General features: G+C 46.0%; 2 protein-coding genes across 3 annotated transcripts; both read left to right on the top strand.

The window, feature by feature from the left end:
- The first annotated feature begins 336,979 nt into the window (after positions 1–336,979).
- Positions 336,980–935,801, top strand: MTMR12 (myotubularin related protein 12). 2 transcript variants are annotated; one of them, XM_069220461.1, is made up of 16 exons: positions 336,980–337,182; positions 457,496–457,556; positions 548,844–548,983; positions 619,779–619,851; positions 627,809–627,942; positions 638,232–638,325; positions 712,899–713,028; positions 744,590–744,665; positions 751,092–751,198; positions 767,566–767,690; positions 787,364–787,442; positions 788,994–789,064; positions 880,273–880,445; positions 889,194–889,364; positions 900,425–900,580; positions 929,356–935,801. In XM_069220461.1, exons 1-16 carry the CDS (start codon positions 337,108–337,110, stop codon positions 929,935–929,937), a joined length of 2,247 nt encoding a protein of 748 aa, XP_069076562.1. In that variant the 5' UTR covers positions 336,980–337,107; the 3' UTR covers positions 929,938–935,801. The 2 variants fall into 2 exon arrangements, with proteins under 2 accessions (XP_069076562.1, XP_069076567.1); XM_069220466.1 differs by having other exon boundaries at positions 337,033–337,182; positions 880,276–880,445.
- Positions 935,802–1,082,285: 146,484 nt separating this feature from the next.
- Positions 1,082,286–1,128,888, top strand: GOLPH3 (golgi phosphoprotein 3). The gene is made up of 4 exons (XM_069220449.1): positions 1,082,286–1,082,736; positions 1,105,356–1,105,487; positions 1,125,045–1,125,159; positions 1,126,128–1,128,888. The coding sequence occupies exons 1-4, from the start codon at positions 1,082,533–1,082,535 to the stop codon at positions 1,126,550–1,126,552; spliced, it is 876 nt and encodes a 291-aa protein (XP_069076550.1). The 5' UTR covers positions 1,082,286–1,082,532; the 3' UTR covers positions 1,126,553–1,128,888.
- Positions 1,128,889–1,153,433: the final 24,545 nt, after the last annotated feature.

Below are 1,153,433 nucleotides of genomic sequence, written 5' to 3'. Positions count from 1 at the left end.
CCTTCTTCTTGTAGTTGCAGGAATCTAATTTTCTAGGGTTCAGGGTAGCCCTTAAATACTAAATTTAAGGGCGTGTTTAGGTCTGGGGGGTTAGTAGCCAATGGCTACTAGCCCTGAGGGTGGGTACACCCTCTTTGTGCCTCCTCCCAAGGGGAGGGGGTCACAATCCTAACCCTATTGGGGGAATCCTCCATCTGCAAGATGGAGGATTTCTAAAAGTCAGAGTCACCTCAGCTCAGGACACCTTAGGGGCTGTCCTGACTGGCCAGTGACTCCTCCTTGTTGCTTTCTTTGTTCCCTCCAGCCTTGCCGCCAAAAGTGGGGGCCGTGGCCGGAGGGGGCGGGCAACTCCACTAAGCTGGAGTGCCCTGCTGGGCTGTGACAAAGGGGTGAGCCTTTGAGGCTCACCGCCAGGTGTCACAGCTCCTGCCTGGGGGAGGTGTTAGCATCTCCACCCAGTGTAGGCTTTGTTACTGGCCTCAGAGTGACAAAGGCACTCTCCCCATGGGGCCAGCAACATGTCTCTGGTGTGGCAGGCTGCTGGAACTAGTCAGCCTACACAGACAGTCGGTTAAGTTTCAGGGGGCACCTCTAAGGTGCCCTCTGTGGTGTATTTTACAATAAAATGTACACTGGCATCAGTGTGCATTTATTGTGCTGAGAAGTTTGATACCAAACTTCCCAGTTTTCAGTGTAGCCATTATGGTGCTGTGGAGTTCGTGTTTGACAGACTCCCAGACCATATACTCTTATGGCTACCCTGCACTTACAATGTCTAAGGTTTTGTTTAGACACTGTAGGGGTACCATGCTCATGCACTGGTACCCTCACCTATGGTATAGTGCACCCTGCCTTAGGGCTGTAAGGCCTGCTAGAGGGGTGTCTTACCTATACTGCATAGGCAGTGAGAGGCTGGCATGGCACCCTGAGGGGAGTGCCATGTCGACTTACTCGTTTTGTCCTCACTAGCACACACAAGCTGGCAAGCAATGTGTCTGTGCTGAGTGAGAGGTCTCCAGGGTGGCATAAGACATGCTGCAGCCCTTAGAGACCTTCCTTGGCATCAGGGCCCTTGGTACTAGAAGTACCAGTTACAAGGGACTTATCTGGATGCCAGGGTCTGCCAATTGTGGATACAAAAGTACAGGTTAGGGAAAGAACACTGGTGCTGGGGCCTGGTTAGCAGGCCTCAGCACACTTTCAATTGTAAATATAGCATCAGCAAAGGCAAAAAGTCAGGGGGCAACCATGCCAAGGAGGCATTTCCTTACATACCAATTCAAAGTATTGCCGTTCGGTATAACAACCGCACCAAGAGTCTTTACCAAATGCCTAGCAGTAGTAGCTGCACACATCAGAAGGCAGCAAATACACGTATTCCTGTATCTAGACGATTGGCTAATCAAGACCAACTCACTGACAAAGTGTTCACACCACACAGATCATGTCATACAAACCCTCTACAAACTCGGTTTCTCCGTCAACTATGCAAAATCACACATTCTACCGTGCAAAGTACAGCAATACCTAGGAGCGACAATAGACACAACAAGGGGAATAGCCACTCCAAGTCCACAAAGGGTTCAAAATTTCCTAAAAGTTATACAAACTATGTATCCAACACAAAAAATACAGGCAAAGATGGTATTACAACTCCTAGGCATGATGTCCTCATGCATAGCCATTGTCCCGAACGCAAGACTGCACATGAGGCCCTTACAACAGTGCCTAGCATCACAATGGTCACAAGCACAGGGTCACCTTCTAGATCTGGTGTTGATAGACCGCCAAACATACATCTCGCTTCTATGGTGGAACAGTATAAATTTAAACAAGGGGCGGCCTTTCCAAGACCCAGTGCCACAATACGGAATAACAACAGATGCTTCCATGACAGGGTGGGGAGCACACCTCAATCAACACAGCATCCAAGGACAATGGGACGTACATCAAACAAAGCTGCATATAAATCACCTCGAACTGCTAGCAGTTTTCCTAGCGTTAAAAGCATTCCAACCCATCATAACCCACAAGTACATTCTTGTCAAAACAGACAACATGACAACAATGTATTATCTAAACAAACAGGGGGGGACACACTCAACACAGCTGTGCCTCCTGGCACAAAGAATATGGCAATGGGCAATTCACAACCACATTCGCCTAATAGCACAGTTTATTCCAGGGATCCAGAATCAACTTGCAAACAATCTCTCTCGATCACCAACAGGTCCACGAATGGGAAATTCACCCCCAAATTCTAAACACTTACTTCAAAATTTGGGGAACACCTCAAATAGACTTATTTGCAACAAAGGAGAACGCAAAATGCCAAAACTTCGCATCCAGGTACCCACACAGTCAGTCTCAAGGCAATGCCCTATGGATGAACTGGTCAGGGATATTTGCATACGCTTTTCCCCCTCTCCTTCCATATCTAGTAAACAAATTGAGTCAAAACAAACTCAAACTCATACTAATAGCACCAACATGGGCAAGACAACCCTGGTACACAACACTACTAGACCTGTCAGTAGTACCCCACGTCAAGTTACCCAACAGGCCAGATCTGTTAACACAACACAAACAACAGATCAGGCATCCAAACCCAGCATCGCTGAATCTAGCAATCTGGCTCCTGAAATCCTAGAATTCGGACATTTAAACCTCACACAAGAATGTATGGAAGTCATAAAGCAAGCTAGAAGACCATCCACTAGACACTGCTATGCAAGCAAATGGAAAAGGTTTGTTTGCTACTGCCATAATAATCAAGTTCAACCATTACACGCATCTCCAAAGGATGTAGTGGGTTACTTACTACACTTACAAAAATCGAATCTGGCCTTCTCTTCCATTAAGATACACCTCGCAGCAATATCTGCATACCTGCAGATTACCCATTCAACTTCACTATTTAGGATACCTGTCATTAAAGCGTTTATGGAAGGCCTGAAAAGAATTATACCACCAAGGACACCACCTGTTCCTTCATGGAACCTCAACATCGTCTTAACAAGACTCATGGGGCCACCTTTTGAACCCATGCATTCCTGTGAAATACAATTCTTAACCTGGAAAGTTGCATTTCTCATTGCCATCACATCTCTAAGAAGAGTAAGTGTAAAGAAATGGCTCCCTGTTGCAGTTACCCCCCACTTTTTGCCTGATACTGATGCTGACTTGACTGAGAAGTGTGCTGGGACCCTGCTAACCAGGCCCCAGCACCAGTGTTCTTTCACCTAAAATGTACCATTGTATCCACAATTGGCAGACACTGGCATCCAGATAAGTCCCTTGTAACTGGTACTTCTAGTACCAAGGGCCCTGATGCCAAGGAAGGTCTCTAAGGGCTGCAGCATGTCTTATGCCACCCTGGAGACCTCTCACTCAGCACAGACACACTGCTTGCCAGCTTGTGTGTGCTAGTGAGAACAAAACGAGTAAGTCGACATGGCACTCCCCTCAGGGTGCCATGCCAGCCTCTCACTGCCTATGCAAGTATAGGTCAGTCACCCCTCTAGCAGGCCTTACAGCCCTAAGGCAGGGTGCACTATACCATAGGTGAGGGTACCAGTGCATGAGCATGGTACCCCTACAGTGTCTAAACAAAACCTTAGACATTGTAAGTGCAGGGTAGCCATAAGAGTATATGGTCTGGGAGTTTGTCAAACACGAACTCCACAGCACCATAAAGGCTACACTGAAAACTGGGAAGTTTGGTATCAAACTTCTCAGCACAATAAATGCACACTGATGCCAGTGTACATTTAATTGCAAAATACACCCCAGAGGGCACCTTAGAGGTGCCCCCTGAAACTTAACCGACTGTCTGTGTAGGCTGACTAGTTCCAGCAGCCTGCCACACTAGAGACATGTTGCTGGCCCCATGGGGAGAGTGCCTTTGTCACTCTGAGGCCAGTAACAAAGCCTGCACTGGGTGGAGATGCTAACACCTCCCCCAGGCAGGAGCTGTGACACCTGGCGGTGAGCCTCAAAGGCTCACCCCTTTGTCACAGCCCAGCAGGGCACTCCAGCTTAGTGGAGTTGCCCGCCCCCTCCGGCCACGGCCCCCACTTTTGGCGGCAAGGCTGCAGGGAACAAAGAAAGCAACAAGGAGGAGTCACTGGCCAGTCAGGACAGCCCCTAAGGTGTCCTGAGCTGAAGTGACTCTAACTTTTAGAAATCCTCCATCTTGCAGTGCAATTTTCAACAGTTCCTGGGGGAGTTAAGTTATTGTTAGTTCTTGCAGGTAAGTAAACCACCTACGGGGTTCAAATTGGGGTCCAACGTAGCCCACCGTTGGGGGTTCAGAGCAACCCCAAAGTTACCACACCAGCAGCTCAGGGCTGGTCAGGTGCAGAGTTAAAAGTGGTGCCCAAAACACATAGGCTTCAATGGAGAAGGGGGTGCCCCGGTTCCAGTCTGCCAGCAGGTAAGTACCCGCGTCTTCGGAGGGCAGACCGGGGGGTTTTGTAGGACACGGGGAGGACACAAGTCAGCACAGAAAGTACACCCTCAGCGGCACTGGGGCGGCCGGGTGCAGTGTGCAAACACACGTCGGGTTTTCAATAGGTTTCAATGAGAGACCAAGGGGTCTTTTCAGCGATGCAGGCAAGGGGGGGCTCCTCGGGGTAGCCACCCCCTGGGCAAGGGAGAGGGCCTCCTGAGGGTCACTCCTGCACTGGAGTTCCGATCCTTCAGGTCCTGGGGGCTGCGGGTGCAGGGTCTTTTCCAGGCGTCGGGATTTTGGATTCAGACAGTCGCGGGCAGGGGGAGCCTCGGGATTCCCTCTGCAGGCGTCTCTGTGGGGGCTCAGGGGGGACAACTTTGGTTACTCACAGTCTCTGAGTCGCTGGGGGGTCCTCCCTGTAGCGTTGTTTCTCCACCAGTCGAGTCGGGGTCGCCGGGTGCAGTGTTGCAAGTCTCACGCTTCTTGCGGGGATTGCAGGGGTCTTTAAATCTGCTCCTCTGGAAACAAAGTTGCAGTCTTTGTTAAACAGGGCTGCTGTTCTCGGGAGTTTCTTGGTCTTTTGGAAGCAGGGCAGTCCTGAGGATTCAGAGGTCGCTGGTCCTGGGGAAAGCGTCGCTGGAGCAGTTTTCTTCCGAAGGAGGGAGACAGGCCAGTAGGGCTGGGGCCAAAGCAGTTGGTGTCTCCATCTTCTCTGCAGGGGTTTTCAGCTCAGCAGTCCTCTTCTTCGTAAGTTGCAGGAATCTGATTTCCTAGGTTCAGGGGAGCCCCTAAATACAGAATTTAGGGGTGTGTTTAGGTCAGGGAGGGCAGTAGCCAATGGCTACTAGCCCTGAGGGTGGCTACACCCTCTTTGTGCCTCCTCCCAAGGGGAGGGGGGTCACATTCCTATCCCTATTGAGGGGATCCTCCATCTGCAAGATGGAGGATTCCTAAAAGCCAGAGTCACTTCAGCTCCGGTTGCCTTAGGGGCTGTCCTGACTGGCCAGTGACTCCTCCTTGTTTTTCTCATTATCTCCTCCGGCCTTGCCGCCAAAAGTGGGGCCGTGGCCGGAGGGGTCGTGCAACTCCACTAGCTGGAATGCCCTGTGGTGCTGGAACAAAGGGGGTGAGCCTTTGAGGCTCACCGCCAGGTGTTACAGCTCCTGCCTGGGGGAGGTGATAGCATCTCCACCCAGTGCAGGCTTTGTTACTAGCCACAGTGACAAAGGCACTCTCCCCATGTGGCCAGCAACATGTCTCGAGTGTGGCAGGCTGCTAAAACCAGTCAGCCTACACAGGTAGTTGGTTAAGGTTTCAGGGGGCACCTCTAAGGTGCCCTCTGGGGTGTATTTCACAATAAAATGTACACTGGCATCAGTGTGCATTTATTGTGCTGAGAAGTTTGATACCAAACTTCCCAGTTTTCAGTGTAGCCATTATGGTGCTGTGGAGTTTGTGTTTGACAGACTCCCAGACCATATACTCTTCTGGCTACCCTGCACTTACAATGTCTAAGGTTTTGCTTGGACACTGTAGGGGCACAGTGCTCATGCACTGGTGCCCTCACCTATGGTATAGTGCACCCTGCCTTAGGGCTGTAAGGCCTGCTAGAGGGGTGACTTATCTATACTGCATAGGCAGTGTGAGGTTGGCATGGCACCCTGAGGGGAGTGCCATGTCGACTTACTCGTTTTGTCCTCACCAGCACACACAAGCTGGCAAGCAGTGTGTCTGTGCTGAGTGAGGGGTCCCCAGGGTGGCATAAGCTATGCTGCAGCCCTTAGAGACCTTCCCTGGCATCAGGGCCCTTGGTACCAGGGGTACCAGTTACAAGGGACTTACCTGGATACCAGGGTGTGCCAATTGTGAAAACAAAAGTACAGGTTAGGGAAAGAACACTGGTGCTGGGGCCTGGTTAGCAGGCCTCAGCACACTTTCAATTCAAAACATAGCATCAGCAAAGGCAAAAAGTCAGGGGGTAACCATGCCAAGGAGGCATTTCCTTACAAGTACCAATAACATTACTGCAAGATTTGCGAAAGATGTTGAATGATTACCAAACTAGTTACCTAGATGCGCCTTGCCCACCATAGACAGATAAAGTACCTGCACCACCTCCTCAACAACTAACAACTCCAGCCAGACAGTCATGGAACACAGAGCCAGTGGAGGATGATTTCCTGTTTAACACTCTGGCATCCACCCACGCTTCCTATCAGAATCTGCCAATGCTCCCGGGCATCCTCAAGCATGCGAAACCGGTCTTCCAGGAGCCTGTAAAGGGAAGGGCTATCACACTCAGAGTTGAGAATAAGTACAAACCTCCCCCAACAGATCCTGTGTTCATAACACAACAACTTACACCGGACTCAGTGGTTGTAGGGACGGCAAGAAAAAGAGCAAACTCAATCGTCAGGAGACGCTCCACCGCCTGACAAAGAAAGCAGAAAATTAGACGCAGCGGGAAAGTGAGTGGCAGCACAAGCAGCCAATCAATGGCAGATTGCAAATTCGCAAGCCCTACTTGCACGCTATGACAGGGCACACTGGGACGAGATGCAAGACATCATACAGCACTTGCCCAAGGAACACCAAAAACGTGCCCAGCAAGTAGTGGAAGAAGGACAGGCCATATCTAACAACCAGATAAGGTCCGCACTAGACAGGGCAGCACGAACTGTCAACACGGCTGTAACTATTCGCAGGCATGCATGGCTGAGAAGTTCTGGATTCAAGCCAGAGATTCAACAAGTGGTGTTGAATTTGCTGTTTAATCAACAACAGTTGTTTGGGCCGAAGTCGACACAGCCATTGAGAAATTAAAAAAAGACACGGACATGGCTGAAGCCATGGGCGCGCTCTATTCCCCACAAGTCAGAGGCACCTTTAGAAAACCACAATTCAGAGGAGGTTTTCGGCAACAAACATCTGAGCCTTCCACCTCTCAAACCAGACCCACCTATCAGGCACAATACCAAAGGGGAGGGTTTCGTGGTTCCTGTAGAGGACAATTCCCAAGAGGAAGGGGAAAGTTACAAACAACCAAACCAAGCCAGACCAAACAGTGACTTCAATGTCACAACACCCCAACACTTGTCACCAGTGGGGGGGAGGCTAACCACATTCTACCAAAACTGGACACATATTACCACAGACGCATGGGTCCTATCAATTATCCAACATGGTTATTGCATAGAATTCACAAATTTCCCACCAGATGTGCCACCCAAAACGCACAATCTGTCCCAACAACACTTCGACCTATTACAAATAGAGGTCCAAGCACTGCTAAAAACAAGCAATAGAGCTTGTGCCCAATCATCAGAAAGGAACAGGCGTCTTCTCACTATATTTCCTGATTCCAAAAAAGGACAAAACGTTAAGACCTATCTTAGATCTCAGAACACTGAATCTATTCATCAAATCAGACCACTTCCACATGGCAACACTTCAAGACGTAGTTCCCTTATTAAAAAAAGGAGGAATACATGACAACATTGGATCTCAAGGATGCATATTTCCACATACCCATCCATCCTTCTCACAGAAAATACTTAAGGTTTGTAATGCACGGCATACACTATCAATTCAAAGTGTTACCGTTTGGAATAACAACAACCCCAAGGGTATTCACAAAATGCCCAGCAGTAGTAGCCGCTCACATAAGGAGACAGCACATGCACGTATTCCCATATTTAGACGACTGGCTAATAAAAACCAGCACTCAACAACAGTGTCTTCTTCACACGCAATACGTCATAGAAACTCTACACAAACTGGGGTTCTCTATAAATTACCACAAATCACATCTGCAACCATCCCAAATACAATACTTGGGAGCAACACAACACACAAAGGGCAATTGCCACTCCAAGTCCACAAAGAGTCCAATTGTTCCAAAATGTAAGATCAAGCATACTATCAAACCAACACTACACAGTAAGGTTTGTAATGAAACTTCTAGGCATGATGTCCTCATGCATAGCCATTGTCCCAAATGCAAGATTACACATGTGGCCCTTACCACAGTGCCTAGCAAAACAATGGACACAAGCACAGGGTCAACTTTAAGATCTAGTGTTGATAGACCGCCAAACACACTCCTCGCTTCAATGGTGGAACCCTATAAATTAAAAAAAAAGGCAGCCATTCCAAGACCCAGTGCCTCAAGCTGTTATCACAACAGATGCCTCCATGATGGGGTGGGGAGCACACCTCAACAATCACAGCATACAAGGTCAATGGGACAATCAACAAAAACAACTTCATTTAAATTATTTGGAACTGCTAGCGGTTTTTCTAGCATTAAAAGCATTTCAACCACTAGTAGCCCACAGACACATTCTTGTCAAAACGGACAACATGACAACAATGTATTATCTCAACAAACAAGGGGGACACACACTCGTCACAACTGTGTCTCTTAGCACAAAAGATTTGGCATTGGGCAATTCACAACCACATTTGCCTAATAGCACAATACATACCAGGCATTCAGAATCAGTTAGCCGACAATCTCAGTCGAGATCACCAGCAAACTCAAGAATGGGAAATACATCCCCAGATCCTACAGGATCACTTCCACCGCTGGGGAACACCAAACATAGACCTATTTGCAACAAAAGAAAATGCAAAATGCCAAAACTTCACGTCCAAGTACCCACACCCTCAGTCCAAGGGCAATGCTCTATGGATTAGTTGGTCAGGGATATTTGGTTACGCTTCCCCCCTCTCCCACTCATTCCTTATCTGGTCAACAAACTAAGTCAAAACAAACTCAAACTAATACTCAGCACCAAACTGGGCTCGCCAACCGTGGTACACAACACTGTAGGAAGTTGGCTCTGTATGTGCTATTTCAAAGTAAGGAATAGCATGCACAGAGTCCAAGGGTTCCCCTTAGAGGTAAAATAGTGGTAAAAATAGATAATACTAATGCTCTATTTTGTGGTAGTGTGGTCGAGCAGTAGGCTTATCCAAGGAGTAGTGTTAAGCATTTGTTGTACATACACATAGACAATAAATGAGGTACACACACTCAGAGACAAATCCAGCCAATAGGTTTTGTTATAGAAAAATATCTTTTCTTAGTTTATTTTAAGAACCACAGGTTCAAATTTAACATGTAATATCTTATTTGAAAGGTATTGCAGGTAAGTACATTAGGAACTTTGAATCATTTCAATTGCATGTATACTTTTCAAGTTATTCACAAATAGCTACTTTAAAAGTGGACACAGTGCAATTTTCACAGTTCCTGGGGGAGGTAAGTTTTTGTTAGTTTTACCAGGTAAGTAAGACACTTACAGGGTTCAGTTCTTGGTCCAAGGTAGCCCACCGTTGGGGGTTCAGAGCAACCCCAAAGTTATCACACCAGCAGCTCAGGGCCGGTCAGGTGCAGAGTTCAAAGTGGTGCCCAAAACGCATAGGCTAGAATGGAGAGAAGGGGGTGCCCCGGTTCCGGTCTGCTTGCAGGTAAGTACCCGCGTCTTCGGAGGGCAGACCAGGGGGGTTTTGTAGGGCACCGGGGGGGACACAAGCCCACACAGAAATTTCACCCTCAGCAGCGCGGGGGCGGCCGGGTGCAGTGTAGAAACAAGCGTCGGGTTCGCAATGTTAGTCAATGAGAGATCAAGGGATCTCTTTAGCGCTGCAGGCAGGCAAGGGGGGCTTCCTCGGGGAAACCTCCACTTGGACAAGGGAGAGGGACTCCTGGGGGTCACTTCTGCAGTGAAAGTCCGGTCCTTCAGGTCCTGGGGGCTGCGGGTGCAGGGTCTTTTCCAGGCGTCGGGACTTAGGTTTCAGAGAGTCGCGGTCAGGGGAAGCCTCGGGATTCCCTCTGCAGGCGGCGCTGTGGGGGCTCAGGGGGGACAGGTTTTGGTACTCACAGTCGTAGAGTAGTCCGGGGGTCCTCCCTGAGGTGTTGGTTCTCCACCAGCCGAGTCGGGGTCGCCGGGTGCAGTGTTGCAAGTCTCACGCTTCTTGCGGGGAGTTGCAGGGTTCTTTAAAGCTGCTTCTTGAAACAAAGTCGCAGTCTTTTTGGAGCAGGTCCGCTGTCCTCAGGAGTTTCTTGTCGTCGTCGAAGCAGGGCAGTCCTCAGAGGATTCAGAGGTCGCTGGTCCCTTTGGAAGGCGTCGCTGGAGCAGAGTTCCTTGGAAGGCAGGAGACAGGCCGGTGAGTTTCTGGAGCCAAGGCAGTTGTTGTCTTCTGGTCTTCCTCTGCAGGGGTTTTCAGCTGGGCAGTCCTTCTTGTTGTTGCAGGAATCTAATTTTCTAGGGTTCAGGGTAGCCCTTAAATACTAAATTTAACGGCGTGTTTAGGTCTGGGGGGTTAGTAGCCAATGGCTACTAGCCCTGAGGGTGGGTACACCCTCTTTGTGCCTCCTCCCAAGGGGAGGGGGTCACAATCCTAACCCTATTGGGGGAATCCTCCATCTGCAAGATGTAGGATTTCTAAAAGTTAGTCACCTCAGCTCAGGACACCTTAGGGGCTGTCCTGACTGGCCAGTGACTCCTCCTTGTTGCTTTCTTTGTTCCCTCCAGCCTTGCCGCCAAAAGTGGGGGCCGTGGCCGGAGGGGGCGGGCAACTCCACTAAGCTGGAGTGCCCTGCTGGGCTGTGACAAAGGGGTGAGCCTTTGAGGCTCACCGCCAGGTGTCACAGCTCCTGCCTGGGGGAGGTGTTAGCATCTCCACCCAGTGCAGGCTTTGTTACTGGCCTCAGAGTGACAAAGGCACTCTCCCCATGGGGCCAGCAACATGTCTCTAGTGTGGCAGGCTGCTGGAACTAGTCAGCCTACACAGACAGTCGGTTAAGTTTCAGGGGGCACCTCTAAGGTGCCCTCTGGGGTGTATTTTGCAATAAAATGTACACTGGCATCAGTGTGCATTTATTGTGCTGAGAAGTTTGATACCAAACTTCCCAGTTTTCAGTGTAGCCATTATGGTGCTGTGGAGTTCGTGTTTGACAAACTCCCAGACCATATACTCTTATGGCTACCCTGCACTTACAATGTCTAAGGTTTTGTTTAGACACTGTAGGGGTACCATGCTCATGCACTGGTACCCTCACCTATGGTATAGTGCACCCTGCCTTAGGGCTGTAAGGCCTGCTAGAGGGGTGTCTTACCTATACTGCATAGGCAGTGAGAGGCTGGCATGGCACCCTGAGGGGAGTGCCATGTCGACTTACTCGTTTTGTCCTCACTAGCACACACAAGCTGGCAAGCAGTGTGTCTGTGCTGAGTGAGAGGTCTCTAGGGTGGCATAAGACATGCTGCAGCCCTTAGAGACCTTCCTTGGCATCAGGGCCCTTGGTACTAGAAGTACCAGTTACAAGGGACTTATCTGGATGCCAGGGTCTGCCAATTGTGGATACAAAAGTACAGGTTAGGGAAAGAACACTGGTGCTGGGGCCTGGTTAGCAGGCCTCAGCACACTTTCAATTGTAAACATAGCATCAGCAAAGGCAAAAAGTCAGGGGGCAACCATGCCAAGGAGGCATTTCCTTACACAACCCCCCCCCCCCAAACGAAAGAGGATGAGACTAACCTTTCCCAAGAGAGTCTTCATTTTCTAAGTGGAAGAACCTGGAAAGGCCATCTGCATTGGCATGGGCAGTCCCAGGTCTGTGTTCCACTATAAAGTCCATTCCCTGTAGGGAGATAGACCACCTCAACAGTTTAGGATTTTCACCTTTCATTTGCATCAGCCATTTGAGAGGTCTGTGGTCAGTTTGAACTAGGAAGTGAGTCCCAAAGAGGTATGGTCTCAGCTTCTTCAGGGACCAAACCACAGCAAAGGCCTCCCTCTCAATGGCACTCCAACGCTGCTCCCTGGGGAGTAACCTCCTGCTAATGAAAGCAACAGGCTGGTCAAGGCCATCATCATTTGTTTGGGACAAAACTGCCCCTATCCCATGTTCAGAGGCATCTGTCTGCACAATGAACTGCTTAGAATAATCTGGAGCTTTTAGAACTGGTGCTGAGCACATTGCTTGTTTCAGGGTGTCAAAGGCCTGTTGACATTCCACAGTCCAGTTCACTTTCTTGGGCATTTTCTTGGAGGTGAGTTCAGTGAGGGCTGTCACAATGGATCCATATCCCTTCACAAACCTCCTGTAATACCCAGTCAAGCCAAGGAATGCCCTGACTTGAGTCTGGGTTTTTGGAGCTACCCAGTCCAGAATAGTCTGGATCTTGGGTTGGAGTGGCTGAACTTGGCCTCCACCTACAAGGTGGCCCAAGTAAACCACAGTTCCCTGCCCTATCTGGCATTTGGATGCCTTGATAGAGAGGCCTGCAGTTTGCAGAGCCTTCAAAACCTTCTTCAGGTGGACCAGGTGATCCTGCCAGGTGGAGCTAAAGACAGCAATATCATCAAGATAAGCTGTGCTAAAGGACTCCAAGCCAGCAAGGACTTGATTCACCACCCTTTGGAAGGTGGCAGGGGCATTCTTTAAACCAAAGGGCATAACAGTAAACTGATAATGCCCATCAGGTGTGGAGAATGCTGTTTTCTCTTTTGCTCCAGGTGCCATTTTTATTTGCCAGTACCCTGCTGTCAAGTCAAAGGTACTTAAGAATTTGGCAGCACCTAATTTATCTATGAGCTCATCAGCTCTGGGAATTGGATGAGCATCTGTCTTGGTGACAGAATTGAGCCCTCTGTAGTCCACACAAAACCTCATCTCTTTCTTTCCATCTTTGGTGTGAGGTTTGGGGACTAAGACCACTGGGCTAGCCCAGGGGCTGTCAGAGCGCTCAATTACTCCCAATTCCAGCATCTTGTGGACTTCCACCTTGATGCTTTCCTTAACATGGTCAGACTGTCTAAAGATTTTGTTCTTGACAGGCATGCTGTCTCCTGTGTCCACATCATGGGTACACAGGTGTGTCTGACCAGGGGTTAAGGAGAAGAGTTCAGGAAACTGTTGTAGGACTCTCCTACAATCAGCTTGCTGTTGGCCAGAGAGGGTGTCTGAGTAGATCACTCCATCTACTGAGCCATCTTTTGGGTCTGATGACAGAAGATCAGGGAGAGGTTCACTCTCTGCCTCCTGATCCTCATCTGTTACCATCAACAGATTCACATCAGCCCTGTCATGGAAGAGCTTAAGGCGGTTCACATGGATCACCCTCTTGGGGCTCCTGCTTGTGCCCAGGTCCACCAGGTAGGTGACCTGACTCTTCCTTTCTAGCACTGGGTAAGGGCCACTCCATTTGTCCTGGAGTGCCCTGGGAGCCACAGGCTCCAGAACCCAGACTTTCTGCCCTGGTTGGAACTCAACCAGTGCAGCCTTTTGGTCATACCAAAACTTCTGGAGCTGTTGGCTGGCCTCAAGGTTTTTGGTTGCCTTTTCCATGTACTCTGCCATTCTAGAGCGAAGGCCAAGTACATAGTCCACTATGTCTTGTTTAGGCTCATGAAGAGGTCTCTCCCAGCCTTCTTTAACAAGAGCAAGTGGTCCCCTTACAGGGTGGCCAAACAGAAGTTCAAAGGGTGAGAATCCTACTCCCTTCTGTGGCACCTCTCTGTAAGCAAAAAGCAGACATGGCAAGAGGACATCCCATCTCCTTTTGAGTTTTTCTGGGAGCCCCATGATCATGCCTTTTAATGTCTTGTTGAATCTCTCAACTAAGCCATTAGTTTGTGGATGGTATGGTGTAGTGAATTTGTAAGTCACTCCACACTCATTCCACATGTGTTTTAGGTATGCTGACATGAAGTTGGTACCTCTGTCAGACACCACCTCCTTAGGGAAACCCACTCTGGTAAAGATACCAATGAGGGCCTTGGCTACTGCAGGGGCAGTAGTCGACCTAAGGGGAATAGCTTCAGGATACCTAGTAGCATGATCCACTACTACTAGGATGTACATATTTCCTGAGGCTGTGGGAGGTTCCAGTGGACCAACTATGTCCACACCCACTCTTTCAAAGGGGACCCCCACCACTGGAAGTGGAATGAGGGGGGCCTTTGGGTGCCCACCTGTCTTACCACTGGATTGACAGGTGGGGCAGGAGAGGCAAAACTCCTTAACCTTCTGGGACATATTGGGCCAGTAGAAGTGGTTGACTAACCTCTCCCACGTCTTGGTTTGTCCCAAATGCCCAGCAAGGGGAATATCATGGGCTAAGGTCAGAATAAACTCTCTGAACGACTGAGGCACTACCACTCTCCTAGTGGCACCAGGTTTGGGGTCTCTGGCCTCAGTGTACAGGAGTCCATCTTCCCAATAGACCCTATGTGTTCCATTTTTCTTGCCCTTGGACTCTTCAGCAGCTTGCTGCCTAAGGCCTTCAAGAGAGGGACAGGTTTCTTGTCCCTTACACAGCTCCTCCCTTGAGGGTCCCCCTGGGCCTAAGAGCTCAACCTGATAAGGTTCAAGCTCCAAAGGCTCAGTTCCCTCAGAGGGCAGAACTTCTTCCTGAGAAGAGAGGTTCTCTTTTTCTGACTGTGTTGCAGTTGGTTTCCCAACTGACTTTCCTTTTCTCTTGGTAGGCTGGGCCATTTTTCCAGACTCCAGCTCTACTTTTTCACCCTGTGCCTTGCATTGTGCTCTTGTTTTTACACACACCAGTTCAGGGATACCCAGCATGGCTGCATGGGTTTTTAGTTCTACCTCAGCCCATGCTGAGGACTCCAGGTCATTTCCAAGCAGACAGTCTACTGGGATGTTTGAGGAGACCACCACCTGTTTCAGGCCATTGACCCCTCCCCATTCTAAAGTTACCATTGCCATGGGATGTGCTTTAGTTTGATTGTCAGCATTGGTGACTGTATAAGTTTTTCCAGTCAGGTATTGGCCAGGGGAAACCAGTTTCTCTGTCACCATGGTGACACTGGCACCTGTATCCCTCAGGCCCTCTACACTTGTCCCATTAATAAAGAGCTGCTGCCTGTATTTTTGCATGTTAGGGGGCCAGGCAGCTAGTGTGGCTAAATCCACCCCACCCTCAGAGACTAGAGTAGCTTCAGTGTGGACCCTGATTTGCTCTGGGCACACTGTTGATCCCACTTGGAGACTAGCCATTCCAGTGTTACCTGGATTGGAGTTTGGAGTGGAACTTTTCTTGGGACAGGCCTTGTCTCCAGTTTGGTGTCCAGACTGACTACAGTTTCGACACCAGGCCTTTTTGGGATCAAAGTTTTTACCCTTGTACCCAGGATTGTTTTGTGAAGAGGCTCTGGGCCCACCCTCCTGTGCAGGTTTTTGGGGGCCTGTAGAAGACTCTTGACTATTTTTATTTTTGGCTGTCTCACCACCTTTCCCCTGGGGAGGTTTTGTGACCCCTTTCTTTTGGTCACCCCCTGTGGAAGTTTTGGACACCCTTGTCTTGACCCAATGGTCCGCCTTCTTTCCCAATTCTTGGGGAGAAATTGGTCCTAGGTCTACCAGATGCTGATGCAGTTTATCATTGAAACAATTACTTAACAGGTGTTCTTTCACAAATAAATTGTACAGCCCATCATAATTACTTACACCACTGCCTTGAATCCAACCATCTAGTGTTTTTACTGAGTAGTCTACAAAGTCAACCCAGGTCTGGCTCGAGGATTTTTGAGCCCCCCTGAATCTAATCCTATACTCCTCAGTGGAGAATCCAAAGCCCTCAATCAGGGTACCCTTCATGAGGTCATAAGATTCTGCATCTTTTCCAGAGAGTGTGAGGAGTCTATCCCTACACTTTCCTGTGAACATTTCCCAAAGGAGAGCACCCCAGTGAGATTTGTTCACTTTTCTGGTTACACAAGCCCTCTCAAAAGCTGTGAACCATTTGGTGATGTCATCACCATCTTCATATTTAGTTACAATCCCTTTAGGGATTTTCAACATGTCAGGAGAATCTCTGACCCTATTTATGTTGCTGCCACCATTGATAGGTCCTAGGCCCATCTCTTGTCTTTCCCTCTCTATGGCTAGGATCTGTCTTTCCAAAGCCAATCTTTTGGCCATCCTGGCTAACTGGATGTCCTCTTCACTGGAGTTATCCTCAGTGATTTCAGAGTTGTTGGTCCCTCCTGTGAGGGAACCAGCATCTCTGACTATTATTTGTGGAGTCAGGGCTTGAGTAGCCCTGCTCTCCCTAAGTAGGACTGGAGGGGGGGAATTTCCCTCCAAGTCACTATCTTCATCCTCTGAGTTGCCACCCTCAGAGGGATTGGCCTTTTCAAACTCTGCCAAAAGCTCCTGGAGCTGTATTTTGGTAGGTTTGGGGCCTATTGTTATTTTCTTTAGTTTACAGAGTGACCTTCGCTCTCTCATCTGTAGATGGAGGTAAGGTGTGGTGTCGAGTTCCACCACAGTCACATCTGTGCTAGACATTTTGCTTCTAAAAGTTGGAATACTTTTTAAGAATCTACAACTAGTTCTAGGTTCTAATTCAAACTTTTACAAACTTTTAAACTCTAAAAGAAATGCTAAACAGGATCTAACACAAGGCCCTAGCAGGTCTTTTAAGAATTTAGAAAACTTTTCAAATTGCAAAAATCAATTTCTAATGACAATTTTGGAATTTGTCGTGTGATCAGGTATTGGCTGAGTAGTCCAGCAAATGCAAAGTCTTGTACCCCACCGCTGATCCACCAATGTAGGAAGTTGGCTCTGTATGTGCTATTTCAAAGTAAGGAATAGCATGCACAGAGTCCAAGGGTTCCCCTTAGAGGTAAAATAGTGGTAAAAATAGATAATACTAATGCTCTATTTTGTGGTAGTGTGGTCGAGCAGTAGGCTTATCCAAGGAGTAGTGTTAAGCATTTGTTGTACATACACATAGACAATAAATGAGGTACACACACTCAGAGACAAATCCAGCCAATAGGTTTTGTTATAGAAAAATATCTTTTCTTAGTTTATTTTAAGAACCACAGGTTCAAATTTAACATGTAATATCTTATTTGAAAGGTATTGCAGGTAAGTACATTAGGAACTTTGAATCATTTCAATTGCATGTATACTTTTCAAGTTATTCACAAATAGCTACTTTAAAAGTGGACACTTAGTGCAATTTTCACAGTTCCTGGGGGAGGTAAGTTTTTGTTAGTTTTACCAGGTAAGTAAGACACTTACAGGGTTCAGTTCTTGGTCCAAGGTAGCCCACCGTTGGGGGTTCAGAGCAACCCCAAAGTTATCACACCAGCAGCTCAGGGCCGGTCAGGTGCAGAGTTCAAAGTGGTGCCCAAAACGCATAGGCTAGAATGGAGAGAAGGGGGTGCCCCGGTTCCGGTCTGCTTGCAGGTAAGTACCCGCGTCTTCGGAGGGCAGACCAGGGGGGTTTTGTAGGGCACCGGGGGGGACACAAGCCCACACAGAAATTTCACCCTCAGCAGCGCGGGGGCGGCCGGGTGCAGTGTAGAAACAAGCGTCGGGTTCGCAATGTTAGTCAATGAGAGATCAAGGGATCTCTTTAGCGCTGCAGGCAGGCAAGGGGGGCTTCCTCGGGGAAACCTCCACTTGGACAAGGGAGAGGGACTCCTGGGGGTCACTTCTGCAGTGAAAGTCCGGTCCTTCAGGTCCTGGGGGCTGCGGGTGCAGGGTCTTTTCCAGGCGTCGGGACTTAGGTTTCAGAGAGTCGCGGTCAGGGGAAGCCTCGGGATTCCCTCTGCAGGCGGCGCTGTGGGGGCTCAGGGGGGACAGGTTTTGGTACTCACAGTCGTAGAGTAGTCCGGGGGTCCTCCCTGAGGTGTTGGTTCTCCACCAGCCGAGTCGGGGTCGCCGGGTGCAGTGTTGCAAGTCTCACGCTTCTTGCGGGGAGTTGCAGGGTTCTTTAAAGCTGCTTCTTGAAACAAAGTCGCAGTCTTTTTGGAGCAGGTCCGCTGTCCTCGGGAGTTTCTTGTCGTCGTCGAAGCAGGGCAGTCCTCAGAGGATTCAGAGGTCGCTGGTCCCTTTGGAAGGCGTCGCTGGAGCAGAGTTCCTTGGAAGGCAGGAGACAGGCCGGTGAGTTTCTGGAGCCAAGGCAGTTGTTGTCTTCTGGTCTTCCTCTGCAGGGGTTTTCAGCTGGGCAGTCCTTCTTCTTGTTGTTGCAGGAATCTAATTTTCTAGGGTTCAGGGTAGCCCTTAAATACTAAATTTAAGGGCGTGTTTAGGTCTGGGGGGTTAGTAGCCAATGGCTACTAGCCCTGAGGGTGGGTACACCCTCTTTGTGCCTCCTCCCAAGGGGAGGGGGTCACAATCCTAACCCTATTGGGGGAATCCTCCATCTGCAAGATGGAGGATTTCTAAAATTTAGAGTCACCTCAGCTCAGGACACCTTAGGGGCTGTCCTGACTGGCCAGTGACTCCTCCTTGTTGCTTTCTTTGTTCCCTCCAGCCTTGCCGCCAAAAGTGGGGGCCGTGGCCGGAGGGGGCGGGCAACTCCACTAAGCTGGAGTGCCCTGCTGGGCTGTGACAAAGGGGTGAGCCTTTGAGGCTCACCGCCAGGTGTCACAGCTCCTGCCTGGGGGAGGTGTTAGCATCTCCACCCAGTGCAGGCTTTGTTACTGGCCTCAGAGTGACAAAGGCACTCTCCCCATGGGGCCAGCAACATGTCTCTAGTGTGGCAGGCTGCTGGAACTAGTCAGCCTACACAGACAGTCGGTTAAGTTTCAGGGGGCACCTCTAAGGTGCCCTCTGGGGTGTATTTTGCAATAAAATGTACACTGGCATCAGTGTGCATTTATTGTGCTGAGAAGTTTGATACCAAACTTCCCAGTTTTCAGTGTAGCCATTATGGTGCTGTGGAGTTCGTGTTTGACAAACTCCCAGACCATATACTCTTATGGCTACCCTGCACTTACAATGTCTAAGGTTTTGTTTAGACACTGTAGGGGTACCATGCTCATGCACTGGTACCCTCACCTATGGTATAGTGCACCCTGCCTTAGGGCTGTAAGGCCTGCTAGAGGGGTGTCTTACCTATACTGGATAGGCAGTGAGAGGCTGGCATGGCACCCTGAGGGGAGTGCCATGTCGACTTACTCGTTTTGTCCTCACTAGCACACACAAGCTGGCAAGCAGTGTGTCTGTGCTGAGTGAGAGGTCTCTAGGGTGGCATAAGACATGCTGCAGCCCTTAGAGACCTTCCTTGGCATCAGGGCCCTTGGTACTAGAAGTACCAGTTACAAGGGACTTATCTGGATGCCAGGGTCTCATCTTGTAGATACAAAAGTACAGGTTAGGGAAAGAACACTGGTGCTGGGGCCTGGTTAGCAGGCCTCAGCACACTTTCAATTGTAAACATAGCATCAGCAAAGGCAAAAAGTCAGGGGGCAACCATGCCAAGGAGGCATTTCCTTACACATGTTTGACTTATCAGTAGTACCCCACATCAAACTACCAAACATACCAGATCTGTTAACACAACACAAACAACAGATCAAACACCCGAATCCACCATCACTCAATCTAGCAATCTGGCTCCTGAAGTCTTAGAATTTGACATTTAAATCTTACACAAGAGTGTATGGAGGTCATTAAACAAGCCAGAAAACCTACAACAAGACATTGTTACGCAAACAAATGGAAGAGATTAGTTTGCTACTGCCACACTAATTAAATTCAACCACTACATGCCTCCACAAAGGACATTGTGAGCTATTTGTTACTTACAAAAGTCTAATCTAGCTTTTTCTTCCATTAAAATCCATCTCACTGCAATATCTGCCTATCTGCAGATTACACATACAACATCACTTTTTAGAATCCCAGTCATTAAAGCATTTATGGAGGGACTAAAAAGAATCATATCCCCAAGGACACCACCAGTACCTTTGTGGAACCTTAATATTGTATTACCACAACTCATGGGCCCACCATTTGAACCCATGCACTCTTGTCAAATACAATATCTAACTTGGAAAGTAGCCTTTCTAATAGCTATCACATCACTTAGGAGAGTGAGTGAAATACAAGCAGTTACTATCCAAGAACCCTTTATACAAATACATAAACATAAAGTGGTTCTACGTACAAATCCAAAATTCTTACCGAAGGTCATATCACCATTCCATCTAAACCAAACTGTTGAACTCCCAGTCTTCTTTCCACAACCAGACTCAGTAGCTGAAAGGGCCTTACATACATCACACACAAAAAGAGCACCAATGTATTACATTGACAGAACAAAACAATTTCGTAAAACAAAACAATTGTTCGTAGCTTTCCAAAAACCTCATGCAGGTAATCCTATATCCAAACAAGGCATTGCCAGATGGGTAGTTAAATGTATTCAAAATTGCTACATTAAAGCAAAAAGAGAATTACCTATTACACCAAGAGCACATTCCACTAGAAAGAAAGGCGTCACCATGGCTTTTCTTGGGAATATACCAATGACAGAAATTTGTAAGGCAGCCACCTGGTCTAAGCCACATAATGCACAGCATGTGAATCTGCAGCGTCTCATGCCACGAACAGCTGTACACTGGGTAAGTGACATTTTCCATATATATATATATATATATATATATATATATATATACAGGGAGTGCAGAATTATTAGGCAAGTTGTATTTTTGAGGATTAATTTTATTATTGAACAACAACCATGTTCTCAATGAACCCAAAAAACTCATTAATATCAAAACTGAATATTTTTGGAAGTAGTTTTTAGTTTGTTTTTAGTTTTAGCTATGTTAGGGGGATATCTGTGTGTGCAGGTGACTATCACTGTGCATAATTATTAGGCAACTTAACAAAAACAAATATATACCCATTTCAATTATTTATCATTACCAGTGAAACCAATATAACATCTCAACATTCACAAATATACATTTCTGACATTCAAAAACAAAACAAAAACAAATCAGTGACCAATATAGCCACCTTTCTTTGCAAGGACACTCAAAAGCCTGCCATCCATGGATTCTGTCAGTGTTTTGATCTGTTCACCATCAACATTGCGTGCAGCAGCAACCACAGCCTCCCAGACACTGTTCAGAGAGGTGTACTGTTTTCCCTCCTTGTAAATCTCACATTTGATGATGGACCACAGGTTCTCAATGGGGTTCAGATCAGGTGAACAAGGAGGCCATGTCATTAGATTTCCTTCTTTTATACCCTTTCTTGCCAGCCACGCTGTGGAGTACTTGGACGCGTGTGATGGAGCATTGTCCTGCATGAAAATCATGTTTTTCTTGAAGGATGCAGACTTCTTCCTGTACCACTTTGAAGAAGGTGTCTTCCAGGAACTGGCAGTAGGACTGGGAGTTGAGCTTGACTCCATCCTCAACCCGAAAATGCCCCACAAGCTCATCTTTGATGATACCAGCCCAAACCAGTACTCCACCTCCACCTTGCTGGTGTCTGAGTCGGACTGGAGCTCTCTGCCCTTTACCAATCCAGCCACGGGCCCATCCATCTGGCCCATCAAGACTCACTCTCATTTCATCAGTCCATAAAACCTTAGAAAAATCAGTCTTGAGATATTTCTTGGCCCAGTCTTGATGTTTCAGCTTGTGTGTCTTGTTCAGTGGTGGTCGTCTTTCAGCCTTTCTTACCTTGGCCATGTCTCTGAGTATTGCACACCTTGTGCTTTTGGGCACTCCAGTGATGTTGCAGCTCTGAAATATGGCCAAACTGGTGGCAAGTGTCATCGTGGCAGCTGCACGCTTGACTTTTCACAGTTCATGGGCAGTTATTTTGCGCCTTGGTTTTTCCACACGCTTCTTGCGACCCTGTTGACTATTTTGAATGAAACGCTTGATTGTTCGATGATCACGCTTCAGAAGCTTTGCAATTTTAAGAGTGCTGCATCCCTCTGCAAGATATCTCACTATTTTTGACTTTTCTGAGCCTGTCAAGTCCTTCTTTTGACCCATTTTGCCAAAGGAAAGGAAGTTGCCTAATAATTATGCACACCTGATATAGGGTGTTGATGTCATTAGACCACACCCCTTCTCATTACAGAGATGCACATCACCTAATATGCTTAATTGGTAGTAGGCTTTCGAGCCTATACAGCTTGGAGTAAGACAACATGCATAAAGAGGATGATGTGGTCAAAATACTCATTTGCCTAATAATTCTGCACTCCCTGTATATGTTCGATGGCATGTGTAGCTGCAGATACACATGCTGCGCACATCCCGCCATCTGGTGTTGGGCTCGGAGTGTTACAAGTTGTTTTTCTTCGAATAAGTCTTTTCGAGTCACGAGACCGAGGGACTCCTCCCATTTCGACTCCATTGCGCATGGGCGTCGACTCCATTTTAGATTGTTTTTTTTCCGCCATCGGGTTCGGAGGTGTTCCTTTTCGCTCCGTGTTTCGGGTCGGAAAGTTAGTTAGAATCTCGGAAAAAAACGTCAGTATTGTTTGCGTTCGGTATCGGGTTAGTTAGAACAAATCGACACCGAATTTTGAAGAGCTCCGGTGGCCCTTCGGGGTTTTTTCGATTCCCCCGTCGGGGCCTGGTCGGCCCGGCCACGTGCGACTTCAGGGCTGATGGAACGGACCCCATTCCGCTTCTGCCCAAAATGCCATCACAAGTATCCGTATACGGATCACCATCTGGTCTGTAACTTGTGCTTTTCCCCCGAGCACAAGGAGGATACTTGTGAAGCCTGTCGAGCGTTTCGGTCGAGGAAGACGCTGAGAGACCGAAGAGCCAGGAGACTACAAATGGCGTCCACGCCGACAGGTCAAGATCGTTTCGAGGAGGAAGAAGAAGCTTTCTCCGTCCACGAGTCGGATTCTGAAGAACTCGACGCCGAAGAAACATCCAAAACCGTGAGTAAGACGTCGAAAATCAAGACTCACGAGAAGTCCACAAAAGCCCAGGGGACGCCACCGCCAACAGGCCATGGCTTAACCCGAAAAATAGGTGACCGATCATCGGCACCGAAAAAGGGCACGCTGGGGGCGAAGTCATCCGACTCCGGTCGAGATACCGGCAGACAGCAACCTCGGAGCCGAGACAGCGGCCCCGAGAAACTTCGGCACAGAGACAGCGGCACCGAAGAATTTCGGCACCGAGACACCACGCCGAAAACAAAGAAGGTTTCTTCGGAGCCTAAAAAGACTTCCGAAAAGGTTTCGGTTCCGAAACATCCAGCCTCGGAGCCGAAAACTAGTTCCTATACAGAGGAACAAGGATTAACCTCCCAATTACATAGATTTGGAGAGGAGCTTCAAGCTGGAGAGCCTGACTACACACAGAGAAGGCTTCATATTCATGAGGACACAGGGAAGATAACCACTCTTCCCCCAATCAAAATAAAAAGGAAACTTGCCTTTCAACAAAAGGACAAGCAACCACAAGCAAAGGTGGCAAGGAAAACAACCCCATCACCGTCTCCACCACCATCAATACATGCATCACCAGCAACAACTCCACCACTGATGCACTCACCAGCTTATACTACAATGAGTCAGGATGATCCCGATGCATGGGACCTTTACGATGCTCCAGTGTCTGACAACAGCCCAGACTCCTATCCTACAAAACTGTCACCTCCTGAGGACAGTTCATCCTACATACAGGTGGTCGCAAGGGCAGCCGAATTTCACAACGTCACCTTACATTCTGAGCCAATTGAGGATGACTTTCTGTTTAACACCCTATCCTCCACCCATAGCCAGTACCAAAGCCTTCCCATGCTCCCAGGAATGCTGAGACATTCAAAACAAATATTTCAAGATCCAGTTAAAGGCAGAGCCATAACTCCAAGGGTGGAGAAAAAGTACAAGCCACCGCCAACAGATCCAATCTATATTACAACACAACTAACACCAGACTCAGTAGTTGTCGGGGCAGCTCGTAAGAGAGCCAACTCTCATACCTCAGGAGACGCACCACCTCCACACAAGGAGAGCCGCAAATTTGATGCTGCGGGAAAAAGGGTTGCAGCACAAGCAGCAAATCAATGGCGTATTGCCAATTCACAAGCACTTCTGGCAAGATACGACAGAGCTCACTGGGATGAAATGCAACATTTCATCGAACACTTACCCAAGGAGTTCCAAAAAAAGAGCGCAACAAGTGGTGGAAGAAGGACAAAGTATCTCAAATAATCAGATACGGTCTTCCATGGATGCAGCAGATACAGCTGCAAGGACAATAAACACTGCAATCACGATACGAAGGCACGCGTGGCTGCGCACTTCAGGGTTCAAGCCAGAAATCCAACAAGCTGTGCTCAATATGCCATTTAATGAACAGCAATTGTTTGGGCCGGAGGTGGACACTGCCATTGACAAACTCAAAAAAGACACCAATACGGCCAAAGCCATGGGCGCACTCTACTCCCCGCAGAGCAGAGGCACATTTCGGAAAACACCTTTTAGGGGAGGGTTTCGAAGTCAACCCACAGAAACCACAACCTCACAAACAAGGCCTACTTACCAGGGTCAATATCAAAGGGGAGGTTTTCGGGGGCAATATAGAAGGGGCTAATTCCCAAGAAATCAAGGAAAATTCCAAGGCCCCAAAACTCCTCAAAATAAACAGTGACTCACAAGTCACACAACCCCATCACATAATACCTGTGGGGGGAAGACTAAGCCAATTTTACAAACTTTGGGAGGAAATAACAACAGACACTTGGGTCTTAGCAATTATCCAGCATGGTTATTGCATAGAATTTCTCCAATTCCCTCCAAACATCCCACCGAAAACACACAATATGTCAAAACAACATATAGATCTTCTAGGACTAGAAGTTCAAGCATTGCTACAAAAGGATGCAATAGAATTAGTACCAAATCTACAAAAAAACACAGGAGTTTACTCACTGTACTTTCTAATACCCAAAAAGGACAAAACTCTGAGACCAATACTAGATCTCAGAACTCTAAATACCTACATCAAATCAGACCACTTTCACATGGTCACATTACAAGACGTAATCCCACTGCTCAAACAGAAAGACTACATGACAACACTAGACCTAAAAGATGCGTATTTCCATATACCAATACATCCTTCACACAGGAAATACCTAAGGTTCGTATTCCAAGGAATCAATTACCAATTCAAAGTGTTGCCATTCGGAATAACAACCGCGCCAAGAGTTTTTACAAAATGCCTGGCAGTGGTAGCTGCACATATCAGAAGGCAGCAAATACATGTGTTCCCGTACTTAGACGACTGGTTAATCAAAACCAACACGCTAAAACATTGTTCACAGCACACAAAATATGTCATACAGACCCTTCACAAGCTAGGTTTCTCCATCAACTACGCGAAGTCACACCTTTTGCTGTGTCAAACACAGCAATACTTAGGAGCGACAATCAACACAGCAAAAGGGATTGCCACTCCAAGTCCACAAAGGGTTCAAACATTTCACAAGGTAATACAAGCCATGATTCCAACCCAAAAGATACAAGTCAAAATGGTAATGAAACTCCTGGGCATGATGTCTTCATGCATAGCCATTGTCCCAAACGCAAGATTGCACATGCGGCCCTTACAACAGTGCCTAGCATCACAATGGTCACAAGCACAGGGTCAACTTCTAGATCTGGTGTTGATAGACCGCCAAACATACATCTCGCTTCTATGGTGGAACAGTACAAATTTAAACCAAGGGCAGCCTTTCCAAGACCCCGTGCCACAATACGTCATAACAACGGATGCTTCCATGACAGGGTGGGGAGCACACCTCAATCAACACAGCATCCAAGGACAATGGGACATACATCAGAGGCAGTTTCACATAAATCACTTAGAACTGTTAGCAGTATTTCTGGCGCTGAAAGCTTTTCAACCCATAATAACCTAAAAATACATTCTTGTCAAAACAGACAACATGACAACAATGTATTATCTAAACAAACAAGGAGGGACACACTCGACACAGTTGTGCCTCCTAACACAAAAAATATGGCATTGGGTGATTCACAACCACATTCGCCTAATAGCACAATTTATTCCAGGGATTCAGAACCAGTTGGCAGACAATCTCTCTCGAGATCACCAACAAACCCACGAATGGGAAATTCACCCCCAAATACTGAACACTTACTTCCAAATTTGGGGAACACCACAAATAGATCTATTTGCAACGAAGGAAAACTCAAAATGCCAAAACTTCGCATCCAGGTACCCACAACAGTAGTCTCAGGGCAATGCGCTATGGATGAACTGGTCAGGGATATTTGCTTACGCTTTTCCCCCTCTCCCACTCCTTCCATATCTAGTAAACAAGTTGAGTCAAAACAAACTCAAACTCATACTAATAGCACCAACATGGGCAAGGCAACCTTGGTACACAACACTACTAGACCTGTCAGTAGTACCTCATGTCAAACTACCAAACAGACCAGATCTGTTAACACAACACAAACAACAGATCAGGCATCCAAATCCAGCATCGCTGAATCTAGCAATTTGGCTCCTGAAATCCTAGAATTCGGACACTTAGACCTCACACAAGAATGTATGGAGGTCCTAAAACAAGCTAGAAAGCCTACCACTAGACACTGCTATGCAAATAAATGGAAAAGATTTGTTTATTACTGCCATAATAATCAAATTCAACCCTTACACGCATCTACAAAAGATATAGTAGGATACTTACTACATTTGCAAAAAAGCAAAACTAGCTTTCTCTTCCATAAAAATACATCTGGCTGCAATTTCAGCTTACCTGCAAATTACGCACTCAACTTCATTATTTAGGATACCAGTCATAAAAGCGTTTATGGAAGGCCTAAAGAGAATTATACCACCAAGAACGCCACCAGTTCCTTCATGGAACCTTAACATTGTCTTAACACGACTCATGGGCCCACCTTTTGAGCCCATGCACTCTTGTGAAATGCAATACTTAACGTGGAAAGTTGCATTTTTAATTGCCATCAAATCTCTAAGAAGAGTGAGTGAAATTCAAGCGTTTATTATTCAAGAACCATTTATTCAAATACACAAAAATAAAGTTGTTCTACGAACAAATCCCAAATTTTTACCAAAAGTAATCTCACCGTTCCACTTGAATCAAACGGTAGAATTACCAGTGTTCTTCCCACAGCCAGATTCTGTAGCTGAAAGAGCACTACATACATTAGACATCAAAAGAGCACTAATGTACTACATTGACGGAACAAAACAAATTCGAAAGACAAAACAACTATTTATCGCCTTTCAAAAACCTCATACAGGGAATCCAATATCCAAACAAGGCATTGCCAGATGGATAGTTAAATGTATTCAAACCTGTTATCTCAAAGCAAAAAGAGAACTGCCTATAACACCAAAGGCACATTCAACTAGGAAGAAAGATGCTACTATGGCCTTTCTAGGAAACATTCCAATGACTGAAATATGTAAGGCAGCCACATGGTCTACGCCTCATACATTCACCAAACATTACTGTGTGGATGTGTTAACAACACAACAAGCAACAGTAGGACAAGCAGTACTACAAACTTTATTTCAAACCACTTCAACTCCTACAGGCTGAGCCACCGCTTTTGGGGAGATAACTGCTTACTAGTCTATGCAAAGCATGTGTATCTGCAGCTACACATGCCATCAAACGGAAAATGTCACTTACCCAGTGTACATCTGTTCGTGGCATGAGACGCTGCAGATTCACATGCGCCCACCCGCCTCCCCGGGAGCCTGTAGCCGTTTCAAAGTTGATCTTGAACATTTGTAAATTTGTAAATATATCACTTTAAACCACATTATGTACATACATATTTACTCCATTGCATGGGCATTATTACTATAATACACAACTCCTACCTCACCCTCTGCGGGGAAAACAATCTAAGATGGAGTCGACGCCCATGCGCAATGGAGCCGAAAGGGGAGGAGTCCCTCGATCTCGTGACTCGAAAAGACTTCTTCGAAGAAAAACAACTTGTAACACTCCGAGCCCAACACTAGATGGCGAGATGTGCAAAGCATGTGAATCTGCAGCGTCTCATGCCACGAACAGATGTACACTGGGTAAGTGACATTTTCCATATATATATATCTATATATAGATATATATATAGATATATATATATATATGTTTGATGGCATGTGTAGCTGCAGTTACACATGCTGTATATATCGCCATCTAGTGTTGGGCTTGGAGTGTTACAAGTTGTTTTTCGTCAAACAGGCTTTTTTCAAGTCACAAGATCGAGTGACTCCTCCTCTCGATGATAGTGCCCATGAGCATCGAGTCCTTTGTTAGATTGTTTTCCTTCCTCCGTCTGATTCTGATGTGTTCCCTCTCGCTCCAGTAGATTTTGGTTCGGTACTATCTGAACTTATCTATTTTCAAACGGCTTTCTAACTACACTCGATCCGATTGTAACGTCTGGATTGATTAAACGCCCTTTGGGCGCTCGCAACCTTCTCGGGCCTACTGCGTCACAGGCTCATGGATCAGACTCCATTTCGATTCTGTCCTCGGGGGTCATGCCAAGTTCCCCTACACCGACCAGCATTCGGTGTGTAACCTCTGCCTCTCTCTGGACCTCAAAGAAAACCTGCAAGGCGTATCAATCCTTCAGATCCAAGAAAACCTTATGGGATCGAAGAGCAAGATGGTTAGAGATGGCGTCAAAGTCCACAGAACAAATGCCCAAAATTTTTGATGAGGAACAGACAAAGACTGCAGTCTCCATCTGAGACTCCGATTCAGACTGTGATTCAAATGAGGACAGCCAGATATTTCCAGCAATGCAGTACATGAGTACACCAGCCCCTTACACAACACCCTTTTGGGGCTCATTTCGTAAATGTCGGTTTAGAGTAGGGTTTAAGCCACAAACTTCAGAGGCCTCTGCGTCCCAACAAAAACAGGGACAACCATATTATCCCAGGGGATCTTTCAGGGGCTCTTATAGAGATTTAGAGGCAAATCAGCTGCCGCAAGAGGTGTCTTTACCTCATCAAAGCAGTGACTTTCCCTGAGTCCCCACACAGCATACATCTCCTGTGGGAGAAAGACTGCAATATTTCCATCCTCGCTGGCAACAAATTACAACAGATCAATGGGTACTGTCAATTATCCGCAATAGGTATTGCCTAGAACTTATCTCCTCTCCACCAAACATTCCTCCCCGTTCACACAGGCTTTCTCTTGAACACATTGCTCTGTTAACAGGTAGAATCTCTTCTACTCAAAGGTGCAATTGAGATGGTTCCCATCAATCAGTAAGGGACAGAGGTATATTCTCTATACTTCCTCATACCAAAAAAAGATGGTGCACTCAGACCAATTCTCGATCTCAGACCTCTAAATCAATATGTCATGTCAGAGCATTTCCACATGGTCATTCTAAAGGATGTCATTCCCTTGTTACAAAAAACAAGAATACATGACCGCTTTAAATCTAAAAGATGCTTACTTCCACATTCCTGTACGTCCAGCACACCGCAAGTACTTACGGTTTGTGATAGCAGGCAAGCACTATCAATTCAAAATACTACCCTTTGGAGTAACAACAGTACCAAGGGTATTCACAAAATGCTCAGCGGTGGTTACACCATTCCTCAGGAGACAACACATATATGTCTTCCCATATCTTAACGACTTGCTTATAAAAGCCAGTACACTTCTAATTTGTCAACATACTCAGTACACCATAAACATCCTACACGATCTAGGATTCACCATCAATTACCAAAGCTCTCACCTGCAACCATCACAGATAAAACCATATTTAAGAGCAATTCTAAACACTCAATCCGTATTAGCATACCCAAACCCAGTCAGAATTCAAGCATTTCAATATCTCTTATCGCAACTACAATACAACCACACTTGCACAGTAAAGTTGGTGATGACACTATTAGGGATGATGGCTTCATGCATAGCAGTAGTACCCAATGCAAGACTCCACATGAAACCACTACAACAATATCTCTCTCAAGAATGGTCTCAAGCACATGGTCAAATTCAGGATCTAGTGTTGTTGGACCACAAAACTTACCACACTCTGCAATGGTGGAATTCCGCAAACCTATCAAAAGGGCGGACTTTTCAGGGCCTGGTGCCTCAGACCATAATCATACAGATGCATCAGTGATAGGTTGGGGAACTCATCTCAACAACCTCACTATACAGGGGGAATATGACTCCAATCAACAAACTTATCACATAAACCACTTGGAAGCATTCCTAGCACTCAAAGCTTTTCAGACACAAATCACACAAAAGATAGTATCATTAAGAACAGACAATATGACCACCATGTATTATCTGTGAAAACAGGGGTTGGGGGGGGCACATTCATCACAATTCTAGCACAGAAAATGTGGAAATGGGCAATTCACAATCACATTCAATTAGTGGCAGAGTATATTGCAGGGATACACAATCAACTATAGGACCTCTTAAACAGGACACAACAACAAGTACACGAATGGGAGATTCATCCACAGGTGAGTCAACAGTACTTCCAAATGTGGGGAACACCAGAAATAGACCTTTTCGCCACAAAAGAAAAAGCAAAATGCCAAAGCTTTGCATCCAGGTACCCACACCCTCAATCCAAGGGCAATGCTCTATGGATGAATTTGTCAGGGATATTTGCTTACTCTTTTCCATCTCTCCCACTAATGCCATTTAAAAAACCTTCACTCACCATGACACTCATAGCTCCCATGTGGGAACGTCAACATTGGTACACAACACTACTGGACCTGTCTGTAGTACCACATCACAAACTACCAAACAGACCAGACGTGTTGACTCAAAGGAGAGGTCAAATCAGACATCCAAATCCCAGCATACTCAACCTGGCAATTTGGCTCTTGAAGTCAGAGTTTGGCTACTTATAGCTTCCATCAGAATATATGGATATTTTAAAGGAAGCACACAAACCCACATCTAGATAATGTTATGCAGCTAAATAGAAGCAGTATGTCTACTATTGTCAGCCTAAAAACATTGACCCACTTAAAGCATCAGTACAGGATATTGTTTGCTTTTTGCTGCACTTCCAAAAAGCAAACCTTGCATATTCCTCTATTAGAATCCTTTTAACAGCAATAGCTGTTTACCTCGAAACAGACAACATACTTCCCTGTTTAGGATTCCTGGTATAAAAGCTTTTATTGAGGGTCTTGAAAGGGTTATTCCACCTAGAGATCCACCAAACCCTGTGTGGAATCTTAATATTGTACTCACCAGACTTCCGGGCCACCTTTTGAACCCATGCATTCTTGCCCTCTTCAGTTTTGATCATGGAAGCTTTCTTTTTTGGTAGCAATCACTTCTTTAAGGAGAGTTTGTGAAATTCAAGCTTTCACTTTAGAGGAACCTTTCTTTCAAATTCAGAAAAACAAAATAGTTCTTAGAACAAGCCCAACATTTCTACCAAAGTTGTTTCACCCTTTCATATCAATCGGTCAGTGGAATTGCCAGTCTTCTTTCCACAGCCAGAATAAGTTACTGAAAGAGCTCTTCACGCCCTCGATGTTAAGAGATCTCATGTACTATTTACACACAGCAAACGATTTCAGAAAATTCAAGCAGCTTTTTGTGGCATTTCAACAACCTCACAAAGGTAATCCCATTTCAAAAAATGGATTGGCACTGTATACAACCCTGCTATCTTAAAGCTAAAAGGCAGTTACCAGGTACGCCTAAAGCTCATTCCACTAGGAAAAAAGGGGCTTCAATGGCATTCTTAGGGAATATACCAATGGCAGACATATGTAAAGCAGCCACATGGTCCACACCACACACATTTACTAAATACTATTTGGATGTATTATCTCGCCAACAAACAAATGTTGGACAAGCAGTGCTTAGAACACTATATCAAACTACTCCAACTCCTACAGGCTAGCCACTGCTTATTTTTGGGAGTGGACTGCTTTGCAGTCTATGCAAGGCATGTGTATCTACAGCTACACATGCCATTGAATGGAAAAGGTTACAGAATCTAAAGTTCGCCCTTCTGGGCGCATGCGTCCGACTCGGGCCTACCACGTGGAAAGCCTGATGGATTGGACTCCATTTCGATTATGCCCTCGGTGCCACGCAAAGTACCCATATACAGACCAACACCCGGTTTGTAATTTGTGCCTTTCTTCAGACCATCGGGAGGAAGATTGCGAAGCCTGTCGATCGTTTCGATCAAAGAAGACCTTGAGAGATCGCAGAGCCCAAAGACTAGAAATGGCATCAAAGAGCACAAAACATCACGACGTCATGGAGGAAGAGCAGGCGCAGACAGCAGTCCTCATCCGAGACATCGACTCCGAACAAGAATCGGAAGATGAGACCCATCACGGCTGGCCAGCATGTTAGTACGTTTGCCCCTACACCCTCATATAAAAAAACACCCGAAGGCCTTGGGTACACCACTGCCAGAAGGTCATGGTTTAACCCGAAAAAAGACTGTCGGTGACCGACCTTCCAGATCGGTGCCGAAAATGGCCACTCCTTCGTCCACTTCGGAGTCGAGCAGGTCGTCTAAAACTTTCACCTCGGACTCCAGCAAACACCCTCACTCTTCGGAGTTGAAAATTCGACACCCTGCTTCAGAGCCGAAACAACCAACTTCTTTTTCGGGACCGAAAAAATCCTCATACACAGAGGAACAAGGACTTTCGAGAAAATTAAAGCAAATCTCAAAGCCCATGCAACAATCTCACAAAGCGTCCGAAGAAGAGACTGAGATTGAGCCAATATTAGAGGTTATGGATGAAAGACAATCAAGAATCCATATACATAAGGAGACTGGCCAAATCCTCACTGCACCTCCTTTAAAGACTAAAAGATAACTGGCCTTTCAAGAGGAGTTGGATTCTGCTCAACCACCAGCAAAAGTGCAGAAACAAAAGGAGAAACCAACACCTCTCCCTACTTCTGCTCCTCACTCTCCACAACTTTCTTTTTCACCTTGCAATGGCCCACCACCGCTGCCTTCTACGACACACTATACTCGCATTGAGATACAGTGGACTCATGGGATCTCTATGACCCTGATCCCATCCCATCCCAGATAATGATCCTCTACCCCTCAAAACCTTCACCACCAGAAGACACTACTGCCTACACTCAGGTAGTCTCTAGGGCAGAGGCTTATCATAGGGTGCCTATGCATTCGGAACCCCTGGAAGAAGATTTTCTATTTAACACTCTGTCTTCCGCTCACTCCAGATACCAGTGTCTCCCAATGTTACCTGGAAAGGTTAATCATGCTGAACACATTTTTAGTGAACCTGTCAAAGTTAGAGTCATTACTCCTAGGATTGACAAAAAATATAAGCCTGCCCCTATGGACCCAGACTATATAACACACCAAGTTCCTCCGGACTCCTTGGTAGTCAGCGCGGCCAGAAAAAGAGCTAACAGCCAGTCATCAGGAGACGGTCCTCCTCCTGATAAGTAAAGTAGAAAATGTGATGCTGCTGGCAAAAGAGTAGCCACACAAGCGGCTAAACAATAGAGTATTGGCAATTCCCAGGCACTGCTAGCTAGATATGATAGCCTATTGGGGCGAGATGCAAGATATTATACAGCACCTCCCAAAAGAGCATCAGAAAAGGGCGCCACAAGTGGTAGAAGAGGGACAGGCTATAAGTAATAACCAAATAAGGTCTCCCCTCAATGCTGCTGATACAGCTGCAAGAAGCGTCAACACTGCCATTACAATTAGAAGGCATGCATGGCTGCGCTCCTCTGGTTTTAAACCAGAAATACAACAGGCAGTACTTAATATGCCTTTTGATAAAATCTTTTTGGCCCTGAAGTAGACACCACTATAGAGAAACTAAGAGAAGACTCAGAAACTGCTAAGGCAATAGGGGCACTATATACCACACCATATAGAGGCTCCTTTCACAGACCACAATTTAGAGGAGGATTTGAGCCACAATCCTCTGACGCAGACAAAGCAGTGACAACAAACTCAATATGAAAGAGGGGGATTTACAGGGTCCTACAGAGGACAATATTTCAGGAACAGAGGCAAGTTCCAAGCCTCAAAACAAACCACTACACCATCTAAGCAATGACTTCCTTCTCACCCCTCCACTCAACACATCTTCTGTGGGGGGGAGGACTACAGCAATTCCACTCTCATTGGCAAAATATCACCACAGACAATTGGGTGTTATCAATTATTCGCAATGGCTATTGCCTAGAATTAATCTCCACCCCTCCAAACATCCCACCACGTCACCACAAATTGTCCCCAGAACACAATGTTCTGCTGCAAGAAGAGGTACAATCTCATTAAAAGCAGTAGAATTAGTTCCACATTCTCAACAGGGAACAGGAGCATATTCACTATACTTCCTCAGTCCCAAAAAAGATGGCACCCTCAGGCCCATCTTGGACCTCAGGCCTTTCAATCTATACATCCTGTCAGAACATTTGCACACGGTAACTCCACAGGATGTCATTCCACTACTACAAAAACACAATTACATGACTGGTTTAGACCTTTAAGATGTGTATTTCCACACACCCATCCATCCAGCTCACAGAAAATACCTCAGGTTCTTCATAGCAGGTAAACATTACCAGTTCAAAGTTTTGCCATTCGGCATAACAGCTCCAAGAGAGTTCACAAAATGTCTAGCAGTAGTAACAGTCTACTTAAGAAGACAACACATTCACGTGTTTCCATATCTAGACGATTGGCTAATAAAATCAAACAATTTTACACAATGCCAACAACACACTCACTATGTGATAGAAACCCTACATACACTAGGGTTCCGTCTCAATTACCTAAAATCACACCTTCAACCTTACCTAGGTGCTATTCTAAATACTAAAAAATCCCTAGCATACCCAGAAACACAGAGGATACAAGCTTGCCAAAATCTCATACCACAAATACAGCCAAATCAACAATATACTGTAAGATTCATAATGAAAATTCTAGGGATGATGGCATCTTGCATAGCTATAGTTCCACATACAAGACTAAACATGAGACCCTTACAACAGTGCCTCTCAAAAATGGTCTCAAGCTCAAGATCAACTTCAAGATCTAGTATTGATAGACCGGCAAACACATATGTCCCTTCAATGGTGGAATCTCAGCAATCTAATGAAGGGGCGGTCATTTTAAGGCCCTGTGCCTCAGACCATAATCACAACAGACGCATCCACGATAAGTTGGGGAGCTCATCTCAACAATCATACCATTCAAGGGGAATGGTATGCCAAACAGAAACAGTTTCACTTAAACCACCTAGAATTATTAGCTGTATTTCTTGCCCTAAAAGTGTTTCAACCGCTTCTCAAACAGAAGGCTGTTCTAATAAAAACAGACAACATGACAACCATGTATTACCTCAACAAACAGGGCGGGACGCATTCATCTCAACTGTCCCTACTAGCCCAAACAATATGGAAATGGGCAATTTACAATCACATTCATCTGTTAGCACAATACATTCCAGGGATAGACAGTCAGCTGGCAGATCTCCTAAGCCGGAATCACCAACAAACTCACGAATGGGAGTTTCACCCCCAAGTACTTCAAAAATACTTTCAAAAGTGGGGGACACTAGAAATAGACCTATTCGCAACAGGCAAAAACGCAAAATGTGAAACCTTCGCATCCAGACACCCACATCCCCTATCCAAGGGCAATTCTCTGTGGATCAATTGGTCAGGGATATTTGCTTACACTTTTCCTCCCTCTCCCACTCCTTCCCTTTCTGGTCAGCAAACTACGTCAAACATCACTCACCATGATACTCATAGCCCTAACGTGGGCACGTCAGCATTGGTACATAACACTCCTAGATCTGTCAGTAGTACCTCATTCCAAACTCCCAAACAGACCAGACTTGTTAACACAGAACAAAGGTCAAATACGGCACCCAAACCCCAATGCTCTCAATCTTGCGATTTTGCTCCCGAAGTCTTAGAATTTGGTTACCTAAAGATTTCATCAGAATGTATGGAAGTAATTTAACAAGCACGTAAACATTCTACTAGACAATGTTATGCAAACAAGTGGAAAAGAATTGTCTATTACTGTCAATCTAAAAACACTGAACCACTTAAAGCATCTATACAAGATATTCTATGATATCTACTTCATTTGCAGAAATCAAATTTAGCTTTCTCATTCATCAAAATCCACCTTACTGCAATATCTGCTTATTAACAAACTATTCAACACACTTCTCTGTTCAGAGTTCCGGTTATTAAAGCCTTCATGGAAGGATTAAAACTCATTATTCCACCCAGAACACCACCTGTTCCTTCCTGGAATTTAAATATTGTACTTACCAGACTTCTGGGCCCACCTTTTGAACCTATGCACTTTTGTCAAATTCAGTTTGTAACATGGAAAGTTGCCTTCCTTGTAGCTATTATTTCCTTACGAAGGGTTTATGAAATACAGGCGTTCAGTCTTGAAGAACCTTTCTTCCAAGTACACAAACATAAAGTTGTACTTAGGACAAATCCAAAATTTCTACCAAAAGTAGTGTAAGGAAATGCCTCCTTGGCATGGTTGCCCCCTGACTTTTTGCCTTTGCTGATGCTATGTTTACAATTGAAAGTGTGCTGAGGCCTGCTAACCAGGCCCCAGCACCAGTGTTCTTTCCCTAACCTGTACTTTTGTATCCACAATTGGCAGACCCTGGCATCCAGATAAGTCCCTTGTAACTGGTACTTCTAGTACCAAGGGCCCTGATGCCAAGGAAGGTCTCTAAGGGCTGCAGCATGTCTTATGCCACCCTGGAGACCTCTCACTCAGCACAGACACACTGCTTGCCAGCTTGTGTGTGCTAGTGAGGACAAAACGAGTAAGTCGACATGGCACTCCCCTCAGGGTGCCATGCCAGCCTCTCACTGCCTATGCAGTATAGGTAAGACACCCCTCTAGCAGGCCTTACAGCCCTAAGGCAGGGTGCACTATACCATAGGTGAGGGTACCAGTGCATGAGCATGGTACCCCTACAGTGTCTAAACAAAACCTTAGACATTGTAAGTGCAGGGTAGCCATAAGAGTATATGGTCTGGGAGTCTGTCAAACACGAACTCCACAGCACCATAATGGCTACACTGAAAACTGGGAAGTTTGGTATCAAACTTCTCAGCACAATAAATGCACACTGATGCCAGTGTACATTTTATTGTAAAACACACCCCAGAGGGCACCTTAGAGGTGCCCCCTGAAACCTATCCGACTATCTGTGTAGGCTGACTGGTTCCAGCAGCCTGCCACACTAGAGACATGTTGCTGGCCCCATGGGGAGAGTGCCTTTGTCACTCTGAGGCCAGTAACAAAGCCTGCACTGGGTGGAGATGCTAACACCTCCCCCAGGCAGGAGCTGTAACACCTGGCGGTGAGCCTCAAAGGCTCACCCCTTTGTCACAGCCCAGCAGGGCACTCCAGCTTAGTGGAGTTGCCCGCCCCCTCCGGCCACGGCCCCCACTTTTGGCGGCAAGGCTGGAGGGAACAAAGAAAGCAACAAGGAGGAGTCACTGGCCAGTCAGGACAGCCCCTAAGGTGTCCTGAGCTGAGGTGACTCTGACTTTTAGAAATCCTCCATCTTGCAGATGGAGGATTCCCCCAATAGGATTAGGGATGTGACCCCCTCCCTTTGGGAGGGGGCACAAAGAGGGTGTACTCACCCTCAGGGCTAGTAGCCATTGGCTACTAACCCCCCAGACCTAAACACGCCCTTAAATTTAGTATTTAAGGGCTACCCTGAACCCTAGAAAATTAGATTCCTGCAACTACAAGAAGAAGGACTGCCTAGCTGAAAAACCCCTGCAGAGGAAGACCAGAAGACGACAACTGCCTTGGCTCCAGAAACTCACCGGCCTGTCTCCTGCCTTCCAAAGATCCTGCTCCAGCGACGCCTTCCAAAGGGACCAGCGACCTCGACATCCTCTGAGGACTGCCCCTGCTTCGAAAAGACAAGAAACTCCCGAGGACAGCGGACCTGCTCCAAGAAAAGCTGCAACTTTGTTTCCAGCAGCTTTAAAGAACCCTGCAAGCTCCCCGCAAGAAGCGTGAGACTTGCAACACTGCACCCGGCGACCCCGACTCGGCTGGTGGCGATCCAACACCTCAGGAGGGACCCCAGGACTACTCTAAGACTGTGAGTACAAAAACCTGTCCCCCCTGAGCCCCCACAGCGCCGCCTGCAGAGGGAATCCCGAGGCTTCCCCTGACCGCGACTCTTTGAATCCAAAGTCCCGACACCTGGGAGAGACCCTGCACCCGCAGCCCCCAGGACCTGAAGGACCGGACTTTCACTGGAGGAGTGACCCCCAGGAGTCCCTCTCCCTTGCCCAAGTGGAGGTTTCCCCGAGGAACCCCCCCCTTGCCTGCCAGCAGCGCTGAAGAGATCCCTAGATCTCCCATTGACTTCCATTACAAACCCGACGCTTGTTTCTACACTGCACCCGGCCGCCCCCGCGCTGCTGAGGGTGAAATTTCTGTGTGGGCTTGTGTCCCCCCCGGTGCCCTACAAAACCCCCCTGGTCTGCCCTCCGAAGACGCGGGTACTTACCTGCAAGCAGACCGGAACCGGGGCACCCCCTTCTCTCCATTCTAGCCTATGTGTTTTGGGCACCACTTTGAACTCTGCACCTGACCGGCCCTGAGCTGCTGGTGTGGTGACTTTGGGGTTGCTCTGAACCCCCAACGGTGGGCTACCTTGGACCAAGAACTGAACCCTGTAAGTGTCTTACTTACCTGGTAAAACTAACAAAAACTTACCTCCCCTAGGAACTGTGAAAATTGCACTAAGTGTCCACTTTTAAAACAGCTATTTGTCAATAACTTGAAAAGTATACATGCAATTTTTATGATTTAAAGTTCCTAAAGTACTTACCTGCAATACCCTTCGAATGAGATATTACATGTAGAATTTGAACCTGTGGTTCTTAAAATAAACTAAGAAAAGATATTTTTCTATATAAAAACCTATTGGCTGGATTTGTCTCTGAGTGTGTGTACCTCATTTATTGTCTATGTGTATGTACAACAAATGCTTAACACTACTCCTTGGATAAGCCTACTGCTCGACCACACTACCACAAAATAGAGCATTAGTATTATCTATTTTTACCACTATTTTACCTCTAAGGGGAACCCTTGGACTCTGTGCATGCTATTCCTTACTTTGAAATAGCACATACAGAGCCAACTTCCTACATTGGTGGATCAGCGGTGGGGTACAAGACTTTGCATTTGCTGGACTACTCAGCCAATACCTGATCACACGACAAATTCCAAAATTGTCATTAGAAATTGATTTTTGCAATTTGAAAAGATTTCTAAATTCTTAAAAGACCTGCTAGGGCCTTGTGTTAGATCCTGTTTAGCATTTCTTTTAGAGTTTAAAAGTTTGTAAAAGTTTGAATTAGAACCTAGAACTAGTTGTAGATTCTTAAAAAGTATTCCAACTTTTAGAAGCAAAATGTCTAGCACAGATGTGACTGTGGTGGAACTCGACACCACACCTTACCTCCATCTTAAGATGAGGGAGCTAAGGTCACTCTGTAAAATAAAGAAAATAACAATGGGCCCCAAACCTACCAAAATACAGCTCCAGGAGCTTTTGGCAGAGTTTGAAAAGGCCAACCCCTCTGAGGGTGGCAACTCAGAGGAAGAGGATAGTGACTTGGAGGAAAATTCCCCCCTACCAATCCTATCTAGGGAGAACAGGGTCCCTCAAACCCTGACTCCAAAAATAATAGTCAGAGATGCTGGTTCCCTCACAGGAGAGACCAACACCTCTGAAATCACTGAGGATAGCCCCAGTGAAGAGGACATCCAGTTAGCCAGGATGGCCAAAAGATTGGCTTTGGAAAGACAGATCCTAGCCATAGAGAGGGAAAGACAAGAGATGGGCCTAGGACCCATCAATGGTGGCAGCAACATAAATAGGGTCAGAGATTCTCCTGACATGTTGAAAATCCCTAAAGGGATTGTAACTAAATATGAAGATGGTGATGACATCACCAAATGGTTCACAGCTTTTGAGAGGGCTTGTGTAACCAGAAAAGTGAACAGATCTCACTGGGGTGCTCTCCTTTGGGAAATGTTCACAGGAAAGTGTAGGGATAGACTCCTCACACTCTCTGGACAAGATGCAGAATCTTATGACCTCATGAAGGGTACCCTGATTGAGGGCTTTGGATTCTCCACTGAGGAGTATAGGATTAGATTCAGGGGGGCTCAAAAATCCTCGAGCCAGACCTGGGTTGACTTTGTAGACTACTCAGTGAAAACACTAGATGGTTGGATTCAAGGCAGTGGTGTAAGTAATTATGATGGGCTGTACAATTTATTTGTGAAAGAACACCTGTTAAGTAATTGTTTCAATGATAAACTGCATCAGCATCTGGTAGACCTAGGACCAATTTCTCCCCAAGAATTGGGAAAGAAGGCGGACCATTGGGTCAAGACAAGGGTGTCCAAGACTTCAACAGGGGGTGACCAAAAGAAAGGGGTCACAAAGACTCCCCAGGGGAAGGGTGATGAGACAACCAAAACTAAAAATAGTAAAGAGTCTTCTACAGGCCCCCAAAAACCTGCACAGGAGGGTGGGCCCAGAGCCTCTTCACAAAACAATGGGTACAAGGGTAAAAACTTTGATCCCAAAAAGGCCTGGTGTCATAGCTGTAAACAGCATGGACACCAAACTGGAGACAAGGCCTGTCCCAAGAAAGGTTCCACTCCAAACTCCCATCCAGGTAACACTGGTATGGCTAGTCTCCAAGTGGGATCAACAGTGTGCCCAGAGCAAATCAGGGTCCACACTGAAGCTACTCTAGTTTCTGAGGGTGGGGTGGATTTAGCCACACTAGCTGTCTGGCCGCCTAACATGCAAAAATACAGACAGCAACTCTTGATTAATGGGACTAGAATAGAGGGCCTGAGGGATACAGGTGCCAGTGTCACCATGGTGACAGAGAAACTGGTTTCCCCTGGCCAATACCTGACTGGAAAAACTTACACAGTCACCAACGCTGACAATCAGAGAAAAGTACATCCCATGGCAATGGTTACTTTAGAATGGGGAGGGGTCAATGGCCTGAAACAGGTGGTGGTCTCCTCAAATATCCCAGTGGACTGTCTGCTTGGAAATGACCTGGAGTCCTCAGCATGGGCTGAGGTAGAACTAAAAACCCATGCAGCAATGCTGGGTATCCCTGAACTGGTGTGTGTGAAAACAAGAGCACAATGCAAGGCACAGGGTGAAAAAGTAGAGCTGGAGTCTGGAAAAATGGCCCAGCCTACCAAGAGAACAGGAAAGTCAGTTGGGAAACCAACTGCAACACAGCAAAAGAAAGGGAACCTCTCTTCTCAGGAAGAAGTTCTGCCCTCTGAGGGAACTGAGCCTTTGGAGCTTGAACCTTACCAGGTTGAGCTCTTAGGCCCAGGGGGACCCTCAAGGGAGGAGCTGTGTAAGGGACAAGAAACCTGTCCCTCTCTTGAAGGCCTTAGGCAGCAAGCTGCTGAAGAGTCCAAAGGCAAGAAAAATGGAACACATAGGGTCTATTGGGAAGATGGACTCCTGTACACTGAGGCCAGAGACCCCAAACCTGGTGCCACTAGGAGAGTGGTAGTGCCTCAGCTGTTCAGGAAGTTCATCCTAACATTGGCCCATGACATTCCCCTTGCTGGACATTTGGGACAAACCAAGACGTGGGAGAGGTTAGTCAACCACTTCTACTGGCCCAATATGTCCAACATGGTTAAGGAGTTTTGCCTCTCCTGCCCCACCTGTCAAGCCAGTGGTAAGACAGGTGGACACCCAAAGGCCCCCCTCATTCCACTTCCAGTGGTGGGGGTTCCCTTTGAAAGAGTGGGTGTGGACATAGTTGGTCCACTGGAACCTCCCACAGCCTCAGGAAATATGTATATCCTGGTAGTAGTGGATCATGCTACCAGGTATCCTGAAGCTATTCCCCTTAGGTCGACTACTGCCCCTGCAGTAGCCAAGGCCCTCATTGGTATCTTTACCAGAGTGGGTTTCCCTAAGGAGGTGGTGTCTGACAGAGGTACCAACTTCATGTCAGCATACCTAAAGCACATGTGGAATGAGTGTGGAGTGACTTATAAATTCACTACACCATACCATCCACAAACTAATGGCTTGGTTGAGAGATTCAACAAGACATTAAAAGGCATGATCATGGGGCTCCCAGAAAAGCTCAAAAGGAGATGGGATGTCCTCTTGCCATGTCTGCTTTTCGCTTACAGAGAGGTGCCACAGAAGGGAGTAGGGTTCTCACCCTTTGAACTTCTGTTTGGTCATCCTGTAAGGGGACCACTTGCCCTTGTTAAAGAAGGCTGGGAGAGACCTCTCCATGAGCCTAAACAGGACATAGTGGACTATGTACTTGGCCTTCGCTCTAGAATGGCAGAGTACATGGAAAAGGCAACCAAAAACCTTGAGGCCAGCCAACAACTCCAGAAGTTTTGGTATGACCAAAAGGCTGCACTGGTTGAGTTCCAACCAGGGCAGAAAGTCTGGGTTCTGGAGCCTGTGGCTCCCAGGGCACTCCAGGACAAATGGAGTGGCCCTTACCCAGTACTAGAAAGGAAGAGTCAGGTCACCTACCTGGTGGACCTGGGCACAAGCAGGAGCCCCAAGAGGGTGATCCATGTGAACCGCCTTAAGCTCTTCCATGACAGGGCTGATGTGAATCTGTTGATGGTAACAGATGAGGATCAGGAGGCAGAGAGTGAACCTCTCCCTGATCTTCTGTCATCAGACCCAAAAGATGGCACAGTAGATGGAGTGATCTACTCAGACACCCTCTCTGGCCAACAGCAGGCTGATTGTAGGAGAGTCCTACAACAGTTTCCTGAGCTTTTCTCCCTAACCCCTGGTCAGACACACCTGTGTACCCATGATGTGGACACAGGAGACAGCATGCCTGTCAAGAACAAAATCTTCAGACAGTCTGACCATGTTAAGGAAAGCATCAAGGTGGAAGTCCACAAGATGCTGGAATTGGGAGTAATTGAGCGCTCTGACAGCCCCTGGGCTAGCCCAGTGGTCTTAGTCCCCAAACCTCACACCAAAGATGGAAAGAAAGAGATGAGGTTTTGTGTGGACTACAGAGGGCTCAATTCTGTCACCAAGACAGATGCTCATCCAATTCCAAGAGCTGATGAGCTCATTGATAAATTAGGTGCTGCCAAATTTCTAAGTACCTTTGACTTGACAGCAGGGTACTGGCAAATAAAAATGGCACCTGGAGCAAAAGAAAAGACAGCATTCTCCACACCTGATGGGCATTATCAGTTTACTGTTATGCCCTTTGGTTTAAAGAATGCCCCTGCCACCTTCCAAAGGTTGGTGAATCAAGTCCTTGCTGGCTTGGAGTCCTTTAGCACAGCTTATCTTGATGATATTGCTGTCTTTAGCTCCACCTGGCAGGATCACCTGGTCCACCTGAGGAAGGTTTTGAAGGCTCTGCAATCTGCAGGCCTCTCTATCAAGGCATCCAAATGCCAGATAGGGCAGGGAACTGTGGTTTACTTGGGACACCTTGTAGGTGGAGGCCAAGTTCAGCCACTCCAACCCAAGATCCAGACTATTCTGGACTGGGTAGCTCCAAAAACCCAGACTCAAGTCAGGGCATTCCTTGGCTTGACTGGGTATTACAGGAGGTTTGTGAAGGGATATGGATCCATTGTGACAGCCCTCACTGAACTCACCTCCAAGAAAATGCCCAAGAAAGTAAACTGGACTGTGGACTGCCAACAGGCCTTTGACACCCTGAAACAGGCAATGTGCTCAGCACCAGTTCTAAAAGCTCCAGATTATTCTAAGCAGTTCATTGTGCAGACTGATGCCTCTGAACATGGGATAGGGGCAGTTTTGTCCCAAACAAATGATGATGGCCTTGACCAGCCTGTTGCTTTCATTAGCAGGAGGTTACTCCCCAGGGAGCAGCGTTGGAGTGCCATTGAGAGGGAGGCCTTTGCTGTGGTTTGGTCCCTGAAGAAGCTGAGACCATACCTCTTTGGGACTCACTTCCTAGTTCAAACTGACCACAGACCTCTCAAATGGCTGATGCAAATGAAAGGTGAAAATCCTAAACTGTTGAGGTGGTCCATCTCCCTACAGGGAATGGACTTTATAGTGGAACACAGACCTGGGACTGCCCATGCCAATGCAGATGGCCTTTCCAGGTTCTTCCACTTAGAAAATGAAGACTCTCTTGGGAAAGGTTAGTCTCATCCTCTTTCGTTTGGGGGGGGGTTGTGTAAGGAAATGCCTCCTTGGCATGGTTGCCCCCTGACTTTTTGCCTTTGCTGATGCTATGTTTACAATTGAAAGTGTGCTGAGGCCTGCTAACCAGGCCCCAGCACCAGTGTTCTTTCCCTAACCTGTACTTTTGTATCCACAATTGGCAGACCCTGGCATCCAGATAAGTCCCTTGTAACTGGTACTTCTAGTACCAAGGGCCCTGATGCCAAGGAAGGTCTCTAAGGGCTGCAGCATGTCTTATGCCACCCTGGAGACCTCTCACTCAGCACAGACACACTGCTTGCCAGCTTGTGTGTGCTAGTGAGGACAAAACGAGTAAGTCGACATGGCACTCCCCTCAGGGTGCCATGCCAGCCTCTCACTGCCTATGCAGTATAGGTAAGACACCCCTCTAGCAGGCCTTACAGCCCTAAGGCAGGGTGCACTATGCCATAGGTGAGGGTACCAGTGCATGAGCATGGTACCCCTACAGTGTCTAAACAAAACCTTAGACATTGTAAGTGCAGGGTAGCCATAAGAGTATATGGTCTGGGAGTCTGTCAAACACGAACTCCACAGCACCATAATGGCTACACTGAAAACTGGGAAGTTTGGTATCAAACTTCTCAGCACAATAAATGCACACTGATGCCAGTGTACATTTTATTGTAAAATACACCCCAGAGGGCACCTTAGAGGTGCCCCCTGAAACCTATCCGACTATCTGTGTAGGCTGACTGGTTCCAGCAGCCTGCCACACTAGAGACATGTTGCTGGCCCCATGGGGAGAGTGCCTTTGTCACTCTGAGGCCAGTAACAAAGCCTGCACTGGGTGGAGATGCTAACACCTCCCCCAGGCAGGAGCTGTAACACCTGGCGGTGAGCCTCAAAGGCTCACCCCTTTGTCACAGCCCAGCAGGGCACTCCAGCTTAGTGGAGTTGCCCGCCCCCTCCGGCCACGGCCCCCACTTTTGGCGGCAAGGCTGGAGGGAACAAAGAAAGCAACAAGGAGGAGTCACTGGCCAGTCAGGACAGCCCCTAAGGTGTCCTGAGCTGAGGTGACTCTGACTTTTAGAAATCCTCCATCTTGCAGATGGAGGATTCCCCCAATAGGATTAGGGATGTGACCCCCTCCCTTTGGGAGGGGGCACAAAGAGGGTGTACTCACCCTCAGGGCTAGTAGCCATTGGCTACTAACCCCCCAGACCTAAACACGCCCTTAAATTTAGTATTTAAGGGCTACCCTGAACCCTAGAAAATTAGATTCCTGCAACTACAAGAAGAAGGACTGCCTAGCTGAAAAACCCCTGCAGAGGAAGACCAGAAGACGACAACTGCCTTGGCTCCAGAAACTCACCGGCCTGTCTCCTGCCTTCCAAAGATCCTGCTCCAGCGACGCCTTCCAAAGGGACCAGCGACCTCGACATCCTCTGAGGACTGCCCCTGCTTCGAAAAGACAAGAAACTCCCGAGGACAGCGGACCTGCTCCAAGAAAAGCTGCAACTTTGTTTCCAGCAGCTTTAAAGAACCCTGCAAGCTCCCCGCAAGAAGCGTGAGACTTGCAACACTGCACCCGGCGACCCCGACTCGGCTGGTGGCGATCCAACACCTCAGGAGGGACCCCAGGACTACTCTAAGACTGTGAGTACAAAAACCTGTCCCCCCTGAGCCCCCACAGCGCCGCCTGCAGAGGGAATCCCGAGGCTTCCCCTGACCGCGACTCTTTGAATCCAAAGTCCCGACACCTGGGAGAGACCCTGCACCCGCAGCCCCCAGGACCTGAAGGACCGGACTTTCACTGGAGGAGTGACCCCCAGGAGTCCCTCTCCCTTGCCCAAGTGGAGGTTTCCCCGAGGAACCCCCCCCTTGCCTGCCAGCAGCGCTGAAGAGATCCCTAGATCTCCCATTGACTTCCATTACAAACCCGACGCTTGTTTCTACACTGCACCCGGCCGCCCCCGCGCTGCTGAGGGTGAAATTTCTGTGTGGGCTTGTGTCCCCCCCGGTGCCCTACAAAACCCCCCTGGTCTGCCCTCCGAAGACGCGGGTACTTACCTGCAAGCAGACCGGAACCGGGGCACCCCCTTCTCTCCATTCTAGCCTATGTGTTTTGGGCACCACTTTGAACTCTGCACCTGACCGGCCCTGAGCTGCTGGTGTGGTGACTTTGGGGTTGCTCTGAACCCCCAACGGTGGGCTACCTTGGACCAAGAACTGAACCCTGTAAGTGTCTTACTTACCTGGTAAAACTAACAAAAACTTACCTCCCCTAGGAACTGTGAAAATTGCACTAAGTGTCCACTTTTAAAACAGCTATTTGTCAATAACTTGAAAAGTATACATGCAATTTTTATGATTTAAAGTTCCTAAAGTACTTACCTGCAATACCCTTCGAATGAGATATTACATGTAGAAATTGAACCTGTGGTTCTTAAAATAAACTAAGAAAAGATATTTTTCTATACAAAAACCTATTGGCTGGATTTGTCTCTGAGTGTGTGTACCTCATTTATTGTCTATGTGTATGTACAACAAATGCTTAACACTACTCCTTGGATAAGCCTACTGCTCGACCACACTACCACAAAATAGAGCATTAGTATTATCTATTTTTACCACTATCTTACCTCTAAGGGGAACCCTTGGACTCTGTGCATGCTATTCCTTACTTTGAAATAGCACATACAGAGCCAACTTCCTACAAGTAGTATCTCCTTTTCACATCAATCAAACAGTGGAATTGCCAGTCGTCTTTCAACAGCCAAACTCCGTGGCAGAAAGAGCTCTTCATACCTTAGATCTCAAAAGAGCTCTTATGTACTACATCAACAAAACTAAAGATTTTAGAAAAACAAAAGAACTTCATTGTCTTTCAACATACACATAAAAGTAATCCTATATCTAAACAAGGCTTAGCAAGATGGATTTGTTAGATGCATCCAAACATGCTACATCAAAGCAAAGAGAAAACTTTTAATCACTCCTAGAGCACATTCCATAAGAAAGAAAGGCGCATCAGTGGCATTTTTAGGGAACATACCAGTGGCTGATATATGTAAAGCTGCCACATGGTCAACTCCTCATACTTTTACAAAACACTATTGTGTTGATGTTTTCTCTCACCAACAGGCTGCTGAAGGCCAGGCTGTATTAAGAACACTATTTCAAACAACTTCAACTCCTACAGGCTGGCCACCGCTATTTTTTTTGGGAGGACTAACTGCTTTGTAGTCTATGCATAGCATGTGTATCTGCAGCTACACATGCCATCGAACGGAAAAATGTCACTTACCCAGTGTACATCTGTTTGTGTCATGTAGAGCTGCAGAGTCACATGCACCCTCCCTCCTCCCCGGAAGCCTGTAGTTGTTCAAATTTAATATTTGTACATGTGTATATACATTTGCATTTGCATGGACATCTCTTTATATTCTTATACTCTCACTCCTTCCTTCACCCTTTGCGGGGAAAAAAAATCTAACTATGGAGTCGATGCCCATGCGCACTGTAACAGAGAGGAGGAGGAGGAGTCACTCGATCCTGTGACACCGAAAAGACTTCTTCAAAGAAAAACAACTTGTAACACTCTGAGCCCAACAAGAGATATGCATAGCATGCAAATCTGCAGCACTACATGCCACGAACAGATGTACACTGGGTGTAAGGAAATGCCTCCTTGGCATGATTGCCCCCTGACTTTTTGCCTTTGCTGATGCTATGTTTACAATTGAAAGTGTGCTGAGGCCTGCTAACCAGGCCCCAGCACCAGTGTTCTTTCCCTAACCTGTACTTTTGTATCCACAATTGGCAGACCCTGGCATCCAGATAAGTCCCTTGTAACTGGTACTTCTAGTACCAAGGGCCCTGATGCCAAGGAAGGTCTCTAAGGGCTGCAGCATGTCTTATGCCACCCTGGAGACCTCTCACTCAGCACAGACACACTGCTTGCCAGCTTGTGTGTGCTAGTGAGGACAAAACGAGTAAGTCGACATGGCACTCCCCTCAGGGTGCCATGCCAGCCTCTCACTGCCTATGCAGTATAGGTAAGCCACCCCTCTAGCAGGCCTTACAGCCCTAAGGCAGGGTGCACTATACCATAGGTGAGGGTACCAGTGCATGAGCATGGTACCCCTACAGTGTCTAAACAAAACCTTAGACATTGTAAGTGCAGGGTAGCCATAAGAGTATATGGTCTGGGAGTCTGTCAAACACGAACTCCACAGCACCATAATGGCTACACTGAAAACTGGGAAGTTTGGTATCATACTTCTCAGCACAATAAATGCACACTGATGCCAGTGTACATTTTATTGTAAAATACACCACAGAGGGCACCTTAGAGGTGCCCCCTGAAACTTAACCGACTGTCTGTGTAGGCTGACTAGTCCCAGCAGCCTGCCACACCAGAGACATGTTGCTGGCCCCATGGGGAGAGTGCCTTTGTCACTCTGAGGCCAGTAACAAAGCCTGCACTGGGTGGAGATGCTAACACCTCCCCCAGGCAGGAGCTGTGACACCTGGCGGTGAGCCTCAAAGGCTCACCCCTTTGTCACAGCCCAGCAGGGCACTCCAGCTTAGTGGAGTTGCCCGCCCCCTCCGGCCACGGCCCCCACTTTTGGCGGCAAGGCTGGAGGGAACAAAGAAAGCAACAAGGAGGAGTCACTGGCCAGTCAGGACAGCCCCTAAGGTGTCCTGAGCTGAGGTGACTCTGACTTTTAGAAATCCTCCATCTTGCAGATGGAGGATTCCCCCAATAGGGTTAGGATTGTGACCCCCTCCCCTTGGGAGGAGGCACAAAGAGGGTGTACCCACCCTCAGGGCTAGTAGCCATTGGCTACTAACCCTCCAGACCTAAACACGCCCTTAAATTTAGTATTTAAGGGCTACCCTGAACCCTAGAAAATCAGATTCCTGCAACTACAAGAAGAAGGACTGCCTAGCTGAAAACCCCTGCAGAGGAAGACCAGAAGACGACAACTGCCTTGGCTCCAGAAACTCACCGGCCTGTCTCCTGCCTTCCAAAGATCCTGCTCCAGCGACGCCTTCCAAAGGGACCAGCGACCTCGACATCCTCTGAGGACTGCCCCTGCTTCGAAAAGACAAGAAACTCCTGAGGACAGCGGACCTGCTCCAAGAAAAGCTGCAACTTTGTTTCCAGCAGCTTTAAAGAACCCTGCAAGCTCCCCGCAAGAAGCGTGAGACTTGCAACACTGCACCCGGCGACCCCGACTCGGCTGGTGGCGATCCAACACCTCAGGAGGGACCCCAGGACTACTCTAAGACTGTGAGTACAAAAACCTGTCCCCCCTGAGCCCCCACAGCGCCGCCTGCAGAGGGAATCCCGAGGCTTCCCCTGACCGCGACTCTTTGAATCCTAAGTCCCGACACCTGGGAGAGACCCTGCACCCGCAGCCCCCAGGACCTGAAGGACCGGACTTTCACTGGAGGAGTGACCCCCAGGAGTCCCTCTCCCTTGACCAAGTGGAGGTTTCCCCGAGGAACCCCCCCCTTGCCTGCCTGCAGCGCTGAAGAGATCCCGAGATCTCTCATAGACTAACATTGCGAACCCGACGCTTGTTTCTACACTGCACCCGGCCGCCCCCGCGCTGCTGAGGGTGAAATTTCTGTGTGGGCTTGTGTCCCCCCCGGTGCCCTACAAAACCCCCCTGGTCTGCCCTCCGAAGACGCGGGTACTTACCTGCAAGCAGACCGGAACCGGGGCACCCCCTTCTCTCCATTCTAGCCTATGTGTTTTGGGCACCACTTTGAACTCTGCACCTGACCGGCCCTGAGCTGCTGGTGTGGTGACTTTGGGGTTGCTCTAAACCCCCAACGGTGGGCTACCTTGGACCAAGAACTAAGCCCTGTAAGTGTCTTACTTACCTGGTTAACCTAACAAATACTTACCTCCCCTAGGAACTGTGAAAATTGCACTAAGTGTCCACTTTTAAAACAGCTATTTGTGAATAACTTGAAAAGTATACATGCAATTTTGATGATTCAAAGTTCCTAATGTACTTACCTGCAATACCTTTCAAACAAGATATTACATGTTAAATTTGAACCTGTGGTTCTTAAAATAAACTAAGAAAAGATATTTTTCTATAACAAAACCTATTGGCTGGATTTGTCTCTGAGTGTGTGCACCTCATTTATTGTCTATGTGTATGTACAACAAATGCTTAACACTACTCCTTGGATAAGCCTACTGCTCGACCACACTACCACAAAATAGAGCATTAGTATTATCTATTTTTACCACTATTTTACCTCTAAGGGGAACCCTTGGACTCTGTGCATGCTATTCCTTACTTTGAAATAGCACATACAGAGCCAACTTCCTACATTGGTGGATCAGCGGTGGGGTACAAGACTTTGCATTTGCTGGACTACTCAGCCAATACCTGATCACACGACAAATTCCAAAATTGTCATTAGAAATTCATTTTTGCAATTTGAAATTTTTCTAAATTCTTAAAAGTCCTGCTAGGGCCTTGTGTGTTAAGTCCCTGTTTAGCATTGTCTTTTAGAGTTTAAAAGTTTGTTAAAAGTTTGAAATTAGATTCTAGAAACAGTTTTAGATTCTTTAAAAAGTATTCCAACTCTTAGCAGAATAATGTCTGATACAGAGATGCAGGTGGTGGAACTCGACACCACACCTTACCTCCATCTTAAGATGAGGGAGCTAAGGTCTCTCTGTAATATAAAGAAAATAACCATTGGCTCCAGACCTACCAAAATTCAGCTCCAGGAGCTGTTGGCAGAGTTTGAAAAAGCCAACCCCTCTGATGATGACCTCACAGAGGAAGAAATTAGTGACTTGGAGGCCAATGTCCCTCCTCCAGTCCTAAATAGGGAGAACAGGACCCCTCAAGTCCTGTCTCCAACTGTGTTAGTCAGAAATAGTGAGTCCCTCACAGGAGGGTCCCACATTTCTGAAATCACTGAGGATGCTCTCAGTGAAGATGACCTCCTGTTAGCCAGGATGGCCAGAAGATTGGCTTTAGAGAGACCGCTCCTAGCCATAGAAAGGGAAAGACAAGAGATGGGCCTAGGACCCATCAATGGTGGCAGCAATATAAATAGGGTCAGAGATTCTCCTGACATGTTAAAAATCCCCAAAGGGATTGTGACAAAATATGAAGATGGTGATGACATCACCAAATGGTTCACAGCTTTTGAGAGGGCTTGTGGAACCAGAAAAGTGAACAGATCTCACTGGGGTGCTCTCCTTTGGGAAATGTTCACTGGAAAGTGTAGGGATAGACTCCTCACACTCTCTGGAAAAGATGCAGAATCTTATGACCTCATGAAGGGTACCCTGATTGAGGGCTTTGGATTCTCCACTGAGGAGTACAGGATTAGGTTCAGGGGGGCTCAAAAATCCTCGAGCCAGACCTGGGTTGACTTTGTTGACTACTCAGTGAAAACACTAGATGGTTGGATTCAAGGCAGTGGTGTAAGTAATTATGATGGGCTGTACAATTTATTTGTGAAAGAACACCTATTGAGTAATTGTTTCAATGATAAACTGCATCAGCATCTGGTAGACCTAGGACCAATTTCTCCCCAAGAATTGGGAAAGAAGGCGGACCATTGGGTCAAGACAAGGGTGTCCAAGACTTCCACAGGGGGTGACCAAAAGAAAGGGGTCACAAAGACTCCCCAGGGGAAGGGTGATGAGACAACCAAAACTAAAAATAGTAAAGAGTCTTCTACAGGCCCCCAAAAACCTGCACAGGAGGGTGGGCCCAGAGCCTCTTCACAAAACAATGGGTACAAGGGTAAAAACTTTGATCCCAAAAAGGCCTGGTGTCATAGCTGTAAACAGCATGGACACCAAACTGGAGACAAGGCCTGTCCCAAGAAAGGTTCCACTCCAAACTCCCATCCAGGTAACACTGGTATGGCTAGTCTCCAAGTGGGATCAACAGTGTGCCCAGAGCAAATCAGGGTCCACACTGAAGCTACTCTAGTTTCTGAGGGTGGGGTGGATTTAGCCACACTAGCTGTCTGGCCGCCTAACATGCAAAAATACAGACAGCAACTCTTAATTAATGGGACTAGAATAGAGGGCCTGAGGGATACAGGTGCCAGTGTCACCATGGTGACAGAGAAACTGGTTTCCCCTGGCCAATACCTGACTGGAAAAACTTACACAGTCACCAACGCTGACAATCAGAGAAAAGTACATCCCATGGCAATGGTTACTTTAGAATGGGGAGGGGTCAATGGCCTGAAACAGGTGGTGGTCTCCTCAAATATCCCAGTGGACTGTCTGCTTGGAAATGACCTGGAGTCCTCAGCATGGGCTGAGGTAGAACTAAAAACCCATGCAGCAATGCTGGGTATCCCTGAACTGGTGTGTGTGAAAACAAGAGCACAATGCAAGGCACAGGGTGAACAAGTAGAGCTGGAGTCTGGAAGAATGGCCCAGCCTACCAAGAGAACAGGAAAATCAGTTGGGAAACCAACTACAACACAGCAAAAGAAAGGGAACCTCTCTTCTCAGGAAGAAGTTCTGCCCTCTGAGGGAACTGAGCCTTTGGAGCTTGAACCTTACCAGGTTGAGCTCTTAGGCCCAGGGTGTTAGGGTTTGTACACAGCAAAGAGCATGTCCCCTCTCACTGCACTAGTGGGTTCTGTAATAGCTCCCTTTTAAACTTACTATTAAAAGCCTTTCTTGTTATTTCACCTTCCCCCCCCCTAGGCTTCTGTGTATGTTGTTTAATGTGCTGTTTTGTTTACACATTGGGCCTTGCTTTTACCAAGGCTTCTTTAAAACACTCCTCCCTAGGCCATGTGTTAATCCAACTCATTTGCATAATAACTGAAACTCTGCACACCTTTCAAGACCATGTGCAGCATGTGAGGACCACACCCAGCTCTTCAAACCACACCCAGCTCTGCACACCTTCCAAGAACATGTGCAGCATGTGAGGACCACACCCAGCCCTTCAAACCACACCCAGCTGTTTGAGCCACACCCAGCCCTGTCTATAAAAGGCATCCCCCGAGCCTCACCCAGTGCTTGTGCTCGTCTACCTCCAGCTTACCTGAGAACAGATCCCTCGGCGCTGGCACTCCTGCTCTTTACAGACTTTCTTTGACTTCAATGGGCGCAGCTGCTGGCTCTTCCTTCTTCCGGTTTCCGGTTCCTCCTTGCCTCAGCCTCTCTCCTACGAGTAACCTGCAAAAGAGAAAGAAGACAAGGTTAGACTGATCAGTATCTCTTGCCAGCAACAAGTAAGTGCAAAACTTTTTATTACCTGAGGAAGCTTTGACGGCAATTTCTGGATTCGTGTATAGACAGTTTGAGGCGAAGTGCCTTCCACGAGCATTGTGATTCAGGCTCTTTGTTGCAGGAGTATTTTGCGGAACTTTGTGAAGCGGACATTGTTTTTTTTTTATGGAACTTTTGGGAATCGAACAGTGAAAACCATTGACAGCAAGGCAAACAGTAAATCAAGGACTTGCACAAATTACATGCTGTATTTTGATGTAAACGTACAGTATTTGCTTTATAACAGATTCTGGAAATATGGGAAAAGTGAGTCTACTATTGGGAATTTAGGCTTTAGTTATATTATGATGAATGTTTGATATTGGTAATTCTGATAACGGTATTTGTTTAATGTTTTAGAAGCTTTACAGTAATAGAAAACACATCCCAGAGCAGTAACACATTCCAAACCTGGAAACTAGAGACCAGGATCCAAGAGGTACTTTTAGAAGAGAATTTCTAATAAATAAAGGGATAGTCAGGAACCCATTTAGGAATAGGTTGCACTTATCTGTTCTTTGTTTATGTTTCATTAGGCACCAGTTTCTACAGAAGTCAGAAAGGGCCGCAGATTTGTGCAGCACTTCAACAGTGGAAACGCAAGAACGGTGTTGTCTTTTTATTTTTTATTTTATCCACTTCCCCCCTTCCCTTGAGCTTCTGTTCTTAGTGCACTGTTTTAAAAACTAGTGTGCTGGAACAAGCAGTTTCAGGGTGGGGTCGGATTGTCTTCAACCTCCATCAGAACTGAACAAGAACTCAGGTGAGCTGGGCTTTGACAGAAGCACAAGCCTTAAAAAATTTCAGTTCTGGTGGATGATGAATACCGGGGAAGAAATAGAGGGCATTGACGTCACGGATATGGCGCAGGCCCTAAATGAGGACTTGGCTCATAATGAATCAGTGTCTGGCATCTTGCAACATATGCAAGAGGAAATAGAGAGATTAAAGATGGAGAATACCTCTTTAAAACAGGATTTAAGCAGGTATAAATTTAGGGGATCTCAGTGGAACACAGCTTCTACGCCTTTGTTTAAAACCTCCTCAGAGACAGGGGCGCCATCAAAACATACAACTTTGCCTTCCCCAGTTGAGGTTACTGTTAATGTTCCTAATGTTGTGCCCTTAGCAGCACCTGAACGTTTTCATGGAGATAGTAACAAATTCCATGTTTTTATCAATCAATGTCAATTACACTTCATTTGTAAGCCACAACAGTTCCCTACTGATGCTACGAAAGTGGCATTCGTCTTGTCTTATTTGGGTGGCACAGCAGCCAATTGGTCAATTCCTTTCGTGGATAGAGATGATCCCATCCTCCATAATTGGAATCAATTTAAACGTACCATGACCAGCCTTTTTGCAAAACACACTTTCATGCAGGCAAGTGATAATGAGCTTTTAAATCTTAAACAAGGTAACAAGGATTTATTGACCTATCTCACTAGTTTTAATCGTTTACTCACCGAGACACAGTGGCCAGAAGAAAAGCGTGTCTCCCTTTTTTATAAAGGTTTGAGAGACGAGTTAAAAGACGCGCTGGCTCATATCGTTGATTTGCCAAAAGACTATTCGGACTTTGTAGATTTAGTTGTGAAATTAGAATATAGACTAGGAGAAAGAAAGAGAGATAAATACAAACTGGAATCACGGTTAACTTTTATTAGACACGAGAAGAAAGACACAGATAATAAACTCCCTGAACCAGAGCCTATGCAAATAGGGACACTCAGAGGTCCACTCACATCAGAGGAAAAAGAAAGAAGGAGAAAATTTCAATTATGTTTATATTGTGGCAGGGCAGGTCACTTTGCCAGAGAATGTCCAGTAAAGTCTAAAACTCCACGAAAGGGTGCTGTTTCCTCCACCTCCTCAACTGAATCGGGAAACGATTAAGCTCGACAAGGGGAGAGGTTACTTGTTCGAGAAAACATCTTAATCAAACCTCTAATGCTGCACCCTTCAGGGTACCGCACATACCTAGACATTTCATAATTCAGGTCGTTTTAATTGTTACTACCCAAGTGAGGCATTCTCTCCCTGTCCTACTGGACTCAGGCGCAACAGGAAATTTTGTGGATAATAAGTTAGCTGAAATCTTAGGACTTCCTATGTGCCTAAAGCCTTGTCCAGAAGCAGTATGTGCAGTGGATGGGTCAGAATTGACCTCTGGATTAATCACAAAACAAACAAGTCCACTTGTTATGGTCTGTCAGAACGGGCACACAGAGGTGATTAGCTTTGATCTAATAGATACTCCTAATTTTGGTTTGATTCTCGGGGTACCCTGGTTAACAACTCATAACCCAAAAATTGATTGGGTGAATAGAACTGTTACTTTGGATTCCTCTTTCTGTAGAACCAATTGCTATCAAGAAGCAGGTACAGAACAGAGCACAGTATTACACTGTGCTAGTGTTACACAAGATGAACCAAGTCTCCCTCCTGAATATTCTGACTTTAAAGACGTCTTTGATCCAGTAAAGGCTAGTGTGCTGCCCCCACATCGGTCTTATGACTGCCGTATAGATCTTATCCCAGGGGCCCCTTTACCTAATAACAGAGTATATGCTTTGACTGACGAAGAAACCAAATACTTAAGAACCTACCTAGATGACCTACTACAGTCTGGGTTCATCCGTCATTCCACATCTCCGGTGTCATCTCCACTCTTTTTTATCCCGAAGCCGGATAAATCCCTGCGCGCGTGTATCGATTATAGAGGACTAAATAAGGCTACAATAAAGAATAAATATCCTCTTCCTCTAATACCCGTGTTGTTGGATCAATTAAGACATTCTACTGTATACACTAAACTAGATCTGCGGGGAGCTTACCACCTGGTCCGAGTAAAAGAGGGGGATGAGTGGAAGACAGCTTTCAAGACAAAGTTTGGTTTATTTGAGTACACAGTAATGCCCTTTGGGTTATGTAATGCCCCTGCGGCCTTTCAGTTCTTTATAAACGAGGTCCTACACGAATTCCTGGACGTTTGTGTCATAGTATACATAGACGACATCCTCATTTACTCTAAGAACTCAGAAGAACATACCCAACATGTTCGTGCAGTATTATCAAAGTTAAAAGAAAATCATCTTTTTGCTAAGTTAGAAAAGTGTACTTTTAATGTCAGCAAGGTGGACTTTTTAGGATACTGCCTGTCACCTCAAGGAATAACTATGGATGTAAAGAAAATCAGTGCTATTGCTGATTGGCCAGAACCATCCTCTGTAAAAGATATTCAGAAATTTCTGGGTTTCGCCAATTTTTATAGGAGGTTTATTGCACATTTTGCAGACATTGCGGCCCCAATAACTACCTTGTTGCGGAAAGGGCAACAATTTCTTTGGACTGATGAGGCGGCACACGCCTTTCAACTCCTAAAACAAAAGTTCACTTCAGCCCCAATTCTGAAACATCCTGATCCTGACTTGCCCTTTTTTGTTGAAGCGGATGCTTCACAAGTAGCTTTAGGAGGAGTTCTCTCTCAACGAGATGCAGTAGATGGGCAGTTACATCCTATAGCCTTCTATTCCAAAAAGTTATTGCCAGCTGAACAAAATTACACTGTGGCTGAAAGGGAACTACTAGCTATCAAAGTAGCCTTTTCAGAATGGAGGCATCATTTAATGGGAGCCAAGTACCCAGTTACAATCTTTTCTGACCATAAGAACCTACAGTTTTTTGGATCACTTAAAGCACTAACACCACGTCAGATGCGCTGGTTAAATTTTTTTACCACATTTGACTTTGTTATAACCTATAGACCAGGTGCACAACAAATTCAATCTGATGTGTTATCTAGATACGGACATACCTCAGACATGAAACAAGATAAAATAGGAGAACCCATTATTCCTCCCCAAAAGTTGTTGGCACCAGTACAACAGAAGGATTTCATCACAGATCTATATAATGCACACATGCAAATAGCACCTCAGGATTGGTTAAAGGATTCCCATAACACAATACAACGAGGTTTATTGTATCACGACAACATGCTGTTAGTGCCCACCTCTGAATTACAAACACAGGTGATAATTTGGCATCACGCCTCACCGTTGGCAGGTCATCCTGGTTGGGTAAAAACCCTGGAAAATGTGCAAAAACACTTTTGGTGGGACACTATAAGAAAGGACATTAAGCAATTTGTCACTACCTGTCCAATTTGTGCAAGACATAAATCTTCTCATAAGGCTCCTGACGGCTTGTTAATACCAATGCCAACACCCAAACAACCTTGGCACACTGTGAGCGTAGACTTTATTGTAGGTTTACCACCTGTAAAATCCTTCACAACAGTGTTGGTTATAGTGGATTTTTTATCTAAAATGGCACATTTTGTACCATTACGGAAATTACCCTCGGCGGCAGAATTTGCCGATATTTTTATGAGGGAAATTGTGCGTTTACATGGTTTGCCAAGCAAAGTGGTGTCAGACCGAGGGAGCCAGTTCAACTCCAGATTTTGGAAAAAATTATGTGAAAAACTGAAAATAGATGTGGCCTTATCCACTGCTTTCCCCCCAGAGACAGATGGACAGACTGAACGACTGAACCAAACCTTACTTCAAACGCTACGTTGTTTATTGGCTGATTATTCTAGTGAATGGTTGGAAGCTCTTCCTGTAGCAGAGTTTGTTTATAATAATACTGAGCATTCAGCTCTACTTTGCTCACCATTCTATTTCTTGCAGGGGTATCATCCAAGAGCTATACCCATTTTGTTAGAAGATTCCCTGTTGCCTACAGTAACGGATAGACTAACGAGGTTAGGTGACATACAAGACAAAGCCAGGAAACATTTATTAAAGTACAAGGAAAGCATGAAAAGACAAGCAGACAAACACAGGTCTGAGGCCCCAATGTATAAAATTGGTGACAAGGTATGGCTCTCCACAAAAAACCTAAACATAGAGGGATCTCGAAAGCTGCAACCACGTTTCATTGGACCCTTTAGTATAACTGCCATAGTAAACCCGGTAACAGTAAAATTAGATTTACCAAAAGAATATCCAGTACATACTACATTCCATGTGTCCTTGCTTAAGCCGTACAACTCAAAAACCCGACCTGAACCACCACCTCCACCCATACCAATTAAGGGAAATCTGGAATATGAAGTGAAAAGCATAAAAGACTCAAAAAGAATTAGTGGACGTCTGTTTTATTTAGTAGAATGGAAAGGATATGATGAATCTGAGAATTCATGGGAACCAGCATCATATGTACATGCCCCACAGCTGATTAGACGGTTTTATTTAAAAAATCCAGGAAAACCCCGTCCTGTAGGAGGGCCTTTGAGGGGGGCAACTGTTAGGGTTTGTACACAGCAAAGAGCATGTCCCCTCTCACTGCACTAGTGGGTTCTGTAATAGCTCCCTTTTAAACTAACTATTAAAAGCCTTTCTTGTTATTTCACCTTCCCCCCCCCTAGGCTTCTGTGTATGTTGTTTAATGTGCTGTTTTGTTTACACATTGGGCCTTGCTTTTACCAAGGCTTCTTTAAAACACTCCTCCCTAGGCCATGTGTTAATCCAACTCATTTGCATAATAACTGAAACTCTGCACACCTTTCAAGACCATGTGCAGCATGTGAGGACCACACCCAGCTCTTCAAACCACACCCAGCTCTGCACACCTTCCAAGAACATGTGCAGCATGTGAGGACCACACCCAGCCCTTCAAACCACACCCAGCTGTTTGAGCCACACCCAGCCCTGTCTATAAAAGGCATCCCCCGAGCCTCACCCAGTGCTTGTGCTCGTCTACCTCCAGCTTACCTGAGAACAGATCCCTCGGCGCTGGCACTCCTGCTCTTTACAGACTTTCTTTGACTTCAATGGGCGCAGCTGCTGGCTCTTCCTTCTTCCGGTTTCCGGTTCCTCCTTGCCTCAGCCTCTCTCCTACGAGTAACCTGCAAAAGAGAAAGAAGACAAGGTTAGACTGATCAGTATCTCTTGCCAGCAACAAGTAAGTGCAAAACTTTTTATTACCTGAGGAAGCTTTGACGGCAATTTCTGGATTCGTGTATAGACAGTTTGAGGCGAAGTGCCTTCCACGAGCATTGTGATTCAGGCTCTTTGTTGCAGGAGTATTTTGCGGAACTTTGTGAAGCGGACATTGTTTTTTTTTTATGGAACTTTTGGGAATCGAACAGTGAAAACCATTGACAGCAAGGCAAACAGTAAATCAAGGACTTGCACAAATTACATGCTGTATTTTGATGTAAACGTACAGTATTTGCTTTATAACAGATTCTGGAAATATGGGAAAAGTGAGTCTACTATTGGGAATTTAGGCTTTAGTTATATTATGATGAATGTTTGATATTGGTAATTCTGATAACGGTATTTGTTTAATGTTTTAGAAGCTTTACAGTAATAGAAAACACATCCCAGAGCAGTAACACATTCCAAACCTGGAAACTAGAGACCAGGATCCAAGAGGTACTTTTAGAAGAGAATTTCTAATAAATAAAGGGATAGTCAGGAACCCATTTAGGAATAGGTTGCACTTATCTGTTCTTTGTTTATGTTTCATTAGGCACCAGTTTCTACAGAAGTCAGAAAGGGCCGCAGATTTGTGCAGCACTTCAACAGTGGAAACGCAAGAACGGTGTTGTCTTTTTATTTTTTATTTTATCCACTTCCCCCCTTCCCTTGAGCTTCTGTTCTTAGTGCACTGTTTTAAAAACTAGTGTGCTGGAACAAGCAGTTTCAGGGTGGGGTCGGATTGTCTTCAACCTCCATCAGAACTGAACAAGAACTCAGGTGAGCTGGGCTTTGACACAGGGGGACCCTCAAGGGAGGAGCTGTGTAAGGGACAAGAAACCTGTCCCTCTCTTGAAGGCCTTAGGCAGCAAGCTGCTGAAGAGTCCAAGGGCAAGAAAACTGGAACCCATAGGGTCTATTGGGAAGATGGACTCCTGTACACTGAGGCCAGAGACCCCAAACCTGGTGCCACTAGGAGAGTGGTAGTGCCTCAGCTGTTCAGAGAGTTCATTCTAACATTGGCCCATGACATTCCCCTTGCTGGACATTTGGGACAAACCAAGACGTGGGAGAGGTTAGTCAACCACTTCTACTGGCCCAATATGTCCAACATGGTTAAGGAGTTTTGCCTCTCCTGCCCCACCTGTCAAGCCAGTGGTAAGACAGGTGGGCATCCAAAGGCCCCCCTCATTCCACTTCCAGTGGTGGGGGTTCCCTTTGAAAGAGTGGGTGTGGACATAGTTGGTCCACTAGAACCTCCCACAGCCTCAGGAAATATGTATATCCTGGTAGTAGTGGATCATGCTACCAGGTATCCTGAAGCTATTCCCCTTAGGTCGACTACTGCCCCTGCAGTAGCCAAGGCCCTCATTGGTATCTTTACCAGAGTGGGTTTCCCTAAGGAGGTGGTGTCTGACAGAGGTACCAACTTCATGTCAGCATACCTAAAGCACATGTGGAATGAGTGTGGAGTGACTTATAAATTCACTACACCATACCATCCACAAACTAATGGCTTGGTTGAGAGATTCAACAAGACATTAAAAGGCATGATCATGGGGCTCCCAGAAAAACTCAAAAGGAGATGGGATGTCCTCTTGCCATGTCTGCTTTTCGCTTACAGAGAGGTGCCACAGAAGGGAGTAGGATTCTCACCCTTTGAACTTCTGTTTGGTCATCCTGTAAGGGGACCACTTGCCCTTGTTAAAGAAGGCTGGGAGAGACCTCTCCATGAGCCTAAACAGGACATAGTGGACTATGTACTTGGCCTTCGCTCTAGAATGGCAGAGTACATGGAAAAGGCAACCAAAAACCTTGAGGCCAGCCAACAGCTCCAGAAGTTTTGGTATGACCAAAAGGCTGCACTGGTTGAGTTCCAACCAGGGCAGAAAGTCTGGGTTCTGGAGCCTGTGGCTCCCAGGGCACTCCAGGACAAATGGAGTGGCCCTTACCCAGTGCTAGAAAGGAAGAGTCAGGTCACCTACCTGGTGGACCTGGGCACAAGCAGGAGCCCCAAGTGGGTGATCCATGTGAACCGCCTTAAGCTCTTCCATGACAGGGCTGATGTGAATCTGTTGATGGTAACAGATGAGGATCAGGAGGCAGAGAGTGAACCTCTCCCTGATCTTCTGTCATCAGACCCAAAAGATGGCACAGTAGATGGAGTGATCTACTCAGACACCCTCTCTGGCCAACAGCAAGCTGATTGTAGGAGAGTCCTACAACAGTTTCCTGAACTCTTCTCCTTAACCCCTGGTCAGACTCCCCTGTGTACCCATGATGTGGACACAGGAGACAGCATGCCTGTCAAAAACAAAATCTTTAGACAGTCTGACCATGTTAAGGAAAGCATCAAGGTGGAAGTCCACAAGATGCTGGAATTGGGAGTAATTGAGCGCTCTGACAGCCCCTGGGCTAGCCCAGTGGTCTTAGTCCCCAAACCTCACACCAAAGATGGAAAGAAAGAGATGAGGTTTTGTGTGGACTACAGAGGGCTCAATTCTGTCACCAAGACAGATGCTCATCCAATTCCAAGAGCTGATGAGCTCATAGACAAATTAGGTGCTGCCAAATTCTTAAGTACCTTTGACTTGACAGCAGGGTACTGGCAAATAAAAATGGCACCTGGAGCAAAAGAGAAAACAGCATTCTCCACACCTGATGGGCATTATCAGTTTACTGTTATGCCCTTTGGTTTAAAGAATGCCCCTGCCACCTTCCAAAGGTTGGTGAATCAAGTCCTTGCTGGCTTGGAGTCCTTTAGCACAGCTTATCTTGATGATATTGCTGTCTTTAGCTCCACCTGGCAGGATCACCTGGTCCACCTGAAGAAGGTTTTGAAGGCTCTGCAATCTGCAGGCCTCTCTATCAAGGCATCCAAATGCCAGATAGGGCAGGGAACTGTGGTTTACTTGGGCCACCTTGTAGGTGGAGGCCAAGTTCAGCCACTCCAACCCAAGATCCAGACTATTCTGGACTGGGTAGCTCCAAAAACCCAGACTCAAGTCAGGGCATTCCTTGGCTTGACTGGGTATTACAGGAGGTTTGTGAAGGGATATGGATCCATTGTGACAGCCCTCACTGAACTCACCTCCAAGAAAATGCCCAAGAAAGTGAACTGGACTGTGGAATGCCAACAGGCCTTTGACACCCTGAAACAAGCAATGTGCTCAGCACCAGTTCTAAAAGCTCCAGATTATTCTAAGCAGTTCATTGTGCAGACTGATGCCTCTGAACATGGGATAGGGGCAGTTTTGTCCCAAACAAATGATGATGGCCTTGACCAGCCTGTTGCTTTCATTAGCAGGAGGTTACTCCCCAGGGAGCAGCGTTGGAGTGCCATTGAGAGGGAGGCCTTTGCTGTGGTTTGGTCCCTGAAGAAGCTGAGACCATACCTCTTTGGGACTCACTTCCTAGTTCAAACTGACCACAGACCTCTCAAATGGCTGATGCAAATGAAAGGTGAAAATCCTAAACTGTTGAGGTGGTCCATCTCCCTACAGGGAATGGACTTTATAGTGGAACACAGACCTGGGACTGCCCATGCCAATGCAGATGGCCTTTCCAGGTTCTTCCACTTAGAAAATGAAGACTCTCTTGGGAAAGGTTAGTCTCATCCTCTTTCGTTTGGGGGGGGGGTTGTGTAAGGAAATGCCTCCTTGGCATGATTGCCCCCTGACTTTTTGCCTTTGCTGATGCTATGTTTACAATTGAAAGTGTGCTGAGGCCTGCTAACCAGGCCCCAGCACCAGTGTTCTTTCCCTAACCTGTACTTTTGTATCCACAATTGGCAGACCCTGGCATCCAGATAAGTCCCTTGTAACTGGTACTTCTAGTACCAAGGGCCCTGATGCCAAGGAAGGTCTCTAAGGGCTGCAGCATGTCTTATGCCACCCTGGAGACCTCTCACTCAGCACAGACACACTGCTTGCCAGCTTGTGTGTGCTAGTGAGGACAAAACGAGTAAGTCGACATGGCACTCCCCTCAGGGTGCCATGCCAGCCTCTCACTGCCTATGCAGTATAGGTAAGCCACCCCTCTAGCAGGCCTTACAGCCCTAAGGCAGGGTGCACTATACCATAGGTGAGGGTACCAGTGCATGAGCATGGTACCCCTACAGTGTCTAAACAAAACCTTAGACATTGTAAGTGCAGGGTAGCCATAAGAGTATATGGTCTGGGAGTCTGTCAAACACGAACTCCACAGCACCATAATGGCTACACTGAAAACTGGGAAGTTTGGTATCAAACTTCTCAGCACAATAAATGCACACTGATGCCAGTGTACATTTTATTGTAAAATACACCACAGAGGGCACCTTAGAGGTGCCCCCTGAAACTTAACCGACTGTCTGTGTAGGCTGACTAGTCCGAGCAGCCTGCCACACCAGAGACATGTTGCTGGCCCCATGGGGAGAGTGCCTTTGTCACTCTGAGGCCAGTAACAAAGCCTGCACTGGGTGGAGATGCTAACACCTCCCCCAGGCAGGAGCTGTGACACCTGGCGGTGAGCCTCAAAGGCTCACCCCTTTGTCACAGCCCAGCAGGGCACTCCAGCTTAGTGGAGTTGCCCGCCCCCTCCGGCCACGGCCCCCACTTTTGGCGGCAAGGCTGGAGGGAACAAAGAAAGCAACAAGGAGGAGTCACTGGCCAGTCAGGACAGCCCCTAAGGTGTCCTGAGCTGAGGTGACTCTGACTTTTAGAAATCCTCCATCTTGCAGATGGAGGATTCCCCCAATAGGGTTAGGATTGTGACCCCCTCCCCTTGGGAGGAGGCACAAAGAGGGTGTACCCACCCTCAGGGCTAGTAGCCATTGGCTACTAACCCTCCAGACCTAAACACGCCCTTAAATTTAGTATTTAAGGGCTACCCTGAACCCTAGAAAATCAGATTCCTGCAACTACAAGAAGAAGGACTGCCTAGCTGAAAACCCCTGCAGAGGAAGACCAGAAGACGACAACTGCCTTGGCTCCAGAAACTCACCGGCCTGTCTCCTGCCTTCCAAAGATCCTGCTCCAGCGACGCCTTCCAAAGGGACCAGCGACCTCGACATCCTCTGAGGACTGCCCCTGCTTCGAAAAGACAAGAAACTCCCGAGGACAGCGGACCTGCTCCAAGAAAAGCTGCAACTTTGTTTCCAGCAGCTTTAAAGAACCCTGCAAGCTCCCCGCAAGAAGCGTGAGACTTGCAACACTGCACCCGGCGACCCCGACTCGGCTGGTGGCGATCCAACACCTCAGGAGGGACCCCAGGACTACTCTAAGACTGTGAGTACAAAAACCTGTCCCCCCTGAGCCCCCACAGCGCCGCCTGCAGAGGGAATCCCGAGGCTTCCCCTGACCGCGACTCTTTGAATCCTAAGTCCCGACACCTGGGAGAGACCCTGCACCCGCAGCCCCCAGGACCTGAAGGACCGGACTTTCACTGGAGGAGTGACCCCCAGGAGTCCCTCTCCCTTGACCAAGTGGAGGTTTCCCCGAGGAACCCCCCCCTTGCCTGCCTGCAGCGCTGAAGAGATCCCGAGATCTCTCATAGACTAACATTGCGAACCCGACGCTTGTTTCTACACTGCACCCGGCCGCCCCCGCGCTGCTGAGGGTGAAATTTCTGTGTGGGCTTGTGTGTCCCCCGGTGCCCTACAAAACCCCCCTGGTCTGCCCTCCGAAGACGCGGGTACTTACCTGCAAGCAGACCGGAACCGGGGCACCCCCTTCTCTCCATTCTAGCCTATGTGTTTTGGGCACCACTTTGAACTCTGCACCTGACCGGCCCTGAGCTGCTGGTGTGGTGACTTTGGGGTTGCTCTAAACCCCCAACGGTGGGCTACCTTGGACCAAGAACTAAGCCCTGTAAGTGTCTTACTTACCTGGTTAACCTAACAAATACTTACCTCCCCTAGGAACTGTGAAAATTGCACTAAGTGTCCACTTTTAAAACAGCTATTTGTGAATAACTTGAAAAGTATACATGCAATTTTGATGATTCAAAGTTCCTAATGTACTTACCTGCAATACCTTTCAAACAAGATATTACATGTTAAATTTGAACCTGTGGTTCTTAAAATAAACTAAGAAAAGATATTTTTCTATAACAAAACCTATTGGCTGGATTTGTCTCTGAGTGTGTGCACCTCATTTATTGTCTATGTGTATGTACAACAAATGCTTAACACTACTCCTTGGATAAGCCTACTGCTCGACCACACTACCACAAAATAGAGCATTAGTATTATCTATTTTTACCACTATTTTACCTCTAAGGGGAACCCTTGGACTCTGTGCATGCTATTCCTTACTTTGAAATAGCACATACAGAGCCAACTTCCTACATTGGTGGATCAGCGGTGGGGTACAAGACTTTGCATTTGCTGGACTACTCAGCCAATACCTGATCACACGACAAATTCCAAAATTGTCATTAGAAATTCATTTTTGCAATTTGAAATTTTTCTAAATTCTTAAAAGTCCTGCTAGGGCCTTGTGTGTTAAGTCCCTGTTTAGCATTGTCTTTTAGAGTTTAAAAGTTTGTTAAAAGTTTGAAATTAGATTCTAGAAACAGTTTTAGATTCTTTAAAAAGTATTCCAACTCTTAGCAGAATAATGTCTGATACAGAGATGCAGGTGGTGGAACTCGACACCACACCTTACCTCCATCTTAAGATGAGGGAGCTAAGGTCTCTCTGTAATATAAAGAAAATAACCATTGGCTCCAGACCTACCAAAATTCAGCTCCAGGAGCTGTTGGCAGAGTTTGAAAAAGCCAACCCCTCTGATGATGACCTCACAGAGGAAGAAATTAGTGACTTGGAGGCCAATGTCCCTCCTCCAGTCCTAAATAGGGAGAACAGGACCCCTCAAGTCCTGTCTCCAACTGTGTTAGTCAGAAATAGTGAGTCCCTCACAGGAGGGTCCCACATTTCTGAAATCACTGAGGATGCTCTCAGTGAAGATGACCTCCTGTTAGCCAGGATGGCCAGAAGATTGGCTTTAGAGAGACCGCTCCTAGCCATAGAAAGGGAAAGACAAGAGATGGGCCTAGGACCCATCAATGGTGGCAGCAATATAAATAGGGTCAGAGATTCTCCTGACATGTTAAAAATCCCCAAAGGGATTGTGACAAAATATGAAGATGGTGATGACATCACCAAATGGTTCACAGCTTTTGAGAGGGCTTGTGGAACCAGAAAAGTGAACAGATCTCACTGGGGTGCTCTCCTTTGGGAAATGTTCACTGGAAAGTGTAGGGATAGACTCCTCACACTCTCTGGAAAAGATGCAGAATCTTATGACCTCATGAAGGGTACCCTGATTGAGGGCTTTGGATTCTCCACTGAGGAGTACAGGATTAGGTTCAGGGGGGCTCAAAAATCCTCGAGCCAGACCTGGGTTGACTTTGTTGACTACTCAGTGAAAACACTAGATGGTTGGATTCAAGGCAGTGGTGTAAGTAATTATGATGGGCTGTACAATTTATTTGTGAAAGAACACCTATTGAGTAATTGTTTCAATGATAAACTGCATCAGCATCTGGTAGACCTAGGACCAATTTCTCCCCAATAATTGGGAAAGAAGGCGGACCATTGGGTCAAGACAAGGGTGTCCAAGACTTCCACAGGGGGTGACCAAAAGAAAGGGGTCACAAAGACTCCCCAGGGGAAGGGTGATGAGACAACCAAAACTAAAAATAGTAAAGAGTCTTCTACAGGCCCCCAAAAACCTGCACAGGAGGGTGGGCCCAGAGCCTCTTCACAAAACAATGGGTACAAGGGTAAAAACTTTGATCCCAAAAAGGCCTGGTGTCATAGCTGTAAACAGCATGGACACCAAACTGGAGACAAGGCCTGTCCCAAGAAAGGTTCCACTCCAAACTCCCATCCAGGTAACACTGGTATGGCTAGTCTCCAAGTGGGATCAACAGTGTGCCCAGAGCAAATCAGGGTCCACACTGAAGCTACTCTAGTTTCTGAGGGTGGGGTGGATTTAGCCACACTAGCTGTCTGGCCGCCTAACATGCAAAAATACAGACAGCAACTCTTAATTAATGGGACTAGAATAGAGGGCCTGAGGGATACAGGTGCCAGTGTCACCATGGTGACAGAGAAACTGGTTTCCCCTGGCCAATACCTGACTGGAAAAACTTACACAGTCACCAATGCTGACAATCAGAGAAAAGTACATCCCATGGCAATGGTTACTTTAGAATGGGGAGGGGTCAATGGCCTGAAACAGGTGGTGGTCTCCTCAAATATCCCAGTGGACTGTCTGCTTGGAAATGACCTGGAGTCCTCAGCATGGGCTGAGGTAAAACTAAAAACCCATGCAGCAATGCTGGGTATCCCTGAACTGGTGTGTGTGAAAACAAGAGCACAGTGCAAGGCACAGGGTGAACAAGTAGAGCTGGAGTCTGGAAGAATGGCCCAGCCTACCAAGAGAACAGGAAAATCAGTTGGGAAACCAACTACAACACAGCAAAAGAAAGGGAACCTCTCTTCTCAGGAAGAAGTTCTGCCCTCTGAGGGAACTGAGCCTTTGGAGCTTGAACCTTACCAGGTTGAGCTCTTAGGCCCAGGGGGACCCTCAAGGGAGGAGCTGTGTAAGGGACAAGAAACCTGTCCCTCTCTTGAAGGCCTTAGGCAGCAAGCTGCTGAAGAGTCCAAGGGCAAGAAAACTGGAACCCATAGGGTCTATTGGGAAGATGGACTCCTGTACACTGAGGCCAGAGACCCCAAACCTGGTGCCACTAGGAGAGTGGTAGTGCCTCAGCTGTTCAGAGAGTTCATCCTAACATTGGCCCATGACATTCCCCTTGCTGGACATTTGGGACAAACCAAGACGTGGGAGAGGTTAGTCAACCACTTCTACTGGCCCAATATGTCCAACATGGTTAAGGAGTTTTGCCTCTCCTGCCCCACCTGTCAAGCCAGTGGTAAGACAGGTGGGCATCCAAAGGCCCCCCTCATTCCACTTCCAGTGGTGGGGGTTCCCTTTGAAAAAGTGGGTGTGGACATAGTTGGTCCACTAGAACCTCCCACAGCCTCAGGAAATATGTATATCCTGGTAGTAGTGGATCATGCTACCAGGTATCCTGAAGCTATTCCCCTTAGGTCGACTACTGCCCCTGCAGTAGCCAAGGCCCTCATTGGTATCTTTACCAGAGTGGGTTTCCCTAAGGAGGTGGTGTCTGACAGAGGTACCAACTTCATGTCAGCATACCTAAAGCACATGTGGAATGAGTGTGGAGTGACTTATAAATTCACTACACCATACCATCCACAAACTAATGGCTTGGTTGAGAGATTCAACAAGACATTAAAAGGCATGATCATGGGGCTCCCAGAAAAACTCAAAAGGAGATGGGATGTCCTCTTGCCATGTCTGCTTTTCGCTTACAGAGAGGTGCCACAGAAGGGAGTAGGATTCTCACCCTTTGAACTTCTGTTTGGTCATCCTGTAAGGGGACCACTTGCCCTTGTTAAAGAAGGCTGGGAGAGACCTCTCCATGAGCCTAAACAGGACATAGTGGACTATGTACTTGGTCTTCGCTCTAGAATGGCAGAGTACATGGAAAAGGCAACCAAAAACCTTGAGGCCAGCCAACAGCTCCAGAAGTTTTGGTATGACCAAAAGGCTGCACTGGTTGAGTTCCAACCAGGGCAGAAAGTCTGGGTTCTGGAGCCTGTGGCTCCCAGGGCACTCCAGGACAAATGGAGTGGCCCTTACCCAGTGCTAGAAAGGAAGAGTCAGGTCACCTACCTGGTGGACCTGGGCACAAGCAGGAGCCCCAAGAGGGTGATCCATGTGAACCGCCTTAAGCTCTTCCATGACAGGGCTGATGTGAATCTGTTGATGGTAACAGATGAGGATCAGGAGGCAGAGAGTGAACCTCTCCCTGATCTTCTGTCATCAGACCCAAAAGATGGCACAGTAGATGGAGTGATCTACTCAGACACCCTCTCTGGCCAACAGCAAGCTGATTGTAGGAGAGTCCTACAACAGTTTCCTGAACTCTTCTCCTTAACCCCTGGTCAGACTCCCCTGTGTACCCATGATGTGGACACAGGAGACAGCATGCCTGTCAAAAACAAAATCTTTAGACAGTCTGACCATGTTAAGGAAAGCATCAAGGTGGAAGTCCACAAGATGCTGGAATTGGGAGTAATTGAGCGCTCTGACAGCCCCTGGGCTAGCCCAGTGGTCTTAGTCCCCAAACCTCACACCAAAGATGGAAAGAAAGAGATGAGGTTTTGTGTGGACTACAGAGGGCTCAATTCTGTCACCAAGACAGATGCTCATCCAATTCCAAGAGCTGATGAGCTCATAGACAAATTAGGTGCTGCCAAATTCTTAAGTACCTTTGACTTGACAGCAGGGTACTGGCAAATAAAAATGGCACCTGGAGCAAAAGAGAAAACAGCATTCTCCACACCTGATGGGCATTATCAGTTTACTGTTATGCCCTTTGGTTTAAAGAATGCCCCTGCCACCTTCCAAAGGTTGGTGAATCAAGTCCTTGCTGGCTTGGAGTCCTTTAGCATAGCTTATCTTGATGATATTGCTGTCTTTAGCTCCACCTGGCAGGATCACCTGGTCCACCTGAAGAAGGTTTTGAAGGCTCTGCAATCTGCAGGCCTCTCTATCAAGGCATCCAAATGCCAGATAGGGCAGGGAACTGTGGTTTACTTGGGCCACCTTGTAGGTGGAGGCCAAGTTCAGCCACTCCAACCCAAGATCCAGACTATTCTGGACTGGGTAGCTCCAAAAACCCAGACTCAAGTCAGGGCATTCCTTGGCTTGACTGGGTATTACAGGAGGTTTGTGAAGGGATATGGATCCATTGTGACAGCCCTCACTGAACTCACCTCCAAGAAAATGCCCAAGAAAGTGAACTGGACTGTGGAATGCCAACAGGCCTTTGACACCCTGAAACAAGCAATGTGCTCAGCACCAGTTCTAAAAGCTCCAGATTATTCTAAGCAGTTCATTGTGCAGACTGATGCCTCTGAACATGGGATAGGGGCAGTTTTGTCCCAAACAAATGATGATGGCCTTGACCAGCCTGTTGCTTTCATTAGCAGGAGGTTACTCCCCAGGGAGCAGCGTTGGAGTGCCATTGAGAGGGAGGCCTTTGCTGTGGTTTGGTCCCTGAAGAAGCTGAGACCATACCTCTTTGGGACTTACTTCCTAGTTCAAACTGACCACAGACCTCTCAAATGGCTGATGCAAATGAAAGGTGAAAATCCTAAACTGTTGAGGTGGTCCATCTCCCTACAGGGAATGGACTTTATAGTGGAACACAGACCTGGGACTGCCCATGCCAATGCAGATGGCCTTTCCAGGTTCTTCCACTTAGAAAATGAAGACTCTCTTGGGAAAGGTTAGTCTCATCCTCTTTCGTTTGGGGGGGGGGTTGTGTAAGGAAATGCCTCCTTGGCATGATTGCCTCCTGACTTTTTGCCTTTGCTGATGCTATGTTTACAATTGAAAGTGTGCTGAGGCCTGCTAACCAGGCCCCAGCACCAGTGTTCTTTCCCTAACCTGTACTTTTGTATCCACAATTGGCAGACCCTGGCATCCAGATAAGTCCCTTGTAACTGGTACTTCTAGTACCAAGGGCCCTGATGCCAAGGAAGGTCTCTAAGGGCTGCAGCATGTCTTATGCCACCCTGGAGACCTCTCACTCAGCACAGACACACTGCTTGCCAGCTTGTGTGTGCTAGTGAGGACAAAACGAGTAAGTCGACATGGCACTCCCCTCAGGGTGCCATGCCAGCCTCTCACTGCCTATGCAGTATAGGTAAGCCACCCCTCTAGCAGGCCTTACAGCCCTAAGGCAGGGTGCACTATACCATAGGTGAGGGTACCAGTGCATGAGCATGGTACCCCTACAGTGTCTAAACAAAACCTTAGACATTGTAAGTGCAGGGTAGCCATAAGAGTATATGGTCTGGGAGTCTGTCAAACACGAACTCCACAGCACCATAATGGCTACACTGAAAACTGGGAAGTTTGGTATCAAACTTCTCAGCACAATAAATGCACACTGATGCCAGTGTACATTTTATTGTAAAATACACCACAGAGGGCACCTTAGAGGTGCCCCCTGAAACTTAACCGACTGTCTGTGTAGGCTGACTAGTCCCAGCAGCCTGCCACACCAGAGACATGTTGCTGGCCCCATGGGGAGAGTGCCTTTGTCACTCTGAGGCCAGTAACAAAGCCTGCACTGGGTGGAGATGCTAACACCTCCCCCAGGCAGGAGCTGTGACACCTGGCGGTGAGCCTCAAAGGCTCACCCCTTTGTCACAGCCCAGCAGGGCACTCCAGCTTAGTGGAGTTGCCCGCCCCCTCCGGCCACGGCCCCCACTTTTGGCGGCAAGGCTGGAGGGAACAAAGAAAGCAACAAGGAGGAGTCACTGGCCAGTCAGGACAGCCCCTAAGGTGTCCTGAGCTGAGGTGACTCTGACTTTTAGAAATCCTCCATCTTGCAGATGGAGGATTCCCCCAATAGGGTTAGGATTGTGACCCCCTCCCCTTGGGAGGAGGCACAAAGAGGGTGTACCCACCCTCAGGGCTAGTAGCCATTGGCTACTAACCCTCCAGACCTAAACACGCCCTTAAATTTAGTATTTAAGGGCTACCCTGAACCCTAGAAAATCAGATTCCTGCAACTACAAGAAGAAGGACTGCCTAGCTGAAAACCCCTGCAGAGGAAGACCAGAAGACGACAACTGCCTTGGCTCCAGAAACTCACCGGCCTGTCTCCTGCCTTCCAAAGATCCTGCTCCAGCGACGCCTTCCAAAGGGACCAGCGACCTCGACATCCTCTGAGGACTGCCCCTGCTTCGAAAAGACAAGAAACTCCCGAGGACAGCGGACCTGCTCCAAGAAAAGCTGCAACTTTGTTTCCAGCAGCTTTAAAGAACCCTGCAAGCTCCCCGCAAGAAGCGTGAGACTTGCAACACTGCACCCGGCGACCCCGACTCGGCTGGTGGCGATCCAACACCTCAGGAGGGACCCCAGGACTATTCTAAGACTGTGAGTACAAAAACCTGTCCCCCCTGAGCCCCCACAGCGCCGCCTGCAGAGGGAATCCCGAGGCTTCCCCTGACCGCGACTCTTTGAATCCTAAGTCCCGACACCTGGGAGAGACCCTGCACCCGCAGCCCCCAGGACCTGAAGGACCGGACTTTCACTGGAGGAGTGACCCCCAGGAGTCCCTCTCCCTTGACCAAGTGGAGGTTTCCCCGAGGAACCCCCCCCTTGCCTGCCTGCAGCGCTGAAGAGATCCCGAGATCTCTCATAGACTAACATTGCGAACCCGACGCTTGTTTCTACACTGCACCCGGCCGCCCCCGCGCTGCTGAGGGTGAAATTTCTGTGTGGGCTTGTGTCCCCCCCGGTGCCCTACAAAACCCCCCTGGTCTGCCCTCCGAAGACGCGGGTACTTACCTGCAAGCAGACCGGAACCGGGGCACCCCCTTCTCTCCATTCTAGCCTATGTGTTTTGGGCACCACTTTGAACTCTGCACCTGAGCGGCCCTGAGCTGCTGGTGTGGTGACTTTGGGGTTGCTCTAAACCCCCAACGGTGGGCTACCTTGGACCAAGAACTAAGCCCTGTAAGTGTCTTACTTACCTGGTTAACCTAACAAATACTTACCTCCCCTAGGAACTGTGAAAATTGCACTAAGTGTCCACTTTTAAAACAGCTATTTGTGAATAACTTGAAAAGTATACATGCAATTTTGATGATTCAAAGTTCCTAATGTACTTACCTGCAATACCTTTCAAACAAGATATTACATGTTAAATTTGAACCTGTGGTTCTTAAAATAAACTAAGAAAATATATTTTTCTATAACAAAACCTATTGGCTGGATTTGTCTCTGAGTGTGTGCACCTCATTTATTGTCTATGTGTATGTACAACAAATGCTTAACACTACTCCTTGGATAAGCCTACTGCTCGACCACACTACCACAAAATAGAGCATTAGTATTATCTATTTTTACCACTATTTTACCTCTAAGGGGAACCCTTGGACTCTGTGCATGCTATTCCTTACTTTGAAATAGCACATACAGAGCCAACTTCCTACACTGGGTAAGTGACATTTTCCATACATTGCATGGACATCTCATTTCTTTACTATATATGTACATATAAACTTGTACACCCTTTCTTCATCCATATGCAAGAAAACAATCTAACAAAAGAGTCTATGCTCATTGTAGGAAGTTGGCTCTGTATGCACTATTTCAAAGTAAGGAATAGTATGCACAGAGTCCAAGGGTTCCCCTTAGAGGTAAGATAGTGGCAAAAAGAGATAATACTAATGCTCTATTTTGTGGTAGTGTGGTCGAGCAGTAGGCTTATCAAAGGAGTAGTGTTAAGCATTTGTTGTACATACACACAGGCAATAAATGACGAACACACACTCAGAAACAATTCCAGGCCAATAGGTTTTTGTTATAGAAAAATATATTTTCTTAGTTTATTTTAAGAACCACAGGTTCAAATTCTACATGTAATATCTCATTTGAAAGGTATTGCAGGTAAGTACTCTAGGAACTTTGAATAATCACAATAGCATATATACTTTTTACATAAAACACATTTAGCTGTTTTAAAAGTGGACACAGTGCAATGTTCACAGTTCCTGGGGGAGGTAAAGTAATGTTAGTTCTTGCAGGTAAGTAAACCACCTACGGGGTTCAAATTGGGGTCCAAGGTAGCCCACCGTTGGGGGTTCAGAGCAACCCCAAAGTTACCACACCAGCAGCTCAGGGCCAGTCAGGTGCAGAGTTCAAAGTGGTGCCCAAAACACATAGGCTTCAATGGAGAGAAGGGGGTGCCCCGGTTCCAGTCTGCCAGCAGGTAAGTACCTGCGTCTTCGGAGGGCAGACCATGGGGGTTTTGTAGGGCACCGGGGGGGACACAAGCTCACACAAAAAGTACACTCTCAGCGGCACTGGGGCGGCCGGGTGCAGTGTGCAAACACGCGTCGGGTTTTCAATGGATTTCAATGGGAGACCAGGGGGTCTCTTCAGCGGTGCAGGCAGGCAAGGGGGTGGCTCCTCGGGGTAGCCACCACCTGGGCAAGGGAGAGGGCCTCCTGGGGGTCACTCCTGCACTGGAGTTCCGATCCTTCAGGTCCTGGGGCTGCGGGTGCAGGGTCTTTTCCAGGTGTCGGGATTTCAGAGTCAGGCAGTCGCGGTCAGGGGGAGCCTCGGGATTCCCTCTGCAGGCGTCGCTGTGGGGGCTCAGGGGGGACAACTTTGGTTACTCACGGTCTCGGAGTCGCCGGAGGGTCCTCCCTGAGGTGTTGGTTCTCCACCAGTCGAGTCGGGGTCGCCGGGTGCAGTGTTGCAAGTCTCACGCTTCTTGCGGGGATTGCAGGGGTCTTTAAATCTGCTCCTCTGGATACAAAGTTGCAGTCTTTGTTGAACAGAGCCACTGTTCTCAGGAGTTTCTTGGTCTCTTGGAAGCAGGGCAGTCCTCTGAGGATTCAGAGGTCGTTGGTCCCAGGGAAAGCGTCGCTGGAGCAGGTTTCTTCTGAAGGAGGGAGACAGGCCATTAGGGCTGGGGCCAAAGCAGTTGGTGTCTTCTTCTTCTCTGCAGGGTTTTTCAGCTCAGCAGTCCTCTTCTTCTGTAAGTTGCAGGAATCTAAATTCTTAGGTTCAGGGGAGCCCTTAAATACTAAATTTAAGGGCATGTTTAGGTCTGGGGCGTTAGTAGCCAATGGCTACTAGCCCTGAGGGTGGGTACACCCTCTTTGTGCCTCCTCCCAAGGGGAGTTGGTCACATTCCTATCCCTATTGGGGGAATCCTCCATCTGCAAGATGGAGGATTTCAAAAAGTTAGAGTCACTTCACCTCAGGGCACCTTAGGGGCTGTCCTGACTGGCCAGCGACTCCTCCTTGTTTTTCTCATTAATTCCTCCGGCCTTGCCGGCAAAAGTGGGGTCGTGGCCGGAGGAGGCGGGCAACTCCACTAGCTGGAGTGCCCTGTGGTGCTGGAACAAAGGGGGTGAGCCTTTGAGGCTCACCGCCAGGTGTTACAGCTCCTGCCTGGGGGAGGTGATAGCATCTCCACCCAGTGCAGGCTTTGTTACTGGCCAAAGAGTGACAAAGACACTCTCCCCATGTGGCCAGCAACCTGTCTCGAGTGTGGCAGGCTGCTAAAACCAGTCAGCCTACACGGGTAGTTGGTTAAGGTTTCAGGGGGCACCTCTAAGGTGCCCTCTGGGGTGTATTTCACAATAAAATGTACACTGGCATCAGTGTGCATTTATTGTGCTGAGAAGTTTGATACCAAACTTCCCAGTTTTCAGTGTAGCCATTATGGTGCTGTGGAGTTCGTGTTTGACAGACTCCCAGACCATATACTCTTATGGCTACCCTGCACTTACAATGTCTAAGGTTTTGCTTAGACACTGTAGGGGCACAGTGCTCATGCACTGGTGCCCTCACCTATGGTATAGTGCACCCTGCCTTAGGGCTGTAAGGCCTGCTAGAGGGGTGACTTATCTATACTGCATAGGCAGTGTGAGGTTGGCATGGCACCCTGAGGGGAGTGCCATGTCGACTTACTCGTTTTGTCCTCACCAGCACACACAAGCTGGCAAGCAGTGTGTCTGTGCTGAGTGAGGGGTCCCCAGGGTGGCATAAGATATGCTGCAGCCCTTAGAGACCTTCCCTGGCATCAGGGCCTTTGGTACCAGGGGTACCAGTTACAAGGGACTTACCTGGATGCCAGGGTGTGCCAATTGTGTAAAACAAAAGTACAGGTTAGGGAAAGAACACTGGTGCTGGGGCCTGGTTAGCAGGCCTCAGCACACTTTCAAATCAAAACATAGCATCAGCAAAGGCAAAAAGTCAGGGGGTAACCATGCCAAGGAGGCATTTCCTTACACCCCCCCCCTCCACCCCCAAACAAAAGAGGATGAGACTAACCTTTCCCAAGAGAGTCTTCATTTTCTAAGTGGAAGAACCTGGAAAGGCCATCTGCATTGGCATGGGCAGTCCCAGGTCTGTGTTCCACTATAAAGTCCATTCCCTGTAGGGAGATGGACCACCTCAACAGTTTTGGATTTTCACCTTTCATTTGCATCAGCCATCTGAGAGGTCTGTGGTCAGTTTGAACTACAAAGTGAGTACCAAAGAGGTATGGTCTCACCTTCTTCAGGGACCAAACCACAGCAAAGGCCTCCCTCTCAATGGCACTCCAACGCTGCTCCCTGGGGAGTAACCTCCTGCTAATGAAAGCAACAGGGTGGTCAAGGCCATCATCATTTGTTTGGGACAAAACTGCCCCTATCCCATGTTCAGAGGCATCTGTCTGCACAATGAACTGCTTGGAGTAATCTGGAGCTTTTAGAACTGGTACTGTGCACATTGCTTGTTTCAGGGTGTCAAAGGCCTGTTGGCATTCTACAGTCCAGTTTACCTTCTTGGGCATTTTCTTGGAGGTGAGTTCTGTGAGGGCTGTCACTATGGATCCATATCCCTTCACAAACCTCCTATAGTACCCAGTCAAGCCAAGGAATGCCCTGACTTGAGTCTGGGTTTTTGGAGCTGCCCAGTCCAGAATAGTCTGGATCTTAGGCTGGAGGGGCTGAACTTGGCCTCCACCTACAAGGTGTCCCAAGTAAACCACAGTTCCCTGCCCTATCTGGCATTTGGATGCTTTGATAGAGAGGCCTGCTGATTGCAGAGCCTTCAAAACCTTCTTCAGGTGGACCAGGTGATCCTGCCAGCTGGAGCTAAAGACAGCAATATCATCAAGATAAGCTGCACTAAAGGACTCCAAACCAGCAAGGACTTGATTCACCAACCTTTGGAAGGTGGCAAGGGCATTCTTTAAACCAAAGGGCATAACAGTAAACTGATAATGCCCATCAGGTGTGGAGAATGCTGTCTTTTCTTTTGCTCCAGGTGCCATTTTGATTTGCCAGTACCCTGCTGTTAAGTCAAAGGTACTTAAGAATTTGGCAGCACCTAATTTGTCTATCAGTTCATCAGCTCTAGGAATGGGATGGGCATCTGTCTTGGTGACAGAATTAAGTCCTCTGTAGTCCACACAAAACCTCATTTCTCTCTTTCCATCTTTGGTGTGAGGTTTGGGGACTAAGACCACTGGGCTAGCCCAGGGGCTGTCAGAGTGCTCAATTACTCCCAATTCCAGCATCTTGTGGACTTCCACCTTGATGCTTTCCTTAACTTGGTCAGACTGTCTGAATATTTTGTTTTTGACAGACATGCTGTCTCCTGTGTCCACATCATGGGTACACAGGTGTGTCTGACCAGGGGTTAGGGAAAAGAGCTCAGCAAACTGTTGCAGGACCCTCCTGCAGTCAGATTGCTGTTGGCCAGAGAGGGTGTCTGAACAGATCACTCCATCTACTGAGCCATCTTTAGGGTTTGATGATAGAAGATCAGGGAGAGGTTCACTCTCAGCTTCCTGGTCCTCATCTGTTACCATCAACAGATTCACATCAGCCCTGTCATGGAAGAGCTTAAGGCGGTTCACATGAATCACCCTCTTGGGGCTCCTGCTAGTGCCCAGGTCCACCAGGTAGGTGACCTGACTCTTCCTCTCTAGCACTGGGTAAGGGCCACTCCATTTGTCCTGAAGTGCCCTGGGAGCCACAGGCTCCAAAACCCAGACTTTCTGCCCTGGTTGAAGTTCAACCAGTGCAGCCTTTTAGTCACACCAAAACTTCTGGAGCTGTTGGCTGGCCTCAAGGTTTTTGCTTGCCTTTTCCGTGTACTCTGCCATCCTTGAGCGAAGGCCAAGTACATAGTCCACTATGTCTTGTTTAGGCTCATGAAGAGGTCTCTCCCAGCCTTCTTTCACAAGAGCTAGTGGTCCCCTTACAGGGTGGCCAAACAGAAGTTCAAAGGGTGAGAACCCTACTCCCTTCTGAGGCACCTCTCTGTAGGCGAAAAGCAGACATGGCAAGAGGACATCCCATCTCCTTTTGAGTTTTTCTGGGAGCCCCATGATCATGCCTTTTAATGTCTTGTTGAATCTCTCAACAAGGCCATTAGTTTGTGGATGATAGGGTGTAGTGAATTTGTAAGTCACTCCACACTCATTCCACATGTGTTTCAGGTATGCTGACATGAAGTTGGTACCTCTGTCAGACACCACCTCCTTAGGGAAGCCCACTCTGGTAAAGATACCAATGAGGGCCTTGGCTACTGCAGGGGCAGTAGTCGACCTAAGGGGAATAGCTTCAGGATACCTAGTAGCATGATCCACTACTACTAGAATGTACATATTTCCTGAGGCTGTGGGAGGTTCAAGTGGACCCACTATGTCCACACCCACTCTTTCAAAGGGTACCCCCACCACTGGAAGTGGAATGAGGGGGGCCTTTGGATGTCCACCTGTCTTACCACTGGCTTGACAGGTGGTACAGGAGACACAAAACACCTTAACTTTCTGGGACATGTTGGGCCAGTAGAAGTGGTTGACTAGTCTCTCCCACGTCTTGGTTTGTCCCAAATGCCTAGCAAGGGGAATATCATGGGCTAAGGTCAGTATGAACTCTCTGAACGCCTGAGGCACTACCACTCTCCTAGTGGCACCAGGTTTGGGATCTCTTGCCTCAGTGTACAGGAGCCCATCTTCCCAATAGACCCTATGTGTTCCAGTTTTCTTGCCATTGGACTCTTCAGCAGCTTGCTGCCTAAGGCCTTCAAGAGAGGGACAGGTTTCTTGCCCCTTACACAACTGCTCCCTTGAGGGTCCCCCTGGGCCTAAGAGCTCAACCTGATAAGGTTCTAACTCCATAGGCTCAGTTCCCTCAGAGGGCAGAACTTCTTCCTGAGAAGAGAGGTTCTCTTTTTGTTGTTGTGTTGCAGCTGGTTTCCCAGCTGACTTTCCTTTTCTCTTGGTAGGCTGGGCCCTTTTTCCAGACTCCAGCTCTACGTTTTCACCCTGAGCCTTGCACTGTGCCCTTGTCTTGACACACACCAGTTCAGGGATACCCAGCATGGCTGCATGGGTTTTCAGTTCTACCTCAGCCCATGCTGAGGACTCCAGGTCATTTCCAAGCAAACAGTCTACTGGGATATTTGAGGAGACCACCACCTGTTTCAGGCCATTGACCCCTCCCCACTCTAAAGTTACCATAGCCATGGGATGTACTTTAGTCTGATTGTCAGCGTTGGTGACTGGATAAGTTTGTCCAGCCAGGTATTGACCAGGGGAAACCAGTTTCTCTGTCACCATAGTGACACTGGCACCTGTATCCCTCAGGCCTTCTACACTTGTCCCATTAATTAAGAGCTGCTGCCTGTATTTTTGCATATTAGGAGGCCAGGCAGCCAGTGTGGCTAAATCCACCCCACCCTCAGAGACTAATGTAGCTTCAGTGTGACACCTGATTTGCTCTGGGCACACTGTTGATCCCACTTGGAGACTAGCCATTCCAGTGTTAGCTGGAGTGGAGTTAGAAGTGGTAGTTTTCTTGGGACAGGCCTTGTCTCCAGTTTGGTGTCCAGGCTGATTACAGCTACGACACCAGGCCTTTTTGGGATCAAAGTGTTTACCCTTGTACCCAAAATTGTTTTTTGGGAAGAGGCTCTGGGCCCACCCTCCTGTGCAGGTTTTTGGGGGCCTGAAGAAGACTCTTTACTATTTTTGTTTTTGGATGTCTCAACACTCTTCCCCTGGGGAGGCTTTGTGACCCCTTTCTTTTGGTCACCCCCTGTGGTTGTCTTGGTCACCCTAGTCTTGACCCAATGGTCCGCCTTCTTTCCCAATTCTTGGGGAGAAATTGGTTCTAGGTCTACCAGATGCTGATGCAGTTTATCATTTGAACAATTACTTAACAGGTGTTCTTTCACAAATAAATTGTACAGCCCATCATAATTATTAACACCACTGCCTTGAATCCAACCATCCAGTGTTTTTACTGGGTAGTCCACAAAATCAACCCAGGTCTGGCTCGAGGTTTTTTGAGCCCCCCTGAATCTAATTCTATACTCCTCAGTGGAGAATCCAAAGCCCTCAATCAGGGTTCCCTTCATGAGGTCATAAGATTCTGCATCTTTTCCAGAGAGTGTGAGGAGTCTATCCCTACACTTTCCAGTGAACATTTCCCAAAGGAGAGCACCCCAGTGAGACTTGTTCACTTTTCTGGTTACACAAGCCCTCTCAAAAGCTGTGAACCATTTGGTGATGTCATCACCATCTTCATATTTAGTTACAATCCCTCTAGGGATTTTCAACATGTCAGGAGAATCTCTGACCCTAGTTATGTTGCTGCCACCATTGATGGGTCCTAGGCCCATCTCTTGTCTTTCCCTTTCTATGGCTAGGATCTGTCTTTCAAAGCCAATCTTTTGGCCTGCCTGGCTAGCTGGATGTCCTCTTCACTGGAGTTATCCTCAGTGATTTCAGAGATATTGGTCCCTCCTGTGAGGGAAGCAGCATCTCTGACTACTATATTTGGAGACAGGGCTTGAGAGGCCCTGTTCTCCCTAGTTAGGACTGGTAGGTGGGAATTTTCCTCCAAGTCACTATCTTCATCCTCTGGGGTGCCATCCTCAGAGGGGTTGGCTTTTTCAAACTCTGCCAAAAGCTCCTGGAGCTGTAGTTTGGAAGGTCTGGAGCCCATTGTTATTTTCTTTATTTTACAGTGTGACCTTAGCTCCCTCATCTTAAGATGGAGGTAAGGGGTGGTGTTGACTTCCACCACATTCATCTGTGTACTAGACATTATGCTTCTAAAAGTTGGAATACTTTTTAAGAATCTAAAACTAGTTCTAGGTTCTAATTCAAACTTTCACACAACTTTTAAACTCTAAAAGGAAATGCTAAACAGGGACTAACACAAGGCCCTAGCAGGACTTTTAAGAATTTAGAAAAATAGTTCAATTTGCAAATATCCATTTCTAATGCCAATTTTTGGAGTTTGTCGTGTGATCAGGTATTGGCTGAGTAGTCCAGCAAATGCAAAGTCTTGTACCCCACCGCTGATCCACCAATGTAGGAAGTTGGCTCTGTATGCACTATTTCAAAGTAAGGGATAGTATGCACAGAGTCCAAGGGTTCCCCTTAGAGGTAAGATAGTGGCAAAAATAGATAATACTAATGCTCTATTTTGTGGTAGTGTGGTCGAGCAGTAGGCTTATCAAAGGAGTAGTGTTAAGCATTTGTTGTACATACACACAGGCAATAAATGAGGAACACACACTCAGAAACAATTCCAGGCCAATAGGTTTTTGTTATAGAAAAATATATTTTCTTAGTTTATTTTAAGAACCACAGGTTCAAATTCTACATGTAATATCTCATTTGAAAGGTATTGCAGGTAAGTACTCTAGGAACTTTGAATAATCACAATAGCATATATACTTTTTACATAAAACACATTTAGCTGTTTTAAAAGTGGACACTGCAATTTTCACAGTTCCTAGGGGAGGTAAAGTAATGTTAGTTCTTGCAGGTAAGTAAACCATCTACGGAGTTCAAATTGGGGTCCAAGGTAGCCCACCGTTGGGGGTTCAGAGCAACCCCAAAGTTACTACACCAGCAGCTCAGGGCTGGTCAGGTGCAGAGTTCAAAGTGGTGCCCAAAACGCATAGGCTTCAATGGAGAGAAGGGGGTGCCCCGGTTCCAGTCTGCCAGCAGGTAAGTACCCGCGTCTTCGGAGGGCAGACCAGGGGGGTTTTGTAGGGCACCGGGGGGGACACAAGCTCACACAAAAAGTACACCCTCAGCGGCCGGGTGCAGTGTGCAAACACGCATCGGGTTTTCAATGGATTTCAATGGGAGACCAGGGGGTCTCTTCAGCGGTGCAGGCAGGCAAGGGGGGGGCTCCTCAGGGTAGCCACCACCTGGGCAAGGGAGAGGGCCTCCTGGGGGTCACTCCTGCACTGGAGTTCCGATCCTTCAGGTCCTGGGGGCTGCGGGTGCAGGGTCTTTTCCAGGTGTCGGGATTTCAGAGTCAGGCAGTCGCAGTCAGGGGGAGCCTCGGGATTCCCTCTGCAGGCGTCGCTGTGAGGGCTCAGGGGGGACAACTTTGGTTACTCACGGTCTCGGAGTCGCCGGAGGGTCCTCCCTGAGGTGTTGGTTCTCCACCAGTCGAGTCGGGGTCGCCGGGTGCAGTGTTGCAAGTCTCACGCTTCTTGCGGTGATTGCAGGGGTCTTTAAATCTGCTCCTCTGGATACAAAGTTGCAGTCTTTGTTGAACAGAGCCGCTGTTCTCTGGAGTTTCTTGGTCTCTTGGAAGCAGGGCAGTCCTCTGAGGATTCAGAGGTCGCTGGTCCCAGGGAAAGCGTCGCTGGAGCAGGTTTCTTCTGAAGGAGGGAGACAGGCCGGTAGGGCTGGGGCCAAAGCAGTTGGTGTCTTCTTCTTCTCTGCAGGGTTTTTCAGCTCAGCAGTCCTCTTCTTCTGTAAGTTGCAGGAATCTAAATTCTTAGGTTCAGGGGAGCCCTTAAATACTAAACTTAAGGGCGTGTTTAGGTCTGGGGGGTTAGTAGCCAATGGCTACTAGCCCTGAGGGTGGGTACACCCTCTTTGTGCCTCCTCCCAAGGGGAGGGGGTCACCTTCCTATCCCTATTGGGGGAATCCTCCATCTGCAAGATGGAGGATTTCTAAAAGTTAGAGTCACTTCAGCTCAGGGCACCTTAGGGGCTGTCCTGACTGGCCAGCGACTCCTCCTTGTTTTTCTCATTAATTCCTCTGGCCTTGCCGCCAAAAGTGGGGCCGTGGCCGGAGGGGGCGGGCAACTCCACTAGCTGGAGTGCCGTGTGGTGCTGGAACAAAGGGGGTGAGCCTTTGAGGCTCACCGCCAAGTGTTACAGCTCCTGCCTGGGGGAGGTGATAGCATCTCCACCCAGTGCAGGCTTTGTTACTGGCCACAGAGTGACAAAGGCACTCTCCCCATGTGGCCAGCAACATGTCTCGAGTGTGGCAGGCTGCTAAAACCAGTCAGCCTACACGGGTAGTTGGTTAAGGTTTCAGGGGGCACCTCTAAGGTGCCCTCTGGGGTGTATTTCACAATAAAATGTACACTGGCATCAGTGTGCATTTATTGTGCTGAGAAGTTTGATACCAAACTTCCCAGTTTTCAGTGTAGCCATTATGGTGCTGTGGAGTTCGTGTTTGACAGACTCCCAGACCATATACTCTTATGGCTACCCTGCACTTACAATGTCTAAGGTTTTGCTTAGACACTGTTGGGGCACAGTGCTCATGCACTGGTGCCCTCACCTATGCTATAGTGCACCCTGCCTTAGGGCTGTAAGGCCTGCTAGAGGGGTGACTTATCTATACTGCATAGGCAGTGTGAGGTTGGCATGGCACCCTGAGGGGAGTGCCATGTCGACTTACTCGTTTTGTCCTCACCAGCACACACAAGCTGGCAAGAAGTGTCTGTGCTGAGTGAGGGGTCCCCAGGGTGGCATAAGAGATGCTGCAGCCCTTAGAGACCTTCCCTGGCATCAGGGCCCTTGGTACCAGGGGTACCAGTTACAAGGGACTTACCTGGATGCCAGGGTGTGCCAATTGTGTAAAACAAAAGTACAGGTTAGGGAAAGAACACTGGTGCTGGGGCCTGGTTAGCAGGCCTCAGCACACTTTCAAATCAAAACATAGCATCAGTAAAGGCAAAAAGTCAGGTGGTAACCATGCCAAGGAGGCATTTCCTTACACTCATGCTCACTATCACCGAGAGGAGGAGCCACCCGATCTTGTGGCTCAAAAACCTTCAAAGAAAACCAACTTGTAACACACCAAGCCCAACACTAGATGGCAGACTTATGTAAAGCATGTGAATCTACTCACTACATGCTATGAACATACGTCTACTGGGCAAGTAACATTTTCCATATACAAACTGTGTTCTATACGTGGGTTATAAGTATAGATGTTTATATTACTATATGCATGTCACCTTAAAAATATTACGACCCACCATCCGCTAATACACTTTAGACCAGGGGTCTTCAAACTGGGGGGACAGCCCCCTTAGAGGGGCCTCAGGTGATCACAGGTGAGATGCCAGGCTCTGCCGAAAAGAAACATTACACTTTAAACAATATTTGTTTTAATAAGCTGAAACATGTTATTGCATTTTTAAATCTGTAACAGTACTTAACTGCAGTGTTTAAATACGTCTAGACATATTTAAACATTGCCATTGTTATAAAATATTTGTGAAAGTTTGGAGACCACTGCCTTAGACAAATATTCCACTTACTGCTTGCTAATCTGATTCAAGCATGTGAATCTATGAAAGTTCCAATACCGGAGAAAAAAATTAGTTACTTACCTGTAACTTCAGTTCTCCAATATTGGTATATTTTATAGACTCTTATGCCACCCTCCCTCCTTCTCTGAGAGGCTCTCCTTATATCTAGGGATGAAAATTCTCGCTTGTGCTCGAATCTGAAGGAATCAGCCTCTCCTGGAGAGTGTTCTAGAGGTTGCTGTCGCCTGATTAGTCATAAGTCAAGTTTGGCCATTTTTGTTTTAAAAAAGGACATGGATATGTTATTAAAGAGACTGTTAATTGCCATTAGGCCCTATGTTACTGCTATGCTAATGTACCATGGTACTCCCGCTTCGATGACTGGGGTGATTCAAGCGTGTGATTCTATGAAAGATGCCAATACTAGAGAACTGAAGTTACAGGTAAGTTACTCATTTTCTTTTGACGCAATGAGAATTAGTTATTTTAGATCCTTTTTTAAAAGTTCCTATATTTAAAATTCTGATAAATTTACTTCCATAGATTTAATGAAATCAACTGATATATTTTTATTAGAAGATATTATTAAATACCCTCATTTTCCAATTTATGTTTTAGATTATAATTTTATGTATTTTTTGCATTAAGGTTCCTAAGTCAGTGTCTATACACTCTGCAAAGAGAGTCATGCAGCAAATTCTTTACTCTAAAGCAAAGAGTTTGCAGTTCTGTAGTAGAGGTCTAAGTTAACCATATTAGTACAAGGGTCTACAGAGGTCATACGAGGCATCTTCTTTTAGAAGCACAAGCCCTTCTGCTTCTAAAATAAGACTCTTCATATTACCTCAGTTGGCCCTGGTCCATAAAATGGTTAACTTGAACCTCCGCTACAGAACTGTACACTCTTGGATTTGGAGATATATACATTTAGGGAACACGTGTGCTGGACCGGAACATCTCTGTCCCCCCTCACTCTTCTGATTCATAGTCAAATCAGTACACCACCTCTTCCCTAGCACCATTGCTTCTGTATTTAACGCATGAGCCAAGTCTCACCAAATAATTGATTATAAATGTGGGAACAGTTCACAAACTGCGGTTCGCCCGCCAGGAACAGGATGGCGGTAGGGGGTGCCGCGGGGCCCCCGTAAGAGGGCCCCGCAAAGTATTTCAGTGTCTGCTAAGCAGACACTGAAATACGCGACGGGTGCAACTGCACCTGTCGCACCCCTGCAACTCCTCGTTGCAGGGGCATTTCCTCTGGGCCGGCGGGCGCTCTTTTGGAGAGCGCCCGCCGGCCCAGAGGAAATGTCTAAATGGCCGCCGGTGCGGTCATTCAGCGGCGGTACCTTGGCGGACGGCCTCCGCCGTCCGCCAGGGTCATAATCAGGCCCTATGTCTTGTAGTAGAATGGTCCAGCTGCGTAACGATCAACATGTTAGTTGTACTTACCTCGATGTTCAGAAGTAAAAGATGAACTAAACGTGCCATGTTTGCAGTAAGGCTTACACAGTTCTACGTTTTTGAGTTTTCAAAAGATCAATTTTGTAGAGTTTTGCCTTAGAAGACACTGAACTATTTTTTCTCTACATAATAACAGGTAAAAGTAAAAATATTTAGTCAACTGATTATTTTATGTCACAGGGATGACTTCCGGAAAGTGTGCTGGGCCCCTGCTAACCAGGCCCCAGCACCAGTGTTCTTTCACTAAACTGTACCTTTGTCTTCACAATTGGCACAACCCTGGCACTCAGGTAAGTCCCTTGTAACTGGTACCCCTGGTACCAAGGGCCCTGATGCCAGGGAAGGTCTCTAAGGGCTGCAGCATGCCTTATGCAACCCTGGGGACACCCCACTCAGCACATGCACACTGCCTCACAGCTTGTGTGTGCTGGTGGGGAGAAAATGACTAAGTCGACATGGCACTCCCCTCAGAGTGCCATGCCAACCTCACACTGCCTGTGGCATAGGTAAGTCACCCCTCTAGCAGGCCTTACAGCCCTAAGGCAGGGTGCACTATACCACAGGTGAGGGCATATGTGCATGAGCACTATGCCCCTACAGTGTCTAAGCAAACCCTTAGACATTGTAAGTGCAGGGTAGCCATAAGAGTATATGGTCTGGGAGTTTGTCAAACACGAACTCCACAGTTCCATAATGGCTACACTGAAAACTGGGAAGTTTGCTATCAAACTTCTCAGCACAATAAATGCACACTGATGCCTGTGTGCAATTTATTGTAACATACACCCAGAGGGCATCTTAGCGATGCCCCCTGAATACCAATCCGACTTCTAGTGTAGGCTGACCAGTTTCTGCGAGCCTGCCACACACCAGACATGTTGCTGGCCACATGAGGAGAGTGCCTTTGTCACTCTGTGGCCAGGAACAAAGCCTGTACTGGGTGGAGGTGCTTCTCACCTCCCCCTGCAGGAACTGCAACACCTGGCGATGAGCTTCAAAGGCTCACCCCTTTTGTTACAGCGCCCCAGGGCATCACAGCTAGTGGAGATGCCCGCCCCTCCGGCCACTGCCCCCACCTTTGGCAGCAAGGCTGGAGGAGATGATAAGAAACATTTTACCTTTTCGAATCTGGCCCTAGAATTATGTAAAATGGCCTAAAAACCCCACCCTTTTTGCCTCACCTCATCTATATTAGTGGTATGCAACATCTTCTCGCCATTTCCCCGGGATGATAGACAGCTTACTGAAAGAACCCCTCACAGTCCTCAGGCAAAACGAATGCTGAACGTGGCATTGGGTTGGGTGTTTATAGGGGGTGGCTACAGGGCCTGGCCACAGGTCAGGCCTTCGGCCCAACCAGACATGCACGGCCAAAGGCTATGCATGGCAGAGGTTGGATTTACATAAAATAATTAAAATTCCTTAATGTTAAAAAACCCTGTAGAAATTCACTTAAAAAACTCGAAGGTAACAGCAACATTAAAGTTAGGCCCTTCCACATGTAATTAAACGTTGGCCCGTGAGGGGCGGTGGTCCCTGGAGCTGCGAGGAGTCACCCACCAGTCAGGACAGCCCCTAAGGTGTCCTGAGCTGAGGTGACCCCTGCCTTTAGAAATCCTCCATCTTGAGTTTGGAGGATTCCCCCAATAGGATTAGGGATGTGCCCCGCTCCCCACAGGGAGGAGACCCAAAGAGGGTGTAGCCACCCTCAAGGACAGTAGCCATTGGCTACTGCCCTTCCAGACCTAAACACACCCCTAAATTCAGTATTTAGGGGCTCCCCAGAACCTAGGAAACTAGATTCCTGCAACCTAAAGAAACAAGGAGGACTGCTGACCTACAAGCCTGCAGAGAAGGAGGAAGATGACAACTGCTTTGGCCCCAGCCCTACAGGCCTGTCTCCAACTTCGAAAACCTGCAACCAGCGACGCATGCGACAGGGACCAGCGACCTCTGAAGCCTCAGAGGATTGCCCTGGACTAAAGGACCAAGAAACTCCTGTGAACAGCGGCCCTGTTCAAAACCAGCTACTTCTTTGCAACAAAGAAGCAACTTTCAAAGACTGCACGTTTCCCGCTGGAAGCGTGAGACTTCACACTCTGCACCCGACGCCCCTGGCTCGAGATTCAGAGAACCAACACCTCAGGGTGGACTCCCCGGCGACTGCGAGCCCGAGAGTAACCAGAGATGACCCCCTGAGCCCCCACATTGACGCCTGCAGAGAGAATCCAGAGGCTCCCCCTGACCGCGACTGCCTGTAACAAGGTACCAGACGCCTGAAACCAACACTGCACCCACAGCCCCCAGGACCTGAAGGAACCGAACTTCAATGCAAGAGTTACCCCCAGACGACCCTCTGCCTAGCCCAGGTGGTGGCTGGCCCGAAAAGCCCCCCCTGTGCCTGCCTGCACCGTTAGAGTGACCCCCAGGTCCCTCCATTGTTTCCTATCTAAAACCCGACGCCTGCTTTGCACACTGCACCCGGCCGCCCCTGTGCCGCTGAGGGTGTGTTTTGTGTGCCTACTTGTGTCCCCCCCCAGTGCTCTACAAAACCCCCCTGGTCTGCCCCCCGAGGACACAGGTACTTACCTGCTGGCAGACTGGAACTGGAGCACCCCTGTTCCCCATAGGTGCCTATGTGTTTTGGGCACCTCTTTGACCTCTGCACCTGAACGGCCCTGACCTGCCGGTGTGGTAACTTTGGGGTTGCCTTGAACCCCCAACGGTGGGCTGCCTATGCCCCAGAACTGAGACTTGTAAGTGTTTTACTTACATCCTAATCTAACCTTTACTTACCTCCCCCAGGAACTGTTGGTTTTTGCACTGTGTCCACTTTGAAAATATCTTATTGCCATTTTTACAAAGACTGTACAAGATATTGTTTTCATTCAAGGTTCCTAAAGTATCTAAGTGAAGTACCTTACATTTAAAGTGTTTACTGTACATCTTGAACCTGTGGTTCTTAAAATAAACTAAGAAAATATATTTTTCAATATAAAAACCTATTGGCCTGGAGTAAGTCTTTGAGTGTGTGTTCTTCATTTATTTCCTGTGTGTGTACAACAAATGCTTAACAGTACCCTCTGCTAAGCCTACTGCTCGACCACACTACCACAAAATAGAGCATTAGAATTGCCTACTTCTGCCACTATCTTACCTCTAAGGGGAACCCTTGGACTCTGTGCACACTATTTCTTACTTTGAAATAGTATATACAAAGCCAACTTCCTACACCTAGTACTTTGCATTTCCCTCCTTCCCAATACAGGAGTGAAGGGGCTGCATATATGAGGCCCACCTAGGACGTTAATTTTCTCTGCCCACTTCTGTTCTGCAAAGCATATGGGAAAGCACAAGAGGTTTGACACTTCATGAAAGCCAGCTCTCATGAGTATCTGACTTTCCTCCATAGGATCACATAGACAATACAAAGATTTACTCCACAGAGGAGCTACATGGATGTCTATAAGGGTGAGCTTCATTTGTATCATAAAGGTACTAGAAAAGGTGTGTCTGAGGTGCTCCTATAAATTGAGGAAGTCTTACCATTTTGGGAAGTTGAAAAATAGGTCCTTCTGGGTTACGTTCTGCCCTGAGCCACAGTAACTTGATCACTGTTGTATGAAAATGCCCCTTTTTATATGGTTTTTGGACTGATGCTGCTGGATTTTCAACTCAGAAAGCACAGACGCCTGCTAACCAGGCCTCGGTGCCTGTGTCTGTCTGTACTCTTAAAGTGGTTTGTCAAATTGGCTCATACCCAATTGGCTAATCCAACTTGCTTGTAGGTCCCTAGTAAAGGGTACCCAGGGTATAATGTTAGGCCACCCTAGGGCACCCAGCGATAGTTGTGCCACCCTGTGTGTGACAGGAGTCTAGTACTTACTTGAAAAATCTGTACAAATTAAAATAGTCCTTTGCATTGTGCATAATCTGAATGTAAGTTCTGCCAAATTTAAAGAAACCAAGTAGTGACTGCAGTTTCTTGATGGTATTTGGTGGTTGAAGTTGAGTGCATTTTAAAAAAAAAGTGCAGGGCCAGGCTCTTGTCTTCATCTGATAGATCGCATCCCAAAACAATACACTGAGAACAGCTATTTTAGTTTTCCTAAACCTGAATTTGTAGCTGAAGGCAACAAATCCGAAGACTATCCGATCAACCCTGGCAAGATGAATGTTGAGGTCATCATCTGTGATATATGTCATCCACATAGGACAATGCCTCCGGATCAATGTCATGCAATATTGATGTTGCATGGGCAGAAAACAACCCTGGACTGTACTTATAGCCCTGTGGCAAACAGCAGAAGTGTCGCTCAGAGCCAAATGAGAAGGCACTCAGGTCCCGACTTTTATGCGCTAAGTTTTGGCAGGAAAAAACATTGGAAATAGCCAAGGTTGTTTTGTATTTCTTACACACTGTTGTTCATTAGTGTGGTGCTGTATGCATTTTGTATTGTGTATGTGCGTGTGTAATTGTTTAGGTGTCTATAATCTAAGAATATTCTATACGAATGGTCTGGTTTTGCAACAGGGAGTACTGGGTTATTCATTGCAGATACAGGGCTCTATTACTCTCTGGTACTCGAATTGAGTGAGGATCTCTCTCACTGGAGATTTAGCCTCATGTTTAACAGGATACTGGGTCTGAAGAGTAGACCTAATAGGTATTACCTGGTAGGGGGAATCCTTAGCCACCCAAAGTGCTTGTGGTACAGCGCTGGTGCCTGCGCCAAAGCCCAATCAAAAGCATAGCCTTCATTTACCGCATTTGGAACAAGATATGAAAAAGAGGGCAAAATGACATCTTCCCCATGTGGGAGCTTGCGGACATACTCGGGTGGCCAGTCTTTTTCTGACAATAATATATCACAATAAAGTTCTTCCCAAAAAATTACACTAATAGTGGGCTCTGTGTCTTCCTCAATTTGGATATTTAAATCATAAACCCTGTTGGGTGGGAGGGCGCCCCCGTCTGCAGTCTTGACTACAAGAAAGTTGTTAGTTGCTGTCACATCCAGATAATCTTTCAGGCTTTGGCAACAAATCTTACCTCTGTTGTGCTGCCTAGCAGAGTCTCTGCCCAGGACTAGTTCCTCAACAACATCCTCAACGTTGCTGGCGTGTTTAATTGTTATTGCTTCTGTCTGGGAAATTTGTCCTCTTTCTTGTCAGAGGAATGGTGTGAGTCTTTCTTCCATTTCATGTAGTCAGGGCATTGTTCTGACTGGCCCACTCTCTCACTCCAGCTATCTGGTGTGTCCTGAAATGAACGCGAGGGACGTGGATCAGTATATCTGTCAGTAGTCTTTAAAATCTCTCTGTTTCTGAGATTATATCTCCTTTTGGAGTTCTTTGGATGCAGAGAATCTGTTCTCTGACTTCTTCTGTCTTTTTTTTGTTTTTGTTTATCCCAACATATTTTAGAACCCTCTTGTGCTTTTTTAGTACCGTCCTTAGGGGTGGCACTCTGAATTTGATGCTTCTTCGGCTTAACCCCCAACTATCTCGTCAGATACTAGTATAGGTTTCGGTAATCATTTTCAGTAGTTTTTTTTGCATTTTCAAAATGGTAGAACACAATAAAAGTAACAACACCGATGCATCTGGCAAAACTTCCAAAAGCCAAGGCATAGGAACATATTAATAGTCAAATTGGAGGAGCAGGCAGAGCCTGCCCGAAAACAGGAAATGGCAACAACACCTTGGCTGTACCAATATAATGTAAGCAAAAAAAGGGCCAACTAGCCCAAGTGTTCATACCCCATCCGCATCGGTAACAAAGGAAGAGAAAGGAATAGTCAGAGAAGAAAGAATGGAAAGAAAATAAATGGGAAGAAGTCCTTGCATCTAGCACAGCCAAACCTGACCAATCAAGTGTAATCACATGGTGATGGAGAGGGAGAGGGTGAAGAGGAAAGTGGGGTGGGGTGAGAGGGCAACCGAGGCGAGCAGCACCAAACACTGGTCAACTACGCAACATGCTGCTGCCCGCCTTCCAGGAAGGTCCACAAAGGGGACCACACATCCCTTGGACGGGCATTGGGCGACATCAGCTCCCAGTAGGCCACCAGCTGCTCCTGACAGTACACAGCATCCCGCAGCCAGCCCCTGCAGCGAGGGGCCAGCACTCTACCCCAGCACATTGCAACACTGTGCTTCGCCAGCACTAGGATCAACCCAACCAGTCTCCTGTCCTCAGGGGGAATCTCCTTAATGTACCCCAAGAGTGCAAACACAGGATATTTTGGTACTGTGAGCCCAACCATCTCTTCCAGCGCATGCAGGACATCCTCCCAAAAGCTCATCAGCGCCCTACAACCCCATGCCAAGTGCAGAAAATCTGCACCCCACATATATTGCAGCGATCATCAGCACGAACAGCCATCCTCTGAAGACTACTTGGTGTGTAATACAAGTGATGTAGAAATTTAAAGTGTAGCAGATGCAATCTATAGTAGGGGAATAACTCACACATATGTGTGCAGCACTATTTCCACACGTCATCTGACAAGGCCTCCCAAGACCATAGACGCTGTCACCTGCATACACACATACAAGTTGGTGATAAGGCCGCGAGGGGACGGAGACATATACAGTAACTCCAACACCGACTCACTGGGGGTGCCACGGGAAAAGTGGGATACCTGGGGCGCAGGGATTCCCTGACCTGAAGATAAGTAAGTCAATACTGCATGGCGTCGCACGGCGCACGAAGCGCCACCTCGGAAGAAATAAATACATTCTCAGGGTACCAGGAGCCCAAAGTCATCAGCTGCAAATCTGATAGATGGCGGTCTAATCTGCCACCACCCACTGTACGTAGGAGCACAATGTCTCTCACCAGTGCCAAAGGCGTGAACGGCACCTCTTCTCCGATCCATCGCAGGAGCACCTGCCAGGCTCGCACCTGCCAGGCTCGCACCGTGTAGGAAAATGGCTCCCTGTTGCAGTTACCCCCCCACTTTTTGCCTGATATTGATGCTGACTTGACTGAGAAGTGTGCTGGGACCCTGCTAACCAGGCCCCATCACCAGTGTTCTTTCACTTAAAATGTACCATTGTTTCCACAATTGGCACACCTCTGGCACACAGATAGGTCCCTTGGAAAAGGTACCAGTGGTACCAAGGGCCCTGTGACTAGAGAAGGTCCCTGCAGCATGTGTTGTGCCACCCTAAGGGACCCCTCACTTAACACATGCACACTGCCATTGCAGATTGTGTGTGTTGGTGGGGAGAAAAAGGCAAAGTCAACATGGCGTCCCCCTCAGGGTGCCATGCACACAAAATACTGCCTGTGGCATAGGTAAGTCACTCCTCTAGTGGGCCTTACAGCCCTAAGGCAGGGTGCACTATACCACAGGTGAGGGCATAGCTGCATGAGCAATTTGCCCCTACAGTGTCTAAGTCTATTCTTAGACATTGTAAGTACAGTGTGGCCATATTAAGTATATGGTCTGGGAGTTTGTCAAAAACGAACTCCACAGTTCCATAATGGCTACAATGAATACCGGGAAGTTTGATATCAAACTTCTCACAATAATAAACTCACACTGATGCCAGTGTTGGATTTATTACAAAATGCACACAGAGGACATCTTAGAAGATGCCCCCTGTAATTTACCCAATCCTTCAGTGCAGAACTGACTGGTCAGTGCCAGCCTGCCACTGAGACGAGTTGCTCTCTGAGGACAGAAACAAAGCCTGCACTGGGTGGAGGAGCTTCTCACCTCCCCCTGCAGGAACTGTAACACCTGGTGGGGAGCCTCAAAGGCTCATGCCTTTTGTTACAGCACCCCAGGAGATGCCCGCCCCTCTGGACACAGCCCCCACTTTTAGCGGCAAGTCCAGAGGAGATAATGAGAAAAACAAGGAGTCACCCACCAGTCAGGACAGCCCCTAAGGTGCCCTGAGCTGAGGTGACCCCTGCCTTTAGAAATCCTCCATCTTAAGTTTGGAGGATTCCCCCAATAGGATTAGGTATGTGCCCCCCTCCCCTCAGGGAGGAGGCACAAAGAGGTTGTAGCCACTGTAGGAAGTTGGCTCTGTATGTGCTATTTCAAAGTAAGGAATAGCATGCACAGAGTCCAAGGGTTCCCCTTAGAGGTAAAATAGTGGTAAAAAGAGATAATACTAATGCTCTATTTTGTGGTAGTGTGGTCGAGCAGTAGGCTTATCCAAGGAGTAGTGTTAAGCATTTGTTGTACATACACATAGACAATAAATGAGGTACACACACTCAGAGACAAATCCAGCCAATAGGTTTTGTATAGAAAAATATCTTTCCTTAGTTTATTTTAAGAACCACAGGTTCAAATTTAACATGTAATATCTTGTTTGAAAGGTATTGCAGGTAAGTACATTAGGAACTTTGAATCATTTCAATTGCATGTATACTTTTCAAGTTATTCACAAATAGCTATTTTAAAAGTGGACACAGTGCAATTTTCACAGTTCCTGGGGGAGGTAAGTTTTTGTTAGTTTTACCAGGTAAGTAAGACACTTACAGGGTTCAGTTCTTGGTCCAAGGTAGCCCACCGTTGGGGGTTCAGAGCAACCCCAAAGTTACCACACCAGCAGCTCAGGGCCGGTCAGGTGCAGAGTTCAAAGTGGTGCCCAAAACGCATAGGCTTCAATGGAGAGAAGGGGGTGCCCCGGTTCCAGTCTGCCAGCAGGTAAGTACCCGCGTCTTCGGAGGGCAGACCAGGGGGGTTTTGTAGGGCACCGGGGGGGACACAAGCCCACACAGAAATTTCACCCTCAGCGGCGCGGGGGCGGCCGGGTGCAGTGTTAGAACAAGCGTCGGGTTCGCAATGGAAGTCAATGAGAGATCAAGGGATCTCTTCAGCGCTGCAGGCAGGCAAGGGGGGGCTTCCTCGGGGAAACCTCCACTTGGGCAAGGGAGAGGGACTCCTGGGGGTCACTTCTGCAGTGAAAGTCCGGTCCTTCAGGTCCTGGGGGCTGCGGGTGCAGGGTCTTTTCCAGGCGTCGGGACTTAGGTTTCAGAGAGTCGCCGTCAGGGGAAGCCTCGGGATTCCCTCTGCAGGCGGCGCTGTGGGGGCTCAGGGGGGACAGGTTTTGGTACTCACAGTCGTAGAGTAGTCCGGGGGTCCTCCCTGAGGTGTTGGTTCTCCACCAGCCGAGTCGGGGTCGCCGGGTGCAGTGTTGCAAGTCTCACGCTTCTTGCGGGGAGATTGCAGGGTTCTTTAAAGCTGCTCCTTTGGATAAAGTTGCAGTCTTTTTGGAGCAGGTCCGCTGTCCTCGGGAGTTTCTTGTCGTCGTCGAAGCAGGGCAGTCCTCAGAGGATGCAGAGGTCGCTGGTCTCTTTGGAAGGCGTCGCTGGAGCAGAGTTCTTTGGAAGGCAGGAGACAGGCCGGTGAGTTTCTGGAGCCAAGGCAGTTGTTGTCTTCTGGTCTTCCTCTGCAGGGGTTTTCAGCTAGGCAGTCCTTCTTCTTGTTGTTGCAGGAATCTACAATCTTAGGTTCAGGGAAGCCCTTAAATACTAAATTTAAGGGCGTGTTTAGGTCTGGGGGGTTAGTAGCCAATGGCTACTAGCCCTGAGGGTGAGTACACCCTCTTTGTGCCTCCTCCCAAGGGGAGGGGGTCACATCCCTAATCCTATTGGGGGAATCCTCCATCTGCAAAATGGAGGATTTCTAAAAGTTAGAGTCACCTCAGCTCAGGACACCTTAGGGGCTGTCCTGACTGGCCAGTGACTCCTCCTTGTTATTCTCATTATTTTCTCCGGCCTTGCCGCCAAAAGTGGGGGCCGGGGCCGGAGGGGGCGGGCAACTCCACTAGCTGGAGTGTCCTGCGGTGCTGTGACAAAGGGGTGAGCCTTTGAGGCTCACCGCCAGGTGTTACAGCTCCTGCCTGCGGAGGTGTTAGCATCTCCACCCAGTGCAGGCTTTGTTACTGGCCTCAGAGTGACAAAGGCACTCTCCCCATGAGGCCAGCAACATGTCTCTAGTGTGGCAGGCTGCTGGAACCAGTCAGCCTACACAGGTAGTCGGTTAAGTTTCAGGGGGCACCTCTAAGGTGCCCTCTGTGGTGTACTTTACAATAAAATGCACACTGGCATCAGTGTGCATTTATTGTGCTGAGAAGTTTGATACCAAACTTCCCAGTTTTCAGTGTAGCCATTATGGTGCTGTGGAGTTCGTGTAAAACAGACTCCCAGACCATATACTCTTATGGCTACCCTGCACTTACAATGTCTAAGGTTTTGCTTAGACACTGTAGGGGCACAGTGCTCATGCACTGGTACCCTCACCCATGGTATAGTGCACCCTGCCTTAGGGCTGTAAGGCCTGCTAGAGGGGTGTCTTACCTATACTGCATAGGCAGTGAGAGGCTGGCATGGCACCCTGAGGGGAGTGCCATGTCGACTTACTCGTTTTGTTCTCACTAGCACACACAAGCTGGTAAGCAGTGTGTCTGTGCTGGGTGAGGGGTCTCTAGGGTGGCATAATACATGCTGCAGCCCTTAGAGACCTTCCTTGGCATCAGGGCCCTTGGTACCAGAGGTACCAGTTACAAGGGACTTATCTGGGTGCCAGGGTGTGCCAATTGTGGAATCAAAAGTACAGGTTAGGGAAAGAACACTGGTGCTGGGGCCTGGTTAGCAGGCCTCAGCACACTTTCAATTCAAAACATAGCATCAGCAAAGGCAAAAAGTCAGGGGGTAACCATGCCAAGGAGGCATTTCCTTACACAACCCCCCCCCCAAACGAAAGAGGATGAGACTAACCTTTCCCAAGAGAGTCTTCATTTTCTAAGTGGAAGAACCTGGAAAGGCCATCTGCATTGGCATGGGCAGTCCCAGGTCTGTGTTCCACTATAAAGTCCATTCCCTGTAGGGAGATGGACCACCTCAACAGTTTTGGATTTTCACCTTTCATTTGCATCAGCCATCTGAGAGGTCTGTGGTCAGTCTGAACTAGGAAGTGAGTACCAAAGAGGTATGGTCTCAGCTTCTTCAGGGACCAAACCACAGCAAAGGCCTCCCTCTCAATGGCACTCCAACGCTGCTCCCTGGGGAGTAACCTCCTGCTAATGAAAGCAACAGGCTGGTCAAGGCCATCATCATTTGTTTGGGACAAAACTGCCCCTATCCCATGTTCAGAGGCATCTGTTTGCACAATGAACTGCTTGGAGTAATCTGGAGCTTTTAGAACTGGTGCTGTGCACATAGCTTGTTTCAGGGTGTCAAAGGCCTGTTGGCATTCTACAGTCCAGTTTACTTTCTTGGGCATTTTCTTGGAGGTGAGTTCTGTGAGGGCTGTCACAATGGATCCATATCCCTTCACAAACCTCCTGTAGTACCCAGTCAAGCCAAGGAATGCCCTGACTTGAGTCTGGGTTTTTGGAGCTGCCCAGTCCAGAATAGTCTGGATCTTAGGCTGGAGTGGCTGAACTTGGCCTCCACCTACAAGGTGTCCCAAGTAAACCACAGTTCCCTGCCCTATCTGGCATTTGGATGCCTTGATAGAGAGGCCTGCAGATTGCAGAGCCTTCAAAACCTTCTTCAGGTGGACCAGGTGATCCTGCCAGGTGGAGCTGAAGACAGCAATATCATCAAGATAAGCTGCACTAAAGGATTCCAGCCCAGCAAGGACTTGATTCACCAACCTTTGGAAGGTGGCAGGGGCATTCTTTAAACCAAAGGGCATAACAGTGAACTGATAATGCCCATCAGGTGTGGAGAATGCTGTCTTTTCTTTTGCTCCAGGGGCCATTTTGATTTGCCAGTACCCTGCTGTTAAGTCAAAGGTACTTAAGAATTTGGCAGCCCCTAATTTGTCTATTAGCTCATCAGCTCTAGGAATGGGATGAGCATCTGTCTTTGTGACAGAGTTGAGACCTCTGTAGTCCACACAAAACCTCATCTCTCTCTTTCCTTCTTTGGTGTGAGGTTTGGGGACTAAGACCACTGGGCTAGCCCAGGGGCTGTCAGAGTACTCAATTACTCCCAATTCCAGCATCTTGTGGACTTCCACCTTGATGCTTTCCTTAACTTGGTCAGACTGTCTAAATATTTTGTTTTTGACAGGCATGCTGTCTCCTGTGTCCACATCATGGGTACACAGGTGTGTCTGACCAGGGGTTAGGGAAAAGAGTTCAGCAAACTGCTGCAGGACCTTCCTGCAGTCAGACTGCTGTTGGCTAGAGAGGGTGTCTGAGTAGATCACTCCATCTACTGAGCCATCTTTAGGGTCTGATGAGAGGAGATCAGGGAGAGGTTCACTCTCAGCTTCCTGGTCCTCATCTGTTACCATCAACAGATTTACATCAGCCCTGTCATGGAAGAGCTTAAGGCGGTTCACATGGATCACCCTCTTGGGGCTCCTGCTTGTGCCCAGGTCCACCAGGTAGGTGACCTGACTCTTCCTCTCTAGTACTGGGTAAGGGCCACTCCATTTGTCCTGGAGTGCCCTGGGAGCCACAGGCTCCAGAACCCAGACTTTCTGCCCTGGTTGAAATTCAACCAGTGCAGCCTTTTGGTCATACCACAACTTCTGGAGTTGTTGGCTGGCCTCAAGGTTTTTACTTGCCTTTTCCATGTACTCTGCCATCCTTGAGCGAAGGCCAAGTACATAGTCCACTATGTCTTGTTTAGGCTCATGAAGAGGTCTCTCCCAGCCTTCTTTAACAAGAGCAAGTGGTCCCCTTACAGGGTGGCCAAACAGAAGTTCAAAGGGTGAGAATCCTACTCCCTTCTGAGGCACCTCTCTGTAAGCGAAAAGCAGACATGGCAGGAGGACATCCCATCTCCTTTTGAGTTTTTCTGGGAGCCCCATGATCATGCCCTTTAATGTCTTGTTGAATCTCTCAACAAGGCCATTAGTTTGTGGATGATATGGTGTAGTGAATTTGTAAGTCACTCCACACTCATTCCACATGTGTTTTAGGTATGCTGACATGAAGTTGGTACCTCTGTCAGACACCACCTCCTTAGGGAAACCCACTCTGGTAAAGATACCAATGAGGGCCTTGGCTACTGCAGGGGCAGTAGTCGACCTAAGGGGAATAGCTTCAGGATACCTAGTAGCATGATCCACTACTACTAGGATGTACATATTTCCTGAGGCTGTGGGAGGTTCTAGTGGACCAACTATGTCCACACCCACTCTTTCAAAGGGGACCCCCACCACTGGAAGTGGAATGAGGGGGGCCTTTGGATGCCCACCTGTCTTACCACTGGATTGACAGGTGGGGCAGGAGAGGCAAAACTCCTTAACCTTCTGGGACATATTGGGCCAGTAGAAGTGGTTGACTAACCTCTCCCACGTCTTGGTTTGTCCCAAATGCCCAGCAAGGGGAATATCATGGGCTAAGGTCAGAATAAACTCTCTGAAACCCTGAGGCACTACCACTCTCCTAGTGGCACCAGGTTTGGGATCTCTTGCCTCAGTGTACAGGAGTCCATCTTCCCAATAGACCCTATGTGTTCCATTTTTCTTGCCTTTGGACTCTTCAGCAGCTTGCTGCCTAAGGCCTTCAAGAGAGGGACAGGTTTCTTGTCCCTTACACAACTCTTCCCTTGAGGGTCCCCCTGGGCCCAAGAGCTCAACCTGATAAGGTCCCAGCTCCATAGGCTCAGTTCCCTCAGAGGGCAGAACTTCTTCCTGAGAAGAGAGGTTCTCTTTTTGGTGTTGTGTTGCAGCTGGTTTCCCAGCTGACTTTCCTTTTCTCTTGGTAGGCTGGGCCATTTTTCCAGACTCCAGCTCTACTTTTTCACCCTGTGCCTTGCACTGTGCCCTAGTCTTGACACACACCAGTTCAGGGATACCCAGCATGGCTGCATGGGTTTTTAGTTCTACCTCAGCCCATGCTGAGGACTCCAGGTCATTTCCAAGCAAACAGTCTACTGGGATATTTGAGGAGACCACCACCTGTTTCAGGCCTTTGACCCCTCCCCACTCTAAAGTTACCATAGCCATGGGATGTACTTTAGTCTGATTGTCAGCGTTGGTCACTGGATAAGTTTGTCCAGCCAGGTATTGGCCAGGGGAAACCAGTTTCTCTGTCACCATGGTGACACTGGCACCTGTATCCCTCAGGCCCTCTACACTTGTCCCATTAATTAAGAGCTGCTGCCTGTATTTTTGCATGTTAGGGGGCCAGGCAGCCAGTGTGGCTAAATCCACCCCACCCTCAGAGACTAATGTAGCTTCAGTGTGACACCTGATTTGCTCTGGGCACACTGTTGATCCCACTTGGAGACTGGCCATTCCAGTTTTAGCTGGATGGGAGTTAGAAGTGGTATCTTTCTTGGGACAGGCCTTGTCTCCAGTTTGGTGTCCAGACTGACTACAGTTTCGACACCAGGCCTTTTTGGGATCAAAGTTTTTACCCTTGTACCCAGAATTGTTTTGTGAAGAGGCTCTGGGCCCACCCTCCTGTGCAGGTTTTTGGGGGCCTGTAGAAGACTCTTTACTATCTTTGTTTTTGGCTGTCTCACCACCTTTCCCCTGGGGAGGTTTTGTGACCCCTTTCTTTTGGTCACCCCCTGTGGAAGTTTTGGACACCCTAGTCTTGACCCAATGGTCCGCCTTCTTTCCCAATTCTTGGGGAGAAATTGGTCCTAGGTCCACCAGATGCTGATGCAGTTTATCACTGAAACAATTACTTAATAGGTGTTCTTTCACAAATAAATTGTACAGCCCATCATAATCATTTACACCATTGCCTTGAATCCAACCATCTAGTGTTTTTACTGAGTAGTCTACAAAGTCAACCCAGGTCTGGCTCGAGGATTTTTGAGCCCCCCTGAATCTAATCCTATACTCCTCAGTGGAGAATCCAAAGCCCTCAATCAGGGTACCCTTCATGAGGTCATAAGATTCTGCATCTTTTTTAGAGAGTGTGAGGAGTCTATCCCTACACTTTCCTGTGAACATTTCCCAAAGGAGAGCACCCCAGTGAGATTTGTTCACTTTTCTGGTTTCACAAGCCCTCTCAAAAGCTGTGAACCATTTGGTGATGTCATCACCATCTTCATATTTAGTTACAATCCCTTTGGGGATTTTCAACATGTCAGGAGAATCTCTGACCCTAGTTATGTTGCTGCCACCATTGATGGGTCCTAGGCCCATCTCTTGTCTTTCCCTTTCTATGGCTAGGATCTGTCTTTCCAAAGCCAATCTTTTGGCCATCCTGGCTAACTGGATGTCCTCTTCACTGGAGTTATCCTCAGTGATTTCAGAGTTGTTGGTCCCTCCTGTGAGGGAACCAGCATCTCTGACTATTATTTGTGGAGTCAGGGCTTGAGAAGCCCTGTTCTCCCTAGATAGGACTGGTGGGGGGGAATCACCCTCCAAGTCACTATCATCATCCTCTGTGTTGCCATCCTCAGAGGGGTTGGCTCTTTCAAACTCTGCCAACAGCTCCTGGAGCTGTAGTTTGGAAGGTCTGGAGCCCATTGCTATTTTCTTTAGTTTACAGAGTGACCTTAGCTCTCTCATCTGTAGATGGAGGTAAGGTGTGGTGTCGAGTTCCACCACATTCACATCTGTATTAGACATTATGCTTCTAAAAGTTGGAATACTTTTTAAGAAACTAAAACTAGTTCTAGAATCTAATTCAAACTTTTACCAAACTTTTAAACTTTAAAAGAAAATGCTAACAGGGACTAACACAAGGCCCTAGCAGGACTTTTAAGAATTTAGAAAACTTTTCAAATTGCAAAAATCAATTTCTAATGACAATTTTGGAATTTGTCGTGTGATCAGGTATTGGCTGAGTAGTCCAGCAAATGCAAAGTCTTGTACCCCACCGCTGATCCACCAATGTGGGAAGTTGGCTCTGTATGTGCTATTTCAAAGTAAGGAATAGCATGCACAGAGTCCAAGGGTTCCCCTTAGAGGTAAAATAGTGGTAAAAAGAGATAATACTAATGCTCTATTTTGTGGTAGTGTGGTCGAGCAGTAGGCTTATCCAAGGAGTAGTGTTAAGCATTTGTTGTACATACACATAGACAATAAATGAGGTACACATACTCAGAGACAAATCCAGCCAATAGGTTTTGTATAGAAAAATATCTTTCCTTAGTTTATTTTAAGAACCACAGGTTCAAATTTAACATGTAATATCTTGTTTGAAAGGTATTGCAGGTAAGTACATTAGGAACTTTGAATCATTTCAATTGCATGTATACTTTTCAAGTTATTCACAAATAGCTATTTTAAAAGTGGACACAGTGCAATTTTCACAGTTCCTGGGGGAGGTAAGTTTTTGTTAGTTTTACCAGGTAAGTAAGACACTTACAGGGTTCAGTTCTTGGTCCAAGGTAGCCCACCGTTGGGGGTTCAGAGCAACCCCAAAGTTACCACACCAGCAGCTCAGGGCCGGTCAGGTGCAGAGTTCAAAGTGGTGCCCAAAACGCATAGGCTTCAATGGAGAGAAGGGGGTGCCCCGGTTCCAGTCTGCCAGCAGGTAAGTACCCGCGTCTTCGGAGGGCAGACCAGGGGGGTTTTGTAGGGCACCGGGGGGGACACAAGCCCACACAGAAATTTCACCCTCAGCGGCGCGGGGGCGGCCGGGTGCAGTGTTAGAGCAAGCGTCGGGTTCGCAATGGAAGTCAATGAGAGATCAAGGGATCTCTTCAGTGCTGCAGGCAGGCAAGGGGGGGCTTCCTCGGGGAAACCTCCACTTGGGCAAGGGAGAGGGACTCCTGGGGGTCACTTCTGCAGTGAAAGTCCGGTCCTTCAGGTCCTGGGGGCTGCGGGTGCAGGGTCTTTTCCAGGCGTCGGGACTTAGGATTCAGAGAGTCGCGGTCAGGGGAAGCCTCGGGATTCCCTCTGCAGGCGGCGCTGTGGGGGCTCAGGGGGGACAGGTTTTGGTACTCACAGTCGTAGAGTAGTCCGGGGGTCCTCCCTGAGGTGTTGGTTCTCCACCAGCCGAGTCGGGGTCGCCGGGTGCAGTGTTGCAAGTCTCACGCTTCTTGCGGGGAGATTGCAGGGTTCTTTAAAGCTGCTCCTTTGGATAAAGTTGCAGTCTTTTTGGAGCAGGTCCGCTGTCCTCGGGAGTTTCTTGTCGTCGTCGAAGCAGGGCAGTCCTCAGAGGATGCAGAGGTCGCTGGTCCCTTTGGAAGGCGTCGCTGGAGCAGAGTTCTTTGGAAGGCAGGAGACAGGCCGGTGAGTTTCTGGAGCCAAGGCAGTTGTTGTCTTCTGGTCTTCCTCTGCAGGGGTTTTCAGCTAGGCAGTCCTTCTTCTTGTTGTTGCAGGAATCTACAATCTTAGGTTCAGGGAAGCCCTTAAATACTAAATTTAAGGGCGTGTTTAGGTCTGGGGGGTTAGTAGCCAATGGCTACTAGCCCTGAGGGTGAGTACACCCTCTTTGTGCCTCCTCCCAAGGGGAGGGGGTCACATCCCTAATCCTATTGGGGGAATCCTCCATCTGCAAGATGGAGGATTTCTAAAAGTTAGAGTCACCTCAGCTCAGGACACCTTAGGGGCTGTCCTGACTGGCCAGTGACTCCTCCTTGTTATTCTCATTATTTTCTCCGGCCTTGCCGCCAAAAGTGGGGGCCGGGGCCGGAGGGGGCGGGCAACTCCCCTAGCTGGAGTGTCCTGCGGTGCTGTGACAAAGGGGTGAGCCTTTGAGGCTCACCGCCAGGTGTTACAGCTCCTGCCTGGGGGAGGTGTTAGCATCTCCACCCAGTGCAGGCTTTGTTACTGGCCTCAGAGTGACAAAGGCACTCTCCCCATGAGGCCAGCAACATGTCTCTAGTGTGGCAGGCTGCTGGAACCAGTCAGCCTACACAGGTAGTCGGTTAAGTTTCAGGGGGCACCTCTAAGGTGCCCTCTGTGGTGTACTTTACAATAAAATGCACACTGGCATCAGTGTGCATTTATTGTGCTGAGAAGTTTGATACCAAACTTCCCAGTTTTCAGTGTAGCCATTATGGTGCTGTGGAGTTCGTGTAAAACAGACTCCCAGACCATATACTCTTATGGCTACCCTGCACTTACAATGTCTAAGGTTTTGCTTAGACACTGTAGGGGCACAGTGCTCATGCACTGGTACCCTCACCCATGGTATAGTGCACCCTGCCTTAGGGCTGTAAGGCCTGCTAGAGGGGTGTCTTACCTATACTGCATAGGCAGTGAGAGGCTGGCATGGCACCCCTGAGGGGAGTGCCATGTCGACTTACTCATTTTGTTCTCACTAGCACACACAAGCTGGTAAGCAGTGTGTCTGTGCTGGGTGAGGGGTCTCTAGGGTGGCATAATACATGCTGCAGCCCTTAGAGACCTTCCCTGGCATCAGGGCCCTTGGTACCAGAGGTACCAGTTACAAGGGACTTATCTGGGTGCCAGGGTGTGCCAATTGTGGAATCAAAAGTACAGGTTAGGGAAAGAACACTGGTGCTGGGGCCTGGTTAGCAGGCCTCAGCACACTTTCAATTGTAAACATAGCATCAGCAAAGGCAAAAAGTCAGGGGGTAACCATGCCAAGGAGGCATTTCCTTACAGCCACCCTCCAGGACAGTAGCCATTGGCTACTGCCCCCCAGACCTAAACACACCCCTAAATTTAGTATTTAGGGGCACCCCAGAACCCAGGAAATCAGATTCCTGCAGGGGAGAGAGCGCGACAATCAAAAAAAGAAAGAAAATGGGCCGCAAAGGAGCCCTGTAAGGACCAAGCCACCACCCTGCCGCAAACAAATCGGGGTGGGGTTAGGGCACTCAACTTTCCTGCGCACCCTCAGTGAGTGACCACACAGAGCGGTTCCCAGAAAGACCAGAAGAAACACAGAGAGGGGCCAGGCAACTTCCACGTACCATGCCCCCCCAAACAACTTCAGACAACAAGGGCCACAAGGGACCACAGAAACCCTGCAGCCCCACAGGCCGCCCAGCCCCACTCACCTCAAAAAGACAGGGGAAGGTGGGGCCCCCATCAGGTTTAATCCAGGGACCCCCATCAGATGCCATGCAACCAATCACAGCCACGGACCTGCTCAGGGGGGTGACGTGGGCCACCAACGCCTGGGAGCACTGCGCAGCCCAACTGACCCAGCCGCCGGGGGCCACCAAACATCCTTCTCAGGGGTTGGGGGGGAAGCAATCCATTCCCCACCCATCGTCTGGCCCCAAAAAAAGTAAAAAAACGACCACTGCGGCTGGCCCTAGCCACCTCCAGGGCCGGGCCTGGCAGCAATGCCGAACCACGCTGGCTGCCCATGCCCCAGGGATGGCACCCACGGCCTGACCCCAGCCGCCGATCCCCCCGCGGAAAGGCAATGCCGGAGGCGAGCCTCCAAACAGCCGCAAGGCCTCCTGTGACGGCCCGGAAAGGAGGAGGGGGGCGGGGGAAGGAGAGGGAATAGCTCCCCAATCACCACACCACCCACAAAGCCCTCCTGATAAGGAGGAAGAAGCACTGCCGCAGCCCGTGCGAATGCGCACCAGGCCTCTCACCGCTCCAGTGGGACGCGCAAACCGGCTCCATTTCCAGTCGTCAAGACTCCTTAAGGCCGTCGGCGCCTCGATTATGAAGAAAAGTCGATTCGGGTAGCCATCCAACAGGATTAATGTCGGACTAATGCCCCTGCCCTGCAGAGCCTCACAGCGTGACGGCGAAACCACACACCCCCACTCATTTTCGGTAGTTGGCGCTCCTGTTCCAGCTGCGGAATCTCCTGGAGCCGCTGGTGTATAGCCAACGCTACCACTTTCTTTTTCATGTTACTGAGTAATATTGAGGAGTCTGTGTCGAAGCTGCACATCAGTTTCACTGCCAAATCCAGGGCTGAAGCAGCCCCATGTTCATTGTAAATTAGTTTTAACACGTCCGGTAAGTTGGCAAGTGTCAGAGTACCAGGTGTGGTAGTGTAAATTGTAGGGAAGACTGGACCCCATGTGGTGCATGTAGGAAAGTACCCTCTTTTTGGCATGGTTATCTCCACTTTGTGCCTGCTGTCAGTATGCTTTGACTGTTTTCACTGGGATCCCGCTAACCCGGACCCCAGTGATGGTGCTCTCTCCCTGTAAATTTGGTTTCTTAGGACTTTGCACACCCTACAATTAGCATACTGGTGTACCCCTGTAAGTCCCTAGTGTGTAGTACTTAGGTACTCAGGACATTGGTGCACTAGAGGCTCCCCATGGGCTGCAGCATGTATTATGCCACACATGGGAGCCCATGCAAAATGTCTGCAGGCCTGTCATTGCACCCTGTGTGAAAATGAGCATGCACCCTTTCACTACAGGTCACTGCTCCAGCTCACTGTACGTCACCCTTATGGTAGGCCCTCCTAGCCCAGAGGGCAGGGTGTAGGTACCTGTGTCCGAGGGGACCCCTGCATAAGCAGAGGTGCCCCTATGAACTCCAACCCCATTGCACTGGACTTCGGAAGTGTAGGGAAGCTATTTTACCCGTGTACTGGACAGCTACATATTGGTAACTCTGAACCTGGGCATGTTTGGTATCAAACACGTGGGAATCATACCCCAATACTGTTGCCACTATTGGTTGTTTCATTTCAAGATCTATTGGGGCCTTTTAGAGGAACCCCAGCATTACTCCTACCAGTCTTTTGTGGTTTTCTGGGCAGCCCGTGCTGCTGCCACCCCTCAGACAGGTTTCTGCCCTCCTGCTGCTTGACCAGCTCAGGCAGAGGATGACAGAACAAAAGGATTTTCTGTGGGAGCGGGAGATAAAATCCTCTCCCTTGGAAATAGGTGTTACATGGCATGGGAGGGGTAGCCTCCCTAAGCCACCAGTATGCTTTGAAGGGCACATTTGGTGCCCTCCTTGCATAAACTGGTTCCACCAGTAGAGGGACCCCTGATCCCTGCTCTGGCCCTCAACTGGAAAAAGGAAATGGTAGTGACCACCCCCGTCCATCACCACCCTAGGGATGGTGCCCAGACCTCCTCCAGGTTGCCACTTGATTCTGCCATTTTGAATCCGAGGTGGACAGAGGCCCCTGGGGGCATCTGAGTGGCCAGGTCACGAAGGTGACGTCACAGTCCCCTCCTGATAGGTGGTCACCCCGCTAGGTGACCAATCCCCCTTCCTGGACTCTTTAGGGTCTCCCTCTTGGGTGGGTCCTCAGATTTGATGCGAAAGAGTCCAGCAGGACTCCTCTGCATCGTTTACTTCATCTTCTGGTCAATGGGACTGCAACTGGACCCTCCAGAAACAGACAATTTGCAACTAAGTAGGCCTCACTGCAACTGCTGTCCCTGCTGCCAGTGGGTTGCCTGTGGGGGTTGCCTCCTCTTCTTGGGATTCATCCAGCTGCTGAGGGTCACCCCGGACTCCCCTCCTTGGGTCGAGTCCCCTGGACCTTGCTGGTCCTCTTCAGCCTTGCAAAACTTCTTCTCTGTCTCTTGCATTTGCCAAGGCTTCTTAGTGGTTTTCCAGCACCAGTAACTGACTGTATCTTGACCGCTGACATGGGACACCACTTGCATCACTTCTGGGACTTCTCTCCATCTTCTGTGATGCACTGCTGGCCTTCTTCATCCACCTTCGACCTGGTACTGCATCCACAGAAGGGTGGGTAATGGCTCCTGCCACAACTGGATACTACATCATGGACTGGACTTGGTCCCCCTTCCTTTGCAGGTCCTCTTCTGTCAGGTACCACCTTTGGGTTCATCCAGTCTTGGTTGGGTCTTGCATAATCCTTTTCCAGAGTCCTCCTATTGGTTTTGGGGCAAACCAGGTACTTAACTCTCCTCTCCTGGTTGCTCAGGGTCACTCTGGTACTTACCTTATGGGGTTCCTAGTTCGTCCAGCTGCCTTCTACTGATTCCAAATCCTTGGGTGAGGGACTGCCTTTCACATTATACTTTCTTAGCATATGGTTTGGCCCTTCCCTAGGGCCTCCACTGTTTACCTATACTTTTGCCAATACTATTGCTTTCTATGTTCTTTACTGATCGCTAATCTGTATGTAATAGTGTGTTTACTTACCTCCAGTTGGGCGACTGACTATTCAGTATTCTAGTGTTTGTGTTAACCTAATAAAGTACCTTTACTTTTGTAACATGTGATTCTTTCATGTGTGTAAGTCCTATGTGACTATAGTGGTATTGCATAAGCTATGCATGTCTCCTAGAGAAGACTTGGCTGCTCATACACAGCTAACTCTAGAGAGCCCTGCACTTCACTAGTAGGGGATACCTCAACCTGGTATAAGGTGATACCACTATAAGGTGATAACGCCATAGGTGCTCACCACACACCAGGTCAGCTTCCTACATTGGTGGTGCAGCAGTGAGATGAGACACTTGCAAAGGACTTATCACTTTGTCACTAGTCATTTTTTACAGGGAAGACCATTAATAGTTGTTCAGTACACACTGCGCTTAGGAATCAGAATGTCTAGTCTCCTAGTTTGGGTAAGCTAGGGGTCTAGCATAGCCCATCCTCCAAACTTTTCTAGGGAGCCTAGTTGTTAGAGTAGCCAGGTGCACTCCACTCTAGAGAGATGTCATCAGTAGATCACACCTCTTAGGCCCCAGACTCACTATGAGAGTCTTACTTTCCAAGGGTTGAGGAAGATGTGTGCCTCCAGACACCCAAAGACATGTAGAAACCCTAATAAAGGTCTCCTTCTGGGGTTACACCTCGAGGCTGACCAGGACAATGCAGGTAGCCAGGAGGAGGAGGAAGTAGAAACTGACCCTCCCATCCTAGATAGGGCAGATTTAGGCTACACTGAGGGGAGTCGGCAATAATCTGGGGAACACCACAGCCCTAAGAGGAGCAGTGTAGGTAGTAAGAAGGGGGGTTAATTCGAGTAGGCCCACCTTTACTCCTAGAGGGTTAGTTTAGGGAGTTCACAGAAAGAGGGATAGGTCCTCCTCTCTCAATACCCGTCTCCTCAGTATCTGAGGAGACACACTGCTCCAACTCAGGGGTTCAAGATTCCTTAGATAGGGAACTTAGGAATCTGAGGTTGGAGGAGGCCAAGCTGAGGCTGCAGCAGCAACAGCTAACCCTAGATAGGGAGGACTTAGCAGTGGAAAGGGAGAGACAGGATTTGGGGTTAGCTCCCCATGGTGGCAGCAGTTTTAGCTTTAGAGCATCAGGCAGGACTCCTATGATTCTAGGAACCTGAGCAAGACAGTCCCACCTTTCAAGGTGGGAGATGATATTCATAAATGGTTCACTGCTTTAGAGAGGGCCTGTAAAGTACAAGGGTCCCCCACAGACAGCGGGCAGCGATATTGTGGCTCTCCTTCTTTGACAAAGGCAGAGACAAACTTCTCACTGTCAAAGAAGATGCAGATGATTGTACAGCACTCAAAAAATGCACTCCTAGATGGTTTTGGCCTGACCACTGAACGATCTAGGATAAAGTTCATGGAGACCAAAAAGGAGTCCTCCCAGGATTGGAGAGATTTTGTGGACTGCTCCGTTAAAGCTCTGGCAGGCTGGTTGCATGGGAGCAAACTGCAAAGTGAGTGACTGCCAGGGCTTATACAATTTGATTCTGAGAGCACATTTTGAATAACTGTATTTCTGATCAGCTGCATCAATTCCTAGTGGACGCTGATCTGACTGCTCCCCAAGAATTGGGAAAGAAGGCAGCCAAATGGGTCTGCACCAAGGTGAGTAGGACCCCAAAAAGAAGGAAGCAGGTAAGTATCAGGACAAGGGTGGAGACAAAGACAAACAAAAAGTCTTCATCAGGCCCACAAAACTCTTCTGGGGGTGGGTCTACGTTCTTTTCCTCTTCCAACAAGAAGCATTGGTGCTACATCTGTAAGCAACCAGACCACAGGGCAGGTGACACCACTTGTCCTAAAAATAGCACCAAGCCTGCTACGACTACTACTACCACTAGTACCCCTTGCAGTAGCAACCACAGTGGTAGCAGTAGTCAGCTCAAAAGTGTAGCTGGGTTCACCTGTGGGAATGTAGTGGCCCTGGAGTAGACATAGAGATAAGAACTGTCTCAGGGATATCTAAGGGTGGCAGTGGCCTTGCCACCCTAGCTGCCTGTCCCCTTAACATGGATATGTACAAGCAGCACCCTGTGATAAATTATGTTGAGGCTGAGGCCTACAGGGACACAGGTGCCAGTGTCACCATAGTAACTGAGAAAATGGTGTCACCTGAACTCCACTCAGTACCTCCCCATAGCTATTGTAGACTTTAGCTGGGGTGGGGTTACTGGCCCTAAACAGGTTGTAATATCCCCTTACTTACCTGCAGAGTGCCTCCTGGGTAATGACCTGGACACATCAGCTTGGACTGAAGTAGAGTTTGAAGGCCCAAGCAGCCATGCTGGGCATACCCAAACACCACCTTGCCTGAACCACAACACAGGCTAAAGAACAAGGAGAGCAAGGAGCCATGGCGCCTGGAATAATGGCCCAGGACACTCCTAACAATGGAGATGTAAATGATACAGTAACATCCTGTCCAAACTCCCACTGAGGAACCCAATCCCTGGATGGAACCTAAACCCCAGGAACCTAAGGCTATAACAGCTGAGCTCCTAGGAGTAAAAGAATCCACCTGGAAGGTCCTACTTTAGAAAACATGGAACCGCCACCCTTTCCTCTTATGGGAATCTTTGGGGTAGCAACTCTGCTCCACCCCAGACAACTTAGTACAGCAATCATGTCCACCTCTAGAGCCTTTAGGGCAGCAACCCTGACCTGCTCTACACCCCTTAGGACAGCAATCCTGCCCTACTATAGAGCCACAGGTACAGAAATCCTGTCCTGCTCTAGTACACTTGAGTCCACAACCAGCAACTCAATAACCAGAGGCCCTCCAGTTCAGATATATTACAGGAGAAAATCCCACACTGATAGGGTGGGCCATCTCCTCACAGAGAATGGGCCATACAGTGGAGAATAGTACTGGGAGTAACCACTCAAATGCAGATAGACTCTCAAAATATTTCCACTTAGACAATAAGGACTCATCTGGCCTTCTTTTAGGGGGTGTGTGTAGGACAGTACTCTGTTTTGGCACTGTTACCCCCACTTTTTACCTGCTGTCAGTATGCTTGTATGGCTGTTTTCACTGGGATCCTGCTAACCAGGACCCCAGTGATCGTGCTCGCTCCCTCTAAATGTGGTTGCTTAGGACTTGCACACCCCACAATTGGCATAATGGTGCCCCCATATAGGTCCCTAGTATATGGTACTTGGGTACCCAGGTTGTGGGGCAACAGGGGTTCCCCATGGGGTGCAGCATCTATTGTGCCACCCCTGGGAGCCCATGCATGATGTGTCTGCAGGCCTGCTATTGCAGCCTGCGTGAAAAGCTGCATACAACCATTCACTATGGGTCACTGCACCGAGTAATCCCTATGGTAGGCCCTCCTAGCTCACAGGGCAGGGTGCAGGTACCTGTGTGAGGGCACCCCTACATGAGCAGAGGGGCCCCTACAAACTCCAACCCCATTGACCTGAACTTCATATGTGCAGGGATGCCATTTTACACCTATACTGGCCCCCAGTCACTACCTGTGGTCGACCTACATAATGGTATCTCCGACCGTAGGCATGTTTGGTATCAAATATGTCGGAATCATACCCCAATACTAATGCCAGTATTGGTGGTATGATTCTATGCATTCTGGGAGCTACTTAGAGGACCGCCCAGTATTGTTCCTACCAGTCTTCCAGGGTTTGTGAGCAGCCAACGCTGCTGCAGTCCCTCAGACACGTTTTTGCCCTCTTGCTGATTAACCAGCTCAACCAAGGGAAGGCAGAACAAAGGATTTCCTGTGGGATTTCCTGTTCTTGTAAATAAGTGTTACAAGGCTGGGGAGGGGTAGCCTCCCTGTGCCACTGGATTGCTCTGAAGGGCACATTTGGTGCCCTCCTTGCATAATCTGGTTTGCACCAGTCCAGGGGCCCCCGGTCCCTGCTCTGGTGCGAAACTACACAAAGGAAAGGGGTATCACCACTTACCTGTCCATCACCACCCCAGGGGTTGTGCCCAGATCTTCTCCAGGTGGCCACTCGATTCTGTCACTTCCGAAGTAAGATGTGCGGAGGTCCCTGGAAACATCTGGTTGGTCAGGACAGGTAACTAACATCAGTGACCCGCTCTGATAGGTAGTCACCCTGCAGAGGGACCAAGACCCCTGTTAAGGCTATTTAGGGACTCTCATGCGGGTGGGTCCCCAGATTCGGCAATGAAGACTCCACCAGGACTCCTCTGCATCATATTCTTCTGCTCCTGGCCACTGAAGCTGCTGCTGGACTTCACAGGAACCAAACAAGCCTGCAACTCCAGAGGCAACCCCGCCTTGCAGTATTGTTTCTCTGGATCTTTCCATGGCTGTGCATCCTCTGGGGTTAGCAAGACTTCAGCTGCACCACTCCCCTGCATCCGCAAGCACCAAAGACAACAATGACCGGCTGCTGGGATCTGCTCTCCGCTGGAACTGCATGGATCCTCCAAAATAGGTGGTGGTTCTGAGTGGTCCTCCTCGTCCTCTCTGCCTGCTGTCCAACTTGGGGTACGGTGGGCCCTTGCCTCTCCTTGCAGGACAGAATCCCTGTGTACTGCAACTCTCGCAGCAACCAAGGCTTGTTGACTCCTGCTCCTAAGGATCTTCAGGCTCCAAGTAGCCCCAGCCTCCAGCCCTTTATCCTTGCAAGAACAGTCTCCTCAGTGCTGCTCCAGTAATGTGGAACTCCTCTCCAAGTGTGCTGACTGGGCCTCACTGCAACTTACTGTGCCTGCTGCCAGTGGGTTGCATGTGGGGGTTACAACTGCTTCTACTGGCTCTCCTGACTGCTGAGGGTCAGCCCGGACTCCCCATCAAGGATCGAGTCCGCTGGACTTTGATGGTCCTCTTCAGCTCTTCAAATCCTCTTCTGTCCAGATTTGCACTTGCCAAGGCTTGTTGGTGGTCCTCCTGACCACTGGCCCACCTGCGACCCGGCGACCAGCGTGGGACAGCTTCTGCATGACTTCAGGGACTCCTCTGCAGCTCCTGGGCTCACAGCTGACCTTCCTCTTCCACCGTCAATCCGGATCCTCACCCACAGAAGGGTGGGCAATGGCTCCTGCCCCACCTGGACACTCCTATGTGAACTGGACTCTGTCCCCTTCTTTTGCAGATCCTCTTAATCTGGAATCCACCATTGGGTTCCACTGTACTGGTCCGGTTCTTGCAAACTTCCTTTTCCAGAACCCCTTGTTAATCTATGGGAAGACCAGATAACTTACCTCTGCTCTCCTGGTCGCTAGGGGTCATCTAGGTACGCACCTCTTGGGGTTCAAAGTCTTCCCAGCTCCCTACTAACTACACCACATCCTTGGATGGGGACATAACTTCACATTCCACTATTGTAGTATATGGTTTGGCCCCGTATAGTGCCCTAGCTATTTTCTGCTATTATGTACCAATTATTGTTGTTTTTCAGTGCTTCATAGTACTTACAGTGTAAATATAGTATATACTCACCTCCAGTTGGAGGTCTGCCTGTAGTAATCTAGCTCAGTGTTACTGTAATAAAATACCTTTATTTTTGCAGCACTGTGGGGTTCCTTTCATGTGAGATAAGTTACTGTGTGACTACTGTGCCATTCCAAGTGCTTTACACTCCTCCTAGATAAGTCTTGGCTGCTCGCCACAGCTGCCACTAGAGAGCCCTGGCTTCCAAGACACTGTTCACTAATTAATAGGGGGTTGCCTGGACCTGGACTAAGGTTGAAACAAAATAGGTGTCCACCACACACCATGCCAGCAACCTACATTAGTGGTGAGGCGGTTGGATAAGACACTTGCAATTTCCTTACCACTATCGCTGGTAACTTTCCACAGGTTAAGTCCACCACTAGCCTATAGGTTACACTACACTTGGTAGTAAAGATCACTAGGCTTCTAGTTTAGGTAAGTTGGGGGTCTGGCACAAACCTTTCTTTAAACTTTCAGAAAGTCTAGTTACTTAGAGTAGGTAGATGCACCCACACTACTCTATTGAAAATGTCTTCAGTAAAAAAACATAGCTCAGGCCCCAGAGTCTCATTATGAGGGTCTCACCTTTCAGGAATTGAGGAAGATGTGTACTTCAAGGAAGCTGAAGAAAGGGAGAAATCCCAACAAATCTCTAAACCTGGGATTGCTCCTTCTGGCTGATAGCCAGAGCACTGCAGACCAGGAAGAGCAGAAGGTAGAGACTGACCGTCCAGTATTGGATAGGGTAGACCTAGACTTCACTGGAGAAGGAAGGAAGAAACTGGGGAACACACCAGTCCTGTAGGGAGGACTCATGGCAGGGAGAAGGGGGACACACCAGTCAGTCCACATTTACTCCCAGGGTGTTGGTGCAAAGGGTCTCCAGGAGGAGGCGTTCAATGTAAGATATGCGGGGATAGGGGGTGAGGGCACACCCACCGAGAACAGGACGGTCTCTCTGGTTCCTCACTGTGCTGAGGAAATCGCGGAGGCAGCTGCTCTTGTCCGTGAGGGACAGCTGCTTCCTTCAGGGGCTTCCTGGCTAGCCACCTCGGATCCTGGTAGCGTGTTCAGGGCTCTCCCGGGACTCCTGGGTCACTGCTGCCTTCTCCCTGAGGCAACTGTCCATAAGCCGGCGGCACAGCCACCTCCCCAAAAGGGGCCGGTCTCCCTAGCTTATTGGCTGTGGGGCTGCCACAGAGCGCAGCGGCTCCTAGGTTCTCCTTTGGGATCCACAGAGGGCAGCGCGGCGGTGAATGCACCCAGTGCCCTGGGGGCACTACACAAAGCGCTCCTCTGAGCTGCCACGAGGGTCTCCTCCCTACCTCTGGCGATGGGTGAGGGAGAAGCCTTGCATAAGGGGACAAGGTAAAGCACTCACCACTCGCTTAAGGGAAAGGAATGGAGCATTCTTCACAGGATCCCTCAGGAAGACAGGAAGCGCTACCCATGTTCTGTGGGCCAGAAATGGGGGAAAGTAAAGCTCTCATCCTGCGCTAGGTGGTAAAAAGAGGCCAAGGAGCAGGATGCAGCACTTCCCACATGCTGGGCTGCTTGGGAGGTACTGGAGGGGACACTGAGGGGCAGACAGGCCAACACACACAACAAGTTCCAGTGGCAGTTCCGTCTAGCTGCCACAAAGAGCCTTGGCAGTCCAGAGCCAGGGGAAAGGCTGGCAGTAGAGCAACATACAGAAAAGCAATCCATATTAGTCCTTTAGGCCACCCAGCAACACCAGGCGGCAGGCCAACAAAAGAAGAGCAGTCCAGATGAGTCATTTGTGAAGTCAGGCAGTCCCTCTGCAGAGGTTTGGTGCCAAGTCCAGAAGTGCTCTTCAAATGTGGGGGACAGCCCCCTGCACTTATACTCATTTTGCACAGCCTCTACAAAAGGTTGGGAGGAAGTTTCAACCAGCACTAACCGGTTACAGGAATGTGTCCCCCCCTCCTCAGCACTGGCTCCAAACATCATTTGAGGGAAAAGGAGCCCGTTATGTGAGGAGAGGGCACAGCCTTTACAAATGCAGGTATACCCCGCCTTTGCTTCTTCCAGCCCAGGAAGACCATTCAATATGCAGATTTCCTCATGTGACACCTCCACCCTCCCTGTGTACAGGCTGTCTGAAAAGTATGCACAAAGCCCAGCTGTCAATCTGTCCCAGACGTGGGTTGGAAGCAAGCTGCAAAACACCAGTCATAAGCACAGAGAAATGCTCACTTTCTAAAAGTGCCATTTCTATAAATGTAATAAAAAATCCACCTACACCAGTAAGCAGCATTTCTCGCTACCATTACAAACATACCAAACATGACTGCTCCACCCCTCATAGTTTAGACAATACCACTTAGAAATATGTTAGGGCATTTCCAATGCAATCCTAAGAAAGAAGCAGCACTCACAGTAGTAAGAAACTAGATAGGCTGTTTGTCACTATCAGGATATGTATGTAGGAAAGTACCCTCTTTCTGGCATTGTTACACCACGTTTTACCTGTTGTCAGTATGTTTTGACTGTGTTCACTGGGATCCTGCTTACTAGGACTCCAGTGACTCTGCTCTCTCCCTTTAAACTTGGTTGCTTGGACCCCACACACCCCACATTTGGCATACTGGTGCTCCCATATCAGTCCCTAGTATATGGTACCCAGGTATCCAGGGCATTGGATACCAGGGGTCCCCCATGGGCTGCAGCATGTATTATGCCACCTATGGGGAGCCCATGCAAACTGTATCTGCAGGCCTGCCGATGCAGCCTATGTGAAAGGGAGCATGCACCCTTTTCACTACAGGTCACTGTAGGTCTCTATGGTAGGTCCTCCTAGCCCAGAGTGCGGGGTGTAGGCACCTGTGTGTGAGGGCCCCCCTGCATGAGGAGAGGCGCCCCCAAGAACTCAAGCTCCATTTTCATGGACTTCATGAGTGCAGGGACACCATTTTGCGCATGTGCTGGACATAGGTCACTATCTATGTCCAGCTACATAACTGTAACTCCGAACCTAGGCATGTTTGGTATCACACACGTTGGAATCATAACCCAATATTGTTGCCAGTATTGGTTGTATGATTCCATGCACTCTGGGGACTACAAAGAGGACCCCCAGCATTGTTCCTACCAGCTTTCTTGGGTTTTCTGGGCAGCCAAAGCTGCTGCCACTCCTCAGACAGGTTTATGCATCCTGCTGCTTGATCAGCTCAAGCCCAGGAGGGCAGAACAAAGGAATTCCTTTGGGAAAGGGGGGGTAACACCCCCTCTCTTTGGAAATAGGTGTTACATGGCTTGGGAGGGGTATCCTCCCCAAGCCACTGGTATGCTTTGAAGGGTACATTTGGTGCCCTTCTTACATAAACCTGCCTGCACCAGTTCAGGGACCTCCAGTCCCTGCTCTGGCATGAAACTGGACAATGGAAAGGGGAGTGACTACCCTGTCCATCAGCACCCCCGGGGTGGTGCCCAGAGCTCCTTCAAAGGGTCTCTTGATTTTGCCAACTTGAATCCAAGGAGGGCAGAGGCCTCTGGGAGCATCTGAGTGGCCAGGTCAGGCAGGTGATGTCAGAGCCCCCTCCTGATAGGTGGTCACCTGGGTAGGTGACCAATCCCCCTTTCAGAGCTATTTAGGGTCTCTCTCTTGGGTGGGGTCCTCAGATTCGGCTTTCAAGGTTCCGGCAGGACTCTGCAACATCTACTTTGACTTCTGGCCACCGGAACTACGAATGGACGCTCCAGGAACTGACAATCTGCATCCACGACGAAGACTCTGCTTGCAACATTGTCTCCACGGCTCCTTCCAGGTTCTGCAACATTTCACCAGCTGTGCATCCTCTGAAGGCGGCAAGTCTTCAGTCTGCATGAGAAGGAAGAAAGAATCTCCCTTGGAGTGAAAGAGTCACTCCCCTGCATCTGCAGGCACCGTCTGCAATGACGACCAGCTGCGTAGATCTCCTCTCACCCTGAGCTGCGTGGATCCTCGATCACAGGTGGTGGTCTGAAGTGGCCCTCTTGGTCCTCTCTACCAACTGTCCGACTTTGGTGGAGGTAAGCCCTTGCCTTCCCATGCAGGACAGTACCCCCATGCACTACGTCTCTTGCAGCTGCCAAGGCTTGCATCTTCTCCAAGGGATCTTCAGGCTCCGTGTAGCCATAGCCCCCAGCACTCTTCCCTGTGACGGACAGCCCTCAATCAATCAAAGCATGACTAATCACCCATAGTGTCTCTAGGTGCTGAAGTAGGTGAGCTGCTCAGTCAAAGAGCGAGGTCTTGAGGTCCTTCCTGAACTGCTTCAGTGATGCGGTCTGCCTGAGCTTAAGGGGACATGTGTTCCATGTCCGGGCTACTAGGTAGGAGAAGCATCTTCCTCCTGCTGTACTTTTCCGGATCTTGGGGATGGCTGCAAGGGCGAGCTTGGAGGAACAGAGACGTCTGTTGGGTATGTAGAAGGTGAGGCGGTGTTTGAGGTATGCCAGTCCTATGTTGTGTAGTGCTTTGGAGGTGTGAATCAGGAGTTTGTATGTGATGCGCTTGTTGACCGCGAGCCAGTGCAGGTCTCTGAGGTGGGAGGAGATTTGGCTGTGACCGGGGATTTCCAGGGAGAGTTTGGCTTCTGCATTCTGGACTCTTTGTAGCCTTGATTGAAATTTCTTGGTAATGCCGGCACAGAGTGCATTGCCATAGTCCAGTTTGCCGGTGATGAGTGCGTGGGTGAATCCATTTGAAAATCTTTCGCAGGAGACGCGGGGTGTGGAAGCTTGTTGAGGAGATGGAGTTAACTTGGCGTGTTATCGATAGAGAAGAGTCCAGGATGATGCCCAGGTTGCGCACGTGGTTTGTGGCGGTGGGAGTGTTTCCCAGAGTGGTGGGCCACCAGGAGTCGTTCCAGGCAGAAGGGGTGGAAGGGGTGGAGCTGATCACAAGGATCTCTGTCCTGTCTGATTTGAGCTTGAAGCAGCTGGCCTCCATCCAGACGGTTACTGCTCTCATCCCGTTGTGGATCAGTTGGGTAACGTCAGCGTAGGAGACTGTTTAGCTCATGTTGTTTTGTGATCTTAGTGAGCGGGGCCACGTAGACGTTGAAAAGCATCGGACTGAGTGAGGATTCTTGGGGCACTCCACAGCAAGTGTTTTTAAGTTCTGAAGTTTATGGTGGTAGTCTGACCCTCTGTGTTCTTCCGGTGAGGAAGGACCTGATCCAGTTCAGGGCTTTGTCTCGGATGCCAGCGTCGTGCAGTCTGTCACAGAGGGTGGGGTGGGAGACGGTGTCAAATGCAGCAAAGAGGTCGAGGAGGATGAATGCAGCAGTGCCTCTGCGCTCCAGGATGATACGTATGTCGTCGGTGGCTGCTAAGAGTGCAGTTTCAGTGCTGTGGTTGCTTCTGAATTTGGACTAGAAAGGGTCTAGGATACAGTTTGTCTTGAGAAACTCGGTGAGTTGCTGGTTGATGGCTTTATCCATTACTTGGGCTGGGAAAGGAAGCAGAGAGATGGGTCTGTAGTTCTTCAACTCCCTAGGGTCAGCGGTTGGCTTCTTGAGAAGCGGGCTGATTTTGGCATGTTTCCAGTCTGAGGGGCAGGTGGCAGTCTTGAAGGATAGGTTGAAGGTTTGGCAGAGCTCTGGTGTTATGGTGGCACTGGCCAAGTTGAGGACATCGTGACGGCATGGATCCAAGGATGCTCCAGAGTGGATGGAGTTCATCATTCTTTGGGTGTCTTCTATGGTGAAGGAGGTCCAGGAGTTCAATGTCTGGTGGGGTGCTAGGTCCGTGGTGGTGAGTGGTGCTGGCGGGCTTTGGTTCCTGAAGCCTTCGTAGATGTCCTGGATCTTACAGTGAAAGAAGGTGGCGAGGTTGTTGCAGAGATCTTAGGAGGGAGCGATGGATGTGGTGTCTGCTCAGGGGTTTGTGAACTCTTTGAAGATGGCAAAGAGCTCTTTGCTGTTGTGAGTGCTGGTGTTAAGGTGTGCTTGAAAGGCAGCTTTTTTGGTGGCTCAGATGTTCTGGTGGTGAGTGGTGACTGCATTTTTGTAGGATGTGTGGTCCTCAGTGGATTTGCTCAGCCTTCATTTATGTTCCAAACGTCTGCAGGCGCGCTTAGATTCCTGTAGGTCTGGTATAAACCACTTGAGTGTTTTGCTCTGTTGATTCCCGGCTGATTTCCTTAGGGCGCTACGTTGTTGGTGCAGTTTAAGAGCCAGTGGTGAAGGTTGCTTGCGGCTTCATTAGAGTCCACTGTGTCCGGTGGGAGGGAGTGGTTGAGAGAGTTGGTGAGCTGTACTTCTGTGACTTTGCCCCAGCGTCTGCCAGTGGGACAGGGGGTGTGGTAGCATGCAGTGTTCTTAGTGTAGGTAAAGTGGATGCACTTGTGGTTGGTTCAATGGTGTTAGGGGGTGTGGGAGATTGTGATGTTGTCCCCTGCTGCGAAAACAGGGTCGAGAATGTGTCTGGCTCTGTGGGTGGGGAAGTTGATGAGTTGTTTGAGGCCGAGAGTTGTGAGGTTGTTCAGGAGTTTTGAGGTGTTGGGGTCAACAAGGTTATCAAGGTGGAAACTGAGGTCCCTGAGTAGGATGTAGTCGGAGGATATAAATACTTGGGGGTCGGTGAGGTCGGCGATGTCTTCGCAGAACTTGTGTTGGGGTCTGGATGGCCTTTACACAAGGGTGCCATGTTAGGGTTGTTTTGGATTTGGAAATTAAGGTGCTCGTGCGATGAGTGTGACTGTGACTCAGTGGTGGTAGTCAGGCACAGGTTGTTGTTGTAGATTATGGCAATGCCTCCTCCAGACCGATTGGCTCTGTCCTTCTGGATGATTTTGTAGTTGTCCGGGATGGCTGTAGCAATGTCAGGGGCAGCGGTGTGGGTGATCCAAGCCTCCATGAGGAAGGTGACGTCCGGTGCTGTTGAATCGAGGAGATCCCAGACTTCTACTGCGTGCTTGACGAGGGAGCGTGTGTTGAGGAGTATGCACCTGAGGTGGCTGTCCGAGCTTGGTGCGGGATCATGGGGTGGTACTTTGTGGGTGCTGGAGCAGGCATGACAAGAAAATGGTCCATTGGCGTTCCTGGGGTCAACTTGGTTTCAGGCTATTGTTCTTCCCGGGTTGAGGGTGCGTACAGTGCTGGCGTCAAAACAGCGGAGGGGGTGAGAACCAGGGTCCGTGCCGCTGGGCACGGTCCAGACGCGGTTGAGCGCAGATGGGCTTGCCTTTGGTGTGCCCACTGCGCTCTGCTGCCATTAAGAAGGGGAGGGAGCCGGGAGCTGGGAGGTGGGAGGGCAGGAAAAAGTGATTTGCGGGGGTAAGGAGAGGGGCAGCAGCAGCATGGGGAAAATGCAAGAGGGAGAGAAAAGTGAAAGGGACAGAAAAAAAACAAGTGAAATAAAATAGAAGTAAAGGCAAAAGTAAAAAAAAAAAAAAAGGCAGGAGTAAAGTGAGGCAAAGAGTAAAGAGATGAAGATATTTCAGATGGCCACTAGGCCACCAGGGAGGAAGTGCAGGCAGGAGCCTGCGAGTGGAGGTGGGCCTCGAAAGGAGAGTCAGGCAGGCTCTCGGTTCGTCCCAAGCAGAGGCAGCAGCTGGAGGAGCTGCACTGGGGAGAGCAACAGATGCTGACCAGGAGATAAGAGGAGCCATCCTATCATAGTGCTATGGCCGTCATTAAGAAGGGGAGGGAGGTGTGGGGGGTTTATTCAGCTGGGAGGGTGGGAAAAAGTACTTTGCGGTGGGGGAGGGGTGTGGGGCTGCAGGGGCAACAGCAGCACGGGGAAAATACAAGAGGCAGAGAAAAGTGAAAGGGACAGGAAATAAAAGTGCAGCAGTAGGAAGAGCTGCACTGGGGAGGGCAACCGATGCTGCTTCTCCTTCGGCGTGGGATCCTTCTTCAGTTGGGCTGCATGGTCTTCTCTGCGATTCCTGGGTCCTCTTCCAGTGGGTCTCCTTTGGGGGCTGCCTTTTCTTCTGTGGACTCTCTGCTTTGCTGAGGGTCCCCTGTGACTCCACTCCCCCCATGGGTTGAGTCCTCATGGGCCTTGCTGGTCCCCGGCAGCTCCACTTTTTCTCTACCGTGACTCTTGCCTTTGCCAAGGCTTGTTGGTGGCTTTTCCATGCCACAGACAGACTGCAATCTTCTATCGGTGTGGGACGTCCACTGCATCCTCCAGGAACTCTTCACTGACTCCAGGGTTGTATTGCTGACCGTTTTCGTCCTACTGTCGACCAACTCCTGCAACCACAGACAGGTGGGTATTAGCTCTTGCCACCACTGGACACTTAAGCGACTTCTGGACTTGGTGTCCTTCTTTTTCAGGTCTTCCTCTTCAGGAATCCTCTGCTGGTTTCTTGCAGTCTTGTCTGGGTGGTGCATTATCCTTCTTTTCAGTCCTTTTGGTGGTTTAGGGAAAATCCAGTAACTTGCTCCTTTTTTCCTGGTCGCCGTGGGGCACTGTGGTACATACCTTTGGTATTTCCTAGCTCCCCCAGCTCCCCTTTACAGATTCCACTTACCTGGGTGGGGGTCCTGCATTTGCATTCCATTTTTTTAGTATATGGTTTGGGCTTCCCCTAGGATCACTATTGTCTATTGCTATTGCACTGTTTCCTACTGCAATTTATGCCTATTTCTGATTACTACTGTAAGGTTGCCTTTCTAGTACTTTTGGTAATTGTGCCACCAAAATAAAGTACCTTTATTTTTGTAACACTGAGTGTTTTATTTAATGTGTGTAAGTAATGTGTGACTTCAGTGGTATTGCAGGAGCTTTGCATGTCTCCTAGATAAGCTGTGGCTGCTCATCCACAGCTACCTCCAGAGAGCCTGGATTCTAGATACTGCCTACACTACACCAATAGTGAATACCTGGAATAAGATGAAAATACCTTTGGTAGCCACCACACATCAGGCCAGCACCTACAATGTAGTGCATAAAAATATGTCCTTCTTTTACATACACAGCACCCTGTCCATAGAGCTAGCTATTGCCTACCTTATGGGTGACTAACATGTATTAAAAGGGGAGCTCCAGGCCTGGCAAGTAAATTTAGATGCCAGGTTTCTGTGGCAGTAAACTGGGCATGCAGGCTCTGCAGTAGCAGGCCTGAGACCGATTTGAAAGGCTACTTCTGTGGGTGGTGCAAGCTGCGCTGCAGGCCCGTTAGTAGCATTTAATTTACAGGCCCTAGGTATAGGGGTACCTCTGTGCAAGGGACTTACAGGTAAATTAAATGTGTGAATTAGGTGTAAGCCAATCATAACAAGTTTAGAAGGGAGAGCACATGCGCTTTAGCACTGCTTAGCAGTGGTAAAGTGCTCCGATTCCTAACATCAACAAAAGGGTCTTTAAAAATAGGCGGAGGAAGACAAAATGTTTGGGGATGGGGACCCTGTAAGAAGTACCAGGCCCAACACAGTACATTTGATTTGACTGCTGGATATTGGCAGATCAAATTATCAGATGATGCCAAACCTAATACCGCATTCTCAACACCTAGTGGGCATTATCACTTTGCAGTGATGTTCTTTGGTATCTAGAATGTCCCTGTAACATTTCAAAGTTTGGAGAACAAGGTTCTCCAAGGCCTGGAAAGCATTAGTACAGCATATCTGGATGATATAGCTGTCTTTAGCTCCACCTGGGAGGATTGCCTGGTCCACCTTGAAAAAGTACTTGAGGCCCTGGAAAAGGCAGGCCTCACTATCAAGGCATCAAAATGCCAGATAGGGCAGGGCAAAGTCGTTTATTTGGGCCATCTAGTAGGTGGAGGCCAAATTCAGCCACTCCAGGTCAAAATCCAAATCATAATGGATTGGATTGCCCCTGCTACTCAAACCCAAGTTGGAGCCTTCTTAGGCCTCACTGGGTACTACAGGAGGTTCAGTAAAGGGTATGGCTCCATTGTAGCTCCCTTAAATGGCCTCACATCCAAAAGGATGCCAAAGAAAGTGTAGTGGACAGCTAGCTGCCAGAAGGCCTTTAATGACCTGAAACAGGTCATGTGCTCTGCTCCCATTCTACGAATCCCTGACCACTGCAGACATTTCATTGTCCAGACAGATACTTCTGAGGTAGGGATAGGGGCAGTACTTTCACAACTTAATGAAGAGGGCCAGGATCAACATGTTGCTTTTATATGTAGAAGGTTGACCACCAGAGAAAAGCGTCCATCAGCCACTTAGAGGGAGGCCTTTGCTGTGGTCTGGGCCTGAGGCCATACCTGTTTGGCACTCACTTCCTTGTTCAAACAGACTATAGGCCCCTCCTATTGCTTAACGTGAAAATACCAAATTGTTCAGGTGGTCCATCTCCCTACAGGCGATGGACCATACAGTAGAACATAAACCTGAGAGTAACCAATCCAATGCAGATGGACTCTCCAGATACTTCCAATTACACAATGAAGACTCTACTGGGCAAGGTTACTCTTATTGTCCTTCATTTGCGGGGGAGATGCATAGGAAAGTCACTCTTTTTGGTATGGTTACCCCCACTGTAAAGAAATGCCTTCCTTGGCATGGTTACCCTCTGACTTTTTGCCTTTTGTTGATGCCAGTTATGATTGAAAGTATGCTGGGACCCTGCTAACCAGGCCCCAGCACCAGTGTTCTTTCCCTAAACTGTACCTTTGTTCCAACAATTAGCACAACCCTGGCACACAGAAAAGTCCCTTGTAAATGGTACCTCTGGTACCAAGGGGCCTGGTGCCAGGGAAGGTTTCTAAGGGCTGCAGCATGTCTCATGCCACCCTGGGGACCAGCTCACTCAGCTCATGCACACTGTCTCACAGCTGGTGTGTGCCAGAGGGGAGACAATGACTAAGTCGACATGGCGTGCCCCTCAGAGTGCCATGCCCACCTCTCATTGCCTGTGGCATAGGTAAGTCACCCCTCTAGCAGGCCTTACAGCCCTAAGGCAGGTAGCACTATACCACAGGTGAGGGCACATGTGCATGAGCACTATGCCCCTACAGTGTCTAAGCAAAACCTTGGACATTGTAAGTGCAGGGTAGCCATAAAGAGTATTTGGTCTGGGAGTTTGGCAAACACAAACTCCACGGTTCCATAATGGCTACACTGAAATCTGGGAAGCTTGGTATCAAACTTCTCAGCACAATAAATGCACACTGATATCAGTATGGGATTTATTGTAAAATACACCCAGAGGGCGTTTTAGAGATGCCCCTTGAATACCAGTCTGACTCCTAGGGCTAGGCTGACCAGTTCCTGCCAGTCTGCCACATCCAGACGAGTTTCTGGCCACATGGGGAGAGTGCCTTTGTCACTCTGTGGCCAGGAACAAAGCCTGTACCTGGTGGAGGAGCTTCTCACTTCCCCCTGCAGGAACGGTAACACCTGGCGGTGAGCCTCAAAGGCTCATGCCTTTTGTTACAGCACCCCAGGGCATCCTAGCTAGTGGAGATGCCCGCCCCTCTGTCCACTGCCCCCACTTTTGGCAGCAAGGCAGGAGAGGATAATGAGAAAACAAGGAGGAGTCACCCACCAGTCAGGACAGCCCCTAAGGTGTCCTGGGCTGAGGTGACCCCTGCCTTTAGAAATCCTCCATCTTGTGTTTGCAGGATTCCCCCAATAGGATTAGGGATTTGCCCCCCCCTCCCCTCAGGGAGGAGGCACAAAGAGGGTGTAGCCACCCTCCAGGACAGTAGCCATTGGCTACTGCCCTCCTGACCTAAACACACCCCTAAATTTAGTATTTAGGGGCACCCCAGAACCCAGGAAATCAGATTCCTGCAATCTGAAGAAACAAGAAGGACTGCTGACCTACAAGCCTGCAGAGAAGGAGGACGACAACAACTGCTTTGGCCCCAGCCCTACCGGCCTGTCTCCAACTTTGAAAACCTGCAACCAGCAACGCATCCGACAGGGACCAGCGACCTCTGGAGCCTCAGAGGACTGCCCTGGACTAAAGGACCAAGAAACTCCAGTGAGCAGCGGCCCTGCTCAAAACCAGCTACTTCTTTGCAACAAAGAAGCAACTTTCCAAGACTGCACGTTTCCCGCCGGAAGCATGAGACTTCACACTCTGCACCCGATGTCCCCGGCTCGAGATCCAGAGAACAAACACCAGAGCGAGGACTCCCAGGTGACTGCAAGCCCGTGAGTAGCCAGAGATGACCCCCCTGAGTCCCCACAGTGACGCGAGCAGAGAGAATGCAGAGGCTCCCCCTGACCGCAACTGCCTGTAACAAGGGACCCGACGCCTGGAACCAGCACTGCACCGCAGCCCCCAGGACCTGAAGGAACCGAACCTCAGCGCAGGAGTGACCCCCAGGTGACCCTCTGTCTGGCCCAGGTGGTATTTCGGGGCGACCCAGGATTAGGGATGTGCCCCCCTGTAGGAAGCTGGCCTGGCTTGTAGTGGGGTACTTACACCTTGTGCCAGGTCCAGTTATCCCTTATTAGTGTAGAAGAGGTGTTTCTAGCAGCTTAGGCTGATAGAAGGTAGCTATGGCAAAGCATCTTAGGCTGAACTAGGAGACATTTAAAGCTCCTACTATACCACTGGTGTCATATGCACAATATCATAAGAAAACACAATACATAGAGTTACTAAAAATAAAGGTACTTTATTTTTATGACAATATGCCAAAAGTATCTCAGTGAGTACCCTCAGTATGAGGATAAGTTATATACACAAGAAATATGTACACAAACCAAAATTAGGTAAGTAATAGCAAGAAAATTAATGCAAATAGTGTAGAATTACAATAGATTGCAATAGTAGCACATAGGTATAGGGGTAACACAAACCATATACTCCAAAAGTGGAATGCGAACCACGAATGGACCCCAAACCTATGTGAGCTTGTAGAGGGTCGCTGGGACTGTAAGAAAACAGTGAGGGTTAGAAAAATAGCCCACCCCAAGACCCTGAAAGGTAGGTGTAAAGTGCACCTACTACCCCCAGAGAGCACTGAAGTCGTGATAGGGGGATTCTGCAGGAAGAACAAACACCAGCAATGCAACAACAGTGGATTTCCGGTCCTGAGTACCTGTAAGACAAGGGGACCAAGTCCAATAGTCACGACAGTGTCGAGAGTGGTCAGGAGCCCAGGAAATGCCAGCTGAGAGTGCAAGAAAGCTGCCACCAGTTGAAAGAAGTTTGGAGTTCTGCAAGAAAGAAGAGGACTAGGACCTTCCCCTTTGGAGGGTGGATGTCCCACATTGCGATGAAGCTTGCAGATGTGTTCCCACGCCGAAAGACCGCAAACAAGTCTTGCTAGCTGCAAGGGTCGCGGTAGAGGTTTTTGGGTGCTGCTGTGGCCCAGGAGGGACCAGGATGTCGCCACTTGGAGGAGGAGACAGAGGGGGCGCCCAGCAACTCAGGAAGCCCTCACAGAAGCAGGCAGTACACGCAAAAGTACCTGAACAGGCACTTGGAAGGAAAGTGAACCGGAGTCCACGCGAAGTCACAAAAGGGAGTCCCACGACACCGGAGGACAACTCAGAAGGTTGTGCACTGCAGGATAGAGTGTCGGGGACCCAGGCTTGGCTGTGCACGAAGGAAATCCTGGAATAGTGCACAGGAGCCGGAGCAGCTGCAAATCACGCGGTACCCAGCAATGCAGTCTAGCGTGGGGAGGCAAGGACTTACCTCCACAAAACTTGGACTGAAGAGTCACTGGACTGTGGGAGTCACTTGGACAGAGTTGCTGAGTTCCAGGGACCACGCTCGTCAGGATGAGAGGGGACCCAGAGGACCAGTGTTGCAGTCTTTTGGTGCCTGCGTTAGCAGGGGGAAGATTCCGTCGACCCACAGGAGATTTTTACGGAGCTTCTGGTGCAGGGTGAAGGCAGGCCACACCCAGAGCATGCACCACCTGGAAACAGTCGAGAAAGCCGGCAGGATGAGGCGCTACAATGTTGCTAGTAGTCGTCTTGCTACTTTGTTGCGGTTTTGCAAGCGTCCTGAGCAGTCAGCGGTCGATCCTTTGGTTGAAGGTGAAGAGGGAGATGCAGAGGAACTCTGGTGAGCTCTTGCATTCGTTATCTGAAGCATTCCCCAAAGCAGAGCCCCTAAATAGCAAGAAAAGGAGGTTTGGCTACCAAGGAAGGAGGATTGGCTACCAAGAGAGGTAAGAGCCTATCAGAAGGAGCCTCTGACGTCACTTGCTGGCACTGGCCACTCAGAGCAGTCCAGTGTGCCACCAACACCTCTGTTTCCAAGATGGCAGAGGTCTGGGACACACTGGAGGAGCTCTGGGCCCCTCCCCTGGGAGGTACTGGTCAGGGGAGTGGCCACTCCCCTTTCCTTTGTCCAGTTTCACGCCAGAGCAGGGCTGGGGGATCCCTGAACCGGTGTAGACTGGCTTATGCAGAGATGTGCCCATCAAAGCATTTCCAGAGGCTGGGGGAGGCTACTCCTCCCCAGCCTTCACACCTATTTCCAAAGGGAGAGGATGTAACACCCTCTCTGAGCAAATCCTTTGTTATGCCTTCCTGGGCCAGGACTGCCTGGACCCCAGGAGGGCAGAAACCTGTCTGAGGGGTTGGCAGCAGCAGCAGCTGCAGTGGAGAACCCGGAAAGGCAGTTTGGCAGTACCCGGGTACTGTGCTAGAGACCCGGGGGATCATGGAATTGTCCCCCCAATACCAGAATGGTATTGGGATGACAATTCCATGATCTTAGACATGTTACATGGCCATGTTCGGAGTTACCATTGTGACGCTATACATAGGTAGTGACCTATGTATAGTGCACGCGTGTAATGGTGTCCCTGCACTCACAAAGTCCGGGGAATTTGCCCTGAACGATGTGGGGTCACCTTGGCTAGTGCCAGGGTGCCCACACACTAAGTAACTTTGCACCCAACCTTCACCATGTGAAGGTTAGACATATAGGTGACTTATAAGTTACTTAAGTGCAGTGGTAAATGGTTGTGAAATAACGTGCACGTTATTTCACTCAGGCTGCACTGGCAGGCCTGTGTTAGAATTGTCAGAGCTCCCTATGGGTGGCAAAAGAAATGCTGCAGCCCATAGGGATCTCCTGGAACCCCAATACCCTGGGTACCTCAGTATCATATACTAGGGAATTATATGGGTGTACCATTATGCCAATGTGAATTGGTAAATTTAGTCACTAGCCTGTTAGTGACAAATTTGGAAAGCAGAGAGAGCATAACCACTGAGGTTCTGGTTAGCAGAGCCTCAGTGAGACAGTTAGAATTCACACAGGGAACACATACAGGGCACATACTTATGAGCACTGGGGTCCTGCCTGGCAGGGTCCCAGTGACACATAGACTAAAACAACATATATACAGTGAAATATGGGGGTAACATGCCAGGCAAGATGGTACTTTCCTACACCCCCTCCCTCAGGGAGGAGGCAGAAAGAGAGTGTAGCCACCCTCCAAGACAGTAGCCATACTGCCTTCCTGACCTAAACACACCCCTAAATTTAGTATTTAGGGGCGACCCAGAACCCAGGAAATCAGATTCCTGCAACCTACACAAAGAAGAAGGACTGCTGACCTGGAAGCCCTGCAGAGACGATGGAGACAACAACTGACTTGGCCCCATCCCTACCTGCCTGTCTCCATACTCAAAGAACCTGCACAGCAACGCATCCAACAGGGTCCAGCGACCTGTGAGGACTCAGAGGACTGCCCTGAACCTGAAGGACCAAGAAGCTCCTGAGAACAGTGGCACTGTTCAACAACAGCAACATCTTTGCAACAAAGAAGCAACTTTTAAAGAACTCACTCTTCCTGCCAGAAGTGTGAGACTTCACACTCTGCACCTGACGCACCCGGCTCGAGCTCCAGAGAACCAACACTGCAGAGAGGACTCCCAGGCAACTGCGACTTCGTGAGTAACCTGAGACGACCCCCCTGGAGCCCCACAACGACGCCTGCAGAGAGGATCCAGAGGCTCCCCCTGACCGCGACTGCCTGGTAACAAAGAACCCGACGCCTGGACCAAGCACAGCACTCGCAGTCCCCCGGACCGAGAGGAAGCAACCTCCAGTGCAGGAGTGACCAGCAGGTGGCCCTCTTCCTATCCCAGTCTGTGGCTGGCCCGAGACATCCCCGTGCCCTGCCTACATCACCTAACTGACCCCCGGGTCCCTCCATTGCTTTCTATGGCAAACCCGACGCCAACTTTGCACGCTGCACCCGGCAGCCCCTGTGCCGTTGAGGAAATGTTTTGTGTGCCTGTTTGTGTCCCCCCCCAGTGCTCTACAAAAAAACCCTGGTCTGCTCCCCGAGGACGCAGGTACTTACCTGCCAGCAGACCGGAACCTGAGCACCTCTGTTCTCCATAGGCGCCTGTGTGTTTTGGACCCTCCTTTGTCCTCTGCACCTGACCGGCCCTGTGTTGCTGGTGCTGTGACTTTGGGGTTGCCTTGAACCCCCAAAGTTGGGCTGCCTGTGCCCAGGAGACTGAACTTGTAAGTGCTATACTTACCTCAGAAATTTAACCATACTTACCTCCCCAAGAAATGTTGATTTTTGCACTGTGTCCACTTTTAAAATTGCTTATTGCCATTTAAACCTATACTGTGTGTACTACTGCTTTAGTTCAAAGTTCCTTACTTACCTGTGTGGAGTACCTTGCATATTATGTATTTACTTCAAATCTTGAATCTTGTAGTTCTAAAATAAATTAAGAAAATATATTTTTCTATATAAAAAGTATTGGCCTGGAATTAAGTCTTTGAGTGTGTGTTCCTCATTTATTGCCTGTGTGTGTACAACAAGTGCTTAACACTACCCTCTGATAAGCCTACTGCTTGACCACACTACCACAAAATAGAGCATTAGTATTTTCTAATTTTGCCACTATCAGCCTCTAAGGGGAACACTTGCACTCTGTGCACACTATCTCTCACTTTGAGATAGTACATACAGAGCCAACTTCCTACACCCACTTTTTGTCTGTTATCAGTGTACTTAGACTGTTTTCACCAGGACCCCAGTGATTGTGCTCTCTCCTCTAAATGATGTTGGCATTGGTACCCTTTACCCACCACAATTGGCCTACTGGGGTACTCCTGTAAGTCTCTGGTATATGATACCTAGGTACCCAGGGCTTTGGTACACCAGGGGTCCCCCCATGGGCTGTAGCATGTATTATACCACCCAGGGGAGCCCATGCAAAATGTCTGCAGGCCTGCCATTGCAGCCTGCATGAAAAGGTGCATGCACCCCTTTCTCTACTGGTCACTCTACCAGGTCCACCCCTATTGTAGGCCCTTTAAGCCCAAAGGGCAGGGTGCAGGTTCCTGTGTGTGAAGGCACCCCTGAATGAGCAGAGGTGCCCCTACGAACTCCAGTTCCAATGCACAGGACTTCGTAAGTGTGAGGAAGCCATTTTACCCATATACTGGACTACCTGTGGTCCAGCTACATAATGGTAATTTCGAACCTAGGCATGTTTGGTATCAAACATGTCAGAATCCTACCCCAATACTGTTGCTAGTATTGGTTGTATGATTCAATTAACTCTGGGGGCTCCTTAGAGGACCCCCAGTATTGCTCCTACCAATCTTCTAGGGATTTCCAGGCAGCCCACGCTGCTGCCACACCACAGACAGGTTTCTGCCCTCCTGCAGCTTGACCAAGTGAGGCAGGGGAAGGCAGAACAAATGATTTCCCATGGGAGAGGGAGGCAACACCCTCTCCCCTTGGAAATAGGTGTGACATGGAGTGGGAGGGGTAGCCTCTCCAAGCCACTGGTATGCTTTGAAGGGTACATTTGGTGCCCTCCTTCCATAAACCAGTTTGCACTAGTCCAGGGACCCCCGGTACCTGCTCTGGTGTGAAATTGGACAAAGGAAAGGGGAGTGACCACTCCCTTGTCCAAGACTGCCCCAGGTGTGATGCCCAGAGCTCCTCCAGGTGGCCACTTGGTTCTGACATCTTGAATCCAAGATGTGCAGAAGCCCCTGGGAGTATCTGTGTGGCCAGGTCAGGTAGATGACATCATAGCCCCTCCTGATAGGTGGTCACCCTGCTAGGTGACCAATCCCCCTTCCTGGGCTATTTAGGGTCTTCCTCTTGGGTGGGTCCTCAGAGTTGACGTACAAGATTTCAGCACGACTCCTCTGCATCATTTACTTCATCTTCTGGCCACTGGAACCGAAACTGGACTCTTCAGGAACCACCAATCTGCAACTTCAGTGACAACTCCGCTTTGCAACATTGTTCCTTCAGCTCCTTCCAGCAAATGCAACATTGTCCCAGCTGCTGAGGGTCACTTTGGAGTTTCCTCCTTGGGTCAGTCTTTCTAAGCCTTTGCTAGTCCTCTTCAGCCTTGCAACTCGTCTTCTTCTCTCTTTTGTATTTGCCAAGGCTTGTTGGTGGTTCTTCACCACCACTAACCAACTGCAACCCGACGACGACGTGGGACACCATCTGCATCGCTTCAGGGACTTCTCTTCATCTCCTGTGCTGTACAGCTGGTCTTCTTCGTCCCCGTCAACCTGATCCTGCAACCACAGAATGGTGGGTAGTTGCTCTTGCTACGACTGGACACTCCACCAGGAACTGGACTTGGTCCCCTTCCTTTGCAGGTCCTCTTCTGCCAGAATCCACCTCTGGGTTCTTTTGGTCTTGTTTGGGTCTTGCATAATCCTTTTCCAAAGACCTCCTGTTGCTTGTGGGGAAAACCAGGTACTTACCTCTCCTCTCTTGGTCGCAGGGTGTCACAATGGTGCTCACTTTTTGTTGTTCCTAGTTCCTCCAGCTCCCTTCTACTGATTCCACATACTTGGATGGTGGACTGCCTTTCACATTTCACTTTTTAAATATATGGTTTGGTTCTCCCCTAGGGCCCTCAGAGTTTGCCTACACTTTTGCCAAAGCTTATTGCTTTATATGCTCTTTACTGATTGCTAATGTGTATATAATAGTGTGTTTACTTACTTCCAGTTGTGGGACTGACTATTGGTATTCTAGTATTTGTGTTACCATAATAAAGTACCTTTATTTTTGTAACATTGTGTGGTTCTTTCATGTGTGAGAGTGCTGTGTGGCTATAGTGGTATTGCATTACCTTTGTATGTCTCCTAGATAAGTCTTGGCTGCTCACCCACAGCTACCTCTAGAGAGCCCTGGCTTCCTAGACACTGCCTACACTTCACTAATGGGGATAGCTGGACCTGGTATAAGGTGATAACACCATAGGTGCTCACCACACACCAGGCCAGCTTCCTACATAAGGAATGTTGAGTTCCTCAGAGGCGCACGGAAACTGGTCTCAACCTCTAGGAGCGTTCTAGAGAGTTAAGTTTTGGGGTGTGTGAGACCTTTGACTAGTCCATACATGTGGGACCCAACAACAGGCTGCCCTTTGTAGAGAAATTTACCCCACTCATTCCATGAGGTAAGATTTTTAGAAGCTGACATCTTACTCTGTACGTTTGACTTATATTTTTTTAAAGTTCTGCAACAAAGACGTCTGAGAATGTTGGTGGTGGTGGTGACGGCATTGGTGGTTGTTGATCTTGAGGCGTTGCAGGGTTTGGTGGAGGCAGTTCAGAGTCAGGGGTATATAGAATCAGTTTGTTTTTTTCATCATGCCATTGCTTGTAATATTATAAAAGGTTTTGTAGAGCTCTGGAGTGAAGACCTGCTTTGTCGTGAGGTTTTAAATCAGTACGGCTCAAAATGTCTTTAATCTTGGCATCTAGATGTAGTGTTTCATTTTTCTGAATACCCCAGGCATTGCCAGTACACTGGTCCAACTGTTCCAGCTGCTGGCGCAGCACCAAGTACATCTTTTAGGCATACTGCATCAGTTCCCTGCTAGGAGGCTTGTAATTAAAGGTATCGCTATGCCCAGCAGCGAACCTATAAAACCACTTACTGCTTTTCCAGTCTCTTCTTAGAAATGAGCGAAGCCTTTTTATTACTAAGATTTTTTATAAGGTAGTTCTTCTTCTTCAACACACGAACTGGCTCTCTGATATAGGGACATTGCCTTTTAGGGTGTTTAGGGCCATTTCTGAAATGGCAGCCACTAAGTCGTCTGAAGCCGTGCACAGGATGGACTTTCGTTGCTGAGGACTATCTGTGACTAGCATTTTCAGGAGAACTAAATTACGGCGTACACGTGCAGACATGGTTAACACCTTATAAGGTTTAGAGTGTAGATGTTACAAAAATCTTCTTAATGATTCTTTTTATAGAGTCTGGGTATGGTTTTAGGTGTGTAAGCGACAGGTGTAGGAGGCTGGTCCTCTATGTAGTGTGCAAAGCTAGGCACACTGTGCAGGGGGTCCAGGCAACCATATGTTGGTGTGCAGGGGTAAAAACTAGGGGGCATATTTATACTCTGTTTGCGCCGGATTTGCGTCGTTTTTTTTGACGAAATTCCGACGCAATACTAACTCCATATTTATACTTTGGCGTTAGACGCGTCTAGCGCCAAAGTCCATGGAGTTTGCGTCATTTTTTAGCGTGGACACCTACTTTGCGTTAATGATATGCAAGGTAGGCGTTCCCGTCTAAAAAATTGACTCCGAGGCATGTGCGCCGTATTTACACTCCCGGGCAAAATTCACGCCCGGGAGTGGGCGGGTCAAAAAAAATGACGTCCGGCCGCTTTTGCGCCGTTTTTTAGCGCCTGGTCAGGGCAGGCGTTAAGGGACCTGTGGGCTCGGAAGGAGCCCAGAGGTGCCCTCCCAAGCCCCCAGGGACACCCCCTGCCGCCCTTGCCCACCACCGGAGGACACCCAAAGCTGGAGGGACCCATCCCAGGGACATTAAGGTAAGTTCAGGTAAGTTTTTATTTTTTATTTTTTTGTGGCATAGGGGGGCCTGATTTGTGCCCCCCTACATGCCACTATGCCCAATGACCATGCCCAGGGGACAGAAGTCCCCTGGGCATGGCCATTGGGCAAGGGGGCATGACTCCTGTCTTTGCTAAGACAGGAGTCATGTCAATGGGGGTTGGGAGTCGAAAAAAATGGCGCAAATCGAGTTGAGGCGAAAAATTTGCCTCAGCCTGACTTGCCCCATTTTTTGGCGCCCAAGCTCCATATCCCCCTACGCCGGCGCTGCCTGGTGTACGTCGTTTTTTTTCACGCACACCAGGCAGCGCCGGCGGCTAACGCCGGCTAACGTCATTGAATAAATACGGCGCCCGCATGGTGCTTCAGAATGGCGTTAGCCGGCGCTAATTTTTTTGACGCAAAACTGCGTTAGCGCAGTTTTGCGTCAAAAAGTATAAATATGGCCCTAGATCTCCTAGTGCTCTAATTTTTAAGGTAGCTTGGACGAGCAGTTAGGCCAATCTTGGAGAAGTGCAAAGCATTTATTGTACTCACAGTATCAATCATGCAACTCACACACTCAAAGGAATAATTTGAGACCAATTTATAAACATACTTCAGATTTTGTATGTAATTTTTAAGACCAAGATTATCAAATTTGGTTAAGTACTTTTTGAGATATGATTTTTTGAAGTTTAATAAAAAATAGTCTTTTTGTGTGTAATTACGCACCATAGGAATCAATGGCAGAACACCTTTAAAAATACATATAAAATCGTACAGTTGGTTTACCAAGTTCTTCTTTTATAGGTTGGTCGACGTCGTTGGTGGACAAACTGTGCCAGCTGGAGAAGTTCTGGCCGCTCTTGGTTCTGGTGGGAGCAGCGATGAAAGGTCTCTGGAGCTGGTGAAGGGCCACTGTGAGGGACCACTTGGAAAAGCACTGCACAGGTGAATTTAAAGATGGTTCCTTAGGGTCACTTTAGAGTGTCAAGTTTGAAAGGGCTGAGGGACCCTTAGGGCACAGCAAGTTCTTTGTTGCAGGGGCACAGGGCGGCCAGATGCAGAGTGAATCGGTGAGCCAGGAGCTGTGCGTAAGGATGCCCTCTGGAGCAGGAGTTAAGGTGGTTCATGGGTCATTTGCAGGACAACCGTGGCACTCTGGTGGGAGGTCCGGGGTGTTCCCAAAGTACCTCAACTGGGGCTTCCTCCTGGTACTTTTTCAGCCCTGGGGGTGCTGGTTTTCTTGATCTCCGATGTCAGCTGACCAATATCAGGGGTATTGGTACAGTTTGACCACAGAAGACTGCAGTGCAACCAAACCTGGCACACTTGCAAGGTTTTTCCTCACAGTTGTTGATGTGTCCTTGGGTCCAGCTGAGACTCCCGGTTCGGGAGTTAGCAGCTGGTCAGTGATGTGACCCTCACTGCTTGCTGGTTACTTGCTGGTTACTTGCTGTTAAAGAGCGTTACATCCACTCTGGAGGGAGTTCTATGGTGATTTTCAAAGCCTGGAGGTCCTCTGGGGTTCTTTAGAGTTTTTCCAGCTGTCCAGCAGCCCCTCAGCAGTGATTGTTGGGTCGTGGGTGCAGCAGGCAGGGTTTGGCGCCTTCTCTTTGTTGCAGCAGATCCACAGTTCTTGTACCTTGTATGTTCTTGGTGCTGGTCTTCTGCTGTCTGTTGAATCTGATTACCTCGTCTAGGGATGCACATTAAATACTGAAATTAGTGCGTGTTATGGGGGAACCAGGTAGTGACCAATGGGGCGCCCACCTATGGGTGGCTGCACCCACTACAGTAACCAGGAAGGGTCTCTTCCCTATCCCTGGTTGGTTATTTTCCTTCCATCCAAGATGGAGGAAAATGAAATGGAGTGGCCACCTCGCAGGCAACACCTTAGGGGTGGCACATGCCAGGTGGGGCCACTCTTCCCACTCTTTGTGTAGTTTCCCAGGTGACCATCTGCTCCTAGCAGCATGCCTGGGGTCGAGTTTCAAAGGTGGTAAGCCCTTTGAAGCTCCCCGCCAGGGCAATGCACATTACTGAGGGAGGGGTTGTTAGCACCTCCACCCAGGAAGGGCATTGTTCTACAAACCAGAGAGATGGATCTCTCCCCCAAGGTTTGTAGATTGGGTGGCTGGAGGTGGCAGGCTGGATAGGACCAGTCAGCAACCATGCCAGGGTAGTTAGCTTTTGCAGAGTGTACCTCTAAGGTAGCCCCTAGGTACATTTAGGGATAAATCCAATACTGGTACTAGTTTGGATTTATCATTCTGAGGTGTTTGATACCAAACAACCAGGGTTTAGAGTGGCCATCATGTCCCTGGGAAACCTGTGCTGATCAGTGTCCAGCACATGTCTTAAAATGACTTCTCTGTTCACTCACTATGTCCCAGGTTTGGCAAGGACATAGTGGGGGCATATTGCTCATGCAGCTATGCTCTCACATATAATATGATGCACCCTGCCTTAAGGCTGGAGGGCCTGCCAGAGGGGTGTCGTATCCATAGTGTGTGCAGTGTATGGTGGAGAGGGCACACAGATAGTGTGCCAAGTCGAGTTTGTGTTTTAGGTTTGCACAGGGATACCCAGCCTAAAATGGCAGTGTTAGGGGCATCTGGATGCATTACCCTAGAGGGTGGCACAATCAGTACTGCTGCCCTCAGGGACCTACCCTTAGTACACCATGCCCTGGGTACCTAAGTACCTTTTACTAGGGACTTATAGTGGTAGCTAAAAGTGTATCCAATTGTTCCAATGCATCTCAACAGTTTTAAGGAGAGAGCTCTGGCCCAGGGAGCCTGGTTAGCAGGGGCCCTGAGCACTACAATTTCTGGGCTACATCATACATCAGGTGAAAAGTGGGAGGCTAACCATATCAAAAAGAGGCCTTTTTCTCACAACATGGAGATCAGTTAGAAAATATTGGCATGTACTGTGTAATCTTCTAGCGTATTGGGTTTTAAGTCTACAAATAAGTAGCTGCGGGGTTTCGTGGTAGCGTTGTTAAAGGCTTAGAAGAAAAACTGTGTGTTTCTGGGGTAAATCTGTTTAGCGATGATAGATATCTGCTGTTTGACACTGGGGTTTTAAATAAAACCAGGTATGAGGTATTGAGAGCCATTGAACGACTGCTCTTACCCTCATAAAACAAATTCTGCACAATGTAACACTGCTTAGATTGCGGTGGTGTGAATATTGAATACAAACATTTTCCATCTCAGGGTTAGCCCCTCTCTCACGCATAAGATCGTCTACAATCACCATGTTTACAAGATGGGTAGGTAACAATGCGTCATTGTTGAGATTACTAGGTTTGTCTTCTATAAATTTGAAGTGGGGGGAACCTTAGGGATAGTTCTGTATAAAAGATCTTGCAAGTATGACTAAAGCCATACAATAGTGTTAAGGGTTTGGGATAAAACCCCTGAAGCATTTTCTAACTGCTTCTTTATAAAATAACTTTTACCACATTTTGAGGGACCGGGTAAAATGCAGCAGAATGGATGTTGCAATCTCGCGTCCATAGTCCAGGGTATTTGAGACTCTAATGCCTCTTTAATAACCGTACGGTATGGTTTTGTAGTACACAGTAAGGACCCTTTTATCAAACACTACACATAAGGTTTTATGCAGTGGTTGGGTTGTAATTTCCCACCGATTTTTTGACAATTATTTTATTATTTTCACAGTTGTTCGATATAGTGTATTCATTCACCAGATCCTTTAGACTGTCAAAACTGATTTTGATGGTGTTAACATTTATGGTGTTGCCTTTGACTTTCATACACCCTGCATTGGTTGATGTTTTGTAAGAGTAGGTTTTGGGGCCAGATGAGATGAACTCCACTATGTACTCATCCTTTTCTAGTTCGCTGGTCAAATCTCCTAGATAATCACCTAGTGGAGGGTCTTCATCCCCTACTTTGCTCACAAAAATAACAGAGTCAGTATCGTGAGACAAACAGCTGTCCTGAAGTTTATCCAGAACCCTGCAATCTGTCAACAAGCGTGAGCGGTTGTAAAACAGGCTATGAAAATGTTTATATTGTTACATGTTGTGGGGTAATCTTTTGTTTATTTCCAACACAGAGCTGCGGTCTCATCATCGATAAACTCGCAACTGGACACCTCACAACACGGAGCAAAAAGGTACTTAAACAACTCATCAGGATCTGTTGCTATGGTCGTGATTGACAAGTTTGTACGCTGTGCAAATCTTTCCCATAAGGAGTTTAGACAGAGCTTGACTAACTGACGCCTGGCTGGGTTGACCTCAATGAATTTGGGTCTCAATCTTATGCCCTCAAGAGTGTAGTAATCATTGATGTACTGTTCCTTAGAGGTCTCATTAACATACCATTCTGGAAACCCAGAAGCCTCCTGCTTGTCTCTCAGAAATAAGTTGATATAGTCAGAAAAGAGTCAGGTTATGGTCCTTTCAAAGTGTCATATTTTCACTATTTTACTATGTCAGTATCCTTTCTCTAGGGCCGTTTGTACCTCAGTGCTACAACAGGTAACAGGTAAGATCCTTAGCTCGCCACAGTGTCTGCACTCGCTATTCTCTTTACTCAGCGTATGTTCGATATAGTGGGAACATTAGCTTACTATCGACTCTGTACTGTAGCACCAGAAGATAAAGTCTCAGGGGCGGATAGATTTGGCATTTAATTAGCCCAAAGTATTCGCCTATGGGTTTAAAGTCCCTATATATGATGGTGTGGTGGCCAATGGGGTACAACTTCTTTTTATTCACAAACTGATACAGCCTTGTGAAGTCATAATAGTTTATTTTCTCACCCTCGCCACAGCCCTGTACAACTGTATAGCATTTGTACGCTCCATAAATAAGGTGTCGCAGGGCTCCATAGGTTCGGGTAACTTGTGACTCTTAATGAAAGACATAACTTCCACATCCGACGTTAGCATATCTATCCACTCATGCTCCCAAAGGGACCTCATAACGAAGCCACAGTTTTCAACATATTGTGCCTTCACCAGAGTACGACGGTGTAAGTGTCCAAACTTGGCACCCAGCAGCCTGTTAAATTTGTGGGGTTTATAACAACGAGGCCAGCCAGGGTAAAAACACCTGTTGTATTCCAAGGCTGTTGGCACACCGTTAATTACAGTATACCTAGCTAGGTAATAGGCCCCAAAAGGTATTTACCACCCTGTAAGGCATGCTAAATAAGATGTTTCCTTTTCAAACGCGTACATGAGCCATTGGATAGACAGGGTGACTGTGTGAGACACAAGGGTGACAATCAGGAGAGTCTCATTTCCTTGCGGGGGTCTTGGCAATAGTCTCTGGCTTCTGCCTGGATCGCAGGGAACATTGGGGAGGTTCACATTGGGGAGGTTCACCTTCTGCAGGGGGAAGGGTGCTGGTGGCCTGTTGGTCCTGCGGTGGGGCCTCCTGTCCACTTGCGGCAGCGGAGGTGGAAGGCAGTTCAGATATATGACTAGTGGCAGGGCCTGCTGTTGTGAGACTGCCTCCCTCTTAATGTTGTCCATGTCTGCCAGCACCCCTGCAATGGAGACCAGGGTGGTGTTGATGGCCTACAAGTCATCCCTGATCCCCTGGTAGTATCCCTCCTGCAGCCACCTGTTCTCCTGCACATTGTCCAAGATCTGGCCCATCGTGTCCTGGGAATGTTGGTAGGCTTCCAGGATCTCGGTGAGTGGTTCCTGAAGAGTCGGTTCCCTTGACCTGTACTCCCCCTGGCGCACAGCAGTCCTCTCAGTTTCCCTGTTGTCCTGTGCCTCTGTCCCCTGAACCGTGTGCTTACTGCCACTGACCCCAGGTCCCTGATTGTCTTGTGTATGAAATGTGCCCTGGGGTCCCTGTAGAAGTGAACACACTGCTGATTGACGTGCCCTGGGGACAGAGGTATGGGTAAGCTGGGTGGGTGCTGTGTTGTTGTTCCCAGATAGGGGAGGCTCTGTGGTTGTCTGGGACTGGGCCTGGGTAACCGACTGTACAGAGGTCCCTGGGCCAGGTTGGTCATCCAGATCCAGGCGACCAGAGTTGCTGTCATCACTGTGGGCCTCTTCAGTTGGGGGACTGGATAGTGCTGGCACCTCTTCTCCGGTGACATTGGCTGGGATACCTGTGGGGATGTAAATGCTGTGTTATTGTTTCTGTGTGTGACATATTGTGCATCCGTGGGTTCCCCCTATTTAGTTGTATTTGCCCTGGCAGCTTTAACTTGTGCATGTTGGTATGCGGTGGGCTAGCTGATTCTCTCTAGTGTGCATGCTTTGGTGATGGGTGTCCATGCAGGGTTGTGAGTGATGTCCATGCATTGGTGGTGCATGCAGGGTTTGCCATTGGCATGGGTGGGGTGTGTGGGAGGTGGTGGAGTGATGGGAGTGAGGGTGAGGGTATGTGATGCCATACAGGTAGGGGGGTGATAGTAATAAATAGTTGACTTAACAGTCCTCCTCCCATGTTGTTAGTCGTGGGGGGTCCACTGCCAGTCCTCTGGAGAGCAAGCTGGTGTTTTGCTGCTATGGAACGTACCTTCCCCGTAGGTCGTTCCACCTCTTCCTGATGTCGTCCTTTGTTCTGGGCTGCTGTCCCACGGTGTTGACCCTGTCCATGATCCTCCACCATAGCTCCATCTTTCTAGCAATGTATATCTGCTGCACCTGTGTTCCAAATAGCTGTGGCTCTACCCTGATAATTTCCTCCGCCATGACCCTTAGCTCCGTCTCTGAGAATCGGGGGTGTCTTTGTGGTGCCATGGGTGTTGTGTGAGTTGTGTAGGTGAAGGTGAGGGTGTGTAGGGTGATGTGGGGTACATGGGTGTAGGTAGTGTGTGGCTCTGGTTTTCTCTGTGGTCGTGGTGTCTGTCTCGTGCCAATGGTTTTTAGTCATAAGAGGTTGTGGGTAATGTGTGTATGTGTGTCAGATGTGTGTAGTTTGAATTGTCCAATGTGGTGTTGTTTTGTTTGAGTGTGTGTATTTTGTGCGCGACGGTATGTACCACCAATGGTTTACCGCCACTGAATGTCTGCCGTGGTGATTCGTGGCTCATAATGTGATGGGCGTAGTTCTGTTGGCGTAGCGGTGTGGGTTTTGATACCGCCAGTTTATCACTGACCTTTGGTGTGGCGGACTTGTGTCTGTGGTTGAATAGTGACGGATTGGTGTGTGTGTCATAATATGGTGAATGGATATCCGCTGCGGCGGCTGTATGTTTGCAGCAGTCAGCTTGGCGGTAAGTGGGATTTACCGCCAATGTCATAATGAGGGCCATAGACTCGATGATCAGACAATTTATTTGGGCCAACAAGAAACCTCAATTACAGCTCGAAAAACTAGCTCTCATGGTGGAGGATGGGGGGTTAGAGCTTCCTAACTTCAAGACATATTATGAGGTATCTTTTTTGGATTGGGCATCACGCGCCAGCTCATCACCCAACACCAATTTTTATCTTAAATATATGTTAGTAGATAGTAGCATTCAGCTTCCGCGGTTCCTAAAATCACCTAGTCTCCCTAAACAAATGAGATACAAACTGCTGTTAAGTATTCTGTTGTAAAGAATACACTGTTGCAGGTTCAGGAAGAGAAGGGTTTATTTCAGTACCACCAACCGGAGCAGGCAACGCAGTCCAAAGGCTTACATCAACTGCCTTAGAACTTCCTACTCCAGAGTTCTTATTACATACTCAAAGAACCCCATGAGCGAGAGAATTCTCTTTCACTCGCACAGCATTCCAACAGCTTATTTACAAAGTAGAACACAACACATCCCCCTTACTCACATTACTATAAAAATAACAATTGGAAGAAACTAAAATAAAAATGGAAAAATAAAATTACAACTTACTAAGACTGTACATTTTCAAGGAATCAAGATACAAAGGGGGTCATTACAATCCTGGCGGACGGTGTTAAAGTGGCGGTAAGACCGCCAACAGGCCAGCGGTAAAATTTTTGCAATTACGATCGTGGCGGAAACCGCCAACAAAGACAGCCACTTTAACACTCAGACCGCCACGGCGGTACAGACAAACAGCTTGCCGGTCACCGCCAACAGACAGACAGGAGACAATGTACCGCCCACACTATTATGACAGGCCAATCCGCCACCTTTTCCGGGGCGGATACAACGCGGATAAAAACACGGCGGAAACAGGCATTTCGAATGAAAAACGCTCACCTCTACACACTCCACGAGGAAGGAGGACAGCATGGAGCCGGAACTTCAAATTCTCCCAGCGCTAGTCTTCCTGCTCTTCTACGAGGAGCACCAACGCCGGCGGCAAAGACCGCGGTGAGTACTGCACCTACGACTTAGGGGAGAGGGGAGGCAAAAAACAGGGACACACACACTCAACACCCCAAACCCCACCCCGACCCTCATCCACTACAACACACACACCAATGCTTATCAATACATTACAGTAACGCCCTCCCAAACCCCCCCGGAAGAATGCAAAGACAAAAGGAAATGAGTGTAACTATTGTAATATATCAAAATTTAGTAAGCAAAAATATACATATATAAATACACTATAAACAAAATTTATACCACGATTAGTAGTGCAGGTTTTGCATCATTCATAGTCCGTGGACCATTGGGCCCAAAATGCATGGGCGAGGCCCACACAAGATACCCGAACATGACGGAGAGAACACTGCAGGGGCATCAGATAGAAATACAACAGGCACCTCAGGGGGAAGTGAAGGGGGGGCACCTCAGCCGGATGAGTGCACGACACCAGGTCCACGAGGGGGCTCCATGCCCACTGACATATCCTGGGGAGTGCAAAGCCACAGTCTCTCAAATCTCTACAGTGGGTGAGTTGCCCACTGACATATCCTGGGGAGTGCAAAGCCACAGTCTCTCAAGTCTCTACAGTGGGTGGGTTGCCCACTGACATATCCTAGGGAGTGCAAAGCCACAGTCTCTCAAGTCTCTACAGTGGGTGGTTTGCCCACTGACATATCCTGGGGAGTGCAAAGCCACAGTCTCTCCAGTGGGTGGTTTGCCCACTGACATATCCTGGGGAGTGCAAAGCCACAGTCTCTCAAGTCTCTCCAGTGGGTGGTTTGCCCACTGACATATCCTGGGGAGTGCAAAGCCACAGTCTCTCAAGTCTCTCCAGTGGGTGGTTTGCCCACTGACATATCCTAGGGAGTGCAAAGCCACAGTCTCTCAAGTGGATAACTTTCTCCACTGGTTCTGGAGGGGGACTGGTGCCCAGAGTGCTTCATCCTGTGCAGGACAGAGGTAGTGGATGCATGTCTCCACTGGTTCTGGAGGGGGACTGGTGCCCAGAGTGCGTCATCCTGTGCAGGACAGACTGAGTGGATGCATGTCTCCACTGGTTCTGGAGGGGGACTGATGCCCAGAGTGCAGCACTCACCCCGTGACGGTCCCAGTTGCGTCACTGCCCCTGCCGCTAATGGGCTAGTGGTGCTTGCCATGGCGGTCTTTGCCCTGTTCAGCGATGCTTGCCCTGTTCAGCGGTGCTTACCCTGTTCAGCAGTGCTTGCCATGGCGGTCTTTGCCCTGTTCAGCGGTGCTTGCCATGGTGGTCTTTACCCTGTTCAGCGGTGCTTGCCCTGTTCAGCGGTGCTTGCCATGGCGGTCTTTGCCCTGTTCAGCGAGCCTTGCCCTGGCGGTCCGTCATTGCCCAGCTGGGCTGTAGCTGGCTGTCCTTCATGGGTCAGCTGGGCTGTGGCTTGTGGGGCCCTCCTGGGCAGCTGGTCTGTGACTTGTGGGGCCCTACTGGGCAGCTGGGCTGTGGCTTGTAGGGCCCTCCTGGGCAGCTAGGCTGTGGCTTGTGGGGCCCTCCTGGGAAGCGACGATGGGGCTGCCGGTGGCCTCCTGGGCAGCGACGATGGGGCTGGCGGTGGCCTCCTGGGGCAGGTTTCTTCTGCCCCTTCCCCACTTTGGGAGGAGTCACTGCCGAGTCCACACTCCCCCCGGGACCCCTGTGAGCGGCTTGGCTGGCTGGAGTCTTCCCCCTCTCCCGCCGGGCACTGTCCAACTTCTGGTGCTTCACAGGGGGGGGACTGGCTGTGCTGTGGCTCCTTGACAGACTGGCTGGCCTGATGGCCAGTGCACTCCACATACCTGTAACAACCGGCACCACTGGTCCTGGAGATTTTTTGGCTGAGGTGCTAGTACGGGACCTATGAGTTGAAGGGGGGGGTGAGAAATAGGTTAAGTGGGGTCAGGAAAATTTGTTTGGACACACTGGACGGGAAGCTGGAAGGGGTTTGGGAGTGGAGGAAGAGGTGGTGATTGTAGGAGGTGTAACTTTTGTGGATTTGGGTGCAGGTGCATGCGCTGGAGGCTGTCGTGAAGTGGATGGCTGTTGGGTGGGTGTGTGCTTGCGTTTGTGTATCTTCGGAGGGGGCGTCACAGACACACTGGGAGAGGACACAGGGGACGTGCGAATGGTAGTGGGGGTGGTGACTGCACATGAGCGGGGTGTGCTGGTAAGTGTGCTGGAGAGGGACGTAGTGGCTGTGGAAAGTAGTGCATGCAGGTGTGAGTGTAGATGAGACTGGGAGGGAGGAGGGGGACACAGTGGAGGCAGTGGATGTTGGTGTGTCTGCATTTGTGTGATGCTTGCGTGAGTGCCTGTGGGATGTGTTGTGCTTATGTTTGCCTGAGCTTCCCTTGTGTGGTGAGGTGTGTGCAGGCTGGTCTGATGGTGTGCTTGGGATAGGCAGAGGTACAGGGGATTGGGTCTGGGTGGAGGAAGTTGGAGGGGGGAGGCTAGACACAGGGACAATGGCTGCCATCAGTGCTGAGGCCAGAGTTTGAAGGGTTTGATGAAAGGCAGCCTGACCAGATTGAATGCCCTCCAGGAATGCATTTGTGTGTTGCAACTCCCTTTCTACACCCTGGATGGCATTCAAAATGGTAGACTGCCCAACAGTGAGTGACCTGAGGAGGTCAATGGCCTCCTCACTGAGGGCAGCTGAAGTGACAGGGGCAGGGGCTGAGGTGCCTGGGACGAAGGTTATGCCCACCTTCCTGGGTGAGTGGGCACGGGGCACACGCTGAGGGGCTGCTGGGAGGGCGGTGCTGGTAGGGGGGGTGGCGGCTGTACCTTTTGAAGTGGGGGGCACAGATTTTGCCGCCACCACAAGGGAGCTGCCATCGGAGGATGAGTCTGTGTCGCTGGTTGCAGATCCTGTGACCGCCGTGGTGCTCCCCTCGCCCTCCGTCCCACTGGTGTATTCTGAGTCCGTAGTGTGGGTCTCCATGCTTATGTGGGATGCAGCTCCCTTGTGCTCCGGTGCCACTGTACCTCCGCCTGATGATGCTAATGCACACAAGAACAGGGAGACTGCAAAAAAAGGGGGGGGACAGAAGAAAGACAGGTTGAGTGCATGGCGTACCGCTACCGTTGGCGGACAATACAGACACAGCAGCCCCCTGCACTACGTCGCGCTGTTGGGCTCTACAGTGCAATTCCTGGGAAATGGCCTACAAGGCTATGGACGACATCTGCACACATAGATGACCCTGGGGCATGAATAGCTGTACTTGGCACTCTACAGAGGTGGGGTGGGGGGACACAGGGCCATGCCTGATGAATGGGCCTAGCCTACGGAACTCGCCCTGGCCTAGGGGAACCCACAGCCCTCCTCCCCCACCCAGACACCTTCACTGCACGCAAAGTCAGCTGAATGATAGTGTACTCACCCCCTTGTGTCTGCTGTGATGCCCTCAAGCGCCCATCCAACTCAGGGTAGGCCACCGCCAGGATCCGGAACATCAGGGGGGGTCATGGTTCGACGGGCACCCCTCCCACGTTGGGAGGCCATCCCCAGCTGAGCCTCTGCCGTCTTCTTGCTCCAGCGGCGAATGTCCTCCCATCTCTTCCGGCAGTGGGTGCTCTGTCTGTGGTGGACCGCCAGGGTCCGGACGTCCTTGGCGATAGCACGCCAAATATCCTTCTTCTGGTGGGCGCTGACCTACATGAAATGTGCAGGGGAAGAAGAGAAGTCATTACCAACTGCACCGTCAAAGTGAGTGGCCCACATCTCTACCCTTGCCATGTGGCACATGCATTCACCGTCTTTCATGCACTCAAAACTCTGCCCCCTTCCCCTTTACAACCAGTCTTCTCCACACTGGCATAGCCCATACAACATGCTCCCTGTGTACTTACCTGTTGGTCTGGAGGACCGTAGGGTATCGTGTACTGGGGGAGGACCCCGTCGACGAGCTTCTCCAACTCCTCTGCAGTGAAGGCAGGGGCCCTTTCCCCAGACGCACGAGCCATTGTCTCTTCCAGACCGAGGTCACAGCAGCACTTGCAGTGTAGGTCCTCTCCTGTCGAAGATCAGGTATCAAGTGATTAAACAGTTAGAAAATGGCAGTCATGTCCGCGGCGGTACCCACCGCCGACGTACATCGTCATTGGCTCCTGGGACCCATAGGGTCCAATGCTAACCAATGCAGCATTGCGCCGCGGTCTTCGCCCGCCTACCGCAACGGTGTACAACGCCAGCGCAGTTACCTCACATCCCATTGTCCCGCTTTAGAGGTCAGGCAGCTGCCATTGCAGGGGCCCACATGGCCTAATAACCAACTGCGTCACACATACCTAGGCCTACTCTCAACACACATGCAGGCCACGTTTTGTGTATGATTGGTGTTCTCTGCATACTGTGGGTAAATACCTCTGAGTTGTTTGACTCTTTGCTCGCTGTTGTCCTTCATAGGCACCGTCCGCTGGGACATGTGACGAGATGGCGGAATCCTCTGGTGTACCGACCGCTGGTTGACCTGTCGACAATGGAGGAAAGACATTTGATCATCACCTACAGGTTTGACCGTGCCACAATCCAGGAACTGTGTAGCCAGTTGGAGCCAGACCTGATGTCAGCAATCCGCCATCCCACAGGAATCCCCCCTCAAGTACAGGTGCTATCAGTGCTCCATTTCCTTGCAAGTGGGTCTTTTCAAACAACTGTGGCCATAGCATCAGGGATGTCCCAGCCGATGTTTTCCAACGTGTTGTCCAGAGTGTTGTCTGCCCTGATGAAATACATGCGGAGCTACATCGTTTTCCCTCAGGTGGAAGACTTGCCTACAGTGAAAGGTGACTTCTATGCCCTTGGACATATCCCCAACATCATAGGTGCCATTGATGGGACCCATGTGGCTTTGGTCCCCCCCACAGGAGTTAACAGGTGTACAGGAACCGGAAGAGTTATCATTCCATGAATGTACAGATGGTATGTTTGGCAGACCAGTACATCTCTCATGTGAATGCCATGTTCCCTGGCTCAGTGCATGACGCCTACATCCTGCGGAATAGCAGCATCCCTTATGTGATGGGTCAACTACAGAGGCACCGGGTGTGGCTATTAGGGGACTCTGGTTACCCCAACCTGTCATGGCTACTGACCCCAGTGAGGAATCCCAGGGCAGAGGAACACTACAATGAGGCCCACGGGCAGACTAGGAGGGTGATCGAACGCACCTTCGGCCTCCTGAAGGCCAGGTTTAGGTGCCTCCATAAGACAGGTGGATCCCTATTCTACTCACCAAAGAAGGTGTGTCAGATCATCGTGGCCTGCTGTATGCTTCATAATTTGGCTTTGCGACGACAGGCGCCTTTTCTGCAGGAGGATGGTCCAGATGGCAGTGTTGTGGCAGCTGTGGAGCCTGTGGACAGTGATGAGGAGGAAGCAGAGGAAGAAGACATTGACAACAGGGACTCAGTCATCCAGCAATATTTCCAGTGAATCACAGGTGAGAATACATTCCTGCCTACTACAAGTACTTTTACACTTCTAACTCTATCCTGTCTGTCAATTTCACCCAGTGTATTGTCACTGAGTTGTCACTTTCCCTTACGGTTTCACAGGTGTGGGTCCCAACATGTGTCATCTGCTTAGATTCCTCATGGACTAGTGCTGTGTGACATAGGTATGTTAACATTACTATTTCCTGGAAAGTTTGTCACTGTAATTGCAAATACACCATTTCAAAATCACAGACAGACTCCAGATCTTGGTGCTTTAGGTGTGATTATTTAAAAGCAAAATATTGGAGGGGGAAGTTAAAGGGTGAGGGGTGATGGCGGAGGAGTGTCCATGGCAGAGTCCAGTCTATTTGTCTCATAGGTGCATTGCCCATATGGGCACAGGAAGTGGAGCTGGGGCAGTTCCAATATGGACAGGGTGACAAAGTGGGACAGTGGGTTGACAATCAGGGTGGTCTCATTTCTTGGCGGGGGTCTTGGCATCGTGCTCTGTCTTGTTCCTGGATCTCAGGGACCGCTTGCGGGGTGGTTCTCCATCTGCAGGGGATGGGGTGCTGGTGTGGTGGTCCTGTGGCGGTGCCTCCTGTCCACTAGCGCCGGGGGAGGTGGTGGGCAGTTCATCATCCATGCTAGTGTCAGGGGCCCCTTGGAGTGCCACAGTGTCCCTCTTGGTGTTTAGTATTTCCTTCAGCACCCCTACGATGGTGCCCAGGGCGGAGCTGATGGTTCTGAGTTCCTCCCTGAACCCCAGATGCTGTTCCTCCTGCATGCGCTGGGTCTCCTGAAACTTGGCTAGGACCGTTGCCATCGTTTCCTGGGAGTGGTGGTATGCTCCCATGATAGAGAAGAGGGCCTCGTGGAAAGTGGGTTCCCTTGGCCTGTCCGCCCCCTGTCACACAGCAGCCCTCCCAGTTCCCCTGTGTTCCTGGGCCTCCGTGCCCTGGACCGTGTGCCCACTACCACTGCCCCCAGGTCCCTGTTGTTGTTGGGCTGGTGGGTTATCCTGGGTTCCCTGTAGTGGTGGACACACAGCTGATTTACGTGTCCTGGGGACGGAGGTATGGGCCCGCTGGGTGGGTGCTGTGCTGGTGTTACCAGAGGGTGGAAGGTCTGTGGTGGCCTGTGCCTGTGCGAGGGGAACCGACTGTCCCGAGGCCCACGATGGTCGGGCTGGTCATCTTGATCCAGTTGGACAGAGCTGCTGTCATCACTGTGGGCCTCTTCTGTGGGTGGGGTGGAGATGTCTGGACCCTCCTGTCTGGTGACGTTGGGTAGTGGTCCTGCAGGGGTGTAATAGCTTAATTATTGCAACTGTGTGTGTCATGGTGGGCAATGGGTGGGTGACCGGTGTACCCCAGTGCTTGCATTCCTATGTGGGGACTTGTGTGATGATGGTTTAGGGGGTTGTATGGGTATGTGCAGTGGGCATGCTTTAGTGATGGGTGTCCATACGTTGGGGTTGCATGCAGGGCTTGGTGTTGGGATGGGTGGTTTGTGATAGTGGGGTATATGTGAGTTGGTGGAGTGCTGAGGGTGAGGGTACGGGTAGGAGTATGTGATGGCATGCCGGAAGGGTGGAGGATATGTTAGTAACGGTTTGACTTACCAGAGTCCATTCCTCCACCGACTCCTGCGAGGCCCTCAGGATGCAGAATCGTCAAGACCTGCTCCTCCTATGTTGTTAGTTGGGGGGAGGAGGTGGGCGTCCACCGCCAATCCGCTGAACCGCCAAGTGGTGTCTTGAGACCATGGAACGCACCTTCACCCGTAGGTCGTTCCACCTCTTCCTGATGTCGTCCCGATTTCTTGGGTGTTGTCCCACTGCGTTGACCCTGTCGACTATTCTTCTCCATAGCTCCATCTTCCTTGCAATGGAGGTGTGCTGCACCTGTGCTCCAAATAGCTGTGGCTCTACCCGGACGATTTCCTCCACCATGACCCTGAGCTCCTCCTCCGAGAACCTGGGGTGTCTTTGTCGTGCCATGGGGTGGTGTAGGTGATGTGTGGGGTGGTGTGTGTGGTGATAAGTGTGGTGATATGTAGTGGTGTGTTGTGTGAGGTGCGTGGAAGTTGTGTGGGTGATGGTGTTGGGTGCCTGTGGATGGTAGTTTGTGGATGGTGGTGTCTCTCTCTGGCCTTCTTTCTGAATTTTTTGGTTGTAGGGGTTTGTGGGTGATGTGGATGTGTGTTTTATATTGTAATGGGTGTGTGGGAGTGGTGTGTGTATGTGTCTCAGGTGTGTGTATTTCGAATTGTCCAATGTGGCGGTGTTTTGTAGAAGTGTGTGTATTTTGAGCGCGGCGGTGTGTACCGCCAATGGAATACCGCGGTTGAAAGACCGCCGCGTGGATTAGTGTGTTGTGATAGTGTGGGCGTATTTCTGTTGCCGTGACGGTGGAGGTTTTTTTTTCGCCAGTTTATCACTGACCTTTGGGGTGGCGGACTTGTGTGGGTGTCTGAATTTTGTCGGATTCCGAGATGTGGGTCATAATAGCTGTGGCGGAATTCCGCGGCCGCGGCGGTGTGTTGGCGGTCTTCTGCACGGCGGTAAGCAGCTTTTACCGCCAATGTTGTAATGACCACCATAGTCTTTCAACCATTGAGATTTGGAGTGAACTCTAAAACCTCTATCCAAGCTAGTTGGAGCTTTGGATACCTTGGATTTGACAGATCGATGCATTGGTACATTGAGTTCGTCAGAAGGGTAAGGTGAGCCCCCATGAATGGCAGGATCTTTCCATCTCACGATCCGGGACATGCTCCATACATCATTATTATCTAGAACAACCACATTCCTCCTCACCTCTTTGATACAGAACAGACCCTTAAAACTTGATTTTCCCTTCTTTCCAAGCCCAGGGTTTTTTTACCAACACCATCTCACCCACAACCCATTTAACTCCAGAAACACCATGTTTGGAATCATACCACGATTTATATTTTTGCTGATACTTTTCCCTGAGTTCAGGTGCCTTATTAAACTTTTCACCTCCATGCTCCGAATGCCACAGCATACTCTTCATCCATGCCGGATTCATTTTGGTACACCCTGTTCTGCCTCTCATATACTCAAAAGGAGCAATTGCAGTAATAGAATTAGGAGTTTTGCGGTGTGCCCACCACATATCTCTGGGAAGATCAGACAACGGAACTCTGGTCTCAACAGCCTCTTGAACACAAAACTTCACCATCATATTCATGCGTTCAGCAAGACCATTGGCTTGAGGTAAATACAGAGCCGTCCTCAAATGCACAACAGCTAACGATTTCAAAAAATCTTGCATTTCCTGGGACGTCAACTGCACACCGTTATCTGTGACTAAATTACTGTGTACACCTTCACGAGAAAACTCTTCCTTAAGGAACCCGATCACAGTCCTCGTATCTAAGGTACCCACACATTTAGTCACAACCCATTTTGATGCATAATCAACCAGGAGTATGACATAATGTTCATTGGCAGGCAACAATTGGAAAGGACCCATAAAGTCTAGCCCTAACTTCAACCAAGGTCTTTCAGGTACTTCCACTGGAGAAAGTGGAGCCTTCATCACAGTCTTGCTCTTGTCACTGCGTGCACAGGATACACAATCCTTCACAACAGCCTCTACTTCACGATCCAAACCCGGCGACCAGTACACTTCTCTTAGCCTAGATTTAGTTAAATTCCTGCCCATATGGCCCTCATGAGCTAAGTTGATTATCTTAACCCTCAGACCAGTGGGTGGTATAGTCTTGGTACCCCTGAATAGCTCACTTTTACAAAAGCAAAGTTCCTCTCTTACATTCCAAAACGTCTTCAGGGAATCTGGAACATCCTTAAAATCTGGCCAGCCTTTCACAACAAACTCCTCAAGTACTTTCCTGTCAGAGTCTTGCTCTGTTGGACACTTCCACTCTTCCTCAGATATGGCCACTTCTCTCACCCAATTGATCACACAACCGTCCTCCGGCTCATCTTCACTGTCAATTGAGGCTCGTGACAAGAAATCTGCCACAGCATTCTTTAAACCTGGTACGTACTCCACTAGGAAATTGTACTCCATCAAACCCTCCACCCCCCTTTTTATTCTAGGTGTTAATTCTTCACCTTTCTTCGAGGAAAAGATCTGGACAAGAGGTCGATGGTCTGTTTTCACAACAAAAGGTAAACCCCACAAATAGAACTTGAAATGTTTGATTGCCCACCTACACGCAAGAGCTTCCCTCTCTATGACCAAATAGTTCTGTTCAGCTCCCTTGAGAGATCGGGATGCGAAAGCAATCACTTTCTCCTCACCCTCACTCTTTGGGTCAAAACTGCTGCCAACCCATTAATGCTTGCATAAGTGTACAAGATGGTTTTAGCAAACACATTGAAATGTCCCAAGGTGGGCATTTTGCTGATACAATCTTTGACAAAAGCAAACGCAGACATACAATCACTCGACCAATTGAATTCACTCCCTTTCTTCAAAGGTGATCCCAGGGGCTGAACTATACTTGAAGAATTTGCTATAAACTTGGAGTAATACTCAGTTAAACCCAAAAAGGATCTAACCCCATCCTTATCCCGTGGTTCAGGTGCCTGAATAATGAATTGACCAGCTCTAGTTTGGGTTTAATTCCTTCACCCAAGATAGTATGGGCAAGATAAGTTACAGCAGTAACTATGAACTTGCATTTTTCCTTTTTAACAGTCAGACCTGACAGGGCTAATTTACACAACACTTCCCTTAGAATCTTATCGTGGTCACTTAAGGTTTTACCATGCACCAAAATATCATCTGGGAAGAACAAAATACCAGAAATTCCCTCCAAAACTTTCTTCATAATGCGTTGGAAGCAGGCAGCTGCCGAAGCTAGCCCAAACGGCATTCTCAGAAATTGATATGCCCCCAATGGTGTCACAAATGAAGTCAGATGCCTGGACTCAGGATATAGGTGGTAAGCTGAAGACAAATCCAAAACACTAAAAATTTTGGAACCCCCCCCAAACCAGACAACTCTTCTGAAATGTTGGGTAAGGGTTAGCGATCCACCCTTATGTGTTTATTGAGGTCCCTGAGATCTACACACATACAAATCTGTTTCCCGCCCTCCTTGGGTGCTAAAACAACTGGGGCCAACCATTCGGAGGATTCAATTTCTACAAATACTCCTGTATGCAATAATCTGTTCAATTCCTTCTTGAGAGGTTCCATCATCAGTTTTGGAGCTCTTCTCACCTTCTGTACAGAAGGAATGGCATTATTCTTGAGTATTATCCTATGCTCAAAGTTGTTTAGGCATCCCAAATCATCACCAAAAACTGTGGGAAATTTATCAACAATGTCAAAGTTTGTATTTTCATTGTTCACTACCATAACTTGACAATCGGAGTTAGGGTCCAACTTGATACCCATGTCCCGCTGGTGGCGCTAGAAGATTGTCTCCCCGTTTTGCCACATAAACTTTACCAAGCGTTGTCTTGTTCTGGAATTGGATTCTCATGACCTTGTATCCTATTACATCAATTTTAGTCCCTCCATAGCTCACTGGATTGATATCGGGCTTCACAAGGGGACCACAATCATCACCAAAAATCACCTGCCAATTCTTATCACCTACCTTTGTGTAAGGAGACCCCGAATCCGCAAAAACTTTGATAACCTTATTGTCCAACTTAACAGAGCATTCAGACATGGCGATTGGACCTTCATCCACAGCTTCAACACATCCCCCCACTTGGTTAACATCAGGTTTTACATGCAAAATCATTTTATTTACATTTTCTGTAACAGAATCCACACTCCATTGTTTGTCACCCTTGCAAACTCTCGCATAATGGCCTTTCTTCCCACACCTCCTACATACAGAATTCCTAGCATAACAGTTTGACTTAGTAGCTGTGTGCCCTGGATTACCGCAATGGTAACACTGTGCTCCTGAGTCTTTGTTTTCTTTTCTCTTTTCCTTTGGGGAAACAGATGTTTTGTTGTCAATGCTTATTTTTAAAACTTCGTCTTGAGTCATCTTCACAACACTAGGGCTACACATTTCGTGGTCATTCATTTCTCTAATCCAGTTACTGGTACTTTCCATCCCCTCAACTATAGCAATAGCTTCCCTCAGATCAGGATTTTTTGTTAATAGTTTCTCCTGAACCCGCTTGCTATTGGTACAACGTACAAGATGATCACGAATGAGGGAATCAGTGATGTCACCAAAATCACACGTACGTACCAATGTACGTAAGGCAGCAACAAAGTTCCCAACACTCTCTGTTTCCCCTTGAATCCTTGCAAAAAATGTGTGCCTCTCTAAAACAACATTAAGTTTAGAATCAAAGTGTTCTGCTAACATTATTACAGACATTTCAAAAATATCTCTCGGATCTCCTTCAGCCCCACCAGTAGGCAATGTTTCGAGACTGTCATAAATGTTCCTGCTTTCCACACCCAAATTATGTAAAAGAACACCTTGCTTTCTCGCTGGAGAAAATCTTTCACCCCCAATTGCTATTAAGTATGAATCAAATAGGTTTTTCCAACGTTTCCATGGCAGGATTGGCTCACCTTTATCAGATAAGAAGGAAATGGTTGTGACATTGCAGTTGTAGCCATTGTGAGCCATTGTGATGATACAAACCGTTAACAAGTGTATAAAAAAATGTAAAGAAAAGAAAATTGAGTCAATATGTAATAAAGCAATGAAGAGGATTCTCACGGACTTCAGTACACATCCAAGATGGTGGCACCCACACAGTATAGTTGTTTTGTAACCAGGGAGAATACGTGTCCATTGTGACAGTCCAGTAGTTTCAGCACATGAGCATTCACGTAGGAAACACTCCCAGGAAAACAAGAACATACGCATGTCACCCGCGACACAACACACAAGAATCGGTAAAATTGTTCCAAACATGTGGGAATAAATACACTTGTAAGATGGCGGCAACAGGCGGTCGTTCCGCTACGAGGAAGTAAACGGGTCTCCTAAGACACGGTTCAGTTGTTGAGCAAGCCCCTAGGATACACTCCAAGGGAAACAGGAAGTGTGCGTGTCTCCCGCGACACGGCACTCGAGAGGAGAATGTTAAAAATGCTCAAGACGCGTGCGCACCTACCTTGCATGCAAGCATTTAAATCTGAAGTAAGACGCCGCGCGTGCAAGTCCGTTCTGCGCGCGCCAACAGAAGTCCTCTAAGTGCCGTCAAAAATCCAGGAACACCTCCACAGTTCCCAGAAAACAGCACATAGGAATGTCAATGCCACCAACAACGCAGTTGAAGTTCACCGGCAAGACTTCACCAGAAGGGACACCGTGGAGGCACAGGAGGAATCCGGGTCAGCCGATCCACAGAACTAGAATATAGGGGGTGCCGCCGCCCGCCAGAATTCCGCCCCCATTATACCGCTCCGCGGTCAGAAGACCGCGGAGGGTATTATGAGTTTTTCCCTGGGCTGGCGGGCGGTCTCCAAAAGACCGCCCGCCAGCCCAGGGAAAAACTCCCTTCCCACGAGGATGCCGGCTCGTAATCGAGCCGGCGGAGTGGGAAGGTGCGACGGGTGCATTTGCACCCGTCGCGTATTTCACTGTCTGCCAAGCAGACAGTGAAATACTTGTAGGGGCCCTCTTACGGGGGCCCCTGCAGTGCCCATGCCAGTGGCATGGGCACTGCAGGGGCCCCCAGGGGCCCCGCGACCCCCCCTACCGCCATCCAGTTCCCGGCGGGCGGACCGCCGGGAACTGGATGGCGGTAGGGGGGGTCGGAATCCCCTCGGCGGCGCAGCTAGCTGCGCCGCCTTGGAGGATTCAACAGGGCAGCGGTACACTGGCGGGAGCCCGCCAGTGTTGCCGGTCTGACCGCGGCTTTACCGCCGCGGTGAGAATGCCCTGCGGGGCACCGCCGGCCTGTCGGCGGTGCTCCCGCCGACCCTGGCCCCGGCGGTCTAAGACCGCCGGGGTCAGAATCACCCCCATAGTGTTGCACAGCAGGAGGAATCCGAGCAACCGACCAATAGGACTCCAAACGGCGCTCAAAACGGCAGCACACTCAACAGGACTGCAAAGCCTGCACAACTTGGAGGGTGCAGAACGGTAAGTGCCATGAGTTCAAGGAGAGTCTCCTGCCAGGCTTCCTCGTCACCAGTGTTGTAAAGAATACGCTGTTGCAGGTTCAGGAAGAGAAGGGTTTATTTCAGTACCACCAACTGGAGCAGGCAACACACTCCAAAGGCTTACATCAACTGCCTTAGAACTTCCTACTCCAGAGCTCTTATTACATACTCAAAGAACCCCATGAGCGAGAGAACTCTCTGTCACTTGCACAGCATTCCAACAGTTTATTTACAAAGTAGAACACAACATATTCACATCAGGATTTTGTCAGTGCAGGAGAAATATCAGATCCCTAGCTTTCATCTGACATTCAGGCTTCAGATTTTTGGATGCTAGGCTCAGATTTAAACCAGATGTATGTTCAAAATTGGGAACAGGCAGGCGTCAAGAGGTTTTCAGACTTTATAATAGGCGTTCAAATTAAGACATGGGTCCAGTGTCAAACTGAGAGGATTACTATTTCAGACAATCATAGGTTCTCCTTCACTCAAATCCACCATTTTCTCCTAACGGTCAAGAGATCAACTAATGCAGCCAGCTCTACTATATTTCAGGCCTTCTTTGGGAATTTACGAGGTATAGCTAGCTGGTACAAGATCCTCCACTCTCGGCTTTCATTGGAGATGATTACTCAGTTTTTTATAAAAGCTGAGAATTTAACAGGATGTAAGATCGACCTACAGCAATGGCGAATCCATAATATCCTATCACAGAAAACAATTAGAGGGGCGAATTAAAAAAAACAATAGCATATTACTCCAAATGGTTGTTATACTACACCCCCAGCTAGACTACAGGAGGTATACCCTGAGGTGTCCAACTCCTGTCCACGCTGCCAGGCCAGTCAGGGGGATTGGCCTCACTTAAATTTCACCTTCAAGTATTTGGCAGTATTTTGGGAGAAAATATTTCATTGTGTTAGCGCCGCAATTTCGGTTACCCTTACTCCAGAGCCATCTGGAGCATTGTTCAGCATCTCGTGACAATCACCCATGTCTGTCAACTCGCCAAAACAAATTTTGTTTATTGCATCCCTTATAGTTAAATCTTTGACTCTTTAAGCCTGGAAGTCGCTAGTTCCTCCTACCTACACAACATGGGAAGCCAAGATGAATGTTGTGCGATCGAAAGAGAAACTATATGTTCATCGGATAGCTGCTATGCGCAATTTCGAGGGTATTTGGGGAACAAACAGTGATTCATCAATAATATAGGGATGGGGAAGCCTGTATCATGGGCTATGTTATGCTTCTTCGAGGAATATAATTGGAGGACTTTATAACTTGACTAAGTATTGTATTCTACGTTATGACTTTGCTAAATTTCATGTTATGTTATTATACCTGCTGAACTAAGAAATATATCATAATAAAAAAAGGGAATAACTCAAGTAGGCCCACTTTTACTCTTAGATGGATGGTACAAAGGGTCTTCAGGAGGAGGAATAGGTCCTCCTCATCTGTCCACACCCATGTCTCAAGGACCTCCTATGGGACAGATCACACTAATTCAGTGGAAGAGTCCCTAGATAGGTATTTCCACAGACTGAAGTTAGACCAGCTCAAACTGAGGCTGCTGCAGCAACAGTTAGGTCCAGAAAGGGAGGCCCTGGCAGTAAAGAGGGAAAGACCCCCTGGTGGCAGCAATAACTTTAAGGGCACCAGCGATAGGGAGGACTCCTATGACTCTAGCAATCTGAGTAAAATAGTTCCACCTTATAAGGTGGGAAATGTCTCACACAAGTGGTTCATTGCCTTTAAGAGGGCCTATAAAGTACAGAGGGTCCCTTAAAGACAGTAGGCAGCAATCCTGTTTCTCTCTTTCTCTGACAAAGGCAGATACAAACTCCTCACTGTCAGGGATGAAGATACAGATGACTATTAGGCATTAAAGAACGCACTCTTAGATGGGTTTGGGCTAACCACAGAACAATACAGGATCAAGTTCAAGAAGACTAAAAAGGAGTAGCCCCCAGGATTGGGCAGATTTTATGGACAGCTCTGTTAAGGCCCTGGAAGGCTAGTTGCATGGAAGAAAAGTAAGTGATTACTAGGGCTTTTACAATCTTATTTTGAGAGAGCACATTCTTTATATTTGCATTTCTGATCAGCTGCATCAGTACCTGGTGGATTCAGATCTGACCTCTCCCCAAGCACTGGGAAAGAAGGCAGACAAATGGGTCTGCACCAGGGTGTGTAGGAAAGCTCCTACTGGGGGTGACCACAAGAAGAAGGATTATGTCAAGAATCAGGACAAGAGTGAGGACAAACATAAAGAAAAAGAGTCTTCATTAGGCCCACAAAACTCCTCGGGGAGTGGGTCTAAATCCTCTTCCTCTTCCCACAAGAAACATTGGTGCTACACTTGTAGACAGAAAGGCCATAGGGCAGGTGACAGCACCTGTCCTAAAAAGAGCACCAAGCTTACTACCACTACTACTATCACTTTTACCCATAGTGCCAGTAGCAGTAGCAACAATAGTGGTAGCAGTAGTCAGTCCAAAAGTGTATCTGGGCTCACCTTGGAGAGTGTAGTGGGCTCTGGACTAGTCAAGGAGACCACTGAGGCAGTTTTGGTCTCTGAGGGTGACATTCACCTTGCCACCCTAGCTGCTTGTCCCCTTAATATGGATAAGTACAGGCAGCATCCTTTAGCTAATGGTGTTGAGGGTGAGGCCTACAGGGACACAGGTGCCAGTGTCACAATGATGACTGTAAAACTAGTGTCACCTGAACAACACCTACTTGGTCACACATATCAAGTGACTGATGCTCATAACACTCAGTGCCACCCCATGGCAGTTGTTGACTTTAGCTGGGGGTGTGGTTACTGGCCCAAAGAAAGTTGTACTTCCTGATCTACCTGTAAAGTGTCTGTTGGCTAATGATTTGGATACTTCTGCTTGGGCTGAAGTGGAGTTGGAGGTCCATGCAACAATGCTGGGCATCCCTGGGCATATATTTGCTTTAACCAGGGCACAGGCTAAAAAGCAAAGGGAGCAAGGATCACTGGAGCCTGGAACAATGGCCGAGGAAGCTCCTAAAAGGAGAGGCAGGCAGGGTAAGAAATGACCCTCTATTCAAACTTCCATTGAGGATCCCACTCCTGAGGAAGAGGAACCTGCCCTGTGTGGAACGTACACCAGAGGAGCTTAAAACTGATACAGCTGAGCTCTTAGATGCAGGAGAACCCACTAGGGAGGAACTTAGTTTGGAACAGCAATCCTGTCCCACTCTAGAAAGTCCAAGGCAGCAAGCTGCAGCTCAGGAAGCAGGGGATGTTAGCGGGACCCTTAGGGTGTACAGGGACAACAGCCATCTTTATTCTGAGGCAAGAGACCCCAAACCAGGTAGCACCTGGAGGTTGGTCATTCCTCAGAGGTTTAGAGAGTTCTTGTTAATTTTAGCCCATGACATTCCCCTTGCAGCCTATTTGGGGCAAAGCAAAACTTGGGATAGACTTGTCCCTCACTTTCACTGGCCCCACATGTCTGGAGACACAAATGAGTTTTGCCGTTCCTGTGTGGCCTGTTGTAGGAAGGTGGTCTGGTGTGTGGTGGGTACCTAAGGTACTTACACCTTAAACCAGGTCCAGATATCCCCTATTAGTGTAGTGTAGGCAGTGTCTACAAGCCAGGCTCTCTAGAGTTAGCTGTGGATGAGCAGTCAGGGCTTATCTAGGAGACATGCAAAGCTCATGCAATACCACTGTAGTCACACAGCACTCACACTCATGAAAGAAAATACTCAGTGTCACAAAAATAAAGGTACTTTATTTTAGTGACACAATACCAAAAAGTACTAAACATGCAACCCTTCAAAAGGAGGTAAGTAACCCACTAAATATATACACTAGTTACCAGAAATAGGCATAGAAAGTGATAGAAAACAGTGCAAATGCAGTTAGACAATAGTGACCCCAGGGAGAGTCCAAACCACATACTAAAAGAAATGGAATGCGAACATGGACCCCCACCCAAGCAAGTGGGATGTGTAGAGGGGAGCTGGGGGTACTAGGAAACCCCAAAGGTAAGTACCACAGTGCCCCCTAGCGACCAGTAGAAAAGGAGCAAGTTAGAGGATTTTCCCCAAACCCCACCCAAAAGGAAGGAAAAGAAGAAACTGAAACACCCAGACAAGACTGCAAGAAACCAGTGGTGGATTCCTGAAGAGGAAGACCTGTGGAAGAAAAGGACGAAGTCCAGAAGTCACAGAAGAGTCCAGCAGGTGTAGGAGCTACTACCCACCCAGCTGTGGAGACAGGAGTTGGTCGACAGTGATGTGAAGGTCAGCACTGCAGCCCTGAAGTCGGTGAAGAGTTCTGGAGGGATGCAGATGACGCCCAATGCTGGAAGAAGAATTGCAGTCAGGTGTTGGTGCAGGAAATCCACTAACAAACCTTAGCAAAGGCAAAGGTCATGGTTGGTGAAAAGTGGAGCTGCCAGGGATCAGCAAGGCCCAGGCAGACTCAACCCAGCAGAGGGAGTCAGAAGGGACCTTCAGTAATATAGAGAGCCAACAGGAGCAAAGGCAGCACCCACAGAAGTCCCACAGGATGGGGACACAGGAGTCACAGAAGGAGCTCATGCAGCACAACTGAAGAAGGGTCCCACACCACAGGAGAACCACACAGAGGGCTGTGTATCATAGGAAGGTATGGTGGGGCCTGGAGCTACATGTAGCCTGAAGATCCCTTGGAGGATATGCAAACAGTCTTGGCAGCTGCAAGAGACGCAGTGTATGGGGGTACTGTCCTGTGCGAGAAGCTAAGGGCTTACCTCCACCAAAGTTGGACAGCTGGCAGAGAAGACCAAGAAGACTACTCTGGACTGCCACCCATGATGCAGGATCCACACAGCTCAGCATGAGAAGAGATCCATGCAGCAGGTCATCAATGCAGTAGATGCCTGCGGATGCAGGGGAGTGACTTCTCAGGGGGTCCGCGAGAGCCTAAAAAATTAAAAAATATGTACAAATATTGACAAATTAGGTCCCCAGCTTCCAGTAATGACTCAGGGGGGGTCCTCGGACTCTCATGATGACTCAGTGGGGGTCCCTGGGTTCCATCAATGTTAAAGTGGGGGTCCACAGAAATCAAAAGGTTGGGAACCACTGATCTAGAGCGTTATAGTTCAGAGAACCATGTCAACCTCAACAATGTTGTCTCAGTTTATTTAGTTTATTTTCCAATAATGTTTTCCTGTGGTTGTATGCTTTTACAGGGTATGACACCGAAATACAGTTGGTGGTCAATGTTCTACAGCAAATCCTAGAGGTTCAAGATGCGGAGTCCATAGTGCAGCAGGATACAGCTCTTGCGGGTAAATAAAATTGTTCCTTGTTTAAACGCTATGTAAGGATCAACCCTGACAGTCTAAAAGCCCCATAAAGGCCCTATAGATAGGGGTCCTCAGAGAGCGTGCCTAGTCCATGTAATATATTGTACTTACAGATCCCTGTGGCATACAAGGACAGCATGCCGCCGCAAAAGGTAGAACAGGGAGCTAAAAAGGAGGTCCAAAAAAGGAAGTCTATATCAGCTAAAGACAGTCCTCATACAAAGAAAGGGCCATAGCAAAGGAATATCAGGTGTGTTTTTACAAAATGCTAAAGTCAAAACAATCCTAACACTTTTCTTTCTCTCAAGCAGCTTGTTCCTCTAGGATATAGTAGTTATAGTAATATTTAATATGTATTTTTATGTTTACATTGTAGAACCGTCACAAAAGATCTCTGGAGGAGTCTTGCATAAGGCTAAGCATTTGTTGATGCCTCTAAAGGACATCACCGGGACCTTTTAAAACACAAAGTCGTCATCATACGTCGCAATCAATGCTCTGCCTCACGACAAACCAAGCGGTGGCTCTACAAATAACAATCATAGACCAGATACAGACTTTAACCTATACACAGCTTTACAAGTACAGCCTACAACCAGTACGTTGAACACTTATTCAGTAACTTCAATTGTACATGGCGTTGGAGACCCCAAGGGGTGCACACTCCCAACCACTGTCATACAACAGCAGGGACCTTGCAAAACCATTGAAAGAGATCTCAAACAGTGCAAAAGCCCCAAACAAATCGCCTTTCCTTAAGGAATCGTAAGAAGAAGCAAGCGGTCATGGAGCTACAATCAGTTCCTTTAGATCTTTCCTTAAAAAAATACCGTTATGCAGCAGACAGGTGTGCAGTTGCCTAAATGTTTATTGTCTGAGGTGTCTAATGTATATGTACAGCCCAGAGGTCTAGCACTAATTCCTTGTATAACTATCCCTCACAGCCTTTTGGACTCGATGTATGAAAATGATCACCCCATAGAGGACCCTTATTCTGGATGTATAAGACTTCTCAGGGCACTGGCAGGTGTGATGGAGAGTTCTGAAACAACCGCTGCCACCACGCACAGCAGGCCTTCTAGTGTAGACCCTGAGGGGCAGCAATCCCCTGTTCAGCAATTACCAGTTCCTCTTCCCTGTGCTTCCTACATCTGTGCAGCCCTGAGCTATTATGACCACCATATAAGTTCCCCATATCCGATGTCCCCGATTACACCCTCGGGTGCCTACAACCCTACCAGCCCCCCATCAAGTGTAAACCCACCATCCCCCACCTCAACATACCCTGACAGTAGCATAGGAGGAGGTGGGTTTCAAAATCAGAGTGTTGAAACACCATCCAGTGGGGAACGGTCCTACAGAGCCCCCGGTTGTTCGCATAGGGACCCCTTTTTTTGATGCAGCCAAGTCCTACCCTTCAGAATGGGGCTATTGATGCTAACCAGGGAACTGTACTAGGGGTGCCTTGTAGTAAAATACACCCCTCTTCTAACACCGCAACGAATGCCGCCAAAATATGAATGTTTGGACCACAAAACTGTACTAGAGCGATGTATGAAAGACATACAATTGGCTGGGAGAAAGCTAAAATACGAACTGAACTCCAAAACCTTAAAACTGGGGAGGACCCGAAGTGAAAACAGGTCCTTGAGGGATCTCCAGAGGGAGATAACTCAGAGAGTGGAAACGTGTAGGAGAGAGGTGCTACAATCTTGTGAAGCAGCCGCTGGCGACACAGGTGTTATACTAGCATGACTAGGCTTGCGGTGCTCCCTAAAGAGTGCAGAGTCAACATTTCTCAATAATAATAATATACTCACTAAAGCCCTACGGTTCTTACGTGTGCTCAAAAACAAAAAGCCGCTAGAACCCCTAAACCACGGCTTAAAACCCCCAAAACAGTGACAGCGACATATAAAACAACCCCTGCTAGGCCCCAAAACATACATTTAGGAGAGAACATTATGAGCAATAGGTGTTTCAGGTGCTCCCGGGGTAAAGTTCAGAGATTGGAATACCACAAACACCCAGAATGTCCCGCTGCTGGGTCTCTAGTAGGAGAAACTGCGCTGACACCACTTGCAACTACAACAGAAACTGTTCAAATAGGCTCTGGGAGACTGCCTAATAAGAGGTGGGCCTGTAAGAAACAAAACTAGGACTAATAGCGCTAGGCAGTGCAGGCTTTTCTTAAGTAAATTAAAGATAGCCAGAATATGTGCTACAAAGAGGCTTAAAAATACATTTGAGCAGAACCAATGCCCGCCAGCCCAAAATAATTCACCTGAGAGCTCACCATCCAACACCAGTCCCCAAGCTGAGGATTCAGAGCTGGTGTTTTTAGAGAGCGTTAGAAGGTAGAGTCGCACTACAGAGTGGTTTAATGCTACGGAGCATTACGAAGAATTCAGGATTGTTATCCTGGAGTGCATAAACTCTTCTGATGACTGGATTTTAGCCATCCACCAAGCCGTACAAAAGCTCATTGAACGGTTGTTGCACGATGTGGGTCCTAATGATTTCTTCCAACTACGCTTCCAGGGGCAGGGCATTAACAATCCCTTGTTCATCAGAAGAACGCCCCACGATGTGCTTGACGCAGTGGAATTTCTGGAAAAAAACTCTCTAATCTGTTACAGAGTAAGGAAGAAATAGTAGGTAATGGATGTAGGAAGCTGTCCTGGTGTGTGGTGGGTACCTAAGGTACTTACACCTTATACCAGGTATCCCCTCTTAATGAAGTGTAGGCAGTATCTAGAAGCCAGGCTCTCTAGAGGTAGCTGTGGATGAGCAGCCAAGGCTTATCTATGAGACATGCAAAATTCATGCAATACCACTATAGTCACACAGCACTTAGACACATGAAAGAAACCACACAGTGTTACAATAATAAAGGTACTTTATTTTAGTGAAAAATACCAACATTACTAAAAAGGCCATACTCCCTTAGGAGGTAAGTAAACACACAAAATATGTACACTAGCATTCAGAAATAGGCATACAAAATCCTGCTAACAAGGACCCCATTGATTATACTCTCTCCCTTCTAACTTGGTAACTTGTACCATTTTCACCCCACATTTGGCATACTTGTTCCGCTATGTAAGTCCCTAATATATGGTACACAGGTACCCAGGGCACTGAGGTACCACTAGGGAGCCCATGCAAAGTGTTCTGCAGGCCTGCCAATGCAGTTTGTGTGAAACAGGTGCATGTACCTGTTTCTACCATAGTTCACTGCACCAGGTCATTGTAAGTCACACCTGTAGCAGGCCCTCCTAGCCGAGATGGCAGGGTGCAAGTATGTGTGTGTGTGAGGGCCCACTGCACTAGCAAAGGTGCCCCCACAAACTCCAGTGCCATTTTCATGGACTTCGTTAGTGCGGGGATGCCCTTTTATGTGTGTACTAGACATAGGTCACTACCTATGTTCAGCTACATAAAGGTAACTCCGAACCTAGGCATGTTTGGTATCAAACATGTCGCAATCATGCCCCAATACTGTTGCCAGTATTGGAAGTTTGATTCCATGCACTCTGGGGGCTCCTTAGAGGACCCCCAGCATTGCTCCAACTAGTCTTCCATGATTTTCTAGGCAGCCCACGCTGCTGCCGCCCCCAGACAGGTTTCTGCTCTCCTGCTGCTTGAACACCTCAAGCCCAGGAAGGCAGAAAAAAAGGATTTTCTTTGGGAGTGGGGGTAACACCCTCTCCCTTTGGAAATAGGTGTTACATGGCTTGGGAGGGGTAGTCTCCTCAGGCCACTGCTATGCATTGTAAATATAAACCATGCCATAGTTATTTACTTAAAGTAGAAGATGGCTTGCACCAGCACTTTGCAAAACAAGCATTTGCAATGCAATGAGTCTCGCATTTACAAGAGTTAGAGCTATTGGCCTTTACAAATAAATACAACCCTCAACAGATGCCTCACTACTGCCACAGCTACAACCAGAGACTACCCTTTAGGGTGCAGACAGCCACCCCTCAAATAATGACGTCTTTGGGTGAGTACATGAAAGCATTGTTTTTTATTTGTATATTGTTTAGTATATTGAGGCCTCTCTGACCCTACAAGCACCACAGACCCTGAAAAATGGCTTGAAGGAGTTATAAAAACCTTCAGGTTACAAGCAAGGGTGCCACCGAAAACCTCCACCAATATGGGGCATGATTAATCAACCCTGTGTTAAAAAACTACATTGTAAATATAAAACATGCCCTAGTTATTTACCTTAAGTAGGAGATGGTTTGTATCACCACTTTGTGCTCTGCCCTTCATATTATTTATCCTTCACGGTCTGGGTAGCCCCTGCGCTCCACAAACTTCAAATATGTAGTTCAAAAAGAGGCTTGTGAATGTGGTTGTGTGTATGATTTCTGGGGGGCTTTTCTACTTGCTACAACATGCTAGTTATGCACAGGCCTCACTTTGTGGAGGGAGTGGGCACAGAAATAAGCATCTGTGTTTTAGGATTTCATTTCACAGTATCTGCCGGCTTCAGACAATGATTCTGTAACCATTAGTACTCACTTTATACTTTGAATTCTGCTAAGCACGCTTGACCTCTCTCCTGGGAAGTTTGGATCATGCATCTATGTTTTTAGGGAATCATTTCACATCCTCAGGGCTTCAGACATTGTTTTGTGTATGCATTTTGTGGTCACTCTATACTTTCACATCTGCTATTCACGCTCGAACCCGACCTGGGAAGTTTGGAGCAAGCATCTCTGTTTTTAGGGTTTGATTTCACAACATCCGCCTGCTTCAGACATTGATTCTGTAATCATTAGTGGTCACTTTATACTTTTACCTCTGCTAATCATGTTTGACCCCTCACTTGGGAAGGTTGGAGCATGCATCTGTGTTTTTAGCGATTAGGGCTCAACCGAGTTGTAAGAAGAACCGCCTTGCTGCACAGAAAGACCAACAGAGAGAGGCTGCACTGTCAAGGACTTCACATGCTGCACCTGGTGGCAAGTGAAGAGCGGGACTGTGCCCACCATGTCCTGCTCCAGGAGAAGCTGTCTCAAAAGTCCAGTGAAACCAAGATACTCCAAGGGCCAGCTGATTGACATCCTATGTGCAGTACAGGGATACAACAGCTGAAGAAGACTGCTGGGCAAGTTGGTAGCCCAAAGTCTTCAAGGGCTATCACCCCCACCATTCAGCACCAAGGACTAAGACACAACTCTATGGAAGCAAATTCAGGGAAGTGACTTCATAAATTCAGGAAAAATTATCATAATTCAGGATAGAGATCAATTTTATCATCAGAATAGGTGAAGCAATTATATAAAAGTGAAGTAAATAGCTAATAGAAGAACAAGTTAAAATAGGTTCATGTTTTTGGGTTTTTTATATTACACTGCGGTACTGAGCAAACATTTACATAAAACTGACCTTATTTAAAGATTAAAAAACTAGCAAACATTTGCACACTAAGTAAAATTTGACAGCCGACATCAGTACAATTGTCACACAATTTGTCACCTTACTACAAATTATAGTATCTGAAGCAGTGCTCTGTTGATGAGTTTGCTCTTCCAGCTCGTTAGCAGTGGTATTAGTACTACTAAAGTCAGCAAATAAGTTAAATGCTGAATACATGATTAAATCAAATTTGCGCTTGGGCATATGTGGAGTGTATGCATATTTTGCTGTGATAGTTTCTGATAAAACTAGTGTAGAGTTTCAGCCAATCTCTTCTCTATGCTAACTGCTCCACCTCTGCATTCGTCAGCCTAAACTCAGTCTTGAGTGACAGCTTCATGGTCTTGTAGAAGCACTGGCAAAGCCAAAAGCTGACAAAAAACAATAAATATAAATGTTGCTGTGCAGCACAATTAAAGGATTATTTTGTGTACACAGTGCCTGGATGAGATAAATTAAATTCATAATGATAGCGTATATGTTTGAGGTGTAAAATAGCTCACTGTGCTTTCCAGAGGAAGAAAAGGCATACAGCCAAACAGCCAATAAAACAGTTAATAGAAAGAACGTGAGACTAAAATACTCCTGTAGTCAGATCAAAGATGCAATCAACAATGTCTTGCATCAACTGCTGAAGGTCCCTTAGGAAAAGAAGCTACTGGCTGAAAGAAGGCTGAACCAATTACAGGTCAGCCTAAAAACATGAAAGGGATGCAGAAAAGGAGCACACAAAGCAGTTTCATAAAATCCTACACATGTTCACCATAAGCAGGGTAGGAAAGTAGCATCTTTCTGACATAGTTACCCCCACTTTTTGCCTGGTGTCAGTGTGCTTAGACTAGTGCATTGGGATCCTGCTAACCAGGACCCCAGTGCCTGTGCTCTCTCCTCTAAATTTGGTTGCTGGTAAACTTTTACACCCCACAATTGGCATACTGGTGCACCCATGTAAGTCCCTAGTATATGGTATTTAGGTACCCAGGGCATTGATACACCAAGGATTTCCCATGAGCTGCAGCACGGAGTGTGCCACCAATGGGAGTCCATGCAAACTGTGCCTGCAGGAATGCCATTGCAGCTTGCGTGAACTGGTGCATGCACCCTCTCACCACAGATATAAGGCTTACCACCTTATATAGTGGTCATTGCACTTAAACACAGTAAGTCACCCCTCTGGTAGGCTCTTCAGCCCAAGGGCAGGGAGCATGTCCCTAATTGTGAGGGTACTCCTGCATGAGCAGGGTACCCCTGCAAACCCCAGACTCCATTCCCTGGGCTTTGTAAGTGTGGGGAAGCCATCTTAAGGTATGTAGTGGACACTGGTCAACACGAGTATTCCAACTACATAATGACTTCTCCGAACCTAGGCACGTTTGGTATCAAACATGCTGGAATCATGCCGAATCCAGTGCTGGTTGTATGATCCCCTGTACTCCAGGGGTCCCTTAGAAGATCTCCCAGTTATGCCTGTGCAGCCTTACAGGGTCTGGCTGCCAGTCCTCGCTGCTGCTGACTCCAGACCCTGTTCTGCCCTCCTGCTGATGAACTTAGCTCAAGCAGAGGAAGGCACAACAAAGGATTTCCTGCAAGGGAGAGGTGTGACCACCTCTCCCTTTGAAATAGGTGTCTCTGGGCTGGGGTGGGATGGCCTCTGAGTGCCACCAGACTGCTTTGAAGAGCATATTTGGTGCCCTCCTTGCATAATCCGTTTTGCACCAGTACAGGAACCCCCGGTTCCTGCTCTGGTACAAACCACACAAAGGACAGGAGAGTGACCAACCCCTTCTCCAGTCTCTCGTCTAGGGAGGTGCAAAGACCTCTGCCAGGTGGCCACTCGATTCTGCCATCTTGAAAATAAGATATGCAGAGGTCCCTGGGAGCATCTGACCGATTAGGCCAGGTAGATGACATCCCTGACCCCCTCTGATAGGTGGGTCACTTCAGAGAGTGACCCTCACTAGTTGAGGGTACTTAAAGGCTTCCTCGAAGGCGGAATCCTCAGATTTATCAAGCAAGGAACTCTTTGCAAGACATCTTGTGCTCCAGACCTCTGGAACAGCTGCTGGTCTGCTTTTGGAACTGAAACAAGACTGTATCCAGTTGGGAGGGCTCCCACTGCAACATTGTTTCTCCAGATCCTGCAAGATTTCTGCAACATCCGTGGATGTGCATCCTCCAGGGTCACGAGGACTCTGCCTGTATCGAAAAAGCAAGAAGGACTCTCCCTTGGAGTGAAGGAATCCCTCCCCTGGATCTGCAGGCACCTCAAGACAATGACGACTGGCTGGTAGATCCTGCTGTCCCACGGACAACTTAAAGGCTCTGCTCGCAGGTGGTAATTCTGTGGTCTTCTCCAGGTCCAACTTGGGAAATGCTGAACACTTGCTGCAGCCACTGAAACAGAACCCCTTGCACCACAACTGTTGCTCTTGCCAAGGCTTGTTGGCTCTTACTCAAGCACTAAGAAGCCCCGGCCTCCAGCACTCTGCAGCTTTAAATTCAGCTCCCACTCTGCAGCTCCTGCGACGTGGGACTTCTGTTTGTTGTACTGCTAAGGCCTCCTGGCGATTACCTGTGCCTGCTGCCAGTGGGTCACTTGACTGGCTTTCCTTCCTGCTGAAGGCCTTCCCTGACTCCCCACTAAGGGTCGAGTCACTAGGACCTTGCTGGCCCTCCAAAAACTGCGAACTTCCTTGCAACCACAATTTGCATTTGCCAAGGCTTGTTGATAGTCCTGCTGGTCACTGACTCTCCTGCAACCCGGCGACCAACATAGGACAGCTCATGAGTGACTCCAAGGATCTCCTGCATCCCCCTGGACTCTGCAGCTGGATTCTTTCACCGTCCTACAGGAGCTTCACCTCCACCTATAGAGCTTAGTTATCAAGGCCTCTACATCCCCAGGTGCATTCCCTTACACACCCCATGATAGTGAATCCTAAAGACTGACTCAGTTTGAGACGATGTTTTCTTCCTCCAGTCTGACACCACAGAAAGTGAACACCACATGCATTTTGGGCCGTTACTCCCATGCTTTATGGGACACGGTTGCGCAGGTGTTTCCATAGGACCCAGAGGAGGCCCGGGCTATTTTCTCTCAAGAGGTTGCTGATGGGGGGACGCAGTGAATTTCACGATATGGTGTGGACTGGATACGACCGACTCATTAGGTAGATCGGTTGCATCCACATCGGCATTGAGGCGCCATGCTTGGTTGAGGAAGTCTGGCTTTTCGAGGGATGTCCAAGCCACGCTTATGAACATGTCCTTCGATGGCACCTATCTCTTTCGAGACAAAACAGACTCGGCGATCGAACGCTGAAGTCCAGTGCTATGGCTGGCTCCTTGGGCCTCGTAGCTGCCCCTTGCCCCCCTCAGTCTGCTTTTCAGCCCTTTCGTGGCTATGGAAGCTGCATCCAACCACACCCCTTTCCTTCCAGCCACTGTGCTGTGCACGTTGTCCAGCCTCTGCGTAGCCGGGGACATGGGATGCAACGTCCTTGTGCATTAGGGGGCCACAGTCTTCCCAGTCCATCACCCCTCCCCCTGCAGCCTCCAAACCTTCCTAGTCTGGTGCTTCCCCATCAGGGACCAGTTGGAGGCAGGATTCCCCATCACCTGCCTTGTGGCAATCCATCCTCCAGAGAGATGAGTTTTGTAAATAGTCTGACAGGGCTACTCTAGCCCATTTGAGACTATCCATGCCATAATCCTATGATCGGATGACGGAGGATCACCTGGCACTTTTCCATGAGGAAGTTACGGTTCTCTTGGCCAAGGGAGCCATAGAGAGGGTCCCTGTGTCAGAAGTAGGTTGTGGTTGTTATTCCCGCTACTTTCTGGTGCCCAAAAAGGACAAGGGCCTCTGCCCTATCCTAGTCCCCCAGTCCTCACGCTCTTCCTCAAAAAGGAGAAGTTCAAAATGCTCACTCTGACTCAGGTCCTATCTGCCCTGAACCCAGGGGACTGGATGGTAGCGTTGGACTTGCAGAGTGCATATTTCCATTTTTCTGTCCTGCCTGCCCACAGACGTTACTTACATTTCACAGTAGGTCACAAGCATTTTTAGTTGACCATGCTCCCCTTTGGCCTTACCAGTGCCCCGCGGGTGTTCATCAAAGTGATAGCGGTAGTTGCAGCTCATCTGCACAGGTCAGGGATTTCAGTCTTCCCCTACCTCGATGACAGTCTGTTGAAGGCAGGCTTGCCCCAGGCTATCATCTCCCACCTCCAGACTACGGTAGACCTCCTGCATTCAATGGGGTTCACTATAATCATGCTGAAGTCACACCAGACTCCCTCTCAGATGCTCCCTTTCATCGGAGCTGTTCTGGACACAGTGCAGTTTCGGGCCTATCTTCCAGAGTGGCAAGTCCAGAATATTCAGACTATGATACCGATGTTTCAGCCTCTATCCTGGATTTTGGTGAGAATGATTCTGTGGCTGCTGGGCCTCATGGCCTCCTGTACCCTGCTGATAACACGTCAGATAGCATGTGCGGGCTCTGCACTGGGACCTGAAGTTCCAGTGGGCGCAGCATCAGGGAAATCCCTCTGACATGGTCCCGATCTCGGAGGGAACTGCACAAGATCTGCAGTGGTGGCTTTTAAACTGTGATTGGGTCAGAGGCAGATCCCTCTCCTTTCCCGTACCAGATCTGACAGTAGTGACAGATATGTCACTCCCGGGATTGGGCAGCCACTTGGGGAGAGGTGGAGATCAGAGGCATCTAGTCTCTGGCAGAGTCCAGGCTCCATATCAGTATTCTAGAACACAGGGCAATCAGGCTAGCATTGAAAGCACTTCTTCCCTCTCTCAAAGGGAAAGTGGTGCGGGTCTTCGTGGACAACACCACTGCCATGTGCTACTGCAACAAGTGGGGGGGTGAGGCATGGACGCTTTGTCGGGAGGCTCTGCACCGCTGAACATGGCTGGTACATCAGGGCATATCCCTGGTGGTTCAACATCTGGTGGGTACTCAGAACGCCAAAGCAGACAAACTCAGCCGTCAATGCTTCTTAGATCATGAATGATGTCCCCATTCTGAGTTGGCGCAAGGTCTCTTTTAGCAGTGCCTTAGTTAGATCTGTTCGCTTCTGCAGAGAACGTGCAATATCAGCTGTTTTGCACATTGGAGTTTCTGAGGCGGTACTCGCTTGGCAACGCTTTTTGTCTCAACTCAGGCCTCCTTTCCGCCAATACCACTTCTGCCCAGAGTTCTCACAAAGATCAAGAAGACTGGGACCAAGTCATTCTTGTGGCTCTAGACTGCGCCAAAGACTCTGGTATCCCGAGCTCTTGAGCATAGCCATCGATCCTCCGATCAGACTGCCCCTTCCGGAGGGTCTTCTGTCACAGCAGCAGGGGACGGTTCTCCACCCAAACCTGTCCAGTCTCCGCCTTCTTGCATTGATATTGAGCGGTGGCAGTTGACAGCTTTTGACTTTCCTTCCAAAGTCTGCAACATTATCTTGGCATCCAGGCGTCCCACCACCAAAATGGTATACACCTGTCATTGGATCAAATTTGTGTCATGGTGCACAGACAAGTCTGTTGACCCCTTCTCTGCCCCTCTGTCAGAGGTCCTCTTGTGTGTTCTTTCTCTAGCCCAGCAGGGCTCTGCTTTTGGCACCCTCAGGGGTTACTTGACTGCTATCTCTGCTTTCCTGAGATTACCTGACCAACCCTCCTTGTTTACATTGCCTATTGTTGGTAGATTCCTGAAGGGTCCTACCCATATATTTCCTCCTTCACTGTTCATAATGACCCAATAGGATTTGAACCCGGTTCTTACTTTTCTGTTATGTGCTCTTTTCAAGCCTGTTCAAAACTGTCTACTTAGGCTTCTCACTCTAAAAACAGCCTTCCTTGTAACCTTTACTTCTGCCGGCATGGTGAGTGAGGTGCAGGTCCTTTCATCAAAGCCATCCTTCATTTCCATCCATCCTGACAAGGTGTTGCTTGCTTCGTACCAGGTCTTCCTTTTTACCCAAAGTGGTCACGCCCTTTCATGTAGGCCAATCATCACCTTGCCTACTTTTTATGTGCCCCCACATCCTTGTAAGGAAAAGGAGAGACTCCACCACCTGGATCCAAAAAGAGCATTGGCGTTCTACCTTAATGATACAAAAGAGTTCTGGGTGGATGATCAACTCATCGTGGGTGCGAAGAAAGGTCAGGCAGTGCAGAAGAGGACCATCTCCAGGTGGGTCATTCTCTGTCCCCTGGGCATGGTCACTGGGCACAGTGGCATGTAGGGGGGCCAACATTAGGCCCCCTATGCCACCTTAACATTTTTTAAAAAAATACTTACCTCAACTTACCTGTACTCACCTGGAATGGGTCCCCCCATCCATGGGTGTCCTCCAGGGGTGGGCGAGGGTGGCACGGGGTGTCCCTGGGGGCAGGAAAGGGCACTTCTAGACTCCTTCCGAGCCCACAGGTCCCTTAATGCCTGCCCTGACCCAGGTGTTAAAAAATGGCGCACATCAGGCTGTGCGCTGTTTTTTAAGGCCCACCCCCTCTGTGCGTCAAAATGATGCTGGGGTATAAATAAGGCGCACAGGCCTTAAAGTAATTTTTGGGACGGGAACGCCTACCTTGCATATCATTAACGCAAGGCAGTTTCCGCCTCCAAAAAATGACGCACACTGTGGAATTTGGAAGCCTGCGGGGTCAGGCGTCAGAGTTTAAATATGGGGCAAGGTTTGCGCCAAATTAACATTGTTAGAAATGGGGTTTTTGGTTGGCAGTCAGGTTGCCCTCTGTCCAAGCAAGAACCCTCACTCTAGTCAGGGTAAGTCACACACAATCCAAAATCAGCCTGTGCTCACCCTCCGGTAGCTTGGCACGAGCAGTCAGGCTTAACTTAGAAGGCAATGTGTAAAGCATTTGTGCAATAAATCATACAACACCATAGTATAACACCACAAAAATACACCACACAGTGTTTAGAAAAATATAGAATATTTATCTGGGTAATTGTAGGTCAAAACGATCAAAGTTGCAATACGAATTTGTAAAGATATCACTGAAAAGTGATATTAAGTGTCTTTAAGTCTTTAAAAAAAAAAAAACAATAAAGTGTCTTTCAAGCACAGAGTACCTGGTTTCTGGTGGGAAATCTCCTCAAAGGGCCACAGGAGAAGAGATGCGTGGAAAAAGGGGTGTGTGCGTCGATTTCCTCTCAGCACACACAGACTTGCGTCGTTCTTTTCCACGCGGGGAAGTCGGGCGTCGTTTTCCGGCGCGCAGACAGTCTCTTTTCGTGGATCGCGGGGATTACCAGATGTCCCGGGTCTGTGCGTGGATTCTCCTGCTTGTTTTCCGGCTGCGCGTCGTTCTGCGGGGCTGCGCGTCGAAGTTTCGATCTCACGGTAGGCGTCGCGTCGATTTCTCCTTGGAAGTCGGGCGGCGTTGTCCTTGCGAGGCCGTGCGTCGGAAGTTTGGTCTCACGGCAGGCGTCGCGTCGATTTCTCCTTGGAAGTCGGGCGGCGTTGTCCTTGCGAGGCCGTTCGTCAAAGTTTCGCGCTCACGGTAGGCGTCGCGTCGATTTCTCCTGGAAAGTCGGGCGGCTTTGTCCTTGCGAGGTTGTGCGTCGAAGTCTTGATCGTCCCGAGGGCGTCGCGTCGATCAGCGTCGGTGTGCGGCGTTTTTCTCGCCGTGAAACAAGCTGTGCGTCGAAATTTTCGGCGCATGGAGCGTCCAAGTGAAAGGGAGAAGTCTTTTTGGTCCTGAGACTTCAAGGAACAGGAGGCAAGCTCTATCCAAGCCCTTGGAGAGCACTTTCACAGCCAGACAAGAGTTCAGCAAGGCAGCAGGGCAACAGCAAGACAGCAGTCCTTTGTAGAAAGCAGACAGGTGAGTCCTTTGAGCAGCCAGGCAGTTCTTCTTGGCAGGATGTAGTTTCTGGTTCAGGTTTCTTCTCCAGCAAGTGTCTGATGAGGTAGGGCAGAGGCCCTGTTTTATACTAAGTTGTGCCTTTGAAGTGGGGGTGACTTCAAAGAGTGTCTAAGAAATGCACCAAGCCCCCTTTCAGTTCAATCCTGTCTGCCAGAGTCCCAGTAGGGGGTGTGGCAGTCCTTTGTGTGAGGGCAGGCCCTCCACCCTCCCAGCCCAGGAAGACCCATTCAAAATGCAGATGTATGCAAGTGAGGCTGAGTACCCTGTGTTTGGGGTGTGTCTGAGTGAATGCACAAGGAGCTGTCAACTAAACCTAGCCAGACGTGGATTGAAGGGCACAACAAGTTTTTAGTGCAAAGAAATGCTTACTTTCTAAAAGTGGCATTTCTAGAATAGTAATATTAAATCCGACTTCACCAGTCAGCAGGATTTTATATTACCATTCTGGCCATACTAAATATGACCTTCCTGCTCCTTTCAGATCAGCAGCTGCCACTTCAACAGTGTATGAGGGCAGCCCCAATGTTAGCCTATGAAGGGAGCAGGCCTCACAGTAGTGTAAAAACGAATTTAGGAGTTTTACACTACCAGGACATATAACTACACAGGTACATGTCCTGCCTTTTACCTACACAGCACCCTGCTCTAGGGGTTACCTAGGGCACACATTAGGGATGACTTATATGTAGAAAAAGGGGAGTTCTAGGCTTGGCAAGTACTTTTAAATGCCAAGTCGAAGTGGCAGTGAAACTGCACACACAGGCCTTGCAATGGCAGGCCTGAGACAAGGTTAAGGGGCTACTGAGGTGGGTGGCACAACCAGTGCTGCAGGCCCACTAGTAGCATTTAATCTACATGCCCTAGGCACATGTAGTGCACTCTATTAGGGACTTACAGGTAAATTAAATAGTCAATCATGGATAAACCAATCAATAGTACAATTTACACAGAGAGCATATGCACTTTAGCACTGGTTAGCAGTGGTAAAGTGCTCAGAGGTCAAAAGCCAACAACAACAGGTCAGAAAAAATAGGAGGAAGGAGGCAAAAAGTTTGGGGATGTCCCTGTCAAAAAGCCAGGTCCAACATGACCCCCTACCAGCCTAAAGCCAGGGAGAACAATCACTATCCTGATGTACTTCCCTGTTTGAGGCGACAGAACAAGGACCCAGGCCCACAACAGCAGGGGCATGCTCCAGTTCTTCGCCTTCCTGACTCCAATTGGATCCCTCTGTCCATACTCTCAGGGCCCACTAAGCCCATCCATGGGGAACCTTTCTCCTTTCCTGCGGATCCCATCTGTGCAGCACCTAACCTTACATTGCTCACAGATGTATCCCAGGAGCAGGATAGTACCACCAGGACCAACACAGTGGTGTTGCCCATTCTATCCCCGGGGTGTGACACTTGTCCCCTCCCCAGGGATAACTCTGTCCACCCGGACAGCAAGCCACTGTGGTTACTGACAGTTGTCAGGGATGAGAGCCAGGCCCCAGGCCTCTCAAAGCTCTCCCACCACTGTGGCTGTGGAGAGTGGGGGGCGGTAGCCCCAGGTGCTGGGCACCCTTTAACCACTCTCCCTTCCACCAGGTCAGGGATGACAGCCTGAACCTGGTCCTCCCCTCTGGGGCTCTGTACCCTCCCTCCTGGAGCGGTACCCCCAGAGTCCACCATGGTCAGGGTGCTTATAGAAGTCGCCCTGTACCATTCCTCCACCAGTGCAGGGCTGTTAACCTGCAACTGGCCCTCCAACCTGGGGTCTGTACCTTCAGGTTGGACTAGGGCCCGGGGTGAGGCTTCCCTCCCCCTGCCCTCCCTTCTGGGGTCCAGCACCCTCCAACTAGGAGTGGCCTCCTCAGAAGACAATAGGGTAGGGGCACTGTTATCAGTAGCCCCTCTCTCCAGGTCCGGGGGGACACCCTGAACCTGGTCTTCCAGCCCAGGGTCTGTACCCTCAGACTGGATCACTGCCTGGCAAACCAGGACTTTCTGGGAGGCACACCTACCCCCCACCAGGTCAGAGTTTAACCTCTGCACCTGACCATTCAACTCAGAGTCGCCACCCTGAAGTTGAACAATTGCCTGGCACGCCAGGACTTCCTGGAGGGCACACTGACCCTCCACCAGGTCAGAGTTTAACCTCTGCACCTGACCATTCAACTCAGAGTCACCACCCTGAAGTTGAACAATTGCCTGGCACACCAGGACTTCCTGGAGGGCACACTGACCCTCCACCAGGTCAGAGTTTAACCTCTGAACTGGGCCATTCAACTCAGAGTCACCACCCTGAAGTTGAACAATTGCCTGGCGCACCAGGACTTTCTGGGAGGCACACCTACCTCCCACCAGGTCAGAGTTTAACCTCTGAGCCTGGTTATCCAACCCAGAGTCAACACCCTGAGGTTGGACAATTGCCTGGCACAGCAGGGCTTCTTGGGAGGCACACCTACCTCCCACCAGGTCAGAGTTTAACCTCTGAACCTGGGTATCCAACCCAGAGTCACCCCCCTGAGGTTGAACAATTGCCTGGCACGCCAGGACTTTCTGGGGGGCACACCTACCCCCCACCAGGTCAGAGTTTAACCTCTGAACCCGGTTATCCAACCCAGAGTCAGCACTCTGAGGTTGAACAATTGCCTGGCACGCCAGGACTTTCTGGAGGGCACACTGACCCTCCACCAGGTCAGAGTTTAACCTCTGAACTGGGCCATTCAACTCAGAGTCACCACCCTGAAGTTGAACAATCGCCTGGCACGCCAGGACTTCCTGGAGGGCACACTGACCCTCCACCAGGTCAGAGTTTAACCTCTGAACCTGGTTCTCCAACCTAGGGTCACCATCCTGAGGTTGGACAACTGCCTGGTACACCAGGGCTTTCTGGGGGGCACACCTACCCCCCACCAGGTCAGAGGTTAACCTCTGAACCTGGATATCCAACCCAGAGTCACCACCCTGAGGTTGAACCATTGCCTGGCAGGCCAGGACTTTCAGGGAGGCACACCTACCTCCCACCAGGTCAGAGTTTAACCTCTGAGCCTGGTTCTCCAACCCAGGGTCACCACCCTGAGGTTGAACCATTGCCTGGTATACCAGGACTTTCTGGGGGGCACACCTACCCCCCACCAGGTCAGAGTTTGACCTCTGAACCTGGTTAGCCAACCCAGAGTCACCACCCTGAGGTTGGGCAATTGCCTGGCACCCCAGGACTTTCTGGGAGGCACACCTACCTCCCACCAGGTCAGAGTTTAACCTCTGAACCTGGCCATCCAACCCAGAGTCGACACCCTGAGGTTGGACAACTGCCTGGCACGCCAGGACTTTCTGGGGGGCACACCTACCCCCCACCAGGTCAGAGTTTAACCTCTGAACCTGACCATCCAACCCAGAGTCAACACCCTGAGGTTGGACAATTGCCTGGCACAGCAGGACTTCTTGGGAGGCACACCTACCTCCCACCCGGTTAGAGTTTGACCTCTTCACCTGGTAAGCCAACCCAGAGTCACCACCCTGAGGTTGAACCATTGCCTGGCATTCCAGGACTTTCTGGGGGGCACATCTACCCCCCACCAGGTCAAAATTTAACCTCTGAACCCGGTTATCCAACCCAGAGTCACCACCCTGAGGTTGAATCTTTGCCTGGCATGCCAGGACTTCCTGGGGGGCACTCTCACCCCCCACAAGGGACACACCGTCCCCAAGGGCCACACAAGAGTCTGGTTGGCGCAGGTCTCCCGACCTCTGCCCATCCGGCAGAGTCTGGGTTTCCCCCAAACCAGAAACGGTCTCACCTGGGTCATTCCTGAGGGGCTCTGCTCTCAGAGCTGACCCCTGACTTTCAAGATCCTCCACTGGGGTCTGCCACCCCCTCTCAACCCTATGTCTGGACTTCTGCACCCCCTCACTAGGAGTGGCACTGCCAGACACCAGAACTGTTGGGATGCTGTCTACAGTCATCCCCCCAAGTTCTTCTGACACTGCGGGGCTTCCCTCAAAAGGTGGCCCTACGGTACAGGTTAGGCTCTGAGACCTACCTGGGACACTACAATCCTCTCCCACCTCACTTGGTCGGTGACCACCTAGACCACTCCCTTCAGGAGCACCCCCAAATGCCTCTTCAGACTCTCTGGTACTCACCCAAAAGTCTGCCTCCACTGTAAGTTCCCTGGGGTCAGAGAACTCACACTCCACCTGGTGTTGGCGTAGCTCTGGAAAATAAGGACCAGACATATGCTCTCCAGCAATTACATCACTCTGCCCCTCACATGTATTAACCACAGTACCCTTCACCCAACCACCCAGTAACTCAGCCTTGGAAAAGCACTCTATGTCACCCTCTTGAGACTGGTGAGACAGTATCTGCCTGTCCCTGACACTCAACCCATACTCTTCTGGGATGTCTCTACACTCTATATCCAGGACGTCCACCAGGGGGGAACCCTTTTCTCTGTCACTCTCTGCTAGAATCAGTAAAGTGTCCCTCCCCCCAGTAGGAATATGACTCCCTGTGCCAGTTCCCCAATCCTTCTCAGGGACCCTGTGCATAACGGGAACTACCTCATACTCTTGAACCACCTGGGGTGTGTCAACTCCCTTCTTCAAGTTGGGCACCACATCTCTGGGCTTGTGCCCTTCTTCAGCAGTACTCGATGCAAGATTTTTGCTGCCACCATCTGACTGGACTCAGCCCTTCCGGCCTCCAGTTTCAGCTCTTTACAGCTCAGCTCCTGAGCTGCAATCTTTTCTTCTTCCCGGGCTAAGAGACTTGTTGCATCAGCCCTTTCAAGAAACTCATCTAGTTCTTCCACCCACCGCTCTCGAGCTCGGAGCCATTCTGCTCTCACTGGATCTCTTTCCTCATCTGAGTCGTCATCCTCCTCATTTGAGTAGTCCCCCTCCTCATCTGAGGGGTATTTAGTCATTTGGTTTTTTTCTGCCTCTCTCTCTGCCCAGACTACGTAGGCATGTAGCATTTCCATCTTAGTAGATTTCCTTGATACAGGAAGGCCCCGTTTTCTGCAAAGCCTCCTTAAGTCAGCCTTAGTGAGGTGGTCAGTAGGCACAAAGAGTGAGTAGGTAAGCAATCTCATTGCTGACAAGGTCTTACCGGCAAAAACCAAAATCCAAAGTCCAAAATATCAATAGTATATCCAGGAGGACATCAGAGAACCAAAAGCAAAAAAAAAAAGATGAAAGATCAAGTTGACCTTCAACTGTGGGTGGGTAGTGAAATACTTAGCTACTGTATGTCACTGCACAAACACAAGTCCTATCCTCACCGCTGATCACCAATGTTAGAAATGGGGTTTTTGGTTGGCAGTCAGGTTGCCCTCTGTCCAAGCAAGAACCCTCACTCTAGTCAGGGTAAGTCACACACAATCCAAAATCAGCCTGTGCTCACCCTCCGGTAGCTTGGCACGAGCAGTCAGGCTTAACTTAGAAGGCAATGTGTAAAGCATTTGTGCAATAAATCATACAACACCATAGTATAACACCACAAAAATACACCACACAGTGTTTAGAAAAATATAGAATATTTATCTGGGTAATTGTAGGTCAAAACGATCAAAGTTGCAATACGAATTTGTAAAGATATCACTGAAAAGTGATATTAAGTGTCTTTAAGTCTTTAAAAAAAAAAAAACAATAAAGTGTCTTTCAAGCACAGAGTACCTGGTTTCTGGTGGGAAATCTCCTCAAAGGGCCACAGGAGAAGAGATGCGTGGAAAAAGGGGTGTGAGCGTCGATTTCCTCTCAGCACACACAGACTTGCGTCGTTCTTTTCCACCCGGGGAAGTCGGGCGTCGTTTTCCGGCGCGCAGACAGTCTCTTTTCGTGGATCGCGGGGATTACCAGATGTCCCGGGTCTGTGCGTGGATTCTCCTGCTTGTTTTCCGGCTGCGCGTCGTTCTGCGGGGCTGCGCGTCGAAGTTTCGATCTCACGGTAGGCGTCGCGTCGATTTCTCCTTGGAAGTCGGGCGGCGTTGTCCTTGCGAGGCCGTGCGTCGGAAGTTTGGTCTCACGGCAGGCGTCGCGTCGATTTCTCCTTGGAAGTCGGGCGGCGTTGTCCTTGCGAGGCCGTGCGTCAAAGTTTCGCGCTCACGGTAGGCGTCGCGTCGATTTCTCCTGGAAAGTCGGGCGGCTTTGTCCTTGCGAGGTTGTGCGTCGAAGTCTCGATCGTCCCGAGGGCGTCGCGTCGATCAGCGTCGGTGTGCAGCGTTTTTCTCGCCGCGAAACAAGCTGTGCGTCGAAATTTTCGGCGCACGGAGCGTCCAAGTGAAAGGGAGAAGTCTTTTTGGTCCTGAGACTTCAAGGAACAGGAGGCAAGCTCTATCCAAGCCCTTGGAGAGCACTTTCACAGCCAGACAAGAGTTCAGCAAGGCAGCAGGGCAACAGCAAGACAGCAGTCCTTTGTAGAAAGCAGACAGGTGAGTCCTTTGAGCAGCCAGGCAGTTCTTCTTGGCAGGATGTAGTTTCTGGTTCAGGTTTCTTCTCCAGCAAGTGTCTGATGAGGTAGGGCAGAGGCCCTGTTTTATACTAAGTTGTGCCTTTGAAGTGGGGGTGACTTCAAAGAGTGTCTAAGAAATGCACCAAGCCCCCTTTCAGTTCAATCCTGTCTGCCAGAGTCCCAGTAGGGGGTGTGGCAGTCCTTTGTGTGAGGGCAGGCCCTCCACCCTCCCAGCCCAGGAAGACCCATTCAAAATGCAGATGTATGTAAGTGAGGCTGAGTACCCTGTGTTTGGGGTGTGTCTGAGTGAATGCACAAGGAGCTGTCAACTAAACCTAGCCAGACGTGGATTGAAGGGCACAACAAGTTTTTAGTGCAAAGAAATGCTTACTTTCTAAAAGTGGCATTTCTAGAATAGTAATATTAAATCCGACTTCACCAGTCAGCAGGATTTTATATTACCATTCTGGCCATACTAAATATGACCTTCCTGCTCCTTTCAGATCAGCAGCTGCCACTTCAACAGTGTATGAGGGCAGCCCCAATGTTAGCCTATGAAGGGAGCAGGCCTCACAGTAGTGTAAAAACGAATTTAGGAGTTTTACACTACCAGGACATATAACTACACAGGTACATGTCCTGCCTTTTACCTACACAGCACCCTGCTCTAGGGGTTACCTAGGGCACACATTAGGGATGACTTATATGTAGAAAAAGGGGAGTTCTAGGCTTGGCAAGTACTTTTAAATGCCAAGTCGAAGTGGCAGTGAACTGCACACACAGGCCTTGCAATGGCAGGCCTGAGACAAGGTTAAGGGGCTACTGAGGTGGGTGGCACAACCAGTGCTGCAGGCCCACTAGTAGCATTTAATCTACATGCCCTAGGCACATGTAGTGCACTCTACTAGGGACTTACAGGTAAATTAAATAGTCAATCATGGATAAACCAATCAATAGTACAATTTACACAGAGAGCATATGCACTTTAGCACTGGTTAGCAGTGGTAAAGTGCTCAGAGGTCAAAAGCCAACAACAACAGGTCAGAAAAAATAGGAGGAAGGAGGCAAAAAGTTTGGGGATGTCCCTGTCAGAAAGCCAGGTCCAACAAACATCAACATTTTTGACACACATTCGGCGCAAACAGAATATGCCCCTTAGTTTGAGAAAAAGATATCCAAATGTTCATCAGGTTCCTTCTTAATTCAGGTGTGTTCTTTATTCATCATGCCCGCAGTCAGCCAACATGTGTTTTGTCCCTGGGTCATTCACCCCACAACTTCATCAGGGCTTAGAAAGTCCATGTACATATCTTCTTCACGTTTCTGACAGGCTCTAACCGGGACACTGTGTTATGCTCGGCTGCAAACCAAAACTTTATCAAATATTACAGCCATGTGAGAATGCTGGTATTCGGGGTAGACTCACTTAGATTGTTGATGTACATCAAGGGTACACTCTACTAAGTGAATCCTTCTTTTTCTTTTTATTGTTGTATTAAGTAGTAATGTCATAGCAATAACCTCAATAACATACAACTTAATGCCCACGACATAGCGACTGGTGAATGAAGCAAAGTGCCCCTTTTGGCGTGGTTACCCCCCCACTTTTCCATGATATCTGATGCTAACTTGACTGTTTACTAAGTGTGTGCTGGGATCCTGCTAACCAGGCCCCAGCACCTGTGTTCTTCCCTAAACTGTACCATTGCTTCCACAATTGGCACACCCCTGGCACACAGCTAAGTCTTTTGTAAAAGGTACCAATGGTATCAAGAGCCCTGTGGCCAGGGAGGGACCCAAAGGGCTACAGCATGTATTATGCCACCCTAAGGGTCCTCTCACCAAACACATGGACACTGCCATTGCAGATTGTGTGTACCGGTGAGGAGAAAAGGGTGAAGTCGGCATGGCATCCCTCTTTGGGTGCTATGCCCACTAACCATTGCCTCTGGCATGGGTAAGTCACCCCTCTAGCAGGCATTACATCCCTTAGGCAGGGTGCACTATGCCACAGGTGAGGGCATATCAGCAACAGCAATATGTCCCTACAGTGTCTAAGTCAATTCATGTGAAGATTTTTTGACGCCCAAAAGTACCCCAGCCCCCTAGCTTTTGGGAACCCAGCTGACAGTCCAGCAACGTCCAGTGAGCTCTTTACTTACCTGTCCAGCAGTTCGTTTTTTTCAGTCGACTCCCTGAACAACGCCTGCAGCGTCTTTGTGACACCCGGGGATCTTCCCTCATTTAAAAGGATTGGGAACCTGATGCTGTGCTTCTATCAGGCCACGCCTGTGCCTCTGAGGGTGTGTGTTTGGTGCTGACCTGTGTCCCTCCTGATGCTGATCTAAGCCCCCCAGGTCTGTGCCCTTAAGACGCGGGTACTTACCTGCAAGCCGTTGTTTTCTAATTGCTCCCTGTCTCCATAGGAATCCATTTGGTGCTCAACACCAACTTTGATCTCTGCAACCGGCCAGCCCGTGTTGCTGGTGGTGCACTCTTGGGCACATATTTATACTTTTTTAGCGTTGCATTTGCGCCGCTTTTTAACGCAAAAGCGGCGCAAAGTTACAAAATACAATTTATTTTGTACGTTTGCGGCGCTTTTGCGTCAAAAAATGATGCAAATGCTGTGCTAAAAAAGTATAAATATGGGCCTTGGTGTCCTCCTAAACTTTGCCCTGTGGACTCCTTAAGCCGTGAAGTCTGGGACTGTAAGTCGAGGACTTACCTGCAAATTCTGTTGTTACTTTTCCTGCCCTAGGATTGCATTGTGTTCTATGGGAAATTGCAGTCTCAACTTTTGAAACTAAAAGGTATTATTTACCTGTAAACTGTTTTATCTGTGAATTCTTAAAAAAGTACTTTTGATAATTGAAAGTGATACATTCTTGAAACTGTACTCACCTGCAACAAAGATCCTTTTGGTTCTAGAAATAAAGTAACAATGTATATTTTTGATCCATAAAACATTGGCCTGGAGTTAGTCATTGAGTGTGTGCCTCATTTCTCGACTGTGTGTGTACAACAAATGCTTAGCAATACCCTCTGATAAGCCTAACTGCTCGACCACACTACCACAGATGAGAGGACTAGTGTTATCTACTCTAGCCTCTGTAAAGCCTCTGGGGATCCACTAGACTCTGTGTACGCTATACCTCGCTCTAGCATAGTTTATACAGAGCCAGCTTTCTACAGTGAGCATACATATATTCACAAATAGTTCTCCACCAAATGACACAAGGTCCAACACGGCACACACAGGAATCCTTGTGTTTGAAAATGTATTCTTCTAACAGAGATGAGTAACCCAAACATCTCATCCCTGTTGGAAGAATACATTTTCAAACACAAGGATTCCTGTGTGTGCCCTGTTTGACCTTGTGTCATTTGGTGGAGAAGTGTTTACAGGGTTGGCCCGTCCCTGACACGAGCACCGACTTAATGGAGCGCGCCCTGATAGAGGCCATTTGGAGAAAAAAAAAGAATATTCACAAATAGGTACATTATATTGTCTTGCCTGGTGTAACAATACATAGCCAATAGTCAATATATTTAGCCGCTGATCCTGTGGTCACTGCCCAATTACCCAATACCAGGCAGTGTTATGAGATACTCTGACATGGGAGCCCAGTAAACACTTGGTCGGGGGACCCTAGGGAGCTCCTCGGAATATGTTTCTAGTTGATCTTACACTATGCTATATCATGGAACCGTTGTTTTAATGATGGAGATGTTTTGATCCCCGTGTAGTGCAATCTGTCTTTTTGCTAGCAAGAGGACCACTGGCAGCAAATTTCAGTTTGCTGGTTTGAGATGTTTAACAAATCCCAGTAAGCATGTGCGAGGGTCATATGGCACTGTTTTGTCAATGAACTTAGGCCCATATTTATACTTTTTGACGCAAAACTGCGCTAACGCAGTTTTGCGTCAAAAAAATTAGCGCCGGCTAACGCCATTCTGAAACACCATGCGGGCGCCGTATTTAATCAATGACGTTAGCCGCCGGCGCTGCCTGGTGTGCGTGAAAAAAACGACGTACACCAGGCAGCGCCGGCATAGGGGGATATGGGGCTTGGGCGTCAAAAAATGGGGCAAGTCAGGTTGAGGCAAATTTTTCGCCTCAACCCGATTTGCGCCATTTTTTCCGACTCCCAACCCCCATAGAAATGACTCCTGTCTTAGCAAAGACAGGAGTCATGCCCCCTTGCCCAATGGCCATGCCCAGGGGACTTCTGTCCCCTGGGCATGGTCATTGGGCATAGTGGCATGTAGGGGGGCACAAATCAGGCCCCCCTATGCCACAATTTTTTTTTTTTTAAATGACTTACCTGAACTTACCTTAATGTCCCTGGGATGGGTCCCTCTAGCCTTGGGTGTCCTCCTGGGGTGGGCAAGGGTGACAGGGGATGTCCCTGGGGGCATGGGAGGGCACCTCTGGGCTCCTTCAGAGCCCACAGGTCCCTTAACGCCTGCCTTTTGCAGGTGCTAAAAAACGGCGCAAAAGCGGCCGTACGTCATTTTTTTTGACCCGCCCACTCCCGGGCGTGAATTTTGCCCGGGAGTGTAAATACGGCGCACATGCCTCGGAGTCAATTTTTTAGATGTGAACGCCTACCTTGCATATCATTAACGCAAAGTAGGTGTCCACGCTAAAAAATGACGCAAACTCCATGGACTTTGGCGCTAGACGCATCTAACGCCAAAGTATAAATATGGAGTTACTTTTGCGTCGGAATTGCGTAAAAAAAAACGACGCAATCCCGGCGCAAACAGAGTATAAATATGCCCCTTAGTGAGTGTCTGTTTCACCTCAGCCCAATACTTGTGTATAATAGCACAGCCCTATGCAAGATGTAAGAAATCCGCTCCCATCATCCTGCATCGGATGCATCTATCCTCCTATCGGAGCCCAAATCTGGCCAGCTGTACTGGTGTGTAATACATCTGCTGAAGAATTTAAAATGGATAATCTGCAAATTACCATTGGCCGTAAGTCTACCATTCAAGGCGCAACAATACGCCCATTCCGTCTCGGTGAGTGGGGTCTCAAGCATCCCATTCCATTTATCCAGTGGAGAACCCCCGGGCTGACGCTCTTCTGCTTCTTACCACGTTATAGAACCCAGTAGCCAGGCCTGTGTGTGTTGTGCTAATGCAGTGCACTGGACGCTGGAGGGGCCAGCGGAAAAGTCAGATAATGTTCCTGTAAAGTCGTCTGTAATCAGAGCTATGTGAAGTGCATAAGTGGGGAGTCTCGGCTCTCCTGTGGAGGGGCAGAGAAGTCCCAGAAACGGTTTTCGGGCAAAACGTTCCCCATCGACTGCAATCCGGCAGCTCCTAGGAGCCCCTGCGCTTTGAGTTCTTGCGTGACGCATATAGCGGGGTGGTGGGACAGTGGCATTGCTAGGGCATACAGAGGAAGATGGCCCGTGCGTGCTCCCATAGTCTTCCACGCACTCTGTGCAATTTAGCGTGCTGATGCAGCCGCGATCCTCTCCCACTCGTTTATGCGGGATCAGTGAGGACAATGGCAGATGGTCTGCTGAGCCCTGCTCCACAGCCGGATTGCAGAGAGGTGGGTATAGCTTTCAGGGAGTGTCCAGAAGTAAGCATATGTTGCTTGTGCACAAAGGTAATAAAGGGAGTGATCTGGAACATTAAAGCCTCCTTGTTCATAGGGCAGAGTGACCCGTCATCACTCAATATGTGGGTGTTTGCCCACCCAGTCAAGTGATATCAGCAAGGAGCGTAGGGTCTTAACGAATGCTTGAGTAAGTGGGATCAGGATGATAGCAAACATGTAGAGGAATTGAGGTAGTATGACCATCTTCATGATCGTGATGCTGTCAGCCAGAGAGCGGGAGGCGAGACCACCTCCTCACCTGCTCCTCTAGGCCACAGACGGCCCTACCATAGTTAAAACAGATCACGAGGTCTGGATCCCTATGCACCCATATACCCAGATATTTCACTGCGTCTGTGCACCATTGTAATAGGAATTCTGTGGGGCACTTTACAGTGCCAGCTGTTAGTGGTAGGACATAAGATTTATCCCAATTAATACTTAACCCTGACATCCACTCAAATCGCAAGTATTCTCGAAGTAGAACGTCCAGGTGGGTCTCCACATCTCCTACATATAACACTATGTTGTCAGCATTCAGGGAAATTGCCAATGGGCACAGTCGAAACCTTAGAGATGCTGTGCCAAGATGTTGCCAGACGATGCAAGCCAATGGCTCAAGTACTGAGGCAAATAGCAGTGGTGATAGTGGACACCCTTGTCGGGTACCCCCTGCCCACTGTAAAAGGTTCTGAGGTAGCCCCATTCACCAGCACCCATGCGACATGATCAGCGTATAGTAACCAGATCCATGCCATAAATCCAGTGGGGATACACATCCTCTACAGGATTGTAAACATATAGGGCCAGGCGATTGAGTAAAACAGCTTAGCGGCGTCGAGGAGGATTGCGGCCACTCTCTTGGTGGGCTAGAGGTGATGTAATAATGCAAATGGTGTTTGTAAATTATGAATGGTGGATCCAGCAGTGATAAAGTCCGTCTGGTTAGGCAAGACCATATTGGGCATCAGTGGCAGGAGCCTGGTAGTCACCAATTTGGCCAGTTTTTTTATATCTATATTAATGATAGATAAGGGGCTATATGACTCACAATGCTCCGGTGCATTGTCTGGTTTAAGCAGTGTAATGAGAAGGACCTCCCTGAGTGCAGGAGGTATGTGTCCCGTTAAAACCTGCGTCCCTGAACATTTGCAAGAGATGCAAGGCCAACTATTTGGCAAGTTCTTTATAAAACTCTTCAGGGATACCATCCATACCCAGCGCTCTGCCATTGAGCAGGCTACGTATAGCACCTCTAATTTCATCTACATTGAAGGATTGACTAAGGTATTCTCTCTGGCCCAACTACAGCCACACCAGGGCGACATCGTCTAAATAGTCGGCTATTTCACCCGGCTTCACCATATCCCTGTGTCCATACAGTGCTGCATAGAAGGAAGTGATTGGGCCAGTATAGTGCTGGTGCTATGGCGTAGGTCCCCATCTGAGGACAGTATGCTAAGAATGTGTGCTTGAGATCTGGGAGCCTGGAGTTTGCTAGCCAGCCTCCCCACTCCCTCTATGCACGTGCAGTATGTCACCTAGATGGGTGGCACGCCTCCTGTTCCGCAGACTCATTATAGTCAGTCATTTGTTCCCAGATGGGTGCCAGCATAGAGGGTGAAGTGTGAGAGACATCGTCATGTTTGTAGTAATATAATCTATTTTCTTAGTGACGTAGTCAAGTCCAGATATCCCTAAGTATGCCAGCCTGTTTCTTGATGCACTTTCTTCTCATAGTAGCCATGAAAGCCTCCCAGAGGATGCGAGCACTGGTCACTGAATCTTTGTTAAGTTGAAAGAATTCTACTATGGCCCCCCATGTTGTCTCTGATCTAGGAGCGTGGTCGGGGTGGGAGCCAGCCAAATGGTGGAGGGAAGTACGCAGGCACCTGCACAGTCATGTAAACTGGGCTGTGATCTGAGAGTGTGTGAGGCAGGTGACTGGCCTCCCCCACCCAGCTCTAGACCTCCCACGTTGTCAGACGGTAGTTTAGGCAGGACCATGAGCCATACACTGTTGAGAAGAACATGCCCTACCTGTCCCCGGGATGTTGTGTCTCCACACATCATAGACTCTATATTCAGTCATGGAGATCCTCATTACTCTTGTGGCTCGCCTTTCCTGCCCAGTTGAGGAGGCGGATTTATCCTTACTAGGGTCTAGGCGTATATTGAGGTCCACATCCCAGATCAAGGACATTGCTGGGAGGACATGTATGCAGCCCCATATATGTAAAAAGTCTGTGTCATCTGTGTTTGGTCCGTATGTGTTAACCACAGTAATCGTAGTGCCACATAGCTTTCCCTACACTGTGACATATCGACCTTGTTCATCTATCTCTGAGTGCGTGAGCTCGACATGTATTCTTTTGCGCACTAGGATAATCAACTCTAGGGAGTAGGTAGAGTATGAAGAGGTCACACGCACTCCCGCCCACCTGCCCCCAGCATATCAGCAGCGTGTTTGGTCAAATGTGTTTCTTGTAGGTAAGGGGCATGCACATGATGCCTGTTGAGGTAGGCCAGTACCTGTCTAATCTTTTTTAGGTCATTCAACCCATGCACATTCCATGACATGAAATTTAAAGAGGGCACGTTGGGACCCTTAGTATTACTCATTGTTCGTGGATGTATCTGGATACATATGGTCAGTACATGTGTTCACCTTAGAACAGGCACTGATGAAACATTGCATCTGGGTAACACATAACCCCTTAAAAAAAACACCAGCCACCCACTTCAGCACCCTAAACTTGCTAAGGGCACATCCCCTCCCAAGCACACAGCAAAACAAAAACAAAAAAAACAACCATATCATCCCCATTCATTCAATGTTTTCGCACATTGGTGGTGCCTTCCGAGGCACTTGGGACACTCCCTTTAGGGCCAGATAGAGAGTCAGATCCCCCAGGTATAAGGAGATGAACTATCCATCCTAATGTTCGGTCACTCTCTGAGAGCACATAATGAGGTGTCCTGCAGACTCAGGCCAAACACTATTCTCCCAGTCCCCCACAGCTGATAGTATCTTCGAGGGTCCCTCACATTAACTATAGGTTGAGATACTCTGTTAGTCCGATGGCTTGTCTGGGAAAGGCTTGCGACAGAGCATGCTTTTCTAATGCATTGTATAGCTTTTTGCAGCATGGCAGAGGTTTTCGGTCCATCAGGTCTACACGAAGTCTCGCCAGGTACTGTATGGTGTACTTCAGCCCAACCTGCTACAGCTTTTATTTGACTGATATGAACTCTCGTCATGCTGTTTGAACCGATGCAGTGAAGTCTAGAAAAAATGCAAGGTTGGGTCCTTGATGCTGAAGGGTTTTTCGGTCCTTGGAGAGCTGCAGGATCACATCTCCGTCCCAATAAATAAGGAGTCTGGCAAAAATGGGGGTGCAGCAACATCCCTGGGCCCCTAGGATCTATGTGCACGTTCAACTAGGAAGCTGGAGAAATGTTCAGCACCAAACACATCCTTTAATAGTTGCTCGACATACAATTCCATTTTCACAGTATTTGTGGTCTCTGTGATTCTGAGAATGCTTATGTTATTTCTGGGGGACCTAGCTTCAAGGTCTTTATTCTTGGCCTGTTTGAGGTCAAGCACTTTTTCCATATTGAGGCAGGAATCTCACGTGCTCTGTAGGGTGTCTTCCGCCAAGGATATGCGTTGCTCAGCTTCAGCGATGTGCATGCCATGTTCATTCATTTTAGTTGCCATTTGGTCTGTGTAATGAGTCTATTTTGCTGTTGATTGTCTGTAGGCTTTGCTGCATGGCAAGCAGTGTGTTCTCTAAAGAGCTGCCCCCACGGGCTTGTTCATCTTGCTCGGAGTTGGGCGAGTTCTCAGGCTGGGGTGTAGTCATATGTTTGGATTCAAAAGTAAGGCGCGACTTGTGCTTGTCTACCCTCCCACTCAGAGCTGATGTGAGGAGATCATTGCCTTGTACGCACGCAATTCCGTGGCCTCCAAGCAGTACTCTTCTGCTTCCAGTACCGACGGAGCGCTACCGCTTCCAGCTACTCACATCATGGCGGCCGCCATCTTGTGCTTGGGCCGCACAGCCCCGGGAGCGCAAATAAAGATTAAGCAGCTCAGGGTGCTCTCTGCTGGTAGATAGGAGCTCTCAGTCCTCCTGTGTGCAAGACACATCCGCTGCACGGCCAATGGGCTCCCAGGGGAACAATCTATACAGGATTGGTGACTACGGTCCACAGAGCCATGCTAGGATGCAGCCATCTTGCTCTGTGCACTCTAGCGCCCAGCCCCCCAATAAGTGAATCCTTGGCGAGGATGTGAATGTTCATTTCTTCCTACACATGTGGCTGAAATATTTTACAAACTTTTGGCTTTCTAAGCCCTGATGAAGTTGTGGGGTGAATGACCCAATGATGAAATACATGTTGGCTGGCTGTGGGCACGATTAATGAAGAAAGGACCTGAATTAAGAAGGAACCTAAAGAACTCTTGGATTTCTTTTTATCAAACTACACAATTGTGGTTATGATAATAAGCTTGTGCTTAGGGCTTGTATCATTGTTGTTAGCTGTCTAGGTTGGGGATGCAGGGTCGACATCCCTCCCCTTTAAGCACTGCCAGGACATTGCGCTTGTGTGAATCATTTGTGTACTGTGTATGAGCGCTGGTTCCCTAAATCACCCCCTCTGGTAACTACCCCAAAGGGACAGGTATTTTACCCATTTGGTCCTGCAGGACTTCCTGGTGTGATCTTGGTGGGCAGACCCACTTCTGGGGATGGTATTACTTGGCAATATATTCTAAGATAAGAAATCTGCAACTAGAAGTCTCTATTAGATGAATTAGTTACTTACGTTCAGTAACGCATTATCTGGTCGAGACATATGCTAGTTGCAGATTTCTTACCGACTCACCAATCCTCCCAGCTCTGTGAATTGATTTCTAGGGACAGAGACTTCCCTTTCAGGGCCCTAGTTCTGATGCACCAGGGTCAGTATTCTTCATGGCTCTGTGCATCTGATGTGGAAAGTGGTAAAAAGAAGCTGAGGTCAGTGCGCCGGGGTGGCACCTATATAGGACCCTCAATGTCATATCCGGTGAGCACAACGCTAACGACAGACACGGAGTCGACTGACGCCACCTTACGGAGCGCAAGGGTACTGCTCGAGAAAAGTCTCCAGATCCAGACTGACGTCTAGGGAAAATTCTAAGGCAAGAAATCTGAAACTAGAATATGTCCCTACCAGAAAATGCGTTACCGAAGGTAAGTAACTTGTTCATTAAAACTTGCAGCAAAGCACACCACGATCCACTGTGTAGCATATTCAAGACCGGCAGCATAGTACACCATCATAGAATGTTCAATAAATGGACAGTATGCATCAAGAGTTTACCATCTGTCCATTCATCCATCTATACATTCAACCACCCACCAAGAAAGAGCTATAACCATCTACCACTTTGGAAGATCCATCCATCCAAGCACCCATCCATTAATAAATTCATTCAACCACTCATCAGTCCATCCACAAATTGATCTATCTATTTATACACTCACCAGGATTGGCCCATCCACCCCAGTCTATCCATCCAAGCACCCACCCACCCATCCTTCTGGTTATCCAGCCATACACCCACTAAAATCTATCTATCTGTCCATGCATCACGCCACCAAGATTTACCCATATACACAGATCGATCCATTCATTTATCCATCCATCTTGATCTACCTATCCACCAATCATCAGATCCATTCAACCAGTCACCCAAGCACCCACCCATACGTCCCTCCATCTATCATTCATCCACGTATGTACCCATGTCCATCCATTAATCCATCTACCTATCTATTCAACAACATCCATCCATATATCCTTCCTCCCAATCACCCAGCTATTTAGCCATCCTCCCATTTACACCCTCTCCATTAAGACCCACACTCTCCATCCATTCATCAATCCATCCACCTACTTATCCATCTATCCCTCAAGTCTTCCACACATCCATTCATCAACCTGTACACCTATATTTTTAAAACAATAGTGATTGAAACATCAGCATGGTCAAGTGGTTGAGCTAAATGAAAACCTATTTAGGTAAACATCTTAGTGACAAATGACATAGAGGAAAACAGCAAAGAAAGCAGGAATAAAGCAGTACAGGAAATAGACTTGAGCTTTTCAAATGCCTTGCAGAGTTTTTGATTCTATTTCCTGCTCAATAACCTTTGACAGGGCAATGGAAACCAGTTCTGATATCTGTTATGAAGCAAGTTAAAATGACATCAAGTGGCTGCCTGTTGCACGATATGCCTGAAAAATGTAAAAGGTAACAGTGCTGAAAATACGTACAAAGGCTGTCCGTTAGAAGATCAATAACAGACATCAGTCTGAAATTACAGACAGTCTGTGTAATTTAAAGACAGTGTGACCACCTGTCTGTGAATTCCATGGACTGTCTGTAATTTCAGACTGATGTCTGTTGCACCTGAGTTCACTGAGCCCAGGAGTGCTGTCGGAGAGCTGCAGGGACTCTCAGAAGTTAAATTGCTGACCCAGGATGGATTGGCCTGTGACGGTGACACCAGGTGACAGGTAGTTCAGTCCTGCATGAACTTCAGCCAGACCAGAAAGGACCTTATGGGATATCAAGCCTGCAACCAGGACCCCCTCACCATATTCGTGGACCAAGAAGTACCTGCAGGAAGACCCACTTTGACCGTGTTGCATCTATAGCTTCCTTAGAGCATCCCTTGCAACAGGACTACTCCATAAGAAGCCATTGAAACATGGATAAAGTGCCTGGAAATGCTGAAGGACTGCTTCTGCTGTGAAGGTAACTTTTTTTAAGGACCTTGCTGGTCCCTCTGACTAGCTTCCTGCAGGAGTTGGTCGCTCAACATACTAACAACCGACCGCAGTGACACCCAAGTTTTCTTTGGAAAAAGTTTCTAAGTGTGAAAGTTGTTGACTTTGACAAAGCTTGTTCATGGTTGAGTAAAATTTATTTGATTTATTGCTGTTTGTAAAATAAATATCCCCAGAGTGCCCCTGTAGATTGTTTTCATTCTAGCGTCTAAATTCTTATATTAATACAGTCTATTTTTATAAATTGGTGTTGATTTCTTGAGGGTGGTGTCAATTTCTTCTTCAATTTTTTGGTGCTGTTTAAATGATTTACACTTACTCCTCTGTGTAAGCCTTGCTGCTCAGTGCCACTCCTACCCAGAGGTGAGCTGAGGGTTTGTCAGATGACACCTAGTAACTACCTGTAACTGTATTTCACAGTGAGGTTGCACAACCATACCTCTTTTCCTCACACTGTGCATGCCACTGTTCAAAATGATTGGTTGAGGGACCTGGAGAAACTCTTATAGTTGCTCTCAACACGTTCAAGTATTTAGGCATTTGGATATATCCAGATTATGAGCTAATCAGAGGAATCTTAGGGGGAAGGCTGTGGGCTTAGCGAAGGCTTCTTCCTCACTTTGGGGGAGACTGCCTTTGTCCCCATTGGGTAGGGTTGCTATATTGTGGATGGTGGTTCTGCTGTGCCTCTTGTATTTTTTCCAGGCAATACCAATGCTCTTGAGAAGGGATTTTTTGTGGAACTGAATTGTCTCTTTTCTGGCTTGATGTGCAATGGCAAGAGGAAATTATTACCAATGATCAAAATTATGTTACCATTACAGATATGAGAATGGGGATGCCTAAGAATGAGACCTGTTACTTGGCAGCCCAATTATTGTACCCATTGTGGTGGTTGACTGACACAAATGGAACTGTGATGGTAGGTGCGAGGGGAATGTCAGTAGTGGAGGCACTACTGACAAGTGTACCGATAACAAAGCACCCAAGGACAATTAGGATAATCAGACATTGCTGGAACAAATACATTCAGAAACCTAGAAGTAAGTGTGTGAGTTCTCCATAGGTTCTGCTGTGGAGTTTACTAAAACTTAATGAAGCAGGTAGACACTATGATAAGACACCCTTGGCTGAGGTGGGAGTTCACACCTTGGGTAATCTCTTTGCTGGGGAGTATCAGTCTTTTGATGATGTATTGAACAGTTTATGGCACCTACGGCTTTTGGGGGCTGCAGTAAGGGTGACTTGGTCTAATGAGTACCAGGAACAAGAGTCATCTGAGGTGTTAAAGAAATGTGAGAGGGATCACTAGGTACAGTGTGGGATGGCTTGAAGGAAAGTATTATGGAATTTGTCCAGAAGGTTTCCGGAATAGCCGTTTTAGTTTTACATCAATAAATTCTGTTTATCATATGTATCTGCCTCCCTATAAAATAGCCATAGTGTATCCTGGAGTGATTGATGTGTGTCCCGGATGTTAGCAGCCATAGGCCAGGTTCTATCATATGGTGTGGGAATGTAGAAACATATTGAATTGCTGGAAGGAGGTTCTATTGCTGATGAAAGAGGTCTTGGAGCTGGAGGTCACCTAGGAGCCACTGCGTGTTCGTTGGGCAGATTAAGAGTGCAGAGGTTACCGAACAAAAATGTAAGTTCGTAGATTTGGCATTATTACCAAACTTAATAGAGCAATGGCATGGAAGGCAAGGGCTGCACCTGAAGGAACTAGGTTTAATATTGGGCATTTTTCTGCACTTTAAATTTATCTCATTTAAAAAAAATGGATGTATTTTTCACTTATACTTATGGCACAGTATCTACTGATAGGCACAAAGCCAGGGCATTGCCAGCAAGATGGCTGACAGGACATGTCTCTAGCAGGCACTATCCTGCAGAACCCTGTGACTGCTAATGAAGAAATTACCCTAGTGGCACAGAACCTTCTATCCTAACTCTGGTGTGCCCAAGAAACAGTGGATTCATGCTGTCAACTGCAAGAGAAGCCCGGGGCCGACTGCGGCCTATGTAGACGCTGCCTGGAGGAGGGGCTGCAGTTGCTGCCACAGGTAGCGGACACCATTTAGCACTGCCAGAGAGAATGGCGAAGCGCAGCAGAATCCTGATTGAGGTGGGCTGCCCAGATGAGAGCAGTGAGACCTGTGGTGGCGCTGCTCCGGCTGACTTTGTTTGCTAGGAAGGGAGTGGCAATGGGATCCACACAACCAAGTGAAGGCATTTAGCTGGTGCGCCCATGGCATGACTTTGGAAGTGTTGCATTGCACGACTGGGAGTCAGCAATAGTGACCTTTCAGGGGCCGGAGATATACACGGCCAGTGTTGGAGGCACATACAGACACTGAGTAATAAACTGCACATACCTGGCCTCATACAGTGGAGATAATGGCACTGTGACGGGTGTTGTGGACGTTATTGACTCTTGGTTCCCCCTGCAGCCCTTGTGGATTCATCCGGAGACCGACCTGCATGGAGCTGTCAGTCTGTCACTGACTTTACCTTGACCAGTGGTGCATGGGGCGACCAGACAGGTGACTCGCCCACCTGAATGAATTCTTACTAGTGACTTTGGGGCACGCAACATGTAATAGCTGGAATTGTGCCCTTCCTGAGCCCCTAGAAGTGAGTGGCTGCAGAGGATGGCCGTAGCCTGCGGAGGTGAGCACGACTGGGAGCACAGCAAAGGAGACTACTGTTCTCCGGGTGCTATCTGGGCGATAAACTCCTATGTGAAAATATTGCTGTGTTGGTACCAACAGATAAAAGGCAGGAGGACCACACAGCTTCGTTGGCCTAACCTGGGGAGACCATCAGTGAGGAGCAAAATTAATGCCAGGGCTTAGAAGGCCAGAGGTGTGTCTACTGCCCTGGGAGCACAGTGACTTGAGATCGTACGCCCTCAGATTACAGGAGCCGCTCACTGCTCTCAACGGTTAAGGAATGGCATCCTGCTCTGTAGGTTGAGGTGGCGCCATCGACCTTGCGACTGTGAGGAAGGCTGTTGTGGACACCCATTGATATTTGATCCGCGTAGGCCACTTGATGAGGGTACTCATCCAGCCTGTGATTTGAACACTATTGTTCCCCACTTGGGGCTGTGTTGCGATTGCTCTTTTGCTTGCACGTTGAGGCTGCCCCCGTGTTGGAGACTCCCACAGCTGGGGATATTAAGGGGGACACACAATTAACTGTCATGGGTAAGGATAGACACCAGAAGCAGGCGATGAGCAACACCATTACCCAATACACAATGCCTCGCCAGGCCCCTCATAGGATCCCCAAACATGGCAGAAGAACACCCGAGCGCTCACCAGAGCGGTCGACGGAACCATATAAGGCTTGAGACTGAGCAGATGATGCGGAGGTCCACTCAAGAAGAAATAATATACAACTGTTGGGGTTCCCAGAGTGCTCAGCGTGTCAGTCAATGGAACGAATTCTAGAACAATGGGTGACTGATGAACTGAAACTGAAAGGACTCTCCCAACTTTTTGTCATTGAACTTGTGCACAGGGCACTGACACCCATGCCACCACCGGAAGCCCCTCCGAGGGCTATAATAGCGTGCCGGCTGCCCTACAGAGATAGGGCCAAGATACTGAAGGCATCCAGAGAGATGACAATGCTACAGTTTGAGGGTCGGAACATCGTAGTATACCCAAACTATACGTGAGTGGTGCAGGAACATTGCAAAACATATATGGAGGTGAAAAATGACTAAGATCCATGAGACTCCGATACATGCTACTATATCCTGCCAAACTGAAAGTTATTGCTGCAGGAAAGACACACTTCTTTGAAAAAACAGAAGACGTTTGGACCTAGCTGGACATGTCGGCGACTTTCCAGAAACGTACCCTCGTGGATACTGAAGCTTTCCACACTCACAAACAAAAGAGGGAGTTACCAAGTAGTTGTCCAGAAAAGAAAGCTCATTCAGAAGTGGGGGGATCTGGCAGAGTGGTTACACATGAAGATGATATAATGACTGTGCAGCCAGATAATTCGCAGAAGCCACCAGAGACAATTGAGGGCACAAACCTCGACAGTGAATATGAATCGGACTCACTGGGGGCTCAGAAGACATTGTTCTGGAGTCAGGGAAGTGACAGCTGGAAAGTATCTCCTATTTTCCCTTTTGCACTTTAATGACATTTTGAGGCCTCTGCTCTCAGACTGATGATGCACTAGGGACACTTGTCTGCTACAGGAGTACAAACTGAGTGGGAGAATAATATGTTACAATGCATGACTACTGCAAATGGTAGGGGCGAATGCACTGAATTGCAAGGGAGTTGTGGCATGGAAATGGGGTGGGGAGGTGTACAAAGCATGGCATCAATATAGGTGTTCCGACATAAATTTGACCCATATAGGTGATTGATTACCAGGAAATAAACAGAGGACACACACTTCTATAGCATTGTCCTTAACATTATATTTAATTCTACTGGCTTTTGGGGTGGGGTAATTCATTCGAAGGTTGCTCCAGAGAGGAAGGGCAAGGGTGAGATACAGGGCGATGATAGTGCAAGTCCTGGTACGTCGACTAGGGTGGACAAGTATGTGGTATTTGGTTGCTAGCTCTTGTTCTGGGAGGGAAGTTTTGTTGAGTTGTTTGATTGGTTGTTATGCTGTGATCACTGCCTGACTGACATGCAGGGGCTTAGATGGATTGAGCAGTTGACAATGTGTATCAATGACTAATACAAGTAAGATTACAATCCTGTCTTGGAATGTGCGGGGACTCGACACATCTAAAAAAAGATACAAATTGTTATTCCTGCTTAAACGGCACAAAGTGAGTGTTGCCTGTCTACAGGAAACATGCCTTGCAGATGAGTAAGCAGGAAAGTTGGTAAAAAAAAATGGAGGGGTCATGTGTATTGTACTACCTATTCCTGTTCCTCCCTAGGGGTTTTGGTGTGGATCACCCCAGGTGTCCCATTGGCACTGACATATCTGGAGGCAGATGTGGAGGGTCAATACTTAGTACCACAGGGTAGATTAGATGGAGTGGATGTGACCTTAGTAAATTCATATCGGCCAAATGTGGATGATAACATTCTATGGTGGATCAGAGATGTTGCATCCACCGTGGCTGATACTGGCTTGTTTTGGAAGGTAGATTTAATTAGCTTAATTGATGGCAAATTAGATCGTCACCCTCCACAACAGAATATTAAACCGAGGATGACATCCCATTATGCCACACCAGAGGCTATGTGACCTATGGAAAGAGATGTACCTGACGAAGCAGGAGTACACGTTACTCACCAACACATGGCACGTTCAGTAGGCTGGATCGATTATTAATGACTAGACGCTTAGCCTACAGGGTGCTGGATGTGAGTCACTTGTTACGGTACTTGTCTGATCTGTGATTTGAACACTATTGTTCCCCACTTGGGGCTGTGTTGCGATTGCTCTTTTGCTTGCACGTTGAGGCTGCCCCCGTGTTGGAGACTCCCACAGCTGGGGATATTAAGGGGGACACACAATTAACTGTCATGGGTAAGGATAGACACCAGAAGCAGGCGATGAGCAACACCATTACCCAATACACAATGCCTCGCCAGGCCCCTCATAGGATCCCCAAACATGGCAGAAGAACACCCGAGCGCTCACCAGAGCGGTCGACGGAACCATATAAGGCTTGAGACTGAGCAGATGATGCGGAGGTCCACTCAAGAAGAAATAATATACAACTGTTGGGGTTCCCAGAGTGCTCAGCGTGTCAGTCAATGGAACGAATTCTAGAACAATGGGTGACTGATGAACTGAAACTGAAAGGACTCTCCCAACTTTTTGTCATTGAACTTGTGCACAGGGCACTGACACCCATGCCACCACCGGAAGCCCCTCCGAGGGCTAGAATAGCGTGCCGGCTGCCCTACAGAGATAGGGCCAAGATACTGAAGGCATCCAGAGAGATGACAATGCTACAGTTTGAGGGTCGGAACATCGTAGTATACCCAAACTATACGTGAGTGGTGCAGGAACATTGCAAAACATATATGGAGGTGAAAAATGACTAAGATCCATGAGACTCCGATACATGCTACTATATCCTGCCAAACTGAAAGTTATTGCTGCAGGAAAGACACACTTCTTTGAAAAAACAGAAGACGTTTGGACCTAGCTGGACATGTCGGCGACTTTCCAGAAACGTACCCTCGTGGATACTGAAGCTTTCCACACTCACAAACAAAAGAGGGAGTTACCAAGTAGTTGTCCAGAAAAGAAAGCTCATTCAGAAGTGGGGGGATCTGGCAGAGTGGTTACACATGAAGATGATATAATGACTGTGCAGCCAGATAATTCGCAGAAGCCACCAGAGACAATTGAGGGCACAAACCTCGACAGTGAATATGAATCGGACTCACTGGGGGCTCAGAAGACATTGTTCTGGAGTCAGGGAAGTGACAGCTGGAAAGTATCTCCTATTTTCCCTTTTGCACTTTAATGACATTTTGAGGCCTCTGCTCTCAGACTGATGATGCACTAGGGACACTTGTCTGCTACAGGAGTACAAACTGAGTGGGAGAATAATATGTTACAATGCATGACTACTGCAAATGGTAGGGGCGAATGCACTGAATTGCAAGGGAGTTGTGGCATGGAAATGGGGTGGGGAGGTGTACAAAGCATGGCATCAATATAGGTGTTCCGACATAAATTTGACCCATATAGGTGATTGATTACCAGGAAATAAACAGAGGACACACACTTCTATAGCATTGTCCTTAACATTATATTTAATTCTACTGGCTTTTGGGGTGGGGTAATTCATTCGAAGGTTGCTCCAGAGAGGAAGGGCAAGGGTGAGATACAGGGCGATGATAGTGCAAGTCCTGGTACGTCGACTAGGGTGGACAAGTATGTGGTATTTGGTTGCTAGCTCTTGTTCTGGGAGGGAAGTTTTGTTGAGTTGTTTGATTGGTTGTTATGCTGTGATCACTGCCTGACTGACATGCAGGGGCTTAGATGGATTGAGCAGTTGACAATGTGTATCAATGACTAATACAAGTAAGATTACAATCCTGTCTTGGAATGTGCGGGGACTCGACACATCTAAAAAAAGATACAAATTGTTATTCCTGCTTAAACGGCACAAAGTGAGTGTTGCCTGTCTACAGGAAACATGCCTTGCAGATGAGTAAGCAGGAAAGTTGGTAAAAAAAAATGGAGGGGTCATGTGTATTGTACTACCTATTCCTGTTCCTCCCTAGGGGTTTTGGTGTGGATCACCCCAGGTGTCCCATTGGCACTGACATATCTGGAGGCAGATGTGGAGGGTCAATACTTAGTACCACAGGGTAGATTAGATGGAGTGGATGTGACCTTAGTAAATTCATATCGGCCAAATGTGGATGATAACATTCTATGGTGGATCAGAGATGTTGCATCCACCGTGGCTGATACTGGCTTGTTTTGGAAGGTAGATTTAATTAGCTTAATTGATGGCAAATTAGATCGTCACCCTCCACAACAGAATATTAAACCGAGGATGACATCCCATTATGCCACACCAGAGGCTATGTGACCTATGGAAAGAGATGTACCTGACGAAGCAGGAGTACACGTTACTCACCAACACATGGCACGTTCAGTAGGCTGGATCGATTATTAATGACTAGACGCTTAGCCTACAGGGTGCTGGATGTGAGTCACTTGTTACGGTACTTGTCTGATCTTGCACAAGTAACATGCACTCTCGGATAGGGATGCGGTCGCCGATCACCATGCATGTGGCGATTTCCAACTGAGGTACTACAGGATACTATTGGTCATTAAACGCTAGTGGAGGCACTGAAAGAGTATTTTGAGACCAATTGGACAACCATGCACAGCCGCACCACAGAGTGGGAGGTGATGAAAGCCACTCTGAGTGGCAGATGCATGTGTTTTACATGTGGAGTGCGCAAAACTCTCCAGTCTGAGCTCCTCTGTAAGGAAGATGCACTGCCAGCATTGCAAAAATCTCAGCCTGGGGACCAGCAGGGACAACATGAGGATACTAACTTGCAGTATCAGGTGATATCTGTATGAGATGGACTTGAACAGTACACCTTGAAGTCTTACCATCAACTGTTACACAGAGAGGGAGATAGCTCTGGGTGCCTTCTAGCCTGTATTCTTCAGCGCAAAACACCACACTCTCACACTTTACACCTTTAGACCCCAAAGGGACTGATGTGAATACACAGAATGCTATTCTGCTATTCTTAGGGAACACCTCGATATGGTGAATACCATCTCACGCGTGCCACAGGTGGGGGAACTTATAGCACAGGAGCTGGATGCGGACCTGACGTTGGAGGAGGTATGACAGGCATTAGCGTGCCTACCCGGGGTAAAGTTGCCTGGAGTGATGGTTTTCCTCCAGTATTTTATCAAATCTACACATCGGTCCTAATACAGCAACTAATGGAGGTATACCTGGAAGTGAGGGGTAGACGAGTGCTGCCTCCATCCATGAGAGATAGGTGTATCACCATGATTCTAAAGCAGGGCTCTACACCATCAGACCCGTGGTCCTATCATCTGCTCATGATGATAAACATGGACACTAAAGTCCTTTGTAAGGTACTTGCCCTCAGACTACACCCAATGATCTCCCAACTGATATATCCCGACCAGTGTGGGTTTATACCAGGACGAAACACAACTATGAACCTAAGGAGACTAATGCATGTTATGCATGCGGTCGAGGAGAAAGAGGAGGAATTAGTGGTTGGTGTTGGTTGATCAAGCCAAAGCCTTTGACATCGTGGACTGGCAATATTTAATGGCCGTACTGCAGGCAATGGGATTTGGGACACAGTTTATATCGTGGATACGGCTATTGTATACTGATCCTGTTGCTAAGATCAGACTTGGCCTCTTATGTTCTGATCCATGTAGGGTAGGTAGGGGGACGCGGCAGGGCTGTCCGCTATCCTCCCTTCTCTTTGCAATAGCACTGAAGCCCTTGGAAAATTAGACGAGATATCTGAGTTGGATATACGAGTGGGCACGATGACACATTTAGTATCACTTTATGCCAATGACACATTATTCTATCTTACATCCCCAAGGGACTCATTGCCCCTGCTCTTGAGACACCTCGCTACCTTTGGAGACCTTATCGGATTGAGGATTAGTCAGCGTAAATCGCTAGTGTTCCCGCTGGGGGTGCTGGCGGTGGTGGACCCATCCGCTCTGCCATCTCTACCATTACATTGGGGGACAGAGCATTTCAGGTATTTGGGGGTCATGGTGGCTTATACACCATGTAAAAGGGAACAATACAATATAGAATAGCAGAGGGCCTTCAGACGTTGGTACAGTTCTGGATCCCTGTCCTACTGTCGTTGATGGGGCAAGTCGCAGTGGCGAAAATGGTCTTCCTGCCACAATGTCTCTACAGCCTGCAACTCACTTTTGATAATTTACCACGGGCGAACTTTAGATACCTGTACTCCTTGCTTACGATGCTCCTTTGGACGGGAGAGAGGAGATGGATGGCAAGAGAGCACCTGTATCTGCCAACGACGCAGGGTGGGCTTGCAGTTCCAAATATGGAGCTGTATTTTCTTGCGTCACAACAGCAGCATGTGGCTAATGGCTCTTGGAAGGGGAGAACTGGGAAAAGACTCTCTTGGCAGATGAGACGCAGACCCCAGCACTCCCACAGCTATTACATTCTGGTGGATGAGACTCTGAGAGGGTTCCATACCTCATTAAACATACAGCATCATTGTGGGAACAGGTGGTGTAAGTCGTATTGGGAAGGGCACCCTTCTCCCAGGAATTTGAGTTCTGGCTCCTGCCTGCCTTCAGGAATCTGGCAGATGCAATCAATAATGCAAAATGTTAGGAGTCGGGATGAGAGACCTTGGGCGATCTGTACCCCAACGAGATGTTCATTAACCTCGAGGAGACACAGGAAATGTTTGAAGTGGGAATGGGGCATTTTTATCAGATGCTAGTATTGTTAACACAATCTGGGAATTGTGGCTCACGCATCTTGCTGCCCTTCCCTCCTCACTTATGTTCAGAGCATTATTGGAACTGGGATGGACACAACTCCTAGTCTCCCAGCTGTACACAGCCCTGCTAACAGACGCACCCAAGATGCAATTTCTGGCTTGGGCAGTGTGGGAGGAGGAATTTGGGATGCTAATAGAGAATGCACACTGGCAGAGGATATGGTTGTTGGTCTGCACTGTGTAAGGAAATGCCTCCTTGGCATGGTTACCCCCTGACTTTTTGCCTTTGCTGATGCTATGTTTTGATTTGAAAGTGTGCTGAGGCCTGCTAACCAGGCCCCAGCACCAGTGTTCTTTCCCTAACCTGTACTTTTGTTTACACAATTGGCACACCCTGGCATCCAGGTAAGTCCCTTGTAACTGGTACCCCTGGTACCAAGGGCCCTGATGCCAGGGAAGGTCTCTAAGGGCTGCAGCATATCTTATGCCACCCTGGGGATCCCTCACTCAGCACAGACACACTGCTTGCCAGCTTGTGTGTGCTGGTGAGGACAAAACGAGTAAGTCGACATGGCACTCCCCTCAGGGTGCCATGCCAACCTCACACTGCCTATGCAGTATAGATAAGTCACCCCTCTAGCAGGCCTTACAGCCCTAAGGCAGGGTGCACTATACCATGGGTGAGGGCACCAGTGCATGAGCACTGTGCCCCTACAGTGTCTAAGCCAAACCTTAGACATTGTAAGTGCAGGGTAGCCCTAAGAGTATATGGTCTGGGAGTCTGTCAAACACGAACTCCACAGCACCATAATGGCTACACTGAAAACTGGGAAGTTTGGTATCAAACTTCTCAGCACAATAAATGCACACTGATGCCAGTGTACATTTTATTGTGAAATACACCCCAGAGGGCACCTTAGAGGTGCCCCCTGAAGCCTTAACCAACTACCTGTGTAGGCTGACTGGTTTTAGCAGCCTGCCACACTCGAGACATGTTGCTGGCCACATGGGGAGAGTGCCTTTGTCACTCTGTGGCTAGTAACAAAGCCTGCACTGGGTGGAGATGCTATCACCTCCCCCTTGCAGGAGCTGTAACACCTGGCGGTGAGCCTCAAAGGCTCACCCCCTTTGTTCCAGCACCACAGGGCATTCCAGCTAGTGGAGTTGCTCGCCCCCTCCGGCCACGGCCCCACTTTTGGCGGCAAGGCCGGAGGAGATAATGAGAAAAACAAGGAGGAGTCACTGGCCAGTCAGGACAGCCCCTAAGGCAACCTGAGCTGAAGTGACTCTGACTTTTAGGAATCCTCCATCTTGCAGATGGAGGATCCCCCCAATAGGGATAGGAATGTGACCCCCTCCCCTTGGGAGGAGGCACAAAGAGGGTGTAGCCACCCTCAGGGCTAGTAGCCATTGGCTACTGCCCTCCCTGACCTAAACACACCCCTAAATTCTGTATTTAGGGGCTCCCCTGAACCTAGGAAATCAGATTCCTGCAACTTACGAAGAAGAGGACTGCTGAGCTGAAAAACCCCTGCAGAGAAGACGGAGACACCAACTGCTTTGGCCCCAGCCCTACCGGCCTGTCTCCCTCCTTCAGAAGAAAACTGCTCCAGCGACGCTTTCCCCAGGACCAGCGACCTCTGAATCCTCAGAGGAGTGCCCTGCTTCCAAAAGACCAAGAAACTCCCGAGAACAGCGGCCCTGTTCAACAAAGACTGCAACTTTGTTTCCAGAGGAGCAGATTTAAAGACCCCTCCAATCCCCGCAAGAAGCGTGAGACTTGCAACACTGCACCCGGCGACCCCGACTCGACTGGTGGAGAAACAACGCTACAGGGAGGACCCCCCGGCGACTCTGAGACTGTGAGTAACCAAAGTTGTCCCCCCTGAGCCCCCACAGTGACGCCTGCAGAGGGAATCCTGAGGCTCCCCCTGACCGCGACTGCCTGACTCCCAGATCCCGACGCCTGGAAGAGACCCTGCACCCGCAGCCCCCAGGACATGAAGGATCGGAACTCCAGTGCAGGAGTGACCCCCAGGAGGCCCTCTCCCTTGCCCAGGTGGTGGCTACCCCGAGGAGCCCCCCCCTTGCCTGCCTGCACCGCTGAAGAGACCCCTTGGTCTCCCATTGATTCCTATTACAAACCCGACGCTTGTTTGCACACTGCACCCGGCCGCCCCTGCGCTGCTGAGGGTGTACTTTCTGTGTGGACTTGTGTCCCCCCCAGTGCCCTACAAAACCCCCCTGGTCTGCCCTCCGAAGACGCGGGTACTTACCTGCTGGCAGACTGGAACCGGGGCACCCCCTTCTCCATTGAAGCCTATGTGTTTTGGGCACCACTTTGAACTCTGCACCTGACCGGCCCTGAGCTGCTGGTGTGATGACTTTGGGGTTGCTCTGAACCCCCAACGGTGGGCTACCTTGGACCCCAATCTGAACCCCGTAGGTGGTTTACTTACCTGCAAGAACTAACATTACTTTACCTCCCCCAGGAACTGTGAAACTTGCACTGTGTCCACTTTTGAAATAGCTATATGTGTTTTATGTAAAAAGTATATGCAATATGCTATTGTGATTATTCAAAGTTCCTAAAGTAGTTACCTGCAATACCTTTCAAATGAGATATTACATGTAGAATTTGAACCTGTGGTTCTTAAAATAAACTAAGAAAATATATTTTTCTATACAAAAACCTATTGGCCTGGAATTGTCTCTGAGTGTGTGTTCCTCATTTATTGCCTATGTGTATGTACAACAAATGCTTAACACTACTCCTTTGATAAGCCTACTGCTCGACCACACTACCACAAAATAGAGCATTAGAATTATCTCTTTTTGCCACTATCTTACCTCTAAGCGGAACCCTTGGACTCTGTGCATACTATTCCTTACTTTGAAATAGTGCATACAGAGCCAACTTCCTACACACAGTGACCGGAAATGTGCAATTTAAGCTGGTACATTTTTATTATCTCCACCATACACAGATCACTCCAGTACTGCTTCATAGAAAAGATTCTACTAGGGATGCTTTCTTTTTACACTTGCAAACAAACAAATGGCACTGTCCCTTAGTTGAAACATACCTTGGATCCAGTGATATTGAATCTGATGGAAGCCTGTGGTCATAATATACCACAAGAACCACTAGTATGCTTAGTAGGGGACATAAAACACCACAAATTCAGTTAGCTCTATTATTAGTGAAACGAAGGATAGCAATCACATGGATGGGCCAAACATGCCCAAGTGTGAATGGGTGGAAAAGAGGTGTGACGGAATGGATGGTGGTGGAGGAAGCCCATTTGAGAAGATTTAGAAAAGACAACAAGGTGGAAGAAGCCTCACAGGTACAGGAGACACTGATAATGAGATTTGAGAGACGGGAAAGGGAGACGTCCAAGACTTCATTGGACGAGAAGGGTTGAACACACAAGATGGTAGGAATGGGCCCTGCACACTGAGACAGGAGCTTATGGAGCACATACATGTGGAGATATGAGTAACAACTGTTGATCTATGATTTAGGATATTTTTGTAGGAAGCTGGCCTGGTGTGTTGTGAGCACCTGCGGTGTTATCACCTTATACCAGGTCCAGGTATCCCCTATTAGTCAGGCATAGTCAGTGTTTAGGAAGCCAGGCTCTCTAGGGGTAGCTGTGGATGAGCAGCCAAGACTTAACTAGGAGACATGCAAAGCTTATACCACTCATAGTCAGACAGCACTTACACACATGAAAGAACCACACAGTGTTACAAAAATAAAGGTACTTTATTATAGTAACCCAAATATTAAAATACTGTATAGGCAATACTCTACTAGCAGGTGAGTAGCACACACTATAATATACACCTTAATAATCAGGAATGGGCATAGAAAGCAATGGAAAACCGTGAAATAACAGTAAACAATAGAGACCCTAGGAGGAGACCAAACCATATACTAACAAAATTGAATATGAAAGGCAGACCCCTACCCAGGTAAGTGGAATCTGTAGGGAGGAGCTGGAGAAACTAGGAACCCCAGAACGTAAGTACCAGAGTGTCCCCCAGCGACCAGGAGAGAAGAGGTATGTACCTGGTTTTTCCCAAACCCACAGAGAAACTTTGTAAGCGGACTATGCAAGACCCAAGCAAGACTGGGAGAAACAGAAGATGGATCCTACCCTTCTGGAGATACAGGACCAGGTCAGCGTTGGAGACCAGGAGTCGGTTATGCAGCACAGGAGCAGAAGAAGAGTTCCAGAAGTGATGCAGTCAATGTCTCACATTGGAAGAAGAGTTGCAGTCCATCAGTGGTGTGTAAAAACCATCAACAAGACTTGGCAGAGGCAAGAGTCGCAGATGAAGAGTTGCAGAGCTGCTGGTGACCAGGAAGGTCTGAGGGGACTCAACCAAAGGTAGGGGGGGAATCCCAGGCAACCCTCAGCAGTGAGGAGATCCAGAAGTCAAGGATGCAGCCCCCACAGGCAACTCACAGGCAGCATGCACAGGAGTCACAGTGAGTCCCACTCAGCACACTTGGAGAGGAGTCACAAGATCCCTTGGAAAACGAGTGAACAAGCCTTGGTAGCTGTAAGAGTCGCTGTGCACAGGGGTACCATTCTGCAAGGACAGGCAAAAACTCACCACCTCCCAAGTTGGACAGCTGGTAGAGAGGACCGAGGGGACCACTCCATACCACCACCTGTGTTGCAGGATCCATGCAGAGTTGTAGGAGAGAGGATCCATGCGGGCGGTCGTCATTGCAGTTGATGCCTGTGGATGCAGGGGTGTGACTCCTTCACTCCAAGGGAGATTCCTTCTTGGTGCAGACTAAAGACATGCTGCCCTCAGAGGATACACAGCCAGGGAAATGTTGTAGTTGCTGGAAGGAGCTGGAGAAACAATGTTGCAGAATGGAGTCGTCGCTGGAGCTGCAGATTATAGGTTCCTGTGAAGTACAGTTGCAGTTCCAGTGGCCAGAAGTCAAAGTAAATGTTGCAGAGGAGTCCTGCTGGAATCTTACACATAGAATCTGAGGTCCCACCCAAGAGGAAGAATCTATATTGCCTTAAAAGGGGGATTGGTCACCTACCAGGGTGACCACTTATCAGGAGAGGCTGTGATGTCACCTGCCTGACCTAGCCACTCACATGCTCTCAGGGGCCTCTGACAGCTTTGGATCCAAGATGGCAGAATCAAGTGGCCACCTCGAGGAGCTCTGGGCACCACTCCTGGGGTGGTAATGGATAGGGGAGTGGTAACTCTCCTTTCCATTGTCCAATTTCGAGCCAGAGCAGGGACTGGGGGGTCCCTTGACTGATGCAAACTGATTTATGCAAGGAGGCCACCAAATGTGCCCTTCAAAGCATACCAGTGGCTTGGGGAGGCTCCCAAGCCATGTAACACCTATTTCCAAAGGGAGAGGGTGTTGCCTCCCTCTCCCAAAGGAAATCCTTTGTTTGCCTTCCTAGGCGTGAGCTGTGAAAGCAGCAGGAGGGCAGAGACCTGTCTGTAGGATGGCAGCAGCATGGGCTGCCTGGGAAAACCCTTCAAACTGGTAGGAGCAACGGTGGGGGTCCTCTAAGGAGCCCCCAGAGTGCATGGAATCATACAACCAATACAGGCAACAGCTTTGGGGTATGTTTCCGACATGTTTGATACCTGCACATGTTTGCAGTTACCATTATGTAGCTGAGCATAGGCAGTGACCTAGGTCCAGTACACTGGTAAAGTGGCTTCCTCGCACTCACGAAGTCCAGGAAAATAGAGCTGGAGTTTGTGGGGAACCTCGGCTCATGCAGGGGTGCTCTCACCTACAGGCACTTGCACCCTGCTCTCTGGGCTAGGAGGGCCTGCCATAGAGGTGACTTATAGTGACCTGGTGCAGTGACCTGCAGTGAAAGGGTGCATGCACCTTTTCACGCAGGCTGCAATGGCAGGACTACAGACACATTTTGCATGGGCTCCTATGGGCGACATAATACATGCTGCAGCCCATGGGGAACCCCTGGTGCCCCAATGCCCTGGGTACCTAGGTACCGTACACTAGGGACTTACATGGGGGCACCAGTATGCAAATTGTGGGGTGGAGAAAGTCAGGGACAACCACATTTAGAGGGAGAGAGCACAGTCACTGGGGTCCTGGTTAGCAAGATCCCAGTAAATACAGTCAAAAACACACTGACAGGAAGCAAAACGTGGGGGGGTAACCATGCCAAACTGAGGGTACTTTCCTACACTTATGATAATACTGCATGTCAATTGCACAGAAATAGCAGTGAAAACTTCATACAGTTTCCACAAAATGAGGAAATTGGCCAATTTGAAGGAAGCCTTTTAAACTTTGGGTTGCCTACCGTATGTGGTTGGAGCAATTGATGGCACACATATTGCCTTAGTGCCACCACACAAAAGAGAACAGGTATACCACAATCGAAAAAAACATCCTTTCAATCAACATGCAAATTGTCTGCTTACCTGATTTGCACAACACAAGCGTGTGTGCGCATTTTCCAGGATCAACACATGACTCTTTTGTACTATGAACAGCACCATACCCTGCAAATGTCACAACATAGACCTGAGAGGGCCTGGTTTGTTGGTAAGTACAATCTGTTGATATAATTTTTGATTTAGTTCAAGTTTAATGATCTACAATAGTATTAAATTTTTTGCCTCATTTTATTTTGTAATTCATATAGGAGACTCAGCTTATCCTAACCGACCATGGTTGTTGGCACATTTGAGGAATCCAACAAAGCCAGGGGGAGTCCACTTCAATAAGGCCCATGGAAGAACACTGAAGCTAGTGGAGCGGGCTTTTTGGCTCCTAAAGGCCAGATTTTATGTCTGGATGCGACCGGTGGAGCCCTCCTCTACTCACCCGATAAGGTGCACAAAATCAACATGGCATGTTGCATGTTGCACAATATAGCCCTATGACGGAACAACCCGTACATTGCAGAGGAAGGAGAGCATGATGAGCCACCAGGGAGTATGTCGAAATGCCAAATTAAGATAATAGTGGTGAGGAGGTAGGAACTGACTTACCTCAAGATATTATTGATAACTTCCTCACATGTGTAAGTTTATCTTTACATATTAATACATTAAATGTTAAACCAACTTTTAATCTAATGAGGATAAATGGCTGTGCAGGACATTTTTTAGGAAGGGCAAGTTAAGGAAAATCCAGGGCAAAGATGCTTGTTGATCAACGTTTTGACACATTGGCTACTGTGTTCATTTACTTTGATTATCTTTGATTGTTCTTTGAAAATGTGTCCTCAGAATTATTCATTTGTAATGTGTCTATTTTGTGATATAACTTGAAGAATCTTTTGGTTTTATTCTGTTTTAGGTTCCTTCACCATGTCATCTTCATTAGGACATTTGAAAATTGAGACATTTGCAGTTATATGCTTCTGTTGCAAAGTACAAAGGGAACATGGTTTGATCATGTGAAAGACACACACACAAACACTTTGGGTGTATGTATCTTGTACAAAGACAACTTGCACAGTGATTGAATTGAAGTTTTTGAGATTGCATTAGACCTATTTTTGGTTGAATGTTACCACCAAGCCAATATGTGCTGCTTAAACCGATCTACCCACATGTTAGTCATCCCAAAGCATACTAAATCTCCCTTCACATTGGCAAAATCCTCATTTTGTGTCAAGTGTATGAAGCTGTTAATGTGTCTCATCATTGTAGAAAGAAACTTTTGTAGCGCACCACTGAAAGTTGGTTGTGACATTCAACCAGATACTGCAACCAAGTTCTGGAATGATCCTGTGGCCACACAATATAGGACTGCCATGTTTTTGACTATTGGTGTTATTGACGTATGATTCCTATTGTGAGGTAGAAGATCTGGCTCCAGCTGATGCCAGAAATCAATAATAGTGTGCCTATTCAATCTGATTTTCCTATTTTGGTTATATCCTTTTTTTCCATGGTGTCAAGGTGTGGAACTGTTAATGTAGAAATAGCACTGAGTATTTGGGTTATGCATTGGTTATAATGTTTTTGGAAAACTATGACGAACAATTATTTATTACTTGTTTTGTCTTTTGTAAAAGATGCAAGAAACATTACCTATGTGAAATTTATTTTGGATTAAAAAACACTTTTATTAGTTGCATTTTAAAATGTATGATGGAAGGTAAAAAATTAACACACCACCACCAGTCTTTGACTTTGTTCGTTTTGATTGTATTCAACAGATCCAAATAAATTGAAACTGGATGAAAATAAAAACCCAAACAAAAAATTAAGAAGTCAGTCATATTGTAAAGCCAAAATTGTTTGAAATCCAAGGCGCAAAATACAATGAATCAAAAAAGGTTAACATGTCCAGAAAATAGTACACAGAGTGAATGGTAGTCACACACTAGAGGAAATTAGATTCTGCGTATCTTGTTGGTGGTGGAGGTCTTCACATCCTCTCCTGGTGGTTCAGATCAACTTCCACTCCTGGGTGGTGGGGGGAAGGGTGGAACAATCCACAGTTTAAGAGACTGAGGAGGGTGCAGCTGTTTCCTTTTGTGGTAGGGCCTCACTTTCTGTGGCTGAGTCAGATGTAGTTGTCACAGATGTTGTTGGACCACAGAAAGGGAAAGATGTTTCTAGTAAAGCCCTGCAAATATGTCTAAAACTATCATTGAGAACCCCAGTCAGGGAGCCCAAATTGGAGTATAGATTATCCATCTGTACATAGTTATCCCTTTGCAGCAGCTTTAGACACCCAAGCTTTAAATACCTGACCCATCATGTCTTGGGACTGATGGAGGGATCTCAAGGCATGGTCAATGGTCGCCTGGGTGACAGTGAAACCAGTGGCCTCACTTTGCTGGCCCACAGATTCCCTCCCACAAAGCCTAACCCCACTACGCTGTGCCATTGACTCAATGTGCCCTATCCCACTGGGTCCTGGCTGAACTGCAGGTGGTGGTGGTGGTGGTGGTGGTGGTGGTGGTATTGGATCAACAGCAGCCAGGACTGGGGGACACAAGATTGGGCTGATGTTCCTTGGATACAGGTAGTGGAAGTAGCCATAGGCTGAGATGTGGTAACAGCTGGGGTGGGAGGTGTAGGTGTGGGCCGAATGAGACTCACTGGAGCTGTCTGCCCAGGCAGACCAGATTGCCTAGGTAGCTCCTCTTCATCCGGACTTGCAGGAGTGGAGTCTTCACTGAAGGCTTGTTCCTGGTCTAGAGTAGCAGATGGTTGTTCATACTCTGGGTGTTGGACCTAATATGAATTTAAAAAAAATTGTGAATGGCTGAATTAAACATCAAATTAGTTTGAATATAAAATAAAGCAACCCAAAAGATAACGGTTTAAATTACACACATAAACACTTCAAAACCTCCGGTAAAGAGATGTCCTGAAAAGAAAAAGATTAATTTGAAAGTGTACATAAAATATACAAAACAATCAACACAACACAGAAGAAAGGAGAATAAAGCAGTCCAAGGCCAAGCAGGCTAAATTTCTGATTATTAAAAAACTTAGAAGGACAAATAGCATTAGTCATCATATAAACATTGCAAGGTACATTTATTATCAATACAGATTAGATTCAGCATACAACATAACATATATAAATTTCCTAAATCAACATACTTTTATTTGTGAAAGTAGTTACATCAATTCAAAGAAATAATAAGAAAGTGACAACATACAAAAAGTAACAAAATAGCGACATTTTAATACAAAGCGTAAAATAGAGATTGGTAAATAGAAAATACTTGAACATATATGCATATATGAAAGAAAAGAGAGAGTGACCAACATTACATTTCAATATTATTTTCAGTAAATAAAAATAAGGCATCCCGGTAGTTGCAGTCATTTCAATTAAACTTTAAAAACACTTGCAGAATTGTAACTTGAACATATCCAATAAAATATTTGCAGTGAAGATGAACAGACATTTACAAGATAAAAATCATATATGAAATATGTATTTAGGTGAAAAAGACATTTACAAGCATCATAGCTTCAAGTAAAATTAAATGGAGATCGGAACCTGTTATCTTAACTACAACAAAATACATTCATACAAACAAGCAAACAAGGCAAAAACAACAAATAATCTATGAAGAAAAACACACATATTGCCAGCACATCTTGACCATTAGTAAAACAAGAGGTACAACAATAATGCTGCAAAGTTGCAGAAAAATATAATTTAATACATTTACATATGGGTTGATATGTTTAATAAAGGTGCCAAACACATTAGCAACAGCTACATTAAAAGCAAAAATGACATTTAGTGACACACTCAAAAATCTAACTTACCAGTCTCCACTACACCAGTGATTCCTGACAAACCTTCAGAGTGTAGGATATGCAAGACCTTCTCCTCCCAAGGAAAATGTTGTAAGGGGGGCTGGGAGAGCCAACACTAGCCTTCTGGATTTCCAGGTGACGCTTAGAGGCCAGGGAATGCACTCTCCCCCGCAGGTCATTCCATCCCTTCCTAATTTCCTTCTGTGTGCGCAGGTTGTTTGCTACAGCATTCACTCTGTCAACTGTTCTGGCCCACATTTGCCTTTTCTGAGCTATGGTTGTATTTTCTACTTGGGCTCCAAACAGTTGTGGCTTTACACTAATGATTTCATCCACCATGACTGACTGTTCTCTCTCTGTAAAAGTGGAATCTCTCCTGCCTGCCATCATTAAAAAACAAAAATTATAATCCACAACAAAATAAATGTAAGGAAAAACTGGACAAAAAAGAGAAATTAAAAAAACCCTGACTACACTGACAACATTTGTGCTTGACAATGTTATGCTGCAGTGGAATGGCAAAGGATCATGGTCTGACATGGAGTGCGCTTTATAGGGTGATATGCATGTGAACTAAATTAGCCAATGCACATCAGCAGAAATGTTAGCATCCATCCAATTGCCACAGGAATAGTACATTGTTGAACACAGAATCCACCGACAGGACAACGCCAGCACAACTGTGATATCTAAATATGATCGACGCAGTCCTGCCACCCTGACAGTGTACTATTTCCCAGCAGAGGAGTCAGCTGCGTCGACAGCAGTGAGCCAACTTATGCAACAGAAAAGACTTTGTCAACGCAACCAGAGATTCAGCCAACACACATCTAAATATGGCAGGCAGGATTCCATCAGCTTGGCGGAGTACTTACAAACTCTGCAGTGGAGGGACAACAGGAGTACCACCAAGATCTATATTGGGCCCTAAGTTAGTATCCCAAGATAGATTCATGGGAGCCGTGCAAGTGCATCAAACAGAACATAGTATGGGCAGTGAGTGGCCTCAATTAAATTTAGAAAAGCTCCAACCTTTCCTTTCCAATTTTTATTTTGTTTTATATTTGTTTTGAAATAAATAAAACATTTAATCATGTGTGTATTTGTTTGATGAATGCTTGTTTCTTTATTTTTTGTGTATTGTTTTGCAGTTCAAATAATCAAAAATGGTTAGGCTGGGCAACCTGGCTTACAGAAATTACTCAGTGGGGTTCCCCAAGTTCCAAAAGTGATTCAGTGGGGGTCCCCGGTTTCAAGTAATGATTAAGTGGGGTCCAAAAAAGTCAAAAGATTTAGAACCACTGATGTACATCATTGTGATGCATCTATTTTTCTTTGTTTTAGTTTTGCTTCTCAACGTGGTCCTTCATTGAAAACCAAGAATTTATTTTTGTTTGTGTTGCTGATGCAGAACTGCACTGGCAAAAAATGTTGACAAAACCAAAAGGTCTGGTAACCGGTTAAATGTAGGACCTATTGCTTTTGCCAATGCACCGTTTCCTAGACTCGCTCATGTAAGGTTCAAAAGAAGTTAGTTGAGATCTTGGAACAAAAACTCCACTCGAGAGCACGGGCAGAAGTTGGGATACCTGCTTGAGTTTTGACAGGGATGGTATTTAACTTGACTTGTCTAGCTGAGTACCTCTGTAAATCCGGCATGAAATCTCAGTGCTTGGGATGGGGTTGGAATAAGTGATTTGCTCCTTGTGTTTTATCATCATGTGTTTGTGAACACAGTTAAGGCAGCTTCGAGGGGAAAAACAAATCCATCTTAAGGCAGCTTGTGGGAGGCTGGCCTGGCTTGTAGTGGGTACCAGAGGTACTTACACCTTGTGCCAGGTCCAGTTATCCCTTATTAGTGTAGAAGAGGTGTTTCTAGCAGCTTAGGCTGATAGAAGGTAGCTATGGCAAAGCAGCTTGGGCTGAACTAGGAGACATGTAAAGCTCCTACTATAACACTGGTGTCATATGCACAATATCATAAGAAAACACAATACACAGAATTACTAAAAATAAAGGTACTTTATTTTTATGACAATATGCCAAAAGTATATCAGTGAGTACCCTCAGTATGAGGGTAAGTTATATACACAAGATATATGTACACAAACCAAGCTTAGGTAAGTAATAGCAAGAAAAGTAATGCAAACAGTGTAGAATTACAGTAGATTGCAATAGGAGCACATAGGTATAGGGGCACCACAAACCAAATACTCCAAAAGTGGAATGCGAACCACGAATGGACCCCAAACCTATGTGAGCTTGTAGAGCGTCGCTGGGACTGTAAGAAAACAGTGAGGGTTAGAAAAATAGCCCACTCCAAGACCCTGAAAAGTAGGTGTAAAGTGCACCTCCTACCCCCAGAGAGCACAGAAGTCGTGATAGGGGGATTCTGCAGGAAAAACAAACACCAGCAATGCAACAACAGTGGATTTCCGGACCTGAGTACCTGTAAGACAAGGGGACCAAGTCCAGTAGTCGCGACAGTGTCGAGAGTGGGCAGGAGCCCAGGAAATGCCAACTGAGGGTGCAAGGAAGCTGCCACCGGATGGAAGAAGCTTGGAGTTCTGCAAGAAAGAAGAGAGCTAGGGACTTCTTCTTTAGAAGACGGATGTCCCACATTGCGATGAAGCATGCAGAGGTATTCCCAAGCATAAAGACCGCAAACAAACCTTGCTAGCTGCAAGGGTCGTGGTAGAGGTTTTTGGTTGCTGCTGTGGCCCAGGAGGGACCAGGATGTCGCCACTTGAAGGAGGAGATAGAGGTGGTGCACAGCAACTCAGGGAGCCCTCACAGAAGCAGACAGCACAGGCAAAAGTACCTGAACAGGCACTTGGAAGGAAAGTGAACCGGAGTCCACATGAAGTCACAAAAGGGAGTCCCACGACACCGGAGGACAACTCAGAAGGTTGTGCACTGCAGGATAGAGTGTCAGGGACCAAGGCTTGGCTGTGCATGAAGGAAATCATGGAAGAGTGCACAGGAGCCGGAGCAGCTGCAAATCATGTGGTACCCAGCAATGCAGTCTAGCGTGGGGAGGCAAGGACTTACCTCCACCAAACTTGGACTGAAGAGTCACTGGACTGTGGGAGTCACTTGGACAGAGTTGCTGAGTTCCAGGGACCATGCTTGTCAGGCTGAGAGAGGACCCAGAGGACCAGTGATGCAGTCTTTTGGTGCCTGCGTTAGCAGGGGGAAGATTCAGTTGACCCACGGGAGATTTCTTCAGAGCTCCTGGTGCAGGGAGGAAGCAGGCTACCCACAGAGCATGCACCACCTGGAAACAGTCGAGAAAGCCGGCAGGATGAGACGATACAAGGTTGCTAGTAGTCGTCTTGCTACTTTGTTGCGGTTTTGCAGGCGTCCTGAGCAGTCAGTGGTCGATCCTTTGGCAGAAGGTGAAAAGGGAGATGCAGAGGAACTCTGGTGAGCTCTTGCAATCGTTATCTAAATAATTCTCCAAAGCAGAGACCCTAAATAGCCAGAAAAGGAGGTTTGGCTACCAAGGAAGGAGGATTGGCTACCAAGAGAGGTAAGAGCCTATCAGAAGGAGCCTCTGACGTCACCTGCTGGCACTGGCCACTCAGAGCAGTCTAGTGTGCCACAAACACTTCTGTTTCCAAGATGGCAGAGGTCTGGGACACACTGGAGGAGCTCTGGGCACCTCCCCTGGGAGGTACAGGTCAGGGGAGTGGTCACTCCCCTTTCCTTTGTCCAGTTTCACGCAAGAGCAGGGCTGGGGGATCCCTAAACTGGTGTAGACTGGCTTATGCAGAGATGGGCACCATCTGTGCCCATCAAAGCATTTCCAGAGGCCGGGGGAGGCTACTCCTCCCCAGCCCTGACACCTATTTCCATAGGGAGAGGGTGTTACACCCTCTCTCAGAGGAAATCCTTTGTTCTGCTTTCCTGGGCCAGGGCTGCCTGGACCCCAGGAGGGCAGAAACCTGTCTGTGGGGTTGGCAGCAGCAGCAGCTGCAGTGGAGACCCCGGAAAGGCAGTTTGGCAGTACCCGGGTACTATGCTAGAGGCCCGGAGGATCATGGAATTGTCCCCCCAATGCCAGAATGGCATTGGGGGGACAATTCCATGATCTTAGACATGTTACATGGCCATGTTCGGAGTTACCATTGTGACCTATGTATAGTGCACATGTGTAATGGTGTCCCCGCACTCACAAAGTCCGGGGAATTTGCCCTGAACAATGTGGGGTGCCAGGGTGCCCACACACTAAGGGGGTCATTCTGACCCTGGCGGGCCAACGACCGCGAAAGCACCGCCAACAGGCTGGCGGTGCTTCCTGGCCAATTCTGACCGCGGCGGTAAAGCCGCGGTCAGAAAAGGGAAACCGGCGGTTTCCCGCCGGTTTTCCCCTGGCCATAGGAATCCTCCATGGCGGCGCTGCAAGCAGCGCCGCCATGGGGATTCCGACCCCCTTCCCGCCATCCTGTTCCTGGCGGTTCTTACCGCCAGGAACAGGATGGCGGGAACGGGAGTCGTGGGGCCCCCTAACAGGGCCCCATAATGATTTTCAGTGTCTGCTTAGCAGACACTGAAAATCGCGACGGGTGCCACCGCACCCGTCGCACCCCAGCAACTCCGCCGGCTCCATTCGGAGCCGGCTTCATCGTTGCTGGGTCTTTCCCGCTGGGCGGGCGGGCGGCCTTTTGGCGGTCGCCCGCCCGCCCAGCGGGAAAGTCAGAATGACCGCCGCGGTCATTTGACCGCGGTGCGGTCTTCTGGCAGGGGAACTTTGGCGGGCGGCCTCCTAAGTAACTTTGCACCCAACCTTCACCAGGTGAAGGTTAGACATATAGGTGACTTATAGGTTACTTAAGTGCAGTGGTAAATGGCTATGAAATAACGTGGACGTTATTTCACGCAAGCTGCATTGGCAGGCCTGTGTAAGAATTGTCAGAGCTACCTATGGGTGGCATAAGAAATGCTGCAGCCCATAGGTATCTCCTGGAACCCCAATACCCTGGGTACCTCAGTACCATATACTAGGAAATTATAAGGGTGTTCCAGTATGCCAATGTGAATTGGTGAAATTGGTCACTAGCCTGTTAGTGACAATTTGGAAAGCAGAGAGAGCATAACCACTGAGGTTCTGGTTAGCAGAGCCTCAGTAAGACAGTTAGTCATCACACAGGGAACACATATAGGGCACACTTATGCGCACTGGGGCCCTGCCTGGCAGGGTCCCAGTGACACATAGACTAAAACAACATTTATACAGTGAAATATGGGGGTAACATGCCAGGCAAGATGGTACTTTCCTACAAACATCCTATAATGCACCTCAGAATTTATGGGTTTCTCTGGAACAAGCTCTTCTATCACCTTCCTCTCACAAACACATTCTTTTCATATCCAACCCCTTGCATCTCACTCCTATCAATCAATTTCTTAACAGTCCTATTTTGCACTATAAGGTACTGAAGAAAAAGGGTTAAACTCTGCGTTGGAAGGCTTGGATTGACAAAGGCATTTTACTTATTTTCCAATTATACCATTTAGACTCTTTAGCTCCTTTTTCTGATCTCTCATCAACATATAACCTTCAATCTGATATGCAATCCCAATGTCTTTTTCTCTGTACATTGATTCAAGACGCTCTAACAGAGCATTGCCCTTCTGACACTTCACATCAAAACCCCATACCTCATTCCACTGTAACTTGCATCCACCCCAAAGCTGCATCTATATATAAGCTTTTGAGAATGTCATGTCCAAGTAGAGCCAAAACACAGATTGAGACAATGTGGGAGTCAGATATTGGTGCAGTACTGCCAATCACGGTATGGGATAAACTTTGGGCTAAAATACATTCCACTGCTCGCACAGCCACTCTCACTCAAACCTTATTTTTCTTTTACAATACACTTTTTTGGTATTGTGTACATATATCTTGTGTATATTTGGCATCCTCAAACTGAGGGTACTCACTGAGATACTTTTGGCATATTGTCATAAAAATAAAGTACCTTTATTTTTAGTATATCTGTGTATTGTGTTTTCTTATGATATTGTGCATATGACACCAGTGGTATAGTAGGAGCTTTGCATGTCTCCTAGTTCAGCCTAAGCTGCTCTGCTATAGCTACCTTCTATCAGCCTAAGCTGCTAGAAACACCTCTTCTACACTAATAAGGGATAACTGGACCTGGCACAAGGTATAAGTACCTCTGGTACCCACTACAAGCCAGGCCAGCCTCCTACATTGGTTGTGCAGCGGTGGGATAAGTACTTGTAACTACTTACCACTTTGTCATATTGTACTTTTCATAAGAGAAAAATATACAAAACAAGTTCAGTGTATGTACACCTAACCAAAAAGTTTTGCTTTTCTTCTCTTACACTTTCTGCTAAGTGCTGAAAAGTACTCCTAAACTTTCAAAAAGTTTCAAAGTTTGAAACGTTTTTTTTCCTGTTCTTTAAAAAGTCCTGAAACTTTTTCTCTCTTCTCACTGTCCCTAAACCTTCTTCTATCATGTCTGATGCAGGAACTTCTCTTAAAATGGTCAATACAACATATGACAATCTTAACTTTAAGAACCTAAGGAGTCTCTGCATTGATAGAGGTTTAGTGGTAGAAAAGAACCCTTCTAGAGAATTTCTGTTTAACATGCTCATTGAGAATGATAAGTCCCTAGCTGGCACTTCATCTGAGAAGTTAGTAGATAGCTGACACTCTGACTCAGAGGAACCCCTTGAGGGAGGTGTACAGGGTTCTCTTCCAAATCTGCCCCTTAGCAGACCTCCTAGCAATGCTGGTAGTAATAGAAGCTCCCAACACAGTAGGGATGTTTTTGTTCCTGAAGGCCAGGTTGTTAGAGTCCAAACTGTTAGGGACAGATCTCCATCTGTTAATGCCAACTTATCCTCAGTGTCCAAGCATTCCCAACCCACCCACCCTGAAGACAACATGTTAGAAAGGGAACTCAAAAAGTTGAGAGTGGAAGAGACCAGGCTGAAGCTTAAACAGCAACAGCTGGCTCTAGACAGGGAATCCCTAGACCTGGAGAAGGAGAGACAGAGATTGGGGATTGGACCTCATGGTGGCAGCAGCAGTATTCCTGATAGCAATCCTGTGAGAGAGCATGATTCCAGGAATCTGCACAATATAGTTCCCCCTTACAAGGAGGGGGATGACATTAACAAGTGGTTTGATGCACTTGAGAGGGCCTGTATGGTACAGGGGGTCCCTCAAAGGCAGTGGGCTGCTATACTATGGCTATCTTTCAATGGAAAGGGTAGGGATAGGCTCCTTACTGTGAGAGAAAGTGATTCCAATAATTTTGCAGTTTTGAAGGATGCACTCTTGGATGGATTTGGCTTAACCTCTGAACAATACAGGATTAAGTTCAGAGACACCAGAAAAGAGTCCTCACAAGACTGGATAGACTTTGTTGACTGTTCAGTGAAGGCCTTAGAGGGGTGGTTACATGGCAGTAAAGTTTCTGACTATGAAAGCCTGTATAATCTTATTCTGAGAGAGCATATTCTGAATAACTGTGTGTCTGACTTGTTACACCAATATCTAGTGGACTCAGATCTGACCTCTCCCCAAGAATTGGGAAAGAAGGCAGACAAATGGGTCAGAACAAGAGTGAACAGAAAAGTTCATACAGGGGGTGACAAGGATGGCAAGAAGAAGGTTGGTAAGTCTTCTGACAAGGGTGGGGACAAATCTAAAAATGAGTGTTCATCAGGCCCACAAAAACACTCTGGTGGGGGTGGTGGGTCCAAATCCTCTTCAAATCAAATCAAAAACCCTTGGTGTTATTTATGTAAAGTAAAAGGCCATTGGACAACTGATGCCAGTTGTCCAAAGAAAAACACCAAACCTCCCACTACCACAACCCCTACTACAACCTCTAGTGCCCCTAGTAATAGCAGTGGTGGTAGGGGCAAACCTACTAATAGCCAATCCAAGGGAGTAGCTGGGCTCACTTTTGGTAATTTAGTTGGGGTTGGTCTTGTTAGGGAGACCACAGAGGCTGTGCTAGTCTCTGAAGGTGCCATTGATTTGGCCACCTTGGTTGCTTGTCCCCTAAATATGGATAAGTACAAGCAACTTCCCCTAATCAATGGTGTTGAGGTTCAGCCCTACAGGGACACAGGTGCCAGTGTTACCATGGTGATAGAGAAACTGGTACACCCTGAACAACACCTACTTGGTCAGCAGTACCAAGTGACAGACGCTCATAACAACACTCTTAGCCACCCCATGGCTGTTGTGAATCTCAACTGGGGGGGTGCGGGGGGGTTACTGGTCCAAAGAAAGTTGTGGTTGCCTCAGATTTACCTGTAGACTGTCTACTAGGGAATGATTTAGAGACATCAGCTTGGGCAGAAGTGGAGTTGGAGGCTCATGCAGCAATGCTGGGCATTCCTGGGCATATTTTTGCTTTAACCAGGGCTCAGGCTAAAAAGCAAAAAGGACAGGGTGACTTGGATCCTGGAACAATGGACCAAGTGCTCCCTAAAGCTAGGGGTAGCAAGGGTAAATCCCTACCCACTATCCCTCCCTCTACAGATGATTCTCCTTCTGAGGAAGAAGAATTTCCTCCCTGTGCAGAACCTTCACCAGATGAGCTGGCAGCAGACACTGCTGAGCTTTTGGGTGGAGGGGGGCCTGCCAGGGAAGAGCTGAGTGTGGCACATCAATCCTGTCCCACATTAGAGGGTCTCAGACAGCAAGCTGTCAAGCAGCAAAATGGGGATGCCAGTGACTCTAATAGAGTTTACTGGAAGGGCAACCTCTTGTACACAGAGGCAAGGGACCCAAAACCTGGAGCAGCCAGGAGATTGGTAATTCCCCTGCAGTACAGAGAGTTCCTCCTAACTCTGGCACATGACATTCCTTTGGACATTTGGGTCAGATTAAAACATGGGAAAGACTTGTCTCCCTGTTTCACTGGCCTAGGATGTCACAAGACACAAAAGATTTTTGTAAGTCTTGCGTGACCTGCCAAGCCAGTGGCAAGACTGGTGGCACTCCAAAGGCTCCCCTTATTCCACTACCTCTGGTTGGGGTTCCCTTTGAAAGGGTAGGGGTTGACATAGTTGGCCTCCTTGACCCTCCTACTGCTTCAGGCAATAGGTTTATTTTGGTGGTAGTGGACCATGCCACAAGATAGCCTAAAGCTATTCCTCTAAGGACCACTACAGCACCTGTACTGGCAAAAGCCCTCCTGGGAATCTTTTCCAGGGTGGGTTTCCCAAAAGAGGTTGTATCAGACAGGGGTAGCAACTTTATGTCTGCATACTTGAAGGCTATGTGGAAGGAATGTGGTGTAACATACAAATTCACCACACCTTATCATCCACAAACAAATGGACTGGTAGAGAGGTTTAATAAAACTCTCAAAGGAATGATAATGGGACTCCCTGAAAAACTCAGGAGGAGATGGGATGTCCTGTTACCTTGCCTCCTTTTTGCTTACAGGGAGGTACCCCAGAAAGGAGTGGGCTTCAGCCCCTTTGAACTCCTATTTGGGCACCCTGTAAGAGGTCCTCTAACACTTGTGAAGGAGGGTTGGGAACAACCTTTAAAAGCTCCTAAGCAGGATATAGTGGACTATGTTCTTGGCCTAAGATCCAGAATGGCGGAGTACATGAAAAAGGCCAGTAAAAACCTTCAGGCCAGCCAAGAGCTCCAAAAGCAATGGCACGACCAGAAGGCTGTTCTGATTCAGTACCAACCAGGACAGAAGGTGTGGGTATTGGAGCCTGTGGCCCCAAGAGCACTCCAAGACAAATGGAGTGGACCCCATCTCATTGTTGAAAAGAAGGGCGAGGTCACCTACTTGGTTGACCTGGGCACTGCCAGGAGTCCCCTTAGGGTGCTCCATGTCAACCGCCTAAAACCCTACTATGACAGGGTTGATCTCACCCTGCTCATGGCAACAGATGAAGGACAGGAAGAAGAGAGTGACCCTCTCCCTGATCTCTTCTCTTCCACTGAAGATGATGCTTTAGTGGAAGGTGTAGTTTTGGCAGACTGTCTTACTGCAGAGCAGAAAGACAACTGCATAAATTTCCTAGGTCAGTTTTCTGAACTCTTTTCAACTGTGCCAGGCACCACATCTTGGTGTGAACACACAATTGATACTGGAGACAGCTTGCCTGTCAAAAGTAAAATATATAGACAGCCTGACCATGTCAGGGACTGCATAAAGCAAGAAGTTCAGAAAATGCTTGGTCTAGGAGTGGTTGAACATTCTGAAAGCCCATGGGCCTCTCCTGTGGTGCTTGTACCAAAGCCTCACTCAGAGGATGGAAAAAGGGAGATGAGGTTTTGTGTAGATTACAGAGGTCTCAACCAGGTAACAAAAACCGATGCTCACCCTATACCCAGGGCAGATGAGCTCATAGATACACTGGCATCTGCTAAATATCTAAGCACCTTTGATTTGACTGCAGGGTATTGGCAGATCAAATTATCAGAGGATGCTAAAGCAAAAACTGCATTTTCGACTATTGGAGGGCACTGCCAATTCACAGTAATGCCCTTTGGTTTGAAAAATGCACCTGCCACTTTTCAGAGGTTGGTGAATACAGTCCTGCAAGGGTTGGAGGCTTTTAGTGCAGCATATCTGGACGATATAGCTGTCTTTAGCTCAAACTGGGATGAGCACCTGGTCCACCTGTGGAAAATTTTGGAGGCTCTGCAAAAGGCAGGCCTCACTATCAAGGCTTCAAAGTGCCAGATAGGGCAGGGGAAAGTGGTTTATTTGGGACACCTCGTAGGTGGAGAACAGATTGCACCACTTCAGGGGAAAATCCAAACAATCATGGATTGGGTTCCCCCTACAACACAGACCCAGGTGAGAGCCTTCCTAGGCCTCACTGGGTATTACAGGAGATTCATTAAAATGGCTCCATTGCAGCCCCACTTAATGATCTCACTAGCAAGAAGATGCCTAAAAAGGTATTGTGGACAGCTAGCTGTCAGAAAGCTTTTGAGGAGCTCAAACAGGCCATGTGCACTGCACCTGTCCTAAAAAGCCCATGTTACTCCAAGAAATTCATTGTTCAAACTGATGCATCTGAATTAGGGGTAGGGGCAGTCTTATCACAACTCAATTCTGAGGGCCAGGATCAACCAGTTGCTTTTATCAGCAGGAGGTTGACCCCTAGAGAAAAGCGTTGGTCTGCCATAGAGAGGGAGGCCTTTGCTGTGGTCTGGGCACTGAAGAAGTTGAGGCCATACCTGTTTGGCACTCACTTCATTGTTCAGACAGACCACAAACCTCTACTTTGGCTAAAACAAATGAAAGTTGAAAACCCTAAATTGTTGAGGTGGTCCATATCTCTACAGGGAATGGACTATACAGTGGAACATAGACCTGGGAGTACCCACTCCAATGCAGATGGACTCTCCAGATATTTCCACTTAGACAATGAAGACTCATCAGGTCATGGCTAGTCTTATTGTCCTTCGTTTGGGGGTGGGGGGGGGTTTGTGTAGGAAAGTACCATCTTGCCTGGCATGTTACCCCCATATTTCACTGTATATATGTTGTTTTAGTCTATGTGTCACTGGGACCCTGCCAGGCAGGGCCCCAGTGCTCATAGGTGTGCCCTGTATGTGTTCCCTGTGTGATGACTAACTGTCTCACTGAGGCTCTGCTAACTAGAACCTCAGTGGTTATGCTCTCTCTGTCACGGTGTAGGTACTCCTCAGACTCGGTGTGATGCAAACAAGGTCCACCTCCTGACACCACCAAGTCACTGATAAAAAAAACCCACAGTGCATTGGAGTAATCAAGCGAGGGAAGGAAGGGGAAGGATCAGCAGGGACGGGATAACTGTAAAGAAAAATACACAGTGTTAATTATCACATTGACTGTCTATTCTCATAAGGTCTCACTAAAACCAAAACGACCTGGACTGCCCATAACTCATAAGGGCAGAACTAGTCCAAAGCCTGACTATGTTCCATCAGCATCACCAATGGATGCCCCCAGCGACCTACGGCCACTAATAATCACCTAAGGGCCTCACCGCCCTTCCTCCTAAACAATACTACAGAACGTATAACGAAACGAACATGAGGAGAAAGAATAAGGTGAAGAAAATCTATTTTTGTACTTCTTCCTATGATTCAGTTAACCCACTAAGCCTTTCGTTAATGTCACGTATATTTGAAGAAGTACTTCGTTCATATCTCAGTGAATGTTGACAAGAATTATTTGTCCCGGCTGTTTGGAATCCTGCAAACAGTAAATCTCATTCTGAATCGCCGCCAAAAAAAAGCCAAAAGATTATGTCTCATAAGATCGCCTTTCCTTTATTATGGTACCTCAAAGGTAAAGTGCTCCAATTTATGACAGTCACCCCCAACCTGGCCGTAAGGAATGCAGGAATAAAGGAAGGCGATCGCCTCCGGCAAGTAGCAAGCTTGCTGCTTACCACCTTCTTAGTACTCGGAATTCGAAAGGAGGAGCAGCTCGGAACTCCTTCTACCGGTAAAAGGTCAGTTTCCAGGAGGGGGCCATGCTGAATCTCATTCCTCTTTTCGGGCCGCCGATGAATTCCCCCCTGGGGAACGCCGTCCGCTCCTACTTCGTTGAGGCTCCGACCTGCCTCATTAGCACAAATAACGCACACCCTTTCCAGGGTGCGCCGACTTTTACGCGATCTCTACCGCGCTGGGCTTCATGGGAAGTGTAGTCCTTAATGACTACAATCTCCCGATCGGCCCTGTAGGCGCCGGCTAGCACCTGACAGTACGCCCACCTCCAAAGCGCCTCCTAGGGCCAGGTTTAGTGGGATGACAAGCATGAAACCGTTGCACCGCCCTAGGGGCATGAACATTGCCTTCCGGCTCCCATGAATCCTCCTCGGCCTCATACCCTTTCCACGACACCAAGTACCATAACTTACCCCCCCGTAGTTTGGAATCCAACACTTTGCGCACCTCATACTCCAGCTGTCCGTCTCTAACCACCGGAGGCACCGCCCGCCGGGTCGCGGACAGAGCTGGCTTCAAAAGGCTGCAATGAAACACCGGATGGATTCTTAAGGAAGCAGGTAAGTTGAGACGGTAAGCCACAGGGTTTATCTTGCGTACCACCTCATAAGGACCAATGTAACGAGGATGAAAGATGCTACGCATCTTAAAACGTATATACTTGGTGGAAAGCCACACTCGGTCCCCTGGCTGGTACACCGGCCCCTCACGCCGATGTACATCACCCCATTTCTTATACTGTTCCTTGGCTTTATCCAAATTAAATCGTATTTTCTTTTGCATGGATTGTAGGTTCTTAACCATAGCATGGACAGTAGGTTGATCCGTGACTTCCCGAGGTATGATTATGGGCAACATCTCCGCGTGGAACCCTGTGTTAGCACGAAAAGGAGACTCCCTTATCGAGCTATGCCAAGCATTGTTGTACGATAGTTCGGCCAGCCATAGCAATGACACCCACGATTCCTGCGCGTCTTTTGCATAGCACCTCAGATATTTCTTCAGGGTTTGGTTGAGACGCTCCGTCTGGCCATCGGTTTGTGGGTGAAAACTGGTGGATAGGGCGGATTCAATGCGCAAAACCTTGCACCACATGCGCCAAAACCTAGCAACGAACTGGGGGCCTCTGTCTGAAATAATGGTTCTTGGTAAACCATGTAACCGCACCACTTGAGACAGAATTAGATGGGCGGTCTGACTTGCTGTAGGTAGGTTTCTACAAGGGAGAAAGTGACCCATCTTGGTAAGACTATCGATTACCACCATGATAGCATTGTACCCCTGATCCATTGGCAATCCTACCACAAAATCCACGCTGATGGTTTGCCATGGTTTTTCCGGAGTGGGCAAAGGCATCAGCTTGCCCTGGCTCTTCGCGTTTTCTCCCTTGGATCGAGCACATATCTCACACCGAGCTACCCATGTCGCAACGTCCTTAGCCCAACCTTTCCACCTGAAATGTCGTTGCACTATTTGCGCAGTTTTGGTGTACCCCGGATGACCAGCTGTTACCGCATCATGACACCAATTGAAGGCTTGCATTCGAAGTTCAGGTGTTGGTAAATACAAACGATTACCTTGCAACGGTATTCCGTGCTTAAGGGTACGGTCCTGACTTACTTCGGCCCACTCCTTCCACTGAGCAGCAGACTTATGCTTAGAGACCTTTTCTAGGAAGTGAGATATATGAAGGGCACAAAGCACTTTTTCCGGTTGGATGATTGCTTCATCAGGTCTTGAAGTGACGTTCCTCGCGTCCCTTTGTCTAGACAGTGAATCTGCCTTGCGATTGTCAACCCCCGGACGGAAGGTTACTACAAACTCATATTCTGAAAAGAACAGCATCCACCTCATTTGCCGCTGGGTAAGCTGTCTAGCCTCCTTCATATACTGCAGGTTTCGGTGATCAGTATATACCGTGACCGGGTGTTGGGCCCCCCAGAGATGGTGTCTCCATTCCTGAAATGCCTTCTTGATGGCTAGTAGTTCTTTTTCTGCCACCGTATAATTGAGTTCCGCAGCAGATAGCTTCTTAGATAAAAACGCCACCGGATGAAGCTGTCCTGAGGTCTTGTTTCTTTGGGATAACACAGCCCCAATGGCTATATCCGAGGCATCTGCTTCGACTATAAAAGGTACTTCTGGCTGTGGATGCTGGAGTATAGGCGCTGAGCAGAAGGCCTGTTTTAAGAAGCAGAAGGCCTCCTCTGCCTCTTCTGACCAAACAAAAGACACTCCCTTTCTTAGCAACCTTGTTATAGGTGACACAATGTGGGAAAAATGACAGATGAATCTTCTATAGTAATTAGAAAACCCCAGGAAGCATTGCACGTCTCTCACACTAGTGGGCACTGGCCACTCTTGAACCGCCTGTATTTTTCTTGTCGACATGCAGAACCCTTCCGGGCTTAAATCCACCCCCAAGAACTCAACCTTCTGTACATGGAACTCGCATTTGCTCAGTTTGCAATAAAGATGGTGCTGTTGCAATGCTTGGAGTACTAGGGAAACATGTTCCATGTGCCGCTCTAAGGAGGTAGAATACACCAATATGTCATCTATATAGACGATCACAAAGTGATCTACGTATTCTTTGAGAACATCGTTCAAAAAGTATTGGAAAGCCGCCGGGGCGTTACACAACCCGAACGGCATTACCAAGTATTCAAACAGGCCATAACGGGTCTTAAACGCCGTCTTCCATTCATCCCCTTCACGGATTCTGACCAGATGGTAAGCCCCCTTCAGATCTAACCTTGTATAGATAGTTGCCTCTTTCACCTGTTCCAATAACACCGGAATGAGGGGAAGAGGGTATCTATTCCTTATCGTGTTCTTGTTCAGCATTCTATAATCGATGCAGGTTCTCAACTCTTTATTCGCTTTAGCTATGAAAAAGAGTGGAGAAGCTGCCGGAGAACAAGATGGTCTAATGAACCCGATTTCCAGGAAACGGTCCAGATATCTTTGCAAATGTTTGGTTTCTGGGTCTGATAGAGCATATACCCTACAAGAAGGAAGGAGTGCTCCCGGAATCAAATCTATCTTGCAATCGTATATACGATGGGGTGGCAATGTCTCCGCCTGACCTTCGTCGAACAAATCCTTGAACTTGGCGTAAACAGAGGGCAATATCACCGCTTTCTCCACCACTGTGGCCAACTGTAACCCTTGAGCCAACGCTAACGCGGGGGGGTTATCATATAAGGAACCGACTTTCTCACTCCTCACGGACTGAAAACTAACCGTCTTGGCTTGCCAATCGATAACAGGATTGCTCTTTCTTAGCCAGGGCATTCCCAAAATTATTTCATACTGAGGAGCCTCTATTATATCTAGCCTGATTATTTCTCTGCGTGCCGGAGATACTCCACTGAAAACCAACCCCACATCCTCAGTTTGTTCAGTAAGGGGTCCAGACTTCAGTGGTGTACCGTCAACTGCCAACACAATTTCGGGGTTCTTTCTTGGAATTCTCAGAAGTCCCAGTCTCTTAACCACCCCTTCATCTATGAAATTTCCCGTGGCTCCTGAGTCTATCATTGCCCATACAGGATGGTTTCGATCTTGGGACACCAGCTCTACGGATAACAACAGGTGTGACGCCTTTTCTTCTGGTGGCAAGAGGGTCAAAGAAGTCAACCGGAACCCTGATAGGGGTTCTATAAAGGGCAAATCCTCTTTCTCTGATATCTTCCCTGACGTCACCGCGGCCTTTTGAGTGGGGGAGTAGGAGAACCTTTTTCTTGGTTTTTGGGGACATTCTCTCACATAATGACCCTTCCTGCCGCAATACATGCACAACCCCTGTACCCTCCTACTCTCTTTTTCGGCCTTTGACAGAGGTGCCCTAACGGCTCCCACTTCCATAGGTTCCCCGCATAAATCAGGGGAATTAGGAACTGGTCGCCCCTCTCTTTCTGGAATGACCGGCCGCCTATCACCCGCTCTACGCTCTCCCCTTCTCTCTGCTAGCCGATGATTCAATCTCAAGGTAAGATTCACAAGTTCAGTACACGTGGAAGGCTGTGGATCTATTTGGGCTAGGATATCCTTCATGTCGTCTCTTAATCCTTGATAATAGAGAGACATTCTCTTCTCCTCTGGCCACTCTGATTCCGCTACCAGTCTATTGAAGGTGGTAAGATAAGTAACCAGGTCAGACCTCCCCTGTCTCAGTTCCAGCAGTTCTCTATCAGCACTAAAGGTGGTTGTTCTGTGATCAAACACCTTCTCAAAGGCCGACCGAAAGGCATTCCAATCCGATAATAATGGGTCATCTTTTCTAACTAACGGCACTGCCCAGTTGGCTGCATCTCCCGAGAGATAAGAAATAGCGAACATTACCCTGGAAAGGTTAGAGGGAAAAGACGCCGGTCTACATGAGAATTGGAGAGACAACTGCGTTAAAAAGGCCTGAACTTTCCTGGGGTCCCCTGAAAACCGTTCCGGACTGGCCAAAGGAATTGGAGGGGAGACGTTCACGGTTATCTGCGGTGTAGATGCTGAGGCATCGAAGGGATTCCTAGTAAGCCTTTCTACCTTGTCCCTTAGTGCCGCTGCCTCCACCCTAGAATCTGCCAACTCTTGCTGCACTAACACTAACGCCTGTAAGACATCATCCATAGATGCCATCTTTGCATTACACCGAGCAGGAGGAGTATTATTCGTGGGTGCGTTATTCTGTCACGGTGTAGGTACTCCTCAGACTCGGTGTGATGCAAACAAGGTCCACCTCCTGACACCACCAAGTCACTGATAAAAGAAAACCACAGTGCATTGGAGTAATCAAGCGAGGGAAGGAAGGGGAAGGATCAGCAGGGACGGGATAACTGTAAAGAAAAATACACAGTGTTAATTATCACATTGTCTGTCTATTCTCATAAGGTCTCACTAAAACCAAAACGACCTGGACTGCCCATAACTCATAAGGGCAGAACTAGTCCAAAGCCTGACTATGTTCCATCAGCATCACCAATGGATGCCCCCAGCGACCTACGGCCACTAATAATCACCTAAGGGCCTCACCGCCCTTCCTCCTAAACAATACTACAGAACGTATAACGAAACGAACATGAGGAGAAAGAATAAGGTGAAGAAAATCTATTTTTGTACTTCTTCCTATGATTCAGTTAACCCACTAAGCCTTTCGTTAATGTCACGTATATTTGAAGAAGTACTTCGTTCATATCTCAGTGAATGTTGACAAGAATTATTTGTCCCGGCTGTTTGGAATCCTGCAAACAGTAAATCTCATTCTGAATCGCCGCCAAAAAAAAGCCAAAAGATTATGTCTCATAAGATCGCCTTTCCTTTATTATGGTACCTCAAAGGTAAAGTGCTCCAATTTATGACAGTCACCCCCAACCTGGTCGTAAGGAATGCAGGAATAAAGGAAGGCGATCGCCTCCGGCAAGTAGCAAGCTTGCTGCTTACCACCTTCTTAGTACTCGGAATTCGAAAGGAGGAGCAGCTCGGAACTCCTTCTACCGGTAAAAGGTCAGTTTCCAGGAGGGGGCCATGCTGAATCTCATTCCTCTTTTCGGGCCGCCGATGAATTCCCCCCTGGGGAACGCCGTCCGCTCCTACTTCGTTGAGGCTCCGACCTGCCTCATTAGCACAAATAACGCACACCCTTTCCAGGGTGCGCCGACTTTTACGCGATCTCTACCGCGCTGGGCTTCATGGGAAGTGTAGTCCTTAATGACTACAATCTCCCGATCGGCCCTGTAGGCGCCGGCTAGCACCTGACACTCTCTACTTTCCAAATTGTCCCTAACAGGCTAGTGACCAATTTCACCAATTCACATTGGCATACTGGAACACCCTTATAATTCCCTAGTATATGGTACTGAGGTACCCAGGGTATTGGGGTTCCAGGAGATACCTATGGGCTGCAGCATTTCTTTTGCCACCCATAGGGAGATCTGACTATTCTTACACAGGCCTGCCAGTGCAGCCTGAGTGAAATAACGTCCACGTTATTTCACAGCCATTTACCACTGCACTTAAGTAACTTATAAGTCACCTATATGTCTAACCTTCACCTGGTGAAGGTTGGGTGCAAAGTTACTTAGTGTGTGGGCACCCTGGCACTAGCCAAGGTGCCCCCACATTGTTCAGGGCAAATTCCCCGGACTTTGTGAGTGCGGGGACACCATTTCACGCGTGCACTATACATGGGTCACTACCTATGTATAGCGTCACAATGGTAACTCCGAACATGGCCATGTAACATGTCTAAGATCATGGAATTGCCACCCCAATGCCATTCTGGCATTGGGGAGACAATTCCATGATCCCCCGGGTCTCTAGCACAGAACCCGGATGCTGCCAAACTGCCTTTCTGGGGTCTCCACTGCAGGTGCTGCTGCTGCCAACCCCTCAGACAGGTTTCTGCCCTCCTGGGGTCCAGGCATCCCTGGCCCAGGAAGGCAGAACAAAGGATTTCCTCTGAGAGAGGGTGTGACACCCTCTCCCTTTGGAAATAGGTGTGATGGCTGGGGAGGAGTAGCCTCCCCCATCCTCTGGAAATGCTTTGATGGACACAGATGCTGCCCATCTCTGCATAAGCCAGTCTACACTAGTTTAGGGATCCCCCAGCCCTGCTCTGGTGCGAAACTGGACAAAGGAAAGGGGAGTGACCACTCCCCTGACCTGCACCTCCCAGGGGAGGTGCCCAGAGCTCCTCCAGTGTGCCCCAGACCTCTGCCATCTTGGAAACAGAGGTGTTGCTGGCACACTGGACTGCTCTGAGTGGCCAGTGCCATCAGGTGACGTCAGAGACTCCTTCTGATAGGCTCTTACCTTTCTTAATAGCCTATCCTCCTTCCTAGGTAGCGAAACCTCCTTTTCTGGCTATTTAGGGTCTCTGCTTTGGGGAATTCTTCAGATACCGAATGCAAGAGCTCACCAGAGTTCCTCTGCATCTCCCTCTTCACCTCCTGCCAAAGGATCGACCGCTGACTTTTCAGGACGCCTGCAAAACCGCAACAAAGTAGCAAAGGCGACTACTGCAACCTTGTATCACTTCATCCTGCCGGCTTTCTCGCCTGTTTCCTGGTGGTGCATGCTCTGGGGGTAGCCTGCCTCCTTCTTGCACCAGGAGCTCTGAAGAAATCTCCTGTGGGTCGACAGAATCTTCCCCCTGCAACCGCAGGCAACAAAAGACTGCATCACTGGTCCTCTGGGTCCCCTCTCAGCACGACGAGCGTGGTCCCTGGAACTCAGCAACTCTGTCCAAGTGACTCCCACAGTCCAGTGACTCTTCAGTCCAAGTTTGGTGGAGGTAAGTCCTTGCCTCCCCACGCTAGACTGCATTGCTGAGTACCGCGTGATTTGCAGCTGCTCTGGCTCCTGTGCACTCTTCCAGGATTTCCTTCGTGCACAGCCAAGCCTGGGTCCCCGACACTCTAACCTGCAGTGCACAACCTCCTGAGTTATCCTCCGGCGTCGTGGGACTCCCTTTTCTGACTTCGGGTGGACTCCGGTTCACTCCTCTTCTAAGTGCCTGTTCCGGTACTTCTGCGGGTGCTGCCTGCTTTTGTGAGGGCTCCCTGACTTGCTGGGCGCCCCCTCTGTCTTCTCATCCAAGTGGCGACATGCTGGTCCCTCCTGGGCCACAGCAGCATCCAAATATCCTAACCGCGTCCCTTGCAGCTATCACGGCTTGTTTGTGGTCTTTCTGCGTGGGAACACCTCTGCAAGCTTCTTCACGACGTGGGACATCCATCCTCCAAAGGGGAAGTTCCTAGTCCTCTTCATTCTTGCAAAACACCAAGCTTCTTCCATCTGGTGGCAGCTTCCTTGCACCCTCAGCTGGCATTTCCTGGGCTCCTGCCCACTCTCGACACTGTTGCGACTCTTGGACTTGGTACCCTTGTCTTACAGGTACTCAGGTCCGGAAATCCACTGTTGTTGCTTTTCTGGTGTTGGTTTTCCTTGCAGAATCCCCCTATCGCGACTTCTGTGCTCTCTGGGGGTTGTAGGTGCACTTTACACCTACCTTACAGGGTCTTGGGGTGGGCTATTTTTCTAACCCTCACAGTTTTCTTACAGCCCCAGCGACCCTCTACAAGCTCACATAGGTTTGGGGTCCATTTGTGGTTTGCATTCCACTTTTGGAGTATATGGTTTGTGTTGCCCCATACCTATGTGCTCCTATTGCAATCTACTGTAACTTTACACTGCTTGCATTACTTCCTTTTGATATTACTGCATAATTTTGGTATTGTGTACATATATCTTGTGTATATTTGGCATCCTCATACTGAGGGTACTCACTGAGATACTTTTGGCATATTGTCATAAAAATAAAGTACCTTTATTTTTAGTATATCTGTGTATTGTGTTTTCTTATGATATTGTGCATATGACGCCAGTGGTATAGTAGGAGGTTTGCATGTCTCCTAGGTCAGCCTACGCTGCTCTGCTATAGCTACCTTCTATCAGCCTAAGTTGCTAGAAACACCTCTTCTACACTAATAAGGGATAACTGGACCTGGCAACAAGGTGTAAGTACCTCTGGTACCCACTACAAGCCAGGCCAGCCTCCTACAATGTTGACATGCAGTGCAGTATTTGCTTGATACTAAGGGGGTCATTCCAACCCTGGCGGTCGGTGTTAAAGCGGCGGCCAACCCGCCAACAGGCAGGAGGCCAAAAAAATGGAATTCCAACCCTGGCGGGAACCGCCAACACAGCCCGCCACTTTAACACTCCGACCGCCACGGCGGTACAGACAAGCAGCGTGGCGGTCACCGCCAACAGACAGGCGGCAGACAATGTACCACCCACCCTATCACAACTCACCAATCCGCCACCGTTTCCAGGGCGGGAGCCCCGCCGATAAAAACACGGTGGAAACAGACTACAAACGGGAAAACGCTCACCTCTACACACTCCACGAGGAATCTGGACAGCATGGAACCAGAACTACACATCCTACCAGCAATTGTCTACCTGCTCGTCTACCAGGAGCACGAACGCCGGCGCAGACGACAACGGTGAGTACTGCACCTACGACACAGGGGAGGGGGAGGCAAAAAATTACGGGGACACACATACGCCACACACCCACCCCCACCCTCACCCACTACACCACACACATCAATGCAGAGCAACAAGTCAGAGTGACACCCCCCAAACCCCCCGGAAGAATGCAAAGACAAAATAAAATGATCATTAAAAATGAAGTATATTATAGCATAATTGAAGTTAAGTGAAATATGAAATATATAAATAAAATATATTACATCATGAACAATATATACATAGGTCAAAAGTCCGGCCCATATTGGCTATCATCCATTGTTCGTGGGTCAACAGGCCTAAACACATGGGCAAAGCCCACACACGAGACCCGATTCCATTGGAGAGAACACTGCAGGGGCATCAGATAGTAAAACTACAGGCACCTCAGGGGGAAGGGAAGGGGGGGCACCTCAGCCTGTTGAGTCCACGACGCCAGATCCACGAGGGGCCTCCATGCCCACTGTGCCATCCTGGGGAGTGCAAAGCCACAGTCTCACAAGTCTCTACAGTGGGTGGGTTGCCCACTGTACCATCCTGGGGAGCGCAAAGCCACAGTCCATCAAGTGGATTACAGACTCCACTGGTTCTGGAGGAGGCATGGTGCCCAGAGTGCTTCGTGAAGGCCTGGCCGACACAGATCCGGCCCTGCCAATGGGCCAGCGGTGCTTGACAGGAAGGGCCCAGCGGAGCGGTGCTTGAGATGAAGGGCCCAGCGGAGCGGTGCTTGCCAGGAAGGGCCCAGCAGAGCGGTGCTTGACAGGAAGGGCCCAGCGGAGCGGTGCGGTGCTTGACAGGAAGGGCCCAGCGGAGCGGTGCTTGACAGGAAGGGCCCAGCGGAGCAGTTCAGAGACGGCGGTGCCCAGCGGAGCGGTGCTTGACAGGAAGGGCCCAGCGGAGCGGTGCTTGACAGGAAAGGCCCAGCGGAGCAGTTCAGAGATGGCGGTGCCCAGCGGAGCGGTGCTTGACAGGAAGGGCCCAGCGGAGCAGTTCAGAGACGGCGGTGCCCAGCGGAGCGGTGCTTGACAGGAAGGGCCCAGCGGAGCGGTGCTTGACAGGAAGGGCCCAGCGGAGCAGTTCAGAGACGGCGGTGCCCAGCGGAGCGGTGCTTGACAGGAAGGGCCCAGCGGAGCGGTGCTTGACAGGAAGGGCCCAGCGGAGCAGTTCAGAGACGGCGGTGTCCAGCGGAGCGGTGCTTGACAGGAAGGGCCCAGCGGAGCGGTGCTTGACAGGAAGGGCCCAGCGGAGCGGTGCTTGACAGGAAGGGCCCAGCGGAGCGGTGCTTGACAGGAAGGGCCCAGCAGAGCGGTGCTTGACAGGAAGGGCCCAGCGGAGCGGTGCGTGACAGGAAGGGCACAGCGGAGCGGTGCTTGACAGGAAGGGCCCTGTTCAGCGGTGCTTGTCTTGAAGGGCCCTGTTCAGCGGTGCTTGTCACAGCGGGGCCCTGTTCAGCGGTGCTTGTCACAGCAGGGCCCTGTTCAGCGGTGCTTGTCACGGCGGGGCCCTGTTCAGCGGTGCTTGTCACGGAGGGGCCCTGTTCAGCGGTGCTTGTCACGGCGGGGCCCTGTTCAGCGGTGCTTGTCACGGCGAGGCCCTGTTCAGCGGTGCTTGTCACGGCGGGGCCCTGTTCAGCGGTGCTTGACATGTGTTCCCAGGGAACCAGATCGGGCCAATATTTTCCGCTCAGTCGCCATCCGACCTTTAGCTTGCGGGGCCCTCCTGTGCTGGAGTCCTGGGCCCGTGGGTGTCCTCCTTCACACCCGAAATGGGGCTGGTGGGGCCCTCCTGGGCAGCTCGCCTGCTGCCGGACTTGTCCGCCCTGCTGCCCTTGTCCTCCTTCGCCAATTCTCTGGGGCCCTTGCCTCCCTTTGTGGATGTGCCAGGTGACGGTGCCAGGGTAGTGCCTTTGGGGGCTGCCGTCTCTGGCCTCTCGCGCCGGCCCTTCCCTTTTTTAGTTTTTTTCCCAGGGGGTGGGCTGGCTCTCCCCTTGCTGCTGGCCGATGTTGCTGCCCTAGAAGCTGGTGGACTCCAATAGCCCTGGACTATGGTCCTTGTAGGTGCAGGGCTTGTGGTGGCTGAGGTGCTGTTTGGACTCTTACGAGATGGAGGGGGTGGGTCAGGTGATGCAAAGAGGTTAATTTTGGAGAGGAAAAACTTTTTAGGAGCAGTGGGAAGGGTAGGTGCAGTGGGTATGGGAGTGGAGGAAGAGGATGTGGTTGGAGGAGAGTCAAGTGTGGTGTCTTTGGGTGCAGGTGCTTGTGACGGAGGCTGTCGTGAGGTGGATGGCTGTTGGGTGGGTGGCTGCCTGCGTTTGTGTGGTTTGGAAGAGGGGGTGACAGACACACTGGGAGAGGACACAGGGGACGTGTAAATGGCAGTGGGGGTGGTGACTGCACGTGTGCGGTGTGTTCTGGTGGGTGTGCTGGTGATGGACGTACTGGCTGATGGTGGTGTGCATGCAGGTGTGAGTGGAGACGTCACAGGGAGGGAGGAGGGAGACGAGGAGGAGGGGGACACAGAGGAGGCAGTGGCTGTTGGCATGTCTGCATGTGGATGTTGCATGTGTGAATGCTTGTGTGATCTGTGGTGCTTATGTCTGGATGAGCTGCCCTTGGGTGTTGATGTGTGTGCAGGCTGGTCTGTAGGTGTGGCTGGGATAGGCAGAGGAACAGGGGAGTGGGACTGGGATGAGGAAATTGGAGGGGGGAGGCAGGAGACAGGGACAATGGCTGCCGTCAGTGCTGAGGCCAGAGCGTTGAACAATCGCTGATGGGCAGCCTGACCCGAATGAATGCCCTCCAGGTATGCATTGCTCCGGTGCACCTCCCTTTCTACACCCTGGATGGCATTCAAAAGGGTAGACTGCCCAACAATGAGCGTCTGGAGGAGGTCAATGATCTCCTCACTGAGGGCAGCAGGGGTAACTGGGGCAGGGCCTGAGGTGCCTGGGGCGAAGGAGATGCCCGCCTTCCTGGCCGAGCGGGCACGGGGCGAACGCTGAGGGGCTGCTTGGAGGGCGGAGCTGGTGCGCTGGGTGGCGGCTGTACCTATTGTAGCGGTGGGCACGGATGTTGCCGCCACCACAAGGGAGCTCCCTTCCGAGGACGTGTCTGTGTCGCTGACGTCTCCACGGGTCCCCGTTGTGGAGCTCCCCTCGCCCTCCGTCTCACTGGTGATCTCGGAGTCGGTTGCATGGCCCTCCGGGGCCATGTGAGATGCAGCTCCCTCGTGCTCCGATGCCACTTCTCCTCCGCCTGATGATGCTAATGCACACATGAACAGGAAGACCAAAAAAAAGGGGGGGGGAGAAAAAATGACATGTTGAGTGTATGCATTGGCGACACCGTTGGCGGAGAGGACAGACACAGAAGCCCCCTGCACTACGCCGCGCACTCGGTGTACACTACTCAACTGCACACATAGGTGACCCAGGGCCATGGATAGCTGTACTTAGCACCCTACAGAGGTGGGGGGCGGGGGCACAGGGCCATGCCTTACGGAGGGGCCTAGCCTACAGAAATCGCCCTGGCCTAGAGATACCCACAGCCCTCCTCCCCCACCCAGACACCTCCACTGTGCGCTAATATAGCAGAATGTGCTGGTACTCACCCCCTTGTGTCTGCTGTGATGTCCTCACGTGCCCATCCAAATCGGGGTAGGCCACCGCCAGGATCCGGGACATCAGGGGGGTCAATTGCCGTGTGGCACCCCTCCTAGGTTGGGAGGCCATCCCCAGCAGAGCCTCCGCGGTCTTTCTGCTCCCACGGCGGATGTCCTCCCACCTCTTTCGGCAGTGGGTGCCCCGTCTGTTGTGGACCCCCAGGGTCCGGACGTCCTTGGCGATGGCACGCCAAATGTCGATCTTCTGATGGGCGCTGACCTATGTGACATGGACAGGGTGGGAAAATAAATATCATCATTTTCTGCATGGTCGATGTGAGTGGCCCCCCCTCCCCAACCTTGCCATATGGCACATGCTCTCATCTGTCGTGCGATGCATGCCTCATTCGCTCCCCTCCCCACCATCTTTCATCCACCCCACTCAACACAGGCATTGCCCACAAAGCATGGTCCCAGTGTACTTACCTGTTGGTCTGGAGGACCGTAGAGTAGCGCATACTGGGGGAGGACCCCATCAACAAGTTTCTCCAATTCCTCAGATGTGAAGGCAGGGGCCCTTTCCCCAGTCGCAGCAGCCATTGTCTCTTCCAGACCGAGGTCACAGCAGCACTTGCAGTATAGGTCCTCTCCTGTGGATGATCAGGTCTCGAGTGATTAAGCAGATAGAAAATGGCGGTCACGCCCGCGGCGGTGCGTACCGCGGCGGTGCGTACCGCAACCGCCGGCGCACATCGTCATTGGCTCCTGAGACCCATAGGGTTCAATGTTAACCAATGCTGCTTTGCGCCGCGGTCTTCGACCGCCTACCGCCACGGTGTGCCACGCCAGCGCATTGACCTCACATCCCATTGTCACACTTCACAGGTCAGGCAGCCGCCATTTCAAGGGCCCACATGGCTTAATTTCTACTGCGTCACACAGGCCTAGGCGTTGCATTGCCACTCATACAAGCCATTCAATGCATAGCGAATCGTGTTCTGTGCAAGCTGTGGTTACGTACCTGTGGGTTGCTTGACTCTGTGCTCCATGTTGTCCTTCCTAGGCACCGTCCGCTGGGACTTGCGAGGAGATGGAGGAATGTTCCCGTGTACAGACCGCTGGTGGACCTGTCGACAATGGAAGAAAGACATGTCCTACTGACATACAGACTTGACTGAGCCCCTATACAGGAACTGTGTGTCCAGCTGGAGCCAGACCTGATGTCCCCCATTCGCCAACCCACAGGGATTCCCCCTCTGGTGCAGGTTCTGTCAGTACTCAATTTTTTGGCAAGTGGATCATTCCAAACAACAGTGGCCATATCATCAGGGATGTCTCAGCCTATGTTTTCTAAGGTTTTGTCCAGAGTGTTGTCTGCCCTGATGAAATACATGCGTAGCTACATTGTTTTCCCTGAGGTGGGCGATTTGGCTACAGTGAAGGGTGATTTCTATGCCCTTGGCCATATCCCCAACATCATTGGTGCCATTGATGGGACCCATGTGGCTTTGGTTCCCCCCAGTGAAAGTGAGCAGGTGAACAGGAACAGAAAAAGTTATCATTCGATGAATGTCCAGGTGGTCTGTTTGGCTGACCAGTACATCTCCCATGTAAATGCCAAGTTCCCTGGGTCAGTGCATGACGTGTACATCATGCGAAATAGCAGCATCACTTATGTGATGGAACAGCTACAGAGACACCGTGTGTGGCTAATTGGTGACTCTGGTTACCCCAACCTGTCGTGGCTACTGACCCCAGTGAGGAATCCCAGGACAAAGGCAGAGGAACGGTACAATGAGGCCCATGGGCGTACTAGGAGGGTGATCGAGCGGACCTTCGGCCTCCTGAAGGCCAGGTTTAGGTGCCTGCATATGACAGGTGGATCCCTAATGTACTCACCAAAGAAGGTGTGCCATATCATCGTGGCCTGCTGTATGCTTCACAACCTGGCTTTGCGACGCCAGGTGCCTTTCCTGCAGGAGGATGGTCCAGATAGTGGTGTTGTAGCAGCTGTGGAGCCTGTGGAGAGTGAAGAGGAGGAAGACGACGGGGACGACACAGACAACAGGGACACAGTGATACAACAGTATTTTCAGTAGCACACAGGTACGAATCAACCCCGCCATTTTACATTTACTTAAAGTCTCCTGCCTCTCTACTGTATGTGTTTCCCCCCAGTTCCTGTTAACTGAGTTGTGACTTTCCCTTCCGTTTTCAGAGCTGTGGGCCCCACTGCGTGACCTCTGCTTTGTTTGCCCATGGACTACAGCTGTGTGACAGTGGTATGTTGTCATCACAATGTAACTGAACATTTTGGCACCGTTATGTCTAATACATTTGTTCAAAATACAAGCAGACTCCAGATTTTTTAAGTGCAATAAGTGATTTTATTAAAGTGCTAAATTTAGGGACATGATTGTAAAACGGTGATGGGTGATGGTGGAGTAAAGTCCATGGCAGAGTCCAGGTTTCAGTCTCACAGGTGCATTGTCCATATGCCTGTGGAAGGATGGAGCAGGGGCAGTTTAAGTTTGGACAGGGTGACAATGTGGGACAGTGGGATGACATCAGGGGGTATTGTTTGCTGGCGGGGGTCTTGGCATCCTACTCTGTCTTCTTCTGAGATCTCAGGTACCGCTTGCGGGGTGGTTCTTCTTCTGCAGGAGGTGGGGTTCTGGTGGCCTGTCGTTGTGTGGGGGCCTCCTGTCCACTAGCGCCGGCGGAGGTGGTAGCCTGGTCTGGGTCCATGCTAGTGACAGGGGCCCTTTGTGGTGCCACATGGTCCCGCAATGTGGTGACTATCTGGTTAAGGGCCACGATGATGGTCCCCATTGCGGAACTAATGTTTCTCAGTTCCTCTCTGAACCCCACGTACTGTTCCTCCTGCAGTACCTGGATCTCCTGGAACCTGGCCAGTACCGTCGCCATCGTCTCCTGGGAGCGTTGGTATGCTCCCATGATGGAGGAGAGGGCCTCTTGGAGAGTCGGTTCCCTGGGCCTGTCCCCCCCTGTCGCACAGCAGCCCTCCCAGTTCCCCTGTTCCCCTGGGCCTCTGTCCCCTGGACCGTGTGCCCACTACCACTGCCCCCAGGTCCCTGTTGTTGTTGGGGTAGTGGGTCAACCTGGGTGCCCTGTAGTGGTGGACACACCGCTGATTGATGTGTTCTGGAGACAGAGGCATGGACCCGCTGGGTGGGAGCTGTGCTGGTGTTCCCAGAGGGGGTTGGGTCTGCTGTAGCCTGTGGCTGTCTGTGGGGAACCGACAGTCCCGAGGTCCCCGATGGGCCGGGCTGGTCATCTGGGTCCAGGGAGACAGAGCTGCTGTCATCACTGGGGGCCTCTTCTGGGGGTGGGATGGACATCTCTGGACCCTCCTGGGCGGTGTGGTGGCGTTCGGGTCCTGCAGGGGTATAAGAGTATGGTTATTGCTTCTGTGTGTGCCATTTCGTGTAATGGGTGGGTGGCCGTGTACCCCAGAGCTGGCATTCCCTTGTGGGGGCTTTTGTGACGGTGGCTTGTGGGGGAGATGGGTATGTGCAGTGGGCATGCTTTGGTGATGGGTGTCCATGCTTTGGGGACGCATGCAGGGCTAGGTTTTGGGATGGGTGGGTTGTGATGGTGAGCCATTTGCAAGGAGTTGGTGTGATGGGGGTGGGGGTGAGGGTGGGGGTATGATTTGGCATGCAGGTGGGGTGGGGGGAATGCAGTAGTGAAGATTTGACTTACCAGAGTCCATTCCTCCGCCTACTCCTGCGAGGCCCTCAGGATGCAGGATGTGCAAGACTTCCTCCTCCCATGCTGTGAATTCTGGGGGAGTAGGTGGGGGTCCGCCGCCAGTCTTCTGCACCGCGATGTTGTGCCTTGATAAGCATGGAACGCACCTTCCCCCGTAGTTCGTTCCACCGCTTCCTGATGTCGTCCCGATTTCGTGGATGCTGTCCCACAGCGTTGACCCTGTCCACTATTCTTTGCCATAGCTCCATCTTCCTGGCAATGGTGGTGTGCTGCACCTGTGTCCCGAAGAGCTGGGGCTCTACCCGATCTATTTCCTCCACCATGACCCTGAGTTCTGCGTCAGAGAACATGGGGTGTCTTTGGGGTGCCATGGGGTGGTGTGGATGAGGTGAGGGGTGGTGTATGTGTTGTAGAGTGTGGTGAGTGTGGTGGTGTATGGTGTTTTGTGCGTGGATATTGTGTGGGTGATGTTGTGATTTGTCTCTGTGTGATGGTCTACTCTATTCTGTGCTGTCTCTCTCTGTCCTTCAGTGGCAATTGTGGTCGTAAGGGTTTGTGGGTGATGTGGGGGTGTGTTTTATATTTAATTGGGTGTGTGGGAGTGGTGTGTGTATGTGTCTCAGGTGTGTGTATTTTGAATTGTCCAATGTGGCTGTGTTTTGTAGAGGTGTGTGTATTTTGACCGCAGCAGTGTGTACCGCCAATGGAATACCGCGGTTGAAAGACCGCTGCAGGGATTTGTGGGTCGGAATGGCATGGGCGTATTTCTGTTGGCGTGACGGTGGAGGTTTGGTCATCGCCAGTTTTTCTCTGGCCGTTGCTGTGGCGGAATTTTGTTGATGTCGGGTTTTTGGCGGTTTGCCAGTTGCGTGTCAGAATGACCGTTGCGGTTTACCGCGACCGCGGCGGTGTTATGGCGGTCTTCTGACCGGCGGTAAGCGCCTTTTACCGCCGGGGTCAGAATGACCCCCTAAATGCCTTATGATCATTAAGAAAGTCAGGAAAATTAACTCTGCCCAAAGATTTGAAAGTTTTAATTTTGAGATAGAAATTCAAGAAGGTTTACCTTGCAATAGAAATTTAGACAAAATCTTGTTTAATAAACGAAAAAGAACTTGGGTAACCTAATAGGAAGCATCATAAGAAGAAGTTAATAATAGGGATAAGCATCATTTTTGTGGTGTCAAGACGGTCCCAACAGGAAAGATTCAGCGGAGACCATTTCTGGGACAAAATCAAGACCTTTTCGATAAAGCATCTGAGTTAGCCTTAAGTGTGTCCTTAAGGGTACCACAGTACCACATACCTAAACATTTAGGGTCTCATTTCGAGTTTGGCGGACGGGAAAGATCGTCTGCCAAACTCCCATCAGGGTGGCAGCCGCCTTCATGGAGACCATCCCGCTGGAGTTATTAAGAGTTTCCCGCTAGATCGGCAGGCAGAAACCTCAGTTTCCACACGAAGGCCTAGTGGGAAACAGGCTACAGCATTGTCTCTGGCTTGTACTCTATGTTTACTTTTTTTTTATATATATGGGGAGCGACCCCTTAGGCAAGGGTTACTCCCCTGGGGGACAAATTGTGTTTAGGCCACTTCTTCCCCCCTTGGGGGCAGAGCGGCCTATTTTTATTAGAAACCACTAGACACCAGGGTTTTTTTTTGGTCAGTTTCACGTGAGGGGAGTGACCTCTTAGGCAAGGGTCTCTCCCCTGGGGGGGGCAAATTTATTGTAGGCCATTTCAGATCAGCCTATTGTAATTAGGCCGATCTGCCCCCGGGAGGGGGGCAGAAAACCTAGACACCAGATATTTTTTTTTTGTTTCTTTAATTTTTTTATATGTGGGGAGCGATCCCTTAGGTAAGGGTCGCTCCCCTGGGGGGCAACTAGTGTTTAGGCGAGATCGGCCTATTTTTTTTGCATCAATTTCACACAAGGAGAGCGACCCCTTAGGCAAGGGTCATTCCCCTAGGGGGCAAATTTATTTTAGGCCATTTCTGCTCCCCCTGGGGGACGATCTGAATATTTCTATCTGCCCCTGGGGCAGAAACCACTTAGCTACCATGGATTGTTGTGTGTGTAGGTGTGTGTTTGCAGGGGCAGCCCTTGGGCAAAGGTCTCTCCCCATGGGGGCACATTACTGTTGGCCATATCTGCCCCCCTTGGGGGCAGATCAGACTATTTTTGGAAGGTCCATCTGCCCCCAAGGGGGGGCAGAAAGCCCACCACAGAACAGGGAAGATTGTTTTTTCAAAATAAGAGGAATGGGGCCAAAGTTGTTCTGCCCACCAGTGGGCATGTGGGGCAATTACCCCCGATCCACACCCGGGGGGGGGGGCAGAAAGTCTACTAGATGCCAGGGAATTTAAATAAAAGAATAGTGGGGTGGAGGCTACCAACCAGTATGAGCCTGGTTATGCCGCCACCCCAACTGAAGGGAGTAACAGTCTTTCAGCTCTCCCCCGCACACTAAAACATCTTATCCCACTCCAAGGAAGAGGACATTAGATTATTTCGGGTTTTGGTTTTACATTTGGGCCATGAGAGCTTGGCTAACTCTCAAAATCGTCCCACTTGGAATGGTGAGGGCTGAACTTTTTGGACTTTGGGACGCTGCCATGTAGAAAAATCCACAAGACCTAGAAACATCTGAAAACTAAACATCTGGCTGATTCCAGAGTGGTGTGCTTCACATGCACCCCTGACCATTTCCTTACCCACAATGCCCTGCAACCTCCAACTTTGCTGGAAATCACACATTTTTACCACATTTTTGTGATGGAACCTTCTGGAATCTGCAGGAATCCACAAATTCCTACCACCCGGCATTGTCTCATCTATACAGATAAAAATTCTGCTGCACTTGTCAGCTTAAAAACTGCCCTTTCCCCCTCAATTTCGACATGTTTTTGGCCCTTCCCTGTCACAGGCACTTGGCCCACCTACACAAGTGAGGTATCATTTTAACCGAAAGACTGGGGGGAATGTTGGGTGGTAGGAAATTTGTCCCGGTGCGATGATCCCACAGAGAAATGTGGGAAAAAATTATTTTGTAGCTAAATTTGAGGTTTGCTGAGGATTCTGGGTAAGAAAACATTAGGGGATCCAAGCAAGTCACAGCTCCCTGGATTCCCTCGGGTGTCTAGTTTTCAGAAATGTTTGGGTTTGGTAGGATTCCCTATACTGCTGCTGAGCCCAGGACCAAAAACTGAGGTCCCCACCCCCTCAAAAACAGGTAATTTAGTATTTGATAATTTTGATGTGTCCACATAGTGCTTTGGAGCATTTCCATTCGTGGGCACTGGGCCTATACACATGTGAGGTACCATTTTTATCGGGAGACTTGGGGGAACGCTGGGTGGAAATTTGTAGCTCCTCTCGGATTCCAGGAACTTTCTGTCACCGAAATGTGAGGAAAAAGTGTTTTTTTTTGGCCAAAGTTTGAGGTTTGCAAAATATTCTGGGTGACAGAACCTAGTTAGAGCCCCACAAGTCACCCCATCCTGGATTCCCCTAGGTGTCGAGTTTTTAAAAATGCACAGGTTTGGTAGGTTTCCCTAGATGCCGGCTGAGCTAGTGGCCAAAATCCACAGCTTTGCACTTTGCAAAAAAAGCTCTGTTTTCTTTGGGAAAATGTGATGTGTCCACATAGTGTTTTGGTGCATTTCCTTATGCGAGCACTAGGCCTACCCACACAAGTAAGGTACCAATTCTATCGGAAGACCTGGGGGAACACTGGGTGGAAGTAAATTTGTGGCTCCTCTCAGATTCCAGAACTTTCTGTCACCAAAATATGAGGAAAAAGTGTTTTTTGGCCACATTTTGAGGTTTGCAAAGGATTCTGGGTAACAGAACCTGGTGAGAGCCCCACAAGTCACCCCATCCTGGATTCCCCTAGGTGTCTAGTTTTCAAAACTGTGCAGGTTTGCTAGGTTTCCCTATGTGCCGGCTGAGCTAGCGGCCAAAATCCACAGCTAGGCACTTTGCAAAAAACAGGTCTGTTTTCTTTGGGAGAATGTGATGTGTCCACATTGTGTTTTCAGGCATTTCCTGTCGCGGGCGCTAGGCCTACCCACACAAGTGAGGTACCTTTTTTATCGGGAGACTTTGGGGTACGCTGGGTAGAAGGAAATTCTTGGCCCCTCTCAGATTCCAGAGCTTTCTGTCACCGAAATTTGAGGAAAAAGTGTTTTTTGGCCACATTTTGAGGTTTGCAAAGGATTCTGGGTAACAGAACCTGGTGAGAGCCCCACAAGTCACCCCATCTTGGATTCCCCTAGGTGTCTAGTTTTCACAAATGCACAAGTTTGGTAGGTTTTCCTAGGTGCTGGCTGAGCTAGAGACCAAAATCCACAGCTAGGCACTTTTCAAAAAATACCTCAGATTTCTTTGGTAAAATGTGATGTGTCCATGTTGCTTTTCCTGCAATGGGCATTAGGCCTAACCACGCGAGAGAGGTACCATTTTTATCGGGAGACTTGGGGAACACATAATAGCAGAACAAGTGTTATTGCCCTTTGTGTTTCTCTACATTTTTTCCTTCCAAATATAAGACAGTGTGTAAAAAAGACGTCTATTTCAGAAATGCCCTGTAATTCACATGCTAGTATGGGGACCCCAGAATTCATAGATGTGCCCATTTTGGAAATACAAAGGTTTTCTCGATACCTATTTTTCGCTCTTTATAGTTCACCAAATGAATTGCTGTATACCCGTGATAGAATGAAAACCCATTGCAAGGTGCAGCTCATTTATTGGCTCTGGGTACCTAGGATTCTTGATGAACCTACAAGCCCTATATATACCCGCAACCAGAAGAGTTCAGCAGACGTAACTGTATATTGCTTTCAAAAATCTGACATCGCAGTAAAACGTTACAGAGTAAAACGTGAAGAAAAATGCCTGTTTTTTTACCTCAATTTCAATTTTTTTGTTTATTTCAGTTGTCATTTTCTGTAGAAAAACCTTGTAGGCTCTACACAAAAGACCTGTTGCTGAATTCAAAATTTTGTCTACTTTTCAGAGATGTTTAGCTTTCTGGGATTCAGCATTGGTTTCATACCCGTTTCTGTCACTAACTGAAAGGAGGCTAAAAGTACAAAAAATAGCAAAATGGGGTATGTTCCAGTACAATGCCAAAAGTGTGTTGAAAAAAGGGGTTTTCTGATTCAAGTCTGCCTGTTCCTAAAAGCTGGGAAGCTGGTGATTTTAGCACCATTAACCCTTTGTTGATGCCATTTTTAGGGGAAAAAACACAAGCCTTCTTCTGCAGCCCTTTTTCCCCATTTATTCTTTTTTTTTTTTTTAACTTTCGCTGTATTTTGGCTAATTCCATGGTCGCCTCCAGGGGACCCACAAACTCTGGCTACCTCTAGAAACCCTAGGATGTTGGAAAAAAGGTTGCAAATTTGGCATGGGTAGCTTATGTGGACAAGAAGTTATGAGGGCCTAAGTGCAAACTGCCCCAAATATCCAAAAAAAGACCTGGCACCTGAGGGGGAAAAGGCCTGGCAAAGGAGTTAATAAGAAATACCAATTAACTCTATCAAAGGCCTTTTCTGTTTGTAATGATAAAGCCACCAAAGGGATCTTAATATTACCTTGTTAATGAGATTAAGAAAAATTCAGGAATTATCAGTAACATTCCTATTAGGAATAAATCCAGCCTGATGTACGTCTACTAGGTCAGAAATATAGGGGAGCAAGCGAAGGGCTAAAACTTTGGCATAGATTTTACAGTCTGAGTTGAATGAAGATATGGGTCTGTAGTTTTTACATTGAGTCAAGTCACTATATTTTGTTGGGATTAAATATATCATGGCTTCTGTAAAAGATCCAGAAACAGAGTTTGAAGATGTGAAGTGATTAAGAAGTGTATACAGTTTGGGGAACAGGAGTTTGGAAAATTGGATATAGAATTTGACTGTGAAGCCATGTGGGGCTGGTGCTTTGCCCTGGTGAAAAGAATTTAATGCTGTAAAGAGTTCTGCAAGTTGGAGCAGTTGATCCAATGGTGAGATATCAATCATTGTTGATTTTCTAGATTTGAGGTGAGAGAAATAATTACTGAGAGAGTCTTCTGATGGAATGTGTTCTGGAGTATAAAAATAAATGGTTCTCAAACTTTTTAGATCTCCAGCTCCCTTGACCAACTGGCTGTTGGCTGTGGCTTCCCATTATATTACATATTTTCAGAGGATGGGGGGGTTTGGGAATTCATGCTATATAAAACTGCAAAGTTTCTTAAATGTCTCTTCTTGCCTAGAAGCTAGCGCTCAATGCCAATTCATGCAGATGTCAAGAGCTCAAACAGTTCCCACGTGCCCGCAGGATCGCCTTCCTCCTTAAACTGGAGCAGCAGAATCTCAACAGCTCTGCACACTTCTCACTTCAAATAACTCTCACAATTGCCTCCATCCCATTTAGTGGCTTTGCTTTGTGATTGTATTCATCCATGCACTACTGGCTGATCACTGCTCATGCTGAGACGTTGAGCGAGCAGGACACACACTATGCTGCCTAAACTCATGTTGCCGCCAAGCCTCCACCCCTTTTACTTGTCTGCTTCAGAGGGCGAGATAGGCAGATTACAGGAAATTGCAGAGCCTTGCTTTGTTCACAATGGCAGCAATTCCAACCATGTTTTTCGGTGACCTGCATCTGTTATACAATGACGGGAGATGAACACGCCTTGATTAGTTGTTTATGTCTAGGCAAGGTGAGTTCAGGAGCAATCTCTGTACTTTCATACTTGAAAAGGGCTTGTAAGAGTCAAGCTGCAAAAGAAAATCCACATTGTTTCAGTGTACCTTATTTATTATTTGGAAAAGTGACACCAGTCTTTCACTGGCAGCAGGAGCGGCCCACCCAATTAGCCAACGTTCGCATCCGGCCTGAGCGTAGCTATTGTGAGTGTACTGAAAACATTGCAGTCTCCAGCAGTTCCTCTGTTTCAGTCGCTAAGGTCGAGTATTATTTTAGCTCCTGCTTGCACAAACATGATTCACAATACTGTGATCTACTGTTGCGCGGATGTCCAACTGTTCAGAGTGGCTGGATGTTATCCTTTTGTATCCTAATGTTGCCGCTGCTCCTGAGTCTTGAGGGGTGTGCTCATACTGGCATCTAGTGGCCATTTTAAGAACGGCTGTTTGTTGAAACGATCTGCTAAGTTTCACTGCAGAACATTAAGGTGTGCAGCATTGATAGTTTGAAAGCGACAGCTGCGCCTCAGGCTAGTTAAGGTGGCACACAGGGGTGCCAAGGTACACATTTTGAGAACTACAAATCTTTGCAGTAGGAAGCCAAAATGGTGCAATATCTGCATCCTTGAAGTGTTTTACGCCATGGTTATCTATGATGGATCTTATGGTTGTTTTTTTCCTTCTAAGTTTTAAGTAACGAGCTAAAAGAGATCTTGTACTGTTGTTGCCTCCACAGTATCTGGCATTGACTTTAAGAAGACTGCTGTATGCTTGCTCAGTAGAATATTTGTTGAATTCTAGTTTGGTTGAAACCGAAGCCTAAAGATGTGTCTTGCTATTTTTCTGAGTAAAGTAATTATGTTTGAGGGATATAATACTTGTAACAATGTTACCAGACTTTTGTTGTGCATATTTCTTTTTTGAATGCAAATACCTTATAATAAACCCTTTGGAGGCTGCTTTAAATGCACCATATACTGTAAGAAATGCTATTTGATTAGCATCATTCATTTGAAAGTATTCTTCAAAAACAAAAGCAGTATAAGAAGCGATGAAGGGAGCCTCGGAGAGTAAATAATTATTAAACCACCAAGAGGGTGTTTAAGGTGTACTTGTAACGATGTCTCAGTTTGCGATCACCAGCGCATTGTCTGAAACGAGGATAAAGCCAATTTCAGAATTAACCATATGCTGCAGAAAACCTTTACTAAGAAAGATATAGGGCCTCATTACGACCCTGGTGTCGCTGTGGCGGCCCAACTGCCATATTACGACTGCGGCGGTAGCACCGCAATTGGACTGCCAGCACCGTCAGATTACGACTTAACGTCAGCCTGGCGGTGCTGGCGGTCCTAATCTGCCAGGGTAGCGCTGCAAGCAGCACTGCCCTGGGGATTATGACCCCCTTCTCCACCAGCAATTTCGCCCTGAATAGGCTGGTGAAGACGAGGTGCAGGAGGCATCAGGGGGCCCCTGCACTGCACATGCACTTGGCATTGTCAGTGCAGGGGCCCCCCCTGGCCAGCCCCGTAGCAATGTTCATTATCTGCTTTGCAGACAGTGAACATTGTGACGGGTGCTGGTACACCCTACGCACTACAGCATTGCTACTGGCTCTATTTTGAGCCAGAGACAATGCTGTAGGTTGTTTCCCTCTGGGCCAGTGGGCAGAAACTGAGTTTCTACCCGTTGATCCAGTGGGAAACACATAATGGCCCCGGCGGGGAGGCAGCCACATTGGCGGCAACCTCCCCCTCTGAACTTCGGCAGACAGGCTTTTTCATCCACAAAGTCATAATCTGGCCCATAATCAATGCTAGATTGAGAGCGATGAGTGGGAGAGTAAAAGGAGTATTCCAAGAGATCAGGGTTGAAAATTCTCCAAGAATCTGATAGAGGGTGATGAGAAATGAAGTTTTTGATGAGAAGCATAGGGAGTAAAATGTCAGATGGAAAATCTGTCCAAAAAGGGATACAATATTTAATTACAATCACCTCCCAGAATTAGAGTATCTGAAGCATGTTCAGAAATGGTATGTGAAAGATTCTGCCAAAAACTCGGGCCTGGATGTGTTGGGCCATACATATTCAGGACAGAGAAAGTAACACTGTCAATTGTAAATGTAGTAGGAACCCAGCGGTCTTCCTTATCTTGGTGTTGTGAGAGTGTGGTGAGTTTGAGGGATTTGTGGCATAAAATAGCAACCTCGTTTTCTTTTTTAGTAGAGGGAAAGAACAAAAATGTCACCTACCCATTGTTTTTTAGGCTTTAAAGCTTGTGTATCTGTAAGATGAGTTTCTTGCAGTAGTGCTATATTACATTTTAGTTTAGTTAAGTGAGATAAAACATGTTGACTGACACTTAATGGGGTTTTTGAGCTCTTTAACATTCCAAGTAACTGTCCTAAATTGCATAGCAACAAAAATGATTATCTAATTGCTATATGAGAGCAAGTATAAGGCATATCAAGATAATAAAAGTGAAGAAAAAGAGATGATAGAAAAAAGTGATTGAAAAGAGACGAAGAAAAATTACCTCCAAAAAGTATATATGAATAAACATGGCACTCCAGGCTCAAGAGTCCTTAAATGCTAAGAGGTAAAAAAAGAAAAGGGGAACCACTGAAGGGTGGAGGGACAGCAGAGCACTTGTGAGAGACAGCAGTAAGCAACTTCGATGCCAAGAATAAAACAGAATATTAAATACTGAGAGAAACGAGAACCAGTAATGTAAAACAACAATATATGCATAATAGCAAACCTTTATGGTAACCCATTTGACGTATGGATGACATGTGAATTAGGACTTGGGTTGGAAGAAACAGAAACCAAATTTACCAGTGCAAACAAAGAAGGGGACACTTAGGAGAACAAAGGAGGGAACATAGTGTGGGGAATCCATGAGGAAGAGAACAACAGTCAATATATAATATTTATTTAACTATGTATGTTAGTCTAGAATTTAAATAGAAAACAGTAACCTTATATCCATAATATGTCAAATCTTTAAGTGATGGAGGAAGATACTAGGTCCATTGCTTCTGTGGCAGGAGAAAAATCTTGTGTAAAGAACAACTTGTGACCTGACCAGTGACAAGGTCTCGACTTTTTGGCCTTGGATAAAATGTTTAACAGATCAGTGAACTGTAAAAAAGGGAAGATAATTCCTTTGGTTGAGCTTGCGAGCCAGTTGAAATCCATGGACCCAGGTGGTGCGCAAGTTGAATAGAAAGAGGTGGAGCAGAAGGCAAATGTTGAATTGAAGGAACTGCTCTTTGCAATAATGTATTCATGTTAGAACCTTCTGATACCTCTGGAATCCAAAAAAGACAGAGTTTATTTCTACTGTTTCTATTCTCCAAATTTTCAGTAAGTCTTTTAAGTAGTGCTGTGCCCATAGAGATTTTACAGTTATCAGGGCTGGCATCCTCATGGTTGCTGACTCTATTACAGAGTTAAAATACCTTATTCGTCCATGGACCAATTCTCCTCTGTACGTTGTAAAAATGCATTCGTGTCCATCATAAATGGTGTTAAGTCTCTTAATTCCTCCATAACATCACCCAAGGTGAGATGTGTGGATGATTTTGAGGGGGATTCAAGGTCTGTTTTGGGCCGTTTGCCTGAGGTGGTATAAGACTTTTTTTTAACAATGGGGCCAGTAACATGGGAGGGCGGAAAGCAGATTTGTAGGAATTCCTAAGTGTTTTCTATGGTGACAAACAAGGTTTTGTTGGGTAAGTGCGCAAAACCCAGAGGGAGGTTACAGGCTTGGAGGAAGAAGGTGACTGACTTTTAAGCTTGTGAGCTCCCCCCATGAAAAACCAAATGGACCAAAATTATAAGACAGAAACAACACTCGCAGGTCCATTATAAGAAGATTGGAGGAAAGAGAGTTTATTTCTACTGTTTCTATTCTCCAAATTTTCAGTAAGTCTTTTAAGTAGTGCTGTGCCCATAGAGATTTTACAGTTATCAGGGCTGGCATCCTCATGGTTGCTGACTCTATTACAGAGTTAAAATACCTTATTCGTCCATGGACCAATTCTCCTCTGTACGTTGTAAAAATGCATTCGTGTCCATCATAAATGGTGTTAAGTCTCTTAATTCCTCCATAACATCATCCAAGGTGAGATGTGTGGATGATTTTGAGGGGGATTCAAGGTCTGTTTTTGGCCGTTTGCCTGAGGTGGTATAAGACTTTTTTTTAACAATGGGGCCAGTAACATGGGAGGGCGGAAAGCAGATTTGTAGGAATTCCTAAGTGTTTTCTATGGTGACAAACAAGGTTTTGTTGGGTAAGTGCGCAAAACCCAGAGGGAGGTTACAGGCTTGGAGGAAGAAGGTGACTGACTTTTAAGCTTGTGAGCTCCCCCCATGAAAAACCAAATGGACCAAAATTATAAGACAGAAACAACACTCGCAGGTCCATTATAAGAAGATTGGAGGAAAGAGGCAGAAATATCTGTCAGAAAATATTTCGCAAGTTTAATGTTTATGACACAGTTGCTACCTCAGTAAAAAAAGGATATTTTTTGTAGAGAAAATAAATACCCCCAAGAAATTACCTCAGGCATGTGTGAAGCATTTAAAATGGCAGCCGCATGATAATGAAAATGCTCCTCGCGGTATAATTTGTTCACTGCTGCATGAAGTAACAAAAAACGTCCATTATCCTGAAGCCACAGTGTTCTGACACTAAAACCCGTCTATGGGTTCAGCAACATTGAATCCTGGACGCACTTCTTGTCTTCTTTGTGCCAAAGCCGCACGGAGCTCTACTGAGCAGTGGCCATCTTGTGCAGGATCCCACCACTCCCGCCATGTTTTTATATTTTAGGACCCAATTCAGCATTTAGGCCCTTATTACGAGTCTGGCTGTCTTAAGACCGCCAGACTTGCGATGGCAGTCGGACCGCTGCGGTCGTGGCGGTCTGACTGCCACATTACGACTGTGGCGGAGCGGCCACGGTCAGACCGCTGACACCGCCAGGTTGCTGTTGGTCTTGGCAGTTTCAATCCACCAGGGCAGCGCTGCTTGCATCACTGCCCTGGGGATTACGGGTCCCCTTTCTGCCAGCCTTGCATGGCGGTAGCCCTGCCATGCAAAGGTTTGTGGAAAGGGGGTCGTGGGGCCCCATGAGGGCTCCAACACTGCCCATGCATTTTGGCATGGGCAGTGCAGGGGCTCCCAAGGACAGGCTCGTCGCGCTTTCCACTGCCCGAATTACGGGCAGTAGAAAGTGTGACAGGTGCTGCTGCACCCACCGCACCGCCACTTTGCCGCCGCTCGATTACAAGCTGGCATCAATGTTAAGGCCCTGTTCACCGCAGGGCCGGCCAGCAGAAACACTATTTCCGGCCGCCGGCCCTGCGGTGTACTGCTAATAGGGCTGGCAGTGATCTGGATACATAGGCGGTGGGATGGCGGTACGAGTTTGGCGGTGGCCTCCGCAGCCCACCAAACTTGTAATGAGGGCCTTAGTGTGTATTTCAAACCAGACTATGAAAAAGAAAGAACATAAAGAGAAGGCGTGTGATAGGAAGATGTCATTGGGAAGATGTATGGATCACCTGTCTCCCCTATAAAACAAAAATACAGGGAGGAATGCACACTTTTGTCTTATATTCCATCTACCTTTGAAAAAAAGTGCTGCCAGTTGATCTCTGTTAATTACCCAACTATCCTAATTCCCATCACATGAAATACTTTTTGTCTTCTTCACCTCAAAACATACTGTTAATTTCTTTAGAGCAGAACTGATAACAAATAGTGCTACATTTAAAAGGCTTCTCTACACCAGTTCAGTCTTTGTTTATTCCTGGCTTTTTCTGTGTGAGAGGGAAGAAGTGTGAATGCCATGCAAGCTGGGAAAAGTTTCATGGAGAAGTGTGTCTATACACTGCCAGCCTGACAGGAGGCTCCTGAATCCCAACTACCCACATCAGAATCCATTTATGAGAAGGGTGTCACACTCCCAATACTCCCTGGACCTGCACCCCTGAATATAGGTACAACAGAATACAGAGGAAGAAAGTATCTTTATTCTTGTTCAGATGGTGTGGTCAATTTCATATGGTGTACAGCCAACAGGTGTTTCGCCACTTCTGGCATGTGGGCCTGGAGATTTTGCAAGGCTACAATAAGTGCAGGAAAATGTGTACACTAGTATATTGTCTCTTGATATAATGATAATGAATAGAAATATCCTATAGTCCCTCACTTTTTAAAAGGTGTGAGCATGCGATGTGGAAAAAAAACTGTGAAACACTACAACAATTCAAGAAGAGCTCAAAATGGATGTGGATATTGGTGATTGGTGATAGTGATCTACACAGCTGGGATCCAGAGGGCTAGGTGTTATATATCTAGACTTGGGTGTATGCCTGGTGGTGATGTCATACTAAGGATACATTAAACTATCATTAAAGAAGTGTACAAGTTAAAAGTAAATATGATCAAATACCAGGGTTGGATTGATGTTCCATTTAGGAAGATGATGTTGCAATCCTGCACATGTTGGAAAATCCGAAGTATTAACAAATATTAAAAATTGTTCTGATAAAATGGATTGGGAGACAAGGGAGGAGCTAACCTCTGTTGTTGTGGTGCTGTATGAATATTAGAGCAATAAGAAGTTGGGGTTACCTTCTTAGCTAGCAACCATAGGGTGTCCCCCCATGTTATTATGTGAAGCTAGTGAGCAGGTGTTGTTTATAAATTGGTAATAAAAATTGTGAAAAATAGAAATGGAATGAATAATTAGTTCCCGGAAACAGAAGATGCTGGTAATTATAGTACAACAGGATCATTAAGCTAAAAGAAAGTTATCTTAAATTGCCAGGTCAATAAGAAAATGTAGGCCGTCATTATGAGGCTGGCGGGTGGCGGTCAGGACCGCCATTGCTGTGGCAGTCCAACCGTCACATAAAGCCTCTGGCGGTCAGACTGCCAGTGTTCCGCAAGCAGTGGTGGAGATTGTAATCCAGCAGGGCAGCAATGCATGCATCGCTGTCCTGTGGGTTACGACCTCGTTCTACGTCAGCCTTTTCATGGTGGTTTCACCGCACTGGTCTCCCTGCCCAGCACTGTTGCAAGGTTCACTGTCTGCCTTGCATTGCGACAGGGCTGGTGCACCCTGCAGGTGACAGCATTGTCGCTGACTCGATTACTCGAGTACGGAGACAATGCTGTAGCCTGTTTCACTACCAAAGCTGTGCCTGGTGCATAGGCAATGTTACCCTATAGGCGAACACACACACTGTTGATTTAGTTTTTTCAAAGATATCAGTCTGTCCACTTTCTTTCATTCTTTATTTAAAAAAAAAAGAAAAAGGAATATTCAGAGTCTGTTGTCTCGTTTACATCACTGCAAAGGTTAACTTATTGGCTTCCCTATCTAAACTGCATTTAGATAGACAGTATGTTACAAAAGCAATGATTGGCGAAGCAAATACACCTCGCCTTTATAATGCCAAGCTGTTGGCTTTGCCACTGTTTGTCTGTAAAGCGTTATTTAAAAATAGAAAAGAAAAAAAGGCAAAAACAGGAGTAAAAGCAAACCAATATCTTAAGTTATTTGAATACTGCACATTAAATTAAAAGTTTCATTCTTCATAAATGTAATGGATTATTTCTCAAATGCTTTTCACTCAAGAAACTGGACAGAATTAAAAAAGATTCAGGGGCATACATAAGATCCCCAAGCGCCACTGGAGCGTCACTTTATGTGCAGCTCCAGTGGCGCCTACCTCTGCTCCATATTTACAAGGAGGTGTAACACCGCTTTTTGTGGTGTTACGCCTCCTACAAAACATGGGCGCCTCCGACTAAGTTTTCTGCGTCAGACAGGTGTGCAATGGGTGTTGCTGTGAACGTTCCACAGCAACACCCATTGCATTTTGACGCTGCCTCAGATTTACGAGATTTCATAAACCTGAGGCAGCGCCAAAATCTAACGCCACCCCAGGGGTGGCGTTAGCAAGGTGCAACAAGGAGCAATAATTTTATTCCTCCTCGTTTTTTGCTGTTTCTATGCGTGCTGCACTCTGCAGCATGCAAAGAAAGAGCAAAATGCCTGACGTGATTGTGTGCGGGAAAGTGTCCCTTCCTGCCTATAAACAATCATTTGAAAATGACGCTTTGGCACTTCTGTGTGTGCTGCATTTTGCAGCACACAAAGAAGTGCCAAAGCGCCATTAGTGATTGTTTATGGGCAGGAAGGGACACCTTCCCGCACATAAACAATCACACCCCTCAACACAGACATCCTTGCACGATGGTGCAAGGAGGCCTGCGTTGGTGCTGGCAGCTAAATTTAGCACCAGCACAGGGGACAACTCAGGGGTGCGGCATAATCAATTAAATATGGTGCATCACTGAGTTGTGAAATTGACGGAGCGTGGCGCTGCCAGTTTTGGCTCAGCAACACGCATTTTCCCATGAATATGGACCTAATTGTCTGAATGTAAAGGGAAACACTCGCCAAGGTCTAATTTACCATCCAGAGGATTCAGGTATGTGGTCATTTGCAGTAGTCCATGGAACAGAATTATGGGCCTCTAGGAGAAGTGTCATTCAAAGCACACTTTTTCCCTCAGACGCTAGCTGAGTGAGTGAGTATTTACCCCCACCCGAGCTGCCTGTGAAAGCACAGCACAGCAACAGGGATATTCTTCTGGGACATGGCTGGAGAGCAGAATTTAAGGACTTTTTCATTAAATTCATTAAATCTTCTGCATTCCACACATAGCATGGATGCACAAGCTTTGGCGCACAAAGGCTTTTATGGCATTGGGTGAAAGGCCATCTGCTGCACTTTGCCAGTGTCTGAGGCAGAAGGTGCACTTAACATAAACTTCTCACTAAACATAGGATCAACATTAGAAGCAAATGTTTCACCACTTTGTCAGTGACACAGTGACGATGACATTAGATGGACAGGTATGGACCAATTTCTTCTTGCGGATAGAACAACACTGTCCTATTGATTACAAATAGACATCAATGGCCTTAATGATGATATCCCATGGACCTCCCTTTCATAGACACTACCCATTCCCCAGTTACTCGACTCATTTGGAGAGTATTGTTAAGGCAGAAAACATTATTTACTCACCAGACATTCAACACACCTTTTATGCCACCTGCTCTTATGTGGCCCCATAGAAACTTCCTTGGTATTGGTGGGTCTCTTATACCTGCCTTTATCTCCCTTTTTTAGGAGGTGACTTTTGGAATTTCAAATTCAGCGTCCTTTTATCATGGCTTTCATTCCTGCACTTTTTATGAGAGAATCGTGCTGGCCTTGCAGGCAGAAATTATAATCCGTATTTAAGGTTTTAATCGCCTGAGTGTGATTTCTTCTAGATTCAATGATGTATCACATCGACACGTGCACACTCCTGCACATCTACCTTGGTAAGAATTACCATTCCCACGAGACTTCAGTCCCTCTACACACATGCCACACCACCATGGTAACTACGTGTCACAGCTGTACAGGTGTCGCTCCCTTGGCTGCCTCGTATTTTAGAATCAGCTTCGTGCCCTGCTTTTTTCTCCTCTGTTCTCACAACAGCACTCTTAGCGGAGACAAAAAGATTCACGGTAAGTGGGCACCGCAATTAATTCATTTTGGGCTTTTTGTGTCTCCCACGCTTTCTCTATCCTCAATTTGTTTTAATGCTACATTCATCAGATACAGTAACTTTACAACTCCAGGGTATGTCATTCTTCGCTAACTCTCATTTATTGGTCCCTGCATGACAATCTACATCTACTTGATACCACAATGTCATAGCATCAAGCTGCTGCACTCATGGATATTTAGTAGGCAGTTATCCTTTCTAGAATACCAATATGCACAAGGTCTATTACATGGGTATTTACATTGATGCACAGTGTATTCAACACACAGGAGCCATTTTCTTGGTTTATTTATTTTAATTTTCGATATTACTTTTCACATACATAGATCCAATTTTAATGACTGTGTTGATATATCCTTATCTTGTAGAGAACCTTGGTCTGGCCTGACTACAGAGTTGGGAGATTATTTCAATTGACCTTAGGTAAATGGCATGTGGGATCCCTAATGGGGGGCAGAGGGGGACTCTGTGTGTGTGTGTGGGTGTGGGTGTGTGTGTGTGTGTGTGTGTGTGTGTGTGTGTGTGTGTGCACTCTGTGCCCTTCTATCCGCCGACACTGTCTCTCACCAATGGGCTCACACTTATCTCACTGTACTGTTTTTGCGTGGATCCCACCTTATTGAACTGTCCGCTATACCCCCTTTAATGCTACTATCTTATTCCTGATACATGACATACTTCTACTTGGACCAATCTGAAGATGCATTTGACCACTGGTTGAATTAATTCACATTCTTTCACTTCCTGTCCTTTATAATGCGACCATTAGCAGAGAGGGGATATACGCCCCTGAAGTTACACCTCAATTGAGGATGTTTATCAGGCAGAAACATGTTGACCTCTTTGTACAGGTTGAATTAACTCCTGTTTCCGCTTTTCAGTCTACCACTGGAGATATGAATGACGTTTTTGATTTCCACCAATAGGTAGTTTTAGTTACAATCATTCCCCCCCCACATTTCACTCTCTTCAACAACATATTACTTCACCTGTTTTTCAGATGATGCTCTTTCTTGACTTGCCTCAGGAAAACACCTTAAGAGCTCCCTCCCCCAACAAAGGAAGTAGCTCGCACCAGCACTCTCTGTGCTGGCCTAGGGCAGGGGCCCAGTGATGAAACATGCCACCAAGGGGTAGGTAAAAGCTTGTCATCCTAAAAAAGTACTATCAGTGCATCCTGAACGTTTTCACTACAGTGTTCCACTAAATCTGCTTCTGCATGGAGTACTTTTGTAATTTAATCACTGTTTGGGGGACATGCGCCCTTGTTTCTCCTTTCTCCATGTTCCCCCTTTTATGTGGATATCAACTTCTACTGGAGGCCCTTAAATTTGCTCCACGGGTTACCACAAAGGAGCAAATGGGTGAATCCTGTGGAAAGTAAATTGGGCTTTAACATTCAGGCACTTTCTTATTCTTTTTAAAGTCTATTCCGAGTTGCCAGATTGGAAAGTATTTTGACAAATAAATGTGTTGCCATTTATAAAGATTAAAAATATTGAATTCAACGTACAGTTTTGAGCTATCATAAGCTTTTCCTCCAGTAATTTGAAATGTATTTTCTTTTGAAAGAAAGCCAACAGTTTGACCCTTGCCATTATAGAGGTGAAAGCTCTAGGTGCAAATGCTACTTAGTCATGCTGCACAGCAGCATTGCTGAAAATAATATTTAAAAGAGCTGTATGATGCACTTGTTGTGTAATTTTGTAGGCACACACCAACACGGATGTGTGCACCTATATAATGAGAAATCCACCTAATCGAGGTGGATTAGTAAATAGAAAGTTGAGTGAAAAGTGCTTTTTCGATAGAGTGCTAATGCACTTTTTTTAGGTCGAGCCTAGGCAGCCCGCATGCACTGTCTAGAAGACCTATTGTATTGAATAAAGGACTTTGCTCCTGCCTGCTGCTTGCCATTGGTTTAGTCCAGTGTTGATCTTCTCTTCTGTCTCCTAAGTGGTTCACGCAGTGATACGTCCCTTCCGTTTTTTCACTGAGCAGCATCACTCAACTACAGTTTCCTTCCACTTGCTTTCTTCATCTGTTCTTAGGGCGAACTCTTTATTTTTGTAAGTGTCGCAGTGCCGCACACCGCGTTTTATCCTTAAGTATGGCAGCCGTGCCTTTCTTTCATTCTGCACAGCATGGCTCATTTACATCGAGCCTGCGACAGCGCACGTTTTAACTTTGTTGCTTATTTCCATTCCCTTCAAGACTTTATTTTTTGCGTCCTCATAAAGCGCACATACAACTTGTAGTCGGAGCCAAGACTTAAGCCCGGTTCTTCAGAGCAAAAGCCGGCAGCTATGGCCTTCAAGCCACATCCTCTTCTCCCTGTTGCTGCTTTTCAAAATCTCCCACCCACCATTTCTCCATATTGCAGACCCCTAAATGCAAAAAGAAAGCAAGACAAAGTGGTTGCAAAGAGGGCATATTGGTTTTATTAACAATTATTCACGTTACCGCCACTTTAGTGTTTGCCACTGTAGCACTGTTTTCGTTTTCCCATCTTTCTTTCAGCAACTGGGGAAGTGGATCATTCCTGGAGGTACTGCAATACCTGGTTGATGCATACAGTGGAAAATGCTTAACTTCGGTCCTCGGGTTGTCTTTGGTCCATTCACAATAAATCCAACCGATCGCATGGATTTATCTGCCTCACCACCTGTAGGGCCTCCTTCTGAATATGATGAACGCCACCCCCTCACTACACTAATCTCACACTGCCCCACCTCTCTACAGTGTTCACTTCTCCTGCCCTGCCGCTTGCAGCTGCCTCCCCAACCTCTCTCTTTTTTCCTCTTCCTCTTAATCCCTCTCTTTCTGTATCTTTCTCACTCCTCCTCACTTCCTGAAAACCATGACTTCAACAAACAGCTCTTACCCTCTCTTTCCTCTCCTTTATTTGTTCCCCTGTAAAATTAATCCAAAAAACAAAACAACACTTTGGCTGGAAATGTTGTCTTTTTCTGACATTTTTCTATTCCAAAGTGCAGCTTCTGGATGGGAGGAAAAAAAGGTTAAAAATACGAAAAATAAAAAAACACTAAATAAGGCAAGACAGAGTGGGCGCTAAGTGGCCAGATTGGTTTTATTCGCAACCACACACATTAGCGCCACTTTACAGAGTTTGCCAGAGAAGCGCTACTTTCATTTGCTTGTCTTTCTTTGAACAACATTGCTTTCCCAGGTTTCGGAAGTGCACCATTCTTGGAGGTACTGCAATACCTGGTCGATGCGTGCAGTGGAAAATGTTTGAGTCATTTAAGTTTGCTCCTCAGCTCATCTGTGGTCCACTCACAATAAAACCAACCGATTGTATGTATTTATCTGCTTCATCACGGTGTAGGGGCCCCCTTCTGAATATGACGAACCTCTCCACCCTCCCCCTCACCACACTCATCCCACACCTCCCGCCTCCCTACAGTGTTCACTTCTGCTCCGCTGCTGGCAACTGCCCCCACCTTTCTTCCTCTTCCTCTTATTCACACTCTGTCTTTGTCTCCCTCCTCCTCACTTGCTGAAAACCATGACTTCAACAAACCACTCTTACTTTCTCTTTCCTCTCCTTTCCTTTACTTGTTCCCCTGTGAAATGGATCAAAAAAAGAAAAAAATGCTTTGGCTGCAAAGGTCGTCCTTTTCTCACATTTTTCTATTCCAGAGTGCAGCCTCCGAACGGAGAGAAAAAAAGGTTCAAAATACAGAAAAATAAAACTAAACAAATCAAGACAGAGTGGTGACAAATTGGGCAGATTGGTTTTATACACAACCACACACATTAGCGCCACTTTAATAAGTTTGCCAGTGAAGAGCTACTTTTGTTTTCTCCTCTTTCTTTAAACAACATTGGTGCTTATTGACAAGCCCATTGCACCACTGGTACATCACTTTTTCTCATATTAAAAGTGATGCACCAGCAGTGCAAGGGGCTTGTAAATAACCCCCATTGTTTTCCCCGGGTGGAGAAGTGCAGCATTCCTGGAGGTACTTTAATACCTGGTTGATGCATCAAGTGGAAAATGATTAACATATTCCTTATCAACTGTTATCCTTCTTTTAGTTTATAAAATGTGTACCAGGGCTCTGTGTTCAGGGTCTGTGGTCTTTTTAAACCACACTGCTATGTTTTGTAAGGATATAAGTAATGGACATTGAAACAGGTCCCTTTCTGGGCCCTATAGTCATGTTCTTAACTTTTCAGGCAAAAACACTCATTGATTTCTGAATAATAAGAGTATTTCATTAAGGTAACCATGTTGTTCCTGTGTACATTTCACATCCTTTACTTAATCTTGCCTTTCCTATGAGTGTTTGCGTTTTCCAGGATGTTGTTACTTTTTTTTAGCCAGCATATTACTCTTGTCTCCCCTCCCTCATAACCTATTTCCAGTTTTCTGGTTCTCCATCGCCACAAGGTCATATGAATGGCAATAGTGCTATGCAAATATCCTCACTTCACTACATACTAAAAAACAAAAGTAAAAAACATTGTAATTTTCCACTGCAAGAGCTCTAACTTTCACAAATGCGAGACTGATTGTGTTGCAAATGTTTGTTTATATAGTACTAATACAAACAAACAGAATATTGGGCTGGGAAGAGCAGCTGGGGCACAATGCAACAAAATAGGATGGAGTGAGCACAAGACGGATGAGGGTAGGGGGAGTGAAGGACAATCAAGAGACAAAAGTGGGAACGCACACAGGAAATAGAGGGTGGGCAGGTGATTAAGGGAGAGGCACGTGGACAGCAGAAGGTGGGCAGGATGGGGATGAAAATGGACAATGGAGAGTGGGTGGGGCTGGGGAAGCAGACAGAAATGCAGGGGGTTGGGAAGCAAGAATGGTAATGGAAGGTAAGCAGGTGAGGAGGAAGCAAGAATTAAAACTGAGTGAAGGAGGGAGAGAGGAGAAACACAGGAGTGAGACAGAAGAAATACATGAGGGCGATAGCTGGAAAACAAGAAAACTAAAAGAAAAATGTAGCACCTGAAACAAGAGCAGTGGTAGGACACAAATAATGGATTCACCTTTCAAGGGATGCACAAACACCAGAAAAGGCAGAAAAGACCAGGGGAGCTGATGAATAAGGAGCAAGCAAATGACAATGATGATAGATCCAACTAATGGTAAAGAATGGATGGTCTCCAAGCCGACTGTAATTTAACAAAGTTTTGCAAAAGGCCTTAGGCGAGACCTAAAAAAGCATCACATTCTCCATCCTCCTCTCTTTTTGCAACAAGTGAGATTAGAAGATCATACAACAAAGAGGCAAAAGTTAAAAGAATTCTTAGTCCATCTTGTTTTTGACTTGAGATTTCCAATGAGCTGATCAAGAGCCAGGCTTCTAGTTCAATCCTTCACGGGCTCGCCCAATTCAACAGCAAACTAAAAGCATAGAATTAGTGGCAAAGAATCTTTTTGGTACCCACAAAGGTGTGGTTTACCAAGGATACTGAGATTGCACCTAGACCCAACGTGAAACTCGCCCTGCCAAGTGGTAGTCCTCAAAAGTTGAAGTCAGGCATTAACAGTACAGTTGAGACACACACATCGATCATCACTTCTGCTAAGTGAGCTGCCACCATTCGACATCAGTGATCCAAAAGCATGAATCCCAATGCACTAGATGCTCCCACATTTACATAAATGCACCAGGGCCCATATTTATACTTTTTGGATGCAAAAGTGGTGCAAACTTACAAAATACAATTATATTTTGTAAGTTTGGGCCACTTTTGCGACAGAAAATGACGCAAATGTGGCACTAAAAAAGTATAAATATGCACCTAATTGTCAGAGAAGATGAACATAAAAGAGATGTTCTGAAATCAGCACATCAGTATTTTTTTTTATTTCTCTAACCCTTCCTCAGAGCCTTCTTTCCTCTGCCTCTACTCCCTCTAATCCACTTTCCCTGTCTACTTTTCCCTAACAGATCTGTTTTAATTTTCTCCTAGGTGTTGTATGGAACCTGCAACCCAGCTTGCCCTAGATTCAACAAATAAGTAAGGTGGTCATTCTGACTTTGGCGGTCTTTCCTGAAGACTGCCATGTAAGCGTGCGCGAAAGACCGCCAATGATGGCAGTCTGAAGGCGGCCGTATTACGAGTCACCAATGCAACACTGCCAAAAAATTACCAAAAAAACGACACCGTAGGCCTTAACAATGGCGGGAAGGAGGTGCATGCACCACCAGCACTGCCACGCCAAGAACATCCCGCCCGCCAAATCACGAATCACAAATCAGCACCGCGGTTTGAGCATGGTGCCATTCCATTGGCGTTCCGAACCGCAGCGGGAAAAAAGCACTTCCACCAGAACACTGCACCACATTGGACAGTACCAATACCCTACACCTGGTACGCATGCACACCTGACCAGAGCACTACAAAACTCCCCCCTCCCAGAATTCTTTGCACCCAGAAACTTTGACAGAGCGAGGCAAGAGCACACTGAAAGAAGGCACTGCACCTAAATATCACAGGCACCATCACACTGAACACGCATCACACAACACACAAAAACAAGAGAAACACAACATGCACATCACCACTGCACACAACCGCCACAAACCACACACACATCCTATCACCAAAACTCACAACAAAAAACAGCACACCCAGCATCCCTGCACAACACACACCCCACCACCCATAATGCAACCACCAAGGCACCACAAAAAACCCAAGATTCACAGAAGAGGAGCTGAGTGTTATGGTTGACGAAATCGTCAGAATGGAGCCGCAACTGTTTGGAGCACAGGTCCAGCAGACATCCATGGCCCGAAAAAATGACTTATCGCAGAGGATCGTCATCAGGGTAAATGCTGAAGGGAACCATCTTGGCACAATTGAGGACATTAAGAAGAGGTGGAACGACCTACGGGAGAAGGTACGGGCCATGGCTTCCAGGCACCAAATTGACGTCATGAGGACTGGTGGTGGGCCCCCACCACCTCCCCCACAACTATCATCATGGAGAAGGTCCTGGCCATCCTACACCCAGAGGGGCTGACGGGAATATCTAGTGGACTGGACACTGGTAAGTCAACTACACTCCTCGGCCAACATGTCCCCATGCACAGTATGTACCCCCACCACCTTCTCACCCCCTCACACCACCCGAACATGCACAGACCCACCATGGAACCAATAGCCACCCTTGCATGCCACAGCTCCCTACTAACACCAATCCCTCACAGGCCCACCTAGTGCACAGATACCCCACACTGCAGCAAGTATTAGACCATCACAATGCAGCACTCCCTTCCCTTGCATGACTGCTACATCCACTTCACATCTCTGCACTTACACGTTAAACCATGTTACTTCACCTACAAGTAATTGGAATGCACATCAGTACATGGCAATGACAGTAGCAAGACAAATGCAAACTATTCCCCAAAATAGGACCACTACAACATTCCACTGATAGAAACACAAGCAGTAGTCTAGTAACTGTCAATGCCATTACTGCCCTGCAAATCCAGACAATAATTGCATACAACCATATATATCAACTGTACAATACCATCATGTGACACCATTTTCTCTTTCCACAGGTCTCCCAAGTACTGCCACACAGCAGAGGATGCCAGTGACAGAAAGCCCATGTCTGGAAGCAGGTCCAAAAGTGGAGGAATCCCCTGGATGTCTGGATATGGATGACAAACCTGGCCCATCAGGCATGAGTGGTCAGTCCACCACCACCAGCCTGACCCTGTCCACAACTGAAACCACCTCCCCTGTGGCATCCATTGTACAGCATAGCCCACCTTCCCAAACCTGTGTCCCAAGGTCACATCAAACATCAGTGTGCCCTACAGGACATGGGCATGAGTCAACAGTGCAATCCCACGACAATAATGTTACTGGTGTCATTGGTAGGGGGCACACTGTACCAGGGTCATAGGCAGAGGGGTCAAGGACCAGTGGGAAGGCAATTGTGAGCCTAGGGAGGAGGCAGCAACGGGACACGACTGGCCAGGAGGCTGTCTCCAGAGTCCAGGGAGCCTACCAACAATCCCAGGACAAGGTGGGCCAGATACCCATCACATTACAGGAGACCCAAATTCTGCAGAGGTAGTACCACCAGGGGCCCATGCAGCAGTGGCAGCTATCAATGCCATCATGGTCTCCATGTTAGGGGAGTTCAAGGAACTCAACAACATCCTGCGGACATCCTCCACCCAAAAGCATTCCCCTTCCAGTAGTCAGACAATACCACTGCCCTCTACATCAGCACCTGTTACTGGAATGGAGGCTCAGCAGGAGGACCCAGAGGCCACCAGCACCCCTGCCCCTGCAGCGGAGGGACCCCCCCATAAAAGAGGTCGGCCATCCAGACATTCTGCAGGACCTGATGCAAAGACCAATCCCCCCACCAGGAAGTGATCCCTCTCCTTGACTGTCACCCTTGTGTGTCACTGTTACACCCTCTTGGCTGTCCAATGCCAAGTTCCAATCATTTCAAGGTTAATGGGTGCAGGACCTGTGAATCAAACAGCTGTACCACCCACTCTGATCTTTACCTAGACCACGTCCCCACTCCTCTGGACTGTGATGTAAAACACCAATTTGCACAAGTCATGGTGCATGTGTCTTCATTGTTTGAAGAGTCAATTGTGTTTACAAACAACAATCATATACACACAACGGCACCACAATAATGTCAAAGTGACAGATGCAGTAGGAATCTCCAGCAGGTGTGTAAGTACATCCATATTGTAGTAACATCCAGTGTCAAAATTGCCAACAGGCAAATCAGTAAGAAGCTTGCAAACTGACATGTGATCTGAAGAGGGAAAATTACATGGAATTAGGCACAATGTTGTAAGGCATGTACTCCATAGTCATACATCAACAGCAGTTGAATACAAACACAGGATGACTGCCCCAGCAGCTATGATACCACATATGTAAGGGCCTACATTGTCACTCACACACATGTGTAGGAAAGTAAAGATATCACATAGTTAACATCCTCTACTGTTCACTCCCTGCGTAGTCAGGAACAGGTAGTTGCCACACTGAAGCTGACAATGCAGCATGATATGCCTACACAGCAGGACAAGAGTGATAAGTCCCCTGTATATTTACCCAATCAGGCAGACTGAGGATTCAAAACCTTTGGTACAACCATAAGGATGTTCCGTTATGGCTGCAGCATTTCACACATGTCAATAACAGCAATGCATGTCCACTATCCCTCATGGTAATTCAGCTACTTTTCAGGGTCGGAAACCAACATGGAAGGCAGTAGTCCCCACACACACCTTGATGCATGCAAAATCTGGGTACAGACTGGCTTCACTAAAATATTGTCCAAGGGCAGATGACATACAAATCACACATACCAGTTCATCATTGAAAGTAGTGATGAATCAGGTCAGCCCTGTTGTCATGTGCCTTGTCCTCGTCTGCCTCCTCCTCAGCATCAGAGTCACCGGCCAAAACACTGCTCCAGCATCAATGTCCCCTTCCTTCAACAGTGAAATGTGGCGTCTGTGGGACAGACTTTCCCTGGTCTGTATTGAAGGGCACCACCAGACACATGGAGCAACACAATCTAGCTTTCAAGAGGCTGAAAGTCCTCTCAATCACTGGCCATGTGCCTCATTGTACCTGTTCCCCCCTCCTGTAGTTGGATATCTAACAGGTGTCAGGAGCCAGGGCAGGTTGGGGTATCCGGATTCACCTTTATGGAAAAGGAGATATGGTAATAGGTAACAATGCTAGGCAGAGTGCAGACTGTGTAGGAAGGGGTATCAAACATTTGACATGGAGAGAAGTACACATACCTATTAGCCAGGCCCTTTATCCCTGTAGCTGTAACATCAATGCAGGGACACTGCTGTTTCTCAAGACGTAGGAATCATGTACCGATCCAGGGAATTTTGCGTTTACATGTGAGATGTACTTGTTAGCAAGACACACCACTTGTACATTCAGTGAATATGTACTCTTCTAGTTTCTGTAGACCTGTTCATTGGTCCTCAGAGGTACCAAGGTGATGTGAGTCCCATTAATGGCCCCTATTACATGTGAGATATGTCATATATTGTAGAAGGCTGCCTTAACAGTGGGCAAATTAGCAGGTTGTTGGAACCTAATGTACCTGTTCACATGCTTGAGTAGGGCATCCAGCACATCCTGTAACACCTTACTGAACTTAGGCTGTGACATCCCTGCAGGCAGTCCCATAGTTACATGAAAAGAGCCACTCGCCAGAAAATACAAGACTGCCCACACCTGGACTGATGGAGGTCTGGCATGGGGATTTTTCAAAGCTGGCAGGTGGTCTGGCTCCATCTGGGCGACCAGTTCCCTGATGAACAAGATGATGTAGTGCTCTTCCATGGTTTTAAGATCTACTAGTGGCCAGTGCATTCCTCATGACCCCATTTTGGCAGTATCTAGGCAGGAGACAAACAACAATCTGGGCATTGGTCATGTAAGTTGTCTGTCATGTTGTGGAAAGACACATTACTCCACACTCCATTCCCAGCCAGACAATGCCACACAATCCCTGTGACAAGGGACATGTACAGGACATGTAAATATACACCTTCCATGTGTTCCACCATACGGATTGTCAATACAGACATACGTAGTGACAAGTGTGGTGATGTCACTTGACACTCACTACAATGTGACCTATATTTATCAATCTGTGATGATATGCAGGTAAAGATGCAGTGTGAACCCAGGACATTCATGTAAAATACTAAAATGGCATCCGCCTGTCCTGTATGCATTGGACAGATGGAAGGGACCTCATTCCGCCACCAGCAGTCGTTATGCGGAAGGCAGTCGGAACCGAAGTGCAACTCCTCATTGGATAACATTGATATATATGGGAAACTGGGACCAATGATGAGCACCGCAGGTGCTGACGGTCATGACCGCCATTTTGTATGGGCACGCTCACTTGACTCCTGGCATTCGGGCAAGAAAGACCTCCACTTCTTGTGCTGCTGTATCCTGAATCTTGGAGCTGCAATGGCACGCACGGCAGGGGATAGGGCCCCAGTCTTCACAGCTGAGGAGCTGGAGAAACTGGTGGGAGGGGTCCTACCCCTGTATGAGCGGTTGTATGGGGCTTTGTCCCACATTTTGGGTGGTGTTTGACGATGAATCTGTGTGCACATTGACATGTGATGACTGATTTGGGGTTTTGGGGTTTTGCATGCACATGATGTGTGTGGTATATTGGCACTGTGCACTGTCTGTATATGTTGTGTGTTGCCAAAGGTTGCACTTGTATTGGTATCATTTACATCATGTCCCCCATTTTTGGAATGTTTCCCATACAGGTCAGCGCCCACCAAAAAAATGGGTTGTGGCGTACCATCGCCAAGGAAGTGTGGACCCTGGGGGTGCATAGCCGGCAGAGCACCCACTGCAGGAAGCGGTGGGAGGACCTGAAATGCTGGGCCCAGAAGAGCGCAGAGGCCCAGCTGGGGACGGCCTCCCAACGTAGAAAGGGTGCCCGTCAGACCCCGACCCCCCTAATGGCCCGCATACTGCCATCGGCCTACCCAGAGTTGGATGGGCACTTGAGGGCAGCACAGTAGCCACAAGGGGGTAAGTGTAGACTATTAGGTGACTTCTGCATGGTTGTGTACTGTGACCCTCACTGGACTTGGGATATACGTGGTCAGATGAAATTTGGATATGGGATAGTCCTGGTTGCCACACCAATCATGTTGGAGTGTGACACGTTAGCTATCTAGAGCCATGCAGGAACAGAAGTGGTGGTACTGTAACACATATTCTGCTGTAAATATCGGTTGCTCAAATGTTCTGGCATTTCACTGGCTGAATACTCCATCTCTGCATATACTATAGTTGTTCAAGGTGATCTTATTGGCACTGTATTTGGCTAATGACAGGTATGTTTTGTTAACATTGCAATTGCTTCAATTGCAACATCAATGGACCTCTGTACCAAATGTACTCCACACATTCCTGTCATTTAGTTTTGTGTGCACAGTTCCTCCGAGGTCAGATTTGTTACATCCTGTCATGACTGACATGTGGTTGGGTATGTTAATGGGTTGAATTGTTGGATCAGTCATTCAGCTAGTTGGCAGGCATGTAGGAATTTTCAATCAGGTGTCTAGGCTGCAGGGATGAGGTGATCGGTGATACGTTTTGGTATGGCTTGCAGGACTCTATTGTTCATGACTGCAAAATGGCTTCTTATTTTCCCCCTTTCCCCCTATACAGTTGCCCCTTGACAGGGGCAAATGTATGTATTGTTTGTATGTGAAGTGGATGTGTGGGTTATTACCATTTCCTCCCTTTTTTTTCCTCCCACCCTCCTTTGTTCTCCACCTCTGTTCTATGTGTGCATTAGGAAGAGCACCGGCGAGTGGGGATGCAGCAGCACACGGGACCCAGGAGGCTGGCACCAGGAATGGAGGGCGAATGGAGCACCATGTGGTAGACTGGAGCTACCACCACATCTGATTCAGATTCCTCCTCCGATGGCAGCTCCCTGGTGGTGGCGGACCCATCTGGGACCACCTCCACACCACCCTTATCCGCCACCCCCTTTACCAGCACCATCCTCTCTGTAGCTCCCCACCCAGTTGCCCGTGCCCGCTCACCCAGGAGGGTGGGTGTCTTCTTTGCCACAGGCACCTCTACTCCTCCCCAGTCAGCCCTGCTGCTGCTTTCAATGAGGAGGCTGTTGACCTCCTGAGGTCCATCTCTGTGTGGCAGACAACCATCATGAATGCCATCCAAGGACTGGCATCCCAGATGCAGCAGTCCAATGCCTACTTGGAAGGCATTCACAGTGCCTTGTCTGGCCTACAGAGATCGTTTCGGGCTCTGGCCTCCTCGTTGACGGCAGCCAGTGTCCCTTCATCCTCCGTCCTCCCTCCAGCTACCTGTTACCAATCCACAACCCCTCTCCCTACACAAGTCCAGGGCACACCTACAGACCAGCATACACCCACTGCAACACAGAAGGTGTGCAAAGACAAACATAAGAACCACAAATGAACCCTCATGCATGCACACACACACAACACACATCTGCATACACAACAGAAACTCCCACACTGCCTCCCTTACAGTCACATCACCACTCACACCTGCCAGCACTGAATCATCACACACAGGCCCTGCTAGCATTCGGGTCATACCATCCATCACCACAACAGCAGACTCACAGACACCCACCCCACATACCGCATCCGCACTCACCACAAACACCTTCTCTGCCACCTGCAGCACATCCACCTCACTTGCACACACCACCCCAACATTCACTCACACGTCTTCCATTCCCTCTCACTACATCTCTACCCCCTCCTCCCAAGAAATGCACACTCACCCACCCAACATACACCCACCACAGACATACACATATTGCACACACCAGCATCCATGTACAGCACACCAACACGTCACACGAGCACACCCTCTACCTCCACTCTTATTCCTCATTCATGTGACTGCCCCATGTACCTCAAAAAGTCTTCCTTGCCACCCTTGACCTCTTCCCTACTCCTCTCCCACCACGTGTTACACATAAATGTCATGTCCCCCTGCCCCTCCCAGGCCCTTCCACCTCCCATTTCTGGGGTGCCCCCTCTGGTGTTTCCCCTGCTCCCCCACCCAGCAAAAAATCCACCCCTCACAGAGCCAAAGTCCCCCTTCCCAAGCCCAAACAGAAACATGCCCCTTCCAAAACCAAGCCACCCCCACCACCATCAAACCCCTGAGGTGCCTCCATTACCAATTGATGCCCCTATGACGTGGAGGCCTATTTGCTGTCTGGAGTCAAGTTGGGACGATGATGTCTGGACAATGTGTCCTGCTAGTATGAACATTGGACTTGCCATTTCGCACATTTTGTATATACTTTATTTTGTTGTGTTGGTTACAAATACATCTGCCCACATTGCTCTGCTTGGCAAGTTGAGGTGCATGTCCTGGTTTCCTTCTACATTGTGGTGTGACATCTGTGTGCAACAGTGTATGTGGTGTGTATGGGTTGTGTCTGGGTTGTTGAATGCATTGGGTAGATGGTTTGTGCCATGTGTATGTTGTTATGTGTCAGACTGCTTGCTTGTTGGATTGTATTGGGTGTTGTGTGTGTCCGTGTATATGGTGCTGCATCTGTGGATTTCCTTGTATGTTGGTTGCACGTGATGTGTCACCTGGGTCATTGTTTGTATGTGTGTTCACTGTTATTGATTGTGTGTCATTGCTACATACTTTTTGTTTGTGTGTGTATGTGTGGTGTTTCACAACATGCCTGTCTATGCCTGCATTGAGGTGTTTGGGGTCTCGTTGTCATTGTGTAGTTGTGGGGTGTTGTGTTTGGATGTTTATGACTGTGTTGGTGGTGTTTGTGTGCTTTATGCTGAATGTTTGTTACGTATCTGCTTGGCTTTGTGTGTGTATTGGGTACTTGGCTTTTACGTATTTTGCGTGTGCATGTGTGTGGATGTGTGTGCTGTTACGGTACGTTTGTGTGCGTGTTTGTGTGTGGCCTTCGCTGTCCGTGCCGGGAATGTGTGTTATGTGTGGGTGTGTATCACTGCTATCTCCTCCACTCTGTGCTAGGCGTACTTAAGGTTGTCGTCTTCATCGTTGTCGCTGGCCCTGAAGGTGTATGATGAGATACAACACTGGTAAGACTAGCAGTTCATTTGCCATGGCAGCTGCGGACGCATCTGTTTGCCTAGAGGTGAGTGTCTCCTTTTGTACTTTCTGTTTCCCCCAATATTTTCGTCGCGGCCAGGCCGCCCCAGATAACCTGGCAGTCTGGTGACTCGGAACATTGGTTTCCGCATGCCTGAAGTTGGCTACCACAGCCGGATGCCGCTCGTTGGCAGTGGCGGTTCTGTCGGTGAGGTGTCTGTGTTGCGTTGGGATCACCATCGTACTCGTTATATGGCGGTCTGCCCCACCACCCTGGGGCGGTCACAACACTGCCGCTTGCATTGCAGTCAGGTTTACACCAAACTGGGAAAGACCACCTAAGTCTCCTTTTCCTCATATGCCCTAAGGCACCTTTACTGATGAACCCCACATTGTAATGGAAAGACTCAACTTCTTCCCAATTAACCTATTGACTCTTATGTTCCTGCTTTGCGCATTGTGGTGTCACAATGTGAGTTTGATGGCATGCTGGATTTATACATATTGATCAAACAGTAGTACGCTGTTTCAACACAACAATTCAAGAACAACTTCTGAGACCCAGAAACTCAACAATTATGTAAGCAGTTGACATTGTCACAAGTTTCACTATTTACCAGAAGTAGTAATGTCATCAGATAAACGGGATAGTAAGACCACAGACTAAGGTAGAACTTTATATATTATTAATTTTAATAACGAATCTTATCATTGTGGATCAAGCTATCACTCAGCCAATAATAAAACCTGTCCAGTTATTGGCGAAGAATGCAACAGATTTACAATGCTCTTCAAGATCATGAAAAGGGTAGCATGGATCATAAAATCAAAGCGATTCTGAGTATCAGCAATGTTCCAAAGGCTCACGCCAAATGTGACGTGACATATTTTGCTCCATAAATTAGTCACAGTCTCAATGAAGAATACTGTGTACTACCTGCTTGCAAAATCTTTTATTAGAAATTGTCTGTCTGATTCAGGTTTTCAATACATTGCAGGTCACTACATGTTTTCAAAGATTGAATGAAAAATAACTACATGAATCAGATACCAAAAACTTCTTGTACAGTGATAATGCTGACATGTTAGGCTTCATCACTGCGGTTATTCAGTTTACAGATAAATAAACTCCTAGGAAAAATGTAACTTGCTAACAAAAGGTCAACATTTGTTGATGTGGCATCATCAAGAGTATTTAGGGGAAGTTGAGATGAGGCACTGTTACGTACATACCTTGTATTTTAGATGAATTAAGATATTTATCACATTCTTTCACAGTACAAAGAGATATTTTGCAACGAGCTACGGATGTTTGAGATATTGCAACATGAAATCACATTAAAGGAGAATGCCAATCCTGTAAGACATGTATGTTGTGCCCCGGGGGTGCAACTGGCATGTGCGCCCCCTTTATGCACCCTGGGGCAGTTTGGTAGGACGCTTGTGCGGTCCCTTCTGTAACACAGTGCTCGTGCACATGTTGCACCAGCTCATTCATTAGAGGGTGTTCTCTCATGTGCATGGGGGCATGGCCCTATGCAAACGAAGGAATCACTTTGCCTCTGCGCCATTGCTGTATTATGGACACAGGTGCAGATGCGCACCAAAAATGCATCACAAAATAGTGGTGTACTTTCAATGTGCCATCTAAAGGCAGCCCTCTGAATAGGAGGAAGGGACCTCTCATAGAACCCCCACCCATCCCTGTGCAGGCAGGTACCGTCACTTACTGCACCCGCCTGCAAGGGGATCTCTCCCCCCTCTTGAAAGTGTAGGTGGGTTGTCGCACAATGAAAGACGGAGTGACTTTGAAGCAGCTGCTCTGTATTTCACTTCAATGCTCTGCACCTGGGGCAGCAGGAATTCACAGCTGCCTTGGGGGCAGCACATTCACCATAATACGGCACACTTTCCCTGTTTGCGCTCAGTGCATTTGTTTTAAGTTGCGCTGTGGCATAAACATTGTACCCTATTGTAATACAGGCCCTGGGGTGCCTGTGGGCAGTGGAATATTCCAAAAGCCTTCTGTGGGATACACATTTTATCGTGAAGACTGATCATAAACCTTCCATTTGTCTGCTGTCTGGTAAGGTTACTGCCAAAGCCTCATAATGATTGATTTGGACATCATGCAAACTATTTGAATTTATTTTTAAAAATGGTAGAGATTGCAGCTACGGAAAACTGTAGATCAGACCATCTTTCCAGATGCCTAGGGAGCAGAGGGAATAGTGATGGGAAATTGGATTCATGAGAAGTGCATTGTAGCCTCAAATAGTGATGCTGTGGGATCAATTGGAGAAGAATTCAGTTAAGACTATGTGAAAGGTATGGAATCCAATGTAAAATTAAAGCACATTTAAAAATATATACTTGAGAGATAGCCTTGTAAAAGATCTTTAACCATGTATTTGCAAATGTTTTGGTAATTTAGGGGCATATGTATCAAACTATTTTTTACTCGCAAATGGTGCGAATCGCTAAATTCAATCGTTTGTGAATGCAAAATAGCATTTCCATATGAATGAAAGGTATTGGCAGTCCAGTTTTAGGGAATCACCATTTTTTGCGATTTCCTAAAATTGGAACTCCAAATAGGGAATATTTGCGATTCCCTAAGCACATGTACCAAGCATTTCCTAAATAGGAAATAAGCGTTTAGGAACTGCTATTACCACTGATTCCAAGTCTATGGTAACCATGTGCAATTTTAAAAAATGCATCAAAAATACTTTTTTTAAAGTGCCAAGTAGCGTACACATGCCTCTAGGGCATATGTGCACTTTACATGTGCACAATTTATTTTAGGGGTGCATCAAAGCGGGCCTTAGGCCCCTAGGAACCCTTGGTTTTGCATTCCCTAATTTGCAATTTCCTAATAGGTAATTGCAAATTAGGAAATGCAAACCCATTCGCACCTATGGGCTTCCTCTGTAGGAATCGCTATAGGGAATAACTATTTTGTTACACACCATTTTGTATTTCCAAATAGCGATTACCTAAAATTCGCTATCTATGAAATGCAAAATGGAAGTTTGATGCATATGACCCTTAGAGATGAGCTATCAGTAGAAGGGGTGCTACAGGGGACAAGTCGATTCGACCTGAGAATGCCAGGTCTAAAATTGTGAAAGCTGCCCAGAAAGGACATTTGAGTGAGAGTCCCGCTAAAGGTTTAGTCAGGTTTTTGTATTGGTGGATTTACATGGATTGTAATATTCCTAATTTGCTTAAATCTTGCATTGAGTGGGGTTGGTCTGACAAAAACCCTTAAAATACGTATATGTTAATTCCCATTCCATCCCCAGAAGTGCCATGGAAACCCATAGGGATGCATTTCCTGGGGCTTTGCCAACTGCTGAGTAGTGAAAAGCGTTATGTCATCACTCTAATTTATTACTATTCCGAGTGGGTCGAGTCGAAATTTGTTAAGGGGCATTCTACAGAAAGTGTTTTGAAATTTCTAAAAGATTGTTTTAGGGTGCGTTGTCCTCATCATGAAAAATGGGGTGCAATTTGTTTCTCAAAGGAATTAAAGAGTGTGTGTCAAAGAATGGTATTAAGTATGCAGCAAAATTGTCCTGGGTAAAATTAGACTCTAATAATGTTGTCTACTGAAAAAATAGAATGAAAGAAATTGTGGTTAAATAACAAATTGAAAAGCAGTATTCCTTATACAGGAAAAGTAAGTGTACTGGGAGCAGGGGGCAGGTAACATTCTCCCCCTAAAGAAGAGAGAACCAGTTACAGTGAGGTGGGAAAAGGGGCAGTGGACTAGTAAGGGTGGTTTAGGATTCAGGTATGGGTAGCATTATAGGGTAGAAAGGGATTGGTAGTTTTTAGAAGTAGTTAGGGGCTTTTAGATTTCAGGGAAGGGCAGCATTAGGGGACTAAGGTGCAGTGAGTTTTTTTAGGGTTCAAGGAATGATAGCATTAATGTGTAGTTCAGGGTTTTTAGGGTTCAGGGAAGGGTAGTTTAAATACCAGTAAGAAGCTTTTAGAGTTCAGGGAAGGGTAGTGTTAAGGAAAATCAAAGTGGTTTTTAGGTTCGGGAAAGGGCTGCATTAGGGTGTGGTGCAGAATCCTTAGGCTAGGGGACGGGTAACTTAAAAGGGTATTAAGGCATCTTTAAAGTTCATTGAAGGGTAGCATTAAGGTGTAGCACAGGTTTTTTAGTGTTAATGGAAGGGTAGCAATAAGGGAGTGAGGGCCTTTTTTAATCAGGGAAGGGTAGCGTTAAGGAGGTCTTGAGGGGTTTTTAAGGTTCAGAGAAGGGTAGCATTAAGTGGTAGTAAGGGTTCAGGGAAGGGTAGTGTTGAAGGGTACTAAGGAGTTTATTTAGTGTTCAAGGAAGGCTAACATTAAACAGTAGTAAGGGGATTTTAGGGGTCAGAGAAGGGTAGCATTAAGGGATAGAAAAGTGTTTTTAGGGTTCAGCGAGTGGTGCATAAAAGGGTAGTCAGGGTTTTTAGGGCTCTGATAGGGGTAGTGTCAAGGTGTAGCAAGGGTTGGGTAAGGTTCAGGGATTGGTAGCATTAATGAAGGGATAGTTTGTAGGGAGCCAGGGAAGGCTAGTATTGAACGGTAATAAAAGGTTTTGTTAGGATTCGAGAAAAGGTAGCCGTATGAAAGTGGATTATTCTGTGGCATGGTTATGAGGCCTCACCATGTAATAATGTCACAATCTCTATCAGGTCCAGATAGATTCTTTAACAAAACCTTTAGCTTAGTCCTCTGCAGTTGTGACACACAGCAGTCCAGCTTAGTCAAAGGAACAAGTGTAAGCATTTGAAACTACCAAAGTAGTCAATAAGTAAGAAACACAACTCAATACAAATTCAACACCAATTTATAAAACAAGAGTGTAGGAAGCTGGCTCTGTATATACTATATCAAAATGAGATATAGTGTGCACAGAGCCACCGGTTCCCCAGAGGCTTGACAGAGGCAATAAGAGATAATACTAATGCTCTATTTGTGGTGGTGTGGTCGAGCAGTTAGGCTTATCAGAGGGTAGTGCAAAGCATTTGTTGTACACACACAGTCAAGAAATGAGGCACACTCTCAACTTCTAACTCCAGGCTAATTGTTTTTATATAGCAAAAATATGTTTAGTTACTTTATAACAGGAACCAGAAGAACTTGCAGGTATGTTCAGTTGTAAGTAGGTATCAAGCATATGTATCAAATGTTCTTTGTTTGGTTTTAGCAGATAAAGCAGTTTACAAGTAGCAATTTTCTGTTTCAAAAGTTAACACAGTGCAATTTTCCATAGGAGTCCATTGAGTCCTGGGGGAGGTATCAGCATGAAAACGGGTAAGTACAAGACTTACGATTCCAGTCTTCTGGATTTAGAATGTCCACAGGTCAAAGTTTAGGCTGACCCCAAAGTTCACCACCAGCAACAACACGGGCCAGCTGGTTGCAGAGGTCAAAGTTGGTGCTGGATTTAGAATGAGATCCTACAGAGACTAGGGGTACTTGGAAACAGACCTGCTGCCAGGTAAGTACCAGTGACTTAGGAGGGCAGATCTGGGGGGTTTAGGTAAGCACCGGGGGGCGCAGGTTAGCACCAAACGCACCCTTAGCAGCATGAGGCGGCCACCTGCAGGGTGTTAACACAGCATCAGGATCCCAATGCTTTTCAATGGGGGGATCCCGGGGGTCACAAAGATGCTGCATACTGGGTCCAGGAGGTCAATTCCGGAAAACCAAAGGCTGGAGAAGAGGAGGGCTGCCTTCTGACCGTTGCTGGGCCATCATTCAGATTCCCCAAGGCCTGGGGTGTAGGAGTACCTTTAGGCGTTTGGTATCTTCGTCCGGTTCTCTCGCTTCAGGGGGGTCCTCTGGATTTAGGCTGCAGGCATCATTGTGTTGGCCAGGAGGGTTCAACCCAGGGTGGACACTCTGAGAGGAGACCTATTTTTGCATGGTTAGCCCCCCACTTTTTGCTTGATGTTCATGTGTCCTAGAAGTTGTAGAGACTAGGGCGCCTGCTAAACAGGTTCCCTGGGCTAGAGCTCTTTCCCTAAATCTGTTGTGATGCTTGGCACAATTGGATACACTACTAACTCTCCCTGTAAGTCCCTAGTAAATATGTACCCATGTACCTAGGGCATGGGGTATTTAGGGTAGGCCCCTGAGGACAGCAGTACTGATTCTGCCACCCTCTAGGGACCTGCCGCCAGATGCACCCAGCACTGCCATTGCAGGCTGAGTGTTCTGGGGCAAACCTAAAAAGGCCAAGTCGACGTGGCACACTTCCTGTGTGCCCTGTTGTAGTGAAAATAATTATGTTTGACCACTGACTTTGTGTTTCACCACTGTGCATATTAGTTGTTAAATGTTCACTAGTAGCACATTACATTTTGTATTCAGTTTAGCTGCCTATTGGCTTTAATGTGGCATTAGACATTTTGTATTCAGTTTAGCTGCCTATTGGCTTAATCGTGGCATTAGACATTGCAGTTGAGACATTGCAGATGAGCTGTGTTTTTCCACATGTAAACCAAGCTTGTGTTTTTTTCATATTTTTTCTCTCACCGAACACTAGCATGAAAAGGAAGCGCATATTTTGTGTTTTTTCTCTAGTGCAGCCTTGGGAAACAGCCTTGAAAACTTGGCCAACTTTCAACGCTTGTTTCTTCCAACTCTGACCTACAGTAGCCAGCATGTTTTGACTATTAGAGGGAAGGGACTTTTAGCAGGCTTTTACATCATTCAATCTATAAAAGGTGTCCCTGGGCAGCAGCAAGGGGAATTTTCCGAGACTTCAGTCAGGAGTGGACGTCAGCTGCCTGACCTGTCCCATAAGGGTGGAAAATCTCTTTCTTGCAGTTGAACAGGAGTCATCAACTTGCGGGCATGAGAAAGATGATGAGCAGTGATAGGCCCTACGGTGATACATTTTGACTTTTATTCTTTGCTTTGACAGTTTTGCTATAATATAATCACACATATTTGCTGTGTACATTGCAATTGAGAATCACTTTGATATATTTTCCTTTCATTGCTGTGACTACTTTTAAACATGTGCCTCCAACCTACTAATCTTCTCTCTCAGGAACCTCGTGGTGAAGTAATAATAAATGTCTTCTTTAAACTAAGAAGAGCATATCAGAGATTGTTTTCAGCTCGGTCATTAGTGAAAGCAAAATACCTGTCCACACTATACTGCATTTGTTATTGGTAAGTCACCCCTCTAGAAGGCCTTCCAGCCGTAAGGCAGGGTATACCATACTATATGTGAGAGCATAGTTGCATGAGGGGTGACTTACCCATGCTATTGGCAGTGGTTGGTGGGCATGGTACCCTGAGAGGGATGCTATGTCGATTTTATCTTTTTCTCCCCACCAGCACACACACAATCTGCAATGGCAGGGTGCATGTGCTTGGTGAGGGGTCCCTTAGGGTGGCACAATACATGCTGCAGCCCTTAGAGACCCTCCCTGGTCACACAGGACTTAGCTGTGTGCCAGGGTTGTGCCAATTGTGGGAGCAATGGTACGGTTTAGGGAAAGAACACTGGTTAGCAATATTTCAGCACACTCTCAGTCAAGTCAGCATCAATATTAGGCAAAAGGTGGGGGGTAACCATGCCAAAAGGGGCACTTTCCTACTCAACCCACTCCCAAACGAAAGAGGATGAGACTAACCTTTCCCAAGAGAGTCTTCATTATTTAAATGGAAAAACCTGGAAAGGCCAACTGCATTGGCATGGGCAGTTCCAGGTCTATGTTCCACTGTAAAGTCCATTCCCAGTAGGGGGATGGACCACCTCAAAAGTTTAGAGTTCTCACCTTTCATTTGCATTAGCCAACTGAGAGGTATGTGGTCAGTTTGAACAATAAGGCACTCATTATGTGTCTGGCAGTCCTGGGGCCGCCAGACTCACAGTGACAGGCGGACGTGGTGGTCCGCCCGCCATATTAGGAGCTGCCATGTTTGAAACGCTGCTGGCGGCAGCCTGGCAGTCTTGGCGTTTGTAATCCTCCAGGGTGGCGCTGCATGCAGCAGCACCCTGGGGATTATGAGTCCCCTTCTGCCAGCCTTTTCTTGGCGGTTTTCACTTGGCTTGGACAGTGCAGGGGCCCCAATGCACAGCCCTGTCATGCATTTTAGTGCCCGAATTTACGGGCAGTGAAATGCGCATTGGGTGCTGCTGCACCCGCCGCATCGCCACATTGGCGCCGGCTCCATTAGGAGTTGGCGTCAATGTAAAGGCCCTGTTTCCTGCTGGCCCAGCGGGAAAATCATAATAGGGCAGCCCAACTCATAATGACCCCCTACACGAGTACCTCACTATCAAGTCATAAACGTTTTTTTTTGCCAAACCTAAAAAAAGTACATTTGATACATATGCTTGCTTGATACATACATACAACTGTACTTACCTGCAATGAGAATCCTTTGGTTCTAGAAGTAAAGTAACAAATATATTTTTGTTATTTAACCCCTTGGATGTGGTCGTCGGCCACCAGAGAGGGGTTTCGAAAATCCTCAGGTGCATCGCACCCGAGGATTTTCTTTTTTTTTTTGTTTTACCCCTGGGAGACACGGAAGAGCTTCCATGTCTCCCCCCCCCACCCCCCACCCGCCCCTTTGCTGACGTCACTATGCTGTTTTCCCCATCGGAGCAGGAAGCGGCCGTAGGGCCGCTTCTTGCTCCGATAGGGAAAAAGGCCCCAAGCGGCCTTCCCCACGTTCGGGAAGGCCTCGTATGAAAGGGGAGGCTCTCCCCTTTCATACGAGGACTTCCTGAACGCGTTTCCTGGCCCCGACGCCAGGGATTTCACTTGGGGGGGTCGGCCCCCACCCTCAGGTGCTAATTTTTTTAAAAAAATAAGGACATTGACAGGGGGTCGTCCATAGGCAGGGCGACCCCCTGTGGGGCCATATTTTTCAGTTTTGATGTTGGGGCCCCCTGGGGGGGGGGGGGGGCGCCACCTCGCCACCCCCAGGGGCTAATTTAAACAAAAAACAAAAAAAACAAAATTGACAGGGCGACCCCCTGTAGAGGCATTTTTTTTTTTAGTAGTTGTAGGGTTTCCCTGGGGGCCATTTTGGCCCCAAGGAAACCCTACAACTAAAAAATAATAATAATACAAATATATATATATATATATATAGATGTATATATATATATAGCTATATATATATATATATATATGGATATATCAATCCATGTAGATAGATATGTCTATCTACATGCCTATATCTATATATATATATATATACATATATATATAGATCTATATATATAGATCTATATATATAAATATATATATCTATATATATATATATATATCACTTTTGTCAGTGCATGTGTGGTTTCCCTGGGGGCTGCAATCGGCCCCCAGGAAAACCATACCTGCATATAAAAGTGATCTATATATATATATATCTTATATATATATATATATTTGCCACCAGTTGTCTTGCAGTTGCAGCTTGCGTCTTCAAAGCAGCGCACTTACTTCAACTGACACATTTCAACTGTAGCTTTTAGGCAGCAATAAAGAAGTCAAGTAAGTCTTGTGATTATGTTTCTGCTACAAAAGGATCAGACTTTTGTCTAGTGGCAGTTTTAGTGCCATAAAGAAGCGCAGAAGGTTTATATGACTACTGCAAAGAGCAAATCTGTATTTTAAGTAAATAGCTGAGTACGTTAGTAAAGTCAGCCACTACTTGCGCCTTAATACAAATGAAATGTATGTGCGGGGTGGGGGGTGGCTATGGAGAGATGAAGAGCACGTTTGCTGGGTGGTAATGAGGGAATCCGAGGAGGAGGATGTGAGAAAGTAGCCTCTTTCTAGCCTTGTTACCCCCACTTTTGGCCTGTTTGTGAGTGTATGTCAGGGTGTTTTCACTGTCTCACTGGGATCCTGCTAGCCAGGGCCCAGTGCTCATAGTGAAAACCCCATGTTTTCAGTATGTTTGTTATGTGTCACTGGGACCCTGCTAGTCAGGACCCCAGTGCTCATAAGTTTGTGGCCTATATGTATGTGTTCCCTGTGTGGTGCCTAACTGTCTCACTGAGGCTCTGCTAACCAGAACCTCAGTGGTTATGCTCTCTCATTTCTTTCAAAATTGTCACTAACAGGCTAGTGACCAATTTTACCAATTTACATTGGCTTACTGGAACACCCTTATAATTCCCTAGTATATGGTACTGAGGTACCCAGGGTATTGGGGTTCCAGGAGATCCCTATGGGCTGCAGCATTTCTTTTGCCACCCATAGGGAGCTCTGACAATTCTTACACAGGCCTGCCACTGCAGCCTGAGTGAAATAACGTCCACGTTATTTCACAGCCATTTTACACTGCACTTAAGTAACTTATAAGTCACCTATATGTCTAACCTTTACCTGGTAAAGGTTAGGTGCAAAGTTACTTAGTGTGAGGGCACCCTAGCACTAGCCAAGGTGCCCCCACATTGTTCAGAGCCAATTCCCTGAACTTTGTGAGTGCGGGGACACCATTACACGCGTGCACTACATATAGGTCACTACCTATATGTAGCTTCACAATGGTAACTCCGAATATGGCCATGTAACATGTCTATGATCATGGAATTGCCCCCTCTATGCCATCCTGGCATAGTTGGCACAATCCCATGATCCCAGTGGTCTGTAGCACAGACCCTGGTACTGCCAAACTGCTCTTCCTGGGGTTTCACTGCAGCTGCTGCCAACCCCTCAGACAGGCATCTGCACTCCTGGGGTCCAGCCAGGCCTGGCCCAGGATGGCAGAACAAAGAACTTCCTCTGAGAGAGGGTGTGACACCCTCTCCCTTTGGAAAATGGTGTGAAGGCAGGGGAGGAGTAGCCTCCCCCAGCCTCTGGAAATGCTTTGTTGGGCACAGAGGTGCCCAATTCTGCATAAGCCAGTCTACACTGGTTCAGGGGACCCCTTAGCCCTGCTCTGGCGCGAAACTGGACAAAGGAAAGGGGAGTGACCACTCCCCTGACCTGCACCTCCCCTGGGAGGTGTCCAGAGCTCCTCCAGTGTGCTCCAGACCTCTGCCATCTTGGAAACAGAGGTGCTGCTGGCACACTGGACTGCTCTGAGTGGCCAGTGCCACCAGGTGACGTCAGAGACTCCTTCTGATAGGCTCCTTCAGGTGTTAGTAGCCTATCCTCTCTCCTAAGTAGCCAAACCCTCTTTTCTGGCTATTTAGGGTCTCTGTCTCTGGGGAAACTTTAGATAACGAATGCAAGAGCTCATCTGAGTTCCTCTGCATCTCTCTCTTCACCTTCTGCCAAGGAATCGACTGCTGACCGCGCTGGAAGCCTGCAAACCTGCAACATAGTAGCAAAGACGACTACTGCAACTCTGTAACGCTGATCCTGCCGCCTTCTCGACTGTTTTCCTGCTTGTGCATGCTGTGGGGGTAGCCTGCCTCCTCTCTGCACCAGAAGCTCCGAAGAAATCTCCCGTGGGTCGACGGAATCTTCCCCCTGCAACCGCAGGCACCAAAAAGCTGCATTACCGGTCCCTTGGGTCTCCTCTCAGCACGACGAGCGAGGTCCCTCGAATCCAGCGACTCTGTCCAAGTGACCCCCACAGTCCAGTGACTCTTCAGTCCAAGTTTGGTGGAGGTAAGTCCTTGCCTCACCTCGCTGGGCTGCATTGCTGGGAACCGCGACTTTGCAGCTACTCCGGCCCCTGTGCCCTTCCGGCAGAAATCCTTTGTGCACAGCCAAGCCTGGGTCCACGGCACTCTAACCTGCATTGCACGACTTTCTAAGTTGGTCTCCGGCGACGTGGGACTCCTTTGTGCAACTTCGGCGAGCACCATTTCACGTATCCTCGTAGTGCCGGTTTCTGGCACTTCTCTAGGTGCTACCGGCTTCAGAGAGGGCTCCTTGTCTTGCTCGACGTCCCCTCTCTCTGCTGGTCCAATTTGCGACCTCCTGGTCCCTCCTGGGCCTCAGCAGCGTCCAAAAACGCTAACCGCACGATTTGCAGCTAGCAAGGCTTGTTGGCGTTCTTTCGGCGGGAAAACACTTCTGCACGACTCTCCACGGCGAGAGGGATCCGTCCACCAAAGGGGAAGTCTCTAGCCCTTTTCGTTCCTGCAGAAACCTCAGCTTCTTCTGTCCAGTAGAAGCTTCTTTGCACCCGCAGCTGGCATTTCCTGGGCATTTGCCCATCTCCGACTTGCTTGTGACTTTTGGACTTGGTCCCCTTGTTCCACAGGTACCCTAGATTGGAAATCCACAGTTGTTGCATTGCTGGTTTGTGTCTTTCCTGCATTATTCCTCTAACACGACTTCTTTGTCCTTAGGGGAACTTTAGTGCACTTTGCACTCACTTTTCAGGGTCTTGGGGAGGGTTATTTTTCTAACTCTCACTATTTTCTAATAGTCCCAGCGACCCTCTACAAGGTCACATAGGTTTGGGGTCCATTCGTGGTTCGCATTCCACTTTTGGAGTATATGGTTTGTGTTGCCCCTATCCCTATGTTTCCCCATTGCATCCTATTGTAACTATACATTGTTTGCACTGTTTTCTAAGACTATACTGCATATTTTTGCTATTGTGTATATATATCTTGTGTATATTTCCTATCCTCTCACTGAGGGTACACTCTAAGATACTTTGGCATATTGTCATAAAAATAAAGTACCTTTATTTTTAGTATAACTGTGTATTGTGTTTTCTTATGATATTGTGCATATGACACTAAGTGGTACTGTAGTAGCTTCACACGTCTCCTAGTTCAGCCTAAGCTGCTCTGCTAAGCTACCATTATCTATCAGCCTAAGCTGCTAGACACCCTATACACTAATAAGGGATAACTGGGCCTGGTGCAAGGTACAAGTACCCCTTGGTACTCACTACAAGCCAGTCCATCTTCCTACAGAGGACATGAGAGTGGGAGCACTAATAATGATTGTTGGATTGGGCGCAGGAGGTGCTGAAGACTGTGACGAATGGTATGTGACAAGGTGTTTGAGTGTCTTGAAAGAACGTGCTGATTGAGGGAAGAAGCGCAGGTAAGGTGGCCTCTAGTGTTGCACGTATCACACACACACACCAGCAATTTTGTGACTCTCTATGTAGGCTAGTGTTTTAGAGCAACAGTTTAGCCAATAGCAGAGATGGCATCTTGATGGATGACTGCTGCTGACGTCACTCTGGTTATAGAGGACAGCTCTGACATAGGATCAGAGACTGAGACAGCAGATACTGAGACAGCATCTGAGGGATAGGACAATGGCGCAGACTCTGGGAGTGATTTTTCAGTTGGAGGAGTCCCATTGGATAACTCCTTCCAGTAAATTGTGAGGGAGGTGATGAGGGCAGTCCTGTTGTCCCTTTCCTGTTGTCCCTTCGCAAGCACAGTCTGTGCAACAGGGCAATAGTGGGTTAGCCCAACCCAGAGACCAGGTGAATGCGGGGGCAAGCAAAGAGAGGGTGCTCTCTTGGGAGCTCCCCAATTTAGTTCAGCCCCGAATTCCACTGCCCACATTGTATTGAGGAGACATCAAACTGGTTTTGTTAGTCAGGCACCTGTGTTTTTGGTCCTGGGTTCGGCGGCTATATAGGGAAACATACTAAACCCAAACATTTCTGGAAACTAGACATCCGGGGGAGTCCACAGAGGTGTGACTTGTGTGGATTCCCCAAAGTTTTCTTACCCAGAATACCCTGCAAAGCAGAAATGTTGAATAAAATCTCTATTTTTCTTGCACAAACTACAGGAATATGCTGCAATCCACAAAATTCCTGCCACCCAGTGATTCCTCACCTTTCCTGATAAAAACACTACCCCACTTGAGTGCCTATACCTAGTGCCCGCGTAAGGAATGGATCACCCCAGGGTCAACAGTTGCCTCATGTAAGTACCAACATTGACCGTTGTGTGATCTATTCCTGTCGTGGGCACTAGTCCTACCCACACAAGTGAGGTACCATTTTTATCGGCAGACTTGGAGGAATGCTGGGTGGAAGGAAATTTGTGGCTCCTCTCAGATTCCAGAACTTTCTGTCACCGAAATATGAGGAAAAAGTGTTTTTTTGGCCACATTTTGAGGTTTGCAAAGGATTCTGGGTAACAGAACCTGATCAGAGCCCCACAAGTCACCCCATCTTAGATTCCCCTAGGTGTCTAGTTTTCAAAACTGTGCAGGTTTGCTAGGTTTCCCTAGGTGCCTGCTGAGCTAGAGGCCAAAATCCACAGGTAGGCACTTTGCAAAAAACAGCTCTGTTTTCTTTGTCAAAATGTGATGTGTCCATGTTGTGTTTTGGGGCATTTCCTGTCGCGGGCACTAGGCCTACCCCCACAAGTGAGGTATAATTTTTATCAGGAGACTTAGGGGAACGCTGGGTGGGAGGAAATTTGTGGCTCCTCTCAGATTCCAGAACTTTCTGTCACCGAAATGTGAGGAAAAAGTGTTTTTTGGGCCACATTTTGAGGTATGCAAAGGATTCTGGGTAACAGAACCTGATCAGAGCCCCACAAGTCACCCCATTTTGGATTCCCCTAGGTGTCTAGTTTTCAAAACTGTGCAGGTTTGCTAGGTTTCCCTAGGTGCCTGCTGAGCTAGAGGCCAAAATCCACAGCTAGGCACTTTGCAAAAAACAGCTCTGTTTTCTTTGTCAAAATGTGATGTGTCCATGTTGTGTTTTGGGGCATTTCCTGTCGCGGGCACTAGGCCTACCCCCACAAGTGAGGTATAATTTTTATCGGGAGACTTGGGGGAACACTGGGTGGGAGGAAATTTGTGGCTCCTCTCAGATTCCAGAACTTTATGTCACCGAAATGTGAGGAAAAAGTGTTTTTTGGGCCACATTTTGAGGTTTGCAAAGGATTCTGGGTAACAGAACCTGAATCAGAGCCCCACAAGTCACCCCATCTTGGATTCCCCTATGTGTCTAGTTTAAAAAATGTGCAGGTTTGTAGGTTTCCCGAGTTAGAGGCCAAAATTTACAGCTAGGCCCTTTCAAAAACACGTCAGATTTCAATGTAAAAATGTGATGTGTCCATGTTGCCTTTCCTGTCGTGTGCATTAGGCCTACCGACGCAAGTGAGGTACCATTTTTATCGGGAGACTTGGGGTAACACAGAATAGCACAACAAGTGTTATTGCCTCTTGCCTTTCTCTACATTTTTTCCTTCCAAATGTAAGACAGTGTGTAAAAAAGACATCTATTTGAGAAATGGCCTGTAATTCACATGCTAGTATGGGCACCCCGGAATTCAGAGATGGGCAAATAACCACTGCTGCTCAATACCTTATCTTATGCCCATTTTGGAAATACAAAGGTTTTCTTGATACCTATTTTTCACTCTTTATATTTCAGCAAATGAATTGCTGTATACCCGGTATAGAATGAAAACCCATTGCAAGGTGCAGCTCATTTATTGGCTCTGGGTACCTAGGCATCTTTATGAACCTACAAGCCATATATATCCCTGCAACCAGAGGAGCCCAGCACACGTAACGGTATATTGCTTTAAAAAATCTGACATTGCAGGAAAAAGTTACAGAGTAAAACGCTGAGAAAAATGGCTGTTTTCTTTCAGCTCAATTTCAATATTTTCTTTTTCAGCTGTTATTTTCTGAAGGTTTTCCTTGTAGGATCTACATAAAGGACCCCTTGCTGAATTCAGAATTTTGTCTACTTTTCCGAAATGCTTAGCTTTCCGGGTTTCACATCCATTCCTGTCACTAACTGGAAGAAGGCTGAAAGCACCAAAAATAGTACAAATGGGGTATGTCCCAGTAAAATGCCAAAATTGTGTTGAAAAATGTGGTTTTCTAATTCAAGTCTGCCTGTTCCTGAAAGCTGGGAAGATGGTGATTTTAGCACCACAAACCTTTTGTTGATGCCATTTTCAGGGAAAAACCAAAAATAGTAAAAATGGGGTATGTCCCAGTAAAATGCCAAAATTGTGTTGAAAAATGTGGTTTTCTGATTCAAGTTTGCCTGTTCCTGAAAGCTGGGAAGATGGTGATTTTAGCACCACAAACCTTTTGTTGATGCCATTTTCAGGGAAAAACCACAAGCCTTCTTCGGCAGCCCTTTTTCCCATTTGTTTGAAAAAAACTAAATTTTATGTGTATTTTGGCTAATTTCTTGGTCTCCTCCAGGGGAACCCAGAAACTCTGGGTACCTTTAGAATCCCTAGGATGTTGGAAAAAGAGGACGCAAATTTGGCGTGGATAGCTTATGTGGACAAAAAGTTATGAAGGCCTAAGCACGAACTACCCCAAATAGCCAAAAAAGGGCTCAGCACTGGGGGGGGGGGGAAAGGCCCAGCAGCTAAGAGGTTAAAAACTATTGGCCTGGAGTTAGTAATTGAGTGTGTGCCTCATTTCTTGACTGTATGTTCAATAAATGCTTGCACTACCCTCTGCTACAACAAAAGAGAGCCTCTGGGGAACCCTTGGAGTATGTGCACACTATGGCCCTCATTACAACTTTGGCGGGCGGCGGAGGCCGCCCGCCAAAGTTGCGCGTCGTGAAAACCGCACCGCGGTCGGAAGACCGCGGCGGGTATTCAGAGTTTTCCCCTGGGCTGGCGGGCGGCCGCCGAAAGGCCGCCCACCAGCCCAGGGGAAAACGACCTTCCCACCATGAAGCCGGCTCGTAATCGAGCCGGCGGAGTGGGAAGGTGCGACGGGTGCTACTGCACCCGTCGCGTATTTCACTGTCTGCTATGCAGACAGTGAAATACATTTTGGGGCCCTCTTACGGGGGCCCTTGCAGTGCCCATGCCGTTGGCATGGGCACTGCAGGGGCCCCCAGGGGCCCCGCGACTCCCCCTCCCGCCATCCGGTTCCCGGCGGGAGAACCGCCAGGAACTGGATGGCGGGAGGGGGAGTCGGAATCCCCAAGCCGGCGCAGCAAGCTGCGCCGGCTTGGAGGATTCCTTGGGGGCAGCGGGAAACCGGCGGGAGACCGCCGGTTTCCCTTCTCTGACCGCGGCTAAGCCGCCGCGGTCAGAATGCCCCGCGGGGCACCGCCGGCCTGTCGGCGGTGCTCCCGCGTGCCGCGGCCCTGGCGGTTCTATACCGCCAGGGTCGTAATGAGGGCCTATATCTCATTTTGATATAGTATATATGGAGCCAGTTTTCTACATAATGACCCTGCTGTAGGGTTGTACAGCCTGCTGTCGGGGTGACATGCACATATTACAAACAGTGGTAGGGGACATGGCACACAGGCTGTGTGCCATGTTGTCTTTTCAAATTTCGCTTTTAGCTGCACCAAAACATGCAGCTTGCAGTCTGCATGTGCTAGGTGAGGGTTCCCTGAGGGTGGCACAATACATGCTGCAGTCCTTGGGGACCCTCTTTGGTACCCATGCCCTAGGTACCAGGGGTACCATTTACTAGGGACGTACAGAGGGACCAAAGGTATTGCCAATTAGGGAACCAATTGCACAATTTTAGGGAAAGATATCTGGCACTGGCCTGACCTGGTTAGCAGGAACCCAGTGCACTTTCAGTTCAAATTGCATTGAATACCAGGCAAAAAGTTTCAAAAAGCACTTTCCATGTCCCAATTGTTAAGACACTAAGGCCCAGATTTACAAGAAATGACGCATCGATGTGTCAAAAAGTGGACCGCCTTGGTATGACAGACTCCTATGCCATGGAGGCATCGTACTTACAATACAGTGCAGCATTGCATAAGGATCCTGCCTGTGCCAAAAAATAATGACGCACCCTGCTGCTAAATATATCCCAAGCCTCTGCTGTGCTGTCTGCAGGGCATAGGGCAGGAATCTGGATTATGTACTTTGAAATGCAAATTTAGGTCGCTCACGCTGCCCAGTAAGATGTTGCACAGCTCAGGCAAGCTCCATCACATGTACCCAGAATAATTTGAATGAGCAACAATAGCCCATATTAACATGTGCATTGTGAGACATGTTGTACAATGCAAAAAATGAGGGTCAAAGTAAGCAACTCATGACACACGGCAGTGATGCAAGCATTCTTGCTGTGCCGCCCTGTGTCCAAACAAAAGGGCAGCAATGTGCGGTATCTGCAAGATATGGTGCATTCCTGTTCTCTCCCCTTCACTGGTGCACAGTGGGCTGATATGCCCCAACACAGGCATCCTTGCACCATAGTGCAAGGATGCCTACATGGATGCTTGGCAGCAATTTGTGCACAAACACAGGGGAAAAGGACATGAGTGCACTGTATCTTGTAGATACTGCACATTTCTGTCCTTTTGTATTGACGCTGGCCAGCACAGCAGGAAAGTTTGTGGTGCTGCCCTGTCCCAAAACATTGGAAATATGCCCCTGAATAGCAAATATGACTGAATGAATATGTGTCCTGAAAGGTAAACCAAACAATAAATATGTACTGCGTGTCAGACAGTGTCACACTTTTGTTGCAGATGGGAAAGGATGACACAGAATAGGCCATTCGGGTACAACCGCCGCATTCTGAAGGGAAATAGGGGCATTCTTGCTGCACTGCCCTGTGTCAAAACAAAAGGGCAGGAATGTGCAGTATCTACAAGATACAGTTCATTCCTGTCCTTTTCACCTGCACTGGTGCGCATATTGTATCCATGCGCCAATGTGGGTTCTCTTGTATGGTGCAAGTGTGTAAGGGTGCCTGCATTGTGGGGATGAATCATATTTGTGCAGGAAGGGGCGCCTTCCTGCACAAAAAGAATCAAGAGAGGAGCTTTCCTCTGTCCATGTGTGGGGCAAAATTGAACACACATAGAAAGATGAAAAGTCGGGGAGAATAAAAATAAATAAAAAATATATATATTTCTCCCTGTTGTGTCATCACTTCTATGCCACCCAGGGGGTGGCATAAGGTTTTGATGCATTCCCAGGTCACCAAAACCTTGTAAATCTAGGAATGTGTCAAAATCCATGGGTGTTGCATGGAAACGCCTCTCCATCACAAAGTAAGTCAACGCAGAAACTAGCGCTGTGTTGTCTTACTCCATATGTACAAGGCCATGTAAAGCCACGCACATTGGCTTTGTGTGGCCTGGTAATATGGGTCAGCAGCCTACGCCACCGAAGCGCCAAAAGAAATGGCACATCGGCGGCGCAGACCACTTCTAATCTGGGCCAAAATGTGGAACCTAACAATTTCATGATCAGAGCCACATAACATGCACAGAAGCAGTGGGATGAATACCAGCACATGGAATGTAGCCAACCTTGGGAATAGGTGAAATCAGAAAAGTAGTGGGGCCACCATGTCAAAACACAAACACTATAGGCATTATGTCATCTAATGCAAATCACCAGGGCAGATGAGGACAAGCAGACGTAACATATGTCCAGAAATGGTAGGCCTAGTGCCCAGTGTAACAAATATGCAAACTGTTACATGAGCATTAAAGTCTGTCTGGTCATACACTGCTTGTAGTGAAAATGCAGTTACTGTCATGATAAAGCCAATAACAGTGTAACTACTCACAATCTCTGTGTAATGTGCATCCTAGAAAGAAATTTCTTTATGAAGTCAAATAATACCAAAGCAGACAGTCAAACAGTTTAACCATGCCAATATCTCACAAATGTCACCCTTAATATTGCTCTTTCTCATTTCAGGAGGCGTACCCACACCTCCTGAGCAGCTGCCTGTCCAGGATGACGATCCGGCTAAGGATGCCAACCTGGCCACCCTTGATTAGGACACCCTCCAGGAAATCCTGAGCTCCCTTGCCACATGTCCTCCGGTCATGGGAAGAGCCAACAGCATTCCTGGGTCTTCAGAGGATCCACCCAGCACAAAAGAACCACAATCTGCTGCAGCAGCCCCATCCCTGTTCTCTGAGGATCCCCAAGTAGTGTTTCAAAGTAGTACAGTAGGAGTTCAGCGGGAGATGCTAAATGTGGTGCAGGTGGGGATGGAGACCATGGTGAGCACCCTAGAGGCAGTCCACAGCTGCCTCAGTCCAAATAAGGATACCTTGGAGGCCATACGAGGCACCCACACTCTGCTCTGTGGACTACTGCAGTCCCTGGCTGATAGTGCTGGTGTCATGAGGCAGAGGCATGAGCAACTGCCCTCCCAAAGTGGCACCAGCAAGTTAGCCAAAGAGATGGGGGCTATTTGTAACATCCTGTAGTCCATGGACCGGAAACAGGGCAGATACATCGCCACTATGGGTGTTTACCACTGTGACATTGGAACTCTGTTGGCAAAACATCAGGACATTCTCATTGCATTGCTGTGTCAACGTGTGGCAGAGAGAAATGCGGCTGCGGACTGTGGAGCCACTTCTTATGCCCCTGATGTGTCTGTGCCTACTTTGTTGTCACCCCCAGGACCTACATCACCATGCTCTTAGGAAGCAACAAACACATCAGAAAATGAAGAGATGGGCTTCACCACTTTTAAATGGAAACGTTCCTGATAGCAATTTCCTATGCCAAAATGACACTTTTTCCTTTGCCCTATGCTCGGACCTATGCCAGTAAACACCACAACTGGTGAAGATCCTTATTTCTTGTCCCATCTTTTGACCTCTACCATGTCAGGACCATCAATGTGGTCTTCCCTAATGGCAATTTGTGACTTTTCCTCAGACACTCCTGTACTCCCCATGACACATGCAGAGATTAAGACATGTACTTTGGCTGGACATTCAAATGCCAATAATTAGCGTTGGTGAGACTTTGCAACAACTGTGCCTGTCAGTAAAACAATGTTTTACATGTAAATAAATGTACAGAGTCAATTCTGTGTGTTTTATCTCTGTAGGAGTATGTATGACAGAGAACAAGAGGTATTGTCTCAGTAGAGTTCAAAATAACTCTCCAAAGGGACACCGGTGTCATGGTGCCATGGCTAAACCAGCACCATCTAAGGAAATTAGGTCATGTGAACCCTATGTGTCAGAGGAATAGGTTGTAGGCACCCAACCTCCTAAGCAGTAACTGAAACATGTCACATGTCGTCAAGGTAGATTGTAACATAAGGCACAGTACTGGTGGGGACCCTCTCCATGGACACTAGGCTAGCAACTACACTGCTTTGACATTACAAAATGATGGATGCATCAGTGAGTAATGTCCTTTCAAACAGTGTGTGAGCATGGAGTGTCCATATATTTGAAAATGGTGCACAATCAAACTAACCCACAATGTATGGGGCCTGAGACACAAACACATAAGGAAATGTAGTAACAAATCCTGGTTTGGCCTATCTCCCCTTACACATTAAGATTCACTGACATGGTAAAAAAAGTTATCTGCAATCACAAGGTAATTCCATGACAAACCTGACACATTCATTACCACATAAATCTTGTCAAGTCACACATGTCTAAAGAATACTGCGAACAAATCCAAAGGCTTGTAGTAACCATTATGTAGGCACATACACTGACACCTACACAGAAAATATGAGCTATACTATTATGTTTCAAATAGCTTTTATGCCAATTCAAACATATCTGTTGAAAAACAACCTACCTACTCTACCCTAACCTACTCAAAATGCATCATATCTAACCTAAACTAAGCTACCTGACCTACATTAACTTATCCTAAAAATGTCTAAAATGTATGTATCTTAACTTAGTTTACCTAATACATTAACACAACAGGCTACATATCAACCCCTCCCACCCACCGTACAACACAGCTGCATACTGAAAGAACATTCACTACAAACACTACCTATACGTACAAACATAAATATACATGTTTTGGTATTTTCGTATTTGTTTATTATTAAACATTTAAAACACATCAACACCCCTACCTACTAAACTTGTACCCACCCCAAACTATTAACTATGAACTACTATCACCTGCACTACATCTACTCTAACTAAACCTACACAAAGCTACTAATACACTAACAAGGTAAAACAAACTATGTACACTAGGAAGGGCACAATAGATGTCTGTGGCCATTCATGGTGGCTAAGATGTTTGTCTAGACTTCTTCATGTCCTGTAGGAGTTGGATCACAGTGTCCATCTCCAACCTCGCCACCCTGTATTTCAGGTCGGATACATCCCTGATCATCACTGTCTCAAAAGGAGTCAGTTGACCCAGACTTTCAGCTGCTGGCACTACTGAACCAATTGGCTGGCTCTGTGAGGTGCTGGGTATGGGTTGCGTGGATCCACCCTGGTCTGCACTGTCCTTCTTCCCTTTTGCCTTTTCATCTGTGTTAGTGGGTGCTTCAGGTGTGATCTTCCATCTGCCTGAGACAGCCTCTTCTGCATGACGCTTCCTCATAGCCTTGAAGGCTGTGCCAACAAGCCAGATGTGGCTTACGCGTTCGCACCCTGATATAGTGTTGGCGTTTCTGCTCTGCGGTCATGTTGTGTTTGGAAGTCAAAGGAGAAAGTCAGTCCAAGGGTCAGTAGGCACACGGTTGATGTACATCTCAACAACTGTCTGACACAAACATCATATGCAGCATTACAAATTCACAACAATTAACTCAAAATTGATAGTGAGCAGACATCCACATAATGCTTCCCTCTGAAAGTTCACATAGGTTCAGATCTCGTTGCCATAAAACAGTGTGCAAAATGTCAATACATCAACCTAGCATATCTAGGTATAAGGTCATGAGTTCAGAGTAGGTCTTGAAACAATGCTGTAGTGTAACCATGGTATGGTACACATATCCTAATCACTGATTACCACTGTCCCTTCTTTATCCTGCAATGGCATGTTTTCCATTGGCATCAGCCAAAGAGAACTGGCAATGTCTGCAAACTGCATATATGTTGTGACAACATTAGGTACCTGAGTTTGCGGATACTCTTGTCTGGGCCGATATCTTTGCACAAACATGTGTCAGGTATGTGTCCTCAGAATGTAGGGAGGAGAGATAACTTACATCAAACAGAGAGGTCAGATACCTACCCAATATCAAGTAGTCAAATCACATAATGAGTATGTCACGGCTCATTACATTAAGCCAATGTGACTGCACGTGTCCCTCTTCACAGCCTAGTGTCTATCCCTACATGTCAGATGCAAAGGTCATCTTGAAGCACATCAGGACTCACCACATCCATGTGATGGATATGTGAATGCATGCTGTGAATCTCATCTGCCCAGTATCCGATGAGTACATTAGTTGTAGGTGACCAAAGTGTGCTACTGATTGATGTCAATGATAAGGAGTATGCTGTGCACAACATTCTGAGCGTTGAATGGACAATAGTATGGTGGATTACTATGCTGTGCAGATATGGCTTTGATTACATTCACTTTAGCACTGGAAACAGAAAACAGGGGTAAAGTCTGTCCTGAGAGTGGATTATTCACACCTGTGTTTGATACACCTCGGGACTGAATGTGAAGTCCATTTGCCACACCAGTATCTAAAATGTGTGGAGGAGCCTGTGGCACACGCAGCAGTGCCACTTGTGAGAATACACATTAAACCACCCTCCCTGCATATCCATGTTCTGCTAATGTTAGGGCATGTAATTCCAGTCCTCACTGTTGTGTCAATCATCCCCTGAGTGGATTTTCTTAACAAGTCCACCAGAGAATACAACTTCATCAACTATGTCATTATTGGACATCTGACATGCATTTGCAAGTGTCAGCATTCCCCTGCCATCGTCACATAAGTATACCATACTACATGTTGTTACAGGTTAGGATATGTCGGGCCTTACTGATATCTCAGGCTACGTATCATGTGATACATCAGATTTGGCCAAGATATTTACACTGACAATTGTTAGATGTAACTGCACAAGTAAAGTAGCATTTGTAGCATTCAGAATTTACCTTCATGAGATACATGCCTATGGTGGCCCGTGCGTCTGAAGATTTGGTACTGGCCTTGCTGCTATCCATCATGCTGCGCTGCCCTTTGACACTACTAGAGGGCAAAACTGTACTACATCTGCAACATAATGTGCATTCCTGTCCTTGTTCTATGCGCTTGCACACAAATTGCTGCCATGCACCAATGCAGGCACTCTTGCACCACGGTGCACGGATGTCTGCATTGCCGAGATGATTTTTGGTGCAGGAAAGGGCACCTTCCTGCACAAAAACAATTTCAAGAGGAGTTTTCCTTTTCCCATGTGTGCTGCAAAATTGCAGCACACATAAGAAGAGGAAAAAAGCAGAGCTTGAAAAAAAATGTTATATTTCCTGCGTTGCCTCACTCCATATCTACTAGACCACGTCACACCCCACAGACTAAAAGTGCATGGCCTAGTAGATATCGCTTACAAGCCTCCACCAGCAGTGCATCACAAACAGATATGCACCAGTGGCGAAGGCCACTCGTCAAGTAGGGCCTTTGATTAGGATGCACATTGAACCTGGCATTGCACACAGCATCAAAGATCACACACAATTAACATTGCACTACACAAATAACATACAGGATGACACTCACCAGTAACATTCGGGGCCTTGACTCTTTCAATCTCTCCCACTGTATATGGTTCGGGTCCACCTAGGAAACAAAACACAAAACAAGGCATTGTGATTGTTGAACACAAACACTGTGGGAAAGTTGAGCACAGTACATATGAATATTGATTTCCAAGTGTCTCTTTACAGAGGGCCCAGTTTCACACTACGCTACTGGAAGGCTATGTAATATGCTGCTCTGGTGGTGCAGTGTGCCAGTCCATATGTACAAGGCCAGGCAAAGACACCTTCCATGGCTTGTCATGGCCCTGGATATATGAACCATTTTCTTGCCTGACACTGTGAGCATGGTTTGTTCCAGGGGTGTTGCTTGAGGTGTTCTGATGCAACACCCATAGATTATGCCGCATTTTCAGATTTCCAAGGTTTTGTGAACCTGGCCATGCGCCAAAACCCTATGCCACTCCACGGGAGGCGTAGAAGTGATGCAACAGGGAGAAATATATTTCTTTCTCCCCATTGTTTCCTCTTTCTATGTTTGCTGCATTTTGCAGCACACATGGAAAGAGGAAAACTCCTCTTTTGATTGTTTTTGTGCATGAAGGCACCCCTTTCTCAACAAAAACAATCTTCCCTGCAATGCAGGTACCCTTGCACCATGGTGCAAGGGTGCTTGCATTGGCACATGGCAGCAATTTGAGCACCAGTGCAGGTGAAAAGGACAGGAATGCAATGATCTTGTAGATACGGCACATTCCTGTCCTTTTGTTTTGACACACGGCATCATAGCAAGAATGTCTGTGGCGCTGCCCTACAGCAAAACATTGTAAATATGCCCCTATTCCCCTTCAGAACCCCTCCTGCCTGTGGTTCATTCTTCACCCAGGACCACATCACTTGTAGGCGGGTGTACCCAAATGGCCTATTCTGTGTCATCATTTCCCATTTGACACTGTCTGACATAGCAGTACATGTTAACTGTTTGGCTTACCTTTGAGGACACATATTCATTCAGTCATACATGTTATCCAGAGCCATATTTGCAATTTTTTGGGACAGGGTAGTACCACAAATCTTGCTGTGCTGGCCTGCGCCAATACAAAAGGGCAGGAATGCGCAGTATCTACAAGATAAGGTGAATTTTGGTCCGATTCTGCTGCGCTGGCACGCTAATTGCTGCCATAAAACCACATAGGTGCAAAGGTGCCTTGTCTAGGGCATATCAGCCCACTGTGCACCAGTCCAGGGGAGAAGACAGGAATGCACTGTGTCTTGCAGATACAGCGCATTGCGGTCCATTTATTTTGACACAGGCCAGTGCAGCAAGAATGCTTGCATCACTGTCCTCCATAAAAAATGTGTGATGATTACGTATGTACCCAAAACACTAGTTTTGAAATCACACACAGCAAAGTCAGCACCAAATATGTGTACCTACCAAGTTCTCCAGCAATTTCTATTGCGAGGTAGTGCAGTAGATCACGTTCGCAGCTCATTACATCGGTCCAGCGATGCTTAAGTTGCTGTAACGAACACTCACTCTGGAACACCCGCTGCATGTGTTTGTGGACCTTTTTCCACCGGGTCTTCCGCTCCTGTATGTGGTATACCTCAATGACCCTACCACCACTTGCCAACATATTTGAGAGGTTGTGGGTGATTAGCCACAGGAAACTCCTGCACATCCATGTCCCTGGCCCTTCTCTTGTCAGACATTGCCCTCTATGACACTATTCTGAAACCTTAAATAACTACTTACCCCACCAACCCCCCCCCATCTAGCTCTAACTACAACTAAACCCCAGTTGACAGACACCCAACAATACAAAAGAGAAAACTATCAGACACACAGGTACAGTACACACTATGACAAGTTTGACAAAACACCAACACACTCTCAGGATCAGCACCAACAGAACTTCCGCCAATCATAGACAGAAAGACAGTGAGGTAGAGTAACACCTCACTTCCTTGTTTGCAGTATGCCTGAGCCATTTCATTATTTCCTGGGTGGATGCGTCATGTTTTTGGCTGATGCGTCATTTTTTTAGATGCATCCAATGGATACGTAGCCAATGATTGATTTTTGCAGCAAGCCTGACAAAGAACCATGCTGCAAAAGAGAAATATCTGCTGGGATGCATGAAATTTGCTTCACACACTGGCTGAAAAAATCACACATTTATCAGATGTGTGTTTATTTTTCACGCAATGGTTCAAATGTGTGTAAATGGTGAGTTGTGTGTTGAAATGCATTTGAAGTAGTGCATGGATTAATATTTAGAATCAGAGTATTGAAGATGAAATGCAGGTTGTGCATGGATATGTGACATGTGCATGTTGGGTAGTATATTTACAATATGGTATTTTGCAGGACAGTGCCAGAAACATTTTTCCTGCGCCATCCTGTGCCACAGAGAAAACTCAGAACGCTACCATCTCTGGAAATAAGTTGCATTTCTGGCCTCACCCCCCCCTGCACTGGGACACAAATTGGTGGCTAGTGCCAACAGTGGAACCCTTGCACCATGTTGCAAGGGTGCCTGCATTGTGGGGATGATTGAATTTGTGCATGAAGACCTTCATGCACAAAAACTATCACAAGAGGTGTTGACTTCTTAGGAGCAAATGTTGAACAAACAAAGACATGTCTTCCCTTTGTGGCACTCATCCCTGAGCTGGTGTAGGAATGTGACACATTCCCAGACTGATGGTTCAGGGAATGCATCAGATTCCTTCTGGTTCCACGGGTGTTGCATGAGTACACCCAAGGCAATAAACACAGAACAACCCTGTCACGCAATGTTATGAGCCAAGGTGGCTTTGCATGGCCTGTTAAATATGGACTGCCACATAGCGCCACTGGAGCATCACAACAAATGACTTTCCAGTGGCGCAGTGTGCCACTATTTCATCATACTTGAGGTCGATATCCCCTGATGTGTGAGCCGTGACACAGCCAATGGACCATGTGTGTTGCATGTGAACACCCGCAGTGTCCATGTTACACCTCCCTTGCACAGAGAGATGTAGGGTATATTTCCTGGCCTCCATGCATGGCTGTGTGCCTTTACATCATGCAACATGTGCATAACTGGTTTGAGATGTCTTCACCTGTATGTCAGGGTGATTTGCTTTGCATATGTTATGTTATGTTATGTTATAAGATTTTATATAGCGCATTATCTGCCCGAAGGCCTCATAGCGCTTTATGCTGACAACTTGATCGCAAGAAACATAACATCAGATACTTCAAACTCTGAAAAGCCATGTTTTCAAAATTTTACAGAATGTCACTTCCTGTGAGCATGCTCGAATATTCATCGGCAGACTATTCCATAATTTTGATCCTTGAAAGGACAAAGTTATTTCTCCCCATCTTGCCTTTCTTGCTCTCGGAACCTTAGCCAGACTAGCCGAGGAGGATCTCAATTGTCTGCCTGGTATATAGAAGGTGGCTAATGGTCTGGTCACCTCAGGACCGAGATTATGTAGGGCTCTGTACATATAAGATAGGGTTTTAAATTGAATTATTTTGGTGACAGGAAGCCAATGTAGCAAAGATATTCCCTTAGGTACAGACAGTTGTTTAGGAATGTTCAAAAGTGCTCGTGCTGCAGCATTCTGGACCCTCTGTAGTCTGTCTATCACATATTGGGGAGATCCTGTAAATAAGGCATTCCCGTAATCAAGCCGAGTGCCTATCATGGCCTGGATAACTAATCTCTTAACTGTAAAGGTCAGAATTGCTAGTATCTTCCTGAGCATCCTCAGAAGTGCGAAGGAAGTTTCCGCTGTTCTATTAGCATGTTGGGGCATTGTCAGGAGTGGGTCCAACCAGACTTCCAAACTTTTTACAAGATCCTTGGGTGGTGGAAGAGCACCTAGCCCCTCTATTATTGTGGACCCTACTAAGGTGTTCTTAGGATGTCCAAAGAACATCACCTCAGTTTTACCATAGTTGAATGTTAGTTTACTGGATGCCAACCATTCAGCCACTGCCCGTAAGCAGGGTCCAAGCGCTGTCCTGAAGTCCGGTTGCTTACTGGACAAGGAGACGAGAAGTTGTGTGTCGTCAGCGTAGGAAATCAGTTTCAAGCCAAATGATTGGACAATCTCAGCGAGTGGAAGCATGTAAATATTAAATAACAACGGGCTTAGGGATGAACCTTGCGGAACTCCTCAGCAACTTGAAATACGTTTGGAATAGCAAGAACTTTCTAGTACCTGATAGGATCTTTCTTTAATAAAGGAATTAAGCCAATCAAGATCGGTACCAGTTATTCCCGCCTCTTGTAGCCTTTCCATTAGAACATCCAGGTCTACCATGTCAAAAGTGGTGCTGAGATCTAACAGAACAATTGCATATGTGAACTAAAGCATGGCGTATGTATGTGTAACAGCCCTCATCCTACAGTCCCTATCTCTGCAGGCAGACATTAATCTGTGTATTGTGTCCCCATAGCTATTTGTTATTCACCTGTGTTCTGGTTTACTTCAGACCGAGAGGGAACAAAGTGAAAAGAATGCAAAGAATCCAGCACTCTTAGTCTGAGTAATGAATTTCTTAAGGCACTTCCCAAGGTACACGAAGATTATAACGTGAGCAACACACGTGCAACTCTTATAATAATCACAGCAGTAGAATAATAATGATCAAAGAAAATGCAATACATCAACAATTAATATAATATATGTATAGTGACCACATATTCATACATGCACACCACAAAGCTGTAAATAAAAATTAATGCATCACCATGGGGCTTCACTCTGACATCAACCCTTGTCTGCCAGCTTCAGGTTGTAAAACCCTGACAACCGCGACAAGAGAAATCTAACCTAATGGGATTACTCTCTGGGCAATGCGCCCATTCCCGGAGGGGAGTTCCTTCTTCTCCAAGTTGTCAAATTTCTCTACCTTATATACTTTAAACAAACTTAAGAAACTCTAGAAACCCCCTTCCTTTGAGTAAGTTGTGAAAGTCAAGCGCTAGCTGTACCAGGTCAGTGTTGAAAAAACACAGAGACTGGCTAGATCCCACAGTGTATTTCCAAGACCAAACTGTACCCTGCTCTACCATAAACATTCTCAGCCTGGTACATCCTTACCTACATTCCTCCCCCTTGTTATGTTCCCTTTTCTAGTGAGAAAAAGAGAACATACGTTAGCAAGCTGTGCAGGGAAAACTACCTGGGCCACCAATGTGATGCTGTTTGAAACTAAGAAAAGTACTAAATGGAATCAGTGGTCAAGATGGAACCAGTGGTTACATACAGATAGCATTACATTCCACCCTTTGACCAGTGACTCTCATAACATACTGATCTAAAATTAATTATTTTCAGTTTAAACATTCTAGGCAGATTAGGTATTGTAGGAAGTTGGCTTTGTATGCACTATTTCAAAGTAAGGAATAGTATGCACAGAGTCCAAGGGTTCCCCTTAGAGGTAAGATAGTGGCAAAAAGAGATAATACTAATGCTCTATTTTGTGGTAGTGTGGTCGAGCAGTAGGCTTATCAAAGGAATAGTGTTAAGCATTTGTTGTACACACACAAGCAATAAATGAGGAACACACACTCAAAGACAATTCCAGGCCAATAGGTTTTTGAATAGAAAAATATCTTTTCTTAGTTTATTTTAAGAACCACAGGTTCAAATTTTACATGTAATACTTTAAATGAAAGGTATTGCAGGTAGGTACTTTAGGAACTTTGAATAATCACAATAGCATATATACTTTTCAAATAAATGACATATAGCTATTTTAAAACTAGACACAGTGCAATTTTCACAGTTCCTAGGGGGAGTAAGAGTTTGTTAGTTCTTGCAGGTACGTAAACCACCTACTGGGTTCAAGTTTGGGTCCAAGGTAGCCCACCGTCGGGGGTTCAGAGCAACCCCAAAGTTACCACACCAGCAGCTCAGGGCCGGTCAGGTGCAGAGTTCAAAGTGGGGCCCAAAACGCATAGGCTTCAATGGAGAAGGGGGTGCCCCGGATCCAGTCTGCCAGCAGGTAAGTACCCGCGTCTTCGGAGGGCAAACCAGGGGGGTTTTGTAGGTCACCGGGGGGGACACAAGTTAGCACAGAAAGTACACCCTCAGCAGCACGGGGGCAGCCGGGTGCAGTGTGCAAACACGCGTCGGGTTTGTAATTGAAATCAATGGGAGACCAAGGGGTCTCTTCAGCGATGCAGGCAGGCAAGGGGGGGGCTCCTCGGGGTAGCCACCACCTGGGCAAGGGAGAGGGCCTCCTGGGGGTCACTCCTGCACTGGAGTTCCGATCTTTCAGGTCCTGGGGGCTGCGGGTGCAGAGTCTTTTCCAGGCGTCGGGATCTGGGAGTCAGGCAGTCACGGTCAGGGGGACCTCGGGATTCCCTCTGCAGGCGTCGCTGTGGGGGCTCGTGGGGGGCAACTCTGGCTACTCACGGTCTCGTAGTCGCCGGGGAGTCCTCCCTGAAGTGTTTGTTCTCCACAAGTCGAGCCAGGGGTGTCGGGTGCAGAGTTGCAAATCTCACGCTTCTGGCGGGAAATGCAGTTGTCTTTAAGTTGCTTCTTTGGAAAAAAAGTTGCAGTCTTGGGTGAACAAGGCCGCTGTTCTCTGGAGTTTCTTGGTCCTTTTAGAGCAGGGCAGTCCTCTGAGGATTCAGAGGTCACTGGTCCTGGGGAAAGCGTTGCTGGAGCAGTTTCTTCAGAAGGGGGGGAGACAGGCCGGTAGAGCTAGGACCAAAGCAGTTGGTGTCTCCGTCTTCTCTGCAGGGTTTTTCAGCTCAGCAGTCCTCTTCTTCTTAGGTTGCAGGAATCTAGTTTCCTAGGTTCTGGGGAGCCCCTAAATACTGAATTTAGGGGTGTGTTTAGGTCTGGGGGGTTAGTAGCCAATGGCTACTAGCCCTGAGGGTGGCTACACCCTCTTTGTGCCTCCTCCCTGAGGGGAGGGGGGCACATCCCTAATCCTATTGGGGGAATCCTCCATCTGCAAGATGGAGGATTTCTAAAAGTCAGAGTCACCTCAGCTCAGGACACCTTAGGGGCTGTCCTGACTGGCCAGTGACTCCTCCTTGTTTTTCTCATTATCTCTCCTGGACTTGCCGCCAAAAGTGGGGGCTGTGTCCAGGGGGCGGGCATCTCCACTAGCTGGAGTGCCCTGGGGCATTGTAACATGAAGCTTGAGCCTTTGAAGCTCACTGCTAGGTGTTACAGTTCCTGCAGGGGGAGGTGTGAAGCACCTCCACCCAGAGCAGGCTTTTGTTTCTGTCCTCAGAGAGCACAAAGGCTCTCTCCGCATGGGGTCAGAAACTCGTCTCTCAGTAGCAGGCTGGCACAGACCAGCCAGTCCTGCACTGAACAATTGGGTAAAATACAGGGGGTATCTCTAAGATGCCCTCTGTGTGCATTTTTTTATAAATCCAACACTGGCATCAGTGTGGGTTTATTATTCTGAGAAATTTGGTACCAAACTTCCCAGTATTCAGTGTAGCCATTATGGAGCTGTGGAGTTCGTTTTTGACAGACTCCCAGACCATATTCTCTTATGGCTACCCTGCACTTACAATGTCTAAGGTTTTGCTTAGACACTGTAGGGGCATAGTGCTCATGCACCTATGCCCTCACCTGTGGTATAGTGCACCCTGCCTTAGGGCTGTAAGGCCTGCAAGAGGGGTGACTTACCTATGCCACAGGCAGTGTGAGGCTGGCATGGCACCCTGAGGGGAGTGCCATGTCGACTTAGTCATTTTCTCCCCACCAGCACACACAAGCTGGCAAGCAGTGTGTCTGTGCTGAGTGAGGGGTCCCCAGGGTGGCATAAGACATGCTGCAGCCCTTAGAGACCTTCCATGGCATCAGGGCCCTTGGTACCAGGGGTACCAGTTACAAGGGACTTAACTGGGTGCCAGGGTTGTGCCAATTGTGGAGACAATGGTACATTTTAGGTGAAAGAACACTGGTGCTGGGGCCTGGTTAGCAGGGTCCCAGCACACTTCTCAGTCAAGTCAGCATCAGTATCAGGCAAAAAGTGGGGGGTAACTGCAACAGGGAACCATTTCTTTACACAAGCCCCCCCCCCCCCTCTGCCCACAGGCCAGGAGACTCAGCCTGAGCTGGGAGAGTCTTCCTAGTCTGTCAGGCGAGGAAGAGTAGAGGAAATAGGCTGGTTTGTTGCAGGGCCTACTCTGCCTTACATCCTCCTGTTCAGGTAATTCCCTCTGGGGAACTGACCCACTTCCACAGTGATAGGACCTAGTATGAATTGCCTCTTGTCTGTGTCTTTAATGTCTCCACCCATTCTCTCTATTTTGGGGTTAGAGGTATCCACCTCTGCTAATCTTATTTTAGCCAGGGTCACCCCTAGCTTACCCAAAGAGGTTACCCAGAGCTGGAGTAACCCCACCATGACCAATAGGGTCAAGGGGCCTAACTTGCTATTTGGCATGGGGTCAGACCACCATGCCAAGGATAGTGCAGCCATAAAGGCCAACACCCAGCAGAGTCCACTGACAGCTGTCAGTGTCCAGAACCACACCTTTAGCTCTTCACCTACAAGGGAAGGGGCTAAGTTACAGGTTTTTTTCGGTTCAGGGTGCCTGTCTGCTGTATTAGAGTGGGGGGTTATCACATCTTGTAGTAAACACCCTTCTTCCACTCTTTCTTCTGTTAGCTGAGGAGCCACCCACTCAGGCTTAACAGTTGCCTGACTAGCCAGGACTTCTTGTGGGTCAGGTTGGACTTTATCAGAGCCACTTTTGGAGTTCTTCCCTACTGGAGCAGAATCTCCTTGGCTTGCTGGAACCTTGGCTAACGGTTGTCCACCCTTCCTACACTGTTTTCTTTTCTTTTTCTTCTGGGGCATGCTTGCAGTTACTGCAGGGGCAGGACCTCCAGAATCCTTGGGAGAGGACTGGCAGTGGACCAGTTCCTCTCTTGGGCTCTGACTAACCTCTGGGTAGCCATTTCCAAGGAGACAATCAAGGGGGAGGTCTGTACTGACTACCACCCTTCTCCAGCTAAAAGTCCCACCCACTTCTATGGGCACAAAAGCCACAGGCCTATTAGTGACCCTGTCTGGGCTAACTCTTACTCTGGCAGTCTCACCTGGGATGTACTGGTTTGAGAACACCAGCCTGTCATGCACAATAGTGTGACTTGCACAGGTGTCTCTCAGGGCAGTGGCTGGGATTCCATTCACCAGTAGGTGGTGGAAGTGTCTACTTCCCTCTGGAATCTCTAACTCACCTGTTGGGCCCTTTTTCCAGTTGAAGGCTATGAAGACCTCCTCATCTGAGGAGTCATCCCCAATGGCTACACTGGTCACCCCTGGGATTTTGCTACGGGGGTTTGTTTTTGGGACAAGAAGTGTCCTTGGTGTGGTGCCCTGTCTGTCTACAGTTATGGCACCATGCCTTAGTGGCATCCCAGTTCTTACCCTGATACCCACCTTTGTTTTGGGTTGTGTCTTGGGGCCCACCCACCTGGTCTGGTTTTTGGGGGCCTACAGAGGACTCTTTTTCTTTATTTCTAGTGTCACCCACTTTCTCCTGGGGAGGCTTTGTAACCCCTTTCTTTTGGTCACCCCCAGTGGAAGTTTTGGTTACCCTAGTCTTGACCCAGTGGTCTGCCTTCTTTCCCAATTCTTGGGGAGAAATTGGACCTAGATCTACCTGATACTGATGCAATTTTTCATTGAAGCGGTTACTTAAAATGTGTTCTTTCATAAACAAATTATAAAGCCCCACATAGTCATGCACTTCATTTCCAGTTACCCAACCATCCAGTGTTTTCACTGAGTAGTCAACAAAATCAACCCAGGTCTGGCTCGAGGATTTTTGAGCCCCCCTGAACCTAATTCTATACTCCTCAGTGGAGAATCCAAAGCCCTCAATCAGGGTACACGTTATGAGGTCATAAGATTCTGCATCTTTTCCAGAGAGTGTGAGGAGTTTATCCCTACACTTTCCAGTGAGCATTTCCCAAAGGAGAGCACCCCAGTGAGATCTGCTTACTTTTCTGGTTACACAAGCCCTCTCAAAAGCTGTGAACCATTTGGTGATGTCATCACCATCTTCATATTTAGTTACAATCCCTTTAGGGATTTTCAACATGTCAGGAGAATCTCTGACCCTATTTATGTTGCTGCCACCATTGATGGGACCTAGGCCCATCTCTTGTCTTTCCCTTTCTATGGCTAGGAGCTGTCCCTCCATAGCCAATCTTTTGGCCATCCTGGCTAACAGGAGGTCATATTCACTGAGGCTATCCTCAGTGATTTCAGAGGTGCTGGTCCCTCCTGTGAGGGAAGCAGCATCTCTGACTGTCACATTTGGAATCAGGGATTGAGGGTCCCTGATTTCCCTAATTAGGACTGGAAGGCGGGAATTCTCCTCCAAGTCACTATCATCATCCTCTGGGTTGTCATCCTCAGAGGGGTTGGCTTTTTCAAACTCTGCCAAAAGCTCCTGGAGCTGTTGTTTGGAGGGTCTTAAGCCAATTGGAATTTTCTTTATTTTGCAGAGAGAACTTAGCTCCCTCATCTTAAGATGGAGGTAAGGTGTGAGGTCGAGTTCCACCACATTCTCATCTGCACCAGGCATTATGTTTCTAAAAGTTGGAATACTTTTTAAGAATCTAAAACTAGTTCTAGAACCTAATTCAAACTTTCACAAAACGTTTTAAACTCTAAAAGAAATGCTAACAGGGACTAACACAAGGCCCTAGCAGGACTTTTAAAAATTTAGAAAAATAGTTCAAATTGCAAAAATCAATTTCTAATGACAATTTTTGGAATTTGTCGTGTGATCAGGTATTGGCTGAGTAGTCCAGCAAATGCAAAGTCTTGTACCCCACCGCTGATCCACCAATGTAGGAAGTTGGCTCTGTATGCACTATTTCAAAGTAAGGAATAGTATGCACAGAGTCCAAGGGTTCCCCTTTAGAAGTAAGATAGTGGCAAAAAGAGATAATACTAATGCTCTATTTTGTGGTAGTGTGGTCGAGCAGTAGGCTTATCAAAGGAGTAGTGTTAAGCATTTGTTGTACATACCCAAGCAATAAATGAGGAACACACACTCAAAGACAATTCTAGGCCAATAGGTTTTTGTATAGAAAAATATCTTTTCTTAGTTTATTTTAAGAACCACAGGTTCAAATTTTACATGTAATACTTTAAATGAAAGGTATTGCAGGTAGGTACTTTAGGAACTTTGAATAATCACAATAGCATACATACTTTTCAAATAAATGACATATAGCTATTTTAAAACTAGACACAGTGCAATTTTCACAGTTCCTAGGGGAATAAGAGTTTGTTAGTTCTTGCAGGTACGTAAACCACCTACGGGGTTCAAGTTTGGGTCCAAGGTAGCCCACCGTCGGGGGTTCAGAGCAACCCCAAAGTTACCACACCAGCAGCTCAGGGCCGGTCAGGTGCAGAGTTCAAACTGGGGCCCAAAACGCATAGGCTTCAATGGAGAAGGGGGTGCCCCGGTTCCAGTCTGCCAGCAGGTAAGTACCCGCGTCTTCGGAGGGCAGACCAGGGGGGTTTTGTAGGGCACCGGGGGGGACACAAGTTAGCACAGAAAGTACACCCTCAGCAGCACGGGTGCGGCCGGGTGCAGTGTGCAAACACGCGTCGGGTTTGTAATTGAAATCAATGGGAGACCAAGGGGTCTCTTCAGCGATGCAGGCAGGCAAGGGGGGGGCTCCTCGGGGTAGCCACCACCTGGGCAAGGGAGAGGGCCTCCTGGGGGTCACTCCTGCACTGGAGTTCCGATCTTTCAGGTCCTGGGGGCTGCGGGTGCAGAGTCTTTTCCAGGCATCGGGATCTGGGAGTCAGGCAGTCGCGGCAGGGGGAGCCTCGGGATTCCTTCTGCAGGCGTCGCTGTGGGGGCTCGGGGGGGGGCAACTCTGGCTACTCACAGTCTCGTAGTTGCCGGGGAGTCCTCCCTGAAGTGTTTGTTCTCCACAAGTCGAGCCGAGGGCGTCGGGTGCAGAGTTGCAAATCTCACGCTTCTGGCGGGAAATGCAGTTGTCTTTAAGTTGCTTCTTTGGAAACAAAGTTGCAGTCTTGGGTGAACAGGGCCACTGTTCTCTGGAGTTTCTTGGTCCTTTTAGAGCAGGGCAGTCCTCTGAGGATTCAGAGGTCGCTGGTCCTGGGGAAAGCGTAGCTGGAGCAGTTTCTTCAGAAGGGGGGGAGACAGGCCGGTAGAGCTGGGACCAAAGCAGTTGGTGTCTCCGTCTTCTCTGCAGGGTTTTTCAGCTCAGCAGTCCTCTTCTTCTTAGGTTGCAGGAATCTAGTTTCCTAGGTTCTGGGGAGCCCCTAAATACTGAATTTAGGGGTGTGTTTAGGTCTGGGGGGTTAGTAGCCAATGGCTACTAGCCCTGAGGGTGGCTACACCCTCTTTATGCCTCCTCCCTGAAGGGAGGGGGGCACATCCCTAATCCTATTGGGGGAATCCTCCATCTGCAAGATGGAGGATTTCTAAAAGTCAGAGTCACCTCAGCTCAGGACACCTTAGGGGCTGTCCTGACTGGCCAGTGACTCCTCCTTGTTTTTCTCATTATCTCTCCTGGACTTGCCGCCAAAAGTGGGGGCTGTGTCCAGGGGGCGGGCATCTCCACTAGCTGGAGTGCCCTGGGGCATTGTAACATGAAGCTTGAGCCTTTGAAGCTCACTGCTAGGTGTTACAGTTCCTGCAGGGGGAGGTGTGAAGCACCTCCACCCAGAGAAGGCTTTTGTTTCTGTCCTCAGAGAGCACAAAGGCACTCTCCGCATGGGGTCAAAAACTCGTCTCTCAGCAGCAGGCTGGCACAGACCAGTCAGTCCTGCACTGAACAATTGGGTAAAATACAGGGGGTATCTCTAAGATGCCCTCTGTGTGCATTTTTTAATAAATCCAACACTGGCATCAGTGTGGGTTTATTATTCTGAGACGTTTGGTACCAAACTTCCCAGTATTCAGTGTAGCCATTATGGAGCTGTGGAGTTCGTTTTTGACAGACTCCCAGACCATATTCTCTTATGGCTACCCTGCACTTACAATGTCTAAGGTTTTGCTTAGACACTGTAGGGGCATAGTGCTCATGCACCTATGCCCTCACCTGTGGTATAGTGCACCCTGCCTTAGGGCTGTAAGGCCTGCAAGAGGGGTGACTTACCTATGCCACAGGCAGTGTGAGGCTGGCATGGCACCCTGAGGGGAGTGCCATGTCGACTTAGTCATTTTCTCCCCACCAGCACACACAAGCTGGCAAGCAGTGTGTCTGTGCTGAGTGAGGGGTCCCCAGGGTGGCATAAGACATGCTGCAGCCCTTAGAGACCTTCCCTGGCATCAGGGCCCTTGGTACCAGGGGTACCAGTTACAAGGGACTTACCTGGGTGCCAGGGTTGTGCCAATTGTGGAGACAATGGTACATTTTAGGTGAAAGAACACTGGTGCTGGGGCCTGGTTAGCAGGGTCCCAGCACACTTCTCAGTCAAGTCAGCATCAGTATCAGGCAAAAAGTGGGGGGTAACTGCAACAGGGAGCCATTTCTTTACACAAGCCCCCCCCCCCCCCCCAGCCCACAGGCCAGGAGACTCAGCCAAAGCTGGGAGAGTCTTCCTAGTCTGTCAGGCGAGGAAGAGTAGAGGAAATAGGCTGGTTTGTTGCAGTGCCTACTCTGCCTTACATCCTCCTGTTCAGGTAATTCCCTCTGGGGAACTGACCCACTTCCACAGTGATAGGACCTAGTATGAATTGCCTCTTGTCTGTGTCTTTAATGTCTCCACCCATTCTCTCTATTTTGGGGTTAGAGGTATCCACCTCTGCTAATCTTATCTTAGCCAGGGTCACCCCTAGCTTACCCAAAGAGGTTACCCAGAGCTGGAGTAACCCCACCATGACCAACAGGGTCAAGGGGCCTAACTTGCTATTTGGCATGGGGTCAGACCACCATGCCAAGGATAGTGCAGCCATAAAGGCCAACACCCAGCAGAGGCCACTGACAGCTGTCAGTGTCCAGAACCACACCTTTAGCTCTTCACCTACAAGGGAAGGGGCTAAGTTACAGGTTTCTTTCGGTTCAGGGTGCCTGTCTGCTGTATTAGAGTGGGGGGTTATCACATCTTGTAGTAAACACCCTTCTTCCACTCTTTCTTCTGTTAGCTGAGGAGCCACCCACTCAGGCTTAACAGTTGCCTGACTAGCCAGGACTTCTTGTGGGTCAGGTTGGACTTTATCAGAGCCACTTTTGGAGTTCTCCCCTACTGGAGCAGAATCTCCTTGGCTTGCTGGAACCTTGGCTAACGGTTATCCACCCTTCCTACACTGTTTTCTTTTCTTTTTCTTCTGGGGCCTGCTTGCAGTTACTGCAGGGGCAGGACCTCCAGAATCCTTGGGAGAGGACTGGCAGTGGACCAGTTCCTCTCTTGGGCTCTGACTAACCTCTGGGTAGCTATTTCCAAGGAGACAATCAAGGGGGAGGTCTGTACTGACTACCACCCTTCTCCAGCTAAAAGTCCCACCCACTTCTATGGGCACAAAAGCCACAGGCCTATTAGTGACCCTGTCTGGGCTAACTCTTACTCTGGCAGTCTCACCTGGGATGTACTGGTTTGAGAACATCAGCCTGTCATGCACAATAGTGTGACTTGCACAGGTGTCTCTCAGGGCAGTGGCTGGGATTCCATTCACCAGTAGGTGGTGGAAGTGTCTACTTCCCTCTGGAATCTCTAACTCACCTGTTGGGCCCTTTTTCCAGTTGAAGGCTATGAAGACCTCCTCATCTGAGGAGTCATCCCCAATGGCTACACTGGTCACCCCTGGGATTTTGCTACAGGGGTTTGTTTTTGGGACAAGAAGTGTCCTTGGTGTGGTGCCCTGTCTGTCTACAGTTATGGCACCATGCCTTAGTGGCATCCCAGTTCTTACCCTGGTACCCACCTTTGTTTTGGGTTGTGTCTTGGGGCCCACCCACCTGGTCTGGTTTTTGGGGGCCTACAGAGGACTATTTTTCTTTATTTCTAGTGTCACCCACTTTCTCCTGAGGAGGCTTTGTAACCCCTTTCTTTTGGTCACCCCCAGTGGAAGTTTTGGTTACCCTAGTCTTGACCCAGTGGTCTGCCTTCTTTCCCAATTCTTGGGGAGAAATTGGACCTAGGTCTACCTGATACTGATGCAACTTTTCATTGAAGCAGTTACTTAAAATGTGTTCTTTCATAAACAAATTATAAAGCCCCACATAGTCATGCACTTCATTTCCAGTTACCCAACCATCCAGTGTTTTCACTGAGTAGTCAACAAAATCAACCCAGGTCTGGCTCGAGGATTTTTGAGCCCCCCTGAACCTAATTCTATACTCCTCAGTGGAGAATCCAAATCCCTCAATCAGGGTACACTTTATGAGGTCATAAGATTCTGCATCTTTTCCAGAGAGTGTGAGGAGTCTATCCCTACATTTTCCAGTGAGCATTTCCCAAAGGAGAGCACCCCAGTGAGATCTGCTTACTTTTCTGGTTACACAAGCCCTCTCAAAAGCTGTGAACCATTTGGTGATGTCATCACCATCTTCATATTTAGTTACAATCCCTTTAGGGATTTTCAACATGTCAGGAGAATCTCTGACCCTATTTATGTTGCTGCCACCATTGATGGGACCTAGGCCCATCTCTTGTCTTTCCCTTTCTATGGCTAGGAGCTGTCTCTCCATAGCCAATCTTTTGGCCATCCTGGCTAACAGGAGGTCATATTCACTGAGGCTATCCTCAGTGATTTCAGAGGTGCTGGTCCCTCCTGTGAGGGAAGAAGCATCTCTGACTTTCACATTTGGAATCAGGGATTGAGGGTCCCTGATTTCCCTAATTAGGACTGGAAGGCGGGAATTCTCCTCCAAGTCACTATCATCATCCTCTGGGTTGTCATCCTCAGAGGGGTTGGCTTTTTCAAACTCTGCCAAAAGCTCCTGGAGCTGTTGTTTGGAGGGTCTTAAGCCAATTGGAATTTTCTTTATTTTGCAGAGAGAACTTAGCTCCCTCATCTTAAGATGGAGGTAAGGTGTGAGGTCGAGTTCCACCACATTCTCATCTGCACCAGGCATTATGTTTCTAAAAGTTGAAATACTTTTTAAGAATCTAAAACTAGTTCTAGAACCTAATTCAAACTTTCACAAAACTTTTTAAACTCTAAAATAAATGCTAACATGGACTAACACAAGGCCCTAGCAGGACTTTTAAAAATGTAGAAAAATAGTTCAAATTGCAAAAATCAATTTCTAATGACAATTTTTGGAATTTGTCGTGTGATCAGGTATTGGCTGAGTAGTCCAGCAAATGCAAAGTCTTGTACCCCACCGCTGATCCACCAATGTAGGAAGTTGGCTCTGTATGCACTATTTCAAAGTAAGGAATAGTATGCACAGAGTCCAAGGGTTCCCCTTAGAGGTCAGATAGTGGCAAAAAGAGATAATACTAATGCTCTATTTTGTGATAGCGTGGTCGAGCAGTAGGCTTATCAAAGGAGTAGTGTTAAGCATTTGTTGTACATACACAAGCAATAAATGAGGAATACACACTCAAAGACAATTCCAGGCCAATAGGTTTTTGTATAGAAAAATATATTTTCTTAGTTTATTTTAAGAACCACAGGTTCAAATTTTACATGTAATACTTTAAATGAAAGGTATTGCAGGTAGGTACTTTAGGAACTTTGAATAATCACAATAGCATATATACTTTTCAAATAAATTACATATAGCTATTTTAAAACTAGACACAGTGCAATTTTCACAGTTCCTAGGGGGAGTAAGAGTTTGTTAGTTCTTGCAGGTACGTAAACCACCTACGGGGTTCAAGTTTGGGTCCAAGGTAGCCCACCGTCGGGGGTTCAGAGCAACCCCAAAGTTACCACACCAGCAGCTCAGGGCCTGTCAGGTGCAGAGTTCAAAGTGGGGCCCAAAACGCATAGGCTTCAATGGAGAAGGGGGTGCCCCGGTTCCAGTCTGCCAGCAGGTAAGTACCTGCGTCTTCAGAGGGTAGACCAGGGGGGTTTTGTAGGGCACCGGGGGGGACACAAGTTAGCACAGAAAGTACACCCTCAGCAGCACGGGGGCGGCCGGGTGCAGTGTGCAAACATGCGTCGGGTTTGTAATTGAAATCAATGGGAGACCAAGGGGTCTCTTCAGCGATGCAGGCAGGCAAGGGGGGGGCTCCTCGGGGTAGCCACCACCTGGGCAAGGGAGAGGGCCTCCTGGGGGTCACTCCTGCACTGGAGTTCCGATCTTTCAGGTCCTGGGGGCTGCGGGTGCAGAGTCTTTTCCAGGCATCGGGATCTGGGAGTCAGGCAGTCGCGGTCAGGGGGAGCCTCGGGATTCCCTCTGCAGGCGTCGCTGTGGGGGCTCGGGGGGGGGCAACTCTGGCTACTCACAGTCTCGTAGTCGCCGGGGAGTCCTCCCTGAAGTGTTTGTTCTCCACAAGTCGAGCCGAGGGCGTCGCGTGCAGAGTTGCAAATCTCACGCTTCTGGCGGGAAATGCAGTTGTCTTTAAGTTGCTTCTTTGGAAACAAAGTTGCAGTCTTGGGTGAACAGGGCCGCTGTTCTCTGGAGTTTCTTGGTCCTTTTAGAGCAGGGCAGTCCTCTGAGGATTCAGAGGTCGCTGCTCCTGGGGAAAGCGTAGCTGGAGCAGTTTCTTCAGAAGGGGGGGAGACAGGCCGGTAGAGCTGGGACCAAAGCAGTTGGTGTCTCCGTCTTCTCTGCAGGGTTTTTCAGCTCAGCAGTCCTCTTCTTCTTAGGTTGCAGGAATCTAGTTTCCTAGGTTCTGGGGAGCCCCTAAATACTGAATTTAGGGGTGTGTTTAGGTCTGGGGGGTTAGTAGCCAATGGCTACTAGCCCTGAGGGTGGCTACACCCTCTTTGTGCCTCCTCCCTGAGGGGAGGGGGGCACATCCCTAATCCTATTGGGGGAATCCTCCATCTGCAAGATGGAGGATTTCTAAAAGTCAGAGTCACCTCAGCTCAGGACACCTTAGGGGCTGTCCTGACTGGCCAGTGACTCCTCCTTGTTTTTCTCATTATCTCTCCTGGACTTGCCGCCAAAAGTGGGGGCTGTGTCCAGGGGGCGGGCATCTCCACTAGCTGGAGTGCCCTGGGGCATTGTAACATGAAGCTTGAGCCTTTGAAGCTCACTGCTAGGTGTTACAGTTCCTGCAGGGGGAGGTGTGAAGCACCTCCACCCAGAGCAGGCTTTTGTTTCTGTCCTCAGAGAGCACAAAGGCTCTCTCCGCATGGGGTCAGAAACTCGTCTCTCAGCAGCAGGCTGGCACAGACCAGTCAGTCCTGCACTGAACAATTGGGTAAAATACAGGGGGTATCTCTAAGATGCCCTCTGTGTGCATTTTTTAATAAATCCAACACTGGCATCAGTGTGGGTTTATTATTCTGAGAAGTTTGGTACCAAACTTCCCAGTATTCAGTGTAGCCATTATGGAGCTGTGGAGTTCGTTTTTGATAGACTCTCAGACCATATTCTCTTATGGCTACCCTGCACTTACAATGTCTAAGGTTTTGCTTAGACACTGTAGGGGCATAGTGCTCATGCACCTATGCCCTCACCTGTGGTATAGTGCACCCTGCCTTAGGGCTGTAAGGCCTGCAAGAGGGGTGACTTACCTATGCCACAGGCAGTGTGAGGCTGGCATGGCACCCTGAGGGGAGTGCCATGTCGACTTAGTCATTTTCTCCCCACCAGCACACACAAGCTGGCAAGCAGTGTGTCTGTGCTGAGAGAGGGGTCCCCAGGGTGGCATAAGACATGCTGCAGCCTTTAGAGACCTTCCCTGCCATCAGGGCCCTTGGTACCAGGGGTACCAGTTACAAGGGACTTACCTGGGTGCCAGGGTTGTGCCAATTGTGGAGACAATGGTACATTTTAGGTGAAAGAACACTGGTGCTGGGGCCTGGTTAGCATGGTCCCAGCACACTTCTCAGTCAAGTCAGCATCAGTATCAGGCAAAAAGTGGGGGGTAACTGCAACAGGGAGCCATTTCTTTACAGGTATGCATTGTACACAGCAACATAGCATTATTATAATATAAATCACTACAAGTATCTCTCCTAAAATATTGTGTATTTGCCCAAACTCCGGCAACCAATTGAATAACCAGTACCACTACCCTTTGTCCACATCTTCTTTTACTCCTTTCACCAATTCATGTAAAGTGTCATTATGGGACTGAATGGATTCAGAGTGGTCTGGTAGATTAAAACAGCATATGCCTTCAAATTCTGAGCAACCATGATCATGATTTAACAGTATATAATCAATAGCTGTCCTATTCTGCAATGCAGCTTTTCTAGTACCCCGTATATCTAGCAATAACTCAGCTAAAGCAATGGAATTATGGTTAATGTTCTTCACCATTAAACATGCTAACTTTTTAATAACTCAAGGATGATAAACAGCTAATCCTGGAACTCCTACAATAGAAAGACTTAAGCTCATATATTCTGATTTAGATAATAATTGAATTTCAGAATCACGATCCTTGCTTAATTGAACTGTTTCCCTTGGATAGCGAGTATGTACAGAATGAAATGGAAATATCATGAGTCCTAATCGTGTACAGATTAGCAGGGCAGGAATGTATGTAAAAGTAATATTTCTACAGGAGAATAACCATGCCACAGGTAGTTTGACATGCTTGATGTGACTAGTAGCAGTCACCATGTGAAGACGACATGTCATTGTTCATTTGTTTGCAATGTCTATCGGTTCGGTAGTAACATAGATTTTATTGTGCAGCCTACCTTGCAGCACCGGAACTCACAAGGAGGGGTAAATGTCAGGGGAGGGAACCCATTCCAGCAAAATTACATGGGAGGATATTCCTAATGAAGGTGCTTGCAGTGCAGTCTCATGTGTCCAGTCTTATCGGTAACCCACAGGCCAGACAAGGAACCCACTGTGATGGTACCCAAAAATGACAAGGAGTACACCTTTCTCATCGACACTGGGGACACTAGGTCCTGTGTCCGTGAGAGGGGGCTCCAATTGTCAAATTCATCGAAGGACAAGCAGGGGTTCTCCGGGGCTGTGATGAGGGTTCCTTTCACTAAACCTGTGGAGATGAGATAAGGGGGAGGTATGTTGAGGAGTGTCTCTTATTCTCCCCAAATGCTCCAGCCAACTTGCTAGGATGTGATCTCATGGCAAAGTTAAACATGACTATTCACTTTGAAGAGGATGGATCTATGATATGTTCTACATCAGGTGTATCTTGTACACACACCATTACTATGCTCACACACCTTTTAGGCTATGACCAGTTTAGGGCTAGTCCCACAGATCTTCTAGCCTTCACTAAAGTAGGATACCCTATCATTGCAGGCACACCGGAATTGACAGAGAAATTAGTTGAATTACCTATGAACTTTATCTTCCGACGGCAGGGCCCCTATTCTGAAGCATTAGACAAAGACTTAGGCCCTCATTACAACATTGGCCGGCGACAACCGCCCCCGCCAAGTAGTAACCGCTGTGCGGCCGCCAATGCGCCCGCACTCCCGCGGTGCCCATTATGACATCGCCGCTGGGCGGCAACATGGGAGCCGGCTCCAAATGGAGCCGGCGGTGTTGCGGCCGTGCCACAGGTGCAGTTGCACCCGTTGCAGAGCAGACAGTGAAAAGCTGCATGGGGCCCTGTCAGGGGGTCCCTGCACTGCCCATGCCAGTGGCATGGGCAGTGCAGGGGCCCCCAGGGGCCTGCGACTCCCCGTACCGCCAGCCTTTTCCTGGCGGTTCAAACCGCCAGGAAAAGGCTGGCGGTAGGGGGACTCATAATCCCATGGGCAGCGCTGCTGGCGGATTACTACCGCCGGGGCTGGCGCGGTGCGACCGCGCCGCTTCCGCCGCAGTCGTAATGACCAGGGGAGCACCGCCAGCCTTGGCGGTCCTGTACCGCCAGGGTTGAAATGACCCCCTTAATTCTGTAAGTAGAGACTCTGGAAGTGTCTCCCACCTGTGGGACACTGATGACAAGTGACCACACCGATGCGATGTGGGCATGTGTCATCTTTCATGATCCCAACATAAAGGTGGGAGACACATCAGATGACCAGTTGTTTGTAGATGACCTCAGAAGGATAGAGATTGTTTTGCAAGACAGTATACCCCTACACACCAGACTGGAGGCAAGGCCTCCGCTACAAAGAAATTTCTCCAGACTTATCAAATACAATGACCTTGTGCAGGTACCCTCTAATTTGTGGACAAAGGGCCTCGAGGATATAGGCCTCATCCACAAAGCAGTACCATTTACAATAACCCTGAAGGTAGGAGCAATACTACCAAGAGTGAGACAATACCCTCTATCCAAAGAAGATGAGGTAGGCATTACACCTGTTATACAGACACTGGTGGAGCAGAAAGTCATATACCGAGATGTATCTTCCTGAAACACCCCAATCTATCCCATCAAGAAGGGCAACTCGTGGAGTATGATTCAAGGCCTGCACTCCCTTAATGACATAGTGATACTAGAATTCTCTGAAGTGCCCAACCCTTCTGTCATCCTCACCAATGTACCCAAAGATGCTAAATACTTTGCAGTCATAGACTTACAGAATGCATTCTTTAACATTCCCCTTCACCCAAACAGTCGCTATTTGACCGTATTTTCCTATTGTGGTGCTCAGTACCTCCATTCTTGATTATTTTAAGGGTACTGTGAGTCCCCTAGCGTCTTTAATAGGACTGTTAAGAACTACCTCACCAATTTTCAATGTGACAGCACAGTGTTGCAGTATGTCAATGACCTACTGATTTGTAGTCCGACAGAGGAGTAGTATAAAAAAGACACTGTGTCCCTGTTGGTGTACCCTAGCTCAACAAGGATGCAAGGTAGAGAGGGACAAATTACAGTACTGTAAGGAAGAAGCCCAATAATTGTGACAACTGCTGTCAGCCTCTGGCCGCCGAGTTATGCCCGAAAGAGCAGCATCTATCCAACAGATGACAGAGCCTGAGACAGTGAAAGGAATGGAGAAGTTCCTGGCCTTATGTAATTATGTTAGACAATGGGTTTTTGATTACAGTACTTTAATATCCCCACTACTTGCATATACCAAAGAAGCTAAAACATAGAAAGACAGGATAACATGGACTAAAGAGATGAAACAAACATTTAGCAAGTTCAAAACAGAGATACCAAATGCACCAGTGTTTCGAACACCAGACTACAATAAAAAGATTTTCCTTTTTTGACACTGTAATGGCCAGGTGGTTGTTAGAAAAACATATTTTCTAACCCTCCTCAGAGTGACGCAAGAAAACACAAACACCAGGCAAGGCTCTGGAACAGATTAAATGTTTGTTGCGGTACCAATGTTTATTGGCAGGCCAAGGCAGAAGGCCGATGCACATCCCAGTGTTACGCCTTTGAAACAAGCTTCTTCTGCCCTGAGTCATTCTTGTAGAGCCTCTATATATGTTAAAAAGTGCAGTCACAGCAAAACCCCGAAAGGGGACATAGTCCAAACATGGGCAATCATATACAAAATAGAAATGCTACATATACACAAACGACAAGGTCACAGAGTAAAATTATATATAATGTAGTGTGTGCAAAAACAAGAGAATAGACAACAGGTGGACTGTTTGTAGGCAAAAGGAAGTTGTGACCTTGCTTGTGGGGTGGCCTTACTGACTGAACTTAATGTGTGAGACAGAGCTAAGCTTAGCATGGTTTGGGGAGGTTTATTTGCACACTGGCATAGGTGTCAAAGAGGTCAGCAGGAAGGCCTTGGTGCAGAGCTGAAATAGTAATGTGAAGGAGGGGGAATCACTCTGTGAAGGAGAGGGGAGCACATTAGTAAGCAGCTTGGGTCGGGACAGGAATAGATAGCTTAGTGGGATTCAGATAATGCGGGAGAGAATTGGAACTTAAGTATGATATAGATCTGGTACAGACATATGGATATATTTTTTTTCTCAACAATCCCCACCTTGTATAAATGTAATATATATATATTAGAAGCATAGAACTAACAACATATCAATAAAGTACATATCTTTGGATGGCATTACACTTTTTTTTATGAAATACACATATTATCGCATAGATATACACCTATGGGATAATCATTATCTAAACAGAGGTGATATGCTAATATCCAGTGCATTCATATATTATAGATCTATAGCCATTAAATGAAACATTTCTTTATGTGCTTCCTCTACATCTTGTTGTATTCTAGGATATCCCCGGGCTAGCTCCTGCTCTGTAGGAGGTAGAACTTTAACTGCAGAAATCGGAAGGGTGCTCTTACTATAGAATTGCTGGAGCATGGAGCAACAGCACTGAAGACAACACAAAAGTACCACTATTGCTATTACGTTACCAAATAGTGCTAGAACTAATCTCTTCAAGCATCCTGTTCGCTGCACCATCAAATATTTTAACTGCTTTCTTAATTTGGGCCACATCCCTTGCTATGTTTCCACTTTTATTTACAGTCCTCCTTGTTGTAGTGTCAGGAGGTCAAAGGCAATTCTATTTTGACTAGTCATGGCAGTCACTGAAGCTATTTCTACCTGCAACTTTTGAAGTGCATCTCTTGTGGCATTGAAAGCTATGACTAGCTCAGCAGACATGTTAACAAGGGCCACTTCCAAATCACATACACCAGGAATTAATATACACATCAGCTCAAACAAATTTACCTTGTCTAGCCTCTAGAATGTATGGATATCTCTTTTATACCTACGAGCGAAACTCCCCACATTTAATGGCTCATGTGCTGCAATATGCGGCACAACTGAAATGTTTGGTGTAAGATAAGAAATAGCACACATCCCTTCCGAGTGCCGGGGAAGCACCGTGTAAGCCTTAATGCCACAAATGAGATGCATACCGCCCTGTTACTTGTTATTTAATTAGAGGAAAGCCTACAACCTCAGGGAAAGAGTTCTGAAAATGATCACACCTTTTGTAATCAATCCATGCGGTCCATGTAAGAGCAGCGAGCCGACTTATTTTAGAAATCACATTTTGTGCAATAGCATAATCATTTTCTCGCTCAATTATTGGATCTTATGAAGACCATCAGGTGTTTCTCCATGTATAAAGATGTTCAAGTAATGTAAAGTGTAGTTAACTTTTTTCCCTTGTACCTTAGGTGTCCAGATCCTACTTATATTCCAATTATAATCCCGTTGTATAATCAAATTCTAATGTGTTAGGACACTTGCTTCTTGCTAGATATCCTAAGTATCGCGAAGCTGGGTTACACCATGAAACTTGATGCTTTATACATTCTGAAAATGCACTGTCCTCTGCATTGTTTTCCACCGTAGGTGACAGTGGGTATTCCGCTTGAATATTTGGCAGTATGGTACAACGTAGGTACCATACAATCTTTCCTTCTCCACAATCCCAAATTCAATATCAGGCATTTTTTCTCTCATGCATAATTCTGTATAGGCATAGGTGTCTCATGTAAGCCAATGGGGTCACTGGGGTGTTCTAGATAATTCTCCACAAATCCAGCAATTTTCAAGACCTAAGGCTTGGGCTACTTTCTCATGTACTGCAATGAGTGGATGGTCAGCTGGTTGTCTAAATTCAGGTAGCACACACAAAATGAAGGTACTAAAGAATATTGTTTGTACTATGTGATGCATTTTTTTCTAGAGTTATAGACATAAATATGAAGTGTCCTTCTATTGTTTAGTTCTAAGACACTTTCTTTAATTGTCACTAAGGCAACAGCACGCAGCATACTGTCCTCTGCTTCTCCTCATGCTCCTCAGTCGTCTTGTTCAGGGACGGTTTCACAGACCTTCCCTGCGGTGTCTCTTCAGTCTGTTTTTCTGCAGGTGTGACTATCACCTTTCTACGTCATGTGCTTCACTCAACAGCATCAGTTGGTATCACCGTCCCTGTGATTCTTAGGAATGGTCTGGTCTTTCTCCCCCTTTTCTAGTATGTTGTGCTGCTCCATGGTGGCACGTGCTCTTCTGTTATAGGCACCTCTTTCTCATCAGTTGTCTTTGCTAATCTGTTTTTAATTGTGGAGTTCATCCTCTCCACATATCCTGAACTTTGGGGGTAGTAGGGGGCATGTAGTTTCCACTCTATTCCCAAACATTCACACATCTTTTGTACAACTGCAGTCACAAATTCACCCCCTCTGTCGCTATTTACGCCTTGGGGGACCCCAAATAGGGGTATGATATCTTTCATCAAGCATCGCTCAACAGTTGCCGCATCATTCTACCTTTTGAGAAAACCATCACCCATTTTGAAAATTGATCCACACACACCAGCAAATAATTCCATCCATTCACTAGGGGCATATAGGCAAAATCTATTTGGATGTTGGTAAAGGGACCCTGTGGTACTGGCAAGTGATCATGTGTAGCAGGGGACCAGCCTTTAGAATGTTGGGTACAGATAAGACATCGGGAGCAGAATTGTGCAGTGAAAGTTGTTATCCCTGGTGCAAACCATTCCTGTCTAATTAGCTCATTCATCCCCTCGTGTGCCACGTGAGTGGGAAGGAAGGAACATACTGCATAGAGCCACAGGCCTCCCATCATGGGAGACGCACAATCCCTTGCCATTCTGCTCACATCCAGCATCAAACCACACTCTCTCCTCACCTGGTGTTACAGACCATTGTGCTTCCTTCACATCAGCTAGCAACAATTGTCTCTGAATGAGCTGAATTATTGGAATGTTTTTGCCATTAGGGGCACCATCTGTACTGGCTGTAACATGCTCTCGCTTGCTGCTATGTCAGCCATGGCATTAGCTCTGACTAGCTTGGTATTAGCTCCTGTATGGGCCCACATTTCGTCACCGCTATGTGGGAGGTAGTAGAATTGCTTTTTAAAAGTTCTTTACTAAAAGGCCATTTTGAATCGGGTGCCCTGCAGCTGTTATGAAACCACAATACTGCCACAGCTGGACAAAATCATGGACAACTCCAAAGGTATAACATGAGTCAGTGTAAATGTCAACAGTTTTCCCCTCAGCTAGGATACATGCTTTTGTTACAGCATTCAGCTCACCTTCCAGGGCAGATGTGCCAGGTGGCAGCGCTGTACTTTCAATTATCATGTCTACTGTTGTTATAGCATTCCCTGCTATGCAATCAGTGTCTGTTAGTCTGCTGGAGGAGCTATTAGTGTACCACTCATAGTCTGCCTTTTATAATGGTGTGTGTTGTAAATCTGGTCTAGGTGTGGCACATGTTTCTACATCCCCAACACAATGATGGTCAGGAGTCTCATTAGAATCACCCATTGCAGGTAATAATGTTGCCAAATTAACAGGTGGGCACTTTTTAATGGTAATATTAGTATTAGACAACAATGTGACCTCATGACCTGTGTGCCTGGCCGCTGCTCATGACAACAACAACTGTACCAAATGTGACACATAAAAAATACAAGGGTAGTCCATCGCAATGGGAGCCGCCCTCTTTACCTTCAGAACAGCAGCAGCCACTGCTCTCAAACAAGCCGGTTTAACAGTCACTGGTAAAGACAAAGTCACATATTAATATGCCACAGGTCTTTTTCCAGTGTCAGCACACCACTTGCAATACCAATTTTGCTCTGACACATAGATATGGAAGGTCCGTTTGTAATCAGACAGACCCAATGCTTGTGCGGTACACAATGTTCCTTTCAGTTTCTTGGAACATTCTGCATGTTAATTAGTTCATACAAAGTTGTTGGGTGTATCTTGCAGTATGCATTCCCTCAAGATCGCATCATAGGAACTGTACTCAGTGATCCACTGGCAGCAGTAGTTCATCATCCTCAGGAAGGACATCATTCATTTCTTGGTGAACGGGGGCTGCGTGCTTTGAACCATTTTTATGATGTCAGGTGATATGCGGCATGTATCTTTAGATACCACATAACCCAAGTAAGTAACCTGCTTTTGGCAGGATTTAAATTTTGACAATGAGGTTTCTGTCCTCTCTCCCGGAGGTGGTTCAGCAGAGTTGTAGAGTCTTTTTTACAGGTCTCAAGTGATGGAGATGCCACAAGGAGATCATCAGCATACTGCAAGATGACACTACTGCCTTCTGGGTGTAGGCTGTCCAGGTCTCTCTTTACTGCCTCTGCATAGACTGTGGGACTCTCTGTGAAGCCTTGGGTGAGTCTTGTGAAAGTGTACTGGATATCATTTATTGTGAAGGCAAAGAGGTACACACTCTCTGGGTGGACTCTAATACTGAAAAATGCAGGGGCAAGATCTATAACCAAAAAGTGCTCTGCTTCTACAAGTATAGAAGATAATATGGTATCAGTGTCAGCCACCACAGGCGCTAAGGGAACCACGATGCTGTTTATCTGGCGTAAATCCTGTATAAATCTATACTGCTGTGTATTGCCCTTAGGCAATGGAATTATTGGACTATTAAAGGGGCTAGTGGTCTTTCTAATGATACCCTGTTGTAACAGAGACTAAATCACAGGTTTTGTTCCCTCCTCTGCCTGATGTGACAGTCTATATTGACGCACATGAGGTAGTTCTGCATTGTCCTTAAGCGCCACGTTATGGGAGGGTATATTTTTAAAAATCCTGCCTCATTTTTGTGTTTTGCCCAAACCTCAAAATTCATTTGTTCTAAAACTAGTTTTTAGTCAACTGTAAAGCCGTATTCCCCTCAAGCTTGTAAAAAACTGAAGCCCTCTCATTTCTGAGCATACACAATGTCCAACACCATCCTTCTCCATCTCCCAACACAGACACAACTCCCAAAGGAAATGTAAAGTCCTTAGTTCTTGGTAAGTCCCAGAGACGTTTAACCACGGGGCCCAAATCTTTAAGGTACACCTATAGACACGTGTGGTTTTGAAGCTGGCACTTGAAATAACCTCTCTTGCTGTGGTCCTCACAGCAAATCCTTCTTTGCCTACATATAACGTGCCCTCGAGCAACTCCATTTTCCATTACAAATATTTGTCTGCCATGTAAGTGGACCATTCAGGCATAGGCCCTGTACAAAATGCTGCAGTACAGAGTACGGCCCCTGTCACTAATGCCAACTACACTATATTAGTCACCAAGTCACTCTCAATGTCAGGTCTGTACTTAAACAGCTCTTGAAACAGGTCAATGTAGAAATCTCCTTGTAACAGAGTCCATTGCTAGCGTGTTGAAGAGAGAGACAAGACAGGGTTTGTACATAACACAGAATCCTCACTTAATTTACAATCAATCAATCAGATATTTGTAGAGTGCGGCTAATCACCCAATGGGTTTCAAGGCACTTTTTCTGGGCATGCTGCTCAGTCAAAGAGCCAGGTCTTAAGGTCCTTCCTGAATTGCTTCAGTGATGCGGTCTGCCTGAGCTTGAGAGGTATTATGTTCCACGTCCAGGCTACGAGACAGAAGGATCTTCCTCCTGCTGTGCTTTTCCGGATCTTGGGGATGTCTGCAAGGGCAAGCTCGGAAGAATGGAAGAATGGAGATGCATGTTGTAGAAGGCAAGGCGGTGGTTGAGGTATGCTGGACCTATGTTGTGCAGTGGTTTGTAATTTGTAAGCAGTAAGTGTTCTGTTAGCCAATTCTAACCTGCCCTCGTGTACTTGTAAGTAAACCCCATTTTATGCAAAATATAATGTTGCAAGCAATTCACAGAGGAGGTCTCCTCCCTGAAAACTGATGAGTGCATCTGGTGACAGTCAAAACTGATGGGTGGTTGTGAAGTTATCAACAGAAACTGGTAAGGGTTCTGATAACTCTTCATGCATCAGCATCCCATTTACAACTACAGTAATGACTTTGTCACCACTGTTGGGACCCAACTAGTTTCTTACTGCTGGCTTGGTTACACTGCTGCCTATTAGGGAACCAATTTCCTTACCTCCTACCTTAATTGGGAACATGGGATTCTCTTCAGGTGTGTCTGATACTGTAGGAAGCTGGCCTGGTGTGTGGTGGGTACCGGTGATGCAGGATCCACGCAGATCAGCAGGAGAGGGCATCCACGCAGCCGGTTGTCACTTGTTGTAGGTGCCTGCGGTTGCAGGGGAGTGACTCCTTCACTCCAAGGGGGATTTCTTCTTCTTGTGCAGGCTGAAGAGTTGCAGTCTTCTGAGGATGCATGACCGGGGAAATATTGCAAAGATGTCAGGAGACATGGAAACAAAGTTGCAGAAGAGTCTTCTTCTTTGTAGCAGCATTTGTCGATTCCTGAGGGGTCCAGGGCTGTAGGGATATCGACCACCTCAACAATTTGGGGTTTTCTCCCTTCATCTGTTTGAGCCACAGAAGGGGCTTGTGGTCTGTTTGAACAATGAAGTAAGTGCCAACCAGGTATGGCCTCAGCTTCTTCAAGCCCAAGGCCACAGCAAATGCCTCCCTTTCTATAGCTGACCAGTGCTTCTCTCTAGGGGGTCACCCTTCTGCTGATAAAAGCAACTGGTTGATCCTAGTCCTCAATGTTGAGCTGAGAAAGAACTGCCCCCACCCCTACCTCTGAAGCATCACTTTGGACAATTAATGTCTTGGAGTAGTCAGGGCTTTGTTTAACGCTGGGACAGAGCACGTGGCCTGTCTAAAGACCTCAATAGCTTTTTGACAGCTAGCTGTTCATAAAACTTTCTTTGGCATCTTTTTGGATGTGAGGTCATTAAGAGGGGCTAAAATGGAGCCATAATTCTTGATGAACCTCCTGTGGTACCCAGTGAGGATTAGGAGGGCTTTCACCTGGGTCTGTGTTGTAGAGGGAGTCTATTCTAAGACAGTCTGATTCTTCCCCTGCAATGGTTGAATCTGGCATCCACCTACTAGGTGGCCCAGATATGCACCTTTCCCCTACCCTATCTGGCACTTAGAGGCCTTGATAGTGACACCTGCCTTTTGCAGGGCCTCCAAAACATTCAAGAGGCGGACCAGGTGGTCATCCCAGGTGGAGCTCGGGCATGTCATTATGATAGGCTGCACTATAGGCTTCCAAACATTGGAGGACTGTATTCACCAGCCTCTGAAAAGTGTCAGGTGCATTCTGCAGACCAAAGGGCATAACAGTAAATTGATAATGCCCTCCAATGGTTGAGAATGCAGTTTTTGGTTTTGCAATTTGATTTGCCAATATCCTGCAGTCAAGTCAAAGATGCTTAGATACTTGGCAGATGCCAGTGGATCTATTAGCTCATCTGCCCTAGGAATAGGGTGAGCATCAGTCTTTGTGACTGTGTTGAGCCCTCTGTAATCTACACAGAACCTCATCTCCTTTTTCCCATTTTTGGAGTAAGGTTTTTGTACCAGCACCACTGGGATAGGCCAGGGGCTGTCAGAGTGCTCAATCACTCCTAGGTCAAGCATTTTATGCACTTCTGTTTTGGCTCCAAGATTCCTTTTTCTTTTTTCTTCTTGGCCTGAGCCCTGGTCAAAGCACAAATATTCCCTGGGATGCCCAGCATTGCCGCATGGGCCTCCAACTCCACTTCAGCCCAAGCTGAAGTCTCCAAGTCATTCCCCAGGAGACATTGTATAGGTAAGCCTGTGGACCTGATGACCAAGTAGGTGTTGCTCAGGGCACACCAGTTTTTCAGTCACCATAGTGACACTGGCACCTGTGTTCCTGTAATCATCTGCCTGAACACCATTTATCAAGGGCAGCTGCCTGTACTTACCCATGTTAAGGGGAAAGGCAGCAAGGGTGGCATAATCAATGCCCCTCTCTGAGTCTAAAACAGCCACAGTAGTTTCCCTAAGTCAGCCCCCACCACACTTCCTAACGTGAGCCCAGCTACACCCTTGGAATGGCTAGTACTATCTGACCCACCACTACTATTGTTACTAGGGGCACTAGTGGTAGAGGTGGGGTTGTAGTGGTAGGTGGGTTAGTGCTTTTCTTAGGGCAGGAGCTGTCTCCTGGCCTATGGCCCTTGTTCCTACAGACATAGCACCAAGGCTTTTTAATATGGGAGGAGGAAGAGAATTTGGACCCTCCCCAGAGGAATTTTGTGGGCCTGAGGAAGACTCTTTTGTTTTAGTTTTGTCCCCGCCCTTGTCCTGAGACTTACCTGCTTCATTTTTCTTGTTCTTGTCACCCCCAGTGTGAGATTTTCTGATCAACCTTGTTCTGACCCATTTGTCTGCCTTCTTTCCCAATTCTTGGGGAGAGGTCAGATTGGAGTCTACCAGGTACTGGTGCAACAAATCAGATGTACAATTATTGAGAATATGCTCTCTGAGAATTAGATTATACAAGCCCTCAAAGTCACTGGCTTTGCTACCATGTAACCAGCCTTCCAAAGCTTTTCCAGAGCAGTCTACAAAATCAATCCAATCTTGGGAGGACTCTTTCTTGGTCTCTCTGAACTTGATCCTGTACTGTTCAGTAGTGAGACCTGGACCTTCTAGTAGAGCAGATTTCAAAACTGTGTAGTTATCAGCATCCTCCTCTCTGACAGTAAGGAGTCTATCTCTCCCTTTCCTCAGAGAAGGAGAAGCAGAAAATAGCAGCCCATTGTCTCTGGGGATCTTCTGAACTTTACAGGCGCTCTCCAGAGCAGCAAACAACTTCTGGATGTCATCCCCCACCTTGAATGAGGGAACAAACTTACTAAGATTTCTGGAATCAAAAGAGTCCTTTCTGACCCTAGGTTCCCTGAAACCAAATCTGCTGCCACCATGGGGTGCTAACCCCAATCCCTGCCTCTCTCTCTCTCCACTGCAAAGGCCTCCCTGTCTAGAGCTAGCTGTTGCTGCTGCAGCCTCAGCTTGGCCTCCTCCAGGCTCAGTTTTCTAAGCTCCCTATCTAAGGAGTCATCTTCTGGAGTTGAGCAATTTGTCCCCTCTGATACAGAGGTGACATGAGAGTGGCAGGATGAGGATCTGCCCCTAGGCTTAGTAACCTTCTGAACTAGTCCCCTGGGAACAAAGGAGGACCTACTGACATGGTCACCTTTGGCACTACCTGTAGTGTCCTCAGCTACACTAGGTGGCTTACTAGAGATGCTGTGATCCTCTGAGGGACCCTCCTGACCCTCCTCAGTATCCAGATCTTCTCTTTCTAGCATTGGGGGGTTAGAATCTATCTCCTCTTGGCCACCAGCTTGATCCTGGTCATACTGGAGCAGATCAGACTCTTATTAGGGTTCCTCCTTGTCTTCAGTTTTCTATTCTTACACACTTCCCTCAGTCCCTGAAAGGTAAGGTCCTCAAAGGGAGAACCCATGTTCTGAGATGTACTAGGTACTGAAGACATGTTAGAGGGGTGCAGGGTGTGCCTAACCTCCCTAACTTCATAGACAGGATGAACATAGACAGGATGAAGCACAAGGATACCAGAGGAGAGACAAGAGTAGGGATCAGCACTGGGGACCAAATTGTAAAAGTTATAGAGATAAAAGAGATAGAAATGACAGGTATGGAAGAAATGATAGAAACAACAACTTCGGAGCAAGGGTTATGCCTAGATCACTCTCTTACCCAAACCCTAGAGACTATGGCCCTCATTATGACATTGGCGGGCGGCGGAGGCACACTCTTTCCCAAAGACCATCTGCTACCACATCCTATTTTAGAAACATTTATACATCTCTGGGAAGGGGGTTATAGGCAATGTATATTTTATAAAGCTAATCATAATATTTCACATTGGCTGTGAATGGGTCTTGGGCATCCTTAGTCATCTGATACCTCCAGGGGGTCCATGGTTTTAACATTGCTGTCCCCCAACACTATTTTTGGTGCAGTCATTTTAGCGTTCAATAGTACATCATCAAAATATGAGTTCTCACCCTTTCCCTTTAGCAGCTGTGTGCATGACCGTGTAAGTATCAGACGTTCTCTATTATCTATCTTATCCTGAAGTTTGTTAATGGAGCGTTGTATTTTCTCCCTTTCAGTGTTAACTTCCTTCTGGAAAATATCTGTCTCCTTCCTTAGGTGAGGTAACCGCTCGCATTCCAACTCATTGTTTTTCTCTCCTGCACCCCAGTCCTTTAGACCAAAAGTTGAAGTTGGTGCAGGGGTTTCTAAAGCAAGCGGCATGTCCCCTTAAAATGATAGGTGTCTACTCAGGACCAGTGTTGTGGTACCACCTTCTCTAGGGTTAGTCAGCATGTCAGTTACCCTAGTTAAATCACCTGCCCGGGATACATGAAAATAAGGGACACATGGTATGCCTGGTTTTGGACCCAGTGCCTGTTTGTGTGAGTTATTTCTTTTACAGTGTATGTAGGGTACTGAAAGTGATGGGTAAATTGAAGTTGTTTGAGGCGGGGCTGAGAAATGAGGTGCAGGTAGAACAGGCCCTGCAGATTGGATACTTTGTTCCAATGTCGGGGGACTGCGCTCACTGTTGTCTCTACCTCAGATCCAGAAATGTAATTCACTATTCGCATCCAATCTCTGTCTTTTCCTTTCTTCCTCGGTTAACAACAGGATCTACTCCTCAGTCAATGTAGTACCAGCTATTTGCTTGCTGCCTGCTCCTTCCCCTAGTTTGACATAAAGGCCTTGCGGCTTGGAGGCGATAAACAGTTTCTTCAATTTATTTATGTCAATATACATTTGGCGGTGAGTCCAAATACACAGGAGAGCAGCAGGCCTTCTAGAAGTAGTGGCATTTGGTATTGCTTTAACTCTATCTACTTCAGCTGTCGTCAAGCCACAGTGGTTGCATAGTGACAAATAATGCTGCTCTGTTTGCACACAGTTACTTAATTCTAATAAACATTGGCTACGTGGTGTGGGCCAATCCTTTGCAAGTTCTAGTTGCTTTTTATTAGGTTTTTCGTACTCCCTGTTCACCACTGCTACTGCAGAACAGTCTCTGGACTCTATGGAGACATTTTCATGGACTTTCATTTTTAAAAGGAGAGCTTTCTTTTTAGCAAATGAAAATCACTGCTGCAAGCAATTTCTTATATAGTGTGAATCCCATGATGGGTCACCCTTTAATTCTGTAGTCTCTGTCAAGTGTTCAATATCATCTATCTTAAGAGAACCAAATCTAGGCCACCTCCCACTATTCCCCTTCCACGTCCAGACTAGCGTGGAAAGGTGTTACATATTCCAGACAATTTGTATCTTCTACAACCTGAGCTGCAGGGCTATCTGGTAGTAATTTAAAAACGTTCTCTATTGTCAGCTTTTATGTCTTTTTCAACATTCGATTGCTTATCACCATTACGTTTCCTTTAGACTTGCCACTGCCCATTGTGCCCTTCCCTCACAAATTTACCCCCTAAAAGAGAAATACAATAGAAGTATCCTGCAAAAAAAATGTATGCAGAAAATAAAATGTTATGCAGTGGTGGATAAAGAGCAAGAGATAGAGAAAATCAAGAGCTGCTGACAATTTAGAGACACCACATAAACGGTTTTTCTTCTCTAATGCAGTAATGCACTACATTACATACATTCAAAGAAACATTACAATGAAACATAGTGGCACATTACACTTAATCAACACATAATTCAAATACAGCCATTGATCAATGACAGATTATTTGTTTGTGCACATTTCAAAATCATTTCCTTGTGTTCTGGTGCCAGATGATAAGCAAGTGTTTCCCAAGCTATACTTCGGGAGGGTTTATTTTCTCTGGGCTTCCCTTAAAATGAGATACATTTTTCCTCTGGCTCTCCTGCGTGACTTAAATAGCCCCAAAGCTTCAGCCACTATCAATCTAACTTATTGACATGGAACAAACTTGCAGTTTGGCACATTAATTGCCAGCTATATTTGTATTTACACCTCAATTCCCAGTTTTAATACCAGCTATATTCAAAGTGTTGAAAGGCCATAACAGCAAAGCACTTAGTCCACTTACCAGTGGTGGCATCTCACCCATCCCACTTCTGACACCATGTGTTAGGGAAACAACTTTTCCAACCCTCCTCAGAGTGATGCAAAGAAAACACAAACACCAGGCAAGGCTCCGGAACAGATGAAATGTTTATTGAGGTACAATATTTATTGGCAGGACCAGGCAGAAGACAGATGCACATCCCAGTGTTACGCCTTTGAAACAAGCTTTTAATAAAATAATGGGCCAGTGTCAAGAAATATGGGATGCAAACAGACAGAGATATACTTGGCCAGGAATTACCACAGACCCTAGAATAGCAATGAAATGAACACCGTTTTTTTTGTTTCAGGGGAAATGGGACAGTAAGGGTGGGGAGTAACCTCAGCTGCAATATCAAGGTCAAAACCTACAACACTGATATGCAGGGTGGCATCTCCAGCCTGATGGATCACTATTGGATGTGTAGGACCCGGCTCCACATGCAGCTACCCTCGAACTGGAATAGCCTCCGCTCCCTCGTGACTTATACACCCTGGGGATACCAGGTATGAACATCTCCCATTTATATGACCATTCCATTGGCCGTCCAACGACCTTGCTTCCTCAGCACCGGAGAAAAAGAATTGCGGAATACTATGGTACTGCAGTTTGGAAAGACGTCCCACAGAAATAAAGACTATTCATTAATGCCTAGTTCTTTTTTGGGCGCATTCTACCATTTGTTCTGGCAAAAGCAGCTGCCCACTGGCTCCATGTGACACGCTGGGAGTTAATGAAGACAATCAATGCAACTGATGATGGATTCAATGCTATCAAGGAAGGAATTCAAGCCCTTAGACGGATGGTAATGCAGCACAGATATGTATTGGACTTAATGACATCCATGGAAGGAGGGGGGCGTAAAAAGATTGGGTCAGCCTGCTGTTCTTAAGTGCTGGCCAATTATGTGGACAATGGGACATTGACTGAGGCCATTCAGGCATTGCATGACCTACACAAGAAAATGGTCGATCAAGGGGGGGGCCTGACGGGTGGTTTGAGGGCTGGTTTGAATGGGTGCTGTCCTGGATGTCGGGGTTGTTTAAGGCCTTGTTGCCTTTTATAGTGATATTGCTCTTGATGTGTCTTTTTCTTCAGGTAATAATAGCATGTTGATAAATGATGACAGCTAAAATATGAGGAACCTTTTTGGTTAGTAGAAGTGCTAAGGATGTCAAAGGATAGAATAGTGAGTACAAGGTGATCCTCCTAGTAGATGGGACGGTGGGAAAAATAGTTGAAGAATTAACAAGAGGGAAGACCGGTGTAGGAAAATTATAGGAATACATTTTATAGACATATACACAAATATAAAATCCCAAACCCCAATACAAACATTTTAGGTGAGGGGTAGTTTTAAAACCTATGTAAGTGGTGAACTGGCCAAAGCCTAATAAATGAATGTGCTGAAAAAGATTACTGTGGGTTCTGCAGAAATATATAAGTCATAGTGCACATTCATAAAAAAAAAATACAACAATAGATCTGACAGCAGAAAATGGTTTTGCATTGTTATTGAGTACAGGGTGTATTCAAGGGTGGATTCCGCCTTACCACAAGCCTGTTGAGAGAATGTTAAAGTCAAATAGGCTGGGCTGGGTCCAATGACGTCAAAAAGGAGATAAGCACTCGCTGTGCAGAAAACCAAAAATGTTTTTCTGTGTTATCGTGTCCTTATTCTGAGAACTACCAAAAAAAAAAACACAAGAGGGGGCTTCTGCTAAACATGGACACGTACACAATTCTTGGAAATACATACGTATGTTGACAATATTATCTGCCTAGCTTGCTACTTACATCATATAGGAATTTGCAATGTGTTTTTTGTGGCTTTTACAGTATATTTATATATTACACCACTGCTTGTATCCTGAACTTTGAACTTCAGTCTTTTTTTTAGACTGGCTGATTTTCCCAATTGATGAAAAACTATATTGTTGTGTTAAATTGTTCTGCCTTACTTTATTAATAGATTTTCCTCCAACACGTTTAAAGTTGAAAAGCTTGGGGTAACCGGTGTGAAATGTTGAGAATAGCTTTGATTGCGCTTAATGATGCCTGCTGTCACTGTGCCAAGCGATCAGTCAGATCTATGGAGGCAGGCTTGTTTTTTGGCGCCTTCTGTTCAGTCAGTAGACGTTTAAAATGTTGTCCTTCAACCCAAGTACATCTCTTTCCTTCCACTGATGGTGTGCGCAAACTGCAGTACTTTCCCAAGATTGAGCTCAGCCCAGTACTCCTCTGTCGACTCATTCTGGCCATCAAAATTGATTTTAGCAGTGCATTAAATCTAATTTTCTTCTTCAGGCTGCATATTTTATTTGAAGTCTATTGTATCTTGTGATATGTCCATTAAATCTTTGTGCTTCTTACTTCATGGTTAACTTACCTTGTAGAATTTGGAATGGTAATATATAAGTATTAGGCCATTGCATTCTATTATGGGGCACTAATTCTGTACTACACCGTGTACATCTCCGGTTAGTCTCATGTCTTTACAAATAAGGACCCTCATTATGACCTTGGCGAGCGGCTGATGCCGCCCGCCAAGGTCTGACCGCCGGGCAGCCGCCAATGCAGCCGCACTCCCGCCGCGGCCATCGGGAGATACCGCTGGGCCAGCGGGTGGAAACCTGGTTTCTGGCCGCCGGCCCAGCGGGGATCTCGGCCGCAACACAGGAGCCGGCTCCAAATGGAGCCGGCGGTGTTGCGGCCGTGCAAGGGGTGCAGTTGCACCTGTCGCGCTTTTCACTGTCTGCATGGCAGACAGTGAAAAGCTGCACGGGCCGTGGCAGGGGGCCCCTGCACTGCCCATGCCAGGGGCATGGACAGTGCAGGGGCCCCGCGACTCCCCTTACCGCCAGCCTTTTCATTGCGGTTCAAACCACCATGAAAAGGCTGGCGGTAGGAGGACTCGTAATCCCCTGGGCAGCGCTGCAAGCAGCGCTGCCCTGGCGGATTAAAACTGCTAGGACCACGGTGGCGGGAAACCGCCGGTCCCGGCGGTGCGACCGTGGCGTAATTCCCTGTGAAGCACCGCCAGCCTGTTGGCGGTGCTTCCTCCCGAACAGCCCTGGCGGTCTTTGACCGCCAGAGTTGTAATGACCCCCAAAGTGTTTTGTATCTACCTGCTTTCACGAACAATCATTCTCTTACCTTACTACAAAGTCATAGTCTCACATACTGTTTGAGGATACTCACCCAACATGGCCGTTACCTTTGGCTAGCTCCTAGGGGACTAAATAAGCTCTCTCACGCGAGTTCTCTGCATCGAAGAACTGAAAAGGGTTAGGTTCTAATCGGAATGCAGGAATGTGAGGGAGTTCACAATAATATTGTGCCGTTGTATTTATTTCCTTACTTCCTTCAGACGCTGCCTAATAAAGCGACATTTAGCAATGCATATTTTGAATCAAACATTAAATAGCATTTCAAAGCATAGTCAAACACCATGAAAATGAGAGAAATAAACGGAGAATATAACTTCACTAAGATAAACATTTTTAGAAACTATGCGATTTAATAATACCGGCATGGCTTTGGCTTGTATTTGACAGTAAAAAAATAAAAAAAGCTTCTAAGATGGCCGCTATTTTTGTATCGTAGGGTGGAGGCCTTCGGCGCTTAGTACGTTTTCTGTTACAATCAACTGCTGCTAGGAGTTTTGATGTGGTTGTCCTTTTTCTATGTCAGTGTGCTGGGACGGTCCGTCTGTTTATTGTGGGTTGTGTTGGGCGGGGCAGGGGCTGAAGCAGTAGTGGCGGAGAAGGTAACCCCTACACCTGGTTTCTGGCGAGATGTTGGGAGCACTGGGAGCCGTAGGAGGACCGAAACCGGCCAAGCCCACCTTTATATCTTATGTGGCCCCCGAGGTGAGTGAATGGAGAGACTTGTGGCAGGGTGTGAACCGTCTTCCTGTCAGCATCCTGCTGCTGGGGGACTGAGAGCAAAGTAAAGGCTGCATCACCAACCCTCATATCCCCCATGGATACCTATCCTAGTCTGTCACCCACCTCCCCGTTGTTACCCATACATCAGGAACCATCGCTCCCTAAACGACCCAAATTATACATTTTTAAACTATTAGCAGATTCTCGTTACATTCCTTCAAAATATATAACCAGCCAAGTGCGTTTCAACAGGGACCACCTGTTGGACCAGTAGTACGACTCCCGATCTCCAGGGCTGTTATTACATTTTAACAGGTCTATGGCCGTGACCACCCTTTCTATCTATTCATCACTTGCTAACCGAGTATACTGAATTAATGCACCCATCGAGCGCCCTATTTCCTCACACCACGACCTCATTACTCGCCTATGTTTAGGAGGAACGTGCTCCCACGTCATCTCGCTGGAACGTATATGCTGATCTGAAAGCACACGCCACAGAATGCCAAGTGATATTGCCTTAACACCAGCAAACACTTGCCTCGCAGCCAGCTGACAGTTTTCACTCCGACACTGGACCGTAGACATCACGCCCCTTCGTAACCGGATATGCACATCCTGCAGGTTTTACCCACTCAAGTATCACCACTGATACATACTTTTGTGATACAAAAAACATTAGTCTGGCCTGGTTCCGCTTAACAGTCAGGACCCCCTGCCAACGCCAATCCAAAATCCATGACCCACCTATTACCCAATCGGGTTTGTATAAGAAAGCATGAGTGCAGTGTGTGTCTAAGCTGTTTGTCTTTGAAAACCTAGGTCTTGCTAAGACAATTCTCCTCACTTAAATTTTTTTATTGTTAAAAAGGAAATACAAAACAAAAAGCAGCGCAGAAAAATTATTAGAGACAATTGTTGTCTCAGTTGACCAGGGCTCTTGCTAGAAAATGATCAGTTAGGCCATAATGCTAAAATAAAAATTAGGACAGCTTATATAGGTTTTCTCCCATGACTATGGAACCTAAGCATGCGTCAGAAACGTGTTACTTTCAGCAAAAAGGTATCAAATGAGGAGGTGGCAGGATCTCCTCCCTATCAAAGCATAAGCCATCCTTCAGAAAAAGGTATAATTCATAAATACAATACTGAGCTCATTATTCTCCTAAAATCCTGCTTCTTGTTGCCAGGTCTGAAATCAAGGTTACGGTTTGCAGAAGTTTGCAAATGTGACACAAATAAGGTTTCTGAGCCTACTAGAACAATGAACATTGGTAAACATGTTTAAAGCTAATGTATGTTTCAACCCAGTATGAACCAACATTTCTATTTGCTTATAGAACATCAACACACTCTTAGTCATATATACGTAACACAATAATACTGTAATGCATACATAGGAATACATGATTGCCTCCCCAAGGAAGTACAAAACATTCTTCAGGAAAAGTTATCAGTCATAAAAAGAATACTGCACTCATTCTCCTAAAAAACTGCTTCTTGTTGCCAGATGTGAAAGCTAGGTTACACTTTGCAGAAGTTTACAAATGAACATCCGTAAATAAGGCATCTGAGCCTACGAGAACCATGAAAATTAGCAAACATATTTAAAGCTAATGACTGTTTCAACCCAATATGAACCAACATCTGTATTTGCTTGTAGAACATTAACTCACACTTGTCATTTGTGTAAATCAATAATACTGTAATACATACATAGTAATACATGATTAGATTTTCTATATATTTTTTCATTGCCAAGTCCTCTCACACATCATTCATCATAGATACACCAAGCATGTCCCATTTCTCGAATCCTGGCAGTGGCCCCCCTGTTTCAGGAAATGACTGCCCCACGAGAGGAAGGGGATGGTTTCAAGTTATCGTTGCATACCGCCCTGCTTGTTTTGTTGTAGCTTTCCACACCAGTTCCAACATGCTCGGTAGTTCAAGGCAGTCTGTTTGAAGGGTCTTCCTGTCAGTTATAGCCAACATCCCCTGTATCCCATTATACATATATTTAAGAGGTATGCAGGTTCTTCTTGGCAACAAAATGGCCAGTTGGGGCCCACAAATTCCTACGGATACCTGGGAATGCAATCCCTCTGTCATATACACTGGATATAGTTTGGTCAGGACAGTATGCAGGGTCTTGTCATCCCACAGAAGCTATTTCTGAGTCTTGTAATTACGTGAGAAATAGGTCTGTTGCACTCAGAATATAATGTTTTGTAGAATTTATATAAATCCGGGGAGAGAGATCATTTAATATAGCCCTCCCCTCCCTTTGAAACATACAAACTGAGCAGTCCTCTCAACTCTTCCCTCACCACCTACTCTGTGTTGCTGTGGGCCCAGAACTACCCATCACTTCAATGCATGACATGTTTGTTGCCCCATCTCTACCTTATTACAGAAAACGTCTATAGTTAACCCCCATCTAGGTGCCAGGATTATACCCACTGATAAAGCATACCCTTGATAGAGTGGGTGAGGGTCTTCATCAACAAGGAAGGTTGACTCGGGGGTCACCTCTCGTTTGTGTCCATGGGTTGTAGGATACCTTTTTGTGTAATTGATAGTGGTCAGGGAGGCCATGTCCATTATCCTTGAAAATACTCTCTCCCTTTCCCAGCCAGTGATATTTTTTCTGTGATTGCAGCTTTAGTTTCTTGGCTTCCAAGCAATCTACACCCATAAGATCTCTTCCATCGTATCGCACAGGCATCATCTGGAAGGTATTCATGACCCACCAGTTTTTTTCAAGCGATCCAGGACAGGCCACAAATCTAACACCACCCTACTCCTGGAATCCAGCACCGAGGATATTTGAGTTGAAACAAATAATTCGGCACATACAGCTCAGAAAGAATAGTGATCATAGCCTACCTTTGCAGGAGCACTACATGTCTGGCTTATCACATGCACCAAATCGATGCATCTCCTTGCACCAAAGGTATCTTCTTCAAGTTCGGAACTGGAGAGCCCATCCTTCAAGGGTTGCTCTGTTGCTGATATGTAAGAGGTATTCTGAAGTTTTACTTTTGTGTTGTGTACTCTGTAAAGGCCCTGTTCCTATTACCTTTCAACTGACCGACCTCAATGACAGAGGAGTTTATCAGTGAATACATTCTGCATTCCTCAGTGGCAGACCAGAACCAGCCATATGCCTAACTGGCAGAACAGGGGGACTGTAGCCTAATAGTACAACATAGGGTACAACTAGTGTCCAAATGAACCCAACCCTAGGTCGTGTTTCTTCTCCTGTGTCATTTTCCAGTTCCACCTCATGTGGTTGCTTGTTTATATATCAACCACTGAAAACATTATGGAAAATGAATGATAGTGGGATGAATCATGCACACGGAAATGTGAACATCACGCAAGGCAGTAAACATACTATCTGCTATTTCAAATCTTATTGCTGTAGTGCCCCAAAATATTTTATTTCAACAGACACCTAACCATTCAACATTTACCAGGAAGAATCCTAACCAGAAACTAAGACACTCATCACAGACATGTTATTAATTAATTCATGTATCTATTTAACAGTTTTATGTAGAGCTGACCTCCCCTAGTGGTATTGGCATGCTTTACATTAAACAAGAGGAATTGTATGCAATACAAAATTAAGCTCAGCTATGATAAACATAAATGAATGGGCGTAGAATTCTGTTATTTCAGAAATCGCTAATTCTGGGTTATAAAACAGCTCCTAGAAATGAGTTGAGCTGTATGCAAACCAAGTTAGTTTTAAAAACTGTCTGAAAGAGAGAATGTTTGCTGTTGTCCTCTGATTTGTGGGAAGAAAATTCCACAGCATGGGGGACATGCCTGAAAAAGAGTTGTTCATGGCTAAGCTTGTTTTGAATTTTGGTGTTTCAAGGTAAATGCTTTAAGTTTGTCCCTCATTGAGGCTGTTTTTGCCACGTCTTGCAGACTGCCCCTGTTACATGGATTATTGAACTCTTGCCAATATACTTCAGTGTGGAGAACCATTTTTTTTCTTTTGTCTCTCCCCTTTGTGCTGCATGGCAGCCATGGCGCTCAGCACAAATGATCACAACAGTGTGAACTCAATCAGCAGTATTGAAGCGCTGGTCACATTGTTCACAGTTACCTAATCAAAGGCATTTCTTGTGGCTCTCCCCGTAAAACACTTGAAATCAGTAAATGCTTTAAGTAAAACAGAAATCCTCAAATCGAAAGCAGCTCTCCCGGCACAGCGGGAGAGCCGATGCTACAATATTCTCTGCACTCGGGAACCTTGCCCCATAATGCTTTGCAGGGCATTACTTTTACAAAACATTTATGCTCATTACTCAGCCTCTGGTGGTCCTAGGACAATGGGACTGCTTTCAAAATGTTCAGCAAAACGTGCTTTTTCTGTCTACATAATCTCTGGGTCCCCAGACTAGGTTAGTGGGGACCCCAAAATAATACACCCTCCCACCATTCAGTGTCTTTTAAAGTACTCTCATGGCTGGAACTTTTGTTTTATAGCTGGGAATAGCTTATGTTTTAAGAGCCTTGTTTGTAATATCATTGCTATAGGCCTGCTAACCCTGAAAATGCGTAGTGCGCTGTGCCCTCTAGGGGCCAAATATATGGTTATACTGCATTATTTAATGCCATGTTTTTGTGTGGTTATGCCTTCTAGGTGCTAACTATATAGTTACGTGACCATGTTTCTTACAAATGCTATTTTCATTGTGGGGTCCTCTTGGGGCTGGTCTCAGCATTACAGTCATATCAACATACTAAAATATTTGTGGCACTGAAACTTGCCCCGTAATGCTTTGCAGGGCATTTCTTTTACAGAACATTTTTGCTCATAACTCAGCCTGTGGTGGCCCTAGGGCAGTGGGGCCACCTTCAAAACATCTACCACAGTGTGCTTTTTCTGTCTATATATCATCCTTGGGTCCCCACACTGTTAGTGGGGACTCCAAAATAATAACCCCTACCACAGTTCATTATCTTTTAAGCTCTCTCATTGCTGGAACCTTTGTTTTTACAGCTAGGAGAAGCTATGTTATGGGTTTTGTTTGTAATATCATTGCAGTAGGCCTGCTGCCCCTGAAATTGTGTAATGTACTACGCCCTCTAGGGGCAAAATATATAGTTACACTGTATTACTTTCTCCCATTCTTTTTTATGTGTCTATACTCTCTAAGGGCTGGCTGTTTGGATATATGACAATGTTTCTTTCAAATGCTATTTTTATTGCGTTTTCCACTAGGGGCTGTTCTGTGTATTGCAGTCATATTAACATACTAAAATATTCGAGGCATGGAAACGTGCCTCATAGTGCTTTGCAGGGCATTACTTTTGCAAAACATTTTTGCTCATAACTCGGCCTGTGGTGGTCCTAGGGCAATGAAACCACCTTCAAAACATTGATCACAATGCACTCTTTCTGTCTACATCATCTCTGGGTCCCCGCACTGTTAGTAGGGACTCCAAATTAATAACTCCTACCTCCATTCATTCTCTTTTTAAGCTCTTTCATGGCTTGAAGTTTTTGTCTTACGGCAGGGAGAAGTTATGTTTTATGGGCCTTGTTTGTAATATCATTGCAATAGGCCTGCTGGTCTTGAAAATGTGTAATGTACTACACCCTCTAGGGGCCTAATATGTATTGTAACGCTGCATTACTTTCTCACAATTCTTTTTTCATGTGGTTATGCTCTCTAAGGGCTTAGGGCATGGTTACATGACCATGTTTCTTCAAAATGCTTTTTTTATTGTGGAGTCCTCAAGGGGCTGTTCTGAGCATTGGAGTCAACATAGTATAATATTCGTGTCACAAAAACTCGCCACATAATGCGTTGCAGGGCATTACTTTAACAAAACATTGTTGCTCATAACTTAACCTGTGGTGGTCCTACGACAATGGGACCACATTCAAAATGCTCTTTCTGTCTACATCATCTCTGGGTCCCCATACTGTTAGTGGGGCCCCCAAAATAATAACCCCTCCCACCATTCAGTGCCCTTTAAGCTTTCCCATAGCTAGAACGTTTGTTTTACTACTGGGAGAAGTTTTGTTTTAAAGGGGCTTGCTAGTAATATCATTGCAGTAGGCCTGCTAGCCCTAAAAACACAGTCTAGGGGCTAAGTATATGGTTACACTGCATTACTTACTCCTGCTTTTTTTCATGGGGTTATGCCCTCTAGAGGCTAAAAATATAGTTACATGATCATGTTTCTTACAGTTTATATTTGGGTAATGGTACCCTCTAGGGGCTGTTTTGAGCATTACAGTCTAATGTCAAATGTTTATTTCTGATAAAGGTTTATATGATAATTGTATATGTTTTAATAATCTTTCCTTATTACAATTACAAACTTAACATCCTTAATACACTTTATGACTGTTTGTACACTTGATATGTTTGGGTGACCCTTCTAGTTTATTTCTCCTCTCCGGCTGTCTTGTGTCTTTTTGGATGGAGTTGTGTTAGCCAGCCAGCAACTCTGATGGTGCGGTGGCGAAAGTGGTATTCTATTGGAATTAGCATGGCAGATTTAAATTAGGATGCTAAATGTCAGCGTTTTCATTTTTTTTACTGCAGATGGAGGAAGAAGGTAAATGGAAGTGCTTTATAAAGCTTTATAAAGGTCTGTTAGTATGGGTGTTATTTGGTCGAATTTTCTCTTTGGGGAGTGTAATATTGCTTTTATTAGTGCAGCGGTTTCTTCAGGTGTTCCTTCTAGTAGAGTACTTCTGGCGGAATCACTAGTGCGTGAGCTACTGATTTCAGTTTTTGTTGTGTGAAGAAGATATTTGTTTTATTGGAAACATGTTAGCATAAAGTGTGACTTTTTAATCCTTTTTTACAGCACACCCGCCAGGAAAGATTGCATACTGTGAATCTGCTAACAAAGTACTACACCCGAATTTTCTTCCTGGGTGCTCGGGTGCTGTTACCTATCCCTTATTTTTTTACTTAACGCTTATCAAACAGTTTCAAAAATGCATTTGATTTCCTATATGTTTATGCAAAATAAGAGGATCATTTTTGCATTGTATTGTAAAGATATTGTTTGGTGTTAATGTTGTGCATTTAGCAGTAATATGGGGCTTCAAATTTACGCACGTGCCATGAACTGGATGTTTTAAATGTTATTGCTACTGTTCGATTTTGGCTTTTTAATTGTAATGGATTTTAATATCTGTACAATAAACGTTTTCATTACTGCATTGTAAAGATAATATAAGATTTCCTAGCTATCATGCACGAAAGTTTCAATTCTATTAAGGACATGGATGTAAGGATTATGTTAATCTCTTCCTTTATTTTCCACTCAGCAGCCTTAAGTAAAAACCATTAACATCTCAAAGACTACAAATTCCATAAGTCTTTGCTGCAACCAAAACAACCATAGAGATACAGTCCCATAAGTATGACCATCCAGGATTGCACTTCCTCTTTCTTCGAGCATTCTGCTTGATCCGGGTGACTTTCAAAATCACATTTTTGATCCGATCCTACGAAGGAAGAAAAACAAACAGATGTAATAAAATGCTGAAACAATTGTCTAGAATCATGAATCAATAGTGATCATACAGAGCTAAAAAAGAAAACAAAGAAGGCATTTAACAACGCCATAAAACCCCCGGTGGTAAACCCAATATTTTGAAGCAGAAGAATAAATCAAACAGACATATACTTATCCCAATGTTGAGAGTACAAGGAATATCTGGCGGGTGAGCAGCAAGAAATACTGTTCAGGAGGGATAATCATCGCCTCTGTGTCCTTAATGAATTGAAATTTTCCTTCACGATACCTAGGAAATTTTGTATTCTATGTTAGGGCTGGAGGCTCAGATTATGCTAGTGTAAAGCTGATTGACAAAAAGAGCAGCCATGTTGGGAATTGGTTGAAAATAAAAGGGTCTTAAATGTAGATTCCGATGACCAATTTGCTGCTCTGAGAATATCCTCAAGTCTTCCACCCAGAGAAGAAGCCTTTGAAGCAATGGCACACCTTGTAGAATGAACGCCAAAGGAGGATGTGTCAATCCTTGCTTTCTGAAGAACCCATCTAATCCAATGGGCAATGGTAAAAGTTGACAATGGTTTAAAGGGCTTTTTGAGTGAAAGAAACAATTGAGCCGTCCCAGCCGGATGATACTCTTCTGTCATGATCTCATATGCTTTAAGACAACGGACCACACATAGTTTAGGATGATCAGGAAAAGAGGGCTAGTGAACAACCCTAGGATTAGATTTGGTACGTCTAGAAACCGTAAAGGAAACTCCTCCAGTGTAAACATGCGTGCTTAATGTCTAAGGCTCAAGTATTTGATACTCTTTTGCAGGAGATTAGACATAATAACATAGCCAACATACCTGAACGTGCTTTACAAGAAAGATATTGATTGTTCTGCCAAGATTGGAGCATATGCAAAGCTACATTAATGTCCCAGAGAGTGGAGTATCACGGTTCTGCTGGAACTGATACTCTGGTACACTTTTGAAGGCGACACACAAGGGGGTGTTTCCCTATTGGGACATCATGAAGGGGGAACGTAAGACGCAGATATAGCTGATCTGCATGCATTTATAGTACGGTATGCCAACCCCCGGTCTGCTAACTTGGAAAGGAAATCGACAACCTGCACTACAATCTGCCCATACGGGATCCAACTCTTATCACAAACACCAGCATGACCACCTAAGTCAGGCTGATCCATATAGTTCGATTGTAGAGTCGGACCAGGCTTGTTTGATAAGGGACTCAGCGTGTGCTGAAAGGCCTGGGACTTCCCAGTGGCCTCTAATCTTCCAAACCATCAAATTGTGGTTGCTGTACTGAACAAGAGAATGTGAGTTGCTGTATGCTTTCTTCAGCATGTGAGGGGTTTGGGGAAGTGGGATTGGAGAAGCTGTGGAAAGTTCCAGAAGAATTGGAAGCCAGATGTGTGATCTCCGGAGTGGTGTCACCAGGATCACCTCAGTTTTCTGCTGTTTGAGCAAAGCAGTCAGTCTGGTTATCATCGAAAAAGGGGAAATGCATAGCCGTGAAACTGATATCAGTCCTGGAGAAAATCCTTGGTCGCTTCTGTCAGAGGGTCAGGACGCCAACTGGAGAAACTGGGTAGCTGGTAGTTGAGTCGGGATGTAGACAGGTCCACTTGACAAGAGCCCCACTGATTCATGATCTGCTGAAAGAGAACAGGGTCTAACTGTCAATTTATGTAATCCTTTAGATGATGAAATTGCCAATCTGCCGTCTGATTGAGCCTCCCAGGGAAGGTATTCTGTAGTCACTGAAAGTTTGTGTTGTAGGCAGAGGGACCTAAATTCCTTGGCCAACTCCGCCAGGACCTTGGACGGAGTGCCCCCGAGCTGATTGATTTACTGCACTGCGGAAATATTGTCCATCTTCAGGAGGATGAAACAGGACACCCCTTTGCTAGGCTTCGAATTGCAAAGTAACCTGCCAGGTGTCCCAAACAGTTGATATGGAGGGACACTTTTTGCTCTGACCACTGACCTCTGGTAATATCTCCACAGAGAACGGCCTACCTCATCTGACTTGCATCAGACTCTAAGACTAGGTCTGGGGCGGAACCAAAAATGTCTCTGCCATTCTAGGCATGCATGTGATCAAGCACCAGTGAACATCTGTGCAAGTTTCCAGGCAAAGGAAGATCTCCTGCGCATATGTTAAGCCCCTTCTAAAATAATGGGCCTTCAGATGTTGGAGTGCACGATAGTGTAGGGATCTGGGAAAAAACACCTAAATATATGAGACCAGGAGACCCAGTATCTTGGCATGGTGACACAAAGAAGTATTTTCCCTCCATCATCGTCTGCAGCTCCCTGTGAATCTACGCCATTTTCTTCTGGGGAAGATGAAGGAACTGTTGCTCGCTATCTATTTTGAACCCCAAGAAAGGCATTCGTTAGGCAGGAGTGAAATCTGACAATTTGAAGAAACCCAGATCTTGTCAGAGAGATTTGGTCATATCTAGTTGACGAAAGAGGGTCTTTCTGTTCTGATGCATCAGGAGTATATTGTCTAAATATACTCTGAGCCTTATCCTCCTGGCCTGCAACCATTCCACGACCGGTCTCTTAACCTTGGTGCAGCACAAAGGAGCTGAGGAAAGTCCAAATGGAAGGCATGTGAACTCCTAGATTTGACCACCCCATTCGAATTAGAGAAACTGTCTGTGTGGAAGATAGGCATGGTGAGCCTCACCAACCAATCATTGGGTAGTCAAATATCCCTGAGGAGGTGAATACTTTTCGTCCTGAAATGGCGGTATATTACCCACCTGTTGAAGTTCTTGAGATTGAGGATCGGGCGGAAACCCTTGTCTTTATTTTCAACAAGAAAAATATTGCTCTCAAAACCCATTGGGATGGAAAATTGAGTGAGATATTGCACTCTTCCTGAGCAGTTCGGACACTTTGTGACCCACCTGTGTGCCTTTCCGGGAAAGAACCAAAGTGCGTGGATGAGCATGTTGGACTGGGGTCCTGTAAAGTTCTATATGAAAACCCTGAATAGTTTGAAGAACCCAAGCATCCCCTATGATGGACGCCCACTTTTGGACGAACCACCTGAGCCTGCCCCCTACCACACAAGGGAAAGAAGGGGTATTTCTTACCAGATGCACCTCCAGGTGAGTTGCTTGCTCCACAGAAAACGCTCCTTCCACGTCATCGTGGGTGGGAGAAACCTCCAGAACTTTTTTGATAATGCCACTGGATGGATGTCTTTGTCTGTAGCTTGTGGGGGTTAGTGAGGGAGTGGACTTAGGAGCACCCACTACCTCTTCAGGCTCTAGGAAAAATTTGCAGGTCAAAGACTTTTTTAATAGACTGTTATAACTTATCTAGGGAGGAAAAGGTATTTACAAAGAAGGGATCTCCATAGAGACCCCCCTCTTTTGCCACAGGAGCATCCTCCGTAGAGGCCAGCTCACCCAACGGAGGTTCAATCAAAAGAGAACCTCTCCTCTCTGTAGAGAGAGCACAGTCCGCATTGCCCAAGAAACACTGGGCTCGTTGGGTCCAAACTGAAAGGATAGTAGGATCAATGAGATTACCGGATTCAATGGCATCTTCTGTCGTGTCCAAGATCTTCGTGAGTGGTCCAAGGACATCCAGGACCTTATCCTGGCAAGCCCTCCAGGGTCAGTCTAGACCTTTGTTAGGATTTTTAATGAATTTGGCAAAGAAAGTAGCCATCTTGGGATCAATCTCAGGCATAGAGGGGGCTTTATTGGCCAGAGTATGTCTAGGGCATTCTGCTCTCAGATGGTCCTGCCCGTCTTGGTCCTTGGGCTTGCGTATCCATCTGGCGACATTGCGTTCCACCTTTTCTGCAGGGACCCAATCCGCTGAGTGGGGATGGTAAATGTTTTTTGGGGAGAGGCATCCCTGGCACTTCCGAGAAGTCCTGCTCGGTGTCATCATCCAGCCTGGCTCTCTTGGTGCCACCTTCTGGTCTACTTGGGTCCGGCTTATCTCCCCACTCCCCATCAGGGTTATCCAAGTCTTCCCCGGCATTGTCACATGTCTCTCAAGGGGAACAGGAATCGTCTTTGGGGGTAAACACAGGCTGCATCCCCAGGGTGTCAAGGTGTCTTTTAATGAAGGCAAGGCGTAAACCACTCAAATGCATCAGAGTAGGATGTTGGCATTTTAGGACTGACATCCGGTCGAGCCGTGCTTGAGGGTACCTGAGCATTCACAGGAGGCGGAGGCCTCGTAACTTCCCCAGCTGGAGGTGCAAAGGAGCTTCGGACAGCTAGCTCCAGGAGTTGTTGACTCAGGGGTTGTAAAACGTTTGCAATCACCCTCTCCAAAGATGCATCTGTCACATCTGCCCCCTCCTCATCAATAGGGAGGAGTGTATGAGTCTCCTTCACGGACCCCCATTCTTCATTAGAACGAATGGCCATAATTAAATGTGTCACACAATAGTGTGGGGGGGAAAAAAAACTCTACCTGGCAGTTATTTGGATCAAGGTATAAGCAATTTCAGTAACTAATGCTTGTTAGAAAAATTCTGGATTTGCCAAAGCTCATTTAAACCACTGCACCCCAAATAGAACCGGGCAGATGCAACGAGCTCCGCGGAGAACAGCTGATCTGGAGCCAGAACAATGTGTCAGAGAAGAAAGGGAATCCCAATTCGCTGAGCTGGCGCGTGATAGTGAATCCACAACTACAAGTGGAGGGGATTAGCAACGATACCTCAGCTCAATAATCCCCAGCATGCGAGGAGTGTGAGAAGAGCACGTCATCTCGCTTCCTGGAGATGCGCGCCTTCACGTCCACAGGCGATAGCAGTGCGCACCACTCATGCTTAAGCAGTGAAGGGAAACAAAAAGAAGAGTCAGAGGAGCGGTCTTATAAAAGAACCGACTCATGCCTGAAATTACCAGAGAAACACTCACCAGCAGTCACAAGGGAACTGCTGGCAAAGGGAGAAACGGTCTGAGGGCGGATGGCGCCCCGAGGTCAAGTACCTCTGGGTGGTTTAAGGAGAGTACGTACGGCACAGAGAGGAGTTACACACGAGTACATAATCAGAAGGCAGTAACCATTAAAAATAACAGTGAATAACACGCATACACCATATGAAGGCGTTACCTAATAGCAATACATTGAATAACAAGCACCCTAGTAACTATAAAGGGAAAGGGCACTGAAATCACCATAGAAAAAACAATTACGAAAGGCATTTATCTGGCTGCTGAGCAGTGAAGAAAGAGGAAGTGCGGTCCTAGATGGCCATCTCTATGGTTGTTTTTGTTGCAGCAAAGACTTAGGGAATTTGTAGTCTTTGAGATGCTAATGTTTTTTACTTAAGGCTGCTGAGTGGAAAATAAAGGAAAATATAAGCATAACTTTAGCCTCCGTTCCTGAAAAAGAATTGTGTATATACAGGAATAAAGGAAATTCTTTGTACAATGTGAAAATTAAACCTAAGCAGTGGAAAATGCTACTCTTATCCTTGAATACTAACCTAAAAAAAGATTACTGTGGCAAGCACATTGAAGAACTTGCAACAATTTTCGGTACTCAAAGCATAAATTGTTACTATAATGCTTTTAGAGTTTTAGTAAACTTAATGGTTTTCATTGGTGCTTATGAAGTGCTAAATGCCTCCATTAGCAACACTGAGGCACCCAGGTTCACATTAGGGAAGAAGAAAGAACATTACAAACAGTATTATCGAATACCAACAATTGTGGTGATAGCCTAATTGGCAGAAACAATATATCAGTTGTCAATCATGTAACCTATAATAGTCTTGTGAAAAACAAATTTTACAAAAATGTGAATTATCCCCAAAATGTCAATGATCTTATTAGTAATATTTTGCAAGGGGCATAACACTGCCTCATAGTTATTGACCATAGACGTGTCTGGGCCTTGCCTTTTTGCACTGAGCTCTCTAACCCGCCCGTAGTTGATGGCTACCAGGGAGTATCATCCCTTGCATAAAATAGGTACAGAGAACTAGTTCAGGAGTAGATTGCAGATTTACTCACTATTAATAAATTGCTACAGCAGAAAAAATCAGGCCTATGAATGCATGCTTTCTCTGTATTGTAAGATAATATTAATAATTATCCGCTTCAGTAGTACACAGGAATGATGGCCATTGCCTCCTCGTTATGAAGGTGATCTGCCAGGCAAGATTGGTGTGTTTTCCTGTGCATACTTTGTGAACTTGCACTGTTTCCTTTTAGGTTTGAATTTGACCAAGACAGTTAATTCTACTACAATTATATATGTAATAAACTTACTTATGGGGGTGATTGGAGCCAGCCCATTGCTTACTATTGGTAGGCTTTACATGTCACTCTCGTATGCCTGCTTTCTGTTCGTGGCCCAGGTTGTCAGTGTTATTTGTCCCTCCCATGGAGTATTGCCTCTTTGCTTTTGCTTTGATTAGCTGGCATCGCTGCTTCCACATTGTGCATATTCTTTCTTTTTTGGGAAGCACTCCACGAGAGTCATGTGCTTGTGAATTGTCGCCCTTGTATACTTCTCTGCCCTTGTTTCTTTCTGTCACCCGATTGTTCCTACTGTTGTCTTACTGCACCCGCCATGTCTCTTCCCTCTACCAGCTCTTTCCGTGTTGCTTACCTGTCCCTCTTGTAACCTCGTGTTGATTTACCTCTTTTCCCCGTGTTGCTTTAACCCTCGTTTTTCAAAACGCTTCCAACCTTCCTCCGTGTTGCTTTGACTGACCTCCTCATCTTGCTTTGGTTGAAACCCTCACAACTTGCTTTAAAAAAACGCTTTGTTTTTTCTTTCTTACTTTAGTTACTGATCCAACTCTGTTCGTGAATGCAGACGTTTTATTAGTGGTGATTGGCACAGATTCTCTTGTCCGTAAGAGGGTGAAATCCCCTGGGAAGAATAGCCCATTTGGCCATGATTCACGTGACAATTGTTCTGTTTTGATTAGATCACAGTATGATATCACCTATGTTTTTTCATTTAGAGGCTGAAGAAGTTCATATCAATCGAACGAAACGTGTTGGCTGTTGTGTTTGATGGAATAAAGGAAGTAAATAAAATAACATTTCAACATATCCAGGATCGTGGACTCCTTAATAGTTGGGTGCACTATTCCAAATTGTTTATTCCAGTTTGTGCTCTGCTGAAGCAGCAGTACCCATCAACTGCTGATGCTGAGGAAGGAGTGTACCAAAATCCTGTTTTCAGAATTATGGGGGATGTGCGGTCTGGAGTGTCTGCCGTTGCCTTTTTTCTTTTCAGAAAAAAAGTTTCTACGTCATTTTATTGGCTCACGAATGCTTGGTTTTTAGAAAACACAGCATTTGTCAGTATTTTAAAAATTCAATGTGACTAAAAAACATTGGCAAAGCCTGGGGAGACCTGTTGGCTTTGCCATTGTTTTAAGAAAAAATATATATTTTGGAGATACCCTGCCAACTCACACAACAGAAAACTTTTACACAAAAAAATGACCAAGCAAAACGAGAATGAAAATGCTGATAGGATGACAGTCTGCAGCATCTCTAAAAGCTTTGCGAATATTTGTTTGGTACTGCCAATTTTATACAGCATGGTGGATGCAAGTTTAAAAGGAAACATTTGTTGGTCTCTGTAATTATTGCTAGTTTATTTGAAGTATTTGGGAACTAGGCTTAAGTTGTTAATGTGCTGATTTTTTTTGTTTTTTAATGACATTAAAAGCTCCTTTCATGAAGTGACGTATGAGTTTTACTTCTGTATTGCACAGTGTAATAGTTCCACTTATTTTCTCTCTTTAAGTAACTCTTGTGTAACTATATTAGCGCATTGAAATACTGCAAGCGTGCCGTACGTTGGCAATATTATTGATTTCTTCAGTGTTATCATTGGTGATTTAATTTGGTATGTTGACAGTGATGTAATTTCCTAGGGTAAAAACAGCTCTTGGCAATTGTTGCATTTAAGGTTACATCAGTAACTTAACTAGTGGATTTCTAGTGCTTTTTAATTTTGTGCATAAACAAAATAGTTAACTAGTGCTACTGTTTTCTCTGTCACCCTTAAGGAAACAAAACAATATTTCCATGCATTCCACACACCACTCTCTTGAATCTCATCCGTAGGTTAACAGATAACTTGTGCAGAGAGGGGTTGTGGATGAAATGATCCCATCACATGCCACGAAAACATTACTTGATGACTCAGTTGTTCACCTCAGAATACTGATCTTGACAATTACAGTTGTGGACGATGAATTGCCAAGAGTAAAGAAATCAGCTGCTATATATATATTTTTTTTTAGTTCAAAATGTTTTTATTTATTTTTTTAATAAGGAGAAAACAAGGAGGTAGGAAAAAAGCTTAAAAGAAACAATGGACATTTATATGATGTGTACATCAATGTGGCACTTATGATCAACAGAGTACGTAGAAAGTCATTAACTGTAGACCAAACCCAGAGAGTATGGCATCCGTTTGGGATGTTGATCTATGAGAGAGGTATAGGAGTCTTGACAGGAGTAAACAGGAATGTGTGCAAGATATACAGATCTCTGTGTCTGGTGTCATTTCTAAAGAGGAAGGGGTTGGGTAGAGGCGTGAGTCGTGAGAGGGGAGTCATGTGATACAGCATGAGAGGTGTGGAAAACGTAAGTAATGTTGACAAGGATAGAACCCGGTGATTGGGAGAAGAGTTGGCGGATTTTCCCCTAGTGGGGTGCGCCGCGCCTAAAGCGGTCAAGCGTATCTCAAATACATTGAGAGATTACCGGGCAACCTTTGTTATTAGATTGGGTTATGTGTGTGCTCCTCACATAGGTCACCCTGGCCCACCATGTATGGTAAGATACATTGTTACTAGGTTTCCAACCGATCAATATTACTTAGCAGTGGCGAATAGAAGGTCAAGGAGGGAAAGGTCTGTGTCAGGGAGATCAATCGGGGGATCTGCCAGATAAGGTCCTAGTAGGAGCAACGGGAAACATAGCAAAATAGTTGTTTTGATTTTTTTCTTTTTTTTGTAGCTTTAGGGACACATTGTGCCATTAGGATTGCAGGTGAGGGCAAGAGTAGAACATATGGTCTTCGTCGCTGGGAAGGATGGGGGTTGCTGGGGGGGGCGCGAGTCGCATCCCCTACCATCACCCTCCCCAGCCTCTCACCCACAGTGGCAAAAAATCTCAACCACAACCTGATCATCGCTGACATCTATTTCAATACTTCCAAAGGCCTAAAAAGAACAGATCTCATTTTCTACACTTCATGCCCCGCGAGATCGAACACATTCCTAACTAAATACCTTTACATAGAAAATACTCCGGTTGGTTCGGTCACGATGCTCATTTTTACAGAAACTAAACCTCAACAGGAAACACTTACCAATATAAACGTAGCAGGTGCCCCAGTTGAAGCTCAGCTTCTGGAAAGGACAAGCCACCCTAACTCTCGGGCTTGGCAAAGATAAAGCAAGGCTGTGCGCTCAGAGATCCCATAGCAAAAAAAAAGATCCAGAATCCTTTCCTGGAGGTGAACTGATGATGTACTAGAGCGTAATCTGTATCTGACTGTGACGCGCGGGTTCTATCTTCCTCTCCTGGAGGCACAGAGTAGAAGGTTCTCCCTTTATGAAGCACCTGTAAGCTCCGCCCGCTGAGCCACGCCCCGTCCACCCTCGAAGTAGGTAAAGGAATTCCCGCCTTTTACCAGGATGACGGACAGCTTTCCAAAACGACCCCACTGCGTTTACCGCCGATTCCGGTGGTGCGTTGTTGATGCACAGAAGCACGAGGACATCTCCACAGAGACACACTAGTAACAATAACATTGCCAATGGCACACAAGGTTGCTGGAGACGTTTACCCCGTGGCCCATCAGGTACCCCTAGTGTACAATATAAACGGGGCGTATAAAACATGCTAGGTAACGCTTACTGACATACTCGTAGAAAATACTCCGGTTGGTTCGGTCACGATGCTCATTTTTACAGAAACTAAACCTCAACAGGAAACACTTACCAATATAAACGTAGCAGGTGCCCCAGTTGAAGCTCAGCTTCTGGAAAGGACAAGCCACCCTAACTCTCGGGCTTGGCAAAGATAAAGCAAGGCTGTGCGCTCAGAGATCCCATAGCAAAAAAAGATCCAGAATCCTTCCTGGAGGTGAACTGATGATGTACTAGAGCGTAATCTGTATCTGACTGTGACGCGCGGGTTCTATCTTCCTCTCCTGGAGACACAGAGTAGAAGGTTCTCCCTTTATGAAGCACCTGTAAGCTCCGCCCGCTGAGCCACGCCCCGTCCACCCTCGAATGTAGGTAAAGGAATTCCCGCTTTTTACCAGGATGACGGACAGCTTTCCAAAACGACCCCACTGCGTTTACCGCCGATTCCGGTGGTGCGTTGTTGATGCACAGAAGCACGAGGACATCCCCACAGAGACACACTAGTAACAATAACATTGCCAAAGGCACACAAGGTTGCTGGAGACGTTTACCCCGTGGCCCATCAGGTACCCCTAGTGTACAATATAAACGGGGCGTATAAAACATGCTAGGTAACGCTTACTGACATACTCATAGAAAATACTCCGGTTGGTTCGGTCACGATGCTCATTTTTACAGAAACTAAACCTCAACAGGAAACACTTACCAATATAAACGTAGCAGGTGCCCCAGTTGAAGCTCAGCTTCTGGAAAAGACAAGCCACCCTAACTCTCGGGCTTGGCAAAGATAAAGCAAGGCTGTGCGCTCAGAGATCCCATAGCAAAAAAAGATCCAGAATCCTTCCTGGAGGTGAACTGATGATGTACTAGAACGTAATCTGTATCTGACTGTGACGCGCGGGTTCTATCTTCCTCTCCTGGAGACACAGAGTAGAAGGTCTCCCTTTATGAAGCACCTGTAAGCTCCGCCCGCTGAGCCACGCCCCGTCCACCCTCGAATGTAGGTAAAGGAATTCCCGCTTTTTACCAGGATGACGGACAGCTTTCCAAAACGACCCCACTGCGTTTTACCGCCGATTCCGGTGGTGCGTTGTTGATGCACAGAAGCACGAGGACATCTCCACAGAGACACACTAGTAACAATAACATTGCCAAAGGCACACAAGGTTGCTGGAGACGTTTACCCCGTGGCCCGTCAGGTACCCCTAGTGTACAATATAAACGGGGCGTATAAAACATGCTAGGTAACGCTTACTGACATACTCGTAGAAAATACTCCGGTTGGTTCGGTCACGATGCTCATTTTTACAGAAACTAAACCTCAACAGGAAACACTTACCAATATAAACGTAGCAGGTGCCCCAATTGAAGCTCAGCTTCTGGAAAGGACAAGCCACCCTAACTCTCGGGCTTGGCAAAGATAAAGCAAGGCTGTGCGCTCAGAGATCCCATAGCAAAAAAAGATCCAGAATCCTTCCTGGAGGTGAACTGATGATGTACTAGAGCGTAATCTGTATCTAACTGTGACGCGTGGGTTCTATCTTCCTCTCCTGGAGGCACAGAGTAGAAGGTTCTCCCTTTATGAAGCACCTGTAAGCTCCGCCCGCTGAGCCACGCCCCGTCCACCCTCGAAGTAGGTAGGGAATTCCCGCCTCTTGCCAGGATGACGGACAGCTTTCCAAAACGACCCCACTGCGTTTTACCGCCGATTCCGGTGGTGTGTTGTTGATGCGCAGAAGCACGAGGACATCTCCACAAAGACGCACTAGTAACAATAACATTGCCAAAGGCACACAAGGTTGCTGGAGACGTTTACCCCGTGGCCCATCACGTACCCCTATTGTACAATATAAACAGGGTATATAAAACATGCTAGGTAACGCTTACTGACATACTCGTAGAAAATACTCCGGTTGTGTAGGCCACGATGCTCATTTTACAGAAACTAAACCTCAAAGGAAGCACTTACCAATATAAACGTAGCAGGTGCCGCAGTCGAAGCTCAGCTTCTGGAAAGGACAAGCCACCCTAACTCTCGGGCTTGGCAAAGATAAAGCAAGGCTGTGCGCTCAGAGATCCCATAGCAGAGGAAGATCCAGAATCCTTCCTGGAGGTGAACTGATGATGTACTGGAGCGTAATCTGTATCTGACTGTGACGCGCGGTTTCTATCTTCCTCTCCTGGAGACACAGAGTAGAAGGTTCCCCCTTTATGAAGCACCTGTAAGCTCCGCCCGCTGAGCCACGCCCCGTCAACCCTCGAAATAGGTAGGGGAATTCCCACCTCTTGCCAGAATGATGGACAGCTTTCCAAGGCGACCCCACTGCGTTTGCCGCCGACTCGCGTGGTGCGTCGTTGATGCGCAGGGGCGCGAGGACATCTCCGCGGGGACGCACTAGTGGCAATGACATTGCCGGGGGCACACAAGGTTGCTGAAGACGTTTTGCCCCCGTGGCCCATCACGTACCCTAGTGTACAATGTGGACGCGGCAGATGCCGCGGTTTGAAGCTCACCTTCTGGAAAGGACGGCCCACCCTGGCTCTTGGGCTTAGCAGGGGCGGGGCGGGGCTGTGCGCTCAGAGATCCCATGGCGGAGGGGATCTGGAATCCTTCCTGGAGGTGAGCTGATGATGTGCTGGAGCGTGGTCTGTGTCTGACTGGGACGCGCGGTTTCTGTCTTCCTCTGCTGGAGACACAGAGTGGAGGGTTTCTCCCTTTGTGGAGCACCTGTGGGCTCCGCCCGCTGGGCCACGCCCCGTCCACCCTCGAGGTAGGTGGGGGAGTTCCCGCCTTTTTACCAGGATGATGGATGGACGACTAAGTATTTTTTACCCATGTTTCTAATTATGTATTGTATGTGCAGATGTGTGTGTATAGTCATGTGTGTGTGTGTGTATAAATATATATATATATATGTGTATATGTTGTTTCTGTGCCTGGCATGTTTCTATGAATTTCTGCTCTCTTTTTATCACACTTATCTACTCATCGCTCTTATGTCATGTCTCTATCAAACTATCCTCCATTCTCACTCGGACTCATCCCAAATCCCTTCGACCACTTCCATCTCCTAAATATCTCTGCCTAAGCTCATCCCTCCACCCCCACATCTAACTCACCAAACCTCACTCTACCTCTGTGACCTCCCACACAACCCTACTAAATTCTCCTGCATTCATCTCACCCTGCTACTATGCTCTCCCTAACCCTTCCACATCCTCTTTCCCCTCCGCCCCCCTTTTATTCATCTCAAGCCTTTGGATTGAGCAAATGAAGGATAAACTCCCAATTAACACTTCTGGATTTCTTTCCTCCTCCACCCCTCCATTACTCCAGTCAATCTAACTAACAAACTCTCATATCCGCAACTCAAATTAACTCATAATAATACTAAAACTGTACTCCTTATTAAATTATACTAATCCATCACTAATTCTTGTTGGGTACCGGAGTAGCGCGCTACTCATCGAAAAGCGCTTCGACGCCTCGTCAGGGGTAGTAAGCGCTATATAAATACGATTACAATACAATACAATACATTACCCTATCCATCGACTTCCCGTATTGACGCAAACTTACTATCTCCAACTCGCCTGCCGTCTTCAGAAACAGAACTATCATGAAAGGTCTCCACACAGAATTAAACAATCGTGAGTCATACCACAAACCCCACTCCCCACTTCATAACAACCTTGCCCTCACCCGGTACCGAACCTAGCAGACCTGGCTGCAAATCGGTCCACCTTTCTTGCATAATGTGGTCTACTCACTCAGCAGCACTCTCACTAGCTTTGCCCAGACAAGCTGTTCATCCCCGAATACCAACACAAATCCCATCCCCCTAGCCAACAAACTCCCCAACCTCCATCCCCCCACACAAACTTAACCATCTTCCCCTACCCCACAGACTACTTGGGAGGTCGACAGAGTTTCTCACGTTCCCAACTCCTACTACCAGCTCTCCACCAGTACGCTAATGTCCTCCGCTCTAAGGGACCCACACTATTCTCCCCCTAGATCAGTCATTAAAATGAAAGGCCCCAATGACATCTCGAACCGCATTTCCGCCAGTAACTCGACTCTCATTCTGACCTCAGACAAACGCCCTCAGGATCACCATACCCCGTACAATATGAAGTGAAACACGCATACTCCCGTGTTAAATCACACATTCATGTTCAAACTAAATGAGCAACTAATTTGCATGGAAAACCAACTAGAGATAGTAATACATGGTATCAACAATATCACATATATTATTCAACTCCTACAGTTACTGACACCAATGCACTACGCCTTGGAAGAGCCAAGCCACAACCAGTCAGCTGGACCAAAATGCATCTCAACTTCAAAGCTCAGAGACCTAAAAGAACAAGTGCAACAATGTCCTGGAGCAAAGTGGAGGAGATAGGCAAATCGTACAACCTGGAAGCATCCAAAATCAACCCTTTATCTAAGATCCAGGTTATCACAGGACTACGTCGAAACCACCTACCTTATCAATATCTCCTTACCCCAGACACTCAGGACCCTCAGAACGGAGGTCAAACCAAATACATGCTCATAAACTGCAGGTCTGTAACCAAGCATGCAAGATAACTAGCAGAAGCCATACTGAACCACAACATTGACATTGCTTTCATCACAGAAACCTGGCTAAATGAATCCTCACACCGATCATGGACACCTTAGTCCCACTGGGATTTGCAATCATCAAAAAAGACAGGACGGACCGCCACGGTGGAGGCATCGCTATTATTCACAAAAACATCATCAACATAGGGGCAAAAGACTCTTTTAACTACAACTCATTTGAATATCTCAGCACCTCCATAAGGATGAAAGATAACACAAATATGATATGTTACCTGCTCTACCACTCACCTGGCAACACTCTCTCCTTTGTTAGAACACCTTGCAGATCTGATAACATACTGCTCACTCTCATGTACCAATAACATCATCCTAGGGGATCTCAACTTCCACTGGGACGATGAAAGCTATACTTTAATCCTATCCTTAAACGACCTCTTACGCAGTAAGGACATCTCCCAGCTTTGCAAAGGTCAAAACGACAATCCTGAATGCTATAATAGCTCAGGAAGAAACACTAAATACCGACAACATCCTTCCCGTCGACCTGTCAGATCATCATATTATTCTATTCCATATCAACAAAATATTCCAGCACCCATCTCGCACATAAAAACCCCTCCAATGGGCAAGAAACATAAGACAAATTCCCATAGCAGTCCTAGAAGAGAGAATTGGATCACTTCTTCTCCCTCCATCTAATAACTTCTCAACAACTGAACTCACCACCCACTACAACTCAACGGTGTCCTCCATACTGGACCAAGTAGCCTCTATTAAACTGAAAAGGGTGTGAAACGCAACCTCAAGAGCTTGGTTCAGTAAAGACCTAAACACTGAATGAAGACAACTGAGAGCAACAGAAAGACTTTGGCAATGAAATCCATCCACAGCCCACCTTGAGCGACTCGGGAGAGAATGCAGGAACTACAAAAAACACATCACGAAAGAAAAAAAGCACATTCTTCCGCAATGTGCTAGATAGGGCCAAAAGCTGCCCCAAAACGCTTTTTAAAATCCTCAAACAACAAACCTCCAAACCCCTAAAAAAAAAAACTCAGACCTCCAAGGAATGGTGTGACAACTTTGCCAACTTCAACGACACAATCGCAAAGATTGAGCTCTCACTTGAAGTTCACAACCTATCAACTACTGCAAACCTTCCTCCCAGAAAGGAAAACCACAATCCTGTCTCTCTCTCTCTCTCTCTGTCTCTCTCTCTCTGTCTCTCTCTCTCTGTCTCTCTCTCTCTGTCTCTCTCCTCGGCCTCCCTATCAACGATTTCTCCACTTGGAAACAACGGGTGTTATCTTATACAAGAGCCTACTGCAACTCTTAGAAGCTAGAAGGTCTTCACCCCACTCTTAGGGGCTAACATTCCTGCTCTGCTGGATAGGGCAAACCATCCTCCCACATGGCAGACCCCCCTCCCAGACTCCCTGGCAAAAAACTCAACCACCCTCTAACTCCCATCTGGACTAAGATTATTAACAGCTCCCTGCGGACTGGTGTGATGCCAAACTGCCTCAAGCTCGGTCAAGTCACACCACCGCTTTAAAAAAACTGGAGCAGATCCAAACGACCTCAACAACTTCAGACCCATCTCCAATCTCCCCTTTCTTGCCAAAACTCTAGAGAGATGTGTTTTCTGTTAACTAAACCAATACATAGACAACAACAACCTCCTGGACCCTCTTCAGTTGGGCTCTAGAAACAGATGTAGCTCAGAAACAGCGATTCTGAACATAGTAGTTGACCTTCACAAATCCCTCTATACAGACTGATGCCGCCTGCTCATTTTCCTAGACCTATCGGCGGCCTTTGACACAGTCGACCACAAGCTTCTCCTGGCTTCCCTCCAAAAAAGGACTGGCATGGGCGGGTGGTTCTACGCTGGTTCTCCTCTTTTCTACAGACCTACTCTCAACAAATGAAAATAAATAACATAACCTGTGACACAACAGCAATTACTTGGGCTGTTCCCCAAGGCTCTGCCCTCTTTCCTACACTATTCAATATTTACATGGAACGCCTTGCCAGCATCCTCAACCAAGCAAACATCCCCTTCCATGTAGAGCAGATGACACCCAGCTCTACATGGAACTCTCTATAGAGGATGTACATCGGTTAAATGCCACTCTCCAAGAAGTACCACTATGGCTATCCCACAACCACCTAAAACTCAACCAAGATAAGACAGAAAGTTTTCTCATATCAAAGATGTATGTCTCCTCCCCCCCCACCCCAAATGCAAGAATAGGTAAAATCCATAGATGCTCTTAAGTGCAATCTTATCCTAGCAGATTCTGTCAAGTCTCTAGGTATCACACTGAACACCAATTTGATTATGAAGGATCATATAACAAACAGTGCGAAGAGTGTTTTCTACAACCTGAAACCACTGAACAAAATTTAACCATTCCTGCTGCCAGAAGTCCATCTTGGACCCATGAGATCCACTCTCAATGCAGCAGCCAGATCAGTCACAGGACTCAAACAATATGACCATATTTCCCCTGCCCTGAAAGAACTAAAGTGGCTCCCAGTTAAAGCTCGCTGTAGCTTTAAAACTGTTTATCTAACGCACAAAGCCCTGGACACTGGGAACCTCGCCTCTAAACTCAAAAAGGCAGGACAGACAAGAAAACTAAGAAGCTCAAACGCTCCTCATTCCGTCTGAAGTCTGCAAAGAAAAACCTCGGACACGCTTCTTTGTGAGCAATGCTCCTAAAATCTGGGACTCCATTCCAGGACACATCAGGACAAACCCCTCTTTCCAGATCTTCATGAAACAGCTAACAAAAGACCTATTCCCCTCAAGTGGTTTCTCCACCTAACTCCTGTTTACACTCTGTTCAATGCAGCTGTACTGTCTATATGATTGATCTGTTATGAAGATGTACTGATGTAAAGCGCTCTGATACCCTCGGGTCTTGCCAGCGCTATTTACAATTCTAAATAAATACACAAATATATTGGCATCCTTCAGTTTTAATCAAAACTGTTTTGATGGGGGTCCAGTACATGCAGTGTGCTGCAAAACAATCTGGTCTGGCTTAGGAAGGGAATAAGTTTGCGTTGAAGCAAGTGTGATCCCACTTTAACACAAGTGTCTTCGTCTGGGGGAGCAAGGTTTTTGAAAGAAAAGTAAGTAGGCTACTTTTGTGTCAAGGATGAATGGCGTGGGATTTTAGAGGAGGTAAGTATTTTTTAAAGTTTTGAGGCCACATGAACACCTACAGGCCTTGAAAAATGTACTCTACCACTCTGTATGGCAAGTCATTTTTTTATCAGGTTGAGCTATTTTTAGGACCTCTGCGCCCCTTCTGGCGAGATGACAATAAATAGGTGTTCTGTTCAGTCAGAAAGAAAAGGAGCTATAAAGACCCCTTTAAATCTTGTTATGGTGTCACAGTTGCACTGTGTTGCGTTGCAGAGGTCAGTTTTTCTTGCAACTAATTTCCCTTCTCACTGCAGAGTCCCAGGATTTTGCTAGGTGAACATTTCTGACCTGCTGTAAAAATAGTTATTTAAATGTTGTTTGTTGGGAAAAACCTGACACATTTAGTCTTTAATTTCACAGTAAGTCAACTGAACAAACCTCTCAAAATATATTTCAGTAGTTGTGAAAGCCCCTTTTTTGTACTTGTGTGATGAAAAAAATAATTTAAAAGGACAAAAAATCACAACTCTTTACTTGGTGACATGCAAAAGATAAATATATTTTCTGAAACCCAATTTCAGAGATTATTGTTAAAACTCTGTATAGCTTTCAGTAAAGCTGCAAGTTAGTGGGAAGGTGTTTGGACATTTCTTGGAAATGTACTGTCTGTAAATGACAGTATTCTACCACATCATGCTTTAGTAATACAGGGGTGTAGAATTTAGTAAAATATCTACCTGTACATGGGACAGGTTGCTTCTTGAAACTACTTGTCCTGTAGAAAAATCTACTTGTCCGTTTGGTGCCATGTAGTGCTGTGACAAATTATGGCAGCAATCTCATTATGTAAGAGCTCTGAGAATAGCCTCTGATTATGCCAGGGCTACTACTATAGTAGGGCTTGAATACCTGCAGTTTCAATCCCTATTATAGCAATATCCTTATTTTGCCACCTTTCCGCAGATCTATGGGGTTGGAGGAAGCAGTAAGCAATAGTTCCAGGGCTGGAATGCCTATGAGTCTGCAAACCTTCTAACTTGCATGTTTTAAGTATTTTCATCAGCTCTTCTCTAATCTTTTGACATAATGAGAAGGTTGGAAATTTACTCCTGACAATGGCAGAAGTAGAAGTTCTTCCAGGGTTGGGGAAAAAAGTGGTTGGAGGGAAAGTGAACTTGTAAACGCTCAGTAGACTTTCACATGAGCAAATCTACACAAGCATATTTGCTCATGCTAAAATACAGCTCACAAATATTTTCTAGGAGTACGATTTCCTGGTCCACTAATTCAAAGACAAATACCATGGGTGCACTTTTGTGACTTTCTTTAAGAATTGAATCCCTAATTAGGTCTGGCATTATATAAACATTTTGATTTTATTAAACATCTATTTCTCTCTCTATCTATCCGCTGGCATTACTGTGAGTGATCGCATTCTGCTCTTCCACAATGAGCATATTGGCACACAGGGTATTTTTTTTCTGTGCCCGGAACTACTCTGGCAATCAGTGACATAACAAAACTGGGGGGAACATGGAGGGCCCCTCCAGACTCACTCAGGGCAGGTGCTGTGCTGAGGGGCACCTCCTGGAGGGGGACTGTGGGGCCTTTGTTTGTTATGTCACTGGTGGTACAATGCGAGGGCCTGGTAGCTCCCACACCAATAAAGTGTTACAAAAGCCATGTCAAAACAAGACGGGCAATGCCAAAACCAAAAGACTCACAAAAAATGTTGGATCTGTTGGCTTTGCCAGTGCTTGTTTATTTTCATGCTTTCCATAATCTTGTTGAAAATGGTTACACTGATTTTCCGTTAGGAATATTTTTGGGAAATAATAGCATGCATCAACACATTTCACTAAATGATGCTTCAAAGAAATACCACCTAAAATTTCATAGTAGTGAGTCTTTTTTTCTGAATATTTTATTTTGAAAGCAAAGCATCATCACTCTTGCTTACAAGCTTCTGCAAACATTTGCATCCAATCAGAGAGCATTCTGGGAGCGTTATACTTAGCCTCATATTGTTAAACTTTCCAAATGTGTGCATTTTTTTTTATTTTTATGAAACCACTGTCTGTAGTGCAGTGTGACCTTAAAAAGTTTATTTACAGCGCTCATCCTAATAATGAAGACTTTCATTAATGAACCATAAATACAAGTTCGAACAGCATTAATATATGGACACACTTAGTACCTCAAATGCAGACAGTTCCCTCTCTGTAAACTAGCAGACAAAGGGTTTGTGCTGCAGGTGGTTGGGCCTACTTGTCCCAAGGGCAAAATAAACATAGAAACTTGTTGTCCTTGACCTCAAACAATAAGTCACGGGCATCTGACGATAGGAATTCCACATCTCTGGTAATATCTTTGTTTAAAGTGAGTATTTAAACATAAACTGAGAAACGCTGCTGCCGTCATGGCAATTCTATTAGTAAACTAAGAGGCAAATCATGAATCATTTGTCCTCTATATGTGGGCTAGATTCGTATTATACATGGAGCAAACATTTTGTATGTTTAATCAAACAAAAGAGTTTTTTTTTTTTTTTTTTTTTGTGCAGCAAAAATGCTGAGCTCATATATTTGAAGGTACAATTGTATGTGAGAATGAAGTAAAAGGCAACTTCTGTAAATTAATTTTCTAGGATTGTACAATTTGAGACCTTGAGACCATTATAGTTAGGTCGAGTAGAATATTCAAGTTACTCAACCTGCAGGTCTAGTAACATTTTTATAATTTTTCGGGGCCTGACCTAGTAGTATCAATTGGAGTTTCTGTAGTAGGGATGACTATGAAGGGGGGCCCAACTTGGATATCTTGGCCTTAAATTGAAGAAAGTCATAGAAGTCTATGTTGGAGAGGTTGTGTTTATGTTGTAGGGAGGCAAATGAGAGCAGTTTGGAGTTATCATAAAGGTGTGATATTATTGCAATCTCTTTGATTGCCCATACTTGTCCAATGGTGTGCGAGTTAGGAATGTGTTGTTTTTTTATTATGCCATAATGACGTTGGAGTCGATTTTCAGATATTGGTTGTCATTGCAGCATCTACGGAAAATATGGCAGAAACGGTGTCTTTAAAAATTGTACGGGACTGGGTATAAGGAAACTGTGATATAGTCAGTCGATATGAGTGGAAAGGGGTAGCACATGGAAGATCCTATGTCGAGCCAAATATATATTTTTTTTTTCATCTGGTTAGTTTCAAATCACCTTGAGCCTTGGGAGGTCAGGTAGGCTGTTTAGTAGGAGTTCCAATCAGGAAACTTACAGCCGCCGACTTCAGTGGGCATTCACATTTTTTAAGACTAATTCTGTTTTTTTTTTTTTTCCCAAAGGAAGCTTAAAACAGCCTTATCAATTTTAAGAAAGAAATCTGGGGAAAGACGAGTGGGTAGCATACTCAGTAAGAAGTTAACCAAAGCTGAGACCATCATTTTGATTGTTTCGAATCTACCCCTCCAAGAGATATGTTTTGGTGACCATGTTGATAGTAGTACTTCTACCTTGTTTATGGTTTTATCTTCATTGAGGGATACTGATTTGGCGAGGTCTTTGCAAATCCATATCCCTAGGTATTTGATAGTAGATTTCTGTGTTAGGCTGTGTTGCGAGCGGATCAAATAGAGTCAAAACAATGGGGTATTTTACTGGTTTAGATTTTATTCTCTGTTTAGTCACAGGCTATTTCTTTTTAACGGTAGAGTTAAGGGCCTGAGTCTTTGGGGTTCCTGTTTTCCCTTAAGTTCTTTCGTTTCTCCTAGGTCTTCCTTGGTTCCTCCGTCGCCTTCGGTCTTGTGGGGGATGGATTTCTTCTCTCTCAGACCCCAGTCAAAAAGAAACAGACAAAGAGGCGGTCAGTACTTCTGGGGTCCTGAATGGGGTATGGTGCTCGTGAGGGCTTAAGGCAACATGCCGGTAAGTTCGTGAAGGGGTGATCGGGGTTGGGGTTTAGGGTTGCGGGGTTCCCAACTGTGCCTATTTCCCTTCTGGCCCCTTCCCTTGTCCCTTACTCACCCTCCCCGTCCCTCCTCCTACTTCCCTGGTGCCTTTCCCCGTAACCGACTTCCCCCGTGACCCTCCCGTCCCTAGAAGGGACCGTACCTTGTCAAGCCACGACCCTCCTGGGTCGTGGCGGCTCTCTCGTTTCTCCGGAGTTCCTTCCGTTCCCAGCTCTCGCTCGTCGGTATTTCCTCTCTCTCCGGTCGGGATTTCTTCTCTTCTCGTCTCCTCCTCTCCACTCTTCTTCTCCTTCGTGTTCCGTCGCGCGCCTCTTTTCCGGGTCTGCCTCCTCCTTGAGTCCGCGAAACCGGAAGTCGTCGATGCTATGACGACGTGGCGTCTCCCCGTTGCCAGGGGAACGCCGCGCCGTTTCCGTGAATTCAGTCGAAAGATGGCGGATACGCGGTCAGTATGCCGGGCCCTCCGGGACCCGTCTACAATCCCCTACCCTAGATCGGGGCTGTTCGAGGTCCGATGACGGAGGGAACCTGGAGAGGTAGTCGGCGGGACCTTGTAAGGAACCAGGGATATGGCGAACCTGGAACGTAAAGGGTTGCAGTTCTAAGAACCATCTCAAGATTCTGGAGTTAGAGTCTTTGTGAGCGGCAAGCCAGGTGAGAGGGGCATGGTCAGTGAACAAAACGAAGGACCTCCCTAAAAGATAATACTGCAAGGAGTCTATGGCCCATTTATTGGCAAGACATTCTTTTTCAATCGTTGGGTAATGGGTCTCTCGCGGAAATAATTTCCTACTCAGAAAAACCACTGGGTGGTCAAAGCCTTCTTTGTCGGGCTGTGTAAGCACGGCTCCAAGGCCTACGTCCGATGCATCCGTATATAGGTGAAAAGTGTTTGAGAAATCTGGGCATTTTAGTATTGGGTCCGTGACAAGAGACTGCTTCAAGCGATCAAAGCTTCTCTGTTGGGGGTCTGCAAATGGAGCTAATCTGGTGGGGTTTTGTTTGGTCAGTAGGTCAGTCAGAGGGGCAGCTATGGTGGAATAATTGGGGATAAACCAGCGGTAGTATCCTACTAAGCCTAGGAATGATCGTAGGTCTTTCTTTGTTTTGGGTTCAGACGTTTGTAATATAGCCTCAACCTTGTTTTGTTGTGGTTGTAGGGTGCCATTACCTATGATGTACCCTAAATAGGAGATTTCAGTGTTTACTAGTAAACACTTCTTAGGGTTGGCAGTTAAACCGGCTTCCGTTAAGGCGGAAAAGATCGTATCCAGATGGACTAAGTGTTCTTGCCAGGTTTCACTAAAAATGACTATGTCATCTAGGTAGGCAGCTGAGAATTTTTGGAATGGTTTTAAGATTCGATCCATCAGACGCTGGAAGGTCGCGGGAGCGCCGTGAAGACCAAAAGGTAAAACCGTAAATTGGTAAAGGCCGGAAGGGGTTGAAAAGGCCGTCTTTTCCTTGGCCTCGGGATGGAGGGGTATCTGCCAATAACCCTTGGTTAAGTCCAGGGTGGATAAATAACGAGCCTTTCCTAATTTCTCTAGGATGTCATCCACCCTGGGAATGGGGTATGTGTCAAAAAGGGAAATCTCATTAAGTTTGCGAAAATCAATGCAAAATCTTATCGATCCATCTGGTTTAGGAACCAATACTACGGGGGAGTTCCAAGGACTATTAGAGGGTTCAATGACCCCTAAGGCTAACATTGCTTCGATTTCGGCTTCAATGATAGGCTTCCGGGCTTCGGGAATGCGATATGGACGAAGACGAACTACTTGTCCTATGGGTGTGTTAATGTGATGGTACGTTAATGGGGTTTTTCCCGGTGTTTTGGAGAAAAATTGGGGATGTTGCTTGATTATGGTGTCTAGTTGTTTTTTTTTAGTGTCAGTTAGCTTTCCATTAATATTAGGTTTTTCTTCAGGAGGGGCTTTTCTTACAGGGTATAACTCTAGTTCTCGTTCCTGGGGATAAGAGACCATACACCCAATACCCGTTTGGTCGGTAGTCTCCTCTGCTGATTTCCATTGTTTTAACAGATTTATGTGGTAAATTTGTGTTTTCTTTGGGTGGGTGCTTATCTCTAATAGATAAGTGACAGGGGAGACTGGTCTAATAACCCTATAGGGTCCTTGCTATTTGGCGATCAACTTATGGTCAGATGTAGGTCGCATGATAAGGACCTGTTCATTAGGGAGGAAGGAACGAACTTTACTTCCCTTATCATAGTAGGACTTCTGCTGTTTTTGAGCCGTGACTAGGTGACTATGAACGTCTTCCCAGAGGGTTTGCAACTGCCCTCTGAGTTGATGGACATAATCCATCAAGGGTTTCCCTTCTTCTTGTTCTTCCTCCCAAGTTTCTGCAGCCATATCCAGAAGGCTGCGAGGTTGCCTCCCGAAAACCAATTCAAAGGGGCTATGTCCCGTAGAGGACTGTTCGTGAGTCCGTATCGCATATACTGTAGAACCAAAGGAAGTTTCTGATCCCAGTTGCGACCGGATTCATCTACAGTTTTTCTTAACAGTGTCTTTATTGTGCGGTTATATCGTTCTACCAGTCCATCTGTCTGGGGGGTGATAGACCGAGGTTCGTAGCTGGGTGATCCCTAACAACTGGCATATCTGCTTCATGAGTTTTGACATAAAGGGCGTGCCTTGATCCGTCAATATTTCCTGGGGAAAACCTATGCGGGAAAATACTGTTATCATGGCTTGGGCTATTGTTTTGGTGGTCATGCTGGCGAGGGGTATGGCTTCTGGGTATCTAGTCGCATAGTCTACTATGACTAATATGTAGGTATGACCTTTAGAAGAGGGAAGGAGGGGTCCCACCAGGTCCATGTCCACCCGTTTAAAAGGGATATCAATAATGGGTAAGGGGTATAATGGTGCTTTCCTGGGCATCCCTGGCTCAGTTAATTGGCATCTAGAACATTGGGAACAATATCTGCGTATCTGAGCATATATTTCTGGCCAATAAAATTTCCGCATCAGGTACTCTTCCGTCTTCTCTCGACCAAAATGACCTCCCCCGGGTTGATTGTGAGCTTAAAACAGTACGTGGTCTCTAAATGGGCCTGGAACAACTAATTGTTGTTTGGTTTCCCCTTTTCCCGTTCTAGTTATCCGGTATAGGAGGTGTTTTTTTATAAGAAAATAGGGACCCACCTCATTAGTAATCTCTGTTCTGGCCGAGTTCCAAGCATGGGCAAGGGTAGGGTCTTCTCTCTGGCTCCTTGGAAAGGAGATGGGCCTGCTAGTAATTTCTGCTAATAGTTTAGGAACCTCCTTCGTCTTTCGATTTTCCTGATATTGTTTTTTTTCCTGTCTTTTCTTGTTTCGCGTAAGTTTCTTTCGGTATGGAGGTACTTCTAGGGGGACATTGGAAAAAGGGGCTTCGGTCCACCACTCGGGAGTTCCAGCGGGCCTACGAACTTGGTCCAATAGGTCATAGAACAGACTATAATCAGTCCCGATAATACAGTCCTCGATTAATTGCTCCATAACCCCTATCGAAAGTATATCCCGAAAGGGGCCCCATTCTATCTTGACCGTGGTGAGGGGATAAGTTCCTTTGTCTCCATGTATACAACATATGGACACCCATCGGTTGGTGACCGGAGGACCCAAAGGGATTATATCCTTCCTGATTACCGATTGTCCACATCCTGAATCAATTAGAGCCGAAATGACCTGTCCATTTATGGTGACCAGGTATCTAAATTTCTCATTCCCTTTTCCTGTACACAGAACTCTACGTCGTGTGACTCCGATTTCCATAGGTTCCGGTCCTTCGGATTTCCTGGGACATATTCTGGCAATATGGCCCCATTCACCACAGTGGAAACATTGTGGGGACTGCATAGGGTGATGTTCTACGGGTGTAGGGAACCGTGTTTCCTCAGGAAAATACCTGGGAGTTAGTTTTAGGGGAGGAATGGGTTTTTTTTGGAAAGGCCTCGGCGTTACGGGTTTACTTTCCGTGGACCGATGGAAAGCACAAGCCAAATCAATAGCCACCTCAGTGTTCATGTTTGGATGTTGTCGGATCCAGGTCTTAGTATTAAGGGGTAATGAATCCAAATACTGTTCTAAAGTAATCGTCTTAATGACATCCTCCCGAGTTGTCCCTATGGGTCCCAACCATTTTTGAGCTAGGTCTTTCACCTTAAAATAGAAGGAGCGAGGGTCCTCGTTCGCACTCCATTTTATTTTTCTGAATCGTAGACGATAATATTCTGTATCATGTCCAACCCGCCCCAAGATACTTTTTTTGATCTCCTGATAGGAGGTTGTACCATCAGGATTGGCGGATTGGTAGGCAGTTTGTAGAAATCCCGTAAGCAAGGGGGCCACATACTGACCCCAGCGGTCCTCTGGCCATTGAGCAGATGAGGCTACCCTCTCAAAATTCGTGAAAAATGAGTCTGGGTCTTCTCCTTCCTGGTATTTTTGGAGGACCGAACTGGGAACGTTTGGGTGTACCTTACTGGCCGCGATTGTATTAGTTAGTTTTTGTAATGCAGTCTCATGTACTAATTGATTATTGGCTATTATGGTAGCCTGACTTTTTAATGCCGACTGTAAGGCCTCCCGGTCCTCCTTGGCTTCTCGTTGGTGTGCTTCCCACACCAACTGCAGATGTCTCTGTCCTTCTGCGAGTTGCTTAATTATGTCCTTGAGGGACGGGGTTTCACTCATGATGAAACGCTCGTAAGCCCACCTGAGAAGTGATCCCACTTCTGACACCACTGTGGTAGGCTGTGTTGCGAGCGGATCAAATAGAGTCAAAACAATGGGGTATTTTACTGGTTTAGATTTTATTCTCTGTTTAGTCACAGGCTATTTCTTTTTAACGGTAGAGTTAAGGGCCTGAGTCTTTGGGGTTCCTGTTTTCCCTTAAGTTCTTTCGTTTCTCCTAGGTCTTCCTTGGTTCCTCCGTCGCCTTCGGTCTTGTGGGGGATGGACTTCTTCTCTCTCAGACCCCAGTCAAAAAGAAACAGACAAAGAGGCGGTCAGTACTTCTGGGGTCCTGAATGGGGTATGGTGCTCGTGAGGGCTTAAGGCAACATGCGGGTAAGTTCGTGAAGGGGTGATCGGGGTTGGGGTTTAGGGTTGCGGGGTTCCCAACTGTGCCTATTTCCCTTCTGGCCCCTTCCCTTGTCCCTTACTCACCCTCCCCGTCCCTCCTCCTACTTCCCTGGTGCCTTTCCCCGTAACCGACTTCCCCCGTGACCCTCCCGTCCCTAGAAGGGACCGTACCTTGTCAAGCCACGACCCTCCTGGGTCGTGGCGGCTCTCTCGTTTCTCCGGAGTTCCTTCCGTTCCCAGCTCTCGCTCGTCGGTATTTCCTCTCTCTCCGGTTGGAATTTCTTCTCTTCTCGTCTCCTCCTCGCCACACACTCTCGTCGCTCTCCACTCTTCTTCTCCTTCGTGTTCCGTCGCGCGCCTCTTTTCCGGGTCCGCCTCCTCCTTGAGTCCGCGAAACCGTAAGTCGTCTATGCTATGATGACGTGGCGTCTCCCCGTTGCCAGGGGAACACCGCGCCGTTTCCGTGAATTCAGTCGAAAGATGGCGGATACGCGGTGAGTATGCCGGGCCCTCCGGGACCCGTCTACAATTTCCTTTGGAAGGTGGATGAGCCACCCATTGAGGGATGGCAGTGGATAATCAGCGGAAGAATTTCAGTCTTATCCCTATTTAGGGAATATCCTGAGAATTTGGAAAAACGATCATTGCAGGATAGGATCGCAGTAATTGCAAGTTCTGGAGATTCATTAAGTATTAGGATGTCGTCTGTGTATGAAGCCATTTTGTATGGGATGTTATTAAAGGAGATGCCTGGTACACTGGGCGATTCGTGTAACATTAGTAGCAAAGGATCAATGGCAAGCAAGAACAGCAGAGGGTTGTTGGGGGCACCGTGTCAGGTACCTTGTTGTAGCATAAAAGGTTGAGCGAGTGTCCCATTAATTCTATTGTCCATTGTAATAAAATGTTTTCCTGGGGCGTGTCTCAAAAGAACGGTCTCGAGGTATGGCCAGGAGATCTTGTTGAAAGCCGTCTCCGAGTCCTGGGTGGTAGCCTCTGCCTGTGGAAAAATCGGGGTGATGGCGCTCTCGATGATATGGGAGAAGGGACATATGTTGTCACTAGCAAGGCACGCCCTCTGATGAATCCTGATTGTGTAGGGTGTACTAGTTTAAGAATCAGAGGATTGAGATGGTGTGCCAGATTTGTTGCATTGAAAATCCATGTTTATGAGGGAAATCGGCCTAAGTTTTTTGGGGTCAGAGTGGTCCTTGCCTTCCTTGGGGATAATCATAATGATTGCTTCAGAGGTGGATCTTCTTACTGAGCCGGAGGTAGCGAAGTGGGAGAGAGTCAATTCTAACGGGGAAATGATTGAAAGGGCTAAGGTTTTGTAAAATTCGATTGGGAAATCGTCCGGTCCCTTGTCAGATGGAATACTATTGATTGCGTGGACGATCTCCTCTCTAATGGTGATTGGATTGGCAAGGGGGATTTGGTCGGTGTTAGAGATTTGCTTAATTGGTAGAGAGTTCAGGAAGTTTAGGCAAGTGTCAAAAGGTGCGTTGACTGAGTGGGTGTTCGATTTGGAATAAAAGCATTGGAAGGTTTTTAAAATCATATCAGTCATGGTTGGTTCTTGTTTGTGCTCGTCTTTGATCGTTTGGATGAGGGAGGGTAAAGTTACACTTAAACTTCGAGTAGGCTGCTAGAGACGTCTCAGTCTTATTAAGGTAGAACAATTTTTTACCTCTTTGGACATGGACCCAGAGGTGCGCGTGTTTACTGACATTGGAATTAATTCATACTTGTCATTTCAAGAGTAGCAAGGTAGCTGGGTCATTATATTGCTGGTAGCAGAGTTCTTTAGCTTTAATTTCTGAGGTCAGTTTGCCCAGGGATGACTTAATGAGTTTATTCTTTTGTGATTCTTTATGAGCATAACATTTCAGGGAGTCCCAAAGGGTAACCGGAGAGGATACAGAGTTTTGATTTATCTGAGTGAATTGTGATAACTCCTCATGGAGGTCCTTGAACACGTTTAGGTCCTCCAGAATTTCTAAATTCATGCACCAAGCTTTTGATTTTGGGGCAAATCAGCCGTTATTGACTATACGTCTAACAAGGTAGGTTTAAGACATCATACAGAATTACTCTTCGCTAGTCTTTGACTAAAATAGCAACTAATTTCTTTGACATTGCTAAGCAAGAAATGAAAATAAATGTAGTTGATGCCAGTGCAATAATTTGTTAGATTTTGTAGAGCATTGATTCACTGTAAGTTTCTTGGTGCTGTAGACCAATTGTAATGATATTGCTGAATAAGCTATCAAAAGGCTATGGTAAATAAACAGGTTTTTAAAGAGCCTCCCAGTGGTGTGGAATTCCTACAGCCAGACTCCCAGGACATAATGTTTGGGGTCAAGCACAGCAAGTTCTCATGTTTATTTTGTCTTTGGGACAAGTAGGACCAACTTCCTGCAGCACAAACCCTCTTTACAGTACCACATTAAGGATCAAGGAAGGGCATTGTCTGCAGTTAAGGTACTATTTGTGTCCATATGTTATTGCTGTTTGAACTTGTATTTATGGTTCAGTAATGCAAAGCCTTTCTGATTTGGGTGAGAGCTCTAAGGAAACGTAAGGTCAGATCGCACTACTGACAGTGGTTCCAGTGTAAAAATGCGTGCATGCATTTGCACAGTCTAACAATTTGAGGTTACTTATAATGCTCCAAGGATGCTCTCTGATTAGATAAAAAATATCTGCAGACGCTTGAAAACAAGATTGAAGATCCTTTATTTTTAATATTAAATGTTCACAAAAAATGCAACTGCGAAGTGTTTTTCTGAACTACTGTGAAATATTAGGTACCATTTCTTTGAATCATCATTTAGTAAATTGTGTAGGTGCATGCTAGTATTTACAGAAAAAAATCGAAATGAACAATCAGTGCAACCAGTTTCAGCACGATTATGGTAAACATGAAACAAACAAGCATTGGCAAAGTCAATAGGTCTGACATTGGATTTGGTTTTGTCAATGCTTGTCTTAATTTGACATGGTGCACATTGCCACAGTAGTCCCTGGCTCTGAACAAAACTACTTTGTGTGCGAATATGCTCCTTGTGAAAGAGCAGAAGCCTGTTGCTAAATAGAGAGAGATAGAAATGTAATAAAAACAAAAGGTCTTTGTTAACTCCAGTCCATATTAGGGCCCTAATTCTTAAAGAAGGTCACAAAATTGCACTCATGGTATGGCCTTGCATTAGTGCAGATTTATGGCTTTTATGAATTCACATGAATTTACAGAAGTAGGCCAGGAAATCATACTTCTGCAAAATATTTGTGAACTGCATTTTAGCACGAGCAAATATGCATATGTGGATTTGCTAATGCGAACATCTGTTCGGCATTTACAAGTCCACCTTCCCTCCAAGCTTAATACTACGTCCAGCCCCAGTATGTAGATCTGCAGAAATGTGCAAAATGAGGGAATTGCTAGAATTCAAATCCTACTAGAGTAGGGGCCCTGACATCAACAGAGAGGCTAATATCAGAGTTTTTATGTTGTGAGATTTCTGCCAAAAGTTGTCACTGTGTTTATGTGGCAATACAGGGACCAAGTGGATTTTTTTTTATAGGGCACGTAGATTTATGAAGCAACCTGTCCCATGGACAAATAGATATTTCATTAAATTTCACACCTCTGGGCTCCTAATATACTGAGGCTAGTTATGGAGCATAGGTTGTAGGAGAACACACGCCACAGTTAATTGAACAGGCAGAAACATTATAGCCACCTAATCCATTTTTATAGACTTTTGGTTTTGCTTTGTACGGTACTTCAAACCTTAAATTGAACCATATCTTTTGTAAGAAGCCAGTGAAGTTGAACTAGAAGTTGATGACTGTTGGTGAATTTCGTTAATGCTGTTTTTTTAATAATACCTTGTGAGCCTAAAATATTTCTTTAGTTTAGTTTTCTGTCTGGAGACATCTCAATATCAGTACCTGTATGCAATTCAGAATATTTAGCTTGCTGGATTTACCATTTCACCTGTTGTTGGTCATGTGCAGAAAGTCGTCAAGTCGCGTTCAATACAGTTATGTTTTCTTCAGTCACACCTAACTTTTGGTCTGGTTTGTATGAATAAATTTTTTAGGTTTTAATTATATTTGAGTTTTAAAAACATACAGTTTTTAAAATACCGTGGTTATTATTATTATTATTATTATTATTATTATTATTATTATTATGATGTATACTTGTATGACCACAATTGAAGCCCCATAACTTTCCCCAAAACTGCATTCTGTTCCTTTTCCCATCTTCCATCCCATCCCCCAACAACTGTATTTCATAATATCACCATTCCAGGTATATGGAGTCCAACGTTTCATATGTATTATCTGAGTCTAAGTACCTCTCTTCTATCTTGTTCATTGTCTACAACGTCTTCTGGAATACGCAGGCCTTAAAATCTTTTGGGGCAAACCAAAGGCCTCTAAAGTTTCATAAACGTCTTGTCTTTACCCTACATGCTAACTTTCCTGTCTGCTACAAAGGTCCTCATTCTTACCCACCAATGATCCACTGTGGGTGTTTCTACCTTTTTTAGTATGGGATTACATCTCCCAGGGAGTCAGAAGTACCACATAGGGACTTTTTTTTTCTAACTGGCTCTCCTTGATCTCTTCAACTGTATTTAGAAGACTGTCCCAGATTCTATGAATCTTAAGCGCAGGACTACATGATGTGTGTCATATAGGCTTTATTCCTGCAAGCCCACCAGCACTGTGAGCACTGTGCACAAAGACTCGCTGTTGTAAAATGCCATCTGTGCATTATTTCATAGAGCATTCTATAATACATGCTTACCTAGGAACTTTCAGATTATGTTCATGGAATTTGAGTCTAAGTGTATGTTATGTTAAGTTATTTCTATAGTGCACTTATATCAAAGTTTCATGGCACTCAGATGAAGGCTGACACGAAATGAGATACCAAACTGAAAGCCAGCACAAGATACCAAAGCCAGATATATTGTCTGTTGAAGAACTTTTATTTTTTATTTTTTATTTTTTTTAATAAACAAAATGTTCACCCAATTCTTTATCCTTGGCCTGTTTGAACCATACCTTGCTTGCCTCTACATTTTCCAAAGGACGTTAAGGGCCCAGTTGCTCTGGAGTGCACTCCAGATGACACAACAAATGTCTAACCTGAGTACATCTCAATCATTCCTTTTCTGACAACCCCTATTCTTTATTCAGTTCTTCTGACCTCTAGTTCCAGTTTGTTAAACATGTCTCCCAGCCTGATAACGTTCTGTATTTCTCTCCAGAACGTGCCCACGAGACAGAGTTGTCTAGACACTTTGGCACCAAGGACTTAGTAAATGTACTAACATGAGACGGATAACCTGATGGACTGTAACCCATCTGAGCAGTACATGTGAGGTAGATATTAGATAATGCTAATATAAACCCTCTTTCATCATAAATAGACCACCTCGAGTTCACTAACTAAAAATATATTTTCAAGATTTATTAAAGTCAAAGTCCTAATCTTGTGCACTCAATATGAATAGTAGTTACTATGAAAAAAAACACTGCCATATTATTTGTCAACAGGCTGAAAACCAGAAAATATTGTAACATTATCACAATATTTTAAGGGTTTCTCTGCATAGATAGCCTCAACCCCCTTATTTCTCTCGACTAAGGTAAACTTAGCACCAAAAGGGGGCCTACGTAAGTTTCATAGATGGTTCGCACCCACATACCTGATCTGATCAATACAAGTAGTGTTCAGGAAAGAAAGAGCAGCTGCTGTCGTCGTGCTAGCAGATAAGACAAGATGCACGGAGGGCTTGATGTGCATTTTCTGTAGCCTTCAGCAAGAAAAAGTGTTTATAGCTACTGGAAAATCCTCAGTCTTGAATCCCTGGAGAAAAGTTCCTCTCTGTCTATTAATGCTTTGTTTCAGTTCACACACTGTTTCTGCACATTGTTGCACATATTCTGCATAAACAATAACAAAGTCCCTCTAATCTTTCACCTAGTTATATTCTGTTAAACATTATTAATGTTTTAAAAATAATTGCGAAATCAAGCTATCTATATTTATGAAACCTTATTCATTATTTATTAATAAATAGAAAAACAATTGAAGTTATGCGAAAATTAACCATGAATATATTCGAGCAGGGTGAATTATCAGTTTGCAATGAAATAAATACTTTAACACGATTAGCACTTGTGCACTGGGATTTAAAATGTACCCCTAAATAAATGAACATATATAAACCAAAGGGAGATACCTAAAAATGATAGAATCTTCATGTATTTAACAAACCTAAATCCCTCTCTTTACACGTCTTGTGTGAAGACTGCACTTCCCTATTACAGTGTGAAGAGTGGCTATTATGACTTTCTCCCCACCTTTTCCCCTAGTAAGCCCTTAAAAGAATGCTAATGAGTGAAGACCTATAAAAGTTACCATTGCATTGTATTTTGGCTATCCAGAGTACTTCTGACAGCGGTCTGCCTGTTCAGGTATGATCCAGCAAGCACCAGACTTTCTCAGTTTGTTCCCTCATCCACTGCATCAGGAGTTTGAGTTTCTCTGGCTAGTAGTAGCGAGTGAAATGGAGACGGCCTAGTTCCCTGACTGAGTTGTAAAGTGCATTGCCTTCCTTTCATTCACCACTTGCATGCTTTCTGCAATTGTACATACTCCCTCTTTCCAAACCATAATGGTTTGTCCTAAAACACATACAGTATTATAGGTAACACTCTCATTTTACGTCCTACAGTGCTGCCCACCAATCACACTGCATGTGTGTGCCGACACTGCAGTGTAGCTTGGAGTGTAGCATAGTATTATTGATCTACACAGTGAGGTCAAATTTCTCCTCATGATCCTTTATGTGGTGGGTGCAATAGCGTTAACAAGACACTTTTTTATAGATGATGTGAACAAGTGCTTCTTAACTTGTGGCCTGGGGAACCATGGGGGTCCTGAAGCCTGTTCAGGGCTCCACGACTGCTTAGAAAAATAAACAATATTGACAGATTAATAAAGTGTGTATACACAAAGAAGCAAAATGTAAAACTGAACATTTTAAAATATTCTATATGAAGGAATTTGAATTGGGAGGTTTGAAATTGAGTCAGTCTCCTCAGCTTAATTCATGAGATTAGTGCAGGTCCATCAAACAGAATTTAGTATGGACCTTCCCATTAAAATTAAACGTTTTATACTTTTTATATTTCTTTTAAAATAAAATATATAATCATTTGTGTATTCGCTTGAATACTTTTTTCTGTATTTTTTGTGTATTATTTTATGGTTCAGATCATCAAGAATGCTTAGGCTGAGGTCCCCGGTTTCCAGTAATGACTCTATGGGGGGTCTCCAGATTCCAAAAATGAAGAAAAAGTCAAACGGTTAAGTATAAATTACGTGGACCATTTCAATGAGGTAGTGCTTTGTCTCTCTCAGACTTGTAATAGCAGGCACCACTCTGAGTTTTGTGGTCTTAATACTAAAGATTGTTGAATTGTTAATACTAAAAACAGTCATTCTGTTGATGTGAACCACCTCCCTGAGTAAATTCTTCGTAAAAGGCACAGGATTAGAGAGTATCAAGAAAATTAAATCTGAAAAAAGATTCAATTTATAAAAGTATCAATCACACGGTTTTCCTCTGTCTTCCAACTCATTCATTTTGTGTGTGAGATCTCCTTCCCATTAGCTTTTACCAATATAAGGCTAAACAACTTTGAGGCTTTCAAAAAAGGATCCACTTGATTTTTAGAGTCGAGTCTGCAAGTGCATATGAGACACTGTTGTGTTTAGTAAAGGGCTTGAAGCCCGCCAGTTGCTCACCATTTGGTGGTTTGTGTGGCACTCTTCCTAACAGCCTTGTAATTCATCAAGATATGCCTGGCATAATTTATTTTCCTCTGTGTGGAGCAGGGATCAAGTACTAATTGATTTCAACCTAATTAGTGTCTGTCCGCTGCTCCCAAAGTGATTGAGGTACTGTTTTGTTCTTTTGAACTTCGAGTGTCCTGCAGAAGGCTTGTGACTGGCAAAAACGTGCACAGCAGCAAACAAAATTGCAAAGTTTAATTTTTTAAAGCTAACTTTCTTTTATTTTGTTAAGTCGTGTTTTAACAGTTTCCGCTCATGTTTTCTTTTGTTTCTGCTCCTGTGCGCTGTTGTCAAAATATGACAATTAACTTGTTCGAAATATGCGAGACTATTACACTGCAAATTCTTGTTAGTTACTGTGTTTCTAGTTATGTGGGGTTTAGCTAATTATCAGCATCTACAATGAACAGAAGTAGCCTTGACCGGTCAAGTCGTTTGTCATCTGCACATACTGTAAGCACTGTTGCCAATTATCATTAGCGATGTGTTGACTTCTAGAACGCCACCACTATACCTACTAGTATTTGATAGATGAGCTCTGTCCCCACTCACTCTAATGGAAATATTTCCTAAATCGGGGACCCTAACACTATAACTTAGTTCAGCAAGTGAAGACACCATGATATATTTTTAATATAATAGTGTCACATATTTCACCTAATTCAGGACGGGCCATAATATGTTGACACATGCTCTTCCACACACTCCCTCCAACATGTCCTGTACTGCACCCTTCCATTTTTCCTGCGTTTGCTGGGAGATAGACCACCACATGTCAAAATCTCCTCCATGCTACTACATTTAACTCCTTGTTAAGGTCTTTGTGCCAAGTATTTTCACACAGCAACCTAGCATGAAGTTCTTGGGGGACACAAAATCCATATATTCATGCAGTTATGTGCTGGAAATGCTACAACTCCCTAGGCATCTTGTCCAATTAGACGCTATTATCCAAGGGTGCAAATGGAAAAAGCGCATGCACTCCCCCGTGCCAAAATATTTTATCTTTGAAAACTACCTTTATCCACTTGTTAGTGAGCATATGCGAAACATGTCTACAACCATTATTTTTTTTAAATCCTCGAGTAAAGTGAAGATTATGTGCTGAAGAACAAGCCAACAGGAATGAGGCCACAGCAATCAGAAAGCTACTCTGTCCTACACACTATCGGGACAGTTTGTTACTGGGCATTCGTATGCTGGCCGCAGATCACTTGATTGAGATCTGTAAAATGACCTGCACAAATATCAATTCCACATTGACTACCATTGCATCGTGAAGGTAAGTATAAATAACAGTGCTGGCTGACTTATTATTCTAACATCACCTTACACCTTTTAATAACACTGATGGAGATTCATATGTACTTATCTCCTTCTCTCTAAACCTGTTTAACATTCATTGAAGTGACTGGGTAGCAATTTCTAATGACAGAGCGCCATTCTACTTAAGCTGTGCATATCATGAAATTGCAGAGTGTTTATTGGCCTACATGATGTACAAAATGTAGGCTATTTTGGAAACTTGCGAAGAAGTAAGAAAATGGTGTCACCTATTAAATGTACCACCTCCGACTTTATCTGCAGAAAATGAACAGTTCACAGAGTGATCCTAATAAATTTGAGAAGTTGTTATAGAAATTAGACAAGAAGCCATCAGGTTCGGCTGCTTCATTTGCCTGCAGAGACATTGGCACCAGTAGTGTCTTTACTTATGAGGCATTGCAAGGACTCCCTAGCTTCATCCAGAAAGCTCTGAAACTGTGAATCATGTTACATAAGAAACTTTGACAATTTAGTGTACTTGAATATTTTAGCTGAGTTCTATGCTGTTGGTGGACAACTTTTTTTAGGCAAGCAGCTCAAAGCTCCTTGATACCCACTCCCCATCTCTGCCATCCCAGGATCAAATCAGTAAGTATGTATTTGCATACACAGCTGTAAGACAGAGCCACGTCTTCTCACTAGGCGATCCATTTTAACACCTAATATTGCAAGTGGGGTTATTATCAACTGCACCTACCTAGAACTATCTTCCCTCCTTCCTCTACATAGACCTCAACCTCATTAGGGGAAAATAAATCACAGTAACCTAACTTGGTCTCTTTTTGAATGTGTCATGTTACATCGATGCGATCATCACCTTCCTGAAGCCTTTCCATGTCCCCTTGCCTTTTGTTGCTTCTCTGATGCTCCTGACAAGAATCTCTTGCTTATCTCTGGGAGGGAGGGTGAAAGACTGCATACTCATCACCTCCATCCTCGGCTTCCTTCAGGTGTGTAAAGATCCGAGCGTGGTGATGGATGTTTGCTGACCCAAACTGGGCATTAGGACCTGTTTTTTTTTTTTTTTTTTTTTTCCTGATCTGACGTAAAAGCACATGAACAAAAATCGTTATTCACTTTTTTTATATCATAGCATTGTTTCCTATAATAGGTTTCTCCGAGAGCCGTAGGTAACAATCACATTGTATAACTTGGGAACATCCAAAGTAAAACAAGAACTGAGTGTATCAGCGATTTGTAAGTTACTGTGAAGCGTGTATGTGGGTGATAACTAGAGGTTGGCGAGTCATTCATTTGAGCCAGGCGTTGCCACAAGAAAAACGTTGTGAACTTCACACCCCTAGTAATAATGTCCTTTCTTTGACATTTTTCTCACCTGCTATGTAATGTTTTATGTATGTAAAATCCATAAGATTCTAATCTCGGAAAAAATAATCTATGCTTTTAAAAATTAGGTTTAGGGACTGGTGGAATGTTTATGCTTGCACAGGCCACCTTGATTCCTGTATGACTTTGTACCGTGATACTTTGGTAATTACAGATGCCCCGTTTGATGTCTTTTGATGAATCAACAGAAGCCCGCTCCTTCTGTAACGCATTATTAGTGTCTATTATAGGCTTGGTTCATGTAACATGTAATTACACTGTTTACTGCGGATGGAGAGGTGAAGTTCAGCGGGTAGAGCCTGAAACGGCTTCTGTCTGCACTTAAGTACTGGCGATAGAAACAGGACTTGAAGTAATACCAGCCGGGATCTTGTTACGTTTGCCTGCTTTTAGAAGTATTTTATACCCTGTAATTTGCTGAGAGGTGGTATAATAGCCGTTGTTTTATACAGATGATTCAATAGCGAGTGCTTCCCCCGTCTCCCCTTAACCCTTTCACGGCCAGGCCCTTTCCCCCTCCTGTCCCAAGCGTTTTTGTTGGCTATTTGGGGTAGTTCACGCTTAGGCCTTCATAACCTTTTGTCCACATAAGCTACCCACGCCAAATTTGTGTCCTTTTTTCCAGTATCCTAGGGATTCTAGAGGTGCCCTGAGTTTGTGGGTTCCCCAGAAGAGACCAAGAAATTAGCCAAAAATGGGAAAAACGGCTGCAGAAGATAGCTTGTGTTTTTTTTCTTTTTCCCCCCTGTAAAAGGCATCCACAAATGGTTTGCGGTGTTAAAATCACCATCTTCACAGCATTCAGGAACAGCAGACTTGAAACAGAAAACCACATTTTTCAACACAATTTTGGCATTTGACTGGGACATACCCAATTTTTACAATTTGTTTGTGCTTTCAGCCTCCTTCCAGTTAGTGCCAGAAATGGATGTGAAACCAATGCTGGATCCCGGACTGCTAAACATTTCTGAAAAATTTAGACAAAATTCTTAAATCAGCAAGGGGTCATTTGTGTAAATCCTTCAAGGTTTTCCTACAGAAAGTAACTGCTAAATTTAAAAGAATATATTGAAATTGAGGTGAAAAAAAGAGCCAGCTCTGTCCACGTTTTCTTCTATAACTTTTTCCAGCTATGGCAGATTTTTTAAAGCAATATACCGTTACGTCTGCTGGACTCTTCTGGTTGCGGGGATACATCGGGCTTGTAGGTTCATCAAGAACCCTAGGTTCCCAGACCCAATAAAGGAGCTGCACCTTGCAATGGGTTTTCTTTGGATACCGGGCATACAGGAATTAATTTGGTGAAATATAAAGAGTGAAAAATAGGTATTGAGAAAACCCTTGTATTTCCAAAATGGGCATAAGTTAAGGTGTTTAGAAGCAGTGGTTATTTGCACATCTCTGAATTCCGGGGTCCCCATACTATCATGTGAATTACAGGGCATTTCTCAAATAGATGTCTTTTTTTACACACTGTCTTACATTTGGGAGGAAGAAATTTAGAGAAAGACAAGGGGCAATAAGACTTGTTATTCTATTCTGTGTTCCCTCAAGTCTCTCAATAAAAATGGTACCTCACTTGTGTGGGTAGGCCTAATGCCCGCAACAGGAAACAAAATATGGGCACATCACATTTTTACATTGAAATCTGACGTGTTTTTTGGAAAGTGCCTAGCTGTGGATTTTGTCCTCTAGCTCAGCGAAACGTAGCATATATATATATATATATTTTTGAAAACTAGACACCTAGGTGAATTCAGAATAGGGTGACTTGTGGGGCTCTTGCCAGGTTCTGTTGCCCAGAATCCTTTGCAAACCTTAACATTTGGCCAAAAAAACCCCACTTTTTCCTCACATTTCGGTGATAGAACATTCTGGAATCTGAGAGGAGCCACAAATTTCCTCCCCCCCAGCATTCCCCCAAGTCTCCCGATAAAAATGGTACCTCACTTGTGTTGGTAGGCCTAATGCCCGTGACAGGAAACGCAACATGGATCAGATTTTTACATTGACAACTGATGCGTTTTTTGCAAAGTGCCTACCTGTGAATTTTGGCCTCTAGCTCATCCGGCACCTAGGAAAACCTAGCAAACCTGGACATTTCTAAAAACTAGACACCTAGGGGAACCCAGGATGGGGTAACTTGTGGCGCTCTCACCTGGTTCTGTTACACAGATTCCTTAGCAAACCTCAAAATGTGGCAAAAAAACACCTTTTCCTCACATTTCGGTGCTGCAAAGTTCTGGAATCTGAGGGGAGCCACAAATGTCCTTCTACCCAGCGTTCTCCCAGGTCTCCCAATTAAAAATGGGACCTTACTTGTGTGGGTAGGCATAGTGCCCGTGACAGGAAGTGCCCCAAAATACTATGTGGACACATCAAAATGATCAAATACAAAACTACCTGTTTTTGCGGGCAGGGGAGGCACCTGAGTTTTGGGTCCTGGGCTCAGCAGCCATCTAGGGAAACCTACCAAACCCAGACATTTCGGAAAACTAGACACCGAGGGAGTCCAGGGAGGTGTGACTTGCGTGGATCCCCCAGTGTTTCTTACCCAGAATCCTCAGCAAACCTCAAATTAAGCTAAAAAAAAATCACATTTTCCCCACATTTCTGTGTTGGATCACTGCACCGGCACAAGTTTCCTACCACCCAACGTTCCCCCTCAGTCTCCCGATAAAAATTATACCTCTTGTGTAGGTGGGCCAAGTGCCTGTGACAGGGAAGAGACAAAAACATGTCGAATTTGAGGGGGAACCAAAGCGGGTCCAAAAGGGCAGTTTGAAGGAAAAAAAAGTTTTTTTTTAGGCTGACAAGTGGGGCAGAATTTTTATCAGTATAGATGTGACAAAGCTAGGTGGTAGGAATTTTGTGGATTCCTGCAGATTCTGAAAGGTTCCATCACTTAAAAGTGGGAAAAATGTGTGATTTCAAGCAAAGTTTTAGGTTTGCAGGGCTTTGTGGGTGAGACAGGGGTACGGGGTGCATGTGAAGCACACCACCCTGGACTCACCCAGATGTTTTCCAAGTGGGACGTTTTAAAATAATTAAAGTAGGCCGATCTGCCCCCAAGGGGAGCAGGAATGGCCTAAAATAAATATGCCCCCAAGGGAGCGACCGTTGTCCAAGGGGTCAGTGCCCCCCTTGTAAAAACAAAAAAACAAACAAAAATAAAAAAAACATTAAAAAAATTATCCCTGCTGTCTTGGGTGGGGGGGCAGAAAAGACCTAAAAAATGTGCCCCTTGTCCAAGGGGTCGCTCCCCTTCATTATTTATTTAAAAAAACTCCCTGGTGTCTAGCGGGCATTTCTGCAGCTCGATCGCATTACGATTGTTTTGCTTTACTGCTGACCGAGCCAAAATACACACTGAAAAGAATCAAAAAGACTCTCTGCAATGCGCTTCTTAGTCTAAAGAAGACATTTACTAAATCACTCTGCAAGGCTCGTGAAGGAAGGTCAGTACAACCGAAAGTGCACCTTTTAAAATGTGCTCAACAATAAAGTGAGAACATGTACTAAGAATCTTCAATCTATAAACAGCAAATATATACATGCAAAGATACAAATACCTATACACAATGCAAAGCAAATAATTTGTCAAAATTCCTCACCATGGGGCCCTGCTGCTTCTTCATCTTTCTCTCAGTAGCTTCAAGCTATAGACTCCGAGACTGGCTGCAGAAGAGAGATCTGCCCTCATAGGGTGTCAGGCATTCGACACCAAAATCCTGACTGAAGTCTCTCAATCTCCCACTTGCAATCCTGGGTCTCTTTTTATATACCTTAAACAAGCCAGAGGGGAGAGTTCTGGAAAACCTCCCCCGCTCCCTGTTATTCAAAGCTACTTCAGGTCAGCTTTGAAAGAAACACGTTGGAAATGGTGTCCCTCCCAAAACTAAACCGTTCCCTGCCGTACCACAAACATCATCCTAGTACATCCTTATCTTGCTGACTGAATGACTCCTCCACGTTGCGTCCTAGTCCTTGGTGAGAAAGAACATGCAGACATGCAGAATAAAAACATAAATGAGAAAACACGTTGCATAAAATGTTTGTACAGAAAAATACTTGCACCTTTAACGTGGCAGTGAAGCAAAGGCTAAGCTGAATACAAAATGGAGTCTGTAACTTGTGACCGCTAATGTGACGGTGGACAGCTAAGCCAAGTGCAAAGTGGTGCGACACGGAGTCAGTGGTCAAAACACAAATCTCACTACAATGATCGGGCTGCAGAAACACTCAGAAAGACATGAAAGGAAAGTCCTTCCCTTCCCTTTCCTTTCATGTCTCTCTGGCTGCCCCCACCCCGATCAGAAGAGAAATGCAAGCATTTCTCTTCCCATTGCGCTGGAAGCTGTGCTTCCAGTGCAATGGGGCGACCTCTGATTAGGTCAGCGCATGTTGACGTCATCAGACAACACTTTGGGGTTGAAGGGGAAGCGATTCCCCTCCTTCCCTGCCCAGGGGATGGGGGTGGGAGCCGGTACCAGGACGTAATGGTTACGTCCGTGGTGCCTCAGCGCTGTGCCACCGGACATAACCATTACGTTCATGGCGTCCAAGGCGTTAAAGGTGGTAAGCCACGCGCTCATATAGACCCAGTTACATCCATGTTTAAGTCCTGAATATAAATGTATGGGGATTTGCTCAAAAGCCTTTGAGTATTTGCTGCAACTAAGAGGTGTGTGTTAAATTGTTAAAAAAGTCTATGTACTCTGGCTACTCTTAGATGACATGCTAGGTTGCATTACCATGCAGTTGTAGTATAAGTAATACTTGCTTGTGTGCACTGTTAGCATTGTTTATTGCAGTGGAAACATGCAGCAGTAGAGTTTTAGAAGTGTGTTTTTGTTGAATCCAATAGGCCTTTAACTGTGGATTAGTGTCATTGTGTTTTAAAGGATGTACAGGACAAGTATTTTGATACACGAAACCTCACAGATCACCATAGTAGGGAAGGATTACACTCTTTGATGAACTTTTGACACAAAATATTTTCACTGTAATAATTCTTGCTAAAATCTCTACGAAATGACTCCCCGCCTTAGTGAAGTTCCCGGTTCTTGTAACCGAGATCTGCAGTTGGTCTCTGTGTTTGTCATTTATATTCTGCTTCCATCCAGGACAGTATGGGGCAGCCACTTCAGCCAATAGCTCTCGTGCCCTGTCAATGATAGCAGTTATCTGATCACGTGCACATCTCCCTGAAAGTGAGTACTCTTCAGTGCCAGGGCTGGTGTTTTTTCACTTTCTTCTTTCACATACCCCTTTTAATTTCTTTCTTTTTTTCTTGCTTTCTTTTTCTTTTTTATAGCGTTCTATAGCTCCCCAGACAGTGCTAATGAGCAACTTGCTTGCCACTCATTTCATTTGCAGTGTACCACATCCCATTGAACCACTGCCTCTAAACAAGGCAACCATCATGGAATGGTATTGTACAGAGCATATCATTGTTTTTACCATTCTAAGGAAGCCAAAATGTTGGCTTTAGATGTGGCAGCCATGCTGAAACTTTAAAACAATGATGTATGTACAATACCAGTGCAAGGCAGCCACCCGCTGTTACGTTTAATTTGTTATTCCATGCTTCTTCTGCCATGTGTAACTGCAGCAAGTTTCTTTTTTTATACTTAGTCTTTTAATTTTGTGTGTGATTTAGTCTTTTATTTTTGTGTGTGTATTATTGTAGCTGTGTAATTGGGTGAATGGAAGAATGAGTTGTGTGTAAATGAATGCATGCATGAGTGCAAGGGTAAGTGACAGTGCATGTGCGGTGACTTACGTAGTGCCTGAAAACTACAATGACCAAACAGGCACTATCAGTTATGAGCCATAACTGTTCGAATTGACAAAAGACAAAGGAAGCTTTCATACAGTGTAGGATATGTTCTAGATCAGTGGTTCTTAACTGTTTGAGTTGTGTGGGTCCATGCTTATTACTGAAATACTAGGACCCCCACTAAATCATTATTGGAATCTGGGGACAACCACTGAGTCATTTCTGAAAGCTGATGACACCAGTCTAAGCAATTTTGATGAAATGAACCTCAAAATAAAACACAAGAATACAGAAAGAAACATTCATTAAACAAATACACAAATTAACTATTTTTATGGCTTGCACTTCAATGAGGATCAGCATGTGCAGGCAAACTATTGTTTCTGATTATCTTGTATTTCCGTTCCACAGCCTGAAACAGAAAATCAGTACAGTATACCATACAAAGAAAAATCATATTTAGTGAATGGTATAGGCAACAAGAAAGAACAAGGGCACCACATGAACAATCACAGAAAGAGAAAGCAGCGTTGATCCGTTTATGTCACCCTTATGTAGCTGTCGTAGTTTTGTCTCCCTTTGTGGTGGAGCTATCCGTGTGCACCATCCCCTGCGCAATTATAGCGGTTTTATGCATCTGTAAGTAGCTAAGCACAGGGGCCCATATGTTTGGGGGTCGTGACCTCAATGGCATCATATCCCAATACAATTGGTGCTGTTCCTGGCAATATGCAGTGTCTTTCAGCCAGTCAGCTTTGCAAGGGAGACCCTTGCAACCCCATCTCATGGCTATCCTATGCTTGGCCATTAGAAGCATCATGCCAACCAGCTTTCGAACTCTGACAGGACAGTCTTCACAAACCCCAAGAGGGCCACCAAAGGCATGTGTGGAATCTCCACGCCAGTGACTGCATCCACCACCCCAAACACCTCCTTCCTGTCAGAAGTTGCTTACCCCCACGCAGAATGCTAGAAGTCCGCATTCATGGCCGAGCATCTCCGACAACCGGGATCATTTCTTATTCCCAAGCAGTACAACTGAATCGGCGTGTGATAAACCTGGTGTAGAAATTAATCAACCTATATAGGCGCTCCCAGATTGTGTTCCTACAGCCTCCGTAAGGCTGGGCGAGCTATTGGCACAGTTGACTGTATAATTTTGTATAGTCTAGTGACCAATGGGCATGTCGGACACGTGAAGCGTTTCCAATGCCTGGAGCACTGGCAGCGCCATCTGGAAATCAACGTGCTGGGCTCTGATCGCAGCCCGAAGCTGAAAATAAGTGAGCCTACAGAGCGGGGTGTTTCAAGCTCCCTGTAGCACCTGGTCAGGAGAAATAAATTGGCCATCCGGGCACAGGGCTCCCATGGAGGTCAACTGCATTTCCGGTACTCTTACTCGAGTGCCAGCGTGGCAAGTAATGGGGATCATGGGCTGATCCAGATGGAGCATGGAAGGTGCATACAGAATAGGCACTCCTGTCCTGCGGCATAGTGCATGCCACACCATCACAGTGCATAAAACCGTGTCTAATCTAGCCCGTGGCCTCTGCGGGGACAAATAGAGGGCTCTCGACAGTTGGCAGGGCTGGACCAAATCATGCCCTGGGACGGTATAAGGTAAGAACTGTATTGGGTGTATCCATGAGTGTGCAGTCTGTGCCTGGGCACAGTCATAATACAGGTCCATATCCAGAGATGCAAGCCCACCCTGTGTGAAGGGCAACACGTGTAATTCCCATGACGCTCGCGACCATTTACCCGTCCACACAAAAGAAATAAACAGTGAATGCAATGTCCTCCGAAAAAACTAAGTAAGTGGCATCGGGAGATTAGTGAATAAATAGAAAGTTTTTGGAAGGATCAACATCTTACTGACGGTGATCTGGCCAGTGAGCGACAGCAATAGTGATTTCCAGCAATTCACCTTGTCCTCCAGCCACGATATTCCCCACAACTCATCTAGCCCTCTGGCCAGCCAGACCCCTAAGTATCTCACAAACTCTATCGCCCAAGAAAGGGGAAACTCTGAGGCATGTGGTGCAGTAGCCTCCGTCAGTGGCAGCACCACAGACTTTGTCCAATTAATTTTAATACCTGAGAGATCCCCAACGCGGATTAATTCATGTATAATGAGATATAGGTTGGTCTGCGGGTCACGAAGATAAAGTGCCACATCATCCGTGTACATTGACACCAGGATAGTTCGGGGTGTAAAGGCCAAACCTCTGTGTGTGGTGCTGTCTGAGGTATGCAGCCATTGGCTCCATCACCACTGCAAATAGTAGCAGTGAAAAAGGGCAACCTTGGAGGGTACCTCTGAAACAGGGAAGGGCTAAGTAACGGACGCATTAACGCACAGTCTGGCAGAGGACTCAGCATACAAAAGCTGACAAGAGTGATAAATTCGGGCCAAGAGTGCAAAAAGGAATGACCATTCCAGCGAATTGAACGCCTTGGTGGCGTCTAGGAATATTGCCTCTGCGTGGCCACCGGGATCATCCAACTGTGCCAGTGCAAAATAGGTCAGCAGATTCTTAGCAGCAGACCTGTCGGGGACAACCCCCGATTGATCCGGCCTAACAATAGTCTGCAGCAGGGGGAGCAATATAGATGCAATCAATTTAGCCAGGATTTTATTGTCCACAAGGACAATGGGTGGCACGAGTCACTTTTAGCTGTGTCCTTTTCTTGCTTAAGGATAGTTACGATTAATGCCTCGGAAAGTGAGGGTGGGAGATGGCCCCATTCTAGTGATTCAGCGTGTATTTCTAGGAGACGTAGCACTAATAATTCAGTGTATTCCTTATAGAACACAGCTGTCAGGCCATCCAGACCCGATGCCTTAGCTCCAGGTAGTCCCCGAATAACCTGAACTATGTCATCTTCAGTAAAAGGGGAGGGGTGTCCAATAATTGTCTGTGACCGTCATCCAGCCATAGCAGTTGTAACGCATCAAAATAGTCAGTATACACTTCATCACAAGGAGGAGAATTGGCTGAATACAAAGTGGCAAAGAAGGACTTCACTGTCTGCTGTACCGCCTCCGTTCCCAACTGTAGTCCCTTTTGCTCATCGTTCAAAGCCACTATGTAGTATATGGCCCACGGTCCGTGCAGGAGATTAGCAAGCATTTTTCAAGCCCTATTGCTTTCCCCATATCGTCAAGCCCGTGCAGACTTTCCCAGAAAGCATACCTCTCGCTCCCGCATCTAACTGGTCAAGACACCCTCTAGCCTCAGCCAGGAGAGCAGCATCACTGAAGTCATAGTAACGTCTCTCCAGGTCTCCAAGCTGTTCCTCCAATGCCGCCAGTTCGCGGCGCAACATACGTAGGATACCATGCTGTTTAGATAGACTACTCTAATAACAACCTTGAAGGCCTCCCATAGAGACCCAGGAGACTGCACGGAGCCCTTGTTGCATGCAAAATAGTCTGCAATGGCCTCCCGTACTTCAGCCCTGAAAGAGTGGTCACGCAAGGCCCCCACCGGGACATGCCACAGAGATGCACTCTGCACACCACCTGGAATCTGCATCTTCAAAGGCACAGGAGAGTGGTCCGAGAGTGTATGCGGGCAGTGCGTCACCGCCATGGTCCAGGAGTCTACATCCCTGGTGGCAATTCACATAGCCATGCAGGACCAGCTGTTGTGTGTAATGTTAATGCATGTACCCAACCTATTATGTCTGTGTCGGGAAAGCCATAAGTCCACCAAAAAAGTTCCGGAGATTATGGAGCACAACACCCTTGTGGCACCTGCATGTGGAGGGCGCCAGTTCCCAATGTCTCAACAAGGCGCCATACACCTGTAAAGAATTCTGGGTTATCCACTTTCGGGCCATATATCGACAGCATGCGAAATGGGTGACAACACCCCTGCCAAAATTACATAGCGCCTCATTGGATCGCATAGCTCTGTGCCACGAGAGCCCTTTACGAATGAGTATTGAGACTCCCCGGGCATATTTAGAGTAGGGGGGTATGCAACATTCGTCAACCCACCCTGCCTGCAAGCGCGACCTGGCATCAGCCATGAGGCCCACCTCCTGTAACATGCATATGTCCACACCATGTCTCTGAAGGTACGCCGAAACCTGATGCATCTTTCGTGCATCATTGAGCCCACAAATGTTCCATGACAGGCATTTCAACTTGTTAGGGGTGTTGCAGTGGCATTTAGACATATATTAACCACGTGTAAGTCTAGCTGTTGTGACGTGCATATAGAGTGTGCAAAATCCCTGAAGAAGGCGGAAAAGAAACATAACAGAAACCACACAAACATCAGGAAGCAACCAGAATCACATCCCTCCTCCCACCACCTACTCCCACCACCTACTCTGGTCTCCTAATCATGTCAGACCCATAGATCCCACCCATACAGGACCCAGAAACATTTCCCTGATAGAGAAAGAAAGAAAACACTTGTGGTCTCATCCCAGAGGGCGGGCAGATGACCATAGATTCCTGACCTCCCCTGAAGGGGTGGGGGGTCAAGCAGAGAAACAAAAAAGATTATGGGATGGAAGGCCAACCAGGACTTGCTCCTGATGCAAGATTTTCCAATGGCATCTGCCTAGTGTCCTCGTAGGGCACCCGCCTCCTCCCTCGTGCAGTCATTGTGACAGAGGCGGCCAGGGTCCTCAGATTCTCTCAACAGTGAAGTAGTGGCGGGCTTTTTGGGAAGTGTTTTCACACGTTTAGAATCTATGAAGAAGTGTAGCTTTCCGCCAAACGTAACTCGCAGCTTCACCGGGTAAATTAAATAATACATAGCAGCCATTTGAAGCAAAGTTCTCTTTACTGGCAGGAAATCTCTGTATGCGGCCTGGACCACAGGGGTATAATCGGATGGGGGGGGAATAGTGAGTGTGTTTTGGTACACAACGAAGCTCTGCCCTCGTGCCAGGCAGAGAACAGCGACCCAATCTCTATAATTAAGCAGTTTAGCAATAATTGGTTGAGCCGGAGCAACAGGCGGAGGGCGCGGACCCAGAGAGCGATGCACGCGCTCCACCACGAGCATCGCCGACAGTGCCTCAGGAAACTGGAACTTCAACATGTCCTCAACATAATCCTCCATTCACCCCCATTGAGGTAGATTCAGGAACCCCCACAATACGGAGGTTATTTCTCCATGAGCGGTCCTCCAGGTCTCGTTCTTGTTCCAGATGACTTTGAGAACCTTCTCCATCTGAGGTAGATGTTCATCAGAGGTGCTTTGACCATCATCCAGGTCCGAGGCGTGATGTTCCAGCTGATCGAGTCTTGGATCATGGTCATCAACCTTCTCTTTGAGACGGTCCATTCGATCAGTAAGCTGATTTAGCTTAGAGTCCATTCCAGAAAGGCTTTGCTTCAATTTAAGAAACATGGCTTTAATCGACTTCGATTTGGTCACCTCCTCCGAAACGAGTTCCAAAGCGCTATTGTCCCCAAATTGTCTGCTGGAGGCCCCAGGCTTCTTACGAGCATCGAAGGACAGTTTTGCCAGCTTGTAATCAGCCTTACCCATGATGATTGCACCTTCAGTGGTGCGCAAACCTGCCCCCATAGCAGGGCAAAAGGCATCAGGTCTCGACAGGCTGTTCGTGTGCAGGCCAATGGGAGACGTTCACCGGAACCCCTGAATAGGTGGCGTCCGTTAGGGGCTCACCCCCTCCACCCGCACACCCCCATGAGCTGCCATCCAGGTTCCAACAGACCACAGAGAGGGGGTCGATATTCGCCAAGATGATGTTAGCGCATGTTCTGCTGGGCCCAGCCCCACTCCAGCACCACCTCCGTGGGGGGCACGAGCAGGCCTCAGGGCGTCCCTCTCCTCAGGGCAGGCTGTGTGCAGCAGTAGGCGCATGCCCACCGTGCCACCATGTTAGTCCTCAACAGCGGCCAGGGGCACGTGAGAACAGCCCCAAAAACCCCAGTCCAGTCTCGACCAGTGGCCCAGGCCCCCTCCAATGTTGACTGACGAGCAAGTTCCTGCGGGGCAGAGGCGTCACCCTGATGTGCACTTCTCCCCCCCTGCACTGTCAGGGCATCATCTTCTGGGTCCCCACAGATCCACTCAGGGTGGGGCAGCGGGTGCCAGAGAAGGCTGTACCATACACATCATTGGGCCCCGCCATGCCCAAGCGCCATTGCCGGGGGCACAAGCGGGCTCGGGTTCATCCAGTTCCAAAGGGCCCCCTTTCCCAAGGGCAGGTCTCCCCAGCAGTGGATAGTCACTGGCCACACAGGTAGGTAGTCTCACCAACTACAGCAGGGAGACCGCTTGAGCAACGAGAAGCGTCCCCAAGGCAACTATGTTGCGTGGCCCAAGGCCTTCTCTAGGCCTCGCTCATCCTACCTGTCCCCCATGGGCAAAGGTGAAGACACGGTCACCTCCGGCCCGGGTCACTCTGCCCCCACCACCGTCCTGGATTCAGGCCACCCGCGCCCAAGGTAGCAGTTCCCTGTGTGCGGCCCCCTTTCTGGTGCCACTCTACCACTCTGGGCCGCAGGTCAGCGCTCCTGCGTGCTCCTACTAGCACTCCTGCGTGCTCCTACTCCATGACGGCCCTCAGCACCCGCTCCTCCGCTCCCCCACCAGCAGCCCGCAGACAGTGGCTGGAGACAAGCGGCAATGACGATGGGGCCGCCTGGGCCCGTCCTCTGTCTCATCTGAAGGGCACAGGCAAGCGGAAAGCCCCCTGTGGGGGCATCGATGCACAGGCTGCACTGCCCAGACCTCGCGGGCCGCAAGACTCCTCAGGGCAGCCCCCCTGCCGCCCAGCCCTCCAGGGCCGCCATCTCCCTCCATCCGGTCTGGTCTGTGTTGTAGGGTGTCTGGAGCAGTCTGGTCCATTGCTGATATCCCCACAATTGCTGGATTATTAAAGGATTGCTCTCCCTGCCCGACAAAGCCTCACCCGAAGGCGGCCATCTTGCTGGCACGCCAAGCCACGCCCTCCTTCTTTCTATTTTTACCTAATCAATTTTTATAACCATGATTTTTTAAATTCTGTTTCTGTCCATTTTATTCATTTGCTTATGTTTTTCCTTCTAATTTGCAGTCTCTGGTGACTGGTGTAATGTCTCAGCCATATTATTTTTTGTGTGGGGCTTTCAATGCATACCTGACAGCCTCCTCACAGCCTGAGGGGTCCTTATTTGAGGTACCTTCTGGGTGCTTTATGATACTAGAGGAGAGGAGCTAACGTGCGACGTGGTGCACATGCCTTGGTGGATCTTGTTGTCATGTTTAGAGGGATGGCTCATCCATAGTCTTTTAGAGGACATGGTTGAGCATCAGTCATTGATTATATGTTTGAGAGTAGGAACTTTCTGACCTAGTTGTCTAAGGGGGAGGTTGTGAAGACACAATGATGGGTTCGATATGCCCTTCTAGCTGCAGACCACTTGCTAGTGAGCAGGATAAACCACCCCGTTAGAGCTATCTGTATCACTTAACACTCTTCTGATGGCCTCAGGCTTCTCTGGCACTTGAAGGAGATATTAAAGATACAACTTAGATTGTTCCCCAGTTGTCTGTCAGATATAACTGGGGCAAAATGCTAGTACAGTATGAAAGACTAAGTCAGGGTATTAGACTTTTTTTTTAATCCAAACTTTCCCACCCCAATCGGGGGGAGAAAGGGAGGGCTCGGTGGTTTCACAGGCATTGCTCATCAACTAACTGTTTGAAGACCTTTGTGGCTTGCTCTCTAGATTGGGATGCGGTTCGGGCATCTCGAAAGTATTTATAAAAACACCTTGAAAGCATGTAAGGAAGGATGCGCTACATAGGAGGGACTGAGAGCTTCTGGAGCATATTGCGGTAGAAAAGACCAGCAAGGTGTTTTGGAATACTCTTAAGAAGACCTGGCAGAAGAACACCCCAGATAGCCCACTCCTGAGTTGTAACATTCTGGGGCCCAAATAGGTTACGCACTTAAGCACTATTTATTGTATGGTGGAAAAAGAGTTTGGGTGAAGTTTTGCAGAGCAGATTATCCCATTGAACACCACTTTCGGTTTTACTGCCGGAAGTGGAGACTGCGAATCTCCAGAGCTCAGGTAGGAAGGTCCCGATGGGGTGCTGAATGACCTCCATAAAGTGCAACATTGATCTAAGGGAACTCTGATTATCAACACTTTTAATCTTTTCTTGAGCAGTAATATTCTTCGCTCCTAGGCCCTATCATTGTACCCACCTTCAAAAAAGGAGATTGCACGTCACGTAAATGCTATCGCCCTATTTCCCTCATTGATAGTACGGTTGAAATAATTGGCAGGGTTGTTTTCAATCGCCTTACTGTATGGGCCCAAGATAACCACATCCTCTGCCCCTTCCAATTTGGTTTCTGCCCTGGGCTAGGGTCAGTAGAGCAGTGCTTAAATCGAAATGTAATAGTTACTAAGTACACCATTGTTGAGCACTTCCATCTTTACCTGGCCCTTATGGTCCTCTCCACAGCCTTTGACTGTGTTACTAGGACAAAGCTGTGGTTGATGTTATTGCACCTTGGGATGGAGGAGCACTAGTGAGCTTCTTGCACAGTTTACACAAAAACCTAGCCTCAAAATTCCCAGCACCCACAGCTTAGAAGCTCACGGCTCAAGCTCAGTAGAGGGGCTTTCGCAGTTTTTAATTTACCAGAGGCTGTGGGAAAGGGTCTATCTCCCCTCACTAAAATATTTTAACACTCAGTGTGTCTCAGCAGCCCTATATGGGGCAAGGGCTTGGGGATACCTTGATGCTTCCTCCCTCCAAGCTGAGGAAAATAGTATTTGCTGGAGGCTATTTTATCTGTCTCCCTCCAGCTCAAACTTTATTATGCATTCGGAGCTACACTTGCAGTACATATCGGATAAAGTAAATTTAGCCCCTTTGCTGCCTCGGGTTATTGTGTGGCTTAACCCTGATGCCCGTTTTTGCAGGTATATTATCACTGACTGTCATAGCATGAACAATGGCTGTACAGTTCCATGATTAGATTACATTTGAAAAACCTTTTGTGAAATGGGGCTGTCTGCCCTGTTTACGGCCCGCGAGAATTAAAAGGGATGATAAATTAAAGGTAAATTACCATTTTCTGAGCTCTGCTAGTCAAAGAGGCTGTACACTGAATTAAGCAAGAGCTCAGTGATGGGCTATTGTAGGTTTTTCGAGCCTGCCGAACCTGTATTGTACCTGACCCTCCATCTTACGCATTGGGAGCAGTCTCTCCTCTTCTTTTTCAGGGTGGGATCAGTTTGGCGGCTTTTTTGCTTCTGGGAAGACTGTAGCATCTTTGCATGTTCTGTCCCGCCTTACCCATGTGACAGTATGGCAGACCAAAGATTGTTACTCTTCATGTTTTTCTCTAAATGTTATAATCCTCTGTTTCGTTATTTTCTTAAACCCTTATTAATTGCAGAGAAGCTATATGTCATCTTCACCTTTTAAGCATCTATGATATGTTTTAAGGTCAGTTTGTTTGTGAAAGCTGCGGTGTGATATAGGAAATCTGTGAAAAGCTAGAACATTGGGTGTGGTTTGTTCCTGCATAGTGGCACACACAATTTGTCATTTAATGTATGTATACAAGGTGTATCACTGCTCGATCTTATTTTATTTTATTTTTTTGCGACATAGATGTTTTACTACAGTGAATTAGAGTTTTTGATAATGTACTGTATTGATTTTATCTAGTTCTTAGAAGATTTTTATGTTTTGATTGGTCATTTTATCATGCTTTATTGTCTATTATGGCCATATTTGGCCTAATAAAGATTAGTTGACTAACTATTTTATTTGATTCACAAACAAATATAAACATTTAAAATTATATGCAGCGTGCTCTCTTAGCTTTAGTTAATGCTGCAGTTCGCAGTGTTGCAGTTGTGATCTGTAAAGACATTGCCACCCAGATAATTAAGGCTCACAAAGACCCAAATGCCAGATGGGTTTGAGTCCGAGTGAAGCTTTATAACCAAGGGAATAATTTGGCTAGTTTTAAAATTGCTATTGAGTATTCCCCCAAATTGCAGTCTGCTCTTTATAATTATGCTAAAGGTGTGGTGGGTCCGCTTGTAATAGATGGCCACTTCAACATGTTTAGTGATCCAGTGGTATATTGTTCGCGGGCAAATAAAGCCCAAACAAAACCAAAATCTTTTGAACTATTGTGGGCTTTTATGCGCAATTTCGCCCTGATCGATGCATGGCAGTGTGATCATCCCACGGACAGATGGTACACCTGTCATTTCAAAAGATTCCATTTATAGTCACGTATTGATTTCTATTTCTTTGGTCAGAAAAAGGTCTACTATATTGGCAAACCCCCTTTAAAATCTTGCCGTGATCAATCTTGATCTCAGTCTTCCAAATCAATATAAGGCACCATCAAGATGGACTTTTGATAAATCCCTGTTAGAAAACGAAGCATGGATACCCAGATGCGTCCAGTGCTGCAAGATTTCTTGAAGTGTAATATCAGCTATGCCTCGAAATTTGCAGTATGGGGAGGGCTTTAATGGCTTTTTTCAAGGGGGAAAAACGCCTTTAGTGTGCAGTGAAACAATCGGAGAGAGCTGCCTATCCCCAGATTCAATTATTGCTTAATCAAGCAATGGCTACTTATTTAGTTTATCCGGTGCAAGAGGCCAAGGCTAAGATGGCGCATCAGCAACAATTTAAGGATTATTTCCTCAGTCAAGAGATAGTAAACCATAATACAACACTGCAGCAAAGTTATGAAGAAAACGAGTATACTGGAAAGTACTTGACTTGGTCGGTCAAGCGCAAGGCCCATGTGACTAGCATTACACAGGTCTGTGACTCAAATATTGTGGCATCCACGACAGTCCCACAAGAGATAGCTAAGGTCTTCCGGCGGGAATATCAGGATTTGTGTTTTTTTTTTTTTAACTTGTCCCCTGAAGAGATCTCGCAATGGTTAGAGATTGTTAATATTCCATCAATCACAGCTGATCAGGGGTAACATTGATTAGTACCATTACTATCACAAAGGTTAAGTAGGCGCTAGATTCTATTCCTAATGCGAAAGCATGTGGAAATCTATAAGCTGTTCTCTCCCCAATTGAACCAATTTTTATTGTTTAATTCAACAGGATTCTGAGGGGTAACAAGGTTCCTGATACCTTCACTCAATCATTGGTGGCTACTTATTTGAAGAAGGAAGAATCTGCTCAGGATAGCCACTCACACCGACCAATCATTCTATTAAATGCAGATTATAAAATATCCATGAAGATTCTGACCAATCACCTTTCTCCAGTGGCAGCATCAGTTAAACATTTTGATCGGAATGGCTTTCTTGTTGATAGATGCATGTCAACAAATACACATTACTTGATTCAGTCAATGGACTACTTCACCTTGAATCAAACCCGCACACCTATTATATTTTTGGATGTTGAGAAAGCATTCAATAGGGTTCAATGGAATGTCCTCCTCTTGGTGCTGATGAAGTTTGCTTTTCCAGCACAGTTTATCCAAGTAATCAAAAATGTGTATTTGCATGCAAAAGCGTCAATAGTTCTCAATGGTAATCTAGCAGGACAGATCGAAATAAGCCAGGGAACGCAGCAAGGGTGTCCTTTGTCACCCATTTTATTAGCGCTTTTTCTTGAGCTGTTAGCATCAACTCTTTGACAAGACATTGATTTTAGCCCAGGTTAACGGGTCTGCAAAATTAAAACCATTTGAGGACAATATGGCGCTTTATTTGACTTCTGATAGGGACAATATTAGGCAGGCCCTTGCTAAAATCAAACAGTTTGTCATTTGGGAGTTACACAATAAATCGTTCAAAATCCAAGGCTATACTCTTTAATAGTTCCCCCGAGATTTTACCTAGTGCCATACAAGCTCACTATTCGCCATTGGAACCCATAAGATATCTGGGGATTTGGGTTTTATCCAAACTCGAGGAGCTCTATGCCCTCACCCACAAGACCACTACAGAAGATGTGCAAGATCTTTCTTTGTTAATTATGGGGCGAGCAGTGTTAATTAAAATGTCCATCCTCCCCGTATTTCTTTATTTGCTAATATTATGATTAAAGTCCTGCAAGCTTTTTTCGAGATAGTTGACAGGGAAACCAGGTAATCCTTATGGCAAGGTGAAAGACCAAGAACTAAACTACAAGCTCTACAGTTGAATCATTAGGAAGGTGGATTTGTGTTGCCTAATCTGAACACATACAATCAGGCATTGCTACTTGACTGGCTGGTTAGGTCCTCCTGCTCCCCTTTTCATGCTTCAAACTTCTATCTAAATCTAATGCTACAAGAATCAAAAGATTGGTTTGTTTCCCTTCTTGAAACTCCCCATGTTGCCTAAGAAATCGCAGTATAAAATTCCATGTGCAATTTTCAACAGGTTCCAGCAAAATTCGTGTACATTACGGGATTCCTGGTTTCCATCTCCGGCTGAAGCTTGCGGATTGTATTCCGCTGGGAATGCGATCATGTGTGCATCTATGCAAGCGCTGGTCGGGTTTGAGTCTTCACCGGTTTCAAGATCCCCACCCCCCCCCCCCCTTTTTTTTATTTTTTATTTTAAATATGGGCCATTTTTCTTCATGACATTACATGGTGAGTTGCCACAGTAATCTAAATGCTTTTTTTCTTTTTTTTTCTTTTCCAACTACATCCAGATTAGGAAGTTCTGTTTAGGGTATATGGGTGGTGACAACACAATAGCTGATAAACTGAGCCAAACTTATTTTATCTCCTTGCTGCAGGGCATTGGCACAGGGAATTGACCGCAGTGAAAAATATTACTAATTCCGGGACCTCTCCAGTCGACTGCGAGTACCACAGGTTGCCATGTAAATGCCAAGCAGTGGCAATTCTATAAGCAAATTAGCTGCAAGGCAGTGAGAGCAGCTAACTTGACTAAAATCACATTGTCCAGTTAGTGGATGTTATATCATACTCCAGCCAAACTTCGTATCATAATCCTAAGGTCTCCCTGGTATGCTTCCGGTGTAACCAGGCAGTGGCGACTGGTTACACATAATTTTTACATCCACTTTGGAAAAACTTTTGGTTAGTGTTCTTCTGGGAACTGGGGCTTAAACTGCAGCTAACGTTTTCTTCTGGTCCAAGGGATGAACATCTTACTGTTTTGGAAAAAGTGCTCACTATTCTTAATGATAGAAGAATCACTATCAGGCCAGAAAAATGCTAATGTTTGGCACAACAAATTGATTATCTTGGTCATTCCATTTCCACTGAAGGCATCAAGCCAAAATTCTGCAATGTTGAAGCTATACTTAAAGCTCCAGCACCCACTGACAAAGATACACTAAAGTCGTTTTTGGGTTTATGCGAATACTGTGCTCGCTTTGTTCCCAACTATGACTCCACAGTTCAACCTATGAGGAATTTATTCAAAAAGGTGCCAAATTTACATGGTCTACAGATGTTGAGCTGGCCTTTACTACCATCAAAACTTTTTTAATCAAGGCTCCGGCTTTAAGTCCTTTCATTCATGGCAAAAAATGTTTCATTAATGTGGACGCCAGCATGAAAGGCGTAGGAGTCGTATTTGGTCAGAAAGTCAATGGCAAACAAATCACTACTGCATTTGCTTCAAAGAGTCTCACAGAAACTGAGAAGAATTATAGCACTTTTGAAAGAGAAGCGTTAGCCTGCGCCTGGGCTGTCTAGAAATTTAAAACATATTTATGGGGCAACTCTTTTAAGCTGTACACAGATCATAAACCTCTAGTGTGTTTACTTTCATCACTCATTGCATTCAAGGTGGCAACAAATTTAGTGCTGATTGCCTTTCATGCTGGCCACTTACCTGTTAGTCATGATGTCAGTGACGATTATGAGTGTGTTGTTGCTACTATTGATGCTGTGTCAGAACTCAATGGAGCTGTATCTGAAAAAGAGTGGTTAGAAGCCACGTCTCAAGAGGATATTTTAATGAAGGTTTTAGCTTTTACACAAAAAGGTTGGCAACCTATTTATAATCTTGAGAATTCTCTGAGACCATATGCTCAAATTTCAGCAGAACTTTCTTGTGAAAATGGCATTTGGACTAGAGGTGGGTGTTTTATTTCTCCTAGTAGTTTGAGGGGAAAATTAATTACCTTAGCGCATGAAGGTCATCTAGGTATTACTGCTACTTGCAAGAAAATTAGAGAACACTATTGGTGGCCTGGCATTAACAGCCAAGTAACTACATTTATTAGTTTGTGTCCACAGTGCATAGTTTCAAACATTGAAAAACACAAGTTGAGAAACCACTTCATCATGTTCCTTTACATGATCAACCTTGGAAGAAAATTGCTTTGGACTTCGTGGGTCTATTTGGGTTACTATCATCTATCAACAGATTTCTAATTGTACTTGTTGACTACTATTCAAAATGGATTTATTATTCATTTGTAGAGTCAGCAAACACCAAATCTGTTGTTTTCTAGAAGATGTTTTTTTCTACGGAGGGAGTTCCTAAAGAAATAGTAACAGATGATGGTACTCATGTAATTTCCAACTAAATGAAATCATTTCTTTTAAAACACGCCATTAAACATCTTCAAGTAGCCTTATATAGCCTTTCTGCAAATGGTGTGGTAAAGAGAGTAAATTGTTTTCTCAAGGAAGGCATTAAATCTGCTCTTTCTTCAGGCGCAGAAGTAACGAAGTATCTGAGAGATAAAATTAATGCTTATCACTCTACTCCACATTCCACACCAGGAGTTTCTCCGTTTGAATTACTAAGGGGGAGGAAATGTATGTCAAAAGTTTTTCCCAATTGGTTAGATCATATACATAAATGTCTTGAGCAAGTTGAATTGTTATGTTAAGTTGCTTATATAGTGCATGGCTTCTCGAAGGCTTCCAAGGGCTAAAAGACAATCTCTGCAACAATGTTTGAGTAGCCGGCCCTAGAACAGGCAAGTTTTGAGTGCTTTCCGGAGGTTAAGAAACCTACGGCTGACCCGAGCGACCTGAAAAACTTCCGCCCCATCTCTCTTCTGCCTTTCCCAGCCAAAGTAATAGAGAAGACCGTCAACGAACAGCTGACCACCTTCCTGGAAGACAACAACCTGCTCGACCCCTCACAAACCGGATTCCGAACCAACCACAGCACTGAAACCGCCCTCATCTCAGTCACAGATGACATCAGAACCCTGATGGACAACGGTGAAACAGTCGCCCTCATTCTCCTCGACCTCTCGGCTGCCTTTGACACCGTCTGTCACCGCACCCTAATCACCCGCCTCCGCTCCACCGGGATCCAAGGCCAGGCCCTGGACTGGATCGCCTCCTTCCTCGCAAACCGTTCACAAAGAGTTTACCTCCCTCCGTTTCGCTAAGAACCCACCGAGATCATCTGCGGCGTACCTCAAGGCTCATCGCTCAGCCCGACACTCTTCAATGTCTACATGAGCCCCCTCGCCAACATCGTACGCAAGCACGACATCATCATCACCTCCTACGCCGACGACACCCAACTTATACTCTCCCTCACCAAGGACCCCGCCAGCGCCAAGACCAACCTACAAGAGGGAATGAAGGACGTCGCAGATTGGATGAGGCTCAGCCGCCTAAAGCTGAACTCTGAAAAAACGGAAGTCCTCATCCTCGGCAACACCCCGTCCGCCTGGGACGACTCCTGGTGGCCCACGGCCCTCGGCACCGCACCGACCCCCACAGACCACGCCCGCAACCTCGGCTTCATCTTGGACCCTCTTCTCACCATGACTAAGCAAGTCAACGCTGTGTCCTCCGCCTGCTTCCTCACCCTCCGCATGCTCCGTAAGATCTTCCGCTGGATCCCCACCGACACCAGAAAAACCGTGACCCACGCCCTCGTCACGAGCCGCCTGGACTACGGCAACACCCTCTACGCCGGGACCACAGCCAAACTCCAAAATCGCCTGCAACGCATTCAAAACGCCTCGGCCCGCCTCATCCTAGACGTACCCCGCAGCAGCCACATCTCCGCACACCTGAGACACCTGCATTGGCTCCCAGTCAGCAAAAGGATCACCTTCCGACTTCTCACCCACGTACACAAAGCCCTCCACGACAAGGGACCGGAATACCTCAACAGACGCCTCAGCTTCTACGTCCCCTCCCGCCACCTGCGCTCCTCTGGCCTCGCACTTGCTGCTGTCCCTTGCATCCGCCGCTCCACGGCGGGTGGGAGATCTTTCTCCTTCCTGGCGGCCAAGACCTGGAACTCCCTCCCCACCAGCCTCAGGACCACCCAGGACCACTCCGCTTTCCGGAGACTCCTAAAGACCTGGCTGTTCGAGCAGCGTTAACCCCCCCTTTTTTCCCCTAGCGCCTTGAGACCCGCACGGGTGAGTAGCGCGCTTTATAAATGTTAATGATTTGATTTGATTTGATAAGTTCATGGCTAGTTTGCTGAAGGATGTGGGGAAGGGAATTCCACAATTAAGCTCCAAGATATGCCATTGTGGTGCCTCCCTATCTGGATTTTTTTACTCTAGGTATATTACCCAACACCGCTGATACGGACCTAAGATCTCTGCCAGGTATATAAAAAGATGTAAGAGTCTTTAAAAGAGGAGGACCTCTATTGTGTAGTGACCTATGGATACAGCACAGAATTTTGAACTCTGTGCTGTCCACTGGGAGCCAGTAAAGTGAAGAAAGGGCAGATTTAGCAGAAGCATGCCTAGGTATCTCAAAGAGAAGATGGGGCGCGGCGTTTGGGAAGTTTAATTATCCAAAGTAAAGAGCATAAGATAAGAGCCATGGCTCTTCACTGACGTCCAGATGAGAAGCCTTGAATCATCTGCCTCTCACCTGCCAACCAAAAGTAAACATTCTCTATGATGGAATTGAACGGGTTTGCATCAGGACATGAAAGAATGTCACAAGGCAATCCTAATCTAATATAGACCATAGAGTAATACACATCTATAATAACAATAAACAATCAATCAATCAGGGATTTGTAAAGCGTACTACTCACCCGTGGGGGTCTCACAGCACTGAGGAGGGGAGTGGGGAGAAGGGGGGGGCTGCTGCTACTGCTCGAACAGCCAGGTCTTGAGAAGTTTCCTGAAGGTAAGAAGGTCTTTGGTCAGGTGCAGGTGGGTAGGAAGAGTGTTCCACGTTTTGGCGGCGAGGTGTGAGAATGATCTACCGCCGGTTGTAGTTCTCCGGACACATGGGACGGTTGCGATGGCGAGGTTGGTGGAGCAGAGATGCTTGGTTGGGGTGTAGAAGGAGAGTCGTCTGTTGAGGTATTCTGGTCCGGTGTTGTGCAGTGCTTTGTGAGCGTGGGTGAGGAGTTAGAAGGTGATTCTCTTGTTGACTGGGAGCCAGTGTAGGTTTTTGAGGTGGTCTGGGATGTGGCAGTGGCGGGGGATGTCCAGGATGAGGCATGCGGAGGCGTTCTGGATGCGTTGCAGCCTCTTCTGGAGTTTGGCCATGGTTCCCTGCGTAGAGGGCATTGCCGTAGTCCAGCTTGCTGTTTAAGAGGGCTTGGGTGACTGTTCTTCTGGTTTCGGTGGGTATCCATTTGTAGATCTTTCGGAGCATGCAGATGGTGTTGAAGCAGCAGGAGGAGGAGATGGCATTGACTTGCTGGGTCATGGATAGTGAGGGGTCCAAGATGAATCCTAGGTTGCGTGCATCTGAGATGATGTTGAGGGATCGGGCAATGTTAGCGAGCAGGGCCATGTAGACGTTGAAGAGGGTCGGGCTGAGGGATGAACCCTGGGGTACGCCGCAGATGATTTCGGTGGCCTCTGAGAGGAATTGGGGGAGGCGGACTCTTTGGGTTCTGCCAGTGATAAAGGAGGTGACCCAGTCCAGGGCTCTGTCGCGGTTCCAGCATTGCTGAGGCGTGAGTGTAGGGTGTGGTGGCAGACGGTGTCGAACGCGGCCGAGAGGTCCAGGCGGATGAGGGCCGCCGTTTCGCCCCTGTCCATTATGGTTCTGATGTCATTGGTGGCGGCGATGAGAGCGGTTTCGGTGCTGTGGTTGCTGCGGAATCCGGATTGGGATGGGTCAGTGGTGCGGTTATCCTCTAGGAAGCGCGTTAGTTGTCTGTTGATTGCCTTCTTAATGACTTTTGCCGGGAAGGGGAGCAGGAAGATAGGCTGGAAGGTCTTGAGGTCCTTTGGGTCCACCTTGGGTTTTTTGAGGAGGGCATTGATCTCGGCGTGTTTCCAACTCTCCGGGAAGGTGGCAGGCTCGAAAGAGCGGTTGATGATCTTTGTAGTTGGGGTGCGATGACTGAGCTTGCTTTGGTGAGGATGTGGTGAGGGCAGGGGTCAGATGGAGAGCCGGAGTGGATGGTGTTCATGATTTCGATGATGTTGGTGTCATTGACGGGGTCCAAGAGAGCAGTAGGTTGGTCAGAGGTGAACCTGTGGTGTTGGTGGTTGCCCGGGGGGGTCTGGGTGCTGAAGCTGTTGTGGATGTCTGCAATCTTGAGGTGGAAGTAGGAGGCTAGGGAGTCGCAGAGGTCTTGGGATGGCGGAATGTCATTGGTGTTGGAGCTGGGGTTGGAGAGTTCCTTCACGACCTTGAAGAGCTCCTTGTGGTTGTGTGCGTTGTTGTTGATTCGGTCTTTGAAGGCGGTTCTTTTGGCGGCTCGGATGAGTTGGTGGTGTCTGCGGATGGTGTTTCAAAGGCTGTGTGGTTGTCTTTGTGCCACTTTCTATCGAGTCTTCGGCAGCTTTGCTTAGATTCGTGGAGGTCGGTGGTAAACCAGAAGGCCTTTCTGTCAGTGCGTCTATTGGAGGGATTCTTGATTGGGGCGAGATTACTGGCACAGGTGTTGACCCATTGCCTGAAGTTGCGGGCAGCTGCCTCAGTGTTGGATCGGTGGTGTTGATGGGTGGGTTCTGGGAGAGTGTTGCGATAAGTTGGTCTTCGGTGACCTTGTTCCAATTGCGGTGGGGGATCCGTTGTGGGTGGTGGTGTGTTGTGGGTTTCTTGAAGGAGAAGTGGATGAGGCGGTGGTCTGTCCAGTGGAGTTCAGTGGTGTGGCTGAAAGAGACTTGATTGCTGGCAGAGAAAATAGGGTTGATTGTGTGTCCTGCAGAGTGGGTTGGTGTCGAGACGAACTGTTTGAGGCCGAGGTTGGAGCGGTTGTCGAGCAGGGTGACGGTGTTGTTGTCATTGGTGTTCTCGAGGTGGAAGTTTAAGTCTCTGAGGAGTATGTAGTCTGTGGATGCGAGAGCGTGCGCGCTGATGATGTCGGTAATGAAGTTGCTGAGTCGTGGGCCGGGGGGGCCTGTAGACGAGGGTCCCTCGGAGGGTGGTGTTTGGGTCAGTGTGGATTTGGAAGTGCAGGAGTGCTGCGGTGTTGAGGGCATCTTCGGTGTTGGTCGTGATCCTAAGGGTGTTCTTGTGGATGATGGATATGCTTCCTCCTGGTTTGTTGGAGCGGTCTCTGTGGGTGATCTTGTGGACATCCGGGATGGCTATGGCGATGTCAGGCGCTGAGGAGGGGTTCATCCAGGTCTCGGTCAGGAAGGTGACGTCTGGGGAGGCTGAGTCGAGTAGATTCCATAGCTCAACTGCGTGCTTGTGGAAGGAGCGGGTGTTGAGGAGGATACATCCGAGATGGTTGCGTCCTACCTTGGTGGGTGGGTTGTTGGCGTGGAGGCTGGTGAAGGTGCAGTTCCGGCAGGAGAAGGATCCGCGGATGGTCTGCGGGGAGGCTTGAAGGCAGGTGGGAGAGCGGTCGGTGTTGAGGGCGCAGAGGGTGGCGGTGTCGTAGTGAAGACGTGCGTGGCGGCGGTGGGGGGGTACGGGAGCCAGGGGTTCTGGCACTGGGTGCCGTCCAGGCACAGACAGGCTAGCCTTTGGTGCGCCAGCGGCTCGCCCGCTGCACGTGGCCGCCAATTAGTAGGGAGGTGGGGGGGGGGGGGAGGGAGGACAGCTGGGAGACGGGAGGGGGACAAAAACTGGTGCGAAAAAGGGGATGGAGCTGAAAAAAGGGGGCGGGCCACAGGAGCAGCAGCCAGCAGCGGGGGACAGAGAGAGGGGGAGAGCGAAAGTGAGAGAGAGAGAGTGGAGTGAGAGAGAAACGAGGAAAAGGAGCACTAACGGACAGTAGTGGAGTAGAGAGCAAAGCAAAGCAAAAGGAGGAGAGAGGCAGAAGGTAGCCTAGTAGGAAAGCAGAGCTCTCCCATTAGACACCAGGGATGAGGCGCAGGCAGAAGCCTGCCAGTGGAGGAGGGTCTCGAACTCCTGACAGGGGTCAGGAGTTCAAAGGAGCCAGGGAAAGGGCTCTACTTAAAGGGTGGAGCCACGGGAGGCAGAGCAATTCACTGATCAGGTCAGTGGTATTGCTCTAGATTATATATAACACTACAGTGCATTATTTATTAGATACAACTAATTGTGTTATGTTTTAACTTTGCAGTGTATTTATGTGTTGCTGCTACATTATGGAAAAATAAAATTTAAAAAAAAACATTTGAAATTGTAATTTTAATCGGAAGATTAGAGATTCTCTAAATTCGCTTATGCCAATCATTGTCCTTACAAAGTTCATACTATATTCTGTTTGAGGCAGTCGCACTGCTCCCACAAATCATTCTGAGGATACCAGCTTAATTTCCAGCCTCCAGTTTCCGATTTCAAATTTATTTTCAAATATTCAGAGTTCTATTTTATATCTTTGTTCATATGTACTTTATTATCGTGTTCGTATTATTTGATTTTCTCGGTTGTCGTAAACCCCCTGAGTAGGCATAGTGGAGCTGAGGGGTCCATGGACCACAGGTTAAGACTTGCCGCTAGGGATCATATGGCAATGTTGTAATGGCTGCTGAAGTCCTTTTCCACGCAGATGTAGGTTTGGGTGTAATCGCCATACAACTGGAAGGAGGATTTCATTCTGCTCTGAAAAGAAAATGAGGACACCTGTAGTAGACGAAAAGAGGATGATTCTGTAGAAAGAGTGTATACCTGATGGCTGTGAGATTAATGAGGAAAGAGTTTATCCAGTTTAGGGCATTCCGGTTATACCAAGCTAATCTTTTAGTCTGGTCCTCAGTATGTTATGTTTGTTGTTATCCTAGGTTGTAGACAAATTGTTTGCGCTTGTGGCCTTCCCCAACCTTGTGTTGAGTTCTTAATTTCAGCAGGTGCATAACCCAGATTGAAGATCATGAAGTAGTTGCTTTTGTCCTGAGTATTCATGCCATTGTTTAAAAATTGCTCTTTACAGCATTTTCCTCGAGTATGGTAGGTTGGAAATTATTCAGTATTTTAATAACGCATGAGGGACTGCTTTGGTGTTTCTCTTGGAAACATGGTCGCTCTTTTGAGCAGGAAGGATGCACCTTTCTTTATACTTGTGTGCTTTGTGGCTGCGGGTTGCAAATGAATGAACTTGACAAGATGGGAGACCATTTGTTAGAGTTGAATTTGTGCATGGACAGCATTTGTTGAAGTTGATTTGCGCTTAAACAGCATACTTTTCATGTGGTTAAGTTCACTAACACACTAATGTTGCTCTCGAGCCTCCTATCTGTGTTTGTATTGGTTTGCACAGTTTTGTGTGGCAGAACTGTTTATTATCCTGAACAGATTTATTGCTTTTTGAACCAGTACTGGAATGATTATCTGCATATTCAATGTTCAAGGATTTGAATCATCTAACTGTCTGGTTTAGCCATATCTTCATAGTATATGCTTCATCAACTACTGATTTTAGCATTCGGAAATTTGATTTTATTGTACTGCAATTTCTGTAGTAGAACAGCAATTTTCCTAAAACACATGAAATGCACACAATTATCCTTCATGTTGGGATGTTGACTTATGTCTTCTCATTAGTCACTGAACAGTAAGATTTGTTTTTTAAGGAGGGGCAGTTTAAGGAGAATTATTGCGCCATTGCTAGTAAACAGAAACTATAACATCAGCACTTGAAGTCTTTAATTTTTCACTTTTCCAGTGACTCATTTCAAACGCCAGCCCCAAGTCCATGTTGCATAATGACAACATCTCATTGAGATCTTATGGAGCAATCTTTGCACAATACTGTTCTTTGTTAAGCCTTGTGCGCATATGGAGAAGTGGAAATTTGTATTGAGATTCTAGAGCTCCGTTTAGTACATATCAACAGGTTTGTAATGTGTTGTTTCACAACATTCATTTGCTTTTAGCTCAACCAGAAGGTATGTCCCATGTGATTAAATTCTCCAGTTACTGTCCCTTTTCAGTTGCCTGTTATTGTAATAGCTGGAAATCCATAGTTCAGTTAGTAGGACCAAATATGTATGAACACTTTTGACAGTTTTTATATAAACACTAACATTAATGTAGAATTAAATGCATAATTTGTAACAGGACTTGTAACTGACTCTACATAATGATCATGCTGAATAGGTTGCTGCCCAACAGAAAGTTCAGTGAAATGATGGTGGCTGGAGACCAGAAGCCAACCTACGTTTGCAACATTTGCCACGGACCCATTCGTTTAGGTAGATTTTGGAACTTGAAGGTTCATAGTTCAACACACCTAAATCCAGGTTTTTCATTGTAGGAAGCTAGTTATGTTTATAGTCGAAATGAATAATTTCATGATAACAAATTTGTCCAGGATTTGTTTCATCTGTCTTTTTTTAATAAACTATAATTCATATTTTCTTGGTCTATAAATGAGCTATTAATATCTTATACCATATTATACGACATGCTGTCGATAAAACAAACACGCTAGATCTGGTTTTCACTTTCTATTGTTTATTAATGTTATAGTGTATGACTTTATAGTGTACAAATCACCTATATGGTTACTAGGTGTGAAGAAGAGCCAGCAAAAATGCTAGGTCTTAAGATTTTCTAAAAGATTCAAGGTTCTTCTCAAGTCCAGAGACATCCAGTTCCATATCGTAAGAATCAGTGTAGTAAAAGCTCTGCCATCAAGCACCACTTTAATAGTTGGAGGATTATTAAACTCTGTTACCTTATCAGGCATTTGTGTAGAAATCTAGGGGATCTACCTAATAGTTTTGGGGCATGAAAAAGCTAGAGCAATGTTTCCCAGAATCAGAGTTGCTCCACTAAAGCTAGGACCCCCTCTTCCAAATTAGTTGATTGACTGTGCACCATTTGAATGCAGCTTAAACGAATGTTTGGCATGCCCAGGTAGAGGATGTTACCATAGTGTAGCAGAAGCTTTGTCTACTGCTGAGCTTCGCCTTTTTCCACTGCAAGGTAGGTTATAATTTTGTATAGCCTCTTATCAGAATAGAGTATGCGCTACCTACAGAAAAGACCTATTTGTTTACATGAAGGATAGAGTCCATTTTAAATTCTTCACAACTGGTACAATTATCCATCACAGTAAGTCAGTATGCTGAGCTCCAGAGGTCTACAATGCCCCCTATGCTGATGGCTTCCTTTTCCTCAAATTGATTTTAAGCCACTATAGCTCCATCACTCTCTATCTCTTGCATATTTTGCTGAACGTTTTTAGCTGTTATGTGAAATCAAGGAGGACTTTGCAGCTCCAAATGAGATAAAGATTTTGGATCAAATGGGAGGAGGGGTCTAACGGGGCCTGATATGTTGCTTGCAAGGGGTCCTTACCTTTTCTTGTCACTGACACACTGCACAGGATCGTTAGAATAGGATGCTGAGGTGCCTTTCTTGATGGGGTTTTTCTGTAATGTTAATCTCCTGATGCTTGTCTCCCGTAGCTATGTCTTGAAAAATGCATAAATGCTCTTGAACCCAGTGCCTTAGGCAACGTAGCTTTAGCTCTGTAATAGCAAGCCCCGTTTCTAAAAGTGAGACTCAAGGTTCCTTCTGGAGCTGGGACTCGATTCAATTGGCATCAGATCAGTGCTCAAAGGTTAGGATTCCAGGAAAAAGAAAAAACAAATACAGAGGCTGGTGGTTTCTGCTGCTCCTGCCTACCTCCTCCGGGCATTTTACCTGAAAGTTGATTCTTACTCTTGACTCCTGCATGACTTTGGCAATGCTTTCACTATTCAGGTGCAGTTTATAGACCTCTTATACGCAACTTTTATTTTGCTCTTCTTTAGTAGCTTATATGAAATATGATTAAAGCATAATTATCAAATAAAGTAGTATTTAAAATGTTTTTAAGGGACCCTACAGAAGCCCACAAAGAGTTGAGTAACTATAGTTCCATTTCAGGGGTATTGTTTCCTTTTACGCTCCCGCAGAGAGATCAAGTTCTTTCTTGTACTGGATGACACGTTAGACCTTAATCAGATAGGCACCAGTATAAGCAATGAATCATCATAATTGATGTTTTAGGTGTTCTGCAATGTTAGTGAACATAGGTGGTGTTGGCATCCTGATTTAGCAGAGTATCAGTCGTCTATTTTGCCAGGCTGAGTTACAATGGAATTGCTATGGGTCCAGAATTGGGAGAAATTTCTATATGATAGAACACTTAGGGCCTGAATACGACCTTGGAGGAGGGGATTACTCCGTCCCAAATGTGATGGATATCCCACCTGCTGTATTACAAGTTCCATTATATCCTATGGAACTTGTAATACGGCAGACTGGATATCCGTCACATTTGTGATGGAGTAATCCCCTCCACCAAAGTCGTAATCAGGCCCTTAGTTTGCAATGCTTGTTTGTTCAATAGAGCTAATGTATAAAAGAGGTTGCCATTTTTTTTTTTTTTTTAATGAATTGAGTCGGTAAGGCAAATACTTCTTGAAGTAAAAATAATATATACAGAATACACTTTGCAATGTAGTACGTTTTTTCTTTTGAAATCTCTTTATTGAAGTTTGTAGAGCAAACAAGGGCAATATCTTTCACATATAGTACACAGTACTGTAATAGCATAGGCGTGTCAACAGGATACAGGGCCAGATGTAGGAAACTGTTTGCGACTCGCAAACGGCGAGTCGCAAAACGCAGTTTCCTATGCAGAAATGCATTTTGCGAGTCGGAACCGACTCGCAAAATGCATTTCCGACTCGCAAATAGGAAGGGGTGTTCCCTTCGAATTTGCGACTCGCAGTGGGATGCAATACCATTTGCGACCGCATACGCGGTCGCAAATGGCATCGCAGTTACCATCCACTTCAAGTGGATGGTAACCCACTCGCAAATTGGAAGGGGTCCCCATGGGACCCCTTCCAGTTTGTGACTGGACCCACAAATATTTTTTCAGGGCAGGGAGTGGTCCAAGGGACCACTCCCTGCCCTGAAAAAATACCGAAACTAAAGGTTTCGGTATTTTTTTAAGTGCAGCTCGTTTTCCTGTAAGGAAAACGGGCTACACTTAAAAAAAATAAAAAAAAAATGCTTTATTTAAAAGCAGTCACGAACATGGAGGTCTGCTGACGACAGCAGGCCTCCATGTTTGCGAGTGCCTATACTCGCTATGGGGCCGCAATTTGCGACCCACCTCATGAATATTCATGAGGTGGGTCATTGTGACCCCATAGCGAGTCGCAGTCGGTGTCTGAGACACCGTACTGCATACCAAATTGCGAGTTGCAATTTGCGAGTCGGATGGACTCGCAAATTGCAACTCGCAATTTGGTTTGTTGCTACATCTGGCCCACAGTCCCTTACATTACAGCAAGCACATCAGTTGTAAGAGCAATAAGAGCATACATTTGCAAATGCAATGTGGCATGAATCGTGATCCCAGGAGACCCCTTAGGCATTAGGGGGTGGGTATGGGGTGGGTGGGAATTAGAACTAACAACCTATGTTAGCAGAGAACCTATAGCTAAAGAAACATATATCAGGTCTAGGGTGAGTATGCAGTCTAATAAAGGAGAATAGGCATGGCGCAAGAGGTGCGTGCGTCAGGTGGAGGGGGGGTACCGAGTGGGTCTAGTAAATCGTTCTGTGAAGGATCAGAGGAATAGCTGTTATGCTATCAACTTCGGCGGGTTAAAACATGTAAATCCCAGATAGGTAATGTAATAGAGAGTGCCATGTCGTTTGGATTTTCACATCTGTGTGGGATAATTTATGGGAGAGTCGTTCCATAGCCATCACGTGGCAAAGTCCTGTGATCCATTGTGGTGTAGAGGGAGGAGCCGTTTGTTTCCAGGCCAAGGCTATCAACTGTCTGGCCGTCTGAAGCATATAACTAATAAGGGACTATTCAGTAGTCGTCATGGCTTTAACTCCTCGGGTGCCCCGGACATAACGGTTACATCCTGGGCAGCACCGCTCGGGTGCCCAGGACATAACAGTTACATCCTGCTAGGGGCCCACGGGGGAAGCGCCAGCGCTCCCCCTGGGGGCCTGGCACCCCCCTCCCCTGGGCAGGGATGGAAGGGGAATCGCTTCCCCTTCCAAGCTCCCCCCCTTCATTCCCCCCCCCCCCCCCCCCCCCCCACAGCATCTGATGACATCCCCCACCCCAAATAAATAGGGCCAAAGTTGTTCTGCCCAACGGTGGGGAGATGGGGCAATTACCCCAGATCCACTTCCCGAGGGAGCAGAAAGCATACTAGATTCCAGGGAATTAAAAAAAATATATAAAATAGTGAGGTGGTGGCTACCAACCAGTATGGGCCTGGTTATACCCCCACCCCAGCTGAAGGGGGTAACAGTCTTTCAGCTCTCCCCCCGCAAACTAAAACATCTTATCCCACGGCAAGCAAGAGGACATTTGATTATTTTGGGTTTTGCTTTTACATTTGGGCCATGAGAGCTTGGCTGACTCTCAAAATCGCCTCATTTGGAATGGTGAGGGCTGCACTTTTTGGACTTTGGGACGCTGCCATGTAGAAAAATCCACAAGACCTAGACACATCTGAAAACTAAACATCTGGGTGAGTCCAGGGTGGTGTGGTTAACATGCACCCTGCACCATTTTCTTACCCACAATGCCCTGCAAACCTCCAACTTTGCTTGAAATCACACATTTTTCCCACATTTTTGTGATGGAACCTTCCGGAATCTGCAGCAATCCACAAAATTCCTACCACCTAGTATTGTCTCATCTATACCAATAACAATTCTGCTGCATTTGTCAGCCGAAATGTTTTATTTTTCGAACTTCACTTTTGGACCTGCTTTGGTTCCCCCTCAGTTTCGACGTTTTTTTGGCTCTTCCCTGTCACAGGCACTTGGCCCACCTACACAAGTGAGGTATCATTTTTACTGGGAGACTGAGGGGAAAGTTGGGTGGTAGGAAATTTGTCCTGGTGCGGTGATCCCACATAAAAATGTGGGAAAAATTTGATTTTTTTTAAGCTAAATTTGAGGTTTGCTGAGGTTTCTTGGTGAGAAAACATTGGGGGATCCATACAAGCCACACCTCCCTGGACTCCCTCGGGTGTCTAGTTTTCAGAAATGTCTGGGTTTGGTAGGTTTCCCTAGATGACTGCTGAGCCCAGGACCAAAAACGCAGAGTCCGCCTCCCCCCGCAAAAACAGGTAGTTTTGTATTTGATAATTTTGATGTGTCCGGATAGTGTTTTGGGGCATTTCCTTTCACGGGCACTGGTGCTAAGCATGCCCAGCTAAATGTCCCGCTGTAAAAAATCCTACCATTATAACCGCCTATGTAAACAGTATGTTGTGACGCTTTCCCGCCTGTTAAGTTTATGACTCACTCATGCAGATCTACAAGCCATTTCCTGAGCGGCGCATTGAGCTGACATTATTCTAGTACTACAAAATTTACTATGACTTTGAATTTGGAAATTGATTATTTAGAGAACCTTCTGACTTCTGTCTAGTTCATGAGGATTTGTATGGTCAAGTCATCTTTTTTTCTGGAAAAGGAATATGCAGTGCTAGCTCCCAACTGGTCAGCAAACTTTGACACAACTCCAGGTTTCCATATAACTCCAATGGATAGCTACTCTTTCTCAGTTTTTGCATTACAGTTGTGGAGATCCACTGACATGAGACGAACAACATATCCGCTCACGGTTAATCTGAAGCCGATAATGTGTTTCTGTCAGCAGTTATTGATGCAGATATTATGTGGGTGACTGATTTCAAAAGACCTTTGGGTGAAATACAGGTTTAAACAAGCATTTGCAGTGCAACAGGTCTCGTATTTTCTTGAGTTGGAGCTATTGGCACAAGACAGCCACAGAGGAGAAAAAAACTAGAAGGGTCCCCCAAACATATCAGGAGTGTTCAAACAGTCGTAGTGTAATAAGGATGTTAAGTTGGCCTGAATCATGGTCTTTATTGTAATAAGGAGCAATTATTTAAACATATACAGTTATCATTATACAATTATCATATAAACCTTTATTAGAAATAATTTTTTGGCATTAGACTGTAATTCTCAAAACACCATAACAAAATATCATTTGTAAGAAACATGGTCATGTAACCATATTGTTTGCCCTTAAATGGCATAACCCCATGAAAAAACAAAACAAAGTAATACAATGTAATCATATATTTAGTCCCTAGAGGGTGTAGTGCATTACTCATTTTCAAGGCTAGGAGACCTATTGCAATGATAATACAAACAAGGCCCATAAAACATAATTTCTCCCAGCTATAAAAAAAAAGCTCCAACCCCCGAGAAAGCTTGAAAAGATAATGAATGGTAGAAGGGGGTTATTATTTTGGAATCCCCACTAACATAGTTTGGCGACCCAGAGATGATGTACACAGAAAGAGCACATTGTGGTCAATCTTATGAAGGTGGAATATTTTAGTATGTTGCTTTGGCTGTAATGCTTAGAACCGCCCCCAGAGGACACCACAATGAAAATAGCATTTGTAAGAAACCTGTTCATGTAACCATATAGTAAACCCCTAGAAAGCATAACCACATGAAAAGAGATTGGCAGAAGGTTATGCAGTGTAATCATATATCACAACCTAGAGAGCGTGCATGGTCCTGCCTCCGTCTGGCCCGATCAGTCTGGAGAGAGCACATGGTCCTGCTGCTGCCTGGTTCTACCCAGCCTCGAGAGAGCACACGGTCCTGCTGTTGCCTGGCCCTATCACTGTCTGGAGATGGCTCACAGTGCTGCTGCTGGCAAGCCCTATCACAGTCTTGAGAGAGCGCACGGTCCTGCTGCTGCCTGGCCCTATACCAGTCTTGAGAGAGCGCATGGTCCTGCTGCTGCCTGGCCCTATATCAGTCTTGAGAGAGCGCACAGTCCTGCTGCTGCCTGGCTCTATCCCAGCCTTGAGAGAGCGCATGGTCCTGCTCACCGTCTGGAGATGGCTCACGGTGCTGCTGCTGGCTAGCCCTATCACCGTCTGGAGATGGCTCACGGTGCTGCTGCTGGCTAGCCCTATCACAGTATGGAGAGAGCGCACGGTCCTGCTACTGGCTGACCTATCAGAGCCTGTAGAGTGAGCACCCTCCCATTGCTGCTGCCTGGCCCTATCACAGTCTGTAGAGAGCGCACAGTCCTGCTACTCCCTGACCTATCAGAGCCTGGAGAGAGAGCACCGTCCCATTGCTGCTGCCTGGCCCTATCACAGTCTGGAGAGAGTGCACAGTCCTGCTGCTGCCTGGTCAAGTTCTCTGACAGTCTGGCACTCCTCCTATTGCCTGCATTGACAGGCTAACTGCAGGGAAACCAACAAATACACACTTCTAACAGGTCGAGCTGTCAAAGGCCAATTGCAGACAAGGAGCTGGCTGCTTTATCTTTGTGCCTCAGGGGCGCTAGTTCCCTGTGAAAAGGTAACAGCCCTTCATTTTAGACGAGACACCTAACGGGCGGCATTTCAGATCTTTTCTATCACAAGCAGTGCTTAATTTGTAAATATAATAGTGCCGGTGCCCAAAGCACACCTCTTAAACACGCGGTTGCTGCAATTAAATGTGGGAACACGGAATACTGACACGGATAATCCTGAAGCCACCTCGGGCCTCTTTAATCCATATAAAGCCACTCCCTCACCCTTCATCTCACTCTTGCAGCTTTTTACTTTCTCCCTTTGTGACGCTTTTTCGTTTTTCTCTTCCTCGGTCTTTCCCATACGGACCTTTTGCTCGCAACAAATGCTTGAGGCAGAAGAATAAGCGCCGGCCCTTAAAAATAAGTGCTGGTGCTCAGCACCGGAAACAGTAAGCACACATTAAGCACTGATCACAGGGATTTCCAATTGCACAGCAACTCATAACTTTATGGGCCTCTGAGGCTGGACATATCACGTGCATAAGAAGGACTGGCTCAAACCTGAGGTAAATGTTCAGCACTGCATGTCCTCTGCCAGGAGCACACGGGCATATGAAGCATTATAACACAACAGAGATATCTGTAAAACGCTTCAAGCTCACTCGTGGGCATCTAGGTCCTGAATAACAGACGTTAGACACCAATAACCAGCTCCAAGATGGAACAGGAAATAACTGACATTCTCTTTAGCATTTCGAAAGATGTCTAAAAACTCACATCCCGACATGAGCTTTAACAGGAAGCACTGTCAGTGGCAACTGGGATTCACGTCTGAGCTAAGCAGTGTGATGGGGCAACGGTTACCTGCAGGTGCGAATTGTCGCTTTTACGGCAAAAATAAATAAATCTTGAGCAGATTTGATGGGGCGTTTTGCTCACTTTTTTTTTTTTATATACAACAATTGTTCTCATTACCTGTTTGAACTGTTTGGGGACAGTTTGTGTAAATACTTTCAAAATGTGCATAGGCAGATGTTACGTTTTATACGAGTGGGAATGGGAGGGGGCATCAAGATTTAGGATTGTGTACTGGGGGGGTACTCATCCACTAACATATTATAACATGACAATATAGAACAAAAACGCTTTTGAACCAAAAGGGAAAGGATTGTAGAGACAGTGTTAGTGCCTGGTGATGACGGTAACAGGAAGGTCCCGGCAGTGTGCACACCCTTAGTGAAAAATAAACAAGTGCTCTTACTTTCACAAATGAAAGGAAAAAAGAATGCTCTAATTTTCACGTACGCACAGTAAACAAAACACCGCACACAAATAACCATCCTGGAACACAACAGCTGAGTAGACAAAATAAAGGCATGCATGATGGTCAAGTGTTGAAGAGCTGTTGTCTCATTTCCACCTACACACAGAGACACCACACGCAAAGAAGCATCCTCGAAAGTAACAACTGGGTCCACAAAATAAAGGCACGCACAAAGTCACTCAAAACACGATCAAATGTCGAAGAGCTGTTTAGAATAAAAAAATTTAAAAAAGTCCCAAGCACGAAAAAGAAGAAATACATACATTCGAACATGAAGCATGGCGCCGAGCTGCGAGGGGAAAGGATAAAAAATGTTCTAGCTTACGCGTCAAGAATTTTCAATTCTATTAAGGACACGGAGGCGAGGATTATGCTATCTCCTTCTTTACCGACCCAAACACAGCAGTCAATTAAAATACAGAAAAAACATTAACTACATTTCCCATGATGCTCAGTCCTGATATCACATGGTCCAATCACCTCCCATGCCCGCTGTCCATAAATGCTTTGACCCCAATGTCACTTCCTCTTTCTTTGTCCAAATCCGACAATATTGAACTTCTGAAACAAAACTTCTTATATAGTCTAAGAGCCAAAGTTTCTCAAGCTCATAAGAGTAACATGATCCAATCTCCACCAGAACCATTACTTTCTAAACTGAACTGGACAACAGACCGAACAACGATATCTTCAACTGAATATAACGAATGCTTCAAGTATTCTTCTGATCAGAACCTATGAAAAATAACATAATCAAAGGTAATATCATGTAATTTAGAATAAAAAAGATAAACTTTAAGTCCATACAAATATCTCAGGGTGGGTAAAGATAACTTTGAAATATATGCAATATATTATGAAAAAACATTTTTTTACTCTATCAGTATTGTTTCATTGGGAGGGATAATCCTCGCCTCTGTGTCCTTAATAGAATTGAAAATTCTTGACGCGTAAGCTAGAATTTTGTTTAATTCTATTTCAGGACCGGAGGCTCCAATTATGCTCGTTCTGACTAATATCTACAGAAGCAACATCTACTACAGGTTTATGATAACATTTGTGAAACGTGGATTCTGAAGACCAATCAGCTGCCTTCATAATGTCCTCTAGACGGGAACCTAATGCATATGTCTTGGATGCCATAGCCCCTCTCACTGAATGGGCTCCAAATTGATTGATATCAATCCCAGCTTCATTCATTAACCATTTAATCCATCGAGATAATGTGGCTGACGAGACTGGCTTGAAAGGTTTTTGTAAAGCTATAAGCAAGTGACCAGTAGCATCCTGTCTAAATTTGTCTGTAACCACTTCATACTCTTTTAAACATTGCACAACATTGGATATGTTACTGACCTGCAATTAGTTTTTGTCCGTCTGGTAATATTAAATGTAACCCCTTCAGGTGTGTACACTCTACCAGCCAAGTCCAAGGGTTTGACATCCGATACACGCTTACAAGATATCAGGCATAATAACATTGTCAATTTAGCTGAAATCTGTTTATGAGACGGGTATCTATTGGATGGCCAGGAATCCAAAAATCTCAATATAATATTGACGTCCCACAACACTGAATACTTAGTTTGGGGAGGATTAGATAAACAAATACCTCTAAGTAACTTACATTGAGAGTAAACCTGTTGGTGAACATCCTCTTATCTGTGAGCATGACCAGGTGAAATTGCCGATCTAAAGTTATTGATGGTTCTATAAGCTAAGCCTGAACCTGCCAATTCTGCTAGAAAGTTAATCATCATTTCAACACTTGAGTCCACGGGATTACTATCCCGTCCAACACACCAACCAGTCCATCTGCGCCATGCAGATGCGTATCTTTTATGGGTGCCTGATGCCCAGGCTTGCTTGATGAAATCAGCCTGTTGCGAAATTCCTGGGGCATTCCATCTTGCCCTGAAACCCTCCAAGCCATCAATGCTAGTTTCTCTGAAATGATCATTGGATGTTGATGGTTCTCCGGGTTCAAAAGAAGATCCGGATGTGGAGGAATGAGCAGAGGGGGAGTGCAGGCTAACTGTAGGGCAAGCGGGAACCAAGGCTGAGCTCTCCAAAAAGGAGTCACTATTATAATCTCCACTTTCTGACGCCTTATCTGAGAAAGAACTCTGGAGATCATTAGAAAAGAAGGGAAGGCATATCACCGAAACTTTGACCAATCCTGAAGGAATGCATCTGTCGCCAATGCCAGAGGATCCAGGTGCCAGTTGAAGAACTTTGGCATCTGTGTATTGAGCCGAGAGGCAAATAGATCCACTTCGCACGGGACCCACACATTGATTATCTGTAAGAAAATTATCGGATCTAGTCTCCAGTCGCTGGAATCTGTTAAGTACCTGGAGTTTCAGTCAGCTATTGCCTTCTGATCGCCTGGGAGATATTCTGCCATGACAGTCAGGCGGTGACTGAGACAATAATGCCAGAACTCTTTGGCTATATCCGTCAGGATTCTGGATTTCGTCCCCCCTAGTTTGTTGACGTATTTCACTGCAGAGATGTTATCCATTCGCAACAAGATGGGGCAGTCCATCTTCTGAGGAGAAAGGCTCCTCATGGCAAATGACCCTGCTAGGAGCTCTAGACAATTGATATGTAGAGTCAGCCAGCGACCTCCGGTTACTACTGAGCCGCATCATGCTCCATATCCCCATCGGCTGGCATTGGATTCTATCTCCATTTCTGGGTGAGAACCGAATATCGCTCTGCCTTTCCAAGCTTCCATGTGTTGGAGCCACCAACGAATTTCTGCTTTTACTTCGTTGGTCAGGGGAATCAACTCTTGAGTAACTCAGACTCTGTTGCAGATGTCTGATCTTGAGTCTCTGTAGAGCTCGATAATGTAGTGGGGCTGGGAAGATTGCCTGAATCGAAGAGGCCAGAAGGCCCACTATTCTGGCAATGTTCCTCAAAGAAATCATCTGATTGAATAGAGCAGATCTCAATTCTCTCTTGGTACTTCGAATTTTCTGAGATGGAAGAATCAGTTGGGAGCGGATAGAATCTATCTTGAATCCCAGGAAATCTATCACCTGGGAGGGATTCAATAATGACTTCTGCACATTGATAGGGAAACACAGATCCTTCAGAATACTGATGGTCCATTCCAGATGAGACAAGAGTGTTTGAGGGCTCTGAGCCATCAACAAAATGTCATCCAGATAAATTATCAATCTGACTCCCTTGGATCTCAGCCATTCCATCACTGGTCTCAACAGTTTTGTGAAGCACCAAGGGGCTGACGAGAGGCCGAAAGGAAGCGCATTGAATACTAGACAATGTCCATTCCATAGGAATTGTAGGAACCTCCTGTGAGGGGTGTAAATGGGGACCGAAAGATACGCATCCTTCAGGTCTAGACGGACCATCCAATCTCCCTCTAATAGGATGTCTCGTAACATGTGGATTCCTTCCATCTTGAAATGTCTGTATAATATCCAGTAGTTGAACTCCTTTAGATTCAATACTAGACAATGACCTCCGTCCTTTTTGTCCACGACAAATATGGGACTGAGGAATCCAGAAGAATGAGGAGACGAAAAGCTCACTGTTCCTTTGTGTAATAAGGCCTGAACCTCTGTGTCTATAAAGGTCTGATCTGCGAGGGAAAAAGACATTTGAGTTGGAGGTGTTTGTTGAACCGGGGTCCCTAGGATTTCTAGATGAAACCCTAACACTGTTTGAAGAATCCAGGGGTCTCCTGAGATCTTTTTCCAGTTTTCCAGAAACAAGCCCACTCTGCCCCCAAGACGAACTTGAGAATAATGAATAATGCTCACCTGAATAACTGGGTTCTTGGATCGCTCCCTGTTGTCCCCTGCGGGGTCCTCTTCTATATCTGGAGCAGCCCCCTCGATTGCGAGTGGGGTAGAAGGTGGCATCAGTCTGGTCGGTATACCAATTTCCTCTCCCTCTATGGTAATGGTATTGGGGGCTTTGAAAGGATCCACTGTCGGGCATGCGCCCTCCGAAACGTCCGGCCCTGGCAAAAAGGTTTCTTTTAAACACTTTTTTAAGCGACATTTGCGCTTTATCTAGGGATGAGAAAGTGGCTCAAACTTGGCTAACTCCTTAATAAAGGATGAACCAAAAAGGAGACCATCTGCAGAAGGGCCAGCTTCAGAAGTGGCCAGGTCTGTTAACTCATCGTTCTGACGAAATCGCACAAGTTGCATTGCCCAAAAGGCACAGGGATCTCTGGGCCCAACCAATCAGGACATCTGTGTCTACGGGATCACCCGACCCTTTGGCAAGAAAAGCCATGTCTAGGATCTTTGCCAAGGGGCCTGTGACGTCAAGTAATTTATCTTGGCAGGTACGCCAAGATCTGTCTAAGCCTTTCTTGGGATCTTTGCCAAACTTTCTCATAAAGGTGACCATCGTAGGGTCAATGTCAGGAGTGTCCATTACCTTCTCTTCTATATCCCGTCTAGGACATTCTGCTCTAAGGCGTGACCGGACTTCCTTGTCAAAGCTCCTCCTGATATTGTTGTGGGCGTATTGCGCCACTTCTGATGACGGAATTGGAGGCTCTAGGATGTATGATTTCCGTTGGGTTGAAATCCAGGGTTCTAGGAGTGGATGTCTGTTTCCTAGGTTTTTTACTGGGGACCGGAGTATCCGGGCCATCTGAGTCACGGGAATTGGAGTAAGAATCAGAAGAGGACTGGGAGGAGACCACATCCTTTGAGGAGCTATAATTGTGCTCAGTCGAACGTTTCTTAGCAATTTATTAAATGCGTCTGCATGTAATCCAGTAACTGTCTCTTCGTTTCTCTCTAAGTTTTTGGTTTTGGATTTGCATTTCGATTTTTTTTCTCATTTAAAGGTGGCTGTTGTTCATTAGGCCAACCCTGGGACTTGGCGTAGTCAAAGAGTTGCCCTGAAAAGGGTCCTAGAGCTCTTACCAGGGCGTCATTTACAGATTGTTGGACCCTATTGTCAAGGGCTTCCACCAAGTTCACTTCAATTTGGTTGCCCAACTCTTCAGGGTAGTACCCTGTTTCATTTTTGCTCCACTGAGCCATCAGAATCTGGGTTAAGAAGTTTAATGTGAAGATCAAAAAAGCAGAGTGCAAACCCCTGACAGGCAATGAAAGCCCAATTAAAACGTGGCGGGAGCAGCCTGTGAATGGCACTCTAGGCAGAGCCTCATAAATTATTACAGCCCAAGTTTTTTTTTCCTACAAACTGGGCGTCCGGGAGCTTATAATAGACCTGAATTTCCAAAATAGGGCTAACTGTTGCCCCGCGCGTTCACTATCGAGCCGATACATCAAATAGTGAAAGTGATGGGATCGGCTCGAAACGAGCGCGCGAAGCGCAAGCGATGGAAATAGAAAAAGGACGTGTAGAAAGCTCCCTCTCCTGCTCCACAGGAGCTTATTTGAAATATCGTCACAGAGCCAAAATCTATAAGCGCGTAAGGCGCTAATAACAAATGGGTCAAAGCGCGCAAATTCGCGTCGCTACCACCGTAAACAACACTGATAAGAACAGCAATATCTAACAGTACAATATAATAGAGCAAAGAAATGTCACTTATCTGCTGCGGAGCAGCAGAGAAAGAGGAAGTGACATTGGGGTCAAGGCATTTATGGACAGAGGGCATGGGAGGTGATTGGACCATGTGATATCAGGACTGAGCATCATGGTGGGAAATGTAGTTAATGTTTTTTCTGTATTTTAATTGGCTGCTGTGTTTGGGTCAGTAAAGAAGGAGATAGCATAATCGGAGCCTCTGGTCCTGAAATAGAATTGCGGCTTGGATTAAAGGCAAAACAGAAAGAGGAGGGGCTATCACACGCTGGAAGCCTGACGTAATGTGATGGCCAACCAAATTGCTCTCTTAGTGAAATCCCCTGGCGAGCACGTAGCATGCAAAAAGAGGGACATTTCACAAAATGCACCAATAAAAACTAATCATTTAAGACCAACACAACAAAGAACGAATGGCAAAAGAGAGTGTGATTAAAAGCCCATATTCAGTACAGCACGTCTTGCAGACTTCAAACTACATACGTATTTGGAGGCTGATTCCATCAACAGAAAAGCATGACTCAAGTTAATGCCTTTTCCGAGTGAGGCAAAGCCCAGCATGCGAGAGTCAGGTGTGCTAACTGCAGCATTATAGAAATTGTGACTTTTGCATACTGGGGCTTTTTGGAAAATAGAAAGGTGTTCTAGCCATTGTGTTGTGTGTTTTTTTTTTTTTTTTTAACATTGTTAACTTGATATGAAGGCATTTGAAAGTGTGCTAATTGGTTGTATAGGCACTAATTGTATTGTACGTTCTTGGCATTATGGAAGTGCGTTGACAGAAAAAATATGGGAAGCTGAACAAATTATGGCTGTAACGTCATGAAAAATAAGTGTGCTAGCTGTATATCATAGGAAACTTGTAGTAAATGGGGCAACATGGTGATGGGTGCATTATGGAACCTTGTTAAGTGAGCTAACTAGGACATTATGTAATTTACAATCACTTACAAAGTGTGCAAACACTCCCAGATAAAAGGCCATTATATTTTGGCAGTTTTTACGTTACTGGCCTATTTGTGTAATACCCGCAATGAATTGTTGGAAGGGACACACTCAAGGCTTTATGTAACATAGGTCTCAAATAGTATCATGTTGTGACCAATGTTACTGAACTGGTATGCTTTAAAGTGAACAGTTGCCAGTAGTTAGATCAAAAGTTATTTTGGGAGAAAATACACATATTTTTTGGAAAATGTATGTTCTTTGAAATGCAGTGTTGTCACATATTTCGTGAGAATTAATTGAAGGAGCCCTTAAGATCTTCAGACCCTTCCAAGCCCAATTTTTCAGGTCCATTGTGCTTTAAAATTCACTTCTTGTCATTATTTTTCTATGAAATCATTGACGAGAACCCGGGCACATCTGTAAATTGGTAGTTACTTTGTTTCAAATTTTCCTCTGTTACTTTTTTCTTTTTGCTTTTATATGTATTATTTCCCCACTAAATGTCTTTAAGAAATACTATCAATACGTCTTATAAATCTGTTTTATAATTGTATTATAGATCTATGTTGAAGTATTCTGCCTTCATTCAGGTGTTGGCTGGGCTGTTTTGGAGAGCTCTACCGCCTCCATGCTACATCATTTTTTTAGTAAGAACATTCTATTGAGTTTACTACAAATGGTACAGTTGGTTGCTCTAACAGAAGAACATGATGACCGTGCCAATTTAGTCCCTTCTAGCTCACCCACCCTACCCTCCCACCCATGCCCGGGGCCATTGGCCAGCTGAAGGGCCTCTGTTATTGTGACCCATGCATACCATGATAAGGCCACCATTTGATGCAATTGGTGCATGTTGGGGAGGTGCGGATTCGGGCCTTCCACAGCCAGTGGGGTGTAAAGTATGCTTGATGTAAAAACTTGAATTTTATAACCTGAGTCACACTGAAGTGGCCAGCGCTCATGGTGCAATACACGTCTACCGCCGGTAGGCTTCGTCTAGTTATAAAACCCAGTCCTCCCGTTTAACCTTGAGGGGGCTCATTAGGTCAGATGAATGGGATATTAGTGTCTTATAGATGTGGGAGATATGCTACATCATTTTTACAACTGCAGTAATGCCTGTATGCCAGCCGCAACTCATAACAGTCATGTGTTTCCTGATGGTTTAGAGCAAGCCTGCTTCAGATAGCTTTTGGTTTACTCTGTGTTCCATTTGTCAGGATGTATGAAATTCTGATCCTGATGAAGGTGGTGTATTAAATTAAAGTACTTCATCAAAACTTGAACTGATGCTTTCCTCATGGTGTGGACCATTTTCGCTGCATAGAGACCTTGGAAATTGACTAATTTTGTTATTTATATTTTTATACACATGCAGATTGTCATTCCCAGTATGTATTTTTGTATTAATTATGATGAATTGTGGATTAACGCTATAACTTAATTTTGAGATTAAGTAGGTTTTTATATTTTTATGTTTTTATGTGTATATCTAAATATCCTATAGTTACACTGAAAACTGTGTCCTGTGACCACATTGGATATTGAGTGTTACGGTGCTTTGTACTGTGGTTCAAGTGTTGCTCACCATTGTTTGGTCGAACGTGCAAGCACTTTGGCCTGTTGTAAGTATTGTGGGCTTTTAACCACGCCCATCTCACACCCATCACTTTCAATCTTCTTGAGCTAGCCTTTCAGAAATCCCTTGATGTGATTGGTAAATGCTTTGCGTTTGTCCCGCCTTGGGGAGGTTTTATTATCGCCTTGCAGACTGCCCATTAGATCGATTATTGCACGACTGCTCATATACTTCAGCGTGGGCGGACCCCGGCCGAGCCGAAACCCTATTAGGTCACCATTCACCACAATAAGATTCCCTATTCCTTGCGCTAGATTTCGGTTTCCATTGTGTGCGCCCGGCCTTTCTTTCAGGGCCCGACACCTGATCCGCAGCTGGGGCTCGGGTTACGGTTTTTACAGCTCGCCCTGGTAACTGACTATCCCTATAAATGCCCTGGTAACTATCCCTATAAATGTCCTGGTAACTATCCCTACTAAAGCCCTGGTAAGTATCCCCACTAAAGCTCTGATAACTATTGCGTCTGTTTTATGACTATTTATTTGCTGTTGGGTTATATTGTGAAGATTTCTTCATACATATCAGAATGCTTTACATATTGAATGAGCTGCGTCAACAATTCCGAGGGATGAGGCACATACAATTTCCTATACAGATGGCATCACTGCTCACATTGGCACGACAAAGATTACTCTGTCATACAGTTGTAGCATGCTCCCTCTGCATATCAAGGACGCCCTTCTTTCCCCATGTTCAAAATAAATCTCTGCTAAACTCTTTGAGAAATAGTTCCCATCGAGCGGTACGGTCTTGTGAGCTTTGTTTTGAATATTTTCATGCAAATAAATACCCTTTTTCAATCAACATAATTAGCCTTCAAATCCGTTCATTCATTCGTTTGCTGTTCCTGTTCTTACGATCCACCGTACGTCCTTGTTTTCAACTCAACGTGCAGCGAGTTGGCATCCCGATGACCAGGGCTGTATGTTTTATTTCTGCATCACTAAATGTCACAAGCGTGGTGTGAGGCATCTAATTAGCTTGTAATATTTGTAACTTTTTTTAAGCTGTGAGGGTTAAAAGCCTCACTTTGTTCCCTCTTCAGCCTTCTCTTCATGTATATTGTTTATTCACAGTATTTTCACCAGTTTTGCAACGATTCCATATTTATCTGATTTATTTGTACGTATCCGCTTTCGTGCAACTTTATTCTTGTAGAGTTAATGACGAAGGTTTATGTACCAGTACTGCTACAGTCAATACACAGTTGACGTGATATTTTATATGAACATTATAGAAAGCTATGAAACTCCGTTTAAGGGGGGATACTAACTACACAGGCCAAATACATTTAAAAATTAGATTACATCAAATGTACAAGACCAAACATAACTTCTGATATTTAAACCAAAGTGGCATAACATTCAATATAAACAAGGACTAACCTAGCCATATCACAGCGTCGCTTCACTGGGTCACTGCTGTATTGCGTGTGACCTACTAGCGAAGGTGGTTACTGTGGAGTCAGTGGACAAGTATGTTCTGCAAATGTTGTGCCATTAACATGGAAATACCTCCATGAAAACACCACGTGTTTTTTTTTTACTAGAATCATGTTACCAGAGATGTCAATGCCACTCACACAGTGGCGAAAAATGCTAGGTAATTTACCACCTACCATGTAAACGTACCCAACCGCATGCACCCATGTAACGATGCACCCATGTGATCTCCTTGTAAATTGTAATGTTACTATTCCAACTCTGATGGTGGGGTGGTGAAAGTGGTATTCTATTGGAATTCGCATGGCAAATTTAAATAAGGATGCTAAAAGGCAACGTTTTCCTTTTTTGCTCCAGATAAAGGAAGAAGGTAAATTGAAGTGCTTTAGTTATATGCAGGGCCACTGGAATTATGTCAGGAAGAGACGAATTTATGAGGCACGGTTGACCAATTTACGTGGCAAGAAAAGTCCAGTTATGAATTTGCAATGCCAATAGCTCTAACTCGTGCAAATGCGAGACCTATTACATTGCAAATACTTGTTTTTCACGCTGTTGCCTTTCAAAGGTTGGGGACCCCATGTCTAAACAAATTCAGCACTATGAAGCCATTCCAAATTTGCTGACAATTACAATTCCACCGTCAACGGTGTCAAACGGCAATGACAGAAAAACAAGAAACTAACATTGTTGAAGTCAGGAGACAATCGAAAACCATCCTCTGCTGCATCTAACACGACATCTATACCTTGCATCCTGCAAAAGTCTAATTGAATGTTGTGCATGTTTCATTGTTTTCTAGTTAGCTTTACTAAGCAAAGTTCGGTAGCAGGCAGTACAGGAGCTCACACCTACACATGTTCACAAAGGTTATGTAATAATCAAGTGTGTTAAAGCCAGCTCCACAATGAGGTGCTAAGTAAGAAGGGATGCCGGTCACCCTAATGATCTCCGAAATTAAACCTTCAAAGTTTCACAAGTAAACAAAGCGTTGCTTTCACATCAGTCCATATGGATGAGTGACCATCAAATGCATCCAAATTATAGGCTGTTGCTTCATACAGTGACTTTAATGGTCCTTTATATAAACCTTCACCTCAATACAAAACTTCCAGAAAGCACACGTTCATCATTTGGCCAAGTAACCACACTACTTCATCAGCGCTATGTACTATAAATATACGGTAAGAAAAGATAATAAGAATTAGTGAGGGGAATTGGAGCCGACTCTATACTACGTGCATGTGAATACAGTGGTGATGGTTTACAGGTTCAGCCAGCTTAACACCTGCTTTTTTCAAAAAGTTCAATACTACTAACTCTTTAAAAACTGTGCAGACTATACTTTGCTCTAGGAAATAATTAGTGATCCTACTTTGCAGGGCATCAAAGGTTGCCCTTAGCAAATTATTTGCATTTGAGAAGGGTCCATAGGAGAGTTAGACCTAAGAGGAGAAACAACTTCGACTAACCTGTAACGTTGTTGAGAGTAGACCTGGTCAAAAAGTGGAAAGATTACGAGGATCACGGCCGTCCAGCGTTGTTATGCTTATGATTATAGTGTCACTCAGTTGACAAACGCGACATGTCATTTAAGGGTTTAAAACGTTCTCGTTGGGGGTTATCAGCTCGCATACTTTTAGAAGAAAACTCCTTTCTACAATCTTTTCTGAAGTATGATTTGTATACTCTCTTTGTTATGAATTCTCTGCATTACAAAAAAAAATAACCATTTCGCTGTGAGGTCTTTGCTTGAGGCCTCCAGTGCAGTCACGGTTTACTGAGCATTTGTTGTATCAGTTGACGTTCTTTCCCACTAGTGTGGTCATCCTTCTGTGGAACGTACTCCCTTTTAGCACTTGATTCATACAAGTTCAGGGCATTGAGCAATAAAATGCTTACTGTTAAGAGTGTGCACTGTCGTGGCTGTTCTTCACAGTCGCTTAGAGCTGAATCCCGTCCCCACTTACTGTTTCCTTCGGCATGGGGGCAGAGCCGTGCACATCAGGACTCCTTGGTTTAATCCCTGAGAGACAGGCGGGGCCATCAACATTATGACACGATTCCGGTTTGCTTCATGGGGTCCTCTGATACGCTGCAGAAGCCTGCATGGCAGCGAGACTTCTAGTTGTGCATTGCATAACATGGACAGCCCTGGCCCCCTCCTGTGTTATGTCTTATGCCGACCTCACTCCGATAGCTTTATGAAAAATGCCAACACTGGGCTGAAGGAGGGGTGGGGGAATCCAAAACAATTACTTACCCTATTAAAAAAAAAAGGCAGAGAGGGAGGTGCCGGATCATAGAGGATATCTGCCTGACCTGCTGAGGTGTGCTTATGGTGTAGGATGTATTTAGTCCTGACTATATTCTGACTTTGCTGAATTTATGGAGTCTCGTCTTTAATATAGATTCTGCTATTGACTGCACATATGTTTTTGCCCTTGTTTTCAAATTGCTACTCCCGACCCTTCTTGTTTTCTGATTAAATGTATGTTTTCATTATCTGATCATGCAGTCAGATTGTTATTGCTTCTTTCCTGGAGAGGGGGTTCAAAGCCACTTACCATGGTGTACTTTACCATCTTCTGGAAGGTGTACTCTGGAAACTAGAGTATCAGGAACAATGGCACTCGCCAAAGATAGTCTTGCTCATGACCTGATATCCCTTGAGGGATTCCTTGCTGGGGGCAGCACTGTTCTTATTACCTTTCCAGTATGCGTTCAGGACAATAAGGCAATCAGTGAATGCATATATTCCCAGAGACCTTCATTTGCCACTTTTGAAGGTTCGAGTAAACACATTGAAGTAAGCAGACTCTAAAGTAAACATATATCGGATAAATGTCCCACAAGGGACTAAATGTTAAACTTTTTGTCCCCAGGTAGTTTCTGACAAATCCCAGGTAGCAGAAGTTATAGAACCTGGCAATTGCAGTACATAGGCACAAGTCACAACATAGCTTCCTTCCTTAAACAGCAATGAAACCGTACAGTACCAATATTTTCTCCAAGGCAGATCACACTAAAACGTACTAACCACACCCAAGAACACCCCAAACAAACACCCACCCAGTGATTAACAAACTTCTGACAACACCTTTCTACACACCATAACAAAATGCCAACCGGCTCCAAACAAGTATAGATCCACTGTGCTAAAAGATAAGTCTGCAGGACGGAACTGCAATATGAAAATGCAGATTAGAACCAGAGAAAAAGCTACCTAAAGTATCCACATTTAGTGCTGAAAACATGCCACTGTCTTCCATCAACCATTAGTCACCATCTTTCTGCAACAGGTAACTCTTCAAGATGGTGACAGCAACCAAGCACACAAACAAGGAACTTTACAATGCCTCTTGCAGAGTCAAAAATTAAATGAAAAATGAACACTCATCGGATCAACCATCGGTAGAAAGCGCATGCTCAGCACATCCCAAAGAAGCACCAACCAAACTAGCCAAATAGTACTCTGTAGCCACAGGTCATAGCATAAATATCATTACAAATAATACAGCGTAATAAGGTAAAGAGCCAGGGTAATATTGCCCTTCTTCATGACGGAGATATGACACAGTTAGTTCTCAGTGAGAAGACCTACTGGAAGGGGTGGAAGGTACATCTTCTTTCCAAGACCACGTTTTGACACTAGGATCTGTAGTCACTAGGTTTGTTTGTTAACAATGGCACCACTATCACCCTCCTACTAAGACTGCAAAGTATGTCGAGGTAAATTATTGGGGATACATAAATGGCATCTTTATCTGGGATATGTTTGCCTAATTGATTACCTGTGGATGTTTTACATGTATATTCCTAGGAATGTCTTTACTTATTGAGTTATATCTGAAGATGTTCCCATGATCAAATGTTGCTCACGGTCTCCTTTAAGAAAACATTTATATTCAGATAATATACTGCTTGTCTGTATTTTATGTACTCCTTAGTTTAATCATAAAATATCCTATTGCTTATTCTGTCTTTTTAGCTCTTGGAGTGGTCGAGAAAATGGAGCCATTGGACTCTTGAAAACAAAACTGAGCATCATTTCCTAGCAACATCTTTCAGATTATTCTGCTCGTAGCTTTTAACCTGATGGCTTCATTGTAATGGGGGAAGATCCTTGGCTGTTTTGGTCTTCTCTGGATTCCTTTTCCTTATCATCTGCAGTACTTATTAAGAGAATTTAGGCTGCCTTTTAAACCTCAGTATTTCACTAGTTCAAGCAGGCTTCCCTTAGCAGTTGACTTTCTACTTTGTCCATATGGCTTGGAGCGCAAAAGCAAGTCCTTCAGTCGCTTCCCTTTCCATCTTCCTTGGAGGAGCTCTTTCTTGAATGGACATGAGTGCACTTTACAAGCACTAAGTCTTGGCAACCCAATATGTGTGCAACGTGTGATGTAAACCTTCATAATAAAAAGTAATAGATAAACGTGTGTGGCTGCTAAAGCACTAAAAATGTTAAACCAGCTTGCACTACAGGAAGACATTATCAAGATGTGACTTAAAATAAAAGTGCAATATTGCATACAAAAAATGTAGTTATGAGCATGATAAAATATTACTGTTTCCATGCCGTATAATATGGCGAAGTACTTAAAGAATATAATAGCCTCCCAAAAGCACAATATTCACAATTGTACCTCTCCTTTCTTTGTTTGTTTGCGTTCTGCAAATGCTTGTAAATATTTTCAAAACGCTCAAGCCCCCCCCCCCCTTACTGCCTCATGCAGTGGGTTCCGAACTACCCATCCCCCCAGTGCTTCAAGTGTCTGTTGCCCTTGTCCCATTAACTTCTATTCAACTGTAAGTAATGATAATACAAACTTTAGTTCCTTTTGTGGGTGTCTTATATGTGTAGAATTTGCATGGCTTTAGATAGCGCTACCCCTTGCCTCCGGCTATGCCCTCTTACATATGTCTACAGTCTGGAGGTACAACTTTAAGACTCTGCCACTTTGACCTCAGTCTGTCTCTCTCCTGCGGTTTGTGGTGCGGAAGATACTGCTTGTCCATGTCTTGTGGAAAGGAGGATCTGGGGGATTCTTGTCCAGTTGTCTCTGCTCTGCGCCTTCCCCATATAAAGGTATTCCATCCTTCCAACCGTTCCCAGACCTCTCCCGGTATGTGAAGTACCATGATTTCCCTTCCAACAGGACTTTAAGTTTTGCAGGGAAAAATATGTATTGGAGATTCTTTTCCACAGTCCTGCTTTCGCCTTCTTGAATGATCTGCATTGGGTTCATATTTCTTGTGTGTAGTCCAGGCAAATTATGATATTTTGATTGTCTAGCTCCCTTCAGAACAGCATCTTGATCCCTGTGGTGTGGTTATTGAGGATCCTTGTGATCATCAGCTGGGGGTTGTGCCCCAGGTTTATGTGCCACCCTGGTATTTGGTGTGACTGCCACCGCAAAATGGGTGGACATTTGCTGCAGTTGTAAAAATGTTTTAAGCAAATGTTCAATGCTTTCTTCAGCATTTCTGCCCTCCTGTTTCCCAGGAATACCTACGAGACGCAAATTGTTTCTTTGGATCTACCTGCTGCGTCTTCCGCTCTTGAATGCAGACAACTAATAGCCTCTTTAGTTTGAGGGCCTCTGTTTGTCTAATGGCTATGCTCTGTTTCACCATTGTGGCTTCTGCTATCCCCATTCTGGCCGAGATCTTTTGCTGGTCCATACTTGTGAGGGTAATATCTAGGGCAACACTGTCTATTTAATGTTCTAGTGCTGTTTTGTTTTCTCCCCCTGCCTGAGTCTCCCACCGTTGCCGGATGTATTTGGTCTGTGTGACCCATCTCGTCACCTCGTGCAGAGGTCAGAAGTCATATTTCTGTAATTTGTGAGACACTGGGGCTAAGCTGTGTAACCTTTCCACTGTATTTTGCGAGTAATGCGGTCCCTCTGGTGCCGGGCAGTTTACATTTTCTCGGGTAAGCATTCTCCTCCTCGACACTCTTTAGTTCCTTATTTTTATTTTATATTGGGGGCTCCACTGTAAGCCTGTATTCTTCATCCCCTGCTTTCTGTGGGAGTGACTTGTCCGGTTCCAGTTAGAAATCACTTTGTGCCAGTGTTGTTATGGAGTCTATAGTCACTCTCTCCTGGCAGGTGTCCCGAGCACTCTCCGCCCTCGACTTATCCTCCATCCCAGCTTAGCCACAGGCCCGGGGACTCCTCCTCTCATATTCTCTGATCTGCTGCTTGGGCCACAGTCACCTTGTGGGATTCTTAGCTTTGCACCCACAACCTCACCAGGCCTGTGTGGTTGCCTTCTCGTTGCCTTGGTTTTTTCATCGGTGGGTAATGCAGGTGTTCCGCCTGTAAGTCTCTGCAGTCTTTGTCCACGCTGTCGCTCGGTGCTCGGGGACTCTGCCCCATCCACTCATTGAGCAGCTGTTTGGGTCGTGGCTGCCACCCTGCAAGGGTCTCACCTGGACACAAGCTACCTCACAGGGTCTGTGTGGTTACCTCCTTGCTGACTTCGATCTTTTGATTCTCAGCCTTTCAGCAAGCCTCCGTTCTCTGTGCTGCAGCTCTAGTCTCTGCAGATAATTTCTCGAGCAGAGTTTGTTGTCTCAAGTACCGGGGCCAATCCCCCCTTGGCTCTGACAGCCTCATCTTTACGCTCCCTGTCCTGTTCCCTCAGGATTTTGTACTTTGCGTCCTCCTCGGCAGGAGCTTTCCTCTAGTGTGCCATCTTGGTCCGGTTCTTAGCCTCGCATTAATGGAATGTTGTATGGTAATATGATGCATTACAAGTAACTGGCATGTGAATGGGTATGCATTGTGTGGAATCAAAGAAAAGTAGATTAATATTGGTTTATGTTAAAAGACAGGTGACAGTTGCACAGGCAAACTAGACCAAGACATCTATTGAGATTAATGGCTGCCCTCCTCCTACTGGGGCTGCTGTCCTAGAAAAACAGCATAAATTATCTAGTTGTCTATAACAGGTTAATATCCTTACAATGTCATCTGTGTGCCCCTTAAAGTTCAAGCTCAGGTAGCTGAATAAATTAAAATGATCACACCTGTGTTGAGGGCAAGCACTTGTTTTGTCAAAGCACACCACTTCTGCCCAGTCAAAACATGTACTCCTACCTCCCAGTGTATTGCCAACGCCTCTCGCTGGGTGATTCTCACATGATTGTCTAGCCAAGACATTATGTATTGTTTTGTCATCTGTTATATATGTTTGGAATTTTATGGCTGTATGCATGATGCTTCCCTTGTGGAAATACTTATCCTCTACACAGTAGGGCTGAATTGGTCATGGTGACAAGCCAAATATAAAAGTTACAGTCTGATTGGTTCATTGGTGAAAAATGTTGCATACATTACATAATCTGTTTATTATGAAGACTACAGAAAGGCAGTAGGCCTGACATTTATTTTGAAAAGCATTTGGTAAAGTCAGTACACTTTTTTTATATAAATATTTTTTACTATTTCTAACTTGGCAGTATTCTAGTGGGGTGACAAAACATACACCCCATCCAACACATTATAAGTATGTGGTGTAAGTATACAGGGCCCCAGATCTTCTCATGTTTGTTTGGGCACCCTCTCGTCTTATACACAGACTTGTCACAGTAGTCCGTCCCTCTAACCCACTGGCTTACAGCAGGGGTCTTACATGAGCACCAGTGGCAAAAATATCTCCCTTCACTATTAAGGGCAATTGTTATGAGCAAGCGGACCTTGTGGGATCCGTCTAGTCCATCTGAAAGTGCAGTTTTTTTATATCGCCTGCACGGCGGGCGCTGTGCTTGCAAAGTTTTTTGTTAATAAAAATAAAAAAAAATCTCAAAGGGAGCTTAGATCTGTAGGCTTCCCGGTCACTCGCATTTGCTGGCTTCTGATTGGTCAGCAACCTCAAGGTCTTCATCAAGGTTCGCTTCCGCACTTTTCTGCTGTTCCTTGGAGCATGGATGAAGTACTATTTCTGTCTGGCAGGCAGTGGTTGGCTGGCAGTCTCCTTCCACGGCTGCATGCTTCTCAAGGTACTATTTTTTTAATTTAGTTTTTAACACTCCATAAGTGTGCCTGTGTGATCAGTGATCAGACAGATATACCTCATTCGCATGCCTTCCGCATAGTGGCTTTTAAAAAAAATAAAATAATTACGCTCTCCTTGCCTTCCTCGACTCCCTAATGCTGCTTTACCCACATCACCCTCTCCCACCTTCCACTTGTTTGTGCACCCTCACATGCTTTCTTTCCTGCTGTCTGTTGTTGCTCCCTTGTGTTGAACAACCCTTTCTTCCCCCTTGTAGGAAGTTGGCTCTGTATGCACTATTTCAAAGTAAGCAATAGTTTACACAGAGTCCAAGGGTTCCCCTTAGAGGTAAGATAGTGGCAAAAAGAGAATACTAATGCTCTATTTTGTGGTAGTGTGGTCGAGCAGTAGGCTTATCAGAGGGTAGTGTTAAGCATTTGTTGTACACAAACAGGCAATAAATGAGGAACACACACTCAGAGACAATTCCAGGCCAATAGGTTTTTGTATAGAAAAATATATTTTCTTAGTTTATTTTAAGAACCACAGGTTCAGGATTACAAGTAATACTTCAAATGAAAGGTATTTCAGGTAGGTACTTTAGGAACTTTGAATTAGCAAAATAGCATATACAGTTTTCAAATAAATGACATATATCTATTTTAAAACTAGACAGTGCAATTTTCAACAGTTCCTGGGGGAGGTAAGTGTTTGTTAGTTTTTGCAGGTAAGTAAACCACCTATGGGGTTCAAGTTTGGGCCCAAGGTAGTCCACTGTTGGGGGTTCAGAGCAACCCCAAAGTTACCACACCAGCAGCTCAGGGCCGGTCAGGTGCAGAGGTCAAAGTGGTGCCCAAAACGCATAGGCATCAATGGAGAAGGGGGTGCCCCGGTTCCAATCTGCCAGCAGGTAGGTACCCGTGTCTTCGGAGGGCAGACCAGGGGGTTTTTGTAGGGCACTGGGGGGGACACAAGTCCACACAGAAAGTACACCCTCAGCGGGACGGGGGCGGCCGGGTGCAGTGTGCAAACAAGCGTCGGGTTTTCAATAGAAAGCAATGGGAGACCAAGGGGTCTCTTCAGCGATGCAGGCAAGGGGGGGGGCTCCTCGGGGTAGCCACCACCTGGGCAAGGGAGAGGGCCACCTGAGGGTCGCTCCTGCACTGGAGGTCGGATCCTTCAGGTCCTGGGGGCTGCGGATGCAGTGCCTTTACCAGGTGTCGGGTCTTTGAAGCAGGCAGTCGCGGTCAGGGGGAGCCTCGGGATTCTCTCTGCAGGTGTCGCTATGGGGGCTCAGGGGGGTCAACTCTGGCTACTCACGGTCTCGCAGTCGCCGGGGAGTCCTCCCTGAAGTGATTGTTCTCCACAAGTCGAGCCGGGGGCGTCGGGTGCAGAGTGCCAAGTCTCACGCTTCCGGTCGGGAAACGCGTGTTGTTTCAAAGTTGCTTCTTTGTTGCAAAGTTGCAGTCTTTGGTGAACAGAGCCGCTGTCCTCAGGAGTTCTTGGTCCTTCTAGATGCAGGGCAGTCCTCTGAGGCTTTAGAGGTCGCTGGTCCCTGTGGAAAGCGTCGCTGGAGCAGTGTCTTTAGAAGTGGGGAGACAGGCCGGTAGAGTTTGGGCCAAAGCAGTTGGTGTCTCCGTCTTCTCTGCAGGGTTTTTCAGCTTAGCAGTCCTCTTCTTCTTAGGTTGCAGGAATCTGAGTTCCTAGGTTCTGGGGAGCCCCTAAATACTGACTTTAGGGGTGTGTTTAGGTCTGGGGGGTTAGTAGCCAATGGCTACTAGCCCTGAGGGTGGCTACACCCTCTTTGTGCCTCCTCCCTGAGGGGAGGGGGGCACATCCCTAATCCTATTGGGGGAATCCTCCATCTGCAAGATGGAGGATTTCTAAAAGTTAGTCACCTCAGCTCAGGACACCTTAGGGGCTGTCCTGACTGGCCAGTGACTCCTCCTTGTTTTTCTCATTATCTCCTCTGGCCTTGCTGCCAAAAGTGGGGCCGTGGCCGGAGGGGGCGGGCAACTCCACTAGCTGGAGTGCCCTGGGGTGCTGTAACAAAGGGGGTGAGCCTTTGAGGCTCACCGCCAGGTGTTACAGTTCCTGCAGGGGGAGGTGATAAGCATCTCCACCCAGTACAGGCTTTGTTACTAGCCACAGAGTGACAAAGGCACTCCCCCCATGTGGCCAGCAACATGTCTGGTGTGTGGCAGGCTGCTAAAACTAGTCAGCCTACACGGATAGTCGGTTAAGGTTTCAGGGGGCACCTCTAAGGTGCCCTCTGGGGTGTATGTTACAATAAAATGTACACTGGCATCAGTGTGCATTTATTGTGCTGAGAAGTTTGATACCAAACTTCCCAGTATTCAGTGTAGCCATTATGGTGCTGTGGAGTTCATGCATGACAGACTCCCAGACCATATACTCTTATGGCTACCCTGCACTTACAATGTCTAAGGTTTTGCTTAGACACTGTAGGGGCATAGTGCTCATGCACTTATGCCCTCACCTATGGTATAGTGCACCCTGCCTTAGGGCTGTAAGGCCTGCTAGAGGGGTGACTTATCTATACTTCATAGGCAGTGTGAGGTTGGCATGGCACCCTGAGGGGAGTGCCATGCCGACTCAGTCTTTTTATCCCCACTAGCACACACAAGCTGGCAAGCAGTGTGTCTGTGCTGAGTGAGGGGTTCCCAGGGTGGCATAAGACATGCGGCAGCCCTTAGAGACCTTCCCTGGCATCAGGGCCCTTGGTACCAGAACTTAGCATCAGCAAAGGCAAAAAGTCAGGGGGTAACCATGCCAAGGAGGCATTTCCTTACACCCCTCACCTGCTGTCCGTACTTCTCACACCCTCCTCTGCACCTTCTGCGGTATGGTGTGCTTAATATGTGTTGACCGTTCTGCCTCCTTACTCCTCCCCCGCACCTTCCTCATTGGAGGAAGCCTCAAAATCCTATTTGCACCCAGACAGTAATTGGCACCTTTTTGCTATGAGATTCATGTGTCTCCCTTAACCTCTTTTTTGTTTGGTTGTGCTAAAACACATATTTTAGAAAAATGACATCACTTTGCTCTAAGATGTACACTCAATTTATTTTGGAATATGCTACTTCTTTTTTAATAAGTAACAGCCTGCATAAACGCTAGTCATTGCTTTCATGTACTAAAGTGCAACTTGACACACCAGTCATTGTCATCATGTGAACAATTATCCCCTAAATGGCAGTCATACCAGTCATGTAACCAATTAACCACCACACACCATTCAGTGCTGCTATATGTCTGCCTCATATTCCACCAGTACCATGATGTACTCAAGAGAGTTCGAGTCTGCCAGTCAACACCGTGATGTGCATCTCATACCCCATCTGCCACTCATTGCCATAATGTGCATCAGGCTTCAGCCTTACAACACTTGGAGCCATAGTGTACTCCAGGGATCACCTATAAAACAGTCTATGCATATAATATGCCAGTGTTATCCTGAAATGCCATTTAAAGCCATGATGTGCTTCAGGTATTCAAAGGCCATGACCTGCTGCAGATTTTTTTCCCTATTCCAGTTAATGCCGTAATATACTTCAGGTGCACTCATATACCAGCTAACCTCATGATGTGCTCCGGTTACTGTGTTACGCTAATTAGGTCCTATGATGCGCTCCCGACCTGATAGCATAGTAATATGCCCCAGGTAACCCACACACCCCAGCCAATGCAACATTTTGTACACTTACTTTTTGGGGGAAGTTCCCCGAGCAGAGAATGGCTGTCCATTGCAGCTTGTGGTGCTGAAGAGGGTAGTTAAAGCTGGTTTGCAAACTTCATATTTCGAGAAGCCTGTTAAGCTTATAAAAAAAAGAAAATAATAATTTGTATGACGTTTGTGAGTCATTCAGTCTTGGCACAACGCGCCCCCAAGCTAAGATGTGACAGCTCTATTTGCTGATGTTTTTGCTGCCTAAGAAAGGTTTTGCATAATTTGTGCTGCACAACAGGGAAACGGCAGGAATGCAGCATATTTACAAGAATATGGCTCATTCCTGCCCTTGTCCCTGCACTGGTGCTGTTTTGGCTGCCTAGCGCCAACACCCTTGCACCATGGTGCAAAGGTGCCTGCATTGTAAGGAGGATTGTTTTTGTGCAGGAAGGGCCACCTTTCTGCACCAAAAAAAAAACCTGAGGCATTTTACTCCATGTGTACTGCAGAGTGCAGCATTCATAGAAGAAGGAAACAATGAGGAGAAATAAAGATATTTCTCCTCATTATGCCTCACTGGGGAAGGATAGGATTTGGGCGCATTACCAGGTCTACCACTTCTGATAATTCTGGGAATGCATTAAAATGAATGAATGTTGCTTGGGGACACCCACGCACCACACATGGAACACCTCCCTGCCCCATAGAGTTACACCTCCCTGGGGCAAAGTATCTCTATGCAGCGATTTACTGCTTTTAACCACCTGCACTACAAGCTTAAAAACAGGCTTAAAGCCCACCTATTACTTACCAACACTTACCATTGCTGGCCTTTCACGTCACTCTTGTTTCCTTTCCAAAAACATTGACAACGTCACTAGATCTCGCATAGGCAAAACCTATTGGCTTTGCCAATGTTTGCTAAGTTCATAGTGACCAGCATCCCAGTGACATGCTCTGCAATGTTATGATTTTGTACCATATAGCATGGTGCCAGCAGTCATAGGATTCTGGTGATTGAAATCAGTGTTTGCAAAGTCTTAACATACCATAAGGCTAGCAGTTTGTGTTTAGAGTCTGATGCTTGGATTATACCTATCCTCTAATTGCCAGTTGTTTATTACACTTAGTTGCGCAGCCCAGACCAAAAGTAGAGATCACTGTCTGCAGTGCCAAGATGGCCAACATAGAGAGTGAAAGCTCTTTGAGAACATGACCATTGGGACTCTCCCAGATCACAAATAATTACTCTTGGTGTATTACAGTCCCCTGACAAGCTAGGGGTGGAAGATAAATGGGAAATTTCTGCAGTGTATCTGAGAGTTGGCAGTGAGACTATTTTAAATAGGGCACCCCTAAGCATTGATCTTTTCTTACTTGGTGTAACAGAGGGGTTATGTTTAGGCCATACCAGCTTTGTGCATCTGTCGTTATGTATATACCTAAACATTTGAAGTGGTTCCCTGCTTGTCATAATATGAAGGTTCACAGGCTCGTGAAATGGTTACGGTTAATGGGACAATTGGTCATCTCTGGTTTTCCCCAAATGAACTGTGAGTCTCGAGGTGTCTCCATAGTTGCAGCAGTCTTGGTAAGGTATTTTCAGACTTCTGAATGTAGTGGAGCATGTCCTTGGCATTTATAGATACCCTGTCCACAAATAGCCCCATCCACCTAAACTCCCAGATCTATTCATCTCTTCTATCCCACATAGCTAGTGGCTCAGAGTAGAGCGCTAATAGAACAGCCGGGTGGGAGAGAGGAGGTCGTGGTCTCTGTCTACTCGTCCATTCTATGCGAAAAGGGAGTGGAGAGCAATCCGTTAACTCAGACCTGCACTGCATTCAAGTGTATGCAAGAACGACTAGGCCATAATTTATTTTCTTGAAAATGTATTTGAAAAAATGCCAGTCAGCTTTCTCGTGGTGTACCAGGACCAATACACTGAAGTCCTGGAGTTCTTCTACATTCGTCAGCGGCAACTGATACAGTGAAGTGTACTGCAGCATGGCATAAAGCTGTTTTGGAAACTGTAGATTAAAGACTGGATTACCCTTATCAGTCTGTTAGCTAGAATCTTGACAAGAACTTTAGTTTCCACATTAGCAATATGGGCCTATATGTGATAGTTGATTTCCGAAGATCATAAGGGCTACAACCACTCTGTATGGCCAATCTGTAGGAGCTCCTCAAGTATTTCCAGTAGACATGGGGTCATGTGCGATGCATTTTCTTTTAAAACAAATTTATTGGGAGACTTGTATAACCAGGCATTTTGACAGCTGGTATTCCACTTATTGCCTTGAGAATTCTTTCTCTTGTTATTGAAAGGTCAAGTGTCCCATGCATACACTTTATATAATTCAGTCCCCCTAGCACTGCCTGTTAAGGAAGAGAAGTCACTCTGCACTTGATGTCCATTTGGGGATCCATAACTGAGTTAAAGTCTCCCTCACTACTGTCATCCCAGTTGGGGAGGTCATTAACAAGCTTGCTGTGGCATGGTCAGTTGGTGTTGGGGGTTGTACATACTAACTAGTGTACACATCCTGCCCTGACATAGCCCTTTGATGATAACGAAACACTCCCTTTAGTCATTGTGTGTTGCCTGACTGTTTTGGAAAGGAGTTATGGAGTAGAAAAGCAACCCCTCCCGCGATCCCTCTGTGAATCCAGAGTGATAAACTCTGGAATTTCCATTGTGGCCCTGGGAGCCACTTTGTTCCCACTAGGTGAGTCTTCTGTGAAAGTAGCACATCTGGAGAGTACTTCTTGCAATTATGGAGCATTCTTCCTGTTTGATTTTGTTTTTGAAGACTTTCCCATTCCAGGATATTAGTTGATATTTTCACAGTTTCTTATTGTGTGTCATAATGGGTGCAGTATACATTCATCCAGTGCTTTATGTGCATCTTATGTGCGGTGCATGAGCTTAATAACAATTGAATTGTAGCAAACACTCTCTCTCCTCTAAACTCTCCCCACCCCGCACTTCGGACCCTAAAGTATCTGTTGTCCTTGAAAACAATTCTTGCTAGCTCAGTGGGGCTGATGGCTCCTTTACCATCCTTCTTTCTGTGATATTTCCTCCACGCCCTATTTGTAAGTGTAAATGTTAACCTGATATTTTTCGTTTAGAGTCTAGGAATGTGAGCTAGACCTCTGAGTGCCAAGAGGCGGCATTTAAGAAACAATGCCTTATAACTTAAGGTCTGTTGTAAATACTAAGCTCCCTTATTTAGTCATGCCTTCTCAGATGTTGAAACTGTGAGTGGCTCAGGATCCTCTCTTCCATTACCTCCTGGTTATGTGAACTCTTCCCATGGGTTTGTCTCAGTCCTCCTATCTGATGCTGCCTGGGAGAATAGGAGGGTTGAGGACAGGACGTTTGAAAGCTTTCCTCACTTTGACCCAGGCATGTTGAAGAGGCATCTCTTTCTTTGATGCATCACTTCAGGTTACCTGGGTATAAAGTATGAAGTCCGGGCACAGTATTTATTCTCCCCTCCCCCCCACCCCCGCCCCATAGGTCTGTGCTGCTGCCACCACGCACAGTGGACTTCTAAATGTTGTCCTTGCAGATATTATCAGTTGATGTAATTTATGCTGTCACTGAACATGCCATGGATGATATAATGTGTGACAGTGCATGTCAGGGGCACTAGTTATAGTTACTTAGTGGGGCGAGTTCTAGTTACTTCAGTTAACCAGGACTGGTGAATTTCAGTATTTCTTTAGTCAAGCATGTTATGTTATAAGTGACATTGCCACGTAATAACAATGTTACTTTAACCTTTGTTTTTTCGGTGAATTTAAAGTTTTTTTTAACTATACTTAGCTGTAACTGTCACTTTAACCTTTCTTTTTTTTGTGAATTTCTAGTTTTTTTTTTTTTTAAATATGAAGTAGCCTAAATCTATAAAAGGCAGACCTATTGGCATTGTCAGTGAGTGATTACATCCATATAAAAGACAATCTCACTGGCTTTGCCAGGTAGATTGAACATCATTTGAATTTCTGTCAGTAAACATATGTAATTAAAACAACTTTTAAACATGTATTGGAGTTTTTCCTCTTACAGTCTCTTACGCTTACGCTTCTCAAGCCACGCTAATCAGCTGTAAGGCCAACCACAAGAGGTCCCTGCATTCCTAAGCTGAAGAGTAAAAGCTCCAGCTCTGGAAAAGCATAAAAATATCATCAACTTTTCCTGGGGTCATGCTCTATAGACTACAAGAAACATAGGATTAATTTGTGTTAAGTGTTTATAGGTAACTGCTACACTCCCTGCAGCCTCCTACAACACTTAAATAACAGACTGGTAGTGCCCCTGCCTAGATTGTGGCACCGCTATGGACTATAATTGATATAAATTGGCCCATTATGGGGCCACTCCTCGGCAGGAGCAGGGAATAATAACTGAATGGCTCTCCCTGCTTAATGTTTCTATAGTTTTTGGGGTGTCCTGATCCCACTAGGGACATCCACAGCAGCTAACTTTGTTGCCCCCACCTCCCTAAAATGTTTTATTGTATCGACCTTCCACACCACCACTGGAGCCTGGTCCACCCGGGCAGCTTTTATTTAAAAGTTCTCCCTTCTTTAAATGTTATTGTACTTCTGAACCTCGGATCTTACACGGAACTTTTTTTAATAGAAAACTGTATTTCCCTATCATGCTCCCCACATGCTTTCTTTAATCTTTATTCAGGTCAAGGACTGAGTCCTAAAACTCTGTGGCATAAAATATACACACATTCTGAACCTTAATTCCTCAAAAACTACTGAGCAGATTTACACCAAATTAAAAAAAGGACACTTTGTAGGTAAAGATTTCTGCCAAATTTGGTTTAATTTCTTTCAGAAATTTTGGCTGTAGCAGTGTCTGATTTCGTTACGACACACTGCATAGTGAAAACTTGTTTCAGGACCCCCTCTTTTTCTCTGCCCCAGCTTGATGGATCACCTCAAAACTTTCCAGGAAGGAGCTGAGGTGGATGAAACCTTTTTTTGGAAGGTTTTGTGAAGATTCATCAAACGGTAGCAAGTACTAAATAAACCAAAACAATTATATATCTATTAATGTATGTGTTATACATGCACACACATGCATAGTGGACCTTCTGGTCAACACTTTTCTGTCATTGGTCAGTTCAAGTAACGTTCACACTCTGCTTTTATCCAAGAAAGCATATGATAGTAAGTCCGTCTACTTCAGTCATAGTAGCCTTGTGAGTGATGGCATTTTGCCGGATTGCATTTACACAGCAGCCTGAAACTGAGTATGCTGCAGTGTCAGGGCTGAGTTGGTGGAACACCCATCTAGATTTACATTAATTACTTTTATAGGCCCCTTTCATTTGTACTGTTCTCTTTTTATTTTTCTTATTTTGTTTCTTTTTTTAAATCATTATGTCGTTCCCCAGGCAGTGCTAAAGGGATGCTTACCTGTCACTCAGTTAATCCACATCTCACTTCAGCTGATGTGCAGCCGCTCTTTGTAAACAGGGCAGGTATCTTGGAAAGGTAGTATTTCATTATTTTACCTTTCTAGGATGGCCAACTTGTTGCTGATAAGCACGGTGGACATATTTGAACTTTGAAACAACAAACTCAGTTGCAAAATGCCCCCTACTCCTGTTTGTGTTAATCTTGAGTCACAATGTGTATGAGTGGCTGCATGAATGCAGGGCTATGTGACCGAGTACATTTATTATGACTTATTGACTGCCTAAACGCATCAGTGACTGAAAAGGCGCTTTCATTTTTAAGCCAGACATATAGGCATTTTAAATGCGTGTTCTTTTATGCATTAATTGCTCTGTTGAATTTTCTGATGCATTTCCTCGTCTAACCACAGCAAGATGGTCACCAATGCATTTGTTATGCACACAGTTCTGTCACGTTTTACTTGTTGTTTTCCTATGTCTTATAACATCCACACAAAAGGGAAGTGTCTTGCATTCTGCGTCATAAGAACTTAAAAATTATATCTGGGTCAGTCTTTGACTTCCAGTATGCTTGACAAATGTGTTTTATGATCTCAAGTGCTTGACTCTAAAATATAATCTTCTGTGATAGTGTGTTCCTTTCCGTCATGCATTATGTCTTGTCAGGTGAACGCACAACCTTGAAGAAACCGAAGCTCATTCTTATTTGATTCAAAATTACCAATGTGACATTCTAAAATAGTACATCACTTGTGGAGATAGGAAGGGTTCAAACCTTCTGTTCCACACTTTTATGTAACGTTATTGAATGCAAAAAAACCACAGATCAGTGTCCAGCTTGGCCAGTTTCTGTTACTAAACAGCTTTGGTCAGTGTATTATTCAGTGAGTTGCTTTGTGGTTGGTTACTTCTTCGTGTTTTATTCAGCACTGTGCTTCCATGAGGAGCACCACTTTGGATAGTAGAGTTACCTACATTGCAGTGATAGTTCTAACCATGAGAGGGCCGCAGATGTTGCTGCAGGGTCCGTACTTCACATGCGAGAAAAACAGCTGGAAGAATGCATTACTGTGATTTAACATCATAATTTGTCTACAGTGTAGATATTTCCCCTCCGGTATTTAGATTGTCTTCTTGTTGCATATAACTAAGGACACTCGATAAATCCATGTCCCCAAGGACACAGTGCTCCACTCTTGTTTTTGTTAAACAACCAGTAAAGCAATTGGCGGGAGCATTGCCTCTTGCTTGACACAGAGTTATTTGGCACCGTTACATGTGCCATGCTGCTCCCCTCGGTTCTGTTGCTTTTCATGACCGATCTGTGTGTTGCCAAGCACCCACATGCAGGCCATAACACCTAGTTTCACTAACACACTCCCTACCACTTTACACCCAGTTATTTGCTTCCAGAAGTAGATTGTCATCATGTCTTGAGCTTAGAACAGCAAGCCTGCAGAATAAGGCCGTTGGCACTAGAACCCACTAAGAACCGATAACGTGGCTTATTCCCCACACAGGCCAGAAATAAACAATACTTAGTCAGTCCCGATCAGGGCTTCTCGAGCCAGGGTGTTGGGAGGTGTGCTTTAAATCACCCTCGTTGCCTTTCATTGTATTGTTTCCCTTTATTTGGTGCTTGGCATGAGCAGATCTGTGGTGAGACCTCACAGCTGGGCTATGGGCGATATGTAGCTTTCACTCCTTCATTGTGAAACCGGTGGCTGCTGCTGGAAAACCTCTTCCTTCTTCCACGAGTACCCACTGGGGAAGTACTGAAGATGGGTAATGTCCAGGACATCACGTAATCCTCTTTCAAATTCGTTTCTTTTTTAATGACAACTATGTTAAGCTGTAACTGGAAACCCTAAAGGTTTAGTGCACTGCGCAGCCTTCACTTGGTCTCCCTCTAGTCGCAGCTGTCCTTTGGAAGCATGAATTTATTATACTTGAGCTCGGTGTACATGCAGTCTTGTGTACAAACATCAGAGATGCAATAGAATGGGAACACCGCAGAATAATGAAGTCTTGTAGTTGCACATGTAAGTACCAGAGGCTTTCATGAGCAGCCTAGTTCGTCTGCCCTTTTTGCTTCCAGGAGTGACTGCGGCGGTATGTTTCTTTTTAGGCAGAGCACGTAAGCGCTCTGATGTGTTGTAATCTATCTGTGGGGTTTTAACCACACCCATCACTATCACTTTATCGTAGGCTTGCCTTTCAAAAAGTCTTTGTTATCATTGGTAAATGCTTTAAATTTGATTCTCCTTGGGGCAATTTTGTTGCCACCTTGGCAGTCGACCCTGTTACATGGATAGTTGCGCTTTTGGAGATACGTTTGACTGCAAGTGAACTTTTTCCTTTTGCGTCTCTCCTTTGCACTCATGGCGGCCTTCGCACTTTGAATCAGCTTGCTTATGTCAACTGTTTTACTTTTCATTTTCAATTTATGTGGCAAGAGAAGTCCAGTTAGGAATTTACAGTGCTAATAGCTCTAACTCGAGCAAAAGTGAGACCCATTGCATTGCAAATGCTTGTTTACAGTTGGCTTAACCCATTTTCCCTCAGCTGCTCTATATTCCTACCAAGGTTCTTTGTTAGAGAACCACTTGAGACTGGGGACATGATGCCGATAATGGAGGCAGATTTTTGCACCAATCTGCTGTAAGACATAACATTGAAAGCAGTTGCCGAATGGAGTAAGTATGGCGGCTCAAGCCAGGTAGCCACCCTGACATTTCTCATGGGGAGAAAATTAGCAAATAAGTTCCCTCCAAAAACTGCTTCTTTGCTGTACTCTATGGATAGTGTAGACCAGTGATACTCAAAGCACGGCCCGGGGGTCGTATGCGGCCCTCCTGACATTTACATGCGGCCCCCAGGTCAACAGCAGCACTGTGCTGCTGTTTATTCGACTCAGCACTGGCACTAAAAATTGTTGAATAAATGGACAAGTATTTATTTGGAGTCGAATTGAAGTTAAAGGAAGGAGTAACTAGGGTGTTCTGGAACTCTTAACTTTAAAAACACCTTCATTTTTAAAGACATCTTGCAGCAAAAATATAAAAGTATGATCTGTGTTAAATTCAAACAGTGCATTTAAATAACCTGCAGAACCATTTCACCTTAGTTCATATTATATCAGTGCATTGAGAAGTATTTTTTAAAGTGATAGTTTTCAAAAATGAATTTAGAAACTTTCATCCCTTTCCATCCTACACACCCTGACAACAATGTGAACTGTGAACTAAAAGGCAAAGTCAGTTGTTATGTGAACTCTTTGGGAGGGCTAGGTTTCTATAAACCATGAACAACATTATAGTTTATTAAATCAGACACATAAGGTTTTATACAGCATACATCCTGAAGACACATTTCAAGGTTCTTATGTGTGATGAAGAAAAAGGAAAAAAAGAGGTGAAGTGAAATAAAACATTTGCCTAGGATCACACAATATGGTTAAGTAGAGAAGCCGGGATTTATACCTAAGTTTCTGGATTCACATTAGGCAATTCAGACCCTAGATGTATATGCTTCACTTCCCCTATACACACTTTACCACTACCACTCCCCTCCCTACCCCTACCCCCAGCCCTCCAACCCCCACCATGCTGCCAGCAATGCGGCCCTCGGTCACATCAAAGACCAAACAGTGCGGCCCCTGGGAAAATATTTGTGAGTACCCATGGTGTAAACTGACAACTAGGTGGTACATTCACAGCTGTGTACATAAACGGTGTTTTCAGAACAGTGCGTTACAATTTCCAAGTGCTCTTGATCGCAAAGGCTTTGGTTTTCTGTAACTGGCATGGATCGGTTGGGCACAGTTGTTAGATCCTTGGACATTTGTGGGTATTACTATCTTTTAATTTTTTATATTTAGTGACACCAGTGAAATAGTAGAGGTCAACATTACAGAACAAAGGTGGAGCCACAGAGGGTACTCCTTAAGGAGTCCGGCTGAGACAGGTTTCAGTCCTTGGCATAGAGTTCCTAATGCCTTTTTAAAGGACTTGCTGCCTCTGTGGTCGTCACTATTGAAGTCAAAAATACCAACAATATTAACCTATACAAATATCAGATCTGCTCTATTGCCTACTACTACATCGTCAGCTTTAAGATATATTTACTATGCTTACACCCACATCTGCTTACCATGGCAATGAAGTAGTAGTTGAAAGAGTGGATGGGATATTTTGTCATTTGATTTATTGCATGCGATAGTGATTGCCCACCGATTGTTGTGTATGCCTCCAAAAAGTGCTGTGTCTTAACTCCTGAGCACAGAACTCAGGCAAGGATCAAGGTACCTCTATATAGCAAACAGATCTACATCCGCCATTTTGTTTGTAAGTAAATTAGGCAGTTAGGAAATATTTAAGTGCTTAGAAATACACATGCGTCCCCATGTTATTTTTACCGGTTGTCCAGTGAGTGTTTAATGTTATGTATCAATTAGTGACTTGATGCGTTGTTTGCAGACTGGTCACAGAATTTATTCCGCTCAAGATACAGCTGTAGAAGTGACGCTGAAAAACGTCTGTCCAGTTTTCCAATTTCCCAGACAGCTGACTTGCAGAACAGATCTTTGCTAGTACTTGGAGGCTTGTAAATAGTGTCGCTGCCCCCTGGGTATTTCGAGGGAGTTAACCAGGCGTCATGGAGGCTGGAAGGTCCCATTAGACCTGTAACTCTGAGAGAGGCATGAAATGTGTAAACACCTTTTTTTGTTAATAAGCCACGGCTTGATAAACGACAAGGAAGCCTCTTGACTGAATTCTAACTTGGGCTTGAATGGATATTGCAGCACATTCTATGTGCAGTCTCACTCCACTGAACTGAACGGTGTGCACTCACAAGAGAGTTGCTCATAATTCCCCAGGCCGGCTTCCTGCAGTCTGACTCCGACTCCATTGATCTGGACGGTGTTCACTCACGAGAGAATGGTTCATCATTCCCCAGGCAGGCTTCCTGCAGTCTGACTCCATTGAGCTGGACGGTGTTCACTCACGAGAGAGTGGTTCATCATTCCCCAGGCCGGCTTCCTGCAGTCTGACTCCATTGAGCTGGACGGTGTTCACTCACGAGAGAGTGGTTCATCATTCCCCAGGCCGGCTTCCTGCAGTCTGACTCCATTGAGCTGGACGGTGTTCACTCACGAGAGAGTGGTTCATCATTCCCCAGGCAGGCTTCCTGCAGTCTGAGTCCATGGAGCTGGGCCGTGTTCGCTCAGGAGAGTTGGTTGTCATTCCCCAGGCCGGCTTCCTGCAGTCTGACTCCATCGAGCTGGGCGGTGTTCGCTCATGAGAGTGGTTCATCATTCCCCAGGCCGGCTTTCTGCAGTCTGAGTCCATGGAGCTGGACGGTGTTCACTCACGAGAGAGTGGTTCATCATTCCCCAGGCCGGTTTCCTACAGTCTGACTGCTGCTCACTCTACCTTGCTTGCGGTTTGATTATTTTCTTCCCGTTATTGTATACCCAGCTCTATTTTTTAAATTTGGTCTTTTCAAAGGTGGTTTTAAAAAGAACTACTCTAAAATGTATTTTCTAGCCCACGCGCAGTTATTTAGCCTTCTCTCCAATAACAATTTGTGGTTAAACACCAAGTGTGCACTGTACCAGAAGAGCAGTACTGCCCCCATCATATTTAGATTATTGCAGCCCTGCTCTTTTGCCGAACTGACCGCTTTACTTGGGTTTGTAAAAGTCTGGAGCTACAGCAAAACGGATGCTAAAGGAGTGTGATTACATTTGCATCGGATATACAAGTGATTTCTAGACCTTGTACATAATGGTATGGCATAACACAAACTGAAGCTAGGTTGCTGTTAGAGGCCAGGAAACAGCGCTTCATTTTAGCGCACAGAGGGGCTGTAGGGTCTTCTTACAGTGAATGTTGTGGGGTCTGAGGCATTTTGCAAGTGATCCTCCAGGCTGCGAAATTCTTTGTGAAGTAAGGATTGTGTTTATGCCCATTCCACACCATGATATATTTAATAACCAAATCATTTTCTTCAGTGATTGATGAGGTATGGGCGAGGATAGATCCAAAGCTTCATAGTAAATCATGAATGGAATCTTGAATTAAGTATTTAATGCTAAAGTGCTAAATTAAATATAACATTCGATTTTATGATTAACTGAAGGTTTGAAATTTAATTGTGTAGTTAGAGCAAAGTCAAAAGCAACATGTTCATTTATTTGAAACTTTTGTTAAGTTCTGCACTTCAGCTGTTACTCATGTCAGATCATTAGAGAGATTGTGTGAAAAGTAGTAAGGAAATTTATTAACTAATAAGGGTTGAGGTTTGGTAGTCCTTCTTTGAAATTATTCAGACATAGCCAGGTTATTTTTGGAAATGAGTTGATTAAAGGGCACATGGTTGGACACTGCCCTCAGTCTTGGATTGATGGCATTTTACAGCCTGTGGTCATGGGTTCCCATGGATTTGCCCTCCATGTTATAGAATCTTGATTGCACATTGTTTGTCTGGTGTGCAGATTCCTAACTCACTTATGTAGTTGTCTAGACTTGTACACATACTGGAATGACGTTGTAATGGCCAAGCATGAATTGACCATGAATCTCTTCCGAGTAGTTGATATGAAGGAGTGACAGATGTTGTGGGGCGATAATGTGACTACAGCTTAATGTGCTCGATTCTCACATTGACTTGAAGATGAGTGTCAAAGAAGACCACATTTCTTGTCATTTAGGGTGGCATCCCAATCCATATTAGTTTCAAGGACACGAATTCTGCTTCTTTCAAAACTAGAATCTCAGTCTTTCCTCCATTCAATCAATCAATCAGTCAAGGATTTATAGAGCGCACTAATCACCCGTTAGGGTCTCAAGGCGCTGGGGGTGAGCTACTGGTCGTAGAGCCATGTCTTGAGGCGTTTCCTGAATGTCAAGAGGTCTTGGGTCTGGCGAAGGTGGAGCGGTAGGGAGTTCCAGGTCTTGGCGGCTAGGTGAGAGAAGGATCTTCCTCCGGTGGTGGGGCGGCCGATGCGGGGGATGGAGGCGAGGGCGAGGCTGGCGGAGCGAAGATTGCAGGTGGGGGTGTGGAAGATGAGTCTGTAGTTGAGGTAGGCTGGGCCTGTGTTGGGGAGGGCCTTGTGTGCGTGGATGAGGAGTTTGAAGGTGATCCTCTTTGACACTGGTAGCCAGTGAATGTCTCTGAGGTGGGGGGGAAATGTGGTCACGGCGTGGGATGTCCAGAATGAGGCGGGTGGATGCGTTCTGGATTATTTGCAGTTTTGTTAGGAGTTTGGTTGTTATTCCTGCATATAGGGCATTTCCGTAGTCCAATCGGCTGCTGACCAGGGCGTGGGTGACAGTTTTCCTGGTTTCGACGGGAATCCACTTGAAGATTTTGCAGAGCATGCGGAGAGTGTTGTAGCAGGAAGAGGAGATGGCATTGACATGCTGAGTGTGGAGTCCAAAATGAAGCTTGGGCTTGAATGGATATTGCAGCACATTCTATGTGCAGTCTCACTCCACTGAACTGAACGGTGTGCACTCACAAGAGAGTTGCTCATAATTCCCCAGGCCGGCTTCCTGCAGTCTGACTCCGACTCCATTGATCTGGACGGTGTTCACTCACGAGAGAATGGTTCATCATTCCCCAGGCAGGCTTCCTGCAGTCTGACTCCATTGAGCTGGACGGTGTTCACTCACGAGAGAGTGGTTCATCATTCCCCAGGCAGGCTTCCTGCAGTCTGAGTCCATGGAGCTGGGCCGTGTTCGCTCAGGAGAGTTGGTTGTCATTCCCCAGGCCGGCTTCCTGCAGTCTGACTCCATCGAGCTGGGCGGTGTTCGCTCACGGGAGTTGGTCATCATTCCCCAGGCCGGTTTCCTACAGTCTGACTGCTGCTCACTCTACCTTGCTTGCGGTTTGATTATTTTCTTCCCGTTATTGTATACCCAGCTCTATTTTTTAAATTTGGTCTTTTCAAAGGTGGTTTTAAAAAGAACTACTCTAAAATGTATTTTCTAGCCCACGCGCAGTTATTTAGCCTTCTCTCCAATAACAATTTGTGGTTAAACACCAAGTGTGCACTGTACCAGAAGAGCAGTACTGCCCCCATCATATTTAGATTATTGCAGCCCTGCTCTTTTGCCGAACTGACCGCTTTACTTGGGTTTGTAAAAGTCTGGAGCTACAGCAAAACGGATGCTAAAGGAGTGTGATTACATTTGCATCGGATATACAAGTGATTTCTAGACCTTGTACATAATGGTATGGCATAACACAAACTGAAGCTAGGTTGCTGTTAGAGGCCAGGAAACAGCGCTTCATTTTAGCGCACAGAGGGGCTGTAGGGTCTTCTTACAGTGAATGTTGTGGGGTCTGAGGCATTTTGCAAGTGATCCTCCAGGCTGCGAAATTCTTTGTGAAGTATTGTGTTTATGCCCATTCCACACCATGATATATTTAATAACCAAATCATTTTCTTCAGTGATTGATGAGGTATGGGCGAGGATAGATCCAAAGCTTCATAGTAAATCATGAATGGAATCTTGAATTAAGTATTTAATGCTAAAGTGCTAAATTAAATATAACATTCGATTTTATGATTAACTGAAGGTTTGAAATTTAATTGTGTAGTTAGAGCAAAGTCAAAAGCAACATGTTCATTTATTTGAAACTTTTGTTAAGTTCTGCACTTCAGCTGTTACTCATGTCAGATCATTAGAGAGATTGTGTGAAAAGTAGTAAGGAAATTTATTAACTAATAAGGGTTGAGGTTTGGTAGTCCTTCTTTGAAATTATTCAGACATAGCCAGGTTATTTTTGGAAATGAGTTGATTAAAGGGCACATGGTTGGACACTGCCCTCAGTCTTGGATTGATGGCATTTTACAGCCTGTGGTCATGGGTTCCCATGGATTTGCCCTCCATGTTATAGAATCTTGATTGCACATTGTTTGTCTGGTGTGCAGATTCCTAACTCACTTATGTAGTTGTCTAGACTTGTACACATACTGGAATGACGTTGTAATGGCCAAGCATGAATTGACCATGAATCTCTTCCGAGTAGTTGATATGAAGGAGTGACAGATGTTGTGGGGCGATAATGTGACTACAGCTTAATGTGCTCGATTCTCACATTGACTTGAAGATGAGTGTCAAAGAAGACCACATTTCTTGTCATTTAGGGTGGCATCCCAATCCATATTAGTTTCAAGGACACGAATTCTGCTTCTTTCAAAACTAGAATCTCAGTCTTTCCTCCATTCAATCAATCAATCAGTCAAGGATTTATAGAGCGCACTAATCACCCGTTAGGGTCTCAAGGCGCTGGGGGTGAGCTACTGGTCGTAGAGCCATGTCTTGAGGCGTTTCCTGAATGTCAAGAGGTCTTGGGTCTGGCGAAGGTGGAGCGGTAGGGAGTTCCAGGTCTTGGCGGCTAGGTGAGAGAAGGATCTTCCTCCGGTGGTGGGGCGGCCGATGCGGGGGATGGAGGCGAGGGCGAGGCTGGCGGAGCGAAGATTGCAGGTGGGGGTGTGGAAGATGAGTCTGTAGTTGAGGTAGGCTGGGCCTGTGTTGGGGAGGGCCTTGTGTGCGTGGATGAGGAGTTTGAAGGTGATCCTCTTTGACACTGGTAGCCAGTGAATGTCTCTGAGGTGGGGGGGAAATGTGGTCACGGCGTGGGATGTCCAGAATGAGGCGGGTGGATGCGTTCTGGATTATTTGCAGTTTTGTTAGGAGTTTGGTTGTTATTCCTGCATATAGGGCATTTCCGTAGTCCAATCGGCTGCTGACCAGGGCGTGGGTGACAGTTTTCCTGGTTTCGACGGGAATCCACTTGAAGATTTTGCAGAGCATGCGGAGAGTGTTGTAGCAGGAAGAGGAGATGGCATTGACATGCTGAGTGTGGAGTCCAAAATGAAGCCTAGGTTGCGTGCGTGGGTGGTGGGTGAGGGCGCGGTTCCTAGGGAGGTGGGCCACCAGGAGTCATTCCAAGTTGAGGGGTTGGTGCCAAAGATGATCATTTCTGTCTTGTCTGTGTTTAACTTGAGGTGACTTGATTCCATCCAGCTGGCGATGGCATGAAGTCCGTTGTGGAGGTTGTTCTTTGCGGTTGTAGGGTCTTTCGTGAGGGAGAGGATGAGCTGAGTGTCGTCTGCGTAGGAAACTATGTTGATGTGGTGGGGTCATGGGATGTTGGCGAGGGGGGGCATGTAAACGTTGAAGAGCGTGGGGCTGAGCGAAGATCCTTGGGGAACGCCACAGATGATTCTGGAAGCTTCTGACAGGAACGGTGGGAGGCGGACTCTCTGGGTTCTGCCTGAGAGAAATGACGAGATCAAGTCGAGTGCCTTGTCACGGATTCCAGCGTTGTGTAGGCGTGTGCGGAGAGTGTGATGACATACTGTGTCGAAAGCTGCGGAGAGGCCCAGGAGGATGAGTGCTGCTGCTGTTTCTCCTTCGTCGAGCATGGTCCTAATGTCGTCTGTGCAGCAATGAGTGCAGTCTCAGTGCTGTGGTTTCTGCGGAATCCTGATTGGGAGGTGTCGAGTACCTTGCTGTCTTCCAGGAACCGGGATAGTTGGCTGTTTACAATTTTTTCGATGACCTTGGCTGGGAAGGGGAGGAGGGAGATCGGCCGGTAGTTCTTGGGGTCGTCTGGGTCTGCCTTTGGTTTCTTTAGCAGGGCGTTGATTTCTGCGTGCTTCCATCTTTCTGGGAAGGTAGCTGACTCGAAGGAGCTGTTGATGGTTTTGCAGAGGTGGGGGGCGATGATGATTTTTGCCTTATTGAAGTTATGGTGTTCGGAGTGGATGGAGGCCTTGGTGGTGGCGTGACCTCTATGTTGATGGGGGTCCAGGTGTGGATGAGGTGAGTGTTGCTGGGAGCTTTGGGTTCTTGGGTGTTTGTAGTCAGCTGGTGAGTCTGGGGTTTGAAGCTATTGTGGATTTCTTCTATCTTTCGACGGAAGTGGGTTGCCAGTGAGTTGCAGAACTCCTGTGATGGCAGGGGTTCGTTGGAGCTAGTCCTGGGGGTGGAGAGCTCATTGACTATGCCGAAGAGCTCTTTACTGTTGTGAGCGTTGGCGTAGATGCGATTTTTGAAGTGGGTCCTTTTGGTGGTGCGGATCAGTTGGTGATGTTTGCGTAGGGCATCCTTGAAAGCAATGTGGTTGGAGTTGGTAGGGTCAAGGTGCCAGGTTTTTTCCATTCTGCGACATAGCCGTTTGGATTCCTGTAGTTCTGGGGTGAACCAGCTGGCCTTGATTCTGTGGGAGGTGTTTGGGGTTTTTTTGAGCGGTGCGAGGGTGTTGGCGCAATCTTCTATCCAGCGATGCAGGTTGGTGGTGGTTAAGTTGGGGTCTGGAGTCCCAGGGGGTGGGGCCCGGGCGAGAGTGGAGATCAGTTGATCTGTTGATATTTTGCTCCAGTTGCGTCGGGGGTTGTGTGCGGTGGTGGTGAGCGACTGGTTTTTGGTAGGAGAAGTGGATGCAGCGGAGGAGGCACTCTTTCCTACAGATAAATAGGTAGAACTGGCATCTCTACACATTTTCAACAGATAACATATATTTTTTGTTATCTTTATTAATTACTTAAATCAGTTTCTTCCAAAAAGAACACCACTGCTCCATTGTCTTTGACAAAAGTCCCTGATGTGCACTGCCTTCGAATCTCTAAGTGCAATTCTCAGGTATCAATGATAATGAGAAGGAAACTGCAGAGAACTGGATCTTAAAATTTAAATTGGATCTTTTTAATTTGTCAGATCCATATTTTTCATTTATAAACAGCTGGTTTGTGCAGGAAATTTCACGAGGAGATGCCTCAAACCTTCCTCCACAAAGAGGTGTTGTTGATGTATGGTTGGCAAAGGCTCAGTGATTGCAAATGTCCATATGAAATCCACATCTAAGAGGATGCTCTTAGTGGTGACATTGGCTCTTGTTTGGTGTGAATACTAATATTATTATTTGTTTAATACCTTTGCTTATCCTTTATTAATACACATTTATACTGCAAGTAAATGTGAAATATGTTTTGTGTGCTGTATTAAGTGACACCTGTTTCTGTGAACCTGTACAACTGAAGCAGGTCTTTCACTGTAGTTAACTTGTATTTTCCTTCCTCCTTGTTTCGCTAGGAGATCAGCAGAAATGACAAGGAACCAGCTGAAAAGTCCACGGATATTTTCTTGTTACCAGGTAACTATTTATTTGTGTTATCTCTTCTTTGATCTTGTGGCCATTTCACAGTCTCTCATGGATCGTAACTTTACGTGGGTCCATGAATTGCAGGAACACTGGGTTAGCTTTGTGTGACCGAGGTTTTCCTCGCTACCTCAAGTGTTCTTACCAGGCTAAGCCAAGATTATGACTGCCGGAACATCATGTTAGTGTGTCAGATTCATGCACACATTCATTTAAAATCGGGTAATTTCTACAAGATGAAGTCAAGGGGCAAAGGACTTAATTTAAATATGGCCTGTACCTGTTAGGCAAGTATTTATTATTATTGATGCCGGATTTTTCAGTGACCGTTTATTTTCCTGATAATTGTAGATATACCTAATGCCATACCTCACAAATTTTATAGAATATGAATAGAAAGGTTCCACAGTATTAGTATTTTGATGAATCCTAAACATTCAGTGTGTATGTAAATTTGTTATGTTTCTTATCAATTTTAAAAATGTATGCGTTTAAATAATACTTTTTATTGAAGTTCATTATGGTTTGTTTTAAACACATACAAACTTATGATCAAATAAGATAAATACAGTTTGTTATATATGTGAATTTAATTTACCTTAACTATGTGCCATGTTTTTGTGCCTCCATTCTAAGCATCCAATTCACTGTTACTTCGCTTTACCGTTGGACATTTTCATAAAACAACACCCTTTGTTTAACCAAGAAATATCAATTCATTTGTGTACACAAATGGATCATAGGCACATGTTACTTTGCTAGAGTTATTGGCGTACCTGGAAGAAACCCTGCTGGTTTCCTTGAAATGAGGACTGTAAAGGACCAAACCGTCTTTTTAAGTGGTTTTTGTCCTCTTTGTTTCAGGGTAATTTACTTTTCTTAATCCTCAATTGATAGTATGCTGAAGATAGTCCGACTTCTGACAGCCATCTTTGTGAGTTGAGCTTGTGACTTCTTACCAGAATTCCCTTGTAGCAGAACATGTGGCTTTATGCCACGAAGCAGATTGCGTGGCAGTTTGGAGCAGATTATATTAATGTTTTACATGAGGCCAGCCTGAGTCTTGAGTGAGCACAAGGTAAAAGAATGACTTATCCTAGTCCTATATATAGGTTGTTATTGGTGCCTTTGCTGAATGGAAGTTTATATTTATGCCCTTGAAGATAATAATTTGATTTGGTGCATCAATTGTTCTACCTGTTTCAGCACTGACAAGGTCTTCTCTTAAAAAAAAAAAAAAAAAAAAAAAAAATAGAAATAGCAATATATGTGCTATGTAAGTGCTCCATATGACTAATAATAACTTTGACCAGTTAAGTTCCCACCCTCAAATCTAGGACCCAGTGCCTAAAAGCGAACTGGGCCTCTCGAGATGGAGAGTCTAATGTCTAATGGTGATGTTTCTCGGAATGTGCTTAGTGGTCCAGAAATACCAAACGTTAAGCAGTCACATCTTCAAATATGGGGAGAGCATCTCCAACCTCCAGGGAAGTTGTTTTTTTCCGTTCTGTAGCAGAGGAAATCCTTTATTGGTGCAGGTAATTTATTTAACATATTTATAAACCAGTCACAGTTATGGTGTTAAAAATCAGAAATAGTTTATTCCTGCTCTCTTTTAGGTACACGAAAAGTCGTGCTCAGTGAGCTGCTGTATATGAGAGAAATGCCATTGCTTTAAACTGCAAGCAGTCTCAAATGGAGGAATACATAAAAGCTATATTAGTTTAACCTGTAAGGATTATTGATTCATAACTGAAGGTTGCAGTAGGTAAAATAAAACCGACACGTTTGGTGATCGCTCCATCTTATATAAATATCTTGTTGAGTGTTTGATAAGAAACTAAGGCGTTCCTACAAAATGTAATGGCTATTAGAACTTATGGTCCTCCCTATAGAGCAGCAACGTTCTGACTTGGATTCCTCATACATATTAAACACTGGATTATGAATGGCTTGTTCATTAAGAGAATACGTGTACTAATAACATGGTAACATTTTCAAAGCTCAATTTGTGATAAAGTAGCCTCTTTCTAGCATGTTGTATAAGGGTTGCAGCAACCCTGTCACAAAATAGTGAAATAGGGCCGATGTTATTGTACCCCAGGGGTCCCAGCGAGGGAAAAGATGACAGGATTGTTTTTGGAATCCCGGATATCCGGGATACCGAAGATATAGCGGCATAAGAAGGCTCAAGGGTGGAAGGAGATAAAGAGGATGAGATGCCAGTGATGGGAAGAGTGACAGAAGGGAATACCTCAGAGACTGAAAGGCCGCGACGGAGCAGGAGGAGAGGGCGGACGCATCGGGAGACAGAAAAGAAGACGCCGGAGGGCAGGAGAACGGAAGAGGAACAGAAAACGCTGTGCAGAACGAGGAACCCGAGGCGCGTTGTGATGAGACCAGCGCGGGGCAGAACGAAGAACCCAGCCCCGTCCCTGGAGGGACGTGGCTCATGCAGGTGCCTTCATAGATTCACAGTACTAAGGGATTTTGGTGGAAGTGGGGAGGCGGGAGAAATAACTTGTGAGAAGAGGAGCTGCAGAAGGGGAAATTCCTGTACACCTGGGTTTGCACGAAAAGCACTGCTGTGCTTTAAGAAATTGATTCATATGCGCACACTATACGGTGACTATACGGGGTCCCTCCAATATTCACATGGGATATATTTTATTTTTCCCTTCCTCTCCTCACCCTATTTTGACCACTCCTTCCCCACTCTTATTATTTTCTACAAAAAGACAATGAAAACAAACGAGATCCACTTACCTTTTCTTTCCATGGTTCTCTCTTCCCGCATGGCCCCGCCAATCTGGAAGCTGAACTCCGGATGAGATAAACCTAAGAAGAAGAGAAGAAGACGGGGGATTAATAGAAACAACAAATAGAGGAAACCCAATAACCAAAAATACAAAAGGATAAAAACAATCAGAGAGAGAGAGAAAGAGATAGACTATAGGGAGACAATGAACTAAGATTTTTTTTTGTCTGATACACCACTTCAAATAAATTAGTCCAGGAAAATAACCCAGGTTATAGTCATTTCTGCTTCTTCCATTAACAAAACCCAAAGAACCCATCACACATGGTTACCCCCATTTTTGACCTGTTTTTCAGTGTTTGACTGTGGTGCACCTCTCCCTTTGGAAATAGGTGTTACAGGCATGGGAGGGGGTAGGCTTCCAGTGTCTCTGGAAATGCTTTGCAGGGCACAGATGGTGCCCTCCTTGCATAATCCAGTCTACACTGGTTCAGGGACCCCAGCCCCTGCTCTGGCGCAGGAAGTGACCACTCCCTTGTCCCTCACACCCCAGGGGTGGTGCCCAGAGCTCCTCCAGAGGGTCCCTGGGTTTTGCCACCTTGGATTTCAAGGTGATGGGGCACTCTGGGAGTATCTGAGTGGCCAGTGCCAGTAGGTGACGTCCGAGCCCTCCCCTGATAGGTGCTTACCTGTGTAGCTGAATAATCCCCCTTTCAGGGCTATTCAGGGTCTCTCTCTCTCCTGTGAGTTTCCTCAGATTCGGATTGCAAGACTCCAGCAGGAATGCTCTGCGTCTTTTACTTCATGTTCTACCAACGGAGCTGCAGCTGATCCCTCCAGGAGCTCTACAAACTGAAACAAAGAAGCCAAGACAACTTCTGCAACATTGTATCTTCCCAGCAACTGCAACTGTTTCCACATCGTGCATCCTCCGAGGACTGCCTGTCTTCAGCCTACACCAGAAGAACCGAAGGAATCTCCTGTGGGTTGATGGAGTCACTTCCCTGCTTCAGCAGGCACCTCTCTACAGCGATGACTGATGGTGTGGGTCCCCTCTCCAGATGACGAGCGTGGATCCAGCAACAGAGGTTGTGGACTAAAGTGACCCCAACAGTCCCAAGGTCTAGCTTTCCAATTTTGGTGGAGGTAAGAGCTTGCCTTTCCAAGTAAAACAGTACCCCCGTGCACCGCGTGACTTGCAGTTGCCAAGGCTTGTGTGCGACCTTCCAAGACGTTCTTCGTGCACAGCACAGCTTAGGCCCCCAGCACTCCATCCTGTGAAGCACAGCTTCCTGAGTGGTTCTCCCGGGGCGTGAGATCCCTTTGTGTTGTGCTGCGTGGGACTCCTGTGCACACTGCCTGGTCTTCTAAGGGCTCTGAGTTGCCGAGACCCCCCTCTGTTTCCACCTCCTGGGTAGAAGCCACCAGGTCCTGCCTGATCCCGGGCAGTGCCATTTTCCGCTAACCGTGAGCTTTGCGTGTGCCAAGGCTTGTTGGCGGAATCCAGTGACGTAAATCAGACTTCAATCAGTAATCCGGCGTGAGACATCTTCTGCGCAGATCAGGAACCTGCATCTGTCCTCTTGGGTGCATAACCGGCTTTGTCTTTTCACCGGTGTGTCTTCTTTTGCACCTTCATCCATGTTAGCAGGGGTTCCTGTTCTCCCTGCACTCTTCAGTGCTTCTTGGACTTGGTCCTCTTCTTCCGCAGGTCTTCAGGTCCAGGAATCCATTGTTGTTGTCTTGCAGTCTCTTCTGGTTCTTGCATAATCTTCTATCACAACTTCTTGTGTGTTTCAGGAAACTTACTGTGATTTACTCCTGTTTTCCTGGGCTCTGGGGTGGGTTCTATTACTTACCTTTGGTGTTTTCTTACACTCCCAGCATCCCTCTAAACACTACACTTGCCTAGGTGGGAAACTGACTTTCGTATTCCACTATTTTAGTATATGGTTTGTGTTCCCCGTAGGGCCATTGCAACCTATTGTGATTTTCACTATTTGCACTGTTTTCTAACTGTTTTTACAGCAATTTCTGCATTCTAGTGTATATACTGTGCATATTACTTACCTCCTAAGGGAGTATAGTCTCTAAGGTATTTTTGGCATTGTGTCACTAAAAATAAAGTACCTTTATTTTTGTAACACTGAGTATTTTCTTTCTTGTAGGTGAGTACTGTGTGACTACAGTGGTATTGGCAAGAGCTTTGCTTGTCTCCTTGGTCAGCCTTGGCTGCTCAGCTACCCCTAGACAGCCTGGCTGCTAGACGCTGACTACATTTCACTAATAAGGGATAACTGGATCTGGTATAAGGTGCAGGTATCTTTGGTACCCACTACAAACCAGGCCAGCCTCCTACATCAGTTTTGTGCCTGGCAAGGGAGTGCAGCTTATAAGAGGTCTTGGTAGGCTGATTCTGTGTTTCATTTTCGCAGGTAAGGCGGAAGTATTTCTGCTTAAGCTTCACGGCCTTTGTGTTTGAGGTCTGTTTCTTTTCTTGAGCAGTGACTGGGGTTGGCAGGACAGCTAGTTCATCTGTTGTCTCACTAATTATTGCTGTACCTTACAGCTTGCCTTTCTTAGGTATTTATTGTTTTAGTTGGGCTCCACGCTGTGATTCTCCACTAGCTAACTTCGTGTTGGGTTAATTAATTTTTGTTGTTGAATTTCTAACACACATATATCTTATATATATATTTTTTTTTGTGTATATAGCTTTTATTAAACGTTTTACAGTTGAAAAGGAGAAGGGCATTGTTTCTTTAATGTACAGTTGGAGTGTGCTGTACAGTTGTACAGTTCTCCATTAGCCATGACTTGCAGTTTGTGTGCTTTCTTAATTACATGTTTAAAAAAAGAATAAAATTACTCTGCCTGTTCCTAGTATTCAGTGAAATATTGCTAAACTTGATAAGGATACAATTTACAATGTGTTTGAAATACCTGCGCGACTGTGAGAATCCACTGCATTTATATTGGTCTTTCTGAAACTGGATGCATGTATATGTGTTTTGTGTGTGACATTTCATTCCCTTAATGGGCCAAGACTGATTTATAAGTAGTTGTACCCTATTTGTGAAGGCAAGTGGACTTAAATAAAAAATGGTGGAATGGAATGCCTCCTATATAGTGATTAGTGGTTCTGACTGGTTAAAGTATTTCCATTCATGACTGTTCTCTCTAAGTGACATGGCTGTGCCAAAGCACTGGTGGAGACTTTCTTGTGCCTTAGGTGTTTAAGCTGTGCCTTCCCAATGAGACCCAAAAACAAAGACTGGCATAGCCAGTAGGTCTCGCCTTTGGGACCTTATAAGAATTTAGCCATGCAGCACATTATCCTGGGTGTTACAACATATAGGGGGTCATTCTGACCGCGGCGGACGGCGGTCGCCGCCCGCCACGCGGTTCCCGCCGAAAGACCGCTCCACGGTCAAAAGACCGCGGCGGTCATTCTGGCTTTCCCACTGGGCTGGCGGGCGACCGCCGAAAGTCCGCCCGCCAGCCCAGCGGGAAACACCCTTCCCACGAGGACGCCGGCTCAGAATTGAGCCGGCGGTGTGGGAAGGTGCGACGGGTGCAGTTGCACCCGTCGCGAATTTCAGTGTCTGCTAGGCAGACACTGAAATTCTTTTTGGGGCCCTCTTACGGGGGCCCCTGCAGTGCCCATGCCATTGGCATGGGCACTGCAGGGGCCCCCAGGGGCCCCGCGGCACCCCCTACCGCCATCCTGTTCCCGGCGGGAGAACCGCCAGGAACTGGATGGCGGTAGGGGGTGTCAGAATCCCCATGGCGGCGGAGCGCGCTCCGCCGCCATGGAGGATTCTCAAGGGCAGCGGAAAGTCGGCGGGACACCGCCGACTTTCCGTTTCTGGCCGCGGCTGAACCGCCGCGGTCAGAATGCCCAGCGGTGCACCGCCAGCCTGTTGGCGGTGCTACCGCCGACCTCCGCTATGGCGGTAATTACCGCCAGGGTCAGAATGACCCCCATAGTGTTACTTCATGTGCCACTGGTGAACAGCACACGGCCAAGGTTGGGCTTCTGTGCTTTTTAATGAACACTGGAAATGTAAAACTAGCTTGTTATAAAAAAAAAAAAACACAGACAAAGCCAATAGATCATGCTGGCATTTGGAGTCTTGACTAAAGAATTTCGTGAAACGTGAGCTGCGGTGGAAAAAAAAAACCCACAAAAAAAATTGCTTTCTCTCTTAAATTAATCCAAGGGGGGGAATAAATTCAAGAGTGAGGGTTAAATGAACAAGAGATCCCTCATACATTACAATGTAAGCACTGCATAGTAGCTGTTGTGATACATGATACAGCCAATTGAAGGAGGTAAGCTATATTTTAAAGAATAACTGAGTGGGCTTTACTTATTTGAGCTTGTTTTATTTTCCTAATTGATGATTAGAGGGTGCCTTAATGCGTGATTTAACCTGTGGGAAATTTCCATGACGTAAAATTTTGGGATAGGGTTTTGCTCAAATATGGTGCAGGATTGGACTGGGGCACGTTGTGTATTGTAGTGGGGCAGATTGTTTTGGATTGGAGTGGGGCATATTGCTTTTGATTGAAATGGGGCAGCTTGCTTTTGATTGAAATGGGGCAGCTTGCTTTTGATTGAAGTGAAGCAGGTTGTTTTGGAATGGAGTGTGGCAGATTGTTTTTTTTATTGAAATGAGGCAGATTGTTTGGATTGAAGTGGGCAGAATAGAGTGGGGCAGATTGTTTTGGATTGGAGTGGAGGAGATTGGTGTGGTACAGAATGTTTTGGATTCTAGTGAGGCAGATTGTTTGGAGTGGGGAAGGTTGATTTGGATCAGAGTGGGGCAGATTGTTTGGAGTGGGGAAGGTTGATTTGGATCAGAGTGTGGCAGATTGTTTTGTATTAGAGTAAGCCAAGTTGGAGTGGCACAGACTGTTTTAGATTGGAATAGGGTGGTTTGCATTGGGCTGGATTGGACTGTAGTGGGGCAGATTATTTTGGATTTTATTGGGGCAGATTTTTTTCCATGGGAGTGCGGCAGATTTTCTTAGATCAGAGAGGGGCAGAGTGTTTTGCATTGGAGTGGGGCATATCGTTTTGGATTGGAACGGGGCAGACTGAAGTGGGGTAGCTTGTTTTGGATTGGAGTGGGGCATAGGCGGGCTACAATGTATATTTTGTTTAAAAAAATAAAGAGAGAATCATGGTCTACCCACCAAGGCAACAGTCTTATAAGTAAGGACTGGGAAGAGGAAGATAACAGGAGGTAATGCAATAATAATGGAAATAAAGAGGAAGCCGAAGCAAAGCATTCATTCATGTGTGTAACAACCAATTTTATTTGTACATGTTTTGTTACTTTGTCATTTGCTGTAGAAAATGTGTTGTGTGCGCTAGAATGTGTGTGTCAATGTATGTGTGTGGAGTGTAATATCACATAAACATACATAGGAAGTAGCTCTCCACACTTGGCCAAGTTTGAAACCCCCCTTGTGAAGTGTTTCATATATGCCTTATAAAGTGCCATCATGTCACCATAGTCCCTACAGACCCGCTTTAAGCACAAAGGCTAGAGTAGCATTTGGAAAAAATTGTGGCAGCACACGGAGGGTGCCTTGTGCATCAAAGTTTTAGGGAGGACCGTAGACTGGCAGCGTGTATCACAGTAATCTCAGGTGCACCTCCATGAAACAGCGACTCCTCTTGCAGAACTTGAACGATTGACATAGTCCCCAGCTTTTTCATAGTTGTCCTAACTCTTAATCCCCTTCGAAAGTCCCAGGCTTTTTAAAGTTGTTTCTCTGTGGAACTGTACCGACCTCTATTGAAATAGAGTATTGAATATTGCTTGCTGTACATGACCACGCCTGTAGAAAAGATTTAACGTGAAGGAGAAACTATTTATATGGCCAAAGAGAGCAGGGAAGGCAGCCATGCCCATCTGAGACTACCCAGAGCGGTGGTATATAAGAAGAGCACAAGCGGACATTCTTTCCGCATGATTAATGGTGGCCAAGGGTGACCATGGGAGCAGCAGGCATTGCTTGCTTTGGAAGCAGCTGGCATCGCTGGTGTTGAGCCGTGGGCCTTCTAAACAAACAAGCTTCCATGAACATGCCCAGTTATTGACTAAAGATGCTACCCATTTCCTAGACATCTGCAGTGGGCTTAGGTAATGTTTACACCGTCTCCAGGAACACTGATGACTTTATGATACTATTTGCATGGAATCCTTAAACATTTGCAAAGACTTTCATATCATGTTTACTCCATCGCACACTCTAAAATGAAGACAAAAGCATTACATTTGTTGACATTTAATTATGGGCCCAAATCAGTGAGTTATATATGGAATACTTTTGTAACGAGCTCTGAAGCACCCAGCTGTGATTTGATGTTTACGCGTTAACATATTCGGAGGCACGTGTACTGTGATAGTTCGTCTGCAGTGCACGGCACACCACACTTTTCCCGTAAGAGGATTTTTAGGGGTGAAGAAGGCAGAAAACCGTGCGGAATGAAACTTCAAGGGGGGGGCTACCAAAAGTACCTTGAGAGCGCCCACAACCCCCTCCCTCCCGGATCCAGTCAGGGCCCTGCCGCCCCGTGCAGTGTACTGTGCTGAGGGGGGCCCTGGAGATGCCCCCTCCGCACCGCGGGGCCTTCGTTACCCCACTGGCAGAAAACAGCACTAACGCCGGATACTTAAATGTGCTTAAGATAGCAATGCGCTCATCTGTAAGTTATCCCAAACCCGTGCTTGATAAAATGCCACAACATGGTTATCTTTCAAAACAAAGAGATTGCAGTGTCACTTATCAAATCAGCGAATATTTAAGTCCCTTTGAGTCACTTGTCCCTCTCCCCGTTTGAAGTAAACCCTGTTGTCCACTGTCCGGTGAAAAGTAGATACCCTCACCTTGGGCGCTTTCATGGTATGGGCGGGCGTTATAATGGTGCCTCTTGATGGCTGCTTCACGCATGTCTCCAGACAGCAAATACTTTAAACGTGTGTGCAGTTGCAGGTTCTCGTCTTCATAGCCCGGATTCATACACTGTGCAGTTGTTCACTACAGTCAGGTAATGGGCTGACAAGTGCCTACAATAAAAGATATCTGGCTGCGGCCAGCAGACGTGGCCAGATCAGGGGAAGCCTCGTGTGATTTGTGTGTGGAGAGGAGAAGGAGGGGGCCATGGTTGTGCGAGGAGCAGTTTTACCGAAGATTAAGAACAGTGGCATGCGAAGGCCTATGAATTATTCCTCTGTCCCAGAACAAAAATAACTTCCATGCCCTGCTGCCTTTCCCAAAGATTCGAACTTTTGAAAAGAAAAATCGTAGAAAATTAAAATACATTGGCAAGCCTTTTACAGAGACAAGCTTCGTGATGTCTTGTTTTGAGGGCTCTGCAACAGCCCGCAGAGTTTATTCTGTGCTGGGTTAATAGCCATGCTGGGCGCCCTCGGCAAATGTGAGGAGAAAAGAACAGTCTTTACAAGCCTGTTTATGGGGGAAGCCTAGAGCAGTGATCGGAAGTTGCATTCTGCAGTCTGTAAACACTGGAAGATAAAGTGAACTTGACTGCAGGCAGTAACACCAGCAATAATAAAAGAAGAAAATAGTCGCACAAAACACCAGATAAACAGACAAAGCATAAGGATACCATAGTTAGTCCCTGTTCTGTGGGACGAACAAGAGAAACAAGCATTTACAATGCAGTGGGTCTCACGTTTGCTTGAGTTAGAGCTATTAGCGTTGTAAAGTCCTAACTGGACTTTTCTTGCCACTTAAATTGAAAATGAAAAGTAAATCAGTTAACATAAGCTAGCCAATTCAAAGTGCCATGGCCGCCATCAGCAGGAGAGCGAAGTAGAGAGGCAAAAAGTAAAAAGTTGAATGTAGCCAGGCATTTCGGCTTGATTGTTCCTTTTAGGGTAGTGTCAAGACTGATTGCATATGGTTGGTCTGCGTATACAGTGGTGCTGATGATTTGAAAATATTTACGTGCCCATAGTAAGTACAAGTGGTGTAGCTTGATTTAAGCATATCCGTTTACCACTTTTTGTGCTATTTATATGATTTTCATTTCTGATTTTTGAATTACTGCAGTATTACTGCCCTGACCTCCTCGGAAAACCCACAAGCACAGTGCAGTAAGTGTAAAAGTCATCTAGTCTGAGCCTCCATTTAAAAAGTAGAAGCACACTACTCTGTCTTAAAAAAAAAACCACGCAGGTGAGTAAATAGTACATTCTGAGATCTTGGTGCCATGCAAAGGATACCTTCATGTTGTGCTGTTGAGATTGGTCTATGATAATTCCCTACTAGTGGGAAATTGTGTGCTGCACCTTATTCGCCTCTAAGAAATTCAACACGTAGCCGCCAGGCTTGCAATGGGCTTGTGAAAATGTAACTCAACCTAGAGAGTTCTAACACCCATTTTCCCAAAATGCCAGCCATCAAGAAGCTAAACAAGAAAACAATTCTTCTCGAGAAGCGCAACAGGGCTGTGGAACTCAAATCTCCTGTTTTTATTAGGACACCCCCACCATCTGAAGCATACGAAACTACATGATATGCTTTTAACCTCTCTTGAAAAATGTAAAACACTGTGCCATTCACTGGTTCTTGATTATGCTGTTCATTCAGAAATTCTAAAAAAAAAAAAAAAACTTGGACAGTGGCCAAACTGGCTAGATAGCTTTAGACCAGCCTATAATTAATAAAAGGTCCACAAACTAAAGTTCAGATGTACTCCTCTCTTAAATGAGCTACAGTTCAGTATTTTCTGAATCCGAGTAAAACCCGCCCCTGTAATCCCACAAGTCCGACAGACATGTTTGGGGCCTGAGGCAAATGAGGACTGTTGCAGCTTCAGATCCTGACCCGACTTTATCTGCAGTTGAGCAGAGGCGACACTTGCATCCCCAGCGGTTAACTTTCCCAGGTTTGTACCGGATACTAAAGGAAGTCTGGGAATGAATTATGTTAAAACTATAAATTATTAATTATTTTAGTTTAGTCTGTAAAAAGAAAACACTAACCTCTGAGCTAGGCCTTACTGTGCCGCGTTTTCTGAAGTGGCAAAGCGTGTTTTGTTGGCTGTACAGGGCCGGCTTTAGCGCTGGTGGCGACCGGTGCAGCAGTCTTTTTAGCCCAATCCACCCCCCCCCCCCCATTACCACCTCCTGGGATTCATTCACTACCACCTTGCTAAAGTGCCCTTGTCTCTCCATAGCCCTCTTTCACATACATTTCATTTGTTTTAATGTGCAGGTAAAGGCTGGCTTTACTAACCCACTCAGCTATAGGCATAAAATATAGTTCTGTTCTTTACAGCAGCCATATTAACCCTCTGCGCTACTTTATTTTGAGTCGAAATTGCGATCTCTCTCCCTCTAACAAGAATATTAATTACAAAATTTATCTTGACATTTTGTTTCCTGAAGGCTGATCACACAAGCAATTTTTCGGCTGATGCTTTTAAATCGCAAGTTTCGTAAGTTATTGCTAAACACAGCCCCCTCCCCACCGTCAGCGCCCCCACAATCCAGGTCAGCACCATGTGCGGTCGCACCGCCCTAAAGCCGGCCCTGTGGCTGTATATACCTACTGAGAAGGTATAATATCCCATTTTGCTTTTAGCAGCTTGTTCCAAGGTCAAAGCTCTCTTGTCATAAATCACTATCTCCGGGTGATGAACTAGAAGCATCACCAGGCCTCTGAAGGGAACAACCCGACCAGAGCTCCATCAGGTCACCGAATCCAGGTGGGAGATGACAGGCCGGAGGAGGCTGGCTTTCATTTAGGGAACCTCCATAGCTTAAACTCACTCTGTAAAAGTACTTGTGAAATCGCTTTGCCTCGTGTGCGAGCCATGCAACCGCACTCGGATTACACAGGCACGTGCCCTTCTACTATTTAGTAAGTAAATATGGAAAATAATGTTCTTACCTTGATTTCGATTGCACAGAGAGCTCGGCTACCATCTGTAAATTATAACGAATTGTTTTAAGCATAACGAGACACTGTGACGAAAAGCTCCTCTCATTCTGATGGATACAACTACCTGTGGATTCCTCACCTCATGAATACTCCCATGGCGCCAGCATTCGACGGAAATCTTCTTCCTAGTTTCTGCACGTCGACGAGGACGTCACTCTAGCCCACGCGACGCCGTCTGACGTCATACAGGCAATAAGAGGTCCTCGACGACGTGCCGACGTCAGTTCCCTTTTTTCCGTGCATTCGAAACGGTTATCTTCGAGGGAGCAGCTGTTACTATTGTGGTTACAGTGTATTTTTTGCTGCGTAGTCCTTTTCTGCAGTAATAATGTCGCAGAGAAAGTCGGGTTTCAAGCCTTGTCGAGAGTGTGGGGGCAAGATGTCAGTTACAGATCCTCACTCCGACTGCCTTTGGTGTTTGAGCTCCGACCACGACGTCTCAACTTGCGATTCATGCCAGCACATGAATCCGAAGGCCCTCAAGGAACGTGAGGCTAAGTTGTTTATGGCGAAGTCGAAGAAAGAAAAGCATCACAAGAAGTCTTCTTCGCCAAGGCATCGGCGTCATCGAGACTCCCGGCGCCGTAGAGATTCACGGCGCCGTTCAAGCAAGGAGACTCGTTCCAGGTCGCCTTCGGATCGGCGCCGGAGGACTTGGGAGGTCAGTCCCACGGTCACGCTGCATCCGTCGACGCCGTTGCCCTCTCCGGCGTCACCGACTTCACCTGGGCAGGCGTCAGTGATTGAGGTGATGCAGCCTCTTGTGTTGTCTCCGGCGTCGCAGACGTCGAGGCCGGCGTCGGGGTCGCCTTTGATACAGGCTCCCCAGTATCCGGCTTTTCCCACCCCTGGAGCCGATAGTACCGCATTCCTAAATGCGATGTATACCATCTTCCAACAGATGGCTCCAGGGGGTGCTCCGGCTGGTCCTTTGGCCTTTTCATTGGGTGATCCTGCGCCTCTACGGCCGGCACCCTTTATGCCCTTTCTCCCTTTTGGGAACGTGGGCTCGGCGCCGGTGTCGGCGCCGGTGGCCGCTCCGGTGGCTTCAGAGGGATTGGCCCCGGAGATTTCCATCCCGTCGACGTCGGGATTTCGTCCTGTGACTCCGGTGGGTCCATCTGCTCCAAGTTCTCTTCGTCCTGCTCTTTCATCGGCGTCGAAGTTGCCTGTGGCGCCGGACGCGGCGTCGGTTGCTTCTGGAGATCGGCGCCGATCTTCGACTTCGGCGGAGGCCATGTCGACTCCGCGTATCGAGCAGAGGCTACATTCGAGGAGACGGGCTCTTCGTCTATTGGAAGAGCAGGAGTACCAGCGAGTCCTGGAGGAAGGAGAACTGGAGGACTCTGGTGATGGACTGCATGGTCTGGATACAGCCAGTGGGCTGGACACTTCCCCTGAGTGGGATCTTTCGTCTCCAGGGGAATATACGGAGGAGGCGGCTTCCTTTCACGCTGTAGTACGGAAGGCAGCTAACTTTCTGGACCTGCCTTTGCCGGTGGCAGAGGCGAAGCAGAATCTTCTAACGGAGGTGCTACATCCGGCCTCTGCTGCAGCGGAGCCTCTCTTGCCGTTTAATGAGGCTTTGCTTGATCCGGTGCTAGAGGTGTGGAAGAGGCCAGTATCTTCCTCAGCGGTTCATAGGGCTGTGGCCAGGAGGTATCGAGCTGCGCCATCTGACCCTGGCTTTCTTTCTAAACACCCTACACCGGAGAGCTTGGTGGTGCAAGCCTCCTGTTCATCAAAATCAGCGCCTGGATCTTTCCCGACGGTGCCTGGAGACAGGGACTCGAAAAAGCTGGATGCGCAGTCCAAGAATTTTTTTTCATCCTGCATTCTGGCGTTGAAGGCCACCAACGCAACTTGCATTCTGGGGAGATACATCCATGCTCTTATGGATGACATTTCGTCATCATTTACGGAGCTTCCCCAGGGTCTTTTGGATGTTGTTTCGGACGCCCAGGCTGCCGCGACCCAGATTATTCAGTCTGGGCTGGACACGACCGACTCGGTGGCTAGGGCGATGGGCACAACTGTGGTGGCAAGGAGACAGGCCTGGCTCCGTAATTCGGGGTTTTCTGCGGATGTGCAGTCAACCCTATTGGACCTCCCGTTTGATGGGGACAAACTGTTTGGGGCCAAGGCAGATTCGGCCTTGGAGCGATTTAAGGAGAGCAGGGCCACAGCCAAATCGTTAGGGCTCCAAGCTCCTTCTTCCTCTGCCTCTTCCAGATTTTTCAGGAGGTTTCGTGGATTTGGGCGTGGCTCTTCCTCCTCTTCCTTTCGGGGGAGATTCCAGCAACCTGCCTCTTCCCATCCCTATAGATCTTTTAGAGGAAGAGGTAGGGCCCGTACCAGAGGAGCCTCTCAGCAGCACTCTGCCTCTTCCTCGTCCTCTGGAGGGGTGCAGCAGGGAAAGCAGCCTTAGGCTTCCACCATTTCCCACTCACTCCTCTCCTGTAGGGGGAAGATTATGGCATTTTCTCCGCAAGTGGAAGACTATTACAACGGACACTTGGGTTCTCAGTATTGTGGGAAAAGGCTACACCCTTCCCTTTCGGGAGTTCCCGCCCCCCATCCCGCCTCGCCCATCTTATTGTTCAGAAGAACACCTCTTGTTGCTAGAACAGGAGGTACAAGTCCTCCTTTCAAAGGGCGCGGTGGAGTTGGTCCCAGAGCAGGAAAGGGGTTGAGGTTGTTACTCAAGGTATTTCCTGATTCCCAAGAAGGATGGTCGGTTGAGACCAATCCTGGATCTGAGGATCTTGAATTGGTTCCTCAAACAGGAAAAGTTCAAGATGCTGACCCTAGCTCAGGTGCTTTTGGCGTTGAACAAGGAAGATTGGATGGTGTCTGTCGACTTGCAGGATGCTTACTTTCATATCCCGATACTCAAGTCGCACAGGAAGTATCTCCGGTTTGTCGTAGGATCGCAGCACTATCAGTTTGCGGTCCTTCCGTTTGGTCTTACTTCAGCACCTCGAGTCTTCACGAAGGTGATGTCGGTGGTTGCGGTAGAGCTCAGAAGGAAGGGGATAGCAGTATTCCCTTACTTGGACGACTGGTTGATCAAAGCCAAGTCTCCGGAGCTTGTGTTGCATCATCTGCAGTCAACGACTCAGTTGTTGTTCGACCTGGGCTTTTCGGTGAACGAGCCCAAATCTCACCTGGAGCCCTCTCAGCGCCTCCTGTTCATAGGGGCAGTACTGGATACAACATTGAGTCGAGCCTTTCCTCCGCCTCAGCGGATTCAAGATATTCAGGAATTGGTTCCAATGTTTCGAAGTGGAGCGGTAGTTCCAGTCCTCAAGGTCCTTCGTCTGCTCGGTCTGTTTGCCTCCTGCATTCTGTTGGTCACGCATGCTCGCTGGCACATGAGGGCTCTTCAGTGGTGCCTCCCAAGGCAGTGGTGTCAACACAAAGGAGATCTAGAAGGTGCTGTCAAGATCTCCAGAGATGCTGCTGTGGACTTCAAGTGGTGGATTGCGAGCAACAATCTTTCACAAGGAAAGCAGTTCGCGCAGTCGCCACCAGTGGCCACGGTCATAACGGATGCTTCCACTCTAGGGTGGGGAGCTCATCTGGGGGATCTGGAGATCAAAGGCCTTTGGTCTCCATAGGAACAGATGTTTCATATCAATCTGTTAGAGTTACGGGCTGTACGTCTGGCTCTCAAGGCCTTCCTCCCTTCCCTTCGTGGTCAGTCGGTACAGGTCCTGACGGACAATACTACCACGATGTGGTACATAAACAAACAGGGAGGAGTAGGGTCGTACCTTCTCTGCAGAGAAGCTCTTCGACTATGGTCCTGGGCAAAGGACCATCAGATTTGCTTGGTAGCAAATCATCTGGCCGGGGTCTTGAATGTACGTGCGGACGGTCTCAGTCGCCAATTCTCGGCAGACCACGAGTGACGTCTCCATCCAGATCAAGCCCGTTTGATCTTCCAAAGGTGGGGGTTTCCTCGGGTAGATCTGTTTGCCACTCTGGAGAACGCGCATTGTCCGTTATTCTGCAGCCTCCAGTATCCGATGCAGGGAGCGTTGGGGGACGCGTTTCAAATAACCTGGTGCGGCCAGTTGCTTTACGCGTTTCCTCCCATACCCTTGATTACTCGAGTATTGAGGAAGATTCGCCAAGACCGGGCGCTAGTCAACTTAATAGCTCCGGATTGGCCAAGGAGGGTGTGGTACTCCGACCTTCTCCAACTCTCAATGTGCCCTCCGCTCCGTCTCCCTTTCAGGGCAGACCTCCTCTCGCAGTCGCAGGGGCAGGTTTTACACCCCAACCTCCAGAGTCTGCACCTACATGCCTGGAGATTGAACGGGGCAACCTGAGTTCCTTCTCTCTTCCGCCTGATATAGTGGATGTTATATTAGCGGCCAGGCGACACTCCATTAAATCTATCTACGCTAATAGGTGGTCTAGAGTTGTTGCGTGGTGTGGAGAGAGGCAGATTGATCCCTTACATGCTCATCTATCGGACGTTTTGTCTTTTGCTCTGTCTCTAGCGCAGAAAGGTTGTGCAGTGGCTACCATTAAGGGTTATTTGTCGGCCTTGTCAGCCTTCATTTGTCTTCCAGACCAACCATCGTTATTTAAATCCCCTATTGTTATCAGATACTTGAAAGGTCTTTGTAGGAAGTTGGCTCTGTATGTGCTATTTCAATATCCTCCAAAACCATTCGTTATGCCGCAATGGGATTTGTCCTTGGTCCTGACTTTCCTTATGGGGTCCCCTTTTGAGCCTATGCATTCTTGCCCCTTAAGGTATTTGGTTATAAAAACAGTTTAACTGGTAGCTATAACATCTGCAAGGAGAGTGAGTGAGTTGCAGGCCTTATCAGTAAAGCCCCCTTAAACAACTTTTTATGGGGATAAGGTGGTGTTGAGGACCAAGGCTGCTTTCCTCCCGAAGGTTGTTTCACCGTTCCATTTGGCTCAGACAATTACTTTGTCCACGTTCTATCCTCCGCCTCATCCTTCTAAAGAGGAAGAAAGACTGCACCGTCTGGACCCAAAGAGGGCGTTGAGCTTCTTTATTGATAGAAAAAAGGATTTCAGGCTGGAGGATCAGCTGTTCATCGGGTACGTGGGCAAGAGGAGAGGAAAGGCAGTCCACAAGAGAACACTCTCCAGGTGGGTTGTTCTTTGCATTAAAATCTGTTACTCTTTGGCAAAGAAGGATCCTCCTGAGGGCATTAGAGCTCATTCCACCAGAGCTAAGTCGGCCACTTCGGCCTTGGCCAGAGGTGTTCCTGTGGTCGACATCTGCAAGGCCGCAACTTGGTCGTCCCTTCACACTTTTGCGAAACATTACTGTTTGGACTCTGAGGTCAGAAGGGACGGCCATTTTGCACGGTCAGTGCTGCAGGATTTCTTGGTTTGACCATTTAGGCACCCGCCACCGGGCGTGGTACTGCTTTGGGACTCTATTCATGAGGTGAGGAATCCACAGGTAGTTGTATCCATCAGAAGAACGAGTTACTTACCTTCGGTAACGACTTTTCTGGTGGATACATTAGCTACCTGTGGATTCCTCACGGTCCCACCCGCCTCCCCGTTGCCTTTCTGGTCTTACCAAGTAATCCTTGAGTGCGCTCCTCTTGGTCTTCAAGGTTGCAATAGATGTTGTATATATGGATACTTGTGTATATTTATCTGTATATATATATGTATATATTCTGGTGTATATACATGATTTGCATATATTTGTTCATTTAAAAAAAAAAAAAAAAAAAAAAAAGAGAGTTATATTAAATTTACAGCTATTCATTGCAATATTGTGTATTTTACAAGGTTATGGGATGTTGCCTTGCTCTTTCATTGCATTGGGTTGTTGTTCTCATGCACGTAAAAAATGTTGGTACTGACGTCGGCACGTGGTCAAGGACCTCTTATTGCCTGTATGACGTCAGACGGCGTCACGTGGGCTAGAGTGACGTCCTCGTCGACGTGCAGAGACTAGGAAGAAGATTTCCGTCGAATGCTGGCGCCATGGGAGTATTCATGAGGTGAGGAATCCACAGGTAGCTAATGTATCCACCAGAAAAGTCGTTACCGAAGGTAAGTAACTCGTTCTTCTGCAATATTGTATTTTTCTTAATACTTATATTTTATTATATATTTAATTGTTTTTGTTTCATTCCTTGCTATGCCCGACGAGGTTCACAAACTGTAAATAGGTGGGTGGTTTTGCGTGGCATATTTAATTTCTGCTCCTTTTCGCAATCGATGGGTACAGTGTGTAATAAATTCTCTATTATTAGAATAAATTAATACCAAATGTACATAATGAGGATATTGCAGCCACGTAGAAGTTTCAAATCGTTATGAAGGCAGGATGCCTTCAACTTTACCCCTCTCTGTGGTCGTGGAACACTTTGATCCTTCCAGTATTTTGATTATGAACAGTTGAGGGTACTTGGCCCATACAAAAAATTACAAAGGATCTGATTCCAAAAAGCATTTCTGAGCAGAGGAAGCAGTATAACAGGAGTACCCATTTACATACTTTAATGTACTCTTTGCAGAACTGGCTCGAAACGTCCAGCTCCTTATTAGTAAAAGTGCAAAGAGTGCACTGTTTGTACTAATTCTTTATAAATATTTTGTATATAATTATTCCTTGACTACTTCCATTTCACTCTCATTTTAGATGGATTACGGCAAATTTACAAAAGGAGTAGTACTTTTAATACTCCAACATACCTTTCTGTATAGGCCCCCAAAAAATCAACCTAGGCCAGGGTAGGCAACTCCAAAAGTGTTTCTCGGTCTAGTTGGTGAATGTATGTAATTTACAATTATCTTCTATTAAACATTTTTAGTTTTTCTTTTTTTTCTATTGCAGAGGTATGTTATACATCTAATCTTTTTTTCTTGTTCCCCTGTGTTAGCTGTTTTTTTCTGTTCATGTGATTCACCAATCGGTCTCTCTGTCACCCTCCTATACTGAATTCTTTTTTTTCTCTTATTTCCTGCCCTATTATGTCCAACAGGGGAAATTCCTTTTGCTGAACTGTGGCCGGCAGTGCGCCACACTTTTGTTTTCTGTGTGCATCTGTTTTTCCTGCCAATCAGAAACGCAGGTGCTTCCTTTCCCTGTTTGATGTTTCACTTCCCTTTTAAATAGAGGACTTTTTGACCCCCCACCTCCCCGTCTTTTCATAAAAAGAGGTTCCCAAAGTGCATGCTTTTAAAATTATACCATCACTAACGTTTCCCCTCGGGCCCTCATCGGATTATTTCTTAAAATTGTATAAACCCCAGTCAAGTTCAGAATGTAATTCTCCAGAGCGCACAGTGGAGGTATTTCAGTGTGGCATGTTAGGAGACAATATAAATTGTGCATTCAAATATATATATCCTCATATGAAATACACAATTATATAACATTTCTCAGTAGCACTTTAAATTAATACTTTTAGGGGGTTAGATTCGATTTTGTTCCAAAGTGGCTACTTTATCTACATTGGGGATGGAATAGAGAAAGTAGGAAGTTGGAGCACGATCCCTGGCTTTTGAAGGCACTAGATGGAAGATACAGCTCACACACCAAAAAATTATCACAATTTTTTTTTTTTTTTTTTTTTAATTCAAGAACCTATAAATGTGAGGATACTAATGTAGAGGCTCTCCGCATGAAAATACATGTTTAGCCTGCGTTGGGGCTGGAATATCCTCTGCCTGGTGTACAGTTGTGTTCCCCTGTCCTAAGTGTCCAAATGCATATATCCAGTATCCTGATACGTCCAGTCGTGCAAGCGCTGGACTGTCAGGGAGCCCCCTGTACCTAAGCAGCCTGACGTGTACCAGACTGGACGATCGCAGGACTGACTACCATGGGAGACTGCTATGAGGAAGGTCATTTGAGGGCTTTGCACGCCATGATTAATGATGGTGGCCTTACGGAGATGCAATGCTTAACATATGGGGTGCTGGTCGGTGTCCTGAAGACACCCTGGGAAACCTCCCAGACCGAAACACAGACACACGTAACCCTACAGACACCAATTACATTCGGGAGTGGACACAGACTCATATATTAGTTGTATAAATCACTCCAGAAGGTGGCAGTTGCTCCACAGCTGAAACAGATCGTATTATGGGGTTGGAGGGGAGGGAGCGGGGGGCGGTGGATTTGATGCGGGGTTGTTCAGTTATTGGCTGAGAGCTGTGAGACAAGGAATGGAACAATGTGTTGGCTTACCATCGTAAGTCATCCAGAAATACCACGTTCCGCTACATGCAGTTCAACGATCTACTTACCTCATGCCCGATAGATTTAATTTTATTTCTGTTACGACCAATTAACACTGCCCTCGATGCCACGATTTTGGCAGTGGATCATAGCAGGCTTGGAAAAGGCAGTAGGAAGACGATATCCACTGACAGCAGAGACCTGCCTGCTGCGCTTATATCCTCAACTTCACACACGGAAACTACAGAACAGATTTGCAGATCTCGCATTAGTACTGGCTCATAATGCTATTGCGATGCACTGGCGAACTCCGGAGGCCTCACAGTAGGTGTAGGATAGAGGTCAATGTATAGGCCAAAGCAGAGAGTACAGGGAGTGCAGAATTATTAGGCAAATGAGTATTTTGACCACATCATCCTCTTTATGCATGTTGTCTTACTCCAAGCTGTATAGGCTCGAAAGCCTATTACCAATTAAGCATATTAGGTGATGTGCATCTCTGTAATGAGAAGGGGTGTGGTCTAATGACATCAACACCCTATATCAGGTGTGCATAATTATTAGGCAACTTCCTTTCCTTTGGCAAAATGGGTCAAAAGAAGGACTTGACAGGCTCAGAAAAGTCAAAAATAGTGAGATATCTTGCAGAGGGATGCAGCACTCTTAAAATTGCAAAGCTTCTGAAGCGTGATCATCGAACAATCAAGCGTTTCATTCAAAATAGTCAACAGGGTCGCAAGAAGCGTGTGGAAAAACCAAGGCGCAAAATAACTGCCCATGAACTGAGAAAAGTCAAGCGTGCAGCTGCCACGATGCCACTTGCCACCAGTTTGGCCATATTTCAGAGCTGCAACATCACTGGAGTGCCCAAAAGCACAAGGTGTGCAATACTCAGAGACATGGCCAAGGTAAGAAAGGCTGAAAGACGACCACCACTGAACAAGACACACAAGCTGAAACGTCAAGACTGGGCCAAGAAATATCTCAAGACTGATTTTTCTAAGGTTTTATGGACTGATGAAATGAGAGTGAGTCTTGATGGGCCAGATGGATGGGCCCGTGGCTGGATTGGTAAAGGGCAGAGAGCTCCAGTCCGACTCAGACGCCCGCAAGGTGGAGGTGGAGTACTGGTTTGGGCTGGTATCATCAAAGATGAGCTTGTGGGGCCTTTTCGGGTTGAGGATGGAGTCAAGCTCAACTCCCAGTCCTACTGCCAGTTCCTGGAAGACACCTTCTTCAAGCAGTGGTACAGGAAGAAGTCTGCATCCTTCAAGAAAAACATGGTTTTCATGCAGGACAATGCTCCATCACACGCGTCCAAGTACTCCACAGCGTGGCTGGCAAGAAAGGGTATAAAAGAAGGAAATCTAATGACATGGCCTCCTTGTTCACCTGATCTGAACCCCATTGAGAACCTGTGGTCCATCATCAAATGTGAGATTTACAAGGAGGGAAAACAGTACACCTCTCTGAACAGTGTCTGGGAGGCTGTGGTTGCTGCTGCACGCAATGTTGATGGTGAACAGATCAAAACACTGACAGAATCCATGGATGGCAGACTTTTGAGTGTCCTTGCAAAGAAAGGTGGCTATATTGGTCACTGATTTGTTTTTGTTTTGTTTTTGAATGTCAGAAATGTATATTTGTGAATGTTGAGATGTTATATTGGTTTCACTGGTAATAATAAATAATTGAAATGGGTATATATATTTTTTTTATTAAGTTGCCTAATAATTATGCACAGTAATAGTCACCTGCACACACAGATATCCCCCTAACATAGCTAAAACTAAAAACAAACTAAAAACTACTTCCAAAAATATTCAGCTTTGATATTAATGAGTTTTTTGGGTTCATTGAGAACATGGTTGTTGTTCAATAATAAAATTAATCCTCAAAAATACAACTTGCCTAATAATTCTGCACTCCCTGTAGTGCCTTACAGCTAGAGGAAAGACGAGGACTCCACAAGCACACTATTGCAAACACATGGAATGATATAATGGACTTTTATGAGGAACCTGTCACACAACCACACGGTCCCCCACAACCTTGATAGGCGGCTTATTCAAAGACACCCAGTGGGAAGCCATCACACCCTACACGGTATTTACACCGCAACAGGAGCCAGGTGCACACAATAGAAAGGTGCAATCCAAAACCACTAATGGGTTCACGAAACGCAACATAATACATCACTGTGTGTATTGTAGCATAGGTGGGCATAAGTTGTTGTTCATGTTCAAAGTTTGTTCTCCTTTAGATACCAAATATGTAAGTACCACGGACATGGCTGCATGTTCCCAATCCCTCAATAATCCTAAAAACGTGATATGAAGGACAATGAGAGGCACGCTTTGGATGACGCTAGCAAGCTGTGTAACTTTTAACTCAATTACATTACATGCGAAAACTGTATCTGTATGCAAATACAAAAAAACAGTAAACATATTTTGACCTGGTGGTACACCAAGCTCGCCCTCACAGATGGACAGTGGACTGCTGTCGCTGTCGTGGGTTTAGCACATAGCGTTGTGGTGGCAACCTACTGTGTTTAATGAATCTATTGTTATAATCAGACCTTTTTATCTGCGTCACTGGAGTGGAACCCGGCTTGCCCTTCATGTAAAGCCGAATTTATATGAGCTTACCCAGTTACTATCGCTAGAATCTTGAGTGTATGATGCAGAGTAATGGAGCCATGTGGAATCCATTTTGGCTACCCCTGGCCTGCTTTTGCACAAAATGGAGGTGAGGTCTCTTCCCCCCAACCCCCAAAACAGTGGAAGTGTATTGCTCACATTCCGGAAGCTGGAATGAGGAGACCTAGATATTGAAGTGAGGGGAGTGGAGACTGGACTCTTCAAGAAATGTAATTATGGCTTGTGCTAAGGTCCTGCTGTTTCATATTCCTGAACATTGCAGGAGAGAGAAAGGTGGGACCGCAGACTGTGTTATGCAAGATGAGAAAGTCTTAAGGTGAGGGCTGCTCTTTTTCTTTCCCTGATTACTCCTTTAGTTTAACTGATGACAGCCAGGTACAAAGACCTTACATCTCTTTGTGCCTCTATTGTGACTGGTGCGATTTGGAGACTATGCTGCTGTGTGAATCATCACCCCACACAGTCTGTGTCTGGAGAACATCCTGGAAAGGATAGTTGAAAGGAACCCCACCTCAAACCGGTTCTACAGTTTAAGACATAAACTCCCCCTTCTGAGTTTGGTGTAGAAAAGTTGAACACCTCTTGTCATTTCAATTCCAAGTCCTCAGTGGTCAAGGAAAGGAGTGCGCTGCAGAGTACATGGAGTACTACTGTGCAACAAGGGCTGGTTTCTGGCTGGCTGTCAGTCTCCCAGATGTGAAGGGCATCGTCTGAGTTGGGATATTTTGCTGTAAGTGATGTGTTCCTGTTCTGAAGCATATAGCAGCCTGCCTGCCTGCTGAGATAGGGAAGGAGCCTACCAACCCTTCAAGAGAAGTGACTGTCCAGGAGTAACAAGATGCAACGTGTCCTTGCTGTCCAGGGGACAACCAGAAGAGAGGACTGTTGAAAGCAATCTGCTGGTCTTCAGTGTTGGCAGCTCTGTAGTCTCCCTTGGCTGGTTCCTGGTGGGAACCACAAACTTGTGACTGAAATTGCTGTAGCCCAGAATGGGATGTAATTGTGTGTCAAGTTTGGCCTACAAGCGACAGGAGCTACCAACTAAAGATTTGGCCTATGCATGGCCAGGTCACCTAAAATTGTGTTAAAGTGGTGTGTGCCCGCAATTGCCAAAATCTTGTGATCGACCTGTGTGCAGCCACAGCTGCCAAATGTGGTAAACAGCCTGTGTAGGGCCCAGCTGGCAAGGTGATCAAGCCTGTGTGTGGCCCAGTTGGCCAGTGTTGTGATTGGCCTGCGTGTGGCTGCTACAGCCCCGAATAATTGGCTGTGTGGGGACTGCAACTACCAGTTGAATTTGCGAATAGCTGCATCTGCAGAAGTTGTGACCAGACAGAAGAGGCTACACCTGCCTGGTGTCATCTGGCTCGGTTGGGAGCCCAGACAGGATCTGCTAGCTCCAGCCTCAACCTGTCACCAAGACCCTCACTTTAAAGACTCTCAACATTAGTACATTTGGGACCCTGTTAGGCCAGGACGGTATGAAACTCTTAAACGAAGCAGGAAACTCGGGCGAGCTGCTGGCTGACATGCAACCTCTCCGACGAGAGTTTTTGGAAGCCCAGTAGGCAGACACCTTAACCGATCATACAGAACTAATACACCACTGCGCGGTTAGAATGTGAAATGTGAGTTAGAACTTGAATGCACCTGTTAGGGATGGGTATAGACTGCACCTGAGCTTTAATCATGTTGCTACCTTACACCGTATTTGGAACGGGGGCTGTTAGACCAGGGGGAGATAGAAAAACTGTGGGGAGAGGCCCAATCTTGCCTGAATAGAGTCCAGTGCACTGAATTGCATCCTTTTGAGTAGTGTCAAGTATTACGTTCTAATGTCTATTACAGATAAGCACTATTGTAGACATTCTTATATTGAACTGAAGTATTTTTAGTGAGCTTGAACATCTCCAATCTACCTCCATGGGAAGCCTGTGACTGCTTGTCTTCACTACCATGGGGTGAAGAGCAGAAGGAATTGTCTTGGGCCGGTTGGTAGATCCATAGTACGACGGACCCCCAGGACATCCGAGGCAAACAACCTCAACCCCATGTCTCTCTGTTGTTAGTGCTGTGTCCCGGTACTCCCTGCTTCCTCCTGTCCTACCTCCTTCTACCTGGAAATGGGTCTGACATCCTGGAAGTCCCCTAGAAGTTTGAAAATCTTGTTTGCTTGGTGCTATGCTTCTCGATCTTGGAAATTTGAGGTGCTTGTGTGACCCATCTGTGGCATAGAAGCCAGAAAATGAGACCGGTTACAGTAGTGGAAATGCCTCATGTCAAAAATATACATCTAACCGATATTCCACTTCTAGACAGTTTGCTGTAATAGATTTAGACAAAGTGTACCCAAGGTACAAATACAATCTAATGTAAATCCAAAGGCGTGTGGCCTGTAATGGCATTTAAAGAACGTAACTGCAAAAATATCCTGACAGCGGAAACAAACACAACCGTTTCATGTGCCTGACCCCGTTTAGAAGAGGATGTGCGAGCAAGTCGCATCTATTCATAGTCTAAAACAGGACGTTATCAGAAAATGCAAATCTGTTTCCTCCTGGCGTATGTGACATTCAAAAGTCTGTTATATCCGTAGATTTCCAGCATGCTCTAGAAAGCTGTTCAAAATTGTTTTTTCATACTTTGTAAAGCCGTTTTCTGGTAAAGGAGTGTCAGCAGGACACATGGCGAAGCAATTCCTAAGTGTTTTCGAAAGTTGCATATTTTGCGTGTTTCTTGAGCTTTCTTCTGCCCTTTCTCGTGTATTTAGATTTGTCTTTACTTATTGCAAGAGGTCACATATCTGGTGCAGCATTGTGGTGCAGAATCGAGGCCCGAATTACTCAGGCAGCCAAATGTTTCCCATTTCTGTGATGAACGGCTTCTTATGAATTGAACTGTTGTCACCTTACTGCTGACACGCTGAGCGTGAGCCCTCCCTTTCGTTCTCCGCCATTACCCCTCCTGCTCGTGGGCTGTTCATAGGGGCTCTTCTAAACTGCTTCCTGAGTTGTGTGAAATTGTACACTTTCTGGGCTTTCGAATATTGGAACTTTATATAGTACTTTACATCCACCTCCCCAAACTCGTTTCCATGAATCCAGCTTCCTTATCTATTGTTACTTTCCTGTGGCCTCTAACTTCAAACTCATTGAATCTTTGGTCTCCCGCAGGCCACACCCAGGATCTACCCTGAATATCCACTCCTTATTGGCTCTCTGACTGCAGACTTGTTGACTCTCGCACTATTTTACCGAGGCTTTGAGGAAATATTACTTTTTAGGTTGCACCTTACTAAACACTGCAGCTGTCTGGATTGCTAAATACATCTTGATGACATTCAGAAAGTTGACATAAGAGTGCATTCCGCAGGATGTCTACCATTGGCTTTGTAACTCACACTTTCTGGCTTTCGATTTGTTGGCTTATTTGCTTTAGGCTCTCCAGTTTCAGTTTGTCCCTCCCATGCCTAAATAGTATTTTATGTTTCCTTCCACAAACTCGCTTTCTTTAAATCTTGTTCTTATCTCGTCACATTTGGTATGCATTTACAGACTGAGGTCATATGTCAGGCACTGTCTTCTGAAGGCGCTTGTTTATTTTTCTTTCTCTGACTTCAAAGTGAGAGGATTTATGCGACAATCGTGCTGGATACTCTGGATAGGAAATAGTTTTTCTCTAGCACATAACAACGTTTAATTAAACTGTGTAAGTATTTCAGAATATATCAGAATTATGAACTAACTAATAAACCACATTTTTGTTATTTCCCAAGTGTGTTGGAGACAAGTACTTTAATATGATCAAAACTACTATTTAAACTAGGTGATGCAAACTCAACACATATTCATTATGTCTTTGCAAATGTCATGGCCATTTCAGTTGTAAATGTGTTGCCTGTTTCCACACCATGAATATTCCACTCTGTGCCACTCCACTCTGCACCACTCCACTTTACACCACTGTACTCTGCACCACTCTTTGCCTCTTCACGCTGCGTCTCTCTACTCTACCTTGTACCACTCTACTTTGTGCCAGCGCAGTCTTCATCACTCGACTTTACAACACTGCCCTCTTTGCCATTGCACTCTACGCCACTCCAGTCTAGGCCACATCAATCTCATCTGCACAGCTCCATGCCACGTGCCACTCTGCATCACTGCACTCTGTGCCAATACACTCTACGCCAGTGGACTTTACTCTGCAACACTCAACTGTATGCACCTGCAGTCTAGGCCAATCCATTGTACGTCACTCTAATGTACTCTGTACCACTGCATACTATGTCTCTGCAGTCTACACCCCTTTACTCTAGGCCATTACACTCTATGCCATTCTACACAGCTGCATTCCACCCTTTACCACCCCACACTTCACCACTCCACGCTGTGCCACTGCACTCAGTGCCATTCTGTTCCACTCTGCACCATCCACTCTATCCCTGCTGCACTCTATGCCACTCTGCTCTTAACCATTTTACTCTACACCACTGCACTATACTCAGCTCCACTTTACTCTACACCACTGCACTCTGACACTCTACTCTGTAACACTGCTCTCTCTGCCACTGAACTCTGCCACTTGACTCTACTCTGCGCAACAACCCTCTGCATCACTCAACTCTATGCCACTAACTCTGCACCAAAATACGCCACTCTGCTCTATGCCAACCTGTGCGCCACTCTACCTTGTGCATCATATTCTGCGCCGCTGCACTCAGTGCCACTATACTCTGCAATATCCTATGCCAATGCACGCTACACCAGTCCACTCAACTCAATGCCAGTCCAGTGTATGCCACTCCACACTGTGCCACTCCAGTCTGCAACACTATGCCACTCCACTCTTCAACATCTACTCCACTCCTTGTCATTTTAAATCTGCAATGCTTCATGCTACTCTCCTTTGTGTCACTAACGTTTAACCATACTGAACAGCAGCCAGAGTCATAAACAACATGGCTAAAACACATTGGCAAAGCCAATGTGTAGCTCTTACGTAAGCGAGACCTGTCTGCTTTGCCAATGCTTGTTTCAGTTTAGGTAATTCTCTGAATCGAGATCTCTCCGCCTTTGTTCAGGGAATATTTTTTCCTTCACTGTTTTTCAAGGTAAATATCATGGCACAGCAAAAACAACAAGTGATGGACGGAATGCTGAACATTGTCAAACATTCACCCCCAGTACAGTGATCTGGGCCTAAATCCATCGTTTTTTTTGCTGCCCATGCCATTCCAGTATGGGGTGGCATGGTGAGTAAAAGAACGATGGATTAAACCCAGATCTGTGACTGGGTGTGAGTGTTTGCATTGTCAGCACTCCGTCCATCATTCATTTGTGTTACTAATGTTGCCCTAAGTGGGAAGGGTATGCCCAGACGTGGGTCCCTTGCTCACTGTGCCACTGGAATCAAGCTAGCCTGGCTGAAGAAGGGTGATACCCTGAAACCGGTCCCAGGATGCTTGTTTCCGGACAAGGGAGGACCTGGCCTGGCAGTTCGGGCTGGACTGTTCCCATGAGGAACAGGGTCAAGACTGATTTGCATATGGCTGGGTCTGAACTGGTGTTGCATGGTAAGCAAAAGAACGATGGATTAAACCCAGATCTGTGACTTGGGGTGAGTGTTTGCATTGTCAGCACTCCGTCCATCATCCTTTTGTGTTACTAATGTTGCCCTAATTGGGAAGGGTATGCCCAGACATGGGTCCCTTGCTCACTGTGCCACTGGAATCAAGCTAGCCTGGCTGAAGAAGGGTGATACCCTGAAACCGGTCCCAGGATGCTTGTTTCCGGTCCAGGGAGGACCTGGCCTTGCAGTTCGGGCTGGACTGTTCCCATGAGGAACAGGGTCAAGACTGATTTGCATATTGCTGGGTCTGAACTGGGGTGGCTTGGTGAGCAAAAGAACTATGGATTAAACCCAGATCTGTGACTGGGGGTGAGTGTTTGCATTGTCAGCACTCCGTCCATCATCCTTTTGTGTTACAAATATCATGGCACACCTTCAGGTTTGACATTTTCACCTTGCTTTTTAATTCTGATGTCCTCTTCACCTAATGCCGTGTTTTATTTGACTGCTTTGTGATCTTCCTCACTGGTCCATAACAGAAGAATCTGTAGAATTATTTTAGTTTATTGATTTACTTATATAAACTAGTTTGATATATAACACATTCTTGCCCCTGCTAGGGTGGCAGAGTGTTTTACAGAAATCATACAATCACAACAGATGATATATCAAAATGCAGTAGTAATATACAGTATGGAATAAGAGTAAGCTGCAAAGGATTGATACAGAAATCATTGTACTCGTGTAGTATATAAAATGCACTTGCAAAGAGTACATAGGGACTCTGTGACATATCCGTTTCTGATACTTATTATCATACAGATAAACATATATTTTCTCCTATCATTAAGATATCTTTGGGATTGGCCAGTTGGTAGTTTTAGTCTAATTTCGAAATCTCCCTGGGAGGGAGCATGATAGATATAGGTTAGGAATGAGTTTAAAATCCTCTGGGGGTACCCTTAAAAGGAGTGCTTTTGAGTGGAATTGCAAATCAGAAGATCACTTTGCTTTGATACGTTCTGCTCCTTTAGAATATTCTGTTTTTATGTATTAGACATTCGTAGGAGCAAGCACATAAGTGATTCATGTTCTCTTTTTTAGGTTGTGTCCCTCATGAGTTAGCCATTTGAAGCTGACAAGAACTGGTTTATTATGGTTAAATTCCATGGTTCCAGAGATGTATTGCAACAGAGAGTAATTCTGCTTTGCTGCGTTCACGTCATTGTTAGGGAAGTCCTGCCAGAGTTAATGTAGTTCAGTTTCCTTTGGTTTGTGGTTCAGTTAGGTAACGGCTTGCAGGATTAATTGGAGTAATCCCAGGCTGTAGTCTAGCAAAGTGCTGCCACTATCTTTGTGGCTATGGATGTTGAAAAATATTTTTGGGGTGGTGAAAGGGTTGGTTCTCCATAGTAGGCTTGTTGGGAGAAGGCTTCACAACCCTTTTTAGGTCAAAGCCAACCAAACACTGTATCTGTCTGGTTTGCTGACAACATCTTGGGGACATTCTGAAAGCTTCCCTAGGAATGCATTCCACTCACTTTCTGTAAACAGGCCTTTAAATCTTGTTCTTATCTTGTCACAGTTGCTGTACATTCAAAGACAGAGGTCAGATGTCAGGCTGTGTCATCCAAGGTAGCTTGGGATTTGCTTTCCTTTCTCTTCCTTCAAAGTGAGAGGATTTATGTAACAATCTTGCTGTGAAAGAAATGGCTTCTGTCTAGCACACAAAATTTAAATGTCTGTAAAAGACCTGTGCAGATATTTTGGAATATGTAAGAATTGGTAAAACACAAACAAAGAACACTTTGTTGTAATTCTGAAGTCTTGGAGAAACAAATATTTTAATGTGATCAAAACAAATCAATACACAGGGTGATGACATTTCCACACCTTATCGTTTACACACTGTATATTTTATCAGTTAAACTGTACGTCTCTGCAAATGTAATGGTCACTTCAAAATGTGTAATGATACCACACCGTGCATACTCCACACTACACCGCTGTACTCCACTCTATGCCACTTTACTGCATGCCACTGTGTTCTGCAGCACTCAACTCAACACCTCTTCTCTGCACGACACTCCACTCTACAACACGTCACTCCACTGTACAACACGTCACTCCACGACATGCAACCCCACAACACACAACTGCGACCTGCCACACCACACCACTCTGCGACCTGCCACACCACACCACTCTGCGACTGGCCAAACCACTCTGGGACGCGCCACACCACTCTGCACACCACTATACGACATCTACTGTACGACAAGCTATGCCACTCCACTCTACGATAGGCCACTCCACTCTGGGACACGCCACACCCCTCCACTCTACGACACGCCACTCTACGACACGCCACTCCACTCTGTGACATGCCATTCAATGCTAATCTGACAGGCTGCTCCGCTCTCCAAAATGCCACTCCACTCGATTCCACTCCACTATACCTCATTCCACTCTTTGCCACTTCACTCTAAGCCACACTGCGACATGCCCCTCCATTCTACACTGTCCGCTGTATGCCCTTACACTCGACTGCAGGACTCTGTGACATTCCACTTTGACACTTTGCTCCATACTACTCCACACTGCGATACTTCACTCTGTGCTGCTTCTCCACTCCACTCTGACACTCTGCTCATCCTACCACACTCCACTCTACCACACTGCACTTCACTCTGACACTCTGTCACTCCACTTTACTCCACTCTTCTCCATACCTCTATATTCAGTGACACTACTCCAATCTACATGACTCTGCTCCACTCAGCGCTGCTCCACAGCACTCCACTCTATTCTACAACACTCTGCGTCACTTCACTCTACTCCACTCTGTGTCCTTCTGTTCTGATCCACTCACACTACAACACTCCATACCACTTCACTCATTGCCACTCCATGGCACTCTCTGCCACTCAATGGTACTCTATTTTACTTTACGACACTTCACTCTTCTTCATTCTGTGCCACTCCACTTCACTCTACCCCATCCTGTGACACTCCATGACTCTACTTGTCAGCACTCCACACTTTGCTCCACTCTAGTCCACTCCATCCTAGGACTATGCCCCTCCAATATTTTCAACTCTCTTCATGACATTCCATGAAACACTGTGCCTCTCCATGCCACTCTACTCTGCGCCGCTGTACACCACCACACTCCACTAAGCCCCTAGATTTAGCCACGCTGAACAGCAGCCAGACTGGTGTGTAACATGGCTAAGACACATTGGCAAAGTCAGTAGCTCTTGCATAGGCTCGACATGTTGGCTTTGCCAATGATTGTTCTGTATGTTTTCCATTGAGGTCAGTTCGGGGCTAATGTGTCACTCAAGGGATTTAGTTCATGGGGTGACATTAAGAATGATGTCACCAGGCCTCATGTTTCATAGAATAGTCTGTGCTGGAGTTCAAGAATGGACTTCGTTGGGTTGAGATTCAGATAAACCACATATGTCCATATTTGGATGGTGTTCTGGTAGTATTTAGTTTATAAGTACATGTGTTATTTTGTCCCCTTCTCAATGATCAGAAGGAAGTGTGGCAGAATTTGATATTTGAATGATTATGATGAAGGTGAAGATGTGAGGGAATGGAAAGGACAAGGACGGTGAAATAATCCTGTGAAAGTTCTTGTGAAAAGGTCATAAAGACTCTTCTTTAGTAGACGTCGGTGCAGTGAGTGGAGGCTGGAGCAATGTGGGGGTGAAAGATGCTGTTGCAGCACTGCTGACATTTTCAAGCTCTGCAGCCTTTTTATTAGCACAAAGGATTTTAAATACAGGCTGTTGGTTTCATCTAACCTGAAAGACACAGTGGGGTGGGTTGATAGGGAAGGGTCTACTTCAGTGTTCCAAGGTGCAGCCTTATAGGATTTTGAGATATTTTTGATGTAAGGAATTAAGCTTAGCCAAGCATCAAGAGTGATAGGTTGAATGGCTGTCTCTAATCCTGAGGGCCAGGAGTCTCCGGACCAGTAGCATAGGTGATGCCACAAATTGAAGAGCTCAGCCTTACCTGTGCTACATTTTAGTAATGTTAATAATGAAGCAAGGTTAAAGTGAGAGCCTAAAAGACTGTATAAAAAAATAAACCCGCAAAGTCTTATGTGCAATCAAAATGGGATTTCAATAAAGCATTCTTTTGCCTTGAATGTACGCTGTGTGCTGCTGATGGATTGATATATTCCAACTCCTTTGAAAATATATCTTTAGTGCACGTTCAGTTTTATGGCCCTATGTGGCTAAGTGTGTTTCTTTTATTAGGACTCTCAACCCAAGGGTAGTAAGTGGTATAGGCTGTAATATTCTCATTAATAATGTTAAGAATGGTAGTATTAGACGGTTCTATAGCTGCTAGTTTTCATGTGCAAGTACATAGCCCAGAGTGCTCACAGTTCCAGGGTATGGGTAGAAGACTTGGTGTACAGTTGGAAGTGCCACAAATATTCATTTTCTGAGATTTTATTGTAAACCATTTAAATGGAATAGAAAAAAATTCACTCAAACTCCCTTTGAACACAGTTTAAGCTACATAACGGTGGACAATTAATTTCTCCCCTTCTCTTGTTTGTTGGGAGACTCTAAAAACATTGGTTTGTTGTGCATCAGTGTTTCCGGTCCTTCCCTGTTATCCTACTCTTTCGGAGTACCTTGACCTTAGACCTCACAAGTTTGAGTAATATGCATAACAGTTCCTTCTGGACTCGTTTATTTGGCAGTGAATTAATGAATACATGTATTGTTCAGTTAATTAAAACCATAATAATATTATATTAAAAATGTAAAAGAATGAAAAAGTTCCTATCTATCGTAACAGAAAGTTTCAATTGTATTAAGGACACAGAGGTGATGATCAAGCTATCCTTTTTTCACTTACTTGAATAATAGCCATTACACAACTTCAGTAATAAAAACTGCTATTCCATTGAAACCTTGGGAATCAATAAAGAAAATCAGTAACATCCAATGGAAGGAACTGCTCCATGAATAGCCAATCTGCTCTCAACAGTCCAGAACATAGTCCATCATCTGTGTCCCCTCAGCCTCTTTCGCTGTGCGAGTCGCACTGTTGACTTTTTGTCATCTGTCCTGTTTAACTGTCTCTGTTCCTATGAAGACAGGACAATTTTTAGTAGAGCAGCTTGAATAGTTAAAAAAAAAAAAAAAAACCTGCAGAAAAAATAGGCGTTATATCCATTAAACATCAGATATATGAAACATTCTCATATGAATTACTATAAATAACCAATACTAATTACGGGGAGGGTTCATTATATCAAGGTGATGGGGTGGAGTAATTCTTGCCTCCGTGTCTTTAACAGAATTTAAACTTTCTGTTACGATACCTAGGACATTTTTCATTGCCCCGGCCAGAGCCAAGGATTATGCTAGTTCAAAGCTTACCCACTACTAGCTGAGCCATATGCAAAACCTGCGTGAAATAGAGTCTCTTGAACGTAGAGTCCGAAGACCAGTCTGCTGCGTTCATGATTTCCTCCAAGTGGGCACCTAAACTAAACGCCTTAGATGCCACGGCTCCACATGTGGAATGTCCTGGAACACCCTGCCTCTCCACCTCAGGCAGTTGCCACCGCTACGTTAATTCTGGAAGCACCTTAAGACCTGGCTCTTCAACTGAATCTTGAGGACTTACCCCACAGTGCATTGACTTGAGACGAGCGGGGTAAGTAGTGCGCTTTAAAAAAATGCTGATTGATTGATACCAAATAGACATCACCCATCGTACCCAGCGAACAATGTTGGGTGAAGATACCGCATTATGCAGTTTCCGTAATACAATGAGAAGCTGACGCTCCTCTGGAGGGTGAAATTCTAAAGACATCTCCTCATATGCTTTGAGGCATTGCACTACACATAGCTTTGGCAAGTCTGGGAAGGCCGGCTAAGAAATCATTCTAGTGTTACATTTTGTTCTTCTGCTTACTGTGAAAGATACTTCAGAGGGAGAAATCCTACCTGAGATATCCAAGGCGCAGACATCTGAGACCGTTCTGCAGGATATGAGGCAGAGAAGCATAGCCAGCTCCTTTCTGGACAAATCCTGTTTGGGTTTCCAGGACAAAAGTAAGTTTAGTACTTGATGGACATCCCAAAGGGCTGAATAGCGAGGTTCCGGCTGAAGGGAAAGTCTGATCCTCTGAAGGAGACGGCACACAAACATGTTTTCCCCCAAAGGAGAGCACTCCACGGGAGTATGTACAGTCGAAGTTGCTGACCTGAAAGTATTGATTGAGCCACATGCTAGACCATCTGTAGCCAGGCTGGCCAGGAAATTAAGGACCTGCACTACATCAGCGTCCACAGGATGGAAACCTCGTCGTAAACACAGAGACTGTCGAGCCCATGCTGATCTGTAACATTTAGAGGTGCTGGGCACCCAAGCTTTGGATACAAATCTTCAGCTTGTTGCGAAAAGCCCCGGACCGACCATTGTCCCCTGTAATCTGCCACACCATCAGGGAGAGCGATCCCCCCAGAATCATCTGATGAGGCATATGGTCCAGGTTGAGGAGAAGTGAGGGAAACAGGGAGAGTCAGATTGGAGAATCACAAGAAAATTCCAGAAGAACTGGAAATCAGACTTGAGACTTCCAAATCGGGGTAATCAGGACCAGATTGGCCTGTTGGCGTCGGACCCGACGGATGTTCGAGCGATCATCACAAAAGGGGGGGAGGGGACATATCCGCTCTCTTGACTGCAGTCCTGGAGAAAAGCGTCTGTGGCTGCCGCCGCGGGATCCAGTCTCCAACTGAAAAACCTGGGCAGCTGGTGTTCCACCTTGGATGCAAATAGGTTTACAGGGAATGGACTCCACAGAATTTGGAGTTCTGAAAAAATCTCCAGATGGAGTTTCCACAAACCGGAATCTCGGAAATGCCTGGATTGGAAATCCGCAGGGAGGTATTCTGCTGTGACAGAGAACTGCTGATCGAGGCAATACTGCCAAAAGCTGGTTGCAAGATCAGAAAAGGTCTTGGATCGGGTGCCCCCAGGTGATTAATATAGCGCACTGCTGAAACGTTGTCCATCTTCAAGAGTACACACAACTGAATTGAGTCCTTGGTACAGCACCGCACCGCAGAAGAGCCAGCTAAAATTTCCAGACAGTTAATATGTAATTTCTGTTTGTCCGGAGACCACAGGTCGCTGGTGGAAAAAACTCCAAACCACTCGCCCCAACCTAATCTGCTGGCGTCAGATGCGATGACGAGGTCTGGGACAGAGCCAAAGATTGCTCTCCCATTCCACACATCCATGTTGGAAAGCCACTAACTGCTCTCTTCCCACGCTTCTTCTGAAGGGACACCATCTGGGAGTATGTCATGCGTTTGTGTATATAGGCAGCCTTTAGACATTGTAGCGCCTGGTAGTGGAGAGGCCCAGGAAAGATGGCCTGGGAGGAAGAGAGAAGCCCCACCAAGCCAGCTACTCATCGAAGTGAGACCTGTTTTTTGGTCAAAGTCTGTTGCAATTCATGGCTTATTTTTGTCACTTTGCGGGACTTGAGACTTAGAGTGGTTGTGGTAGAATCTGTGATGAATCTGAGAAAAGATGCTTTTTGAGATGGAACCAACAGAGATTTGGACTCGTTTATGACAAATCTGAGCTGCTGCAGAAGGTCGACAGCCACTTGTAATTGGAGGGACAACTTTTGGGGGCACTGAGCCAGAAGAAGCATGTTGTTGAGTTATATAGTGAGGCGTATCCCCTGCGCCCTGAGGTATTCCACAACTGGTTTGAGAACCTTTGTGAAGCACCATGGTGCGGAAGATAGCCCGAACGGCAGGGTTGCAAACTCAAAAGTATGTTGGCACCAGACAAATTGGAGTGGTGTGAAAATAGAAGTAGTCAGGTAGGTGTTTTTTCTGGTTGAGACACACTAAACAATCAAGAGGGTGCAAGACATCGCTCAGGCGGTGAATCCCTCCCATTTTGAAATATTTGTATACTACTCATTTGTTGAATTCATGTAAGTTGACTGGTCGTTGAGCTCAGTCTGCTTTGTTTACTAGGAATATATTAATGATGAAGCCGTGAGGAATGCAGTGGTGCAGGATATATAGTGCCTTTGGCCAGCAGCGCCGCAACCTCTGCGTCCACAAGGTCAATCTTGTGAGACGAAAACTGAATGCTACATGAATGGAAGTCCTGTTTGTGGATGCCATAAAACTCTATCTGAAAACCTTTGGTCGTTTGTAGGACCCACGCATCCCTTGTGATTGATTCCCAGGACTGGGTAAAATTCCACCAGATGGCCCCCTACTTTTAGAAGGGAGAACCTCATGAGAGTAGGAGGCAGCAGATGGCCCTCTTCATCCTCGACTTCAGAAACACTGGCCTCTTGTTGGGTAGAAGTTGTTGAAGTGGGTTTGATCCTGGTATTGTCCTTGCCAGAATCCTTGCCCTCAAAGAGTACTGGGAGTGAGTGCAGCCGGCCGAGCGGCCCCTATCTTGACCCACCCTGTGAAAAACCCAGCAGGGAAAGACCTTTTTAATGGATGATTGTGTCTTGTCTAATGATGTGAATGTGTTAACAAACTTTCCCAATTTCTTAATGAAATGTTCTCCGAAGAGTCCCCCTTGAGCTCCTGCCCTGCCTCGTAATCTGCCAGGTCTCCGAGCTTAAGGTCCTCCTTTATTAACAAAGACCAGGGTGCTCAGTCGATAATGCGCAATTTGTGTTACCAAGGAAGATAATGGCGCATTGCGCCCAACCTGCCAGTATCTCTGTGGAAATTAAGGAAGCTGTAGACTTAGCATCCTCGGCCATGTTTAGGATCTTCGTTAACGGGCCCAGGATGTCCATGAGCTTGTCCTGGCACCCCCGCTAGGACCAATCTGAAGGATTTATTGGGCGGGCCCATCTGGAAGATCGAGGGTGAAGGATATCATCAGGGTCCACCATGTCAGATGCCTCAGGCACTGCATCAGAAGGAGGAGGTTGGGAAGAAGGGAGGCAAGGCCTAGAGGCACCGGCATCTTCATCAGGATCATTGTGGGAGTCAGTACCCTTATGATCAGGGGAAGGAGGGGGCTGCTCCGATGACAAACCAGAGGAATTCCAGGAAAGAGAAGGCCCTGCTTGGGTCAGGAAGGACTGTTTGATGTAGGTAAAGGTGTCGCTTCACAGGGATTGCATCATCTGTGGGTGTCTAGGAATCTTCTGGGAGTGGTCAAGGGGTTGATATGGGGTTCGGGATAGAATCCGCTAGTTTTACACGTGATCTGTTGCGAGTCGTTCCTCAGGGGAACCCATGGCCTCAGGCAGCGCTCGATATATAGGCGCGACCAAAGCGTCATAGAACTCATCGTCCTAATTTAGCTCCTTCAGTGGAAGTACAGTGTGCTATAACTACTGGCTACAGAGTGGGAAGCGTGAGTTACGGAGCAATACCCCCTGTTAATGGAAAGAGAACAGGGGTATGCTCCAGAGTACCCTATTGTATATGCGCAAAGCCCTTGAAATGAAGGGGAATGGGTGTCAACCTGGTTAAAATGTGGGCAAAGCTGCACTGACAAAGGGTCTGAGCCCGGGACATTTTACCCCTGGTGCTTAAATATATCTACAATGGGGTTTCCCACCTGGGAGTGTGTCCCCACAAGGCCAGTGTGACTTGCAACAATTACAGACCCCGGGTTGGAGCGTGAAATATATATATATAATACGGACCCAGCGTTAAAGGGGGGTATCAGAAATATGCTTCTTTTGAGCCTGGCCGGGCGGTTCAGACCCCGGTGTATGGGGGTGTTGGTCTCCAGGCGGGGAGGCTCCAAGGCTACCAGCGTGCAGCTTCACTCCCAATCTGAAGGGGAATTCGAAGCTGCATTACTCAGCAGTGCGAGCGCATCTCTCGCGCACCACCTAGTGGCGGGAGAGCTACACCTGAACAGAGAAAAAGGCCACGAAGGAGTGGTATCGTTTCTGCGCCTGAAAGCGTCCGTGAGGCACAACAATAAAAAGAGAATAAGCATAAACAATAATATTATATGAAAAAACAACACTGACTAAAGTACGAGGAAAAGAAGTGTGAACTTATCTCGGTTGCAAGCAGCGAAGAAAGAGGCTGAGGGGACACAGATGATGGACTGTGTACTGGACTGTTGAGAGCGGATTGACTATTCCATGGAGCAGTTCCTGTCATTGGATGTTACTGGTTTTCTTTACTGTTTCCCAAGGTTTCATGGCAATAGTAGTTCTGAAGTTGTGAAAAGGCTGCTATTCAATAAAGTGAAGAAAGGATAGCATAATCCTCGCTTCCGGTCCTGACATAGAGTTCCAATAGTGAGCTGACAAACCGTTCTGCTCTGACTTGTAAATAGAACAATTAAAAATGATTAAACCATTGATAATACCTCCAAGGGGTATTAGAGTGTGTGTGTTCATCAAGCTTACCTTAGCAAAGTGTATTTTAGTAGTACATATCACAAGCGAGGACAAAGGAAACAGCTTTTCCTACAGTGTATTGGACTTAACCAGGGGGATCCTTGACATGCCTGGACTTAAATCTAACATTGACCCTGAAATAATCTGTTATCCGTTTTTGAGAAACCTTATCAGAACAGAGATCTGCTGTGTGGGATCGAAATCAATATTCAAGCAATCTGACATATTTGCTACACCTCAATAGAGATCTTATATCTGCACGGGAAAAGCACAGTGAGGAAGCCTCCAAGCAGGAAATATATCGGTCTCGGGAGGGATCTCATAGGAGCATGGAGTTCAGGGCAACAGCACAGGAGATGTACACAGGATTCAATCTTGTAGTTGCAGAGTCTGAAGGCCCTCTCGTCGGACCCAAGAGTAAAAATACTCCACTTGAAGACCCAAGAGTTGCATTAATAGTATGTTTCTGCGGACTCTGCTGTTTATGGCTTCTAGAAGATATGGTTGGGGATTCCCCCTAAGATAAGAATTATTCATGGGGGATAACAGGTTTGAGAACTTTAAAGTGCAGAAGTCCTGTGAATGTGAGGTGGAGGTTAACTGCCTGTTAAGGACCTTTTTCCAGGCTAAGTAGAGAATGACCTCAGAGTTCAATGCGAGGCGTTCAATTTGGAGTGATGTTAACGCCCTTTGAACTTGTCGGTACAAGGTGTTCCCTGTTGTCTCAATTGTCTCTTTTAGACTGGCTTTTAGCATATTTGGGGGTGGGGTGGGCTTTTAAGAACCCTTATGTAAAATATCTGGGTGTCAGCCTCACTTGTAAGTGATTGTCTTGCAAGGACAAATTCTAAGCACAGTCTGATCCTTAAGTATCTGGGCAGTTCGAATACCCTCTTATAGGCCATGCATTTAATGTTTTCTAAAGTGTGGGCACATGCCTCCGGAAAAGCCAGTTGCTCATAGTGTATTGCCGGGAGGAGCACAGCATACATGACCTTCAATATGGGTGCAGCCGAAGCACTGCGCAAGGACCTGTTAAGGTGAATCAGGCTGTATTTAATAGCTCCAGCTTTTCTTTTTTTCAGGGCAGCTAATTGGGCCTTAGGGATGCATGTCTCGTGGAACCATACCCCCAGGTAACTGTATTTCATGGTAGTTTTGATGGTTGCAGCCCCCATACACCAGGTTTGAAGATTCTTCTTTTTGTAGCATCCAAAGAAAGGACTGTAGTTTTGTCCTGATTGATGGCGAGAACGTTTGTTGTGTTGTATTCCTGAAGTTTATTTGGGGCCGGCTGAAGACCTGCTTTTGAGTGACCCAAGGTGACAAAGTTGTCTGCATATTGTAAGATGTGGATTTTTGAGTGACTGAGTGATGGAGGTATCAAGTAGCCGCTCTCCAGAAATTTGCCCATGTTGGCGGTATATAGGCCAAACAGCAGAAAGGAGAGAACACACCCCTACTTTAGGGTGTCCATTGTTGGGATTTTTGAGGTTACTGTGTTGGGGCTTGTTCTCACACGAACCCTGGAATTGGAGTACAGCGAGGTAAGGGCACTAAGTAGTTGTCAGGGTAACCCCCATGTGTTTCATTTCCTCCATAGCACATTGCGATCCACTGTATCATATCAGCACTATAATTAATAAACCAACTGAAGAGAGGAGGCTTACTTTTTTGGGCTTCTCAGTGACTCATGATAGCAAGTGCTGTAAAATTGTCAGTTGTTGCTGCTGCAGCACGAAGCCCAGTTTTGAAAAAAGGCAAGATGGAATTTGCCGCGGCCCATTCCTCTAGCTGTTAAAGTATGAGCGTAGGCCTTGGCCTTCAGTTCCAAGATGTCCATAGGCCGATAGTTGGATGGCATTGCCGGGTCTCCTTTTTTGAAAATCGGGCATGAGATGGAACCTCTCCAAGAGTCTGGGGTCAGCAAGGCACTGTAGACATGGATGAAAAGGGGTGTTATCACATTTAAATATGTTGGTAGGAAGACCTTTGGGGGCCTGGCACCCCATCATTTTTCATGGCTTTCATCAATTTGCAGACCCTAAGCTTCCATGGCCAGCGCTTGACTGTCTCCAGGCATATGATCTTCTGGCTTCCAAACCGGGGTGTCACTTGGGCATTTTGTCAAGCTGTTGTATAATGCTTTTAACATGTTGTACCCAGGCTACTTCTCAGACCGCATTATTCCTGCTGTGGATGCTGGACCTAAGATTAACATAGTTCCAGAACTGAACAAGGCCTTTTTCTTGCAGCATTTGATGCATTTTCAGCCATTCGATTTGCTCAAATTTGTCCTTTTCCTCCCAGATTATTTTTTAAATATATTTCATGCAGATTAGAGATGGATTTCGCGGAGTTTAAGGTGTGATTTAACTTATGAGCACAAAGTGCCCTCCTTAATGCTCTTCGGGCCCAAATAATAGCTCTGTTGTGTAGATGTCGAGGCTGAGCCTTCATAGAAGTCTTGAGGCAATGATTGAAGGTGCCACATCCCAACAGGTGGACCCTTAATTTAATAATTCATCCATCCCATGTTTGGTAGAGGACTCCGTGAGGGTTGGAGTTAAATCCTGAGGTTGCCTCTTCTAGGCACTTGCCTACCTTGGTAGTGTCCAATGGTTGCCATTTGATTCTCCTGACTAACTTAACTGCTTCTGCCTGCATAGTTCTGCCCACTTATTGAAGAATGGCAGCCATGATCACATTTAAATCAAGCATTACGGTTACAGGATTATGGTAGATTTTTTGGGGGCAAGCGAGTCTCTCCAGGTTGACCTGGTGGCTAGCTAAAGAGGCTGATAGGAAGATGTAATCAATAGTTGAAACCCCTCTATAGGTAGTGGGAAGCTGCACTTGGGGAGCTTGTGCTTGAGAAATGTATTCAGCAGAGAGTAGATTATAACTGGGCAACAGATTGATCATTGTGTCATGTTCTTTAGTTTTATATGAAGAAATGTTGAAACTCCAGAGTCCCCTGATGTTAAAGTCTCAAACTAACAGAACCTCATGTGAGGCGAACTCCAGAAAGAGATCATCTAAGCTGTGGTATAAGGCTTTTATAGCAGGCAGTTTATGTGTGTTGGATGCATTGTGATAACAGTTTATTAGAAGGAGAGAGGGATCTCTATTGTCATATGATATGCCAGAAATTAACATTGCTTGCCAAGACGGAAAATTTCGATTTAGAGGCACCACCTTGATCTTACAGGAGTGTTTAATAAATATTGAGAGGCCCGCTGACGGCCGACCAAAAAGACTGGTCCGTTTTGCAGGTTTAAAGATTTCGTTGTAGCCATATACCACTTATGGAGTGAGAGCCCATGTCTCCTGCAGGCAGAGGATATCACCTCTGTCCACTATGTCGGCGTGGATTTGCTTGTCAAAATTGACCTAAGGCCTGCCACGTTCCAAGTAGTAATTGTGAGATTGAACTTTGACTTTCATTGTGGACACAAAAAGAAGTTCAAGACCCCACTGGTCTGCTTTGGGGGAGGTCGGGGAGGAGCGACGGGGGGAGTCCCAGTTGCTGCCCCTCGGTGGAGATGTTGTTAGTGCTAAGCATATGTTTTACCCTTCTGTAGTTGTTGATACCCAAGACTTTGATACTATTTTCATTCTTTGAGGTGCTCGGTAGCCACTTGTGAGTAGCACCCCTTAGCACACTCTTATGGAGGCTCTGAATGTCTTGCTGTAGCAGCACTTGAGGATATTTCAATGGCTGTGGCTTCAAGAGCTCAATGTCCCAGGCCTCAAAGTTTCCTGCTTCATCCAGGATGATGACCTTTGGGCTCTCATCTGACCATGTAGTAATGGCGGTCTTTGAAGTTCATTTGTCAGAGATTCAAGTGAACTTTACAGATGTAAGATCAGCAGAGGTCAACCCACACAAAGCTGGAATGTGCTTGAATAGGTGTAATATTGCCCCTGTTAAGTATGTCATGTGAGCCCTTGGAGAAATAGTGTGGAATGAAAACCAGTTTGTCCGGTTCCAGGAAGTTTTCACTATGGAGCTTACTGTGGCCACGGGGTGAGAACTGTAAAGGGTTTGATGATTGACGGGACTGGAGGCTTATTTCTCCAGCAGTACAAGTCACCCCAGGCCGGCTTGGGACATTACCTGACTACTTGTATTTGTTGTTAAAGGAATTGGTTGAGGCACTTCTGGCTTTTCACTTAGGTTGGTGAAAAATGCTCCTTGAATCAGGTTGGAGAACAATGGAAGGTAGTGGCAAAGGGGTGCATGTTCATAGCTGGCAGAATTGGTGTGTGTTTTATCCAGCGGTAAGTTAATCAGATGTATGTGAAGCAATTCTGTGTTAATAATTGTATCATTTCTTATTAATTGTATCATCTCCAAGCCCAGACCCACCTGAGTGGCTCCTAAGGGTGAAGGATTGCCCCCTACGCCCTCCTTTCCACCTGGAGTGATTAATCAGAGCCAGATACTCCTCATGTGTTTTTCTTGGCCCTGAGATATGTAGTAGAGACTTAGCGTCCTCTGATTCCAGGAAACTTGGATTAGGCGGCACTTGTATGCTGATAGCTGGTTCGTTTGTGGCAAGTATTGTACTACTGTGGTCTTCCTTGTGATCGAGACTCTCCGTTCTTGGTTTCCCACTTAGACTGAATATGGGGAAGGGTTTTGCTGGCTTTTGTTCAGGGTCTGCCTTGATGGTGGAGGTGGCTCCAAGGATCAGGAATCTCTTTTTATCAAGGCATTGCTTTTTTTGTCTGTTTAAAAAAAAAAAAAATGCTCTTCTAGAAGAGATTGGATTGCATGGAGAAAGTACTGGAGTTAGAGGTTTCTTTTGCCCCTACCTGTGCGGAACTGCTGATACAATTTCAAGGCTCCCTGCTTAGAGGTGGGGTTAATGCCAAAGAGGCTTCAACCTGAGCTTCCAGTGTGGCTAGGACGCGATCTGATAAATTGCCTAGCTCCTGATCTGAAATGCTTTCCCTTTTTGCCCTTTTCGTAGGCATCTGAATCAGCTGAAGGCCCCGTGAGAGACCCTGGCAGACTTGTGAGGAGGAGGACTCAGTCGTATTCATATGCACCTGAGCAGTAGTGATTGATGCCGTGTGTGTACTCTGAGTACTCCACGAGCCTCCGATCCCTCCTGTGCAGGGAGGTTGGTTATCTCCCTCTGTTTCTGATTTATCTGAAGCAGAACCCATGGACAGTGTGCCTGTGTCCGGGGAGTGAGAAAGAACAGGGAGTCCTGGGTTATCATGGTTATCACGTACTTGGTTTAGACAGAAATTTAAATTGTCAGAGTTTGAACCAGCTGTTGACCCTGCTAGTAGCAGGTTGTTAGTAGCACAGCTTGAGGGGCTTGAGGTGCCTTTGCCACTTGCAGTGTTAAGGTGTTTGATTAATTCTAAGGAGTTTAATGAGAACAATAAAAATGGTGTCTGAGTCTCTTATAATGGAGCTCTGCTTAAGTATTCACTCATCAGCCCCTGTGAAGGATGCTGGCGTGGATGAGAGGAGAACTGTGGACTTTGGATGGTGCTGGGTGGTTGCGTTGAGGGGGGATCAGCCAAAGAAGTGGCCCCTTTCCTCTGGGAGAGTATTTTCTTTTTAGACAGGTATGTGCTTGGTCACGCTCGGCTGCTCTGACCCCAGCAGAGTGGTCGCTGCGCTCAGTACTGCCCACTCGCCTCACCTTGTTTCCCTTATAGGATGGATATTTCAGAGGCCCCCTCCACACAGTGGCATAAGTCCTGCTGTACAGCTGCACTACAGTGCTACATCACCACAGCTCAGGAGCTGAGGAGGAGGAACGGAGTAGAGCACAATATTCTAGCCCGCAAACCACACCCATTCTTAGCTGGGCTGCTCCTGCAGGGAGGCTTGGCACACACACTCCAGGGCTGACTACATCCTCACGCTCAGAAAAGCCACCTCCTTCTGAACTGGAGCAGGGCTAATTTAGCAGACAGGCTGGCAGCAGATAGAGTGTTAGACTTTTCATCCTTGGCGTGGTCTCCCTTAACGTTTTACCTCTGTTTCCCAGGTTGTTGATGTGTGCTGGACTCTGTTTTTGTTACTCTGAGCACTCTACCACTGCTAACCAGTGCTAAAGTGCAAGTGCTCCTGTACAAAATGTGTATGTAATTGGTTCATCTATGATTGGCATATTTGATTTACTAGTAAGTCCCTAGTACAGTGCACTAGAGGTGCCCAGGGCTGTGTAAATCAAATGCTAATAGTGGGCCTGCAGCACTGGTTGTGCCACCCACATCAGTAGCTCTGTAAACATGGCTCGGACCTGCCACTGCAGTGTCTGTGTGTGCAGTTTTGAACTGTAAATTTGACTTGGCAAGTGTACCCACTTGCCAGATCCAAACCTTTCCTTTTCATATATGTAAGGCACCCCTAAGGAGCACCCTAGGTTGCCCCAAGGGCAGGGTGCAGTGTATGGTTAAGGTAGGACATATAGTAATGTGTTTTATATGTCCTAACAGTGAAATACTGCTAAATTCGTTTTTCATTGTTGCAGGGCCTGTCCCTCTCATAGGTTAACATGGGGGCTACCTTTAAATATGATTAAAATGTAGATTCCCTTTGGGAGCGGATATACATGTGGAGTTTGGGGTCTCCGAGCTCACAATTTAAAAATACATCTTTAGTAAAGTTGATTTTAAGATTGTGTGTTTGAAAATGCAACTTTTAGAAAGTGAGCATTTTCTTGCTTAAACCATTTCTGTGACTGTGCCTGTTTGTGGATTCCCTGTTTGGGTCAGTTTGACAGTTGTGCTGGTTGCACCTCTCACTAGATAGTGACACAAAGGGAGCTGGGGTGTAGTCTGCATTTCCTGATGAACCATCTGTGCTAGGAGGGAGGGGATGAGTGGTCACTCACACCTGAAAGGGCTGTGCCTGCCCTCACACAACGCAGTCTCCAACCTCCTGTGTGTGTCTGGGGCCTGACCTGGGCAAGGCAGGATTTCACAAACAAGAGAGACTTTCCTTTGAATTGGGCCTACTTCAAAGGGCTAAATGGGTATAAGAAGGGCACCCAAAACCATAGACTTTAGAACACTTCTGGAAACCAAGAGGAACCTCTGCCTGGAGAAGAGCTGAGGAAGAAGAGCTGCCCTACCTGTGCCTGTGCTTTGTGGAGCTATCCTGCAGTTGCTGCTTCTGCCTGTGCTAGAGGACAAAGACTGGACTTTGTGTTGCCTTCCTTCTTGTGAAGATCTCCAAAGGCTTGATTTAGAGCTTGCCTCCTGTTGTTTGAAGTCTCAGGGACAGCAAATACTTCTCTCTGCCAACACCTGGAGCCTCTGGAGAGACTCCTACTCTGCCAAGTGTTGCCCATCCAGTTTCTGGGGCCCTGAGAGGAAAAGCTGGCAGCCCAAGAGTGAGAAATCAATGGACAGACCGCTGTGCGGGGAAAAGATCGACACAACTCCGATCTGCGGCTGAAAAATCAACGCGCCTCCGGCTTCGCGGCTGCAAGGCGACTGGATGATCAACGCCCGCGGCTGGAGAAACGACGCACAGCATCACTGACGGAGGCTGGTGAAATCGCAACCTGCGCTGCGCGGTTTTCGGACTGTAGTGCAGCTGATTTTCTAACGCAAAGACCACTGGGCATGTAAAAACAACGCAAGGCCTGCCCGGACCCGAGAGTGTTGACTGGATCTCCTACGGAGAGAAGAAACAACGCATGCCAATCCGATTAAAGGAGAAATGATGCAAGGTTTCGCTCATGAGTGACACATTGCAAGCCCCTTTTGACACACACTCACAATTGCGGGGTTATTTTTGACGCACCCAAGGTACATTTTCACGCTAACAGCGTTAGCATTGTGTTTAAAATTACATGAAGACTCTTTTTGGTTTTTAATTGATAACTTGACTTGTGCATTGTGGATTTTTGTCGTTTTGGTCTTGTTTTGTTCAGATAAATATTTTCTATTTTTCTAAACCTGTGTTTTCATTGAGTTACTGTGTGTGTTGGTACAAATACTTTACACCAAGCACTCTGAAGTTAAGCCCACTGCACGTGCCAAGCTACCAAGGGGGTGAGCAGGGGTTAGCTGAGGGTGATTCTCTTTTACCCTGACTAGAGTGTGGGTCCTTGTTTGGACAGGGAGTAACCTGACTGCCAACCAAAGGACCCCATTTCCAACAATGAGCACACAGTTGCAGTTATAGCCAGGTGATGTGTTTGCCCCACATGGCGCTCACTCGCCGTTAGCTGTTGCCAACATGCTTTTGCACTTTTACACGACCCTATGTCCGAAGTGGCTGCCAAGAGGCCGCTGAGGCAGTTTTGGAGGGTAGCATCTCCCTACACCCACCTGGCCTATCCCGAAGCTCCTTGCATCACCTGGCCTAACTGGCCGGGCGGCTCACCTGCCTCTTCTGGCTCTGGCACCTGGGTCCGACTCCCGACTTAGTGGAGGCTCAGGGGTCTCCTCGGCTCTCCTGTGCTGTGGCCTGCCTCCTGCAAGCGCTGTCCTGCTGCACTATGCTGCACTGTGCGTGGCAGTGGCATATTATTGGGTGATACTTCTTGTGCAGAGAAGAAACTGGATCTTTTACTTGCAGCTTGAAAACAGTTATAGTGTCCTGAGAATTCTTAGAACCTGCTGAATTAGGTATGTGGCACCTGTTCTCCAGCCATCTATGCAAATTGGAAAGTTAAACATGCTATGCTTATCTAGGTGCCAGATGTTTAAAGCCACAACTTTTAGCGACCTATGGAGTGATTTGTAATAGCATTGCTGAAAAGAATGTGCCGAGCGTTGCAGACCTAGAAACCAGCCTAGATGATCACTATCTGCAGTAGCATCATCATCCTTTACAAAGAAAGTGAAGTAACTGCTGTGCTCTTTTCGACCACAGAAGCACTTCATACTTCATTAACTCAAATACTTTGTTGAAAGTACATAAATACCGAGACTTTAAAGACTTATCTGATTTATTCTCAAATGTTACATCTGAATCACAATTTTAAAAGTTACATCTGAAGCCCAATTTTTTCACCAATAATTCATCACATCAAGGCAATCAAGTGGCTAAATGGCAGTTCATTCCATATTTCAGTTTCCCGTTGTGTCAGTGTGAGATTTAGATTTTCAGCATGTAAGATTGACAGGAGTTACGAGACAAAGAAATATACAGAAGAAATTCTACAAGCAAGATCAATTCAGATTCAATTGAAATAAAGGTTTTAACTTTCTCACATTTAAAGCCCTGAAGGAACTGCATTTGTTGCCGAAAAACGCATGTTGAATGGAATTTTCTTGTGATGTTTCACCTACTATGATCTGTATGGACTTAGTCAATTGATTTGTATGGTCTTTTTGACAATAGGAAACAGAATTTTGGAATGAATTGTTATTTAGCCTCTTGATTGCCTTGATGTGAGGAATTATTGGAAACAGATTGTGATTCAGATGTAACTTTTGAGAATAAATCAGTTACATTTTTGTGTAAATGTGCTCCCTACAAAATGTTTGAGTTATTGCAATTAGTGGCTTGGCTGGGCACCAGTTGAGTAGGTGAGTTTGCGCGGAGCCATAATTATCTGTGCCCAAGAATTGACTTCAGACTTGATGTCTAGTGTGATAATTTGTCCCTTTTCTCTTAGGACACATCCCTCATGCATTATAGTTATGAGTAAAATGCTCCTTCATATACTCCTTCCCTTGATACCCTCCCTAGTGCTCTTCAGTGGCCGTGCCCATCAAAGGGTAAGATGCAATTAATGATCCCACTGTGAACAACCAGAAATGACTAGCTAACTAAATGGTGTAGACCTTGGAGATTTTTTCATTGCTTTTGTTTGTGAACCCTCATCAGTGGGGGCATGCTGCCTCTTCGCAGTCTCCCATTGGGAAATGTGTGAGCCAAATATAGTACCTCCACTTTATTACAGGGAGAAATAAACCGTTACATCACACGCAAAAAAAATCTATCTCACTTCATTTTGAGTATGAGTACGTTAGTGCATATGTATTCACAGGACATGGCCGATATTCATTTTTAGCAGAACAGGTCCCTTTTTTTTTCTTTTTTAGAAAAATCACATTTGGGATCTATAGGAAAACCTAAATCATGCCAAAATACACACTCCTTTGGGGAATTGGCTGTACAATCCATTTGCATTAGGCCCAAGTGGCCCTCACCTGAACGTTGAGAATAAACCTGAGGACATTTCCCCTCTCACTCCTTTCTTCAGTTGCATCTACTAAAATGGCTTGCCATGGGCCCTGCTAGAAATATCTAAGTACTTGCCTGACACATCTCCATTCTTTGACCTTACGCCGACACTGAACTATGATAGTGACTGTCCTAGTACCTTAACCCATCCAGAGGGTTCCTGGCCTCGCTGAGGTGTCCCCAGTGTGTTGCTCACGTACAGTTTTTTTGCCAAACATCAGCACTCTGTGGCTTATCTAGCTGAGGCTACATCATTCCTACCGTAGCAGAAGTGGGTAAGGATTTCTCTGGGACCCTCCATTGATTCGCACAGATCTAGAGTCCACCAGTCTACTCTGACAGGTTGTCATTAAAATGTTCTAACCATTCAGGTATAGGACCAATTGCTTGACAGCAGTTTATTGTAACCACTGCCGTTTAAAAAGGTGGATGTCTTGGTGGTTCATTCAGCTAGTTTCCCCTCTTCAATTGAAACTTGCCTTTGGCCCCATGGGCGTATTCCTTCATTTACTGCAACATTTAAGGATTTTGTTTTCTACAAAATTATAGCTTTTCAACAATGTGTTATTGGCTCCAATACATGTATCTGGTTAGTTCACTGCTAGCTAACAAGCCACAGAATGCTGTACTGGAGCTGCAGTTTACAGGATGCATGGGGTCAGTGGGAAGAGGATGTAGAGTGGCATCACAAGAAGAATGGAGAAATGATCATTAGCTTTGAGCTTTTAGGAAAAAATATTTGAGGGGATTCCCTTTTCGGTGATTGTATTGTGACTGCATGGCCACAAAACATGATGTTGTTTGAAGGGTTTGGTATTGAGCTTTTTTCTGAAGTGAAGACAGTAAAAAAACAAGTCAGATTGTAATGGAGTTGCATCTTCTTACTATGTATTATGAGAAGGCATGTAATCTTTTTCTTTGTGGCATATTGTTGCCACTGTGGATTTGCAATATTCATGGTATATCTTAATCTTGGTTGTCAGATGTGATGGGGTGCTTGCATTGACTGTCCTCTAGATGGTGCAGCAAGTCTTGAATATGATGCTGGCAGGCAGTGGGAGGGAGTCAGTGCAGTTCTTTGAGTGTAGGTGTAATTGATTTTACTTCTGAAATTGAGCAGATCAGACAACCAGTGACTAACGCTTTTCAGGGTGATCAGCTGTAGCTCACGAACATGAAACACCACAGTCAAGGTGTTAACATCATATACATGGGATCTTACTAGTGATTATGCCCCCATCCTGAAGCCTGATTCTAGTACAAAAGATCTTCATTCTTGAGTAGCAGGGATTGGTTTCTTTGTCTCTTGTGCCATGTAATCTGAAGCTGAGGTTGATATCTTTGTGATGCTCTGTCAGTGAATTGTGAACGAATTGCTCAAAGCTGTTCTTGGTGCTTGTTGTCACTGGCAATGGGAGAAAACATGACAAAGTTGGGTTGAGCTTGAGCTGAGACTTTGGCTTCTGTGCTTGAATTGTTGCAAGGCAGCCAATAGACGATTAATGAGGTATTTAGAGGAGATCTTGGGATAGATGTGAGTGTCATGAGCAGGCTGTTTGACCCTTTGTATCTTTTTCAGCCAGGACGACTTCATTGGGGTCATATAAATGTTCAAGATGACTAGTAAGAGAATAGCATCTTTAGGTAACAGCACAGAGCAATGGAAATGAGCTTAGATGTGTAGGAACTCATCTAGATGAACCAAGCTCAATTCTTCTAGTATGGCATGAACAAACACATGACAGTATGGTCAAGTCCATTCTGGAAGTTAGAGTGACCAGCAGTTCATGATGCTTGTAAATGGATACAAAGAGTTTGTGCAGGACAAGGAGACAAGATTCCTTTTGTCCGGGATCAACAGTGAGTTTATACCACTTAATTGTTGCTGTCTCAGTGTTGCCTTGGTGCCTGAGCCCAAGACTGGTGGCAAAAAGAACAGATGATGGACGGAATGCTGATCAATGCCAACATTCACCCCCAGTCACAAAGATCTGGATTTAATCCATTATTTGTTTTGCTCACCACAACACCCTAGTTTGGACCCAGGCATATGCAGATCAGTTGTGACCCTACTACCAATTGGAACAGTCCAGCCCGAACTGCCAGGTCAGGTCCTTCCTGGACCAGAAACAAGCATCCTTGGACCTGAGCCAAGACTGGTAGCACTGAAGTGTATTGCACTTAATCTTCTTGTACAGCTATTTGACAACATCTTTATCACTTTCCCCAGTAAAAGTAAGTAAACGATCAGCCAGTAATTTGTGTGATTTGCAGAATCCAAGGTGGACCCATTTGGAAGAGCAGGGTCTGTAGAGTTTTGAGGGAATTTGTAGTTATGTTATGTGGATGAGGATGGCTTGTCATATTCAGCACCTTAGGACGATGGCTCGTCCGACTCCAACAATGCTTAAAGTTTTATATGATACAATCCTTTCGTGTTTGTACTCAGTATAGCGAGTAGTGCCGATAGTTGTTTCAGGGCATCGCTTTATGTAAATCATTCCTCCACAGATATGTATGAGTGAGTCTTGCGTCATGTCTGTGACGTTGTTGAGGGCAGTGGTTGTTATTCAATTGTTATTGTAAAAACAAAATGTAAATTTCCAATAAAGGATGTTTCTAATAATCATGTTCAGCCTGAAGATGGCTGCTGCTATCCTTTATGATCAGTGACTGGATTATTTTGACTTTGTAAGAGGTACCTTTTATAGAGTGGAGTGAACTTTTTATATAATCAGTGGATTTGGGCGAGATTCAAGAATTAATTTGTAGCAGTGGTGTCTATTTCTTCTTGTTATCTGCATTTATTGAAGTTGTTTCTGATTGCCCTACACGTTTGCTTGGAGTAGTCTGGTGATGTGTCTGGCATCCTTTAGGGTTGTCAAGTCTTTCTGGATCGTCACAAGTCCTTTCCCTGCTGTTTGATGGTAATCACTTCTGGTGAGCTTTTGCTCTATAGCATAGTTCAGATGGCTTGACCTTCAGAGGGCAGACTCTTAGCAGTGCATGGGCGTTTGCTGCCGTCTGGATGGTATAGCTGAGATAGACAAGTGAGCATAGTCTCAGTGTCAGAAACGCATCAGTCTCATGCAGGATGATAGTAGGGAATTTCTTCAATGATGTGAGTGGTGTGGGTCAGGAATGTAGCGGGTTAAAGGTGATAATTCCTTCAACAGTCTGTTCATTGTCATACACCTCATGCTTGTGCAGTTGTAGTTCTTACTGTTTCGCTTGATGTGTATATGCAGCTTCACAACCTATATAATGTTGGCATCTGTAGACAGCTGAGATGCCTCCTCCTGTTGTGTTCATGTAGGTGGTGTACTGGAAGCTGTATTCTTGAGGGACCATAAATGACGATGTAGGTAGTGGTAGCAGACCGAGAACTTACGTCTTCTATACAGAGAGGGCATTGACTTTATATGTGGTGACTTGGTCTGAGATACCTGATGCATGCATTACTGTAGTGGGCTTTGAAGTGTGCATTCAGTGTGATGTGAGTGGGATGAGAGTGAGCATAAATGAGGCGAAGATGTGTTTATGAAATGTGTTTTTATTGTTTGCATATTTATGAAATTAGCATATATATAGATATGGATCTGCGACGGAAACAATGTACCGATTTTTAAAATATTATTTATGCTACAAAACGCGAAGATAGTCAATCCATCGTCATCACCATAGAGAAAAATCCTATTCATACCACAATTTCAATTTCCTTTTTCGTGTAAGCCCTTCATTCAGAGGCAGCAGGGAACTGCATTCTGTAAAAGTGGTCCTGGGAAGTACAATTAAAGCGTGTTGAAGGCAATTACACAAATTAATTCTGTGTTGTTGATGACAGAATAGGAATGTAACACTCAGTTTTTATTTTACAGAATGGTTCAACTACATGTTTTTCATTTCCGAGTACTTTTTCCTGCGCATATTCCCCTTGGTAATAATATCTGAAAATTTGAGTAGGGCAAATCCTTGGTCATTAAACAATATGTGTTCATCCTGGAGTTCAAAACAATATTTACGCTCATGTTCCTATTTACCACTGCACTAGAAAGAATGAGATGATGATTGCTCATAGCAAGGGAGCAACACAGACCACTGCAGCCCCTCTTCGCGGGAGGAGGTGACGGAGGTGTGAATGGCTAACCCCCCCAGTGGCCCTCCATTCAGTTTAAGGCCACTGAATATGAGAAATGGGAGGCTCAGGGCTCCTCTTCATATTTTGCAGGGGTCTCCATCTATGCCACTGGCCTATAGCAGTGTTAATAACCAAAGATTCTGTATTTATCCTGTCACCTTTGCTGCACTTCAAAGACACAGGTCAATGTCAGGCTATGTCTTCTGAGAAAGTGCTGCATATTTTTTAACACGGTGATTAGGGTTTACAAACTCCTCTGACTTTGTAGTCCGAGAAAGAAAAGTAAAGTGAATTATGTGACAGTATTGCTGTGTTTGCAGGGAGTGTGAAAGGAGAGACTGTAGGATGTCGTTTTTTCACAACAAAATATAAATATGTGTAAATGAACTCTACACGTTCAGCAGTTAGGAAATCAAAATGAAGCACAGTTTGTTTCCATCACACTTCAGAAATAAAAAAAAAAAGATTTTAATAGGATCATAAGAAATCAAGACATTTGGTGATACACAAAGGCGAAATATTCACTAAATCTGATTTCCTGACACTAGTATTTGTGTGCAATATAGTTTTATATGTGAATCTGTATGTCTGTGCAAATTCAGTGGTCAATTCAATGGTAAATATTCTGTCTGCAGATAACAGTGCACTACCAAACAATGCTTTAATTACAGGAAAACAATTGCCTGCCTCATACACTTTAAATCTAGGTGGGTAGCGAATGTTTGTAGTTCTAAAAATGAGGTCATGGTTCTAAGACGTTCAAGAAGCACTGGTCTATAGTATTGGAAGGTTCAAATCTGTATGACGGCATCAGCTAATCAAAATCTGCAGCTTTACTTGCAGTTTTCCTTTTCTCATTGTCTAGAAATATATGTGGAGGAGGATTTAAGATTTAGATAGTCGAAAGTCAGTTTTTAAATCAGATATTAGTTAAAATGTGTATTGGTCAAGCAAGCCACCTGAGGCCCACTTCTCTAATTCATGGGGTCCACTGATCCATGCGATTTCTAATCTTTATTTTCTGTCACTGATCGTAAGTGTATTGAACTACATAACAGTGTAAAGGTGGCTTATCTTAGCAAGATTAGTTTTATCAAAAAATAATAATGCTCACTTGGTAGGGTATGTAGGTACTAATAAAATCAAGAAAGATGTTTTTAAAAAGAAGTCATAAGTATTTTAAAACGTGTTTAGTCATGATGTGATTGGTAGTTGAGGATGGGGCATGTGTGACTATGCATAGTCACCGTTCTGCTTCAAACTCACTCAGACTTGAACAGTTTCTGACTAAAGACACTTTAATTGCTGATGATTTTCTAGAAATGTAGACGCATCTGCTCACTTAGAGAGCTAGTGTTCTAACAATTCATTGATCTATGCATGTATACAAAGGTAGATGGCCCAAAGGACCATTCCTGGCAATAGTTCTCCCATCTTCTGCTTTATATGTGCAGGTTCTTTAGAGGCTCCTAGCACCTACACTTTTTTATAATGGAAATGCCTGCACTCTTCAGCAGAGGTCAAATCCTAAAACATCCCAGTGGCCAGCACGTACTCTGGCACCATGGGCACCTGATCTAGCTGTTAGTCAATCTGTCTTTGTCCATTTCTGGCACATAGTCTCCAGCGTTGCCTATACCATGCTTACGTGCTGCAAATGTCAATCCAGTTACTATTTCTGTTTCACCACTTCTCCTAAGAGCTCTGATTTCACTGTTACCTGTTGATCTGTGAATGTGACCTGGGTGGTATCCCATTGAGTCGTCTAGCTCATATTTAAGCATTCAGTTACAGAAGAAAGTAGATATGCTGAGTTATATAATGCGTACTTGTTTGTGTATCATTGTTGAGTGTCAAGTTCTTCAGGCGCAAGTTATCTGCTACCCTAGGGTATCGTGCTCTGCCCTAACCTGTGCTAGGCGCATCTAGTTAGTAGTGTGCTATGCGCAGACTGGGGCAATGCCTCCTGGCATTATACGGCTCCTGGTCTGTAAAGTACCTTGAGACTTTAACAAACGGTATTAAAGCACTACAGAAATTATGCAATGCTATACACTCAAGTGTCAGGTCATCACAGCAGCTTTTACTCATCCGCAAAAAAGAAAGGCTAAAATGGAAACTTTGGAAATCATCGTTGATTGCTGTTTGTGTGTTTACTTTTTAAAAAGAGGTGCTAGGTCTCTGTGAAATAGCTTCTGCCAGCTGTATCTGTATACTGTGTAATGAGAGGTCTTTTCTTCTTAGGAAGATATTTCTGCAGGCATTTCCTGTTCCTATGATGTAACATTAAATCAGTCACACATATATACTCTAATAAAGGAAATGAAATTAGCGAGGGGAAATTCACACTTTTGTACGAAACACCCTTGTAAGCTTTTGTTTGTGTATTGAACTCTGACGCTACAGTGTGGGGCGCGCATGAAGAGTGTTTTGTAAAGTTTAAAGCACTGTTTTTTTTTTTTTTTTTACTTTGTTTATTGGTATTTTCATAGAGGTACAACATTTAGCTGAGAGGGATATCTTGGTGCATGACATGTAAGTAAATGCATACATTACAGCTGGTTCTTAAACAGTAGCATAGTTATGTCACGACCCTTCCCGGTGCAGTGTTGGCACCCAGCATATACAGTACCTAGATTTGCAGTCGCAGAGTCTTGCAACCCCTGTTCCGCTCAAATCAGAAGTCATTCGTTAATATCATTGTGGTTACCATTTAAGCTATTAACGCAATTAACTAAAACTTGTAACAATGCGCTAGAGAGACATTTCCGTGGTGTGGCATTCAAGGGTATTGGAGCTATCTAATTTGGGCCCCCGTTTGACACCCACCCACCCCAACCAGGGCTAGTCCCAGTCGCTGTCCCTGTTGAATCAGTGGAGGCAGTACATATGTATTGGCGTCAGAGCAGGGCCCCTGCCCCCCCCTACTTCTTGTGATTGGGGTATCGAGACCTCTCTGTTGCAAGGCTTGTGTTTAGTCATGTGTCTGCTCCCCAACGAGTGGGGCTATAGCCCAGCACTAGCAGGGCATGCCCTCTCCAGTATCCAGGACCCTACCCAAATCTCGGCTCTGTATTTCCCAAACCTACAGTACCTCAGTCCACAATGGAGCAAAAGGACGTGCACACATCCCCCAGGTCTCCTCCCCACGTACTGCGTGTAGTTCGGCCTGGGCCCAAGTTGATGCATCCCGTTTCCAGTCCTCCAGGGCTGGGCCCATAGGGGACTTCCAGGCTATAGCAATCCGACGCCTGAGCAAAATCAGGCCTAGGTTCAACTCTGTTGGAGGCCGGTCTAGTATGTAATCCCAGCAGACAGAAGGAGGGGTCTAGGTTCAATTGCGTATCAAGGCCCCCCCCCCCCCCCCCACCCTCCTCCCTCCCCACACACACACATACACACACACACACACACACACAAAGTCTCTAAGGTTCCCCGCCAGCACTTCTGTATCTCTGGGCACTCCCATATCATGGTCTAAGTCTGAATCCACAACATTGCACCTGGGGCATTCCCTGGGTTCGTCGCCATAGATTACTCTGAGTCTGCGAGGGGTAAGGTATGTTCTGTGTACTTAATTGTATTAGTTATAACCGAGACGTGTGGTACGCGATACCCTACGGGGGTATGCCAGCACTTTCTGCCACTCTGTGTCCGTCAACTCCTTGCCTAGTGTCCCCTCCCATTTCGCTCTTAGTGTTTGCTGGGACTCCAAGGTAACCTCGTTTTGGGCCCTGTAGAGCCTATGTTGGAAAATGCCTCTCATGGCATGGTTACCCCCTAACTTTTTGCCTTTTGTTGATGCTAGTTATGATTGAAAGTGTGCTGAGAGCTTGCTAACCAGACCCCAGCACCAGTGTTCTTTCCCTATACTGTACCTTTGTTCCCACAATTGGCACAACCCTGGCACATAGATAAGTCCCTTCTAACTGGTACCAAGGGTCCTGTGGCCTGGGAAGGTCTCTAAGGGCTGCAGCATATATTATGCCACCTTGGGGACCCCTCACTCCGCACATGCACACTGCCTTGCAACTTGTGTGTGCGGGTGGGGAGAAAATGACTACCTCGACATGGCACTCCCCTCAGAGTGCCATGCCCTCAACCCACTGCCTGTGGCATAGGTAAGTCACCCCTCTAGCAGGCCTTTACTGCTCTAAGGCAGGGTGCACTATACCACAGGTGAGGGCATAGTTGCCTGAGCACTATGCCCCTACAGTGTCTAAGCCAAATCTTAGACATTGTAAGTGCAGCGTAGCCATAGAGTATAGGATCTGGGAGTTTGTCATTGTAGTGAAAGTGGGTGATGCTGTGAAGATCAAAGCTCTGGTTGGTAGGGTGAATTGGTCAAAGTACACTAGACCTCTGAAGGTACTTAAATGTTTCAGGAATGCAGTAAAGACTTCTGATGGGAAGATATGGAATTTGAACAGAGTGGTTCCTCTGAAAATGTTGGGGAAGGAACAGAGTAAGGGTAACATACGGGATGATATGTCTTTGGAGTCCAATGATAGGCCTACGAAAGAAGTGTTACATGAGGAAAGGAAGAGTATTAGAAGGAAGTACACTCCTGGATATTTCAAAGACTATGTATTTAAGGGATAGTGTTCATAAGTTGTTCATGGGTGGGATGAAGTGCAAAAAGTTATTTCTTTCCCCATGCATTGGGAATCTAGGTATTACATGCTTGTTATTGGGGACAGTTTTGATGATTTGTGATTGTGCATTAATTTGCATTCTTTGTTACTTAGAGCTCAATGCTATCTATTGTATATGTTAAGTGCGAAGGGAGATGTGTGATGTTCTTGGTAAATGATACCATTACCGAATGGAATCATTTGCCATAGTAAGAAGGCGAGCTGGGTGACGGTTGGAGATAGGAGCGGTGGCCAATGGTGAGGCACTGTACACTAATAAACCTACGTGAATCTACCCCTTGTGGACGCCTACATTTTACACCTTACCTCCGTCTTTACAGTACCCCCAATCTATCTGATCCCGTCGTTCAAATCCAGTAGCCTCATTAGCATAATGAGAATCTACACGACAAAGGCACATTTCCTTCAGTTTTTTTGATTGGTTGACTTATATTAAGTGACTGCTCAGTCAGACATTATATTTCAGTGAACCAGAGGCTATTCTCGCTCCAACTCTTTTTTTGCGTCCTCTCCTCCTTTCCCACCCCCTACTCTTTGTTTAAAAAGAAAAAAAAAGTGCACCCACCTAGTTTCTCGCTTGCCTCACGAGACCTGCCATGCTCTGAGCTCAGCCCAGAGCTTTATTGGCAGGTGGCCATCTTAAAAAGTTATGGTAATTAATACAAGATGGCCTCCAATGTAGACACATGAAGGCATGGCGGCCACCTTTACATTATTTTTCTTCAAGCAAAATAATAATATTTCCAAGAAAAGGCCGCAGTGTGTGCCCACACATAACACAGTGGACATCTTCGAATGATTTTTATTAGAGCTAAGGAAATTTTATTCCAGACGGCTTCAGCACAGGTATGCACGCAAACTGCAGCCATCTTCGTATGACTTTTATTTTTTCTTGAAGACCAAATTAAATCATTTCAAGATAGAGTAAGAAGTAAACATTGGCAGAGCCATTAGGTCAGTCGCCACATCCTCAAAAACATACATGTAACAGTATTATCTTCTGGACACTAACCCTCCAGCGCTAATTGTACCATGTAGCATTGAATTATCCTGTCTAGACCAAGCGTAGTCCCAGAAGCAGGGGATCTACAACATGAACTCTTTCCCTTTCACACTCTTTGGTACATTGCTATCTCTTATCCTTATTTCTTTCCACTCTTCCTCCTTTGGATGCCTTTCCAATTTCCTTTTCATATTTCTTGATAAGTCTTTGTATCTTCACCTTGTACATGATGTAGTAATTTATTTATGTTCGATGCTGGATAAATGTCTAAGTCCTTATTTTGGGTCAGTTTTTAAAAGGGGATATGTTGCACTGTAGCTCCTTTAATAATAGATGCAGCATCCAGTGTTTCATTTTCTGATAATTCTATTTCTTGCAATTTGTTTGCCTTTCAGCCCTTTAATAGTGATATTGCACTGTTGCTGAGCATGCTCAACTTCATACATTTGAAAAAGTTGCCATGCCCCTTTACTCTTCCTAGGTCTGTTTTTTGCCACAATGGGACTCTGCAGGGTGCTAACTGAATTTTTGTCCAATAAAGCATTACAGTTAGCAAGGGTCAGAGTGGTAATTTCTAGTAAAGGAATATAGTCGTTTTTATATTAGATGCAATTTTTTTTCTGTGGTTTAAAAGGATGGGTTGCCCGTTTTCGATGTTTCCAATTTTTGCACTATGCAATGTGGCCACTCACGAAAATAACAGAACTATGGCATTATTGAATAGCCTAACCTTTACTGAATTTAACGTGAGCTTCCCACGATTCTGGCCATTTGGGTCCTGAATATGAGTGCAAAGGAATCCCATGAGGAAATTCCGGAAGGCCAGAATTATTAGTACTGGCAGGAATTTCATCATTGAATTCCTGCTATTGTGAGTTAATTCCCATGGAATGGAGAATTACTGTATGGATCCGCACATATTTACTTCTGCTGTCAGCTGGTGGTAAATGTGGGCAGCTGGGACCTGAGTTACAGCAGGTGAAATGAGGAGGATTGAGAGGATAGGGGAGGGGAACACAAGTCGAATCATGAGGAGAAAAAGAACACCAGGGACCAGGGGGTCAAGGCTTGGTTGCTGTTGCAACCAAAGCCTGATGCAGTTTTACTAACTAGATTTTCTGACTGGTAAAATCGGGTCTGGTATACCCGGAACAATCTGGTGCCGTGAAATCAAGCCAGTCATGGTCAAGTGAAGCAGTGTTCCCACGTTGTCCCCTACACTTATCATTCTGCTCTCTACCTTGTTACATTTCAGTTTAATATGATTGTTGAATGCCTTCACAGGTCAGAAGCATCAATAGCCACAGGACCCTCTTAGTGTGAGAGTAGGAGCAGAAGGAACAACCGGCCACACAATTCGAAAACTCCGTGCCAGATGTGAAATGCATTTTACTGGTGGCACATCAAATGTGGTGTCAGTAAAGGAAAGGTTTGGAATCCCCTCCCTCACCTCTTTTCACCCGGCAGAACGATGGAACAGATGTGATATTAAATCCGGAGACATCTGCAGCATCTCCGGCAGGCCCAGCATGTCTCGACAGGCCGGAAAGCGACCTGCAAGGTGGGAAAAGAACATATGCAGATTGGGTCTTGTTCGGCAGTGGACCCTTGGCCTTCAGATCGGATTCATTCAGCCAGTGCGTGCTTAAAGTGACAAAAACATTTTCCATCAGCCTCGGGACTGCACACACAGAGTTGGTCAGTGGGTCTGCCCTTTCTGCTATGGTTTTGTTGGATGTGTCATTCAACTTTTAGATCAGTCAGCAGCGTAGCTTTTAAATGGTCTACAACCAGTGGTAGATCATTCTTGCACCTCGCTGCCAAAACGTGGTACACTCTTCCCACCCACCTCCACCAGACCAAAGACCTCCTTACCTTCAGGAAACTTCTCAAGACCTGGCTGTTTGAGCAGTAGCAGCACCCTCTTCCCTTCCCCCCCCTTTCTTTTCCCTCCTTTTCTCCCCCCCTCTCCCTCTATCCCCCCCCCCCCCCCCCCCCCCCCCCCTCAGCGCCTTGAGACCCTCACGGGTCATTAGTGCATTTTACAAATTCCTGAATATATGATTGATTGTGTCAGTCATCATGATTGATCACATTTTCTGCGTTACATTTAGTTTGCATCAGTAATGGGCAGCACCAGCAGTAAAGGTAGTGCACCATGCTATTTCTCTTGTCTTCACTGTTGGCGGATTGGTCCATTTCTTCTTGAAACATATAAACTCAGATTCTTTTTTTTTCAAAATTTGATATTACAAACACTCATTGCATCACAATTTCCCCTTGGTCATTGCTATCTCTCTGGAGAGGAGAGGTGGCCTTTTTATTGAATTAACATATGAGCTGTTTTGCATGGGTCAGTCCTCTTTCTCCATCCTTTTCTCCTATTTAAATCACAGCCTGCCAGAGGACATGCTCCAACCAAGACGTGCCTCTGTCTTGTTTTTCTGTTCATAGTTAATGACCTCACTGCCAGACTAGTTCACTTAGAGCAGAGCTGGTTCTCAGTCCTTTCTATACTTCTAGCATTTCCTTACTGACTCACCTATTGTGGCTTTGAATCTGTGGTCTGGTTGTAGGATCGGCCATTGTGCAGGTACAGTAAGTGAGTGTTGGAACTCTACTGCTTCATTGTAACCATCATTGAGGAGAGGGCTGGCCAGTGGGAGCTAATCCATATTTTAAAGGAATAATGAGTCTCTTAGTATAGACTACTTCCTAATTTCTATAGGTCATTTGAGATAGTTTGCTGTTTTGCTGGTATCTGTGAGTGTTTGGGTGTTACTGTTTGTTAGGAATCTAAAGGAGCATAATCTTCAAAATGCGAGTAGGGACGTTTGATGCAAGGCAGATGGGCACATGTGAAGCTACATATGAGAAGAGTATCACAAGTGGGAGCAGTGGCGGCCACACCCCCCCCACCCCATGAAGAGTATCTGTCAGGCTGAACAAAGGTCAGCCTGACAGACACTCTTCATGTTCAGTTCAGGCAGCCAGGAGCAGACATGCGCGATTTGCGCAGACTCCTGGCTGCTTGAGCTGAACTTTGCTGGGCTGAGGAGGTCACAGCTCCTATGGGCGTGACCTCCTCGGCCCAGCAAAGGTGCCTCAAGGCCCTCCCCTGGGTGACGAGGAAAGCGTCACCCATTGACACTCGCCCTGGACGCTTCAGGTTTAAGCCCTGAAGTGCCCAGGGCGAGTGTCAATCAATAACACTTCGTCACAGGGTGGGGTGGGGGTCAGCAGTCTCACTGACCCCATCCCACTCTGTGACGAGGCTGGGACTGCCTAAGGTCAGCCAATGAGGGAAGGCAGCAGTCCCAACCCTCCTGGGACCTGGAGGCTGAAGGTAAGTGTGTGTGTGTGTGTTATGTTTTAAATTGAATGTCTGGTGCCCGCGTGTATGTTTGAGTGTTATGAGTGTTGTTAATGGATGTGCGTGCGTGCGTGTGTGAAAGAATGAATGTGTGTGATCTTGTAAAATGAATGTTTGGTGCATGCGTGCATGTTTGAATGGTATGAATGTTGTTAATGGATTGGCGAGCGTGCGTGTCTGTGTGTTTGTGTGTGCCCCGCCCGCCCCCCTTCCGCCTAAAGCTGCCGGCCGCCACTGAGTGGGAGTACTCAAGTGTATCTGTAAGATAACATGTACCGACCTATTCTTGCAGCTGTAGAGTGCACACTAAGTTGGGCAACTGCAGTTCCACTCACTTCTTGAACTTATCTTTTGAACTTGTGTAGTTCATGAACTTGAAACATTTTAAAACAAGCATTAGCACAACCAGTAGGTCTGACTTCAATGTACTCACTCATACAAACAGCATGTGTGCATGCCTATGTTTGTATGTATTAGTTCAATAAAGCCAGGTCTATTAGCTTTGCCTTTTTTGGTTCAATTCCTTTTTGATTTCTTACAGAGTAGATGAATAATTAGCATAATCAAGAGTGTTAACAGGCAGTGTGATGTTCATCTTCAAATGAAATGACTAAATCATTGCCATCCAACTTAATGGTACAAATATGGCAACCAGTTTGCTGCTTATAAACCCCCTCCCCACCCCCAAAAAAAAAAAATAGAACAGACGGAACACAAGCTAGTGAGTACTGTGGCCCCTCCTGCCCCCTCTAAGGCTTCCAGAAAGCCCCTTACCGAGGTCGTCGGACCGCCACTGCCACCAGGCCATGGCTGGCTCAGTAAATCAGGCTGGGATGCCCTGCCCTCCTGCTCAACACCGAAAATTGCCAGAACATCCTCTTCATCATCAACCTCAACATCTTCGGTCTGAGAGATTGTCACTACTTCCATCTGACCTTCGGCACCGGCTGCTTAGTCACCGAGCCAAACAAGCTCCACCTCCGTACCGGCTCCAACAAAAGGACACAAATGAAAACCTCAGTGTGGAAAATCGGGGATTCAACGTCTTTAGAGCAGAAAGACTCTAGTCAATCTTTGCCCACACCATCTCGCGTTGAGACCATGGAAGCTCTTCAGTGCCACCTCCACATCCAGGAGTGTACAGGGCGCATTATTGTCTCCCCCCCCCCCCCCTCACCTGTCCCCTTTAAGAGGAAACTATCCTTTCAGAAGGCTCTGGAAACTTCACTACCTCCAAAGAAGACTGAGGACAAGGCTGCCACTACTAGTCATAAGCCATTTCTTCTTGCTCTTTATCCTCCTCCTCAAACACCTTCTTCATCACCTCCAACCCCGAGTCTCCTCCACCCCTTGCCTCTCCTACTGCATGAGATTTAACATCACAGGGTTCCCCTTTATTTACTGGGGGCGATTTTGGTAACATAAGCAGGACCCAGATCCGTGGGACACATATGACCCTGATTCCATGATTTTCACAGATGTGGATTCCTACCCTGCACGACACTCACCACCGGAGGATACCACGTCCTACCAGCAGGTAATAGCTCGAGCAGCCACATTCCACACTGTTGAGCTGGCCAGGGACACCATTGAGGAAAAAAAAAATGTTGATACCCTACCACCCACACATAAGGATATCCATTTCCTCCATATGAGGAGAGCAAAAAGGTTGACGCCGTAGGTAAGCATAGCTGCGCTGGCAGCCAATCATTGGCTCATCCGAGATATCGACTCCGAATCATAAGATGATAGACCCATCATGGCTGGCCAGCATGTGAGTATGTCTGCCCCTACGCCCTTATATAAAAAGCAACCGAAGGCCTTGGGTACACCACTGCCGGAAGGACATGTTTTGGCCCGAAAAAAGACTGTCAGGGACCGACCTTCTGGATCAGCACCAAAAAAGGCCTCTCCTCTGTCCACTTCAGAGACGAGCAAGTCGCTAAAACTTTCACCTCAGACTCCAGCAAATGCTCTCACTTTTCGGAGTTGAAGATTCAACACCCTGCTTCGGAGCCGAAACAGACTTCTTTTTCAGGACCGAAAAAGACCCAAACTTTGGGGGCCGAAAAAATCCTCATACACAGAGGAACAAGGGCTTTCGAGAAAATTAAAGCAAATCTCAGAGCCCATGCAGGAATCTCATAAAGCTTCCGAAGAAGAGACTGAGATTGAGCCAATATTGGAGATTATGGATGAAAGACAATCGAGAATCCATATACATAAGGAGACTGGACAAATCCTCACTGCACCTCCTTTAAAGACTAAAAGAAAGCTGGCCTTTCAAGAGGAGTTATATTCTCCTCAACCACCAGCAAAAGTGCAGAAACAAAAGGAGAAACCAGCATCTCTCCCTACTTCTCCTCCTCATGCTCCACAACTTTCTTTTTCACCTCACAATAGTCCACCACCACTGCCTTCTCCGACGCACTCACTATACTCGCATGGAGATACAGTAGACCCTTGGGATCTCTATGATCCTGATCCCATTCCAGATAATTATCCTGACCTCTACCCCTCAAAACCTTATCCACCAGAAGACACTACTGCCTACACTCAGGTAGTCTCTAGGGCAGTGGCTTATCATGGGGTTCTTATGCATTCTGAACCCCTAGAAGAAGATTTTCTTTTTAACACTCTTCCACTCACTCCAGATACCAGTGTCTCCCAATGTTACCTGGAATGGTTAAACATGCTGAACAAATATTTAGCAAACCTGTCAAAGCTAGAGTCATTACCTGTAGGATTGACAAAAAATATAAGCCTACCACAAGGGACCCAGACTGTATAACACACCAGGTTCCTCTGGACTCGGTGGTAGTCAGCGCGGCCAGAAAAAGAGCTGACAGCCAGTCATCAGGAGACGCTATTCCTCCTGATAAGGAAAGTAGAAAATTTGATGCTGCTGGCAAAAAGTAGCCACACAAATGGCTAACCAATGGAGAATTGCCAATTCTCAGGCACTGCTGGCTAGATACGATAGAGCCCATTGGGATGAGATGCAAAATATTATACAGCACCACCCAAAAGAGAATCAGAAAAGGTCGCAACAAGTGGTAGAAGAGGGACAGGCTATAAGCAATAACCAGATAAGGTCTGCCCTTGATGCTGCTGATAGAGCTGCAAGAAGCGTCAACACTGCCATTACAATTAGAAGGCATGCATGACTGCGCTCCTCTGGTTTTAAACCAGAAATACAACAGGCAATACTTAATATACCTTTTGATAAGAAACATCTATTTGGCCCTGAAGCAGACACTACTATATAGAGAAACTGAGAAAAGACTCAGACACTGATAAGGCAATGGGGGCACTATATACCACACCATATAGAGGCTCCTTTCGCAGACCACAGTTTAGAGGAGGATTTAAGCCACAATCATGACACATCTATCTCCCAGACAAAGCAGGGACAGCAATCTCAATATGAAAGAGGGCGTTTTAGAGGGTCCTACATAGGACAATATTTCAGGAACAGAGGCAAGTTCCAAGCCTCAAAACAAACCACTACACCATCTAAGCAGTGACTTCTTTCTCACCCCTCCACTCCACACATCTCCTGTGGGGGTAAGACTGCAGCAACTCCACTCTCATGGCAAAATATCACCACGGACAATTGGGTGTTATCAATTATCCAGCAATGGCTATTGCCTAGAATTAATCTCCACCCCTCCAAACATCCCACCACGTCACCACAAATTGTCCCCAGAACACAACGTTCTGCTGCAAGAGGAGGTACAATCTCTACTATTAAAACAAGCAATATAATTGGTTCCACATTCTCAACAGGGAACAGGAGTATATTCACTATACATCCTCATTCCCAAAAAAGATGGCACCCTCCAGCTGATATTAGACCTCAGGCCTCTCAATCTATACATCCTGTCAGAACATTTTCACGTGGTAACTCTGCAGTATGTCATTCCACTACTACAAAAACACGATTACATGACTGCTTTAGACCTCAAAGATGCGTATTTCCACATACCCATCCGTCCAGCTCACAGAAAATACCTCAGGTTCGTCATAGCAGGAAAACATTACCAGTTCAATGTTTTGCCATTCGGCATAACAACAGCTCCAAGAGTGTTTACAAAATGTCTAGCAGTAGTAGCAGCCTAAGTAAGAAGACAACACATTCACGTCTTTCCATATCTAGACGATTAGCTAATAAAATCAAACAATTTTACACAATGCCAACAACATACTCAATATGTGATAGAAACCCTACATACACTATGGTTCAATGTCAATTACCAAAAATCACACCTTCAACCAGCACAAGTACAACCTTACCTAGGTGCTATTCTACTCAAAAAGCCCTATCATACCCAAATGCACAGAGGATACAAGCTTTCCAAAATCTCATACAAAAATACAGCCAAATCAACAATATACTGTAAGATTCATAATGAAAATTCTAGGGATGATAGCATCTTGCATAGCTATAGTTCCACATGCAAGACTAAACATGAGCCCCTTACAACAGTGCCTCTCACAACAATAATCTCAAGCACACAGTCAACTTCAAGATCTAGTGTTGATGGACCTGCAAACACATATGTCCCTTCAATGGTGGAATCTCAGCAATCTAATGAAGGGGCGGTCATTTCAAGACCCTATGCCTCAGACCATAATCACAACAGATGCATCCATGATAGGTTGGGGAGCTCATCTCAACAATCATACCATTCAAGGGGAATGGAATGCCAAGCAAAAGCAGTTTCACAAAAACCACCTAGAAATATTAGCTGCATTTCTTGCCCTAAAAGCGTTTCAACCGCTTCTCAAACAGAAGACTGTTCTAATAAAACCAGACAACCATGTATTACCTCAACAAACAAGGCGAGATACATTCATCCCAACTGTCCCCACTAGCCTAAACAATATGAAAATGGGCAATTCACAATCACACTCATCTGTTAGCACAATACGTTCCAGGGATAGACAATCAGCCGGCAGATCTCCTAAGCAGGAATCACCAACAAACTCACAAATGGGAGATTCACCCCCAAGTACTTCAAAAATACTTTCAAAAGTGGGGGACACCAGAAATAGACTTATTCGCAACGAGCGAAAACGGAAAATGCCAAAACTTTGCATCCAGACACCCATATCCCCTATCCAAGGGCAATGCTCTATGGATCAGTTGGTCAGGGATATTTGCTTACACTTTTCCCCTATCCCACTCCTTCCCTTTCGGGTCAGCAAACCACGTAAGACTTCACTCACCATGATATTCATAGCCCTAACGTGAGCATGTCAGCATTGGTACACAATACGCCTAGATCTGTCTGTAGTACCTCCTTCCAAGCTCCCAAACAGACCAGACTTGTTAACCGAGAACAAAGGTCAAATGAGGCACCAAAACCCCAATACTCTCAATCTAGCGATTTGGCTCCTGAAGTCTTAGAGTTTGGTTACTTAAAACTTCCATCAGAATGTATGGAAGTAATTGAAGATGCACGTAAACCTACTACTAGACAATGTTACGCAACAAGTGCAAGAGTTTTGTATATTACTGTCAATCTAAAAACACTGAACCACTTACAGCACCTATACAAGATATTCTATACTATCTACTTAATTTGCAGAAATCAAATGTAGCTTTCTCATCCATCAAAATCCACCTTATTGCAATATCTGCTTATTTGCAAACTATTCGACACACTTTTCTGTTCAGAGTTCCTGTTATTAAAGCCTTCATGGAAGGATTAAAACTCATTATTCCACCCAGAACACCACCTGTTCCTTCATGGAATTTAAATATCATACTTATCAGACTTATTTACCCACCTTTTGAACCCATGCACTCTTGTCAAATTCAATTTTTAACATGGAAAGTTGCCTTCCTGTTCCTTATAGCTATTACTTCCTTACGAAGGGTTAGTGAAATACAAGCGTTCACTCTTGAAGAACCTATCTTCCAAGTACACAAACATAAAGTTGTACTTAGGACAAATCCAAAATTTCTACCAAAAGTAGTATCTCCTTTTCACATCAATCAAACAGTGGAATTACCAGTCTTCTTTACACAGCCAAACTCTGTGGCAGAAAGAGCTCTTCATACCTTAGATCTCAAAAGAGCTCTTATGTACTACATCGACAGAACTAAAGATTTTAGAAAGACAAAACAACTTTTTGTTGCCTTTCAACATCCACATAAAGGTAATACTATATCTAAACAAGGCTTATCAAGATAGATCGTTAGATGCATCCAAACATGCTACATCAAAGCAAAGAGAAAACTTTTAATCACTCCCAGAGCACATTCCACAAGAAAGAAAGGTGCATCAATGGCATTTTTAGGGAACATAACAATGGCTGATATATGTAAAGCTGCCACATGGTCAACTCCTCATACTTTTACAAAACACTATTGTGTTGATGTTTTTTCTCAGCAACAGGCTATTGTAGACCAAGGTGTATTAAGAACACTATTTCAAACAACTTCAACTCCTACAGGCTAGCCAACACAATTGTTTTGGGAGGACAAACTGCTTTGTAGTCTATGCATAGCATGTGTATCTGCAGCTACACATGCCATCGAACGGAAAATGTCACTTACCCAGTGTACATCTGTTCATGGCATGTAGTGCTGCAGATTCACATGCACCCTCCTTCCCCCCCGGAAGCCTGTAGTCATTCAAGTTTAATATTTGTACCTATGTATATACATTTACATTTGCATGGACATCTCTTTATATTCTTATACTCTATCACTCCTTCCTTCACTCTTTGCGTGAAAACAATCTAACTATGGAGTCGATGCCCATGCGCACTGTGACCGAGAGGAGGAGTCACTTGATCACGTGACTCCGAAAAGACTTCTTCGAAAAACAACTTGTAACACTCTGAACCCAACACTAGATGTCGGAAGAGATATGCATAGCATGTGAATCTGCAGCACTACGTTCCACCAACAGGTGTACATTTTCCATATTTATTTACCTTTGCATGGACATCTCTGTAGGAGGCTGCCCCTCTTTGTAGTGTGCAAAACCAGGCACACTGTGCAGAGGGTCCAGGCTACCACACCTTAGTTTACAGAGGTAAAAAACTAGACCACCTACTGCTCTAATTTTTATGGTAGCTTAGTTCAGCAGTTAAGCTAATCTTCGAAAAATGCAAAACATTTGCTGTACTCAAAATATCAATAAATGAGACCACACATTCAAAAGTATAACTCGAGACCAATTTACAAAAATACTTACAATTTTTTTAAATATCTGAAGACCAAGATCATAAAAATCTGGTAAGTACTTTTTAAGTTATGAATTTATGAAGTTTAGCAAAAATAGTCTTTGTGCGTAATTACGCATCATAGCAATCAATGGAGAAATACTTTAAAAATGCATATAAAATCAGGCAATGCGTTAACCAGATATGTCGATGTCGTCGGTGGGAACTATGGACCAGCTGGAGAAGTTCAGGTGGTTCCCTGTTTCGGCAGCAGCAGCTGCAGAAAGTCATTGGAGCTGGTGCCAGGCCACTGCAGGGGACCACTTGGAAAAGCACTTCACAGGTGGGACTTAAAAGTAAGTCTGCTGGGTCCCCTTGGAATGTCGAGGTTGCAAGAGGTGGGGGACCATTACGGCACAGCTGGATCTTCAGTGCAGGGCACAGGGCGGCTGAGTGCAGAGCGAATCGGTGAGCCAGAAACTGTTTACAAAGGTGCCCTTTGAAGCAAGAGGTTGGTCACTTTGAGAGTCGCTGTCAGGTCCTGGTGGTTTCTGAAGTCCCTCGACTGGGGCTTCCTCCTGGTCCTTTTACAGTCTGAATAGACTGTCCTTTGGGGTGTCCGATGTCAGGTGACTGGGCAGTGGTGCGGTTCGGCTGCTGGAGGCGCACTGCCAACAAACTTGGCACACTTGCATGGTTTGTCCTCACGGTCCATTGGGTGGAGTTGGTCAGGCTGCGGCATCTGGTTCTTTGGTCAGCAGCCGTTCAGTGAAGTAGACTTCACTGGGCCTTTGATCTTTGTTGCAGGAGAGTGATGCTTTCACTCTGGAAGGAGATCTTTGGCGATTTTCGAAGTGTGGAGGTCCTTTGGGGGTTTGTAGAGTCTGTCCGATGTCCAAGCAACCCTTCAGCGATTTGTTTCGAGTCCTGGGTGCAGCAGGCAGGGTTTAGCACCTTTTTTTCTTGGTGCAGCAGGACTTCAGTTCTCTAGCCCTGGGTCTTCTTTGTTGCTGGTCTTTTTTTTGTCCTTGGAATCTCATTCTCTGGTCTAGGGATTCTCACTAAATACTGTATTTAGTGGGCGTTTAGGGGAGTACCTAGTAGTGACCAGTGATTCATCTCCCTTACGGTGGCTACACCCAATAAGTGACCATTTCCTGTGGGCAGAGGTCACTTCCCTGCACCTAATTGGCTATTGCCCTTCCATGCAAGATGGAGGAAAATAAAACGGAGGGGTCACCTCGCATGTAACACCTTAGAGGTGGTGCAAGCTGGGGCTTACCACTCCTCCTGTCCTTTGTGTGTTTTCCCACCATTGCTCCCGCCAAAAGTCGGGGTTTGTAACGAGTTTGCATTGTGCTGCTAGCAGCAGGTTTGGGAGTCGAGTTTCAAGGGCGGTAAGCCCTTTGAAGTTAACTAGCAGGGCAGTTGACATTCCTGGGGGGCGGCGTGATACCACCTCTCCCCAGGAAGGGCTTTGTTCTGGGATCCAGCGAGCAGGATGTCTCACCCCAGGGTTCCAGAATCTTGTCTGGCAGGCTGATTTTGACCAGTCAGCAACCATGCCTGGGTATTTAGCTTTTGCAGAGGGCACCTCTAAGGTGACCCCTGGGTACATTTTGGAATAAATCCAATATTGGTACCAATTTGGATTTATCATCGAGTTGTTTGATACCAAACAACCTAGGGTTCAGAGTAGTCATCATGTAGCTGTGAAACTCGTACTGAAGGGGTCCAGCACATGCATTTAAAATGGCTGCACTGTTCACTTACTGTGTCCCAGGTTTGGCAGTGACACAGTAGGGCATATTGCTCACGCATCTATACCCACACTTACAATATAGTGTGCCATGCTTTAGGGCTAGAAGGCCTTCCAGAGGGATGACTTACCTATATTGCATGCAGTGTATAGTGGATAGGGTACATAGGCTGGGTGCCATGTCGAGTTTGCATTTTAGGATTGCACAAGGACGCTCAGCCTTCAATGGCAGTGATGGGTGCTTCTGAATGCATGGCCGTAGAGGGTGGCACAATATGTGCTGATACCCTCAGGGGCCTACCCTTAGTACCCCATGCCCTGGGTACCTAAGTACCATTAACTTGGGACTTATAGTGGCAGCTAATGTTGTTGCCAGTTGTGCTAATGCAACAGTTTTGGGAAAGAGATCTGGGCTAGGGAATCTGGTTGGCAGGGCCCCTGGGCACTAACAACTTTGAGACCACATCAAATACCAGGCAAACCATGACTAAAGAGGCCTTTTCTCACTATGTCTTTTTCTACACTTCCTCTACACTCCTTTTCTCACCCGCCTGCATGAAAACAATCTAACAAAGTAGTCAATGCCCATGTGCACTATCACCAAGAAGAAATCACTCGATCACCTGACTCAAAATGCTTCTTAGAAGAAAAACAACTTGCAACACTCTGAACCCAGCATGAGATGGCAGGACTACGCAGAGCATGTGAATCTACAGCACTACATGCCACGAAAAGATACTTACTGGGTAAGTAACATTCTCCTTGATAAAGAAGTGCCAGGTTTTACACACATCTTTCAGAGGCATTAGCACAGTCTGTAAAATGATGAGGAAATAATAGATAAAACTGGGCTTTATCCATAAATGACATTCCGAAGGGCACCATCTCTGACATCTGTTTAAAAAAAAAACCCAAAACATAATTTTAAACATAGCCCAACATCCTGGTTGTGTAAGCCACAAAAGAACACAAGTGTGTTCAAAACAAATGGGACATGTAATAAACACATCACATGTAAGCATTCACAGTGTACACTTTGGAGTGTCAGTGTAGAAAAATGTATATTTGTAACGTGACTTGCCAGTTGCAAAAACGAATTTTGGAACACTTAAGGGCTACACAACAAATATGATGCATCTTACCCGGTAACAAGGTGCTACTACAAAACACATGGCGGAAATCTAGAGTTAATTAGATTTTGAACTGTTGATGTGGTAGAGAAACCACTGAGAGGTGGAGATATGGTTGAGATGCTCAGACAACTGGAATTGAAATATATTTTGAGACTGAAAACTAAGGAACCCTTTGGTCATAACCAGGATGAGGAACATTATATGCCCTTATGAGCAATGAACTCACTGAAATATTTCATGAATGGGGTATTTTTATTTATTTTGGATGCTGTTCTGTTCATAACGAAAGATTGTTGCATGTCTATTAATTCATGTAAACAAATAAGATTACCTTACTCTTTTGATAATTCCCTGTTGGTTTTATGGTGTTTGTATGCATATCATGGAATGTATGGTAACAGATGACTTTTGGAATTAGAATTCCCGCCCGCCGTGGTTAAGAGGATATTAGCCCTCTATAGGGAAGAAGTGGAAGTCAAAGAAAGAATTGCCTTATGACTCTTGACACAAATGGGTAATTGGTAATTGCAATAATTTTATGTCGATCTCAGGTTTGACACGATAATTCTCAAGGGGAGAGTAAAAGACTAACTTCCTTAAGCGCAGGAACTTGTAAAGAGTGTACGAGGCTAGTGTGTTAAATTGTGATTGAAACGTTTTTCAATTCTTGTGTGATAAGACACTCAAGAAATTTCAGATGTAAAGCATATAGGATGTCATATAAAAAAAAAATATGTAATATTTCCCTTTAGATAAGGTTTGTGATAAACTTTTGAGCTCAAGTTACCATAAGCAAGTGTGTTGAATCTACGTTAGCCATAATGCTAGACCTGATAAAGAATAACATGATTCTTGTTAACTGTGTGGAAAGGAAGACACCTCACGTGTGACCAAAACTACAGTTAAAATGCATTGTGTTTTTCCGGAGGCACTATTGGTGCTTTGATGATTGGGAAATAAAGCAAATGCAGTGACCTGGAGTGCTGCCTGTGCCTAACCTGTGACAAACTTGATTTGTGTTGTTGTTTCATGGTGATATCACTGAAACATTTAAAAAATTTAAGTGACGTTCTAGTCAGATGAACATTTGAGTGATAATGTAATGTTTTCAAATTTAAAAAATACCTTAAAGTTACCTCAAAGTAACCATATCTCGTGCATGAAGGTAACTAGAACTCATGCCCTTCCATGCACAATTCGCATATTGCAATGGAGTTTTCAGTGATTTTATAGATCATCTCATGAGTCATGTAATATTTGGGGTAATAAGCATGACGAGGGTGGTAGCTAGACAGGCCTTCTCAAAAAATCATAAAAATGTTACCAGACCTGAAGGTCTAGTGACTTAAATCTACTCGACCTAACTGTAATGCTCTTGATCCATAAACTGAGTTCAAATTACGTAATCCTAGGCGTTGGACTTTTTGCCTTATGCAGGGTCATCCCCAGTCTTTTTGCCTCCTTCCTCCTGGTTTTTCTGACCTCTCGCTGTTGGCTCTAGGATTCTGAGCACTTTATCACTGCTGACCAGTGCTAAAGTGCAGGTGCTCTCCCATCTAAAGTTGGTATGATTGGCTTATACCTCATTGGCATATTTAATTTACCTATAAGTCCCTTGTACAGTGGTATCTCTATACCCAGGGCCTGTAAATTAAATACTACTAGTGGGCCTGCAGCGCTGCTTGCGCCACCCACTGAAATAGACTTTTAATCCTGTCTCAGGCCTGCTAGCGCAGGGCCTGTGTGCGCAGTTTTCTGCCACAGGGACCTGGCATCTAAACTTACTTGCCAGGCCCAGAACTCCCCTTTTACTACATGTAGGTCACCCCTAAGGTACGCCCTAGCTAGCCTTATGGGCAGGGTGCCATGTATGTAGAAAGGCAGGACATGTGCCATATCACATGGCCTGTCCTGGTAGTGACAAACAGCCTAACCTGGTGTCTCACTGCTGTGAGTGCTGCCTTCTCATAGGATTGCATTAGAAATACCCTGCCTTATGTGTAAGGCTTATTGTCTGATTTATGAGGGGTAGCGTAGGCGTGTTTTTTATGGTTGTGATGGTGATAATAAATGCTGCTTACTGGTGTGCGTGTATTTTTTATTACTATCACAGAAATGCCACTTCTAGAAAGTGCGCATTTATCTGTGATTATGACTCTGGTGTTTTGCAGCTTGACTCCAATCCACGTCTGGGCAGAGTGACTGTTGGGGCTTTGTGCATACTTGTCAGACAGCCTGTACACAGGGAGGGTGGAGGTGTCACAAAGATGCATCTGCATACTGAATAGTCTTCCTGGGCTGAGAGAAGGGAGAGGCGGGGCACACCTACATTTGTAAAGGCTGTGCCCTGGCCTCACAATAGGGTCGTTAACCCTCCACTGATGTTTGGAGCCTGTGCTGAAAGGAGAGAGGGGGCACTCCCAGAACCAGTTGTAACTGGCTGGAACCTCCTCTCCCTACCATTGTAAAACACTGTAAGAACTGACTATAAGTACAAGGGAATTTTTCCCACAATTTGGAGACGTTTTGAACTTACCTGGAACTGAACACAGGCTACCGGAAGGACTCACCAGGAACCGCCATGGACTGCTGCTGCTGTGCTGACCTGTGTCTGCTTGGTCACTGAAAAGGACTTGCCACATGCTGCACCCCCTTTGTGCTGGCCTGTTGATAGGCCCTCCATCTGTGGGCCTTTTCTATGGACTCTGTCCCCCAGGAGCAGGATGCTGTGGTCCCTGACCCCTGTCACCTTGTGAAGCACGAAGGAGTGCTTCAACACTGCCAAAATTAGCGCTTTGGGGCTACACCTTTAAATTGTTAAAAACGCTGTGAGCGTGCGTTTTTATGGCAGAATTCACTGCCGCAACCCGGCTGTACATCGGGCTGTGGCGCTATGAAAAGCGCCCTTTAATTGCTGCCCGGATCACCGCCGCAGCCCCGGAGGCTGCATTCCTGGAAGCGCGAGTGCGGCGCATCTTCTAGTGCCCCCAGGGCACTAGGAAAACGAAGCTGAAGAATCCGGAGCAAGCGTGCTACTAGCGGTGCCCCCGGGGTAGGGATCGCTCCGAGGTGCGCCCCCAGGGCACCGGCAGACCCGGCCTTGGGAACGATCATCATCAGAGCAGGAGGGAGAGAAGGACGCCTCTCCCTCGCTTGCTCAGGCCCCGGAGGGCTCTCCTGTATCGTGCAGGCGGGGCGGCAGCCTCATTGGAGGCTCGCCTGTGCCGCGGGTTCTCTTTTGGGCCCCCCTCGTGGGCCAGTGGCATTGTTTGGGGGTCTCCCCCCTGGTGAGGGTCGGTGGAGGCCCGGGGAGACCCCGGGAGTTCACGGGTCCCTGGAGGGGCCCGTTTTCAATCCGGAGGGGGTGCGCAGCGCCCCCCTCCTCCCTTCAGGATTTCCCTGACCTGGACCCCTCTCGTGAGGGCCGGTGGAGGCCTAGGGGGGCTCCCAGTTATCACGGTCCCCAGAGGGGCCCGTCAATTATACAGGGGAGGTGTGTGCCGCCCTCCTTTCCTCATGGGATGTCAGAGGCCCCCGTTTTGCGCAGAGGAGCGACAGGGGCCCCATTGTTCATCTTTTAGGCACTGGAGGTGCCTTCATCAACTCAGGTACTGTTTACAGGGACAATATATCTCAGGAGTTCCTTTTAGAGACTTTAGTGGATTGATATATTGCCTACCTGTTTTTGATGTGTGATGATGCTTTTACATATATGGGCAAATGTTCCTTTTATGGGCATGACTTGCTAATATGTTTCCTTAACTTGCCATATGCTTTCTAATGTTCCTACTATGGGCGTTTTATGATATTCTTATGACAAGTGCTCTAATGTGATAACGTGTTTCCTGACTACTGCTTATGTTGCAGAATACTGAGTAACCTGTGTGTTATGTGTGACTACTGCTAATTTGCAGAGTAACTAATGTGTAACGTTCTGACAACTGCTAAGGTAGCAGGATAGTACTGACGTGATGTTGGGTCTGATAATTGCGCTGTGTACAGTACAGTATATTTCCATATAATCTGGTGTTGTGTTTCCTTTGTGGTGGGGATATTGCATCACGGGTGTTGTGTGTGTTGTGCAAACGCTTTACACATTGCCTCTGGGATAAGCCTGACTGCTTGTGCCAAGCTACCAAGGGGGTGAGCAGGGGTTATCTTGGACATGTAACTCCCTTGCCCTGACTAGAGTGCGTAAGTTCTGCCTGGCTGAGGTGCATACCCTAGCCAACCAGAAACCCCATTTCTAACACTAGGCTAATATTTTAATTCACTGACAGCCATTTTCTTCATTATCACATAGGAAAAAAAACTGACATCCTATAGCCCCTTGTTTCACAATGATTGTCAGACAGCTCACTTTACAAAATCATCTAACTGTAGTATGAGAAAAAAGTAACTTATCATCTTTCAGGATAAGGTAAGCAGCACTTAGTAAAAGGACAAACTGACATTAGACCCCTGTCCTTCAAAACACAGCAAATATGTCAAGGTATAAAACAAGATTTAAAGGCATTTTTACTGCTCATTAATTTTCTGACTGTACAGATCACCTTTTATATCCAGCTCGATGACACTCACCAGAACAGACCAGTAGGACCTAAAAAAACAGCCTAACCTGATAAAATCTCACTCACCATAGGGATAAGCCTGTTTTAATTATCTTAAAGCGCAAGTTGTAACTATAACAGGTGAATTCTAGTGTTTTGTTTAATGTTAAAACGTTACATTGTCTCTGAAACTTTCACCTAACTATAACGCTACTTTGACTTTTTTTCATTGAATTTCACTTTTTTTTTTTCTTTCATAAAGTAATATTTTATTACCATACGTAACGCGAACCCCCTGCCGCACTGCCTCTGGGGGGGGGGCACAGGGCCTTGAGGGTCAGGGTACACCTACCCTGCCCTCCTATATGTTTTTTTTATAACCAACACAGAACATGGGACTAAGACCCCGAGCCCTGTAATTGCTGCCTGCAAAAATTTGTCCTCACTTTACAGGCAGCCAGTCAGAGTGCTCACTCCCATGGGAGACTTTGTCCTGTGAAAGCTAGTTAGCCCAAAGGAAACATTTCCCCTTAGAATGCTTTATTTATTTAATTATTTTTTAAATTGGGCTAGAGGGACTTTCACAAGAGTCCCTCAAATCCAGCTCCAGGTATACAAGTATTTTTTAACCTTAATTTCTCAAAAAACTACTGAATGGATTTACACCAAATCACAACACATCGTTTTTGCGGTACCACTGCTCAATGTTCCTAAAAATAATTGTATGGGGGAAAAAAGCGTTTGGCGTGCCTTACCCAAAACACCCTACACTCCCCCCCCCCCCCCTTCTCTGCCTTACAGATCACCCTGGAGATTTCCAGGAAGAAGAAAAGGTGGATAAGACTTTTTTGGGAAGGTTTGGTGAAGATTCATGGTAAAGTTATTAGCAAACCAAAACAATCAATTTCCTATAGAAATGTAGTCCTAACTGTAAGTACCTGTGGCTATCTGGTTTTGCTTGAGCTCCTCTGTCTGAGCGAAGAGCAGTAAGGGAGATCAATATGTTGCTGGCTATACACAAATGCTATTTTGGAGTATATAAATTAATACTACTTTATGTACTTGAAAGTACAATTCATAACCCCCTGGCCACAGATACCCTGCCTTTCCCTTTTCTATCCTTTCTGCACTGAGATCTTCACACGTCAGTATAGGATTTATTAGTGAGTAATAGCAAGACAAGGAAGAGTGGTGGGAGAAATTGGATTAAATACTGTAGAATGAGTTGGGTAAAGGGAAATTGAAGGAGGTGCTTGGAGAGTGACATGTTAATGAAAGACACACACCCATATAAGTGTAGGACAATTGGTATTCACAAAATAAACACTTAAATATCCTGAAATAACGCTGCTGACAAAACAGGCCGAAAAGTACCCCAGCCCAGCCTTGGAGTAAGTCATGTACAGACAAATGGCCAACCACTGGTACTGTAAGACACACTCATAGAACTCAATATAAGCAAGGAATAAAACCTAGGAAAACATATAAAATAAATGAAATCGAGTAATATTTTGAATACAACTTTCTTTTAATAGACATTGGCCCCTACTACGACCCTGGTGGTCGGCGGTAATGTGGCGGAAAGTACTGCCAACAGGCTGGGGTACTTTTCACCATATTATTACATTGACGGTTTGGCCAAAGCCAAACCACCAATGTACCACACCGACCGCCACAGCGGTAACAGCTGCCGGTATGGAGATATCAATCTCCAGCCCGGCCGCCGTCACTGTTCCACCTGTGGGATTATGACCCTGCCTACCGCCATGGTTTCCGTGCCTTCCTTACCGCCACTACAACCATGGCGGTAGGCGCTCTCTGTCACTGATAGAGGTCATCCCCACCCCTCTCTCCAGATAAACCCCACCCCCCACCCTTCCTTCCTCTCCAAACCCCCCCTAAATTCACACCCCCTACACACACACACACACACACACACACACACAAACGCATACACGCACCCATTTGCACATGCATCCACACATGCATACATCCATTCATACACACATCCGCACACACTTTCATACAGACACGCAGTCACAGAACACAACATACATGCACTCACACCTCCATACATGCACACACGCATTTAACACGAAACACACACCTGCATACACACACGCACAAACATTCACACATTCACACACACACACACACACACACACACACACACACACACACACACACACACAACAGCCCCCTCCCCTGTCGGAGCACCCACTTACCTTGTTCAGGGGGTCCTCTGGCAGGAGACGGGATGGGGCGCTGCTGCCAACAACAGCGTCGGCCAGAAGAACACCGCCAGGCTGTATTATGGGTCATAATATGGCTGGTGGCGGGCTACTGGAGTGGTGCTGCTGGTGGCAGCAGTGCACCTAACCACCATCCGCTGGCATGGTCACAGACGGATTTCCGCCATCCTTCTGGTGGAAATCCGGCTGCGTTCATATATAATGGTGGATGGCTGGTAGCCACGGCAACGGTCTTTAGGCGCCTGTCGCCGCAGCGCTAGGTATGTTTTTACCATCAGTATCATAATGTGGGCCAAAGTGTTTTAGTAAAATATATTGTGAATATTTTTTGTTTAAAAAAAAAGAAATACATATAAAACAATGCCTCATACAAATGAAAACTGTAAGGGTTGGGACAGGGAAAATTGGCATGCAGGTGTATTTGTTACTGCCATAGTCCTAAGAGAATAGGAATTAGTGAAATGTATTTTTAATATTTTATTTGAAAAATATTTAGTTTTATTAAATTAAAATAGATTTTCTTAAAATGTCCAATTTCTTTCTATGATGACATCTCTGCCCAAATGACTATCTCCACAGACAGGGAGACACTAATGATAATTTGACATTTGTAAGGTCCGTCACAGAGTCTACACACTCTCACAGTCTCCCACTTGAGCGCGTGGAGATTTATTAGTCTATATGTAGATGTACATCTACAGATGGAAACTGTGCATTTTATCCATGGGGATATTTAAACCTAGGAGTAGAGTATATGTATACATGAGGAGATGCACACATGCAATCCGGTCTTGTGAATAGATCACATTATTGGTATACAAACATATTTAAAATTCATCCTACCCAACTCATGCATCCTGGATGAGCAGGTTTATGCAAATGACTACTATATGTGGTTCCATAATCTGATAGAGACATATAGGTGCATATTTCTTACCTCAGAATTTCCCCAGGCATCAGTGGTTGGATACAGAGATTTTTCTCGAGCTGGTACCCCTGTGTGCTGTTAGGTGGCGTTGATTGGCTTGGCGTCCATCATTGGCGTTGTGCGTGCTGGAAATGTCCTCACAAGTCCTATATAGGCGCCACTCTGGTGCGCTGGCGGTTCTTTTCTTTGTTCGACAGTTAGCTCCGATCCAAAGAAAGAGTCACTTTTTGACTGGTCTTTTTCAACTTTTTGTCAAAGATTTTTCCGTGTCTACACTCCTGGCTCGTCAAGGATGCCTTCTCGTAAGACTGGGTTCAAGTCGTGCGGATCTTGTCATTGGGCGATGTCAGTGACAGATCCGCACCTCGTCTGCCTTTGGTGTCTGGAGCCCGACCACAGCCCAAAGTCGTGCTCAGAGTGCCAGTCCATGGATCCAAAAGATTTGCGGGAGAGGTCCCTAAAACTCCTGGCAGCCCGCCTATACGCTCTGTGTAAGTCCCGATCGCGGTTGGAAGGAAGGTCCCAAGATCGGACGCGAAGAACTCTCGTCGTCGTCCCACTCCAAGTCCTTGGGATGATCGGGTAAGTCGAGGCACAAAAAGAAGTCAAAGAAGACCAAACAATCTTCAACTTCATCCCGGAATGAGAGTCGGCTCTGTGGCTCCCCGAGTTTCAGGGAGTCGGAGCGACTCCTGCCCTGAGGCCATGCACCTCATTTTTGGGCAGTGTGACTCTGCTGGAGTGCTGATGGGCCCCGCAGTGTCAGAAGGGACCCCCTTGGTTTCTGTGCCAGCGGCTTTGGCCTCAGGTTTAGGGGATCATCCATGGATCCGTTACTGGATCTGAACCGGTGTTGGTCATACCACCTTGACCTTCCCCTTCACCGGTTCTCACGCTGACACTCCTGGTGCCACCCATGTCCGCGGGTGTCGGATCGACAGCGCGCAATCCTGACACTGACAGGGACCTTGCCCCGAATGTTGGATCCTGACCCTTTTTTTATGGGCCGGGGTACAGTGAGGAATGTGAGGAGTCGCTGGACCCTTTAGAAAACCAGCTCCAGAACACTACGAACTGGCGTATGGACCTGGGTGAAGCCAGTGGTCTTGATACTTCCTCGGACACTGGCATGCTTTCTCCCCCTACCGTGGCTACAGAGGAGTGACCGTCATACTCAGTGGTGGTGCGGAGAGCAGCCGAGGTCCTGGGTCTTGAACGGCCTATGATGGCAGTCAGGACTTACCTCCTTATAGAGGTGCTTCCGCCTGGAGCTTCATCCTCTGAACCCCTATTGCTCTTTAATGAAGCCCTGACAGATGTCCTGCTGGGTACCAGTCCTTAAACACTGCATGACCTTTTGGCCATTGCTCCCACATGCTGTGGGATACGGTTGCACAAGTACTGTCTCTGCCCTGAGGAGACCCGGACTGTACATTCTCAAGCAGTTGCTGATGGGCGAGATGCAGCAAAGTTCACAATATGATGTGGGATGGACATGACTGACTCGCTGGGCAGAGCGGTTGCATTGACAGTGGCCCTTAGGCGCCATGCCTGGTTGAGTACATCTGGCTTTTTGGGGGATGTCAAAGTTAACTTTATGGACATGCACTTTGATGGCACCCATCTCTTTGGAGAGAAAGCAGACTCAGCGCTTTAGGGATTCTTGTGCTACGGCCAGGTCCTTGGGCCTTGCGGTGGTCCCTCGTCCCCCTCAGACTGCTTTTCGCCCCTTTCGTGTCTATGAAAGGGGTGGCCAGCCATGTCCATTTCCCTCCTTTCACCATGCTGCGTATGCTGCCCAGCCTCTGCATGGTCTGGGATGTGGCATCCACTGTCCTCGTGAATCAGAGAGCCAGCGGTCTGGCCAGTCCGCTGCCCCCCTATGCAGCTGCCTTCAAACCTTTGTAATGTGGGTTTTGCAGATAGTTTGAAGGGGCTACACCCTCCCCTTCGAGACTACCCCTCCACCCATTCCACCATCCTATGATCGTCTGACAGAGGATCACTTGGCACTTCTCTGCAAGGAGGTTATGGCTTCGGCCAGCAGGACCATAGGAGGTCGCCTGTGCCAGAAGTAGGCTGTGGTTGTTATTCCCGCTACTTTCTGGTGCCCAAGAAGAACATGGTCCTCCACCCTATCCTAGACCTTCGGTCCCTCAGTCTCTTACCCAAAAAGGAGATGATCAAAATACTAATTCTGGCTCAGGTTCTATCTGCCCTGGACCCAGGAGACTGGATGGAAGTTTTGGACCTGCAAGATGCTTACTTCCACATTCCTGTCCTACCTGCCAACAGACGTTACTTGCGGTTCACAGTAGGTCATGAGCACTTTCAGTTCACTAAATTCCCCTTCTGCCTTACCAGCACCCCTCGGGTGTACCACAAGGTGATGGCGGTGGGCGCAGCTCATCTGCGCAAATCAGTGGTTTCAGTCTTCCGCTATCTCAACGACTGGCTGTTGAAGTCGGGTTCACCCCAGGCTGTCATCTCCCACCTCCACACTACGGTGGTCTTCCTGCATGCACTCAGGTTCACGATAAATGTGCTGAAGTCATATCTGACTCTGTCTCAGACGTTCACTTCCATCGGAGCTATTCTGGACACAGTGCAGTTTCAGACTTGTCCTCCTGAGCTGCGAGTCCAGGATATTCAGGCTATGATACTGATGTTTCAGCCTCTATCCTAGATTTTGGCGAGAACAACTAAGGCTGCTGGGCCTCATATCCTCCTGCATACAGGTGGTGACACATGCCAAATGGCATATGTTGCTCTGCAGTGGGACCTGAAGTTCCAGTATGCGCAGCATCAAGTTAATCTTTCCGGCAGGGTCCAGATGTTGGAGGGAACTGCACAAAATCTGCAGTGGTGGTTAATGAAGCACAATTGGCCCAGTAGGGACAGATGCATCCCTCTTTGGATGGGGCAGAGATCAGAGTCACATGGTCTCCGACGGAGTTCGGCTCCACATCAGCTTGTGGGAACTCCGGGTGATCAGGATAGCATTGAAATCATTTCTTCCCTCTCTCAGGGGAAGGTACTGCAAGTGTTCATAGACAACTCCACCACCATGTGGTACTGCAACAAGCAGGGTGGGGTTGTGAACCTTTTGTGGCTCAAGGTCTCTTTAAACAGTGGTGAAAGCCTTGTTTAGATCTGTTTCCTTCCACAGAGAATGCGCAATGTTTCCAAGGTGGCAGTCTCTCGGCAACGCTTTTCATCTTGAGTGGAAGTCAGGCCTCATGCATGCCTTTCCCCCCATACCACTTCTGCCCAGAGTTCTCAAGAAGATCAAGCGCGACCTTGCCCAAGTAATCCTTATGGCTACAGACTGGGAATGAAGCATCCGATATCCTGGGCCATTGAGCATGGCCATCAAACCTCTGATCAGACTGCTACTTCTGAAGGATCTTCTGTCACAGCAGCAGAGAAGAGTTCTCCACCAAAACCTGTCCGGTCTCAGCCTTCTTGCATGGAGAGTGATCAGCGACAGTTGACAGCTTTCAACCTTCCACTTGCACTCTGTAATGTAATCTTGGCAGCCAGGCGTCCCTCCACCAAAACTGTATATGCCAGTCATTGGAAGAAACTTATGGCATGGTGCACAGACAAGTCTGTTGACCCCCTTCCTGCCCCTCTCTCAGAGGTTCTATTTTTTATACTTTCATGCCCCAGACGTGCTCTGTAATGGCCACTGCCAAAGGTTATTTGTCTGCAGTCTCTGCTTTCTTGTGATTGCTTGATAAACTCTCTTTGTTTAAATCTCCTATTGTAATAGGTTCCTTAAGACCTAACTCATATGTTTCCTCTGTCCCCTTTCATTATGCCCCAATGGGACTTGAATTTGGTTTTGACATTTCTGATGTGTGCTCCTTTCGAGCCTCTCCACAATTGTGCTCTCAGGCTTCTCATCTTGAAAATAGCATTCCTTATGGCCATTATCTCTGCCCGTTGGCCGAGTGAGCTGCAGTCATTGTTATTTAAGCCACCCTACCTTTCGTTTATCCTGACAAAGTGGTGCTTTGCAGTAGGACCTCCTTTCTACCAAAAGTGGTTACACCCTTCTATGTAAGCCAGTCCATCACCTTCATCAGCCAATCCCGCCTACTCTTTCACCCCCTACATCCTTCTAAGGAAGAGGAGAGACTCCACTGCTTGGACCCAAAAAGAGCATTGGTGTTCTCCCATGATCATACCAAAGAGTTCATTGTGGATGAGCAACTCTTTGTTGGTTATGTGGGTGCGAAGAAAGGTCGGGCAGTGCAGAAGAGAACCTTCTGTAGATGAAGTGTACTCTGCATTAAAATGTGCGGTGCGCTGGCTAAGAAGCAACCCCTCAAGGGTTTACATGCTTATTCTACCAGAGCTAAAACTGCAACCATTTGCATTAGCACGCGGAGTTCAAATTCTGGACAGCTGTCATGCAGCAACATGGGCATCTCTGCACACGTTCACCAAACGCTACTACCTGGGCAGTCAGGTCCATAGGGACGAACACTTTGCCCTTTCGGTCTTGTAGGACTTTCTGATGTGAGCTTAGTTCGCAGACTCACCTCCGTGGATGTATTGCTTGGGTATCTATTCTAAGGTAAGTAATCTGCAACTAGATGTCTCTATCAGATGGACAAGTTACTTACTTTTGGTAATGCCTTATGTGATAGAGACAATATCTAGTTACAGATTTCTTACTGACCCACCCATCCTCCCCATTCAGTGGACTGATTTCTAGGGGCAGGGTTTCACCTTTCAGGGCTGAATTTTGGCACACCAGTGGTCAACGTTCTTCATGGCTGTGCGCTTCTGACATGGAAAGTTGTGAAAAGAAACTAACGTCAGTGTGCAGGGGTGGTGCCTGTATAGGACCCTCAATGTAATTTCTAGTGTGGATGATGCCGACTGACGCGGAGCTAGATGACGCCACCTAATGGCATGCAGGGGTACTGCTCAAGAAAAATCTCTGGATCCAGACTGACGCCTGGGGAAGTTCCAAGGTAAGGAATCTGCAACTAGGTATTGGCTCTACCAAATAAGGCTTTGCCAAAGGTAAGTAAGTTGTCAGTTAGACAGAATACTAGAGTAGAGCAAGGACAGACCTAATGTGTGCTTTGGGAAATGTTTCTCTTTGACATCAGGCAGTTCACTTAAGGTTACTGTATTTTTATAACTTGTCACAATCAATAACCACTCCTCATGCTTTCAAGAAACACCCAGTTGACCCAATCAAATACTTGGCATCTAGCATTTTGCCCTGTTCCCTGTCGGATATGATATATTATGTGGAAGGTCTTTAAAGTATTGTCAGCATCCTGGTGTCACTGCAATTGTGGAAATCTGGATGGTCTCTGTTATAATACAGAACAAATATCCTTTATTCCTAAAATAGTGATAATAACTCCATTAACATCTCCTTAAACATCCAATTGCTCCACCCTTGATGATCAAAGACATTGGAGTCCAGCCTGATTTCATGCATTAAGACGTTCTTTCAAACACATGGCTCTGATGTAACAGATCACATCAGTGCAGTCTTCTATGCAAGGATATAGGCCCTCATTCTGACCCTGGCGGTTTGTAACCGCCAGGGCAGAGGGCAGAGGAAGCACCGCCAACAGGCTGGCGTTGCTTCCGGGGCAATTCTGACCACGGCGGTAAAGCCGCGGTCAGAAAAGGGGAACCAGCGGTTTCCCGCCGGTTTTCCCCTGCCCCAGGGAATCCTCCATGGCAGCGCTGCATGCAGCGCCGCCATGGGGATTCCGACCCCCTTCCCGCCAGCCTGTTCCTGGCGGTTTACACCGTCAGGAAGAGGCTGGCGGGAACGGGTGTCGCAGGGGCCCTGTTAGGATTTTCAGTGCCTGCTTGGCAGACACTGAAAATCGCGACGGGTGCAACTGCACCCGTCGCACCCCAGCAAATCCGCCGGCTCCATTCGGAGCCGGCTTCATCTTTGCTGGGGCTTTCCCGCTGGGCCGGCGGGCGATCTTTTGAAGATCGCCCGCCGGCCCAGTGGGAAAGTTGGAATGCTCCCCACGGTCATTTGACCGCGGGCGGTGTTTGGGCGGTTTCCGCCGCCCGCCGGGGTCGGAATGACCCCCATAGTGTTTTGAATGCTTGAGAGTCTGCAGCCAATTATAGGCCAACTGTGGTAGGACCCTTGATGGGGAAGCGAGACAACTGTACATAAAAGCATATAAAACAGCGCTCCAGTAAGACATAGGAAATGGTTTAAAAGTACAGTATCTGTCCTCAGAAAGGACTTTCTTGTTGCCATGGAAGATGACCATCAGACAGCATTGATACTTCTGCAGTTTATTTCACAGTAGACTATGGCAGCCTACCTAAATGATCAATATATTGCTTGCATCACAGCCTCAGTCATGAACTGCATCCTATTGTTTTGAGTCAACTAATTAGATCAGGGCCCATCGAGTCCACCAATACACAGTGAACACTGGGACCAAACTAACTTCACAGATTGTTTCATGACCCAGTGATACCAAATTTGAAAGTTGCCAGTTAAACTAAACAAAAACCAGTGAATTTAAATTTGCATAAACCCTAAAAGAAGGTCCAACCCAGTCCTCAAAACGTCAGTGCTTAGTAGTACATTTTATTTTTGAACTATAATGCACCACCTAAAGTTAGAGTTCAAACCAACCTCCAACTGCCTTTGCTCTGTATGGTTCTACTTCTTTTCCAGCAGCGCTAATTAGATCACCAATATGAGCCCTGCTAGACAATGGAATGTGGTCACTGTCAGCCTAGTAAAAAAATACGTACTAGGAGTCTAAATGGTTATGAACTCAGCAGCAAGCTCACAAGGATAGGCCTAGTATGCCCAGTCTAACTTTAGCCACTAATCCAGCCAATATAAAATATTGCTTAACATTTTATGCAGTATGCACAAAATGGTCTGGGACAAGGGCTTGAGTAACTACCCAAGTGTGCTCTCACCACTTTAATCCAGCCAAGATCCTCTGTTCAGCAAATGCAAGAACCACCTGCTAGCCGAAGCACAACTGTTTGAAACACTGACATATTTCAGGGCTTGAACATCTGGAATTCTTTCCCATCAAACATAAGGGTGCATCCAAACTATATAGTCTTCAAGAAATTGATAAAGTGAGGTTTAGGCAGTCATATGGCTTGAAACTGAGATCTAGACATTTGGTTTGCACCAGTCTCAACCTCAGAAAAGACTGTGCACCCTAGCCTGGTTGTTGTCCCTGAATAATTATTCTGATCCCGCCTGCTGTCACGAACACTGCTTAACTTCTTTGCACCAGATCACCAGTTTTGGCACTAGTTCTATAGTCTCACTCAACATGGAATGCTCACTTTCAATCCACAACTAGCAGTAAACACTTCGCTTTCCGTTAACGTTTTTCTCCTATGATTGCACTGCAACACTCATTCACCATGTCCAGGTTTCAAATAACAGTTTTCGGGGCACCTACCTGTCCCTTTCGATTCAAACACTTAAATCAGCCTTTTCACCCATCAGGCAAACCAGTCTGGGGGCAGACAAACTAGATCTGTGGAAGGGATCTTCTTTACTGAGGATCATTCCCACTCTAATGACTACACTTTGTCAGACATCCTCTGTTATCTTCCGAATTCATGACAAACTGGACATCTCAGTTAAAATGTACAACTTCCCTGGCAATTTAGTCAAATCCGCTCAAATTTCATTTTCATATTTAAAACTCCTAACATGTCTGTGCATCCTCAAGACCATCAGGGAACAGAAAAAAATAAGTGGCCACGCAGAATTTGTGTTTTCTTGAACCATTTTTGTTATTAATCCCTTCAGATGTTTCATCGTCTAGTACTACCAGGCAACCTTTCTTTTGTCAAGCGCAATTGGATTATTCACCTTTTGGATTTTTCTTACATCTGCTTTCGACATTCTTTTGGTCTGTTTAATGTACATGTGCAATATGCTGTTCATGTCTGGCTACTTAAAACTAGTGCTGACTTTTTCTGATTTTCACTTTCTCTCTCTACCACAACATAGTCAAGAAACTGCATCTAACCTCTATTGCTGCAACTAATACAGCTCTGCATAATGGAAATGGTCTATTTAACTTTGTGTTTCAATTTACTGTCTCAGTTCTACCCTCACCAGTCATCTATTTTAATTTATTTTATTTTATTTTATTTTATTCTTATCTGTGTTGGGATTTAAGACCTGCTTTCCAACTTTGATTGCTTCTGTTGCTCAGACTTCACTTTCACTGCCAGGTTATTGTACTCTTCTCACCAGATACCTCTATCCTTTTCAGCGTCTTATCCTCCAATTTCTATACTGCTTATTCCCAGAAAACATTTAAACTTTGGAAACCTAAACCTAGACTTAGCATAACACTTTCCTAAGCCACTGTACTTTCCTTCAGATGGACTACCTTTGATCTTTTCCATTGACCTACATGTCTTTGCTGGCTAGAGTGACATAGCCAGATTAAAACAACATCTACCCTGTCTTTTTTTTCTGTCACTTAATGTCGTTGTCTTCTGCATGAGGTCTAACTGGAATTTGCTATCCCATTTTCTCAGATAGCTAATCCTATACTCTTTCTTTCTCAACATATTTTTTGGCTTCTCCTCTACAAGATCTCAAACTTAAACTTTCAATTTTAACCAAGAAATGTGAACCTTGTTTTACCAACAAAATGAATGTCATGGGAGCTTTGTTTCCCAGACCCCATTCCTTAACTAAATGTTGTGCACCCCTCTACCTATGTCTTAGCTCCATTTTTGCTTCCTCTTCAAACGTTGTATGTCATTAATGCCACCTTATTTTTACACTTACTTTATTGCACACCTTAAGGAAAGCATAGCATAGTTAAGAGAGCATAGGTAATTTTCAATTCTCTTCTTGCCTTTGCTGAACAAAACTGCAGTCTAATGTTCTGTTGAGATTCTCTCTTAGGACATTAAACTGAAGTTGGTGCAACAACTTTATTCATCAAGCATAAGATAAAAATTCTGTTTTATTTCTTTCCTTTAGTTTTTTTTTCAGTTGTTGATTTGGTTTAGCAGGTCCATCTTTTCACGTACTTGTCTCTCCTTTCTTGGTCTTATGTCTTGGATAGGGTTCCATTATATATTTCATCACGCTGTTTTTTATGGTTTGCCTGTAGACGGCACCTGCCTTGTTGCAGAGGAAATGTTTTATAGACTAAAAGCTTAAAGAGGGCTTAGAGCACGGCCATTACTTACCATTGGTTGACTTGCAGGTTGCTCTTATTTCCTTGCTTCCTCTTGGTCAGCAGCTGCCTGCTTCCTCCTGGGCTTTGCGTTTCTGTCCTTGCAGTGGATCATGGACCAACTACAGTTTCCTGTCTGCAGCCAGTGTCCTTCCACTAGCTGCACGCTTACTGAGGTACTTTTTTACTCTAAGGCATGCAATCTCTAAGAATGCATGTGTCTGCAGTCTGTCTGCTCTTCCTGCTGTCTGTGCTTTTCCTGACTCCCTGCCACTTCTGGCCATCTGTGATCTTGCCCAAATCTCCATCCCCCACCACCCTTTTGGGTTGCTTGCGCCCTCTTCCTGTCGTCTGTTTTCATTGTGCCTTCCACCCTACTGCCTCGATTCCTCATCTACCGCTAACTCCCTTCTCCACCTTTATCTCTTCCTGTGTTGCTTGCCTGTCCCACCCTACTCTGTTTCAGCTGTCCAATCCATGCCTCCATCTGGCCCTCCTGCCCACCATAAAAAGAAAACGTTAACAAAGCCAAATAGCTCTCACAGGACTTTTTGGATTTGTCAATGTTTTTGACAACGTTGCACATCAGCGCAGGCTGCTGTGTAGCATGGCTTAAAGTAAATAAAAAACACTCTGACATGGTAAGCTCTGGCCACACCATAGTGCTTTGTCTTTGTTTACTTTGTCATGTTGCGCAGCAGTCTGCGCTGCTGTGCACCATATCTAAAAAAACATTAACAACGTCAATATGTCTTGCATAGATGAAACCTATTGGCTTTGGCAATACATTTTGTGATTGTTCTCAAACACCTACCTTAACTTTGGTTTTTGATTGCTGATCTCAGCCCTTTTGAAATCATCGATCTTCTTTAAGCGTTCTCGCTGGTCCGCAGACCCATTTTACCTTCTAGGGTTTGCACTGTTTCTCTGCTTGCTCTCAATGTATGGAATATTTTTCCGTCTCTTCTTGTTGTCTCTTAGCACTAAAATCCCCATCTTGACTGCTTGTAAATTGATTTTCTTCAAATTGGGCTTTCTTTATGTACAAATTAAACTTACAACATGTTTAACATAAAAAAGCACTTAGATAAAAGTACTATATAATGGATAAAATCATAGCCATATGTATATATTAGACACCTAGTGGGCTGCTAGCATACCTAGAATTCATTATTGCGCGTAATAATCGTTTTTTCCACTTGGAGAAAATTGAACACAATACTGTTGTCCCATTTTCAAGTAATTTTATGAACACTTAATACAAACGATGAGTGACATATTTATTTACAGCCAAACTTTTATATTTTTTTTTAAACTTAGGTGAACAGCTCCTCTGCGAGGCCAATACAGTCTTGAAGTGTACACAAGATGAAAGTTCCCAGCGTGGCATCGTTGGGAGACTGATTTGCACAAACTTTAAAGTTGCTTTCCTAACGGATGACCCAAAGGCCAAGGAGAATGTAGGTGGACATGTTTTTAATTTGCATATTATATATAATTCTATGCCTTTACTATAGTCAGTAAATGCCTCCAAATACACAGATTTTAGCTTGATTTCAAAGTACAAGGCATCTTGTTGCAAACAAGTTCACTAGATAATAAGGAGGAGTGCGAGAAAGAAAAAGATATGGTTTGTCGCTTGTATGTGTGTGCATGCATGTCTGTGTGGTGTATGAGACTCTCCAGACTCTCTCTTTCTGCATCAGACTGAAATTGTGTAAAGGAGCTGAGGGACAGAGCAAGCTCAGACTTCCTACAAAGTGATCCAGATCTTCCTGGGAGAAGCATGCCTCTTTTTCAGTATATCTATATATTGGGGCTGAGCGTTCTTTGTCAAAGTCTGATTTTGCTTAGACTCATTCTCATGCCAATTGGCTTTCCTTAGTAATGTGATCATCTATTACATTCTGAGCATAGTGGCCTTCCACTGACAATGTGAGGTGGATTGGCTGCAGAAAGTGAAAGAGACTGTCAGACCTAAGTCACACTCCAGAAGGACCGAAAAAGTGCACTGGACCTTCCAAGTCTCATGGAAATTGGACACTTATGAGATAATGCCATAGCTCCTGCTCTGAATTTAGACTGATACAACAGTTATTTCAACATTTAAAAGGTTTCACCAGTGCACATACTGCACTCAGCATGTTCATAAATAGAGCTATGTTTGCAAAACTCAGTATTAAGCCTACTCCACAACAAGAGCAGATGTGGGCCATCTTTGAAACTCTGCCACCTTGCATACCCTTGCTACCTTTTGGCACAACAATGCAGTCATGATGTTCCTACGAGTCATGCCATATTTTTTCTGAGCATCAAGTTGGGCACACATCAATGTTTCTGCAGTTTCTTTTTTCAGATATCTTTCTTTTTTGGTCACATGCAAAGAAAGAGGTCCCCAAAAAGGAAACTAAGGCATTTGCCTTTTTAAAAGGTGGGCATTTAGAGACAAACGCTCAAGTTTACTTTGCCTCAATACTGAGGCTTGGTGCTGTGCAATCAAATGCATGTTCAAACCCTTTGTGGGAGTGACAGAAACATGAGCAGTAAAGACTACACTACCAACTGCAGCAGGGACGACTGTATATATGCTAAGGAACATTTTTAAGCAATGGTTGTTTACCAACCAACAAATCCCACGCAATGGCTCCCTCACTTCTGGCCCAAATGCATGCACCCCCGTAGATGCTAACATGGGATAACCTTCTTGGGTTGTAGAACATCACCGAAAACTAATGGGAACTCAACAAAATGCACTAAAATTGTTTAAAAACATGCCCATCTGATTGTTCCTCAAGCAGTGGCAAAGTCTACATCTTGACCAGCGGATTCAAGAGGTCTGTCTGCTCCTGGACAAATGTCCAGTTAAAAGAATACCCTAGTGTGAAGTGCAAAGTGATTTACTTTACGCTAGGAAAATTGGGTCTAAAACAAGAGTTCAGACGTAGGCTTCAAGACTAGAAATAAATTGGTTAAGAAAGAAACGTTTTGAATTCTTCCAGTACAAGATCAGTTACTTTAAAGACACTTAATGTAACTTCATGTTTCGTATTTCTAAATCCCCATTGCTAACAACGCTGTAAAATATTGAAGTTCATTGCAAACAATCAAAACTCTGAAGAAATATTGTGCATTTTTAGGCTGATGTCTTGAGGGCTATTAGAAACAGTCATGTCGCTATCCCTACTCCAAAACTTCAACTTAAAAATCCTTTGAGATCTGGGGTTCCAGAGACGCTATTCCAAATCAGCATCCATTTTATTACAAAGGATCCAGTTCTTGGTATATCGTTTTGACAGAAGGTACTCTAAATGGCCTGAATGGGATGAGGAATCATCATTGATCCATCACAAATGTATGTCATTTCACCTTCATCCTCAACATGCTTTTGGAAAGATACAGGCCTTGATGTGATCCATGGCTGCTTGCATTTTTCTTGATCCTCATGTCGTAGCAATGCCGGGTGGGTAAATATTGTCAAAAGTCAGAAATTTGGGTGGAAAAGCAGATATTAGCACCTGCTTTACTACACTGTCTCTTCAAGCAGTGCCTGAGAAGCAAACGTTTGTGCACAGCATTCCAGAAGGCTTGCACTGTACAGGCAGTCATAACTGCACTTGAGTGATGGATTAGAAAGCTTTATGGAGTAGCTGATGATTTAAGAAATCTGGTTGCAGAGACAGAATTCATACTACAACAACATGCTTCAGTTGGTGACTAGCCATCTAGCCCTCAAGTTCTTTGTACTTTACTTACTGGAATTACCGTTGAGTTCAATTCATTGTCGTGTCTTTGACAGTGCTGCAATGCACAAATATTCCTTGTTCCACACATTACTTACTGTGGGAACAAGGGATACTTGAGCTGGAGAGTACTCTGCGTGATTTCTAGCTTTTTTCAACATCTGTGACCAAAGGATGCAAAATCAGTGAAAGCAGGCAAATGTAGCAGAGGTTTCTCATCTACTTACTGTAGGTTAAGAAAAATGGCTATTCCTGCACCAAACCATCAGATATGCCATTATTCACAGGCCACCGAAATAACAGCCTTTGCTTTCCACTCTCTTCTTACCTAGTATGAATGATTCAACAAAAATAGTTTTTTTCAGGAGCCTTAGTAAATAATGGAAAGGGCAAGGGGTGCCTGAGAGACTCCTTTCTCATAATAGACTATAACAGGTATACTTAATGTTCATCTATCCTATAACTGATCTAAAAGTGTCTTTCTACAGTATTATGGCTCTGGGGTTGTGCTGGGGATCTTCAGCACCAAAGAGCTTTTGTCATTGTATATGGGACCTTTCCAACATAGATTTATCAAGTAGAAAAGATTATATGGTTATTCCGAACATGATCTTTTTTTAACAACTTAATCAAAGGAGGAGTAAATCAAGATTATCATTCATGGATATTGTTTGTACATTTGAAGTCAGTTGTTTCCTCTCTGATTCTCCCAGATGCTTGCTTTCAGAACTCCTTGTCTAAAAGTACTTTTGGTCACAAAAGGAAGCACATTATCAGTTCGTAATACTTCCTTTTTAGAATTCGATGTGAGTGACTCTACGATATGTAAACACTTTGAATATGTTTTGATGCAAGGAGGAAAGGAGGCATGTGCAGCAGCTGTGCTCGGTTGAGATCTGTAAACCCGCCCCCAGTATTGACATTTGGCACTGGCAGCAGCACCATACTGATGGACAAGGGGGCAGCACTACCCTCCCACTTTAAAACTGAGCTTGTGCACAGCCCACATCATTAATGTGAGGGCGCCACCAAGAAGTGACAGCAGTGAAGGGTGCAAACCTCAGACTCCTGCTTGGCTGTCACTGACAGCTATACCCAGGGAGCCCCTATATCTCCAGGGAAAGAGAGTTGGGAAAGTAATTGAGCACACCGTCCATTAGATTTATATTTACTAGGGAAAGGAAGTCCTGTGCAACAGTGAGCCGGGGCAGGAACTGTCCACTACCACAAATTGAAATTTGCCAGGTAGGACAGCCTTGGACAGGCAGACCTGGGGCCACTGAGGTCCCATCTTAAAAACTGAATATGCGGTCTAGTCTATAAAGGTGGGGCGGGAGGCATGGAGGACTTGTGGGGGCTGGTTCCTCTCACCACCTTCCTCAACACAAGTGATACCTAACATATAAACAGCGTGGCAGTGTTCAAGAGCAGTGAAGGTGACCTGTCCTCCACAACTTCAGAAACACAGACCTAGTCTGTCTGTTCCCCTCATAGAGTGGCAGAAGATCACAAATGGAGGGCCTAAAGCGTTGGCAACCAACCAATGAGACGTTCTGGGCAATACAGGAAGTCCTGCTCCGGGTTGCTCTCCCCTGCCCCTATCCTTAGGACGTGATAAGCCTCATTGCGATACTCAGAGAAGCAGACTGATAAGTGAGTGACTTGTCAATGTACTTGAGATGCCAACTGCTTGTGCTCCCACCATGCCCAGCAAATTGAATAGCAGTGAAGATTGAACTGGAGCAGAGCGGGCCGAGGCAGACTGGGGATCTTGAACCTCTGCAGACACACCGTAAGTGTACTGTGATCCTCTGAGAACAGGGAGACACAGAGGATCCTCCCCCCCACCCATCCAAAACCCCTGTATGCATGCCAGTGGCACTGGCAAAGTGGCTCCTTCCATTACAACAGTAAATGCTTTAGTGGGCAAAACCAGAGCGGGGAAGAAACGTACTGGCAGTGTTGCAACAGCGGGAATGAAGCAGAAAGGGATCATGGATGAACTCTTGGAGGCTATACTTGAGGCTATAACACTGAAAGGGAAAGTGGACCCTGGGATGATTACCGCAAATTATTTGATAGAGTTCACCCAGCCGAAACAAAGATTCATTAGCTCCAAACCCAAACCTCAGATTTGCAGACAGAACTTCAGGAATTGATGGACTGCATCCACTTCCTGAAAGGGTGAGATTCTGGAGATGCTGGAAGGAGTGGAGGGAGGCAAACCTACACAGTTTGAGCCCTGCCTTGCCAAGATAATTGCCCTGCTTGACTTATCCATCTTGTCCACAGAGGAAAGCGTGCCTAAGGTCCTCACGTGGCCCCCACCCCCAGGAACTCTCCCAGGTCCATTGTGGTGAAAATGTTGAACTTTTGAGACAGAGACACTTTCCTGCAGTGTACTCCGAAAGAAAGTCATTTTGTTCCTGAAATAGACAATACATTAGCAGTGCAGCTCTGCAGGGCCAGCTTCACAGAGGTTTAGAAGAAACTAATAGACCATGGACTGAGGTAGGCTCTACTGTTCCAAGCTAAGTTAAAGATAATGTCAAAGCAACAAACTGTTCTTGACAGAACGCCAAGGTACATGGGAATGGGCAGAGCAACAAGGGTTAGTATGAGGGAGGGTACCCAGAATGCTGAAAACTGTTTCTCTGTCGACAACTATATCAGCAGAGTGAGCAGTACTGGTCCTAGCAACTTCACTGACTAGCATTCAGATGCAGCAGTCCCAACAAGATGCTATTCAGTAGCAATGATTTTTTGGCAGAGATCCCCAGATTACGCAGCCACACTGACTCCTCTTGTTGTGTAGCCATTTTAGTTATAGCTGCATGCACGTTATTTTAACACACTAGGCACTTTAACCTAGAAATATTTTATTTGGCTTCGTTTATAATTGTTACAGTGGCCACTTTTACGATTGTTGTTTTATTTTTCTCTATCTAGCTGTTTTTGCCTAGCCCAGCGTTCTGTCCTCAAACAAAATATTCTTGTTCACTCTGTGCTTCTTCCAAGGCTGCAGTAAGATAGGTTGCCGATGAACATGGTATAAAGTTTTGTCTCTGACATTCATGGAAAACACACATCCTTACGTAGGGACATTTTCTCAGAACATCAGCTGATTTATTATAAAAATACTTCCCTGTCCCTCACACGTTAGAGGGAGATTCCAGCCAGAGAACCACGACTGTATGTTGATTGCCGAATGCTTCGCTACAGCTGCTTTTGCAGACTTCAGGCCTTTGCTCAGGTATGGGGGGATGATGTCTTCCCAGGGGAACTTGAAGGGCAGAATTAGAGCTTAACACTTTGTGCTCTAGAATACCCTAGGTAGGAATTAGTCTGTTGACTCTAGTGACAATATGGTAGCATTATTTTTATGTTTTTCTGTCCTTGTCAAAATTTTAATCTTGTCATGCTGTATTGTCCTGCTTATTGCTGTCCACGCTTTGCGATCTAAGTTGCAGTCGCTTTATTAAAGCATTATTGAAATATACACTGCCTCTGTTTGTCATTGTGTGTGTGAGACTAATGTAACTTAGAGAAATGGATGAGACCTGAGTGACCACAGCTTCCCTGAGAAACCAGTTATGTAATGCGCTCAGCTGCTCAATCATCCCTGCCCTTCGGTAGAGATGAGGCACTGCTAGTTAGCCGGAGCAGAACCCAGAATTGAGCGACAGGTGTCACCTGTAGTGGCTCAGACTCAGTCTCCCACACAGCAGGCGATTCTGCTGCTCAAAATCCAATAGTCTCATTAGAATAATGAGAGCCTACGCGACACTCTGTTAATGAAGCAAAATCCATCAGCAACAATAACACCTCAGAGGAACTACCCTGGCTCACACCAGACAGCTGATGACCTTCTGTCCCCTACTTACAACCGGTCAATGGTTAGCTTTATCAAGACAGTATTCGCCTGATATGGCAGCTGCAACGTTGCCTCTAGGCCAACACCCTACTGAGGCTCCTCCCTCTCTCTCACTAGGAAAGGTTCACCTTGAGGTACTGGAACATTGGTGAAACTGGGAGAAAATTGACAAGAACAACACAACACTGCAGCAATGTATGGAGGAAGCTGATGAACAGAAATCTAAAATGTAGAAGATGTAAACATTTGTGGTGTGGATCCCTTTCCCAGGACCTTTCATTACCTTTAGATAGCTGGGCCAGATCCTGAGCAATATGCCAGAACAATTACCCCCATAGGTTCAATCTGTCAAGATCAAGGCCCCTCTGTTTTGTCGCACAGGTGTTCCAGGTGACAAGTGCACCAAATGCACAACAGTTAGCATATTACCTCAAGTTACGGTTAAAAGTTTGGATTTCTCTCGTGGGAGGGGTGAGAGGGAAGTTACAACTAGACATGGGTTCGGCAGGTTAGAATTGGCACTGGCAAGTGGAGGGGGCCCTCCAGTCGAAGTTGGTCTGTCACTGACTACACAGGATAGAAGTGAAAACATGTCTGTTTCTAACGTGGAATGTGTGTGGGATGTCCACTATAATTAAACAATATAAAATATACTAATTTGTAAACAAAGGGTCACACGCCTTGCACTTCTACAACAAACACATCTGACAGAAAGGGAAAGCATAAGACTGTAAGTCAAATGGTTGAGGCGGATAGTGGCAACACGATTCTCCCCTCACATCAGTGTTGCCCTGATTTAGATGAGCCCTTTTTGAGATCACAAACCAAATTATTCACATAGATGGTAGATATGTTCTAAAGAAAAGGAAGCTGGACGGAAAGGATATAGCACTGAGAAGCCTGTACACTCCCAATGTTAAGCAACCATTGTTCTTCACATCCCTTTTACCCATTTTAGGGATTAGATTGGTCAACAGTCCCTGTCAGACTTATGGAGGTAGAAACCTCACCTCTTTGTAAGGGAATGTTCCTTTTACTTTCCAGTGCACAATCCCCACATCAGACTTAAAAGTACAGTAAGTTCAACAGGATTAGTGGCAGAAGTAGGCACGATTGAATACTTAGGGCAAACCTTATCCGACCATAGTTATGATCAAGCCCTGACCATCAGTTTCAGGAGACGACTAGCACCCATTCCACATTGGCACCTTCAGATTGCTACTCCAGAAGACTCTGCGTTCTGCGCCTTGCTGGATGGAATAATTGAGCACTACTTAGTGCATAGCAGCAGATCGATCTCCTCATTACTAACTGAGTGGGAGGCCTTCAGGGTAGTGTTAAGGGGCCACTGTATTCCCACAGTAGTAGGGGTACATCTCAGGATGCTAAACAAGTGATGGAGCTTCAGATGAAGTAGGTGAGCCTTGGAACACTGCAGTTGTGGAAGCTAAAGAAATCTATGCCGCCCCGGTAGAATGACAGAAGTGAGTTGACCATTCAGCTCACATGGCCCAGCAGCGTGCACAAGGTGAAGAATCTGTCAGACAGCATGTCTTGCTAGACCTGATAGGTGGGGCTCCCTCTAATTAGGATTAAAGATTTCCAACACAACTGGGGATACAGCATTTTTCCCAGGAGGCAATCCATGGTGCCCTTTGTAAGTCTTATACTGAACAAAGTGGTAGGCAAGAGCACAGAGGAGAAAATTGATGTTCCACTCCCATGTCTTGCAGGGCAGGAAAGGATCATCTTGCAGCACCCCATCACAGGCCTGGGAATCAGGGTTTCCCTAACAACTTTAGCTCATGGCAAAGTTCCTAGCACTGGCGGCCTTCCCTTAACACTGATAGTATCACTTTCTAAACCTGGAAAAAACCCTGAGGAGATAACAGCATACCATCCCCACTCCATTCTGAGTGCATATTATAACATTTTAGGCAAAATCTTAGTTAGCAGACAACTGCCACACATGCCGACGCTCATACATGAAGACCAAAACGTTTATACCAGAGCGCAACGCGTCACAGAACATTCAGCAGTTATTTAAAATTATGGAGCATGTCTCAAGTAGGTGTATCATCAATTGATAAAGACAAGGAGCTTGGCTTGTTGAGTTGGCGATATCTACTGAAGGTGTTTGCAAAAACTGGGCTGCGGTGTAATTTGCGTAAGTAGATAGCAATACCTTACACTAAGCCAGTAGCCATAGTGAATGCAGGAGAGGTGATATTGCTGCAATACAACCCCCATTCTCAAGGCTGAAGCCAGGCTGCGGCTCAGCTTGAGGTACCATTGGCACCTTGAACCCATAACGAGCCGAGCTTTCATATTTTGCCTGCAGCCCTCGCTCTTCCCTCATCAGAAAGGGTGGAAACAAAGCAATAACGTTTGAGGTGAAGAGGAAAGACAAAAAGATAGCAATTTAGTGGCTCATTTCTACACATTGAAACCAGTAAAGCTGGATTACTCGCGGCTTCCCCTCTTAACCAGGTTGTGTGATAGTAGACAAATATTTTATTTTACCAATCCACTTTTTGCTTCACTATTGCATGTGAAAGCACCTTCAAATATGTGAGTTGAGAATACAAGCTGTACAAAAACCTGTTTTGTTTGATTTAAGAATCTGTGCCACATACAGGGTTCTCATGACAACTGTCCCTCCTAACGCACTGTCGCCTCGGGGACGGGAAAGGTTATAAGTTAATGTTTAAAATATATCACTTTTAATGAGTGCCTCCAGTGCAGTGTTATAATGTGACGTTCTAATGTCAAATCTTCAGCGTGGTAAAGAAATGCATGTTTTTTCAATATTTTAAGAGACTGTCATATTTTACCTGATGTTTGTTGTACGATTTACATGACAAACATTTTCAGGGCTCGGCTTGTGCAGAAGCACTAAGAGCCAAGCCAGAAGTTTGGCTTGGCTCTGTTATGCATACGGGATGTAGGGGCCGACAGGATAACCCTAGACAAAATGATAGCTAGCCGCCTCCTACAGTCTTCACAATCATACCCCTATCCATCCCCAGGCGGAACTTCTGTGACATTGCAAGCTTCTTGCTTCACTTAATATGGGGAGGGAAGAGGTGCACAATTGCACTGAGAACCTTGAAAAAGTGGACAAATTGCAGTCATGGTAGGACTCAAACTCCATGAATTGCTCTCAATAGAACGATTGAATGGTGGTTTCAAGTTCGTGGAGCACCTTGTCCCCCCTTCTCTGCCAGGCAGACACACCGTGCCTTGAATATTGCTACTACAGTGCACTCTGGACATGATGCCCAAGACTCCAAACATACTACTGAATACAGTGCAGGCTGCTCTGAGTTTCAGAAGTACAAGTGCAAAATGTATTGACAAAGCCAATAGGTCTCGCCTATTCAAGAGCTATTGGCTTTCGCAGTGTGCTTTTGCCATGGTGTATACCAGTGTCGTGGGCTGGATTTGTTGGAGTAGAGCGGAGTAGGGGAAGAAAAGTGCATTAGAGTGGAGTAGAGTTCAGCAGCAGAATGTCATAGAGTAGACTGTGGTGCAATAGGGTGGAGTTGATCAAAGTAGTGGGGTGGATTTGACTGTAGTAGATTAAAGTAGTGGGGTGGATTGGAGTAGATTGGGGTGGATTTGATTGGGTGGACTGGATGGGGGATTGGAGTGGAGTGGAGTGGGGTGGGTTGTAATTGGATGAGGTGTATTGGGTTGGAATAGGTTGGATTTATTTGGGGTGGGTGGATTGTATTGAATGATAGGATGGGGTGGGTTGGATTGGGTGGGGTGGATTGAGGTAGGGTGGATTGAATTTGGAAGAGGTGGTTTGGCGTGGGATGATTTAAGAGTTGAGGGGCGTGGATTAGACTGGCCTGGAGGGGGGGATTGGGGTGGATTGGATTGGGGTGGAAAGGATTAAACTGGAGTGGGGTGGATTAGATTTAACTGGAGTGAGGTGGATTGGATTTAACTGGAGTGGGGTGGTTTGGATTAAACTGGAGTGGGGTGGATTGGATTGGTGTGGATGGCACCGGAAGTGGGGGTGGATTGGATCTGTGTGGACGAGACGGGTGGATTTGTTTGGGGTGGGCAGGAGTGGATTGGATTGGAGTGGGTTGGGGTGGATTAGGATGTGGTGGAGTGGGTTGGATTGGGATGCGGTGATATGGATTGCATCAAGGTTGGTTGTTTCATATTGAGTGGGGTGGATTGTATTGGACTGGAGTGGGGTGGATTGGATTGGTGTGGGGTGGACTGAGCAGGAGTGAGGATGTGTGGATTGGATTGAGTGGATTGGATTGGAGTAGGACGAACTAGATTCTGTTGGATTGGAGTGCGGTCAACTGGATTGGGGGGATTGATTTGAGATGAATTGGATTGGGGTGGATTGGAATGTGGTGCAGTGGATTGGAGAGGGGTAGATTGGATTTGGCTGGATTGGCGTGGGGTGAATTGGATTGGAGTGGGGTGGATGGGATTGGAGTTGGGTGGATTGGAGTTTGGTGGATTGTTTTGGATTGGGTCAGACTTGAGTTGGGCAGATTGTTTTGGATTGGAGTGGCGCAGATTGGATTGGGGCAGATTGGTGTGGGTAGATTTTTTGGACGGGAGTGTGGCAGGTGGTTTTTGGACGGGAGTGTGGCAGGTGGTTTTTGGACTGGAGGGACGGGAGTGTGGCAGGTGGTTTTTGGACTGGAGTGTGGCAGGTGGTTTTTGGACTGGAGTGTGGCGGGTGGTTTTTGGACTGGAGTGTGGCGGGTGGTTTTTGGACTGGAGTGTGGCGGGTGGTTTTTGGACTGGAGTGTGGCGGGTGGTTTTTGGACTGGAGTGTGGCGGGTGGTTTTTGGACTGGAGTGTGGCGGGTGGTTTTTGGACTGGAGTGTGGCGGGTGGTTTTTGGACTGGAGTGTGGCGGGTGGTTTTTGGACTGGAGTGTGGCGGGTGGTTTTTGGACTGGAGTGTGGCGGGTGGTTTTTGGACTGGAGTGTGGCGGGTGGTTTTTGGACTGGAGTGTGGCGGGTGGTTTTTGGACTGGAGTGTGGCGGGTGGTTTTTGGATTGGAGTGTGGCGGGTGGTTTTTGGATTGGAGTGTGGCGGGTGGTTTTTGGATTGGAGTGTGGCGGGTGGTTTTTGGATTGGAGTGTGGCGGGTGGTTTTTGGATTGGAGTGTGGCGGGTGGTTTTTGGATTGGAGTGTGGCGGGTGGTTTTTGGATTGGAGTGTGGCGGGTGGTTTTTGGATTGGAGTGTGGCGGGTGGTTTTTGGATTGGGGTGGGGCAGTTGGTTTTTGGATTGGGGTGGGGCAGTTGGTTTTTGGATTGGGGTGGGGCAGTTGGTTTTTGGATTGGGGTGGGGCAGTTGGTTTTTGGATTGGGGTGGGGCAGTTGGTTTTTGGATTGGGGTGGGGCAGTTGGTTTTTGGATTGGGGTGGGGCCGATTGTTTTTGGATTGGGGTGGGACAGATTGGAGTGAGACAGATTGTTTTGGTTGGGAATCGGGCCATTGGAGTTGGGCAGATTGTTTTGGATTAGAGTCGGGCGGATTGGAATTGGGCGGATTGGAGTGGGGCAGATTGTTTTGGATGGGAGTGGGGCAGATTGTTTTGGATGGGAGCGGGGCAGATTGTTTTGGATGGGAGCGGGGCAGATTGTTTTGGATGGGAGCGGGGCAGATTGTTTTGGATGGGAGCGGGGCAGATTGTTTTGGATGGGAGCGGGGCAGATTGTTTTGGATGGGAGCGGGGCAGATTGTTTTGGATGGGAGCGGGGCAGATTGTTTTGGATGGGAGCGGGGCAGATTGTTTTGGATGGGAGCGGGGCAGATTGTTTTGAATGGGAGCGGGGCAGATTGTTTTGAATGGGAGTGGGGCACATTGGAGTGGGGTCAGATTGAAGTGGCAGGTTGTTTTAGATTGGAGTGGGATGGAGCATTGTTTTGGAGTGGGGTTGACTGGAATGGGACAGATTATTTCGGATTGGAGTGTGGCTGATTGGAGTGGGGTACATTGTGTTTCGATTGGAATGGGGCAGATTGATGTGGGCAGATTTTGTGGACGGGAGTAGGGTGGATGGGAGTGTGGCAGGTGGTTTTTGGATGGGAGTGTGGCAGGTGGTTTTTGGATGGGAGTGGGGCAGGTGGTTTTTGGATGGGAGTGGGGCAGGTGGTTTTTGGATGGGAGTGGGGCAGGTGGTTTTTGGATGGGAGTGGGGCAGGTGGTTTTTGGATGGGAGTGGGGCAGGTGGTTTTTGGATGGGAGTGGGGCAGGTGGTTTTTGGATGGGAGTGGGGCAGGTGGTTTTTGGATTGGAGTGGGGCAGGTTGTTTTGGACTAGAGTGGTTGGATTGGGAAGGGAGTGGGGTGGATTGGCTTGGGATGAGGTGGGTTGGGTTGGCAGTGGATTGGGATGGGACGGATTGGATTGGAGTGGGTGGATTGGAGTGGGGCAGATTGTTTTGGATTGGAGTAGGATGGATTTGATTGAGGTGGATTGATTAGGATTGGAGTAGGGCAGGTTGTTTTGGATTGGAGTGGGGAAGATTGTTTTAGATCGGAGTGGGGTGTATTATGGTGGATTGGATTGTAATGGGGTGGATTGAGAAGGAATTTAGGTGGGTTGTTTTGGGATGAGGTGGATTGGATTGAGGTAGATGGGGTTGGAGTTGATTGGGTTGGGGTTGATTGGGTTGGGGTTGATTGGGTTGGGGTTGATTGGGTTGGGGTTGATTGAGTTGAGGTTGATTGAGTTGAGGTTGATTGAGTTGAGGTTGATTGAGTTGAGGTTGATTGAGTTGAGGTTGATTGAGTTGAGGTTGATTGGGATGGATTTTGATCGCTAGGAGTGGGGTGAATTGTGATAGAGTGGGTGGATTTAGGTAAGGTGGATTGGAGTGGGGCAAATTGGAGTGGGACAGATGGTTTTGGATTGGAGTAGGATGGATTCGATTGAGGCCGATTGTTTAGTATTGGAGTGGGGGGAAAGTAGTGTGCAGGTTGTTTAGGATTAGAATGGGATAGATTGGAGTGGGGAGATTAATTTGGATGGTAGTGGGGAGGATTGGAGTGTGGCAGATTCTTTTGTATTGGATTGGTGCAGATTGTTTTGGATTGGAGTGGTGCAGGTTGTTTTGGATGCGAGTGAGGCTGATTGTTTTGGATTGAAATGGGGCAGATTGTTTTGGATTGGAGTGGGGCAGATTTTAGTGGATTGGATTTGGGTGAGTGGTTTGTATTGGTCTGGGGGATTGGACTGAGTGGAATGGTTTGTGGTGGGGTGGGGTGGATTGGAGTGGGGTGGATTGACATGCATGATTTTGTGTTAAAGCATCATTTCAGAAACCACATATGAGGAAGAAACAATGTCGCTTTGCAATATTTAGAGAAAAAAAGAATCCTCATCTTTTGAGAGCAGCACCCACAAGCAAAAATGAAAGAAAATTAGTGCAAAGTGAGAAAGGAATGCTTGGCAAAATAAAAGAAGTTTTACTATAGAAAATAAAACTTTGCAGTTTTGTTTGTCCTGCTGGGCACTTTTTTGCCAGTCACACGCCTTGTGTGTGCAGGCACTAAAAGTTAAAAAAGACCAAAATAGTATCTCAGTCACATAGGGAGCAGTGTGGACAGGCCCTAATTAAGTTGAATCAATCATGTTTGGTCCATGCTCCACAGACAGGAATGGAAATGCTTGACCTCTAGTGACCAATTAGGAGACTTTAAAGAGGAGTGCTACGCAAGTCAACAAATGGTCAACAATGGGCGGACTCCAGGCCCTTTTTAGTTAGCAACAGAATCTTGCAAGTGAGGCGTATGCACTAGCGTAGGCTCGACCCTGAAAATGAACGTAGGCCAAAATGATCACAGTGGACAATTTCTTTGAAAAGGGAGCAAATTTGTGACTGGGGTGAATGTTTGATTGGTTCCGCATTCTGTCCATCATTTTTTTTTTTTCACCATAAGTGCACCGGGTATGTTCAAACCTGGGTCCCGGGCTCACCTTGACACTGGATTCAAGCTAGCCTGGCTGATGAAGGGTGATACCCTGAAAAGGGTCCCAAGGTGCCTGTTTCCAGTCCAGGGAGGACCTGGCCTGGCAGTTCGGGCTGGACTGTTCCCATGGAGAACAGGGTCAAGACCGATTTGCATATGGCTTGGTCCAAACTGGGGTGGCATGGTGAGCAAAAGAATTGATGGATTAAACCAAGATCTGTGACGGGGGTGAATGTTTGATTGGTTCTGCGTTAAATCCATCATTTGTGTTTGTTTGCTTTTATTGCAATAGGTGCTTCGGGTATGCCTAGGCGTGGGTCCCGGGCTCACTATGCCACTAGGTTCAAGCTAGCCTGGCTGATGGAGGGTGATACCCTGAAACCGGTCCCATGATTCTTGTTTCTGGTCCAGGAAGGACCTGGCCTGGTGAGTTTGGACTGGACTGTTTCCATGGGGAACACGGTCAAGACTGATTTGCATATGGCTGGGTCCAAACTGGGGTGGCATAGTGAGCAAAATAATTGATGGTTTGAACCCAGATCTGTGACTGGGTGTGAATGTTTGATTGGTTCCGGATTCCATCCATCATTTGTGTTTGTTCACATTTTGCTGTAGCATTACTTCATATTTTGCAGTTTTTACACTTGGTAACTCTGTCTAGACATTGGTTGCACCTCATTAGTACCAGTTTAACACCCAGGTATATCAAGAGGCAACAGAAAGATGACCAGCCAACCATTGCAAGCGACCTTCCTTTGTGCACAAACATGTGTTGGAGCATGTTTAGTAACTTTTGAACCGTTTTAGCTAGAAACTGTTTTTTGTATAAACCTACAGATTATGCAGAAGATGGTGAATTATGTGGAAGATGCAGCAAGTCCATAATTATGCAAAAGATGCTGCACAATCACATAATTCCACTGGCTTTGGCTTTAGTTCCCATGGAATTTGCTCCTATGTTGGAAGCCATGTTGCACTTGCTTGTTTAGACTAATTGTTTTATATTATAGACTCGTTTTGCAGACCATGGTTAGACTTTAATGTCTTTAGTTCATAGAAGCCTAATGACAAAGATAAACCAACACTATTCACTATTTACCTCATTTGTGGGTGGATTGTTAGTTTTATCTGTTGAACTAAATTATTGAATAGAGGCATATGTCTTATTGCCACTCCTAATCACCGTTATTTGTTTTGAGTATGAAAATACTTGTCCATTAAATATGTAAACACGGAAATAGTCAAGCATGTTCTCTTTGGAGAGAAGTTTATAGCTAATCAGTGTTTGCAGATGATTTTTTAGCCACACTAATTAGTGCTCTTTTGTCATATCTCAAATTTATCAAAGAATTTGAATATTTTACATCCCTTTCTCATTCATATAAAACATTTAATATGCGATCAAGGCTGTTGCTAAGAGGGTTACTTATTGGCCAAAACATGTATTGTGTGTAAACATCAATATTGCGAACTCTTTTGATTCTGCTTTTGTCTTTAATTATCCTATAACCTTATATGTTCATCACATGCCTGTGCTCTCATGATAAAAGCGTTCAAGGTGACCATCGTTACCCTCTCCCTTCCATGTCCAAGTACATGTTTCACAAATTACTGTCTAAGATCAGACTACTATTCACAAAGATATTTTTTAGAAAGTCATATATCTGTGTTTTGTAAAGGTACTCCTATAATTTGAGTTGATGCAGATTTTTACTTCATGTGGAACTCTCCCTCAAACATAGCTTCCATTCATCATCCATACTTGAATGTACAGATTATTCATGGATCATAAAATCCATATGAGCAAGTATTGTGTTATGTGTCTTTGCACATGTAATTTAGTGGAGAATATTTTCCAGGTGACCAATCCTTTTCATAAATCCAAATGAAATATGGGTGTTTGCACAGTTGTCCTTTTCACCCTCAAAAGACTCTTATTCCGATCTCTCTAGACATCGATTTACATGTTTCCAGGTTTAGACCAAACATGTAACGTTCTTGTGCGTAACCACAAAGTTGCTTTTCCTGTCTGTACTAAAATTACTACTGCAGAATCTCCAGTGTACCTGCACATTTTCCATAATCAAAACTGCAATTTCCAGTTGTAAATATTTACATATCCTGATTCTGCTAAGCAAGATGTAGGTTTTGTGACTGTAATTTCAACTTATATCTGCATGTAAGGGTGCAAACCATTTTGTGAATCTGCCACGCTTGGAATAATAATAATAAACATAGAATCTTTAACCCATGTTTGGCTACTTTATGTGCACATAAGCTATCCATGCCAAATTTGTGTCCTTTTTTTTCAAGATCCTGGAGATTCTTAAGTTGGGCAGGGTTTGTGGATTTTGTACCACCGTTTTAGCATTTTTCTAAGACATAGCCTATTTTCCCTTTTTTTTTGCTCTCAGCCTACTTCCAGTTTGTGGTGGAAACCAGTGTGAAACCCATACGTGAGCCAGAAAAGCTATAGATTTCAGAAAAGTAGACCGCATTCTGAATTCAGCAAGAGGTCATGTGTAGATCCCTCAATGTTTTCTCAAGGAAAATAACTGTTGAAATAAAGAAATATTGAAAATGACCAGAAAACAACGGGCATTTGTGACAACATTTTCATCTGTGACATTTTGTCACAATGGCAGATTGACAAAAGCAATATAGGATTACGTCCGCTTGACCCTTCAAGTTGCGGGGGTATACTGGGTTAGTAGGTTCTCCAAGAATCCAAGGTACGTAGAGCAAACAACTGAGCCGCACCCTACAATGGGTTTTCATTGAGTACGTACCAAGTGTAGGCCAATTCTTATAGCGAAATAGGCAGAGTGAAAAAATAAGTATTAAGGAAACTTATGTATTTCTGAAATGGGCACAAGATTTAGAGTTTATCAGCAGTGGTTATTTCTACACCTGTGAACTTATGGGCATCCTTGATAGCGTATGATTTGGAGGGTATTTTTCAAAAGGGCATCTTTCGTATACATTTAAAAGGCACAAATGCAGCGAAATCCAATTGGTAACAGCAAATGTGCTACTATTCTGTGCTCCTACAAGTCTCACAATAAAAATGGTACCTCACTTGTGTGGTTAGGCCTAGTGCCCACAACAGGAAACTGCCCAAAATGTAACATGGACGAATCACATTTTTCCACTGAAAACTGATACTCTTTTTCCGATGTGGGTAGCTCTAGATTTTGGACCCTGGCTCAGACAGCATGTAGGGAAACCTAGACAACCTGTACATTTTTTAAAACTCGACACTTAGGGGTATCCAGGGTGGGCTGACTTGCGTGGCTTTCACCACTTTTTTTTTTTTAACCCAGAATCCCCCACAAGCCTCAAACATTGACTAAAAAAAAAAAACACTGTTTCCTCAAATTTCTATGATGGAAAGTTCTGGAATCTGTGGGGAGCCACAAAATTCCTTCCACCCTACAGTCTCCCAAGCATCCTTATAAAAATGGTTCCTCACTTGTGTGGGTAGGTCTAGTGCCTGCGATAGGAAACGGCTCGAAATACAATGTGGACGCAGCGCATTTTTCCACTGAAAATTTATCCACTTTTTCCGATGTAGGTAGCTCTAGATTGTGGACCCCAGCTCAACCGGCACCTAGAGAAACGTAGCCACCCTTTTCACCAGACATCTAGGGAAATCGAAGATGTTGTGACTTGCATTGGTCCCATATATATATATTTTTTTTCACCCACAATGCCCTGCAAACATCAAACTTTGCCTGAAATCACACATTTCTGTGATGGAAATATCCGAAATCCGCAGGAATCCACTAAATTCCTACCAGTGAGTTTTATGAGGCAATGCACCTCATAAATGGGTGGCCCTTCCCCACTGGCACGACCTCAGGCCCCGCAGGTCTGGAAGAGTTCTGCCAGTGGGCTCGCCCGGCACTAGTCAGTCATTTTGGATCCATGGATGAATCTGGACTGATGCCTATTGAGCCACCTGGACCTTCCCCAGCTCTGGCCCCATTGTTGACGTCCACCAGCTGCACCATCCCCATACTCATCCCCAACGCCCTCCACGGAACTGTATGGGCATTGTCTGATGCCCCCTTTGGCACCCACTGGAGGCATTTCTTCAAGGCCACAGCGTGTACCCTATTCCTACTGGCTAGGACTTGGGAGTGATTGAGAGAGGCCACTGGACCCTGATGAATACCAGCCCCTAGATGTCGCAAAGGACACCTGGTGTGAGGATCTGGTGGATACCAGTGGTCATGACACCTCCAAAGATACTGGCTTGGCCTCTCCTCCTTCTGTGGCCACGGAGAATGGAGCATCATTTTTAAGTGGTGGTAAGAAGGGCAGCCAAGATCCTGGACCTTCAGCTGCTCTCTGGCGGTTAAGATGAACGTCTTGACAGAGGTACTTCACCTGGGAGTGACCCCATCTGAACCATTTCTCCTGTTTAATGAAGCCCTTCTGGACGTTCTACTTAGGGCCAGGTCCAAGCCCTCTGCAGGGGTTCATGTGAATCACATAATTGCTGGCCGCCATTGCCCCTCCCCGGGGGACTCCTCCTTCCTTACCCAACACCCTACCCTGTGGATGTTGGTGGTCGAAGCCTCCACTTCCAGAATAAATCGTGATACATTCCCATCCACTTCACTGGCTGGAGAATCCAAGTGCCTGGATACCTTTGGAAGATGTTTTTTCCTACCAGCCTGGCACTGGTCAGTGAATACTACATGCCTTTTGGGCCGATACTCTCATTCACTCTGGGACGCTGTTGCGTTGCGCAGATGCTTCCTCTGGTCTCGGAGGAGGCTTGAGCCATACCCTCCCAAGCAATTGCTTATGGGAGAGATGTAGCTAAGTTCGCCAATCACTGTGGGCTAAATTACAACCAACTCACTAGACAGAGAGGTTTTATCATCAGTAGCTCCTGGGAGCCGTGCCTGGTTGAGAACCACTGGCTTTTTGGGAGATTTCCAGGCCTCCCTCATGGACTTGCCCTTTAATGGTTCCTGTCTCTTCGGAGGCAAGGCAGACTCTGCGCTGGAGTGCTTCAAGGATAGCAGGGCTATGGCCAGGTCTTTGGGCCTTGCCATAGCCCATAGCCCCTTGAACCACATCTCTTTTCACCACCAGGAAGTGGCAGCTCTCTTGGCCAAGGGAGCCATAGAGGGAGTGCTGACACCAGAAGTAGGTTATGGTTGTTGCTCTCGCTACTTTCTGAAGCCCAAAAGGACAGCAGGATTTGTCCTATCCTAGACCTGCACATTCTCAGTGTCTTTCTGAAAAAGGAGAAATACAAAATGCTCATGCTTGCTCAAGTCCTATCTGCCCTAGACCCGGGAGACTGGATGGTAGCGCTGGACTTGCAGGGTGCATACTTCCACATTCCTGTCCTTCCTACCAATAGAGGTCACTTGTGGTTCATGGTAGGCTATGAGCACTTTCGTCCTCCCCTCCGGCCTTACCAGTGCTTCTTACGTGTTCAGCAAGGTGATGGCGGTGGCGGAAGGTCATTTGCGGAGATCAGGAGTGCCACTCTTCCTCTATCTTGACGACTAGCTGTTGAAGATGAGTTTGCCCCAGGTGGTGGTTTTCTACCTTCTGCACGCTTATAGTGAACCCCGGCAAGTGCAGGAGGGTCCACCATAGTCTGAAGTCACACCTAATCCCTTCTCAGACGCTCCCTTTCATTTGAGCGGTTCTGGACACAGTGCAGTTTCGGGCTTACCTTCCTGAACATAGAGTGCAGGATATTCAGGCTATGATTCAGCCTCTTTCCTGGGTTTCGATGAGACTGACTCTGAGGCTGCTGGGCCTCATGGACTCCTGCATCCTGCTAGTGATGCATACCCGTTAGCATATGTGGGCTCTACAGTGGGACCTGAATTCCCAGTGGATGCAGCATCAGAAATCTCTCTGATGTGGTCCATATTTCTGAGGGCACTGCAAAATCTCAGCAGTGGCAGCAGATGGACCTCTGTTGGATCAGTGGCAGACTCCTCTCCCTTACCCGACCAAATCTGATGGTAGTGACAGATTCATTCCTCCTGGGATGGGGTGGCCATATGGGAGAAGTGGAGATCAGAGGACTGTGGTCTCAGGCAGAATCTGGACTCCACATCAGCCTGTTGAAGCTCTTTGTTACCTCACTGACATTGAAATCCTTTCTGACCTCCATCAAGGGAAGGCTAATGCAGGTGTTCACGGGCAACACCACCATCATGTGATACAGCAACAAACAGGGTGGAGTGATGTTGTGGACCCTCTACCAATAGCCCTGCGTCTCTGGACATAACTGGAATATCAGGGCATGTCTCTGGTGGTTCAACACCCTGCAGGCTCTCTGAACACCAGAACGGACAAACTCAGCCGAAGATGCCTAGTGGATCATGAATGGCATCTCCAGCCGGAGGTGGTGCAAGGTCTCTTTCAGCACTGGGGAGAGCCTTGGTTAGATCTGTACTCCTCTACCGAGAATGTGAAATGTCAGCAGTTCTGTACTTTTGAGTTTCCAAGGCAGCTTCTTGCTCGGAGACACTTTTCGTTTTGAGTGGAGCTTCAGCCTCCTGTATGCCTTCCTGCCCATACCACTCTTGCCAGAGTTCACAAGAAGATTAGGAATGACTGGGCCCAAGTCTTCATTATGACTTTGAACTGGCCTCAGAGTCTGATATCTCGAGCTGTTGAGCATCTCCATTGGTCCTCCAGTCAAGCTGCCCCATTGGGAGGATCTTCGTTGCAGCAGCAGAGAAGGGTCCTCCACCAAAACCTTCAGCGTTCCCTTCTTGTGCATGGAGATTGAGCATTGGCAGATGTACCTTTCTGCCTGAAGTGTGTAACATTATTTGGGCAGCTGGCATCCCTCCGCAAAGATTGTATATGTTGGCTGATGGAACAAGTTTGTGGCAGGGTGTACAGCCAAACAAGTTGACACTTTATCTGCACCCCTTACCCAAGTTACTTTGTTTATCCTTACCCTGGCCCAGCAGGGCTCCGCAGTGGCCACATTGAAGAGTTTATGTACCTGCTGTCTCTACCTTTCTGCGACTGCCAGATCGACCTTCCCTCTTCAAGTCCCCTATTGTAAATAGGTTCCTTTAATGTCTGCAACACATTTCCTCCAGCTCTCTTTGTTATGCCTCAATGGGACCCTTACTTGGTCCATTCTAATGTGTGGTTCCTTTGAGTGGCTTCATTTTTTATTTTATTTTTGTAAACACAGTTTATTGTAAAACTGAATAATTCTTTGTCATACATATAAGAATGGAAAAATAAGCACAAGTAGATCCATGTTACATAGAATGAGGTACAACAGTCAGGTAGGTTGCAAATCCACAACTTATTCTGCTTGATATTCTCCATACAGTCAATGTTGCAGTCCCTTCTGTTGGTACATTTTCTGAACCAAACTCTCCCCTCTCCACTTTAATTGTAGTCATGTACATGTAATATGGGGAAGAGACCTAGGTATGGTTATACATGGTTGCTGTGCCCTTGCAAATTAAGAGTCATGAAACTCAACATATGTTTAACTGCCACCCCCTCCCATTCAAACTTGCTTCATGTAGGATTATTATGTAGTGTCCGTGTGCATGAGATGCGCGAGCCAAGTAAGGTTTCTTAGTCTTGTGTCTCAGGGTTTCACTCTGTTTATTCCGACTTCAATTCTACAGCTATGCATGTGTCAGCTATTAGACGTGTCAGTCTGTGCGGCTTCCCTCCCACCGGGAGCTAGCTGATCCCCCTGTAGCGCTATAGTGATCTGTTCCCAAGCCTCCTTCCTTTTGAGCAGCTTCATACCTGTTTTCTTAGGCCTCCTCATCATGAAGACTCCTTTATGTTGGCAATTACATCTACCCGAAGGGTTGGTGAACTGCAGGCACTGTCATCTCAGCCTCCGTACATTTTTTTTTTTCCCCCAGACAAACTGGTCCTTTGGAATCGAGCATCCTTCTTGTCGAAGGTAGTCATCCTGTTTCACGAAGGCCAGCCCATCACTTTTCTTACCTTTTATGCTCTGTCTCATCCCTCTAAGGAAGAGGAGTGACTCCACCAGCTGGACCCAAAAAGAGCATTGTCATTCTACTGTTTCCGCACAGAACTGTTCCAGGTGGATAATCAACTCTTCATGCGTTATACTGGAGCTAAGAAAGGGAAGGACCTGCAGAAATTAACCATTTCCCGATGGATTGTACTATGTATTAAAATCTGCTATGCATTGGCCAAGAAGCAACCCCCAGAGGGTTTGTGTGCTCATTTCACCAGGGCAAAGGCTGCACCCACTGCGTTAGCACACAGAGTTTTAGTCCTGGATATCTGCCAAGCATCAATGTGGGCTTCGCTGCACAACTTCACCAAGCACTACTGCCTGGACAGTCTGGTCCGTCGGGACTCACACTTTGCCCAGTCATCCTTTCTGATGACTTGCTGATGACTCTCTCCCGGGCAGGTGTCTATTCTAAGTAAGGAATCTGTGGCTTGAAGTCTTTATCAGATGAAAGATTAAGTTACGTTCAGTAATGCCTTATCTGGTAACAACTCTATCTAGCCGCAGATTCCTTATCAGCCCACCCATCCTCCCTGCTCTGCGCACAGATTTCTAGGTTTAAGGGTGTTCCCTTTTAGGGCCCTAGTTCCACACACTAGTGGTCTGTGTTCTTCGTGGTTCTGCGCTCCTGGTGTGGAATGTCACAAAAAGAAGCTGACGTCAGTGCGCTGTGGGGTGGTGCCGAATGACACCATCTGATTCTGAATCCAGTCTGAAGCCTGGGGATAATTCAAAGGTACAGAATCTGCAACTAGATATAGTCTCTACCAGATGAAGTGCAACTAGTTGTAAGTAACTTGTTCCTCTCTGCCCCTCCATTCCACACAATTCCACTCTTCACCGCTCCATCCAATGCCACTCTATTCCGCGCCACACTACTTTACTCCACTCTACACAACTGTAATCTATGCTAATCAATGCCATTCTACTCTGCGCCACTCTACACTTCCCTATTCTGAGCCACTCTACGCCACTCCACTCTGTGCCAGTCTAAACCACTTCACTGTACGCCACTGTACTCTGTGCCACTCTATACTGAATGCACCACTCTGCTCTATTCTGTGCCACTCTACACCACTTCACTGTACTCTGCGCCACTCCATCCTGCCACTCTGCTCTATGCCACTGTACTCTGTGCTACTCTGCTCTGTGTGCCACCATACTCTGTGCCACTCTGTCCCTCTCCATGCTTCTCTGCGCCTCTCCCTCCCACTCTATGCTGCTCCCTGCCACTCTGCACTGATCCCTGCCACTCTGTGGCAATGTACTTTGTGCCGCTCTATTCCTCTCTGTGCTGCTTTACTCTTCAGAATATCAAAACTATGCACTTCAGGATATTTTAAGGCACAATGTAAAGCAATCACTCTCAAACACCTTCGTAAGTAGAATAATCAAGTTTATTTAAAGGGCAAGTTCTCAGCTAGCAAAACTAAACCACACTAATATATATATATATACATCAGAAGAATAACATGAGAATAATAATAAAGATATAAGCACTCTGTGAATAATTGCAAGAGTAAGTGCATATAATACGAGCACACACAATATACCTCAATGCTCAATAGCATGAAAATGACTGCAAGAGTAAGTGCATATTACGCGCGCACACACAATATACTTCAATGCTCAATAGCATGAAAATGACTGCAAGAATAAGTACACATTACGCGCGCACACACAATACACTTAATAAATTGAAAAGCTTCACCGAAAAGAGCGTCTGCATCCCTCCGCCGTACACAAAGCTGGGGAACCCAAATCAGCTGACACAGGGAGCCTCTGTTCGGGACAATCAGTCCTCCTGGCGTTGCGTCCAACCCAGAAGAGAGTTCCTAAACCAGCCCATCCAGGCCCCCAACTTTTATAGTATTTACTAACGCCCAGGAGTCTTTTCTAGAAAAAGACCCCCTCCTTTACAAATTGTGCAATCAGCGGTACCTTGTTCACCCTTCGAGACGTCTTCTCAGAACGGGCCAAGTTCCCAGGAGAGGACTCCAAGGTGAAGCTTGCATTCCTCCTTGTGTACAGGCGCATCCCCCTGTTGTTCTAACTGATAGCTCGTGGAATGTAAATAGCGCCCTTCGTACCAGGCAGATGGAGCGAAGTTGAGCAGAAAAACACCCCACCCTTCAGCTTGCCGAAGCTTGTGGAAAAACACAGAACAGTGCCTTACGCACCGAACCAGACTCGACAAAATGGAGTTGTGAACCAAAATGGAAGCGAAGGCCAATGAAAGCAGAGGCCAATGGTCCACACTCTGCACCACTGTTTACCTTGCACGTAGTGCTGCCGCATGCACGTAGTGTATGTAGCAATACATCTCCACCCTTGGACCATTTGGCCAACTTACAACTAAGTATATCCTATAAGCTGAAATGGCAATGCTCTTGGGCGAAACTGAGATAGAAGATTAGGCACACACTGAATACAACAACATAATGAAATTAAAATAACTGTTATGATAATGATTACACCAAAGATATAACGCAGTTGGCCTAAATTAGGCAGCCATCCAAAAGCCCAATCCCACCACCCCTTGTCAACATCCTGCTGCACCCCCTTCACCAACTTATGCAGGGCCTCTATGTGGGAGTTGATTGATATGGAGTGGTCGGATAAACTGAAGCAACATAATCCTTCAAAATCACTGCAGCCATGGTTGTGTTTAAGCAGTAAATAATCAATAGCAGCGCGATTCTGCAAAGCAGCTCTTCTAATTCCCTGTACATCTAATAACAGCTCAGCTAAGGCAGCTGATGTATAGTTAATATTCTTGACTACTAAACATGCAAGTTTATTAATAACTCTGGTATTATATACTGCAAGTCCTGGCACCCCTACGATAGAACTAGCTAAACTAACATATTCTGTTTTGGACAGCAATGAAATTTCAGAATCACAGTCCGTAGGTAATTGAATAGTGTCTCTGGTATAGCGAGGGTGTAGAGCAGTATCCATGGGAAACATGAGAAAGCCTAAGCGTGACCAGGCACAAGGCCCTCCGGTTAGATTGGCTGGAATATAAGTAAAAGAAAGATTACCACAAGAAAAGAGCCAACCTTTAGGCAACTTAACATTTTGAATGTGGCTGGCAGCAGGCACCACATGTTGGCAAAACATTGAATTATTTACATTCAAACAGGTTAGGTCAGTCCGTGAGTGGCACAACGTCCGTTGTGCAGCAGTTAAGTTTTTGTCTCTTTTCTCCAATTTGAGCTGAGCACATTTACCTATTTTCATAGGATCACAGGTCAATGAATAGCACACATCCCCATTTGAGATGTTAAACGTGAGTATAGATGTCATGTTCCTCCACAACCGCCTGCCCACCTCCGGGCAATGACGGCAGTACTCATAGAGTGACAGATGGGAGCGAACGTCACTCACATCCACCATTCCATCCTGGTTTGTATTGTTAAAGATGTGTAATAATACAGCAGCAGGAGTGGGCACTGCCACTAGACAAGTGGTAATCAAATCTTGAACGCTTTGCATGTTACTCATACAGAAGTGAGATATATTCAGCACTTCCTGCGCTAGATGAATCCAAACATTGTTCGGTTGATGCAGCAGCGTTGGCATCTGCGGCTGACGGTTGAATTTTTGGGCTATGAGCCCCTCCCGCTCCCCGGTGGAGTCTCCCGAACGGGCTCCATACACCACACTCATGGCACAGGCACTCCACAGGATGATCTGAAAAGAACAAAGGACAAAACACGTATTATCATTCTCGCAGATAGCATTCGTCAGCTGGAACATGTTCCCATTTGTCTTGACCAGGTCGCATAACTACCAGGACATTGTCTGGTCCAGTGGCGATGACATCAGCGGGTTGAGGAGGGTTATTTGGGGATTCAATCCACACTTTGGCCCCTGGGTTCTTGTCAGTAGATCCGAACCCTCCTTTGCCTCTCACAGTGAGAAGAGCTGGGGCGCTCCCCTTCTTAACAACACCTCCATAAACCGGCATAATGACAATTTGGGCAACGCGATCACCAGGTTGCACCACTAGGTCTGTGTCACCACTGTTCAAGAGAATGACTTTCAACTCGCCTTGGTAGTCTGCATCTATCATTCCTCCTAAAACTTGGATGCCCCTCAAGGCAAGCCCAGATCGAGGGGCGATCAGACCGTAATGCTCAGGGGGAATCTGAATTCCCACCCCAGTTTCAATCAGAGTGATGTCTCTAGGTTTCAATCGATGCATGTGTAAAGCATGTAAGTCAAGTCCTGCAGATTCTGGTGTGGCTCGATATGGGGCCAAAGCTCCTGGAGCTGTTTCCCAATACATAATGGTATTGCTCGTTGTAAACGGATTAATCTGTAAAGCAAGTGTGAGCATCCTCATGAGAGGTGTCTCAGCATTTGTAAGGGGTCGGTTGTTCAAAATTTGCAAAGCATCATACAAATTATCTCTCCACCCCTTCAGTGTCCCATCATTCAGTTTACGCAATTGTTCTTTCAGCAACCCATTCATTCTCTCAATCAGTCCCGCTGCTTGTGGGTAGTAAGGTATGTGAAAAATCCACTCAATATTGCGTTGTGCACAATAGTCCTGCACTAGTCTGCCCTTGAAGTGGCTGGCGTTATCACTTTGAATCTGGAGTGGCACTCCATAGTACAGAATCAACAGATCTAGTGTTTTCAGGGTGCTCTGTTGAGTTGCGCGCTTGCAGGGAAAGGCTATGAGATAACCAGAGTAAGTGTCTACCACGGTGCAGGCATACTGACACCCTCTGCTCACTGGCATTGGTCCAATGTAATCAATCTGCCAAATCTGTCCTGGCAATTTACCTCTACCTAGCTGGCCTCTCACCACCTGTGGGACCGGTCTGTGCTGTGCATGCTGACAAATGGGACATTCAATGATCGCTGTTTTAATCAAATCTAGGGGAAGATGCATCCCTCTAATCTCAGCCCACCTGTGAGTAGCCTTTTCTCCAAGATGTCCGCATTTCTGGTGTGCCCATTTAGCCATTCCCACCAAATCAGAACTCTGCGCCTCCACTTCAGCCTCTTGAATCTTGGCTCGATCGTCTGCAAGACAATTGAACCATCGGTCTAATGAATCAGTTGGACAGTGAGCGTCCACATGATAGACAGTCACAGTGCTTTGAGGTAACATTTCCCAGATCTCCTGCCATAACTCCTTCCCCCATACCTCTTTGTTATGGATTTTGTACTGATGTGCATGCCACGTGGGAAGCCAAGTAGCTAACCCATTGGCGGTAGACCAGGAATCTGTATAAATGTGACATTTTCCGGGTAGCTCCTGTTTTAAAGCCTGATACACGGCATAAAGCTCTGCATACTGGCTACTTTTTCCCTGTCCTGTAGTTGTCAAAAGCTTCTTGGTAACAGGATTATAGGACACTGCCTTCCAGTGCCTTTTCGCTCCAACATATTTTGCTGAACCATCTGTGAACCACACAGGTTTTTTGTCATCTGCAGACAAGTCTGCGAACGGCTGGCCCCACCCTACTGGGGATTCACACACTGAAGGTACATCATGCAACATTTCGGAATTCTCCACTGGAGCCTGCGCTACCTGCTCATGCAAAACGGCGGTCCCTTTTGGACCCGCTCGTGCCCTGTCCTGGACATACCATTTCCATTTTATAATGCTGGCTTCTTGCGCATGTCCAATTCTATGAGTTTTTGGGGAACTCATCACCCACTGCATGATGGGAATTTCAGGCCTTAAAATCACATTGTGTCCCAGTGTAATTTGCTCAGTATCAACCAGGGCCCAATAGCAGGCCAGCAGCTGCTTCTCAAAGGGAGTATACCGCTCTCCTGCCTCAGGTAACTTCTTTGTCCAAAATCCCAGGGGCACCCTCTTTCTTCCTTGTTTTTGCCATAAACTCCAATTGGCATACTGCCCCTGGACTGTCACATTCAATTCAATGTCTCCCTCTCGAATCGGCCACAAATCCAAAGCATGCTGAATGGCGTCTTTCGCCAATTCAAACGCGCGCTGCTCCTGCTCTCCCCATTCAAACGCATTTTTCTTTCGTGTAACTTTGTACAATGGGGCCAAAATCTGAGACAAATGGGGTATATGTTGTCTCCAATACCCGAATAGTCCTATAAAACTCTGGGCTTCCTTCCGATTTCGCGGTACTGCGAATTCCTTAATCTTTTGTTTCACTTTTGGCAACACTTCTCTGTGTCCCTGATTCCACTGAATGCCCAAAAATTTCACGCTCTGAGACGGTCCCTGCACTTTCTCGGGGTTAATCTCCCACCCTTGATTCTGCAAATGTTCCACCACCCTGTCTAGCTGAATTTGCACCTGTTCTTGCGTCTCTCCCTGCATCATCACGTCATCTATATAGTGGGAAATTTGCACTCCAGGAACCACTGGTACTTCATCCAAATGCTCTGCCACCAGCCGGTGGCAGATAGTGGGGCTATGTAAATACCCCATGGGTAATCTACAGAAGGTGTACTGACGCCCCGCCCATTGGAATGCCAGCTGAGGCTGGCTCTCAGTAGCTATTGGTATCGTAAAGAAGGCATTGGCAATGTCAATGGTTGCATACCAAGTCCCACTGTGTTTCTGTATGTTCTCAATCAAGGTAATGGTGTCTGGGACCGCTGCAGTCAGAGGAGGTGTATGTTTATTCAATTGGCGATAATCAATGCAAATCCTCCAACTGTTATCACTTTTACGAACAGGCCAGAGGGCATTATTCCACGCAGTGGTGATGGGAACTATTACCCCGGCCTCTAGTAAATCATGTATAGTCTGGCTAATCTCCTCATGTCCTCCCGGTATTCTGTACTGTTTCATTTGAATCACTTTAGTAGCTTGGGGAAGTGTTACCGGAGGAATCTTCAACAGCCCCACCCTTGCGGCGGCTATTGATATAAATCTTTTGGAACCAAATTGATAACATCCATCTTCCAAATGTAGGGTCATCCCTTTCAAAATGTCAATTCCAATAATGTATTCGGGAATGGGCACAATCAGGACAGTGTATTCTCTCTTTGGAAGTGCCCCTATTTTCATGGGAACCACTATCTGCACTGCCGGGGTTTCTTTTCCGCCCAATCCCGTAATGGTAAAGTACTGTCCCCTGAATTTTCTTGGATTGCCATGAATCAAGGTGGCCTCCGCTCCGGTGTCAACGAGGGCTCGAACTTTTTGAACATTTCCACGTTTCCAATAAATTTCTACTTTGACATGAGGTCTGTTATCTTTGCGAGCCCATCCCTGCACCGGAGTTTGGCCTGTTTCCTAATCTATTTTCACTCTGCGCACATCAGAGTCTGCCCAAGTCAAATCTGGATACAGTTTGCGGTAATTCTCAGGGAACTCCTCCTCCCTGTCTCTGCTTCGCAACCTCTCTGAGCTTACCAGCTCCCTCTCCCACTCTCTTCCTCGAGTTTTCCCAGAACCTGTCAGTTCCCGGTCTCTCTCCCTGCTCCGGGTTCCCTCTGCGCTTCGGTGCTCTTCCTCCCAATTTCCGTCCTCTGGGGATCTCTCTCTACTGTGGGGTTTTCTCCCTCTCTCTCCCTTTTCACCCTCACGCTCCTCCCCTCCTGCCTTTCTCTGGTTCACCACTTTGTTATCCTTCTTGTTCCCTTTCCTACTCCCCTCCTTTTTATCCAAACCGCGTTTGCGGTACATTTCCCACATGTCCTTGGTGCTTATCCCATCAATTTCATTCCTGGTCACCCCATCTCGCATCAAGGCCTGAAACATGTCTCGCCTTGTCACCCTGTTGTTATCAGTACGATTCTCAGACCGTGAATTCCTCTCTGGCTTAGCCCATTCTCCTAAATCACTTAACTCACGCACCGCTTCTACCACCTGAGACAATGGGTTACCCGTCTGATTAATTAACAAAGTCATGATGACATGCTTATATGCAGGAGGAGCGGCCCTAATCAGCCGGTTTCGCACAGACACACTTAAAATTCCATTCATCAAATCATGGGCATTACCCATAAAGATAGCTGTTTTCATCCCTTCTTCCTTCAATCTCTGTACTGCATCTCTCAAAGTATACCAAGGTTTATCATTAGGCGGCCAGTCTGACTCTGTCGGATACTTCTGAGCACACCCTTGCGCCGCTAGCTCTAACAAATTGGTCATGGGACCATTCCCTGGATAGGTTCTAAACTCATTTTGAATAACCGGGTCTGTACTTAACATACAAAGCCTCGGGGCGTCGCCGTGATCCAATTGGACCCCCTGGCCCCCCATATCGTGCACCCGCACCAACCACGTAAGCAATGTTTCCCCAGACCTCTGTCGAAATCTGTCTATCACATCACTTAGTTCTTGCTGTGTATAATCCTCCAGGGCATCCAACATCACCCCTCCAGGATTAGCTGGGCTATGCTGTAACTTTCGCCGATATATGGGCTGCGCACGGACAACATTCCTGCGCTCTGTCTTCTCCTGTCTAACATCTTGGCAGTCATCGCCCCCGGACCCATCTGAAAAATCAGATGTATCCCAGATGTTTCCATCCCAAAATTCAGGGTCAAAGGCTAATCCTGCCTGAGAGATAGCTAAATGCACCTTCTTTTTATTAACTTTCCCTCTTCGTTTCTTGTGTTTATATTTAGCTACGCTAACAGCCGTTCTCTCTGCAACCAGTTGGTACATTTCCAACTTATCACTTAATAATTTATTTTGACAAGCTAGCATGGTAGAGGAATTTCGGGCTTCCACTAACTCCTTCTCCAGCTGCTCGTGGTCTTTTTGTAACTGTAAACATTTTTCATACAACTTTCGGTACGCAGAAAGCAAGATCCAGCCTCGCCTCCCCAACGCACAAACCTCCCTTCCCTTGTCAATCGAAACTTTCCGTAAACAAATGAGAAGATCTTCAGGTTCCACATTTAACATACACGCATTCCAATTTTCACACAAACCAGCACAACGTGACCATTCCTGAGCTAATAGTTTATACGGAGCGGTTTCCCACCCCGGTATCTCTATGTCTGGATTTGCTACCTGAGAACCTGCTTTTGAGCTCGCTTTGATCTTATTAAGCATTTTCCCTTTTTTTTTTTTTTCGAATCCTGCAAACGACTACGCCAATTTGTGCTGCTTTACTCTTCAGAATATCAAAACTATGCACTTCAGGATATTTTAAGGCACAATGTAAAGCAATCACTCTCAAACACCTTCGTAAGTAGAATAATCAAGTTTATTTAAAGGGCAAGTTCTCAGCTAGCAAAACTAAACCACACTAATATATATATATATATACATCAGAAGAATAACATGAGAATAATAATAAAGATATAAGCACTCTGTGAATAATTGCAAGAGTAAGTGCATATAATACGAGCACACACAATATACCTCAATGCTCAATAGCATGAAAATGACTGCAAGAGTAAGTGCATATTACGCGCGCACACACAATATACTTCAATGCTCAATAGCATGAAAATGACTGCAAGAATAAGTACACATTACGCGCGCACACACAATACACTTAATAAATTGAAAAGCTTCACCGAAAAGGGCGTCTGCATCCCTCCGCCGTACACAAAGCTGGGGAACCCAAATCAGCTGACACAGGGAGCCTCTGTTCGGGACAATCAGTCCTCCTGGCGTTGCGTCCAACCCAGAAGAGAGTTCCTAAACCAGCCCATCCAGGCCCCCAACTTTTATAGTATTTACTAACGCCCAGGAGTCTTTTCTAGAAAAAGACCCCCTCCTTTACAAATTGTGCAATCGGCGGTACCTTGTTCACCCTTCGAGACGTCTCCTCAGAACGGGCCAAGTTCCCAGGAGAGGACTCCAAGGTGAAGCTTACATTCCTCCTTGTGTACAGGCGCATCCCCCTGTTGTTCTAACTGATAGCTCGTGGAATGTAAATAGCGCCCTTCGTACCAGGCAGATGGAGCGAAGTTGAGCAGAAAAACACCCCACCCTTCAGCTTGCCGAAGCTTGTGGAAAAACACAGAACAGTGCCTTACGCACCGAACCAGACTCGACAAAATGGAGTCGTGAACCAAAATGGAAGCGAAGGCCAATGAAAGCAGAGGCCAATGGTCCACACTCTGCACCACTGTTTACCTTGCACGTAGTGCTGCCGCATGCACGTAGTGTATGTAGCAATACACTCTCTTCTCTGTGCCAAGCTGTGCCACACCACTAACTTTTAGCTGTGCTGAACACCAGCGATTCTGTTGTATAATGTAGCTAAAAGACATTGGCAAAGCCAATAGTTTTTGCATGGGCGAGATCTATTGGCTTTTCCAGTGCTTATTGAGAAAGACCATCCTACTCAAAGTCTACAACACAATGGTACATGAGAACACAGAATTTCTTAAAATGGCTAGTGCTAGTCTTACGTTCTTGCGTTTCACTATAGCACAGAGGTTTCTATGACTTAGACCTCAAAACAATACTTAAAAATACAGAAACAAGTATACATGAAACTAATGCTCGGTTTATGAAATATGTTGTTGAATTCACAAACAATAAAGCACAAACATTTCAAATTTTAAGGGTAAACTTTAAAAAAAAGATATTTTTATTGCTTATTATGCAAGCAACGGTTTGGTACAATACAACATTGTCATCTTAGCACAGCTGATCCCATAGAGTCAGATAAAATACAGTGGCTATTACCTGGTAGTACAGTGTTGCCTACCAGCTAGAGCAGTGAGACTGCAACAGCACCCGACCACCAGTGGCAGTCTTCCTTTTGCACCTTAAAAGAATCAGTCTGATTTCCCGGTACCGAATGTGGGCACAGACTTCCAAAATGGTGCCTAAATATCCCACAACCTAGGGAGTTCATGCTTTATATCGCTATACAGCTCCATTTGTCCAGTTCACTACGATACATAAACTCTTGCAACCATTGTTTGTTCACTGATGCTTTGCCGCAGCTCTGGTGTTTTGCCACTCATCTTTTAGCTATTAGAGCAAGAGCAACGGATTTACAATCTGTGTGGGGAATCTTTTGGATCTACACCGACAGCGCTGCAAATGGGGTTATTTGTAAGCATAGGTCAACCATTTCCTTCAGTAAACAGGTAATCTGTTACCAGAGATGTTGAATTGTCCGGCATTGCCACGCCAGGTGAATAACACCTGCCTCCCCCAGCCGCATCAAGCACAGTTAGAATTGTCCCTCAAGTCCCATTTGTAGCACTTCCAAGTGGTATAGTATAGACGGTGTAGGAAGCGGAAATGTATGAGATGTAATCTACTGCTGGGGGTGGCGGTAATAATCCCATTGGTGCACAGCAGTAAATCCATATCTCTTCCATAATCTGTTGATTTAGATCAGCTTCCCTGGCTAAACCCACCAGGCACATAGTCCTAGTAAGTGATTTCTATTTTGTGCCGTAGATAAGAGAAATACATTTTTGGACTGGTAGCAGCAAATAAATTTCAAGTGGGCTAGATCTTTCATGTTCCTGAGGGAACCTCAGAGTAAGGTTTTTTTTTTACTTATCATTTAAAGCTGGTAAAGTTGGTAGTGATCCAGTGTTGTGGAAGGGTGAGTGTGTCCATGTCAGTACATGTCTTGTGAGTGTAAAGGCCACCCCATTTCACTAATTGAATGCACGCTCTGGGCTCCATCGCTACACTAAACAACGGGTGAGCCTGAAGCAGAGCCGCACGGGTATGCAGAAATCGCTTAGACAGCTTCTGTCATATATTATCTCATGCATGCTCTGTGCACTGTACCGTGTTAATTTCATTGACTTTTCCAGGAACTTTCGTCCAGAGCACTACATTTAGTGGATTTGGTTGGTCTGCATCAGTTTCTACTGCTAAATGAGGCAAATATTTAGGGGGTGAAGCCAGTAGTAGACATAATGCACTTGAGCACTAAGATAGTATAGCTCCAGATCCAGTACAACAAACCCTTCCAGATGTTATGGTAACGTCAGTGTAGACCTGGCCATTCACAACTGTTTTCCCACCCATAAAGAAAAGATATTTTAACAAAATAATAAAAAAACAACTGCAGAACTACCGTTTTAATCAAGCCAGTGTGCCCCGCCTGAACATTGGCAACCTAAGCCATCCATCAGTTTGGCACACCAGTCGAGAGCTAGCCCTGCCATAGTTTAAGGTCAGTATTTCCTCCTTACCTAGACAAATCAATACTCCCAAATACTTGAATGAGAAGTCTGGGGAAGATATATGATTTTTCCCAACTGATGAAGAGTCCAGACCATTCCCCAAACTAAATGAATTCCCTTATAATGGGCTGGAGCATATTCTGCTGATTACACATGTGTAATGTAATATCACCTGCATAGAGTGAAATCAAAGGGGGTCTACCCCCAAACCGCTGGGAGTATCTCCTATTTCTTTGGTACAGTATAGCCGCAAGGGGTTGCAGCAATATTGCAAAAAGAAATACCAGATGGAGGCAGGGATGTGTAATTCCAGAATCCCAACACCCAGGACATAATGCTTGAGGTCCAGGGTAACAACTTTCCCTGTTTATTTTGTCCTTGGGACAAGTGGGCCCAATCCCCTGCAGCACACACCCTTTGGCTGCCAGTTAACAGAGAAGGGAACTGTCTGCAATTGAAGTAATGTGTGTGTTCTCATGTTGTGGCTGTTCAAACTTGTATTTATGGTTCATTAATGAAAAGCCTTTATTATTAGTGTGAGTGCTGTAAATAAATGTTTTAAAGTCACACTGCACTACTGACACTGGTTCCTGTAAAAAAAAAAAAAAGTGTACAAATTTTGTTCGAAAGGTTTAGCAATATGAGGCTAAGTATAATGTTCCCAGAATGCTCTCTGATTAAATGCAAATGTTTGCAGAAGCTTGTAAGCAAGATTGATGGTTCTTTGCTTTCAAAATTTAAATGTTCAGGAAACAAATGCAAGTTGGAAAAAATTGTTTTGCAACTATGAAATTTTAGGTGCTATTTCTTTGAAAGGTCATTTAGTAAAATGTGTTTGCATGAATGTCAGTATTTCTAAAATAATATTTCTAGTGGAAAATCAGTGTAACCATTTGTACTAAGATTATGGAAAGCATGAGAATAAAAAAGCACTGGCAAAGCCAACCGATCTGACATTTGTTGGGAGTCTTTTGATTTAGTCAATGTGTGTCTTGTTTTGATATGGCTTTTGTAACACTTTGTTGTGGGAGCTGCCAGGCCCTCAGGCAAAAAGCAAAAAAAGTTTTTTTGGTCTCCAAAAGCACACATTCCCACCAGTGGCGTAATAAAGGCCCCACAGCCCCTGTGGTGTGGGGGGACCCCTCCCAGGGGCACCCTCATTACAGCACCTGTTCTGAGTGAGTCTGGAGGGGGGCCCCCCTCCATGTTCTTTGCAGGGGGCCCCCTTCCAGTTTTGTTACACCACTGATTGCCCCAATAGTTTCTGGCCTTGAACAAACTACTTTGTGTGCCAATATGCTCCTTGTGGAAAAGCAGAACGCGATCACTCACAGTAAAGCCAACCCATAGATAGATAGATAGATAGATAGCTAGAAATAGAAGTTTAATAAAAACAAAATGTCTTGGTTAACGCCAGACCTAATGAGGGACCAATTCCTAAAGAAAATCACAAAAATGCACCCATGTTATATGTCTTTTTGAATTAGTGTCCCTCCTGAATTCACAAGAATTTACAAAAGTAGACCAGGAAGTCGTACTCCTGGAAAATATTTGTGAGCTGTATTTTAGCACGAGCAAATATTGCATGTGTAGATTTGCTGATGTGAAAATCTGTTGAGCGTTTGCAAGTTCACTTTCCCTGCAATCACTTTTTTCTCAACCCTGGAAGAACTTCTACTTCTGCCATTGTCTGGAGTAAATGTTCAACCTTTCTCAGTATGGTAAAAGATTAGAGGAGAACTGGTGAAAATCCTTAAACATGCAGGTTAGAGGCATACAAAGTCTCAAAATAATCTGCAAATACCCTCCCATTGACTTTCATAGCAACCTGCAAATCGCCTGCTGAATTGTGAATTTGCTTCACTGCTTTCTCTGTCCAAGGTTTCCTAATCGCGTGGGCTAATTCTTTCCCCAGTCTACCCCCCTCACAGTGTGTACATGCCTAGGCATATTTACCTAAGTGGTGAGTGTAACATTCTCTCATGCTTTGCGCACTGTCTCTGCTGAGCTTGTGCAAGTCTTAACAGAGACAGCGTTCAAAATGGTTACGTTGGGTGGCGTACTGGAAAAACATGACAGTTGGTGGTGGCATGATGTCGAGCGGAGGTTTCTGTGCTCCGACGCGGCATCTGTTTAAATAATAAATCTTACTTCAAGCATATCGATTTATGCCGTCATTACTACAATGAGCCTCCCTGTCCGCAGTCTCATTGTATTCTGAGATCTTGCCCTGCAAGGTCCAAGACTTCTGGGGCAGAGTCACTAGACAGTCTAGTTTCTAACTGTTTGACATTGGCCTCTAGCGTAGTGAGGTGAGAATGCAAGGTACGTAACACCCCATGCTGCTTTGAAATGCATTCTCCTTTAAGTACCACCTTGAAGACCTGCCCAATGGAGTCTTGTCTGATATTTCAGCCCTCATTGTCATGGAAGTAGTGTTTAATCACGATGTAAAGTTCTTCTCAGAAAACAGGGTCCAGCAGCGCACTAGTTGGGAAGCGCTACAGACGGGCAGTCTGAGGATGTCTGTGGCAGGGCAATACAGACAAATGATCAGTTATTACACATGCTAAATGTTTCACTTCCACTGTCCATGTTCTTATATTATTAGTCATTAGTCAGGAATCTGGCCTCGACCACATATTGTGTTCTCCGGACTAGAGTGTGCCGTGCTGAAGATCAGTATTCCTTACATGCCAGACATCTCTCAAACAGCCATCGTCAATAATGTTAAGTGCACCAGCAGAGTTAGGGTGACCTCTAGCCAGCAAGTGTGATCTGTCTAATCGTGGTCCAATAGTCTTATTAAAGTTACCCACGCAAACTATGGGTCCAGCGGGCTCCATTTTTACAAGATACCATAGTCTGGATTATCTGTATTGGAGCAATATGTATTCACTAGAGTCAGAGGCTGCATTCCCACCCCACCCTGCAGGATCACAAATCTGCCTTCGGAATCGATGAATCATTGATCAGGAGTGAAAATATATAGCAAGTTATTATATGTAATGTGCTGTGGATATTAAGACCACCATCAGCCAGTGCCATAATTTTGGATGAAAAACATCACCATACTTTTTACCCAAACACGCCCACGCCAGCCCCCAAATCCTGCTGAAAAATGTGTCCCCCACTGCATTCCAACAATTACAACTAGTTGAACTGTAATCATCATTATTTGGCTGTCCAGCAGACTAATGTTAGAAAGTTCCCCATGTGGAGTTTACTAGTGGTGCTTTACAAATGCCTGTTATATTGTATTGTGGTCATATCGTGGGATCTCGTCCATGGAGGGCCCCTGCTGTGTGAATGGCACATATGTTGGGCCATCAGAATATCCCTTGAAAGAGGTCCGAGTAGATTCACTTACATGGCTGAGAAATCTATCAAGCATCATGCAGCATCCAGCGCAAGCCTGCCATATGCAGCTCCTCCCATGAGTTCTCCCCATGCGTAGTATTCAACGGAAATTTCTCTCTAGCTCTGCACGTCGGCGAGGACGTCACAATTGCCAGACTCCACCCGGCTCCGCCTGACGTCATTGTGACAATAAGAGGCCCTCGCCGGCGTCAGTTCCCTTTTTTCAGTGCTTTCGATAACGGTTACTTTTCTAGCTACCTGTATCGTTCGCTCTTCGGAATGGATACTTTGTGTTTTTCTCAACATGTCGGCTCCAAAGAAGTCCGGTTTTAAGCCCTGCAGAGAGTGCGGAGGTCGGATGTCGGTGACTGATCCCCACAACGACTGACTTTGGTGCCTGAGTTCGGATCATGACGTCCAGGAATGTGGGTCATGCCAAAAGATGAATCCGAAAGCCTTGAAGGAACGCGAGGCTAAGCTGTTCTCAGCTAAGTCGAAGAAAGAGAGGAAGCAGCACCATGGTTCGTCTTCAGGGAAGTCAAGTCATAAGAAACGGCGTAATCGTGACTTTAGGCGTCGGTCCAGGAGTCGGTCGGAGTTGAGGTCTCCGTCGACTCGACACCGTAAGTCTTGGGAAGTAAGCCCAATGGTGTCTCCACAGTCAGTGACTGCAGACGTCCCTGGCGCCGTCGGTCTTCGAGGTTGTGGAGCCTCAAAGTCATGAGGCTTCTCCGGCGCATCCAGGCGCACAGGAGTCGAGCCCCGCGCCGGCCCTGGCTCCTCAGTGCTATCCTACGTTTCCGGGGACGGATCTGGCGGCATTTCTAAATGCCATGTTTACCATATTCCAGAATATGGCTCCGGGAGGTGGTGCGCCGGCTGGCCCCACCGGTCCCCTGGCATTTAGTCTAGGTGTTCCGGCTCTGTACAGGCCGATGCCGTTTATGCCGTTCTGTCCGACAGGAGACTGTAACCAGACGCCTATGCTGGCGGCGCAGCCGTCGACATTGAGGGAGAGACCTTCGACGCCGTTATCGGATGCTTGATGGCGTCGTCTGATGCAGGGCCTTTGTCCATGGCGCCGATGGATCCATCTGCGGCATCGGAAGGATCCGGAGATCCTGTGATGACGCCTTCTCGACGCCATTCTCCAACGTCGTTGCACTCCATGTCGACGCCGGGGTTGGAGGCCAAGTTAAGATCCAGACGGAAGGCCCTCAGGTTGCTGGAGGAGAGGGAATACCGGCAACAAATCCTTGAGAAGGGGGAGATTGCTGATCCCCAGAGTGAGTTTCCAGGATTGGATACAGCTAGTGGTCTTGATACTTCCCCAGAATGGGATCTGGCCTCCCCAGGGGAGTATACGGAGGAGTCAGCCACCTTTCACTCAGTCATCAGGAAGGCTGCGAATTTCTTGGAACTTCCCTTACCTACGGCTCAGGTTAAAACCAACCTTTTGACCGAAGTACTGCACCCTGCTACAGCCATGGCGGATCCTCTTTTGCCATTTAATGAGGCTCCTAAGGAGCCAATAGAAGAGGTGTGGAAGAAGCCTGTCACCTCCTCAGCTGTGAGCAGGTTGGTGGCCAGACGTTATAGGTCTGCACCTGGAGACCCTGAGTTTTTATCTAAGCATCCGTCTCCAGAGAGTCTGGTCGTGCAGGCATCCTGTTCTTCGCGGTCTGCCCCTGGCTCTTTTCCGGGAGTTCCATCTGACAGAGAATCCAAGCGTATGGAACAGTCAGCCAAGAAAGTGTTTTCATCGTGTAGCATGGCGTTAAAATCTGCCAGTGCTACCTGCATTCTTGGCAGGTACATACACGCTATAATGGACGTTTTACCAGATATGCCCCAGGACTTGCATGGCCTACTTTCGGATGCCCAGGCAGCGGCTACGCATGTTAGTCAGGGCTGGATACCACGGACTCTGTTGCAAGAGCCATGGGGACCTCTGTTGGCACCATGCTTGGTTGCGCACTTCTGGATTTTCTTCGGGCGTTCAGGACACGTTGTTGGATTTGCCTTTTGATGGGGCGAAATTGTTTGGGTCTAAAGCAGACTCTGCGCTAGAACGCTTTAAGGAACGTAGGGCCACTGCTAGGTCGTTGGGCCTGCAGGCTGCTTCAACCCCATTTCGATTGTTTAGACGGCTGCAAGTTTTTGGAAGAGGAGCTTCCTTTCGTGGGAGATCGCAGCAGCCAGGGCAGCAGTCTTCGATCCTCCCTTATCGATCATTTAGGGGGCGGGGTAGGGTCCGCACTAGAGGGGCCACCCAGCAGCAGCACCCTTCCTCTTCCTCAGGAGGGATGCACAGGGAAAGCAGCCCTAGTCATCTCGCCATTGTCTCCCATGTCTCTCCGGTAGGGGGGAGGCTTTCTCTTTTTCTTCCAATGTGGGAGTCCATAACATCAGATTCCTCGGTCATCAGTGTGGTGAGAAAAAGCTATGCTCTTCCCTTTCGGGAGATGCCCCCGTTCCTTCCCTCCCCGTCCTTCCTTTTGTTCAGAAGATCATCTTCTGTTGCTAGAACAGGAGGTTCTGTCCCGATTGTTGAAAGGCGCAGTGGAGTTGGTTCCAGAGCAGGAGAGGGGTCAGGGATGTTATTCCAGGTACTTTCTAATCCCCAAAAAGGATGGTCGTCTGAGACCTAACTTGGACCTGAGGATTTTTAATTGGTTCCTCAAGCAGGAGAAATTCAAAATGCTGACTTGAGCACAGGTGCTTATGGCGTTGAACAAGGAGGATTGGATGGTGTTGGTCGACTTGCAGGATGCTTATTTCCACATTCCCATTCTCAAGTCGCACAGGAAGTATCTCCGGTTTGTGGTGGGATCGAGGCACTACCAGTTTGCGGTCCTTCCTTTTGGTCTTACACCTCGGGTCTTCACAAAGGTGATGGCGGTTGTTGCAGCAGACCTCAGGAGGAAAGGGATAGCAGTATTCCCTTACCTGGACGATTGGTTGATTAAAGACGAGTCTCCGGGGCTTGTGTTGCATCATCTGCAGCTGGCAACCCAGTTGCTGTTCAGTCTGGGCTTTTCAATAAATGTGCCCAAGTCTCACCTAGAGCCCTCTCAACACCTCCTGTTCATAGGGGCAGTGCTGGACACTACATTGAATCAGGCCTTTCCTCCACCACAGCGGATCCAGGACATTCAGGCGTTGATTCCAATGTTTCAAGAAGGAGCGGTTGTTCCAGTCCTCAAGGTCCTTCGTTTGCTCGGCCTGTTCGCTTCTTGCATTCTGTTGGTGTAGGAAGTTGGCTCTGTATATACTATTTCAAAGTAAGAAATAGTGTGCACAGAGTCCAAGGGTTTCCCTTGGAGGTAAGATAGTGGCAAAAAGAGATAATTCTAATGCTCTATTTTATGGTAGTGTGGTCGAGCAGTAGGCTTATCAGAGGGTAGTGTTAAGCATTTGTTGTACACACACAGGCAATAAACGAGGAACACACACTCAAAGACAAATTCCAGGCCAATAGGTTTCTACATAGAAAAATATATTTTCTTAGTTTATTTTAAGAACCACAGGTTCAAGATTTACAAACAATACTTTAAATGAAAGGTATTTCACTCAGGTATCTTAGGAACTTTGAATAATCACAATAGCATGTACAGTTTTGGCAAAAATGGCAATAAGCTATTTTAAAAGTGGACACAGTGCAAAAATCAACAGTTCCTGTGGGAGGTAAGTAAATGTTAAGTTCACAGGTAAGTAAACCACTTACAGGGTTCAAAGTTGGGTCCAAGGTAGCCCACCATTGGGCGTTCAAGGCAACCCCAAAGTTACCACACCAGCAGCTCAGGGCCGGTCAGGTGCAGAGGACAAAGTGGTGCCCAAAACACATAGGCTTCAATGTAAATAGAGGTGCCCCGGTTCCAGTCTGCCAGCAGGTAAGTACCTGCGACTTCGGAGGGTAGACCAGGGGGGTTTTGTAGGGCACCGGGGGGACACAAGGAGGCACAGAAAGTACACCCTCAGCGGCACAGGGGCAGCCCGGTGCAGAGTGCAAACAGGCGTCGGGTTTTCAATAGGAATCAATGGGGAGACCCAGGGGTCTCTTCAACGATGCAGGCAGGCACGGGGGGGCTCCTTGGGGTAGCCACCACCTGGGCTAGGACGAGGGTCACCTGGGTGTCGCTCCTGCACTGGAGTTCTGTTCCTTCAGGTCCTGGGGGCTGCAGGTGCAGTGTGTTTTCCAGGCATCAGGTTCCTTGAAGCAGGCAGTCGCGGTAAGGGGGAGCCTCTGGATTCCCTCTGCAGACGTCGCTGTGAGGGGTCAGGGGGGGTCAACTCTGGCTACTCACGGGCTCGCAGTTGCCGCGGAGTCCTCCCTGTGGTGTTAGTTTTCTGCAGGTCGAGCCGGGGGCGTCTGGTGCAGAGTGGAAAGTCTCACGCTTCCGGCGGGAAACGTGTGGTCTTTAAAAGTTGCTTCTTTGTTACAGGTTGTTGCAGTTTCTTGAACAGGGCCGCTGTTCTCTGGAGCTTCTTGGTCCTTTTAGATGCAGGCTAGTCCTCTGAGGCTTCAGAGGTCGCTGGACCCTGTGGGATGCGTCGCAGTTTTTCTCGAAGTGGGGAGACAGGCCGGTAGGGCTGGGGCCAAAGCAGTTGTCATCTCCGTCTTCTCTGCAGGGCTTCAGGTCAGCAGTCCTTCTTCTGCTTAGGTTGCAGGAATCTATCTTCCTCGGTTCTGGGAGCCCCTAAATACTCAATTTAGGGGTGTGTTTAGGTCTGGGAGGGCAGTAGCCAATGGCTACTGGCCCTGAGGGTGGCTACACCCTCTTTGTGCTTCCTCTCTGTGGGGAGGGAGGCACATCCCTAATCCTATTGGGGGAATGCTCCATCTGCAAGATGGAGGATTTCTAAAAGTCAGAGTCACCTCATCTCAGGACACCTTCGGGGCTGTCCTGACTGGGGAGTGACTCCTCCTTGTTTTCCTCATTATCTCCTCCAGCCTAGCCGTCAAAAGTGGGGGCAGTGGCCGGAGGGGCGGGCATCTCCACTAGCTGGGATGCCCTGTGGCGCTGTAACAAAGGGGGTGAGCCTTTGAGGCTCACCGCCAGGTGTTACAGTTCCTGCAGGGGGAGGTGTGAAGCACCTCCACCCAGTACAGGCTTTGTTACTGGCCACAGAGTGACAAAGGCACTCTCCCCATGTGGCCAGCAACATGTCTGGTGTGTGGCAGGCTGGCAAAAACTAGTCAGCCCACACTGGAAGTCGGGTATGTTTTCAGGGGGCATCTGGCATCAGTGTGTATTTATTGTGCTGAGAAGTTTGATACCAAACTTCACAGTTTTCAGTGTAGCCATTATGGTGCTGTGGAGTTCGTGTTTGACAGACTCCCAGACCATATACTGCAAAAATCAACAGTTCCTGTGGGAGGTAAGTAAATGTTAAGTTCACAGGTAAGTAAACCACTTACAGGGTTCAAAGTTGGGTCCAAGGTAGCCCACCATTGGGCGTTCAAGGCAACCCCAAAGTTACCACACCAGCAGCTCAGGGCCGGTCAGGTGCAGAGGACAAAGTGGTGCCCAAAACACATAGGCTTCAATGTAAATAGAGGTGCCCCGGTTCCAGTCTGCCAGCAGGTAAGTACCTGCGACTTCGGAGGGTAGACCAGGGGGGTTTTGTAGGGCACCGGGGGGACACAAGGAGGCACAGAAAGTACACCCTCAGCGGCACAGGGGCAGCCCGGTGCAGAGTGCAAACAGGCGTCGGGTTTTCAATAGGAATCAATGGGGAGACCCAGGGGTCTCTTCAACGATGCAGGCAGGCACGGGGGGGCTCCTTGGGGTAGCCACCACCTGGGCTAGGACGAGGGTCACCTGGGTGTCGCTCCTGCACTGGAGTTCTGTTCCTTCAGGTCCTGGGGGCTGCAGGTGCAGTGTGTTTTCCAGGCATCAGGTTCCTTGAAGCAGGCAGTCGCGGTAAGGGGGAGCCTCTGGATTCCCTCTGCAGACGTCGCTGTGAGGGGTCAGGGGGGGGTCAACTCTGGCTACTCACGGGCTCGCAGTTGCCGCGGAGTCCTCCCTGTGGTGTTAGTTTTCTGCAGGTCGAGCCGGGGGCGTCTGGTGCAGAGTGGAAAGTCTCACGCTTCCGGCGGGAAACGTGTGGTCTTTAAAAGTTGCTTCTTTGTTACAGGTTGTTGCAGTTTCTTGAACAGGGCCGCTGTTCTCTGGAGCTTCTTGGTCCTTTTAGATGCAGGCTAGTCCTCTGAGGCTTCAGAGGTCGCTGGACCCTGTGGGATGCGTCGCAGTTTTTCTCGAAGTGGGGAGACAGGCCGGTAGGGCTGGGGCCAAAGCAGTTGTCATCTCCGTCTTCTCTGCAGGGCTTCAGGTCAGCAGTCCTTCTTCTGCTTAGGTTGCAGGAATCTATCTTCCTCGGTTCTGGGAGCCCCTAAATACTCAATTTAGGGGTGTGTTTAGGTCTGGGAGGGCAGTAGCCAATGGCTACTGGCCCTGAGGGTGGCTACACCCTCTTTGTGCTTCCTCTCTGTGGGGAGGGAGGCACATCCCTAATCCTATTGGGGGAATGCTCCATCTGCAAGATGGAGGATTTCTAAAAGTCAGAGTCACCTCATCTCAGGACACCTTCGGGGCTGTCCTGACTGGGGAGTGACTCCTCCTTGTTTTCCTCATTATCTCCTCCAGCCTAGCCGTCAAAAGTGGGGGCAGTGGCCGGAGGGGCGGGCATCTCCACTAGCTGGGATGCCCTGTGGCGCTGTAACAAAGGGGGTGAGCCTTTGAGGCTCACCGCCAGGTGTTACAGTTCCTGCAGGGGGAGGTGTGAAGCACCTCCACCCAGTACAGGCTTTGTTACTGGCCACAGAGTGACAAAGGCACTCTCCCCATGTGGCCAGCAACATGTCTGGTGTGTGGCAGGCTGGCAAAAACTAGTCAGCCCACACTGGAAGTCGGGTATGTTTTCAGGGGGCATCTGGCATCAGTGTGTATTTATTGTGCTGAGAAGTTTGATACCAAACTTCCCAGTTTTCAGTGTAGCCATTATGGTGCTGTGGAGTTCGTGTTTGACAGACTCCCAGACCATATACTCTTATGGCTACCCTGCACTTACAATATCTAAGGTTTTGCTTCGATACGGTAGGGGCATAGTGCTCATGCACATACGCCCTTACCTGTGGTATAGTGCACCCTGCCTTAGGGCGGTAAGGCCTGCTAGAGGGGTGACTTACCTATGCCACAGGCAGTGTGAGGTTGGCATGGCACTCTGAGGGGAGTGCCATGTCGACTTAGTCATTTTCTCCCCACCAGCACTCACAAGCTGGCAAGCAGTGTGGCTGTGCTGAGTGAGGGGTCACTAGGGTGCCATAAGACATGCTGCAGCCCTCAGAGACCTTCCCTGGCATCAGGGCCCTTGGTACCAGGAGTACCAGTTACAAGGGACTTACCTGGATGCCAGAGTTGTGGCAAATGTGGAGACAAAGGTACAGTTTAGGGAAAGAACACTGGTGCTGGGGCCTGGTTAGCAGGCCTCAGCACACTTTCAAATCATAACTTGGCATCAGGAAAGGCAAAAAATTCAGGGGGTAACCATGCCAAGGAGGCATTTCCTTACACAACCCCCCCCCCCCCCCCCCCCCCCCAAACGAAAGAGGATGAGACTAACCTTTCCCAAGAGAGTCTTAATTTTCTAAGTGGAAGAACCTGGAAAGGCCATCTGCATTGGCATGGGCAGTCTCAGCTCTGTGTTCCTCTATAAAGTCCCTGTAGGGAGATGGACCAGTGTGGTCAGTTTGAACTACAAAAACTACAACACTGCTCCCTGGGGAGTAACCTCCTGCTAATGAAAGCAACAGGCTGGTCAAGGCCATCATCATTTGTCTGGGACAGTACTGCCCCTATCCCATGTTCAGAAGCATCAGTCTGCACAATGAACTGCTTGGAGTAATCTGGAGCTTTGAGAACTGGTGCTGTGCACATAGCTTTATTTCAGGGTGTCAAAGGCCTGTTGCCATTCTATTGTCCAGTTTACCTTCTTGGGCATTTTCTTTGAGGTAAATTCTGTGAGGGGTGTCACTATGGATCCATATCCCTTCACAAAACATCCTGTAGTACCCAGTCAAGCCAAGGAATGCCCTGACTTGAGTCTGGGTTTTTGGAGTTACCCAGTCTAGAATAGTCTGGATCTTGGGTTGGAGTGGCTGAACGTGGCCTCCACCTACAAGGTGTCCCAAGTAAACCACAGTACCCTGCCCTATCTGACATTTGGATGCCTTGATAGAGAGGCCTGCTGCTTGCAGGGCATGCAAAACCTTCTTCAGGTGGACCAGGTGATCCTGCCAGCTGGAGCTAAAGACAGCAATATCATCAAGATAAGCTGCACTAAAGGACTCCAAGCCAGCAAGGACTTGATTCACCAACCTTTGGAAGGTGGCAGGGGCATTCATTAAGCCAAAGGGCATCACAGTAAAGTGATAGTGCCCATCAGGTGTGGAGAATGCTGTCTTTTCTTTTGCTCCTGGTGCCATTTTGATTTGCCAGTACCCTGCTGTCAAGTCAAAGGTACTCAAGTATTTGGCAGCACCTAGTTTGTCAATGAACTCATCTGCCCTTGGAATGGGCATCTGTCTTGGTGACGGAATTAAATCCTCTGTAGTCCACACAAAACCTCATCTCTCCCTTACCATCTTTTGTGTGAGGTTTGGGGACTAAGACCACTGGGCTAGCCCAGGGGCTGTCAGAGTGCTCAATGACTCCCAATTCCAGCATCCTGTGGACTTCCACTTTGATGTTTCCTTAACTTGGTCAGACTGTCTGAAAATTGTGTTTTTGACAGGCATGCTGTCTCCTGTGTCCACATCATGGGTACACAGGTGTGTCTGACCAGGGGTTAGGGAAAAGAGCTCAGCAAACTGTTGTAAGACCTTCTTACAGTCAGCTTGCTGTTGGCCAAGGATGGTGTCTGAATAGATCACTCCATCTACTGAGCCATCTTTAGGGTCAGTGGAGAGGAGATCAGGGGGAGGTTCACTCTCAGCTTCCTGGTCCTCATCTGTAACCATTAACATGTTTACATCTGTCCTGTCATGAAAGAGTTTGAGGCGGTTCACATGGATCACCCTTTTGGGGGTCCTGCTAGTGCCTAGGTCTACCAGGTAGGTGACCTGACTCTTTCTCTCTAGCACTGGGTAAGGGCCACTCCATTTGTCCTGAAGTGCCCTGGGAGCCACAGGCTCCAGAACCAGACTTTCTGCCCTGGCTGAAATTCAACCATAGCAGCCATAGCAGCCTTTTGGTCATACCACATCTTCTGGAGTTGTTGGCTGGCCTCAAGGTTTATACTTGCCTTTTCCATGTATTCTGCCATCCTGGAACGTAGGCCTAGTACATAGTCCACTATATCTTGCTTAGGTTCATGGAGAGGTCTCTCCCAGCCTTCTTTAACAAGAGCTAGTGGTCCCCTTACAGGATGGCCAAACAGAAGTTCAAAGGGGGAAAACCCTACTCCCTTCTGAGGCACCTCTCTGTAGGCGAAAAGCAGACATGGCAAGAGGACATCCCATCTCCTTTTGAGCTTTTCAGGGAGCCCCATGATCATGCCCTTCAATGTCTTGTTGAATCTTTCCACAAGACCATTGGTTTGTGGATGGTATGGTGTGGTGAATTTGTAAGCCACCCCACACTCATTCCACATGTGTTTAAGGTATGCTAACATGAAGTTGGTACCTCTGTCAGACACCACCTCCCTAGGAAATCCCACTCTGGTAAAGATACCAATGAGTGCTTTGTTTACTGCAGGGGCAGTAGTGGACCTAAGGGGAATTGCTTCAGGGTACCTAGTAGCATGATCCACTACTACTAGGGTATACTGATTCCTTGAGGCTGTGGGAGGTTCAAGTGGACCCACTATGTCCACTCCCACTCTTTCAAAGGGGACCCCCACCACTGGAAGTGGAATGAGGGGGGCCTTTGGATGGCCACCTGTCTTACCACTGGCTTGACAGGTGGCACAGGAGGCACAAAACTCCTTAACTTTCTGGGACATGTTGGGCCAATAGAAATGGTTTACTAACCTCTCCCAAGTCTTGGTTTGTCCCAAATGCCAAGCAAGTGGAATATCATGGGCTAAGGTCAGGATGAACTCTCTAAACTCCTGAGGCACTACCACTCTCCTAGTGGCACCAGGTTTAGGATCTCTTGCCTCAGTGTAAAGGAGTCCATCTTCCCAATAGAACCTATGTGTTCCACTGGTTTTTCCTTTGGTCTCTTCAGCAGCTTGCTGCCTAAGGCCTTCAAGAGAGGGACAGGTTTCTTGCCCCTTACACAGCTGTTCCCTTGTGGGTCCCCCTGGGCCTAAGAGTTCAATCTGATAAGGTTCTAACTCCATGGGCTCAGTTCCCTCAGAGGGCAGAACTTCTTCCTGGGAAGAGAGGTTCTTTTTCTTTTGCTGTGTTGAAGCTAGTTCCCCAGTCTTCTTTCCTTTTCTCTTGGAGGGTGGGGCCATTATTCCAGGCTCCAACACCTCTTTTTCACCCTGAGCCTTGCACTGTGCCCTTGTCTTGACACACACCCGTTCAGGGATACCCAGCATGGCTGCAAGGGTTTTGAGTTCTACCTCAGCCCATGCTGAGGACTCCAGGTAATTTCCAAGCAAACAGTCTACTGGGATATTTGAGGAGACTACCACCTGTTTCAGGCCAGTGACCTCTCCCCATTCTAAAGTTACCATAGCCATGGGATGTACTTTAGTCTGATTGTCAGCGTTGGTGACTGGATAAGTTTGTCCAGTCAGGTAAACCAGTTTGTCTGTCACCATTGTGACACTGGCACCTGTATCCCTCAGGCCTTCTACACTAGTACCATTAATCAAGAGTTGCTGCCTGTATTTTTGCATATTAGGGGGCCAGGCAGCCAGTGTGGCTAAGTCCACCCCACCCTCAGAAACTAATGTAGCTTCAGTGTGAACCCTGATTTGCTCTGGGCACACTGTTGATCCCACATGGAGACTGGCTATTCCAGTGCTAACTGGAGTAGTAGTTGAAGTGGACCCCTTCTTGGGACAGGCCTTGTCTCCAATTTGGTGTCCCTGCCGATTACAGCTACGACACCAGGCTTTTTTTGGATCAAAGTTTTTACCCTTATACCCAAAATTGGATTGTGAAGAGGCTTTGGGCCCTCCCTCCTGAGCAGGTTTTTGGGGCCCTGTAGAAGACTCTTTACTGTTTCCCTGGGATGTCTCAACACTCTTTCCCCGGGGAGTCTTTGTGACCCCTTTCTTTTGGTCACCCCCTGTGGAAGTCTTGGTCACCCTAGTCTTGACCCAGTGGTCTGCCTTCTTTCCCAATTCTTGGGGAGAAATTGGACCTAGGTCTACCAGATGCTGATGCAGTTTATCATTGAAACAATTACTTAAAAGGTTTTCTTTCATAAATAGATTGTACAGCCCATCATAATCATTTACACCACTGCCATGAATCCAACCTTCCAGTGTTTTGACTGAGAAAAATCAACAAAATCAACCCAGGTCTGGCTCGAGGATTTTTGAGCCCCCCTGAACCTAATCCTGTACTCCTCAGTTGAGAATCCAAAGTCCTCAATCAGGGTAGCCTTCATGAGGTCAGAGGATTCTGCATCTTTTCCAGAGAGTGTGAGGAGTCTATCACTACACTTTCCAGTGAACATTTTCCAAAGGAGAGCACCTCAGTGAGATTTGTTTACTTTTCTGGTTGCACAAGCCCTCTCAAAAGCTGTGAACCATTTGGTGATGTCATCACCATCTTCATATTTTGATACAATCCCTTTGGGGATTTTTAGCATGTCAGGAGTATCTCTGACCCTATTTAAATTGCTGCCACCATTGATGGGAGCTAAGCCCATCTCTTGTCTTTCCCTTTCTATGGCTAGGAGCTGTCTCTCCAAAGCCAATCTTTTGGCCATCCTGGCTAACAGGAGGTCATCTTCATTGAGGCTGCCCTCAATGCTTCCAGAGCTGTTGGACTCTCCTGTGATAGAAGCAACATCTCTGACTATCACTTGTGGAGTCAGGGTTGGAGGAACCCTGTTCTCCTTAACTAGGAGTGGAGGGGGGAAATCGTCCTCCACTTTACTAGCTTCCCCCTCTGTAAGGACATCTTCAGAGGGGTTGTCTCTAGCAAACTCTGCCAAGAGCTCCCGGAGCTGTACTTTGGTAGGGTTTGTACCAGTTTTAAGTTTCTTGATTCTGCAGAGAGTCCTTAGGTCTGACATCCGAAGATGCAGGTACAGTGTGAGGTTGAGCTCCATCACTGTCTCTTCTGCAGCAGACATTACTTCTCTAAAAGTTGGGATACTTTTTAAGAATCTAAAACTATTTCTAGAACTTAATCCAAACTTTTACAAAACTTTTAAACTCTAAAAGAAATGCTAACAAGGACTAACACAAGACCCTAGCAGGACTTTTAAAAATTTAGAAAAATAGCTCAAATTTAAAAAATCAGTTTCTAATGACATTTTTGGAAATTTAGTCGTGTGATCAGGTATTGGCTGAGTAGTCCAGCAAATGCAAAGTCTTGTACCCCACCGCTGATCCACCAATGTACGAAGTTGGCTCTGTATATACTATTTCAAAGTAAGAAATAGTGTGCACAGAGTCCAAGGGTTCCCCTTAGAGGTAAGATAGTGGCAAAAAGAGATAATTCTAATGCTCTATTTTGTGGTAGTGTGGTCGAGCAATAGGCTTATCAGAGGGTAGTGTTAAGCATTTGTTGTACACAGACAGGCAATAAATGAGGAACACACACTCAAAGACAAATTCCAGGCCAATAGGTTTTTATATAGAAAAATATAATTTTTAGTTAATTTTAAGAACCACAGGTTCAAGATTTACAAACAATACTTTAAATGAAAGGTATTTCACTCAGGTATCTTAGAAACTTTGAATAATCACAATAGCATGTACAGTTTTGGCAAAAATGTCAATAATCTATTTTAAAAGTGGACACAGTGCAAAAATCAACAGTTCCTGTGGGAGGAAAGTAAATGTTAAGTTCACAGGTAAGTAAACCACTTTCAGGGTTCAAAGTTGGGTCCAAGGTAGCCCACCGTTGGGGGTTCAAGGCAACCCCAAAGTTACCACACCAGCAGCTCAGGGCCGGTCAGGTGCAGAGGTCAAAGTGGTGCCCAAAACACATAGGCTTCAATCGAAATAGGGCTGCCCCGGTTCCAGTCTGCCAGCAGGTAAGTACCCGCGACTTCGGAGGGCAGACCAGCGGGGTTTTGTAGGGCACCGGGGGGGACACAAGCAGGCCCAGAAAGTACACCCTCAGCGACACAGGGGCGGCTGGGTGCAGAGTGCAAACAGGCATCAGGTTTTCAATAGGAATCAATGGGGAGACCCGGGGGTCTCTTCAACGATGCAGGCAGGCACGGGGGCTCCTCGGGGTAACCACCACCTGGGCTAGGAAGAGGGTCACCTGGGGGTCGCTCCTGCACTGGAGTTCGGTTCCTTTAGGTCCTGGGGGATGCGGGTGCAGTGTGTTTTGCAGGCATCGGGTTCCTTGAAGCAGGCAGTCGCGGTCGGGGGAGCCTCTGGATTCCCTCTGCAGGTTTTGCTGTGGGGCTCAGGGGGGTAAACTCTGGCTACTCACTGGCTCGCAGTTGCCGGGGAGTCCTCCCTGTGGTGTTAGTTTTCCGCAGGTCGAGCCGGGGGCGTCTGGTGCAGAGTGGAAAGTCTCACGCTTCCTGCGGGAAATGTGTGGTCTTTAAAAGTTGCTTCTTTGTTGCAAGTTTTTGCAGTTTCTTGAACAGGGCCGCTGTTCTCGGGAGCTTCTTGGTCCTTTTAGATGCAGGGTAGTCCTCTGAGGCTTCAGAGGTCGCTGGACCCTGTGGGATGCGTCGCTGTTGCAGTTTTTCTCGGTGGGGAGACAGGCCGGTAGGGCTGGGGCCAAAGCAGTTGTCGTCTGAGTCTTCTCTGCAGGGCTTCAGGTCAGCAGTCCTTCTTCTTCTTAGGTTGCAGGAATCTATCTTCCTCGGTTCTGGGAGCCCCTAAATACTCAATTTAGGGGTGTGTTTAGGTCTGGGATGGCAGTAGCCAATGGCTACTGGCCCTGAGGGTGGCTACACCCTCTTTGTGCCTCCTCCCTGTGGGGAGGGGGGCACATCCCTAATCCTATTGGGAGAATCCTCCATCTGCAAGATGGAGGATTTCTAAAAGTCAGTCACCTCAGCTCAGGACACCTTAGGGGCTGTCCTGACTGGGGAGTGACTCCTCCTTGTTTTCCTCATTATCTCCTCCAGCCTTGCCGCCAAAAGGGGGGGCAGTGGCCAGGGGGGCGGGCATCTCCACTAGCTGGGATGCCCTGTGGCGCTGTAACAAAGGGGGTGAGCCTTTGAGGCTCACCGCCAGGTATTACAGTTCCTGCAGGGGGAGGTGTGAAGCACCTCCATCCAGTACAGGCTTTGTTACTGGCCACAGAGTGACAAAGGCACTCTCCCCATGTGGCCAGCAACATGTCTGGTGTGTGGCAGTCTGGCAAAAACTAGTCAGTCCACACTGGAAGTCGGGTATGTTTTCAGGGGCATCTCTAAGATGCCCTCTGGGTGTATTTCATAATAAAGTGTACACTGGCATCAGTGTGCATTTATTGTGCTGAGAAGTCTGATACCAAACTTCCCAGTTTTCAGTGTAGCCATTATGGTGCTGTGTAGTTCTTGTTTGACCGACTCCCAGACCATAAACTCTTATGGCTACCCTGCACTTACAATATCTAAGGTTTTGCTTAGATACTGTAGGCGCATAGTGCTCATGCACATATGCCCTCACCTGTGGTATAGTGCACCCTGCCTTAGGGCTGTAAGGCCTGCTAACGGGGTGACTTACCTATGCCACAGGCAGTATGAGGTTGACATGGCACACTGAGGGGAGTGCCATGTCGACTTAGTCATTTTCTCCCCACCAGCACACATAAGCTGGCAAGCAGTGTGTCTGTGCTGAGTGAGGGGTCCCTAGGGTGGCATAAGACATGCTGCAGCCCTTAGAGACCTTACCTGGCATCAGGGCCCTTGGTACCAGGGGTACCAGTTACAAGGGACTTACCTGGATGCCAGGGTTGTGGCAATTGTGGAGACAAAGGTACAGTTTAGGGAAAGAACACTGTTGCTGGGGCCTGGTTAGCAGGCCTCAGCACAGTTTAAATTCATAACTTGCCATCAGCAAAGGCAAAAAGTCAGGGGGTAACCATGCCAAGGAGGCATTTCCTTACAGTTGGTCACTCATGCACACTGGCACACAAGGGCTCTTCAGTGGTGCCTCCACTGGCAGTGGTTTCAACACAGAGGGGATCTCGGGGAGTCGATAAGGATCTCCAGAGACACTGCGGCGGATCTCTGAGGGTGGGCTGCGGACAACAACCTGTCTCAAGGAAAGCTGTTTTTGCTGCCTCCTCCGGTGACCACAGTGATAACGGATGCCTCCACTGTGGGGTGGGGAGCCCATCTGGGGGACCTGGAGATCAAGGGTCGTTGATCTCCAGTAGAGCAGATGTTTCATATCAACCTGCTGGAACTGCGGGTGATTCGTTTGGCCCTCAAGGCCTTCCTCCCTTCCCTTCGCGGTCAGTCGGTTCAGGTTCTAACAGACAACACGACCGCAATGTGGTATAACAACAAGCAGGGAGGTGTAGGGTCATATCTTCTTTGCAGAGAGGCTCTGCGACTTGGTCCTGGGCTCAGGACCATCGGCTTTGCGTAGCAGCAAACCATCTGGCCAGGGTTCAAAACGTGCGTGCGGACAGTCTCAGTCGGTTCTTCTCAGACGATCACGAGTGGCGTCTTCATCCGGATCTGATTCTTTACATCTTTCGGATGTGTGGTTTTCCCCGAATAGACCTATTTGCCACTCTGGAGAACACGCACTGCCAGTTGTTCTGCAGTCTTCGGTTTCCGACGCAAGGAGCGTTGGGGGATGCGTTTCAGATGTCCTGGTGCGACCAGTTGCTTTACGCGTTTCCACCCATACCCTTGATTCCTCGGGTTCTGAGGAAGATTCGCCAAGACTGGGCCCAAGTCATTCTAATAGCTCCGGATTGGCCACGATGGGTGTGGTACGCAGACCTACTTCAACTCTCGCTGTGCCCTCTGCTCCGTCTCCCTCTCAGGGCAGACCTCCTCTTGCAGTCGCAGAGGCAGATTCTACACCCCCACCTCTAGAGCCTGCACCTACATGCCTGGAGATTGAACGGGGCAACCTGAGTGCTTTTTCTCTCCCGCTGGAGGTGGTGGACGTTCTTTTATCGGCCAGGCGACACTCCACCAAATCGGTCCATGCTAGAGGGTGGACTAAATTTGTTCATTGGTGTGGAGAGCAACAAATTAATCCCTTAAGTGCCCATCTATCAGCTATATTGTTATTTGCTTTGTCGTTGGCGCAGCATGGTTGTGCTGTGGCCACTGTTAAAGGCTATCTTTCGGCCCTATCGGCCTTCTTATGTCTTCCTGATCAAGCCTCTCTGTTCAAATCCCCTTTAGTATTAAGGTTTTTGAAGGGGCTTACTAATAGGTTTCCTCCTACTCCTTTTATCATGCCCCAGTGGGACTTAAATCTGGTGTTGACTTTTTTGATGGGCTCTCCCTTTGAGCCACTTCATTCATGTCCCTTGAGGTATTTGTTTTTTAAAAACTGTGTTTCTGACAGCCATCACGTGGACTAGACGTGTAAGTGAGCTCCAGGCGCTTCCTGTTCATCCGCCGTTTACAAATTTTCATAAAGACAAGGTGGTTTTGAGGACCAGGGTGGCTTTCCTCCCCAAGGTAGTGTCTCCGTTTCACTTGGGACAATCCATCACTCTCTCAACATTCTACCCTCCTCTGCATCCATCTAAGGAGGAGGAAAGACTCCATTGTCTGGACCCCAGGAGGGCTCTCAGCTTTTACATTGATATGACGAGAGAGTTCCGCTTGGATGACCAACTCTTTATTGGATACGTGGGGAAGAGGAAGGGAAAGGCCGTCCACAGGCGAACGCTGTCCAGGTGGGTCGTTCATGTATTAAAATATGTTACTCATTGGCGAAGAAGGATCCTCCTGAGGGGATCAGGCCCCATTCCACCAGGGCCAAGTCGACCTCATCGGCTCTGGCCAGAGGTGTTCCGGTGGCGGACATATGTAAGGCCGCAACTTGGTCTTCCCTCCACACCTTTGTAAAGCATTATTGCCTGGATGCGGAGGTATGGCCATTTTGCGCGGTCTGTGCTGCAGGAGTTCCTGGTGTGACCAGACGGACACCCTCCTCCGAGGTGGTACTGCTTTGGGACTCTATTCATTAGGTGAGGAATCCACAGGTAGCTGTATCCATCAGAAGAGCAAGTTGCTTACCTTCGGTAACGCTTTTTCTGGTGGATACACTGGGTACCTGTGGATTCCTCACGGTCCCTCCCGCCTCCCCGTTGTCTGTCTGGTCATACCGGGATCGCCTTGGGTGTGCATTTCTATGTTTTAATTTTGTAAATATGTACATACATACATAGTTGCATTTCGGTTATTTGCAAGTTCATAAATTTGTTCATGTTGGTGTACATCTTTTACGAAGGACTATTGGTATTGTTTCTGTTATTGACGTTTGCCTTTTCTATAAAGCTTTATTGGTTATGATCATTAAGTATTTGGATTATCAATGTTTATCTATTCGTCTCAAAGGCACGTCAAAAATGGCGTAAACTGGCGTCAGCACGCCGGCGAGGGCCTCTTATTGCCACGATTACGTCAGGCGGAGACGTGTGGAGTCGGGCAATTGTGACGTCTTCGCCGACGTGCAGGCGAAGTAACATAATGGGGAGCCATGGCCAGTGGCCAATAGGTCAGGGGAGCCGCGGGTCAAAAAACTTTGGGAACCACTGCACTATGCAACCATGAGATGCCCTGTTTTGCTGCTTGTGGAAAGTGCAAAGTCAGTGGCTGCGATAATTGTGTTACTAATGAATATAAGGACAGCAGCAGTGATGCAGATGAGTGATTTTTGTTTTGGGTTACCATATTCTTGCATTTTGGGTTATCATGTTTTTGGGTTATGTGATGCAATTGGTTCTTCATATGTCATTGTTTATGTTTTCTTGAATAACTTATTACATGTATTATTGCTATTCTGAAATATATTGCATATAAAGTATTTTTTTTTATTTTGCTCCATTGAAACATTCATTTTCCCTGACAAAACAAAACACACTCCATTATGGCATGGCCAACATATTGAAATGTTATTTTTGGGGCTTTCCTGTAACACGATTTTGTAAGATTTTAGATATGTCAAACAGTATCTATTCTCAAGTAGAAAACCACTTAAAACACTTCTGCTGCAATTTTGCCAAGGTTTGATGGTTATTTATCATAGTTTGACTGGACTAATCCTCAAGTGTTTGTAAGGACAGACGAAGGCCATAGAACTTGTGTTGTCGCGATCAAACTTCCTCCTGCATCTAACCCATTTGATTTGGGTTTGGCCAACACTCCTACTCCCCCCAGACCCTTTGGCTGCCTGGCAGGGTAAATCTTCACATTTAAAGAGGCAGGGGACAGGTCTATAATTGAATATATTCTTGTTTCAGCATGCCTATTTTAATCCCTTGTCAATGTCAACGTGGTTTGGGACATGCATAGCAACCACAACCCCCTTTTGGACACTTTTCGGTGGTGCCAGACACCTGCGGAAGTTGGCTGTTTCCATAAAGTATCAGTTAGCTTAAAAGATCAGGGGCGAAGGTTAAAAAGGGACAAGGTCATACCCACTGATTTTAATAGCAACTTACTATCCACCTGTCAATCTAAATTCTTAATTTGCCTCAATAAAGAAGTTACCAATGCTAGCATTTTGGCAGCTTTCGCTAGCCTTTGTTAGTGCATAAAGGCCAGTCTTACCTTTTGTGGGGCCGAGCCACCCTCACCTCATAAGTGGTTTGATATGAAGTGCTCACAGGCCCACAGAGAGGAGGTGATGATTCTGCAAAAGCAGGCCTATAATCGGAATGTTGTGAGGAAGGCCAGGGTCAGTTTTCGATTGGTGCGAAATGAACAGAAGAGTAACCTAAAAAATTAGATGTGGGACAAACTTTTAGCGGCTTGTGCTCTCCTGGATAGTGCAGCCTTTTGGAGGGTAGCCAATCACTCCTTGTTCCGTTCAGAGTTGTCAGATCAGGCCTTAACCATCCCCTCTCAGAATTGGATGGATCACTTTGCGGCCATATGATATAGAGAGTACTGAGCAATTAACATCTTGTGTAAGGAGGACTAGAAGATAGTCTTTGGGTGGGAGTAAGTTAGAAAAGTTATTATATGCTAACCAGTAGGCAAGGCTCTCGGACCCGACGGGGTGCCCAGAGATTTGTGCAAGTCCCCAGTACAGCACTGGGCACCGTTACTGAAAACATATCAATGCAGATATTCTGGTTTGCAACTGATTGGCTAGCGCCAATCTGTGTTTGTGCCCATATTTAAAAAGAAGAGTAGAATGGACCCAGCCTATGACCAACCTATTTCTCTGGTGGATGCGAAAGTTAAAATCATAGGCCAGGTACTTCATGACTGCCTCACTACCTGGGCAAACCCCTATCACTACCTGGGCAAACCCCTATCACTACCTGGGCAAAAGACCATAATATTTTATCTGCGATGCAATATGGGTTCAGGCCCGGTTGGAGTACTGTTCAGCAAAATCTTAACTTATATTTGCTGATCACTAAATATACAAGGTCAAAAGGGGGGTGCAACTCACTTGGCCTTCATGTAACTCAGCTCAGCATTTAATAGAGTTAACAGAACCAAGCTGTGGGCTGTACTGGGGTCCATATATGGGGTATAGTGTGCTCTTGTTGCCTTTACTTACTAAATGATAATTACCTGGAATCAGTTTTAATTAAAAAAGGAATGGATGTTCAATCAATCAATCATGGATTTGTAGAGGGCGGCTAATCACCCATAGGGTCTCAAGACGCTGTTTGTGGGAGTGCTGCTCACTCAAACAGTGAGATCTTGAGGTCCTTCCTGAACTGCATCAGTGATGCGGTCTGCCGGAGCTTGAGGGATAGCGTGTTCCATGCCCAGGCTGCTAGGTAGGAGAAGGCTCTTCCTACTACTGTGCTTTTCCGGATCTTGGGGTGGCTGCAAGGGTGAGCTGGGAGGAAAAGAGACGTCTGTTGTGTACGCAGAAGGCGAGGCAGTGGTTGCGGAATGCTGGTCCTGTGTTGTGCAGTGCCTTGTAGGTGTTGATCAGGTATTTGTATGTGATGTTCCAAGTGTGGAGGTTGTTCGCTGTCTGCCCTTTTACTAGTACTAGGACAACACTGTCCTCATTGCACGCATGGGCAGGGATTAGCAGTGACTCCTTGACCTCTTTGTTAGCTTCATGAATGGTCTTGACAAATTATTTTTGTTGGTGTTGTATGGGATCAGGAAAATGGATTCCATTAACACATTTCGTCATTGAATGTTGTCAGAAAAGGTAGCAGCTGCCAAATCATTTGTTACACCAGAACGATTGCCTCCTACCGAATCTGCCACAAAGTACCTCAGCTTTCACACCTACTATCAAATCAGACAGCAGCAATCAACTGAATAGAATCTCAATCCGAAAGAATGGGAGAAGAAAATCTCACATTATGGTGGAGGGGCCTAAAAACATATTCTCAAACATTTCTGGTAAGCATATTAGCAGGGTTGAACATTTTACTTATTTGGATATTTTATTATATTCTCATCTTAACTTACACCTACTTATTAACAAAAATAACATGATTTCTAAAAGGGCCATCTACAGTATTGGTGAATTTTCAAGACGGCCAGAGCACAAACCAATTAAGGGGATGCTAAGTGCTTATAAAGCTAAATGTATCCCTATACAAAAACTGAGGACTTGTGTCTACTGCACCAATTCAGGTGGTCGAAAATATATTTATGAGAGGTCTTTTAAATGCACTTCAAGGATTACCCACTGAGATTGTAAACAAAGAGTTGGGAATGGGGTGTATATCTGACTTCATACACCTTTCTCCAGTTTTACTGTTTTCAATCTGGCTTAAAAACATAATAAATCTTAACAAATGAATTGCACGTGATTGCATGGGTCTCGATAAAATGTTGCAAATTCTTCGGTTGCTAAACATCCAGAGAAATGTGAGAAAGCTAGGCAGACCTGAACTTTTCTCCGATTCTGGCAGAATTACTGAAAGGGGACATCAGTTGGTTTAAGCAGGCCTTTTATCGCATGGTGGCAGCTGAGCTAGAGGACACTGCTTTGACCAAGGCCCAGTTTATTCGGGTGAAATTGTTAAGCGGAATGGAACCATTTCTGAAAATGGGTATATCTAGATAGTACTGCAGGCTACTGACCTATCTTAGGTTAAATTGTTTCATCATGGGATGTTTTCAAAAGTGGAGGTTGGTTAAAAGAATCTTATTTGCAAGTGAGTGCTTGTGACAAGATCTCCATCCCCAACACCCTGCATATTGTTCTGATTTGCTCCAGATTTAGCACTTCACGTTATGAATATATTCAGCCCCTCCTGCTATCTTTAATTTCAGACAAGTGAGACCCGCGCTCTTTTGTTTATTTACTAACACCTAATGTATGCTTCTTCCTGTTATTGTTATTTATCAGGGATACTGCACTTGAGCTGAGCAGGTCCATTTGGATTCTATGCTGTCCCACTGACTGTAGTTGCATTCCTCTAATTTTATTAGGCGTTTTATGTTCGTTTTATGAAATACTTATGCACATGCGCTTTAACTTTGCATCTACTGATGATGCCTTGTAAAAGGGGTTTTCAGAGTTGGTTATATGAACTATTTCCAGATTCTGCTAAACTGAACACTTTTCGTACGTGTATTCTAAATATTGCATTTCTTGTTGAAGTATTTTTTTAACATATGTATCTAGAGTCTGTTTTATGATTGTTTCTCTGTTTTTCGTATGCACTTTTATGGTTTTCATTTGAAAAATTGAATAAAGTTACTCTACCTACCTGCCTACCTGTGGACACTGGATTAGTCATGGGGCAATTGTTAGTGGGCATACAACAAAATATCTCATTATATGTCGATGATGTTTCCTCTTATATTAAAGATCCTAATCTGGCATCAGTGATTCCAAAGTTGGATGAGTTAGATGCTTTTACTGCGTTGAAGATGAATTAGTGGAAATCCATTTTTTATCCATTAAACCCATGGATTGAAATAACACTGGTATCAACTAGTTATGATTTACTGAGATTAACCTCTGGTACATTTAAATATCTGGGAATATGAAAAACTGGGGTCTGCAACTTCTACTCCGATGATCAATAAAGCACAAACACATAAAGAGCAAAATCTTAAAACTATGTAAAGAAGAAGAAACTTGAAATTGGAGGCTAAAATTAAGTTGATATCCTTGATTTAGGATGGACAGTTGGTGGACTCCATATGAACAAAATAGAAAGTGGTAGTCTGGATCTATAATATTGCCTCATATTTTAGAAATACAAATCCATAAAAAAAAACTCCATCCTTGGGTCCTTGGCCTCCCTGGAGATAAGATGACCACATGACACAGGAACTCGGGCGATCGGGGCCTCTGCTTGTAATGAGTCAAAAAGTTTAGCACTAATCTACGTCCTTGAGGACTGCTCTGATTATCCTGCATCTTGAAAAGGGTCTGCACTATGCCTCTCTATTAATGGCGGCCTCTGTGCAATGTGGCCACAGGAGGGTTGACAAAATGTCAGCTGTGGTATGACTAATTCCAGAGCACGTAGCTGGAGATTGCGGCCCTATGCATCAAACCACCGAAGGTGCCTATGGTCTCCTGAGCCATACGTGGCGGCACTGTGATTCTTTGCTTCTAGGTGGGCTTTGAGCAGTGAAACTGAGTGTGTGCTGACAACATGGCATCTAGAGGAAGGCTGCGTCCTTGGGATTTTGTGACTGGCCCCACTGAGGACATGAGTGAGCTGCTCTGAGTGTTTTGGGGGCCGCTTGGTATTGAGGAGACCCGCGAAGGGTAGTGGACAGACCTGGTGCTGCGGATGTTCTGAAGGCCATAAGTAAGGAAAGCGGTTGGGCAATGGCATACACAGATAGTGGAGCCTCACCAGCCCTGCTGGTGGGGTGGACATAATATGCCCCTGAGCACAAGAAAGAAAGCCTACTGTAATTGTCTGGCGTGCCCACCTGAGTGATAGTGTTCAACTGTCTGCCTGCAGTGCCAGTATCTAGGAATTTGACAGGTGCGGAGTGGGCCTAGGGCTCAGGGCTTGGTGGTGCGGCTAAAGGCCTTGTCCTATGGTTGCTGTGAACCAAAGGAGAGCAAGTGGTCACTGTGATTGTGCTATACATCATTCCCGATGAGCAGCAGTTCTGGGGCTTCACAGTGCACAATTGGGAAAACCTCTGAATCCAGACAATCAAAGCTACAGTCTGAAGGGTGTAAGACACACAAGCAACAAGAGGCTGAACAGCCAACCTCTGGCATGGCCCCACGTTCAAATTTGAGGTCAGGCAACTGCTACATAGCATACAATCCAGCCTTACTGCGATTGATAAAAATAAAAAGTTACATTTCCAGATGGATACTATTGTTGCTAAGTTGAATAAGCATGGAAGTGGTACACCGAATTTCCGCTGTGGAAGACCCACAACATCTGAATAAGGAGAAATTGGTCAAATGGATCAAGTCCTGAAAGTGACTGATTCAGCCACACCCTAGGATGCGCATGTTGTTGCACCTGCGCATCTTAGGGGGTGGATGAATAGATCAACCCCTGGAAGATGGAAACCACTGTGGAGACCATGCTTACGTCACTATAAAAAAAAAAAATGTAATAACTTATTAGTTGTTCAAGTCAACGTAAAAATATATATGTCGTCATGACAACAGGTAAGAGGCCGATAATCTCGTAACATTGCACATAGTTCACATTCACTACGTTAGTAACACTGACATCAATATCCAACTGTCTGGCAGACCAAGTGTATCATAAGGCCCACTTAACACAGTTTCCCCTTCTCCACCCCTTCCTCCCTGGTCGTCTACCATAGGTGCACACTAAAACTTGCTAATCAGATCACAACATAGGTAGGTTAGTAACCATATCACAGCCTCTAGAATAACTTCATTCATGTCCCTGCCCATGCTCTATGCTGTGCTCAAAGGACCTCTGCCCGTGCAGTAGCATCATTCCCCTCCAGTCGAGTCTCTTGTGTTTTCATTCAGTACACCTAAAATGGCTCCCATACAGCAGGAAGGCGACTGTAAATGGGGAGCAGGTCACTGTAGTTGTCCGATTGTGTATTGCAATATGCCAGATCTTGCATCCATTTCCGTACAGTCGGGAGGAGGCCCGCATCCACCGCAGCGCCACCCTGCGCTTGGCCAGCAGCAACACAATTGCTACTAGCCATTTATTTGCTCTGAGAAGTTCCCTATCGTAGCCTAATAAGGTGACCAAAGCATCCAGTTCCAAATGATCCCCTATTATATCGCTGTGTACCTGAAACACTGCTTGCCAATAACTACATATGCCTGGACAGTTCTAGGCCATGTGTAGAAAACACACGCTAGACTCCGGGCATCTGGGGGATGCAGCTTTATCGTGGATCCCATATCTATATAGTCTGTCGGGTGTGTAATAAACTCAATTAATGTATTTAAAGTGTATTAATCTGTGCCTGCTATTCTGTGAGAGCGTTTTGCTCACGTCACTTTTTAATGCAGACTCTTTCGCCAAGATGAGCAAGTTACTTACCTTGGGTAACGCTTTTTCTGGTGGATACACTGGCTACCTGTAGATTCCTCACCTAAAGAATTCTCCCCATGTGTAGCATTCAACGGAAACTTCTCTCTATGCTCAATGCTGAGCATTGGAATAACCAAGTTCATTTATTAGGTAATAAATAACCATGCTATGTATATCATACAGAAATAAATGAAGTAATTTAACATGAAATATTCAATCCCTCTCCAGTAGGTGGCGTCCGAGCCTGTGAAATGCTGTCTATGGAACTAGCATAGTCCTCGATGAAAATGCCAAATTAGGGCGTTGGTATCTGTTTGTATATTTGAATTATGTGACTTTTGTGCAATTTAACGAACTCCAGTAACAAAGGAATGAACAAAAAAACGATTCTTATATAAATTTACAGTTTTAAAATTTTATTTCCTATTAGGTCATAAGATTAATTGGCACCATCAGCACATAATTGTATCATAAAGTGCATCTTTTCACGGTGCCCCTGGCTGACTTTAATGGCGCACCTGGAAGCCGCGGCGCACAGTTTGGGAACCTCTGGCATAGTGTGTTGTGCAGGAACAAAGTATCATGGTCATATTGTAGGCCAAAATGAATTACCTTTTTCAAACCCAACCCCATTCTTTCGGATTGAGATTCTATTCAGTTGATTGCTGCTGTCTGATTTGATAGTAGGTGTGAAAGCTGTGGTACTTTGTGGCAGATTCGGTAGGAGGCAATCGTTCTGGTGTAACAAATGATTTGGCTGCTGCTACCTTTTCTGACAACATTCAATGACGAAATGTGTTAATGGAATCCATTTTCCTGATCCCATACAACACCAACAGGGCCTTCTTCCCAGCGGTTTCAATGTCAACCTGTTGGGAATCTACCAAACAGAAAATGTTTGCATCTAATTAGAGCTCCTTTTCCTTTAGTAAATGACCAAATTCTTTGGCCTTTCCAATAGAATAAATTCTGGAAGTTGTTTCGCACTCTGTATAAGCGTGTAGAAATAGCAGGTATTTTCAAATGTCCGTGTAGAGCAAGGCCTGAATACAGAGAATATCATATACAGGATTCATAGATGATCCTCGTTTTATGTCGCTTTGATAATACAATTCGAAATCATAGTGCTTGGCATGATACAATAGAAAAATTTGCAAATCTGTATCTTCCCCTATAATAGTAGTGGGTGAATGTTTGGACGAAAAATCGCAACACCTCATCTTAAACAGCATGTTACTTGGTACATCCATGTTTCTTTAACTTCTCTGGTATGAGTAAAATGTTTAGCTGTTTGTTTTTGTCATTTGACAAGAACTTATCTTTCTGGCCAACAAATATATTTTTTGTAAATTTGACAGCTGTTCATCTGAGAATTCCGTTGCCTTCTGTGGGTCATGTACTTTATGGATGGAGAATCATCCTAATCATCGAACACAATGATAGCTTTCCCATAGAGTGGAAGTGTAGAAGAAGTGTAGGAGTTCGCAGTGTTCTTGTATGTATTATGTTTGTGCCACAGAATGTGTTGCAGTAGTGAGCCGCCATGTATGACATACTGGTCAGTAGATTGTATTTCAACATTCTCAGTGCGTAACCATCATACATCTTTAGTATTGCATGTGCTAATTGAGACTTATCAGCTTTTCTTAACATACTGTGACATTCAAGTAATGCAGGAGGGAAAGCACAAAGCTCGTAATGCATGATATCTGCAAGGTCCCCCTCTAGTGCCTTAAAACCAACAGATGGTGACTATCCACTTTATCCTTCCCTTTGAGTATGCTATAAAATAAAACAAAACATGTCCTTCTGTTTGTTTATCTGCTCCACTGCAGGGATAAACACACCCATCTAGGACCTTCATACTAGCCCATTTGACAGTAAAAGAAGCAATCGTAGTGTACTGTGTCTGAACTGCAAATACATTTTTCTTTATAAGGATTATTCAGATTATCTCATCTAAAAAGTGTTCCAAATTATAATTATCTTTGCTCTGGAGAAAGTGGTCAGTCATGGTGCCAAGGTTAGGAATAGTCAGCATTTGGCTAGTTTTATGCTGCCAGTACTTCTCTTTTAGACTAGATTTATCAATTACAGAGGCTACCTCCGGGTCAGGCAACAAGTTGCCACACCCCATGTTAATCAAGGTGTCTTTAATATGCCTAAAACAAGGGGTGCTCCCAAAACATACGATAGCTAAGACTTCTTTAAGCCCATCGCTTTAAGTATTTACCTCAGGGGTAGCACAGATACTCCTCCAATAAAGGATTGGCCTAATAACCACCCTCAGTGTTCGGCTTAAGACCTAGGTCAAGCCTAAGTGGAATCAGTGGTGTGCTGGTTGGGAGCCCTAGGAGTTGACATAGGAAGCGGTTTTCAGTGACCTGCAATTTGGTCATGTCCTTATACCGCCATAGTTCAGCCCCGTAAAGGGCTGCTCCCAGGGCTTGCTGCTTATAAATTTGGACTACCCGTGTGAACGGGCAAAAATGGGAGCTTTATTGGGCTCCAAGTAATGTCCCAATAGATTGCATTAGTTTAAGCATGTGTTTTTTCTATAGGACTACACCAACCTAAATATTCCGTAAGGGTCAACCTGAGGTAGTCAAAAGTATGTACATGTTCCAAGGGGACCCCTATAAGCTTGGGGTTGGGCCTATTAGAATTACAAAGATTTAGGACCATATATTTAGTTTTATCTACATTATTCTTGCGTCCCCTCTGACTGCAAAAACTCTCAAAGTGACACAAAAGTTTACATCCATTGGTGATTTCAATATTAAGAATATTACCCGCAGACATTAAAGCTTGGGGTCCTGATGTTGGCCATACAAGGGGCATTCCCATCACATTGATTCAGGAAGGAGATCAGTCTATTAAGAAAGTGAAAAGAGGGTTTGGGGGAGGACACAGCCCTTGCCTTACCTCTTGGTCCAGAGGAAAAGTGTTTGTCATCTCACCTGTTGGTCCACAATTCACTTGGGCAAAGTTATGCCTATGAAGCCTGATTATAATGTCTGGGAGGACATTAGGTACTCCCATATCTGCCTGTACCTGTCATAACTTTAATCTGAGAACTAGGTAAAATGCCAAGCGCAGGTCAACAAATGCAACATAAAATCAAGCTCCACCCAAGTTGTTGTAGTTGTAGTCGGAAGACTTGGTCCACCGTACTGGTACCCTCCCAGAATCCTGTCTGAAGTGGAGTCAGTATATCATTTTCACTCATCCAGGCGTGTAGTTGCTCAAGGATTATAGTGCTCAATAACTTCTGGGAGCAATCGATTAAACTTATCGGCCTGTAGGTGAACTGTTCTTCAAAACTGGAAGTACCTCTGCCCCTGGCCACGTTGGAAGGGTTTGTGGTCCACCCATGATGAATTTGAATATTAACATGAAATAGGGACCCGTACATCTATTTCTCTTAAATACAAATCCCAGGGAACTTTATCCATCCTGGGAGCTTTGTTAGGAGCTATATTATAGATTGATGCTCTTACTTCTTGTAACAAAATCGGCTCAGAGTTTTTACTACTACTGTCTTTCCCCCCTCCTTTATGGTTACCAGTCGGAATAATGTGCTGAGGGGGGCTTTCATCATCAATAGGTAGAGGCTGGGGAACTGGGTGACCCAATTTGCTGCTGGGACATTGGTCATTGTGGGCCAGATTCCTTCCTTGCTTCCCATTGAAACCAGGTTACATAAAACACACTGATCTCCTTTCCTGGCTGCAGCCAGCAGATCTTCCCACTTCCCCCCTTCCCAGTCTCTCTTGGCAGATTTAATAATGTTCTGAAAGAGATCCCTTTTGGCTTTAATTGGTCTTCTCTCCTGCTGTTTAATTGCAATCAAAAGTGCAAGCCTGTCTTCCATACATGCCCTATTGTACCAGGACTAGGTGGTCTTCCTCCCAGAGGTTCCTTTTGTGGCCTTGTAAAAAAAGTTCCTTTGATCTTACAAGCAAGTTGTTATGAAAAGGTACTAACCTTTTCACAATGAGCCCCAGATCGGATCAACCCCCGCCCCAAAGGTGGTCCTCAATGCTACCAGCAATTAAAGTGTAGACTTTCCCCAACTGCTCCTTCGAATTAGCCATGGTAGTCCACTTCAATCTACACATACTACTAGTCACTTGCAACCTACGGTCAAATGGTTCTCCAGAACTGGCCCTCAAACAAGAGACTGGAAGATCAACCTCAAGGATCAAAGCGTTGTGATCGCTATCTTGTCTTGGCACAACAACCGTATCGTTCAGAAAGGGCCAAGCCCTTACGTCCACCAGAATATAGTCAATAAGACTAGTACCAGGAACGCGGTTAAAAGTATTCTTTCCCTCATTATCAGATCTTATTTTACCATTCCGTGCCCACAGGCCCTGGTTCATTACAAGGGCCTGTACTACCAGGGGAGACCATCTTTTTATTGGTGCAGTTGACAACTTGGGGAGGTGCTAAATGTTGTCCTCTTCTTGAGGAAGTGCTTCTGTACTATAATCTAATGGTTCAAACTGACAGTTAAAGTCCCCACCCACAAACTTCAAAACTTCTCCCGGGGCTGCAGCCATATGCTCGTTCAATAACTCTATAACAGGGGAATCATGATTATTTCCACCTGGTCTCAAAACATATGATAAAAATAGGCTGTTTGGGTCGAAGTGGCCAACAAAACACCAAAGATGTCAGGAGAGGATGTCGGAATTTCTTGAACCTTACATGTTAACACAGTTAACACAGTGCTTACCGATGTTGCTAACCTCCCTGAAGGTCTTCCCTTACCTTTAAATACTCTTTACTAAAGTTGTCAAATCCTATCCGATGCTGAGGTCTAGTAGACCAGGTTTCCTGGAAAAGACAAATGAAATGTATATGTATAGACTTAGCCCATTCAAGAATGTCAGGTTTAGATGCTAGCCCTGCTACATTCCAGAACACTATTTTGGCAGCAATAATCAAACACTTTGTTGCTGCCTCCCCTTAATTGCCCAATACTAAAGGCTCAACACATTCAGAGTGAAGAACTGGTTGAGCCAGGGGTACGATGAGAGCACATGAATCTACCATCCTCCATCCATGGACATTATGAAAGGATTTACTTGATTTGCTTTTGAATACACAGGGATCCACATGCTCCTTCTCCAGGAGCTCAGGCACTCCGACTGATCTACTGTTGTCCATCCTTTAGTCCCCATTTGACTCTGCTGTGGTTTGTAGCTGAGCACCCCTGGGACCTTTTACTCCATACACTGTAACTAAGGAGCTCCCCGGACCTCTCCACATCACATAAACAATTTTCGTCAGAATGTCAAACCAGTTCGAAGTGGGGATTCTAAAGACACCTGGACTGATTGGGTCTGCATAGAGACCTATTAAATACCATTTACGGTAGGTTTGTAAAAATACCCCAACAGCAATAACTCAATAGGAGACTCTCTTATAGTTCACCTTAGGGGGGCTAAATAACAACCTTTGCACTACCTGGGGAGACCTAAAAGTAATGATGACACAGTCACCATGATGGCCCTTGGCCCTAGACCTCAACCATCCCACACTCCGTTTTATCAAAATTTTGTTTACCAAATAGCAAGGGAAATTTCTATATTGGATCAGCCAATTCAAACATTTATTTTTCAACTCTTCCTGGGCCTCCTTCTGATCCACATGCTGCTGAGGAACTCCTGATAAAATTACCACTAATGGGTAGGAAGCAGATGATGGGTCAATCACAGGCTGCCTCTGTACAGAATCAAGGTTGTTGGCACAGATGGTGTCTTCCCCCAGGCACATCTTTACAGTCCATTGAAGCCCCATTGGTCACTGACCACAGAGCCTGGGATCATCTGGAACACAGTCTACATGGGAAATATGAGTAGTTTTCTTTGCACCCTCCGGGGTAGTGCTAGATGGTAGAAATACGTGGCACTGCTGTATTGAACAGAATTGAATCCCTTTTCAATAGCTTTCAACCACACCACCATCGGAGAAAGCTCCTTTTGTACAAGGCCTTTAACTTTCCCAGGGCAAATCTCCATAAGGTCTAGTGCCCATAGTGGCATGAGCACTGACTCCACCTGATGGGGGGAGTAGACTCCAAGAGGTCCTGATCTGCAGAGGTTTTTTTTAAAATTGGAGATGGCTGCGACAATTGCTGCCGGCTAGCCCGCTTGACGGCTCTCAAGGACAGAATAATGTTTTTTGGGTGCGGCCCACCTGCATCAGAAGCAGATAGTAAGTCCTCAGAGCTCCCATAGCTGCCGCCTGGACCAATATCGACTACAGAAGTAGTGCAAATGGGGCTGCGCAGTAAGGTACCATCAGAATTTGGGGCAGGGTCAGCCCTCAGCGACAATCTCCTCTCAGTTAAAGTAATTTTAGTGGAGATAATCCCCATGGCCCTCTGCAGCATTTTATTAATACTTGTTTTTTGAGCGGGGGGGGTTGCCACTACAGCCGAGTCTCCTAGCGCTTTCCCTTTGCCCATTATACCTTATGGAGTTATGGCAAGAAGAGTGGAAATGCAGAAAAGTCAGAGTACAAGTCAGTACAATATACTTAAATAGATAACCCCTCTTAATGCCAAATAAGGAATTACTAAGCAGCACTCACCCCAGGAGAACGATGTCAGAGAGTGGGCTCAGCCCAAGCTCTTCTGGGCTCTGACAGACACATGATGGGCCCACACTTGGCCCAGGCATGGCCTGCGCATGTCTCGCATTGCGGGGCAAGCGTTCGCTCTATATAGCACCTTTGGGTATCCCAGCTGTTGTCAGTGATCAGGGGCTGACTCCTGGGGCCCTGTGCACGCTGGAGAATGTAGTCCTGGAGTGACTGGGCTCCTGGAATTACCTGCCACTTTTGGTAATCAGTTTAGGTCTCCCAGTATTTCACAGACAACATTGCAGCAATGTACTGCATCTAAAAGCAGGGGGCACTCCCTTGCCCCAGCTGTCTGCACTGGCCCAGAAGATCTGGTATTTCACCACTTTCAGCTCCCGGTGGAGCATGTGCTTGGGGTTGACAATGTTTTTGCAGACCTGATAAGCAGAATACAACAAGAAGTCTACAAATGTAAAACACATCCCCCAGTTGCTACAAAAGTACATTCAGTAGTGGTGCACTTCCACTATAGATCTTTTCCACTGCACAAACCAGAAAATTTCCAAAACTCCACCTCATGACTCACATCCACAGTCCCTGGACATTGTACTATGGATTAACTGGGCTTGGATATTTGCTTATGCTTTTCCTCCACTTCCCCTTATACCTTACTTAGTGAGGCAAAAACGAGTGTTAGTGAGCCTCATTCTAGTGGCACCATCATGGGTGAGGCAACTTTGGTACTTGAGATGTATGCATCTGCACAGAAAATGACTGCTGAGGCCAGATCTACTGAGGTCTTAGACTTTTGTTACTTGATGCTCCCACAAGATTGTATGCAAATCCTGTGAGATTCATGTAGACCCATCCCACATGCCTATTATGCTGCTCATATCAGCACTGACATACACTTCTGCCCGTCTTTTATTGGCTGTAGGGGCAGCCTACATGGAGAAAAGGCATCATTTCCTCTTTTTGCAATACCTTTCATTAAGGCTTTAATGCAGGGTCTTAAAAGTACCTCATCCAATGGCGATTCTAGTGCCAACTTTGAATCTCAGAGTTGTTGCCACAAGACTAATAAGTCCACCCTTCGAACTGCTGCACTTTTGTAACATTCTGTTCTTGTTCTGGAAGGCAGCCTATCTGTGGTTGCTGGGACATCTCCAAGGACGGTTAGTTAGTTGCAGACTTTAACTATGGATGAACCATTCATTCAGTTTCAAAGATTTACTATTGAGAGAGTTGTTTAGCCCCTGTTGTAGTTCTGGCTCCTATGACGAGGTGCCACTCTGTGTAATGTCAACTCCTTGTGACTCACACTGGAAACCTGAAAGTTCCTCAGTTACCTCACATATCTGTGGAGGTGGATAGCTTTACGGTTTATAATTAGTGTTGTACAGTTAATTTGTTACTGGTTACGCGATGGGGGGTTCATGTGCTTTACTGACAAATTAAATAGGTTAAACAAACAAACAAATATAGACCTTAATTGCCTCTTTTGTGTGCAAGTCCAAGCTAATTGTGCATCTGGGGTCTTTAGCTAATTACCTTCCTCAAAATACACGTAGGGAAACTTGCTCCACTGACAGTGGTAGAATGCTTTCCATTATTAACTGATTAAGGCATTTTCTAGAACTTCCTCCTGCCTGTTGTCAAACTGTCTACCTCATTGGGTTCATTAATATTATCTGTGGATGGGAAGGTTTATATTTAAGACTTATTTTTGAGAAAATACCTCTGTGTCTTGAGCAAAAGGCTAAAATCAATGGAGAATCCACGCACTGAATTTCCTCCACAATGCCGCTTGTTGAAGAAATTCCATTAGTGGGTTTTAGGAATGGATCTGTGAACAAATATACTGTGATAAGCTGATTTGATGATACTGCTTTGTAAGTAAGTGGTTTCCTTTTCTTTTAGGAACCAGAATTCCGAAATAAAGTTGTTGGTGAAAACGACATTACGTTGCAGTGTGTGGACCAAATTTATGGAGGTAAAGTATATTAAAGCATAGCACATGTGTTTTATGATTCTGTGACATAATGTAATGTTTAATTGGCAAATCACCATTCTATAACTTCATTTTTGTTTTATATCCATACCCAAAAGTCAGATGTTCATCCTTCAGAGTTATGGCACGATTTAAAAAGTTTTACATTGAACGACTGTTGAAGGGTTTCTTTTCAATTTTCTTTCAGTGTTAAAGTCCCAATACTTTTTTATTTCCCAGGCCCACACCCAGTGCCTGACTAATTATATTGTCAAATTGAAACCCAATCACAATCTGTCCAGACGCTAGTTCAGTCAGCCAGGCACCCTTTGCACATCACTCATGAACTCAAATGTTCAATCAAATGCCTTCAAGTGTCTTCCTCCTGCCTTCCGCTGTTAAAACCTCTGTTGTCAGGGAGTGTGAGAGACTGTATCAGCTTTTGTGATCTAGTTGCTAATAACTAGGCCAGTAATTTCGTGTCGACCTTCAGCAGGGAACTTAGTCTGTAATAGGTACACTGTCCTGGGTATTTATCTGCCTTAAATATCAGTGAGAGCATCGTCTCCATCCCAGAATGGCTTACCACCGCTGAATGAGATACTTGATTTGATACTTTGAGATATTTTGACAGCAGATGTCCGTTTACTTCTTTAAAAGCCTGCCATGGAAGTAATCAGACCTCTGATTTCAAGTTGTCATGTGATCCACATTACACCCTTAGAAATCAGGGCCTTTGGTCCTTGCTAGCTACAGTCAGACAACCTCTGAACTGCCGATCTTGTCACACAGGAGTTGCTTTCCTTCTTGTTCATAGGCTGTATTGTGTCTTCAGAGAACTCTCTTAGGTGCTCATCTTTCTCCCTCTCTCCATTGCATTGTTGCCCTTAGTTGCATAGCTAGATAGAGGATATAAGACATAAAAGAAATTTTTTTTGATATGAAGAGACTTGTCAACAACCTTCCTGGCTTAGCCCATCCCCTGCAAAGAAGCAGTTATCTAACTCCACAAGCAGATAATTTGCTCAGTGACATTCCACTGTTCTCATTTGCCCTTGTAAAACCTCCATCTTTCTCCAGTGCCTCTGAAATTGCGTATTTTTGTGGGCTTTTTCTGAATCACTTAGATCTGTCTTTGGCCTAGCCAGCAACACCTCTTGCTTTTCTTTGAAGCAGGCTGCTCTTGCTATAAATTTAGCTTTCACATCAGCCTTTACGGCATTCCATGGAATTGTTGTGCTCACATCCCCGTTGCGATTTGCAGAACAGTAGCCCCCAATGCCTTAGCCTGTGTTATTAACATTTGTGTCTTTCAGTGGCCCTCTTTAATCTCCCTTACTGGCAATTGAAATGTGACTGCACCATTATTCAATAGTGTCATCAGTTCTTATTCTATCTTGTGCATCCCTGTCGCCGTCATCTTATCCAATGAGATGTAGTCCAATCGCGCATACACTTTCATGTACCACTGAATATTCCGAATAATTGTCTGTGAATGTGTTACGTTGCCAACCATCTGTCTTCCGTAGATTTTGAACCATTGTTTCCCTTCAGCTGACATCACTGCTATGCTATCATACTTATTCTGAGCCTTATCCTCTAAACCATTCATAACTAAACTTACATCTTCCCAGACTCAGGTGTGGTCCCTGAAACAAGTCCACCAGAACATGCATGATACCCCATGGATAGGCTTCATGACCCAGATTTTGGCTTAGATTGATGCTTTTGTTCGGGTATGCCTCAGGCTATTCCCCACACACTCACCCTCTTTATCTCTGTTGCTGTTGGATACTGTAAAGTTAGTATTTTTAGGTCTAGCGCACAATCGCTCTGATGTGTTGTAATCTATTTGTGGGCTTTTAACTACACCAACCACACGCCAGCAGCTATCACTCATTCATGGGCTTGCTTTTCCAAAATCCTTTATCGTTGGTAAATACTTTACGTTTGTCCCTCCATGGGACAGTTTTGTTACCGCCTTGGCCATCGACCTTGTTACTTGGATTATTGCATGTTTGCCGATAAGTTTGACTGCGAGGAAACTTCTTTATTCTTTTGTGTCTTTCCTTCACGCTCATGGCGGCCGTGGCGCTTTGAACCGGCTTGCTTATGTCAACTGTTTTACTTTTCATTTCAACTCATGTGGCAAGAAAAGACCAGTTAGGAATTTACAGCGCTAATAGCTCTAACTCAAGCAAATGCGAGACCCATTGCATTGCAAATGCTTGTTTCTCTTGTTCGTCCCACAGAACAGGGACTAACTATGGTATCCTTATGCTTTGTCTGTTTATCTGGTGTTTTGTGCGACTATTTTCTTCTTTGATTATTGCTGGTGTTACTGCCTGCAGTCAAGTTCACTTCATCTTCCAGTGTTTACAGACTGCAGAATGCAACTTCCGATCACTGCTTTAGGCTTCCCCAACAAACAGGCTTGTAAAGACTGTTCTTTTCTCCTCACATTTGCCTGAGGGCGCCCAGCATGGCTATCAATCCAGCACAGAGTAAACACTGCGGGCTGTTGCAGAGCCCTCAAAACAAGACATCACAAAGCTTGTCTCTGTCAAAGGCTCGCCAATGTATTTTAATTTTCTACGATTTTTCTTTTCAAAAGTTCGAATCTTTGGGAAAGGCAGCAGCGCATGGAAGTTACTTTTGTTCTGGGACAGAGGAATAATTCATAGGCATTCGCATGCCACTGTTCTTAATCTTTGGTAAAACTGCTCCTCGCACAACCCTGGCCCCCTCCTTCTCCTCTCCACACACAAATCACACGAGGCTTCCCCCGATCTGGCCACGTCTGCTGGCCGCAGCCAGATATCTTTTATTGTAGGCACTTGTCAGCCCATTACCTGACTGTAGTGAACCACTACACAGTCTATGAAGGCGGGCTATGAAGACAAGAACCTGCAACTGCACACACGTTTAAAGTATTTGCTGTCTAGAGACATGCGTGAAGCAGCCATCAAGAGGCACCATAATAACACCCGGACGATTACATGAAAGCGCCCAAGATGAGGGTATTTACTTTTCACCGGACAGTGGACAACAGGGTTTACTTCAAACCGGGAGAGGGACAAGTGATTCAAAGGGACTGAAAATATTAGAATTATGTCATAAAGCAATGCAAGTCCGGTGCTTTGTTGTGTTTGTGCATTCCATTGGTGACAGTCACATCCTCCAACTTGATAGGCTGTTCTAGGATCCTAGCTTTTGTGAAGGAGAGACACTGTAACCCAGCTGTTTTCGAATATGTGTAAGTTTGGAATTGCAAGATCTTGTCTAGAGTGTCTGCCCTGTATAGGTCTTTGTAGAACTCCTGAAAGGCTACTGAACGTCTAAGAAGCTATGGTGTTAGGAGAGTAAGTCTTGGCTGCATGAACTGGGCTGGAGGATGTGCAGAGGGTGCAACAAAGTGGACTATACATATTTCTCTTGGTACACCACACGTAAATCAGGTTTAACTAGTTCTTGACAACAAGGACTACAAGATAAATACTGACTGGTGCTGTAATATTTTGTGGATTCCCCTGTTACGGTTGTGTGATAACACATAGGCAACCCACCTAGTCTTATAAAGACTCACAGTATTGAAAATGGTCCTTTCTGGAGGGTTTTCCCTGTCTTTTTGGCTTTTGACCTGTTTTTGATCCTGTGCTGGATTTCGCGTTTGCTGGCTTTAGGACTCTAGGCACTTTACCGCTGCTGACCAGTGCTAAAGTGCAAGTGCTCTCTGTCTACATGTTATTGGTGATTGGTTTATCCATGATTGACATATCTGATTTACTAGTAAGTCCCTAGGATAGTGTCCATGATTGGCATATCTGATTTACTAGTAAGTCCCTAGGATAGTGAACCATGTGTGCCTAGGGCCTGTAAATCAAATGCTAGTACAATGGGCGTGCAGTACTGATCGTGCCACCCACAGGAGTAGCCCTGTAAACAAGGCTCAGACCTGCCACTACAGTATCTGTGTGGGAGGTTTTAAACTGCCATTTTAACATGGCAATTGCACCCACTTGCCAGGCCCAAACCTTCCCTTTTTCTACATGTAAGTTGCCCCTAAGGTAGGCAGCCCCATGGGCAGGGTGCTGTGTATTTTAAAGGTAGGACGTGTACTGGTGTGTGCTTTACATGTCCTCATAATGAAATACTGCTAAATTCGTTTTTCACTATTGCAAAGACTCTCTCTCCTGTAGGGTAATAGGGGATTGCCTTGAAATATCTTTTAAGTGTAATTTCCATTTGTGAGCAGATAGAGAGTGGAGTTTGGGGTTTAAAAATACATCTTTTGTTGGTTTTCTAATTGTAAGTTTGAAAATGCCACTTTTAGAAAGTGGGCATTTTCTTGCTCAACCATTCTGGGCCTCTGCCTGGCTGTGGAATATACATCTGGGTCAGTATGACAATTGGGCTGTTTGTAAATTTGTGCTAGACGGTCACACAAAGGAAGCTGAGGTGTGCTTTGCATATCCTGATAGGTCTTTCTGGGCTAGAGTGGTGAGAGGAGCTAATGCTTGCACCTAAATAGGACTGTGCCTGTCCTTTACAAATAGCAGTCTCCAACCCCCTGGAGTGTGGCTGGAGCCAGGGCAGAAAAGGCAGGGTCTCTGTGCACTACAAAAACTTTCCTTTGAAGTTTGCCTACTTTAAATGCACAAATGAGTATAAGTACTGGACCTCTAAGACCACAACTTTAGAACACATCTGGACTGAGGACATTCTGCCAGGAAGAAGAGCTAGATGCTGTAGGAGGGACTGCCACACTGCCTGTTGCTTTGCCTGGGAGTGAAAGGTCTGGACTTTGCTTTCTACATCCTACTTTCCAAGGTTCTCCAAAGGCATGAACTGAGCTTGCCTCCTGTTAGAAGTCTCAAGGACATCAAAGACTTCATCTACAGCTGCCTGGGCTTTTCTGCTGAAAGTCCTGACTTGCCAAGTGGTGCCAACTCCAGTCCCTGGGCCCTTGGAAGTGTAAACTGGTGACCTGAAGAGGAATATTCATACACTGATTTGTTGCGGCAGAAAAAATATATGCAGCACCTGGATTTTCCATGCATCGTTCACGGGCGTAAATTTCTCATCGACCCTGCACCACAGTAAGGAACTGAGGATGTGCATCCGGCAGTCAACGCATCGCCTTTCCTACGAGGAAAGAATCAATGCCTCACCTCCCCTGCAAGTAAGGAAGTAGAGTATTCTGGCAAGTATAAATACCTCCTTAGGCGGGTATTCTGAAAGTGTAATCAGAGACCAAAGTGGGTCATTTGTCTCCCATTCATAAAAGTTGAATTTTCTCTAGGCTCCCAAACGTCTAATCATTGTTTTTTGATCTGAGAGTCCTTAAGGCCCTATATCGACATTGGATAGCAGAATCCTCACCAAGGCCTACCAGATATCATCCATATCAGATTGGGGTGTGGGTTATTTGTTGCCTGATCTAACATGGCCAGACAGTGATCAAGGTTGTTCTGATGCAGCAGTAGGGCCTGCTAACTCTTTAAACTCCCCAAGCTCAAGGGGCAGGAGGATAACTTTTCCCTAAGGCACACAGTAATTTTTATGATTACCATAACGTTGGTGGAATAAGGTGGTTCATCATAATTTTAATCCTTGGGATTTCACTCCTAATCCTACTACGGTGGGCCCTGGGATTCACACCTGCACTGCCATGTAGGCACAGAAGTGTGCAGGGCATTACTCCGGGCCTACTGATGATGTTGCTCTGATTTCATTTAAAAAAAAAGTAAAAAAAAATTGTTCACCATTTATACGCCTTTTTTTGTGGGCAACTCTGCAGGGTCGTTGGGCATAAAAATGCAACCAAAAAGATTTTAGACATTTATTCAAATGTCACCTTTAAATACTTGTTTGTGAAAGTACCATTTTTAAAAAGAAAGATGGAAGAGAGCACCCACCTCTTGACATACCAGCACTCAGTTTGCTCAGATGGTAAATGCAGTGCAAGGGAACACTTAACTTCAGTAAAAGTCTTTAGTTTTCACAATTGTTGGTGCAGCTAGTGCTGTGTATTTCTTTACACATGTTTCATGATAGTTGTCATTCATCAAGTAGAGAGGAAAAATTTGTTTTAGAGGTGCTAGAACTGCTGCCCACAGTCTTCGCATGTCTCAGTACCTACTAAGCACAAGTGCAGCAACCACAGCTAATCAGCCCACCAGCTCAAGGGAACCTTTTTTTTAAAAGCACAGCCATCCGTTAGCCCTAAATAATAGTTATTGATTACCCATCCCTGGACCCCAAAATCTCCTTACTGTCCCGTAGCACTACCCTTCCACTAACCCTAAAAACTACTTACTATACCTTAGCACTAATCAGCCCTCAACCCTAAAATATACTTTCTACCCATTTATTACTTCTCACCCCTGAACCCTAAAAACGCCTTGCTGTTCCTTACATTACTTCTCTCTGAACCCTAGAAACGCCTTACTATCTTTAGCACTACCCATCCCTGAACCATGAAAGCATACCACATCTATAACACCTAAAACGGTACATGTAAAGGTGTAATACCATGCCAAATTTGAAGAATGTATCCTTTTCACTAGGTAGATCTACGTTGTGCTGGCCCAAATTGTCCATCTGTGGGAAACTCCCTCATACACCACCCTACATTGATTTACAGAAGATGATTCTCTCAAATTGTTGCTCCTAATCAGCTGCATTATCAATTTACATTGTAATATGCACTTACCTTTAAAGGCTTCCTTTCTATCTTTTCTAAATGAGGTATTTTCTCAGTTTGGTCTTTTTGTCAGCATCTTCTTTACTGAAGGTCATATCTCTGCAATATTTTCACATGCATCTTAGGAGAGAGATGAGCTGATTGCAGGGATAAAGCCTGCACTGAAGTATTGCCCCCATCCGGGTTTGATATTCTTTTTCGTAACACAAGAGAGGATAGAGGTGCAATGTAAGGAGTTTAGTGGGCCAAATAATGACCCATCTCTGTTTATAATCCACTCATGTTTCAAATGTTTAAGTTTTCTGGTTTCCGGTTTAGGAATATGTGCATAATCTTGTGTATGGAAAGTCAAAAGAACTTACTTGGCACTTGGGGTTTACGATCTATGAATGTCTGTCCTAGAGAAGATTAGTGTTAGTTAGATGTGTCATTACAGAACCTCAACAATATGATAGAAAATAATGCATTCTATACAAAGACGATCTAGAACTGTGCAGTGATACTGTGTCAAGATGCTTCACCCCTTTTGAAATTTGTTGATGCTGTAATCATCCTCAGGGTAGGGCCTCATTATGAACAAGAGCCCAAAAAATGCATGATTCACTGAGATTTAGCTCAGCTCTAAAGGTGGAGATTCATTGATAATATGTAGTAAATCTCTAGCTGCCAGCCCTAGAGTTCTGATAAAAAATGATCTGCATACTAGTTGGTCCATCTCAGTTTTTCTCAGATGGGTACCAACAACATGAAATAGATCATTGCATTTACATGTGGTGAATTTGTCCGAGGACCCCTGGGCCATAAAAACGCAAGGTGTACTCAGGGTGCCTGCTACTATGTTGCAAAAGTAAATGTTATTAACGTTAATTCTCTAAAATTAATAAACTATATACAAATGAAGAAAAATTAAGATGTCAAAATATTTTCTATTTTTGATTATGAATTAAACAAAATATTTCAATATTTGAACATTTGTTTGGTGTATGCTTGTTTTTATGTTTTTGTGTATTGTTTGAGGATACAATTACATAAATTGATTAGGCCTGGGGTCCCCAGCTTCCAATAATGACTCAGTGATTGAATTAATGATTCCGCTGGAAAGGAAAAGGTGAAGAAGTACTGTCCTAGAGGATTAGACGTAATTATATCAAATCACCCAAGCACTTACAGCTCTGAGAAATACATATAGATTTACGTTCCATGAAAATGTTATCTGTTTGACATATGCTTACTTGCGCTCTCTCTTTGTTTTAGTTTATGATGAGAAAAAGAAATCCCTTTTGTCCGGACATATAAAAAAATATCCTGAGAAACTGATTCTTTATTGCAAAGATTTTCGAGTCTTCCACTTTTGTCTAAAATTCACAAAAGAAGAGGAAGTTAAAAGGGTAAGTTTGGAATGTCAGTTTATAGCTAAGTTTTTTTCATTTTTTCTGGCTTGTCATTTTTTTTCTCTTGTGTGGTTCAACGTTCATAGCCAGTTCAGAGGTCCCTCTGCCTTTAATCACCTTAATCTGGAATAAAGTAGTGTAAGCATTCATTTTTGTTTGCCATATAAAATAGTGGTAGTTTTCCAGTTTAGTTTATACTTTTACCGGTCACTCTGAATGTCAGGCTTGGCTTACTCTGTTTACTCCTGGATAGTACAGAAATTCACAAAATGCGAGAGACTCTGCCGTAGATCCTATATGATACTCAGCTAGCGCAATCTGTGTGTGCAGAATCTGCTAGAGGTCTTTAGATGCTGGCTGATTGCTTCTGCTGTGCTAGACCACTTGAGCTTGGTTGTCATTTAAGGGTCCCAGTGGTGTTAAATGTATGTTATGTGTGTTCTTGCGGGTGAGAGAGTTTGTGTGAGCGGGTGTGTGTGTTTGTGTGTCTCTGTCTGTATATATATGTATGTGTTTGAGCAAAAGTGAGTCAGTAACAGAGCGTAAGAATGAGTGAATTTCAGTGGCAGTAAGAATGAGTGAGTCAGAGAGAGTGATAATGTGGGGGTGAAAGTTAGTGACTGCAAGTGAGTGGGTAAGAATGAGTAAGGATGTGCCTGAGGGAGTGTTGGAGAGTGTGAGTGAGAATGAATGAGAGTAAGTGTTTCTGTGAGTGAGTGAGTGAGAGTGAGTGATTGAGAATGAGTAAAGTTATTAAGCATATGATTAGCAAGTGTCATTCATGCCAAGCTGAAAAATACCTCCTAACATCTATTTATATAAAAATACTTAGTTAATTTTATTATTATTGTACTTAAAAGGTCTCTCCAGAAAGAGTTCATAGTGAAAGGGTTCCTATTAGAGGGGAATGCGTAACCACTGCAGCCTGAGAACCATTCTCATGTGAATAATTTGTTTAAGAGAAAAGAGATGTAAGTTAGATGGCTCAATTTCCTGCCAACTTGTACTTTGTTTTAGAGGTATGAGATAATAATCATAGCTTACTTCTGTCCAAAAGCAGAGCCATGTTTAGTAAAACACAAAACATTTGTCCCTCCATTACTTCTGGGTTTATTTTTAAGAGTCCGTACCAGAATCCTCGTTATTCCAGAAAAAGAAACCTTGAGTCACCTGTCATTCTTTCTACAAACTTTTCAATTAATTTTAATTGACAGCAATTACTAAAGACAATTAGTGACAGTGAACATTATCATCTTGATTGCATATTATCTTCTGCACCAGGATAATGATAATAGAGATAACCCTTTCTGTCAGAGTGACTATCTTGGATTTAATTCCATCAAGGTTATACTTTAAAGTATTATTAATAACATTAGAATATCATATGCCTTCATAGTTCATTTTGGTGCTTTTTTGAGCTAGTTTAAAAGGTTGAAATACTTCAGTAAAACAAAAGCTAATGGAAAGCAAAACCATAGATTTTTCAATATATAACTTAAGTGTTCCGGTAGAGACTTCTTACTTAACTCTTGAATATTCTCCAGGCGTCAGACTGGATCTGGAAACTCTGTGACACTGTGCAGCTCTGTACTGACACTGTTGCACTCTGGGAATGATATGCAGGCCCAATAAAGGAGCCACTCCAGCATGCAGACATCAATTTTTCTCTCCTTTGCCACTGGACACGGATCCAGAAGTACCTGTAACCCAGAAACCTGTTTACAGATTTAAAACTTTGTAAGGACTGTTAAAAGAACATGTCTGTGACAAATATGTGTGCTTCAAGGCCTGCAGTGACTGCACTTTGATAAACCTAAAGGCCATATAAGAACGCGAGGAGAAACTCTATCATCAGAAAACTCCACGTCATAACTGTTCCAAGTTCAAGGTTCGGCCTCTGCCTCTTTCCTAGTCCACAAGTCGCAGGAGTAGTTACCATGTTAGTTTGTCTTTACACTGTAAATCTTCTGATAATTCAAAGGAAAAAAACCCATAAAAAATCCAAGCATGACGCAGCAAATTCCCGCTCCTCAAGTACTCCGGAGAAGGTGCGAGGGCATCACCATGCCTCTCGCTTTCACTCCCGGAGTTGATCAATGTTTGAGCCTATTCCACAACTTGTTCTGGCACAACCTGAGTTTCTGGGGCTGTCTGCAACACAGAGGCAGATCCAAGGGATCTCTGAGGTCGTTCTCTGACTCTTCAGGTCCCTTCAGACTCCCTGTGGTGCGCTTGTGGGCCCCATGGAGTCAAGAGGCCCTCAATATGGGATACAGACGGTGAGTTCTCCCATGGTGCCAGTTGGAGCATCTGAACCCATCACTGGTTCTCGCTTGGCTACCATTCTAACTCATCCTCCGCGATACACAATGATTCTCTGAGCGTCCAGGCCAATGTTCACTCCACCAATGCTGGAGGACGAAGTGGCCATTGTGTTCTCCTACTCAGTTGGCGCAGCTCTGACCTCGACCAAGACTGTGCTCGATTTCTGTTGAATCACAGCTTTCTCCATCTGACCCGCTTAGCCTCCCACCTCTGCAAGGCAGATCTCATACACTACCTTCCTTGTTTGAGACAGATTCAGATAATGACTATGATGCAGGAGATTAAATTGGTCAGTCCTAACACAAAGATCACCTCAGAGATGTCAGTGGATTTGACACCATGCCTGATTCCTGCATTATCTCACCCCCATGTCCTGCCACTGAAGAAAGTTCTTCGTTTTAAATGATCATGCAGCAGAGGACGTCAGAGGTTCGACCTTCAGCTCCCCACCTTGCAGGTCAAAACAATGTCCTGACCAATATAATCCAACTGGGGAAAACCACTACTGAACCCCTACAACCTTTCAGTGAGGCATTCACTGGTACCCACCTAGGTGCCAGGGCCAAACCTTGCTTTAGTCCCTTAATAAGTTTCCAAATTGAAAGGCGCCACAGACCTGCTGCAGTGACCCAACCTTTTTTGTCTCATCATCTTTCTCCTGAGAGCCAGGTAGTGCAAGCTTCCACGAGTCGGACAAATCCCAGTGCTTTCCCGACTACTGTTGTGAGTAAGGTGTCCAAGAGCGCAGGAACCTTTGTGAAGAGGGTATTTTCTTCCACAAGTTTGACCCCTATTCCCTTGCCCTCTAGGATGTGATTGTTCAAGTCCTACCAGGTGTCCCATAAGACTTTCACCCTGTCCTAACCCAACCCATAAAAGACATCCACGATGCTGCCAAATTTACAATGGGTTGTGGCCTGGTTACCACAGATTTTATTGGATAAGGCATTGGCACTAGTATCGCGCTCCATCACTTCAGTTCCTTGCGGTCGACTAGCTTTTCAAGAAGTGTTCATTTGTTCCTTATGGACATGCCCTTATATGGGACTTGCCTCTTTGAGGACAAGGCACATTCCACTCTGGAGCACTTTAAAGAGAGCAGGACTACAGTGCTCTCCTTGGATTTATCTGCCATGCCAGCCAAATCCACCCTACCGTTCCTTTCACAGTTTTGGCAGCAACTTTCCATACCAACAACAACTCTAGTCTCTGCAAGGTGCCCAGCACTTCTGCAACCAAGGCCGTGGTACCCACCACCGACCCTGCAGATGGGGACAGCGCAACAGTCAGTCTACTGCCCAGACTCCGTTAGCATGGAACACAGCCACCCGGTTGGAGGCAGGATCCAATGATTCTCACTTGGTTAAAAGGCAATAAAATTTCACAGGAGGGTCCTGCAACTTGTCCAGAGGCGGTATGCCCTACCCACCTGGCGCTCTGCTGAACTTTCCACCACCCGGAACGACTGAGTGAGGGCATTCTGTCCATCTTACAGAAGGAAGTGCAAGTCGTTTTGGCCAAAGAGGCTATCAAGAGAGTGCATGTGCCAGAAGTGGGTTGTGGCTTTTACTCTTACTTCCTGCAGAAGGACAAATTCAAAATGCTCACTCAGACCCAGGTATTGCCAGCTCTCGATCTAGGAGAATGGATGGTGGAGTTGGATCAAAGGGGTGCCTATTTCCATCTACCCATCCTGTGGGTTCATTGGGGCTATCTGTTGTTTGTCGTGGAAAAAGAGCAGTGCTGTTCTCCCCTTTGGTCTCACTGCGCCCCTTGGGTGTTCGTGAAAAGTGATGGTGGTGGTAGAAGAGCATCTTAAGAAGTCAGGGGGCCCAGTCACCTCCTACCTTGACAACTAGCTGTTGAAGGCTGCTCACCTCAGGCACTTGTCAACCACCTCCAGTCTACTGCAAACATCCGGTCATCTTTGGCGTTCACTGTCAATGTGCCAAAGTCACACCTTACTCTCTCTCAGATGCTCCTCTTCATCTGAGCCATTTTCAACACAGTTCAGTTTTGTGCCTTCTCCCCGGAAAGGTAAGTCCAGGAAATTCAGGTTATCATGCCTATATATGGGATTTTGTCCTGGATTTCTCTGAGGTCGGCTCTCAACTTGCTGTGGTTTATGGCCTCCTGTATCCTGCTGACAGAGCACTAGGTGGCATGTGTGAGCTCTGCAGTGGCATTTGAAGGCTCAGTGGGTCCACCAGTAAGGGGATCTCCAACCACGTTCTGATTTCGGGAAAGACTGCAAAAGACCTGCAGTGATGGTTTCTGGACCCTCTCTCTTCCCCACTCAGAGCTGACAGAGGTGACTGATGGAGACAAGAGTGGGTCCACTATATAGATCAATCAAATGTCTCTAAATAAAGTTCAGCAAAAGTGGCACTGCTCACTACTGGAGTGAAGAATATTTGTCATTGAAACTCGATTTATTTTATTTACCTATCCCAGGTATCACACCCTTCCATGTCATGTACAATTAATCAATAAGTACAATTATACATAAAGACATACAACAATAGTTTTTGTGGAAACATTGTTCATTAACAGATTCATTAACAGACATTGTCATCTATTTCAATTTATAAGTGTCTTCTAGTTACTTGCAGAAATGAGCCCATCTTACAATATCTCCATCAGTTCAACAAACTGGATCCATCCAGAGATATGGCACCAAAGCTAAGTACCACGGGTTCGTAGTTGTTTATATCCTTGGATCTAGACTTGTCATGGGTTGAACAACTCCTTATAATGTAACGGTCAACGTGTTTCGGCCCCTTCCTTCAGGGCCTCCTAAGGACATAGACAAGGATTTTGATAAATACACATTATACATTAAGACAAAATAACATATTTGTACACATAGTTCGTGTTAAGTTACACAACTAATTACACAACATACCAAATTGGTCTAGGATCCACACAACTCTATACACATAGATAGAAACAGCCTCAAAGCATAATAGCACAATTTTTCTTGAAGGAAAGGCTAGAAGGCATAGGTCCATGTGCTGTTAACAGATAAGTGGTCTTTGTTGCAGCAGACTGTGTAATAATAATCCTGACCTGCAAGGCTTTAGAAGCCACCAGTGATGAATCGTGAGAAAAACAAACATTCTTAGTGTCAAACACTTTGTGATGTTCCAATCAACTCACCCGGGTGATAGTGTTCTAAACATCTGTCTGTAAGACAGAACATGAAGCAAGTCTGCCAGGCAGATATTTCTATAAAGTAATAGGAAATAGGAGCAGATGCATCACTTCTGGATTTTAATGGCCATCTGGGAGAGATTCAGATCCGACTTGGGTCTCGGGTGGCCAACCTTCAGGAGGTGAAGGCCATCCTCTTGAGGTTAAAGGCCTTCCTTAGATAACATCCGGTGGACACCCATATGTATTCTCTATATTGTTCTGCACTTTATTTAATATCTGTGGTTAGATTGGCTCTGTATTTGACATTTTCTCTGCATGTACTAACTTAAAGGTTTTCTTGTTTCTAAGCAAAATGAAAAAAGAAGACTTCCTTCCATCTTTCAAGGGTAGGCTGGAACAGGTGCTAATGGCTTCCTATGGGATCCATAATGAATCGGTTTATACAAAATTGGACAGTTGGCTCAGAATGGGCTCAGGCTCTACCAGTTCCTTCTCAGCATTTCCAGCATAAGCGTTGAAGCTTGGGAGTCAAACACTTTTTTTTAGCATCTATGAAGAGCGCCTGGCCATAGGGCTGGGTCTCTATGATCCATGATTGCAATGAGTGTACAGATATTACAAATGTTTGACCTACCTGGGACAACGCCTGATTGGTTGGGGAAGACCAAATGAGGGATGAGTGGCAGCAATCTGGTTTCTGTTAGCTTAGAATTGTTGATTTATGCAAGGTCTGTTAATAATGCTCCCAAAATTGTAGACAAAGTGAAGGCCAGGTAAGAAGGAGGCCTTGTAACCCTAGACCAGTCTGAATGGAACAAGGCCTTGCAATATTCCAGTGGGGTTGTGATGAAGACAGGACACAAATGAATACATTTAAAATTGTTACAAAGGTCATACTAACCGAAGGTTAGCCTAAGGAAGATGATAGGTGTAATCAATATTGATTCATGTGTCCGGGGATGTGGACAGAGAGATCCTTTCATGAATATCTTTTGGTTATGCTCAAAACTAAATAAATTCTGGAAAAAGATCAGGGCTGTGTGGGTGACAATGTGCGATTTTACCTTTGTGCTGGACCCAAAACTTAGGATTGTAGATTATTGTAATGGAACCATTCTTCAACCTTTTGTGTCACTTGTAGTCACCCAGCAGACCCTTGGAACAGTTCCAGTTTGTGTGCATTTGGAGACCTTTGGGTTTGTTTTCTCAGCAGTGCTTTTCCTACTTTTGTCTTTCATCAAATGTGTGTTCTAGGATTGAAATGCTCTGTGGAGTGCGAGTGATGTTCATTTTTATCTAGGGCATTGTCAAGTGGATAGAGATTTTCTTAGGTCTTGCCTCAGACACTACCAAACCTCAATCCCCTTTTTCACTTAAGTGTAAACTTTCCTCGGGCCCCTCATGCAAAAAAAGCAGAAGTCAGACTCTCCACTCCGGAGCTTTGAGTTTCCATCCTGACCCACCTCTAGGGAAATGAGGGAACACTCACGCTTCATGATCTGGAAACAGCTTCCCATTCTATTGTACGTAGCAATAAATTACATATCTGAGGGACATCTCTGGCTGAAAGAAGTAATGCCATATGTTTCTCCCCCTTCCAGATGGTTCCTCCGAGTTAAGTAGTAATTATTTTCACTACAATAGTGACTGTAGGGTGTTTTGGCATTTAAGCACGTAACGCCTATTTGACATGCTAATTTTAACCGTTGGGGGAAGGACATGTCAGCAGAATTGGTTAGATTCTGTTTGTCATTCAGGTAGTGCAAAGTGTACTTCTTAAAAATTACTTTCACTACTGAACTATATTTTTGATTAAAAAGTGCAAATGAACTTTTATGTCAGTGTAGGAAAGTGCCCCTTTTTTACATGGTCGCCCCCTCGTTTTGCCTGGTATTCTATGCAGTTTTGACTGAAAGTGCACTGGTTTCTTGCTAACCAGGTCCTCTGTGCCAGATATCTTGCCCTAGATCTGTGCAGTTGTTCACCAATTGGCAATATCTTTGCCCCCTGTAAGTCCCTAGTAAATGGTACCCTGAGTACCCCTTGGTACATAAAAGGGTTCCAAGGGCTGCATCATGTATTGTGCCACCCTGCGGAACCCCTCACCTAGCACATTGCAGGCTGCTCTGTCTTGGTGCAGCTAAAAGTGAAAACACAACATGGCACACAGCTTGTGTGCCATATCCCCTAACACTGCATGGAATATACTTAAGTCACCCCCTACAGTAGGCCTTGCTGCCCTAAGGCAGGGTGCATTATATTACATGTGATGGCATATCTGAAAGAGCAGATGTGCCCCTGCTATGTCTGTCGATTTTTAGACATAGTGAGTGAACAAGGAAGCCATTTCAAGTACATGTGCTGGACACTGGTCAACACGAGTTCCCCAACTACATTATCGCTTCGCTGAAAATAGGGATTTTTGGTATCAAACATCTCGTATTAATAAATCCTCACTGATGCCAGTATTAATACATGCACCTAGAGGGCACCTTAGAAGTGCCCTCTGAAAACCTACTATCTACCTTATGAGGACTGACTAGTTTAAGCCAGCCTGCCATCACCAGACACTAGTCTGATCTGCCCCCCAAGGGTGAGAGCCTTTGCTCTCAGGGCGGTCATAAACCAAGACTGGTCTGGAAGAGGTGTTTACACACCCAACCTAACAGGATGACCTGCGACTCTGCATTCCAAGGCCGGGGGCTTCAGAGAGGCCCACCACCCATGGTATGCAGATCTGGCTTCACTCATTATGCCGAAGCCACCGTCCACCGCCCTCCCTGGGGCCCATTTGGCACTGGGACAAGTGGGAAATTTTATATTCTGAGAGGTGTGTCCACTCTTCAGGTCAGTCCCTCCCCCAAGGAGAGCTGCCTGATGTGGACACAACCATCGTGGTGTTGGCAGATTTAGGAACTCCGGGACAGGGTTATGCCCACTCCCCATAGGAGGTGTAGTGACCCCAATGGTAAGTAGCCCATTGACTACTACCCTACACTCCCCGAAATACCCCTAAATTGAGTATTTAGGGGAACCTCTGACACCAGGAATGCAGATTTCTACTGACTTACGAAGAAGGAGACCCAGGAGCTGCAAAAGCAAAGCCTGAGGAAGAAGCACCTAACTTGGCCTCAGTCCTGCCAGCCTGTGTGCTTTTCCTGCCGACTTGCACCAAAGCCGACTCGTCCTGCAAGCTGCTATACTTCCGAAAGCCTGGGAGGCCAGCCTACCCACATCATAGATCCAGGAGTTCCCGTGGAGCAGCTTAGCTGCTTCCCTTCATCTTGCAGGTACCCCAAGACAACTTTGAGGACTCCGGACTGCAGAAAACCTGACACAGGAAAGCACTGCTGCATCCATGCTGCCTACCCTGAGTTGAAGTGGACCAACAGTGCCAATGTAGTCCCCCAGCCTGCTAGTGACTTATCGAAGCCCCCTGCAGCCTCTACATGCAGACCCCTAAACCACAAGTGCACCCAGTGGTTAAAAACCTGATACCTTAAGACGCCTCTTTACCCGTCGCCACTGGCCAGTGGAGAAGAGGACCAAAGGTGTTCCTTCGTCCCGAGCATCTCAAGACTTGAACCCTCCTGTTGGTTCTCCCTGATTAGAGTCTGTCCAAGCCTGAACCCTCTTTTTAACCAGACTGATCCCCATTGACTAACATTGGGCACCCAACGCCATACTACACTTCTGCCCTCCAGTGCTGCCCGGCGTGACCTATTGATGTGTTCTTGACCCTTGCCTAATACTTACCTTAAGTCCAGGAGATTGGTCCCATAAGTCGCTGTGCAGTACTTGTTTTTCCTCTAACATTGTAGCTTTTCAGAAATTGCACTATTGACTTTTTAAAACTGTAAAGATCTTTATTACAAAAGGTACTTACCAGATCGTATGGATTCTGGTGCCAAAACATATATAAAGATACTTGTTATGTTTGTAAATTAGTTTGGATCTTATTCTTGAGTCGTGTGTCTCATTTACTGACTGTGTGTGTATTTGCAGATGTATAGCACTTCTCTTTGATAAGCCTAAGGCTTCTCAACCACACTACTCCCTAAAAAGAGCACCTTGAGATTGCTAGAGCAAGCCCCTGTCCACTACTAAGGGAACACCTGGACTCTTTGCCTGATATCTCATTTTGATATATCTCATGTTGATATGCTATATACAGAGCCAGCTTCCTCCAGCTAGTTTTTACTATTTTCGAAGAAAGATTATGAGAATAAACCTTTATTCATAATTAGGATGTCTCATAGGGATAAGCACTTTTACCCACACATTGATAATCAGCTTTAGGAGACTTTGTTATAATGTAAATATATATAGCAGGCCACAAGTGGCATTTAAACTCTGCACCCATGGTGTGTTTCCAGTACCAACATACAGTAGCCTTTTAGAAAATACAGTAGCCCAATATTTTTTATTTTTGTAGGGTAGGAGCACACAGTGCGACACTGATGGAGAGTATCGCTGTGCAGGGTCTTACGGTCCATAGAAGGTAAACAAAAATCTTAAGGGACAACACAGAAAAGGCAACATTGCTGTAATTAATATTAAGAATTGCTGTCAAAACTGTCTGCATGGTCTACCACCCAGTTATTGCTGTCTCAAAATGTACCTTTGCACTAAATGTAAGTTCATAATAATAGATTGCTCTGAAAATAGATCCATTTGAATGTACCTTAAATTACTGTTGTTGTTTAAAGTATTGTAATTCCTGTATGGTTTAATCTCAAGTTAATTTCTCTCTGTATTTTGACACGCATTGTCTTTTTTACATTGACATGTTGATCCTTTCACAGATTGTCAGTGGGATAATTCATCATATTCAGAGCCCTAAACGACTTAAACGTTTATTTTTATTCTCGTATGCAGCTGTTGCTCCTAATTATATAGGTAAGAACTGTTATTTCAGTTTGATTTTTGCTGCTGAGATTCTATAACCTGTTTTGTATCTGCTACTAGAAAAATAATAGTTTATATGTTTGCAAATTAGGTTGTTTATTGCTTGGTGGTTCTCCTACAAGTACCTGATAAAGCTGAACTTTTAGTCCCATTCAGTTGTATCCAAACACATGTAATTCCCTTTTGAGCAGTTGACTGCTCAGACATTGTTTTTGCAGAATAATCGCCACTTTTTTTTTTTTTTTAACAATGTCATAACCTGTAAAGAAAGCGGACAGTACTGCAACTGCATTTGGGTAAGCACTATGTATGTAGTTGGAAGACTTCAGAAATGTATATGCCCGTTTAAATAAAAATTTGCCTCAGTTGCCTATATGTGCTAAAAAAAAAGTGCTATGGTCACGAGTGTAGCAGTTTATCCCTTTAGAAATGGAAAGCAGAAATATTATACACTGAGGGCCTGATTATGACCTTGGCAGAGGGGATTACTCCGTCGCAAATGTAACAGATATCCCGCCCGCTATATTACAAGCTCCATTATATCCTTTGGGACTTGTAACACAGTGGACGGGATATGCGTCACATTTGGGACGGAGTCATCCCTTCCGCCAAGGTTGTAATCAGGCCCTTAGTGTTGAACGCATGGAGGGTCCCCGGCCCACACAGTGTGCTGTGCGTATGTTTCTGAATGAGTAAAAATCTTACTTGGCTTCTATCATTAATTACTTACATAACATTACACATATTTATGTTCTGAAGCATAGGAAGACAGTGATATTCCTTTAATTGCCTGATTGCCCAAGAAGCAAGCTCTAGAAAGTGGAAAGTTAGTAATAATATCACCAGGCCAACCTCCTCCAAATAGCTCTATGATCCCTAATTTGTGTTTGCTAAATACTGGGATAGTATACTTAGTATGACTTAAAATAGACTTTAATGGGATAGTAATATGGCAGAAGAGATATCAGTCACAATTGTGACAGAGTATTCTCCTCCACCAATATCTAAATAAGGCCCTTAATGTCTTCATGAGTATGGAAGATATGTGCCATCTATTGTCAATTACAGATCCAATCAAAGTGACAAGTAATTATCTTGTTTTAAAATACCTACAGAGAACATTAGCAGGTGAAAAGCAATAAGAACCAAGATCACCAGAAAATGAGATCCTAGACACTTTTTTACAAACAATCCTAGACTCAAGTATAATATTTTGTAGCAAAATGATGGAAAAAAAACAAATAATATGAAGCTGATATTTATAAGATGCTTAATTGGACAAATATTATATAATTAAATGGTGACATCCTAAAACAAAAGGTCTGTGTTTAGAAGAAGTAGTAAAACTAGAAAGTTAAATTCAAAGAAAAAGAAAAGTTATTACATTGTTATGAAACATAAAAGAAGAGGGAGAAAAATATTATAAGATGAGAGAAGCGCAGTGGTTGTGAATTATGAAGGTAAGGAGGAAAACAGTAAAGATAAGCCAGGTGGTAACACTGCGACAGAATGAGAACAAAAAGAACATATCTGTTAACTATTGGAAAGGTCCAGATTGCATATGCTATTCAGAGAGAAGCTATATTACAATTTCAACACTTCTGATATTCCCATATTAGGGCATTTCTCTATAGTATTTGTCCTACAGCACCTTTCAACATAATTCTGGTGCACTCCTCCTTGCTCACGCCTGTTTTTTTCTCACTACTTGAATTTCTCTGGCCCCCGTAAGGAAGCTGATTCACGCTAACTGACAAATAACACTGGATCAGATCTACAAACACTGCTGAAAACTAACTGTAGGTGATTTGTTCTCCAGCTCCACCCTCATACTTCTTTCTCAATAAAATCTTCCCAGTGGTTGTACAGTGTGCATAAATGGTGTAGGAAATCTGCCTTTTTCTGCTTGTTCACCCCAGAGGTTTGCTCTATCTGTTTTGCTTTAAACCTCTCTGCAATTTCCCCTACTAACTAGGAGCAAAGAACCTGTGCTCCTCCAGTAAACATGGTTAAATTGGCTTATTTCTAATTGGCACATATAACTTGCCTATACGTCCTTAGTCGATAAGTGCACAGAGGGCTTGGAAGTGTTAGACTGCAGCACTTAGAGTGGCAGAGAAGAGCAGATATATGGCTACAAGCCTACCCTTGTAACCAGACTACTGCAGTGTAAAACATGGAAAGTGACCTGTTGAAATAACTCTTTTTAAAAAGGTAATTTCACAAGGTAGGGTGCATAATATTTAAAAGTGGGACATGTAGTAAATAAATATTACCATAGTAATTTTATTATCTAGTAATATATAATATAGTAATATAGATATATAATATTATATAATAATAATGTAATAGTACCATGGCCATAAGCACTACTTTCACATAGCAGGCTTAGCTATCCCTATTTAGAAAACCAGAGTACTGTTTAAAATACTAATAATGTGTCCCGGGAAAGGGACTGCCTGGAAAAATAGTTAAACTATTTTTAATAGGTATTAAACATCTAATTTAATGGTGAAGTTAGATTTTAAAAACATATTAAGGAAAACTGGGCTTGTAAAATGTGTTACTGTAGATACACCTGCAGTGCATACTACTGCAGTGTTGGGTTGGGCTCGGACGTGTTTAACTTGTTCTTCTTCAAAGAAGATTTCCAGTACAAGGAATAATTGCTCCACCTACTACTGATAATGCTCATGGGCATCGGTTCCATTGTTAGATTTTATTTTTTTTAGCTACCTGGCTTGACCATGTTTAAACAGTGCTGGGATCGACACATCTGAGTGTTTGTCTCTCTTGCCTTCAAACTTTTCCATACCCGTAGTAAAAAAGATAGTCGTCTGCAGATTCTTCCATGATATTGCAACCTTCATCAGGCTCAGTGACCAGACTCGTCTCTGTGACTTCCAGACTTATACCAGAACCATTCCACTAGATGTATCTTGGTGTATCTGACCCTGGTCCATGTCGGTCAGCCTGAAGTTGAACCTTGACCTCAATCTACTCTGCCCCTTGACTATGATTGGGGCTTTACTTTTTCTTGACACAATTTCTGCTTACAACTTTAAATATTCAGTTTTCAGGTTCCCCTTATTGGATATTTTTTAGTTTTACTGTCATTCTGTTTGGTAAATCTTACTCAATTTTTCTAATGTGGTTTGGGATTTTTTTGGTTTGCATTTTGATTTTATACCTATTTTAGGACTGCATAAGTACTTTGTACAGTTTCCTGAGATAAGCCTGGTGCCATAGCTTCTAAAGGTGGGGGCAGGTGGTTGAGCCCAGGTTAGTTTAGTGACTAGAAGGGTTCACCTTGACAAGGTTTGTGATTATATCTTACATTGTGCAGATGCCCACCCCAAATAATAATCCAATTTCTTACAAACACTTTCATAACTCAAACTTCATGTGGCATATTTCAATCATACTTTTCAATCCGTAAAACAACTTTAACTTGTCATGAAGGCATAAAAAGACAATTGATACTGGTTGGAAAAACGAAATCAGACCAGTATGTGATTTAAAATACCCCAAGCAATATCCAATCTTAATAGGGCTGGCAGGGCTCAGCTAAGTTTGTACCATTATCATATCGCTTGGACATTGGCTCCTAAATTTAACTCCTTTGTGATATACTTTATTGTAAATAGGTTCCGTAGACTGAGGTGGACGGAAAACTCTGTCTTCTGTCCACCTTGGTTGCATTCTCAATGCCCTCAAAGGTTTGCCATTCAGTCTTATCAAGTGACTGAAAGCCGTTATCAATTAGGTATGTGGGCATTAAAATCACAAAGAATACAACAGATAGTCCAAAAATGGCTGCTGCAATTTCTCCTTTGATGTTTATGGCAGCCAATCAGATTTTGTTTTTTGATCCACCGGTCCACGGATCCTCCACAGCCTGAAATGTACATAGATTTTGAACCTTAATTTCTCAAAAACTATTGAAAAGATTTACACTAAACTGTAAAATTTGGTGTAATTCCTTTCATCTGTTTTTTTTTTTCTATATCGCAGTTACATTTTTCTGTGGAAAACTGCATGGGAGAACATGTTAGACACTCTGCCCCCATCACACACACACATTTATCTGCCCCTACTTGGTGGATCACCCAAAATCTTTCAAGGAAGGAGCTGAGGTGGATGAGAACTTTTTTTATATTTTTTTAAAGAAAAGGTTTTCTGTAGATATGTCAAATGATCCCAAACAAACCAATAATTTCCTATGGAAAAGTGGTCTGTAACTAGCCAGTGTGCCACTGACTAGTGTATATGTATGTGTAGCTAGATAGATGAATATCAGTTGTAAGCACAAAATATGTGGTAAACACCTATAATGTGAGGTTGACACGTATTGCGTGCAAGGTAAAGACGTGTGGTAATAACTTCGTAGCAGAGGCCTATCTGTGTGGCTGAGAATCCACCAACTAGTGCTACAGTTCAGATTGTCTGCTTGGGTGGAAGGCTTGGAGTAGTGTATAATGGCAATGCATGACAGGTGTGAATTCCTAGTTAATGTTGGGCCCATTATAGCTAGTACTGTGCACTTTGAATCTCATCCTGGGTCTGCTTCTTCTCTTTCCCTGCTGTGGTCTGAGTGACCAGCTGTTTCTCCTGCACCCTAATTTTCCACGTGTTTGACTTGCTGTGATTTCTTCTTGATCATTGCTGTAGAATTGTGATTTATAAGCAAGATAATGACCTACAGCTCCTTGCACCCAGTCTCCCTTAACCAATTCCTAAAATGAGCCAATCACCAGGTCTTATTTGGGCCCCCAGGGTAGTCAGTTTCTCAAAGCAATCTAAGATAAATTTCCACATGGGAATTCCAATGAAACCTTGCCAAGTAGAAAACTGGGTGAAGAGCAATTAAATCTGCAGTTTGGTTGACACTGATTTCCTGCATTAAAGATGCCACAGAAGCACCTATCCGCAATCTCAATAGCCATCTAAAAAAAATTTTACAAATGTTTTGTATGACTGAGATAGTATTGTGGCACAACAGCCTGATTTCATAAATTGTTGTGCCACTGCCTTTTCGTCCATATGTCCAGGCCAAAATTCTAGACATGTCGTTTGATGGCGAGAAGCTATTTGGAAAGCATGTTGACCATGACAGTTTATAAAGGCAGACACTGACACTGCGAGATCAATGGGCACCCTGCAGCAAAGGCATTTCCAGCCTTTCGGGGCAGAGGTAGAGGTCAACGCAGTACCCAACCTCAGTACCAGCAAAGGTTTCAACCTTACACACAGCAAGGACTTCAATCTCAATACTCTGCCCAGTCCTACAGACCAACAAGAGCTTCTTCATATTGCAGACAGCTCATGCAATGAGGTTGCTCAGCAGGATGCAAGTCACAAGATACTAGATGGAGGCAATGATGTGAAGCTGGTTCCTGCCACCTCAGTTCCACAGCAATTTGGCAACCTTCTCCAAATTCTTCGATCACTGAAAGCTCATGTCTTCAGACAGATGCGTGTTAGACATAACCTAACACGGTCATATCCTGTAATTTGTCCATGAGCCTCCCAATCTACCCCCAGGTAAGGCATCTCATCGTAATCAAGCCACTTGAAAAAATAAATGTGATTGCTTATTTATAAGGGATGCAATAGAAGAGGTGCCCTACAGTCAGCGCAATCAGGGCTTCTACTCCAAATTCCTCGTCAAGAAGTCTGGATAATGGAGGTGGTGGACCTGAGACTCTTAAACAAGTTCATCAAAAAGCAGCCCTTCAGGATTTTATCTCTTCAGGAGATTTTGCAGCTGGTGGACACCAGAGACTTCATGTCCTCACCAGATCTACTGGATGCATATTTCCATATTCCGTTGCATTCGAATCACCAACTATGTCTCAGGTTCAAGGTGGCGGGTGCTACTATCAGTTTAATGTTCTCCCTTTCAGATCGGCTCCCAAGGTATTTACAAAATGCATGGTGTCAGTGGTAACTTTTCTGAGACGTTCAGGTCACCAGGTCTTTCTGTACCTGGATGATTGGTTGATAAAGGGTCCCACCTTCCATTCTGCACAAAGGTTGGCACAGGTTTTCTACAGTTGTTCCAATCCTTAGGCCTGAAGCTCAGCAAGGAAAAGTCCTCACTTATTCCTTCCAGAAGGGAGGTGTTTCTAGGAGCAATCATAGACACAAAGTATTCAAAGTCTTCCCAATGGAAGACAGAATATCTTGTTTACAAGCAGTCGTGTAATGCCTCGCTTCAAAAGAGTTCATTTCAGTAAGAGCTTACAAATCCATGTTGGGGATGATGTCATCCTGCATCCAGTTGATTCCTAACTGCCGCCTTTTCATGTGGTCTCTTCAGGAAAATCTTCATGCACAGTGAACTCAATGCCATGGATATTTTGAAGTCAGAATCTCAGTCACTTTAACAATTAAGTTAGCAATGTCCTGGTGGGCTATCGGGGACAGCGTTGCACATGGGCTGTTGTTTCCACCTTTGAGACCAAAAGTGGTGATGACAACGGATTCTTCCCTAGAAGGGTGGGGAGCCCACCTGCAGGACTTAAAGGTTCACGGTAGGTGGTCCAGTCAAGAAGCATTGTCTCACATAAACCTCCTAGAGTTGAAGGCAGGTTTTCTAGGACTTCAGGGTTTTCTGCTGAGAATTTGCAACTCTGCGGTATGGGTGAGAAAACACAATACTACCACAATGTTTTATCTCACCAAGCAAGGAGAGTCAAAATCGCAGGGTCTGTCAGCTGAAGTTCAAGAAATTTGGAAATGGCTGTTGAATAGCCACAACTTGTTGAAAATAGAGCATGTTCCAAGAGTGCAGAACGAATGGGCAGATTCCCCCAGCAGAATGGACAAGCAATGCCATGACTGGGAGATCAAACAGAGTTTTTTGCAGATGGTTTTCCAGCCTTGGAGTTACCCAACTGTAGATCTTTTTGCCACAGCTCTAAAAAAAAAAAAAAAAAAAAGTGCACATTTTTTGTCACCAGATACCCACAACCAGGATCTTGGGGGAACGCCTTCCACTTCACTTGGGTGGGAATTTTTGACTACGAGTTTCCTCCGTTTCTACTCAATCCAAAGATTTAAAAAAAGGGAACCTTGGCATCTCATTCTCATCGCCCTGACGTGCCCAAGACAGTATTGCTTTACCAGGCTGCTTCATCTATCAGAGTGCTCACACATCCGGTTCCCACCAAAGGAGGACCTACTCTTCATGAACAAGGGACTAGTGGTTCATCCACAGATTCAGTCGCTCAATTGTTGGGCTGGTTCATCACAACACTGAATTTGGGGATTTAGGCCTCTCTGACAAATGTGTTGAAATTCTTCAAAAGGCTTGTGTTCCTTCTACAAACAAATGCTACTCTGCACAGTGGAAAAGGTTTTGCTCATGGTGTGTTTCTCAGTTTTGCCATCCATTTTCATCAGCTCCTGAGCAGGTACTCCCTTATCTCCTGCATCACACCAAATCAGGTCTCAAGCATGCTTCCACTAGGGTGTATTTGGCTGCCATTTCTAGGTTTAGACAACGTTCTGGTCAGTTATTCTTGTGGTCCATTAGGCTGGTGAAGGATTTTATGAAAGTTCTGTTCAGCCTCCTCCTTTTCTCTGGCAGCTAAATACACTTTTGTCTCACCTTATGAGATCCCCTTCTGAGCCCACTCACAAGCCTGAATCGAAGTTCCTCTCTTGAAAAGTGGCTTTTCTTTTGGCCATCACATTTGCCAGGCTCAAAAGTGGAATTCAGGCTTTTCCAATTAAAGAGCCTTACCTACAGTTTCAAGAGAGCAGAGCCATCCTGCGCACTAATCCATCATTCATTTCAAAAGTATCAAAAGCTTTTCATTTCAATTAGCCCATCATTTTGACTACTTTCTTCCCAAATCTGTCCTCGCCTGCAGAAAGGGCCTTACATTCTCTGGACGTTAAACGCTGTTCGAAGTTATACTTCCAAAGAACCAAAGACTTCCAAAAGACATGTCGGCTGCTCATTTTCTTCTCAGCTCCAAGGAAGGGTCAAGCATTGTCCAGGGCTAGCATTGCTTGTTGGATCTTAGCAACTATAGCCTATTGTCATGAAAAAGCAGGACATCTGCTTACTGCTAAAGTGAAGGCTCATTCAACCAGGAAAGTTGCAACATCTTCAGCACTTTTTGCGGGGGTGTCACTATCGGACATCTACAGGGTAGCAGTGTGGGTTAATGCCCACACATTCACAAAGCACTACTCCTTGGATGCCTGGAGTAAAGTTATGCTGCTTTTTACTTCAGGTCATTTCTGTTATTATTTTGAAAATGTCCTCGAATGTTTCAATTGTTGTTATTGCTTGCTGTGGTGCTGCTTCTTCACTGCTTGATTATAGTTTCAATGTGATTGGTTTTCCTTTTCTTATTTAAGTGCGTTCATGGTGGGATAGATCGCCTGACCCACCGCCATGATAAGGTTGATACTGCTAGCTAGTCTGATTAAAGCATGTGAATCGAGAAAAGATGCATTACTGGTGAAAAAACAACTTGCTTACCTGTACAATGTGGTTCTCCAGTATTGATATATCCTTTATAGATTCACCTGCGACCCTCCCATCTCTCTGTTCAGGCTTACCATTTCAGACCTCTTATACTTGTGTCGAAATCTGAAGTATGGTGGCTCTGCAGGGGATGAGTGCTACTGGGTCTGAATTCTGATTTGTTGAAGTTTGGGTGTTAAAACAAAGTAAATAAGCTAACAATTGTATTGTTTATTTTACATTGATTAATGCTAGGGTCCTAGCACTGCTTTTAGTACTGTTAATGCAGGATCCCACCATGATGATGGGGAAGATTCAAGCATGTGAATCTATAAAAGAAATCAATACTGGAGAACCACAGTCTACAGGTGAATAACTTGTGTTTTACCTCTGTAGTGTGTTGTGCGTCCACTACCCATCCCACCTGCCCTCCATGGCCAACTTGCTGTTCCTGCTATGCCACCTAGCCCCGGTCCATCATTTTTCCATGTACAGGCCTTTATACCCTCTCTCCTGCCTTGTCTGGTCTGTTGTTGTGCCCCTGCCACCTCCCTCCTGTCCTTCATGGTCTGTTATGCTGCAACTGTCCCTCCTGTCTGTCCGGTAGTCAGACTGCTGCCCTTGCCTCTTTCCTCTCTGCGCTCTGTTGTCCATTTGTATGACCCTATCCCCTCTCTATATTGCTTTCCATGGTCCATTGTGCTGCACTGCTGTTTCACTTTCCCTGTTTGGTGTATTGTGCTGCAGCAACCCCTGACACCTGCCCTGTAAGTTCAGTTTGGTGCCCCTGCCCATCTCCCTCCTGCCCTGTGTTATCCGAGTCCATGTCCCTACCCTATTCCTACTGCCCTCTGTGATCCAGTGTACCATACTTGCCAACGTTTTGAACTTGGAAAGACGGAGATTTTGAAAATAAAACCTAGGGATTTGATTTTCCACATAGACTTACCTTGAAAAAGAGGAAATTTTAGGCAGGAGGTAGATAAAATACAGCAGTTTTGGGCTTAAACACATTGGGTGTCTCCTGCCTGAATCAGGTCTGTTGACATGTATGGTTGTACTACCACTGCCTCTTCCTTCTACCATCAATGGTCTGTTATATTGCCACAGCCTCTCTTGCCTGTCCTGCATGGTTGGTTTGTTGCCCCTGCCCCCTTTTCCCTGCCCTCCATGGTCCATTGTGCTGCCACTGCCCCTCCCACCTGCCCAGCGTGGTCAACTTGTTGCCTCTGCACCCTCATCCCTGCCCTCAATTAATACTGTCCGTGCCCCTGACCTCTGCCTCCCCACAGTATTCTAATGAACAACTAGTTTGCTAACATTCTATATTTATTTCAGAAGTGTTGCATGCCTGATGTAAAAACTGTAATACCTAAAACTTTTCCTTTAGAAATTATACAAATGAGAGGGTCATTCCCATAGAGCAGCAGTTCCCAACCTTTTGACTTCTGTGGACCCCCACTTGATCAGTACTGGAACCCAGGGACCCCCACTGAATCAATACCGGAATCCGGGACCCCACCAATGAGTCATTACTGAAAGCTGGGGACCTAACCTGTTAATATTATTAAATTTTCTAAGCAGTCACGGACCCCCTGAGGAGGCTTTGCGGACCCCCAGGGATCCTCGGACCACAGGTTGGGAACCACAGCCATAGAAATTATGTTAAGTGCTCTAAAAAACTGAAATGAGGACATATTGTCTTGGGTTCTCAAGTAGCAACAAAGCACATTTAAATTATTTGCTACCTTTATGTTTCTTTTATTCAGTTGATCACTTGATTGTATGTTACACTTAGGGGAGAGGATGTGGCATTACGGCCAGAGCTGCAGACTTTGCAACTGGGGAACCAGGTTCAAGATTCGGCATCAGCTTACATCCTGTGATTCTGGGAAAATCACTTAATCTCCCCATACCTAAAACCAAAAGAAATGCGTCCCTGTGTAATGTAACTGGTGCTCATGTAAAGCACTCCAATACCTTCGGGTCAAGTCTGCACTATATAACACTGCACAAAACAAAAAAATCAGTGTTTTGCACACTTCTGTGATTGGGCTATACTGGGGCTGCACTTGGGTGAAATTTGTGCTACATTTGGCTTCTTATTTTTTCTCTGGTGGCCATCTTTGGAGACTTATTTGTTATGAAGCTCCCTAATTTCCTCATTTACTGCAGTATCCTTAGTAGATAATACTTTCAGTTTTCCACTTCGAATCTAGCAAGATGGAATTCAGATGTGCCACACTTTCGGCATAGATTCAGAATGTTAGCACTCTAGTTGTTTATTAGAACACAGTAGTGAAACTGCTGCCCACCAGGGAGGTAACTGGCAGTTTGCTGTTGGTGTTGAAAGTGCATGTTTCAGTTTGCATATCAGAATGTTTTAATGAAATAGAAGAGGAAGATATTTGAGAACTCAATTAAAACATGTCCTAATTTTTCTTTATGCAGCACTAACCATATTTACTATGACAAAATGAACCCCCTTATTGTGTTCCTTTCTAAATTAAATGTTTTACGTTTTACCAGTTTGATTCAATCAAGATGGCTTCAGTTGTGCCACACTTTTATCATAAGTAAGACTGTTAGCACTCTAGTTGTTCTTTAGAACACTCTTGGAGACTGTAGCAGACCACAAGGGAATCAACTGACAGGCTGCTCCTGTTTTACTGAGAATGTCAGATTTCATTCTCATTTGGCTGAGAAAGATAGTGTGAATTTACAGAAAATATGCGCTAATTGTAGCTTCTGACGCACCTTCCATAAAATCATAAGAAAACTGTTTTTTTTCAAACATGAATCATGAAATCCCAGCAGAGGGCTTCTTCACAGGGTAAAAACACCCTAGAATACACCACAATTCCTAAAATTAGTATGGTACCATCAACAAATGATTTATTTAGTAACTACAATATGTTATCATTCTTTATACCTTCTACTTTTTGTGACCCTCAAAACTGGTCATTTACTATATTGCATTTCAATGGGGTTCTATATTAGTCCCAAGATGGCTGCAAGCACTCCCGGGTTGAAGTGCTAGCAACCAGTCAGATCTCACCATGAGACCTGTGCTTAGTCTCCGCTCAGATATACTCATTTCTTTTTCCTTTAATATCTTCAAAGCTCCAGAAGTTTTTTACACCAAATCACAACAAGCACTGGCAAAGCCAATTGGTTTTGCCTATGCAGAATCTATTGGCTTCATCAATGTTTCTTTTATATGTTCCTTATTATTTGAGATGCTGTGCTACATGGCTTAAAGGAAAAACAAATGCTGACGCAGTCAATGTTATTATTATTATTATTATTTTTTTTTTACTTTAAGGCATGTTGCACTGCAGCTCAGCTGTATGGTTATGCATGTGTGGTTATGCATACTAATGACCACACTGAATAAATCATACTTCCAACAATGATAGCTATATCAATAACAAGCAATGAACTATGAATCCATACAAGATATCACTGCATATGATAAATACAAAGAAAATAGCTTGTCAGTGAAAGTGCATGCAGCTACAGAACGTCATGCTTATTTGATGTCTTCACGCAAACATCCAATAAGATGGATATACACACCGCTTTTTTTTCCATCTCATGCTACGAAATGAAAGCCTACACATCGATTAAGAGTCACAGTACATTGAATATGGAAATAAAAATACAAATGAGGTGAACCAGAATTCATACAATACAATTGCAGAGGTATTCTGCCTTCATGTGAAACGGAAAGGGATGATAAAGCATTCCAACAAAATGCCGCTGTAAGTGGGCGCCGGTTTACAAACTGCAGTAATTTAGTTGGATGCCATATCGCATATATATAAGGATTTATGTTTTATGGCAGAAAGTGGCGGCTGTGATCTCAAAATCATACACACAGGTTGTCTCTGACCATCAGTCCCTTTACCTACCGAATAATTTGTTAACAAGGGTAGAAAGAAAATTGATAAACAACTACGAATAAAACAACCTCACTACTACTTAAACGAAAGATGCAAACCAAAGGTTTGTAATCTTAAATTGGGTCAAGTCGGAGGGTTGTTCCGTTATTAATTTGAATATCAGAATAAACTAGATTTTCAGCTTTAAGGACGGAGGCATGAACAAACCCAAAGATGCTGGGTGGAAATTAAAATGAAGAGCTGTGAATAAAAGAAACAAATAATACTGAACATTATGGTTAACTTTAAACACGATTATATAATCACACCATCAATGTAACAAGCAAGGAAGAAAGAAACTGAGCACACAGTGGAAAACATACTGAATGGAGGATATTACTCGAGCTTCCACAAAAAAAATAAAAGTAAAAGAACTAATGATACGTGTTGTGATGTTGGCACACAGGAACCTGGATGCTTCAACTCATGAGACAACCAACCCCTTTCAAATACCATTATGTTTTCAAAATTCAACATATTGGAGAAAAAGTAGAAGACTTATTTATTACAGGGTCCTGCCTCAGGTGCAGCAAGCTATACGAAAACAAAATGTCAAGAGCAACCTAGCATATTCAGTGACTACTGTGCATGTAAACAATCCATCTCACTGTTCATGGTAGAAGGAAGACTGTGTTTACCTTCCAATGCGGGTCAGCCTTCTGTGTGTGTGTGAATGCTCTTGGGTGTTTGATGCTAATCCTACATGAGTGTTTGAGTTGGGAAGACATCATTAAAGGGCATTAGGTATTATTATGCTAGCCGGAGAGACAGGAGTTGCCTGGCTTACTTTGTAATGCGTGATGAGACCCGCACGCTGGAATACATTAGATCTCAGGTTTATGGCAGCGAACAAAGAAGACCGCAAAGAAGAATACGGCTTGTGGCAAAGAAATACGACGGCATTCAGCAAAGAAGAAAGAAAATATTGAAGAAAGAAGGTGGCATGCAGAAAGGAAAGGGAAGTACCTTCAGCGCCGTAGCCAGAGGAAGGACACTGGCCACTGTCCAATGGGAAGTGACCAGAAGAAGTACTTGGTCACGAGGCAACATCACGGCATGGGTGGCAAAGAAGAGAGCAGGAAGTGAAGCAAACGACATGCAGACGATGTGCTGGCCAATCAGAAGCACGTAAATTAGAGCAACATTTGACCAAGCAATGGTAAGTTCAGGTAAGTAAGGGCGATTTCTAAGCCCCTTTTTCCTATTTTTTTTTTTTTTTTTTTTTTTTTTTACAAGAAAAGATCTCACAAGCACAGTACGCAAGCAGGTGAAACCTAAAAAGGGCACTTTCTGGACCAAAAGCTACCTTTCTGCCAAATTTGGTGAAGTTCTGTATAGCAGTTCAGGCTGCAGTTGTGTCCCTTTGGAAACCACCCACTCACTTTTTCTCAGCCCCCGCTTGAAGAATCACCCTGAAACTGTCAACACTGTAGCTGGTCTGTCTGTGGTTGCAGTTTTGAAAATTTGTGAAGATTCATCAAACACAGCAAAGTTATTGGCCAAGCAATAAACACTTTTCCTATGCAGTATGCAAACTCAGCCCTAACTATACCTATTAGCAACTGTATATATATCTGTGTGTGTGTGTGTGTGTGTATATATATATATATATTTATATATATATATATATATATATATATGTTCGATGGCATGTGTAGCTGCAGATACACATGCTGTGCACATCCCGCCATCTGGTGTTGGGCTCGGAGTGTTACAAGTTGTTTTTCTTCGAAGAAGTCTTTTCGAGTCACGAGACCGAGGGACTCCTCCCATTTCGACTCCATTGCGCATGGGCGTCGACTCCATCTTAGATTGTTTTTTTCCGCCATCGGGTTCGGACGTGTTCCTTTTCGCTCCGGGTTTCGGGTCGGAAAGTTAGTTAGAATCTTGGAAAAATCGTCGGTATTGTTTGCGTTCGGTATCGGGTTAGTTACAACAGATTGACACCGAATTAAGAAGAGCTCCGGTAGCCCTTCGGGTTTTTTTTCGATCCCTGTCGGGGCCTGGTCGGCCCGGCCACGTGTCTCTTCAAGGCTGATGGAACGGACCCCATTCCGCTTCTGTCCAGAATGCCATAACAAGTATCCATATACAGATCAACACCTGGTCTGTAACTTGTGTTTGTCACCAGAACACAAGGAAGATACTTGTGAGGCCTGTCGAGCGTTTCGGTCCAGGAAGACACTAAGGGGCCGAAGAAACAAAAGACTGCAAATGGCGTCGGCACCGACAGGACAAGGGCGTTTCGAGGAGGAGGAAGAAACATTCTCCACCCAGGAATCGGACTCGGAGGAGATCGATCCCGAAGAAACGCCGAAAACCTTGAGTAAGACGTCGAAGAAACAGAGAACTCACAAGAAGACCGCTAAAGCCCAGGGGACGCCACCGCCAACAGGCCATGGCTTAACCCGCAAAAATAGGTGACCGTCCATCGGCACCGAAAAAGGGCGAGCTGGTGTCGAAGTCATCCGACCCCGGTCGAGATACCGGCACACAGCAATCTCGGGCCCGAGATAGTGGCTCCGAAAAGATTCGGCATCGAGACAGCGGCACCAAAATGGGTCGGCATCGAGAAGGCATGACGCCGAAAGTAAAAAAGGTTTCGTCCGAGCCGAAAAAGGCAGCCGAAAAGGTTTCGGTACCGAAACATCCGGCCTCGGAACCGAAAAAAAGTTCCTATTCAGAGGAACAAGGACTGTCCTCACAAATGAAGACACACAGATTTGAACAAGAATTAGAGACAATAGAGCCAGATCACACACAAAGGCGGCTCTTTATTCAAAAAGATACGGGGAAGATCAGCACTCTTCCTCCAATCAAAATGAAACGTAAACTTGCCTTCCAAGACAAGGACAAACAGCCACACGCAAAGGTGGCTAAACAAGTAACACCACCACCATCCCCACATCACTCTCCGCCACCATCACCTGTAGCCACTCCACCAATGATGCAATCCCCAACTCATACGGGAATGAGTCAAGATGACCCTGACGCATGGGACCTTTATGACGCACCAGTGTCAGATAATAGCCCTGAATGCTATCCAGCAAGACCATCGCCACCAGAGGATAGTACAGGCTACGCTCAAGTGGTATCAAGAGCTGCAGCATTTCACAATGTCAGCCTCCATTCAGAACCCATTGAAGACGACTTTCTTTTTAATAGACTGTCGTCTACACACAGTCAATATCAAAGTCTTCCGATGGTACCCGGAATGCTCAAACACTCCAAACAAGTGTTTGAAGAGCCTGTCAAGGGGAGAGCCATTACTCCAAGAGTAGATAAAAAATATAAACCGCCACCAACGGACCCAGTGTACATCACACAACAGCTAACACCAGACTCTGTTGTAGTGGGAGCAGCGCGCAAAAGAGCCAACTCACATTCTTCAGGAGATGCACCACCTCCAGATAAAGAAAGTAGAAAATTCGATGCGGCAGGCAAAAGGGTGGCGGCACAGGCAGCAAACCAATGGCGCATTGCAAATTCCCAAGCTTTGTTAGCCAGATATGATAGGGCCCATTGGGATGAAATGCAACACTTTATTGAACATTTACCAAAAGAGTTCCAAAAAAGAGCGCAGCAAGTGGTAGAAGAGGGACAGAGTATCTCTAATAATCAGATACGGTCAGCAATGGATGCTGCAGACACAGCTGCTAGAACTGTCAACACAACAGTAACAATAAGGAGACATGCATGGCTGCGTACATCAGGATTTAAACCAGAGATACAGCAAGCTGTGCTAAATATGCCATTCAACGGACAGCAGTTGTTTGGGCCGGAGGTGGACACTTCGATAGAAAAACTTAAGAAAGACACTGAGACGGCCAAAGCCATGGGCGCACTCTACTCCCCGCAGAGCAGAGGCACATTTCGAAAGACACAATTTCGAGGGGGGTTTCGAGGGCAGACCACAGAAGCCACAACCTCACAACAAAGCCCACTTACCAGAGCCAGTATCAGCGGGGAGGTTTTCGGGGACAATATAGAGGAGGACAATTTCAAAAAAATAGAGGAAAAGTCCAAAGTCCCAAAACTCCCCCAAACAAACAGTGACTTCAAGGTCACAAATCCCCAACACATAACACCTGTGGGGGGGGAGACTAACCAAGTTTTACACACATTGGGAGGAAATAACATCAGACACTTGGGTTTTAGCAATTATCCAGCATGGTTATTGCATAGAATTTCTCAAATTCCCTCCAAACGTCCCACCGAAAACACACAGTATGTCAAAACAACATATAGATCTTCTATGACTAGAAGTTCAAGCATTGCTACAGAAAGAAGCAATAGAATTAGTACCAAGACAACAATTAAACACAGGAGTTTACTCACTGTACTTTCTGATACCCAAAAAAGACAAAACTCTCAGACCTATACTAGATCTCAGAATATTAAATACCTACATCAAATCAGACCACTTTCACATGGTTACTTTACAAGACGTAATCCCATTGCTCAAACAACAAGACTACATGACAACACTAGATTTAAAGGATGCATATTTCCATATACCAATACATCCTTCACACAGAAAGTACTTAAGGTTTGTATTCCAAGGGATACATTACCAATTCAAAGTGTTGCCATTCGGAATAACAACTGCGCCAAAAGTTTTTACAAAATGCCTGGCAGTAGTAGCTGCACATATCAGAAGGCAGCAAATACATGTGTTCCCGTACCTGGACGATTGGTTAATCAAAACCAACACGCTAAAACGGTGTTTACAACACACAAAATATGTCATAGAAATCCTACACAAACTAGGTTTCTCAATCAACTACGCAAAGTCACACCTTGTGCCGTGTCAAACACAGCAATACTTGGGAGCAACAATCAACACAGCTAAAGGGATTGCCACTCCAAGTCCACAAAGAGTTCAAACATTTCACAATGTAATACAGGCCATGTATCCAAAACAAAGGATACAAGTCAAAATAGTAATGAAACTACTAGGCATGATGTCTTCATGCATAGCCATTGTCCCAAATGCAAGGTTGCACATGCGGCCCTTACAACAGTGCCTAGCATCACAATGGTCACAAGCACAGGGTCAGCTTCTAGATCTGGTGTTGATAGACCGCCAAACATACATCTCGCTTCAATGGTGGAACAGTATAAATTTAAACCAAGGGCGGCCTTTCCAAGACCCAGTGCCACAATACGTGATAACAACAGATGCATCCATGAAAGGGTGGGGAGCACACCTCAATCAGCACAGCATCCAAGGACAATGGGACATACAGCAAACACAGTTTCACATAAATCACTTAGAACTGTTAGCGGTATTTCTAGCGCTGAAAGCATTTCAACCCATAATAACCCACAAATACATTCTTGTCAAAACAGACAACATGACAACAATGTATTACCTAAACAAACAGGGCGGGACACACTCGACACAGTTGTGTCTCCTGACACAGAAAATATGGCATTGGGCGATTCACAACCACATTCGCCTAATAGCACAATTTATTCCAGGAATTCAGAATCAGTTAGCAGACAATCTCTCTCGGGATCACCAACAGATCCACGAATGGGAGATTCACCCCCAAATACTGAACACTTACTTCTGAATTTGGGGAACACCACAAATAGATGTATTTGCAACAAAGGAAAACTCAAAATGCCAAAACTTCGCATCCAGGCACAACATCAGTCTCAAGGCAATGCGCTATGGATGAACTGGTCAGGGATATTTGCATACGCTTTTCCCCCTCTCCCACTCCTTCCATATCTAGTAAACAAGTTGAGTCAAAACAAACTCAAACTCATACTAATAGCACCAACATGGGCAAGACAACCTTGGTACACAACACTACTAGACCTTTCAGTAGTACCTCATGTCAAACTACCAAACAGACCAGATCTGTTAACACAACACAAACGACAAATCAGACATCCAAATCCAGCATCGCTGAATCTAGCAATTTGGCTCCTGAAATCCTAGAATTCGGACACTTAGACCTCACACAAGAATGTATGGAGGTCATAAGACAAGCTAGGAAGCCTACCACTAGACACTGCTATGCAAATAAGTGGAAAAGATTTGTTTATTACTGCCATAATAATCAAATTCAACCCTTACACGCATCTGCAAAAGATATAGTAGGATACTTACTACATTTGCAAAAGTTAAAACTAGCTTTCTCTTCCATAAAAATACATCTTACTGCAATTTCAGCTTACCTGCAAATTACGCACTCAACTTCATTATTTAGGATACCAGTCATAAAAGCATTTATGGAAGGCCTAAAGAGAATTATACCACCAAGAACACCACCAGTTCCTTCATGGAACCTCAACATTGTCTTAACACGACTCATGGGTCCGCCTTTCGAGCCCATGCACTCTTGTGAAATGCAATACTTAACGTGGAAAGTTGCATTTTTGATTGCCATCACATCTCTAAGAATGGTGAGTGAAATTCAAGCATTTACCATACAAGAACCATTTATTCAAATACTCAAGAATAAAATAGTTCTACGGACAAATACAAAGTGTTTACCAAAAGTTATCTCACCGTTCCACTTGAATCAAACGGTAGAATTACCAGTGTTCTTCCCACAGCCAGATTCTGTAGCTAAAAGAGCACTACATACATTAGACATTAAAAGAGCGCTAATGTACTACATTGACAGGACAAAACTAATTCGATAAACAAAACAGCTATTTATTGCCTTTCAAAAGCCTCATACAGGAAATCCAATTTCAAAACAAGGCATTGCTAGATGGATAGTTAAGTGTATTCAAACCTGCTATCTTAAAGCAAAGAGAGAGCTGCCTATTACACCAAAGGCACACTCAACCAGAAAGAAAGGTGCTACCATGGCCTTTCTAGGAAATATTCCAATTAACGAAATATGTAAGGCAGCAACATGGTCTACGCCTCATACATTTACCAAACACTACTGTGTAGATGTGTTAACTTCACAACAAGCCACCGTAGGTCAAGCGGTACTACGAACATTGTTTCAAACAACTTCAACTCCTACAGGCTGAACCACCGCTTTTGGGGAGATAACTGCTTACTAGTCTATGCACAGCATGTGTATCTGCAGCTACACATGCCATCGAACGGAAAATGTCACTTACCCAGTGTACATCTGTTCGTGGCATTAGTCGTTGCAGATTCACATGCGCCCACCTACCTCCCCGGGAGCCTGTAGCCGTTTGGAAGTTGATCTTAAACATTTGTACATTTGTAAATATATTACTTTAAACTTCATTATGTACACATACATATTCACTCCATTGCATAGGCACTATTACTAGCATACACAACTCCTACCTCACCCTCTGCGGGGAAAACAATCTAAGATGGAGTCGACGCCCATGCGCAATGGAGTCGAAATGGGAGGAGTCCCTCGGTCTCGTGACTCGAAAAGACTTCTTCGAAGAAAAACAACTTGTAACACTCCGAGCCCAACACCAGATGGCGGGATGTGCACAGCATGTGAATCTGCAGCGACTAAGGCCACGAACAGATGTACACTGGGTAAGTGACATTTTCCATATATATATATATATATATGTATGTGTGTGTATATAGGTATATTTATATATATATCTACAACTGCTGACTGATAACCACACGTTTAATTCCATATAGAGTTTGACAGCATGCTTTCTCCTCCTGACGCGTTTCAGCTTTCTGAATACAGCCTTGATCACAGTTGAGCCAGTGTGTAATACATAATGGACCCTTCCTTTTAAATTGCAGGCAACCACATGACTGTAGTCTACGATCATGTCCTACAATGACCACAGTGCAATGTTTATATAAACATTTAATCAATCACTGTATTGTAATCACAATAAAGCTCAAATAGCATCCTTAAAATACTGCAATCTATAATAATGTTCTGGTGCATATATTATTGTATTCATGTTGTTTTCTTCCAGCAGCCTAGCAGTGAGGTCGGTGAACATCATGTGCTTATTGGGCTATACCTCCCATACCATTTAGGACACGGTTGCGCAAGTGTTGCCTCAGGTCCCAAAGGACGTCCGGGCCATACTCTCCCAAGTGGTGAAAAACGGAAGGGATGCAGCTAAGTTCACTATACAGTGTGGCTTTGCTACGACTGACTTGCTGCGTCAGGCCTTAAGGTGCCACACCTGGCTGGGGACATCTGGTTTTTCGGGGGATGTCCAGGCAAATCTGATGGACATGCCCTTCAATGGCACTCACTTGTTTCGTGGCCAGCCACGCCTTACGCAGTCAGAACCAGGGTATGCAAGAACGTGGGTGCAGTGCCATTAGACCTAGAGGGTCTGCAGGCCAGAAGTCGTCCACCACACGGACCCCGGCACTGCATCCTCTAAGCCCTCCCAGTTTGCATCTGCAGGACCATACTTGCCCGGTTGGAGGGAAGATACACCATCATCTCTGTAGGAAGCTGGCCTGGTATGTGGTGGGTACGTATAGTGCTTGCACCTTATACCAGGTCCAGGGTTCCCCTATTAGTGAAGTGTACTCAGTTTCTAGAAGTCGGGCTCTCTAGATGTAATGATGGATGAACAGCCAAGGCTTATCTAGGAGACATGCAAAGCTCATGCAATACCACTGTTAGTCACACAGCACTTACACACACATGAATGAACCACACAGTGTTACAAAAATAAAGGTACTTTATTTTAGTGACACAGTTATCAAAAGTACTAGATAGGCAACTCTCCAATAGGAGGTAAGTAAGAAAACTGTGCAATAGCAATAGACAATAGTGACCCTAGGCGGAGCCCAACCCATATACTAAAAAAAAAAAAGGAATGTGAATACAGGGCCCCCCCAGGTAAATGGAATCTGTAGAGGGGTGCTGGAAAACCCCAAAATGTAAGTACCTCAGTGCCCCCCAGTGACCATTAAGAAAGGAGTAAGTTACTGGGTTTTTCCCCCAAACCACCAAAAGGACTGAAAAGAAGAATCATGCACCACCCAGACAAGACTGCAAGAAATTTGGTGGATCCTGAAGAAGGAAGGCCTGAAAAAGAAGGGGACCAAGTCCAGAACTCGTAGAAGTGTCCGGTGGTGACATGAGCCACTACCCACCCGTCTGTGGTTTCAGGAGTTGGTTGACGGTAGGATGAAGACGGTCCGCAATGCAGCCCTGGAGTCATTGCAGAGTTCCTGAAGGATGCAGTCGACATCCCATGCCAGGTGGAAAATTGCAGTCTGTCTGTGGCGTGGGAAAGCCACCAGCAAGCCTTGGCAAAGGCAAGAGTCATGGTAGACAAAACGTGGCGCTGCCAGTGACCAGCAGGTCCAGGAGGACTCAACCCATGGAGAGGAGTCCCAAGGGACCCTCAGCAACGCAGAGAGTCCACAGAAGAAGAGGCCGCCCCACAGAAGACCCAGTGGAAGAGGTCCCAGGAGTTGCAGAGGAGCCCATGCAGCACAACTGAAGAAGGGTCCCACACCACAGGAGAAGCACATATAAGGCTGTGCATTGCAGGGAAGAGTGCTGGGGGATGAAGCTTCACAGAGCCTGAAGGTCCCTTGGAGGAGATGCCAACAAGCCTTGGTAGAGAGACAGTGCACGGGGGTACTGTCCTACGTGGGAAGGAAAGGGCCTTCCTTCACCAAAGTTGGACAGCTGGCAGAGAGGACCAAGATGACCTCTCCAGGCCACCACCAGTGATGCCGGATCCACGCAGCTCAGGATGAGAGGAGATCCACGCAGCCGGTCGTTGTTGCTGTTGGTGCCTGCGGATGCAGTGGAGTGACTCCTTCACTCCAAGGGAGATTCCTTCTTCCTTCTCGTGCAGATGAAAGACTTGCCGCCCTCAGAGGATGCACAGCCAGGGAAAGGTTGCAGAGACTTGAAAGAGCCGAAGAAACAATGTTGCAGGCAACGTCATTGCTGGAGCTGCAGATTGAAGGTTCCTGTGAAGTCCAGTTGCGGTTCCAGTGGCCAGAAATCGAAGTAGACATTGCAGAGGAGTCTTGCTGGAATCTTGCAAGTCGAATCTGAGGACCCACCCAAGAGGGGGCCCCTAAATAGCCCTGGAACGGGGATTGGTCACCTAGCCAGGTGACCACCTGTCAGGAGGGGACTCTGACGTCCCCTGCCTGACCTGGCCACTCAGAAGCTCCCAGAGGTCTCCGCCCACCTTTGATTCAAGATGGCAGAATCAAGGTGCCCTCTGGAGGAGCTCTGGGCACCACCCCTGGGGTGGTCGTTCCCCTTTCCATTGTCCAGTTTCGCCCCAGAGCAGGGACTGGAGGTATCTGAACCAGTGCAGACTGGTTTATGCAAGGAGGGCACCAGTTGTGCCCTTCAAAGCATACCAGTGGCTTGGGGAGTCTACCCCTCCCAAGCCATGTAACACCTGTTTCCAAAGGGAGAGGGTGTTGCCCCCCTCTCCCAAAGGAAATCCTTTGTTCTGCCTTCTTGGTCTCTAGCTGCTGAAGCAGCAGGAGGGCAGAAACCTGTCTGAGGGGTGGCAGCAGCTTAGACTGCCTAGAAAACCCGTGAAAGCTGGTAGGAGCACTACTGGGGTCCCCTAAGGAGCCCCCAGAGTGCATGGAATCATACTTCCAATAATGGCAACAGTATTGGGGTATGATTCCAACATGTTTGATACCAAACATGCCTAGGTTCAGAATTTCCATTATCTATCTGGACATAGGTAGTGAGTGACCTGTGTCCATGTGTCCAGTACTTGCATAAAATGGCATCCCCGCGCTCACAAAGTCCATGAAAATGGAGTTGGAGTTCCCTCTGCTCATGCAGGGGTGCCCTCACACACAGGAACCTGTACCCTGCCCTCTGGGCTAGGAGGGCCTACCCTGGGGGTGACTTACAGTGACCTGGTGCAGCTACCTGGAGTGAAAAGGGTGCATGTACCCTTTCACGCAGGCTGCAGTGGCATGCCTGCAGATACACTTTGCATGGGCTTCCCCTGGGTGGCAGAATACATGCTGCAGCCCATGGGGCATCCCTGGTGCCCCAATGCCCTGGGTACCATATACCAAATGTGGGGGGAGGTGGGATGGGGGTCTTCCAAGCAACCAAATTTAAAGGGAGAGAGCACAGTCACTGGGGTACTGGTTAGCAGGATCCTGGTGAACACAGTCAAAAACATACTGACAAACAGGCAAAAAGTGGGGGTAACCATACCAGAAAGAGGGTTCTTTCCTACAGTCTCCTCCACTGGAAGTCTGTGACATTAGACACTTAGGTACTGTAGATCATCAGGAAGGGCAGTGCCCTGCCTTTTCAGTGCTTTCTTCCTCTGATTTCACCAACAGCTGACGGAGGATCTTTTGTCTCTGCTCCGAGTGGAAGTTATGGCTCTCTTGGCCAAGAGAACCATAGAAAGGGTCCCAATATCAGACGTAGGCAGTGGTCGTTATTCCCGCTACTTTTTCATACCAAAGAAGAACTAGAGTCCTTGTCCTATTCTAGACCTATAGACCATAAATCTCTTTTTGTGGAAAGAGAAGTTCAAGGTGCTCACCTTGGGTCTGGTCTTATCTGCCCTAGACCTAGAAAACTAGTTGGTGGACTTAAAGGATGCACATTTCCATATCTCCAGCCTGCCGGCCCACTGGCATTACCTGCAGTTCAAAGTAGGCCTCAAACACTTTCAGTTCACCGTGCTGCTATTTAGCCTTACCAGTGCCTCTCGGGTGTTCACCAAGGTGATGGCGGTGGCCACAGCTCATTTGCGCAGGTCAAAGGTTTCAGTCTTCCCCTACATTAAACACTGGCTGTTAAAGGCCAGTTCGTCCCAGGCTGTCGTCTTCCACCTCCAGACTTCGGCAGACCTCCTGCATTCACTGGGGTTCACTATAAACGTGCTGAAGTCACACCTGACTCCTCCTCAGACGCTCTTTCATAGCAGCTGTTCTGGACACAGTGCAGTTCCGGGCATATCCTCCTGTCCAGCGAATCCAGGATATTCAGACTATTGTATCAATGTTTCAGCCTCTGTCCTGGATTTCGGTCAGAATTACCTTGAGGCTGCTGGGCCTCATTGTCTCCTGCATCCGGGTAGTAAAACATGCCCGGTGACATATGCAGGATCTGCAGTGGGACCAGAGATTTCAGGGGGTGCAGCATCAGGGAAATCTCTCCGACATTGTCCAAATCTCGAAGGAAACTGCGAAAGTCTTGCAGTGCTAGTTAACAAACCGTGATTGGGTCAGAGGCAGACTCCTTTCCCTTCCTAACCAGACCTCAATGAGATGACAGATGCGTTACTTGTGCGATGGGACGGCCATATGGGAGAAGTGGAATACAGAAGCAGACCATTTTGCGCTGGGTTGTTCTCTTATTAAGATCTGCTATGCCCTGTCTAAGAAGCATCCTTCTTTGGTCTTAGCTTTTCCTCTGGTGGAATGGGTCCGCAAGGACTATGGAATTAGCATAAGGAGTACCAGTGCTGGACATCTGTTAGGCAGCAACATGGGCATCACTGTACATTTTTACCAAACACTACTGCCTGGACAGTCGGGTCTGAAAGGATGGGCAGTTCGCCCGTTCGATCCTACAGGACTCTTTAGTCTGAAACAATCTCCACAGTCCATTGCCAGGAGGATATGGCTTGGGTATCTAATCAAAGGTAAGGAATCTGCAGCTAGAAGTCTCTATCAGATGAGCAAGCTACTTACCTTCAGTAACGCATTATCTGGTGGAGACTCTATTTAGCTGCAGATTCCTTCCACCCACCCATGCCTCCCCCACTCTTCTCACTTGTTACTAGGGTTAGGGTGATCCCTTTTTCAGGGCCCTAATTGTGACACACATTGTACCAGTTCTTATCCTGGCTCTGTGCTTCTGGCATGGAAGGTTATGGTAAAAGTAACTGGTGCCCGCAATGTCACATCCTGCGCAACAACTCCACAAGGAGCCAATGGAGCCACCCAGCGGCGCGCGCAGGGGGTATTGCTCAGCAAAAGTTTCCGGATCCAACCTGACGCCTGTGAAAATCAAGGTAAGGAATCTGCAGCTAGAGAGTACCTCTACCAGATAATGCATTACAGAAAGGTAAGTAACTTGTTCATTAATTTCCCTTCCTATTACCACTTTATGAAAGTGGTAATAGGTAGGGACCTACTGCTTACCTATAGCCAAGTCCCTAACACTGAACAGAGCAAACGTATAATAAAAACAATGTGACTACCTTTTCATTGTCTAAAAACAGCCATTACCCAATTATATCCTGGCCTGTCATCACCAACTATCACAGTATACTGCAAAGTTTTCATAACTAAGGCCTAGTCATACTATTAGATTGTGCTACCCCTGCATCACTCATGGTGAGTCAAGGGCAACGCAGTACTTCAGAGACAGATTTACAAAGCAACTCAAGGACACCATGCGTGTCCCAGTATTGATTGATCAATCTGGAGAAACACAAGGCAGGACAATTTGCTGTTTTGCGTTACTCAGCACACCATAATCTGCATTGGTGCTAAATCTTACATACCACTGTATGCCACTCCACTCTACACCTCTCCACTGTGTGAGACTCCACCCTTCCCCACTTCCCTCTATACCACTCCACGTTACTCCAGCACTATTACTACTATTTTCTTTCATAGATTCACATGCTTGAATCTTCCCTGTCATTATGGTGGGAGTCCCACACCATTCAAAATAAGCAGTACAATGTAAACAGCATAGGAAAGCAATTGACATTGTTAACCGATTCCCATTTTTATAATAGACCCAATCTCCAGCCAGTCAGAGGCTATGCCCTGGACCACTCTTCCTTTGCAGAGCCACCATACCTCAGATTTCTAACCGCACGTCGTGTATGAGGGAGTCTCACTGTGCTCTGCTCAGTTGTTCAGCGTTTCCCCTCTTGACCTCTGCTGGAACATTCTACTGCTGCAGCTTCTGAGGTGCTGTGTTTTTCTACTTACATTTTGAGATCCATCATGTCGGAGGAATCCAAGAGAATGCTTTTTAGACCATGCAGGTATTGTGGCAAGCCAAGATGTTTTTCAGAGGACCCTCATAAGGATTGCCTTTACTGTCTGTTTTCCAACCATAAGCCTACAGATTGCAAAAAGAGAGGGAAGCCAGGCTCCTTTCCTAGCTTCAAAAATGAAAATCCAGGCAAGAATCTGGTTCTGAGGAGAACGAGGGTTCAAGCTGCTTACCAGCTGGGCTTAAGCACAAAAATGAGGAATCTACCCCATCTGGCAAGGATTCCAAAAGGCTGAAGGCCAAGACATCTTGAGAGAAAACAGTTGCTGAGGACTCAGTTCCTTCTTAATCATCCTCTGTGTCAGTTACTCCTCTCAGAAAATCCTTGTTGACGAAGATTACACCATGCACGCACCTGTCGTTGACGAGAACTCTGTCGACGGCACACTATCCCTCATTACCAGCTGTAGTGTCAACGGCGACTACATCCATGTCGACTGCAACACCGACGACTGCTTGGTCGACGAGAGCAGTGACGACGTCCATCCCGTTGATGGACACATTCAAATCTTCGTTGTCGATGCCTGCTTCAGTGGTGATTAGTATAAAGAGGATACCATCCTTTTTGGTCGGCGATGAGATAGAAAAGTTCAGGAATTCTGGTGCTGAAGCACACATCAACAATTAAAGTGCCTCCATTCCCCCCATCTTGCCTTCTCCCACCTATCTTCAAGGGGACTGCTCCTTCAGTGCCTTAAGCAGAACCAATCTCATAGGTATGACACCTTCCAAGAGAGCTATTCTTACGAGGAACACTATGAAGAACACAAGCCTGCGAGAGAGGACACTAGCTAAGTGCCCATTTCATTAGTAACAGATTTGAGACTTATGCTAAAGGATTACTACAAATGTATTCCTGAGGTGGATACCCAGTCGATTTCAAATACGGGTCATTCAGTTTTTATCCAATCATCACCACTGTCCAGCAGTCCTATACCTGTTTCCACCCAGGAGCAGACTAGAGTAGAACAACCACCACCTATCACCATCAGAGATGACTACATAGAAAGTGACCCTGATGATCATCCTGAAGAAGGGGAGCTAGTTCAGGACCTGACTACTCCAGGTCAAGAATGGGATGACTACGTAGTCCTTTTGTCACCATCGCTTTCTCCTTCGTCAGCAAGTTCCCTTCCTGAGGACATCGGAGGCTTTCACAAATTGCTGGAAAGGGCCTCTACGAAATTTGACTTACCTCCCCAGGTGAAGCAGAAACCGTGTTTTCTGTATGATTTCAAGGACTCTACCAAAAAAATCCATCTGCTTTATTCCTATTATCAGTCATGTCTGGGAAGTGGACCTTAAACGAATGAAAACCTTAGTATCTATTGCTGCAGTTATCATAATATTGGATATTTGCAGCAAAGATCTAGGAACCCTTCAGCTCCCTCTTTAGCACCAGCAGACAAGGAGGGCAGAAGGCTGGACAATACTAGAAAATGTTTTACTGCAATGGCAGCAACATCCATTATTAGGGCATCAAGCACGCTGGCAGTTCTCAAATGCTATGACCGCCGATGGTGGTCTGATTTATCCCACCTGCTAGAATTCCTACCAGAAGACAAAAAGAAGGAAGCATGTGACAGCTTGCAAGAAGGAGCTAGTGTATCATCTGAAATTATCATCACTGATATTTCTTCAACTGCATTCAGGCAGATGGCAGGTGCGGCAGTTCTGCATAGACAGGGTTGGCTGAAGGTGACCTCCTTCCATCCTGGAGTGCAGTCTAAAATATTAGGCATGCCCGTCGATGGGGAGAGTTTTTTTCGGCAAGCACGTGGACGACGCTTTGCAAGCCATCAAAGCCAATACGGATACTGCACTCTACTTAGGGATGCCTCAACAGCAGCGTTTTCAGCCTTTTCATGTAGGAACAACCTCCTTTTCAGTCCTATAGATATCAGCCATATTCACAGCAGGGATACTGCCAAAATACTTTAGACAGCAGTCTTACAGAGACTCCAATACGTGCAGGGATGATCTCCCGCCACAGGGAAATACCAGGGCCCCTTTAAGAGAGAGTGACAATCTTGAGGCATCTCACCAGAACCACCAGTTAAGGCATTTCCTCTCTGTCCTTTACAATCGGTAGGAGAGCATCTCTTCGGACAGATGGGTGTTGGATATGGTATGTCATGGCCACACCCTTGAATTCATTCAAAAGCCTCAGTCATCCTCCTCACGAGAGAAATCAACAACAGCTCAATCTCTTAAAGCAGGAGATAGATCTACTTCTAAAAAATGGGGCTATAGAGGAAGTTCCTTTGCAACAACATGGACAAGGTTTTTATTCAGATTTCTTCCTCATCAGGAAAAGGTCTGGAAAATTGAGACAGGTCATGGATCTTCGACAGCTCAACTAGTATAGCAAGAAACAACCGTCAGGATGTTGTCCTCCAGAAAATCTTACTGTAAGTCAATGGGTATTTCATGACGTCTCTCGAGCTGTTAGATGCATACTTTCATTTTCTCAGTGTCATGAAACATCAGCAGGTTCAAAAGATAATAGAAATGGCCACTTTCCTTGCAAGAAAAAAGTCAGTAAGGCTGTTCAAGTCAATTCTTGGCATGCTATCTGCATGCATTTCATCGATACCAAACTTGCCTGCACGTGAGACCCTTACAGCAACAGTTGGATTCACAGTGGGTGTTGGTAAGCAGTTTGTTTGAAGACCTCATCCACGTCACCTCTACAATAAAATAAACTTTGGCATGGTGGGGAAAGGAAGTGAACATTGCTCCAAGTCTTTACTTTCGAGGCACCCCAACCAATGACAATGGATTCGTCCCTAGCGGGTTGGCAAGCTCACCTTCAGGAACTAGAAATTAACATGAAGTGGTCAGTTCAAGAATCTCAGATTGTCAACAATCTCCTGGAACTCAGGGCAGTTTTTCTAGGGTTAGAAGCATTCCTGCCCAGAATCGGTAATTCCTCGGCCCTCATCAGGACATACCATACTACCACAATGTTCTAGCGACCCTATCAAGGAGGTACGAGATCAAAAAGCCTTTCCTATCTAGGCCAGCTTACATGGAAATGCGTACTACAAAATGGCATATCCCTGCAGGTGGAACATGTACCAGGCGTCAACAATGTCTTGGCGACTCTCTCAGCAGGACATCAGTCGGTGCCACGAATGGGAACTAAATGAGGAGCAGTTGTCTTGGCTCTTCATCTCTTCGCAACGTTGCTAAACAAAAAATGCACAAAGTCTGCGAGCAGATTCCCTCTGAGGGGCTTTTGGGCTGATGCTCTTAAGATCCAATGAACAGGGATGTTTGTCTACGTGCTTTCATCTTATTTCCAGAATGATGCGCAAGATAAAGAAGGAACATCCCATCTCATTCTAATAGCCCCGGCTTGCCTGAGACAGTATTAGATCACTGAGCTCATCCTCCTGTCAGTGTGTCCACACATCCAGTTTCCGTCAATGGAGAACCTCCTGTTAATGAGCAACGGGCAAGTTTTGCATCCCCAAATAAAATTTCTCAATTTATCGGCCTGGCACCTCGCAACAATGGATTTGGTTTCCTAAGTATACCTTCAGAATGCAAATCGAGCTTGGAGCAGTCAAGACACTTGTCTACAAATAGGTTGTGTGTGGCAAATTTTAAAAGATTCTGCTGTTGGTGTATTACACATGATAAACACCTGTTAAATGTTTCTCCAGAGCAGTTGTTGCCATATCTTCTTTACCTGGTGAAGTCAAGCTTGGCTCACCTTTCTCTAAAGGTGCATTTGGCAGCGATATCCATGTTTTGCAGAAGGAAGGGTGAAGTATTGCTGCAGATAACTAGGCTAGTGAAAGAATTTACACACATCCATTTTACACCACTCAAGTCTACACTATTCCACTCTGTGTAATTCTACTAAATGCTGCTCCACTTTATACTGTTCCACTGTATTCCACTCAATTGTATAATACTCCACTCCAGTGTATGGCACTCCACTCTATGCCATTTCATTCTACACAATTCGATTCCAATGTATGCCACTCGGCTGCATGCAGTTACACTGTACCCTACACCACTCCAGTCTACACACTCCATTGTACGCCACCTCACTGTTTGCTACTCCACTCTACGCTGTTAAACTCTACACCACTCCACTGTACAACACTCCGCTCCAGGCCAGTTCACTCTATGCTATGACACTGTATACAACTCCACTCTACACAGCCAACTCTACTCTTTTACACTGTATACAGCTGCACTCTGCTCCTCTTCACTGTCCGCCACTCCACTGTATGCCACTCCACTCTGTGCTATTCCACTATATGCCACTCTACTGTATGCTACTCTACGCCACTCCACTCTACTATACTCCATTCTACGCTATTCAATTGGACTTCACTCCACTGTACACTACTTTACTGTATGTTATTATACACTACCCCATTCTAGTGTTCATCACTCCAGTCCACATCACTTCACAATATGCCTCTGCACTGTACGCTACTCCACTGTATACTGTTCCAGTCTGCATTACTCCACTGTAAGCTATTCCACTCCACACTATTTTATTATATGCCTCTCCACTGTCCTCTGCTCTACTATTCCACTCTGCTCCACTCTATGGTATTCAACTCTGCACCACTCCACTCTATGCTATTACTCTTTACGCAACTACAATCTTTGCCTCTCTAACTGTATGGTATTCTACTCTACCCTACTCCACAGTATGCTATTACAGTTTGTGCCACTCCACTGTACACTATAACACTATATGCTATTACACTTTACGCCACTCCACTGTATGCCACTCATTGTACGCTACTCCACTCTACGCTTTTCCACTCTAAGCTTTTCCACTCTACACCACACCACTCCACTCTACACCACTCCACTCTTCTCTGTTCCATATAACTCAAGTCTACAAAACTCTACTACACTATATACCACTCTAGTGGACTGTACTCCACTTTATCCCTGTACACTCCACTGTCCAAATTTGTTCTCAACTCTATGCCACTACACTCAATTGTATAACCCTCTACTGCACTATACAACAGTTTACGACACTGTACGACATAGCACTCCCCTCTATTTTAAGAGACCCCACTCCAGTTTATAACATTCTAAATTACTACACTCTATAAAAGTCTTTCACACTTTATGGCACTCTACGACGTTGTACTCCGCTCTGTCCCCGTACTGTCCACTGTCCAATCCTATGCCCATACACTCTAATGTACAACACTCTCTTCAACTATGCAGCACTTTTCTATATGGCACAACACTCTGGACAGATAACCCACTCGAGTTTATAACAGCTTAGTACCTACGCTATGCTAGTCCACTCCACTCCACTCTACTCTATGTCCCACCGATGCACTCTGTTGTACTTAACGCCACACTACGTTACACCATTTGACTCGACTCAGCTCTGCTGTATGAGACTTTACCTCACTCCACGCTACTGTATGACACTCACCTCTTCACAGCTCCACTGTTTCACACACTACTACACTGTCTTCCACTCCAACACTTTACTCCGGTCTATACCCCTTTATTCCATTGTACAGCACTGTACTATAATATATGCCACTGTAAAACACCCTATTCCACAATACTCTAGTCCACTACACAACACTGCACACAACTCTTTGTATGCCACTGCACCCCACTTTACTCCACTCTACTTTGACACAGTACTCCACTCAACTCTGCCATGTCCTCCATAACACTGTATGCCAATCCGCTCTACCACATGCTACAACACTGTACTGTACACCACACTACTATACTGATTTCAACTAGATTGTATGCCACTCTACTCTAGTTTAGATCAGTTTCCAATACAGTACTTCTAATCGTGACACTTTGCTCATCTGTATGCTAAGCCACTCCACTCTACTGCACTCCACCCCACTATAGTCTGATATGCCACTCCTCTCTGACACTTTACTCCACTCTGTACTACCCCCTCCAGTGTACTTCATACTATACTCCATTCTACTGTGCTTTATCTCACTATATGCCACTCTACTATACTCCGCTCTACACCCCTCCACTTTCCGACACTGTACTCCACTATATGCAACTCCACTGGACAACACTGGTCTACACTTTGTGCTACGGTAACACTCTACTCCACTCTTTGCCCATCCAATCTAAGCCAGTGTAGTACACTGTATGACACGCAACGACATGTCACTCAACTTCTCTCTACAATACACCACTCCACTAACACACAGTACTCCACTCTGACACTCTCCTTCACTGTACTCTGACACTCTACTTGACAATACTCCACTCTGACATTCTACTTCACCTTACCGCACTCTGCTCTGCTATGACAGTCTGACACCCTACTTTACTGTTCAACACGCCATTCCACTGTACAACTCGCTGCTCCAGTCTTTGATACTTGACTACACTATGAGACATCATGCCACGACACTATAGAAGACTTGACTACACTCTACCATATGCTAATACGCTCTACTCTACTCAGATCTTCAATACTCCATTCTTTGACAGTAGACTTTACAATACTCTCCTCTACTGTTCTATACAACACTCCGCATAACTTGCCACTTGTGACACTCAACTCTACGGTTTGTAACACATTTTAGTTTAAGCTTGATTTCTATAAGGAAATAATAAAGTTGCCTAACTATAACTAAGGTTTAAGCTTTGGGTTTTTTCACTGAAATAGTTTTTTTCTTTGAAACAAATCACTGGCATTTGACTAAATAAAGTTAAATCTAGTAACTACAATTCATGCCCTAAAGTAACTATGACTTGTGCTCCCTCCATGTACTGTCTTGTCACCAGTGATGTCATTTCAGATGTTGCAGTCTTGTTATCATTGATGTCACAGATCATGACATGAGTGATGTAATTTGTGTAGTAATTAGCAGTGAATTGTGAGGGCGCAAGTTATAGTCATTTGTATACGAGTTATAGTTACTAGCAATAACTATAACTGTGGAATTTCAGTGTTTTATTTTTAGTTTAAAACGTTAAGTTGTCACTGAAAGTTTCATCTAATTATAACGGCACTTACGTTTTTTTTTTCAGGGAATGTCCAGTGTATTTTTAATGTAAATTGATGTTTTATTGCCATAAGTATTACCAACCCCACGCTTCACACTGTCTTTGGCTGTGTGTGGTGCTGTCTTTCCGCAGGATCTTGCCTCTGGTTCAGGCTCTATGTCCAACCCCTCTCAGACAACCAACCCCACGCCACACATGGCCTTCGGCTCAGTGTGATGTGGGGTTGGCCACAGGGCCTGGCCTACTCAGGCACTGCCGCCAGGCTGTCTAACCCCTCGTTAGCATCCAACCCCACACCGTGCAAGGTATTTTGGCATGCTCAGCTTGCAGTTGGTTTTGCAGGGCCCGGCTCAACTCAGGAGATCTAACTGACTTTAAGAGTCACAACACCAAATGTAAAAAAGGGGGCCAATTGGATTTATCAAGAAGTGTGCCTATCAGTAAATATAAAACAGTACAGTGTTTTTTCATTGTTTACTAAATATAGACCACTTCATATGTGAAATTTGTAGAGGGAAAAATAGGTAATAAGATAACCTGTTTTTGAAATGGACAGCACAAGATAGGGAATTTAGGAGCAGTAGTTATTTATACATCTCTGAATTTGTGGGCACCTCTAGGAGCATATGATTTAAAGGGTAGTTTTCAAAATTTCTTCTTTCTTACACACTGACTTACATTTTGAAGGCACAAATGCAGCAAAATCCATTTGGTAATACAAAGTGTCCTACTATTCAATGCTCCCACATGTCTAATGATAAAATACTGGCACCTCACTTGCGCGGGTAGACATAGTGCCTAGGCAGTAAACTGCCCACAATGCAAAATGGATACATCACATTTTTCCACTTCGGGCTCTAGCTCAGGCAGTACCTCTGGAAATCTAATAAACCTCCTGTACATTTTTGAAAACTAGACAACTAGGGGAATCCAGGATGGGGTGACTTGCGTGGCTCTCACCAGCTTGTTGTTCCCAGAATTCCTTGGAGACCTCAAACTGTGACTAAAAAACACACATTTCCTTCACATTTCTGTGATGGAAAGATCTAGAATCTGCGGGTAACCACAAACTTCCTTCTACCTAGCATTTCCCTATGTCTTCTGATAAACACGGTACCTCACTTGTGGGGGTAGGCTAACTGCCTCTGACTGGAAACGGCCCAAAATGCTACATGGGTACATCACATTTTTCCACTCAAAACTGACCTGTTTTTTGCAAAGTGGGTAGCTATGAACTTTAGGCCCTAGCTCAGCCAGCACCAAGGGGAACCTAGCAAGCCTGCTTATTTTTAGCTCGAACTTGGCAGCGCACAGCGCAGTCTGCTAGACTTGTATTAAATATGGGCTTTTAACCACGCCCACTCTTGCCATTCGTTCTTTGTTATGTTTGTCTTAAATGCTTCATTTTTATTTATGCATTGTGCTAAATGTCACTCCTTTTGTGTGTTCCTGCCCAGGGGATTTCACTAAGAGCATTTTTGTTGGCCAGGACATGGTCATGAGTCCTCCTGTTACAATGTGTGATGGCCCCTCCTCCCGTCTGGTTTCAGTTTTCCGTTAAATCCAAGCCACAACCTTTTCTCCATGCACTCGGCACCATGCGTCATGGTGCATATTATTCTTTTTTTAAAAAATTTCGGGCTAAAATACTTATCACGTTGCATTTCGTCACCAACATCCATTATTTGTCACTGGGTGCCTGTAAATGCCCAGCTGAAACAATGCTTCTGATGGATACAACTGCCTGTGGATTCCTCACCTTATGAATTCTCCCAAAGCGCCAGCATTCGACAGAAACTTATTCTTCCCAGCTCTTCACGTCCACGAGGACTTCACAATTGCACAGCTCCGCACGAGACTCCGTCTGATGTCACAGTGGCAATAAGAGGTCCTCGCCGGCGTTCTGACGCCAGTTCCCTTTTTTCCGTGCATTTGACGCTAACAGACCCTCACGATGACTGCTTATGGTGTTAAGTTCAGAGCATGACGTGTAGGAGTGTGTATCCTGCCAAATGATGACTCCAAAGGCGCTGAAGGAGAGAGAAGCCAAACTCTTTCTGGCTAAGGCGAAGAAAGGACACAGAAGTCATCGGAGATTGTCTTCCCATAACTCACCTAAGAAGCATAAGAAGCGGTGCTGGCACAACTCTCGGTGTCTCTAGGCTAGAGGTCGTTCACGATCCAGGTCTCCATCTAGACGGCGTTGTGCGACGTGGGAGATTAGTCCTACTGGGACCCCACAGCCTTAAAGTCCTCAGGCTTTTCCGGCGCCATCGGTCTTCGAGGTGGTTGGACCCCAAGAGAGTCCTCACTTTTCGCCTAGGGTGCAGGATTCTGATGTCCAGCCGACCCAAGTGCCACAGGAAGATAGTGGTATCCTGCCTTCCTTGCTCCGGGAGCGTATCGGACGGCATTTTTGAATGCCATGTTCAACATGTTTATTGCTATGGCCCCTGCTGGTGCACCGGCTGGTCCCACGGGTCCTTTGGCATTCTCCTTGGGCTCTTCGGCTCCATATAAGTCGGCGCCGTTCATGCCTTTTTATCTGGCTGAGGGTGCTGGTTCGACACCGATGGCATCGCCTCATAGGCCTATGGCGCTGATGACATTGCCTTATAGGCCTGCGGTGCCGATGACGTGGCTTCATACTCAGTCGACGCCGGTGACGGGACCTCATATGTCCACGGCACCGATGGGATGAGTGCCAGATGGATCCCGATTAGATCGTAGTGTGTCTCCTTCTTCTCCTGGTCCGCGTCTGTCGGTCCTGAAGCCGGTGTCATCGACGTCGGCTAACTCTGTCGAGGTTGGAGGCCAGGTTGAGGTTCGCGGAGGAGAGCACGGAGGCTCTTGGAAGAACAGGAGTACCAGAGGCAGCTGCTGGAAGGAGGAGAGATTGCTGAGTCCTTGGGGGAATATCAGGGCCTAGACTCAGCTAGTGGGCTGGACATTTCCCCTGAGTGGGATCTTTCATCTCCAGGGGAGTTTACAGAGGAAGCGGCATTCTTCCATTCTGTGGTTAGGAAGGCAGCAGATTTCTTGAACCTTCCATTGCAAGCTGCTGAGGTTAAAACAAACTTTTTGACCGAGGTCCTGCGTCCTTCTTCGGCTTCAGCAGAACCTTTGCTTCCATTTAATGATGCTGTTACGGAGCCTATATTGGAAGTTTGGAGGAAGCCTGTGACATCAGCAGCTGTAAACAGATCTGTTGCAAGACGGTACAGGGTGGCTCCGGGAGAGCCGGGATTTTTATCGCAGCATCCAACTCCAGAGAGTTTAGTGTTCCAGGCCTCATGTTCGGCTCGTTCTGCCCAGGCTCCTTCCCTGTTACTCCTTCGGACAGAGAGTCCAAGAGGATGGAGCAGTCAGTCAAGAAGGCTTTTTCATCCTGCAGTATGGCCCTAAAATCGGTCAGTGCTACCTGTGTGTTAAGTAGATATGTGCACACCCTGATGGACACGGCTAAAGCTGTAGTTCCTGACTTACTGCAGGATATGCAGGGGCAGTTCGGTGAACTCCCGTCAGACACTCGAGCGGCGGCTAAGCAGATCATACAGTCTGGTCTGGATACTACAGACTCAGTGGCTAGGGCGATGGTACTTCAATCGCTACCAGGAGGCATGCATGGCTGAGGTCTTCTGGCTTTTCTACGGATGTCCAGACCACTTTATTGGACCTGCCTTTCAATGGAGAAAAGCTGTTTGGGGCCAAAGCTGACTCTGCCTTAGAGCGCTTCAAGGACAGTAGGGCCACAGCGAAGTCTTTGGGTCTACAGGCTTCCACTACTACCCCTTTCAGGTCCTTTCAGAGGTTTACGGGGTTTGGGAGTGGAGCTGTTTATTGTGGAAGACCCCAGTCCACAGTCCAACAGCCTGCCAGCCTGCCAGCCTTCCATATAGATCCTTTAGAAGGCGGGGGAGAGTTTGTACAAGAGGGGCCACCCAGCAGCACCCTGCATCATCCTCTTTCCCTGGGGGAGCACAGCAAGGGAAGCAGCACTAGTTTTCTACCCATTTGAGTCACACTTCTCCTGTAGGGGGAAGGTTACTTCTTTTTCTCCACGAGTGGGAGTTAGCCACATCGGACTCCTGGGTTCTAAATATTGTTAGGAAAGGATATGCCCTTCCTTTTCTGGAGTTTCCCCCTCCAAAACCATCCCCGTCCTTCGTTTTGTTCAGAAGACCATCTGCTGTTGCTGCAGCAGGAGGTTCAAGTCCTGTTGTCAAAAGGCGCATTGGAGGTGGTTCCAGAGCAGGGAAGGGGTCAGGGTTGTTATGATATTTCCTGATCCCCAAGAAGGATGATCGATTGAGGCCTATCCTGGATCTGAGGATTTTGAATTGGTTCCTCAAGCAGGAGAAATTCAAGATGCTGACTCTGGTGCAGGTGCTTCTGGCGTTGAACAAAAAGCAGGATGCTTACTTTCATATCCCTATTCTCAAGTTGCACAGGAAGTATCTCCGGTTTGTGGTGGGGTCGCAACACTACCAGTTTGCGGTCCTTCCTTTTGGTCTTACTTCAGCACCTCGAGTCTTCACGAAGGTGATGGTGGTTATTGCAGCAAGTCTCAGGAGGAAGGGAATATCGGTATTCCCTTACCTGGACGATTGGTTGCTGAAAGCCAAGTCTCCAGAGCTCATGCTGCATCACCTGCAAATGACAACTCAGTTGTTGTTCAGTCTGGGCTTTTCGGTAAACGTGCCCAAGTCTCACTTGAAGCCCTCTCAGCGCCTCCTGTTCATAGGGGCAGTACTGGGCACAACATTGAATCGGGCCTATCCTCCGGATTCAGGACATTCAGGCGTTGATTCAAATGTTTCAAAATGGAGCGGTTGTTCCAGTCCTCAAGGTCTTACGTCTGCTCAGTCTGTTCGCTTCTTGCATTCTGTTGGTCACTCATGCACGCTGGCACATAAGGGCTCCTCAGTGGTGCCTCTGCAAGCAGTGGTTTCAACACAAAGGGAATCTCGAGGAGTCGATAACGATCTCCAGAGACGCTTCAGCAGATCTACGATGGTGGGTGGTGGACGGCAATCTTTCCCAAGGAAGGCCATTTGCTCTACTACCACCAGTGGCCACGGTCATAACGGATGCGTCCACTTTAGGGTGGGGTACTCCTCTGGGGGGACCTGGAGATCAAAGGTCTTTGGTCTCCAGTGGAACAGACTTTTCATAACAATCTGTTGGAATTGCGGGCGATACGTCTGATATTCAAGGCCTTCCTCCCGTCCCTTCGCTGTCAGTCAGTTCAGGTCTTGACGGACATCACTACCGCGATTTGGTATATCAACAAACAGGAGGAGTAGAGTTGTATCTTCTCTGCAGAGAGGCTCTGCAGCTCTGGTCCTGGGCTCAGGACCGTCTGATTTGCTTGGTAGCTAATCATCTGGCCGGAGTTCTCAACGTACATGTTGACAGCCTCAGTCGGCATTTCTCAGCCGATCACGAGTGGTGTCTCCATCTGGACCTGGTCCTCCACAACTTTCAGATGCGGGTTTTTCCGCAGATAGACCTTTTTGCCACTCGAGAGAATGCGCACTGTCTGTCATTCTGCAGCCTCCAGTATCCGGTGCAAGGAGCTTTGGGGGACGCATTTCAGATGTCTTGGTGCGACCAGTTGCTTTATGCGTTCCCCCACATACCCTTGATTCCTCGGGTTCTGAGGAAGATTCGCTAAGATCGGGTTCAAGTCATTTTAATAGCTCCGGATTGGCCGAGAAGGGTGTGGTTCACAGACCTTCTCCAGTGCTCACTGTCCTCTCCGCTCTGTCTCTGTCTCAGGGCAGATCTCCTCTCGTAGTCGCAGGGGCAGGTTCTACACCCCCACCTCCAGAACCTGCACCTACATGCCTGGAGATCAAATGAGGCAATCTGAGTTCTTTCTCTCTCCTACCAGAGGTAGTGGATGTTATTTTATCGGCCAGGCGACACTCCACTAAGACTGTTTATGCCGGCAGGTGGGCACACTACGTGGCTTGGTGTGGAGAGAAACAAATTGATCCCTTGAGAGCCCATCTGTCTCATGTTCTGTTGTTTGATTTAACTTTAGCGTAGAAGGGTTGTGCAGTTGCGACTGTCAAAGCCTATTTTATCGGCGCTGTCAGCCTTTCTTTGCCTTCCGGATCAACCTTCCTTGTTCAAATCACCTATAGTTGTTAGGTTCTTGAAAGGTCTAACAAATAAATTTCCTCCCACTCCGTTTCTTATGACTCAGTGGGATTTAAATCTGGTTTTGACTTTCTAAATGGGTTCACCGTTTGAACCTATGCATTCTTGTTCTTTAAGATTGTTGATCTTTAAGACCATTTTCCTTATAGCTATTACGTCTGCTCGGCGTGTGAGTGAGCTTCAGGCTCTTAGTGTCAAACCTCCCTTTACATCATTCTATGCTGACAAAGTGGTGCTGAAAAAAAGGGCGGCTTTCCTTCCTAAAGTTGTCACTCCTTTCCATATGGGGCGGTATATTACTCTTTCATCTTCCTACCCTCCTCATCATCCTTCAAAAGAGGAAGAAAGACTCCATTGCTTAGACCCAATAAGGGCTCTTGGTTTCTTTATTGAGAGAACAAAGGACTTTCATTTGGATAACCAACTCTTCGTTGGATATGTGGGCAAGATGAAAGGTAGAGCTGTCCAAAAAAGAACCATATCCAGGTGGGTCATTCTTTGCATTAAGATCTGTTATTCGTTAGCAAAGAAGTTTCCTCCTGAGGGTATTAGAGCTCATTCTACCAGGGCTAAGGCTGCCACTTCAGCTTTGGCTAGAGGTGTTACAGTGGTATATATTTGTAAAGCGGAAACTTTGGCTTCCCTCCATACTTTTGCGAAGCACTACTGCTTGGATGCGGAAGTCCGGAGGGACGGCCAGTTTGCACGTTCTGTGTTGCAGGATTTCTTGGTGTGACTAGTCAGGCACCCACCGCCGAGTGCGGTACTGCTTTGGGACTATTCAGAAGGTGAGGAATCCACAGGTAGTTGTATCCATCAGAAGAACAAGTTACTTACCTTCGGTAACGCTTTTTCTGGTGGATACGCTAGCTACCTGTGGATTCCTCACAGTCCTACCTGCCTCCCCGTATATACACTTTTTTTTATTATAAGTGTATATATGTTTTGTTTATTTTTTATATTAATAAATGTTGTGTTTGTATTGCATCCATTTGTATATATGTGCTATTGTGAGGTCGGGTTTCACCTGTTCGCCTCAAAGGCATGTAAAAAAGGGTGAAACTGACGTCAGTACGCCGGCAAGGACCTCTTTTTGCCACGGTGATGTCAGACAGAGTCTCGTGCGGAGCCGTGCAGTTGTGACATCCTCGTCGACGTGGAGAGCTGGGAAGAAAATTTTCCGCATTGGGAGAGTTCATAAGGTGAGGAATCCACAGGTATAGTGTATCTACAGAAAAAGCATTACCGTAGGTAAGTAACTTGTTCTTCTATCCTTCATACTGTGAATGGAGTGTTGATTTTACTTTTATATCCGAACTGGGGCATCTATCCCTTTGCCGCTGCCTGTGCTTCCCAACATAGATTGCTTTGTTGTCACACAGTGATTTTAAGTTCCCACAACGCTTTGTTTACCTCTGCATGCTTATGGATGTTGAGATTGGTGATTTCTCCCATCTTCCTTTCTTTACACTCTTGCAGTCATAACATGCCCTACTTATTAATGGCAGTGTTTCAACAATATATTTATTGCCTTTTTTTCCCCCCACTGTGTGCAGTCCGAATGGGGAAAGAATAGACGCAACACTCTCAAGAAGAGATAATGTCCGAAGGAAAATAGCCCATTTTGTTCTGCTGACATGTGCCCACCAGTTCTGGTGCTCAGGAATATAAAAAGTTGCAGTTTGTGTTTTTGACAGGACTCATGCAATGGGTACAACTCTCCTCATGACGAGGAGCAGCAGTGGGTGATTTCTGACGTGCACTTTTTTATGTGTCAAGGAATACATTGTAGCTGCTGTTTCAAAATGACGGCCTCACGGTTCTTGGTGTGCTTTTTCTTTCAGTTTTTTTTTCATGTAATTCCCCTCCTTGTACACGTAACTCTTACGTGTGCGGTAAGTTTGTACAGCAATACACTTCTTGGCCTATGCACTGGAGCTAGGCAACAGACACCAGTATCATTAACAATCCCGACACTTGTTCGATCTCCTGTCTAAGAGCTATGAGTGTTATCTGCTACATGTCCAGAAAGCACTGTTGGCCTTTAACTTTCTTCTGCTTGGGGCTCCGGTTGTTCTCTCACTCCAAGGGTAGTCTCTGCCTAAATATCTGAGCATCAGTGTCTGGCCCTGATCACCTTTCTTGGCCTCTTGTCTTACTGTAACACCTCTCATTCAGCGCAGCCACCTGTGTCACCAGGGTACCAAATTTCTATTACACCTGACCCACAATTTCACCATTCGTAGACTGTTTCAGTGTCCATTCGATGAGTCACAGACTTTGCTCTGCCTGCCACACGCCCAGGAAGGGTGGGTCTTCAACTGGTTGGAGTGTGCATGTCTCTGTAAAGTGCTAATGTTGGAGTGCTAAGGGCATATCTAGTTAAATAATTACAGGGCTTACAAAAAATACAAAAAAAAGTGAATTGGCTTGGTTAGTTGTTAGTTATATGTAGGGCCACTGGAATTATGTGGCAGAAAGGACCAAAATATACAGCAGGGTTGACCAACTAATGTAGCAAAAAAAGTCCAGTTATTCATTTACTTTGACAGTAGCTCCAACTCAAGTAAATGGGAGACCTATTGCATTGCAAATGCTTGGTTAAAACTAGACACCTAGGGTAATCCAGGATGGGGTGACTTGCTTGGACCCCATGAGGTTTGTTTACCCACAGTGCCCTGCAAACCTTAAACTTTGGCTGAAATCACGCATTTTCCTGACATTTCTGTGCTGGGAAATTCCAGAACCTGCAGGAATCCACAAAAATTCTACTACCCAGCATTACCCCACTTATGCTAATACAGATGCTGCCCCACTTGTTTGACTGGGCCTAGTACCCGCTACAGGAATGGCTCAGACCAAAGCCAATGGAAATCCTTGCATGGGGACCCCTATTGACCTTGGTTGGATACTTTCCTACCGCTGGCACTAGACCCAGCCACACAAGTGGTGCAGTTTTTTGATCCGCACAACTGGGACAATGCTGGGTTGTAAGAATTTTGGGAATCCTGCGAATTCCAGAGGTTTCCATCACAGAAATGTAAGGAGAGAGTGTAATTTCTGGCAAAGTTTGAGGTTTGGACGGCATTGTGGTAAGAAAACATCATGGAAAGTCACACAAGACATACCATTCTCAAATCCCCTTGTCTACTTTTCTAAAATGTCTGTGGTTGGTAGGTTTTCCGTGCAGATAAAAGATTTTCGATTAGGACAGTGCAGAGTGACTACACTTGCTCCTGTCTAGCCCACCAAAAGATATTCGGTACCGACCGAAAATACGGCTTCCGAGCCACCAGTGCCAACAGGCCATGGTAGGCACCAGCCATTTGCTAAGGATGCCCCCCCTTGGGTCTGGTACCGAAAGCCAAGCTGAAGCCTGCTGCTGCTGTACCGAGCACACCACTCTCGGTGCCGAGCCAACCGTCTACCTCCTCGGCTCCCAGCACCCAGGCTCCAACCACCTCAGTGCCAAAATGAGAACCTACTTCTACAGAGAAACCTACCACTTTCGGCATCTGAACTGATCCTAGAGACTATAACGGAAAGGCTTGATCCAAAGCAAAAGAAAATTCACATTTAGCCCTCTTCTGGCCAAAATCTGGCAAAGGCAGCGAAGTTGACGTCAGGTTTCATTAGAGGAGGCCATTGATTTTCCACCACCTCCTAAAAAGAGGAAGAAGGGCATTGCCACCAGTCCTATACCCGCCACCTATGCCTGCTTCTCCTTGACCTCAACTGTCTCCTCTACCTCTGTCACCACCACCACCTCCTTCATCACATCATTCACTCTGTGATATAACTGATGTTACTCACAAGGCTTCCCGTAATCCTATACATGGGCTCAAGAAGGGTGAGATAACATAGATCAGCCACCCACAGATTCTTGGGACACTTAAAACATTGACGCTCCAGGAGAAACTCACCCAGACCTCTACCCAGCTAAACCATCGCTCCCAGATGATGCAATATCATTCCAGGACTCATAGCTAGGGCAGCTGCATATCATCAGGTTCCCTAAAACAAAGGCCCTTCAGAGGATGATTTCCTCTTTGAGACGCTTTCTTCCACTACTAGGGCATGCCAGTACCTGTCCACGTTAAAAGGAATGACCAGTCATGCAGATGAGATCTTTAAAGATCCGGTACGCACTGGTATTATTAGCAAAGCAGTACCTTAAGATCCTCTGTACATTAGGGGTCATCTCCTTCTAGAAATGGAGGAGCTCCTCCAGTATCTCCCTGAGGAGTACAAGAAAAAAGGTCACCAAATCTTTCAAGAGGGCAAAGTCACCTCCAACAATCACGCCTATCTGCGCATATCTGGCTTTAAGCCAGAAGTACAGCAGACACTTTTAAATGTCCGCATTGACCAGCAACATCTCTTTGGTCTACAGGTGGATCAAACTTTAGAGAAAATGGAAAAAGACACAGAAGTTGCTAAATCCATGGGGACCACTCCTCGTGGTTCCTTTTGACGATCCACATACAAACAGGACACCGAAACATCATCATCAGATGCTTCCACCTCGTATAGCCAACAACACCAAACTTCCTCTTCAAGGAGATATTACTGAGGTTCCTATAGGGGTAACAACTCCAGGGGTCGTGGAAAGGGTGCCTCCACTCACGCCACCCCTTCCACCTCCAAACAGTGACTCTCTTCTCGTTACCCCACAGACCATCCAACACCTGTCGGGGGATGCCTATAATATGTCTTCCCCACTTGGAAAACAACTCCAGACCAGTGGGGGTTGGACATTATCCAACAACAGAGTATTGTCTGAAGTTCATCAGAACATCTCCAGACATCCCACCTCGCAAACAAAAACTTTCCATAGAAAATTTAAATTTGCTAAATCAAGACATATGGGCTCTCCTTCAGAAAGAGGCAATAGAGCTGGTCCCTGTTAACCTGAAAGAAATAGGAGTATTCTCCCTATACTTTCTAATTCCCAAAAAAGACAGATCACTTCAGCCTATTTTATACCTCAGGCTACTAAATCATTACATCCTATCAGAACACTTTAACATAATACTCTCCAGGATGTGATCCCTCTGCTACAGCATGTCTGCACTAGACATAAAGGACGATTACTTTCATATCCCAATCTAACCAGCTCACTGCAAATACCTCAAGTATGTTAAATAGGGAGAACCTTACCAGTTCAAAGTGCTCCCTTTTGGGGTCACTACCGCACCTCGTGTCGTTACCTTTTGTCTGGCGGTAGTCGCAGAGTATTCATTTCTTCCCATGTGTGGGTGACTGGCTCATCAAATCCAGTACGTTTCCACTGTACCTGCAACACACACAGACCACGCTTTACCTTCCTCATCAATTGGGGTTTACCATCAAGATACAGAAAACACACCTCAAACCTTCACAGAACCAGCCGTATCTAGGGGCCATCCTCAACACACAGCTAGGATTAGCCTACCCAAATGCAAACAGGATTAAGAACATCACAACTCTGCTGCAACAGGTTCATCCCAATCAACGCAAAACACTTAAAACAGTTTAACACATCTTAGGCATGATGGCTTCCTGCATTGCAATAGTACCACATGCAAGTCTACACATTCACCCGCTGCAGGAATGTCTGACGTGTTAGTGGTTGCAGTCGCAGGGTCAGTTACAAGATGTAGAGTTGATAGACAGCTTCACTCATCACTCTGCAATGATGGAACACACAAAAAAAAAAGGGTGGCCGTTTCTTGACCCTGTTCCACAAACCATTCCCACAGGGGTTGTGTCCCCCACAGGATGGGATGCTCACCTACAGCACCTCACAATACAGGGACTCTGGGTCTGCAGACACCATGTACTGCACTTCAACTACCTAGAGCTTCAAGCCATTCATCTGGCGCTCAAAGCCTTCTTAGTTCACCTAAAAGGCAAAGTTGTCTTAGTCTGGGCAGACAATACAACAGACATGATTTATGTACAGAAATGGGGGGACTCACTCTACAGTTATCACACCTATTTCAAGACGATTTGGCGTTGGGCAATACGATACTACATTCACCTGTTAGTGGAACACCTTCCAGGTACGGACAACGATTTTGTCGACCTAAGCAGGGTGTGGTAACAAGTCCACAAATGGGAACCGCACCCCCGATTCCTCCTTCTATATTCTCACAGGTCGGGGTTTCCACACATATATCTGTTCACAACTGCAGACAATGCAAAATGCCCAAACTTCGCCTCCAGTCTCCCACACCCAATATCCAAAGGCAATGCTCTAGGGATGAACTGGTCAGGGATATTTGCCTGTGCTTTTCCACCTCTGCCTCTTCTTCTGTCTGTGGCTCGAAAGCTCAAACAGTCATCTCTCACCTTCATTCTAGTAGCTCCCACTTGGACACGACAACCATGTTTCACCACACGACTCGAGCGATCAGTCGTGCCACTTGAGAAGCTTCCCATCCATCTGGTTCTTCTAACTCAGAACATGAAGAAGTCAGGCTTCCAAATACAAAGGAACTCAAACTTGGCTCCTGAAAACATAGAGTTTGCATACTTGAATCTCCTCCCAGAATGCATGACCATTCTCAAAGAGGCCTGTAAATCCACAACCAGAGGGTGTTATGCCGGTAAGTGGAAAAGATATATTTTTTATATCCGTGACAAACATATTTATCCTTTTAATGCAACTGTTCAAAATATTGTCTTCTATCTACTTCATTTGCAGACTTGTGGCCTAGCTTACACCTCAATATGTCTACATCTTGCTTCAGTAGCTGCCTACCTGCAAAACAGACAGCACTTACATTTTTTTAAGGTGCCAGTTGTTAAAGCATTCATGGAAGGCCTTAAAAGAGTAATTCCACCCAGAGTGCCCCCTGTGCCTGCTTGGAATCTCAATATTGTACTTACCAGGTGTATGGACTCACCATTTGAACCATTGCATAACTGTTGGAGCGTGGCCACTCACCTGAAAACCAGGCTGCCTGCAGGGGCGGTGACTGTTCTCTCGCCCTCAGACAGAGTATATACTGTGCTACATGGTAGCATAGCTCCAGGGATCAAGTCAAAACGTCAATCGCAAGATTGGCGTGGTGGTAGTTGGGTAGCCTGTTGTTCACTGAAGACATCATGAGACGCCCAGAAAGGACCAGATAAGGCCTGTGAGTCAGGGACAGAAGCAGCAAAAGTGGATGCGCGGTGCAAGGGCTTTCACCAGTTGAGGCGATTCCTGATCGCAGGAATGCCAGCAGTGCTTCAAATCCAAAGTGACCGTCCTAGCTACCCAATCTATTTTTGGGTTGCGTACCTGGAGCCACGGGATACCTAAAATGGCACCAAAAACTGGAGTATCAGTGAGATCAAATTGAATCTCCTTAAAATGTTTATTGCCACAGATCATGGTTAAAGGACTAGTCTGATGGTCAATGAGTCCGGAGGATAATTCCGAACCATCAACAGCTCTTACTAGCTCTGGAGTGTCTTTCTTAATCATAGTGATCCCAAAGGTCTTAGCAAGACTTGTATCGAAGAAATTCCAAGTGGCTCCTGAGTCAAGTAATATCAGAAGGAGCTTTCGTACTTGGGCAGACAAAATCAAGGTGACTATTAGGGTAAGGTGACGAGGTACCTGAGTCATGGTATTAGCTAGTAAATGTGAGACCTTACTCATATGGTTTCTTGATAAGACGGTCCCAGGTTTTACTGAGCCTGGTAGTTTTCCGCCTGCTCGGAAGTTCCTGAATCTGACTTAGTAACTGCACCCACTTCTTTCTTAGAAGTAATGGCTTTATTTGTACATTCTCAAGAAAAATGCCCAGGTTTGCCGCAATACAGACAAATATTTAACTTCCTTTTATGCTCCTTCTTTTCCTTGGACATGTGTCCTTTCACTCCTCCAATTTGCATGGGTTCTGAGGAGTCGTGATTAGAAGTGGTTGGTTCTTTCCTTTCTGGCTAACCACTACTATTCGAGTTTCAACTCGTGATTCCTCACCTCTTCCTTCTGCCAAACGGGTATCTAAACGAACCACCAGGTCATTAAACTGGGAGCACTCACTGAATGGGTCAGCTATCTGGGCTAGAACATCCTAAAGTTTGTCACAAAGGCCTCGATAGAAGATCGAGATGCGTTTTTCTTCAGGCCACTCAGTCTCAGCAATCAGGCGATTAAAAGAGGTGATGTAAGTTAACAAATCTTTATTTTCCTGACGTAGACTCTGCAACAAATTGTCGTTGGCTTGAATAAACAAATGTTTAGCGAACAGCCTACGCATGGATTCCTTAAAGCGAGCAAAGTCAAAAAGCAATGGGTTCTCCGTTCCACTAGGGGAACAAACCAGGTTGCGGTGTTTCCTCCTAGGTAAGAGATTATAAATGCCACCTTGGCAGCATCATTTGGGGAGGCCATTGGACAGCTGAGAAATTGTAAGTAACATTGGTTCATAAAGGTTTAGTATGTGGCTCTGTCACCAAAAAAACGCTTGAGGGAGCTGAGGCAACGTGGATAGGTGTGGTGACGGTGATATGCATGGGTTGTGTAGGGGAAGATAAACTTGGGTTAGTACTATTGCTGAAGGAGGTATATTGAAAACGAGGAGGATGTACAATGGGGGTTCTTGGCTTGTATCTAGTGTCTTCCCATGAAAAAGCCTGCGGCGTTTGTGTATGTAACTTGTAATGCAATTCTGTATTTTCAAGTCGAAGGGCTGACACCTCCTGCTGTAAGCCCTGAAGGGTCCTTGTGATTTTTTCCAAAGAAGGAGAGTCCTCGTCAGGTGGCAACGCTTGCTTAAAGGCTTCGGAAGACTCTATTCCATCACCCAGGCAGCCCTAAATGTTATGGCTTGGCTTTTATGTGGGTGTGCGGCCACTTACCTGAAAACCAGGCTGTCTGCTGGGGTGATGACAGTTCTCCCGCCCTCCTGAGGCACCTCTCACGGCTGCTGATTGCACCAGGAGCCCCAGCAGGTGCCCCAAAAGGGAAGTTGGATTTGGAAAAAGAGAGAAAGAAACACTGCACTCATTTTCACCAGGTCCAACCGGGTGCAGCTCTTCGATTTATGAAGGACTGTCAGTGGATCCCCTGGAAATTGTCTTTCTGTGATGAATTACGGTATTGGTGAAGCTATGTGCTATTAGGAGACTGTTTCATAACATTCAATAAACCATGCACTGGTCTCATTAAACAACATTCAAAAAGGCATGCACTGATCTTAATAAATTTGTCTAATTTGGTTATCACAGCACATTCACCTGGTAATATCAGCAACTTTGCCCTCTCTCTCTTCTCAGGCATTAATCTATACAAAAGGTGACTAAATCTGAATGTCTCTAAACAAATTAGGAATTCTGCAAATCTTTTTCATGGATCTGCACTTTCACATTGGGTTTTCTATGGTGAAGCTACAACATAAAACGAGTTGCAATACCAAAAGCAAGAAAACTCACATATAGAATATTCCTAGCACTGAAATGCATAATCACTATTAACATAACATGCATTGCAATACCAAAAGCAAGTAAATTCACACATAAGGTAAAGTAATCTTAGCGCTGAATTGCGTAATCTCTATTAGTACAAAAATAAACAAGTGGAGGATAGTGACAAAATGAAAGTTGTCAAGGCCCCCACGCTAAATCTGTTATTTAACCCTCATCAAGGCCCCACTCATAAATCATATCTGTGTCCTTAGAAGAGGCCTTTCAAAGTCTCAAGAAGGCTAGAGTGCAATCAGTCTCAGTTTAAGCTTTCACCAAAAAACAAAGCGACCATAATAAAATTCTACACAAACAGATACCGGGCAGCATGCTCTACTTAGCTGACAGAAGTGTGTTCTTTCCAGAGGCTCTTTGATGCCAGCCGAGTCAAGAGGGAAGCGGGTGGGGCCTGGAGGGAATTCCAGAGCGCAGAGGGCTTTCCTTGCCAGACAAGAAGAAAGCCAAGCAGAGTCATGTGCACAGCAAGAGTATTTATAGCCAGCATGACCCATGTCTTTGTAAACAAGTGAACCTGACACATTAAGAAGCACAGGACTGGACACAGTCACATCTGTTCAACAAGCATTGGTGAAAACAACTATATAGTGGAACAAGCATTGGTAACATCAAGCACATAGCAAACATTGACAATATCTATCCTGAAATGCAGACTGTACCATGACTTCACAAGCAACCCAGTGGTGCTACACTCACATAATTAAAACAACACCCCGGAGGATGTTGAAAAATTAGGCAGAGTTGTTAGGTCATGACAATAACTGTCCTCTTCAATTCCTATAGTGGAAAGTAGCCTTTTTAATAGCAATCATTTCACATGATGGTGAGCTCTGCACATACTAGATGTAAAAAAAGAGCTTTAATATACTGTATTGACAGAACTAAAGAGTTTCTTAAAATTAAGCTACTCTTTGGTGCTTTTTCACCCCCTCACACAGGAAAGGCAATATCTAAATTGGGCATTTCAAGATGAATAATTAAATGCATTCAGACTTGTTACACCAAAGCTAAAAAAAAAAAAATAAAAAAAAAAAATCCCATATCTCCTACAGCACACCCAGCTCGTAAGAAAGGAGCATACATGGCTTTCCTGGGAAATATACCAATATTTCTTGATGGCATTGCTTTACAGTCTGTGCAGAGCATGTGTATCTACAGCCACACATGCCATCGAATGGATTATGTTACTTACTCTATAGGCATCTGTTCGTGCCATGTAGTGCTGTAGATTTACATGCACCTGCCCTCCTCCCAGGACACGTGGCCATTTCAGTATCCTCTTATACTTTCATATGCATGAACATCTCTTTCTAACACATTACTCGCACTCCATTCTCATCCGATTGCGGGAAAACAATCTAACATAAAGTTGATGTCCATGCTCAGTATCACCGAGAGGAGGGCTCACTTTATCTCGTGCTCCAGAGAAAACAAATGCTTACAGGGTAAGCCCATCCTTTTAGTAAATGTTTGAGGTTTGCTGGGCATTATGGGTAAGAAAATGGTGTGGGATGTTTGCAAAGCATGTGACCCTAGACTCCCCCAGATATATAGTGTTCAGAACTGCCTGGGTCTGGTAGGTTTTTTCAGGTGGCAGCCTACCCGAGATCAAAAAGTGCAACCGTTCACCATTGCAAGTGGAATGATATTCGGAGGTAGCCAAACTGGCCCATATGTGGAAAAAACACCCAAAAGAATCAAATTTCCACTTGCTTGCCATTGGGATGGGATGCTTTAGTCCGCAGGAGAGCAAAAAGACTAGTGAGGTTTTAGGGGTGAAGGTGGGGCCTGATGTGAGGATGGGAAAGACCCACTTCATCATATTAATAAAAAAATATATTGCTGCTGTGCAGTGGGCTTTCGAACCCCCCCCTCCCCCCCCCCACGGAGGCAGATCAGGGGTAATTACCCCTATCTGCCGCTGGGGAGGGTCGGAAAAACTGCTGACCCGTTTATTTGGGGTGGGGACTTAGCCATGCACATGCTGGGCAGCTCCCACCCCTACATCAAAGTAAGCTTTTTGTCCCCCCCAGGGGCCAGATCGGGGTTAATGACCCAATTCTGCCTCCCAAGGTGGGGGGAGCAGAAAGACTGCTGCCCCATTTAGTTGGGGTGGGGGGGGCATGGCTATGCCCATGTGAGCAGCCCCCACACCTCTCTCTCGCGCTCTCTCTCTCTATATATATATATATATATATATATATATATAATATGTTCGGTGGCATGTGTAGCTGCAGATACACATGCTGTGCATTATCCTGCCATCTAGTGTTGGACTCGGAGTGTTACAAGTTGTTTTTCATGTTGTCTGTCTTGACAAGAATGTGTTTGTGGGCTACTAGTGGTTGAAACGGTTTTAATGCTAGAAAAGCCGCTAGCAGTTCCAAATGATTTATGTGAAGTTGTTTTTGTTGATTGTCCCATTGACCCTGTATGCTGTGATTGTTGAGGTGTGCTCCCCACCCCACCATGGAAGCGTCTGTTGTGATAGCAGCTTGAGGCACTGGGTCTTGGTATGGCTGCCCTTTGTTTAAATTTATAGGGTTCCACCATTGAAGCGAGGAGTGTGTTTGCCGGTCTATCAACACTAGATCTTGAAGTTGATCCTGTGCTTGTGTCCATTGTTTTGCTAGGCACTGTTGTAAGGGCTGCATGTGTGTGTGTCTCTCTCTCTCTCTCTCTCTCTCTCTCTCTCTCTCTATATATATATATATATATATATATATATATTTTTTATTTTTTTTTATTTTTTTTTTACTAAAAAAACTAAGGTTACAGGGATGTTATTGTAAGGTTTAGATTTTACATGCACAAATCATGGAAATTCAGCTGTTATAGTTATTTCAAGTAACTATAACTCATGCCCTTGAGTATCTATAACTCGCACCCTTGCTATGCACAGTTTTCTCATCAATAATTTTACTGCAACTGTTACAGTGATATTATCATTGATGTCATGAGTGAGTAGTATGTAGTATCTCAGGTAATAAGCAGTTCATGGTGAGGGCTCGAGTTTTTTTTGCCTTAGGGCACGAGTTATAGTTACTTGAAATAACTCTCACAGCTCAATTTCCATGGTTTTGTGCATGTAAAATCTGAACCTAACTTTAACGTCCCTGTAACCTTTGTTTTTTTTGTGATGTTCTGGGGTTTCTTAATATTAAGTTAAATGCCCATTGCAATGCACAGTGTCTGTTGGGAGTGGGGGGTGGCGGTTGGACGCAGGCCCTGGCTCACTAATTTCCTTATTTACTGCAGTATCCTCAATAGAAAATCCTTTCAGTTTTTCTCTTCGATTCAGTCAAGATGGATTTCACATGTGGCACACTTTTGGCTAAATTTAGAATGCTAGCCCTCTAGTTAAACATTAGAGCACTGTAGGCTGCTAATCGCCAGAGAGTTAACTGGCATTGTGCTGCTGATGTTGAAAGTGTATGTTTCCGTGTGCATGTCAGAATGTTTCAATGAAATAGGAGAAAGACATTTGAGAACTCACTTAAAATGTGCTATTTTTACCTTTCTACAGCACAAACCATAATTCTATAACAAAATGGCCCCCCTCATTTTGTTCCTTTCTAAATTAAATGTTTTAAGTTTTACTGGTTTGATTCAATCAAGATGGCTCCAGGTGTGCCTCACTTTTGTCATAAGTAAAACTGTTAGCGCTTTAGTTGTTCTTTAAAACACTCTGGCAGGCTGCAGTTGAGCACAGGGGAATCAACTGACGACTGTTCCGGTGGTAAGTACATGTTTTAATGAGAAAGTCTGACTTCATTCTCATGTGACAGTGTGAATTTACAGAAAATGTGCTCTCATTTTAGCTTTTAGAGCACCTTCCATAACCTCTGTGGGGAAAATCATCAGAAAATAGTTTTCTCTCAGAAATGAATCATGAAATCCCAGCATGGTAAAATCACCTTAGAACACCCCCCAATTCCTAAAATTTGTATGGTACCATCAACAAATGATTTGTATTGTAAATAAAAAATGTTATCACACTTTATAAGTTCTCTTTTTTTGTGACCCTCAAAACCTGCCATTCACTACAATGCATTTCATTGGGGTGCTATCATGCATATTGGCCCCAAGGTGGCTGCCATCACTTCCTTATTGCTTGTGCTTAGGCTTCTCCCAGATATGCAAATGTATTTTCCTTTTTTTTTTTTTTTTTTACCTTCCTGCCAAATTTGGTGTAATTCCGTCCAGCAATTCAGCAGTGCGGGCTGTAGTCGTATATATAAAATCTCTATGGGAATTAAAATGAGAAATTTTCTTTTTTTGACACCCCCTTTTTCTCGCCCCCGCTTGACGGGTCACCCCAAAACGTCCCATGCACAACAAGATTCTTGGGCACACCTTTTTGGGAACATTTTGTGAAGATTTGACAAACTGTGCCAAAGATATAGGCAAGTCAAAAAAGTTTTTTCAATGGAAGCTAGGTCCTAAATATAACTACTTACTGGTGAGTAGGTAATATGTATATACAGTTAATTTTTTTTTATTCTCTGGCATCTAGCGGGTTTTCTTCCCCTGCGGGGAGCAGAAAGACTTTCCCCATTTACTTGGGGTGGGGCATAGCCATGCCCATACTAGGCAACTCCTATATTAAAAAAAAAAAAAGAAAAAGAAATCCCTGTATTCCAGTGGGCATTCTGCCTCCACAGGGGGGCAGATCTGGGGTAATTACCCCAATATGCCCCCCCATCCCAGTGAAAGACTGTTGTCTCATTTATTTGAGATGGGGCATGGCCATACCTATGCTGGGAAAGACTTAAATGTACAAATAATCAAGGGGGAGCCCAAGCCCTTGCCCAAAGGGCCGCTACCCTGGTATCTTGTGGATAGATCACTGCTTCGGGATCACTCTCCCATGGTGATCCCCTTTCAGATGATACCTCACGTGTTAGGATCAGTGTTCGGAGGGCTGAGAGATTCCCTCCGAGCACTTTTATTGTAATGATGTCAGTGCATCAGTCATCATTGCAGTAAAAAAGAAGGGAATAAAAAAGAAATCTGACTCCCCAGGAAGCTCTTTCTGAGGAAGAAAAAAAGGAGGACACCCTCAGCACACCAGAGGGGCCTTTATTTACCTACCCAGTGTCTGCTCATGACCTACACTTGCACTGGGGAGGTATTGCTGATGTCGGCCATTGACCGACACCCCAACTTAACAGAATAACATAGTTATTATTTCATTTCATGCGCTGAAAAATGTCCCATTTTCTTTTTTGTTTTTATAAAACCAACATGTTTTAGTCTTTCTTTTAATGTTTGTCAGCCTAGAAACTGTAATCATAAAGCAAACACATGAGTCATGCACTCCAGCTGAAGAACAAGGAACGCCAGTTAGGAACATTTTTGCAAATTCTGCTGGTGTCATGGATTCAATGACCCAGGAGACTTACTGTTTTTTTTTTTCTTTTTCTTTTAATGTTGCTTGTTTTTTGCTGCAGTCCTCGCAACCTCCCCACCCCGCAACATTAAAAAAAAAAAAAAATTTGGTGGTGCCCCTGCCCTTCTAGGGACATCACCATGCCTTCGTAAATAATAAACGAGTGGCTCCTGCCCATCATTTATTAATTTTTTTAATGGGTATCTCAGTGTCCACTGGGACACCCATTTTTTTTAATGGAAGGGGTGTGCAGCCCGCTTCCTGAGCCTCTATGGGCCCTGGGACCCCATCCCTCAGCTGTGTTTTATTTTTATGGGATGGGGGTGCAAGACCCCCTCTCTGAGCATCAAGGGGCCTAAAGACCTCCTCCCCTGGGGCCATGTCACTTTTATAGGGAGGGGTACTTAGCGTGCTACATAAATTATGCAAAAAGAGCAAGGAACCCTGGTACTTCCCAATTTTCAGGTGGAAAGCAGCTCCTTTATATGGAACACTCTACAACTTCACCAACACTGCAAATCTCTGCTCCCCTCAAATGTCTATTTTTCTATCGAGCTTTTAACCCTAGGATTAACACAGTGCCATCCACGTTAATCTAGAAAGTGACAAAGCCTTTTGTCATTTTCACAGTAAAGTTTTTACAGCATAGGATTAGCAAGTGTGATCCAGGCCAAGCTGAAAAATTACAAAAGCCTTTTAACATTCCAGGTACAGTATTACAGATTTAGATTGGTAAAATACATTTTAAGCCAATCTGAAATAAATTAAAGCAACCCCCAGTATAAGTGTTTTGCTCTTATTCGAGCTTGTCAACGAGGATAGCTTTACCCAGACACAAGGGAGCAACCAGTGTAAGTTAGAACAATGCCCTTTCAGGCTTAGAGTGCCTCATAAATTATGTAAAAAAAGATCAGGGAACCAGGGTAGTTCCCACGCTTTAGTTGGAGAGCAGCTTCTCTATATGGAACACTCTACTCATTTGCTGGTCTTTATTGAATATTTCCTAATTAAAATTAGTCATATTCTTGTAAAATGATGTATCTGGGCAAGACTAGATCTTAATGTTTATTCCATTTGCCTACTGTGTCATATTGCAGCCGAGCCCCAAACTACCACCTCCTAGAGTGAGACTTAGGGCCTGATTACGACCTTGGTGGATTGGATACTCTATCACAAACGTGATGGATATCCCGCCGACCGTATTACAAGGTCCATTATATCCTTTAGAGCTTGTAAAACGGTGGAAGGATACATGCCACGGTTGTGACGGAGTATCCCATCCGCCAAGGTCATAATCAGGCCTTTAATCTAACCACCTTTTGAGAGTCAAATATACAAAGCAAGTAACTTGCTTATGCAATTAGCGTTTATTAATGACCGAAGGTATTGGACTTTAGTGGCAAACTACAGTACCTGTCATGGATACTGACCATTCGGTGAGTGCATCCTATGACTCTAGTGGACAGTAGAATAAATATTTTTGCATAGCTCTGTTTTTCATGTAGATGGATTAAGAGTGTCATAGGATCTTTGGCTTATTACTTTGAGGTTCCTGATGCTATGTTTTTACTGCTTCAGTTTCGAGTGATGTAATGACCAGGCTGTTACTTGATGCAGTGTTTGTGGTTGGTGCATAGAGGAGGACCAGTTTTCAGCTAGTGTCTTTGCACTAGAAACATTTATGTAGGGTGCAGAAGACATTGAATCTTACCTTGTACTCCTTTGGAATTCATGGAAGAGTTTGGAGATGAGTGTTGTTAAGGGCCAGTGACAAACAGAAGTTGAATGTTCATGGGTTTATGATAGGGAGATAGCCATACAAATGAAGTCCAATGCAATAGCCAGTAATGTCAGTGGAGGAACAAATTAGTTGACATAGGCAAGGTGAAACCATTTCTAAAAGTAATTTCTAAAGTATAAGTGGAGTTGAAGGGTTTTCCCCCTAGAGGTACACTGTAGTCTGTTAATCAAACATTTTGATCAGTAGCTCAGTTGATACAAGAACTTTAGAAGAAGTACTTCAGATTGTTGGTCAGGGAAGGTATTAGTGAACGTTTAAAGATGAGGAATGATGAACACCAATGGTGCTGGGGTCAAAAATATGGGGCAGAATTTTTATTTGAGTTTTATTTATTTTTTTGAGTACAGAGGATTGTTATCCGTCACCTAATAAAGCTGGGACGCTAGCCACCTTAACTAATGCAGGAGTGTCTACTGAATGATAATCTTCACTGTTAAAATAGGTTTCCATGCTGCTGAAGGAAAACAGGCATTAAAGGAGACCTTATTTGAAGTATTTTAGAGGCTGATGAATGAATTGTAAGAATATAAGCAAGAGTCTACATATTCAAGATTTAATTGTTCATGGATAGGACAAGGCTGGTGTGAACGATAAAGTGTCAAAAGAGTGTCATCTGTAACAAATGTGGATCTTGCTCTTTCTAGAGAGAGTGAGACTGAAAATTAGTATGGTTGATTTGATGTTGAAAGCACTTGTGTCTAGGCATACAAATCATTTGTGACTGTTCGTTACGCTTATTGAGTAATACTATACACTTGTAGACCTCTTTGTTATTAAAGTGAAACTTTTACAAATGTAAGTGATTCTCTGGGTGCATCATATTTTCCAATGATTGTCAGGAGTTCTTTATCAGTATGAAAAACATTTCCTCAATTTCCATTTTATTACGTTTAGTTATTAGTAGGAAAATGCATTAATGTCTAGTTAAATTGCAAATGGCTGGCAGATGGTTTACTTTAAATCCATAGATAGCTGTAGCTTTCAATTTTGCAGGGGCCTTTAGCCCTCTGATATACCTTCAACAAAAAGATTAAGAGACTGCATTGACTTGAAACCTTTAGTAGGAGATACAGAGTGACAGACATTAGTAAATTGGCTTTTAAATCTGCTCTGATAAATAGTTTCTCACACTACAGAACTTTCAATGTTTTGAAGTTCTTATCTTTTTTTATAAGTATTTTTATTATCATTTTCATCATACTGAAAATATGCATTACGATCTGTATTTAATATTCCACTTAAATCCCCTAGGGGCTTATATCAAATATAGTCTGTATATCTGTCTGCCTTCTGGCTGTATTACAGCCTCCCAAATTTTCATAAACAACTATTCCACAGCAAGTTAGTTAATTGATGATCCTTCCTGGGTCTTTCCACAGTATTCCTTTCACTTTCAGAACCCTCTGTAGGTCCCGCCAGAGTCCCCATATTTTCTCCCACTTCTTTGGGCACCCCCTACTTCGATATATCACCTCTTCTGCTTGTTGGCACCAATCAAGGTCTATTTCCCATTCTTTTACTCTCAGGGGAACTGGTTTGCCCCATGCCCGCACTATATTATGTTTGGCCTTTCCTGCTGCTAACATCATCCTGATCTTATGATATTTCTGTTCTACAGCATTTCCGTAATGACCATGAGCCACTTTGCCTCTGTGGGGACTGTCTGTGAGAGTACTTAAGTCATTACCCCTGTAACTTGCGTCCAGTATTCTTGAATTTTAGGGCATTTCCAAATAATATGGAAGAATGAACTTTCTTGATTACATCCCCTTAAACAAAGTGGTGACATTGCTTTGCCTATTTTATGTAGTGTTGTTCTTGAATAGTAAGATCTATGTAGTATCCTGAGTTGGACCAATCAGAATCTGGTTCTAATTGCTGTTACTCTGGGGCTTTGAATCACTTCCATCGAATCATCATCATCTAAGTCCCCTAAGTTGTTAGTCTGTAACGCCCTAAGTGTTCCCAGGGAATCTGGGGTGTTGTTTACTATTTTCCTATAAATCAGAGAAATTCCTTTTTCAGGTAAGGGACCAGTGAGGAGTCTGTAGTCTAGGGGAAATGCCTCTGGAAGCTGTTCTCCTGCCGAAACATGTCTACTTCTGGTGTCTTTAAGTTATACGTACCTGTAATGTTCAGTATCTGCCAAGGCATATTCCTGGCGTAGATTTACAAACTGTATGAGTGCTCCCCCTCTCCATAGGTCCCCCAGGTGTTCAGTTCCAATTAGTCCCCATTTCTGGAACCTTTCTAGGTCTCTAATCTATCGGGGTTGGTCGCTATACCATAGTGGAGTCATGTTGATTAGTTTGTCCCTCCAACCCATGTCTGTGGTGACCTCCCTTCATGCTCTGACTACTGTCTGTGTGTGGGTCGGCAGTGTTCCCTCATTCTGGGTATAATATAGGTTAGCTTTATGACCCCCTCTGCTCATTGCCTCCCTGTCCACTCTATAGGCCGGGTCTGTCTGCTCTGAAACAAATCAAAAACCAATCATTAAGTACTATCAGTTGTGTTTACCAATAGTATTTACAGATATCTGGTATTGCTAGTCCTCCCTCATACACTCCTCTCTGTAATTTGCTGAGTGCTATCCTTGGAGCATTACCATTCCAGAGGAGGAGTCATACTTCCTGGTCTATTCTTTAAAATATATCAGGTAGAATCCTATATGGCGTGTTGTGCAGGGCGTATAATAGTAATCGGAGAGTCATCATCTTATACAATTTTGCGCTGGACGCCATGACAGAGGAAGTTTTCTCCAGTGTGACACATCATTGCTCAACGTGGTGACTTGAGAGCGTATGTTCCTGTTGATAAATTCTTAGGTGTCCCATATCACGTAGATTCCCAAGTATTTAAATCCGTCTTGCTTCACCGGTGCAGTACAGCCTGTCGGTGGTTTGAGGGTTCCACCAAGCAGGGGGTATGTCACCGATTTGGACCAGTTTATTTGGTATCCTGAGTAGCTGCCAAATGTGTTAAAGACTTGGAGCATTCTATCAATGGATAATCGCAGATTTATGATATAAAACAAGATGTCATCCGCATATAAGGATATGCGTTCTTCCCAACTGTCCACAATTCTAAGTCCTGATTTCAAGGGGCCTTCGCGCACCCACCCTGCGAGGAGTTCCAACGTCAATGTGAAAATCGTTGGGGACAGTGGGCATCCCTGCCGGGTTCCCTCATAAAGGGGAAATGTGCAGAATAGAACCCCATTGACTCTAACCCTTGTCAGTGGTGCATGATAGAGGAGGTGCACCCAGCTACAGAATTGAGGGCCACAGCCATACTTCACCAAAGTAATGTGCACATTCCATTCTATACTATCGAACACCATTTTGGCATCGAGAGACATCAGTACTGCCTGCCCCTCAGTGAATTTCCCAGTCTCATGTAGTATGCTGTATAGCCTCTGCAGATTAAAGCGGGTGCTCCATTTGGGGATAAAGCCGGATTGGTCCAGATGTATCAGTATCAGTGTGGAAATGATCTCACGCAACCTAGTTGCTAATTCCTTAGCGAGCACTTACGCTTTTATACTGAGCAGGGAGATGTGTCTATTTGAGCTGCAGTCTGTCGGTAGCTTCCCTATTTTATTAACCACTGTTATGATAGCCAACCTCTGATCGGGAGGGAGGTGGCCAACCTCTCGTGCTCTCAGAAACATGTCTAGCATGGGCTTTGCGGTCTCTGAGCCTAATATCTTATGTAATTCCAAAGTTAATCCGTTAGGTCCCGCTGCTTTCCCTGACTGCAAACCCTGGATGGCAGTGACTAATTTGTCTTCTGTAAAATCGCCATCTGAGGCCTCCCTGTCCCCCTATGTCAACGTTGGTAGGGTGATGTCTTTTAGAATATCAGTGCAGTCTGTGTCAGTCCTAAGTGTATCTGAGGTATAAAGTCCTTCATAGTAGTAAGTAAATGCTTACGCTTTGGCTGCAGTAGTCGAGTGTTTCGTACCCGATCTGCCCTCTATCTCTGGTGCCCAGGTCCTATTGAGGTCTCTTTTATCTAACCAGGTAAGTCATTTCCCGCTTTATCTCCCACATCGTATAACCGGCGCTGTCCTGCCTGTGCATATTGCTTGGCCTTAAGTTACACCAGTGTGCGTAATACCCGTTTAAGTTGTAGCTGGTGGGTTAGGCTGACCGTCCCCTCCATCGTTACCTGTTCTTCTATCTGTGTCAGTTCTTACTCAATTGTTTCAATTTCCAGTCTGTGCTCTTTCCCCCCCCCCATCAGTGCTTGAATATGGCCCTGCAGCACCGTCTTAAATGCTTCCCAAAGGATACAGGCTGATCCGACTTAACCCAGATTTTCTTTAAAATATAGTGCTGTCCCTTCCTTAATCTTAGCTTTCAGGTCCTTGTCCCTCAGGAACCATATGTCCATTCAGGGGATGCATGTATAGTCTCTGATTGGCCCCTGCAGTCGTACCCCTACCGGGAAGTGATCTGATATGCCTCTAGGATAGTGTTTGTTTGAAGTACATCTTATCACTAACACGTTTTACTATCTGTGCCCAGAAAGGATAGTGTTTGGCATTAAATACATTTGTTGTGTCCTTGATTTGGCAGTTGTATGATTTTAGCTTTAAAGCAGAGTAGCAAAAATGAGGATTGTTTTATTTTATTTATTTGTAGATTTTTATACTCGCATTGTGTCCAAAGAATGTTTTTGTATCTGTTTTTGTAAAAGGCCAAAGTTGCTGAAAACTTGTAAATTAAAATCTTAAAACATGTTGACTAATAAAAGTAGTCTGGGAGATGGTTTAACCTGAGTTGATGATGAATATTTGTTTTACTAGTTAATTAAAACCATAAAAATATTCCTTCAACATAAAATTTAACAGAACAATATTGATACACTAAGATATTTATATTACAATAAAAATGATAAAATAAAAATAGTTTAATACATTCTACAGATTTGATTTGCCCCTACTTAATTCCGGTTGTTGGTTCAAGACTTTATTACCAGGCTGGCTGTATACCCAGCGATGTTACCTAAGAACCTTCCTTTTTTTAATGTATTCATTCGTGGTAGATAGATTTTGTTTCCCTTGGCACCCTCCCTATCACTGGCTTGTATTGGCAGATGTAATTTTGGAGGAAAAAATTTCCAGAAATTTACCCAGCCTCCTATTCAATATGGTGTTTCGTGGATTGAATGCTTCAGTTAGTGCTTGTCTACAGGATCTTATCCCTAAGCCATTTTGTTCTTTTTTCAGTAAACATCTTCTTTCAACAGTCAAAGCTGAGCAAATGCAGACCCACATGCACCAAGTTTTCTTCCACCAGATGACATAGGCGGCACTCATGGGTGCCTGCTCACGGCCCATTCTTCCATTTTGGCAAGAGGTCTAGCGTTGGAACTTCACATAGCCTGAACCTTAGAAAGCGTTGCCTGATTTTCTGAGTAGGGGGCAGCCATAAGTGGTGATTCTTTGAAAGTTTTATACGAGTTAAGAATCAACCAGCCATGCAACCTTTTAGCCAGAACCTCCCTGTCTTCTAGCCAGCTGTGTAATTTACTTGATTTATTCGCTGCTTTGTTAAAAGCCGGGGTGGGAAGCAACTGGTCCCATACATCACCTAAGTTTAAAAGAATTATACTATTTTCCAGATACCTTTTGTAATTGCTATTCCCTCTTTCTAAAATAATTTCCTGCCAGACTAGATTAGCTAATGACCCTTTTGTAGCTGGGCTCAGTTTGTAACAGCATTTGATATATGCTGCAGGGCGGGCCAGCAACTGCTTAACCAACCTAAGTTCCGGTCTGACCTGGGCTGGGAAGGCATGCCCTGGTAATCGAAAGACACGCTTATATGCCTTTATCAGAAGCTTATCCAGGAGAGCTACCTCCACCCCCCTCATTATTCCAGCCCTAAAAGTGAGGGTTGGCAGTAATTTTGCTCTCATTATGGCTGTCAATGGGTTCAGAGCATGGCCACAGATTGAATTTGAGAGCTTGCCAAAGGCTTCAGCAAGTGCCTGTGCCTTATTTTTTATTGCTTCTTTTTGTAGCGCATAGTTACATCTGGCATCGACCACAACTCCTAGGCATCTGTATGAGGTTACTTCCTCTAAGGTCTTTCCATTCAGGTACCATTTAAGCTGGCTAGTGGGTCTGCGATTTAGAGTAATCATTTTAGATTTGTTATGGTTGATTTCTAATTCGTTTGTTCTTGCATACTCTTCTAATTTGTTTAGCAGCTTTTGCATGCCTATTCTGGTGTTGCTAATTAGTAATAGGTCATCTGCATATAACATATTAGATAGTTGTCGGCCGCCCAGGGAGGGGGAATGGGATAATTGATTGTTTAACTTGGCAGAAAGATCTGCTATGTACAAGTTAAAGAGTGTTGGGGCTAATACACAGCCTTTTTTAACACCAACTGTTGTTTTAACTGCCCTAGATAGGTGTGAGCCTCCCCCAGTTTAACCTCCACCCATGTATCAGAGTAAATAATTTAAATGACATTTAAAATAGTAGCTTGTAACCCCCCAACCTGTAGTTTGGCCCACAGTTTGCCTTGTGGGACACAATCAAAGGCAGCTTTAAAGTCAACAAAGCACAAATAGGTGGGAGTCCTGGTTGCTTTTTCTCTGTTAATCAGTCCCAGTGCCATAAGGTTTGTTAGCATTCCTTGATGCTTGGAGAAGCCGCTTTGATTTAAAGGCAGTATGTTTTTATCTGCAATCCAAGGCTTTAAGTGTTTTAGCACACAAGATGAGAAATACTTGAGGTCAACATCAAAAAGAGCGATTAATCTGTAATTGATTGGGGAAGCCGCGTTCCCTCCCTTGTATATGGGGTGGATTATTGAGCCTTTCCAGGTTGCCGGAACAATTCCTGTTGGGAGCACACAATTGAACATTGCAGCCAGACAATTGGCCCACCTTTCTGGTTCCTGTTTAAACAGTGCCTGCGGTAAACCGTTTGGGCCAAGTGCACAGTCAGTTTGCGACTTCCCGATAATTTTTTTTTTTTTAATACTAATGCCGTGATTTTCAAACTTTCCGAAACATTGGGTTCCCAATTTTTAGTGAACCCCTGGGTTTACGGTCATTCTTCAGTGGGCAACTCTTTTAGATGAGACTTTAAGTGGCACACCCATGCTTCCTCTGTTATGTTTGCATTATTAGCTGCCTTTGGACCCTTATCCATTGTATTAATGATTTTCCAGAATCTTTTGGAGTCAGATGTCTTGGACACAAAGTGTAGTTTAGCCCAAAGCGTCTCCTGCTGATGTTTTTTAAAAGTCCATAGTTCCCTTTTAAGCAGTTTCCTTTGCTCTCGCAAGGTCCGCATAACGATCCATTGTCTGGGAATTTACACAGTTGCCTTAGTAGTTTACCTACAACTGCTTTACCTCTACGGACTGGCTGTGGTAAGTGTAAGCATTTGTGATAATTCAATTGTACTCCCTTTCTTGTATTTCTTGAGGAGTCTTTGTTTATAAGATCGGTGTCAAAGTTCTCCGAGACCATTGTCAATTTTGCCCCGCTTGTGGCCATTGATTCTAGCCTTAGTAGAGCCTCTTCTGCTTGGCTTTCAATAGTATTAGATGATCACTTAAGTTGCTTTAGATTTTGAGTGCAATCACCCCTTCCAGGCCTACCGCTTCCTCTGGCTTATATGGTGATGAACAAATCCTGATTACCTGCGGCTTGTGATCACTTTCCACACGGTCCATAATGCTGAAGTCACTCACTAATGTGTACAAAGCAGGAGTTACCAGTGTGTAATCTAGGTGCGAAACCGTTTTCCCGGAGGATCTTGTCCATGCTGGAGGGATGTCGGGCGACTACTGACCATTTAGCACAAAGAGGCCTACCGATTCACAGATGCTTATAAAACTCTCCCCTATCTTTTCTTTCCAGCCTCTCATTGGGAAGGTTTGGCCGAGCTCCATTGTCACTGTTTGGATATGATCTTCACCAGGATAGTGGAATAGGTAGAAATTGAAGTCACCAAAAATTAGCCAGTATGACGATTGTACTGTGCTTTTTATCCTTATCACTTAGTTTAGTAACTTACTTGCTTCAACTGTTTTATTTTTTGGATTCATCTATATATTGACTAAGATCAGTGGTTCCTGTATATTCTTTCCCCATCCATCAGGCCTGACTAGTTGAAAAGGTAGATCTTTCTCCTCGTGCTCTGAGCTCTTTGCTAGGATGCTCGTGCTAACATAGATTGCTAGGCCTCCCTTCGACCTGCCAGACCTATTGATTTTTGTGGCTGGACTGAGATATTCTGTAAATCCTATAAACGGTATTGATTCCATCGCCCAGGGTTCCTGTAGGAGTATAATATCAAAAGAACTAAACAAATGTGGTACTGCTGGATCCTCCATCTTTGCCCCCAGGCCACTGATGTTCCTCGAACAGATGTTTAATACGCCTTGTGAAGATTGTTATTTAGCTATTCAGCTGTTGCCGATCACTCCTGGGGGTGATGCCGTCGCTGCCCATTCTCTTTCAGGCTGAGATCTCTGACCTAAAACCAATCTTTACATATTCAAACTCTCAACTAAGCCTTGGATGGTCTCCTCCCGCTAATCATTTCTTTGGTGACTCTTCTGTGATGGATGCCAGTGTGTGCTCCATGCAAGACAGACCACGTGCATTTAGGCATTTGCGGGTTTTGAGAGTCTAGTAGCTGGGATGGATATCACTCACCTTTATAAATGACCACCTCAATACCCCAGGCTAGGTCCTTCTTCTCTTTAATCTGTTTGGGGAGGTCCGGCACTGAAAAGATAGTAAATGTTGGGTCCGTATGTTGGTTGCCTCTTGCTTGAATAAATTTTATTGCAGCAATGTCATCCGTGGCCACATGCTGTAGGTCTGGAAGTGCTTTTATGAGTCTTAAAATAGTAGAGCGATTGAGAACATCTGTGGGGGACCTTGAGGTGAATTCGGGAATACAAAGCAGCTGGTAATTTGGTTCATAATTATTCGTACCTGTTTGAGAGGGCTGGTTTTCCTCTCCGTGCCTGTTTTGTTCCTTGTAGCTAGCTTCACACTGTCTAGTACCATGTTAACTTCTGTTACTGCTTAAATTGACCTGTGATAGTTGGCTGAAATGTCCAGGCATGGTAGTTTTTGGCTTTAGACTCTGATGACCCCTTGGGGGGCTTGTTCTTTTATCCGTATATTTTCTAACTGCTGCGGACAACCTTAAAGGGGACCTTTTTGACTGAGTGGCACCTGCTAAATCAAGGGGAGTCTTTACGTCTGCTTTTGTGTCGGTACTTGTGCATGCGTGGACAGAGATATCTCTGTTGTACCTTCCACTTGATGCTGTGTGCTCCTTGCTTGGTTCATTTCAGATGATTTTGGTGGCTTTTAAGATGGTTAGTTGGTGAGATTGTGCAGACTTCCTGCCTTTTCTTGCCCGTTTTCATTCTTTTTTTGATCAAATTCTAGTTAAAGGTTTCTCAGAGTTCCCGGGCTTGTTGGCAGCTTGTGACGGAAAATGATTCTCCATGGTTTCCATACTGAGGCGTGCTGAAGTATTACTTCCTGCCAAAATTCTTTTCTCTCTTATAGTTGACGATGTAGGCATTTGAGGGGAGTGGAGCGTCTCCTTTTGTTTCTGCGCAAGCGGTACAGATGTTAGCATAGTAGCGAGGGGGTTAATATATATTTGTTCATCATTTCGGGCGGAACACATTTCTTTAAATATTCCTTCTAGGATTAGCGTCAGTTGAGATAATTTATCTACCACCTCCTTGGAGGAGCAGACAGTAAAGTCATTGGTTTGTTTAGCTTGCGCCCTTGTTATCAAGGCATTTAATTCTTCCAGCTTGCTGTCAACTCCGGAAACAAATACCGCCATTGTATTTAACAAGTCTACTTGGATGTCCATTATATTTGAATGGAACTGCAGGGCTATTACCGTTGCTTGCATTGAATTCAGGATTGCGGCCCACATTTCGTCTGACCTGATTACCGCCGGGGGTTGTGATTGTGAGTTGGGCTTGTGGTATCCTCTTGAAGCTCCTTCAATTGTGTTTGCTTTATGGAGATCATTCTGTGAGGCTATCACTATTTCTTCCTTTGATGTTCCAAATGGAACACCCAGTTCCATATCCCAGAGCTCCTGTTCCTCGCTTTCACTTCCATACATCGGAAAGGAGTGGAGTTTGGGGCTTTGAAATGAAGGGCCGCCTTGCTGGGAATCTTGTTCTGAGTTTTCCGCGGTTGCTACCATCTCTGAATCCAGAATAGATAGATTAGCCGGACTGGATGTCCGGTGGTACTTGGCAGGATCTGAGCAGGTGTTCCTTATGATTTTCTCTTGTCTGAGAATATGGGGAGCTCCTATTGCAGGATTGGGGGCTACTTGGGCTATGCTCGGTGCATCTACTTTCAAAAGCTGCTTTCTCATAATCACTACTGTTGGTGATAGAGAAAGGGGGATGGGTAGATTCACTCTGGTTTTCTTTCCGGAGCTTCTTTGAGTTTGCAGATCATGGATGGGTGATATGCCACCCCCTGAGTTTAGTGGGATTGGTGCCGGCGATTCAGTCCTCCTTTCAGCAGCATGGGTTCTTACAGCAGTGAAATATTCAGTTATCTTACGATGATTGACTGGGGCAGCGGAGCCGGGTGCCCCTCTAGAGGTGTCCTAATTTTCAAAAAGTCCGGTTCTCCCCAGTTCGTTTCTTCCACGCTGGAGTTTTGCTCAGCCGAGGCCATGCCTATTTCGTTGGTTAGGGTCTGCCTTCTGTATGGAGTAGGGTGATCCAAGTCAGTACTCGCTCTCCTTTTTGCTACTGCTTCATCCAAAGCCAGTTCTCTTTTCCTTTTCCTCTTTGTTTGATTTGTGGGTTGGTTGGTGACATTGTTTTGTGCTTTACCTGACCTCATACTCCTTTTCCTGATTGGTCAGTCTGTTCACAGGGTGGCCTGTGGTGGTAACATATGGTGGTTCCAGTGCTGATGCTCAACAGAGTTCGCAAAGCTGCATCTTACCACTTTCTGTTCCTTGGTGGCTTAGAGTTCTGTCCATGGTTCGTCTATGCTCCGGTTCCACGAGGTTCTTGCTGCTCGCTGCTGTTGCCGTTCACTGAACTGGCACCCTATCACACTGTGCCCTGTGGCTGCGCCTCTTCAGGCTTTTTCAGGCATGCTGAGGGCTACGGACCAAGGACCGATGACCAAGGACCAGCGCAGCCCAAAGTTGCTGCTCCTGCCCGGGCCTGCACAACCCCCCACGGGCTGCGGGTGACCCTCGGGGGGTCGTGGTCATGATGTGGACCAAGTCCAGGTCCAGATTGGGCAGGGGTTGAGGTCAGGGTCTGGCTGAAGGGCAGTGGTAGGGAAACTGGGCGGGCAATCAAAGCGATGTTGCGCCAGTAGCCTAAAAGCGTCGCTTTTCCCCACCTGCTGCTCACCTGCTGAACATCTGCCTCTTGCAGATGCTGGGGCCTGCTGGGGATTGACAGCTGAAGGCAGCTTAAGGCTTCGAGCATGGGCTGCAGCAGACGGCCAGCTCCTGCACCGCGTCTGTTCCTTCCATTTACTCCCATTTGAGAAAAATAAAGAATTTCTTGTGCCTGCAGTCCCTCGCCCCCGTAAGCCACACCCGTAGTCGGACCGCTTCCGCAGAGGGTCCGCAGGAAGAGCCGTGGGCGGATCCGTTCACCTGGCGATGTGCCGCTACTGCTGCGAGAGCTTGCGGTGCTCTAGGGCTGGCGGAACCCCTCATCTGGAGGAATGCTGCTGCCACGGGGTCTCCGTCGCTCCAGTGGAGGTGGAGTGGAATGCGGAAGGAGTGCGTCTGTCAGGCCGCTCGGGCCGCTTCTCTGCCGGGCAGAAGCTCCAAGGCTCAGGCGGGAAAGAGTGCTGCACACCGCTGCCTCTGGGCTCCTGCTAGGCTCTCCTGACACACTGTGCTGCGTTTCCGTTTCCGGGTATCGGTCTTTCGTTGTAGCTACTGAGACAAAGTAAAACCAACCCTCCACCTCATTAACGGTTTAACCTGAGTTATTTTAATATGTGCAAGTTGCTTTCACTTCGCAGGACGGTGTGCAGAATTTTTTTTTTTTGCAGAATGCGGCAAGAAGTCGTGATCTATTTTCAGGCCGTCTGAAATGTTCTGTTTTACAGGTGGAAAATGTTATTGTCCAGTGACTCAACCATAAGCTTTTGATGCATTGTTTTCATGTACAAGGGTATGGATAGGCTTTAAACAGAACTAAAATAGTTTATGTAGCGTTATTTCGAACTGCATTTCTGATGACTGTATGTGGACGCTGTGAGACGTTTCGGTGGGTTTCTAAGACAGTCAGAAGTTACTGGGTGTAACTGTACGGGTTACTGGGGTTTGCATATGGTGTCCTAGGATAACAATACTATTACTTTTAAACTGAATGAAAAAGTGCTTTAATTAAGCAATTGAATCCTAAAGGACAATTATTTTTATTACAGGTAAGTAAAATATTCTACCCTTTGATTGCAGATCTCTGTAGAAAATCGGATGCTCTTAGCATCTGCTAGACTCAAATTACAACCACACTGGTGTTTCTAGATCATTTTCATTGAGCTTTAGAATTGTATTGAAAATTGAGCCCTTGACATTTTTTCTTAGGGGAATCATTGGAGCCACTATTATACAATCAGAAGCTTTTCTGTTTTGTTCTTTTGTTTCAATCAGTGATTCAAAGGCAGCAGATACAATGCAGCACACTTGCAAGTCTGACCCTTTGAATCAGTTGCAGTCATTTGAACTTCAGAAATGCACTTGGGAATGTTAACAACCGAATCCTCAGCTAAGAGACCCAAATTATGTTGTGCCCCACCCCATAGCATTATGTAGTGGATATTCAGAGTGATGTTGAGGGTGTTGCCTGGGCGGATGACTAGGTGTCCAAGCACTGGTGTCCAGTTGTGGACACCGTTCCAGCTAACTGGGGTCCGCAGAACATTACATGCCCCATTAGAGATAGTAAATGGGTAGGTAACCTGCATCTCAGAAATCTGGACAAGATTTGAATGTATCAGTGACACCCACAAGTGAATGGTGTAACAAGAGGTCCTGTGTAAAGAATCTTTACTGGAAATGTAACCAGTCATGTCATTGGAACTGCTAGGAATCTAATTCCACTCGTTCCCTAACCAGGCTGACCTCTTTCAGTTGATAAGATGGAATTCCAAACAAGGGGTGGAAGAATATACTTGTCAAATTCTCACATGGCATGTGGTGGGGGCGAGGGGGATTGCAAGTGCATGCACCGATTGGACACAGGGAAGGTCAGTCGGTCATGATGCAATATCATTCCTTCACATCGTGAAATATTCTTGTATTTCCCTGGCTATTCTCCTGTGGCACTTTTCTCCTGGCAGCCAGAGTACACCTCCACAGGCATGCAGTTAGGTCATGAAGCAAGGTGACTTAACAAGCTTCCCATATTTGGACACTTTCTGGAGAGAGAGGAGCGACCAAGCTGGAGATTCACTCTTGGATCTCTCAAGTAAGGACCTTCGGAGTTCCATTTTGGTTGCCTGAAATAGATGCGGAATTGGCCCTTCCGGAAGCCATTTCACATAGAGATGTTGGTCACCCAAGGGGGGTGAATTTCAGTCTGGCAAGGGAAAGTCTGCTTCCTCAGTGAGGATATGGGCTGGCTGTCAATTCCACTCCTAAGCACACTTAATTTCAGGGAACAGGGAAAACATGAGATGTGTGCATGTAGACTGGCATGCCTAAAAGGGCAATGTCAGAACTACACACCAGAGACCACCATCTTCTCTCCTGGATCTTCTGATTATCCCCTCCTGATGCTGGTGCCGTTTTAGGGTAGCTGAAGTCAATGTGGAATGGCCCTATCTGTCCAACCATTTCACATAGGGATTTTGATAACAAAAAGTAAAGGGGTTGCCCTTGTCAGAACTACACAACAGAGATCACCATCTTATAGCACATGAACCTGGAGTCCAACTCACTAGTCCATGGATGCCATGTTATACGACACATTTCATATTCAACATGCAGGCAAATGACCCTAGTGATGGTGAAGTGAACACAACTTTACAGGGGTAAGCTGATTGGCGCTGTGTCCCCCCACCTACAAAACATACTGTCGGTACTATTGCTGTCCACATACCCTTGGTGTAAACAGGGTAGTAGTCATTCTCACAAAAATGGGGTGCACTTTGGATGCCATCGGGGCATTACTGCATAATGGTCTCATATCTCAAAGACAGTTAAATGGCATATCTTGCTTGATTGTCACGCTTGCCTGGGACATCCACAAAAGCCTGTCTGAAAAGCACTCAGCAGAGCTGGACAGCTTTACAAAGCCTAAGAGTATTGTCTCTTTTATCTACTTATCAGCATAAAGATCAAAGAAAGAGCTTGCTAATCATTGACATGTATATATCCTCTTTCTGGAAAGCCATCCCCAGGCATATTTTTGTAGTTAAAGCAAAAAATGGAATGGTCTTGTGTAGAAAATTAGAACGCAGTGGTCTCCCATATTTGGAAAATTGTTCCAGCACCTTGAATTTTGAGCTGGAGATTCATCAGGCGCTACTGGGTGCTAACTTGTAATAATATTGGGCACACATGTTATTGTCAATAGAAGTAATATTCCTAATGGTTTGCAAAGGATGAATTTTATTTTTTTAAACATCTAGAAGTTGAACCAAATGAGTATTGCTTATTCTTCCTTAGAAACTCAGAGCCATCCAAGCACGTGCATTCTGTACTCTCTGGAGTTTTCAGAAGTGTTTTTGACTATTCCTAACCATAAACTGTTTGCATAATGACTTTTGGAGTGGACCGTTCAACATATAATGATGCAGCGTAGGTCATGAGGTACCATGTCACATTCTTCTTCTTTGAAAGGTGAATATATATTGTTTGGGGCAGTTATTTGGAGAGTTCATGGATAACTGGGCCAGGGTCTCTTTGTCATTGAAAAATGTTGAACTTGAAAGGAATCGAAAGATTTTGACCAGGACAAAGTTGAAAAAATTGCCAAAAAAGAAAATTGCTTTGACATATGTATAGTTCATACAAACTCCCAGCAAAGTTTTAGTTTTCGTTTTAACCCCAGTTATGTTCAGCAAAAAATATGCGTCATCCCCACGTGATTGAAAGTAAAGGAGAGGATGCTTCTGAGTCCCTTGCTACCAACAGTGATAAGCTACACTCCCTCAGCTTCTCTTCCAGACTGACTTCAGGCAGTGCAAATAGTGTGAAGATGCTGAAATATCATATGTGAAATCATGTTTTTTAATTATATGGTGTTCGGAGATTTGTGGAATTTCTCATCTAAAATAAATAGGGGACTAATCTAGTATCACTGCTTGTATTATTATTCGTACCATAAATAAGACAAATGAATTCAGAGTAGTAGATTTAATCCTCATTTCAACATTCAAAAAGTTTCCTGAGGAAAAAAGTCAAAAGCTTATTTTGTTTGGTGGACCTTTGTGACCAGCAAATAAGGAGGGTCGGCCTGCAAAATCAACAGAAATAGTGTAGTTTTACGTGCTTTGTGAGTTGTCCTAGAGTTTGTTTCCATCAGTAAAATGAATGCTCTCCCACTCCAGTTATTTAGTATGGAATGCTAATTTCGCATCTGTACCTTTTGTTAGTCAACTGTGTGTTGAAATCCTGTGTATTGTAATGTGTTCTAGAGACACGTTAGTAGAATTGATGATCTGCATGACCAGATACATCTTCCTGCATAAGAGTAGCAGAAAAGTATTCATTTTTGTAAATAACCTTAGAACATCTGAGATCCCATATGAGTGAGGACTCTAGTTAACCAATCAGAAAGGTTCGAACTCCGACATCCACCTATTTATCATGTATTCAACATACTTGCAGAGCACAAAAAACACATGGTCTTGGTATATGTTATTCCAACATTGGTGCATGTTCATGGGGTAAACTCTGCATAGTTCTTCCTTTGCTGTTGTGTGGGAATTCAGCCACGGTAGTGCAGGCATTGATGGCTTCATACTTATCGTACGGTACTTGAAGGGTATTCACAGGGCTAGACAGCACACAGAGTAGAGCGATGTTATCTGTCTATGGGTAGAAGAGTTGAGACCATTTGAGTCTTGCAGTAGGAAGGTTCCACCTTTTGAAGATACGAGACACAAGTATTTTAAATTCCTTTCTCCTTACATACAGCATATCATAATTAAAGAGACAGGAATTTTAAGGAATTCGACAACACATCTCATCCCAAAAATGTGCATTGAGATTATCCGATATGTCCTAATCAGTGACATGCAGTATGGGCAGGGATGGTGGGGATACTATGAGGCAAGCCTCTTTCCAGCATCAAGAGCTCTTATTCATTAGTCTTGGATCAGTGTATGAATTTATGCCCTTTGAATTAGATAAAAGGGGGAAAAAAGTGTATACTTTTTAGGACTATCCTATTAGACGGAGCATATGCTGTCTTTTGCTAGGCATATTGCTGCTTACGAAGTACATAGAGGGGCTTGGATACCGCTCATTGCTTATCATTTGTTGGCTTTCCTTGTCACTCTCATTTGCTTTATTTTTTATTGATGCCCCATCTTGCCAATCTTGTGGTTATCCCTCCCATTGAGTATTGCTGCGTTACAGTCTCTTTGACTAGATGGCATCATTCCTCCCACTGCTTGCTTTTCAAGTACCACTTTATCCTTTTGCGTGAAGCACTCCTTTATTGTGCGCGTTTTCGAGCAGTCTTCCTTCTGTACGTCTCCCACTTCACTCCGTTTTACTCTCTGTTACCTGTCTGCTTCTCCCCACCCTCCATCCCCTTGGGCTTGCACCCTGTGCTTCTCCCAATGATTCTCCCACCTGCGCCCTCTGTGTTGCTGTCCCCAAGCCCCCATGTTTCTTTTGTTCCCGCCCTCCCCTGTTGCTTAGGCATCCCCTTCTGTGCTGCATCAACGTTTCCAATCACCATTCCTCGGATTGATAAAATTCAAATCTGTGACTGAAAAGGAAAAAAAAAAATGCTAGTTTAATTTTGAAGGTATATGTATGTGTGCTGTGTGCACCAACAAAATAATGCTGTAATGCTGATGGCAGGTCAAAGATATTTTTTTTTCTTTTGCAATGCTGTGATAGAAAAAAAGTGCAACGCCAATAGGTCACACAGGCGAGACCTAATGGCTTTGAATGCTTCTTGTTAATGTTTCTGTGCTATGTTAATCCCTGCATGTCTTTTTTCAGTGTTTCTTTTAGCTGTTTTGAGCCCTATTCTCAAAAGAGCAAGTCAGAAATGTATTCTTATGACTGAATGCAATGTTTACTTCTGAAGTAATTCAGAAAAACGTGCGAATCTTGGGAATATGCGAAAGGTAGATACTTTCAGAAGTGCATGTACAGGAAATCTTTCATGCACAAGGCATTGTAACATGCATATATTTTTTGCTTGCAGAATCAGTGGTATTTTGAAGCTTTCTTTTGAATTCCCACAAAGAAAAATAATTACTCTTCCTGTGCTTTTCTTGTTCTTCTGTTGCCAACCACAAATGCACATTTACTCCTGCTTTATACAAGAATAAATCTGCAAGAGTATTGACAGCGGGGAAATACCTCTAAAATAGTGTTGAACACCCGGAAACCTGGGAGTCTACCGTCCTGCCCCTAACTGCAGTTTTACGAACACTGAAATTCCACCATACCTGTGGAGGTTCCTTTGAGTAAATATTATATATGAGAGCACAATTTAACTACTTTGTCCTTTAACTAGGTGTGGCAGTAGCTTTTAAAACCAAATTTGCTGCCTGTATATAAGCTGTCACCTCTACTCCCACATACAATGCACTTTTCTGTTTTGCTAATTTGGTATACTGAACAATGTCCGTTTATATTGCATATTGCCCTTATGTAAAAAAAATGTTAGTTTAGGGCTTCTCTAGTTCTAGGGAAATCACAATTTGGATTAATCTTTAATGTTCCAGTCTAGCTTTAGATGTGTAGCCACTAACCACCATCGTATTATTGGTGAAATCTGGATTCATTTGGTGAAATATGTATTCACAATGTGGATTCATCTTTAATGTTCCAGTAAAGCTTTATCTATGTGGCCACTAACATCTGTCGTATTATTGGTGAATAACCCAAGGTGGTTAGTCGTTTTTCAGTTTTGGGGGTGAGCAGTTTACAATTGCTGTGTCTGGGTTTAGGACATGGTTGTTATCCGAAGAACTCACAAACAAAACAGTGTGTGCTATTATTGGTACTGTTACTTTTCATATATTACAATGCAATAAATCATTTCTAACAACTTGACTATAGTGCCTTTCTAGAGTCATCTTAAATAAGTTGGAAATATTTAATGGTTTGTCAATGTTTATCAAATGAACTTTTGTTAATTTTCAGGAATAAGTACGAAATGTCAGACTACAATGTTTGATACAATTAAAGATTGGAGACTGGAGCTGGAACGTGTCAAAGCATATATGAAATATAAAGTGGCGAGCACCAATGAATGTTACGAAATTTGTGAAAAGTAAGGTAACATTTATATTAATATTTTGCGTGTGGGCAGTCTATTTTTTGTGCATGCGTTGTGAGTGCATGTATTTGTGTGTGATTTTCATGTTTCTTTTTCACAGATTACTAGAAAATATACATATGTAAGTAAGCTGTGTACTATGTTTGTTGTTGGTAATATTTGTGGTGTAGTCACTAAGCACTTTTCAATATTCATTCAATTGTTACCAGTCCTTTATCCTAATAATTCATTCTAAGTGAGGGTGAATCATCATCCTGAAGATTGGCAATCTTGCTTAATCTCTACGTTGTTTGTCAATCTGTTTAGCTCATTGCTTTATTTAAAATACAGACATAATAAAGGGGTCGCGGTTAGCGCCTGAGGATGATGGCCATCTGAACCTGACTCTCAGCTACAGCGGGAGGAGATCCGAAGTACATCTTGTGTGCATGCATGAGAAATACAGAACATGTCCTGATACAATTGCCTAGCTCATTGACATGCTATATGTATAGTTATTTTTTTAATATAACGGTGTAAAAGAAGCACTTCTGAATGGTCATCTGTCCTGTTTTCATGAAAAATGGCAGCCATCTACAAATGTAATGTAGAAGAAACCTACCAGAGTGCCTAATATCATTTCAGACCTAACCCCAAAGAGTTATTCTCTGTACTGTGGCTCCCAATTGGCGAAAGACTTCAAGAATTATTCCTGAAAAGTACGAAAGAATTGAGGAGTTAACTTAAAACAGTACCATGGCAAGCCAAAATGGCGGGATCCATCCTCTCTATATGCAGATAGTTCTCCTGCAGCCCGGCGCACCTTGCTGCCTTAGATATTTTCCACAATTGTTCATCAATGTCCAGATAATAGATCCAGTACTCCTAACACACCAGAGCTACATGAACCCCTATGCATGAGTCCACAGGACTTGGACATATGGTTAAGCACACTACCAAACCCTTATTGTGTGCACCAGAAAACTCATGGAAGTGCACTAGTTCAGAGTACCTAAGTGATTTAATAAATTGGTCTTTGAGCGCAGCCTTTGAATGTGGTTGGATTCAGTTAGAGTCCATGTCTATGTTGAACTGTGTGAGTGACCCAGATGGAGCCCTAATTAAAACTAATTAAGACCATGTTTAATTTAATTCACAACTGGTTAAATGCACAAGGACTCCCCCTGGTTCTGGGCTCTATTGTGCATGTTATTTATAAAACAAAATATTCAAATACAGGTAAAATTGTGCATAGGTAACACTGACTCCCTCCAATCCAAACTTTCTGATGGAAACAACTACCTGTGGATTCCTCACCTTATGAATTCACCCTTGCGCCAGCATCAGACGGAAAATCTTCTTCCCAGCTCTCCACGTTGATGAGGACGTCATAATTGCACGGATCCGCGCGACTCCATCTGACATCACCGTGCCAATAAGAGGTCCTCGCCGGCGTGCCGGCGTGCCGGCGTGCTGGCGTGCTGGCGTGCTGACGTCAATTCCCTTTTTTCCATGCCTTTGACGCTAACGGTTTTCTCCTAGCTCTCGCTTCTGTTGGAGGTTTCCTCTTGTTGCTCTTTGTAGTTACAATGTCTCCCCCGAGGAAGTCCGGTTTCAAGCCTTGCAGGGAGTGTGGCGGTCGCATGTCGGTCACGGACCCTCATGACGATTGTCTTTGGTGCCTTAGCTCTGAGCATGACGTAGATGAGTGTGCGTCTTGCCAGAGCATGAATCCTAAGGCTTTAAAGGAAAGGGAGGCCAAACTCTTTTTGGCAAAAGCGAAGAAGGGTCAAAGGAGCCATAGAAGATCCTCTTCCCACGCTTCTTCAAAGAAGCATAAGAAACGGCGCCGTCATGGCTATCGGCACTGTTCGGCTCGGAGCCAATCAAGATCAAGGTCTCCCATCTCATCGGCGCTGTGCGACGTGGGAGGTGAGTCCGACGATGACTCCGCAACCGCAGAGTCCTGAGGCTTCTCCAGCGCCATCCGTCTTTGAGGTTGTGGCACCTCAGGACACTCCTCGGTTTTCACCCGCTGCTCAGGAGTCAGATGGTCAGCAAGTACAGGTGCTACAAGACCAGCGGTATCCTGCCTTCCCGGCTCTGAGATCGGATCCGGTGCCATTTTTGAATACTATGTTTACTATGTTCAACGCCATGGCCCCTGCTGGTGCACCAGCTGGTCCCACGGGTCCATTGACATTTTCTTTGGGATCCCCTGCTCCGTACAAGGCGGTGCCGTTTATGCCATTCTATCCGGCTGAGGGTACCGGACCGGCGCTGATGACATCGCCTCGAGGTCCTGTGAATCCCATGACGTCGCCAGCTACATCTATGGCGCCGATATCATCATCCCGTCAGCCGGTGCCGATGGTGGAGTCACATGCATCTTCGGCGCCATTATGATCCGTGCCGGCGCCGGACCTGGGTGATGGATTCCAGTGGAGTCAACCCTCCTCTCCGGTGCCTCGTCAAGTGTTGAAGCTGGTGTCTTCGACATCTGCAAATTCCATGTCGATTCCGAGATTGGAGGCTCATTTGAGGTCACGCAGGAAGGCCTTGCGTCTCTTGGAAGAGGAGGAATATCAAAGGCAGTTAGAGGAAGGAGAGATTGTCAAGCCCTTGGGAGAGTATCTGGGCTTGGAGTTGGCCAGTGGGCTGGGTACTTTCCCAGAATGGGACTTGTCTTCACCAGGGGAATTTACGGAGGAGGCAGCTCCATTTCACACAGTAATCAGGAAGGCAGCGGACTTCTTAGAACTTCCATTGCCTGCTGCAGAAGTTAAAACGAATATATTAACGGAAGTGCTGCATCCTTCTTCGGCTTCTGCAGACCCTTTGTTTCCTTTCGTTGAGGCTCTTACAGAACCCATTTTAGAACTGTGGAGGAAGCTGGTTTCGTTTCCTGCGGTGAATATAGGCTGTGGCAAGAAGATATAGAGTGGCGCCTGGCGATCTGGGGTTTTTATTGCAACATCCTACCCCAGAGAGTTTGGTGGTCCAGGCCTCTTGCCCTACAAGGTCTGCTCCTTCCCTGTGATTCCATCTGACAGGGAATCCAAGCGGATGGAGCAATCCGCAAAGAAGACTTTTTCTTCTTGCAGCATGGCTCTCAAGGCTGCAAACGCTACCTGTGTGCTGAGTAGGTATGTCCACGCCCTCATGGTCTCTGCGAAAGCCATGGTTCTTGATCTGCCGCAAGATATACAGAGACCTTTTGGGGAACTCCTGTCTGATGCGCAGGCTGCGGCGAAGCAGATAATTCAGTCTGGCCTGGACTCTACGGACTCGGTGGCCAGGGTAATGGGTACATCTATTGCTACCAGGAGGCACACTTGGTTAAGGTCCTCTGGATTTTCTTCAGATGTACAGACCACCTTGTTGGATTTGCCATTTGATGGGAAAAAACTGCTTGGAGATAAAGCGGACTCTGCCCTAGAGCGCATTAAAGACAGCCGGGCCACGTCAAAGTCTTTAGGATTGCAACCCTCCTCTGCTACCCATTTTTGGTCCTTTCGTAGGTTCAGGGGGTTTGAACGTAGTGCAGTTTAACAAGGGAGACCCCAGTCCTCAGTCCAGCAGCCTACCAGCCTCCCATATCGGTCCTTTAGAGGGCGGGAGAGGGTTAGTACGAGAGGGGCCACCCAGCAGCACCCTATGTCATCCTCTTCCTCTGGAGGACAACAGCAAGGGAAGCGGCCCTGGTTTTCTCCCCTTTGTCGACCATACTTCTCCTGTAGGGGGAAGATTACGTCTTTTTCTCCACGAGTGAGAGTTGGTTACATCAGACTCATGGGTGCTAAACATTGTGAGAAAAGGATATGCTCTCCCTTTTCAGGAGTTTCCTCCTCCCATTCCTCGTTTAGTTCAGAAGACCATCTCCTGTTGTTGCAACAGGAAGTTCAGACCCTATTATCAAAAGGTGCGGTGGAGTTGGTTCCAGAGCAGGAAAGCGGTCAGGGTTGTTATTCAATATATTTCCTGATCCCCAAGAAGGATGGTCGTTTGCGACCAATCCTAGACCTGAGGATTTTGAATTGGTTCCTCAAACAGGAGAAATTCAAGATGCTGACTCTAGAGCAGGTACTTCTGGCGTTGAACAAAGAGGATTGGATGGTGTCTGTCGACTTGTAGGACGCACAGGAAGTATCTCCGGCTTGTGGCAGTTTGCGGTCCACCCATTTGGTCTTACTTCAGCACCTCGAGCCTTCACATAGGTGATGGCAGTGGTGGCAGCAAGTCTCAGAAGGGAACGGATATTGGTATTTCCTTACCTGGACGATTGGTTGATCAACCAAGTCTCCAGAGCTTGTGTTGCGTCACTTGCGGATGATAACTCAGTTGTTCAGGCTGGGTTTTTCGATCAATGTACCCAAACCTCACCTGGAGCCTTCTCAACGCCTCCTGTTCATAGGGGCAGTGCTGGACACAACATTGAATCGGGCCTATCCTCCGCTTCAGCGGCTCCAGGATAATCAGGTGTTGATTCCAATGTTTCAAAATGGAGCGGTTGTTCCAGTCCTCAAGGTCTTACGTCTGCTCGGTCTGTTTGCTTCTTGCATTCTGTTGGTCACTCGTGCACGTTAGCACATGAGGGCTCTCCAGTGGTGCCTCTGCAGGCAGTGGTTTCAACACAAAGGGGATCTCGAGGAGTCGATAACTATCTCCAGAGACCCTGCAGCGGATCAACGATGGTGGGCTGTGGATGGCAACCTTTCGAAAGAAAGTCCGTTTTCAGTGCCGCTGCCGGTGGCCACAGGTATGACAGATGCTTCCACTCTAAGGTGGGGAGCTTATCTGGTGGACCTGGAGATCAAAGGTCGTTGGTCTCCAGTGGAACAGACTTTTCATATCAATCTGTTGGAATTGCGGGCGATACGCTTGGCTCTCAAGGCCTTCCTCCTGTCCCTTCGCGGTCAGTCAGTTCAGTTCCTGACAGACAACACTACCGCGATGTGGTATATAAACAAGCAGGGAGGAGTAGGGTCGTATCTTCTCTGCAAAGAAGCTCTGCATCTCTGGTCCTGGATTCAGGATAGCAAAGGCTTAATAGCAAATCATCTGGCCGGGGTGCTCAACGTGCATGCGGACTCTCTCAGTCGGCTCTTTTTGTCCGATCACGAGTGGCGTCTACATCTGGATCTGGTCCTGCACATTTTTTGGATGTGAGGTATGCCGGTGATAGATCTGTTTACCACTCGGGAGAACACGCACTGCCCGTCATTCTGCAGCCTCCAGTATCCGGTGCAAGGAGCTTGGGGGATGCGTTTCAGATCTCTTGGTGTAACCAGTTGCTTTACGCGTTTCCCCCCCCATGCCCGTGATCTGGTTCTGAGGAAGATTTGCCAAGATCGGGCTCAGGTTATTTTAATAGCCCCGGATTGGCCAAGAAGGGTGTGGTACACGGACCTTCTCCAACTCTCGCTGTGCCCTCTGCTCCGTCTCCCTCTCATGGCAGACCTCCTCTCGCAGTCGCAGGGGCAGGTTCTACACCCCCACCTTCAGAGCCTGCACCTTCATGCCTGGAGATTGAACAGAGCAACCTGAGTTCCTTTTCTCTCCCACCAGATGTAGTGGATGTTATTTAATCGGCCAGGCGACACTCCACTAAGACCATTTATGCCGGTAGGTGGGCAAAATTCGTGGCTTGGTGTTGAGAAAAGCAAATTGACCCTTTGAAGGCCCACCTTTCTGATATTTTATTATTTGCTTTGGACTTAGCAAAGAAGGGCTGTGCAGTGGCTAACGGTTAAGGGTTATTTAGCTGCTCTGTCAGCTTTTCTTTGCCTCCCGGATCAGCCCTCATTATTTAAATCACCTATTGTAGTTAGCTTTCTTAAAGGTTTACTTAATAAGTTTCCTCCCACTCCTTTTCATTTGCCTCAGTGGGACCTAAATCTTGTTTTAACTTTTTTAATGGGGTCTCCTTTTGAGCCCATGCACTCTTGCCCGTTACAGTTTTAGTGCTTAAGACCTCTGCTAGGCGGTTAGTGAGCTCGAAGCTCTTTTTGTAAAAAAACCCATTACCTTATTTTTCCCAGATAAAGTGGTGTTGAAAACCGGGGCAGCTTTCCTGCCAAAAGTTGTCACTCCTTTTTTATATAGGTCAGGCTATAACCCTTCCTTCTTTCTACCCTCCTCCTCACCCCTCGAAGGAGGAAGAAAGGCTTCACCCCTTGTACCCTAAAAGGGCGCTTAGTTTCTGCATTAAAAGGACGAAGGACTTTCGCCTGGAAGATCAGCTGTGCGTGGGGTACGTTGGAAAGAGGAAGGGCAGAGCAGTCCATAAAAGAACTATCTCCAGGTGGGTTATCCTTTGTATCAGGATCTGCTTCTCGTTGGCGAAAAGGGTTCCTCCTGAAGGTATCAGAGCCCACTCCACCAGGGCCAAGTCTCCTACTTCGGCCCTGGCAAGGAGGGTTCCAGTGGTCGATATTTGCAAGGCGGCAACTTGGGCGTCCCTCCACACCTTTGCAAAGCATTATTGCTTGGACTCTAGGGTTCGGACTGACGGCAATTTTGCACGATCTGTGTTGTGCAGGATTTATTGGTGTAATCAGGCAGGCACCCACCTCCGAGTGCGGTACTGCTTTGGGACTCTATTCATAAGGTGAGGAATCCACAGGTAGTTGTATCCATCAGAAGAACAAGTTACTTACGCTTTTTCTGGTGGATGCAATAGATACTTGTGGATTCCTCACAGTCCCACCCGCCTCTCCGTTGCCTATCTGATTACACTAGGATATGTGATTCTATGAATGTATGTATATATTGATGGTTTTTCTGTACATATTAATAAAGGTTTTGATTATTTTTCATCATGGAACTTTGATGTATATATGTATCTATTGGAGTTATTGTGGGGTCGGTTCTCACCTGTTCGCCTCAAAGGCACGTAAAAAATGGGTGAAACTGACTTCAGCACGCCGGCGAGGACCTCTTAAAGCACGGTGACATCAGACGGAGTCCTCGTCGATGTGGAGAGCTGGGAAGAAGATTTTCCGTCGGATGCTGCCGCAAAGGTGAATTCATAAGTTGAGGAATCTACAGGTAGCTATTGTATCCACCAGAAAAAGTGTTACCGACGGTAAGTAACTTGTTCATTTGGCCTAACAAAGGACTTAACTCAACCTCAAACATTAAGGTGGTTGACTCAAGAGTAAGTGTTCTAAAAGATGTTCATAACCTGCAAAAGAGAAAAACTGATACTACTACAAAAAAATAATCAGGCTAGAAAGAAAAATTGTGGAATTTTAAGATAACAATACAAGAGGCAATCTCAGGCCTTTTAGCCTGCCGGAAAACATGGGAAAATATGCTAAAGATGTGTGCTGCTTTTTTGAAAGTGTGGGTTCAACAAACTCATTGATTGGCTTTTTGTTTTTAGAATTTGAGATTGAAAGAGCACACACAATTCCAACTAGAATGTCGACCAACTCATAAGCAAATGGGCCTATAATCTTTAGGATTCTAAGATAGGCCCACTCAGTAGTGATACTGGAACATATGAGGAAAGTTAAAACTATTGTCTAGAATAGCCAGTGAATCAGAATTTCACAAGATTACGCCAAAGAAACTGTCAACTGCAGAAAGTGATCCTTACCCCCAAAGAAATGGATTAAAGGCATTAAACATCACCTTCTGCTTTGCTGACCCTCCTGGATGAATTCTGTGTTCAAGTAAAAAAAAAAATCCTATTTTGACCACCCTAAGGACCTTTGGAGTCATTCATCAACAATCCATCACACTTAAGAATGGACCACAATCCATCACACTTAAGAATGGACCATTAAAGCATAGCCTTTCTCTCGCTAATAGCTAAGCTTTTCTCACTGGTGGACAGCCTGCATATTGCTCTCTAAGATACAACATACTGATGCATACATATTTTACATGTTGTAATGTAGAATTTCCTTAACCTCGTATAGTGTCCGTAATTATCTCTATTATCTACTAATAGGTCGATTATCACATTCTTTAACCTTCCTGTACTAACCTTACATCCTGACAATATAATAGATGTCAACACAGACTAGTACTTTTGAAGCAGTTTACTACTCCTGTAACCACAAAATTCTCTTGCTTATAGTTTACTGTTCATTAGTGGCATTGAAATGTATTACCAGTTAGTAGCGAATAGTAAAATGTAGATTAACTGTTATGTTTCTACTGTGTACTTTCCAATGTAACTCACAGCTGTATGGTGCTGATGTTGGTATATGCTATTTACTGTTATATCGTTTTTGTTCTATGATGTTGCATAATGTTATATGTCATTTTCACACCACATAACACTGTTTACTGTTGCATACCTTCCAGTTATAAAATTGCTTAACAATTATAGAATTACATAATAATTAGACTACTGTCTCTGTATTCTTAGGATTGATTGGATTTCGGCTCCTTGAGGCTTTGCCTATCTTGTATGGGGATGCGTTGGTTAGGGTTGAGACTTTTATATTCTCTTATACGTTTTCTTCTTCTGTCTCACTATACACTCCCATCGACATGCCTTTTCACATCGTATCCTTTGCACGTCAACTGCAGGTTAACTGTAATAACTGTTAAGAATGCAATTAAAGCCCAAATATACTCACAGAAATTATCATACCTTGTATTACTCCCAAGAGTTAAGAAATTAAATAGAAGAGATAATTAAGGAAATTATGAACAAGTTCTGTAAATAACTTTCACACATTAAGTCTAATGGAAAGATAAATGTATCCCTCAGTGTGAAAGGTCTTAAACATCCTGTAAACAAATCTTAGATTATTGACAGAAACTGGGTGATATATCCTATTACAGTAAATAAAAAATAGTAGGCAATGAAACTGAAACTGTGCAGAAACTCTGGGTCCAGCATGCGCTCTGCTCACCAGAAAACAATGGGGTATTCACACTTCAATCTTAAAGGTCAGTCTAAAAATAATAGATTTCATGCATGACGAGGAAAGAAGATGACTCGTCCTAAAAATTGAAAGCCATGGAGATTCCTATTACATAGAAAATGCCCTGTCACATGATGACCTTCACTTTTGGATCTCCTTAAATAAAATGCTTTGTGAACTTCAAACTGTGCCACTGTATTTGTTACGGAGGACTTCAGTCTACACTTGGGCTCTGTTTCATACAGAATATCAGTATGCATATACAAACCAAACAAAACTCATGCTGAAATGAAATCCTTCTGATAGCAACACAACCTAAGTGACATCTGGCACCTATTTTACGTAACAGGCAGTTTGTTTACATTCTTCTCACAGCCTCACAATTCTTTATCAATAACCAACTACATACTAATGTATAACACCCTATCTCCTAGAGCCTGTAATCCCATAATTGATATAATGTCTGCATTTAAGCTGATATTAGCATAACTAAGCATACTCCAAAAGAAAAGTGCTGGAGGATGAATGAGGAAATATTTATGATGAAGCATTAAATAAACAAATAAGAGTTGTGATTGAGAATTTCTTTACTGAAAACAATCCAGACAAAATTTCCCCAGAAATACTTTGAGATGCAAATGAAATCTAAAAATGGGAGAGAAATGTGTAATGCAGTGGCCAAAAACAGGAATATTCAAACTAAAGATTGGAAGAATCAGAAACACAGATCAAGCAACTGGTGATTATTTTTTTTCTAATCAAGAGATGTAACTTTATTAAATGAACTAGAAAGCAAGAAAAGTCAATATAATAAAATAGTAAGTTTCAGAGTTCAAGGAGAAAAGATATATGGAACAAAACAAAGCTGGCCGATAAATAGCAAACTACCTTAAATGTATTTGAATATGTTTATATTGACATTTTCGATCAAGTTCCAGCTATCCTTGAATTGATAGAGTGTGAGCCCGCTACTGCAGTTAAATATGTTTTGGGCAAGATTCATATAATCCCACAGAATATAGTGAAATGCTTTCAGGACTTCTATTAAAAACTTTACAATACTGAGGTAATCTTCCCTATGGGAGACTGTCAGAAATGTTTGTAAGTAATCTACCCACCCTAGATAATACAACACATCAAATACCTTACAAAAGCGTAGACCTTTCAGAAATGTGCTTGGCAAGCAAATCTCTATAAGTAGGTAAAGCACAAGGCCATGATGACCTCCTGGCCAACTTCTGTAAAACGTTTCAGAACTCACTTGTAAAACAAATGGATAATATGTGTAGAAGTTACAAAGAAACTGTAGAGGTAAAAGGGACAGCCTCACAGGCAGATATAGCAGTTATCCATAAAGAGGATAAAGGACCTCTTGAAACAAAAAAAAAATAATGAACTGTTTCATTGTTGAATGTGGACTGCAAGATTTATGCTAAAAAGTTTGCAATGAGACTGTAAAAACAATACAAAAACTATTCTATCAATTACAGTCTGGCCTTGTCAAAAGCAGACTTGCATCAGAAAACATTAGGCTTTTGTGCCTTATTTTTGAAAGGACTAAGAAAGACCCAAACAACCCAAGCAGTTCAATAGCCTTGACATTCTGAAAAAGCCTTTGACAAAGTCTTGTGAACAGTCTTAGGACAGGACAGTCTTATGATCAGTCTTGGGCAAGTTTCAATTGGGTGAAAACTTTGAACACATGGTTTTTGCTCTCTAAACCCACCCCTCGGGCCACAGAAGTCTGTGGTTTTCTTACTAACAAAATATTGTCTTATCATCAGACAAGGTTGCTCACTAAAGCCTCTACCTTTTCTACTTCCATGGAACCTTTTTTTAGCCTCAGTAAGAGCTAGCAGCGCTGTATGAGGCAACCTGTTCTCCCCAATAAATATAAAAATCTCTGCATTTGTAGATGATAGCCTGATAGTCATAGAAAAAGCTGACTTTGCAATCCCAGTAATTCTAACTACTATTGAAAATTACCTGAAAGTCTCAGGATACTCTTTAAACCAAGATAATACCAAAATATTTCTGTTTAATAATCTTTGCACCCCAACAGTAATACATAATACCAAACTTAATTGGCAATCTAAAGACATTAGATATTTAGGTTTTCCAATTTAAAAGAAACATTTTTGATACCAGACTACAACTTGAGCAAACAGCACTCTCAAAAATCAGGAATCTCCTTAATGCATGGTCCCCCAAATTTATTATGTGGTATGGCAGAACTGCATCCATTAAAATGAACATAGCTGCTCAAACCAATTTAATTGCCTTTGTGTTCCCAGTACCAATTTCTATAATACTCAAGACAAATTAATGTCTGACCTCATATGGATAAATAAGAAATGAGAATATTACCTCTGAAACCAAGAATAAATAAAACCCAAGAAGAAATTAACATCCTATACATCTATAACTACCAGCTGGCGTACCTGTGTAGACTGGAATGGCATTATGATGGGTGCAAATTATGAGACTAGAGAAACCATTATGGATTCAAATTGAGGAAACTCTTGTCAAACCATACTTATTGATAACAGTACTAACAATGGACAAATTAAAAGTAAAACACTCCCATACTATTATCATGGAATCCATCTTAGCGAACGCTTGATAATAAACTCAATAATAAGGTTCAAGGTTCAGTCCATACCTCACAATGTGACAACCCTGAAATCGGAATTAATGAGAAATTGCCAATATGGACAAAAAAAGGAAATGTAGTTTATTGAAGACCTAGGGGACACAACATCTCCAAAATATTTTGCGGAACTATAAATCCATCTTAATTTTTTAAATATGTACTTGTACATTTTTCTAAAACTCGTAGAAGCATTAAACAAACTTAAAATGTCCCGTATCTTGCATTTAATTTTTATTATTAGTAAAACTCTCCAACCAAACATAGGCCGCAATGATATTATACAAAATATTAAATAATATCGATCACAGTAATAGACTTTTCATGACTTCACAAAATAAATGGAATTACTATTGCTTAATACTCAGCCACTAGTAAAATAATGTGGTTGGATATTTGGGGATCTGCTACCAAAGACCCAATATCTACCGTACTTACAGGATGCAAAACATGGACTTCACATCAATCGTTCTGGATCCCATAAAAACGTATGAAACTAGACATGCTCACCTCGGAAAAATACTTGAACTGCAATAAATCTGGTACTATAGCTTATATGTTATTCAACTGTCCTATATTTATAGAAATTGAAAATATGAATAGATCTTCCATACAAGTCTTCCCCCTAGCCTTACTAAAATATCCCTGGGTCTTTGATCCATCATACCACTTTCTACATGAAATAAGCAGATTCATGACTCATTGATCTCTTATTAACAATAAGAATCACAAATATATAATGCAATTGGAAATCATATAAAGATGTATCTTTCTGTACATCATGGACATGGGTCTGCTTTACTAGAAGTGTAGACAGTACTGTATTTAACAAAAACTTAAACCTACATGAATCACACAAGCTTTGGGATAAACCAGACCTGTAGATGCACAAATCTAACCCCCTGTGAATTTGCATGTATTATATTTTATTATCCCTCATGTAGAAACTACCTACTTCTTAGCACTAATTTCTAAACAATGAAAGTTGAGTTTGGTACCCAAGTAAAGACCATTTGCAAAATCGGACATTGCTCTGTGGGCTCCTTTAATAAAACTACAACTGCCTTCAAAGAAGACAGCTGTGACTAACCCACCCTTCCTGTTATGACATATTCCCTACAACTCCTTTTACCATTTTATTTCATCTCTCTTTCCCCATCCTCTCCTGTGTAGGAAACGTGACTGTTAAACCTAACACGATTGGTTGTAGTCCCCCAAACATTCTGCCTTCATCCCTCCTGTTATGCTGAATTCATTTTGGTTGACTTTAGGACTCTATGCACTTTAGCACTGTTAACCAATGCTATAGTGCTTGTGCTCAATAATTTAAACATGATAAAATTTGCTTAGACCCAATCAGCACATTTAATTTACTCATACGTCTCTAATAAAGTGGTTCTACCTTTACTCGTGGCCTGTAAATTGAATGCCACTTGTGGGCCTGCAGCACTAATTGTGCCACCCACTTAAATAGCTGTTTAAAACCTGTAGATGCAGCCTTTGGTACAGTATTAAACTTCCATTTTGACCTGACAAAATAAACCTTTTACCAGGCCTAAAACACCCTTTTATTACATATGTCACTCTTAAGGTAGGCCCTAATAAGCCTTCAGGACAGGGTGCATTTATTTAAACAGTTGGACATGTATTTTCAGATGTTGTGGCAGTGAAAAACTCCTACATTCTTTTTTCACTACTATGAGGCTTATCTCTCCCATAGGATAACACTGAGTTTACTTATTAAATTTAATAAGTGCCAATGTCTGATTGGAAGCAGGAAAAAAAGTCATGTTTGGTGTCTGAGGAATTGCAATTTAAAAGTCTCTTTTTATAGGTAAATTTCGTTTGCAAGTCAGTTTTGAAAATGCTACTTTTAAAAAGTTAGTGTTTTCTTGTCCTAGCAGTTTGGTGCCTGCAGCCTGTATCCTGGGTCACATGACTAGGCCTATTTGAGAGTTGGCCTTTTTGTATTCCTCCCAAATAGTATCACAATAGAGGGTCTGGGTGGGCCTTCCTAAATTAACGGGTGGGGGGGCTGTCGTCTACCACACTTGCACTTCAAAGGCACTGGTTCAGCACACTCACAAAGGACCTAACACTAGCCTAGTGGTACTCAAATGTTTTCGACCCGCAGCTCCCTTGCCCTTTTGGCCATTGACTGTGGCTCCCCATTATGATAGGTTTTTTGGCGGGTGGGTGGATGTAAGCCTGGTCTCTGGAGTACTTCCATTTCCTCCCTGAATTAATTGGAATGTAGTAGATGAAGGTATTCTAATCATGGATGTAATCCTATCCTATCCACTGCTGAGCCCCATGTAGTGTCAATGACTGATTGGAGGGACACAGGGCTCGCTGAGACAGTTAACTGTTACTGCATTGTGATGTAGTGCTCTTTAAAGAGGTATGTCTTTAGCTCTTTCCTGAGCATGGTTTGTGAGGCCTGATAAATACAGGAATGGTACTTCAGATTCTATGTGTATTGATACAGAAGGTCTGCATCTGCTGTCTAGTTTCCTCTTTTTGCACATTATTGCCTTCAGTCTGGTACCAGACTGTCCTTGTTCTCTTGGCCCTGTGGTCCTTGAAACTGAGGTTGGTGTCCAGGGTGAATCCAAGTAACTTGGTGTTGTATGAGAGTTGGGGTCTGAATTCTGCCTGGTTTATGAGGCTGACTCAGGTTTGGACTAGATATTGTTTTTTTTTCCTTGGCAAATAACTGCCCTTTGTGAGACTGAGCTTCAGATCAGGGTTGAACATCCAGAGGCATGCATTGCTTGTGGTGTAGAATGCCTGGAGCAGCGGACATTTTCAAGTAATATGACCTTTCCGCTAGCAGTGTCCTGTGAGTGCTAAGACTGTAGCAGTGACCTTTCCCGGGCGTGTACCCAATTGGACCCCAGGAATGCTAGCTTCCTCAAGCATCATGTCTTTGATATAGGACTCAGCAGTGTGAGTGTGAGTTGTGCACATGACGTTTAATGCTCACGGATGGCAACTTCATCCGGGCATACTATATACCAGTCAGTCAGGACTGGCTGCTTTTAAGCGTGGCAGATGTCTCCCAGATCAAGAAAAGGAAATAGATGTTACTTTAAAACATACCAGAACGTATTTAAAAGCAGCTTTCCAGTCCAGCAGCATGGTTTCAAAATATTTTGTGCTTTTGCATAGAGATGGCTTGGAAAAACAGGTTGTGTGTAGAGAGAGATGTGGCAGACAGGTTGTGGTCATATGGTATATTTATTAGCGTTTAATTAGGTCATACACCATTTGAATCGATGAGACAAAGTGAGGTTAATTCAAAGTTACGAACAAGGTGGTTCAAGAAAAAGAAAAATACGTGGGAAAGGATGTGCAAAAAACACATAATGTGAGGGTGGATTGTAAAAAGTGATTGGGAGAAGGTGAAGCCAAGACGAGCACGGCAAGGATCATCCAACTTCAAGATCTTTATAAATGAGGAGAAATTGGAAATGGGCTGAAGCAAAAGCAGAAAGAAATGGGAATGAGAGTGCAGTTGTAGAAATAGAAGAAGACAAAGAAGGGTGTGCTGTGGCCGCGCAGGTGAAGCACTCTGAATGCACAGGAATATTGACAGCCACCCGGTGTTGAAAATTGTGACAGAGATTGTGGAGCTGAAGCGGTGTCCAGTGGTGTACACCACGTTTGAGCAAAAAAGCTGTAGGTCATAATTTGCTTTAGAGTTAGTTTTTAATTTTAAAGGCAGGCTTGTACATCAGTCTCTCTTATCTAGGCTGTCAACTGTGTAACTGGGTTAGTGAACTTCTCAGTTGTTGCTCATCATGCATTTGTCTATAATCATTGTAATAATTAGGTTATTCTTGTATTGTTTCTTTTGCCCATTCTTTCTTTTGTTTTCATGTTGTTAAAGATTTATACAAAGATTGGGGTGTGTTATACTGGGTTTCAGGGGATTCCATAACGAGGTATTAAACGATCGCAGAGGGTGTCTTTCAGTCACTTAGAGTGGGCTTTCTGTCCATCCGTATGATGCCACACTGCAAGTTACTGAGCCAAAAAAAAGGTTTATTTTTCGTGCAACATGGGTGTCAATTCACAAAAATACCAGGGTTAGAGGAAGTGACATCACATGCCCTTGGACCTCTACTTTCAGTCACACAGACATACTTACACACAAAATCGCACTTGCATACACTCTCTCACACATAAACACACCCTCTCCCACAAGCACGCACACAACATACTCTTAAAGCATTTTTTACTTGCCTCAGCTGCCATGGAAGGGCATGTTTTAACTAATTGTACTCCATTTTTATTAGGTTGTGCATTTCTGACATGTTATCTATCTATGGGCTTTAACCACGCCCACCTCATGCCCATCACTTTCATTTGTTTTTCGGCTTGCCTTTTTAAAATCACTTGATGTCATTGGTAAATGCTTTACGTTTGTCCCACCTTGAGGCTGTTCTCTTCACACCTTGCAGACTGACCCTGTTACATGGGTAATTGTATAATTGCCAATATATTTTAGCTTGGGCGAACTATTTTCTTTCTTTATTCTCTGCCCTTCGTGCTGCATAGCAGCCATGGTGCTCACAGTGCGAACAGGCACAACAGCTTGAACTCGATCTGTGGTTTTGGGGCGCTGGTCACTTTGTTCACAGTTACCTAATCAGAGTCATTTCTTGTGGCTCACCCTTTAAAGACCATGACTTTGGTAAATGCTTTACATAAAACAGAAATCCTCAAAGTGAAAGTGGCCCTCTGGGCACAGCAGGAGAACCAATACTACAATATTCACTGCACTTGAGAACTCTCCCCATAATGCTTTGCAGGGCATCACTTGTACAAAACATTTTTGCTTTTAACTCAGCCCGTGGAAGTCCCAGGACAATGGGACCACCACCAAAACGTTCAGCACAACACACTCTTTCTGTCTATGTCATCTATTGGTCCCCATCCTAGGTTAGTAGTGACCCCGAAATAATAACCCCTCCCACCATTCAGTGTATTTTTAAGCGCTTTCATGGCTGGAACTTTTGTTTTACAGCTGGGAATAGCTTGTTTTAAGGACCTTGTTTGTAATGTCATTTCTATAGGCCTGCTACTCCTAAAAATATGTAATGCACTTCGTCCTCTCGGCGCTAAATATATGGTTACATTGCATTATTTATTGCCATTTTCTTTTTGTGTGGGTGTGCCCTCTAGGAGCTAACTAAATAGTTACATGACTGTGTTTCTTACAAATGCTATTTTCATTGTGGTGTCCTCTGGGGCCGTTCCAAGCATTACAGTTAGATCAACATACTAACATATTTGTGGCACAGAAACCTGCCCCATAATTCTTTGCAGGGCATTACTTTTGCAAAACAATTTTGCTCATAACTCAACCTGTGGTGGTCCTAGGACAGTGGGACCACCCTCAAAACATTCCCCACAACATGCTCTTTCTTCATCGCTACGTCCTCACACTGTTAGTGGGGACTCCAAAATAGCAGCTCCTACCACATTCATTATCTCTTTAAGCTCTCTCATCGCTAGAACTTTTGTTTTACAGCTGGGAGAAGTTGTATTTTATGGTACGTGTTTGTGATATTATTTCAATAAGCCTGCTAGTCTTGAAAATGTGCAATGCACTTTTCCCTCTAGGTTCTACATATATGGTTATACTGCAATACTTTCTCCCATTCTTTTTCATGTGGTTATGCTCCCTAAGGGCTGACCCTATTGGTTACATGACCATATTTCTTCCAAATGCTGTTTTTATTGTGGTTTTCTCTAGGGCCTGTTCTGAGCATTGCAGTCAGCGTACTATAATATTTGTGACACAAAAACTTGCCCATAATGCTATGCAGGGCATTACTTTAACAAAACCTTTTTAATGATAACTCTGTAGTGGTCCTAGGACAATGGGACCACCTTCAAAACACTCTGTCTACATCATGTCTGAATCCCCACATTGTTAGTGGGGACCCCAAAATAATAACCACTCACACCATTCAGTGTTTTTTAAGCTTTCTCATGACTGGAACTTTTGTTTTACAACTGGGAGAAGATTTGTTTCAAAGACCTTGTTTGTAATATCATTGCAGTAGGACCGCTGGCCCGTAAAAATCGCCCTCTATGGTTACACTGCATTACTTTCTCCTGGTTTTTTTCATAGTGTTATGCCCTCTAGGTGCTAACAATATGGTTACATGACCATGTTTCTTACAAATTATATTTGTGTTATGGTGCCTTCTAGGGGCTGTTTTGAGCAATACAGTCTATAATGCCAAAAGTTTATTTCTGATAAAGGTTTTTATGGTAATTGTATATGTTTTAATAATCTCTCCTTTTTACAGTTATGACCATGCTTCCGGCCAACTTAACATCCTTATTACACTATAATTGTTTATATGTTTGGGTGACCCTTCTAATTTATTTCTCCTCTGTGGCTCTCTTGTGTTTTTTTTGGGGGAATTGTGTTAGCCAGCCAGCAACTCTGATGGCGGGGTGCGGAATGTGGTATTCTAATGGAATTAGCGTGGCGGATTAAATTAGGATGCTAAGTAGCAACATTTTAATTTGTTTCTGCATATAGAAGAAGAAGGTAAATGGAAGTGCTTTAGTTATATGCAGGGCTGCTGGAACTATATGGCTTGAAAAGACTAAATTAGGAGGCAGGGTTGACCTATTTATGTGGCATGAAAAGTCCAGTTATGAATTTACTATGCCAATAGCTCTAATTCAAGTAAAATGCAAGACCTAGTGCATTGCAAATGCTTGTTTGAGATTGGGTGTGATGTCGTTCCTTCTGGGGAGGTTGAGTACGAGTCTTTCTGCTGAGTTTTTTTATTGTCTGAAGTCTCTTCAGGAGGCATGCTGTGATTCCCATTTAGAGCCTATTTCGGTAGTCCAGTCTGCTGGTGCGGAGGGCCTGCGTGACGGTCCTTCTGGTGTCTGCTGGAAGCCACCTAAAGATCTTTCGGAGCATGCGAAGGGTGTGGAAGCAGGCGGATGAGACTGCATTGACTTGCTTCTTCATGGATAGCTTGCTGTCCAGGATGAAGCATAGGTTATTGTGGTCTGTTGGTGGAGTGGGGGGGGGAGGTGAGGTGTGGGGGGTAGGGTGTAGTGCCAAACACTCCAGGATACCATGTGTCAGTCCATTGTGAGGTGTTACTCCCAAAGATGAGGACTTAGTTTTTACGATGTTGTTGCATCTGTGGAAGTTACCTTTTGTGGAGGAGTGATCTTTGAACAATGAGAGGATGAGCTTTATCTTATCGGTGTAGGAGATGATGTTGAGTCAGTGTGATCTGAGGCTGATGGCCAAGTCATATAGGTGTTGAAGAGGGTTGGCGTGAAGGCCGATTCTAGGGGCACTCCATAGATTATCTTTGTGGGCTCTGAGGTGAACAGTGGGAGACTGATCCTTTGGGTTCGGCTGGTAAGATACAAGACTATCCATTTGAGTACGTTTCCTTGAATCCTGATGTGGTGGAGCCTGTTGATCAGGGTGTGGTGGGAGATGGTGTCAGACATGGTGGACAGGTCCAGGAGGATGTGGGCTACTGTTTCCCCAAGGTCCAGGAGGGCTCTGATGTCATCTGTGGCTGCAATCAGGGATTTTGCGGTGCTGTGGTTAGCTGTAACTCCATATTGGGAGGGGTCCAGGAGGTTGTGGTCTTCTAGGTGTTGGGTGAGTTGCTGGTTGATCATTTTCTTGAGGACTTTTGTTGGATAGGGGAGCATAGAGATGGGCCGGTAGTTCTTCAATTTGGCTGGGTCGGCGGATGTCTTTTTTCATGTGTGCCTCACTTCAGCACGTTTTCAGACCTCCAGTTAGGAAGCCACGGTGATGGAGGTATTCAGTACCTTCCTGAGATCGTCACCAATTGTCTTGCTTTCGAGGTTGAAGACGTGGTGGGGGCAAGGGTCCTTGAGTGTACGGAGTTCATGATGGAGATAGTGTCTTGTGTGGTGAGGAGTTCAAAGTGGGTGAGAAGGTGTTGGGGGCGGGTTGGTGTTTGTGCATGTGAGCTGGTTGATGCTGTCTGTGGTGGAGGGTTGGCATTCGAAGTTTTCGTAGCTTGCTGAGATCTTGTCATGGAAGAAGTCTGCAAGGTTGTTGCACAGTTCCTGTGAGGGAGTGATGTCATTTTCGGTGGCTGCGAGATTAGCGAACTTCTTCACAATGGGGAAGAGTTCTTTGCTGTGATTTGTGCTGGCTTTGATGTGGTCTGCTAGTGCGTTCTTCTTGGTTTCGGGGGAAAGGAGCAGACAGTGTTGTCCACTGGTGTTCTGATACCTTTTTCCAGTTTCTTTGTGTGGATCTGAGGCACAGTGCTTTGGTATGTGGCTCCGGAGATGGTGAAGTGTACGCTGTGGTGGTTAGACCAAATGAGTGATGTGGAATGGATGTGCCTGACTCTGTCCCTGGAGGTGAAGATGGGGTTGACTGTGAGTCCTGTGATTTAGGTAGGGTCGGTGACGAGCTGCTTGAGGCTGATGTTGCTCAAGCTTTTCAGGAGGCCGGTGGAGTTTGCATCACTGGGGTTGTCGAGGTGAAAGTTGAGGTCCCCTAGGAGTATGTAGTGCTTGGAGTCGATTGTTCAATAGGCCTTGTTTTACTTATTCCAGATGTACTCCCATTCTGTGACTGTCTTTACCTGTGATCCTACCTGCAAGTATGGAGATTGAGCTCAACTACCTGGAGAGTTACACTGCAGGTGAGCATCGGAGTCTGCAAGGAGAGGGCTTCCATCCAAAAGGAGCTCCAAAAGAGAGGAGCTCCAAAAAAAGGCCTTCAGGGCCTATGAAGAGGCCCTTCAGTTGCTGGACACAGCAGAAGATGAGGAGGGGAGGCTATGTGGGAGCACGAGGAGGACTTGGGCACAGGCCCTGGGCTGTAGCAGCCTGAAGAAGACAAGCTCTCTTTCAGAACAGGGAGCATTGTCTTCCACTGGTCTATCTACAGAGGAGCTGGAGGTCAGAATGAGGAGAGGGTATTCCATCTGCAGCTGGCCATATTAAAATTGGAGGCAGCTAAGGAGGAGACTGCTGTCAAGAGGGCCCTTGAGGAGCAGAAATATTCATGAAAGAGAGTGGGCCAGTGAGGAAGCTGCTGCCAAGAGGGCACCAGAGGATGCTACCAAGCCCTGCAGGTAAATAACTTTCCATGGATGAAAGGAGAATGGCCCATGAGCTAAGTTCCAGAGAGCTCTCAGGGCCACTCAAGTAGAGTTGTTCAACATAGTGGCAGGGTACCTACAGTATCCACTGGAGACGAGAAGGTTCACATACCCAAGGATCTGCTGCCTAACTTTATTGTGGGCGATGAGATTAATAAGTGATGTAAAGCCTATGAGGTTTCCCTGGAGATGCACAGGGTGCATGAAGAGGATTGGGAAGGCCAAGCTTTGGAGGCACATACCTGGTGAGGGGAGGGATGCTTTGCTAGCCCTAGGGTAGGGGAACAGGATGAGTTGGTTGGATCAGGAGCACCAGTTTTTCTTGTGACCTGCTTGCCTGCCACTAATCTCTCAGTCCTCGTGTTATCCCCGGTCTTCCTGGTATTTCTTCTCAGCGGGCTTCTGGTCTTTGTGTATTCCTCTGTGGGCCTTTTCCATACTACCTCTGCTCTGTCTCGTCTTCTCCTCACGTGTCTCCTCCCAATAAGCATCGGCCGCCCCGACATGTGCAGCTAAAATGTTGTTCTCCACATTTAATGGGTTTTCTCCATCTGCCATGTTGGAAGAGTCAGGACCATCATCTTCTGTATTACACTTTGTTTTTCTATCATTCATTGATCACAGTTGATTTAACTGCCATCTTTTTACTTTGCACTTGTAGTGTCGCTGTCAGTAGGTAAACAGTGATTTGTCAAAGTTGTACTAAGACTATATACATTCCTAGACTTTTGCCTTTTTTATTCTTGGACAATACTTTTGTTTAGCATTATCAAGTGCACTACATTCTGCTTTTTTTGTGTCTTGACTGATTGCTGTAACAGGCCAACCTCTCTAGGTTTTTATTGTTGATGATACCATTTTAGAGAGTCTACTGAGAAATATTTGGCATAATATTAAATAGATGCATGTAATGTATCTGTTTCTACATAGAGGGGGTCTGATAGTCACTGGGTTTCAATTTTCCCTATGTTGTTCTTGTTCTTTTTAACAGTTTGCTGTCTTAAAGTTAGTTAGTTAGATGGTAGTTACCTCTTCGGAGTCATGAGTTGGCCACAGGTTAGATGGCAGTTACCTCTTTGGAGTTACGAGTTGGCCACAACCCAATGGATGGCGGGTTATTTAATCACTCCTGCGGTGCGTCCATGTTCAATATCAGTTCAATACTTAAATACCACAATCCTAGACTGGAAGGTGATCAGTTGACACATTAAAAATGACTTGCTGCTGTGTGTCAACACTTTAGAAAAAATTAGGTAGAAACCAGTTATGCAGAAGATAGATTATGTGGCAGGTGCAGCAAGTCCATAATAATGTGGTAAAGAGCTCAGCCGCTGAATCACCTAACTCTGGTGGTCTTGATTATGGTGCATTCTCACAATCCTTCCGATGTACGACCCTGCGGATACCATCTGACCGCTGACTTTATCTTATATTAATTAAATAAAACAGGTTTTGGGGACACTAAGCCTCCAGTCAGGTTAAGTAGCATTGATCAAAATCTGACAGCTCGATCCACAAGTTGACATTACGTATCAGTCTGTGAAAACAATAAGCTTACACTGCAAAGGCCCCATGTTGTAATCGCTGCACCCACTAACCTAAACAAAGACGTGTTAGCCTACATAGTTGTCATCCATGATGACTTAAGCGTTCTTATGCGCGCTCTAAGAACTGCACACTTCCTTATGAAAGATGAAAAGAATTTAATAGCATGCACAGAATGAAAACAGACTAACAGAGTTAGCACTGCCATGGTTTTTACATCTTGTATAGTAGCCAAAAAGATAATGGACTGGAAAGTAGCCCAGAGTTGTCACCAGTGAATGATATTAGTTAAAGCATTTCACAATTCACTTTTATCCACAGAAGCAACACCATAAAGAGAGCTCCTTTAACATTTGAAAAATATTTTTTTAATGTTACAGTTTGGTGCCAGCTGAAAACAAAATCTATGTTAATAGGCATACAAGAGAGCAAGAGTTTATAAAAGATGATGGATATGTTATCCCTTGGTTTATTTGGTCTATCTTTTTGCAAGATGTGGTGATTGGAAAGAATAGCATTCGCAGTATCTGGGCCAGAGGAATCTCAAAGTCATGTTTTTGTGATAAACAAGAAGAATGGTTTGTGCTTTACCTTAAAATTGCGTATTTGTGTTTTGTGTTTGGACAAAGATCGTATGTTAATAAAGTGACCAGTATGTGTACTGAAAGAGGATATCCAAGAAGGGTTAGAGACTGTATGAGACTTAGCATTGTTCACAACTAAAATAAGTAGGCATGTAGGGTTACAAGTGCTGACTCAATTAAAACCGCAATTGGGACAGGAGACGGTTTGATTCTGGTGCATCAGAGAATAATGCTAATAAGTAACCGTGAGCCCAGGTTTCACCTGGGGTCTGTAGATTAAAAGGCTGCATCCTAGAGTAGAGAAATCACTGTTGTAGGTGCGGCTGACTGATACTCTAGATACTAGGGTGGTCATTATGAACACAGTGGGAAACACTGCCGACTGCGTGGCAGCGGTGAACAGAATTCAGCTGTTGGCAGTGAATGGAAACCCACCATATAATGAACCAAAACCCAACCCTGCCAAAAATCACCAGACCACCACTACCCGCCATGACCCCGTCGGCGGGAATCCCGGACCTCCCCACCCCGCCGAGCACACCCACATCCCGCCCTCCAAATAATGATGCACAAATCACCTTGGCGGACAGTGAAGGCCAGACCACCATTGGCGGTTCCGACTGCCACGGGCGGCAAGTGGACTTAACAGCAAGAAGTGCACACATTGGATAAGCATGCAACCCACACACCTGACACACATCTGCAACCCCATAAACCACCCCTAGCCATACCCCACAATCCTTTGCAACAAAACCAGGCCAAGAAGACAGAGAGCACCAGAGGCAGACACCGAGCGCCACCATCCACGAGACGCGCAGTGACCCACCAAAGAGCACTCTCACCGCGTTCCCAGCCCCGACACCATTCACCGCACACACCACGTCGCCCCCAAACATCCACGCTTCACAGAAAGGGAGTTAAGGACCATGGTGGATAAGATCCTGAGGGTGGAGCTACAAATATTTGGGGCCGAGGTGCAGCACACACCCATCACAAGGAAGATGGAGTTATGGCAGACCATTGTGAACAGGATCAATGCAGTGGGACACCATCCACGCACCATGGACGACATCCGCAAGAGATGGAACAACCTTCGGGGGAAGGTCAGGGGCATAGCATCAAGGCACCACATAGCAGTCCAGAAGACTGGGGGAGGACCGTCACCAACACCACCAGAATACAGACTGGGAGGAAAAGGTACTGGCCATCCTGCACCCTGAGGGACTCACTGGAGGAATGGACTCGGGTAAGTCATCAACATAAACCACATATATACCTGTAATGCATGCACCACCCCACCCCACTCACACCCACCAGGACCAACACCCAGGCAACAGCCTCTAAATCCACCCCCCTCCCCGCATGACCACAAACCCACTAACAGGCCCTCCCTTCCCCTGTGCACAGCCACCTACCCGTGCAAGTACCCCCAATGAAACAACACCCCCACCACAATGCAACCCCACAGTCGAAGCTAAATGCAGTGTCAACCTCACAAAGGCACCCTGTAAGGCCACTGAAAGTAACCCCAGCACAAAATAGCCCAGTGCTGTTCACCCCAAACCTTCATGCTGCTGTAACAGACATGTCTATGTCCCTCAACAGGCACCATCACCCATGCCACCCTAACGGACGGGGCAAGGAGTGTCAGTGCCCCCCAAGGCACAGGACACTGGTGAAGGATCCCTGGACACTGATGAGCAGGTAGGCCTCTCACACAGTCCCTCACACAGTCCTGGACCGACACTATGCAGCAGCCCCACCCAGGAAACCACTGTCACCCCTACCATCCAGTCAAGACCAGCAGCCCAGGGCAAGCATCCCCACACCAGTGTATCCAGGCCACAGACTGGTGGAACATAGGTACTGCAGCCACAGTCTCCCACTCCCAACATGCAAGAAGGCGAGGGCCCCAGTACAAGTGGTACTGCCAGACCTGTGCAGGGCACACAGGCACAGGGGGCTAGGGCAAGTGCAAGAGTCTCAATGGGCCAGGGGGAGACCACAGGATGGATGCAGCAGCCCAGGATGTGATATCAGAGGTATTGGGGGCCTACCCGCATATCCATGACAGGTTGGCACAGATAGTGTCCACCCTGGAGCACAGTCAGAGGATGCAGCAGGAACACCACCAACAGGCCATGGAGCAGTGGAAACAGCACAACGCCACAATGGCCACCATAGCAGGAGCACTGCTGCAGCTGATACAAACACAGTCTGACACCCACACAGGACTAGAGGCCCCCACTAAAGCACCGGACACTCACCATGAGATTACACCATCAGCAGAAACATCCCAGGAACTTCCCTCACAGGACACCCAAGGGCCTACCATGTCATCCCCTCAAGATCAACAGCAGGCCCCCAAACAGACCCTCAGGCCAAGATATGGCACTGGCACCCCAGCAAAGAACAAGGCCCCCTTCAAGAAGTAACTCAGAGACAATCTGCCCAGCAACCATCCCACTCAGTCAGCCACCACACATTGCTAAGAGGCTAAATGAACTAATGTAAGAAAAGATTAACCCATCAGTACTACCAACAAGGCTGCCACCATGATGGCTTTGAGGACACCCACCCCTTACGACTTGCCCTCACTGTAAATAGCACTGTTCACTCCTTGCAACCAATAAAACACATATCACACCTGTAACACTGTCCCCTGTGTTAAATTGCGAGCAAAGTGAAGTATGGATGCAACTGGCTGATACCTACTTTATTGTCAAATCTTTGCATGAAGGGAGTCCTGTGTGCTTAAATGTAGGCCCTATTGCAGAAAATATAAATCTGTACCATGCAGAACTGGACCATGTTTCATCTATCATTATCACCCCCCCCCATATGACTGAGCACACTGACCGTATGCGTCACAAACCCCAATGTCAGCCCAATGTCCCACACAGTTACTGGAAGTAGAGTTGTATCAGTTGGGTCCTGGAATTGACATCTTCCCCTTCCTCAACATCACCATCACTCTCCTCACCTCTCTGAGGTAGTTGGTCAGGACATACAGCATCCTCCACCTCCAAGAGGGGGATAGAATGTCTCACTGCCACGTTGTGCAGCATGCAGCAGGCCACCACTATTCTACACACCTTTTCAGGCCCATAGGCCAGGGAATCCCCAGAGATATGTAGACAACGAAATCTAGCCTTCAAGAGACCTATTGTGCGCTCTATCACCCTCCTAGTACGTCCCTGGGCCTCATTGTAATTCCTCTCTGCATCTGTCCGGGGATTCCTCACTGGTGTCAGGAGCCAACGCAAGTTTGGGTAGCCAGAATTTCCTAGAAAAGGGGGCAATACAGAGTAGTCATTGTTAAGCCTCTTAGTCAGACAGCCTGGCTGTCTGCTATGTGTCAGTTAGTGACAGACACACTTACCTATGATCCACCCTCTGTCCTCTTGGAGTTGTTCCATCCTCTGTGGCACACTACTGTTCCTCAACACAAAGGAATTATGGACTGAACCTGGGAACATGGCATTCACATGTCAGATGTACTGGTCTGCAGTACATACCAATTGGATGTTCATGGAGTGAAAGTTCTTTCTGTTTCTGTACACCTTTTTCACTGTCTTTTGGGGGGATGATGAGAATGTGGGTGCAATCAATGGCACCTATCACATGGGGTATGTTGGCAAAGGCATAGAATTCAGACTTGATGGCAGGGAGGTCAGTACTTTGGGGAAACCTCAAATAGGACTGCAGGTGTCGTACAAATACATTTAAAAATCTTGTCAGTATCATGCTGAACATTGGCTGTGAAAATCCAGCACCCATGCCCACTGTCACTTGAAATGAGCCTGTGGCCAGGAAATGGAGTGCGGAGAGCACCTGCACTTCAGTATCGATGGCATGCTGATTACAATTTCCCAGAGTTAGTGCAGGATCCAGTAAAGCACAAAGTTTCTGAATTGTTGCACGTGTGAGTCTGTAATTGATTATGATCTGACGCTCCGCCATGGTCCTCATATCCACAAGTGGTCTGTACACCGACGGTGCCCTTCCTCGCCACAAGGGTCGGTACCTACGAGGGGTATCAAAAAGGTGTGATGAACATATATACATAGGCACACATTTTCATTAATTGTGCACTGCATATTTCATTGTAGTGACTCAATATTAACTGCTTATTGACAGATCTACATCTACACCTCGATGAGGGAACAGTTTTTATCATGTGTGGTATATTACAGAATGGTCACATGCATAGGTGCTTCATGTGGCTAGTAGGGCCTGCATTGTGCACATTATTATTTATATATGCGTAGTTACTGCCAAAATGTCTGCCCACTGTAATCCAGGCCTTTCGTTTTGGAAGTGACCTCATACCGCTAGCAGTTAACGGCACAGCGTAAGGCGGTGTTTACCCCCATGCGCAATTGGTTAACATGGATGCCAATGGGGAATCCTGGCGTATCATGATTGCCGCCGGCGGTGACGGTGCTCACCGCTGCGGTACGTATGCAATTTCGTCATCTATTATTCACTTGACTCTCTGATCTTGTGCGGAAAGGTACTCCACTGTGTGTACTGCTGTGGACTGCCTCTGGCAATGGATGTGCCTCATGTTGCAGGGGAAAGGGACCCGACCTTCACCCAGGAGGAACTGGAGAGGCTAGTGGACGGGGTTCTGCCCCTGCACGCAAAACTGTACTGACGGCCAGAGGTACAGGTGAGTCTGGGTTTGGGGGGGGGGGGCACTGTTTGGGTGTAATGGATGGTGTTGAATGGCCATGTGTGCACTTCTGAGCCTGCATGGGCCGTGGTGCATGGCATGCTGCTTGCGTATGGCCTGTAAGTCTGAGAGTACTGTCCGTCCCATAGTAGACAATTAGCCAGCTGTACCTATCTTGCAAGTGCTTGACCTCTGTGTTCCATATCTATGTCAACCTTTTAGGTCCGCGCCAAGCAGAAGAGGGCACTTTGGCAGGCCATTGCCAAGGAGGGCGGACCCTGGTGGTCTACAACGGGCGGAGCACCCACTGCAGAAAGAGGTGGGAGGAGCTGTGGTGCTGGGTGCGTAAGATCTGTGAAGCCCAGCTGGGGAAGTCCTCCCAACGTGGAAGGGGTGCCCATCGGGCACTGACCCCCCTCATGCAATGTATCCTGGCGGTGGCATACCGAGACCTGGAGGGGCGCTTAAAGGCTGCACAGCAGTCACAAGGGGGTGAGTACTCCTGTCACAGACTTCAGTCTGGAAGGATGTCTCTTTGTATATTAGGGTTCATACTGCTTTGAGGCAGGGACTCTGACTGGTGTCCATGTACATTATGGTCCCCAAAGGGTGTAGGGGTGTAGAGCAGTATTCTGGTCAGTAGTCAGGGGCATGGCCATGGGCATAGTGAACGTTGCTGCCTGTTGGGTGTGTCTTCTGGGTGGGTGTATGTCTGACCATTATGTACCTCCATTCAGCTATTTACAAGTGTCTCTCCTGTTTTGTCTCCCCATCCCTGTTCTCTTGTGTTGATTTGGTACAGCAGCAACATCTGGCGAGGGAGCTGAGGCACCGGCAAGTGGGGAAGCAGCGGCCCACGGATCCTCGGAGGCAGAGACATCCGAAGCCCAGTGGGTGGGAGGGCGAGGGGAGTGCCACGGGGAGGCAACTACCACTGGAGGTAGTGACTCTGAGACCTTGTCCGATGGGGGCTCCCCGGCGGTGGCAGACCCTAGTGGCCACACCACTACAGTGACATCTTCCACCACCCCCCATTCCATCACCACCCTCCCTTCTGCTCCCCACCGAGTTGCCCGTGCCCGCTCACCCAGAAAGGTGGATGTCTCCTTCGCCCCAGGCACCTCCTCCCCTACCCCAGTCAGCTCTGCTGCCCTCACAGAGGAGGCTATTGGCCTCCTGAGAACCATCTCTGTAGGGCAGACAACCACTGTCAATGCCATCCAGGGGCTAGCATCAGATGTGCAGCAGACAAATGCCTATCTGGATGGCATTCACGGTGCCGTGTCTGCCCTACAGAGATCTTTTCAGGCTCTGGCCTCCTCTTGAACGGCAGCCAGTTTCCCTGGCTATTCCGTCCCCCCTCCAGCCTCCTCTACCCCTTCCAGCACCCCACTCCCTTCACCCGTCCAAAGCACACACTCAGACACGCAGTCAAGCATGTCAACACACAAGGAGCACACTTCTAAACACAAGCACCACACCTCCCACCACAAGCATTCACACAGCCAACAGACACATGCACACACAGCAACATCCACTTCCCCCAGTCTGCCCACCTCTTCCGCCTTCCTGTTTGTCCCCTCTACATCCACACCCTCATGCACTGCACCTTCAGTCACTGTTGGTGCTCCTCTTACTGCACTGTCCACAATAGCAGAAATCCATACACGCACCCCATACACCACACCTGCACTCACCACAACTACTGTAGTTGACACATGCAGCACTCTCACCAGACTTGCAGACACCCACACAACATACATCCACACTAGCTGCCTGTCTTCTCCCACTGTGTCCACCCCTCCTCCAAAAACACACAAATGCACCAAAACACCCACCCATTACACATCCGCCACAGCATAATGTCCAGTCACCTGCACCCACTACACGCACCCCTACACCACACACATCCACTGTCTCTGCCTCCACTCCCACGCCCTCCTCCAGGACTGCCCCAATTGGTCCGAAGAAACTTTTCCTCTCCCGTGCTGATCTCTTCCAACCCACTGGCCCACCCCGTCTTGTCCCTAAGCGTGCTCTCCTCCTTGCCCTTTCCACTCCTTCCACTTCACAGCCCACCCCTGTCCGCCCTTCACATTCCTGTACCCCTTCCCCAGAGAAGAAAAAGGCCTGGGCCGAGCCTAGTCCATCTGGCTCCACCCGCTCAAAACACACACTCCCACCTTCAAAGGACAAGCCCACACCCCCTCCACCTTCCAAACGAAAGTCCAAGGCCCACCCCCATCGCAAACCCCCACCCCCACTACTCCCTGCCCCTGTTCCGTGAGGTGTCTGGATGCCCCTTTGTTGCCCCATTAGGTAGAGTACCATGCTCTTGTGGGAGTCAGGTTGGTTCCGTTGTGGCCCATGGCACTTGTAGCCTTACGGACTGGCCATTGGCCCTGTTTAAAGTTTTCGGCTCTGTGAGCTTTAATAAAATATTTCTGTGGGGCCTGTGTTTTGGCGGCACACTGTTGAACCCTGGTCTCTCGTTTCATTGTTTATGGGTGTGGGGCATTTGTATGTACTATGGTCAAGTTGGATTTGCCTTGTGTCGGGTAAGTACCTCTTGCTGTGGGGGGTGTATGACTTGTGCTGCTGGGAAGGGTTGGGGGGGCGTAGCTCGGTATGCAACTGTGCCCTTTCCTCCCTTGTTTCGTAGGTTGCAGTACTTGCTGTCGTCTTCGTCATGATCTGCAGCTCTCTATCCATGTCTGCTTCGGCGCGTTATGAAGGCCTCGGGGAGTGTTTCATTGCATTTGGTTCATTTCCGCCTAGCTTTGCGTGGCTGGGGTTCCCGCCCCAGAACTGGTGGCGGACTGGTGGTTCATTATTTGATGGGCGGGTTGGGCCTTTCCGCCGGCCTATGGGCGGACTCTGCCGTCGTCATCAACACTCCTCTACTGGCGGTGGGTGGTTTTCTGGATGCCTGTGTTTTGTTTGGTTCATTATTTGGCGGTCCGAACCGCTCCTCTGTTGGCGGTTTTTACCACCGGCGGCGCGGTACAGACCACTGTGTTCATAATGAGGGCCTAGGTGCTGTTTGGGCGCAGGCAGCCATGCATTTTGCACACTACCTGCGTGGCCACGACGTGAGTCATGTCTGGATGCAAACAGGAGAGGCAAATAAAAAATCTTAAATTAGAGCCCAGCTGTTCATGTCAGTCTGGGAGGCTCCACTACCCAGAGCTAATTACTTTTGTAGGGTTGCCACCTGGTTGGTTTTCTACTGGAACTGCCAGTATTTTAATGTCTCGGCGGTATAAAAATAGGCAAAATCATTTTAAGCAGAATGTTTTGCCCTTGCCTTTATATACTTCATACAGCAAATATAAATAGAAAACTCCTTTTTATGTGTCCTACAGCTGTGTTAGTGATCCCTTACTAATAATTAAAATAAACAAAGGCAGAAAAGTAATGTTACAAGTGAATATGTAGGATTTTGTTTACAGTCCTATTTAGTAACATGCTTGGGCCTTTACAGACTCTTAAAACAACATATGGCCGGTAGTTTTCTTTCGGAAAGGTGTCAATTTTAATTACTAGGAAATGAAATCTCTCTATTAAAATAAACATCCAACAGTAAAACACATAAATTTAGCACGACTTCACCATTCTAAAGAAGCACCCAACAAATAATGCATAGCCAGGCACCTTCCTTGTACAAAATATGAAGAACAATTCAATCAAACCAGCTGATTATCTGTACTGACTGAGAAGAAAAGTGGGTCGGGAAGGAGAAACAGTGCCATAAAAAGACAGCAGCTAACATGCCCCAAATGGCATCTGGAACAAGTGGCCAGGTCCGCAGCCCAGACAAATCCACTATGGTCATAGTGGTTTGAAGTGACAAATGCTAAAGAGAAGGTGTGTACTGCGCTCCCCCACAAGGCCAAAGTAGATTCCATAGGAAATGCAGAGGTAACGCATTAGATGGACAAGAGGAATTCTTTCAGTGAAGGTACCTATTCAGTAGGAAGAAAACTCTCTTAACAGCATATCATTCAAATGTTATGTTCACTGTTCTGTATAGTGTTATTCTTAATTAGTTAATTCCTTTGTTTGCTTTCTAGTTTGCCACAATATTTTGTTGTACCAGTAGCCCTACCAGATGGATGTATCGTAGAATTCAAAGGAAAAGGAATTCCTGTAAGTATTATTCTTTTTATTTATCCCTATACATGCCATTCATGAATAGTAACAATGAGTACATATTTGTATAACTACATATTTGTTTAATTTTTGTTTTGGTTTACTTTGGTTGAGTCTTAGAAATTGTATGTTTGACCTCTAAAGGTTCAATGCAAATTGGTAATATAGCCACACTAAACCAGTGTGACAGAATCACATCTTATTATCAAGTACTGTGTTTGAAAAATTGTTGTAGTTCAAACTTATCTCTTTTTAGATGTCAACAAATCCCCGAAGCCACACATTATTTCCTATACTTTACAACTTTATAGTTCTTGTTCCAACTAATCATTAAGTGTATATCGTCCCTCAAAATCCACAATGAATGCCTAAATAATGCACAACCTTATCACCTCTTTGTGACGCAATAGTCAAAAAAACGTTTAGGCCACTAACAACCAACCATTTAGACAGTCTTAAATAATCTACAGATTGCAAGGCTCATATTCAAACAAAATCCATCTTCATCACAGACTACTGTGACATCTTTTCCCTCCACTTCAATTCAGACTTTTCGCCGAGATCTGTATTGACCCTAAGGGTACAGTCTCATCTTCACAATGACCTTGCTACATTTGTTGACTCATACGGGGCTGCTGCCGTGTTTGAACATAGTCATTCTCGTCAAATGTTCTCTTACATTTACGGTGATCATCATGTGCCACCATAATGTGCCCCATTCAGATTTCCTGTAATGGTAATCCACCTCTCTCGTCACAAAATCCCCTTCAGCCGCAAAAAAAACAAGTGCTTTTTTCAAACATCTTGACTGTAAGCTACATTCCTGTTCTCTATTGGTCTATATGCTCAGACGGTGACAGTCTTGGTTATAAAAGGAATTTATAAAAAAGAGTTGGCTTCTTTTTTCAGTGAACTTCAGAATGTATAGTATCTAAACCCTCCTTGACAACCCTCTCTACCTAGGGCATGTCATGGAACCATTCCTACTCCTCTGTTGAGTGGCCCTATTTATTCTGTTCGGCAAGACCTGGTCTCACTGGCTATCATTGGAGACTGATGTCACTGTCCAGCTTGATACTCTGTCCGCAAACGACAGGCCTACCTAAGTGCCCATCAGCCAGTAACTGCACACGCCTGGTGAGCCAAGCCCTAGGAAGCCAACCATTCATATTAAAAAGAAGGGATGACATAAAAGCTCATGTAGACCCGCTAATTTTTAAAACACCCTTGCTCAACACCAAGACACATCGTCGCCACCAGGAAAAGTAGAGCTGTCGGCGAATGCCTGAAACTCTGCATTAGCCCTACACCAGGCACATCAACAGAACATTCAGTTGACATTTCACACTCTGTGCATTGATTATTCAAGGATATATTTGACAAAATCGGGAAGCAGATCAAATACACCAAAACAACAACCATTGTCTCACAAATTCCATTAATCAAAGCACCCAAATGAATGCACCTCATTCGTCTGACCCTAGAAAGTCTGTTGAATGTCCTCAGATTCCTGATATCTATTTTCTAAGAGCAGAAATCATCAGTTCTTTAAGAATAAAACCCATCTTTGTGGGTACACTCAAACTTCTGCTGAGCATTTTTCCCACCTCCTTCACACAAGTCATCCTGCCTGAAACATTAAAGACCAAACAGCTCCTCCTGCTGCCAATCTCATCCTTGACAACCTTGCCAAGAACCTGATGACCCACCTTCCCCTGCTTGGGAAGATTATTATGAAAAAAATTGCTATTCAACTGCACAAGCAAATTAATAACAATTCCTTTCTACATATCCTCCCATTTGAGTGCAGGCAGTATAGAGACAGCAATCCTCCCGGGTGTTAACTACGCCCTCTTCTTGATCTGCAGTTGCAATCACTGCCTACTCAATTAGCTTTTGTCTTTGAAAATGAATGAATTCACCCCCCAAACTACAAACAGCCCAAAATCCCTAAACGTATATGTCTACATAAACTTCACTTTCAAAATCTACACTGCTAAGAAAAATAGATGGCCTTTCATAGAGCGTTCACTTGCGCATAGGACCGTGGGGCCTTCTCCTGTGGTCTGAAAGGAATCACTAGTCCTGAGAAAATTTTTATGAGAGTTCTGTATTTTACCACTGATGTCCCAAAGCCTCATAGACTTTTGCACTGCATTTAGATGATCAAGGTAAACCATTTAAATGATTTAATCTCCATGGGTGCAGAGGTAAATCTCTCCAAGATGTTAGGAATTTTCAACCTGATACAGCCTGACATTCAATAAACTTCCTGTGCAGATAGACTGATTGATGGTTGGTTTTAACATTTCAATAGCACACTGCTACCCATGGTACTCGACTGATTGTGAAGATGAACAGTCAGTGACCTCACTGAGAAAGATGTAGATTTTTAGATATTTTATGAAGACCAAATGTGCATATCTACAAAAATGAAAGTTAGTGAAGGCTAAAGTGTTTTTTAAAAGCACTTACATCAAAGTGCGCTAAACCATTCTGGAGCTAGGATAAGACTGGAAAATTTTGCTGTAGTTTTTCAGTGGGGCAGATGTTGTAGGGGTTCAGGGTGCTAACCCATTCTGGAGCCAGGATAAGACAGCAAAATGTTATTACAGCATTTCAGTGAGGCAAATGCAGTACTGGGTTAGCTGCGAATTTGATGTACCCTGGTGGCAACCAAACGTAAGGGCTCCTGATTGTTTGAAGCCAATATTTTCTGGTGATGGAGCCTGCAATGGTCCCTGTACACCCACATGACCCCAAGACATCACCAGTAGCAACTGGAAATAATTTACTGTTAAGTGTGCCAATAACAATTTGAATCACTCCATCTCCCCTCACCATGATACTCTCTCCTACTATTGGGTTAGGCCCAGTCAGCTCAGAAACTGATAACTGTGCATAGGTCAGTGTGTCTGATACACTCTGATTGGAATGTTACATACAGTGATATGAGAAAGAACCATCATCCTGCTGAATAGCCAATGGGCTAGTATCCTCCAGTTAACAGAAGCACTATGTTAGTTCTAAGGCCTCTCTTTTGAAGCAGATGGGATAGGTTAGCAAAGATGAAAGTGGACTCTTACTACTTTACTAACAGACTGAGATAGCTACCATCTTGCTTTTGGGAGAAACTGGATTTGTCACTTCGGTAACCCCTCACACCATCCCTCAAGAGTTGGCTGTGTCACTCTGTAGTACAGCCGAGTGTAAGTTAGCTTCAGGAAAGCTTAAGATTGACACACTTGAGGCATCAAAATGACTATAGTAGAAGCACCAAGACACTCTGTTATGAAAATATTGGCTGCCCTAACTTCGTATCAGTTTTCGTTGTGAAACACTCTCCTGAATCCAGGAACAATAGAAGTGCTGTTCTCCATCTCCCGAGTTGACCTAACTTGCCAAGATTGAAAAAGGCTTCTCACCCTGGGACCATTGGGCTTCTCAGCCTCCAGTTTGTGTCCAACACAATTGCTGTTGCAGCAGCAAGTGCCAAAATGCCTGTAGAGTATGATAGAGGTAGAGTGCAGAAAGAGCAGAAGATCCAGAGCCTGCAGTCACCATGTCTGATTTCAGTAAGCTTATCTGCTCAAAGGCCTTAGCTTGGATGTTTGCAGTAGTTTGAAATCTTTGGTTGCGGAAATCATAGTCCACTAACACACAACCTTTAGATTACAGTTTGCTACAAGCAATACGCTCTACCACTAGGCAGTAAAATGTAATTGGCTAAAAAGGTTTAAAGAGGCGTTGTTGGACCATTTTGTCCTGTCAGCATCTAGCCAGCTAGCACTTCCCTTCAGAAAGGCCTTGTCTGTCTTGGAGTCTCTTTAAAAAATTAAAAAATAAAAAGTTCCACAACTGCAGCCCGTGTTAGTGGAGCCATGTCTATGCTACCTCCTGTGTTTGAGTCTGGCTGATCTGTAGCAATCAGGAAGAATTTCCTGTGAGCAGGCACCAAAACGATCAACCCACCTTGTGTTGAGAGAAAGAGAGCGCACCTTATCTAGCTTGAAATTCTATGTTTGTGAATGGTTTTCTCTGACCTAATCTGATATCAGTGTTGTTTCCTGCTGTGGAAATCAGTTCAGGCACAGTCAACAGCCTTCTCTTGCTCACCTTTTATTTTGCTCAGTGTGATAGACTAAGATCCTTATTCCAATTTACTTGATAATTCGGAACCCAAGACTACCTATACTGCAAGGATCAGTAATTTTGAGATGTGCGAATACCTTAGAATTCTAAGGTTTGCCTTTGAATATGGGGAATTGCTTTATGGGTTGGTTCTTTTACACCGATCCTGCTACACTTTTTTTTTTGATTATTTAATTTTCCTTAGTACATTTCAGCAGGTTTTTCCTTAGTGAAATAGGTGGGTTTCACCTCAGTTTTCCAACAAAATTTGTAACCCAAGTTTTTTTGACTGGTATGTACCTTTACCGGCTGAACCTAGTTTAATGGGACGTGTTATGAGGGCATATGAGTGATGTTAAAATTCAAGACTTTCTACTGAGACTTCCAACTTTAAAACTTGAGTCCTAGGTTTACTTCATAGTTACATGTTGGGATTAAGAGCAAGACGTGCTATTGCTCTGGGTGCAAAAAGTGATTGCAATTTGCAACTAGCGTTTGGGAACAGAAGCTTATTTTGCAAACTAATTTATGAACTAATTGGTTTTCGATCGCAAGATAAGGAATCTGAGTAGGTCCACATTCCAGACTACCTAACTGTTACTAATTAGGATAGTTCAAATTGAGACTTACTCTCTTTGACCGCACTCACACAGATGAAGGCTTTATTTTTATTTATTTTTAAATTTTAGTGATAATAGGCAGCGGTCCCCTTAGCCACTGCCTACTACCCTTGAAATGTGCATCCCAATTCGGAAAGAAGTCCTTGGCCACTTCCAAATCCATATGTAGTTGCAGTCACATTGTAGGAGTTGATAGAATGTTTCTGACTTCTAAAGTGGTTTTGTTGGCTGGCCAAAAACATTTTTGTAGATGGAAATCATTTATTATAATACTTTTTAACACTCAAGTTAGTCTTGAGAGGAAAACAACATATCCTACATTGCAACAACCTCTGGGATACATTTTCCATGTATCACTGGCCATATAATGTACAGGTTGTGATTATTAATGAAGACCTTCCAGTCTCATGGTCCCATAATGGCCCTAGTGTGAGTCACTTTCAGGAGAATTCCTTTGCAACTTTTAGATAGTTGTACACCTCCCATCTGATTTACCTATACTGTACTATATAGAATTCCTCCATCTCTTTTTTGTTTGTTATTAATACATTGTACTACAACAGGATATTATTCATGTGCTTAATCCGGCTACTGTATTACATATAGGGTTCTATATTATACATTGTTATGTATCTAACCCACTTTGGTCTGTATGCTCTATTCTATGTAAAGCACTCTTGACATCCCAAGGGATCAAATCTGAAATATGCAAAACCTTCAATAAATAAAGACAATAAAAGTAAACGTGTTTCAAGAATTAACATTTAATGTCATATCCCAAAGTCATTTGTGTTAATAATTTCATTGAAGTATTTAAACCTATTTATCTTAAGCTTCACTTTATAATGTTATGTTGTTTTTTTTGCTGTGGTAGGTATCTATAATTTTTTTCCTTTATCGTGAACATTAATTGGACCTTTTAGCATTCATCCAATAGTATTGCTTATTTGAGCTACCAGTCTTTGAATCATCAGCACCTTCTTTAGAGTAAATATTGTGCTTGGCTGATATTACTGAAGGGTGAGATCAGAATACTTTTAAGGACTGTCTGTTTTTATTCTGTGCAGCTTCTCTGTCTGGGCTGTTGTCATAACTAGGTAATACCACATATCAACGTTTCTGCCAAGACTTTCACCCTTGGCAAGTGGATTTTTAATAATGCAGAACACTGATAATATTGCAAAAAATATGCCGGCATTTTATATGACAAATAGGAATTCCTGATAATGAATCTAGAAGAGAAAGAAAGGATGTGCTTTGCATCCGACTGTGTTGTTAGGCACGTAAGCAATAGGAAGATAATAGTTGAGCTGAAAGAACGTTTAAAATAGGTTCCGGTGAATACAGCTGTTTCTTATTTAGGATTTTCAGTTTTGGATGTCCATTATACAGTTTTATTAGATCTAGCAAAAGAAAGTTTAAGTTCCTGTGCTGTCACAGCTTCTAAAAAATATATTTTTCCTTTGGAGATGGAAAATTTAAGAAAAGGAAGTTGAAGGAGTGAAATCTCTAGTCTGGGAACTGAATGTTTGAGCAACATTTACACATTATCTTGTTGCGTGCCGTTCGATTTTGTCACTTGTGAAAGGTAATGAAAGGTTTTCAATTCCCATGCTTTCTGAATTTTTCAGTTTGAATTATAAGTATGAAAAACGTGTTTTTCATTTTGTAGCTCTGGTGTTGGTCTTGTCCAAATGGATGTGCCCTCATGAAAATGTCTCCGCTTCCCAAAGAACAAGACGAAGGTATTTTGCAGCAGCAGAAAGAATTCCTGGATGGGTCAGTAACTGACTTAAAAGTTGAATATTTGTCAAATAGTATATTAACTAAAAGCATCAGGCACACTTATTTTCGTTATCATATTAATGTAATCTTTCCATCTTTTTAAAAGCTATGAAATATTCAGATAATGGTACAGAAGATATCATTATGGGAATGTTTTTAGAATGCATAATATTAAAATGAAGGGATATCAAATACTTAGTATTTCAAAAAATGTTTAAACTGACCTTGTGTTATGTAATCTGGTGTTAATGTAAGGCCCTCATATGCCTTTGGTCTAAGTTCATACAATATGAAACTGAAAAAAACTAAAAAAATAAATAAATTTAAAAAAATTGAACTGTGGCCAGTGTAACTTAACAAAACATAAACAAGTAGTTAAATATGTACTGTATGACCTTAATTAAACATTTTAAAATTATATATAAGATTAATCGTAGGAGCATTTATTCTACTCTATTTAAAACAAATATCAATTAATTATCTCTAGGACTTAATCTATACCCCTGGGAGTCAAGGTGATTTAAAAAGACATCTGTAGGCAATGATGGGCAAAAATGAAAATGCGAAAGCTTTATCCACGCTTGTAATTTATTTATTGTATGCGAATTTAATGAGGTTATAAATATGTGACATGCAGACTTTTTAGGAAATAATATGCTTCATCTTATTAGTGGCATATTTAAGCCAGAAAAGAGGATAGAGAACCCAACACCAGATTATGATTAGCTTTGAAGTGGATACATTAAGTGCTGTAGAGGTGGATACCTGACAGTTACACTCAAAGACCTTTTTGGATTATCATGTCCTCTGCAAACATATGGATTTTATCATAATCTGATCAAACACATTTTCACATTTTGTTTCTGACCATTTCAACCATTTCAGGGGATGGCATTTATTTGCTTGTTTGTACCTTAAATCTTTTTTCTACTCTAAATTGGATATGGCGAACAAAGTAGTAACATCAATAAACCACCGGCAATGGGTCACTCATATTGTTTTTTTGTATTTTTTTATCAGAGCTTTGTGAAAGCAGGGTGGGGGAAGAAACCTCTTGACTAAGAGAGGGATGAGTTATAGACACGCAACTTCTGAGTGGTCAGATGAAGAGCTGAATAATTTAAGAAAGCAGAGCTAAATCACAAGGGACTCGCTGAGTTGGAGAGTAAAAGCTGCAACTCCTCAACTTCTCAAGAGTCAAACTCCAAATGGTATCTCAGCTCACTGCTTAATTTATAAAATAATAAGTGCAGAAGCCCAAAGTTTCTCTCAGAAGCCCATTGCCGGTGTCGCTGAATGTCTGGGTTGCCCAATACCAAGGGTGTATATTTTTGATTCCACCCCATGCCTCTATAATCCTTCCTGCAACACTCCCTGGCTATTTATATCACTCGCGGAAGTTCTTGTCATCCTTTCTTTCTCCCTTTGTCACTGTTTTCCTTTAATTATTTCTGCCTTTTCTCTTTCTGGACAAGTCTGATGATAAAAAATGAGCTCCAGTACACAAAATTAGTGCCGTGGGTCCCACCTGCGTCCATGGGCTGAAATTACCTCTCATTTATCTGTCATATGTGGAAAATAGACAGACAGAAACTGCAGGCACTCAAATCATACCGTGGGTTTGCTTCAGTGACTTTGCTATGTTCCGGACAATCAGAGAGGCAGGGGGATGCATCCAGTCAATCTCTTTGCATTTTACAGTAATTGAAGTGCTCATATCCATCCTAAATGGAAAAATATATATATTCATAGGCATACACTTGGATATACTTTCTTTACTAGTTCCAAATAGGTTTATAAATTCCGTTTCAATATTCCATCCTATCATGATCATTTAGAGCATGCATAGTAGGTTCATTGATTACTCTGGAGGCACAAAGTGTGTGAAGGAGAGGGCAAGCTTTTCCTCTTAGGATGCAGAATTGTGAAATTAGATTTTTCTTGGTTCCTATGACTCTTTAACCGGTAATATGTGTACTTATGTAATGTGCAACTTCCAGCCGTCCTGTCCCACCTCATGACAAAATAGGGCTTTTAGCAGGGGTGGGGGTAAATTCATTTTGCAGATAGATCATTCCCGCATTGTTCTCTGGGGGAGATTCTGTCCTCTGTTTGCATACTGGGTAATTGCATGCTCTGCCTGTAGGTTGGAGTAGAAGGTTCATAGGTTCACAGTCCTTGGTGTGCTTTACCAATGCAGGGCATTCCTATTCGCTCTCAAGTTGTTTATTTGTGTGTTTCTGGAACTCCTGGTTTGCATAGAGTGACCTCTGCATGTAATACATTTAAAGTATATCTATACTTATAACACTGGATGAGCCACCCTCCAATTTATTAGCAGGCATTGGATCATACTACAATGAGCTGGTGTCTCACTGTGGGGCAGACAGGAATGCAGTCAGAACATGAGTAGTTGTGGTGACATGTGCCCGGCTCTCTCACTTTTGGTCATGTCCCCGTCTTTGACAGATCGCATGACTTTATGTGGTGAGGACGTGTGGGGAACCAATTACGGAGGACACACATTTGCTCCATGCTTACTGGCTGCCTGCCTCTTCTGAGGCTACAGTTCCTAGCAGAGCAGAGGGCATTTGGAAGCCTTTCAGAGGTAGGAGCCATCTCTGACAGTACTGCTATAATAGGTTGCCCTGTCCTGCCATTTCAGCACTTTGTACTTGATTGTGAGATACAGTCCATATCAGCATGTTTGTAGGCACATTTTCTGGTTCCGGCATAGTGTCAATGAGTGGGAAGTGTCGATAAAATCCTGGCCGCTGAGTGATATTTGGAAGAGGAAAGGTCTACGTTTGTAGCAGTAGAACAAGACTCTGGTAGAGCATGGTGTTTCCCCAGCAGTTTCTCATTATTTCTCAAGAAAAGGTTTTTCATAGAAAGTCTGCATCCCAAAGGGCTTGATCTAATGGTAGAACTAAATAATAGTGACACTTGTAAATCCTAATCTCAACTGTGAAATGTGACTTCCATTCCTGCACAATGAATAAAACTTTAGGAAATATGTGTGCCACAACACATCAGACTTGGTGAGCTCCAAGGTCAGGTTATGGGTGGGGGAATCCACTGAAAGACAATTATGAGACAAAGATAATCACTTAGATAATTCAAGACCCTCCCCATAAGAAAAAACATTGTATTGTGTGCCAGGGAATACTCCAATTAGAGTAAGTTAAACTCATTCTAATTACCACAGTATAAAGCATATGACTTTTGTTTGAGTACTCGGTTTATGGATATATGAGAAATGGGATGCCATTGTTACGTAGTGTTGAAAAAACTGCTGCTACTCATTGCATCTCAACATCTTGTCCCTGTTCCAGATCCCTCTCCTGGCTGCATGTTTCCTAAAACCCTTCCATCTTTTGGCCATGCCAAACCTCAGCGGAGTCGGTGCTTTTTAAAGATCTGATTTGGCCAATGTGCTGGCCCTGGGGAATCAGCCTTGATACGCAATTAATTTGGTTGATTGATCAATCAGTAGTAGTCCCAGAAGGGACTCCTTTTCAGTAGATGAGTGTGGCAGTTTCCAGCAGTAAGAAGTGCAGGGTCTGCCTCCTGCAAAGGCTCTAGCTCCTGTAAGGAACTCTTCTGTCTTTGGTGCTTTCCCCAGCTTCTTTGTAGCTTAATGAGCAGGGCAACAGGGTGCCTTCAATGTTTACTTAGCTTTATACCAGAGTTTAATGAGATTTGGCATCACTTTGAGTTATTGAGATTGGAATACTCTGATCACACGTCCCTTGATTGACAGATGATTTAGAAAACATATTATCTAAATGATGTCTCTCTTAGCTTGAAAGTTGCAATGATGGTTCAGCTTGGCTAACCTCCGCAAACTTGTCCCTCTGCACCTCCTTGCCTTCTGGCCATTACTGCTAAATCCAACAATAAATGGAGGAGGAACTGGGGAGATGGCAACAGGATTACCTAAAGGGTTTGGACCAAATTAAGATGTTGCATCTTCCAATTGGAGGGAACTATCTTCAGGTCTTGCAACATTAGTCTTCTTTGTACCTGATATTGTGTAGAATTCTGGTGGGACAGGCAGCACAGTGCTCTCTCATTCAACATGGGATGCAGGAGTTTAAGTGCCCTAGTCCTAGTTACTCATTAGATCTGACAATGGGCAGAGTCCAGGTTGGTGTCCACTCAGCCATATCACATTTCTGGGGCTGATCTTTTTCCAGCAGATAACGTCAGCAAGGGGTTTCTTGACAGTCTGACTGTTCCAATGAGAGATCTTGGGACCCAACGCCAGTTTAGCCAGCCCTGGCAGAGATTATGAGCTTCAGCAAGGTTGCCAGCATCCGTTTTACTACTTCAGGATCTTTCGTACATGGACAATAACTCCCCCACCTTCCACTGTCCTTTTGTTTGTGTTAACCTCAGTCCTAGTAACATAGACAAAGGTAAGTTGGCAGAGCTTCTTGGTTGTGAGTGTTCTGCAATATGTGCACAGGTAGTCATTGTTCCCTCTCATGCGCAGGCTGGTACATGAAGTATATGCTGCTCTAATCCTATCTCCCTTGCGATTGGCCAAACCTTCTGTCCCATACCTACAGAAGTTGCACCTGTCAATATAAAGTAAGAGGGAGAGGTCTGAGCAATAAAGATGTTTATTAGCACACAAATTTTACACTACTCAGAATAATGTTTAATTTCCACCTTCAGGGCTTACTGAAAGCAATGTGGCTTATACTGCCAATGATCCACTCAGCACCTGATTACAGGTCGTAAGAGTGGAATTCCCGGGTGTAATTCCACTGCACCCGATTACACTTGGTCCGTTGTTTTCATGAGCACAATCGCAAATGGTCTGGTGTTTTTAAACCCAGACTTCCTGGTTTTGGGAACACTAGACCTGATTTCACTAGTCAGAAAAACCTTCAAATAAAATTGCTATAGAGGTTTAGGCTGCAACTGCAGCCAAGATCAGTGACCCAGCCACTGCCAACCTTTTTCTCTGGCAAGGAGAGAGCACACAATAATCTCACATGCCGTGACTATTTCTCTTTTCCTCCCTTAGCTGCTCCACTCTCCTGCCTTACCCTCTCCACTCTCCTCCCTCACCCTCAGACTCCTATTGCAAAGATTTGCCATGTGCTGGAAGAAGGTGGTAAATGTGTACAGTAAATGTGCGCATAGAACCTCTCAAAATAGGAAATACCATGCCATAATCTGCATTGTAATTCTGTGTCTTTATAGTTATTGCCCATTCCAAGAAGTCTTAACTCGTAAAAGGTGGAAATACCTGCTGAGATGCAGTCCAGTAATTCCGCAAACCAAGAATGTCTGCATGGTATTCAAACTTACTTGTAATCAAGGTCTCAAAGCTAGCAAGCATTCTCATATGTTACCCTAATGTTCATGGATTTCCTTCAAGTTATTTTTTCCTTTGGTGATTGCCTCATTAAAGCAATGTTGGCCTCGACATAGGTTTGTATTGAATCTAGGGGGGTAAGGGGCGATATGTTTGATATGTTTAGAAAGCTTAAAAGGTTCTTGGTATTCAGTAAATTATTTTCTTTCTGCCTAGGATCCTTCCTGTGGCATAGATGCTGCTCCGCCTTTGAGTCATATTCTAAAATATTTTTACATTTCTGTGCTGTCATGATTCTACCCCTTGGGCAGAGCCTCCCTTAAATGTTTGGGTAAGCTAGAACATTTACTGTGTTCTAATTCCTGGTACAGTTGTCCTCCAATGGACCTTGTTGCCAAGCATACAGTAAATGGCCCTTCTGCTGCTAAGTACACTAGTTTACTATAAAAGGAGATACAGTTCTCATTCTTGATATTAGGAGGGCTATCAAGATCGGTTTGACTCTAACAGTCTTTTTTTGGTGTTTGAAGCAGCTCTTTGTTAACTTCAGTGCAGATCATATGGATACAAAACCATCATTGGCTACTACTAGCCAGTGGCCTAAACAAACAATGCTGACAAATGAGCTCATTTAGAGCTGTAGAATCAAATTGATTGCTGGCAAGGAATTGTCCATCAGACAAATTGCAAGACCCTCCCTAGGTAATCACTAGCATGTTCAAGGCCAAGTTTTAAAAAGGGAAAATGCATGCTTTTGGAAAGCAGGGGTTGCCTTGGACAGTGCCTGGTACGTCTCAGTAATCATGGACTGGGGTGAGAAAGTTGCAAAAAGTAGGGTTGGGCTGAAATCCTTGTGATTTAAATTCCATAGTGTCCTCTTGTTTTTAAACATCTTGCTCTGTCCCACATCCCCTCTTGCAGATAATCTAGGCTTTGCCTGCTAAAATTCCTTTTTGATTGCATTAAACAAAGAACTTTGAGATAAGGGGTAGTGTTTCTTGTAGTCTCCTGTTAGTGAGGTTTTTTAGGCACTTACAGATCCTTGGACCCACAGTGTTGCTCTTGAAATCTATTTTTGGGTATAAAAACATAGTTCAAAGTAGAGTTGAGCCCTCTGTTTTCCTCATATGACCATCAAGTGCAAACTAGGAACTTTACCTACACTCTGTGTTCTCTAATTACATTACATGTCATCACCGTAGGTGCTTGAGTTCTATAAGCCTCATAAATGTATTACTTATGGCCCTCTTCTCTTTTTGGTGGGTGTGGACAAGGCACATTGTAAAGCATGTACCTTGCTCCATGATACATAAGCAACTTTACATAGAACGTTTGTATTGCAACAAGGACATATTAAACGTGAGGTTCAGTTGACACTGTATTACAGGGTTTGATTTGGGGAGAAACAGTGGTGAGACTATGTTCCACAATAAGAGTGTGGCAGTCCGAGTACCGCCACACTCATGGTGGTGGTTGGACAGCCGCACTCCATCCAGTCCAACCAACACATTACAACCCTGGCAATGGGTCACGCCTAAAGACCGCTGTCCCCGCCAGATACATCATTCCGATGTGGTGACAGTGGTTCAGGTTGTACTCGTCCTGGGCAGTGCTGAACTCTGCGCCGCTTGGCTAATTACAACTCCACTTTCCACCAGCCTTTTCATTATGGGGACACGGCCATGAAAAACGGGGCGGAAAGCCAGTGCCGGGGGACATAGTGGGGCCCCTGCAGGGGCCCCCCTGCCCAGCACTATCAGAAGATTGTGCGCATTCCAAAGGTGCTGGAGTGCTAGGAGAATGGCCTAGGCTCCCTTAAAGAAGAAGAGGTCAATATCCTAGCGCTATTCCCACTGGTCAGCCCCATTAGGAATGCGTATTACAATGTTTCCGCTGGTCAGCCCGGCAAGAACATTGTAATACACTCAGGAGGGCAGGGGTAGGGCACTGGTATGATGGTGGCGTGCTCCCCACGGGTATAGCAGTCCGCTTTTAGGACCTTCAGTCAAATTAAGGCCCTCAGTAATTGGTACAATACTAAACTGCACTCTAGTTTAAAACATTCATATAAACACATATGTATACGTGTTTGTGTGTGTGTGTATATGTTTGTAGCATGTGTGGCTGTAGAGATGCATGTTCTGCATACTCCTGCCATCTTGTGCTGTATCTGGATGTGTGGAGTTTGTTTTTCTTGGAAGAAAGTCTTTCGGGTCACAAGGTAGTGATACTTCCTTCTCAGTGTTGCTGCACATGGACCCTGACTCAATTGTTAGATTGTTTTCTATCACACCCTCCAAAAGCCTCGCCCTTCTCGGTCTTCACAATCAGTCTCCATTGAAGTCTCTATAAAGTGCCCTCTTGGTGAGGGAACAGACGCCATTCTGTTTCTGCCCACATTGTCACATAAAATATTCACAGACCAACTCCCACCCAGGTCTGTAACCTGTCTCTCTTGCCAGATCACAGGGAGGAAGATTGTGAGGCCTGTCGAGTGTTCCACTCAAAGAAGACGCTACAAGATCGTCGAGCACCCGGCTCAAAATGTAGCGGAAGTCTGCCAGTGACACTCCCGACCTCTTCGGTCACCGTATCCGGAGGCTACGGTTGCTGAAACGGAGCCATTTGTGGTTAATGCCAGCTCGGAAATCGAAGTTTGAGCTTGAAATAACGAACTTAATGCTGGAGTTGTGCTCTTGGAGTACGGTACCCTCTGCCCCATAGCCTTGAATCGACCATCCCAAAAGACTAAAACCTCCAAATGAAGAGGCCTTTGGTCCACCACTGTCTGTAGGCCATGGTCGGCACCAAGACTCTGGTTCGGACACCCCACCCTCCAACTCGATCCTGAAACACCATCCAAAGCTGGAAACATTGACTCAATGATCTCTGAGGTCTCCACTCCCTCTGTACCAAGCTAACCGCCCCCATCTGCCGCTTCAGTGCTGAGTGGATCTTCAGTGGCAAAACACAAAATCGTCTCTGAGCTGAAAACATTGAAATCAACAAAACTTCCAACTGAAAATAGCCTTGGGAGCTGGGAAAGAGCTTACCCAGCTCCCGAGACTATTTCATTTTTTTCTTTGAATTGACGATTGGCGCGCTGATGTCATTTCAATGGCTCATTTCACTTTCACTACATTTGTGTGCACCAATTCAGATGGGGTAGGTATCATTGGAAAGAAGTGAATCTCTTCTTTACAAGGGTACCTTTCTCTAGTGGGTCCCTGCTTGGGGATCGCCACAGGAAGGTGATCTCCAAGCAGGGCTCCCACTGTCTTTGGTTTGATTAGTTTCTGTTGTGGGCACTAGGCTCAGCTTCACAAGTGGGGCAACGTTTTTATCGGCACAGGTGGAGCAATGCTAGGTGGTAGAAATTCTGTGGATTCTGGAGGTGTCCATATTAGAAATGTAAAGAAGTTGCGTGATTTCAGGACAAGTTTGAGGTTTGCAGGGCATTGTGGGTAAAACAACTTAATTGGATCCACACAAGTCGTGCCATTCAGAATTTCCCTAGGTGTCTTTTTTTTAAATCTACTGGTTGGTTAAGTTTCCCTAGGGTACTGGCTGAGCTACAGTCCAAAATCTAGAGCTAACTACATATTTAACCCCACTTTTTGCCTGTTATCAAAGTGCTTAGACTGTTTTCACTGGGATACTGCTAACCAAGACCCCAGTGATTGTGCTCTGTCCCATACATTTGGTTGTTTTACACCCCACAGTTGGCATACTGGTGTACCCTTTAAGTCCCTAGTATATGGTACTTGGGTACCCAGGGCATTGGTACATCAGGGGTGCCCTATGGGCTGCAGACTTTATTATGCCACCTGTGGGAGCCCATGCAAATGATGTCTGCAAGCCCACCATTTGCAGCCTGCCTGAAAAAGTGCATGCACCCTTTTACCGTTGGTCACTGCACTAGGTCACTGTAAGTCACCCTTATGGTAGGCCCTTTCAGCCTAAAGGGCAGGGTGCCCCTACGAACTCCAGTTTCAATGCACTGGACTTCGTAAGTGTGGGGAAGCCATTTTACCCATATACTGGTCACCGGTCACTATCTGTGGTCCATCTACATAATGGTAATTCTGAACCTAGGCAAGTTTGGTATCAAACATGTTGGAATCATACCCCAATACTAATGCCATTATTGGTGGCATGATACCTTGCACTCTGGGAGCTCCTTAGAGGACCGTCCCCAGTGTTGCTACAACCATTCTTTCAGAGTTTGCGAGCAGTCCACGCTGCTGCAGTCCCTCAGACAGGGTTCTGCCCTCCTTCTGCTTGAACAGCTCAAGCAGGGGAAGGTAGAACAAAGGATTTTCTGTGGGAGAGGGCTATGCAACACCCTCTCCCTTGGAAATAAGTGTTACCGGGCTGGGGAGGGGTAGCCTCCCTGTGCCACCAGACTGCTTTGAAGGGCACATTTGGTGCCCTCTTTGCATATTCCGGTTTACAGCAGTCCAGGGACACCCAGTCCCTGCTCTGACACGAAACCACACAAAGGAAAGGGTAATGACCACTCCCCTGTCCATCACCACCCCAGGGGTGATGCCCATAACTCCTTCAGGTGGCCACCTAATTCTGCCATCTTGGAAACAAGATGTGCAGAGGCCCCTCGTAGCATCTGGTAGGTCAGGACAGGTTACTGACGTCAAAAACCCCCTCTGATAGGTGGTCACACTGCAGAGTGACCAAGCCCCATGTTAGGGCTATTAGGGACTCCCTTGCGAGTGGATCCCCAGATTCTGCATGCAAGACTCCACCAGGACTCCTCTGCATCGCCCTCTTTTGCTCCTGGCCACCGGAACCGTGACTGGACGTCTCAGGAACCAAACAAGCCTGCAACTCTCGAAACAACCTCACCTTGCAGCAATGTTTCTCCGGCTCCTTCCAGCAATTGCAACATTTCCATGGCTGTTCCTCCTCTGAGATCGGCAAGACTTCAGCTGGACCAAAGAAGGAAGCTCCCTTGGAGTGAAGGAGTCACTCCCCTACATCCACAGGCACCTAAGGCAACAACGTCCAGGTGGTGGTTCTGACTGGTCCTCTCTTCCTTCTGTCCAACTTGGGAGATAGTGAGCCCTTGCCTCTCCTTGTAGGACAGAATCCCTGTGCAACCCGACTCTTTTAGCAACCAAGGCTTGTTCCTGCTCCGAGGGAACTTCAGGCTCCAAGTAGCCCCGGCCTTCAGCACTTCATCCTTGCAAGGACAGTCTCCTCTCTGCTGTTTCAGCGATGTGGGACTCCTCCCCATGTGTGTTGATTGAGCCTCACTGCAGCTTACTGTGCCTGCTGCCAGTGGGTTGCCTGTGACTCTCCTGACAGACGAGGGTCAGCCCAGACTTCCTTCCATGGGTCGAATCTCCTGGACCTTGCGGGTCCTCTTCATCTCTGCAAATCCTTTTCTGTCTGGATTTGCACTTGCCAAGGCTTGTTGGTAGTCCTCCTGACCACTGACCCGACTGCGACCCGCGTGGGACAGCTTCTACATGACTTCAGGGACTCTGCTGCAGCTCCTGGGCTCCACAGGTAGTCTTCATCTTCCATCGTCGACCCTGTTCTTCATCCACAAAAGGGTGGGTAGTGGCTCCTGCACCACCTGGACATTTCTGTGTGGACTCGACTCGGTCCCCTTCTTTTGTAGGTCCTCTTCACCCGGAATCCACCATTGGGTTGCACTCGACGCATCCTTTTCTTGCAAAGTTCCTTTTCCAACTCCCCTTGTTAGTCTATGGAAAGACCAGGTAACTTACCTCTGCCCTCCTGGTCTCTGGGGGTCATCTAGATACTCACCTCTTGGAGTCTCGAGTTCTCCCAGCTTCCTTCTAGCTACTCCACATCCTTGGGTGGGGGACATAAATTTGCATTCCACGATTTTAGTATATGGTTGCCCCCCACCCCCCCTCCCAGAGGTCCCTAGCAATTTTCTACTATTATTTGCCAAGGTTTGTTGTTTTTCTATGCCAATTCCTAGTACTCACCATGTATATATAGTGTATACTTACCTCCAGTTGGTGGGTCTGCCTATAGTAATCTAGTTCAGTGTTCCTGTAATAAAGCACCTTCATTTTTGCAACACTGTGTGGTTGCTTTCATGTGAGATACGGTGCTGTATGACTGCTGTGGCATTGCAAGTGCTTTACACTTCTTCTAGATAGGTCTTGGCTGCTCACCACAGCTACCACTAGAGAGCCCTGGCTTCCTAGATAGTGTTTCACTAACTAACTAATCAGGGTTGCCTTGACCTGGTATAAGGTGCAAACACCATAGGTGTCCACCATACACCAGTCCAGCTTCCTACACTACCCACATCAGAAATAGTCAGTTTTCGTTGGAAAAATGCGTTTGTCCCTGTTGCATTTTGGGCTGATTCCTGATGCAGGCACTAGGCCTACCCACTCAAATGAGGTACCAGTTTTATTGCAGAGATGCCAGGCAGAAGGAAGTTTGTGGCTCCCAGCAGATTCCAGAACTTTCCATCACCGAAATGTTTTTTTTTTTGTTTTTTTACTCAAAGTCTAAGGGTTGCAAGCGATTCTAGGTAAAAAAAAAAAAAAACGTGGTCTGAGCCACACAAGTCAGCCCCCCCTGACTTGATTCCCCAAGGTGTGTCTAGTTTTAAAAAATGTACAGGTTGGCAAGGTTTCCCTAGGTGTTGGCTGAGCTGGCATCCAAAATGTAGACCTACTCACATTAGAAAAAGAGTCAGTTTTCGGTGGAAAGGTTTGATGCATCCTTGTTGTGTTTTGGGCTGTTTACTAACGCTGCCACTAGGCCTACGCACACATGTGAGGTACCATTTTTATCGGAAGACTTGTGGAAGCATAGAATAGTACAACATTTATTATTACTAATTGGATTTCACTGCTTTTGTGCCATTCAAATGTAAGTGAGTGTATAAGAAAGAAAACACTTTGGAAAATACCCTCTAAATCATTTGCTGGTTTGGGTACCCACAAATTTAGAGATGTGCAAAAAAAAAACCTGCTCCTAACTCCATTTCTTGTGCTTATAGGAAACTGGCCTGATGTGCGGTGGACACCTATGGTGTTGGTACCTTATACCAGGTCCAGACAACCCCTGTTAGTGAAATGTAGGAAGTGTCTAGGAAGCCAGGCCTCTCCAGAGGTAGCTGTGGATGAGCATCCAGGACTTATGTAGGAGACATGCAAAGCTTATGCCTTACCACTATAGTCACACAGCACTTATCAGATATGAACGAACCACACAATGGTACCATAATAAAGTACCTTTATTTGTCTAACACAACACTAGGTTACTTATAGGCAGTCCCCCCACGTGGACGTAAGTACACACTAATTATACTTTAGCAATTAGCATACAAACAACAAGCACTGGCAATACTTAGTGAAAATAATATGTGTCCGAGGGGAGGGCTAAACAATATACTAAGAAAGTGGAATGTGAGATACAGTCCCCCAACCAAGGATGTGGAATTGTTAGAGGGGAGCTGGAAGATTAAGGAATCCCCAGAGGTGAGTACCTGAATGACCCCCAGCAACCAGGAGAGCAGAGGTAAGTACCTGGTCTTCCCAAGGACTAACAGGACTTAGAAAAGGGATTGTGCAAGAACCTGACCAGTCTAGAAGAAACCAGCAGCGGATTCTGAAAGAAGAGGACCTGCAAAAGAAGGGGAAAGAGTGCGGTCCACGATGGAATGTCCGTTGGGGGCAGGAGCTACTACTCACCCTTCTGTGGATGAAGAACCAGGTCAACGGGGAGAGAAGACCAGCTGTGGAGCCCAGGAGCTGAAGAGGAGACATGGAGCGATGCAGATGGTGTTCCACATCGTTTGTCGAGTTGCACTTGTTGAGTGGTGTTGGAGAACCAACAAGCCTTGGCAAATGCAAGAGGAACAAAAGAAGAGTTGCAAGGCTGGAGAGGACCAGCAAGGCCCAGGGGACTCGACCCTTGGAGGGGCTCCGGGGTGACCCTTAGCAGTCGAGAGAGCCAACAGAAACAGTTGCAGCCCCACAGGCAACCCACTGGCAGCAGGCACAGCAGGTCGCAGTGAGGCACAGTCAGCACACCTGAAGAAAAGTCCTACATTGCTGGAGCTGCAGAGAGGAGACTTTGCTTGGCAGGCAGAAGTGCTGGGGCCGAGGCTGCTTGGAGCCTGAAAATCCTTTCGAGGAGGAGACAACAAGCCTTGGTAGCTGCAAGAGTCGCTGTGCACAGGGGTACTATCCTTCAAGTAGAGGCAAGGGCTCACTGTCTTCTAAGTTGGACAGATGGCAGACAGGACCAATGGGACCACTCCAGACCACCACCTGTGATGCAGGATCCACGCAGTTCCAGAGGAGAGCAGCCAGACATCAGTGCTGCAGGTGCCTGCAGATGCAGGGAAGTGACTCCTACACCCCAATGGAGATTAATGCATGCTTATTGGTGCAGGCTGGAGTCTTGCTGACTCCAGATGATGCCTCGCCGGGGAAATGTTGCAGTTGCTGGAAGGAGCCGGAGGAACAATGTTGCAAAGAGAAGTTGACACCGAAGTTGCAGTCTTATCGGTTCCTGAAGAGTCTATTTGGGATTCCAGTGGTCAGAACTCAAAGTAAGTGATAGAGGAGTCCTGGTGGAGTCTTGCACATCGAATCTGAAGACTCACCTGAAAGGGAGCCCCTAAATGGCCCTAAAATGAAGATTGGTCACCTAGGAAGGTGACCACCTATCAGGAGGTGTCTGTCTGTGATGTCACCTGCCTTACCTGGCCACTCAGATCCTCTGCACATCTTGGTTTCAAGATAGAATCAATTAGCAACCTGGAGGAGCTTTGGGCACCACCCATTGGGTGGTGATGGACAGGGGAGTGGTCACTCCCCTTTCCGTTGTCCATTTTCACGCCACAGCAAGAACCGGGAGTCCCTAGACTGGTGCAAACCAGTTGATGCAAGGAGGGCACCAAATGTGCCCTTCAAAGCAAACCAGTGGCTTAGGGAGGCTACCCCTCCCAAGCCTCGTCACACCTATTTCCAAGGGAGAGGATGTTGCCTCCCTCTTCCACAGAAAATCCTTTTTTTTGCCTTCCCCTGCTTGAGCTGGTCAAGCAGCAGTAGGGCAGAAACCTATCGGAGGGGTGGCAGCAGCACCGTATGCCTGGAACACCCTAGAAGACTTGTAGGAGCAATATTGGTGGGGTCCGGTCCTCTAAGGAGCCCCCACAGTGAAAGAAATCCTGCAACCAATACTGGCAACAGTATTGGGGTATGATTCTGTCATGTTTGATACCAAACATGCCCAGGTTCGGGGTTACCATTATGTAGCTGGATACAGGTAGTGAGTGACCTGTGTCCAGTACACGAGTAAAATGGCTTCCCAGCACTTATCAAGTCCAGTGCAATGGAACTGAAGTTCACAGGGACACATCTGCTCATGCAGGGGTGCCCTCACACACAGGGACACACCCTGCCCTCTGAGCTAGGAGGGCCTACCATAGAGGTGACTGTGACCTGTGGTGAAAGGGTGCGAGCACCTTTTCACGCAGGCTGCAATGGCAAGCCTGCTGACAAATTTAGCAAGGGCTCTCAGGGGTGGCGCAACACATGCTGCAGCCCATGGGGAACCCCTGGTGCCCCAATGTCGTGGGTACCTAAGTACCATAGACTAGGGACTTTATAAGGTGGCTCCAGTATGCCAATTGTGGAGTGTACAAAGTCCTAGGCAACCAAATTTAGAGAGAGAAAGCACAATCAGTGGGTTCCCGATTAGCAGGATCCCGGGGGAAGGAGTCTAAGCACACTGATAGCAGTCAAAAACTTGGGGTAAACATGCCAAAAAGTGGGACTTTTCTACAGTGGTCATTTCAGAAATACATAGGTTTTCTTGACACCCGTCTTTAACTGTCTGATTCACTATATGAATTGGTCTATACTCGGTACTCTATGAAAAACGATTGTACGGTGCAGCTCAGTTGTTGGCTTTGGGTACCTTGGGCTCTTGGATAACCTACAAACACTATATATCCTTGCAACCAGAAGAGTCTAGCAGAAGTAAAGGTTTGTAGCTTTCGTATATCTACCAGCGTGACAAAAAGTAACAGATGAAAATGTTGTCACAAATGCCCCTTTTTCTTACTTATTTTCAATATTTCTTTATGCCAACAGTTATTTTCCTTGGGTAAATCTTGAAGTATCTACACATGTGACCCCTTGCTGTATGCAGACTTTTGTCTACTTTTTAGAAATATATAGCTTTTCTGGCTCACCCATGGGTTTCACACTGGAAGTAGGTTCAGAGCCCAAAAACAGGGAAAATAGGCTACCTCATAGAAAAATGCCAGAACTGTGGTACAAAATTAGTTTTTGTTGACTCAACTCTGCATGTTCCTGAAATCTGGGACGATGATGACTTTAGTACAGTATACTGTTTCTGGATGCCATTTTTAGAAAAAAAAGGCAGACACTTTTATCTGGAGCACTTTTCCCCCATTTTTCTCCCCCAAAAATCAAAATCTGGCTATATGTTATCTATTTTCTCAGTTCCTTCCAGGGGACTCCACAAACCCTGAGTACCTTTAGAATCCCCTGGATACTGGGGAAAAAAGGACACACATTTGCCCTGGATAGTTTATGTGGACAAAGTTATGGAGGCCTAATTGCGAAATACCCCCAAATAGCCAAACAAAGGCTTAGCACTCGGGAGAGGGAGGCAAGGTCTAACAGCAAAAGTGTCAGAGAGTTTAATTTATTTTTTAAAGTCTTTATATATTTTTTCTGCTTGTTATTTCTCATTATATCCTTTAACACTTTCAACAGCAGACAACCACACAGTAAGTTAAGAATACTCTCTGAAAAGTAGAACACCATATTTTTGTTATTTTAAGTAACTTAATCATTGATAGTTAAGTTTTATAAATCTGCAAGTTAGCTTGTGTGGGTTTTCAGTTTAACCTTTCTCTTTATTATTATTGTTGTCCTTGCATGGTAGCATGCTTTATTTGATATGAACATTTATAGAACCAGTCCTGTATTTTCAAAAACTGACTTTTTTTATCTTGTGTCCTATTCAGAATAGAAAAGATTATTCACAGACCTCCTTATGAAGTAACCATATATGAAGATCTATCGGTCAATCTCCCTTCCCTTCCAGAAATTCAGGCTGCTTACAATCGATTCAAACAACTATTTTATATTGGTAAACAAATATTTATTTTGTTTTAAATTATGTTTGTGTATGTACTTTTGTAGAAATGGAGAAATATGAAAAATGGGTGCATTGAAAAAATAATATTTTATTTGCCTTCACTTTATAGTCATGGGGATGCGGTTCTTCTCCAGCTTGTCACTTTGTCCTCTAGGCTGATGCACATTGTTTACGTTTGCCATTGTGCTGTACCCCATGATGCAATTGAACTGTTAAGATTTAATATTCAAGCGATGTTTAGCTGTTTACCAAAAGTCTGTGGTGGTACATTATTTCTAAGATGACTACTTTTGGTTGGATTTTTTAGCTATGGGTCTCTCTGTTAAAAGCTTGTAAGAAGATGATCTCATTACACCAGCAATAAAACCCGCGTGGCACACTGCTAGTAACATCTAAGTAGTCACACTAACTGCAAGGCTCACCAACAGACTGTCCAACCAAAATGACCTTATTATCTAAGTTGCCACCATTCTGATTGTAGGATCTTTCTGACATAGTTACCTCCCTACCCCCCCCTTTTTTTGTTGCCCGGTGTTTGTGTTTTTTGACTGTAGTACACTGGGATCCTGTTAACCAGGACCCCAGTGTCGGTGTTATCTCACCTGAATTTAGTTGGTAAGCACCATTAACACCCCTCAATTGGCACACTGGTGTATCCATGTAAGTCCCTAGTATATGGTACTTAGGCACCCAGGGCATTGGTACACTGAGATTCCCCATGGGCTGCAGCATATATTACGCCACCCATGCAAACTGTGACTACAGTGACTACAGGTCTGCCATTGCAGACCGTGTGAAATGGTGGATGCACCTTTCACCCCAGAAATAAGCTTTACCTTATATCATGGTCACTGCATTCTGACCCTGTAAGTCAGCCCTAAGGTAGGCCCTTGAGCCCAGGGGCAGGGTGAATGGTTTTAAGTGTGAGGCACCCTTGCATGAGCAGAGATGCCCTTAGGAACCCCAGACTCCATTTTCTGGGCTTTGTTAGTGTGGGGAAGCCATTTTAAGGTATGGAGTGGACACTGGTCATCACAAGATGTCCAACTACATAATGGCTTCGCCGAACCCATTCATGTTTGGTATCAAACATTTTGGAATCACTTAACTACACCGATTCCAGTGCTAGGTGCATGATTTCATGTACTATGGGGATTCCTTAGAGGATGCCCCATGTCAGCCTGTGCAGCCTTGCAGGGTCTGCGTACACGCCATTGCTGCCGCTGACCCCAGACACTGTTCTGCACTCCTGCTTCTGAGCTTAACTCGGGCATGAGAAGGCAGAACAAATACTTTACTGCAAGGGAGAGGTGTTACCACCTCTCCTTTCGAAATAGGTGTCTCTGGACTAGGGCGGGGGTTTTCTCTGACCGGCACCTGACTGCTTTTAAGGGCACATTTGGTGCCCTTCTTGCATAAACTGGTTTACTCCAGTGCAAGAGCCCCCGGCCTCCGATCTGGCGTGAAACCACACAAAAGACAGTAAGTGACCATCCCCCTGTCCAGCTCCTACCCTAGGGAGGCGCCCAGATCTCTGCCAGGCGGCACTTGATTCTGCCATCTTGGAAATAAGATGAGCAGAGGACCCTGGGAGCATCTGACTGGTCAGTCCACCAAATTAATGTCTCTGACTGGAACCCCTGTGCACAGAGTCTGTCGTTGCCAAGGCTTGTTGGCTCTTCAGTCAGAAGACCTCCTAGCTCCAAGAAGCCTCTAGCATCACACAGCTCCAAGAACGACATCCTCTCTGCAACCCCTGCAACGTGGGCAACCATCTTCATTGTGCCTCTGAGGCCTCTCTGGGACTCCCTGTGCCTGCTGCCAGATGGTCCTTCTGGTGGCTCCAACGATTCCTGCCTGCTCTCTTGCTTCCTAAGCGCTGGCATGGATTTATCTAGAAAGATTGAGGCCGCTAGACTTTGCTGTTCCCCAAATCCTGCAATTCCTCATGCAACGCTTTTTTGCATTGGCCCAGGCTTGTTGGTAGTCCCTCTGACCCCACCCTCCCTGGAATTCGACAGCTGCCATGGAGCAGTTCCTGGATGACTCCTGAGCTCTTCCTGCATTGCCTGAACACCACAGCTGCACTTCCATGACAACCATCCCTCAGGGAAGCATCTTTAAGACATGTAGGCATTGCCCTTCTGCACCGCTGGGCATCTCCAGGTGGTTTCGGCTCTGTCCCCTCTTTCCTTATGTCCTTTTCGTCTGGGATCCATGCCTGGGATACACCGACCTGGTCCACGTGTCACGACAGCAGCTCAACAGTCGAGGTCCCCATTGACTTCAATTGTAGGTTCCAACTTGACCTCACCCCTATGCACCAGGGCTCCCTGGTGTAGGTACTCTACTTCTATGGGTATTCATGGGTAGGGGCACCCTTGAACCTCCCTTGTCCCAACAGGTTTCCTCTGGGAAGGGTCCTGCAGCACGAGAACTCTTAACTGCAACTTCGCCATGTTATCCTATGGACATGTGACCCGGGATAACAACTCTGCACATGGGCACCTGCGGAATCCTGGCTACTTACCTCTGGTGTTTTACTGCTTCCGCAGTCCTGAAGAACCTTGGGTGGTAGATGTTGCTTGAGAGATTACAGAAGTGTCATTATCCTCCTCTTCAGATATGACCACAGTCTTTGTTTTTAGCTTTTGAAGCCAAAGCAAAAAGTTTATTTCCTGGTGGGCCAGGCAATGGATAAATCTGTGTGTGGATCCTCTGAATGCAGCCTCTTCTTGCGACAGGTCCCAAAAGGCCAAAATAATCCTTTTTTCATCACGTCTGACATACTGGAACACAAAAGGAACTATTCTAGTAGAAACTGCGAAGAAAACTGAGCAGAGCTCATGAAGACTTCCTGTCTCATGACGTGCAGTAGAAAATCTGAGGGAAGATGCCTCTGTTCGGAGTGTTCTAAAGGGTACTATTGCCTGATTGTTGTTTTTAAAAAAAAATATATTTTTTTATTTTTTATAAATGACATAGGCTACTGAGCTGCACTTTGTATTCCCTCTACAGCCTATTATACTGATATACACTGCTTACTATGATACTGTGGGACTCCCACTTTGACAACGGGGAATGATTCAAGCATGTGAATCTATAAAAGATAATGCTGGAGAAAAGGAGTTACTGGTAAGTAAGAAATGTTTTATCCCTCCTGACCTTAATATAGTGCCACAACTGTAGGGCATTAAAGTGTTTTGACTTCTTCATTTCAGCCTCCACATACCATAGCAGGGCTAGGACAGATTCCTACCCTTTCTCCTATAAACCTATGTTACTGGAGAGATTCAAGGTTGCCTTTTTCATTCTTTTTGCTTTTCTCTTTTAGACTCTGTAAGAAGCCGGCTACCTATGTAGAGTACCAAATGTAGCGGAACACTATGCAGATAGTGCAGGCACACCCTAATTGGTTTACGGGGTAAATGTGACAATCTCAAAAGTTCTCTTTTGTGGCAGTGCTGTAGAGCAGTTAGGCTTATCAGAGGTTAGTGCTAAGCATTTATTGAACGTGCAGTCAATAAATGAGACTCACACTCAAGAAGGAACTCAAGACCAATGTTTAGAAAAATAGTTACTTTGTTTATATTATGTTTCATTATCGGGATACTTTCAAGAAAATAAATGCTGTTGCAATTTGTGTCGACTCAGCAAGAAAAACTTTTACTAAATGCCCTTGTACTCTGTAAAGATTCTAAAGTACTTGTACTGCAAAGGGGTCCTAGCAAACAGTTCTCGGGGGTCCCCTGTAGGTAGTAGGATGCTAGGGGTATAAGGTCTCAAGCGAGACCAGCAGTACAGTTTTACCAGCTCTGTGGCATCTGGGTGCAGTGGTGCTAGTTGAGTTGGGTGTCCAACGTGCTGCACACTTGGCGATTGGGAGGGGGGGGCACCTAGAAAGAGAGTGCAAAAAGGGGACTTGGGGACAAGTCCAGGAGCTCTCACTTGGGGGCTTAGTCCGTCGAGGTCCTGGGAATAAGAACACTTTTGGATGTAATGCCCGTCCAGGGAGCTCAGGTGCAGCAGGTCTTTGTCGTTAGTGCTCCTGTGTGAATGTGTCCTTTATTCTTTGGGGAACACCACCACCTTTCTCCCTCATCAGTCTCCATCACATTAACATCTGCTTCCAACTCTGGTTCGTACTCATCCTGTTAGCATTTCTGACCTTGCATCTGTCCTATTGTTTAAACGTACCTCCATCACACACTACTAGCCAGCAGCCAACAACCACTCAATCAATAGTTCATTCTGGTTCTCAACTGCATTTTCCCAATGTAATCCTCCCTTTGACTCACTCACAGATAAGAGTAAACTAAGGTTGTTCTCAATGCTATTTGAGGTGGCAGCTGTGACACAGCCTGTAAACTCATGAACAGTGTGTTGTTGGGTGTTGTAGATAATTACCAACAGTCAAGAAGAGGGACAAACCAGGCCAGGTGAATGGCTTCCGAAGATGTCCACTGCGATGCTGATGTCCCTTGATGGCTAGTCTTCGGATGAGACTATGAAATATGGTTTTAACAAGCATTGGTAGTTGCATGGGGTCCAGTACCCCGGGTATTTATGCAGCTCGGCCATGGTTGATCCTGTTGTCTTCTCAGTTGGAGGGGAGACGGGACTGCCCTCTGGAAGCACAGTGAGCTCCTCCTGGGCGGCTGCTGTGTCGGTGGACCCAGTGATCAGCACAATGGTGAACCTGATGTTGCTGTTGGTGTCTGCAGGAAGTAGGGAAGTGTCTGTTCCAGTACACGGGAGATGCTGATGGGCTGGCAAAGTGCTGGAGAACTTCCAAGGCTTTTGGAGTCCCACAGCTGCAGGACAAGTAGGGATGTCACAATTGTCAGGAAAGGAGCAGGTAGACAGGCTGGGTTTTGCCCCAAAAGTCCACCAGTCTTCCTCAGTTCTCGCTTCTTTGTCTCTTCTTTGGGTCAGACAAATCTGTTCTTCTGGTATCAGGGGGCCACCTAAATACTCAATTTAGGAGTGTTTTAGGGAAGTTTAGAGTAGTAGCCAATGAGCTACTTAGTCTTGGGGTGACTACACCCCCTATATGACCACTTCCTATGGGAAGTGGGCATAACTCTGTCCCACAATTCCTAGTTCCACCAAAATCAAGATGGTGGAACCCTTCCTCGAGTGCCCCCTTCTGGTAGCTCACCCTAGGGCTGTGGCTAGCCCAGAGGTCGTACACCTACTTGCCTAACTAATTTTCCCACCTGTACTTTTGCACAGTTGGCCTTAGGCACAACCAGTTAGCCAGCACAGTAGGATACTATTAGGTCTTAGGGGACACCTCTAAGGTGCTCTCTAGGTGCATGTCACAATGAATCCAAAACTGGCATCATTCTGGATTTGTTAAAGATGAGGTGTTTCTTTCCAAGCACCATAAGTTTCAGTGAAGCCATTGTGTAGCTGGGGAACTCGTAGTGAAGAGTGTCCAGCAAATACCTTAAGATGGCTTCCTTGTTCACTTGCAGTGTCCAGCAATTGGACCAGACATCACAGAGACATGTCTCCTTGTGCAGATATGTCCTCACATCAGATATAATCTCACAACCAGTTAGCCAGCACAGTAGGAGACTATTAGGTCTTAGGGGAAACCTCTAAAGTGCTCTCTAGGTGCATGTCATAATGAATCCAATACTGGCATTATTCTGGATTTTTTAAAGATGATGGGGGTTATTCTAACTTTGGAGGAGTGTTAATCCGTCCCAAAAGTGACGGTAAAGTGACGGATATACCACCAGCCGTATTACGAGTTCCATAGGATATAATGGACTCATAATACGGCTGGTGGTAAATCCGTCACTTTTCCGTCACTTTTGGGACGGATTAACACCTCCTCCAAAGTTAGAATAACCCCCGATGTGTTTTATTCCAAACACCGTATGTTTCAGTGAAGCCATTTTGTAGCTGGGGAACTCGTAGTGAAGAGTGTCCAGCAAATACCTTAAGATGGCTTCCCTGTTCACTTGCAATGTCCAGCAATTGAACCAGACATCACAGGGGCATGTCTGCTTGTGCAGATATGTCCTCACATCAGATATAATGTACCCTGCCTCAGGGCCCCAAGGCCTGTAGGGATGACTTACATATATCTAGATGCAGTGAGTCAGAAATGGCACACAATGGGTGTGTCATATTGTGTTTTCACCTGGCCTGCACCAGGGCACACAGACTGCAAGGGCAGTTGTGTGCAACTTTTTATGGGGATGGTCCCTGATTGTGGCACAATACATGCTACAGCCCTTAGGGACCCTCTCTGATACCCAGGCCCCAGAAACATGTGGTACCATGTACTTGGGAGGAATAGGAGTGTGTGCCAATTGTACATATTTTACCTGTTTTAGGGAAGGAGCACTGGCACTGGGGACCCAGTGCACCTCTGTCAAAAACCGTAGTACCGATGAGCAAAAGGCGGGAGTGACCATGTCCAAAAGGGTCACCTTCCTACAGGAGCTGATTGTTTGTTTTTTAGCATTCATGCAGCTTCTAGTTACTTTTTCTAGCACTACTGATACCTTTACAGATTACTTTGTGTGCCCAATAAAGTACAATTCAGCCCAACAGTGAGACACAGGGCAGGTTCTAGCTGCTCATATGCTAAGACGACTTCTCTTAAGAATCGGCACCTGGTTTTCCCTGACACTGATCGCAATTTACACTAACCGCAATTACAAACATTGCCTCATGCCATTTGATACTTAATGGTGATATTGAAATTCCTTTAACCCCTGTCAATTGTGATACTGGCAAACATCCAATTCAAACTCTTTGTAAAATATTTACCCAGGAACTGAGGACAATCCCATATTTGTTTTCCATAGTCTCTCTGCTCAGCCCATAGGGGGAATGTAGGGTAGCATGTTCTTCTGTCACATGGAGAAGGAAGCTAAATCTATTGACTTCTAGGGAAAACAACTCTATCAGTCTATGGCCTTTCAATGAGACAAGTCAATTCCAATGTACACACCAACGGGGCTCGAGTTTGACTGTTATGCCATCATATTTTTAACTTATGTCCAATGGGTTTTTAAGCTCAGCTTCTATAGACCTTGTGGTGTGTGGAGACCTCTTTTTTTTACTGCTGGTAGAAGAAAACACACCAAACTTTCCCTGCGAAAGTAAGCATGACTGAAACCATCACACTTAAACTAGGAGTGAAAACTAAATGAAAGCTGCCAGACCCTAGTTATTTTCAATGAGTGAACCTTTGTCTTCTATGGTGAGGGTGTCTTTTTTTTGCCAAGGCTTTGGGAGCTACAGTATCTTTCTCGACCTGGGTCAAGAAGGTGAGGAATCACTCCTGTTATCAGATCTCCACAGAAGCCAAGACGTCACCATGTTTTCCTTGGGTCTCAGCTATTCTCCATGCCACCACCTCCGACACTCTTGGATCCATGTCACCACTGATTTTGGGGTCTGTTTGGCAGTTTGGAATGGCTATGCTGCTACAGCTTCCTCGTTCATTCCATTCAGAGCACCCCGCCTTTGAGCATCTCATGATTTTCTGAAAGATCCACACTGTGCTTAAAAGAGCAAAAATGCTGATCCCAGCATCCAAAAAGGCCCTGGGATAATAACTCAATTCTTTCTTTGAACACAAAATGGGCAGAGGGCTTTGCTGTATCACATCGTTACGATTTAAACCTCACTATGCAAAAGTTCAGAATGGTCTCCTGGGCTTAGGTGTTGACAACCCTCCAGAATGACGACTGTGCTCTTGTGCCCCTCAGAACTGCTGTATCCGTTTTGGGCACTGGATTATTTAGATACAATTTCCAGCATCATGAGCAGTTGTGAAGAAAAAATAATCACTTCCAGAAGAACAGAAACTTGTATTAGTGTACAGAACTAGGTGGCACAGGGTCTGTAATGAGGAAATCTGTTTACAAAGTCTCATGAAGTGGTTACCTGGGCAAGTGGAAAAGCACAATGTTTATTTATGTGTTGTGGTTTAGGCAATATTTTAAGGCCCTCGTTACGAATGGCTTGAGAAATGGGCCATAAATTCACCATTGCCGTAGTTACTGATAACACAAGTACTGAGTACTGTGAACTCAAATTAAGATCTGAATCCCCTGGTAATTCCTCATTTTGGACCAGATTTCCACTGCTCTCAGCGGCATTGAAAACAGGATGAAAGTAAAAATCTCATAATTCTGATGGGGCAGGCATTATCTGTGACCAGCTGCACTGGAATTAAGTGGACACGCATAATAAGGATGTTTTTTTTTTAAATTGGAAACTCAGAACTAATGTGGTCAGGACCTTACATATGCTCTTTGAAGTCCTCACCACAACACATACTAAATATTGATATAGAGTGGCAGTTGAACACACCCTCTTGTGGCTGGTTTCTCTATGCATTCTGTCTTAGGAAATGAAAAACAAGAGCCCTTGGCAAGAGGGCTTAATGTTTTCTTTCTATGGCCCTAATTAACTCAGGCATTTCTCTTTGCATATGCCTGTATTTCCTTTGCTTGCCTCCTCTTGTGCTGCATTCCATTACAGGGGCACCAGACCCCGTCATCTAGGAGTCCCACAACCACCATTCCCATCTTTGGTGGTCCTGTGATTGTGCAGATTACAAGGTAGGTGATGAGTGTAGCCTCTTACTCTGGTTTTGTGGGGCTGCTATGGGGCACATGGGTACTAGAGCTATATGTCTAGGATATTCTGCTGAAGTGTTTGCTAGAAAAAGATTGATTTGAAGCATTAGACTGTTGTAGCTATGTGTTTCTTTGAAGTCCTGCTTATTAGTGCATGGCTTATGTAGGAGTGAAAATTGTGTGTACTCCACTATGCCTTACTACTGCCTTGTCTGGAACCATGGATAGCCGCAGCTTAGGTTTACACTTCCTGTTTAAGCGTAAATTCAAACAAGAAATTCTGCATAACATTTTTCTAGGCCATTGGGATTTACACACAGCCATAGACTTTTTTAGGACCTACCAGTTATTCTCTTGGGTCCCTGTGATGCAGATTGATTGTTGAATAAGTGGAAGGGTTCATGTTTGTAGCATGTGCTGCTTTAGATGGCATGCTGTGCACACTCATGCTATCTACTGTTGGGCTTCAATGCTGCATATTGTTTTTCTTCTAAGAAGGAGTTTTGGTTTCGGGGTAAACTGTGCTACCTCTCCTGACACCCCCACTGCACTAGGACTCTGGCTACACTTTATATATTTTTTATTAGGAAAACAGGAAACCACCATGAGGTAGCAGACACTGAGCACAACACCCTTGGCCTAGATAAGAATTAATTAATAAGAATTAGTTTTAGTGAAGAAAATCTTCCTGCCATGTATTGCCCTCCATGCTCCATTTTTTTGTCAACAAATTTTATTAGAAATTTTGCATCCTTCTTAGAGTCTGAACAGTGGGTGCACCATAATCTCTGGTCTTGAGTACACACCATAAGATAACATTCTTTCACCAGATTAAACATGTAAACTCCTGCATTCAATGTATTCTCCCTCCACCCATAACGCACCCCACCTCCCGTTTGTGAATCAAATTCAGTGTGTGTATTTGGTAACTATGATATGATGTAGGTGCTCTTGTTATTAGTTCCAGGTAATTATAATCTGGTACTGTTCCATTTGATGCAGGGTGATTGTCTCAGCAGATTGAAGGGAATCTCGAAGCAGCAGGGGCTAAGGTGTCAAACTAGGTTATTCTATACATCTCCTATATCTTATGGACTTATGGTCAGGCTGGGGACGACCCTTGTGAGCTACCACCCAACTGTCTACCATGGCATCCCAGGCCCTAGCCATGTCTATTGGTCTCAAGCCTCTCTTGGCTTCTCCGAGTAGGGAGTCCCTCTTCATAGCTCGCCCACTTCTCTAGTTCCCTGTGCCATTTTATGAAGCTGGGATCTCTCTGTCCGTTCCAATTCATTGGCCAGGATGTAGACCAGATCCTGAAACTGGCTGGTCACTTTCTTCTTGGAAGTGTGAGGAAACCATCCCAGCAAACAGTGGCCAGGAGTGCAGGGAATCTCCTTGTCTTTGACTTGGGTTACTGTATGTGTCACTTCTTCCCAATATGTTCCTAGTTGTGGACAGTCCCATTGCATGTGTTTGAGGTCAACACCCCCTGTACCACAACATAGGCAAGATGTTCCTGTTGTGTTAAAATGCCGACTGATCTGTCGGCCCTATGTAGGATAAAGAAGTTAATTATTTTAAACTTTGCATTCCTCAAGGTTTTCAGGATTCCTGCTTAAATGGACTCCCAATCTTTTGTTGGTATTGGAATTCCCAAATCTTCCTCCTACTTTCCTCGTAGGGATTCTAATGGGTAATCCATGTCATCACGTTTTCTATGATAGAGGCTTGTGACCCCATTAAATGTGCCTGCTGATAGGGCTAGGTATTTACCTATAATTTGTGTTTTGATTTCGCCGAGGCCTGACCTCCAGTGCTGGCGAATAGTCGCCGTGATTGCTCTGTGTAGCAAGAAGTGACCTCCTGGTAGTTCGAATTCTAATCTAAAATGGGAGTAATACCCCATCTCTGTATAGGTCCCCCATTGTTGTTGCCCTTGCTTCAGAGCAGGTGTTCAGTCCCTCCCAGTAACCATTGTGTTGTAAGGCCCTCAACAACGTTAAGGGGAAGTCTAGGGAGTAAGGGACATCTGTCTAGCATTGGTGAATAACTCTCAGTTCCGGAGTGTCCTCCTTTTGAGGTTGCTGTACTCTTAGTAGTAACTCTGTTAGTCATGTTAGTGAGGGGGTAAATGGTCTCACAGATGTGTGCTATGTTTTCCTACCCGCTAACCAGGCGTTAACCACTGATGTGCTGCTGGGTAATAAGTTTCAAACTCGGGTACATCTAGTCCACCTTCCATTGTTTGTTTCTGCAGTTTAGATAGGGCTACCCGTCTCCGGCCTGTTCCCCAGAGAAACAAAATTATCAATGTGTCCAGTTCTTTAAATATTGATTTGGGCATCCATATAGGAAGAACCGTGAAGAAATAAAGCAGGTGCAGTAGGACTATCATTTTAAGTAGAGCCACCCTTCCTGTTTCAGGGTTAGTGTCTGTCAGAAGGGCATAGCTCTTTTAGTGGAACGAATTGCTTGCCCCACGTTGCCCTCTAGAATGTCTTGTTTATCATGGTATATTCTGGTTCCCAGACATGTGAAGCAGCGTGGTTCCCAGATTAATGTATCTAAGTCAGGTGACAGCATATTATCTGGCCTTGCAGGAAAGAGGTGGGATTTCAGCCAGTTTACTCTGAGGGCCGATAGGGCCTCATAGTTAGTAAGCATGGTTCTTGCTCCTTGCAGATAGCTTTGTAGATTGTTCAAAATATGAGCAAGTCATCTGCATACAGAGCGATTCAGTGACACGTTGCACCTATGCATATCCCCTTACAGCTGTGTCCTTCCCTAGCTACACCTTTATATGGGGTGATCTATGTTGGAGCTAAGAGATCGCAGTATGTTGCTTAAAACTCTATCAGGAACTCCTCTGTCCCTGGTGTCTTACCCCTGCCTAGACCATTGAAGGCGCTCCAAATTACCTCTAGTATGACTTCACCCCCAGTATCTCTGCTTCTTCGTGCATGAGTGTGGCATACAAGTGCACATAGTATTGCATAAATTGGCAATTAATTTCCTCCTGTCTGTAAAGCCTTCATTCTGTCTCAGTCTGTATTTCAACTGTGATGGAGCCCCTCTTGGTAGGCGTTGCTAACCACGCCAGCAAATTCCCTGATTTATCTCCCTCCACATGGGCCCGAGACATACACCATTCCTAATCGAAGCAGCGGAGCTTTTCTGTCTGGCTTGTTATCATCTCTTTTAATTCTAGTAGCCTATTCTGCAGGTCCGGATGCCCTGGTCGTCACAGTTCCTCAACCCTGAGCTCATCTTTCGCCACCTGGACTTCCTTCAGTAGAATTTGTCGTACCCCCACTGATTCAGCTATGCATCTTCCTCTCATTACTGCCTTAAATGGATCCCATTTTATCAGTTGGTTGCTAGCCGTCCCAATATCCTCAGAGAAAAAAATGTCTGTGCTGCCTCACAGCCTCCTGGTACTGTGGGTCTTCTACTGATTCAGGCTTTAATTTCCAAATAGAATTGCATGCTTTGATACGTTCCCATTTCATATGTAATAGTACAGGGTTATGATCTGATTTTGTGTGGATTAGGTATTCCACATGGTGTATTTGGGCACACACAGAGAAAGGTGTTGAGGCGTATAAGTAAATCATGTAAATGCGAGAAATAAGAGTAGTCACACGTTTGTGGATATAGACTGTGCCAGGTATCTGTGAGACCTCAATGTGTTTGCCAGGTCAAAAATTGATGTGCCACTCTAAATACTGGGGAATACTGCAATGGAGGATGTGAGTGATCCAAACAGGGATCAGTTATACAATTAAAATCTTCCCCTTTAACTACCAGTTGCAGGAGATAAATAGCCAAACACCCATAAAGTTTTGCCAGAAATGTACGTTTGTCTGCATTCAGTGCATAAATGTTAATTAGGGCCAAATTATGTCCCTCCAGCTTATCCTTCACTGCGACAAATCGCAAAGGTCCAAATGTCTAAAGGTATTATGGCGGTGTAGTGCTGCGGAGGGGCCCATGTCCTTTCGCTCTATGCAGCCAAGGAACCACATTGCTGTTAGAGGGGGATGAGATCTTCCATACATCTGGGAGGAGCTGTCTGTTAAGTCCCAAGATTCAGTAGGTGATTGTTCTCTGGGCAATTACTCAATGTTAGAGGGCAAAGTTCGGGGTCACTCCTAGTATTGAAGTGCTCACTCACCGCTTGCTGCCTTTATATGGGAGTAGGCTACTGTTGTTGTAGTTTCAGGCTTCCTCGCATTGGTAACTGCCACAGTACAGACTCGATCTCCCAGGTCACGCAGTTATAAGAACCGTGGTGGGCATTCGCAGTTGCCAAGCCTCAGCACTACTTGTGCGTTTCGTGGTGCTGACCTCCAGGCCTCGCCCAGCTTTTCTGTCACTGACCATTTCACTCATCGCGGATGCAGCATCTGAGCAGGCTACAATTACCCAGGTCTGGCGAGCGGTACAACTATGTTATATGCTGAGCTGCTGCGGGTCCTTGGGTAGATTAGTTGCGGGTGCTATCTCCACAGGTCCAGGGAGCAGCACTTTTGTGGCATATACTGGACTGCCCCTTGTCGTCAAGCAGCTCAGTCTCGAATTCCCTTCTGCAATATAGCTGGTGTCCTCTCTCTGCAGACCTCAGCGAGTTTCCGGAGCGGTAGTCATTCGGCCGTGGCCACCATCTTGGAATCAGTGTGGCCACTGTATTTTGGCAAAAGACTTATTTTTAAAGCTTCTGCAGTAGTATGTCAACAGATGGTCAGATAGCAGCCTTCAGTGGCCTTTGCGGGGCATCAGCAATGATTTGGGGGCCTAGGAGACTGTTCATTCAGGATGGCATTGGGTGGGGGATCGCGGGCAGGAGCCTCGCAGAAAGGCTCTTTACTTTATCTGCGTTAGGCCACGCTCCCCCAGGAGCATAAACTCCATGGCAAGGAATGGCACAGAGCACACATCCCTTCGCCGGTGATCCACTGCCAAAAAGGCTCACCAGTACCACTCCCCTTACAATTTGTAAAACAGTGTTGCATGTAACACTGAATGCTGCGCAACAGTGGTATTTTACTAACTCAATAGCTCTCGTGTCCAGGTGTGACAGGGATAAATGAGAAGCGGTGGAGACACCTCCTCGTCACCCTCAAGAAAGTGGTTAAAAAGAAAGGGAAAGTCATTTCTAGTGCCATTATACACTGATCCTTGAATGCAGTGGATAAAGCTTTTAAACAAGTCAGCACACTGATATTGCTCAGATACCATGCAGGTTTAGAAGTCTCTGGCTTTCATCCAGAAGTGCAGCAGCATTTTTAAAGGTTCCCATTTTATGACAAGCATCTGTTTGGCCAAAAGTCGAAGAGATGCTTGAGAAAATGTAGAAAGGTACTGACACTGCCAAAGTCATACCAATTTTTCAGCATCAGCAGCAAAAGGAAGGTTTTTGTAAATCTCAGGCATCAACCATTGTCAAAAAGGGCAACCTCTGCCTCCAGTAGCCCTTTCAAGAAGGTCAGTAACAGTATAAATAAGTACTGTTTGTAGAAATTGGCTTTAGAGGTAATGGTCATGCCAAGGAAAGAGGTGCATCAGTAGAGGCATCTGCTTCTAAGCAGTGACTTCATAGTAGTACCTCCCCAACAATCCACCACCTTTTGTGGAAACTCTGATATTATATCTTCCTCGGTGACAGGAGATAACCTCTGACCAGTGCGTACTTTCCTGTTTTGCTCACAGTTATTACTTAGAATTTCAGACACCACCACTCAACATTCCACCCCGGTCCACAAGACTTCATCAAGCATCATCACACACTCTTGATGGAGAATGCACAAGCTCTTTTACTGAAAAGACTGATTGAATTAGTTCCACAAAGTCAAATAGAGACAAAAGGTGTATTCCCTGTACTTTCAAATGCGCAAGAAAGACCAGACATTTCAGACTATACTCGCCCTTCGAGCTCTCAACTGCAACATTATGTCAAATCACTTCAGGATGATCATTCTATAGGATGTCCTTCCACTGCTCCAAGTGGGTAACTATATAGCGACTGCGACTTGAAGGATTCTTAATTACATATATCTATCCTGCCAGGATCTCAGGTTCATGTAAGGGAAGCTCATTATCAAAGAATTACCCTTTGAAGTTACAACATTCTCTAGAGTATTCACCAAATACCTTGCTGTAACGTTGCTGTATTTATGGTGCAATCACATTAATGTGCTTTCATACCCAGATGATTGGCTGATAAAGGGTGCAACCATGACTAGCACAATGACAAATCATTCACCTTCAGAATTCAGGTTTACGGTAATGCTAAAAAAAAAAAAAAAACATTTGTCCTACACAAGGTCATAGGATCGGAGCAACCACACTGAATGGAGTAACAGGCAAAGCCTACGCAAGCAACAAGATTATGATGATATTTCACTTGCTGCTTCCCCTTTATCAGACATTTCCTCGACTTACAGTGAAGGTGATAGTAAAACTGGTAGATTACACTTTGATCCTTTTCAGGAGTGTCGTACAAGACTCTGGGCCCAAATGACTTGGAAATGTGAAGATCTGTTGTTGGTGGAGTCCATGCTCACCACAAACTCAAAATTGGAATCAAAATAACTTGGTACTGATCAGGCTGCAAGCAATGATCAATGCAGACAACACCCCTCATTGATTGGGGAGCACACAATGCAGGTGGTCAGGGCAGGAGCAGCTCCTGCATATCAGTGTGTCACTAATAGCAGTGCATCTAGCATTTCGGGTCTTGTGCATTTGCACAGACAACATGACATCAATGTACTACGTTCAAAAGAAGGGTGGCACCCACTCACCGCATTTGTCATATCTGTGCATACAAGTACATTTGTTGGCAGAATGCCTTTATGGGTTGGACGACAGATTTGCAAATCTTCTCAGCCGAATCTATCAGCAGAACCGTAAGTGGGAAGTCAACACTTAGGTGTTCAACAGTTGCTTTCAGTGTGAGGCAACACAATTGATCTGTTAACTACATTCGCTATATGACCAGACTTCATGTCCAGGTACCCTCAATGGCAGTCCCTCGCCTAAGCCCTATGAATCAACTCATCAGGCCTATGTGTATATGCTTTTCCCCACTCTACCTCTGATTCCTTAGGTCATCGGGAAAATAGGTCAGATTCCATGGTGGCTAATCGTCCTTTTAGCTCTTACCGGGGCCCAACAGTCAATGCTGTCAGTGCTTCTGCAAATATCATTCCACCCTCACAGCGTTCGGACCTGCTTGTGTAACACCAGGGTCAGTAAATTTTGAATCTGAGGTCCTAGAATTTGAGTACCTAAAACGTCCTAAAGATTGTATGGAGATACTAAAAGAAGACCACTAGGTCGTATGCAGTTAAATGGAAATGTTTCATTCATCACTGTTCTAATTAAAACATACATCCCTTTCCTGTTAAAGAGGAGGGGTTGGGAAACCTTCAAGCCACCAGTCCTTGGTGGAAAAATTGACCAGGTCCAAAAACAAGGATCTCAGTCTTGCATTTTAGCAGACTGTGTAAAGAAGTTACGGAAGTATTCACAGACCGGTCCATCGTAAGGATAACCTGAGTGTCATTGGCGTAAGACACTACCTAAATTCCTAAAGATTCTATTATTGTCACCAGGGTGACCATGTAGACATTAAATAAGGTAGGACCCAGAGTTGATCCCTCTGGAATACCAGATTAGAGTATGTTAGTTCTTGATGAGAAATTCGATATAGTTACTGATTGTTGTATATGCAGGAAGGAGGACTGGAGGACTGGAGCCTTTGAAAAGCCAAGCCACAGATGCCCATTACTGACATGTTGTTGAAGTAATGAATTAGATAGTGTTGAAGGCTGCCAACTAGTCAAGAAGAACAAGGGCAGCTTTCTGACCTCATCTAAAGTAATTTTCATGCGGTCAGAGACTTCCAGCAGAGGCGATTCAGTGCTATCATGTAGCCTAAATCCTGATTGCAGAAGATCTGCATTGTCCAAGCAGTCAGATAATTGATTATTAACCAATTTCTCTAGCATCTTGGAGAGAGCTAGGACAGGGAAAGTAGATGTTAATTTGCTAGAATATCTGGATTAGCTGATCTTTTTTCAGAAGAGGTGTTGCATTTGCTTGTTTGTAGAGTACTGGGACAAATACTGATTCCAAGGAGGCATTAAACTGGACATTCACCACAGAATGAATAACTTCAGTAGCTTTTCCTACCACTCTAGGAGGCAAGTCACCATTGGTGATCCCGATTTACAGCTAATGATGGCTAGTTTGGATTGTTGCAGACTTGTTTGTTTAAATCTACGCATCGAGGAATTGGATTTGGGGGAATTTGAGACGGCGTTGCCAGTGGGAGGCACCAGCACTTATTTTGGGGGCCGACACTGATATTTTTTGAATCAGGCATTTACTGCAAGCAAAAGACTAATGGAAAATAAGGTGGAAGAGAAAGACAGAAAAGTGTCACAAAAGGAGAAAGCACAAAGCTGCAGGAGTGAGCTTAGTATTCTGTGCTCGCACATTTAATTGCAGCAGCCGCTAGTTTCAAATGAAACTTTGAGCACCAGCAAGTTTTTATTTACAAATTAACCACTCAGGTAGTGCCCTGTAGGAGATGCCCACAAAATTTTCAGAAAGTCAGAGCAATCATTAAATAACTCTGCTGAGGGTTATACTATTATATTGTATTTGTTACATTTCCAAAACACAGGCATTGCCTATTCATCAGTACATGTACACTTAACAGCTTTAGCAGTGTGCTTATTACAAACTGATAATATCATTCAATTTTTAAAGTTACATCAGTCCGAATTTCTGTGAGAGGTTTAAAACAGGTAATACCCCCCTACGCTATTGCCAATTTCTTCATAGAATATTTACATTGGGCCAGATGTACTGACATTAGGAATCCGATTTCCTAATTGCGATTCTTTCTTAATCGCAATCAGGAAATCGGTATTTCTAATCCACGAAAGAGTTTAGAGTTTCATTAGCAATTTATAGTGGGTCGCAAATAGACATACCTCATGTATATTAATGAGGAGGGTCGCAATTTGCAACCTATTAGGAATTGCAGCCATCTCAGGGATGGTGGCATGGTGAGGTAAGCAGACCACCATGTCTGTGATTGCTTTTTTTTAAAGCAATCTTTTTTTTTTTTTTAACGCATCCTGTTTTCCTTAAAGTAAAACAGGATGATTTTAAAAAGAAAAAATGAAACTTTGCAGTTTCATTATTTAAGAGTAGGCAGTTTAGACAGTGGGAACATTGTCTGCTCTTAATAAAATTTGTTTTCCATTCTCAAAGGGGAAGGGGTCCCCTGGGCCCCCCTTCCCATTTGCGAATGGGTTACCACCTCCTTCAAGGAGTCAGTAAAATAGTAATGTTTTGCGACTGTAATTCGGTTGCAAACCATTTATACATCCCATTCAGATTTGGTATTTGGAAGTAGCACCCTAAGCATACCCCTTGCGTGTTTCTGAATCGCAATTTTTTTTTACATTTGTAAAAGCATTTTTGTGGTCCGAAATGTCCCGATTTGCCGTTTCTGACCTCCTATATCCTTCGTACATGTGACTCATTGTCTTCTTTCGATTTATGAGGCCTCCTTTTGAGCACCTTCATTTGTTCAAGCCGAGGTTCCTTTTATAGAAGATGGCTTTCCTAGTAGCAGCCTCATCCCCTACATACTGCAAGTGAGGTACAGGCATTGTCAAGCAAAGAACCTTGTATACGTGGCCACAGAGATGTGCTTAGGAAATGCCCTTGTTTCTTAATAAAAGTAGTCTCACTTTTTCATGTTAACTGGTTTGTTGTAGTACATTCCTTCCTTCCTTCCTTCCTTCTTTCAAACACCACATATTCATTTAGCTGTTACTCTACATGTTATACAAGCCGTTATGGGTTATATTGATTGTAATAAGTCAACAAGATGTTAGCGGGGAGCACGCAAGGTGGATTGTCTGATGCATTCAAATGTGCTGCTCTGATGCTACATGTACTTTGTCAACCAATGCTGCAGCACATTTTAAGTCTATAGAAAGGCCACAATGGCTTTTCCTGGGTATTATTCCATTGGCAGGCACCTGTAGAGCTGCTTCTTAGTGATCCATCGACCCAGTCACTAAACACTACGATGTGGACATTCGTGCGCTACAAGAAGCACAAGTCAGTGAAACAGTACTTAAAACATTGTTCCAGACATCATCTTCTTCTGCTGCTTGTAAGCCACCGTATTATGGGAATAAGTGCCCTTTTCCGGTCTGTGCACAGCATGCGAACTGCATTAGTACGTGCTTCAAACGGAAAACGTTACTTACCTTTAATATTCGTTTTCAGATTTTAGTCCTGTAGGTTCACATGTACCTTTGACACTTAACGTTGATTATCTTAACATTATATGTTCATATACCAGTTTTGTAAACATCATAATGCTTCACAGTTCCAAACCAACATCTACCTTAGGAGACAAACGGGTTAAGGTAGAGTCTGTTTTCCGACTCATTGTGTTTCAGGAGAGGTAGCATGAGTCGCATCAAAAGAAAAATTCCATATTCATAAAAGAAACTTGCAACATTCAGCCCAACAATAGATGGCAGAAATGTTCTCATCATGTAAATCTACAGCAGCACAAGCCGCAAATCGATTGTTAATGGTAGGTAACACTTTCCATTTGCCTGTGACACAATAACTTTCAAAGGTCCAACAAAAGTTCAAAATTTGTTTTGGATGCTCAGTTTTTATTGTAGTTCCAATATGGCAGCTTGTGTGACCACAATCTTTCGCATAGATTATAAATAAGGAATATAAATATAATTAGATTGCCTCTGTGATAATGTTTTACTATTATCAAAGTTTTCAAGATTCTCATGGTAAAACATTCAGTAATAGCCTCTAAATTGCTTACATTACTCTTAGTTGTTTAATTGAAATAGATTTGACATTAAAGATCCCCAAACAGTGGAGATTTTTGCAAAGTCTTTTCTAGCTAAACATGAACATATTTGCTGTATGTGATTTAAGAAAAATGGTATTAAATATTTGCTTTATTCATTTTTTCAACAGATAATCGCACAGAATATTGGGACTCCGATGTCAAATGGTTTTCTGCTCTTGAGAGCTGCAACTGGCTAGAAGTAATTAGGTTTGTTTAAGTCTGTGATTTGAGCCATTCGTATTTAAGTCTATATGTTGGCAGTCTATGAATATGGACAGACCTTTTTTGAAACTGACTCTTAGATAACACACTTAGCCTGTTTATTAAGGTGCAGCAATATGCTAATTTCTTTTTCCAAGAAACTGGCACCTTTCATCCTTGCCATATCTCACCCAAACAATGCCCTAGGCCTGCCTCATGCCTGCCCCACAGTAAGGTCTCTTTTAACAACACTCCTGACTGGACCCATGTTATCAATTTTTGATTTGAAAGACTACAAACATAGTAGTAGTCAGTTGATGATATGTCTGCTGCCTCCAACATTTGCCTGCACATATGCACTGCTGCTCTTTTCAAGTTCAAAGAAGTTGTTTGATGAAGTGGTCTACTGCATAAGAAATCCTTTTTGTGTCAATTCAGGAGGATACTTTATACTAAAAAACAGCAGTCTGATCGTATTTGTATTTAGATTGGCAAGGGCCTTTTCCTCTGGGCATTTGGGGCCTGATGGGTTATGTGCACAGAGTTCTTAAAGCGCTAATAAAAGGGAGAGATTATTACCACACAAGGAAAGCTGCGCTTGCCCTTACAGCAGCACCCCCTCCAGGTCCGATGCCCTAAGACCAAGTAAAATGGCTTAAACTTCTAAACACTTCAGACCAATTCTGGAACTCTTTTCATGAGAGTAGGATCCCAAATGTCTCCTGTTCTGCTGTTAGCTGGGGAAAATGTGCCCAACAAGCTCACCACCTCAATATTTTCTTTTTATTGTGATGGAAGGCAGTGTAAATTCTGCGGTACTCCTTAACATCTGTTGGTACTGTAGCACAATAGACTATACCTAAATGATTTTTCACATAGGTACTTTCAAAGCATTTTGGTATGCGGTAGTTGAAGAAAACCTATTGGTAAATGAGCTGCTCAGCAGAGCCTGCAGTCTTAGGGATTTCCACATGCTTCCATGGAGGCATCCAAGTGTGGCTCAAGTTATCTATATTTATGTACAGCCCCTAGGAACAACTTATGACATCTGTTAAAAGGGATAGGTTCTCTTTTATGTCTGTGTACAGTGATCTTACACGCTGTAACATCTCAACGGTTGCCACGTAGCTCTGCCAACAGTGCTTAATTTATTTTAATAAAAGGCTACCACCTTGCCAACCTGTGCCTTTACCTCAGTATTGCAGGTTGTGTTTTTTAATCCCTGTAAGCTCCCTTTCATTGGTGTTGTCCTGTTTCTCCTCCTCGTCTTTTCGCCCTTTCCTGACGCTATCTCCTTTGCTTTGGGTCAAGCGTGCCTTATATCAACTAATGCTACCTGCATGGAGGTAACCAATATAATTTCAGTCAGCGATATGATGGTACCAATCAAGTATCTCTGTGCCCTTCAGCGCAGTCAAATGATGCTACTTGCTGTCATTAAAGCTAGTAATGCTAGTACAGTAACTTAAGAATCAGCCTACCTCTCAGGAAATATGACATAATGCTCGAAAGGTATTAAAAGTTCCTCTTCCTTATGCTGTGTTTATTATACAACAGGCAGTGCCTGAAGAAAGCAATAGAGGTTTCTCAATACCTGGAAGTTGAAAACACAAACGTGGTTCTTAAAGGTAAGTGATAAGTAATACATTAACTAGAGATAACAACTCAAATGTCAGCCTTTTTGTAATTGGCAAGCAAGGTAAACTGTTCAATAAATGAATTTTAATGTACCACATTACAGCTGTAGTTCATCACAAATGAAAATGCTTTACTATATTGGTTGGTCAAGGTTATTTTTAAAGATGTTTTTGTGTTCATACTTTAGTAACAGTATTTGCTTTGTAACTCAAGTGTATGCTTTTATCGACAGCCTTATCTGATTTTCTCTGTGCCGTCAAATCTAGAAGCGTACATTGGTGCATGGGATGTTTATGAATAGGGATATTGAGAAGCTCCAAAATAAACACTAGATATTAGAGTCCTGATCGCCAGCAATTTATGGGCTTGGGTATTCGTTATCAGTACGTGAATGGCTGTCATGTTTAGGCTCTTGCTGCAGGGTCTGTTTTCACGCATTAGAAATCAATTTTGTACTGTGAACCTTTGCTGGATTAATGTGCTGCCCCTTATTTTGCCATACTGTAATTAAGTCTGTAATCCTTTTCATCTAATAAAATAATGACTTTAAACCTCTACAGCATCAACTTAAAGGATATACATACTCGAACCTTTAGGAAGGCATACGTGTTTTACATTGAACATAATTCTTCTAGCCCACACAACACGTTTTTGTTGCGGACTCCTGAAATAAGGGCAATGGTAGTAGCCAAGGAAACCATAGCAGTCTTAATTGGGAGGCAGTCTAATTATGTTTCCCCTTAGCGTGTGGGAATTTAACATGGAGATCTAGAGCGCAGTACACAAAGAAAAAGGATACTTCTTTAGCATACACTAAAATGAATTACTTAATGACGTGCTGCAGCTACATTCACAAAACAGGATTATGTAGATGTTCAAGCAAGAAAGGATCCTCGTGTGAGGGAGACCGATTTGAAATGCTTAATTGCTGTTAAAAAATTTTCACATCTCCACCATGTTGCTGATTAGTTGATCCAGAATATGTGAATGTAGAATTGGTTCATGCAGTCAAATAAACTAGATTCTTACCTTTTACTATAGTTTTGCTTCCTGTTTTTTCAGTGAAGGTAATGTATTAAAAAAAGGAATCTGTTCAAAAGAATTAAACAAATATTGGGTAAATTGTCGGTTTACTGTTAACACCTCCCACCCCACCCCCACACTGTGGGTGGGGGAAATGGTAAAAAGGCTCCATCTATGGTTTGACACCCAAAAGGAATATTTTATTTTATCCAAAATTCCGCACTCACCTGTAGATGGTGGAGGGGCGAAACTCTCAGCGCTCCAAAATTATTATTTTTTCCAGATAATTGGTTTGTTCCCATCGTCCTCCCATTGATGGTTCCTTCACCACGGTTCTGCAATTAAGAGAATAATAATTGAAAAGTTCCTTTCTGTGGCTTTTTAATCTCGAAAGAAAGTGTGTTGTCATACCATATACCTAAGTTTTGTATGACCAGTTTATGATTAGTGAGAGGCCCAAGTCCTTATGGCTACCAATGCCGGGGCCTAATCCATAAGAGTCAATGGCAACATGTTTCAGAAGGTAACCCACGAATGGAACTTGGCAAGCAGCCTCCCCATATTACGGCGCAATTGCTTCTCCTTGGAGTGCGCCGCCATAACTCCCAGGTATCAGAAGTGTCCAGCTCCCACTGCAACCCGATGTCAGGCAAGTGGTCCACCGGAGTCCCCACCAGGGAAAACAGTAATGATTTCATGTAATTGATCCTCAGCCCAGATACAGCCCTAAGCTCATCCAGTAGTCTCAACAGGATTCTGAGAGATTCCCTGGGGGTTCTGAGGTAAAACAGGGTGCTGTCTGCATATGGCAGTAAGATGTGTTGCATCTCCCCAGTGCACTATCCCAGTTGCTCAGTTCCCATTGGGCCCACACTGCCAAAGGCTGTATCGTGAGAGTGAATAAGAGAGGGGACAGGCGGGCAGCCCAGGTGTGTCCCCTGCCCAATACCCACCTGTCAGACCTGCACTGTCCCACCTGCACTCTAGCACTGGGCTCCGTGGAGAGCAATTAGATACATTCCCGGTAATGAGGCCTGAACCCCATGATTCATAGGACCTTGAGCCGGTACCCCCAGTCAACAGTGTTGAAGGCCTTTTCCAGATCTAAAGAGACCAAGGCCATCTTGTAGTGGCTGGCCTCCACCTCATGCACCACGTGTCAAGTGCCTGAGGTTCATCCCTGCGCTGCGGCCTGGTATGAACCCACATTGATCCTCATGCACCATGCCAGTCACTACCGGGTTAAGCTAGTTAGACAAGAGTTTGCATAAAACATTGACATCTAAGTTAATCATAGTAAGCGGCCTATACATCACCAGGTCTGTCCTGTCCCCGACCAGCTTGAGCAGAATACAAATATCCCGCTCCGTCCTAGAAGGCGGCAGAAGCCCCCCTCTCTTTGGCTTCCAAAAAGCCTCACTAGGCTTCTGGAAAGTCTCATAAGGAGGCCCTGCATGAAGACTGACAAATACTCCTGATAAAAGTCCACTGGGAACTCTTCCCCTTCGGGAGACTTAGACTTCGAAAGCATGCACAGCTCCTCCAATTCGAGTGCTGAGTCCAGCTCTTCTGCCATGACAGTCCTAATGGTAGCCCCAAGCCATCGAGTAACGCCTGAATTTGGTCACTGAAGATCTGCGAGTCCGTCCTGTACACCCCTTCTCGATGACACCAAAAGGTGGTCACAATATCTGCTCTCGAGGTCACTGTCACGCCCTTGACTGTTGTCAGATGTTTCATCTGAGTTGCTGTGGTCTCCCTATGCAGGATCCATGCCAGCAGCCAGCCTGACTTATCACCCTCCCTGTGTAACCATTGGCAATACTGTTTCAGGGTATACTTGCCCAACCTATCTCACATGCTCGCTATGCGCAGACACACATCTGTCTCTTCTCTATGTGCATCTGGGTTGATCGGATCCCTTGCATGCATATCGGCCAGTCCTGTCCCGCTGTAGCGGACACCTCACCTTGCAGGTTAGCTCCAAATACAACACCCTCAGTACCGCCTCCATTGTCTCCCACTCGGTAACCCTACGCGCAGTGGAGATCCAGTTAAGCTCCATATAGTCGGTCAAGGTCTGGGATAGTGACTCCTTACCAGCCTGTCCATTGAACCTCTGTAGGGAATAGCCGGTCTCTGTTCTGCAGCACCTCCCCACTTTAGTGTTCAACCAACTAGGGTGTGGTCAGACAGAAATCTGGCTTAGTGTGTGGCAGACAGCCACTCAGCTATCGGAACTCCTCCCACCAGTACCCTCTCCAATCTGAGTGGCTGTTAACGGTTAAAGTGTTCACCGTGCATCAGTTTACCCTAAATTGTCCATCACCTCCCTCAGAGCTTTAGTCATGTGGGGTTTGGGGGCCTCCTGGCGGAGAGAGAGGGGGCAATCTGCCGAGTTCGCCGTCTGTCACGCAGTTGAAGTCACCAAACCATAATAGGGGTGTGTCCACCTCTTGGATAACCAGGTCCTGCACCTTATAGAAAAAGTGCAGATCCTCCACATTTGGATCGTAAGTGTTAATTACTGATACTGCCCTTCTGTCCAGTGTTCCCTGCAGTAGCATTTACCTGCCCCCCATGTCTGCCTCAGCATAAGCCAGGGAGAATGGTCTACTCTGGGCCACCAAGACCAGCAACCCCGAGGGTATGTAGCATAGGAGACTGCTCCTCCCTGACATCATCCAAGTGCGTCTCCTGCAAATTTACAATACTAACTTTGTTGCGTTTTAAGAAGGAGAGCATCCTGTAACGTTTTGTGTAGGATCCCAGCCCATGGACATTCCATATCAATAGCTGTTATTCACCCCTCATAACTCTGGACCATATAATTCCCCCCATCACACCACTATGTTGCAGTTCCCCACCCATTGCAATAACTCAATCAGCAATGTTTGAAATTTAACAAAGAACAGCCTCACTCCCAGAGACAAACATAGTAAAACAAGTCTACATATGTCCACCCAATACATGTGCCAAGATCTACACATCACCTCCACCCTGTCCAGCAAGACTCCCCGTCCAACCACTCTTGTCAGCAAAGTTACCCGAGACCTGGTCTCCATCCCTCCATAGGCAGCACAGTATTTTCCCCAGAACAAGTAATCCTCCAACCTTCCTTCACGCAGCTAGGGTCCAGGTAAAAAGAACCATTACAGGCAACCAGCTCACGTCATCCATTCCCTCAGACAGCCAGCACGCATCCTGCAGGCAGCATCTGTCCCCATTCAGTGTCTCCACATACTCATCAGGGCCCCCAGAACAAAAGGAATTATGTTCCATACAGTAGGATCAGTTAACATTGTTTCTGTGTCCAGACTATCCTGCACACAGTCAACAGGAGCACCATAAGCGCCAGACCCTGGTCCAGCTGACTAGAAGGACAGCCTCTTCCTTCCATCACCATATCCTCTTCACTCCCTTCCACCCCTGACACCTGCATGGTGCTGTCCTCCTGGATCATTACCGTCTCAGCCAGGGGCGGCCGCTCCAGGACCTGCGCTAGGGCCCAGCCCCTGAGTCTGCTCGCACCTTCTCCCAAATCAGAGGGCTGCCGTCTTATCTCACATCTCCAGCCACTCCCAGACCTCCTCAGGGTGCTTAAAAAAGGGTGCTTTCCCTTGCGAGATGAGCTTCAGTTTTGAAGGGTACAGGAGCATGTACTTTAGCTGAAGAGCATGCAGTTTCTGCTTGACAGCCATGAATGATTTCAGCTGATCCTAATCCTTTCTGGTGTAGTGTGGGTAGATGGCAATATTATAGTTCTCAAACAGGGGGATTGCCCGCTTCCTGGCAGCTCGCACTATTCAGACCCTGTCCCAGTAACTCAAGATCTTGGTGATGATGGCCCTCGGAGGGGTGCCAGGCAGTGGAGGCAGCATCAGTGCCTTATGTGCCCTCTCCACCACAAGGAACTCCGACAAGCCCCATGGCTGAAGCTGCCTTCTCACAGTCCTACAGTGAGGTCTCCCCTGAGTTCCCCTGACCCTCTGGAAATCGCAACACACTGATGTTACTGCGACAGGCGCAGCCCTCTGTGGCGTCCACCCTGTGCTCCAGTTCACTGGTAACCATGGTTAGTTTGGCAACCTGTTGCTTGAGGGTGGTGACCTTCCCTGTAGTGTTGCGATGTTACTCTCAGCTGTAATCACACTATTGGTCAGCCTCCCAAAGTCGACTCGGAGCAGATTGACATCGATGGATTCAGTTTCAGTTTTTTGTTCGAGGGCAGTCTGGGAGCCCTTGATAGCTGCAAGCAACTCTGCCCTTAAGCGCTCTGGGTCCCTCTCTGGGGACGCACAAGCAGATTCCGCCCCTCCCTGCGTTTGTTGTATAGCTTCTACTTTTCTACCAGTTACCTATGGTACAGCACAGAACGCGTGCTTGTTTTTGAGCAATCATGCATCATGTTAGCTCTTAGTTCATGTCAAGTCCATGTTGCTTTAATGTTGAACAGCCAAGCTCTCTGGATGAAATACCAGGCACAAATATGTGGAACATGGTGCTGAAAATGCTTTAACCTTTTGTTCTTCCTAATCAAGAGGTTTTTTCTTGCCAGTAAGTTTCCGATGCCTCCTTTATCTGCAGGGGAATAGGTTCTATGAATTTGACCAACTTGGAATGGAGGTCTAAGTGCTCACATATACATATTTAAAAGACATGAAGACATGGGGGACAGATGTACCTGCACCCAATATTGTGCTACGAAGAGACGCTAACAATAGGATAGTTTTAACATACAATTTCTGTTTATTGAGAACAGATTTAATTTACACTACAGTGTGTATACTTATCCCCATCTAATTTTCCAACTGTATTTTTTGTGTTTATTTGTTCTGATGGTCTTGATTCCTTCCAGCTAATTTGCCATTTGAGTTGAAGGGCTAACTCTAGCTTGGACAGTTGTTGGCATCTTAGGAAGGCATTTGGAGCTAAACTGCAGCGACCGTCTGGCACTAAAGCAAGCGTATCAACCAGGAAGCAAACTGTTTCCCAAGTGGATATGTTGATTCACTTGGAGCGATTTCAGTGAACGTAAGTCTAGGTCTTCAGTGTCGAAACGCTGCAAGTTAAACAAATGATCAGCTGTTGCATTCTTCGACTTTTTAAGCCTCATCCCTAAACAATATTTTGAGATAGTGTTCCCCAAATACTGTGTTGCCGAGGCCAGGTTTTGTATCTGCTGTACAGATAGAACAAAAGTGTATTGCTGCATACGCATTTAAAATGTAAAGTTCCTTTATTTAGTTTTATTTTCTGAAAAACTCCCAATAGTCGGCAATAAAGACCTCTCTTACTCGCCACGTTGTTCTTCGTCAGGGTTCCTAAAAGTGAATTTGAAAATAGAGTTGTTTTATTTCCTTAATTTGCATCTTTACTAATTTATTCCTTGCATTCTGCAGACATTCAGTCATATGCTACTTACCATGGCTCCTGATTACTCTGCTAGGCTCGGGTAGGCATAACTTAAAACGCATTATCAGATTGAATTTAAAACTATTCCCTCAGTTCACGAGACATTTTTTCATTCAATAGTGCCACTTTGTGGATTTCAGCTGCCTTTGATACGGTTGACCATGACACCCTAACTCAAAGACTCCACGAAGCCGGCATACAAGGGATTGCGCTCGACTGGATTACTTCCTATCTCCAAAAAAGAGCAAATATCATCCACTCACCCCCCTTCTCATCCGAACCCTACCTCACAAAAACAGGGGTCCCCCAAGGGTCCATCATCTCACCTTTGCTTTTTAACATCTACATGATATCTTTACCAGAACTGATCAATGATTTCCATCTCACATGCTACAACTATGCAGATGACACACAAATACTACTTCAATTAGAAGACCCCAAAAACATTGAAAACTCTCAAATCTTCAGTTGCCTCAGAGCCGTTGATCAGTGGATGACCTGGAGCCATCTCAAACTAAATACCTCCAAAACTGAAATACTCACATGTGGTGACTGGAAACATTATGACCCACTGTGCGTCTGGCCTGAGGATCTCGGACCACCTCCTCAATTATCCAAGGAAGTGAAAAACCTAGGAATCACCATGGATTCCAAACTAACTATGAATGCCCAAGTAGACAAATTAGCACGCACAAGCTTCATCACCTTAAAGACTTTACGACGCATTTTCCCTCACCTCGGATTTCCACACAAGGTGCAAGCTACTATCTCACTTGTATTATCCAAACTGGATTATGCCAATAGCCTCTACCATGGATCATCTCTATCTGTTATGAAAAAACTACAACGTATCCAGAATTCTGCAGCCAGGCTACTACTACATATAAAGCCGCAAGCCCACATCACCCCTGCCTTGAGAGCACTACACTGGCTACCCGTTGCCATAAGATGCACTTTCAAGCTGCTTTGTATCACCCACAAAGCTATACATGGAACAGGACCGCTTTTCATCAGAAAGAAAATTACCAAATACATCCAACAAAGAACCCTCCGCTCAAGACTGGCACCCCGCCTTAGAACACCACCATACAAGAAAAAGACTGTAGGTGGTACATCCTTCTCCGTCCAAGCAGCCAAACTATGGAATTCATTACCCCCAACTATAAGAGCCACAGATAACTTTCTTGTTTTCAGGAAACTACTCAAGAGTTGGCTCTTTCCTTCATAACCACCTTTTTCAAACAACTATGAACTGCATATGCCTATGTGGATAATTATTTTTTTCAGATTATATGTATATTTCTATTTATTTATAGTTTCTTTGGAAACTAAAGCAAGGCTGTGCGCTCAGAGATCCCATAGCAGAAAAAGATCTAGAATCCTTCCTGGAGGTGAACTGATGATGTACTGGAGCGTAATCTGTATCTGACTGTGACGCGCGGGTTCTATCTCCCTCTCCTGGAGACACAGAGTAAAAGGTTCTCCCTTTATAAAGCACCTGTAAGCTCCGCCTGCTGAGCCACGTCCCGTCCACCCTCGAAGTAAGTAAAGGAATTCCCGCCTCTTACCAGGATGATGGACAGCTTTCCAAAACGACCCCACTGCGTTTACCGCCGATTCCGGTGGTGCGTTGTTGATGATCAGAAGCACGAGGACATCTCCACAAAGACGTACTAGTAACAATCACATTGCCAAAGGCACACAAGGTTGCTGGAGACGTTTACCCCGTGGCCCATCACGTAACCTTAGTGTACAATATAAACGGGGCGTATAAAACATGCTAGGTAACGCTTACTGACATACTCGTAGAAAATACCCCGGTTGGGTAGGATGCTCATTTTATAGAAACTAAACCTCAAAGGAAGCACTTCCAAATATAAACGTAGCAGGTGCCGCAGTTGAAGCTCAGCTTCTGGAAAGGACAAGCCACCGTAACTCTTGGGCTTGGCAAAGATAAAGCAAGGCTGTGCGCTCAGAGATCCCATAGCAGAAAAAGATCTAGAATCCTTCCTGGAGGTGAACTGATGATGTACTGGAGCGTAATCTGTATCTGACTGTGACGCGCGGGTTTCTATCTTCCTCTCCTGGAGACACAGAGTAGAAGGTTCTCCCTTTATAAAGCACCTGTAAGCTCCGCCCGCTGAGCCACGCCCGTCCACCCTCGAAGTAGGTAAAGGAATTCCCGCCTTTTACCAGGATGATGGACAGCTTTCCAAAAACGACCCCAATGCGTTTACCGACGATTCCGGTGGTGCGTTGTTGATGCTCAGAAGCACGAGGACATCTCCACAAAGACGCACTAGTAACAATCGCATTGCCAAAGGAAAACAAGGTTTCTGGAGACGTTTACCCCGTGGCCCATCACGTACCCTTAGTGTACAATATAAACGGGGCGTATAAAACATGCTAGGTAACGCTTACTAACATACTCGTAGAAAATACTCCGGTTGGGTAGGCCACGATGCTCATTTTACAGAAACTAAACCTCAAAGGAAGCACTTACAATTATAATCGTAGCAGGTGCCGCAGTTGAAGCTCAGCTTCTGGAGGTGAACTGATGATGTACTGGAGCGTAATCTGTATCCGACTGTGACGCGCGGGTTCTATCTTCCTCTCCGGGAGACACAGAGTAGAAGGTTCTCCCTTCATAAAGCACCTGTAAGCTCCGCCCGCTGAGCCACGCCCCGTCCACCCTCGAAGTAGGTAAAGGAATTCCGGCCTCTTACCAGGATGATGGACAGCTTTCCAAAACGACCCCACTGCGTTTACCGCCGATTCACGTGGTGCGTTGTTGATGCGCAGAAGCACGAGGACATCTCCACAAAGACGCACTAGTAACAATAACCTTGCCAAAGGCACACAAGGTTGCTGGAGACGTTTACCCCATGGCCCATCACGTACCCCTAGTATACAATATAAACGCAGCAGATACCGCAGTTGAAGCTCACCTTCTGGAAAGGACAAGCCACCCTAACTCTTGGGCTTGGCAAAGATAAAGCAAGGCTGTGCGCTTAGAGATCCCATAGCAGAAAGATCTAGAATCCTTCCTGGAGGTGAACTGATGATGTACTGGAGCATAATCTGTATCTGACTGAGACGCGCAGGTTCTATCTTCCTCTGCTGGAGACACAGAGTAGAAGGTTCTCCCTTTATAAAGCACCTGTAAGCTCCGCCCGCTGAGCCACACCCCGTCCACCCTCGAAGTAGGTAGAGGAATTCCCGCCTTTTACCAGTATGATGGATGGATGACTAAGTATTTTTTACCCATGATTCTAATTATGTATTGTATGTGCATATGTGTGTGTAGTCGTGTGTGTGTGTATATAAATATATATATGTGTATGTATGTGTATATGTTGTTTCTGTGCCTGGCATGTTTGTGGATCATTGCATGGCTCCTGTTTTTTTTTTGGGGGTTGTTATACTAGATATCTATGAATTTCTGCTCTCTTATTATCACACTTATCTACTCATCACTCTTATGTCATGTCTCTATCAAACTATCCTCCATTCTCACTCGGACTCATCCCAAATCCCTTCGACCACTTTCATCTCCTAAATATCTCTGCCTAAGCTCTTCCCTCCACCTCCACATCTAACTCACCAAACCTCACTCTACCTCTGTGACCCCCCACACAACCCTACTAAATTCTCCTGCATTCATCTCACCCTGCTACTATGCTCTCCCTAACCCTTCCACATCCTCTTTCCCCTCCGCCCCCCTTTTATTCATCTCAAGCCTTTGGATTGAGTAAATGAAGGATAAACTCCCAATTAACACTTCTGGATTTCTTTCCTCCTCCACCCCTCCATTACTCCAGTCAATCTAACTAACAAACTCTCATATCCGCAACTCAAATTAACTCATAATAATACTAAAACTGTACTCCTTATTAAATTATACTAATCCATCACTAATTCTTGTTGGGTACCGGAGTAGCGTGCTACTCATCGAAAAAAGCTTCGACGCCTCGTCAGGGGTAGTAAGCGCTATATAAATACGATTACAATTACAATTACAATTTATACTAGAATACATGTCAACTCTAAATAAAACCACCACTTCACCGAGAGAGTTTCTAGACAGTAAACAATTTAGCTGCCTTTAAATATGATTTAGACAAGTATAGTCTTCTCATCTATGAAAGTTGTAGGAAAACAGTCATTTCTTTGTTAACCATTTGTGGCAAAGATGAGACTATACATCCACTTGCTTCTTTTTGTCTGAGTAATAACTCTGTCACCCCCTCTAAACTGTGTTGTCACGGGATCAGTTCATAAATAACAATGTAAACCTGCTGTTCTTCCCTCATGGACTGCAAGAAATGTTCTACAATAGCATATTTGATATTTTTTCAGGTCTGGTCAAGAAGCAGTTTTAGCAGTCATGCAGCTTCATATAATTATAAAATTAATAAATGAAGAAAATACAGACATATCTACATAACATGGTGGGGGTCGTTGGGTCGTCCCTGTAAATCCATTGGTCTGTTCAGCTATCATTTATATTTTACCTCTGCAGCATACACCAGTCATTTGTTCTCTTGCACTGTAATTGATGGCATATAGTCTGATCATGTGTGCTTCTGCCTAAAATGAAAACGGCTCTTTAGTGCCATGACTTGTGGGACAATTACTATATGTCAAAGCATATAGTACCTTTTCTTTGTGCCAACACAAAGCATATTTTCATATGATATGCAGTAAAACTCTCAAAGGACTGCTATATCTATATTGAGTACACTTTCCTGAATGGAATCACCTGTACTTTTCTATTAAGATCATATGTAATAGTTATTTTTTTAGTTAAACTTTTTATTGCAGGTATATGGCTGCCACATTTGCAATGCATAGTTATATTTGCTCCTCTTTAGGTCTTGCCTGAGGCAGTGCATGTGCAGTCACTTGAAAGGCCATTTGTTTTTTTTAAAAGGGCTTAGAGCCCACCTATTGCCTACCATTGGTTGGCTTCATTGTCACTCACTTTTTCTTGCATCTCCTTGGTCAGTGTGTTCCACATTCGTTTCCTCTTTGTGTTTGTCCATCCACTTTAGCATGGCCCAAATACTGCTTCCTTGCCCAGTGGGTGTCCTTCCACTGCTCTTCGAACTTCAAAAGTGCTTTTTCTTCGTTTAGTTGCAGCAGTGCATGTGTTTGCCTGCTGTCTCTGTTCTTTTCCGCTCTGTGTTGTTGCTTGCACCATTGTCTATTGCTTCCCCCGTTGTCTGTTGCTTGCCCAATTGCTGTAACTTGCCCGTTAACCCTGCCCTCTCCTACCAGAAACAAAGCACTATGAAGCGGCCAGTGCAGGCTGTGTCATCGCATTTTTATTTCTTGCTTGTCCCTTTGTCATTGCTTACCCCTTTACTCCGTCGTCATTGCTTGCCACGTCATCTCCACCCCGTTGTGTGCGTGCCCCATACACTCCCACGAGAAAAAAGGTGCTATGATTCTGGCAGCATCATAGAACTTTTTTTCCTTAACTTTTATCCCTGCTGTACTGCAGCCTTGCTGCTGTACTGCAGATTTGTGGCAAATGCTTAGAATGAAAAAGTTTATCCTGGCTTAGCTAGTGCTTGTTATCATTTGCTCTTCCACTTTAAACTATTCTGGTGAATAGTACTGAGTGTATATATATATATACATTTTTAAAAAGGCATAACATATATGTACTACAAAGGTAGTAAGGCTTTTAAGAGATGATTGAATATAGATTAATCATTATCAAGTGAGTCTAAATAGTAACTTGCATAATGCCCATATGTTTTAGTTTCCACAGATTTTGGTGAGCACACTCTTACCTTAAGTGCCTCTACTGTGTCATACCCTTCTAAACAGCCCATAAAGATGGCTCAGTATGTTTCACATTTTTACCACAATTGTTGTTCTTCACTTGATCAACACAAATGGGCAATCACTTTCATAAAACGATCCTTTGTTTCTTAAATATTTCATCATATGATGCATTTTATCACAGTGCATTGTGTACAATATCATAGTATAATTGTATATGGAGTGTGCATTCAAGTACACGCAATCATTACTTTGCATTACATCCGTAAGAGAAAACACCTGTCTGGAGGTACCCATGTATTTCCCTTAACCTCAGTGGAGGTGAAATGACTATATGTAAATGTATCCCCAAGTAAAAAATAATGCAAGGAATTAAGGGGTGTCTTGACTTTAATGTGGAGTATTTTATATGGTGTCACAGATCTGTTTGTGAATTAAATCATAGCTGAGAATCAAATTCTGTTAATTTTCACTTTACAGGTCTCCCGTACATTTTTGTCTATTCTTAAAAAGTAGAGGATCTCAGTTCAGGTTTTTTTGTTTACTGCATTCTGCATTTAACTTTTTATTCAGCAGGATTGGCATGTATCAATGTGGCAGAAATGTGTAATTTGTTTCCTCGGTGCTACAGTTAAACTTTAGCTTTTAAGCTTTCGTCAAAAGGAATGCTGATTTTTAACATGCTAGTAACCATAATCTGTAATAAGAATTTAATTAGCCATATCTTCTTATTGATGGATTGAAATCTCAATCCAGTTGTCAATTACGTGAAAATTAACATTAAAAAATATAGTTTTCACATTGGCACACATTAATTGTAGTCCTTGTAATATATGGATTCGCAAAATGTAGATATCAAACTAATAAGTGCTTGTTTCCTATTCAGATATTAAATATATCATCAGTGCATCTGCGCCAGATTACTACATGTTGCATGAAGTCAAACTCAGTGGTCTGCCATACTGTTGTGCCCACCACCCCATCATAAAGTTGCAAAAGTGGTGAGCGTACATACCATTGGGCTTATACATATTTGTATAAAGCACTTTTCATCAGAGACAAAATAGTTGTCACTTTCACCTTAGTCATCTACAGATGCACATATGAGAGTAGAGAGTATATTCAACAAGCATTGGCAAAGCCAATGTGTGGCTTTAATGTGCTGACACCTACAGTCTTATGTACCGGTGAACACAAGCTATTTGCATTGTCTCTCTGCAACCTGCCACTTTACGTACCTTCGGGGTCTGTACCCTGTGTTTAATACTCAAAACTTGTGGCACTGGAAAACCAAGACCATGCTTGAATATAGGTCGTTGATCTGTATATTTGACTTTTGAAAAGGTCACTTTGCTCTTTCTGCCATTTTCATTATTTTACGTTTGTTCCTTCCGTGCTTCAACAGTTACTTGTAGCTTGTTGTATGAGGTCTGTGTATAGATGGCACAACAGTACTCATTCTGAGTTCCACTGTCAGGAAACGGAGCAGTTTCAGTAGTACAGTCAGAAGTGGTAGTGTGTTAATAAGGTTTCTCATGAATAAGCAGACAGTGGCACTGGCTGACAGTGGGTGCTATGAATCCCTTAACCATCTTGTAAAGAAAGTCAAGTTTTTTTTTCTTTTTCTACAAAGCACGGCCAGTGCTGCTGTTCAAACCTTCGTACTCATCTGTATGGTGGTAACAACCTGCTCTGTGGCTGCCTAGATTTCACATTGGCTCTTAGGGGCATTCAAAAAGCTGTAGCATGTCTCATCCAGAGCTTGAAGAAATATGATCACATCACCTAAATCCTGATGGATCCCGTTGGTTCCCATTGCCAACCTCCACTATCTTAAAAAAAAACACCTGTCATTTACAATGCCATCTTGACCAGCCCCCCCCTCTTTACTTGCAGAAAAGCTGACCATGTCTGGTGACTCTTGGCACACCTGCAACCAGGACAGCATCAGCACAGAAACTAAGAAGGGTCAAGAAAAAAGGAATGAACAAGGCAGCAGGCTGTTGTCCATGTCTGCACCCAGAATCTGGAATAACACCCCTGTCTTCATCAATACCGCCCCAATGCTTTTCCGGGTTAAACGTCTGCTACGAGAATCTATCTGCCTCTTGTATCACAGTGAAAGCATGCTTCTCTTTAACCCTGTGAAGCCCTCCGTTGCCATGTGGTTTGGTTCATGATACAAATGCCTACCTAAATATATATATATATATATATATATATATATATATATATACAAAGCCTCATGTTTTCCAAATTCGAAAAAAATAAACTACAAAAAGCCCAATTGACCACATTTCCTTTATAGTATTATCAATCAGCCAGACTGTGCTGAATAATGACCCTTGATTGCTCACTGTTCGGTGCAATCGTCAGTGGTCCTTCCCCGCTGCATCTGGCGATTGTGTATTGTAGACACTTACAGTTTCTCAAGTTGATTTCCTAATACTACTATTTTCCATTAAAGGGGCAGTCACTTGTTCCCCGTTGCTGTGGGGGAGCGCCCTTCAATTACGGCACCTCACTATTTTGGAATGACAGTTCACGCCTTGACTCTGCGGTTATATATCACCAGTTTACAGAATTGCAGCGGATTTATGGAGGACTTACACCATCGTTCTTTATTTTGATGTGGGTATATTTATCCCAGACGAGCATTGTTTAGTCCTGCTGATGATCCCATAATTTCAAGTGGATCGAAATGTCATTGATCTATAACACTCTCACACCATTAATAAAATATAATTCTAATAAGCGTTTAGAAATGTTTCAAATCATGAAGTTGTGACCGTGATTTTCATTTTTTGGTGTGTCACCCTTCTGCCTGTGTGTGTTTTGGTATCTCTACACACCTATTTTTTTATCGAATTCTATAATAATTAATGTGATTTAAACAGTTGATTTAACATCACCTGGGCATTACCATTGTGTCCCAGTCTATTATTCACTTTATTGCTAGTTAGATGGTTCTGTCCCTTATAACATAGCATTACCCTTGGTTCCTAATTATCCCTGGGTCTCCCTTTTGTTCTGTAATACACATAACATTTAGAACAAAAATTAAAGTTCTAAAGGAATCCTAATAATATGGCCCATGTAAAGTTGTGAAAACAGACCTTGTTCCTTTAAGAGCTCTGTAAGACTGCACTACCCCATCCTGCCCAACAGACAGGCAGTTATTTTTCTTCTGCCCTGTGAGCAAGATCGCAAGCACATTCTGCCTTTTCCTAATGGTGTGTTTGGCTCAAGCACCAATTTTGTTGATTTTGTTTTTTTTAGGTTTCACTCAGCTTGTGGGCATCACTTGCCTTATTGAGCATTTTGTCTAGAAAGAATGCCCTTTTTCTCACTTTGTCTAAAAGTGTTTTCTCTCCAACATCAACCCTTTACTTTCTGCTGAGTGTTCAGTCTGCAATGGTAATTGGTCAAGGAAAGGGGATTTTGATGCCTGTGTGGACAGTTTAGTAGCAAAACATTTGTAGTAAGGGGTTACACACAGTTCAGAGGAAAAGCAAAGGCCTGTGCTCAGCAAAGAAAGGAGAGACTGGCAAGAAAGTCTGTTCAGTGTCTTCTACATTAGCTTTGGGGTCAGAGGGACAGGCTCTCCCCTGGTCTGCCTCTTAGTATACCATCACAGTCACTGGACGAGAGTAGCAATGCCATAATACCATTGCTGCTCCTGCTTGTTTTCAAAGTGAAGATCATTGGCAATAGTGTCAACATCTGTGCATTTGACATTGAGATGTTCAGAGTAGTCTGGATTGAGTACCATCAGAATTCTCTCTGTTTGACAAGAACTGGGTCACCTTTGTCTCACAAGTCCTAGGTAAGGACTGTGCCATCCTCCTCAGAGCCAGTCGTGGTTCAGACTTCAGTGATGATGTGATTTTCATCTCCACTCAGAAAATAAATCTGCACTCTAACCCGCAGCTTGAAGAAATGCTCATCATCCTCTGGTTCTGGGTTGCAAGCGTTCCTAGCCTACATTGCCTTTGCAGATGCGGAGGCATGAGGTTGCATCTCGCCGATAGTTTTGAAAAATGTGCAATGTCTCTGAAATGTTTTGTCTAGGCAGCAAACCCATCATGAACATTTATGGTGAAATCGGCTTACTGTAAGCCAAAGGAATGTAAGGACACACAGAAAAGAGTCTACTGGTGTACTCTGCAGATTTGAACAAATGAGACAATCAAATAATTATTTTAAGTTCCTTATGTAGGGATTAGTAGAAATAATCTAGTAAGAAAATAGAGAGAATGTAACTGATGCATACAAGATTTGTTAAGTGTGGCCCAGAGCGTTGAAAAATGAACAATAGGCCCTAGTTGGTCATTCGAGAAAAAATAATCAGGCATATTTATTGCTAAACACTTTACTACAGTATTCAGTAATTACAGTTTAAGTTGCATCAAAGAACGCTGGGCAGTTAACAAGCAGTGTATAATAACTAACTTATACATAGGTTGACAGTACCACATGGGGAAGACCTAGCCCTTGGATACTGGGCATGGGCATAAGTAGCTTATGAAATTTTGTCAATATACATATGTACTCTCCATCTCCAGTCCTAAAATGTCCCTATCTAAGGCTCTCCACACCTCTCCAGTTCAAGTCCTTCTTATTGCATTAGGGCAGCTTATGATAATTCTCGGAAAAGTCTAGCAGGAGATTCTCCCACATTTCTACTGCCTCTTCTTCTAACAACTTTGAGCACATTGCTTTCAGCCTCCACGCACCTACTCACAGTACTCGAACTGCAGCATAGTTTCAAGCCATTGCAGTCTTCCATTTACTGTAGTAGCCTCTAATGCTAAATCAATATATCTATGTGCAGATCATGACAATAACGATTAATATGCAGACTTTGGGTTTAACTAAGTTTGGTCGATCTGTTAGTGGTATGAATATCTTTGTTACAATCCTCCAACACTGTTTTAACCCATAAAGGTCCACACCACACAATAGGAATCAACATGTCCAGCATAATATTTTAGGCATCTGTCTAAAGCTTCTGTGTGCATCTTGTTGTGATGCTTAGAAGGCAGATTTGTGTGGTGTGGATAATAAAACTGCAAAAGTTTAACATCCACATTTTTGGACACTTTCGCAATGTACCCTTTGCTCAGACCCACTCATCAGGTGGGGCTTCCATGCCATATACCTCCCCACCTTTCCGAACATCTGAAGGATGAACGTCATTTGTGTTCCTCAAATCAGTAAACAACTGTCATCAATTTTCTCCCGTTGCTTTATGTTAACATTGTTTGTACGACCCACTGTTCCGGGGGTTGTCTTCTTACAAGCCTATCTGCCTGTACCTGGTGGTTATGTGCAATACATTGCCCTTATGGCAAGTTGTAGCTATGTCTGAGATCTGAAAACGTGAATCGAAAATCAGAATCATATAAGCCACTAATAGTGGTTACCCTAACTGTAGATCACAGCATCTCTCCACTGTCTGCCTTTTCAGATGGAATCCTAGGAGGACCCACAGTGGCATATCAGAAAAAAAGCCACTTCTTAGCCAGTAACAGCTAGATATCGTCTCCATCAATGACATGCTGTGCTTATTAGTCTAGGGAGCTGTAAGCGAACTTCAGGCTCAATACCATGCTGGATCAAGCTTTGTACTTTGGTGTAGATCCCGTGTTTAAGACTGGGTTAGCGTGCTACTTCTCTTCTACCCTTGTACCCAGTTGGCAAAGTAAAGACAGTAAAGTACTTCTTTATACTGAGTATTCTCTGAATTCATAAATGTTTCACCCATCTCTCAGGTTTACAGAGCTGCTAATGCAAACAAGGCTGTATTGGTTTCCTATCTTCATTGAGCTGCGAACACAAACTGCTTAACTCACTCCCACTGGGACAGTATGGGATAATTCAGTCTTCCAAATATTTTAAGAGGCAGGATCTGTTTGCACCATTTAAAAGTGATAATTATTAGGACTAGGTATTAGGTCCTGATTCTTTGCATTTATTTCTGTTCTAAATGTTGATCAGATGTGCTGTTTTGCAGCCAAAGTGCTGATTTTTAATTTTGGCTGACTTGGAAATAATGCATTTAACATTGTTTTTTATTGTTGGCTAATAGTGCATGCTTTGTAGTTAATTTTATTTAATTTGGAAAACATTATTCTTTTTGATAAAAATGTGTTTCAGGATCCTTCACATGAATGGAGATATTCTACCTATGAATTCAAATAGATATCTGTGTTGAGAAACTAGGAAACTAGTATTAAAAGTAAGTAACTTTTCCTTCCTTTTACCTTATATCTTCTGATGGACACCCCATCTTCATGATTCTTCACTATAAAAATACCCCCCCATCATCAGACTGGTCCAGAAAAGTTTTTCTCCAGCAGTGTCTCTCCAGTACTGCCCCATGGCATCATGAAACAATTCAATTAGCTGGACATAACATTACCAATCTATAATGGGCACCATCCTGCCCACTGACATCAGTTAATGTTTATATGCACCACAACAGTGTGTTCTGGCGCTCCTTCTTGATAACTCACAGACAAAATTTTCCTCTGCTTTGACAGAGACTTAGAGAAATGTCTCTTCTGAAAGTCTTTGAGTTCAGGCCCTGACATAAGATACGCAAGCAGATGTCTATATCATATCCATATGCATTTGTGCTTGGTGTCTTAAATCCGACCATGACACCTTGACCTGTAATTTGTGTTCTTTGATGCATCTACATTTTTTAGGGTGGAGGACACCAAATTACTTTTGACCAAGGCCTGCATGGACACTTTCTCTACAGGTCCTTTTTGCCCCTAAACTTCACCCATCCCTGAACTTTAAAACCCCTCACTATCCTCAAGTTCCACCTATTCCTTAGCCTAAACAAACCCTCACCGACCTTAAACATTACCCATCCATGAGCCCTAGAAATCTCTAACCACCTCTAAACGCTACCAATCACTTAACCCTAAAGAGCCCTTCCTATATGTAAAACCTGCCCATTCCTGAATCCTTAAGACACCTCACCACCCTAAACTCAACCCAATCCTGAACCCTAAAAATGTTTCACAGCCCTATCCTCTTCCCATCACTGAACCTAAAAAACCCTCACCAGCCGTAAAATCCTCATCCATATAACCTAAAAACCCTTTAACACCCCTACACTCCAACCATTCCTGAACCCCAAATACACCATTCCGGAAACCTAAATATCCTTCACTATCCCTAATCTCCACCCAACCTTAAATCCAACCTTAAACCTTAAACCCTAAACATCTCTCCTCACCCCTAAAGATTACACATCTATGAACCCAAAACCCCTCACTAGTTCTGAACTTCACTTAAGTGTAATTTAATTTTAGATTTCTTTCTAGTTCAGTAAAATTGTATTTCCTTAAAATTGGTTCTTCATGAATTGATTTCCTCCAATGTCGTTTCTCAGGTTTTGTTTTTCCATTAATTCATATACATCACTCCCCACTAGCCTGGATTTCTTAGTCGTGCCAGATATGAGGTAGGCTGAAATTATCTGGTTGGCAGAGTAGAAAAAAGGAACAGAGCTTACGTGTCATGATCAGCTTTTCCCTAAATTACAGAAATTCACTTGGATGGAGGAATTATTCAGATTGATTCCAAGGTTATAACTACACCTGACACAGATTTTGGTTGCACAGAGGATGAGGACTCTGAATTCGACAATCTGCTTCCTCATTCATAATTCAGTGCTGGCCTTTACCTTGATTTATAAAATTCAGTGGCTTGCATACCTCTCCAGCAGGGGTACCTTCCTTACCCCTCTAGGGTCTTGACAAGGGAGGGTTCTTCCTTTAATAATGTGGTGTGTAAAACAGCAGAAACTCGGGAGCAGGCTTTGCACTGTGAAACACAAAAATCTAATATTTTATAGGAATCTTTGCCAAGCCCCTGCTTCCATTTCACGGGGCTCTGCTGGAGACTATGCTGGCTACCTGGGAAAAGTCATTCTAGGGCCTGGCAGTGCACGGAGACATTGTCTGATAATATAAACCTGCTACTGAAGGTTCTTGGCTTCTCTTCCATTGCCAGAGGACCTTTTGGTGCAATCACATCCTCAAAGCTGAATCCAAATTCTTTTCCTATGGTTCCTCTGGACAGGGAGTCAAAACTACTCGGTGCCATGGGCCAGAAGGCTTTCTCATCTGACAACCCCTCTCTCTGTACGGTGATTGCTGCTATGTCTATGCCTTGTGGAAATGAGCCACACTAGTAGGTGCACATCTACCAGATCAAGTAAAGGCATGGCTTTGAGGCGGATCCTGAAGTGCAGCTTGGATTCAGTTGCCCGGCCCCCGGGTACGACTGCCCCATCTGCAAGGCAGTTCTTCCAACAGTACAGAAAACTGTGGGGCTATTCTAGAGCTCAGGTGTTCCAGCCAAAGCAACCCTCTCAAATGGGCCATAAAGTGCCTCTTGAAGAAAGGAGCACACAATTGTATTTTCTTTACTTATTGGTTTCTAAAAGACTGAGACTCACTAACTTCTGATTTTGTGCATTCAACAAGACAAGTTCCAAATGGTGTCTTTGAGCAATGTATTGCTGGTCTTGAATGTATGAGATTGAGTGGCATCCCTGGATCTGCAGAATGCCTATTTCCATCTGGTGCTCACTGGTGTTTTTATTTTGCAGTCTAGGTGTTCAGGCTGGCAACCACATCTCATGCTTTCTCAAACAGCTTTATCTAGAGGTTTAGGTTTATTTCTGTACTTGATGATTTGCTGGTGAAAATAGAATCCCCAGCACTAGTCAAGGAGCATCTTCAGCACACTGTGACTCTTCCTCACCGCTTTGAATTTACCATCAACTTGCAGAAGTCCCACCTTACTCCAATTCAGAGCTTGAGCTTCATAGGTTCAGTGCTGGATATGATCCATTTGAAGACTTTTCCTCCTCCTCAGAGAAGCATGGATAGGGAAGAAGATAATTCCAAAATATCTGTCTCTGAAGTATCTCCTTGTCCTTTAGTAATTGCATGTGCCCGGCCTCATTGGCATCTTGCATCCTGTTCTGCCTAACAAATGACAGGTGATGGTCTTCCAAAGGCAGTGACACCATGAAAGCCTTTCCACTCAGACCTGCATTTGTGAATGAATCTCTCCAATTTGAAGATGGGTCATTCGTTCAGCCCTCTACTGTGCAGGCTGCTGTGGTGAAGGATTTCTCCTTTTTTGGTTGAGTCACTCATCTGGGCAACCTGATGGGTACTGGGGCTTTGTTTCGCCTTAGAGCAGTGTCTGCACATACGTGTGTTAGAGCTTTCGAGCAGCACGCCTTGCCACAAAAGCATTTTCACTTCATTATCAGGGAGTTCCACAAAGAACCTGCTGGACAACACCACCACTTTCCATTATAACAGACGGGGCTGTGTGAAGTTGTGGAATCCTGGTCGGGAGGCATTTGCCTCTGACAGTGGGATAGGAAAGTGGAATTTTTATAGTGCCCGCCCATCGGGCATGGTCCCTCTGTGAGAGAGTGACACTCTCATTCTCCTTTTGCTCGAGGTCTATGAGTGGAATTTCGAACCAGAAGTGACAGTTGTGATCTTCTCCAGGTCAGGATGTCTGGACACCTGGGTGCCCCTTCTGTATATCAGAGAACTCGACAAATTGTGTTTATTTATTCATTCATTCATTCATGTAGCCACTGCGCAGAACAGGACGTGCCCTCACTTAAAAAAAAATAAAAAAATAAGGTTTTATATACTACAGGGAATGTTGACATACATAGAATAAAGGCAGAATTAACCATCACACTGAACATAGGCATGAATTACAAAAATCCACTGTTGGTGGTGTTGCCAGTAAGTTTAAATATTGCTGAATCAAGATTCAGCAGGAAAAAGATAAAGAGGGCTTTGGCAGGGGGTATGGTATTGGTGGGGCGTAAGCCGTCTGGGTGGATATCAGTGGACTGCATCACATCAGAGAGGCCTGAGGTAGAGAACATTTAGCCCATTCTGGAATGTTGAAGGACAGATTGCCTTCCTTTTGGGTCACCCTGGTATCTTCTGCCTGTTCTCGTTTAGGACCGGAATGGGGACCATATTTTTCCAAATGTGTGCATTGCATCTCATATTAGGGCAGTTAGTTTCTTGTTTGCATAGATGGACCAAGCTTTGGACTGCCAAACATGCAGTGACAAAATTACATGCTGCTTCCAGAACTGTGCTAACATGAGTTAGAAAGCCAAGAGAAGGTGAGTCACTAGCTCACCTGTAGGTGTTGTAAGAGGGAGAACCAGCAAGTCCACTCTGAGCTTTACTATTGTGATTGCGTCTAGTATTTGTATTATCTCATCCCAATATGAGCGTATCTTGGGGCGGGTCCACCACATGTGTAGCAAATCTCCCCTCTCCTCATAACCCTTCCAACATAAGAAAGAGCTCCTATTTATGACTTTCATACAAGCTGTAATAAAGGTACCATCTGATGCGGATTTTGCATGAGTTTTCTTTATGTTGGATGCATACTGAAGATATAGCAGTCCTGGCCCATATAGCTTCCAAAGTGGCGTCAGGGATCTTGCAGTCTAGTTGTCTATTCTATGCAGTTGTGCATGAGGGGACCCGGGCTAAATATGTGCCATTTATCATGGAATATGGTAAAGAAGTTCCTTTGTTCCAAATTCGATCATAAAAGAGAGAGTCAAACTATGTTTTCTCTGTTGGATTTTGTGAGGTGATCCCTACTGACCCTCTAACGTAACAGTTGGTTAATCTAAACTCATTGATTGGTAGGACACTTAGCGGATCTCTACATCCCTCTAGGTCTAGAAGTGTCCTGTCATGGTAGAAATCTCATAAGCATGGTGAAGCCACATCAGTCCCACTGGTCCAGTGTGAAATTGCAGGTCCACCACCCCTGGGGGAAGTCAGGCTTGTGAGTGATCATTGTCATCAGAGTGGGATATGGGTCCTGTTCAGTATAAGGGTAACTGCCTCCCACTGTGCTAGTGTCCTCCCTTTTGATCTGTACACTTACCTCTGAATAGTTGCTTGAGAGATGGATTCTAGTTCAGATTGCCTCATGGTTTACTGTGTGTGTTTTTACTAATTCCAGTTCGGGAGGATCAGTCGAGATTGGGAGAGGATGATGTGGTATATTCCTTTTATTCGCTTCATTGTTCCTCAGTGGGATCTGAATCTTGTATGGGCTATTTTGATGACATTACTATTCAAGCCAATGCACAGTTTGACTTCTTACCTTAAACACTGGCACAGTCATTTCAGCCCTCTCAGTTTATCCCGTATTTGCAGTTTCCTATTTGGACTAATTAGTCCTTTGTATCTTTCCAGCCTCTTTGCCCAAGGAGATTTTGGCTTTCACATGGTTCCGTATATACCCCTTCTGTGTTTCTTACATCCTCATCCCATCAAGGAGGAGATGCAGCTGCATAGACTAGGCCCTTGGCAATCACACTCAGTAGGAGAAATTGGATAATCATGACTTTGTGGGCTTTGACGGAGCTAAGAAAAGGCAGTGACAAAGCTCATTGTTCGTGTTGGGACATCATGTGTATCAAGATCTGCTACTCCTTGGTCAAGAAAGACCTCTGGAGGGAATTCCTGCTCTGTTCTCTAAGGGTCATAGCTACGTCTACAGTTCACTAGAGGCATTCTGGTGGCTGACATCTGCCAGGTGACCACTTGGTCATCCTTGCATACCTTTGCTAAACATTAATGCCTCACTGCCCAAGTGTGTGGTGACTTACCAATGCTGTGTTGCTTCACTTCCTTTTTTAATGATCATTCCCACTTTGCAGGGGAGTTTTGCTTTGGTACATTGTTGGGACATTTTTAATTTGAGGACTCTTCAGGAGTATGTGTCCGTTAGAACACTGCTAATGGTATTTCTGATAGATATTCTTCCTATAGATTCTTCACCACCCTTCCACCTATCGTGATGAATCAGTATTTTATATAAGTTCCCAAGCCATGCATATGTGCTTGACTTTATCATTGGTGCTCTCACGGTTCCTTTCTACTCACCTTGCTGGGATGCAGGAATAATATTAAGAACTGATGTCAGCATGCAAATTGGTGTCTATTATAAACAGGTGATGTTATGGCTGATAGTTGAAATTGCTGCTGGAACCGCATGTTGCCACCTACGGTGTTGGAGAGCTTCTGCTGGGGAAATGTTTTTCCTGGATCAGTCAGTTATTGTTACCAATGTTAAGTAACGTTTACTTCTTGCCACATCTTAGGTTTTAAAATTCACATCTAAACACAGGTTTTTCCTTTTCTCAGATACTATTGATCTGTTATTAATTAATGACAATCTATGCTGATTTGTAGCATCTATTAAGCTGCATATTCTGCTGTATTACTGGACATTATCTTAGCTTTCCTGCACACCCACATTCCACAAAGGTTCTGTCAAAATCTTACGTGCAATAAATGAGGACATTTTGTTTCAGGACTTTTCATGTGGCCTCTATAATCAAATTTATTATGGAAGAAAGCCACTAAGATGGTGTAATAGGAAGCTAAACTAAGGCTCCAAACACCAGTTGGATTCAGACCTCCTTGCAGACTTGAAGGGCATCAACAGTGGAACCTGGTGGGAATATCCAAATTAGGGGATATTTGTGATCCAGAAAAGCTATGAATTAGCAGACCGCAAATTTTGACGATATCTACAGGTGAGACTTGCTCGCCGGGAATAGTGATCACCTTGAAGTTGTGGAAGAAACAGCACTGAAGTTTAGAGTGCTGGCAGCCCCACTACACAAACATGCTAGTTTACAGATTTACACAACTTTAACTGATAATTGTCAAACTCTGCTGGATTTGTTGCCTGAACATTGGTAACAGGATCTAGAAAGTATGAAGGAAGAGGAATGGAGAGTGGCGTGAAATATTCGAGGGAGATGGCCATTATGGCAGGGTTTGGGCTGGTGCAGCTCAAAATCTTGCAACGTGCCTACTTCACGAGAAATGGACTGTACAAGATGAGCAGGATAGACAATGGTAAAGGCCCAAGAGCCTGAGGTTGGACAGGGACACTATTGTGTAAACTGTGGGACTGTTGATCGATTCAGCCCGTCTAAAAGCAGGCAGGATTGTGAATCTCGACAGTTACAGGGAAGAGGTTGGTGCTTCCTCATGCCTTGGCAGCCCTAGGAATTTGGGGAGTACAAAGCATACTCAGATATGCGTTGCATTTCGGAAATATTGTCCTTGTGTTTGCCAGATGTTTTTCATATTTTTTTGGTTGGGGGGGGGGGGGGTTTGGGTGCTCAATCATGAATATGGACTGGTGCATGCAGGAAGGAGAGACTTTAAAAACCCAGAGGATGTCCCTGGAGAGACTTTATAGATGAAGGATTGTAATTTTCACATGTATTGTGTTGCAGATACTTTCTTTTTTTTTTATTAAATATTTTTTTTTATAACAGTTTAATCAAACAACAAAGATTGCAGCGGAGAGGTGCAGAAAGGCAGAATGTAAAACAGTAGTGCACATTACAGTGAGGATGGCCAAGGACATAGTGTCTAACAGATCAAAACTACAGAATTCCCAAAGAAGGACCACAGGAGGGGGGACCCAGTAGGTAGAACCTGTTCTTGACAATAATATGTGATAACAGCTTTCCTTCTCGGCGGTCTGGAACTGTACTCCACCCTTCCCACAGCCAAACCTATCCAAAATCTCAGGGGGCTGTCCCGCACACACATACTCAGACTTACTCATGTTCCGTCCACCGGAGTCATTCCCCGTGTCACAGTATCTGCGGAGCCAGCCCCTGAAAGGAGTCTATCCTTTAAGATTCACCCACCCGTGTCAACCCAACAGGCAAGCCAACAGTACTACATCCCATGCGGATAGAATCTGTACTTTCTGTATCTCCTAGCCTCTTCCACCCCCTAATTGCTTCTATTTCGCATTCCGCCCATTTTACCAATTCTGTTCCCCACTTGTATACATCAGGGCCATGAGCTGACTTCCAGCTCCTGGTCAGTCGTTTGCTGGGTAGAACCAACGCTAGGTCTGCAAATTGATCCGTCACCTTCTGAGTTTCTCTATGCTCATTCAGACCCAGAAGACACATCTGGTGGATGAGTTTGAGGTCTCGATCAGTAGCCCTGGAAACGACTTGGAGAGCAGTGGTCCAGTATGGAAGCAGTGCCGGGCAGGACCACACCTGATGAAAGAAACCCATGCTATCCACTAGCACCGAGGACAACTCAACACCTCGTTGGCACATGGCATGTACTCACCAGGGAGTGAGATAAGTCCAGTGCAAGAAATAGAACTGAATAATCTTAAAATGAGTTTTCCTAGACACCCTGGGGTTGCAGATACATTGTACAGGTGATAAGGCAATTTACAGACAGACTGATATCCAATGACCTCTTGAGACTCATGTGGGGCCTGGGGAGCCGTGGGGGAGAGGGGTATAATGTGTTTAGTGCAATTACCCGTATGGTACATATATTCCCTGTTTGCTTGGGAATTCATGACTGGCTGGTTGTGTTTTTTCCTTATTTGTAAAATTGTAGGAAAAGTTAGTGCAATTACCCATAGGGTACATATATTCCCTGTTTGCCTGGGAATTCATGACTGGCTGGTTGTGTTTTTCCCTTATTTGTAAAATTGTAGGAAAAGTTAATTAAAAAAATTCAAACAAATATTTGTATTATAGTAAGTGATTAAGGCATTATCTATTAAAGTCCATGTAAGCCTTGCCTCTGCTACACCTAAGTAAGACCCAGTCAGATGGGATAGAACTGGCAGCCCTTTGCTACTGTTGTCAAATTCTGTAATTCTAACTCTTGTTCCTGTTTTTTGTTTTATAATTTACCTATTTTCTGCAAATCTAAAGTCATTTAAAACTTTAAATAGGAAAAAATGGTCAGAATGGAGGTAGGTATGTTGAAAACCAAAAATGGTGGCAAAATAGTACACTTGGGGCCAGATGTATAATCACGGCCCTTTGCGATTCGGAAATAGCGATTTTTAAGAAATCGCTATTTCCGACTCGCAAAGTGCCGTGCATCACATTTGCGAATCGGTAATAGCGATTTCTTAAAAATTGCAAATGCTATTACCGAATCGCAAATTGCGATACCAGCCCCATTCGCAGCTTTGGGCCTGTTGGCCCACATCTGCTAATTTTTTGCATTTCCAAAATTGCGATTTCTGAACCAGAAATCGCAATTTTGGAAATGCAAAACCCCAGGGTGCTGGGGGCCTAAGGCCCCCTCTGCTGCACCCAAAAACATTTTTGGGGACATGCAAGGTGCACACATGCCAAAAGCGCATGTGTGCTTTACATGTACAATTTAAAAATGCATTCTAAATGCATTTTTAAATTTTGCACCAGGTTACCACCTGGTTTCTTTTAATGGTATTTTGCATGTGCAAAATGCCATTCTGCGAAAAATCGCAATTTGCGAATTTTTTGCAGCATCTCCTTGCGATTTGGATTTTGCGAATCGCAAATTGCGACTCGCAAAACCAGGTCGCAACGCAAGAAATTGCAATTTTTGCAATTTCTTATTTGTGGTCTGTGAATGCCTTTCATGCATCATAGACCACTTTTTTGCACTCGCAAACGGCCGAATTTTGCGATTCGCACCGTTTGCGAGTGCAAAAATATTTCATACATCTGGCCCTTGGTGACTGACTAGGCATTATCTTTGTGCAGAGAGGTCCCACAATGTGTCTTAAAAGGCAGCCTGTTTTCTGCAAGGGAATTGAAGCATTGCCAGTTTGCATTTTCAAAACAGTAGAGTCAAGTGCTATTTTGTTTCCACATGTGTTATTTTTCCTTTCTTGATGTCTGCTGTGCAGAGTTGTTGTTACATTACTGTTTTCTGTACCTCATGGACAGATGAGAACACAGGTCTAACATTTTAGAGTGGTTTTGAGGATGATAGGTTAGATAGGGCAAGAGCAGTCAAGAAAGCTATCATGCCTTGCATAGCTCCATCAGTAATACATTTCTGCCAGTTCTTGTGAGACTCGGTACCCCTCAAGACATTAGGCAAAAATGTATTTGCAGGTGATTTTCCCACTCGTGAACTCTATTGATGTTCAGGTGGGCATGTATTAAATCCAAAGTACATTCTGCCTTGAGTGTTGAAATAGATTAAGGTTTTTTTTAATTTATGGAGAGGAGTGAAAGTTGGCCATCAGGCAGATCTTCTATAAATAGATTGCAGTCCCCTAGCGCAACAGTAAAAGTGGAACAGAGAGTAAGGGAAGGTTTTTCACTCTGGAACTTCGAGCCTCCTTGAAACCTAACCTCTGCTCTTCCCAATACTTTGTTGCTCTGAGTGTAGTTTGATTCTTGTGTAGGCGAAGGTGGTCTCATGTGGTCTTAACCAGACTCTTCACCACAGAATTTAGTCAGCTGTCTTGGGCTAGTTGACTCCTGTATGTTGCACTGAGATCATTCCTTCATTCATTGTCATGTATCAGGTGACCAAGTCTCACCTCACTCTGGGAGTTATACAAGGGTGTTAAAATTGCCTGTTGCAGTGAACCTCAGGTTAGTCACAGCCTGACATAGTTTCTTCCTGTAGACTCTGCTTTCATCATACCAGTTGTTTCTTATTTCAACCTAAGCAGAAGAATTGAAAAGGAGAACACCACTAAGTCTATGAACGTAGTGACACCCTCATAAGAACATATGAAAGAAATTATTCTTATCCTAGGTTTTTGTATCTCCTCACTACTCACAGCATGAAGGCCAAGTGAAAAGTGCCAGACGTACAAGGTGTCAGCAGTAGACTAACACATCCAGCTATTCCATCTTGCTGTCTTGTTCAGCTAGAAGGTGACACCTGTTTAGAATCTGCTTCCATAGACAGAGAGGTGTGAGACCCAGCTTTACACTCCTTAGGTTATTGGTCTCAGTCAGGAAAGCTGTTGTTTTGGTCATAATCTTATGTAGAAAGTCCACTCCATGAAAAATTACTAATCCAGGTACACACATATGCATCATCCTGACGGGGCTAATCCAGTGGAGTGTAGGTGAGCCAGGGAGTGGCTTTGACAAACATATTTTCATGTAAGCTTAGAATCAGAGATTCTGCCTTTGTTTCTTCAGCACCACATAGGTCGATTGTGGTTCCTTTCGAGGCTGTTCGCGCATGTGTAATAGTATACATAGAATTTGGGTATTTATGCTTTGGTGATCATTTTGGCTACTTGCACTAAGCCTTCATTCTCTTTGAAGCCCCAGTTCCTCAAGCTGGGTCATGAACTCAGGAGGGAACTCCATTTCGAGGTTACTGTCTCCTGTCCTCTAAGACAATAAACATAGAGCTCCCACGAGCGACAGTGGTTTTGACACTGTGACTTTTGGAGCTCACTGGGATTGCAATGGCAGCCGTCCTGAACGCAAATCAATTGTGCTATGTATGTCCCAGATCCTGATGACTCTGGTGCGGTGGCGGCAGAAACACCTTTTGACATAAATTAACATGTCACTGTCTTGCAGGAATTGCAATAGTTCTGTGATAAAAATTAATCTGCACTTGCCTCCACCTTCAGGATGAGGGATTTGCCAAAAACATCCACCTGCTGGATTACTAAATTTGGGGATCCAGTGTGAGACAAAATTGCTGTAAAGAAGGAATTTGCCCCATCATATAGAGCACTAGTTCCAGTCCTGCTAATACACAGTACCAGACCTGTCATTCAGACTAGTTCTCAGTTGCGTGCAGCCCGTCTTTCGTTGCTTGTGGTGCCCATTCGAACATGCGCCTTAAGTGTGTCTTGATGTGCAGCGTGTACATTCTTTTGATGAGGGTCTAATTGTGTTCCTGATGAGGGTTCATTGCCAAACGTGCCGATTGAGATTGAGGTTGCTGCGGGATGCTTCCTGTGAGCTGCCCTTCATGGATCTAGTGGCTCCTGGTGCTTTAACACCTGGCACAGCACAGAATGCTCCCTTCTTGGCTGGACCTGTGGCTGAGATCCAGCCAAGGTAGCGGTTTTCCTCAATGTCCACTATTGTAGTAAGGGATGCCAATTCCCTTGCTCTACTTGGCTTATATGATCGACAGCTCTGGTCAGACATGTCTCAATCCTTGGAAGAGCTTTCGGAGGGTATCAAAACAGACGCAAGAAAGGTGCTCGTGGGAGGTCAACGATCTTCAGCAGAGATCATTGACTGTGCGCTTGATATAGCAGCAATGGGCTTCAGATTACTCACCGGGTCAGCTTTTTTGAGGCGTCAAGGTTGGCTCAAAGCCACCAACTTTCGTCCCGAAGTGCAGACAAAGATTCTGGATCTTCCATATGACGGGGAAGCACTTTTTGGGAAACACGTTGACGACGCTCTGCGAACTATTACATCTGAAACGGAGACTACAAGATCATTTAGCATTCTACAATAGAGGAATGTGCCTTTTCGTGGTGCCAGGGGCAGAGGTCAGCCTTCCTTTCGCGAAGGATATCAGCATTATAAGTATCCACCCTACTCCTCCGCATTCCAGCCTTCTAGGCCACAATACCAGCCGATGCAACCGCCTCCTGCGGCTTACACCAGGCCCTACCACAAGAACAAGTCAGGGCGACAATCTAAGGAGTCTGCACATAGGCAATGATTGCCTATCCCCACTTCCTCTGCACTCTTCTTCTACAATTTTTCACGGAATCTTAAACAATCATATCCAAAGCTGGCGACAAATAACGAAAGACAAATGGATGCTGGATGTAATCCGATTCGGGCACCTGTTAGAATTCATTCAGATTCCTCCTTCAATGCCTCCATCCCATACCCAACAAAAACATCTTTGTCTGCTCCGCCTGGAGGTAAAAGAAATTTCTCTTATGGAGGCCAATACTGGATTTGCAGGAGCTGGACAAGTACCTCAAGAAGCAAACATTTCGGATGGTCACCCTGCAAGACGTCCTCCAGCTTTTAAACAGAGCAAACTGCATGGCCTCTCTACAGTAGACCTTCAGGACGCGTACTTTCACATTTCCATTCATCCACTACACAGAAAGTACCTGAGGTTTGTGGTCAGCGGCAAACACTTCAAGTTCAAGGTCCTCCCCTTTGGGCTTCGTTCAGCACCACAAATCTTCACCAAATGTCTGGCACCTGGGGCAGCCCACCTAAGGAGAAAGAAACACCAGGTTTTTCCTTATCTCGACGACTGGCTAGTGAAAGCTCAAGATGTCCAGTCAGCACGAAACTCAGTCAGGGCGACTGCGCCTTTTCAAGGACTTAGGCCTGACACTAAACAACCATCCACTCGGTTAGACTTCCTGGGGCTATTTTAGACATGCAACAGGCCAAAGCCTATCCAGCGCTGGACTGACAAACAAGGCTGATCTCCCTAGCAAAGTGATTCCAAAGAGAAAAGTGTCTTTCAGTTCGGCAGTACAAGTCCTTACTAGGCATGATGTTGTCATGCTTAAACCTCATTCCATACTGTCGGCTGCATGTCCTTCCAATTCAAGAGGAGCTGGACAAACAATGGACGCAGACACGAGGATCCTTCGAGGACACGGTCCTCATAACACCACACATGGTCCACACGCTCGATTGGTGGAAAATTCCCGAGAACATTTCAAAAGGTCTCAGGTTCTTGGCACGGATTCCTCCAATGATTTTAACAACAGACGCATCACTCACCGGATGAGGTGCATGCCTGCAGGACCTTGGGTGAGCGGCAAGTGGCCCCCCTTCTCACCATCTTTTCCACATAAACCTTCTCAAGCTGAGAGCGGTCTATTATACCTTGCAAGCCTTCCTTCCGAGGATACGAGGGTCAGCAGTGCTTGTCAGAACAGACAATACCTCCACAGTGCACTACCTCAACAAGCAAGGAGTCACATGTTCCCACCTACTCTCTCAAGAAGCGCAAACCATCTGGAAATGGTGCATTCACCACTCAATCCACATAACAGCGGAACGTGTCCCAGGCCTACAAAATACCATTGCGGATTCGGTAAGCAGGTTGGCAACATCCCCCCACGAGTGGGAATGAGACCAGCGGACATTAGACAGAATATTTGGCCAGTGGGAAAAAACGAATCTGGACCTATTTGCATCCTTCCAGAACGACGAATGCCAACATTGTGTAAGTTGGCATCACCAACAGGGGTCATGGGGGGATGCATTTTCGATCGCATGGTCAGGGTCTATGCGTATGCTTTTCCTCTGATCCCTCTCCTTGCAAGGGTGATCAGGAAGATGAAGTCGGAACCCTGCTAGATGATCTTGATAGCTTCAGCGTGGCTGTGTCAACCGTGGTACACGGAGTTACTTCTCCTGTCTTCTAGTCCACCCATCAGAATCAGACCAATTTCGGAGATTCTTACCATCAACTGGGGACAAGGGAGGCACCTGGATCCCAAGTCTTGTTTGTGCGCATGGCTCCTGAATTCAACGAATTCGGCCATTTAGATCTACCAGCTGAGTGCAGGGAAGTGCTAGCTAAAGCATGCGCAGCTAGCACCATCAAATCATACCGCCTAAAGTGGAAACTATTTTGTTTGTGGTGTGAAACCCAGAATGTAGATCCTCTCTCCTCCGCACCGGAGGTGGTGTTGCCATACTTCTTGCAGCTGGCACATTCTGGACTTGCCCATTCATCAGTTAGGATCCATTTGGCAGCTATCTCCAGATGCAGGAGGATACCAGGTAAACCGTCCTTATGTTCTCTGAGATTAGTCAAACAATTCTTGAAGGTCTCTTCAGATCCTTTCCTCCAGCAAAACCTCCACCTCCGGCATGGCATCTTAACCATGGAGGAGCCCTTTGAGCCTAACCACAGGACAGACATTAAGTACCTCACTTGGAAGGTGGTTCTCCTTCTTGCCCTTACCTTGGCACGCAGGGTTAGTGAAATTCAAGGTTTCACCATACAAGAACCTTTTTTGCAGTTCAAGCAAGATACAGTGATTCTACGCACCAATCCCAAATTCATTCCTTAGGTGCCTTCGGAATTCCATATCAACAAACCAGTGGTGTTAAAATCTTTTCTCTCAATCCCACAAACTACTGCAGAAAGGACCCTGTATTCACTTGACCTTAAGAGGTGCATAAAATTCTATCTGGATAGAACAAAGTCCTTCCGGCAATCCAAATAGTTATTTATAGCTTTCAGTGCCGCTAGGAAAGGACACTGTTACAAAACAGACTATTTCCCGTTGGATTAGAGACACAATAATCTTCTGCCATCAGAAAGCAGGTAGCCCATTGCAAACAAGTGTGAGAGCTCATTCTATCAGAGCTATATCTGCATCCTGTGCGCCTTTTGCAGGTGTGTCAATTCAACAGCCAATTCTGGCTGCGACATAAAGGGCAACTCACACCTTCACGCAGCATTACTTCTTCGACACAGAGTCACTTCGGGATGCAACCGTCGGGCAAGCGGTTCTTAGAAGCCTGTTCCAATGAAGGTGTGCTTCCCTCCATCCGCTTATTTTGCATTATCTCATATTTTCTTTGAAAGTAATTCTGTAGATCATAAACTACGTGTATGTACATATTGTCATGCCGGTTCACATTTCAGAGTACTATGTTGCTATCTGCATGTCGAAAATGTGTTATTCACTGCTTACCATTCTGATTCAAGCATGTGAATCCATGAAAGTTCCAATACTGGAGTAAGGAACAAGTTACTTACCTGTAACTGTAGTTCTCCAGTATTGGAAACTTTCATAGATTCACATGCGACCCACCCACCTCTCCTGGGGAGCTCACCTTCATTTCCTCAGTACTAGCTGTATTGTTACACTTGTGCTTGGAAAATCTGAGGGAAATCAGCTCCTCACAGGAAGGAGGGTTCTAGAGGGTGGTGTGAGCTGTTTGGATGTCTTTTAAGTTTGGTCCCTTTTTTACAAAACAACTATGATATGTTAATAAATCAGAGCTTTAAATGCAATTGAGTATGGCTTTTTTGTATTGGACCAGGGACTACCATCTCAACACCAGTGAATGATTCGAGCATGTGAATCTATGAAAATTTCCAATACTGGAGAACTACAGTTACAGGTAAGCAACTTGTTCCATATTGCAGATTAGCCTCTTTTCTCCTGTTTGCCAATGCCTAAGGAAGCCCAATTGCTAGACCAGCTGCTTTTTGGGCTGAGATAAAATCTGGATTGTAAATAACAGTCCAGCCTTTTTCAACCTCTCTGCCAAGCATGCTGGACTGAACAGGAAGGTTTCTCTATAATATCCCACTGTCACTTCCCTTCTGGTTCTGAGGATTGTTTAGAAGGTCAAGGACTACCAGGAGTGAGTTGCAATTATAATTGCCTTAACCTGACCTTATCAGGGGCAGAAGTCAAGTTCACCCACAAAGGGAGCCATCCGAATTCCTCTTAGAGAAGTCTTTGTATCCATTGAGATGGGGTGGAATTTGTCTGGCTTTAATTTCTCTGCCTAAGAAGTTACTTTGTAAAAATATACCTTTATGCTCTCTTGTGATATCCTTAATGTTCTGGCAGTCATCAGGGTATCTACCCCAACAGGTCACAGTGCAAAAACATGTGGCCAAGTCCTTGGTCTATTGTTCTTTCAAAGAACATCAGTACTCTTGGCTTATGTTGTGTCACTTTCCAGACATGTGGCAGATTTCACATAGGCTCCAGCCTAGGGGCAAAGGCCATTTTGTTAGTTCCTTTTGCTAGTGTAAGGTCAGCATGGTTAAAACAAGAGCAGTCCTGTGTACAAGCTATTTCAGCACACATAGCTATTAGTAGAGCTGTGGTCCTGGTTGCCACACTGCAGGAATCAGCTACACTGAGGAGACTGTCACCTGCAAGACTGAGGATCATATTTTTGGCACAAACATCCACAGGCAAATATCATGTGTGTCTAAGAAGGAGGCCTTGCTAGACCACTATGGTAGTCTAGCAAAGCTATGTGTGCCTATGCTATGGGCTACTGGTCTTACCTCTGCCATTTGATATTGCTTAAAGGTACATTTTGCCAAGCAAGCAGCGCCTTACAGCTGTACCTGTCCCATTTAAGTAGATCTCTGCCGGTTGTTTCTTCTTTGTCACAGAATTCCAGGCTTTTTCATTCCTCTTAGCATTCCTGTCATTCATGTCTCTGCCATATTCTCGTGTTTCCCCATCTGATCTTGTTTCTTCTCTAGTACTGTACTGGTTATTGTCTTGACTTTTTATTGTCCTGGTTTCTCATTACCAGCATTGACCTTGACTTTGCCGTTCTTGTGTGTGAACTGCAGCTACTACAGTCATATCTGCCCACCTCAGATTTCAAACCTATCCACTTGTGGAGGACTGCACTCCTGGGTCCTGAATTTATAGATGTCTAATCAGAGTTCTGCTGTGGCCCTGTCATGAGTCGTGGACCAGGATAGTTGTTGAATACGTTTATTTACATACATTTGTAAACATTCTTCTGGTGACCCTTTCTGTGGCTCCTATCTACCACGATATGAATAACACCTGGCAGAGCCGAGCATGCAGGTCAATACTCTTAGAAATATAGGCCGAAATTAGCAACACCTGGCAGAGCCAGGCATGCAAGTCAATACTCTTATACAAATAGGCCCAGGAAATCAGTTTCCATATACAATCACCATTTGACTTTCCAGTTGCAGTTCCTATTGATTCGGCCTTGAAGGCCTAGTTATCTCTGGGACCTCAACCAACTTCATCACTCATCATGTAAAAGTCATTGGATCCCATGACATTTGGTGACTTAAATCTACGTTATTTAAAACAACAAAAGCATCACAGGTTGCAATTACATTGGCTAGATGCTTAAGTGAAATTCATGTACGATTTCCCTCTCAACTGTTTACCATTAAGACATGGTCATATTTGGCCGTCACTCCTCCTTTGTCAAATCATTTTGATTGTATGGCTTTTAAATAAGATTAATCTCACATAGATATTTATAGGCCTTCACTGTTCATCTTATGGGGAGCTGCATTCCATTGATGTCATATACATTTCTGTTTGTACAGAAGCAGCGAGCATCAACATCCAGTCTACCATTTTATTACATATGGTGGCCTAGTGCCGAAAGGCTGGGTCAGAAACCTGCATTGGCTGGTGGATTACTTCTGGCTTATCTTATTTATATTCATGCAGCTAATTGAACGCTTCAGATGTACACATTTCTCGTTGTCAAAGAGCATTAGTGGGATACTTTAGGCATGGCCCTGACAAAGATATATTCAGAACAGCTATACGGACTACCACTATGAATTCTACGAGCACTATGCTGTTGATGTTTCAGTCAAAGGCAGTGTCCTGTTTGTTTCTTGTAAGTCTGAGTTTCTCACCAAGAATTTGCGCGCGCGCGCTCTCTCTCTCTCTCTCTCGCGCTCTCTCTCTCTCTCTCTCTCTCTCGCTCTCTCTTTCCCTCTCGCTCTCTCTCTCTCTCGCTATTGTCTCTCACAACATGGGGCTCATTCAGGACTGCTCTGTTTCTCTCCTCGTTCTTTGAGCCACTGGGGTTGGAAAAAGTCTCTTCTTGTTGCTTTTCTTTGTAATCTAGATTTTGCTGGAAATTGAGTTTACAGACCGAATTACACTGCGATTACCACTATACTTGTAATCAGTCCCAAACTGATTAAGCCACTGAATTAGAAACTTCATATAAAGAAGGATGATAGGATTCACCAGAGCATATGTCACAAATAGTAGAGCACACACAATCCTTCTCTAAATGGCGCATATGTTAAATATACTGTTTCTTACTGTTAATATTCGATCTGCTTGATCACCCAATAAAACATTCTTTACGTTTGTTTTATGTTTAACATTTTTAAAAGCATTTGGCTTTTTTCAACAGTCCTCCATTTTGTGATTTTGTGACCTTCCTTTGGCCCCTGATGCAATAATGTGTATTTTCCCCAGCTCTGATGGACAAAATCTGGATTTTATTAAAGACACGGAGGCTAATATTATTGCAGTCTGTTTTATTAAATCCAGTTTGAAACATTAAGGGCCCGAACATCAGAAACCCTCCTAAATAAAGTTAGACATAATACTGTTAACTTCAGTGATAACACCTTCAAACTCAGACCATTAGTAGTACCTAATCCAGAGCTTTTCAAACTGTGGGTCGCGTAAGGGGGTGCGCGCATTCCTTGGCCAATTCTGCTTTGAATCCAAAACGTCTTTGGGAAAAGACAACCATCGTGGGATAGTGAATTTAGATAGTTTAAAAAGATTTAGCTGAATTGTCATTCTGTGAGTCTCCTGTAAAGTGAATCCGAGGGAGGGGCAGACATCTAAAGAAGCGTTCTTGCCAGGGTGCCTGCTTTCCTGAAAGAAATGCAAATGTGCTCTACCAGTTAATCTGTAAATGTAAACTGTAATCTGCAAATGTAAAGGATACTTGGGAGCCAGTACTGATCGGATCACTGGAAACTTTGTGATGACAAAGATTTATTCTTTTTAATGGTAGTAAAAAGAGTTAACAACTGAACTGTTAGGTGTTTGCTCTTAACTGTGATTGTATTTAAATAGCGTTTACTACTTCTAAAGAGGTTTTGAAGGGACAGTTATGTAAAAAAAAAAATTGTGTTACGTATGGTCTGCATATTACTAAAATCTATATTTTGGAAGCACTATTTTATGGTAAAACATTTTGCACATTTTGTAGTAGTCTATTGTATACTGTGTGTAATGCAATTATAAAATAATGAATTACATATTCACAATGCTTTCTGTCCTCTCCGGTTACACACAGTCCTCTGCAGTGTATTAAGTAATAAAAGTTTCATAATGCACTACAGTGCATTTTCAACTGAGTAACGACTTTCTTTTCTTTAATTTAAGCTGTTATTTTATATGTAGCTTCCTGACCATGAAAGACCTAAAACAATTTACAGAATATTTTGAAGCTTATTTATGAGAGGCTTGCGTCGACGGAGCATCATTTTTTTGACTCTCCAGTAGCCTCTAAATCATACCCATGAGGCGACGCAAAGCCACCCTACGTGGCTTTGCATGGCCTCATAGATATGGTGTAAGGCAAAGCAGGGCAAGCTGCTACGTTGCCTTACTCTGCACCAAGGAGGCGTTCCATGGGCGTTGTGGTGGCTGTTTCCATGCAACACCCATGGATTTTGACGCTGCCCCAGATTTTCAAAATCACATAAACTGGAGCAGTGCCAAAACCTTACACCTCCCCAGAGCAAAAGTAATGAGGAGAAATGTTTTCATTTCTCCTTGTTTTTTCCTCTTTCCATGTGTGTTGCATTCTGCAGCACACATAGGAGGAAAATACCTCTCTGGATTGTTTTTGTGCAGGAAGGTGCTCCTTCCTACACAAAAACAGTCATATCTACATTGTCGCTAGGCAGGAATTTGTTTCGCTGGGCATTCAACCTGTTTCCAAACAGATTCATCTGACATGGACCACAAAACTTTCTGAACATCCGGAAGACTGATCTGTTCAGAGTCCAGTCACTCGAGTCTTTGTAATTCCTTAATGTAGGAAGTTGGCTCTGTATGTGCTATTTCAAAGTAAGGAATAGCATGCACAGAGTCCAAGGGTTCCCCTTAGAGGTAAGATAGTGGCAAAAAGAGATAATACTAATGCTCTATTTTGTGGTAGTGTGGTCGAGCAATAGGCTTATCAAAGGAGTAGTGTTAAGCATTTGTTGTACATACACACAGGCAATAAATGAGGAACACACACTCAGAAACGATTCCAGGCCAATAGGTTTTTGTTATAGAAAAATATATTTTCTTAGTTTATTTTTAAGAACCACAGGTTCAAATTCTACATGTAATATCTCATTTGAAAGGTATTGCAGGTAAGTACTTTAGGAACTTTGAATAATTACAGTAGCATATATACTTTTTACATAAAACACATTTAGCTGTTTTAAAAGTGGACACAGTGCAATTTTCACAGTTCCTGGGGGAGGTAAAGTATTATTAGGTTTTGCAGGTAAGTACACCCACTACGGGGTTAAGATTGGGGTCCAAGGTAGCCCACCGTTGGGAGTTCAGAGCAACCCCAAAGTCACCACACCAGCAGCTCAGGGCCGGTCAGGTGCAGAGTTCAAAGTGGTGCCCAAAACGCATAGGCTTCAATGGAGAGAAGGGGGTGCCCCGGTTCCGGTCTGCCAGCAGGTAAGTACCCGCGTCTTCGGAGGGTAGACCAGGGGGGTTTTGTAGGGCACCGGGGGGGACACAAGTCCACACAAAAAGTACACCCTCAGCAGCGCGGGGGCGGCCGGGTGCAGTGGGCAAACAAGCGTCGGGTTTCCAATGGGAGTCAATGGGAGACCAAGGGGTCTCTTCAGCGGTGCAGGCAGGCAAGGGGGGGCTCCTCGGGGTAGCCACCACCTGGGCAAGGGAGAGGGCCTCCTGGGGGTCACTCCTGCACTGGAGTTCCGATCCTTCATGTGCTGGGGGCTGCGGGTGCAGGGTCTTTTCCAGCCGTCGGGATTTTAGAGTCAGGCAATCACAGTCAGGGGGGGGACCTCGGGATTCCCTCTGCAGGCGTCGCTGTGGGGGCTCAGGGGGGACAACTTTGGTTACTCACGGTCTTGGAGTCGCCGGAGGGTCCTCCCTGAGGTGTTGGTTCCCCACCAGTCGAGTCGGGGTCGCCGGGTGCAGTGTTGCAAGTCTCACGCTTCTTGCGGGGATTGCAGGGGTCTTTAAATCTGCTCCTCTGTAACAAAGTTGCAGTCTTTTTGGAACAGGGCCGCTGTCCTCAGGAGTTTCTAGTCTTTCTTGAAGCAGGGCAGTCCTCTGAGGATTCAGAGGTCGCTGGTCCTGGGGAAAGCGTCGCTGGAGCAGGTTTCTTTGTAAGGCAGGAGACAGGCCGGTAGGACTGGGGCCAAAGCAGTTGGTGTCTTCTTTCTTCTTCTGCAGGGGTTTTCAGCTCAGCAGTCCTCTTCTTCTTGTAAGTTGCAGGAATCTAAATTCTTAGGTTCATGGGAGCCCTTAAATACTAAATGTAAGGGCGTGTTTAGTTCTGGGGGGTTAGTAGCCAATGGCTACTAGCCCTGAGGGTGGGTACACCCTCTTTGTGCCTCCTCCCAAGGGGAGGGGGGCACATTCCTATTCGGGGAATCCTCCTTCTACAAGATGGAGGATTTCGAAAAGTCAGAGTCACCTCAGCTCAGGACACCTTAGGGGCTGGCCTGACTGGCCAGTGACTCCTCCTTGTTTTTCTCATTATCTCTCCTGGACTTGCTGCCAAAAGTGGGGGCTGGGTCCAGGGGGCGGGCATCTCCACTAGCTGGAGTGCCCTGGGGCATTGTAACACGAAGCTTGAGCCTTTGAAGCTCACTGCTAGGTGTTACAGTTCCTGCAGGGGGGAGGTGTGAAGCACCTCCACCCAGAGCAGGCTTTGTTTCTGTCCTCAGAGAGCACAAAGGCTCTCACCGCATGGGGTCAGAAACTCGTCTCTCAGCAGCAGGCTGGCAGAGACCAGTCAGTCCTGCACTGAACAATTGGGTAAAATACAGGGGGCATCTCTAAGATGCCCTCTGTGTGCATTTTTGAATAAATCCAACACTGGCATCAGTGTGGGTTTATTATTCTGAGAAGTTTGATACTAAACTTCCCAGTATTCAGTGTAGCCATTTTGGAGCTGTGGAGTTCATTTTTGACAGACTCCCAGACCATATACTCTTATGGCTACCCTGCACTTACAATGTCTAAGGTTTTGATTAGACACTGTAGGGGCATAGTGCTCATGCACATATGCCCTCACCTGTGGTATAGTGCACCCTGCCTTAGGGCTGTGAGGCCTGCTAGAGGGGTGACTTACCTATGCCACAGGCAGTGTGAGGTTGGCATGGCACCCTGAGGGGAGTGCCATGTCGACTTAGTCATTTTCTCCCCACCAGCACACACAAGCTGGCAAGCAGTGTGTCTGTGCTGAGTGAGGGGTCCCTAGGGTGGCATAAGTCATGCTGCAGCCCATAGAGACCTTCCCTGGCATCAGGGCCCTTGGTACCAGGGGTACCAGTTACAAGGGACTTACCTAGGTGCCAGGGTTGTGCCAATTGTGGAAACAATGGTACATTTTAGGTGAAAGAACACAGGTGCTGGGGCCTGGTTAGCAGGGTCCCAGCACACTTCTCAGTCAAGTCATCATCAGTATCAGGCAAAAAGTGGGGGGTAACTGCAACAGGGGGCCATTTCTTTACACTTAAAAACCATTTTGCCTCCGCATTGCTCAATCCGGTATGTGCTCCCTTTGCACTAGAATATTCTGCTCAGAAGCAATACTCCCAGAATACCTTCACCAGATCCTTTGATCTCGGACCCCCTAACCTGTTTACATATCTCTGCCGAGACATTATCCATCCTTAAAAGAAGTGAACATTGTAAAGAAATGGCTCCCTGTTGCAGTTACCCCCCACTTTTCGCCTGATACTGATGCTGACTTGACTGAGAAGTGTGCTGGGACCCTGCTAACCAGGCCCCAGCACCAGTGTTCCTTCACCTAAAATGTACCATTGTATCCACAATTGGCACACCCTGGCATTCAGATAAGTCCCTTGTAACTGGTACTTCTAGTACCAAGGGCCCTGATGCCAAGAAAGGTCTCTAAGGGCTGCAGCATGTCTTATGCCACCCTAGAGACCCCTCACTCAGCACAGACACACTGCTTACAAGCCTGTGTGTGCTAGTGAGAACAAAATGAGTAAGTCGACATGGCACTCCCCTCAGGGTGCCATGCCAGCCTCTCACTGCCTATGCAGTATAGGTAAGACACCCCTCTAGCAGGCCTTACAGCCCTAAGGCAGGGTGCACTATACCATAGGTGAGGGTACCAGTGCATGAGCACTGTGCCCCTACAGTGTCTAAACAAAACCTTAGACATTGTAAGTGCAGGGTAGCCATAAGAGTATATGGTCTGGGAGTCTGTCAAACACGAACTCCACAGCACCATAATGGCTACACTGAAAACTGGGAAGTTTGGTATCAAACTTCTCAGCACAATAAATGCACACTGAAGCCAGTGTACATTTTATTGTAAAATACACCACAGAGGGCACCTTAGAGGTGCCCCCTGAAACTTAACCAACTATCTGTGTAGGCTGACTAGTTCCAGCAGCCTGCCACACCAGAGACATGTTGCTGGCCCCATGGGGAGAGTGCCTTTGTCACTCTGAGGCCAGTAACAAAGCCTGCACTGGGTGGAGATGCTAACACCTCCCCCAGGCAGGAACTGTGACACCTGGCGATGAGCCTCAAAGGCTCCCCCCTTTGTCACAGCCCAGCAGGGCACTCCAGCTTAGTGGAGTTGCCCGCCCCCTCCGGCCACGGCCCCCACTTTTGGCGGCAAGGCTGGAGGGAACAAAGAAAGCAACAAGGAGGAGTCACTGGCCAGTCAGGACAGCCCCTAAGGTGTCCTGAGCTGAAGTGACTCTAACTTTTAGAAATCCTCCATCTTGCAGATGGAGGATTCCCCCAATAGGGTTAGGATTGTGACCCCCTCCCCTTGGGAGGAGGCACAAAGAGGGTGTACCCACCCTCAGGGCTAGTAGCCATTGGCTACTAACCCCCCAGACCTAAACACGCCCTTAAATTTAGTATTTAAGGGCTACCCTGAACCCTAGAAAATTAGATTCCTGCAACTACAAGAAGAAGGACTGCCCAGCTGAAAACCCCTGCAGCGGAAGACCAGAAGACGACAACTGCCTTGGCTCCAGAAACTCACCGGCCTGTCTCCTGCCTTCCAAAGATCCTGCTCCAGCGACGCCTTCCAAAGGGACCAGCGACCTCGACATCCTCTGAGGACTGCCCCTGCTTCGAAAAGACAAGAAACTCCCGAGGACAGCGGACCTGCTCCAAGAAAAGCTGCAACTTTGTTTCCAGCAGCTTTAAAGAACCCTGCAAGCTCCCCGCAAGAAGCGTGAGACTTGCAACACTGCACCCGGCGACCCCGACTCGGCTGGTGGCGATCCAACACCTCAGGAGGGACCCCAGGACTACTCTAAGACTGTGAGTACAAAAACCTGTCCCCCCTGAGCCCCCACAGCGCCGCCTGCAGAGGGAATCCCGAGGCTTCCCCTGACCGCGACTCTTTGAATCCTAAGTCCCGACACCTGGGAGAGACCCTGCACCCGCAGCCCCCAGGACCTGAAGGACCGGACTTTCACTGGAGGAGTGACCCCCAGGAGTCCCTCTCCCTTGACCAAGTGGAGGTTTCCCCGAGGAACCCCCCCCCTTGCCTGCCTGCAGCGCTGAAGAGATCCCTAGATCTCCCATTGACTTCCATTACAAACCCGACGCTTGTTTCTACACTGCATCCGGCCGCCCCCGCGCTGCTGAGGGTGAAATTTCTGTGTGGGCTTGTGTCCCCCCCGGTGCCCTACAAAACCCCTCTGGTCTGCCCTCCGAAGACGCGGGTACTTACCTGCAAGCAGACCGGAACCGGGGCACCCCCTTCTCTCCATTCTAGCCTATGTGTTTTGGGCACCACTTTGAACTCTGCACCTGACCGGCCCTGAGCTGCTGGTGTGGTGACTTTGGGGTTGCTCTGAACCCCCAACGGTGGGCTACCTTGGACCAAGAACTAAGCCCTGTAAGTGACTTACTTACCTGGTTAACCTAACAAATACTTACCTCCCCTAGGAACTGTGAAAATTGCACTGTGTCCACTTTTAAAACAGCTATTTGTGAATAACTTGAAAAGTATACATGCAATTTTGATGATTTGAAGTTCCTAAAGTACTTACCTGCAATACCTTTCGAATGAGATATTACATGTAGAATTTGAACCTGTGGTTCTTAAAATAAACTAAGAAAAGATATTTTTCTATACAAAAACCTATTGGCTGGATTTGTCTCTGAGTGTGTGTACCTCATTTATTGTCTATGTGTATGTACAACAAATGCTTAACACTACTCCTTGGATAAGCCTACTGCTCGACCACACTACCACAAAATAGAGCATTAGTATTATCTCTTTTTGCCACTATCTTACCTCTAAGGGGAACCCTTGGACTCTGTGCATGCTATCCTTACTTTGAGATAGCACATACAGAGCCAACTTCCTACATTGGTGGATCAGCGGTGGGGTACAAGACTTTGCATTTGCTGGACTACTCAGCCAATACCTGATCACACGACAAATTCCAAAATTGTCATTAGAAATTCATTTTTGCAATTTGAAATTTTTCTAAATTCTTAAAAGTCCTGCTAGGGCCTTGTGTGTTAAGTCCCTGTTTAGCATTGTCTTTTAGAGTTTAAAAGTTTGTTAAAGGTTTGAAATTAGATTCTAGAAACAGTTTTAGATTCTTTAAAAAGTCTTCCAACTTTTAGCAAAATAATGTCTGATACAGAGATGAATGTGGTGGAACTCGACACCACACCTTACCTCCATCTTAAGATGAGGGAGCTAAGGTCTCTCTGTAATATCAAAAAAATAACAATTGGCTCCAGACCTACCAAAATTCAGCTCCAGGAGCTGTTGGCAGAGTTTGAAAAAGCCAACCCCTCTGATGATGACATCACAGAGGAAGAAATTAGTGACTTGGAGGGCAATTCCCCCCTTCCAGTCCTAAATAGGGAGACCAGGGCCTCTCAAGCCCTGTCTCCAAAAATGATAGTCAGAAATGTTGCTTCCCTCACAGGAGGGTCCAGCATTTCTGAAATCACTGAGGATGCTCTCAGTGAAGATGACCCCCTGTTAGCCAGGATGGTCAAAAGATTGGCTTTGGAAAAGCAGCTCCTAGCCATAGAAAGGGAAAGAAAAGAGATGGGCCTAGGTCCCATCAATGGTGGCAGCAACTTAAATAGGGTCAGAGATTCTCCTGACATCCTAAAAATCCCCAAAGGGATTGTAACAAAATATGAAGATGGTGATGACATCACCAAATGGTTCACAGCTTTTGAGAGGGCTTGTGTAACCAGAAAAGTGAACAGATCTCACTGGGGTGCTCTCCTTTGGGAAATGTTCACTGGAAAGTGTAGGGATAGACTCCTCACACTCTCTGGAAAAGATGCAGAATCTTATGACCTCATGAAGGGTACCCTGATTGAGGGCTTTGGATTCTCCACTGAGGAGTATAGAATTAGATTCAGGGGGGCTCAAAAATCCTCGAGCCAGACCTGGGTTGATTTTGTAGACTACTCAGTAAAAACACTAGATGGTTGGTTAACTGGAAATGAAGTGTGTGACTATGTTGGGCTTTATAATTTGTTTATGAAAGAACACATTTTAAGTAACTGCTTCAATGAAAAGTTGCATCAGTATCTGGTAGACCTAGGTCCAATTTCTCCCCAAGAATTGGGAAAGAAGGCAGACCACTGGGTCAAGACTAGGGTAACCAAAACTCCCCAGGAGAAAGTGGGTGACACTAGAAACAAAGAAAAAGAGTCCTCTGTAGGCCCCCAAAAACCAGAACAGGTGGGTGGGCCCCAAGACACAACCCAAAACAAAGGTGGGTACCAGGGTAAGAACTGGGATGCCACTAAGGCATGGTGCCACAACTGTAAACAGTCTGGGCACCACACCAAGGACACTTCTTGTCCCAAAAACAAACCCCAGAACAAAATTCCAGGGGTAACCAGTGTAGCCATGGGAGATGACTCCTCAGATGAGGAGGTCTTCCTAGCCTTCAACTGGGAACAGGGCCCAACAGGTGAGTTGGAGATTCCAGAGGGAAGTAGACACTTCCACCACCTACTGGTGAATGGAATCCCAACCACTGCCCTGAGAGACACTTGTGCCAGTCACACTATTGTGCATGACAGGCTGGTGCTCTCAAACCTGTACATCCCAGGTGAGACTGCCAGGGTAAGAGTTAGCCTAGACAGGGTCACTAAGAGGCCTGTGGCTTTAGTGCCCATAGAAGTGGGTGGCACTCTTAGCTGGAGAAGGGTAGTAGTCAGTACAGACCTCCCCCTTGATTGTCTCCTTGGAAATGACTACCCAGAGGTTAGTCAGAGCCCAAGAGAGAAACTGGTTCAGTGCCAGTCCTCTCCCAAGGATTCTGGAAGTCCTGCCTCTGCAGTAAATGCAAGCAGGCCCCAGAAGAAGAAGAAAAGAAAACAGAGTAGGAAGGGTGGACAACCTTTAGCCAAGGTCACAGCAAGCCAAGGAGATTCTGCTCCAGTAGGGGAGAACTCCAAAAATGGCCCTGATAAAGTCCAACCTGACCCACAAGAAGTCCTGGCTAGTCAGGCAACTGTTAAACCTGAGTGGGTGGCTCCTCAGCTAACAGAAGAAAGAGTGGAAGAAGGGTGTTTACTACAAGATGTGGTAACCCCCCACTCCAATACAGCAGACAGGCAACCTGAACCCAAAGAAGCCTGTAACTTAGCCCCTTCCCTTTTAGGTGAAGAGCTAAAGGTGTGGTTCTGGGCACTGACAGCTGTCAGTGGCCTCTGCTGGGTGTTAGCCTTTATGGCTGCACTATCCTTAGCATGGTGGTCTGACCCCATGCCAAATAGCAAGTTAGGCCCCCTGACCCTATTGGTCATGGTGGGGTTACTCCAGCTCTGGGTAACCTCTCTGGGTAAGCTAGGGGTGACCCTGGCCAAGATAAGGTTAGCAGAGGTGGACACCTCTAAGACCAAAATAGAAAGAATGGGTGGAGACATTGAAGAGGCAAACAAGAGGCAATTCAGACTAGGTCCTATCACTGTGGAAGTGGGTCAGTTCCCCAAAGGGAATGACCTGAACAGAAGGATGTAAGGCAGAGTAGGCCCTGCAACTAACCAGCCTATTTCTCCTACTCTTCCTCGCCTGACAGACTAGGAAGACTCTCCCAGCTTGGGCTGAGTCTCCTGGCCTGTGGGCTGGGGGGGGCTTGTGTAAAGAAATGGCTCCCTGTTGCAGTTACCCCCCACTTTTCGCCTGATACTGATGCTGACTTGACTGAGAAGTGTGCTGGGACCCTGCTAACCAGGCCCCAGCACCAGTGTTCCTTCACCTAAAATGTACCATTGTATCCACAATTGGCACACCCTGGCATTCAGATAAGTCCCTTGTAACTGGTACTTCTAGTACCAAGGGCCCTGATGCCAAGAAAGGTCTCTAAGGGCTGCAGCATGTCTTATGCCACCCTAGAGACCCCTCACTCAGCACAGACACACTGCTTACAAGCCTGTGTGTGCTAGTGAGAACAAAATGAGTAAGTCGACATGGCACTCCCCTCAGGGTGCCATGCCAGCCTCTCACTGCCTATGCAGTATAGGTAAGACACCCCTCTAGCAGGCCTTACAGCCCTAAGGCAGGGTGCACTATACCATAGGTGAGGGTACCAGTGCATGAGCACTGTGCCCCTACAGTGTCTAAACAAAACCTTAGACATTGTAAGTGCAGGGTAGCCATAAGAGTATATGGTCTGGGAGTCTGTTTTACACGAACTCCACAGCACCATAATGGCTACACTGAAAACTGGGAAGTTTGGTATCAAACTTCTCAGCACAATAAATGCACACTGAAGCCAGTGTACATTTTATTGTAAAATACACCACAGAGGGCACCTTAGAGGTGCCCCCTGAAACTTAACCAACTATCTGTGTAGGCTGACTAGTTCCAGCAGCCTGCCACACCAGAGACATGTTGCTGGCCCCATGGGGAGAGTGCCTTTGTCACTCTGAGGCCAGTAACAAAGCCTGCACTGGGTGGAGATGCTAACACCTCCCCCAGGCAGGAACTGTGACACCTGGCGGTGAGCCTCAAAGGCTCCCCCCTTTGTCACAGCCCAGCAGGGCACTCCAGCTTAGTGGAGTTGCCCGCCCCCTCCGGCCACGGCCCCCACTTTTGGCGGCAAGGCTGGAGGGAACAAAGAAAGCAACAAGGAGGAGTCACTGGCCAGTCAGGACAGCCCCTAAGGTGTCCTGAGCTGAAGTGACTCTAACTTTTAGAAATCCTCCATCTTGCAGATGGAGGATTCCCCCAATAGGGTTAGGATTGTGACCCCCTCCCCTTGGGAGGAGGCACAAAGAGGGTGTACCCACCCTCAGGGCTAGTAGCCATTGGCTACTAACCCCCCAGACCTAAACACGCCCTTAAATTTAGTATTTAAGGGCTACCCTGAACCCTAGAAAATTAGATTCCTGCAACTACAAGAAGAAGGACTGCCCAGCTGAAAACCCCTGCAGCGGAAGACCAGAAGACGACAACTGCCTTGGCTCCAGAAACTCACCGGCCTGTCTCCTGCCTTCCAAAGATCCTGCTCCAGCGACGCCTTCCAAAGGGACCAGCAACCTCGACATCCTCTGAGGACTGCCCCTGCTTCGAAAAGACAAGAAACTCCCGAGGACAGCGGACCTGCTCCAAGAAAAGCTGCAACTTTGTTTCCAGCAGCTTTAAAGAACCCTGCAAGCTCCCCGCAAGAAGCGTGAGACTTGCAACACTGCACCCGGCGACACCCGACTCGGCTGGTGACGATCCAACACCTCAGGAGGGACCCCAGGACTACTCTAAGACTGTGAGTACAAAAACCTGTCCCCCCTGAACCCCCACAGCGCCGCCTGCAGAGGGAATCCCGAGGCTTCCCCTGACCGCGACTCTTTGAATCCTAAGTCCCGACACCTGGGAGAGACCCTGCACCCGCAGCCCCCAGGACCTGAAGGACCGGACTTTCACTGGAGGAGTGACCCCCAGGAGTCCCTCTCCCTTGACCAAGTGGAGGTTTCCCCGAGGAACCCCCCCCCTTGCCTGCCTGCAGCGCTGAAGAGATCCCTAGATCTCCCATTGACTTCCATTACAAACCCGACGCTTGTTTCTACACTGCATCCGGCCGCCCCCGCGCTGCTGAGGGTGAAATTTCTGTGTGGGCTTGTGTCCCCCCCGGTGCCCTACAAAACCCCTCTGGTCTGCCCTCCGAAGACGCAGGTACTTACCTGCAAGCAGACCGGAACCGGGGCACCCCCTTCTCTCCATTCTAGCCTATGTGTTTTGGGCACCACTTTGAACTCTGCACCTGACCGGCCCTGAGCTGCTGGTGTGGTGACTTTGGGGTTGCTCTGAACCCCCAACGGTGGGCTACCTTGGACCAAGAACTAAGCCCTGTAAGTGACTTACTTACCTGGTTAACCTAACAAATACTTACCTCCCCTAGGAACTGTGAAAATTGCACTAAGTGTCCACTTTTAAAACAGCTATTTGTGAATAACTTGAAAAGTATACATGCAATTTTGATGATTTGAAGTTCCTAAAGTACTTACCTGCAATACCTTTCGAATGAGATATTACATGTAGAATTTGAACCTGTGGTTCTTAAAATAAACTAAGAAAAGATATTTTTCTATACAAAAACCTATTGGCTGGATTTGTCTCTGAGTGTGTGTACCTCATTTATTGTCTATGTGTATGTACAACAAATGCTTAACACTACTCCTTGGATAAGCCTACTGCTCGACCACACTACCACAAAATAGAGCATTAGTATTATCTCTTTTTGCCACTATCTTACCTCTAAGGGGAACCCTTGGACTCTGTGCATGCTATCCTTACTTTGAGATAGCACATACAGAGCCAACTTCCTACATTGGTGGATCAGCGGTGGGGTACAAGACTTTGCATTTGCTGGACTACTCAGCCAATACCTGATCACACGACAAATTCCAAAATTGTCATTAGAAATTCATTTTTGCAATTTGAAATTTTTCTAAATTCTTAAAAGTCCTGCTAGGGCCTTGTGTGTTAAGTCCCTGTTTAGCATTGTCTTTTAGAGTTTAAAAGTTTGTTAAAGGTTTGAAATTAGATTCTAGAAACAGTTTTAGATTCTTTAAAAAGTTTTCCAACTTTTAGCAAAATAATGTCTGATACAGAGATGAATGTGGTGGAACTCGACACCACACCTTACCTCCATCTTAAGATGAGGGAGCTAAGGTCTCTCTGTAATATCAAAAAAAATAACCATTGGCTCCAGACCTACCAAAATTCAGCTCCAGGAGCTGTTGGCAGAGTTTGAAAAAGCCAACCCCTCTGATGATGACATCACAGAGGAAGAAATTAGTGACTTGGAGGGCAATTCCCCCCTTCCAGTCCTAAATAGGGAGACCAGGGCCTCTCAAGCCCTGTCTCCAAAAATGATAGTCAGAAATGTTGCTTCCCTCACAGGAGGGTCCAGCATTTCTGAAATCACTGAGGATGCTCTCAGTGAAGATGACCCCCTGTTAGCCAGGATGGTCAAAAGATTGGCTTTGGAAAAGCAGCTCCTAGCCATAGAAAGGGAAAGAAAAGAGATGGGCCTAGGTCCCATCAATGGTGGCAGCAACTTAAATAGGGTCAGAGATTCTCCTGACATCCTAAAAATCCCCAAAGGGATTGTAACAAAATATGAAGATGGTGATGACATCACCAAATGGTTCACAGCTTTTGAGAGGGCTTGTGTAACCAGAAAAGTGAACAGATCTCACTGGGGTGCTCTCCTTTGGGAAATGTTCACTGGAAAGTGTAGGGATAGACTCCTCACACTCTCTGGAAAAGATGCAGAATCTTATGACCTCATGAAGGGTACCCTGATTGAGGGCTTTGGATTCTCCACTGAGGAGTATAGAATTAGATTCAGGGGGGCTCAAAAATCCTCGAGCCAGACCTGGGTTGATTTTGTAGACTACTCAGTAAAAACACTGGATGGTTGGTTAACTGGAAATGAAGTGTGTGACTATGTTGGGCTTTATAATTTGTTTATGAAAGAACACATTTTAAGTAACTGCTTCAATGAAAAGTTGCATCAGTATCTGGTAGACCTAGGTCCAATTTCTCCCCAAGAATTGGGAAAGAAGGCAGACCACTGGGTCAAGACTAGGGTAACCAAAACTCCCCAGGAGAAAGTGGGTGACACTAGAAACAAAGAAAAAGAGTCCTCTGTAGGCCCCCAAAAACCAGAACAGGTGGGTGGGCCCCAAGACACAACCCAAAACAAAGGTGGGTACCAGGGTAAGAACTGGGATGCCACTAAGGCATGGTGCCACAACTGTAAACAGTCTGGGCACCACACCAAGGACACTTCTTGTCCCAAAAACAAACCCCAGAACAAAATTCCAGGGGTAACCAGTGTAGCCATGGGAGATGACTCCTCAGATGAGGAGGTCTTCCTAGCCTTCAACTGGGAACAGGGCCCAACAGGTGAGTTGGAGATTCCAGAGGGAAGTAGACACTTCCACCACCTACTGGTGAATGGAATCCCAACCACTGCCCTGAGAGACACTTGTGCCAGTCACACTATTGTGCATGACAGGCTGGTGCTCTCAAACCAGTACATCCCAGGTGAGACTGCCAGGGTAAGAGTTAGCCTAGACAGGGTCACTAAGAGGCCTGTGGCTTTAGTGCCCATAGAAGTGGGTGGCACTCTTAGCTGGAGAAGGGTAGTAGTCAGTACAGACCTCCCCCTTGATTGTCTCCTTGGAAATGACTACCCAGAGGTTAGTCAGAGCCCAAGAGAGAAACTGGTTCAGTGCCAGTCCTCTCCCAAGGATTCTGGAAGTCCTGCCTCTGCAGTAAATGCAAGCAGGCCCCAGAAGAAGAAGAAAAGAAAACAGAGTAGGAAGGGTGGACAACCTTTAGCCAAGGTCACAGCAAGCCAAGGAGATTCTGCTCCAGTAGGGGAGAACTCCAAAAATGGCCCTGATAAAGTCCAACCTGACCCACAAGAAGTCCTGGCTAGTCAGGCAACTGTTAAACCTGAGTGGGTGGCTCCTCAGCTAACAGAAGAAAGAGTGGAAGAAGGGTGTTTACTACAAGATGTGGTAACCCCCCACTCCAATACAGCAGACAGGCAACCTGAACCCAAAGAAGCCTGTAACTTAGCCCCTTCCCTTTTAGGTGAAGAGCTAAAGGTGTGGTTCTGGGCACTGACAGCTGTCAGTGGCCTCTGCTGGGTGTTAGCCTTTATGGCTGCACTATCCTTAGCATGGTGGTCTGACCCCATGCCAAATAGCAAGTTAGGCCCCCTGACCCTATTGGTCATGGTGGGGTTACTCCAGCTCTGGGTAACCTCTCTGGGTAAGCTAGGGGTGACCCTGGCCAAGATAAGGTTAGCAGAGGTGGACACCTCTAAGACCAAAATAGAAAGAATGGGTGGAGACATTGAAGAGGCAGACAAGAGGCAATTCAGACTAGGTCCTATCACTGTGGAAGTGGGTCAGTTCCCCAAAGGGAATGACCTGAACAGAAGGATGTAAGGCAGAGTAGGCCCTGCAACTAACCAGCCTATTTCTCCTACTCTTCCTCGCCTGACAGACTAGGAAGACTCTCCCAGCTTGGGCTGAGTCTCCTGGCCTGTGGGCTGGGGGGGGCTTGTGTAAAGAAATGGCTCCCTGTTGCAGTTACCCCCCACTTTTCGCCTGATACTGATGCTGACTTGACTGAGAAGTGTGCTGGGACCCTGCTAACCAGGCCCCAGCACCAGTGTTCCTTCACCTAAAATGTACCATTGTATCCACAATTGGCACACCCTGGCATTCAGATAAGTCCCTTGTAACTGGTACTTCTAGTACCAAGGGCCCTGATGCCAAGAAAGGTCTCTAAGGGCTGCAGCATGTCTTATGCCACCCTAGAGACCCCTCACTCAGCACAGACACACTGCTTACAAGCCTGTGTGTGCTAGTGAGAACAAAATGAGTAAGTCGACATGGCACTCCCCTCAGGGTGCCATGCCAGCCTCTCACTGCCTATGCAGTATAGGTAAGACACCCCTCTAGCAGGCCTTACAGCCCTAAGGCAGGGTGCACTATACCATAGGTGAGGGTACCAGTGCATGAGCACTGTGCCCCTACAGTGTCTAAACAAAACCTTAGACATTGTAAGTGCAGGGTAGCCATAAGAGTATATGGTCTGGGAGTCTGTTTTACACGAACTCCACAGCACCATAATGGCTACACTGAAAACTGGGAAGTTTGGTATCAAACTTCTCAGCACAATAAATGCACACTGAAGCCAGTGTACATTTTATTGTAAAATACACCACAGAGGGCACCTTAGAGGTGCCCCCTGAAACTTAACCAACTATCTGTGTAGGCTGACTAGTTCCAGCAGCCTGCCACACCAGAGACATGTTGCTGGCCCCATGGGGAGAGTGCCTTTGTCACTCTGAGGCCAGTAACAAAGCCTGCACTGGGTGGAGATGCTAACACCTCCCCCAGGCAGGAACTGTGACACCTGGCGGTGAGCCTCAAAGGCTCCCCCCTTTGTCACAGCCCAGCAGGGCACTCCAGCTTAGTGGAGTTGCCCGCCCCCTCCGGCCACGGCCCCCACTTTTGGCGGCAAGGCTGGAGGGAACAAAGAAAGCAACAAGGAGGAGTCACTGGCCAGTCAGGACAGCCCCTAAGGTGTCCTGAGCTGAAGTGACTCTAACTTTTAGAAATCCTCCATCTTGCAGATGGAGGATTCCCCCAATAGGGTTAGGATTGTGACCCCCTCCCCTTGGGAGGAGGCACAAAGAGGGTGTACCCACCCTCAGGGCTAGTAGCCATTGGCTACTAACCCCCCAGACCTAAACACGCCCTTAAATTTAGTATTTAAGGGCTACCCTGAACCCTAGAAAATTAGATTCCTGCAACTACAAGAAGAAGGACTGCCCAGCTGAAAACCCCTGCAGCGGAAGACCAGAAGACGACAACTGCCTTGGCTCCAGAAACTCACCGGCCTGTCTCCTGCCTTCCAAAGATCCTGCTCCAGCGACGCCTTCCAAAGGGACCAGCAACCTCGACATCCTCTGAGGACTGCCCCTGCTTCGAAAAGACAAGAAACTCCCGAGGACAGCGGACCTGCTCCAAGAAAAGCTGCAACTTTGTTTCCAGCAGCTTTAAAGAACCCTGCAAGCTCCCCGCAAGAAGCGTGAGACTTGCAACACTGCACCCGGCGACCCCGACTCGGCTGGTGGCGATCCAACACCTCAGGAGGGACCCCAGGACTACTCTAAGACTGTGAGTACAAAAACCTGTCCCCCCTAAGCCCCCACAGCGCCGCCTGCAGAGGGAATCCCGAGGCTTCCCCTGACCGCGACTCTTTGAATCCTAAGTCCCGACACCTGGGAGAGACCCTGCACCCGCAGCCCCCAGGACCTGAAGGACCGGACTTTCACTGGAGGAGTGACCCCCAGGAGTCCCTCTCCCTTGACCAAGTGGAGGTTTCCCCGAGGAACCCCCCCCCTTGCCTGCCTGCAGCGCTGAAGAGATCCCTAGATCTCCCATTGACTTCCATTACAAACCCGACGCTTGTTTCTACACTGCATCCGGCCGCCCCCGCGCTGCTGAGGGTGAAATTTCTGTGTGGGCTTGTGTCCCCCCCGGTGCCCTACAAAACCCCTCTGGTCTGCCCTCCGAAGACGCAGGTACTTACCTGCAAGCAGACCGGAACCGGGGCACCCCCTTCTCTCCATTCTAGCCTATGTGTTTTGGGCACCACTTTGAACTCTGCACCTGACCGGCCCTGAGCTGCTGGTGTGGTGACTTTGGGGTTGCTCTGAACCCCCAACGGTGGGCTACCTTGGACCAAGAACTAAGCCCTGTAAGTGACTTACTTACCTGGTTAACCTAACAAATACTTACCTCCCCTAGGAACTGTGAAAATTGCACTAAGTGTCCACTTTTAAAACAGCTATTTGTGAATAACTTGAAAAGTATACATGCAATTTTGATGATTTGAAGTTCCTAAAGTACTTACCTGCAATACCTTTCGAATGAGATATTACATGTAGAATTTGAACCTGTGGTTCTTAAAATAAACTAAGAAAAGATATTTTTCTATACAAAAACCTATTGGCTGGATTTGTCTCTGAGTGTGTGTACCTCATTTATTGTCTATGTGTATGTACAACAAATGCTTAACACTACTCCTTGGATAAGCCTACTGCTCGACCACACTACCACAAAATAGAGCATTAGTATTATCTCTTTTTGCCACTATCTTACCTCTAAGGGGAACCCTTGGACTCTGTGCATGCTATCCTTACTTTGAGATAGCACATACAGAGCCAACTTCCTACATTGGTGGATCAGCGGTGGGGTACAAGACTTTGCATTTGCTGGACTACTCAGCCAATACCTGATCACACGACAAATTCCAAAATTGTCATTAGAAATTCATTTTTGCAATTTGAAATTTTTCTAAATTCTTAAAAGTCCTGCTAGGGCCTTGTGTGTTAAGTCCCTGTTTAGCATTGTCTTTTAGAGTTTAAAAGTTTGTTAAAGGTTTGAAATTAGATTCTAGAAACAGTTTTAGATTCTTTAAAAAGTCTTCCAACTTTTAGCAAAATAATGTCTGATACAGAGATGAATGTGGTGGAACTCGACACCACACCTTACCTCCATCTTAAGATGAGGGAGCTAAGGTCTCTCTGTAATATCAAAAAAATAACCATTGGCTCCAGACCTACCAAAATTCAGCTCCAGGAGCTGTTGGCAGAGTTTGAAAAAGCCAACCCCTCTGATGATGACATCACAGAGGAAGAAATTAGTGACTTGGAGGGCAATTCCCCCCTTCCAGTCCTAAATAGGGAGACCAGGGCCTCTCAAGCCCTGTCTCCAAAAATGATAGTCAGAAATGTTGCTTCCCTCACAGGAGGGTCCAGCATTTCTGAAATCACTGAGGATGCTCTCAGTGAAGATGACCCCCTGTTAGCCAGGATGGTCAAAAGATTGGCTTTGGAAAAGCAGCTCCTAGCCATAGAAAGGGAAAGAAAAGAGATGGGCCTAGGTCCCATCAATGGTGGCAGCAACTTAAATAGGGTCAGAGATTCTCCTGACATCCTAAAAATCCCCAAAGGGATTGTAACAAAATATGAAGATGGTGATGACATCACCAAATGGTTCACAGCTTTTGAGAGGGCTTGTGTAACCAGAAAAGTGAACAGATCTCACCGGGGTGCTCTCCTTTGGGAAATGTTCACTGGAAAGTGTAGGGATAGACTCCTCACACTCTCTGGAAAAGATGCAGAATCTTATGACCTCATGAAGGGTACCCTGATTGAGGGCTTTGGATTCTCCACTGAGGAGTATAGAATTAGATTCAGGGGGGCTCAAAAATCCTCGAGCCAGACCTGGGTTGATTTTGTAGACTACTCAGTAAAAACACTGGATGGTTGGTTAACTGGAAATGAAGTGTGTGACTATGTTGGGCTTTATAATTTGTTTATGAAAGAACACATTTTAAGTAACTGCTTCAATGAAAAGTTGCATCAGTATCTGGTAGACCTAGGTCCAATTTCTCCCCAAGAATTGGGAAAGAAGGCAGACCACTGGGTCAAGACTAGGGTAACCAAAACTCCCCAGGAGAAAGTGGGTGACACTAGAAACAAAGAAAAAGAGTCCTCTGTAGGCCCCCAAAAACCAGAACAGGTGGGTGGGCCCCAAGACACAACCCAAAACAAAGGTGGGTACCAGGGTAAGAACTGGGATGCCACTAAGGCATGGTGCCACAACTGTAAACAGTCTGGGCACCACACCAAGGACACTTCTTGTCCCAAAAACAAACCCCAGAACAAAATTCCAGGGGTAACCAGTGTAGCCATGGGAGATGACTCCTCAGATGAGGAGGTCTTCCTAGCCTTCAACTGGGAACAGGGCCCAACAGGTGAGTTGGAGATTCCAGAGGGAAGTAGACACTTCCACCACCTACTGGTGAATGGAATCCCAACCACTGCCCTGAGAGACACTTGTGCCAGTCACACTATTGTGCATGACAGGCTGGTGCTCTCAAACCAGTACATCCCAGGTGAGACTGCCAGGGTAAGAGTTAGCCTAGACAGGGTCACTAAGAGGCCTGTGGCTTTAGTGCCCATAGAAGTGGGTGGCACTCTTAGCTGGAGAAGGGTAGTAGTCAGTACAGACCTCCCCCTTGATTGTCTCCTTGGAAATGACTACCCAGAGGTTAGTCAGAGCCCAAGAGAGAAACTGGTTCAGTGCCAGTCCTCTCCCAAGGATTCTGGAAGTCCTGCCTCTGCAGTAAATGCAAGCAGGCCCCAGAAGAAGAAGAAAAGAAAACAGAGTAGGAAGGGTGGACAACCTTTAGCCAAGGTCACAGCAAGCCAAGGAGATTCTGCTCCAGTAGGGGAGAACTCCAAAAATGGCCCTGATAAAGTCCAACCTGACCCACAAGAAGTCCTGGCTAGTCAGGCAACTGTTAAACCTGAGTGGGTGGCTCCTCAGCTAACAGAAGAAAGAGTGGAAGAAGGGTGTTTACTACAAGATGTGGTAACCCCCCACTCCAATACAGCAGACAGGCAACCTGAACCCAAAGAAGCCTGTAACTTAGCCCCTTCCCTTTTAGGTGAAGAGCTAAAGGTGTGGTTCTGGGCACTGACAGCTGTCAGTGGCCTCTGCTGGGTGTTAGCCTTTATGGCTGCACTATCCTTAGCATGGTGGTCTGACCCCATGCCAAATAGCAAGTTAGGCCCCCTGACCCTATTGGTCATGGTGGGGTTACTCCAGCTCTGGGTAACCTCTCTGGGTAAGCTAGGGGTGACCCTGGCCAAGATAAGGTTAGCAGAGGTGGACACCTCTAAGACCAAAATAGAAAGAATGGGTGGAGACATTGAAGAGGCAGACAAGAGGCAATTCAGACTAGGTCCTATCACTGTGGAAGTGGGTCAGTTCCCCAAAGGGAATGACCTGAACAGAAGGATGTAAGGCAGAGTAGGCCCTGCAACTAACCAGCCTATTTCTCCTACTCTTCCTCGCCTGACAGACTAGGAAGACTCTCCCAGCTTGGGCTGAGTCTCCTGGCCTGTGGGCTGGGGGGGGCTTGTGTAAAGAAATGGCTCCCTGTTGCAGTTACCCCCCACTTTTCGCCTGATACTGATGCTGACTTGACTGAGAAGTGTGCTGGGACCCTGCTAACCAGGCCCCAGCACCAGTGTTCCTTCACCTAAAATGTACCATTGTATCCACAATTGGCACACCCTGGCATTCAGATAAGTCCCTTGTAACTGGTACTTCTAGTACCAAGGGCCCTGATGCCAAGAAAGGTCTCTAAGGGCTGCAGCATGTCTTATGCCACCCTAGAGACCCCTCACTCAGCACAGACACACTGCTTACAAGCCTGTGTGTGCTAGTGAGAACAAAATGAGTAAGTCGACATGGCACTCCCCTCAGGGTGCCATGCCAGCCTCTCACTGCCTATGCAGTATAGGTAAGACACCCCTCTAGCAGGCCTTACAGCCCTAAGGCAGGGTGCACTATACCATAGGTGAGGGTACCAGTGCATGAGCACTGTGCCCCTACAGTGTCTAAACAAAACCTTAGACATTGTAAGTGCAGGGTAGCCATAAGAGTATATGGTCTGGGAGTCTGTTTTACACGAACTCCACAGCACCATAATGGCTACACTGAAAACTGGGAAGTTTGGTATCAAACTTCTCAGCACAATAAATGCACACTGAAGCCAGTGTACATTTTATTGTAAAATACACCACAGAGGGCACCTTAGAGGTGCCCCCTGAAACTTAACCAACTATCTGTGTAGGCTGACTAGTTCCAGCAGCCTGCCACACCAGAGACATGTTGCTGGCCCCATGGGGAGAGTGCCTTTGTCACTCTGAGGCCAGTAACAAAGCCTGCACTGGGTGGAGATGCTAACACCTCCCCCAGGCAGGAACTGTGACACCTGGCGGTGAGCCTCAAAGGCTCCCCCCTTTGTCACAGCCCAGCAGGGCACTCCAGCTTAGTGGAGTTGCCCGCCCCCTCCGGCCACGGCCCCCACTTTTGGCGGCAAGGCTGGAGGGAACAAAGAAAGCAACAAGGAGGAGTCACTGGCCAGTCAGGACAGCCCCTAAGGTGTCCTGAGCTGAAGTGACTCTAACTTTTAGAAATCCTCCATCTTGCAGATGGAGGATTCCCCCAATAGGGTTAGGATTGTGACCCCCTCCCCTTGGGAGGAGGCACAAAGAGGGTGTACCCACCCTCAGGGCTAGTAGCCATTGGCTACTAACCCCCCAGACCTAAACACGCCCTTAAATTTAGTATTTAAGGGCTACCCTGAACCCTAGAAAATTAGATTCCTGCAACTACAAGAAGAAGGACTGCCCAGCTGAAAACCCCTGCAGCGGAAGACCAGAAGACGACAACTGCCTTGGCTCCAGAAACTCACCGGCCTGTCTCCTGCCTTCCAAAGATCCTGCTCCAGCGACGCCTTCCAAAGGGACCAGCGACCTCGACATCCTCTGAGGACTGCCCCTGCTTCGAAAAGACAAGAAACTCCCGAGGACAGCGGACCTGCTCCAAGAAAAGCTGCAACTTTGTTTCCAGCAGCTTTAAAGAACCCTGCAAGCTCCCCGCAAGAAGCGTGAGACTTGCAACACTGCACCCGGCGACCCCGACTCGGCTGGTGGCGATCCAACACCTCAGGAGGGACCCCAGGACTACTCTAAGACTGTGAGTACAAAAACCTGTCCCCCCTGAGCCCCCACAGCGCCGCCTGCAGAGGGAATCCCGAGGCTTCCCCTGACCGCGACTCTTTGAATCCTAAGTCCCGACACCTGGGAGAGACCCTGCACCCGCAGCCCCCAGGACCTGAAGGACCGGACTTTCACTGGAGGAGTGACCCCCAGGAGTCCCTCTCCCTTGACCAAGTGGAGGTTTCCCCGAGGAACCCCCCCCCTTGCCTGCCTGCAGCGCTGAAGAGATCCCTAGATCTCCCATTGACTTCCATTACAAACCCGACGCTTGTTTCTACACTGCATCCGGCCGCCCCCGCGCTGCTGAGGGTGAAATTTCTGTGTGGGCTTGTGTCCCCCCCGGTGCCCTACAAAACCCCTCTGGTCTGCCCTCCGAAGACGCGGGTACTTACCTGCAAGCAGACCGGAACCGGGGCACCCCCTTCTCTCCATTCTAGCCTATGTGTTTTGGGCACCACTTTGAACTCTGCACCTGACCGGCCCTGAGCTGCTGGTGTGGTGACTTTGGGGTTGCTCTGAACCCCCAACGGTGGGCTACCTTGGACCAAGAACTAAGCCCTGTAAGTGACTTACTTACCTGGTTAACCTAACAAATACTTACCTCCCCTAGGAACTGTGAAAATTGCACTAAGTGTCCACTTTTAAAACAGCTATTTGTGAATAACTTGAAAAGTATACATGCAATTTTGATGATTTGAAGTTCCTAAAGTACTTACCTGCAATACCTTTCGAATGAGATATTACATGTAGAATTTGAACCTGTGGTTCTTAAAATAAACTAAGAAAAGATATTTTTCTATACAAAAACCTATTGGCTGGATTTGTCTCTGAGTGTGTGTACCTCATTTATTGTCTATGTGTATGTACAACAAATGCTTAACACTACTCCTTGGATAAGCCTACTGCTCGACCACACTACCACAAAATAGAGCATTAGTATTATCTCTTTTTGCCACTATCTTACCTCTAAGGGGAACCCTTGGACTCTGTGCATGCTATCCTTACTTTGAGATAGCACATACAGAGCCAACTTCCTACATTGGTGGATCAGCGGTGGGGTACAAGACTTTGCATTTGCTGGACTACTCAGCCAATACCTGATCACACGACAAATTCCAAAATTGTCATTAGAAATTCATTTTTGCAATTTGAAATTTTTCTAAATTCTTAAAAGTCCTGCTAGGGCCTTGTGTGTTAAGTCCCTGTTTAGCATTGTCTTTTAGAGTTTAAAAGTTTGTTAAAGGTTTGAAATTAGATTCTAGAAACAGTTTTAGATTCTTTAAAAAGTCTTCCAACTTTTAGCAAAATAATGTCTGATACAGAGATGAATGTGGTGGAACTCGACACCACACCTTACCTCCATCTTAAGATGAGGGAGCTAAGGTCTCTCTGTAATATCAAAAAAATAACCATTGGCTCCAGACCTACCAAAATTCAGCTCCAGGAGCTGTTGGCAGAGTTTGAAAAAGCCAACCCCTCTGATGATGACATCACAGAGGAAGAAATTAGTGACTTGGAGGGCAATTCCCCCCTTCCAGTCCTAAATAGGGAGACCAGGGCCTCTCAAGCCCTGGCTCCAAAAATGATAGTCAGAAATGTTGCTTCCCTCACAGGAGGGTCCAGCATTTCTGAAATCACTGAGGATGCTCTCAGTGAAGATGACCCCCTGTTAGCCAGGATGGTCAAAAGATTGGCTTTGGAAAAGCAGCTCCTAGCCATAGAAAGGGAAAGAAAAGAGATGGGCCTAGGTCCCATCAATGGTGGCAGCAACTTAAATAGGGTCAGAGATTCTCCTGACATCCTAAAAATCCCCAAAGGGATTGTAACAAAATATGAAGATGGTGATGACATCACCAAATGGTTCACAGCTTTTGAGAGGGCTTGTGTAACCAGAAAAGTGAACAGATCTCACTGGGGTGCTCTCCTTTGGGAAATGTTCACTGGAAAGTGTAGGGATAGACTCCTCACACTCTCTGGAAAAGATGCAGAATCTTATGACCTCATGAAGGGTACCCTGATTGAGGGCTTTGGATTCTCCACTGAGGAGTATAGAATTAGATTCAGGGGGGCTCAAAAATCCTCGAGCCAGACCTGGGTTGATTTTGTAGACTACTCAGTAAAAACACTGGATGGTTGGTTAACTGGAAATGAAGTGTGTGACTATGTTGGGCTTTATAATTTGTTTATGAAAGAACACATTTTAAGTAACTGCTTCAATGAAAAGTTGCATCAGTATCTGGTAGACCTAGGTCCAATTTCTCCCCAAGAATTGGGAAAGAAGGCAGACCACTGGGTCAAGACTAGGGTAACCAAAACTCCCCAGGAGAAAGTGGGTGACACTAGAAACAAAGAAAAAGAGTCCTCTGTAGGCCCCCAAAAACCAGAACAGGTGGGTGGGCCCCAAGACACAACCCAAAACAAAGGTGGGTACCAGGGTAAGAACTGGGATGCCACTAAGGCATGGTGCCACAACTGTAAACAGTCTGGGCACCACACCAAGGACACTTCTTGTCCCAAAAACAAACCCCAGAACAAAATTCCAGGGGTAACCAGTGTAGCCATGGGAGATGACTCCTCAGATGAGGAGGTCTTCCTAGCCTTCAACTGGGAACAGGGCCCAACAGGTGAGTTGGAGATTCCAGAGGGAAGTAGACACTTCCACCACCTACTGGTGAATGGAATCCCAACCACTGCCCTGAGAGACACTTGTGCCAGTCACACTATTGTGCATGACAGGCTGGTGCTCTCAAACCAGTACATCCCAGGTGAGACTGCCAGGGTAAGAGTTAGCCTAGACAGGGTCACTAAGAGGCCTGTGGCTTTAGTGCCCATAGAAGTGGGTGGCACTCTTAGCTGGAGAAGGGTAGTAGTCAGTACAGACCTCCCCCTTGATTGTCTCCTTGGAAATGACTACCCAGAGGTTAGTCAGAGCCCAAGAGAGAAACTGGTTCAGTGCCAGTCCTCTCCCAAGGATTCTGGAAGTCCTGCCTCTGCAGTAAATGCAAGCAGGCCCCAGAAGAAGAAGAAAAGAAAACAGAGTAGGAAGGGTGGACAACCTTTAGCCAAGGTCACAGCAAGCCAAGGAGATTCTGCTCCAGTAGGGGAGAACTCCAAAAATGGCCCTGATAAAGTCCAACCTGACCCACAAGAAGTCCTGGCTAGTCAGGCAACTGTTAAACCTGAGTGGGTGGCTCCTCAGCTAACAGAAGAAAGAGTGGAAGAAGGGTGTTTACTACAAGATGTGGTAACCCCCCACTCCAATACAGCAGACAGGCAACCTGAACCCAAAGAAGCCTGTAACTTAGCCCCTTCCCTTTTAGGTGAAGAGCTAAAGGTGTGGTTCTGGGCACTGACAGCTGTCAGTGGCCTCTGCTGGGTGTTAGCCTTTATGGCTGCACTATCCTTAGCATGGTGGTCTGACCCCATGCCAAATAGCAAGTTAGGCCCCCTGACCCTATTGGTCATGGTGGGGTTACTCCAGCTCTGGGTAACCTCTCTGGGTAAGCTAGGGGTGACCCTGGCCAAGATAAGGTTAGCAGAGGTGGACACCTCTAAGACCAAAATAGAAAGAATGGGTGGAGACATTGAAGAGGCAGACAAGAGGCAATTCAGACTAGGTCCTATCACTGTGGAAGTGGGTCAGTTCCCCAAAGGGAATGACCTGAACAGAAGGATGTAAGGCAGAGTAGGCCCAGCAACTAACCAGCCTATTTCTCCTACTCTTCCTCGCCTGACAGACTAGGAAGACTCTCCCAGCTTGGGCTGAGTCTCCTGGCCTGTGGGCTGGGGGGGGCTTGTGTAAAGAAATGGCTCCCTGTTGCAGTTACCCCCCACTTTTCGCCTGATACTGATGCTGACTTGACTGAGAAGTGTGCTGGGACCCTGCTAACCAGGCCCCAGCACCAGTGTTCCTTCACCTAAAATGTACCATTGTATCCACAATTGGCACACCCTGGCATTCAGATAAGTCCCTTGTAACTGGTACTTCTAGTACCAAGGGCCCTGATGCCAAGAAAGGTCTCTAAGGGCTGCAGCATGTCTTATGCCACCCTAGAGACCCCTCACTCAGCACAGACACACTGCTTACAAGCCTGTGTGTGCTAGTGAGAACAAAATGAGTAAGTCGACATGGCACTCCCCTCAGGGTGCCATGCCAGCCTCTCACTGCCTATGCAGTATAGGTAAGACACCCCTCTAGCAGGCCTTACAGCCCTAAGGCAGGGTGCACTATACCATAGGTGAGGGTACCAGTGCATGAGCACTGTGCCCCTACAGTGTCTAAACAAAACCTTAGACATTGTAAGTGCAGGGTAGCCATAAGAGTATATGGTCTGGGAGTCTGTTTTACACGAACTCCACAGCACCATAATGGCTACACTGAAAACTGGGAAGTTTGGTATCAAACTTCTCAGCACAATAAATGCACACTGAAGCCAGTGTACATTTTATTGTAAAATACACCACAGAGGGCACCTTAGAGGTGCCCCCTGAAACTTAACCAACTATCTGTGTAGGCTGACTAGTTCCAGCAGCCTGCCACACCAGAGACATGTTGCTGGCCCCATGGGGAGAGTGCCTTTGTCACTCTGAGGCCAGTAACAAAGCCTGCACTGGGTGGAGATGCTAACACCTCCCCCAGGCAGGAACTGTGACACCTGGCGGTGAGCCTCAAAGGCTCCCCCCTTTGTCACAGCCCAGCAGGGCACTCCAGCTTAGTGGAGTTGCCCGCCCCCTCCGGCCACGGCCCCCACTTTTGGCGGCAAGGCTGGAGGGAACAAAGAAAGCAACAAGGAGGAGTCACTGGCCAGTCAGGACAGCCCCTAAGGTGTCCTGAGCTGAAGTGACTCTAACTTTTAGAAATCCTCCATCTTGCAGATGGAGGATTCCCCCAATAGGGTTAGGATTGTGACCCCCTCCCCTTGGGAGGAGGCACAAAGAGGGTGTACCCACCCTCAGGGCTAGTAGCCATTGGCTACTAACCCCCCAGACCTAAACACGCCCTTAAATTTAGTATTTAAGGGCTACCCTGAACCCTAGAAAATTAGATTCCTGCAACTACAAGAAGAAGGACTGCCCAGCTGAAAACCCCTGCAGCGGAAGACCAGAAGACGACAACTGCCTTGGCTCCAGAAACTCACCGGCCTGTCTCCTGCCTTCCAAAGATCCTGCTCCAGCGACGCCTTCCAAAGGGACCAGCGACCTCGACATCCTCTGAGGACTGCCCCTGCTTCGAAAAGACAAGAAACTCCCGAGGACAGCGGACCTGCTCCAAGAAAAGCTGCAACTTTGTTTCCAGCAGCTTTAAAGAACCCTGCAAGCTCCCCGCAAGAAGCGTGAGACTTGCAACACTGCACCCGGCGACCCCGACTCGGCTGGTGGCGATCCAACACCTCAGGAGGGACCCCAGGACTACTCTAAGACTGTGAGTACAAAAACCTGTCCCCCCTGAGCCCCCACAGCGCCGCCTGCAGAGGGAATCCCGAGGCTTCCCCTGACCGCGACTCTTTGAATCCTAAGTCCCGACACCTGGGAGAGACCCTGCACCCGCAGCCCCCAGGACCTGAAGGACCGGACTTTCACTGGAGGAGTGACCCCCAGGAGTCCCTCTCCCTTGACCAAGTGGAGGTTTCCCCGAGGAACCCCCCCCTTGCCTGCCTGCAGCGCTGAAGAGATCCCTAGATCTCCCATTGACTTCCATTACAAACCCGACGCTTGTTTCTACACTGCACCCGGCCGCCCCCGCGCTGCTGAGGGTGAAATTTCTGTGTGGGCTTGTGTCCCCCCCGGTGCCCTACAAAACCCCTCTGGTCTGCCCTCCGAAGACGCGGGTACTTACCTGCAAGCAGACCGGAACCGGGGCACCCCCTTCTCTCCATTCTAGCCTATGTGTTTTGGGCACCACTTTGAACTCTGCACCTGACCGGCCCTGAGCTGCTGGTGTGGTGACTTTGGGGTTGCTCTGAACCCCCAACGGTGGGCTACCTTGGACCAAGAACTAAGCCCTGTAAGTGACTTACTTACCTGGTTAACCTAACAAATACTTACCTCCCCTAGGAACTGTGAAAATTGCACTAAGTGTCCACTTTTAAAACAGCTATTTGTGAATAACTTGAAAAGTATACATGCAATTTTGATGATTTGAAGTTCCTAAAGTACTTACCTGCAATACCTTTCGAATGAGATATTACATGTAGAATTTGAACCTGTGGTTCTTAAAATAAACTAAGAAAAGATATTTTTCTATACAAAAACCTATTGGCTGGATTTGTCTCTGAGTGTGTGTACCTCATTTATTGTCTATGTGTATGTACAACAAATGCTTAACACTACTCCTTGGATAAGCCTACTGCTCGACCACACTACCACAAAATAGAGCATTAGTATTATCTCTTTTTGCCACTATCTTACCTCTAAGGGGAACCCTTGGACTCTGTGCATGCTATCCTTACTTTGAGATAGCACATACAGAGCCAACTTCCTACATTGGTGGATCAGCGGTGGGGTACAAGACTTTGCATTTGCTGGACTACTCAGCCAATACCTGATCACACGACAAATTCCAAAATTGTCATTAGAAATTCATTTTTGCAATTTGAAATTTTTCTAAATTCTTAAAAGTCCTGCTAGGGCCTTGTGTGTTAAGTCCCTGTTTAGCATTGTCTTTTAGAGTTTAAAAGTTTGTTAAAGGTTTGAAATTAGATTCTAGAAACAGTTTTAGATTCTTTAAAAAGTCTTCCAACTTTTAGCAAAATAATGTCTGATACAGAGATGAATGTGGTGGAACTCGACACCACACCTTACCTCCATCTTAAGATGAGGGAGCTAAGGTCTCTCTGTAATATCAAAAAAATAACCATTGGCTCCAGACCTACCAAAATTCAGCTCCAGGAGCTGTTGGCAGAGTTTGAAAAAGCCAACCCCTCTGATGATGACATCACAGAGGAAGAAATTAGTGACTTGGAGGGCAATTCCCCCCTTCCAGTCCTAAATAGGGAGACCAGGGCCTCTCAAGCCCTGGCTCCAAAAATGATAGTCAGAAATGTTGCTTCCCTCACAGGAGGGTCCAGCATTTCTGAAATCACTGAGGATGCTCTCAGTGAAGATGACCCCCTGTTAGCCAGGATGGTCAAAAGATTGGCTTTGGAAAAGCAGCTCCTAGCCATAGAAAGGGAAAGAAAAGAGATGGGCCTAGGTCCCATCAATGGTGGCAGCAACTTAAATAGGGTCAGAGATTCTCCTGACATCCTAAAAATCCCCAAAGGGATTGTAACAAAATATGAAGATGGTGATGACATCACCAAATGGTTCACAGCTTTTGAGAGGGCTTGTGTAACCAGAAAAGTGAACAGATCTCACTGGGGTGCTCTCCTTTGGGAAATGTTCACTGGAAAGTGTAGGGATAGACTCCTCACACTCTCTGGAAAAGATGCAGAATCTTATGACCTCATGAAGGGTACCCTGATTGAGGGCTTTGGATTCTCCACTGAGGAGTATAGAATTAGATTCAGGGGGGCTCAAAAATCCTCGAGCCAGACCTGGGTTGATTTTGTAGACTACTCAGTAAAAACACTGGATGGTTGGTTAACTGGAAATGAAGTGTGTGACTATGTTGGGCTTTATAATTTGTTTATGAAAGAACACATTTTAAGTAACTGCTTCAATGAAAAGTTGCATCAGTATCTGGTAGACCTAGGTCCAATTTCTCCCCAAGAATTGGGAAAGAAGGCAGACCACTGGGTCAAGACTAGGGTAACCAAAACTCCCCAGGAGAAAGTGGGTGACACTAGAAACAAAGAAAAAGAGTCCTCTGTAGGCCCCCAAAAACCAGAACAGGTGGGTGGGCCCCAAGACACAACCCAAAACAAAGGTGGGTACCAGGGTAAGAACTGGGATGCCACTAAGGCATGGTGCCACAACTGTAAACAGTCTGGGCACCACACCAAGGACACTTCTTGTCCCAAAAACAAACCCCAGAACAAAATTCCAGGGGTAACCAGTGTAGCCATGGGAGATGACTCCTCAGATGAGGAGGTCTTCCTAGCCTTCAACTGGGAACAGGGCCCAACAGGTGAGTTGGAGATTCCAGAGGGAAGTAGACACTTCCACCACCTACTGGTGAATGGAATCCCAACCACTGCCCTGAGAGACACTTGTGCCAGTCACACTATTGTGCATGACAGGCTGGTGCTCTCAAACCAGTACATCCCAGGTGAGACTGCCAGGGTAAGAGTTAGCCTAGACAGGGTCACTAAGAGGCCTGTGGCTTTAGTGCCCATAGAAGTGGGTGGCACTCTTAGCTGGAGAAGGGTAGTAGTCAGTACAGACCTCCCCCTTGATTGTCTCCTTGGAAATGACTACCCAGAGGTTAGTCAGAGCCCAAGAGAGAAACTGGTTCAGTGCCAGTCCTCTCCCAAGGATTCTGGAAGTCCTGCCTCTGCAGTAAATGCAAGCAGGCCCCAGAAGAAGAAGAAAAGAAAACAGAGTAGGAAGGGTGGACAACCTTTAGCCAAGGTCACAGCAAGCCAAGGAGATTCTGCTCCAGTAGGGGAGAACTCCAAAAATGGCCCTGATAAAGTCCAACCTGACCCACAAGAAGTCCTGGCTAGTCAGGCAACTGTTAAACCTGAGTGGGTGGCTCCTCAGCTAACAGAAGAAAGAGTGGAAGAAGGGTGTTTACTACAAGATGTGGTAACCCCCCACTCCAATACAGCAGACAGGCAACCTGAACCCAAAGAAGCCTGTAACTTAGCCCCTTCCCTTTTAGGTGAAGAGCTAAAGGTGTGGTTCTGGGCACTGACAGCTGTCAGTGGCCTCTGCTGGGTGTTAGCCTTTATGGCTGCACTATCCTTAGCATGGTGGTCTGACCCCATGCCAAATAGCAAGTTAGGCCCCCTGACCCTATTGGTCATGGTGGGGTTACTCCAGCTCTGGGTAACCTCTCTGGGTAAGCTAGGGGTGACCCTGGCCAAGATAAGGTTAGCAGAGGTGGACACCTCTAAGACCAAAATAGAAAGAATGGGTGGAGACATTGAAGAGGCAGACAAGAGGCAATTCAGACTAGGTCCTATCACTGTGGAAGTGGGTCAGTTCCCCAAAGGGAATGACCTGAACAGAAGGATGTAAGGCAGAGTAGGCCCAGCAACTAACCAGCCTATTTCTCCTACTCTTCCTCGCCTGACAGACTAGGAAGACTCTCCCAGCTTGGGCTGAGTCTCCTGGCCTGTGGGCTGGGGGGGGCTTGTGTAAAGAAATGGCTCCCTGTTGCAGTTACCCCCCACTTTTCGCCTGATACTGATGCTGACTTGACTGAGAAGTGTGCTGGGACCCTGCTAACCAGGCCCCAGCACCAGTGTTCCTTCACCTAAAATGTACCATTGTATCCACAATTGGCACACCCTGGCATTCAGATAAGTCCCTTGTAACTGGTACTTCTAGTACCAAGGGCCCTGATGCCAAGAAAGGTCTCTAAGGGCTGCAGCATGTCTTATGCCACCCTAGAGACCCCTCACTCAGCACAGACACACTGCTTACAAGCCTGTGTGTGCTAGTGAGAACAAAATGAGTAAGTCGACATGGCACTCCCCTCAGGGTGCCATGCCAGCCTCTCACTGCCTATGCAGTATAGGTAAGACACCCCTCTAGCAGGCCTTACAGCCCTAAGGCAGGGTGCACTATACCATAGGTGAGGGTACCAGTGCATGAGCACTGTGCCCCTACAGTGTCTAAACAAAACCTTAGACATTGTAAGTGCAGGGTAGCCATAAGAGTATATGGTCTGGGAGTCTGTTTTACACGAACTCCACAGCACCATAATGGCTACACTGAAAACTGGGAAGTTTGGTATCAAACTTCTCAGCACAATAAATGCACACTGAAGCCAGTGTACATTTTATTGTAAAATACACCACAGAGGGCACCTTAGAGGTGCCCCCTGAAACTTAACCAACTATCTGTGTAGGCTGACTAGTTCCAGCAGCCTGCCACACCAGAGACATGTTGCTGGCCCCATGGGGAGAGTGCCTTTGTCACTCTGAGGCCAGTAACAAAGCCTGCACTGGGTGGAGATGCTAACACCTCCCCCAGGCAGGAACTGTGACACCTGGCGGTGAGCCTCAAAGGCTCCCCCCTTTGTCACAGCCCAGCAGGGCACTCCAGCTTAGTGGAGTTGCCCGCCCCCTCCGGCCACGGCCCCCACTTTTGGCGGCAAGGCTGGAGGGAACAAAGAAAGCAACAAGGAGGAGTCACTGGCCAGTCAGGACAGCCCCTAAGGTGTCCTGAGCTGAAGTGACTCTAACTTTTAGAAATCCTCCATCTTGCAGATGGAGGATTCCCCCAATAGGGTTAGGATTGTGACCCCCTCCCCTTGGGAGGAGGCACAAAGAGGGTGTACCCACCCTCAGGGCTAGTAGCCATTGGCTACTAACCCCCCAGACCTAAACACGCCCTTAAATTTAGTATTTAAGGGCTACCCTGAACCCTAGAAAATTAGATTCCTGCAACTACAAGAAGAAGGACTGCCCAGCTGAAAACCCCTGCAGCGGAAGACCAGAAGACGACAACTGCCTTGGCTCCAGAAACTCACCGGCCTGTCTCCTGCCTTCCAAAGATCCTGCTCCAGCGACGCCTTCCAAAGGGACCAGCGACCTCGACATCCTCTGAGGACTGCCCCTGCTTCGAAAAGACAAGAAACTCCCGAGGACAGCGGACCTGCTCCAAGAAAAGCTGCAACTTTGTTTCCAGCAGCTTTAAAGAACCCTGCAAGCTCCCCGCAAGAAGCGTGAGACTTGCAACACTGCACCCGGCGACCCCGACTCGGCTGGTGGCGATCCAACACCTCAGGAGGGACCCCAGGACTACTCTAAGACTGTGAGTACAAAAACCTGTCCCCCCTGAGCCCCCACAGCGCCGCCTGCAGAGGGAATCCCGAGGCTTCCCCTGACCGCGACTCTTTGAATCCTAAGTCCCGACACCTGGGAGAGACCCTGCACCCGCAGCCCCCAGGACCTGAAGGACCGGACTTTCACTGGAGGAGTGACCCCCAGGAGTCCCTCTCCCTTGACCAAGTGGAGGTTTCCCCGAGGAACCCCCCCCTTGCCTGCCTGCAGCGCTGAAGAGATCCCTAGATCTCCCATTGACTTCCATTACAAACCCGACGCTTGTTTCTACACTGCACCCGGCCGCCCCCGCGCTGCTGAGGGTGAAATTTCTGTGTGGGCTTGTGTCCCCCCCGGTGCCCTACAAAACCCCTCTGGTCTGCCCTCCGAAGACGCGGGTACTTACCTGCAAGCAGACCGGAACCGGGGCACCCCCTTCTCTCCATTCTAGCCTATGTGTTTTGGGCACCACTTTGAACTCTGCACCTGACCGGCCCTGAGCTGCTGGTGTGGTGACTTTGGGGTTGCTCTGAACCCCCAACGGTGGGCTACCTTGGACCAAGAACTAAGCCCTGTAAGTGACTTACTTACCTGGTTAACCTAACAAATACTTACCTCCCCTAGGAACTGTGAAAATTGCACTGTGTCCACTTTTAAAACAGCTATTTGTGAATAACTTGAAAAGTATACATGCAATTTTGATGATTTGAAGTTCCTAAAGTACTTACCTGCAATACCTTTCGAATGAGATATTACATGTAGAATTTGAACCTGTGGTTCTTAAAATAAACTAAGAAAAGATATTTTTCTATACAAAAACCTATTGGCTGGATTTGTCTCTGAGTGTGTGTACCTCATTTATTGTCTATGTGTATGTACAACAAATGCTTAACACTACTCCTTGGATAAGCCTACTGCTCGACCACACTACCACAAAATAGAGCATTAGTATTATCTCTTTTTGCCACTATCTTACCTCTAAGGGGAACCCTTGGACTCTGTGCATGCTATCCTTACTTTGAGATAGCACATACAGAGCCAACTTCCTACAAACATCTTGCCTTCTTTTTCATGAAACTCCTTCTTGCAAAGGACCCTGCCAATAGTTTAAGACAGTTTGTGTAACCTGCTGTCCTCTTCCTACCATACTCCTCCTGTTGATACTGCACCACAATGTGCTCCCCAGCCTGCTAAACTCTCATCTGATTCTATAATTGTTCTGGATTCTCCCCAAAAATAGCTTTTCCATTCCACGCCTCCATATTCCTTAACCACAAACCAAGTTCCCCCTTCGCTTACACTGTAAGCATAATCTCTTCTGAATACTTCAATCCTTCGCTTAAATGCTTTGCTCAGTCTCTGAAGCGCTTGATAATTCGAAGGACCTTGGAAAATAGCCTGAATTGTTGAAGACAGCAGACCTGCCACTCTTGCCAACATTCTCAATGAAATTCTTTCCAAACTCAGTACATTCCTTATTTCCTTCCTTATACTCTTCAACTTTCCCCATGGTAATTTCAGTTGTCCTTCCACTGTGTTGACCATAAACCCTAAAAACTGAGTTTCCTGACTCGGAACTAGATATGACTTCTGCCTGTTCACAACAAACCCTAGATCCTCCCACAAGGATACTACCATGTTTGTGTATTCCTCTACCTTCAATCTCTGCTGATCCATAAACAGAATTTTCATCCAGATAAATTATTAGACGTACACAACTTTCCTTTAAAAAAACTGCTACTGGCTGTAGTATCTTTGTGAAACAGCAGGGCTGAAGACAGACCGTATGGTAGACAGACAAACTTCTAAATTTTTCCACCCCATCTTAACTGTAGAAATCTCTAATGGGATTCCCATATCAGAACTGTCAAGTAAGCATCTTTCAGAGCCAACCGAGTCAACCAATCCTCTGTATACATTATGTCTCTCAACAAGTGCATGCCTTTCAACTTGAAATGGTGGTACTCCACCCATTCCCTGATGTTTCTCAGATTTATCATCGGTCTCATACCCTTCTCCTTTTTCTCTACTATAGGAAACTGCCCCTTTTTGACATGGTCACCCCCACTTGTTGCCTGGTATTTGATGCAATTTTGACTGAAAATGCACTGGAATCCTGCTAACCATGTTCCCAGTGCCAGATCTCTTTCCCTGAAATGGTGCAATTGTTCCCCAGTTGGCCATACCTTTGGTGCCCCATGTAAGTCACCAGTAACTGGTACCCCCTGGTACCTAGGGCATGGATACCTAGGAGGATCCCCAAGGGCTGCAGTATATATTGTGCCACCTTCAAGGACCACTCACCTTGCACAGGCAGGCTGCCATTGGTGAGCCAAAAATGAAAACACAGTCTGTGTGTCGTGCCCTAACGATGTATGCAATATATGTAAGTCATCCCTACAGCAGGCCTTACTGCCCTAAGGCAGGTTACATTATATTGCATGTGAGGACATATCTGCAAGAGCAGATATTCCCCTGCTATGTCTTTGTAGATTCTCAGACATAATGAGTGAGCAGCACATGTACTTAAAACAGCTTCCCTGGACACTGGTCGATACGAGTGCCCCAGCTACATGATGATGTCACTAAAACTAGGGAATTTTAGTATCAAACATCTCGTAATAATAAACCCTCACTTATGCCAGTGATGGGTTTATTAAAACATCCAACCAAAGGGCACCATAGAGGTGCCCCCTGAAAAACCTAACACTACCTGTGTGCTGGCTGACTAGTTCTAACTAGCCAGCCACTACCACACGTTCCTGACCCCCAAGGATGAGAGCCTTTCCTCTTGGGCAGACAGAAACAAAGCCTGTTCTGGCAGGGGTGTTACAACACCACTTCCAATAGGATGACCTGCGGGGTGTTTAAAAAAGCCCTCTGCCTTAGATATGTAGATCTGGGTTCCCTCAAAGGATAGGATGCCAACCCCTCTACCCCAGGGGTCCAGAGGTGGGAAAATTAGTTGTCAGATAAATGTGCCTATCTCTCAGGTCAGACTCGCACCTAAGGTGAGCTGGCTGATGTGAACACAGTTTTTGAAAGTCTACAGTCTTGGTGATGGCAGAACTAGGAACTCTGGGACCAGGTTATGCCCATTTCCTTCAGGAAGTGGTCCTATAGGGTGCGTAGTGACCCCATGGGTAAGTAGCCCATTGGCCACTACCCTACACTTCCCTAACCCTCCTACATTTAGTATTTAGGGGAGTCCCTGGAACCAGGAAATACGATCCTTCTGTCCTGAAGAAGGACACTCCAGAGATGCAAAAAGCAAGAACGATGGACTTGGTGCCAAGCCTGCCTGCTGACTTTGACAATTGCAAGAAAGACACCTCATCCTCTAGCTGCTGAAACTTCCAAATGCCCAGGAAGACTACTAGCGTTCACCCCAGCACAAGAACTCCTGTGTAGCAGCAGAGCTGTTTCCCTGCACCTTTGCAGACACCCAAGAAACACTGAAGTGGACTCCGACCACCAAAACCTGACACCAGACAGCACTACTGCACCAAGCAAGTTGAAGTGGGCCAATGGTGCCACTGTGGTCCCCAGCCTCTCCAGAGACCAAGTCGATTGTGGATTTCTCCATTGCGACCTTCACACCAACGCCTGCAGCCTCTATGTGCATACCCCCCTGCACCACGACTGCCACTGGTGACAAAAAACAGACAGTCCAAAAACCCTCTGCACCCGGACGCCCTGGACTGAGGAGAAGAGGACCACTGGTGTCCCTATGTCCTGAGCATCGCAAGAACTGTGCCCACTTGGTTGTTCACCCTGACTGGATTCCCAGTCCTACCCTGCGGCCTCTTTTTAACCGGACCTATTCCCCTTTGACTAACACTGGGACCCAACGCTGTACCGGACCTCTGCACCCGGCAGCCCAGTGTGACATGTTGGTGTGGCCTTGGACCTTGCCCCACACCTGCCTTAAGTCCAGGAGATTGATCCTGTAAGGCTCTGTACTATACCTGTATGCAGTATTTGTTTCTCCTCCACAGGATAACATTGCAGGTTTCAAGAATTGCACTATATCGACTTTTCTAAACTGTAAAGATTTTTCTTGCAAAACATACTTAACTGATCATGTTGATTCTGGTGCCAAAACATATATAAAGATACTTGTTATCTTTATATTTTGGTGTTGATCTCCTTATTGAGTTGTGTCTCATTTATTGACTGTGTGTATTTGCAGATGTCTAACACTCTTAATAAGCCTAAGGCAGCTCGACCACACTAAATCCTAAGAGAGCACCTTGGGATTGCTAGAGCAAGCCCCTGTCCACTTTTAAGGGAATTTTTAGACTCTTTCCACAATATACCTCATCTTAGTAGACTATAAAAAGAGCCAGCTTCCTCCATCTACTAGAAATAGTTTGCTTACAAAACCTTTTAACTCTTCTCTGACTTCCACAGTTGCTTCTATCGACACTAATTCCTGAACCTCCTTGCTTACTAACACCACTTTCACAAACCACTATATATATATAATTCTTTCCTTTATTATTTGTCTGACGTAAACAAAATACCCATTTAATATTGAAATACATGTTCTACATAATCTAACCAGTCAAAAATCTACCATTTTTAAATACACTGTTACTGTAAAAAGCGACGTACAATCTCCCTCAGCTGTTTGTAATGAACAAATAATTGCTTCAGGTGCTCATCTTATCCCAGTCTGTGCTTCTTTTTTCTCTATTCAATGGTGATACAATAGCCATATCACGTAAAACGGCTGTCCGAGCATCACGTGATACATGAGGCAGGCGTGCCCTGAAACGTGTTTAGCCCTTGCTTATTTCTGTGTTAATATCATAACATATTATAGCACTTGACCTTGCATGCCTACGGGTCCATGTCCTGTTACGCAAGCCCAAAATCCCTATCTAGTGAGCCCCATCAAGGCTTTCTCAGTGGGAGGCTTCGCCCTCAAAGGGCAACAATGAGAGCCTTCGCTGCAAGTTGGGCAGAATGCTCCCATTCTTTGAGTTTGCCTTGCATTTGCTGCTCTGCTTCACAGCAGCTTGAGCAGAATGCTCCGATCCCTGGAGTTTGCCCTGCATTCGCCATGCTCAGCACATGTGGCACTTCACATGCGATCTATGGCCAGAATGCTGCTTCGCCTTAAGGTTATTTTGACACCAGTTTACAAATTGAAGGTTTTCTTAAAGTATGTTCGTCATAGTAGATCTAAACTTGTAGTACAGCTAAAACGCAGGTATATTTATAGTCATTTGCTCTAAACTCAATTAACCATTAAATTGACGTTTTATAACACACTTTCTCAAAACCTTAATATTAAAGAATTCACTCATTTTAAGGCAAATCAAAGTCAGTCTAATTAGTCCATAACCATACATTAGTTTGATATTGAAATATATACTTATCTGCATGGAGCAGCAGCAAAAAAGAAGGAAGATGGATGTGAGTTTTAGCCTTTTGGCCGGAGCTCGCTCGCTCCCCTGCGCCGACAGCACCACCTTGCTGCACTGCTTCTCCCCCGCCTACGCGACCGATCGCGCGTTCGAGGCCCTCCTCCTCATCCCTGGTGTCCAGCGACGCTAGTAGGTGTTTCTGCCTTATGCATTGTGCTTTTATTGTGCCTTCCTTCTGTTTCTGACCTGATCTCTTTACCTTCTGTTTTCCGCTGCTCTCTGCCTTTCTGTGCATTGTGTTTCTGTTATTGTGCCTTCCTACTGTTTCTGACCTGATCTCTTTACCTTCTGTTTTCCGCTGCTCTCTGCTTTTCTGTGCATTGTGTTTCTGTTATTGTGCCTTCCCAGTGTTTCTGACCTGATCTCTTTACCTTCTGCTTTCCGCTGCTCTCTGCTATTCTGTGCATTTTGTTTTTTCTAGTTTCGCCCCCTCCCGCCCCCATTTGCTCTCCCTTTCCCGCCCACCTCCCAGCTGCCCCTCCCTCCCGCCTCCCCCTCTTAATGGCGGTCGCTGCACGGCCGCGCCGCTGGTCCGCTGGTGGCGCGCCAGGGGCAAGCCCGTCTGCGCCCGGACCGCGCCCAGCGCCAGTCCCCCTTGCCCAACCACCCAAAATCCCCCCAGACTACACTTCCACCCCCACTCGCTCCTCTCCCTCAACCCCGGAGCCCGCCCCAACTGCTTTCAAACCACCCCCACACACACACAATGCCCCTTCTCCTGCCGCAACTGCCTATTCTCCTGCTCCACCCCACACCAACACCAAACACAACATCCTCCACACAACATCCGCACCCACCACCAAACCCCACAAACTACACAAGCCCCCACGCCATTGCCACCCCTACCCTCAGCAACACCACAAGCATCCCTGCAAACACTATCACACATCACAACAACCACACAACCTGCAACCATCTCAGCTGTCTGCTACTTAACACCCGGTCCCTACACAAACATGCCATAGAACTCTGGGACCTCATCACATCACACTCACCCGACATCGTCTTCCTCACAGAAACGCAGACAAACCTCACATCCGAGCCAGACATAGCCATAGCCACCCCGGAGGGCTGCAAACTCCAACGCAAAGACCGTCTCAACAAACCAGGAGACGGCATCGCCATCCTTCACAGAGACACCATCAAGGTCACCACCAACACCCTCGACACCCTCAACAACGCAGAACACATACACTTCCTCATCCACATCAACACCACCACCCTCAAAGGCACACTCATATACAGACCCCCAGGACCACGCCCCCCATTCTGTGACACCATCGCTGACCCCATCAGCATGCACGCTCTCACCTCCACAGACTACATACTCCTCGGCGACTTCAACTTCCACCTGGAAAACCCTCATGACCACAACTCCTCCTCCCTCCTGGACAACCTCACCAACCTGGGACTCAAACAACTGGTCAGTGCCCCCACCCACTCAGCCGGACACACACTCGACACAATTTTCACCTCAAGCCAACACGTTACCTACACCCACACCACCAAACTCCAATTGACGGATCACCATTGCGTCCCCTTCTCCTACAACAAACCACCAACACACCACCCCCTGCCGCATGTGGGACAAGATCCCCACTGAGCTCCTGAACTCCCAACTGACACAAACCCCCCCCCCCCACAACACCGACCCCAACACCGCCACACACAACCTCAACAAATGGATCACCACCTGTGCCGACGCCCTCGCGCCCCTCAGAAAAAACGAAAATCAGATCCAGAGTCGACTTGGGCGAGACCGTAGCACTCATACTCCTGGACCTCTCCGCAGCCTTTGACACTGTCTGCCATCACACACTCCGCACACGTCTTCACGACGCCGGGATCAGACACAAAGCCCTGGACTGGCTCACCTCCTTCCTCACCGACAGAACCCAAAAAGTCAGTCTCCCTCCCTTCCAATCATCCGCCACCAAAATCACCTGCGGAGTCCCACAAGGCTCCTCCCTCAGCCCCACACTCTTTAACATATACATGACCCCACTAGCCAACATCCTCAAACCCCACAACATCACCATCCTCTCATATGCTGATGACACACAACTCATCTTCTCCCTCACCCCCAACCCCAGCACCGCCAAATCCAACCTACACACTGCACTCCTTGACACCGCCGCCTGGATGACAGACAACCACCTTAAACTCAACTCCAACAAAACCGAAATAATTATCTTTGGCCCACACAAAAACACCTGGGACCCCTCATGGTGGCCCACCACGCTAGGCCCCACACCCACCCCCACCCCCGCAAACCACGCACGCAACCTCTGCATCATCCGGGACTCCTCCCTCTCGATGACCCAACAAATCAACGCCCTCACCTCCTCATGCTTCAACACACTCCGCACACTGAAAAAAACATTCAAGTGGATCCCCACAGAGACCAGAAAGACAGTCACCCACGCACTCATCAGCAGCAGGCTAGACTACGGCAACGCCCTCTATGCCGGCACCACACTAAAACTCAAGCGCAAACTACAGCGAATCCAGAACTCAGCAGCACGACTCATCCTCGACCTCCCCCGACATGAACACATCTCACCACACCTCAAATCCCTCCACTGGCTCCCCATAGACAAAAGGATCACCTTTAAGATCCTAATCCACGCACATAAATCGCTCCACAACACCGGCCCAACCTACCATAACGAAAGAGTGACCTTCCACATGCCACCTCCGCTCCGCAGACCTCTCTCTCGCCACTGTCCCTCACATCAAACACACCACCACCGGAGGCAGAGCTTTCTCCTACCTAGCCCCCAGGGCCTGGAACTCCCTCCCCACCCACCTCCGCAAGACCCAGGACCTCCTACTCTTCAGGAAGAACCTTAAGACCTGGCTTTTCAAAGAGTGATCTTACCTCGCCCCCCGCCCCGCCCCTCCTCTTCTCACCCCCCCAGCGCCTTGAGTCCCTCATGGGTGAGTAGCGTGCTCTATAAGTCTCTTTGATTTGATTTGATTTGATTTGTATTGTGGTCGAACTTTTTTTAGTGTTCTATGTTCTTTAAAGGTGCTGCTGAGAGTGGTGGCAATAAAGTAGATTGCAATAATGTCAGCCTCCGGTCTTGCCAATAAATTTGAATCAGAGGATGACAATCTGCAGCACTGTAGGTGCAAAGTAAACGTTATGTTTTCATGTTTTGAGGATTCATAGGTTAACCGGTTGTTAGTCAATAAAGAGAGACTTCTTTGTTAAATAATTTGAATAACTTTGCATGTGAAATCAAAGTTTACCTCAAAAAAGCAGTTTTTACAAGGCAAAGATTAATAATTAATTGAGATTAGGGTCTGGTCCCCCTCAACAGACTTTGCCCTAATCTCAATTAGCGTCTCCTAATCCCAGGCTTGTTTGATATTAACTAGGTAATCTGAGAGCCATCATTTCAATGTCTCCCTGTTTATTTTTCTCCTTATTAGATATGTCATTCTGTGTATCTTCAGATTCTGGAACTGTACACCCCTGTTTGTTACTGCATGAGGTGGTGGCAAGGCTCAACATATTAGCACAATGTAAAACCTCAAACACCAATAAATGATACAAAAACATTAAAGTTGACACGAAGTTGAGGAGTGGCTTAATGAAATGCATAACCTAGGTTTCATGGAGGAGATAATTTACAGATTAAGGGACAAAAAGGACTACTTCAAAGCTATTGGATCAAAGTTTCTTAAATTTAATGATGACTAAGTTGTAAAATTGTACTTAGTCTTAAGAGATGTTTAAACTTTTTATCCTATGTGATAGAGACATCTAGTTGCAGATTCCTTGCCTTAGAATTTCCCCCTGGATTCAGAGATTTTTCTCGAGCAGCACCCCTGCACGCCGTTAGTTGGCATTGTTTGGCTCCGCGTCTGACGGCGGCAGCGTCCATTCTGGATATGACGTCACAGGCACTGTATAGGCGCCACCCCAGCACGCTGACATTTTTTGTTTTTTAGCTTTTTGTTTACATTTTTTCGAGTTGTTAACTCCTGGTGCATAGAGGAATGCAAGTTTCAAGCCCTTTTGGTCCTGTCATCAGAGGAGGCCCGTTACAGATCCGCACGTCCTGTGCCTTGGGTGCCTGAAACGTGAACCAGAGTCGTGCTCCAAGTGTCAGACCATGCATGCGAAGGCTTTGAGGGTGCAGTCCCTAAAGCTGATGGCAGCCCGATGCTCAATTCCGTGCAAGTCACGGTCTCGGGTGAGAGGAAGGTCTCTGGTTCAGTCATGGAGTCCCCCCTGGTAGTCGTCCCACTCCAAGTCCTCGGACGATCGAGTAAGTCAAGGCACAAGAAGTTGTCAAGATGACAACTTCCAGTAGGCAGAGGTCGCTCCTCGCGCCGCCTCCACTTTACTGGTTTGTACCATTTTATTTCTTAGCCTCAGTCAGTTTCGTTTTTTCCAAATCCATACTGCTGCGTCCCCGCGGCCCCTCCCCCCTCCCACCACCTCTTCTCCTTCGCCTTTTTCCCGTCGCCGCTAATCCCTGCGGCCCCAACCCCCCCAGCCTTCCCATTCGCCCAGCCCTCCATCCTCCCAGCTGACACTCCCTCCCACCTCTCCATTTATGGCAGCCGCGGCGCGGTAACAGGAGCGACCCCTGACCCTGCTTCCAGCAGGCAGGTCGCTCCTCGTGCCGCTGCCCCGCGCCACCTCCACTTTACTGGTTTGTACCATTTTATTTCTTAGCCTCCGTCCGTTTCGTTTTTTCCCATATCCCTGCCGCTGCGTCCCCGCGTCCCCTTTCTCCTCCCCCCACCTCTTCTCCTTCGCCTTTTTCCTGCCGCCGCTGATCCCTGCGGCCCCACCTCCCCAGACTTCCCATTCGCCCAGCCCTTCCGACCTTCCTCCCTCCCAGCTGCCACTCCCTCCCACCTCCCCACTTACGGCAGCCGCAGCGTGCCGCTGGCGTGCCAAAGGTGCGTCAAAGGCAAGCCCACCTGCGCCCGGCCGCACCTGGACAGTGCCCAGCGCCACTCCCCCTGGCCCGCAAGGCCCCCACACCTCCCCAGGCCACTATACTGCCAGCGATCTCCACGCCGTCAATCCAGGACGCCCCTCCACCTGCTTCCTGTCCTTCCCAAAGAACACCAAGGGACCTTTCTCCTGTCAAGCCTTCCGCTTCACCTGCACCCTAAAGCACCACAACAGGCCTACTGTCAACCACCTCAGCTGCATCATACTCAACACCTGTTCCATCCACAAACACGCAGTTGAACTCTGAGACCTACTGACCTCGACCTCACTGGACGTCGCCTTCCTAACCGAAACCTGGACACACTCGGCCTCAGAACCCGACATAGCCATAGCCATCCCTGAAGGCTACAAAATCACCAGAAGAGACCGCACCAACAAACCAGGAGGAGGAATTGCCATAGTCCACAAAAGCACCATCAGAGTCTCGACCAGCACCCATGACACCCTCAACCTCGCCAAGCACCTCCACTTCAGAATCCACATCAACGCCAACACCACCCTCAAAGGAACCCTGATCTATAGACCCCCAGGCCCCGCTCTAATTTCTGCTAAGCCATCGCCGACATCTTCAGCACCAACGCCCTCAACTCCACAGAGTACATCCTCCTCGGCGATCTGAACTTTCACCTAGAAAACAACAACGACGCTACCAGCCTACTGGACAACCTCGCCAACCTCTGCCTCAGATAACTCGTAAGATCACCCACCCACTCCACAGGCCACACACTCAACCCCATCTTCTCAGCCAGCAACCACATCTATATCAGCCACACCACCAAACTCAGCTGGACAGACCACTGATGCATCCACTTCTCCTGCCAGAAGCCAGTCACCCACCACCACCGCACACAACCCCCCTGACGCAACTGGAGAAAAATATCAACGGATCAACTGATTTCCACACTCGCCCAGGACCCACCCCCCGAGACCACGGACCTCAGCACAGCCGCCACCAACCTGAATCGCTGGATAGAGGACTGCGCCAACACCCTCGAACCGCTCCAAAAAAAAACCAAACACCCTCCACAGAATCCAGGCCAGATGGTTCACCCCAGACCTACAGGAATCCAAACGGCTATGCCGCAGAATGGAAAAAACCTGGCACCGCAAACCTACCAACTCAAACCACATCGCATTCAAGGATGCCATACGCAAACATCACCAACTGATCCGCACCACCCAAAAGACCCACTTCAAAAACCGCATTGACACCAGCGCTCACAACAGTAAAAAGCTCTTCGGCATCATCAAAAAAATATCATCATCGCTCCCCACCTCTGCAACACCATCAACAGCTCCTTCAAGTCAGCCACCTTCCCGGAAAGCTGGAAGCACGCAGAAGTCAACGCCCTGATGAAAAAACCCAAGGCAGACCCAGACGACCCGAAGAGCTACCCACCAATCTCCTGTTCCCAGCCAAAGTAATCAAAAAAATTGTGAACAGCCAACTATCCCAACTCCTGAAAGACAGCAAGGCATTCAACACCTCCCAATCCTGATTCCGCAAACACCACAGCACCGAGACCGCGCTCATCGCTGCCACAGACGACATCAGGACCATGCTCGATGAAGAAGAAACAGCAGCACTCATCCTCCTAGAACCTCTCCGCAGCCTTCGACACGGTTTGTCATCACACTCTCCGCACACGCCTCCATAACGCCAGAATCCGTGACAAAGCACTTCACTGGATCTCATAATTTATTTCAGGCAGAACCCAAAGAGTTCACCTTTCACCATTCATATCAGAAGCCTCCACTATCATCTGTGGCGTGCCCCAAGGCTCATCTCTCAGCCCCACGCTCTTCACCGTGTACATGGCCCCACTCGACAACATCGCACGAACACACCACATCAACATAATTTCCTACGCAGACGACACTCAGCGAATCCTCTCCCTCACAAAACACCCTACAGCTCCAAAAAACAACCTCCACAATGGACTCCAAGCCATCGCCAGCTGGATGGAAGCAAGCCACCTCAAATTAAACACAGACAAGACAGAGATCCTCATCTTCGGAGCCAACCCCTCAGCATGGAACGACTCCTGGTGGCCCACCTCCATAGGATCCACACCACCTCCCACCACCCACGCATGTAACCTGGGATTCATCCTGGATTCCACACTCAGCATGACTCAGCAGGTCAACGCTATCTCCTCTTCTTGCTACAACACCCTCCGCATGCTCCGAAAAATCTTCAAGTTGATTCTCATCGAAACCAGGAAAACTGTCACTAACGGCCTGGTCAGCAGCCGACTGGACTACGGAAACACCGTATATGCAGGAAGAACAACCAAACTCCAAACAAAGCTGCAAAGAATCCAGAACGCATCCGCCTGACTCATTCTGGACGTCCCACGCAGCAACCACATCACCCCCACCTCAGAGACTTACACTGGCTACCAATACCAAAGAGGATCACCTTCAAACTCCTCGTCCACGCACACAAGGCCCTCCACAACACAGGCCCAACCTACCTCAACAAAAGACTCTCCTTCCACACCCCCACCCGCAACCTTTGCTCCCCCAGCCTCGCCTCCGTTCCCCGCATCCTCCGCACCACCCCCTGAGGAAGATCCTTCTCCCACCTGGTCGCCAAGACCTGGAACTCCCTACCACTCCACCTTCGCCAGACCCAAGACCTCTTAACTTTCAGGAAACACCTTAAGTCATGGCTTTACGACCAGTAGTTTTCCCCCCCCCCACCCCCCCTCCCCACCCCCCAGTGCCTTGAGACCGTAACGGGTGATTAGTGCGCTTTATAAATCTTTTGATTGATTGATGAAATGTTCTTCTACTTCTCCTCATCCGTCAGCCAATTAGACAAGGGAGCATAATCGTTATTGGCCTTCCTCTGCGATGCCTGCGTCTGGTACGACTCTGCGCCTTCCTGAGTTTCTGGGAGCGAATGCGACCCTTGCCCAGTGGAGTTCAATGAGGCCATGCACCTAATTTTTGGGCAGTCCAACACCTCGGGCACACCATTGGGCCCCGCAGAGTCGGAAGGGGCCCTTTCGGACTCTGGGGAGGCGGCTTCGGCCTCAGCTCTGAGGGGCAACCATGGATCCATGCTTGAATCCGGGATGGGGTAGGTCGCAGCACCTCAACCTTCCCCAACACTTATTCTGACGCGGACACCCCCGGGTGGCGCTGTCCCCATTCTCATTGCTGATTCTGACACAGAGCCAGATGGGCATCTTATGCTGACTCAAACGCCAGCAAAAGCCTTGCCTCCTATGTCAGATCCTAAGCCCCTTTCTTATGGGCTAGGTTATGATGAGGAATGGGAGAGGTCGGTGGACCCTTTGGAATACCAGCTCCAAGTCCCTATGGACTTGTGTGAAGCCATTGCACTGGCTGCCTCCTCAGATACTGGCATACTTTCTCCCCAACTGGGGCTGTGGAAGAGGGAGCGTCATATTCTGTGGTGGTGAGAAGAGCAGCTGAGGTCCTGAACCTTGAGTTTCCTTTGGTGGCAGTCAGGACTAACCTCATGACAGAGTTGCTTCAACCTGGAGCTTCATCCTACAAACCCCTGCTCCCTTTCAATGAAGTCCTTACAGATGTCCTTCTGGGTACCTAGTCCAAATCCATCATAGGGGCTCCTGTGAACAAAACAATTGCCTGCTACCATCACCCTGCTCCGGGTGACACAAAAGTTTTGTTACACAACACCCCACCCCTGAGAGCTTGTTATCCAAGTCTCACCTCCAATGGAACGTTCCCTTCCGCACCCCCGGATAGGGAGTCCAAGAGGCTGGACACACTTGGAAAGAAGATGTTTTCTTCTGCAAGCCTGGCATTACGGTCCGTGATTACTGCATGCCTTTTGGGTCATTGCTCTGACGCGCTGTGGGAGGCGGTTGTGCAAGTGCTGCCACAAGTCCTGTAGGAGGCCCAGTCTCTACTTTCCCAAGCAGTTGCTAATGAGAGAGGCGCAGCAAAGTTCCAGATCCGATGTGGACTGGACACAACTGTCTCACTGGGAAGAGCGGTTGCATTGACGGTGGCCCTGAGACTCCATGTCTAGTTCAGGATGTCTGGCTTTTCAGGGAATGTCCAAGCCAATCTTATGGACATGCCCTTTGATGGCACCCGTCTCTTCAGAGATAAAGCAGATATGGCACTAGAGTGCTATGTGCTATGTGCTATGGCCAGGTCCTTGGGCCTCGTGGTGGCTTCTCGTCCACCTCAGTCTGCTTTTTGCCCCTTTCGTGGCTATGGAAGGGGCGCCCAACCACATCTGTTCCTGTCCAGCCACCATGCCGCGCATGCTGGCCAGCCTCTGCCTGCCGATCTCGTGGTAAATGAGACGGCTCGGCCAGTCCACTGGCACCTCTGCAGCTGCCTCAAAAACTTTCAAGTCTGACTCTTCCCCTCCTGGGACCAATCGGAGGCAGGATCCGATCACCTGCTCTGCAGGCAGTCCATCATGTCAGGCAGGTGGGTTTTGTAGATAGTCCGGAGGGGCTACTCCCTCTCCTTCAAGACTACCCTTATCCATGCCACTACCCCAGGATCGGATGATGGAGGATCACTTGGCTCTTCTCCAGGAGGAAGTTACAGCTCTCTTGGCCAAGGGAGCCATAGAGAGGGTTCCTGTGCCAGAAGTACATTGTGATTGCTATTCCTGCTACTTTCTGGCACCCAAAGAAGACAAAAGTCTCTGCCCAGTCCTAGACCTTCGGTCCCTCACTCTCTTCCACAAGAAAGAGGAGTTCAAAATGCTCACTCTGGCTCAGGTTCGTTCTGTCCTGGACCCAGGAGACTGAATGGTAATGTTGGACTTGCAGGATGCCTATTTCCACATTGCCGAACTAGCGGTTCAGGATACGTCACAAGCACTTTTAGTTCACTGTTCTCCCGTTTACCCTTACCAGCACCCCTCAGGTGTACACCAAGGCTATGGCAGTGGTCACAGCTCATCTGCGCAAATCAGGGGTTTCAGTCTTCCCCTATCTCGATGACTGGCTACTGATGGAGGGCTCATCTCAGACTGTCGTCTCCCACCTCCAGACTACGGCGGACCTCCTCCATTCTCCGAGGTTCACTATAAACATGCTGAAAGTCACACCTGACTCTCTCTCAGATGTGCCCTTTCATTGGAGCTGTTTTGGACATTCCCTGATGTTTCAGTCTATATCAGTGATATTGACTCTGAGGGTGCTGGGCCTCATGGTCTTTTGCATCCTGCTAGTGACTCATACCAGATGGCATATGCATACTGTGCAATGGGACCTGAAGTTCCAGTGGGCGCAGCATCAGGGGTATCTCTCCGACATGGTCCAGATCTCAGGGGGGACAGTGAAGAACTGCAGTAGTGTTTTAACAAACCGCGATTGGGTCTGAGGCAGATCCATCAGATCTGACAGTCGTGACAGATGTGTCACTTCTGGGCTGGGGCAGCCATCTGGGAGAGGGGCATCTGGTCTCTGGTAGAGACTGGACTTCACATCATCCTGTTGGAGCTCCGTATGATTAGACTAGTACTGAAAGCATTTCTTCTCTCTTTCAAGGGAAAGGTAGTGCAGGTGTTCACAGACAACACCATTGCCTTGTGGTACTGCAACTAGCAGGGCTGGATGGGGTTGTTGACCCTTTGTCAGGCAGCTCTGTGCCTCTGGATGTGGCTGGGACAACAGGGCATTTCCCTGGTGGTTCAGCATCTGAAAGGCTTTATGAGCGCCAGAGCTGACAAACTCGGCCACCAATGCTTAGTCGATCACAAATGGTGTCTCCATCCGGAGCTGTTGCAAGGTCTCTTTCAGCAGTGGGCACAGCCTTGGTTAGATCTGTTTGCCTGCACAGAGAACGCACAACGTCAGCAGTATTGTGTGCTGGAGTTTCCAAGGCAGCAGTTGCTCTTCACTGCTTTTTGTCTCGAGTGAAACTCAAGGGAAACAGCCTTTCTGTGTTGTAAATTATATTATGGGTCCTATATGAGGCTATTTTTTATTTTTTTATTTATTCTTCGGTTGGGATTCGTTTTTAGCATCTTTTTGCAGCAAAATGGCTTCCAAGAAGAATGCTGCTGCTATGGAGCCCGACCCTTCGAAAGCTGCAACTAAAGCAGGTGGTGAGGTGAAGGCAAAAGCCCCCAAAATACCAAACGCAACAGCTACTCCTCTTCACCCTTTGACCCTAAACTCTACAGCAAAAGGTGCCACAGGAAGGTTTAAGCTGGTGTCAGCCAGACCTAAAACTCTGATGAAGACATCTGAGAACAGTACCCAAATGGAGAACAGACTCCAAAAGCCAAGAAAGTGGTGTCAAGGAAACCAAAAGTGAAGACGCCAAAAGCACCCAGTGTTGCGGCTAAGAAGACTGTGAAAAACGTGGTTGCCAGTAGTAAAAGTGAAGCAGCAGCTCCTAAGTCAAAGGTGAACTCTGACAAGGCTACCAAAGTTCAAGCAAAAAAAAGCCCACAGAGAAAGCTGCTGCCAACGGGGCAGCCTAGGATAAGATCAGGGGAAAATAGGGAGGGCAGGCACCTTTGGCTGCCATCCACAAGCAAAGATGATAACACAGATCAGGACTAAACCTTCTGCCAAGTGTGGCAAGAAATAGTTTGAAACCATGTTGGTTCTTTTAATTTATTATACTGCAGTAAAGGAGTGGAACTTAGTCCTCCTGTACACTTTTCCGCCCATACTACTTCTGGCCAGAGTTCTCAAGAAGATCAAGAACAACCAGGTCCAAGTCACCCTTGTGACTCCGGACTGGGCACATAGAGGTTGGTATCCTGAACTACTGAGCATGGCCATCAATCTTCCGATCAAACTGCCCCTTCGGGAGGATCTTCTGTTGCAGCAGCAGGGGAGGGTTCTCCACCCAAATCTGTCAACTCTCCACCTTCTTGCATGGAAATTGAGCAGTGGCTTCCTCCTGAAGTCTGTAATGTAATCCTGACAGCCAGGAGTCCTGCCACCAAAACGGTATATGCCAGTCATTGGAAGAAAGTTTGTGGCATGGTGCACAGACAAGTCTGTTGACCCCTTTTCTGCTTCTCTTTCTGAGGTTTTGTTGTTCATTCTTTCTTTGGCTGAGCACAACTCTGGGATGGGCACTCTGAAAGGTTATCTAGCTGCCATTTATGCTTTTTTGCGGTTACTTGATCAACCTTTTTTAAGTCTCCAACTGTAAATAGGCTCTTCAAAGGCCATACTCGTATGTTTCCGCTGTCCCCATTCATTATGCCTCAGTGAGACTTGAATTTGGTTTTGGTCTTCCTGATGTGCGCTCCTTTCGAACCTCTACTCAATTGTCCTCTCAGGCTTTTCACCTTATAAACTGTCTTTTCTTGTGGCCATTATTTCTGCCCGCAGGGTGAGGGAGCTGCAGGCATTATCATCTAAACTGGCCTACCTTTCCATCTATCCTGTCGAAGTGGTACTTCGCACTAGGGCTTCCTTTTTTCTGAAAGTGGTAACGCACTTTCATGTTGGCCAATCTGTCACCTTGCCTACTTTTTATGCACCCACACATCCTTCTAAGGAAGAGGAGAGATTCCACCACCTGGAGCCAAAAAGAGAGTTGACGTTTTACCTTGATCGTACAAAAGAGTTGCGGTGGATAATTACATTTGTCTGTTATGTTGGTGAGAAGAAAGGACGGGCAGTGCAGAAGCCTAGAAGCAGCCCCTGAGGGTTTGCGTGCTCATTCTGCCAGAGCTAAATCTGCGACCACTGTATTAGCACACAGAGTTCCTTGATATCTGTTAGGCAGCGACACAGGCTTCTCTGCACTCATTTGCCAAACACTACTGCATGGACATTCAGGTCCGTAGGGACGAGCACTTTGCCCATTCCTGCAGAACTTCCTAGTATGCACTTAGTTCGCAGTCCCTCCTCCTAAAGTAAGTTAGACAAGCTGCTACCTCTGGGAATGCCTTATCTGATAGAGACAATATTTAGTTGCAGATTCCTTACCGACCCACCCATCCTTCCTGGCCTGCACACTGATTTCTGGGGACAGGGACTCCCCTTTCCGCGCCTTAGTTTTGACGCACCAGTGATCCATGTTCTTCATGGCTCTGTGCTTCTGGTGTGAAAAATTGTGAACAGAAACTGATGTCAGCATGCTAGGGGGGGTGCCTATATAGATCCCTGATGTCGTATCCTGCGCTGACAACACCGACAATAGACGCAGAGGCAGTTGATGCTATCTAATGGCACTCAGGGGTACTGCTCCAGAAGAATCTCCATATCGAGACTGACACCTATGAGAAATTCTAAGGTAAGTAATCTGCAACTACAGGGATGTGGAATTCCTACCACCCGTGACATATTGTTTGGAGTAAAGGGCAACAAGTTTTCATGTTTATTTTGTCCTTTTGGCAAGCAGGCCCAACCCCCCGCAGTACATAGCCTTTGGCTGACAGTTTACAGAGAACTGTCTTCAGTTGAGGTAGTCTGTGTCAATACGTTAATGCTGTTTCCACTTGTATTTACAGTTCATTAATGAAAAGCCTTTATTATTAGTGTGAGCGCTGTAAACGTTTCAAGATCACACTGCACTACTGACAGTGATTCCAGTTAAAAAAAAAATAAAAAAAAAAGCACACATTTGAAAAGTTCAACAATATGAGGTTAAGTATAATACTCCCGGAATGCTCTGATTAGATACAGATGTTTGCAGAAGCTTCTAAGCAAGAGTGATGATTCTTTGCTTTCAAAATAAATGTTCAGAAAAAAATGAATGCAGGGGGAAAAAAACGTTCCACTACTATGAAATTTTAGGTGCTGTTTCTTTGACACATAATTTAGTAAAATGTGTTGATGCATGCTAGTATTTCCAAAAGAAATCCTAATGGAAAATCAGTGTAACCATTTTCAACAAGATTATGGAAAGCATGAAAATAAACAAGCACGGGCAAAGCCAATCGATCCAACTTTTTTGTGAGTCTTTTGGTTACATCCGTGCGTGTCTTTTTTTGACACAGTTTTTGTAACACTTGTATTGTTGTGGGAGATACCAGGCCCTCACCATTGTAACAAACACTGACAAAAAGAAAAAAAGTTTTTGGTCTCAAAAAGCACACACCAGTGGCGCAACAAAGGCCCCACAGCCACCCTCCATGGGTCCCCCTCAGCACAGCGCCTGCCCTGAGTGAGTCTGGGGGGGCTCCATGTTCTTTGCAGGGGCCCCCCTCCAGTTTCATTACGCAACTAATTGCCACAGTAGTTCCTGACACTGAACAAAACTACTTTGTGTGCCAATATGCTCCTTGTGGAGAAGCAGAATGCGATCACTCACAGTAAAGCCAGTCGATAGATAGAGAGATAGAAGTAGAAGTTCAATAAAATCAAAATGTCTTTAACATCAGACCTAATTAGGGACCCATTTCTTAAAGTCACAATAGTGCACCCTTGGTATATGTCTTTGAAACAGTGGCTTTCATGAATTCACAAGAACTTACAGAAGTGGATCAGGATATTGTACTCCTAGAAAGTATTTGTGAACTGTATTTTAGCACAAGCAAATATGCATGTTTTGATTTGCTCATGTGAAAATCAATTGAGCGTTTACAAGTTCACTTTCCCTCCAACCACTTTTTTCCAAACCCTGGAAGAACTTCTACTTCTGCCATTGTCAGGAGTACATTTCCAACCTTTCTCATTATTGTAAAAGATTAGAGAAGAGCCGGTGAAAACCCTTAAAACATGCAAGTTAGTAGGTTTGCAGACTCAAAGGCATTCCAGCTCTAGAACTATTGCTTAATGCTTCCTCCAGCCCCAGTATGTAGATCTGCGGAAAGGTGCAAAATAAGGAAATTGCTACAGTAGGAATTGAAATTGCAAGTATTCAAGACCTACTATAGTAGTACTCCTGGCATAATCTGATAGGCTATTATCAGAACTCTTACATAATGAGATTGCTACCATAATTTGTCACTGCACTGCATGGCACCAGAGGGACAAGTAGATTTAGTTATAGGACAAGTAGATTTAAGAAGCAACCTGTCTCATGGACAAGTAGATATTTTATTAAATTCCACACCCCAAACTAAATATTTTCTATACCAGATAAGGCATTATCGAAGGTAAGTAACTTGTCCTAGAGGTCTTTAGTAGAGAGTCTAGTAAAATGAGGTAACAGTGCGCTCTCTCTCTGCCCCCCTATAAACTCACTGTTTATTGTGCTGTTAGTTTTTATGATAACATTGCTCTTCTGATGGAACTGGAATCTAAATTTTGAGAAGGTGTATAGGTTTCTATGTTTATCCATTGTATGACACTGACTCTTTTCAGTCAAGATGTTACATTTGAACAGTGAATGCTAATTATAGTGTGTCAATCTCCTGACCAGACCTTTATGTGACCTTTGAATGTATCTATTGCAAGCATAGGAAAGATGTTATGTAGATTTGTAGTTACATGTTTTCTAAAATGTGTATTTCTTCCTCCTCTCTCCTACTAAAAATAAAAGAAGAAAACACATCTGATTTGTGTTGTGTGATCTCAAGTCTGGTCCAGGTGATGATGGATCCCTACTGCAGGACAAAACTTGGCTTTCAAAGTCTCATTCAAAAGGAGTGGGTCATAGGAGGCCATTGTTTTTTAGATCGGTGCAATCATCTACGCCAAAATGACAAAGATGAGGTAGGTTTTTTATTGTCTTGCAGACCACTAGTTATTTTAGTCATTCGAATTTAGGCTAATTTCATCACCGCTGCTTTATTAACTGTTTTGCTCTATCGCTTTCCCGGTCAGCAATGGATACACTATGTTATCCTACTTAACTTAAGGACTTACAGAATCATCTGACTAATGACCAGTTAATTGGAATGCTGTCTCCGCAGCATAGAATGATGTAATTCCAATTGTTGGACTTTCTTTAGCTCTACCCATAATACTGGTTGCTTGGATATAGTAGATACTTACACATTATAGACCCTGCAATAAACATTTGAGGTCAAGTTGACATCATCTGTTAGTCACTCCTTCCTTAGCAAAGGTTAGCGCTGGAGTTTATGGGATGGTAGCTGGAATATCTGAAGTTCTACCATTGGCAAGTGGTTTTATACTAGTATTATTTTGCTCTACGAGCTTGATTTCAGGTTTTTAGCTGATCTCAATGAATAGCCAGTGCCAGTGTTGTCACTTGACTAATATTATGAAATAGTTCCTTTTCATAGTGCACATGAGTAGCATGTTTGTTGTGTTTTCACCTTTCTAGAGGAGCTATACATATATTTGTCGTTATAAGTCTTTTTATTGATTTTTACTGGTATAAGAACATTGGCAAATGAGGTTATAAATGTATTTTTGATGTGGTCTAACTATACAGGTTTGAGCTTGTCGAGCCAAAGGGAAGAATGCGTTTTTAGCAGGTTCACCCGACAAAATAAGTTTTCATTGCTGGAATGATTAGAGTTTACATGAACTGTTTATGGTCATCAACAGAAATAGTAAATGTAAAATCATTTTCTTGTAGACAGTTCTTTATATTTTATTCCATGATAAATCCACATAGCCCTACTTTTGTAGGTCTTGTGAAGCCAACCTCATGTGTTAAATCCAGAGAGTTGACTATGGGTCTGCCCCTTTAAATTTATTGGCTTCCTTGTGTGAGCTCTCTTCAGGCACTTGGATCAGCCCAGAGGAGTGTTTTTTTCTCCTCGTTTACAGGGGCGCTATCAGGGATGGTATACTTTGTTACATGAGGGAACACGCAGTTGCGGAGTGGAGTGCATTGATCGAATGGGTGCTTTCAAGGTCTGTATAAGAGGGGTGTGCATCAAGGCTGCATGTGGTCTTCACAGAGAGCTTGCATGTGAGATCTGTGAAAATGCTCCTGCCAGTAACTACAACTTGTGCCCTAAGTTAGCTATAACTTCCGCCCCACCATGCACAGTTTTCTCATCAATAATTGCGTTGCTGTGATATTATCAATGATGTCATAGAAGATGTCATGGGCTATGTAATATGTGGGGTAATTAGCAGTGCATGGCAAGGTTGCGAATTATAGTTACCTTAGAGCGTGAGTTATAGTTACTTGAGGTAACTTTAGCTGGTGAATTTGAGTGGTGTTTAGAGTTTAAAATGTTACATTGTTACAGTGCATTTGACCCTACTATAACGTGACTTTAACCTTATGTGTTAAAATATGCAATATTAGTGTGTGTGTAAATATATATGTATACATACAGGGAGTGCAGAATTATTAGGCAAGTTGTATTTTTGAGGATTAATTTTATTATTGAACAACAACCATGTTCTCAATGAACCCAAAAAACTCATTAATATCAAAGCTGAATATTTTTGGAAGTAGTTTTTAGTTTGTTTTTAGTTTTAGCTATGTTAGGGGGATATCTGTGTGTGCAGGTGACTATTACTGTGCATAATTATTAGGCAACTTAACAAAAAAAAAATATATACCCATTTCAATTATTTATTATTACCATTGAAACCAATATAACATCTCAACATTCACAAATATACATTTCTGACATTCAAAAACAAAACAAAAAGAAATCAGTGACCAATATAGCCACCTTTCTTTGCAAGGACACTCAAAAGCCTGCCATCCATGGATTCTGTCAGTGTTTTGATCTGTTCACCATCAACATTGCGTGCAGCAGCAACCACAGCCTCCCAGACACTGTTCAGAGAGGTGTACTGTTTTCCCTCCTTGTAAATCTCACATTTGATGATGGACCACAGGTTCTCAATGGGGTTCAGATCAGGTGAACAAGTAGGCCATGTCATTAGATTTCCTTCTTTTATACCCTTTCTTGCCAGCCACGCTGTGGAGTACTTGGACGCATGTGATGGAGCATTGTCCTGCATGAAAATCATGTTTTTCTTGAAGGATGCAGACTTCTTCCTGTACCACTGCTTGAAGAAGGTGTCTTCCAGGAACTGGCAGTAGGACTGGGAGTTGAGCTTGACTCCATCCTCAACCCGAAAAGGCCCCACAAGCTCATCTTTGATGATACCAGCCCAAACCAGTACTCCACCTCCACCTTTCTGGCGTCTGAGTCGGACTGGAGCTCTCTGCCCTTTACCAATCCAGCCACGGGCCCATCCATCTGGCCCATCAAGACTCACTCTCATTTCATCAGTCCATAAAACCTTTGAAAAATCAGTCTTGAGATATTTATTGGCCCAGTCTTGACGTTTCAGCTTGTGTGTCTTGTTCAGTGGTGGTCGTCTTTCAGCCTTTCTTACCTTGGCCATGTCTCTGAGTATTGCACACCTTGTGCTTTTGGGCACTCCAGTGATGTTGCAGCTCTGAAATATGGCCAAGCTGGTGGCAAGTGGCATCGTGGCAGCTGCACGCTTGACTTTTCTCAGTTCATGGGCAGTTATTTTGCGCCTTGGTTTTTCCACACGCTTCTTGCGACCCTGTTGACTATTTTGAATGAAACGCTTGATTGTTCGATGATCACGCTTCAGAAGCTTTGCAATTTTAAGAGTGCTGCATCCCTCTGCAAGATATCTCACTATTTTTGACTTTTCGAAGCCTGTCAAGTCCTTCTTTTGACCCATTTTGCCAAAGGAAAGGAAGTTGCCTAATAATTATGCACACCTGATATAGGGTGTTGATGTCATTAGACCACACCCCTTCTCATTACAGAGATGCACATCACCTAATATGCTTAATTGGTAGTAGGCTTTCGAGCCTATACAGCTTGGAGTAAGACAACATGCATAAAGAGGATGATGTGGTCAAAATACTCATTTGCCTAATAATTCTGCACTCCCTGTATATAGGTTTCTATGTGCTGTAAATTATGGGTATTATTATTACCCATTTTTAATGATTCTTAATTTACAGACTTCATAAAGATAGCGATCAGGGTCAATCTTACTAGGACTTGAACTAGTGACCAGCCTATGGTTGTTTATTATGTGGAATGTCTTTAAGGCAGTGTTCTGAGTGCTGAACCTCTGAGCTTAGATGAGGAACCTCAGTCAGAGATTACAATAGTACTGGGCCCGAGGTTTTTAAAAAGGGACCCTGCAAATTGTGCGTACCAAATTAAACAAAATATAGGTATGCACAAGGAGCACTGATTTACACACACACACAAATAAATCAGCATGTGCCAAATACAAATATGTCCAAGACATTCTTAGTTACATATGCACCACTAGAAACAACGTGCCAAGAAGCTCTGGTAAGTCACATGCACTATAAGAACTGAAGTTCCAAGAAGCACTAATTTATATATATATGGCGAAATAACCTATGGGCCAGATCAGATGTATAAAGCTTTTTTGCATTCACAAATTGTTCTATTTGTCGAATCGGGCATTTTGCGAACACAGAAAAGTCATTTTTGTGTGTACCAAGCCCAAATTGTGATTCAGTAACCTGTAGTGAATCGGTATTTGGAAAGGGTGTGTTTAGGGCGTCCCTTCATAGTACTGATTCACATTGGTCTGTATGAATGTTTTGCGACTGGAATGCAATCTCAGAACATTCACATTTCACCTATAAATCAAAAGGAGGGAGAAAGAAGCTCTGCTGAAGGTTCACTCTGCTTTCTTTCCACTAACCAAAAGAAGTGAACCCTGCCGTCATTGAATTCCAGACCTTCTGAGATCTTTCCCAACAGAACCTCAACCACATATTCTACCCTCAATGGCAAATATCGCCACTGTGGGGTGCCTTCTTCTTCTTCTTCTTGTGGGACACCCCCGCGCCGCACGGCCACCAGCTGCTGTGTGTGCCCCCTCGCCTTGCCCCTGCCTCGCTGCCTGCCTCGCTGCCGGCTGACGCCGCTGGCGTCGGTTTTGCTTGTTTTGTCTAGCATTTGTGCTTGTTTGAACTGCATTTTCCTCCCGTGTTAGCAGCTTTTGCCTGACTTTTGTGCCTGTATTTTTTTCTAATCAGTTTCTTCATTTTCCTCCCGTGTTACCAGCGTTTGTCTGCCTTGGTGCCTGTATTTTTTCTAGTCAGTTTCAGCCCTTTGCGTTCTCCTGCCTGTCTGCCCACCTCCCTCCCCGCTTCCCGCCACCACCGCTGACCACGCCCCTTTTTCCTTTCTGTTCCCTCCCCGCTCCCGCCTCCCAGCTGCCCCGCCCACCCGCGCACTTCGCCTTATATGGCGACCGTGCGAACGCGCAGCGGTCACGCGCAGCGGGCGCACCGATGGTGCGCCGAAGGCGCGCCAAAGGTAAGCCCGTCTGCGCCCGTCCGCGACCGGATCGCGTCCAGCGCCAGGACCCCTGGCCAAAGAAGATCCAGACCGACCCGCCTGACGTACTCCGCCGCCACCCTCATCGCTCTCAACACCGGCCGACTCCCAGACTGCCACCAAGCCACACCACGACGCACCCACGGACCCTTCAGCTGCCACGCCTGCAAGTTCTCCCGCACCCAGACCAGACGCACACCAGCACCCGCCAAGTCGAACACCAGCAGCACCCACCTCAAGTGCATCCTGCTCAACACCCGCTCCGTCCACAGACACGCCATCGAACTCTGGAACCTCCTAGACGCCACCGCCCCGGACGTTGCCTTCCTCACGGAGACCTGGATGAACGCCTCTTCAGCTCCCGACATCGCCATCGCTATCCCAGAGGGCTACAAGATCGTCCGGAGGGACCGAAACGCCAACCAGATGGGAGGAGGCATCGCCATCATCCACAGAAACACCATCCGGATCACGACCAGCACCGACATCACCCTGACCAGCGCCGAACACCTGCACTTCCAGATCCACACCAACCCGAACACCACCCTCAGAGGCACCCTGATCTACCGACCCCCTGGTCCACGCACGCAATTCAGCGAGGACATCGCCGACTTCGTCAGCCCGCATGCCCTCCCCTCCGCTGACTACATCCTCTTGGGAGACCTCAACTACCATCTGGAGAACAACAACGACCACAACACCAGCACCCTGCTCGACAACCTCGCCAACCTGGGACTCAAGCAACTGGTGTCCACCCCCACCCACCTCGCCGGACACACACTCGACGCCGTCTTCTCATCCAGCACAGACATCCTCTTCAGCCACGCCACAGAGCTTCAATGGACGGACCACAGCTGCGTCCACTTCACCTTCAAGAGAACGACGACCCACCAACACCAGAAACAAGCCGCCCACAGAAGCTGGAACAAGATCACAGCAGACCAGCTCGCCACCTCCCTGAGCCAGCACCCTCCTGCCAGCTCAGCGAACCCCAGCCAGGCCGCCGACAACCTCACGAAGTGGATCAGCAACTGCGCGGACGAGCTCGCCCCGCTGAGGACCCCGCCTAGCAGACCCGGCAGCAAGAAGGCCCCATGGTTCACCGACGAACTCAAGTGCTCCAAGAAGAACCTCCGAGCCCTCGAGAAAGTCTGGAAAAGGGAACCAACACCGGACAACAGGACCTCCTACAAACTTGCCACCCGGAAACACCACCAGCTGATCCGCGCCGCCAAGAAAACAGCATTCAAGGACCGGTTGGACAACAACGCACACAACAGCAAGGAACTCTTCAACATCGTGAATGAGCTCTCCAACCCCAGCGCAGGAAACAACGAAATCACCCCATCACAAGACCTCTGCAACTCCCTCGCTTCATACTTCCACAACAAGATCGCGGACATACACAACAGCTTCAACAACCAACCAACGCACACCATGACCGAACAACCACCCCCCACCACCACCCTCCACGCCTGGACCCCGATCAGCACCGAAGACACCATCCGCACGATGAACTCCATCCACTCCGGATCACCGACCGACCCCTGCCCTCACCACGTCTTCAACAAGGCCGACGCTGTCATCGCACCCCACCTGCGAGACATCATCAACACATCCTTCGACACCACCATCTTCCCCGAGAGCTGGAAACACGCCGAACTCAGCGCTCTACTCAAGAAACCAACAGCGGACCCCACCGACCTCAAGAATCACCGCCCCATCTCGCTTCTCCCGTTTCCAGCCAAAGTCATCGAGAAGACCGTCAACAAGCAGATGGCCGCCTTCCTCGAGACGAACGGATCCCTCGACCCCTCACAGTCCGGCTTCCGAGCCAACCACAGCACCGAGACCGCCCTCATCGCCGCCACCGATGACATCCGAGCCCTGATGGACAATGGAGAAACAGCGGCCCTCATCCTCCTAGACCTCTCCGCGGCATTCGACACGGTCTGCCACCGCACCCTAGTACGGCGCCTCAGCAACATCGGAATCAAGGACAAGGCGCTGGAATGGATCATCTCCTTCCTCGACGGAAGAACACAGAGAGTCCGCCTACCACCGTACAAGTCAGAGGCCTCCGAAGTCATCTGCGGCGTCCCACAAGGATCATCTCTGAGCCCCACCCTCTTCAACGTCTACATGAGCCCCCTCGCGGCCATCGTACGCAAACACAACCTCAGCATAATCTCCTACGCCGACGACACCCAGCTGATCCTCTCCCTGACCAACGACCCCGCCGCCGCCAGAGCCAACCTGCACGAAGGGATGAAAGAGGTAGCCGAGTGGATGACGACCAGCCGCCTGAAACTGAACTCGGACAAGACGGAGGTTCTCATCCTGGGCTCTTCACCCTCCGCTTGGGACGACTCCTGGTGGCCTCCCGCCCTGGGCACCGCACCCAAACCGACAGACCATGCACGCAACCTGGGCTTCATCCTGGACTCCTCCCTCTCCATGACCAGGCAGGTCAACAACGTCTCCTCGGCGTGCTTCAACATCCTACGCACACTTCGGAAGATCTTCTGGTGGATCCCCACCGAGACCAGGAGGACCGTCACCCAGGCCCTCGTCACCAGCCGACTGGACTACGGTAACGCCCTCTACGCCGGTACCACCGCCAAGCTCCAGAAGAGACTCCAGCGGATCCAGAACGCCTCAGCCAGACTCATCCTCGACATCCCACGATCCAGCCACATCTCCGGACATCTGAGAGACCTGCACTGGCTCCCCGTCAACAAGAGAATCACCTTCCGCCTCCTCACCCACGCACACAAAGCCCTACACGACCAAGGCCCGAGCTACCTCAACAGCCGAGTCAACTTCTACGCTCCCACGCGCCACCTCCGACCAGCCAACCACGCCCTCGCCGCCGTCCCCCGCATCCGAAGAGCGACTACAGGAGGAAGGTCCTTCTCCTACCTGGCCGCCAAGAACTGGAACTCCCTCCCGACCGACCTGCGCCTGACCCAAGACCACCTCTCCTTCAGGAAGAAGCTGAAGACCTGGCTATTCGAGCAGTAGCGGCACCCCCCCCCCCCCCCCAGCGCCTTGAGACCCTACGGGTATGTAGCGCGCTTTATAAGTGTCATTGATTGATTGATTGATTGATTGATTCTTCGGTAGCTTCATCATCGGGTCTTCGTTCACTTGAGTATCCTGTTCTTCAAGAGAACCTCTCCTCCTGCCTGTTGGGTCTGAGTGGGAACAGAAAGGGACAAAAAGTGGATTAAAATTACCTTCTATCCTGTATAATCATTTATTAGTGCCCATAAAAATGATAGAGGTAAGATTGAAAACAAGTGATGTTGTGAGGATCAGCAATGAATCCTACACATCCAAAAATTTGGCTTGACATGTTTCAGCCCAACACGGCCACAGGGGGCCATGGCTTTCATCAGGATCTACTACAAAACTGATTACATGTAACTTTCAAGTAATCACCAACTGAAATTATGACTCATAGTGCTGCTTCTCTATTTTCATCAAAAAGGAAGCACCTCTACTTTAGAGGAGCGCGTTGGTGGTCTCAGAGCCATCCACATCGCCATCTGCATCACCCATCGAGGTTCCCTTTCAGTGGTCTCAATGGTGTTCCACACACTGGAACCATGAGCTCAAACACAGCTTATATCAAGCTAAGGACCCCTTCTCTCATACTTTTACTGTTTTATTCCCTACAGTAGGGGTTGGATTTTTCTTAGAAAGTAGCTTTTACAAAGGTGACCTGCAAATCCTGTGTGGTCTAAGTGGGCAACTAAGTATTTTGAATTTTTTTTTATGTCTGGGGCTGTATCTTCACTTTTACCCAAACTAACAGCTTCACTTAAGCTTGATTGAGACTGATAGGAGATGGATTTGAGAAAACCTCTGTAAATGGTAAGAGAATTTGCTGAAATGAACACTATATTAACTCTCATAAATACTAAACCATTTAACCAACAAACAATTTTCATAGCTTACATCATATTATTACTGGTTGTTGATAGTCAAGACTTAATATGACTTCAGAAGGCCTGATCTCGTGGAACCTCCACAGTGTTGTTAATGTCTGTGTGTTTTTTCTTGTTTGTGTGATTGCCTTTTTTGATATGTTTATTCAATGTAAAAATATGGGTGAGCTTTTCGTTAGTACCATTCTAAAATGCAACTTGCAAAGGTTTGTGCTGAAAATGTTTTTCCTCTTCTGCTTTTCATTTAGGTCCCTGTATTTCTCCTTTTCCTGGACTGTGTTTGGCAGTTGGTACAACAGTATCCAATAGCATTCGAATTTACGGAGACGTATTTAACAGTTTTATCTGACAGTGTCTACATCCCCATCTTTAGCACTTTCTTCTTCAATTCGCCTTTTCAGAAAGATACACACCACCTGGTAAGTTTTGTAATATTTCATCAAAGCATTAGCTCGTGTCTAACTTGGAAGCCACACACCAGTTTCTTTAATGCTTTACTATTCATAATCAGTTGCTTGGCATAGAGAGCACTTGTCTGTGTCCTTCAGCTAGCTAATTTTTTTTGTGTAATTCTCTACTCTTGTGTATTTAACACGATTTTTATTTTTACTTTACGTAATGAAAGTTTATTTTCTAATATGATTTTTTGTTTGGCATTTAAGACATGCATGGATCTTTCCCACTTCACCCAATATTTCTGTTAGGACGGCAAAGTCCACGGCATGGTGATGGATGTGTACCGGCTGCACGACATTTTTGGTCATGAGCAGACATGGATCATACGTTTGCGCAGTGACTTACGCCTGTCCCCTGGTAATGCGGTATTCTTAGACTGGAAGGGACGCCCAAAGCTCTACCCTCAAAGGGATAGAGGGCCACTGCTCTTTACTGAAGTTAAGTGACACGAGCACAGTAGTGGCCGTTTACCCATTTTGTGTTTCATTGTGTTCATTAGTGAGAACAGGCCTTCTTACGTGTCACAGGAGTAGTGCCTACTGGACGTACCATATACATTTATGTGGCTGTGTACTTAACTCACCCTTGGCCTGTATGGATTGTGGCTCATGCTGGACAGCGTGTGATACCTGCATGCTGGGATTCCAGTGGGAATCCTGTAGGTTCCATTTTGGAAACACATGGCCTGGAAGGCTACAAGAGATGAGGACTGCAAACCCCAGACAGGAAATGTGTATTGCCTATTATTTCTGAGCGCTGGGGCAGGAGCACATTCTGAAGGAAGGGGAGTAGATCATCATGTGTGTACATCAAATGTCTCTTTGATTACAGGAATAGTTACTGTTCTTAAGGGGCAAGGGCTCATTGTCGGGGAGAAGATGAGACTAATGAGATTGGCACTGGGGATCAGGGAATCTTGATGAAGAGGAAGGCTTAGGCATTTGAACCTATGAGGCATATTTCAGTGAAGGTTGACAGCCAGGCGTGAACCTCGGTTACTCCCTTGGCCTATGTTGTGGGTCAGTCAGAATTGGAGCCTCTCCAGATGTGGCAGACACTCATTAAACCCTAATTTCAAAGGCTAAGGCACTAAATCACATTTACATCTGGATTCGGACTCTAGTGGTGGAAGCATGAGCCCCACACTTTGTTTTAACCTCTTCCTTTAACGGGAGAGAAGCTCCCGATTTCAGGCTGCTGGAACCAGGGCTAGTCTCTCTTCTGGGTGAGGGGCCATTACTTGGGAAGTCAAGACCGTTTGCCTTGAGCCTGGAGCACCAGTCTTCGGCCTGCATGCCAAGACCAGTGGATCCTGTGAGAAGGAGGAAGAGAGCTACTGAAAAGTGCAAAACCCAGCTGGGATCCTGCCAAAGTGCAAGATACCCAGTCCATAATGTTGGGTAAGACTGTTGTAGGCCATCAGGCCTGTCTGGGATTTGAACAAACTTAGTGCATCTTTAGCTCTGAAGGCCGGACTTATACTTTGTCACTGGGGACTAGCGCAGGCCACATCTGAATATCTTTTTCATAATGAAATGGTCAATAACAAGACTTTCTAGAAAGAGATGGATGGACTCTGGGATATACCGCCAAAGGCGATGCTAACACTCCGACCTACGACTGTGGATATTATTTACTGTATTGCTTTTATGCGTTGTCTGCTTATATTATAATATTACTTTTTTCATAAAAGCAATGATTTGACTGGTCAATCACCTTATTGCAGTTACTGTTTGTACCCTGAGTCTTGCAGAAAGTGGTAGTGCTTGGCTCAGTTACTTGGGGCCCATGGTAGGTCGGGCCTGGGAACATCAGGGGCCATATTACTGAAGTGCCCCAGGGACGCAACCACTCCATTTTTCACATGAATGCGCTGACCTCAGGGCAGCACATTCATGCTAATACATCGCATTTTCCTGGTTTGCGCTGTATCCATAATACAGCCCCCTGGAGTGAAAGGCCTCAACCCCCACGGTTAGTCCTAGTAGCTCCTGCTTGCCCAGTGGCCCTCTGAAAGAGGTTTTGACAGTTTAAAACTCTGTTTTTCAGGTGAATGATGTTTAGCCTGCTAAGTATCCGCCACAACCATTCTAATACATAGCATAGCCTTGCATACATTTATACTAATTGTTAATTATATACTAATGAACTGGGCGGGAGCTTTCAGAAGGTTTTGACAACCTAAAATATGCATGCATTCTTTTTAAGGTAAATCAACTTTATTAAAATAAAACTACATATGGGTCACATAATAACAATCTGTCACAATGATAATGATATAATTTGAAAGGAATTGTAAAAGCTGTTTAACATTTTAAAAGTATAAAATGGGGGAGAAATAATGAAAACGGAACAAGACCAGTTACAATAAGAAAGATACATTGGATCTTAAAAAGCCACAAAGTAAAAAGTAACATTCAATAAAGCATAAAGTTAAGCTAAATTTAAATTCACTCAAGAACAGAGAAAATAAAGAATTCATGGTGGCTTAAACATTTCAGATAATATACAATTAGTAGAATTACAAGCAACAGCATTAAGATAATCAGTCAAAGGTAACCAATACAGATCTCTATTTATAGAGGGGCTGCATAAAGAGGTAAAAGCAATATCTAGTTTATGGTAGTGGCAAACATTATTCCACCAAGCCTTATAGGAAATGTTGGATGGATTTTTCTAATTAAGAGTAATTTGCTGAATGGCTTAAGCTAACATGAGATCCAACAACTTTCAATTATCATCATCTGAAACAATGTCAGCAGAGAGGCTACCTAGAAAAAGCACTGAGGGAGATAATTGGGATCGCAAATGAAAAATGGAGGTAAGCTAACACCAAACTTTTCTCCAAAAAGAGACATTGGGGGGACATTTAAAAAGGATATGCGTAAGATCTCCCTTTGGGCTATCGCAGGACCAGCAGTTTGAAGTAGAGGATACAGAAAATTTTGCTATAGTAGAAGGGGTAAAATAAAGTCTGTGATAAATAAAGAAAAGTGACTGTGTGGTAGAAGCTGATCTAGATATTTTATAAGATCGATGCCACACCTTATTCCAAAAGGAAACAGTCTAGGTACATCCCAAATCCAATTCCCATTGAGACTCAATTTTAGATTTAGGACTTGTCAAAACAGGAGACTGAAAAAGTTTATAAATATTTGATACCTTAGGATACGAGGTAAGAAAGGAGAACAAAGAAAAGGGTAATTTTGAAGAAGAAGAAGGGGAAGACAAGGAAAAAAGTACATCAAGAATAATATTAATGAGAAGAAGATATTTAGGCATAAATGAATTGGGACAATGAAGTAGAAGTTGGAGTTGTGAAAAAGAAAGTGGAGTATTATTGGAGAATAAATCCTTGACCCACGCTATATTTCTTTGTCTCCAGGATTTCCAAAATAAAGTTTTTTTTTATTAATAGTGATGAGACTATTATGCCAAATGGGGGAATTCAGAAAAGAGGAATAAGTGACTGATGGAGGTAAGTAGTAAGAACGCAGAAGAGCACAAGTATGTTTAAGAAGCGGGGAGGAGATAAGCGAAATATAATAAGAAAGGGATACCACCTCACTAGGGGAAAAAGGCAAAAGAAAAGAACATTCAATATCCAACCATAAGGGAGTAAACATAGAGCCTGACAGGGAGATCCATCTAGAAGCTTGACGCAAACAAAATGATTTGTGATACAATCTGAAATCAGGAAAATTGGCTCCTCCCTCCTGTTTAGAATGACAAAGATGACTAAGGGAAATTCTAGATTTCTTATTGTTCCAGAGGAATTTAGACAATCTGGAGTCCAATTGTGTGAAAAAAAAAGTAACAGGTAGAGGAAGCGGAGTCATGGATAGGATATATAGAATGTTAGGAGAAATCATCATTTTAATAGTCAAGACGACCCCGCCAAGATAAAAATAAGTGATTCCATGCCAAAATCGATCTATCAACATTCTCTAAAGCATCTGAGATATTTACTTCAATGGATTTTTTAATGGATGAGGTGAACCAAATACCTAAATATTTAATCTTGGAAGAATTCCAGTGAAAACCAGTAATATCAAACGATGATCTAAAACAAAATCGTGTTAGAGGAAGGATTTCAGTTTTATCCGAATTTATCTTACAACCTGAAATCAAAGAAAAGTCTTCAATCTCCCGAAGTAGAAATGGAATCGAGAGTTCAGGGTTTGAGATATATAAAAGTATATCATCTGCCTATGCCGTTAATTATAAGTGTTTCCCGCAATACTGGAAACCCTCAATTTTAATGTTATTTCTAATACAGTATAGAAAGGGCTCTAGAGCTAGAATAAATAGGAGTGGAGAGAGCGACACCCTTGACGTACACCTCGGCGTAATACAAAATATCTGGACAGTTTCCCATTTACCAATATCAATGCCATTGGGGATTGATCAAGCAAAGAGATAAATGAAATTAAATGAGGCCCTAAACCATGCCAGGCTAAAGTTTTTAATAGAAAAGACCAGTCTAACCGGTCAAACGCTGTCTCAGTATCTATGGAAATTGCCGCTAAAGAGTACGAAAGAGCTGGAGCTTTGCTGAGTACATTGAAGAATGTTCTAGAGTTGTCAGAAGCAAGTCTACCTTTGACAGAACCCGTTTGTTCCTTACTTATCAGCGCAGGTAAAAGGGTATCAAGACGTAGGGCTAATAATTTAGCAAAGATTTTATAATCTGTATTAAGAGATATTGGTCTATAATTTTTACAGAAAGTATGATCCTTACCGTCCTTGGGAATTAAGCAAATCGAAGCTTCCTTAATTGTTCCCCCTGTACAACCAGAACCCAGGAAGAATTGAAAAAGCTGAAAAAGTTTGGGAAGTAAAATTCCAGAAAAATGTAGAAAAAAATCCACTGTAAACCCATCCGGACCAGGAGTTTTACCTTTTTTTTTTTTTTTTGAGATTGAAGGGCTTTAAATATTTCTAATGAAGTAATATCTACTTCAAGTGAAGTAGCATCAACAAGCGTCTTATTAGAGTTTGGAATATTCTTTAAATAGTCATCAATCTGTAAGGGGGTCGGGACTGACTCAGGAGTACAAAGTGTCTGGTAATAATTAACAAATTCAGCTCAAATATCTTCATCCTTAAAAAGGGACTCACCAGTATCTGTAACTATAGACTCCACATTATGGTGTTGATTTCGTACTTTTAAATAATTAGCCAGAAGTTTCCCCGCTCTATTTCGACCTCCATAATAACGGGCACTACTACGTAGAAGTAAAGAGGAGACATTATCCGTTGAGATTTTGTTAAATTGCAATTTTGCATGAATCAATTCTTGTAGATTAAAATTAGAGGAGGAAGAATAATATTGATGCTCTAACCGTTTAATTTTGAGAAGCAGAGCTTGAGTCTGGGCATTGAAAGTTTTCTTTTTATTAGAGACAAAATTTATTATATGACCACGAGCCGTAGCCTTAAATGAGACCAATAACAATTGTGGAGAAATGTGAAAATCTTCATTAAATCTGAACAATTCCTCCGCAAAGGCAACAAAGGAAGTGGACAATTTAAAATCAAGCAACAAAGAATTATTAGATCGCCACCTATTGGATTTGGGATGCACCGGGAGCAAGTCAAAATCTGTGATGACTGGAGCATGATCAGATATTACCATAGGTTCAATGGAGGAGTTAATAAGATTTTGGGATAATGATTTAGAAACAAAAATATGGTCAAGTCTAGATAAGGAGCCATGTCGTGGAGAATAAAACGAAAAATCCCTACTATCAGGATTACAGGTTCTCCATGAATCAATTAAATTACATTGTGAGAAAAATTCCTTAAATTGTTTAGGCATTTTATGGGGAGAAAATTTAATTACAGATTGCCTATCTATAAAGGGATCAATAATTTGAGTGCAATCCCCTCCCAAGAAGAAAACAATAATCATTATAATGCAAACATTGTTTAGTAATATTAGGCCAAAAAAGATAATCGGAATTATTAGGACCATAAATATTACCAGTAGTCATTGTAATCCCAATAATACTTAGCCTCACAAAGAGCCCTCAACCCGAGTCTTGCGAAATAACCTTAACTGATAATTTTTATGGCAGAGCACAATTACACAATTTTTCTTTGTAGATGAAGGAGAAGTAAAAACATTGCCCACCCAACCTTTTTTAAGTTTCAGAGCTTCAAAATCCGTCAAATGGGTCTCCTGTAAAAGAACCAAGTCTGGATTATATTTAGCTAAGTGGGATAAAATTCTCTGCCTTTTAATTGGGTTAATAAATCCTTTGACATTCCAAGAAATAACTCTGAATTTTTACGTCACATAACCAGGTATATACACAAAAGGTCTTGTACCATAAATAACTGAAAGTACATATAAGGGAAAAGAAAACAAGAAAAACAAAGAGAGAGAACAGTAAAAGGAAAACAGCAAGAAAAAGGATGGAAAATATTCAAGAAAAAATGAAGAGACAGTAGATGTCAAATAAAGACGACTGCAAAAACATACCTGAGATGAATGAACAATAGGGGAGGGATGATGACAGCACAGACTGAAGACGGCACAGCAAGGGAGCTGAACGCATCAACGGACAAAAATTACGAGCAAAAATAATGATTATAGAACACCAGGAACCTGTGAAAAGAAAACAATACATTAACAAAGAGGGCCTGTAGTCACGTCAAAATAGTATAATGTATAAACTGCATATGAAGGACCATCAACTATATCGTAATAGTAATGAACAAGGGCATAATAAATTAAGAAACGTATATAGTCAACGTGTAGAAGGACCAGCTGTTAACATAGGGTTTGTAGAGTGTAGTCTCAGAAAATCATGAAGAGCTGCAGGGGAGGTATATGAAGTGGTCTTATTTTGATATGTCAATTTGAACAAACACAGATGGAATAATCCAAAACGAGCTCCCAAGTCACGAAGCTGTGGACGAAGATCCAAAAATTCTTTCCTTCTGTTTGCTGTAGCTTTGGACACGGACTGTGTGATGAAGATTTTACTTCCCTGCCAAGAGATTTGTTTTTTGGCTTTCGCAGCATTAAGAATTCTCAATAGATCAGTAAATTCAAGAAAGAAAATAATCACGCCTCTTGGTTTAGATGTGGAGGAACGCGGAGGACGATGACCAATGCAGTGCGCCCTTTGGATGTTCAATACTGTAGAAGATGGTAGGCCCACCAACTGTGGAAAGACTGGAGCAAAAAATTAAATTGGGTCACTCCCTTCAAGACCCTCCAGTAATCCATAAAGGTGAAGATTATTGCGTCTGTTTCTGTTTTCCAAATCCTCTGCAAGTGTCTTCAAAGCTGCCACTTCCTTCTCCAAACTAGTAATTTTATGTGTTTCATCCTGCACCTCGCTGACTCTTTGCTCCAAAGCAGAGACTCTCACTTTCATTTGTGACCACTTAGTATCAAGATTTTGTATCTGAGAATTACTTTCTTCGATAAAAGGACGCAATGCGCGTATTCCGTCAAGCACAAGTTCAAGAGAGATCGGTCAGGGAGATTTTACTGGTGAAGGTGGGTCCTGTTTGACCCTCTTATGAGTAGTTGCAGAAATATTCTGAGAAACTTTAGGCGAAGAAGAGGATGAGGAAGACATCTTTGACATGGAAGAAGAAGATGCTGCAGCAGAATTGTCCAATTGTAAAAACTGCGAAGGTTTGTCAGTTGAGGACAGAGGTTTTATTTTCTTTAGTTTGCCCATATTAGAATAAAAGCCTTAAATAAGGAAACGAGTGGCACAGGAACTCCAAAAATATGTTGATGAAACAGCAAAAATAAATTACATGGCTTGCGCAAAAAATGGCAAGCCGAGCCATCAAATATTCAAAGAAAAAACAGATAAGTACATTGTAATGGTGAGCAAAAATTTGTCAAGATGGCCGCTCTCATGAGGAAAAATTTAAAAACGTAATTAAAGAGTCAGAAAATAAGCTAGGTGACCATAAAAACAACAAAAATGCTCACCAAAACATCCCACAGCCGTTATAATAAAAGCGCCATCAAAAAAAAAAAAAAAAATAACCGCTCCGGCGGTTAAAAAGAAACCCGACAATGCATGGAGCTCTGAGGTTAGGCGGTCATCTTGGTCTGCGACTCGCGCACCCCCCATATGCATGCATTCTTAAAAGCAAATAATTCCTTGGAGTGTGTGTATGTCATTGCATGGTCCAAGCTCACTGTTTTGCTCCAGGCAACTTTGAGAGAGGTACACACTGCCCTCCAAAAAGCCCTTACAGATTTGTGTCTGTCTATCTCTAATGGAAGCATTAAAAGTGTGAACCACATTAACATACTGTTGAAGATCCTTAAGGGTAAGCAATTTGTTACTATAATATTCAAATAATGGCTGTGTTGGACCTGGCTTTTTGACAGGGTCATCCCCAAACGTTTTGCCTCTTCCTCCCATTTTTTCTGACCTGTTGTTGTTGGCTTTTGAACTCTGGGCACTTTACCACTGCTAACCAGTGCTAAAGTGCATATGCTCTCTGTGTAAATTGTACTGTTGATTGGTTTATCCATGATTGGCTATTTGATTTACTTGTAAGACCCTAGTAGAGTGCACTATATGTGCCTAGGGCCTGTAGATTAAATGCTACTAGTGGGCCTGCAGCACTGATTGTGCCACCCACTTAAGTAGCCCCTTAACCTTGACTCAGGACTGCCAATGCAAGGCCTGTGTGTGCAGTTTCACTGCCACTTCGACTTGGCATTTAAAAGTACTTGCCAAGCCTAATACTCCCCTTTTTCTACATACAAGTCACCCCTAATGTGTGCCCTAGGTAACCCCTAGAACAGGGTGCTGTGTGGGCAGGACATGTACCTGTGTAGTTTATATGTCCTGGTAGTGTAAAACTCCTAAATTTGTTTTTACACTATTGTGAGGCCTACTCCCTTCATAGGCTAACATTGGGGCTGCCCTCATACATTGTTGAAGTGGTAGCTGCTGATCTGAAAGGAATAGGAAGGTCATATTTAGTATGGCCAGAATAGTAATACAAAATCCTTCTGACTGGTGAAGTTGGATTTAATATTATTACTATTTTAGAAATGCCACTTTTAGAAAGTGAGCATTTCTCTGCACTTAAATCTTTCTGTGCCTTACAATCCACGTCTGGCTAGGTTTAGTTGACCGCTCCTTGTGCATTCACTCGGACACACCCCAAACACAGGGTACTTAGCCCCACTTGCATACATCTGCATTTTGAATGGGTCTTCCTGGGCTGGGAGGGTGGAGGGCCTGCCCTCACACAAAGGACTGCCACACCCCCTACTGGGACCCTGGCAGACAGGATTGAACTGAAAGGGGACCTGGTGCACTTCTTAGCCACTCTTTGAAGTCATCCCCACTTCAAAGGCACAGTTTAGTATGAAACAGGGCCTCTGCCCTACCACCTCAGACACACTGGAGAAGAATCCTGAACCTGCATCCTGCCAAGAAGAACTGCCTGGCTGCCTAAAGGACTCACCTGACTGCTTTCTACAAAGGACTGCTGCCTTGCTGTTGCCCTGCTGCCTTGCTGAACTCTTGACTTGCTGCAGAAGTGCTCTCCAAGGGCTTGGATAGAGCTTGCCTCCTGTTCCCTGAAGTCTCAGGACCAAAAAGACTTCTTTTTTTCAATTAGACTCCTTGTGCTCTGAAAAATTCGATGCACAGCTTGCTCCGCGGTGAAAAATTCACCGCACGCTGATCCGGCAAGACGCCGCTTGACGCGACGTCTGCGGTGCGACCGGAACTTCGACGCACGGCCTCGCATGGACAACGCCGCCCGACTTCCAGGGAGGAAATCGACACGACGCCTGCCGAGAGAAAGAAACCGCACAGACCCTGGGACATCTGGTAATCCCACGATCCACAGAAGGAGACGGTCCGCATGCCGGAAAACGACGCACGTCTTTCCCGAGTGAAAACTAACGACACAAGTCCGTGTGTGAAGGAGCGAAACCGACGCACACACCATTTTTCTTCCCGTAGAACGACGCACGTCTCCCCGCGTGGAAAATAACGACACAAGTCCGTGTGTGAAGGGGCGTAACCGACGCACACACCATTTGTCCACGCATCTCCTCTTCTGCAGCCCTCTGCAGAGATTTTCCACTCCAAACCAGGTGCTTTGTGCTTGAAAGAAACTTTTTGCTTTTTAAAGACTTAAGACACTTTATATCACTCTTCAGTGATATCTCTACAATTTCATATTGCATCTTTAATCGTTTTGACCTGCAAATACCCAGATAAATGTTATATTTTTTTCTAAACACTGTGGTGTATTTTTGTGGTGCTATATTGTGTTATTGTGTGATTTATTGCACAAATACTTTACACATTGCCTTCTAAGTTAAGCCTGACTGCTCAGGGCCAAGCTACCAGAGGGTGGGCACAGGATAATTTGGATTGTGTGTGACTTACCCTGACTAGAGTGAGGGTTCTTGCTTGGACAGAGGGTAACCTGACTGCCAACCAAAAACCCCATTTCTAAGAGGCTGGTAATTGGAAACTCTGCAACAAGAAGAATTAGGATTTCCTTACGAAGGTCCTGTTATTTCATTCTTTCTTGGTATTCCACTCCATGACTCGATCTACTTTCAACAGATGCCGTCTCTGAGCCAACACCTCCTATCCGCAGAGTTAAAGCAGAAATTGTAATTTGGCCAGTAACTCTTGTTTACCCATACTTTACAATCAGTCCCCTTAAGATCGCTCTACAGAGGTTAATTTGTGTTAAGAATGAGAAGACAGTTGACTCTGCCATATTTAATCATCCATAGAACTGTGAATATATGCGTAAGGAATACTTATGAAAGAGAGCGGAGGCGGTCACTTACAGGCAAACATGCAAAATTCTCATTGACCTCATAAAAGTTTAATTTTCCACGAATAAATAACATTAAAGAAGATTTTTGTGTACTGTTAGGCCAAATCCTGCGACATAGCCATGAAAAAGTGTTAATTTCAATTTTACAAATATCCTGTTCTGCTCAACGTATTGTCTTCTGAACTGATAAAATGTGTGCTTGTTTTGACAGGCTGGGGAGAGCCAGGACATACAAAGCAAGTCTTTGAGTTTCCACAGTGTGTGGAATTGGTCTGTGCAATTTGATGCTAAAGCACAGGCCTTATTTCATAATCCTCTCTATGTGAGTAAAACAAAACCAAGTACACGCAACTCAACACACCAAAAGGTAAGTCTTTTATAAAAATTTTATTTTTATTGCGGGCCTCTTTTCCATCAGTTTCATATGGAAAACTGACCTCATTGTGTATTTGCAAACCGTTCGTTTCTGCCGGTCTTATTTATGGCCTTTACTTATGGCCTTTACTTGTGGGCAACAGAGTAGTGAGGGCTTCAATGCAATTGACAATGCGGAGACATTTAGCTCCATTTTGTAAACATTTTGTACAACCCAGGGGTGATTTACTTACCCTTCTGCAGCGTGATGTCCCAGCATTTCAAAACATTCACACACAATGGCAGCAGATTATTGATTATGAGCTGTTACGCTGACCATTCAGTAGTCACTGTCTTCAATGTGTAGGGCTAGCTACACTCCTGCCTGTTGATAGGGAAATGCCTACACATTTGTTCTTTTCCAAGATCCAAGAGTTCCGGGGCGCCATTGGCCATCTCTTCGGCTCCCTTCAAACTCCTTTTGGTGCGTCTGTCAGCCCAAAGTTGAAGAAAGGCCTTCCATCTGAGATATTGCTAGCAGGTTCGACCTCTGCACCAGTTGGACCCTCCCAACCCATTACTGGGCTTCTCCTGGCACCCATACTGACTCCACCTCTGGGTCCACTATTTGTACCTGTTCCTGGAGAATCAACATCAACTCCATTGATAGTCAGAGTATGAGGTTGTGAGTCCTAACTAAGAGCCGGTGCCACTCTGAATGAGGCTACTGTCTGTTACTGTTGAAACATGACCGTCTCCATTTGACCTGCTTAGTGCCCCACATCCACAAGGCAGGCCTCATTCACTGCATTCCCTGTTTGGGACGGGCTTTGATAATGACTACAATGCAGGAGATAAATTTGGCCAGCTCTACCACGAGTACTGCTGGTATGATGGATTTCAGGCATTTCTCATCCCCACTAAAGAAAGTGCCTTCTTTGATGAAGTTCTCAAGCTACAGCTCTGCACTTTAGAAGTCAAAACCAATGTTCTCACCAAAGTCCTCCTGCTGGGACAAACCAATACTGAGCCTCTACCCCCCTTCAGTGAGGCACGCATCAACACCCACATATGGCCCTGAGCCAAACCTTGCTCAATCCCCTCAGAAAGTAACTAAATTGTGAGGCACCACTGATCGCCCCCCTGGTGACCTCACCTTTTTTTCTTAGCACCTCTTTCTTGAGAGCATGGCAGTGCAGGCTTCCACTAGTCGGACAAACTCAAATACTTTTCCCACTACTCCTCTAGATAGGGTGTCCAAGAAAGTTAAGACCTTTTGGAGAAGGGTATGTTCTTACACTAGTTTGTCTCTCAGGTAAATCAGGGCAGTTGCCTGCTGGCCTGATAGTTTCATGCTCTCTGGGATCTGGTTGCACAAATTCTGCGAGGTGCCACCAGGGACCTTTCGCCCTGTACTAACTCAGGCCATACAGGACAGCTGTGACACATTTACAATCCGTTACTATGGATTTTATTGCATGAGCAATTGGCACTAGTGTTGATGTCTGTCAGCACACTTGGTTACATGCCACAGGATTTTTGGGTGGCATTCAGTCATCCCTTGTGCTCATGCCCTTTGGAGTATTTCAAAGAGAGCAGGTCCACAGCGTGCTCCTTGGGCCTGTCTGCTCCACCATGCCAACTGCATCAATCTTTTTGCTCTTTTCACAACTTTGGCATGGGTACCACTTAAAGGAATACATTTCAGCATGTTGGACCTGGCATCCTTAGGGTTCCCAGACTTTTTGCCTTTACCTCCTGTTGTTGCTGTATGTTTTTGTTGGCCCTAGGACTCTGAGCACTTTACCATTGCTGGCATATTTAATTTACCTTTTAGTCCCTTGTAGAGTGGTATACCATATTCCCAGGGCCTTTAAATTAAATGCTACTCGTGGGGCTACAGCACTGATTTTGCCACCCTCTTAAGTAGCCCTGAAAACATGTCTCAGGCTTGCCACTGCAGGACCTGTGTGTGCAGTCTAACTGCCACCCTGACTTGGCATCTAAAACCCCTGCCAAGCCTTACGCTCCCCTTTTCTTACATATAAGTTACCCCTGAGGTAGGCCCTAGGAGGACCATGGAGCAGAGTGCCATGTAAACAAAAGGCAGGACATATACTTTTAAGTTCTTATGTCCTGCCCCCTCTCATAGGCCAGCATTGGGAATTCCTTATATTCCTTGTATTATCCTTAATCTGTAATTCCTAAACTGAGAGGAGTAGCTACATCATGTTTACCATTGGAATGGTAGTAATATAACGTCTTTACTGGCAAGGTCAGATTTATAATTACTATTTTAGAAACACCACTTTTAGAAAGTAGGCATTTCTCTGCACAACCTGCCCTTTGTGCCCCCAGCCATTCTCCAGTACACATCTGGCTTGGGTTAGGTGATACCTATACTTGTGCGTTCCCTTCAGACACCTGTGACACAGGATGGCCTGGTGTGTGGTGGACACCATTGGTGTTATTACAGAATACCAGGTCCAAGTATCTCCTATTAGTGAAGTGTAGGCAGTGTCTAGGAAACCAGGGCTCTCTAGAGGGTAGCTGTGGATGAGCAGCCGGGGCTTATCTAGGAGACATGCAAAGCTATGCAGTACCACTATAGTCACAGAGCATTCTCACACATGAAAGAACCACACAGTGTTACAAAAATAAAGGTACTTTATTATAGTAACACAACACAAGACTACTATAGGCAGTTCCCCCAAACTGGAGGTAAGTACACACTAATTATATACACAATAGCAATAAGTAAGGAGCATATAAACAACAAGCATTGGCAATAGTATTAGAAAATATTGAGGGCCATAGGGAAGGGCCAAACCATATACTAAGAAAGTGGAAAGCGAGATGCAGGCTCCCACCCAAGGATGTGGAGCTGTTATAGGGGAGCTGGAGGAACTAGGAACACCGAGAAGAGAGTACTAGAGTGACCACCAGCGACGAGGAGATCAGAGGTAAGTACCTTTTCTTCCCAAGGACTAACAGGAGAACTTGGAAAAGGGATTGTACGAGAACAGGATCAGGCAAGAAAAAACCAAAGGTAGAAGAGGACTTGCAAAATAAGGGGACAGAGTCCAGTTCACGATGGAGTGTCCAGTGGGGGCAGGAGCCACTACCCACCCTTCTGTGGATACAGAACCAGGTCGACGATGGAGGAAGATAAGCTGTGGAGCCCAGGAGCTGAAGAGTCGTCCTTGGAGTGGTACAGATGGTGTCTCACGTCGGTTGTCGGGTCGCAGATGGTCAGTGGTGCAGAAGAACCACTAACAACCCTTGGCAAATGCAAGAGGAGAAAAAAAAGAGTTGCAATCCTGAAGAGGACCAGCAAGGTTCAGGGGATTCAACCCAAGCAGGGGAGTCCGAGGTGACCCTCCGCAGTCGGGAGAGCCAATAGAAGCAGTCGCAGCCTCCACTGGCAGCAGGTGCAGTGAGGGCCAGTCTGCTCACCTGAAGAGTTCCACGTTGCTAGAGCGACAGAGAGGAGACTGTGCTTAGCAGGATAGAGTGCTGGGGATGGGGCTACACGGAGCCTGAGGATCCCTTGGAGCAGGAGCAAAAAAGCCTTGTTAGCTACAAGAGTCGCGGTGCACATGGGTACTGTCCTGCAAGGAGAGGCAGGGGCTTCCAGTCTCACAACTTGGACAGCTGGCAGAGAGGGCCAAGGGGGACCACTCCAGATCACCAACTGTGATGAAGGATCCACACAGTTCTAGGGGAGAGCAGATCCACGTAGCTGGTCGTCGTTGCAGTTGATTCCTGCAGATGCAGGAGAGTGACTCCTTCACTCCAAAGGAAATTCTTTCTTGCTTTTGTGCAGGCTGAAGTCTCGCCGACCTCAGAGGATGCACAGCCGATGAAATGTTGCAGTTGCTAGAAAGAGATGCAGAAAAAATGTTGCAAAGAGGAGTCGTCGCTGAAGTTGCAGATTGTCGGTTCCTGTAGAGTCCAGTTGTGTTTCCTGTGGCCAGAAGATGAAGTAAACGATGCAGAAGAGTCCTGGTGGAGTCTTGCACTTCGAATCTCGGGACCCACCCTCAAGGAAGTCCCTAAATAGTAAGGTGACCACCCATCAGGAGGTGTCTGTGACATCACCTACCTGACCTGGCCACTCAGATGCTCCCAGAGGCCTCTGCACATCTTAGTTTCAAGATGGCAGAATCAAGTGCCTGCAAGGCCTGAATGATGCATGGCAAACTAGGCGTCCAGTGCTGCTTTCCCGTTAATATCTCATTCCCACTCCAGTGTGGTTTTCATATTTTATTTCAGGCCAGCAGAAGTGGCATTGTGGGCTGATAAAAACATTGTAAACGTGTCTGGGAGATTAAATAAATACTATCTAGAACAGTATGGTAGTGGTATATGTAAGACCTGCGTGTAGTAAATCTGACTAAAAAGCGCACCACGAATGAGGGTTGTGCTAAAAAATGTTCATGCAGAAATTCAAAGCTGTGCGACTCGCTCTTTAAGATCCAATCAAGTACTTGTATAGTACAGTCATAGAAAATGGAGTGGTAGCTGTGAAGGCCAGAGTAGTAAAATGTTTAAGTTTTCGCACCTGAAATCGGGTTTAGTCTAGCCAACTAGGAAAAAGCACATAGTAATCGCTCTAACCTCCCCATTAGTGGCCGTTCAGTTAATTTGCAGATGTTTAAGTATGAGGGAAGAAGTGGCTGAGGCATGAGTCATACTGCAGAGTTGAGACACATTTTGCCATACCCTTTACTACCTTTACTGCGTTGTTACTGCTGTGGCTCAAGAATTGCAGTATTATTGGTTAGTGCAAGTTAATTACCTTCAGCTGTCCACTAGACCGCTGGAGGCTGTTCATCTAAACAGCACATCTTTCACAATTTACTACTTTTGTGATTGTTATCAGTGCGTATCAGAATTTCAGGGCTGTGTGGCATGATTTTCCCTTTAATGGTAAATACCACTGTGTAAAGCTTACCAGCGATTTTAATTAGAACTGGGGTGCCTGGATTTAGCAGAAACTTTTCATCTGTGCAAAACATGAGCTTAAAGTGTAAATATTCTCCCCGAGTCATCTTTTGCTGTTAAAAAATGTGAGGTTACTCACTGATATATTTTACTATAGTTTGATTTAAGAAAATTCAGAATAAAAGGCTGTTCGTGGCAGATTCCAGATCGACTTTTAGTCAGCTTTTTATCATCCCAGCTTCCTTTAACAAAGCAGTGTTTGTAGTCATCTAGTACATCATATTCTTAGAAACCTCCGTTAAAAATGTTATCAGAATATGTACATATTGCTTCAGTCGTGTAATACTCATTTCGCTTGTCCTACTGTCCAGGTGACCGTTATGCCTTGCAATGTAAGGCTGCTCTAAGATGTGATGGCGTATGCAATATCAGTTGCAGTTTTGTCAATAAACTTTCATTACTTCGCTTTTCTTTTATCTCCTGCTGAGCCTTCATATTTCATACGTCTTTCAGTGGTTTGCTGAGCTTTCTTTTTTTCACGTATTAATAAAATGGTTTTACCATCAAAATTTAGTACATAACACCAGTCGACGCTTTCACTTCCTCTTAACCAACCTTCATTTTTTATCAGCACTAAATAGCAATAAAACAACCCGTACCAAAAATGCGTTGTCCAAAAATACTAGGTCAAATTTATTAGCAGGGATTTAGTCAAAATAAATGAATTCAACACCACTACAGTTAATATACTCCACTCTATTACACTCCACTCAACGACATTCTACACCACTCTATACCACTCAAATTTACAACAATCTACAAAACAAATACATTCAGCAACACACTACTCAAACCCAACAGCAACACACCATGGTACTTTACACCACTCTATGCAACAACACACTAATTTAATCTACACATCCACACTACACCACTCTACTTCACTATAACACGTTATACTAATCCACTAAACTCAACACCACTCAACTTTACAACAGGCTACTTCACTCTATAACATTCCACTCTCACTAAGCCACTCTATGCCACTACTCTCAATACCACTCTCACAATCTACTCTAAAACACTCTAATCCAATCTAAAAAACACCCTTTACACATCTCAACTCTAAAACATTACACAACTCTCTAAACCTTTACACAACACTGTATTCCACTCTAAAACTCTACTCCATTCTAACAAAATACTCCACCCAGTGCTACACCCTTTCACTAAACGACACATTACAATCTACCATACACTGCACAACATTCCATAACACACAGTGTCTGAAAAGAGAGTCATTAGGCTGTCAAAGGGGTCTCGTTGTCCTCTCAACACCATTTGTCGAAGGCTCACGTCATCACTCTCGGCTTATGATAGGACCACTCATCCTGGAATGTTAAGGCACTACATGAATGCCCCCAGTGAGCCCAAGTTGGTGGAATGGCGGCCTTCCGGCTGCATTCAGCCTCCATTGTCCCCATTGTGCCCCAATGTAAGCCTCTAGTATATGGTACCCAGGTACCCAGGGCAGTAGGATACTAGGGGGATCCCCATGGGCTGCAGCATGTATTATGCCACCCATGGTGAGCCCATGCAAAGTGTATCTGCAGGCCTGCCATTGCAGCTTGCGAGAAACGTTGCATGCACCCTTTTCACTACAGGTCTCTGTACCAAGTCACTGTAAGTCACCCCTTTGGTAGGCCCTCCTAGCCTAGAGGGCAGGATGCAAGTACCTATGTGTGTGGGCACCCCTGCATGAGCAGAGCTATGAACTCAAGCTCCATTTTCATGGACTTCGTGAGTGCGGGGATGCCATTTTATGCATGTACTGGACATAAGTCACTACCTATGTCCAGCTACATAATGGTAACTCTGAACCTGGGCATCTTTGGTATCAAACATGTCAGAATCATCCCCCAGTACTGTAGCATGATTCCATGATAGAGGATCCCTAGTTCTGTTCCTACCGGTCTTCCAGGGTCTGCGGGCAGCCTGTGTTGCTGCAGCCCCTCAGACACGATTCTACCCTCCTGATGCTTGACCAGCTCAAGCAGGGTACAGTAGAACAAAGGATTTCCTCTAAGAGAGTGGTGCAACCTCTTTTCCTTTGGAAATAGATGTTACTGGGCTTGGGGGAGGGGTAGTCTCCTCACGCCACTGGACTGCTTCGAAGGGCACATCTGGTGCCCTTCTTGCAACTTCCGGTTTGCACCAGTCCAAGGATCACTGGTCCCTGCTCTGGTGCTAAACACACAAAGGAAAGTGGAGTTTCCACTCCTCTGTCGATCTCTACCCCTACCCCTAGGGTGATGCCCAGAGCTCCTCCAGGTGGCCACTTGGCTCTGCCATCTTGAAACCAAGATGGGCAGAGGCCTCTGGGAGCATCTGACTGGGTGGGCCAGGTAGCTGACATCAGAGACCGCTCCTGATAGGTGGTCACTCCATAGAGTGACCAAACCCCCTCTTTGGGTTATTTAGGAACTCCCTTGAGGGTGGATCTCCAGAGTCATCATGCAAGACTCCACCAGGACCTCTCTGCAAAGACATCTTCTGCCCCTGGCCTCAAGAACCGCTCCTGGGCAACACAGGAACCAAACAAGACTGCAACGCTTGAGAAGACTTGTCCTTGCAACATTATTTCCTCAGCTCCTGTCAGTAATCTGCAACATTTCCACAGCGGTGCATCCTCTGGGGTCGACAAGACTTCAGCTGCACCAAAAAAGCACAAAGGAATCTCCCTTGGAGAGGAGTAGTCACTCCCCTGCATCCGCAGGCACCTAAGGCAATGACATCCGGCTGGTGGGATCTTCTGTCCTCCAGATCTGCAGAGATTCTCCAACACATGTGGTGGTTCTGAGGGATCCCCTGGGTGGGTCCTCTCTGCCTTCTATCAAATGTGGGTGGCGGTAAGCCCTTGCCTTTGCCACTGGAACAGAATCCCTGTGCACTGCAACTGTTGCACCAATCAAGGCTTGTTGACTCCTGCTCTGAGGGATCTTCAGCCTCCAAGTAGCCCTGGCCCCCAGCAGGTGTTCAAGGACAGTCTCCTCTCTGCTGCTCCTGCTACGTTCTGGCGTGCTGTCTGGGCCTCAATGCAACTTACTGTGCCTGTTGCCAGGAGGTTGCTTCTGGAGGCTCTGACTGCTTCTGCTGGCTCTCCTGTCTTCTGAGGGTCAGCCTGGACTCCCCTCCAAGGGTTGAGTCCCCAGGACCTTGCTGGTCCTCCACAGCTCTACAAAACGTCAAACAGCTGCTCTTGCATTCGTATGTGCTTGTTGGTGGCCATCCTAACCACTGACCCATCTGCAATCTGGCGATGGTCGAGGGACAGCTTGTAGGCAACGTCAGGGACTCCTCTGCAGCTCCTGGACCCTGCAGCTGGAATTCTTTTTTTTTTATCACCGTCGACCCAGATCTTCAGCTACAGAAGGGTGGACATTGGCTCCTTCCCCACCTGGACACTCTTGCGTATACTGAACTCTGTCCCCTTCTTTTGCAGATCCTCTTCACCGGGAATCTGCCCTTGGGTTCCACTGGTCCGGTCCTGCCTCCACAGTCTCCAACTACAATGTCCCCATGTCAGCCTATGGGAAAACCGGGTAACTTACCTCTCTGCACTCAGCAGCTGAGGATCTTCTAGGTACTTATCTTTTGGGGTTGCACTCTCTCCCAGTGCTTGTCTAACCAATCCATACACTCTGGTGGGGGACACCTGTTCGCATTCAATTTTTTTTTTTTTTTAGTGTATGGTTTGTCCCCATCCCCCCCCCAGTAGGGTCCTTGCTAATTTATGCTTTTCCTGAGTACTGCGCTGTGTATATCTTGTGTGTTCGTACCTCCAAAGGGAGGTATACCAATGGTAGTCTAGTTTGGTGTGCTAATAATAAAGTACCTTTACTTTTGCAACCACTGTGTGGTTCCTTTCATGTGTGATAAGTTACTCTGTGACTACTATGGTATTGCAAGTGCTTCACATGTCTTCTAGATAAGTCTTGGCTGCTCACCACAGCAACCCCAGAGAGCCATGGCTGTCTGGACAATGAAACACTATTTGGGGTTTACCTGGACCCAGTATAAGGTGTAACACCATAGGTATCCACCACACACTGGGCCAGCTTCCTATAATTACACTCCAACTTACATTTCACCCCACATATTTACATTTCACATATCTCCTCTGAATTGCAAAAGCCATAATTACATCCCACAAAATATATTCTAATTCACAACATGCCACATAATTCCACACCTTATAATACTACTCTACATCATACCACATGATACTACTCCACACCATGCCACATAACTACACTCCATATAATACCACTCAGTACCACATAATTACACTCCACATAATTACACTCTACTCAATATAATTTAAAAACACCCCACATAAATGCACTTTATGCCACAAACCAGCAATCTTCATAAATGCACTTTATACCATGACACAAGTCTAAGAAGCATAATTTCACTCAACGCCACACAGTTCCACACCACAAAATTCAACTCCACGCATTTACAAAACACACCACACAATTTCACATCAAACTACATATTTCAACTACACCACACAGTTCCGCAACACACCATATACCACCAATACACACCACAGATTTCAACATCATGCCACAGAATTTAACAGCACACCACATAATTCAAGTCCACAACATGCCACTGCAGAACACACAATACCATTCCACATAATTAATTCCGTAACGCACAATCTCACTGTACATAATTCCACAACAGTTAATACCATATAATTACTATCCACATAATTCTACAGCACATCATGCCACATATTTCCACTACACAACTGCACACCAAACAATTCCACACCAAACAATTCCTATACAATCCATCTCTACATTGCACTTCCATAAACCGTGTCATCTCTTCGCCACACACCCACTGCCCCTCTCATCTCTCCTTCACACTTCCACCACCACCTCTCATCTCACGATTCCACTGCCCCCTCTCATCCCTCCCTATCTCCTCTCTATACAGCCTGCTCACACATTCTACATTCCTGTACCTCCTCACGCTGTCCAGTGGTCCACCTCTCACTTTCTATCTCCCCCTCTGGGTGCCCGTCCCACTCGTCCCCCTCTCTCTCTCTCTCGCTCTCTCATACACTCTTCCTGCATCTCTGTTATTGGTTCTCTTCAGGTCTTCTAACACACTTTCTTTCCTGGGCCTTTTAAAAATTTCTGTCCCTCAAACCCACACTCTCCTCCTTCTTGGGGTATCTTCTGGGTATCTAGGCGCACCCTCTTTATGTGTCTGTGGCCTGCTCTTCCCTTCTTTCTCACACTCTTTATGTTCCTCTGTCTGGAGTTCATTCACCACTTTGTGCACAAACTACATATCACTCTCTGTCTTCCTTTCTGTCTATGCTGTGCAACTCTCACCCCTATCTATTCACCATGGCTCATAATTCCACTACACAAATATACGACAAACCACACAATTACACAACTAACCATTCCAATTCAACCCACATATTTCCACTCCAAACCATATTCATCCACTCCAAACCGAAACACCTGGTTAAAAGACATTGTCATTTACAAGGCCAATAGCTCTAACTCTCCTAAATGCGAGACCAATTGCATTGCAAATGCTTGTTTTTATAATATTTACTGCATTTTAAAGTGGTGATATTGTTGGGTGACTTTAAAATAAGTGCATTGTTAATACTTATAGGCTGTGCATGTGGAAATTTGAACATTCAAATTACTACTGCAAGGGGTTGATGGAAATAACACCAGTAATTGCTAGGCCCAGGAGTTAAGAGGTGACATTGCACCGCAGTGGGCCTAGAAGGTTGAGGGATCTCTGCCTCTGTGGTGAGCCCAGGATTGCGATTGTGCTTCATGTACTTCCTCTTTAGGTTTTGACTATACAGTGCTGTCTCTGCTACACATATTGTTCACATACAGTGGGCTTACAGCCTGCTTCTAGCTTACCATTTGTTACCTTCAGCGTTGCTCTCATTTCCTTCGTTCCGTTTGTCTCCATGCCTTTGTCATGTCCTCTTCATGTGTTTGGCCCTTCCCTGAGCATGCACCAAGTTCTTGTATCCTTCCAATGTTCCTGTTTTTGGAGCTACTTTATTTTTTGGGAGGGGGTTGAAGCATGCCGCGTTGAATGCTTGTGTTTTCTGTCTGTCTTCCATATCCCTGTCCATGTAGCTTCTGTTCCCTCCCACCTGTCCTCTTCCATCTTGCTGCTTTTCCCCTCCCACCTCCTGGCCAACAGTGCAAGCAAATTAGCTGATCTATGACTGCAAAAGGTCCATTGTAGTGGCACATAATTCTCGTATCCTGGTACTGTAATGTTTTATTGCTATTCTGCATGCCTTCCAAATAAAGAATGCTGCAGTATTATTTCTTGTACCACAAATATAATTAACAGAGTAAAACATTGTTTCTGCTGCGTTCTTCTACTTTCTCCAAAATACAGTGTTCTCCATTGCAGTGCCTCGGTGAAACATTGATGAAACCAGTCAGAGGTGCTTCTCTTCAGATATTAATGACCCTGTAGAACTTAAACTGAGACTCTTACGTAGATGTTTGACTGCATTCCTCTAGGCCACTGCACTGTACGCCACTTGACTCTACGCCACTCTACTCTTTGCTACTGCTCTCTACTCTATGCCTCTGCACTCAACGCCACTCTACTTTGTACTGCTCTACACCACTGCATTCCATTCTGCACCTCTCCACTCTACCCCACTCAACTTTACGCCACTTTACTGTATACCACTCTACTCTATGCCACTCTACTGTGCACCATTCTACTTTACTCCACAGCACTTTACTCAGCTGCACTCTACTGCCACTCAGCATCACTCTACTCTGCACCACTCTACCCTATGCTGCTCTGTGTCACTGCAGTCTACACCTTTTTGCTCTGCACCACTCTATGCCACTGCACTCTACTCCAACCTACTCTGCCGCTCTACTGTATGCCACTGCATTATATGCCACTTTACTGTACTTTGCACTACTCTATTCTATGCCACTCTACACTATTGCACTTTACGCCACTGCACTGTACTATGCACCACTCCACTGGCACTCTACACCACTGCACTCTACTCAGAGCCACTCTACTTCATTGCCCTCCATGCCACTACACTCTACTTAACTCCAGTTTACACCTTTGTACTCTGTGCCACCGCACTCCATCCCACTGCATTCTAATCCATGCCAATGCACTCTACGCCACCCTACTCTAGTCGGCACCACTGCACTTTACCCCAGGGCACACTATGCCATTGTACTCTACTTTACACGACGCCACTGCACCACTCCACGTTACTCCACTCAATACCAGTGCACCATGCACCACCCCACTCTGTTCTACTCTGTGCTTTACTCTGCCACTGCATTTTACACCACTGCAATCCATGCCTCTATACTCCACTTTACACCACTCCACTACTCTGTAAGCTGCTCCACGACACTCCATGCCACTCTACCCTTCTCCATTCAGTGCCACTCTACTCTATGCCACTTCACTGTATACCACTTCACTCTACAAACTCAGCTCTACTGCAGTCCACTCTATGCCACTCTACTTCACACAACTATATGGCATGCCATACCACTCCACTCTATTCTGCTTCTCTCCATGCCACTCCAGCCTACCCCACTCGACTCTGCGCCACCCCACTCTGTCCCCCTACTCTGTTACTCCAGCCTACTGTATTCCTTTCCACTCTGCACCACGGCACACCATGCCACTTTACTCTATGCCATTGCACTACTCTACGCCACTGCACTCTATGCCAGTCCACTCTTCTCCACACCACTCCTCTCCACTGCACTGTGTACCACACTACACAGTGCGTCTCTACTCACTGCCACTTCAGTCTACACCATGTCACTCTCAAACTCAACTCTTCACCATTCTAAGCCACTTGACTACAATCCAATCTATGCCACTCTACTCCATTCCACTCTACTCAAAACCATGCGATCCACACCAGTCTACCCCACTCCTTTCTAATCTATGCCACCCAGCTGTACATTACTCTACTCTACACCACTTCAGTCTACGCCTCTCCAAGTCACTCTACTTCACTCTACGGCATGCTACTCCACTATACTCTATTTCCCTCCACTGTGCTGTACAACATGGCTAAAAGACACTGGCAAAGCCAATAGCTCTCGCATAGGGTCAACCTATTGACTTTGCCAGTGCTTGTTGATAAATACATTTGCTCTCATGACAGATTGTTTAGTTAGTTATAAGGTTATGGTTAAAATGTGTAATAGGTTAGAATAGGGTAGGCAGTTTTAGGTGCATTCGATTGCATTAGTCCTAATATCTGATAGAGACTTCTAGTTGCAGATTCCTTACCTTAGAATTTCCCCCAGGCGTCAGACTGGATCCGGAGATTTTTCTTTGAGCAATACCCTTACGCATCGGTAGGTGGCATCCGTCGACTCCGCGGGCATCGTAGTCATCGTAGTCGCCGTGATGACGTCGGGAGCAGTACATAGACACCGCCTTCGCGCTGATCCGGAGAGAGCTACCCTGGTCTCTTTTTGACCAACTTCGACCGTTTTGTTGAGTTTTCAAGTGAGATATTTGATACGTTGAGGATGTCCCCGAAGACCGGTTTCAAGCCGTGCGAGGACTGTCATCGCATGATGATGGTGACTGATCCACACAGGGTTTCTTTGTGGTGTCTTGAGCGCGACCACGACCTGAAGTCGTGCTCCGAGTGGCGGCCCATGCACCCGAAGGCCTTGAGGTAGCGGTCCCTCAAACACATGGCGGACCAGCACTCGACTCCGCGTAAGTCCCGGTCTCGATTGAGAGGAAGGTCTCGAGACCACAAAGTCTTTGGTGCAGGTAAGAAAAAGAAGTAAATGGAGAGGTCCCATCGCTCTCCGACTTCGCCCCGTCGCTCAGCTGACGTGACGCGGGAGGAGCATCGACACTCAAGGCCTCCATCTTCGGAGCCTGCGTCTGGGTCTGCTCCGAGTTTCCCGGAGCGACCCCCGCCCAACTTAAAGAATTCTATAAGGCCATGCGCTTCATGTTTGGGCAGACCGACCCCGATACAGCGCCTTCGGGCCGAAGGGGTTCAGTTGAGGGGCCCTCAGGTTCCACGCCGGCGTCTTCGGCTCTGGCCACCGAGGTCCCCTCCAGATCCATTTGCGGATCCGCACCGGCGCGATCGCACCATTGAGACCTTCCCCGGAGTGGCGTTGGCCGTCGCCACCTTTGTCTTCGATGGGGCCTATTCGCCCCAAATCAGATTTGTACCCTTTTTCCTATGGGTACAAATTCAGGGAAGGATTGGAGGGGTCCCTGGACTCTTATGAGTACCAGGGTGACCCATCTTTGGACTGGGCTTAGGAATTGGGCGACCCCAGTGGTCTGGATACTTCTCCAGACGCTGGCATGCTGTCTCCTCCTACTGTGGCTACGGCAGAGGGAGCAACTTATGGTATGGTGGTCAGTAGGGCAGCTGAGGTCCTTGGCCTTGAGCTTCCTACCGTAGAGGTCAGGTTCAATCTCCTGACGGAGGTGCTTCAGCCAGGGGCTTCCACATCTGAACCCCTTTTGCCATTCAGTGAAGCCCTCACTGATGTCATTTTGGGTACTTGGTCCAAACCCAACACAGGGGCTCCTATGAATAGGACTATCGCACACTGCCATCGGCCTGCTCTGAACGACCCTAAATCCCTGTCCCAACACCCCACGCCTGAGAGTCTTGTCATCCAGGCTTCCTCTTCTTCAGGCGCATTCCCTTCTGCACCCCCGGATAGGGAATCAAAAAGGCTGGAACAATTTGGGAAGAAGATGTTTTCTTCCTCCAGTCTCGAACCGTGGTCTGTGAACACCGCATGCCTTTTAGGCCGCTATACCCACTCTTTGTGGGATACGGTTGTGCAAGTCCTGCTGCAGATACCGGAGGAGGCCCGTAATATAGCCTCCCAAGCTGTGAACGATGGTAGAGATGTGGCGAAGTTCACAATCCATTGTGGGCTGGACACGACCGACTCTTAGGGCAGATCGGTTGCTACAAGGGTGGCCTTGAGATGCCGCGCCTGTTTTTTCTGGGGATGTCCAACAGTCCCTCATGGACATGCCCTTTGATGGCTCCCGTCTCTTTGGAGACAAAGCAGTCTCGACCTTGGAGAGATTTAAGGATTCCCAGGCTACGGCTCAGTCCCTTGGTCTTTCCTTTGCCCCTTGCCCCCCGCAGTCCGCTTTTCGCCCCTTTCGTGGCCACGGAAGGGGCTCCCTGTCACGTCCTCCACCCAGCCACCGTGCCACCCACGCTGTCCAGCCTCTGCGTGGCCGGGGACGCGGAATCCAACGTGGGCGTGGGACAGGGAACCAGAGGTCTGCCAGTCCACCTCTGCCCACGCTGCAGCCGCCAAACCCTCCTGGTCCGTCCCCTCACTCCCATCAAGTTGACGGCAGGATTCGCCATCACCTGCCCCACTGGGAATCCATCACAACGGACAGGTGGGTTTTGCAGATCGTTCGCAAGAGCTACTCCCTCCCTTTCAAATCTGCTCCACCAGCAATGCCTCCATCCTTCAGCCACCTTCCAGAGGATCATTTGGCGCTTCTCCACCAGGAAGTTGCAGCTCTCTTGGCCAAGGGAGCTATAGAGAAGCTCCCTGTGGCCGAAGTAGGTTGTGGTTGTTATTCCCGCTACTTTCTGGTGCCGAAAAAGGACAGGGCTTACCTCCTATCCTAGACCTTCGGGACCTAAAATACTTCCTCAAGAAGGAGAAATTCAAATTGCTCACCCTGGCTCAGGTTCTGTCTGCCTTGGACCCAGGAGACTGGATGGTAGTGTTGGACTTGCAGGAGGCTTATTTCCACATCCTGCCTGCCCACAGATGTTACCTACGATTCGTAGTAGGTCATGAGCACTTTCAGTTTACCGTGCTCCCCTTCGGCCTTACCAGCGCCCCTCGGGTGTTCACAAAAGTGACAGCAGTGATTGCAGCTCATCTGTGCCGGGTAGGGGTATCAGTCTTCTCCTACCTCGACCACTGGCTGTTGAACGCGGACTCACCCCAGAAAGTCATCTCCCATCTTCAGACTACAGCGAACCTCCTGCACACCCTGGGTTCACTATAAACGTGGCGAAGTCACACCTGACTCCCTCTCAGACACTCCCCTTCATCTGATATGTTCTGGACACAGTGCAGTTTTGGGCTTATCCTCCTGACAAGCGATTCCAAGACATTCAGGCTATGATTCTGATCTTTCAGCCTCTGTCTTGGATTTCGGTGAGACTGACTCTGAGGCTGCTGGGCCTCATGGCCTCCTGCATCCTGCTAGTAACACATGCCATATGGCTTTTGCGGGCTCTGCTGTGAGCTTGAAGTTCCAGTGGGCGCAGCATCAGGGGAATCTCTCCGACCTGGTCCAGCTCTCGGAGGGTACTGCAAAAGACCTGCAGTGGTGGCTTTCGAATTTCATTTGGACCCTTTGTCAGGAGGCACTACGCCTCTGGACATGGCTGAAACATCAGGGCATTTCCCTGGTGGTTCAACATCTGGCGCAAACTCAACACCAGAGCGGACAAACTCAGCCATTGGTGCACAGCTGATCACTAATGGCGTCTCCATCTGGAGGTGGCGCAAGGTCTCTTTCAGCAGTGTGGAGAGTCTTGGTTAGATCTGTTGGCCTCCACAGAGAACACGCAATGTCAGCTGTTCTGCACATTGGAGTTTCCAATGCGGCACTCGCTCTGAGACGCTTTTCGTCTTCCGCTTTTCCGCTTACACCACTTCTGCCCAGAGTTCTCAAGAAGATCAGGAACGACAGGGCCCAAGTCATCTTGGTGACTCCGGACTGGGCACGGAGAGTCTGGTATCCAAAGCTATTGAGCATGTCCATCGATCCTCCACTCAGACTGCCTCTTTGGGCAGATCTTCTGTCACAGCAGCAGGGGACGGTTCTTCACCCGAACCTGTCCAATCTCCGCATTCATGCGCGGAGATTGAGCGGCGACAGTTGACGACTTTTGATCTTCCACCCGAAGTCTGCGATGTTATCTTGGCAGCCAGGCGTCCCTCCACCAAAACTGTATAAGCCTGTCGTTGTAATACATTTCTAGCATGGTGCACCAACAAATCTGTTGACCCCCTTTCTGCCCCTCTATCCGAGGTTCTTTTGTGCATTCTTTCGTTGGCACAGCAGGGCTCTGCTTTGGGCACCCTTTAAGGTTATTTTTCTGCTATTTCGGCCTTCCTTAGGTTACCTGATCAGCCCTCACTTTTTAAATCTCTTATTGTGAGTAGATTCCTAAAAGGCCTCAACCATTTATTTCCTCCCACTCCATTTATCATGCCTTTGTGGGACCTCAATCTTGTCCTTACTTATTTAATGTGTACTCCATTTGAGCTGATGCACAATTGTCCCTTACAGCTCCTCACCTTCAAGACTGTCTTTCTTGTTGCCATCACCTCTGCTCGCAGGGTGATGGAGCTTCAAGCCCTTTCATCTAAACCTCCATACTTGTCTGTGCACCCTGACAAAGTGGTGTTGGGCAGTAAAGCTTCCTTCCTTCCAAAGGTGGTTACACTTTTTCATATAGGCCAGTCCATCACCCTGCCTACTTTCTGTGCACCCCCCACATCATTCTCATGAGGAGGAGAGACTCCACCGTCCAGACCCAAAAAGAGCGTTGGCATTCTATCTTAATCGTACTCTTTGACGGGTATGTGGGGTGCGAAAAAAGGGAAGGAAGTGCAAAAAATGTACCATCTCTCGATGGGTACTTCTTGGCATCAAAATGTGCTACACTTTGGCCAAGAAGCAACCCCCTGAGGGCTTGCGTGCTCATTCCACCTGAGCAACTGCTGCTTCCACTGCGTTGGCACGCGGAGTTCCTGCCCTGGATATCTGCCAGGCAGCCACATTGGCATCCCTGCACACGTTTGCTAAACACTACTGCCTGGACAGTCAGGTCCGTCTGGATGGCTACTTTGGTCGTTCAGTCCAGCAGGAGTTCCTAGTATGATCTTGGTCCGCAGCCCACCTCCGAGGATGTCATTGCTTGGGTATCTATCCTAAGGTAAGGAATCTGAAACTATAAGTCTCTATCAGATGTACAAGTTACTTACCTTCGGTAACGAAATATCTTGTAGAGATGTATTCTAGTTGCAGATTCCTTACCGCCCACCCATCCTCTCTGCTTGCGAACTGATGTCTAGGGACAGGGATTCCCCCTTCAGGTCCTTAGCTCTGGCGCACCAATCTCAGTGTTCTTAGCGGCTCTGTGCTTTGGCGTGAAAAGTCGTTAAATGAAACTGACGTCACTGCGCGAAGGCGGTGTCTACGTACTGCTCCCAACATCATTGTGGCAACTACGACGCCAACAACGCCCGCGGAGTCGACTGACGCCACCTACCGACGCCCATCGGTATTGCTCGAAGAAAAATCTCTGGATCCAGTCTGATGCCTGGGGGAAATTCTAAAGTAAGGAATCTGCAACTAGAAAAATGTCTCTACCAGATATTTTGTTACCAAAGGTAAGAAACTTGTACTTTAGCTTAAATCTTTATTACAGTGAATATTCTCTGTCATTGTGCATACATTCATGTATAGGAAACAACTATAGTTTATAAAGTGTTACAAAAGAAGCAGTGTATTAGTTTAGGGAACAAGAACAGAACCTGTTCTTGTCCCCCAAATAAAACCCTATGATATAGGGACTGTTGTCCAGAAACCTAAGTTGTGTCACAAACACCAATTTAGAGTAGGTGGGACATACCTTTTTGCCAACCTTATTCTACTTTCCTCTGGGTATCTGCTAAGTGTGTGTATATAGATAGGCATACTGGGATACTAGCAAACACAGCTCATTACTGGGACACTAGCACAGACGAGGGTGGGTGCTTTCAGATACCTTGTTAAATGACCTAAAAATTTCAATATTGTGTAGAAAGGCACTGTAGTGACTCATGGTAAGATGTTTTAATTGGCCCTGTAGAAATCATTGGTGAGACCTCCCCAAAAATTGTAATTAACTTGTGGAAGTACCACATATCGAAGGATAAAGGTGTATCATTGCAGGTTAAAGGTGGACTACAGAAGACTGGCATAGCCAACACCACAAATCCTATCTTGACAGTTGCAAAGACTGCATAGTTCATGAGTAGGGAATATGAAGATATAATTGAGACATTTAGATTGAAGATGCAGGAGGTGCACATTTTTTTTTTTAATCCTCTGCACTGGTATGTGGAAAACTTTACAAAACAGTGATGTTTGGTATCAACATTGTTCTGTATGAGTTGTCCTCTGCAAAGTGGAAAAGAACACAATGCTGTACAAATGGTGAACTTAAAGAAAAACAATCTACTTAAGTTTGCCATTGGGCAGAGAAGGGGGTTGAAGAAAACGTGAAGAAAGAAATCTGTATGTTCTGCAGGTCAGGTGTTTTGCACCTAGATACATTAGCTGAAAGCAGGCAAAGTGTATCTGGTAATCTTCTGCTGAAAATAGAGAAGAGCATTTAGGAATTGGTAAAGAAGCATGTATTCCTACATTTTATTTCTAAGATTTTCTTACTGATAACCCACCAAACTCACCCTGACCCTCCACCTTGATTTGAATTACAGACGCATGCAGTATATGTAGTGCAACATTGGATCTTTTATATATTCCCATGCTTGAATCATTTCCTGTCGTCAGGATGGGAATCCCAGGTACATTAATACAGCAGTGAACAGTGTAAAAATATGCAGCATACAATATACAATACAAGAGGGCTGATAGGCCTGCAAGAACATAATATTTAGTAGCATAACCAACATATTTGCAAGAACTCAAACTTCAGCCAGTGAGGTGGAATTTCAAGTTCTCCTACTTCCCCTAAAGGCCACCATAGCTCAGTTTTCTACCACACATTGTGTGTGAGGGGAGTCCCGTGGCAGAGCTCTGCTCTGACCCTTCAGTGAATCTGAAATTGTTACTGTTTTGGTCTGCCCTGGGTTTGAACAGCCCTGTCATCAGCACTGAAGTACTGTGTGTTGTTTTTAGGGACGATTATTATTGTATGGACCAGGTAGACCTTTTGTCCTTGCAAACTACTGCCACCATGGCTAACAGAGAAAATTATCTATTGAAACCCTGTTCATCCTGTGTTAAGATTTACACAAATGATCCTCATTCTCAGTGTATTTTTTGCCTTTACTCACTCCATAAGGCATCAGAGTGTGATATTTGTAAGACTTTTTTGAGGATAACCCTTAAGAACAGGGAAAGGAGGTTGGTGTTATTCCTTATGAACAAAGAGAATTTACCTCTTACTCTTCAGGGGAGGATTCCATGAAAAAGTGCCCCTCCAAGCACTTCCACGAAGGCAGCACACAAGAGGAGACTTGTACAATTTCCTAAGCATAATTAATTTGGCTCAGCGCTTGCAGCCACCTCTTATGGTAATTTTCAGGCTAAGCATCCCTTTAGAACCTATAGAGCCAATCAACCTGTAGTGAAAAAGAAGAAATCTTTCAATCTTCTCTTCAAAGGCATCTTCGACGACAACTTCTGCTCTGTTGTTGATGATGAGAACTTCGACAAGACCATCGATGACAACATACCGTTGACGGCAATTATTCAGTCATCAGTGATTGTCATACAGTCAACAGTGAAATCACTGTCCATGAGGATACTGTCCATGGCGACTCTTTCAACAGTGAACTTCAAAGGAGATGTTTTTTTGACCATTAAAGGTGTCAGGTTTACTTCCAGCCATCTCACTTAGATGTGAGATATGTCCAAGATTTTGGAGAAGGAATGGTGGAGGATGAATCCTACAACAAATGTGTTTATCAGCAAGAATATAAGTCTCAAACTACTCAAATTGATAGAAGAGAGAAACTACCAAGATAAATGGAACTAGATGTGCTTCCAAAGCAGATTGCTTTTTTAGCAACGTTGCAACAGATGATGGATACTTTTCACTAAGTTATCACAGCAAGCAGCTGATAATCCTAAAATAGTGTTACCTGCTACACCCATTCTGCCACCTCCTCCATCTGCTTCTCTGCCAGTTTCACCTCCTCGGCAACTGTTGCTACAACCTCCTCCACCACCAAGAGAACTATCTTACAGATCTGTTCAGAGAGGATATAATGTTATCTCTTATGGTTCAGTATATTTGGAAACGATGGGGAGGAGGGTGAGCTTTCCACAAGACCATGGAGGACAAGATGATAGCAGAGGCGAATTCATTGTCCCAGGTGGAAATGATGATGGACCAAATCCACATCATTCTACACATTTCCACATTTCATTCAGGACTGCTGAGAAATTCATCCTACCTGTGATGTTTGTAAATCTATTATGTTTTCTTTATGACTTTAAAGAGCAACCTCACAAATCTTTTAAAACCCTACCCATTCTGAATTGTGTGGTTAGAAGGATTAAAATTATAGAAGGCACTGGCTACAGTTCCAGTGGTGACACCTCAGCTAGAGAAAAAGTATAAGGCTCTGTATTTGGCTTCAGCTTATCTCACTGATAATACAAAACTGGATTCAGTCATTTTTTTCATCAGCTCAGAGAAGAACCAAGATCCCATTAACTCCATCCTCCAGTTCTCCAGACTAGTGTAGCAAACACATTGATAATCTGGGCTGAAGAATTGTCTTTTGCAGCAACCTCAATTAAGACAGCCAATGTTCTAGGTCTTTATGATCGCCAAATATGGCATGACATCACTCCTTTACCGGAACTCATTCTTGAAAATAAGGGGAAAGCGTGAGGATGATCCTAAAAGGAAGGGAGGTTACCTCTTCCTTCATTATTGATGCAGCAATGGATGTCTCGAACACAGGTTTTCGCCAACTGACAGGAGATACTTACTAAGAAGACAAGGCTGGTTAAAGTCTACAGCTTCCATAATATGCAGTCCAAGATTTTGGATGTGCCTTTTTATGGTTTTACTCTTTTTGGCAAGCATGTTGTTGAGGCTTTGAAAATTCTCAAGACTGACACTGACACCGCAAAGGCATTAGAACTTTAGCAGTATTGTAGATTTACGACGTCTAACTTACATGGCTTAAGAAGATCAAAACATTTTCAAAGGAGTATTCAATCAATATGGTGTTCAGGGGCGTTCTTATTATCCTCAAAGGCAATCTGGTTAAGATCAAGGGTACTCCTTCAGTTGTAAGCATAGACAGTCTTACGGAAAGTCTTCAAGATTGAAGTGAGGGTCATCACAAGCATGAAACAATGACAATCAGAAAAGAGCTTGACTCCCAGCTGGTACCACCTTTTCATCTGGTTGTCAAAAGTTGGGAGTGAGGGGAGAATTTCCCTTTTTGCTCCTGCATGGAAGACCATAACATCAGACAAATGGGTGATAAAAATTGTCCAATCAGGCCATGTGTTGGAGTTCATCCAGAATCCCCCAGTTTGTTCACAAAGTAATGAATATCATCTTCATCTGAAGGAGCTGCAAATGGAAATTTTCATGCTTCTCTTCAAAGGAGCAGTGGAAATGTTCTCCAAATCACAAAGGAACCAAAGTTTTTATTCCAGGTTCTTCCTAATTAAAAAAAAAAAAAAACATGTCAATGGAGACAATTACTAGATCTGAGACAGCTGAAGAAGTTTCAAAAGAAACATTAATTTCAGATGATTACTTTACGAAAACTCTTCCTGATGATGAAATTGGGGATTTTATGACCGCCCTGAATCTTCGGGATGTATACTTTCACTTTGCCGTTCATTGAAAACACAGAAAGTACCTTCGATTCTCTGTAGCAGGTTAGCACTACCAGTTCAAGGTGCTCCCTTTTGGACTCAAATCAGCACCTTGAATATTCACCAAATGTCTTTTCCCAGTTGCTGCTTCTCTCAAGAGAGAGAAGGTTCCCATATCTGGGCAACTGGTTAGTCAAAGCGCCATCCAAAGAAGCAGAAAAGCTTCTATGAATGTCTGCATCAGTCTCTTGCGGAGAGTTATTCTCATTTTGAACGAGAAATATCATTGTTGGAACCCCAGACAAAGATCCATTTCTGGGAGTGAAACTAATCAATCACAGTGAATCAATACAAGTCCCTGTTTGGCCTGATGGCATTATGTATAAACCTCATTCTGTTTTGCAGGCTCTGTATGCGACCTGTCCAACATGAACTGGATTTGCAATGGAAACAGAAGGCTCATGGGAAGATACAATCTGTGTCACAAGACACTTGAAGGAAATGTTAATGTGCTGGAGGATCCCAGCAAACCTTAATGCAGGTCTTTATTTTCTGTTGATAACAGAAAGGTTACGTGTGAGTCCAAGAACGGAAGAGGAGCTCACTTGCACAAATGTTCAACCAGAGGCCTCAGGTCAGATGCAGAGAAGAGGCTCCACATCCATGTGTTGAAACTCTGCACAATACAACTAGGTTTACACGTGTTCCTCCCCAGATTAGCTGGTCAACCAGTCCTAGTCAGGACAGACAACACAATATCCATGTTCTGCATAGCTAAGCAAAGAGGAACACGGTCCAAACTCCTTTCAGAAGAGGCTCAACTGCTATGGAACTGGGCCATTTCTCTCAGGATAGACATTGCTGTGGGACATCTGCCATGCTTCTAGAACGATTAGGTGGATACATTCAGTCGTCAAATGCGGGATTGTCACAAATGAGAACTAGAACTGAAGCAAGTGAACTACATTTCCTGTTAATGCTGTCACCCTACAATTGATCTTTTTGCCACCCAAGCTACAAGAAATATCTGTGGCATCTAGGGGTGATGGGCAATTTTATTTTGATCAGTTGGTCCAAGATATTTGCCTATGTATTTCCTCCTTTTCCCTGATCCTCAGGGTGTTGAAAAAGGTGAGGATAGACCATTGCTCTCTGACTCTCATTGCTCTGGTGTGGCCTCATCAGTGTTGGTACAGCGAGCTATTGTAGTTATCAACATGTCCAGCCATTCCTCTGAAGGTGCATCTCAGGATACTTTATCAACATCATGGAGAGATTCTCCACCACGATCTCAAGTCACTGAATTTGATGGCATGGTACCTGACCACCTAGTATTTGGCCATTTAGCTCTGCCGCAAGGATGTAAACCTATTCTGGTTCAGTCTCGAGCTCCAGCTACTAATAAAATTTACAGCACTAAATGGCAGTGTTTTTGTGTCTGGGGCAGGAATAATGGTAATTATCCACCTCATATAAAACCTTTTCAGATCATTCCATATTTGTTACATTTAGCCAACTGCGGATTCAAATATCCTTCAGTCGGGGTCCATCTTGGTGCAATCTTGATATTTAGAAGAACTAATACATCAGTGTCTACTCAGCCTGCCCAAAGGATCATTAAACAGTTTATGAAATGGCTCTTCAGTGCATTTTAACACCTCCCACATCTTCTGGTTCCATGGGAACTCAATTCAATCCTCAGTCAGCTGATGTTAACTCCTTTTGAGCCTATACCTAAAGCAGACTTAAATTGTTTGGAGAAAAACAGCACTTCTAGCTCTAACATTTACCGGGAGAGAGGAAGAGATTCAAGTATTCACCATCACGGAGGCTTTTCTTCGGGTCATAAAGGGCTGTTTAATTCTCTGAACTAACTCTAAATTCATTCAAGAGATTCCAACTGCTTTTTACCTCAATGACCCTGTCATTCTTAGATCATTCCTTCCGAACCCATCTTCAACTGCAGAAAGATCGTTCCTTTCTTCTGGACTTCAGATGTCTGAAATTCTATATAAACAAGACACATCATATATGCATATCAGACAAAGCTGTTTGTGGTGTTTAGTCAGCCACAAAAAGCTCAAGCCCTGTCCAAACAAGGTATAGCTCGTTAGTTCTTAGCCTGCATCACTGTCTGTCCCGCCAAAGCCAAGTGCCTTCTTCATGGAAAAGTGAGGGCATAATCCACTAGGGGCATGGCTTCATCTCTGCTGGGGTGCCCTTGAAGGTAATCTGCTGTGCAACCACTTGGAGGAGCAGGCATACGTTCATGAAGCACTACTGTGCAGACTCTAATGCAGCAGTGAGACGTGTAGTTCTGAGAAAGCTGTTTCATTAAAGAGGAGCCTTTTTCCCGCATTGTTGTATTTTATAATAATGTGTACTAATTGCTATTCTGAGTCAAGCATATGAATATAATATATAAAAGAGCCAATGTTGGAGAAGAAATTGGTAACTTAACTGTAACACTACTTCTCCAACATTGATATATTTTTATATATTCACATGAAACCCTCTCTCTTCCCAGTCAAAGGCTCATTTTATCTTATTCTCACACTTGTGCTTTGAAATCTGAACTATGGTGGCCTTTAGGGGGAGTAGGAGAGCTTAAGTTTCCACCTCATTGGTTGAGGTTTGGGTACTTTCAAATGAGGCAGATGTGCTACTTAAGATACTATGTTGTTTCATCCCCCCTTGCATTGTACACTGTATGCTGTATATTTTTACACTGCTTACTACTATACTATTGTACAGCCTGGTGACAGGGAATGATTCAAGCATGTGAATATAGAAAAAATATCTGTGTTGGAGAGCAGTACACTGCTATTGTACAGCCTGGTGACAGGGAATGATTCAAGCAAATGACTATAGAAAAAATATCTGTGTTGGATAACTGGAGTTACAGGTAAGTAACTCATTTCTAATAAGCAACAAACCATTCTCCTTGATTACGACACAATTATATTGACTGGCACTGAGTATATGTACATATATATCTGTATCCTTATAATGCATTTTACCCCACTATGATAAATCTGCAGCAAACAATGTTGATTGTCATTGATTAGTCTGCATATGAATCCCTTTGATTTTCATCAGTGCTGTGACACTACTAATAAAGACATATTGTGTTACCAAGCAAACCAGTAGTTTAAAATCCTCTTTCTCTCTTTCACGTTAGCCTCTAAATTATTTAGTGCTACTTTCTGAGCCTTTTCCTTTTAGCCGTTGGTTGGGTTTCAACAATGAGAAGCCCGGTTGGTGTTCCTAAATTTACCATGGGCTCCACGTTGGCGCTCCTGTGAGGTATCTCGCCTTTTTTTTTTTTTTTTTTAATCAAATTAGTAACTTGCTAGTTTGAAACCCTTGTGAGATGCACACTGTTTCTGTTGGAGCGTCCTCTACTTAGGGTACAGGAGCGTTATCTCATCTTCATTAGGTTGGGGTATTTTGTTTTCGGGACCCTGTTTGAGTGACAGGTAACGAAGGTCAGTAGCTGTCGTTGCAAGCAGAAACTCCAGTTGCCTGTCAAGGATCTGTGCTTATGCAGAGAAACATCTCTGGTGGCTTATCTGTTAGGAAGGGAGAATGGTCAGGCTGGCAAAATATGCCTAATCAGGAAGGGTAGGGAACTCCTACCTAGACGCATTTTCACCATCTGAAAGCCCCTTGTCCAGTTCCGCTCCCGATTTTCTCTTATTTCCGCTTAGGGAATGAATGTCCTGTCAGTCTATGGCTTGGGGGTAGGGTGGCTGTTAATTATACATTCACTCCCATTTTCTTGGCATTGATGTTCCAGGCAGTGACTCAGAGAGAGGAACTATCTGTGACCCTAAAAGTCCCTTACTGACTTCAAATGTGTTTCTTCTTCCGTCTGCTGATTCTAGCTGCAGAACTTTGTTGGATTATCTAAATATCCTACTTCACCTCCTAATAGGGAGCCTGAAGGTTAAACAAGCAACAAAAGGCTTTCTTGACCGAGTTTGCGCTTCTGGTTTATAAATCACATATATCTCTACATATTGTATCTCATATCTATGAGCCTCACCTGATGCATTCTGCTTTGCTCTTGCAATCCATTCAGACTTTTCACTTTTTTGTAGGACTAATATTTTTTATGGGCTGCCGGCAGAATGTTGCAGGTGGTGTAGAAAGATGTTGTAGAAATGGGTCTTTATCCATCTAATTCCTACATGGTTTTGATATTTGGGAAAGATTTCGTGGTGACAGTGCTATTGGCTTGAAGGCTTGAGTTTGTCTGTTCAATGACATTCACTGGATTTCTTTAACTTACGCTATAAAATATCAAGAATGCAGACCCAAATATTTGTAGTATTTGGACCTATCGGCTTAGCTATGGTAGTGGCCAGCTTTGAAGCAGAATAAATACAGATTGTGGCGAGCTGCATATGTCCATAAGTAGTATATTGTAGACAGATACACCTCTGCTACTGCCTTGTGATTTCAGTAAATCGCTTACACATAAGCTACCTAACACATAAGGTTATTTGTGCAACAGGCAGACCAAAGGAGATTGCATATGTTATTTTAATTGGGGATGTCAAAGGAAGGGTAGACAAACATGAGAACTTTCTGTGGGGACTGATAAGGTGAAAACAAATGTACTAATACACTAAAACTTTCTTTGTAGTTGAATCAGGCTAGTTGGAAATAATCCTGACAAAATAATGAATTCATAAAGTCATGTTAGCATATCCAGATTGTGGAGGATACTTTTGACAGAGCATTAGGCAGAGTGAGAAGAGGGTATGCTGTGAGAGCAGCGGTATTGATTAGAGAATGTCGTCACGGCATAAAGCCAACCAGAATTGTGGGAAGCCATGAAACGCAGAGGTGCAAGCTTTAGGGCAGTTGCTTGCTCAACTGTGTTCACTATTGAACATTTTTGTTGTATGTTTTATTCGAACTTGATAATAAAGGGGGCAACCTTTATCTTGATACCTCACAAAGTTACAAATATTTTTCAACTTTTTTGTAAAGCAAGTCATTTGTCCTGAAAGAATGGATGGGGAGTAACAATATAGTACTAAATATCACAGCTATGGCCCTGTGTAACCATAAACAACCAAATTAACTGCTACCTGTTTGTAATGCTTCAGTTATTGCCTGTAGAATCAAGAAAGGTAGGTTTGGCCAAATGCCAGCATCGACCATTTATCTTCAGAGCCATCTTGCTAGATGTTGAGAAGGAGGTGCTATTCGGCTTATATATTTAATGTTCATATGACTAACTTCAAAAGATCTTCAGGAGTCGTCATAAGACACTGAAGTCTCGTGGTAGTCAGATTCTCCAGAGGGCCGTATTGAGAGGTAGTAAAAGCACAGAGTAACGATTAATCTGTGATTCGTTTAGCATCTCTCAGGCGTATCACCAGTTGTAGACTTCTCAATTCTTTTCCCCTTCGTGTATGAGTCATAGTTCCCATCAGCTCGTTAATGGTGTTTTAGATATTCTGCATTGTTTTTTAGGAGGAGGCGATTTTTTAAAATCTATTCACAAGGAAATGGTAAAGAAACTAAGGAAAGTAAGTAATATCACATTTTAGCCCACATGAAGTTGCCTGTTCCAGTCTAGAGCTTGACATGATGAGTATTATCTGTAATTAATCAGGCGTTGCTTCGAATACATGGATTTTAGGGCATTTACCATATTTGACAAAGTCTGCAAAAGCCTTTCTGCAACATCCCTTAGCCTCCCTATCCTGCATGGTGACTGGGACAAGCACGTTTCTAATCTGGTCTAAAAGTATGGTGGATTTGAGGGAGGAAGGTTAAATTCTCCATTAATACTACAAACTGATAACAGTGAGGGAATGTGTACAAATGTACATGTATTTTATTGGAATTGTATGCAGATGTTGACTTCTCCTGACATAACAGTAGTCTTACTTTAAAGATTACATGCAGTTAGGTTTTGGCCAAAAGTGAAGCAGTTAGCCTATTAAAACACTCAACAGGATGATCTAGATGTGGAGCAAAACTAAGTGTGTTACATACATCAATGTACAATTTTTACAGGCCTCGTTTTAAGATAGTCGTAACTTGTACTTCGTCATAATAAATAATATTCATTATCATTTGCTTTTTTTTTTTTTTTACTAGCATCAGCGACAACTGTCTTTACCACTTACACAAAGCAAGTCCACGCTGAAAAAAGTTTTTTTCAAGGAAGAAACAGGGCCCTTCATCAAGAATTTGCTTGGGAAAAGAATCAGCAAATTAATAAGCTCCCCTGATGAGGCACCAGATAGCTCGAGGTGGTTTTATGACAGCTGGCATTGCAAGCCCCTTGATCTCCATGGACTAATCCTACCTCATATTGAAGGACCAGAGATCCGAGTCTGGGCACAGCGCTGTCTGCGGTGGATCCCTGAAGCACAGATTCTCGGTGGTGGTACTGTTTCTACCATGTCAAAAATCTTTGAGATGATGGATGAATTACAAATCTTGCAGACAAAAGTGGAAGAAAAGTGCTCCGTGTATCGCTCAGATTCTCGGCGAAGTGACATGGTAGTGAAAATGAGGAACGCCATCCGTGCCTCATCATTGTATCCATTTGCTTTACTGCACAGAACCTCTTTCAAGCCAAAACCTGTCATACCTACCAGCACATGGAAGGGTCTGGAAGCAGAAGATGACTTGGCAAAAAGGGATGATGAATCTTTTGACCTTGGCAGCCTTTGAGGTTACTTTCTAATGGTGTTCTTTGTGCCACATGTTTGTAAAATATCACTTAAAATGATTGCATCGTAATTGCTACCCTTCAAATTTAAATTATGCATTGACCGTAAGGAAATCTTTTTCCTTCCATGTATCTGTGATCGTTCAGATGTATTTGGGAATCCTATTGTTGAGTTACAGAGGACTAACCACCTGGCTTAAAGAGTTTGTGCTGCTGAGGTATGGGTTAAGACTCCTGTATGCCATGCAATAAAACTGATTATTGTGCCAAAGGGATGTAACAGAGAGATAATCAAACGAAAGTATATGTGGCAGGCCACTGTAACAAGCGCTCAAAAAGGTACCTTGGCTGGCAACAAGTGAAGTCCGAATTAAAGCGCTAAGTTCAAATTACTGTTAAATATAGATTGTTACCCTGTACACCTTACTGTCTGTTTCGCACTTAGATGCAAGTTTCATCCAGAAAGTTTTCTAGCTTTGTAGCTGTGTAGTAAAGTGTGTAGGAGGCGCATAAAAAAGAGAAAATTGTGTACATAAAATATATTGGTGGTGGGGATAAAATATAAAAATGTATTTGAAGCACTTTGTATTGTTGCACAGGAATTGTATGATATATCTTTAAGAAAGTAGAACTCTTTGCGGTTATAATGCATAGGCATTTTTACCTAGTTGTTTTTCACTGATTTAATTTTTAGCCATCTGTGTTAAATGAAGTCAGCAGATCACCCAATTTCAGACAACTGTAACATTAACAAGGCACCATATGAAGCTTATATACAGAGTATTTGATAAAAAAAGAACTTCCACAAAATTAACTGTATATTTCGCCATGGGTGAAAAATCAAGTGGTGATATTGTAAAACAGGTGAGACCACCTTCTCATTGTTGTATGTGTTAGTCGTAGATTGTGCCACTTGCCCTTTCCTTCTTTTTGTAAGTGCTAGATAATGTAGTCCGACCTCACTGCCTGCCATGAGTTGGTGTCTTTGGCACTCTGCCCCACAGTGGTGTTCAGTGCACTGATTTACTGTTTTTCTAGTCTTTCAGCTGCATTTATGGCATGTTACAGAAATCCATTAACTCCATTATAATTTCTCCCTGAATCATCTTAGGCTTCATTCACACTTTTGAAGGTTGGCTTCACAGTCTTATCTTCGTTATAGTATGTAAGGTGCATTGGAACAACATTGGATTAATTTTGCACCACACTGAGCTCATAAGCTTAGTACTGCACAAAGGCGGTTATTTCTGGTTGTTTTTGCTTTGTCATTAATACCTGACCTATAAGCTATGTGTACAACCATTTGTGTTACTTTTCATTGTTTGTTCGGAGAAGTGAAGCACAGTTTTAAAAAAAAAAGCAACAACAAAAAACACATCCAGTGACCCACACCCACATGGCTGCTTTTAGCGAAATTGAACAGTAGTAGGCTGCTTAAGCTGCCAGATTCACTTTGTAAGCAGCAGTCTAGGGCCATGAGTTGAGTACACGTAGAGCATGATTGAAGGTGCCAAAGTGTCACACTGTTTGGAGCAGAATAAATCCATGATCATGTCCCACCTCCAAAGTGGTCTTATTCTATCACACAGTACCATTTTCAATGAAGGTCACTAAGGAAACTCAACTGAAGGATAGGGGTCAAAAATACATTAAAAGAACACTTATGAGATCAACTTTCCCAGATCCTTTCTGTTGTGATAGGTAAATTATATGTTGTGATTGTATAAAAGATATGATAACCTGGGTGCCCTTCAAAATCTCTATGCTTGTTTTACAAGAATATCTGTCCCACATACACATTATCAAAGCATACTCATGTGCATCCAACTACCAATGTGTACTGCAGGATGCTTTCCATTTTTGAAAAGTTAGTAGCAGCTCATAAACATATACCGAAGAGCAAGACGATATTTTAAGCGCAACCTAGCTTCCTATATTTTGAGAGTATTTTTTTTTAATGAGTATATCTCATTCACCTTAAAAATATCATGTTCAGCCTCTTACCTAAATAGGATGGATCGATTTAATATTTGCAGTAGTCTACAAAGCACAGTGCATTTATTGCACTTTTCAGCGATGGAGATTGTTTATCCCTGCCTAACATGGCCATCAAAATCTTTGCACTCCACCCATTGTCTAGCTTAATCAGCAAGACCCAGTGGTTTTTAATCTCTTATATTAAGATTGAAGTCTGCTTGAAAGCGGATCTTCCTAACTACTAACAGAGGGCATATTTATACATGTAAACAGAAGTTCTGTGTGGAAAAAAACATATATTTATTTTTGCGATCGTTAAGCAGGAGAAAACAGAAATGGCTTTCAAAAACATGAAATGTACCCGTAAAGTTTACGACTTAGTTTACCAGGAAACACAGCAATTCATGCTATACATAAGTTCATTTCAAGAGGACCTTGCTATCACATTATTTGAGTGGGGGTGAGATTAAATAAAAAATCGAGATTTTACGTTGTAATTGATTACAAAATGTGTAAGGAGCACAGAGTTCCATGAAGTGAGAACATCCAGTCCTTGGTAAAAACTAGGGTTTAGTTTTGAAGCATCAGCAAATTTGTAATGAATAGCAACAATCTAAGTATAGATATGACCAAAAACCCAAGTTCATAAAACATTTTTATAAACAAAATGTAATATAATTTATTAGTTGTCCTGTGAAAATCCTGTCTACTGGAGGGCACTAGAATATCGCACACTACCTGATGCTCTACATAAGATTTGAGTATGTAACAAAAGTGAGCAGAAAGACATTTGGAGGAATTAGTATCATGAATGTTGATCTGCATAGATTAAGTCCTCAAGCAGCCAAAACTATAATCCTTTCAGAGCAAATGTATAGCTACATTTACAAGACAAATATTTCTACCTTTTTTTAGGAAATTCTTTCCTCAGTTTTTTTTTTAAATGACAGTATGTCTTTGCTATAAACAAACAACAAGCTCTTAGTCTTATTATTATTAATATAATGGAGACCCTGCTTCTGATAGCGAAACATCAATTGGGTTGCTTCATGTAAGGAATATTAACTTCAGACCTCCAAAAGATAACTGTCTTTTTAAAGAGGCACAAGGAGGGAAGAGCTGACAGTGCTAGCAGTTTCATGTGCTTTGTTGGCACTGGGACCAGTAAATATTGATAGTTATTGTTACTGATCCTTCTTATGTGCTATGGCTAGCATATCAGACCCATATGCCAATTTGAGGCTAACAAAGAGCACTGTTGATCAAAACAGTGATTAGGATGGTGTTAGCAATTCAGACTGTCAATTTATATCGTTTTTAGAGATGGGTTATATCGTTTTTAGAGATGGGTTATATCGTTTTTAGAGATGGGTTATATCATTTTTTAGAGATGGGTAATGAGTACCAAATAGGATAAGACATGGTAAAGACAATTCTTATCAAACCATTGTCCACTGCCAAAAAATGAATGCTTGTGGTAAATGCCTGGAATGGTTGTGTATTATTTTTAGATTAGTATGTTCCACTTGTTAATTCAGAAATTATATTTTGACACAGATCCGTCTCTACAAGATGGTATTGATCCGTCCCACTCTACAAACTAAGAGAATCAACCAAATAGTGAGAAGTTGAGAAACAGCCATACCAACTAGACTATAACTGTAATGTGTTTAGCTACGTTCAGTTTGACTAAAGAGTTTGTAGGTAGTCAATGAATAGTTGTTGAAGAACTATGAACTTCCGATGACAATTCTAAATACCAGGCAGGCACTATATATCTGTGTTGAGTTTTAGGTAACATTTAATTGTGAAAGGACAATGATTTAAGTTTCTAGTAGCACTCAACCCTGAGCAGTTGGCAGATCACTGAAAGGGAGTTATCAATGTTTGTTGAGGGAGAGAGTGTGTGTGGGTGTGGTGTGTCTGACAGCGAGTGGAGATTATTTGGTAGCCTTCTGAATAATGTTGTCTTCTTAATGATTGAGAACCAAACTTTTGAAGTAATTAAGGAACATTCTCAAAACTTAGTGTTGTCCTGCTTCATTCTAATTTTGAAAACAATATGGAAAGATGGTATGCCTTGCCATCTTCTTAAATAGTCTAGAATGTGGCACAGCACTTTGCCAAGGAATGAATCCATGAGGAATTCGCCTTACTTAACTGTCGAAAAAAGTATTGTAAAAAATATTGTAGTGGAGAGTGAATAGCGTGAATTGAAATGTATGATCAATCATTCATTCATCACAGCAATATAGAAATCCTCCGTCCCTGACCAAAGCCTAAACATTAGAGTGTCCATCACATCTTCTTTACTGGGTGCTGTTAGTTCAAGAAATAAGAAAACGATTGAGTGAAGATGTATATTTTTATCAAGCAAATGCGATATAGTATTTTTCCTTAATATATTATAAACACCTATATTAATACAGTGAAAGTAGTGCTTGCAAGAGTTAATCAAAACCGTGTGATTGCTGACAATCGGAACTGCAGGTTTTGAAAGGTGTGGTTAAATATATGTTGCCTTACTCACTTAATGGGAATGAAACCTGCACTGGGATTCGTAGAAAGTACTTTATCGGCCAAGTACCTACATTGGATATAAGATCTACCATTCTGTTGATGGTTATTGTTTTTATTTTAACATAAAAATCCTGCTATATTTAAGATATGCAAATACTTTATTCAGAAGCTATACTTGTGTTTTTGTGAATCACTTCAAGTTGGCATTTGTAGTATAGTAATGACTACCAATGTGTGAACTTGCTAATGATGGGGTAACTGGTTTGAACTTAGTTTATCAAATTATACCTTGCGTGAAAACGTGGCACATGCTTCCTTGCAGAATGTATTCATTATCAAATCAATGTCAGCCTGGAAAAATACAGGGGGGAGTATTTATTATGTACACAGCAGAAATGTGTGTTATAAAAATGTTTACACATTCCACTGTTTGGATGTTATGCAGTTGGCTAGGGAAAATATATTGCACAATTGATTGAGGGGCACTGAACTCTGGATAGAATTCATCAATCTCCTGGACCAAACTCTTGACCGTGTTGGAGAAGCTGACGCAGAATTGGAGATTAAATGACTCATTTACCTATGCTTAAACATTCCCCATTCAGTAAAATGTATTACCAGTTGTGCATTTGATCCCAGGATCCATATTCTTTGGTTTTGTTTCAAAAAGCCAAATTTATTGTTGGTGTTTATCTTCTTCCACTTTCTTTATCTAAATCAGACTTTGAAATACAAGTTTTGTTTCCTAAATGCAAGACTAGCTGTTTTTACCTCAGAGGTTTTATACACTGAACAAGATAAGAAACGACCTGTTTCCCTATGCTATTCATTTGTAGGATTAAAATGGTATTTTTATTGTTCAGAGCAACTCTGGCATTTCGATTACTTTGCAACATATTCTTCAGCTGTTACTTGCTGTCATACTTAAAATATCATGTATAATTTCCTGTTTAAAGCACTTAATTAATATACGTGGTTAAAATATAAATCTACATATATGTGCATATTTTTGGTAGGGTGACTGCTGCTGCCAAATGCCCTTTTAATGTTTGTAGAAATTCAAGAACAAAACTGTTTTTTTTATATTGGGAGAATTTTTCATTTTTACTGCTTTTGTGTTGACAGTATCTATACAGTTTTATTACAAGTAAGTTATATTCTTTTCATGTACGAAGATAGAAAAAAAGTATATTGTATGAAGGAACCTGTAAGCTCATATTGCATCAGAAGAACTAGAATTCCGTCTTGTTACTCAGGAAACATCTCACTTAAGTAAAAGGAATCTCATTTTCACAGTCTATATTGGCATTTTCACCAGTGTTCATTCCTTATATGTCTTGTCTTCAAGTAAATAACACTGTAAAACACATTTGGAATTGAGCCTTTGTTATTAGGGGTCAAGTGGCTTCCTCTGTGTTCTCCTTGGGATATTTTTGTCTGTTGCGCCTGTTTCCATTGATAATGCCTCATGTAATCAACTGATGGTTTCTGCAGTATAATACGAAAATATCAACAATCTTCTTATATTGGTTATTTATTTTGTCTTGGGTGCATACAAATCTGTATGGGCTCAGTATAAAAAGACAAGTAGTTGATTAATAATTATAGAATAACCACCACGTGGGTGTGCTTTAAGTTTTATTGTGATACAAGTCCTGTAAAGAAGTAACTATCAGAATGGGGAACAAGGCACACAGTGTTGTCGTTTGCGATGTTTACATTGAAAGTGCCCACCGTAATTTTAATTTTACTTTTTATGTTTGTGATATTTTGTGTCATCTAGAGAGCAAAGAGACAGTGAGGAAGGGAAATGGTTAAACCTCCGCCAGTGGCATTGTACAGACTTCCTAATGGCGAGGTCCAGTGACACCATCTCCCAAAGTTTTGCCTTATATGTTTCACTTTGAAGATGGTGAAATAAAGGACTACCTAACATGAGAGCAAAATCTGCTGTACAAGCCTCAGTATTCCTTAGCCTCTCCAAAGGAGGCACAAACCGATTTAATGAATGTGCCAATTTTTGTGTGAAGGGGATTTAAGGAGAACAGTATAAGAGAAGTGCACCCATTACAAGCTGAGATGAGACCACTTAACTGATCCCAGTAACTGACATGCTGGTGGTCACAACAATCCTTCTGCTTGATTGAAGGGCCGATTCATGTTGATCCACAGTGGTTACCTACATTGATCACAAATTAATGTGCACGCTTAAGACAGGCTCACCATAGGCACAACCATAACCTAGTATTCATTGAGATTCACCTCTTTTAAACTATCAGAAATCTGTTTCTGATGGATACTTTTAACTGCAGATTTCTCAATATCTATATGCATCAGTCTGTAATATATTTATGCCAATATCTCCAGGCTGGATCCGGGAACTCTTGCAGTACCTCCTGTGTGCCAAACAGATGTTTCTGATATGAGGACACAGACCCAGATATAGGCACTACCCTGGTATACTGACATCAGTTCCTGATTTTTAGTGCCCATTGATGCACTTTCTGAGTGCCTCTAGTATTGATGTTGGTACTTTATGAAAGCCGTTTTAGACTTAAATGAAATTTGATCGCAGGTGTGCAGGGATGTCATCTGCGAAGACAACAGATTCCAAACCATGTCAAGCATTTTGGGAACAGATTTCAGTTATGGATTTGCATATTATTTGCCTGCCTCTGCACCAAACATGATTCCACATCATATGAAAAGTGCTCACTGATGTACCCCAAAGTTGTCATACAGCAGGAATACAAATTATACTTCATCATGCACAAAACGATCATGGTTTAGGTCACAAGCTCGTCCCGGGTCCAATACGCCTTCATCATTTGAAGGCAAAGTACAGTGACACGTCGAAATAGAAGCATAGAAAAGGTCAATGAGGATCTTCAACATCCAGATGCTCCCATGTAGCATGAGAGGTTTCACAGTCTGTTTCCAGATACTGGTGTGGGCCCCCTCTTCTGATGCAGCACAGACCCCCGGAGCCATAGTGCCCTGAATTCTCTAGGCAATCATCAACTCTGCAACAAGTGGAGGGCTTCAAAGAAGCCATGCTACAGACTGATTCCAACTTCCTTAGGCATGCCGCCTAGACCCAGGGACCTGACAGTATATCCATATAAGTTGCCATCTGTGGACCCTTCTCTGGCATTGACTAACCCTGGGCAAAGTTCAAGCCAATCGTCCTCCCATGTTGGGTTTTATGTCCACCTCTGTGGTGCAACCCTCTTGTCAATCCTTTGGTGCTGCCTCCCGTTCAGACGGTGCCAGATTGCGTTTTCTCTCCGTCCCTGGATATGGACCATTCCTAAGCTAGGATTCACTTTGTGATGATGTGCAATCCAAAGGTGGAACCAGTTGTGGAGGAAAACCCCCCTTCAGATTTTCTATCTTGCTGGCAATACTTCAGGAAGATCAAGACTATTTCGCAGTCTGACTCTGATGCAGTACAAGCTCGTCAATCTGCATAACATGATGATGAGAAGGCCATAGCTTACTAATCTCTCTTTGATATTCATCCTTAATGTCAAACTGGAGCCCTGAATGAAGAAAGTGCCTCTAGAGCGGTTACGAGTAGGAGAGTGGCAGAAATGCTGGAGTTGCCCCTCAGCAATTTGTTTTTATTTTTATGTCTTTAACATTTTGCAAATGAGTTTAACAGCAAACAAAATAGAGTTAAAGACTTTGTTGCACAGTCCCTAACCTCCTCCCAATGTCTCTACATATTCAATCCAAGGTATAGCTGCACCCCACATCATCAATGTATCCCAACATTGTGCTATTGGTTTAGGCTTCCTGTGCGGGGCTAACACACAATACACATACTAATTTACTGCTCTTCAGTCAGGGCCACCCACATCCTGTTCAGGAGAAGGCAGTGCCTCAGAAAGTCTCAATACCATAGCTGCCCATATCTCTAAGTCATCCATTACCTTTTCATCCCTCCTGGTGCATTTAATATGAAGTTCTTCAGCTGGAGCGCTCCCCAGCTTGTCCTTAACCCAGAGGTGTAAACTAGGGCTTCTCCTACCCATCCAACCCATAGCCACCTGCCTCCTAGCCAATAGCAGGGCCAACTGTAGAAATGTGTATTACATCTTAATGTGTTGTGGGAAGGTAGTGATACCCAATATGCACTGTTGTGAGGTGAGAGAAATCTGAATGCCTGTTGCCTCTCCCAGGAGAGCGGAGATCTCTGTCCAGTAACCAACCAATATAAGTGTAAAGAAGATGTGCTATCCTGTCCACATCTAGGGCATACTGCAGATCTGGAATTTCAGATTTTACTTAGTGTAATTGGTGTGAGGTATGTTCGCTGTAAGAAGTTAAAGTGAATCAGTTTAGAGTGGGCATTGCCTGATAACTTCCATACGAGCTTACAGGTACTCGCCCGGTTCTTATCGGGTCGCCTAAATCCCTCTTGCAGACAGACCTAACCTGCAGCATGTGTGTAGTATTGTCCAGTTTCAGGGATTTGTAAAATAAGGTGACAAGATGTCACCTGCACCCAGTCCCAGAATGCCCTTCAACGTACTGGATGCCGGAGTAGTATCCTGGAAGCCAGTCCAAATCATCCATGCTGCAGGAAGTGAATGGGACCCACTCTGAACAAATCCTGAAACTTGATGAACTTCATTTCCAGATAGAAGTTCCCTAAAACCTGGCAGGCCCGTGCTTTGAGTGCCCAACTGACATGTCACTAGAGATACTGCGGAACGGTTGCAGTTCCTCATCAAAGGCGATCGTTTAAGGTCCCTGGCAATCCCTGGCAGCTATCCTCTCCCAGGCTCTTTGGCAGTCAGCCTCACTTTGTATGGGATGTGGCTACCCCTGGGCTGCCACTCATGAGCAGTACCAGCAGGGAGGTCTCTCTGCAGGTCCCCTTCAGTAGCCACTTCTCCCTGTTGTCACCCTCCTCAAATCACTTTGCAGCATGTTAAATATGAGCTGCATAATGATAAAGCTCTGTGTCGGGTAGGCCCACACCCCCCTTCTGCTGGTCGAGTTTTAGCACATCCAAAGAGGCCTTAGGTCATTTGTCCGCCCAGACTATGGACACCAACTGCCCATTCAGTTATTAAAATATTTCAGGCCTCGGAACGCAGAGCATTCTGCAAATGATTAAGACATCTGGGCGGGAAGGCCATTTTGGCAATTGCTACCCTGCCCATGGGCAGGGAGGAGTATTCCAGAACTGTGTAGAGAATTTCAATACATCCAGAACACCCCCCATATTCTATGCATGTTGTTTCACTTCGGTCAAGGCAACCAGAACGCCTAAGTTACAGAATTCTTCAATTTCTCATCACAACCCCAGTTTGGGGAGCGGACCAGCCCCATTGCAGGTTAGTCTGCCCACTGCAAAGAGAATGGTTTTTAGTTTGTTGACCCGGAGTCCCACCACCTTGCCAAACGGGTCAAGGTGGTGCATAAGGTTGCAGAATCGTTGTCCCAGGCAAGTAAAGTTAAAATAAGGCATCATCTGCATAAAGCAAAATCAGATGCTCTGTGTCTCCTACACTATCCCGCCGTCACCAAGAGCCACCCAAAGCTTGATGTCCAATGGTTCAAGGGCCAAGGCAAACAGCAAGTGTGAAAGTGGGCATCCCTGTCACGTGCCGCAGCCAACACTCCAGCTATGTGAAACTGACTTACCCACCCTGACCTTGGCCTGGGGGTCTGTGTATAGCAGAGAAACCCATCCACAGAAGACTGGCCCAAACCGTATTGTTTGAAAAATCTCTAACATATAGCTCCAGCACTGTGTATTGAAAGCCTTCTCAAAGTCAGTTGCCACCATGGAAAAATATCTTCACTCTCTCCACACCATGTAGCACATGGGTGAGTTCTGAGAATATTCATTGCTGTGATGCACCCAGGAATAAATCCAGGCTGGTCCTGGTGCAACAACCCTCCCACCACCTGTCTCATTGGTTTGCTAGGATCTTACATGAGACCTTGGTGGGTGATTGTATCATGGTAAGCGTTCTATATGTGGAAGGATCTGTGGAATTACAGCCAAGCTTCGTCATTTTACAAATGATGCCCTAGCGCATAATAGGGGGAACATGGCCACTTGTTTAGCCTCTCTAAAGACCTATAGGAGTTTGTCAGACAACTGCGGGATGTACACCTGGTAGAATTCTGCTGGGAAGCCAGCTCCCCCGGTGACTTGGCTCTCTGCATTGAGTGGGTCACTTCTGTACCTTCTCTAGGGTAATTTCAGCCTCAATCAGTTCTTGCATGTCCTATAGTAAACGTGGGATGTCCATGCTTGCTAGGAATGTTTGTATCATTTCAGGGAAACAGATCTGTATTGCGATGCAAGGCCTGAAGATCCTCCCGGAAAGCATCTGTGGTGATCTGCTGTGTCGCAGCTGGGACTCACTCAGGGCAATCTAAATGGAGCACCAGCAGAGGAGCAGTCTCCCATTGAAGTATCCACGCTAGCAATTTGGCAGCTTTAGCCCCTTCTCTGTGTAGACATTGCCCATATTCCCTGATATTCAACCGTTCTAGTCTGTCCCAGAGTTCTCTCAGTGTACTCCTGACCTCCACTGTTTGCAACCGCCCATCTGAGAAGTCAAGTTTTTGTTGCTGTACCCTCTCCTGTTAAACTTCCTGTGCTGACAGAGCCCTCCAAAGCTGCTGCTTCTCCCTATATACCTTACCAAAACCTATTCCCCTTACCACTGCCTTCATCGCCTCTCATTTATTTGCTGCAGTGAAGGTGGTCTCCCAGTTTTCTTCCATATATGCAGTGAATGTGGTGACGAAAATGTCTAAGCCTTCAGCATCCATCAACACATCTGGGGATAAGTGCCATGAGGTTGCTGCCCCCACCTCCAACCTCCAGTTTTAAACCAGCAGTAGTGGTGAATAGTTGGGCAAAATTCTACCCAGGTACCTGGTTGAGGGTAACTCAGGGACTCTCAAATCAGCCACCAAGTACTGGTCTAAGCAGCTGTAAGTATTATGCATCAAAGAGTGACCATGTATCTACAAGACCAATATTGTTCATCTCTGCAGCCAGTGATACTGTGATGCTCATTAGTATGCTGCATTGGTGCGTGTCAGTGAAGCATGCCATACAATACACAGTTAAAATCTGTGGCTCATAAAATGGGCATGGCTATCTAGCTCGAGATTAAATTCAGCATTTTATAAAAGAAGACTCTGTTGTCTGTATTTGGTGGTATGTAAGAATGCAAATCTCCTTGTCAACCAAGATTCCATTGAGTATTATGTGTATACCCTCCACATCTGTTTCTGTCTAAAAGATGTGGAAGAGCACACTCAGACCCACACAAATAGAAACTCTCTGAGAGTTGGAGGATGTAGCAGAGTCTCCACCTCTTTGCCAAGTTAAGAGAGTCTGCATTGGTGACATGACTTCTGTAAACATTCAGTATCAACCCTGGCATTTTACAAAGACACTCTGTATCGCTTCCTGTAATCACCAAGGTCCTGCACAGTAGATGTAATCAACTTGTACCTCGTTCTCAGGGGTCTGCTAATAGTGACTTGATGAAAATCCTACCCTTGAAGTGGAGCTACACCTAATTGAATGACAGAAGCACTGATGCGTGGAGATGAGATGCAGCATAGAACTTTGTTGTGTAACAACAAATTGTGAAAAATCCTTTCCTTCAACCCTTCCCCAGGTAAACACATTAAAACAATACAATAATGTGTCCCCCCCCCCCACCCCACTGAATAAGTCTGACTGAAATGGACAGTTCAACCTCTCCCAAGTACCCGTGAGCCCTATGTGTTACAAATGAAAATGTCTAAGTGTAATATGTGTACCACTTGCTTAGGCAGGGGGGCTGCGCCCCGCCCCCCAAGCTCAACCCAGCCCCCCTGCCTAAGCTAGTGGTAAAGAACCTGGCAGTAAAGTTCAACCATACTCTGTGTATGAGAGACCAGGTTAACTCAACATGTGGCATGTGTTTTTTCCACCTTGAGTCTCTTGAAGGAAGTTTTCCCCTGTCTTCTGTCCACCTCCAGGGAAAGTCTGGTGCAAGCTCTCACACTACCCTTTAATCCTTTCCCTCCTTTAAACAAATAGATCAAAGGCTTATGATTGATCCTAATTTTGAAAGGTAACTCCCACACAAAGTATCTAAAGTGTTTGATTCCCCAGCAACAAGCTAAAATTTCCCTCTAAATAACTGAATATGAAGCTTCTGTTTTCTGGAGTCGTCGTGAAGCAAATCCAATTATCTTTTCACAACCTTCCTTTACCTGTGTCAACACAGCACCCAAACCCACATTACTGACATCTGTAGAAGTTTTTGCTGTTACATCAAAATGCCCTAATGAAGGAGCTTTGAAGGATCCTCTTTTTTATTGCATTGAAAGAGAGGTCACGTTTTTCACACCATTCAAAATCAACCCCTTTCTTCAGTTACAGTATTAAAAGTTCTACAATTTCACGCTTAGAACAGTATTCTGCTAGCCATAAGAAAGACTTCAATTGGTCCTTATTTGTTGGTATTGGGGCTTTTTCCACTGCCATCACAATATTCCTTTTAGGTCTAATGCCATCTTTGGAGATTTCGGACCTCAGTACAACCTTGGCGGGTGGCCACCGCCGTGCCGCCGCCAATGCGGCCTCACTCCCGCCGGACCCATTTTGACATCCCCCGCTGAGCCACCCCAGCGGGAATGTCAGCCGCAGCATGGGAGCTGGCTCCTAATGGAGCCGGCGGTGTTGCGCCCAAGCGACGGGTGCAGCTGCACCTGTCGCGCTCACAGCAGACAGTGAAAAGCAGTGTGGGACTGTGCCTGGGGGCCCCAGCACTGCCCATGCCAAGAGCAGGGGCCCCGCGACTCCCCTTCCCGCCAGCCTTTTCATGGCGGTCTCTACCGCTATGGACAGGCTGGCAGGAAGGGGACTCGCAATCCCCTGGGCAGAGCTGCAAGCAGCACTGCCCTGGAGGATTAAAACCGCTGGGACAACCATGGTGGTAAACCGCTGGTCCCGGCGGTGTGGCCACGGCACTTCCGCCAGCCTGTTGGCGGTGCAATCGCCAAAACAGCCCTGGCGGTCCTTGACCGCCAGGGTCGTAATGAGGCCCTTCGTGCCCTAAATAGGTGACCTGTGCTCTCCTTAATTGGCACTTCTCCTTCATTGTTAGTTCATACTTTCTAAGACGTTCCTTCACTTTATGATGTTTCCTCTCATTCTTTTCTACAATCTAGATATCATCCCGAAAACATAGGACCTCCTTGAGTCCTTCAAATACACATTCCATTATCCTTTGGAACACTGTTAAGGCCGATGCCAATCCAAAAGGTATTCTGGATTAGCGAAATGCTCCCAGCAGTGTTATAAATGGTGTAAGAGGTCTTGAATCTTTATGCAAATCAATCTGATGGTAGGCAGCTGACATATCCAAAACTTTATTTTCAAAGCATATCATCATCCATTCCATTCCCACAATTTCAATAGTTTTTCCACCATACCCTACAGCTGTAATATCCACTTTCTTCCAGTTTGGTATGCTCTTATCCCAGTTTTTACTGTAAGTGTCTTTTGACAATAGAGTTACAGACTTCCAGAATCTGCCATATTTCTGACTTCACAGTTGTTCAGTCTCACAATAAAATGAGTTTTTTCCAGTTTACTGGTACTTTATTTGCTTATTTCTGGAACAAAACAATTCATGTCAACTGTGTATTCCCTGTCTCTTTTGCAATAATCAGCACCATCATCCACAGATAACACCAGTTTTTGTATGTTTTCACATATATCATCTACTTCCTTAACATTCACTATTTTGTCTTTAGATTTGCACACTTTAGTGAAGTGACCTCTTCTTCTACAGTGCCTACATATAACACTTCTCGCCATACAGTTGGTACTGGAAGCAATAATGCCAGGAGAACCACAACAATAACATTTTATTACTCTTGTGTTAGTCTTTTGTGACACCACTGGATCTTGCGTTTTGTTCTCAGTTCTGTCTTTTGATTGATTATTATTTGACTTCACTTTGACTTTCAAAATTTCCTCTACTGGCACATGAACTTCTGACACCTTATTAGAAGGATGTTATTTAGTGATTCATTGCCATTGCCACTGCATTTTTCTATCCCACTCATCCATAGCTGCGTCTATTCCAAACTATTTCCAATTTCTATGGCTTCTTCTAATGTGGGATATTTTATTAATAATTTTTCTTTTAGTCTTTTACTGTTTGTACACCTTACTATTTGATCTCTTATAAGAAAATCATTGACATTTTCAAATTTGCATGTTAAAGACAAAAACCCTTAATGCTGCTACATGGGACATAATGTCTTCATCTACTCCCCGTACTCCCGAATATAACTTATGATGTTCTAGAACCACATCTTTGTTTCTCAAAATGAATATCTAACATCTGTAAAGTCATTTTATATACATTACTTAGTTGACCATCACCCATTCACAATTCAGGGAGTATATATTCTTTGCCCTTCAACTGCAAGATGATGAAGTAGAATAGCCTGTCTTACTGGGCCATACATGTCTGAACCAATTGCTAACATATAGGAGACAATTAAAATTATCTACCATAACAATCTAACAAAATAAACTACCATAACAACTTTAAAAAATGAGGATTCCAGTGATAAATATTTTGCAAGATTCTTTGGTGATATTTGATGTGTTTCCTTGCAGAAGAATCGCAGTTCAAAGGTATTTTCCTTGAATGAAATTTACAGAGATGAACACATTATCTGCTGCCTCAGTCACAAAAAGCCTCGAGCAATTGCCAGACTATTGGTTTGTTTACTTTCTCAGGTACTTTCCTCTAATGGAAATAATAGAGACAAACACATCATATACTGCTGCGCAGTCTCAGAAAATGATTGTCAGACTTTAAAGACGAACGGATCGTCTATTGCCCTTCATCTCGTTCACAACCCAGGAACAATCTCAAAATTAAGGTAACACGGCAGCTTCTTAATGTACAAGTTTTCTTTCGCTTGGTAAAGCGACACAATGAGTATTCACGTGGCAACACTCTTTAGAGTGCGCTTCTAGTTTCCGCATGACTGCAACTGTCTCACGCAATACAGTAACCTTTACAGGATTTCTTTCCACAGGTTAATGCAATGCAATCAGCAATAATGCGGCAGAGTGAGCACTTGGTTTATTCATGATATGGCAATTGCACGTGGTTGCTATGGGCCGACGGTCTTAGTTGAACTCAGAGTTGCTGAAGCACGTGGTATCTTTTGTTTCAAATCCTCAGCTATACGCGCACGCGTGATCTGTATTACAGTCCACAACCACCATAACAAGAGAGTGCAAATATTTCAATTCAAATGCCTCGCTAGTTTTATGATGCCAACAAGCTTTGGTTACCTCATTTGAGTTGCACGAAAAATACACTTTGTTTTTTTATCTCTCTTTTAACTCTCTTTAAACATTGTATGGGCACACGAAAATCCCTAATTGCGAGGCGCTAACGGTCAGTTCTCCAAAGTCACTTGCAAGCATTAATTAACAGCGGTCACAGCTTTGAAGAATATCCTTAATTGGTTGAGAGTTCTTAACTTTCCAAATTCTCAGCTTATCAAGTGAAGATTCTTTACTCTCGTATCCATTGTATTTGGAGGAGAAGATAATGTTTTCCAGTGGTGATGGTATTTCCCTGTTTGTACCCTGCCAGACCTTCCCACATCGCCAGTTATGTAAGGATCCACCACATGGTCAGGATTATAATTGCAAAGTTTATTCAAATCAAGATACTTCCAGCCATCTTCTCCCGTCTCTCACCTCAACTCCCTTCTCTAGATTGCTCTGTGGTCTAAGTTCTAATTCCATATTACATCAGAACATTGTATCCACACAGTCAATTCTACAAACAGTTTGCCACTCCTAAAAACATTAAGTGCGTAGCGTTCTGCATTTTGTCCTCCATGAGTGTTTCTATGAGACACATTCTGCCTTTGATACTTTGACCTCCTAAATACCGTCCCACGTCTGCCTCTAATACAGCGGGTAGTGAACGGTCAGGTGCCATCAAGGGCAGCTCATTCTGATAGCCTCCAACTGGACTTGGAGAGCCTAGTCCACTGACTCTGAGCATATGCTGTCCACATTGGTTGCCTCTTCAGAAGGAGCTACTATCCCTGCAGCAGGGCAGTGTTTTACACACTAAAACCTCCATGTGTGGGGATGAAGCAGAAGCAACTGAGAAGTTTCAATCTTTCTTCAGAATTAGTGGATGTCATTCTGGCTGTGTATTTGGGGCATTGGACTAAATATGTTGCCCGAAAAATAATTCGCCCACTTACAGGCAAAACAGTAGGATGTTCTATTGTTAGTTTTGTCTTTTGCCCTGTAAGGCTTTGATTTGAGCACAGTTAACAATAACTTATAAGCTCTTATAGTCTTTCTTTATTTCTCTGATCAACTCTCATTATTCTTAGCACTTCTAGTGATGTTTAAAAACACTTTGGTATATGTTGCATGGTTCCCTTCATGATGCCACAGTTGGAGTTTCACTGGGCTCAAATCTTTCTTGTGTCTTTTCCCTCTGAGCCTCTCCTCTGCTGTACTTGAAGGATCTTAATGCTGAAAACTGTTCGTTATTGCCATTAGTTCTGCATGTCACATTAGCGAGCTGCAGGCCTTGTCAGTTCAACCTCTGTGTACTACCTTTTCCCTGACAAGCTGGTGCTTAGGACTCGTGCATACTTTCTCACAAAACTATTGTCAACGTTCCACATGGAGCAGTCTATCACACACCTGGTGTTCTTTTCTCCACTGCACCCACCTAAAGAGGAGGAGATGCTACACTGGTTAAACTTGTGGCATGCCCTTAGTTTCTACATTGACAGCATTAAGGGATACTGCATTAATGATCAGCTGTTGGGTGAAAGCCACCACCACAACCCTGGTTTGCAGTGTTCTTGCTATGGACATTTAGTGGGTAGCCTTGTGGTCATCTGTCTATATTTGCACCCACTGTATTGCTTTTCAAGGCCACAGGGAGGATCATTTTGTACACTCTGTCCAGCAGACCTCTCTGGTGCGAGTTCACTCTTGGGACCCACCTTCTTTGAGGGGGCATTCCTTTAGTATTGATTCACAAGGGGCAAAATCTGATGTTATAAGTATACATCAGAAGAATAAGATACTTTTTGGTAACCTGCTTTATAGTGGATAATCTAATACCTGATTCGCCACTCCCTGCGTCTCTCCCCGTTCAGTGAAGTTTTTCGGAAGTAATAAGATCTCAAGTTCGATTTTACACACTGCCAGTTCTACTCAGCCAGTCTTCATGTCTGAGCAAGTGTAAAAGAGTAATAAATAGCTGATCTCAGCATGAGGACGTGGACCCTAGGTGGGCTCTGCCACATTCTGTCCATAGGCGAGAGGCAATCATGACAGAGGTCAGTAGCACATCCTACAAGTGCTCCAGGAGCTGGTGCAAAAGTTTCCTGATTGAGTCTGGCATCTAGGGAGATTCACAAGGTAAGTAATTTGTGGTTAGAGTATTTACCAGGAAAGTGTAATCAAAGGAAAGTAACTCATTCTCCCATTAATTAATTTATGAATTTAGCAGATTTCACAGCATGCACAAAGATATATTATTTAGCAATATCACGTAAAGTAACAGGTTTCTACATAGAATCACTCGACCCAATCAATCAGACAACCTAAAAAATGTGTCAGAGTTCAACCTAACAGACCATTTTTAGCTTTTAGAAATGCTATGAAAAAGACAAGACATATTAATGTATGTTTGTAACAGAGAATTTGAAAATAGGACGTGTGTTACATGCAATATTTGACTTGTTATATAGGGTTGTAAATTCAGGTACAAGGATATAATGCCAACTTGAAAAAACTGTTACCATCTCAGAATATAGTTTCTGACTCTTACATCTTCCTGTAGATTCCTCTACTTAAGAATTATCCTTCCAAGGTTTAGCCTGATAGGGAAAAGATGTCCCCTGGAGTAGCCCTCCACCAGCACCAGGTGGCACAGTGTGGCTTCAGCCAGGGCTCTTCCTCATGACATGACAACACTACATTAGTTGGCAACTGGCATTCCAGTGTCAGTTCTTGTTTTTCTGTACATCATCAAAATGGGTCTGGAGCTCTCTTTTGGTGTCTCACCCACAGAATTCTGTAGAATTAGACAGTAAATAAGTCAAATGTCTCCTCCAAAATGTTCAGATTTCAAATGTTACAGCTGTATGTGGTGTCTAAGATAGGAGCACAAGGCTGTGGCCTGTGATTCATGTGCCTCCATGCCCATAAAGATCAGTGAATGAGCTCCCAAAAGTTATTTTTGCAACAAACTCAAAATGTGCCATAGGACTGAGAAACCCTGTTGTTCCTCAAGGAAACGGCCCATCTCTCAAAGCCAGCCTCTTCACCATAGTTGGAGAAGATCCCAACATTGAAAAAGAGGAGTTCGCATTGCTCTGTCCATCATCCGACCCCACCCAGGTCGAGACCTTCTGACTTGGCATTCTGAATCTACTCCGTGTGACTCCTGTACGTGCTTAGCTTTACCCCTACACCCCCAAGAGGGGGAGCACATTCCTGCAGGCTGAGCAGCTCTGACTTTGATGCCTCATCACAGTCTCCGGCCCTGGCACCTAAAAAGACAACAGTGCTGATGCAGACCCATTCATAGAGTCTACGTGAGGCCCCTGTCATTTCTTACTCCTCTTCCTATGCCTCAGAGAAAGTGTCCTGTAATACATAAACCAGCTGAAGTCTTGGAACTGGCCATGCCTTATGTGATGGAGAAGACTTGGATTTTGACTGAAATATTGCAACCTTCCTTTCATTCACTGGAGCCTTCTTGGATTCTGTCATGGCTTCATGGATGAAACACTTTTCGGAACCAGCGGCCCACAGAAAGATTACCCAGTCATCATAGGCCTTCTCTGGATTAGCTCACTTTTTGTCTTCCCAATTGTTACTGGAAAGTCTAGTTTTACAAACATTCTTGTCAAAGCAGAAGTGAAACACCTTCCCTATGGCACCTCCTGACATTGAGTCAAAGGAACTTGATGATGTACCAAAAATGCTTTTATTCTGTCAGCCTGTCCCTCCGCATTGCTAATTTCACCTGTCTCCTAGATCAATATGTTCGTGACTTGTGGGAATTGGCAAAAAGTAGTGATTAGACCACATGGAAAAGGCATTTACAAACTTTGGGCCTGATATATAAGTCGGCGGAGGGGAGTACTGTGTCAGAAACGTGACAGATATTCCATCCGCTGTATTACTATCCCATTCTATCCTATGGGGATCATAATACAGCAGAAGGGATAGCCGTCATGTTTGTGATGGAGTATTCCCTCCACCGGCATCTAAATCAGGCCCTTCGTCAGTGACAAATTGAATGCATCCAAACAGACCTTGAAATGTGCCCTGGATTCTGCAAGCATGCTTACTTGATCTATGGTCACAACTGTTATGTTGCTCCAGCATGCTTGGATGCCTTCAGCTGCAATCTACGGACACGTTCATGCCGCACTGATGGACATAGCCTTTGATGGTGAGCAGTTCTTCAGAAAAAGAGCTCATGCCTCCCTGGAGCATTTCAAGAACAGCTTTCGCATTGGTCTGCCTCCCTCGGTACATCAGTTGCATAGTTGGCTATTCCATGGTGGTGCATTCCTGGCAGAGACAGCTTTCTCAACATGTCCTCACACCACAGCAGCCATACAATGCCTTTTGGGGACAAAGGTGGATCTCATTGGGTAAACAGTGGCAGTGTTCACTGTCTGCCAGCTCTGCTCCCTCAAAACCTCTCTGACTTCTCACTCCCTTCTTATCATTATCTTCTGATGTCGGAGGGTATCCCATTTTCCACCAATTTGAAGACACTCATGCCAGAGTGATGCTCTCCTTCTTCCTCAATGTACTTACCAGCACATTTTAATTTTAGCCCTGTTGAACAAAGTGGTCAGAGAGGTTGTGTATCTGGAAAAAGGGGAGCACAGGATGTTATGCATGTTACATTTAGTCACCAAGAAGCAGAAGAGTCTTAGACCCATTCTTGGTGCTTACCTTTGAATTTGTTCACTTAGCAGTTGAAGATGCTGTCCCTGAGCGAAGTTCTACTGGTCTTACACAAAGTCCTACTTGCCTGAATGAAGGAGACTGGTTGGCATGCCTGAATCTTAAGGAGGCCTATTTCCATCTTCCAATTCTCCCTCCCCACCAGGCATTACCTAAAATTCACAGTGGTCCCATCATTATTGTTGATAGTGCTGCAGTTTGTACTAATGATCACTCTGCGGGTCTCTACAAAAGTGTGTGACGGCCAGGAGCCTATGTATTTCTGTATTTGCAAGACTGGCTAGTTTCCACCTCTCAGAGAACACCTTCTGCGGAGCATTGTTCTACTTTGTGACTAGGGCAGTAGTGGATACAACCTGTTTATAGGCCTTTCTTCCTCCCCAGAGAATTGTGGAAAATCAGGAGATGATTGAGGTTCACATGCCTGTGTTGCAGTTTCTGCGGCTACTTGGCCTCAAGGCCCGTGCATCCTGATGGTGGCAGACGACAGTGGAGGGCCTTACATCGGTTTCTCCAGCATCAGGGGATTATCACGGCATCAGTCCTTGTAAATCTCACCTTTCTAACATCATGCATTCGGAATTGTCTCTTGCTCATCGTGGTCTGACAGTGGCTACAGTTAAGGGCTGCCTGGCAACCCTGTCTGCCTAATCAAGCTTCCCTGTTTACAGTGCCTGTAGTGGCACGTTTTCTAAAATGTTTACCTGTTTCCGACCTCTCCAATTATTGTTTCTCAGTGGGATTTGAATCTTGGGTGGGCTTTGGAGCCAATGCACTGTTGCTTGGTTTGCATTTTTTCCTTGAAGAAAGTTTTTGGTGGCAATAAGTTTAGCTTGAAGGGTTGGAAAACTTCAGGCCCTGCCAGTTTGTCCTCTATCTGGAAAAGTTGGTTCTTCATACTTGCCCTTTCTTGTTACCAAAGGCGGTTTCTGCATTGCTTATGGCCCAATCTATTACACTTCAGTTTTCCTTCCCTCCACCACATCAAACCGAGGAGGAGGAGTGACTGCACACACATGAACCCATATATGCAGTGTCTTACTACATCGACTGTACTCCTCAACACAGCATTTATGATCAGCTGTCTGTGGGGTTCGCCAGAGTTAAGAAGGAAAAGTGATGACCAAATACACAGGTGCATACTGGTCCATCCTATGTAGCTAGATAGACTATGTTTTGGCCAAAACCCCATAATAGGACATTTGTGCCCATGCCACTAGACCATGGCAGCCTCCAGAGCTTTCAACTGAGGCATCTCAGTTGCTGACATTAGCCAGGATGCTGCATGGACATCTTTGCATACATTTACCACTCACTACTGTCCCACGTCTCAGGCATGCATTGATGGGTACCTTTTCCAAGCTGTTTTTGATGACTTCATTGGTTAACTGGTAATACTTCATATTGTTTCCCAGGAAGCACATGCTTTGGGCTCATTCCTAAGGTGAAGAATCTGCAGGAAGATTCATCTATCAGAAGAAAAAAATACCTATCTTCTGGCGGATACATAATCTTTCCACAGATTCCTCACTGTCCTCCCTCCTCTCCTGAGGAGCTATTGAAACCGTTAATAAGATGTTAAGTTAAATTAACATGTTACTTGCTACATTTATCATTGCTCTCGGTTCCTCTGTGCTTGCCTTGATGGGGCAAGGAAAATATTAGGGCATTGATACCTGCATACAGGTTACTCTGAAGTCATCATGTCCAAAGGTGGTGTCACGTCTGGAGCCACTTTGTGCCGTTTTTCAGCACTGGAAAGCTATTGTTGGGGAAAACTTTGCCAGACTGATTGAAGCCTGGAAGGATAAATCATAGGCTAAGGAATCTGCTGGAAGATTATGTATTCACCAGAAATATTGTTACCAAAAGTAAGTTCTTTGTTTTGGTTAGCCTGTTGTAGGAAATTGGCTCTTCGTTGCAGTATCTCCCACGCCCCCCTCCACCACCTCCAATTTTTGCCTGATATTTGATACTAAATTGACTGAGTGTGTGCTGGGGGCCTGCTAACTAGGCCCCAGGACCTGTGTTCTTTCCCTAGAACTGTACCATTGTTTCCACAGTTGGCACACATCTGGCACACAGATAAGTTCCTTGTAAAAGTTACTAGTGGTACCAAGTGCCCTGTGGCCAGAGAGGGTCCCTAAGGGCTGCAGCATATATTATGCCATCCTAAGGGGCCCCTCACCAAACACATACACACCACTATTGCAGATTGTGTGTGTTGGTGGGGAGAAAAGCTAAAGTCGACATGGCATCCCTCCCTGGGTTCCATGCCCACAAACCACTACCTGTGGCATAGGTAGGTCACCCCTCTAGCAGGCTTTACAGCCCTAAGGCAGGGTGCACTGTACCACGGATAAGGGCATAGCTGCATGAGCACTATGTCCCTACAGTGTCTAAGTCCATTCTTCGACCCTGTAAATGCGGCGTAGCCATATAAAGTAAAGGGCTGGGAATCTGTCATTAAGAACTCCACAGCTCCATGATGGCTTCACTGAATGCTGGGAAGTTTGGTATCCAACTTCTCAGCTCAATAAACTCACTGATGCCAGTGCTGGATTTATTGTAAAATGCACACAGAGGGCATCTTAGAGATACCCCCTGAAATCCACCCAACTCTCTAGTGTGAGGCTGACTGGTCTATGCCAGCCTGCCACTACCAGACGAGTTTCTGACCCCATGGGATCAGAGCCTTTTTTGCTCTCAGGGGTCAGGGACAAAGCCTGCTCTGGGTGGAGGTACTTCACACCTCCCCCCCCTGCAGGAACAGCAACACTTAGTGGTGAGCCTCAAAGGCTCATGCCTTTTGTTTTGCTGCCTCAGGGCATTCCAGCTAGTGGAGATGCCTGCCCCCCGGACCAGGCCCCACTTTTGGCTGCAGGTCTGGTGGGAAAATTAGTAAACACCAGGAGGAGTGTCCACCCCAGCTGGGACCACCCCTAGGGTGCCCAGAGCTGAGGTGAACCCCTCCTGGCAGAATCCTCCATCTTGTTTTGGAGCGTGTTTGCCAATAGGGTTAGGAAGGTGTCCCCCTCCCCAAAGGGAGTGGGCACAGGACGAGTGTAGCCACCCTCAGGGTCAGTAGCCATTGGCTGCTGACCTCTGTAACACTCCTAAATCTAGTATTTAGGGACACCCCTGAGCACTGCTTTTCAGATTCCTGGCGACCTGAAAGAACAAGGACTGAAGAGCCGCTCCAACTGAGAAGACTCCAAATGAGAACCAACTTGGCCTCAGCCCTACCGGCCTGTCTGCAGCTTCAAGATTCCTGCTACAAAAAGGTGACACATCCTGCAGGACCAGCAATCTCTGCAAACCCCCAGAGGACTGCCGAGGACTCCAGACCCTCCTGGATCTGGGAGTCGTGCCCACTCTGCACTCGATGCCCACAGCACGAGTCCAAGTGATCCACCGGTCCAGAGAAGGTCCCCAGGTGATTCCGACCTCGTGCCCACCCTGGGTTGACCCCTCCTGACGAACACGACGACACCTGCAGCCTAAATCCAGAGGGCTCCCTGACCACAAGTGGCTCTGGTGAAGATTTCCCAACGCCTAAAGGTACCCCTGCACGTGCAATTCTCTGGCATTGGGGAGCCCGACTGACTGTCCAGCAACATCCAGTGGGCTCTCTACTTACCTGTCCAGCTGTTGTTCTCCTTCAGCTGACTCCCTGGACAAGGCCTGCAGCCTCTTTGTGATCCCCCCGGGGTTCCTCAGTTGAAAAGCATTGGGCGCCCAATGTCGTGTTTGCACCTTGAAGCCGGCTGCCCTGTGCTGCTGAGGGTGTGTGTTTGGTGCTGACCTGTGGCCTCCCTGGTACTGATTTAAGCCCCCCAGGTCTGTGCCCTGAAGTCACTGATTCTTACCTGCAAGCTGTTTCTTTCTAAGTGCCCCTAGTAGCCATAAGATTCCATTAGTCGCCCGACACCAACGTTGACCTCTGCACCCAGCCGGCCTCATGTTGCTGGTGGTGCATTCTTAGTGTCTTCCTAAATTTTGCCCTGTGGACACCTTAACCCCTTAAGACTGGGTACTTGCCTGCAAATTGTGGTGTTACTTTTCCTCCCTTAGGACTGCATTGCTTTCTATGAAAATTGCACTGTCTTTTGAAATTGAAAAGTATTACTTACCTGAAAACTGTTTTTTCTGTGAATTCTAAATAAAGTGCATTTGTTACTTGAAAGTGATAGATTCTTGATACTGTTCAAAGGACGAAGTTTGTGTGGCCAACCTCTCTCTTCCTGCAGAATGCCCAATTATTTTCCTTATTGTGGGTTGATAGAGGGGGTGTGAACAAATTTGCCCCAAGTCTATAACATATATTAAAAGTTGAAAACCCACTTTTATGTCCAAGTGTGAGATTTCGAGCTTGCAACTTAAGATTTGTAATATGAAATGAGTACTCCGAGTCAAGATGATGAATCCTAGTGTATTTATTGGTGCTCATTTGGCCGGAAGATCAGCGACATTTGTTGATGTCCTTTTTGGACAAAGATCTGTATACTCTTGAACGGACAGCTGACACGTGTTTTGCCCCTATGGTGGATTCACCTGGGGATTTTTCAAGGCTGTAAAATATGTGTAATGGTGAGATCAGTAATGAGAGTAATCTCAGAGCAAGTAGATTTAGTTGTGCATGTGCTGCAATGTGGTGTAGATAGAAAAGATATCTGAATGTACCCGTGAGTTGAATATAGTGTGAAATAGGCGTTAAAAGATAAGTTACTTAGCCTGTGGAAGAACAACACCTCCCTGGGACGATTTAAGAGTAGTCATACTGTGTCATGTTTGTGGGCTACCAGCAGTACTGTCTCTTCCAAAGACTCTTCAAAGGAACAACTTTCATAGTAATTGCAACTTTCTGAGATGTTTGAGAGCACCCAGTAGTATTATCACTCCTTTCAGTGCAGGGGTGGAGGGCCAAGCTAGCCTGGCTGATGAGGGGTGAAACCCCGAAACCGGTCCCAGGATGCTTGTTTCCAGTCCAGGGAAGACATGAGCTGGCAGTTTGGGCTGGACTGTTCCCAGGGGGAACAGGGTCAAGACTGATTTGTATATGGCTAGGTCCAAACTGGAATGGCATGGGCAGCAAAAAAACGATGGATTTAAGCCCAGATCTCTGTACTGGGGGTGAATGTTTGACAGTGTTCAGCATTCCGTCCATCACTTGTTCTTTTTGCATTTGTCGCCCTAAGTGGGAAGGGTATGTCCAGACGTGGGTCCCGTGCTTCCCATGCCACTGGATTCAAGCTAGCCTGGCTGATGAGGGGTGAAACCCCGAAACCGGTCCAAGGATGCTTGTTTCCAGTCCAGGGAAGACCTGGGCTGGCAGTTCGGGCTGGACTGTTCCCATGGGGAACAGGGTCAAGACTGATTTGCATATGGCTAGGTCCAAACTGGAATGGCATGGGCAGCAAAAAAACGATGGATTTAGGCCCAGATCTCTGTACTGGGGGTGAATGTTTGACATTGTTAAGCATTCCGTCCATCACTTGTTCTTTTTGCATTTGTGTACCTTGGGGATGTCAATATCATGAGAAATATCAGCTCCAGTCTTCAAACCTTCTGCTGCCTTAAAACCTCTCAGTACTTCCCATCCACTGCCATCTTCTGATAAGAGAGGGTTCCAATTTTACCACTAATTGGGTGATAGTCACACTAGATTACTGGGTGCTCCTGCTTATCCTCACAGGCTACCTTTCCTATCCTCTCAACTGGACTGCTGTTGTCCTGTCAGGAAGTGTTCCCCAGCAGATGCTTTGATTCTGGAGGTGGAGGTTCTTGCCCTGTTGAACAAAGAGGCCATAGAAATGGAGAGAGTCGTGATTTTAGTACTTTTCCTTATTGGTTTCCAACAGGAACTGAGGTCTGAACCCATCCTGTACCTAGCAAACCACTGCCCATGAACCAGGTTCTCCTGGCTATCAATCAGAGGATTTGGTTGGTGTCCCTGGATTTCGTCTTACCAATTTCTTGCTGCCCATGGTTGTTAACTCAGCTTCACGATGGAGTCCCCACACTACCGTTATGCATTTCTACCATTTGGTGCAATGACTGGTGGGCAGTCGGAGATCAAAGACTTGGCTGTGGTGGCAGCATCTCTCAGAAGTTCAGGAGTACATTTATTTACATAAATGGATGACTGGCTGTTGAAGACGTATGAGACATGGGTCACAAGAGTATCCATTAACTGAGATGTTAACTTAAACAGTATTTTAAACTCTGAAAGTTGTTGTGTAAGTTCAGGTTGTGCACAAATTCTGGGTGAGTGGCTTCCTTTCCTTACCTTCTTCTCCTTTCTTTTTAGGTCATTGGATTTGGATGTTAATGGGCAATCTGTTCCTCCCCAGTGGTCCTGGTGACCTATGACCCATCTGTGAACCGTAGCGGGTCCTATACTTGCGGATTCAACCAGCCTGCGCCCTTGCTCTCGTGTTTTCTCTGCTCCCTGGGCGTCTTTGAATTCTCCCTCTTCGTGGCAGCGGCAGGAAAACTCCTCCCCTTTCTCATGGATCTGTCTGCCCTCTAGGGTGTCTGTTGCATCCTCAGCTGGTCGGCGTTCCAGGATTAGTGGGTTTCCTTCCGCATCTGCACCGGTTCTGTAAGGGTTTTACCCTTACCTCAATTGCACCGCAGCCAGGTGCAGATCAAGCAGGCCCGGAGGTGTTCTCTCTGTACTGCTGCCTCCTCTCCTGTTGCTCCTTCTTGGGATCTGTATCTAGGAAGCAATGGTCTCCTAAGATGGCACCATTGTGTGTTTCCCTGACGTTCGTTAGCACGTGCCAGGAATTATGTGACAATCTCACTGCATGACAACATACTGCATGCAGAAGAGAATTTATTACACAATTTGGTCTCAGTATAATAACAGTTACTCATGTAAACATATTCACATGTTATTATGTTTTGGTGATACTGAAAGCCAGACACTTCTCAGCAATGCATCATTGCATGTCCAATTTGATTGCATAATATTTCTTTTATTTTCCAATCCAAAATAGCCAAACCCTTTTCTCAATTTTCCCACTTCCTGTTTGGCACTATAAAAGGAGGGTTCATTGTGTTTTTAGTTGTGTCGCAATTGCTTCTGCATCGTTGCTCACTCAGTGGACTCGCCATCTTCTGCAGTTCCTGCGGCTCTCCTGCTCTTCACCTTGCTGTTTGCCCTGATTAGCTGGAAGGTTTTTTTCTGGTCTCCAGGTTGTTCCCTTATAGCTAGATTTATTTTCTGGAGTATTGCTCTACTTCCAGCTACAATCTGGCATCCAGTACTTCTTCTATAGATAGAATGTTGAATCTTCAAACCAAGAAGACACTCCAAGTATCACCTAGAAGACCAGCTCTTGACAGATTCCCAGGTCCTGCCTTTTTAGAGACTGTGCTTCCTGAACGCTTGCTGTGTGCATGTCTTTGTCCTCTTTTTTTTTTCCCTCTTTCTGTTTCATTTCTGTGCCGTAACATAACTATTTTTCTCTTTCCTTATTGGGTGTCAGAGGTTTAGGAGAGAAGGAGCATGGCATATTGAGAAAATCTGCATCAGGAACGTGTTTCCCACAAGACAGGATCACTTGCGCTAGCCATGGAATAGGTTCACTACTCCCTGACCTCCCTGCCTGACTTGGGCTTTTTCACAAATACCCTGAAGTGCTGCCTCTTCCCTATACACAGTCTGACATTCATAGGTGCTATATTGTACATGATTACTGCAGATATCTGAGATACGAGTCCAATGATTTTGAATTATACTAGAATTCTGGTTCCACAAATCCTCCATCTGCTGAGCCTGATGTCCTTATGCATCCTGTTGTGACACATGCCGAATGGGATAGGAGAGCCTTTCGGGGCTGTTTCAGATGGCAGTGTCTCAAGATCAGGGGACTTGTGTGCATATTTTTGAGACTACCCTGCTGGACCACCATTGCTGAATATGCTGCTCAAGCAACACTGGTTCATCCTTGCAGTTATCCACAGGCACAGTTGTTACACCTCATTAAGCTGGGATGCTTATCTGGTCAAGATGGTGACCCAAAGCCTTTAGTATATATTACATCAAATCAATATGCTGGAGTTGTGAGCGATTCACCTAATTTTAAAGGCATTTTCCCTATTGTCTGAGAGAACACCATCCAGATCCTGTGGTGTGAATTCTTGCCCTCTATGTGGTGAGGCCTTATGCCTTTGGTGGCCAGCACACCTCCAAGGCTGCACACCTTGGATCACCCCCTCAGTGTAAGAAGGGGATGCATTGAATTGCTTATATTTAGAAGACCATGATTAGGAAGTTCATGCCGAAGTAATAAACTTGATATTACTTAAGTTCAGGGTGTCCATACATAAATTTCTTCGCAACCTCCCTGAACACCGTGTCCTTGATTTTGTGTCACATGCTTGCCTCTGATTGGTTTCCTGAGGATGCTTTTAAATTCAGCTTGTCCTAGTGCTTGCTCTACGTATTGATGTCAATTCTACTTTCAGTGACCCGGCAGAAGTTGCTGGAGGATTGAGCTCAGCTGACTGAGTTTACTAATACAGCAGACATCAGACATGGTCTTGGCTGTTCAAACTTCTGCTACTAAATCAGCCTGTGCAAGCTACTAGTAAAGATTTGGTTCCTGGTGTGAGGATGAGGGCTTGAACCCCTTCAGCTTCTAGTAAAGATTTGGAGACTGGTGTGAGGCTGCAGGGTTGAACCCATTAGAGCCTCGCCTCTTTGACATTGTTCCCTTTCTCTTGCCCAGCAGAAAGGACATCTGGCTGTCTTGACAGCCGTCGTGTGTCCCCCTAGATGTGCTACCATTACATTGTAGGTGTTGCATCTGGAGTCATTACATCACGATTTTCACATCTAGAGTCATTACATTGCAAATAAGTTTTCCTGTCTTTTACATAGCACAGAGATTTGTTTTAAGTTCCCTAACCTAACAATTTGTGTATGTTGATATATATGTGTATATATATATATATATATATATATATATATGTGTACATATAAAAATTACCTACTGACGATAACCAGTATGTAGTTATAGTTAGGACCTACTTTCCAAATAATTTTTTGTTTTGCCTATAATGTTGGCGGTGTTTGACAAAGCCTCAGTACATTTTCAAAACTAGTTTGCAATTAATTCAGCTGCTGTCTTCAAGGTTGCGGGTGATTTGTTAAAGCGTGGCCCGAGAAAAGGGGAGGGGGGTCCCAAAATGCATTTTCTCCATGTAATTCCCCATATGGATTTTAGACAAGCACACAGACCGAAGCGCTGAACGTAATCACACCAAATTTGGCAGAAAGCTAGATCTGCACCCAGAACGATCTCTTTGTGCTAGTTGGTGCAAATCTGTTCAGTAGTTTTTGAAGTATTAAAATAAAAAGATTTACGTATATCTAGAGATGTAGTTACACCACAGATCTGGCACTGTGGATCTGCTGATCCCTGAGTGAAAGCAAGGCCCTGATTGGCTGGCCGCAACCTTAGAGAAAAGTTGCTGCCGCTATTTCGTCTATTGGCTCGATCCAGGGAGGGGGGCATAAACACTAAAACTGATACCAGGGGGTATCCTCACCCCATAGGACTGAGGGACCCCTCATGGGCAAGAAATTGCACAAAAACTTTTTTTTGGGGTGGGCGTAGTGTCCAAGGACATGCAGATCCACCTCAGCACTCAGCACAGCCCCCCATGTGAATCTACAACGGATCCACAGATCCAGAACCAATTAAAAAAAACAATCCACTTACACACTCACTCACCAAACCCCTGCCGCGAACAGCCAAAGGCTGTGCGTGGCTTGGGTTTGGCCGCAAGGCCTCCCCACATGTTGGGCCCTGCGGCCAGCCCCCTGGTGCGCATGGCCAAAGGACTGGTGTGGGTGGGTCTGGCTGCAGGGCCTGGCCACAGACTATGTGCAGTGGTGGTTGGATTAACGTATCGCTTTAGATATTACTTTACGTTAAAAAAATCATTGAAATTCACTGAAATTAGCAAAAGTTATGGAGACATTATATTTAGGAAATAGGATTTAGAAAACTTAGAAATTAACTGAAAAAAAAAACAAAGGTTACAGAGACTTTATAGTTAGGTTCAGATTTTACACACACAAACACACAAATTCAGCAGTTATAGTTATAATTATTTGAAGAAACTATAACTCATACCGTAAAGTGTAGTGTCCTCTAATTTGTTCCATATTATTGCCTTGAGTCATTATTTCTGTTTTGTTTTGACCATTTCTACAGGGCTTACATTTCCTGCATTTCACAAATCCATTCCTGGGTTTATAACCAAGATAGTTTCTCGGTTCTCACATAACTTCTAACCAGGGTATCCCTCGTAGATCTTGTTCTTCTAAAAGTGATGAATGGTCTTGTGAGTACCTCACTCCCAAATATGGAGTCACTCCTTAGTAAGTGCCAATGTTTGTAAGGTATAGATCTAACAACTTCATGCCTAGTGTGCAAATTAGTATTGAATCTACATGTTACCACTGAGTTGTTTCTTTTTTGGCCTCTTAAATAAGATTTCCTCCCTTTTGACATTCAGAACCTCATTTCTGGCAACCTTAAGAGTTCTACTGCTGTACACCCTAGACTCAAACTTCCTGATTATCTCCCCTTCAGTTTTTCAGAATTTCCTCAGAAGTACTGCAGATTCTTTTTAGCCTTATGAATGCCCCTTTCTTTGAGTGGGGTGGGTTAAAACTGTTTGCATGTAGAGTGCTGTTGTCTGCAATAGATTTCCTGAACGGTGTGGAAATCAACTTTTCCTGTTGAGCAGTTAATTTAACATCCAAAAACTCTATTTACCCCTCACTGATAATATTCGTGGTCCCCCATTCCTGAGCCTTCTTGGGTCCTGTGGAACCCACCTCCCCCGGCCAAAACCAATAAAAAGAGATGGGGCTGCATGCTTCCCCCCTGTGAATCTTATTAGGCCTCGGGGACCCCATCTCACAGGACCATGTTTTTTTGTTGTTTTTTTAAAGAGGAGGGGGGCTTGGCCACCACCCGAGCCTTTCAGGCGTTAGGACCCCATCCCATGGTGCTGTCCACTTTTTTAAAGGGGAGTGGGGCCCACTCCCCGAGCCTATTTATTTCATCCTTCAGGGCCTCCAAAAATAATAGGTTGGTGCCCACCCACGGCACCCCCCAAGCACCATGTTGAGGGCTGTGGGGGGAGCCCCAGCCTGCTCCTTGCATGGTGCAGGAGCCAGCATTGCTCAACCCAGAGGGAGCAGCTGCTTTTGCATGCTCCTTCGGGGGGAGGGAGCAATATGTGTTTTGTTTCCCTTCCCGCAGGAGTGTGGGAAGGGAAACAGAACATAAGTCTGCTCCCAGCTGGCAGGAGCATATTTAAATTGTCCGTGGGCTGGGAGCAGACTCGGTGTTTGCTCTCGTTTAGCAGGACATTTATAAACTGTCCAACCTAACTGGAGCAAACACACAATTCCCTTCCTACGGTAGTGTGTGCAGGGAAACTATGGTGGTGGTCTCCCTGGGCCACATTAAGTCAGCTAGCCCTGGAGGATGGGGTCTCCGGGCCTAAGTAGGTTCAGGGAGAGGGCAGCTCTCCCTCTGTTTTGATTAATGTTATGGCCCAGGGGAATGGAGTCCCTGGTGCCTTTTTAAGGCTCAAGGAGGGTGGCCCTTCCCCTTAATATTATTTTTGTATAATGGCTACCAGCAAAATGTTTCTCATGCTGCTAGCAGCCAATCAGAACACTCACCACCACTGGAGTCTGACTCCAGGGGGAGCAAATTGGCTGAAGGGGAAAAAGGCTCCCTGGGCCAATGAGAACCTTTTAATTTTAAAAATTTAGTTTGAGGGACTGATATACAAATATTTTCAAAGCTTAATTTTTCAAAAACTACTCAACGGTTTTACACCGAAACAGCACAAGCTTTGAACCAACATCTAACTTCCTGCAAAATTAGGTGTAATTCTGTTTAGCAGGTTGTGCAAAAAAGCTTCTGACAAAAGTATATGGAAAATGTATGGGGGTTTTGTATTTGGGGGCACCCCTTTTTTTTTTTCGGCCTCTGCTTGATGGATGACCCAAAACATTCCATGCACAAACTAAGCAAAACAAAACTTTTTTTGTAAAACTTTTTTTTGAAGAGTCATCAAACTTGCCAAAGTTATAGCAAAACAAAAAAAGGCATTTCCTATGGAAATGCCGACTTACTCATAACTACCCAGTGGTAGTATGGATAATATGCGCATGTGTGTGTGTGTGTGTCTGTGTGTGTATGTGTATATATATATATATATATATATATATATATATATATATATATATATGGTTTTTTTGCACACTTAAAATTATAATTGTGATTTCGATATAATTTCAATGAAATTTAAATAAATAACAATTATTTAGTGTTAAAAATTAAGTGTAAACATAAATCCATTTTTTATATTTAAATATTACATTTTAAGTTACTTAACCTGTTCTGTGCCTTGGACGAGGTGACGTCGTCCAAGGCTACAGTTCCCGTGTGCCTTGAACAAGGTCACCTCGTCCAAGGCACACAGGAACTTGGGGGAGCGCTAGCGCGCCCCCCCTGTGCACCCCCCTCCCCCCCAAGGCGGGGATGGAAGGGGAAGACCTTCCCCTTCCACCCCAGACCCCCCCCGTGACGTCAGCGCGTGCTGATTTGTCACAGGGGCCTCCCCGATTGAAAGAGAAATGCAAAGCATTTCTCTTTCAATCACTGGGGGAGGCCCGGAGGGGCTTCAAAGGGAAGGAAATGTATTTCCTTCCCTTTGAAGTCTCTCCCAGGGTTTCAAAAGCCGGATTGCTTGCAATCCGGCTTTTGAAACCCCACTAGACACCAGGGATTTTTTCTTTTTCTTTTAGAAAGTGACATAAAGGAGCGACCCCTTGGGCAAGGGTCGCTCCCGGGGGGGGGGGGGGGGGGCATTTTTCAGGAAGGCCTTTTCTGCCCCCGGGGGGTGTGGGGGGCAGAAACCTCTAGGCACTAGGGATCTTTTTTTTTTTTTATGTTATTATTATTTTTTTTTAGGTGGGGAGCGACCCCTTAGGCAAGGGTCGCTCCCCTAGGGGGCAAATTATAATTAGGCCATTTCTGCCCCCCTTGGGGGCAGATTGGCCTATTTTGATGAGGCCAATCTGCCCCCCTTGGGGGCAGAAACCACTAGACACCAGGGAGTTTTTTCTTTGTGTGAATTTCACGCAAGGGGAGCGACCCCTTAGGCAAGGGTCGCTCCCTGGGGGGGGGGGAATAATTTTAGGCCATTTCTGCCCCCCCTGGGGGCAGACCGGCCTATTATTAGGCAGAAACCTCTAGGCACCAGGGCAAATTTTTTTGGGGTGTTTTTTTTTGTTTGTTTGTTTTTTTAGAGATGGGGAGCGACCCATCAGGCAAGGGTCGCTCCCCTGTGGGCAAATTGTATTTAGACCATTTCTGCCCCCCTTGGGGGCAGATTGGTCGATTTTAGGTCAATCTTCCCCCAAGGGGGCAGAAACCACTAGGCACCGGGGATTTGTTTTTTGGCGCCAATGTCACGCAGGGGGAGCGACCCCGTAGGCAAGGGTCGCTCCCGGGGGGGGGGGCAAATTTATTTTAGGCCATTTCTGCCCCCCCGGGGGCAGATCGGCCTATTATTAGGCCGATCTGCCCCTAGGGGGGGCAGAAACCTCTAGGCACCAGGGCAAATTTTTTTGGGGTGTTTTTTTTTTTTTTTGTTAGTGTTTTTAGAGATGGGGAGCGACCCATCAGGCAAGGGTCGCTCCCCTGGGGGGCAAATTGTATTTAGACCATTTCTGCCCCCCTTGGGGGCAGATTGGTCGATTTTAGGTCAATCTGCCCCCAAGGGGGCAGAAAACACTAGGCACCGGGGATTTGTTTTTTGGCGCCAATGTCACGCAGGGGGAGCGACCCCATAGGCAAGGGTCGCTGTTGGGGGGGCAAATTTATTTTAGGCCATTTCTGCCCCCCCCCCCCCCCTGGGGCCGGCTGAGCTAAAGGCCAAAATCCACAGGTAGGCACTTTGCAAAAAACACCTGTTTTCTGTGAAAAAATATGTTGTGTCCACGTTGTGTTTTGGGCCATTTCCTTTCGTGGGCGCTAGGCCTACCCACACAAGTGAGGTACCATTTTTATCGAGAGACTTAGGGGAACGCTGGGTGGAAGGAAATTTGTGGCTCCTCTCAGATTCCAGAACTTTCTGCCACAGAAATGTGAGGAACATGTGTTTTTTTGGCCAAATTTTGAGGTTTGCAAAGGATTCTGGGTAACAGAACCTGTTCCGAGCCCCACAAGTCACCTCATCTTGGATTCCCCTAGGTCTCTAGTTTTCAGAAATGCACAGGTTTGGTAGGTTTCCCTAGGTGCCGCCTGAGCTAGAGGCCAAAATCTACAGGTAGGCACTTTGCAAAAAACACCTCTGTTTTCTTTCAAAAAATTGGATGTGTCCACGTTGCGCTTTGGGATATTTCCTGTCGCGGGCGCTAGGCCTACCCACACAAGTGAGGTATCATTTTTATCAGGAGACTTGGGGGAACGCTGGGTGGAAGGAAATTTGTGGCTCCTCTCAGATTCCAGAACTTTCTGCCACAAAAATGTGAGGAACATGTGTTTTTTTTAGCCAAATTTTGAGGTTTGCAAATGATTCTGTGTAACAGAACATGGTCAGAGCACCACAAGTCACCCCATCTTGGATTCCCCTAGGTCTCTAGTTTTCAAAAATGCACAGGTTTGGTAGGTTTCCCTAGGTGCCGGCTGAGCTAGAGGCGAAAATCTACAGGTAGGCACTTTGCAAAAAACACCTCTGTTTTCTTTAAAAAATGGGATGTGTCCACGTTGCGTTTTGGGGCGTTTCCTGTAGCGGGCGCTAGGCCTACCCACACAAGTGAGGTATCATTTTTTTTCGGGAGACTTGGGGGAACATAGATTAGCAAAACAAGTGTTATTGCCCCTTGTCTTTCTCTACATTTTTTCCTTCCAAATATAGGAGAGTGTGTAAAAAAGACATCTATTTGAGAAATGCCCTGTAATTCACATGCTAGTATGGTCACCCCAGAATTCAGAGATGTGCAAATAACCACTGCTCCTCAACACCTTATCTTATGCCCATTTTGGAAATACAAAGGTTTTCTTGATAGCTATTTTTTACTCTTTATATTTCAGCAAATGAATTGCTGTATACCCGGTATAGAATGAAAACGCACTGCAGGGTGCAGCTCATTTATTGGCTCTGGGTCCCTAGGGTTCTTGATGAACCTACAAGCCCTATATATCCCTGCAACCAGAGGAGTCCAGCAGACGTAACGGTATATTGCTTTCGATAATCTGACATTGCAGGGAAAAGTTACAGAGTAAAACGTAGAGAAAAATTTGTTTTTTTTCACCTCAATTTCAATATTTTTCTTTTTCAGTTGTTATTTTCTGTAGGAAACACTTGTAGGATCTACACAAATGACCCCTTGCTGAATTCAGAATTTTGTCTACTTTTCAGAAATGTTTAGGTTTCTGGGATCCAGCATTGGTTTCATGCCCATTTCTGTCACTGACTGGAAGGAGGCTGAAAGTAAAAAAAAATTGCAAAAATGGGGTATGTCCCAGTAAAATGTCAAAATTGTGTTGAAAAATTGGGTTTTCTGATTCAAGTCTGCCTGTTCCTGAAAGCTGGGAAGCTGCGGAGTTTAGCACCGCAAACCCTTTGTTGATGCCATTTTCAGGGGGAAAACCACAAGCCTTCTTCTGCAGCCACTTTTTCCAATTATTTTAAAAAAAAACGAAATTTTCACTGTATTTTGGCTACTTTCTTGGCCTCCTTCAGGGGAACCCACAAACTCTGGGTACCTCTAGAATCCCTAGGATGTTGGAAAAAAAGGACGCAAATTTGGCTTGGTTAGCTTATGTGGACAAAAAGTTATGAGGGCCTAAGCGCGAACTGCCCCAAGTAGGCAAAAAAAGGCCTGGCACAGGAGGGGGAAAAGGCCTGGCAGCGAAGGGGTTAATGTCAATAATAGTGATTAAGTATTAATACATTTAGAATAAGATCGGTTAATGGTTTCAATTGTACTAAATATAAAAAATAATAGTATTTTTTAAGGTTCAGGAATACATTGTGTATAGTGATAGTAAGGCTATTCTAGGGCTAATGGACGGGTAGTTTATTGGGTAGTATAGAGTTAGAAGTGCTCAGTGATGGCTAGTTTATATGGGTTGTAAGGAGTGTTTAGGGCTATGGGTACTGTATAAGTTTTGTGTAAGGTTACAAAAAAATAAGGGTTGTGTAGTGTATGGGGTAGAAAGGAGTTTGAGGGTTTAGAGATGGTAAGTACATCGGGTAGTGATTAGGGCTCAGGAATGGGTTAAGTGTAGGCATATCAAACAGTTTTTAAGACTGGAGTGGGTAGTGTATAGGGGAAGTAATGAGTTTTTAGGGATCTAAGATGGGTGTGTAAAGAAGTAGGAAGGAACTAGTAGGCGGAGGACACGGCGTTGACTTGCTTGGTCATGGTGAGAAGAGGGTCCAAGATGAAGCCAAGGTTGTGGGCGTGGTTTGTGGGGGTCGGTGCGGTGCCGAGGGCCGTGGGCCACCAGGAGTCGTCCCAGGCGGACGGGGTGTTGCCGAGGATGAGGACTTCCGTTTTTTCAGAGTTCAGCTTTAGGCGGCTGAGCCTCATCCAATCTGCGACGTCCTTCATACCCTCTTGTAGGTTGGTCTTGGCGCTGGCGGGGTCCTTGGTGAGGGAGAGTATAAGTTGGGTGTCGTCGGCGTAGGAGGTGATGATGATGTCGTGCTTGCGAACGATGTTGGCGAGGGGGCTCATGTAGAAATTGAAGTGTGTCGGGCTGAGCAATGAGCCTTGAGGTACGCCGCAGATGATCTCGGTGGGTTCTGAGCGAAACGGAGGGAGGTAAACTCTTTGGGAGCGGTTTGAGAGGAAGGAGTTGATCCAATCCAGGGCCTGGCCTTGGATCCTGGTGGAGCAGAGGCGGGTGATTAGGGTGCGGTGACAGACGGTGTTGAAGGCAGCCGAGAGGTCGAGGAGAATGAGGGCGACTGTTTCACCGTTGTCCATCAGGGTTCTGATGTCGTCAGTGACTGAGATGAGGGCGGTTTCCGTGCTGTGGTTGGTTCGGAATCCGGTTTGTGAAGGGTCGAGCAGGTTGTTGTTTTCCAGGAAGGTGGTCAGCTGTTTGTCGACGGTCTTCTCTATTACCTTGGCTGGGAAAGGCAGAAGAGAGATGGGGCGGAAGTTTTTCAGGTCGCTCGGGTCAGCCGTAGGTTTCTTTAGTAGGGCGTTGACTTCGGCGTGTTTCCAGCATTCGGGGAAGGTAGCAGAAGAAAAAGAAGAGTTGATGACGGTCTGGAGGTGCGGGGTGATGATGTCGTCGGCTTTGTTAAAGATGAAGCGAGGGCAGGGGTCCGAAGGGGCGCCGGAGTGGATAGAGTTCATGATGGATTTGGTTTCTTCAGTGTTGATGTGGGTCCAGTTGTTGACGGTGATGGCCGGGGGTGCGGGTTCGGTGGTGTTATGTTGGGTCTGGTGTCCGAAGCTGTTGTGGAGGTCGCTGATCTTGCGATGGAAGAAAGTGGCGAGGGATTCGCACAAATCCTGTGAGGGCGTGACGGCGTTGGGGTTGGAGTTGGAGAACTCCTTGACGATGCTGAAGAGTTCTTTGCTGTTGTGGCTGTTTTTGTCCAGTCTGTCGGTGAAAAAGGTCTTTTTAGCAGCGCGGATCAGGCGGTGGTGTTCGCGGGTAGCGTTCTTGAGGGCGGTCATGTTGTCAGCGGTGTGGTCCTTGCGCCAGGCCTTCTCGGGGGCGCGACAAGTTTTCTTTGATTCTTTGAGGGTGTCAGAGAACCAGAGAGGTTTTTTGGTGTTGGTCTGTCGATGCGTGCGTTTGAGGGGAGCAGGGTTGTCTGCGCAGTTGGAGATCCAGTTTGTGAGGCTGAGGGCTGCGTCGTTGGGGTCGGTGGTGAGGGTGGGTTGGTTGGCGGCGAGTGCTGAGAAGAGTTGCTCTTCGGGGATCTTGTTCCACTGTCGACGATGGATGGGTTGAGTGCGGAGGTGGCGGGTCTCGCGTCGGAATGTGAAGTGGACACAGCTGTGGTCAGTCCAGTGTAGAGCGGAGGTGTGGCTGAAGAAGACGTGTTTTCTGGCGGAGAAGATAGGGTCAAGCGTGTGTCCGGCGATGTGGGTGGCGGTGTTTACCAGTTGCTTGAGGCCGAGGTTGGCGAGGTTGTCGAGCAGGGGTGTTGGGGTCGTTGTTTTGTTCCAGATGGAAGTTGAGGTCGCCTAGGAGGATGTAGTCCCGTGAGGCGAGGGCGTGCGGGGAGATGAAGTCGGCGATGGCGTCGCTAAAGGGGGCGCGCGGTCCGGGAGGACGGTAGACGAGGGATCCTCTGAGGGTGGTCCTCGGGTCGGTGCAAATCTGAAAATGCAGGTGTTCAGCGGCGAGGGGGGTGTCTTCGGTGGAGGTGGTGACGCTGATGGAGTCTTTGAAGACGATGGCGATACCTCCTCCTACTTGGTTGGTGCGGTCTTTTCTGGAGATCTTGTAGCCTTCGGGGATGGCGGTGGCGATGTCTGGAGCAGAGGAGGCGTTCATCCAGGTCTCCGTGATGAAAGCGACTTCCGATGCTGTGGAGTCCAGGAGGTCCCAGAGTTCAACGGCGTGCTTGTGGACGGAACGAGCGTTGACCAGGATGCACTTGAGGTGGTTGATGGCGCGTGGGCTTGTGGTCGTGGTGGTTGCGTGGTGGAAGATGCGTTTGCAGGAGTTGCAGGCGAAGGGTCCATGGGTGCGTTTGGGGTGAGCTTGGAAGCAGGTGTTGGAGCGTCCTGGGTTGAGGGCGAGGAGGGTTGTGGGGTCGTAGCGGATCAGCGGGGTTTGGGAGAGCTGGGGACCAGGGAACGTGGTGCTGGGCGCGGGCCAGGCGCGGACGGGCGCAGACGGGCTTGCCTCCGGCGCGCCAGCGGCGCGGTCGCCATATGTGGTAGGGGGGAGGGGTCAGCTGGGGGTGAATGGGAGCTGGGGGGGCGGGGCGAGCAGGAGGTCGCGGCGGGAAAGCGCGAGGGAGGGGGGGACAGGTAGAGTGAGAAGAGCTAGGGGAGGGGGGTTTAAGGGTGGAGGGGGGAGAGTGTTAGGAGGTTTGGGAGGTTAGGAAGAGAGATAGGAGTTGGGTTTTGAAGATAGGGGGGGGGGGTTGTAGAGGTGGGTGAGGGTGAGAGGTAGAGTGAGAGGATAGGAAGAATAGGTAATAGAGGGGGTGGCGGGAAGGGGGGTAGAGATAGAGAAATAGATAGAGAAAATGGATAGATAGAGAAATCGATAGATAGAGAAATAGATAGATAGAGAGATAGGTGGATAGGAGGAGGTGGGGAGTGAGGGAGTTAGATAGTGAGATAGAGAGATAGGTGGATAGGAGGAGAGAGGGAGGTAGATAGCGAATGGTTAGATAGGGGTGATAGAGAGGGGGAGGCGAGTGAGGGAGGGGGATGAGGCAGGAGCAGGAGGGCAGGCGCGGGGAGAAGAAGACGGAGGGGGCAGAGGAGCCGAAGACAGAAGAAGAGAAGAACAGAAGACAGAAGAACAGAAGACCGGAAGAACAGAAGAACCGAAGAACAGGAGTCCAGAAGAACTCAGAAGAGCGGAAGTTCACAGATGAAGATACGAAAAACAGAAGGCAGAAGACAGGCAGAAGACCTCAGAAGAAGATGAAGAAGAAGAGAGGCGACAGGAGAGGCACAGAAGCACACAGAAGAAGAGAGAAGACGGGGAGAAGAAGAGTACAGAAGAAGATTACAGGCGAGGAGCGAGGAGGAAGAACAGAGAAGAAGCAGGAGCAGGAGAGAGGGTGAGTAGCGCGGGGCAGGGCGAGGGGTTGGGAGGTGTGGGGTACTTACTGTGAGGTGGGTCTCAGGAACTCAGGAACCTGGAGGAGCTGCAGCGGCAGGGGGAGCGACCTACCCTTGGGTCAAGGGTCGCTACCACTGTCGCGCAGCGGCCGCCATATGAGGTAGGAGGGGGGGGAGGGGTCAGCTGGGGGCGAATGGGAGCTGGGGGGGCGAGGGCGAGCAGGAGGTCGCGGCGGGAAAGCGCGAGGGAGGGGAGGGACAGGTAGAGTGAGAAGAGCTGGGGGTGGGGGGTTTAAGGGTGGAGGGGGGAGAGTGTTAGGAGGTTTGGGAGGTTAGGAAGAGAGATAGGAGTTGGGTTTTGAAGATAGGGGAGGGGGGTTGTAGAGGTGGGTGAGGGTGAGAGGATAGGAAGAATAGGTAATAGAGGGGGTGGCGGGAAGGGGGGGAGAGATAGAGAAATAGATAGAGAAAATGGATAGATAGAGAAATCGATAGATAGAGAAATAGATAGAGAGATAGGTGGATAGGAGGAGGTGGGGAGTGAGGGAGTTAGATAGTGAGATAGAGAGATAGAGAGATAGGTGGATAGGAGGAGAGAGGGAGGTAGATAGCGAATGGGTTAGATAGGGGTGATAGAGAGGGGGAGGCGAGTGAGGGAGGGGGATGAGGCAGGAGCAGGAGGGCAGGGGCGGGGAGAAGAAGACGGAGGGGGCAGAGGAGCCGAAGACAGAAGATAGAAGACAGAAGAACAGAAGACAGAAGAACAGAAGACAGAAGAACAGAAGACGGAAGAACAGAAGACCGGAAGAACAGAAGAATCGAAGAACAGGAGTCCAGAAGAACTCAGAAGAGCGGAAGTTCACAGAAGAGCAGAAGATCACAGATGAAGATACAAAGAACAGAAGGCAGAAGACAGGCAGAAGACCTCAGAAGAAGATGAAGAGAGGCGACAGGAGAGGCAGAGAAGCACACAGAAGAAGAGAGAAGACGGGGAGAAGAAGAGTACAGAAGAAGATTACAGGCGAGGAGCGAGGAGGAAGAACAGCGAAGAAGAAAAGAAGCAGGAGAGAGGGTGAGTAGCGCGGGGCAGGGCGAGGGGTTGTGAGGTGGGGGGTACTTACTGTGAGGTGGGTCTCAGGAACTCAGGAACCTGGAGGAGCTGCAGTGGCAGGGGGAGCGACCTACCCTTGGGTCAAGGGTCGCTACCACTGTCGCGCAGCAGCTGCCATATGAGGTAGGAGGGGGGGGTCAGCTGGGGGCGAATGGGAGCTGGGGGGGCGGGGGCGACCAGGAGGTCGCGGCGGGAAAGCGCTAGTGAGGGGGGGACAGGTAGAGTGAGAAGAGCTGGGGGAGCTGGGTTTAAGGGTGGAGGGGGAGAGTGTTAGGAGGTTTGGGAGGTTAGGAAGAGAGATAGGAGTTGGATTTTGAAGATAGGGGAGGGGGGGTTGTAGAGGTGGGTGAGGGTGAGAGGTAGAGTGAGAGGATATGAAGAATAGGTAATAGAGGGGGTGGCGGGAAGGGGGGGAGAGATAGAGAAATAGATAGAGAAAATGGATAGATAGAGAAATCGATAGATAGAGAAATAGATAGATAGAGAGATAGGTGGATAGGAGGAGGTGGGGAGTGAGGGAGTTAGATAGTGAGATAGAGAGATAGGTGGGTAGGAGGAGAGAGGGAGGTAGATAGCGAATGGTTAGATAGGGGTGATAGAGAAGGGGAGGCGAGTGAGGGAGGGGGATGAGGCAGGAGGGCAGGCGCGGGGAGAAGAAGACGGAGGGGGCAGAGGAGCCGAAGACCGAAGAACAGAAGACAGAAGAACAGAAGACCGGAAGAACAGAAGAAACGAAGAACAGGAGTCCAGAAGAACTCAGAAGAGCGGAAGTTTACAGAAGAGCAGAAGATCACAGATGAAGATACGAAGAACAGAAGGCAGAAGACCTCATAAGAAGATGAAGAAGAAGAGAGGCGACAGGAGAGGCAGAGAAGCACACAGAAGAAGAGAGAAGACGGGGAGAAGAAGAGTACAGAAGAAGATTACAGGCGAGGAGGAAGAACAGAGAAGAAGAAAAGAAGCAGGAGCAGGAGAGAGGGTGAGTAGCGCGGGGCAGGGCGAGGGGTTGGGAGGTGGGGGGTACTTACTGTGAGGTGGGTCTCAGGAACTCAGGAACCTGGAGGAGCTGGAGGAGCTGCAGCGGCAGGGGGAGCGACCTACCCTTGGGTCAAGGGTCGCTACCACTGTCGTGCAGCGGCCGCCATATGAGGTAGGAGGGGGGGTCAGCTGGGGGCGAATGGGAGCTGCGGGGGCGAGCAGGAGGTCGCGGCGGGAAAGCGCGAGGGAGGGGGGGACAGGTAGAGTGAGAAGAGCTGGGGGAGGGGGGTTTAAGGGTGGAGGGGGAGAGTGTTAGGAGGTTTGGAGGTTTGGGAGGTTAGGAAGAGAGATAGGAGTTGGATTTTAAAGATAGGGGAGGGGGGTTGTAGAGGAGGGTGAGAGGTAGAGTGAGAGGATAGGAAGAATAGGTAATAGAGGGGGTGGCGGGAAGGGGGGGAGAGATAGAGAAATAGATAGAGAAAATGGATAGATAGAGAAATCGATAGATAGAGAAATAGATAGAGAGATAGGTGGATAGGAGGAGGTGGGGAGTGAGGGAGTTAGATAGTGAGATAGAGAGATAGGTGGATAGGAGGAGAGAGGGAGGTAGATAGCGAATGGGTTAGATAGGGGTGATAGAGAGGGGGAGGCGAGTGAGGGAGGGGGATGAGGCAGGAGCAGGAGGGCAGCGCGGGGAGAAGAAGACGGAGGGGGCAGAGGAGCCGAAGACAGAAGAACAGAAGACCGGAAGAACAGAAGAACCGAAGAACAGGAGTCCAGAAGAACTCAGAAGAGCGGAAGTTCACAGAAGAGCAGAAGATCACAGATGAAGATACGAAGAACAGAAGGCAGAAGACAGGCAGAAGACCTCAGAAGAAGATGAAGAAGAAGAGAGGCGACAGGAGAGGCAGAGAAGCACACAGAAGAAGAGAGAAGACGGGGAGAAGAAGAGTACAGAAGAAGATTACAGGCGAGCAGCGAGGAGGAAGAACAGAGAAGAAGAAAAGAAGCAGGAGAGAGGGTGAGTAGCGCGGGGCAGGGCGAGGGGTTGGGAGGTGGGGGGTACTTACTGTGAGGTGGGTCTCAGGAACTCAGGAACCTGGAGGAGCTGGAGGAGCGGCAGGGGGAGCGACCTACCCTTGGGTCAAGGGTCGCTACCACTGTCGCGCAGCGGCCGCCATATGAGGTAGGGGGGGGGAGGGGTCAGCTGGGGGCGAATGGGAGCTGGGGGGGCGGGGCCGAGCAGGAGGTCGTGGCGGGAAAGCGCGAGGGAGGGGGGGGACAGGTAGAGTGAGAAGAGCTAGGGGAGGGGGGTTTAAGGGTGGATGGGGAGAGTGTTAGGAGGTTTGGGAGGTTAGGAAGAGAGATAGGAGTTGGGTTTTGAAGATAGGGGAGGGGGGTTGTAGAGGTGGGTGAGGGTGAGAAGTAGAGTGAGTGGATAGGAAGAATAGGTAATAGAGGGGGTGGCGGGAAGGGGGGAGAGATAGAGAAATAGATAGAGAAAATGGATAGATAGAGAAATCGATAGATAGAGAAATAGATAGATTGAGAGACAGGTGGATAGGAGGAGGTGGGGAGTGAGGGAGTTAGATAGTGAGATAGAGAGATAGGTGGATAGGAGGAGAGAGGGAGGTAGATAGCAAATGGGTTAGATAGGGGTGATAGAGAGGGGGAGGCGAGTGAGGGAGGGGGATGAGGCAGGAGCAGGAGGGCAGGTGCGGGGAGAAGAAGACGGAGGGGGCAGAGGAGCCGAAGACAGAAGAACAGAAGACGGAAGAACAGAAGACCGGAAGAACAGAAGACCGGAAGAACAGAAGACCGGAAGAACAGAAGACCGGAAGAACAGAAGACCGGAAGAACAGAAGACCCGAAGAACAGGAGTCCAGAAGAACTCAGAAGAGCGGAAGTTCACAGAAGAGCAGAAGATCACAGATGAAGATACGAAGAACAGAAGGCAGAAGACCTCAGAAGAAGAAGAAGAGAGGCGACAGGAGAGGCAGAGAAGCACACAGAAGAAGAGAGAAGACGGGGAGAAGAAGAGTACAGAAGAAGATTACAGGCGAGGAGGAAGAACAGAGAAGAAGAAAAGAAGCAGGAGCAGGAGAGAAGGTGAGTAGCGCGGGGCAGGGCGAGGGGTTGGGAGGTGGGGGGTACTTACTGTGAGGTGGGTCTCAGGAACTCAGGAACCTGGAGGAGCTGGAGGAGCTGCAGCGGCAGGGGGAGCGACCTACCCTTGGGTCAAGGGTCGCTACCACTGTCGCGCAGCGGCCGACATATGAGGTAGGAGGGGGGGGGTCAGCTGGGGGCGAATGGGAGCTGGGGGGGCGGGGGCGAGCAGGAGGTCGCGGTGGGAAAGCGCGAGGGAGGGGGGGGACAGGTAGAGTGAGAAGAGCTGGGGGAGAGGGGTTTAAGGGTGGAGGGGGGAGAGTGTTAGGAGGTTTGGGAGGTTAGGAAGAGAGATAGGAGTTGGGTTTTGAAGATAGGGGAGGGGGGGTTGTAGAGGTGGGTGAGGGTGAGAGGTAGAGTGAGAGGATAGGAAGAATAGGTAATAGAGGGGGTGGCGGGAAGGGGGGGAGAGATAGAGAAATAGATAGAGAAAATGGATAGATAGAGAAATCGATAGATAGAGAAATAGATAGATAGAGAGATAGGTGGATAGGAGGAGGTGGGGGGTGAGGGAGTTAGATAGTGAGATAGAGAGATAGAGAGATAGGTGGATAGGAGGAGAGAGGGAGGTAGATAGCGAATGGGTTAGATAGGGGTGATAGAGAGGGGGAGGCGAGTGAGGGAGGGGGATGAGGCAGGAGCAGGAGGGCAGGCGCGGGGAGAAGAAGACGGAGGGGGCAGAGGAGCCGAAGACAGAAGAACAGAAGACAGAAGAACAGAAGACCGGAAGAACAGAAGAACCGAAGAACAGGAGTCCAGAAGAACTCAGAAGAGCGGAAATTCACAGAAGAGCAGAAGATCACAGATGAAGATACGAAGAACAGAAGGCAGAAGACAGGCAGAAGACCTCAGAAGAAGATGAAGAAGATGAAGAAGAAGAGAGGCGACAGGAGAGGCAGAGAAGCACACAGAAGGAGAGAAGACGGGGAGAAGAAGAGTACAGAAGAAGATTACAGGCGAGGAGCGAGGAGGAAGAACAGAAAAGAAGAAAAGAAGCAGGAGAGAGGGTGAGTAGCGCGGGGCAGGGCGAGGGGTTGGGAGGTGGGGGGTACTTACTGTGAGGTGGGTCTCAGGAACTCAGGAACCTGGAGGACCTGGAGGAGCTGCAGCGGCAGGGGGAGCGACCTACCCTTGGGTCAAGGGTCGCTACCACTGTCGCGCAGCGGCCGCCATATGAGGTAGGAGGGGGGAGGGGTCAGCTGGGGGCGAGTGGGAGCTGGGGGGACGAGCAGGAGGTCGCGGCGGGAAAGCGCGAGGGAGGGGGGGACAGGTAGAGTGAGAAGAGCAGGGGGAGGGGGGCTTAAGGGTGGAGGGGGGAGAGTGTTAGGAGGTTTGGGAGGTTAGGAAGAGAGATAGGAGTTGGGTTTTGAAGATAGGGGAGGGGGGTTGTAGAGGTGGGTGAGGGTGAGAGGTAGAGTGAGAGGATAGGAAGAATAGGTAATAGAGGGGGTGGCGGGAAGGGGGGGAGAGATAGAGAAATAGATAGAGAAAATGGATAGATAGAGAAATCGATAGAGAAATAGATAGAGAGATAGGTGGATAGGAGGAGGTGGGGAGTGAGGGAGTTAGATAGTGAGATAGAGAGATAGGTGGATAGGAGGAGAGAGGGAGGTAGATAGCGAATGGGTTAGATAGGGGTGATAGAGAGGGGGAGGCGAGTGAGGGAGGGGGATGAGGCAGGAGCAGGAGGGCAGGCGAGGGGAGAAGAAGACGGAGGGGACAGAGGAGCCGAAGACAGAAGATAGAAGACAGAAGAACAGAAGACAGAAGACCGGAAGAACAGAAGAACCGAAGAACAGGAGTCCAGAAGAACTCAGAAGAGCGGAAGTTCACAGAAGAGCAGAAGATCACAGATGAAGATACGAAGAACAGAAGGCAGAAGACAGGCAGAAGACCTCAGAAGAAGATGAAGAAGAAGAGAGGCGACAGGAGAGGCAGAGAAGCACACAGAAGAAGAGAGAAGACGGGGAGAAGAAGAGTACAGAAGAAGATTACAGGCGAGGAGGAAGAACAGAAAAGAAGAAAAGAAGCAGGAGAGAGGGTGAGTAGCGCGGGGAAGGTCGAGGGGTTGGGAGGTGGGGGGTACTTACTGTGAGGTGGGTCTCAGGAACTCAGGAACCTGGAGGAGCTGCAGCGGCAGGGGGAGCGACCTACCCTTGGGTCAAGGGTCGCTACCACTGTCGCGCAGCGGCCGCCATATGAGGTAGGAGGGGGGGGAGGGATCAGCTGGGGGCGAATGGGAGCTGGGGGGGCGAGCAGGAGGTCGCGGCGGGAAAGCGCGAGGGAGGGGGGGACAGGTAGAGTGAGAAGAGATGGGGGAGGGGGGTTTAAGGGTGGAGGGGGGAGAGTGTTAGGAGGTTTGGGAGGTTAGGAAGAGAGATAGGAGTTGGGTTTTGAAGATAGGGGAGGGGGGGTTGTAGAGGTGGGTGAGAGGTAGAGTGAGAGGATAGGAAGAATAGGTAATAGAGGGGGTGGCGGGAAGGGGGGAGAGATAGAGAAATAGATAGAGAAAATGGATAGATAGAGAAATCAATAGAGAAATCGATAGAGAAATAGATAGAGAGATAGGTGGATAGGAGGAGGTGGGGAGTGAGGGAGTTAGATAGTGAGATAGAGAGATAGGTGGATAGGAGTAGAGAGGGAGGTAGATAGCGAATGGGTTAGATAGGGGTGATAGAGAGGGGGAGGCGAGTGAGGGAGGGGGATGAGGCAGGAGCAGGAGGGCAGGCGCGGAGAGAAGAAGACAGAGGGGGCAGAGGAGCCGAAGATAGAAGACAGAAGAACAGAAGACCGGAAGAACAGAAGAAACGAAGAACAGGAGTCCAGAAGAACGCAGAAGAGCGGAAGTTCACAGAAGAGCAGAAGATCACAGATGAAGATACGAAGAACAGAAGGCAGAAGACAGGCAGAAGACCTCAGAAGAAGATGAAGAAGACGAGAGGCGACAGGAGAGGCAGAGAAGCACACAGAAGAAGAGAGAAGACGGGGAGAAGAAGAGTACAGAAGAAGATTACAGGCGAGGAACGAGGAGGAAGAACAGAGAAGAAGAAAAGAAGCAGGAGAGAGGGTGAGTAGCGCGGGGCAGGGCGAGGGGTTGGGAGGTGGGGGGTACTTACTGTGAGGTGGGTCTCAGGAACTCAGGAACCTGGAGGAGCTGGAGGAGCTGCAGCGGCAGGGGGAGCGACCTACCCTTGGTTTGTTTGCTTGCTCTTTAAGAATGTATTCTTGGATTAAAAAACTTCAGTTCATATGGTAGGTGAAATACAGTCTCCCCACCTTTCACTGTTTCTTTCCAGTTGAACTGGTTCTTTGCATATGCCCTTCTTTCTTACTGATGGTTGTGTCTGCCCTCCACATAGACCAGTCCATCACTCTTCCATCCTTATTTCCTCCTCATCCCACCAAGGAGTAGAGAAGGGTATCTACACTAGACTCTAGGTTTGTGGTTTCTTATTACACTGACAGAGACAAGAAAGAGTAGACAATCAGTTCTTTCTGGGCTTTTCCAGAGCACAGTTGTCACCAAATATTCAATGTCATGTTGGGTTGCCATATGTATAAACATATGTTATGCCTTAATCTAGAAATAGCGTTCGGCTTGGCATTTGTGCACACTCAACAAGAGCCAGGGCAGCTTGTACTGTCTATCCTAGGGGAACCCGAGGGGCTGACATCTGGCAGACATCCATTTGATTCTTGCTGCATACATTTGCCAAACATTACTGCAATATAGCCATGAATTCTTTGGCTGGATTTTGTTGCATGTTTTCCTTGGTTAACTGGCAGTACTCCGTCTCATCTCTTGGGGGATTTCGTTTTGAGACTCATTTACGATATGAGGAATATGCAAGAAAAGTGGAATGGGAAGACAGAAGAAATATCCACCAGGAGAAAAAGTTGCTTACCTTTGGTAATTATATTTCTGGTGGATGTATAATCTTTCTGCGGATTCCTTACTGCTTTCCTTTATCCCTAAATGAGGTAGTCCTAAAGTATGTTAATATTTTATGTGCTGTTTTAAAAGCTCTTTCCATTCCAATGTGCATTAATCAATGGGGTGTGGGAAACATAGAAGCAACTGATGCCGGAGTGCCAGTTGGCACTGTATACAGCCAGATACCTTCATATATGATGTGGGTAGAACTGCAATTGAGATCGAGATGAGCTGCCTTGTAGTGATAGAGAACATGTCTGTTGCATGGATATTCATGAAGTGGGAAATTTGCACAAAGATATTGTTTCTAACAAAAATATCATGAATGAAGGTAAGTGACTTTTTTCTTGCAATGTATCATTTGGGTAGTGTTTGCCCAGTGCCATGAGAGACTATTTGTGTAGGAAGCTAGCTCTGTATGTAGTGCACTAAAATGAAGTACACTTTTCAGAGAGTCGAGTGGATCCCCAATTGGTATTGCAGAGGCAAAAGTAGATAGGACTAATACTCTATTTGTGGAAGTGTGGGCGAGCAGTTAAGCTTATCAAAGGGTTGTGCTAAGCATTTGTTGTACTCACAGAGGAAATAAATGAGATACACACTCAAAGAATAAATCTGAGACCGATTTAGAAAAATAACAATTCATTTTATATATGTTTCAAACCCAAGAACGTTATAGTCAGGCAAGTAGACTTTAAAGCATAAATACTTTGCAATTTCAGAAATAGACACACAGTGCAATGTTCAGAGTTCTTCTCAGTGTTATCCTATGGAGGAAAACAATGTTCAGCAACCACAGGGTTAACAATGACTTACTTAGCCAGTCTCAGGGAGTTAAGGTAAGTACTGAGAACTGATCAGAAACACGACAACAGGTCACACCGGGTGGCAATGGGGCGGCCAGGTGCCCAATTGTTTCCTATGAGAGTTTGGTCCTCGTTAAGATAGGCAGCAGGCGGCAGGCTGTGGCTAGGATGCCAGCCAGGGACAACAATCAGGTAGATAGTAGACCTGGAGTGCTCTGGGATGTAGGTGCACATTTTGGTCATCTTCTGTGCCCAGGGGCGATGGATGCAGGGGTGTCTTTAAGCACTGGGTTTTCACATCCAGGAGCACTTGCGATCAGGGGGTCCGGTGTGTTGAGGCTGCAGGCGTTGTTGGGGAGGCCGGCAGGGATAGACCCAGGGTGGCCTCGAGGTCTTAGGAACTGGGGAACGTCGTTGGTACCAGTGACCGATCTCGGCTGGGTTCAGGAGTCACGGGTGCAGTGGTTGCTAGAGATGTCGGATTTTCTCTCTCTCCATAAGCCTGGGGGAGGGGGACCTGCGTGCAAAGGCTGCGGGCATCTCCAGAGAGCCCAAGGTGGGTGAGACGTCCCTGGACTCGGTCTCTGGGCAGCTGGGGACCTACATTGGCACAGTTGGTTGGCTTCCGCTCGGGTTGTGGACGTCAGGTGCAGTGGTCACTTTTGGTGTTGGGTTTCCGGGGTCCGGAAGCTGCAGAGTCTTTTCTTTGGAGTTTCTTCTTTCAGGGCAAGTCCACTACCCATGGGAGACTTGAGTCTTTATTGAAGACTGGACAAGTTATTCTTGTGCAGGATCCTTGGAGGTCAGCATGAAGGCTGGAGGGGCTGGTTCCAGGTCAGCTGCTGCTTCTTTTCCTCTTCTGCAGGAGCAACTCTTCTTTGTCCAGGTCTTTTTAGGTTGTCGAAATCTGAGTTCTAGTGTTTAGGGTGCCACCTAACTACTCAATTTAGGGGCGTTACAGGGAGTGCCAGGTGGTAACCAATGGGCCTACCACCTTTAGGGTTAACTACACCTTTCTTATGACCACTTCCGTTGGGAATTGGGCATAGCCCTAGTCGCCTAATTCGTTCCAATCAAGATGGAGGAATCTGAAAAGTAGTGTCCACTTCAGCTTGTCCATCATAGGGGTGGGACTGGCATGAAGTGGGCACACCTCCTGATTTAAGCAATTTTCCCAACAGTGGGGTCAGGACGGGGGGGTGTTGGTCATCTCCATCATCTGGAAAGACATGGGTCGCATGACAGAGGCGGCAGGGCCTTTGAAGCTCCCTGCCTTGGAATGTCCATCCTGCCTGGCAGAAGACGTCATACCTCTGCTCTGAGCAGGCCTTGTCTCCAGCCTTTCGAGAGCGCTGAATTTTACCTTGGGGTGCAGAAATGCATCTGTGAGGCCCAAACTGGGCAGGACCGGTCAGTCAGCACACTAGTAGCTGGTAGGTTTTTTTGGGGTTCACCTGTAAGTGCAGTTTTTAATACATCCATCACTGTTCATCACAGGGGTTAGTGAGGGTTTATTATTCTGAGATGTTTGATACCAAACATACCAGGATTCAGATGTGCCATCATGTAGCTGGGAAACTCCTAGTGACAGGTGTCTAGCACATGCATTTAAAATGGCTTCCCTGTACACTTGCAATGCTTAGGAATTGACAAAGACATAGTAGAGGCAGATTTGCTCATGCATATATGTCCTCACATGTAATATAATGCACACTGCCTTAGGGCTGTAAGGCCGGCCGGAGGGGTGACTTGCATATGTTGCATGCAGTGTTAGGGGACATAGCACACAGGCTGTGTGCCATGTCGTGTTTTCAATTGTGGGAGCACTTTGTCATGCAGCCTGTAATGCCAGTCTGCATAAGGTTGGTACTGGGTCCCTCAGAGTGGCACAAGTTGTGCTGCAGCTCTGAGGGGCCCTCTTCAGTACCCATGCCCTAGGTACCATTTACTAGGGGCTAATAGGGGGCTGAAGGGCCTGGTGTCTCGTTTTAGGGAAGGAACACTGGCACTGGGGACCTGGTTAGCAGGAACCCAGTGCACTTCAGTTAAAGTTGCATCTAAAACCCAGGCAAAAAGTGGGGAGTACTGCAACCTGTCCCCAGCTCCCTATAATTTGCCTACAATAGTAGGCAGCATCTGGAGACTAGGCAATGATCTGCAAGGTCAGACATTTCTCCCAAACACTGATCAGGATAAACAAATCCATTGCTTTAAGAAGCAGGAGTTGTAATGCTTTTATAGGTTGTAAAGATGATCAGAGCTTTGCGTTTCGAGGTAGACCTCTGGTCTTGTTTTCTTTTGTACACAGACCTTGTGTTATGTGTCAATCCTTATGCAAAGTGCACAAACAATGTAGAACAACATAAAATGTGAAAACATTTCAACCTTTTAAATGCACTTTGCGCCCCTCTCCGGCCTAGATCATTCCCATTTCCACAGCAAGTGAGAGGAAATTTGTATTGTTTTGGGCATAGTTTTGACATATGGGCTCAATTTCCTCTGACATGCCATGGTGAATGGTTGCACAATTCGGGCTGTTGATCAGCCGGCAACCAGGTAACCCCACAAGCTTTCTGCATTTATGCCCAGTGTTCCTCTGGTTCTGTGGAGGCCTACAGAATACCTGAAATGAGAAGGGACCATGTGAAGACATCATAGTCACAGTTTTCATCTGTTCCTTTCATGGGCAATATGCCCACCCATGGGAGAGGTGAATAACTGGGTAGTAGTACTTTTGTTGATCTCACGCAGATTCCAGAGCCTTCCCTCTCGGAAATACAAGGAAATGTGGGATTTTAGTTAAAGTGTAACATTTGCAGGGCATTCTGACTGATAAAACATAACGGGATTACCACAAGTCACACCACCGTGGGTGCCTCTAGTTTTCAGAAATGTATGTGTTTATTAGATTTCCTTGGTTGGCAGCTGAGCCCAGCTCTAAATACAGCTGCCAACCTTTTCCCCAAAAAGGGGCAGTTTTCATGATGAAAATGTAATGTCTCGCATTGCATTTTTAGGACCATTCCTGTCGCAGAGTGATCAGCCCACCCATACAAGTTTGGTACTGTTCATATTGGGAGACTGTGTGAATATGAAATAGTATAACATTTATTATTATCAACTGAATTTGCCTCCAATGTGGCTTCCAAACGTAAGCCAATTCAAACACATTTTGCAAAATGCCTACTGAATCACAATAGTATGGGTAACCCCAGATTCAGAGTTGTACAAATTACCAGCATTCCTACACCCAGTATTTTAAGCACATTTTAAAAATGCACAGGGTTCCTTCATAACCATTTTCATTCATTACATTTTACAACATGAATTGAAGCACAGTCTGTATACAATGAAAAATCATTGTAAACTGAAGCTCAGTAGTTGACTCTAGCCACCAGTGTGCTCGTTTCTGTAGTTGATGGAGAGGATCACACCGGTGGCGTTTTTAGGTTATAAGGTGGAACCTAACATCCAGGATTGTTGTTTTAACCCTACCCCACGTGCCCACTTAATTCCTTAAGTTTATGCAGCTGTACTTTTAAAATGAAATCTGGACCCCCGACTAACTAGAATTACCTTATATTGTTCTCCCTTACAGTAAGGTTGAGACCATTGTGTTGGCATTGTTCTAACACAATTGGGCGGACTGGTCAATGATGAAGCATAAATATATGGGTGAGGCATTTCCGTCCATAATCTTTGGATTCTTTGGTTACCAGCACTGGAATTCTCTGTGGGCTGAGGTGAGATAGGAATTTAGCTGCCTTGCCGTTTGTGGTTTTGTATCTGCAAAAGCTTGCCTATATTTGGCAAAAGACGACTAGACAAATAACCTTGAACAAGCCTGCCCCTCTTTGACTATCAGTCTTTTTTATTTTCCTTGCTTTATTTAAAGTGATAAAGTACATGAAGCCAGCCGAGACCAATTCAACGTGGAATCTAAACTACTAGCAGTAAATGTTTACTATTGAAGCTCCATTACCATATGGATGCCGTCTTAGCACATCCACGTTCGACCTGCTAATTCACTTCCTCCTCCCTTTAAAAGAGACTCTTTCTCTGAAGTCACGCTTTCATTCACTCCTGACTGTACCACAGGGACTGAATGGACCGATAATAATGAAAGGTAGCATAATCTGCTCGCTTCCTGGTACGGAAGGGGCACTTGCCTTAAGAAGTGGGTGGTAAGGTTAGTGGCCGGGGTGCCTTGTGTCAGGGGTTGGAAGGCTGTTTAGATTCCATTGCTGTGGTGTCACCCCTAAGAGTTTGCGACCAGATTGTCAGTCATACTTATGGTCGGGTGCGAATATACGGGGACTTGGAGCGCTGGATTTCATAACTTCATTTGGAATAAAACTTATTTCCTCGTTTAGCGTCAGTGGGCTCTATACCACGATGGGATATCAGCAATTATTTTGCAAACCTGTCTCTTCCCTTTATTTTCCTCATTTCTCTCATTCCCCCCTCGCTCTCTTCCTCCTAATAGATATTGACCACTCCTACAAAAGTATTGTGAAGGTCACTTCGCTTTTAAAGAAGCATGCACATCTACTACCTGACAACACGATTAGGATCAAAAGGTCAGGCAAGGGTTTATCACTTAAAAACCAACATTAAATTAAGGTAAACTTTTGAAACACTCAAATAGTTGCTTGCCCATACATTTTTTCTTAAAATGTCTAATCTTTCAAATTAATAAGACTTACCTACGATTTATGTGAGATCAACAATGCTATTTTTGACGTACAAACCATTTTAGGTAAAACAGCAATGCTACCTGTAAACCATTTATGCAACTTCTGAGACCCCCCCTATGCCCCTTAAACTGGCTTACAGGTCCCTATCAAACACCTTTTTGACTCGCTGTCTAGGTCCCCTGCCTGAACGTCCCTTCCCTAAAAACCAAAATCTGTCAGTTATATCACGAGCAGCAAGACATCGAGTATGACAGTTTCCTACCCTTTGTTATTATTTTTTTCAAAATTTGTATTAAATCTCACACAAAAAGCACGAAGTGGTTTGTAAGGATGAATTGTGACACATGAAACACGGATGCAAATCCACATAGAATTTCTTAATACATATTTGTAATTTTGCTTGTTTCTTTCTTGTCTCTCCTACTTTTATTTTTTTCTTTATGTGACTTTATATACGTGTATGAATGGAATTCCTGTAATTCTGTAACTAATAATACTTAAACACCCTTGAAAGGACCTCAGGCATGCTCTCCATTGAGGGACAAAACACATGTTGGCTGATCTACAGTCTCTTCCTTGCCTCACAATTAGAGGCTTTCATTGGTTTTCAAAAGGAATAAAATAAAGGCATGTGACCATTAGTACTTAGTATGTAATGTCTGACAACTGTTTTACTCAAGGAATATCAAACCACATGTTTATTATTATTGAGACTTGCTTACTGAAATATGTTTCACAGTTGTGGGCGCTCTCATAGGTTAAGCAATCAATGCTGCCAACAAGCCAATACAGGTAACTCCAGAACCATTACCACCCTCCCTTGATAGCCTTAAGTTGTAGAGTGGGACAGTTACCAAACTGCCCTGGCAGTGAGTGATTGATATGAAAAATAAGCAGGCGTGGGGGTAGAAGAAAGAGGTCCAGAAAGATGACACAGATCAAAAAGCCATGTTTTAGAGCTTTACTGCAGAAGCTGATCTGAGCTGCAGAGGGAGAGTTTTCCAAATCTTTGTTGCCACCACAGACAAGATGGGAACTGCAAGAAACCAGGCCTTGAATAAACAGAGGGCTCAGGATGGACGAGAGTGCTGAAACCTGTCTGGTCAGTATATGCAAAGCACATGGATTTAAAAATGATATTTTGTGAACGGGTTGTCAGAGAAGCTTGGATTTAATGCAGCAGAGGTGGTGAATGAATGAGGAGGTTGCAAGGCCAGCTGGACAGCAGCATTTTGGAAACTCAGAAAAATTGAATTACAGAGAATTGGCTTATTTAGTGTAATGGCCTGAATTAATGTTTAATGGGTGAGGCCAAGAGATATGGAAGTATTTTCTACAGAAGTTCCATCAAGAAGAAAGAAAGGGAAAGATAACTTGCTCAGAAAAAGAGGGGTCCACTCCAAAATGAATTCCAGATTGTGCACAGAGGTCATCTGAGCTAGTGGTCACCAAGCTCAAAATGCCAGAGGCAATAAAGGGTCAGCATAGGTAAGTTAGCGCAGGAGATAATCAAAATCTCAGGTTTCTCTGTGTTCAGTTTAAGAAGGTTGTGGCCCCTCTACTTGACCACTGTAGAGATGCATATCCGGAAATTCAGTTGATCCATGGAGTCCAGAAAGAGCAGAATTTAAGTGTCACCCACATAATTCATTGCTTTAGGACATAAGAACAAATAATTTGTACTAGATGGCAAACATAACTGTTAAAGCAGGTGAGGCTGAGATCAGATCCTCTCAACCCTAAAGGAGATAACTCTGAATTTAGATTGAGAAGCAACAACATATCCTGCCTGGGATCTGTTAGAGAAATAGATAGTGATTCAGGGTACGACACAGCCTTGGATTCTTTCAGCAAGTTGGGCTAGGAGCTGAGTGAGAATATGGTATTGAATGAGTTGAAAACCTGATAAGATCAAGTCCACCAGCATCCATAGATCACCTAGAATGGATACTAGTCCACATTGCAAATTGTAGGAGGTCCGACTGGGTGGAATCCAACAGAAGCTTAGATTCAAGGAAGTGAGAGAATCTTTAGCTTGTAGGAAAGGAAGTAGAAAGTTGTGTCAGAATTGCTTAAAACAGTGCATCCACAGTGGGCCTTTTCAAGAGAAGGATGATTAGAGCCTGTTTCTAGGCCTCTGGAACCAAAGATAACTAGATGGACTTGTTGCATATGGAAAGAAGGGATTGGCCCAGAAGAGATTTTAAGTTTATTTATTGGCACTGTTAATTAAAACCATTGCAATTCAAACATACATATTTGTATAAATATTTAGGATACTCACTGTATTAAATAAGACTTAAAAAACAAGAAGTGCTTGTTTAAACTTAAACGTATCATTACGATAAATTTGTACATAGCTAAAAAATTCTCCACTGATTCCAACCTTACTCTTAGTCTTGAATTTAGTGCTTTCTTACGCCCATTCAGAACTATGATTGTAGACGAGTGAGGCTCAGGGAATATTAAAAGTTATTAACACTAAGTTATGCCTAAGGCTGTTTTCTGGCTGCAGTTAACCTATTAAGAGATGTGCTAACATAAAATGACAGCCCATGCGCGCTTCGCTAGACTTTATTCTCTAGTTCTTTCTTCGCCTGTACGATAAATTTGGTCCCTTGACAAGAAAACGGGATTGAGAGGCCGCTGAGCCAACTGATGATGGCGGCCTGCATGAGCGTATGTTCAATGTCCTAAAAGTGTTTTTCAGATACAATGTCCTGTAACCTAGCAATGCGGGGCACACACAAAAAATGTGTTCTAGTGACTCCTGTCTGTACCCACACAGTCGACAGGAATGTGTTGAATCTTGTTGTCTCCATGAAGGGACCATGTCTTTCGTTTCCATCAACCCAAATCGAAAGAGCATGAACTGGTGTTTCAGCAACTGATTGAAGGATGCTGCTAGGTATTCCTGTGCCCGTAAGGTTTTGTATGATGTTATTACAATCCAGGCTTGCTGTCTTCTTGCCAATTTTTGTGTGTCAGAATTTAAAGACTTTATCTTGGTGACAACATTTGCCTTCCGATAAAAGTCCTTTTTGCCCAGGTTCTGCTCCCAGGCTTTTGGCAGACCTAGCACTTCAATACAGTTGTTTAAATGCTGACCCCAGGTGCCTTTGTCATTGTGGCACTGTTGCTCCTCGATTTCCATCCAACATAAGTTATTTAAGGTACCAATCTCTGCTGCGCGCATCCTCCAGCATAATTTGATGAAGGCACATTACTCTGAAATTCATAGTTTTTCAGACCCAATTCTAGGCGGACCTGGGCTGGAGATGCTGGTCGTGGAATGCGAAAAACTGTTTTGTAGGCCTTTGTCTGGACTCGATTGAATAAAGCGGTCTCCTTCCCCAGCATGATTTCGGCGCCATAAGTGACGGTGGGCATTAGCCGTGCTGCTGTGACAGAGAGCAGGTGAGAGTATGACTGGCAGCTCAATTTTTGTTTTAGTACTTTAAAGCCATAGGTCAATGCAAGGGCTTTAGCTTGAGCACCAGCAAGCTGTGGCCTGAAAGTCAAGAGGAGATCCATGCTGAATTCCAAATATTTGTATGAGGAGCAACCTCCACCCGGGTTCCATTTATGAACCATGAAGCAGATATATACTTCATGTCTGCTAAGCGAACAACCTTGGTTTTACTCAAATTCAATTCCAGACCTTGCATTGTTATGTAAGTATGAAATGCATTGATGCTGTGCCGTAGGCCGACTGGTGTTTGACTGAGTCTGCGTACTGTAGCCATGCTATTCCTTTCTTGGCCAGTACTGGCGGATGGCTGTTTACAGGTGCTAGAGCCTCGGCTAGGTCAGCAAGATATCAATTGAACAGTGTAGGAGCTAATACACACCCTTGTTTTAGTCCTTTTGCGGTTAATATTCTGTTGGTAAGGTGTCCACGCCCAAGTGCCTGTGTACAAGTCCATCATTGCGCTGAGGAGGCTGAGGGTAAGCCCCAACCTTTCAGTTTCTCCCATAAACGGGTTCTTGGGACACAATCAAAAGCTGCCTTTAGATCAATAAAGCACGCAAATAGTCTTTTCTTCTTAATCCTGGCTTTGTTTCCCAGCAGAGCCAGGGTAGTCAGGTTAGTGGAGGCTCCCATTCCTGCTCTGAAACCTGTTTGGCATTGTGGAATTAGATGTTTATCATAGTCCATTCTGCTAGTTGTTGCAGTAAACAGGCTGCGTAGAGTTTTGCTTCCACGCCTATTAATGCTATTAGCCTGTAGTTTGAAGGGCTTGTGGAGTTGCCTGCTTTGTATATTGGATTAATAATACTACCTTTCCATGCATCTGGTAGACCCGTGGTGCCCTGGAGGTCATTAAAAAGCAGCATCATATAGTGTGCCCAGAATGACGGGTCTCCTCTAAACAAAGCATTCGGGATTCCGTTCTGGCCAGCTGCCCCTTACAGTTTTAAATTCTTGATAAGGCTTGTCAGCTTTTCGATGTTGATACTCGTTAGTGTGTACTTTTGTTCATTTTCGTTGGATGTGAATCAGTTTGCGTTATCACTCTGAAGCCAAAGTTAATGTTACTTAAGTCAGTGGTTGCCTGAGTGGCCTCCTCCTTCTTATGATGCTCTGGGAGTGAGAACATTGTTTGTATGTGGGCTTCCCATGTGGCCGCGTCGATACCGGTGTTCGTGTGTCGATGTTTTCCCTGATTTAGTCCGTTTATCAGTTCCCAGAACTTTTTATTATTTTTCTGTTTATTGGACATGAACAGCTTGGTCCATAAATCCTCATGATACCTCCGTTTTGCCATCCAGCAATTTTTCTTGTATTTGGCTCTTAGCTCAGAGAGCCTTGTGTTGTAAGATTTCCTTCCACAGCGTGTGTCCCTTACAGCTTTTTTAATTCTCTAGAGACTTGATTTTTCTGATTATGCAGAGTTTTGTTAAACCACAGCTTTTCTGCTCTGCCGATCTTAACTTTGTTTTTTGTCTCTATAATCGAGATTTGGAGACATTTTTTGATGGAAAATGTATTCATTAAGGAATCACACAAGTGCGTCCAATCGGTCACTCGTTCTCCTGGAGGATGATCTTCTTGTTCCTGCATTCTTAGTATTTCTTTAAGCTTATTAATCGTGCCGGCAGTGTGGTACACTGCTTCCATTACTGTTTCAAGGCCCGGCCCCCGCCATTTCAATTTTTTTGTATCATAAGTCTCTGGGGCTGAAATTATGATATTAGCGGAGGGTAGCCAGCTCCAATTATTCCGGATCTTGATGAGTTGTGGGAAGTGGTCGCTCTCAGTGCGTTCTTGGATCCTATGTCATGAAACTAATGGCAATGCGGTTTCATTGATAAATGTGAAGTCTATGTTGTATTTTTTTTGTACCACTTAAGAAGGTTACTTGTGTGGATGAAGCATCCTCGGGGGGAGGCGTCAGGAGACGCAATCCCAGGATTTCAAGCTTTGTGTTTGCGCTTTTTCCGTTTAAGAGGTTTTGTGCTACCCTTTCTCAAATCGAGGTTGAAATCACCGGACAGAATGAGGATTGCGTCCTTATTTTGCTTCTGCAGCATTTTTACAATGCAGATCAATGTTTCCATGTTTTTTCTGTATTGCGTTTTATTAGGGTGAATTTATACATTGATCAGAAGTAAGGTTCTATTGTTGCCTGATGGAGCCCGGTGTTCCAACATGATCGGTAGCAGCCAGTCAATTCCCAGGTCAATCTGTTTGGTCACCCAGTTGATTTTCATGGAGCAGTGTGTTGTGAGGCCCCCCTTGGGGTGTCCGTGTCTTTGAGGTTGTTTTGCAGAGACGTCCATTCCAGAATATCCAGAAATTTGTATTGGCTCTGTTCACCATGTTTCCTGCAACATGATGATTTCAAACTGCTGTAGGAAACTCAAGGCCGCCTTGTCAGTGACCAGGTTTTTTAGACCGTGGATGTTCCAGGAGCATATATGGATGTTATCTGGGTTTCCGTCAGGACCAATTGTAATTATTGTTGTTTAAACTTTGCCTTCCAGCCTGTTTGGCTGTCGAGGGCATGCCGATGAAGATCTGTTGATGCATGCCATGATGAATCAAGCTTTGATGTTTTACTATTGTTAAGTGTTCCCGATTACTTGGGGAGGTTTCTACTCCGCAGTATCAGAAGATTAGGCTATCTGGGCGGATATTATTTTTTCAGAACGATGTCCCATGTGCTGAACATGTCTTCATATGCTAAAATTTGGTCAATTATAGCAGACATGGCCCAGGATGTCAGCGTAGCCTCTTTTTCTTTGTTGTTTGGGTGTGGACTGAACTCAACAGTCATTAGCTCCATTGTTGAGATGTGAGCCAGGGGCTGAATCCCATTTATTAACTTCAGTATGGTACCTCTATTTAGTATGTCAAAAGCCCCCTTCGAATCATAACAAGGGATTAAGAGTAATTTATTGTCCTCTGTGGCCACCTTGTCCTGCGCTGTCTGATGTCCTGGAATTCTTTTTTGTGCTGTGCTGTGCTGTTTATGCAGTCGGCTGACCAAAGATAGTGCCCGTGATCTAAAAGCTGTTTGTTTTTACCTGCATGTTGGTTTGTTCCAGGTTGGTTTATTGCAATTGTGTTATGCACAGAGCTTGCACATTGAGCGTTGTGGTCCCTGAGTTTGGCAGCTTCCGGCCTGTCACTAACCTGCGGAGTTCCCTGTTCTGGGCACTGACTAGTAGTTGATCTTTTTCCCAGTGGTTCCCTTAAGACCGTCTCACCATGCGAAAAGCTGCCACCCTGCATGTTGCTGGAGAGAGGGGTTTTAGGAGATTGTTGCTGTGATGTGCATTGATTGCCCAAAGTGCTTGGTTCACAAGTGGGATTGACTTCACTGGCTGGCTGTTCTTCCCTCGTCTGACTAGATTTAACCCAGCTTGCTGTCTTTTTACTGTTATCTGTTATTCCTGGTTCCTTACATTGCAAGCTATTAGCCCAGAAGAGGAGATCCCTGGTGGGCAAGGGCCAAGATTAGAGCCCAAAGAAATCGAAGTCCCGAGATCAAGTAAATGTGTCAGGGTAATCATTGGGAATTGTTTGGACCTGGGCTAGTAGAAGAGGAGGAGGTATTGGAGGATGAAAGATTGGAGGAATATGTAGAGTTATTCCTGGGAATGCTTTGATAGATTACATAATTATTGTTGTGGAAGAAGTCTGATAACTTAGTACAGAGGGATGGAGAAGGCTATGTTGTGGAGGAGCTACTCTCATGGCAGACAAGAGAGATCTCCGTTTTGAAAAGCTCTCTGCTATAGTTTTTTGCACCCAGAGCTCTGTCTGCATAAAAGTTAGTTTAGGTGGTGTGGACCAAGCATTTATATTCCCTCATGGCAGCTTTTAAGGTGTCTTTACTTTCACAAAGATAGTTGGATCACCAGGCCCACCACAATTTCTTGCAGTACTGTTTGGCCTCCCTGAGAGTGGAATTGTGCCAAGGGCCCCTAGGATGAGCTTGGTGAGAGGTACCATGTCCAGTGGGAAGTGCTAAGTCTAACACGTTGTAAACCAATTAATTGAAAGCAGAAATATTGTTGTCCCTCAACATGCTGCCAAATATTCCTGACGACCACTTCTCACACAGTGCATCCACACCTCCCAAGTCTGTCATTGAAGGTTGCCTTGGTTACCTTCCTACCTCTTCCTCCCACAAAGCCAATGGGTTTTGCTTCTGCAAAATGTATTGGTTTTCTGAATGTTTTTCAGACTTGATACACAACAGAGCTAGCTGTATGTTCTTCGTCCATATCAAAGATTTCCAATGAAAATAAAAGTAATTTTCATTCTCATTTTAGCCAGTGGGAATACCAGGTTTTTCAGTTTTGTGGTTTGCTGTGGGGTTTGTGTCAATCAATTAACTGGGATTTGTAAAGTGCAACTAATCACCTGGGAGGGTATCCAGGTGGTAGAATTTTGCTGAGATCATTCGAAGATCCAGGTCTTGAATCCCTTTCTGAATTCCATGAGAGAGGATGCTGTTCAAAGGTGGAGTGGGGGGGTTGTTCGATGACTTGGCAATGAGGTAAGAGGAGCATCCTCTGCTGTGGCTTCAATGGATGTGGGGAATGTGGGTGAGGGCGAATGTGAGGCAGAGTGCAGGTGTCTGGAGGGTTGGTGGTAGTTGAGGTGGTGGTTGATGCAAACTGGTCCTAAGTTGTGGAGGGCCTTATAGACTTGTGTCAATCTTTTGAGTTGCATCTTTTCTGGATGCGGAAGCTGAGGACGAGCCTGCCAGCCGAATTCTGTATTGTTTTGCAGGGGCAACTGCTGCCAGGAACATGTGGAGGGGCAGAGCACAGAGCAGTGGGAGAGCAAAAATAATAATAAAGAATGCTGCTGGACATCCCCTTGGTGTTCCTTTCTGCTTCTGTTCTTTTTTTGTTGCTTCCCTGACAACCCAATCCAGATGCTTCTCTCATGCTTTTACCCAGCATGAGATGAGCCTGAACGGGCTGAAATGCCATTCAGTTACAGATTGGGAGCCTCCGCATGGTTTCCACCTGGCTGTGAAATACAGCTCGGGTGGAGGGTTCTAAGTGCGCATGCCAGTTTGGCCAGCCTCAGACGGCCAGCCAAACTGACATGCGCACTTACAGTGCACCTAGCACTCCTTCTCGCTTCTGACACAAAAGATGCTGGCCCAGCAATAAATGATAATAAAATAAGTTTATTATCATTTTGTTTTTATGCTTTTGCTGCCTTTCAGCAGTGGGGCTTTGCTTTTTCACCATAGCGGAGGGACTGCCTCTTGTCTGGAGTCTCTTCTGCAGTCGAGAGGTGGGTCCTGTGTAAAGCGCGTTGCCGTAGTTGAGTCGGCTGCTGACTAGGGCTTGGGTGATGGTTTTCCTTCTGTGGACTGGCAGCCACCTGAAGACCTTTCGGAGTATGCAGAGGGCGAGGAAGCAAGCAAATGCATCTTCGTTGATCTGGCGATTCATGGCAAGTTTGCTGTCCAGGATCATGCCAAGTTTGCGGGCAGTTGGGTCTGTGTTTAGGGGGTCATCAGGTGTCATTCCACAGGGAGGTGTTGTTTCAAAAGATCAGCTCTTCAGTATTGTCCGTGTTAAGCTTCAAGCAGTTGATCTTCATCCATTTAGTGATTCTGGTCATGCAGTTGTGGAAGTCGGTTCTGGTAGGGGAGGGGACGTCTGAGAGTGAGAGGATGAGCTGTGTGTCGTCTGCATAGGAGATGAAGTTGAGTCCATGGGTTCAGACGATGTCGGCCTGGGGCATCAAGTAGATGTTGAATAGGGTGGGACTGAGGGATGAATCTTGCGGAACGCTGCAGATGATGCTCTTGGGTTCTGACATGAATGGTGGTAGGCAGATTCTCGGGTTCATCCTGTGAGGAAGGAAGCTATCCATTTTAGGGTGTCTCCCTGGATCCTGATGTGGTGGAGTCTTTGGATGATGGTGTGGTGGGATACGGTGTCAAACGCTAATGAGAGGTCAAGGAGGATCAAGGCTGTGGTATCTACCCTGTCATGCAGGGTTCTGATAGCAGAGATCAGTGCAATCTCAGTGCTGTGGTTGGTGTGGAAGCTGGTCTGGGAGGTGCACAGCAGGTTGTTGTTCTCTAGGTGTTCAGTACATCTTTGATTGATGGCCTTCTTGAGGACTTTGGCAGGGAAGGGGAATAGAGGGATAGGGCAGTAGTTTATGAGGTTGCTGGGGTTGATGGAGGATTACTTGAGGAGAAGTCTGACCTCTGCATGTTTCCATTGGTCAGGGGAGATTGCCGTGTTGATGGATGCATTGAGAATGGTGGTGAGTTCGCTGCTGGTTTTCTTGCTCCCGAGGTTGAGGAAGAGGTGGGGGCAGTGGTCAGTCGGTGCTCCAGAGTGGATAGAGTTCATGATGGCCTTGGTGAGCTGTCTCTATCCAATGAGCAGAGGGCTGTGGACAGTGTTATTTGGCGTGAGAAGGCAGTGGAGATCAGGAGGTTGGGGTTCAAAGCTACTATAGATGATGGATATCTTGTTGTGAAAGTAGTCCGCAGAGTTCCAGGGATGGGGGATTGTGTTCTCAGTGGCTGACAAGCAGGAGAACACTCTGACAATACTGAAAAGTTCCTAGCTGTGGTTGGAGCTGTCTTTGATGCGGTCTGCCAGGGTGTGGTTTTTTTTTTTAACTCTTTTAGGTATTTATGGTAGTTATTGAGGGCTGATTTGACAGTGGTTTGGTCCACTGGACCTTTGCTAGTGCACCATTGTCTCTTTAGATGTTTGCAGATGCATTTCATGGTCCTGAGTTCTGGTGTGTACAACCTGGCTTGTTTGGTGGATCTAACAGTCTTAGAAGGCTTGACAGAAGTGACCTTATCAGCACATTTGATGATCCAGATGGTAAGGTTCTTGACGGTCTGTTTGGGGTTGGTGGCAGGGTAGGGATGGGTGTTATTGAGAGCATCCATCCATTGGGTCCCTATCACCTTGTTCCAGCTGTGGTGGATGGAACTAGGGGTCTAGATGGAGGTGGATGGTGTTCCAGTGATGGTAAAGTGGGCAAAGCTGTGGTCACTCCAAGTGAACTCAGTGGCATGGTTGTACTTGACTCTGTCGCTGCCATTGAACATTGGGTCGAGGATGTGTCCTGCCTTGTGTGTTGGGTCGGTGACCAATTAAGTGAGGCTGATATTGCTCATGATTTCTGGGAGTTTGGAGGTGTGGAAAGTTTAGTGTTTGGAGTCTATGGTGGTGGTCTCTATGTGAGGGTGCCTCTGATGGTTGTTCTGCTGACGGTTTGGAGTTAGAAGTTAAGGTGCTCCATGATTGGTGTAGAGTCATCTTCGGTGGTGGTGGTGCAGTGGATGGTTTCCCTGTGGATGATGACGATGCCGCATCTGTGTTTGTTGGTGCGGTCCTGGTGTATCATCTTGTATCCTTTGGGTGTTGCGGCTGCACAGCTACCTCCATTAGGTAGGTCCCGAAAGGGGCACTGGGAGGCAGGGGGCAGGGGCACTAAGTGAAAATCAAATAAATGTAATTTTATTTGACACAGAATCAAGCAGACAAAGGCAAAGTAATGGGTAAAATAACAGGCACTGGGCCAAAAGGCAGACAGGTAAAATACCAAGCAAAAAAAAGGCAGATGAAGAAAAATAACAGGCATATTAACAGACAGAGTAACAGGGACAAAGGTAAAATAAATGGCATGAGGTAAAGACAATGGGAGGCAAAATGACAGCAATGACTGGCGCAACAGGGAAAACTGAGGTCAAGCGGCAACAGCTGAATCAGTGTGCTGACATCGATTTGGAGCTGACACAGGGACCTGCTCAATGGGGTCACAGTGCGGCTTCTAATACGCAGGTCCTGGGGGGGGGCGCTGGGAGGCAGGAGGCGGGATCATCTGGGTGCTTTTTCAGTATCTTCATTAGTTCCTCTCTTAACCACCATATCTGGATTATTTTCTATCATTGCCCTGTACAGACTTAAGAAGTACCCCCATAAGCTAAATCAATTAGTATATTTAGCCCTGTTATCTAGGTTGCTCTTGTAAAACAAAAGTGCGTTCATATCTGCTCTAACTAAGTTGAAACTGGCCTGTGGTTTCTTGTGTTTCCATTCAACGGGCTCTGGCCTGCCAGTTTTTGCTGGACTTTGCCTATTTGATCAGGACAACATTTCATTTGAATATGGCTCATTTTGGACGATGCATAGTGGAAAAAAATGCAAAAGGACTGGAAGCATTCCACCTTTGTGGTTTCAATGGATGCTTCCAGCATGCACATTAAGTGGAGTACTTATTTGTTGAACTGACTGCAACCTCAAACTCGGGAAAAGAACAGTGGGCCATATGTCCGAAATTCTTGCTTCACGATTTCTTAATTGCGAATCCATAGAAATCTCTATTTGGGAATCACAAAACAGTATGTACGTACCTGGCAATTCCACTAATAGCGATTCCTATTGATTCACATTCACAATTAGAAAACTGCAATTGAGGAAATATCAAAATTGTGATTTCCTAACAGGAAATGGCAAATTATGAAAAGTTGCATTTTTGATGCAGAATGATGACGTCAGACCAGAGATTTTACTTATATAGGGTGTGGCAACTACCCTGAAGCCAGCAAGGTGGTTCAAAGAAGGAGTGCTCCTGGCTCACTACCTGAAGTGTTTTTTCCAATTCCTGTACAACAACATGTCCAAGGAAGATGGAGGCAAGGATGCTGGCACCAGGAAGAGGAAGGCTAACTTTTCTGAGGAGGAATTGGAGCTTCTAACAGAGGAATGTGTGGCACATATGGAACAGCTCTTAGGAAAGGCAGCCTTTTGAGTTCCAGAAGTCCAAAATATGGAACAGCATTCTGGATAAGGTTAACTCCTTTGGGGTGACTCTGAGGACCATACCCGAGAACAGGAAACAGTGGTACGACCTGTGTTCCTGCACAAAGGAGAATGTGGCCAGCAGGATGGCTGAGGGACGTGTAACAGGCGGTGGACCCTCAAAACACTCCCCTCCCACTGCCATGGAGACACTAATTGAGGGGACCCTGGAACCAGAGCATGTGACAGGAGTGTCTGATATTGACACCTCCTATACTGCAGGCACCAGCTAGAGTAAGTCCTCTTCCCTTTCCTTACCTAACATAGCATATTTGTTAGCAAATCCATATATCATACATGACAGCAGGAACAACTCCATTGAGATGCTTGCCCCACCCTGGCAATGCATTGTGAGAGTTGTAGTACACATCTGTAGTACACCTGTTGTACTGTGTGCTGATGACAGCACCATGCATATCTGTACAACATGAACATCTCACAAATGCATGAATCACAGTTACATCAATATTGTGGACAAACATTAACCCTTTATTTACATTAACTATATACCTGCATTTCCACAGATCACTGCCTGGACGTGTCAGGACCTATTAAAGCTGAAGGGGATACTGACACTCATATTGAAATTGAGGACACAACAGCACCATCCACTCAGGCCATCACCCCCATCTCCAGGTGCCAGGAGTGCAACCATCTCACCACTACCAGAGTTTGTGGGCAGTGATGAGGGACAATCATAGGGTAGGGACTCCACAACATTGGAGGGCAGGATACACAGACAGCACAGAGGTCAAAACTCTGCGGTCCGTGTTGATAAAGGTGAGAGGACATGTTAGAGAGATCTCTTGTGTTTGGTGACTTGGAGAGGTCCATCATCTCCACAGAGCACCTGTAAACCAAACAAACAAGCATGGTGAATAGGTATTTGCAACAAATGTCTAGGTTGATGCAGCAATTGGAGAAAGGGTAGGAACGTGTCGATCTGCAATTGAGAAGGAGCACCATGTGCAGTGTCAGAGGCACAGGTGGTACCTGACAAGGTTTGATTAATTCACATGGTCCCTCAACCAATTGACAGTAGCCGCTAACACACTAGCAAGGCAGATTGTGAACATACAGACTGACAAGGGGCACTGCTGTCAGGACATTGCACATGGGCTAGTGCAAGTGACCACAGCTGCATCCCCAACCTGAAAGCAAAGAGGGCTCTAGCCTCAGTGGCACATCCATTCTGGAGGCATGCAGCTACAGGCGTTCAAGCCAACACACTTCTGGGACTGACATGTCACAAGTCCCACAGCCTAGTGTTGCTGACAAGGCACCTAACCCCAGAGGCCGAAAGAAGTGAACCACTGAACACTCAAAGGAATGAGTCACTATTGTTTTGTTTAGCATTACATACTTTGTTGCATTTTTGTCGTACTATTACATCCACAAGGATATAGTTGATCCTTGCATGAAACAATGTTGTTGCTACCTGAATAAAAGGTGGGCTCTCAGTTATGCACCAAGCATTACCATGTGGTGTCTCATTATTTAATTGTTTTAATTACTCTCACCTCAAAAATAGTTGTTTTTAATACCTGCTGCACGTGTACCCTCCTGCTGCTTTACTTATAGTGTTGTTAAGTCATCATCAGAGTTGGAGTCAGGCTCTATCAAGAAGGAGAGGACCCAGATTCCTTCTTCACTAACTCCAAAAGAGTTGCCATGTCAGCCAATTGGCCCAGGGAGCAATGGGACCAAAATGTCACTCCGATGTTGATCGGGGCTTTACAATCAGCCTATCAGGCAGTCAATCCAGGGGGGGTTTGACCCCTTAAAGTGAAATAAAGAAAGCAATATTAGAACAAGTGGGATTAGAAGAGTTATAGGCTCTGTTTTCGTCAGACCAAATGGAATCCCTCAAAGACTCCCCAAGCACTATTTTATAGAGTGCAGGATGAGGGATGTAAATGGCTAAACTCCACAGAATGTACCAAAGAGGAAATCCTACAAGCCATTCTATTAGAACAATATTTAGAAGATTTACCCACAACCACCAGAAATTGGATACGACAACATCCGGATGTTACCATATCTTCTGCGATTGAGCTATCCTGTGCATATCATAGAGTTCCAGATTTAAGAAGTGCTACAGGGAGAAGTTTACCCTCGGTTACAAAGACCTCCCACCCTTCCCCCCTTATGAAGAGTCCTACTGGACTCCCCACAGACAAAACCCCAGCCCTATGTTTTCCACTTAAAGAACCCCTTTCAACCCTGCAGTGTTACAGTTGTGCAGAATGGGGACACATAGCAAGGAATTGTCCTCACAAACGCCCAACAGCTGAACCTATGGAGATAGGACTGACTAAAGGGAGGGTTTTGTGGGCCGGAGGTACTTCTCCTAGATAAATGACCTGTCTGTCTATAAACAGTCTGTCCAAACAAGCCCTAGTAGATTCTGGCTGCAGGCAAAGCGTCATTAACAAAAAGCTGGTTAAGCCGGAACAATGGTTACAGGGAGAGCAGGTGGTCATAACATGCATACATGGGGATAAGAAAATATATCCCATTGCAGGGATTCCAATAAACTGGAGAGGCTGGGAAGAGAGGATTAAGGTGAGGGAGAATACCCGATTTGGTAGAGGAAATTATTATATGCACGGATTATACAGCTTTCCCTTACTTATTAGATAGTATTCAACTGCAAAGTCCCATGGTTACAAGAGGCCCCTTTCTCCCAGGAGGATATTAAGCGTTCCAAAACAAAGGAACACCTGACAAAAAGTCATAAAAGAATCCAAAAAACAGCGTATCTACTGAAGGACAATAGCAATGATATTAGTTCTATTCCTGAAGGGAAAAGAGTACTAACCAACTCAGGGGAATTTAGGATGTGCCAAAGGGATGACCTAACCCTCAAAAATGTTTGGACTACAGCCAGTTCTAACCCTTCAGATCAGGTGGGTCCATATTTTCTAATCTAAAGTGGATTATTGTATACATGTGTCCAACACCAAGGAACCCCAAAGAAACAACTGGTGGTTCCCTGGGCTTACAGGGAACAAGTACTGCATTTATCCTGTGGAAAGGTGTGGGCGGGGTCATTTTGGTAGAGATAAAACAGAAGAATATTTGTTACGACGGTTCTATTGGCCAGCAGTATTTGGGGATGTTAAAAGACACTGTAGAGCATGTCCCAAGTGCCAATTGGTTAACCCTAGTAAGGAATCAAGAGGCCCACTATTTCCCTTACCCATAATAGAAACACCTTTTTCCTGAGCAGGAATGGATTTGGTGGGTCCATTAGTAGCTTCTTTTAGGGGTTATCAGTACATACTGGTTTTGGTGGATTACGCTTCAAGATTTCCAGAAGCTATTCCCCTCACCAGTATGACAACCAAGAGCATAGGGCAGGCAATGTTGGCTTTTTCTCTAGATTCGGGTTCCCTAAAGACATTCTTATGGATCAGGGAACTCCATTCATGTCAAGACTAATGGCAGAAGTCTGTCAATTGCTAGGAGTCAGACACATAAGAACATCGGTTTACCATCCACAAACAGACTGGTTGGTTGAGAGATACAATACAACAATCAAACCTTTGTTGAGGAAAACCATTACCGAAACAAGGAAAGACTGGGATAAGAAGTTACCATCAATCTTACATGCTATCAGAACTCATGTTCAGGCTTCTACGGGACACAGTCCCTTTGAGCTGTTATGTGGGAGGCAGCCAAGCACACTGCTGGACATGGCTGCAGAACAATGGGAGGAGACCGAATAAGAGTCTCAGGACATTTTAACATATACCAGAGAACTGAAAGAAAATTTAAACTCAGTGTGGGAAGAAGTACACCACCCCGAAGCACACCAAAGGACCTTTTTCCTGCCGCACCTGCAACTTCACCTGCAACAAAACAACGAAACCAGCAACAACCAACCACCTGCACTGCATCCTCCTCAACACACGCTCCGCACGAAAGCACGCCATCGAACTCTGGGACCTGCTCGACACCACCGCCCCAGACATAGCCTTCCTGACCGAAACCTGACTCCTCTGCCCCTGACATCGCCATAGCCATCCCTGACGGCTACAAGATCACCAGAAGAGATCGCACCAACGGAATTGGCGGAGGAATAGCCATCGCCCACAAATCTACCCTTAAGATCCGCACCCACACGGACGACACCCTCAAGACAGCCGAACACCTCCACTTCCAGATTCACACAGACCCCAACACTACCCTCAGAGGAACCCTCATTTACCGCCCTCCAGGACCCAGAGCCCTCTTCAGCGACGCCATCTCCGACCTCGCAAGCACCCACGCCCTCGCCTCTTCAGACTACATCCTCCTGGGAGACCTAAACTTCCACCTGGAAAACAAGAATGACGTCAATACCGCATCCCTGACCACCAACCTCTCCAACCTCGGACTCCCCCAGCTGGTCAACACTCCCACCCACATCGCCGGCCACACCCTTGACCCACTCTTCACTTCAAGCAACCACATCTCCTTCAGCCACACCTCCGAACTCCACTGGACCGACCATCACTGCGTCCATTTCTCCTTCCAGAAAAACACCGAACACCACCGCACCCCCCTACCGCCTCACCGCCGCTGGGGAAAAGTCACCGAAGATCAACTTACCAACACCCTCGCCAAAAACCCACCACCGGACCCCACCGACCCGGACTCCGCCGCCATCAACCTCCAACAATGGATCCTCGACTGCGCCAACATCCTAGCCCCACTAAAGAGACCCACCGCCAATCAAGAAAAGAAAAAACCGGCCTGGTTCACAGACGAACTGACCACCTCCAAACGCACCTGCCAGAAACTCAAGAAAAAATGGATCCTCGAGCGCACACCCGAGAACCTCGCTACCCTCAAGGAAGCCAACCGTGAACACCACCGACGGATCCGACTCGCGAAGCGCTCCCACTTCACAGAACGCCTCAACAACAACGCTCACGACTGCAAGGAACTCTTCGGCATCGTGAAGGAACTCGCCAACCCCAACGCCATTATCAACGACATCCCTCCATCCCAGAAACTCTGCAACAATCTCTCCACCTTCTTCTACCAGAAAATTGCAGCCATCCACGACAGCTTCAACAATCCACCTCCGCCAGACCCCACCCCCAACAACTCCTCCCACGCCGACCACATCACCACCTGGACCCAAGTAGACGACGCCGAAACCCTAAAGGCCATGAACTCCATCCACTCAGGATCTCCCTCTGACCCCTGCCCACACCACGTGTTCAACAAAGCCGACGCCACCATCGCCCCCGCACTCCGAAAGATCATCAACCTTTCCTTCAACACCGCTACCTTCCCGGGCAGCTGGAAGCACGCAGAAATCCAACCCCTCCTCAAGAAACCTAAGGCTGACCTCAACGATCTCAAACATTTCCGACCGATCTCCCTCCTCCCTTTCCCAGCGAAAGTCATCGAAAAGATCGTCAACGCACAGCTCACCAACTACCTAGAAGACAACTCCATCCTTGACCCCTCCCAATCTGGCTTCAGACGAACCCACAGCACAGAGACGGCACTCCTCGCTGCCACTGATGACATCAGACTACAAATGGACAACGGCGAAACCTCAGCCCTGATCCTCCTAGACCTATCAGCCGCCTTCGATACAGTCTGCCACCGCACCCTACTAACCTGCCTACACGAAGCCGGCATCCAAGAAAAGGCCCTCAAATGGATCTCCTCCTTTCTCTCCGGCAGAACCCAGAGAGTCCGACTCTCACCTTTCCGCTCCAATGCCACCAACCTCATCTGCAGCGTACCCCAAGGCTCATCACTTAGCCCAACGCTGTTCAACATCTACATGGCCCCCCTCGCACAACTGGCCCGCCAGCACAACCTCAGCATCCTCACCTACGCCGACGACACACAACTCGTCCTCTCCCTGACCAAAGATCCTCTCACCGCCAAAGCCAACCTCCACGAGGGACTGAAATCCATCGCCGAGTGGATGAACAACAGCCGCCTGAAACTCAACTCCGACAAGACAGAAGTCCTCATCCTCGGGCGCACCCCCTCGGCCTGGAACGACTCGTGGTGGCCGACAGCCCTGGGCCCCCCACCCACCCCAGCCAGCCACGCACGAAATCTCGGCTTCATCCTCGACTCCACCCTCACCATGTCCAAACAGGTCAACGCAGTCTCATCCTCCTGTTTCAACACCCTCCGATTACTCCGCAGAATCGTCAAGTGGATTCCAACAGGAACCAGAAAGACGGTAACCCAAGCCCTCGTCAGTAGCAGACTCGACTACGGCAACGCACTCTACACAGGCATCCCAACAAAAGACATCAAACGACTCCAACGCATCCAGAACGCATCCGCCCGCCTGATCCTCGACATACCCCGCCGATGTCACATCTCCCCTCACTTGAAGGACCTCCACTGGCTCCCCGTGGACAAGAGGATCACCTTTAAACTCCTCACCCACGCACACAAGGCTCTACACGACACCGGACCCGCCTACCTGAACACCAAACTCAACTTCTACATTCCCTCACGACAACTACGCTCTGCCAACCTTGCCCTCGCCATCGTCCCCCGAATCCAGCGCAAGACCTCTGGCGGCAGATCCTTCTCCTACCTCGCCGCCAAAACCTGGAACTCACTCCTGACCTCACTGCGCCAGACCCAGGACCTCCTCACCTTCAGGAGACTCCTCAAGACATGGCTCTTCGAACGATAGCAGCGCACCCCCCCCCCCGCACCCCTTTCCCCCAGCGCCTCGAAACCCTAACGGGTACATAGCGCGCTTTATAAATTATTGATTGATTGATTGATTGATTGATTGAAGAAGTAGGAACCCATCTTGAAGAGAGTCAAGAAAAACAAAAGAAGCAGTATGATGTAGGCAAGAAACTACATGATCTATCTATAGGCAGCAAAGTACTTATCCTTTTACCCACAGCAGACAACAAACTACTAGCTAAATGGCAAGGACCTTGCCATGTTATAGACGAAATAACCCCTGTTACGTATAAAAAAAAAATCCAGAAGGCTCAAATAAAAGCCAGATATATCACATTAACCCCTTTCGCTGCCAGGCCGTTTCCCCCTTAGATGCCAGGCCTTTTTTGGCTATTTGGGGCAGGGCACGCTTAGGCCCTCATAACGTTTTGTCCACATAAGCTACCCACGCCAAATTTGCATCTGTTTTTCCATCATCCTAGGGATTCTAGAGGTACCCAGACTTTGTTGGTGCCCATGAAGGAGTCCAAGAAATTAGCCAAAATACAGTAAAAATGTCATTTTTTTTAAAGAATTGGAACAAAGGGCTGCAGAAGAAGGCTTGTAGTTTTTTCCCTGAAATTGGCATCAGCAAAGGGTTTGCAGTGCTAAAATCACCAGCTTCCCAGCTTTCAGGAAAAGGCAGACTTGAATCAGAAAACCCAATTTTTCAATACAATTTTGGCATTTTACTGGGACATACCCCATTTTTGTGATTTATTGTGCTTTCAGCCTCCTTCCAGTCAGTGACAGAAATGGGTGTGACACCAATGCTGGATCCCAGAAACCTAAACATTTCTGAAAAGTAGTCAAAATTCTGAATTCAGCAATGGGTAATTTGTGTAGATCCTACAAGGGTTTCCTACAGAAAATAATAAATGAAATAAAACAATATTGAAATTGAGGTGAAAAATACAGCCATTTCTCTCTACGTTTTACTTTGTAACTTTTTCCTGCAATGTCAGATTTTTTAAAGCAATATACCGTTACGTCTGGTGGACTCTTCTGGTTGCGGGTATATATAGGGCTTGTAGGTTCATCAAGAACCCTAGGTACCCGGAGCAAATCAATGAGCTGCACCTTGCAGTGGGTTTTCTTTCTATACCGGGTATACAGCAATTCATTTGCTGAAATATAAAGAGTGAAAAATAGGTATCAAGAAAACCTTTGTATTTCCAAAATGTGCACAAGATAAGGTGTTGAGGAGCAGTGGTTATTTGCACATCTCCGAATTCTGGGGTGCCCATACTAGCATGTGAATTACAGGGCATTTCTCAAAAAGCCGTATTTTTTTAAATACTGTCTTATATTTAGAAGGGAAAAATGTAGAGAAAGACAAGGGGCAATAATACTTGTTTTGTTATTCTATGTTCCCCCAAGTCTCCCAATAAAAATGGTACCTCACTTGTGTGGGTAGGCCTAGTGCCCGCGACAGGAAATGCCCCAAAACACAAAGTGGACACATCACATTTTCTCAAAGAAAACAGAGGTGTATTTTGCAAAGTGCCCACCTGTGGATTTTGGCCTTTAGCTCAGCCGCCACCTAGGAAAACCTACCAAACCTGTGCCTTTTTGAAAACTAGAGACCTAGGGGAATCCAAGATGGGGTGACTTGTGGGTCTCTCACCAGGTTCTGTTACCCAGAATCCTTTACAAACCTCAAAATGTGGCAAAAAAACACCTTTTCCTCACATTGCGGTGACAGAAAGTTCTGGAATCTGAGAGGAGACACAAATTTTCTTCCACCCAGCGTTCCCCCAAGTCTCCCGATATAAATGGTACCTTACTTGTGTGGGTAGCCTAGTACCCACGATAGGAAATGCCCCAAAACACAAAGTGGACACATCACAATTTCTTAAAGCAAACAGGTATTTTTTGCAAAGTGCCTACCTGTGGATTTTGGCCTTTAGCTCAGCCGGTACCTAGAGAAAACCTACTAAACCTGTGCATTTTTTAAAACTAGAGACCTAGGGGAATCCAAGACGGGGTGACTTGTGGGGCTCTCACCAGGTTCTGTTACCCAGAATCCTTTGCAGACCTCAAAATGTGGCTAAAAAAACACTTTTACCTCACATTTCGGTGACAAAAAGTTCTGGATTCTGAGAGGAACCACAAATTTCCTTCCACCAAGCGTTCCCCCAAGTCTCCTGATAAAAATGGTACCTCGCTTGTGTGGGTAGGCCTAGTGCCCGCGACTGGAAATGCCCCAAAACACAAAGTGGACACATCACATTGTCTCAAAGAAAACAGAGGTGTTTTTTGCAAAGTGCCTACCTGTGGATTTTGGCCTCTAGCTCAGCCGCCACCTAGGGGAACCTAACAAACCTGTGCATTGTCGAAAACTAGAGACCTAGGGGAATCCAAGATAGGGTGACTTGTGGGGCTCTCACCAGGTTCTGTATCCAGAATCCTTTGCAAACCTCAAAATGTGGCTAAAAAAACACTTTTTCCTCACATTTCGGTGACAGAAAGTTCTGGAATCTGAGATGAGCCACAAATTTCCTTCCACCCAGTGTTCCCCCAAGTCTCCCGATAAAAGTGGTACCTCACTTGTGTGGGTAGGCCTTCAGCTCGCAACAGGAAATGCCCCAAAACACTATCTGGACACATCAAAATTATCAAATAGAAAACTAAGGGGGTCATTACAACATTGGTGGTAAAAGCCGCTTACCGCCGTGCAGAAGACCACCAACACACCGCTGCGGCCACGGAATTCCGCCACAGCTATTATGACCCACATCTCGAAATCCGACAAAATTCAGACACCCACACAAGTCTGCCACACCAAAGGTCAGTGATAAACTGGCGAAAACAAAACCTCCACCGTCACGCCAACAGAAATACGGCCATGCTATCACGACCCACGAATCCACGCGGCGGTCTTTCAACTGCGGTATTCCATTGGCGGTACACACCGCCGCGCTCAAATTACACACACACACACACATACAAAACACCGCCACATTTGACAATTAAAAATACACACACCTGATACATATACACACACCACTCCCATACACCCATTACAATATAAAACACACACCCACAAACCCCTACTACAAAATATTTTCCGAAAGAAGGCCAGAGAGAGACACCACCATCCATAAACTAGCAGCCACAGGCACTCAACACCATCACCCACACAACTTCCACGCACAAAACACCACACACCACTAAATATCACCACACTTATCACCACACACACCACCCCACACATCACCTACACCACCCCATGGCACGGCAAAGACACACCAGGTTCTCAGAGGAGGAGCTCAGGGTCATGGTGGAGGAAATTGTCCGGGTAGAGCCACAGCTATTTGGAGCACAGGTGCAGCACACCTCCATAGCTAGAAAGATGGAGCTATGGCGAAGAATAGTCGACAGGGTCAACGCAGTGGGACAGCACCCAAGAAATAGGGATGACATCAGGAAGAGGTGGAACGACCTACGGGGGAAGGTGCGTTCCGTGGTCTCCAGACACCACCTGGCGGTACAGCGGACTGGCAGCGGACCCCCACCTCCTCCCCCACAACTAACAAGATGGGAGGAGCAGGTCTTGGCTATTCTGCATCCGGAGGGCCTCGCAGGAGTCGGTGGAGGAATGGACTCTGGTAAGTCAAAACTTTAACTATCATATCCCCCACCCTACCTGCCTGCTATCACAGACACCCCACCCTCGCCCCCTCCCCTATCACTCCAACTCCTCACAAATGTACTAATAACACAAACCACACATCCCAACACCAAGCCCTGCATGACACAACAAAGCATGGACACCCATCACTAAAGCATGCCCACTGCACATGCCCATAACACCCCCCTCAACCATCATCACACAAGCCCCCACACAGGAATGCTAGCACTGGGGTACACGGTCACCCACCCATTGCACACCATGACACACACAGATGCAATAATCATGCTTTTACACCCCTGCAGGACCACTACCCAATGTCACCAGACAGCAGGGTCCAGACATCTCCACCCCACCCACAGAAGAGGCCCACAGTGATGACAGCAGCTCTGTCCAACTGGATCCAGATGACCGGCCCGGACCATTGTGGGCCTCGGGACAGTCGGTTCCCCTCACACAGGCACAGCTCACCACAGACCTTCCACCCTCTGGTAACACCAGCACAGCACCCACCCAGCGGGCCCATACCTCCGTCCCCAGGACACGTCAATCAGCTGTGTGTCCACCACTACAGGGAACCCAGGATAACCCACCACCTCAACAACAACAGGGACCTGGGGGCAGTGGCAGTGGGCACACGGTCCAGGGGACAGAGGCACAGGAACACAAGGGAACTGGGAGGGCTGCTGTGTGACAGGGGGCGGACAGGCCAAGGGAACCCACTCTCCACGCGGCCCTCTCCTCCATCATGGGAGCATACCACCACTCCCAGGAGACGATGGCAATGGTCCTGGCCAAGTTTCAGGAGACCCAGCACATGCAGGAGGAACAGTATTTGGGGTTCAGGGAGGAACTCAGAACCATCAGCTACGCCCTGGGCACCATCATAGGGGTGCTAAAGGAAATACTTAACACCAGGAGGGACACTGTGGCACTCCAAGGGGCCCCTGACACTAGCATGGACGATGAACTGCCCACCACCTCCGCCGGCGCTAGTGGACAGGAGGCACCGCCACAGGACCACCACACCAGCACCCCACCCCCTGCAGACGAAGAACCACCCCGCAAGCGGTCCCTGAGATCCAGGAACAAGACAGAGCACGAAGACCCCCGTCAAGAAATGAGACCACCCTGATTGTCAAACCACTGTCCCACTTTGTAACTCTGTCCATATTGGAACTGCCCCAGCTCCACTTCTTATGCCCATATGGGCAATGCACCTGTGAGACTAATAGACTGGACTCTGCCATGGACATTCCTCCACCATCACCCCTCAACATTTTACAACCCCCTCCAATATTGAGCACTTCAATAAACACCCTTGAAGCACAAAACAATCTAGAGTCAGTCTGTGATTTCGATAATGTGTATTAGCAATGAGTGACAAAATGCTTTTTCAAATGTAATGTCAACATACCTATGTCACACATCTCAAGTCCATGAGGAATCTAAGCAGATGACACACGTTGGAAACCACACCTGTGAAACCATAAGGGAAATGTACAACTCAGTGACCATATACTGGTTGAAATTGACAGACAGGATAGAGGTAGAAGTGTTAAAGTACTTGTAGTAGGCAGGAATGTTTTCTCACCTGTGTGTCACTGGAAATATTGCTGGATAACTGAGTCCCTGTTGTCAATGTCTTCTTCCTCTGCTTCCTCCTCATCACTGTCCACAGGGTCCACAGCTGCCACAACACTGCCATCTGGACCATCCTCCTGCAGAAAGGGCACCTGTCGTCGCAAAGCCAAGTTGTGAAGCATGCAGCAGGCCACGATGATCTGGCACACCTTCTTTGGTGAGTAGAATAGGGAACCACCTGTCATATGGAGGCACCTGAACCTGGCCTTCAGGAGGTCGAAGGTGCGTTCGATCACCCTCCAAGTCCGCCCATGGGCCTCATTGTAGCGTTCCTCTGCCCTGGTCCTGGAATTCCTCACTTGGGTCAGTAGCCATGACAGGTTGGGGTAACCAGAGTCCCCTAATAGCCACACCCGGTGCCTCTGGAGTTGACCCATCACATAATGGATGCTGCTATTCCGCAGGATGTAGGCATCATGCACTGAGCCAGGGAACATGGCATTTACCTGGGAGATGTACTGGTCTGCCAAACATACCATCTGTACATTCATGGAATGATAACTCTTCCGGTTCCTGTACACCTGTTCACTCCTGTGGGGGGGGGGGGGTACCAGAGCTACATGGGTCCCATCAATGGCACCTATGATGTTGGGGATATGTCCAAGGGCATAGAAGTCAACTTTCACTGTAGGCAAGTCCTCCACCTGAGGGAAAACGATATAGCTCCGCATGTGTTTCAGAAAGGCAGACAACACTCTGGACAACACGTTGGAAAACATAGGCTGGGATATCCCTGATGCCATGGCCACTGTTGTTTGAAATGACCCACTTGCCAGGAAATGGAGCACTGATAGCACCTGCACTTGAGGGGGGATTCCTGTGGGATGGCGGGTTGGTGACATCAGGTCAGGCTCCAACTGGGTACACAGTTCCTGGATTGTGGCACGGTCAAACCTGTGGGTGATGATCAAACTTCTTTCCTCCATTGTCGACAGGTCCACCAGCGGTCGGTACACCGGAGGATTCCACCATCTCCTCACATGTCCCAGCGGACAGTGCCTAGGAAGGACAACAGCGACCACAGAGTCAAACAACTCAGAGGTATGTACCCACAGTCTACACAGAACACCATTCATACACAAAATGTGGCCTGTATTTGTGTTGTGAGACAAGGCCTCGGTATGTGTGACGCAGTTGGTAATTAGGCCATGTGGGCCCCTGAAATGGCGGCTGCCTGACCTCTAAACTGGGACAATGGGATGTGAGGTAACTGCGCTGGCGCTGTACACCGTCGCGGTAGACGGTCAAAGACCGCAGCGCAATGCTGCATTGGTTAACATTGGACCCTATGGGTCCCAGGAGCCAATGACGATGTACACCGGCTGTGATGGTACGCACCGTCGCGGACGTGACCGCCATTTTCTATCACTTCAATCACTCGATACCTGATCTTCGACAGGAGAGGACCTACACTGCAAGTGCTGCTGTGACCTCGGTCTGGAAGAGACAATGGCTCATGCGTCTGGGGAAAGGGCCCCTGCCTTCACTGCAGAGGAGTTGGAGAAGCTCGTCGAAGGGGTCCTCCCCCAGTACACGCTACTCTACGGTCCTCCAGACCAACAGGTAAGTACACAGGGAGCATGTTGTATGGGCTATGCATGTGTGGAGAGGGCTGGTTGTAAGAATGAAGGGGGCACAGTTCTGCGTGCATGAAGGACTGTGAATGCATGTGCCACATGGCAAGGGTAGGGATGTGGGCCACTCACTTAGACGGTGCAGTTGGTAATGACTTCTCTTCTTCCTCTGTACATGTCATGTAGGTCAGCGCCCACCAGAAGAAGGATATTTGGCGTGCCATCGCCAAGGACGTCCGGACCCTGGGGGTCCACGACAGACGGAGCACCCACTGCCGGAAAAGACGGGAGGACATTCGCCGCTGGAGCAAGAAGACAGCAGAGGCTCAGCTGGGGATGGCCTCCCAACGTGGGAGGGGTGCCCGTCGAACCATGACCCCCCTGATGTTCCGGATCCTGGCGGTGGCCTACCCTGAGTTGGATGGGTGCTTGAGGGCATCACAGCAGACACAAGGGGGTGAGTACAACATCATTCAGCTGACTTTGTGCGCAGTGGAGGTGTCTGGGTGGGGGAGGAGGGCTGTGGGTTTCCCTAGGCCAGGGCGAGTTCCGTAGGCTAGGCCCCTCCGTAATGCAGACCATGTGGCACCCCACCCCACCTCTGTAGAGTGCCAAGTACAGGTATTAATGCCCCTGTGTCATCTATGTGTGCAGATGTCGTCCATAGCCATGTAGGCCATATCCCAGGAATTGCATCTGTAGAGCCCAACAGCGCGACGTAGTGCAGGGGGCTGCTGTGTCTGTATTGTCCGCCAACGGTAGCGGTAAGCCATGCACTCAACCTGTCTTTCTTCTGTCATCCCTCCCCTTTTTGTGCTCTCCCAGTTCTTGTGTGGATTAGCATCATCAGGCGGAGGTACAGTGGCACCGGAGCACGAGGGAGCTGCATCCCACATGGCCATGGAGGGCCACACCACGGACTCAGAATACACCAGTGGGACGGAGGGCGAGGGGAGCACCACGGCGGTCACAGGATCTGCAACCAGCGGCACGGACTCATCCTCCGATGGGAGCTCCCTTGTGGTGGCGGCAAAATCTGTGCCCCCCACTTCTACAGGTACAGCCGCCACCCCCCCTACCAGCACCGCCCTCCCAGCAGCCCCTCAGCCTTCGCCCCGTGCCCGCTCACCCAGGAGGGTGGGCATCACCTTCGCCCCAGGCACCTCAGCCCCTGTCACCTCTGCTGCCCTCAGTGAGGAGGCCATTGACCTCCTCAGGTCCCTCACTGTTGGGCAGTCTACCATTTTGAATGCCATCCAGGGTGTAGAAAGGGAATTGCAACACACAAATGCATTCCTGGAGGGCATTCATTCTGGTCAGGCTGCCCTTCATCGAACCCTGCAAACTCTGTCCTAAGCACTGATGGCAGCCATTGTCCCTGTGTCTAGCCTCCCCCCTCCAACTTCCTCCACCCAGACCCAATCCCCTGTACCCCAGCCTATCCCAAGCACACCCCAAGCACACCATCTGACCAGCCTGCACACACCTCACCACACAAGGGAAGCTCAGGCAAACATAATCACCACACATCTCACAGGCACTCACGCAAGCATCACACACATACAGACACACCAACATGCACTGCCTCCACTGTGTCCCCCTCCTCCTCGTCTCCCTCCTCCCTCCCAGTCTTGTCTACACTCACACCTGCATGCACTGCCACTACAGCCACTTCATCCCGCACCAGCACACCCACCACCACACCCCGCTCACGTGCAGTCACCACCCCCACTACCATTTCCATGTCCCCTGTGTCCTCTCCCAGTGTGTCTGTGATGCCTCCTCCGAGGATACACAAACGCAGACACACACCCACCCAACAGCTATCCACCTCACGACAGCCTCCAGCCCATGCACCTGCACCCAAATCCACAAAAGGTACACCTCCTACAACCACCTCTTCCTCCACTCCCAAACCCCCTCCAGCTACCCGTCCCAGTGTCTCCCAAAAACTTTTCCTGTCCACCCTTAACCTATTTCCCCCCATCGCCCCGCCCAACTCACAGGTCCCGAACTAGCACCTCAGCCAAAAAATCTCCGGGACCAGTGGTGCCTGTTGTTACAGGTATGTGGAGTGCACCGGCCACCAGGCAAGCCAGTGTGGCACGGAGCCACAGCACAGCCAGTCCCTCCCCCTGTGAAGCACCAGAAGTTGGACAGTGCCCGGCGGGAGAGGGGGAAGACTCCAGCCAGCAAAGCCACTCACACGGGTCCCGGGGGGAGTGTCGTCTCAGCTGTGACTCCTCCCAAGGTGGGGAAGGGGCAGAAGAAATCTCCAAAGTCTGGGAGGAGCAGCACGGCGGAGAAGACCGCCATCATCCCCGCTGCCCAGGAGGCCAGCCCCATCGTCACTGGCCAGGAGGCCACCGCCAGCCCCATCGTCACTGGCCAGGAGGCCACCGCCAGCCCGAGAGTCACTGCCCAGGAGGCCCACGCCAGCCCGAGAGTCACTGACCAGGAAGCCCCTGCCAGCCCCATCGTCACTTCCCAGGAGGCCCCCGCCAGCCCCATCGTCACTGCCCAGGAGGCCCCCGCCAGCCCCATCGTCACTGGCCAGGAGGCCACCGCCAGCCCCATCGTCACTGGCCAGGAGGCCACCGCCAGCCCCATCGTCACTGGCCAGGAGGCCACCGCCAGCCCCATTGTCACTGGCCAGGAGGCAATTGCCAGAGTCACTGCCCAGGAGGCCACCCCCAGCCCCAGAGTCACTGCCCAGGAGGCCACCGGAAGAGTCACTTCCCAGGAGGCTACCGCCAGAGTCACTGCCCAGGAGGCCACCGCCAGCCACAACCCAGCTGGCCAGGAGGGCCCCGCAAGCCACAGCCCAGCTGACCCATGAAGGACCGCCAGCCACAGCCCTGCTGGGCAATGAATGACCGTTTTGCCAAGGACCGCTCAACAGGGCAAAGCCCGTCATGGAAAGCACCGATGAACAGGTCTGACACTGGCAACTCAAGCACCGCTGAACAGGCCAAGGACCGCTGAACAGGGCAAAGACCGCCATGGAATGCACCGATGAACAGGTCTGACACTGGCAACTCAAGCACCGCTGAACAGGCCAAGGACCGCTGAACAGGGCAAAAACCGCCATGGAATGCACCGCTGAACAGGTCTGACACTGGCAACTCAAGCACCGCTAAACAGGCCAAGGACCGCTGAACAGGGAAAAGCCCGCCATGGAATGCACCGCTGAACAGGTCTGACACTGGCAACTCAAGCACCGCTGAACAGGCCAAGGACCGCTGAACAGGTCAAAGACCGCCATGGAATGCACTGCTGAACAGGTCTGACACTGGCAACTCAAGCACCGCTGAACAGGGCAAAGACCGCCATGGAATGCACCGCTAGCCCATTTGCGGCAGGGGCAGTGGCGCAACTGGGACCGTCACGGGGTGTGTACTGCACTCTGGGCACCAGTCCCCCTCCAGAACCAGTGGAGAACAGCATCAACTCTGTCTGTCTTTGGCAGGATGAAGCACTCTGGGCACCAGTCCCCCTCCAGAACCAGTGGAGAACAGCATCCACTCTGTCTGTCCTTGGCAGGATGAAGCACTCTGGGCACCAGTCCCCCTCCAGAACCAGTGGAGAACAGCATCCGCTCTGTCTGTCTTTGGCAGGATGAAGCACTCTGGGCACCAGTCCCCCTCCAGAACCAGTGGAGAACAGCATCCACTTGAGAGACTGTGGCTTTGCACTCCCCAGGATTGCACAGTGGGCAAGGCACCCACTGTAGAGACCTGAGAGACGGTGGCTTTGCACTCCCCAGGATATGGCAGTGGGCAACCCACCCACTGTAGAGACTTGAGAGACTGTGGCTTTGCACTCCCCAGGATATGGCAGTGGGCAACCCACCCACTGTAGAAACTTGAGAGACTGTGGCTTTGCACTCCCCAGGATTGAACAGTGGGCAACCCACCCACTGTAGAAACTTGAGAGACTGTTGCTTTGCACTCCCCATGATACATCCATGGGCATGGAGCCCCCTCGTGGATCTGGCGTGGTGCACTCATCCGGCTGAGGTGCCCCCCCTTCCCTTTCCCCTGAGATGCCTGTTGTATTTCGATCTGATGCCCTTGCAGTGTTCTCTCCATTTTGATTGGGTATTGAGTATGGGCCTCGCCCATGCATTTTGGGCCCAGTGGTCCACGGACTATGAATGGTGCAATACCTGCACTACTAATCGTGGTGTATATTTTGTTTATTGTGTATATATATATGTATATATTTGCTTACTGTATTTTGATATATTACAATGGTTCAACTCATTTCCTTTTGTCTTTGCATTCTTCCGGGTGGGTTTGGGGGTGTTACTGTAATGTATAGATATGCATTGGTGTGTGTGTTGTAGTGGGTGAGGGTCAGGGTGGGGGTTGGGATGTTGGTTGTGTGTGTCCCTGTGTTTTTGCCTCCCTCCCCCTATGTCGTAGGTGCAGTACTCACCGTGGTCTTCGCCGCCGGCGTTGATGATCCTCGTATAGGAGGAGGAAGACTAGCACTGGCAGAATATGGAGTTCCGGCTCCATGGTGCCCTCCTTCCTCGTGGAGTGTGTAGAGGTGAGCGTTTTCCCTTTGAAATGGCTGTTTCCGACGTGTTTTTATCTGCGGTGAATCTGCCCCGGAAAAGGTGGTGGATTGGTAGGTTGTGATACTGTGGGCGGTACATTGTCTTCCGCCTGTCTGTTGGCGGTGACCGCCACGCTGTTTGTCTGTACCGCCGTGGCGGTCGGAGTGTTAAAGTGGCTGTCTTTATCGGCGGTTTCCGCCACGGCCATAATTCCACATTTTTTACCGCTTGCCTGTTGGCGGTCTTACCGCCGCTTTAACACCGTCCGCCAGGGTTGTAATGACCACCTAAGTGTTTTTGCGGGGGCACCTGCGTTTTTGGTCCTGGGCTCAGCAGCCATCTAGGGAAACCTACCAAACCCAGACATTTTTGAAAACTAGACACCCGAGGGATTCAAGGGAGGTGTGACTTGCATGGATCCCCCAATGTTTTCTTACCCAGAATCCTCAGCAAACCTCAAATTTAGCTACAAAATCACATTTGTTCCCACATTTCTGTGTGGGATCACTGTACCAGGACAAATTTCCTACCACCCAACGTTCCCCTTAGTCTCCCAGTAAAAATGATACCTCACTTGTGTAGGTGTCCAAGTGTTTGTGACAGGGAAGAGTCAAAAACACGTCAAAATTGAGGGGGAACCAAAGTGGGTCCAAAAGGGCAGTTTGAAACAAAACATTTTTAGGCTGACAAGTGCATCAGAAATGTTATCGGTATAGATGAGACAATGCTGGGTGGTAGGAATTTTGTGGATTCCTGCAGATTCCGGAAGGTTCCATCACAAAAATGTGTGCTTTACAGCGAAGTTGCAGGTTTGCAGGGAATTGTGGGTAAGGAAATGGTGAAGCACACCACCCTGGAATCAACTAGATTTGTTTTCATATGTGTCTAGGTCTTGTGGATTTTTGTAAATGGCAGCATCCCAAAGTAAAAAAAAAGTGCAGCCCTCACCATTCCAAGTGGGACGATTTTGAGAGTTACCAAGCTCTCATGGCCCAAATGTCAAACAAAACCAAAAAAATCAAATGTCCTCTTGCTTGCCCTAGGATAAGATGTTTTAGTGAGGGGGGGAGAGCTGAATGACTGTTAACCCATTCAGTTCGGGTGAGGGCATAACCAGGCCCATTCTGGTTGGTATTCAACACCCCCACTATTTTTTTTATTTTTATTTCATAGCATCTAGTAGACTTTCTGCCCCCTGGGGTGTGGATCGGGGTAATTGCCCCATCTGCCCACTGGTGGGCAGAACAACTTTCGCCCCATTTATTTGGGGTGGGGGTATGGCCATATCCCCACTCTCTCATTTTGAAAAAAAAATCTTCCCCAGTCTCTGGTGAGCCCCTTGGGGGGCAGATGGGCCTTCCAAAAATAGGCCAATCTGCCCCAACGGGGGCAGATATGGCCAACAGTAATGTGTCCCAATGGGGAGCGACCCTTGCCCAAGGGGCTGCCCCCCAAACAAAACACACACATACACACACACCAATCCCTGGTGTCTAGTGGTTTCTGCCCCCCCTGGGGGCAGATTGGCCTAACAAAAATAAGCCGATCTGCCCCCAAGAGGGGCAGAAATGGCCTTAATACAATTTGCCCCCCAGAGGAGCGACCCTTGTCTAAGGGGTCGCTCCCCATACATAAAAACATAAAGTAAATACAAATATATACATATCCCTGGTGTCTAGAGGTTTATGCCCCCCCTGGAGGCAGATGGGGGCAGAAATGGCCTAAAAATAATATGGCACACTAGGGAGCGACCCTTGCTAAGGGGTCGCTCCCTGCACATAAAAGAAAAAGAAAAAAAAAAAAAACTGGTGTCTAGTGGGCATTGTTGCCCGGGGGGGGGGCAGAAAGGGCCTAAAAATAATATGGCCCCCTAGGCAGCGACCCTTGCCCAAGGGGCAGCTCCCTTTATTAGAAAACACAAAGAAAAAAAATCCCTGGTGTCTAGTAGGCATTTCTGCCCACCCTGGGGCAGATCGGCCTAATAATTTTAAGCCGATCTGCCCCAGTGGGGGCAGAAATGGCCTAAGCACAATTTGGCCGCACAGGGAGCGACCCTTTGCCTAAGGGGTCGCTCCCTGCACATAAAAGAAAAAACAAATCCCTGGTGTCTGGTGGGCATTTCTGCAGATCGCCCTAATTATATTAGGCCGATCTGCCCCCGGGGGAGCAGAAATGACCTAAAAATTATTTGCCCCCCCAGGGAGCGACCCTTGCCCAAGGGGCCGCTCCCCTCGTGTAATTTTTTTTTAAAAACGAAATTCCCTGTTGTCTACTGGGCATTTCTGCTGCCCGATCGCATCGCGATCGGGCAGCAGAAATGCTCAGAATGACATTGGAAGAAAGGAAGAGCCTTTCCTTTCTTCCGATGTCCCTCCCGCCCCCCTCCTCCCGAGCGGAAGAGAAATGCTAAGCATTTACTTCCAGCGCGTCGGGATGCGACCTCTGATGAGGTCAGCACGTGATCACGTGCTGACGTCATCAGACGTCACAGAGGAGGGGATCGGGGGGGATCGGTGGGGTCGGGGGTGAAAGGGGAAGCGATTCCCCTATCATCCCTGACGGGGTGTGGGTGGGCCCGGTGCAGGACAAGGTGGTCTTGTCCCAGGCACACGGGAACCGTGTGCTGGGAAGAGACCACCTCGTCCAAGGCACCATAGGGGTTAATTTGCTAAAGGAATGGGAAGAGAATGAGACTCCTAGTACCACGAATAACACAGCTTTATAGATTACGAAAACACAACCATTAGAGATTTCTATTCACCCTATACTCTAAGAAGAGGAAGGGGGGATAGAACCCACCTATGGGGTAGAATTAACTAAAGACCAAAAAACTCAAATAGAGACCATAGAGCACAACAATAGAAAAGTATTTTCAAAAGTCCCTGGTAGAACCAGCCAAATACAACACCACTTTAGAACCCCGAAGGAAAAGTGTCTAGGCAAAAACCTTACTGTCTTCCGGAAGCCCACAGACAGTTGGTAAAGGAAGAGGTAAAAGATCTGTTAGAAGCAGGTATCATAGAACCCTCCTCTATTCCATGGTGTCCCCCAGTGGTTTTGGTGCCTAACCCAATGAAAGTAAGATTTTGTATCGAATTTTGCCAGTTAAACTCTATGTCACAATTTGATACGTATCTTATGCCTCGGGTAGATGACTTAATTGAGGGTCTGAGACAAGCCAAATACCTAACTACCTTAGATCTGATGAAAAGGTACTTGCAAATACCTTTAAACCCCACAGATATAGAGAAAACAGCCTTTTCTACACCGTCAGGGCTATACCAATTTACTGTATTACCCTTTGGGTTACATGGTGCCCCAGCGACATTTCAGAGATTAATGAATGTTGTGTTAAAATCACATCAAGAATATGCCGCCACATATCTGGATGACATTGTTATCCAGAGCCAGACATAGGAACAACACGTTGAACAACTCTCCAAAGTTTTGCAAACTCTACAAAAAGCAGGGTTAACTTCAAATTCGGGGAAGTGTAACATAGCACGATCATCTATTAAATACCTCGGCTATGTCATAGAGGGTGGAAATATTGAGGCAATAAAAGAGATACCCGTACCCAAAACCAAAAGGAACATAAGAGCGTTTTTTAGGAATGGTAGGGTACTATAGGCAGTTCATCCCTCCTTTTTCCACCATAGCAGCCCCATTAACCAACCTGCTAGAAAAAACTCGACTAAACAAGATATCTCATTTGTGAGACTATCGGTATCGAAGCTTTAGGACCCTCAAAACCCTCCTCACTACCAAACGTGTATTATAGTGTCCTACTTTCAAGAAACTATTTTGTTTACAAACCAATGTATCTGATCAAGGGATAGGGGCGGTTCTTTCACAGGATGAAGATGAAGGACATTCACACCCCATTGTGTATATTAGCTGGAAACTATTGCCAAGGGAAAATAACTATCCTACCATGGAGAAAGAATGTTTAGCCATTAAATGGGCTATTGAAGCCCTCTAATATTACTTATGAGGAAGGCCCTTTGTACTTCTCACCGACCATGCCCCATTGACCTGGTTGGCTAAACATAAGGATACAAACGCAAAGGGTACTTCGGTGGTTCTTATCCCGCCAAACTTTTATGTTTCACATCAAACATACTCCAGGCTCTTTGTTAACCAATGCTGATTATTTGTCCTGATATCCTATGGACTCGTGCCTACAACAGCCACTCTGGGGAGAGCGAGTGTGCCAGGGCACAGAGAATGATGGAGGTCTGGCCTATTCTGGAGTCCCCTAGGGGTACTCCAAAAAGCCTATTCCAGGGTAACACACGACAACGTGATGACGTCATCGGGATTCCTGTGGGAAAAGCCGGAAGAAGACAGACCACGTGGTTGTCGTCAGGGAAGGAACATGAAGGCGAGGACATCCAATCGCTTAGGAGCGGAGAGCGGACTGGAGAAGAGGATCACAAGAAGATGTGTGGAGAGGACGGAGGAGAGCCAAAGTACTCAAGCTCCGTGGCAGAGGATAGGGCGAGCGGAGAAGCCAACCACGCCCCCGGAGGAACGTGGCTCATGCAGATACAGCACCGCGTATGCGGTCCGTTAACAAAATTGATTGGGAAAAGTCAGGAGGGATCAGGGAGGAGGGTTGGGCACCACCGAGCACCGCACATAGAGGGATAAAAACATAACAACAACTAAGACATATTTAACTTCTTTCATTTATTTGCTTATTTTGTTTTGTGTACTCTTTCTACTTTGTGTGAGCACTAACGATAAGCTTGTGTGCTTTCACAAGAGGAACAATTAACAAAAATAAACCAGTTATTCGACTTGAATAACCGCAATGATAAAGGACACTATTATAACAATCTCTCGGGGCAGCACCTTCCTTTCTTGCGTGTGGCACAGCAATGGAGTACTTTACTGTGTCTTTAAGCTAATTACCACAAGTCTTTTTCCCTTGTCCCCTTTAATGTCCACAACTCAAACTACATGTGCACAGAAGGAAAAGCACTTAACAAGAAGAAAGTAAAAGAAAAGAAAAACAAAAGAAGACACTTACCTGATAGGGGCTTCTTTGTTTTGTTTCCTCTCGCTGGCTACCGGAAAACGAACCAACAACGAACCTTCGCAGAGCTGGGGAAACATAAGAACAGAAAACAGATTATCAAGTGGAGAGAATAATCAAGACCTGGCAAAACAAAGTCCTAAAAGAACAGAAGAAAAAAAATCTTTCATTGAATAAACGAATACACTGAAAACCCATATTTCGAGAGTACTGCTTATCTATACAGGAAGGAGTATCATAACCCTCCCTGGTTCGGATGGTGTACTGTGACAGTGATGTCAGAAGTGGGATCTGAAGCAGTATACAGAAGAGAACTATGGAGGATCATCCAACTCTGGCAGATATGATAGCCCAGTTAGCTGAGGGACAAAGACACCTACAGCTGTTATGGGAAGAACAGGTAAAGAAGGCATAGTCCGATAGAGACACTTTGCCGACTGCATTAAAAAAAACAGGCCACTATAATGGCTAGTAACCATTTGCTTCATGAGACGGCCCGGAGAAACTCACGAAGACTATCGCCACTACTAAGGTACAACCCACGGTACCCAGCTCGGTACTACAAAAATATCAGGAAGGAGAGGACCCAGATTCCTTCTTCACTAACTACGAAAGGGTCGCCATGTCAGCTAATTGGCCCAGGGAGCAGTGGGCCCAATATGTTGCTCCGCTGTTTATCAGGGCTTTACAATCAGCCTATCAGGCGTTCAATCCAGGGGGGTGACCCCTTAAAGTGAAATAAATAAAGCAATATCAGAACAAGTGGGATTAGACAAGGAGAGTTATAGACTCTGTTTTTGTCAGACCAAATAGAATCCCTGAGAGACTCCCTGAGCACTATTTTATAGAGTGCAGGATGAGGGATATCAATGGCTAAACTCCACAGAATGCACCAAAGAGGAACTCCTACAAGCCATTCTATTAGAACAATATTTAGAAGCTTTACCCACAACTACCAGAAATTGGGTACAACAACATCCTGATGTTACCATATCTTATGCGATTGAGCTATCCTGTTCATATCATAGGGCTCCAGAATTCCGAAGTGCTACAGGGAGAAGTTTACCTTCGGTTACAAAGACCTCCCCCTCTTCCCCCCCTTATGAAGAGTCCTACTGGACTCCCCACAGACAAACCCCCAGCCCTACGTTTTCCGCTTAAAGCACTCCTTTCAACCCTGCAGTGTTACAGTTGTGCAGAGTAGGGACACATAACAAGGAATTGTCTCACAAACGCCCAACAGCTGAACCTATGGAGATAGGACTGACTAAAGGGAGGGTTTTGTGGGCCGGGGGTACAACTCCTAGATATATGACCTGCCTGTCTGTAAAAAGTTTGTCCAAACAAACCCTAGTAGATTCTGGCTGCAGGCAAAGCGTAATTAACTGAAAAAGCTGGTTAAGCCGGAACAATGGTTACAGGGAGACCAGGTGATCATAACATGCGTACATGGGGATAAGAAAATATATCCCATTGCAGAGATTCCAATAAACTGGAGAGGTTGGGAAGAGAGGATTATGGTGGGGGGGAATACCCGATTTGGTAGAGGACATCATTATAGGCACGGATTATACAGCCTTCCCTTACTTATTAGATAGTATCCAACTGCAAAGACCCATGACTCCATGGGACTTTCTCCCAGGAGTATATTGAACATTCCAAAACTAAGGAACACCTGACAAAAAGTCAGAAAAGGATCCAAAAAACAGCATATCTACTGAAGGACAATAGCAATGATATTAGTTCTTTCCCCAAAGGGAAAAGAATACTAACAACTCAGGGGAATTTAGGATGTGCCAAAGGGATGACTCAACCCTCAAAAACCCTTGGACTACAGCCAGCTCTAACCCTACAGATCAGGTGGGTCCCTATTTTCTGATCCAAAATGGATTATTGTATAGATGTGTCCAACACCAAGAAACCCCAAAGAAACAACTGGTGGTTCCCTGTGCTTACAGGGAACAGGTACTGCATTTAGCCTATTGACAGATAGGGGGGCCATTTTGGTGAGATAAGAATATCTATTATGACGGTTCTATTGGGCAGGAGTATTTGGGGATGTTAGAAGACACTGTAGAGTATTTCCCAAGTGCCAATTGGTTAACCTAGTAAGGAACCAAGAACCCCTCTATTTCCCTTACCCATAATAGAAATGCCTTTTTCCTGAGTAGGAATGGATTTGGTGGGTCCATTAGTAGCTTTTTCTAAGGGTTATCAGTACATACGGGTTTTGGTGGATTACGCTACAAGATATCCAGAAGCTTTTCCCCTCACCAGTATGACAACCAAGAGCATAGCGCAGGTGATGATTGGGTTTTTCTCTAGAATTGGGTTCCCTAAAGACATTCTTATGGATCAGGGAACTCCATTCATGTCACGACTAATGGCTGAAGCCTGTCAATTGCTAGGAGTCAGACACATAGGAACATCAGTTTACCATCCACATACAGACTGGTTGGTTGAGAGATACAATACAACAATCAAAACTTTGTTGAGGAAAGTCATAACTGAAATAGGGAAAGACTGGAATAAGAAGTTACCATTAGTCTTATATGCTATCAGAACTCATGTTTAGGCTTCCATGGGACACAGTCCCTTTGAGCAGTTCTTTGGGAGGCTGCCAAGAACACTACTGACATGGCTGCAGAACAATGGGAGGAGACCCAAGAAGAGTCTCGGGACATTTTAACATATACCAGAGAACTGAAAGAAAATTTAAACTCAGTGTGGGAAGATGTAAGAACCCATCTTGAAGAGAGTGAAGAAAAATAAAAGACGCAGTATGATGTAGGCAAGAAACTACATGATCTAACTATAGGCAGCAAAGTACCTATCCTTTTACCCACTGCATATAACAAACTACTAGCTAAATGGCAAGGACCTTGCCAGGTTATAGACAAAATAACCCATGTTACATATAAAATAGAAATTCCAGAAGGCTCAAATAAAAGCCAGATATATCACATTAATTTGCTAAAGGAATGGGAAGAGAATGAGACTCCTAGTACCACAAATACTACAGCTTTGTACATTACGAAAACACAACCATTAGAGATTCCTATTCACCCTACACTCGAAGAAGAAGGGGAGATAGAACCCACCTGTGGGGTAGAATTAATGGAAGACCAAAAAACTCAAATAAGGACTGTAGTGCACAACAATAGAAAAGTATTTTCAAAAGTCCCTGGTAGAACCAGCCTAATACAATACCACATTAGAACCCCGAAGGGAAAGTGTCTAGGCAAAAACCTTACTGCCTTCTGGAAGCCCACAGACAGTTGGTAGAGGAAGAAGTAAAAGATATGTTAGAAGCAGGTATCATAGAACCCTTCTATAGTCCATGGTATTCCCCAGTGGTTTTGGTGCCTAAACCCAATGGAAGTTTAAGATTTCTTATTGACTTTCGCCAGTTGAACTCTATGTCACAATTTGATACGTATTTTATGCCTCGGGTAGATGATTTAATTGAGCGTCTGGGACAAGCCAAATACCTAACTACCTCAGATCTGACAAACGGGTACTGGCAAATACCTTTAAACCCCACAGATAAAGAGAAAACAAACCCCACAAATAAAGAGAAAACAACTTTTTCTACACCGTCCGGGCTATACCAATTTACTGTATTACCCTTTGGGTTACACGGTGCCCCGGCGACATTTAATAGATTAATCAATATTGTGTTAAAACCACATCGAGAATATGCCACCACATATCTGCATGACATTGTTATCTAGAGCCAGACATGGGAACAACACGTCAAATAATTGTCCAACATTTTGTAAATTCTACAAAAAGCAAGGTTAACTGCAAATGCGGGGAAGTGTAACATAGCACAGTCATCTATTAAATACCTCTGCTACGTCTTAGAAGGTAGAAATATTAAACCACAAGTCGAAAAAATCGAGGCCATAAAAGAGATACCCGTACCCAAAAGCAGACTAGACATAAGAATGTTTTTGGAAATGGTAGGGTACTATAGGCAGTTCATCCCTCATTTTTCCACCATAGCAGCCCCATTAACCAACCTGCTAGAAAAACCTCGACCAAACAAGATATCTAATTTGTAAGGCAATCGGTATCGAAGGTTTAGGACCCTCAAAGCCTCCTCACTACCACACCTGTATTACAGTGTCCTAATTTTAAGTAACAATTTTGTTTACAAAGCAATGCATCTGATCAGAGGATAGGGGCGGTTCTTTCACAGGAAGAAGATGGATGACATTCACACCCCATTGTGTACATTAGCCGGAAACTATTGCCTAGAGAAAATAACTATCCCACCATGGAGAAATAATGTTTAGCCATTAAATGGGCTATTGAAGCCCTCTAATATTACTTATTAAGAAGGCCCTTTGTGCTTCTCACCGACCATGCCCCATTGACCTGGTTGGCTAAACATAAGGATACAAACGCAAAGGGTTCTTTGGTGGTTCTTATCCCTCCAACCTTTTATGTTTCACATCAAACATACTCCAGGCTCTTTGTTAACCAATGCTGATTATTTGTACCGATATCCTACGGACTGGTGGCTACAACAGCCACTCTGGAGAGAGCGAGTGTGCCAGAGCACAGGGTACGTCAGAGGTCAGCCGATCCTGGAGTCCTCCAGGGGTACTCCAAAAAGCCTATTCCAGGGTAACAAGCGACAACGTGATGACGTCAGCGGGAGTCCTGCGGGAAAAGCTGGAAGAAGACAGACCGCGGGGTTGTTGTCAGGGAAGGAACTTGAAGGCGAGGACAGCCGGGCGCTGCAGCGCTGAGGAGTGGAGAGCGGACTGGAAAAGAGGAACCAAAGACAATGGCCCTCATTCTGACCATGGCGGTTTGAAACCGCCAGGGCAGAGGGCCGCGGAAGCACCACCAACAGGCTGGCGGTGCTTCCGGGGCAATTCTGACTGTGGCGGTAAAGCCGCGGTCAGAAAAGGGGAACCGGCGGTTTCCCGCCGGTTTTCTCCTGCCCCAGGGAATCCTCCATGGCGGCGCTGCAAGCAGCGCCGCCATGGGGATTCCGACCCCCTTCCCGCCAGCCTGTTCCTGGTGGTTTACACCGCCAGGAAGAGGCTGGCGGGAACGGGTGTCGAGGGGCCCCCTAACAGGGCCCCATTAAGAATTTCAGTGTCTGCAAAGCAGACACTGAAAATCGCGACGGGTGCCACTGCACCCGTCGCACCCCAGCAAATCCGCCGGCTCCATTCGGAGCCGGCTTCATCTTTGCTGGGGCTTTCCCGCTGGGCCGGCGGGCGATCTGCTTGAGATCGCCCGCCGGCCCAGCTGGAAAGTTGTGATCACCGCCACGGTCATTTGACCGCGGTGCGGTGTTTGGGCGGTTTTCCGCCCGGCGGGCGGTGCCCGCCGCCCGCCGAGGTCGGAATGACCCCCAATGTGTGGAGTGGACCGAGGAGAGCTGAAGCACTCAAGCTCTGCGGCAGAGGAGAGGGGGAGCAGAGAAGCCAGCTATGTCCCCAGAGGGACGTGGTCCATGCAGGTACAGGACTCCATATGCGGTCCGTTAAAAAAATTGATTGGGAAAAGTTGGGAGGGAACGGGGAGGAGGGTTGGGCACCACCGAGTACCGCACATAGAGGGATAAAAACATAACAACCAAGACATATTTAACTTCTTTCATTTTTTTGTTTATTTTGTTTTGTGTATTCTTTCTACTTTGTGTGAGCACTAACAGTAAGCTTGCGTGCTTTCACCTGGGGAATAATTAACACAAAGAAATCAGTTATTCAACTTGAATAATTACAATGATAAAGGACGCTATTATTACAGTCTCTCAGGGGCAGCACCTTCCTTTCTTGCGTGAGGCACTTCAACGGAGTACTTTACGGTGTCTTTAAGCTAATTACCACAAGTCTTTTTCCCTTGTCCCCTTTAATGTCCAGAACTCAAACTACACGTGCCAGAAAGGAAAAGCACTTAACAAAAAGAAAGTAAAACAAAAGAAAAACAAAAGAAAACACTTACCTGATAGAGGTGTCTTTGTTTTGTTTCCTCCCCGCCTCTCACTGGCTACTCGACCACCAAACCAACGATGAAGCTTTGCAGACCTGGGGGAAACATAAGAACAGAAAACAGATTATCAAGTGGAGAGAATAATCAAGACCTGGCAAAACAAAGTCCTTAAAAAAACGAAAAAAACCTCTTTAATTGAAGAAACGAACACACTGAAAACCCATATTTCGAGAGTACTGCTTTTCTATACAGGAAGGAGTATTATAACCCTCCCTGGTTCGGGCGGTGTCCTGTGACAGGGGGGTATTGGGAAAATATATATATTTGTTCAGTTTGCTCACCAGGATGTCCAGAAACCTGGTAAAGAACCTGGAAAAGGCACTTTGTGACACCCCTGCTACTGCTATGACCCCTGGTAACTGCCAGAAGCTAAGAGGTGTAGGCAACACAATACCTGCACATGTGGTGTGATTGCATTGCTTTTGAGTGTTGTGGCCTGTCTCTGAGGTTGTAACTCAGCAGTTAAATCAAGAATTACCTAACTACTGAGTATGTACCTCTCATATATCCCACCCCTCTGTCTGTCAAACAGGGTGTCACTCACCCTACAAATCCTCTCTTTTCTCCTCCTCTGCCTCCCAGCCAAAGTCCTCATCCTCCTCACCAGAATTTATAAAGCCGCCATTGTGAAACAGCTTGATGCATTTTGAATGCCTTTTTAAATTTTGCACCTGGTTACCACCTGATCTGATTCAATGGTAATTGCATTTCCTAAGTGTAGGAGGCTGGACTGGCTTGTAGTGAGTACCAAGGGGTACTTGCACCTTGCACCAGGCCCAGTTATCCCTTATTAGTGTATAGGGTGTCTAGCAGCTTAGGCTGATAGATAATGGTAGCTTAGCAAAGCAGCTCAGGCTGAACTAGGAGACGTGTGAAGCTACTACAGTACCACTTAGTGTCATATGCACAATATCATAAGAAAACACAATACACAGTTATACTAAAAATAAAGGTACTTTATTTTTATGACAATATGCCAAAGTATCTTAGAGTGTACCCTCAGTGAGAGGATAGGAAATATACACAAGATATATATACACAATAGCAAAAATATGCAGTATAGTCTTAGAAAACAGTGCAAACAATGTATAGTTACAATAGGATGCAATGGGGAAACATAGGGATAGGGGCAACACAAACCATATACTCCAAAAGTGGAATGTGAACCACGAATGGACCCCAAACCTATGTGACCTTGTAGAGGGTCGCTGGGACTATCAGAAAATAGTGAGAGTTAGAAAAATAACCCTCCCCAAGACCCTGAAAAGTGAGTGCAAAGTGCACCAAAGTTCCCCTAAGGACAAAATAGTCGTGTTAGAGGGAAAATGCAAGGAAAACACAAATCAGCAATGCAACAACGATGGATTCCTGTCTGAAGGTACCTGTGGAGCAAGGGGACCAAGTCCAAAAGTCACAAGCAGCTCGGAGATGGGCAGATGCCCAAGAAATGCCAGCGGTTGGTGCAAAGAAGCTCTTACTAGGCTGAAGAACTGTGAATACTGCAGGAACGACAAGGGCTAGAGACTTCCCCTTTGGAGGATGGATCCCCCACGCCTTGGAGAGTCGTGCAGAAGTGTTTTCCCGCCGGATGGACGCCAACAAGCCTTGCTACACGCAAATCGTGCGTTTGGCGTTTTTGGACGCTGCTGGGGCCCAGGAGGGACCAGAAGGTCTCAAATTGGACCTGCAGAGAGAGGGGACGTCGAGCAAGACAAGGAGCCCTCACTGAAGCAGGTAGCACCCGGAGAAGTGCCAGAAACAGGCACTACGAGGATGCGTGAAACGGTGCTCGCCGAAGTTGCACAAAGGAGTCCCACGTCGCCGGAGACCAACTTAGAAAGTCGTGCAATACAGGTTAGAGTGCCGTGGACCCAGGCTTGGCTGTGCACACAGGATTTCCGCCGGAAGTGCACAGGGGCCGGAGAAGCTTGCAAAGTCGCGGTTCCCAGCAATGCAGCCCAGCGAGGTGAGGCAAGGACTTACCTCCACCAAACTTGGGCTGAAGAGTCACTGGACTGTGGGGGTCACTTGGACGGTGTCGCTGGATTCGAGGGACCTCGCTCGTCGTGCTGAGAGGAGACCCAAGGGACCGGAGATGCAGCTTTTTGGTGCCTGCGGTTGCAGGGGGAAGATTCCGTCGACCCACGGGAGATTTCTTCGGAGCTTCTGGTGCAGAGAGGAGGCAGGCTACCCCCACAGCATGCACAAGCAGGAAAACAGTCGAGAAGGCGGCAGGATCAGCGTTACAGAGTTGCAGTAGTCGTCTTTGCTACTATGTTGCAGGTTTGCAGGCTTCCAGCGCGGTCAGCGGTCGATTCCTTATCAGAAGGTGAAGAGGGAGATGCAGAGGAACTCGGCTGAGCTCATGCATTCGTTATCTGAAGTTTCCCCAGAGACAGAGACCCTAAATAGCCAGAAAAGAGGGTTTGGCTACTTAGGAGAGAGGAAAGGCTACTAACACCTGAAGGAGCCTATCACAAGGAGTCTCTGACGTCACCTGGTGGCACTGGCCACTCAGAGCAGTCCAGTGTGCCAGCAGCACCTCTGTTTCCAAGATGGCAGAGGTCTGGAGCACACTGGAGGAGCTCTGGACACCTCCCAGGGGAGGTGCAGGTCAGGGGAGTGGTCACTCCCCTTTCCTTTGTCCAGTTTCGCGCCAGAGCAGGGGCTAAGGGGTCCCTGAACCGGTGTAGACTGGCTTATGCAGAATTGGGCACATCTGTGCCCAACAAAGCATTTCCAGAGGCTGGGGGAGGCTACTCCTCCCCTGCCTTCACACCATTTTCCAAAGGGAGAGGGTGTCACACCCTCTCTCAGAGGAAGTTCTTTGTTCTGCCATCCTGGGCCAGGCCTGGCTGGACCCCAGGAGGGCAGCTGCCTGTCTGAGGGGTTGGCAGCAGCAGCAGCTGCAGTGAAACCCCAGGAAGGGCAGTTTGGCAGTACCAGGGTCTGTGCTACAGACCACTGGGATCATGGGATTGTGCCAACTATGCCAGGATGGTATAGAGGGGGCAATTCCATGATCATAGACATGTTACATGGCCATATTCGGAGTTACCATGGTGAAGCTACATATAGGTAGTGACCTATATGTAGTGCACGCGTGTAATGGTGTCCCCGCACTCACAAAGTTCAGGGAATTGGCTCTGAACAATGTGGGGGCACCTTGGCTAGTGCCAGGGTGCCCTCACACTAAGTAACTTTGCACCTAACCTTTACCAGGTAAAGGTTAGACATATAGGTGACTTATAAGTTACTTAAGTGCAGTGTAAAATGGCTGTGAAATAACGTGGACGTTATTTCACTCAGGCTGCAGTGGCAGGCCTGTGTAAGAATTGTCAGAGCTCCCTATGGGTGGCAAAAGAAATGCTGCAGCCCATAGGGATCTCCTGGAACCCCAATACCCTGGGTACCTCAGTACCATATACTAGGGAATTATAAGGGTGTTCCAGTAAGCCAATGTAAATTGGTAAAATTGGTCACTAGCCTGTTAGTGACAATTTGAAAGTAATGAGAGAGCATAACCACTGAGGTTCTGGTTAGCAGAGCCTCAGTGAGACAGTTAGGCACCACACAGGGAACATATACATGCACACCTATGAGCACTGGGGCCCTGTGTGACAGGGTCCCAGTGACACATACATATAGGCCACAAACCTATGAGCACTGGGGTCCTGACCAGCAGGATCCCAGTGACACATAACAACCATACTGAAAACATAGTGTTTTCACTATGAGCACTGAGGCCTGGCTATCAGGATCCCAGTGAAACAGTGAAAACAGTGACAAACATCCTGACATACACTCACAAACAGGCCAAAAGTGGGGGTAACAAGGCTAGAAAGAGGCTACCTTCTCACACAACCCCCCCCCCAAACGAAGGACAATAAGGCTAACCTTGGCCAGTTGAGACTTTATTGTCTAAGTGGTGATAAGTAGAGAGTAGCTCTGCAATAGACTGGTTACTCCCTTTATCATCCACTATATGGTTACTTCCCTGTGGGGATGTAAACCACCCTGTTTGAAGTTTTTTAGCTAACCAACAATGTGAAGATGTATTTTCAGAGTTTCTATCAGTAAGTTTTAGTTTAGAGCAGTGGGAATTATCCACTGAACCTATTTGTAATGATGGAAATGCCAGACAGGGATGCTGTCTCAGTAAAGCCATAGCTGGACAAAAACTTTGTCCATTTGGCTGGAAGAGAGAACAGGGATGCTGTTTCTCTTGAGTTGGAGCAGGGCAGGGATGCTGTCCTATGAGCTCCACACTAGGGCAGGGATGCTGTCCTAAGTGTTGTGAGGCAGTACAGGGTTTCTGCACTAAAGTTTCTCTGGGAGGGTTGGAGGGATGCTCCATGTTAACTAAAATGGTGCTCTTTTTGTCACGAATGTTAGTTATCCCACAGAGAGGTACTTCTACCTCAGGGAGTCCAGCTATGCCAGCTGATGATTCCCTTGGAACAGGTGCCACCCCAGGAGAGGTTTCTCCCACCACAGGAATAGTATCCTGAATGGTAGGGTGGTTAGGGGATACTGTGATACCCTTTTTACCTGTTGATGGAGAGGGATCCTGAGTTTTCAGGCCTTCTCTCCTTTGCTTTTTCATTTCACTTGAAATGAGAGGGAACAATTCCTCAGGGATGCCCAGCATGGCTGCATGGGCATAAAACTCTACATCAGCCCAACCTGAGGCCTCTAGGTCATTACCTAAGAGACAGTCTACAGGTAAGCTAGGTGATACCACCACCTGCTTAGGGCCAGTAACTCCACCCCAACTAAACTGAATTATAGCTAAGGGAAGAAACTTAGTGGAGTTATGGACATCAATAATCTTATACTGTTGTCCAATGATGTGTTGTTCAGGAGGCACTAGGTTTTCAGTCACCAAAGTGAAACTGGCACCTGTGTCCCTGTAGGCCAAGGCCTCAACACCATTTATTGAAACTGTCTGCCTGTACTTATCCATTGTAAGGGGACAAGCAGCCAGTGTGGCAAGGCCAATGCCACTAGGTGTGACAGAAACTGTCTTGGGACTGATTACATCAGTTTCCACTATGGACCCATAAGTGAACCCAACTACACCCTTTGCTTGACTGTTGCCAGCAGTCCCACCACTAGTACCACTACTGCTAGGGGCACTAGAGCTTGATGTATTAGTGGTGGTAGGCTCAGGGGGTTTACCTGGACAGGACTTATCCCCTGGCCTATGGCCTCTGTTTTTACACACAAAGCACCAAGGCTTTTTAATGTGTGCAGGTTGGGAAGAAGAGGAAGAATTTGTTTTATCCCCACCCTCTGAAGAGTGTTTAAGATTTGAAGTGGGATCTTTGGTTTTACCCTTATCCCCATGCTTATCTTGAGATTTTTCACCATCTTTCTTCTTATTGCCATCTTTGTCACCCCCTGTATGAACTTTTCTGTTCACCCTTGTTCTGACCCATTTGTCTGCCTTCTTTCCCAATTCTTGGGGAGAGGTCAGATCAGAGTCTACCAGGTACTGGTGCAACAAATCAGACACACAATTATTAAGTATATGCTCTCTCAGGATTGTGTTATACAGGCTTTCATAATCAGTAACTTTACTGCCATGTAACCACCCCTCCAAGGCCTTCACTGCCTGGTCAATGAAATCAACCCAGTCTTGTGAAGACTCCTTTTTGGTCTCTCTGAACTTTATCCTGTACTGTTCAGTGGTTAAGCCATAACCATCCAGGAGTGCATTCTTAAGAACTTGGAAATTGTTAGCATCATTTTCTTTTACAGTAAGGAGCCTATCCCTACCTTTTCCAGTAAATGATAGCCATAGGATAGCAGCCCACTGCTTTTGAGGGACATCCTGTACAGCACAGGCCCTCTCAAGTGCAGCAAACCACTTGTTAATGTCATCCCCCTCCTTGTAAGGGGGAACTATCTTATGCAGATTCCTGGAATCATGCTCTTTTGCAGGATGACTATGGGGAATACTGCTGCTGCCACCATGGGTATCTAAACCCATCTTCTGTCTTTCCCTCTCTATTTCTAAAGACTGTCTATCCAAATCCAGCTGTTGCTTCTTGAGCTTCAGTCTGGTTTGCTCCACTCTCAATCTATTGAGCTCCCTTTCTAACAATCTGTCATCAGGGTGGGTGGGAGGGACATTTCTAGATACAGAGGTATGATGGGAATGAACAGAAGGAGACCTGTCCCTTACAAGGGGCACCCTAACAGCTTGGCTACCAGCATAATGTGAGAGCACATCATCAGTATGATGTGATTCAACCTCTGTACCAACTATGCTAGACTGTCTAGTAATGGGCAGGCTGAGAAGTTTCTTTCCTGAACCTTTTCCTGGGGGAGTCCCTGGATCAGATTGAGAACCATTAGCTACTTTTTCTACAGATTGGGCACTTATGGCCTTATCCTGTACTCTAAGCATATTAATTAACAGTTCTAAGGAAGGATTCTTCCCTACACTCAAACCTCTCTCTATGCAGAGACTCCTTGCTCCTTTCCAGCTAAGGTGATCATATGCAAGTTTGGACAGTTCAACTTTTTGGCCTGTGCCAGACATTTTTTAGAGAGAGTTAAAGTGATAGCAAAAGAGAAAAAAGTTTTCAGAACTTTTTGGAAAGACAGAAAAAACTTTTTAAACTTTTAAGAACTTTTTGAAAGTTTAGAAGTACTTTTCAGCACTTAGAAAAGAGTGAAAAGAGGAAATGCAAAACTTTTTGGCTATGTGTATATACACTGACCTTGTTTTGTATATTTTTCTCTTATGAAAAGTACAATGACAAGAGTGGTAAGTAGTCTCAAAGCACTTATCCCACCGCTGCACAACCAATGTAGGAGGCTGGACTGGCTTGTAGTGAGTACCAAGGGGTACTTGCACCTTGCACCAGGCCCAGTTATCCCTTATTAGTGTATAGGGTGTCTAGCAGCTTAGGCTGATAGATAATGGTAGCTTAGCAAAGCAGCTCAGGCTGAACTAGGAGACGTGTGAAGCTACTACAGTACCACTTAGTGTCATATGCACAATATCATAAGAAAACACAATACACAGTTATACTAAAAATAAAGGTACTTTATTTTTATGACAATATGCCAAAGTATCTTAGAGTGTACCCTCAGTGAGAGGATAGGAAATATACACAAGATATATATACACAATAGCAAAAATATGCAGTATAGTCTTAGAAAACAGTGCAAACAATGTATAGTTACAATAGGATGCAATGGGGAAACATAGGGATAGGGGCAACACAAACCATATACTCCAAAAGTGGAATGTGAACCACGAATGGACCCCAAACCTATGTGACCTTGTAGAGGGTCGCGGGGACTATCAGAAAATAGTGAGAGTTAGAAAAATAACCCTCCCCAAGACCCTGAAAAGTGAGTGCAAAGTGCACCAAAGTTCCCCTAAGGACAAAATAGTCGTGTTAGAGGGAAAATGCAAGGAAAACACAAATCAGCAATGCAACAACGATGGATTCCTGTCTGAAGGTACCTGTGGAGCAAGGGGACCAAGTCCAAAAGTCACAAGCAGCTCGGAGATGGGCAGATGCCCAAGAAATGCCAGCGGTTGGTGCAAAGAAGCTCTTACTAGGCTGAAGAACTGTGAATACTGCAGGAACGACAAGGGCTAGAGACTTCCCCTTTGGAGGATGGATCCCCCACGCCTTGGAGAGTCGTGCAGAAGTGTTTTCCCGCCGGATGGACGCCAACAAGCCTTGCTACACGCAAATCGTGCGTTTGGCGTTTTTGGACGCTGCTGGGGCCCAGGAGGGACCAGAAGGTCTCAAATTGGACCTGCAGAGAGAGGGGACGTCGAGCAAGACAAGGAGCCCTCACTGAAGCAGGTAGCACCCGGAGAAGTGCCAGAAACAGGCACTACGAGGATGCGTGAAACGGTGCTCGCCGAAGTTGCACAAAGGAGTCCCACGTCGCCGGAGACCAACTTAGAAAGTCGTGCAATACAGGTTAGAGTGCCGTGGACCCAGGCTTGGCTGTGCACACAGGATTTCCGCCGGAAGTGCACAGGGGCCGGAGAAGCTTGCAAAGTCGCGGTTCCCAGCAATGCAGCCCAGCGAGGTGAGGCAAGGACTTACCTCCACCAAACTTGGGCTGAAGAGTCACTGGACTGTGGGGGTCACTTGGACGGTGTCGCTGGATTCGAGGGACCTCGCTCGTCGTGCTGAGAGGAGACCCAAGGGACCGGAGATGCAGCTTTTTGGTGCCTGCGGTTGCAGGGGGAAGATTCCGTCGACCCACGGGAGATTTCTTCGGAGCTTCTGGTGCAGAGAGGAGGCAGGCTACCCCCACAGCATGCACAAGCAGGAAAACAGTCGAGAAGGCGGCAGGATCAGCGTTACAGAGTTGCAGTAGTCGTCTTTGCTACTATGTTGCAGGTTTGCAGGCTTCCAGCGCGGTCAGCGGTCGATTCCTTATCAGAAGGTGAAGAGGGAGATGCAGAGGAACTCGGCTGAGCTCATGCATTCGTTATCTGAAGTTTCCCCAGAGACAGAGACCCTAAATAGCCAGAAAAGAGGGTTTGGCTACTTAGGAGAGAGGAAAGGCTACTAACACCTGAAGGAGCCTATCACAAGGAGTCTCTGACGTCACCTGGTGGCACTGGCCACTCAGAGCAGTCCAGTGTGCCAGCAGCACCTCTGTTTCCAAGATGGCAGAGGTCTGGAGCACACTGGAGGAGCTCTGGACACCTCCCAGGGGAGGTGCAGGTCAGGGGAGTGGTCACTCCCCTTTCCTTTGTCCAGTTTCGCGCCAGAGCAGGGGCTAAGGGGTCCCTGAACCGGTGTAGACTGGCTTATGCAGAATTGGGCACATCTGTGCCCAACAAAGCATTTCCAGAGGCTGGGGGAGGCTACTCCTCCCCTGCCTTCACACCATTTTCCAAAGGGAGAGGGTGTCACACCCTCTCTCAGAGGAAGTTCTTTGTTCTGCCATCCTGGGCCAGGCCTGGCTGGACCCCAGGAGGGCAGCTGCCTGTCTGAGGGGTTGGCAGCAGCAGCAGCTGCAGTGAAACCCCAGGAAGGGCAGTTTGGCAGTACCAGGGTCTGTGCTACAGACCACTGGGATCATGGGATTGTGCCAACTATGCCAGGATGGTATAGAGGGGGCAATTCCATGATCATAGACATGTTACATGGCCATATTCGGAGTTACCATGGTGAAGCTACATATAGGTAGTGACCTATATGTAGTGCACGCGTGTAATGGTGTCCCCGCACTCACAAAGTTCAGGGAATTGGCTCTGAACAATGTGGGGGCACCTTGGCTAGTGCCAGGGTGCCCTCACACTAAGTAACTTTGCACCTAACCTTTACCAGGTAAAGGTTAGACATATAGGTGACTTATAAGTTACTTAAGTGCAGTGTAAAATGGCTGTGAAATAACGTGGACGTTATTTCACTCAGGCTGCAGTGGCAGGCCTGTGTAAGAATTGTCAGAGCTCCCTATGGGTGGCAAAAGAAATGCTGCAGCCCATAGGGATCTCCTGGAACCCCAATACCCTGGGTACCTCAGTACCATATACTAGGGAATTATAAGGGTGTTCCAGTAAGCCAATGTAAATTGGTAAAATTGGTCACTAGCCTGTTAGTGACAATTTGAAAGTAATGAGAGAGCATAACCACTGAGGTTCTGGTTAGCAGAGCCTCAGTGAGACAGTTAGGCACCACACAGGGAACATATACATGCACACCTATGAGCACTGGGGCCCTGTGTGACAGGGTCCCAGTGACACATACATATAGGCCACAAACCTATGAGCACTGGGGTCCTGACCAGCAGGATCCCAGTGACACATAACAACCATACTGAAAACATAGTGTTTTCACTATGAGCACTGAGGCCTGGCTATCAGGATCCCAGTGAAACAGTGAAAACAGTGACAAACATCCTGACATACACTCACAAACAGGCCAAAAGTGGGGGTAACAAGGCTAGAAAGAGGCTACCTTCTCACACTAAGTGCCTATTTTGCGACTAGTTACAATTAGGAAATCCGTAGTACATGCAGTTAGTAAATAGCAATTTGGAAATCCTTATTTGTGATTTCCAAATTTTGCAATGTTCGAAATGTGATTTCTTCAAGTTAGGAATCGCGAAATTGCATTTTGCATTTGCTAACAGCCCAAAATTATTGTTTGCACCATTAGGAAATGCATAATGCCTTTGTACATTTGGCCCTAAGGCCCATATTTATCGGCTGTTGGCGCAGGGCAGCACAGCAAGTCACCCTGCTGCGCTGCCCTACATCAAAGGGAAATGGCAGGAATGTGCCGTATTTAAGCAATATGGTGTAGTACGGTCCTTTCCCATTGCGCAGGCTCTGTTTTAGTAGCCTAGCACTAATGCAGGCACCAGGGTGTCTGCATTTTAGGCACAAATTATTTTTTGCAGGAAGGGCACCTTCCGGCACAAAAACGATCCTATGAGGCTTTTTCCTATAGATATTTATCCTCGTTCTGCCTCCTCTGGGGAGGCATAGGATTTTGGCGCATCCCCAGGTTTACAAACTCTTCTAAATCTGGTGAGGCTTCAAAATCCATGGGTACAGCATAGGAACACCCACTGCAACGCCCATGGAACACCTCACTTGCACAGAGTAAGGCAATGCAGAAATTTGCGCTGCCGTGCCTTACTCCATATCTGTGAGGCCATTCAAAGCCACGCAAAGGGACTTTGCATGGCCTGATAGATATGAGTTCAAGGTTTGTTCCACCATTGTGCCACAAAAAGTGATGCAATGGCGGCGCAAGGGGCTCATAAATATGCCCTGAATTTGTTGCCTGAAATATAGTTACTGAGTGCCAGCTCTCGATTTCCACATTGCCATGCCAGTTTCACATTGTGACAATTTGGAACACTTGCAGAGCAGCCTCCAAAATGACACAGTGCTACCTACCATGAAATAGGAGTCCATAGATCAGCTGATTCACCAGACTGTGAAGGATGACTCTATTCACTGAATAGAAATACAAAATATCTTATGAGGGACCGGCAGATAGACCCTACCTCTTTTAATGAGTGGATCTCGGATAGTCTGGACAGAGTGCTGCCCTATACACCCCTCTCTGGGCAAAAGAAGGGAGGAAAGGCTCCCTGGTTCAAGAACCACTTAATGACATTAAAGAGGAACTGTAGGAAGATTGAAAGGAAATGGAGGAGGACAGAGAAGAGTACAGAGGTTCAATTAGGTTGTACCAGAAGGAGATCAGATTAGCCCAAGCGACCTTTTATGGAGATAAAATTGAAAAGGCGGCAGGATCTCCAAAATAAATTTTTGGTGTGCTCAAGGAGCTATTGTATATTCCTGCATGCCCGGAAGCAATGGAAGCTTCAGAAGAACATAGTAACAATTTTGCCTCCTTCTTCTTAAAGAAGATTGAGGACATCTATGAAAACTTCTCAGGGGAAGTAGGGTGAGTCGCAGGGCATGCAATGGAGAAGAAGGAAGGTGACAATGTTTTACAGAGTTTTCTTCCCATCTCTGAGGAAGTAGCTTTGGGGCTCCTCAGCAAATTAAAATCAGGCTCTCCACTTGATCCCGCACCTCCCCATATTATTATGCAGGGTAGAGTAGCGCTAAATCCGGTAATTACCGAGCTGTTAAACAGCTCACTACAAAGTGGGATGGTGCCGGACTCCTGGAAACATGCAGTGGTCAAGCCCCTTCTAAAGAAGCCTAATCTAAATGGAGCGGTCTTTAAAAACTATAGGCCTATCTCGCTCCTTCCCATGATGGCAAAACTTATTGATAAGCACGTAAATAAACAACTATCGGGCTTTTTGGAGGAACATAAGATTTTGCATATAACTCAAATGGGCTTTAGACCGGGCCACAGCATTGAATCTGCCATGATTGCAGTTACGGAAGAAGCGAGGAAACAAATGGACCAAGGTCAGGCAACTGTAATAATAATGCTAGATTTGAGCGCGGCATTTGATACGGTCAATCATGATCTACTCATTCAAAGAATGGAAATAAGGGGGATTAAAGGAAGGGCGCTTAAATGGTTAAGCTTGTTCTTACAAAATAGAACCTTTCAAGTCTTGGATCGCTCTTTTTTCTCAGCCCAGTTGAACCTTTTATGCGGAGTTCCGCAGGGCTCATCTTTGAGTCCCACTCTGTTCAACATTTACATGTCCCCCCTAGCAGAAGTCATAGAACCCTTTGTGGTATCCCTGGTGTCATATGCGGACGACACACAGCTGGTGGTTTCCTTCTCCCCCAATAAGGAGGCGGACAACTTGTCCTTGCCTGCCTGTCTCCAAGCGATTGCTGCCTGGATGACAGAAAGCAGGCTGCAACTCAATGAAGAAAAGACAGAAATTATGTTTTTAGGAAAACTGGCCAACCCTGCTAAAAATATAGGACCAGTAATACATTTAGATTACTTCCCCCCCCCCCCCAAGCTCAGATTAAAGCCTTGGGAGTTTGGTTGGATCCCAAACTCACCATGGAACATCAAGCCAAGAGAACGTCAGCCACCTGTTTTGGGATTCTTAAGCTACTAAGGAAGATTATTGGTCTGCTTCTGCCATTGGCCAAAAGATTGGCCGTACAAGCCCTGATTTTATCCAGATTAGATTATGGAAACAGCCTCTTTTTGGGATCTCCAGGTTATGTGGTTAACAAACTACAGGTGGTACAAAATGCTGCAGCACGTTTGCTCTTTAATCTGCCTAGGACCACATCAGCTAAAAAAGCTCTGATTGAACTGCACTGGCTTCCAGTGGCAAAAAGGATAAAGTTTAAGGCTCTTTGCTTCTTCCACAGAGCTTTATATAAAAAGGATCCTCATTATCTAAAATCATTAATTTCACTATACACACCCACAAGAGTTTTGAGATCAGCCTCTAAAGCCCTGGTAGTGGTACCCAAAGTAAAGAAAACATCATGAGGAGGAAGATCCCTGAAGTACCAGGGAGCCAGACTTTGGAACTCTCTACCCACGAATATTCGCATGATGAATCAGGAGACTGAATTTAGGAAGGCCATTAAAACCTGGCTATTCTAAATTCTTCTAAGTTCCCCCTCTCCAGTGAAGTTTGAGATTCCTCCAGTATGTTCTAAACTTTTCAAACTGATTAGCGCTACGAGGCCTCCGGGTAGCTGGGGCTATATAAGTAGCATTAACATAACATAACATGACCTGATATCTCTCAAACAAGAAAGAAGGAATAGCAGAATGCCTTTTTCTCCTGTTACAGGAATGCACTGGGACTGTTGGGTGAGTAGCATGTTAGGAAGAAAGAGGTCTCAATGGTGATTGGTAGGTTGCTTCGTATTCTAAAGTAAGGGGCTCATTTCTGAGAACTGATGCATCGCTGCGGCAAGGCAGTAATCGTCACAAATGTTGTGCTGCGGTAAAACAGTGCCAAATGGATGGGCCATATTTACGGTGTCGAGCGCCATGTCGTTAGGTTCAAAGGTACGTCAAAAATATTGGCGCATCCGTGGGACAGATGACTGCTTTGCGGGCCGTAAAGCAATGCTTACCTGTGCAAATCACCTTTGCCTCACACTGGAGTGCCTCATGCATCAAAAGTCACTCAAAAATCGACACATTTATAAATAAAATGATTCATACACATCAAAAGGGAGATATGGAGCAGGCAGCAGCAGTCCGGCAACAACTCAAACACCAGCCAGGATGTTCAGACAGATCCCAGAGGGAAGAGAAAAAGTAATTTCAGTGAAGAGGAGAACCAAACTTTTATTACAGAAGTGACAAAGAATGAACATCTTCTCTTTTTCACCTCATAATTGTCATTAACGAAGAAAAAAGTCATTTGGCACTTCATAGTGGAGAGATAAACAGTGTAGGGCAAACTAAAAGGTCAGTGCCAAAGTACAGGAAGCACTGGCATGACTAGAAGCTCAGGGTCAAGAACAAACTGGCCAAGAACCTGAGGGCAGCCATGCGGACTGGAGGAGGAGGACCAGAAGGTGCTGGACCCCTAGGAGGAGCAGGTGGAATCAGTCATCCCATTCGAGTTGGTGGCAGGACAGGACACTGCTGGTTTTGAGAACCAGTAAGGCCTATAGGTTAAGTGGCAACAAGGGACAATATGATTAGAAATGTCATGCTGTGCAGCACATCTAGCTACATTTGTACGCTGCACAGTGGTTTGTGCAAGGGAAAAGGCAGGAATCTCTTGCTTGTTCATTCATACATTCCATAACTGTGTCATACTGCCCAGTTATATGTTGAACAGCCCAGTCCCGCTCCATCACGTTTGCCTGTTGATGTGTGATATGCAGCACCAGTCCAGGTTCACTTTTGTATACTGGGATTTGTAATGGAATGTAGAACATCAGTGACCAGGACTACGAGTCCCACAATACAAAGAAAAAAACCTGGACAGGAAAAGCACATCATGCATGGACACTTGAACCCTGCCCAACCTGACTGTGACAATGCAGGTCCCCTTGCACCGTGAAGCTAGTATGTCTAACTTCGGCCCATGCAGTAAAATCTGGATTGTAAAGCAGTGGAATGGAATGAGTGCCCAGAGGATTTATTCCTCCTCTAAAAGGGGTGGTGGGGGGAGCAGTTTACAAGTGTGGAGTATGTGAAGTATCACTGAGTAGGATCGTAGGAAGAGCCACATGTATAGTCACTAGTATGAAAGTACTTTGCACGCAGCTGTCCCGATGTGCGGGTTGAGAGCACACAGGTGTCGCCCACCATGTTAGAGGCCACCCTATCTCCTGTCATGTACAAATGTATATTGTGGGTAGTAAGTCATGCACAACAGATGACCATGAGTGTTTTTGGGAGAAAAGATTGTGTGTGAGTGCCCAGTCAGCCCCTGGTAGTGTAGTGCAATGTAGATGTGGTTGAGCACATTGAACTGGCACTGTGTCTGAATGGGAAGCCATTGCCTAGCAAGGAGGTTAGTTGTGACGTGTACTGCAAGGTAGCCTAAGTGATAGTCACGCACTGCTGTGTCTGATAGTGTCATACTTGTGTTCCAGCTGTGAAGAGATGCTGTAGAAGAGAGAATTGGTGTACTACATCCTACATGTATTGTGGACCAGAGTGAAGCTGTAGCAGATGTCAGGAGGGAGCTGTAAAACAAATGTCTGACTATGCCACATTTGTCAAAGCAGGAGGATGTGAAACAGGGAATAGTGAAGGGACAGGATGAGCTAAATGTCCAGAATGATGGGCATGTTTTGTGATTGATTAGAGGCTGAGGTGTATGGGTCTAGTTGTGCGGCCAACCAGGGTAGGTACATGTCACAGAATGTCATTAATACTAGCATGTTCGGGGGTACATCTTGAGCAATAGCTCTCACATAGAGGTAGGCATGTTGGTTGATTGCATATGATAACCTGTATTGGTGGTGTCACATGAGAGTCAAAGTATGATCTGGGTGCCATCAATGTGTGACAGTCAGTAGAGTCCTTGGGTGTAAATGGGGATTGCCAGAGGAGTCATTTACAGGTACAAGTGAGTGGGACTGAGTTAAGAGATGTGTGATACTCTGCAGATACCCTACTCGGGCAATGATGAAATGGGGTTAGCGTCAGTGGTTGCAATTTTCCAGGCCTATTGCCCTCAGAGATGGTACACAGTGCCTACTGTACTAAACTATGGATACAACTGTGTTGCTAGCTGTGTAGAGATGTGTGGATGCCTTTCAAATATGAGCCCTTGGCTACATTAATGCACAAAGTACATGCAGAGACAGCACAACAAGGCACAGTGGCGTTTTGTACTGTATAAAAGGCAGAGTACAGGAGCAAATCAAATATGTGACCAAACCTACATCACTTTCCCAGGACCTGTGGGCTGAATAGTGGCTAGAAGGAATGCAGACACCCTGGTGACTTGGTGCAATGTGCACAGTAGTGCTGTCAATAAGTGAATCTCTGATCAGTATAGCCATCATGAAAAAGAATGATAATCAACAAGGCAGATGTGGCCCTTACCTCAGCTTACCCTCACAGGCAGGGCAGCCCTGCATTGTAATGTGTGTAATAACTCAAAAAGGCACCCTTGTCACACAGTGTTCGTGTGAACAATGTAAAAATATTGGCATCAGAAAAGCAACTATAGTGCAACATGGCCTCACTTCTTTTGAGTAACATATGCCCTAACCATCAATTTTTAACTGAATGTGAATGAGAATAAAGTCTGTATGTCAGCCAAATTACTCATGTCAACATCCTATTATGGATCACCATTAAAATATTCCAATATCATTGCAGTGGGAGAAACAACACCTCCTTACCAGCAGCCTGTCCTGGTTGAACCGTATGATGGTGAGGACATCCTGCCCCCTGTGGACAATGACACTTTCCAGCAACTCCTGAGCTCCATTGGAACACCTTCTCCGGTCACAGAAAGGGATGACAGCATCCACGGGTTTGCAGAGCAACCGCCTACCACAGAACATGCCCCATCTGCGAGCCCAAGCCCAGCTGTGGACTCCGAGGACCCCCAACGGCAAGCTATAGAAGTCCAGTGACAGCTGGTAGATGAGGTGTAGGCAGGGATGGAGACCATCATAGCCACCATAGAAGGAGTCCGTAGGTGCCTTAATCCCAATAAGGACACCTTCGAGGCAATCAAAGGCACTTACCCGTCACTCCAAAAAATGGAACAGTCCTTGGCTGACATTGCTGGTGTCATGAGGAAGAAGCAACAACAACAGCCCTGCCAATGTGACACCAGTGAGGTTGCCACCCAGCTGGGGGCCATCCTCACCATTCAGCAATCTGTGCAGCACAAGCAAGACTTCTATATAGCAACTATGGGTACCTTCCACAGCAACGTTGTTGCCTTGTTGGCAAAACCTCAGGCCCTTATCAGCGCTGTGGTCCCTTCCTTGCTCGTACAGACAAATGCTGCCAGGGTCAGGGGAGCTACATCTTCTGCCCTTGGTGTGTGTGTGCTGCAGATGCCTCCCAGACAAACAACACCACCCTCAGTGGAGGCACAACACACTTCAGAGGAGGAAGATGTGGACTTCACCAATTTCTGGCGGAGAACTGCCCAGTAACATGTGACTGTACAATCCTTTGTCACCTGCTACTGTCCCCTTTTGTATGCTCACCTGTTTATCTAATCCATTTGTGGGCTGTTGATGAGGCCTACCTTCCCTATTGACAATTTGTTCCTCCTCTTCACTGGAATTCTCCCCACCTCTACATGTCACATCATGTATCCCATATGGATCCCGTATGGACTCTGTATGGACATCCTCTGGTCTATAACAATGTTGGTGTTATTGCCCCAAGAACTACAAATCTGTACATGCCTATGCACACAACAGTAAACAAATGCACTCTTATGAACCAGCGTGTTGTATGTTTGTTGCAGATAGGACTAACTAGACCACCATGATGGATGTTTATATAAAAAGCCACTTCTTAGCATCGCAAGGAAATAGCACTGAAGTCACTATCACCTGCACTGGTTGGACATGCCCAACCCTCATGTACAACAGCGGCCATGGCATTATGCAGGAACTCTAATTTAATAATTGAACGGCATGGTGTGATAATAGGCATCAGTTACTTGACTGACACACAGTGAAAATGCCTTCCTAATCACACAAATGTCTACCTGCACAAAATGGGTCCTGTGAGCCACTAACACAGTTTCACACATACGTACACTGAAAATATCCTAAAGTCTTATAATTATGCAAACACTGACAATATTCAGATACTGAAGCCTAGACACCTTCTGATTTAGCATCATACCTATGCCACTCAAGGATATAAAAGCTCAGTGCAACAACTTGAATGTCAGTATGCATGAAATGCAAGTAATAAGTATTTGGGGTCCTGTCTCAAATGATAAATGGTGTTGAAAAGCATACTGGGATTTGTACCTCTGCCCCCAAGAGCCCTCACATCTAATTAGGAGTCAGAGCACAGACCCAAGAACAAAGCTACACATCCCCAGGGTAAGAGGAAATGGTAGCCATAAGTTGTTCTTACTTACCAAGTCACATGCATGAAGTGCCACACTTAGCAAGTACTCAGTTGCAAGGATAATTTAGGTTATCCAGGCAGGAGGTGGGGGGGGGCACATTCAAGATTTCCAACCAGCTAACAACAATGACCTACTAGTACAATGGTGCAAGGGTGAGTGTGTAAGTAGCAGGCACCAGTGTGTGTCCCAGCACAGCTAGGAATGGGTAATCTGGAGTGACAGAACCACCCCTGCTATACAGGCAGCATCTCTTACGCACACAGTGCAACAGTAGGTGACTATCTGTTTTGGGCTGTGCATCAATTCACACTAAGAAGACAACTTACAGTGCCTAAAGAATGGTGAAGAGTCTTTAAGTCTTATTCTTTCTAACTGTCCAGAGAGGCTATTCTGTGATATTCTTCTTAACTGTTTTGAGTTTTTAGTGTTTATTCTTTTTTGAACTGCATGAAGAGACTTTGCTTTTCCTGAACTTTAATGCTGAAATCTGATGCTTTGCTGACCAAACTGATGTCCATTTGACAAAAAATGTTGCAGCTTGTTGAAACATACTGAGGCAAGGTATAAGACAATGTTACTGATTGTTATGTCTATTTGCTTTTGTCCCTAGCTACCAACCGCTAATTTTAATAGAGCCATAGTTAGATGTTTTCCAAATTTGTGTTGACTAAATTGCTATTTATGCTAATCTAATCTAGTTAGGGTACTCACTGATGATGCTCACTACATGTAATAACAGTTGATGTCTTTTCCTTGCTGAAATCTCAGTGTTTGCCATTTCGTTTGCACAGTTATTCTTGCTATTGATTTGTGCTGTAAACTTAGAATGTGAACTTAGAATGTGTAGTGTTCCAAGCTTTGATTAAATTGAGTCTCTCTAGGAGGTTTGGTCAGCCAGTATTGTTTCTGTATGTTTACCATTTGATTTTGAGACTTAGGCCCTCATTGTGAAGTTGGCGGTCTGGGCCACCATGCCGGAGGTGGCGGTTAATACCGCCATCCGGCATGGCGGCCCAGACCGCCACATAATGAAGTCAGGGAGGGCCCTCCTCCACCGTCAGGTTGCCTTCGACAGGCAGCCTGACGGTGGATGGCATCATTATCCGACAGGGCAGCACTGCTGCCCCTCGGATAATAATCCCATTTGCTCCAGCCTTTCCCTGGCGGGTGAGTTTAACTGTGTGAATGATGGAGTTAGGGATCACCATCCACCCCTTCCAGGCACAAAACCACTGATGACGAGGTCACTCTTAGAAGTCATGCCTTACTTGGGTTTCCTAGATAGCTGAAGGGCACTTCATCCACAAACCTGGGAATACACTTGCCATTCCTTAACACACAATACCTATAGCCGCCTGGATTGTATTCTGGTGACAGGGCTCTCATACTCCGCCTTTGGTGGTGTGGTGCACTTGGGACAGTAGTTATATGATGATGCTCCATCACTGCTACGTTTTATATGGCAAGGGGGTATACATGATAAGAGAAAATGGTGTTTACCTCCCGATGTTCTCACAGATGCCACATTTCTGTCCTCCTTGGCTGATACACTGACAGAATATATGACACACATACAACAGCCAGCAGAGCCAGGAAGGCCATGAATGTAGTATTATGAGGCGCCTTCGTGTGGACCACCTAGGTAGGTGAAAACAATTAGAGTAGGATGTGGTGTGATGTGAAGCGCAGCCAGCAGACTGCCAGAGGGAGGAAACTAACACTGAAAGCCAGGAAGGGATTCGCCGAGACGCAGTGCAGATTGCACTAACTGTGTGGCACTTTGGACAAATATATGCTTATGCAATACCAACAATGCCTACAAAGGGAGGGCAACAAATCAGGGAAACTCTTGGCCTGGATACTTTGACATGACCAGGAAATTCCACCTATCTTGCACATTTGGGATCCAGGGGAATGGCAGGTCACATACTGAGGAGACATGTTACTGACCTTCCAGGTACATCAAGAGTATAGATCCAGGGCAAATGCACATAGAGACGCAATTGTCCTGTTCCTATGCCAGGTAGCACTCCCCAGGCTCGCAGTGGAGGGTGCACAAGAATTAGATGCTAACCTAATGCTGGAAGAATTGAGGGGGGCTCTGCAAAACCTCAATAGGCCAAAAGCACTGGGGTGTGATGGCTTCCTTGTCAAATTGTACCAAACCTAGGGCTTCATTACAACTTTGGCGGTCCTAAAAGCGGAAAACCAAAGCCGTGGAGAGGATGCCACTGTCATACCAGTGGCGTCCTCCCCCAGGCGTATTACAATGTTCTCAACAGTCTGACCGGCGGGAACATTGTAATATGCATTGCCGCCAGGATGACCGGCGGGAACAGTGCTAGGATACTGGCCTCAGCTTCTTTAAGGGAGCGGAGGCCAATATCCTAGCACTCCAGCACCCTCGGAATGTGAACTGTCTGCAGTGCCAACAATGCATATTCCAACTGTGCTGGGCAGGGGGCCCCCTGCACTGCCCATGGCCTCCTGTGGCCCCTGGCACTGGCTTTCCACCAGCCTTTTCATGGCAGGGTCCCCGCCATGAAAAGGCTGGTGGAAAGTGGAGTTGTAATCAGCCAGGTGGCGCTAAACTCAGCACCGCCCTGGCTGGTTACAACTCGAATTGCCGTCACCCCATCGGGAACAATGTTCCTCGGGGAATGGTGGTCTCCTGGCGAGTCTGCACACCACATTTGCCGCGGTCCAACCGCCACTGTGAGGCTGGCGGATCTAAGACCGCCAGCCTCAAAATAAGGCCATCACTCTGCAACATTGTCGAATCGGTTATTGGAGGTATTTCAGGAGGAGTGGGTTAAGAAGACTTTTCCTCCACAATGCGAAAGGACATTATCTGTCTCTTGCCCAAGACTGGGGGTGACGTGAGAAAACCCTGTTCATACATGCCTCTGAACATGATCAATTCAGATGTTAAGGTGTTTTGCAAGCCCTTGGTGTCCAGACTCCGGGGCGTGATCTGAGACCTAGCCCATGAAGACCAATGCAGCTTCATTCTGAGTCGGAATATGGGTTTCAGCATCCGGAGGCTGTCTCATGTGCTGCATGAGGTTGTTGACAAGGCACAGTATATGGCAGCGGGAGCCAGCAACCTGGAAAAAGCCTTTGATTGCTTTTTGTATTGGCTTTGGAGCCTCTGGAATTTTTTTTGCGTTGAGAGATGAGGGACTGGGGCACCCAGGTGGGAAATACTGTACATGTCATATTGTTGTATGTGGATGATGCCCTTGTATACGTCCGCTCCCCCAGGGAGGTGGTCACCCTACTGATGCTCCATATGGTGACATTTGGAGACATTCTAGGCTTCCAGGTCAACCCCCACAAGATGTTTTTGTTCCCCTTTGGGGGATTGGTGGATGTACCAAGAGAACATCTGTCAGAGCTTGGTTTCAGATCGGAAACTGATAGCTTTAGGTACTTGGCAATCATGGTGGCCCACACTGCGGTGTAGCAGACTAAATATAACATAGAGAAAGTCCTGACGGGTCTCCAGGGTTCAGTGTGGTTCTGGAACACGCTTCCCCTCTTTGTCATGGGTAGGGTGGATGTAGCCAACCTGGCTTTCATCCCTCGTTGCCTCCATGCAATACAAAATTGTTTGTGCCCCGTAGATTAAGGGTTTTTTAGACGATTAGACATCATATTGACTTCCTTGGTGTGGACGGATCACCGTCGTAGAGTGGCCTTAGTGGGCCTGAAGAGAGATATGGAAGGTGGGGTTTTAGCATTAATGGACATGCAGCATTATTAGTTTGCAGCCCACTTGCAAAATGCAGTGAGATGGTTTACTGGCTCAGATACCTGAAAAAGACGCCGCCTACAGGGAATGATTGGCAGCATAACACTGGTGTGGTTTCTTATGGGTGGTGGGCACGCAGACCAACCAGTTCACAATCTGGTGCATAAGATGGTGGCGATCTGGGAGCGGCTGGTCACTAAAGTGCTCTGGAAAGCCGCTTTTGACAGAGAACTGAGGCTCTGGGACTTGGCTACCTTTTCTGCTGTAGACGCAGACATGTCCATGGAACAGTGGAGGGATTGGGGGCTGCTTGCAAGCTGGATATCTCTGCCCCAGAGAGGTCCTTATCACTTTTCAGGAGACCCAAGACACATTTCAAGTAGGGGCTGGTCAGTTTCTACGATATGCAAAACTAGAGAATACTGCGAGGGAGGTGAGGTGCACATTCCCATTCGCCCCAGAGCCCTCATGGGCTCCTTAGGTGGGGTGAGGGTAGATATTTGAACAACTCTTTTCTATAGAGCCATCAAAGGGGATATCTCCAAGCCCCTCTACGTGCTTGGCAGGCATGAGAGATAGAACTGGCAGAACCATTCTTAGACGTGAACTGGAATCAGGCTTGTGCACTATTCCATAAGGTATCATATAACAGTAGATTTAAACTGGTACATTTCACTTACATTCACCACACATACATTATTCTATATGAACTCAGTCAGATTTACCCGACTAGGATGCCCAAATGTCTCAGCTATGGAAAGGAGCAGGCCACATTTTTGCACCTAGCCTGGTCCTGTGGGAAGTCATGGCATACTGGAGAGTGGTAGTACAGTGGCTTCTGCTCCTCGTTACACCCCATGCCTGTTTGTTGGGCATTGTGGCACAATCAACAGTCAGAAAAATGTCCTATAGGTTCTTACAACTGGCTTTGCTTCTGGCAGAAAGACGGGAGGCCATGGGCTGGATGGGAATTCAAGTGCCCCAAGTGGGTGCATGGGTTCGGTACATCCTGGAATGGTCGACAGCTGAAGAGCAACACATTAAGCTGACTAGGTGTGACGACAAAGCTCAGAGGACATTGCGACTTTGGTAATGGTGTTGGAGCAGTTTCAATTGTATGATAGAGATGATGGGTCTGATTCAGGTGTAGCCTGGGAATTATTCCACTTGTTCAGTTGGTGCCCCCAACGGGTCGCTGGTGCAGGCCTCTAATCCTGATACACAGTGTTTTGACTGTATACTTCCTCCTGTTCTTACCCTTATGCTGATTCTCTATGATACCAGGCTGTGGGTGGCTCTAAGGACGTGTGGTATGGGCAACTTGTTTAATTTCAGTTTTATTATTTTGCTTCAATTTATTTTTACTATTTAAACTTAAGAAATGCATAATTAAAGATGTTTAAAATAAGATTAGGGTGAGCATTCATGGAATTATTTTAGCTTTTTCACAAATCTACTATTGCATAATGTGGGCATTCTAGGCATTATAATGTGTCTCTCTGGCACACTGTTTGTGTGTGGTTCTACTCTTGAGACTCTTGATATTGTGACTTTCACATAAGTCAACCTTCCTGGCATACACTGGGAATTCTAGGCCTTATGGCAACCTTGGTATTAGATGGCTGTCACTGGCATATTGTGGGGGTTTTAGGGTTCATGTAATCGTTGGCTTATAAGTTGCCCTCATAAGTAACAATAATAGCAGCTTACTTTTCATTTGGTGGCCATCAATGGCTTCTGGTGTGCATTGTAGTACCAATGGGCATCCTAAGCATTCACTGGCTGCGAACTGTTTCCTGGTTATGGTCACTCTTTACCTGTGAATGTGAAACATGGCCATGTGCGTCAGATCTGTTCATCTGGAGCACAAGTATTATCACGATAGAGGTAAGCTGGCACTAGGGACAAAAGTAATATTTTTACTAAAAGTAAAAAGCTAGTATTTTGGTGCCAAAATGTTATAAGCAAAAGTGTGCATGCATTTGTGTGGGAGACTTTACGGAAAAGGAAAAGCTGGCATTTGTGTTTTTTCAGTAGATATCAATATTTGGAGACAAAATGTTTGCATATCCATTTTATATTTTAATCAGATATTTAAGTCTGCACGTTGGGCTGCATACAGTTATTGAAGAGGCTGTTTCTTGGGTAAAAGTTAAAGCCAGTTGTGAACCATCCAATGAAATTGCTACCCTTATTCATGCCACCAGTATGCAAACCAAAGAACAGAGGTTCTTCAGCAATAAAGATTTTAAATTTCTTAATAAAACATCACCTAGGACACCAGAGATCTATATTTTACCAAAGATTTACAAAGCTGATGACAAACAACAACCTGGTCTCCCCATCATTTCCACATGTGGCTCCATTCCAGAGCATCTTTGTCAAATATTTACAATGCCTTCCACAAATGATAGCCAGATGTGGCTGCATTCTGTGATCTCAAAAGAGGAAAATACCTTAGAGACTATCTGGTGTGGATTCAGACTGAGTTCACTGTCCCCCAACTTCAGATAACCTAACTATAGGGCTTTCCACCACTGACTGGACATTTTAAATGTGACGTGTGTGTGGGCATAGATGACCATGCTATTTTGGTGCTCCCCTTTTTGCTGAATTTGTTTTTATTGGCCTTATGACTCTGTACACTTTACCACTGCTAACCAGTACTAAAGTGCTTGTGCTCGCTCCCTTAAACATGGTAGAATTGCCATACACCCAATTGGCCTATTTAATTTACTTGTAAGTCCCTAGTAAAGTGGTACTACATGTACCCAAGGCCTGAAAATTGAATACTACAAGTTGGCCATCCACATAGACATCCCTTTAAGCATGTCTCCGGCCTGCCATTGCAGCCTATGTGTGCCGGTTTGAGCTGCCAATTTGACCTTGTAAGATAAACATTTTGCCAGGCCCAAACCAGCCTTTTTAATACATATAAGTCGCCCCTAGGGTGGCCCTAACCAGTCCACAAGGCAGGGTTCAATGTATTTAAAAATGGGGACATGTAATTTTACATTTTGGATGTCCTGGGAGTGAAAAACTCTCAAAGTCATTTTTCACTACTGTAAAGCCTACCTCTCCCATGGGATAGCACTGAAGGCACATTATTACATTTAATAAGCTGCATTTTTAAAGTGGGAGCAGGAAACCAGTTCATGTTTGATGTATTTGGAATTGTAATGAGAAATCCTAACTGACAGTGAAGTCTGATTTTAAATTAAAATTATGAAAATGCCAGTTTCATTAAGTTGGCATTTTCCTGCCTTAGCCATTTAATGCCTGTAGCCTGTCTCTGGGTCATATGACTCGGGGTAACTGTCAGTTGGGCTTTGTGTATTCTTCCTAGACAGCCACACACAGTATAGAGCTTAGGTGTTCCTGGATGGGCCATTGTTGCAGAATGGGAGGTGAGAGCTGGGTATAGCCCCATGTACACTTGAATAAGCTGTGTCCTGTGCCCACACAAAGTGCTGCATACCCCCTGTATTTAGCCTGGAACCAGGACAAAAAAGGCAGAAAGCCTGTGCACTTAAAAGTATTTCTAGAAGCGTTTCTCTCCTTCCAGAGGAAGGGCACTGTTACAGCGGGGTAGGTGATAAGAAGAACTCTGAGGCTCAGGTGAGCGAAAAGAGTGTACTTATTTATAGGTTCACTTATTATCCACAGTGTACATTGGTGTGTTCTTTGTCCCGTAATGTTCCTCCTCTGTCTTTTCTTCCCAGCTCCCCTCTTGACTGGCGACGATCCTCAGTTAGACTCCCCGTCGCACCAGAAAGGAACGAAAGGGAAGGTAAGTCAGGGTAGGTATTTACACAGACCTTAACTAATGTTAGACAAGAAGGGGAAGATATATATATATATATATATATATCCCGGGTGAGTGTGTGATCAGGTAAGAATGATATTTTGTGAATACAGTCATCCCTCGGTGTCTTGCCGTATAGAATAACGTTAAACTTTTAATGTCTCTTTAGGTTAACTCTATGACCAATATTAGAATTGGTTCTGATGTCCTGTTCGTTCCTTCTCCCGTCACCTCCCGGCCCCCTCCCAGCTGCTCCCCTCTCCACCTCCCTCCTCACCGTCCCTACCCTCTCCCCTCCTGCCACCTTTCTCCCGTTTTAGTTGTATGCGGTCCTTTAGAAAGGACCGTACCTTGGTCAGCCACGCCCCTCCTGGGACGTGGTGGCTTCTGAGCGTGTCCTCACTCCTTTCCTGTTCCTCAGGGTCCGCTGCTGCTCTGGGAACGCCGGGGTCCCCAGATCTTCTCTCGTCGTCCTCCAGTTCACCGCTCTCCGTCTCTGCCGGTTCCTCTGCGTCTTGCACCTCCGCGCCGGCGTCTAGTCCGTCCTCACTTTTGAATTTCCCCGGAAGTCCGGGGTCAGGGGGCAGGCGCCGGCTTCCTGGTCGTCACGGAAACGAGGAACGCTGTCCTCGCGAGTGCACGAACAGCGCCAATCGGAGGATTCCACAGCCGCATTGGAATACAACCGGCTACACACCCCATCCCAAGATCGGGACTGATACAGTACCGCAGGATCCGGAAAACGGGAGAGAAAGTCGGCGGGACCTTGCTGAGAACCCGGGATATGTCGGATCTGGAAGGAAAAAGGCTGGAGTTCCATAAACCAGCGAAGCACACGGGAGTTGGAGTCCTTATGCGAAGCCAACCAAGTTAAGGGGGCATGGTCCGTGAACAGTACAAAAGGGCGACCTAGGAGGTAATATTTCAGGCTGTCCACTGCCCACTTAATAGCTAAACATTCCCGTTCGATAATGGGATAATTACATTCCCGGGGTAGTAACTTTCTACTGATGTAAATAATAGGGTGGTCTTGTCCCTCCTCGCCTGGCTGCGTGAGCACCGCCCCTATCCCAATATTGGAAGCATCCATGTATAGGTGGAACGCTTTGGAAAAGTCAGGACTTCGCAAGACCGGTTCAGTAGTGAGGGAATTTTTTAGTAGGAGAAAACTAGATAACTGTTTCTCGGAGAAGGGTGGTAATTTCGACAGGTATTGTTTCTTAAGGAGATCAGTGAGGGGCGCGGCTAACGTTGAATATTGGGGAATAAAACGACGATAGTATCCTACGAGTCCAAAAAAGGAATGCGGCCCTTTCTTAGTAGTGGGAATGGGCACCTGTAGGATGGCTTCCACCTTATTTTTTTGTGGCCTTAGCTGACCCTCTCCTATGAAGTATCCTAGGTATGCAATGTTATTGTTCGCGAGATTGCACTTTTTAGGATTGGCCGTATGACCTGCCTGATGCCAGGTGTGGAAGATGTTATTTAGGTGTTTTAAATGTTCTTCCCATGTATTACTGAATATTACAATATCATCTAAATATGCTGCGGAAAAAGATTGGAATGGTTTTAGCAGATGGTCCATTAATCGTTGGAACGTGGCAGGAGCCCCGTGTAGGCCGAAAGGAAGAACTGTAAAGTGATAGAGCCCTGACTGAGTGGAAAACGCTGTTTTCTCCTTATCTGCGGGTGCGAGAGGAATTTGCAAATATCCCTTTGTTAGGTCTAGGGTTGACATATACCGTGCTTTCCCCAACTTCTCTAGTAAATCGTCAACTCGGGGTATGGGATATGTAAAGAAATGGCTCCCTGTTGCAGTTACCCCCCACTTTTTGCCTGATACTGATGCTGACTTGACTGAGAAGTGTGCTGGGACCCTGCTAACCAGGCCCCAGCACCAGTGTTCTTTCACCTAAAATGTACCATTGTTTCCACAATTGGCACACCCTGGCATCCAGATAAGTCCCTTGTAACTGGTACCTCTGGTACCAAGGGCCCTGATGCCAGGGAAGGTCTCTAAGGGCTGTAGCATGCATTATGCCACCCTAGAGACCCCTCACTCAGCACAGACACACTGCTTACAAGCCTGTGTGTGCTGGTGAGAACAAAATGAGTAAGTCGACATGGCACTCCCCTCAGGGTGCCATGCCAGCCTCTCACTGCCTATACAGTATAGGTAAGACACCCCTCTAGCAGGCCTTACAGCCCTAAGGCAGGGTGCACTATACCATAGGTGAGGGTACCAGTGCATGAGCACTGTGCCCCTACAGTGTCTAAGCAAAACCTTAGACATTGTAAGTGCAGGGTAGCCATAAGAGTATATGGTCTGGGAGTCTGTTTTACACGAACTCCACAGCACCATAATGGCTACACTGAAAACTGGGAAGTTTGGTATCAAACGTCTCAGCACAATAAATGCACACTGATGCCAGTGTAAATTTTATTGTAAAATACACCACAGAGGGCACCTTAGAGGTGCCCCCTGAAACTTAACCGACTATCTGTGTAGGCTGACTAGTTTTAGCAGCCTGCCACAAACCGAGACATGTTGCTGGCCCCATGGGGAGAGTGCCTTTGTCACTCTGAGGCCAGTAACAAAGCCTGCACTGGGTGGAGATGCTAACACCTCCCCCAGGCAGGAATTGTCACACCTGGCGGTGAGCCTCAAAGGCTCACCTCCTTTGTGCCAACCCAGCAGGACACTCCAGCTAGTGGAGTTGCCCGCCCCCTCCGGCCAGGCCCCACTTTTGGCGGCAAGGCCGGAGAAAATAATGAGAAAAACAAGGAGGAGTCACTGACCAGTCAGGACAACCCCTAAGGTGTCCTGAGCTGAGGTGACTCTAACTTTTAGAAATCCTCCATCTTGCAGATGGAGGATTCCCCCAATAGGGTTAGGATTGTGACCCCCTCCCCTTGGGAGGAGGCACAAAGAGGGTGTACCCACCCTCAGGGCTAGTAGCCATTGGCTACTAACCCCCCAGACCTAAACACGCCCTTAAATTTAGTATTTAAGGGCTACCCTGAACCCTAGAAAATTAGATTCCTGCAACTACAAGAAGAAGGACTGCCCAGCTGAAAACCCCTGCAGCGGAAGACCAGAAGACGACAACTGCCTTGGCTCCAGAAACTCACCGGCCTGTCTCCTGCCTTCCAAAGATCCTGCTCCAGCGACGCCTTCCAAAGGGACCAGCGACCTCGACATCCTCTGAGGACTGCCCCTGCTTCGAAAAGACAAGAAACTCCCGAGGACAGCGGACCTGCTCCAAGAAAAGCTGCAACTTTGTTTCCAGCAGCTTTAAAGAACCCTGCAAGCTCCCCGCAAGAAGCGTGAGACTTGCAACACTGCACCCGGCGACCCCGACTCGGCTGGTGGCGATCCAACACCTCAGGAGGGACCCCAGGACTACTCTGATACTGTGAGTACCAAAACCTGTCCCCCCTGAGCCCCCACAGCGCCGCCTGCAGAGGGAATCCCGAGGCTTCCCCTGACCGCGACTCTTTGAACCTAAAGTCCCGACGCCTGGGAGAGACCCTGCACCCGCAGCCCCCAGGACCTGAAGGACCGGACTTTCACTGGAGAAGTGACCCCCAGGAGTCCCTCTCCCTTGCCCAAGTGGAGGTTTCCCCGAGGAATCCCCCCCTTGCCTGCCTGCAGCGCTGAAGAGATCCCGAGATCTCTCATAGACTAACATTGAAAACCCGACGCTTGTTTCTACACTGCACCCGGCCGCCCCCGCGCTGCTGAGGGTGAAATTTCTGTGTGGACTTGTGTCCCCCCCGGGTCCTACAAAACCCCCCTGGTCTGCCCTCCGAAGACGCGGGTACTTACCTGCAAGCAGACCGGAACCGGGGCACCCCCTTCTCTCCATTCTAGCCTATGTGTTTTGGGCACCACTTTGAACTCTGCACCTGACCGGCCCTGAGCTGCTGGTGTGGTGACTTTGGGGTTGCTCTGAACCCCCAACAGTGGGCTACCTTGGACCAAGAACTAAGCCCTGTAAGTGTCTTACTTACCTGGTTAACCTAACAAATACTTACCTCCCCTAGGAACTGTGAAAATTGCACTGTGTCCACTTTTAAAACAGCTATTTGTGAATAACTTGAAAAGTATACATGCAATTTTGATGATTTGAAGTTCCTAAAGTACTTACCTGCAATACCTTTCGAATGAGATATTACATGTAGAATTTGAACCTGTGGTTCTTAAAATAAACTAAGAAAAGATATTTTTCTATACAAAAACCTATTGGCTGGATTTGTCTCTGAGTGTGTGTACCTCATTTATTGTCTATGTGTATGTACAACAAATGCTTAACACTACTCCTTGGATAAGCCTACTGCTCGACCACACTACCACAAAATAGAGCATTAGTATTATCTCTTTTTACCACTATTTTACCTCTAAGGGGAACCCTTGGACTCTGTGCATGCTATTCCGTACTTTGAAATAGCACATACAGAGCCAACTTCCTACATTGGTGGATCAGCGGTGGGGTACAAGACTTTGCATTTGCTAGACTACTCAGCCAATACCTGATCACACGACAAATTCCAAAATTGTCATTAGAAATTCATTTTTGCAATTTGAAATTTTTCTAAATTCTTAAAAGTCCTGCTAGGGCCTTGTGTGTTAAGTCCCTGTTTAGCATTTCTTTTAGAGTTTAAAAGTTTGTAAAAGTTTGAATTAGATTCTAGAACCAGTTGTAGATTCTTAAAAAGTATTCCAACTTTTAGAAGCAAAATGTCTAGCACAGATGTGACTGTGGTGGAACTCGACACCACACCTTACCTCCATCTTAAGATGAGGGAGCTAAGGTCACTCTGTAAAATAAAGAAAATAACAATGGGCCCCAAACCTACCAAAATACAGCTCCAGGAGCTTTTGGCAGAGTTTGAAAAGGCCAACCCCTCTGAGGGTGGCAACTCAGAGGAAGAGGATAGTGACTTGGAGGACAATTCCCCCCTACCAGTCCTATCTAGGGAGAACAGGGTCCCTCAAACCCTAACTCCAAAAATAATAGTCAGAGATGCTGGTTCCCTCACAGGAGAGACCAACACCTCTGAAATCACTGAGGATAACTCCAGTGAAGATGACCCCCTGTTAGCCAGGATGGTCAAAAGATTGGCTTTGGAAAAGCAGCTCCTAGCCATAGAAAGGGAAAGAAAAGAGATGGGCCTAGGTCCCATCGATGGTGGCAGCAACTTAAATAGGGTCAGAGATTCTCCTGACATCCTAAAAATCCCCAAAGGGATTGTAACAAAATATGAAGATGGTGATGACATCACCAAATGGTTCACAGCTTTTGAGAGGGCTTGTGTAACCAGAAAAGTAAACAGATCTCACTGGGGTGCTCTCCTTTGGGAAATGTTCACTGGAAAGTGTAGGGATAGACTCCTCACACTCTCTGGAAAAGATGCAGAATCTTATGACCTCATGAAGGGTACCCTGATTGAGGGCTTTGGATTCTCCACTGAGGAGTATAGAATTAGATTCAGGGGGGCTCAAAAATCCTCGAGCCAGACCTGGGTTGATTTTGTAGACTACTCAGTAAAAACACTAGATGGTTGGTTAACTGGAAATGAAGTGTGTGACTATGTTGGGCTTTATAATTTGTTTATGAAAGAACACATTTTAAGTAACTGCTTCAATGAAAAGTTGCATCAGTATCTGGTAGACCTAGGTCCAATTTCTCCCCAAGAATTGGGAAAGAAGGCAGACCACTGGGTCAAGACTAGGGTAACCAAAACTTCCACTGGGGGTGACCAAAAGAAAGGGGTTACAAAAACTCCCCAGGAGAAAGTGGGTGACACTAGAAACAAAGAAAAAGAGTCCTCTGTAGGCCCCCAAAAACCAGAACAGGTGGGTGGGCCCCAAGACACAACCCAAAACAAAGGTGGGTACCAGGGTAAGAACTGGGATGCCACTAAGGCATGGTGCCACAACTGTAAACAGTCTGGGCACCACACCAAGGACACTTCTTGTCCCAAAAACAAACCCCAGAACAAAATTCCAGGGGTAACCAGTGTAGCCATTGGAGATGACTCCTCAGATGAGGAGGTCTTCATAGCTTTCAACTGGAAAATGGGCCCAACAGGTGAGTTGGAGATTCCAGAGGGAAGTAGACACTTCCACCACCTACAGGTGAATGGAATCCCAGCCACTGCCCTGAGAGACACTTGTGCCAGTCACACTATTGTGCATGACAGGCTGGTGCTCTCAAACCAGTACATCCCAGGTGAGATGGCCAGAGTAAGAGTTAGCCCAGACAGGGTCACTAATAGGCCTGTGGCTCTTGTGCCCATAGAAGTGGGTGGAACTTTTAGCTGGAGAAGGGTGGTAGTCAGTACAGACCTCCCCCTTGATTGTCTCCTTGGAAATGACTACCCAGAGGTTAGTCAGAGCCTAAGAGAAGAACTGGTCCAGGGCCAGTCCTCTCCCAAGGATTCTGGAGTGCCTGCCTCTGCAGTAAATGCAAGTAGGCCCCAGAGGAAAAAGAAAAGGAAACAGAGTAGGAAAGGTGGACAACCTTTAGCCAAGGTTCCAGCAAGCCAAGGAGATTCTGCTCCAGTAGGGGAGAACTCCAAAAATGGCTCTGATAAAGTCCAACCTGACCCACAAGAAGTCCTGGCTAGTCAGGCAACTGTTAAGCCTGAGTGGGTGGCTCCTCAGCTAACAGAAGAAAGAGTGGAAGAAGGGTGTTTACTACAAGATGTGGTAACCCCCCACTCTAATACAGCAGACAGGCACCCTGAACCCAAAGAAGCCTGTAACTTAGCCCCTTCCCTTGTAGGTGAAGAGCTAAAGGTGTGGTTCTGGGCACTGACAGCTGTCAGTGGCCTCTGCTGGGTGTTAGCCTTTATGGCTGCACTATCCTTGGCATGGTGGTCTGACCCCATGCCAAATAACAAGTTAGGCCCCCTGACCCTGTTGGTCATGGTGGGGTTACTCCAGCTCTGGGTAACCTCTTTGGGTAAGCTAGGGGTGACCCTGGCTAAGATAAGATTAGCAGAGGTGGATACCTCTGACCTCAAAATAGAGAGAATGGGTGAAGACATAAAAAGCACAGACAAGAGGCAGTTCAGACTAGGTCCTATCACTGTGGAAGTGGGTCAGTTCCCCAGAGGGAATGACCTGAACAGGAGGATGTAAGGCAGAGTAGGCCCTGCAACAAACCAGCCATTTCCTCTACTCTTCCTCGCCTGACAGACTAGGAAGACTCTTCCAGCGTTGGCTGAGTCTCCTGGCCTGTGGGCTGGGGGGGGCTTGTGTAAAGAAATGGCTCCCTGTTGCAGTTACCCCCCACTTTTTGCCTGATACTGATGCTGACTTGACTGAGAAGTGTGCTGGGACCCTGCTAACCAGGCCCCAGCACCAGTGTTCTTTCACCTAAAATGTACCATTGTTTCCACAATTGGCACACCCTGGCATCCAGATAAGTCCCTTGTAACTGGTACCTCTGGTACCAAGGGCCCTGATGCCAGGGAAGGTCTCTAAGGGCTGTAGCATGCATTATGCCACCCTAGAGACCCCTCACTCAGCACAGACACACTGCTTACAAGCCTGTGTGTGCTGGTGAGAACAAAATGAGTAAGTCGACATGGCACTCCCCTCAGGGTGCCATGCCAGCCTCTCACTGCCTATACAGTATAGGTAAGACACCCCTCTAGCAGGCCTTACAGCCCTAAGGCAGGGTGCACTATACCATAGGTGAGGGTACCAGTGCATGAGCACTGTGCCCCTACAGTGTCTAAGCAAAACCTTAGACATTGTAAGTGCAGGGTAGCCATAAGAGTATATGGTCTGGGAGTCTGTTTTACACGAACTCCACAGCACCATAATGGCTACACTGAAAACTGGGAAGTTTGGTATCAAACGTCTCAGCACAATAAATGCACACTGATGCCAGTGTACATTTTATTGTAAAATACACCACAGAGGGCACCTTAGAGGTGCCCCCTGAAACTTAACCGACTATCTGTGTAGGCTGACTAGCTTTAGCAGCCTGCCACAAACCGAGACATGTTGCTGGCCCCATGGGGAGAGTGCCTTTGTCACTCTGAGGCCAGTAACAAAGCCTGCACTGGGTGGAGATGCTAACACCTCCCCCAGGCAGGAATTGTCACACCTGGCGGTGAGCCTCAAAGGCTCACCTCCTTTGTGCCAACCCAGCAGGACACTCCAGCTAGTGGAGTTGCCCGCCCCCTCCGGCCAGGCCCCACTTTTGGCGGCAAGGCCGGAGAAAATAATGAGAAAAACAAGGAGGAGTCACTGACCAGTCAGGACAACCCCTAAGGTGTCCTGAGCTGAGGTGACTCTAACTTTTAGAAATCCTCCATCTTGCAGATGGAGGATTCCCCCAATAGGGTTAGGATTGTGACCCCCTCCCCTTGGGAGGAGGCACAAAGAGGGTGTACCCACCCTCAGGGCTAGTAGCCATTGGCTACTAACCCCCCAGACCTAAACACGCCCTTAAATTTAGTATTTAAGGGCTACCCTGAACCCTAGAAAATTAGATTCCTGCAACTACAAGAAGAAGGACTGCCCAGCTGAAAACCCCTGCAGCGGAAGACCAGAAGACGACAACTGCCTTGGCTCCAGAAACTCACCGGCCTGTCTCCTGCCTTCCAAAGATCCTGCTCCAGCGACGCCTTCCAAAGGGACCAGCGACCTCGACATCCTCTGAGGACTGCCCCTGCTTCGAAAAGACAAGAAACTCCCGAGGACAGCGGACCTGCTCCAAGAAAAGCTGCAACTTTGTTTCCAGCAGCTTTAAAGAACCCTGCAAGCTCCCCTCAAGAAGCGTGAGACTTGCAACACTGCACCCGGCGACCCCGACTCGGCTGGTGGCGATCCAACACCTCAGGAGGGACCCCAGGACTACTCTGATACTGTGAGTACCAAAACCTGTCCCCCCTGAGCCCCCACAGCGCCGCCTGCAGAGGGAATCCCGAGGCTTCCCCTGACCGCGACTCTTTGAACCTAAAGTCCCGACGCCTGGGAGAGACCCTGCACCCGCAGCCCCCAGGACCTGAAGGACCGGACTTTCACTGGAGAAGTGACCCCCAGGAGTCCCTCTCCCTTGCCCAAGTGGAGGTTTCCCCGAGGAATCCCCCCCTTGCCTGCCTGCAGCGCTGAAGAGATCCCGAGATCTCTCATAGACTAACATTGAAAACCCGACGCTTGTTTCTACACTGCACCCGGCCGCCCCCGCGCTGCTGAGGGTGAAATTTCTGTGTGGACTTGTGTCCCCCCCGGGTCCTACAAAACCCCCCTGGTCTGCCCTCCGAAGACGCGGGTACTTACCTGCAAGCAGACCGGAACCGGGGCACCCCCTTCTCTCCATTCTAGCCTATGTGTTTTGGGCACCACTTTGAACTCTGCACCTGACCGGCCCTGAGCTGCTGGTGTGGTGACTTTGGGGTTGCTCTGAACCCCCAACAGTGGGCTACCTTGGACCAAGAACTAAGCCCTGTAAGTGTCTTACTTACCTGGTTAACCTAACAAATACTTACCTCCCCTAGGAACTGTGAAAATTGCACTGTGTCCATTTTAAAACAGCTATTTGTGAATAACTTGAAAAGTATACATGCAATTTTGATGATTTGAAGTTCCTAAAGTACTTACCTGCAATACCTTTCGAATGAGATATTACATGTAGAATTTGAACCTGTGGTTCTTAAAATAAACTAAGAAAAGATATTTTTCTATACAAAAACCTATTGGCTGGATTTGTCTCTGAGTGTGTGTACCTCATTTATTGTCTATGTGTATGTACAACAAATGCTTAACACTACTCCTTGGATAAGCCTACTGCTCGACCACACTACCACAAAATAGAGCATTAGTATTATCTCTTTTTACCACTATTTTACCTCTAAGGGGAACCCTTGGACTCTGTGCATGCTATTCCGTACTTTGAAATAGCACATACAGAGCCAACTTCCTACAGGATAGGTGTCAGATAGGGATATTTCGTTCAGTCGACGGAAGTCAATGCAAAAATGAATGGATCCGTCGGGTTTTGGCACTATGACCACTGGGGAGCATCACGGGCTAGTTGAAGGCTCTATAACGTTTAATTTTAGCATCTTTTGTACTTCCTCTTCAATGAGGTGTCTGCGAGCCTCAGGTATGCGGTAAGGTCTTAGTCTTATCGTTTGTCCCTCAGGGGTCCGGATGTGATGCTGGATTATCTTGGTTCTTCCGGGGCTTCCAGAAAATAACTTTTGATGTGTTTTTAATAAACCCATAAGCTGGGTCTTCTGACTTTCTGTAAGATCGGCATTGATGTGTGGAGTTTCCTCTATCTCCTCCTGATTTGTAGGAAATAGTTCTATTCCTAGGGGGTTCTCTGGGGTTACTAAAAACCCCGTAGCCGCCATTGTTGGGGTCTCATTGGGTTCTTCCCATTTTTTTAATAAGTTGACGTGATATATCTGTGTTCTTTTGGGGTGTCGGGACAGCTCAATCAGGTACGTGACTGCGGATATGGGTTTTAAGATGGTGTATGGGCCTTGCCACCGGGCTAAGAGTTTGTTATCAGAACATGGCCTTAATATGAGGACTCTATCGTTTGGTTGGAAGGAGCGGGTTTTGGCTCCTTGATCATAATATTTCTTTTGATTTATTTGGGCTTTTTCTAAGTGTTTACGGACATCTTCCCACACAGACTGGAGCTGAGATTTTAATTTGTGTACATATTCCAGCAGAGGTCTCTCCTCCCCGCCCTCTTCTTCCCAGAGTTCTGCTGCCATATCTAAGAGATTGCGGGGTTGTCTCCCGAAGACCAGTTCAAAGGGGCTATGTCCGGTGGAAGCCTGCTCGTGGGTCCTCATGGCATATAGGACTAGAGGGAGTTTCTGGTCCCAATTCCTTCCTGTCTCACAGACCGTCTTCCGGAGTAGTGTTTTGATAGTACGGTTGTAGCGTTCGACTAGGCTATCCGTTTGTGGATGATAAACCGAGGTTTTTAACTGCTTGATCCCAAGGATCTTACAGATATGATTCATTAGGGCGGACATAAAAGGTGTTCGCTGGTCCGTCAGGATTTCCTGAGGAAATCCCACTCTTGAGAAGAATGTGATCATCGCTTGTGCCACTGCTTTAGTGGTCATGCTAGAGAGGGAAATGGCTTCGGGATACCTCGTAGCATAATCAACTAAGACTAATATATATGTGTACCCCTTGGAGGAGGGTAATAGGGGGCCTACAAGGTCCATACCGACCCGGGAGAAGGGAATATCAATAATAGGAAGGGGTTGAAGTGGGGCTTTCCTGTGGGGTCTGGGGTCGATCAGTTGACACCTAGGGCATTGTGCACAATATTTTCTGAGTTGGCCATAGACCCCGGGCCAATAAAACCTTCTAAGTAGGTATTCCTTGGTCTTCTCCCGGCCATAATTCCACCCCCCCCGGTTGGTTGTATGCCAGAAAAAGGACCTGTACGCAGTATGGTTCGGGTACTACTAATTGTTTCTTTTCAATCTTGTTGGATTTTATGACCCTATATAAGAGGTTGTTTTGGATAAGAAAGTAGGGACCCACCTCATTCGTGGATTCGTATTTTGCTGTCTTCCACGCATGACGTAGTGTTGGGTCTTCTCGCTGACTAGCTCGAAATTATGGTGAAGGAGTGATGATATTGGCCACTACTTTCTCTGTGACCTTTCCTTGTCCAGTGGCCAGATATTTTTGTTTTGCTTGTCTCTTTTCACGTCTCGTCAGTCTGATGCGACATGGGTTATTTTCGATGTGGCTGTTATGAAAGGGTGCTTCTGTCCACCAGTCGGTGGACAGGGTGCGAGATTTGACCTTGTCTAAAAGCTCGGAGAACCTTATATAGTCTGTTCCCAGAATACACTCTTCTACTAATCGGTCCATGACCCCAACTGGTAGGAGGTCCTGATTCTTTTCCCATTCTACTTGAACTAGTGCCAAAGGATAGTCGTTTTTGTCCCCGTGGATGCAACAGATGGACACCCATTGGTTGGTATGTTGGTCTGAGGAATTTAATATCTCTGCTCGCACCACTGATTGACTGCATCCCGAGTCTATAAGAGCCAGGATAACGCGTCCATTTATTTTAATGGTTTGTTTGTACTTAGGATTACCCTTACCGGTACACAAGACCCTTCCCCTGGTGACCCCGATTTCCATGGGTTCCCCTCTTTCTCCCTTTCTCGGGCACAGTCTGGCTATGTGGCCCCACTTCCCACAGCTGTAACATTGTGGTTGTTGCATGGGAGGGATATCTCCGCTGCGACCAGGCCCTGTCTCTTCTGGGGATCTTCGGGGAAAGGACTTGAAGGGTACAATAGGTGGTTTGGTTGTTATCTTAGGGCTGGAGTTTTTTAAATCGACTGACCTATGGTAGGCACAGGCTAAATCTACCGCCATGTCTGTGTTCACATTTGGGTGCTGTCGTATCCAACTCTGGGTGGATGAGGGAAGAGATTCCAGATATTGTTCCAATATTACTGCCTTGATGACATCCTCCCTCTCCGTTCCCAGCGGTCCTAACCATTTCAACCCGAGGTCCTTGACTTTAAAATAGAAGGTCTGGGGGTCCTCGGTCTGTCCCCACTTGATTTTCCGAAATCTCAACCTATAATATTTGGAGTCATGGCCTACCCTTTCTAATATACTTCTTTTAATCTCCTTGTAGGGTGTGGTGCCTCCCGGGTTGGCGGCTTGGTAAGCCGTTTGTAGAATGCCGGTTAAAAGCGGTACTGTCCCCAACGTTCTTCTGGCCATTGGGCAGAGGAGGCCACCCGTTCAAAGTTCGTGAAGAACGCGTTTGGATCCTCCCCGTCTTGGAATTTTTGGAGGACCGAGCTAGGGACATTGGGGTGCACTTTACTCGCGGCGATGGTAGCCGTCAACTTCTGTAGAGCCGTCTCGTGCACTAATTGGTTATTGGCCATGATGGTGGCTTGGCTCTTTAGTGCACTCTGTAAGGCTTCCCGGTCTTCCTTCGCCTCCCTCTGGTGCGCCTCCCATACTAGTTGGAGGTGCCTTTGTCCCTCGGCTAGTTGCTGGATCATGTCCTCCAGAGTGGGCTTTTCCCCCATGTTATCCTTATTTCCTTCGTATCACCTTTCAGAATCCCACATCTGACACCATTGTTACAGTGGGGTAGGTGATAAGAAGAACTCTGAGGCTCAGGTGAGTGAAAAGAGTGTATTTATTTATAGGTTCACTTATTATCCACAGTGTACATTGGTGTGTTCTTTGTCCCGTAATGTTCCTCCTCTGTCTTTTCTTCCCAGCTCCCCTCTTGACTGGCGACGATCCTCAGTTAGACTCCCCGTCGCACCAGAAAGGAACGAAAGGGAAGGTAAGTCAGGGTAGGTATTTACACAGACCTTAACTAATGTTAGACAAGAAGGGGAAGATATATATATATATATATATATATCCCGGGTGAGTGTGTGATCAGGTAAGAATGATATTTTGTGAATACAGTCATCCCTCGGTGTCTTGCCGTATAGAATAACGTTAAACTTTTAATGTCTCTTTAGGTTAACTCTATGACCAATATTAGAATTGGTTCTGATGTCCTGTTCGTTCCTTCTCCCGTCACCTCCCGGCCCCCTCCCAGCTGCTCCCCTCTCCACCTCCCTCCTCACCGTCCCTACCCTCTCCCCTCCTGCCACCTTTCTCCCGTTTTAGTTGTATGCGGTCCTTTAGAAAGGACCGTACCTTGGTCAGCCACGCCCCTCCTGGGACGTGGTGGCTTCTGAGCGTGTCCTCACTCCTTTCCTGTTCCTCAGGGTCCGCTGCTGCTCTAGGAACGCCGGGGTCCCCAGATCTTCTCTCGTCGTCCTCCAGTTCACCGCTCTCCGTCTCTGCCGGTTCCTCCACGTCTTGCACCTCCTCGCCGGCGTCTAGTCCGTCCTCACTTTTGAATTTCCCCGGAACCCGTAAGTCCGGGGTCAGGGGGCACGCGCCGGCCTCCTGGTTGTCACGGAAATGAGGAACGCTGTCCTCGCGAGCGCGCGAACAGCGCCAATCGGAGGATCCCACAGCCGCGTTGGAACACAACCGGCTACAGGCACCATGAGAAACATTGGACCCCAGACACCACATCTTCAGTGCAATTCTGAGCCTGTGGATACTCTGCCAGGAAGAAGGACTGCTGTGCTGCTGAAAGGACTGCCACTCTGCTGGAATGCTGCTCTGAAGGACTGCTGCCCCTGCTGTGCTGACCTGCTGCCTGCTGCGCTCTTGCCTGTGTGAGAAGGACCTGAACTGTAACTCTTGAACCCAGAATATCAGAGTCACTCTAAGGGCTAGCCTGAGGGACACAACAGGCTTCTATCAGCCTTGCACCTGCACTTGGACTCTGCCATATGTGAATCTATCCTGCCAAGGGTTGCCACCTTTGCCACCCCAGTCTTGAACCTTTGGAAGTGGGCTTAAGGTGTTCTGCCAGTCTCTGTGGATCCAGCGGAACCAAGGCATCTCCTCTGATGCGCAGCTCAACCCAGAGCAGAACTGACACATCGCTGCTGCTGCATGGATTTGAGCCTTTGCAAACACCTGCATTGCCTCCACAGCTTCTTCGGAACCGCTGTTGTGCGATGCATCCTCAGTGTAGGCCCTCACATTCCATGTTGAGGGCAGACTTGACGATGACACCAGACACTGCATCGCAGCCTTGCAGCTCCTTGGAACCGACGCATCGCCTTGACTGCAAAACGCATCAAACGCCAGACTTCTCATTGCAAGCTCTCATCAATGAGATCCTCGTCGATGTTGCAGGCCCTTGCATTGCAGACTTTACAACCCTTATTGGTCCAGCTACATTACTCATCTTCAATGCGAATCCTCACAATGCTCCCCAACCCAGGATTTAAAGTATTTGTTCAGTGGGCCTAACTCAGGGCCTCATTATGAGTTTGGCAGTCAGACCGTCATGTTGGCGGCCTTTCAGACCGCCCTATTATTATTTATATAGGCAGGACTGACGACTGCCAACCAAAAAAGGCAGACCGCCAGTGGCGCGGCGGCCTGGAAATAGGCAGTCCGACCTCCAGCGCCAACAGCAATATGACCAACCACCAACCTTATTACAAGCACACAGTCGCTGTGGCGGACCCCCATGGCGGTCAGCCAATGACAGTCTGAACCACGGTGGTTCGCGGTCAGCAAAGTAATACCCAACTGCACATTGGAAGAATTTGAAAACAACACAGCTGACACACATTGCTACACTGGACACATCTGCAAAGGACACTGTAAAACACACCCCTTCAAAGACCACAATCCTTTGCATTATCAACGCCAAACACTGAAGCCAGGGCACCTTATTTTCAAAACACTGCATGGCTTAGGCACCCCTTTTTTCACCATTCCATAGAACACCCCGCACACACTTTTGTACATTCACACCCTTTTGCACTTCCCCTGTTTAGTAAGTTACTGTCACCCATAGTTTTTTTCACACCATGTCACATTTAAAAAATCCCAGTTTTTCAGAAGATGAGTTAAACGTCATGGTGGATGAAATCATAAGAGCAGATCTACAATTCTTTGGAGCAGAGGTCCAGCATACTCCTATTAGTAGGAAAATGGAAGTGTGGGACAGGATAATTGACAGATTGAATGCTGTAGAAACCACCCTTTGCACAAGAGAGGACTTCAGGAAGAGGTGGAACAACCTCAGGGGCAAGGTCCGTTCCCTGGGCTCCAGCTGCAGCCCAAGAAGACTGGCGGTGGCCCTCCCAGTGCCCCATTACACCTCTTCCCCTGGGAGGGGAAAGGCCTTGGCAATGCTGCATATTGAGGGGTTGACAGGAATACCTGGGGGAGTGGAGTCTGGTAAGTCACAACACAAAAAATGTCACCAAAATGCAATGTCATGCATGCACACAGCTCACCTTTTGCCTCATTTACTGTTAATTCACTCACAAGCCCAGTGTTCACCTGTCCAAAGACCTCTATTTTTGGCAACTCTCAGATGAAGTGTACTCACCTGGGGAGATTACATTTGTGTTGGTCCATTCATTTGGTAGCCACATAGGTGTGTAGTGTTTCATTGTGGCTCACATCACAGTGCAGGTTCCTGGAACAGGGACTACCTGATGTCCGTAAGCTTGCTTAGTCATTGTAGGTACCCTGAGAAGGGTAGAGGGTTAGTTTGCAGATGGAAATACATATGTCTGTAGTCCTGTCCCTGTACTTATTGGCTTGTGTGTTTCACACTTGTAGGGTGTTAACAAATTGAGAAGTTCTAGCTTGGTGTTTTGTTACATGTTTTTGACCCAACCATTTGTGCCACAACTTGTGTTTATAATCTCTTGATTTGTCTTTTGCATCCATGCCCATCAGAAAAAGGAGCTATGGAGAGCCATCACCCTAAATGGGTGGACCCTGGGGTGCACAGCCAGTGGAGAACCCACTTTCGGAAGAGGTGGGAGGACTTGAGATGCTGTGCCCTGAAGATCGCAGAGGTCCAGCTGGGGATGTCCTCCAAATGTGGATGGGGAGCACGTCGGACCATGACCCTCCTAATGGCCCGCATTCTGGCAGTGGCCTACCCAGACCTTGATGAGTGTTTGAGGACAGCACAGCAGCCACAAGAGGGTGAGTACAAGGCATATTCCTGCCTGTCATATTGGCAAGTAAATATGTTAGGTTCTGACAGCTCCCCCTGATAATTAGGGATGATCCATGTGTAACACAGTAGATGAGTGATTGTTTGTGTAGACGTGTCATGTATTGCATACTGATGTGCCTTGCCTATTGGCCCAGGGACCTAGGACACAACTGTGTACAATCCACAAACAATTTGCTCTCCAGGGACAAAGTATGGCTGTGTGCATTGAGCAATCAAGTACTGTTTGTTGTTGTAGTGGGTGTAAATTATACGCAACAGACCACTACTCCTCAGTGTTACAGGCCAAAAGAGAGGTAGTGATGAATCACTGTCCTCAGCTATGTGTCTGGTGAAATGAGTATATTGGCCACTGCCACCCAGAGGCTACTTGTCTTCGTCGTATGACGGGTGCTGGTGGCTCACTACTGTCTGTAATGTGATCAATACTTTCTCTTGGTAAGTGGGGAATGTCCATTTGACATGATTTATGTGCCATCACTGTTGCCAACATTCCTTGTGCCTACATGTCAGCATGTGTCCCTTTCTCTTTTGAAAAACACTTGTAAGCTGCTGTTTCATGCATGGTCTTCCTGTGTTGATGGGATACGTTCTATACTCCCTCACATATATGTGCATGCCATCCTGAGTGTGGAGTAGGACATTTACAATGGGGGTACATTTCACGTGGTGCCACAGACAGGAGTGTTTCACCGTTGATTATTGACTGACACATACTCTCACCCGTCATAGCATGTCATTAGGCATGTACAACTGCAGTAGCAATGAGGGACATGACCGGTAGGCCTAGAGTTTTTACCCACAATGTGCATTTCCATGCCATTGATGAGGAATCATGTAGAAAATGCTTTACACATATGAAATGAGAAAGGTTTGTAACCTGGCTGTTGGAATGCATCATGTGGTAACTTTCAGTTATGTTGGAATCACATGTGGCTGGGTTCAAGCATTCATCCACAGACATCTGGTTTTGCATGACCAAAATAGAGACAATGATGTAGTTTCCCATTAGGCAACATGTTGAGGGCCTTCTACAAGTAGACAATACAAACAAAAGGGGATGCAGCAGACTCATAAGAAACGCACCAATCCCTGTAAATTCCTATCTATCCACAACAAGGATGAAAAAGGTAGTCAATTCAAATATCAGTAGTGTGCAACACAACCAAAGCTCCTGCTGCAAAAGAAGCTTGATGGGTACAAAGAACCCTGATAATGAAAACTATAATGGTGGTGCACCACCAGGTTAACAGCTGTTTAGATATATTATACAGAAAGTCCAATTCTCCTATGGTAAGGATGAAACAAATCTTCTTGTTTATCATTTTTTTGTTTCCTTCCAATTCCAAAGAATATTTTCACAAGGATCTTGTTACATCATTATAATGACAACCAATGCGTTTCGCCCTTTAACATAGGGCTTCTTCAGGGCTGTAACGTAACATGAAACAATGATAAGAGACAGAAAGTAATAAAAAATAATAAAGGAAAAACAAAAATACAAAATGCACCAACATCACCTTAAGACGCAATACAAGTAGAACAGTATCACAATACAAAACATAAAGGTGCATAGACAAAAATATATGAAATGGTATATGACAGTAGGTCAAATAAAGTATAATAAAAAATATGTAATATACAGAAAATATAATATAGTGCAGAGAACTGGCATGGAAGTAGAATCTAACCCAAGACGTGAAAGATCAGTCGAAAGGTAAGTGAAATGGAAGAAAAGTGTGACGTGCCCAGGAAAGTAACGTTTAACACAATGTAGAAGTCAAGGTAGTGCTCTAAAAATGATTATATGTGGTGGCAGTTGTAAAAGACACGAGCATCCCTATATAATGTCCATTCGATCATAATTGGAATATTCTTAGAGACATATTTCTAATATGCCTAATGGAGAAAAAAGGGAAGGGAAAGAAAAAAGATAGGAATAATAAGGGCCATACATCCTTAATATCATGAAAACCATGAAAAAGTTAATAAATCCAGATAAATGGAACCAGAAAAAATGTAACCCAGAAAATTATTTTGCTCATAACATGCCTGTTAGTGGAGCAACTGTTGTGACTATCACAATAAAAAAGTTAATAAATCCTGATAAATGGAACCCCCAAAATTATTTTGCTCATAACATGCCTGTTAGTGGTGCAACTGTTGTGACTATCACAATGAAAAAGTTAATAAATCCTGATAAATGGAACCCAGAAAAATGTAACCCAGAAAATTATTTTGCTCATAACATGCCTGTTAGTGGAGAAACTGTTGTGACTATCGCAATGTAGTGGTTGTGAAACTAACAGTAAGACCGAAAGTCAGGAGAATCGGAAGTGTTTGCAGCGTAAATATCAGCAAGGAGTATGGGCAAAGGAATATCTTACCAAAGTTCGTTCAAACTATCGAAAAAGTGGTGTTCATGGCCATTATTTTAGTGGATGGCCAGTTGTGTCGAAAGAAGTCCGGCGGTACCACACCGGCCTCAGTTATTGTCTGTCGCCGTCAGTTTGAATGTAGAACGCATCTGATTAATACGCGTTAGCACCCGAAAGTCCGGGGAGGGCAGGCAACGGGTGTAGAAATAAAAGATGGGCTAGCAAATAGCGGCTATCTTGGAAGTGTAAGAACACGCGTTTCTGGTGTTACAAAGTAAAAAATTAATATCACGAGATAAAAATAAAAAGTAGACTAGCAAAAAGTGGCCATCTTGAAAGTATTAGAAGAAACGTATTCTGGTGTTTCAGGGTGAAAGTGAATGTAACAAGATGAAAATAGAGAGGACAGCGGAATGGGGGGGCAATCAAATATCTACAAACCACATAAATTTGCAATGTCCCACGGAATCCAAGAAGTTGGAAAACATAGGCCTATTTAACAAATTCTAAGTAGACAATTAGAAAGTGCTGATTACACAAAAATCTTTTACAACACATTAATCGTGTGCAACAGTATTGATGAAAGACGTTATTAGTAGCAAATATTGAAATCCACAATAGAAGGATAGGTAGATACCAGACAAGTTGGTAATACACTAGAGTTTCAACTGCCCCCACTACATGAAATAGTTAATGGCTTGACAATTGCTGATCACACAAGAATCTTTTACAAATCGTCAATCGTGTGCAACAGTATTGAAGAAAGACGTTGTTAGTGACAAATATTGACATCCCCAATAGAAGGATAGGTAGGTACCATACCAGTTGGTAATACACTAGAGTCTCAACTACCCCCACTGCAGAAATTAGTTAATAGCTTGATATAAAATAATGCAAACAGTATGAAAAACCATTGATGACCCATTTGCAATCATAGACGGGGAAGCAAATAATTCTCATAAGGTTTATGATCGCTGTGACCCCATTGATAAATAGTGTTGCTAGTTTGAACAAAGTAGCACAGAGCAGCAAAATAAATGTGTTCCTGACATAATGAAAAACGGTATACCTAATAAAGTGCTATGTCCACATAGTCGTTAAAAAGCTGTATTTTAAACACGCGATTTAAACTACGTAAGAGATAGGGAAATAGCACATTGTTATAGGAAATAATGAAATTCATGGTCGGTATTGTGGCCTAGTTCGACTGCTCTTAGGTGGCAGATCCGAGCTGCCTCCCTTTGACGCAAAGTTAATTCTCTATTACCTCCTCTTGGATGAGGCGGAATGTGGTCTATCCCTTGAAACCAAATATGTGCATCATTTGGGTGAGCCAATATGGTGTGGGATGTTAGTGGATATCTGCTGTCGTTATTCTTGATAGCACGTATTTGTTCCTGTATTCTTAATTTTAATGGTCGTATAGTGCTTTCCACATAAATCTTGTTACATACACATCCTAAGACATAAATCACGAATTTTGTATTACAGTTGATAAACTGCTTAATAGTATATGTCCTATTAGTATTATAGCAAAATTCTTTGGACTTATCCAAACCAGATATTACATTCATGACATGTGAAAAAACCCATCGGTTTCGTGGAGAGCCAAGTGGTTGTATTTGCGACCGGCCTTCTACAAGCACTTGCAAATCTTTGGGCCTCTCCAACACCCAAAGAACTAATGGCATCTACTGCTGCACTAAGGGTTTGTGAATGAAAAGGGTGTTCGACATTAGTGGTGATTTCCCCAGCACTTGTTGATTTATTGTGTTTTGGATTTTAGAGACATATCTCCTTGACATTTTGCACATTCTGATTACAGTGTACATTTCCATGACAAATGTGTGGTATATCTGAGCAACATTAGTATTACCTCCATAACTCCATTGGGACAAATTTCACTTGGTGAAGTGTGAATTGTGAATATGTTTCCAGTGTGATATGAGTATTTCCATGTCACCTTCTCCAGGCTATTGTACAGTTGTCAGCAACATGGCATTTTCGGGGAGCATAATTTCTTATTGTTGCGTATGTGACAAATAGATGTCTGCATGATCTTGTGTGGGATCTATGGGAATGAAGTTGGCATTGGCATACTATTGTATGACAAAAGGTAAATGATGTATGCTCCATGAGGCAAAGCATTGAAGGTGATGTGTTCTCCTACTTGTTCAGTGGCTACTGTGATTGCACAACTTCAGCCATGCAATTGTAGTTGTCTGAGTTCCTGATTTTCCTGTGGGCAACTGTTGACATTTCAGATGGCATTCATGCATATGGTATAGTACATTTGTGGGCCACCGAGGTGGAGTTTGTTGCTGGGGCCTACTTGACATCATGGTAATGTTTGCTAATCATAACTGTTGTTCAAGTGTGATCGTGGACATGTAAGGTCCTATTTCTCTTTGTATTTGCAGCATCAGCCGAGGGAAGCAAAGGAGACAGGGCACAGCTGAGTGGGGAAGCAGATGGCCATGGGACCTTGGGTCAAGACACCTACAACACAGAGGGACCCAGTGGCCCGGAGGGTGAGGATAGTTCCACGGGAGAGACCGGATCTGCATTCTCATCATCATTGGATTCTTCCTCCAGTTGCCACTCACTAGTAGTGGCAAACAAATCGGGACACATTCATGTACCATCTTTGTCCGCCACCCCCAGTTCTATTGCCACCCTCCCTGTTGCTCCTCACCCTGTTGGCGGTGCTCACTCACCCCAGAGTGTAGGGGTCTCCTTTGCCACAGGCACCTCCGCCCCTGATACCGCTGCTGTCCTGAGTGAGGAGGCTATTGACCTCCTGAGAAGTATCTCTGTTGGTCAGACTGCCATTGTGAGTGCCACCCTGGGATTGTTCACACAAATGCAGCAGACAAATGCATTCCGGGAAGGCATTCATAGTGCAATATCTGGCCTACAGAGATATTTTCAAGCTATGGCCTCCTCACTGATGGCAGCCAGTCACCTCCCACCTTCCATCCCCCCTCTACCTCCCTCTTCCCAATCCAAATCCTCCAAGCACACAGACAGATCCGCACACACCCACTTCAACATACAAAAGCAGCACACATACACACAAATACCACAGAACACACCAGCTAGCACTCAACGTACACCCACACACACATCAGTCACCACTTCCACAGACACACCCACCACCCCGCTGCTCAACACACCACATCAAGCATACCCACAGGCACCACCACAACATTCAGTGACACATTCACCATACCCACAGACACCGCACCAGCAGACACACGGATATCCACCACATCCACCATAACTGCAGAGACCACCCCAACAGACACACACACACACATCTACCACTTCCATCATACCCGCAGACACCACCCCAAAAGACACACACACATCCACCGCTCCATCACCCAGCACCTCCACCTCCCAGCCCCCAAGACACGCAATCTCCCACACTCCCATACACAAGTGACACCACCCACACATAAGCATACTTCACACACGCACATACCCAAGACTTCTGTCACTGACACAGCAGACAACCACTCCCTCGGCCTCTAAATCCCCACTCCCTTCTGCTGATCGTCTCTGTGCTCCTAAGAAAGATTTTTTTCCATGGCTTGCCTTTTCCCCTGTTCACTTCACCCCCTCTCTGAAACTCAAGAGACCCGACCCATCTCCCAGCCCATCCCATCCACCTTCAAGTCCTCTCCTGTCACGTCTGCTCCCCCTGCAAGCACCCTTAGCCCTCCCCCAAGAAGAAGCCCATCCCTTCAAAGAAGCAGTCCACCCCTCCCAAACCCAAACCCAAACCCACCCATCCCAAATCTGACCCCTACTCCAAGGATGACCCCTGAGGTGCCTGCCTGCCCACTTGATGCCCCTTCCTGTGGAGGGTCCCTGACAGTAATAGGAGTCAAGTGTTGGCACAATACTGTGCTATGAGGGATGATGATATGGACTGGCCAATGGCCTTGGACAATTTTAAACCCAAACAGTTGTCTTTTTTTGGGGTACACATTTGTCATGCGATTCTTTTTTTACCTTTATGTTGTTCCTGATTAATTTAGGTTGTCTGCCTACAGTTATGTGTGTTTCAGCTTGCTTGCTGATCCATTTGCTATTGTTTGCAAAACATGATTTTGTGGGCAGTGCTGGTGTCACACAAGACAAAGGTAGCTGTTGATTGTATGGATATGTGGGTATAAATGCAATTGTAGTGTCATAGCATTGTGTTGTGTTTAATATGGTAAGTATTTCATCTTATGTTGTCCAGTGTGAGCATGTATGGTGTTAGACTTGTCCCCCTGATATGGATTGTAGATTCATCTCATGTGTGGCAGCTTGAGATTTCTTAGTGCAGACATGGCGGGTGTTAAATTGTGCTACTTTTGTTTGTATTTGACTGTGCATGTGTCCATTTAGCTGTGTGCACCTTGCAGCTACTTCATGTAGCTGTATGTACCATGCAGGTGGAGTTGTATTTGCTTTGTTGACTTACACGTCAACATTGTGCAGATTGGCATGTCACTTGACTCTAGTATTATTTGTCCTTGAGATACATGTAGGGCCAGTTCCTGTGCAAATGTTGTTTTAGGAGTATGTGCACAGTGATATGTGTCCGAGTTCAGCATCCCTCTCTGAGTGCTCCTGATGCCCCTACCCCTATTGTGCAGGTATTGTTTGCATACTGAGCTTTGTATATTTGTCTCTCTGACTATAGTGCATCCCATTGTCCTTCCATTGTGTTGCAATGTGGGTGATGTGTGTGTCATTGCTCTGGGGTTTAATGGGATTGTTGTTTGTGCTCCATGACATGACACATATGTATGTTGAATGTGATGGCAGCCCATGGCATGTGTGCAATGTGAGTGCATTTGTAGATATGATGTTGCTGTGTTGTTGGTGTTGTGTGACTGTAGGAAAGTGCCCCTTTTGGCATGGTTACCCCCGCCCCTTTTTGCCTGATACTGGTGCTGGCTTGATTGAGAGTGTGCTGGGATCCTGCTAACCAGGCCCCAGCACCAATGTTCTTTCCCAAAAACTGTACCATTGCTCCCACAATTGGCACACCCCTGGCACACCGTTAAGTACTTGTAAAAGGTACCCATGATACCAAGGACCCTATGGCCAGGGAAGGTCCCCAAGGGCTGTAGTATGTATTATGCCACCCTGGGGGACCCCTCACCAAGCACATACACACTGCCATTGCAGCTTGTGTGTGTTGGTGGGGAGAAAAAGACAAAGTCGACATGGCACCCTCACAGCCTGTTTGTGCTGCCTCATGGCTGCAGTAATCTGTGTTGCCTGGCATTTTGGCCTTGTTTTATTTTTAAACATAACTCTATTTTTCTAACTTGGTATGAGATCCCTTTTACGTGGTGTTTTTCACTTTACTGTTTGAAGAGTTGCAGAAATACTTTACACATTGCCTCTAAGTTAAGCCTAACTGCTCTGTGCCAAGCTACCAGAGGGTTGAGCACAGGTTAGTTTAGGGTTGGCTTGTGCCTCACCCTGACAAGGATTGTGGTTGCCGCTTGACCAGGGCTCACACCCAAGTCAACCAACAACCCAATTTCTTACAGTGCCATATTCTCTTCACACCTAAGAACTGTCCCGCTACAAGAATATTTATTCTGCCCGCACTATGCTAGTGCTATCTGGAGGTGGTGGAACAAACTAAATACATAAACAACAGCAAGCTATTATGAATGAATAGGGTAGCGTGAGCTAGTGGAAGGACCTTAAAGTAATAGTTGTAGTTTTGTCTGAGCAGGGGAAGATTCAATGAAAACAGCAGGAATAATGATGCAGAAATATTAAACAGTGAAAAAAGTGAAAAAGCTGAGGGGAAAGACAATGGTGACATCTATTTTGAAAAGCATGGCTGAAAGGCCAATTGAGGCCTAGTTAACTAGGGTCAGAAAAACAAAACAAATTTCTACACAACATAGAAAACTCAGTTTAAAAGCAACAGTACTATAGTAGTGTCTGTATGTGTAATTGAGTGTGAAACTACTTTATGCTCGTTGTTGATGTACAAATAGAAAAATACACAACATAGTCAACATTAATACATTTAATACCAAGACTTCCATACATGATAGTATACATTTCTCACTTGGATGTTACACCAATAGCAATTAATATAATGTGATCTATGCCATTTGGTACTCATGGAGCACAATCTAGGTCAGGATGCCAACACAATGTATTTCTGCAGAATACTCCAACACAAGAGCAGAATATGCTGTGGTTATATAAGCGCCCTATTAGTTTAGCACTTTCAACAAGCCAAACATATGGATATTAAGTGGCAAATGTAGGAAGCTGGATCTGTATAAACTATCTCAAAGTGAGAGATAGTGTGCACAGAGTCCAGGGGTTCCCCTTAGAGGTTGATAGAGCATTAGTATTCTCTATTATTGCTACTATTTGTGGTAGTGTGGTCGAGCAGTTGGGCTTATCAGAGGGTAGTGTTAAGCATGTGTTGTACACACAAGCAATAAATGGGAACACACACTCAAAGACTTAACTCCAGGCCAGTAGTTTTTTATATAGAAAAATATTATTTTCTTAATTTATTTTAGAACAAGATTCAGATATCAAGTAAGTACATAAATTGTAAGGTGCTTGGCATAGGTAAATATAGAACTTTGAATAAAAACAGTAATGTACACAGTTTAGCATAAAATGGCAATAAGCTAATTTAAAAGTGGACACTGCAAAATTCAACAGTTCCTGGGGGAGGTAAGTACAAGTTAGTTTAGCAGGTAAGTAAAGCACTTACAAGTTCAGTCTCCGGGGCACAGGCAGCCCACTGTTGGGGGTTCACGTCAACCCCAAACACCCAGCATCAGCAACACAGGGCCGGTCAGGTGCAGAGGTCAAAGCGGGGCCCAAATAACATAGGCGCCTAAGGAGACTAGGGGTGCTCCGGTTCCAGTCTGCTAGCAGGTAAGTACCTGCGTCCTCGGAGGGCAGATCAGGGGGGTTTTGTAGAGCACTGGGGGGGTCCCAAACAGGCACACAAAATACACCCTCAGCGGCACAGGGACGGCCGGGTGCAGGGTGTGAACAAGGCGTCGGGTTTTGTGTTGAAATCAATGGAGGGAACCGGGGGTCACTCTGGCGATGCAGGCAGGGCACAGGGGGCTTCTTGGTACAGCCACTGACTGGGCAAAGATGAGGGCCACCTGCTGGTCACTCCTGCACCGGTAGTTGTTTTTTCTCAGGCCTGGGGGCTGCGGATGCGGTGCTTCTTCCAGGCGTTGGGTTCTTTGTTACCGGGCAATTGCGGTCAGGGGGATCCTCTGGATTCTCTCTGCAGGCGTCTCCGTGGGGGTGCAGGGAGGTCGTCTCAGGGTGGACATGTTGTGGGAGTCGCCTGGGGGTCCTCGCTGCAGTATTAGTATCTCTGGACATGGGCTGGAGGCGCCGGGTGCGGAGTGTTGGGGACTCATGCTTCAGGATTGAGGTGGGAGTCCCTTTAAAGATTGTTTCTTCTTGGTTGTTTTGGACAGAGCCGCTGTCCACAGGAGTTTCTTGGTCCTTTGGGTTGTCGGGCAGTCCTCTGAGTCAGCAGAGGTCGCAGGGCCCCCTGGATGCGTCGCTGTTGCAGGTTCTTTGAATCTGGAGACAGGCTGGTAGGGCTGGGGTCAAAGCAGTTGTCATCTCCTTCTTCTCTGCAGGGTTTTCAGGTCAGCAGTCCTTCTTCTTGTTAGGTCGTCAGGAATCTGATTTCCTGGGTTCAGGGTTGCCCCTAAATACTAGATTTAGGGGTGTGTTTAAGGCTGGAGGGCAGTAGCCGATGGCTACTGTCCCTGAGGGTGGCTACACCCTCCTTGTGCCTCCTCCCTTTGGGGAGGGGGGCACATCCCTAATCCTATTGGGCTAAATCCCCCAGAGCAAAATGGGGGATTTTCTAAGGAAGGGGTCACCACAGCTCAGAACACCTTAGGGGCTGTCCTGGCTGGAGGGTGAATCCTCCTTGTTTTCTCATTATCTTCTCCGGACTTGCTGCCAAAAGTGGGGGCTGTGTCCGGAGGGGCAGGAATCTCCACTAGCTGGAGTGCCCTGGGGCACTGTAACACCAGGCTTGAGCCTTTGAGGCTCACCGCCAAGTGTTACAGTTCCTGCAGGGGGAGGTGTGAGGCACCTCCACCCAAGACAGGCTTTGTTCCTGGTCACAGAGTGCACAAAGACACTCACCCCATTTAGCCAGAAACTAGTCTGGAAGTGGCAGGCTGGCAGAGACCGGTCAGCCTAGCACTAGCAGTTGGGCTGGCATGCAGGGGGCATCTCTAAGATGCCCTCTGAGTGCATTTCTCAATAAATCTCACACTGGCATCAGTGTGGATTTATTGTGCTGAGAAGTTTGATACCAAACGTCCCCGTCTTCAGTGTGGCCATTATGGAACTGTGGAGTTTGTGTTTGAGAAACTCCCAGACCATATACTCTTTATGGCTACTATGCACTTACAATGTCTAAGAATTGGCCTAGACACTGTAGGGGGATAGTGCTCATGCAGCTATTCCCTCACATGTGGTATAGTTCCCCCTGGCTTAGGGCTGTAAGGCCTGCTAGAGGGGTGACTTACCTATGCCACAGGCAGTGGGTTGTGGGCATGCACCCTGAGGGGAGTGTCATGTCGATGTGGTCCCCACCAGCACACACAAGCTGTGAGGTAGTGTGCATGTGCTGAGTGAGGGGTTCCCAGGGTGGCATAATACAGGCTGCAGCCCTTAGAAACCTTCCCTGGCCACAGGGCCCTTGGTACCAGAGGTACCATTTACAAGGGACTTATCTGTGTGCTAGGGCTGTGCCAATTGTGGAGACAAAGGTACAGTTTTAGTGAAGGAACACTGGTGCTGGGGCCTGGTTAGCAGTGTCCCAGTACACTTTTAAGCAAAGCTGGCATAAACAAAAGGCAAAAAGTTAGGGGGTAACCATGCCAATAGTGGCATTTTCCTACAGCAAGTCATTGAAAAAGTAACTTTACATTTATATGTGGCTCACATCCAAAGCACACCACTTATGCTGGAATGCCATTGGACTGTCTGGACTCCGTAAAATATGGACTAAACATTTCAGATGAGACCATGCAAACATTATGAACCTTTGTTAAATGATTTTGTACTATACTATGTTATTTTATCTTCGTCAGTATAATTATGTTTCATCTACTTATACTTCCTAATAATGCACCTAAACAGTGTTTGTCTATTGTTTTATTGTGTATTGTACATTGTATTTCTAACTTTTTTTACGTTATTTTATCTTTCTTTTCCTTTTGATAGTGGTTTCCTGACTACAATTTGCTATTCCCCCCTTTCTCCAAGTGCCGGGCACCTTGGCAACACACTATGCTGTTTTTCATTTTACACGCTTCGCCGGTACGGCAAAGCATGTACACATTTGACTGGTTAAATTGGTGTTTTCTTCCTTACCTGCCAGTGGTGTAACAAAACTTGAGGGGTTCCCCCTGCACAGGACATGGAGCCCCAACTCCAGACTCTTTTCCCTAGGTGCCAGCTGAGCTAGAGGCCAAAATCCACAGCTAGGCACTTTCCAAAAAAGAGCTCTGTTTTCTTTGGGAAAATGTGATGTGTCCACATTGTGTTTTGCGGCATTTCCTGTTGCGGGTGCTAGGCCTACCCACACAAGTGAGGTACCATTTTTATTGGGAGACTTGGGGGAATGCTGGGTGGAAGGAAATTTGTGGCTCCTCTCAGTTTCCAGAACTTTCTGTCACCGACATTTGAGGAAAAAGTGTTTTTTTTTAGCCAAATTTTGAGGTTTGCAAAGGATTCTGGGTAACAGAACCTGGAAAGAGCCCCACAAGTCACCCCATCTTGGATTCCCCTAGGTGTCTAGTTTTAAAAAATGTACAGGTTTGGTAGGTTTTCCTAAGTCCGGCTGAGCTAGAGGCCAAAATCCACAGCTAGGCACTTTGCAAAAAAGAGCTCTGTTTTCTTTGGGAAAATGTGATGTGTCCATGTTGTGTTTTGGGGCATTTCCTGTTGCTGGCACTAGGCCTACCCACACAAGTGAGGTACCATTTTTATCGGGAAACTTGGGAGAATGCTGGATGGAAGGAAATTTGTGGCTCCTCTCAGTTTCCAGACCTTTCTGTCACCGACATTTGAGGAAAAAGTGTTTTTTTTTAGCCAAATTTTGAGATTTGCAAAGGATTCTGGGTAACAGAACCTGGTGAGAGCCCCACAAGTCACCCCATCTTGGATTCCCCTAAGTGTCTAGTTTTCAAAAATGCGTAGGTTTGGTAGGTTTTCATAGATGCCGGCCGAGCTAGAGGCCAAAATCTAAAGCTAAAAACACGTCAGATTTCAATGTAAAAATGTGATGTGTCCATGTTGCGTTTCCTGTCGCGAGCATTAGGCCTACCCACACAAGTGAGGTACCATTTTTATGGGGAGACTCGAGGGAACACAATAGCAAAACAAGTGTTTCTTGATACCTATTTTTCACTCTTTATATTTCAGAAAATAAATTGCTGTATACCCGGTATAGAATGAAAACCCATTGCAAGGTGCAGCTCATTTATTGGCTCTGAGTACCTAGGGTTCTTGATGAACCTACAAGCCCTATATATCCCCGCAACCAGACGAGTCTAGCAGACGTAATGGTATATTGCTTTAAAAAATCTGACATTGCAGGAAAAAGTTACAGAGTAAAACGTGGAGAAAAAATTGCTGTTTTTTTACCTCAATTTCAATATTTTTTTATTTCAGCTGTTATTTTCCGCAGGAAACCCTTGTAGGATCTACACAAATTACCCCTTGCTGAATTCAGAATTTTGTCTACTTTTCTGAAATGTTTAGCTTTCTGGGACCCAGCATTGGTTTCACATCCACTTCTGTCACTAACTGAAAGGAGGATGAAAGCACAAAAAATTGTAAAAATGGGGTTGTCCCAGTAAAATGCCAAAATTGTGTTGAAAAATTGGGTTTTCTGATTCAAGTCTGCCTGTTCCTGAAAGCTGGTGATTTTAGCACCACAAACCCTTTGTTGATGCCATTTTCAGGAAAAAAAACACAAGCCTTCTTCTGCAGCCCTTTTTCCCCATCTTGTTTAAAAAACAATTTTTTTGTTGTATTTTGGCTAATTTCTTGGTCTCCTTCAGAGGAGCCCACAAAGTCTGGGTACCTCTAGAATCCAGGCGCGGCCCGTCCTTTAGAGCGGAGGGGCCATGCCCCCCCACCTTTTGCCCCTCATGAAGAGCGTCTGTCAGGCTGAACACAGGTCAGCCTGACTGACAGTCTTCATGTTCAGGTCAGGCAGCCAGGAGCAAGACATGCATGATTTGCACAGACTTCTGGCTGCTTGAGATGAACTTTGCTGGGCTGAGGAGGTCACAGCTCCTATGGGCGTGACCTCCTCGGCTCAGCAAAGGTGCCTCAAGGCCCTCCCCTGGGTGACGAGGAAAGCATCACCCATTGACTTCGACCTGGGCGCTTCAGATTTAAGCCCTGAAGCACCCATGGTGAGTGTCAATCAGTAACACCTCGTCACAGAGTGGGGTGGAGTCAGCAGTCTCACTGACCCCATCCCACTCTGTGACGAGGCTGGGAATGAGGGAAGGCAGCAGTCCCAACCCTCCTGGGACCTCCGAGGCTTAAGGTAAGTGTGTGTGTGTGATCTTTTAAAATGAATGTTTGGTGCGTGCGTGCATGTTAATGGATGTGCGTGCGTGTGAAAGAGTGAGTGTGTGTGTGTGTGTGTGTGTGTGTGTGTGTGTGTGCGCGCGCGCGCTTCCCGCCTGCCCCCCCCCTCCTAAAGCTGCTGGCGGCCACTGCTAGAATCCCTGTGCTGTTGGGGAAAAAAAAGGACACAAATTTGGTGTAGGTAGCTTATGTGGACAAAAAGTTATGGGGGCCTAAGCGTGAATTGCCCCAAATAGCAAAAATAAGGCTCCGCGCAGGAGAGGAAAAGGCCTGGCAGCAAAAGGGTTAATACCCTACTACACTCCTCAAAAATGTTGACATAAATGCACATAAGGCAATAAAATGCCACACATAGGCATTCACAGAACTTGAGGATGCCACACATAAACAAACTGAAAGCGTGGTAGGCGTGTGCATGTTTCAAATCATTTCTCCAAGGTGGGTGTGGCCAGTTGGTTGCAAAGAGCACTGTTGTGAGTTGCACACCCAAACGCATGGTCCAGCCCGTCTTGTCGCGTCTCTATGCTCCCTGGCTCGCCCGGCGTTTCCGGAGAATGCTTAGCCCCGCCTCCAGTGCCACATCCTCTTGTGACGTCTGCGGGCGACGCCATATTGGCGAAGCAGCAGCTGGAGCTGCCTTGCCGATTGGGGAGCAGGGGGGAACCTGCTGTCTCCGGCACCCCAGCCGCATGAACCCCACCGTGCCGGTGGTACTGGCCGGCAGATAGGTGGCCTCTGGCCCGATAAGCAGCGGGGCCTGTGGCATTGTGAGCGCAGCCCGGGCAGTGCCCGACGCTCTCTGGATAAGGTTGGAGGTGGTGGAGCCATGGCGGCTCTCAATCAGCGAAGCTCGGGCTTAGTGCAGCGCCGTACCGAGGCCTCACGTATTGCCCAGGACAGGACTGCCGAAGCCGACGAGGAGGAGAGCCGTCACCGCGAGGAGGACGAGGACGAGGATAAGGGGGACAACAAGGAGACCAGGCTCACACTGATGGAGGAGGTGCTGCTGCTCGGGCTCAAGGACAGAGAGGTGCGAGCGGGCCGTGGGTGCGGGCTGGTGGCCTTATGTGAGAACATTTGGGCTGGCTGGGAGCATCCGTAGCGCTCTGTGTAGCCTGCGGCATCATGCGTTTTGTAGCTCGCCATTGGCCCTTACTGTATTGTGTACATGGACTGTTACGTACAGTCTAGACACACGTTGCACTGCACAGATCACTAGTGTTACATGCAACAAGTACAAGGAGGGCATGCGTCCCCCGTTGTGCAAGAAACACCAGGTTCAACCTGAGTACATTTACGTCACACTGCATAACACGAGTATCACTGTTTATTGTAACTAAACTCGTAATTATGTGTGCCAAACCCAGCGTCAATTACAGAAAGACACACCAAGAATAGCGTATTTTTATAACAATGGAGGCATCATTTACAGTAAGCACACAAAACCAGCTTCTTTAATCATGGTGTGTCAGAACCAGTGTGATTATTTACAGAGACGTGTACCAGTGAATTAACCCAATTGAAATGATGTAGCCTCTGGACATAGATCCAGACTTAAGTAATGTTTGCAGCAAGACAAAGGTAGGGCTGTACAAATGGGGTGCGTTTCCACAATGGGAGTATAATTTGTGATATATCCGTACACCTTTTGACAGGTCGCTGTCGTTTTTTGCTATGTACGTTTTGGTTTGTTCTACCTTGTTTCCTTCTCCTTTCTGTGTTGTGGTCAAAGGTGTGTCTGAGAATGCTGATCACCCTGGAGTTCTGATTTGACAGTTCTGACGGGCTTTTGTGACGCAGATCTCCACGTGTAATGAGCATATGAATAAAGCTCTGTGTTCTCACTTCATTCACTTCCCGCCTCAACTTTGAACTCGATAGTCAACTGCCCCAGTAGAATGTTGCTTTTCAGTGCGCCTCAGCACCGGGAAGGGAGGTGGAAGGGCTATATTCGATGAAGGGAGAACACTAACTAATGACGATTCCCATCGTAAAGCAGTTTGTTTAGAAATCAGCCGGTCCTGCTTACTACTTTGTGAATGTAGGCGATAGGGACATATTTTCAATGCCCGCAATGTCTTTATAAACCATTTGTATCGTATTCATCTTAATACTGTTAGATTTCTCACAATCTCCCCCCCCTTCAATATCCCGTACTGCACCATTACAAGATATCCCTGGCCCTAAACCTGTATCGAGCCCTCGCAGTTAATCTGTTATCTTGACCGTTGGTGCACTGACATCCAACACGAGGCATTCACAGATCTTTGCTTTCAGCTCTACCCTGACCTCCTTCTACGCGCTTCTGTTTCAGAAATGGGTTCTCCATAGATATCATAATGCACCACTGTCTTGAACTACAGTATGTTCTTGTATTTATATGCAAGGAGCTCAGACAGATTGATTAGACAGTCTGTGGGCTTTTCAAAGGCCTTGCCGCTATCCCTGATGGGCCGGTGTTGTGTTATGACTTTTATGTGCTGTCTTTTTGTTGTTCACAACCTAAAACATAGTCACGCACCATGTTTACTTTTGTTCAGGACTCGCCGTTCTGTGTTCCTTCCCCATGGTTTGCAACCCCACTGAGCCAGATGGAGTTCGGAATTCGTGGAGACAGGATTCGTAGAACGTGGGCTTCTATGCTTCAATAAACTTATTCTGGTTTTTAGCGCCTGCCTTCTTGATATTACCTATGAGCACTCCACATGTGGGGACGAGATAAGTCAAGACAAAACTTTTGGGAGTTCACCAGCATCAACATTTTACCAGAACCAGGAACTTACTGGCTTATACAGAGGTTCCTGTAACTGTAGTTGTGACTATTGGAATTTGATTGTCAATATTAAAACATTTCCTAATGTCCAGTTTCCCTTTCACAAGCACAATCCTGAGCTTTCCACTTATTCCTCTCCCCTCCTTATCAGCTTGCGCATTCCTTCGGTTAGAAATGAAGCTCACCTTAGAATGTTGGGAACAATGTGTTCTGTGGAATGTTGTGTTATGGGCAATCGTCTCTGACTGTGGTGAAGAGTGGAAATGCTAATAAAGACATCTGTTTACAACTTCCAAGAGTCGCAATTAATTACAACACTGGCGACGAGCGTTCTGCGTAAGGGTGCAGTATTGCGTCACCCCAACTTCTGTTATCACTAGTTCATTGCAGTGAGGTCAAGTAAGACAACATATCAAGCCAAAACTGTACTCGCAGTGAAAGTGCTGCTTTCAAGGTACTGTACTTCATTTAATTAGCAGCATCAGATAGAGTTATTGTGAGTACATTTGACCTCTTTCCCGGTAGGCACATTACAACCATTACAAGGTTTTATTCAAAACTAGCCTTCTCATTGAACTTACGTAGCACTTCATTGCTTCCATCCTCATACGGAGACTTTCTGTACATCAGCTTGCCTTTACATACCAACAACATTTAACATTCAGTACTACATTCACCACCTTTACAAGGTAATGACTCCGAGTCCTCTTCGCCATCCACGAAGAAGTTTGACGAGTACAAAATAACTTTAATGAAATTAGAAAAATAATTTTGAGACAATATTAATATTGTACATGAACAACACAAGTTCTTCAGCTGCACCCAAGGTAAGCAGGAGAGTGTAATTAACTATATTGTGGTGCATGGCTGGTTAATAACTAGTTAAGTGAATTTGGGGTTTTAAATGATTCTCCAATAAAGGATCAACTGGTATGTTGTACGAATAACAAAATACAAGAGAAAATATTACGAAACAACCTAATTTACATTAGGCCATGGAAATAGAAAAGTCCATAGAACATAATGCTGTGTGTTTGAAATAAATGAAAGCACTTACTCTAGATGAACACATTTCAGAAAAAACAGTTGAAGAACAGAAAACTACCATATGCAAACTAAAAACAAACCGAAAAATGATTAGTGCCAGAAAAGTGAAGGAGAGAGCAACAAACTAAAATGTTACCACTGCAGAAGCAGCATTTAGCTAATCACTCCAAATAGCAAGCCAGATCTGCGATTTGCAGAAAATGTAAAAAAAAAAGCCTGCTTTGCCAGAACATGTAGACATAAGCCGGAATAGTAATGAAAATACTATGTCAGCAGAGCCCCAGGTAGTAAAAAAAAAAAAATCATCCTCCAAATAACCAATTATAAACCCAATCAATCAAATGTGCAAAATTCTACTAGATGTTAAACCCATAAAAATGGTTGAATGACTCGTGCTCTCCATTTACTTTAATAAATTATACATATTATAAGTCCATATTGAAGAATGAAGACATGGGCTTACACATTCTAGACATATCACCGAGTGGGTGTACCAAAGATCCCGTTCCTCTCAAAGGCATGGTGAAATCTTGTATTACTTTAAAAAATAGTTCTGCAATAGGTAAGGTGTACATAGTAGAGGAGGGTTCCAACCTTCTAGGATGGCAGCGCCAAAAGGAGATAGGAATCAAACTAGATCCTAGTGACCCCGAGCAAGTCTTAACAGTAACCCAGTCCATTGCTGGTAACCAAATATGTGATGAATTTCCAGGAGTTTTTTCTGAAAAACTAGTAATCCTAAAAGATTATCAACATAAGATAAAACTGAAACCTAATGCAAAACCAGTTAGACACAAAACAAGGCCAGTTCCGCACCTTATGAGAGCACCATTACAAAAAGCTCGAAAGACTAAAAAATAAAAGCATCATACAACCCATTGAATGCTCAGATTGGATAGCCCGGTGGTTATTGATTGGAAAAAAAAGCCTATGGGGACGGCATTAAACTATGTGTAGACTTACGTGATCTTAATAACATATGGTTAGAGAGACACACATGCACGAAATGCTTAGCACAATTGGGGAAGCCACTTGTTTTACGTTACTAGACTTATCCATATGCTATCCCTACATAGAACTACGCCTCGAGTCCAGGTGGTTAACTGCATTCGGCACACCTTTACAGTAATCACATTTTTAATTTGGAAGGCCCTCCTAGGAGTTGGTAACAGTCAATGGCACACATTTCATCTCTTCGCGAATGGGTCATTTTATTGATCGTTTCCAGGTGGCACTATATTCGCCAATCTCTAATGGACTTGTGCAAAAGGATGAAAAGAGTTCTCAAAGATGGTATCCAGGCTGCATTAGCTAACAACTTATCAGGGGAATACTTCCTAGAGAGACAATTGTGGACCTACTTGACGACTCCTCATAGAACAACTGGGGTCTCACCAGTTTGCATTTTAAGGAAAAGGACACCCAGATGTGAAGTTTGTCCCGATTGGATCAGAGACTTGGATGCCAAGGAAAAAGCCTGTCAATGTGGTCTTAACAAAAGTGTGAAAGAAAGAGTATCTACAGTACAATCTGCACACAAGGTATATTTTGATAATAAGCATGGTGTCAAAGAAACCAAATTTCGACAGGTCAAAATGACGAACGTTGCCAAAGGGTCTGTTCTGTGTGAGAAAAAGGGGTAGTGGAGTAAGAGAGCTTTAATAAAGTTGTCTTCAGAACAAGGCAACAAAATAAGTACAAGGGCAACCTGGATAACGACTATGATTGGAGTACTTGGTGGTTGGCCACGAACAGTCTGTGCTCTGATGAGGCAACTACTGGACAGTTCAGTCCCACACTGTCAGAAGATACAGAGCTCACTATGGTTAATGATATGGGTGTTGGAATTGTTTCAGACAATTCAGCTTCACAAAGCAATAGTCTTGAAGCTTCATAAAGGCATGCTTGTAATGGGCCCATGCCCTGTAGTTTCAATGATTTTTACACGAATTGTCACGTAGATGGTTGTTTTTATGTTTTGTAATATACACTGTAACTTCATCTTTGTTTTGTAAAGGAGCCAGGTGATGTATTGTTATGACTCTTATGTCCTATTTTTATGTTGTTCACGACCAAATGCATAGTCAAGCACCATATTAACCTTTGTTCAGGGCTCTCCGTTCTGTTACTTCCTCAGTTTTTCCAATTCCAGCTGAGTCAGATGGAATTGGGAATTTGTGGAGACAGGATCCGTGGGACATGGACTTCCATTCTTCAATAAACCTGTTCTGGATTTTGTCGTCTGCCCCTGCTTGTTCAGTGTTACCTACGAGCACTCCACAGCTGAGTGGCAATTGCCAAGATTCTGATATTTCCCAGGCTATTGTGTTTCTTTGCTGCAATACCGGTTCCCCTTCCTGCCTCCTTTAAGGCCATACAGGGAGTGCAGAATTATTAGGCAAATGAGTATTTTGACCACATCATCCTCTTTATGCATGTTGTCTTACTCCAAGCTGTATAGGCTCGAAAGCCTACTACCAATTAAGCATATTAGGTGATGTGCATCTCTGTAATGAGAAGGGGTGTGGTCTAATGACATCAACACCCTATATCAGGTGTGCATAATTATTAGGCAACTTCCTTTCCTTTGGCAAAATGGGTCAAAAGAAGGACTTGACAGGCTCAGAAAAGTCAAAAATAGTGAGATATCTTGCAGAGGGATGCAGCACTCTTAAAATTGCAAAGCTTCTGAAGCGTGATCATCGAACAATCAAGCGTTTCATTCAAAATAGTCAACAGGGTCGCAAGAAGCGTGTGGAAAAACCAAGGCGCAAAATAACTGCCCATGAACTGAGAAAAGTCAAGCGTGCAGCTGCCACGATGCCACTTGCCACCAGTTTGGCCATATTTCAGAGCTGCAACATCACTGGAGTGCCCAAAAGCACAAGGTGTGCAATACTCAGAGACATGGCCAAGGTAAGAAAGGCTGAAAGACGACCACCACTGAACAAGACACACAAGCTGAAACGTCAAGACTGGGCCAAGAAATATCTCAAGACTGATTTTTCTAAGGTTTTATGGACTGATGAAATGAGAGTGAGTCTTGATGGGTCAGATGGATGGGCCCGTGGCTGGATTGGTAAAGGGCAGAGAGCTCCAGTCCGACTCAGACGCCAGCGAGGTGGAGTACTGGTTTCGGCTGGTATCATCAAAGATGAGCTTGTGGGGCCTTTTCGGGTTGAGGATGGAGTCAAGCTCAACTCCCAGTCCTACTGCCAGTTCCTGGAAGACACCTTCTTCAAGCAGTGGTACAGGAAGAAGTCTGCATCCTTCAAGAAAAACATGATTTTCATGCAGGACAATGCTCCATCACACGCGTCCAAGTACTCCACAGCGTGGCTGGCAAGAAAGGGTATAAAAGAAGGAAATCTAATGACATGGCCTCCTTGTTCACCTGATCTGAACCCCATTGAGAACCTGTGGTCCATCATCAAATGTGAGATTTACAAGGAGGGAAAACAGTACACCTCTCTGAACAGTGTCTGGGAGGCTGTGGTTGCTGCTGCACGCAATGTTGATGGTGAACAGATCAAAACACTGACAGAATCCATGGATGGCAGGCTTTTGAGTGTCCTTGCAAAGATAGGTGGCTATATTGGTCACTGATTTGTTTTTGTTTTGTTTTTGAATGTCAGAAATGTATATTTGTGAATGTTGAGATGTTATATTGGTTTCAATGGTAATGATAAATAATTGAAATGGGTATATATTTTTTTTTGTTAAGTTGCCTAATAATTATGCACAGTGATAGTCACCTGCACACACAGATATCCCCCTAACATAGCTAAAACTAAAAACAAACTAAAAACTACTTCCAAAAATATTCAGTTTTGATATTAATGAGTTTTTTGGGTTCATTGAGAACATGGTTGTTGTTCAATAATAAAATTAATCCTCAAAAATACAACTTGCCTAATAATTCTGCACTCCCTGTATATACGAGCTATTGTATCTGATATGGGGCAACGGTGGGAGACGAGCAGCCCTTTAAAAAATCCAGCACCCACCCAAGGAGGGGTATGGGCGCCCCCTCCTATGTTGGCTTGAGGAGGGACCCTGTGTGGAAAAAGAGGAGGTGGAAGCAACCCTCCCAGACACACCAATACCATTGTGGATACTCTGCCCAACTATAAGGATAGGAGCAGAAACTGCCTTCATGATTACAGCAAAAAGTGCTGGACTAAATTCCTGCATAAACATAAATCTCACCCATATACGTACCAGCTTTGAAGTTAAGGGCATTCCCCTAGCTGTGGGACACCCAGCTGGCTCATGAGGTGAGACTCTGGTAGAAGGCCAGAATGGCCCAGGTTGGATGGCTATAATGTGAACGGCGGTTATAAACGTACAAAGCTTTATAGGACACATATGGCTTGGCAGCAGGACACATCCCCACTAACAATGCAATAATGAAAATAGTTGGGTCCTGGTGGGTTGGGGACAAGAAGAGTGGCAGCTGGTGGCACAGTTGCAGAGGATCTTAACATACAGGATGGCGCAAAGTGCTGTCTCAGCTTTGTACAATATATTCACAGCGCAAGCCTTCACAGCCCGCCCAGTACACAAGAACTCATGGGAAGGAGAACCTGGGGTGCGATATCCCTGATGACTAATGGCACAAGATTGAGGAGCTAATTAAATGAGTATTGAGGAACCCGAGATTTCAATATATGCAATCTAAATACCTTCACCTATCTTATCTCAGGTCCGAAACGTATAAAATGCAACTATGAGGGGGCATCGTCTGACAGCTCAAGATGCTGACAGAGTTGGGATTTTATCACATGGTGTGGTCATGTCCAATGATAGGCCCGTCGTTGAAGACAGTCGCAGCAACGGTATTAGATGTAGTTGGCCGACACCCCCCCCCCCCCCCCCCCCCACACCCACACCCACACCCACACCCAAATTGTCAACTTGGGCTGATACCAAGACCGATAAAAAACAATTAAACCTTCATGTTTATTGACCTAGCCCTTCCGTTATGTAAGAAATGGGTAGCAATGACATAGAAAGCCAGTCAACCCTGCCTGTGCATAACTGGTTACGTTGCCTTCATAAATGGGCTATAGCAGAGACAGATGCCATGTCATTAAACCATCAGAAGGGAGGGAGGGGACCAGATAGTGCAATATGGGACTGTTACAAAATTGGAAGCAAAAAATAATAGATCACCATGTGCGTGTAGGCCGAGATGGACCTACATCTGTGCAAGGATACACATCGTTCCCTGGAAGTAGGATCAAAGGGTGGGCCAAAGTAAAAACAGATGGAGCCCCTCATTGCCTGAGACGATACCACACACCATCTTCCACCATGGGACCTTGCGAGTGCCCCTTGCACAATGGGCCACACTCCGCCAAGCGTTTCCCATACGCTGCCCCCTCACACATTACTGCCACATGTGGGGTATAGTGCATAAGTAGGTGAGAAATGAGTCATACAAGTTAAATAAAAATTAGACCAGGTGTACCATGTAAATGTTTATCGCAGAAATTTAATGGAGCTACACCAGTTCCACTTCAGAGTTGTATAATAACATTGAAGAAGAAAAAGTGTGTGTGTGTATATATATGTATGTATGTATGTGTGTATATATATATATATATACACATTTTTTTCACTTAAAAAATCAAAGGTTACAGGGACATTATAGTTGTGCTCATATTTTAAATGTACAAAACCATAGAAACTCACCAGTTAGTTACCTCATATCTAAAGTAACTATAACTCGTGCCCTAAGGCAAATATAACTTGCGCCTCCGCCATTCACAGTGTCTTCGTCAAAAATTTTACAGCAAATATTAGATTGATATCATCAAAGGTGTCATGAGTGTTGTCATTTGTGGGATAATTAGCAGTGCATGGTGAGGGCACAAGTTATAGTTACTTGAGAACTCTCCCCCGCACACATAATTAGTTCTAATATCTGGCAAACTTCTGAATGCATTTACATCAAATAACACAAGCACTTGCAATGCAATAAGGCTCGCGTTTTCTTGAGTTCGAGCAATTAGCATTGTAAAATCATAACTGGACTTTTCTTGCCACATAAGTTGGTCATCCCTGCCTCATCATTTCATCTTTTCCTGCCACACAATTCTGGTGGCCCTGCATATACCTAAAGCACTTCCATTTACCTTCTTCCTCTATCCGCAATAAGTTCTAGCCATGAGAAAGCTTAAGATACCGAATGGTGGGAGGGATTATTATTTTGGAGTTCCCACTAACCTAATGTGGGGACGCAGAGATGATGATGATGTAGAGAGAACACTTTGAAGATGGTCCCTTTGTCCTAGGATCACTACAGGCTGAGTTATGAGCAAAAATGTTTTTGTAAAAGTAATGCCTTGCAAAGTATTATGGGGCGAGTTTTGTGCCACAAATATTATAGTATGTTGACTGCATTGCTCAGAACAGCCCTTAGAGGACGTCACAATAAAAATAGCATTTGGAAGAAACACTGTCATGTAACCATACAGTCATTCCTTAGAGAGCATAACCACAATAAAACAGGGCACAGCGTGTTTTACAAATATACCTGCTTTGAATCACCCCAGAAGTAGGGAATGAAGTAATTCTTCAACACCTAATTTGGGGGCCAGGATAAGGGAGTGCACTGCCTGAGCTGTATTGGGGGGGTGTATATAGGAGAGAGCTAGAGAGAGATTCAGGGACAGATTCAGAGAGATGGAGGGTAACCACTGTGTAAATAAGTCCCATATAAATTATTTTTACGTAATTTATCTTGTGTGGTTATGAGGAAACTCTGACATGGTTCTGAACCTACCTTGGCTTCCTAAGAAAAACATCCATTTGAATCCTTTTCATACCCCGAAAAAATGCCTATGAGCCAACCCTGTAGGAGCCTCACTGGGTACCACTGGTCTAGGCGGAAAAAACACTGTTGTGTAAACCCAGGCTTCCTACTCTACTCTGAGTGGTCCAGATGGCAAGGCCAAGACTTCAAATTTTGGGTAGCCACCCCAACAGAGAATTCTCACTTCAAAACCATAAAGTAATACAGAGAACTAGCCCTTGTGTATTTACATCTAAAACCCTGACCCAGGTTCACAGATGTCGCACCTCTGGAACCTATCTTGTTGGCCCATCTACAACTGAAGCTCTGTTTCACCAACCTGTTCGGTTAGGCTGCCTCTTCTGTTATTCTCTTTGTATGCAGTCAATGTTTTTAAAAGTTAGGCTGGTATTGCCTATGTAGAGGAATAATTCCTTTAACCAGTTCTGTGCCTTGGACGAGATGATCTCGTCCAAGGCTACAGTTCCCCTGTGGGGGCAGATTGGCCGATTTTAGGTCAATCTGCCCCCAAGGGGGCAGAAACCACTAGGCACCTGGGATTTGTTTTTTGGCGCCAATGTCACGCAGGGGGAGCGACCCTGTAGGCAAGGGTCGCTCCCGGGGGGGGGGGGGGGGTTGGGTTGGGGGTGCAAATTTATTTTAGGCCATTTCTGCCCCGGGGGGGGGGGGGGCAGAAACCTCTAGGCGCCAGGGCCAATTTCTTTTTTTTTTTTTTTTAGAGATGGGGAGCGACCCATCAGGCAAGGGTCGCTCCCCTTGGGGGGCAAATTGTATTTAGGCCATTTCTGCCCCCCCCGGGTACAGATTGGCCGATTTTAGGTCAATCTGCCCCCAAGGGGGCAGAAATCACTAGGCACCGGGGATTTGTTTTTTGGCGCCAATGTCACGCAGGGGGAGCGACCCCGTAGGCAAGGGTCGGCCGGGGGGGGGGGGGGCAAATTTATTTTAGGCCATTTCTGCCCCCCCCTGGGGGCAGAACCCTCAGGGCACCAGGGCAAATTTTTTTTTTTTTTTTTTTTTTTTTGTTTGTTTGTTTGTTTTTTTCGAGATGGGGAGCGACCCATCAGGCAAGGGTCGCTCCCCTGGGGGGCAAATTGTATTTAGGTCATTTCTGCCCCCCTTGGGGGCAGATTGGCCGATTTTAGGTCAATCTGCCCCCAAGGGGGCAGAAACCACTAGGCACCTGGGATTTGTTTTTTGGCGCCAATGTCATGCAGGGGGAGCGACCCCGTAGGCAGGGGTTGTTCCCGGGCAGGGGGGGCTTGGGGGGTCAAATTTATTTTAGGGCATTTCTGCCCCCCCCCCCCCCCCCCCCCCCCCCCCCCCCCCCCCCTCCTCCCTTCCCGGGGCCGGCTGAGCTAGAGGCCAAACTCCACAGGTAGGCACTTTGCAAAAAACACCTCTGTTTTCTGTGAAAAAATATGTTCTGTCCACGTTGTGTTTTGGGCCATTTCCTTTCGTGGGCGCTAGGCCTACCCACAGAAGTGAGGTACCATTTTTATCGAGAGACTTAGGGGAACGCTGGGTGGAAGGAAATTTGTGGCTCCTCTCAGATTCCAGAACTTTCTGCCACAGAAGTGTGAGGAACATGTGTTTTTTTAGCCAAATTGTGAGGTTTGCAAAGGATTCTGGGTAACAGAACCTGGTCCGAGCCCCGCAAGTCACCCCTCCTTGGATTCCCCTAGGTCTCTAGTTTTCAGAAATGCACAGGTTTGGTAGGTTTCCCTAGGTGCCGGCTGAGCTAGAGTCCAAAATCTACAGGTAGGCACTTCGCAAAAAACACCTCTGTTTTCTTCCAAACTTTTTGATGTGTCCACGTTGCGCTTTGGGGTGTTTCCTGTCGCGGGCGCTAGGCCTACCCACACAAGTGAGGTATCATTTTTATCGGGAGACTTGGGGGAACGCTGGGTGGAAGGAAATTTGTGGCTCCTCTCAGATTCCAGAACTTTCTGCCACAGAAATGTGAGGAACATGTGTGTTTTTAGCCAAATTGTGAGGTTTGCAAAGGATTCTGGGTAACAGAACCTGGTCCGAGCCCCGCAAGTCACCCCTCCTTGGATTCCCCTAGGTCTCTAGTTTTCAGAAATGCACAGGTTTGGTAGGTTTCCCTAGGTGCCGGCTGAGCTAGAGGCCAAAATCTACAGGTAGGCACTTCGCAAAAAACACCTCTGTTTTCTTCCAAAATTTTTGATGTGTCCACGTTGCGCTTTGGGGTGTTGCCTGTCGCGGGCGCTAGGCCTACCCACGCAAGTGAGGTATCATTTTTATCGGGAGACTTGGGGGAACGCTGGGTGGAAGGAAATTTGTGGCTCCTCTCAGATTCCAGAACTTTCTGCCACAGAAATGTGAGGAACATGTATTTTTTTTAAGCCAAATTTTGAGGTTTGCAAAGGATTCTGGGTAACAGAACCTGGTCCGAGCCCCGCAAGTCACCCCTCCTTGGATTCCCCTAGGTCTCTAGTTTTCAGAAATGCACAGGTTTGGTAGGTTTCCCTAGGTGCCGGCTGAGCTAGAGGCCAAAATCTACAGGTAGACACTTCGCAAAAAACACCTCTGTTTTCTTTCAAAAAAATGGGATGTGTCCACGTTGCGTTTTGGGGCGTTTCCTGTCGCGGGCGCTAGGCCTACCCACACAAGTGAGGTATCATTTTTATCGGGAGACTTGGGGGAACATAGATTAGGAAAACAAGTGCTATTGCCCCTTGTCTTTCTCTACATTTTTTCCTTCCAAATATAGGAGAGTGTGTAAAAAAGACATCTATTTGAGAAATTCCCTATAATTCACATGCTAGTATGGTCACCCCGGAATTCAGAGATGTGCAAATAACCACTGCTCCTCAGCACCTTATTTTGTGCCCTTTTTGGAAATGCAAAGGTTTTCTTGATAGCAATTTTTTACTCTTTATATTTCAGCAAATGAATTGCTGTATACCCGGTATAGAATGAAAACGCACTGCAGGGTGCAGCTCATTTATTGGCTCTGGGTTCCTCGGGTTCTTGATGAACCTACAAGCCCTATATATCCCCGCAACCAGAGGAGTCCAGCAGACGTAACAGTATATTGCTTTCCATAATCTGACATTGCAGGGAAAAGTTACAGAGTAAAACGTAGAGAAAAATTGATGTTTTTTTTCACCTCAATTTCAATATTTTTCTTTTTCAGCTGTTATTTTCTGTAGGAAACCCTTGTAGGATCTACACAAATGACCCCTTGCTGAATTCAGAATTTTGTCTACTTTTCAGAAATGGTTAGGTTTCTGGGATCCAGCATTGGTTTCATGCCCATTCCTGTCACTGACTGGAAGGAGGCTGAAAGCACAAAAAATTGCAAAAATGGGGTATGCCCCAGTAAAATGCCAAAATTGTGTTGAAAAATTGGGTTTTCTGATTCAAGTCTGCCTGTTCCTGAAAGCTAGGAAGCTGCTGAGTTTAGCACTGCAAACCCTTTGATGCCATTTTCAGGGGGAAATCCACACGCCTTCTTCTGCAGCCACTTTTTCCAATTTTTTTGAAAAAAACGAAATTTTCACTGTATTTTGGCCAATTTCTTGGCCTCCTTCAAGGGAACCCACAAGGTCTGGGTACCTCTAGAATCCCTAGGATGTTGGAAAAAAAGGACGCAAATTTGGCTTGGTTAGCTTATGTGGACAAAAAGTTATGAGGGCCTAAGCGCGAACTGCCCCAAATAGGCAAAACAAGGCCTGGCACAGGAGGGGGAAAAGGCCTGGCAGCGAAGGGGTTAAATGTTTAACACACAAAAATATATGGCTGTCCCCTTTGTTTTTGCATCTAACTCTTTTGACCCCCCCACTCGTTTTCTGGGTGAAATGCCACAAAGGTGCCTCTTTGTTGCTTGCTTGGTGCTATAAAAGTTTAGGTAAACACACTAGAAAGGGTTGCATCTCTAGGAAAGCACAGCCAGTCTGTAGGAATGAGGCAGAAACATTCCCAAGATGGCGGCCTTGTTGTGTCTTCTCTCCTGCAGTTGGAGGGTGCTGTGATACCTGTTATACATCCACTACACTCCAAAACACAATAGGTAAAAGACATTGTCATTTACAATGCGAGACCTATTGCATTGCAAATGCTTGTTTATTGTTGAAGCACTCAGAGAGTTCATGTGTTTGCAAGTTCTTGCTCATGTGCTTCTGCCGCCCACCCCACCCACCCCCTCCACCACACGTGTTGCTTCTCTTAACCAAGTGCTTTTGGCCTACTCTGCTGGTGAGCTGCCGTGTTCCCTTCATCAGTCTCACCCATATGCTTTTGTGCCTCCCCATTCATTCATTCATTTATTTGAGTTTTATAAAGCACAAACATGGCGGGACGGTATCAGAGCGGTGTGCAGAGTAAGATAACCTGAATACAGAGTAGCAAGGTATTTGCAGTTAAATAGCAGTTTAAGCAGGTTGGTAACAACTATGCTGGTTACAGTTTGGTCATGTTCGTTAGTGTATTAAAGCATATCCAGGTCGTTCACCATGTGAACAGAAGTTGCATAGGATACATATGAACAGTCTGCTTTTATACGCTGGAGTATGTCTGATAAGGCAAACACATTACAGTATAAGCAGGTAGGTAAAAGTGTAGGCAATGATTTACGGGTGAAGTTATAGTTATGTTGGATGTACAGTATTAGAATTAGTATGTAGTTCATTTGGCTGAAGCAGACCATTGCATGCTGCTTTCCCTAGTGTGTGCTTCCCCCCTCACCCCTCAAGCCCCCACATTGCTGCCCTTCCAGACCCCTTACCGGACCTCATTAGCATACGGCTGGTGGGGGCCCAGGCCAATGTTGGAGGCCCTCTATCTTCTGTCTGCTCAGCCATGTCCCTGGCTTGCAACATGTACGAAGGAGTGCTCAACAGCTACAGCTGCTGTTTGGTGGGTAGGTTCAGCATGGTGCACCAATTCTTACTGCTATTTATAACCTGCTCTATATTGTTCACAGGTTTACTACATGCTTGCTGATGCCCTTGTGCCCCCCTCCCCCCCATGTAATCCCTCTGTATGAGACAATCTTATACCCTGCAGATCTGATTGAGTTCTTGCTTAGTGCCAAAACAGTATTGAAAAGGAAGTCCTGAAGAATCCTCTTTACACTCATCTCTTCTTAGACTTTCACTCCAAAAGCATTGACTGCCCCCTTAGCATCCTACGCTCACCTCATTAGAATAAGAACAGGCATTGCCAAAGCCAGTAGGTCTTGCCTATGTGAGATCTATTGGCTTTGCAAGTGTTATTTAGCCTTGTTGCAAATGGCTGAAAGTAAAGGTAAAAAGCTTTGACAGGTTTGACTATTATAGTCCTTATTTTTTTTAACTTGTGACTGCCTGTTTAGTTGTAAAATATAGCAATAAAAGGTGTTTGGTGGGTTGCCTAGACCTTTTGGCCCCTGTGCCACTGCAGTTGCTTCACTATTCAAATTATGACCCTAGTTTCCTGCAAGGTAACTGTGAAGACTGACTAGCCTTGTTTGGCCCATATTGTCAGAGACTGAGTTAAATGTTGGAGTTCTTTTACATGTAACGAACTGGAAACCACACTGTTGGAAAGTTACGAGTCCTTTACATTTGATGATGCTTTAAAATAACCAATATTTGTTATTCGTTATCTGTGAAACAGTTTATGCTGTAATGGGGATGGTCGTCAGTAGTTTTACTTTAACTCACTGCTGACACCTGGATGGGCCATATGTAAACCGAATCTAAGTAGTCAGTAAACGTGCAACATATTTCCCAGAAGCAAAACGCGTGGGCCACTTATCACACTGTCCACTGCATAAAGTTATCGTTCTTCATTCTGACAAAGCTTGGGGTAGCAATTCCGTGACCACAGCACTTCCCTAACAGCTTGGAATGAGTAAGCCTAGATGTCCAGGGACATCTAGGGGACCAATCTTGAGTTATAAAGTGCTCTAACCTTTTGGTTGCGTTCACCTGCAGCTTCCAGTCCATACTTTACCTTCAGGGCCTGAGGCCTTCCTGAGACGAGAATGGGCCAGTTACATAAGAGCAGTGGTGGGTGGTGCCATCTACGCAGCGCTGTGGGGGGAGGCGCTGTCAGGTAGTGAGTGATAATGGGCATGAATAAAGGAGGTGGAATGGGGGAGGGGAGGGGAGGGGAGTTTAGTCCTGTTGCCAAGCAGAGATTGGGGCACCTTGGGGGAAGAGCGAATACTAACAGTGCAGTGGTGAGACTGGAACACCGTAGGGGGCCCTAAAAGGCAGGTTTAATGATAGGTACTTGAAGATATTGGTACGCATCATAGCATTTGAAAATTGTATCATCTACAATTGGTACACATTTCCAACTGAAAACAAGTTACTCTTTTTTGTTTTCACAGCACTATTATGTATAGATGATCGGGCACATTACGCGTTGTAGCATCACTACAGACATTTCAGGAGTTGCCATGTTTTTTCAGATGTGAATATCCTGCCCCAGTAGTAGCAGAGCAGACACAGAGGTACCCTACCATCAAAAGAAGGAGGGTAGGTTATAGTAACAAGAAAAACAAATGCCCCCGAAAGACAACGCCTGACATTTGACCTTGGTCTTTGAATGCCAAGCAGTTGAGACGAGATAGATAAGAACATTAAATGCCTGTTTATTACAGAAAATAAGTTAGTGGAAGGATACTATAAGGACATAGTTCGCATGAGGAGGTACAGACACGAGCTGGGGAGCCTAAAGCAGATAAAGCCAGCAAATTGGAAGCAAGAAAACGTGAATTACAAACCACATATCCATTAGAAATTGATGGGCAGAATGATTCCCAGGTCAACTTGCTGAAACTCCACAAGATGTCTTTCACATAAGACAGCTGTGCTGTCTGGTGGGCTGTGACCTTAAAAGGAAGGAAGAAAATAAAAAAGGGAAACTTAAATACAGCTCTAACAATCGGGGCTCAACGACATATAAAAGAGTATTAAGTGCCTTCCAGCTTATTCGTGTCATCACTCAAGAGGAGGACCAGCCTCCGCCCTGCTGGTAAGAGGCCAACTGTCCACCATATAGTCTGTGTTTGCAGGTCCATGTAGTGGTGCTGGTCACTGGCCCTTGCCTGGGGCTGTTGTCCGCTCGACCACAGCTCATATGGGATCTCTGTCTCCATTGACATGCATCTCTCTGCCGCTGTCGAGGCCCAGCTGGATAACCCTTTGGCCTCATTCTGACACTGAAGGGAGCAGGGGTCTAACCACTCCTAAGGACTGTCTGGGTGGTCAAACATCAAGGTTTTCCTTTTGTAGATGACTTTCTGTTTGACTGGATATAGGAGCATGTCCATGGCGCAGAGCTTTTTACTTTACTTGCTCATATGATTTCCTTTGCTTCTGGACGAGCCTACTGTAGTCCAGGAAAATCAAAATCCTATGGGACTCCTATTTGATTTCTCCAGTTTTGCATGCAATATGGAGAATCAAATCTGCGTCCCAGTAGTACAGCAGGGTGACAATGATGGACATAGGAGGGAAACCAGGTGGGGGGGGCCTCTAGGGGAGAGAGCGCGCTGTGTGGCCATTCAGTCGGGACGCAAGAAGAAACCATTCTTTGGCACTCCATTTGAGTCTTTCTCGTCCTCGGGTAAGACAAGGGGTTGCAAATTGTTCTGCCGATCCCCGGGTTCTGCATCTTCAATCATAGACTCCATTTTGTTCGATGTGCATTACACTTTGTGGATTCTTTTGTGGAAGGACATGACTGTATCTTCCACTGTCGAGATGCAGCTCTCCACCACCAAAACTTGCCAAATATACTTGCAGAAGAAGTGCCACATCTGCAGCTACTTCTCCTTCTTCTATTTTTTTTTTTTTTTTTTTTTAAAAGATTGCCTGGAGAATGTCGTCTGTATTTGAGTATGGGCTTTCACCGGCATTGGTTCTGCCAGGTTCAGTTGCCGCTTCTCCTTAGTGCAAGTCACCTCCTTGTTGGAACAACGTGGCAAATCTGTCCAATTTCCCTTGTTTTGAGTGAGCTTTATTCTTGGCTATTATGTAGGTGAGCTAAGCGTGTGTCTGGGTGCCCTTCGCCATAGCTTTATGGTATCCCAATTTGGTGAGTAAGAGTCCACACTATGCTTGTCAGTCGATTAGGCCTTTTCTCATGCTTCTGCTTTGTTGCCCCCAGTTTACTGAGGTTAATACTGGCCTCATTATTGCAACACGTTTTCACCCTGACACAAGCGCTTTCTCATCCCATGCGACTAGTACACACCACATAAACACCCTGACCTGTCGCAACACTCAGTTTCACCCTCTCAGCCGATGAATTATAGCTCTTTTACTGAGCACAGTAATGTACCTAGACGTTAAAAATGTATGTTTTTTTCACAAACGTTAATGTTTATTCCAAATGAAACCTCAATGATGTAACAAAACCTCAATAAAAAAGTTTACCAAAAAAAGCATTGGCAAAGCCAGTAGGTTTCGTCTATGCAAAATATATTGGTCATTGTCTTGCATAGCCTTCATACTGGACCGCGGAGGCACAGCTGCACTCATCCTCCTCAACCTTTCTGCTGCATTTGACACCGTCTCCTACTTCATCCTCAGCGACAGACTACGCGATGCTGGCATCCAAGATAAACCACTGGATTGGATCAGATCCTTCCTCGCCGCACGAGTGTCAGAGTACCGCCAGTCATGTCAGAACCCAAAGACACATGCTGTGGGGTCCCCCCAGGATCTTCACTCAGCCCGACGCTTTTCAACAACTACATGGCCACTCTTGCCAAGATCTGCACACAACACAGGCTGAACATAGTATCCAACTCCGACGACACCCAACTGATACTCTCCCTGTCCGAGGACTCTGCAGTGGCCAACTGAAATTTCCACAAGAGAAAGGTTGCCTCCTGGATGGAAGCCAGCTGCCTCAAACTCAACTCGAACATGACCGAGATCCTCGTAATTGGCTCCACCCCTTCTGTCTGGAATGAGTCTTGGTGAACGTCCCCACAGACCACAGCCGCAACCTGGGCATCTTCCTGGGCTCCTCTATCCATCACCCGCCAAGTCAACACCTTCTCTTCATCATGCTTCCACATCCTTTGACTCCTGCAGAAGATTTTCAAGTGTATTCTCTCCGACACAAGGAAGACAGTTGCCCACGCACTCGTCACTAGCAAACTGGACTACGGCTACACACTCTATGCCGGCAAGAAACTTCAAGCAAGACTACAAAGAATCCAGAATGCTGCAGCCAGACTCATCCTGGACATCCCCCGACACAGCCGCATCTCCTCCCACCTCAGAGACCTACAGTAGCTCCCAGTCAACAAGTGCGTCACATACAAACTCCTGAGCCACACCTACAGAGCACTGCACAACATAGGCCCTGCATACCTCAACCAACTACATACCCAACAGGCATCTCCATTCTTCCCAGCTCTCCCTTGCAGCTGTTCATAAGATCCGGAAAAGCACCGCAGGAGGAAGATCCTTCTACCTATCAGCCTAGACATGTAACGCGTTACCTCTCAAGCTCAGGCAGACCGCATCACTGAACCAGTTCAGGAAGGTCCTGAAGACCTGGCTCTTTGACTGAGCAGCACACCTACAAACAACGCCTTGAAACCCTATGGGTGATTAGCCATGCTCTATAAATCCCTGATTGATTGAATTTAATAAATTATGAGATCCATGTATAATTACCCAGACCACCAAGAACGTGCGCGTGACCACTGACTTTCCTGGTTCACTAATGGCGTTGTCAGTGATCTAATCTGATGTGATTCTGCATGTTAATGACATACGTGTTTGAATCTTGAAGAGACTCCTATTTTTACATGTTGCTTGTTGTCTTTAAAGAAGGCGATTCTAAAAATCAGGGGCAAAGGGCACCTTTGATTTTTGTCCATTGCTTGAGTTGAGGTGTAAATACCTGCTTACCAATTTACCAGGTTTCTGAATATTGGCGTTCAGTCAAGTAAAGTGCAGTCTAGTGTGGTAGGGGGTGCATGCAAAGGTTGAATGGGCAGCACTTTGAGCATCCCTGCTGCACAGCGTGCATTACCCGTGGAGTGTGGAAGTGAACAGAATGAGCGTTGTTTGTTTGTGTATCCCTGCCTGCTTGCGCATGCAGGGTGATGTAGCTCTTCCGATCTATCGCCCCCACCTTGATAGACTTATGGCAAGAGACTAATGTTAATTACTTGTAGGTAAATGCACAAGTACTACTTGAACTAAAGAGGCCAAGGGATGGAAGGCAGCAGAATGTGGAGGACAGCCTATCAGAAGAAAAGTTCAATATAGCCTTCTTAAAGAAGCAGCAGATGTATTATCAAGACAATACTTTTGCGTACAGTGTGGGGCAAACATATTTTGAGGAAGGTGTCTGCCTTAACAACTGCGGGTGTAAAGACAGCCTGCAAAACAATACTTTCTGGTGAGTGCCTCATTTCAGAATGAAAATAAAGTACCTCTGCAGGCGTGTGGACACTAGGTACTGGAAGCAGTTCTTGGTCCAGGCTCCACAGCAGAATGACTGAGATGAGAACGAGCTTCTTTTTTATCTTTTTTTTCATCAAAAGGCTTTGCAAACACATTTCACAAGCACGGGCCGTCCAGACGAAACCGAACTAGGACCCACCATGCCCCATACAGGTGGGCAGCACATGCAGTCTGCAGAGATGTAAGGCCTGCAGCTGGCGGCGCTCAACAATTCTTTTCCAATATTTTCCTAGTTTCTCTAGCAAATATTAAGATGAGTCACAGAAGATCTTAAATGTTTCTTTTGATGAGTTCCTTCATTTATCCAGTAAATAATTTTATTGCTTCAAAATGTCCTGTTGCTGGTGTTTTCTCTGGAAAACATGTCTGTCAGTGCTAGAACAGTGGTGCCATTGGCGTTATGTTTTTAGACCTGTTCTTTTTGTTGAACCATTTCTTGTAAATTATGCGCTTTATTTTTTTGTGTGGTACAAAAATATAATCGTACACATTTAATTCAGTTAACAGCTGCAAATGTCTGTCAAATACCCATTGTCCCCCATGGGATAAAATAATTCATAGAGTGGGCTTTGGGTGAGTCATTTGCTCACGATTGTGTTGCTTTCTTGTCTGTCTCAGTTCCCTGCTACTTATTTAATGGCTCTTGTCCATAATCCACTGTTTATCCTGCCCCTGTAGCATTTCATCTTTACTGTTTCAGATTTGATGAGTTTGCATCCTGTACTGCTACTAACAGAACTTAATTTTCGTTTGTGTTTATAACATTGCATGCCCTTCCTTGCTCTTTTCTCATCTGCGTCTCCTCCACCCCCCTATCTCCATCCTTCACTTTCTGTAGGCCTCTCGCACCCCTCTTTATTGATGTCTCCCCTTCAACAGTCTTATTTTTTTTATTACATTGTTTGGATGAGTACACAGCTGCACACTGCCATTGGATTGCTCACTTTATCTTTGTGTGGCTTTACGTATGTATATATATATATATATATATTTTTTTTTTAATTTACTGTTCAAAAATGGCTGTTGGACACCGTACTATGTTAAAAAAAAATGTTGCCAAAAATGTCATGGTACTGTCGGGATGCATGCATACGCGGCAGAGGCTGTATTAAAAAGATTCTTTCAGGTTTTTTTTGTTTTTTTTTGTTTAAACAATACGTTCCAGGATGGAAGACGGTTCGTGTTCTTCCATTGACACGCCACATCAATCATTCTGAAATCATTTAATTCATGAAGAAAACCCTAAGATGGCAACTGTGCTTGCACTTGCATCATGATGAAGCAGCGGCCATTTATTTATTTTGCCAGTAATTATATAATTCTGGAATCGCGTTTGGGGACAAGACATGTCGGCTCTTCTAATGTTTTTTTATCATTACCTTTTCAATTAAATGAATGCGTTTAAAATATTTATTATGCTACGGTATTTTAACAGGTGTACGTTTTATGTGGTATGTCATACCATCCTGATCGTGTGCTTTAAACATGACATCCCTTTTTTATTTTTCCTTTTTGTCACTCTTCCAAGAGTTTGCATTTATTAATAGCCAATGTATTTCCCTCTTGGAAAAGTGAGGGTGTTACACCCACTTTTGCACTTGTTTTGTATATCACAGTATAAATGGCGTTCTGGAGTTATTGTTGTAAAAACAAGGGTCAAGTTTAAAAAAAAAAAAAAAAAATACGATTGTGCTACAGCTGAGGTTTTTGAGCTTGCTTGTAGCCTGAGGATGTGGTGGTATGTGAATAGATGCTGTTATGGCGTACAACAAAAATTAGATTTAAGGATGTTCATGCCTAGCTGTCTGACCAAGTCAAACCTATTGTCTGTTTTGTTCTTCCTTTTTCTGGCGTTGCAGGCACAATTGTGTGTGGTTTTTGTATGCCACATATATAACGAGGAATAGTTTTAATATGGTTCCATAATAAACCACAAACCACTTGCCCAGTGTGTTGAAAATATCACAAGAAACCAGAGATGGTAATATAGTGCCATATTACTCATCGCTCATTACTTTAGTCTCTTGTCAATTTTGGTGCAGGTAATGTAAACATTCCTCAACGGCAGGACATCATTAGACCCCATCATCCGACCTGAGATCAGATTTTCGGCGCATGATGCCTGGCTATATCGTTCCAGGCATCGGACTGTGAGCTTCTGGCTTTATTTTGGAGGGGCCATTAAAGCTAAGTGCAACGCTTAGTGATAACGCTCCCAGTGGATTCTGAAGTGATTATGCATGCCAGGGACACAGCACCTCTGCCACATTCACAATTACAGACACTTATGTTTCATGTTGTATTTGTAAACTTGAGCTCTGCAGCTGAGCTGCAGTTGTGTAGGAGTCCAACTGTCCACACACATCTTAAGCCACAAGAGTAGTTTGTGGATTTTGGCCCAGCTATTTTCTCAAAGCCGTTAATTTGAAATTCAAAAGTCACCTACATTAAGCCTGATATTAGTATCCTCATGGTAACGGTTTTGGAAACATTTCAGAGTAGTTGTTGTTTCAGACGGAAATGGAATGTTTACTTAAAATATGTATTTTCTTCAGGGTTACACGTCTTTTTGGAATGACTGCATATCTTCCGGATTGCGAGGTTGTATGCTGATCGAACTGGCATTAAGAGGTCGTCTGCAGTTAGAGGCTTGCGGAATGAGACGTAAAAGTCTACTAACAAGGAAGGTAGGACATTTAATTTTTTCTTTTTTTTTTCTTTCTTTCTTTCTTTCCTTCAGAGTATTTAATTTAGAAGTTGCATTTTGTTGTTCCTGCAACTTAACACCAATTAGCCCTTGGCTTTTTTTTTTGGGGGGGGGGGGGGGGGGGGGTGAGAAAAAGTGCTCTACAAAAAAGTTTTGTCCCCTCCCCCCCTAAAAACTACATCAACAAAAGGTTTGCTTTGCAGAAGTCACTATTTTCCTGGCTTTTAGGAACACGGAAAAGCCTATTCTTTTTAACCACAGTTTGGACATTTTTCAAAGAGGTAGCCGGTTTTCCTAATATTTGTGCTTGAAACCCATGAGTGATCTTGGAAAGCTATAGATTTCTGAAAAGTACACAAAATTTCGAATTCAGCAAGAAATAAAAAAATCAAAAAAAAATTGTTAAGCATCAACGTTTTTATTTGCAACTTCTTGTCACAATAGCAATTTACAAAAGCAGTATACCATTATATCTGCTAGACCTCTCTGGTTGCTGGAATATTTACGGTTTGTGTTTTTCAAGAACTCAACATATCTGGAGCCAGTTACCGAGTTGCACCTTGTAATTGTTTTTCATTGTGTAGCGGAGACATAGGAATTCCTATGGTAAAATATAAAGTCTAAAACATTGGTATCAAGGAAACCTATGTATTTCCGAAATGGGCACAAAATATGGAGTTTAGAAGCAGTGGTTATTTGCACATTTCTGAATTTGTTGGAACCCTTGCTAGCATGTGAATTAGAGGGCATTTCCCAAAATGTATTCTTTCTTATACACTGGCTTACATTTGGACGGTACACATGCTGAGAAATACAATTGGTAATAACACTTGTTCTACAATTCAATTTCCCCCTTGGGTCTCTTGATAAAAGTAGTACCACACTTGTGTGGGTAGGCCTAGCGCCCGCAAAAGGAAATGACCCAAAACACAACATGGACATTCACAAGAGAAGCAAGTCAACACACACACACCTACACCTATATACACACACACCTACACACACACACACACCTACACCCACCACCAGATGCCAGTTGAGACACCACCAGCCAGATGCCAGTTGAGACACCACCAGCCAGATGCCAGTTGAGACACCACAATCGTACGCCACCAGCCAGATGCCAGTTGAGACCCCACAATCGTACCCAATCGGTGGCGGTGTGTGTCTAATGATTTGCTGCTAGTCATAACGCCCACACACTGGCAGTCAAACACCAGTCCCCACACACACACACACACACACCCACCCAAGCTCCACTCGGACTTCACCATGAAGCTACACACCACTTTCATTTCTAAAACACACAATGAATAGATTAGACACACAAAAAGCACAGAAAGGAAAACCTATCAAATACAACTATGACATAATTTTCTTTTCTAAATAGAACCAACCTATTGGAAGAAAACAGATTTAAGTAACTAAGCACATCAGGCTACTGCCTGCCAGGTATCTAAACAGAAAAAATATAGCAATACAGATCATATTCAATTTCCATTTACCGTCATGGTTGCTCTAAATACTTGTGTTGTGTAAGGTACAATTAAAACATGAGCACGCATCAGCCAGAATTAGAAGGCCACTCTGGGCAGTACACACAGCTCTCCTTTTGTACTCCTCTTTGGACATAGACTACATTCCCACCAAGCAGTCTTTTTTTAAGGTGTTGGCGAACAGTATTCAGGAAAGTGGAGATCTTTTCAATCTAGCCACATCCTCCAACATTCCGAATCTAAGAACATTTGCCTGCTCAACTGCAACATGGCTGCCTATTATAGACTGCTGAAACTGTGCAAATGTCCTCTTGGATTCTGGAGCACAATCTTTAAAAACAACATAAGCATTAAAGGTCAGCAAATGAAACGAATGAATGGCCAACTTCTTATGCAAGATGTATGACTTTTGAACATGATTGTAAGGCTTCAACCTTTGATCTACTCTATTCACTCCTCTCATGTGCTTGTTATAGTCTAAAATGCACAAAGGTTTGCACACTTCTGCTGCCTGACCCCAAACAGTCATAGGTGAAGTGCCTCCATCATGAATTATTGTGAGCATGTGGACTTCTGATGGATACAACTACCTGTGGATTCCTCACCTAATGAATACTCCCATGGCGCCAGCATTCGACGGAAATCTTCTTACTAGTCTCTGCACGTCGACGAGGACGTCACTCTAGCCCACGCGACGCCGTCTGACGTCATACAGGCAATAAGAGGTCCTCGACGACGTGCGGACGTCAGTTCCCTTTTTTCCGTGCATTCGAAACGGTTATCTTCGAGGGAGCAACTGTTACTTTTTTGGTTACAGTGTATTTTTGCTGCGTAGTCTTTCGCTGTGGTAATAATGTCGCAGAGAAAGTCTGGATTTAAGCCTTGTCGTGAGTGTGGAGGCAAGATGTCGGTGACGGATCCTCATTCCGATTGCCTTTGGTGTTTGAGCTCCGACCACGACGTCTCGACTTGTGATTCATGCCAGCACATGAATCCAAAGGCCCTCAAGGAACGTGAGGCGAAGCTGTTTATGGCTAAATCGAAGGAGAAGCATCACAAGAAGTCTTCTTCTCCAAGACATCGGTGTCATCGAGACTCCCGGCGCCGTAGAGAATCTCGGCGTCATTCGAAGGAGACTCGTTCCAGGTCTTCGGATCGGCGCCGAAGGACATGGGAGATCAGTCCCACGGTTACGCCGCATCCTTCGACGCCGTTGCCCTCTCCGGCGTCTCCAACTTCACCTGGACAGGCGTCGGTGATTGAGGTATTGGAGCCTCAGGTGTTTTCTCCGGCGCAGACGTCGAGGTCGGGGTCGCCTCCGAGACAGGCACCTCAGTATCCGGCTTTTCCCACCCCTGGAGCCGATAGTTCCGCATTCTTGAATGCGATGTGTGCCATCTTCCAACAGATGGCTCCAGGGGGTGCTCCGGCTGGGCCTTTGGCCTTTTCTTTGGGTGATCCTGCGCCTCTTCGGCCGGCACCCTTTCTCCCTTTTGGGAACGTGGGCTCGGCGCCAGTGTCGGCGCCGGTGGCCGCTCCGGTGGCTTCAGAAGGATTGGCCCCGGGGATTTCCATCCCGTCGACGTCGGGATTTCGGGCTGTGACTCCGGTGGGTCCATCTGCTTCAGCTGCTCTTTTGTCGGCGCCGAAGTTACCTGTGGCGCCGGACGCGGCGTCGGTGGCTTCTGAAGATCGGCGCCGATCTTCGACTTCGGCGGAGGCATTGTCGACTCCGCGTATTGAACAACGACTTCATTCCAGGAGACGTGCTCTCCGTGTATTAGAAGAGCAGGAGTACCAACGAGCCCTGGAGGAAGGAGAGCTAGAGGACTCGGGTGATGGGCTGCGTGGACTGGAGTCGGCCAGTGGGCTGGACACTTCCCCTGAGTGGGATCTTTCGTCCCCGGGGGAATATACTGAGGAGGCTGCTTCCTTTCATGCAGTGGTACGGAAGGCAGCTAGTTTTTTGGACCTGCCTTTGCCGGTGGTGGAGGCTAAACAAAACCTTTTAACAGAGGTGCTACATCCGGCCTCAGCTGCGGCGGAGCCTCTGTTGCCATTTAATGACGCTCTGCTGGATCCGGTGTTAGAGGTGTGGAAGAGGCCGGTATCTTCCCCAGCAGTTCACAGAGCCGTGGCCAGGAGGTATCGGGCGGCTCCGACTGACCCTGGGTTTCTATCTAGGCACCCTACGCCGGAGAGCTTGGTGGTGCAGGCCTCCTGTTCATCCAAGTCAGCGCCTGGTTCTTTCCCGACGGTGCCTGGGGACAGAGATTCAAAGAAGCTAGAGGCGCAGTCGAAGAAGATTTTTTCGTCCTGCAGTCTGGCGTTAAAAGCCACCAATGCAACCTGTATCCTGGGGAGGTATATTCATGCTCTGATGGATGACATTTCCTCATCGTTTACAGAGCTTCCCCAGGGTCTTTTGGATCTTGTCTCAAATGCCCAGGCTGCTGCGACACAGATTATCCAGACGGGACTGGATACCACCGACTCGGTAGCCAGAGCAATGGGCACAACTGTGGTGGCAAGGAGACAGGCCTGGCTCCGTAACTCGGGCTTTTCTGCAGATGTACAGTCCACATTGTTGGATCTCCCGTTTAATGGGGACAAACTGTTTGGAGCCAAGGCTGATTCGGCCTTGGAACGTTTTAAGGAAAGCAGGGCCACGGCTAAGTCGTTAGGGCTCCAAGCTCCTCCTTCCACGGCCTCTTCCAGATTTTTCAGGAGGTTTCATGGATTTGGGCGTGGCTCTTCCTCTTCCTTTCGGGGAAGATATCAGCAACCTGCCTCTTCCCATCCCTATAGATCTTTCAGGGGGAGAGGTAGGGTCCGCACCAGAGGAGCCTCTCAGCAGCACTCTGCCTCTTCCTCATCCTCTGGCGGGGTGCAGCAGGGGAAGCAGCCTTAGGCTTCCACCATTTCCCACTCACTCCTCTCCTGTAGGGGGAAGATTACAGCATTTTCTCACCAAATGGAAGACTGTTACAACGGACACTTGGGTTCTCAGTATTGTGGGAAAAGGCTACACCCTTCCCTTTCGGGAGTTCCCGCCCCGCCCTTCTTATTGTTCAGAAGAACACCTCCTGTTGCTAGAACAGGAGGTACAAGCCCTCCTTTCCAAGGGCGCGGTGGAGTTGGTCCCAGAGCAGGAAAGGGGTCGAGGATGTTACTCAAGGTATTTCCTGATTCCCAAGAAGGATGGTCGTTTGAGACCAATTCTGGACCTGAGGATCTTGAATTGGTTCCTCAAGCAGGAAAAATTCAAGATGCTGACCCTAGCACAGGTGCTTTTGGCGTTGAACAAGGAAGACTGGATGGTGTCTGTCGACTTGCAGGATGCTTACTTTCATATCCCGATACTCAAGTCACACAGGAAGTATCTCCGGTTTGTGGTGGGATCGCAACACTATCAGTTTGCGGTCCTTCCGTTTGTTCTTACTTCAGCACCTCGATTCTTCACGAAGGTGATGTCGGTGGTTGCGGCAGAACTCAGAAGGAAGGGGATAGCAGTATTCCCTTACTTGGACGACTGGTTGATCAAAGCCAAGTCACCGGAGCTTGTGTCGCATCATCTGCAGTCAACAACCCAGTTGTTGTTCGACCTGGGTTTTTCGGTGAACGAGCCCAAATCTCACCTAGAGCCCTCTCAGCGCCTCCTGTTCATAGGGGCAGTACTGGATACAACATTGGGTCGGGCCTTTCCTCCGCCTCGGCGGATTCAAGATATTCAGGATTTGGTTCCAATGTTTCAAAATGGAGCGGTAGTTTCAGTCCTCAAGGTCCTTCGTCTGCTCGGTCTTTTTGCCTCCTGCATTCTGTTGGTCACGCATGCTCGCTGGCACATGAGGGCTCTTCAGTGGTGCCTCCGAAGGCAGTGGTCTCAACACAAAGGGGATCTAGAGGGTACTGTCAAGATCTCCAGAGATGCTGCTGTGGATTTGAAGTGGTGGATTGCAAGCAACAATCTTTCACAAGGAAAGCCGTTCCAGCAGTCGCCACCAGTGGCCACAGTCATAACGGATGCTTCCACTCTAGGGTGGGGAGCTCATCTGGGGGATCTGGAGATCAAAGGTCTTTGGTCTCCAGAGGAACAGATGTTTCACATCAATCTGTTAGAGTTACAGGCTGTACGTCTGGCTCTCAAGGCCTTCCTCCCTTCCCTTCGTGGTCAGTCGGTACAGGTCCTAACGGACAATACTACCACGATGTGGTACATAAACAAGCAGGGAGGAGTGGGGTCGTACCTTCTCTGCAGAGAAGCTCTTCGACTATGGTCCTGGGCAAAGGACCATCAGATTTTGCTTGATAGCAAACCATCTGGCCGGAGTCTTGAACGTGCGTGCGGACAGTCTCAGTCGCCATTTCTCGGCAGACCACGAGTGGCGTCTCCATCCAGATCAAGTCTGTTTAATCTTCCAGAGGTGGGGGTTTCCTCGGATAGATCTGTTTGCCACTCGAGAGAACGCGCATTGTCCGTTGTTCTGCAGCCTCCAGTATCCGATGCAGGGAGCGTTGGGGGACGCGTTTCAAATAACCTGGTGCGGCCAGTTGCTTTACGCGTTTCCTCCCATACCCTTGATTCCTCGAGTATTGAGGAAGATTCGCCAGGACCGGGCTCTAGTCATCCTAATAGCTCCGGATTGGCCAAGGAGGGTATGGTACTCAGACCTTCTCCAACTCTCAATGTGCCCTCCGCTCCGTCTCCCTTTCAGGGCAGACCTCCTCTCGCAGTCGCAGGGGCAGGTTCTACACCCCAACCTCCAGAGTCTGCACCTACATGCCTGGAGATTGAACGGGGCAACCTGAGTTCCTTCTCTCTCCCGCCTGAGGTAGTGGATGTTATATTAGCGGCCAGGCGACACTCCACTAAATCTATCTACGCTAATAGATGGTCTAAATTTGTTGCGTGGTGTGGAGAGAGGCAGATTGATCCTTTGCATTCTCATCTGTCGGACGTTTTGTCTTTTGCTCTGTCTCTAGCGCAGAAAGGTTGTGCAGTGGCTACCATTAAGGGTTATTTATCGGCCTTGTCAGCCTTCATATGTCTTCCAGACCAACCATCTTTATTTAAATCCCCTATTGTTATCAGATTCCTGAAAGGTCTTCTAAATAAATATCCTCCAAAGCCATTCGTTATGCCGCAATGGGATTTGTCCTTGGTCCTGACTTTCCTTATGGGGTCCCCTTTTGAACCTATGCATTCTTGCCCCTTAAGGTATTTGGTTTTAAAAATAGTCTTCCTGATAGCTATAACATCAGCAAGGAGAGTGAGTGAGTTGCAGGCCTTATCAGTAAAGCCCCCTTATACAACTTTTTATGGGGATAAGGTGGTGTTGAGGACCAAGGCTGCTTTCCTCCCGAAGGTTGTTTCACCCTTCCATTTGGCTCAGGCAATTACTTTGTCCACGTTCTATCCTCCGCCTCATCCTTCCAAAGAGGAAGAAAGACTGCACCGTCTGGACCCAAAGAGAGCGTTGAGCTTCTTTATTGATAGAACAAAGGATTTCAGGCTGGAGGATCAGCTGTTTATTGGATACGTGGGCAAGAGGAGAGGAAAGGCAGTCCACAAGAGAACACTATCCAGGTGGGTTGTTCTTTGCATTAAAATCTGTTACTCTTTGGCAAAGAAGGATCCTCCTGAGGGCATTCGAGCTCATTCCACCAGAGCTAAGTCGGTCACTTCGGCCTTGGCCAGAGGTGTTCCTGTGGTCGACATCTGCAAGGCCGCAACTTGGTCGTCCCTTCACACTTTTGCAAAACATTACTGTTTGGATTCTGAGGTTAGAAGGGACGGCCATTTTGCACGGTCAGTGCTGCAGGATTTCTTGGTTTGACCATTTAGGCACCCACCGCCGGGCGTGGTACTGCTTTGGGACTCTATTCATTAGGTGAGGAATCCACAGGTAGTTGTATCCATCAGAAGAACGAGTTACTTACCTTCGGTAACGACTTTTCTGGTGGATACATTAGCTACCTGTGGATTCCTCACGGTCCCACCCGCCTCCCCGTTGCCTTTCTGGTCTTACCAAGTAATCCTTGAGTACGCTCCTCTTGGTCTTTGAGGGTGCAATAGATGTTGTATATAATATATTTATATATATGTATATATCTTTGTGTATATATATTTTAAAAAGAGATAGATATATAGATATATATATATATATATATATATATATATATATATAAAAGATTTACAGTTATTCATGCAATGTTGTGTATTTTTACAATGTAATGGGATGTTGCCTTGCTCTTTCATTGCATTGCCTGGTTGTTCTCATGCACGTAAAAAATGATTGGTACTGACGTCCGCACGTCGTCGAGGACCTCTTATTGCCTGTATGACGTCAGACGGCGTCGCGTGGGCTAGAGTGACGTCCTCGTCGACGTGCAGAGACTAGTAAGAAGATTTCCGTCGAATGCTGGCGCCATGGGAGTATTCATGAGGTGAGGAATCCACAGGTAGCTAATGTATCCACCAGAAAAGTCGTTACCGAAGGTAAGTAACTCGTTCATCTCTTCCATCTGAAAATTCCAAAGCAAGAAGTTAGTTACTACACTGCACTGCTCTGTCCACTTTGAAGTCTTTTACTCAGAAGCATTTTTGGATAACCTTAACTGATAGGACGTGCCACATGCCATGGTGTCCACCTTGAACAGTTCCTTAAATAATTGCACACATGTATAAATTGTGCATGTATAAATGGTGACCTTTATTAAAAAATAAAAAATATATATATACCTCTGACAAGCTCCTACAAATTGTTTTTCACTGACTCCAAAAGTGGAACTGCAACCAAGGGAGTCATTGAAGAATCTCTGTGTACACCCTGAAATTATACTGTCATCCAGTGGCACTTTTGCACAAAATATACATCTTAATACCATAATGTGCTGTCTTACTGCAAATGTATTGCCCGAAAACCAAGCAGCCTTTGAACAGGACCAGACACTCATCCACACATATATCCTCCCCTGGAACATAGATCTCAGAGAAATGCTCTACTAAATGGTCCAGAACAGGCCGAATCTTGCAGAAATGGTCAAGTTCAGGATGACCTCATGGCAATGGTAGCATTATCCACAAAAAGCAGCATCTGCTGCAGAAGCAGATACTGGTTTCAACTCATGGTTGCTGGAAATATGGCAGTTTCCAATAAGGAGCTATTAGACCAATATAAAGACAGTGTTAACTTTCTTATCAACCCCCCATCAGCAAAGTTATACCTCAGAAATGTTTAATTTCATGCAGATTTGTGGGAATCCACCGGGTAGCTCTAGAGTGGGTATTAAGTGTGACACTGTTGTTCCTCAAAAACTGATCTGCATACAAATTAGCCTGCTTGATATCATCCAAAAACACATCATCAATAAACAGTTGGAAAAACATTGTGGCAAATAGATCTCTGTATTGACTCTACACTCTGCAACACTGCTAAAGGCGGGCAAAACAGTCTGCACCATGTTAGAGGCAACTCAGAGTTCAGCACTTCCAATGAGAATCCTTCAGCCCATGTCTGCAATCCAGCTTACTCTTGCTGCACTACTAGCCTATCAGTGTCCTTGTCTAAAAGTGGCACTTCATCAGCACCAGTAGTGGATTTATCATCAGCTAATTTGTCTCGGACAGAAAATTCACTGCCAGAATCTTCAACCGTGGTCCTCTGCCTCAGTTGCAGTGTCAGTCTCAGAGTCCTGTTCAGAGACCGATTCAAAAAGCAAACCAGCAGTCTGCTAAGCAGTCAGTCTAGGAGCAACCATACTGTTTACTACTGCAATAACAGTAAACAACATTGTGCCTGGGGCGGGCTGGTCTCGTCCTTGCACACGGTCCCGTGTGCCGGGGACGAGACCAGCTCGTCTTACACCCGGGCTACACACCCCCAGTAGGGGATGGAAGGGGAATCGCCCCAGGGGGTAAAATATTGTTAGGCCTTTTCTGCAATCCAATTTCCCCCCCCCCCACCCCCACTACGGGGCAGATCGGACTATTATAATTAGGCTAATCTGCAGGGGGGGGGGGCAGAAACCCCTAGACACCAGGTATAGATAGATTTTTTTTTTTTATTTACTTTATATTTTTATGTATGGGGAGCGACCCTGGGGGGGGGGGGGGGGGGGGTCGAAGCGAATTGTATTTAGGCCTTTACTGCCCCCCCCCCCGGGGGGGGCAGAAACCACTTAAACACCATGGATTGGTATGTGATTGTTTTGTTTGGGGGGAGGGGGTGGGTGGGCAGCCCCTTAAGCAAGGGTTGCTCCCAATGGGGACATATTACTGTTGGCCATATCTGCCCCCCTTGGGGAAGATATATATATTTTTGTCCCCCTCAAAATAAAAGGGTGGGGGATAATAAATGCGGCCAAAGTTGTTCTGCCCCTACCGCACACTAAAACATCTTATCCCACATAGCAAGGAAGAGGACATTTGATTATTTGGGGTTTTGGTTTTGTATTTGGGCCATGAGAGCTTGGCTAACTCTCAATCGTCCCACTTGGAATGGTTAGGGTTGCACTTCTTGGACTTTGGGACGCTGCCATGTAGAAAAATCCACAAGACCTAGACTCATCTGAAAACTAAACATCTGGGTGAGTCCAGGGTGATATGCTTCACATGCATCCCGCACCATTTTCTTACCCACGATGCCCTGCAAACCTCCAACTTTGCTGGAAATCTCAAATTTTCCCCACATTTTTGTGATGGAACCTTCCAGAATCTGCACCAATCCACAAAATTCCTACACCCAGCATTGTCTCATCTATACCGATTAAAATTCTGCCGCATCAGCCTAAAGGTTCTTTTTTTTTTTTTTTTTTTTTTTTTTTTTTTTTTTTTTTTCCTTCAACCTGCCCTTTGTGACCCACTTTGGTTCCCCCTCAATTCCCTGTCACAATTGACCCACCTACACAATTGAGGTATAATTTTTACCAGGAGACTGAGGGGAACTTTGGGTGGTAGGAAATTTGTTCCGGTGCAGTCATTCCACACTGAAATGTGTGAACAATGTGATTTTTCTTAGCTAAATTTGAGGTTTGCAGATGATTCTGGGTAAGAAAACATTGTGAGATCCACGCAAGTCACACCTCCTGGATTCCCTTGGGTGTCTAGTTTTCAGAAATGTTTGGGTTTAGTAGGTTTCCCTATATGGCTGCTGAGCCCAGGACCAAAAACGCTGGCCTCCACCCCCAAACCACAAAAACAGGTAGTTTAATATTTGATCATTTAGATGTGTCCACATAGTGTTTTGGGGCATTTCCTTTCGCGGGCACTAGGGAGGTACCATTTTTATCGGGAGACTTTGGGGAACGGGTGGAAGGAAATTTGTGGCTCCTCAAGTTCCAGAACTTTCTGTCACCAAAATGTGAGGACATTGGGGGTCATTACAACCCTGGCGATACAGGACCGCCAGGGCTGAAATGAAGGAAGCACCGCCAACAGGCTGGCGGTGCTCCCCTGGTCATTACGACTGCGGCAGAAGCACCGCGGTCGCCACACCAGGGCCGGCAGCTTCCCGCCACAATGGCCCTGGCGGTAGTAATCCGCCAGGGCAGTGCTGCTAGCAGCGCTGCCCAGGGGATTAAGAGCCCCCCTACCGCCAGCCTAAACAAAGGAAAAAGGATGGCGGTACAGGGAGTCGTGGGGCCCCTGGCGGCCCCATGCGGCTTTTCTCTGTCTGCTCTGCAGACAGTGAAAAGCGCGACAGGTGCAACTGCACCCGTCGCACGGCCGCAACACCGCCGGCTCCATTTGGAGCCGGCACCCATGTTGCGGCCCACATCCCCGCTGGGCCGGCGGGCAGAAACTGTTTCCGCCCAGCAGGGGTGTCATAATGAGCATGCGGCCGCACGGCGGTTACAACTTGGCGGGCGGCTAATGACCCCCAAAGTGTTTGTTTTGGCCAAATTTTGAGGTTTTCAAAGGATTCTTGGTAACCGAACCTGGTGAGAGCCCCACAAGTCACCCCATCTTGGATTCCCCTAGGTGTCTAGTTTTTAAAAAAAATGCACAGGTTTGGTAGGTTTCTCTAGGTGCCGGCTGAGCTAGATGCCAAAATCCACAGCTTGGCACTTTGCAAAAAAAACAGCTCTGTTTTCTTTGGGAAAATGTGATGTGTATACGTTATGTTTTGGGGCATTTCCTGTCATGGGTGCTAGGCCTACCCACACAAATAAGGTACCATTTTTATTGGGAGACTTGGGGGAACGCTGGGTGGAAGGAAATTAGTGTCTCCTTTCAGACTCCAGGACTTTCTGTCCCCGAAATGAGAGGGAAAGGTGTTTTTTTTTTTGGGGGGGTGGGGCAGATTTTGCGGTTTGCAAAGGATTCTGGGTAACAGAACCTGGTGAGAACCCCATCCTGAATTCCCATAGGTGTCCAGTTTTAAAAAATGCACAGGTTTGGTAGGTTAGACAGAGGCCACAATATACAGATAGGCACTTCGCAAAAAAACACGTCAGATTTCAATGTAAAAATGTGATGTGTCCAAGTTGCGTTTCCTGTCGCGAGCATTAGGCCTACCCACGCAAGTGGGGATCATTTTTATCGGGAGGCTTGGGGGAACACAGAATAGCAAAACAAGTGTTATTGCCCCTTGTCTTTCTCTACATTTTTTTCCTCCAAAGTGTGTGTGTGTGTGTCTGTGTGAAAAAGACGTATATTTGAGAAATGCCCTGTAATTCACATGCTAGTATGGGCACCCCGTAATTCAGAGATGTGCAAATAACCACTGCTTCTCAACACGCTATCTTGTGCCAATTTCGGAAATACAAAGGTTTTCTTGATAACTATTTATCACTCTATACTTCACCAAATGAATTGCTGTATACTCGGTATAGAATGAAAACCCATTGCAAGGTGCAGCTCATTTATTGGCTCTGGGTACCTAGGGTTCTTGATGAACTTACTAGCCCCATATATCCCCGCAACCAGAAGAGTCCAGCAGACGTACAGGTATATTGCTTTAAAAAATCTGACATCGCAGGAAAAAGTTAGATTAAAACGTGGAGAAAAATGGCTGTTTCTTTCACCTCAAATTCAATATTTTTTTTATTTCAGCTGTTATTTTCTGTAGGAAAATCTTGTAGGATCTGCACAAATTACCCTTTGCTGAATTCAGAATGTTGTCTACGTTTCAGAAATGTTTAGCTTTCTGGGATCTAGCATTGGTTTCACACCGTATCTGTCACTAACTGGAAGGAGGCTGAAAGCACAAAAAAAGTAAAAATGGGGTATGTCCCAGTAAAATGCCAAAATTGTGTTGAAAAAAAAATAAAGTCTGCATGTTCCTGAAAGCTGGGAAGCTGGTGCTTTTAGCACCGCAAACCCTTTGATGCCATTTTCAGGAAAAAAAACCACAAGCCTTCTTCAGCAGCCCTTTTTTCCCATTTAAAAAAAAAAACACAAACTCTGGTACCTCTGGAATCCCTAGGATTTTGGGGAAAAAAGGACGCAAATTTGGTGTGGGTAGCTTATGTGGACAAAAAGTTATGAGGGCCTAAGCGCAAACTGCTCCAAATAGCCAAAAAAGGGAGGAAAAGGGCCTGGCAACGAAGGGGTTAAACTCCACAGACTGTTGACAAATATAACTATTGACACATACCTGTAAAAAAAATACTATCAATACAAACCACACAATGGACTTTATACTCCCAAAAAATACCACACTTGTCACAGACGGCTAGAATGTGATCACCTGCACCTGCTCTGCAAAGAAACAGCAAGCACCAGCGATATCCCAATAAAAGGAAAAACAAAAGAAAATTACACACAACACAATGCACACCTTGTACAAATCCAGAGTGAATTTGACACACAATGAAACAAAAATTAATTATGCTGCAATTAGTACACCATTAAAAAAAATTGAGATCAGTGATAACAGTTTGAAGTAAACAATACATGAAAGTTTTCCATTGCTGAAACCCCAAGCAGGAGTCACCATCAAGGAATTCAAAAGCTTTGCACTAGAAAGAAAAAGAGAAATAGAGCATTAAAATAACAAATGCAGATGATGACGGGAAAAAAAAAACGTAACAATTATAAAGCACTAAGAAGTCTGCCGGTGGGGGCAGATCAGCATCACAAATGTCTGATCCGTCTCCCAGGGGGACACAAAGAAAAGGCAAGAAATTGACATTCTAGAGGGGCACAACCTCCTTATCCAGCCAAACACTGGTTCACACACATCACCATTCACACGCCAGCCAAACACATCACAAGCAAAGTCCCCATTTCACACACACACCATAAGCCAAGCGCTAGTCCACACACACACACACTTCCAGCCAAATGTCAGTACAAACACAGCTAGCCAAATGCCAGTACATGCAGACCCCCAACCAAATTCCAATTCACTCATACACTCACACACACGTATTCCCTGGTGTCTAGTGGTTTTCAAACCCCTCCCAATCCCCCCCCCCCCCCAGGGGCAGAGCAGCCGAAACATTGTCTAAAAACAGCCAGAATCTCCAGTAATATACTTGGCAGTGACCCTTGCCCAAGGGGCAGCTACCTGACCTGGTAGTTTTCTACCCTTGGAGGCATGATGAATGCTAGAAAACTGCCAAAATATTTCCCCAATAATGGGTAACGACCTGTACCCAAGGGGTAACGCCTCCCCCCGCCCCCCACCCCAACATATATAAAATAATCCCTGGTGGCTAGTGGTTTTCATTCCCCCCCCTCCCTCCTTCCCCGCCTTGGGGGCAGTCCGGCCTAAACACATGGGGATGTGGCGGATGTTTAGAAACCACCAAAATACTTCCCCAATAATTGAGAGAATTTCTGGTGGCTAGTGGGTGCATTCCTGCTTGCACAATCGCAGTCTCCCCTGTGATCCAGCAGCAGGAAATCACTGCAGAGAGACACTGAAGGAGAGGGGGGAGGGGAATAAAACTCCTTTTCTTTCTCTCTGTGCCTCTCTGCCCACCCCAGAGGTAAACACGTACCTCCTCCTGGACCGCACTACAAGTAAATGGTTTCAAGCATATCCCTGGCATGCCCAGCATGTCCTCAGCACCCAAGGTGTTAATAAGATTATGGGTTAATGTGCACTTCTCTTCTTGCCCCCTTCCCCTGTTGTCTTATAAATGATTTCAGTCAAAAGATGATTGCTTAATGCCCTCTTCTATATAACATCTGCTGATAATATCCAGTTAAAAAGCCAATCCGCAACTCTTTGTTCTTAGTATTGCATGTAGTTAACATCATGCCTTTTCTGCTCCCTTTGTAATAGGGCTTTGGCCTCACATACATAAATATCTGGAACCTTGATCTTTCGCTTTCCTTACCAACAGGATATCCTTGACCGATTCCAGTGGCTTTGGCAACCTGTGCCATCCTGCCCTCTTTCCTTTTCTGATATTCTTTATTTCCCACTTCTAGTCATGAGGTTCTTCGAGGTATATTGAAAGGGTACTCCCAGTTACAGGGAGAGTGATTTCAGCTCCTCCTGCATACCAAATGTTGAAGTGACTTCAGATAATAACAGCAAATTGTATTGTATTGTATTGTAATAGTATTTATATAGTGCTTACTACCCCTGACGAGGCGTTGAAGCGCTTTTTCGGCGAGTAGCACGCTACTCCAGAACCCAACAAGAATTAGTGATGGATTAGTATTGGGAAATATGAGTACAGTTTTAGTATTATTATGAGTTAATTTGAGCCGCGGATATGAGAGTTTTGTTAGTTAGATTGACTGGAGTAATGGAGGGGTGGAGGAGGAAAGAAATCCAGAAGTGTAAATTGGGCGTATATCCCTCATTTACTCATCCCAAAGGCTTGGGATGAGTAAAGGGGGATGGAGGAGGGAAGAGTCTGTGGAAGGGTTAGGGAGATTGTAGTAGCAGGGTGAGATAAATGAGGGAAAATTTAGTAGAGTTGTTTGGGAGGTCATGGTAGTAGAGTGAGGTTTTGGTGAGCTAGATGTGGAAGCGGAGGGAAGAGCTTAGGCAGAGTTATTTAGGAGATGAAAGTAGTAGATTGGATTTGGGATGAGTCAGAGTGGGAATGGAGGATAGATTGATAGAGACATGACATGATGATGGGTACATAAGTGTGATAAGATGAGATCAGGGATTCATAGATATCTAGTATAACAACCCACCCAGGAGCCATGCAATGACCCACGAACATGCCAAGCACAGAACTATATATATATATATATATATATATATATATATATATATATATACGTATGTACATACAATGCATAATTAGAACCATGGGTAAATATACTTAGTCAAACAGGCTTAAAGAGTGTGTGTGTATTTTATTGTTATGACATAGTAGTGATACATATTTTCTAAAGAACTGTACATAACTAGAAATAGACACATAATCAGAAAAAATATTTATCAACATAGGCATATGCAGCCCATAGTTGTTTGAATATGGTGGTTATGAAGGAAAGAGCCAACTCTTGAGTAGTTTTCTGAAGACAAGATAGTTATCTGTGGCTCTTATAGTTGGGGGTAATGAATTCCATAGTTTGGCTGCTTGAACGGAGAAGGATGTACCACCTATAGTCTTTTTCTTGTATGGTGGTGTTCTAAGGCGAGGTGCCAATCTTGAGCGGAGGTTTGTTTGTTGGATGTATTTGGTTATTTTGTTTCTGATAAAAAAGCGGTCCTGTTCCATGTATAGCTTTGTGGGTGATACAAAGCAGCTTGAAGTGCATCTTCTGGCAACGGGTAACCAGTGTAGTGCTCTCAAAGCAGGGCAGATGTGGGCTTTGGGCTTTACATGTAATAGTAGCCTAGCTGCGGAGTTCTGAATACGTTGTAGTTTTTTCATAATAGATAGAGATGATCCATGGTAGAGGCCATTGGCATAATCCAGTTTGGATAGTACAAGCGAGATAGTAGCTTGCACCTTGCTGTTGTAGAGTTCAGCCCTTTTAAATTTACTCTGCTGGGGGATGTTGCTCCTACTGAATTGCCCCATCCATAGGGATAGAAATCCTCTCGATGACTTTGACAAGCTGTGCCCACCTGCCCTGTTTATTTTTCTTATCATATGTTTGTCTGCTAGAAGTTCTTTCTTTGAAGTTATGTCATGTTACTTTGGCACTTGTACAGCACGCAGACATCTGTGATGTTGTCATGTGCTATGGTGGGGATGAAATACACCAATTACTTGAAGCTGTTTAAAAAGTTTTTTTGAGAAGACCAGGTCTTCAGTCTTTAGAAACGTTCAAAAGAGTCCAAAGGCTTAGTAGAAGAGAGTGCCACAGAGATGTTGCTAAATCCGAGAAATATCTTAACACCCATTCAAGTTTATTTTTCTTTAGAAATTCTTGGTGGATAGGAAAATCTTAGTTTATGGAAGTGCACATGAATAAATTTGGTGCGAAATGAAACAATCTGTGAAGTTGACTATTCTGTAATAGGAAGCCATATAATACAGCCACAGTTTGGTAGCGGGGGGCCAAGGATATCACGTTTGCTTAGTGGAGGCAGGAGTTTATAATTATGAAGGTGGTAAGTCGCTTAGTAACATCTGGTACAAAGGTGTGATTTTCTTCAAGTGTTAAAGATAGTAAGTGCATGCACAGTCTGTAGCAGAAATTTGGGTGAATAGACTAAGTTCTGAATGGAGTGGGAGTGGAAAACCCAGTTCTTTGCTGTCCTAATTCTGGGAGGGAAGATACCATCTTGTGTCACTGGTAGACGTCAGCCTGGGACTCTGACCAAAGAGGCAGAAATTGGTGATTGCCTGCATGCTTTACACCTACCTCCCAACAAGGTATTGCTTTAAGGAGTAGGGTCACAAACTGTTGTTTGTGACTGTTGACATTAGAATGCTACTTAAAGCATTTTAATATAGTTTTACTTTGCACTCTGCCAATTGTGTAGATCATTAGGACGTTTTTTAAATGATATAATTACGATTTTTACTTGCTTTTAGTTTTGTGTTGTAAGTGCTTTGATGACCTATGGGATTTTATAATTTCCGATATATTTTAAACAATATTTTTTTTATTGAACATATTTACTTGAAGTCCTCAGTCAACACAAGTGTCAGAATAAATTACTTGTGTTGATTTGGGGAAGGTAGATAACTTGAGTCTTGGGATTAGCTTTGCGTTGATTAAGTGCAAGATAGTATACCATCGCTTACAACTCTTTTCACGCTGTGGCCTGGGTGGAAACCTGCCTAGGCAGCGTCCCAGACACTAGAGTATTCAAGTTTACTAAGTAGTTTTGCAACTTGTAGCTAGCAACATAGGTACCTCAGAAAGCGCCAGTTAAAGACACAAATTCTAATAACTTTCCATAAGCTTTCTTCTGGATGGGTGTGGCCCAGTCTCCTGTAATTAGGACAGCAACAATGCCTAGTGACGAAAGGTGCATGAAAATTGAGCATAAAATTCTGAAACTAGTTTGTCAGAAATAGCATAGGATAATAATCCATGGAGAACTGGATTTTAGCCTAATAATGTGGCCTAAAAAAAATCAGACTGAACCCAAGTCTGGGAAGCCTGCATAGTCCACTTGCTGCTGTGATCTGGTAGAGAAGAAAGTACTAGCCTGCTGATGAGCTAGGCTTTCCATGCACGAAAGAATGACCTGATCAGTGGGAAAATGTGTTCAGTGATCTGCTGACTGTAAGACTTGCACAAGGAGTACTAGACCGACAGAGGCTGCTTAGGAGCCACAGGATTGCACAGTGTATCAAGAGGGTTAAGTAGTCTCTGTAGCCTTCAGACTTGGCAGAGGATGAGCTTGCACTGCCCAAAAGTTGTCCTGTTGGTCTACCCTCCCTCTTGATCCCAACAGGACCAGGAGTTAGTCTTTGTTCCACCATCGCTGAAAACACTTGACTGTGACTGGTAGTGTTTCAAATATATAACCTAAATAAACCCAACACCCTAGGACCAATTTAGGGTATTTTGCGTTGCTAGTAAATCTAATCTTGGAGTATCAGTTGGATCCTGAACTAGTAGGTGGATTCCCGTTTTACCTAAACGGACACCAGTGACCAGATGCTGGGGAAACAGGACCTTACAGCCAGATGCACCACAACGTCTTGCTGGGTGGAGTCCTAGATGTTTGACTAGTGGTTTTTTTGTGTTAACATTTGCGGAGGATACCCATTTAATTTCACCGTTTGGTATGAGATTAGCAGCCAAGGATCAGAGTTTGAACTAAACTCCCCACCTCTGTGTCTTTGACTACATTTCACATCCTGTGGCAAACTTAGCTCCAGCTGATTGGGGACCTCTGTACTTGTGAAGATCCTGGAGTCAACCCTACCCCCACATCATAACATTAGTTATTAGTAGAAATATAGTGATAAATAACAGTAATAATGTTTGTGGTTGCATCTCTGCCCAAAATAGGTGTACAGTCTTTTACTTGTATGGGTACATATTTTTAACTGAACTGTTTATTTTCTTGTTAAGGTAATTTTCTTTTTTCTAAAGAAAAACAGACTAATCAATAAGATTGAATGATATTTTACTATGTTGTTTCTCAGTCTTTTTTTACAAAGCCATTCACATGTATATTCCTCTTACATTCACAAATGACTTGATTTACGAATGAATGCAAGTTTTTATTTTATTTTTAAATAAACCATGAACTTGTGTCCATAAATCCATTTACGCATGTGCAATATTACTCCTCATTGGCATAGTGTTGACCATGAGTAAATTCTATTTCAGGGGCTAATGAATGTTCAGAACCGGATGAGACAGAAAAGACCGCTCCTAGACTTAACAGCTTGTAATTTGCTAGCAGTAGGCCTGGAAACCTCATTGATTGGTTGTAGCATCTCTGGTGACGGCACTTAGTACTGTGGTCAGTTGCACTTAACCTTCTATGTTGGCCGTCCCCAAGCATAGAAGAATTTGCTTTGTTATTCACCAGTTATCCTTCCTGTAATCACTTGTTTACTAATCCAAATTTATAATGCCTGAATGCCTTATTGGCTAAGAATATAACAGTTTGTTAGCATGGTGTTTGAAGTCCTGTTGATGTCACACATAAGAAACATGAAACACATTAAATTTTGACTATTCATGAATTTGGTAGGTTATCTGCAAATCTGATGCACCTACTGGAGATGTTATGCTTGATGAAGCACTAAAGCATGTGAAAGAGACACAGCCTCCAGAAACTGTTCAGAACTGGATTGAATTGCTTAGTGGTAAGTAGATATAGTTTTTAACATTATGATATTCAGTTGCCAGAAGCTAGTTGTCAAGGAACAGGGCTACGCCTTCACATGCTCACTACATTAGCTTGAGGCTGGGGCCAAAATCAAAACCTAGGATGCCAGATGCTCTCATTCGGGAACTATAGGCAGGGCAACACAACCAGGCCTTGGAAAAAATCATAAACCGTTACCCAACCTGTGATCTAGCGACTTAAATAATCTACTCCACTTTTCTGCTCAAATGTGACAAGATAAAAAACAGATTTAAAGCCATTTTTGTAGCTCATTCACTTTCAGAGAGAGAATAGAACATCTGCTAGCTTGCCAGAACTGGGCAGTAAGCCCTAAGAATAGCTTGCCCTGGTAAAATCTGACTGGCCAAAACGAGCGGGCGAGTAGATTTCTCGAGGCCTGACAACTGTACGTTATGCAAGGGCCGTTTCTGTCTCAGCAGAGATTTATGTGAACGAGAGCGATAGCATGTTTAAGAGGCGGTATTAACTAATTTAGGGATTTGTTTGTGAATCAAATTGCCGGTGGGGAGGAGGAGCAGGAAGTTGCGAGTTAGATTAATAAAGATGTTGCAGTTTTGCAGGTATTAAAATGTAAGAATGTAGTGGGCATCAGACGATTGGTGATAGTACAATGTGGGAAGAATAAGGAAACCTGCATATGTTAAGTTTAACACTAAAACTCATTTGTGTTTTCTCATAATATATTGCCCACATTCCCTTGTTTTTTGACTTTCTACTTGTTCCTCAAAATAGAGCCTTATGTTAATAAATTTTCTCAAACGAGTTGTTGGTATTTTTTTAATTACAATTTTAGTCTGGTTGTTGTAGAAACAACTACACTGTGTAGTAAGTGATGTATAATATTGGGAATAAGGAATATTCTACTTAGTATGAATAAGCATAAACCCTTCTAATACTATTTTTCTTTTTTTTGTTTTCTTTTAGGCGAGACCTGGAATCCTTTGAAATTGCACTACCAGTTAAGAAATGTCCGTGAACGATTAGCAAAAAATCTAGTGGAAAAGGGTGTATTGACAACTGAAAAACAGAACTTTCTTCTTTTTGACATGACTACCCACCCTCTCACCAACAACAACATTAAGCAGCGTTTAATCAAGAAAGTACAAGAAGCTGTTCTGGATAAATGGGTGAAAGATCCTCACCGCATGGACAAACGTTTACTGGCTCTCATTTACCTAGCCCATGCTTCTGATGTCCTTGAGAATGCGTTTGCCCCCCTTTTGGATGACCAGTATGATTTAGCCATGAAGAGAGTGCGACAGCTTCTGGATTTAGATCCGGAAGCTGAATGTATGAAGGCTAACACAAATGAAGTCCTCTGGGCTGTTGTTGCTGCCTTTACAAAGTAGTGGCCCTTGAACTGAAGAGCTTCCCCCCTTCTTTAATGTAAACAAGTTGCTTGTCTACTGTTTACAATTCATACTTTCTAATACTTTCAACTGACTCTTTGAATTCATGCAGAGAAGATGATATTGGCCTCGTTTATGACTGTGTTACAGTATTCTGCTGATACCCAATACCTCCCTGTACCAATAATGTTTTACTGCCATATTGGCATTCTATTTTTCCATCAATTCGTGCTACCTGAAAATTTGAATCTAAGCGTTTGTTTGCTTACTGGCATGTTTTTCTTAAATGTGCTCCCAGTAAGTAAGCTATGCATGCTTATTTAAATTATCAAAGATGTGCTTGCACATGGTCAAGTTACACTACAGTTCAGAAAGTCACAAAATGGTTTATCAAATGTCTGTCCGATGTACACATATACCAACATTTATTCCCATGTATACTTAATATTTTCACCATTGCAATATTCATAATTATAGTTTATGTAAATTCCTCAGAAAATATTGCTCCTGTAAAATTATTGAATGCGTAAATATAATTTGAGTTATTTTGCTTGGAAAGTTGTGTAGGAAGGTCCTGTTGATTTCAAAAGTCTAGGGGTTTGGGAACATTCCAGTTTATTGTGTACATAGTTTATACTATAGAAAAATATGTAACTCATTTCATTTTCTTAAATGTGCTTAGACTGGAACCTTCAACTTTTTAGTGTCACTTTTTTAACCTTTCTTTTCCATTGACCAGAGTTTGTTTTCAGCCTTTTGGCGATTAAAGTAATCTGTTTTATAGTTATATATGTGTTTCCCTTACAGTTGATTTAAATTGTCTTGTAATCTGGTTCTCTCTGTAGTTTGTTCCGTACTCTGCAATGAATATTGGAAATCAGGAATACAATACCCGATGCTGCAGTCTGTACTTGCGGTCACTTGTTTAAAACGTTTTGATGTGCTTCACTGGGCTTATGGCTTACATCACCTTGTGCAAAAGATCTTGCGTTCGTATTGGAATTTAGTGCTCCCGGATATCAGAATTGTCAGTGATGGTTTGGAGTTTTTTTTTTTTTTTATCCAGTAACGAGCCATAGTCAGAGAGGGCCCCACACAGTGCATCTTCAGATCCTGACATAAGTTTCCAAAATGTTTTTTTTTTTATTGGTATTTGCTATAACTTTGGGTCCTCTATGGCAGCTTAAAAGCTTTCCTATGTTATGCTGGTCTGTCCACTTTTCCTATATTTTTCTTGTCTGGCCATAATTTTCATTGAGACCTTATGTCTGTCAGTTTTCATTTATTTGTTGGTCTTTTGATATAACCGAATTGTAGCTATTGTTTTAGATTTTCTTCTAATCGTTTTCCTCCTTGCCTTATATCCGTCCCTTATTGGTTAAAGTTTTCAAGCTGCATCTGTTTCCCTCTATCTTGTAGTGACCCTATTGTAGTATCATGTAATTTTGTGGGACTCTTACCTGCTTTGGTTCCTGTGCCTTAAAGCCGTAGACTGAGGTGCAAGTGTGCAATATAGATATTCATGTCTTTTTCTTTGACTGTAACGTTCAGTGCATTTCCAGTTGTTCGGTTCATGGTTTTAGTTTTTAACATTACATTCTAATTTAATTTTTTAAGTTCTGTTGCAGAATTGTAAATGTATATATTTTTCAGTTTCCTGAAATACTGGTGCGGATTTGACAAGTTTGTGCTTTTTACACAACTAGCTAATCTTTCATTGACACTGAAGAATAGTTCCTGTGTCTCAAAAACTTTACACTACAAACCAGAGACCTAACATCACATGTTGTAATTAATCTGTGCACCTCTGAAGAAATCCTGCTAAAATTGTGGTTAAACAGTCTAATCTGTTGACATGTATATGTTGCTATACTAGCTCATATGATTTCATAAAGTAGAACATCTAGTTATCAAATCCACCCCCCCCCCCTCCCCAGTGAATCAACAGGTGATGAACCGCTCTTTTTGGCCTTTCATAATGCAAGATACCCTTTTTTTTTTGGGAGGCAAAAGTAAGAATGTATTTATTTGTTATTTGCTTGTTTAACACCATTCACCAAATTCTAAATAATAGAAAATCGTTATACCCTATACCTTCGGTGACTGATGATGGCAGGAATGCAGATAAAACGTTTCTGTAGCTGGGCATAATGTCTGCTGAACGTTATGTAGCACATTTCTTCTTATGTATTTTGTTATGCTGGCAGTTTGTTTTGTGCGCTTAGCCTTTTCACCATACAGAACTCTATTAATTACTGCGTAGTCCTCCATGAATTCGAATTATGATGGTGCTTATGTTGTAGGCAAAAAATGAAAATAAAGCAACAACAGAAAAATGTTTATTTTCCAGATTGCTCATCTTAATTTTGACCCAATATAATATTTTTATATTAAATGGAACATTGACTTGAGTATCACTAATAGCAATGCCTATGTTACATCTCCATTGCGGGATGTTTATATATATAGCTTTCATCAGAAGCAGTTGAGCCACTTGTGTACATAATTGTTAAACACATCATTGGATGAAATGGTTATATAGGTAATTGATTTAGCTTAATCTGAAATATTGTGCTGCTTGTTATTTGCCTTAATCCTTAAAATCTTCAAGAAGTTGAATGAGTTTATTCAGACAGCGTTATAACAGTACCCAAGTATCGTATATATCACCAAATGTTTTGGAAAATCAGTCTTTGGCTTGCATAGAAGAATTAAAGCAGAATTTATTACAGTGTTATAAAGTTGGTTAGTTTTCATGGCACAGGCCAGTCCCTGCCCTAGGTATATAGCAACTAGCCATGCCTCTTTTTGCAATGTAAAATAATTTGTTAAACAATTGAGAGCTTTTCTGTCGGTAATTTGTAACAGTCCACACACTTTAGAAACAAATTGTTATTCTGAAAAACAGTAAGTATTAGTAGTCTTTCTTATGTCGTGTGAACATTTGAATCTCCCCTCAAGGGAAGAACCCATTTTTGCTATTGTCTAATATTTTTGACTTTATTGTAAACAATGGACTACTGGCTAGTCACTTTCTTGGTCGAGATCTTTTTCATATTTGTTTATTGCAATTACAAAATAATTATTTCAGGTGATGGTAATGATATGCAGGTTGACCTTGTATCTGTAGCTTTTCATTCCACCATTTAGACTGCTAGCCATGTTTTTCTTTATGTAAATATTGGCAGGGAGCACAGTAACATAGTTGCGCATAATTACATTAGCCGTTTGAAACATAGTTTGTATATTCTTTTAAAGAAGGATGACAAATTTTAATCTTAGCAGGTATTATATAAAATTGTTGACAATTGGTAATTACCACAGCGGGTATGTTTATGATTTCTTGAATAGGTCTGATAATTTTCTTTTCACATATTGTTCATCATTATGTTCGTAACTGAATTGTAACTTTTTTTTTTTAACTTGAGACTGCTTGCTAAATGGCCTTTTGTTTCACAATGCATAAAAGTAATGAAGCAAATGACTCTTGTTTCTTAACTATGTCCTGTAGATTTCTTGGCTTGCCGGAGTTACTATTTTCTTGGTTCATTTAAGGAAAGCAAAAATGATAGCTTGTGTATAACTTTATTTTAAAATTTTAAAGGATCCTTAAAACCTTGTACATGCTTTTTAACCACACAGTAAATAAAATATGATCTGGAAAGTGCCTAAAACAGAGCAAGAATGTCATTCCTAATTTCTGAAGGGGAATTTTGTCTAGTGTCATTTGAACACAAAACATGGGTATCTTGTAATGGACGTTTTGGCAGTACACCCCATGGAACTTGTGTATTGCATTTTAAAAGAGTTTTCTCCTCTTTCTTTTAATGCACAACTTTACATTTTAGTGTTTGAGAGAATATTAACTATAGGTAGTTGATGATATTTGATAGGCAGTTCTGGTTAAAATAAAAATAGTTTGTGTAACTTCAATTCACAGTAGAAATATGGAATGAAACAGTAATTTTTAGACACGTGTTGATGCACACATTCTTTTTCAGTCTAACAAATAGAAATTGTTGGTGTTAAAATAGTTATTTACATCTTTGGATGGAATTACATCGCTGAATCCTTTTGATTGCTTCTTTTATAATAATTTTTATGTTTGTCTAGTTGCCAAGAATGTTGTGTATTTGTAAAGCAGGCTATGACCCACAAGAGTATCCTGGCTCTGAGCAGGTGTGTGCCCCTAGCCCTGCTTTTTAGTAGGTTGGTTACTTGCAAAGCCAGATCTTCAGCTTCATGCAGAATTCAAGAAGAGCGGAGTAGGAGAATATTCCATGCTTTAGGCGATGTAGGAGAACTCCTATTTTCCTCATCTGGTTCTGTGTATGCATGGGATGTGTATGAATAGAGCAGAGGTGTCTAGTTGGCTGGTGGGAGAAGATGCAGTTGACTGTTCAGGTAGGTGGTGCCTACGTTGTGTAGTGCCTAGAATGTGTGTTGGAGTTTGAAACATGCATGTTTGTGTATCAGCAGCCAGTGGAGCTCCCTGGGATGTAGTGTGATGTGAGTTCTGGATGGGAGGTTGGTAATGAGTCTAACTGCGAGTTCTGGATGTTTGTAGTAGTCTGCCCCATCTCCCTGCTCCCATTCCCGGCCAAGGTCATTGAGAAGATCGTCAACCGATGACTGACCCACTACCTCAAAGAAAACAACATCCTGGACCCATCCCAGTCAGGGCTCTGCAGCAACCACAGTACCGAAACTGCCCTCATCATCGCCACCGATTACATCAGGGCCCTGCTTGACAAAGGCGAAACCACAGCCCTCATCCTCCTAGACCTCCCGGCCTCCTTCGACAGTCTGCCACCGCATCCCTACGCACACGCCTCCACAACGCAGGGATCCGGGACAAAGCTCTGGAGTGGACCACCTCCTTCCTCTCCGGCAGAACCCAGAGCGTCCCCCACACCCCCCTATCCGCATCGAAGCCTCCAAGCTCATCTGCGGCGTTCCCCAAGGTTCGTCCCTCAGCCCTACACTATTCAACATCTACATGGCCCTGCTCGCCCGCATAACCCGGCTACACAACCTCAACATCATCTCCTATGCCAACTACACCCAACTGATCCTCTCCCTCACCAAGGACCCCCTCACCACCAAATCCAACCTCCAAGAAGGAATGAAGGCCCTCGCCGAATGGATGAGGAACAGCAAACTGAAGTTGAACTTGGGTAAGATGGAGGTCCTCATCCTTGGCGCAAACCCCTCAGTCTGGGACGACTCCTGGTGGCCGACTGCTCTGGGAGCAGCCCCAACACCAACCAACCACGCATGCAACCTGGGCGTCATCCTCGACTCAACACTCTCCATGACCAAGCAAGTCAGCGCCGTCTCCTCATCCTGCTTCAACACCCTCTGCATGCTCTGCAAGAGCTACAGATGGATCCCCACAGATCTAAGAAGAACAGTCACCCAAACCCTCGACAGCAGCAAACTTGACTATGGAAATGCCCTCTACGCAGGAGCCCCGGCCAAACTCCAGTGACTGCAGCGCATACAAAACACCTCCGCACGCCTGATCCTCGATGCCCACAGCCACATCACTCCCCTTCTGAGAGACCTACACTGGCTCCCCGTCAACAAAAGGATAACCTTTAAGCTCCTCACCCACACACAAGGCGCTCCACAACACCGGCCCAGCCTACCTCAACAAACAACTCACCTTCTACACCCTGTCCCGCCAACTCCGCTCAGCCGCCCTCGCCACCGCCCCCCGCATCCGAAGAGTGACTACCTGAGGCAGATCCTTCTCCCACCTCACCTCCAAGACCTGGAACACCCTTCCCTTACCCCTACGACAGACCAAAGACCTGCTGACTTTCAGGAAGCGGCTCAAAACCTGACTGTTTGAGCAGTTGCACCCCCAGCGCCTTGAGACCCTCACGGGTGGTAGTGCGCTCTACAAATACACTGATTGATTGATTGCTTGGTGATCCTGGTGAGGAGGGCCTACCTGTAGCCCAGCTTCCTAGTGACTAAGGCATGAGTGACATTTTTTCTAATGTTGCTAGGGAACCTTTTAAAGATATTCCTTGGCATGTTTAGAGTGGGAAGAGAGGATGCAGTGATGGCGTTGACTTGCATGGTCATGTCGAGTTTGCAGTTGATTTATTATTCTGAGATTCTTGGCTGTTGTGCAGTGGGGTGACTCTGGCAACCAGTTAGAACCTCGTGGTGAGCTGTTCTTGCTGAAGATCACTACTTTTGTCTAAGCTTCAGCCATTTGGCTTTCATCCTGTTAGCGACTTCTGTCATGCAAGCAGTGAACTTGTTTCTTGTGTTGGGGTCTTGTCTGAGAGGGAGAGTATGAGTTGTCTCATTAGCATAAGAGGGAATTTTCATGTGTGCGTGGATAATGTTGACTATAGGGAATCATGTATGCGTTGAAGAGGGGTGGGCTGAGCTGTGAACCTTCGGGCACCCTGCAAATGAGTTTGCGAGCTTCCGTGGAATGGGATGCCAGGCTGACTACTTGTGTTGTATCTGTTAAGAAGGAGCAGATCCAACGGAGAGTGGGTCCTTGGATGCCAATCTCGTCCAAGTGCCTGATGAGGATGGGGCATGAGACAATGTCAGGTGCTGAAGAGGTCCAGGAGAATGATGGCTGCCGTGTCTCCTTTGTTGAGGATCATACAGAAGAAGTCTGTGGCAGCAATGAGTGTTGTTTCTGAACTGTGGTTGGACCTGAATCTGAATGGTTGGTGTAGAAGAACTGGTGGTTGCTGGGGTGGTCGGCGAGGCTTTGGTTGATTTGTTTCTTTAAGACCAAGGCCTTGGTATAGTAAGAGGGAGATGAGTCTGTAGTTGGAAAGCGTAACTAGGTCAGCTGATAGCTTCTTGAGCAGGAACATGAAAGTGCCATGTTTCCCTTTGTGGGAATGTTGCTTAGTCAATGGATGCATTGAAGATGGGTGTTAACGATTCACTAATCTGTAGGAGTCCTATGGTTAAGGCGTGGTGGGGGAAGGAGTTAATTGGGGCTCCCGAATGGATGGTAGTCATGATGGCAATGATTTTTAATAGTGGATGACGGCTGGCTACAATGTCAAGGTTTGGCCTTCAGTTGTGATGAAAAGTTGAGTTGTGATGGGTGTCTGGTTGAGAGATAAGTTGCTATATATGGATGTGATTTTTTTGTTACAGAAGAATTCTGAGCGCTTTTTGCAAAAGTCTTGTGAGGGGTGATGTTACTGGAGATGGCAGGCGATGCAGTGAAAATGATATGCAAAAATGTAGGAACCAAACCCACCTAGTAATAAAACTGCAAACCAGTTTTGGAGATGCCGCTTTTGAAAGAAAATTGAAGCCACCCCTGTGCCCCTATGTGATTGGTCAGTGCACCATGGTCAGTTTTAGCATTTAGATACATTTGTCATGACATGCTATCGAATAGGAGAGATTATTCTAATTTAAGGCTGATAAAGGGTCTCCACTGGCCCATAATGCTGAGCAGACTCTGAAAAGTTATTTTTTTCTGCTGTCAATTGAAGATCTAGAAAATTGACCTCTGAGGCATATAAAATATATTGAATTAAACAATTTGTATTCCTTTTCTCTCCTGGGTATTTTCAGACGTCACTTTTTCAGACTGCTTTTGCCATAATTAGCGGAATGCCCTGTGAGGTGAGTATAAATGGAAATTCCTTTCCTGCTGGCCCCTCTGAGATGCTGTTGTTATTGGAAATAAAATGCTTTAAATTATTGTATGCTTGGGAGGGCAGAACTAGCACTTGTTTAGCTTTACTTGCATCTAGGGCACTGTGGGTGGGAAAGGGTTGATTGGATATTTAGCCAAGGAACAGGACAAACGGAGAAGGAAAGCTCCTTCTTTCTCCATATGTGTTACTTTTGGGGATTGTTCCATGGCATTGGTTCTGTCTCTGACTCTGGTCACCTTAACTTGTACAATGTTGAGATTTTGATGTTGAAAGTTGCCTTAACAATTGAAGTGCCTCTACTTTTAATTCTTCTTCCTTACCCAATTAGATGCTGATATGAACTGCACAAGAATACACAATGTCTGATCAATCATGATAGTCCAAACGGTGACAGTTTTCCATCCACATGCAGACTTGACTTTAAAATGTCTATACTTCAAAACCGCTTCAGCCTCCGTGGCCCCCCTCTTTGTAGTTCTTTATTTAGAATAGGTCAGGAGATGTTTCAATGCCCATACAAGGAGATCCAGTGGTTTTCTTTATTTTTAATGCCTCCTTGTCGAGGCTTTATATGGGACCTAGATTGCTTTGTTTCCATGGGAGAGTGTGTGCACAGTGGTGGTTGAGTGTACTTGTACACTCACTTTCACAGTTAAAACAATTTTATGATTGCTCTCTCTCAGGTGTGAACACTCCTTTTTTGTGACTACCCTCTTGGAGAAGACTTCATCTGTTGAGCCTGTCGGGGAGCCCAGGCCCCACTCCAGAGTGAGGAGGTTGACTGGTGCAGCACTGCAACCAGCCAGCCTGTGGGATCTGACAGTCCCCAACTGCAATGGTATGCTCACCAAGGTTGGAACATGGCATTTCCAAACAAGTGGAGCTTACTTCGTGAGCAGGTGTTTGACTGGGAATGTAACCTCTGTGAGTATAATTATGGAAGATATTTGCTTGGAAGCAGCATTCTTTGTCACATGCTGACGCTTGTTTGATCTTGATCTACTATCTTGGTCTGTTAGTCCATTGCTGTTTTGTAATTACACTGATTGAATGCCGATGTAGTTTTGCAAACTGCTGCCCCAAATGTATTCAATTCCTCTGAGGCTAATAACTTTACCACCACAAATGAGTACATTTGTGTGCTTCTTTTTAAGCATGCTTCTTTGCCTTTTTTGAGGGGGGGAAATTCACATAGCGATTAGTGTTTTCTGTTGTTAGTGCTTCAGTTGCTTTAGGGTCAAGGCACACCTATTACCTTTTAGGTTTCACCTGTGCTCTGAGGTTGTGAAATCTTTTGTTGATTTGGAACCCGCCCCTTACTTACCTGAACTCATCATTGGTCTGTTCAATGTCACTCTGCTTTCCCTGCTTCTCATTGGTCAGCACGTCGTCACTTTCCCTGCTTTGCTTTCCTGTCCCTGCTGTGACATTGCGATTGGCCGAAGTACAACTTACGGTCACTGCCAGTGGCTACTGACCAGTGTTCTACTGCTACGCACTTCTGGAGGTACATTTTTTAAAAAAAAATTTTTTATTGCTAGCAGGCTGTTTTTTCTCCTTCCTGGCGCTCAAAGATTCCTGCGGCCACATGGATGCTTTGTCTTCATTTATCAGCAGTTAGGGCTTTAAGGCTCCCTCACGCAAACAGTGGGGCCTGTGTGTGATACCTCTGGCCGGAGGTGCGTCACACAGCCCCCACCCCTAACATGCGTTCCAGCTTATTCCTGCGTAGAATCACAGGTTTTTTCATTTTAAAAAAAAATTTGAGCTTCCTGCCCTCCTATTTGCTCATGTTTTACCCCTCCCACTGCTTGTGCTGCCTAACACCTCCCCTTCCTGCTGTTCATTCTTTTTTTTATATAGCGCTAACTCGACCTGAAGGTAACAGAGCAATTTACATGAGCACCAGTTACGTTACACAAGGACACATTTATTTTCAGTTATGGAGAGTTTCTGATTTTCTTTTACTTTCTACAGAGTGCATGGCACTCTACAGTCCATTCTCAATCCATCCAAATTGTTTGTCGTACCCGACCTTCCCTCCACCCACGCACCTGCCATGTTACTTGGCTTTACCTTGTTGCTGCTCCCAAGACAATCTAATGTGTAATTTTCTACAGTGAAATGTGCTGCTAATAATTGCAAATCTGCACACCCTATCTGCTGGCCAGACAACAATCCGTGAAAAGTTTAGTCCTTTCACAGTGTTGTATCTATGTACTGCGACGTGAGTACAAATGGTAAACCCTTTCCAGGTGGACGTGCTTTTGTTGACATGATCGGACTGGGGTATCCATGTCACAAAGGCCCGTGCCGGTTCACTTCTATGATTGCTTTTTCTGGTGACATCGGAGGTTTGTGTTTGTGTTTTTTTTTTTTTTTGTTTAAACAGAAATTAAAATATGTGAAATGTATTTCTACTTCAGTGGTACGTCTTCCACGTGCTTGTCTTTGTGATTTTTACGTGTATCGTCAGGCCAGTAGCTATGTGCTTTATATTGCAGCATGCTGCCAGAGGGAAATGTGTACCCAATTGAAGTTTTGTAACCCCCGAATTCAGACGTTCCAGTTGTCTCCTAAATGACTCCTCCATTCATTCTTCTTATGCAGATAACATGAGCTCACCGGGGATAAGTCATCACAATGCCTGTTGGTCACCAGCCTATGATAATAAACAGGGAGCCTGAAAGCAAGCTCATGCAGCACTTCAGTTTCTGCCAATCCTTTTTGTAATTATTATTTCTTTATTTGCATTTATTAACCAAAACAATCAATAACAAGAAGAAGCCACCACATTATGCAGTGATTATTGACAACACAGTATAATGTGCCACAGTCTCCACTAGGCTCTGAAGATGCGATCAGTGTGATATCGCCAGTTAACATTTAATAACATAGGCCCAGCGAGTACATGCCGCACCCCGCTTACAAGGAAGGCGCAGGGACAGTCTTAAGTATTGCAGAATAATGATGTACGCAGGATTACAATGACTCGGTATGTCTACCAGGCATTCAGAATGCAAAAAAGTTGAGGGTTGTCGCTCCGAGCCGGAAACCGTCGCTGGAGCAGGTGCGGGAGGTGTATCGGAGTTTCTGTTGTGAAAAAAGGTGATAAAGGGCCCTCATATATCAAGAGGGTAGGATCTTTGGGGCATCGTTTTCCAAAAGTTTGTCAGTTGTTCCTGACAGTATGTCACATTGCTCTGCCACACCCTGGTGGAGGGGGCAGGCTTCATTCCCCAATGAACAGCCACCCTGCATTTAGCCAGTAGAAGCACGGCAGTTAGAATACGGTATGTATTGGTTACATCTTTAACCTAGCTCAGCAGGCCCACTAAGGGGGCGAAAGAGGGCGAGTGACTGGTGATATTGTGAATAGTTTGGTAGACTCTGTCCAAAGGAGTGCCACTCTTGGACAAAGCCAGGCAAGGTGGAGAAAGAATGCTTGTGTGGAGTTGCAGTGCAACCATCTAGGGTCTGGCACCAGCCCCATACAAAAGAGCTGCTGTGGAATGTGATAAAGGCGGTGCAGGATGTTAAAGTGAATACGCTGGAGTCTATAGTTGGGGGCACGATGTGTTAGTTGACCACAGCAGAAGGATCTTTGTGCATCTGTGAGGGATAAGTCCAACTGTCAACGCACATGCAGGGGAGTTACGGACAACAAATTCTGTGTGATAATGTATAAACAAGTAATCAGTTTGCACGGGGAAGGGGAGGTAATGATGTGTTCCAATGTCGGAAGAAGCGGAAGAGGGGACAGGAAGGTGTCATGTATAGTGTGGCAGGTGGCACGAATTTGACAATATAATGTGTCTAGAAAGGTAAGGGGTGCAGTCTGTAGGCTTACAAACAGTGAGAGGAACTGGCCATTAAGATATAGTTCAGAGAATGTGTTAAGCGTGTACGAGCAAGTGCCCCTCTTTCCATGAGCGGTTGCATCATGGGGTTGTTGGTGAGAGGGATGGGTGGTGCATGTAGCAGTGTAAGGCCCGCCCTCCTCTTCAAGTCCTCCCACTTCATATATTCAGCTGTGTTGACTTAGGTACAAAGCTATTGTGAGGGGGTAGGGGGCTGCATGGTCAGTCTCCACTGCCACATGGGGCTGGAAAGGAGGTGGATGGAGCCATAAGTGCAGGAACTGGGCTTGGGCCCAGTAGTCGTGTAGAATCCTTTCCTGGTCTTCGAGCCCTCCGTGTGTGAGCGGTATAGACAAAACTTCCCAATAAATCAATGGCTGCCTCGGCCCAGACCAGTGAGATTGTTAGTTTTCAATCGCCTGAGAAATTGGGCACTGAGGGTAAGGGGGATGTTTATGAAAAGGTATAGGAACTTAGGAAGAATAATCATTTTGGTGATCGCCATACGACCGGCCTGAGAGAGGGGCAGGTTGGACCATATAGGTATCCTGTCCTCAAGCCAGGACATGGTGCAGCCATAATTTGTGTGCCATATTTCCCCTGGGTTGCGACTCCCAAGATACCTGGTAGGGTACACAGTGGGAAACGGGAGGGTTGAATCAGTGAGGGGGAAATATTATTGACTTTGCCCAATTAACTTGTATACCCGAGTAGCCTCCTGGGTTGATGGGCCTAGATTCTTCTGAGGGTTACACACTGAGTGATATCATCGTCATAGATTGAAACTAGTAAACCCCTAGTGGTGAACCCTATGTGTTTGTTGGCCTGGCATTGGTGTAGTCTGGCAGCCAGGGGCTCCATCGCAATAATAGCGGAGAGAGCAGGCATCCCTGTCGCATTCCCCGGGTCACTGATCAGGGTTCAGAGGTGAGGCTGCTAAATCGCACTCTGGCCGTTGGTGATGTATAGAGAACTTGTATTTGTTTTATGTATTGAGTGCTGAGGCAGATTCGTCTCAGCAGATGAAAGATGAAGGTCCACAAAAGCCTTGGTTGCATCAGGTAGAGGTGCAACTGCTGATATTTGAGGGTTTAGGTGGTACATAACGGCAAAGATAGTTTGAAGGTTGTGTGACGTGGCACGGCCCGGGAAAAAGCCCGATTGGTTGGGTCACACTATTTAGACAGGCAAGCGATTGGCTAGCACTTTGGCATATATTCTATTGTCCACGTTTATAAGTGAGGGGAGTCAGTAAGAGTCATATCTGTCTGATGGTTTATCCGGTTTTAGGAGAGTTATAATTACTGCTTCCCACAGTGTAGGTGGGAGCAAGCCTGTTTGTAAGGATTCTTGATACCTCGCCAGGAGATGTGGGGCCAGGAGGGAGGCATATTCCTTATAAAAGGTGGTGGTCTGCCATGGCAGGTGCCTTGTCTCCAGGGAGGCTGTCTATAACCAGAATTAGCCCTTCGGTAGTGATGATGGTGTCTAGGTAGGCTTGGTGGGTACTATCAAACCATATCAGCTGTATGGTATCAAAGTATTTAATGAGCTCTTCCCTGTCGAAAACTGGGGTGGCGGTAGAGTTGGGTGTAGAAGGCAGACATTACGGTCAGGATGTCTGGTGAGGAGTATGCTTGGTTAGAATCAGCAGCATATAACTGCGTAATGTTTCCTGAAACCCTTGGTGGAAGAAGCAGGGCCTGCAAGTGCTTTTTCCTTCCAATCCCTTTCGCCGTAATGACGTGCCTGCTCTTTCTGGTGTAAATAGTGAGTTTCGTGGAGGGCTGCCTCGTGAAATTCCATCAGTTTGTTGCAGATTAAACCTAGGGTAGCTGGAACCTTGGAGTGAAAGTGTTGTTTCAAGGGTTCATATTTCTTGTTCCAGTCTAGTTAAGGACCTTTGTATTGCTCTCAGAACCCCTGGTTGTTTTGCAATACAGGCACCTCACATTACTGCCTTAACGGCTTCCCAAAGTGTGGATGGTGTTTTTACAGAGTCTTTGTGAGTGAAGCAGTTTATAATTTCCATGTGGAATACCGCATTGTACGACATGGCTGGCGGAAGCCTCCAGGTAAGTGCACAAGGAATTGTCTGTGGCACCCGGAGCTCCAATAGGACCGGGGCGTGATCTGAAAGGGTGCATGGTAGATGGACTACTCTAGATGTCCAGGTGACGACATCCTTGGATAAAAGCCAAAAGTCTATTTTAGATCAGGCATTGAGACGCTGAAAGACAAATGCCTTCACATGCCTGGGGTTGCAGAGGCCATCAGACATCCTGTGTTGAGTTAGTGTACAGTGTGAGTGAAAACTTCTGGAGGACCCAGATCGTTCCCCCTGATCGTCTAGTATCATATTGAAATCCCCGCCTCAGAAGAGAGCGTGGAGGCCCAGTCCGGTTATTTTTGTCCAAATGTCAGCAAAAAACTTGGTATTGTCAGTGTTGGGACCATACATCGCGGCCAGGGTCACTGGGTGTCTGTAAAGGGTGCCTGCCAGGATAACATAGCGACTATCAGGGTCAATTAGGGACAGAGAGCTGCCATCGGATCCCTTGTGCAGCAGAATTGAAACACTGCGAGCATAGTTGTAGTAAGTGGAGGAGTAGGAGGCATTGCACCACCTCGCTCGCAGATTTGTGGCTGCGGAGTTGTGCATGTGTGTTTCCTGGTGGAAGCATATGTCCACATTAGGTCTTTTTAGGTAGGAGTGTAGCAAGCGTGCGTTGTAGTGGCCTTTTAGACCATGGATATTCCAAGTTATGCAATTTAAAGTGGTCATGTTATATGAGGGAATGCTGTGCTAAAGTGAATGAGCATGTGATGTGTGAACTACAGCAACCAGGTGCTGATATGGTAAAGTGTGTCCTGTGGCGAGGACGGTACAAAAAACTACAAACAACAAGAAAACCACACGTGAAAACAAATCCCCATCTCCCAATTAACCCCCAAATAGGCTGAGAAAACCAAATCCTCCCACCACCACCATCCCAACTCACAATCAACAATGTGTCAGCATCGGGAAAAATCCCTTGGGGCGGCGGTACACCAGGTGACGACCCTGCCGTATACAGGTAGGATGGCCGAACAAGATATAGAGGCGACACCTTGTGTATGTAGTTGTATCAGTAAATTAGCATAGGATATGAGCTGCTATTTGCAGGTGATCTGAGAGGTTAAATCCTCCCGGCATCCAGGATTCAGGGAGGGACACCAGTCATACCAATGTGAGCTAAGTTGATTAAAAAGGAGTTTGTCAGTTTAGTGTTTTATAGTTGTTGCTCAGTGGGGTCTTCCCAAGGCACCAGCTGACCCCATTCTCCCACCCCCCACACACGGGGAGATCGCTGGCCCTTCACTGCCTGCTTAGTAAATTTCGAAGCCAATTTGGTACCTGTGAAGAAGTGTGTCTGTCCCCGTGAGGAATTCTTTATTTGCCCGGGTATGGAAGGGTGTAAGGGATCTTTCTTCTGAAGGAGCTTTTTTTGTGACGGGCTGCCTACACTATCAGCGTAAAGTCAGGGTAAAAGGAGTTAATATTGCCTTGGTATCAAACTGACCCACACTCTCGCCAACCATAGGACCGTGTCACGATCCTGATAATTTAGTAGTCTTGCAATTACTGGGTGGGCCGGCGGCTGTGGGCGGGGACCCAGGGACCACGCGAGCGATGCACACGTTGCACAATGAAGACTGATAGACTCTCACCGTAGAGCTCCTTTAACAGTGTCTCTACGAAGTTCTCCTTGGAGACAGCAGTAAAATCCTGGATTCCTGTGATACGCAGGTTAATACACCAGTATCTCGCCTCCAGATCTTTGTTCTTTGCCTCGATCAATTGGAGTACCTTATCCATTCGGAGTAGATGTTCTTTGGAGTCTGCTTGGAGAGCCTCAGCGAGCTGCGTTTCATGTTTGTCCCCACGGTGTTTAACTTGGTCTAAGTGACTAGTGAGCAAGTCCGGTTTTGGCATCTATATTCTTAAGGCTTGTCTTGACATCTAGGAGCAGATCCTATAAGTCTCCTGTTGTTCATCCTCCTCCATCTGATCCTGCACAGGGCCCTCATTTTCTGCTTGTCAGGTATGTTTTTTTTTTGTCAAAGGTGAGTTTTGTTTGTTTAGCCTCATGTTTGTCCAGGTCTAGGCCTTCATGGTTTTTGTTGTTGCTGGTAGAGCGTAGGTAGTCTTCTGGAACTGGAATGAACAAGCTCCACGGCGATGCTCCAGAGTCCACAGTACAACAGCCGTGTCCCGGAGAGTGGCTGTGTGCCACTTCCAGGATGTGGGACAGCAGGTCGGAGGAGACCCGCTTCATCCCAGTATTGTAGGTATGCCAGGGGCCATAAGCAGGCTTAGAGTCAGGGTCTCCTGGATGGGTCAAAGGTGGACCATTTCCATGAATTTATAGCGTGCTGCTGAGTAGTTTTGTGAGGTGGCCGGCCTGGGGTTTACCCACCCCTCCAGACAATCCAGCCCTAGCAATGGGGGGGGGGGGTCATCCTTAGAATCAATGGCTCCTATACGATTGTTGCAGTGGGGTGGGGTGGAGTGGTGGGGTTAACGGCAGTCAACGGCAGTGATCACTTATTTAGAAGCACAGGATGTACTCCCTGGTGTCCCCAGACCAAACCAGCTGTGCAGGCATGCTTTGGGCCACGTGACAGAAGATTTTTCGGGTCAGTGTCAGTTGCCATGGGGCCCACCAATCTCTGGGAGATGCAGGTCTTTAAGAAAGGGATATGGCTGCGCTGCGAGGCCCCAATCCATGCTGTCCGCCTATAGCGGCAGCAGGCCGGGGGGAGCAGTGCAGGTGCCCAGCAGCGCGTCAGTCCCGGAACAATAACTTTTACGGGCCAAGGTCCGAGTCCCCGATTGACAGTGAGGTGCACCCCACGTGCCATCAAGTTACTCTCTGCTGTGTCAGTTATGGCGATGGGGCAAGGCTGCTGCTGCCATGCACCCGACTGCAGCCCCAGGTCCCAACGTCAGCGCGGTGCCTGCTCAAGGATCAATGTCTGCTCTCCCCGGGCATGTGCAGCAGTAGAGGCATCCCCGCTGTGGCCACACCTTGTCATCTCCAGCTATGCGGGCCCCTCTCTCCTTACGTCAGCCAGGCCACATCAAGGTCCTCAAAGGCCTTGTATGTTCTTTCTGATTTGGCACTCCAGTGCTGCACAAAAAGTTGAGAAGAGGCCCTTTTCCGGCCCAGATCGCGTCAGGGATTCCACACAGGGTGGTTATTGGAGGCAGGCGTCCTGCTTATGTCGAGTGGGTGACGGATGTTTGGCTGTTGGAGCCCTCTACCGAGCGGCCATCTTGCAGCCCGATCTAGCCAAACCCCAGTTTCTGCAATTTCCAAGCACTATAAACCACATGTCAAATGCCCCTCAACGTGCCAACCTGTCTTACATGCAAATAAACAACTCTACAGCATTTTGCATTTATTGCTCCAGTTGCTGGTTTCTGAGCATAGCTTCGGGAATCTAGGAAAGCGAAACGCCAGCACCGGAAGCTTTTATGTCCAAGGACAGAGAGAACACAATTCCCTCAGTGCTGTAGTAAAAATAAACATTTTATCTAGCAACACCCTCAGTCACTCCGGTCACCCATATTTGTGTAAAACAGCCAGCCTGCTGATAAGCATGATTGTCTGTAAAACAGACTTTCCTAAATGCCACACACCAACCTCAATAATAACACAGTAAACAACATATGTAGTAGGAACTGCCTGCTAAATGAATATTCAGCATTTGAAAATTAACAAAGCCAGTAGATTTTCTGATAATTATAGACTTGCCACATAATCTGCAAATATTAGCCAAAAAAACCTGTTTATAGCCCACAGACTTCAAAAGTTACTAAAAATGCATTGACGTGCAGTGGAAGGCCCTTTGCAAAGCTAAACTGGTCACCCTTCTGTTGTTTATTGTTATATTTATATATTTAGTTAATATTTATAAACCACTTAGTAAGATAGAATGCAAAAGAAAAACCAAAGGTGAAACCTATTGGCTTTGCCAATGCTTGTTGTCATCTTAATTCCAGTATCCTTGGGGATGACGTTGAAGCTGAGTTCTACAGTAGTGGAATAGGTGCTGCAAGCCCACTAATACTCTGCTGTGTATCCCTTGTTATCCGTTCTGCTTAGATATGCAGCTAAATTGACATTTTGGGGATATGAGCAAGTTCTCTAAAAGAAAATATTGTTGCAGACCACCCAAAACATGCAGTAGTACTAAAAACTGAGGCATGTGTTAAAACATGACAAACGTGCATGGAATGGGGGCGGGAATGCATTCCTACAGCTTGAGCGTGGCTACCCGCTGAAGTGAGCAACAGTGGAGACGGGGCTCCTCTTAGGAATTCAGCCAGAACCTTGTTATGAAGGGGCCGCTGGTTACTTCCTAAGCACTACAGGTGTGGAAGATGGGAAGCGGTAGGAGTGGGAATACACTTTCTGTTGCTGAGGTAAGGGCGTTTCTAGGCAGGGTTTTTCCTTTTGTGTATCAAGATCCCATATTTCATTGTGCTTATGTAGTGGGTACTCTAGATTAGAGACAGTCTGATGCCATCAACTCAGAGTAGCTTACATTTTAAAGCACAAATGCAGTGAAATCCAATAGGTTATAACACATTTTCTACTACTCTGTGCTCCCTCAAGGCTTCCGATAAAAATGGTACCTCATTTGTGAGGTGTAGGAGAAGTGCCCCTTTTAGACATGGTAACTCTCACATTGTGCTCACTGGTACTGAAGTTTTTCGACTGAGGTGCACAGGGTCTCTGCTAAACAGGTTGCCAGTGCTTTTTCCCTAAACCAAGTAACAATTTGAACCATTGGCCACACTTCTGTACCCCTGCAAGTCACTAATAGACAGTACCTCTGATACTGAGGGCGTGGGGAGAGAAGGGTCCCTAAGGGCTGCAGCTCACATTGTGCCACCCTCAGGTACCACCCTAAAACAAGTTGCATGCAGCTGCCATTGCAGTCTGTGTGTTCTGGTGCAGCTATCCATGCCCCAATCACTGCATCTTAGTATATTTAAGTCACCCCCTACAGCAGGCCTGGGAGTCTTAAGACAGGGTGCATTATATTTGATGTGAGGTCATATCTGCACAAGCAATTATGACCCTGTGGAGCCCAGCTCTCCATTGCTGAGCATTGCAAGTGAGCAGGGAAGCCATCTCAAGATATGTACTGGACATCATGAGTTCCCCATCTGCATAATGCCTTCCCTCAAAGCTATGGTGCTTGGTATCAAACCCCTCACCTTTAATAAATCAAGGCTGATGCCAGCCTCTGGTTTGTTGTGACATGCACCCAGAGGGTACCTTAGAGGTGCCCTCTAAACCCCACTAGTCTCTGAATGTGTTGGCTGACTGGTTTTGACCAGCCAGCCACTGCAGACAGGGTTCTCACCCCTTGAGGTAAGAGGCTGCACTCTGAGGCCAGAAACAGCCTGCTTTGGAGATTGGCTAGCCATCCTGAGAAGTAGGTGACAATGCCTATCTGCATACCAAGGCCAGGGACTTCAAAGGCCCTGGCACTGTTGGTATACAGCCTCATCTTCCCCAGTCCTGGGTGTTTCCATCTCATGCCCTGAGGCCCACTTGGCACCAGGAAGGGTGGGAAAATGAGTCAGTAGGCGTGTATCACCTTTGGGCTAGCCTGAAATGAACACTCGAAGAGTTCTTCCATCTACTTTTGGTGGAACTAGGTATTTTGGGCTATGGTTATGCCCACTCCTCACAGGAAGTGGTCCTATTGTGGGGAGGGGGGTGAAAGTCACCCCCAAAGATAAAAAGCCCATTGGCTACTACACTCACCTAAACGTTCCTAAGTTGAGTATTTAGGTGGCCCCCTGACATCAGAAGAACAAATTGTCTGACCTAAAGAAGAACTAAAAGAACAAGACCTGTGGACGACTCGTGGATTTTGGTGAAAAACCCCTGCCTACCAGGCTAATGAACAGACAATTGTGACATCATGACTCGTCCTGCAGCTGTGGGGAATCCCAAAAGCCTGGAGGTTCTCCCGCACTTCGCCAGCCCGTCAGCATCTCATTTGGAGTGGATGAGCCACTTCCCTGCTTTCTGGGACCAACCACAACATCTGATCCACTGTCCTGCTCACCACCGGGTCCACTGACGCAGCAGCAATCCAGGAGGAAGTCACTGTGCTCCAAGAGACCAGTCCTGTCTCCTCTCTACGTAAGAAGACATCAGGCCCAACCGGAGCTGAGCTGCACCAGTGCCTGGATCCTTTGCAACAACCAAGGCTTGTTGAAGCCCAGCCTGGACTCCAGCAGCATAACCGAAGACCCGCCTCTAAATGACGTCAGTGCCACAGACAACATCTTCCAGAGCCGTCCAGCTGTCCTGTTTTCTCCCTCTTCTTACAGACCCCTTGAAGTTCAGTGGGCACCTTGACACAAGAGCACTAACGACAGACCCGCTGCGCCTGAGCTCACCAGCTAAGGGCCACAACATCCAGCAGTGTTCTCTTGCTCCCATGACACCCCCCCCCCCCCACGAAGCCCCTCATTTGGAGCCCCTGAACTTGTACCCAAGTTCCCTTTTGCACTCTCTTTCTAGGTGGCATCGCCATGAGTGTGGTGTGCAGGAAACCTGGCTCAACTAGCACCACTGCATCTGAACATCCCAGGGCAGGTAAAACTGAACTGCTTGTCTTGTTTGTGACCTTACAGCTCTAGAACCCTACTGCCAACAGCAGAGCCCCGAGACCTTTTGGCAAGGAACCCTATGCAGTAAAAGTACATTGGAGCCTTTGCCATGTAAAATTGCATGGGAGTAAAAGTATTACTTGCAAATCGTCATAAAACTGCAACAGTACTTTTTATCTTGAAAGTATTCTGGTATTGAAACATAGTGTAAACAAAGTAACAATTTTTCTAAATTATTGGTCTTGAGTTCCTCCTTGAGGGTGTGTCTCATTTATTGACTGTGTGTTCAACAAATGCTTAGCACTACCCTCTGAGAAGCCTAACTGTTCACCCACAGTACCACAAGTGAGCTTTTGGGCTTGTCACCTATACCCTTGTAAACCAATTAGTCGCCTGTACTATCTGCCAAGAGTACCCCTCTATTTGGTACATTGTAAAGATAGCCAGCTTTCTACATGTGGGTAGACCTAGTGCCTGCAACAGGAAACGTCCCAAAACGCAACATGAATGCATCAAATTTTTCTGCCGAAAACAGACCCTTTTTTTTTCACAGTGTGGGTAGCTCTAGGTTATTAACCCTAACTTAGCTGGTACCTAGGGAAACCTAGCCAACATGTATATTTTTTAACACTAGACACCTGGGGTATCCAGAATGGGCTGACTTGCGTGGGTCTCACCGTTTGTTTACCCCAAACCTCTTGCAGACCTCAAACTTTGACTTGGAAAAAAAACACATGTTCCTCACATTCCTGTGATGGAAAGTTCTGGAATCTGCAGGGATCCACAAACTTCTTTCTGCTAATAAAAATGGTACCTCACTTAAATGGTACCTCACTTAAGTGGGTAGGCCTTTTGCCCACGACAAAACAGATCAAACCAAGGTCAATGAGTGACCCTTTGCAAGGACTCCCATTGTTAGTTTTATCCGTTCCTGCCACGGGCCTAGAAACGCATGTGGACAGCATTTTCATTGGAATAATTGGGGGAAAGGCTAGGTGGTAGGAATTTTGCGGATTCCTTCTGATTCTGGAACATTACGGCACAGAAATGCAGCAAAATGTGCAAAAACCATACCGCCAGACAAATGCCAGCTCACACACACCACCAGTCAGGCGCCAGCCCACACACACTGCCAGCCCACACACACACTTGCAAGCCAGGCACCAGTCCATGCACACCACCTGTCAAGTGCCAGTACACACAATCTATACATATATATATATGTGTGTGTGTATATATACACCCCCACACCTGCTCCACTCTCCAACCACAATCCATGAATACACAAGCTTGCTACCATAGTTTAGAACCTATTTGAGATGCCCTTCACACTTCTGTGTAGGGAAAAAAAACATTTAAAGTATTTTTTTTATTTTTAAAAGAATCCTTACTCACTAATTTGTGGCATGTCTCATCATTGAGTTCCCACCTGAAATGCGAGTGCACCCAGGGTGTGCTTTCAACGCCCGATTATAGCTGGGCTGTTTTTTTTTTTGTGAATCTCAAGTAACAAGTGCCTCCAGGTAACCAACCACGGAAGGTATTTAAAATAATGGTCTCCTGGGGCAAATTTTAAAAACGGCGTCGGATGTGTTATGAGATATTAGTGATCTCTCATATTCTGTGTTGACATATTTCAGCCATTTTATTCCAGTGCTCACAGGGTCATTTATGGCTTTCTTCAGGACTAGTGCCGCTTGCGCGCTTAGGCATGTTATTTTTTTTTATCACAGCTCATACTGTACGATTGCCTGTCTCACTTCTTTTGACTTTTTGTCGTGGATGTAAGATAAGAAAGACACCACCCTTAAATGGTAGCAATATGTGAGAAGAAACATTGATGAGGTGCTTGCAACACACTTAGGGCCAGATGTAGCAAAGGTTTTTACCCATTCTGTCTATGGGAAAAAGTGTTTGTACATATGGCCCTTAATCCATGCACTATGTTCCAAACATGCTGGAACATGAGTATTCCACCAAGGTCATAGTGCACTCAAATGTCTCACCGCAAGAGTTCTATTTGTACTACTGACAATGCCGGAAGCTAAGAAAAACAAATTTCTAAAAAAATAATTAGGGCCCAACAGGGGGGGGGGCAGGGGAATCAGCCCGTTTGTCATAAGGGTGACCCCCCTGACAATTTCTTTATCTTTTAAAATATTTGTATCCTCCTCTGGGGTGCATTTGCCTTCCCAGGGAAAAAAGCACATTTAAAAAAATATAATTATGGCCCTGTAGGAAAGTACCATCTTGCCTGGCATGGTACCCCCCATTTTCACTGTATGTATGTTTGCTTTTGCCCTGGTGTCACTGGGATCCTGCTAGGCAGGACCCCAGTGCTCATAGTTTATGCCCTGTATGTGTTCCCTGTGTGGTGCCTAACTGTATCACTGAGGCTCTGCTAACCAGAACCTCAGTGTTTATGCTCTCTCTGCTTTCTAAAATTGTCACTGCAGGCAAGTGACTAATTTTACCAATTCACAGTGGCACACTGGTACACCCATATAATTTCCTTGTATATGGTATTTAGGTACCCAGGGTATTGGGGCTCCAGGAGATCCCTATGGGCTACAGCATTTTTTATTGCTACCCATAGGGAGCACAGACAATTCTTACACAGGACTGCCACTGCAGCCTGAGTGAAATAACGTCCACGTTATTTCACAGCCATTTTTCACTGCACATAAGTAACTTATAAGTCACCTATATGTCTAACCCTCACTTGGTGAAGGTTAGGTGGCAAGTTACTTAGTGTGTGGGCACCCTGGCACTAGCCAAGGTGCCCCCACATCGTTCAGGGCAAATTCCCCGAACTTTGTGAGTGCGGGGACACCACTACATGCATGCACTACACATAGGTCACTCCCTATGTGTAGCGTCACAATGGTAACTCCGAACATGGCCATGAAACATTTCTAAGATCATGGAATTGTCACCCCAATACCATTCTGGTATTGGGGTGACAATTCCATGATCTCCCAGGTCTCTAGCACCGAACCCGGGTACTGCCAAACTGCCTTTCCGGTGTTTCCACTGCAGCTGCTGCTGCCGCCAACCCCTCAGACAGCATACTGCCCTCCTGGGGTCTGGGCAGCCCCGGCCCAGGAAGGCAGAACAAAGGATTTCCTCTGAGAGAGGGTGTTGCACCATCTCCCTTTGGAAATAGGTGTGAAGGGCTGGCGAGGAGTACCCTCCCCCCAGCCTCTGGAAATGCTTTGATGGGCACAGATGGTGCCCCTGCTCTGGTGCGAAACTGGACAAAGGAAAGGGGAGTGACCACTCCCCTGACCAGTACCTCCCAGGGGAGGTGCCCAGAGCTCATCCAGTGCGTCCCAGACCTCTGCCATCTTGGATTCAGAGGTGTTGGGGGCACATTGGATTGCTCTGAGTGGCCAGTGCCAGCAGGTGCTGTCAGAGACCCCTCCTGATAGGTTCTTACCTCTCTTGGTAGCCAAACCTCCTTTCTTGGTGGCCAAACCTCCTTTTCTGGCTATTTAGGGTCTCTCCTCTGGGCTATTCCTCAGGTAACGAATGCAAGAGCTCACCTGCACTTCCGTCTTTGACTTCTGCCAAGGATTGACCGTTGACTGCTCCAGGACGCCTGCAAAACCACAACAAAGTAGCAAGATGGCTACCAGCAACATTGTAGCACCTCATCCTGCTGGCTTTCTTGACTTTCCTGGTGGTGCATGCTCTGAGGGCTGTCTGTCTTCACCCTGCACTGGAAGCCAAGAAGAAATCTCCTGTGGGTCGACGGAATCTTCCCCTGCTAACGCAGGCACCAAAAGACTGCATCACCGGTCCTCTGGGTCCACTCTCATCCTGACGAGCGTGGTCCCTGGAACACAGGAGCTGGATTCAAGTGTCTCCCACAGTGCAGTGGCCCTTCTGTCCACATTTGGTGGAGGTAAGTCCTTGCCTCCCCACGCCAGACAGCAAACCTGTGTACTGCGAGATTTGCAGCTGCTCCGGCTTCTGTGCACTTCTCCAAGGATTCCTTTGTGCACAGCCTAGCCTGCGTCCCCAGCACTCTGTCCTGCAGTGTTCAACCCGCTGAGTTGGACTCCGACGTCGTGGGACCCTCTTTTTGTGACTCTGAGTTCACAGAACTTCCAAGTGCCTGCTCTGGTACTTCTGCGGGTGCTGCCTGCTTCTGCGGGGGCTCTCTGAGTTGCTGAGTGCCCCCTCTGTCTCCTCCTCCAAAGGGCGACACCCTGGTCCTTCCTTGTCCCCAGCAGCACCCAAAACCTCTACCATGACCCTTGCAGCTAGCAAGGCTTGTTTGCGGTATTTCTGTGTGGAAACACTTCTGCAACATCCAGCATGCCATGGGACATCTTCCATCCAAGGGAGACGTTCCTAGCCCTTTTCGTTGTTGCAGAATCTTTGCTTCTTCCACCTGGAGGCATCCCTTTTGCACCTTCATCCGGGGTTTCCTGGGCTCCTGCCCCCCCCCCTGGACACTATCACGACTCTTGGACTTGGTCCCCTTCCTTTTCAGATCCTTAGGTCCAGGAATCCGTCTTCAGTGTTTTGCTGGTGCTTGTGGTTCTTGCAGAATCCCCCTATCACGACTATTGTGTCTTTCTGGGGTAGTAGGGTAACTTTACTCCTACTTTCTAGGGTCTTGGGGTGGGGTATTTTGGACACCCTTACAGTTTTCTCACAGTCCCAGCCACCCTCTGCAATCTCCCATAGGTCTGGGGTCCATTCGCGATTCGCATTCCACTTTTGGAGTATATGGTTTGTTTTGCCCCTAGACCTATGTTTGCCTATTGCATCCTATTGTGATTTTACATTGTTTGCACTACTTTTCTTAACGTTACTTACCTGTTTTGGGTTTGTGTACATATAACTTGTGTATATTACTTACCTCCTAAGTGAGAGTATTCTCTGAGATACTTTTGGCATATTGTCACTAAAATAAAGTACCTTTATTTTTAGTAACTGAGTATTGTGTTTTCTTATGATATTGTGCTATATGATATAAGTGGTATAGTAGGAGCTTTGCATGTCTCCTAGTTCAGCCAAAGCTGCTTTTCCATAGCTACCTTCTATCAGCCTAAGCTGCTAGAAACACCTCTATTCTACTAATAAGGGATAACAGGACCTGGCACAGGGTGTAAGTACCACAAGGTACCCACTATAAGCCAGGCCAGCCTCCTACAGGCCCCTTTGGGAGGCTCTGCCCGTTAACCACAAGAGCTGACCCCTGCTAACACTTGTCTCTCCCTGGTGGCCTAATGGTATTTCTGCTTGTGGATTGCACCACAAGCAGGAATGAGTTTGGGAGAGGCATCGCTGGAAAGGGGAGACACCCCCCCTTTCCAGCAATGCCTCCCACAAACATGGGGAGGCATTCTAATGGAAGAAACTCCCACCAAATGTGACGGCACCGCACTTACTTGACTGCTTCTCTGCTCTGATTGGGGGGTGGGGGGATATTTGATGTCACCGTTGGGCAAGAGCAGACATCAAAGCAATTCTGCGTCTCCCCTGCCCTTTATTGGGGGGAAAAAAAAAGGAATTCCCCAATGCTTGCACTGGAGGATCCTTTTATGGCCTCTTTGGTGTCAGCCAATGGGTGACCGACGCACTGAGGAGGGTGTGCGGTTTCTCTCTCTTTCTCTCTCGGTCAATATAGGATGCATAATAATCTCCTTTTACTGCTTGACACTTAGACACTCACATAAGCCAAAAGTGATAAGGGCCAATTCCATTACCCAATACTGTACCTGTCCACACCAGTAACCCACCCATTACCTTCTAATTAGGCAACAGAAATGATCAGCCACATGCTGCTAGCCAATTGAGGACTTTAATTTAGTTCATCATTGCAGGTACTGACCAGCTACATACTGAGACTGATTCATCTCAAAATGATACCCAGACATGGAATAATATTTTCAAAGTCCATCTCAGCAAAACCTTTACCCATTTCTCTAAGCAAATCCTACTCGGTATCATGCTTTAAACAAATGTCTCAGGATGGACAACCTACGGAAGTAACCAGATCAGTGGACTATGAACATAAATACCGTAAATGGTCTAAAAGAGCTGCTTAATGCTGCCAGCTTATTGAAAACCATAAACTGCACCTGTCTCTCACTTCTTCATCCATCCCACTGCTAAGCGCTGCATCCTATAACACTGTAACCACACCTTGGTGGTCTTCACACACGAAACGGAAACACTTCCCTGATAGGATCAAAACAAAGACAACACACTTCCAACCACATCCCCTACACACTGTAGCATGCAACCCCTGTAGGCAAGTGTTTCAGTGCCCACATAGTAAGTGCTATATAATAATGTTGCAACACAATTAAACCTAAAAGCCTTGAAAATTCACAGGTTACCCTAATGGGAGTGAGTTATGTAAACCACTTATGATAACATCTCAACTGACTTGCTTGATGGCATCACTCTGTGGACACCAGTAATAGAAGAGAGGGCCAGAAATACTTCAAGTATGTGAACATAGCCCAATACTACATGCAGTTAATGCTGGGGTACGGGGTGACACCACAGTGTAGTTGATGAGTATATTTGTATAACATGCAGCAGTGGAAATGTGGCTCTGTGTACACAAAGGATGTATGGGGAATGTACCTATGAGGACATTGCTGTGGCATTTCATTATATATTTAATTGGGATGCTTCTGAAATCT

This window comes from Pleurodeles waltl, chromosome 1_1 (assembly GCF_031143425.1).
Source record: "Pleurodeles waltl isolate 20211129_DDA chromosome 1_1, aPleWal1.hap1.20221129, whole genome shotgun sequence".
In the NCBI taxonomy this organism is placed as follows: Eukaryota; Metazoa; Chordata; class Amphibia; order Caudata; family Salamandridae; genus Pleurodeles; species Pleurodeles waltl.
Note: the sequence above shows the minus strand (reverse complement) of the source record. Positions and strands in the feature narration are given on the sequence as shown.

Coding starts and splice junctions, on each gene's coding strand:
- MTMR12 (XM_069220461.1), top strand. CDS start 337,108: ATGTTGGGAGCACTGGGAGCCGTAGGAGGACCGAAACCGGCCAAGCCC. Junction 744,666..751,091: donor TCAAAGGAAAAGGAATTCCT/GTAAGTATTATT, acceptor TTCATTTTGTAG/CTCTGGTGTTGGTCTTGTCC. Junction 789,065..880,272: donor CACAAACGTGGTTCTTAAAG/GTAAGTGATAAG, acceptor TAAAAATAAAAG/AAGAAAACACATCTGATTTG.
- GOLPH3 (XM_069220449.1), top strand. CDS start 1,082,533: ATGGCGGCTCTCAATCAGCGAAGCTCGGGCTTAGTGCAGCGCCGTACC. Junction 1,082,737..1,105,355: donor TCGGGCTCAAGGACAGAGAG/GTGCGAGCGGGC, acceptor TATTTTCTTCAG/GGTTACACGTCTTTTTGGAA. Junction 1,125,160..1,126,127: donor CTGGATTGAATTGCTTAGTG/GTAAGTAGATAT, acceptor GTTTTCTTTTAG/GCGAGACCTGGAATCCTTTG.